A 941,180-nucleotide genomic window follows, 5' to 3' on the forward strand; every position below is an offset into this window, starting at 1 on the left:
TGATGCCTATTCTATTGTGTAAAGTGGTCTATAAAGTGTTCTGTTTGTTGTTATTGTTGTTGTTTTTGTTGTTTGAGTCAGGGCCTCACTCTGTCACCCAGGTTGGAGTGCTGTGGCGTGATCATAGCTCACTACAACTCCACCTCCCGGGGTCAGGCGTCCCACTTCAGCCTCCCAGGTAGCTGAGACTATAGGTGCTCCCACACCTGGCTAATTTTTCATATTTTTAGTAGAGACGGGGTTTTGCTATGTTGCTGAATTGCCGAAGCTGGTCTAGAACTTCTGGGCTCAAGCGATTCACCCACCTCAGCTGTAAATGCTGGGATGACTGGGGTGAGCCACCATGCCTGGCCTACTTCTGTTGTGTTTTTATGTTTCTCTAATAAGTACCCTTTAAAAATGTAAATAAATATCTTTAAAATTTTTTAAATTATGTTTCCAGAATTATATTTTCATAATTTTGCTCTTTTGAGATTTCAACATTCAGGATTATAGTGTTCAGGATTGTGTCTTTCAGGGTTATGATCGGCTCCTACCACAGTGATCTCTTTGGGTGCTGTTCTATTTTGGTCTTTGCCAGAGGCATTTGCAAATGTTTCCCTAACACTATGCTGGCTATACCTATAGTCATGTAGCCATCCTTCCCTGGATCATGTCCGACTTCTCCCTGTAAAAACCTGAAGACACAATTTATCATTTTGTCACATTTCCCCTACCTCCCACCCACAACTCTGCTCCACAAAACACTGAGAAGAAGAGCCAGTTTTTACTAAAGATTTTATGGAAAGAAAAAGGCAAAGAATTTACATGGCACACCACATACAAAAGACTTCAAGTTCCCAGTTGAACATTTTTTGTCCTCTCCCCAAAATGCTACCAGCCAGTTTCCTGCTCTCGCCTAATCCTTCATACACCCTCTCTTAGAGTAATTTAGCACTTTTTGATTTCTCTATCATTGTCAACTTTCCCATGATTTTGAAGCCTAGTCTCTCTAAATGGGTTTAATCAAGGCAGGTCTGTCCCTAGGGAAGGATTCTCCTGCTTCTTCTCCCCTCATCGTCTTATTCATTTTGTTACATTCCTGATTCTCTTTTTCCAGGCCAAATCCCTTATGAACTTTTCATATCTAGTTGCCACCTGTCTTCTCTGCCTGAATGTCGCATAGCTACTTTATTTGATGATGTCTCAAATCCAACTTGCATTCTTTCCTGTCTTTCCAATTCTGTTTCTCTTATTTCAGAAAAGGGTACCACCACCCACCCAAGTATTCCAGGGCAGAAGCCCGGGAACCATCTTTGACTCTTCCCTCCTTCCTCACACCCATGTTATCACTCCTTCCATCCATCTAGCAATCAATCACCAGGTACTATTGAGTCTGATTTTTCAAAAACTATTTTTAATCTACTCCTTTCCATCCTCACTTGCCATAATGAATGACTCTCTTCTGCTCAGAAATTTATAACAGGCTGGGTGCAGTGGCTTATGCCTGCAACACTAGCATTATCGGAGGCTGAAGTAAGAGGATCGCTTGAGCCCCAGAGCTTGAGACCAGCCTGGGCAACATAGTGAGACTCCATCTCTATAAAAAATTAGCCAGGCTTGATGGCATGCCCCTGTAGTCCCAGCTACTATGGAGGCTGAGGTGGGAAGATGGCTTGAGCCCAGGAGGTCCAGGCTGAAGTAAGCTATGATTGTGCTAGTCTTGGTAACAGAGCAAGCAACCCTGTCTCATTAAAAAATAATAAAAATAATAAATTACAACAATGCTCCATTGTTTGACACATAAACTAAACTTTGGCTTTTAAAATGGATACTAACATGAAAACACTTCATTATGATCAGAGGGTTGTCTGTTTTCCTCCCAAGAAAGCTATTTGCATCTGATTAAATTATAGAGTCCCTTTCACTATCTCCCTCTTTATTTATTTATTTATTTATTTATTTATTTATTTTTAAATGGAGTCTCCCTCTGTTGCCCAGGCTGGAGTGCAGTGGTACAATTTGGATCACTGCAATCTCCGCCTCCCAGGTTCAAGCAATTATCCAGCCTCAGCTTCCCGAGTGACTGGGATTACAGGCACCCAACATCATGCCTGGCTAATTTTTGTATTTTTAGTAGAGACAGGGTTTCACCATGTTGCCCAGGTTGGTCTCGAGCTCCTGAGCTCAGGTGATCCGCCAGCCCTGGCCTCCCAAAGTGCTGGGATTACAGGTGTGAGCCACTGCGCCCAGCCTCCTCAAACTTCTGTACAACATATTCCTCTTTCTTGTTTTGTGTTTCCGCCTAATTTGGGCGAAGCACACACCAGTAGCTTCCTAAGAAAGAGTACATGAGAGGTAAATTTTTTGAGACCCTGTATATCTGAAAATTTCCTTAATTTACTCTCATGGCTAATTGGTAGTTTGATCAGATATATAATTCTAGGTTAGAAATAACTTTTCTAAAAGAAAACATTGGGAAAACACTCTAGGACATTGGACTGGGCAAAGATTTCTTGAGTAATACCCCCAAAGCACAGGCAACCAAAGCAAATTTGGACAAATGGGATCACATTAAGTTAAAAAGCTTCTGCGCAGCAAAGGAAACAATCAACAAAGTAAAGAGACAACCCACGGAATGGGAGAAAACTACCCATCTGACAAGGCATTAATAACAAGAATATATAAGGAACTCTAACAACTCAATAGGGAAAAATCTAATAATCTCATAAAAATGAGCAAAAGATTTGAATCGACATTTCTCAAAAGAAGACATACAAATAGGCTAGGTGTAGTGCCTCACGCCTGTAATCTCAGCACTTTGGAAGGCTAAGGTGGGCAGATCACCTGAGGTCAGAAGTTTCAGACCACCCTGGCCAACAAGGTGAAACCCTGTCTCTACTAAAAATACAAAAATTAGAGGGCATGGTGGCACCCACCTGTAATCCTAGCCACTCAGGAAGCTGAGGCATGAGAATTGCTTGAACCTGGGAGGTGGAGGCTGCAGTGAGCCGTCATCGCGCCACCACATTCCAGGCTGGGTGACAGAGTGAGATTCTGTCTCAAAACAAAACAAAAAAACGAGTGAGAAAACCAGACATTACATGCTGTCAGATGTTAGGCAGTATTAGGTATACAACACCATTATTTAAAAAAGAAGAAGAAGACATACAAATGGCAAAGAGGTATTAGAAAAGGTATTCAACATCATTGATCATCAGAGAAACGTAAATCAAAATTCCGATGAGATATCATCTCAGCACAGTTAAAATGACTTATATTTAAAAGATGGGAAATAATAAATGCTGGCAAGGATGTGGAAAAAAGGGAATCCTGGTACACTGTTGCTGGGAATGTAGATTAGTACAGTTGCTATGGAGAATAGTTTGGAGGTTCCTCAAAAAACTAAAAATTGAGCTACCATATGATTCAACGATCCTACCACTAGGTATGTACTCCAAAGAAAGGAAATCAGTATGTCAAAGAGATATCTGCACTCCTATGTTTGTTGCAGCACTATTCACAGTAGCCAAGATTTGGAAGCCACCTAAGTGTCCATCAACAGGTGAATGGATAAAGAAAGTGTTACATGTACACAATAGAGTGCTATGCAGCCATAAAAAATAATGAGATCCTATCATTTGCAACAACATGAATGGAACTGGGAGTCATTACGTTAAGTGAAATAAGCCAGGCACAGAAAGACAAACTGCACGTTCTTATTTGTGGGAGATAAAAGTTAAAACAATTAAACTCACGGAGATAGAATGATGGTTACCAGAGGAAGGGTAGTTGGGGCCAGGGGGGCGGGCGGATGGTTAATGGGACAAAAATAGAATAAATAAGATCTAGTATTTGATAGCACAACAAGGTGACTATAGTTAACAATAACTGACTGTACATTTTAAGGTAATTAAAAGAGTGGAATTGGATCATTTATAACACAAAGAAAGGATAAATGCTTCAGGTGATGGATACTCCATTTACCCTGATTTGATTATTATGCATCGTATGCCTTTATCAAAATATCTCATGTACCCCATAAATACTACTATATACCCACAAAAATTAAAAGTAAAAATTTTTATTTAAGAATGCATAACTTTTCTTCAGAATTTTGAGTGTCATGGTTGTCATCCGGCTTCTGCTGTTGCTGTTGAGAAGCTGTATTAGTTTTCTACTGCTGTTAATAAATCACCACAAATTTAGCAGCTTAAAAAAATACCCATGTATTAGTTTACAGTTCCATAGGTCAGAAATCTGAGCAGAGCATGACTGGATTCTCTGTTCAGGGTATCCTAAGACTGAAATTAAGGTGTTAGCTGGATTGAATGCTTGTCTGGAGACTCTGGGGAAAAATGTGCATCCAGGTTCACTCAGGGTGTTGGCAGAATTCTGTGCTTTGTGGTTGTAAGACCATGATAAGCGTTTTCTCGAGGGCTATCAGCCAGGGAGCACTCTCAGCTCCTGCAGGCCTCTGCATTCTTTGCACTGTGGCCTGCTCATCTTCAGAGCCAGCTATGGAGAATTTCCTTTGCCAGGAAGAGTCCTCTCAGCCCCTCATAAGGCTAATTAGGTCATGCCTTTCTCAAAGCCAACTGTTCCATAATAACAACCTAATTATGGTCATGAAATCCATGACATTTCTGGTACCAGAGACATGTCCACAGCGGGTGGGGACTCTTGCAGGCCATCTTAGAATTCTGCCTACCACAGAAGTCTAAAATTATTCTAATTTGTGATTTATATTATAGGTCCTATTTTTACCTCTGGATGCTTACAAAATTTCCCATTGTCCTCAGGTTTCTGAAATTTCATGACATGCCTTTGTATGAACTTATTTTTATCTATTGTGCTATACACTATATAAACCACTTCAGCATGGAGACTTACATTCTTCAATTTAATTTGATTATTTTCATTAACTATTTTCTCCCTTTCATTTTTCTGTTCTTGTTTCTGGAACTGTAATTATTTGCATGTTGGTCTGTCTGGATTAATCCTCTCATCTCCACTGGCTTTTTTGTCCTTCATTTCTAACTTTACTTATTTTTTCTCAGCATTATCTTCCAGATATTGATTTTTTCATGTAGGTTCTCAACATTTTAATTTACGAGAGCTGATTTTTTTGGTTTTATTTTGTTTATTTGTATCATAAATGTTCCTATTGTATGGCATCATGGTCTGTTTAATGGATGCAACATTTTCTCTTATTTCTCTGAGGACATTTATTTATTTATTTACTTTCTTTTGAGACAGAGTTTTGCTCTGTCACCCAGACTGGAGTGCAGTGGCGTGATCTCAACTCACTGCAACTTCTGTCTCAGGTTCAAGCAATTCTCCTTCCTCAGCCTCCTGAGTAGCTGGGATTACAGGTGAGTATCACCACACCCGGCTAATTTTTGTATTTTCAGTAGAGAGAGGGTTTCACCATGTTGTCCAGGCTGGTCTCAAATTTCCAACCTCCGGTGATCCACCCGCCTTGGCCTCCCAAAGTGTTGGGATTACAGGCATGAGCCACCATACCCATCATCTCTGAGGATATTTAATGAGGGTTTTCTTTAGGGAGTATTCTTCTCTCCACATGGTCTTCATTTCCTCCAAGTTACTTTTATATATTTGTTAGAGGCTTTCCTTAGATAACTGCGATCTTTGCTCATCTGTTTCAAACCACTAAAAGGCTGGTAGGAAGCTCTGTGCCCATGAGTACGGTTTGTCAACTGTGAAATTTACTGTAGAGTAAGCTGCTTTGGCCACTATGCTAAGGAACTCCCAATGCTGTTATCTTCAAGTCTTTCCTCTTGAACAACTCAGATAGTCCTGAAAAGACATCCTAAAGCCTTTCACATCTCCTGCCTAGAGGTTGTTGGCCTATTTCTCAGCTTCTTAGAGCTAAGTAGAAGATAAAAACTTAGGGCGTATATTCCTGGCAGTGTGCCTGGAATTCAAAATCCTCTGTGTGGCATGGATGTTAATACATCCTGTGTTTTCTGCCTCCACACCTGCTAGAGTACTTAGAATGCACTCTCTGCTTCTCTTTTTTGCCTGTTGAATTTCTATCATTCTTCATAGTTAAGTTCTATTGACCTGCCTAGAAGTCATCCTTCCCACCTTTGTAATTGTTTAAAATATGTTTTATATTACCATAACACTTTATTATGCCTGCCTTGAATTGTATATAATTGTTTACTTATTCTGCAATTCCTGAGCATACTAATGCTTTTCTTCAACAAAGAGACTCTCAAAAACCTGGAAAAGCCATTTTCTCAATATTAACAATGTAGGCAAGTGGCTGGATTATCAGAATAATTTTTTTCTCTTTCTAGCTCCATATCAATTCTGGTGGACATGTTACTTTTTTTCTCATGGTATCAGTTTCATTTTGTAAAAATGGCAAATAAAATGCCCTAAATGTCAGTCATCAAATATTTTTTGAAAAAACATCTTGGAAGATGCAACTTCTAGAAGCTAAATTTTCTCCTGCTTTCTGATTCACTATAGAGATTATGGTAGCTAATTTTAAACCTCCTCCTATTTACTTTTCTCATAATTCTCACTTAATTTCTCTTCATCCTTTAAGCCCCAGCACAAATTATACCCTCTTTACTAAATAATCCATGTTAAGTACAAAAGTTTTGGAAGTATAAAACAGAACAAGAAGAAGACTGAAATTTGTAATCCTACTATTCAGGGAAATTGATTTGCTAATATTTTGGAATCGCTTCCTTTTTTCTGGGTAAAAGTATATAAATAATTTATTTTAAAATTGTATATGAAATTATATTAATATATTGCATTTTTTGACTTAAAATTATATTATGGATATTTTTCCATATTGGAATGTTTCTCAGGGAATGGCGGAGTTAAAAGCATGGTTTCTAAAGTTAAACTCTTCTCTGGATTAAAATCTCGCTTCTACTTATCAGCTATACGATTATGGGTGAATTACTTAGACTCTCCAAGCAATAGATTCCTTTTCTATACAATGGAGATGATAATGAAATACATACTTCAGGATTTTTGTGTTTATTAAATGAGTAATTATATGAGTTACTGGATATAAAACACAACAATACCTTGCACATAGTAAGCACTTAATGGACATTAGCCATTAATATTTTAAAATATTTTAAGTTATAACATAGCACACCATTATTTGGCTATACTATAATTTATGTAATTGATTCCTTATTATTGGACACTTAGATTGTTTCCAATTTTTTTGTTGTTGTTGTTTTGAGATGGAGTGTCGCCCAGGCTGGAGTGCAATGGCTTAACCTCAGCTCATTGCAGCCTCTGCCTCCCAGGTTTCAAGGGATTCTCCTGCCTCATCCTCCCAAGTAGCTGGGATTACAGGCTCCCACCACGATGCCTGGCTAATTTTTGTATTTTTGTAGAGACAGGGTTTCGCCATGTTGTCCGGGCTGGTTTTGAACTCCTGACCTCAGGTGATCCGCCCACCTCGGCCTCCCAAAGTGCTGGGATTACAGGCATGGGCCAAAGCGTCTGGCCGGTTGTTTCCCTCTTTTTTTTTTTTTTTTTTGAGACTGAGTTTCATTCGCTCTTGCTGCCCAGGCTGGAGTGCAATGGTGCGATCTCGGCTCACTGCAACCTCTGTCTCCAAGGTTCAAGCGATTCTCCTGCCTCAGCCTGCCAGGTAGCTGGGAATATAGGCACCCACCACCACGCCTGGCTAGTTTTTGTTTTGTTTTGTTTTGTTTTGTTTGTATGTTTGTTTTTGAGACGGAGTCTCGCTCTCTTGCCCAGGCTAGAGTGCAGTGGCACAATCTCGACTCACTGCAAGCCCGCCTCCTGGGTTCACACCATTCTCCTGCCTCAGCCTCCCTAGTAGCTGGGACTACAGGCGCCCGCCACCAATCCCTTTTTTTTTTTTTTTGTATTTTTAGTAGAGACGGAGTTTCACCGTGTTAGCCAGGATGGTCTTCATCTCCTGACGTCGTGATCCACCCGCCTCGGCCTCCCAAAGTGCTGGGATTATGGGCGTAAGCCACCGCGCCCAGCCTAGTTTTTGTATTTTTAGTAGAGATGGGGTTTCACCATGTTGGCCAGGCTGGTCTTGAACTCCTGACCTCAGGTGATCCACCCACCTCAGCCTCCTAAAGTGCTGGGATTATAGGCGTAAGCCACCGTGCGCCGTCTCCAATTTTTAAAAATAATAAGTAACATTGTAATGTGTCAACATGTTTGTGCCTACATCTGTGTATATTTATCTGATTGTTTACCTTGTCAAATTCCTAGATATTGTGGGCAATCTTGTAATCAATTTATTATTTCTTCTTCCTCTCCCTGTAAGTTCCACAGGGCAGAGAATTTACCTTTCTTGTTTAGTACTGTAGTTCCACTACCTAGACATCCACGTGATATACCCTAAGGACCTGAGAAATCCTTGTTTGTTGAAAGAAGTACTATATCAATTTAAGTAATCTTAATAGATATTGCCAAATTAATCTTCAAAATTAACACTTTCACCTGAAAGTATGAGTCCCTAATTCGTGACTACTTTTCCTATCTAATAATGTCATTTACATTCTTTGCCTGAAGAATCTTTGATATCAGTATCCATGAGGTGTTATTGTAATTCTGGTATGCTGTTTATCATACTCCACTAAATGTATGTTTGTTAAAGATGGTGCCTAGCCTTATATTTTTCCTCAATATTTTGTGTATAGAATGATATTCTGTTACAGTTAGTCCTGTCTGTTCATCATGCTTATTCTTATTTTTATGACTACTGGGCTTAGATAAGGTACATTGGTTCTGAATAACAGCAACTAGCACAAAGTGATTTAAGCAAAAAGGGAAATTATTTTAAGGATATGCTGTTTTCTCACAGAACTCAAGGATAAGAATGTAGTAAGAGACTCTGGAAGCATCTAGTAGGTTCTAGAACCAAGAAATCAGGATTTTTTTTCCCTTTCTCTCTTACTTTTTATCTCTGCGGATTGGCTTTCCCCACTTCTCTGCCCATCTGTGGCTCCTGATTTTATGTGGTGCAGTTCCAGCCATGCTGAGGGAATTACCTCCCTATTTTGAACCTCAGTTCAGAATTTCTGAGATAGAATTTGATTGACTTGACTTGGTTTGGGTCAAGCATCCAGTGCAATGACTTCTCTTGTGGCAAGATTGATTGGACTGCTCTGGATGTCTACCAGGTGCCCATTCCTGTGGAGGGAGGACCAGTTCTGAGAGAAAAAGGAGAAATTACTCTGAGATGAGCAGAAACCCTAGAAGTATCTACCACAATGATCTTGCTCAAATCCTTTCCCTGCCTGAACTTGTTGGTTTATCTAAACTTTATCCCTCCTTAAAAAGCCCAGGAAGAATCTCCAATTTGGGGACCATAAAAATTCCTTGACGGTCCAAATTATGTTTTAATCTCTATCCTTTCTGAGTGCCTTATTTTCTGCCCTGTACAATTTAGTTTTAGGTTAAACAATAGGTCATTTTCCAATTGGTTTATTCAGGAAGCTTTTGATTTCCAAACTGATAAGCATTTTAAGGAAGAAGGATATCTCTTAAATTTCATTTCTTTTTTTTTTTCTCTCTCTGTCACCCAGGCTGCAGTGCAGTGGCATAATCTCCGCTCACTGCAACCTCCGTCTCCGAGGTTCAAGCGATTCTCTTTCCTCAGCTTCCCGAGTAGCTGGGATTACAGGTTCCTGACACCACAACTGGCTAATTTTTGCATTTTTTGTGGAGACAGGTTTTTGGCATACTGGCAAGGGTGGTCTCGAATTCCTGACCTCAGGTGATCCACCCACCTTGGCCTCCCAAAGTGCTGGGATTATAGGCATGAGCCACCATGCCTGGCCTCAAATTTCATTTCTATACACTCCAAAGATATTCATTTAATATAATGAAGTGATTAAAGTGCTTGATAACAGCTTTGAGTTCATTAAAAGTTAATAGAATTCGGCCGTCCATGGTGGCTCACGCCTGTAATCCTAGAGCTTTGGGAGGCAGAGGTGGGCGGATTACGAAGTCAGGAGATCAAGAGCATCCTGGCTAACAAGGTGAAACCACATATCTACTAAAAATAGAAAAATTAGCCAGGCGTGGTGGCGGGTCCCAGTAGTCCCAGCTACTGGGGAGGCTGAGGCAGGAGAATGGCGTGAACCTGGGAGGTGGAGCTTGCAGTGAGCCGAGATCGCATCACTGCACTCCAGCCTGGGCAACAGAGCGAGGCTCCATCTCAAAAAAAAAAAAAAAAAAAGAAAAGAAAAAAAGAAAAAGTTAACAGAACTCATTCTGTCAAATGAAATTATTGTATTTTGAGTTATTTTCCAATATATATTTTGCATAGAAACACTTTACTAATAACCAGTAGAACTATCAGTATCTCTTAAAATACCTTTCAAATTTATGAACAACTTTACATCTCTATCAACGCATTTATTGAGTTCATTGTCATCTATCTCAGGGAAAATTGCATTAGACTTTTATTTTATCTCCCTGTTGCTATTTGTTTCTTTTCAACCCATTCTTCTCAAAGTAGCAAGAACCTTCTTAAAATACAAATTCAATGATGTTATTTCTCTGTTTAAAATCCTTCAGTGACTTTATATCTTCCTTAGAACGAAATCCAGACTCCTACCACAGCCCACAAAACCTGGTATCTGACCCCAACTTAACTCTTCAGCCTCGTTTTTTAAAAGCACTCTTCCCCTTGCTTGCTATGCTCTGAGTGTCTGGTTTTTGTTCAGTTCAGTTCTGTTTTGTTTTCAGCTCGTCAGGCACATCAGGCTCTTTCTCTTCTCAGGGCTTTTGCGCATGCTATTTATTGCCTCTGTTGGGAGAGCTGCAACCCCTGAAAGGCTGCCCTCCTCAGGTTTCAGCTGAAGTGTCAGCATCTTTGCTTGACCTGACTTCTTGAACAGCCTGTCTTCGATCGTTTTCCTCTGTTCTTTATTATTTCACCCTCATGATTACTTTCTCTACAAAATATTCACAACTCACAACTATTTTCCTTCTCTCCTCATTTTTTTGTCTGCCCCTCCCCCTCCCATAAGCTCCACAAATAGGCAGGGACTGAGCTGGTTTTGTATTTTTGTTTTTTCCCTAATGTATCTCTAGCATCTCCCACAGGGCCTCGCATGTAGTAACTATTCAAAACATATTTGATTATGTAAACAAAAGAGTAATAAGATAGAATGCTAATTTTATTTTTCCTTTCTTTGAGACAGTCTCGCTCTGTCACCCAGGCTGGAGTGCAGCGGCATGATCTCAGCTCACTGTAACCTCCGCCTCCCAGGTTCAAGCAATCCTCCTGCCTCAGCCTCCCTAGTAGTTGGGACTACAGGTGTGTGCCACCACGCCTGGCTAATTTTTGTATTTTTAGTAGGGACGGGGTTTCACGGTGTTGGCCAGCCTGGTCTCAAACTCCTGAGCTCAAGTGATCCACCTGCCTTGACTTCCCAAAGTGTTGGGATTACAGGCATGAGTCACCTCGCTGGCAGAATGCTAATTTTCTAGTAGCTCTAAGTGGTTCCAGTGGTTTCTGGTGGTTCTGTGATTGTCAGAAGGCATAATCTCCCTCCTCCCTCTTTCACTCTCCAGTGGGTCCCCGTATCTTTTGTTCCCTTCTTTGTGTCCATATGTACTAAATGTTTAGCTCCCACTTACACATTTGATCCTTTTGTTCCTTAGTTTCCCACACATAAGTAACATATAATCATACCCTATTAATTGGTTTATGGAAACATTACTCATAAAGGCAATTTGGAAGTGATGATGAGTGGCCGTACTTCTAGTCAGGCATGCAAACAGTGTGTGGTTTGAGTACATTTAAGAAAATGAAAAGCATACAGCCGGGTGCACCTTCTCCCTGAAAACTGAGAAATCTCTCTATGCAAACCAGTGGCAGTTTGTCTGAGGACAGTGCATGATCACATGATGAAAAGATCTTTTAGCAAATCTTTATGAATTAATTTGCTTTCTTCTTTGATGTGGAAAAGGGACTAGTAGTCGGGGCGGGGTGGTTGAAGCCTGTAATCCAGCACTTTGGAAGGCCTAGGCAGGCAGATCACTTGTGCTCAACACGGTGAAAGCCCGTCTCTACTGAAAATACAAAAATTAGCTGGGCATGGTGGCAACAGCTGTAGTCCCAGCTACTTGGAGGGCTGAGGCAGGAGGATTGCTTGAACCTGGGGGATCAAAACTGTAATGAGGTGAGATTGCTCCACTGCACCACAGCCTAGGTGACAAAGTGAGACCTTGTATCAAAAAAGGAAAAAATGAACGTGTAAAATCTTAAGGGGCTGGAGAAAATAATCTTAAAATCGTGACTATAGGTTGCTGGTTTTTATCTCTGTTTGGACTAATAAGATATATACTACTACCGGAAGATTCCAAAGCCAATTGTTACAGGCCTAGAATCAAAAGGATATTATGTAGGATTGCATTTTGTTTCTAGAATTCTTTTTCTAACAGCTTGACATTTTATATGTTAATAATACTTTATGCATTTACAACATTTTGCAACACATTTTCACATTCATAAGCAAGGGAGACATTATCACTATTTTAGAGGGGTGGAAACAACACCTCTCAAATGTTAAGTATTTTGCTCCAGGTCACAGAATTAGTGAAAGGCAATGTGAGTGGAGAAAGGTGCTCTCAAACTCTAGATTTTTTGCTTCTGGCCCAGGGTTTATTCCACTACCCTGAGCCATCTCTCTCATAAGTGTGAAGTGATAAACTGACATGTCCTGGTAGCACTAATAGAGGCTTGCAGATAAATAATAGAAATCATTTTATAAACAGAAACACTAAAAAAATCTATAATTGTGTAAGCATCTCGAATATTGGCCTGAGTGATCTTACCCATATTCACATTTCAAGCCTCCTTTCTTTGGTTCATGGTTTATTCCAGTTTTGAAACATTTGATATGCTTTTAAAAATCATGACTCTGTTTATAGATACAGTTCAGAAAGATACTTTTATTAACTAATTTGGCCACAGGAAGTTCAAAACTATCTTGGTTACCTAGTGCCCTCTGCTGAAACAGTCATAGTATAACAAATTAATGATAGAGGAATGCATTTCTTCTAAGAAACTGAATATTGATATTATGTCTCAAGATAGTAAAAACCCCCTAATTTTATAGTAATTCTTCAAGAAACTCCTCATATCTAAGTGTATTAGATTATATAAATGAATAATTTATATTACTAGTCCCTAACTCGGTGGCCAAGTCATAAGACATTTAATAAATGTTTGGTGAATTCATGTACATATACTTCAGTTTATTCTAGTGGTGCTCATGTGACAATCTACTGTGGCATGCCTTTGTGAAGTAGGATCATTCCTTTACAGCTTCAATTAGTCTTGAGTAATTTTCTCTTGTATTCCTATAGCCCCGTGTTGAGACTTGACAGTCATAGTGATTCCTGGTATCTCCCCACTCCCACCCCCCAGATTGTTATTTTGGTTTTGCTCAGAACACACTGGAAGTTTCCAAGAGCTCAGACTTTTGAGTAAGACAGATCTGAGTTTAAATCCAGGCTCTGCCACTTTCTTTGACAAATTACTCATCCTTTAAAAGCGTTTCTAACTGTAGAATGGGGAAAATAGTCTAGCCTAACTCATAGGATTATTGTGAGGATTTAAATGATGGAATGCAAAGAAAGGGCCCAGCACAACACATGCCACTTAGCAACTGGTCAGTAATTGCTAGCTTTTATCTATAATTCTGTTTCATATCTCACATTCTAACAAGTTTCAGCCAAAAAGACTTGCCCTAGACTCCTTTTCCTTTCAGGCCTCTTTACACTTATCAACCATTTTTTATTAGTTCTTCCTCCTTCGTTGTGAAGATGATAAAATGGTCTTCATTTAATACAACGTGAGGAACCTGGAACACAGAGAAAAAACTTGGGAATCGCTGAAATGGAACAAGACAGGAACAAACAAGTGTTTATTGTTTATTTCAGTATACTAGTTTAAAGGAGTCGGTCACAGTTAATTTAATTTAAATTTAAATTTAAATTAAATTTTAACAAAGGAAACATCTTGGGTTTGTTGTGTTTTCTAAATTTACTTTAAATTTTTATCACACCTTAATGCATGTACATAGTTTTAAAAGCCAAAAAGGATGATAAGACTTGCAGTAAAAAATGCAGTTCCTGGTCCCATCCCTCCCCGAAAATGGCCCCCTCCCTCCATTCCCCAGCAATAACTGTTTCAAGCCTTTTAGCTGGTATATTAGAGTTATCCTGAGAAACAGAATATATATATATAATATATATATTTATCTTATATAATATATATAAGATATGATATGCACGTATTATCTATCATAGATAGATAATCGATATTATCTATATACTCTTGGCCATAATGGTCTTTTGAAAAATAGTTACATCGACCGGGTGCAGTGGCACACACCTGTAATCCCAGCACCTTGGGAGGCTGAGGCGGGTGGATCACTTGAGCTCAGGAGTTTGAGACCAGCCTGGCCAACGTGGTGAAACTTTGTCTATACTAAAAATACAGAAATTAGTTGGGCGTGGCTGTGCGTGCCTGTAGTCCCAGCTACTTGGGAGGCAGGGGCAGGAGAATCGCGGGAACCCGGGAGGTTGAGGCTACAGTGAGCCAAAATCGTGCCACTGCATTCCAGCCTGAGCGAAAGAGGGAGGCCCTATCTCAAAAAAAAAAAAAAAAAATCGGCTGGGTGCGGTGGCTCACGCTTGTAATCCCAGCACGCTGGGAGGTTGAGACGGGTGGATCTCCTGAGGTCAGGAGTTTGAGACCAAACTGGCCATGATGGCAAAGCCCCATCTCTACTAAAAATACAAAACTTAACCGGGCGTGGTGGTGCATGCCTGTAGTCCCAGCTACTTGGGAGGCTGAGGTAGGAGAATTGCTGGAATCTGGGAGGTGGAGGTTGCAGCTAGCAGAGATTGTGCCACTGCACTCCAGCCTAGACAACACAGCAAGACTCCGTCTCCAAATAAATAAATAAATAAATAAATATTAACATAAAAAACATAAAAATAAAAATAGCTTTATCATCTAGTATAGGGATGCTAGCTCTTTTATCTATTTGAAGATGTTAAAGTATGGGGTTTTTTTTTAACTGTAATTTTTTTTTTCTGCTGTAAGGATATCAGACACAGTTCAGATTGCTAGTTAATTTCCTCAGAGAGAAGTTCTCTAATTAAAAAAAGTAAGCCAAACCACACAGTGCACTTAGTGACATAGTAGATTTCCATTGTTGCACAAAATTCCATATCTTGTTGTAGACCAATAATGAATACCAGTTTGTGAACCAAACATTGGGTAGCAATGTGTTAATCGCTCTCTAAGGAATGAAACCCTGGATGCCAACATCCTGGGGCTCAATTGGGGGTTAAATATATTACTTGGAATAAGTAGATTTTCACCTGCCGCACATTTACTAATTTCAGTAAATTACTCATACCTTCAGCTATTCCTGGTGTCTCTGAGTCTACCTTTTCTCTGCTTCAAACTTTCCAGATAATAAACCTCCAATCTAATGGTGTGATTCTCAAATTCTAACATGTACCAGAGTCCCATGGAGGGCTTGGTAAAACACAGGTTGCTGGGTCCCATTGAGGCAGGAGAATAGGGTCTGGAGGCAGGGAACCTAGGGCTGTTTCACTCTGACTTCCTAGAACTAAATTGAAAGGAAAACCCTAACATTCCATGCCTCAGTAACAAAAGAAGCAGAGGCTACTCCCTTGGACCTTTTCTGCGTGGCAGATGGGAAATTTGCTGTCCACAACAAATCATGCTGAGTGCGGGTGGAGTCTTTGTTTGCAACTTCGTGACTTCACTCCAACCTCTGAATGGTTGCTTTCTGTAACCAATCAGACTGAGTGGGGGATACCACTTCATTTACATGAGGTGAGCATGAAGTACCCAAGGGGAATCTTCTAGGGGGTATTTGGACCCAAGAAGATTCTGTATCTGGGCTCTTGAGCCACTGCTTGGGTCTGCTCCCACACTGTGGAGTGTACTTTCTTTTTCAATAAATCCCCGCTTTCGTTCTTTTGTTGCTTCATTCTTTCTTTGCTTTGCTGGGTGTTTCTTCCAAATCTTTGTTCAAAACGCCAAGAACCTGGACAACTTGCAGTTTTGACTCTCTACCGGTGACACCAACTCTAGAGTTTCTCATTCAGGAGGTCAGGGGTGAAACCTGGTAATTTGTATTTGTAATTTTCTATTGCTGCTGGTCAACGACCTCACTTTGAGACTACTGGTTGACAGCCTATGTGGGTTGAAAGAAGGAATCTACAAATGACCTTCCCTCCTTATAATTCAACCAGTTCTTCTATTTTCAATACCATACTTACCCCTCCTCTGGAGATACCTGTGCCTTCAATTTAAGAACCATTCCAGGATGCTGCAGTAAAATTACGCTTACTTCTCTCTGGATTCACACCCCCACCTCCAACGTACACACACACACAACTTTAGGCTTATATTTTGGCTTTTTCAGTTCTCTGAAGTCAGTTCTCTCTAGTCCATCCACTTTTCAGCTTCCAAAATTTTCCTGACACATCTTAACCACTATAGTCTCCTCTCCTGGGCTTTTAGTACTTTTGAGCTTATGCCTTTTTCTGACATTTTGGTGTAAGCAACGAAATGAACACTTGCTTCAAACTGTCGTGTTTTATAGAAAGTCAATGCAGGAAGCTATAAAGGAGAAACTAATAGTTACCTTCAAATTTCACCATTCAGAAATAATCATCATTGACATTAGGTAAACATCTTTCCTTGAATATATACATATAAAAAATAGAAGGCCGAGCGCAGTGGCTCACACTGGCAATCCCAGCACTTTGGGAGGCCAAGGCAGGCTGATCAAGAGGTTAAGAGATCAAGACCATCCTGGCCAACAGGGTGAAATACTGTCTCTACTAAAAATACAAAAATTAGCTGAGCGTGGTAGCACATCTGTAGTCTCAGCTACTCAGAAGGCTGAGGCAGAAGAATCACTTGAACCTGTGAGGTGGAGGTTGCAGTGAGCCAAGATTGCGCCACTACATTATTCCAGCCTGGTGACAGAGTGAGACTACATTTCAAAAAAAAAAAAAGAAAGAAAGAAAGAAAGACTATTTATTTTTATACATGATTATATTATATGTGTTTGTTAAAATTTATTTAAAAGGAAAATTTTAAAACTGAAAAAATTATTGAATTAAAAATAAATATTTTTTATCCAAAGTGATATTAGTCCTCACTGGGGGCATCACATTATCTGACTTTATTTATTTATATATTTTTTGAGATGGAGTCTTATTCTGTCTCCCAGGCTGGAGTGCAGTGGCGCGATCTTGGCTCACTGCAAGCTCCGCCTCCCGAGGTCACGCCATTCTCCTGCCTCAGCCTCCCGAGTAGCTGGGACTATAGGCACCTGCCACCAGGCCTGGCTAATTTTTTGTATTTTTAGTAGAGACAGGGTTTCACCATGTTAGCCAGGATGGTCTCGGTCTCCTGACCTCGTGATCTGCCCGCATCGGCCTCCCAAAGTGCTGGAATTACATGCGTGAGCCACCACGCCCGACATTATCTGACTTTAAAATCTACTACAAAGCTATAGTAAGCAAAACAGCATGGTAGTGGCATAAAAACAGACACATAGTGTCATGGGTGTCCATGTGAAGAGACCACCAAATAGGCTTTGTGTGAGCAACAAAGCTTTTTAATCACCTGGGTGCAGGCAGGCTGGGTCCGAAAAGAGAGTCAGTGAAGGGAGATAAGGGTGGGGCCATTTTATAGGATTTGGGTAGATAAAGGAAAATTACAGTCAAAGGGGGGTTGTTCTCTGGCAGGCAGGAGTGGGGGTTACAGGGTGCTCACTGGGGGAGCTTTTTGAGCCAGGATGAGCCAGGAAAAGGACTTTCACAAGGTAATGTCATCACTTAAGACAAGGACGGGCCATTTTAACTTCTTTTGTGGTGGAATGTCATCGGTTAAGGCGGGGCAGGGCCTTTTCACTTCTTTTGTGATTCTTCAGTTACTTCAGACCAGCTGGGCTAATATGGGCAAGCCGCAGGGGATGCGATGGCTTGGCCTGGGCTCAGAGGCCTGACACATAGACCAATGGAACAGAACAGAGAACTCAGAAATAAATCCATACATTTACAGCCAATTCATTTTCAACAAAGGCACCAAAAACATACACTGGGGAAAAGACAGCCTCTTCAATAAATAGGGAAAACTAGATAACCATATGCAGAATAGTGAAACTAGACCCCTATCTCTTTTGACCATATACAAAAATCTAATCAAAATGAATCAAAGACTTCAATGTAAGACCTGAAACTATGAAACTACTAGAAGAGAACATTGGGGAAATACTCCAGGTCATTTGTCTGGGCAAAGATTTTTTGAGTAAGAGTTAAAAAACACAAGCAACCGAGCAAAAATACACAAACAGGATTACATCAAGCTAAAAAACAAACAAAGAAAAAACCCTTCTAAACAGCAAAGGAAATAACAGAGTGAAGAGACAACCTACAGAATGGGAGAAAATTTGCAAACTATCCGATGACAGATTAATAACCAGAATATATAAGGAACTCAAACAACTTGATAGCAAAAACAACAACAACAACAACGACGAAACCAAATATCTGATTTAAAAATGGGCAAATAAGCTGAATGGACATTTCACAAAAGAAGACATACAAATGGCCAACAGGTAAATGGAAAAGCGCTCAACATCACTAGTCATCAGAGAAATGCAAATCAAAACCACAATGAGATATCATCTCACTCCAGTTAAAATAGGTATTGTCAGAAAGACCATTTGCTAGCAAGAATGTGGAGAAAGGGGAATGCTCACATACTGTTGGTGGAAATGTAAATTAATACCGCTACTATTACAGTAGCTGTACACTATTACACTACATAAAGGAAAACAGTATGGAGATTCCTCAAAAACTAAAAATAGATCTTCCATATGATCTAGCAATTCCACTGCTGGGTATACATCCAAAAGAAAAGAAATCAATGTATCAAAGAGATATCTGCACTCTCATGTCTACTGCAGCAGTATTCACAATAGCCAAGATTGTAAACAACCTAAGTGTCCACCAACAGATGTAAGGGTACTTCTCTGTAGAGTTAAAAGAAAAAAAAAACAAAAACAAACAAAAAACAAAAACAAACCCAAAAAATTCACAGACCCTTAGAAAGAAGCAACTTGCTGCTGTAAACTCCATCAGACAGTAAAAAAACTGTGAGTGGCCAATGTGTGAGAGGGGAAAGTCTGCCTCTGAACACACATCCTCACTGGGGAACCTGAAAATCCAGATTACAGGAGAAAGATTTAACCTAACCTATAGCTGAAACAACTTTAGAGAGCTGAGCGAAATATAAAGGTAGAAGCAGCAATGGGGAAAGCCCTATAGGCACTCCTGGTCCCCAGGGAAGGCCAGGAAGGTCGTTTCTGACTTTTTCTCACAGGGATCTTTGTTGGGGGGCTGCCAGTGGAACTGGGGAAGGACCACAGGGGGAAAGAAACTTCAAGTTGAACTTTGTAATAATTTTGACCAAGCGTGAATTTTCCTGGGCAAAATGGAGAGGGGGGTGAACAGGAAGTGCAGATAAGAGCATGGAAACCACAGCAGGCAGGGAGAGGCGGGGCCTGAAAGCCCTGCTTGCTTTCTCAGCAGGGAAGCTTGTAGCCTGGGGCAAGATCTCAGTCTTACTCACCTGGATATAAACTCCATGCTGTTGGTGGGGCATGGTGGTGAGACTGGCTTTGCTGACTGCATGGGAGCTGGATGAGACGTGTCACTGCCATCAGGTGTTCCTGAGGAAGAAGAGAAATCTGAAAGTCTGGAAAACTTATTTGAGGGAATAATCGAGGAAAACTTCTCTGGCCTTCCTAGAGATCTAGACATCCAAATACAAGAAGCTCAAAGAACACCCAGGAAATTTATCACAAAAAGATCATCACCTAGACACATGGTCATCAGGTTATCTAAAGTCAAGGCAAAAGAAAACATCTTTTTTTTCTTTTTTTTTTTGAGACGGAGTCTGGCTCTGTCGCCCAGGCTGGAGTGCAGTGGCCGGATCTCGACTCACCGCAGGCTCCGCCTCCCGAGTAGCTGGGACTACAGGCGCCCGCCACCTCGCCTGGCTAGTTTTTTGTATTTTTTAGTAGAGACGGGGTTTCACCATGCTAGCCAGGATGGTCTCGATCTCCTGACCTCGTGATCCACCCGTCTCGGCCTCCCAAAGTGCTGGGATTACAGGCTTGAGCCACGGCGCCCGGCAAAAGAAAACATCTTAAGGACAGTGAGGCAAAAGCATCTGGTAACCTATAAAGGAAAGCCTATCAGAATAACAGTAGATTTCTCAGTAGAAACCCTATAAGCTAGAAGGGATTGGGATCCTATCTTTAGCCTCCTTAGACAAAACAATTATCAGCCAAGAATCTTGTATCCAGCAAACCTAAACTTCATAAGTGGAGGAAAGATAAAGTCTTTTTCAGACAAACAAATGCTGAGAGAATTCGCCACTACTAAGCCAGCACTACAAGAAATGCTAAAAGGAATTCTAACTCTTGAAACAAAACCTCAAAATACACCAAAGTAGAACCATTTTAAAGAATACATCCCACAGGGCATCTAAGACAATAACAACAACAATAGCAACAACAAAAATAAGGTATTCAGGCAACAACTAGCAGGATGAACAGAATAGTATCTCATATCTCAATATTAACGTTGAATGTAAATGGCCTAAATGATCCACTTAAAAGACACAGAATGTCAGAATGGATAAGAATTCACCCAATCAAGTGTCTGCTGTCTTCAAGAAACTCAGCTAACACATAAGGACCCACATAAACTTAAGGTAAAGGGGTGGAAAAAGATATTTCATGCAAATGAACATCAAAAGCATGCAGGAATATTTATTTTTATATCAGACAAAAAAAAAAAAAAAAAAGACCTTAAAGTAACAACAGGTAAAAAAGACAAAGAGGGACATTAAGTAATGACAAAAGGAGTAGTCCAACAGGAAAATATCACAATCCTAAACGTATATGCATCTAATTCTAGAGCTCCCAAATTCACAAAACCATTACTACTAGACCTAAGAAAAGAGATAGATAGCAACACAATAATAGTGGGGGACCTCAATACTCCACTGACAGCACCAGACAGGTCATCAAGACAGAAAACCGAAAAAGGAACAACGGACTTAAACTATACCCTTGAACAAATGGACTTAACAGATACTTACAGAACATTCTACCCAACTGCAGAACATACATTATATTCATCTATAAATTCAATGCAATTCCCATCAAAATACCACTATCATTCTTCACAGAACTAGAAAAAGCAATCCTAAAATTCATATGGAACAAAAAAAAAGAGCCCACATAGCCAAAACAATACTAAGAAAAACAAAAAACAACAACCAAAAAAACACAAATCTGGCTGGGCACGGTGGCTCACACCTGTAATCCCAGCACTTCAGGAGGCCGAGGTGGGTGGATCGCCTGAGGGCAGGAGTTCGAGACCATTCTGGCCAACATGGTGAAACTTCATCTCTATTAAAATACAAAAAATTAGCCAGGTGTGGTTGTGCATGGCTGTGATCCCAGCTACTCGGGAGGCTGAGGCAGGAGAATTGCTGGAACCCAGGAGGTAGAGGTTGCAGTAATTGCACCACTGCACCTCCAGCCTGGGCAACAAGAGCAAAACTCCATCTCAAAAAAAAAAAAAAAAAAAAAAGAACAAATCTGGAGGCATCACATTACCTGACTTTAAACTATACTGCAAGGCCATAGTCACCAAAACGTCATAGTACTGACACAAAAATAGGCACACAGACCAATGGAACAAAATAGAGAATCCAGAAATAAAGCCAAATACTTATAGCCAACTGATCTTCAACAAAGCAAACAAAAACATACAGTGGGGAAAGGACACCCTATTCAACAAATGATGCCGGGATAATTGGCAAGCCACATACGGAAGAATGAAACTGGAGCAAAACTCTGTCTCAAAAAATAAATAAATAAAAATAAATAAAAAATCTGCCAGGTGTGGTGGCCCATGCCTATAATCCCAGCATTTGGGAGGTCAAGGAAGGAAGATCACTTGAGCCCAGGAGTTTGAGACCATCCTAGGCTGTAACATGGCAAAACTCCATCTCTACAAAAACTTCCAAAATTAGCAGGGCGTGGTGGCATGTGTCTGTAGTCCCACCTACTGGAGTGCAGTGGTATGATGTGGGCTCATCGCAACCTCTGCCTCCTGGGCTCAAGCAATTCTGTCTCAGCCTCCCGAGTAGCTGGGACTACAGGCGCATGCCACCACACCTGGCTAATTTTTGTATTTTTAGTAGAGATGGGATTTCACCATGTTGGTCAGGCTGATCTCGAACTCTTGACCTCAGGTGATCCATCTACCTCAGCCTCCCAAAATGCTGGGATTACAGGCATGAACCACCGCACCCAACCAGCCTTTCATGTCTTTTAATGCTATTGTGAATGTTGGGCCTTAAAATTTTCAATTCTGATTTTTTGTTCCTAGTATTTAGAAATACAATTAATTTTTGAAATTGATCTTGTACCATTCAACTGTGCTGAACTCATTTATTAGTTCCAGCAGCTTTTTTGTACATTCTGTAGAATTTTCTACTTCAAAGTATGTCATCTGCAAGTAAAGGCAGTTTAATGTCTCCCTTTCCAATCTGGATATATTCTATTTATTTTTCTTGCCTTAATATACTGGCTTTCTTTAGTACAATGTTGAATACAAGTGGTGAGAACTTACATGCCTGCCTTACTCCTAATGTTAGGGAGAAACATTCAGTCTTTCATCATTAAGAATCATATTAGCTTTAGATTTTGAGGGGTAACTTTATAAAGCTGAGGAAATTTTATTCGTTTTATTCCTTCTACTCTTAGTTAGGTAACATTTTATTTATTTATTTGTGTTTGTTTGTTTACTTATTTGAGGCAGTCTTGCTCTGTTACCCAGGCTGGAGTACAGTGATGCAATCATGGCTCACTTCAGCCTCATCTTCCCGGGCTCACATAATCCTCTCACCTCAGCCTTCTGAGTAGCTGGGACTACAGACACATGCCACCATGCCCTGCTAATTTGGGAATTTTTTGTAGAGATGGGGTTTTGCCATGTTGCCTAGGATGGTCTTAAACTCCTGGCTCAAGTGATCATCCCGCCTTGACCTCCCAAATGCTGGGATTATAGGCATGAGCCACCACACCTGGTAGATTTTTTATTTATTTTTATTTATTTATTTATTTTTTGAGATGGAGTTTTGTTCTTGTTGCCCAGGCTGGAGTGCAATGGCATGATCTTGTCTCCCTGCAACCTCCCCGTCCCAGGTTCAGGTGATTCTCCCGCCTCAGCTTCTCAAGTAGCTGGGATTACAGGCATACACCATCACTTGTGGCTAATTTTGAATTTTCAGTAGAGATGGGGCTTCACCATGTTGACCAGACTGGTTTCAAACTCCTGACCTCAGGTGATCCACCCGCCTGTGCCTCCCAAAGTGCTGGGATTACAGATGTAAGCCACCACATCTGGCCCTGGCAGATTTTTTAAAAAATCGGGAACAGATACTGGATTTTTGTGAAATCTTTTTCTGAATCTACTGAGATGAACATATAGTAGGTTTGTTTTTTGTTTGGTTTGGTTTTGGTTTTTTTATATGGTAAATTCCATTGATTTTCAAATGTTAAACTAAACTTGCATTTCTGAGGGGAAATTCCAATTGGGCATAAGGTATTACCATTTTTGGACATTGTTTGATTCAACTCGGTAAAATTTTGTTAAGGCACTTTTTGCATTTATGTTCATGAGGTATATTGGTCCTTAGCTTTTGTTTGTTTGAGTCTTGTAATTGTTATATTTTGGTGTCAGAGTAATGCTAGCCTCTAGTCTCATAGGATGAGTTAGTATTTTATTCTTCTCAAATTTTTGGAAGAATTTGCATAGCATTGGTGTTATTTATTTCCTAAATGTTTGGTAGAATTTGCCAAATAATTTAATTTTTAAAATTTGTTTAATGTTTATGTTTTAACTTTTATTTTAAGTTGAGGGTTATATGTGCAGGTTTATTATATAGGTAAACTTATGTCATGTGGGTTTGTTGTACAGATTACTATCCAGGTATTAGGCCTAGTACCCATTAGTTATTATTCCTGATCCTCTCCCTCCTTCCAACCTTCACCCTCTGATAGACCCCAGTGTGTGGTTCCCCTGTATGTATCCATGTGTTATCATTTAGCTCCCACTTATAAGTGAGAATGTGCAGTATTTGGTTTTCTGTTCCTTTGCTAGTTTGCTAAGGATAATGACCTCCAGCTCCATTCATGTTCCTCCATAGCATAGGACATGATCTCATTCTTTTTCATGGCTGCATAGTATTCCATGGTGTATATGTACCACATTTTCTTTATCCAGTCTCTCATTGATGGGCATTTAGGTTGATTCTATGTCTTTGCTATTGTGAATAGTGCTGCAATAAACATATGCATGCGTGTATCTTTATAACAGAACAATTTATATTCCTCTGGGCATATACCCAGTAATGGAATTGCTAAATCAAATGGTATTTCCGTTTTTAGGTCTCACCAAATAATTTATATGATCCCGGAGTAGTTTTATTTTAATAGGAAGATTTTAACTATAGGTGCAAGTTCTTTAATAGAAAAGGTGCTATTTGGGATTCTGTTTCTTTCATGTGTGCTTAGGTAGCTTGTATCTCTCAATGAATTTGTCCATTTCATCTAAATTGTTGAATTTATTGGCATGACATTGTTCCTAATTTCCTTTGTTTTGCTTTTAATACCTGTGGATTCTGCATTGATATCACGTCTTACTCCTGACATGGGCAATTTGTATCCTCTCTATTTTTCTTCTAATTCCTTCCTTCCTTCCTTTTTTCCTTTCCTTTTTCCTTCTCTTCTTCCTCCTCTTCCTCCTCGTTTTACATCCAGAATACACACTGCAGTTCCTTTCTTCCTTTTACTGATCAGCCTGGCTAGGAGATTATCAATTTAATTGATCACAAAGTAACAGCTTTTGGTCTCATTGATTTCCTCTGTTAATTTTCTGCTTTCTGTTTAATTATGCTCTTTATTCTTCTTATTTATTTATTTATTTATTTTTGCTTACTTTGGGTTTCATTTACTCTTTTCATTTCTAGTTTATTAAGGAGGAAGCTGATGTCACTGATTTGGTTCTTTTTTTCTAATGTAGGCACTTAGTGCAATAAATTCCCCTCTGAGTGCTGCTTTAGCTACATTTTACAAATTTCAATATGTTGTCATTTTGTTTTAACTCAACTCAAATTGTTTTCTGATTTCCTTTTCTGATTTCTTCTTTGACCCTATGGGTTGTTTAAAAGTGTGTTATTTCATTTACAACTATTTTGAGGGTTTTTTTTCAGATATTTCTATTTTTGATTTTTAATTTTATTCCACATTGGTCAGAAAACATACTTTATATGATTTGAATCCTTTAAATTTATTGAGATTTTTGGGGGGCTCACAATATCATCTGTCTTAATAAACGTTCCATGTGCACTTAAAAAAAATGTATATTCTGTTGTCATGGAGTGGAGTGTTTTATAAATTTCAATTTTGTTAAATTATTTGATAGTGTTTTTCAATACTGTATCTTTGCTAATTTTCTGTTCACTTGTTCTATCACATATTGAGAGATGGATATAAAAATCTCTGACTATAATGAAGGATTGCATCTATTTATTCTCAGAGTTCTATCAGTTTTGCTCCTTGTGAAAATGTGTTATTAGGTCCATAATTTAGGATTATTATTTCCTCTTCATGAAATGACTACTGTATCATTATAAATCTTCTTTATCTCTGGTAGTACTTTTTAAGTACTGAAATATTTGTCTATAACTACTCCAGTTTTCTTTTGATTAGTATAAGCATAGTATATATTATTCTCTTCTTTTACTTTTAATGTATTTGTATTTTTATATTTAATGTGGGTTTCCTGCAGGTAGGATATAATTAAAATCTTACTCTTTGCCTTTTAATGGGGTATGTTTAGACCATTTATATTTAATATAATTATCATTGTCATTATTATTATTATTATTATTATTAGAGATAGAGTCTTTCACTTTCACCCAGACTAGAGTGTAGTGGTGCTATCATTGCTCATTGCAGTCTTAAACTCTTGGACTCAAGCAGTCCTCCTGCCTTGGTCTCCCACAGTGTTGGGATTACAGGAGTGAGCCACCATGCCTCGCCTACATTTAATGTGATTTTTTTTTCTTTTACGTTTTGCATTTCTCTGTTTTTTTACGTCTTTTTTTTTTTTTTTTTTTTTTTTTTAAGTTCAAGGGTACATGTGCAAAACGTACAGGTTTGTTACATAGGTAAAAATGTGCCATGATGATTTGCTGCACAGATCATCCCATCACCTAGGTATTAAGCCCAGCATCCATCAGCTATTCTGATGCTCTCCTTCCTCCCTTCTCCTCCCACCCTCAACAGACCTCAGTGTGTGTTGTTCCCCACTATGTGTCCATGTTTTCTCATTATTCAGCTCCCACTCATAAGTGAGAAAATGCAGTATTTGATTTTCTGTTCCTGCATTAGTTTGTTGAGGATAATGGCCTCCAGCTCCATCCATGTCCCTGCAAAGGACATGATCTCATTCTTTTTTTTTTTTTTTTTTTTTTTTTTTTTTTGAGACGGAGTCTCGCTCTGTCGCCGGGGCTGGAGCGCAGTGGCCGGATCTCAGCTCACTGCAAGCTCCGCCTCCCGGGTTCACGCCATTCTCCTGCCTCAGCCTCCTGTGTAGCTGGGACTACAGGCGCCCGCCACCTCGCCCGGCTAGTTTTTTGTATTTTTTTTTTAGTAGAGACGGGGTTTCACCGTGTTCGCCAGGATGGTCTCGATCTCCTGACCTCGTGATCCGCCCGCCTCGGCCTCCAAAAGTGCTGGGATTACAGGCTTGAGCCACCGCGCCCGGCCAATCTCATTCTTTTTAATGGCTGCATAGTATTCCGTGGTGTATGTGTGCCACATTTTCTTTATCTAGTCTATCATTGCTGGGCATTTAGGTTGATTCTATGTCTTTGCTATTGTAAATAGTGGTGCAATGAACATAGGCACGCATGTATCTATAATAGGATGAGGGCTGGGCACAGTGGCTCATACCTGTAATCTCAGTACTTTGGGAGGCCGAGGCAGGTGGATCATCTGAGGTCAGGAGTTTGAGACCAGCCTGGCTGGCATAGTGAAACCCCGTCTCTACTAAAAACATAAAAATTAGCCAGGCCTGGTGGCATGCACCTGTATTCCTAGCTACTTGGGAGGCTGAGGTGTAAGAATTGCTTGAACCTGGGAGGTAGAGGTTGCAGTAAGCCCAGTTCACATCACTGCACTCCAGCCTGGGTGACAGAGCGAGACTCCATCTCAAAAAAAAAAAAAAAAAAAAAAAAAAAGAATGATTTATATTCACCCAGTAATTGGATTGCTGGGTCAAATGGCATATCTGCCTCTAGGTCTTTGAGGAATTGCCACACTGTCTGCCACAATGGTTGAACTAATTTACACTTCCGCCAACAGTGTAAAAGTGTTCCTTTTTCTCCATAACCTTGCCAGTATCAGTTATTTTTTTACTTTAACAATAGCCATTCTGACTGATGTGAGATGGTATCTCATTGTGATTTTGTTTTGCATTTCTCTAATGATCAGTAATGTTGAACCTTTTTTTATATGTTTGTTGGCCACATGTATGTATTCTTTTGAGAAGTGTCTGTTCATGTCCTTTTCCCACTTTTTAATGGGATTGTTTTCTTTTCTTGTAAGTTTAAGTTTTTGTTCTTCCTTGTAAATGCTGGATATTAGACCTTTGTCAGATGAATAGATTATAAAAATTTTCTCCCATTCTGTAGGTTGTCTGTTCATTCTGATGATCTTTTCTTTTACTGTGCAGAAGTGCTTGAGTTTAATTAGATCTTTCAACTTTTTATTTTGTTGCAATTGCTTTTGGCATCTTCATCATAAAATCTTTGCCTGCGCCTATGCCCTGAATGGTATTGCCTAGATTTTCTTCTTGGGTTTTTATGGTTTTGGGTTTTATATTTAAGACTTTTTTTTTTTTTTTTTTTTGAGACGGAGTCTCGCTCTGTCGCCCAGGCTGGAGTACAGTGGCTGGATCTCAGCTCACTGCAAGCACCGCCTCCCAGGTTCATGCCATTCTCCTGCCTCAGCCTCCCGAGTAGCTGGGATTACAGGCGCCCACCACCTCGCCCAGCTAATTATTTTTGTATTTTTAGTAGAGACAGGGTTTCACCATGCTAGCCAGGATGGTCTCGATCTCCTGATCTCGTGATCCACCCGTCTCAGCCTCCCAAAGTGCTGGGATTACAGGCTTGAGCCACTGTGCCCTGCCTACATTTAAGTCTTTAATCCACCTTGAGTTAATTTTTTTAGTATAAGGAAGGGGTTCAATTTAAATTTTCTGCATATGACTAGCCAGTTCTCCCAGCACCATTAGTTAAATAGGGAATCCTTTCCCCATTGCTTGTTTTTGTCAGGCTTGTTGAAGATCAGATGGTTGTAGGTGTGTGGTCTTATTTCTGGGTTGTCTATTCTGCTCCATTTGTCTATGTGTCTGTTCTTGTACCAGTACCATGCTCTTTTGGTTGCTGTAGCCTTGAAGTATAGTTTGAAGTCAGATAGCATGATGTCTCCAGCTTTGTTCTTTTTGCTTAGGATTGTCTTGGCTATTTGGGCTCTTTTTTGGTTCCATATGAATTTTAAAATAGTTCTTTTTAAATTCTGTGACAAATGTCAATGATAGTTTATTGGGAATAGCATTAAAGCTATAAATTGCTTTGGACAGTGTGGCCATTTTCATGATATCGATTCGTACTATCCATGAGCATGGAATGTTTTTCCATTTGTTTTTGTGTCATCTTCCTTTCTTTTTGAGTTTTTATTGTTTTTGCATTGATTCTTTCTTTTCTTTGTGGGCTTATCTACCTTCAGTATTCAAGGTTGCTGACCTTTGGGTGGGATTTTTGTGTTGTTTTCTTTGTTGTTGTTGTTTCCTGTTTGTTTGTTTTTCTTTTAACTGTCTGGCCACTTTTCCATAGGTCTGCTGTGGTTTTCTGGGGGTCTACCTCAGACCCTAGTCACCTTTGTTTTTCCTGTACCTGAAGGTATCACCGGTGAAGGCTGTGAAAGAGCAAAAATGGCAGCCTGCCTCTTCCTCTGGAAGCTCCATCCCGGGGGGATACTGATCTATTGTCAACCTGAATGCACCTGTAGGAGGTGGCTGGAGACCCTGGTTGGGAGGTCTTACCCAGACAGGAGGAACAGGATCACAGACCCACTTAAAGAAGCAGTTTGGTTGCTTTTTGGTAGAGCAGCTGTACTGTGTTGGGGAAACTTTCGGCCCCAGATTGGTTTGGACTCTCCAAGGCCCACAGGATGAACTGGCTGAGAAACCTGAATGGCCAAGGTGGTGGCCTGTCTGTTCTGGCATGCTTCTAATGATATCAGAATCGCCTGGATCAATGATGGACAGCGTGCATATGCTGCGGTATTTCCCACATGCTATGCCCAATTCAAAAGTATTGTCACTGTAGTGATGCACGCCAGTTTGGGTCAACACGGTATAGCACTCTATTTTGGATTTCCTCAAAGCTGGGCAGTTTTCAGTGAGGATAGCCAATTTTGCTTTGCCTTGCCTGATCATCTTTAGAGTCTGCTTGTACCCCAGTATGTACTTCCCACTTTTTATAACAAGTAGGAGCCTAGAGTTGATCCATTCCACTGACTTCTTTGCAACCACCATCTTCCTGCATTAGGTGTGGAATGGCCCCCAAACAAAAGCAGCTGCCAAGATAACTGGGAGGCAAGAAGGAAAGACCTAGAATTTTTCTAAAGCAAAACTTTGATGGGCTGCCCACCTATTTCATCCCCAGGCACCTTGTAATTGTTAATTATTGCCACAAATCTCTTGGGTTAAAGCTCTTGATTAACATTTCCTCTCTGCAGCTTAATGTGGTAATTGCATCTATCCTGTCTCTGATGATTAAATGCTGCCACGTGGCCTTCTACACACCAGGATTCTATTATTCCATTGAAATCAGGGATTCCTAATTTCATGGCAACATTTCCGACCATCATCACTGACCTACAGAATCAGCCAACACTGAGCTTTAAAAGAATACCGAGGCTTCCAACCCAAGTATTTATTAAATGATTGATTTTTTATATTTATTAATTTGTTAATGGTTTGGTGAAGGGAATACCCTCTAGGCCTCCAGGAGGCATGGTTGATATGTGGGTGATCATATCTGCTCTAACATACTGATTTCCCTAAGCCTGTGGCTTAATTTCTAGAGCATACCAAAGAAGTAATGGCATCTCAATTTCTTTTGTTTTTGAGACCGAGTCTCACTCTGTCACCCAGGCTGGAGTGCAGTGGCACGATCTCAGCTCACTGCAAGCTCCACCTCCCGGGTTCAAGCCATTCTTCTGCTTCAGCCTCCTGAGTAGCTGGGATTATAGGTGTGCACCACCACACCCAGCTAATTTTTGTATTTTTGGTAGAGACGGTTTCACCATCTTGGCCAGGTTGGTCTTGAATTCCTTACCTCGTGATCCACTCGCCTCGGCCTCACAAAGTGCTAGGATGGCATCTCAATTTCATTCACTATAGGCCACTATTAAAGTCAGTCCTGCTAACCAACCAAACAAATTGTTAGTTACACCTAGGCAGTTAAACATATTAAATCTCCATATTTATATTAATAAATTTAGCCAGACCCAACCTTACATTTTTTTTCTCTGTGGACTAATACCTTTAGAATATACTGTCAATATGCTCCCCAAATTTATGACAATACGAGTTATCCTTCAACTGCTGCATTTTCTGTGTTTATAGTATTTTCTCTCACTCAGCAGACCTTGCAATTTTCCCTCTGAGCTATGCTGGGAATTAACTATTGTGAGTTTGGAGCCGATGCAGGTCTTGAGGAGAGAGTTTTTTTTTTTTAATTGGATACTGTCAGAATATAGATTGTATTTAAGCCACAAGATGGGATGTGACCATCAAGACAACATAGACAAGAAAGAAAAGAGTTGCAAGGGCCAAACTTAATATTTAGGGATCAGGCTGAGGCAAATGGATCAGCAAAGGAAGAATGGCCAATGAGGTAAGAGGAAAACAAATCCTGAAGCAAGTGTAGAATGTGTTTAGCGGAGAAAAAAATATCAATGGTCTGAGAATTGACCATTTGATTTGGCCACATAAAGGTTATTGGTGACCTTGGCAGGCAGTTTGAGTTGTGTTGAAGGCAAAACCCTAACTGGAGCAAGTTTAAGAGATGACATGGAAGGAACTTGTAGACAGAAAATACAGGCAACACTTATGAAGAACTTTGCTGTAACAAAAGCAGAGAAATGGAATGTAAACTGGAGGAGGATGTCAGGTCAAAGGGGGACATCTCTCTCTTTTTAGAATGGGGGATTTTTCAGCATGTTTCTGTGCTCATGTGAATGATCCAGTAGAGACAGAAAAACTGATGCAGGAGGGCGAGAGGAGAATTACCAGAGTAATGTCCTCAGTGAGGTGAGATGAGAAGGAATGGGATCTAGTGCTGCAATGGAAGAGTGGCTTTAGGAGAAAAGACAGTTCATTTTTATAAACAGGAGGAAAGGTAGTACCTGGGCACAGATGTAGGGTGGGTAGATATGATGATGGTAGGAACCTGTGGAAATTCTCTCCTGGGTGCTTTTTATTTATTTTTCACTAATTAATTTTACTGATATATAATTTGCATACAGTAACATGCACAGATCTTTTGTATATAATCTGATGAGTTAAGACAAATGTACCCTTCTGTGTAAAAAACACCCCAGTCGAGACAGACCCAGAACATTTCCGTCAACACAGCAAGTTCCCTCCAGCCTCTTTCCAGTTAATCCCCTCATCCCCCTCCTTGCCATCAACACCCCCTCCTACTGCCCAGCAACCCCAGGCAACAACTAATTTGATTTTTATTACTATAGACTAGTTTTACCAGTCTTAATTTTCACACAAATAGAATAATAAAATCTGTAGTGTTTTCTGGCTTTTCTTCCTTAATATGATGTTTTGAAGTCACCTATAGTATTATTATATCAATAGTTTATTATTTTATTACAGAGTATTCCATAATACAAATGTACCACAGTATGTATATTCATTCTCCCATTGAACATTTGGATTGTTTCCAGTTTTTGGTTTTTGTGAATAAAGCTACTGTGAACATTCTTAGGCTAATCTTTTTGACAATTGTTTTTAACTCCAAGACCTGTACATTGAGAAAGATATTGTCCCTTAGCTTCAGATTCATATACCTAGTTGTCTACTTGAATGATTCCCAGGTTCCTCAAACTCAAAATATTCCAAACTGAGTCCATCCCTTAAACCTGGTCTGCCTCCAAGATCTCCCTTCTCAGTAACAGCACCATTATCCACCTCACGGCCCCTGCTAGAAACTTAGAAGTTGCTCTTAACTTTTCCTCTCCCTCGCCTGCTGTTTCCAGTCACTCACCATATCCTGTTGATTTGATTTCCTATCTTTTTTTGCAAACATCTTATGAATCCACCCATTATCTACTACAGTCTGAACCATTTCCTACATAGAAAAAATATGGTTGGGCATGGCGGTTCATGCTTATAATCCCAGCACTTTGGGAGGCCCAGGCAGTCGCCTAGACAACATGGTGAAACTCTGTCTCTACAGAACAAAACAAAACAAAACAAAACAAAACAAGAAAAACTAGCCAGGCATGATGGTGCAAGTCTGTGGTCCCAGATACTCAGGGGGCTGAGGTGGGAGGATTGCTTGAGCTTAGGGGGTTCGAGGCTGCAGTGAGCCATGATGGTGCCACTCTACTCCAGCCTGGGCGACCAAAAGGAGACCCTGTCTTTTTTTTTGAGACAGAGTCTCGCTGTGTCGCCCAGGCTGGAGTGCAGTGGCCGGATCTCAGCTCACTGCAAGCTCCACCTCCCGGGTTTACGCCATTCTCCTGCCTCAGCCTCCCAAGTAGCTGGGACTACAGGCGCCCGCCACCTCGCCTGGCTAGTTTTTTGTATTTTTTTAGTAGAGACGGGGTTTCACCGTGCTAGCCACGATGGTCTCGATCTCCTGACCTCGTGATCCGCCCGTCTTGGCCTCCCAAAGTGCTGGGATTACCGGCTTGAGCCACCGCGCCTGGCTAAAAAAGAATATTTTCTGAAGCTCAGATCTGATCATCTTGTTCCTGATCAGCTCTTTCATAATAACTATCCCTTGCCTTACCTTTATGATAAAAACCAAAGCCCTTAGCATGGCTTACAGTCCTGATCCAGCCCCTGATTACCTTGGTAGCCTGATCTCAAAGCTCCAGGCCCAGTGAACACATTTCCATTTTTCAAATGTTCTCTCTTGCTTGAGGCTCTTCACTTTGTCTATAATCTTCTCTTTCCTGCTCTTGTTTGCCTGGCTAATTTCCAGCATCGTTTTAACATTGCACTTCCTCTGGGTGGCCCTCGACCTCCACTATGTGCTTCATAGCACACACTTGATCATAATTACTTTTTTTTTCTTTTTTTGAGTCAGAGTCTTATTCTGTCACCCAGGCTGGAGTGCAGTGGCACCATCTTGGCTCACTGCAACATTCACCTCCCAGGTTCAAGTGACTTTCCTGCCTCAGCTTCCCAAGTAGCTGGGATTACAGGCACTCGCCACCACGCCTGGCTAATTTTTGTATTTTTAGTAGAGATGGCGTTTCACCATGTTGGCCAGGTTGATCTCGAACTCCTGATCTCAGGTGATCCGCTCGCCTCAGCCTCCCGAAGTACTGGAATTATAGGTGTGAGCCACCGCGCCTGATCCATACTTACTTATTGAATTGTCTTTATCTCCCTCAAGTGGAATAAACAGTCTTGTTCACTGTTGCATTTCCCTTGCTTAGTACATAGTAAAAATACTTAATAAATATCTGTTAATTGAATAAACAATACTTAATAGGCTTTAATGTTCATTGTTCATATTTTATAGCACAACTTCCTCATTTGGAATTCCTTTTTATTTTATTTTTTTGAAACAGAGTCTTGTTCTGTCTCCCAGGTTGGAGTGCAATGGTGTGATCTCAGCTTACTGCATCCTCTGCCTCCTGGGTTCAAGCAATTCTCCTGCTTCAGTCTCCTGAGTAGCTGGGACTACAGGCGCCTGCCACCATGCCTGGCTAATTTTTGGATTTTTAGTACAGATGGAGTTTTACCAAATTGGCCAGGCTGGTCTCGAACTCGTGACCTCAGGTGATCTGCCTGCCTCGGCCTCCCAAAGTGCTGGGTTTACAGGCATCAGCACTGCACCTGGCCTTCATTTGGAATTCTCATTCTGATTTCTTAGTTAGTTGAAGATACTCAATATTTATTTATTTTTTTATTTAGAGATGGGGTCTCACTCCAGTTGCCTGGGCTGGAGTGTAGTGGCATAATCTTGGCTCACTGCATCCTTGACCTTCCTGCCCCAAGCGATCCTTCTGCCTCAGCGCCCTGAGTAGCTGGGATTACAGGTGTGGGCCACTATGCATGGTTAGGTTTTTTTTTTTTTTTTGTACTTTTAGTAGAGACGAGGTTTCACCATGTTGCCTAGGCTGGTCTTGAACTCGGAGCTCAAGTGATCCTCCCACCTTGGCCTTCCAAAGTGCTGGGATTACAGGTATGAGCCACTGCTCCTAGCCAAGATTTATTTCTTAAAACTTACTTTTCTTAAAAAAATTTTTTTTCATTGTGGGGGGCTTTCTGGTAAAGACCAGAAAACCTGCTAGACAAATTTTAAAAGAGCTGTAATGTGATTTATTTTTTATTAAAAAAAAGTTTTTAGACATGGGTTTCACAATGTTGCCAAGACTGACCTCGAACTCCTGGGCTCAAGCAATCCTCCCACCTCAGCCTCCAGAGTCCTGAGTAGCTGGGACTACAGGTAAAAGCCACCATGCCTGGCTATGCTCAAGACTTTTTTAAAGAAGAAAATATGAGTATTATTTTTATTCTGAAACTTCTCATGTTTTCTCTTGCCATCATACATAAACACATTAGTTTACACTTAAACAGTAGCTTAAATTTTAAATTTTATCCATCCAAATTTTGTTACGAACTTTATTATAATGGAAGCTCTAAATGAGGGTTATCTGATTTTTAGTTGTTTTTAAGTAATCTGTTTTAGTCTACCGGAATGCTTGTAAACTCCTTGTTATCTTCCCTGCTCCCTAGGATATGTCTAGATACGGATCTTTGAGTATGAATCTCATGTCACCTTTTTCTTTACTTTTAGGTCTTCTTTTAAGTCTAGATATTTTTATTCAATTTGCCTTTGAGTTACTATTACTTCTGTTTAAATTAGTCTAGATTACTCCTCAAACATACTTGTAATTTTCAAATTGGGTTTTATCTCATCTCTTTTGTCTTTCTGCTTCTGTTTCATACAGGCCTCATCTTCTTGCTTTCTTCTTGAGAATGTAAAATTTCTAAAAGAGGTATCTATTTCCTTAGACAATCACTTTCAGAGATAAGCGAATCTTCTGAATCTTCTGTATTATGATCCTTTCCCCTTTTATAGATTTTTTTTATGTTTCTCTTGGGACAAGAAGAGGGCTTGGGAGTCTGATATGGACCAAGGTTCCAAGGACTTGGGACAGGTCATATGCAAGTAAGCAGAGCTGACCACCAGCTGTGAATAGGGAACAAAGGGGAGTCAAAGTCTAAGAGCCTTGCCAAGCAGCCTTGAGAAGCAAACAATAGTCTGAAACTTGAAATCTGTGAGGGAAGATGAACTCAAGAACTGGATCTTTTTCAAGGGTTGTCAGGCAAGATTGACCTTAGCTAGTAGAATCTGGAGGCAGCCAGGAATGTTAACTTGAGGAAATAAAATACACAAGGATGTGATAGCTTTTCATACTGCTGGATATGGAGAGAATTAAGATCTTAGGTCAGTTTGGACAGGTTTTCCCCTTCTTTATTTTCTCATCTATATCCAGTATATCAATCATCTATTCAGACAGGAAATGTGAATTTCCTTTGGCTCCACTCTCCGATCTCTGAGTCCAGATTGATATGCCCATGTAAGAGTAATTTCCAGGGTCTTTTCTTATTCCATTGTTTTAAACCAGTGGAATCCATGATCAACTATCATTTCAGCAAGCACTGTGACCAGCACTCTCCCCGTACACTGTGTTCACAGGGACAAATGTGACAGGGTAAATGGACAACTACCTGTCTCTCCATCCACCCCATCTTTCCCCACTGAATTCTGGAAGTTGCAGTCCCCAGTTACACGCATAAAGATGATAGTCTCTAACAGTACTATAACCACCTCTCAAAGCAGGATTTTAGATTTGAGAGGCTGATATTGTTTGGATCTGTGTCTCTGCCCAAATCTCATGTCGAATTATAATCCCCAATGTTGGAGGTGGGGCCTGGTGGGAGGTGACTGAATCACAGGGGTGGATTTCTCAGGAATGGTTACCACCACCCGCTTCACACTATGCCTCATGATAGTGAGTTCTCGTGAGAGCTGGTTGTTTAAAAGTGTGTATCACCTCCTCCCTTGCTTTCTCTCTTGCTCCTGCTCCTGCCATGTAAGATGCCTGCTCCCCCTTTGCTTTTTGCCATGATTGGAAGCTTCTTGAGGCCTCCCCCAAAGCAGAAGCCACTATGCTTCCTGTATAGCCTTCAGAACCATGAGCCAATTAAACCTCTTTTCTTTATAAATTACCCAGTGTCAGGTAATTTTTTTTTTTTTTTTTTCAGCAATTCAAGAACAGACTAATACAGAGGCCAAAGAGGGCCAGCTGCTTAGTTTGCAGCTCTGATGGACACCGGCTCTCTAATTCAGTGAGCAGACAGTGGGAAAGGGATGCTCAGATGCCAAACTTTCTTTCAGATGGGTGGATCTGTTCTGTACCATGAAGTAGAGTATGGATAAGCCAGCAATTGTTTTTCTGCATCCAACTCCATTAGCCTCATAAATTAGGGCAATTCCTCCTGGTAGTGAGCGAGCAGCTTGTCATTCTTTATGCTCTGTGTTAGGATTAATTTTGTCATTTTTCTTTACCTTTTTATGTGTTTTAGGCAGCAGTTGAGAGATGCTGAGGCAGGGCTGCTAGCCAAACACTGTTTAAAGCTAGAAATGCCTCACTGATTTTTATTGTAGATTGCTTCAGCCTGTGTTCATTTCTTCAGCCTCTGACTGTAGGATTTCCCAGGGTACAGTCTTTGGCTGGCTGCTCAGTCTGCACTCTCCTTCAGAGGACTAATTTACTCTTACACCTTCACATTGGACACCTGAAGACTCTCAAACTGTTATCTCTAGTCTTGTCTCCTCATTTAAATTGTGACCCTGTATTTTCTGACTAAAAGACATTTCTACTTGTCTATCCCACAAAATTACTGTATCCCTGGTGTGTGTACTCTTACCTTAATTATTAAAACTGCTAAATTATCAAAGACCAAAGTCATGAGGACCAGAAACAAACATTTTGTGCAAGAGCTACTGTTAAAACTTTTGGAGGCACAACCCCATTTATACTCCTTTGGTTCCTGGAGAAGAGAAACTGCACTATGTATTATTCAAAGGTTCTGAGCATTTACCTCATCCTGCAGGACCGCATCCCAGCTTCACATCCCAATATAGCATGGCCTGAGAGCTGGCAATGTAACTGGGTTTTCAGTAGCCATGTCACTATTCTATAAGATCAACCTCAAATGCTTCTGGCTAACGGGGTGCTAGATAAGACCTGTAAATCTAATGGGTATCAGAATATTGACTCACAGAGTTCATTTGTTGAAGCAATGTTGCATGGAAAATTCACATCACATAGGATGTTTTCATTTGCAAGGAGCAGACTGCCCAATGAGTTACAGTTCTTGAAGTTTCTCCCACAGCGAGAATATCCCTTTCCCACCATCCTTCAGGGTCTACCTAGATGGAACTGAATGTTACAGAAATCCATTTAGGGCAAGAGCTATCATACCATACAGAGATTTCTATAAACTTGGTTAGGTTTTTTTTTTTTCCCCTCCCCAGGCAAGTGATCATAAGGAAGTATCCGTGATTCCACAGGAGTGGGATATGGAAAGTGTGGCAGTGAAATCAGAAAAGGCATGCTGCAGTGTGAGCCATCTGCACATGCAACTTTCTTGTGACTTTGGACCTGTTGGGTCTAGTCCTATTTACATAGTTTCCACTTGATGATGGTGGAAACCATCCTCAGATATAACGTGGTTTTGGTTCTAGACCTCTACAATAAAGTGGATATGGCAATAAACCAAGTCACACAATTTTTTTTGTTTCCCAATCCATATAAAAGTTATTATTTACACTATGCTGTAGTCCATTGCTACAGTACAATAGCATTATGTTAAAAAAACACGTATATACCTAAATTAAAAATGCTTTATGACTAAAAATTGCTAACAATCATCTGAGCCTTCAGCAAGTCATAATCTTTTTGCTGGAAGAGAGTCTTGTTTCCATGTTGATGGCTGCTGACTGATCAGGGTGGTGGTTGCTGAAAGATGGAATGGATGCAGCAATTTCTTAAAATAAGACAACAATGAAGTTTGGCACATTGACTGACTCTTTCGTGAAAGATTTCTCTGTAGCATGTAATGCTGTTTGATAACATTTTACCCACAGTAGAGCTTCTTTCAAAATTGGAGATAATCATCTCAAAACCTCCCACCATTGCTTTATTAACTAAGCTTATGTAATATTTTTGATCCTTTGTTGCCGTTTCAACAGTGTTCACAGCATCTTCACCAGAAGTAGATTCCATCTCAAGAAACTACTTTCTTTGTTCATCCATAAAAAGCAACTTTTCATCTGTTCAAGTTTTATTATGAGATTGCAGCATTACAGTTAATCTTCAGGCTACATCAATCACAAATGTATTTAATGGCATTAGAATGGTGAATCCTTTCCATAAGGTTTTCCATTGACTTTGCCCAGATCCATCAGAAGAATCACTATCTATGGCAGCTACAGCCTTATGAAATGTGCTTCTTAAGTAATAAGACTTGAAAGTTGAAATTACTCCTTAATCCATGGGCTACAGAATACATGGATGTTGTGTTAGCAGGCATGAAAAAACATTAATCTCCTTGTACATCTCCATCAGAGTTCTTGATTGACTAGGTCCATTGTCAATGAGCAGTAACATTTTGAAGGAATTTTTTTTTTTTTTTTTTCCCCCTGAGCAGGAGGTCTCAATAGTGGGCTTAAAATATCCAGTAAACCATGCTGTAAACAGATGTGCTGTCATTCAGGCTTTGTTGTTCCATTTGTAGAGCACAGGTAGAGTAAATTTAGCATAATTCTTCAGGGCCCTAGGAATTTGGGGATGGGAAATGAACATTAGTTTCAACTTAAAGTCAACAGCTGCCTCAGCCCCTAACAAGAGAGTCTGCCTGTCCTTGGAAGCTTTGAAGCCAGGCACTGATTTATTCTTTCTAGCTATGTAAGTCCCAGATGGTTCTTCTTCCAAGAGACAGCTATTTCATCTACACTGAAAATATGTTGTTTAGTGTAGCCACGTTCATTAATTATCTTAGCTAAATCTTCTGGCTAACTTGCTGCAGCTTTTATATCAACACTTGCGGTTTCTCTTTGTACTTTTATGTTATGGAAATGGCTTCTTTTCTTTAACCTGATGAACGAATCTCTGCTAGATTCAAACTTTTCTTCTGCAGCTTCCTTACCCCTCTTAGCCTTCATAGAATTGAAGAGAGTTAGGGCCTCGCTCTGGCTTAGCCTTTGGTTTAAGATGTTTGGCTGATTTGGTCTTCTATCCAGTCCACTAAAACTTTCTCCATATCGGCAATAAGGCTATTTTACTTTTTTATCATTTGTGTGTTCCCTGGAGTAGCACTTTTAATTCCCTTCAAGAACATTTCTTTTTTTTTTTTTTTTTTTTTTTGAGACGGAGTCTTGCTCTGTCACCCAGGCTGGAGTGCGGTGGCTGGACCTCTGCTCACTGCAAGCTCCGCCTCCTGGGTTTATGCCATTCTCCTGCCTCAGCCTCCCGAGTAGCTGGGACTACAGGCGCTCGCCACCTCGCCCGGCTAGTTTTTTGTATTTTTTTTTTAGTAGAGACGGGGTTTCACCGTGTTAGCCAGGATGGTCTCGATCTCCTGACCTCGTGATCCGCCCGTCTCGGCCTCCCAAAGTGCTGGGATTACAGGCTTGAGCCACCGCGCCCGGCCAAGAACATTTCTTTTGCATTCACAACTTGGCTATTTGGTTCAAGAGGCCTAGCTATTGGCTTATCTCAGCTTTTGTCATGCATTTCTTGGTGAGTCTAATCATTTCTAGCTTTTGATTTAAATTGAGAGATGTGTGACTCTTCCTTTCTCTTGAACACTTAGCAGGCCATTGTAGGGCTATTAATTGGTCTAATGTCAATATTGTTGTGTCTTAGGGAATAGGGACATGTGAGGAGAGGGAGAAAGATGAGAGAATGAGTAGTCTATGGAGTAGTCAGAACACACACAACATTTATCCATGAAGTTCACCATCTTACATGGTCGTGGTTTGTGGTGCCCCAAAACAATTACAATAGTAACATTAAAGATCACTAATTACAGATCACAATAACAGATATAATAATAATGAAAATGTTTGAAATATGACGAGAATTACCTAAATGTGACACAGAAACATGAAGTGAGCACATGCTGTTGGAAAAATGGTGCCAACAGACTAGCTCAATGCAGGGTTGTCACCAATCTTCAATTTGTAAAAAAAAAAAAAAACAAACAAACAAACAAAAAAAAAAAAACCAAACACAATATCTGTGAACACAATAAAGTGAATCACAATAAAATGAGGTATACCTGTACTGATGCTTGATTTTATGTCTGGTTAGATAATATCAGGTTAATGATTGGTACCAGGTATTTCACGGGCATTCATTCAGTGTCTATCAGGGATTATAGCAAGCAAGCCACAAGCTGTTTCTTGTTGTTTGTTTGTTCGTTTGTTTTGAGACGGAGTCTTGCTCTGTTGCCAGGCTGGAGGTGCAGTGGCATGATCTCGGCTCACTATGACCTCTGGCTCCTAGTTCAAGCAATTCTCCTGCCTCAGCCTCCTGAGTAGCTGGAACTAGAGGTGTGCGCCACCATGCCCAGCTAATTTTTGTATTTTTAGTAGAGACAGGGCTTCACCATGTTGGCCAGGATGGTCTCAATCTCTTGACCTCATGATCTGCCCAGCTCAGCCTCCCAAAGTGCTGGGATTACAGGCATGAGCCACCATGCCCAGCTCTTGTTTGTTTGTTTTTTTGTTTTGTTCTTGTTGTTGTTGAGATAGGATCTCACCTCTCTTGCGTAGGCTGGAGTGCAGTGTCACGATCATGACTGACTGCATTTTCACCGTTCCCAGGCTCAGGCAATCCTCCCACCTCAGCCTCCCATGTAGCTGGGACTACAGGCACATGTCATCACACCTGGCTAATTTTTGTATTTTTTGTAGAGACAGGGTTTCCCCATGTTGCCACAACATGGTCTCAAACTCCTGGGCTCAAGCAACCCACTCGCCTCAGCCTCCCAAAGTGCTGGGATTATAGATGTGAGCCACCACACCCGACCCTACAGGGTGTTTTAAAAAAATTATATATAATTCTTCATTATATATTGTATTTTGTTGTACATTATGTTATATAATTTTTTTCTTTCATTTTTATATGTTTAATTTTTTGTTTTTTTTTGAGATGAGGCCTCACTCTGTCATCCAAGTTGAAGTGCAGTGGCATGATCTTGGCTCATTGCAATGGGGGCCTCCCATGCTCAAGCGATCCTCCCACCTCAGCCTCCCTAGTAAATGGGACCCCAGGGGCATCACCATGCTTGGCTAATTTTTTTGTATATTTTTTTTATTTGCCGAGGCTGGTCTCAAACTCCTGAGCTCAGGTGATCCATTCGCCTCAGCCTCCCAAAGTGCTGGGATTACAGGCATGAGCCATTGTGCCCAACCTACAATTACTTTTTTTTTGAGACAGTGTCTTACTCCGTTGCCCAGGCTGGAGTATAGTGATGCAATCATAACTCACTGTACCCTTGCCTTAGCCTTTCAAGTAGCTGGGACTACAGGCATGTGCCACCAGAACTAGTTAAATTTTTTTGTTTTTTATTTTTGTACAGACGAGGTCTTGCTTTGTTGCCCAGGCTGATCTTCAACTCGTGGCTTCAAGAGATCTTCCCTGGCCAGGCACAGTGGCTCACGCATATAATCCCAGCACTTTGGGAGGCTGAGGCAGGAGGATAGCTTGAGTTTAGGAGTTTGAGACCAGCCTGGGAAACATAGTGAGACCTTGTCTCTACAAATAATAAAAAATAAACGAAATTAGCCAGCCATGGTGGTGCATGACAGTAGTCCTAGGTACTTGAGAAGTTGAGGTGGGAGGATCGCTTGAGCCTAGGAGGTCAAGGCTGCAATGAGCCAAGATCATGCCAATGTACTTCAGCCTGAGAAACAGAGTGAGAGCCTGTCTCAAAAAGGAAAAAAACAAAAGAGGAATCTTCCCCTCTCAGCCTCCTAAAGTGCTAGGATTACAGACATGGGCCACCACACTCAGCCTAAATTATATAAATTTTTATAAGTGAGTATAGAACCCTGCTGTGATTCTCCTAACAAATGCAAGTGATCTGCATTCGTGATGGTCATCTGTGATCAGTGATCTTTGGTGTTACTATTGTAATTGTTTGGGGGCACCACCAACCACGCTCATATAAGATGGTGAACTTTGGCCGGGCGCGGTTGTTCACGCCTGTAATCCCAGCACTTTGGGAGACGGAGGCGGGCAGATCACCTGAGGTCGGGAGGTCAAGACCAGCCTGACCAACATGGAGAAACCTCGTCTTTACTAAAAATACAGAAATTACACTGGTATGGTGAAGAGGGCCTGTAATCCCAGCTACTCCGGAAGCTGAGGAAGGAGAATGGCTTGAACCTCGGAGGCGGAGGTTGCAATGAGCTGAGATTGCGCCACCGCACTCCAGCCTGGGCAACAAGAGTGAAACTCCATCTCAAAAAAAAAAAAAAAAAAAAAAAGATGGTGAACTTCATGTAAAAAATGTGTGTTCTGAGTACTTCATAGACAACTTGTTCTCTCATCTTTCTTCCTTTCCTCATATTCTTCTGTTCCCTAAGATACAACAATATTGAAATTAGGTCAATTAATAACCCTACAATGGCCTCTAAGTGTTCAAGTGCCTCTAAGTGCTTCAAAGCCCTGCTGTTATTCTCCTAACAAAACTTGGCACATTTTCTATAAGGCATAATGGATCAGTCTTGAGCACCACTTGTACTTCAGCCTGGATTAGTTAGGATATTCCCTCTAAAATGATGATCATGTTTTTCTACTCTCCCTACCACTCAGGAAGAGACACAATGGTTTGTGAGCTTCCTTGGATTTTGGAGGCAGCATACATCATATTGAATATGTTGCTGTAATCCATTTTCAGGTTAACACAAAAGATCTCAGCTTTGAGAGGGCCCCAGAGCAAAAAAGTTTCTCTAGCTGATAGAGGTGGATCAGGGAGCTGCATGGAGATGATGGCAAGTTCTAGTAAAGGAGTCAAAATGGAGGTACCTGATAGTTTGGGAGAAAACTATGCCCTTTTTGGCAAGTGACTATTCTGTTTTTGATAAGCAACTCTTGTTCTGATACTGGTTTCTGATAGAAACTGAGCACCTGACTGTAAGGTACCAAGGAGCCATGGATTTTGAGGAACCTTCCATGAAACAAGTGTTGTATGACCTACCTAGCCATACAGTCTGATGTTGCCAGCAGCATTCCATCAAGTGAAAGCAGTGTATACATACGGCCAGAAACAAGCAAGGTACAAGTGTCATGTGAAGGTGTCTCATATTCACAGCATTTTTTCTGTTGCTTCTTCCTTAGCTCATACCTAAGGGCTTTGTGTAGAATTCTCTATGATGATGGGGAGGAAAAAAAATCCAGCTTGGTTACAGAGATTTAGGTTTTATTGGTGCCAACTGAAAAGCTTACAGTTTCATTCAGCTGGAAAAGCAGATCAGGGGCTTAATTTTTGAATGAAGTTTAAGATATGTATCATTAATCCAAGTGGAGTTTTTTTTTGTTTTTTTTTTTTTTGAGACAGAGTCTGGCTTTGTCACCCAGGCTGGAGTGCAGTGGCGCGATCTCGGCTCACTGGAAGCTCCGCCTCCCGGGTTCAGGCCATTCTCCTGCGTCAGCCTCCCGTATAGCTGGGACTACAGGCGCCCGCCACCACACCCGGCTAATTTTTTGTATTTTTAGTAGAGACGGGGTTTCACTGTGTTAGCCAGGATGGTCTCGATCTCCTGACCTCGTGATCCGCCCACCTGGGTGCTGGGATTACAGGCCTGAGCCACCGCGCCCGGCCCAAGCGGAGATTCTTTAGCTGGATATATGAATGCGAATTTCAAGGAAGAGGACTTGATGACAGCTTAATTCAGATGCGATCCTGAAAAGCAATGGAAAAAAGAAATCCCCCAGTTAATGACACTTTAATGAAGACTTCTCATTGTCCATTTAGCTAAAAGAAGAGTTGACATTAGATAAATTAGTACAATGATTCCTGGAAAATAACAAAAGTGTCACTGAATGGTCAGGGACTTGGGAGTAAATGGACTGAAGAGCTGCTGACAAGGAGTTTTAGAAATGTGGTATGAGGCTAGATCTCTCAGAATGGGTCCAGAATGTTAGAATATTTGAGTCCTATGAGAATAACCACAAAAGATGTCTACTTTAGAGGATAATCTCAATAATGAAGTGGATAAAATGACATACTATAGATGTCACTCAACCTCTTTCTGCATCTAAGTGCTTGCTCAGTGAGCTCATAAAGTGGCCATTGCAACAGATGATGGTTATGAGTTGGGTCGACAACATGGATGTCCTCTCACTAAGGCCACTATGACAGCTCCCTCTGCTGAGTGCCCCATTTTCTAGCAGCAGCAACAAGCTCTAAGCCCCTGATGTGTTACTGCATGAAAAAAAATCTCAATGTACATCTTATTTGACTTATCAAGAGCATTTGACACAGTTCATCTCTCTTTCCTCCTTGAAACACATTCTTCAATGGCTTCTAAGGTACCCCTCTTTTTTTTCAGTTGAAAAAGTGGAGGAAACTCCAGACATTGCATGGTTTGGGCTTTGGCCCTACACTCTTGCGAGTCTCCTGTCCAGGAGAACCATTAGTGCCTCAGATCTACTCAGTGCAGACCCTAAGGTCCTTTCCACCCCCATGAGCCACCTGTTAGGGTGAGTTGAGAAATCAGCTGTGGGGAGCAGAGTCACTTATGGCCAAGAAGAATTGTTCTGGCAGTTCGTTAGTAAGCAGGAGAGAGAAAGGGGAGAAGAAAATCGTGCACAGGGGTCAAATGCCTCCAGCCGAAGAGGGTGAGGCATAGAGATCTCTTATCACTAGGGAATGTGTCTGAGTCACATGGTACCAAAATATGTTTGCAGTGGTGAATATGAGTTGCTAGTGGCGAATCTGTATGGGTCTGCAGCAACCTCAATTCTTGCCTCCTCAGAAGAAAGAATTCAGCTGAGGGGCATAAGACAGAAAAAGAGACTGAGGCAAGTTTCAGAGCAGGAGTTGAGGTTGATTAAAAAAGCTTTAGAGGCCAGGTGCAGTGGCTCACACCTGTGATCCCAGCACTTTGGGAGGCTGAGGCAGGCGGATTACCTGAGGTCAGGAGTTCAAGATCAGCCTGGCCAACATGGTGAAACCCCGTCTCTACTAAAAATACAAAAATTATCCAGGCATAGTGGCACATGCCTGTAAACCCAGCTACTCAGGAGGATGAGGCAGGAGAATTGCTTAAGCCCAGGAGACGGAGGTTGCAGTGAGCCGAGATTGTGCCATTGCACTTCAGCCTGGGCGACAGAGTGAAACTCTGTCTCAAAAGAAAAAACAAACAAACAAACTTTAAAGCAGGAAAGAAAGTAAAGTACACTTGGAAGAGAGCCAAGCAGATACCTTGGAGGCCAAGTGCCACTCCTTCTTAATTTTCCGTTTTTAATCATTTCTTCTCAGAATATCTTTGCTAGTTCCTTCTCAATTCCCTGACCTCTTATATTGGGTGTCCCAGAGCTCTGTTTTGTTTTGTTTTGTTTTGTTTTTGAGATGGAGTCTCACTCTGTTGCCCAGGCTGGAGTGCAATGGCGTGATCTTGGCTCACTACAACCTCCACCTCCCGGGTTCAAGCGATTCTTCTGCTTCAACCTCCCAAGTAGTTGGGATTACAGGTGCCCACCACCACACCTGGCTAATTTTTGTATTTTTAGTAGAGACGGAGTTTCGTCATGTTGGTCAGGCTGGTCTCAAACTCCTGACCTCAAGTGATCCATCCTCCTCGGCCTCCCAAAGTGCTGGGATTACAGGCATGAGCCACTGCGGCTAGCCAAAGCTCAATCTTTAGACTTCTTTTCTTCTCTACGTGCTTTCCTTTCCTAGGTGATCCCTTCAAGTCTTGTGTCTTTAAGTAAGATAAATTTGCTAACAAGTCACATTTAAATCTTCAGCCTGGTTCTAAAATCTAGGCCCAAGTATCCAACGGAATATATTTCCACCTGCATGTGCATTTTACATTTAATTGGTCAAAAACTGAGCCTCAGATCTGTCCCCTAAGGCTGTTCTTCCTGCAGTCTTCCCTTTCTGAATTGATTGCAACTTCAACTTTCCAATTGTTTAGACCAAAAATCTTGGAGCCAGTATTGACTCTTTGTTTTTTTTGTTTTTTTTGTTTTTTGTTTTTTTTTTGTTTTGAGACAGAGCCTCACTCTGACGCCCAGGCTGGAGTGCAGTGGCGTGATCTCGACTCACTGCAACCTCCACCTCCTGGGGTCAAGTGATTCTCCTGCCTCACCCTCTTGAGTAGCTGGGATTACAGGCACTTGCCTCCATGCCTGAGGTTTCACCATGTTGGCCGGGCTGGTCTCAAGCTCCTGGCCTCAAGTGATCCACCTGCCTTAGCGTCCCAAAGTGCTGGGATTACAGGTGTGAGCCACGTGCCTGGCCTGACTCTCTTCTTTCAAACCACACATCTAATCCACCAGCAAATCCTTTTGACGCAAACTTCAAAATTAACCCCAAATTTGATCACTTACCACTGCCACTACCGCCCCCTTGGATCAAAACACCATAGTCTCCTGGATTACTGCAATAGCCTCTTGGTGGATTTTCCTGCTTTGGCTCTTGCTCCCCAATAGTCTATTCTCTATACTCAGGTCAAGTCACTCTGTACTTAAAACTTTCCAATGAGTTTCATCTCATTCAAAGTAAAAGCCAAGGTCTTCACTCTGTTTCAGCCCCATTGGTCTCCTTAGGGTTCCTAGCATGTGCCAAGCTTGCCCCCACAGAAGAGTATTTGCACATCCTATTCCCTGAACTTGGAACATTTCTCCTCATCCCAACCGTACCTCCAAATATCAATATATTTTGTTATTTTATTTGCTTAAAATCTTTGTACAGATGTCACTTTCTAAGTGAGGGCTTACCCCAAAACCCTATTTAAAACTGCAACCATCATTCCCTCTGCATTTCTTATTTACTTTCTCTGTTTTTCTTCATGAAACTTATAATCGTACTATATGTTTTATTTTGTTTATTGTCTGTTCCCTCTACCTACCAAGAAAGCAGCCATTTATTGTCTATTTAATGTGGTGCCTAAAACACATTAAATACTCAAGAGATATTTTTCTTTCTCCCTATCTTCCAATTTCTTTCTTTTTTTTTAGACAGAGTCTCGCTCTGTCACCCAGGCTGGAGTGCAGTGGGCCATGTCGGCTCACTGCAATCTCCGCCTCCCAGGTTCAAGTGATTCACATGCCTCAGCCTTCCACGTAGCTGGGATTAGAGGTGTGCATCACTATGCTGGGCTAATTTTTGTATTTTTAGTAGAGACAGGATTTTGCCATGTTGGCCAGGCTGGTCTTGAACTCTTGATCTCAAGTGATCCATCCATCTTGGCCACCCAAAGTGCGGGGATTATAGGCAGGAGCCACTGTGCCCAACCTCTTCCAACTTTTTTGTTTTGAAAATTTTCAAACCTAAAGAGGCCAGGCTTGGTGGCTCATTCCTACAATTGCAGCACTTTGGGAAGCCAAGGTGGGAGGACTGCTTGAGCCCAGGAGTTTGAGACCAGCCTGGGCAACATAGGGAGGCTCCATCTCTACAAAAAAAATTCAAAAATTAGCCAGGTGTGGTGGCACACACCTGTAATTTCAGCTACTTGGGAGGATCACATAAACCCAGGAGTTGGAGGTTGCAGGGAGCTGTGATCTCACCATTGCACTCCACCCTGGGTGACAGAGTGAGACCCTGTCTCAAAAAACAAACAAAAAACCTACAGAAAATTTAACAGCAAACACAATGGATATCCATATCCCCTTCACCTAGATTCACTCATTGTTAACATTTTGTCACATTTGTTTTATTTCTCTTTCAGTTGCACTACACACACACACACACACACACACATACATACACTTTTTTTGCTGACTTCATTTGAAAGTAAGTTTTAGACATCATGATCCTTCACTCCCAAATAATTTAGCCTGCATTAGCTATGATATAAAACATACATAACCACAATGCAATTATCATTCAGGATAATTGACAATTATATATATACACACGCACATACATATATATACACACACACAGACTCTATTCAAATTTCCTCACTTGTTCCAGTAATGTATTTTATAGCTGTTTTTAAAAAATTAATAAAGGACTCAATCAGGAATTATACATTTCACTTAAATGCCATGTCTCTTAAGGTTCTGAAATTTACAACAGTGCCCCAGCACCTTTGTTTTTATTTTATAACACTGATAGTGTTAAGGGTACATGCTATTTGTCAATAAATATTTTATAAATTAATACATAATGATTTCCTCAAATGGTTTGACTTCCTGTCCCTGAAGCTCTGAGCTCTCATTATTTGGTGGTCTGAGAATGCAAGAGAAGAGTACTTCTACCAGGGAATACAACAGCAATTCCACTGAAGCTGAAATTCAATGGTCATTTCAGGTTCTTCTTATCACCAATACAACTGGTAAGAAAGAGGATTATGGGATTGTTTGTAGTAATAGATTTCAGATATCAGGGGAAATAGGACTGCTGCTATAAGATAGGGGAAGGAGTAGTATAGACGAACTCCAGGTGACTATTGGGAGCTCCTTCTGTTATTGGCATATTCAGAGGTAAAAGGTAATGGAAGACTGCAACAACCTATACGGGCAGGATCACCAAAGGTACAAATTTTTCAGGAATGAAAGACAGTAACACACTAGATAAGACATAGATGGCTAAAGGCAGAGAGAACACAGAGTCAGTAGCAAAGAGAGCTCCAAGACACTGGCAGCCAAGCCTCGACCTGTTAGGCAGGAAGTTTGAAGAAACTTTTCTGGGGATCAGATCCATCCAAAAGGAAAGTTATACATATCACTTCAGGGATTCCTTAGCAAATGATCTAGGCATATCATCTGATATGGTTTTGCTGTGTCCCCCCAGAAATCTCATCTTGAATTCCCACATGTTGTGGTAGGGACCTGGTGGGAGGTAATTGGATCAGGGGTACAAGTCTTTCCCCTGCTGTTCTTGTGATAGTGAATGAGTCTCATGAGATCTGATGGTTTTAAAAAGAGGAGTTCCCCTGAACAAGCTCTCTCTCTTTGCCTGCTGGCATTCCACATAAAATGTGACTTGCTCCTCCTTGCCTTCCACCATTATTCTGAGGCATCCCCAACCATGTGGAACTGTAAGTCCAATTAAACTTCTTTCTTTGGTAAATTGCCAGGTCTCAGACATGTCTTTATCAGCAGCATGAAAACAGACTAATACATCATCTCACAGTGAAACTGAGAGATAACATATTGCTGTGGTCTCAATGTTTGTGTCCTCCCAAAAATTCACATGTTGAAACCTAATCACCAACGTGATAGTACTAAGATGTGGGGCCTTTAGGTGGTGATTAAGTCATGAGGGCAGAGCCTTCATGATTGAGATTAGTGCCCTTGTAAAAGAGACACTAGAGAGCTGTGTTGTCCCTTTTACTAGGTGAGGACACAGCAAAAAGGCACCACCTACAAAACAGAAAGCAGACCTCACCAGACTCGGAATCTGCTGGCATCTTGATCTTGGACTTTCCAGCCTCCAGAACTGTAAGAAATTAACTTCTGTTGTTTGTAAGTTATCCAGTCTGTGGTATAGCTTATATACCAGACTAAGGCAAGGAGAAATGGCCTCAAAATTCTGAAGCAGAATTATTTCCAACTTTGAATTCTACACCCAGTACATATGTTTTTTAAAAGGAGGGAGGAGACATTTTCAGACATGCAAGTATGCAAAAAATTTATTTCCCATGCATTGTCTCTGAGGAAGTTATCAAAGGTGTGCATCGTCAAAACAGATCTATCCTAGGAGAGAAGTGAAAGGATTTTCCAAGATGTTTATGAAGGGAGACCCTAGGATGACACCTATGTGTCAGGTCAAAGTTAAGATATGTCAGAGGCCCTGAGACAGAAATATTTAGGAAGATGAAATTGATAGAATATGTGAATTTATAAACAACTGTAAGAGAGTTTGATTGAATTAGAAATTAGAAAGTTAAACACATGCACACAAATTATTAACTCTAGGGAAAGCAAAATATTTTGTAGGAAAGGAAAATGATCATAGTTGACTATATTGCTCCATTCTGAAAGCATATATAGTCATAATAATATAAACACTATATATTTATCTAACCAAAATTATATCACTATATTGTGATAAAAATGATAATTGCTTTGTATGTCTGTGTTTAATTGTGGTGTGGAGAGGAAAGACCATAGGGAATGCCTACAACTAAAAGAATATGACATAGCAACACAAACATGTTCTCTAGAGTATGGAGGTACATACGAAGAGAATCATTTAGAGGTAAATGTAGTGTCTTTGGACATGGAAATGATGGGTGGAAGAACACTTGAGAGCTGTTCTTTATTTTAACATATCTCATAAAATTTGTTGACTTTAAAAAATAAAGACAAAAAGTTAATTTATAATCACAATATTTCAGAGGCATTACTTAAGACACCGAAATAGTTATTTTGTTTACCCTGCCTTGTACATGGTAAAGACACCTAATTGTTTTTTGAATGGAATCCTTTTAAATGTGTCAGAAGTTATATAAGCCATTACTAGTCTGTAAAATTGAGATCAGAGATTATTTCTTATACTTCTTTCTTATACTTCAGGACACGGTGTGGCATTATTTGCATTGTATTTTTATTAATGTGCAGGATATTGTGTGTATAAGACTCAAGAAGAACCAAATCAAATTCTTTTTTAGTCTCAGTTAATGTATGAACAATCCTGAGTGGAATATTTCACTTTACAAATGAGATCTGCTTTTTCCCCTGCTATGAATCGAAACATTACCTCCCAATCAAGAAATCAACAATGCGGTGGTTTGAATATATGCCTTCCAAAATTTAGGTATTGTCAACGTGGTGGTGTTGGGAGCTGAGGGCCTTTAAGAAGTGAATGGGCCATGAGGGCTTCTGTCTTGTGAGTGGGATTGGATGCTCTTGTAAAAAGGTTTGATGGAGGCAATTGGTCCCTTTGCCCTTCTGCTTTCCACCATGTGAGGACACGGTGTTCCTCCCCTCCAGAGGATGCAGCAACAAGGCACCATCTTGGAAGTAGAGACTGGACCCTCGCCAGACAACGAATCTGCCATTGCCTTGATCTTAGATTTCCCAACCTCCAGAACTGTAAGAAATAATTTTCTATTGTTTATAAATTACCTAGTCTAGCCGGGCATGGTGGCTCGTGCCTGTAATCCCAGCACTTTGGGAGGCTGGGAAAGGTGGATCACCGGAGGTCAGGAGTTTGAGACCAGCCTGGCCAACATGGTGAAACCCCGTCTCTACTAAAAATACAAAAAGTAACTGGGCATAGTGGCTTGCACTTGTAATTCCAGCTACTTGGGAGGCTAAGGCAGGAGAATCACTTGTACCCCGGAGGCGGAGGTTGCAGTGAGCCAATATGGCGCCACTGCACTCCAGCCTGGGCAACAGAGCAAGACTCTATCTTAGAAATAAATAAATATAAATAAATAAATAACCTAGTCTGTGCTATCTGTAACAGTAGCATAAATGGATGAAGATAAATCAACAGTTTTTTTGAAGTACTTATCTTGGACAAGACAGATAACATAGTTTTAAAAATCAATTATAGTACCTAATAGTTGTTTTTGTTTTTTTCGAGACAGGGTCTCACTCTGTCATCTAGGCTGGAGTGGTGACACAATCTCAGCTCATTGCAACCTCTGCTTCCCAGGTTCAAGCAATCCTCCAGCCTCAGCCCACCGAGTAGCTGGGATTACAGGAGCATGCCACAATGCCTGGCTAATTTTTGTATTTTTTCATAGAGACAGGGTTTCACCAGGTTGCCCAGGCTGATCTCGAACTCCTGAGCTCAAGTGATCCACCCACCTTGGCCTCCTAAAATACTGGGATTGCAGGAATGAACCACTGCACCCAGTAGTACATATAGTTCTTTAATAACTGGATTACTGTATTTATTAACTATATTACATTCTCTAGGAAAAGAATCTGAGAGATTGCCAAGGTCACCCAGAGAATCAGGCATACTACCTCTTCAGATTATTTACCCTAAACTAAACTTTTGTGAAAAAAACACACTGAGTAGGTGTGAGGAAAAAGTCAGAAGGGTTTATCCCACTTGAGATTAACGAGCAGTGTAGTTTGTCTTCGACTAAAGTGTTGATGGATAAAAGACAAAAACTGGTGTGTAAATTCAGCTTTCAGTTTGTTGAAAGGGGATTAAAAATAGAAAGGAATTCTATTTAGGTTTAGACAGTGAAAGTTGAGAAACAGAGCTTTTTTAAAGGAGTAGGCTTGAGATATTTTTTTCCTAGTGAAGAGTCCAAGTTGTGGAGCTGCCAGAATAAGCATCTTGTCTGCCTGCTTGTATTTTTGGTGTCTCGATTAATTGCATAGCTGTCCTGCATCAGCAGTTTTAAATCTATAAATTCACGGCTCTCGAGAGTTAAGATTATCCAGACACTATTTAAAGGGCCAGAGATCAAAGAAACAAAGGAGCCTCTGTATAGGGGCTATTTGAGTACTTTACTAGTCCTTAGGCACTTGGTAATTTCACAAAGTAGATACGATGTATTTGTCAAGAAAATCTCTTTCAACACATTCTCTTTGTTCCCTCTCATTATAAACAGAGTCATATTCTATGCCTCTAAAAGGGTGTAATTATTTTACATAGAACAATTCTACTTTCTATTTGCTGTATTAATTGTTGTCTCCTGTATGGAAGCTTACTTTTGATACCTTAGGTTGAAAAAACCTCAGTAGAGAGTAGAATAGTGATTACCAGAGACTGGGGAGGGAAGGAAGAGAGGTTGGTTAATGGGTACAAAAACACAACTAGATGGAAAAAATAAGTCTTAGTATCTGATAGTTCTGTAGGGAAATTATAGTTAACAATAATTCACTGCATATGTCAAAATAACTAGAAGAGAAGAATTTTAATGTTCCCAACACAAAGATAAATGTTTGAAGTGATGGATATCACAATTACTCTGATTTGATCATTACTCACTATATACATGTATCAAAATATCACAAGTACCCCCAAAATATGTACAACTATGATATGTATGTAAAATATGTACAAAAATGATATACAACAATTAAACAAATCCCAAAAGCTCAGAAGAGCATCCCTAAGACTTAAAGGATGGTAAGTATAATTCAGAGAACTTTGGAAAGAATGGAGTCTTGGAAACAATAAGTACAAGAAAACTGCATTAATAATTACCATTTAAAAATCTGCCATGCAGAAGATAACCACACACTTAAAATGACTTATCTGTTAGCTTTTATCATTTTAAATGGATTTTCCAAGACATATTTCCTATATATTTAACCAAAGGACTCTTGACATTTTTAGCATTAAATATTGGAAGGTATAATAATTTAATAATAATGTTTTGCATTTATTGTTTTATACCTTTAAAATGCTTTCACGTATGTAATTTGAGATAGATAGTGCAGGTATTATGATCATTTATAGATTGAGGAAACAGATATGAGAATTTAAGTGACATGGCCAAGGCCTCAAAACCACATTGTGAAAGGCAGGACCGGAATTCTTGTTCCAGTGTTTTGTTCTTTACTATCTATTGGTAAAAATTATATCTTTGATTAATTATAGGCATCCTCATTTTGTATTTCAGTATATGAAGATAAAACAAAAATCTTAAGAGGCTTGTTCAAGGTTACTCTGTAAGAGAATGAACAGCTATGAAAAATATACACAAACTCTGACTTGTTATTCTTTGCTGAAAATACTTGACCACAATGAATGTGAGAGTGAAGGCTGAAGAGTTGCACAGAACACATTGTCCATTACTGCTCTTCTTAAAGTTTGTCCTAGATAAAAGGTTCCCATTAAAATCCATTTCTTCTTGGCAAACACTCTAGCCTATGTGTAACTACACTTCTCCTCATGACATACTAAAAACAAAAAGAGAGAAACTTTTTTCCTGGATAAATAATAGAAATGGAGCAATTCTTTATGATGAACAAAGGTCAGGACAATTAAACTTTTACAAACAAAGTACAGTATTATTTCCATCATACAATTGCATAGTATATAACAGGTGTAAACTATTATGTGGCAAAATAATTACAATAATATTATAAGTAACATTCTATTAATCTGACTTTAAGAATTAATTTTGATGGTCTTCAGACATCTATTACATAAAAAAAATATTTTGAAATCAAAGAAACCACTATATATCCAATGAATGTTTGCCTCACTGTGTTTAAGTAATATTAGAGAATTAAAAGTAATTTGGATATTAGTACAAATTAGTAGAAATCGGTCATTATTTGTGCCACTTCAACAGCTTCCCTATGTTTAGGATATGTCTCACCATGTAAATCTTCGTCACAAGCAAAGGCTGTCCCCCATAATGAAAGCAGAAGATGTCACATACTTTCTCTGCGGTGCAGGCATGTGACCTAGGCTTTTCAGCCAGACATCTGGGTTAGACCATTGACTTAGAGCTGAGGAGACAAGCAACAGTTTTTTTCCTCTCTCTCTCCTCCCTTCCTCCTTCTCTCTCTCTTTCTCTCTCTCTCTCCTAGTGGCAGTAGAGGTTACTGCAAGCGTGAGTTCCCATTGTACAAGTGGCCAAAGGGCAAATTGTGTTGTCTAGTGCTTGATGTCTCTGATGCTAGCTGTAAGATTACCACATTATCAGTCATATTTTGCCCAGCACTTTTCAGATTTTGGCATGGAAGGATCGGAATCCTTGGAAACTACAGAGTCACCAAAAAAAACCCAGGACAGTTAGTAACACTAGCCAACTTCTTCATTGTGTCAGTTTTGTGGGTGGTTGATCGTTGCTGTTTAAGTTCAAGGCTAGTTTTAAAGCCCTCTCAACAATTCTGTGAGCTACCCGATATCTTTTTAAATTTTTGTTTTTCGAGATAAGGTCTTGCTCTGTCACCCAGGCTGGAGTGCAGTGCCATGATCACAGCTCACTGCAGCCTTGACCTCCAGGGTCAAGCGATCCTGTACCTCAGCCTCTTGAGTAGCTGGAACTACAGGCGTGCACGACCATGCCTGGCTAATTTTTAATTTTTTGTAGAGAAGGAGTCTTGCTATGTTGTGCAGGCTGGTCTTGGACTCCTGGCCTCAATGGATCCTTCCGCCTTAACCTCCCAAAGTACTGGGATTATAGGCATGAGTCACTGCATCTGGAAAAAAAAAGTTAATGGAAGTATAACTCAGTATCTGCTATGGTCTGAATGTCTGTATTCTCCCACATTCTTACATTGAAACCTAATCACCAATGTGATGGTGTTAGGAGGTGGGGCCTTTAGGAGGTGATCAGGTCATAAGAAAAGAGCCACTATGAATGAAATTAGTGCCCTTATAAAACAGGCCCCAGAAAGCTGCCTTGTCTCTTACACCATGTGAGGACACAACAAGAAGGTACCATCCTCGACTGAAGTAAGGGCCTTCATCAGACACCAAATATGCTAGTCCCTTGATTTTGGACTTCTCAGCCTCCAGAACTGTAAAAAATAAATTTTTGTTGTTTGTAAGGTACTCAGTCAATGGTATTTTGTAATAGAAACCCAAATAACAAAGACAACTGTTAATCAATTACTGTTCTGCTTAAATCAAAGAGAATCAGTCCCAATTATTCTTACCAAGAACCTTGACTGAAATAGACACCTTTGTGTATAAGCAGTTTGGTAACCTTCTACATTTCACAATGACCCTGTGAGTCATATTGGCTTAATTCAGCTTGTATAGTTATTACAGACCCTCTTTGATGTTAGTGGAACTTTTTAGCATGTTGAAACGTTCTGAAAAAGCATCAGTAATGAGTTCTTACTGTATTTTTGAAATCCTGAGGTATTTCTGATGGTTGAGACTACCATGAACCATTTTTTTCTCTGGCGATGAGACAAACAAACATTGATCGAAAGTAAAATCACTTAAAAATAAAGTTGCTGACAGAAAATCTTAGATTTTCTCCATCCCATTCCATAATCTCCAAATTTATGAATGCTTAATTATCAAGATTAAAGTCAAGGGAATAGAAGAAAGTGGTAACCTAAAAAACCCATTTAACTATTCATCTTTGGACCATATACAAAAGTTCTTTGTTGTTTTTCCTGACAAGCATCTCTCCTGAACACACCCATCTCTCACCAGCTTCACCTTCCTAACATCCTCATATTCCTGCACTTTGATTTTCCATCCTTTGGAGAGGAAACCTTCCATAAAGATATTCCTGCTCATTAAAGTGGTTGTTACAATGTTATTGCATCATCAATACATCTTTATTAAATAAAATAAAAATACTGGAAGACAAATAGAAATGAGCATCCATAATTCTGCCACTACTAACATTTTGATATTCTTTTCTGTAAACACTCATGTCTTTAATTGTATAATTTTTAAAAATTTGGGGGGGTCAAATGATGCATACTATTTCAGAACCTGCTTTATTGGTAGAATTGTGGATTTCTTTCTAGATAGATATAATTTCAAATGAGTGCACACTTTTACAACATATAGAAGTATCATAACATGTCATCATTGAGTTTTCTTTTTTCTTTTTTTTGAGATGGATTCTGGCTGTGTCACCTAGGCTGGAATGCAATGGCAGGATCTCTGCTCACCACAGCCTAAGCCTCCTGGGTTCAAGCAATTCTCCTTCCTCAGCCTCTTGAGTGGCTGGGAGTACAGGCGTGTGCCACCATGCCCAGCTAATTTTTTTGTATTTTTAGTAGAGATGAGGTGTCACCATATTGGTCAGGCTGGTCTCGAACTCCTGACCTCATGATCTGCCCGCCTCGGCCTCCCAAAGTGCTGGGATTACAGGTGTGAGCCACCACGCCTGGACCATCATTGAGTTTTTTAGGCTGAAGTGTAGTGGTGTAGTCATAGCTCACTGCAGCCACAATCTCCTGGACTCAAGTGATCCTCCAGTCTCAGCCTCCTGAGTAGCTGGGACTACAGGCACACACCACCAGGTCTGGCTAATGTTTGTGATTTTTAGTAAAAAGGAAGTCTTGTTGTGTTGCCCAGGATGGTCTTGAACTCCTGAACTCAAACAATCTTCCTGCCTTGGCTTCCCAAAGTGCTGGGGTTACATGAGTGAGCCACCACTCCCAGGCTATCAATGAATTTTGTTAAACATCGTTAGTTTTTATGAATAATACTGCCAAAATTGTGTATTTATCCTTCAATATTTTTCTGATTATTTCTCAAAAATAAATATTAGAAATCGAATTTTTATACTAGAGATATGCCCAGTTTTGAGGGTTTTCTTATATCTTGACAAATTGCCTCCCAGAAAAGTTGTGCCTTTTTTATGCTCTTACTAATGAGCTATGAGGCTGTCTACTTCTACCCTCAACAACACTATTATTCTTTTTAATTGTCATTAATTGGATAAACAAAGAGATATCTCATTGTTTTATTGATTACAATTGAGGCTAACATTTTAATGTATCTTTTGGTCTTGTATTTCTTCTTTTGTGAATTATCTGCTCCTATCAAGTGTTCGTTTTTCTTCATTGTAGATATATGAGATTAACCACTTAATTCCATCTTGATATGCAGAGAAGCAAACCCAAATTCTGAAAGTAATTATCATCCCCTTCATGAATTGACATTATTTGGTTTGTCATCATCATCTAGCCATTTGGTTTTTACAAATTATTTCCTCCCTGAAATAGCTTTCTAGTTGATTTTCACTCTTTTACTTCATTCTCAAGAAGTGTTTAGATTTTCAAAATTTATTTTCTTTTACTCCTAAAAGTACCATACTCAGAGTGAATTATTTATTTTAAATATGGATGCTTGGAAATGCATACCTTGAATAGGAAGGAATTAAGTAGGTGGTACCAAAATGCAATTTATCTAATTAATCTGTTTTTTCTTTAGGTTAAATATATTTTCTCCTTTTCAAAAAGAAAAAAATTACATCTTTTGTCTTTTTATTTATTTGTTTATTTATTTATTTTATTTACTTAGAGATGGGGGTCTCACTTTGTTGCCCAGACTGGTCTCAAACTCCTGGGCTCAAATGATCCTCCTGCCTCAGCCTGACAAAGTGCTGGGACTACAGGCATGAGCCACTGTGCCCAGCTTTTCTTCTATTTAAAGAATATGTAAACTATTAAATAAAAATACTTATGATGCTGGCATTTGTCACAAGGTGGGAGTTTAGAGGAAGTGCAATCAGTATCTCTGCAGCAGTATTTGCTGCCTGTTTCCTAACTGCTTCGCTGTTTTTTGCTGACCTTCATGTCCAATATTACCTCAAAATCCATCATCACCCTCTTCTAAAGCCTACCCACTGGGCATTGCTGGAGGCTGTTAATATCAATCACACCAGAGTAAGGAGAGAAACTCTTCAGGGGTTCTTGTTGGCTTCCATATCTTAGCTCTATTTTTAACTCCCTGCAATCAACGTTAATGACATTAGACATTTGCTTAATCTCAGTGTACCCTTTCCTTGGCTCATTCCTCTCACACCTTAGAACCTTTTCCCAAGCTACACCCTATGCTGTGAGTGACCATATGCTCTTTATTTTCTGGAGAGTCTCAATTTCAGATATTCTGTCTTGTTGCCAAATCAGCTGCCAAGCCATATGCTTCATATTTTCTTTGGGGAAATATATTCACCTACTTATGCTTCAGTTCCTTGAACTCTGCTCATGAAGATTTTTATTAGTTTTACATAATAGTTTATGAAAACTTTTTATTAGCTCAAAATGTAGCTCAGATGTCTTTTCCCTTGGGAAACCTTCCTTCGCAGTCCTCCTCCCCGAGATGATACTCTCACCGATTAGGATTTCCTTCCTTGGTAGGGTTGGGAAAAGTGAAGGTGAAAGGGGTTGCTCCACATCTGTTATGGGTTTACCCACCTGTACTCTGCTGCTCAGGATGGCTTCTCTGCCCAGTTAAAGGATACGCTTCATTTTTCTGCTGCAAATGGTTTGAGCCATAGACTGTAGTCTACATCTTCCTCCCCTCTCCTGGTAGTCGATGGATCTGAGTATCTTCAGCAGCACATTGCCTCACCTTGCACACTTTAGTCTAGAATAATACCACAGGGAAGGGATAAGGCTCCTGGTGGGCTTTACACTGTGAGTCCAGTTGCATAGTTTAGAGCCTGGGGAAGGGTTTTGGCAGGCTAAGGATCTGGGAGACAATTATTGGATGAGGCACATATATACACATTGATCTCCCAAGGACAGACATCAATTTTCAGAGCAGAATTAATAAGGAGGAAAATAATCATTTTCCTAACTATTCTATATAACACAGCCCTGGTATGCAATGAAGTTAGAGCTTTACATTATAATGTGAACAGCATTAGGCCTTTAATTCATTTTCCCCCCTCCTCTTTTGCTTTTATATTATATTTTTATTTATTTAATTTAGTTTTTTGAGACGGAGTCTCCGTCTGTCACCCAGGCTGGAGTGTGGTGGTGTGATCTCAGCTCACTGCAACCTCCGCCCCCCGGGTTCAAGAAATTCTCCTGCCTCAGCCTCCCTAGTAGCTGGGATTACAGGTGTTGCACTACCATGCCCAGCTACTTTTTGTATTTTTAGTAGATGTGGGGTTTTGCCATGTTGGCCAGGTTTGTCTCAAACTCCTGACCTCAAGTGATCTGCCCACTTCACCCTCCCAAAGTGCTGGGCTTAGAGGCATGAGCCATCATGCCCGGCCTTCTTTTGCTTTTAAATAGGAAAGTCCAGGCCAACTGAAAATTTTAAAATGGGCCAATTACTGACCCTAATTTCCCCCTAATAAATGAAAATATGATATAAACTGTGGCCCTTCTCTTCAAGAAAAGATATACCCAGTCAATGTACAAATAATTTTACTTAGTTTCAGGTCATACACACACCTTTCTAGAAGATTTCTGCATTTTACAATAATTCCTATCATATTTATATTTGTGCTAGGCACTGGGAAAATAGACATTAATCAAAGAATCATATAGACCAATGTAAAATTACCATTGTAATGTTAGATCCATAATAGGTTGAGTTACTTTAGGCAGAGAGGTCCCAGAAAGTTTCTCTAGTGAAAGGATGATTGAGGTAGAGTCAGCCAGAAGGACAGAGAGAGTCCAGAGAGAAGAAACTGCATGTTCAAAAGCCCTGTGACTGGGAGAAGTAAGCACATTTAGGGAATGGAAAGGCCATTGTGGCTGAAACACAGAGAATAAGGGGGAGAACTAGTGAAACATATTGGAGAGAGAGGCAGGGGTCAACTTATAAAGGTCCTTGTAGATCATATTAGGAAATTTGGTCTTAATTCTAATAGTTTTGGGCACTTTCTTGGTAGAAGGTTGATATCTGGCTGTGGGTTTTTGTTTGTTTGTTTTTGTTTTTTTGAGACAGAGTTTCACTCTCGTCGCCCAGGCTGGAGCGCAATGGTGCAATCTCAGCTCACTACAACCTCTGCCTCCCAGGTTCAGACTATTCTCCTGTCTCAGACTCATGAGTAGCTGGGACTACAGGCATGCACCACCATGCCAAGGTAATTTTGTATCTTTAGTAGAGATGGAGTTTTGCAACGTTGGCCAGGCTGGTCTAGAACTCCTGACCTCAGGTGATGCGCCTGCCTTGGCCTTCCAAAGTCCTGGGATTACAGGTGTGAGCCACCTTGCCTGACCCTGGCTTTGGTTTTTACTATAACACTTTGGCTATCACATGAAGAATGAGTTATAGCGAAGCAAGAATGACTAAAAAGAGATCAATTAGACACTATGGCTAGCCCAGGTAAGAGAGAATGGTAACTTGAAGTAGAGAGATGGCAGTGGAGGAAAAGAGAAATGTCTGGGTTTAAGGAATAATCAAGAAGTGAATTGATAGAACTGAGAGATAAACTGAAAAATGAGAGAACAGGTGAGAGAGAGAGGAAAATGTAAAGAGTACTGTCTAGGTTTTGGGCTACCATAACAGTTTAAATAGTGGTGTCATTCAGAGAGATGAAGCATGCTAACAGAGGACCTAGTTTTGGTGGGGAAGATTTTGGGTTCATTTTGCACCTGTTGAATTTGAGATGTCACTAATTCTTTCAATTGAAGTGTGCATTAGTGTGCTAGGGTTGCCATAACAAAATACCATAGACTAGGTGATTTTAACTACAGACATTTATTTTCTCATAGTTCTGGAGGCTGGAAGTCTAAGATCAAGGTACCACCAACAGGCTTCTGGTGAGGTCTCTCTTCCTGGTTTGCACATAGTTGTCCTCTTGTGGTGTCTTCATAAGGCCTTTTTTTCTGTGTGCAGGTGAGACACACACAGAGAGAGAGAGAGAGAGAGAGAGAGAGAGAGGTGCATGAGCATGCACTGTGGGGTTTCTTCCTCTTGTAATGACACCAGTCCTATTGGATTAGGAACCCACCCTTAGGACCTCATTTAACCTTAATTACCTCCCTGAAGACCATATCTCAAAATACAGTCACATTGGGGGTTAAGGCTTCAACATATGAATTTGGGGTGGGGGAGACACCACTGAATAGTCAATGTGCAGTCCATACAAACTGTATTCCATAGTTGATAAAGTCATAGACATTCAAGTCAAACAAAACTGGATTTAAAAACTTGGCTACCTGGGAGGCTGAGGTGGGAGGATTGCTTGAGCCCAGGAGTTTGAGGCTGCAGTGAGCTATCATTGTACCACTGCACTCCAAGTATGGGTGATAGAGCAAGAGGCTGTTTCTAAAAAACAAAACAAATTCTGGTGAGAATGCGAAGGAAAAGGAACTCTTGTCAGCAGGAATGTAAATTAGTGTAACCACTATGGAGAGCAGTTTGGAGGATCCTCAAAAAACTAAAAATAGAGCTACTGTATGATCCAGCAATCCCACTGCTAGGCATATACATACTCAAAAGAAAGAAAATCAGTACATCAAAGAGATATCTGCACTCCTATGTTCATTGCAGCACTATTCATAATAGCTAAGATTTGAAAGCAATGTAAGTGCCCATCAACAGATGAATAGATAAAGAAAATGTGGTCCTCATACACAATGAAGTACTATTCACTCATGAAAAAGAATGAAATCCTGTCATTTGCAACAACATGGATGAAACTGGAGGTCATTAAGTGAAATAAGCCAGGCATAGAAAGACAGACTTCACATATTCTCACTTATCTGTGGGAGCTAAAAATTAAAACAACTGAACTCATGGAGATAGAGAGTAGAATGATAGTTACCAGAAGCTGGGGAGCATTGTGGGGGAATGTAGGGGAAGTAGAGATGATTAATGGGTACAAAAAATAGTTAGAAACCATATTAGTCAATTATCACACTACTATAAATACCTGAGACTGGGTAATTTATAAAGAAAAGAGGTTTTTTTTTTTGAGACGGAGTCTCGCTCTGTCACCCAGGCTGGAGTGCGGTGGCCGGATCTCAGCTCACTGCAAGCTCTGCCTCCCGGGTTCACGCCATTCTCCTGCCTCAGCCTCCCGAGTAGCTGGGACTATAGGCGCCCGTCACCTCGCCCGGCTAGTTTTTTGTATTTTTTAGTAGAGACGGGGTTTCACCGTGTTAGCCAGGATGGTCTCGATCTCCTGACCTCGTGATCCGCCCGTCTCGGCCTCCCAAAGTGCTGGGATTACAGGCGTGAGCCACCGCGCCCGGCCCAGAAAAGAGGTTTAATTGGCTCATACTTCTGTAGGCTGTATAGGAGGCATAGTGGCTTCTCTTTGGCTTCTGGGGAGGCCTCTGGAAACTTGCAATCATGGCAGAGGGTGAAAATGAAGCAGGCATGTCTTACATGGACAGAGCGGGAGGAAGAGAGAGAGGGGCAGAGGTTCTACACACCTTTAAACAACCAGATCTCACGAGAACTCTATCATGGGAACAGCACTAGGGTGATGGTGCTAAACCATTTATAAGAAACTGCCCCCATGATCCAGTCACCTCCCACCAGGCCCCACCTCCAACAATGGGGATTACAATCTGACATGAGATTTGGGCCAAACCATATTGGAAACAATGAATAAGATCTAGTATTTGATAGCACAATGGGGTGACCTGAGTTGATAATTTAATTCTACATTTTAAAATAACTAAAATAGTATAATTGGATTGTTTGTAATACAAAGGATAAACACTTGAGGTGATGGATATTCCCTGATATGGTTTGGATCTGTGTCCCCACTCAAATCTCATGTTGAATTATAGTCCCCAGTGTTGGGGGTGGGGCCTGGTGGGAGGTGATTGGATCATGGGAGCAGTTTCTAATGGTTTAGCACCATCTGCCTTTGGTACTGTATAGTGAGTTCTCACAAGATCTAGTTGTTTAAAAATGTGTAGCACCTTCCCCCACCTTCTTCCTGCTCTGGTCATGTGAGGTGCTCACTCCCCCTTTACCTTCTGCCATGATTGTAAGTTTTCTAAGGCCTCCCCAGAAGACAAGCAGATGCCAGCCACTATGCTTCCCATACAGCCTGCAGAACTGTGAGCAAATTAAACCTCTTTTCTTTATAAATTACCCTGTCTCGGGTATTTATTTAGAGCAGTGACAACAGACTAATATGGAAAGGTGGTACCAGGAGTCACGTATTGCTATAAAGATACCTGAAAATGTGAAGCAGCTTTGGAACTGGGTAACAGGCAGAGATTGGAACAGTTTGCTAGGCTTAGAAGAAGACAGGAAGATGAGGAAAAGTTTAAAAACTTCCTGAAGACTGGTTGAATGGTTGTGGTCAAAATACTGGTAGTGATCAATGGTTGTGGTCAAAATGCTGGACAGTGAAGGCCAGGCTGAGGGTTTCCAGATAGAAATGAGGAACTTATTGGGAACTGGAGCAAAGGTCACTTTTGTTATACTTTAGCAAAGAACTTGGAGGCATTGTGGCCCTGCCCTAGAGATCTATGAAACTTTGAACTTAAGAGTGATGATATTCAGGGTATCTGGAGGAAGAAATTTCTAAGCAGTAAAGCATTCTAGATTTGGCCTGGCTGCGTCTAACAGCCTATGCTCATATGTATGAGCAAAGAAATGACATTAAACTGGAACTTATGTTTAAAAGGGAAGTAGAAAGTAAAAGTTGGGAAAATTTGCAGACTGGCCATGTGGTAGAAAAGAAGAGCCTATTTTCTGGGGAGGAATTCAAGCAGGCTGCAGAAATTTGCAAAAGTGAAAGGAAAGCAAATGCTGATAGCCAAGACAATGGGAAAAGGCCTGGAAGGCTTTCATACATCTTTGTGGCAGCCCTTCCTACCACAGGCCCAGAGACCTAGGAGGGAAGAATAGTTTTTGAGCCAGGTTCAGGGCCCAACCATTCTGCAAAGCCTTGGGACACTGCTCCTTGTATCCCAGCTGCTCCAGGTCCCGCCTCGGCGCAAAGGGACCTAGGTACAGCTCAGGCATCTGCTTCAAAATGTGTAATCCATAGCTTTGGTGGCTTTCATGTGGTGTTAAGCCTGTGGGTGCACAGAATGCAAGAGTTGAGGCTTGGGAGCCTCTGCCTAGATTTCAGAGGATGTATGGGAAAGCTTGGATATTCAGACAGAAGCCTGCTGCAGTGGTAGAGCCCTAACAGAGAACCTCTACTGGGACAGTGGAGAGGGGAAATGTGGGGTTAGAGCTCCCACATTAAGTCTCCACTGGGGCACTGCCTAGTGGAGCTGTGAGAAGAGGGCCATTTTCCTTCAGATCCCAGAATGGTAGATCCACTGGCAGCTTGCACCCTGTGTCTGGAAAAGTCAGAGGCACTCAACATCAGACCCTGAGAACAGCTGTGTGGGCTAAACCCTGCAAAGCCACAGGGGTGAAGCTGCCCATGACTTTGGGAGTCCACCCCTCACACCAGTGTGCTCTGGATGTGGGACACAGAGTAAAAAGATATTATTTTGGAACTTTAATATTTAATGACTTCCCTGCTGGGTTTTGGACTCGTACGAGGCCTGTAGCCCCTTTCTTTTGGCTGATCTCTCCCTTTTGGAATAGGAGTATTTACCCAATGCATGTACTTCCATTGTATCTTGGGAGTAACTAACTTGTTTTTGATTTTACAGGCTCATAGGTGGAAGGGACTTGCCTTGTCTTAGATGAGACTTTGGACTTTTGAGTTAATGCTGAAATGAGTTAAGACTTTGGGGGATGGTTGAGAAGGGATGACTGTATTTTGCAATGTGAGATGGACATGAGATTTGAAAGGGCCAAAGGAAGAATGATATGATTTGGATCTATGTCCCCACCCAAATCTCATGTCAAATTGTAATCCCCAATGGTGAAGGTGGAGCCTGGCGGGAGGTGACTGGCTCATGGGGGCAGTTTCTTTTCCTTTTTTAAAAAACTTTTTCTTTTACATTAAGTTCCAGGATACAAGTGCAGAATATATGCAGGTTTGTTACATAGGTATACATGTGCCATGGTGGTTTGCTGTACCTATTGACCCATCCTCTAAGTTCTCTCCCCTTGCCCCATACCCCCAACAGACCCTGGTGTGTGTTGTTCCTTTCCCTGTGTCCATGTGTCCATGTTTTCTCATTGACCAACTCCCACTTATGAGTAAGAACATGCAGTGTTTGGTTTTCTATTCCTGTGTTAGTTTGCTGAGGAAGATGGCTTCCAGCTTCATCTATGTCCCCTCAAAGGGCATGATCTTATTCCTTTTAATGGCTGCTTAGTATTCGATAGTATATATGTACCACATTTTCTTTATCCAGTCTATCATTGATGGGCATTTGGGTTGGTTCCATGACTTTGCTATGGTAAATAGTGCTGCAATAAACATATGTGTGCATATGTTTTTATAGCAGAATGATTTATATTCCTTTGGGTATTGACCCAGTAATGGAATTGCTGGGTCAAATGGTATTTCTGGTTCTAGATCCTTGAGGAATCGCCATACTGTCTTCATGATGGTTGAACTAATTTACATTCCTGTCAACAGTATAAAAGCATTCCTATTTCTCCACAACTTTGCCAACCACTATTGTTTCTTGCCTTTTTAATAATCACCATTCTGACTGGCATGAGATGGTATCTCATTGTGGTTTTGTTTTGCATTTCTCTAATGATCATTGATGTTGAGCTTTTTTTCATATGTTTGTTGGATTAATAAAAATCTTCTTTTGAGAAGTGTCTGTTTATAACCCTTGCCCACTTTTTGATAGGGTTGTTTGTTTTTTTTCTTGTAAATTTGTTTTAATTCCTTGTAAATTCTGGATATTAGACTTTTGTCAGATGGGTAAATTGCAGAATTTTTCTCCCATTCTGTAGGTTGACTGTTCACTCTGATGATAGTTTATTTTGCTGTGCAGAAGCTCTTTAGTTTAATTAGATCCCATTTGTCAATTGTGGCTTTTGTTGCAATTGCTTTTGGCATTTTTGTCATGAAGTTTTGCCCATGCCTATGTCATAAGTGGTATTACCTACGTTTCCTTCACGGGTTTTTATGGTTTTGGGTTTTACATTTAAGTCTTTAGTCCATCTTGAGTTAATTTTTGTATAAGGTGAAAGGAAGGGGTCCAGTTTGAATTTTCTGCATATGGGTAGCCAGTTTTCCCAGCACCATTTATTGAATAGGAGATCCTTTCCCCATTGCTTGTTTTTGTCAGGTTTGTTGAAGATCAGATGGCTGTAGATGTATGATGTTATTTCTGAGGTCTCTGTTCTGTTCCATTGGTCTATATGTCTGTTTTGGTGCCAGTACCATGCTGTTTTGGTTACTGTAGCCTTGTAGTATAGTTTGAAGTCAGGTAGCATGATGCCTCCAGCTTTGTTCTTTTGGCCTAGGATTGTCTTGTCTATACAGGGACTTCATTGATTCCATATGAAATTTACAGTAGTTTTTATCTAATTCTGTGAAGAATGTCAATGGTAATTTGATGGGGATAGCATTGAATCTATACATTACTTTGGGCAGTATGGCCATTTTCAAGATATGGACTCTTCCTATCCATGAGGTTGGAATGTTTTTCCAATTGTTTGTGTCCTCTCTTATTTCCTTGAGCAGTCGTTTGTAGTTCTCCTTGAAAAGGTCCTTCACATCTCTTGTTAGCTGTATTCCTAGGTATTTTATCCTCTTTGTAGCAATTGTGAATAGGAATTCATTCACGATTTGGCTCTCTGCTTGTCTATTATTGGTGTAAAGGAATGCTTGTGATTTTTGCACATTGATTTTGTATCTTGAGGCTTTGCTGAATTTGCTTATCAGTTTAAGGAAGTTTTGGGCTGAGATGATGGGGTTTTCTAAAGATACAATCATGTCATCTGCAAACAGAAACAATTTGACTTCCTCTCCTCCTATTTGAATACACTTTATTTCTTTCTCTTTTCTGATTGCCCTAGCCAGAACTTTCAATACTACGTTGAATAAGAGTTGTGAGAGCAGACATTCTTGTCTTGTACTGGTTTTTAAAGGGAATGCTTCCAGCTTTTGTCCATTCAATATGATATTGGCTGTGGGTTTGCCAAAAATAGCTCTTATTATTTTGACATATGTTCCATCAATACCTAGTTTATTGAGAGCTTTTAACATGAAGGGATGTTGACTTTTATCGAAGGCCTTTTCTGCATCTACTGAGATAATCACATGGTTTTTGTCATTGGTTCTGTTTATATGATGGATTATGTTTATTGATTTGCACATGTTGAACCAGCCTTGCATCCCAGGGATGAAGCCAACTCGATCATGGTGGATAAGCTTTTTGATGTGCTGCTGGATTTGGTTTGCCAGTATTTTATTGAGGATTTTCACATCGATGTTCATTGGGGATATTGGCTCAAAGTTTTCTTTCTTGTGTCTCTTCCTGGTTTTGGTATCAGAATGATGCTGGCTTCATAAAATGAGTTAGGGAGGAGTCCCTACTTTTCAATTATTTGGAATAATTTCAGAAGGAATGGTACCAGCTCATCTTTGTACCTCTGGTAGAATTTGGCTGTGAATCCGTCTGGTCCTCGGTTTTTTTTTTTTTGGTTGGTAGGCTGTTAATTACTGCCTCAATTTCAGAACTTGTTATTGGTCTACTCAGGGATTGAACTTCTCCTAGTTTAGTCTTGGGAGGGTGTATGTGTCCAGGAATTTATCCATTTCTTCTAGATTTTCTAGTTTATTTGTATAGAGGTGTCTATGGCATTCTCTGATAGTAGTTTGTATTTCCATGGGGTCAGTGGTGATATCCCTTTTATCATTTTTTATTGTACCTATTTGATGCTTCTCTCTTTTCTTCTTTATTAATTGAGCTAGCAGTCTATTTTGTTAATTTTTTCAAAAAATCAGCTCCTGGATTCATTGATTTTTTGGAGGGTTTTTCATGTCTCTATCCCTTTAATTCTGCTTTGATTTTAGTTATTTCTTGTCTTCTGCTAGCTTTTGGATTAGTTTGCTCTTGCCTCTCTAGCTTTTTTTTTTTCCTTTTTTTTGAGACAGAGTCTCGCTCTGTCGCCCAGGCTGGAGTGCAGTGGCATGATCTCGGCACACTGCAAGCTCTGCCTCCCAGGTTCACGCCATTCTCCTGCCTCAGCCCCCCGAGTAGCTGGGACTACAGGCACCTGCCACCACACCCAGCTAAGTTTTTGTATTTTTAGTAGAGATGGGGTTTCACCGTGTTAGCCAGGATGGTCTTGATCTCCTGACCTCGTGATCCGCCCACCTCGGCCTCCCAAAGTGCTGGGATTACATGTGTGAGCCACCATGCCTGGCCCTCTCTAGCTCTTTTAATTGTGATGTTAGGGTGTCAATTTGAGATCTTTCAAGTTTTCTCACGTGGGTATTTAGTGCTATAAATTTCCCTCTTAACACCGCTTTAGCTGTAGCCCAGAGATTCTGGTACATTATCTCTTTGTTTTCATTGCTTTCAAATAACTTTTCGATTTTTGCCTTAATTTCATTATTTACCCAGCAGTCATTCAGGAGCAGGTTGTCCAATTTCCATATAATTGTGTGGTTTTGAGTGAGTTTCTTTATCCTGAGTTCAAATTTGATTGCACTGTGGTCTGAGAAACTGCTTGTTATGATTTCAGTTCTTTTGCATTTGCTGAGGAGTGTTTTAATTCCAATTATGTGGTTGATTTTAGAATAAGTGCCATGTAGCACTGAGAAGAGTGTATATTCTGTTGATTTGGGGTGAGGAGTTCTGTAGATGTCTATTAGTTCCACTTGATCCAGAGCTGAGTTCAAGTCCTGAATATCTTTGTTAATTTTCTGTCTTATTGATCTGTCTAATATTGACAGTGGGGTGTTATAGTCTCCCACTATCATTGTGTGGGAGTCTAAGTCTCCTTGTAGGTCTCTGAGAACTTGCTCTATGAATCTGGGTGCTCCTGTATTGGGTGCATATATATTTAGAACAGTTAGCTCTTTTGTTGAATCATTCCCTTTACCATTATGTAATGCTCTTGTCTTTTTTTTTTTTTTTTAATCTTTGTTGATTTAAAGTCTGTTTTTTCAGAGACTAGGATTGTAACCCTTGCTTTTTTTTCTTTTTTTTTCTTTTTTTTTTGCCTCACATTTGCTTGTTGAATTTTCTTCCATCCCTTTATTTTGAGCCTATGTATGTCTTGCACATGAGATGGGTCTCCTGAATACAGCACACTGATGGATCTTGACTCTTTATCCAATTTGCCAGCCTGTGTCTTTTAATTGGGGCATTTAGCCCATTTACATTTAAAGTTAGTATTATTATGTGTAAATCTGATTCTGTCATCATGATGCTATCTGGTTATTTTGCACACTAGTTGATGCAGTTTCTTCATAGTGTCATTGGTCTTTATATTTTGATGTGTTTTTTGCAATGGATGGTAGCAGTTTTTCCTTAGCTTCTTCATATTGAATTAGAACATGCTCCTTTAGCTCAGCATAGTTTTTTATTACCCATCTTCTGAAGCCTACTTCTGTCAATTCATCCATCTCATCCTCTGTCCAGTTCTGCTCCCTTTCTGGAGAGACAATGCAATCATTTGGAGGTGAAGAGGCACTCTGGCCTTTTGGGTTTTCCGTGTTTTTTTTTTGTTGTTGTTGTTGATTCTTTCTCATCTTCATGAGTTTGTCTAGTTTCGATCTTTGAGGCTGCTGATCCTTGGATGGGGTTTTTGTGGGAGCTTTTTGCTGTTGTTACTGTTTGTTTTTCTTTCAATGGTCAGGTTCCTCTTCTGTAGGGATACTGCAATTTGCCGGGTGGCGGGGGGCTCCACTTCAGGCCCTATTCTTCTGGTTTGTTCTTGTGCCTGGAGATGTCACTCAAGGAGGAGAACAGCAAAGATGGGTGCCTGCTCCTTCTTCTGGGACCTCTGACCTCAAGGGGCACCAACTTGATGCCAGTAGGAGCACTCCTGTATAGGGTGTCTGACAACCCCTGCTGGAGGGTCTCACCCAGTTGGGTGGCATGGGGAACAGGATCTGTTTAATGAAGCACTTTGTCCCTTGGTGGAGGGGTGTGCTTTGCTGGGGGGAAACCCACTCCTCTGGGCTGCCTGGACTCCTCAGAACTACCAGTAGGAAAGGCTAAGTCTGCTGGTCCAGAGACTGTGGCCTCCTCCCCCTAGGGGCTCAGGCCCAGGGAGATGCGGGTAATGTCCTTGAGCCTCTGGCTGGAGTTATTGGAGTCCCTGCAGGGAAGCCCTGCCCAGTGAGGAAGGATGAATCAGGGTCAGGCCTGAAGAGGCACTCTGGACACAGTCTGCCACAGTCAGTGTGTTGAGCTGTGGGGGACATATCTTGGGACCAAGCTGTCCAGACTTCCTGGCCCCAGCAGGGGAAAAGTGTGGCCTGGAGCCATAGAGATGGCTGCCATCCTTCCCCTGCCCAGGGAGCTCAGTGTGTCAGGCAGTTGTGAGTCCCAGTGCTGGCTGCTGCCCCTCCCACAAGGAGCTCAAATGGCTTAGACAGCAGGCAGCTGCAGCCCTGGTGCTGGTCGCCCCTCCCGCCAGGAGCTTGGTAGGCTTAAGCAGGTTCCAGCTAAGAGGCTATTGAGAATATGTGCGGCTCTGGGGTTGGGATGCTAGGCCCCAGTGGTATGGGTTTGTGAGTGAAATCTACTGATCTGTGGGCCGCACAGGTCTGTGGAAAAAGCACGGTTTCCCTGGCTGGGTACCATGCTCACTCACCACCTCCCTTGGCTCTGGGGTGGGGGCTCCTCCGCCCTGTGTGGCTCTCAGGTGGGCCACTGCACCACACTGCTCTTGTTTCCTCTCCGTGGGTCATGCCAGTCCCCTAGTCCATTTTGATGAGAGCTTGGATACCTTGGTTGCTCGTGAAGGATTCACATGCTTATTATGGTCCTTTTTGATGGGAGCCTCCAATCACCGCTGCTTCTAGTCGGCCATCTTGGCCCCGATGGGGGCAGTTTCTAATGGCTTAGCACCATCGCCTCTTTGTACTGTATAGTGATTTGGTTCTCACAAGATCTGGTTGTTTGAAAGTGTGTAGCACCTCCCCGACTTCCTCCCGCTCTAGCCATGTGAGGCGCTTACTCCTCCTTTGCCTTCTGCCATGATTGTAAGTTTTCTGAGGCCTCTCCAGAAATTCAGCAGATGCCAGCTGCTATGCTTCCTGTACAACCTACAGGACTGTGAGCCAAATAAACCTCTTTTCTTTATAAATTATTCAGTCTCAGGTATTTATTCATAGCAGAGTGAGAATGAACTGATACACTCCTTCAAAAAAATAAGTTAATAAGTTAATTGAACAACAACAAAAAATTGGCTACCACAGCCCAAAAAGTACACCAGCAAGTACACAGATAAAAACATTTGACTCTTGAATAACATGGGTTTGAACTATGCAGGTGAACTTATATATGAATTCTTTTCAACCAAATGCAGATTGAAAATACAGTATTCAAGAGATGCAAAACCCACGTATAAAACAGGGCAACTTTTCTTATACAAGGGTTCTGCAGGGCTGACTGTGGGACATGAACCTGTGCAGATTTTGGTAAACGTGGGAATCCTGAAATCTGTCCCCAAAGTATACTGAGGGATGACTATAATTGAAGAGTACCTATATAGAGAGATATTCCTCAGCAATAAAAAGGAAGAAGTATTGGTACACACAACAACATGGGTGAATCTCAAAATAATTATGCTGAATGAAAGACGCTAGACAAAAAAGTGTGTGTGATTTTACTTAAATAAAATTCTAGAAAATGCAAACTAACGTATAGTGACAGAAAGCAAATTAGTGGTTTCCTGGGGAAGGAATAGACAGAGAGAGGCAGGAGGGAAAGGGGCATGAGAAAATTTGGGGTGATAGATATCATTATCTTGGTTGTGGTGATAGTTTCACAGGTGTTTATATATGTGAAGAGGTATCAAATTACACACTTTAGGCCAGGCACGGTGGCTCATGCCTGTAATTCTAGCATTTTGGCAGGCCAAGGCAGGCAGATCATTTGAGCTCGGGAGTTTGAGGCCAGCTTGGGCAACATAGTGAGACCTCGTCTCTACAAAAACTTTTTAAAAAATTAGCTGGGCATGGTGGCTTGCACCTGTAGTTCCAGCTACTTGGGAGGCTGAGGCAGAAGAGGGCTTGAGCTTGGGAAATCGAGGCTGCAATGAGCCATGATCATGCCACTGCACTACAGCCTGGATGACAGAATGAGACCCTGCCTCAAAAAATTTTTTGCACATTTTAAATATGTGCAATTTTTTCTACATCATTTATGTCTTAATAAAGTTGTTAAATCTGGGGGGCAGGAGAGTCAAAGGAGACTGTCTCCATGCCCTGACAAAAGTCTAGAAGTTTTTCTCTACCCATAACAAAGGGCATGTAGCTTCTAATTCAGGTGGCCAGGCTCGGGCCAGATATTAGGTTTCTGAGGATGCCCTGGATCTCTTTAGAGGAGCTTTGTTTTGGGGTCAGCTAAGCTTGTTCACTGTGATCCTCATTGGGGCCGCCTCTTGCCCCCATTTCTTGTGCTTATCATTTGCTATCCTGAAACGAAAAATAGGAGTGGGCTGGGTGTGGTGGCTCATGTCTGAAATCACAGCACTTTGAGAGGCTGAGGCAGGCAGATCACCTGAGATCAGGAGTTCGAGATCACCCTGGACAACATGGTGAAACCCCATCTCTACTAAAAATATGAAACATCATCAGGGTGTGGTGGCGCACCTGTAATCCCAGCTACTCAGGAGGCTGAGGCATGAGAATTGCTTGAACCCAGGAGGCGGAGGTTGCAGTGAGCCGAGATCGTGCCACTGCACTCCAGCCTGGGCAACAGAGCAAGACTCCATGTCAAAAAGAAAAAAAAAAAAGACTGAAGTCATTATTTGTTCAATAAGTACTTACTGAGCATCTACTAAGCACAAGATGTTGTGGGCATATTTATTGGGCAGTTTCCCCACACCTTGTATGGGATCCTTGTAACTTGCTTTGACCCATACAATGTGGAAGAAGTAATACTGTGTGCCAGTTCTGAGTCTAGGCCTTATGAGACATCTGCTTGGAAATCTGCTAGTCCACGTGAATAAGCTGGTGCTAGTGTGATGCAGGATGACAGATATATAGTGCAGTCATCCCCATCTCCTAGCTGCTTTTTGCTAAACTCTAAAAGCAGAACCTCCTAGGTTCCTGGAAATTGACTGCAGATGCATAAACCAGTTCAACTGAGACCAGAAAAGCTGCCCATCCAAGTCCAGCCCAAATTACTGAACCATAAAATTGCTGAGTTAAATAAACGGTCTCTTTCTTTCACGGACACATACACACATGGTTCCTCCTCTTATGACTAGTACCCAAATGACTTGGTCTCGTTATTTAACCTGTCAGTACTTCAGTTTTCTCATCTTTAAAATGATTATAAAAATACCTATATTTGCTTATATATTTGAGGTAATTATATGTTATATAATTATATATATAGTTATATATAATTGAGGTAATTATATATTTGTTATATATAATTATATATTGAGGTAATTATATATTTGTTTATATATTTGAGGTAATATTTGTAAAGTGCCTAGCACAATGCCAAGTATAATAGGTAACAGAATATGGTAGCAATAATTATTTTTTGAGATAGGGCCCATATTTTACTTGTCTTTTTTTCTCCTGCAACTAGCACAGAGTCTTCTTCATGAAAGAAACTCAATAAGTAAATGTAACTATTTTAGAAGTGTAGTAATCTCAATGAATAATCTGATTATAATCTTTATAACGATAGTTCATATCTTCATAAAGATATGTCTATCTTAAAGGCAGTAAGAATCATTACCTCTCTAGCCGGGATTTTATTTTATTTTATTTATTTTATTTTTTTGAGATGGAGTGTTGCTCTGTCGCCCAGGCTGGAGTGCAGTGGTGCAATCTAGGCTCACTGCAAGTTCTGCCTCCCAGGTTCATGCCATTCTCCTGCCTCAGCCTCCTGAGCAGCTGGGACTACAGGCACCTGCCACCATGCCTGGCTAATTTTTTGTATTTTTAGTAGAGACGGGGTTTCACCGTGTTAGTCAGGATGGTCTCGATCTCCTGACCTCGTGATCCGCCCGCCTGGGCCTCCCAAACTGCTGGGACTACAGGTGTGAGCCACCGCGCCCGGCCTAGCTATGATTTTTAAAAGCAAGCTAGCAAATAAACAAAAAATCTTTGTTATCTTCATTTCCTTGAACTCCAGGACTGATATTGGAATTCTCACTTCTTTTCTTCTTAACCATTCAATACCAGCTGATCATTCCTTTCTCCTTGAAACACTATCCTTATTTGGCTCCTATATAGCATACTTCGCTGATTCCTGTCTGCATCATCAGCCACAGACTCTTTTGAGAGTTCATCCTCCTCTCCTCAGCCTGTAAATGTTGAAGTGATCTAGGGCTCAGCCCTTTGCCCTTTTCTCTTCATTTCCATTCTTTCCCTTGGTGATGTCATTCAGTTTCATGGCTTTAAATAACTTTCCTATTACTGGCAATCTCAAATTTTTGTCTCTAGCTCTGACCTCTCTCCTGAACTCCAGTCTTATAAATCCAACTTCATAAATCTAACTGCTGATTTGACATCTCTATTTGGGATACTTAATAGGCATCTAAACCTTTATGCATCTAAACTTTAACTCCAGAGTCTGCCCTTCTTCCACCTTGAAGTTGTTCCTTCTAAAATTTTCCCTATCTCAGTATATGACAATTCCTCTTTCTAGTTCCACGCACTGCTAGGACAACCTAATATTTAGGGAGCAATTCTCCTAAGGTATTGCCCATTATTCTGCCTCATATTACACATAACAACCAGGAGTGAAGGGTGGGAGATTGTCACAGTATATCAATGCTAGATGTTGTCAATGCCAGTTTGAGACCATTCATGGTCCCCTGCCTCTTCAGCAAAGTTCTCCTGTCTTATATTGCTTTTTCTTCTCATCATTCTAGGTAAAAATACATGATAAATTAATTACTTTTAAGATGATACTTTTTCAACAAGCTTTGTGCCCTTAAAAGCTCCCTCTCTACTAGTGGGTTCCTGTGCTGGCATTTTATAGCAAGCTCCATTCATTTCTCTGATGAATTATTCCAAAATTATATGTGTGTGTATATATATATATTTAAAACTTTCTGTTATATATATAACTTTCTGTTTTATATGTATATATGAAGGTTTCTGTTTTATATGTATATATAACTTTCTGTTTTATACTTGTTATATATATATAAAACAGAAACCTTTATATATATATAAAACAGAAACCTTCAGTATTTCAAAATTCAAAACAGTAAACACTGGCCATCGTAGCATGACTACTGGGGAATACAGTGTTAGACAAGTTAATCTTTTTATGCCAGTCAATATCATACTTGACCATCTACTGTGCTTCTCACAAATGAATTTGTCTTCTCACAAGAGGTTAATTCTGTTTCAAAAGTATATTTTAACATTTTTATGTCTTCTTTCCTTCAGAAGACTTTCATATGCAAGGAGCCCAATTATTTTTCTGCTCCTGGGTTCCAGAAGGCTATTCTTGAATACCCTTGAACCCCTCCTGGGTTCCAGAAGGATATTCTTGAATGAAGTGTCATTTTCTCCCTTTTTCATAGATTTATTCAGCATCTGAAGAATTACCCAAAAAAGAAATGAATCTGCATGGGATGGTTCATATTGCATAAAGTTTCAAAATTACTTTCATATCCACTTCCTCATCTAATTCTATTAATATCCTACTTCTAATACTGATATCTCCTGATTTTATTATTACTGATACTATTGCGTATCTTGTCTCTTACCCCTGCTACAAGCTGGTACCACACCCTCACTGACTATTTGTATGGCTTCCTAATATATCTCTATATTTTAAAAAAATATAGTAGAATGCATGATGGATTAGAGCAAAGAACAGTGACTCCATGTTCTTTGCTCTAATCCATCATGCAGTCTACTATATTTTTTAAAAATCTGAATTATCAAATTTGGACTACTTTCTTTTCCCTTAATTCTGGGGCTTTATATAAGGCTTTATAATTTTCAAGAATTTTTCAAAATAAGTATGAAATATAAGTATTCATAATAAATATTGCTTTATTCTTTTTTTTTTTTTTGAGACAGAGTCTCACTCTGTCACACAGGCTGGAGTGCAGTGGTGCAATCTCAGCTCACTGCAAACTCTGCCTCCCAGGTTCAAGCAATTCTAATGCCTCAGTCTCTTGAGTGGCAGGGATTACAGGTACCTGCTACGACGCTCGGCTAATTTTTGTATTTTTAGTAGAGACAGGGCTTCACCATCTTGGCTAGGCTGGTCCCAAACTCCTGACCTCAAGTGATCTGCCCAACTCATCTCCAAAAGTGCTGGGCTTAGAGGCATGAGCCACCGTGCCCAGCCAATATTGCTTAATTCTTATTACAGTCCTATATTACTAACAGTATCACTAACAGTGCTGTAAAGATGATGCAACAACGTATACAGAGTAAGCACTACCAAAGAAAATCACACAGGTAATGCATGTCAGATTTGAGAGTCAAACTCAGGTCTTCTTTATTCTAGCTCAAGTAATTTTTTTTTTTTTTTTTGAGACAGAGTCTCACTCTGTCACCTAGGCTGGAGTGCAGTGGCACGATCTCACCTCACTGCAACCTCCGCCTTCCAGGCACAAGCAATTCTCATGCCTCAGCCTCCCAAGTAGCTGAGACTACAGGCTTGCACCACTGCAGCTGGCTAATTTTTGTATTTTTAGTAGAGATAGGATTTTGCCTTGTTGGCCAGGCTGGTCTCAAACTCCTGGCCTCAAGTGATCCACCTGCCTTGGCCTCCCATAGTGCTAGGATTACAGGTGTTAGTTACTGCACCTGGCAACAACTCAAGTAATTTTTTTACAATACAGATGCTCTTTTTAACCCTTCTGATTACCTTGCTTTTTTTCTATTTATTTTTTATTTTTTAATATTTTGTAGAGATAGGATCTCACTATGTTTCACAAGCTGATCGTGAACTCCTGGCCTTAAGCAATCTTCCCACCTTGGCCTCTCAAAGTGCTAGGATTACAGGTGTGAGCCAGTGCATCCAGCTCCTAGAATGCTTTCTTATTCTATTCTCTATCTTTCAAAACTCTGCCGTCTTTCAAGTTCCAGTTCAAATACCATGTCTTCCTTAATACCTTCTTTGTCGTTACACCTGGAATTAACAATCAATCTATATAACTATAGCATTTAGTTTGTATAACAATATAGCTAACACTCATCACATATTGCTTTATAGAATTATTTGTGTGCATCGTCTCATCTGGCCTACTGTTGAGAAAACCTCTTGAGGGCAGAAAATTTAGCACATTAGTTTTTATGTTCCCCCACTGAGCAAATATATGGCAGTTGTTTGAGTAATTGTGAGAAAATGAATGAACACATGAAGGTCTTGGCCCACGCAGTTCTAAAAGGGATTAAGGCCTAAGGAACATCTGGATATCAACTAATGCATTCACCTATTGGCTTAGTTATACTATCTTAGAAAGAGATAATGAAATTACTGAACTAATAGTTAGTTAAGCTGTTGGTGCCTCAGGACAAAACAGAGCGGTGAGAAGGATTGATATATTTAAGTTAATAGCCCCCTAGATGCAAAGGTAAAAGTTTAGCTCAGTATTTCCTAAACTGTATTCACTTCACAGATAAGGAACAATAGTCATTTATTATAGAGTCCATAGTCATATAGTGAAAATATTGATGATGATGATGATAATGATAAAATTGCCTTCTGAATTTATTATTTGTCATTCCTGGACACATAAACAATATTATCTCCAAATTTTATTGGCAAATATCGTTAATTTTTTTTTACACATTTATATATTTTTCAATATAAATATATATACATGTATCACTATGATGAAACTACTTTATAATTATTTTATTTTTTTATTAAAATGCATTTTAAGCATTATATAATGTTTCATAAAATACTTCATGAGGTAACCACCTATGGTTTGTACAGAGAATTCACACCCTCAACACCCTTGCTCTTCTCTCCTTTGGTACTTGCCTGGCAAAACAAGCCTGGTGAAATGCAACTTCTCACCTACTCTATGCCTACATCTAATCAACTGGAAAAGAACAAATTATCATGCTAATTGGACTCAATTTAAAATTATGACCTCAAGCCTCAAGTGGCTTCTCAGTGTTGCCCAGCAATTCTTTACAATTCCGTAGTCATTTGACTCTTCTACTCTTCAGATGAAACTGTTCCCCTCAAGCCTCTTTCTTCCTCCTCCCTCTCAGCTGATGATCTTGCTTTCTATTAATACTTCACTGAAAAAAAGAAGCAACTAGAAGAGAACCTTCACAACTTCTCACCACTAATTTTACTCACTTACCTGCATCTTATCTTCCCTTCTACTATGAAGGTTGAAATATTCGTGTTTCTGTCTGAGTCTAACCCCTCCCTCCTGTGCCCTTGGTCCTATCCTCCTTTGCTCCCAAAATTATCCCATCTCTTTCCTGTATCAACTTTTCTCTTTCTGTAGAATCATTAACATCAACATATAATATATATTTGAATATCTCCCACTTAAAAGAAACTCTATCCTGATCTCACATTCTTCTTTAGCCACGGCTCCACTTCTTTTGCAGAAAATCTCAAAGGAATTATCTAAATTTATTGTCCCTTGGTCGTCTCTCATTCTATCTTGAATTATCTTGAATCCACTCTAATAAGCCTTTTTGCCTTCACTATTCTACTAGCAATACTTTCATCAAGTATACCATTGCCCTCCATATCACTAAACCCAATGCCGAATTATCAGTCTTCATGATATCATGGATGACCTCTTAGCAGTATTCAGCACAGTTGATCTTCTTGGAACACATTCTACATTGGCTTCCAAAAAAACCTCTCTCTCCTGGTTTCTCCCTTATCTCTTTGGCTTCTTTGGAGTCTACTTTGCTGGTTCCTCTTCATTACTTGTCAAAGTAACGAAGTGCTGGAGTGCCCCAAAGCTAGCTCAGTTCTCCTCTAGCTACCCTCATTTCATTCCCTAGGAGCTTTCAATCAGTCTTGTGTTTTCAAAAACTATATATAATAGTTTGTATATAGTTTTAGATATAGGATATCTAGGTATATAGATATAGATATAGATACAGGATATATATATCTTTCTCTTCCCCTTTCCTTTCTCTCCTTTCTCTTCTTTTTTTTTTTTTTTTTTTTTTTTTTTTGTGAGACGGAGTCTCGCTCTGCCACCCAGGCTGGAGTGCAGTGGCCGGATCTCAGCTCACTGCAAGCTCCGCCTCCCGGGTTCACGCCATTCTCCTGCCTTAGCCTCCCGAGTAGCTGGGACTACAGGCGCCCGCCACCTCGCCCGGCTAGTTTTTTGTAGTTTTTAGTAGAGACGGGGTTTCACAGTGTCAGTCGGGATGGTCTCGATCTCCTGACCTCGTGATCCGCCCGTCTCGGCCTCCCAAAGTGCTGGGATTACAGGCTTGAGCCACCGCGCCCGGCCTCCTTTCTCTTCTTAAATGATTTGATCCCAAAGCCATTAGGTGGAAAAAGCAAGGTTGGAATTGGGCCTGAGTTGGGGAGAATCACAGAGGCCAATTGGGATTTTGGAGTCCAATATGGGAAAGGAGGATGCTTGCATAAGAGGACTGTGTAGCAAGGATAGTTATAGCCTGAGAAGAGTGAGAAGGACATCCATGCAGAGGGGCAGCATAGTATGGGCTACTGGGTATCCGCACAGAAAACTGGTCATGCACGAGGAGTCAAAGCCTAAGCAGAATGAGAAAGACATTTACATGGCAGGGGTAGACAGGTATTAGAGACTGAGTGGGGTGAGGAGGACATTTGTGCATAGAAGAGAGTGGTGGTGACAATCAACAATCTGTTATTACAGGGGGCTTAATTACATAAATAAATATATTAAAAAGTTAGAGCCAGGTTCCCCATTGACAGATGGAAAAGAATACTAGAATAAACCTTGTGATGTTTGATTAGAATAGGAGATATTTGTGTGAACTTATGGTTATATATCTAAATAGATTGATTTATATGGATATCTACATATAGAAATGAATACAGATGTAAAAGTGTATGTGTTTTCATGTATCTCTATTTTTGTCTCTATATTCCTCATTTCTGACAAAGCCTGGGAGTAGCTATACCCCAGTAGCAACTGAGCACATCTACTAACAGATTTTGACTTCTAAGTATCGTTCTCCACAAAAATAACCAGGGTTCTTTGAGAAATGGCTCATTCCAGTACTGGGGCAGCAAAAGTACAAATTAACCCTGGAACATCTGCTGAACCAGAAAAAAAAGTACTCTAGGAATGATGGGGGTACGTCAAAAAGACAGAGAAGCCAGCTTGAGGGGCTTTCTACTGACAAATCTGGGACAATTGGATATTTATTTATTTATTTAGACTTCCTCAAATCATGGGATGAGATGATTTGAGAATTAATGGTGGAAACAGATTATACTCATTTAAAAAACAAACAATGAGTCAACACAAACATAAATTAATAAATTTAACACATGAAAAGTTTGAAGGCTGGGCATAGTGGCTCATGCCTATAATCCCAGCACTATGGGAGGCTGAGGTGGGTGTTTCACCTGAGGTCAGGAGTTTGAGACCAGCCTGGCCAACATGGTGAAACCTCATCTCTACTAAAAATATAAAAATTAGCTGGGCATGGTGGTGTATGCCTATAATCCCAGCTACTCAAGAAGCTGAGGCAGGAGAATTGTTCGAACCCAGGAGGCAGAGGTGGCAGTGAGCTGAGATCATGCCATTTGCACTCCAGCCTGGGCGACAGAGCAAGACTCCATCTCAAAAAATAAATAAGTAAATAAATAAAGTTTGATGAAGAATAGGATATTTGCCAGGCATGGTGGCTCACACCTGTAATCCCAGCACTTTGAGAGGCCAAGGCAGGTGGATTGCTTGAGCCCAGAAGTTCAAGACCAGCCTGGGCAACATGGCAAAACCCTGTTTATACCAAAAACAAACAAACAAACAAACAAAAAACTGGTGTGCTTCTCTAGTCCCAGCTACCCAGGAGGCTCAGGTGGGAACATCGCCTGAGCCTGGGAGGTTGAGGCTACAGTGAGCTATGATCCTGGCACTGCACTCCAGCCTGGGAGACAGAGCAATACCGTGTCTCAAAACAAAAACAAAAACAAAAAAGAACAGGATATTTACATAGCTTCAAAGTACTTTTCTACAAAATACTTATTAAGAACAAAAGGAAAAAAAAAAGTTTTAAAATGGAGAAGCTTATATTACTTTAATCAAGTGATTCAAATGAACATCATCAATAATGAGACAAATTGAAATTGTGTCCCTAACACCTGATAGGATGCAATAAGAATATAGGATTGCTTATTTATATTCTTAATAAAGAGATGCATAATCTGAATCTAATCACGATGAAATATAAAATAAATTCAAACTTGAGGGATATACTGGCCTGTAAAATAACTGGCCTGTTAATCTTCAAAAGTAGCAAGGTCATGAAAATCAACGAAAGACCAAGGAAATGTTCCTGAGAGACATAAAGGAGACTAAAGAGACATAATAGTAAATTCTGAACTGAATCCTTTTATTATAAAGGACATTATGATTTGGATAAGGTCTGAGGGTTAGGTAAGTATAGCAGTCTTAATTTCTAGATTTTGATGGGTTATTGTGTTTATACAGGAAAACATCCTTATTTATAGGAAGAACACACTGAAGTATCGGGGGTAATGGGGAATAGAGTCAGCATTCTCATTGTGTTATTACTGGGTCAGTTTTTGTTGTTATTCTCAAATGACTGAGGAAAAATGTTGTTTGTGCTATCCTTGCATCTTTCTTGTAATTTTTGATACTGTTTTTTAAAAAGAAAGAAGACTGCATGTTAATGAGTTTCAAATTTCTCTCTCTGGCATGAATCTGAACCCAAGATCAGATATTTAATATTCTAGTCAAAATTGCCACTTGCACCAAACTGGGCAACATAGCAAGACCCCATCTCTACAGAAGAAAATTAACCAGGCATGGTGGCATACACCTGTAATCTCAGCTACTTGGGAAGTTGAGGCAGGAGCATCACTTGAGCCCAGGAGTTTGAGGTTGCAGTGAGCTATCATGCACCACTGCATTCCAGCCTGGGCAACAGAGGGAGGCCCTGTCTCAAAAAATAAAATAGGCCGGGCATGGTGGCTCATGTCTGTAATCCCAGCACTTTGGGAGGCTGAGGTGTAAGGATCACCTAAGGTCAGGAGTTTGAGACCAGCCTGGCCAACATGGTGAAAATCCATCGCTACTAAAAATACAAAAAAATAGCCAGGTGTGGTGGCAGGTGCCTCTAATCCCAGCTACTTCAGAGGCTGAGGCAGGAGAATCATTTGAACCTGGGAGGCCCTCCGGAGGTTGCAGTGAACTGAGATCACGCTGCTGCACTACAGCCTGGGTGACAGAGCAAGACTGTGTCTCAAAAAATAAAATAAAATAAAAAGCCTTCACTTGGATGTCTAATCACTGTCAACCTTAAAATGTAAAACTGAGGGTGGCTGGCAAGATGGATGAACAGAAACAGCTCCGGTCTGCAGCTCCCAGCAAGATCAATGCAGAAGATGGGTGATTTCTGCATTTCCAACTGAGCTACCTGGCTCATCTCACTGGGACTGGTTAGACAGTAGGTGTAGCCCATGGAGGGCAAGCCAAAGCAGGGTGGAGTGTCACCTCAGCCGGGAAGCACAAGGGGTTGGGGAACTCCCTTCCCTAGCCAAGGGAAGCTGTCAGGAATGGTGCATTCTGGCCCAGATACCAGGCTTTTCCCATGGTCTTTGCAACCCACAAACCAGGAGATTCCCTTGGGTGCCTATACCACCAGGGCCCTGAGTTTGAAGCAGAAACTAGGCGGCCATTTGGGCAGACACTGAGCTAGCTGCAGGAGTTTTTTTTTTTTTTTTCCTTACCTCAGTGGCACCTGGACTGCCAGTGAGACAGAACCGTTCACTCCCCTGGAAAGGGGGCTGAAGCCAGGGAGCCAAGTGGTCTAGCTCAGCGGATCCCACCGCCACAAAGCCCAGCAAGCTAAGATCCACTGGCTTGAAATTCTCGCTGCCAGCACAGCAGTCTGAAGTTGACCTGGGACTTCGAGTTTGGTGCGGGAGAGGCATCTGTCATTACTGAAGCGTAAGTAGGCGGTTTCCCCTCACAGTGTAAACAAAGCCACTGGGAAGTTCAAACTGGGTGGAGCCCACCGCAGGGCAGCAAAGCCGCTGGAGCCAGACTGCCTATCTAGATTCCTCCTCTCCGGGCAGGGTATCTCTGAAAGAAAGGCAGCAGCCCCAGTCAGGGGCTTATAGATAAAACTCCCATTTCCCTGGGACAGAGCATCTGGAAGAAGGGGCCGCTTTGGGTGCAGCTTCAGTAGACTTAAACATTCCTGCTGGCCAGCTCTGAAGAGAGCAGTAGGTCTCCCAGCACAGCACTCGAGCTCTGCTAAGGGACAGACTGCCTCCTCAAGTGGGTCCCTGACCCCCGTGCCTCCTGACCAGGAGATACCTCCCAGCAGGGGTCGACACCTTGTATAGGAGAGTTCTGGCTGGCATCTGGCGGGTGTCCCTCTGGGACAAAGCTTCCAGAGGAAGGAACAGGCAGCAATCTTTGCTGTTCTGCAGCCTCCGCTGGTGATACCCAGGCAAACAGGGTTTGTTTTAGACCTCCAGCAAACTCCAGCAGACCTGCAGCAGAGGGGCCTGACCATTAGAAGGAAAACTAACAAACAGAGAGGAATAGTATCAACATCAACAAAAAGGACATCCACACAGAAACCCCATCTGAAGGTCACCAACATCAAAGACCAAAGGTAGATAAATCCACAAAGATGAGATAAAACCAGTGCACAAAGGCTGAACATTCCAAAACCCAGAATGCCTCTTCTCCTCCAAAGGATCACAACTCCTCACCAGAAAGGGAACAAAACTGGATGGAGAATGAATTTGATAAACTGACAGAAGTAGGCTTAAGAAAGTGGGTAATAACAAATTCCTCTAAGCTAAAGGAGCATGTTCTAACCCGATGCAAGGAAGCTAAGAACCTTGATAAAAGGTTAGAAGAATTGCTGACTAGAATAACCAGTTTAGAGAAGAACATAAATTACCTGATGGAGCTGAAAAACACAGCATGAGAACTTCGTGATGCATACACAAGTATCAATAGTCAAATCCATCAAGTGGAAGAAAGGATATCAGAGATTGAAGACCAACTTAATGAAACAAAGCAAGAAGACAAGATTAGAGAAAAAAGAATGAAAAGAAACGAACAAATCCTCCAAGAAATATGGGACTGTGTGAGAAGACCAAACCTACGTTTGATTGGTGTACCTGAAAGTGACGGGGAGAATGGAACCAACTTGGAAAACACTCTTCAGGATATTATCCAGGAGAACTTCCCCAACCTAGCAAGGCAGGCCAACATTCAAATTCAGGAAATACAGAGAACACCACCAACATACTCCTCGAGAAGAGTAACCCCAAGACATATAATTGTCAGATTCACCAAGGTTGAAATAAAGGAAAAAATGTTAAGGGTAGCCAGAGAGAAAGGTTGGGTTACCCACAAAGGGAAGTCCATCAGACTAACAGCAGATCTCTCTACAGAAACCCTACAAGCCAGAAGAGAGTAGGGGCCAATATTCAACATTCTTAAAGAAAATAATTTTCAATCCAGAATTTCATATCCAACCAAACTAAGCTTCATAAGCGAAGGAGAAATAAAATCCTTTACAGACAAGCAAATGCTGAGGGATTTTGTCACCACCAGGCCTGCCTTAGAAGAGCTCCTGAAGGAAGCACTAAATATGGAAAGGAAAAACTAGTGCCAGCCACTGCAAAAACATGCCAAATTGTAAAGACCATCAATGCTATAAAGGAACGGCATCAACTAACAGGCAAAATAACCAGCTAGCATCATAATGACAGGATCAAATTCACACATAACAATATTAACCTTAAATGTAAATGGGCTAAATGCCCCAATTAAAAGACACAGACTGGTAAATTGGATAAAAAGTGAAGACCTATTGGTGTGCTGTATTCAGGAAACCCATCTCACATGCAAAGACACACATAGGCTCAAAATACTATGTATTTGATGGAGGAAAATTACCAAAATTAAGGCAGAAATAAATAAGTTATTTGAAACCAATGAGAACAAAGACACAATGTACCAGAATCTCTGGGCTACAGCTAAAGCAGTGTTTAGAGGGAAATTTATAGCACTAAAATCCCACAGGAGAAAGTGGGAAAGGTCTAAAATTAACACCCTAATATCACATTTAAAAGAACTAGAGAAGCAAGAGCAAACAAATTCAAAAGCTAGCAGAAGACAAGAAATAACTAAGATCAGAGCAGAACTGAAGAAGATAGAGACACAAAAAAATCCTTCAAAAAAATCAATGAATTCAGGAGGTGGTTTTTTGAAAAGATTAACAAAATAGATAGACCACTAGCCAGACTAATAAAGCAGAAAGAGAGAAGAATCAAATAGACACAACAAAAAAATGATAAAGGGGATATCACCACTGACCACACAAAAATACAAACCGCCATCAGAGAATACTATAAATACCTCTAGGCAAATAAACTGGAAAATCTAGAAGAAATGGATAAATTCCTGGACACATATACCCTCCCAAGACTACACCAGGAAGAAGTGGAATCCCTGAATAGACTAATAACAGGTTCTGAAATTCAGCTGTAATTAATAGCCTACCAAACAAAAAAGTCCAGGACCAGATGGATTCACAGCCGAATTCTACCAGAGGTACAAAGAGGAGATGGTACCATTCCTTCTGAAACGATTCCAAAAAATAGAAAAAGAGGGACTCCTCCTTAACTCATATTATGAGGCCAGGATTATTCTGATACCAAAACCTGGCAGAGACACAACAAAAAAAGAAAATTTCAGGCCAATATCCCTGATGAACATGGATGCGAAAATCCTCAATAAAATACTGGCAAGCCGAATCCAGCAGCACATCAAAAAGCTCATCCACCACAGTCAAGTCGGCTTCATTCCTGGGATGCAAGTCTGGTTCAACATATGCAAATCAATAAACATAATCCCCCCCCAAAAAAAAAGAAAAAATAAACGTAATCCATCACATAAACAGAACCAATGACAAAAACCACATGATTATCTCAATAGATGCAGAAAAGGCCTTCAATAAGATTCAACACCCCATTCATGCTAAAAACTCTCAATAAACTAGGTATTGATGGAACGTATGTCAAAATAATAAGAGCTATTTATGACAAACCCACAGCCAATATCATACTAACTGAATGGGCAAAAGCTGGAAGCATTCCCTTTGACAACTGGCACAAGACAAGGATGCCCTCTTTCACCACTCCTATTTAACATAGTACTGGAAGTTTTGGCCAGGGCAATCAGGCAAGAGAAAGAAATAAAGGGTATTCAAATAGGAAGAGAGGAAGTCAAATTGCCTCTGTCTGCAGATGACATCATTTTATATTTAGAACACCCCATCATCTCAGCCCAAAATTTCCTTAAGCTGATAAGCAACTTCAGCAAAGTTTCAGGATACAAAATCAATGTGCAAAAATCACAAGCATTCCTATACATCAACAATAGACAAACAGAGAGCCAAATCATGAGTGCACTCCCATTCACAATTGCTACAAAGAGAATAAAATACCTAGGAATACAACTTGTGGGATGTGAAGGACATCTTCAAGGAGAACTACAAACCACTGCTCAAGGAAATAAAAGAGGACACAAACAAATGGAAAAACATTCCATGCTCATGGATAGGATGAATCAATATTGTGAAAATGGCCATACCGCCCAAAGTAATTTATAGATTCAATGCAATTCCCATCAAGCTACCACTGACTTTCTTCACAGCATAAAAAAAAACTTTAAATTTCATATGGAACCAAAAAAGAGCCTGTATAGCCAAGACAATCCTAAGCAAAAAGAACAAAGCTGGAAGCATCACACTACCTGACTTCAAACTATACTACAAGGCTACAGTAACCAAAACAGCATGGTACTGGTATCAAAACAGAGATATAGACCAATGGAACAGAACAGAGGCCTCAGAATTAACGCCACAAATCTACAACCATCTGATTTTTGACAAACCTGACAAAAACAAGCAATGGGGAAAGGATTCCCTATTTAATAGATGGCATTGGGAAAACTGGCTAGCCATATGCAAAAAAACTGAAACTGGACCCCTTCCTCACACCTTATACAAAAATTAACTCAAGATGGATTGAAGGCTTAAACTTAAGACCTAAAACCATAAAAACCCTAAAAGAAAACCTAGGCAATACCATTCAGGATATAGGCATGCGCAAAGACTTCATGACTAAAACACCAAAAGCAAGGGCAACAAAAGCCAAAATTGACAAATGGGGTCTAATTAAAGTAAAGAGCTTCTGCGCAGCAAAAGAAACTATCATCAGAGTGAACAGGCAACCTATAGAATGGGAGAAATTTTTGCAATCTATCCATCTGATAAAGTGCTAATATCCAGAATCTACAAGGAACTTAAACAAATTTACAAGAAAAAAACAAACAACCTCATCAAAAAGTGGGCAAAGGATATGAACAGACACTTCTCAAAAGAAGACATTTATGCAGCCAACAAACACATGAAAAAAAAAGCTCATCATCACTGGTCATTAGAGAAATGCAAATCAAAACCATAATGAGATATCATCTCACGGCAGTTAGAATGGTGATCATTAAAAAGTCAGGAAACAACAGATGCTGGAGAGGATGTGGAGAAATAGGAACGTGTTTACACTGTTGGTGGGAGTGTACATTAGTTCAACCATTGTGGAAGACAGTGTGGCAATTCCTCAAGGATCTAGAAACAGAAATACCATTTGACCCAACAATCCTATTACTGGGTATATACCCAAAGAGTTTGTAAATCATTCTACTATAAAGACATATGCACACGTATGTTTATTGCAGCACTATTCACAATAGCAAAGACTTGGAACCAACCCAAATGCCCATCAATGATAGACTGGATAAAGAAAATGTGGCACATATACACCATGGAATACTATGCACCCATAAAAAAGGATGAATTCATGTCCTTTGCAGGGACATGGATGAAGCTGGGAACCATCATTCTCAGCAGACTAACACAAGAACAGAAAACCAAACACCGCATGTTTTCACTCATAAGTGGGAGTTCAACAATGAGAACACATGGACACAGGGAGGGGAACATCATACACCGGGACCTGTTAGGGGGTGGGGCATAGGGGAGGAATAGCATTAGGAGAAATACCTAATGTAGATGACAGGTTGATGGGTGCAGCAAACCACCATGGCACCTGTATACCCATGTAACAAACCTGCAGTTCTGCACATGTATCCCAGAGCTTAAAGTATAATTTAAAAAATGTAAAACTGAACTTTAGATTATCTGTTCCCTAACTCCGCTTACTCCTTCCCAATGTTTCCACCATTCAGCTAGTTGATTAGGCCAAAACTCTTAAAATCTTCGACTCTTCTTTAATTCTTGGGTCCTTAGCAAATCCTGTTGGATCTGTCTTCAAAATACATCCAGAATTCAATTACTTTTTTCCATTTATCCCACTACCACTCTATTTCAAGTTGCCATCATCTTTTATCTGGTCTTTGAAGCTAGATTTCTAACTGGTCTGCTTGTTTCTACTCTTGCTTCCCTGTTGTTCATTCTCAACAATGGAGACAGATTGATCTTTTTAAAGCATGGAACTGATCTCTAAACTGATCCCTCCATCAGTTTAGAACAAAATCTGTAGTCTATGAGGCTCTCTATCATCTTAGCCACCAGCTATTACCCCAAACTCATCTCCTAACACTTTTTAATCACTGGCCCCAATCAGACTGGTTTCCCTGCTGTTCTTAGAATGCAAGGAGTCTGCCATCTTAGCCCATTTGTACTAATTAACCATTCCCTTATTAGAATTTCTATCCAGACATACTTCCCCAGAGAGGCCTTCCCTGACTACTCTATCTAAAATGGCACTTTGTTTCTCTATAGTGTTTTATTTTTCTTCATTGCATTTATTACCACCTGACATTATATTATAATATCTATTTATTTATCTATCTGTTTATTGCTGCTGTTTTACATGAGTATCCATGAGGGCTTGGACTTTTTCTATTGTGTTTACTGTTGTATCCTCAATACCTAAAACAGTACCTTTTACCTAAGAAGTACTCAATAAATATTTGTTCAATGAATGAATGAATGAATGAATGAATGGAAATGGTTAATATTAAACTACTATGAACAAATGAAAATTATGTGGTAAGCTCTGATCAAAAGAGAAGGGGGGGACTTTGAAGCAATATCCTTTAAAAGAATGATTTGCTTTTATTGTTTTGTTTTGTTTTTGTTGTTCTTGACCAGGCTGGAGTACAGTGGTACGATCTTGGCTCACAGCAACCTCCTCCTCCTGGGTTCAAATGATTCTCCTGCCTCAGCCTCCCAAGTAGCTGGGATTACAGGCACGTGCCACCATGCCCAGCTAATTTTTGTATTTTTCAACATTGTTTCACCATATTGGCCAGGCTGGTCTTGAACTCCTGACCTCAAGTGATCCGCCCATCTCGGCCTCCCAAAGTGCTGGGATTTATAGGTGTGAGCCCCTGCACCCAGCAAGAAAGAATTTTGGGGGGTAAGTAAAGATTGTTTTTCTTATTCTGGTGGTGGGGGGTGGGAGGGAGTAAGAAGGGAATCACGCCAGGGACAAAAGTCTTATATGTCTACATTTCCCTTTTCTTCTTTCTGCTTACCCAGTTAGAAGCCAAGGAAAATCTTTGGAGAAGAGAAAGCTAAAATGTAGAAGTATAACTCAGTAGCAAAATACTGAGTAAAATAGTCAGTGTAAAGTAGTCAGTCATTGGAATTATTCCACAAACTGGTGCAGCTCTACATACATCTAGAAGGGCATTTGATTTTAAAGTGGTATTTGATTTTTAAAGAGAGCAGTTTAATATCTATTCTGAAAGATTTTTGTACTCTGAGGAGAATTGAGGGTTTGTTAGGAGTTTCTTAGGTCTGAAGGAATTCATGGTGGAGTGGGGAAGAGGATATAGGAATTAAAAGAAACTAGGGATGATATTTACCAATGAGAGAGAAAAATAACAATTTTGCTTTTCATGTTATTGACTAGTTTGTGATTATTATTATCAGTTTATATTCCTGTTGTTTTAATAAAGGAGTCTAATTTTAAAAGCATAATATATTGGGAAATTGTGCTAATGTCTCGGCAAAACATATCTGAGAAGTCTGGCTATTCGAATCCTGAAGATGTAACAAATATAACAGAAGATTGCATAGAAAATTTTGGCCTCAGCATTCCAATGCAATAGATGTGACATTTCTCAGTAAAGTACCAGACTAATAAGCAGCAATTTCAAAACAAGTTTCCACTAGTTAGAAGGTTTTGAAAAACCACAAATGTCAGACAGTAGAATTGAGACTGCTTTTTGTCAGAGGTGTTCTTTAGAGAAAGCCATGCTTTACATCCTATGTCCCTCTCACTAGGGTGAAGGAGAGGAGGGTGCCTGCTTCTCCACCTCAAGCCTAGTGAGCAGGGCTTCTTACAGAACTGTTCAAAGAACTGTAATGGGAAGATTGGGATGATGTCTGACTCCTTCCTCCTGGAAAAATCTAGAGGGCCAGAAAGAGAATGCCTGGCAGGTTCTTCATTATTGGAGAGGATATATCCAGTTGCATTATGACCAACCAGCTCACTCAGAGTTTCTCAACACAAATGATGCATAATGCTTCCCATGGACCAGATGTGGGCCACACAAGGGATAAAGAGCCAGGCTGGAGCTCTTTGTGACTACTGCACAAGGCAACTGCCTGAGATGTCAGTTGGGGTCTAACAGAAAACAACAACATGGTGTAGAGTTCTAAAAAATATCTGAGACTAGGGAGAAGTGGCAGCAAGAGGAATAGAATACACGGCCTGTATCACAGAAGGTGGAGGAGTTGTAGCTTGACTGACCAAGCATGTGAGTCTCTGAGGAACTCACAAAAGTGCCTGTAAGCCAAAGATTAGCTTTAAATATCTGCTCGTTTAAAGCTAACATATGAGAGAGTACAAAGCCACCTTACTACAGCTTCAGTCAATGAACACCTTTCTGCTCCCTTTTCCCTTATTCTCTCCCTGCACTTAAACCCAGAGAGTCACTGACCACAGCCATTGAGTAGGTGAGAATACGAACAGGAAAGACAGAAGAGCTGAACACGTTTCTTTTCTCAGAAGCCTCCCTTTCAAATGAGGCTGAATTTTGTGATTTAAAAAATTTAAGACCTTATGATTTCTAAAAGTGGGCAGGAAAGTCATGAGACTTGCTGGAATTTTCATCTTTGTGGCAGGGGAAAAAACTAACCCCACTGAGTTAGTTTTAAGAGAATAGTTATGTTTTGATTATATTTTCATAGCTCAATGCAATGAATATACAGATTTTCTGCTACACAGTTGGTGGAAACCTTTCAGAACCTGCAGGTACACGTCTTAAGAGGAAAAGAGCACTGCAAGCTCAAATTTGTAAAATAAAAAATTTGACAATTCCTATATTAGGTTCATTCACCAATCACTACACTAAGTCCCGAAGTGAATAAAATGTATGTATTCAAAATTTGTGAAAGAAATAAATTAAAAATTTGAATGGGCCCGGTGCGGTGGCTCAGGCCTGTAATCCCAACACTTTGGGAAGCCGAGGCGGGTGGATTACGAGGTCAGGAGATCGACACCATCCTGGCTAACATGGTGAAACCTGGTCTCTACTAAAGAATACAAAAAATTAGCTGGGCGTGGTGGCGAGCGCCTATAGTCACAGCTACTCGGGAGGCTGAGGCAGGAGAATGGCGTGAACCCGGGAGGCGGAGGTTGCCGAGATCGCGCCACTGTACTCCAGCCTGGGCGGCAGAGCGAGACTCTGTCTCAAAAAAAAAAAAAAAAAAAAAAAGTTGAATGACAAAAAATTCAGTCTTCTGGCCAGGTGCGGTAACTCAGGCCTATAATCCCAGAACTTTCGGAGGCCAAGGCAGGCGGATCACTTGAGGTCAGGAATTTGAGACCAGCCTGGCCAACATTGTGAAACCCCATCTCTACTAAAAACACAAAAATTAGCTGGGCATGGTGACGCACGCCTGTAATCTCAGCTACTCTGGAGGCTGAGGCTGGAGACTTGCTTGAAGCCGGGAGGCAGAGGTTGCAGTGAGCCAAGATCACGCCACTCTGCATTCCAGCCTGGGTGACAGAGTGAGACTCCCATCTCAAAAAAAAAAAATTCAGTCTTTTTTTTTTTTTTTTTTTTTTTTGAGACGGAGTCTCGCTCTGTCGCCCAGGATGGAGTGCAGTGGCCGGATCTCGGCTCACTGCAAGCGCCGCCTCCCGGGTTCACGCCATTCTCCTGCCTCAGCCTCCCGAGTAGCTGGGACTACAGGCGCCCGCCACCTCGCCCGGCTAGTTTTTTGTATTTTTTAGTAGAGATGGGGTTTCACCCTGTTAGCCAGGATGGTCTCGATCTCCTGACCTGGTGATCCACCCATCTCGGCCTCCCAAAGTGCTGGGATTACAGGCTTGAGCCACAGCGCCCGGCCTCAGTCTTTCTAAGACAGGGAAATATGCAGTGTACTTTCAGTAGAATGATTTTCAAACCACAAAGGACTTAAAAAACAACAACAACAACCCTTTAGTCATGGTTATTAAGATGAAATAATTACTGAAATTCTTATCTAAATTTCCTATATCAGCTATTCTTCTAGATATGAGGTATCTAAGTGAATAATTTCAATTTTAAAGGAATTATTATTATTGTTATTATTATTTTTAGAGACATGGTCTTCCCTTATCACCCAGGCTGGACCACAGTGGTGCTATCATAGCTTACTATAACCTCAAACTCTTGGGCTCAAGTGATCCTCCTGCTCTAGCCTTCATAGTAGCTGGGACTACAGGCGTGTGCCACCATGTCTGGTAAAAACTTTTTTTTTTGTAGAGATGGGGTCTTGCTATGTTGCCCAGGCTTGTCTCAAACTCCTGGCTTGAAGTGATCCTCTTGCTTTGGCCTCCCAAAGTGCTGGGATTCAAGGCGCGAGTCACCATGCCTGACTAGGAATTTTTATTTGTTTTTGAGATAGGGTCTCACTCTGTTGCCCAGGCTGGAGTACAGTGGCAGGATCTCTGCTCACTGCAGCCTCCACCTCTCTGACTCAACCAGTCCTTCCACTTCAGCCCTCCAAGCAGCTGGGACTACTAGCAGGCGCCACCACACCCAGATAATTTTTGTATTTTTTGTAGAGATGGGATTTCGCCATGTTGCCCAGGCTGGTCTTGAACTCCTGAACTCTAGTGATCCACCCGCCTCAACCTCCCAAAGTGCCAGAATTATATTTTTCTGAAATTATTTTAATAATTCCGTAAATTATAAATTATAATCTATTCAGAAGTCATGTGAATCAATTAAAAAGGAATATGATCCTAAGATAAGGTTTAAGAGTAAAAACAGTAGTTAGAATTAAGTTCAGTTGCAAGTGAGTAAAGCTACAAATAATAAATAATGGATTAAACACACAAGGTTTCATTCTCTGTAAGTTTGGACATTGACATTTCAGGTGGGATTTCAGGTGGGATAGAGGTTCCACAAAGTCCTCACGGACATAATCTCCTTCTGGTTCGTCACTCCACCATACCTAGGGTGGTCCTCATCCTCCGGCTGAAGATGGTTGCTAGATTCAACCATCACATCTATGTTCCAGGTAGTAGGAGGGAAGAAAGGGAAAAGAAGAGCCCAGTCTCTCTCTTGGGAGAAAATTTCACAGTTATTTTTCTCATTTGCCAGAATATGTGGCTGCAAAGGAAGCCAAGAATTATAGTCTTTTATCTGTGAATAGTTTAATATTGAATAAATTTGGGGTTCTTTTACTAAGATGGAAGGAGAAAAATGGATGTTGAGGCAAACAGCTAGGAGTCTGTGGCATACAGACTTAAATATATTTCTTTTAATAAGATGGTTAGGTCTGACGTTAATTACTAACAAGTTAGAATTATTGGTAAAGATCTTTAATTGTACTGTAGATTCGGTGTTCTTTAAATGCTTGCTTTCTCTATGTAGAGAACATTTCTGTCACTTGCAACCAAAGAAAGATTAATTCATGGTCAGTAATCAGGGATTTGTTCTATTATTTAAGCTCTCTGTTTCACTAAGAGAAGCATCTCAGCAAATTCTAACACAAATTTGTAAATACATTCATTCAATTATTCATACAATAAACATACTGAATGCCTAGGTACTAGGAAAAAAACATAATTTTTTACTTCAAAGTGTTCACAGTCTAGTAGAAAAAGACAGTGATAAAAAATTTTAAATGTATAAAAGTGTTACAGGTGCAATAAAAATGTATGTATCTGGTGTTGTGGGGTATAGTACAGCGAGATATCAATTCTACAAAAATGAGATTAAAGGGTATGCATCCAAAGTAAGGCATACATTGATGGTGGAATTCAATTAAAAATGATTACATAATTTAAAATACATCAAAAGGTACAGAGAATAAGACAATGGCTATCAATTTATGCACATCTACCTATGAAACAAGATATTTTGAATATAATTACAAGATACAATTCTGATTTTCACATGCAGTTTGAAATTATTAGTAATGATGTATGTAGGTATGTCAAAAACTAAAAATCTTCCACGAAGAGGTTATTGTCACCGTCACCAAATCAGAGAATTAAATAGTAAGAATTTTCCTGAAATTGAGTGTCAGACAAAGTGTTAGGAATATTTTAATATATTCTAAAGCAATGGCATTTTCATTTTATAATTCCCATTTACTCTTGTATTAGAGAGTCTCTTAGAATTAGACATAATCTTTTTACAAATTTGCAGCTTATTTTTTATGTGGCAAAGGGAAAAGGACTAAAAAAATGTCCTGGAGAGAGGGTTAGGGTGTGGTGGAGAGGGCGTGAACTTCCCTTGACTCAGAAGAGGAAAGTGGTAATTTTCCTCCCTTTACCATTAAAGTATTTGTAATTTTTGAAGTAACTTTTCCTACAAAACATATGTATTTAAGGAATATTTCTTATATGTTCAAAACCTGCAATTTATTTGGTCTATGGTAAGTACTTCAAGGGAACTTGGAGTTTCCTGCCAAAGCTCTGTTTGGAAAAGCTTGTGCAGGGAAAGCATCAGGAGGGAAGACACCACATCTATAGAAAGGCAGGCTCCCTCTTTGTATAGTTTCTTTACATTGTTAAAAAATTAATATAATTCAGACTAATATGGCTAGCTAGACTGACAAGGGAAGACTCCATACCTTTACAAAAATATACGAATGCTGGAAAATAACTTTAAAAATTGAAAAAATATATTTTGCCAAGCTTGAAAGCAAGAAAGGGAAATCAGCTAGGTATGGTGGCTATAATACCAGCACTTTGGGAGGCTGAGGCAGGAGGATTACTTGAGCCCAAGAGTTTAAGATAAGCCTGGGCAACATAGAGATGTCCCATTTTTACCAAAAATTAAAAAATAATGCAGGCATGGTGGCGTGAACCTGAGGTCCCAGCTACTCGGGAGGCTGAGGTGAAAGGATCACTTGAGCCCAGGGGATTGAGGCTGCAGTGAGCTGTGATCATGCCACTTCCACTCTGGCCTGGGTGACATAGTAAAACTCTGTCTCAAAGAAATTTTTTTTGAGCCATCGAAATAACAGCAACAACAACAACAACAACAACAACAACAAAGGAAATCACTAGCTTTTAGAAAAAGGAAAACAAAAAACGAGAGCATTACAGGATGCTAAAGGCAAGCATATACTGAAGCCCAATGGCTCACATGAGTACTGGAACTTGATACATGCTGTGAGACTCAAAGACTTAGAAGGAATAGACTACTGACAAGTGCAAAAACATGAATGAATCCTGAAATGATTATACTGAGTGAAAAAAGTAACACAAAGGAAGAATACACACTATATGATTTCATTTATAGAAAATTCCAGAAAATGCAAACAAATCTCTAGCGACATCAGATCAGTGACAGCCTCAGGACATGGAGGGGGATGAGTCAGAATAAGAGGGAGAGATTACAAAGGGGCATGATGGATATGTTTACTCTCTTGATTGTGGTGATGGTTTCACAGTTGTGTACATATGTCAAAAACTTGTCAAATTGTACACTTTAAATATGAATAGCTTATTGTATGTCAGTTATATCTCATGAAGATGTTAAAAAGGACAAACAAAATCAACATCCAAGCAAGTTCAACAGGTCCTTCTTCTCACTTATATGTGTGCAATTTACTTGCTGAAGAAACTTGGTGGTATGTCCTATAGAGTTTCTCACATTCTGGATTTTATTGATTGCAAAAAGGAATCCTTATCTTTTTTTTTTTTTTTTTTTTTGAGACAGGGTATTGTTTTGTCACCCAGGCTGAAGTGCAACTGGCACCGCTGTCACCCAGGCTGAGGTGCAACTGGCACCATCATGGCTTACTGCAGCCTTGACCTCCCAGCCTCAAGCGGTCTTCCTACCTCAACCTCCCAAGTAGCTGGGACCACAGGTGCATGCCATCACCCCTGGCTGGTCTCAAACTCCTGGGCTCAAGCAATCCTCCTGCCTTGGCCTCCCAAAGTGCTGGGATTACAGGCCTGAGCCATCATGCCTGGTCAAGAATTCTTGTCTTTTAGAGCTTTATACGATGAAGTATTTATGGGTGATATCCATGTGAGGGGTGGGGAAGGAGACTGGCCATATGTTGATAATTGTTCAAGTTGAATGACTGACTCATGAAGGGTCATTATACTCTCCTCTCTACTTTTTATGTGCTTAAACATTTTTTATAAGAAAAAGTTGAAACAAGTCCTGGGGCCTATCTTAGAGGTACTGAATTTCTTGGGGGTTGAGCATAGAGGTATGCATTTTTATAAACTCCCAAGTATAACAAGATTTAGCTATACACTATAGAGGATCACTGCCCCACATAAAAGAAAAGGACTCCTATGATGAGGTGAATTTCAGACACCTACCACAAGGCATGGGAAAAACCATTTTTGGTAGGTGTCCTTTACATTCAGTATCAAATTCTAAAAGTAGTAGGGGCTGGGCATGGTGGCTGTGGCAAAAGAGAGAATGCACGTCCTGCAGCTGATTGTTGTCATGTAAGAATGTAAGCTCACTCTTACCAAATCTTCCACTTTTTAAAGAGAATCCCAAAATGCATGTATAATCTTCTGGTTTATAACTTTGGATATAGATTTTTTAAAGTACCATGTATGCAAAAAAAAAAAAACATGTTTGTGGATTTGATTTGTACCTGGACCACCAGTTGTCATGTTATGAACCATGCTGGAGTATTTTATAACACCGTCTCTCAAAGTGAGAGTTTCAGTCCTTTCATGGACCAGGGCTGCTAGGACATGCTTAATGCAAATGAAGCCACAGTGGAAAGAGAAGTGAGCAGTACATACCACATGAAGAATGCTTTCTTTTAGTTTCTCGAGTAAAAGATTGAAGACCTGTTAATAATTTTTTTGGCATGTGCTTACAATTGTTTTTCTGGTGATAGGGATGAGTTTGCACCAGATCACCTTAATTGTCTTTTATCTAGGTTCTCTCGTGACTTGTCTCTTATCTATGTTGTACTGTGAGGAAAAGTTCAGTTCTACAGAATGACCCCTGTTGATGAGAGGTGTTACATGTGGCCATGGGACAGGATTTTTCTTTTCCTTGTAGTAAGCTGGCACATGAAGATATCATGCTCCACTTAAATAGAAGAATTACCTCGCCAGTGGTGGCCACTATAGCTTTCAAAGACATATGGAATTGAGTTTGGGGAACACTGAACTTGTTTTGGACTTGCCATTTTTTTTTTTTAATTCTTTTTTTGGCTAAGTTACCTATTGAATGCTCATAATTACCATATCTATTGTCCTTTTTTGTCAAAAAGCTTCACTCCAATTAGAAGATACCTGAAGGCAGAAACTATGGCTTTGTCAGCTGTTGACTTCCTCATGGTACCAGTGTAAATATACTACTACTTTATTTAGTAGATTCTTAGTACTTACTTGTTGGCAGATTTACTAATAGTTCCTGTACATCTCAGCAAATCAACAGATGATTTAGGTTATTCTAACCCTAACTTTATTTAATATAATAAAAACTTTCAGCATTTATTGTTAGGCCCAGGGCTAGGTAGGCTCCTGGGATAGAGAAGTTCATAAGGGAAGGAGCCCAGAAGGTAGGGGAAACAAAAAAATAGTTACAACACTCTTGATATGTCTCAGCATATATAGACATTAACATCAGGAAAAGCTGAGGGGTGGGGGGAAGGAATTTGTGAGGGAGGGCCCTTTGGACAAATGTCACGTTTCTCAGAGTAGCTTTTAGATATGGGTGGGAAAATGAGGGCAGGGCAATTGAAGTGGGATAGAAGGGAGATACTTAAACTAAAGTAATTCTAGGGCTCCAATCACTGACACAGGTAACTCTTCCTACACTATATTCATTTATCCATGCAATCACATTCATTGAGTGCTTCCTATGAGTTAGGCAGGGTGCACTGTGTAAGATACAAATGAATGAAGCAGGTCCACAGCGGTTGCTAGGGGGATAAAATGCTGCACAGGGCAACCTGGATAAGCCTGACACGTTAGGTGCCACAAAGCTACAGAAACAAAGTGCTAAGGAGATTCGGAAAATTTACAGGTCATTTCTGGATGCAGGATCTGGGAAGAAGGATGTGCACAGTTCAAAGATCAGTACAATCTTCGTAGCGAAAAAGCGTTGGTTTATTCTACCTCTACCTAGTTTGTGCCTCAACATCTTTGACCCCAAAGGATAAAAAGGTGCAAATAAGGGCACATTTTCTTCATAGAATACGTAATGGTATTTATTTAATGCTTTCCTCTTCATTCCCCGCAGTGATTTCCCTCTTCACTCTCCCCCGAGTCTCACAGAAGGAACTAACAAGGGAGCGCTTCACAAGCACAGACACCTTTAAAGAGGCGCAGAAAAGAGTACTTGGTGAAAAAGTTAGTATTCTTTCAGGTGACTTTCCTTAAGATTACTGGTCATTAAGAATGAAAATATGTAAACCAGGTTTACGAGCAAGAAAACAAACTCTCCACATTCAGTTAATCTTCGAACTCAGCAACCGTCAGCAGAACTCACCCCCATCGAGGCGGGCTCGCGGGCGCGGTCCCACCCACAGGCCCCTCCCCCGCGGAGGTTCTCCAGCGCCGCCCGTACTCCCGCCCTTCGCGCGTCCCTGCTTTAACAGCTCTGGTTCTGTCAGGACCTCACTCCTCCGCCCCCGGCGCAACCGCGGCCAGGCAGCGACGTGCACCCGCGTGTGCGCCGCCGCCGCCCGGCAGAGTGGGCGCCTCCGACATCAGGAGCGCGCACGCCGTGCCGAGGGGCCTGGACGAGCGCGCTCCCGACCCACCGCCTCCTCCTCCTCCCCCTCCTACTCGGCCCGCCCCCTCCCTCGTCTCTTCCTGCCAGGCCGTCCTTCTCCCCTCCCCTCTCCGTTCCCTCCCCCCTCCCCGGGCTCCAGTGGCGGCGGAGTGAACGGGACCGGCCCGGCCTCAGAGCGCGAGGTGGCGGGTGGGACGCGGGCGCCTGAAGGAGTTGTTGTTTCGGCAGCGCCCGCGGAGACGTGAAGAGGTGAGGCGAGGGCGGCCTCCTCGGGACACGAGGGCGGCCCGGATCCACGGGCCGAGGCTGCTTGGGTGTGTTGGCGTCGGGCTGAGCCTGGGGAGGGTCGAGATGGGGCCCCGGCCCGGGACGCGGATGCGGGAGGACCGTGGGAAGGCAGGCACCGGGCGGGTTCAGGACTGTCGGCCGCTTCCCGGACGCCGCGGTTCTCCCAGGTGGCCGCCCCTGGCAGCTAGGGCGGGCGGGGTCTGCGCCCTTACCTGGGGGCGGGGTAGTGGCTTCTGCGGCCGCCGCCTCCAGCTGTGCCCTCCTGACATTGCTGCCTGGGCGGCTGCCGCCCGCTGCTACGCTGTGGCTGCTGCTGGATTCGCAGTCCCAGCAGCCCTGCGTCCGGTGGGCGAGTGGTTAGAGTATTTTCTTACCCACACGCAGGCTTCTGTGCTCGACCGTTTCTCTCCCTCGCCCTTCCTCTTCCTCCCCCGAGCACTTTGCTCGGCTCCTGCTGTTGATGCTTGTGGTTTTGTAGTTTGGGATGGGCTGCGTTCCGGGCAGATCCCTACCTGCAGGGAATGCCCCGCTTCAGAGTTGACCTCCTGAGCCATGACAAACACCTCCCCCCAGCCCCCACCCAGCTTCTGGGTGCTCAGTGTCCTGATAACTGAGTCAAAGTTTCTGAGACTGGGCTGGTACTTTGCACTGGTCGCCAACGGTACAGGGCTGGGCAGTGCGTCAGCATGTGGAAAGGGGCCACCGGCTAGCGGGATATGGCCCGGTGCATGGGAGCTGAACTGACGGGTTTCACATACTAGGCAGTGTGTCCAGGTCCTTGGATCTCTCAGATACGGTTATGTTAGAATATGTGCCAAAACTTAGGTGGTCACTTGCAAAATTGGTTTCATGCAAGTAAACTGAAATGCCAGCCTTATTACACTAATGGTAAGGAGAACTTTTGCTTGCCGGACAGATTTCAGCGCAGTTTGGAAAATGATTTTAAGGCCTTTATTTTTGACACTGGAGGGGTTTAGGGATTTTTAATACATTTAAATTTCCTTGTGCATAGTGGGAGGTAAGTAGTTGCTTGTTAAAATTCTGAAAACACAGTTTCATGAAAACCTTCTGACTTTTCTTACAGTAGTGTTTATGTTTGACATCTTCTGTAGAATATCCATTAGTTATGATGTCAGAAGATACGGATGTGAAGTTTGCTTGTGGTCACATTGGAAGTTGATTTTGTTCATGGAAAATACTGGTTCACAAGCTCCTAGTACTAGAAAACTGGCCTGTGATTCATTTTCTCAGTATAGCGTCCATTATGAAATTGACAATGAGATTTCCAAGGAGAAAGACTAGTTGAACTTTATGTATACATTATCATCAAATTGTATTAAATGTACACCTGCTTCAGGGGTTAGCTCTAGACTTTGAGTTACACTGGTGTCTATACTAAATCAGTTCAATAAATGAGCTGATATTATGTTTTGTTCATTTGGAGAGAAGTAGATAAAGCAGGGCAGAATTTATATATTAGCATATTATATAGCCTACATTTGCTCTGATGTGTATTATTATTATTATTATTATTATTATTTGGGACGGAGTTTCGCTCTTGATGTCCAGGCTGGAGTGCAATAGCGCCATCTCGGCTCACCGCAACCTCCGCCTCCCGGGTTCAAGCGATTTTCCTGCCTCAGCCTTATGTGTAGCTGGGACTACAGGCATGCTCCGCCACGCCTGGCTAATTTTGTATTTTTAGTGGAGACGGGGTTTCTCCACGTTGGTCAGGCTGGTCAAACTCCTGACCTCAGGTGATCTGCCCGCCTCAGCCTCCCAAAGTGCTGGGATTACAGGCGTGAGCCCCGTGCCCGGCCTCTGATGTGTATTATTAAGTCATCTGGGGAGAAGTAGATGAAGTAGGGCAGAGCGTATATGTGAACATATTATATAATCTACATTGTCCTCTAGAAAGCTGGAAACAAGTTAGTAAGTCTCAGTACTATTGGGGCATATGGTGAATATACAAACCAACTTTAAAAAGTGTGACTGTAAATGTACGAAGTTTGTTTGTTTGTTTGTTTTAAAGAGACAAGGTCTCGCTCTGGCGCCCAGGCTGGAGTACAATGGCTCAATCCTAGCTCACTGCAGCCACAAAGTTCTCCTCACAAGAGATCCTCCCACCTCAGCCTCCTGAGTAGCTGGGAGTACAGGCACATGCCACCGCACCTGGCTAATTTTTTGTTTTAGTTTTGTAGAGTCAGGGGTCTCACCATGTTGCCCAGGCTAGTCTCCAACTCCTGGCCTCAGGCAGTTCTTCTGCCTTGGCCTCCCAAAGTGCTGGGATTACAGGCCTGAGCCAACCATGCTTGGTCCCCTTTTTTTTTCCACCTGAGTTATTTGATGGGAATTTCTATATGTTACAGTTGTGATATTCTGAGAATTTTTGTTTCTTTGATAATTGTTTCATGATTTAGATATTTTCTTTTTATCCTAGTAGTTATGATTTTTTTCCTTTGAATGAAATAATTTTATTAGGCATGTGAAACAGTAGTTTTCATGTAATCAGCTCACCAGTTCTAAATTTGTGACTTTTAAAAAACTTGAATTTTTTTCTTTGCCTTAACCCAAACTTGAATTTGCTCAGCCGCTGTGTATTTATTTGAACTCTCAGATGATACAGCATTGAAGCGGAAAGTCCTTTTATCCATTCTTTTGGAGTAATCAAAAGAAGGAATTCTGTTGTGCCAAGTAAAAATATGTGTAGGAGATAGCTAGGCTTCAAGACATTGACTTTGAAGAGAGTAGCAGCGAAGTAGCAAAAATTTTCTTTTCTTTTTTTTTTTTTTGAGACGGAGTCTTGCTCTGTCCCCCAGGCTGGAGTGCAGTGGCGCGATCTCGGCTCACTGCAAGCTCCGCCTCCTGGGTTTACGCCATTCTCCTGCCTCAGCCTCTCGAGTAGCTGGGACTACAGGCGCCCGCCACCTCGCCCGGCTAGTTTTTTTTGTGTTTTTAGTAGAGACAGGGTTTCACCGTGTTAGCCAGGATGGTCTCGATCTCCTGACCTTGTGATCCGCCCGCCTCGGCCTCCCAAAGTGCTGGGATTACAGGCTTGAGCCACCGCACCCGGCCGCAAAAATTTTCTGTATTGAGGGTGTAGAACTGGGGCTGCATTCCAACCTACCATTGTCTTCAAGTGGGGTATGGATCGTTATGACTGGTTAGAGGAGGTTTGGAGAATGAAGTTGATGCTGTAATGCTATGGGATTCCCAGGCGCAGAGCTTGCCTATGTCTTAATTTTAATGAGTTCTATATTTTTGTAACTCTTGACTTATAGAAATGGGTCAGCCATTGAGTCTGAGGATGACCAGCAGCCCAAGGCTATTTCAGGTGCTGGTATTTCAAAGATGGCTCAGGGATTTCTTGTGGAGATGATCTGATGAGCATTTTGCTGTTACAAACAGTGGAGGCTGAGAAAGTATGGACTTGAGCCTGAGGTATGGTAAAAGATACTCGTTTTTAAAGGAGAGTTTTAATGTTGATATTATAGAGAAATACGTTGTTTGACTCCTAGACTTTCAGAATGGGAAATAATTTTGACTTTATAGTCAGTATTTGAATTGAGTATAAGTTTGTGAATTTCAGTGGACCCTAATAAGGAAGAGTTAATGAATTAAGCAGAGCTTTCATCTCTGAACATCTCCTTTTTCTACTTCATTTGCTTCCCATATTGCTCTTATTCAACAAATGGGATGGCATAATTGAGTATAGCAAGTTTATGCGCATGCTAAGTCTTTTTTGTTATCTTTTGGTGTTTTTTGGTGTACTTTTGGGGATTTTCCTGGGAAAGTTCTAGGCATATATTCAGTTGATTTAGAGTTAGATTTGGGCTAAGATTATTAGTATACTTGAAATTCTGAGCATTCTTATTTTCTAAATAGCTTTTAAAATAGAAAACATTTTGCCATTGCTGTTGGGCTTCAAAAAAACAAAACCCAACAACAACACAATTCTTTATAAATACTCATGAAAAATCAGGTTACAGGCTGTGTTGTGATAGACATTGTACAGCCAAAAATATATTTAAGAAAATTCTCACCCAGTTTAGTAAGCTTAAATAAGAAGAAAATAAGACTTTTTTTAAAAAATAAAAGCCTGATTTTCCCAGAATATGAAGCCTAACTACTGTTTGCTGTGTTATTTTCCCTCTTGCCTATTCTAAATTCAGCAAGAACTATGCATCCCTAGTCCATGGTAAAAGCTTAGTTCTCGTAGGGGATTCTTAGTAACGGAGGTCTCATTGAGGGATGCAAGGGATTTTGATTGGGAAACATCAGGCATGGAACATTTCCTTTTTACTGCTCTAATTTTCTCTGTACCTGGCTATGCAGTGGGATGGGAACAGGAGCACAAATACTAGAATTATCTGGATTTTTTTTTTATACTATGGATTTCCTCTTCTTACCCCCTACCTGCCCTCCAACCCATTGCTAAGTGAGCCATTGATAGTAGGAGTGTGTTATATCCTTTAGGTATGTAGGGCTGAACAAATGCTAGGAACCTTGGCACTTGGCTGATATTCCATAAACCAAATTCCTGCTCTGTGTAATTTGCCTTCTGGTGATATCAGGAGATATTTGTTAATCCCATTTTTGAAGAAAAATATGAATTGTGGTGAAGAGACATCTGTAACCAAGAGTAAGATTTATCAAATTAGGTAGTATACATGAAAGACATCAGGAGGTTGTTTATCTGAACATTTATTAAACTCTTTTGACTGTGACCTACAAAAAAAAATACATTTTACTTCTTGATTCAGCAAGTGCACACACACACAAAGTTGACAGTTTGGTGAAATAATATTTATCTTTTCAGGGCCTTGTTGAGTTGGCTATAATGGCTTGCAAGACCAGTTGTGCATATCTCTTCCTATCTAGCTCTATGTCCAGTGACATCATGTTGGTAGCTCAAAATTGGTCATGGTGGGAATATTTACACCAGGAAATTCAGCAAATGGTATTCTCAGGGCTTCCCTCTTCTTAGGTAGTTGTTAAACATTTATAGCACCCCATTGTTTATAACACACATAGATACATTCTGTTATTTCATTTCATTTTTAAAATGCTGGGTTTTGACTTCCAAATTAATTTTACACCCAGATAATGGATTATGGCCTACAGTTAACAACAAATACAACTAGTTTAGCCTACCCTCTTAACTTTGTAAGTGAAGGAACATACTAAAAGCCTCAAGTCCAAGGTTAGATAGTGAGTGAGTTATTAGCAAAGCCAGGGCTCTGGACTCAATCTGGAGTTGTTTCTGGTGGGCTTCTTTCCTAACCTCACTTAGTATGTATAAGGGATTGTGTTAATCAGTTTGAATAAAGATGGACCTTGACCCTGAGGACTTTATGCTTAGGTGGGGGATTAAATATGGAAACAGCAATGATAATGAAAGGCAGAAAGTAATGGGTGGTAAAAAGATAAAGATAAGGAACTGTAAGAGTTGGAAGAGGGAGAGATTACTTTTAGTTAAAGTAATGGGTGGTAAAAAGATAAGGAACTATAAGAGTTTGGAGAGGAGGGAGAGATTACTTTTAGTTGCTGTTGTTTTTTGACCCAGGCTGGAGTGCAGTGGTACAATTTCGGCTCACTGCAACCTCCGCCTCCCAGTTTTAAGCAATTCTCCTGCCTCAGCCTCCCTGAGTAGCTGGGATTATAGGCACTCGCTGCCACGCCCGGCTAATTTTTGTATTTTTAGTACAGATGGGGTTTTGCCATGTTGGCCCGGCTGGTTTTGAATTTCTGACCTCAGGTGATCCACCCGCCTCAGCCTCCCAAAGTGCTGGGATTACAGGCGTGAGCCATCATGCCTGGCCTGCTTCTAGTTTTAAGGATAAGAGAAGAGGTGACATTTGAACTTTTTTTTTTTTTTTTTTTTTTTTTTGCGATAGCATCTCACTCTGTGACTCAAAACTGAGTGCTGTGGTGCCATCACAGCTCACTGCAGCCTTGATTTCCTGGCCTCTAGCAGTTCTTCTGCCTCATCCCCCAAGTGGCTGGGACTATAGGCACACACCAACATGCTTGGCTAATTTTTGATTATTTGTAGAGATGGGGTCTCATGATGTTGCCCAGGCTGTTCTTGAACTCCTGGACTGAAGCTGTCCTCCTGCCTTGGCCTCCCAAAGTGCTGGGATTACAGTTTTGAGGCACCATGCCTGGCCCCTGAACTATGTTTTGAAGAATGGGTAGGATTTGGACGTGTGGAAATAGGACAACTCGTATCACCCTGGGCCAAGGGCCAGGGTGATCAAAGGCATACAAGCATGGACAGGGAAAAATGAATAGTGAAAGAGCTAGGCAAGAAGGAGTCAGTTAGCACCAGATGGTTAAGAGCCTAGAATGCCAGTTTTCCTTTCTGCTTTTTGGTTTATCTTTCATTTTTGACTCTGGAGCAATCTAGCACTTCTTAACATTTCAAGATTTATTTATTGTGATTAAAATATGATCCAGAGAGCACCTAAGTATCCTTAGAGTAGAAGCTGAAGGGAAAAATTATTAGTTTTAGAGAAGCAACCTTGAGTTTACCAATTCTAAAAGTGTTGGAAAGTAAAAAATATTTTATTTGTAAGGAGATACAGTGTTTTTTTTTTTTTTTTTTTAGTTCACCAAATAGCATCACATTGGCTGGAGTAGAACAGGAAGCAGTTTTGAAAGTCTTTACAAGGGCCTTCTAAAATGTGATTTCTAAATGACTGGATCTTAATTTTTGGAGGCAGGTTTAGTTCAGGCAGAAGGGTAGTTTATACAGATCCGCAGCTGAGCTGAGTAGCTTTTAGAATTTAGGGCAGCAAAGCAGGGTATTTTACGCAAAATTCATTTGTAAGGGATTGATGGCTTCTTTACTCCAAGAATTTTCTTAGATTTCAGTATTTATGTCTTTAACAGCCGGTGTGACTGAAGATGTTTTGAAGTCTTGGATGGAACTTGCCTTATTTCACAGGTGAATTGGGTGGCTAGAAATGAAGGTAAATGCCAGTAAGTTGTGTCTGTTAATCAAATTGAAGTACTGGTGGCAGTTCTCAAGATTTTCTGTCTGCTGATGATTTCACACTTACTGCTTCTAATTACATGGTGTATAGTCGATTTGAAGAAGCCTTGGTTCTCTTTGACCCACCAGTTCTGTAAAGGTAAAAGCCTTCTTAGAGTGTTGCCCAGGTAACAGCACATACAGAGACTGTTTAGTAGCTTGTCACAGAAGTGTGTGGAAAATTTTGGAAATGTTGGTAAAGAAGTTGCTATAGTAAATAACTGGTTGGTAAAAAGCTGGGCTACTTCTGCATAGTTGATAAAGAGTTTTTGAGATGAGCCTTGGTTCTAAAATAAATATGAATTGTGTCATTGCCATACTATTTTCTTCAGTTAAATAAGCTCCTAATATGTAAATGTTGTTGTCCTATCATTTTAGAAGGTTTCAGCAGTTTCATATGAACTGTTCCACAACATAGCACACCCCAAACACCACGATAAGAGTTCAAATACGGCATGGCCCAGATGCCTCACACCAGTTAAATGATAAAGTTAATCATGTCAGCGCAGTGTTTTTTAAAAGTTTTTTCCCCCTCTTTTTTGAGGCATGTTAGTTTTCACAAATTGAGGTTATTAGAATCTTTCCAGATTTTCTACCACCATTTTTTTTGTGTGTGTGTGTGGTAAAAAGTACAATGATGGTGTCCTTAAACTATGTAAACATTTGTAAAGATATACACACATACACATAGTGTGTGTATATGTATGTGTAGACATACATACATATATATTTACATATCATTAGTTGTTGGAATTTGTGGTGAAAATACACCCACCCACGGCAAATGACTGAAAACAAGTGTTCTGGCTCTTTGAAGACTACCATGTGAAGTATTCACAAATATGAAAGTAATGCAAACCCAAAGGGAGTTTTTGTATGCCTGATTTCAAGAAAGGAGCATTTTAAGAGGCAAGTATGGAATTCATTCATATACCAGTGAGGAATTTCTCAACTTCTCCTTTACCCAGCACATACACCCATTTACCGTCCTCATTATTAGCAGTAAGCAAAATTATGGAACTTTGAATCAGACTTCTACTACAAGCGATGCAAATAAATATTATTTTTAGAAAAAATACAAACTTGTGGTTTTGAGTTACAAAGGTTTAAGAGACACATATCACTAGTTTTTTAATAAACTACATGGAGTGTTTTCTGTGCTTCAAGATGTTTTAATTGTCATTGTGAGGCCTTTTGCTGAGAGCATTGTATAAAGGCATAGTTGTTAAAATGGTTATTAGGTGTTCTTTGAATAGTTTATTTTTCTGTAGTCAATTTGTCTTGCATACACTGATGGCCGGGCGTGGTGGCCCACACCTGTAATCCCAGCACTTTAGGAGGCCAAGGCAGGCAGATTGCTTGAGGCTAGGAGTTTAAGCCTAGTCTGGCCAAGATGGTGAAACCCTGTCTCTGATAAAAATAAAAAATTAGTGTGGTGCGTACCCATAGTCCAAGCTACTTGGGAGGCTGAGGCACAAGAATCTCTTGAACCTGGAAGATGGAAGTTGCAGTGAGCCGAGATCGTGCCATTGCACTCCAGCCTGAGCTGCAGAGTAAGAGTTGGTCTCAAAAAAAAAAAAAAAATGAATAGAGTATACTACTTCACTGAAAAATCAACCATTGAAGGGAGGTTATATATATATATTGGCAGACAGTAGGGTTTCTGCTGTTGTTTTAGAGTAATTTTGTTATTCAGCAGCTGTTTATCCCCAGACCTCATTCATTTATTACTGCTTTTTCCATTTCTTTTTAATCTCATGAACTGTATTCTTTCATTTTAAATCTCTCATATTTGCCCTGCGGTCAGTGGTCATATTTGTACTAATGTTTTGATTTGCCATTGCCTGTGCAAAGATCTATTACCAAGTTGCATTATGAAGTTGGTATTGAATGGTAATTCAGTTAATGTCCTCTTCTCTCCATTCTTTTTTTCCTTCCGTATTCTAGAAGTTACCCTAACACTAGTGTTAGATTCCTGGCAAAGTTAATGGGAAAATGAAATTAAATATTACTGTTATTCAGATCCTAGGATGACCTTTTTGCCAATACTAATGAACATACAAAATTCTTTAGCATGAATTACACAGCTTAAATTTTCACTGAGGCTAGGCCTCTTAAGTTTAAAAAATTAAAAATTAAAAAAATATTTACGGGGTACAAGTGCAGATTTCTTACATGTATAGATTCTTACATGTATAGATGTGGTGAAGTCTAGACTTTTAGTGCACCTATTACCTGAATATCCACCATTCTGTATGTCCATGTGTACCCATTGTTTAGCTCTCACATACAAGTGAAAACATGCGGCATTTGACTTTCTGTTTCTGAGTTATTTTACATATGATAATGTAGGCCTGTTAAGGTAAAAACCATTCTGACATGCATTTTATAGTTCTTTTTTTTTTTTTTTTTTGAGACGGAGTCTTGCTCTGTGCCCCAGGCTGGAGTGCAGTGGCCGGATCTCAGCTCACTGCAAGCTCCGCCTCCCCGGGTTCACGCCATTCTCCTGCCTCAGCCTCCCGAGTAGCTGGGACTACAGGCGCCCGCCACCTCGCCCGGCTAATTTTCTTGTATTTTTAGTAGAGACGGGGTTTCACCGTGTTAGCCAGGATGGTCTCGATCTCCTGACCTCGTGATCCGCCCGTCTCGGCCTCCCAAAGTGCTGGGATTACAGGCTTGAGCCACCGCGCCCGGCCCGCATTTTATAGTTCTTTTCAACGTTATCAATAGCTTTGCTAGATGAAACAGGTTTCTTCTGTTGCACTTGGTATCACAAACAATAAATTAGCTATCCCTACCATTTGAAAATATAAGATAAAGGTTTTTTTTTTTTTTTTTTTAAAAACAGAGTCTTGCTCTGTCTCCCAGGCTGCAGTACAGTGGCGTGATCTCAGCTCACTGCAACCTCTGACCTATGCCTCCCGGGTTCAAGCAATTCTCCTGCCTCAGCCTCCTGAGTAGCTGGGACCACAGGCATGTGCCATCATGCCTGGCTAATTGTATTTTTAGAAGTACTTTCACTGTGTTGGCCAGGCTGGTCTCGAACTCTTGAACTCATGATCCGCCAGCCTTGGCCTCCCAAAGTGCTGGGATTACAGGCGTGAGTGACCGTGCCTGGCCCAGATAAAGTTTTTTTTTAAAAGATAATCTAGTAATAGTAGGAAAGAGAAACCACTTTATCAGTTAATCTACTACTTCTCATTTTGAATATAAATTTCATTGTGTTGCATGCTAACTTCATTATGTTCTACTGAGTATTTACTTTTCTAAAGACAGAGCTTTAACAATTTTTCTTTTTTTATTGTGTTTTGGAGACAGGTATCTCTCTGTTGCCCCAGCTGAAGTGCAGTAGCACGGTCATAGCTCATTGCAGCCTGGAACTCCTGGGTTCAAAGTGATTCTCCAACCTTCATCTCTGGAGTAGTTGATGGGACTATAGAACTGCACCACCACACTCTGCTAATTTTTTAAATGGGAGTCTCCCTGTGTTGCCCAGGCTGGTCTCAGACTCCTGGGTTCAAGCAATCCTCCTGCCTCAGCCCCTTCCAAAGCATTGGGATTACAGATGTGAGCCACTAAACCCTGCGCAATTTTTCACCTTTTGAGAATTTCACTTAGAGGAGGATCATAGTAGCTTTTAGACATTTTTATCAGTTGTCCAAGGGTGGAAAAAAGTAGTTAGGATGCAAGTAACTATAAACATTTTTGCTTTTGTGGGAGACAGTGTAGGTAGAACATAGGACCTTAATTCTTGATCTGCTGCTGTGAGATTCAGAGAGAATAAGTGATTTAGACACAACTTTTTTCTCCTTTTTGCACACTAACCGTGAGCTAACATTGAGTGTTTACATGGGGTATTTATTACATAAGAAAATGTACATTATCTAGCTAACCTTCACAGTAACCATATGAGGTAGGAATGATTATAATATCATTTCCAGTTTGCAGGTGAAGGAAACAGGATTAGAGAACTTCAGTAACTTACTTAAGATCACATAGCTTGGCTGGGCACGGTGGCTCACACCTGTAATCCCAGCACTTTGGGAGGCCGAGGCGGGCAGATCACGAGGTCAGGAGATAGAGACCATCCTGGCCAACATGGTGAAACCCCAGCTCTACTAAAAATACAAAAATTAACTAGGCATGGTGGCATGTGCCTGTAATCCCAGCTACTCAGGAGGCTGAGGCAGGAGAATCACTTGAACCAGGGAGGCTGAGGTTGCGGCACTGTACTCCAGCCTGGTGACAGAGCGAGACGCCATTTCAAAAAAAAGAAAAAGAAAAAATCACGTAGCTTGTGAGAGACAGTTATTTCTTGCTTCTAAATCTGTCTCACAGTGCCTCTCTACTACTACTCTGTATTGACAATCTTTAAATGGGATGATACTTGCTTTGCACATTTCATAGGGTGGTTATGAGAATCAAAAAAGATAAGATGTACAAAAGAACACACAGATGTCTCTGGTATATTAATTTTATTGGATAATATTTGAGACACCAAAGAAATCTTTGAAATCTTGTATACATATATTAGTTTGTAATCAGTAATGCTATAAAATAAGTTTAACAGATGAATATTTGAAAAGTTATCTATAAAGACATATTTTGTGTGCATTCAAGGGATCTGTGAGTGAAAGGTAGAGGAAGGCAGAAATGTAGGGATGTATTGAATAAAAAGTGGATCATATGATCTCTAGCAGCCTGAATTCTTTCTGCAGTGAGGAGTATATGTAAGTAACAGGTGACCTATAAGATCCCTCCAACATCAATAATCTATGAGTCTTTGTTATGGGTTACTTTTTTTCTGTTAGAATATCCTCAAATTAGCTAGATGTGCCCAAAAGAGCTTTTTAATTTTATTTTAGCTTAGATCATCAATAATCACCATTCTTTGTCCTTTTCTAAAATTGTATATATTTAAGGTATACCACATGATGTTTTGCTATACATATACAAAACATATATAGATACAAAATCATGAAATGATTTGTATGTTTTGATATACAGATACAAAATCATGAGATGATTACTACAGTTAAACAAATTAACCTATCCGTCTCCTTCCACAATTTTTAAAATTGTCTGGTATGAGCATCTAAAATCTGTCTTAGCACATTTTATATATACTATACAATATTAATAATTATAGACATGCTGTGCATTAGCTCTCCAGACTTATTCATCCTACATAACTGTGAGTTTGTACCCTTTGACCTACTTATTCCCATTTACTCTTGTTTCTATGTATTCCACTTTAAAAAAAAAAAAAAAGGATTTCTCCGGGTGTGGTGGCCCACGCCTGTAATCCCAGCACTTTGGGTGGCCGAGGCAGGCAGATCACGAGGTCAGGAGTTCGAGACCAGCCTGACCAACATGATGAAAACCCGTCTCTACTAAAAGTACAAAAATTAGCCAGGCATGGTGGCGTGTGCCTGTAATCCCAGCTACTTAGGAGGCTGAGGCAGGAGAATCGCTTGAACCCAGGAGGCAGAGGTTGCAGTGAGCTGAGATCATGCCACTGCACTCCAGCCTAGGCGACAGAGTGAAACTCCATCTCAAAAATAAATAAATAACACTTTGGGAGGCCGAGGCCGGCGGATCACGAGGTCAGGAGATTGAGACCATCCTGGCTAACCCGGTGAAACCCCGTCTCTACTAAAAAATACAAAAAACTAGCCGGGCGAGGTGGCGGGCGACTGTAGCCCCAGCTACTCCGGAGGTTGAGGCAGGAGAATGATGTAAACCCAGGAGGCGGAGCTTGCAGTGAGCTGAGATCTGGCCACTGTACTTCAGCCTGGGTGACAGAGCGAGACTCCGTCTCAAAAATAAATAAATAACACTTTGGGAGGCCGAGGCCGGCGATCACGAGGTCAGGAGATCGAGACCATCCTGGCTAACCCGGTGAAACCCCGTCTCTACTAAAAAATACAAAAAACTAGCTGGGCGAGGTGGCGGGCGACTGTAGTCCCAGCTACTCGGGATGCTGAGGCACGAGAATGATGTAAACCCGGGAGGCGGAGCTTGCAGTGAGCCGAGATGGCGCCACTGCACTCCAGCCTGGGCGACAGAGCGAGACTCTGTCTCAAAAAAAAAAATAAAAATAATAAAAATAAATAAAATAAATAAATAAAAGAATAAGAAAATAAAAAAAGGATTTCATATATAAGTGAGATCATGTTGTATTTTTCTTTTTGTGTCTGGCTTATTTCATTTAACATAATGTCCTCCAGGTTCATCTGTTGTTTCAAATGACAGTATCTCCTTTTTTTTTTTAAGGCTGAATAATATTCGCGTGTGTGTGTGTGTGTATATATGTATATATATATATGCCACAAATTCTTTATCTGTTCACCTTAGGAGAGACACTTAGATTGTTTTCATAATCTAGTCTATTGTGAATAATGCTGCAATGAATATGTGCAGGCATGTATCTCTGTGAGATGCTGATTTCAGTTTCTTTGGGTGTATACCCAGCAGAGGGATTTCTGGATCATAGGCAGTTCTATTTTTAATGTTTTGAGGAACTTCTGTACCATATTCCATAATGTTTGTGTAGCAATTTACATTTTCTTTTTTTTTTTTTTTTGAGACGGAGTCTCGCTCTGTCGCCCAGGCTGGAGTGCAGTGGCCTGATCTCAGCTCACTGCAAGCTCCGCCTCCCGGGTTCACGCCATTCTCCTGCCTCAGCCTCCCGAGTAGCTGGGACCACAGGCGCCCGCCAGCTCGCCCGGCTAGTTTTTTGTATTTTTTAGTAGAGACGGGGTTTCACTGTGTTAGCCAGGATGGTCTCGATCTCCTGACCTTGTGATCCACCCGTCTCGGCCTCCCAAAGTGCTGGGATTACAGGCTTGAGCTACCGCGCCCGGCCGCAATTTACATTTTCAACAACAGTGTACAAGAGTTTCCTTTTCCCAACACTTTGGCCAACACTTTTCGTCTCTTGTCTTTTTGATAATAGCAATCCAAACAGGTGTGAGGTGATAGCTCATTGTGGTTTTGATTTGCTTTTCCCTGATAATTAGTGACGTTTTCAGTGCTTTTTCATATACCTGTTGGCCCTTTGTATGTCTTCTTTGGAAAAGTGTCTCTTCAGGTTCTTTGCCCATTTTTTAATTGGGTTTTTTTTTTTTTTTTTTTTTTTTGCTGTTGAGTTGTGAGAGTTCCTTATGTATTTTGGATATTAACCTTTTACCAGATATATAGTTTGCAAATATTTTCTCCCAGTCCATAGACTGCCTTTTCATTTTGTTGTTTGTTTTGGAGAAGCTTTTTAGTTTGATGTAGTCCTACTTATTTATTTTTGCTTTCGTTGTTTGAGCTTTTGGTGTAGTATCCACCAATATCATTGCCAACTTCAAACAATATCAGGGAGCTTTCTCCCTGTGTTTTCTTCTAGGGGTTTAAAGGTTTTATTATAGATATTAATGTTTACTTCTTGAAACTATTTTAGCAAACATTCTTTAAATGTCAGTTGCACTTAGATTGAATACAAATATATAATTGTCTGAGTAAGATGCAGCTATGGTGGTTTGCTTTTCCCCCCCCAAGTTAAAAAGATCTTTTTTTTTTTTTTTTTTTTTTTTCTTGTTGCCCAGGCTGGAGTGCAATGGCATGGTCTCAATTCACCACAGCCTCTGCCTCCTGGATTCTAGTGATTCTCCTGCCTCAGTCTCCCTAGTAGACTGGGATTACAGGCGTGCGTCACCACACCCGGCTAATTTTGTATTTTTAGTGGATTGGGGTTTCTCCATGTTGGTCAGACTGGTCTCAAACTACCGACCTCAGATGCTCTGCCCGCCTCAGTGTCCCAAAGTGCTGAGATTACAGGCGTGAGCCACTGCGCCCGGCCATTAAAAAGATTTTTCTGAGGATGGGGTGGGTGAAATGGCTTCCTATTACATTATTACATACTTGGTTCTTAATGCATTTCTTATGACTTCCTCTTAAATTTGGATTTCCTGAGTGTGCATTTTGAGAAGAAACTTAATATCATTATGTATATGAAAGGTCATTTTAATTTTATGTAGTGTTATAAGTTTATGGCTTTTTATACAGTTGGTTTCATTCTCCGTCATTGTTTTTTTCAACAAGCATTTATTTGTCAAGTAGAATGTGGGTTTTTTGCTGGAGAAGCAGAGATGAGAGATTGTTGAAGAGCTGACAGTCTTATTGGGGAAACAGATAAATAGAGTAGAGAGTAGCAAAGAGGGGGCACCACAAGATGTGTCTTCCGAAGGATATGTAAGCTGATCTGGGTGTCAAGTAAGGCTGTCTGAATATCTGAGTTGATAGAAAGCAAGAGGGATATTTTAGATATAGTATGAAACTTTGACATAGTAAGTCTTTACCTATCTAGACCCAGTGTCAGTACCTCATCTCTCTGAAATATTACAAAAGACCCCAATAGTTGTCAATTTAATAAGAAATTCTTTATAAATAAAGCTCTTTAGGCTGTCACTGAGAGTTCATTTTTACTTTATATGTGATACTTAGGGTTTCTAAGGTTGTAGTAGATTAAGGAGGAATAATTTACAAGCAGCAAGGTGCTGCCATGAACATATTGATAACGAGACAGATTTCTGACAACATGGTAGCAGTGAAGAAATTGCTCACACACAGACACACACACACACACACACAACCGGATAAGTCATAGATAATACAAGGAAAACATCCTTGGACAACTAAATTCGCTTTAAGGGTATCAAATGTATTTATAATACTGTAGAATAATAATGAAAGTTTGCTGTGCTCTCTGTTACCAAGAAAATATGAAATATATGTTCTGTATAGTATATATATTAGTCAGGATTCTTCAGGGAAACAGAACCAATAGGATAGCTAGGTGTAGATACAGATGTGTTGGAATTGGCTTACACAATTATGGAGGCTGAGAAATCCTGTGATAGGCTGTCTGCAAACTAGGGAACCAGGGAAACCAGTAGCTCAATTCAAGTCCAAAGGCCTAAGAACCAGCAGAACCAACATTGTATTAGGTTGGTGCAAAAGTGATTGAGGTTTTTGCAAAATAACTCTCAATTTGAGACTGAAGGCTGAAAAACGAGGGGGCTGCTGATGCAAGTCCTGGAGTCCAAAGGCTGGAGAACTTGGAGTTCTGAGGTCGGAGGGCAAGAGAGACAAATGTCTGAGCTCCAGAACAGGGAGCAAGAGAGTGAATTTGCCCTTCTTCTGCCTTTTTGTTTTATCTTATCCCCCAGCAGATTGGATGGTGCCTGCCCACGCTGGGTAAGGGTGGATCTTTCTTACTCAGTCTATTGATTCAAATGGCAGTCTCTTTAGGAAACACCCTCATAGGCATATGCGGAAATGATGCTTTTACTAGCTATCTGGGTATCCTCTCGTTTAGTCAAGTTGACAACTAAAACTAGCTATCACAGTAAATTTATGATGGTATTAAAGTATTTATATTACTAAGATTTTTAAAATATGAACTAGGATGAAAACCAGGGAGTAAACTTAGTACAGTTATCAAATTGTTTTTTTCAGTATGATTGATTTCTAAAAGGCTTTGAATAACCATAGATTTAATTTTCTTATATGTATATGATGTAGACCTGCAGTGATGTAGACCTGCAGATTATGGAATACTAGACATTGTTCAGTACAATATTATATAACTGTAGCTAAGAAATTACTTATATAAGATACCGGAGTTATGGTTCTTAACCACTTGGGTACCAAGAATTTTTAGAGAGCATGAACCATGTCATCTTTTTGCTCCAGATGTCATGAAGTTGGGGTCTAAGCATAGATATCATCTTAAAAAGCCTTTCTTGAGACTGTGGTCTCTGTTAGAAACCTCTTATTTGTGCTTTTAAAGCATTCCTATTTTCCTCTTTGTTGTCATGCTAATCACATTGTATTGCAACTTGCCTGTTTCTGCATTAGACTACAGGCTTTTTGGCTTTTTTTTTTTTTTTTTTGGGGGACAGAGTCTCATGATCTTGGCTCACTGTAACCTCCGCCTGCCGGGCTCAAGCGATTCTCCTACCTCAACCTCCTGAATAGGGACTACAGGCACATGCCACCACGCTCTGCTAATTTTTTTTCTTTTTCTTTTCTTTTTTTTTTTGAGACAGAGTGTTGCTCAGTTGCCCAGGCTGGAGTGCAGTGGTGCGATCTCAGCTCACTGCAACCTCTGCCTCCCAGGATCAAGCGATTCTCCCACCTCAGCCTCGCGAGTAGCTGGCATTACAGGCACCCGCCATTGTGCCTGGCTACATTTTGTATTTTTGTAGAAATGGAGTTTCACTATGTTGGCCAGGCTGGTCTTGAACTCCTGACCTCAAATGATCTGCCTGCCTTGGCCTCGCAGAGTGCTGGGATTAGAGACATGAGCCACTATGCCCAGCCAGGATTGCTTAATTCTTATAATAGTCCTGTATTACTAACAGTTTAGCAAGAAGACAGCATTGTTTTAGATTTTGCAAACCTCTGTAATGTCTGGCTTCACAGAAGACATACAAATTCTCATATTTGTTACAGCATTCACCCTATTGCAGTATGCTGTTTGGGTTGAAGTATCCAAAGAAAAGCTGACCTCATATGTAGCTTGTAAAGGGAGGAGTATTTTAATAGTCTTTTAAGATAATGTCAATATTTTTCTTTTATATCATACCACAATTCTACAGTTGGTAGTTTTATATTAATGGTTAGTTGCCATGTGAAATATTATATCACGTTAATGAACCTTTTGTAACCTGTTACATTTAAAATACACTGATCTGTCTTGCAGTTTGAATGGATCTTTTATCTGTGCATAATTTTGTAACCGGTCATTTGTAAGGCATTGGTTCACTGATTAATGCAGATCTTTACAATATTGGCACATCTTATACCATATAAAGAAGTCAAGTTGGGCATGGTGGCTCACACCTGTAATCCTAGCACTTTGGGAGGCTGAGGCGAATTGCTGGAGCTCAGGAGTTTGAGATGAGCCTGGGCAACATGGTGAAATGCTTTCTCTACCAAAAATACAAAAAACTTAGCCAGGCGTGGTTGCACATGCCTGTAGTCCCAACTACTTGGGAGGCTAAGATGGGAGTATCATTTGAGCCTAGGAGACGGAGGTTGCAGTGAGCTGACATGGCACCACTGTACTCCAGCATGGGCAACAGAGGGAGACCCTTTTTCAGGGGAAAGAAAAAAAAAGTTGGTATTTGTTAATACCGCCATCAATGTCATCAGAAAAGTCTTCTAAGGGCTGGGCATTGTGTAATCCCAACACTTTGAGACGCTGAGGCAGGCAGATCATTTGAGTCAGAAGTTTGGGACCAGTCTGACTAACATGGTGAAAACCTTTACTAAAAATACAAAAAAATTAGCTGGTCACGGCGATGGGCACCTGTAATTCAAGCTACTCGGAAGACTGAAGAAGGAGAATTGCTTGAACCCAGGAGGTGGAGGTTGCAGTGAGCTGAGATAACACCACTGCACTCCAGCCTGGTCGACAGAGTGAGACCTTCTCTCAGAACAAAACAAAACCAACAGAACCAACAGTGTAAAAGCATTCCTATTTCTCCACAGCCTTGCCAGCATCTGTTGGTTCCTGACTTTTTAATAATCACCATTCTAACTGGCATGAGATGGTATCTCATTGTGGTTGTGATTTGCATTTCTGTAATGACCAGTGATGATGAGCTTTTTTTCTTATGTGTGTTGGCTGCATAAATGTCTTCTTTTGAGAAATGTCTGTTCATATCCTTTGCCTACTTTTGATGGGGTTGTTTGTTTTTTTCTTGTAAATTTGTTTAAGTTCTTTGTAGATTCTGGATATTAGACCATAGTCAGATGGGTAGATTGCAAAAATTATCTCCCATTCTGTAGGTTGCCTGCTCACTCTGATGATAGTTTCTTTTGCTGTGCAGAAGCTCTTTAATTAGATTCCATTTGTCAGTTTTGGGTTTTGTTACAGTTGCTTTTGATGTTTTAGTCATGAAGCCTTTGCCCATGCCTGTGTCCTGAATGGCATTGCCTAGGTTTTCTCCTAGGGTTTTTATGATTTTGGGTTTTACATTTAATTTTTGTATAAGGTGTAAGGAAGGGGTCCAGTTTCAGTTTTCTGCATATGGCTAGCCAGTTTTCCCAACGCCATTTATTAAGTAGGGAATTCTTTCCCCGTTGCTTGTTTTTGTCAGGTTTGTCGAAGATCAGATGGTTGTGGATGTATGGTGTTATTTTTCTGAGGTCTGTGTTCTGTTCCATTGATGTGTATATCTGTTTTGGTACCAATACCACGCTGTTTTGATTACTGTAGCCTTGTAGTATAGTTTGAAGTCAGGTAGCATGATGCCTTCAGCTTTGTTCTTTTTGCTTAGGGTTGTCTTGGCTATATGGATTCTTTTTTGGTTCCATATGAAATTTAAAGTAGTTTTTTCTAATTCTGCAAAGAAAGTCAATGGTATCTTGATGGGAATAGTATTGAATCTATAAATTACTTTGGGCATATGGCCATTTTCACAATATTGATTCTTCCTATCCATAAGTATGGACTATTTTTCCATTTGTTTGTGTTCTCCCTTATTTCCTTGAGCAGTGGTTTGTAGTTCTCCTTGAAGAAGTTCTTTATGTCTCTTATAAGTTGTATTTCTAGTTATTTTATTCTCTTTGTAGCAATTGTGAATGGCCTAATTTGGCTCTCTGCTTGTCTATTGTTGGTGTCTAGGAATGCCTGTGGTTTTTGCACATTGATTTTGTATCCTGAGACCTTGCTGAAGTTGCTTATCAGCTTAAGGAGTTTTTGGGCTGAGATGGTTGGTGGCAGTATAAATTAGTTCAGCCATTGTGGAAGACAGTGTAGCAATTCCTGAGGGATCTGGAACCAGAAATGCCATTTGACCCAGCAATCCCATTACTGGGTATATACCCAAAGGATTATAAATCATTATGACATAAAGACAAATGCACACGTATGTTTATTGCAGCACTATTCACAATAGCAAAGACTTGGAACAAACCGAAATGCCCATCAGTGATAGACTGGATAAAGAAAATATGGTACATATACACCATGGAATACTATGCAGCCATAAAAAAGAATGAGTTCATGCCCTTTGCAGGGACGTGGATGAAGCTGGAAGCCATCATTCTCAGCAAACTAACACAGGAACGGAAAACCAAACACCACATATTCTCACTCATAAGTGGGAGTTGAACAATGAGAACACATGGACCCAGAGAGGGGAATATCACATACTGGGGCCTGTTGGGGGCTGGGGGGCAAGGGAAGGGAGAGCATTAGGACAAATAAGTAATGCATGCAGGGCTTAAAACCTAGGTGATGGGTTGATAGGTGCTGCAAACCACCATGGCACATTTATACCTATGTAACAAACCTGCACATTCTGCACATGTATCCCAAAAGTAAAACAAACAAACAACAAAACAAAACAAAAAAATCCCAGAAAAGTATTTTAAGTAGTGTGAGGCTGTTAAGCTAATTTTTTTTTTTAAAGAGACAGGGTCTTGCTGTGTTGCCCGGCCTGTACTCAAACTCCTGGGCTCAAGTGATTCTCTTGTCTCAGCCTAAGCTGATTTTTGCTTGAAGCTAAAATTTTATCATTGGCAACAAATACTGTCAGTTGTTTTCTTCGAAGTGACTGTCTTACCTTGTTCTATTTGGAGAAAATGTCTTCCAGATATCTGAGTCCTTACAACTATAGTTTGTCAGTTCGTTCTTCTTTAAAGTAAAAATGGTATTCTATGAAGAAAGTGGTTACTTTAACTTGCTACTGAAACAATTACACAAGTGCATTTTCTTCTGAAAACTATTATACTTCGGTGTGCAGCAGAAATACTTTGTGTATTTCCTACTTTGTCACATAGAATGTTAGAAAGATGTGTGCTCAAAAGGTTGGAGACAATAATTTTTGCTGTTTCATTGAAGACAGTTTTAAGCAGCACACACACACACACTTTTTAACTGAGCACATATGGTTGTACGGTGACTACCAGTTTACTTTGGTGCTGCTGTTTCATTTGTGTTAAGACACCAGTAGTCTCACTCACCATTGCTTTTGCGCAGTGAAAAAAGCAAATAATGTCTTAGTATTATTAGGAAAATTGCTTTGACCTTATGAACTCTCTGAAAGGGTCTTAGGGGACTTCTGGGGTCCATGGACCACACTTTGGAAATAGCTGGAATAGAGCAAGCCCTGTATAAGCCCAGCAATTTGTTGTTCAGTGTTACTTTTTCATCTTATGTATGCATTTAATGTAGAAAATAATACGTTAGTATTATTCAATAATTTGGATATTTGTTAAAGTCTCAGAATACATTCCTTGGAGATAGCAAGAGTATGCTGGAGCAAACTTTTTTTTTTTTTTTTTTTTTTTGAGACGGAGTCTCGCTGTGTCTCCCAGGCTGTAGTGCAGTGGCGTGATCTCGGCTCACTGCAAGCTCCGCCTCCCGGGTTCACGCCATTCTCCCGCCTCAGCCTCCCAAGTAGCTGAGACTACAGGCGCCCGCCACCACGCCCGGCTAGTTTTTTGTATTTTTAGTAGAGACGGGGTTTCACCATGTTAGCCAGGATAGTCTCGATCTCCTGACCTCGTGATCCACCCGTCTCGGCCTCCCAAAGTGCTGGGATTACAGGCTTGAGCCACCGCGCCCGGCCTGGAGCAAACATTTTTAAAATAACTTTATTGAAACATGTTTTATAATGCATATTCTTAAGACTCTTCTTCCTAAAAGGAATAAAGAATTAGTTGAGATTTCCATAAGGGATACCTTTATATCAGTTGCTAAGTTCAGGGTACTGATCCTGTATAAGAATAGATTCCAATTCAGATCTATAAACAACAAAATAGTTTAGTGAAAACACACACACAGGATTTGGAGGTAGTAGAGAACAGTTGTTCTAGAGCCAGACAGACCTGGTTTGAACCCTGACTCCATTGTTTTAACCTTGGGCAAGTTGATGTGACTACACTGTCATTTCTTAGCACCCTTTACTGCTGCTTTATATGTTCTCGAGGTCTTTCATTAGTACTAGAATAATGATACAATGATAGTGATGCCTGTAATTATGACAAGTGGAAACTTGCTATTTCCTCCATTAACTAAAATTTGAAAACCATAATTGATAAACTTTGCTTAAGTTGTACGTTTTTTTGAGAGGAGGCCTCATTCTGTCATCTACCTTGGAGTGCAACAATGTGATCATAGCTCACTGCATCCTTGAACTCCTAGGCTCAAGGGATCTTCCTCCCTTAGCCTCCCAAGTAGCTGGGACTGAAGGCACATGCCACCATGCCTGGCTAATTTTTTATATTTTTTGTAGAGACAGAATCTCGCTTTGTTGTCCAAGCTGGTATCAAACTCCTGGGCTTCAGTTATCCTCCTGCCTTGGCCTCCCAAAGTGCTAGGATTATAGGCATGAACCACCGCGCCTGGCCAAGTTTTACTTTCATTTTGTGAAAATAGTACCCGGTAGCCTCTGAATAATATATATTTCTTGTTGTGTTTTAAAATTTGGCTTGTGTTCGTGTATTCAGTCTTGATAATTTAATAATTCTTAAAATACTTACTCTGTGCCTGGTACTTGTTTCATGCTTTACCTGCATTATTTCATTTAAGATCAATATGTGAAGTGGGTACTTTTCTTACATTTAATTCACATGAGAAAAGAGGGATACAGGGAGATTGAGTAACTTGTCCTATATAATATGGTTTATAAGTGGCAGAACTGAGATGTAAACTTTTCTATTAGGTTCTTTTTTGCTTCAGTTAACACCAGAAAAGTAGCTTAAACTTAGGATGTACATAGGTTATATGCCAGTACTAAGCCATATTATTTTATTTTGATTTTTTTTTAAGAGATGAAGTCTTGCTGTATTGTCCAAGTTGGTCTTGAATTCCTATGCTCAAGTGATTGTCTCACTTTGGCCTCCCGAGTAGCTGGAATTATGTGCATGTGCCACTGTGCCCAGTTACTAATCATTTTGTATAAGGGTTTTTTTTTTTTTTTTTTTTTGAGACGGAGTCTCGCTCTGTCACCCAGGCTGGAGTGCAGTGGCACAATCTCGGCCCACTGCAAGCTCCACCTCCCAGGTTCACGCCATTCTCCTGCCTCAGCCTCCTGAGTAGCTAGGACTACAGGCGCCTGCCACCACGCCCGGCTAATTTTTTGTATTTTTAGTAGAGACAGGGTTTCACCGTGTTAGCCAGGATGGTCTCAATCTCCTGACCTCATGATCCGCCCGCCTCGGCCTCCCAAAGTGCTGGGATTACAGGTGTGAGCCACCGTGCCCAGCCTATACAAGGGTCTTGAGCATCATCTGTGGATTTTGGTATTCATGGGGATCCTGGAATCAAGCCCCGACAGATACCAAGGGACTGTAACCACCATTACTAGTAGGGCTGTGAAGAGAGAGTATGTGTGTGTAAGGTTACTGAGCATATGCCAGTAAGGGAGACAAACAAATTAAGGGCTTTGCCAATAGAAAGAAGGGAGATGGGTAGGAATGATTATTTACATAGGTAGCAAAGGGTGTCTGCTACTTTGTGTCTTTTAACCACTACTATACTGTACTCCCTCCCTAATTTAAGAAGATATTTTAAAATAAAAAGCATAAATGAGGGAGAAATATAAATGGTAATAAATTTCAGGATAGAAGAAATCCTATGGAGATTTGACAGTTACGGTGGTTAGGTAGTCTAAGTTCTGATGCAGATGGGTAAGTAATACAGATCATGTTAAAAAGCAACTTTGGGGTGAATTAATATAACTGTGTCCTCGGTGGACTGATTAGTAACCACTTGCTTTACTTAACCCTAATTCGCTTCGTGTTAAATAATTTGGTTTAGCTGTGTATTTTCAGGGCTATGGGAAGAAACTGAGGAGATTCAGGGAAAGAAAATGAAATATGCATTAAGGAGATGAAGCATAGGCTGTCTGAGCTAATTACCAGAATTAGTGGAATTTGTCTGTATGTTAGTAGAGAGAAAATAAGTGACTTCAATAGTTTTCAAGCTTATAAAATTTCGAAGTTGAAATGGCTCCTGTCTCTCCCACCCCTTCAATTCCTAGAAGAGGAAATTGAGATTATAATAAAATACTTTGGTTAGAGGTAAAGAACAGCTTTCCGACTGTAGAGGTTATTAAACACTGGATCTTAGGGGAAGAGGGCCAGCTGTAGGTTTCAGTCAAAAGATGAAGTGAAAAGGCAAGACCCATAAATCGTAAGTTATAGTTTAAGCAGTGAAATTACAGTTTAAGCCATTTTTGAAGCTGTCGGGACATAATTCTGAGTCTGAATATTTCCACAGTCAAGCTCCTGAAGGTCCTGCCTCCCATCCTATCCTCTCTCCCCACTTGAATGAATCTTTGTTAGCGTTTAAGACTTTTAGTTCCCCCGTGTAAATAGTTCTACAACAGTGTAGAATTTAAAAAATTAGAACTGCAAATATGTGTTGCCCTAAGAAATACATCAACTATTTTGATTTTTTTCATGTTGCCTTTCTCAGTATGGCTATTTAAAGTTTCTTAAGACATTTTTTTCCCACTAAGTTATTTATGTTTATTATAGAAAACCAGAAATAACTTCTGTGAGCATGTTATAATTTTCTAAAGCTTTTTCTTTATATGCATGTGTTTCAGAGTTGTGTGACTCTATAGTTTCATAACAGCATGCATAATAACACTGAGTTATAATAGTTCCCTTATTATCTCTTTCCTATTAGACCGTGAGCCCCTTTAAGGCATATATTATTGTGTTCATCTTTATATACCTTGCAAAATCGATGTACTTCACATAAAGATGAGGTGAGAGTTGTAGATAACAATTTGTATATTTTCTTGATCTATCATTAGCATTTTCTTCCATATTTTATTAAAATGGATGCCAATAAAAACAGATAAATTATTCAACTCACTCTGTTGTCCAGGCCCTGCAGTGGTGAAGATCACGGCTCAGGGGGTGTTGCTTTGTTGCCTAGGCTGATCTCGAACTTCTGGGCTTAAGTGGTACTCCTGCCTTGGCCTCCCAAAGTCTTGGGATTACAGGTGTGAGCCACCGTGTGAGCCACCAAAACCGGCCTAAAGATATACTTTATTTTTTAAAGCAGAAAGTACAGAGAGTTCCTGCATATCCCCTGCCCCTACACGACATGCACAACCTTCCCCACTATTGGCATTCATACATCAGGGTAGTAAATTTATTACAACTGATGAACCTACTTGACACATCATTTCTTCACCTTAAGTCTGCAGTTTACATTAGGTTTCACTATTGATGTTATACATTCTGTGGGTTTTGACAAATGTATAATGACATGTGTCCACCATTATTAGTATCATATGGAATAGTTTCACTGCTCTAAAAATCCTGTATTCAGCCTATTCCTCCCTCCCTGGACCCTAATTTGTCTTGCCTCAATACTTTTGCCTTTTCCAGAGTGTCATGTAGTTGGAGTCATAGAGTATACAGCCATTTCAGATTGGCTTCTTTCACCTAGTAAAATGTAGTTACTGTTCCTTTGTGTGTTTTCATGGCTTCGTAGCTCATTTCTTCTTAGCATGGAATAGTATTGCATTTTGTCTGGATGTACCATGGTCTATCTATTCATCTACTGAAGGACATCTTGGCTGCTTCCAAGGTTTGACAGTTATGAATAAAGCTGCTGTAAATATCCATGTGCAGGTTTTTGTATGAATATGTTTTCAACTCATTTGAGTAAATACCAAGTAGTGCAATTGTGGGGTCATATGGTAAGACTGTGTTTAGTTTTGTAAGAAACTGTCAGACTGTCTTCCAAAGTAGCTGTATTATTTTCTATCTCCACTAACAGTGAATGAAATGACATCATAAATTTAAATTCACTTAAAATGTCCAAAATGAAATCTGTCAGCATTTTTTTTTTTTTAATAAATTAAAACAAAAACAAAACACTTTTAAGCTCAGGAAATTAACCTCCAGAGTACTTTCAGAATATCCCAGACAAACTGGGGCTTCTCAGATTAATCTTTGCAGGTTGATCTTTGCCTGGGATCTTCCATATAAAATTTAAAAATGAAGTCTTATGGTAGCTGTTCTTGCCTAGAGTCTCTGCTAATAGAGAAGTTTCATGAAACTCTACAATGTTAATCCCTTATAAACTATGGATTTAGAAACTCATATTCCCAGACTAAGACCTAGTCTCTTTATTTCTTCAATTCATAGTAGCCAAAGGTAATTAGATTTTACTTTTGGCAGGTGTATGCTAGCAATGTCTACTTTAGTTAAGAAGATGCTCAACCTCTAAGTGGTGTGGGAGGTGTTCCTAAAGGTCACTCAAGGTTGGGGTACAGTTGTGGTGGCAACCCTTCCCTGCTTAACTTGGTATTTGCTCTGTAGGGCAATGATTCTTAACCTCTTTGGGTTATAGATTTCAATGAAGTGTTTCTAGGGATAGGAGGAGCCTGGGAGGGATCTGTCAGTGCTCTCTGCTATCCTTTTGTTTCTAGTGACAGTATCTGCGAAATATGGGGAGACCTTAAGAAGTCTTATAATCTTTTAGATCTGTTAGGTTGGTGCAAAAGTGATTGCGGTTAATAACTTCAAAATCTACTGGCTAGGGATCATTCAGTAAGCAAGTAAATATACCAGCTGAGATGGAGAAAAGCGTAGGCAGCTTGCTTTGAGAATTTTAGAGCTAAAGTACAGTGAAGGGTAATTTTAAATTTTATTTCTTTTTTTTTTTTTTTTTTTTGAGACGGAGTCTCACGCTGTTGCCCAGGCTGGAGTGCAGTGGCGCGATCTCGGCTCACTGCAAGCTCTGCCTCCTGGGTTCACGCCATTCTCCTGCCTCAGCCTCCTGAGTAGCTAGGACTACAGGCGCCCGCCACCGCGCCCGGCTAATTTTTTGTATTTTTAGTAGAGACGGGGTTTCACTGTGGTCTCGATCTCCTGACCTTGTGATCCGCCCGCCTCGGCCTCCCAAAGTGCTGGGATTATAGGCTTGAGCCACCGCGCCCGGCAAATTTTATTTCTTTTAGAAGGTTTTATTTATAGTTAAAATGACTTTTTGGTTTTATTTAAATAAATATAAAATTATACATTCAAATATTTCAAGAAATTTATTTCTTGAAATTTTCTCCTTTATTTTAAAATGCTGGTTAGTATGTGATAGTTGTAGCACATTTAAAGAAGAATGCAAGTAAAAAGTACAATTATACTTCTCCCTATACATTGTTTAATAAGCATATGCCTTTTAAAAAATGAGTTTATAATGGACTGAGTATATTTTGGATATTTTTCTGTGGCAACATAATACCACATAATTAACTGTCTCCTTATCGTTAAATGTTTAGAATCCCTCCTCCCCGCACCCCCTTTGAAAGAAATCCTGACATGTGTGTCCTTGTAATTGTACTTTCATATATTGGCAAGTAGTTTCCTGGGACAGAATTTTGCAGATGGATCCTGGATCATTGTGTACATTTACTTTAAAATTTGCTTAAAGGCCGGGTGCGGTGGCTCACGCCTGTAATCCCGGCATTTTGGGAGCCCAAGGTGGGCAGATCACCTGAGGTCAGGAGTTCGAGACCAACATGGAGAAACCCTGTCTCTACTAAAAATACAAAATTAGCCAGGTGTGGTGGCACATGCTTATGTTCTCAGCTACTTGGGAAGGGTGAGGCAGGAGAATCGCTTTAACCCAGGAGGCGGAGGTTGCGGTGAGCCAAGATCCCGCCATTGCACTCCAGCCCAGGCAACAAGAGCGAAACTCTGTCTCAAAAAAAAGAGAAAATTTGCTTAAAAATTTTCTTTTAATTCTAACAGAGTTTTATGTTGACTTTTAGTGCTTTTTGGGCTCTGATGCTCAAACTTATTTTGATAAAGATGAAAGATGTTTACCAAATAGAATATTGGACGTAGAAACTCCCAAGGAAATTCTCTACGTAGCTGAATTACAGGTAGATGGTAAAGATGCAAGGATAATCTCACAAAGTTATAGCTAATAATCACTAATTCTGAGTGATTTGGCAATGTGTGGGCAAGTAGTTATGTTATGTTATGTTATGTTATGTTATTTTATTTTATTTTATTTTTTTTGAGACAGAGTCTCGCTGTGTTGCCAGGCTAGAGTGTAGTGGCGCAATCTCGGCTCACTGCAACCTCTGCCTCCTGGGTTCAAGCGATTCTCCTGCCTCAGCCTTCCAAGTAGCTGGGACTACAGGCGCTTGCCACCACACCCAGATAATTTTTGTATTTTTAGTAGAGGCGAGGTTTCACCATGTTAGCCAGGATGTTCTCGATCTCTTGTCCTCGTGATCCGCCCGCCTTGGCCTCCCAAGATGCTGGGATTACAGAGTTACGTTATTTTAAACTGCTTTCTAGTAAGAAATATAAAGTCAATGCTTTGATTTAAAAAGAATGCATGTGGTTAAAATTTAAACAGTTCAGAATGTTATCTGTCTACTGTGTAGATCCCTGCTCCCCTTCCACACCAACCTGTAGAAAAACTAGTCAGCTCAGTTATTCAGAGGCTGATTTACCAGTTTGTTATTATCTGTGTACTTTTATTCTCTATATTTGACCTTTTACTACTCAGTTCTACATCAACTAGTATGGACATGTGAAAGGAAAGGGAGAGAATGTGATCATATCTAGTAAATGATGGGTTAATTGAAAAAGTTGTTTAAAGTCAGGAATCATAAAAACATAACATACATACACTTTAAACATTTTACTTTAACTTGAAATCGATGTATACATTTATTTACCAAGATTTTGATGTTGGGCCAAGGCCTTCTGGCATTCTATATCTTGGTCTTTCTTTCATGCACTTCCCCTATGCTTCATTGTAGATTTTTCAGTGTATTTAAAACTTTAAATCCTTAAATGTGGTACAAGACTGTACATTATGTGGCTCTTTGCCAGTTCTTTTGAAATCTACTTATCCTCAGGTTTTCTGTGATAAGTTTTACTGGCTTTTCAGTTTCTTAAACTTGCCTCAGGGCCTTTCCACATAATGTTCCCATAACCTGGAATGATAATTTCTTTAAATCATTGGCTGGCCCAGATCTTTTGAGGTCTCATCTCAAATGCCCTCAGAAAGTCTTGTAAATATTAGATAATATTCTAGTATAAAGTAGGATAACCCCAACTTCCCCACAAGCCCACTAATATCACCCTTTTCTCTTCCTTCACTCTACCTGCCACACTTGGCAGGAAGTGAACAGAGTGATTTTCTTTTTCCAAGACTGAAGACTCTGTGAAGGCAAGGGCCATATATGTTGGGTTTACCATAGTGTAATAGCCTTTGCTTAGAGTAGTGTCTGTTATATAATAAGAAGCTTAAATATTTGTAGACTTAATCAAATGTTTATTATTTGTATATAATGTGTCAGGTACTGTGGGGGGCATTACTTAGTAAAATGCCACTTAGTCACCTCATTGATAGCCTATAGTGCATTTTAAAATGGAAATGTGTACATCCAAGTGTGCATTTAATGAAATATGGGACATTTAAAAAGTTCTCAGATGCTAATACTGGAGAGAATAATACAAATTTACTAAAATAATTAGGACCCTTTTTAAAACATGGGGGCAATGTTGCTTATCTTTTTAAAAATAGTCATTTATTTTTCATTCACTACCTTGAGAATTCTGATCATCTTGTAGGAAACTTAGAAAAACTGGGAAGGTCATAGGAACTATTATTAATAATTATAGAATTGTTTTCCTCTAAATTAGAGTTTTCTTTGTGACCCTGCATAATGTAATGATACTTGCTCTCTGGAGAGCCAAATGGGCTTGAAGTATAGAAACAGAACTGGAGCCTAGGTAATTAAAACTAAACTAATATACTATAATTCTGATTGTTATATCTTAAGATCTGTTGGCCTTAATAAGGTGTGCTGGGATAAACAAAAAGGAAGGCATCATTTGTAAAGATTTCCTCCTGTAATCCCACTTTTGTTTTTGCATAACCAGAAATTCTCTGATATGGCAGGGTACACTTTATATAAAGACTATGGGCGGTAAGTGTTTAGTGTTTGTCTTTATATTAGGTCTGTGGAGTGTGGTTTCTTGATTATGGGTGAGGAAATTAGCCTTTCAAATTCCATTTGCTGTAAAGTGAATTTGGATTTGGTATTTGTATTAGTTGGCTAATTTAATTCAAATCTTTTGAAATTTTCTGTGCTGAAATGATCTTAGAAAGATCAAAATGTCTCTAATAGAAATTATTTTGGTCTTTGAAGTGTATAAATTTAACCTATTCATAAAACAAGTGTTATCAGCTGGTATGTTTCTTATACTTTTCTGGGAATATAAAAATGAATAAGGCATGGTTGTTGTCTTAGAGGAAATAATTGTAATTGATGAGATACATATAAATAATATGATACGATAAATGCTAGAGTAGGAATATAAATTATGTAAAGTGTTGTATAAGCACTGTAGAGGGAGTGATTGACTCTTTGAGAGAGTTGGAGAAAGTTTACAGATTTGTTAATCCAGACATGTCTAATTATTAGGATTTTTAACACTTTTGTGTCTTCTCTTTTTCCTGTTTAGCTTTGTACCTTGCCATTAGAACTGTTGAGTGACCACGTGCATTGTAAATGAGCAATAATATTTTGAAATAAATCTTTTTTCCTGAGCAGCGGGTCTTAAAATACTCAGTAAACAGTGCTCTACAGAGATGTGCTGTCATCTAGGCTTTGTTGTTCCATTTTTACAGCACAGGCAGAGTAGATATTGCATAATTTTTAAGGGTCCTGTGATTTTTGCAATGGGATGTGAGCATTGGATTCAACTGAAAGTCACCAGCTGCATTAGCCTCTAACAAGAGAGTCAGCATGTCCTTCGAAGATTTGAAGCCAGGCATTGACTTCTCTCTAGCAATGAAAGTCTTAGATAGCATTTATCTATCTATCTATCTATCTGTCTGTCTGTCTGTCTGTCTATTTATTGAGACGGAGCCTCTCTCTGTCTCCCAGGCTGGAGTGTAGTGGCCTGATCTTGGCTCACTGCAAGCTCTGCCTCCCGGGTTCACACCATTCTCCCACCTCAGCCTCCCGAGTAGCTGGGACTACAGGCAACCGCCAGCACGCCTGACTAATTTTTTATGTTTTTGGTAGAGACGGGGTTTCACTGTGTTAGCCAGGATGGTCTCGATCTCCTGACTTAGTGATCTGCCTGCCTCTGCCTCCCAAAGCGCTAGGATTACAGGCATGAGCCACCACACCCGGCAGATAGCATTTCTTTCAGTAGAAGATTGTTTGTTTACATTGAAAATCTGTTGTTTAATGAAGCCACATTCATCAGTTATCTTAGCCAGATCTTCTGGATAACTTACTGCAGCTTCTGTTACTGTATTAGTACTTACTGCTTCACTTTATAGTGTGTTATGGAGATGGCTTTTTTTTTAAACCTTGCTTATTGTTTGAATATTTGTCCCCTCTAAAACTTCTGTTGATATTTAATTTCCATTGTGGCAATATTGAGAAGTGTGATTTTCAGAGGTGATTGCGTCGTGAGGGCTCTGCTTTCATGAATTCATTCATGGATTAATGTATTAATGGATTATCATGGGAGTGAGACTGACTCTTTAAGAAGAGAAGGGGGCTGGATGCAGTAGCTCACACCTGTAATCCTTGTACTTTGGGAAGCCAAGGCAGGAGGATTGCTTGATCCCAGGAGTTTGAGACCAGCCTGGGCAACATAGTGAGACTCTGCCTCTACAAAAAATAAAAAAATAACTAGCTGGATGTGGTTGTGTGTGCCTGTAGTGCCAGCTGTAGTCCCGGGCTGGGTGACAGAATGAGACTCTGTCTCCAAAAAAAAAAAGGAAGGGAGACCTGAGTTAGCATATTCAGCCTCTTTGCCATGTGGTTCCCTGTTCTGCTGTTCTGCTCCGACTCTGCAGAGAGTCCCCACCTGAAAGAAGGCCCTCGGCCGGGCGCAGTGGCTAACACCTGTAATCCCAGCACTTTGGAAGGCCAAGGTGGGTGGATCATGAGGTCAGGAGATTAAGACCATCCTGGCCAACATGGTGAAACCCCGTCTCTACTAAAAATACAAAAATTAGCTGGGCATGGTGGCATGCGCCTGTAGTCCCAGCTACTTGCGAGGCTGAGGCAGGAGAATCGCTTGAACCCAGGAGGTGGAGGTTGCAGTGAGCCGAGAGTACACTACTGCACTCCACCCTGGTGACAGAGTGAGACTCTGTCTCAGAAAAAAAATAAAAATAAAAAAGAAAGAAGGCCCTCACCAGATGCTGCCCATTTACCTTGGGCTTCTCAGCATCCATAACTGTAAGAAATCATTTTCTTTATAAATTACTAAGTCTCAGGTATTTTTTATAAGCAGTAGAAAACAGACTAAGATAAATGATGTGAACCAGCATCTGCTACTTTCAGACTTTTCTTCTGCGGTTTCCTTACGCTTTTCATCCTTGCTTAAAATTGAAGAGTTAGAGCCTAGCTCTGGATTGGGATTTGGCTTAAGACAATGGTTGGTTTGATGTTCTCTCCAAAGTACTAACACTTTCCACTCAGCAGCAATAAGGCTGTTTCACTTTCTTACCATTTGTGTGTTCAGTGGACTAGCACTTTAAATTTTTTAAAAGCACTTTACCTTTGCATTCAAACTTCACTGACTGGTACAAGAGGCCCAGCTTTTGGTCTGTCTCCGCATTCAACATGTTGCCTTCCTCAGTAAGCTTAATAATTTCTAGCTTTTGATTTAAAGTGAGAGACTTGCAACTCTTCCTTTCATTTGAACACTTAGAAGCTATTGTAGCATTGTTAATTGGCCTATTTTAAATATTGTTGTGTTTCAGGAATAGGGAAGCCCAAGGAGAGGGAAGGAGATGGAAGAATGGCTGTTGGTGGAGCAGGCAGAACACACACAGCCTTTAAACTGTGAAGTTCGCTGTCTTAGATAGGTGCAGTTGTGGCGCCTGTCAACTATTGCAGTAGTAAAGATCACTGATCACGGATCACCAGAACAGATAGAAAAATAATGAAAAAGCATGATAAAGTAAAGCACAATAAAATGAGGTATGCCTGTACCTTATAATGGCTTGAAAATTTCTTAAATTCTGTGTTTTATCTCAGGAATGTGTGTGAATTTTGCATTTCATTGCATACTGTTAATATAAATATACAAATATTTGAATTACTGCCAGGAAAATAAAAACAAAAATCATTTCCTTTTTGTCTATTAATTTGTGAAAACTGGCGTGAATGAAGAGAGCTGACACTACATACCAGGTTTAGCACTTACTTTCTTTTTCTTAGTATATCCCTGGTATGTTTCAGTTTATACCTGAAGATGTATGTCACCAGTTTGAGAAAAAAAGATTGGTCAGTCAGATCATGAAACATTGCATTCTTTTTCTCTCTCTTATATATAGTATAGTCTTGGGGAAAATTACTTAATTTGAGTCTTCTACCCTCTTAAATTGGGCCAATAATGTGTACCCATACTTTTTTTTGGAGGGGATCATATAGTAACTGCTAATTAAACATTTTATTAGCTGCTTCTTCCTTTTCTTCCCACATTCCTGTTGCTTTCTTCTTGGCTTTAACCCAGGTCTTATAACTGCTTGGTATGCTTTAATCAGCTTGCTTACTGCCTTGCTGGTTTTTATTAGCCAGTGTGTAGAGAATAATGTGAGAAGATGCTTGGGGCATAAGCTGAAACATTCCTGGAATGATAGAGAGACACTGACTCAGGAGCAGTCAGTGCACAGGGAAATGTTGAAATTTAGCTCATCAGAATAAGCAAAGGTCTAGAAAGACATCTACATTAATCAATGGAAACAGGGGCCAGACTAAAAATTGGAATTAGAATGTAGGACTGAATGCATTTATACGTAGAGTCTGCTTTCTGTGCCGCAGTAAAAGCAGGTGGTATTGACTTAGGTTTTTTCAAAGTGGTTAAAGTATTAGACTGAATGGTCTAAAAATTTCCTAGATTGAAGTAAAGGTATGTTCAAGAATAGACTATCTCTGAAATGTTACAATTGAACATAGAACATTTATGTTAGTGGTTTTATTCTGTAAATGATAATACTAATCCCTGTAGTTCTCTTTATGTTGTCAGTGTGTTTCATTAACTGTATCTGCTTGATCTCAAACCTTGATTATTTCTCTAACTGCATAAAAGTCACTTATCCACCTCTCAGGTTTTTTTTTTTTTGTTGTTGTTGTTGTTGTTGTTGTTGTTTCTTTTCTTTGAGACGGAGTCTCACTCTGCTGCCTAGGCTGGAATGCAGTGGTGCGATCTTGGCTCACTGCAACCTTCACCTACCAAGTTCAAGTGATTCTCGTGCCTCAGCGTCCTGAGTAGTTGGGATTATAGGCACATACCACCATGCCGAGATAAATTTTGTGTTTTTAGTGGAGACAGGGTTTCACCATGTTGGCCAGACTCGTCTCGAACTTCCAACCTCAGGTGATCCACCTGCCTCGGCCTCCTAAAGTGCTGGGATTACACGCGTGAGCCACTGCACCCAGCCTCAGAGTTGTTTTTTTTTTTTTTTTTTTTTTTGAGACAGAGTTTTGTTCTGTCCCCCAGGCTGGAGTGCAGTGGCACGATCTCGGCTCACTGCAAGCTCCGTCTCCTGGGTTCAGGCCATTCTCCTGCCTCAGCCTCCCGAGTAGCTGGGACTACAGGCGCCTGCCACCGCACCCGGCTAATTTTTTGTATTTTTAGTAGAGACGGGGTTTCACTGTGGTCTCGATCTCCTGACCTTGTGATCCGCCCGCCTCAGCCTCCCAAAGTGCTGGGATTACAGGCGTGAGCCACTGCGCCCGGCAGCCTCGGAGTTCTTTACAGAGAAGAGAAACAATAAGTCTAATGTGGATCAAAATGAAGTATTGAGCTTCATTACTGGTAAAGGTGAGTTGGAAAATGTGGTGAATATTACAGTATTGCACTCCTAGTGAAAAGTGAAAGCTCCCACATGAAAATAGGAGAACAGAGGAATAGGTTTTTCTTTTCAGTGTAATGAGATCTGGCATTGCCAGAGTCCCTTCAGATAAACACTTTGGGCAGGAAACTAGGCAGGCATATCACCATTGGGCTTCAGATGGGCACCTAACAATGCTGTCGTTACTTTAGGAGACAGATCACCACAAAGTGAGATCGATTTGGTTGCTTCAGATCTGGACTGAATATTGTATTTTAATTAGCTATATTAAATAAAACAAATTAACTCTTTTGAATGTATTGCTTCATTTGTAAGGTGGGATTACAGTTATTTGAGTGATGATTACAAACATAAACATGACTAAAATGCCCAGTACTTTCTGGTTTATAGTAGTGGTTTCTGGTTTAGTAAATAGTAATAAAAGGATAACTGTTAACAGTTAACAAGTCAAACCTTGAAAATGTTTGCATCTTTAAAAATTGTAACTGCCACATTTGTTACATTTTAAATTGTGCTGTTAAAAGTAGAAAACTTGGCTGGGCGCAGTGGCTCACATCTGTAATCCCAGCACTTTGGGAGGCCCAGGCGGGCAGGTCATCTGAGGTCAGGAGTTCCAGACCAATCTTGCTAACATGACAAAACCCTGTCTCTACTAAAAATACAAAAATTAGCTGGATGTGGTGGCAAACGCCTGTAATCCCAGCTACTCGGGAGACTGAGGCATGAGAATTGCTTGAACTTGGGAGGTGGAGGTTGCAGTGAGCCGAGATCGTGCCACTGCACTCCAGCCTGGGTGACAGAGCCAGACTCTGTTTCAAAAAAAACCCCCAAAATTGAAAACCTGTCTCCTTAAACTAATATTGTTTCTCTGACCTACTCATTTCAGGAAACAAAAGGCTACAATTGCCTTTATGCTGATATGCCCTTATATTGAAGACTTGACCATATATAGGAACATTACCCAGAATGCCGGGTATAGGTTTTGATTTTCTTGTCAAAATAAAATGTCAGACATATTCTCCATGTGTTTTGGAGAAGGTAGTATTATATGGGTCAGCTGTACATTAGTGAAGACCTGTCATTTGAAATAGGAGCTTTTAAAATTGTATATATTTAAGGTGTAAAACATGATGTTTTGATATACATATACATAGTTAAATGATTACTACAGTAATAGGAGCAATAATTTCAATTTGAGCCAATGTGTTGAGATTGTGGAAAAAGTGTTATTTTAGGGCACAGGAAAACATACAGAATATACTGACCTGACTTAAACTTTCTATAGGATAACTTGCACATAATTATTGTTTAGTAAATATTTGTTGACTGGCCTCTTGCTGTATATTCATTTAGTCAGATACATTAATGAAGATCCTAAGGTACTTCATTAAAATTTGAATATGTGTAACAGGATACTCCTTTATCGATGGAATAAAGTGAGGCTAAAACATACATTTAGTTGTGTTCAGTCTGTTTGATGCTAGAAGTTGTAACAAGGGGCTGGGATTTCTGGTACTAAATAATATTGTTCTTTGGGGAGAGAATTCTGGAGCTTTTCTTGGACCAGTTACTGTTTACTGATTTAGTTTTAAAAATGTATATGAAGAAAGTCATTTAAGTATGTGCTGTGTCCTACGTTGTCTGCATCAAGCCTCCAGCTGTTTAACCATTCTCTTGATAGAGCAAATTGAAATGTTTTTGGCCTATAGAAGTTTGATATATTTTGACAAGATTATGGCAAGTTTGAAAGATCTTATCCTTTTATTTTTTAAAATTTTATCTTATACTGATTTGCCATAGCATCAAGTGTTACTGAAGTTGTGTGCTAGGGCTTTTATGAAAGGCTGATAATATTTAGCATATTATGTACAAATTGCTTAAATAACCCTGTAAATAAATAAATAATAATAATTTTAAGGTGCTGAGGGAGGTTTTGACTATTGGGAGGAAAGTTACTTGGTGATGTTTTTTTTTAAATGTGAAGTTCAGATGTAGAGTTAACTACTCTGGTTTCTGTGTTGATTATCTTGCTAACAATTTCCCATTTGTTCACTTGCTAAGGCCATTAAAAAAAATTTCCCTGCCGGGTGCGGGAAAATCCTATAATCTCTGCACTTTGGGAGGCTGAGAAGGGAAGATTGCATGAGGCCAGGAGTTTGGGACCAGCCTGGGCAACACAATGAGACCCTGTCTTTAACTCCCCCCGCCAAAAAAAATAGCCGGGTACTGGGGGATGGTGGCATGCACCTGTGTTGGCTGAGATGGGAGGATCACTTGAGCCCAGGAGTTACAGGCTGCCATGAGCTATGATGGCACCACTGTACTCCAGCCTGGGCAACAGGGCAAGACCCTGTCTCTTAAAAAAGGAAAAAAAATCTCATATGCAAAACATAGTTCAAAAGTGGTAATTTTCTTATAAAATTTTCTTATAAAATATTGTTTTTAATCTGAATTTCTTTGTTCAGAAGCAGTAGAGGATCCATGTCTTATTTTTTGCGTTTAGGAGAAACAAATAACATTTAGTTGTGTGTTAAAAAGATAACTGGGGAATTTAGTTGAGGGGGAGGAACCTTTGACTTTTTACATTGTTCTTGGGTATTGGTTTACTATTGTAAAATTCCCAAGTGTAAGCTTTGTGAATCAAGAAGGGATTGTTTATATAAGGGAGCATTACTATGTTTATACCTGTATACTTACTGTCTGGCCCTATTCATAGCTATTAGGAATGGTCAATTTTTATTTTGTATTTATAACCTTTTTGAGATAGGGTCTCATTCTGTCTCCCAGGCTGGAGTGCATTGGCACATTCATGGCTCACTGCAGCCTCAATTTCCTGATTATCCCACCTCAGCCTCCTAAATAGCTGGGACAACAGGTGTGCACCACCATACCTGGCTAATTTATTTTTATTTATTTTTATTTTTTTGTAGAGAAGAGGCCTTGCTATGTTACCCAGGCTGGTCTCAAACTCCTGAGCTCATGCGATCCTCCTGCCTCAGCCTCCCAAAGTGCTGGGATGAGGTGTGAGCCACTGTGTCTCGCCTATTCTATGTTTTTTTATGGTAGAAATAATTGTTTATTTCACAATTATCTCAGTATAATTTAACTAGATTAAAAGAAAATGCCTCTGGTTAAATAAACTAAACTTCAAATCTTCCAGCAATACAGTAATATAAAAACGGCTTCGGAAAACCAGAATTCATCTTCCCAGCTTACCTAGATAAATGAGGCTATGATGTAAGAGGCTCTTTACCAGTCTTAAACTTACTGATAGAGTTAGACAGACCATTTTATGTATTTGTACTGCTTGGAGCTTTTAGACTGTTGGGATTTTTTTCTTTTTTCAATTTCAAGTTTTGACTGTGTCTTTAAAATGTAATAATAGTTAGATTTGGGATCCAAGTAGATCACTTTACTCAAAAAATTTGTAATTCTTAGTGGGATTTGGTTTCAGGATAAAAATATAGCTCAGTATAACTATCTGAGCTTTTTTTTTTATATGTCTGTCTTTCATCCTGTGTTTATAAAAATCAATAAAGTACAGAGTTGAAAAGTGTTATTTTGCTGACTGAAGTTATAAAAGCCTTGAGTATTTGAGTTCAGTTAAGACTGATTTCAGTGATAGATATTTTCTTTTTTTCTTCTTAATGGTATCAGACTATGAGGGCTCTTCCCTGAGACTTTGACTGTCATTATTATTGACTAAATTGGTAGGTGAAAATTAAAAATAAACTTCTCAAATAAAATAATGAGTTCTCATTTGTTGACTTTATTTTCTTTTTTGTTTGTTTTGTTTGTATAGAAGCTGCATGCTTTGTGACTTGCAGTGCAACTTAAGGAACCCAAAATAAGGATTATGTCCAACCTCCTTCATATGGGTACCTTTTTTTTTTTTGAGACAGGATCTCACTGTCATCCAGTTAGGAGTGGAGTGGTGCGATCATAACTCGCTGCAGACTTGACCTCGTGGGCTCAGGTGATCCTCCCACCTCATCTTCTCAAGTAGCTGGGACTATAGGTGCATGCCACTATGTATGGCTAATATTTTCTATTTTTTGTAGAGAGAGAGTTTTGCCATGTTGCTGGTCTTGAACTCCTGGGCTTAAGTTAACTGCCTGCCTTGGCCTTCCAAAGTTCTGGGATTATAGGTGTGAGCCACCATGCCCGGTCAGATTGATACTTGCATTTGTGGACTTAACACATGCAACTAGTGCTGTTCCTTTAATTCTTATGTTTTGGGATATTCTCATTTTTATTTTGTATTCAGGATCAGGAACCTATAAGACAACTGGTTTGCTTTAAGAGACTAAACTTTATTTTGGGGGAGTTGGGTAGAATTGTTTGGAAGTGCTGAAATTTTTGTTTTCCTTTATGTTTAAAGAGGTCAAATAATCCACAAGGTGTATGTGGTGATTTGAGAAGCTGCAGGGACACTCCATTGTTGTAGGTATTAGGGGCCTGAGGAAGCCACAACTTTAATTCATCTCTAAATTCTCAGCTTGTTGTGTTAAGTACATTGTAGACTTCCAGTTAGTGTTTGAATGAATGAATTCATGGTAGGCACATTAAATATTTGGCATATTTTGGGTAAGTATTTAATTATTTTTCTTCTATTTTTGGGTCATCTTTAGAAATTATGATACATCATAGTTGCTCCATTTTCTTAAAGTTAGGCTGATGTGACTAGCCATTTATATGGTTTGTTTTCTGAGTTCTGCTCTCCTGGAAAATTATATGTCTCTGTTTGTCAGACTTTTTATGCGCTTCAGTAAAATTTACTAGTATTCTTTGTATGTTCTGTATATATCATAATTTTATTGTTACATACCTGTTTTATTGATATTTTATCATAAATAGGTTTCTGTCACCCCTGTTTGGATGAGGGTAATGAGATACAGCTGGTCTGAAAGAAAATTGCTGAATTAGTATGTTTTCTATCTGGCAGGTTTGCTTAATAAAATTTATATTATTAATTGATTTATTATAAATTGATTAATTTATTAATAAAATAGGAGATAATACTGATTATCTCCTATCTTCATAAGAAATGTATTTAAAAAAATTTTTAGATATGTCTAAAAGTAAGATTTACATTGCAGGGTGGGGGGGTTCTGTATTCTATTCATAGATAGCTAAGTAAAGTATGAAATTCCTGGAAAACAGATATTGTTTTTAGGCGAAGGTTAATTATGAGCTGGTTGAGATTATTTATACAGTTTCAGGGGCCCTGGGGAGGAATTCCAGTCACTTTCTTATTGTCTTGCTAGCCTGAAAGTCTTTGGATGGGACCACATATCTGTCCTGGTAGTGGTGAAGATAGGGATTTTACTTAATGGTCATGACTGCAGAGGAGACCTTGCCTTTTTCCTCTGGGCAGATAATGTCACTATAAAAAAAGAGGAAATAATATTTGTCCCATGGGTATAAATAATTGCATGTGGTATAAGAAAGGCAAGTTAAGAGAGTTACGTATTTATAAAACATGAAACTATGAAATGTTTTTTATTATAATTAAAAATATTTATAAATATATTTTTATAAAAACAATAAAATGACTAGCACTATTTTGTATACTTAATATGTCCTAAGAGTTCTGTTATTTTTCTGAAATCGCTTATTAGTTTTGTTTTTCAGTTGATACTTTCAGATTCTGGTGGCAATTTGCACAGTAATAGTACTATAATGGTACAAAACCAGCAATGTTTTGATATATATAGTATTTTCATTTTTATAATTTAAGCAGCTTGTGATTATACTTTTGATGTCTTTATTGCCACCAAGTGTATAGTGCTTTTTAATTTCATTCAGCACATATTTATTTTAATATGTGTCAGGCACTTGTTTAGGTGCTGAGGATGCAGCAGTGCATGAAACAGATCTTATGTTCTACTCAAAGCTGGGGAATGTTGAACAATAAGTGAGCAATTACAATCCCCTCTAATTGATATAAACTGTAATCGATACTTAGTTTTATTATATTTTAGTGAGGAAATATATCCTAAGCAATCTCTATGAAAATTATTAAAAGTTTTTTTTTGTTGTTGTTGCTATTATTTTTTGTGGCTGAGGGTATGATCTCTTTTGAAAATGAACCTTTGTGTTTGTTTAAAGTAATAGCTCAATATTTAGGTATATACCAGTTAACCATAAAAATTAAATGGCACTTTATATATCCTAATTTCTTATGCATTTGATTTGTCAGTGACTAATTTTTCTTCTGCTTGAATTGTGTTATCTGTCAATTTTTTATTGTTTTTGAACAGTTTTTGCTGTATGTATTTGATGTTATGCTATTTGGTATATAAAGGCTTTTGACTAAGAGAGTTTCAGTTTGGCTTGTATTACTTATCAATATAAAAAGACCTGTTTGTTCTATTTAATGCTTTTGGCCAGAATCACCCTCTGATACTGAATCTGCCAATTTCAGTATCTTTTTTGTTTAATTTGCCCGATAGTGATTTATACTTTAAAAAAACTTGGCATGTACGTTTGTTTTAGGTATGACTCTTAGGAGCAGTGTATATTAGGTTGAACCACGTGAAATTGCCATTTAAAAATTTTATTCTTTAATTGACTTATAATTGTACATATTTATGGGGTATGTAGTGAGATATGATACATATAATGTATAATGATCAGATCAGGTAATTAGCATATCCATCATCTCAAATGTTTATCCATTTCTGTAGGTCAGAAAATTTCATATACTGGCAATTTCATATGGTTCAACCTATGGATAGTCATCATTTTTTTCTAGTCATCATTTTGACTACATGTGAGAATCTTTTAATAGGCAGTATAGATATCAGTAATAATTAGCATTTATTGAGTACTTATGTGTGCTGTTCTAAGCACTTGTGGTAACTCATTTTATGTTAACAACAATCCTGTGAGATAGGAATATTTGTCTTCCATCTGAAAAAAATTAAGGCATAGAGAGATCAAGTTACGTGTTCAGGGTAATTAAACTGATCCATGTAGAAGCCATGATTCAAAACCAGGCATTCTTAGTGCCCAGCTTGGGGTCAACACTGACCTGCTTGGCTTTGGTACCTCTTTACTTGGATTTGTACTAAGCACTCAGTCAGTAGTAACCATTCTCTTCTCCCTTGTGGTAATTAATGGTGGTGGTGGTAGAGAGTCTACAGGATTAGGCTTCAGTTAATTCTTTTCTTTTCTTTTCTTTTCTTTTTTGGAGATGGAGTCTCACCCTGTCACCCAGGCTAGAGTGCAATGGCATGATCTCAGGTCACTGAAACCTCCGCCTCCTGGGTTCAAGCGATTCTCCTGCCCCAGCCTCCCAAGTAGCTGGGATTACAGGTGTGAGCCACCACACCTGGCTAATTTTTTGTATCTTTAGTAGAGACGGGGTTTCACCATGTTGGCCATGCTGGTCTCAAACTCCTGACCTCATGATCTGCCCACCTTGGCCTCCCCAAGTGCTGGGATTACAGGCATGAGCCACTGCGCCCAGCCGGCTTAAGTTAATTCTAAAGCCTGGGACTGTCAGTAGGATTTTAAATCTTAGAGACAAGTTCTGAGAAAGTGACCTGTTGGCTCTGTATTGCCCCCAGGAAAAGTGTTAAGATTGTTATCAGTTACCTGACACCTGGTGGGCTGGCATGCCTTAGCCACAATCTCTTGAATAGTCAGGAATGTCTAAAAAGTTGTAAGAAGAAAAAGCAACAGGAAGAGACAGACAACAGACAGGTGGTTGCCAGAAGCCGGGGTAAGGGGGGAATGGGTAGTGACTGATGGTGGGCACAGGGTTTGCTTTGAAATTAGATTGACACAAATTATTATTTTCCAGTGTATAAAATCAGGTTTTTCAGGAAGTCTTTACATTGAATCACGAGTGATTTCACCCTAGTGTGGTGTAATTGATTTTATTGTTCACTTTTAGTTCTTTATAGACTAATTTCCCCCTCCTTGAGTGTTTGTTTTAAAATTTTGGCTCTTTCTTGGTAACCTGGAATATATATTTGGATAATTATTTTCAGGAAGAGTATATAATATGAGTGATCTCTTTTCTGAGTTCTTGTCCAGTTGAGAAGGACTTGATTATGTACCTGTGCAGGTATGGGATTCTCAGATTTTGATCTTTATGTTTCTGCCTGGGAAAGTTTAAGGGTTGTTATAATCTGGCTTTTAGTTTTCCAGAGGAAAGGGCTAAGTCTGAGATTAACTTGATTCCCCTTGGCCCTTCCTCTCCATTTCTCCTTTTTTCCTCTTTGTAGGTAATCTTTTTTGATTTCTTGTTTTTTGGTAGGATTAAAACATGTTTTTACTAGGCTATATTTAGATATTGGCATGTTTTAATTAATTTTTCCCTATATACTCAAACTCTGTACATGTCTGATTCAGATTTTTCTTCAGTTTAGAAAAAATTCCTTCTAGTATTGTTTTTGAGAGTGTAATATGTTTAAGACCACAGACTGAGGAGCCAGACTGCTTGATTTCCAATTCCTGTTATACTAGTGACTTTGGGTAGGGTTCTTAAGTTTTCTTTCTTTTTTTTTTCTTTTGAGACAGTCCCGCTCTATCGTACAGGCTGGAGTGCAGTGGCGTCATCTCGGCTCACTGCAACCTCCGCCTCCTGGGATCGAGTGATTCTCCTGCCTCAGTCTCCTGAGTAGCTGGGATTACAGGTGCACACCACCATGCCTGGCTAATTTTTTTGTATTTTTAGTAGAGATGAGGTTTCACCGTGTTAGCCAGGATGATCTTGATCTCCTGACCTCGTGATCCGCCCGCCTTGGCCTCCTGAAGTGCTGGGATTACAGGCGTGAGCCACTGAGCCTGGCCTGTAGTTCTTTTTATTTTCTGATTGTGGAATTATTTTATTTAGATTGCCTCTTTTGGATATGATCTCCGTGTTTTTCTTTCCTCAGCATTTCTATTTCTTAATCCTTTTATTCTTTCTGGGAAAATTTTTTGAGTTTTTAATCTTTTTTCTTTTTTTTTTTTTTCTGTTTACTGAAATACCTAATCTGCTGGCCAGTTCTGCTGTTGTTGTCATATTATTTTTTATCTGCAGTTTCTCCAAATCTTAGGTTGTTCCCCATCATAACTTCCTGCTCTAGTTTCTTGTTTGTAATCTTCTCTTGGATTGTCCTGAGAACATCAGTTGGAAATTTTATAAACATGTTTTCCTGTATCTCATAGTAAATCTGTTTCTGAAGAAATTTGCATTCATTGTTTAGGCTAGTATCCATAATTTGAATTAATGGTATTTTTTTTGGACATCAATTTTGTCTTCTGCTCATTTTTATAGTGGAAGGTCTCTGCTAGCTTGGTATTAGTCTTAGCATATGGTAGAATTTGAGATGTTTTATAAGAAAGATAGATGTAGATCATATTAAATTTTTGATTTAAGAAAAATGAAAGGTGGCAATATTTCTTGAAGCCCCAGGAATGACTGATCTGGGATTCATAATATCATAAAAGAGAACGATAAGTGATAAACATTAATATTTATTTAGCTTTTTAAAATGTGCCAGGCACTGTGCCCAGTGCTTTACATATGAATTATATCCTTTACTCTTTCTCAACAACTCTGTGGTAGATACTATTTTTCCTGTAAACTTAACGAAGTTGAAGTTTAGAGATTTACTCACTTAAGGTCAGGATTAAACCCAGGTGTGTCTGACTCAGGCCGTTGACTGTCAAATAGTTAGGTTTTAATGGCCTCTCGTCAGTATCCCAAAGGGCTTGAACCCTTGTAAGTAGGTTCAGTTCCAAAATGATACACTGCCCAATCTTAATCATGATGGTCAGTAGAAGATGTGTTTAGATCCCTCTTGGTGAAAGGAGCCCCCGAGTTTCCATGTAATACACTTGGAAAACCACAGAATTTGTTTCCTTAATTTTGCTCATTCACAACCCCTCTGTCACACTGCTTGATTCTTCTCTGTTTCTTAAGCGTTGCACAATACATCTGATCTCTTGTTTTTAAAAAGTCTCTTCTGCCTGGCCAACATGATGAAACCCTGTGTCTACTAAAAATACAAAAGTTAGCCGGGCGTGGTTGCGGGCGCCTGTAATCTCAGCCACTCAGGAGGCTGAGGCAGGAGAATTGCTTGAACCCGAGAGGTGGAGGTTGCAGTGAGCTGAGATTGCGCCATTGCACTCCAGCCTGGGTAATGAGAGCGAAACTTCATCTCAATTAAAAAAAAAAAATCTGTTATGGTCTGTGTTATGTAGATATTCTTGGAGTTCTGGGCATGTAGCTGACACCTTTTCATGAAGTGCAGAAAAACCCATTTTATATGAATGTGTTTTCAGAGTCAACCATAGTTCCTATTACAGAAGATAGACCCATTAATTATTGGTTGTGTGAATGTTGTATAAATTAAATTAGATAAGGAGATTACATATCATACTCCTCTAAAATGGGCATATTTAAAGTAGTTGGGTATATGTATCATGATCAACTGGAAATCTTTTTCAAAATACAGATGTTTATTATGACTTAGAAACACTCTTCTAAGTTGAGTATATTTAGAGACTGTAAAAGTAATTGAATAGTTTTTGGTCAATAATTGCTACTTTTCTTGATTTTTAAATATTCATGCTGTAATGATCAAAATGTCCAAATTCATAGCGTATATGGTTTAGATCTAGTTTATATTATACAGAGAAAGGCTGTCAGGAGTTTCTTGAGGTAATAAATACATTATTGTCTAGTTCATTTTGGAGTTATTTACTGTACTAAACCAGCCTTACAATGAATTTGCAGATTTTTGATATTACTCTCGGCTTGCAGAGAGAGAAGGATGCACAGTAAATAATCCCTAAATTCAGGGAGTTGACCTAATGAGAGTAAGTTGAGAATAGTTGAATTTTTAAGCTCTTTGGATTCTGGGCTAGTATTTTGATTTATTTGATTTAAGATGATTGTTGAGGTTACATGAAAATAAGTCTTTCCAAAATGAAAATATTTTTAGTAATCAAATGAGGATTTTCTGATCAGCGATAGGGTGCATTGGAAATGAGATTTTCTGATCCACAGCAGCATGGATTGCACCGTACTGGGGAATTGATGTAAAGTAATACTTAAAAGTTTATATTACTGGCCAGGCACCTTGGTCATCAAGAGTGAGTGAGTCCAATAACTAGTAGGTGTCTTGGCTTGTGAGGTGCCCCCTCCAGCATTAATGGGAAAAGAGATGAGGGCCAGGGCCGGGCACAGTGGCTCACTCCTGTAGTCCCAGCACTTTGGGAGACCAAGGCAGGTGGATCACCTGAGGTGGAGAGTTCGAGACCAGCCTGACCAACATGGAGAAACCTTGTCTCTACTAAAAATACAAAATTAGCTGGGCGTGTGGTGCATACCTGTAATCCCAGCTACTTGGGAGGCTGAGGCAGGAGAGTTGCTTGAACCTGGGAGGTGGAGGTTGCAGTGAGCCAATATTGCGCCATTGCATTCCAGCCTGTGCAACAAAAGCAAAACTCCGTCTCAAAAAAAGAAAAAGTTCTTATTACTGAGGAAAATTAAAAAATTCAGTGCCTTCAATATAAACACTTAAAATTATGGAATATGAAAATTATGGACATATCAGACCTGAATTTTATGTTATTTTACCCACTTGACCGGTAGGGTCTTGAGTCATATATTTTAGTGGAGGCAGTTTTATTCGTGTATTTTTTTTTTTATTTTTTAAGACAGGCTCATGCTGTGTTGCCCAGGCTAAAGTGCAGTGGTGCGGTCTCGACTCACTGCAAACTCTGCCTGCTGGATTCAAGCAATTCTCCTGCCTGAGCCTCCCGAGCAGCTAGGATTACAGGCGTACACTACCACACTCGGCTAATTTCTGTATTTTTAGTACGGACGGGATTTCACTGTGTTGGCCAGGCTGGTCTCAAACTCCTGACCGCAAGTTATCCGCCCACTTTGGCCTTCCAAAGTGCTGGGATTACAGGTGTGAGCTACCACACCCAGCCCATACATTGTTTTTCAATTCTAAAACATTCTGTTTTAAAAGATCAGTTATTTTGTTCATTATTTCCTTAATAGTGTATTCTTTCATGATTATGAGAGCCAATTCAATATCTCTAATGGTCTTTTGAAAATCTTAAATACGACAAATTTTATTCTGGGTTTCCATGACTCAAAAATCAGTGTTGATGGTTCTTGTCTCCCCTCCCTCATAATGTGGTTTGGCACAATGCTTCAGGGAAATAACAGTGAGGGTGATTGAGGGAAAATTGAAAAATCCATGAAGGAAGTAATAGCTATTCTTAGAATTATTGGCTCTGAAAAAATACTTTCTTAGGTTCTCTTTAGTCATGATTACTCATAGGAAACAAATATGAGGTTTATAGTTTTAAATCCAGGTATTTCTTTAAAGAGAAAGTAAATGTTAAAGAAGTCATATTCATTGTTTTCATTAAGATTTGAGATTTTTGTAACAAGTTAGAGTAAAAGGGAAGTAAAAATCAAATAAGCTAAAATAAGTACCTGAGATGTCTTTTTTTCCCATGTTAGACAGATAATGTACCAACGCTGTAGCAAGGTTTGAGGGAGGCACATCTCATATGTGTGTGGAAACCCAGTTATCACGCTTATGAACTACAAAAGGATCTATATAAGTTCTTGTGTAGGTGTTAGCTAACAATCTGGTGTTCCTAAAATGTGAAACGCATATATCTTACTCTTTGGCAAATTAGCAAAGTAAGCTGGCGTAACAGCTTCTATTCCTGACAGGAAAATTTTATACCTTTTTGTACTTGATTATTCCATTAGATTATTATCTACAGTTACCTGAATGTGAATTAAAAATTAAAAAGAAATCTATATATGAGGTAGATGGATGGCTCCCAGAAAACATGTACGTACAGATGTTTTTGCCATAAACCTATAGAATAATCATATTTAACTAGAGTAGATTTAATCACTTGGGGACATTGTTGAAACTGCTTCCAGAGGTGGCACAAGTTATATTTTGAAGGTTACAAATTTTGTTATATTTAGTTTATGCCACTTTAATACTTCTAAGGTTTAAATTTTCTGTGCTTTTTTGTTTACTTGACATTTCTGGGATTGAGATCGTGTTTGTTTCCTGCTATATTTGTTTTCTAGTCACGTTGAACCTTGTTTTTCTAATAATTATGCTGCAATATTATTTGATACATAAAATTTTAGCTATGTTCTCTTGTCCCTGTTGATATTTTGCATTTATATAAATAACCTTTATAGGATAAAGTACAGTGTCTTTTATCTTGAAAAAAGATGAAAAACTTTTCCAGTGTGTCCCCATTTGGTTCCAGTTATCCACATTTGAAGTCACTGTGGCTTCGCCTGTTTAAACAAGTTTCTTTTCTTGTCCCTGCAGTAGCAACCACCAGGGCCATCGTTTTACATGTCAATTTCTTTCATTCAGAAAGAGGTGCTCACTTTGGTCATTAATTTTTGTTTTCGTCTGCTCCTCTCATTATGGTAGTTTATAGAAATTATTTTTTAATTTTAGTTTTATTTTTTCTTTTTTTGTAGAGACAGTCTCACTCTGTTGCTCAGGCTGGTCTTGAACTCTTAGCCTCAAGCAGTATTCCTGCCGCAGACTCCCAAAGTGTTGAAATTACAGGTGTGAGACACCACACCCAGCATAGAGATGGCTTTTTTTTTTTTTTTTTTTTTGACGGTCTCCTGCCTCAGCTTCCCGAGTAGCTGGGATTACAGGCACCCACCACCACACCCGGCTAATTTTTGTTTTAGTCGAGGTGGAGTTTCACCATGTTGGCTAGGCTAGTCTTGAACTCCTGAGCCCAGGTAATCCGCTGACCTTGACCTCCCAAGGGGCTGGGATTATAGGCGTGAGCCACTGCACCCGGCCTAGAAACTATTCTTTAGCTGTGATATGTACTTTATTCTATCATCATTTATTTTATTTAGATACCACACACTGTGCTAGATTCTAAAGGGAATGTATGCTTGTATTTTTCTTTTTTTTGTTAAGCTAACTTTTTCTCATGCTTTTATTACTTGGAATTTTTTTTTTTTTTTTTTTTTTTTGAGACAGAGTTTCACTCTTGTCACCCAGGCTGGAGTGTGATAGCGCAATCTCTGCTTACTGCAACCTCTGCCTCTTGGGTTCAAGCAGTTCTCCCACCTCAGCCTCCTGAGTAGCTGAGATTACAGGCGCCTGCCACCACGCCTGGCTAATTTTTGTATTTTTAGGAGAGACGGGATTTCACCATGTTGGCCAGGCTAGTCTCGAACTCTTGACCTCAAGTGATCCTCCCGCCTCAGTGTCCCAAAGTGATGGGATTACAGATGGGAACCACCGTGTCCGGCCTTACTTGGCTTTTTTATTCTTTTTATTTTGGCAAATTTGAAGCATATACAAAACCAGGGAGACTAATATAAATATTCCTGTCACCTTTTGCCAACTTTAGCAATTACCAAATAAGGAGCAATCTTATTTCCTCTATGCCTCTATGCCTCCCAGTTCTACCTTAGATTATATGAAGCAAATCCCAGACAGTCACATCATTTAATATGTAAATATTTCAGTATGTACTGCTGCAAGGACACCTTCATAACCATATCACCATCCTCACACTCTTAAAAATGTCAGCAGTAATTTCTTAAAATCATTATCTAGTCTGTGTTCTTTGTTTTTCTTGCATAGATGGGAAATTTGGAGAGGAAATCTCAACATTTTAATTTACTCTTCCTTCTTTTAAAAATTATCTTTTAGTGTCTCGTATCATAAACCTTCAGAAGTTCAAGTGTGTACTGGTGAGTTAGTCAGTTGAAAGAAACCCATCAGTGTACTTATAGTGTTCCCTCAATGGCACAGTCCTGATCGGACTGTGGAGTACTGGGTGGCTCCTGGAGTTTCAGAAACTTTTAATTTACTCATCTTGGAATTTATTTGTGCAGCAAATATTCAACTGTCTGCTCTATGCCAGGTGTACTTCTAGGTGCTTGGGTTACATCAATGAATAAAACAAAAATCTTTGCCTTTGACAATGTTGTATTCTAGTGACAGACAGTAAACAGTTAATATACTACAAAAATAAATTATATGTTAGTAAGTAAGTGCTTTGGCAAGCAGGAGTAAGTAGAACAGAATAAAGGGGAAAATTGGAATTTGATGGTGGTGGGAAGCAGTATTAAATAAGGTGAGCATGATAGGTCTCTCAAGAGGATGAGATTTGAGCAAAGGTGTGAATAGGAAACTAAGGATGGTAGTCAGGCAGTTATCTGGGAGAAGTGTGGGTTGTGATGGAACAGCCAGAGCAAGTAAGCCAGGGTTGTTTGAGGGAAAGCAAGGAGATCCTTTAAATGGAGTTGAGTAAACAAGGGGGATAATTGTAGAAGATAGGTTACAGAGGTGAGGTAAAGTGGAGTCAGGAGAGTAGTGAGGTGGGGTAGTTTGTAGTACCAGGTGTGTAATGCTTTTGAAGGTCATTTGGCTTTTATTCTGAGTGAAATGGGAGAGTCATTGGATGGTTTTGATCAGAGCAATGACAGGAACTAAATTAAAAAGATCACTCTGACTACTTTTTGGAAAATAGGCCATAGGAGAGCAAGTAAAGAAACAAGAAGGCTGGTTAAGGATGCTTTTAGAATAATCCAAGTAAGAGACAGTGACTGGGACTGGGTAGTGGCAGTGGAGATGGTGAGAAATAGATGATTTCTGGATATAATTTGAAGGTAGAGCCAAAGGAATTTGCTGACTATAGATATAAAGGGTGTATGTGTGTGTTTAAGGAAGGACAGAAAGAGAGGAGTAGCATGACTCTTAAGTTTTTTGGCCAGAGTAGCTGCAGGGAGGGAATTGCCATAAATTGAGATGAGAAAGCCTGCAGGAGGTTGGTGTCAGGTTAGGGGTAGGTTGGAGGTAGAAAGAAAGGTTAGATTTTTGAGTGTGTTGAGTTTGAAATGTCTTTTAGATGTCTAATTTGAGAAGACTGCCTTATAACTATGTCTGTTAAATAATAAATTTTTGACACCACCACCATCACCAACAAACTCTTGTTAAAAAAAAATGAATTAACTGGATTCTGTGTGAACAGCAGTAGAGACCCCATGGCTGTAATATTTCAGTTTCTGCACTCAGTAAGGCAGCAGGTCTCTTGTGGCTTGACCCAGGATTTAAAGGCATGACAGATGTCAAGATGGACATCAGGATGCAGATTTAGCAGCATGAGTGTTGAAGATTGGATAGGTGATGGTATTTTATAATGCCTTTCCTGTTTAAAACATCTGAAAGCAATGAAAAATATCCGTTAGGTGGACTATTCAATAGAAATGGTTATGAGGCTAGTTGATTCTGTTGAAAGCATGAATAATTTTCATTTCCAATTATGTAAAATACCTTTGGATTTTGTTTGCCTTGTGAGAATGAAAAATTGTAAAACCAAGTAGAACAATTCAGTACTAGAACAATTTTTCACTTTATTTTCCAAAGTAACAGTGACTCAGTTTTTGTATTAATAGTTTCAACTCAACAGGAACTGCTCTCTCTTGCTTTTCTAAACACATGGCATTATATTATTTCATAGAAAATACTTAAGAAATTTTAGGCATGTCATAGTATTTCCTAAATATTAGCTTCTTCAGACCATTCTTCTGTGTGTTTATATTTTTTGTTTGTCCTAATTGGTCATTGATTATCTTGTCCAAGCCAATTGTGATTTCTGCATCAGAGGTTGAAAATCCTTTTTTAAGGGTTTGAAAACTTTCCCCCTGACATTTCATAAGTTTCCTCATAAGTATCCTGCTGAATCATTTTACTGACAATATTAGGAAGTAGTCTCAAATGTAAACTCTTCTTTGTTATAAATTGTTATCAAATCAAAGGAAAATGCCTTTTCTTGAAATCTAGTTAATTTGAGAGGTTTTTATGAATTCTAATTCTTACATGGATCTCTTTTTTCAAATTTTTACTAATTCTGTAAAACTAGGCAGATATAAGTGCATACACATAAAAACATGCACACAGATATACACTATATGCCAAGAAGCCTTTGAGTACTGTGCATTTCAAATTCTTCTTCTAATAGCTTAGAAGGTATTAAGTCAGGCATATCTCAGAAATCTCAGTGTTCTAGTAAACCCAGAAGGCTCTGTGCTTCAAACACAGAAATTGGATCCTTGCTTTTAGGCTTTAATGGGAAAGGAAAAATAGATAATTAAAAAAATAATTTGAGTTCTCTTCCTTAGTTGTGTTGGTACTATATCTTTGTGGGCAGTGACTGAGGCTCCCCTGACTGCTGATCTTATTTGGATCCGTTAGTTGAAGAGAATAACAGGGAAATTTCTTAGTGTTTTTCTTAGCTTCAGAAATCATGTTCGCTTGCCAAGTTAATGAATTCTTACTTTCTACCTTGAATCTTTCTGTGCCAGACCCAACAAATTGGGTAATGGCTTTTCTGTTAACTTAATGCCAGTTATGTAGGATATGCACAGTAAACATTAATTCACTTTCTTTCCTTCTTATTTCTGCTTGCTGTTGTACTTTGGTATACTTTTACAGAGTGCATTATGTGATGGCAGAACAGATAGTCAACTGGAATGTTGACTATCCAGTTGAATGTTCAAGGCTAGTCTTGAACTCCTAGGCTTAAGTCATCCTCTCACCTCGGCCTCCCAAAGTATTGGGATTACAGGTGTGAGTCACGATACCTAACCTCAGCGTCTTTATCCATATTAAATTTCTTCATATATAGATATATTCTGAAAATAAATAATTGATGTGTAGAATTTTTAGAGCTCAAAGATCTTGGATATAAACTAGCCCAACTCCTTATTTTTCTGTTAAAGAAAGTGTGTTCGTAGAGATGAGATGCGTTTTCCATGGACACATTGGGCTGGAAAGAAATGAAGTTTTTTTAAAAAAAACTTTCAGGTTCAGGGGTACATGTGCAGGATTATTATATAGGTAGACTCATGTCACAGGGGTTTGTTGTACAGATTATTTCTTCACACAGATACTAAGCCTAGTACCCAATGGTTATTCTTCCTGCTCCTCTTCCTCTTCCCACCCTCCACCCTCAAGTAGGCCCTAGTGCCTGTTGTTCCCCTCTTTGTGTCCGTGAGTTCTCATCATTTAGCTTTCTCTTATAAGTGAGAACATGTGGTATTTGGTTTTCTGTTTCTGTGTTAGTTTTTTAAGGATAATGACCTCCAGCTCCATTCATGTTCTGGAAAGACATGACCTCATTCTTTTTTGTGGCTGCATAGTATGCCATGGTGTATATGTATCACATTTTCTTTATTTAGTCTGTCATTGATGGCCATTTAGGTTGATTCCATGTCTTTGCTGATACGAATAGTGTTGCAGTCAACATTCACATGCATTTGTCTTTATGGTAGAATGATTTATATTCCTCTGAGTATATATCCAGTAATAAGATTGCTGGATTGAGTGGTAGTTCTGTTTTTAGCTCTTGAGGAATCTCTCCACACTGCTTTTTGCAATGGTTGAACTAATTTACACTTCCACCAGCAGTATATAAGTGTTTTCTCTGCAACCGTGCCAGTATCTGTTACTCTTTGGCTTTTTAATAATAGCTTTCTGACTGGTATGAGATGGTATCTCGTGGTTTTGATTTGTATTTCTCTCATTATCAGTAATATTGAGCTTTTTTTCATGTGGTTGTTGGCCATGGGTATGTCTTCTTTTGAAAACTGTTCATGTCCTTTGCCCACTTTTTAATGGGGTTTTTTTTTTTTTTTTTTTTTTCTCTTGTAAGTTTGTTAAAGTTCCTTATAGATGCTGGACAGTAGCCTTTGTCAGATGCATACTTTGAAAATATTTTCTCCCACTCTGTAGTTTATTGACAGTTTCTTTTGTTGTGCAGAAGCTCATGAATTTAGTTAGATCCCACTTGTCCTTTTTTTGCTTTATTGTGATTGCTTTGATGTCTTTGTCATGAAATCTTTGCTTGTTCCAGGATAGTATTTTTTAGGTTGTCTTACAGGATTTTTATAATTTTGGGTTTTACATTTAAGTCTTTAATCCATCTTGAGTTAATTTTTGTATATGATGTAAGGAAATGGCCCACCTTCTGTGTGCTGCATATGGCTAGCCAGTTATCCTATCACCATTTATTGAATAGGGAGTCTTTTCCCCATTGCTTGTTTTTGTCAGCTTTGTCAAAGATCAGATGGTTATAGGTGTGTGGCCTTATTTCTGGGCTCTCTATTTTGTTCCATTGTTCTGTGTGCCTGTTTTTGTACCAGTACCATGCTGTTTTGGTTACTGTAGCCCTGTAGTATAGTTTGAAGTTGGGTAACGTGGTGCCTCCAGCTTTGTTATTTTTGCTTAGCATTTCTCTGGCTGTTCAGGTTCTTTTTTTGGTTCCATGTGAATTTTAAAATAGGTTTTTCCTAGTTCTGGGAAGAATGTTGTTTGTTGTTTGATAGGAATAGCATTGAATTTGTAAATTGCTTTAGGCAGTATGGCCATTTTAATGACATTCTATCCATGAGCATGGATGTTTTTCCATTTATTTGTGTTGTTTCTGATTTCCTTGAGCAGTGTTTTGTAATTCTCAGTGTAGAGATGTTCTACCTCCTGGTTAGCTGTATTCTTAGGTATTTTGTTTTTTTGTGGCAATTTGGAATGGGATTGCCTTTCTGATTTGGCTCTTGTCTTAGCTGTTGTTGGTGTATAGGAATGCTAGTGATTTTTGTACATTGATTTTTTTTTTTTTTAAGACAGAATATTTATCTGTTGCCCAGACAGGAGTGCAGTGGCATGATCTCGGCTCACTGCAACCTCCACTTCCCAGGTTCAAGTGGTTCTTGTGTGTCAGCTTCCTGAATAGCTGGGATTTCAGGCGTGTGCCACCATGCCCAGCTAATTTTTGTACTTTTAGTAGAGACAGGATTTCACTATGTTGGCCAGGCTAGTCTCAAACTCCTGACCTCAAGTGATATGCCCACCTCGGCCTCCCAAAGTGCTGGGATTATAGGCGGGAGCCACTGCGCCTGGCCTGTACATTGATTTTGTATCCTGAAACTTTGATGAAGTTGTTTGTCAGTGAAGGAGCTTTTGGGTTGAGACTGGGGCTTTCTAGATACAGAATCATGTTGTCTGCAAACAGAGATAGTTTGACTTCTACTCTTTCTGTTTGAATGCTCTTTATTTCTTTCTCTTGCCTAATTGCTCTGGCTAGGACTTCTAATACTATTTTTAATAGGAGTGGTGAGAGGGGCATCCTTGTTTTGTGCTGGTTTTTACAGGGAATGCTTCTAGCTTTTGACCATTCAGTATAATGTTGGCTGTGGATTTGTCATAGATGGCTTATTATTTTGAGGTATATTCCTTCAGTACATAGTTTATTGAGAGTTTTTTTTAACATGAAGGGGTGTTGAATTTTACCAGTGGCCTTGATATGGTTTAGCTCTGTGTCCCCAACCACATCTCATATTGAATTGTAATCCCCAGTGTTGGCGGAGGGACCTGGTGGAAGGTGATTGGATCATGGGGGCGGATGTCTCCCTTGCTGTTCTCATGATACTGAGTAAGTTCTCACAAGATGTGGTTGTTCTCACGAGATCTGGAGTGTAGCACTTCCCCCTTCACACTCTCTCTCTTTCCTGCTCCTCCATAGTAAGATGTGCTTGCTTCCCCTTCACCTTCTGCCATGATTGTAAGTTTTCTGAGGCCTCCCAGCCAGGCTTTCTGTACAGCCTGTGGAGCTGTGAGTCAGTGAAACCTCCTTTCTTCATAAATTACCCAGTCTTAGGTAGCTCTTTCTAGCAATGTGAGAATAGACTAATAAAGGCCTTTTCTGCATCTGTTGAGATAATCACGTGGTTTTTGTCTTTAGTTCTGTTTATGTGATGAGTCACATTTATTGATTTGTGTATGTTCAATCAACTTTGCATCCTGGGGATGAAGCCTGCTTGATTGTGGTGGATTAGCTTTTTGATGTGTTGCTGGATTTGGTTTGCAAGTATTTTGTTGAGAATTTTTGCATTAATGTTCATCTAGGATATGGGCCTGCAGTTTTCTTTTATTGTTGTGTCTGTCAGGATGATGCTGGCCTCATAGAATGAGTTGGGGAGGAATCCCTCTTCCTCAGTTTTTTGGAATAGTTTTTGTAGGAATGGTACCAGCTCTTCTCTGTAGATCTGGTAGAATTCAGCTGTGAATCCATCAGGTCCTGGGATTCTTTTGGTTGGTAGGCATTTTATTACTGATTCAATTTTGGAGCTTGTTATTGGTCTCTCTGGGGAATCAGTCTCTTCCTGGTTCAGTCTTGGGAGGACATATGTGTCTAGGAATTTATCTGTCTCTTGTAGGTTTTCTAGTTTGTGTGCATAGAGGTGTTTGTAGTAGTTTCTGATGGTTATTTTTTATTTCTGTGGGGTCAGTGGTAACATTTCCTTTGTTATTTCTAATTAGGTTCTCTTCTTCTTTATTAGTCTAGCTAGTGGTCTATCTATCTACTAATTTTTTTCAAAAAACCAACTCCTGGATTCATTGGTCTTTTAATTGTTTTTTCTTGTCTCCATTTACTTCAGTTCAGCTCTGATTTTGAATACTTCTTGTCTTCTGGTAGCTTTGGGGTTGATTTCTTCTTGCTTCTCTAATTCTGGAAACCCAATTCAAATTAATTTATGCAAAAATAATTTGTTGAAAGGAATATTTTATGGAAATAAAAGAATGGCAGATTTATTAAGACTGAGGATGGGGACAGTTGGAGCTAGGCCTCAGGAATGACTCAGAGGGATATGACTTGGTTAAGACTCTTTTTCTTGTCTCCGTCTAGGGTTTACTTTTCTCTCTCACTGCATATTGTCATTCTTCATTGAGGAAAAACATGGCTGGTCACTAGTCCAAAAATCTTAGAAATTGGATTAATTGATCCAGCTTTGATTCATTTATTTGGCTGTGGGTTGATATTTTTATAAAAGCTATGTAGTTTAAGTAGAGAGAGGGCTTATTCGCAGAATAAGATGTTTGAGAATTATTGTTGGGTGGATAAAAATAGGTATCCATTAAAGTAATGTGAATTAATAAAGTTTTTTTGTGCTGTTTTCAGGGCTAGAGACATACTTGTGTACATGCATACATATTGGTTTGGTTCTTGCTTGGGAACTAGAGTAGTGGATAGACTGTTTAGTAAACAAAAGTCATGGTAGTTTTTTCCTGGATTGGCTCAGTTTTTCAAAGCACAGAAGAATTTTGGTTGGCAAATGTTGTGCTATAAAGTATTTGTCCATTTTCTTAGTGTAAGTTAAGAATAGTTCCCTTTCTATTTTTGTAATGGATCTCCTACAGTCATTCTAATTCTTATGCCTAATAGTCTTTGCAGCCTATCGAATTTTGACTCACCCTTGTATTTTTAGGTTTCTATTTTAGCTCAGGAGCCACTTGAAAATGAGTAGGCACAAACACGTGATCTGAAAGCAAGAAGGAGGATAACCACATTTGGCACTGAAGGAAATTAGATCATGTGCACTGTGATTGCATAGTGTCGAATATGTTCAGTTATTTTGGGAAGAAAATAGCTTTCAGTTAGACATTGCTGAATATTGTTGTACTATTTCTTGTATATGTGAAAATTGTAGTTTTAGGCGTCCAAGTGAGGTGTTAATTTAGATGTCATTATTTCTCGTTTAGCAAAAATTATGTGGCATCAAAGTAAGAATTATAAGCTATTTCACTTGGTAGAATTTTTGTAGTTGTGGGGGAGAAGTGTGTCTTTAAGTGATTTAATTTAATCTAAATATTTATTGAGCTCCTTTGACTTTAGAAGGGGATGGACAAAAGAAACCAAACACACATACGTACCAGATTTTCTATAATGCTGATAAGCTTCTGTTCCTTATTTCCATATATCTTTAAAATGCCCTGAAAATGAAAATATTTATGCTTATATTTCCATTATTTTTTGCGTCTGAAGAAACGTAAAAATCTTTTGTCAGATTTTATATTCTGATTTTTAGATTGCAACAGGACAATCTTTTAACTAAGTGCATTTTAAAGCAGTTTTGTGTTTGTACAGTGTTCTGTAGTACATGCTGCATTGAAATGGATGTATTAATCTGAAATTCACTAAAACAGTGAGCTTCATATTATTTAAAAGACCTCTGAGAATATTCCAGCTGTTGAAATAATAGCAGTTTGCCATACATAAAGACAAAGTTAACATTTTGTTATGGCACACTTCTGCGTAATAGTAGACTTAGTAAATTATATTTTGAAAGGACGTTTTGGAATGTAGGTCAGGAACTGACTGGATTCTTCTAGAAATCACATAGCGTGAGAATCTTGAGTCAAGTCAGTACTTGACTTTAGAACTCATGCAATCCAACTTCCTACCTGATGCTGGAGTCCATCTTGCTATCCCAAATAATTCATTTGGTTATTAAAGAAGTATTTATTGAGCCCATAGTGTGTGTAGACACTGTCCTGGGGATGTGTTGGCTAAAATAAAAATAGACTTGATTCCTGCCCATGTGCAGATGGGTCTTTTTTAGAAGGCTATTAATTATTGTTGATTCAGTTTCTTTCAAAATATAGGGGTATTCAAGTTATCTGTGTTTCCTGGTGTGAATTTTGGTACTTTGTGTCTTTTAAGGAACGTGTCTCCTTCATCTCAGTGGCCAAATTTGTGGACAAAGAGTCTAACTTGTAGTTGAGTGTTCAGTGCTCAATCAGTCTCAGCAAGTTATTTTTTGAATCAAAGTACTTAAGTTGGGAAGAATTGACAATTTAACAACTTTGAATTTTCTAATCCATGAACACTGAATATCTCTACATTTATTAGATCTGCTTTAATTTCCTTCCTCAGTGTTTTTTAGATTTCTCCTTACAGACCCTATACATATTTTGTTAGATTTATACCTAAGTATTTCATTTTTCCGCTTGCTCTTGTAAATGATACTGCTTTTCTAACTTTCAAATTCCTGTTGTCCATTGTATGTAGGGAGAATAGTGACTTTTGTATATTTACCTTGTATCCTCCAACCTTACTATACTTGCTTATTAGTTCTGATGGTTTCTTTTTTCTCTTTTTGAATCTTTAGAGGTTTTCCACATTGACAATCATGTAATCTGTAAATAAAGACAGTTTGATTTCTTTCTCTCCAATCTGTATACGTTTTATTTCTTCCAATCCTAGGGTGAAAGTGTCTGGTTCATGATTATTAAGTGTGATGTTTTGTAAATTTCTTTATCAGAGGAAATTCCCCTCAATTGCTAGTTTACCGAGAGGTTTTTTTTCTTTTTTTTTTAAAATTATGAATGGATGTTGGATTTTGTCAAATGCATTTCATTTGACAAGATTATGATTTTTCTTTAGCCTATTGATATGTATGATGACATTGATTGGTTTTTGAATGTTGAGCCAGTCTTTTGTGCCTGGTATATAATTCTTTTAATACATTGTTGGATATGGTTTTCTAATATTTTGTTAAGAATTTTTGTGTTAATGTCATTATAGATATTGATGGATAGTTTTTTTTTTCTTGTAATCTGGTTTTGGTATTAGAGCAATGCTGGTCTCACAAAATGAGTTAGAAAGTGTAACCTCTGCTTCTATATTCTGGAGGATATTGTGGAAAATTGATGTTATTTTTTCTTTAAATGTTTGGTGGAGTTTACCAGTGAAGTCATCTTTGGTGTTTCCTTTAAAAATATAGGGCTATTCAGTTTATCAACTTGGCGATAGTAGGATAGAACAGCAGTCCCCAACCTTTTTGGCACAAGGGACCAGTTTTGTGGAAGATGGTTGTCCACGGAATGGGGGTGGGAGATGAGATGGTTTCAGGATGAAAGTGTTGTACCTCAAATTATCAGGCATTAGTTAGATTCTTATAAGGAGCACTCAACTTGGATCCCTCACATGCGCGGTTCACAGTAGGGTTCACACTCCTGTGAGAATCTAATGCCACTGCTGATTGGACGTGAGGTAGAGCTTAGCCAATAATAATACTCACTCACACACTGCTTACCTCCTGCTGTGTGGCCCGGTTCCTAACAGGCTTAGGACCAGTATCAGTCTGTGGCCTGGGGCTTGAGGATGAGGTAGAGCACAAAGTGGAGTCTTTGGGTCCCCATTTACAGGCCTTGGCTCTTAGATGATATTTCTGGACCTGCCCTGGACCAGAGGTGAGCCCTCTGCCCTGAGGAATGCGTTCCAGGCCAGCCAGCATTCACCAGAAACTGACTGAAGAGCCCTTGGGCCTTAAGGGAACATTGGCAGTAGCCTGGAAATATACCCAATGGGCCTGTGTTGTGGGTGGCCACGGGATAAGGCTCCTCTGCCTGTGGAAACGGTAGAGATGAGTGGGAAGAACTGTGTCTTGTGGTTTGAGTGCCAGCCCAGCTGTAGCATAGTAGAATACTAGGTAGACCTCTAGGTTTTGCAACTCCAGTCCCTGGCTCCCAGATGATACCTCTGGACCCACCTGGGGCCTAGGGGAACTTGCTGCCCTGCGGGGAAGGACACAAACCTGGCTGGCTTTGCTACCTGTTGATGATAGAGCATCAGGGCTTTGAGCTGCTATAGGGGGTAGCCAGGTTGTGCTTACAGCAGGCCTTTGGTGAGACACAGTGCTGTACTGACTTTAGGTTTGACTCAGTGCAGTCTCAGTGGTGGTGAAATAGGGGTCTTGTATCACTCTGTCCTCAGCCCCAGGTGGCACAGAACAGAGAGAGAGATTCCATTGGTTTGGGAGAAAGTAAGTAAAGAGAACAAGAGTCTCTGCCTGGTAATCAAGAGAATTCTCCCAGATCTCTTATCCAAGACCATCAAGGCTATACCTTTGTGAGTCTGCAAGAGCTACAGTGTTACTGGGTTTGGATGGAGTGCCCCCAATGCAGATACGGCTTAGATCACAACACCCAAGTCCTTTTGATTGCTAGGAAAGCCTTCCCAAGAAGGATGGGTACAAACAAGCCCAGACTGAGAAGACTATAATAGATACCTAACTCTTCAATGCCCAGACACAGATGAACATCCATAAGCATCAATACAATCCAGGAAAACATGACCTGACCAAAGCAACTAAATAAGGCACCCGGGACTAATTCTGGAGAAACTGAGATACGTAATGTTTCAGACAGATAATTCAAAATAGCTGTTTTGAGGAAGTTCAAAGAAATTCAAGAAAACACAGAGAAGGAATTCAGAATTCTATCAGATATATTGAACACAGATTTAAATAATTAAAAAGAATCAAGCAGAAATTTTGGAATTGAAAAATACTGTTGACACACTGAAGAATGTGTTGGAGGCTTTTAATAGCAGAATTGATCAAGCCAAAGGAAGAATTTGTGAACTTGAAGACAGGCCATTTGAAAATACACAGAGGAGGCCGGGCGTGTTGGCTCACGCCTGTAATCCCAGCACTTTGGGAGGCTGAGGCGCGTAGATCACCTGAGGTATGGTGTTCGAGACCAGCCTGGCCATCCTGGGGAAACTCCATCTCTACTAAAAATACAAATATGAGCCGGGCTTGGTCGCGGGTACCTGTAATCCCAGCTACATGGGAGGCTGAGTAACACGAATCACTTGAACCCGTGAGGCAGACATTGTAGTGAGCCGAGATCGTGCTACTGCACTCCTGCCTGGGTGACAAGAGTGAGACTCCATCTCAAAAAAAAAAAAAAAAATACACAGAGGAGACAAAAGAAAAACAAAACAAAAACAATGAAGCATGCCTACTGGATCTAGAACATAGCCTCAGAAGGGCAAATTTAAGAGTTCTTGGCCTTAAAGAGGAGATAGAGAAAGATACGGGTAGAAAGTTGATTCAAAGGGGTAATAACAGAGAACTTACCAAATCTACAGAAAGGTATCAATATCCAAGTACAAGAAGGTTATAGAACACCAAGCAGATTTAAAGGAAGATGACGTCTGCCTCAAGACATTTAATAATCAAACTTCCAAAGGTCAAGGATAAAGAAAGGATCCTAAAAGCAGCAAGAGAGTTCCATTGTGTCTGGCAGCAGACTTTTCAGTGGAAACCTTATATACCAGAAGAGAGAAGCAGGACATGTTTAAAGTGCTGAAGGAAGAACTTTTCCTCTAGAATAGTATGTTTAGTGAAAATATCCTTTAAACATGAAGGAGAAATAAAGACTTTCTCAGACAAAGAAAAGCTGAGGGATTTCATGAACACCAGACCTGTCCTATAAGAAATGCTAAAGGGAATACTTCAACCAGAAAGAAAAGAATATTAATGAGCAATAAGAAATTACCTGAAGGTACAAAACTCACTGGTAATAGTAAATTTACAGAAAAAGACAAGAGTATGATAACAGTAACTGTGATGTGTAAACTACTCTTGTCCTAAGTCGAAAGAACAACTTTTCAAGACATAGATAATCCAAAAAGATATAAATAGAGACAAGAAAAGATTAAGCAGGGGGTGAAGTTAGGGTGTAGTGTCTTTCTTAGTTTTCTTCTTGCTTGTTTGCTTGCTTATGCAAAGTGTTGTTATCAGCTTAAAATAATGGGTTACAAGATAGTATTTGCAAGCCTCATTGTAACTTTAAATCTAAAAACATACAATAAGCACAAAAAAAATGAAAAGCAAGAAATTAAATCATACCATCATAGAAAATCACCTTGACTAAAAGGATGACAGAAAGGAAAGAAGGAAGCAAATACCATAAAACAACCAGAAAACAAGTAACAAAGTTGCAGGACTAAGTCCTTATTAGCACTAACAATGAATGTAAATGGACTAAACTCTCCAGTGAAAAGATACAGAGTAGTGACTGAATGTACAAAAAAAACCCAAGACCCACTGATGTGTTGCCTACATGAAACATATTTTACCTGTAAAGACACACATAGACTGAAAATAAAAGGATGGAAAAAGATATTCCATGCCAATGGAAACCAAAAAGGAGCAGGAATAGCTATACTTCTGTCAGACAAAATAGATTTTAAGACAAAAACTATTAGAAGAGACAAAGAAGATCACTATATAATGATTGAAAGGTCAGTTCAGCAAGAGGGTATAATGATTGTACATATATATGCACCTAACCCTGGAGCACCCAGATATATAAAGCAGATATTATTAGAGCTAAAGAGAGGGATAGACCCAAATACAATAACAGCTGGAAACTTTAACACGTCACTTTCAACATTGAACAGATCTTCCAGTCAAAAAATCAATAAAGAGTAATCCGACTTAATGTGTCTTATAGATCAAATGAACCTCATAGATGTTTATAGAACATTTAATCCAATGGCTGACGAATACATATTTTTTTCCTTAGTACATGGATTATTCTCAAGGATAGACCATATCTTAGGTCACAAAACAAGTTTTAAAACATTAAAAAAATGAGATGATATCAAGCATTGTCTCTGACGACAACAGAATGAAACTATTAGGTTGGTGCAAAAGGAATTGCAGTCTTTGTCGTTAAAAAGGCAATTACATTTGCATCAACCTAATAGAAATCAGTAACGAGGAATTTTAGAAACTATACAAACACATGGAAATTAAATAACATGCTCCTGAATGACCAGTGCTTCAATGAAGAAATTAAGGAGGAAATTGAAAAATTAATTGAAACAAATGATAATGGAAACAGAAGATAGCAAAATATATACGATACAGCTAAAGCAGTACTAAGAGGGAAATTTATTACTATAAGTGCCTACATCAAAAAAGAAGAAAAACTTCAAGTAAGCAACCTAACAATACATCTTAAAGAACTAGAAAAGCAAGAGCAAACCAAACCCAAAATTAGTAGAAGAAAAGAAATAATAAAGATCAGGGCAGAAATAAATGAATTTGACACAAAGAAAGCAATATAATAGATCAACAAAACTAAAAGCTGGTGGTTTGAAAAGTTAATCAAAATTGACAAACCCTTAGCCAGACTAGGAGAAAAAGAGAGATCCAAATAAATAAAATCAGAGATGAAAAAGGAGGCATTACAGTTGATATTGCAGAAATTCAAAGGATCATTAGTGGTTACTATGAGCAACTATATGCCAATAAATGGGAGAACCTAGAAGAAATGGCTAAATGCCTAGACACATACAATCTGTTAAGATTGAACCATGAAGAAATCCAAAACCTCAACAGACCAATAAGTAATGAGATTGAAGCTGTAATGAAAAGTGTCCTAGCAAAAAAAGCCTGGAACCTGATGACTTCACTGGTGAACTTTCCCAAATGTTTAGAGAACTAATCAAATATATTTAAACTATTCCAGCCGGGCATGGTGGCTCACACCTGTAATCCCAGCACTTTGGGAGGCTGAGGTGGGTGGATGACCTGAGGTCAGGAGTTCAAGACCAGCTTGGCCAACATGGTGAAACCCTGTCTCTACTAAAAATACAAAAATTAACCAGACATGGTGGTGCATGCCTGTAGTCCCAGCTACTCTGTAGGCTGAGGCAGTATAATCACTTGAACCTGGGAGGTGGAGGTTGCAGTGAGCTGAGATTGTGCCACTACACTCTAGCCTGAGCGACAGAGTAAGACTTATTCAAACTATTCTAAAAAATAGAGAAGAGAATATTTTCAAAGTCATTCTAAGAGGCTAGTATTACGCTCATACCCAACCAAAGACACATCAAAAACAAACAAACAAACAACTGTAGGCTAATATCTTTGATGAATATTGATGCAAAAATCCTCAAAAAAAGGTTTCCAAACAAAACACAGTAACACATTAGAAAGATCAAATTGATCACAATCAGCGGGATTTATCCCAGGGATGCAAGTATGCTTCAACAGACATGTATCAGTTGGTGTGATACATCATATCAACAGAATGAAGGATGAAAACCATATGATGATTTCAGTTGATGATACAAAAGCATTTGAAAACCTTCAGCATCCCTTCATGATAAAAACCCTTAAAAACTGGGTAAGGAAGAAATATACTTCAACATAATAAAAGCCATATATGACAGACCCATCACTAATATCATACTGAAGGAGGAAAAGCTGAAAACCTTTTCTCTGATATTGATAACACAATAAGGATGCATACTTTCACTGCTTTTGTTTTCAGCATGTATTGGAAGTCCTAGCTAGAGCAATCAGACAAGAGAAAGCAATAAAGGACATACAAATTGGAATGGAAAATGTCAGATTATCCTTGTTTGCAGATGATATGGTCTTATATTTGTAAAAACCTAAAGACTCCACCAAAAAACTGTTAGAACTGATAAACAGATTTATTAAAGTTGCAGGATAAAAAATCAACATACAAAAGTCAGTAGCATTTCTATATGCCAACAGTGAAAAATATGAAATCGAAACCAAGAAAGTAATCCCATTTACAGTAGCTACAAGTAAGATAAAATACCTGGGAATAAACCAAAGAAGTGAAAGACCTCCACAATGAAAACCATAAAACATGGATGTAAGAAATCAGAGAAGACACAAAATTGGAAAGATATTTCATGTTCATGGGTTGGAAGAACCAATATTGTTAAAATGCCCATACTTACCCAAAGCAATCTACAGATTAAATGTAATCCATATCAAAATACCAATGACGTTCTTCACAGAAATAGAAAAAACAGTCCTGAAACTTATATGAAACTACAAAAGACCCAGAATAGCCAAAGCTAGCCCAAGCAAAAGAACAAAACTGCATCTATCACATTATTTGCTTTTAAATTATGCTACATAGCTATAATAACCAAAACAGCAAAAAACAGTACTAGCAAGAAACACATAGACCAGTGGAACAGAGTAGGGAACCCAGAGATATATCTGTACATCTATGGTGAACTCAGTTTTGACTAAGCTGCTAAGAACATACACTGGGGAAAGCACAGTCTGTTCAGTAAATGGTGCTGGGAAAAATGAATATCCATATACAGAAGGATGAAACCGGACCCCTGTATTTCATCATATACAAAAACGAAATTAAAATACATTGAAGACTCCAATATAAGACCTCAAACTATGAAGCTACTAAGAGAAATTATTGGGAAACTCTCCAGGACGTTAGACTGGGCAAAGATTTATTGAGTGATACCCTAAAAGCGTAGGCAAAAAAAGCAAAAATGGACAAATGATATCACATCAAGTTAAAAAGATGTCTGCACAACAAAGAAAATAACAAAGTGAAGAGACAACCTACAGAATGGGAGAAAATATTTTCAAACTACCCATCTGACAAGGGATTAATAACCAGAATATACAAGGAGCTCAAACAACTCTATAAGGAAAAAGTCTAATCTAATTAAAAATCTAATTTAGATTGGGCACAGTGGCTCATGCGTGTACTCCTAGCACTTTGGGAGGCCAAGGCGGGTAGATCACCTGGGGTCAGGAGTTCGAGACCAGCCTGGCCAACATAGTGAAACCTTGTCTCTACTCATAATACAAAAATTAGCTGGGTGTGGTGGTGCACACCTGTAATCCCAGCTACTCGGGAGGCTGAGGCAGGAGAATTGCGTGAACTGGGGAGGTGGAGGTTACAGTGAGCTGACATTGTGCCATTGTACTCCAGCCTGGGTGACAAGAGCGAAACTCCATCTCCAAAAAAAAAAAAAAAAAATAATAATAATAATAAAATATAATTTAAAAATGGACAATAGCTTTGAATAGACATTTCTCAAAAGAAGATATACAGATGGCAGAAAGTCATATGAAAAGGTGCTTAGCAACATTGATCATCAGAGAAATGTAAATCAAAACTACAATGAGATATCATCTCATCCCAGGTAAATTGGTTTTTATTCAAAAGTCAGGCATTAACAAATGCTAGTGAGGATGTGGAGAAAAGGAAACCCTGGTACACTGTCGGTGGGAATATGAATTAGTACAGGCACTATGGAGAACAGTTTGGATGTTCCTTAGAAATCTAAAAATTGAGCTGTCACATGATTCAGCAATCCCACTGCTAGGTATATACTCCGAAGAAGAGATATCTGCACTCCCTTGTTTATTGCAGCACTACTCACAGCAGCCAAGATTTGGAAGCAACATAAGTGTCCATGAACAGATAAAGAAAGAAAATGTTGTGTACTATTCAGCCATAAGGAAGGAGATCCTGTCATTTTGCAGCAACATAGATGAAAGCAGATGTCATTATGTTAAGTGAAATAAGCCAGGCACAGAAAGACAAAGTTCATACGTTCTCACTTACTTCTGATTGCCAAAAAGTGGAATAATTGAACTCACATAGATAGAGAATAAAACAGTGATTACCAGAAGATGAGAAGGGTAGTGGGAAGGTGGGATGGGTAAGGGACATGGGGATGGTTAATAGGTATGAAAAAATAATTAGAAAGAATGAATAAAACTAGTATCTGCTAGCACAACAGGGTGAATGTGGTCAAAATTAATTTAATTGGACATTTAAAAATAAGAGAATAATTGAATTGTTTCTAACACAAAGGATAAATGCTTGAGGTGATGGATACGCCATTTACCCTGATGTGATTATTACGCATTTCATGCCTGTATAAAAATATGTCATATAACATATTAGTATATACACATGTACCCACAAAAATTAAAAATAAAGGAGTAAAAGAAATCGATTTTTAAATAATTTTATACTGCATATAACCCACGTACAAGTAGCGCCATTACCTTATAACAGGATATTTCCAATTCCTCTCTCTCCCTCCCTTTTTTTTTTTTTTTTTTTTTGCCATTTCTGTCATGTTTTTTTATCCATGTGGTATAATCATCCAATATATTGTTAACCCTTCCTTTTATCACTAGATCCACGTTTTTGACCTATATAATTTTCTTTGTGTCTGAAGAACCACTTTTAATCTTTCTTTCAAGTCAGGTGTGCTGGCACTGATTTTTCTTGGTTTTTGCTTGTGTTAGAACTTGCTGTGATTAAGGAATTATAATGAGAAAGTGATGGGGCAAGGGTGTATTGGGCCTTGTAAGTCTTGGGAAGAAGTCTGAATTTTATTTAAATTTTAGTGAAAAGGTTTTGGTCTGGAGTTTTCATATATTCTAATTTATTTTTCAATAAATAAATAAATAAATAAATAAATAAATAAATAGGTGGCTTTGTGAACAATGACATAGATTGAGGGAAGAAGACTGGAAGTAGAAGATGGGTTAGGAGGCTTTTATAGTAGATAAGAGCATTGTTTGGACTAGAGTGGTAGTAGTGGTAGACAGAAAAATGGATAGATGTGAGGCTTATTTTGGAAGTGGGTCTGACATGACTTGCTGATGTGAGGAGTAAAGAAGTGGAGGTGAAGATGATATCCAGGTTTCTTGTTCAAGTAACTTTGTAGAAGATGGTGCTGTTATTTACTGAAATGGTAAATCAGGACTGGAAACAATTTTGGAGGAGACATTAGGAATTCCATTTTGGTCATGTTTCATTTAAGATACTGATAAGACTTCCACGTGGAAATATCAAGTAGAGAGGTGGATTTCAGGGCAGGAATTTAGAGAAGACATTTGAGTTGGGGTAGAAGTTTGGAAGACTGTTAGCCTATAGATGGTATTTTCATCCATGACAATGAGAGACATTACTTAGAGTGTGTGAGAAGGGAAAAGGTCAGGATCTGAACTCAGGGAATTGCCAACATTTAGAAATCAGGTAGAGGAGCAGCAACCTGAGAAGGACTTGAAGGATTAACCAAAGAAAGACATCTGGAATATGTGGTGTTTTGGCAGTTAAGGATTCATTGTGCAGTCTGAAAGAGTAAAGACATGGCTTGTAACACATTCTGCATTTTTAGAAACATAATATACAAAGTGAGAAAAAACCTTTAGAGGACAGATGAATGTTGCTGGAAGGATTTTAAAAAGAAAGGGTGTTAACATGCATAACAGAAATAAATGATGGCTAGCTAATTACACTGGTCCAGGAGTATGGTTATTATTTTGATATTCTTAAATTTTTGATTTTTTGTAACGTTGGAACGTAATTACTTCTTAAAAGATACACATGTAACTTGAAGCTGGAATCAGTCTTTTTATTGCCAAGAGTAATGGTGTTAGTGTCACCTAATGGCCAAATGGAATATTGCAACTATATTTATAGGCTATAATGAAAAAGGTAACCTAATTATAACTAGAAAAATAACATTTCTGGGAGGATTTTAGGCATGGATCAGTAGACTTACTATGGTTTACAAGGTCCTGTGTTCTTTAGCCCTAGCCTGCTTGTTCTGTCCCTCTATCACATTACTTATTTGGTCACTGAGCAGATTGTGTAATAGGGTTCTTTTTTGTCTTTCAGTTTTAGGCTCAGATATTTTCCTCTCAGAGAGCTTTTTCCTACCACCTTAGTTTGTCCCTATACTTCCCACAGCTACTGTTTGTCACATTAACATGTGTATTTTTTGCATAGCCTTTAGAGTGACTTGGAATCACCATTTGCTCAGTTTCTTGTTTTCTCACTAGTATGTAAGCACCAGAAGTGCAGGCTACTTGTCTTCCTTATTCACTTTGTAACCTCAGGGCTGAGTTGTGTCTGTTATATAGTATATATCTTCAGTTGAACTTAGTTGTGTGAGTACATGAACTTCTGGGTATGATAGTGAGTGTTCTTTCTATGCTGTAGAGATCTGTCGAGAAAACAGAATTACACTGTCTTTGATTACTGAAACATTGTTTGCTATGTGAATGCAATATAGAAGCTTTTTTCTTTTTCTTTTTGTTGTTAATAAGTGATAATGTGTCAGGAAAGAGAAGCTATATGTCTTAGGATGTTGAATTCTGTATTAGTCAACTTTAGTTACTCAGAAAAAATATTTGCAGGTACAATATTCGGTCTTGAGGAGATAAGTTTTTTTTTTTAAGTATTTAGATTTAATTAGTATAGCAGTGTCAGTGAATATGGTTTTGTGTCTGTGCATGCATTTGTAGGTATTTCTAGTATCGTTTAATTATTTCCTCTATTAAAAAGAAAAGAAAACAGTATTTCTGAGAGAAATGAGAGAGTGTGTGTCAAGTAAACAGTGATAAATCTGGTTGAGATATGAACTGGTTGTGTAAATTTTTAGGTAACAATGTGACTCTATTAGTCTGGAAACTTAGGATGAAGAGCAAGTACATTTCCAAGTGGCTCAGTCCAAGAAGGTAGCTTTCCTAACTTTGAGATAATTATCTAGCCGGTAGGATTCTTCACATGAACCGTTTTTAAAGCTTTATTAGTTCATGTTTTTAATTAGTTCATGTTTTTAATCAGAAGGGTTTTTTTTTTTTAAATCCCTTTCGTTTTTCCAGGTGGATGTGGGAAGAGAAGTTTGTAGAACTGAGATGGAGGTCAGAGCTTCATTACAGAAGGTTAGTGGATCATCTGATTCTGTGGCTACAATGAACAGTGAAGAATTTGTTTTGGTTCCTCAGTATGCAGATGATAATTCTACAAAACATGAAGAAAAACCTCAACTGAAGGTATTTTTTTCTTTTCTACATATGGTATAATTTTTAACTAAAATATATATATATATACACATATATATATATATATATATATATATATATATATATATTTGAAACTTACCTCAGGAGATGTGTGAAATCCAAAAGTTTTTCTCAAGTGCTGACTTTCAGAATAAAATCAACGTTTGATTTATCCAGACCCTAATTATTTGGTTTGTATATTTTAAAAAGTTATTGCTTTTGGTTATTTACCTTTTAATTTGGAATTTTAGGGGGAAGAATAAAAGAGGAAAAAGAAGAGAAAGGATTTTTTGCTGAATTAGACATAATGGTTAAAATTTACATTACTTTATCTGGATGTTTTTGTTTCTCTTACTGCTGGGTTTCAGAAGTTAATGAAATGTTTTGCTTTCATTTGAGAGACTTTTTTTTCTTCATGATTTTAATGTTTTAAATCAGCTGGTAATGTTCCATTGTGTGATTTAACAGTCGACTTGTCTGAATGTTTTTAAAGCATATCTTATATTTTTAGCTTTTGAGTTTTTATTTAGATATAGTCCCTTTTCTTTTTCACTTTTGTGTTACACTTTCTTTTTTTTTTTTTTTTTTGAGACGGAGTCTCGCTCTGTGGCCCAGGCTGGAGTGCAGTGGCCGGATCTCAGCTCACTGCAAGCTCCGCCTCCCGGGTTCACGCCATTCTCCTGCCTCAGCCTCCCAAGTAGCTGGGCCTACAGGTGCCCGCCACCTCGCCCGGCTAGTTTTTTATATTTTTTAGTAGAGACGGGGTTTCACCGTGTTAGCCAGGATGGTCTCGATCTCCTGACCTCGTGATCCACCCGTTTCGGCCTCCCAAAGTGCTGGGATTACAGGCTTGAGCCGCCCTGCCCGGCCTTATGTTACACTTTCTAAGTCAAAGAAAAGGAAGCAAACAAACTCAGTTATATAGGCTTGAAGATGGTATAACTATCCTCTAGAAACAGGAATAGGAAAAGTAGTTAAAAGTGCTATGTATTATTTATGACTTTTATTTACTGTTAACTATGGCATCAAAGGTGTATTAGTATATCAGTCTAATAAAATATATTCTGAAAATGAGATTACTAAATGTTTATGTTAAGAATATATTGTTTTATAATTTTATTTAACTAATCAATGACTTTATTTTTAGATACCTGTATTTTAGCATTGTTTAAGACATCATTTATTTGCTTAGGCTTTGTGTCTCACCTGCCTTTGAGAAAACTGTCAGTCAACTTAAGTGTAAGGAAATTAGCAGGATTCATCTTGGGGGCTAGCAAACAATTGGTAAAGAAATAGAAATATGGTTATGCTATGCTAACAAGAAATATAACCTTTTAAATAATATTCACAATAGATCCTATTTAAATTTACCTATTTTTTCCTTTAGACATGTAAATTTAAGGTTATCTGATTTTTAGGATGTGTTCCTAAAAAAGAAAAAGAAAAAGAAGGGCCAGGCATAGTGGCTCATAGCCTGTACTCCCAGCATTTTGGGAGGCCAAGGTGGGCGGATTGCTTGAGGTAAGGAGTTCAAGACCAGCCTGGCCAATGTGGTGAAATCCTGTCTCTACAAAAAATACAAAAATTAGCTGGGTGTGGTTGTGCACACCTGTAGTCCCATCTACTTGAGAGGCTGATACATCAGAATCGCTTGAACCCAGGAGACGTAGTTTGCAGTGAGCCGAGATTGCACCACTGCATTCCAGCCTGGGTGACAGAGTGAGACTCTGTCTTTAAAAAGAAAGGGAAAAAAAGATAAATACATCTCTGTAAATAGGATCTTATATATCCAAAATGTAGTTGGAAACTGCCTTAAGTGTTTTATAAAGAATCCTTTTGTGAAACTAATAATCTTCCTCTAATTTAGTTTTATAATCTGGATTTTAATGTATTATATATGTGAAACAACTTCTTAGTGTTTTAGTAACCATATTTAAATATTTAGATTGTTTTAATTTCTTCTAGATATGAAATATTTTCATAAAATTTAGCTTCAAAACTATAATAGAATTGAAATAGAATTATCTTGCTCTGTCTGTAGATAGTTTCTAATGGTGATGAACAATTGGAAAAAGCCATGGAAGAGATTTTGAGAGATTCCGAGAAAAGGCAAAGCGGTCTTCTTGTTGATTGTCAAAGTTCCAGTGAGATTTCAGACCATTCATTTGGAGATATTCCAGCCAACCAAACAAATAAGCCATCTCTTCAGTTAATTTTGGATCCGTCTAACACAGGTACTGTATTGAATTCTTAGAAACTATTGAAGAAATGGTATAAAGTAATGGTGAAAATTTTAAGATGAAAATCAGAAAAAATTATTAGCTTTTTTCAAGCTTTCAGTTCTCGTTGAGAGTTTCCACTTCAGTGGTCTTATGTTTCTGCCTGTATCTCTGCCTATAAAAACCAGGTCTTAATGTTCTTTGGGAATAAAGACTATGTCTGGGTCCTCATTTTACACTCAGTACTTCATGCATGGTAGGTCATTAACAAGATACTTATTGAACAAGTGAGTAAATACTTGGGCATCACAGAATAGTATAATGGAGATAGTCTTTCATATGATGTGCCTTCTTACTCAGTTTCACTAGACTTATTTAAAGTTATATTTAGTAAAACTCTAAGTAAAATATATCAATTCCAACAGTGTATTAAATAATACATATATCTATGAAAAATTAGGATTTGTACTTTGAATACTAGCTAATAAGTCAAGATGCTTTTGGGTGCCAAAATAAATAAAACCAAAACCAGCTCCAACTTCAGCTGGCTTGAACACCACAGGTATAGTTTGATCTAGGCTCTGATGGTGTTTTTTGGTATACTACTCAGCTGTGATCTCTAGGTTACCTTTCTCCTTAGCTGGTTACAAAGTAGCTACCAGCAGAAACTGGTAGGTAAGGGAAACTGGTAGGTAAGGTGGCCTGTTTATGCCTGGTGGCAAACAGAAAGTCTTCATTCTTTTACTGATTTTTAAAATTTCTCTGGTGTCAGGGTCTCATTCTGTCATCCAGGCTGAAGTGCTGTGATGCCGTTCAGCCTCCTAAGTAGCTGCGATGGCAGGCATGTACCACCATGCCTAGCTAATTTTTTTTTTTTTTTGTAGTGGTGGGGTTTTGCCATGTTGACCAGGCTGTTCTTGAACTCCTGGCTTCAGGCAATCTGCCCACCTCAGCCTCCCAAAGTGTTGGGATTATCGATGCAAGCCACTGCACCCATCCCTGGCCTATTTTACTGATTAAATAAAAGTTCTGAGTTTCACTCTGATTGGACCAGTGAAACCATTTTCTAGTGGTGAGGGAAATGACATGAACTGGTAGCCATAGGCCTGGGTTACATTCAAACCTCTAAATAAGTCACTGTGACAGAGGGGATGGGATTATCCTAATTGGCTTAGGGAACTCATGATTCATTTCTGAACCAAATGAACCTTGGTACAGGGTAAGTATAGGTGTAGCCAAACTGTTACACAATAGGGCTATGATGCATTTGTGTAGGGAATGTAATCACAGTGCTTTCCATGGCAAGGATGATAAAGCATTAGAAAAATCTTTCACTGTGGTTTACCACATAAAGTAGTGAAGAGCGAAAAAGTATCAATAGATAAAGAACAAGCACTGGATACAATTTAAAATCCATTTTATGTATATGCACATGTAAAGTTCTTGGAACACTTAGAAGGAAACTTGCTTAACCAAGTATCTATCAAAGTCTTACGTTTTATGCTGAAATTTAAAATCCATTACCATCAAGATATATTGAAACAGGAACAGTTAGGGCATGATAGTTATCACCATAGCTCTTTGACATTGTATTAAAGAATCCAGACAATGCAAGATGACAGGAAAAAGAAATGAAGTGTCATTAGAAAAAAAGTGAAAAAATTCTCATGATTGGTAAAGTATTTAAGAAAGGGAATGGATAAGCTATTAGATTTAAAGACTTTTTGCCAGGCATGGTGGCTCATGCCTGTAATCCCAGCACTTTGGGAGGGTAAGGTGGGCAGATCACTTGAGGTCAGGAGTTTGAGACCAGTCTGGTCAACATGGCAAAACCCCGTCTCTATTCAAAATACAAAAATGGCTGGGCGGGGTGGCTCAAGCCTGTAATCCCAGCACTTTGGGAGGCCAAGGTGGGCAGATCATGAGATCAGGAGTTAAAGACCAATCTGGCCAAGACAGTGAAACCCCGTCTCTACTAAAAATACAAAAATTAGCTGGGTGTTGTGGCATGTGCCTGTAGTCCCAGTTACTCGGGAGGCTGAGGCGGAAGAATCGCTTGAACCTGGGAGGCGGAGGTGGCAGTGAGCTGAGACTGCACCATTGCACTCCAGCCTGGGTAACAGTGATACTCTGTCTAAAAAAAAAAGAAAAAATTAGCAGGGCGTGGTGGTGAACGCTTGAAATCCCAGCTGCTCAGGAGGCTGAGACAGGAAAATCACTTGAACCCAACAGGTGGAGGTTGCAGTGAACTGAGATCATGCCACTGCACTCCAACCTGGGCAACAGAGTGAGACTCCGTCTCAAAAAAAAAAAGATTTAACGACTTTTAGGAAGGTTAGCAGCAACAGTAGAAAATAAAAATGCCATTCATAATACCAACAAAAATAACAGGTATCAAGGAAGAAACTAAAATTAATGTAAAATTTTAATAAAGAAAATTATAAAATATTATTGAAGGAAATGAACACCTGAATGAATGGGGAGAGATGCCATATTGATTGCTAGGAGTCAACCTTGAAAAGATGTAACTTATCTCTAAATTAGCCTGTAACTTGGGTGGGAATTTCAAATTTTCAGTTATTTTTATAAACTAATTCTGAAATATATCTGGACAAGTAGAGGTACACAGGAAGAAAATTTTTAAAAAGAACGTTATGTATTAAGATAGACTACAGAGTTACAGTGATTAAACCAATGTGGTATTGCTTTGTTATAGAAGTAAATCACTAGAACAGGGTACCAGAAACAAACCTATGTATATAAAGGATTTCAGTACATGACAGAATCCGCTTCACATATCACTGGAGGAAATGGTAACTATGGAGGAAATGGTAACTATGCAGTAAATGGTGTTAGGACAGTTGCATCTTTGAGTGGAATAAAATAAAATTAATTTCCTTAGTTGTACATAAAAATTATTTTTAGTGAATAAAATATTTAAATGTGAAAAATAAGCCTGTAAGAAGGAAAAATGGAGTGTATTTTTGTGATTGTCAGGGTAGGAAAAGCCAAATCAGAAAAGGAAAAGATAGATGCATATCATTATAGAAAAATTTAAGTTTGGACTGGGCATGGTGGCTCACACCTGTAATACCAGCACTTTGGGAGGCCAGGGTGGGTGGATTACTTGAGGTCAGGAGTTCAAGACCAGCCTGGTCAACGTGGTGAGACCCCTGTATCTACTAAAATACAAAAATTAGCCAGGCATGGTGGTGCCTGCATGCCTGTAATCCCAGTTACTTGGGAGGCTGAGGCAGGAGAATCGTTTGAACCCAGGAGGCAGAGGTTGCAGTGAGCTGAGATCACACCACTGCACTCCAGCCTGGTCAACAGAGTGAGACTCCATCTCAAAAAAAAAAATTTAAATCTGAGTGCAAAAGACCATTCAGGTTATCTGTTTCTTCTTGAGTGTACTTTGGTGTTTTCATCTTTCAAGGAATTGGTCAATTTCACCTAAGTATGGGGAAAGAGTTGTTTCTCTGTTACAGAGTAATATTTTCTTATTATCCTTTTAATGTCTGCAGGATATGTATTAATATCCTCTCATTCCTGATACTGACATATGTATTACATTTACATACATTGAAAAACCTACCAGTCTAATATATTTTGCTTTCAACAGCCATACATATATTTCCTTGAGCACTTTAAAAATGCTTTTCCAATGTCTTCTCATCTCCATTGTTTCTGACAAGGAATCTGAAGTGATTTTAATCAGTGTTTTCCTATTTGTAATGTGTTATTTTTCTTTGCTTTTAGTACTTTTATTTCATCGTTTTCTTTTCAGCAGTTTGATTATCTGTGAGTGGTTTTCTTTGAGTTTATCTTTTTTTTTGGATCACTGAGATTCTTGAATCTGTAACTTTATATCTTTAACCAAATTTGGGAAGTTTTCACCCATTATTTGTTGGTAATTGTTTTGTTTCTACACGAATCTCTTTCTCTTCTGGAACTCAATAGACAAAAATGGTAGACATTTCTATACTGTTTTTACAATTCCTTGGCTCTTTTCATTGTTTTCCCTATGTTCAAGCTCACTGACTCTTTACTTTGTTAATCTCCATTCTGCTATTGAGATCTCTTCTGATGAATTTTTAATTTTAGATATTGTATTTTTCTGTTTTAAAATTTAAATTGGTTTTTTAAAGTTTTTTTGTTTCTCTGTTGATAGTTTTAATATTTTTATTCATTACAAGTGTTTTCACGTTTATTTTATGGAGTATTATTATATCAATTTTAAAGTGTTTGATGATTTCAGCATTGGGACATCTTGGGATTGATCTGTGAATTATTTTTTCACTTGAGAATAGGTCACCCTTTTGTGTTTTTTTGTTTGTTGAGTAATTGGCTTGTTCCCCAGATTTTTTGAATATTATATTTTGAGACTATTTCTTGTTAAAATCCTCTGAAGAATGTTGACTTTTTTTTTTTTTTTTTAAAGCAGACATTCCACCTGGTTGTGTCCAGACTGCAAGATCTGTCTTGCTTTCTGGTTCCGAAGTATTTTCAATTCTCAAAACCTTTGCTGTGCTTCTTCAGTCTGTTCCACATGCATACACAGTTAGTTTACACACAGAATTAGGTGTAAACTTCTTCAGCTCTCTCCTCTCTGAGATTTCCCCACACTCCTTGGGCCCATTTTCCTTCTACCCCTCTGTAGAAAGACAGGTTTCTTTCTTAGAGTTTTTGCTGCTTTGTGCTGTTGTGCAGAATCTCATGTCTGGAGCTAACTTTAGGACAAAGTGGTGAGAGAAACGAGAGGAAAAAATAATAAGAGATTTTCTTTTCCATTTTTGGGTTATAGGGGCCTCTTTGCTTCAGTATTTCAGCCTTTGAGACACTTCTTTTCCTCCAGGTTGTAGATGCTTACAGTACTACCGCCACTACCAGCATTTCAGGTAGTTCTGTGGTTGGGGCTAGCGGTAGAACTGGGAGAGAAAACAAAACAGAAACAAGTCATGATTTCTCAGATACTCTCTAGTTTGCAGGGACTTCTTTTTCTGTTATTTGGCCAGAAAGATTGGATTTCTTTGTTTTGTTGCTCACTGCTGTTCTGCAACTCAGGCCACCCTTAGATCAAAGCTGGGAGGTGATGATGAGAAAAATGGAAAACTCACCACCGTAACAGAGGTTCAGGTTTTTACTTTCCTCTCCAATCTGGCTGTTCCTGTTTACTTTTTAAAAAGAGGCTGGATGTGGTGGCTCACGCCTATAATCCCAGCGCTTTGGGAAGCCAAAGTGGGCAGATCACTTGAGCTCAGGAGCTCAAGACCAGCCTGCGCAACATAGCAAAACCCCATCTCAATGAAAAAAGAAGGAAAGAGTCCTCAGGTAGTTGCTTTTTATATTCTGTCAAGAGTTTTCAGTTACAATCTGTGGGAGAGATAAATTATAACAGTGGGAGAGAGAGATTATAACAGATTATAACAGACTTATCACTTCAATTTGACTGGTCCAATTCAATCATCTTGAGTCTGATTTTGCTTCAGCTATTTTGAAGTTCTGCTATTAAGGGCACAGTCACTTAGAATTTTTGTGTTTTCTTAATGAATTGACCGTTTTAGCATTGTGAAATATCCCTTTTCTTTTTGTTAAAATTCCTTGTCCTGAAGTCTAGTTTTTCTTATGTTAATATAGCCACTTTTGGTTTCTTATAATTAGTGTTTACATGGTATATATTTTTGTTTTTCCTTTTTTTAAAAAAAATTTTCACCTATTTTTATCTTTAAAGAGTGTTTATCATAGATACCTTTTGAAAATCCAGTTTGATAATCTCTGTCTTTTAGTTGGGTTTAGACTAGGGTAAGTAAACTACTATCTGTGGGCCAAATTCCACTTCTTACTTGTTTATGGTGTGGTTTGCAAAGTAAAAATGGTTTTTACATGTTTAAATGGCTGAAATATATCCAAAGGAGAATAATACTGTGACATATGACACTTATATGAAATTCAAATTTTAGTATTCATAATTAAGTTGTAAATTTTGTTAAAAAATCTGTGGAGGGTTGTTTTCTCACTTGTATAAATACTTGCATAATATTGTAGATTTTGTCTCTTGGCCCACAAAACCTAAAATATTTATCATATGACCCTTTACAGAAAAAGCTGACCATTAACTTTTTTTTTTTTTTGAAATGGAGTTTCATTCTTGCTGCCTAGGCTGGAGTGCAATAGCACGATCTCAGCTCACTGCAACCTCCACCTCCTGGGTTCAAGCAATTCTCCTGCCTCAGCCTCCCGAGTAGCTGGAACTACAGGTGCACGCCACCACACCCAGCTAATATATATATATATTTTTTTAGTAGAGATGGGGTTTCGCTATGTTGGCGAGGATGGTCTCGATCTCTTGACCTCATGATCTGCCCGCCTTGGCCTCCCAAAGTGCTGGGATTACAGGCATGCGCCACTGCGCCCAGCTGACCATTTACTTTTGTTGTAATTTTTAATATATTTGGATCTAAGTGTACTTACTGTCTTGCTGTTTGTTTTCTCTTTGTCTCTTCTGTTTTTGTTTTTCCCCCTCCTTTCCTGCCTTCTAGATTATTTTTAATGTTCTATTTTATCTCCATCATTGGCACATTAGCTATATAATTTTGTTTTATTATTTTAGTAGTTGCTCTGGAGTTTATAACCCAACTCTAACTCATGTACATTCTAATACTATCATAACACTTCATGTACATTGTAAGAATCTTTTGTTACCTTCTAGATTTTATGCTTCTGCTCTCATTCCTTTCACTAATACATAGGTTACAAATTCTACAAAAATACTTGCATAGGTTGGAGTGCAATGGCAGGATCTCTGCTCACTGCAACCTCCACCTCCTGGGTGTTTTTCTTTTTGGCTTTAAATAGTCTGTTATATTTTGAAGAAATTAAAGAGCAAGGAATATGTCTTTTTCTCATATTTAACTTCTTGTGCTCTTCAGTTTTCTCTGTATCATTTTCCTGTAGCCCAAGGAACTTCCTTTAACATTCTTCTTCTGCAATTTAGAAACTGCTGTTATATCCACCTGGGGAATATTTTACTTCAGATCTTATATTTTTTCAGCTCTAGAATTTCTTTTGGTTCTTTTTTATGTCTTTCATTTTTCTTCTTATTTTGTTAGATGTTTATCTTTAAATCCTTGATCATATTTATAATAGTCGTTTTATAGGCCTTATCTGCCAATTCTATCATTTGTTATTTTTGGTTCAGTTTCTGTACCGTTTTATATTTGGGATTTATAGAGTCATGAATCTTGGTTTACACAGATTTGTAAAATACCTCTTCAAACAACTTCTTTTTGGCCTCCTCTTTTCTCTTTTTTTAAATATTATTTTTATTGTTTCTCCCTAGTTCCCATTCATCTTATATTTTTTATTTTTTTAAGACTCTAGTTACACACTATGTTAGATCACTTGAATTACTTAATCACCCAGGCTCATCAGTCTTATTGTTGCTGCATAAGTGCTTGTTACATTAAGAAAAGTATGTAATAACCTACATGTATATAATAATCTAATACAAAATAATTTAAACATATTAAAATGTATTTGTAGGTTTTTATTTATGCCTTTTGAAATACATTGTAATGAACTGACTGAAACAGGGAGAGAAACATGTTTCAGTGGTTGAAGAATATGGTAGATGAAGTAGTTCATTTTGAATGGCTTTAGTTCCTTAACAAAAAAGTCAGTGGTGAAGTTGCGTATTTTAGTATAATATTTAGGAGCTGCAGTGGGGGAATTTGAAATGACTTCTGTGAATTATTTATTAAAATCCTATCCTACAAGAGGAATCCTGGTAATGGCAGTCTGAAAATTCTGCAAGGACCTAGTTCAAGTGATACATTTATGCTTAATTTTGTGCAGCATGAATGTAGGTAACAAAGGGGAAGCCAAGCAGAATGTGGATTTTGGGTAGGGGCATGAAGGGAGAATGTTATACTACCTGGTATACGCAGATGGATGCTCTCTAACCACAATTGGACCTTGGCTGCCTGCTGTTGTTAGAATAAAATGAACAGTTTTTTTTTTTTTTTTTTTTTTAAAGAATTTCATTATGATGGGGATGGAATTGGTTGAAGCAATCATAGATTCATTCTTCAAAAATAATTATTTTGAGAAAAAAAAAATTCCACTGGAACACTTAACATAGTTCATAGAAGCCAGCAAACCAGGAGTGAGGGAAGTAAGGAGCTTGACATTTGTTGTTGGTATGAGATGTAACATTTTAACATAGCTTTTTTTTTGCTTAGGAAGTTAGGCTGCTTAATAAATGTGGTGCAGTGAAGGATCTTTACAGTCAAGAGAAACTTTTAACTGATTTACTTTTGTTTAGTCCTCATTATTTTGGGGCTGATTCGCACTATCTTTAGTGTAGTTTTTTTCTCCTTATTGTTCTATATCACTTGTTAACCAAAAAGTGGCAGGTCTCAATCTGTAGAGGTTTACTTAGTCAAGGGTTTAGTATGTACCTGGGAAAAACATAGGTCACAGGAGTAACTGTGACCTGTGCTTTTCTAGAGGGGTTTTGGGAACTTCAGCGTTTAGAGGGGAAAGTGCAAGAACAAGTTAAAAAAGAGGGAAAGGTAGGCGGTAAGGCAAATGGTTGCTTTCTTATGAGGCTTTGACTAGCCTCAATAAATCTACATTTTACATGTGAAAAGAAGTAGAGGAAAAAGCCAGTTACACATTCATCTTAGTGTAAGTGAAGGGATGATTTCTGGTCTTGTCCTGTGTCTGTGAAGATAAGCTGATAATTGAAATTGTCAGGATGAGATTTGACAGAACTCAGCTTTAGAGCTAGTTTATAGGGAGGATACATATTTTAAAAGATTTAGGGGCTCACAAGGAATTTCCTTGTGAGTAATCTGTGAGGGAAGCCATCTGGGGAGATATGTGCCCTTCTATCGTTGTGGGAACCTGGCATATGGATGAGGCTATGACACAGGGTTGTGAATTTACAGCTATCTGGGAACAAAAAGAAGGCAGTATTGTGTGACTCGGTTCCCAAGCTTATCTTTTGCTTTGGCATAGTGAGTTTGGAGACCAGAGGTTCTGTTTTCTTTTACATACTTGTAGTCTATATTTTTGATTTTTTTTAAATATAAAGCTTAAATTTTTTCTCTCATCTGAAGAACTTATAGTTAAGTAAGATAATATTTTGAGAGACTTGAAAGTATGAAATGGCTGACTCTGGAACTCTGACATAAGATTTAGGATTATAAAATCCTAGAATCCTAGATTTTAAATCCTAAAATGTTAAAATATAAAAGAAATGAAAATACAGAGAGACCTATATTTTATTTGAAATATTTCATTTCTTTTTGGGCATTGGCAAGATTATAATGATGGTGGAGTTTTGCATTGACTTTTGAGTGTTTCTTTTTTTGTTTCTTCAGAAATTTGTACACCCAGACCATCTTCTCCAGGTGGACTACCTGAAGAAGATAGTGTTTTATTTAATAAACTGACCTACTTAGGATGTATGAAGGTTTCTTCCCCACGTAATGAAGTAGAGGCTTTACGGGCAATGGCAACCATGAAATCTTCCAGTCAGTACCCCTTTCCTGTTACCCTGTATGTACCAAATGTTCCAGAAGGTTCTGTGAGGTAAGCTCTAATTTTTTTTTTTTTTTTTCCCTAGACACGTATTAAGTCTTTTGGGTAGTGGCAAAGATGTTACAGCATCATCAGGTGTAGGACTTGCTGTGAACTCACTGTAGACATGCAAAGTAAACATGTTTAGGCTTAAGACTGTGTTCACTGTTTGAAAGGGGGCATTTGAACAATTGTATTAGTCTATTCTTGCACTGCAATAAAGAAATATCTGAGATTGGATAATTGATCAAGAGAAAAGGTTTAACTGGCTCTTGGTTCTGCAGGCTGTAAAGGAAACATGATGCTGGCCATCTGCTCAGCTTCTGGGAGGGAGGCCTCAGGAAACTTACAATCATGGCAGAAGTCAAGGGGAAGCAGAATCGTCTTATATGGCAGGAGCAGGAGCAAGAGAGAGGGGGGAGGTGCCACACACTTTTAAACAACCAGGTTTCATGAGAACTCAACTATCATGAGAACAGCACTGAGGGGATGGCTAAACCATTCATAAGAAACTGCCCCCATGATCCAGTCACCTTTCACCAGGCACCACCTCCAACACTGGCGATTACAATTTGACATGAGATTTGGATGGGGCTGCAGATCCAAGCCCATATCAACAATTACGCTTAGAATATTATAAATAGAAATAAAACTGTAAAAATACTTGTAATGTGCATTTCTCTATCCTGAATGAGCATAAAAATCTGCCTTCAGCTTGTCAAGTAATAGTGGTTGAAAGAAACTGGAGTGAGCCATAGATTTTAAGTTACTTACATTAGACTGGAAAGAAGCAAAATGACTTTTTCCTCTTATGCTTAATTAGGAATAATACATTATGTCAGCTGAACCTTTAGTTTCTTTAAATGTAACTCAGGGCCGGGTGTGGTGGCTCATACCTGTAATCCCAGCACTTTGGGAGGCTGAGGCGGATGAATCACTTGAGGTCAGGAGTTCGAGACCAGCCTGGGCAAAATAATACAAAAATTCGCCAGGTGTGGTGGCGCATGCCTGTAATCCCAGCTAATTAGGAGGCTGAGGCAGGAGAATTCGCTCAAACTCGGGAGATGGAGGTTGCAGTGAGCGGAGATCACGCTACAGCACTCCAGCCTGGGTGACAGAGATCCCATCTCAATTAAAAAAAAAAAAGTCAGACAATGTTATTCTTCTACATTCAGTCTTTGCCTCAGTCACACTTGTGGTTATATTTGAAATCCTTATCATGGTTAGCCACTGTTGACCTATTGCTCCAACTTGTTCTTCCCTTCCTCCTCCTCCTTCCTTCCTTTCTTCTTAGCCTGTTTGTGCTGCTATAACAAACTGCCATAGACTGGTGGTTTACATACAACAGATAATTATTTTTCACAGTTCTTGTGGTTGGGAGTTCCTAGATCAAAGCTCCAGCATATTTGGTGTCTGGTGAGGGCCTGCTTCCTGGTTCATGTGTTCTCTCATGGTAGAAGAGAGTGTAAGAGCTCTCTGGGGTTTCTTTTATAAGGATACTAATCTTATTCAAGAGGACTCCCTTCTCTCTCACTCTCTGTCCTTCTGTCTCCCTCCTCCCTTCTCTCTCTTCATTCATCAAAAGAAGATGCAGATTTGTGTGTGTGTGTGTGTAAGGTATGCAAGAATATGAAGATTTGTTTACTTGCAATGTTAGTACCACTTTCCTCTCCCTTTCTCTCTCTTCATTCACTACATTCCAGTTATCCTAGCCTCTGTGTTCATTCTCATAGGACTTATCAGTCACACTTCCCGCCCCAGGACCTTGGCATATTATCTTTATTCTCCCTAAGTAAATCTTTCCCTGATTTTCCAATGTTTTTTGTTTCATCTTAGTAAACATTTTATCATAAGAAGACTTCCTTGGTTATATCATGTAACCCTCTTTCTTCATACTGGGCTTTTTTTTTAAATAGCACTTTTCTTTGAATAGATATTATATTTATTTGCTTATTAGTTTATTGGATATCTTCTTCACTAGATTATAAGCTTGTGAGAATAGCTTCTTTGTATTTTTCCCTGCTGTAGCGTCAGTGGCTAGGGAAGTAAGTGATTCATTGCAAGATTTTAGCAAATATTTGTTGAATGAACAAATAAGCAGACCAGGTCAAAGAGAGGAGGTTGAATTTGTCTTGAGCCTGGAATATTCTCTGAAAGTTGCTTTAATCTTTTTAAAACCCTGTCTAATTTGCCTCATTCTCTAAAGTTTAGAATGTGGGAAAACTTAGGTAAGTTCCGAGTACTAAAATAATAGCGATATAAATTTAGAAAATTTTGGTAAAAATGCTTGGAATTTTTCAGGAAGGGGTTTTGCATGTATATTGTTTATATGTTGGCGTCTAAAAATGTCAAGATGTCTTTTTAAAGAAAAATTGTTTTCAAAATGTCTTCTATGTTATCTGTTTAGCTTCAATTTGCCAAACACACCTTGACAGAGATTTAGTGTTTTGACTTGCCTCTTTATTCCTGGGGTTGTCCCCTTACCCCTCAGTTTCTTAATTTCAGATCTTGAAGGGGTCTTGAATGTGTAGATCAGTCCAGGACTTAGGATTGTTTTTTGTTTTGTTTTCATTTTTGTTTTTGAGACACAGTTTCACTCTGTCGCCCAGAGTGGAGTGCAGTGGCATGATCTCGGTGCACTGAAACCTATGCCTCGTGAGTTCAAGTGATTCTCATGCCTCAGCCTCCTGAATAGCTGGGAATACAGGTGCCCATCACCATGCCCGGCTGATTTTTGTGTTTATTAGTAGAGATGAGATTTTACCATGTTGGTCAGACTGGTCTCGAACTCCAGACCTCAAGTGATCCACCCATCTCGACTTCCTAAAGTGCTGGGATTACAGGCGTGAGCCACTGTGCCCAGCCAGGACTTAGGATTTGTGTAGGGAAAGTCAGAGAATTATTTGCTTCCAAATCCCACAGACTCCTTTCAGCTGTTGTATTCTGTTGTTGAATTCATCTTTGGAACCACCTGACCTTGTCTGTGGTAGAAAGGACCTCAGTTGAATAATGAACTGGGGCTTAGATAAACTAATAGGTGCTGCTGAGAATAGAAGTGGGCTCTTTAGGGATAGTCTATACTGTTCTAGACTGGCATTCCTTTTGTCATAACTGAAAAAGACTAGATTTTAGGGATGGGTGATATAGTTGTTACCAGGCATGTATACTTAGCTTTGGAGTAAATGAGTTGGATCATAGGAAACATAAGAGTGAAGAAATTGTCAGAAGATAATAAAGAATTTGTGTGTATGTGTGTGTGTGTTTGCATGTGTGTGTGTGTGTGTAATGAAAATGAAGATAATTTGTTCTCTCTTGCATTGTTAGTTCCAGTTTATTTTTGTGATTTTTAAGATACTTTTGATTGGCCGGGTGCAGTAGCTCATGCCTATAATCCTAGCACTCTGGGAGGCCAAGGCAGGGTGGATCACTTGTGGTCAGGAGTTCAAGACCAGCCTGGCCAACATGGCAAAACCCCGTCTCTACAAAAAATACAAAAATTAGCCCAGTGTGATGGCGGGCACCTGTAATCCCGGTACTTGGGAGGCTGAAGCGGGAGAATCACTCAAACTCGGGAGGTGGAAGTTGCAATGAGCCAAGATTGGGCCACTTCACTCCAGCCTGGGGGAAAGAGCGAAACCGTGTTTCAAAAGAAAGAAACAAAGAAAGGGGAAAAAAGATAGTTATGTTTATATATCATATATTGTCATAGTAAAACTATTTGTTCTTTTTTTTTTTTAAACCTAACTGGAAATATATCTTTGTTCTTCGATAGTTAATATTTTATCTAACTTTTCATTACTGTTCTACAGAATCATAGACCAATCCAGCAATGTGGAGATAGCATCTTTTCCAATCTATAAGGTTTTATTCTGTGCACGTGGACATGACGGAACAACAGAGAGCAATTGCTTTGCATTTACAGAGAGTTCCCATGGTTCAGAAGAATTTCAGATACATGTTTTCTCCTGTGAAATTAAAGAGGCAGTAAGTATACTATAGTGTAGCAATTTGCTATAGAGATGAATTAGGGTAACCTTTTTGAGCTCTAATTTCACTGTTGTATAAATATATTACATAAATTTGGAGCATATTTCTAAAGACAAAATTAGTATTTGTAATGACATAGAACTGAATGTGGAAAGTCAAGTGCGGTATATCTGCGTAGGTAGGGCACTCTCACAGCTTAGCAATTGTCATAGAAAAATACAACTGGATGAGTTGCCTTTCTACCAAACCATGGTAGTGAATTACCTATGCTCAGAAGGGAGACTATTTTTGCAGTTCTCTTATTACTTTGCCCTAGTAGATTTTTCCATGTGATATAAAAAAGTGCCTATAATGATACCTGTTTCTCTGATGGGCTGGATAGTTGCATATTGCTTTCATTTAGATATTGCATTAATATTATTTTATTGATCTGTGTGGTTTTCACTGGTGATTATTTGTTTTGTGCTTTCTTGCTCAGAGGCTATATTTTGCTTCAGAGAACTGGCTTAATTAAAAATACAAATGCTCACATAGAGCGGGTATAACAACTTGTTGTCCTTTGAAAATGCCAGTAAGTTTTTTTTATAGCAATTATTAATTGGTAGATTATTGTTAGGAGAAATGGTTTAGATTAAATGCTGTTAAATGCATAGGGAAATCTTATTTTCTACATCTGTTGAATTATCCCCAATTTTAAAATGTTGCACTATTAAACTCTTAGTACTTGCAGCCATTTCAAAGGCATTCATAAATGTGTGTGGATGGCAATGTCTCAGGTATGTTTGCTTGTAAAAAAATAAATTATCAGCAGAAAGTGCTGAAAGCAATAGTTATTCTAGCTTGTATCATGAAACATGAATAAATCATTCTGTTAACAGGAGTTTTGGGTTTATTTCTGGCCACAAAATGGGAATTCATGGAAATGTAGATTTCTGTGAGTTTGATACAAAGCATGATGTGGTGTCAGTTCTTGTGCCCTGGTAATCAGTTTGCTTTACACTAAACTGAACATGCACAGATGCATAAAATTTAGAGTGTAACTGTAGAAATTATCTGTCAGAACCCATGCCTTATGGAAGAAGTTGAAGTTTTGTGTTTTGTTTTTTAGATGGGGTTTTATCTATTTTTTTCCCCAGCACTTACATATCTATGTGTATACTGACTTCTTATTCAAAATGGTCTGATAGATAAGAGAGTGAATGCGTGTAAGTTTGCTGCTAGTGTGCCTGGCATATAGTAGTGAATATAAATATGCTGAAGGAATATGTATGTTTTTGTGAATGAGGGGGGCTATTTCTGATCCTTACGAACTCCACTACAGAGGTGGGGAAGCAGATGGTAGAATCCTGGCATTTCATGTTGGCAGCCATCATTTAACACACCTGTGTGATTTCTGAATCACTGGAACTCAACAGCAAGGAAATGAGCTTTGAAGACCTGGAGAACCTGCTGCTTGGAGAGAGAAATGCTGCTGCAGAAGGAAACTGAATTGCTGCAAGAGGTTTCCATAACTAATGGTATGAAACTGTCTTCTTTTGGATTATAGCATTCACTTGGGTTTAGAGTAGGGGAAATGTTTGTTATTTTTGAGAGCTTATTATGGTAGGTAAACAGTGGAAAAAAACTATAGGAAATTCTTGGCCAGACCATTTTGGATATAGTATTAAATAAATGCTCTCGATTTCTAGAGAGCATATTTGTTCCATTGCACGTTGTAAGCAAGTTATCTCCATCTATTATAAATTTTTTAGAGTGCATTTTAGAAAGTGTTACATTATGCAGGCATTAGTGGTAAAATATATTGTTTGAAGGAGAAATACATGACAGTGGTCATTAAACCTTCTTATGAAACATTATTTCTTTTTAAAAAAATTTAAAAATCCTCCTCCAGGTAATGAATGAGACATCAGTTCTAAATGAGGAATAACCCAGTATAAATAGAGAGCTTATGCCAGGCACTGTGCTAAGCATTCATTTGATACTCATAACAGCCCATGACCAGGTTGGTCTTATTAGACAAGTGACTTTATGTTTCTCTTTGCCTGGAGCAGTTCTACTTTATGCTTATTTTCCAGGTTATTACTAATACCCTCATTTTTATTCTCAAAAGTGTTGTGGTTTGGATGATAAATTGTGTGATTACCCTTTGTTTATCCTGTGGCTAAGAGACTGGGTGAGAGAGCTGGGTTTTAAATTGAAGTCTTTGACTTTGAAGAGCCATACAGTTTTCAGTAACAACTTTCCTGTTGCTTACATATTCTAAAACACAAATGTGGATTTTTGTATTTTAGTTATGTTTTATAAAGGGATTTATTGGCAACATAGCTTGCATTCCAGTTACTTTTTGTATTTTATCTGACCCTTTTACAGAAGCTGTCCAACATCTTCCTCTCTGCCCTAAAAAATAATTATGCTTTTAATTAATCTGAAGTCTTTTAGTTACATTTACTGGCCATCTGGTTGTCTAGTTCCCAGAAGTTTTCTGTTCTGTGATGAACACCTTTAGTCGTTAGTATTTCAGTCCCTCTTGATGGGCACAAACTGTTTGCAGATAGTTCAGGAACCAGGTGACAAACATTCTTACTGCTTAAGTATGTACTGTCCAGTAATGCCACACATTTATTTATTTATTTATTTATTTTATTTTTTTACAGAGCTCATGGATGAGAGCTGAAGAGGTTTGTCGTTAAAGGAAGATTTCTGAAGCAGGAGTAGCAACATGGCTGCCACTACTGTCACTGTGATGCTTATTTCACTATAAAACCCCTCAAACTGCAGGCACCAACAGTGGTAGAAGGGAATCCCAGTGAGGGTGATGACTGTCTTGGACACCTGTGACACAAGGATTAGGAGGTCCCACAGAAGGGTTAGGACACATTTGACTTGCAACAAACACTTTGCTGTGCTTCTACAGGACCCTGCTGGAGTAGATTTCAGTAATCTATGGCAAAATGGTTGGACAATCCAACCAGAAGTATCTTGAGGTCAATGATCTCTGTATAAGGAGAATGATATGCTAGGCTTCTGCTGAAGAATTGCAGACCAAGCAAGGTATCAGAAAGTGTAGTAAAAAAAATACAAGGAGGCACCTGTTCTTGTTGCATCTTTGTGGATGTATTATATAAAACTTTTAATAAGATACTTTTAAAGTGTTGAGTCTTTTTAAGATTATGTTTCTACTAGCTAGTGTAACCATTCTATTCAAAGCAGATTTTGATGATATTTGTATGTTTTAGGATACTATTCAGTATTAGAAACTCTTGAGTGTTACATTATAGGAGCATGTTTTTTATCATCTGGTGTTAAAGGCATTCAGAGATATTTCTTGATAAATATCAAGGGCATCATTGGGAAGATATTTATTCTTATTGCATTGGGGTTGCAGATATGACACTGTATAAAATAAAACCTGTTCCTTGCATGGGAAAATTTCTGTTTCTTTTTCTTCGAGATGAAATTTCACTCTTATTGCCCGGGCTAGAGTGCAATGGTGCAAACTTGTTGCAACCTCCACCTCTCGGGATCAAGTGATTCTCCAGCCTCAGCCTCCCAAGTAGCTGGGATTACAAGCACGCACCATGATACCTGGATAATTTTGTATTTTTAGTAGAGACAGGGTTTCACCATGTTGGTCAGGCTGCTGTCAAACTCCTGACCTTAGGTGATCCACTTGCCTGGGCTTCCCAAAGTGTTGGCATTACAGGCGTGAGCCACCACACCCAATGGAAAATATCATTTCTAAACAAATATTTAATTGGTATGTTAGCTAAATGCCTCATTTTGGAACATACTTCAGAAGTTGTCTTGTCCATGTTTTCCTTAAATCAATTGATATTTATGATTTTTAAAAAGTTCCCTGGTAATGTGCCTCTTATTTTAGCTCCTTCTCATGAATAATGTATTTGAGCTAGTTGTTTTAAAAATTTTAATACATACCTTTCAAGGTATGTATTTTTCACATTTATTTCTTGGGTGAACTTTTTTTTTTTTTTTTTTAAGTGGAGTCTCCTAGGCTGGAGTGCAGTGGCAAGATCTCAGCCCACTATGATCTCAACCTCCTGGGTTCAAACGATTCTTCTGCCTCAGCCTCCTGAGTAGCTGGGATTACAGGCACATGCTACCATGCCTGGCTAATTTTTACGTTTTTAGTAGAGATGGGGTTTCACCTTGTTGGCCAGGCTGGTCTTGAACTCCTGACCTCAAATGATCCACCTGCCTCAGCCTCCCAAAGTACTGGGATTACAGGCATGAGCCACCATGCCTGGCCTTGGGTGAACATTTTCATGATATATGGTGTTTCTAAACGAGTGGGTTATCTTTCACCAATATTAATGAAAATACTTCATCTTGGAGAAACTAGCTATGTTATTTATTTTAAATAAATACCTTTGTTACTTAATAACAGTGTTTTGGACTTTTAAGATGTAATACATATTTGAGAATTTGGAAAATACTGAAATAAAAAAGAAAATAAAAGGTGCTTAAAATTCCGCCACAGTTAAGATTTTGGTGTATCTCCATTCCAGATATCTACATGTGCTGTCCTCCCTGCCTCTTCAAAAATAACAACAACAAACTCAAACAGATATACTGTTTTGTGTTTAGTATTTTCTATAGATACTGTTTTCTGGAGTAAGATTGTATTATTTATCAATAAACCTTTTCCTTCTGCAAAGAAAATTCAAGACTATTGGTGTATGTGTTTTAATAGTGTGACAAATATTGAAGTATTTGCCATGGAATGTGTTTTTAATTTTCTTTTCTTGATGTACAGTCAGCCCTCTATATTTGTGGGTTCTACATGAATGGAGTCAACTAACCATGGCTTTAAAATATTTGATAAAAGTGTATGGTTTCATCTGTACTGAATATGTATAGCCTTTTTTCCTTGTCATTAGTCCCTAAATGATACAGTATAAAAACCATTCACATAGCATTTATATTCTATTAGGTATTATAAGTAATCTAGAGATTAAAGTATATGGAAAGATGTGTGTAGGCTATATGGAATATTACCCAATTTTATATAAGGGACTTAAACATCTATGGATTTTGGTATCTGGGAGTTTTGGGGGGTCTTGGAAACAATTCCCCATGGATACCAAGGGACAACTGTAATTGGTTATCCAGTTTGTCCTAAGATACTGATAGTCGTTGTTTCTGAAGTTTATCTTGTTAATTCTTGGATTAGTGTTTCAGCTTATTCACAGACTCTAGAATTCACAATTTATTTTAACTCTTGGTAGAAGTGACAACTTGTAAGACGTAGTATTAAATGCAATTTGATTGCCGTTAATGCGGTTAATGTACCTGTCATATTCTTTCTCCAAAAGAAAGAAAGATGGAGTCTGATTTTTTTTTTTCCTCCATCATTCTCTATCACTCTGGCTCAGCTCCATATACTTAACCTTTCTATAAAGAATTTCTTGAAGCCTTGCCATCTGTTTTAGAATTTGTCAAGTTCTTTGACTTTTTTTGATATGACCTTCTGATGTGACAAGCTGGCTGATCTGACATAAAGAATGTGAAAAAGAAGAGATGGGAAAAAAGAATAAATATGGCTGGGGTTTAACTCTACCAATGTATACAAAATTACATACAGGTGTTCCCCTGTTTTCACATACAGTGCTTTCTTAAAAATATACTTGTCTGGAAGTAGCCAGAAAGAGTCTTGGCCCAAAACCCCCTAACAGCAGTTATTGTGGTATCTCTACAGTGGGGAATGTTGTCGGAGTTATTAAGATATTATTTTAGGCATATAGAGAGGAAAAGGGGTCCTTGGGAAAGTTTCATTTTTTAAAGCATCTCTGGAAAAGTTTCTTGTAAAGCCCCGGCTCTTAGAGCCAGGCCAGCAACCTATAATATGTAAATGCCAGCCGGTAGAAACTGGGTCCACCTGACATGGCAATTCCCATGGCCTTCTTGCCCTTGTCCCACATGTTCCTGGCAACATGGCTGCCCACACATATCCTTGCATGTGGAGAGCATCATGGCGCCCTGTATTTGCATATTAAAAGCTAGGGTGGGAGGGCTAGCTTTTTCCGCCTGCTACTTGAATGACATGCCTAGTCAAACCCATTCCCTGAGCCCTATGCAAATCAGGCATTGCCTCCTCCAGCCTCTGCATATATACCTGGTTAGTATCTGTGGCAGGTGGTGTTCTGTCTCTTGGCTTTGGAGCCCCTCTCCCTCTGTCTCTGTATAGGGGAGCTGCTGCTTTTTTTCTTTGCCCTTCTTTCTTGCCGGTTAAACTCCCCACTCCTTAAAACAAAACAAAACAAAAAATATGCTGAAGTTAAATGTATAAAAAGCAGACAGTAGATTTTATATTTCATTTAGGAATAGCAAGTGGAGAATACCCAGAGAACTAAAAGTAGTTTAAAGTCTCTGTTTATAGTTGACCTTGTAGGCATAGTCTTCAGTGACATGTTTCTAGCATATTCTTTGGTTCTGTTTTCCTCTATAAACATTTGAATTATTGGGCTAAATCCAGTAAGTATCCAGCTGAGGCTGAACCTTTCTGCTTTTAGCTTACCTAATGATTCCCTCTCATCCATCCCCAAGCACATTCAACTTACATTTGCTGAAGTATAGGCTGTATGTTCTCTCTTGTATTTTTGGTACCTAGACTAATACTTGGTATACAGAAGGTGCTCAAATAATATTTGTTGAATGAATGAGTTTATCATTGTCTTAATTGTATAAGATTTGAGGCCTACAGTTCTTATTAGCGTCAATCCTTTGCTGCTTTTGTTATTTTTACTCATACAAGATTAAAATGGGGATAGCATGGTAAAATACTGAAGAAATTTTAGGAACATTGTGATATAAATATGGTGCTACTGCAGAAGTTGAACTTTAGACTGGCAGGTAGGATTTCTGTAGAGTCGTTAAAAGTTAAACTATTAATTTGGCATTGGGAAGGCACTTTAGGGTAATCATTGATTAATGGGCATAAATGTGGCAATTGGAAGTTTTTGAATGTGTTAGACTGTGTGTGCTTGTACAAGAAAAAGTGGCAGAATATGTGAATAAAACAAAGGAAAACGAAAGACCTCGTACATTAACAGACTCTTCTGTTATAGGGAGTATTCCTGTTTCAAGCAAGTTACAAATATTGTATTCCTAGACTAATACAGTTCAACAAGTACTTTGAATTCACTTTATCTAAAGTGAGGGATTTATTAATGTTCACAGCATTCTTCTTACCTATAATTTCCAGTGTGACATATTGAAAATATTTTTTTAACCCATCATATTTCACCTTGTTTTCATTGTCAACCTATGGGTGGGCTGAGAGATTTGGAGAATCTTTGGTGCTTCAGGCTCACAAGTTTGTGATGATCTGATGCATCTTTTGGAACCAAGAAGGAGAATAACTTCTAGAGAAGTGTTGGATTTAGAGTACTTCTTCACTTTGAGGAAAGAAGATGAGCTATACACACAAATATACACACATATGTATATCCATATATATGTATGTATGTATAAAAGTAGTCAGTAGAGTGGCCTAATACCAATAAAATAGATAAGAATAAGACCATTTCAGCATTCATTCTGGGAACCCAACACTTTTATAGCACAACAACATTGAGTAAAAATGCTGGTAGCTCTTTATATTACTGGCTTTAGCAATAAAGCCAGTATCTACTTTATGGTTCTGTATCTAGCCCCCAGAGGCTGAGGGAAGTGAAAAGAGAACTTGGGAGACTTGGGCTAAAACCTTGTTTGTGAGAGAGTGTTGGGAAGATTCAGATACTAATACCATTTTAGTAAATCATCTTAAGATACATTCAATTTCGTAGTATATTTTGAAGCCTAGAAATATCTATAAATATAGTTTATTTTGCGAACTTAAATTAGTTCAGTATGTTTATCACCGTATTTAAATGTCAGAGTTGAGAGAAGCAAGCAAATATTTGAAAGATAATTTTTTTTAAAGTAAAAGGTCCGTCCCTTCCTTCCTTCCTTCCTTCCTTCCTTCCTTCCTTCCTTCCTTCCTTCCTTCCTTCCTTCCTTCCTCCCTCCCTCCCTCCCTCCCTCCCTTCCCTTCCCTTCCCTTCCCTTCCCTTCCTTCCCTCCCTTCCCTCCCTTCCCTCCCTTCCCTCCCTTCCTTCCCTTCCTTCCTTCCTTCCTTCCCTCCCTCCCTCCCTCCCTTCCTCCCTTTCTTTTCTTTTGTTTTCTTTTTTCTTGTCTTGTCTTTTCTTTTGTCTTTCTTCTCTTTCTTTCTCTCTGTTTTTTTGAGACAGAGTCGTACATTACCCAGGCTAGAGCAGTTACGCAATGGCTCACTGCAACCTCCGCCTGCCAGGTTCAAGCAATTCTCCTGCTTCAGCCTCCCGAGTAGCTAAGATTACAGGCATGCACCACCATGCACTGCTAATTTTTTGTATTTTTAGTAGAGATGGGGTTTCACCTTGCTGGCCAGGCTGGTCTTGAACTCCTGACCTCGTGATCTGCCCACCTTGGCCTCCCAAAGTGCTGGGATTACAGGCGTGGAGCCACCGTGCCCGGCCCTCTTGCCCGTCTTCATTCTCAAGATGCTCAGATTCTAGTTGCAGCTCCTAAATCATAGTTCTCTGCTGGTCTCCAGTATGTAAGCTGGTGGTGCTTACTGTTGAACTTTGTGTACATTTGAAAGCCCTCCTCAGATTTGAACTTAAGTTTCCATGAAGTGAAATGATACCCCATTATTAATTTCAAAGTAAAACATTGTTAATTTACTTTTTAAGCGATATTTCTGCAATATTTCCCTTCTTGGACTTCACATTGATGATATTTTTTAGGTTGTAATAATTTGGAGTTTGGATGGTCTACATTTACCACCAAAAGTTGTTCACCCCCTCTTTTTTTAAATACACAAGTGATGAAAATGTCATGTAATTCTAAACATCTGATAAATACTTGGACTATATATATAAATATATATATTCTGCTAAAGAAAATTCTGGTCATGGAAAATTATAGATTGAATAGTTCGGAGAGAAGGCTATCAGAATGCAATTAAAACCTTTGCCTAATGGTATTTCCTTTTTTATTCTTTTAGGTAAGCAGAATTTTGTATAGTTTCTGTACAGCATTCAAACGTTCTTCCAGACAAGTGTCTGATGTTAAAGACTCAGTTATTCCTACCCCTGACAGTGATGTGTTTACCTTCAGTGTCTCTTTGGAGGTAAAAGAAGACGATGGAAAAGGAAACTTTAGGTGAGGCATTTGGAAAGATTAAAAATTAGCATTGTGTCTGGAGTATAATATAGGCTCATACAAAGTTTTAAGAAACTATAAAATGTTGGCATAAAGCCTCAAACTGATAAATATTTGATTGGTGAATGAATATTTTTATTCTCGTGCTTGTCAGATATTTCTTTCCTTTTTTTTCTTTTTTTTTTTTTTGAGATGGAGTTTCATTCTTGTCACCCAGGCAGGAATATGCAATGGCACAATCTCGACTCATTGCTACCTCCGCCTCCTGGGTTCCAGTGATTCTCCTGCCTCGGCCTCCCAAGTAGCTGGGATTACAGGCGCCTGCCACCATGCCTGGCTAATTTTTGTATTTTTAGGAGAGACGGGGTTTCACCATGTTGGCCAGGCTTGTCTTGAACTCCTGACCTCAGGTGATCTGCCTGCCTTGGCCTCCCAAAGTGCTGGGATTATAGGTGTGATCCACCGCGCTGGGTCAGATACTTATTTTCTTAAAGATTTAAAAGATATTGATACTTGAGAAAATTTAGTAAAATAATAAAAGTAGAATAAAAACTATGATCTTGTCAGCCACAGTCACTTTTAACTTTGGTCTGTTCCCTTTGTTTATTTCTAGGGGAATTTTTACACAATTATATATGTAAAAAAAATTGTAACCTTTTTTTCTTTATGTTAAGTGTGCTAATCAAAATTGTTTTTAACAGTAACTGATAATATATGGTTTGATCACCACTTAATTAACCATTTCTTTCTTTTGTATGTTTAGAATGTTTTCCTCCAGTTCAGATATAGACAGTTAATAGGAAACAGTTACATTATTTAATGCTCAACTTTGTTCCTTAGCTGTGCCTTTAATTCTAAGAGTAGTTGCTAGCTAGGCATTTTATCTGTAGCTTTACAGACATAGAAATTGAGGTCATGTCAAAGTTGCTCAAGATATTTTTTCTTTTCAGATAAGACAACCCATATTTTATACATTGTTTTAATTAATTAATTTGTAAGAATGGTCTAGCCTAGGCTAGAATTTGATTAACTTGTCCCTGTTATGTATCTTTGTCCATTTTTTATTTATATATTCATGGATACATCACAGTCATCTCAAATTCTATGAGTCTAAAAGTATGCTTTTCTCACTTCCTTTGCTTTGGATTTTACTGTTTTACAGGCACTTATGATCACCCAACCAGCTAAACCAGACATGTGACAGTCTTAACAATTTTAAGTAAACATTATTCCTAAATTTGTTTTAAAACTGAAATTTATCATGTTCTCTCTCTGTTTTTTTTTTTTTTTTTTTTTTTTTTTTGAGATAGAGTCTTGCTCTGTAGTCCAGGCAGGAGTGCAGTGGTGCGATCTTGGCTCACTGCAACCTCTGCCTCTTGGGTTCAACCAATTCTCCTGCCTCAGTCTCCCGAGTAGCTGGGACTGCAAGCGTGCACCACCACTCAGCTAGTTTTTGTATTTTTAGTAGAAATGGGGTTTCACCATGTTGGCTAGGCTGGCCTCAAACTCTTGATCTCAAGTGATCTGCCTGCCTTGGCCTCCCAAAGTGCTGGGATTACAGGTGTAAGCCACTGCGCTTGGCCATGTTGTCATTTTTAAGATCTTGCTTTTAACCTTAGTTAGCAGACAAAATATAAGGCTCTTATAAACTCAATTTAAAAACTAATAATGGCTGTGTTGCTGACTATAAAATTTATAGTTTGCTGCCTGTGGCAAGATGAGAGTTTAGTATATCTTAAGAATAAGATTGTTGTTGCTTAAATACTTCGTTGTTTTGTTCTAACCTTGGAATAGGTATTTTATCATTTTATTAGATTATTGGTAATTCCTTTTCCTTTTTAATATTTCAGCCCTGTGCCTAAGGATAGAGATAAATTTTATTTCAAATTAAAGCAAGGAATAGAGAAGAAGGTTGTGATTACAGTGCAGCAACTTTCTAACAAAGAATTAGCTATTGAAAGGTAAGCAGCTTGCTCCTGAATGCTACCAAAAACTTGTATTGACATTGTTACTGTCTCAGATGCATTGCTCAGTGTGGCTTTTCACTGTGCTTCATTTTCTCCAATTAAAAATGAGAATAATTAATAATACTTTCTCTACTTTAAGTTAGATGTAACTGGTTCATTGAAAATCTCAATTGTTGGGGTAAGTAAACATGAAATGGCTTTAGTTTTTCAGTCATAACTGTTACAACTGGGTTTGTTCACATCCCTTTTTCTTGTTCCTTATTTACCTACAGCATAAATACTTTAACTTTTCAGTTACTTTCGATTACTCTGCCACTTAGCTGCTGGAATTTCAGAAACTTTAAAAGACACATTTTTAAAATATATAAATACATACACATATACTTGTGTGTCAATTCACAGGAAAGCCATTCAGAAAACAAAGGAATGGTAGGATAAAAGATATAAATAAGGTCAATAAGAAATGATAGTTCTGGGAAAAAATTTGAAATATAGATGATAGAGGAAAAGTTAATGTCTACAATATACATAAATTTCTTAACAATTGTCAGAAAGCAGAGGAGAAAAACAGGTCAGAGTATAAATAGATGACAGGAAAGCTATTGGATGGCTAATAAACATATGTAAAGAGGTCCTGATTCACAAAAATATAGGGAAATATGAATTATAGTAACCTTAAGATATCAGATTGCAAAAATACGTAGTGATGGTGGGGGTTTGGGGAAAAGGAATTCTCATACTGTTAATGGAAATGTAAAATGTATGTATGTCCTTTTTGAAAATCAGTTAGGCAACATATATAAAGATTTCAAAAATACCTATAATTGGACACATAAGTCTTATTTTAGGAAATCTGTGCTATTTGAAATAAAAGTATCACTATTTAAGGACATATCTGTAAGGATGTTTGTTAATAAACCTAATTCAAAGTTAATTCAATACCTAGTACTTCTTTGTCTTTGTTGCTACATATTTGTTAAATTGAAAGTTGCTTTATTATGCCAAAAAGGAAGTGCTAAAAAAAATGATGGGGGCATATCATAAAAATAGGGTTTGAAGGGGCTCCAACTGGTTACTTCTCTGGCAATCTGAACAGTAAAATAATTAGGTACTTCAGTCAATTATCGGTAAGTACTGAAGTCAATCTGTACTTCAGTCAAACAACAAAGGATGTTTATTTAACTTTGAAGTATTATTTGTAGTGGCAAAAACTGGAAATACAGATACCTATTTAGCTTCAAGGAGCGAAGGAAGTTGGTGATGCTGAAGAGAAATAAAAGCCTCTTCATCAAGACTGCTGTATACTATGACACTTCCCTCTGTCTTCCCTCCATAGTCTCTAGACTGGGATGAGAGTGGGAGGCAATTCAGGCGCTGGCTGATGACATCATGGCCACTTCTGTTGCTCTTAAATCTAGGAGAAGGTATCTGGCCCCCAAATTATCTGCGGTTTTTTTTTTAGAAGGTAGGCTGTCTAGCTCCACTTTGTTCCCGTCTTTGAATCCTGCCAGGCAACAGGAAAAGTTTTATTCAGCATCTTGGTACAGTGATGCATGCATGTGTTTTTAATTGCTTGCAAAGTTTGGCCATATGTAAAAACCATCTTTTATCAATTTTAAGATGCATGTGTTTTCATATTGAATATCTCTGAAATTGTAGTTTGTCTTATAATTGATGGCATTTTAAAAAAATACTTTTTAAGTTCTGGGATACATGTGCAGAACATGCAGGTTTGTTACATAGGTATATTGTGCCATGGTGGTTTACTACATCCATCAACCTGTCATCTAGATTTTAAGCCCCACATACATTGCTTATTTGTCCTAATGCTCTCCCTTCCCTTGCCCCCAAACCCTGTCAGGCACTGGTGTGTGATGTTCCCCTCCCTGTGTCCATGTGTTCTCATTGTTCAACTCCTACTTATGAGTGAGAACATGTGGTATTTGGTTTTCTGTTCCTGTGTTAGTTTGCTGAGAATGATGGTTTCCAGCTTCATCTGTGTCCCTGCAAAGAACATGAACTCAGGCTTTTTTATGGCTGCATAGTATTCCATGGTGTATATGTGCCACATTTTCTTTATTTAGTCTGTCATTGATGGGCATTTGGGTTGATTCCAAGTCTTTGCTATTGTGAATAGTGCTGCAATAAACATACATGTACATGTGTCTTTATAGTAGAATGATTTATAATCCTTTGGGTATATACCCAGTAATGGGATTGCTGGGTCACATGGTATTTCTGGTTCCAGCTCTTTGAGGAATCGCCACCCTGTCTTCCACAATGGTTGAACTGATTTACACTCCTGCCAGCAGTGTAAAAGCATTTCTATTTCTCCACATCCTCTCCAGCATCTGTTGTTTCTTGACTTTTTAATGATTGCCATTCTAACTGGCGTGAGATGGTATCTTATTGTGGTTTTGATTTGCATTTCTCTAATGGCCAGTGGTTATGAGCTTTTTTTCATATGTTTGTTGGCCACATAAATGTCTTCTTTTGAGAGGCATCTTATAATTATAGTTGTCACTTTTTTTTCCATGAGATATAAAAAATAATGATGAGTCTTAAAATTGATGACTTTCTTAAAATTGATGAAAAAGAGTTGAAGATAAAGTATTTTTGATGTTGAATATTATGGTTCCAAAATAATACGGTTACATTTTACATATAGGAACCTTTTAGTTTTTAGGGGTAAGCATTATATATAGCAATGTTTTAAACTTTTTATTTGGAAGTAATTTCAAACTTACAGAAGAGTTAAAAACAATCAAACTAGTAGAGAGAAGACCTGTATACTCTTTACCAAGATTGTTACCAATATCTCAGTGTTACCAATGTTACTAAAATCTCATCTATTGGAGACATTTTACCTAATTTGCTTTGCATTCTCTTTCTTTTTTTTTGAGACAAAGTCTCGCCCTGTCAGCCCGCCTGGAGTGCCATGGCCTGATCTTGGCTCACTGCAACCTCCACCACCCAGGTTCCAGCTATTCTCCTGCCTCAGCCTCCTGTGTAGCTGAGATTACAGGTGTGCTCTACTACATCTGGCTAATTTTGTATATTTTTAGTAGTGACGGGGTTTCACCATGTTGGTCAGGCTGGTCTCGAACTCCTGACCTCAAATGATCTGCCTGCCTCAGCCTCTGAAAGTGCTGGGATTACAGGCATGAGCCACTGCGCCCAGCTTGCATTCTCTTTCTCTTCTCCCTGCTACTCCCCATACACATACAATTGTTTTCCTGAACACTTTTAAGAGTGAGTTAAATACATCATGGCCCTTTTCTCCTAAGTGCTTTGGTGTATATTTTACAAGAATAGGGATATCGCTTACATCACCACAGTATACTTATCAACCTACGTGAATTTAGCATTCATACACTATTAATCTAACCTGCCATTTACCTTCCTATTTTGCCAGTTAACCTAATAATATCCTTTTCCCTCCTCCAGTTCAGGATTCATTCTAGGATTAGATATTGCATTTAGTTGCCATATGTCTTTAGCTTTCTTTAACCTGGAACATTTCCACAGCCTTCCACTGTCTCTTAAGACGTGGAAGTTTTTGGAGAATATATCCATTTTTCTTCTTTTTAATGTAACATTGCCCTTTTTTTGGCTTTGTTTAATATTTCCTTGTGATTAAATTCAGATTATATATTGCTGCATAAGTTATGTGTCCTTCACAGAGTATCACATCTGGAGGCGCTTGATAGCCATCTGTCCCTTGATGATGATGTTAATTTTGATTACATAGTTAAGATGTCTGATTTCTTCCCTCTATGATTACTTTTTTTCTCCCTTGCAACCGGTTAGCAGTTGTGAAGAAACACATTAAGACCATGAAAATATGCTGGGCGCGGTGGCTCACGCTTGTAATTCCAGCAGTTTGGGAAGCTGAGGCGGGCAGATCAGGAGGTCAGCAGATCGAGACCATCCTGGCCAACATGGTGAAACCCTGTCTCTACTAAAAATACAAAAATTAGCTGGGCGTGGTGGTGGGCGCCAGTAGTCCCAGCTACTCAGGAGGCTGAGACAGGAGAATCGCTTGAACACAGGAAGTGGTGGTCGCAGTGAGCCAATTGCACTCCTGCCTGGTGACAGAGTGAGACTTCATCTCAACAAAACAAAACAAAAAAACCAACCACAAAAATATATCCTGCTCCTCATCAAAATTTCCTCCTTAATTTAACATTCTTTTATGATTCTTGTTGGATCTAGTCTGTACTATGATGATTGCAAAATGATTAATTTCTCAACTCTTGCCTTCTCTCTACATTTTGCGTTCAGTCCTTGGCATTCGGATGTAAACCAGAGCTTTCCCTTTTCTTCCATTTAACTACTTGTTATTGTTACAGATTCCAAAATTAACCCCCCTCCCCCCAGTAATACATAATTGATTGAAGTACCTAATTATTTTGGTGTTCAGATTGCCCCAGAATCAACCAGTTGGAGCCCCTTCAAACCATGTCTTTATGATATGCCTCCATCGTTTTTTAAAGCATCATCATCCTTTTTAGCCTAACAAAGCATCTTTCAATTTAACAAGTCTGTAGCAACACAGACAAAGAAGTACTAGGTATTGAGTTAATTTAACTTTGAATAAGTGTTATTTTAAAATCTTGGACTTTTATGATTAAGTGGTATATTATGCCTAAACTGTGCCTAAATGTGAAGATAGGCAATCTTTTCTTTTCTCAGTAAGTTCCAAGTTTGATCAACTTGAATATAGAAACCTAGACAAATATAGGTGAAATAGTTGAATGCCTAATTATATATATGTTCTTTGCTAACTGGGTAAAACATTTGCACACACATTTAAATATATTACACAAAACAATAACTTAGAAATGTTACTTTTTGCCCACTCTTATATTCATAAAACAATTTTATCAGACTCTCATAATCTTTAATATCAGTGTCTTCATCATCATTAAAGCTACTTTTTGAATAATTTTAAGGCATTTTTTCCAGAGCACATTATGTCAACTTCTGCCTGAGTTGAGAGAAAATGCCTTTTGAATCAGTATATGCTACTGTCATTAGATAGTTTACCAAAAACATGAGTACACATTTGTACACATTAGGACAATTCTTTTTAAAATTACTTTGAATACATAAATACTATATTGGTTTTATTTCTTTTTTAATTGACACAGAAGAGTTGTATTGTATACATGTTTTGAGAGATGTATACTTGTGGAATGGCTAAATTACATTGCTTTTATTTTAACATAACTATTTTGCTGGTGCTAATATCTGACGCTTGCAACCATGGACTCATATATCCAACAGTAATTACTGAATCCATGTTAAATTGCGTTGCTTCCTTTTCCACTGATTTTGTCAGATAATCTCTGTAAACATCCAAATGTTAATTGACTAAAATTTCTTCAGGTGAATGACTCTTCCCTAAACAATACTTTGTTCAGCATAACAGACCAAATTACCTGTGATGTAGAAGATTTTGTAAATTCTTGGATTTTTCTATGTTGGTAAAAGAAACGTTTGCATTTCATTGGGTTAAATGTGGTATTTAATATGTTTAAATCAGACTGTAAACAGTGGAATTTAAGGTTGTCCAGCAGGTGGCAGCCTTACCAAGAAAATTTTTAACACCTCCAAATCTTTTCTGTTAGGCAGGGTCTCACTCTGTCACCCAGACTGGAGTGCAGTGGTGTGATCCTGGCTCACTACATCTTCCATTGCCTAGTTTCAAGCGATCCTCCCATGTCAAAGGAGCTGAGACTACAGGCACATGCCATCATTTATGGCTAATTAAAAAATTTTTTTGGAGAGATGGGGGTCTTCCTATGCTGCCCAGGCTGGTCTTGAATTCCTGAGTTCAAGTGATCTTGACTTGGCTTCCTAAAGTGCTGGGATTATAGGCGTGAGCCACTGTGCCTGACTGAAATCTTTAATAACTGCTGCTGACAAGTTAATTTGTACTATAAAAACACTGGTGTGAAAGAAAATCCTTCAAATTACATAATTTTTGCTTATCTTCTGAAGGAGAAAATAAACTTTATCATTAAAAAAAATTTTTAAATCATTTTTTACATTATGTAAAATTTTCAACATTCAGTTTTTTGTTGTTGTTGTTGTTGTTTGTTTTTGGTGACAGGACCTTGCTTTGTTGCCCGACTGGAGTGCAGTGCTGTAATCATAGCTCACTGCAGCCTTCAGCTCCTGGGGTCAAGCTATCTTCCTGCCTCAACCTCCCGAGTAGCTGGGACTACAGGTGCCCACCACTACTCTGGGCTAATTTTATCTTGTCTTATTTATTTTTCATGGAGACGGAGTCTCGCTTAGTTGTCTGGGCTGGTCCCAAACTCCTGGCTTCAAGTGATCCTCCTGCCTCAGCCTCCCAAAGTGCTGGGATTACAAGTGTGAGCCACCATGCCTGGCCAATATATATTTTTTTTTTTTTTAAATATATTATGAAAGAAGCCATTTCTATGTGCATCCAAGGGCTTAAGGGTTGTTTATATCTAGATATTTTGCAAATTATACTGCAGTTGTCTGTCTTGACCCATTTGATAACAAGTACTATGTTGTTTATCCCAGAATCCCCAGCATATAGTATAGTGCTTGGAACATGGAGCTTTATGCTTAGCTACTTACTCCTGCTTAGCACTTTCTCAGTGCCAGACACTGTTCTAGGTGGTATTTATGAGGTATAGGTACTATTATCTTCATTTTGCAGTTGAGGAAACTGAGGTACAAAAGTTACATAACTTGACGGAGGCTATAAAATTAATTTTTAACTAAGTACATCTGGTACTGGAATACATGTTCTTACTCTTTACCGCTTCTTTTTAAATACTTGGATAAATGAATAAAAAGTATATAAAATTTTATAAAGATAGAGCATTGGCTAAATTTGTTATAATATGGAATTAATAACTGAATATTGCACCAATAAAATCCTGTATTTTTTAGAGAATGTATGAAAACTGTTCTCAAGTCATGAAAACGTCCAGTATTCTTTTCCTATTCTTGATTACCTATGTTGGATATCACATACTAAGTTTTATTTAATAACTGGATATAAAAGAGCAATAATAATGGCCAACATTTAATGAACACTTACTGTTTGATGGCCATTGAACAACTTATCTAAACATGCGAGGAAGGTGCTATTATAATTACTCCATTTTTTTTTTTTTTTGAGACAGAGTCTTGCTCTGTTGCCCAGGCTGGAGTGCAGTGGTGCGATCTTGGCTCACTGCAACCTCTGCCTCTTGGGTTTAAGCAATTCTTCTGTCTTAGCCTCCCAAGTAGCTGGGACTACAGGCATGCACCAACACAACCAGCTAATTTTTGTATTTTTAGTAGAGACAGGGTTTCACCACATTGGTCAGGCTGGTCTTGAACTCCTGACCTCGTGATCTGCCCACCTCAGCCTCCCAAAGTGCTGGGATTACAGGCGTGAGCCACCATGCCTGGCCTATTACTCTGTTTTTACAGATGACGAAACAGAGGTTTAATCAGGTTAAGTAACTTTGGTTACTTGGCCAAAAACTGGTAGAGCCAGGATTTAAACCAGGAGCATCTGATTTCTGAGTGTGTACTCTTAAAGGCTAACCCCAATTAAATCTTGATTATATACTAGGTTTAAAATTAAGCCAGTTTGAAGATAAATGAATTGGTATTCTTTGGTATTTTTTCAGCAGAATTTAAAAGTGCGAACTTAGATGTTAGGGCATTCAAGTGATTGCTTAGGAATTTCAAACCCTCAGTGCCTTGGGAGAAAAGCTGATTTGTAGAAGAGAAAGCCAACATTAACAACTAAGAGGAGAAAGCAAGATCATTGTATATGAAATGTATGAGGAGTGGTAGGCCGAAGCTTACTTATGGAGGGCCTCCAACTGAGATGTTCAAGTTTGTGCACATGAGGTCAGGGTCTTCTGGTGTTCCCAAAACAGAAATGGTGATCATTTCTCTCCCTGACTAGCTGCCATTATTATGGGTTTTGGTATCACAACATACATAAATATTGCAAAAGATTTCTTGCATACAAATACATTGATATGTATTTTTAAAGCCTTGATAGTGTTTAAAATAGATTATTACTAGCACTGTTACCTGAATGCATTATTACTAGCACTATTATTTAGCACCCACTTGGATGCTTTGAATAGTTTGCTATGCTCAATAAATATTCTAAAGGTCAGAAAAGAGAAGGGGAAAATTTTTCAGTCTTTGCTGTATTAGTGCTCTGTCTAGTTGATTTTTTTGCCAAGTATTACTTCTTATTTCATGATAAAACGATTCAAGTCAAATAATACCATATACATTTAGAAAATGAGCCTCTTTATTATTCTTTAACATGAAGAGGTTCCAATAATGGTAATTTCAGGCCTTGGGGAAGAGTAATGGGGAGGCAATTTTTGGCACCAGGGTTTTATGTCTGTCCTATCACTCTGTTCTCAGGGGTCTGCCCTCATATTAATACTTGTGCTAACCAGAATGAAGTAGTGATACAGCAAGCAGAATATAATGATTAGAGTTGTTATAAGCACACAACTCAATTTGCAGCGAGTAACATGGGCCAATACTGTTGGAAAAGAAGGATTTTCATGAGCCACTTCTATCTCACATTGATTTGGGGAGATATAATTATTATATATACATTAGAAAAAAAACACATCATTTCTAAAAGGCAGTGATCATATCAGATCATGTAGTTTGATCATTTGGAGAGTTCAGTGATGTGCCTCTTTCTGTAGCAATTTTGCTTCAGTTTTCAGTTTGTGCTTGCTGGCTTGCAGCACAAACTTTATAATGAGAAACTGAAGTGATAAGAACCATACCCTGTAGCATGGGTGATTGATAGTACCTTTCCGTGTGTTATTTTCTTGAGGAAAAGATTTCCTAGACAAGGATTACTGAAAAAATCACCCCGGGACTCTTTTCTTCTTGTGAAACAGTTTTTTAGTGTGATTTGCCATCACGAAATTTGATGGACAGTAGAATTTGAATTGTTTATTATTTTTGACTGCTCTAACTTCATGTTAGACCATTCTGAGGGTCTTTTGCTGAATTTACTTGGTACTTATTTTTACTTTCGCCTTAGCAAGTTGTTACCGTTTTATTTAAGAAAAAAGTCAAGTTACTGTCTTGAAATTGCCTAGAGGTTAGTCTGATTTGGATGTTTTATTCTCTTATGTAAATTAGTACGTTTTTAAACTTTTACAGCAAAATAAAGAATTTTGGATGTTCTAATAATTTCTCTTAGAGGATATCATTCTTCCCCTTCCTGAAAATGGGAATAGATGAGTGGGATGACCCATCTTCTGCATAATGTTTGAAAAGCTGCCCTGTGAGCTTATTCACTTGTCCTGTTTGTGTTTTCTTTTAAGGCAGTAGAAAGATGACTCTCTTTTTCCTTAGGAAAACAGGCATTACTTACTTATACAAAAGTACTTTCATTGTTCTCTGTTAATGATTTCATGTGACAATTGATAGAAAGCTATTGGCATTTTCAGGTGAAAAATTTGGGGAGTGGATAATTGGAAGCTTCTACCTGACTCTCAGCCTTTGAAGTGAAACTTGTAATCAGCACAGAATTTTCAGCATCTTTTTATTGCTGGCTTCTGTTGGTATCCAGTCGGGAGAGGTGGCATCATGGTTTAAGTATTAAATGTGGATGTAGTACTATTACCTTTTCAGCACTGTATTTTAAGAAATACTTTTAAAATATGAGCAATGAAAACATATATTGTTGTCTGTAATGTGTTCTCATAAGTTGATTGATTCTAGATGTTTTGGAGCTCATTAAAAAAAAATTCTAGTTTGAAGTAATTGTAGATGCACAGGAAATTGCAATAATAGTATAGAGATGCTCCATGTATGCTTCCCCATTTCCCCCTGTGGTAACATCTTACATAACCATAGTACAGTATCACCGCTAGGAAATTGGCATTGGTACAATTTGCAGACTTCTATTGCAGCTCTTTTTGAATCCTTTTGTAAATCACAGTATACTCTATAATATAAAAATTTAATTTGTTGGTTTAAGAAATATGGATATGTAGCCTGGCTGCTAAGTAATTGGAAGAGATTGGGTGTTTTAACCCTATCCTGTCCAGTTATCATGTTATTGCCCCTTGGCTCCAAATCTGTCCTCTTACCTGATCTGCATTAATGGAGCTTTAAACATTTCTTCTTTGCAGCAAGCACAATATTAAATTATGCCAGTAGAGGGTGTTGCAGGGACACTGATGGGGTTTCTTTTGTTTCTGATGTGTTACATTTAGTGTTTTCTTGCTCTTGCTACAAGATCCAGGGACATCCAGTGATGCTGTGCTTTTGCTGATGTTTGGTTCAACCTAGCTGTGCAACCAGTGCATGCAGTCCCTCCGTGAGCTCATAGCTTTGGTTCTGTCTCAGTGAGGCCCTTCTACAGCCCTCCTGACACAGACATTGTGTGCCCCAGGCCTCATACCACACTGCCAGTGAGCTGGCTCTGGAAGCCCTGATTTCCTTTGCCCACCTGCCTGCCAGCCTTTGCTGGCTGCAGCCCAGAGGGTTATTTCCTGCTTGCCTGTCGTCCAACTTTGCCTAGGCAGTCCAGCAAACTTCTTTGCTATTCATTGGGCTGTAATCCTACCTTCTCCAGCGAGGTCTGAATACCAGCTTTGGCGAAAGGACCCAACTGCCAAGTTAGTTCTTCCTTATGGTACTCTCCCTTAGCTTTAGGGTTATAATTCTCTTTATAGTTACTCTACTATGACAATTAACAATTCTTTATAGTAATTTCCCCCTGTTTAGATTACTGTGTTTTCTGTCCTAATAGAATCCTGACTTACAGTATCTAATTGAATTAATATCTAATGATATTAAGCCATCCATAAAGTTTCTGATATTTTTCCAGGAAAAACAAAACAAAAAGTGGTTTAGATAATCTTTTTACTGTCACAGTAACGGCAAGGAAAAAACAACTATTTTTTCTACGATATGTTTATTTCCATTCCACGTAGAGCCTTTTTCATACTAAAGCAAGGAACCCTGCAAAGTAGATTATCTTTTATTTACTTTTTTTTTTTTTTTTTTTTTTTACAGTGAGTAGGGAGCTAAAGCATATTTTTTTTTTTTGCTTTGCTGTGAAATCTAGCTTATAATTGGCAACACAAGTATTTGAATCAAGACCATCTTGCTATTCTTCCTAAAGCCTTTTCATTTGACTCTTCTGTATGATTTTTTCTTTCTTTTTGGGGGGCTGGGGGATGTTTACAGGGGTCAGTGTTAAGTTCCTATAAATAGGATATGATTATTTTATTTTATTTCTTTAGTAAATATTGTTTAGTTACTAATATTTTATCCGTATTTGTAATAGTAACATAGTTGTTTTATTCCCTTTTAAAGATCTTTGGATCATTTGAAAGGAAGAGGGACTTAAAAATGTTATTTTTTTTAGTAGGACTTTAGGCAATTAATTAAAAGTTAAATATGTCTTATAGGTGAAATTTTGTGTTTGTACTTTAAATGTTTGATTTTTAAAATCTTCGTATATTTTAATAAATTTACTCATTCTTTTTATTTCCCTGTTATTTTTAAAATTTTTATTTCCTTTTTAAAATTTTATATATTTAGGTGAATTACTTCATTATTCCACTGTACTATAGAAAACTTAATTCTTTTATAATATGAAATGTCTGTGCTTTTAAGGGTAATTTTCTACTTGTATACTATATTTTATTCCATTTTGCCATCTCAAAGACATCGTTTGAGCAGTCTTTCTTCTACCACACTTGCTTGTTAGATTAGCCCATCCAGTCTCATGACTTTAAATATATCTATAAGTGGATGATTCCAAATGTTTATCTCTGACCTGTTGTCTCCAAACTTACATATTCAACAACTTCAGATCTTCATCTGGCATCTCAAAGTTAATATGTTCAAAAATCAAACTAAAAAATCAAGTTTGACACCATCCCAAACTTGTTCCTCCTGTAATTTCTCACAGTCTTATTAATTTTTAACTTGATCTTTCCAATTACTGTGGATGAAAAATTTGGCATTTTCAACTCATTTTTCTCTCACTCTACATCTAATTCTTCATTAAATCATATTAGTTCTACTTCCAACTGTGTGAAGAAAGATAAAACTCTAGAGGAAAGGAATTAAATAAAAAATACAAATAGAATTGGGAAAAAATGTAGACTGTAGATAAAAGAAAAAAAATTAGAAGAAAAACAAAAGAAATGACAATCGAGAGAAAAAGAAACAGGAACTCCAAGTCAAATTGCTAGGATTCTTATTTTATCAAAAGTTAATGTAGGTGCTTTTGCTGTAAATTTTCTCATTAAATTGAATTCATCATTTTTTGCCCATGTTTGGTTCAACCCTATCTACATGTGTTTTATGAGTGATAATCAGGAATCAGTAGCCTGTAAAATCAGCCTTTGTGAAGGAGAAAAATGGACTTTCGTTAATTAGCTGTAGCTATACAGGGGAAGATACTCCTTTTCTTTATGCTTTTAGATGTTTTTGAATTGTGTTTACAAGTATATTCAATTGAAAAAATACTTGTAAATTAGCACCCGTTTATTTTGATGCATATATCTAGTATCTACAAAAGTCCAAATAATGTATCACTACCTGAATGTCCTGCATTAGTCTTACGGAATGGAAAAGCAAAATAATTGATTTTAAATGTTTTAAGCAGGGATTAAACCATGTCAGACTTTGAAATTTACTGGTTTTCTTGTTATAATCATTTTAAATATGTTTTAAAATCTGACTGTAGCTAAGTTCTCATTTTGTGTTTGAAGGGAGTTAGTAAAAGTACTCATATTTGGTGGGAGGATGGCTTGAATCAGGAGGTGGAGGTTGCAGTGAGCTGAGCTTGTGCCACTGCACTCCAGCCTGGGTGACAGAGCCGGAGCCTTTCTTTAAAAAAAAAATGAAGAAAGAAAACACTCATATTTGAGTTATTCTGCATTTTAAATTTTGACCCTTTATTAATGTGAGAATTAATGGGAACATTATTGCTAAGGAGGGTTTTTTTTGTTTTTGAAATGTATTCAATGAAAAGTTTTAAAAACATTGACCTAAAAATATTCTTTTTTTCTGTATGTTATTTTCTCTGTACTGGTTTTTTTTTTTTTTTTTTTTTTTTGAAATTTATGGGTTGAAAATTTTAAAAAATTGACCTAAAATATTTTTCTTTTATAGCCTGTCTGTATGTTAAATTCTGTATACTGGTAGCAGCTCTATGGCAGTCCTAAGATCTATTTTAGGTTATTTTTTTTTTCCTGGTGGTTTTTCCTAGTGTTCTAGGAAATCTAAGATAGTTGGTTAGTTAGATACATAGATACATAGATAGATAAAACTATTTCCTACCTGATGAATGAAAAGAGTAACCAATTTTTAAATCTCTCTTGCTGGTAAGTGTAAATCCTACTGGAGAGACTTCTTCCTATTACTGATATCACTGAAGTTACTAGAGTGAAATTTTTAGGATAAATAGCTATGGAGTACCCTCATCTGGGTTTGAATCTTGGCTTTACAGTGATCTTGGTCAAGTTATTTAACTTCTCTGTGCTTCAGTTTCTAATTTGTAAATTGCGAATAAAACTTACCTCTTAAGATTGTGGGGAGAAGATCAGCTAGTAAGTGTTCAAAATAATGCTTAATAAATGCATGCTATTATTACTATTAGTGGTACTATTACAATAACCACAGTTAAAAATTTAAGACTATTGGTCTTTTGTGAATGATAATCAGGAGTAAGTAACTTGCAAAATCAGAGTAGACTGCCACCATCAGAAGGCAAAATCTTGGCTAGAGTTCTTTAGAACCTATGTGTATGTACAGGCAGTCCTTGCTTTGTAGTTATGGTATACATTATTTTCTCTTACCGTGGTTCAGTTATAACACTAGTCTCCCAACCACGTGGTTCAAATTTCTGTTACCATAGTATATTAACAGAGTAATTGCATATCAAACTCGGCTGTTCAGTCCACAAGTCACGATATACATACATGATTAGTGACCAATCATGTCACTTCTTCCAAAGTCTGTTGGTGATTGGTCACTGTGTATCTGTTATTCACTTTACTTTCAGATAGCAAAGTATGTGGTTGTGTTGCCTCTTTGTCTCTGGTAGTAAATCCGTTTGACATTTTACAAAAATAGATAATCCAAAGAGGAAATTGGCCAACAAAGATAATAGTGCTACAAAGAAATGAAAAGTCATAATGCTGAAAGTGAAATTGCATGTAATTTTAGAAGATGCACAGTCTTAGAAGATTTCAAAATGACAACAGCAAAATGAAGACAGGTTGACACCTAGGCCTGTTTAAAGCTGTGATATGAATCATATTGAAAAAGTATGATGAATTTAAAAAAATGATAAAATCACTCCAACATCGTTTAGTTTAAGTTTCACTAGGAACAGAAAGCTGCTTATGGTTTAACTGGAGCATATACTTCTGCTTTGGATTGAAGACTAATACACAAAAATTCCAATCAGTTTTGCTAGCATGTCAGCCAAAATATTGAAGTTAGATGCCACATCAAAAGGAAATAGTAATTATAAAGAGACTGGAAATTATGCAATTTCTTTATCTCAATTTTGGGAGAAATATGACATAAAGCATGCAGTTGAAGGCATCATTTCAGGGAGCAACAATGAATATTATGTCTGTAGTATAGCAAAACTTTTACTTCGCTATAGAAGTACGTTTGCGGGATCTGAATAGGACATGTATGGAGATGTAGGAGAAATAGCTGTCTGCGGGAGTGCTGCCACTGTTGCTATTCAGTGGACTCTACATATGCAGCCAGAGGAGCTTTGTGAAGATGAACTTATCAGCGTACATAAGGAAAGTGGTTGTGATGAAAAGGATGAATGTTCCAGGGGAAATGACTCTGGCGAATTTTTCACATTAAAGGAACTCTCGGAGCTATTTCACAACACTGAATATGCAAAGGATAAAGTTTGGAAGCTAATCCAAACTTAGAAAGGAATATGACAACTTGCCAAGATAGAAAAGATACTTTGTATTGTAAATTGTATGAGAAGGCAGCAAGCACTCTTCAATATATTCTTGATAAGTTTTTTTTCAAATAATTAAAATACTTTAATTTTTGTGCTTCAAACAACGAAGTGCTAAATAAATAATAGTTTTACTTTTTAACAATTGTCCTGTACATTTATAACTGAAAATAAGAGAGTTTTTGAAGTTTGGACAAAAATTTTTAAGGGTTACTGAAGAATCATAATTTTTCCCTTTGAAAATATGATCATTTTATATACAGTTTTAGCTTATATGTTTATTTTTATGGTTCTACACCACCGTACATAGTGACAAATGCCTGTGTATCTTTTTCTACTTCAGTCTTTTTAGTAAGGGAAATAACAGTCTCATTGACACAATAGAAGATTTGCCCAATTATCTTTCTGCTTTAGCCCCTTTGGGGAGACTGACTGAGATTCCAACTTTTATGAAATTATTTAGTTTTAGTGTTTTGCATAAAGTTTTGAAAAACTATGATTACATTATAGATTTTCTTATTTGCAGTTCTGTTTTCCCCTTAATTTTCTTTTTTTTTTTTTGACAGTAACTGTTTATTGCTTGCTTACTCTGCAACAATGCTTCCTAGAATAGTGTTTCTCAGTTCTTGTGAGATACAATTTTTGCTCCTTGATTTATACAAGTACATTTATACTAGTTGGGTAATGATCTAAGTTTTAATATTTGTTTTTTAAATTATACTTTAAGTTCTAGGGTACATGTGCACAACATACAGGCACTGTCACTTTTTCATTTTTAATAATAAAAGTACAGCAAGAGACAGTGTTCTTGTCCTCTCTCTCTCTCTCCTTCCCTACCTTCCATTTTTATCTTCATGGAGATATATATAATTCCTAATGATTTGATAAGCTAAAGGTAAAAGTTTTTAAAAAATTAGTTTCATATTGCAGGACATTAATACATCTGTTTTTCTCACTTTTTCCTGCAATTAAGTCTAAAGTGTATTAGTGATATGGAGTTTTTGGTATTTGTTCTGGTGGTTAACTTGGTGTTAAAAGCTGCTTAAAGTTCTGTTTTGAGTAAACACTAAGTACTACTATGAAAGGCAGAGCTTTCTCTTCTTAATGATAATGGTAATTATAATAATGACTTATAATTATCAACCGCTTTATAGCTTACAGTGCACTTTTACCATGAGTTTTTTCATGTCAAGTTTACATTGACGTAATCAACATGAAAGCAAGTATTTGTACTTCAGAAATGTGGAAAGTGAGACTTTGAGGTTTGTGATTTGCCCAGGGTCACTCAAGGAGTTTACAGTCTTTTACTGATAGCCCTTGGCAGGCTGAAATGTAAAAGACCATATAGTTTTGTAGTGATAGACATGGGCATGAATCACAGTCCTGTAACTTAGTAGCTATGTGGCTTTGGGCAAAACCATTCTTTTTGAAAATCAGTTTTATCATTTGTTATATGAAGGTTGCTTTGAAATTTAAATGCAGCAGTATAGTAGAGCCTGGCTTAAAGTTAAGACATTCAATAAATAATATCCACTACTATGATAATAATTGATATAATAGCATCATCATCAGCTCATTCTCAGGAGGTTGATTTCAGTTTTTGAGTGAAATCAGCTAGCTATTCACTCTATTATAAATTATGTTGGATGTCTCTTCTATACTTTGTTAATATTGTGTACTTACAGGTATTTTAGAACTAACAATATCAGATTCTAATTGCCTATTTACTTACTTTCCCCCCACTATACTGTAAACTCCTTTAGAAAATAGGTGGGATAGCAGTTTGCTTTTTACCTTATGAGTTAATAAGAGACCGTTGAATGCTTTGAACTCCCCAGTGAAACACTTAATACTCCCATTAGGTGTTAGTGTTACTAATAATATCTATCTAATTTCTGACACATTATTCTTAATAGATCTTGCTGGCCTCCGTAGGAATCCTGATGTGCTTTAATGAAGTGTAATTTTGAAAATGACTAATACAGCTTGACAGAAAATAATTATGTAATTTAAGTGCTTAAAGTTCATGTATTACACTTTTCCTGTTTGCTAGAAGAGGGAGCTGAGTCCCAGGGGATTAGGTGCTTTCTCTAAGGTCATGCTGGTTGGTGGCAGGCCTTTTTTTTTTTTTTAATACAAGCCAGGAAAAGATTAGTGCATTAAAGATTATCAAAATAAGATGATGAGTATTGCTGCTTAAGAAAAATCCAAACCTCTAAGGCTCCTTTTGCAGTACAATGTAATATAGAAATATTATGCTAAGAAAATGTGAGATTTCATCTGTTTTATCATTCACCTGGAAGTGCTTGAGAAAAAAATGGCATTATACTTTAACTTTTATTATAGCCATTAGAGATTACAAAAGGTAGGAGGGTGGGAGAGGGGGGTGAAGGTTAAAAGATTACCTGTTGGTTACAATGTTCAGTCTTTGGGTGATGGGTACTCTAAAAGCCCAGACAGACTTTAACACTACATAATGTATACATGTAAGAAATCGACACTTGTAATCTGTATGCCTATAAAAATAAAAATTAAAAAAAATATTTTTCTGCCTTAAAAAACAAAAAATCCTTTAAATTTTAAAAAAGAACAGAAAGAAAGAGAGTATACATTCCAAACTGTTAGCATTGTTTCCTAAGGAGGCTGAGAGAAGGGAGAACTTATTTTTTCTTTACATACTTTGGTAATTGTTAACTTATTATGGTGACTATATAATGGGTTTGTAATTTAAAGCCTATAATATAGAACATTGTTCTTAAAACAAAAAAAATTAGAGATGCAAGCTGAAGCAAAGTATGTAAGGATGTGTGAGATAAATCTGTTCTCACTGACCTGACTTTTTAGAGGGACCAAATTTTATTTCTAAAAAAGAATTAAATTTTTATTCTTCCTTAGCAAGAATTTAGGACAGTAGTATAAGAAATAGTACAGTGAATTGCATGATTAATTATCATTTAATTTGTGTAGACAGTGTTTATTACAAGAATTCATAGGAGAGAGATCATAGCAGTATATAGTTGAAATTATGAATACTAGAGTATAATTATTTCTCTTGTAGATTATATTTTTTGTTCACTGTATTTGAAAAGTTATCTTCAGAGCTTACCAACTTTAGCTTTGCTATGTACCTGATCATTTTTGGGGGCCAGAAGGAAGCCTTGAGCAAGTCATCCTCAAGCACTTATAGGAAGTATATATTTACTCCTTACTAAGCTTACATTTGGACAGGACCAGTGATCTTGCTCATGTAAGCATTAGCCATGATACTAGGAGAGTAAACCTTTAAAAAACAACAAGGATCAGAATCACAGCTGAGTGGTTAGCTGCCACTACTTTGAAATTGAAAAAATCTTATGTTTAATGTAGTTATATTTTTTACCCTTTCTATAAATTATTACACAGCATATCTTAAAATTTTGGGAAGCTACAATAAAAACATTCTTGTGTGTGGGTATGCGTTGTTGGCAGAGGGACCCTGTGGACAGATTACATTGCTTCTCAAGTTATGGGACCTATAATATAGCAATATGAATTTGAGTAAATTGCTTAACTTCTCTGGACTTCACTTTGCTTACATGTAAAGTGGAGTTAATAGTAGCTAACAAACATAAAAATCTTCAATTTAGCTGAATTTTAGAGCTTATGCAAATCCTTTACAAATAAAGTGGCAGTGTTGATGGGATTCCTAGAGCTTCTCTGACATCAAGAAGCACAGAACAATATTAAATAGTTAACAGTGTATTAATAATATGTTGGATATGATATCTTCACTAATAGCACATTTAGTAATAAAATTTGTATAACTTTTTTTTAAAACAGAGGATATAGTATTAACATGCTACTTAGTGAACATGACTGTGGAGGGCCAGGGTAATAGTTTGCTTTCTTTTAAATCTGGTTTGATGCAAAGAGAGCATAGTGTCATCTTCTTATTTTTAAAAACCTCCTTTTTGGTTTAACTGGGTTAATGGACCTATATGTTTGGAATAAGTCTAAGGCAAATAAAATCTCTTATCTTCCTAGAAACTAATTTGTTTCTCTGTACCATATTTTCTTTCAACGAACGATTTATGGCCACTTTTATGGCAGTTTCTTATCATTGGTAATCTTTTACGTGCAAATAAAGATCTGGAAATTTATATGACTTATTTCTGTGTGATTTTATTGTGTATCTTCATAAATACTTATTTCTAGTGTTCTTAGAAAAAAACTAAACCTTATTATAAATACAGAGCTCAGATTGTATAGTTATTGTAAAAAAGCTTTTTGCTCACTGGGCTTCTATATATTCTTGATACCTTATTTCTCCTTTTTTCCCCCAATATTTTCAGATGTTTTGGAATGTTATTAAGCCCAGGTCGAAACGTGAAGAACAGTGACATGCATTTACTGGATATGGTAATGATAATCTTAAGCACCTTAACCAAGTATAGATGATAGTTATTTTATATTTTACAAGTATTTTCTGTTTACAAATTTTGTCATATTGTCAAAATTATTTCTTGCAGCTGTGTGATAGTAATAATTAAATTTGGAAACACATACTTAAAATTGTGAAAGAGGAATTCAGGACAGTTTCCACCAAAACAGTCATATGCAAGTTGAAAGCAAATAAAAGGATTGTGTTATGACAATGTCCATTTATTTTTTTGGCTTCTTAGAAAGATGTTTTTTCTTTGAACCTGTAGTAACAAGTACATAATTATAACAAGCATCTCCAGAGTGAATATGGTGCCTTTCATTTATTTTAATGCCCTGCTATTAATTTGAGTTCGTGACGGATACTTTTGTTTTCTTTAAAGTGTTTCCCTTTCTAAATTTCTTCTTGATTACCTGTCTTTAGCAAAGTACGTTTATTCTAGGAGTAATATTTATTTAAGGAATGTCCTTAAAGGTTAATATATATTCAACAGTTGATATTTAGTGTAAAAGTAGCAAGCTATTTTAACTTTCAAATAGAAATACCTTCTAATATTGCAATTCGTGAAAACATTTAATTTGTGATTTAGAAATGTTATAGGAAACTAATCATCTTAGAGTAAGTGTAAAGTTTCTTAGTGAACTGAGATTCTTATATTTAGTGATAGTAAGCACTATACGTTTTCATCTTTTCAGCGTGTTTTGCAAATATCAGTTAAACATTACTAATTAGGTCAACTTTTTTGAGTAATTTCATGGTAATATCAATATTGATTTTATATCAGTACAGGAATGGTTTATTCAGGCTTTTGGGTACCTGTTTGTCTGCTAAGTGTTGTGTGAAGTGCTGAGGTTATGCATGTGAGTAAAATATAGCTCTTACCATCTGTGGGTTCATGGTCTTGTGGGAAACAAACCTTTTCAGTATCTGGTGGTACAACGAGCTGTAGAAATATAGAGGAATCACTGCCTGAATAGGTCAGGTAAGGACAACCAGTTAAATTGAGTATGAAAACATAAATTAGATACTGATCTATGTCTCTTACATCTTTTTTTTTTTTAAACCACATATCAGTAATGAAAGTGGTTTTACCTAAGGCAAGTCATTAGCATTTTGGAGCCCTGAAAATTCCACGAGGAAGTAGATTAGGAGGATTGAGGTATTAAAAACTTTTAAGATCCTAGGTCTTAATTAATCATAGTCTTTCAGAGTTTAAAGGACTAAGATGAATTACTGCAGAGATTTGTCCATAAAACCTAAATTCAGATTACAGAATTACAGAACTGGTATAAACTTCTGAGGCCTCTTCACTGTGTCTCTCTAACTTTCAGAACAGTCCTCCCCACCTTCGAGTCCATATCTAAATCAAAAGAATTGTGAGCATTCATGCTCTCAGACAGAGAAGGGGCTTATTTGCAATAAATAGTTGGGCAAATGAGAGGCTTGTATGTGCAATGATTAGCAGTTGTGATTTGTTATTACCCAGTATTGTTAATCTTCATAGTGGACATTAAACCTCAGCTAGACTACTTCTAATGAAAAGAAACTCATTGCCTTCTGTTAAAGTCTAAGGGACAGTTCTGGTTATTACAAAGTTATTTTTTTATAATCACCTGAAATCATAGTTCTTGTAACTTTGCCTAATTAGTCTTAATTCTGCCCTCTAAAACAAGATATTAATACTTTTACTCCTTCTATGACACTCCCAAATATCATGTGATCCTCATGAAAGGAAAGTCCTACCTATAAATGAAGATATATTTTTCAGTGAAATAGCCAGATTACTTATATATAACAGTCACACGCAGAGTAAGAACATTTCCGTGAATGATGTGCCATACTTTGAAGGTCGTTCTGTAAGATTATAATGTATTTTTACTGTACCTTTTCTGTGTTTAGGTACACAAATAGTATTGTTATAATTGCTGTAGTATTCGGTACAGTAACGTGCTGTACAAGTTTGTAGCCTCGGAGCCACAGGCTAGGTGTGTAGCCCCTATACCATCTAGGTTTTTATAAGTACAGTATATTCTATTTGCACAAAGAAATCACTTAATGACACATACCTCAGAATGTATCCCTATCATTAAGCAACAGATGACTGTGTGTGTGTGTGTGTGTGTGTGTGTGTGTGTGTGTACATACACAGTTTTTTTGGGAGAGTACAAGTAGTAGAGACTCCATTTTCTTCCAATAATGAGAATATTGATACTTGTAGGAATAAGGAAATATTGATACTTGTAGGAATAAGGAAATTAGAATTTTATTTTTTATTTTTAATTTTTTTGAGATAGACTTGCTCTGTCACCCAGGTTGGAGTGCAGTGGCACAATCTCGGCTCACTGCAACCTCTGCCTCCTGGGTTCAAGTGATTCTCCTGCCTGATCCTCCCTAGTAGCTGGGATTACAGGTGTGTGCCACCACATCCAGCTAATTTTTATATTTTTAGTATAGACAGGGTTTTGCCATGTTGGCCAGGCTGATCTCGAACTCCTGACCTCAGGTGATCCGCCTGCCTTGGCCTCCCAAAATGCTGGAATTACATGTGTGAGCCACTGCACCTAGCCAAAAATGAGAATTTTTGATTCACAGTCCTGGATTCCTGGGAAAAGCCTAACAGTAAGGTACCAAGAAAAGCAGAAAACTCAGTAGAACCAGGTTTCTTGGAACTGGAGCATAATTTAAAATTTTAGATTAAAGTCCTAGAGATTCCTCAGAAAGTTTGTGGATCTTTACAATTAACCATATATTAACACTAGACCAGTAGCTATACCCACAGTTACAAATACATTTTATGTTGTAATCTAGCATACTCATAATGTGTATGGTGTATGTGCAAAAAAGCAAAAGTAAAAGTTTCATGAAACAGTTTTACATGTACGATGATTTCTGCTATTTTCTCTTCCACTTGCTCCCTCCCCCACTTACTGCCTCCCAGTATCTGCTTTTGTTTTTTTGTCTGTATAATTTATAATTTTTAAGGGTTTTTTTTTAATGTTTGTTTTCTCCATTTCTCTTACCACTTAACAGTTTTCTAATACGTTGTACTTTATATATTTTTTCCCTACTTCATAATTGTTATAACTTTGTCTTATATGTGGCCTATCATAGCCTGACTCCTAATGAAAACCTTTTAGCTTCCACTGGTGACTGCCCACTTTCTTTGGTTTTTGTTGATTGAAAGAGATTTTGAGCACTCAAGCACAGCACAAGTTCTGATCTTGAAATGGATTGAATTCTTTTTGGGTCAGAAACCTGTTCCTGTACCAAACGGAGCCTTAATTAGGGAGTAGAGATGGAGGATGGGGGCCTGTGTACATGCCTGTGTGTGTGTGTGTGTGTGTGTGTGTGTGTCCTGTTCCAAACGGAACCTTAGTTAGGGAGTAGAGATGGAGGATAGGGGCCTGTGTACATGCCTCTGTGTGTGTGTGTGTGTGTGTGTGTGTGTATGTGTGTGTGTGTCCTGTTCCAAATGGAGCCTTAATTAGGGAGTAAAGATGGAGGATAGGGGCCTGTGTACATGCCTGTGTGTGTGTGTGTGTGTGTGTGTGTGTGTGTCTGTAGAGGTGGTGGAGAAAGAGACTGTAAACATATGAGTGTGTTGGTGAGTGGGTTTCCTTTACAAATGACCTTGAGTGTATTTCATCTCTGGAATGCATAGTCCCTGCACTCAAGCTACACAATCTGATTAGTGAAGTATTACTAATAAACTAGAAAAATATACATAGTAATTACCACATGACTGACACAATTTTATAGGGGGTTCAGAGAAACATCTGTGAATGGGTAATAATGAAAAAAGGAAAGTTTTTCTCTTTGTTTTAGTCTTACCCTTTTAACAGTCTCTATTCATAATGTGAGGAAATTGCTACAAAAATTGAAGTATTGCAGATACTGTTCATTTGCATGTGGAAATACTTGTATGCTGTATGTTGTTCTTTCATGGAACAACATCTACCCCTCTCTCCACATACATATCCACAAGCTATAAGTAGCCTTGCTTATAGGAGTTGCTGGCTTTTTTAGTGAGAGTCAAGAGCTGGCTTAGTAAAGTCTTAAAGAATGGAGGAGAAGAGGAAGGAGAGAAGGGAAGAAAGAGGGAGTAAGTGTAACAGTAGAGGGAGAGAGTTAATACACTTGGATGTTGCTTACAAACCAAAATTAGTCTCCTAATACTAATTTATGATTGTAAGAAAGTATACAAATACCTGACATACAGAAAATAGAAAAGTGTTAATTTTAAAGGTATTAATGGCCATAAACAAAATTAATATTTTAAGAATTCATTAAAAATTAGAATATTAGAAGAAAAATAACTTTCCCTACTGTGATTAGCTACTAGTTCAGTTTAACTGTCTTCAGCTAATTCTATATTATTGTTTTAATAGAAACCATATACATCCTATATGTATATGAGATTTGGACAGTTGGCATCAAGATCAAGTTAAATATAACTTTGTAACAATATTATGTTTTTGTGATTCAGCATGTAAGTGTATGCCTCCTTTTACCCAAGGGTACATGTCTTTAAGTAGAAACCATGCTTGAAGAAAGCTGTAGAAGAATTTAATATTTAAATAAATGCCTTTGTAGGATGAAAAGAATTTACAGTGGATATAAAGCTCCTGCTTGACTGTAAATCCAAATGTTAATACATTGTATTGCTTAAAGTAAGATATAATTTAAAGTAGTGATTTTTTTGATATCTTTTATCAGTAATTACTGTTTGAATTTTTATAGGAATCCATGGGAAAGAGCTATGATGGGAGAGCTTATGTCATCACTGGCATGTGGAACCCCAATGCACCAATATTTCTGGCGCTTAATGAGGAAACACCAAAAGGTGACTTTTCTTAAAATATCCCTTTTGTTTGCTTTACATTTTATATTATGATCAATGTTGTTTTGTCATGTTTTTTTAAAAATGTGGAACTCACTTAAAGTGAACATATTCTTTCTATTGAGAATTTGAGGTTCATTTTTGTTCTTTATGCTTCTATGGGGGAAATCTCCACTATTTAAAAAAATCCTCCCCAAAAGATATGTGAATGATTATTATTGTTATTATTTTAAGAGACAAGATCTCACTCTGTTGCCCAGGGTAGAGTATAGGGGCATTATAGCTCACTGTAACCTCAAACTCTCATGCTCAAGCAATCCTCCCACCTCAGCCTCCTTAGTAGCTATTAAATAGAACTACAGATGTGTGCTGCCATGCATGGCTAATTTTAAAATTTTATTTTTGTCATGCTTTGTTGCCCAGGCTTGTCTTGAACCTTTGGCCTCAACTGATCTTCTTGCCTCCCAAAGCACTGGGATTATAGATGTGAGCCACTGCACCTGGCCTAAATTAATTTTATTAGATTATAGAGAAAGCATTTGGGCTTTGGTTTTCATATACCACTATAGAGTTGTTTCATTTGTGGAGACTAGTGATAGAGAAATATTAAAGAAAATGATGAAAAGGAAATATTTTGGAATTTTGAATATTTAAAAATTATTATTTTAACTATTTTTGCATTATAGTTTACTTATAGTTTTCCATTTATTAATTATTGGCTCCAGTCTTTTGGCCTTTGGGATGCTAGAATATATATGAAATATTTCAGTTGTAGCAAATAGTTTCTTCTTTGTTTTTTACATTTTCATATTATTTATCATGTCTAGTACTGAACAGAATGTATAAATGTTAGTCACATTTTTTCATTTTTCCATTGTGTTTTTTCGTTCCTACTTCATCCAGATAGCTGTTAATTTCCTATGTTTTTTGCCCCTTCATCATCTACTTTTAAACTAAATTTAAAGTTTTACCTGGTAAGTTACATTCCTACCCTGCTTTACTGTCGTTAAACCATTAATTCATATTTGCAATATAATGGATCAGTTTGTTTTATCATTAATTTTGTATTATTTAGTTTATACCCACAGTAGACTTTTGCTTAATGACAGGAAGCATTTGTGAATACTGATACGAAAATATAATATGTTTATGAAGGGCATTAAAATGATAATTATTCTTTCATTTCCTTAAAGAGAGTATTCACCATTTATATAAATCACATGCATTTAATCATATATTAAGCTGTCTAAAAATGAGGGCTAAAAAGAAAAAAAAGATTATTTAAAATTTAACTTTTCATTTATTAGCAGTAAATAATTTTTAGATCCACAATTTGTTATTTCTGGAGATAGGCTTGCAAATACCTGTAACCTTCTTTCTTATACCTGTTCAGAAGGAAGCCACGAAAATGATAAAAATAAGCCAGTTGACAGTTTTGAAGAACAAAATAGAAGAATTTTGTATATCAAGTTATAAAAATAGTTTTTGTGTTTTTAATGTAACACCTAGTTTAGTTTCATTTTGCAATAAAATATATATTTGGTCCACAAATAAAAGAAAATTTATTTATAATTTATTAAAATAAACTATATGATAGTATATTATAATAATATTCTGGTCCAAAGTATACGTTTTAAATTTAAAATTATCTCATATGCCACACAAAAATGTTGCCCTGATTTTTAAAATTTCTAAATGATGTCCTTGAAATTACACATTACTCAGAAAATTTGTGATCAAATAAAGTTTGATATTTATGGAAGACGTTTAGGCCCTGAGAGATGAAAAGTCTTGGATCTTTCCACTGCACTAAGATTCAGTTGAGTGTTATATTCTGTCTTGTGTTATTCTTACTCTTTTCCCTAAGTTCCTTCAGGTCAAGTACAATGTCTAACAAATTTTAGTTTCTCTTGAATTGGCAGGTGTATTTAGTAAGACTGTAATTAGTAAGAATGTGATAAAATTGTTATTGAATTTAATATAAATAGAGAAGTAGCTGATGAATCTGAATGTTATATAATATTTAAAAAACACTATTGAGGGTTTCCTCTAATGGTGGCCTTGGTTATTTGGACTTTCCTTTAACAGAGAACTAAAAATTGTAGCGAAAATAAATTTTAAAAAATATTTAAAAAGGAATGAGGAAATTACAAAATAGTATGGAATGACCAGGCCATAGATTCAAAAACCTCAATGAGGCCAGGCGTGGCGGCTCATGCTTGTAATCTCAGCACTTTGGGAGGCTGATGGGGGTGGATCATCTGAGGTCAGGAGTTTGAGACCAGCCTGGCCAACATGGTGAAACCCTGTCTGTACCAAAAATATTTTGAAAATTAGCTGGGCCTTGTGGCAGGCGCCTGTAATCCCAGCTACTTGAGAGGCTGAGGCAGGAGAATTGCGTGAGTCCTGGAGGCAGAGGTTGCAGTGAGCCAAGATCGCTCCATTGTACTCCAGCCTGGGTGACAGAGTGAGACTCCTCTCAAAACAAACAACAAAAACCTCAATGAATATCAAGCAGAGTAAATAAAATAAAATAAAATGAAATTCATGTTTCAACTCCTCATAGTGAAACTGAAGAAAACCTACAGACACTGGCCTAGATGATTCGAGATTCAAATTAAAGGAAGACTGTGGCCTAGTAAACATTTCAAATCATAACTAGAATTTTGGCTGATAACACATATCGTCGTTGTCTAAAAGCACTTGTCAGGACTCTGATATATGTGTATATATATTTATACACACACACATATATATTCATGTGTGTGTGTGTGTGTGTATATATATATATGAAAACTACACAGGACTATTTCTTTGGAACTTTGATTAATGATTTTCCTGAGGGTTAATATGTATTACAACAATGAGGGTACTGAAAAATCTCTGGAGACTTTTCTTGAAGCATACAGCATGCAAGTATTTATATCAGTGACGTGCTTTTTGAGACAGAGTCTCACTCTGGTTGCCCAGACTGGAGTGCAGTGGTGCAATCACGGCTCACTACAGCCTCAACCTCCTGAGCTTAGGTGATTCTCCCACGTCAGCTTCCTGAGTAGCTGGGACTACAGGCGCGCACAAACATGCCCAGCTAATTTTTTGTATTTTTAGTAGAGATGGGGTTTCACCATGTTGCCCAGGCTGGTCTCAAACTCCTGGACTCAAGTAATCTGCCTGCTTTGGCTTCCCAAAGTTTTTTACAGTTGTAAACCATTGCGCCCAGCTTTCAATCACATTTTATGTATACAAGTTTAACATAGAGAAGGCTGAGTGTGTCTCTTGATTTGACAGTCCTTCCAGTGCAACTCATTAAACAAACCTAGTAATTTCTATTATCTTTTTTTATAAGATGAAGGGATAAATCTCTGATTTTCTAGAGGTTATCTGGGAAATCAGATAGTTTTAGAGTAAAAGATATGCTTTATTATTGTATTCTGTTTATTTTTATATTAAAGACCTAATTTGGGGAATGAAAAAAGAAAAAGTGTCAGGTAATTTATTAATAGACACTTAGGATTATTAGTTCCTAAGAAACATGCTTGGAATACTTGCATACTTATTTAATCAAAATGTTAATAGAACATTTAAAAATAAACATAGAAGGTATTACAATTGTAAAGAACATTAATTCTTTCATAAGTGAGGAAACTTTATTTAAAATAGTCAAGGAATACTAGAGCTAGCATAAAACCCAGAAACTTTCTACTACAGATAAGCGAGTATACATGACTGTGGCAGTGGATATGGTAGTCACAGAGGTGGTGGAGCCTGTTCGCTTTCTCCTGGAGACAGTAGTCCGTGTGTACCCTGCAAATGAGCGATTTTGGTATTTCAGCAGAAAGACTTTCACAGAGACTTTCTTCATGAGATTGAAACAGGTAGGACCTTTTTTTTCTCTTCATATAGTAACATACGTTTTTCTTTCCACACTTTTTTAATGCCAAGATAATTCCTGAAGTTGCAAAACAATACAATTCCTCAAATAAATCAAATGATATTTGAAGTCAACCAACAGAGTGTTTGAAAAATTCACATCTAGGTAATACTAGCTAAAAAACCCCAGCTAGTTTAATAATTATATACTTTCCCCTAGAAACCTGTAATGTATGAACCTTCTTAACAGAAATATTGACTCTGTATATAAAACAACTTATCTACCCTTTATAAACAATTAATGCCAAAAAGGCAGTGCACAGAAATATCATATGCTTATAAAATTTTAATGAAAATGTTTCCAAGAAATACCTAATTTCTATAGTTATTTCTACCTGTAATATTAGATAGACAATATTATCTGAACATCTTGTTTGACTCAGTAGTGAGGTTATAAAATTATTTTAATATTAAATGAACAAAATTATCGTTTCTATGATCTCAAATTAGGCAGTGTTAGTAGATAAAATATGTAATTTTTGTATTATAGCGAAGGAAGCAGATAATAATGAAAACTAGCTTGAATGCTAATTGTGAGTTTTTAAAAAATCAGGATAAAAATGCTCTGTTACAATAATGAACATCTTTTATATGCTGTTTTTGTTAGTAACTTCCGTTCTCCCAAGTTTTAAAATGCTTGCTGCTTCATATACTATAATATGTGAACTGCTGTGTGATAAAAGCAGGCACCAGCACAGGGAACAAATATAGAAGCCTCTTACCCATTTTCATATTTTAAAAACTTGCCATGGATCATTTTGGCTTCGTATACTATGTACTTGGAAATTCTTGTGGTTTTAAAAAAATCTTTCATAAAATTATTATGGCTGTTATTTGACTCAGTTTTTATTACTGTGTGAACTGCTTTTATAGCATATTGTAATGAAGGTTATATGAGCAATATTCAAACTTCAGTCTCCTAAGCATCTTTTAATATTTTGTTATAAGATTTTTTTTCTCTGTCTTCCTTCCTCCCCATCCTTCTGTCCTTCCTTTTGCAAAAAAATAGCTTAGTTGTTATGACTATCCAATAATTCTTCATTTTGAGCCAAAGAATTATTCATAGTTGCATAATCGTGAATAAAGGAGCTGGAACTGTATAGAAAGTTGTCATTCTTCTAATGATGATAAATTATACATTATAATGTAAATTACACTTCCTAGAGATCTGAGAAAAAGTTAGGTTTTTCCCAGTTCTAGTACTTTTGACTGTCTGTCTGTCTCCAGAGAGAGAGAGAGAGAGAGAGAGAGAGAAGTTAAAGTAATTGTTAAAATTCATGTAATTATTGCAAGACCTGAGACTACAACTCCTTACCTTAAACCAGAGTATGCTGCTGTAAGGCCATACTAGCATCTTTCTACAACTCCAAAGAGTGGGTTGGTTTGGGGTGGTTGATGGTAATCTGGAGATGTTGGTCTACACTATACAACATCAGTAGAAAGAATGAATTAGGTGATTACCTAATGCAATTCAAAGTAACCTTTGAAAATCTGGGTCTAGGCCATTACTACTTTAAAGAAATAGAGAGAATGCATTGATTTCAGTTCTAAGTGATTTAGACACCTAGAACTTTTTCTTTCATTCTGAGAGTGTTGGACTTACTGAATGAAACCAGAACTTGTCCTGTACCCAGACAGGATTAGACCAGACTCCTCGGGGCAACACCAAAGTAGATGAGATGCCCTGTTCCCAAACTGTTTTTTCTTGGCAGCTTTCTTCTCTTAAATATAGCAGGACTTTATGTGTGGGCAGTGGGGATGTATGAAAGTCTGCTTTGTTCCTGTTTAGTGTCCTCTCAGGGCCAAATGGCATTTCATTTCATTCATTGTCCATTTACTGGGAGCAAGGAGAGCACTTAACAAGAGGACAGAAACTAGAAGCTGGGAAAGTAAACTAGAGAAAATCCTTTTGTGCCCGGAATTTGTTCCTTCTGGTGAGTTCTTGGTCTCGCTGACTTCAAGAATGAAGCTGCGGACCCTTGCGGTGAGTGTTACAGTTCTTAAAAATGGTGTGTCCGGAGTTTGTTCCTTCAGATATTCAGATGTGTCTGGAGTTTGTTCCTTCCGGTGGGTTCGTGGTATCGCTTACTTCAGGAGTGAAGCCGCAGAGCTCTGCAGTGAGTGTTACAGCTCTTAAAGGTGGCGCATCTGGAGTTGTTTGTACCGCCTTGTGGGTTTGTGGTCTGGCTGGCTTCAGGAGTGAAGCTGCAGACCTTCACAGTGAATGTTACAGCTCATAAAGGTAGTGTGAACCCAAAGAGTGAGCAGCAGCAAGACTTATTGCAAAGAGCAAAAGAACAAAGCGCCTACTGCATGGAAGGGTACCTGAGCGGGTTGCCGCTGCTGGCTGGAGTGGCCATCTTTTATTCTCTTATTTGTCCCTGCCCACATCCTGCTGATTGGTCCATTTTACGGAGTGCTGATTGGTCCGTTTTTACAGAGTGCTGATTGGTGCATTTACAAGCCTTTAGCTAGACACAGAGCACTGATTGGTATGTTTTTACAGAGTGCTGATTGGTGTGTTTACAAACCTTTAGCTAGACAGAGCGCTGATTGTTGCGTTTTTACGGAGTGCTGATTGGTGCGTTCACAAACCTTCAGCCAGACACAGATTGCTGATTGGTGCATTTACACTCCTTTAGCTAGACAGAAAAGTTCTCCAACTTCCCACTGGACCCAGAAGCCCAGCCGGCCTCACCTCTCACCTTGACCCGAGGTCTAACGGGAGTAGACATTAATTAGGTGTAAGTGGGAAACACCAAGCATAAACGCCCAGACAACCGGAAAGACTGGGAAGCACAATAGTTGATGATGAAAGGCAAGTAGGTCCCCGAGCATGTGAAACTTTGGAGTCTACGTTCAGAGTTCTTTTCGAAATCAACTTTATTGAGGTAGTTAGCATACAGTAAAATGCACCTATTTAATAGTACATTTTGATGAGCTTTGACAAATTTATACACATGAATAACCACCACCAAAATTAAGATCCCTCACTCTTAAAAGTTCCATCGTGTCCTTGCAGCTAATCTTTCCCACCCTCAGCCTCAGGCAACCACTGATGTGCTTTCTGTCATTGTAGATTAGATATACAGTAACTGGAATCATACGCTTCTTTTATGTAAAAGCTTTCTTCGTGTAACAATGCTTTTGAGATCCATCCATGTTGTATGTCATTTGTTAATCTTTTTATTGCTGAATGTTATTCCTTTGTATGGATGTACCATAATTTATTAGATCTGTTGGAAATTTGAGTTGTTTCTGGTTTTGGTTAGTGTGGTTAAAGCTCCTGTGTCTTTCTGTGTACATAGATTTTCATTTCTTTTGGGCTGATAACAGGAAATGGAATTGCTGTGTGGTATGGTAAGTAGAAACTGCCAAACTGTTTTCCACAGTGCTTGACCACTTTATTTTCCCTCCAGCAGTATATGTGTGTCCCAATTTCTCCTCATCTTTGCCAGCCTTTTAAATTGTATTTAGTATTGTCAGTCTTTTAAATTGTAGCTATTCTTAGGGGTGTGTAGATGTATCTCATTGCAATGTCAATTTGTATTTCACATTGAGTAATGATTTTGAGCATTTTTTTCTTGTGCTTATTAATCATTCATGTATCTTCTTTATAAAATGTCTATCTAAAATTTTTGTCCGCTTTTTGTTTGTCTTACTGAGTTGCAGGAGTTCTTTATGTTTTCTGAATATATTTTCTTTTGTCAGATACACATATTTCAAATAGTTTCTTCCTGACAGTGGCTTGCCTTTTTAAACTGAATGTCTTTTGAAGAACTGAAATTTTACATTTTGATGAAGTCATATTAATATTTTATTATTTTTGCTTTTTTTGTGTCCTATGTAAGGAACTTTTACCTACCGCAAGGTTGTGAAGATGTTCTTTATGTTTTCCTGTAGAGACTTTATAGTTTCAGGCCTTTTATCCATTTTCTGTTAATTTTTATGTATGGCATGAAGGCTTGAGGTCATCCACATCGCTCTCATATGGGTATACAGTTGTTCCAGCATCATTTGTTGGAAAGACTCTTTTATCTATAGAATTAGTTTGTCTAAAATTAATTGACTGTAGATGTATAAGTCTGTTTCTGGGACATTATTTCTCTTCCATTGATTTCTATGTGAGTACCACACAGTCTTGATCATTACAACTTTATATTATGTAATAAAGTCTGTGTTGTAAGCTTCCCAACCTTTCTCATTCTTAAAGTTGTTTTATTTGTTGCAGGTTCTTTGCATTTCCATCTGAATTTCAGGATGAGTTTGTCAGTTTGTAGAAAAATGCATGCCCAGGCTGGATGCAGTGGCTCACACTGGTAACCCTAGCACTTTGGGAAGTTGAGGCAGGAGGATCACTTGAGGCCAGGAGTTTGAGACCAGCGTCGGCAACATAGCAAGACTCACTTTGTAAAAAAAAGTAAAATAAAATTATCCAAGTGTGGTGGTGCACACCTGTATCCCAGCTACTCAGGAGGCTGAGGTGGGAGGATTGCTTGAGCCCAAGAGTCTGAGGCTTCAGTCAGCCGTGATCATGCCGCTTGCACTCCAGCCTGGGCCACAGAGTGACACCCCATCTCTAAAAAATAATAATAAAAAAAAGAAAAATGCATTCCCAGATTTTGACTGAGAATGCTTGGAATATGTATATGATTTTGGGAAGAGTTGCTTTTTTTTTTTGACATGAAGTCTCAACCTGTCGCCCAGGCTGAAGTGCAGGGCACCATCCCAGCTAACTGCAACCTCTGCCTCCCAGGTTCCAGTGATTCTTCTGCCCCAGCCTCCCAAGTAGCTGGGCTTACAGATACTCACCACCATGCCTGGCTAATTTTTGTGTTTCTAGTAGAGATGGGGTTTTGCCATGTTGGCCAAGCTGGTCTCGAATTTCTGACTTCAAGTGTTCCTCTCTCCTCGGTCTCCCAAAGTGTTGGGATTACAGGAGTGAGCAACTGCACCTGTCCTCTAAGAGTTGCTGTCTTAAAAAGAGTGAATCCTCAATAAACATGGCCTATCTCATGGAATATCACTTCTTTTATTTAGCTCTTCTTTATCTCAGCAGTTATGTCACTTTTAGTATAAAGGTTTTACACATACTTTAATTTATCTCTACCTAGTTCATGAATTTTTCATCTCAGGGTATAATTGACAAAATGGAATAGACTTAAGGTGTACAATGCAATGATTTGATACATATATATAGTGAAATGATTACCAAAATCAAGTTAGTTAACACATCTGTCACCTCACGTAAGTTACCTTTTTGTGTGTGTGTGGAGAACACTTAAGATCTACTACTGTTAGCAGATTTCAAGTACACAATACAATATTGTTAACTATAGTCACTATGGACTGTATTCATCTTATAACTGAAAGTTTTTACCCTTTGATCAGCATCTCACTTTTTCCCCCAAACCCCGTCTCCTGGCAACCACCATTCTACTCTCTTTCTATGAGTTTAACTTTTTTAGACAGTTAAAAATGAGATCATACAGTATTTGTCTTCCTAGTCTAGCTGTTTTTTTACTTAGCATAATGCTTTCCACCTTTACGCATGTTACTGCAAATGATAGAATTTTCTTCTTCTTTATGGCTGAGTCATATTCCATTATGTTCATGTATGTGTATATATATTCATTCATTCATTGACAGACACATTTCCATGTCTAGTGAATAATGTTGCAATGAACATGGAGTGCAGATATCTCAAGATACTGACTTTGTTTCTTTCAGATATATACCCAGCAGTGTGATAGCTAGATTATGTGGTAGCTCTATTTTATATTTTTTGAAGAATCTTTGTACTGTTTTTCATACTGGCTGTACCAGTTTACATTCCTACCATCAGTGTGCAAGGGTTCTGTTCTCACCAACATTTGTTATTTCTTGTCTTTTTTTTTTTTTTTTTTCCTGTGATAGGGTCTCATTATGTTGCCCAGGCTGGTTTCAAACTTCTGGGCTCAGCTGATCCTCCTACCTTGGCCTCCCAAAGTGTTGAGATTATAGGCATGAGCCACTGTGCCTGGCCATATTTCTTGTCTTTTTAATAATAACCATTCTAATGGGTGTGAGGTAATATCTCATTGTGGTTTTGACTTGCATTTATTTCTTTGAAGATTAGTGATATTGAGCACCATATCATGTATCTGTTGGCCATTTGTATGTCTTCCTTGGAAAACTCTCTATTCCAGTTTTTTGTCCATTTTCTAATTAGAGTATTTGGTTTGTTTCTTTTTTTTTTTGCCATTGAACTGTATGATACACACACAGACACACACACACACACACACACACGCCCCTCATCAGATATATGTTTGCACATATTTTCCCCCTTCCATAGGTTGCCTTTTCATCTTGTTGAATATTTCCTTTGCTATGCAGAAGCCTTTTAGTTTCCTGTAGTTGTGCTTGTTTATGCTTTTTTTGGCCTATGCTTTTGGGGTCATATTCAAAAAATAATTACCAAGACCAGTGTAAAGGAATTTTTCCCCTGTATTTTCTCCTAGGAGTTTTAATGGTATCAGGTCTTAAATTTAAGTCTTTTTGTCTATTTTGAGTTAATATTTGTGAAAGATAAAAGATTGGAGTCCAATTTTAATTCCTTTGCAGATGAATATCTAGTTTTCCCAGAATCATTTGTTACAGAACTACGTATGTGTGGGCTTACTTCTGGGCTCTCAGTTTTGTCTCATTGGTCTGTGTGTTTTTATGCCAATACACTATTGTTTTGATTATTATAGCTTTGTAATATATAGAAATAAAGAAGTGTGATGCCTCCAGCTGTGTTTTGTTTTATTTTCCAAGATTGCTATGGATATTTGGGTTCTATATGAATTTTAGGATTGTGAAAAATGCCATTGGGATTTTGATAGGGATCACATTGAATCTATAGATTTCTTTGGATAGGATGGACATTTCAACAATATTTTTTCAATCCATGAACATGAGATATCTTTCCATCAATTTGTGTCATTTTCAGTTTCTTTCATCAGTGTCTTACAGTTTTGTTTTTTGTTGTTTTGTTTTGTTTTGTTTTGTGACGGAGTCTTGCTCTTTTCGCCCAGGCTGGAGTAGAGTGCTGTGATCTCGGCTCACTGCAACCTTCACCTCCCAGGTTCAAGCTGTTCTCCTGCTTTAGCCTCCTGAGTAGCTGGGATCACAGGTGCCTGCCACCACGCCTGGCTAATTTTGTACTTTCAGTAGAGACAGGTTTTTTATGTTGGCCAGACTTCTCTTGAACTCCTGACCTCAGGTGATCTGCCTGCCTTGGCCTTCCAAAGTGCTAGGATTATAGGCATGAGATACCATGCCCGGCCGACGTCTTACAGTTTTCAGTGTATGGATCTTTCACTGCCTTGGTTAAATTTATGTCTAAGGGATTTTTTGTTGGTATGCCACTGTAAATGGGATTTTTTTTACATTTATTTTTCAGATAATTTGTTGATTTCATATAGAAATACAAGCAAATTTTGAATGTTTAGTTTGTACCCTGTAACTTTACTAAATTTGTTTGTTCTAACAGTTTTTTTTTGGTGGGGTCATCAGAATTTTCTATGTAATAGGATCATGTCATCAACAAACAATTTAACTTTTTCATTTCCAATTTGGATGCCTTATCTTTCCCAGTTGCTCCTGCTAGGACTTTCAGTACTATGTTGAATAGAAGTGGTGAGAGTGGGCACTCTGTGGGTTTGTCATATATGGCCTTCCTTATTTTTGGGGGTACATTCCTTCTATACCCAATTTATTGGGCATTTTTATCATGAAAGGATGTTGAATTTTGTCTTTTTTCGGAATCTATTGAGAAGGTCATATGATTTTTATGGTTTATTAATGTGGCTTATCACATTTATTGATTTGTGTATGCTGTCATCTTGCATCCCAGGGATGAATACCATTTGATCATGTTGTATGATCTTTTTACTGTGCTGTTGATTTCAGCTTGCTGGTGTTTTGCTGAGAACTTTTGCACCTGTGTTCATTTGGATTATTGGCTTGTAGTTTTCTTGTGATGTCTTTGTCTAGCTTTGGTATCAGGGTAATGCTGGCCCCATGAAATGAGTTTGCAAGTATTTCCTCCTCCTCAGTTTTTTTTGAAGGAGTTTGTGAAGGATTAGCATTAAATGTTTGGTGAAATTCAGTAGTAAAACCATCAGGTCCTGGACTTTGCTTTGCTGGGAGACTTTTTATTGCTGATTCAGTCTTCTTCTTCTTTATTGGTCTGTTCAGATTTTCTGTTTCTTCATTATTTCATCTTGGTAGGTCGTATGTTTCCAGGAATTTATTTATTATTCTAGGTTATCCATTTTGTTGGCATATAGTTGTTCATAATAGTCTCTTATGATCTGTTGTATTTCTGTGGTATCAGTTATAATGCTTCTTCTTTTGTTTGTAATTTTATTTATTTGAGTCCTCTCTCTTTTTTTCTGGGTTGTTCTAGCTAAAGTTTTGTCAAGTTTTGTTTATCTTTCCAAAAAACCAGCTTTTAGTTTTGTCCATTTTTCTGTTGTTTTACTATTCTCTATTTCATTTATTTCTACTCTAGTCTTTACTATTTTTTCCGTATGCTAATTTGGGTCCAGTTTTTTTCCCTAGTTTGCTGAGATGTAAAGTTAAGTTGTTTGAGGTCTTTTTTTTTTTTTTCCCTGTAATGTAGACATTTATCAATATAAACTTTCCCACTTAGAACTTCTTTTGCTTTATCCCATAAGTTTTGATATGTTGTATTTCCATTTTGTCTTTTCTTAGATATATTTTAATTTTTCTTTTGACCCATTGATTGCTTAGGAGTGTGTTCTTTAGTTTCTGTATATCTGAATTTTCCATTTTTCCCTCTGTTTTCATTTCTAGTTTTATACGTTTGTGATCAGAAAAGATACATGATATGATTTTAATTTTCTTGAATTTAAGACTTTTTTTGTGTGTCTTGACATTTATTCTAAATACGTGTGTGTGTGACAAGAATGTGTATTTTGCTGCTGTTGGATAGGATGTTCTTTATATGTCTGTTAGGTCCGCCTTTTCTATAGTGTTGTTCAAATCTGTTGATTCCTTATGATTTTCTGCCTGCATGATCTATCTATTGTCAAGAGTGGCATAATAAAGTCCCCTCTATTATTATATTGTCATTTATTTCTCTTTACAGTTCTCTTAATACTTGCTTTATAATGAGGTGCCTTGATGTTAGATGTATTACTGTTTATAATAGTTAAATCTTCTTGATGAATTGACCCCTCTTTCATTATATAATGATCTTCTTTGTCTTTTCTGACAATTTTTGACTTAAAGTCTAGTTTGTCTGATATAAATACAGCCACCCTGTTCTCTACTGGTTACCATTTGCATGGAATATGTTTTTCCATCTCTTCATTTTCAGCCTGTGTGTTCTCAAAGCTAAAGTGAGTCTCTTGTGGGTAGCATATTCGTGGATCTTAATTTTGTATCCATTCAGTCACTCTATATCTTTCTGTTTTTGTTTTGAGAAGGAGTCTTACTCTGTTGCCCAGGTTGGAGTGCACTGGTGACGTGACCTTGGCTCATTGCAGTCTCCATCTCCTTGGTTCAAGTGATTCTCCTACCTTAGCTCCATGAGTAGCTGGGATTACAGGTGCACACCACCACACCTAGCTAATTTTTGCATTTTCATTATAGTCAGGGTTTCACTGTATTGGCCAGACTGGTCTTGAACTCCTGACCTCAAGTAATCTGCCTGCCTCAGCCTCTCAAAGTGCTGGGATTACGGGTGTGAGCCATAGCACCCAGCCTACTCTATATCTTTTGATCAAATAATCCTTTTACCTGTAATTTTTGGTAGGTAAGGACTTATTGTCATTTTGTTGATTTTTTAAATGGTTTGTAGTTCCTTTGTTCCTTTCTTTCTCTTTTGCTGTCTTTCTTTATAATTTGGTGACTTTTTGTGATGGTAGGCTTTTATTTCTTTCTATTAATCTTTTGTGTATCTACTACAGGATTTTGCTTTGTAATTACCATGAGGCTTACATAAAATATAATTATTACATCCTATTTTAAGCCAGTAACAACTCAACTGTGGTTGCATACAAAAATTCTACACTTTTGTTCCCCCATCTCTCATGTTTTAGGTCATTGATGTTACAGCTTTTGATATTGTGTGCCCATTAAAATTATTTTAGCTATAATCATTTTTAATATGTTTGTTTTTAACTTTTATACTAAAGTTGATAGTGATATACATACCACCACAAGAATATTAGAGAATTCTGATTTTGACTATCTATTTGTTTTTACCAGTGAGTTTTATACATTCATATGTTTTTACATTGTTAATTAGTATCCTTTCATTTCAGCTTGAAGATCTTTGGCATTTCTTATAAGGCAGATCTTAGTGATGATGAACTCCTTTAGTTTTTGTTTGTTGGGGAAAGTCTCTCTCTTTCATTTCTGCTGTACAGCTTTGCCAGGTGTAGTATTCTTGGTTGAGGGTTTTTTTTTTTTTTTCTTCAATATATTGACTGTATTATTCCAGTCTTTCCTGCCCTGCAAGGTATCTGCTGAGGAATCCACTTATAGTCTTACAAGGGCTCTTTTGTATGTGACAAGGTGCTTTTCTCCTGCCATTTTCATAATTCTCTGTCTTTGACTTTTGACAATTTAATTATACTATGTCCTGGTGTAGACTTTTCAACCTGTTTGGAAATCTTTGGGTCTCATAAATTTGGCTGTCCTCTTCTATTCCTAAATTTGGGATCTTGTCAGCCATTATTTCTTTATATAGATTTTTCAGTCTCTTTATCTGTCTCTTTTCCTTTGGATATTTCTGGAATGCTTATGTTGTTTTGCTTGATGGTGTTCCAGATATCCTGTAGACTTCCTTCACTCTTTTTTTGTTTGTTTGTTTTTGCTTCTTTAACTGGCTACTTTTAAATGACTCATCTTTGAGTTCACTGATTTTTTTATTCTTCTGCTTGGCCAAGTCTGCTGTTGAAGCATGCTGTTAAAAATTTTTTTAATTCAGTGATTGTGTTCTTCAGCTTTATGATTTTTTTTAAGAGGGTGCAGGGTCTCACTCTGTCACCCAGCCTGGAATGCAGTGGCACAATAATAATTCTCTGTAACTTCAAACTCCAGGGCCCAAGTGATGATCCCACCTTAGCCTCCCAAATAGCTAGGACAACAGGCATGAGCTACCACAGCCACCTACTTTTTTAAAAATTATTTTTGTAGGGACATGGTCTTGGTATTTTGCTTAGGCTTGTCTTGAATTCCTAGTCTCAAGAGATCTTCTCACCTTGGCCTCCCAAAGTGGTAGGATTATAGGCATAAGCCACTGTGCCTAGCTGGATTTTAAAAATGGTTTTTATTACTTTGTTGAACTAGAATATTGATCCAGACCTTTTTTTTTTTTTTGAGACAGAGTCTGGCTCTGTGGCCCAGGCTGGAGTGCAGTGGCCCAATCTTGGCTCACTGCAAGCTCTGCCTCCTGGGTTCCCGCCCTCAGCCTCCTGAGTAGCTGGGACTACAGGCGCCCGCCACCACGCCTGGCTAATTTTTTGTATTTTTAGTAGAGACGCGGTTTCACCGTGTTAGCCAGGGTGGTCTTGATTTCCTGACCTCGTGATCCTCCCGCCTCAGCCTCCCAAAGTGCTGGGATTACAGGCGGGAGCCACCGCGCCCGACCTGATCCAGGCTTTTACATTACCCATACCTTTTGTTGTTTCTGAGCTGCAGCCGGAAACTGCTGGTTGGTTCATGGGAACAAGCAGGGTTAGTCTAAAATGTAGGCAAAAACTTAAAAACAACTAGTGAGTTTAGAATTTAATGGCAAATAAGTTTTGAAACATGATTTCTCTCTGTCTAGTCCTCATGTTGTTAAAAAACCAATCATCATAGGACTGAGTGGTTTGCAAAATAGACATTACTTTTATACTTGGCCTGATTATTTGCATAAAGTACATCAAGAATAATTATTTCTATATAGGCCTTTTGGATTGACTTTGATGGAAGTTTGTTCCATAAGGAATTTCAGATAAGACCTTTTAAAGCTGAGCCCAATCATGGGTTTGTATCCTCAAACACCTGTGAGTTGGGTGATTCTCTCCTCTTAGGGTCCCAAGATAAACTTGGAGCTTCTGGACCTATTAGAAAGTGACATTCTTTACTGACCACAGGTCATGAACTCTGTACAGGGACTGTGTAGACAAGGGTAGGAGGCCAGTTTCCCACTGGGCTTTTATGGGCTCTGCAAGTTGAGATTGACTCAGCCTCAGTAAAGTAACCACTTTCTCCAATTGTGTTCTGTTGCAAAAGAAAAATGAATTCTTACCGCACTGATGGAAACAACTACATTGCCATAAGAAGACTCACAGATGGTTTCCAAATTCTGGTCAGAGAGAAACAAACATGCTCCAAATCTTGATCATAGGAATATACCTCACTCAGTTACTGAAGGCCATAAATAGTTCAAAATAAGTTTCCTTGACTCTGAAAAACAAAGCATGGATCAGCAGTATTCCAAGCAAAAGTCAAAAAGGTTTCTTCAGCTTTATGAGTTCAGTGCATTTAGTTAACTCTTGTTTTGCTTGATATTCATGAATATTTCAGCTCTTCGTGAGTCCTGTACATTTTCCTTTATTAAAATGTTACAGTCTCCAAAGTTATCAGAAGTCTGTGTTTGAGAGCAACTGTTAAAGTTCTATGGCTTATTATAAACCATCTTTTGAAAAGGATTAAAATAAGACAACAATTGTCTGTGAATAGCAAAATATCAAGGGTAGTTACAGTTACAAACACAATTAACAAAGAAGTGTGGTTATTTCTGTGGTTTATGATAACTTAACATTAATTATGGTTGACAGCATATACTTAGACATTAGAATTTTAGAAATCCCATGTGATTTTTGGACTTATATTAGCATTACTCACAAAAATATAACCGAAAGAAGATTGAACATCATTTTGGCAATCTCATGTACCTAAACATGTCAAATAATCCTGTTTACCTCTCGTTTGCTGGACACTTCAGGGCCCCCTGAAGTATTTGAAAAGCCAAGTGGTGGCTGGGAATAGTGGCTCATGCCTGTAATCCCAGCACTTTGGGAGGCCAAGGCCAGTGGATTGCCTGAGGTCAGGAGTTCGAGACCAGCCTGGCCAACCTGGAGAAACCCCATCTCTACTAAAAATACAAAATTAACAGGTTGTGGTGGTGCATGCCTGTAATCCCAGCTACTTGGGAGGCTGAGGCAGGAGAATCCCTTGAACTTGGTGGGCAGAGGTTGTGGTGAGCCGAGATTACACCATTGCACTCCAGCCTGGGCAACAAGAGCGAAACTCTGCCTCAAAAAAAAAAAAAAAAAAAAAAAAAGCAAAGTGCCAAGGAACACGGTTTTGCAACTGAAGTTTGATTTTGGGAAGGCTGTGAAATGTTCAAGCTTTAAAAACACTTGAAGCCAGGCCTGGTGGCTTATGCCTGTATTCCTAGCACTTTGGGAGGCCAAGGTGGGTGAAACCCTATCTCTACTAAAAATACAAAAATTAGCTGGGCATGGTGCTGGGCGCCTGTAATCCCAGCTACTCGGGAGGTTGAGGCAGAGAATTGCTTGAACCTGGCAGGAAGAGGTTGCAGTGAGCCAAGATGGCACCACTGCACTCCAGCCTGGGCGATAGAGCGAGACTCCATCTCCAATGAATGAATGAATGAATGAATGAATGAATGTCTGAGAACTGAATGACAAGAAGGAACTCACCATAGTGATGCAGGATTTTTCTTGGTCACTTTGCCAGTCGGAGACCTCTGGCTGATAACGCCCCTGTCTGGGCCTTACTGGGCCTGGTTTCACCACAGGAGATGCCCCATCCACTTGGCCTGCCAGTTCATGCCTGGCCTGCAGTTTGTCACGGATCCCGTGGCCATTGCGACTGTGTGTTCAGCCCCTGGTGAACACACAGTCAAGTATGTGGTCAAGTATGTGGTTCAGCAAGTATGTGGTCTGACCAGTTGTTCCAAGTGCCGGCACAGAAGCAGGCTTTGTGCGGTGCTTGTTGCTGGACTAGGCGTGTCTCAAACCCCTCCTGTGATGGTCTCTGATGTCCAGATGGGGGAATGTGGTGGCACCCAGGCAGGGGTGCCATGACTCCGAAGCCCCTGAGGGGGTGTTACAGCATGTTAATTAGCTCAAGGGGCTGAAAGAGCTGTTAACATGCCATCATCTGGAACGGATGGTGATGTGTTAACAGCTCTTTCAGACCCTTGCCCCACTTTGGCCTGTGGCTGCAGGCCTGGCTCAGCCCCACTGCTGCTTTCCGTTGTGTGGGGCAGCTGCCCTCTGCCAGCAGAGGGCAGAGGGTCACAATGTTACAGCCTTCTGTGTACCCACTTTCAGTGGGTCCTGAGTTCTTGTCCCACGTCCAAGAAGAATAGGATCACGCTGAGAATAGAAGAGTGAGGAAGGTGGAGAATTTAATTGAGCAACGAAACAGATCTCAGCAGAGAGGGGACGCAAGGGTGGTCCCCTACCCAAAGTCATGTGGTTTCTGTCCCACTGTGGCTGGGTCTGGGGCTTTTATGGGCTCAGATTGGGGCGTGTATGCTGATTGATTTGTGAGTATGCAAAAAGATTAAAACAAAAGCACTACTCAAAGTTGGGCACAACAGTGTAAAAAGTCAATTAGGGAAGGATAGGTATATATAAAATAGGTGAAGGCTGAGGATCAATCAGAGGAAAGTGTGCCAAATGGGAAGCCATTCTCAGTCCGGTTTGCGGATTTGACTTGTAGCTTGGCTTTCAGGCTTTAAACTGTCTTTTGGCTTGAAGGTGGGGTTTCACTGGGGACCTGCCCCTCTCTGCTTAGGATTTGTCTGCCTTCTGCCACTGTCAATATAAAGATCCAGGGAAAGACCTTTCAAAGGAACAACTAATGAAAAAGTTCTAAGATATGGACAAGCTGGGATTGTTGTTAGGATTGAATTCTTGCTATCCTTATTGTTATTACCACAGTAATTATTTTTGCAGGATTTCCAGAGTAGTGCTAGACTAGGACACGAAGCCACTTTTGCTGGTTCATTATTCCTGAATATTACTTGTGTATTGTACTATAGGTTAGACTCTCTCATGCCTCATAGTGTTACGTCAACAGCACAAAATGATAACAAGAATTAACACTTGTGTAGCACTTTCTGTGTGCTGAGCATTTTTCTAAATACTTTACTTGCTTTTTGTGTCTGGTTTGGGACACAATTTGGATTCAGAAAAGAGAGAGGTCTCAAGAAATGAGAGGAAGGAAAGTTAGAATGAATTGAGAGGAGCTATAATGGTAAAAAGACATGAAATGGTACTTCAGGTGAAGAGTTAAGGGGGAACAGAAACTTTTCTCTTGACAAATCTGTTTTCCACATGCCAACTTACTGTTTCTTGTTTTCAGACAAGAGATAGTTTGGAGGGAAGACGCTTGCCTATAAGAAAAGGATAGGCTCCAGGTCAGGACAGGAGTTTAGCTGTACTCAGAAGTTTCTATGACTTGACTTTCAATAAAGGAAGTAAGCTACTTTTTTGATCTGTGCTAGGTGTGGGTTTGATATTAAAATATCAAATGTTTTCTTGCCCTCTCCTCCAAATCTCTTCTTTACTTTTGAGTGCCTTGACATTCCTTTTAGTTGGAGACAAAACTTTTAATCAACTATTAGAGTTAAAAAGCATAAAAGGAAAATTCCCATTTGAAGATGCATGTTGGTTTCAACTTATTTAAATCAAAGTATGATCAGTCAGTAAATAACCAAAAGTAACTGATTAATAACTATTCTAATTGCAGAAAGGTGAAAATTAACAAGGTTGTGGAGTACTTCTAAAGTTGTGAGAAAATAATCTGTTGGGGACTTTTTTTTTTTTTTTAACTTAGTGCTTCTGATTACCTTTGGCGTCTTTACTGTCACCTCAGCAGAGGTAAACAGAAGCTGCTTGGAAATGTATTTTTTTCATGTGATTTTATGTATCTGTAGCTTACTGAGAATATTTGATTCTGTTATGTGTTTTATATAGACATTCTTTCTGAAAATAACAGGTCTTGTAGGCAATAGTTCTCAATTCAGCTTTGCATCAGAATAACTTGTGACCCTTAAAAAAAAAATCCAGATTCCTAAATCCTGCCCTAAGGAGTAAGCATTAGTGTTTGAAATATAAAAAGCCTCAGATTTGGTTTCCTCATTTATAGCCACTGTTGAGACTTGTAACTTTAGAGAATTTTTAGAGATATCAGCATATTGTACTTTGTATTTAATAGTTGATGATGGCATGCCATATTGAAAAAGGTTTTAGAGTTTATTTGCATAAATGTGATGAATCTTTGTAATGTAACTTAGCCAACCCACATTTATTGAGCTCCTGTTTACATGTTGCTAAGCTGTAATGAATGCTAATATGAATCAGACAATTTTCTTTACAAATACAGATTGATTTTTTAGTTATCTAAAATATGTGAATATTGGGAACAAATAGTGTTTTTAAATAAAAATATACTTTATTTGAAACTCAGTTTTTAGGTGCAATATTTAGATTCTATATGAGATCAAAGTAGTTCAGATTCTGCTTGTATAGGAAACTTAAGTGCAGATGAAATATTTTACCACTATTGTAGAATTTTGTACTACAACAGCAGAGTTGAATTGTTTATACAAAACGTTTGTCAACTTCTGAGAAAGACAGTTACATTGTTTGTAAATAAGAACAGTTTTATTTCCAATCTGTATGCTTTTTCTTGCTGTAATGCACTGGACAGGACTTCCATGGGCTGTTGAATGAGAGTGGTAACAGTGGACATTCTTCCTTTTTCCTCCATCTCAGGGGGAAATTATTCAGCCTTTCACCTTTAAACGTAGTGTTACTTGTAGATTTTTCTTAGATACTCTTTATCAGGTTGAGGAAGCATCCTTGTATTACTTGTTTACTGAACAGTTTTGACATGAATGAATGCTGAATTTTCTCAAATGCCCTTTATTTTGATATGACATTAATTGATATGAACATACGGTCTTTCTTCTTTCGTCTATTAATATAGTAGATTATGCTGATTGATTTTTCCAGTGTTGAACCAGCTTGGCATTCCCCAACTAAATCCTATTGATTGTGATGTATTTTGCATGTATGTATGTATGTATAAAATTTGTAATTTGGTTTGTATGTATTTGATTTGAAATATATTTGAATAAATATTTATTTGAAATTGTTTTATGTATATGTATAAAACTGGATTTGATTTGCTAATATATATAATTTATAATTTGATTAGCAAATTAAATCCATACTTTTATATGTAACCCACATATATATTTTTATACATATAACAAATATATCTTTAACAAAAAATATAACAGCTATATCTGTGGCTACCTATCAGGGATGGGTATAATACAGGAAGGCATATTGGTATGGGTGTGGTTGCCCAACTGTATACAGTTGTAAAAATTCTTTGAACTATATACTTTAGTTTTGTGTAACGTACCCAGTTAAGAGTCTAGCATCACTTGCTTATCTGTCTGTCCTAGAACCTGTGGTGTCTCAGGTTTTTCTGATGAAAAGAAATTGAGCTCTCCAAAAATAATGAGTAGGTTTCATTGTATTAGTTAAAAATAATACTAGAGGAACATAAATTTAGAATATCCTGTGAAGGACAATGCACCTTAAAAGTTTTCAGAATCTCAGACATGCTGGAGATCAAACACAACATGCCATTCTTCATTGCAGCTCTTTTGAATGAACTATTTAAAATAATATCTTTCAATACTATCTGCCAATGTTTCCTTCAAATTTCTAATACTTACTGTTATATTTTTCTCAGTCTGAGGGAAAAGGCCATACCAATGCTGGAGATGCAATATATGAGGTGGTGAGTCTACAGCGAGAGTCTGACAAGGAGGAACCAGTCACTCCTACTAGTGGAGGGGGTCCAATGTCACCCCAGGATGATGAAGCAGAAGAGGGTAAGAAGTTGGACTTACTCAGTTTCTTCTGTCTGTATAGCTGCTTTACTTACAATCTTCAAAGGAGGTGTGTGTGTTGCGGGGAGAAGTGGAGGTTATTCCTAACCTCTGTTACCCTTAGGCTAGATTCTACAAGATGCAGAAAAGAATTTGGTTCATTTGGTTCCTAAGTTGCATAGTCCCCAGTGCCACTTATGCAACTATTTAAATTTGACAGCATCACTTGGCTGTTGTTGTTTTCTATTTTATTTCAATTATTTTTATTTTGTATTTTTTTGAGATGAAGTCTCCCCTGTCACCCAGGTTGGAGTGCAGTGGAAAACCTTGGCTCACTGCAACCTCTGCCTCCCGGGTTCAAACAATTCCCCTGCCTCAGCCTCCTGAGTAACTGGATACAGGTGTGCGCCACCACGCTTGGCTAATTTTTTTGTATTTTTAGTAGAGACAGGGTTTCGCCGTGTTGGCCAGGCTTGTCCTGAACTCCTGACCTCAAGTAATCTGCCCACCTCAGCCTCCCAAAGTTCTGGAATTACAGGCATGAGCCACTGCACCTGGTCTCAATTATTTTTGAAGTGTCTAATGAGAAGTTTCAAATGATCTCATGTGATTTTAGAATTTTTATGTTTGTTACGTCATGTCCTATTTCTCATCTGACATTATTCAGTTCTTGTTTTTTGTTGTTGCTGCACCCCTTACCCCTACTTTTTTTGGAAATAGTGGGGTATCTGCTCTATTTGCTACTTGGTTGCTGCTGAGAGATAACTGACCTCACAAAAGGCACACATCATTTGGCTCTGTGCTCAATACTCTTTTTATAGAAACTAGAACTAAATGACAGATGTTTACTTTGAGACCTTGTATCATGTGCTTCTAGGGTATGGTTTATTAATAGTAAATTTCTTGATTTTTATTACCGTTGAAAAAAGCATCTTAGAATTCTCAGTCTGTCTTCTGTATGAAACTATTTTTTTCTTTGATTGCCATAAACATAATTATTTTTAGCTATTATTTATTTAGTGCTTACTATATTCTAAGAACATTCCAGGTATTACAAATATGTTACCTTATTTGAGTCTTACAATCCTGTGAATACTCTTATTAACTTGGTTTTAAGGATGAGAAACTGAGACAGAGAGAGCATAATCACTTGCTAAGCTCACTCAGTTCAAAGTGGCAAAGCTGAGATCTCAGTCCAGGCTATCTGACTTTAAGATTTGTACTTGTAACTATGGCATTATTCTGTCAAGTTAGCCAGTTGATTAAAACATAAAAACAATTCACTTTTAAAACTAAGGTAAAATTCACATAACATGAAATTAACTATTTAAACATGGACAATTCAGTGGCATTTTAGTACATTCACAATTTTGGGCAATCATCACCTCTATCTAGTTCTTAAACATTTTCGTCATCCAAGAGGAAATATTATACCCATTAAGCAGTCACTCCCTGTTCTCCCCTTTCCCTTCCCCCAGCAGCCACTAATCTGCTTTCTATCTCTGTGGCTTTACCTATTTTGCATAATTCATATAAATGGAATCATACAAAATGTGACTTTTTGTGTCTGGCTTCTTTCACTTAGCATAATGTTTTTTGAGCATTTTGTTTCATCTACATTGATACGTGATGTAGCAGGTGCCAGTATTTCATTCCTTTTTATGACTGAATAATAATTAATTATTTAGATAAAGCACATTTTGTTTATCCATTTATCTTTCAATGGACACTGGTTGATTCCATATTTGGGCTATTGTGAATAATGCTGCAGTGCACATGGGAGGGCATCTGTCTCCTTGACATACTGGTTTCATTTCCTTTGGATATATATGCAGTAGTAGGATTGCTAGATTATATGGTAGTTCTATTTTTAATTTTTTGAGGAACCACCATACTGTTTTTCATAATGGCTGTACCAATTTGTATTTCTACCAATAGTGTTCAAGGGTTCCCTTTTCTCCACATCCTTGGGAACACTTATTTTTGTTTTTTGATAATAGCCATTTTAACAGGTGTGAGATGATATCTCATTGTGGTTGTGATTTCCATTTCCCTTATGATTAGTGATGTTGAGTACCTTTACATACACCTGTTAGTCATTTGCATGTCTTCCTTTGAGAAATGTCTTTTAGGTCCCCTGTCCCTTTAGAGAAATTTTTTTTTTTTTTGCTATTGAGTTGTGTGAATTTCACATATATATGTGTATATATGTATGTATGTATGTATATATGTATACAGACAATATACATATCTATACATATATACACATATACATATATTGCATATCTGTTATATGTGATTTGTAAATATTTTCTCCCATTCTGTAGGTTGCCCTTTCATACTGTTGATTGTTTCTTTTGTTTTGCACATGTTTTTTAGTTTGACGTAATCCCATTTATCTATTTTTGCTTTTGTTGCTTATGCTTTTGGGGTTGTATCCAAAAAACCATTGCCCAAACCAGTGTCATGGAGCTGGTCCCCTTTGTTTTTTTCTAGTAGTTTAAGTCTTTAATCCATTTTTAGTTTATTTTTATGTATGGTGGTGTGAGATAAAAGTCTAATCTCTAATTTCATTCTTCTGCATGTTGTGGATATCCAGTTTTTCCAAAACCATTAATTTGAAGAGACTGTTCTTTCCCCATTGTATGGTCTTGGCACCTTTGTTGAATGTCAGTTGGCTCTAAACACATGGAATTATTTCTGTTCTCTTTATCCCATTGGTCTATATGCCTATTTTTCATGCTGATCTCATGTTGTTTTGGTTACTTTAGCATTGCAGTAGATTTTGAAATCAGATAGTGTAATGCTTCCAGCTTTGTTCTTTTTGCTCAAGATTGCTTCACCTATTTGGGATCCTTTTGGCTCTGTATGAAAATTTAGGATTTTTTTTTTCTATTACTATGAAGAATGTCTTTGGAATTTTGTTAGGGATTGCGTTGTGATCTGTAGATTGCTTTGAGTAGTATAGACATTTTAAACATATTAATTCTTCCAATTCATGTACACAGTATATCACTCCATTTACTTGTATCTTAAATTTCTGTCATCGATGTTTTATAGTTTTCAGTGGAGAGATCTTTCACCTCATGAGTTAAATTTATTTCTAAGTATTTATCTTTTGTAGCTATTGTAAATGGGATTTAAAAAATTAGTTTTCAGATAGTTTGCTGTTACTCTGTAGGAATGCTACTGATTTTTGTATCCTGCAACTTTACTGAATTTATGTATTAATGCTAACAGTTTTTTTATGGAGTCTTTAGGGTTTGCTATAAATAAGACCATGTCATCTGCAAACCAGGACAATTTGATTTCTTCTCCAGTTTGTATGCCTTTTATTTCTTTCTCTTCCTAATTGCTTTGGTCAGGGCTCAGTACTATTTTGAATAGTAGCGGCAAGAGTAGGCATCCTTGTCTTGTTCTGAATCTTAGAGGAAAAGTTTTAACCTTTCCCCATTGAGTATAATGTTAACTGTGGGTTTGTCATATATGGCCTTATTTTATTGAGGTATATCCCTTCTATACTTAATGTGTTGAGAGTTTTTCCCGTGAAAGGATGTTGAATAATGTCAAACGTTTCTTCCGTATCAGTTGAAATTATCATATGATTTTTGTCCTTCATACTGTTCATGTGATGCATTACATTTACACATTTGCATATGTTAACTCATTCTTGCATCTCCTGGATGAATCCCACTTGATCACGATGAATAATCTTTTTAATGTGCTGTTGAGTTTGGTTTTCTAGTGTTCTGCTGAGGGTTTTTGCATCTGTGTTCTTCAGAAATACTGGCCTGTAGTTTTCCGTTTTTGTAGTGTCCTTGTCTGTGTCTGGCTTTGGTATTAGTGTAATGCTGGCCTCACAAAATGAGATTGGAATTACTCTGTTCTCTTGAATTTTTTGGAAAAGTTTGAGAACAGTTGGTATTAATTCATCTTTCAGTCTTTGGTAGAATTCAGCAATGGAGCCATCAGGTCCTGGGCTTTCTTTTTTTGATGGGATACTGTTTATTATTTATTCAGTGTTATTACTCATTATTGGTTGGGTCAGATTTTCTATTTCTTGATAATTTAATCTTGGTATGTTGTATGTGTCAAGGAATTATTCATGTGTTTTAGGTTGTTTAACTGAATATAATTAACTATAACAGTATTTTATGATTCTTTGTATTTCTGTTGTATCAGTTGAAATGTCTCCTTGGTGTTCAGGAGCATGTTGTTTAATTTCCATTATTTGTGAATTTTCCAAAGTTTTTTCTGTTATTAATTTATAGTTTTATACTGTTGTGGTTGAAAAAGATACTTGATTCTATTGCAGTCTTCTTAAATTTGTTAAGACTTGTTTTGTGGCCTAACATATGATCTGTTCTAGAGAATGTTTCATATACAGTTGAGGAGAATGTATATTGTGCAGTTGTTAGATGGAATGTCTCATATATTATTTAGCCTAGAGTATACTTTAAGTCTGATGTTCCTTTATTGATAATTCTGTCTGGATGATCTGTCCACTGCTGAAAGTGGGTTGTTGAAATCTCTTACTATTTTTGTATTGCAGAATGTGTCTCTTCAGATCTATTAATATCTGCTTTATATATAGGTACTTTGATGTTGAGTGCATATATTTACAATTATCATAGTTTCTTGCTGAATTGACCTTTTATTATATAATCACCTTCTTTGTTTCTTTAAATTTTTTTTAATTTTAATTTTTGTGGACACATAGTAGGTGTATATATTTGTGGGGTACATGAGGTGTTTTGGTAAAGGCATGCAGTGTGAAATAAGCACATCATGGAGAATGGAGTATTTATTCTCTCAAGCATTTATCCTTTGAGTTATAAACAATCCAGTTACACTTTTTAAGTTATTTTGAATTGTACAATTAAGTTATTATTGACTATAATCATCCTGTTGTGCTGTCAAATACTAGATCTTACTCATTCTTTCAATTTTTTTTGTACCTATTAACCATCCCCACCTTCCCCTCCCAATCCATCGCTACTATTCCTAGCCTCTGGTAGCCATCTGTATTAGTCTGTTCTCACACTGCTGTAAGGGTACTACCCAAAATTGGGTAATTTATAAACAAAGGAAGTTTAATTGATTCACAGTTTTGCATGGCTGGGGAGGCCTCAGGAAATTTACAATCATGGCAGAAGGGGAAGCAGGTACTTTCTTCACAAGGTGGCGAGAGAGAGAGAGAGAGAGAGAAAAGGGAAGAGCCCTCTTATAAAACCATCAGATCTCATGAGAATTTACTCACTATCATGAGAATAGTATGGGGGAAACTGATTCAGTTTCCCATTATTCAGTCACCTCCCACCAGGTCTGTCCCTCAACAACTGGGGATTACAATTCAAGATGAGATTTGGGTGGGGGATGCAGAGCCTAACCGTATCATCATCCGTCTACTCTCTGTGTCCATGACTTCAATTGTTTTGATTTTTAGATCTAACCAATAAGTGATAGCATACAATGTTTGTCTTTCTGTGCCTGGCTTATTTCACTTAACATAATGATCTCCAGTCCAATCCATGTTGTTGCAAATAACTGGATCTTTTTTTTATTTTTATGTTTTTGAGATGGAGTTTTACTCTTGTTGCCCAGGCTGGAGTGCAGTGGTGCAATCTCAGTTCACTACAACCTCCACCTCCCGGATCTAGTGATTCTCCTGCCTCAGCCTTCTGAGTAGCTGGGATTACACGTGCCCACCACCATGCCTGGCTAATTTTTTGTATTTTAGTAGAGACAGGGTTTCGCCGTGTTGGCCAGGCTTGTCTTGAGCTCCTGACATCAGGTGATCCACCCACCTCGGCCTCCCAAAGTGCTGGGATTACAGGCATGAGCCACCGTGCCCCGCTGACAGATGACTGGATCTTATTCTTTTTTATGGTTGAATAGTCCTTTGTTGCATATAAGTACCACATTTTCTTTATGCATTCATCTGTTGATGGACACTTAGGTTGCTTCCAAATCTTAGCTGTTGTAAACAGTGTTGCAACAAACACAGGAGTACACATATCCCTTTGCTACACTGATTTCCTTTCTTGTTGGTATATACCCAGCAGTGGGATTGCTGGATCATATGGTAGCTTAATTTTTAGTTTTTTTTAAGGAACCTCCAAACTGTTTTCCTTAGTGGTTGTACTAATTTACATTTCCACCAGCAGTGTACAAGGGCTATTTTTTCTCTACATCACTAGCATTTGCGATTGCCTGCCTTTTGGATGTAAGCTATTTTAACTGGGGTGAGATGATATCTCATTACAGTTTTGATTTGCATTTCCCTGGTGATCAAAGATGTTAAGCATCTTTTTCATATGCCTGTTTGCCCTTTCTGTGTGTTGTTTTCTTGAGAAATGTCTATTCAGATCTTTTGCCCATGTTTTAATCAGATTATTTGATTTTTTTCCTATAGAGTTGTTTGAGATGTTCCTTTTATATTCTGGTTATTAATCCCTTGTCAGATAGGTAGTTTACAAATATTTTCTCCCATTCTGTGAGTTATCTCTTCACTTTGTTAATTGTATCCTTTGCTGTGCAGAAGTTTTCTAACTTGATATGATCTCATTTGTTCATGTTTGCTTTGGGTGCCTGTGTTTGTGGGGTATTACTCATGAAATTTTTGCCTAGACCAATGTCCTGGAGATTTTCCCCGGTGTTTTTTTGTAGTAGTTTCATAGTTTGAAGTCTTATACTTGAGTCTTTAATCCATTTTGTTTTGATTTTTGTATATGGTAAGAGGGGACTAGTTTCATCCCTCTGCATATAGATATTCAGTTTTCCCAGCACCATTTATTGAAAAGACTGTTCTTTCTCCAATGTATGTTTTTGGCACCTTTGTCAAAAATGAGTTCACTGTAGATGTATGGATTTATTTCTGGGTTCTCTCTTCAGTTCCATTGGTCTATGTGTCTGTTTTTATGCCCGTTCCATGCTGTTTTGGTTACTATAGCTCTGTCGTATAATTTGAAGTCAGTTGTGATTCTTCAATTTTTTTTTCTCTTTGCTTAAGATAGCTTTGGTTATTCTAGGCCTTTTGTGGTTCCATATAAATTTTAGGATTTTTTTTTCTGTTTCTGCAAAGCACGCCATTGGTTTTTTGATAGGGATTGCATTGGATGTGTAGATTGCTTTGGGTAATATGGAGATTTCAGCAATATTGATTCTTCCAATCCATGGGATATTTTTCCATATTTTTGGTGTCCACTTCAATATCTTTCATCAGTGTTTTATAGGTTTCATTATAGAGATCTTTTACTTCTTCGGGTAAGCTCATTCCTAGGTATTTAGTTTCATTTATGGCCATTATAAATGGGATTATTATTATTATTTTTTGAGTTGGAGTCTCACACTGTCACCCAGGCTGGAGTGCAGTGGTGTGATCTCGGCTCACTGCAAGCTCCGTCTCCTGGGTTCACGCCATTCTCCTGCTTCAGCCTCCTGAGTAGCTGGGACTACAAGGCGCCTGCCATCATGTCTGGCTAATTTTTTGTATTTTTAGGAGAGACCGGGTTTCACTGTGTTAGCCAGGATGGTCTTGATCTCCCGACCTCATGATCTGCCCACCTCGGCCTCCCAAAGTGCTGGGATTACAGGCGTGAGCCACCGCGCCTGGCCATAAATGGGATTATTTTTAAAAATTCTTTTCCACATTGTTGACAATTGGCATATGTAAATACTACCAATTTTTGTATTGTAATTTGGTATCCTGCAACTTTACTGAATTTGTTCATGAGTTTTAATAGTTTTGTGGTGGAGCCTTTAGGTTTTTCCAAATACAAGATTATATCATCTGCAAACAAGGATAATTTGACTTCTTTCTTTCCAATTTGGATACCCTTTATATCTTTGTCTTGTCTGATTGCTCTAGCTAGGACTTGCAGTACTGTGTTGATTAACAGTGGTAACAGTGCTGATTGCTCTAGCTAGGACTTGCAGTACTGTGTTGATTAACAGTGGTGACAGTGCTGATTGCTCTACCTAGGACTTCTGGTACTATGTTGAATAACAGCGGTGATAGTGGGCATCCTGGTTGTGTTCCAGATCTTAGGGGAAAGGCTTTCAGTTTTTCTCCATTCAGTATGGTACTAGCTGTTGGTCTGTCATATATGGCTTTTATTATGTTGAGGTATGTTCCTTCTATCTCAAGCTTTTTTTGAGGGTTTTTATCATGAAAGGATGTTGAATTTTATCAAATGCTTTTTCAGTATCAATTCAAATGACCATAGTTTTTTTCCTTTATTCTGTTGATAAGATGTATCACATTGATTGATTTGCATCGCAGGGATAAATCTCAATTGGTCATGATGAATGATCTTTCTAATGTATTGTTGAATTCGGTTTGCTGATGATTTTTGCATGAGTATTTATCAGAGATATTGGCCTATAGTTTTCTTCTTCTTTGTTTTTTTTTTTTTTTTTTTTTTTGATGTGTGTTTGTCTGGTTTTGGTATCAAGGTAATACTGGCCTTGTAGAACGAGTCTGGACATTTGGAAGAGTTCCCTCTGCCTCTGTTTTGCAGTAGTTCGATTTGGATTGGTATTAGTTCTTTAAATGTTTGATCGAATTCAACAGTGAAGTCATCGGTTCCTGGGCTTTTCTTTAGTGGGAGACTTCTTATTATTGCTTCAATCTCAGTACTTGTTATTAGTCTATTCAGGTCTTGGATTTCTTCCTGGTTCAATCTTGGTAGGTTTTATGTGTCTAGGAATTTGTTATATTCTTCTAGATTTTCCAATTCATTGGCATATAGTTGCTCATAGTAATTATTAATGACCCTTTGAATTTCTGCCATCTCAGTGATAATGTCTCTGTTTTCATTTCTGATCTTATTTATCTGTATCTTTTTGATTTTTTTTCTTAGTCTGGCTAAAGTTTTGTCAATTTTGCTGAAATTTTCAAGAAACCAGTGGTTTGTTTCATTGATTGTTCATTTTTTTAAGTTTCAATTTATTTCTTCTCTGATCTTTATTAGCTCTTTCCTTCAACTAATTTTGGGTTTGGCTTGCTCCTGCTTTTCTAATTTTTTTAAGATGCATCATTAGAATGTTTATTTGAAGTTTTTCCTCTTTTTTGATGTAGACATTTATAGCTATAAAGGTCTCTCTTTGTACTGCTTTTGCTGGGTTTTGGTATGTTGTGTTTCCTTAATCATTTATTTCAAGAAATTTTTCAATTTTCTTCTCAATTTCTTCATTGACCCACTGGTCATTCAAGAGCATATTGTTTAATTTCTCTGTGTTTATATAGTTTCCAAAATTCCTCTTTTTAACAATTTCTAGTTTTACTCCACTGTGGTCAGAGAAGACGCTTGATATTATTTCAGTTTTTTTGAATGTTTTAAAACTTGTTTTGTGACCTAAAACATGGTCTGTCCTTGAGAATCATCTGTGTTCTGAGGAAAATAATATGTATTCTGCAGCCATGGGATGAAATATTCTGTAAATACCTATGAGGTCCATTAGGTCTATGGTGCAGATTAAGTCTGATGTTTCTTTGTTGATTTTTTGTCTAGAAGGTCTGTCCAGTGCTCACAGTGGGGGGTTGAAGTCTTCAAGTATTATCGTGTTGGGGTTTATCTTTCTCTTTAGCTCTAATGATATTTGCTTTATTTATCTTGGTGTTCCAGTGTTGAGGGCAGATATATTTAAAATTGTTGTATTTCCTTGCTGAATTGATCCCTTTATCATTATATGCCAGCTTTCTTTGTCTCTCATAGTTTTCTATCTTGAAATCTATTTTTTCACTATAAGTATAGCTATTCCTGCTCTTTTTTGTTTGTTTGTTTGTTTCAGTTGGCATGGAATGTCTTTTTCCTTCTCTTTATTTCTGGTCTATATGTGTCCTTGTAGGTGAAGTTTATTTCTTGTAGGCAACAGATGAATGGGTTTTGATTTTTCATTCATTCAGCCAGTCTGTGTCTTTTGATTGGAGAGTTTAGTCCATTTACATTCATTGTCATTATTTCTAAGTGAAGCTGTACTTCTGCCATTTTGCAATTTGTTTTCTGGTCTTCTTTTCTTTCCTTCCTGTCTTTCTTTAGTGAAGATGATTTTCGCTGTTGCTATGATTTCATTTCTTGCCTTTTTTTTTTGAGACATGGTTTTGCCATGTTGCCCAGGCTGTAAGATCTTTTCTTTATCTTTAGCCGTTGGGAGTTTGATTATCAAATGCCCTGACATAGTCTTCTTTGGGTTAAATGTGCTTAGTGTTCTATAACCTTCTTGTACTTGAATATTAGTTATCTTTCTCTAGGTTTAGGAATCCATTTCAATAAACTTTCTACCCTATCTCTTTCTCTACCTCCTCTTTAAGGCCAATAACACTTAGATTTGCACCTTTGAGACTTTTTTTTAGATCCTGTAGCCATGCTTCATTCTTATTCTTTTTCTTTTTGGCTTCTCTGACTGTATTTTCATATAACCTGCCTTTAGACTCACTAATTCTTTCTTCTGCCTCATCAGTTTTGCTGTTAAACGACTCTGATCTGTTCCTTGGCTCCAATTGCATTTTTCAGCTCCAGCATTTCTGCTTAATTAAAAAAAATATTTCAATCTCTGTTATATTTCTGTGATAGATTTGTGAATTCCTTCTTTGTGTTATCTTGAATTTCTTTGATTTTTCTCAACACAGCTATTTTGAATTCTCTTTCTGAAGTTTCACATATCTCTGTTTCTTCAGGAGTGGTCCCTGGTGTCTTACTGAGTTCATTTGGTGAGGTCATGTTTTCCTGGATGGTGTTGATGCTAGTAGATGTTTTTCAGTGTCTGAGCATCAAAGAGTTAGGTATTTATTGTAGTTTTCACTGTCTGGGCTTATTAGTACCTGTCCTTCTTGGGAATGCTTTTCAGATATTTGAAAGGACTTGGGTGTTATGATCTAAGCTGTATCTACTTTAGGGGCTAGCTCCTCAAGCTCAGTAATGCTGTGGTTCTTGCAGACTCATAGAGATACTGCCTTGATGGTCTTGGATAAGATCTGGGAGAATTCTCTGGATTACCATGTAGAGACTCTTGTTCTCTTTTCTTAGTTTCTCCCAAACAAACAGTCTCTCTGTCTTTGTCCTGAGCCACCTTAATCTGGGGATTGAATGACACAGTTACCCCTGTGGCTGTCACAACTATGACTACACTGAGTCAGACCTGGAGCCAGCACAGCACTGGGTCTTGCCCAAGGCCTGCTGTCACCAGTCCCTGGCTGCTGCCTATGTTTACTGAGGCTCTGGAGCTCTACCATCAGCAGGTGGCAAAGCCAGCCATGCCTGTGTCCTTCCCTTTAGGGTGGTGAAGTCCCTCAGACCCCGGGGTTGGAGGTTCAGCGGTGCCATCCAGGAGTCAGGGACCTAAGAATTCTACCTGTTGTTCTGTCATACTGTCCCTGACCTAGCAGTCGAACCACAAGACACAGTCCTTCCCACTGTTCTCTCTACTTTCCAAAGGCAGAGGAACCTCACCCCATAGCCACCACCCACCCAGGCTACGAGGAGTACTGCCAGAGTGCCATAATGTTCCTTTAAGGTCCAAGGGCTCTGAAGTCAGCTTGTGGTGAATGCTTCCTGGCCTACGACTCAGCCTTCAGGGCAGTGGGCTCCCCATTTGGCCAGGGCAGGTTCAGAAGTGCTGTCCAAGAGTCAAGTTCTGGAATCAGGGACTACAAGAGCCCACTTAGTGCTTTGCTTCCCTGTGGCCATGCTAGAACCTAAGGTGCAAGACAAAGTCCCCTTTACTTTTTCCTCTGTTTTTCTCCAGTAGAAGGAGTTTTGCCCTGTAGCCACTACAGCTAGTAATGTGCTGAGTTTTACCTGAAGCCAGCAAGTGTCAGAGGCTCAGCCAAGGCCCTTGATGTAGTACCTGGGTATCACTGCTGGTTATTTCACGTCCAAGGCTCTTCGGATAGCAGGTGATGAACGCTGCTGGGATTGGGTTTTTTCCTTCAAGGCAGTGGGTTCCCTTTTGGCTTAGGGTGTGTCTAGAAATGTTGTCTGGGAGCTACGGCCTGGAATGGGGACCTCATGATTCTTATGGTGCCCTATCTTGCTTTGGCAGAGCTGGTATCCAAGATGTAAGACAAAGTCTTTCCTACTCTTCCTCTCCTCTCCTCCAGTGGAAGGAAGGGTGTCTTTTGGAGCCATGAGCTATGCAGATTGGAGTTAGGGGAGGGGTGATACAAGCACTCCCTTGGCTGCCCCAGATGATATCTCAGTATGTCATGTTTCCCCCCAGTCCACTGTCTCTGAGCCTAGTTCATCACTAGGACTAGCCTAAGAGTTGCAGTCCTTATGGTCTAGACTGCCTTTCACATTTACTTGTACATAGCACTGTAGCCCTTGGTGGCAAGGTTTGCAGGAACTCAAATTTGTACTGCTGGGATCAGGGATTTCCCTTTGGCCAGGGCTGGTTTAAAGGCTCCCTCCATGGGCGGTTATCAGCAAGAGTTTGGTCAGGTTTTGCTATCTCCTCTAACAGGACAGCACTAAGTTCAGTGCCCCACAATTGCTGTGTTCTCCCTCCCCCTGTGCCCAAAGATGTTCACCCCACCGTGTCACTGATGCCAGGGGTTGTAGAGGGGTGGTATTGGCAATTCAGGACTGTTTTTTTTTTCTATCTCTTCAGTGCCTCTTTCAGCAATAAGAAGTTAAAATCAGGACTATGAGTGCTCACTTGAGTTTTGGTTCTTACGAAGGTTTTTTTTTTTTTTTTTTTTTTTTCTGTGTAGATAGTTGTTAAATTGATGTTCTTGCATAGGGGACAATTGGTGGAGCTTTCTATTTCCTATCTTTCTCTGCCTGCCTCTCCCCTTGTCTCTTTTTACACTTTTGAACTTAAAGTCTGTGTTGTCTGATATAAATATAGCTACTCCTGCTCTGCTTTGGTTTTTATTTGCATGGAGTAACTTTTTTCTTCACTTCATTTTTAGGTAAAGTGAGTCTTAGGTGAGTTTCAGGTAAACTTTTCTCCTTACAGGTAAAGTGAGTCTATTGTAGGGAGCTATAATTGGGGTGTTGAGTTTCTGTTTTGCTTTGTTTTTCTTCCATTCAGCCACTCTATGTCTTTTGATTGAAAAACTCAATCCATTTATATTCAAGATATTTATCTTTAGATAACGACTTTCTGCTGCCATTTGGTGATTGCCTGCCTGCCTGTCTGTCTCCCTTCCTCCCTCCGTCCCTCCCTCCCTCCCTCCCTCCCTCCCTCCCTTCCTTCCTTCCTTCCTTCCTTCCTGCCTTCCTTCCTTCCTTTTTGTTCCTGTCTTACTCTCTTTCAATCTTCCTTTGTGATTAATAATATTTGTAATGACACACTTTGTTTCCTTACTTTTTATCTTTTATGTATTTGCTATACTTTTGCATTGTGATTACCATGAGGCTTATGAAAAATATCTTATAAAGGCTATTTTAACCTGACAACAGCTTAACTAACTGCATTAAAAAAACTTTATACTTCATCTCTCCTTCCCATATTTACAATTCTTGATACTACAATCTATATGTTTTTAGCCTGTGTATTCTTTAAAAAATTATTATAGCTATTATTGTTTTTAATAGTTTTGTCTTTTAACCTTCATACTGAAGATGTAAGTGATTTACATACTGCCATTACAGTATTTGCATATTTTATATATTTTACATATTTGCATATTTGTACTTTTATCAGAAACTTTTATACTTTTAGATCAGTATGTTTTACACTTTCAAATGTTTTTCTTACTAATTAGCATTCTTTACTTTCAGGTTGAAGAACTCTCTAGCATTTCTTGTAAGACAGATCTGGTGACATGATATTCTTTGATTTTTTTCCATCAGTTTTATAGTTTTCCTCATAGATCATGTACATATTTTATTGGATTAATTTTAAGTACTTCTTGTTAGTAATATGAATGATACTGAGTTTTAAATTTAAAATTTCAATGGCTTATTTGTGGTATGTAGAAAGGCAGTTGACTTCTTGTATATTGACTTTGTATACAGGTAACCTTACTATTCTTGGTTATTAATTCTAGGAAGCTTTTGTTTGTTTTATCAAATCTTTGGAAATTTCTGCATACATCATTATGTCACCTGAAAATAAAGACAGTTTTATTTCCTCCTTCTCAATCTGCATAGCTTTCATTTTATTTTCTAAGTGTCTTATTGCATTTACTAGGACTTCCTGTACAGTGCTTAATAGGAATGGTGAGAGGGGAACATTCTTGTTCTTTTCCTGATCTTAGCAGAAAAGCATCTAGTTTCTTACTATTAACATTAAGATGTTAGTTGTAGGTCTTTGTAGGTGTTCTTTATCAAAGTGAGGAAGTTCTTTTCTATTCTTAGTCTGCTGGGAGTTTTTTATCATGAATAAGTATTGGATTTTGTTAATTGCTTTTATTGATATGATCTTAGGATTTTTCTTCTTTAGCTGTTGATGTGATAGAGTAATTAATTGATTTTCGAGGGTTCCTCTGTGGTTATTTATTTTGCACTCTCTACTTTCTCATGCCTTGCCATTTTGCTTCATCTGTTCCCTAAATAAAAATCTTGGATCACTATGTTTTTGCATCTTTAATATATGAACCACCAGTTGAAGTTCCTGCCTTCAGCTTGCTCACTCTTCAAAAACAGGACATTTGACTGATTTTAGTCTAAAAATTTTGATGTGGGTTTTGATACAGAACCATTGAAAATAAACAGTATGAAGGCATAAATTATATACACTAGAATGAACGTATTTTGAGTGTGTAGTTCACCGAGTTTGAGAAGTGTTATACATCCATATAATCACCACCAGAATTATGATATGAAACATTTTCATCACCCCAGCAACTTTCTCTTATGCCCTTTATTACTCATCCTTTCTCCTCACTTGTGGTTCCTGGCAACCAGTGATCTATTTTCTGTCATTATAGTTTTACCTTTTCTTCAATTTTATATAAATGGAATCACTTAGTACATAGTCTTTTGTATCTGGCTCTACATTAGCATAATGCCTTTTAGATTTATCTACATTGTGTTAGCAGTTGGTTCCCTTTTATTGCTGAGTAGCAATCTATTGTATAGATATGCTACAGTTTGTTTAGTCATGAGTTAATGGATATTTCGGTTGTTTCTGGCTACTGGCTACCATGAATAATGAATTTGATTACTTTTTTTTTGGCAAATATATGCTTCCATTTCACTTGGAAAAATACCTACGAATAGGTTCACTGGGTCGAAATTACCAAGCTACTTTTCCATCCTTACCAGCAATAGATGAATCAGTTGCTCTATACCCTTGTTAGCATTTGGCCTTACTAGTTTAAAAAAATTTAGCTATTCTAGTATGTGTGTGTTGTGGTATATTGTGGTATTAATTTGCATTTCCCTAATGACTCATGTTTTTGTGTATCTTTTCATGTGATTATTTACCATTTGTATATCTTCTTGGTCAAGTGTCTGCTAGAATATGTAGCTCATTCGTAGATTCTGTTACTTGTCTTACTGATTTATGAGAGTTGTTTATATATATTAGACAAAATTTTTTTATAATGTGTTTTGCACATATTTCTTTCATTCTGTTATTTGTTTTCATTTTCTGAAAAATGTCTTTTGAAGAGGAAGTTTAATTTTATGAAGTCTAATTTGTCAATTTCTTTCCTTTATGATTTATATCTTTTGTGTTCTGTCTAATAAACCCTTGCCTAATTCAATGTCACAAAGATTTTTTTCCTTTGCTCCTTTAGATGTTTTATAGTTTAGGTTTTACATATAGGTCTGTTATCTATTTGTTTTTATGTGTAATTGCAGGTAGTTTTTTGGCTTAAAAAACAGAAAACATTTATTTTATGGTTTCTGCAGGTTAGGAATTAAGGAGTGGCTTGTCTGGGCAATTCTGGCTAAGAGTTTCTCATGAAGAATCAGATACTGTCTGGGCATGAGGTCACCTGAACTCTTCACTGGGTGGGGCAAGAATTCCCAAAAGGACTCACACATATAGCAGTCAAAATGATGCTGGTTGTTGGAAAGTAACATCAGTTTCTCTTTACGTAAGTTTCTTCAGAGAGGCTACTTGGTTGTCCCTATGATATAATGTCTAGCTTCTGCCAGAGAGAGCAACCCAGGAGACCAAGGCTGAAGTTTCAGTGCCTTATATTTCCTAGCCTTGGAATCATACAGTATTACTTACACAGTATTCTGTAGGTCACAGAGTTAAGCCCTTATTTACATTGTGCAATTCTACTGTATTCTGTGGAAGACTTCCAGGAACACTGATGGGTCATTTCTATCTCAGCTGACATGAATGGGTAAAGAGAAGAGATCACATGCAGGAGATTTTTGGGGCAGATCTAGAAGCTGTGCACATTATTTTCTGCTAAGCAAGAACCACAGGGGCAATTCGAGAATGTAATTGAGCTGTGTGCTCAAGGAGAAGAATAAATAGGTGTGATAAGCATCTACCAGAAAGTTATTTGAAAACAAGATTTCAGGTAATGTCATACAAAAATGCCATTTTCTTTAGAAATGAAAAATACATGGAACTAGAATTGAGAGAGAATAAAATTAATAAAATGACAGGTGCTACTGAATAAGAATATATTATACACTTCAGTATCATATAATTCGGCCTTTTGCTCTAATTTAGTGAAAAACAGTTATCACTTCTGTCCTACTATGTTTGAAGAAGATAACTGACATGGTTTAAGTACCTGTTTTGTGGCATATATATTAGATACTTAATATACCTAGATTTATATTTTACTCATTTTAGCCCTGAGAAATAACTATTATCATCTGCATATTACATATAAGGAATAAGATTCAAAAAATGTAAGTAAATAGTTTGAGATCATAGGGATAATATACAGAATTCAAATCTATGTGAATCTCACCTGGAAAGCCCATGATTTTTCATGATAAACAAAATAAAGATACTCTTCTTTAAATCACTGAATCTATATAAGTTCACTCTTAACTGCTTAAAAGATAGTATTTTTAGTGTTCCCTTTCCAGATGAGACATTCTAGATCTTATATATTCTTAATATTCTGGATCTGTCTGAAATTGCAGACTTGTGATAGAAAGATATAATTGAATATAATGTGAAAATAGAACATGAAACCGTGTCTTCTAAACACTATTGTTTAGGGAGCTTTCATCATATTTGGAAGCATTTTTGCAAAGTGGTTTCAAGCATGCAAATAAACTAGTATGTTATCAAGGAACTCTAGGTATAGAATATTTTAAATTATGTCACCCAGAAGCCACATATACTTCTTTAAAGGACCAGTTGTAGAAAAATCTACAACTGGAAACCAAAATATTCTCTTCAAAATGTCTTTTAGACAACAAATACACCTTTAGTGTTTATACCATGCATTTTGTATGATAAATTACTTAATGTTATTAGAAGTTTGAAAAGGTATTTTATGATCCAGTGTTAATTACTTTAGTGGTGAAGAAATTTGAAAGTTGTGCGGATATGCTCTATAATGGAAGAGTTGTTTACTTATGAAAAACAACATTACTAGAAAACTGATAAACTTAGAAGTAAATGGCAAGCCAAATGACCCCACAATTTTGGCATGTTATTAACCTGCAAATTATCCAGAAACATCAACTAGGATCTTAAAATCATGTAGGTGAATCATTGGAAAGTCATTTTTTTTTTTTTAGTCTTAGCAAAAAGCTAAATTAGATCAATATTCATTTTTTCTCATGGCCATTTTGACAGTTTTCTTGAAACAGTTGCACTGAAATGACTACTTCAAAATATAAGAAATGAGGGGCAGAAGAGACAGATTCGAGATATTCTGGAGATAAAACTAGTGAGGCTCATAAATGAATTGGATGCTATAGGTGGCAGAAGAAAAGGGAGGAGACAGAATCAAAGGTTATATTCCAATTTTTGGTTTAGGTAACTGGATGATCTTGGTGCCAGCAAATGAGATAGGAAACACAGAAGGAGGAAGAGTGGGTTTGGAGGTGGGAGGAAAATATATTCAGTTTAAATGTTGATGAGTTTGAGTTCACTGTGGAACACTGAAGTGGAACTATTTTTCAGTTATTAGAAATAGTCTTAAACTGTGAGAGAAACTTTACAACTAGCGATATAAAGTCTTGAGAGTCATCAGTATGAAGCAATGAGAATAGCTGAAATTACCTTTGAGGAAAATGTGGGAGAGGTGGGTTAAAAGTAGATGTTAAGACATCACTAACATTTAAGGGGTAGGTTCAGGAATAGAAAGCCCTAGCTAAAGGATCTGCAGAAAAATGATGACAATATGAGAGCCAAGACCGGGATAGACTAAGGGATGGAGATTGTCAAAGAAGAAGTGATCTTCAGTATTGTCAAAGAAACAGGGAGGTTTAGTAAGATAAAGACCAAAATCTGTTCTTTGGAATTGGTTAGTTGGGGGCGGGGTTATGGAACCTCTATAAGGCCAATTTTAATAAAAATGGGAAAAAAGCCTCCTTGTAGGGCATTGAGGATTGACTAAAGATGAGGAAGGCGAGAACAGTGTTTTAATAACTTAAGAAATACAAGAAGAGGAAAGAGATTAGATTGAAAATACTGAATTATTTCTGTCCAAGAAAGGACAATTTTAGGGTGCAAAAGACTTGAGCTTCTTTGTGGTTAGAAAGGGAGAACTAAAAATAGAGAGAAGTTCACCCACCCTGCACTTAACCATACAGTTTCCTGACATGCTTCTGTGTCTTAGCAACTGCTATTTACTCTGCTTAGAGTTTTTTTCAACAAAGGCATGTTAATAGTGGGGGAAAGAAAGTAATTTTAGCATAGTGGCAGTTTCTCAGACATCTTTCAAAATATTTTCTATGACCTTTTTACTAGGTTACTCTGGCAAATTTTATTTAAAATGCATTGTGGGTGGAGCAAGATGGCAGAATTTATCTCTCCATTGATAGTACCCCTACAGAAACATCAATTTGCACAACTATCCACATATGAAAGTACCTTCATAAAAGCTAAGGGAACCTGAACATGCAATCAAGGCTGTAAAGCCCCGATGAACTGCAAAGATGAATAAACTGTAGTTGGAAGATAAGAGTATTGGTTCTCTGTGACCAAGATGCCTCTTCCTACAAGCCATTACAGTGCCACATGTGGAAGTTTCTCCTGGACTCATGGTTTCTACACTGGAAAAAATGAGGTGGAGCTGCACATTTGGCTTCCCCACAATCCCGTGTCCTTTCGCAGGAGACTCTCTTCTGCACTGGCCCATGGGGAGCAACACAAGTCCTGATGGAGCTCAACTATCTGAGGCCAGCTGGGAACAAACAGAAGATGTGGGACTAGCAGCAGCTGGTGTGTGGAACTTGGAGGTGGCTCATCATACCTGCCATAGGAGCTGCACTAAAGAGGCTGTTTATGGGCATCATGCTGCAAGAAGCACATTCCACAGGCCCTCTGGACTTGAGAGCCTGACTGGCTCTCCCACATGGCGTAGGGGTCCTTCATGGACCTTCCGTGGGTCCATCCTTTGCATCAGTGGTAGAGCCATTGTGAGACTCGTGTCTAACCTGGGCTTAGGATGCCTTCTAGCGCTGAAATAGAATACAGTAGTCAGTTCAGATTCCTAATCAAGCCCACCAAAATAGACTGATCACAAACAAACCTAGACTACAAAGACTAGAATAAATATCTAATTTGTCAATGAGTAAACAGAGATGCATGTCTACAAATAGTAGGAATATCCTAGGAAAAATGGCCTCACCAAAAGGACAAAACAAGGTCCTAACAACTGATCCTAAAACATGTAGATGAATGATCTGGTGGACAAATAATTCAAAATAGCTCTTTGAGTAAAACTCAGTGAACTTTTAGAAAACAGAGAAATAATTCAGAAATTTATCAGAGAAATTGAGAATCATATAAAAAAATCAAATGGAAATCCTGGAGTTGAATGATATAATAAACAAAATCAGAAATGCAATAGAGGGCATCGCCCGCAGAATTGATCAAGAAGAAGAAAAATCAGCTCGAAGACAGGCTCTTCAAAACTATATAGTGGGAGGAGGAAAATGAAAAATGGAATTAGAAGGTATGAAAAATCTGATAGGATTTATGGGGCACCATCAGAAGAGCAAATGGTGTATATCATTGATGTTCGAGAGGGACTAGAGTAGGGAAAGGGGATAGAAAGCTTTTTCAAAGAAACAATAAAAGAAAATTTTTGAAAACTGGAAAAATATACAAATATCCAGGTATAAGAAGATTTGCCAATCTTCTTATAGATTAACCCAAATAAAACAACTGTAAGACATATTAAAAACAAACTGCCAAAGATCAAAGACAAAGAGTGGATATTGAAAGCAGAAAGAGAAAAGCAAATAACAAATAAGGGAATTCCAATACTCCTGGAAGCAGGCTTCTCAGCAGAAACCTGACAGGTGAGAATGAGTGGAATGATATATTCAGAGTGCTGAAAGGAAACAATCAAACAAACAAAAAAACTTGTAAACCAAGAATACTGTACACAGCAAAGCTATTTTTTTTTAAATGAAGGAGATCTGAAGGCATTCTCAAACAAAATCTGAGGGAATTCCCTGTAACCAGATCTGCCTTGCAAGAAAGGTAAAGAGAGTTTGTCAAACTGAAAGAAAAAGATGCTACTGTGTAACATGAAAAAAGTCTGAAGATATAAAACCCATAGGAAAAAGTTAAGTGTCCAGGCAAATTCAGCATACTCTAATGCAGTGATTGTGGGACATAAACTACTTAGGGTTTAACCTTCCTTGTTAAGGGTTAAAAGACAAGACAAAAATAATAGCAGCTATTATAATTTGCTAAGGTATAAGCAGTATAAAAAGATGTAAATAATGATATCAAAAGATAAAATGTGGGAGAGCAATGGAGTTCGTGTTTTCTTTTTTTGAATAAAATTATCAGCTTAAAATAATATGTTATAAGATTTTTTTGTGTCATGGTAACTACAAAACCTGTGATACAATAAAAATAAAAAGTAAGAAATCAAAACATACTGATAGAGAAAGCCTCCTACCTGGAAAGGAAGATAGTAAGAAGAAAGGAACAAAGGTTCTGCGAAACAAGCGGAAAACAAGTTGATAATATGGCAGCATCAAGTCTTTACCTGTTAATAATTAACTTGAGTGTAAATTGGTTAAATTCTTCTTTGAAAAGATACAGAATGGCTAATGGATAGAAAAACAAGACCTAACTATATGCTGCCCAAAGAGACTCACTTCACTCTTAAGAACATGTATAGACTGAAAATGATGAGTGGGGAAAGGTATTCCAAGCAAATATAAACCAAAAGAAAGCAGAAATTCCTATATTTCTATCTGATAAATGGAATGCAAGTAAAAAATTAGAAAAAGAGACCAACAGGGCCATTTTGTAATGTTAAAGGGGACAGTAGAGCAAAAGGATAAGAGTTGTAAATATATATATATATACACCCAACATCAGAGCACTTAAATATATAAAGCAAACATTAATAGATCTAATGGAATATATTGGAATACAGTAATAGTAGGGAACTTCATCTCACTTTTAACAGTGGACAGGTCATCCAGAGAGAAAATTAACATAGAACTGGATTTAAACTGTGCTCTATACCCAATGGCCCTAACAGACATTTACAGAACATTCTGCCCAACAGCTTCAGAATTCACATTCTTATCAACTGCATATGAAACATTCTCCAGAATAGATCATATCTTAGGCTAAAAAACAAGACTTAACAAATTCAAAAAAAGTGAAATTATATCAAGTGTTTTTTCTGACTATAATAGAATAAAAGTTGAAATCAACAACAGGAGGAAGTTTAGAAACTGTACAAATGCATGGAAATTAAACAATATATTCCTGAACAACCAATGAGCCAATGAATAAAGGGAATTTTAAAAATTTCTTGGCTGGGTACAGTGGCTCATGCCCGTAATCCTAGCACTTTGGGAGGCTGAGGCGGGTGAATCATTTGAGGTCAGGAGTTCAAGACCAGCCTGGCCAACATAGTGAAATCCAATCTCTACTAAAAGTATAAAAATTAGCTGGGTGTCATGGCAAGCACCTGTAGTCCCAGCTACTTGAGGCAGGAGAATCACTTGAACTGAGGAGGCGGAAGCTGCAGTGAGCTGAGATTGTGCCACTGCATTCCAGCCTGGGTGACAGAGCAAGACTCCATCTCTAAATAAATAAATAAATAAATAAATAAATAAATAAATAAATGTTTCTTAAGGCAAATGATAATGGAAATGCAATATACCGAAAGAGCAAAAGCAGTCCTTAGAGGGAAGTCTACAGTAATAAATGCCATCATTAAAAAAGAAGAAAGATCTCAAATAAACAACCTAACTATCCATCTCAAGGAACTGGGAAAACAAGAATGCATCTCAAGGAACTAGGAATACAAATTGAGAGAAGGAAAGAAATAGTAAGGATCAAAGCAAATATAAGTGAAATAAAGACTTAAAAATACAAAAAACCCCCTAGGAAACAAAAATTTATTTTTGAAAAGATAAAATTGACAAACCTTTATGTAGACTAAGAAAATAAAAGAGACTAAGTAAACTTAAAAATGAAAAAGGAATCATTACAACTGATAACCTAGAAATACAGTGGATCATAAGAAACTGCTATGAACAATTATATGCCAACAAGTTGGGTAACCTAGAAGAAATGGATAAGTTTTTGAATGCATACAACCTGCCAAGCTTGACTCAAGAAGAAATAGAAAGTCTGAACAGACTGATATTGAGTAGCAAGATTGAAGCAGTAATAATGTCTCCCATCAAAGAAAATTCAAGGACCTGATGGTTTCACTGCTGAATTCTACAAAACATTTGAAGAAGAACTAATACAAATTATTCACAAAATATTCTAAGAAACTGAAAATGAAGGAACTCTTTCAAACCCATTTTATGAGACTAGCATTTTCTTGATTTGAAAACTAAGCAAAGACACAATAAAAGAGAAAACTACAGGCCAGTTTTCCTGATGAATATAGATGTAAAAACAAAAACAAAAACAAAAAAAACTAGCAATAAGGATTCAAAAGCACATTAGAAAGGTAATTCACCATTATCTTGAAGGATTCAACCGAGGAATGTAAAGATGGTTTAACATAGGCAAATCAGTAAATGTGATACATCACATTAACAGATTGAAGGATAAAACTATGTGGTCATTTCAATTGACACAGAGCGAGCATGTGACAGACTTCATCTTTTTGTGATAAAGCTTCCAGCAAATTATGTTTACAAGGAGTATACCTCAACATAAACAAGGCTAGATATGATAAAACCACAGCTTGCATCATATTAAACAAGGAAAATTTCATAATAATATTTTTTTTTAAAAAAAATACTGATTTGAATAATAATAAAACTTTGGTCTCCTGCAAAAAAAAAAAAAAAGTTGAAAACTTTTTCTTTAATTTCCGGAACAACATGTGGATGCTCACTTTTACCACTACTATTTGATATAGCACTGGAAATTCTAGTCAGAGCAGTTAAGCAAGAGAAGGAAATAAAAGACACCCAAATTAACAAGGAAGAAATCAAGTTGTCCCTGTTTGCAGACAATATGATTATCTATATAGAAAACCCTAAATAATCCACCAAAAACTCTTAGAACTAATAAACAAATTCAGTAAAGTTGCAGAATACAAAAAGCAACATACAAAAATCAGTAGCATTTCTATACACCAATGGGAAACTATTGGAAAAATCAAGAACAAAATCCTATTTACAAGTCAGATGCAGTGGCTCATGCCTGTAATTCGAACACTTTGGGAGGCTGAGGCAGGAGGATCTCTTGAAGGCAAGAGTTTGAGACCAGACTGGGCAATGTAAGGAGACCTTTTCTCTACCAAAATAAAAATAAAAAAATTAATGGGGCACAGTGGCACCCACCTGTAGTCCTAGCTACTCAGGAGATTGAGGGAAGAGGATTGCTTGGGCCCAGAAGTTTGGCACTGGAGTGAGTTGTTATTGTGCCCCTGCACTCCACCCTGAGTGACAGAGTGAGACTCTGTCTTAAAAAAACAAAAAACAAAAACAAACAAACAAACAAAAACACCTACCTAGGAATAAATTTAAGGAAGTGAAAGATCTTTTCATTGAAAATTATAAAACACTGATGAAAGAAATTGAAGATAACATAAATGAATTGAAAGTTATATCATGTTCGTGGATGGTAAGAATTAATGTTCTTAAAATGTCTGTACTACCCAAAGCAATCTACAGATTCAGTGCAATTTCTATCAAAGTTCCAATGACATTCTTTACAGAAATAGAAAAAAAATTTTTTAATTCATGTGAACCCACAAAAGACCCTGAATAGGGCAAGTTGAGCAAAAAGAACAAAGCTAGAGACATCATGCTACCTGATTCAAAATCTACTACAAAGGTATAGTAGCTGAAACAGTATGACATTGGCATAAAAAACAGACATAGACCTATGGAACAAAATAGAGAGTCCAGAAATAAATTCATGCAGCCAGCTGATATTTATGGAAGGTGCCAAGAACACACAATGGGGAAAGATTTTTTGCTATAAATGGAACTGGGAAAACTGGATAGCTACATATAAAAGAATGAAACTAGGCCCCCCTCTCTGTCTATATATAAGTCAATTCAAAATGGATTAAATACTTAAATGTGAGACTTGAAACTATGAAATTGCTAGAAGAACACATAGGAGAAACACTATATGTGATTGTTTTGGGCAAAGATTTTTTTTAGACAAGACCTCAAAGATAAGAGCAACAAAAGCAAACATGAATGGATCTACATCAAACTAAAAAGCTCCTGCATAGTAAGGAAAAAATCAACAATGAAGAGACAGCCTACGATATTGAGAAAATATTTGCACATTATGCATTCAATAGCAAAAAAATCCCAAATAATCTGATTTAAAAATGGGCAAAAGATCTGAATAGATATTTCTCTAAAGATGACGACAAATAGTCAATAGGTTTATGATAAAGTGCTCAACATCATTATCAGGGAAATGCAAATCAAAACCATAATGAGGTATTGCCTTACCGTGGTTAAAATGGCTATTATCAAAAACACACAAAAAAATGTTGGTGAGGATGTGGAGACAGAGAAATTCTTTTTTTTTTTTTTCGAGATGGAGTCTCACTCTGTCGCCCAGGCTGGAGTGCAGTGGTACCCAGAACTCAAATTTCATAGACTGACTTTGTTCTTAGTAGAAAATCTATTTGAAAGGAAATTTGTGAAGTAGCAAGAGAAAAAGAAAAGCATGGTAAAGTTAGTATTTCGTTATATAGGTGTGACAGCTGGCACCCAGTTTTCTCGTTTGGTTATTTAAGTGAGCCTAAACAAGTTGTCAGTATTCAAGGCTATATCTGTACAGTTGGATATTTTGACAAGTCCCAAATATGTAATTCAGGCTATCATGAGTGAACAGTCTAATAAAGTTCATCTTAAGATCATAAGAATATTTTTATATTGCTTATTAGTTAGTTGAGGAAGAATTGGTCTTCAGTGTTGTTTATACTCTTTGAAGGGAATTTTATCTATTTTTTTTTTTGAGACGCAGTCTCACTCTATTGCCCAGGCTGGAGTGCAGCCGCATGATCTTGGCTGACTGCAACCTCTGTTTCTGGGTTCAAGCGATTCCCCTGCCTCAGCCTCCTGAGTAGCTGGGATTACAGACGTGCACCACCACGCTTGGCTAATTTTTGTATTTTTAGTAGAGATGGGGTTTTCCCATTTTGGCCAGGCTGGTCTCATACTCCTGACCTCACGTGATTCACCCTCTTTGACCTCCCAAAATGTTGGGATTACAGGCATGAGCCACTGCGCCCAGCTGAGAAACAGGAACTCTTATATGTTATTGGTGAGAAGGTAAGTTAGTACAGCTATTGTGGAAAACAGTGTGGAGGTTCCTCAGAAAATTGTAAAAGCTAAAACAAACAAACAAAAAAAACTGATCCAGCAGTCTCACTACTGTAGTATTTATCCAAAGGAAATGAAATCAGTGTGTCAGAGAGACAGCTGGACTTCCATGTTTATTTATAATAGCCAAGATATGGAATCCACCTAAATGCCCATCAGTGGATGAATGGATAAAGAAAATGTGGTATACATACACAATAAAATGCTATTCAGTCATAAAAAGGATGAAATCCTGTTATATGAGACAATATGGATGAGCCTGGAGGGCATTATGCGAAGTTTAATAAGCCAGGCAGAGAGACACAAATACTGCATGATCTCACTCATATGTGGAATCCAAAAAATTGACCTCTTAGAAGTTGCGAGTGCAATAGCGGTTACCAGAGGTTGGGGAGAATGGGGAGAGGAAAAATGGGGAGAGGCTGGTCAGTGGGTACAATGTTACAGTTAGGTAAGAGGAATAAATTCTGCTTCTCCAGTTTTACAGTGGTGTGACTGTAGCTACCTATAATGCATCGGATATTTCAGATAGCTAGAACAGAGGATTTTGAATGCCTTCCCAACAAAGAAATGATAAATGTTTAAGGTGATCATATGCTATTTACCATAATATGATCATTACACAATGTATACATACATCAGAGCATCACATTATACTCCATAAATATGTATAATTATTACATGTCAACAAAAATAAGTAAAATAAAAAATGCATTTAATGCAGAGTGGCTGAGTGAAGAGCTCAGCAAGTCCACTTACTCCCAAGTGATGATTAAAGTGGATTAAACTGTCAAAAACAGCCATTTCAGGACTTTGGAAAGCAACTAAAATTATACACCAGATTGAGAAGCAATTATTCAAGAAAAACTACTGAACCTTATGTCTATGGTGTTTTAGCCCCTGAGACTGCTCCCATTCTGCTCATTTTCACCACTGACTTACTATCATGTTAGTTTTTATTAGGGTAGGGCAACCTGTAGAAACCAGTAGCTTTGCTGTTGATGCTAGGGAAGGCTCACTTGATTTGGAGCAGAGCATGGAACAACTCTATGTTTCCACAGTATTGTTAGAAACACTAGTGATTTTTGTAGCAAAAGAATGGGAAGCTCGGTGTTGCAAGTAGCACGAGATTATAATCCTGGTTGGGGAAAGCTACAGATTGGCCAGGATTTTAACATGGAGATCTGAGGAATTAGTGGAGCTCCTACAATTATCACTGGTCATCTGGAAGGCTCTTTATATGTGCAAGGCTCTGGACACACTCAGGAGAAACAAGAGAGGGCCCGCCCAGCTGGTCATATGTCCATGTTGAGACCTTGCACGTGTATGATGGAGACATGTTTCCAGAATTCTGTCTCCTAAATAGTTTTGCTTCTTTCTTTTCTGTTGTGTGAAGAGAATCTGTGCTCCCGGAAATGACTGGCACCTGATTCTCACACAAAATCTACAGTCTTGTCAGTAAGTGGTGGCTCTTCGGCTCCAAGTATAGGAATTTATAATCCAACCTCTGTCTGACCCTATCTTTTCTGTACTGGATTATTGTAATACCTCAAACTGGTCTTCCTGACTTCCAGCCTTGTCCCCTCCCCTGCAGTCTGTGTTCCACACACCAGCCATAGTCATCCTTTTGAAATGTGTCAGATGACATTATTCCTTTTCTGAAAATCCTTTGTTGGCTTCTCATTTTACTTAGCTAAAGTTCTTTTTATCATGATTCACAAAACCATACATAATCTTGCTGTCCGAGTTTTACTTTTCTGATCTAATTTTCTACCACTCTTAGCCTCATAAATTATACACTTGTCCTTTTGCTGTTCTTCCAACAAACAAACCAGATGAATTGCTGCCTCTGGGCTACTGCACTTGCTCCTTCCTCTCTACCTGGAGCTCTTTTTTTCCACCAGATAGGCACATGGTTCTTTCCCTCCTCTTTTTCCAGTCTTTCTTTGAATGTTGTCTTCTCAGTGAAATCTTGCCAGCTCAGTAAATAGTATGAATAATAATAAATGAATGAATGAATAGCAATAAATGGATAGTAATGTGAATGAATGTTTTTCTTTTAAAATACCTTAAAATTATTCAGTAATGAGAAAGACTAGAAAAGCAGAGATAACATTTCTGGAATTGTACTTGAAAACATGAAAAACATAAAATAAAAATTTCAATTACTTATTCTTATATATGGTCCAAACAGGAGCAAGTCATTGAATTTCTGTTTTTCTCTTAAAATTTTTTTCACTTTTGTTCTTAACAGTTTTTCACTATTTGAGATGTCACCTTGTCTTTTGAAATATGTATTAGCCATCACCTATGAAAAAAAAAGCTACAAAAATTACAGAGTAGGAAGTAATAGTTTCTTTTCTTTTATAGATCAGATGTTTCATACATTTTCAATATACTTTATTATTAGTTCTGTAATTGACATTTTGTCAACGCAAACATCAAAAGTTAGAGCTGGAGGTGGCATAAAAATGTTTCCTGCTGTGGGGAATTAAGAGTATTCTTTTATTTAATTATTTTCAACAATTTGCCTGTCAAAGCAAAAGTGGAAGTTCAAGTCATTCTAAATTGTCTTGCCTTAGCCTGTAATTTAACTAAAAAGGGATACAGATTTAAAATGACTAAAATTGCTTTTAATTTTCTGAGAGAGATCTAAAGTAAAATGAATTAAGGTATCTTTACCTATCTTTCACATCCTGTTCAAAAAATGAAATGTGTTAAAGGGTATGAATGCCAGTAATCTTAGCAGAAAGTTAAGTCCACCAACACTGCTTTATAAGGATTATTTTTAAATTACTTTGTCACCTGTATTTACTTCCACATGTTCTGGATTGCCTCTGTTGAAGTTTGAGGGACACTTAGTTTTGCTTCATGCAAATTTTAAACTGGCTTTCTGTTTGTTGGCCTCATACTTGCATTTAGTTACTTGTAACATGGATAGTAAGCTACAGGAAGAAGCTATTTGAAGAGAACAAATGGCTTATACAGTGTGCTATCCTAAAGGCTCAGTTCTGGGTTAGTGCCCCTTGGAAGAGGGCATATTTGTGTAGTAATTTGATTCATGTAACAAATATTTGTGTACCTGCTGTATTTTTAGCACTATGCTTGATTCTGAGAGATGACAGGATAATTCTATTTCTATTGCTTAAAAGACATATGCCCAAGTAATTTTAAGTGTCCAGGTTCATGGTAACATTAGGTAAGCTTAACACTTTGTTGTACCTTTTAGGTGTAGTAAAATCTGCATTTTTTGTTGTTGTTTTTGTGTTTGGATTGGCTAAAATGCTATCTTAAAAAAATTTTCCTCCTGAGTTGTCATAGCTTTTACTATAGAAACAAGTTTGCAAATGAAAATTCTTTTTTTGAGACAGGGTCTTTCTTACTCTGTTGCCTAGGCTAGAATACAGTGGTGTGATCATGGCTCACTGTAGCCTTGAACTCCTGGGCTCAAGTGAACCTCTCATTGAACCTCCTGCGTCAGCCTCCTGAGTAGCTAGGACCACAGGCATGTGCCACTATACTGGGCTAATTTTTAAGTTTTTTTGTGTAGTCGAGATCTTCCTATGTTGCCCAAGGTGGTCTGGAACTCCTGGGCTCAAGTGGTCCTCCCGCCTTGGCTTTCCAATGTGCTGGGATTACAGGCATGAGCCACCATCCCTGACTGAAAATTGTTTATAGTTGGATGAAAAGGAACTAGAGGATATGGAAAAGAAATGAACTTTTAAAGAAAAGATAATCCTATAGTGCTTATGTGTGGCAGGCACTGGTTAAATAAATGCTTTTTAAACTTTAAATGTGTACGTGCATTACCTGGAGATCTTGGTAAGATGAAGCCTTATTTTATAGGTTGGGGTAGGGCCTGGTTTGCTTTTCTAAAAAAATCTCTGGATGCCACTGCTCTTGGTTACACCATGCTTTGAGAAACAGGAGTTTAAATTGCTTACCTTTATTAGCTCATTTAATCCTCTTATCAACCCTATATGGTAGGTACAATTATTATATCCATTTTACAGATGAGGAAATATGTTTCCATAAAATAATCTTGGCATGATAGATGCTGTTTCTTTACCAGTCAGATAATTTCGGTGTTTATAAATGTGTGTGTGTGTATGTGTGAATGTGTGTGTGTGTGACACAGAGAGAGAGAGAGAGAGAGAGAGAGAATGGAGGAGGAAGGACTTTAAAGTATTGTTTTATTCTTGCATTTTTACATTATGTATTCTGACAAATTAAAATGATTAAAAATATATCTGATAAGGAAGAGTATTTGAGAAAAAGTGGAGGGAGAGAGTGTATTTGTATTTGTTTTCTATTGCTGCATAACAAATTACCCAAAACAAATTTAGCATCTTAAATCATCACACATTTACTAAATCACAGTTTCCATGGGTTAGGAGTCTGGACATGTCTTAGTTGAGTCCTCTGTTCAGAGTTCAGATGGCTGTAATCAGTTTTGTTTAGGGCTGCAGTCTCTTTGAGGGTTGGGATGCTCTTCAAAGCTCACATGATTTTGGTAGAATTCATTGCCTTGCAGCTTTAGAACCCATGGTAACTTGCATGTTCAAGGTCAGCAGAAAATCTCAGGGAAAAGTAGAAAGTAGAAAGGATAACATTTTCACATTTGTAAAACAAGAATTACAGGTGCAAGCAGAATATGAAGTATGGTTATGAGGCAATGTATGAGGTTGGAGAGGCAGACTGAAAGCAGGCCATGAAGAGCCTCCACAGAAGCATTAAACATTATGGACTTGAATTGTGTAAAGTAATGGAAAATCATTGGAGGGATTTGAGGTAGGACATAGCACGAGCAAAGATTTTCGTGAGGAAGGTTAAGCTGGAAGTCAGCTTTATAAAATGTAGTTAACAGAGAAGAACCTATGACATGTAAGTCTCATTTCAGGGGATAAAAGCCTGAACCTAGGGTACTGGCCCTAGAAATAGAAAATGACTGATTTTAAGAAAATTGTTGACAGGAAGGGGTGACTGAGTCAGACCTCTATTTAATTGCCATATTCAAGGACTCAGTTCTGGGTTAGCTTGCCCTGGAAGAGGCCATATTTGTGTATTAATCAATTTTATTCATTTAAAAAATATTTGTGTACCTGCTATATTTTTAGCCCTACGTTTGATTCTGAGATGGCAAAAAGTTCCTTTAAGGTTGCTTACATTTTAAATAGGAATAAACAATTTAAATCATTACAGAAGTTAAGGAATACTGTGAAACACTGCAGTTTGAGTTGCATTTGACTCAAATGTAGTAAGTGCCAAATGCGTGGCTTAGATCCTTAGTGCTATGGGACTAATTAAAAGTATTACTTGACTCTTGACCTTTTTCTCTACAGTTAACCAGTGGTATTTCAAAAAACAATTTAACCATTGTATGCTTGAGTGTGATAGGGTCTCGTATCAACTGGATTCAAGCATTTAATGTGAATTTTCTCCCCTGTGATTTGTATTTGATTTAAAGCTCTGAAATACAAAATAGCAATGTTAAATTTATTATTATAGTCTGTTAAGGTTTAATCTTATTCTAGCCTCAATCACATATAATCATTATGTATTTTAAAAATACAACAGCTTCTCAACTGTGACAATCGACAGCATTCAATGAAAGTATCTTAAATTTTCAGGTTTCTGGGTTGTATGTCTTTTACCGGTAAAAATCCTCATGCAGTTTTAAGGAGTAATTGGCCTTTCAGTTTGACAAAGAATATATTTTAATCAACTCCTGTAGCAATGTTTTTGTCACTGCAGAGTTTATTATCCTGTTTTAACTAGTGGAAAATTTACTGAAACGTAGTGTTTTATTTTTTTAAGTGGTACTATTCTTGAATTTGATGGATTGAAATCTGATTTTAACCTTATTTATTTAGTGTATGTGGGAAGTGATTTTTATTTTATGTAAATTATAAGGTATATAGTCTGGTATTTTATTATAATAATAATGTTTATTGCTATAAATATATTCTCACTTTTAATGAAATTGTTGCTTTGGAAAAGTGTAGTATTGGACACTTAAAACATTCTTTCATCTTTAACATTTTTGAAGCAAATAAAATATGAATTGGTACTCTGAAAGGAGCCTTGGGTTGTCAAATTAGGACTCCTGAGCTATGAATGGTTGCAATAAAAAAAGAAGAAAAGTGTGCTACAGAGCTGAAAATATTTACTACTTGGTTCTTTACAGGAAAGCTGGCTGACCCCAGTAGTCACAGCATATTTGTGAATAGATTTAAGTATGTTTTATGTAATTCCTGAAAGTCTGTGGAATGTACTGTATTACTATTCTTTTCTTGTGTACATATCATGTTACTTTGGTACATTTTATTATATAATACATTTTCTTTGGATTAGTGCTTCAAAATAAATGGTTCTTATAAAACTTTTTACATGGATAGTATAATAACGTTTTAGTGTATTTCTAGTAGAAAATATCTTCAAAAAATTAAAGTTTTTTTTTTTTTGCATTTTGAAACAGTCTTAGTGCAAAACTCAAATTTCATAGATTGACTTTGTTCTTAACAGAAAATCTGTATGAAAGGAAATTTGTGAAGTAGCAAGAGAAAAAGAAAAGCGTGGTGAAGCTAGTATTTCCTTATATAGATGTGACAGCAGGCACCGAGTTTTCTCATTTGGTCATTTAAGTGAGCCTAAACAAGTTGTCAGTATTCAAGGCTATAACTGTACAGTTGGGTATTTTGGCAAGCCCTAAATGTGTAATTCAGGCTATCGTAAGTGGACAATCTAATAAAGTACATCTTAAGATCATAAGAATTTTTTTTATATTGCTTATAAGTTAGTTGAGGAAGAATTAGTCTTCGGTGTTGTTAATACCTTTGAAGGCAATTTTAGCTAATTTTTTTTTTTTTTGGAGATGGAGTCTCACTCTGTTGCCCAGGCTGGAGTACAGTGGTATGATCTCAGCTCACTGCAACTTCTGCCTCCCAGGTTCAATTGATTCTCCTGCCTCGGCCTCCCAAGTAGTTGGGATTACAGACGTGCACCACCATGCCTGGCTAATTTTTGTATTTTTAGTAGAGATGGGGTTTTGCCATGTTGGCTATGCTGATCTCGTACTCCTGACCTCAAGTGATCCACCCACCTTGGCCTCCCAAAGTGCTGGGATTATAGGTGTGAGCCACCACGCCCTTGAATGTAAAAATATCATATGAAGTTTAAGTTTTAACTTTATAGTAAATATGAGTTGTGACTATGACTTTTTGTATTGTATGCTTTTAGAAAAGAGTTAATAAAGTTTATTTTTAAATGCTTCTATTTGGTTATTAAATTTTTATAGGTTTAGTTTTTCTTCGTGATCTTTTATTCCCTTTTCTTTTGGTGTTTGCACACTAATGTCAAATTTAGTTCATTTAGTACTTTGTAGATATACCATGTACATGATACGAAACAATATTAATGTGAAGAGACATTGCCACGAATTAAGTGAATATGTTTCTCTTTATTTCTAATTTGTTTAAAACTCTTTGTTTCAGAAGTTAAGGAATTAGTTCTGAATTAGCCAGTGCCCCACAGAATGTTATACTTAGTTTTTCCTTTTCTTTTTTTCTTCAAATTTTAAGTTCTGGGGTACCTGTGCACATGGTTTGCTGAAAAGATCAGTCTATCACCTAGATATTAAGCCCAGTATCCATTAACTATTCTTCCTGATGCTCCCCCTTCTCCACTCCCCAGACAGGCCCCAGTGTGTGTTGTTCCATGTGTCCATGTATTCTCATTGTTCAGCTTCCGCTTATGAGAATATGCAGTGTTCGCTTTTCTGTTCCTGCATTACTTTGCTGAGGATAATGACTTCCAGCGCCATCCATGTTCCTACAAAGGACATGATCTCATTCCTTTTTATGGCTGCATAGTATTCCATGGTGTATATATACCACATTTTTTTAATTTAGTCTATCTTGATGGGCATTTGGGTTGATTTCATGTCTTTGCTATTGTGAATAGTGGTACAATGAACATACAGTGCATGTCTCTTTATAATAGAATGATTTATATTCCTTTGGGTATATACCCAGTAATGGGATTCCTGGGTCAATGGTATTTCTGCTTCTAGATCTTTCAGGAATTGCTACATTGTCTTCCACAATGGTTGAAACAATTTCTCAACAGTGTAAAAGCGTTCCTTTTTCTTCGTGACCTTGCCAGCATCTGTTGTTTCTTGACTTTTAAATAATCACCATTCGGAGTGGTGTGAGATGGTATCTCATTGTGGTTTTGATTTGCATTCCTCTAATGATCAGTGATGTTGATTTTTTTTCATGTTAGTTGGCTGCATGAATGTCTTCTTTTGAGAAGTGTCTGTTCATGTCCTTTGCCACTTTTTAATGGGGTTTTGTTCTTGTAAATTTCTTTTAAGTTCCTGGTGGACTCTGGATATTAGATTGTTGTCAGATGGATAGATAGTTCTTTCTTAATTCATGTTATTTTCATGTGATGATAAGGTGTATACAGCTGTCCATCATTTTTTCTAACTTCAGTGTGATAAGTGCCTCACTTCTCAACTCCCCAAATTCTGAATGCCAACTAATATGATGCTTGTTTGCCATGCTTCATGTTACAAAATGTTGCTTGAAAGATGAAGATTAAAATTAATTTATAACTTACCTTAGAGATATTGGCACCATGCTGGTTGTATGATTTCTTTTCAACACTTCTGTAAATGTTGTAGAATAGGATGAAATTGGATAGGAGAGAATATTAGAAGTAGGAGGGAAGTTCAATTTAACAACTTGGATGAAAACTTGACCACTTATGTATTTTATTGACATTGTTCAGAGTACATGTTGTACACAGATGTTTTATTTAAAATCCCTGAAGTTTGAACTGAAATGGAATTTTTCATGTCCATTAAAATCCCTTTTTTCTACTTAATGTAATTCATAGAATAATTGGGAATTGGGTGAAAATCTTTGATTTCTAAAGTTTTAAGCTAATACAAATTTTCCTTCTTTGTTTTTCAAGGCAGATAATTATCTTATGACCTGAAGATTTGTTTTGCTTAATGAAATATGTTTCAAAAGGAGAGAAATCTTACATATCTACATGCAAAATAGTCGTATTCTAAAAAAAGTTATACACTGATACTTATCTGAGGGTTGGAAGGCTTAATTTAAGTATCTTTGTTGATAAGTACAGCCAGCCTTTAAATGATGAATAACTGAACTCTGTACTTAAAGGGTCAGTGGAGCTGGCTAAATGTTATGTAGTTTTTCATACAAATTTGACTTAATTTTTAAAATCTTTCAATTTATGTGTAAGTATATTTTCTTAGGTTGTTCAGTAAAGTGTGTGTTTTAAAAGACTGTCTAGATGCAGCATTCTAAAAGAGGGAGGTAAGAATGTTTATTCATTATGGCTACAGTCTAATATGTTTAATATGTTATTAATAACATTTTAAATGGTAGCTTAATAAAGAGAGGGGATTGGTCAGAAACAGGATAGAGTTCTTATTGCTGTTGAGTAATGATAAACTAAATGTAACAGAAAATCCCCAAGTGGATTTTCTCTGAGATAAACTGATAATATAATAGCATTTTCTATTTTTCCCTAGTAAGTATTGTTGATGTTTATCATTTCATTTTTCCCAAGCCCATGAATTAGCTAACGTGATTCTCTGAACTAATCTTAGTTTTTGACTGAGAATATCATGTACTTAACCAAATCTTTGAGATATTTAAATAAATTAACAAAGCTATAAAAATCATCTCTGTAAAACTAGTCACAGATTTATGATTTGGGAAAGTAAGCAGCTTTGTGTTACTTAGAAAACAAGTAAAAATATGTAGAATTTCTGTTCTTTTTCTTTTTTATTGTTTTAAAATTTAAATCAACATCAGTGTGTAGATGGGTAGATAAAAATTTAAATCAACAGATGTAAAATGAACCATTCCTCTTCCCTACCCACCAATTCTAATTCTCAAAAGATTTTTTTTTTCCTTTGAGGTGGAGTCTTGCTCTGTCGCCCAGGCTGGAGTGCAGTGGTGCTCTCTTGGCTCACTGCAACCTCCGCCTCCCGGGTTCAAGTGATTCTCCTGCCTCAGCCTTCGAGTAGCTGGGACTACAGGCATGCGCCATCACGCCCAGCTAATTTTTGTAGTTTTAATAGAGAGGGGGTTTCACCATGTTGGCCAGGATGGTCTTGATCTCTTGACCTCAGGTGATCCGCCTGCCTCGGCCTCCCAAAGTGCTGGGATTATAGGCATGAGCAACCGCGCCCAGCCAGAAATTTTTTTTAACAGTTTATATATTGTTTTCCAAGAGTAATATTCTTTATATCCTGCTTAGCAACTTGTTTTTCATCTCAAACAATGTTATGAACACTACATTAAATGATTTCTCACTCTTTTTAATTGCATGGTATTCTGTGGTGTGGATGTAGCATAATTTTGTTTTTCCATTTCTCTTTTGAGGATTCTATAATCAGTTTCCCTTTTTATTTCCTGCTATTACACATATACAAATAGTATGTACTCTGAAACACAAACAAATATCTGGAATTGAAATTGTTGTAGTATGGAGATCTGTTTTTTTATAGGTACTACCAAATTTCTGTCCAGAAAGATTGCAAATATATGCCCTTTCCTATTGTGTATCCGAGTACCCTTTGTCTCATAAATTTACCAACAGTAGATATTATGTCTTTTCAATTTTTACCACTCTGATTCACAATAAATATCTCATTTTGTTTACATTTCCCTGATTACAAGTGAGGCTTAGCAAGTTTTATATGTTTATTGGGCTAATACGTTTGATTTTTTAGGTAGACTATATGCTGTAAAACCCCACTAAGAACTGCTCTTTCTGTCAGAGATTTAATTTGACAATACCTGTAGTCAAATTTTCAAAATCTGATTGGGTTTATTAGTCTGCCTCCATATTATTCTAAAGGAAAGTCAGAAAAGTAGGGGAAGAACCATGAAAAATTATTCCTTCTTTCCCTTCAAAAGGAGTGGGTGCTCCTTTTGGATTTTTATCTGTTAAGCAGTCTATATTGTTTCGGCTCTCAGTACATTATAGATTTACAGATCAAAACTACTAGGAAAACCAGAAATAATCCATCCTGTGTGAGGGGAGGGGATTTGTGCCTTCCCCTAGAAAGGCATCTTTCTCTTAGATGTTTATTGAGTGTCTTCTCTGCCAGCACTGTGGCTGCTGGCCATTTAGTCCTGTTTCATCCCTGACTGACACCAGCTTTACTTGGTGTGGTGGCAGTAAATCAAATCAAAATGTCGTGCCATTAGAGTAAGACATCTTAATCATGTTTCAACTGACCTAACAAATTTAAATGTTCTGGAGGATGATCTCTGGTGAGAGCTGGAGATCTTACAGTTTGTCAGGAATGTTAAGGTATAAAGGGTGTCTAAAAGCGTATAGTACTTGAAACTTATTTTTGTGGTGATCTCTGGAGAATGCTTTCTGTAATGATAGTAACAACAATAAGCGTTAGCTTTTATTGAGCATTTACACATGCCTGGGATTACTGTCAGCATTTTACATCTGTTCTCCATAGTGTGAGGAAATACTTTCTGGCCTTTGGACTTTTACTCTCATAAGTAGTTGTAGAAGGTCTGCAGCTACACAAAGCCTATTTCTTTAGGAACCTTGTGTCTAGCGGTGCTTGCATAGCCATTTTACCCTCTTTTGCTGCCTATTTAGTGATTAGGATTCAGACTAAAAAATGATTCAGTGATTACCTTGGTGTGATCATTCACACATCATGGTGATAGTGATACACCTGCATATTTTCAGTGAATCTTTGAATTTGAAGAGTTAGAGTCATCTACTGCTTCCCCTTTTCTGAAGCAGAATCCCCATACTACCTTGTGAGTGCACTGGCCACTGTGGAAACAGACTGAGTGACTGATTCACAATGGAATTAATTACACTTTCTAGTTAATAATAAGGAAAATATGTGTGAAACACTTGGTAATTATCCACTTACCAGAAGCTTTTTAACTTGATGTGATCCGTTTTGTCCATTTTTGCTTTGGTTGCCTGTGCTTGTGGGGGAATTGCTCAATACATTGTTGCCCAGACCAGTGTCCTCGAGAGTTTCCCCAGTGTTTTCTTGTAGTAGCTTCATAGGTTTTGGTCTTAGATTTAAGTCTTTAATCCATTTTGATTTGATTTTTGTATATGGTGAGAGGGGCCTAGTTTCATCCCTCTGCATATGGATATTCAATTTTCCTAGCAATAACATTTATTGAAGAGACTGTCCTTTCTTCAATGTAGGTTCTTAGCACCTTTGTCAAAAAAGAGTTCAGTGTAGATGTATGGATTTATTTCTGTGTCCTCTCTTCTGTTCCATTGGTCTGTGTGTCTTTTATTTAATGCCAACCCCATGCTGCTTTGGTTACTATAGCTCTTTAGTATAATTTGAAGTCAGGTAATGTGATTCTTCCAGTTTTGTTCTTTTTGCTCAGGATGGCCATGGCTAGTCTGAGTCTTTTGTGATTCCATATAAATTTTAGGATTGTTTTTTCTATTTCTGTGAAGTATGTCATTGGTATTTTGAAAGGGATTATATTGAATCTGTAGAGTGCTTTGGGTAGTATGGACATTTTAACAATATTGATTTTTCCAGTGCATGAACATGGAATATCTTTTTATTTTTCGGGGTCCTCTTTGATTTCTTTCATCAGTATTTTATAGTTTTCATTATAGAGGTCTTTTGCTTATTTGGTTAAGTTAATTCATAGGTATTTAGTTATTTTTTAGATTGTTTGCTCTTGACTTATAGAAATGCTACTGATTTTTTATGTTGATTTTGGATTCTGCATTTTACTGGATTTATCAATTCAAATAGTTTTTTGGTAGAGTCTTTAGTTTTTCCAAATATAAGATCATATCATCTCCAAAGAAGTGTAATTGGCTTCTTCCTTTTCAATTTGAGTGCCCTTTATACCTTTCTGTTGTCTGATTGCTCTGGCTAGGACTTTCAGTACTATGTTGAATAACTGTGGTGAAGTTGGGCATCCTTGTTGTGTTGCATTATCTTAGAGGAAAGACTTTCAGTTTTCACCCATTCACAATGATACTAGCTGTGGGTCTTTTGTATATGGATTTTATTGTGTTGAGATATGTTGCTTCTGTATCCAATTTTTTTTTTGAGGGGTTTTATCATGAAGGGATTTTGAAGTTTATCAAAAATTTTTAAACATCAATTGAAATGCTCATATGGTCTTTGTCCTTCATTCTGTTGATAATGATGTATCACATTGATTGATTTGTGTATGTTGAATTATCCTTTTATCTCAGGGATAAATCCCAGTTGGTCATGATGAATGATCTTTTTAATGTGTTATCGAGTTTGGTTTGCCTAGCATTTTGTTGAGGATTTTTGTGTAATTGTTCAACAGGGATATTGGGCTGTAATTTTCTTTTTTAAATGTGTTTTTGGTTTTGGCATCAGGGCAATACTGGCCTTGTAGAATGAGTTTGGAAGTATTCCCTTCTCCTCCTTTTTTTGGAATAGTTTCAATAGGATTGATATTAGTTCTTCTTTAAATGTTGGGTAAAGTTCAGTGATGAAGCCATCAGATCCTGGACTTTTCTTTGCTGAGAGATTTTTTATTACGACTTTGATCTCATTACTTCTTATTGGTCTATTCAGGTTTTGGATTTCTTCATAGTTCTATCTTGGTAGGTTGTCTGTGTCTGGGAATTTATCCATTTATTTTAAGTTTTACAATGTATTGGCACGTAGCTGCTCATAGAAGTCTTTAATAATCCTTCAAATATCTGCAGTATTGGTGTAATGTCTTTTTATCTCTGATTTCATTTATTTGGATCTCTTTTTTTTCCTTAATCTGGATAAAGTTTTGTCAATTTTGTTTATCTTTTAAAAAAAACTTGTCATTTTGTTGATTGGTGTGATATTTATTATTTCTTTTTTTCTGCTAATTTTAGGTTTGGTTTGTTCTTGCTTTTCTAGTTCTTTAAGTTGTATTGTTACGTTGTTTGATGTTTTTCTACTTTTTTGATGTAGGTGCTTATAGCTATAAACTTTCCTTTTAGTACTGCATTTGCTGTATCCCATAGGTTTTAGTATGTTGTGTTTTCATTTTTATTTGTTCCAAGAAATTTTAAAATTTCCTTCTTAATTTCTTCATTGACTCACTGGTCATTCAGGAGCATGTTGTCTAATTTCCATGTGTTTGTATAGTTCCCCAAGTTCCTCTTGTTATTGATTTCTAGTTTTATTCAGTTGTGGTCAGAGAAGACACTTGATATAATTTCAGTTTTTAAAAAAAATTTAATACTTTTTTTTGGCCTAACTGATGACCTATCCTTGTGAATGATCCATGAGCTGAGGAGAAGAATTTGTATATCCTGTAGCCATTGGATGAAATGTTCTACAAATGTCTGTTAGGTCTATTTGGACTATGGTGCAGATTAAGTTCCATGTTTGTTTGTTTACTTTCTGTGTGGATGATCTGTTCATTGCTGAAAGTAGAGTGTTGAAGTCTCTAGCTATTATATTGGGGCTGATCTTTTTCTTTAGTTCTAATATTTGCTTTATATATCTGGTGCTCTGATATTGGGTGCATATATATTTACAATCATTATATTCCATTGCTGAATTGACTGCTTTATCATTACATAGTGACCCCTCTTTGTGTGTGTGTGTGTGTGTTTTTTGTTTTTTTCTTTGAGACGGAGTCTTGCTCTGTTGCCCAGGCTGGAGTTCAGTGGTGTGATCTTGGCTCACTGCAAGCTCCACCTCCCGGGTTCATGCAATTCTCCTGTCTCTGCCTCCTGAGTAGCTGGGACTACAGACACCTGCCTCCATGCCCAGCTAATTTTTTTGTATTTTTTAGTAGGGACAGGGTTTCACTGTGTTAGCCAGGATGGTCTTGATCTCCTGACCTTGTGATCCGCCCACCTTGGCCTCCCAAAGTGCTGGGATTACAGGTTGTGAGCCATACAATTTTTCTCTTGAAACCTGTTTTGTCTAATTATAGCTTCTCCTGTTCTTTGCAGCTTCCATTTGCATGGAATATCTTTTCCATCCCTTTATTTTCAGTCTGTTGTGTGTCTTTACAGGTGACGTTTGTTTCTCGTAGGCAACAGATCGTTGGGTCTTATTTTTTAAATCCATTTAGCCACTCTGTGTTTTTATTGGAGAGTTTAGTCCATTTACATTCTGAATTATTATTGATAAATAAGGACTTACTCTTGCCATTTTGTTATTTGTTTTCTTGTTGCTTTGTTGTATTCTCTTCCTATCTTCCTTTCTGTGAAGGTTTTTTTTTTTTTTTTTGGTGATGTGCTTTGATTTTTTGCTTTTTATTTTTTGTGATCTTTTGTATGTTTTTTGACTTGAGGTTACCCTGAAACTTGTAAATAACATCTTATAACCCACTATTTTAAACTGATGACAGCTTAACACTGATTGCAACAACAAACATACTATTAGATTGGTGCAAAAGTAATCACAGTTTTTGCCATTACTTTCAATAGCAAAAACTGATTACTTTTGCACTAACCTAGTAACAAACAAGCAAAAAGAAAACTAATAAAAAATCCACACTTTACCTTCATTTGCCCCTCTTTTAAACTTTTTGTTGTTTCTATTTATACCTTATTATCTTAGGTCTAAGTCTTGAAAAGTTGTAGTTATTTTTTAACAGGTTCTTTTCATCTTTCTACCCAAAATATGAGTAGTTCACTAGTTTAAAAAGCACAATTATAGTGTTGTCATTTTCTGTGTTTGTGTACTTACTATTACCAGTGAGTTTTGTATCCTCAGATAATTTCTTATTGTTCATTAATGTCCTTTTCCTTCAGGTTGAAGAACTCCCTTTAGCATTTCTTGTAGGGCAGGTCTGGTGTTGACAAAATCTCTCAGTTTTTGTTGATTTGTGCAAGACTTTATTTCTGCTTCATGTTGGAAGGCTATTTCACTGAATATACTATTCTAAGATTTTTTTTTTTTTTTTTTTACCTTCAGCACCTTAAAATGTCATGGCACTCTCCTGGCCTGTAAGGTTTCCACAGAGAAGTCTACTGCCATACATATTGCAGCTCCATTGTATTTGTTTCTTTGCTCCTGCTGCATTTAGGATCTTTTCTTTATTCTTGACCTTTGGGTATTAGATTGACCTCTGGGTATTATACAGTCTCGACCTTTGCGTGTTACAAAACAACCTTAATGTTGTCTTCTTTGGGTTAAATCTGCTTGGTGTTCTGTAACCTTTTTGTACTTGAATATTGATATCTTTCTCTAGGTTTGGGAAGTTCTTGGTGGTTTTTTTTTTTTTTTTTTTTTTTTTTTGAGATGGAGTCTTGCTCTGTCGCCCAGGCTGAAGTACAGTGGCATGATCTCGGCTCACTGCAGGCTCCACCTCCTGGGTTCATGCCATTCTCCTGCCTCAGCTTCCCGAGTAGCTGGGACTACAGGTGCCTGCCACCATGCCCGGCTAATTTTTTTGTTTTTGTTTTTTCAGTAGTTACGGGGTTTCACCATGTTACCCAGGATGGTCTCGATCTCCTGACCTCGTGATCCGCCCGCCTCGGCCTCCCAAAGTGCTGGAATTACAGGCGTGAGCCACCACGCCTGGCTGGGAAGTTCTGTGTTATTATCCCTTTGAATACACATTCTGCAACTGATCTCTCTCTCTCTCTGCCTCCTCTTTAAGGATAATTATTCTTAAATTTGCCCTCTTGAAGCTATTTTCTAGACTTTGTAGTTACGGTGCATTCTTTTTTATTCTTTCTTTCTTTTATCTCTTCTAATTGTGTGTTTTCAAATAGCCTGTCTTCAAGGTGACTAATTCTTTCTCCTGCTTGATCAGTTCTGGTGTTGAAAGACTATGCTTCATTCTTCAGTATGTCAGTTGAATTTTTCAGCTCCAGATTTTTTTCTTGATTTTAAAAAAATCATTTCAGTCTCTGTTAAATTTATATGATAACGATTCTGAATTCTTTCTCTGTGTTATCTTGAATTTCTTTGAACTTTCTCAGAGCAGCTATTTTGAATTCTCTGTTTGAAAGGTCACATATCTCTGTTACTTTTGGATTGATCACTAGTGCTTCATTTAGTTCATTTGGGAGTTGATGATTTCCTGGATGATCTTAATGCTTATGGATGTTTGTTGGGTGTCTGAGCATTGAAAAATTAGGTATTTATTGTAGTCTTCAAGTTTGGATTTATTTGTACCAGTTCTTCCTGGGAAGGCTTTCCACGTATTCAATGAATTGAGTGTTGTGAGTTAAGTCTTTGGTCACTGCAGGTATATCTGCATAAGAGGGCACCTCAAGCCATCTAATGATCCTTGCAGCATTTTAGAGGTACCTCTTTGGTGGTCTTGGGTAAGATCCAGGAAAATTCTCTGCTTTAGTAGGCAGAGAGACTCTTGTTCTCTTCCCTTACTCTTCTCCAAAGAGAGTCTCTGTCTGTGTACTGAGCTACCTGGTGTTTGGGGAGGGGTGACACAACCATTTCTGTGGCCACCACCTTTGGGACTGTCCTTTATCAGACCTGAAGCCAGCATTGTACAAGGTCTTGTCCATGGCCTGTGGCTCTATTGCCTGGCTACTGCTGATGTTTATTTTAGACCCAAGTGCTCTTCATTTAGCAGGTGATGAATCCTACCAAGAGTGGATTCCCTTTTCCCTTTTGACCTAGAGTGTGTTGCGAAATGTTATCTGAGAGTGACGGCCTGGAATGGGGGCTTCAGGACTCTGCTTGGTGCTTTATTTTACTATTGCTCAGCTGGCATTTAAGTTCCAGGACAAAGTCCTCTTTACTCTCTCCTCTTATTTCCTCAAATTGGAAGGAGTATCCACCAAAGCTGCAAGCTGCGCTGCCTAGAATTACAGGAATGGTGACATAAGCACTCCCTTGGCTGCCCTACCTAGTGTCTGTCTACGTCACATGCACCTCATGTTCCCTTGCTCCAAGCCCAGCACGGCACCAGGACTTTCCAGGAATTACAGTCCTTGTGGCCTAGAGTGCTTTTCAAGTTTATTTAGGAGCCCAGAGTGCTTTAGCCTGTGGTGGTGGGGCTACCTGGAACTCACTGACTGCTGGGATTCCCTCTTGCTAGGGCTGGTCTAAATGCTCCCTCTTTCGGCATGGGCTGAATTTTGTCCTGTGTTACTCTCCGCCGTGATAGGGCAGCAGTGAGTTCCAATGCAAAGTTTTACAGTCACTGTGCTCTGTCTCCCCCAAGTACACGGATCCTGTCTATGAAACACACAGGCACCGTCCAGGGATGAGGGAGTGATGGTGTAGGAATTCAAGACTGTCTTTTTTCCTCACTCCAGTGCCTCTTTCCTTGATAGCTACTCTGTCTTTACCATGTCTGGTATTCGAATTTGCTCAGTGACTCAGTTTGGTTCTTTTCAGTGGTACAAATAGACTTTAGGAGGGGATTATACAAAAATCTGAATGCAGATATGAACCTGGTCTCATTGTTACTTCCTTGACTATCTGATTTCATGTTGTTGTTTTGGCTAGTATTGTGGACTTTTCTCTTTTATTATTGCTTTGTATTTTCCCTTTTAGAATTCCACGCTTGATTGAAGACAGTGATCTGCCCAGTTAGAGATGGGCTCTAACATCTAACATCTAACATCTAACATCTAACATCTAACAGATGTTAGCAAGCTTCCTTTTCATCCATTAGTTAAGTTTGAGCTATCTTGATGGGTTCTTTCTTTTCTTCCACCACTTTGCTTCTTTCTTTTAATTCAATTTAATTTTTATTAATTAATTTTTACCTTGCAGCTCCAGCTCAAAGGAAGCTTTGCTTCTATTACCTCCAACACTTGCTTAATTTTTTTATTGTAATTGATTGGCTGCCTTATAAAAAGCCTTTCTTTGAATGTATGTTTAAAACTAATCCTTTCTGTAGCTATTTATGTATCCTTTCCTATCACCTGCAGAGTGCTTCTCTCCTTTGCTACCTCTCAATTTACTTTGAAAAAAGAGTCATAGATAATAAATTCAAGTAGACATTCCTCAGTTATTGAATGATAACCACATGCTACCCTGTGATTAAGAAAGCATTTTCCTTAATATTGTTAACTGTTCTTCAGATAAGATGTGTTGACTGCCCTAGGTCTCGAGTATTTTTGACGGGCTTCAATGATTAATGATATGTTTTTATTAATCACTTATGCTTAGCAGCTGCAGGGATTTTTAATTAAACACTTGTTACTAGATTCAGAATGACAGTGATGATGCTCAAGTTGGGAAAGAAATCATTTGAGTTGTAGTCTTTTCTACCTTGAATCTTCTCTCTATAATAAAGCACCCTGCTTTTGACAGTGGGAAATGTTATAATATTTAAGAAATTAAAGATGATTTGTGTTAGCTTTAATGGCTTACATTTGTATGTCAGCTTTTCTATAGAACAAGTATAGTATTCTGATTCTGTCATTTGAGAAACGAGAGATTATATTGCATTTAAGATCATACACGTGGTTTTAGTCTTTCACAGTCCAAAATGACCTAATTTACATGGAGGTAATGAAAATAGATCACTTTTATATTATTCTAGTTATACAAGTATGATTATTACCTTTTCTGATCTGTGCTGCTTCCTACAGGCTTGCATGATTAATAAGATTTTGGGTTTTTTTCCCTTGTTGTGGTTAGAGGAAAGTTTATAGAACCTATTGTTGCCTATATTATTTTAAGCAAGGATTTATTTACTAAAAACAGTAAAATTAAGAGAAAAATCTCTGAAGACCCTCAATTACATTTTATTTGTGTTCTACTTGGTAGCTTTTAAAGTAATTCTCTGGTTAAAAAAAGAAAAGAAAAAAATGAGATTTTGTGTATTTTTGCCCCAATTTTGTGATTTATTTTTAACTTTATTTGAAAACAAAAAAGAATTGTGTGTATAGATATTTCTTTTATAATGTCAATTAATACTGATTCTGAAAATTTCCTTTTATTATTAGGATGAAAAGCATTGCTAATAGAAACACAATTTTTTTTTTCAAAGCCGGGAGTGACCAAAATTAAGAGAAACAGCCCTGAAATTATTTTGATTGAAGTATCATACATATTTATTTTGTTTGATCTAAAAATTTACATCTATTGTATCTTATTTTGGTGTTGCACAGTTAGCTACTGATCTCTACATGTTAAAAATCAGTGGATAATAAGAGATAAAACAAACTGGGAATGTGTTTTTAGTTACCTTTGAAGTGACAGACATAAAGCAGAAGACTCAATAACAATAATATTAATTCAAAGAATGATAGCTAACACTTGGGTACTACTGTGTGTCAGGTATTATGTTTAGCACTTCATATATATTTTCATTTAATTTTTACAACACTATGTGATTGAGACTATTATTTCCATTCAACACATGTTTAGATTGAAGTGGTAGTCCTACTGTATGGGTCTGATGACATCTTGTATACTCTGTGTAGTACTGCTTTTTGAAGGAAAACAGTAAACCGCAATAGATGAGGAAAACGTTCATGAAAAGGAGTTGAAGTTAGGCATATTAAAGGAGACTTCACCAAATTCTACTCCCTAAGTTAAGCATAGTCTCTCAGAGATCTCTTCTAATGTTAAAATTTATAGAGGAAGTTGGGACTGCTAGGTATGAATTTTCTTAACTTCCTTTCTTAACATCTTCATAGTTTCCCAAAGTCCCAGTCAAAAGATAAAGTGCCCTCCTGATCAGTCACGTCCCCAAATCTGGGCACTTTCATATTTTTAAGGAATGTACTCAGTTCCTCGTCTTTGTCTCTCTATTGTTTTTCCTTACCCTAAGCATGTGAATATATTCTAAAAATAAAGCACTAACAAAAAAATTCTTTATTTCACATTCCAGTGTCATGTGCTAAAAGCTACTATATAACAACAAATAAGATACAGTCCCAGCACTCAAAGAGCCTGGATTCTAGGAAAGAGAAAATACATGTAAACATGAATATTGTAGATATTAAACACACGAGTAAATAAAACCAAACATGTTTTCATGAAAGTTTTATATGTATTATAGTAGAAGTCTACATAGCAAAAAGGAAGGACTGGCCAGTTTTCCAGGAAATGGGAGTTGATAAAGGGAGCATAAGGCTTGCATTGACTGTGCAGTTCTCTTTAGCTATATTAAACCTGTCTCTCATCTTTCTTTATTTCCTGAGTTGGGTAAAGAAGAATATACATTTAATATCTCCACTTTCCTCTCATATATTCCTCAAACCTGTGCCAGTAGGCATTCATGTTTGTTAAATGGTAATGGCTTGTGATAGCTTACACTTATAGAGCTCTTGCCCTTTGCCAGGCACCCTAACAACATGTTTCACATATAGTAACTTGCTTATCTCTTACAACTACTTTCTAAGATGAGTACTGTTATTAGATACAGACAGCTGAAGCACAGAGAGGTTAAATACCTTGACCCATATCACAACTAATAAATGTTGGAACTGGGCTTCAAATCTAGGCCATTTGACTTCGGGACCTATGCGTTATGAATGACTTGTGAACAAAATTCTCTAAAAAGGAATTTGGGGAAAAGAGACTTTTTTCCCAGTCAACAGTTTGCAAACCAGGGAAACATAGCCGTCAGTGTAAAATGAAGAATGCATTTCAGAGAACAAAGAGAAGGTTTAGATTTTATAGAAAAATACGCTTCCTAAATTCCCAATCAGGTCCATTTATGCAAATGAAAGATTTAAATTCATGTAGTTCCCAATAGTTGGCACAGTGGAGTTCTGATTCGTTGATACGGCTGAGCCCTGATTGGCTGGGGCAGGTGAGTCCTGATTGGTTGCTTTCCAAGCCCTAAACCAGAGATCTCTGTCAGATGTTTCTTTCAAATGCCTGGCGGGTGGTGTAGGGTTTTTGGTTATTTATCTTGGCACAGACATCAGGAACTGGTTTGGCTTGATTGTAGAAAGGGAGGGCCTGTGACACTTTTACATCTTTCTGAGAACACAGAGTACATGACTGCTCCCTCACCCAGGATGGCCGCCTGGTTCTGTCTTAAGTTTGAGCATCTCAATTAGCCACAGAGAGTCCGTTTTGTCTGTTGGATAGGGTATACTTTTAACAGACTGAATGAACCTAGTTGCCTTTTACCCATGTCTGCACACAAATGCCTATATGCTAAAGTTCATTTATTTCCAAGGCATACATTTTTCCTAGTTTTAATGGATTTTCCATTGTCCTCTCCCTTCACTCATTGAGGAAATTTTGAATACTCTTATGGCCAAGTACTAATCTAGCACTGCAAATATAGAAATAAAAGTGGCCACTACTATCACAAAACTCATAGTATGGGAGAAAATGTGGAGGAAAATGGATAATTATAATATGACGTGCTAAGTGTTATGATGGTATAGGCCTAAAGGGGGCAATATTTAACCCAGCCAGAAGAGGGTAACCCCTAACCTGAATTATGATGGAAAAGTAGGATTTGGCTAAGCTTCTTTCTATTATTTGTCCTCCCTATTTTTTTGTATGTGTAATGGGATACAGTTGCTTTTTCAAAACCTTCAATTACCCCTTTACATATCTGCACTGTTGCATTGTTCCTTCTGTTTTCTTCTTCGTCATGTTCTACTTGTAAGCCTTCTCAGTGTGTCTTTTACTGTACTTTGGTCTCCAGTGTCTTTTTCATTCTTATTTCCTTTTTAGCTTATTCATCCTATCTAGAAACTTGTCTTATCTACTACAGTAGGAAATTTAATTTACTTTTCTTCAGCTCCTTTATTCCTCTCTGGCAGGCTGCCAAAGTGTTTAAAACACTCATGATTATTGGTTTCTTCAGAGAGGAAGATAGATCTGGGTCATATGCTTGATGTGACTGGGATATTCATTTCATTTTTGTTCTTTCTGGGCATCAAGGGAATTTTACCCCTTGAAGTCTCTCAATTAAATCTTCCCCCAATTTACTGTTTCTTGGGCATGTTCCTTTAATGTGCCTAGCTTTTCTGTTTTTGGCACGAGTGCCCAACATTTACTGCATATTGGCACTTGGCACACAGACTGATATCTGCTGAATGCCAGATACAGCCTCCTCTACAAAACATGGTGGGAAAAATTATAAGGGAAGGTAGTATTTGACTCTGGATTCAAACACAGGTTGAATTCTAACCTTTTATCATTTATTAGCAGGATAACCTTAGGCAAGTTACTTAACCTCTCTCTGCCTCAATTTTCTCGTTTTTAAAATGGGCAAACTAATAGTGACTACCTCATTAGGTTTTTAGAGGATTAAATGGGTTAATGCCTTTAAAATTTAGAGCAGTGAATGGAATATAGATAAAAAAGGAAGACATTTAATAAGAGCCTGGGGTTCCTAGCCTCCCTGGCCAAGAACTGTTTTTCCATCCAACTGTTTGGCCCCTGATTTGCTGTTGCCTCTCCCTTACTTGTTCATCAGGGATCTGGTTTTACTTCAAATTGTGCTCATTATCTTTTATTTTCCTGTGATTCTCCTCTGATAATCTAGGTTTTTATAGTTCTAATATCCTTTTGTAGTGGAAAATAATTTGGGAGCTTGTCAGGAAGACAGTAATTGTTGTTAACAGTGAGATTTTATAGCTCATTGTTGGAGTTTATAATAATAGGTTTTTGTTTCATATAGCAATAGGAATTGTTCAAAAGTTAAATTTTTTTTGCCATCCTTATCATTATGCATACTTATAAGAGATTAGAATATTTCAGAAATATAAAACTCAGAAATAAACAAAATATTCCCTAAATATTTCGTGCTTGCTATGTGGTAAGATACTGTTGGAGGTACTGAAACATAATTGCTAGTAATAGTTTGGCATAATTTCTTACAGTTTTTCAAAAAGATCTGTATAGTCATAAAAGTTACATTATTTATGAAAATAAGAATGATAATGTTTTTTTTTGTTTTGCAGGAAAAGTCAACACTAATAATATGCTCTAGAGAAACTATCGCTTGCTTAGATGTTTTTAACATTATAGTAAACTAATATGCCAAGCTTCAAAATGACCAAACATACAACTTGTAGCTGTGGTATTTTGGTGTATTTGGCATTATACTGTAATTTACAGTATATAACATCTGATGACTTTTAGCAGTATCTTGGTACAACAGACTAACTCCTTCCATCCTATCAGAGGTGGAGAGAGGAACTCTTTTCTCCCCATAAACTCTTGATTTTTAATTAATTAATTAATTAGTTTTTCTAGTTTTCATCTCCTGTCTTAATATTGGACTTTGATATTTACCCTTTTTATTCATTTTGTTTATTTTTTTAAAAAAATTTTGTGGATGGCCGGGCATGGTGGCTCACACCTGTAATCCCAGCACTTTGGGAGGCCAAGGCAGGCAGATCACAAAGTCAGGAGATCGAGACCATCCCGGCTAACACAGAAATATGCTGTCTCTACTAAAAAAATATGAAAAATAAGCTGGGCGTGGTGGTGGGTGCCTGTAGTACCAGCTACTCTGGAGGCTGAGGCAGGAAAATGGCATGAACCCGGGAGGTGGAGCTTGCATTGAACTGAGATCGCACCAGTGCACTCCAGCCTGGGCAACAGAGGGAGACTCTGTCTCAAAAAAAAGATTGTGGATATATAGTAGCTGTATATAGTTATGTGATACATGAGCTGTTTTGGTACAGCCTTGTGTAGAATAATAATGACATCATGGAAAATTGTGTATCTATCCTCTGAAACATCCTTTGTGTTAAAACAATCCTAGTATACTCTTTTAGTTATTTTAAAATGTACAATTATTATTGATTATAGTCTCCCTATTGTATTATTAACTACTAATTTTATTCATTATTTCTTTCTTTCTTTCTTTTTTTTTTTTTTTGACACAGAGTTTCGTTCTTGTTGCCCAGGCTGGAGTGCAGTGGTGCGATCTCGGCTCACTGCAACCTCTGCCTCCAAGGTTCAAGTGATTCTCCTGCCTCAGCCTCTTGAGTAGCTGGGATTACAGGCGTGCGCCACCACGCCTGACTAATTTTGTATTTTTAGTAGAGACAGGGTTTCTCCATGTTGGTCAGGCTGTTCTCGAACTCCTGACCTCAGGTGATCCGCCCACCTCAGCCTCCCAAAGTGCTAGGATTACAGGCGTGAGCCACCATGCCTGGCCTCTATTCATTATTTCTAACCTTATTTTTTTAACCCATTAATTATCCCTACCTCCACCCTATCCCCCTACTATCTTTCCCATCTTTTGGTAACCATCCTTCTATTCTCTATCTCCCTGAGTTCAGTTGTTTAAATTTTTAACTCCTCTAGATAAGTGAGTACATTTGATGTTTGTCTTTCTGTTCCTGGCTTATTCACTTAACAAAATGACCTCCAGATCCAATCATGTTGTTGCAAATGATAGACTCTCATTCTTTTCTGTGACTGAATAGTATTCTGTTGTGTACATATACCACCTTAGGTTGCTTCCAAATCTTGGCGGTTGTGAGTGGTGCTGCAATAAACATGGGAGTGCAGATATATCTTTAATATACTCATTTCCTTTCTTGTGGGTGTATACCTAGCAGTGGGATTGCTGGATCATATGGTAGCTCTATTTTTGGTTTTTTGAGGAAACTCCAAACGGTTCTCTGTAGTGGCTGTACTAATTTACATTCCCACCAACAGTGTACAAAAATTCCCCTTTCTGCACATCCTCACCAATATTTGCTATTGCATGACTTTTGGATATAAGCTATTTTAACTGGGGTGAGATGATAGCTCATTGTAGTTTTGATTTGCATTTTCCTGACGATCAATGATGTTGAGCACGTTTTCATATGCCTCTTTGCCATCTGTATGTCTTTTGAGAACTGTCTATTCAAATCTTTTGTCCATTTTTAAATTGGATTTTTAAATTCTTTTCTATAGAGTTGTTTTAGCTCCTTATATATTCTGGTTATTAATCCATTGTCAGATGGGTAGTTTGCAAATATTTTCTCCCATTCTGTGGGTTGTCTCTTCACTATGTTGATTGTATCCTTTGCTGTGCAGAAACTTTTTAACTTGATATGATCTCATTTGTTCATGTTTGCTTTGGTTTCCTGTGCTTGTGGGATATTACTTAAGAAATTTTTGCCCAGATTGATGTTCTCGAGAGTTTCCCCAATGTTTTCTTGTAGTAGCTTTCTAGGTTTAGGTCTTAGATTTAAGTCTTTAATCTATTTTGATTTGGTTTTTGTATATGACAAGAGTTAGGGACCTAGTTTCATCCCTCTGCCTATGGATATTCAGTTTTCCTGGCACCATTTATTGAAGAGACTATCCTTTCTCGGATGTATATTCTTGGCATCTTTGTCAAAAGAGAGTTCACTGTAGATGCATGGACTTAGTTTCTGTGTTTTCTCTTCTATTCCATTGGTCTCTATGTCTTTTTTCATGCCAGTCCCATGCTGTTTTGGTTACTGTAGCTCTGTGGTATAATTTGAAGTCAGTAATGTGATTGCTCCAGTTTTGTTCTTTTTGCTCAGAATAACTTCGACTATTCTGAGTCTATTGTGATTTCATATAAATTTTAGGATTTTTTTCTATTTCTGTGAAGAATGTCATTGGTATTTTGATACGGATTACATTAAATCTGTAGATTGCTTTGGGTAGTCTGGACATTTAAATAATATTGATTCTTCCAATCCATGAACATGGAATATCTTTGCATTTTTTTGGTGTCCTCTTCAGTTTTTTCATCAGCATTTTATAGTTTTTATTATGGAGATCTTTTACTTCTTTGGTTAAGTTAATTTATAGGTATTTAATTTTATTTGTAGCTATTGTAAATGGGATTACTTTTTTGATTTCCTTTTTGAATTGTTCACTGTTGGCATATAGAAATGCTAGTGATTTTTGTATGTATATTTTGTATCCTGAAACTTCATTGAATTTATCAGTTCTAGTGGTTTTGTTAGTGGAGAATTAAGTTTTTTCCAAATATAAGATGGTATCATCTGCAAGCAAGTTTCATGTGACTTCTTCCTTTTCAGTATGATGCCCTTTATTTCTACCTTTTAAAAAATACTTTTAAGTTCTGTGGTACATATGCAGATTGTTACATAGATAAATGTGTGTCATGGGGGTTTGTTGTACAGATTATTTAATCATCCAGGTATTAAGCCTAGTACCCATTAATTACTTTTCCTGATCTTCTGCCTTCTCTCACCCTCAACCATCCGATAGGCCCCAGTGTGTATTGTTCCCCTCTATGTGCCCATGTGTTCTCATCATTCAGCTCCCACTTATAAGTGAGAACATGCACTATTCAGTTTTCTGTTCCTGTGTTAGTTTGCTAAGGATGATGGTTTCCAGCTCCATCCATGTCCCTGCAAAGGACATGATCTCATTTTTTTTATGGCTACGTAGCATTCCATTGTGTATATGTGCCACATTTTCTTTACCCAGTCTATCATTGATGGACATTTAGGTTGATTTCATGTCTTTACTATTGTGAATAGTTTTGCAGTGAACATACGTGTGCATGTGCCTTTATAATAGAACAATTTATATTTCTTTGGGTATACCCAGTAATGGGATTGCTGGACTAAATTGCATTTCTGTCTTTAGGTCTTTGAGGAATCGCCACACTGTCTTCCACAAAGGCAGAACTAACTTATACTCCACCAACAGTGTATAAGCATTTCTTTTTCTCTACAGCCTCTCCAGCATGTGTTATTTTTGACTTTTTAGTAATAGCCATTCTGACTGGTATGAAATGGTATCTCATTGTGGTTTTGATTTGCTTTTCTCTAATGATCAGTGTTGTTGAGGTCTTTTCATTGATTGTTGGCCCCATGTATGTCTTTTTTTGGGAGATGTTTGTTAATGTCCTTTGCCCACTTTTTAATGGGGTTGTTTTTCTCTTGTAAATTTGTTTAAGTTCCTTATAGATGCTAGATATTAGGCTTTTGTCAGATGCATAAATTGCAAAAATGGTCTCTCATTCTGTAGGTTGTCTGTTTACTCTGTTGATAGTGTTTTGTTGTTATTGTTCTCTTTTCTGTGCCAGAAGCTCTTTAGTTAAATTAGATACCATATGTCAAGTTTTGCTTTTGTTGCAGTTGCTTTTGGCATCTTCATCATAAAATCTTTGTGCCGATGTCTCAAGTGGTATTGCTGAGGTTGTCTTTAAGGATTTTTATAGTTTTGGGTTTTACATTTAAGTCTTTAATCTATCTTGAGTTGATTTTTGTGCATGGTGTAAGGAAGGGGTCCAGTTTTCATCTCCTGCATATGGCTAGCCAGTTATCCCAGTGCCATTTATTGAATAGGGAATCATTTCCTCATTGCTTGTTTTTGTCAGGTTTGTTGCAGATAGTTGTAGATGTGCGGTCTTATTTCTGGGTTCCCTATTCTCTTCCATTGTTCTATATGTCTGTTCTTATATCAGTGTCATGCTGTTTTGGTTACCATAGCCCTGTAGTATAGTTTGAAGTCATATAGCATGATGTCTCCAGCTTTGTTTCTTTTTGCTTAGGATTGCCTTGGCTATTCAATCTTCTTTGGGGTTCCGTATGAATTTTAAAATTTTTTTTCTAGTTCTCTGAAGAATGTCAATGGTAGTTTGATGGAAATAGCCTTGAATGTGTAAATTGCACTGGGCAGTTTGACCATTTTCACAATACTTCTTCCTGTATATGAGCATGGAATGTTTTTCATTTGTTTTTGCTCATCTCTGATTTCTTTTTTTTTTTTTTTTTTTTTTGAGTCTCGCTGTGTCACCCAGGCTGGAGTGCAGTGGCGCGATCTCGGCTCACTGCAAGCTCCGCCTCCCGTGTTTACGCCATTCTCCTGCCTCAGCCTCCGAGTAGCTGGGACTACAGGCGCCCGCCACCATGCCCAGCTAGTTTTTTGTATTTTTAGTAGAGACGGGGTTTCACCATGTTAGCCAGGATGGTCTCGATCTCCTGACCTCGTGATCCACCCGCCTCGGCCTCCCAAAGTGCTGGGATTACAGGCTTGAGCGACCGCGCCCGGCCATCTCTGATTTCTTTTAGCAGTGGTTTGTAGTTCTGCTTGAAGAGATCTTTCACATCCCTAATTAGCTGTATTCCTAGGTTGAATGTCCTTTATTTCTTTCTCTTGTGTGACTGCTTTAGCTAGAACTTTCAGTACTTTGTTGGATAACAGTGGTGACAGTGGGCATCCTTGTCTTGTTCTAGATCTTAGAGGAAAGACTTTCAGTTTTTCCCCATTCAGTATGATACTAACTGTGGGTCTGTCATATTTGACCTTTATTATATGGAAGTATGTTTCTTCTATCCTCATTTTTGAGGGTTTTTGTAATGAAGGAATGATGACATTTACAGAGTGGTTTTTCAGCGTTAATTGAAATGATCATATGGTTTTTGTACTTCATTCTGTTGATATGATGGATCACATTGATTTATTTGCATATGTTGAAACATTCTTACATCCCAGGGATAAATCCCACTTGGTCATGATGAATGATCCTTTTAATGTATTGTCGAACTCATGTTTGCTTGTATTTTGTTGCCAATTTTTGGATCAGTGTACATCACTGATATTGGCCTATAGTTTTCCATTTTTGGTATGTCTTTGGTTTTGGTATCAGGGTAATACTGGCCTCCTAGAGTAAGTTTGGAAGTATTCCCTCTTCCTCTATCTTTCAGAACAGTTTGAGTAGGATTGGAATTAGTTCTTTAAATATTTGGTAGAGTTCAGCAGTGAAGCCATCAAGTCTCAAGTTATTCTTTACTTAGAGGCTTTATTAGGACTTCGATCTTGTTACATATTATTGTTCTGTTCAGCTTTTGGATTTCTTCATGGTTCAATCTTGGTAGGTTGTATGTGTCTAGGAATTTATTCATTTCTTCTAGATTTTACCATTTATTGGCATATGGTTGCTCATAGTAGCCACAAATGATCCTTTGAATTTCTGCAGTATCCATTGTAATGTCTTTTTTATCTCCAATTTTATTTTGGATTGTGCTGGGTCACCCCTGAAACCAGCATGTCTCAGAGCCCAAGGTCAATGGTATACTTGTGGGTATGAGTGCTGGTTGTTCAGGGCCCAAGGGTTCTTTAGTTAGCAGATGATAAATCCTTCCAGGACTGGGTTCTTCCCTCAAGGCAGTGGGATCCTTTATGGCCCAGGGTGTGTCTAGAAATGTCTAGGAGCTGGGTACTGGAATTGAGGCCTCATGACTCTGCCGTTACCTTATTCTACTGTGAGTAACTTGGTGTCCAAGATGCAAGACAGAGTTCTCTTTACTCTTTGCTATCCTCTCCTTAAGCAGAAAGTAGGAGACACTTTCTTGCTGGGAGCTTCACTGCCTGGGGTTGGGGAAGTGATGACATAAGCACTCCCTTTGCCATGCCAGTTGGTGTCTCTCTGGGTCACATGCCACCCTATTTCACTAGCTCTAAGCCACGCCTAGTGCTAGGAGTTGCCTAGGAATTGCAGTCTTTGTGTCCTAGACGCCTTTCAAGTTTACCTAGGATCCCAGAGCATTTCAGTTTGCAGTGTTGAGGCTTGCTGAGCAAGTTCCATCTGTTTCGATGGGTGTTTCCCTGCTGGCTAGGGCTGGGCCAAATGCTCCCTCTGTGTGTGGGTGCTAGCTGAACCTAGGATGGCTCTATCCTCCACTGTGACAGGGCAGCACTGAATTCAATGTGAAGTCCCCCAGTTGCTGTGTTCTTTATCCCCAAAGTACACAAATTGCCTTTCTGCACCACAGGCGGCTGCTGAGGGATATGGGTGGGTTGGTATCAGCAACTCAGGACTGTCTCTCCATTCTTCCTCATTGCCTCTTTTGGTAATACAAAGTTAAAACCATGCACTGTGATTGCTCACCTGATGTTTGCTTCTTACGACAGTGTTTTTCTGTGTGCAGATGGTTGTTTAAATTTGGTATTCCAGGGGGTGTGGGAGTGTGATTCGTGTAGGCTTCTATTCTGCAATCTTACTCTGCCCTCTGAACTTTAATTTATACCATACAATAAATCAGAGTGAAAGGTAAACAACAAGGTTACAATGTAACTCTATTATAAATTTTGAATTTTTTTTGGTGACAAATACCAGTATATTTTTGTCTTTGGAGCTATAAATTACTTAATTTAGCAAGCTCTAAAGCTTATACATTTTAACTTCTCAAGTAAGAAGTCTGGCACTTTATGGCTATAAATTTTACTATCAAAATATCCAGGGTAGTGAATTCATTTTAATAATTATAATTCTTCTAAACATCATTTGAAGAATTATTTGTGGACACTAGACTCAAGACTATATATACTAAATCCAAACAGTATGCCTAGGACCTCAGTTTTGAGTTTTTCATCTCAGTTATCTGTCCTTCAACTTACTACTTCCTCTTACACTTTCATTTACTAAACACATTTTCAGATTTTTAAATTGGACCTTCTCCTCCAAGGCCCTATCGGACAACTTTGTAAATATGCATTTACAGCCTTTAAACACCAACATTTTAAACTGAGACTAATTCCTGCAACCACATTCCTTGTTAAAAGTTCAGCACTAGGCCGGGCGCGGTGGCTCACGCCTGTAATCCCAGCACTTTGGGAGGCCGAGGTGGGCAGATCATTTGAGGTCAGGAGTTTGGGGCCCACCTGGCCAAAATGGTGAAACCTTATCTCTACTAAAAATATAAAAAAAATTAGCCAGGTGTGGTGGCGGGCCCCTGTGGTCCCAGCTACTTTGGAGGCCGAGACAGGAGAATCGCTTGAACCCAGAAGGTTGCAGTGAGCCAAGATGGTGCCGCTGCACTCTAGCCTGGGTGATAGAGCCAGACTTCATCTCCAAATAAATAAATAAATAAATAAAGCTCAGCACTAACAATATCCCTCTGTCATTTTCTTCTGCTCAAGGAACAAAAGAAGTCAAACAGATAATGGGTTCTGCCTGAGCCATTTGTGAAGTCTAAGAACAGATATGTATACTCCCTGTTATTCTTCCAGGGCATTATTTTATCCTTTTTTTTAAACCTTGAAAAATAAGTGTTACTTACCCTTATAAATATTTTGAAGTAAAGTTTCTGAATTTCCGTGAAGAACTCTTCTAGTAATTCAGCTTTTCAAACACAGTCATTACTCAATAGTCCCTGTAACATGGGATTTATTCCACAGTTAAAAAGTGACTTCCCCCTTTGTTACATGTGAGAGTGGCTCTTTGTTTTCTCAGGATCCCAAACTGCTCATTCAAAACTATCTCTGTCTGTTTTCCAACACTATTTATGTCAGATTGTAGGGAAACACCCACGGGAACTTTTCTTTATATTCTTTTGCTGCTGTTTTTTAAAGAATGAAGGTACAGCAGTGTGAATTAATCATGGTTTCTCAGTTGCTGGGCATTGTACTGCTCCAGGGTTGTCAGTAGATACAGTCAGATTCCTGCGTTTCTGATAGAAGTCTGGCGTTGACTAGTTCTCTTTGCTACTACATCATCTAGCAGTTGCTCCGTGTTCAACTGGGCCTGAACCTTCTTCAGGCCTCTTCCGAAAAGAAAAGTTACCTGTGAAGTGTCTTTCTGATGGCTTAATTTATTTCTTCTCCTGGTAAAATTGGCTGTAATGTTATTTTTTCTGTTTAGCTGGTTAGGTCTCTTGAGACCTGCAACTGGTTTCCTACATACTTCATTTTGTTTCAGAAGGCTTGCCTTTCTTTTTAACACTGGAAAGTAGTGTTTTGTATTCTTGTCAGTTAGACATGGACAATTCATAGGACTAATTCCTTTTCCAATTCCAGATGATTTCCTAACTGCAAGGCCAATGATTATCCATGAGGATGTCTCTTTCTAGGCATTACTCTTCCTCTACAGCTTAGACTGGTTTTACCAACACCAGAATTCTGTTGGAGTACCCATTGTATTCTCATCCTAAATTGCTGGAGTCTTCTGTTTAGTTTTGGAAAAGTCTGCTTTTTCCTTGCTTTCAATTCGGTTTGATGACACCATCCAAAGACATGTCAATTTTGTCAAGGTTTTTGTTGCTGCGGGCTTTCAGCAGCTGTGACAAGGTCACCATGGCTTCTGCCAATTGGGTACCAAACTGGTTTATAGCTTGAAACGTGGTGCTAAAACAGTCAGTGGGGAAGGCCAGAGTTGGAGACCTGCCACCTCTCATGCATGCACGCAAGCAGACTACTGGGCAGCATCCTTGTCCTCCCACCTGTGGTTGCCAGCATAGACCAATTTATCCCATTCATTTAAATTACTTGATAGTGTTCTCTGGAATACTCTTGAATATACCATAATTTAGCTAGTAAAACATATTGATGGATTGCTGATAGTTCAGTTTCTTACTATTACAAGCAGTGACACACTAAAAATCCTGTTACACATATGTCTTTGGAGTATGTGTTTCTGGAGGATACATTTGATGAAATGATATATTAACTTAGCATCTTAATAAATTCAAAAAGATTGTTCTTATTTAAACATCAGCCTTCTTGCCTGTTTCCTTATGCTTTTAGAAAAACTTAAGTATTATCAATTTTTATACTGTCTGTCAATGTAATTGGTAGATATGTTTCATTGTTTTAATTTGCATTTAAAAGATTAATGAAATGGGTTTTCTATAACATTTTTATTTTAGTCATGTTTTACATATTGTGACCTGTACTGTCTTGATATCCTTAGCTCAGTTTTCTGTTGGATTTTTCTTTATTCTATTGATTAGTAAGATTGTGGTATATTAGTGAAAATAGCCATTTGTCAAATGTTAGAAATTTTTTTGCTTTTAAAAAATATACATACTCTATACTGTCATAGATGTTTTTAATTTATAGGTAATCAGATTTTTAAATCTTTTTAATGGTATCTTTGATTTTGTTCTTATGCTTAGGAATTCCTTTCCCAGCAAGAGTATTACAAATTTGAAAGATTTTCTGTCATCAGTATTTCTCATTTTTATTATAATCAAGATTTATGATATCCAGGAATGTTTATTTCCTTTTCCTTTTTTTGTTTTCGTTGTGTTCCTAGATTCTGGTCTCTAATTTGGCATGTACAACATCATCAAATAACAAGCCTGAAACCTTGGCATATTATTATTTACTGTGGATCAGAATAAAGTATTAGATGGGATGATCTTGGATTCTGCTTAATTGAATACCAATTTATAAGTACCTATACTTGGTAATAGTTTATAAGTGGGCCAATTATCAGTCCTTGTTTGCATGACATAGTCTAAGTTTAACCTGTCTTCCAGAATAATTTTTTTTTGAGATGGGGTCTCACTCTGTCACCCAGGCTGGAGTGCAGTGGCACAATCTCAGCTCACTGCAACCGTGGCCTCCTGGGCTCAAGTGATCCTCCCATCTCAGCCTTCTGAATAGCTGGGACTACAGGAGTATGCCACCATGCCCAGCTAATTTTTTGTAATTTTGATAGAGACAGGGTTTTACCATGTTGCCCAGGCTGGTCTCAAACACCTGAGCTCAAGCCCTCCTTGTCCTCCCAAAGTGCAGGGATTACAGGCCTGAGCCACCACACTTGACCAAGAATAATTTTTAATAGTCTCCTTTCACTGTAAAAAGTGCCTCAGTTTAAATAAAAAATTATAAATGTTATAAAAGATAGTTGTTTACATGGGATAGTTCCTCAGGGTATTATAACAGTAAAGCTTTAGTTGTTTCTATTTATGTCATTCAGTTGTTTCTGTTTACATTACTTCTATAGTAGTAATATTTCATTTGCTTTAACTTTTAAAATATCTGTTATTTTCATGATGAACTTATTACAAGCTTCATACAGTTGCTTATGTGAGAACAGTCATGCTAGTGTGTACTTTCTTTGCCTTCATTTTAATTACCAGAATGATGTTCACTTTTTGCATTAAATGTCCCTTACAATTCTTATTTACCTAGTATTGCTTTAAAGATGATGAAACATTTGTCTCTGTATGTGGACATATTTTGGTTATATTTTATTAAATATGTCATCAAATCTTTTTTGTACGGCTATGACCTAACGTTTTAACCTGGCCAAATAAACCATTACTTATTACATTAATGTTTTCTGATGTTGCATATACTCAGATCATTGGATTTTGTGGTGTGCTAATTAATACTGGATCATTGGATTTTGTGGTTTGCTAAGTAATACTGTTCTTAACACAGATCCCTGTGGGAGCCACTAAATGCCAATCCCTATTGTACTGTCACAGTGTTGATAAAAGTTTGGTACTTGTTACCTGCCAGATAGATTTTCAGCTATCTTATTTTATTCTGATAGTATTTCTCCAGCCTTTTCTTATGTAGTACTGTGTCAAAGAATATTTTATAATAGGTAAATTGTGTCTGTTGTTCTTTCTTTCTTTTCTCTACTACCTCTGCTACTGCTTAAAAGGTTTATAGAGTTTAGTATTGGTCATTTTCACCACTGATTATAAACTGTAAATCAACCCATATTCTTTTGCATTTTGAGGTGTTTTGTAAAATTGCCATATAAAAAGGCCAATTTCAATTTTCCTCTAATTAAAAATATCTTTTTTTTTTTTTTCCGAATACATCTTAAGAAACCTAACTTTTTTTTTTTTTTTTTTTTTTTTAAATAACATTTCTGGTTGTTTGTGTGTTCATGTCATATATGTTTCTCAGTGTCATATTTAGGTATATATGTTTGACCCTTAATTTTTATGTTTGTTGGTCCCATTAATAAAATTTGAGAATATCTGTGGAGTAGAACACCGTATAGGAATTACCAATTTGTGCCACCACTACCTTTTAAACATTACTCTTTGGATATAGCTATTTATTTATAGGTATTTTCAATTTCATGTTATGTAAACTGTATATGACATTTTCATAAAAGTTTGTTCTTTTAAAATATCTAGGCACTGAAGATTAATGAAGTTCTTACCATTATTTTTGCAATGCATGTAATAATGTAAAAAGAAGACTGTTTTATTAGACACAGAGTCATTTTTCTTGTTTTATGATATTTAAAGTATCTACTGTAATATATAAAGTAATGTTTGTTGGTGTTTGCGTTTCTTCTGCAGACAGTGATAATGAACTCTCAAGTGGAACAGGTGATGTGTCTAAGGATTGTCCTGAGAAGATCCTGTATTCTTGGGGAGAATTGCTAGGAAAATGGTAAAATTTTATTTTTCATACTGAAAATTTTATATTTACATAGTTGATGTTAATTTGTTGTATTAAAATCTCTGTGTTAAAATAGGTTTTAAAGGATTAATATTAAAATCTATCTTAATATCTTAATGTTTAAAAACTTAAAATTAAAATATATTTTATAGATACTCTTTATATTTGGCTAGGTCTTCCCCCCAAGTATGGTTTTATTTAACTTGCTTTTAGAAGATGTCTTTGTCTTATTATTTCACTCAGACCTTATTATTTGTCTTATTATTTCACATCATTTAGCAGAGTCAATTTTATGCTATATTGCCAGTGCATTTAAATGTCTACTGTTAAAGGGTTACATTTTTTTAAAACCAAGTCTATTACCACTCAAATAGGCTGTATAGTTTAGAATTTCTCATTTTACCACTGACACAGCTTGTTTCATTCTTTCTGACTAAAACTATTACTTTAAATTTTGATGTATTTTATGTGGAATTACGAAAGAGTACTCTGTTTATATTTATTATATTAAGTACTCTTTATATTTATTTTAAATACATTTTTTAAAAGGACTATCATATGTTGGTGTAATGAAAAAATTCTGCCAACAAAATACTTCCCCATACTAGTATAGACATAGAAATTCAATTTATTGTTGAATAAGCATATCAGATTACATGCATGCAGGTAGTCCAGGGGAGACTACAAAGTCTGGGCAGTCACATCTCTCTCAAGACTTAGTGTTTTGTTTTGTTTTGTTTTTCCCATTCCAATAGCTTTTAGGTTTTATTTTCACATGGAGCACCAGTAAGGTATTAGAGCCAATCAAAATAAGGAGTTGATTTAGAGATTTATTTTCTTTACCTTGCAATTCATTTGCACTACCATGAATGGGAATCCTTTGCATAGATATGGACAGTAAACTTTGCATTGCCATTATGTTATATATGTTGAGAGTTGTAAACTAGCCTAGTGAAAGACAAAGGCACACACTTCTGTGTTGTCACACAATTCTCAGATGTTCCAGCCATTCCACTGAAATGATGTTCAGTAATCTTTTTGTCCATTTCCGAAATCTTATACAATTTTACCCCACACTATATCCAGGATCTAATTTACTCATTTGCAAGCATTGTCCACCTAAATCTAAATTTATCTCATATGTTTTTATCTGTTTTATTTAGGGTTACTCTCTTACTTTACTTTAAGATGAACAGTTCTCTTTTTAGATGGTCCTGAGTTAGGACAATTTCAATGGGGGATGGAGAGCGGCAGGAAGTAAGATGGGAGAGTGTGTTCTAGTTAGAGGCAGGTGACTTTTTCAGTCTCAGTCCAGGCTGGGAAATAGGAAGCATGCTAAACTTTTAAAACAGAAGCATTTTAATGCAGATAATTGACTTACAATGTGTTAGAAGTTTGAGAGAGCAGAAAGGAGACATTATGACTGGAGTAACCCAAGTAGTAGGAAACAGCTATGGCCTATAGGACTGGAGAAATAAAATGAAAGAAATATTGTTACCAGAATCTAGGAACTCAGAGGACGTCTGAGGAGCTGACGCAGGAATCTCTGAAGAGGGCTGCATCCTGGTTGCTTAGAATTATGAGGATGCTCATAGGAGCTAGTGTTTAGAAGGAACTATCAGGGCAGGGGACAACTGTTTAGTTCCACACTTCTGAAGAGATATCCAGATCTCGGGTATCGGAGCAGGTGGGGAGAACCACATCATTGGTGCTGGTACTTCTTGGCCTGGCTAGAATTAGTATTTTTCAGGAGTTATGGTATAGCTGGTGCTGGCAATGGAATTCGTTCTTCCATTCTTCTACCTTCCACCTGTATATGTCTATTACTCATGGGCAGAATCTAACCTGGAAGCCAGTGGGTAAGGGAGTTTGGGATATGTAGTCTGCAGATTCTCGGCCTTTATATCTTTGAGCAGAATACAGAAAGGTGGACTTGTGGTTGATAGGCAGTGGGTAAATGACTACAAAAGGGTAAAAGCTGGGCCTAATTCTCATTTACCCATTTATCTGGGTCAGTTGAATTAGGCATTCTTAATACCCAATGTTTTTAGATAGAGATTTATTTATTAGGAACACTGGTAAGGAAAAAAGTAAATAAAAAACAGCACCAACAACTTGTCCTAATCTTCTTCATCTTTGGTCTGAAAGTGTACATTTATGGTCCAACCATATGGATGTGATTGATAGCAGTGGATAGAATGGTAGCATATGCATTGATACCACAGCTTGGCTTCTACTGTTACATGGTGTCTTTCTTTCTCACTTCAAGTTATTTGCTGGGGGAAGGCTTAGGAATTTACATGGACCTCCATGCACCATAGAAATAAGCAACGTGTCTCCTGTGGCAGCTCTACTCTCTGGCCAGAATTTATTTTTCCCTGATTCTCTGGTCAAGAACAGGGGCATAGTCTTCTATTGTGGTCACTTCATAAAACAAGGGCTCCCTTCTTACTGGATCTCTCATTACTGAGAATTGGGTGCTTACTTTTTACCGGCCCAACACATTCATTCTTTCTAGTATAGCAAAATACATGACACCTAAAACTAATACCTTATACTCCAGTTGAAATTAATCAACAAAAGAGCTCTTAGAGATCTATATATAGGTATTGTAGAAACTAATTTTCTTTGGATAAGATGTTTCTTCTTGTCCATAATTTACTCCCAAAGGCAAACTAATTTCAACTTGATAAGATCTATGGAAGGGGAATATAATTTAATGGGAAAAATACATTATGCTAAAACTCAGAACTGAATTAGAGTTCTAGTTGTAGTGCTAACTTGATAGGTAGCTTGCACAAGTTATTTAACATTTTTGGGTTCCATTTTTCCAGTGAAGCTTTTATAAACTTGCTCATGTATGCATGCTTTGTCTTTCAGAAATGGAATAATGTTTGCAAAGTTTTTTTGTGTGTTTTGTTTTTCTTTTCCTAGCCCTTAGATTGAGAAAATACCTTAATTTTTATTGTCTTTTTATGGTTTGGGATTATGTCACCATTCTTGAGGAATTTACAATAACAGTCTGGGCTCTTTCATTTAAGAGAATATGTGCAAACATCTCACTTTCTTGATTCTTAGATGAAATTTAGTTAAAAGTCCACATGCTTATTGGGAGAAATGGCAAGGTGAGAATGGTTGGGAAGGGAAGTAGAGACAGATACTGGCTTTTTATCAATCAAGTTTCGTTTGATTTTAAATTATTTATTCATAATATTTTCTACATGGCAGTTAATATTCTAAAATGATAAACAAAATTTAATATAGAAAAAAAATTATGCTTTTCTTTTTTGCCTTTGCATGCTCTTATTTCAAAATAGGTTTAAAATTCATGGCATATTATACTAGAAAACAAGTCTGTCAATGATCTAAGCTTCTATCTTTAGATACTAGGAAAAAAGAGAAAAACCCAAAGCAAGCAGAAGCGAGGAAATAAGAATATAAATAAATGGGGTTGAGAAGAACACTACAGAAAATCAGTCAAACTGAAGCTAATTTTTATAAAGATAAATATATTTGATAATGATAAACATCTAACTAGACTGATCAAGAAAAACGAGAGAGAAAACACAGATACAAGAATCAAAGAGGCTACATCATTACAGATCACCACAGACATTACAAGGATATAAAAGAATATTATAAGCAACTCACTGCCTATAAATTTAGAAGCTTAGGTGAAATCAACAAACACTTGAAAGTCATAAATTGCCAAAGCTTACTTGAAATAAGTAACCTGAATAGTCCTATATTAGTTGACAAAATTGAATTTATAGTTAAAAAGTTTTCAGTAGAGAAAATTTGAGGCCAAACTGACAAATTCTACCAAATATTTAAGAAAAAAATAATAAGACTGGGCGCAGTGGCTCATGCCTGTAATCCCAGCACTTTGGGAGGCCGACGCAAGCTGATTACTTGAGGTCATGAATTTGAGACCAGCCTAGCCAACATAGTAAAACCCCGTCTCTACCAAAAATACCAAAAAAATTAGTCAGGTGTGGTGGTGTGCACCTGTAATCTCAGCTACTTGGGAGGCTGAGGCACAAGAATTGCCTGAGCCTAGGAGGTGGAGGTTGCAGTGAGCTAGGATTGCACCACTGCACTCCAGCCACTGACAGAGCAAGACTCTGTCAGAAAGTAAAGTAGAGTAGAGTAGAGTAGAGTAGAGTAGAGTAGAGTAGAGTAAGAGTAGAGGAAAGGAAAGGAGGAAGGAAAGAGAGAGAGAGAGACAGACTGGCAGAAAGAAAGAAAGAAAAAGAAAGAAAGGAGGAAGGAAGGAAGGGAAAGAGAAGGAAGGAAAGAGAGAAAGAAAGAGAAAGGGAAGGAAAGAAAGGAAAAAAGAAAGAAAAGAAAGAAAGAAAAAAGGAAGGAAGGAAAGAAGGAAGGAAGAAAAAAGTATATAAATTTTAGATAAACTTTCCAGAAAATAAAAGAGAAGGCAATACTTTCCAGCTAATTTATGTCATTTGCTTACCATGCTATTAAAACCAGATGAAAATATTACAAAAAAGAAAATTGCAGACCAGTGCCCCTCATGAATATAGACTAAAAAGACCTCAACAAGTCCTAGCATATCAAATCCAACAATATGTAAACTTAAAAAAGGATAATGTTGCATGACTATGTGTGATGTATTTTGGGAATCAAGACTGCTTTGACATTTGAAAATAAATCAGTGTTATTCACTTATATCAATAGGCTAAAGAAGAAAAGCCATATAATCATTTCAATAGATGCAGAAAAAGCATTTGACACAATTCAGCATTCATTCATGATTTTAAAAAACCAAAAAACAAAAAAATCTCTCAGCAAGCTAGGAATACAAGAGAGCTTTCTTAACCTGATAAAAGGTACCTATGAAAAACCTGCAGCTAACATCTAACTTAAGAATGTCAGATCCCAAGACTGGGAATAAGGTAGGGATATCTATTCTCCTGAGTCTTACTCAACGTAGTACTAGAGGTCTTAGCAAGTGTAATAAGCAAGGAAAAGAAATAAAAGGCAAACAAGATTGGAAAGGAAAATATAACACTGTCTCTATTTGCAGAGATGTGATTGTCTGTGTGGAAAACCCCAAGGAATCTACAAAACAAACAAAAAACTCCTAGATCTAATAAATGAGTTTTACAGTGTTAAAAGATACAAGATCAATATGTGCACATCAGTTTCATTTCTATATACTGGCAATGAAAAATTGAAAATAGAAATGTTGAAACAAAAAAGCACCATAAAAGAAAACCATGAAATAGACAGAAATCTAACAAATTGTGAGCTAGATATATACTTTGACATACTAGAAAACAGTAATCAAAGACATCAAGGAAGACAGAAATAAATGAAGATATATACTATGTTCATGGAATGAAAGTCTCGATATTGTTAAGATTTCAATTATTCCAAAACTAATCTTAAAAGTAGTGCAATTTCAATACAATTCTCAGCAGATTTTTTGGTAGCAACTAACAAGCTGATTTTAAAATTTATATAGAAAGGCAGAGTAAGTAGAATAGCCAAAACAATGTTGAAAGTGAAGAACACAATGAAAAGACATATTACCTGATTTCTAGGTTTACTATAGAACTACAGTAATCAAAAGAGTATTGATACAAGGATAGACATTGAGATTAGTAGCATAGAAAACAGAGTTCAGAAATAGAGCCACACAATCTAAAGAGACATTTTCTAAAGAAGACATACAAATGGCCGAGTAGCACATAAAAAGATGCTCAATATCATTAACCATCAGGGAAATGCCAATCAAAGCTACAGTGAGATACCACTTCATACCCACTACGATGTCAATAATCACAAAGACAGATAATAACAAGTGTTGGCAAGGATGTGGAGACATTGAAAACGTCACATAGCAACTGCAACTTTCATATGTTGCTGGTGGAGATGCAAAATGGTGCAACCATTTTGGAAAATAGCATGATATTTTCTTATAAAGTTGAAGACTGTTATACCACCCAGCAATTCGAATCCCACTGCTGTGTATTTACCAAGGTGAAATTAAAACCTGTATGTGAATGTTTATGATAGCCTTGTTCATAATTACCCCAAACTGCAAACAACCCAAATGTCCTTCAGAAGTAAATGTATCAACCAACTGTGGTATATTCATTCTATGGAATACTACTGAACAATTAAAAGAATGAACTGATATACATCACAACTGATGGATCTCAAGTGTATCATGTTAAGTGACATATGCCAAAGTCAAGTGACTTAATACTATGTTATTCCATTTGTATGATATTCTGGAAACCCTGTCATCATAGGAAGCATGTCAGTAGTTGTTAAGGACTGGTGGTATTGACTACAAGAGGGTCCAGGGAATTTGGGTATGGGGGAAATGAGGGAACTATGCTATATCTTGGTTATGGTGGTGGTCACACACCTATTTGCATTTGTCAAAACTCACAGAATTGTATACTAAAAACGTGAATTTTACTCTGTATAAATTGTGCCTTAAATAAACGGCAAAAAAGAAAGAAAGCCCAGAGTCTTAACTGCTAGTAGGTGCTGAAGCAAGAATAGTATCACTAAATCTAAAAAAGAAAAAAGAGGAAAAAAAGGAAATTTATGTCTTATACATAGATGGCTATTTGAAGTGTGTTCTTTTCTCCTGTCACAACAGTTCCTTCATTATACCTTGCATACTCATTGGTAACTCTGTCTTAACTAACTTTTCTCTTCTTATCCTGCAAAGTTATGTCAAATGCACATGACCTCCTTAAAGTCACTGTTGTTTTAGAGACATCTCCTGCAGTTCCTAGAGTATAGTAGGTGCTCAATTCATATTTATTGGCTGAATTTTTTAATGAAATATCTCTCACCATTACAGATTTCTGTCCAATTTTATGAATATTTTATATATCTATATTTGGATCTATATTTGGTAATTATTTTTATCTTATATAGTGTTTTAAGAAATCTAAGTTGTAATATTCTCCATTAGATTATACACAGATTCATTTATCTTATATCTGGCTTCATCTTGAACCCTGGGAATGTTACTTGAATAATTTGTGTCTTGATCATGTCATGGTGAGATATTCTGATTTAAACATTTTAAAAATATTATTCTGACTGCCCAGTGAAAAATGGATTAAAAGGGAACAAAGATGGAAGCAGGCAGAATAGGTAGAATGCTATTGTAAATAATCCAGGGGAGAGATAATTATGTTTTGCACCATGCTGGTAGCAGAGGGTGACATGTGATCAGATTCTGGATATATTTTAAGAGACTAATGATAGTATTTGCTTCTGTTTTCTGTGTGGCCTGAGAAAAATAAATAACTGGCCACTGATGTCAGAGTTTTTGGCTTGAGCTACTAGAAGACTTGTTGTTTACTCAAATATAGAAGAAGAGAGATTTGGAGGATAAAATCAAGATTTTGGAGACGTTGAGATGCATTTAAGACATCCAAGTGACTATGTCCATTAGTCATTTTCATATAACACTGAGTTCAAGGAAAAGATAGGGAAGGAAATATGAGTTTGGGAGTCATCAGTATATAGATGGTTTTTAAAGCTATTAGAATGAAATGGGTGAGATTACTTAGGGAGTGAGTTTAGATGACGACATCATCCAAAGACTGCACCCCCGACCACTCCAGTGTTTGGGAGTTGGAAATATGAGGAGGATCATGCAGAGGAGCCCAAGAAAGCACAACCAGTGAGGTGGGAGGAGAATAAAGATAAAAATCGAGTAAACTAAGTCTATCAGGAAGGAGACAGTAATCAAATGCTGATAGGTGAAGTCCAATGAAGCCTAGAATTCCACTGGGTTCAACAATTTAGGTGTCACTGGTGATCTTAAGAACAGTTTCAATGGAGAGGCAGGAATGAAAGCCCAGCTGGATTGGAAATCAGCAGATATAGATAACTCTTAAAAATAGTTTTGCTATAAAGGGATGATAGGAAATGAGGACACATTAGTAAGTGGATGTGGGTTGAGAGTTTTTTATTAAATGGGCAATATAGCATGTTTGTATGTTGTTAGAAAGGATGTAACAGAGAAAACTTGATAGTGTCAGAGAAAGAGGACATAATTATAGGATAAGTTGATGAATAGGCAAGAAAAGATGTATATGTTGACTAGTGGAGGGGTTGAATTTGGAAGCAGAGGTAGCTCATTGTAACAGAAGGAAAGGTGAGGCGTGGCTACAAAGGTAATAACTGACAGTTCGGTGCACTTACTATGTGCCAGGTTCTATTCTAAGCACTCTCCATGTTAATTGTTGCAGCAGCTCTCTGAGGTAGGTATTATCATATCTTCATTTTAGAGATAAGAAAACTGAGGCATAGCTATGTTAGGTAGCTAGTGTAAAAATACAGAAAATATAATGGCAGCAAGTAAGTAACTTGCTCAAGATCTCACAGCCAGTAAGTAATTTGCCCATGATCATGTCAAGTAAATGACAGAGCCAGTTTTTGAATCTAAACCACTCTGGTTTTAGAATTAGAAGTGCGTGTGGGTGTGTGTGTGTGTTTTCTGTTTTTCTTTTCTTTTTTTTTTTTTTTTGAGATGGAGTTTCACTCATGTTACCCAGGCTGGAGTGCAATGGTGACCTCGACTCACTGCAACCTCCACCTCCTAGGTTTAAGTGATTCTTCTGCCTCAGCCTCCCGAGTAGCTGGGATTTATAGGCATGTGCTACCACGCCCTGCTAATTTTTGTATTTTTAGTAGAGACGAGGTTTTGCCATGTTGGCCAGGATGGTCTCGAACTCCTGACCTCAGGTGATCCACCTACTTTGGACTCCCAAAGTGCTGGGATTACAGGTGTGAGCCACCGTGCCTGGCCATTAGAGCCAGAACATTTTTAACCAGGTGGGCAGGCTGCCATTTCTATAAATATAGGTACCTTGCTAGAATAGTTTTTTTTTTTTTGAGACAGAGTCTCACCCTGTCACCCAGGCTGGAGTGCAATGGCGCGATCTAGGCTCACTGCAACCTCTGCCTCCCAGGTTCAAGCGATTCTCCTGCCTCAGCCTCTTGAGTAGCTGAGATTACAGGTGTGGGCTACCACACCTGGCTAATTTTTTGTGTCTTTAGTAGAGGTGGGGTATCACCATGTTGGCCGGGCTGGTCTTGAACTCCTGACCTCGTGATCTGCCTGCCTGGGCCTCCCGAAGTCCTAGGATTACAGGTGTGAGCCACTGCACCTGGCCTAGATTAGTTTTTATAAGAGCGTGTAGAAGTTCTAGTGAGTGAATGAATAAACTAGGAAAATTGATACTATTGCCCAGGTAGTACTTGAAGCTTCTGGTCATGATTTTAAAGAGAGATTATGAGAATGGCAGTATGGTGGATAAGAAAACAAAATCTTTTGATGACTAAATAAATAGCCAAATAGAGATCTCCACTTAGTTTCTAAAATGCAAGATTTATTACTTGATTCAATGAAAATTTATGAGGCATCATCTTAGGCTCTTAGAGATACATAGAAAACAACAGTTTCTACCTTTGAGGTTTATAATCAATGTGGGTGGGAACGCATACTCATAACAGTTATTTAACAAAGTTACTGAAACACTGAGACTGTTTTCACATTTCTTGACCACTTTTTTCCAAGTCACTTCATTCATTCATTTATTCATTCAACTTTTAAATCTTAATCATCTATTCTTTCTTAGGGACTTTAACAGACACTGCTGATTTAAAGATGAGTAAACATAGTTTCTACCCTCAAGGTTTACCATGTTATAGAGGCGTGTAGACCTTTAAATAGAAAATTGTGATATAATCAATAAATCCTTCTGAAAGCATTGTAGACCCAATGGACATTTTTGAATGTATACAGAAATAAAATAGTACAATGAAGCTTCTTGCGCCTACTGCCCAACTTCAATAAAGACAATATCTAACAAATTTCTTTAAGCTGCGATCCCATTGTTTGTTTGTTTGTTTGTTTGTTTTTCTTTGGCGGGGAGGGAAGGTAATATTGGAGTAGAAAGAACATTGATTAACAGGAAACAAATTGGGAGGTAATTGCATGGGTTGATGATATTTATACCAAACTCACAGACCCTGTGTACGGAGAGGAGGCTCCAAATGGGAAAAGACTTTTGAGGTAGAATTGACAGAGTTTCTCAGCCGAAATTCAGTGTACATTTTTTTCAGAAATAAAATATTTCTAATAATATTTTTATTAATGGACTTGAGGAAATTATTTAAAGGTCTGAGGGAAATGTTTTTAAAAACTAAGACAATTGATTCTTAGACCTTTAGAAAACTTGTTGCATCTTTTACAATTCAAATATTTTTTTTTATTTGGGCCATTATAATTATGTCATGATATGAAAAGGGTAACATTTGCTTAAACTATAGAAGTTTAAACTACTATGTCTTTTATACAAGGATTGTCAAATATTTTTAATTGTGCTCAGAATTTCTTTCTGAAACATTCGATTTAGAGATTTCCTAAGTCTCAGGAAAAATAGGTAGGCATTTACATACAGACTTTTTTTGTGATTTATGTAGGTAAAGCACCTGTCGTGTGGAGTCCTACACTTTGTGCTTTGTGGAAATATTTTTTAAAGTGAGGAGACAGTATATATACTCAGTGAAATTTTATTTTTATTTTTTTATTTTTTTATTTTTATTTTTTTATTTTTTGAGACGGAGTCTCGCTCTGTCACCCAGGCTGGAGTGCGGTGGCCGGATCTCAGCTCACTGCAAGCTCCGCCTCCCGGGTTCACGCCATTCTCCTGCCTCAGCCTCCCGAGTAGCTGGGACTATAGGCGCCCGCCACCTCGCCCAGCTAGTTTTTTTTTTGTATTTTTTAGTAGAGACGGGGTTTCACCGTGTTAGCCAGGATGGTCTCGATCTCCTGACCTCGTGATCCGCCCGTCTCGGCCTCCCAAAGTGCTGGGATTACAGGCGTGAGCCACCGCGCCCGGCCCCAGTGAAATTTTAAATGTGTTTGAAAATATTTTGAACTTACTCTTAAATAGCTAGATCATTCTATTAAACAAGCAAAACATGAATAAAGTCAGAATTCTTATAATCAAATATACTATCAGAAAGATGTAAAGGAAAAATATTTCAATACTAATTTGAAATCATTAGAAAAAATAAAAATAATATAGAAAAGAAAACTAAGAACAGACTATATAAAAAGTTCAGTACTGGAGGTCTTTAAAGCAGATTGGAGTTAAAGGTGTATTGAAGAAATAGCTGCATGAAAAAAGCATGTGAACTAAAGAAAGAAAGATTGAGAGAGAGAGAGAGAAAAAAAAATCATTTGTGATGGGAGAACTTGTAAAACCAAAACTAAAAGTGGTAGCAATATTTCTTCATATGTTGAATATATTCAGAATGGTAATGATGATGATTTAACTATTATTTAAATTACTTAAGGGATTAGGCAGAATAATATCTGGATAACTGCTTCAGGTTTTGAAATGCATGGAAAACTTGAAAAAGTTTAAAGACAAAAATAAGGTAGTGCTCACTGTGAATACTTAGCCATAAGTCAACTTTTTTCAGGAAGAATATACAAGAAGATTTTCTAACCAGAAAGACTAAGTGAACATTGGAGGAAAAAAATTGGGTATTGGATTATTACATCGAGTAAAATCACCTTCAAATCTGTCATTCTCTTTTATTGAATAAGATAAAATTGATACTTATTTAATAGGCATTTTAATTGTATTTTTCATGGCTCTTAATTACTTATCATCAGAGTGGGAAAATGTATTCAGAATCTGTATGCTTTTCATCTTCATAATGACCTTTAATCTATCCTTTTTCTTGAAACATTTCTTAATGTAGGTCGTATAACTTCTCCGTATGTAGTTCTTCTCATTATTGTGGGATGGAGAAATCTCCGACCTTTCTTGATGCCACCTCATCTTTTAATTTCAGTTGTAGTTCTTTCCTTTTCTGGAGAGAACTTTTTCAAATGGGTCATGCTGCTGGTGTCATATTCTCGTATCTAATAGCCACCTACTTCCACCTCCTATCAAAATTTCTCTAATTCCATTGGTGACTTTTCAGTGGTCATATTCAGTGACTTTTATCCCCCTCATCTCTTGCTTTTTCTGCTGTTTTTGTTAGAAATAACTCTTTCCCTTTGAAATTTTATCCCCCAGTAGACACCTTTAAAAGTAGAGTTCTTACATGCCTAAGTAGTTTCAAGAAAATCCTCTTTGAAAGCAAAGGAAATCCACTAGATGAGTCTGTGGCATTTTTTTGATCCTATTAAATTCAGTGAGAATGTTTGCTTCTAAAAAAGCATTCTTTTTTGTTTAGCTTTTGTAATTGAGATACTAATTTCATTTCATAATTATATTTATTCACTTACCAAAAATGTATTAAATGCCTTTTATATGCAGAGCACTGCTTCTAGGTGCTTAAGATATATAAGTAAAGAAGACAAAGATTCTTGCCCTTGTGGAGTTTCTATTCATGCATTAAAACCTAGCCAATTACTGTATGATTAATAGATATTTGATTTATGTGTGACTTTAAAAATAATTGTATTAGGTATCCATCTTGTTTCTAGGGTAGAGTTCAGCTGGTATCATAACCAGTTGCATATTTTCAAGTTCCTGATAGCTACAGTTAATGTATTAAAGCAATGGCAATGTGTAGTTACATTTTAATCAGAAATATTGAAAGCAATGATTATTTTTATAAATTTCTGTTTTATTTATTTGGATCTTCTCTGGTCATAGATATATACTAGCAGCATCTGGCTTAATATTTATTAGTGCCTCTCAAGTGATAGGGTGCTATATGCGGTATAATTGCTGTACTGTTACTTGGGATAACCAGTAAAATAAGGCTGTTAAGCAGTGTTATGAGTGACTCAGTTCTTTTTAAATGTTAGTCTCTAAAGATAAATGGTGCTTCAATTGTTAAGAGAGGAGAAAAGACATTTTCGTTTGCCTGGCCAAACAAGTGGCTAAGGGTCAGCTAGAAACTGAACCAATGGAGTTGGATTATATTATGATAAAGTATTCATTGGGGACTGTTGACTATTAATCTTAAGGAGTATGTGTATGTATGTGTGTATGCATGTGTAGGAAGAGATACTGAAACTTTAAAATATTATAGTTAAATCATTATTATATATCATTATATAAAATATTACAGTTAAATCATTATACAAAACAATCTGGGCCAACCGAATATTTAACCAAGCTGTTTGTTATTTTCATTTTGCCTACAATATTGGAAATATGTTGTAGTAGGTCCAGTGAATGTTAGGATGCTATTGCAGAGGTTTAGGGAGGATAAAGTTGGTTGCAGTTGAGATAGAAGTGCATGAACTTTGTAGAAGTTGAGAAAATAAGATATATTAGACTTGGTGATGGATTAGTAATAGATGATGGGGCAAAAATAACTCCTGGGTTTCCAGTTAGGATGGATTGTGGTAACAGTTTCTGAGGTGGAATACCCTGGAAAATGACCAGGTTTAGGGAGAAGAAACTGAGTTCAGACTTGGGCATACTGATTTTGAGGTACCTTTGAGCTTCTGGAACTTGGGATACATGTTTATAGGTGATAATGCCTACAGACAAGAGAATGAAAGAAAAGCGCAAGAGTAAAGAGAGAGAACTTTAAGCACTTAAGAGGTTAACAGGAGAAGCAATCAACAGTGGAGTTTGTGAAGGTGGATAAAGAGGTAGTGCTTTGTCACTGAAGCCAAGGGAAACAGATTGGTCAACAGTGAAAGGACTGAAAGTATGTCTTGAATCCAGTGGAACATGGAGAGAAGTCATAGATCATTTAAGTGAAAACTTTTCAAGGAGAGATGCAGAAGCCATGTTGAACTGAATTGAGGAAGGAATTGGAGGGTAAGAAATAGAGATAGTGCTTCTATACCAATTCTTGAAATTTGTTGCACAGGGTAAGAGTATGATGGAGAATTATACGTGCCATTGAAGAAATGATTTTTTTCAATGTTCTTAGTTTTTAAATTTTGGGACAGGGTCTCACTCCGATGCCCTAGCTGGTGCGATCTTAGCTCATTTGGTCTCAACCTCTGAGGCTCAGGTGATTCTCCCACCTCAGCCTCCCAAGTAGCTGGAACTATAGGCACATGCCACCATGTCCAGCTAAGTTTTTTGTGGTTTTTTTTTTTTTTTTGGTAGAGATGGGGTTTCGCCATGTTGCCCAGTCTGGAACTGGTCTGGAACTGGTCTGAACTCCTGGGCTCAAACGATCCTGCCTACTTCAGCCTCCCAAAGTGCTGGGATTATGGATGTGAGCCACTGTGCCCAGCCAAGAAAGGATTCTTTGACATGGAGTTTTAATTAATTAAATTTATTGGAGTTTTAATAGCTGTAGAGACACAGTGATGTCTTGCTGATCTCTATATAACATGTAACATATACTATATTTAACTACTTTGGATTTCCCTTACATGATATTATAAATTATTGGACTCATAATTCAAAGTATTTTGCATTTAATTTTAGAGGGAATGAACTTTGCTTTTTGTACATCATTGCTTTTAATTAACCTAATTTTCTATACTAATACCCTTAACCCATATGTTTTTCCTATTCAAAAGTATAATCAGAGCCAAACATTAAATTACAAAAAGATCCTTTTATAACTAATCCTGGCTCTCTTGTGGCATAATATTCTTTGTCAAATAGTTTATTCAGGTGGAAGTCTTCTGAAGAATAATTAATACTCTTCCTCTACTTGATATATTTTGTGAAACATAATTATCTATAGTGTTTTTCCAAATTAACTGAAATTATGTTTTAATTTAAAGCCATGAGAGAAGTTTAAAGAATTGAAATGACTTTTTGTGTTTAATGATTATGAAAGAATTTAAAATTATTATAAATATTTCAGACAGCATAGGAAAATAAAAGGGCTACTTTCCCTCTTAATTCTATTACATAGATATTTTGGAGTATGTTCTTCCCTATTATTTTTCTAGGCGTGTGTAAAAGCAGGTTTCAAAATAGTGGGTATGTAGGTGTATTTAAACTAACACCTATTTACTAATTTGAAACTTGCTTTTGTCACTTGGCACCATAACTGTTATTTTAAGGTGTTAAATCATATCAGCTCTACCTGTCTCTAGTTTATTTTTGCTTCAAGCCTATCAGTATTATCAGCTTAGTTTCTCTAACCCAACAATACAAAAGCTTAGCTAGAAAAGGCTAAAATAAACCATTAAATCTGATGGTTTACTAACATTATTACTGGGATGAGTTTACTTGAACTTGTTTCAGTTGTGGAAGTTTTAGTTTTTTTCTGAGATAGCCCAATTATGACAGTATGGGAAAAGCAAGGAATATATTTTCAGTGGAAGGTATGCCAATACTGGGGTTTGAGCTAGAGGTGGAACAGTGTGTATAATCTAGTGAAGTAGCTGGGAGGTCACTTTTAGAAAATAGACATGTGGCTTTTATGACTTTTGAGGCTCAAAACTTGAAACCAGAGCCTGGGGTGTTAGATCAAACCAGAGTACATTGTCAAGGTTTGGAGTCCCAGTGGTTGCACCAGAGTCAGCTCTAAGAGATAAAAAGTGAGCAGCAAATAAAAGTAAAGTCTGAGCAAAAAGGCATAGAATATAGTTCCAGATTCAAGCTAGGCACCCAGAAAAAGATGACAGATGAAATTACATTCACAATATTGAGATATGCAATTCAGTTTCTTGGTCAGATGTGCATAGTAGCATATTTACTATGTTGTGATCATTGATTTTAGGAGGAGAGATCTTTGCCTTTGTTCTGACGCCGCACACCTTCGGGATGTGGTAAAGCCTGATAAATATATGTTGCTTCCCCAGCAAGTTGGAGTTGTTGCGTAAGTTCTGGTGATTGTAGGAAAGGGCTAGGTCCTTCCTTTAGTGAGCACTTGCTGTTGTAACAAGTCAGGGAGACAAATTCAGACATGTAAACAATAATGAACTCTTCTTACTAGAAAACCTATCTTAGGTCGTTTTAACTTGGAAGTTCATTGATATCTAAGTTTATCCTGGAACAAAGAATTCCGAGTTAGGTCATCAAGAGACAGGGCTTCCTGGAGGACCTTGGAGTCAGGATGTGGCCACCACATAAAACTTGACTGTAATATGTATGCCTTATGTCTCCTATACTGTGGAGCCTGTCTTTGGCACTTGGCCCAGCTCAGCTTGGCCTCAGAGAAGTGGGTATAGTCAAGGTGTGATAGGCCTGTGGTCCATTTTCAACATCATTTCCTGAACCCTATTCCCTGCCACACATCATTGTCCAGCTTGCTGTACATTCATTTCAGGGGATTCAGATGGTTCATTTTATGCCTTGGAATGTTGCCTAGCAATATATAACTAAAACATTCATTATTATGAATAAGTCCATAGGATGATTTTTAAAAGTAAATGAGAGGAAGAAAAAGCTTTTCCTGGAGGTAGAATTATCTGGTTCACCAATAAAGAAGATGAGATCAAGAAAAAAAGTTGAAGACATAACTGAGCTTAAGCAGTACTATTGTTTAATGCCCCGCCGCAAACAATTTTCTCTTGAGCCAAGCTTACACTTTTATATAAACTAGTATATTTTTCATAGCAACAGCAGTTCAGGAGTTATAAAGGGAGTGTGAATGGATTATTTTCTTGTCTTCTCAGGCACAATAACCTTGGTGCACGACCAAAAGGGCTATCTACTCTGGTGAAGAGTGGTGTCCCCGAAGCATTGAGGGCAGAGGTATGGCAGTTACTGGCAGGCTGCCATGACAACCAGGCAATGCTGGATAGATACCGAATTCTTATCACAAAGGTAGGAAGTTATTTCATATTATTTTCATTGGATGACCTATTAAATAAATCCTAGTTTTCATAGCTCCCGTAAGCCATAAATGCTTTGAACTTCTTCATGAATATATTGAGGTCATGAAGTCAGTACTTCTACCTTTTGTTCTGAATACTTGTGGTGGTAAACAATGCACTTAGTCATCTATGAATACTGTATGCCTTGGTTTTCATCTTTTCATTCAAGTGATTTTATAATAGCTATTTACCAAATTGGAATATATTTATATTTCAAGTGTTTTCTAACTTCTCAACCTTTTTAAATTCTATGAGATTTATATAGTTATAATCATACATAGTTACTCTATTATAGTTTTATAATAACATTAAAATGAAATAAAAAATTCTTCTGTGTTTATGTCACCTAACATTTAAATGATGTAGATACTTGCCCTTTTTCTGTCAGGGGCCTTTGGTTTCACTGTAAATTCCTTTGCTTATGTCTAAATACCTGGTTTTAGAGCATAAGTAAAGGTAAGTGTTGGCCTTGATCCTAGACTCACCACCCTAGGTCTCACCACCTAATTACTTAGTCTACTCTAAATACTGGATTTTTAAATAATAGTAAAATTTTATTTTTTAATTTAAAAGAACCTCTCTTCATAAATGAGATTTTTACAATCAAGACTTTGTTCCTTAGACTATATGAACTTTTAGAACTTTTTATCTGCTGTAATTTCTTTTTACTTTTCTTTCCTCTTTGCCTCCTTTCCTTCCATAAATATTTTCTGAGTGCCTAGTATAATTATCACTGCTGAATTCAGTTTTTTTTTTAAACGTTAACCTCTTTTTTTTGTTTTTTTAAGATTGATGGCCTCTACATTGGAATATGCAGGATGATCCATTGGTGTGTGGGAAAAAATGTCCAAAGTTCCATTTGTATATTTTTAAAAATAATTACACCAAAGGATACTAAGCTGTACTAATATTTGGTGTGCCATAGTACTGAGGGTTTATGAGGTCCTTGGATCCAGTGGCCACTGGTCCCACATGGTTCAGGAGTGACCTGAGGGAAGAATGGAACTTGCACACTTTGGAGGAATCATTGTGGGGCTCACACTCGTATATTAACTTCCAAAATATTACAGTTTTCTTGCATTTTGCATGTGTTAGATTAAATGGATTTACAGGTTATCTAGGTGTAACTTAATCCTCATAAAATGTGTGATCGGCTTAAAAAGATTGCTATCACAGGATGCTGCATTTCAAGTTTTTTTTTAATTTAATATGTTCCTTCAGTGAAGAATTCATATTATGATAATGAATGACAAAGCAACTACTTTTGGAAACAAACTCAGGTTACAGAGATGGACATTTTGAAACATATGGCGATTTAAACACCTCTGTGATTTTTTTCATTGAAAAAACATGCATCACTATAAAAACTTTCACATCTTCACACTTAACCTGGAATCAGAAATTTTAAATATGTTTAAAACTTATACAAGCAGTTGCAGAGGATTTGGAACTGATTGTTAAAAGCATATAAACACAACACCTTCTGATTTATTCATATGAGTATCTAGAAGCTGGCGTGGTGGTATATGCCTGGCGTCTCAGCTGTTGAGAGGCTGAAGTGGGAGGACTGCCTGAGGCCAGGAACTTGCACCTGTGACTAGCCACTACACTCTGGCTTGGGCAACATAGCAAGACCCTGTCTCTAAAAAAAAAAAAAGAAAGAAAGAAAACCTAGAGAAAGCAGATATTTCCTAGCCAAATTTCAACAAAATGATTGATGAGTGGGACTGAAAAAATGATGTATGTCTACTTGGGTCTGTGGATCTTTGCAAGTCTTTTTTGGACATGATAACAGAACCATGAATCAAAAAACTGATGCAGAAACAAGTTTTCATTGTTGTTTTGTAAACTGCTATAACAAACATATTAAAAATACTGACTCATATTTTATGATTATTTTTATATAAAATGTTTAGAATAGGCAAACCTATAGAGACAGAAAGTGGACTAATAGTTGCCAGGGGTTGGAGGAAAAGGGAATTGGCAGTCACTGCTAACAGATATATGGGGTTTGTTTTTAGATGATGGAAATATTCTGGAATTAGACAGTGGTGACAGTTGCTCAAGATTATGAATATACTAAAAACCACTGAATTGTACACTTCTAAATGGTGAATTTTTTGTTATGTTTAACACAATAGAAAAATTTCACACACAAAAATAATGATCCATATTCAATATTGAATAGTATTTTATAGCATTTTTAATTATCTTTTTTACATCCTATCTAAATTTCTGTGCTTCATAATATCTATATTAGTATAGTAGCACTTGTACATGATAAATATATGTATATTAGATATTTATGCCTAGAAGTTTTTATTGATGGAGTATCTGATTGAAATTTTCAGAGGTCATAACTCTGGGCATCAGAGTACTTTTTCATGTAAATAATAAACTAAATTATATACATTTATTGGCTGCCATGGGGTAAGAGGTAACTGCCATTCCCCTTTTTTTCACTAAGAGGCTCTCATAATTCATACCTTTAAAAATTTCAAGGGAAAAATGTAAAGAATACCATCCCATGATATTATTTATGAATTCTTGATAAACAGTGTATGTTCATATAGTGAGAAAATTTTTATCATTTATACCAAACACCATGGTAGTTTTAATTATACAACTTGCAAAAAAAACCCTTTAAGATCAGGAGATAGGGCTTGGCTCAGTGGCTCATGCCTGTAATTCCAACAGTTTGGAAGGTCGAGGTGGGAGGATGGCTTGAGCCCACGATTTCAAGACCAGCCTAGGCTACATAGTGAGACCCTGTCTCTACAAAATAAATAAATAAATAAATAAAATGCTGGACATTGTTGCACAAACCTGTAGTCCCAGCTGTTTGAGTGGCTGAGATGGGAGGATTGCTTGAGCCCAGGAGATCTAGGCTGCAGTGAGCTGTGATTGTGCCATCAGACTTCAGTTCAGCTGGGGTGACAGAGTGAGACCCAGTCTCAAACCACAAAAAACAGAATGGCAAAAATCATGAATAAAATATATGGAAGGTACTTGGAGGCTGATAAAATATATTTTTTAGATTTTTTCCCTCTGGAGTTCTAGCTGTGATTTATTTTCTGCCAGTGAAGATTGCAGGGAGGCAAAAGCCATATTTTCTCTGGCAGTGTGGTTGGCAGATACCCGGGCTTCACCAGTTGTGAAGTTTTTGCATCTGTCTCTGGGCATTTCATTCTCAATCACTTGCCTTCGCTCTGGGGTTCCTGTTTCCTGTGGTTTCCTTTCCTGAGTGGCCACAGCAACCTCCTGATTCTCTGGACGATAGCTGTGGTGACACACCTAAAGAGCTGGAAGGGCAAAAGACTGCTACGGCAGGATCTTCAGTCTTTTGCCCTTCAGCTCTTTCAGGAATGAAGGACCTTCATTCCTGCATTACATCATTTTTGAAATAGTTTACCTGATTAAACCCTGTCTGATAGACTTGGCGTATATTTGTCTCCTTGTTGTCACAAGATGGCTTTTCTACATCCAGCATTACATTTAGAAAAGAAGAAAAGAAAAACAAAGTCAACTCAAGGTAGCCAGATTTGAGGCTAAGAGCCCAGTCCTCCAGACTGCCAACTTTGTTCAAGACTTCTGACATCAACCACAATTTGGGGGTTCTTAGTGCCACCCTGACTTCAGACCAACTAGCTTCAAACTTGTAGATCCTCACAGACTTCCTCAGGTTTGATAATTTGCAAGAATAACCTACAGAACTCAGTAAAGTGCTATACTTAACAATTGTAGTTTTGTGGAGTTTTTTTTTTTTCTTTTTTTCTTTTTTTTGCAAAAATATACAAATCTGAACCAGCCAAAGGAAGAGATGTATAGGGCTGAATGTGGGACTAGGAGAATTCCCAATGTGAAGCTTCCATTATTCTTAAGGATATGTTGCCCTCCTGGCATCATCCTCAAGGGCTCAGTACCTGCCTAGCATCAATATGTAGCAATATACACTTGGAGTATTGCCAGTCAGGAAGCTCACCTAGTTTTGGTGTCCAGAGTTTTTATTGGAGTTTTATTACATAGGCATGATTGATTGGATCATCACCTACCTGCTAGAACTCAATCTCTAGGCTCCCCTTCTTTCCTCCCCAGAGGAAAAGAAGATAGGGACACAGCCAAACCATAACATACTGGGGCTGTTGCGTGGCTCAAAGCCCCAATGCTCTAATCACATGGTTGGTCTTTGTGGCTTGGGTAGCCTACATCATGAGTCTTCTTCTTAGTCTAAACTATCTGGGGGCTTACCATGAATCATCTGATTAACATAAACTATCAGATGTGGTTAGAGGGGCCTACCACAAATAACAATCCTGTTATTTAGGAAATTTCAAGGGTTTAGAGGTTACCGTCCACGAGCTGGAAAAAAGACTAGACCTCTCTTTGGCATTTCAGAACCAAGTCTATCACCCTTTTAAAGAATTTTTCTTAAGCACCAAACAACAATCCCATCTGTATATTCTTGACCAGAATTCTGTTACATGGCTACTATCTTCATGGAAAACTAGAAATGTTTTTTTAAAGATAGACACATTGATTCACCCCTCTACCCCCTCCAAATCTAGGCTTTTTGTAAAGAGGAAAGAGAAAATAGGTATTGAGTAGAGAACTATGTTTCTGTTCACCAACTGCCTCTTAATAGTGGTACTAGTTGATATCTATTATGGAATAAATTATTCTAAAAATATATGTAAATTTGGTTTATTTTAGATATTTACACTATATATAGTGTAAATATTTACTAATTACCACTTGAGATTGACTATCAATGTGTAATTCAGGTCGTATAATAAATATTTTCACATTCAGCTTATAAATCTATGACAGCTTAAAGTTTTTAATGTTATTTCTATTGTTAATACAATTCTCAAAAACATTTTCATACAAACATTATAGAAATATGTGACTCTAATCATGTGTGTTTATTCAAATCATAAACAGGGTCAAATCATAAGACTTCTTTGACATAAAGGACAGTGGTATATTTAATTTTATTGTCTTCCTTGCATTTATAGTAAGATGAATAATGTCATTTTTTCTAAAAATGATTTTTTCCTTTTACTGTCCTTGGGGTAGCAATGAGATAACTAGTGCCTGTAGCCAAGAGTATATGTAAGTACTTTGGTAGTGAATACATCTGAGCTTACTAGTCACTAAGTGGAAAGGGCACGAACACCCGGAGGATTTTCTATAAGAAGTGCCTGCATATTTGGCACTTGTTGGTCATGGTTCAGCAGCTGTTTGTCCTTCTTTTGGTCCAGTTAATTTTTCCTGTCTTATTAAGGGAATGGCAAGATTTCAAGGTTAGTTAATGAAATGGTTCAGCTTGAACAAACAGTTGCTTTATAAAAACCCTACCAGAGGCCTCAGATTACACAGGGAAGAAGGAATATAAAGTATTTTGTATTTGTCTCTTCTCACACTGCTATAAGGACCTACCTGAGACTGGGCAGTTTATAAAGGAAAGAGGTTTAATTGACTCACAGTTTCACAGGGCTGGGAAGCCTCAGCAAACTTACAGTCATGGCAGAAAGGGAAGCTAACACATCCTTCTCATGGTGGCAGGAAAGAAAAGAATGAGCAGGGGAAATGCCAGATGCTTATAAAACCATCAAATCTTGTGAGAACTCACTCACTATCAGGAGAACACCATGGGGTAAACCACCCCCGTGATTCAATTATCTCTACCTGGTCCCTCCTACGACACATGAGGATTATGGGAAGTACAATTCAAATGAGATTTGGGTAGGGACACGGCCAAACCATATATTTACAGAAAACTTAAGGTTTGGCTTCCATGAAAAAGTAGTCTACCATTTAATTCTATAGTAGGAATGCACATTCTGAAGCATTCTTTCAGGGGTGGCAAACATACAACCAGCAGGCTAGGTAGAACCTACAAATATGCTTTGTATAGCTATCAATACATCAAAGAATGGTATACACTTATGGGTGAAATTTGTACTTTCTTTTTGCTATGGGTGTATTACTCTATTACTTCCTATCTATCTTTTATACATTTTAATGCCTGTTTGGACCTCAAATATATTCAATTTTGTGAATCTGTTATTATACTATGTCAGCAGCCATTGCTTGCTTCAGAGGAGGGGGCTATCACAGTGTACTCGCAATTGATTAATGTCCACTTCCCCAGCAGACTTTAAAATCCAGAGGAGCAAAGACCACAACTGCGTTGCTCTTTATGAGATATCCTATGCCTGGTATAGGGCCTGCCTGACACATTCTAGATGATAAATAAAATTTTTGTCCCTCCTGAGGGGAGCATAAGGTCATAGTTGACTTATTTGTATAGTTATTTATTCTTTTGTTCTTTTCCATGAACTATAGCCTTATATTGTGTTAGGTCCTGGATAAAGCTTTTAAGTATGAAGCAATGTCTTTTTTGCAGGAAACCTATTCATCTCGTTGGGGAGAGCTATAAGCAGTGGGTCAATTTGAGCAGCGGTTCCTGGTGAACTAACCTCTTCTGTTTTTGCCAGGAAGGAGGTGGCAGCCCTTAAGAATTAGTCCCCTAGAGAATTTTGCAGTGGTAGTGGGTCATGTAGATTGAGTCACCTTGAATCACGGTAGGTCAATGATTGGCCTACCATGGTAGGATAGACAATAATACTGAACATAGAATACGGCCGGGATTACAGTGTGGAATAATTATACTTTATATCGTCTTGTTGGTTTTATAATCTATAGAAAATAAAGTTCTTCATATCATTTTGACTGGTAGAAAATGACTGTAGGGACCAAAGTTTAAAAAAGGGTGAAAATCTCTGGATGAGATTCAAGTGAAAATGAAGTAGGTTAGGAGCTGTAGACCAACTGATAACCTCAATCTGGAACCAAGGACCAAGCAGGACCAGTCAGAAGAGCTGTTATATGTAAATCCATGGAGAATTATGTTGAGTCACTCTCCACTTCAGAAGGAACTTTCAGGCACACCTTGCCTTGGTAACAGTGGTAGCTTCGCTTTAGGAGGAGATTTTGGTGCTCACTATGCAGGAAGACCCTGGGTTTGAATCTCAAATTCTGCTACTTACTGGTTTGTGACCTTGGGCAAGCTCCTTAACTATCTTCAGTCTCAATTCCTTCTTTTGTAAAATAGGCATAATCATATGTATCTTACAGGATTGTTGTGAGAATTTAATAAGATAATTTATATAAAGCACTCAGTTGCATGCCTAATACATAAGCACTCACCAGTGATAGGGAATGAGGAAAATTATAAAGCAATATATGCCTAAAGGAAGTTTGAAGTAAGCTTTCAGAAATAACATCATCAGAAAGTACTATAGGAAATATGGAGATTACTGTGGGCTCTTGAGATCTGTGCAGGTTTCAAGACATTCATCTGAGAAACGGGGAGAAAGAAAACAGGAAGTGTGTAGCCCCCTGTTATCTACTTGTACCACTAATTCATTCATTATTTATCAAACAGTATCTCTTCTGTATCAGAGGCTATGCTAAGTACTAGACGTGTAAAGAAGAATAACACCTATACCCTATCCTTGAGGAGTTTACAGCCCAGTGGGGGAAGATAGTCAAAAAGGCAAAGCAGCAGCGATAACATGTTTAAGCACTGTGACACAGGTATGAGCAAAGTGACAAGTGAGGACAGAGACTGGATACAGCCATTTCTGCCTAGGAGCAGAGAATGGGAGCATGTGTTTAGGCTGAGGCAGTGCCATGCATTAAGACACAGAGTTGTGCAAGGTTCTGCCATGGTCAGGGGGTGAGAAGTTCCGTATGACCCATGGGGGTACTCTAGACTCTACTGTCTGAGCAAACTACCAGTGAGCAAAGACGGTATCTGGGTTTTGCTCACTGCTCTAACTTTACTACTCAACGCTAGGACTGCCCTTCAGTAGATGCTAGATAAACGCTTCCTGAAAGATTTAATGGGGTATGTGGGAGACATTATGTCTAGTGCTTTCATATATCCTTTCCATGTAAGCCTAACAGCTTCTGTGATGTGATTCCCATTTTTACCATGAAGAAAGCTGTCACATAGTTACTAAATAGTAGAATCCGTAAAGTCGAAAACCCAAAACTAGAATGAAAGGGACAGCTCATCCCTACTTTTGGTCTTGTAAAGATCCTTTAGAGGGAAAAACTCTTTATATTTTTCTGACCATCAATTATTAAGCGTAATAAAGAAGGCTGGGCGCAGTGGCTCACGCCTGTAATCCCAGCACTTTGGGAGGCCGAGATGGGCGGATCATGAGGTCAGGAGATGAAGACCATTCTGGCTAACACGGTGAAACCCCGTCTCTACTAAATTACAAAAAATTAGCCGGGTAGTGGCGGGCGCCTGTAGTCCTAGCTCCTCGGGAGGCTGAGGCAGAAGAATGGCATAAACCCGGGAGGCGGAGCTTACAGTGAGCTGAGATCGCGCCAATGCACTCCAGGCTGGGCGACAGAGTGAGACTCCGTCTCAAAAAAAAAAAAAAAAAAAGAGTCATAAAGAAAAGGTTGAAGAAATAAAAACGCTATCGCATTTCTATATACTGTTCATTGTATGGAAATGAAAATTGATAATTTAGAAACTATTCTGTTTCTATTAGGAAACAAGTATAAACCTTACAAGTCAGTGAGTAAGAAAGAGTTCTAAAGCGCCTAACTTCAAGTCATCTCTTTTAAGATGAGTCTTGAGCCTTCAACCATTGTCTCTTGTTATATGAGTCCTGCCACTGAGGCATAAGGTACTACTGATGCAGATGAATCACTGGAAGACTTTTACCACATATTTCTGAAATCCTATGTCCTTTATTGTTTATCATTGAGATGTTTTTATTATTCCTATTAAGCTGCATTTTTCATAACGTTTGAGGTGATCTGAAAGGACAATAGAAGGATCATGACCTTGTTCCTGTGTAGAAACAAGCAAACAGAATTTAGAGCTTCTGAAATGAATATTTCTTAATTGTTGGCTTGAGGACCCACTAAGCAATGATCATAGTTTCACATATTCTTAGTCATTTGAAATGGGGATTGTGTATGTTTTAGGGCAACTCAAATTTTATGTAGCATAACAGCTGTGTGTGTACTTTCAGTAATTATATGACATATATGGTATAGTTTACCTATCACATCTGCTGGTTTATATAACATAGCAAATATTAGATTGTAGTTGTATGCTCTCTTTTAAAAATTATCTTTATGTAACATTTGTACCACATACTTTGTTAAAATCAAAATAAGCTTTTAATTCATAAGCTTTTAGAAATAATAACGCCATGAGCTCTTTCTCTCTACCACTTGAATTCCTGTTTTTCTCCCAAATGAATCTTCTCTTTCAAAAGTGTGTTTATATATGAGAGTGTGTGTGTGTGTGTGTGTGTGTGTGTGTGTGTGTGTGTGTGTGCGCGCCATTTCTTTTCTTTCTTTCTTTTTTTTTTAAGAGACAGGATTTCACCATGTTGCTGAAGCTGGAGTGGTGGCTCTTCACAGGTGTGATCATAGCGCATTGCAACTTACTCTTTTAAAAATATTTAAGTGCTACAGGTTGATAGACCTGGATTTAAGATTCACCTCTCCCATGTATTAATTTGTGATCTTGGAACATTATCCCAACTTTTTAAGCCTCAGTTTCATCATTTTTAAAGCAGGCTTAATAGTAGTATCTACCAGGATTTTTGTGTAAATTACATAAAATGATGAAGTGCTTGGCGTATAGTAAGTACTCATGATTAGCTTCTGCTGTCTTTATCAATATGATATTACATCATGAACAACAGTAATAGTAATGTTAATACTAATAATGGATATTGGTGTCAGGGTATGTTTCTAATTTAATACTTGTGTTAGATAATTTCCAGTTACACAGTTTTTATAAGAGCACATGATGTGTATAACAGCTGGTTAAACTGAAATACGAAGTGTCAGGTTTGTATTTTTCTGGTTTGGGGTTTTTTTCTGGTTGGTGAATATCATGGAGTATTTGCATTCTAAAATTTGACTTTGTATTGGTTATATGAATTATTTTAGTGATTATGCAAATTCAACTATATAGTAAAGTCAAATGATATTCTCTAAAAATCACTCCTAAATACTGTGTGATGTAATCAAGACTGGAAGGGAGGTATTAATCTCATTCACTTATTCATTCACTTATTCACTAACTCTTGATTGATCAACTTTTATGGGCTAGGCTCTCTATTGTTTCTAGGGCTATGTAGATAAAAAGACTTCACACCCTTGAGGAGTCCAGCTAGGAAAACCAGGCTTATGCACTGATAGATAATTTTATTATGATACAAGTTATAATAACTGTCTTAATCAAATATGTAGAATGCAGAAGAGATAGTGACAGCTCTGCTTGAGTGAACCAGGGAAGACTTCACAGAGGAGAGAATATCTGAGGTGGGACTTGAAGAATATTTCTGAGCGGGATAGAAGAGGGCATGTAGTATAGGGAGTGGCTTATGTAGTTTTTCAGCTTCCATTTAATGAGTTAGCTTGGATAGGTTATCCAGGAAGCCTTTGAGAGTTAAATCAGTGTGTTCCTTCGCCTACTCTCATGCTAGTTGGCTGCCGTCATCTATTTATGCATCAATGCGTGTCTCCTTGTTAAATAGAAACTTAATGTAAGTTTATTCTTGTTAGAACAAATACATATCATGATAAGCCTTGGGAAATATGTCATGTCAAAATGATATCACAAAAGAATATTTAATTGGTGATCTAAGGTTGATGTAATAAGATTTTAACTTATTAAAGCATCTATTCAGTTAATGTTTAAGTACCTATTGTGTGCCAGGTACTGTGCTAGGATGATAATACATATTAATTTTTAAAATTAATTAACTGAAAAAATATTGATTGACTAAAGTAAAACAATATAAACTTGCAAAGAAGCAGCACTGTTTTATAAACTCCAGAGAGCAAAAAGGGCAATAGTTGCAAATATTAATTTGGTAGTTGCTGTCAAAAATTCTTTTTGAAATAATAAAAAAAAACTGCAAGAGTGGCTCATTTTAAGATTCTGAAAATTCTCTGCTTTGTTGATCATTATATGGACAGATAAATTTTCCCTGCCTTTATTCACATCTGATTACTGGTACTGCTCAGAGTAAAGCCTGTCTTCTTTCTGTTCTCCAGTGTATTATTGTAGCAGATGGCTTTTAATAAAACATTTAGCTAAAGAAGAATTTTTACTCTGGGTTGGTGGAATGTATTATAATGATAATATTGGAAATTCTCAAGAGGGGGTGTTTAATTTGATATTTTTCTTTTGATTGAATAACCTTTAGTGAATATTTAATTGAAAAGTCAAATTATGGTATCTGTTACATCGTTTTTTATTTGATAAGTTTCAAAACTAAATTAAACCCTGTAGGTCATGTGTAGCCAAGTAAATATTTGCTTTTTCTTTACATGGTTTACTTTTTAAAAATTAAGGCAGTTTATTAGTCAGATAACACTGAATACTAGATTTCATTGAGAGTCAGAGCATTGCTTAATTATATGGCTGCTCTGTTCTCTGTCGTCACCTTGTCTAGGTGTAGGCATTGAGCTTTTTGATAGAATGAGGTTATTCCAGCTGTGTCTGTACCATTGGTATTTATAAAAACCACAGGCTGTTGTATAAAAACCACATTACTGATATAAATATAAAATTTACAAAGATCTCATCAGAAATTTATAGTTACTAAAAATTTACTAACCAAAACAATGAGACAGGCAAGGAGAATAAAGAGTACTCATTATGTTGTAATGTAAATGCCTTGAATATGTAGGTACTGGAAGGCCTTTATTAAAATAAACTAAGAATTGGCTGGGTGCAGTGGCACACACCTATAATTCCAGCACTTTGGGAGGCTGAGGCGGGCTGATTGCTTGAGCCTAGGAGTTCGAGACCAGCCTGGGCCACATGGTAAAACCCTGTCTCTACAAAAAATACAAAAATTAGCTGGGTGTGGCGGCACATGCTCGTAGTCCCAGCTCCTTGGGAGCCTGGGGCGGGAGGATCACTTGAGCCCGGGAGACAGAGATTGCAGTGAGCCAAGATCACACCACTGCACTCCAGCCTGGGTAACAGAGTGAGACCCTATGTCAAAAAAAAAAAAAAAAGAAGAAAAGAAAAAAAACCTAAGAATTAATGAAAGAGATTCTTTAAGAAAATATACAATTTATTTTCTCTTTTCTTGCATAATTATACATTTGCTTGTGATTTTTTTTTACAGAATGATTTAAATCAAATTTTCTTGATCCCCATCCTTTGAGATCTTTCATTTACTGTCTGTCTATAGTGATATCTACATGTATAAAAACTATAATTATATGTGAATTTGAGAACTAACAGTTTTCTTCTCAACTCTCCAACACTGTATAAAAATTTTAAAACATACTCTAAGTATTTTCATGTACTTAAGTGATATATTCTATTATTAGTAACAAATATAGTTTTTGTTATCCTTCAAATGTGTTTCATAGTTTTCAGGTAAATTAAGGAAGATATAACTTTTTAATATTACCTTCATTTTCGTATTATGGAATTAGAGTAGGATTATACTGTTTTGAAGAAAGAAGTTAGAGGTTATTGTTGAGCGTAGATCATTTCATGGCTTACATGGTTTACTTTTTAAAAATGTAAGACAATGTTAGTCAAATAACACTCAATACTAGATTTCACTGAGAGTCAGAGAATTGCTTAGTTATACGACTGCTCTGTTCTTTGTCATCACCTTGTGTAGTTTGGTAGGCATTAATCAGTAATAAAATCAGTACTTGCTTGGGCATGGTGGCTCATGCTTGTAATCTCAACACTTCTGAAAGCCAAGGCAGGAAGATCTCTTGAGTCCAGGAGTTAAAGACCCTGTCTGTACAAAAAATACAAAAATTATCTGGGTGTGGTGCCACATGCCTATAGTTACAGATACTCGGGAGGCTGAGGTGGGAAGATCACTTGAGCCCAGGAGGCTGTAATGAGCTGTGATTGTGCCATTTCCCATTTTAAATGACAAAACCCACAATTACTTTTGCACCAACCTAATCTCATATTTTCAAGAGCCTGGGATTACACTCCTGTATTCCAATTTCATAATAATTTTATTGATGTTAGCACATATTTCTGGAACATATTTAATTTATGTTTCATTGGGTAATATGGTGTGGTGAGTTTTCTCTAGGGATTTTGCTTTGTCTTTTATTTACTTTTCCATTTAAATTTATGAAATTTATGTTTAGATGTGTTTACTATTGATTAGGGCTGAGGTGAAAAAAGGGATAGGCAGCTGATTCCCATGAGGCAGGTATCAAAAGTCTGTCTTCCTGCCTCTTGCCCCAACATGTTACACATTTCTGCACATGTTTTGGTAACAGTTCCATTTTGTAGCCTCTTATTTGATTGCTTCATGAATCTGTTTCTCATTATCTTCTTTCATCTTTGTGTCTTTGTTTTTTTTTTTTTTTTTGTCTCTCCATTATGTCTTCAATTTTCTTTTTTACTTGCCTCCGTTTCTTAATTGTCCAAAATGTAGAGTTGACTCTTGAAGAATGCAGGGGTTAGCGGCCGGCTTCCACGTCAAGGCAGTTGAAAAATTGTGTATAACCTTTTGCTCCCCCCAACCTAACTACTAATAGCCTATTGTTGAGTGGAAGCCTTACCAATAACATAGACAGTTAACATGTATCTTATATTATGCAAAATCTGCAGAATCTTTGGACTTTTTGCATAATATAAGTGCTGATGTAGCTGCATTGACAGCTTCATGAATTTCCTCTTTAATTATTATTATTATCATTATTTTTTACTATGGTCCTTTTGCTGGATTCATTTATCTCAAAGTGGTGGACCTCCACAGCTGCAGACTTTAATCTGTGGTACTTATTCAGAATTCAGCTTTTTCTTGTAATGTGACTTTTCTGTGCTTCTTGAAAGCACTTTCAGCTTCACTAGTGGCACTTCATATGGGTCCCATGGTATTATTCAAGTTTTATGGTATTGCACTAAACAATGAGAAATACGTGATCACTTTTTACAACAATAAAATGTATTGGAGAGATGAACTGCTCACATGGAGATGATTAGCATTACCCAGCATTTCAAGCAGATATACTCACCACAATAGCAACCTGAGATGGGGTTGAAAATTTTGCAGTTGCGTAGTATGTACTACATTTAACTTTATGTAGTTTTGATGTAATACTGCATCTTTATGTTTGTTTTTTGTTTTTCAAATTTTATTTTAGATTCAGGGGGTACATATACAGTTTTGTTACCTGAATGTATTGTATGATGCTGAAATTTTGGGTGTGAATGATCCTGTCATTCGAGTACCGAGCATAGTACCCAGTACTTAGTTTTTCAACCCTTGTCTCTTTCCTGCTTCTGTTAGTCTCCATTGTCTGTTGTTGCCATCTTTATGTCCGTGAGTACCCAATGTTTATCTCCCACTCATAAGTGAGAACATATGGTACTTGGTTTTCTGTTTTTATGTTAATTTGGTTAGGATAATGGCCTCCAGCTGCATCCACGTTGCTGCATAGGACATGATTTCATTCTTTTCTGTGACTGCATAGTATTCTATGGTGTATATGTACCACATTTTCTTTTTCCAATCCACTGTTGATGGGCACTTGGGTTGACTCCATGTCTTTGCTATTGTGAATAGTGCTGCAGTGAACATGCGAACATGTGTCTTTTTGATAGAAATATTTGTTTTCTTTTGGGTATATACCCAGTAATAGGATTGCTGGGTTGAACTGGGTAGAATGGTAGTTATTTGAGAAATCTCTAAAGTGCATTCCACAGTGGCTGTAATAATTTACATTCCCACCAGCAGTGTCTATGTGTTAATTCCCCTTTCTCTGTAGCCTTGCCAGCATCTGTTGTTTTTTTGACTTTTTAGTAATAACCATTTTGACTAGTATGAGATAGTTTCTCATTGTGGTTTTGATTTGCCTTTCTCAAATTAGTGATGTTGAGCATTTTTCATGTTTGTTGGCTGCTTGTTTGTCTTCTTTTGAGAAGTGTCTCTTCATATCTTTTGCCTGCTCTTTAATGGTGTTATTTGTTTTGTGCTTGTTGAATTTTTTAAGTTCCTTATAGATTCTGAATTTTAGACCTTTGTCAGATACATAGTTTCTGAATATGTTCTCCTATTTTGTAGGTTTTCTATTTACTCTGTTGATGGTTTCTTTTCCTGTGCAGAAGCTCTTCAGTTTAATTAGGTTTCACTTGTTAATTTCTGTTTTCTTGCAATTGTTTTTGAGGGCTTAGTTATAAATTATTGTTGCGGGAAGTCAGGGATCCCGAATGGAGGGACCGGCTGGAGCTGCAGCAGAGGAACATAAATTGTGAAGATTTCATTTTAATATGGACATATATCAGTTCCCCAAATTAATACTTTAATAATTTCTTATGCCTGTCTTTACTGCAGTCTTTGAACATAAATTGTGAAGATTTCATGGAGATTTATCAGTTCCCAAATGATACTCTTATAATTTCTTACTCCTGTCTTAATCTCTTAATCCTGTTATCTTTGTAAGCTGAGGATGTGCGTCACCTCAGGACCACTATAATTGTATCTAACTGTACAAATTGATTGTAAAACGTGTGTTTGAACAGTATGAAATCAGTGCACCTTGAAAAAGAACAGAATAACAGCAATTTTCAGGGAACAAGGGAAGACAACCATAAGGTCTGACTGCCTGCAGGATCAGGCAGAATAGAGCCGTATTTTTCTTCTTGCAGAGAGCCTATAAATGGATGTGCAAGTAGGGAAGATATCACTGAATTCTTTTCCTAGCAAGGAGTATTAATAATTAAGACCCTGGGAAAGGAATGCGTTCCTGGGGGGGAGGTCTATAAATGGCTGCTCTGGGAGTGTCTGTCTTGTGCTGTTGAAATAAGGACTGAAATACGCCCTGGTCTCCTGCAGTACCCTCAGGCTTACTAGGTTTGGGAAACCCCACCCTCGTAAATTTGAGGTCAGACCGGTTCTCTGCTCTCAAATCCTGTTTTCTGTTGTTTAAGATGTTTATCAAGACAATACATGCACAACTGAGCATAGACCCTTATCAGGAGTTTTTGATTTTGCCCTTTGCCTTGTGATCTTTGCTTTGCCCTTTGCCTTGTGATCTGTATTGGCTGCAGAAGCATGTGATCTTTGTTCTCCTTTTTGCCTTTTGAAGCATGCGATCTTTGTGACCTACTCCCTGTTTGTATACCCCCTCCCCTTTTGAAGTCTTTAATAAAAACCTGCTGGTTTTGCGGCTCAGGTGGGCATCATGATCCTACCGATACGTGATGTTACCCCTGGAGGCCCAGCTGTAAAATTCCTCTCTTGGTACTCTTTCTCTTTATTTCTCAGACCAGCCAACACTTAGGGAAAATAGAAAGTACCTACGGTGAAATATTGGGAGCAGGTTCCCCTGATAAATTATTTCCCAAGGCTGATATCCGGAATGGTGTTCCCTAGGTTTTCTTCCAGATTTTTATTGTTTGAGGTCTTACATTTAATTTATTTATTATTTTTTGGAGACGGAGTCTCACTCGTCGCCCATGCTGGAGTGCAGTGGCACAATCTCGGCTCACTGCAAGCTCTGCCTCCTGGGTTCACATCATTCTCCTGCCTCAGCCTCCCGAGTAGCTGGGACTACAGGCACCTGCCACTATGCCCAGCTAATTTTTTTGTATTTTTAGTAGAGACGGGGTTTCACCATGTTAGCCAGGATGGTCTCGATCTCCTGACCTCGTGCTCTACCCGCCTCAGCCTCCCAAAGTGCTGGGATTACAGGCACGAGCCACCGTGCCTGGCTGAGGTCTTACATTTAAAATTTTAATTCATCTTGAGTTAATTTTTGTATATGGTGACAGATAAGGGTCCAGTTTCTTTCTTTAGCGTATGGCTAGCCAGCTATCCCGTAATAGCAGGGATAATGTGTGGCTAAGTCTTTTCACCATTTATTGAATAGGGAGTCCTTTCCCTATTGCTTATTTTTGTTGACTTTGTTGAGGATCAGATGGCTATAGGTGTGTGGCTTTATTTCTGGGTTCTTTATTTTGTTGGTTTATGTATCCGTGTTTGTACCAATTATCATGTTGTTTTGGTTCCTGTAGCCTTATATATAATAGGAAGTCAGGTAATGTGATGCCTTCAGCTTTATTCTTTTTGCTTAGAATGCTTTGGCTATTTGGGCCCTTTTTTGGTTCCATATGAATTTTAGAATAGTTTTTTTCTAGTTCTTTGAAAACTAATGTTGGCAGTTAAATAGAAATAGCATTCAATCTCTTGCTTTCTTTGGGCAGTGTGGCCAGTTTAATGAAATCGATTCTTCCAATCCATGATCATGGAATTTTTTTTATTTGTTTCTCTCATTTCAGATTTATTTGAGCAATGTTTTGTAGTTCTCCTTGTAGAAATCTTTTACCTCCTTGTTTAGATGTATTCCTAGGTATATTTTTTTGTGTGTGTGTGGCTAATTGTGGGATTGTTTTCTTGATTTGGCTCTCAGCTTCAACGGTATTGCTATATAGAAATGCTACTGATTTTTGTATGCTGATTTTGTATCTTAAAACTTTTCTGAAGTCATTTATCAGTTCCAGGAGCCTTCTGACAGAGTCTTCAGGGTTTTCTAGTATAGGATCACATCATCAGTGAAGATAGATCATTTGACTTCTTCTTTTCCAATTTGGATGCCTTTCTTTCTCTTGCCTGATTACTCTGGCTAGGACTTCCATTACTATGTTGAATAGGAGTGATGAGAGTGGGCATCCTTGTCTCGTTCATTCTCAAGGGGAATGCTTTCAGTTTTTACCTGTTTAGTATGATGTTTGCTGTGGGTTTGTCATAAATGGTTCCTGTTATTTTGAGGTATGTTCCTTTGATTCCTAGTTTCTTTCATTTTTATCATGAAGGGGTGATGGATTTTTATCAAAAGCTTTTTTCACATCTATTGAGATGACCACATGGCTTTTGTTTTTGTTTTTGATTCTGTTTATGTGTTCATTCAAATTTATTAAATTTTTGATATGCTGTTGAATTTGGTTTGTTAGTATTTTGTTGGGGATTTTTCCATCTATATTCACTAGGGATATTGGGCTATAGTTTTCTGTTTCTTTTGTGTCTTTGCCAGGTTTTGGTATCAGGTTGATGCTGACTCTGATTTTATTTACTTCAAAGTATTTTTTAATTTCTGCCTTAATTTCATTGTTTACCCAAAAGTCATTCAGGAGCTGGTCATTTAATTTCTATGTAACTGTGTGATTTTGAGAGAGCTTTTTGATACTGATTTCTATTTGTATTCCACTCTGATCCAAGAGTATGGTTTGTAGACTTTTAAAAATATATATTGAGACTCATATTGTTGCTGAGCATGTGATTGATCTTGTTGTATGTTCTCTGTGTAGATGAGAAAGATACATATTCTGTGGTTGATGGGTAGAGTATCCTGTAGATGTTTATTAGGTCCAATTGGACAGATGTCAAGTTTAAGTTCAGGATTTCTTTGTTAGTTTTCTGCTTTGATGATGTGTCTAATGCTGTCAGTGGGGTGTTGAAGTTCCCCACTATGACTGTGTGGCTAAGTCTTTTCGTAGGAATAGGCATACTTGTTTATACCCCAAACTTGGGCGTGTATATATTTAAGATAGTTAAGTCTTCTTGTTGAATTGAACTCTTTATCATTATGTAATACCTTTATATTTGTTCACTTTTACTTTTGTTGGCCTAAAGTCTGTTTTATCTAATATAAGAATAGCCACCCTTGCCCATTTATGTTTTCCATTTGCATGGTAGATCTTCCTCCATCCCTTTATGTTGAGGCTTTGGGTGTTATTATGCGTGAGATGGGTCTCTTGAAGACAGCAGATGTATGGATCTTTTTATCCAACTTGTGACTCTGTGCCTTTTAAGTGGGGTATTTCGACTATTTACACTCAACAATAATATTGATAATGTGAGATTTCGATGCTATCATAAAGTTGTTAGCTGGTTGCTTTGTAGTTTCTATTGTGTTGTTTCCTGATAGAGTCTGTGGGCTATGTATTTAAGTGTGTTTTTGAGTAGGAGGTATCTTTCCTTTGATTCCATGTATAGAAATATCTTAAGGATCCCTTGTAGGACTGGTTTAGTGGTAATGAATTCCCTTAGCACTTGCTTGTCTGGAAAAGGTTTTATTTCTCTTTTGCTTATGAAGCTTAGTTTGGCAGAATATGAAATTCTTAGTTGGATGTTTTTTTCTTTAAGAATGCTGAAAATAGGCCCCAATCTTTCCTGGCTTGTAATGTTTCTGATGAGAAGTCTACTGTTAGCCTGATGGGATTCCCTTTGTACGTGATCTGACCTTTCTCTCTAGCTGTCTTTGAAATTTGTTTCTTTAGCATTAAGCTTGGATAGTCTTGTGACTATATAACCTGGTGATGTTCATTTTGTGCAGTATCTCACATATGTTCTCTAGATTTTTTGTATCTGGATGTCTACCTCTCTAGCAAGATTAGGGAAGTTTTCTTGAATTATTCACTCAAATATATTTTTCAGGTTGTTTACTTTTTCTCCTTTCTCAGGAATGCCAGTAATTCATAGATGTGGTCATTTTACATAATCCTATTTTTATCAAAGACTTTGTTCATTTTTAAAAATTCTTTTTTCTTTATTTTTGTTGACTGTATTAGTTCAAAACACTGGTCTTCAAGCTTTGAGATTCTTTCCTCGGCTTGGTCTCTTCTGTTGCTAATACTTTCAATTGTATTTTGAAATTCCTTAAGTGAATTTTTTAATGACCGAAGCTCTCACTGATTTATTTTTAAAGATATTCTCTCTTCTCTTATTTCCTGGCTTGCTTTAGACGTTTCTTTGTGTCAATTTTCAACCTTGTCTTGGATCTCATTGAGCTTCCTTGCAATCCATGCTTTGAATTCTTTCTGTCATTTCTGGGTTTCCATTTTAGTTGGAGACCATTGCTTGACAGCTCTAAGACAATCCTTTGGTAGTGCCACTACATTGAGATTTTTCATGGTGTCAGAATTCTTGTAGTGGTTCCTTCTCATCTGAAGACAGTGGCACTTCTAATTTTTGTCATTATTTTTTTGCAGATAGGATTTTTTTCTTTCTTCATTTTCCTATAATGTTATTTTATTTTTTCTGCACCCCCCCCACCCCCTACCCTTTCTCTATGGGTGAGACTGCAGAGAATTCTGGTTAGGGTCTTTTGGCTTTGCTTCTATAGCCCTATGCTCTTCTTTGGGCAGGTTTTATATGGGGCTGTGCAGTTTAATGTACAAGCCAGTAGATGGTGCTAGGCGGCCAATGCAGTTGGGTATATATTTGATTCTTACTTATTTTCAGAAGCTCTCTGTTGTGTCAGGCAGTGTACTGATTCTTTGAATGCACAGTGGTCTGAGCTCCCTGCTTAGCTACCATAGGACAGATGCCATGAAGGGCAGAGCTAGACCAGCACATCTGCCCACACGTCCCCTGATGGCAGGCACTTAAATTTCTCTCAACTGTGAATGGCACCATGTATGGTCTGTGTTTGTATATGTACGTTTTTATAAATTATAATTTTTAACGATAGATTTGTATATTTTTATGGCAGTGAATTATAACAGACTAGTAGTTACATATATTTCATGCATCCATGAGATAACTTTTTCTTAATTTTTTTGATATTTCTAGGCCACACGGTTTGCATGTTTTTCATGTTATCACAGATCTTCAAAAAATTTTCCAATAATAGTTTTTGAAAAAAATCCACATGTACTTGGATGCATTTATTTCAAACCCATGTTGTTCAGGGGTCAACTGTAGTTCTGAAAAGTGATATTCATTATGTGTTGTTTTTTATTTGCTGGATTTTACTTTCCCTTTCAGTTTCTCAGATTAGTCTGCTTTTCAGTTGTATGACTTTTAGTTGGTTTTTAAATTGACAGGATAGTGGGCTATGTCATCACAGAGAAACTGTGTTCTTTCTTTGTACTTTATATGCCCAGAGCCTGGTACTAGCCCTTAATAAATAAGCATTGAATGACTATATGAATTAAACTTAGTGCTCCATGATATTTTTTAAAAGGAGAAGTTAATTTTCTATGGCACTGTAATTGAAGAATTTGATTTTGATTTGAAGTTATATAAATTTTGGTAGAAAACTTTTAAGTTATATACAATAGCTAATTAATTGAAGTCTTACTTTTTTTCACCACATTTAATGAGTAGTTCCTAGGGACCAGATGCAAACTAGTTTTTTTTTTTCACTATAATTACTTCATTTTACTTATTACTTATGAAATAGAAACGTAGTTGCTAATATGCACACCTCAAAATATGACCTATCATACATCTATTGAAAACTGGTTTCCTAGTTTTTACTGCCTTTTTCTGTCAAATAGAAAAAAAAATGGAAAAACCATTTAATGGAAAGCCACTGAGTAAATTTAAGATTATTGTTGGCCTTGGAAAAATTCAGTTCTTCTGTGAAATTTCTTGAGCTTCATTAAAAATATTCTGTGTAAATACCATGTTGGGGATATTATTGATACCGTAAAATCTTTTTAGACTTTAAAGCTTTATTCCATAAACTGGCTTGTGATTTAATTAATATATTGTTCTTTTAACATTATTCATTAGATTGTTTCAAACTATTTCAATTAATTCAATACGTTGCAATGTTAAAATAATAATTATATCCTTTTTTTTAGGATTCTTTATTCAGTTCCTTTTTCCCTGTATTAAATCTTTACGTTTTCTAGATTAACAGTTTATCAGTAATACTTCCATTAAACGCACATAATAGACTTCAATTTTCTACATACAAACATTTTTATTCCTAATAAGTGATGAATAGGCTCAGTAAAAGTTGCTAAGAATTTTTTTGTTGCTGGATTGAAATATCATGGATATGCATACTTTTTTTCATAGGAGAGAGCTTTAATTGTTACTGAAGTCAGGATAATTCAGTCACTTTTGCACTTTGAGAAGCTGATCTCTGACATGTTTATGAAAACTGCTTAATCTTTTAATAGGTGACAGATTTTTTGAAGACAGCATCATGACGCTTCTACCTTGATACCTGCAAAAATGATGTGAAAAGGAACAGTTTTCATTTTTCTTTTTATATCTTCAGTTCTGGTGTGAAGTAGCATGGCAATTTTGGATTGAAAGCTTATCTTAATTTTTCTACCCATCTGTCTAGTTGGTATTTAGATATTCTAAGTAAGGCTCCATTTCTTCATAGGGATTCTTTAATCGATGTTACTGTAGCTTGCTTTCTTTACTTTCCAGGGACCTCAGATCTTATTTTCAAAGCTCAAGTATTTGCAGGGGTGATTTGGGTATGTTCACACAATTTTTGACTCATTCAGTCCTATGAATTTGACCTTGGATTCAAAATGCTTATTGATCTTTATTTTATATTATTTAAAATCAAGATTTTCTGCATAAACTATACCAGAACCTTAAATTAAGTACTTAAGGAATATCCCTAGATAATTTACATATACATATATCTACATACTTTTTTTTTTCCTGTTTGGCCTGATTATATGTCTCTTGCTGTGAGCTGCAGTTTTTCCAACTCACTTCTGCTGTGACAGACCATATCCCATTTGGACAAAAAATAGATTGAGCTTAATACTAGGAAAAAGATTATGCTTAACTATTACTATGAAGAGAATAATTGTTCATCCCAGTGGCACACTGTAGTCTTGTATTAAGTGTTCTGGGACTAATTAATCAGGAAACAACTCTTACTGAAAAGGAAACTGCTCATCAGCTGCCTGCTTGGGCTATTCCATAGAAACAAACTGTAGACCTGGCTACTTGGACTCCATCTTGTAGCATCATTGTTTAACTGCTTATGTCCCAATTAAAAGAAGTAATTTAAGGATTTTTAGCAGAGCTTATTTTGTAGTGATAAACTGTAATGTTAAATTAATATTAAAGGACTTGTTGAGTGTAAATTAACATAAAAACAATAATATTGGGCTAGAATATTTTGGTCAATCTGGAAGGTTTCTTCTAATCTTACAACATTTTAAATCCTGGAACAAGTCATGCTGCTTAAATATAATCCTAGTAGATAGCATTTGAGTGTGTATGTAAATATATATAAACAAACGTGTTTGTCATGCAAGATGAAAATTTAAAAATGTAACTATTAGTGAGTTATTTGAAGTACATCATATTGACATTTATGTTAACTTACTAGTTTATTTGACTTAACTAAAGTCTTAGAGAATTACTGTATAAGAGAGTATTTTAACTTAACAAGAGTATGTGCATTACATATGTGTTATATGTGTTATTTCCCAAGCTGGTTTGTGTTTGTAAGATGATTATTGTATCTAGGGTTTGAGGTGTTTCTTAATTTACCAAATGGGAATTGATTATAAATTATTAATGAGAATTTTATAATTGTTCTTGATGTTGCTTTTGTTAATTTTACCTTTTCCTTTTTGATATTTATCCTAATACATATACACTATCACAAGTTAATTAGTTTCTAAAATAAGCAAGTAGTTGGATGAATTAGGAAGGTTTTTGGCATTACTTTCAATGGCAAAAACCGCAATTACTTTTGCACCAACCTAGTAAGAACTGGAAAGCTATTCTCAGTGAAGACTGGGATTGTAACTTACTCTTCTTGTATCCTTCCCACCATTCTGTCCCCAACCACCGACACATAATGCACATACTCTGAGCATATTTTTATAAAGCCAATCTGAATTGTGGCCTTTTGGGGATTTATTCTGTGCTATTGTAATATTTCAAATCAGTTATAGTTTAAGGTGCTAAATCTTGTACAAATGATGCTGCAATATAGTCTAATGTTTACAGACTTCATGGCACTGTTAGGTAGGGCAAACAATCTTGTGAATGTTGGGGGTAGTTGCTTTTTAATAGGTATTTGCAGTTCTATTGGCTTGTTTGTTTAAACAAAGGAAGAAAGTTATTAAATGCCCAACTTATTTTATATGTGATGCATCTGACGGAAACAAGACAGTATCTTGAACCAGAACAGTGTTAAAGCCATGGGTTTTATTCAGGTTTTATATCTCTGGGCTTATTTTTTTAAATAGTTTGTTTTAAACTTTGGGTATATAGATTTGTATTAATTGCTATAACTTAATTACTCAAGTGCTCACCTTACTGGAAGTGTTGTTGTGTGTGTATTTAACACAGTCATTTTAAGAATCACATATTAATTTACTTTTGTGACTCATTAGTGGACTATATTGATTTCAAATAATAATATTACAGTTAACACAGAAGTCTAAAAGCTTAATTACCCAGCCCAAGTCAAATAGAAAATGTGTTTTAGAACTGGAAATACAAATGGGAGTTACTAATAGTTTATCTGTGATTTCTAACTCTTTTTTTAATGTTTTCCACTGAACATTACTTGGAGCATAATATTATAGAGAATTTTTTTATATTGTGATAAAATTGCAAGCTTATCAAAGTTTCCATTAATAGTATTTCCACAGACTAAACACTAAGAGGCAACTTATTGGCTCTCCAGAGGTGAAATTTTGAATGCTGAGGCATGGCCGCACATATGCAGAACTTGTTTTGCTTTTTGGTTGTGTTGCTTACCGATGCTTAGTACCTGTCTTCCTTGGTGTACATGAGGCAATGGATGAAAGCTGTACATCACTCCAAAATGATGCTGCACTGATTCCAGTTTGATACTTGAATTACCTCCTTTCCTAAGGTAACATGTCATGTTCAGTTTCAGTGTGGTAGTAGATATTATTTCCACAGATATTGTTTATGGAACTCAATGTAGAATGATTTTTTACCATATAAGAGGAAAAATTATCTTGTTGCTAAATTCTATCCAGTTTGGACCAGTTCAGTGGTGTCTTAAGTCACTGGATAATTCTTGAATGTAAGGTTCCTGTGATGGCACATTAATGCTTTGATAGAATGGTTACAATTAAATGATGATGATGTCTTTTTATCCTGGATAGAGATACTCTGTAAGAATGCCTGCAGCAGTGGGGTGTCATTGAAATTTGAGGGAAACACATGTCTTACCTTGGTGATCTTAAAGGTTCTTTAAGGATTCTATGATGCTTCAGGGCCACTCCAAGCAATTTTTAATGAGTCCTTAGTCTCATGAAAATATGGCAGGAAAATGATATGCCAACATTTTGTCATTTTAATCCTGTGTAGCGTCTAAATTTTGGAATACAGGCCGGGTGCAGTGGTTCATGCCTATAATCCCACCACTTTGGGAGGCTGAGGCAGGTGGATTATTTGAGGTCAGGAGTTCAAGACCAGCCTGGCCAACATGCTGAAACCCTGTCTCTACTAAAATGCAAAAATTAGCCAGGTGTGGTGGCGTGCACCTGTAATCCCAGCTGCTTAGGAGGCTGAGGCAGGAGAATCGCTTGAACCTAGGAGGCAGAGGTTGCAGTGAGCCGAGATTGTGCCACTGCACTCCAGCCTGGGCAACAGAGTGAGACGCCTTTGCTAAATAAATAATTAAGAATGCAATCTAAGGTACCAGTTCCATATCTCCCTTCATTCAAGTCTTGATTTAATGATTAGAGCACTTAGTTTTTGATAATCTATTCTTGGTTTATTTATATTCAGTTTTAATTTTACTGCTACCTTTTATTTGTCAGAAACATTACCTAGGACAGATCTCAAAATTTAATGTGCATTAAAACCACCTACGGATCTTGTTAAAATGCAAATTCAGTAGGTCTGGGATAGAACTTGGGATTCTCATTTTGAACAAGTTATCAGGCGATGTCAACACTACTACTAGTTATGGATCTCACTTTGAACCAAGGGTCTAGATCATCGACTGTAAACTCTAGAATGTTTCTAAAATATTTTTTGGATTATTATTAGCTCAGTGAATTCATGAGATTATTTCTCGCTCAGTTTAGTTTTAAGAAAATAAATAGTCTAAAAATTTACACTATATCTTACTATTTTCTATAAAACAGTTTTTGAAATTTTCTGTAACTATGGTTTGCTTTCATCGTAATAGAGAGTTCATGGCATAATTTGTTACTCTAAAAAGATGGACAGATAATATAATTTAAAACTTAAAATAGTTACAGTTCACTATCAAAAGAATATTATGTAAATAAATATAAAATGAACTATGAAAGTGGGCTAAAGACACTTGCCTTATAAGGTTTAAGTTATTTTTTCTTAATTTATGCTTTATGTAACAACTAAATCATCTGACATTTGTCTTTTATGTGATGTGAAAGTAGGAAGAAAAGTCAGAGAATCAAAGAAGTAGAAGATGATTCTTCTGAATTTTTTTTCTCTCGGGTTTTGGCTGTCCACTTTCATTTTTGATTCAGGCTTCTTTAATTTTTCACATGTATAGAGGCATTTAGATTTTCCATTTGAGCCCAAGAAACAAGAATTAGATTTTAGTTCCATGAATCTTCATTCTTATACTATTAATATTCAACACAGTTAAAACCATAATACATTTTACTTCCTAGGAAGATAAGTTTTGTTTCCCATTCCTTCTCTCGGGTTATACTAAGAGAAGAGGGCTTTAATGAAAAAGCCAACCACATTAATTTAAAATGTTCTATCATGGAGCTAGTAGTTTAACACAGAGTTTAAGGTTCTTAGAGGCCCAACCTCCTTGTTTTTTTTTTTTTTTTTTTTTTTAATGGATAGAGATGTAGCCAGAAAGCTAGAAAGGTATTGTGACAAACAGCCCTCTGGGAAAACTGGCCAGTGTTTTTGCTATGGAAATGTAGTGGCACATACTAAAAGCTTTGACTCAGCCTCTTTATTTGCACTATCTTTTAGAAATCATTCCCAAGAAGAAAGAGAGTTAAGATGTTATTCATGATATAGTTGATTACTGACATTGAGATAATGATATGAATCTTGAACATACAATTTGCTAATCTAGATTATTGACTTAGAGAACATTAGGTTGAATGTTAACTAATTTAATTTGTTGGGGTGCTTTTTAAATGACATTCATCATTTAAGACATCTCTAGTATTATTCTAAATTATCAAGAGAGTTTATAAACTAGCCTTTAACATCATTCCTAATATGCATTCCTAATATGCTGCTTAGTTTTGTTTGAGTATGCAGTGTGGATTCAGGTTTTATAGGACGTGAAGCTTATATAATTTGGAGGCAACAGCTCTTTAAGGACAAGAACCTTTTGTGGGTGTGGGTGCAAATTTTACAAAAGTATTTAATGATGTGAATGTGTTTCTAGGGACCCTTCTAGGACAGAATGAAGATAAGCTAAGCTTCATCTTCTGCTACTGTCACAAACTGAGATGATACTTCATATTTTTTTTATGTTGAAGGATAGTCCACTGTGTTTGGAAAGAGCATAGGCTTATGTTACAACTGGGATTCAAACATGGGCTTTCTCCATCTTCTTTGCTACTGTTAGAGTCTTAGGTACATCTTTTTCCTAGGCAACAACAGCTTTCAAAATGGTATTCACATTTCCATCTTTGTTTTTTTACACACTCCTTCCCTATAGCCTGTTCTCTACAGTGCAGCCAAAGAACCCTTTTTAAAAACGTTTCAGTGACATATTCAGGATGTAGAATAAAATCCAGATTTTTTACTATTTTCAGTGTTCTTCATTCATTCCTAAAGATCTGAGTTTCTCTCTGCTGTCATTTCTCTTGAGCCTGAAATAATTTTTTTTAGCACTTCTTATGGTTCAGGTCTGTTGGTGAAAACTTCTCTTAGTTTTCCTTTATTTGAACATGTCTTTATTTTGCCTTTATTCTTTATTCTTGCAGGGTGTTTTCACTGGACTGCTGGGTTGACAGTTTTTGCTTTCAGCATTTTGAAAACGTTCTGCTGCCCTCTGGTCTTCATACTTTCTGATGAAAGTTTGTGATTTTTGTTTGTTTGTTTTGTTTGTTTTTGTTTTTGAGACGGAGTCTCACTCTGTTGCCCAGGCTGGAGTATGGTGGCACGATCTCGGCTCCCTGCAAACTCTGCATCCCGGGTTCAAGCAATTCTCCTGCCTCAACCTCCTGAGTAGCTGGGATTACAGGCATGTGCCACCACGCCCAGTTAATTTTGTATTTTTAGTAGAGACAGGGTTTCGCCATGTTGGCCAGGGTGGTCTCAAACTCCTGACCTCAGGTGATCTGCCTGCCTTAGCTTCTTAGAGTGCTGGGATTACAAGTGTGAGCTAACATGCCCAGCCTCTAGTGAAAGTTTATTATCATTCCAGGATTGGTTTCATAGGCATGTGACCTATGTGATTGCATAGGGACCTGTACTTAGAAAGATCTTGTGTTTCATTAAATGTTCTGCTATTGCTGTCTTGATATGCTTAATGACTTTTGAACAAGGGCCCTGTATTTTCATTTTGCACTGATTCTGTGGTTTCTTCTATTTTATATATATTATACATGAAGCAATCCAGAAATTCTTCTCTGCCTATTGGGTAAGAATTGTCTTGTATCTAGGCTACCTGTGCTTGATTAATAGGGATCATCAAGATTTAAGTAGATTTTTTTTAAACATTCCACCAACTTCCAAAAACAGTTTTTAGGAATAGAAAATACAATTTATAATAATAAGAATACTCATATTTCATAGACATTTATAGTTTATCAGGTTATTTCCAAATACTTTCTGATTTTATCCTTATAAAAGCCTTATTAGTTAGACCATTAATAAATTCTATCCCCTTTTATTGATATGCAGATACAGGCCCAAGAGAAGTTATATGAATTAATCTTAAATCAGTCGGGTAACCATTCTTCTCTGATTAAAACCTAGTTTAAGATTTTTTTTTCTCTGGCTGGGTGTGGTGGCTAATGCCTATAATCCCAGCACTTTGGGAGACCGAGGAGGGCAGATCACCTGAGGTCAGGAGTTTGAGAGCAGCTTGGCCAACATGGTGAAACCCTGTCTCTACTAAACATACAAAAATTAGCTGATGTGATGGCACACATCTGTAATCCCAGCTACTTGGGAGACTCAGGCATGAGAATCGCTTGAACCTGGGAGGTGGAGGTTGCAGTGAGCCGAGATCAAGCCACCACACTCTAGCTTGGGTGATAGAGTGAGATTCTATCTAAAAAAAAAAAAAAAGATTTTTTTTTTCTTGAACCATTATAGCTAAAAATAGTGAATAGTGACATTTTTTAGCACACTTTATAATTTTTTTCCCAAAATGTTTCATAAATATAATCTCATTTAACCTTTCAGTTAGCCATCTGATATAAGCAGTATCGTCGTTGTATTTCCCTTTTTTGAAATGAAAAAAACCTCAAGGTACAAAATATTATTTGTATGGGTTACTTAAGTAATAATGTAAGATCTAAAGCTGTAGCCCAAATCTCTAACTGTAAATTCTGTGTCCATTTTTTTAATACTGCACTATTTTTTGTTGTTTAGAGATGAATTCAACAATATACAATATACGTTTATTGTCAGCTCACCAATATTTTTACCTTGTGTCTTTAGACTGCATCTAATGTAGGAAGCACTCAACACTTTATTGAATCAACAAATAATGAATGTAAAAAATATCTTTTGGCAACGTCTGATGTCCTTTGGACTTTTACTTCTTTTTTCTCTTCTGGAAAATGTACTATGAGTAAAACTGCCTTATCTCTAATCTCAAAATGAACTGCATAATATTTCCAAAATGCCATATACCTGTATTTTGAATTATGAATCAACTAATAAAAAAAATTAAAAGACTTCTGGGCCAAAAGGGCATTTAAATGCTAAGTAATATGCCTTGGGATGAAAACACATTATAAATATTTACATTTAACCAATTTTTTATAAACCCTTTTGGAGGTCTTTTGAAGGTTTCTTTGTTTGCTTCTTCCTAGCTCCCTTTCTCCCTCCCTTCTTTCCTCCCTTTCTTATAGGGAATGCTATTCTGTAAAAGCTATATTCTATCTTCTGCCAAACCCTCAAATCTAATTTTGGAACAACAACTTCTGTAGGTAATTTAAGTACAGAAGATAGATTTAATGTTCATTTTACTTTTGATTTATATATGACATCTGTTTGGAACCAAATTTTCTCTGTTTTTAGAAACAGAGAAAAAAATTATTTTGGGATATGTAGGCCAGAGGCAAATGATCTGACAAGTTAGCCCCCTTGTTTCTAAAGGAAAAATTACCACAGTTTTTATAAGAGTGGTATAAAGGCCAAGAAGTTGACCAAGACCAAAGGAGATCACAAAGAAAGCATAGCATACAGTAGACTTTCAAGAAAGAAGTTTACTGAATGATGAAGGAAAGTATGTGTCTATGGTTTTTATGGCCTACCTAGAATATAGGATGTATCTTCTTTTTTTCTGACCCACTACCAAAGAAAAGTTATAAAATTCCTGTCTTCAGTCGTGTTGACCTAAAATAAGACATACTGTGGTATGACAATATCAACCTTTATGTGCCTTATTCTCAGTCTTTGTGCCTTTAGGTTAAGTAGAGATATTGGCTAATAGCTTTAAGTCTTGCTACTTTTCTGTTCTCAGTGTGATGTTCAAAATTAGTGAAATACAGACTTTTATTTCTTCCCTCGAATGTAAGTCATTTCTGTATTTCTGTAGTTATTAAATGCTTTTTGATAATATGATGAAAATATACATTGCATTGGCTTTTAGGAACATTTTCGTCATATATATTTCAAACTTTAATTAGGACCTCTAACAATAACCATATTTTAAAACAAAGTTGGGCAGCAGTTGGCTTTTTGTTTTCTTTAAAGAAATTGAAAAGGTGCTATAAGAAGGTGCTGAGTAATTTTAACCACATGCAATGTAGTAATCACCTGGAAATCACACACTTCCTGAATTGTCTTATTGCTACTATGAAAAACAGGAATAAATTTTAGTTGTTAACACCTTTATTCTTTTTTTTCCGGAGAAAGATTGAAGCTGAATTTAACACATTTAATTGACTTGTATATCACATCATTCGTGACACAAATTCATATTTTATTTGTGCACATGATTAACACTTTATTGGCATTATTACTATTACAAGATTGTAATATACAATTGGATCCAAATTTTTGTGGAATTAAAAATAAGCTGACAATAAGATTATCATTAAGCATTTAGAGCCGAATGGGTTAAACTGTCGTTATTGGTCAGAACAACCAAATAATAGGATTTTCTACATTTTATTTTTTTGCTGGTTTTGGTTGGTATAGAACATCATTATATAACAAATACTATTTGAGATGTGTAGATCATAAACTACAGCACTGGGAATCTTTTGGTCATGCCAAGGTTTTTCATTGGAATTTGTTGTAGCATTTGCTGTAAGTGGGTTTGACCTGTATAACCAACAGATAGTGTAGGATGTTACTCTTTACCAGTAGTTTTCTGTAACTATTATGTGTACAGTCTTTGTGTCTCAGCCTACATTTATGATATCTGTACATCTTAACAGGCACTCTTTTGAATGTAAATATTTAAGAGCTCTTAAGGAACTTTAAGACATCTAATCCTGCTATTGCATGCTTCAGGTGGTAAGCGTGTCATTTTAAAAAATGAGACATATAGGTGTTTAGGACTGGGAGAAGTCATGAGTTTCTCCCTGTCATCCAGTGAGTAAGTGGATTAGAACTTTCTTCTGTTATTTCCAGTAGTGTTTGGCTAAGACATGAAGAATATTTGCAACAGGTGAATTCAGAATTTGTCACAAACTTAGATTCTCATGAAATCCCCCAAAATGTAAGGAACAAATTAGACATAACTTAATGGTATTTATACTAACAGAGTTTTCTAAAACCGGATAAGTAAAACAAGACAGAAACAAACACCTTAGTTTCACTGTCTTGTCTGTTATCTTTTATTAATGATGAAGTTTAGACGTGTTTTCCATGAATACAGTGTATGCCTGTGTTACTTAATAATTGAAGTTTCCTTCAACTCTGTTTAGTTGGTTAAAACCATTTTTTATGTAAAGTTAAAATTTACAGATATAAAGACATTCCAGGGATATTGGGTAAATGGTTATTCCAAAAATATCCAAAACTTTTTAAACACCCATTTCATACACATATAAACAAATGTTAGTTGTAACTGCCATACATCTAATTTATTGGAAATTCAAAGCATTTGAACTATATTTATAATTAAGTTTCTTATATTTAGAGGGAAGAAAAGTTATTTGTTGAATATCGTTGTTGTAATTGAGTGATATAATTTTGCTGTGTTACAATCAATCATCATTGTTCTCATAAAATTCTGTAGGAAATACTGCCTATTTAATACCTTTACACTTGAACACCACCAATAATTTTGTTTCCCTTCAGGGCATACAGCTGTTTCCAGCCTACTCAGTACCATGTCAGGACATAAAATTATCTTGACAGAAAGATTTAAATTATAAATAGTCCCATAATGACATTCAGCTTGGGCGGTACATTTATAAAAGGAGTTATTAAGGAAAATGTCATTTCAACTCATTACTATAACTAGATTCTCTCATATTTCTGAAGCTGTCTTTTGGTAGCCCGATAATATTTGCATATGTAAGCATTTAAACTATTAAGGTTATCAAGTCTACAAGTATAAAAACATAATATAGATATTAGATAAATGGTTTCCTGAAATTTTCCAAAACTTTTCTGTTACAAATACGTCTTAATATATGTCTTTGCCCTATGAAAACTGATAAAATACTGGGGAGTTGAGACCCCAAGATCTTGATATTATTCAAAAAGCATAGCACTGGAAATACTTTATATATAATGAAAGAAGAAAAGGACTAAAAGTCAATCTATCTTATAAGCAACATCAGAATATTGGATAGTGAATAAAATTTTATGAGCACTTTTTTCCTGGAGTAAATGTTGACTATAAGTTACTTGGTGTTAGTGTTCTGATTTTTAAATACCCAGTTTACCATTTTATTAGTACATTTTGATCCTATTAGAATCTACTTTTAACCCAAGTCATATTTTTCTCTGAAAAAAATTATATTTATTCAAAAAGCTTTACTATTTGAATAAGTATTGCTATGAGTCATTTTTCTATTTTATGCTGTGTGTGTACTTAGTTATGTCAGCATCTGAAAGTACAGATACGTAACAGAAAGTGAATGGGAAGATCAGTGAATCATAACAATATGTAATATGGGTCTATGTTGCAGAGCCACACTTATCAAAGCTTTAGCCTGTGTTATGGTCATCACTAAAAAAATCTAGAGCATTGCTGGTTTGAAGCTGGCATGGTGGAGATGTTAGTGTTAGATTAACAGTAACATTTAACCTCTGTAATATAAACCTCTATGAAACCTCTGTTTAACATAAACCTCTGTGTGTTTGTGTGTGTGTGTGTATGTATGTGTGAACATTGATTTTACTTCTAAAGTCTGTAGTTTATAAACATTATTGCATTGTGCTGCTTAGTGGGCCAGAAATTACCCAAGATGATTGCTGATCCCAACTTCAATCTTTAATTCAGTTTTGAATCAAATTTTCTTGTTTTGATTTTGACTCCTTCTCAATAGAGATATGTCTTACTGGGTTTCTGCCAGTTTAGCAACATTCATTTCTCTCTTAAGCATGCCTTAGAAACAGCCTAATATATTTATTCTTTACTTTCCCAATTTCTGTCTCTTAAAAAGGGATTTCTGTCAAAGGTTCAGTGTTCTGAGTTGTTCCCTATGCTACCTAATCACTTTAGCCACTTAGCTTTGAAACTACCTGATGAAAAAGGAAGTTGTACTGGCATATGTAGGTCAATTCCTTTGATTTCTCATTTTTCTTATTCCCGCACATAGAATGATGAGAAAGTTTAATATTTTTAGCTTTCTTGTAAACAGCTTTATATTCTGGGTGGTTTTAAGTCACCCCAATTTCTGATAATTTAAAAGAATCCTGATGTTTATTCTAGATAAGACACCTGCTATGTAAAATAATATTTTATGTTGATGTTCAACAGGAAAGGGATGCTAATCAGTCCACCTGATTTATTTAGCAAATATTGTTACCTTCTACTGTGTGCCAGGCACTGTGCTTGCCACCAAGGATAACAGTAATGAAATATTTTGTCAGAGGAGCTCCATTGCCTAGTGAAGAAGATGATCAAGCACACTGAGACCTTTGTTGATTAGTCAATTGAATTGCTTAGTAAATTATTTCAGGTCCCTGCAGTAGGATCGTATTGATCTTCTAGTGAATACATCCCTGGTCTGAGAGTTAGAAGGTTTTCATACCATTTCTTTCTGCTGGCATTTCATCTTTTATCATACATCATTTTTATAAAGTTAGTAAAGTCTGTTACAACATATTGTGAGATCTTTGGGACAGAAATGCAGAGTCAACAGAAACATTATCCTTTCGACAAACATGCACTGAGTACCTATGATTGAAGCACTATGTGTTAGGCTCCCTGAGTGATACAGAGATAAGTGAGTTCTCTAGGTCTAGGAGCTGACAGTGCAGTGTGTTGGATGGAAATGAGGTATGGGGGAAGTATAGAGGAGGCCATAACAGTTAAGACATTTCTTTAGTGCTTTCTTGTAAAGAGCAAATGTATGTTTAAATGAGAATCTTATTATTAACTGTATTCTCTGTAACTCTTTATCTGTTAATAATGATTTGTAGTTGGAGATTTTCCAAAGCTTAATGGGCACTGTAAACTAAAAAATTAAGTTAGTTTATTATCAACTTATTTAAATAGTGTTCTTTAGCTGCCTTCACTTTCGCTTGTATTGCCAGAGTAATTAATCATTATTAAGAGATATTTTTTAACATTTCTACTATTTGTGTCAGGGTTTTCAACTTTGAATAACATGCCAAACCATTTCATGGGGGAAAAAAGTCCTCACAGACCCTCTTTTCACCAGTGTTGGGTGTGTGTGTTTGTGTGTCTGTATTTTATTCAGTGTTATCTAAATATACGGAGATATACAATTAAATACAAACTATACCCTTAACTCTCATGACCATAATCTATTAGAAGCAAACTATAAAATCAATGAAAATGTGTATTTGCCATATTAATCTAATGTTATAAATTAGGTTGTCTTCCAGAAAATAAATTACTGCTGACAGTGTGAATATGATACTGAGAGCTACAATACAGATTTTTTTTTTGAGCTTTCTTTTAAAAAGCACTATTCCAGCTATGTAAAATTATATTAGGTTCCTTTTCTGGTGCTTTTTCAGTGCTCGTAATTCCTTTTTTAAAAACTAGGACAATTAAGGTTTTGTTTAAGATGCAGGTAAGCATGGAGTAGAATCAAGCAAGGTATTGTAAATCATTAATCTAAAGGATAGTAATATTTATTTTAATGAAAGGCAATATAATTATATTAGGCTAGCTTTAAAATAATAGTGGTCATCACTAGTCATCTTCTTTACTGGATAAGATAGTTAAAGGAAGGGCATCTGTGTTTTTTGAAGGCATTATGTTGCTACAGAGTTATGAGGATCTATAATATATATAACAGGCTTTCCCTAACCAGCAAGTCCCTTTCTAGGTCTAAGGAAAATCCATGGCACTCTTTCCCACCAAGCCCAGCTTCTCAAGTCTTCTTTACTAGCTCATAAGATAAACCAATGGAGGGCCAGCCATGGTGGCTGATGCCTGTAATCCCAGCACTTTTGGAGGCCGAGGCGGGCGGATCACGAGGTCAGGAGCTCGAGACCCACCTGGCCAACATGGTGAAACCCTGTCTCTACTAAGAGTACAAAAATTAGCCAGACATGGTGGTGGGCGCCTGTAATCACAGCTACTCGGGAGGCTGAGGCAGGAGAATTGCCTCAACCTGGGAGGCGGAGGTTGCAGTGAGCCGAGATTGTGCCATCGCACTCCAACCTGGGTTATAAGAGAAAGACTCCATCTCAAAAAAAAAAAAAAAAAAAAAAAAAAAAAAAAATACACCAGTGGATTTAGGGGGAAACAAAGGAGACAGATAGAGGGTATAAATAAAGCAGAAAGGTATGGAGAGACATACATAGGGGTCTGTTTCCAGCCAGGTTTGTCTATAAATGCTGGGGAAATGTGCTATGTTAGCAACATATATTACATTTGTTACTGCATTTTGGTCACTAGTTATTAGCAAGGAACATAGGAAACTAAAGACGCTTCTTGATTTTTTGATACAAAGCATGTAAATTTAAAATTGTATTTCCCAATAAGGCATCTTTGGGGAAAATAAATTAATTTGTGTTACTTCTCAGCTTAAATCCTTCAAAGGGCTGCATGCAGTGGCTCACCCTTGTAATTTCAGCACCTTGGGAGGCCGAGGCAGGCAGATCGCTTGAGCTCAGGGTGAGACCAGCCTGGGCAACATGTTAAAACTCCATCTCTACAAAAAATACAACAATTAGCTGGGTGTGGTGGTACATGCCTGTAGTCCCAGAGTCTCAGGTGGGAGGATTGCTTGAGCCCGGAGGAGGCAAGATCGCACCACTGCACTCCTGCCTGGATGACAGAGCCAGACCCTGTCTGAAAGAAAAAATAATTTTCAAAGGCCTTACCACTTCTTATAGCACCTTCTTGATTTTATTTTTTCTGTGAGAGTAGGGTTCCAGACCTCAAACAATACCTAGCATGCAATAGACCTTCATTAACATTTTAATTTAATTGAACTCTAATTGCACGAATCTGGGCACCACATGTTGGCAGTAAGTAAATCTTTTCCATTTTTAGTGTATTCTAGGGCAGAGCATTCAAGATTGGAGGTATGGAAGCAAGTTAGAAGAGCAGAAAATCCAAATTTCACACAAACCAAATACAGTTCAGTTTAACAGACATTTATTGAGTGCTCAATATTTCCCACTATTCTTGGAAGTCAGTAATATGTAGGGTTGTCAAAGTCACATTGTTGAATATGTGTAGAATGATGAAAGATATAAGTGATATAAAAAACAACTCTTATGATTAAGGTTTTGTTTTTTGTTTTTTAACTTGGACTGCAGAGACAACTTATAAAGACAAGAGCATGAGTATTTCAAGTTTTCTTTTGAAAACTGAGTCATAGATGTTGCATTTCAAGCCAAGGTTTGATCATTCTATACTTCATGGCTTTTTAAAATTCTAGTTGCTATAACAACTTTGATATTTCTTTATTATTTTTAGCACTTCAGTTGCCATAACAATAAGATATCCTAAAAAATAGCAATTTTCTTTTATAAGAGAAAATTTTCTTTTAATTAAAAATGAATGTGAACCAACATTTCTTTCCTATAATGTGAACCCATTATTTAAAAAAGGTTTGTACTCTTCTGTTTTCATATAATTTTAACAAACTTTTGTAGGAAATGTCTTAAGGTTCAACTTTTCTCTCTCTGTTTTTACTGTACAAAAGTTGAAGGGATACAGCTGTTTTGAACCAAATTCTATGAGATAATTCTAATTTTTATCAGGTTTCATTGATACAAAAATGAAATGATATAAAAAATTTAATTTCCAAGCAGGAAAAGATCATGATTGATGGATACTTGTAAGCCATGGGAGATGTAAGAAACGCTGAAATTTCCTTTTCTCCTGTGTTATTTTTAAGTGTATTTTCATACCTGCTGCATACTAAAACAGTTACCTCCTCACTTATCTAGAAATAACTGACAGCTTAGGCCTGAGCTATGGCACTTTACTCATAGAGCAGTTACCTTTATTTACTCTCTTTGAGAAAAAGTTCTTATAAGCTTAGTTTCTGATACTGAAGCCTCTAGAAAATAAGCACAGAAAATAAGAACAGGAAGGAGGGGCTACTGCTATGTTTGCTATGCAAATAGATTCATAAAATATAGAGAGCTGAGTATTATTTTTAAGGTACCTAATTCTTATGGAAATCAAACAAATCCAGCAGCTACAAAGGTATGATTGTATCAGAAGACAATATTCAAATTGATGTTAATAGTGATGATCTTAGGCTACCAAATATTAAATTATGTCAGAATTCTTGGTTTAAGAAGACAGAGGAATAGATAATACATCTTACAAGAATTGAGATGCCTAATGTATAGGTAAAACAAATTTTTTTTAAAACTTGAGATCATTTTTCTTTTTCTTTTTTAAAGAAATAATTTCAACTTTTATTTTCGATTCAGGGATACACATGCAGGTTTGCCATATCAGAATATTGCATGATGCTGAGGTTTGGGGTATGGTTGATCCCTTCACCCAGGTAGTGAGCATTGTACCCATAGTTTTTTAAGCCTTACCTTCCTCCCTCCCTTCCAACTCTAGTAGTTCCCAGCATCTATTGTTGCTGTCTTTATGTCCATGAGTACCCAATGTTTAGTTCCTAGTTACAAGCGAGAACATGGGTTTTTGGTTTTCTACTCTTGCATTAATTTGCTTAGGATAATAGCCTCTGGTTGCATCCATTCTGCTGCAAAAGATGTGATTTCATTTTTTTATGGCTGTGTAGTATCCCATGCTGTCTGTGTACCACGTTTTCTTTATCCAGTCCACTAGCATAAAACATAATATTAAAAAACAATTTTAAAAAGCCCCTCATTTATCTGGGAAATGTAAGATCCACATACCTTAGGTTTTCATAGACTAAGCCTTGGTAATTTTTGTGTTATTTTATTCCTAATCACAAGATTTTCCTAAAAAGCATGGTCAAGTTCAGACAATGATTTTTCTTTTCTTTTCTTTTTTTTTTTTTTTTTGAGAAGGAGTCTCTCACTGTCACCAGGCTGAGTGCAGTAGTGTGATCTTGGCTCACTGCAACCTCTGTCTCCCAGGTTCAAGCAATTCTTCTGCCTCAGCCTCCCAAGTAGCTGGGACTACAGGCATTCACCTCCATGCCCAGCTAATTTTTGTATTTTTAGTAGAGCCAGGGTTTTTCACCGTGTTGGCCAGGATGGTCTCGATCTCTTGACCTCATGATCTGCCCGCCTCGGCCTCCCAGAGTGCTGGGATTACAGGCATGAGCCACTGTGCCTGGCCGATATTTCTTTTCTTTAATGTACTTTAAAAAAGGAATGATGAGGGAGTTGGCAGTCAATAGAAAAGAGAAAGTGTTATTATTAATTTCCAAAACTCAGCATGTTACCTGTGGATGTAGTTTCTGAAGGAAAAACGATTGAACAAAAAGCTTACTGATGGTAAAATAATATGCTTATCTTACTATCAGTGAGCTTTGAATGAATAGCCACTGTATGCTTTGTTTTTAAGTTTTTAGTTTTCATAACCAACTTTTAAAGGTAAGTATTTACTATCTCCATTTTAAAGATGGAAGCTGAGATACATGGAAAGATATACTCAAGGCCTCATAGTTAATGAGTGGTGCAGCCATCATGCCAACCCAAGTCTGTCTGATTGTAAAGCCTACATTCTTTCCTCGAAGTCATAGTATCTCCTTGTCTTCAAACTTAATAAATGTTTATTAAAGGTAATAACATACCTAGGAGAAAATATGAGAAGAAATATACTGAGTATGGTTTTATTTTATTGCTCTGCATACTGTTTTGACCTATTAATTGAGTTTTAAATACATATTTTGTGTTTGAGACTTTCTCCCACTAAGAAGGTGGTAAATATATATGTAAATTGGTATTTTTTTCTCCATTTTTCTTTATGATTGATGAAACATAATGGAACCTCTCAAAGGTTTTGCTTACTTAGCCCATTGTCTTAGATCTCAGCTAGCTAGGGCAGTCTCAAAGTGTTGTATAACTGGCATTTAATATGTCTTTTCTCAGTGTCTCACTTGCAGCTGGGCTGTTGTGTCTTGAGTACAAACACTGAGCCATGAGTCAGATATGCTGATTGAGTGTGAAAGTACGCACAGGCTGGATATACTTACTCCATCCACCAGTATCTGTTCTTTTAGACATTTTAGTAGCTCTCCTTCTTTATGGCACATTGCTACAAAGGATTCTGGTATGTTTCTTTTTAAATATCATTATACTATATAATTTCCTGGCAATGCCTCAAAATTCACTCAAATTATTTAGGGCTCTCATTTCGTGGCTTTACACAGAAGTTGAACACTTGATTACATGCAAATGCCATCACAGCCTTTTCAGGCTTTTCAGCTATCACTTTACACAGGTCTTAAATATTACATTTTAATGAGCTTTGACATGCATGCATGTGTGTAACCACATGTATCAAGATACAGAATGCTTCCCTCATTCCTGAAAGTTCCCTCATACCTCTTGCCGGTCTTGACTGGTACATGTGTGCACATGAGTGCATGCATACACACACACACACACACACACACACACACACACACACACACCCTGCTGAGGCAACTAGGGTTCTGATTTCTTTCAGCAAAAATTAGTGTTTCTCATTTCAGAACCTCATATAAAATCATGCAATGTGTATTCTTCAATGTATGGCTTCTTTCCTTTAGTTTTAAGATTCATCCACGTTATGTGTGTCTTTAGTTTTGTTCCTTTTCATTGCTATATTTCATTGTATGGAAATATCACGGTTTGTTTATTCATTCCCCTGTTGATGGATGTGTGTGGGCTGTTTCTGGTTTTGGCTATTTCATTTTTATACATACTGCTATGAACATTTTTATGCAAGTCTTTGGTGGACAATGTGTTTTCCTTTCTATTGGATGGAATTGATGGGAGAGAGAGGGTAGTTTTTTTAAATGTCATAAGAAAATTCCAAACTGTTTGTCAAAGTTTTCAAAGTTGAGCCATTTTACACTACGACCAACAGTGTATGGTTTCAGTTGTTCTATATCCCTACCAACATTGTTCTGTCAGTCTTTTAGTTTTAGCCATTCTAGTGGGTATATATTGGTATCTCATTGTGGGTGTATATTGGTATCTCATCTACTTTGCCTTTTCCTGATGACTGTGGATGCTGAGCACTTTTTCATTTTCTTAATGGTTATTTGTATATCTTCTTTTGTGAAGTGTCTTCCAGTTTTTTCACCATTTTTCATCGGATTATTTGTATTCATATTAACAAATTGTAGGTGTCAGTTATGTATTTTGGATGCAAGTACTTTGTTAGTTATATGTTTTGCTAATACTGTCTTTGGCTTGCTGATTTGCTTAATGATGTCTTTTGCTAAGCAGAACATTTATTTTAAGTATAATGTATTAAACTTTTTTTATAGTTATTGCTTCCAGTATCCTAATAAGTCTTTGTCTATTTTTTAAGAGACACAGTCTTGCTGTGTCACCTAGGCTGGAGTGTGTTGGCATGATCATAGCTCATTGTAGCTTAGAACTCTGGACTGAAGCAGTCCTCCTGCCTCAGCTTGCAGGTAGCTGAGACTACAGTTGTGCACCACCACACCCAGCTAAATTTTGTTTTTGGTATGAACAAGGTTTTGCTATGTTGCCCAGGCTTGTCTTGAACTCCTGGGCTCAAGTGATCCTCCTGGTTAGGCCTCCCAAAGTGTTAGGATTGTAAGTGTGAACCACTACACCTGTTCATCTTTGTCTATTCTTAAGTTATGAAGATATTCTTCTTCTAGAATGTTTTCCTTTAGAAGCTATATGTTTGCAGTTTCAATTTTTTTTTGTTTAGATCTATGATCCATCTCACTTAAATTTTTCTATATATTGTGAGGACTTGGTCTAAGTTAATTTTTCCCCAGGAGATTATTCAAATTTTTCTAGTACCATTTACTGAGAAAATTTTCCTTTTTCCTTGATTTGTCTTAGAATTTTTAATTGAAATTCAGTTGACCATATAAGTGTGGGTTTATTTTTAGACTTTCTTCTTCTCACTGATCATTTTGTATATCCTTTATGCAAGATCTTAACTCTTAAGGCTTTATAATATGTCTTGAAATCAGATTGTGCCCGTCTTTCAACTTTGTTTTTTGTTTTCTGTTTTTTTTTTTCTCTTTCCCGAGATTGTTTTAGCTATCCTAGATCCTTTATGTTTACATATAGGTTTTAGAATTAGTAGCTTGTCAGTTCTACAAAAAACTGCCTGGATTTTAATTGCAATAGCCATGAATCTAAAGATCAATTTGAGAAAAATTGACGTTCTTAACAGTATTGATTCTTCCATTCCATAAAGATAGTAGGCCGGGTGCAGTGGCTCACGCCTGTAATCCCAGCATTTTGGGAGGCCGAGGCAGGTGGATCACTTTTGAGTTCAGGAGTTCGAGACCAGCCTGGTCAACATGGTGAAACCCCATCTCTACTAAAAATACAAAAATTAGCCGGGCATGGTGGTGGCCACCTGTAGTCCCAGCTACTCGGGAGTCTGAGGCAGGAGAATCGCTTGAACCCAGGAGGCGGAGTTTGCAGTGAGCCAAGATCACGCCACTGCTCTCCAGCCTGGGAGACACAACAAGACTGTCAAAAAAAAAAAAAAAAAAAAAAAAAAAAGATAGTGCATATATATATCTCCATTTATATAGGACCTTTTAATTTTTCTCAAATGACATTTTATAGTTTTCAGAGTAGAGGTTTTTTACATTTTCACCTCCTTTCTGTTTTTCAAGGCTATTTTAAATGATTTATTGTTTTTAAATTTTGTTTCCTACTGTTTCTTGCAAGTATATTGAAATGCAGTGATTTTTATATATTGACCTGTGTTCCGACAAAATTTACTCATTAATTCTAGTGGGCTCTTGGAAAGACATTTTAGTATTTCTTATGTGCACAATTATATCTTCCTTTTCTTGTATGGCTTTTTTTTTTTTTTTTTCCTCGATTGTTATACTGGCTGGGACCTCTAGTACAATGTGTATAGATGTGTAAGAGCAGATATCCTTCCCTTTTTCCCAGTCTTGGGAAAAAAGCATTTAATATTTCACCATTAAATATTTCACCATTAAATATTATGCTAGATGTAGGTTTTCCCATAAAGTGTCTTTGTCAGGTTGAGGAGGTTTTCTTTCTTTTGCCACTAAATTAACTTATTCTTAAATATTCTTAGTTGCTAATAATTTGTCTCATAATGAAATGAAATTGACAACATGAAATTGTTTTCTGCCCTTGAGAGGTAACTAAATCAGTAGATTGTGATATGTATCACTTCAGAGGTTTATTTGATTCTTGGCACTTAGACCAAGTTGCTTTAATACTACATTTGATAGTACATTTAAAGTGCATTGATCCTGTATTTTGCAGCATTTGGCATTGTTAAGATGATAAGTAATTAATCATTTTCTTGCTAGATAGGACTTTTCAAAGCGCTAGTGAAATACTCATATTTAGTTTAGTGTAGGGAGATTTATAGATGACTAATACTGCCCTTCATTTGAATATATTAGGAGGTTAATTCCCCCCTCCCACAATTGGGAAATACATTTTCTAGCTTTTTCTTGTGAAGTTTGTGGATTCTGAGCTTCACATAGACTGGATGTTAGTGTTTTTCAGTCCTTTGATAGACTCTTTTAGCTATTTTATGTGCCTTATATTAAAATTATGTTAAATACTTATTTGTTCAACACCTATTCTGTGTCTAGCACCACAGTGTAGGCACTTGAGATGCAACATCAAACAAAGCAGATGTTGCTCCCCTCATGAGACTTGCAGTCTAGTCAAGAAGACAAAGCTGAATGAAGTAAATAATTATAAACCATAATAAGTGTAGAATCTGGTCTGGTTCCCTGTGGGAACTCAAGAAGATTTCCCAGAGGAAGTGTTATTAAAACTGAGACCTAAAGATTGCATCTGAATTAAATAAAAAGAAGTGTGATGGCCTAGTAAGCAGCAGTTATAAATATCCTGAGACCGTAGGGAACATAGCAAGTATATTTGTGACTATTGGGTGAGGGATATGAGTTGGTGGGGAGGTAGAGGTAGTTTAGTTAATCCTAAACAACATAAAAGAGAAATGAGACTGGGTGAATGCATGGAGACCAGTTTTTATAGCACCTGTTAGGATCTTAGCATAAGGGCAATATAAAACCAGTGAAGTGTTTTAAAACAGAAGTAATGTAATCTGGTTTGCATTGTGGAAAAAAATACTTTGTCTCTTTTGTGAGTAATGAATTGAAGAGAGACTACAAACAACTCAAAAAGGCCACACTGGAAGACCCTACAGGTGTCTAAGCACAAGATGATGCTGGTTTGCTAGGGTAATGATAGGGAAGATCGAGAAAAGTTACCAGGTAGGAGAAGTAGTAGAGGAAATAGGTAAATTTTGAACGCATATGCCTTTTGGTACGTTTTTAAATTTATTAAAGGACGACAGGTTTACTTTAGTCTCTATTTGTTTACTTTTTTTTCTTTCTTTTTTTTTTTGAGACAGTCTCAAAACTACCCTGTTGCTCAGGCTGGAGTGCACAATGGTGCTATCTCTGCTCACTGTAAGCAATTCTTATGCCTCAGCCTCCTGAGTAGCTGGGATTACAGGCATGCACCACCATGCCTGGCTAATTTTTTGTATTTTTAGTAGAGACAGGGCTTCACCATATTGGCCAGACTGGTCTTGAACTCCTGACCTCAAGTTGATCAGCCCACCTTGGCCTTCCAGAGTTCTGGGATTACAGGTGTGAGCTACCTTGACCGGCCTCTATTTGTTTACTTTCTTTGATACTATATTGCTTGTATAGTTCTCTTTGATAGACATTGCCTATTATTTATCCTATTTGCCATTGACGACTAATGGTCCTTTCATGCTTTGCTACTTAAGTTCTTTTGAGGAGTAGTTTGAATTGACTGGATGTTTTAATAATGAAATATTGATAAATATAAAAGAATAAAACATATCTAATGTATAAATAAAAAATCAAATGCCTGTGAAGTATCATGTAATAAAGCTACACAGTTTGGGCTGTTACAAGTAATTCTGTATAATGATTCCTCCTAGATATTTTCTGATTAGCATTCATCAGTTGAAAGCAGAAGGAGGCAGTTGATGATTGTGGAAAAAAATGGCAATAATAAGATACCTAATGACCCTGAAAATGAAGAGAATTATGCCTAATTTAAAAACAAAGAATGCTTTATATAGGAAACTGTGTAAATATATATTAGTACTCTTTTGTCAGTAAAACTTCATGTTATAAATGTGTTCATACTATAATCTGATTGGAAAAAAGTATGGGAAGGAAGAAAAGTAAGGAAGCTAGTACAGTCAGCTGGGCGCAGTGTCTCACGTCTGTAATCCCAGCACTTTGGGAGGCCAAGGCGGGTGGATTACTTGAGGTCAGGAGTTCGAGACCAGCCTGACCAGCATGGTGAAACCCCGTCTCTACTAAAATACAAAATTAGCCAGTCGTGGTGGTGCATTCCTATAATCCCAGCTACTTGGGAGGCTGAAGCAGGAGAATTGCTTAACCTGGGAGGCAGAGGTTGCAGTGAGCCGAGATCATGCCATTGAACTCCTACCTGGGCAACAAGATTGAAACTGTGTCTCAAAAAAACAAAAACAAAAACAAAAACAAACAAAAAAACAAGGAGCTAGTACAGTCAGTTGCTAAAAAGAAAAAACTACTTTATTTGAGCTGCTGAAGCTTTTTTCTTTTTTTTTTTTTTAAGCTGGTGGAAAGAAAGAGGGAGACTAGTGGGTCAAAGACACTGCTTCTGAAACTTTATCTCATGTTTTCATCTCCCTTTAGAAGCATGTGCAGTTATGGATTATTTACAGTATTTCTAGATTCAAATAGTTACCAGTGATTATTTTTTGGAAACAAACTAAAGGGATTTAGTATGTGAAATTTTCTGAATGGTATTTTTTGCCATTTTCCTAATTTTAGAAATATTATGATTCAAAACTGTTTCAAATATGTGTAATGGCTATACTTTTTCAATGGTTTGGTAGTGAATCTTAGCATTTAACTTTTCTTTACAAGGAATGTGAGACCTATCTATATTCATGAATATTTATCAAATATAATTTTATTTTAAATATTTATTTTTCTTGTACTAGAGAATATTAGATCTGAATTTGATTTTAATACTTTCATCTCTAAAAGTCAAAATATTTCCCTATAAAATAGGACTTTCTAGCCTTTTGTATAAAATTTAAATATTGCCTTTTCATCCTTAAACATAGTATTCATGTGAAAATTGTTATTCTAATGTGTCTTACATCTCATTTCTGGTAATGAGAAATACACTTACCATTCTATATTCACCTAAACCTCCAAAGATTTTGACGGTAACATAGTTTTCTCTGAAAGGCAATTCAACATGGAGGAAAGAATAGGGCCTTCTACTCTTTAGAAATAATTTTTTTCCAACTTTTATTTTAGAATCAGGGAGTAGAAATAATTTTTACAATTAATTATACATAATAGTTATATATGGGGTACATGTGATATTTTGATACATGCATACAATGTGTAATGATCAAATCAGGGAAATTGGGACATCTATCATCTCAAACATTTATGACTTACGGTGTTGGTAACATTCTAACTTCTCTTCAGCTATTTTGAAATATACAGTAAATTGTTAACTATAATCTCCTCACTAGAAGCACTAGAACTTATTCCTTCTATTTGACTGCATTTTTGTAACCATTAGCCAACCTCTTTTCATTCCTTCTTCCCTACCCTTCTCAGCCTCTGGCAACTATCATATTACTCACTACTTTGATAAAATCAACTTTTTAAACTCACACATATGAGTGAGAGTATTCAATGTTTGTCTTTCTGTGCCTGGTTTATTTCACTGAACATAATGTCCTCCAGTTCCAATAATGTTGCTGCAAATGTAAGGATTTCATTATTTTTTATAGTTGAATAATATTTTATTATGTATACATATTGCTTTTTTCCCCCACCTATTTATATCTTGATGGACACTTAGGTTGATTCCGTATCTTGGCTATTGTGAATAGTGTTGTAATAACATGGTAGCGCATATATCTATTTGATATTGCTGATTTCCTTTCTTTTGGATATATACCCAGCAGTGGGATTGCTGGATCATGTGATAGTTCTATTTTTAAATTTTTGAGGAAATTCCATATTGTTTTCCATAATGGCAATTTTAGTTTTACATTCCCCCAATGGTGTATGAGTGTTCTGTTTTCTCTGCATCCTCACCAGTGCTTGTTACTTTTTGTCTTTTTGATAATAGCCATATTAACTAGGTGAGACTATATCTCATTGTAGTTTTGATTTGCATTTGCCAGATGCAAATTGAGTAATTTTTCATATACCTCTTGGCAATTTGTTTGTCCTCCTGTGAGAAATGTCTATTCCTATCTTTTGCGTACTTTTTAATTCTTTTTTTCTCATTATTAATCCCTTGTCAGGTGGATAGTTTGCTAATATTTTCCCATTTTATAGGTTGCCTGTTCACTGTGTTGATTATTTTCTTTCTATGCAGAAGCTTTTTAGCTTAATATCATCCTGTTTGTCTATTTTTGTTTTGTTGCCTGTGCTTTTGAGGTCTTACTCAAATAATCATTTGCCAAAAACAGTGTCCTGAAGCATTTCCCCAGTGTTTTCTTGTATTAGCTGCATAGTTTCAGGTCTTACCTTTAAGTTTTTAATCAACTTTGACTTGATTTTTGTATATGGTGAGAGACAGGAGTCTAGTTTTATTTTTTTCTACATATGAATATCTAGTTTTTGCAGCAGCATTGATGGAAGACACTATCTTTTCAACAGTGTATTTTCTTGGTGCCTTTACTGAATTTAGGTTGACTATAAATGTGTATATTTATTTCTGGGTTCTCTGTTCTGTTCCATTGGTCTATGTGTTTTTATGCTAATATCATGCTGTTTTGGTTACTATATCTTTGTAGTATATTTGGAGTCAGGTAGAGTGATGCCTCTAGCTTTGTTCTTTTTTCTCAGGATTGCTTTAGCTATTCAGGGTCTTTTGTAGTTCCATACAAATTTTAGTTTTTTTTTTTTTTTTCTCTATTTATTTGAATGTCTTTGGTATTTTGAAAGGGATTGCATTAAATCTGTATGTTGCTTTGGGTGATATTGTCCTTTTAACAATATTAATTCTTCCAATCCATGAACATGGCATATCTTTTTAATGCGTTGTTTGGTTTGCTAGTGTTTTGTTAAGGATTTTTGCATCTATGTTCCTCAGGGATATTGGTCTCCTATAATTTTCTTTGTTGTATGTGTCCATGTATGCTTTTGGTATCAAGATAATGCTGGCCTCATAGAATGAGTTTGGAAGTATTCTCTCCTCTTAACTTTTTAAGAATAGTTTGAGTAGAGTTGATATTAGTTCTTCTTTAAGTGTTTGGTAGAATTCAGCAGTGAAGCCATCAAGTTCTGGGCATGTCTTTGATGGGAGACTTTTTATTATTGCTTCAGTCTCTTTACTCATTATTGGTCTGTTCAGATTTTCTATTTCTTCATGGTTCAATCTTGGTAGATTGTATGGGTCCAGGAATTTTGCCATTTTTTCTAGGTTTTCCAGTTTGTTGGCGTATATATTTTTCACAATAGTCTCCAATGATCCTTTGTATTTCCATGGAGTCAATTGTAATGTCTTTTTTTTCATCTTTGATTTTATTTATTTGGGTCTTCTTTTTTTGCTTAGTCTAGCTAAGGGTTTGTTGATTTTGTTTATCTTTCCAAAATCAAGTTTTTGTTTTGTTGATCTTTTGTATGTTTTTTAGGTCTCAATTTCATTTACTTCTGCTCTGCTCTTTATTCATTCTACTAATATTGGGTTGGTTTGTTCTTGCTTTTATAGTTTTTTGAGGTGTGTCATTAGGTTATTTATTTGAAGTCTTTCTATTTCTTTGATTAGGCATTTATTTCTATAAGTTTCTGTGTTATTGCTTTTGCTGTATCTCATAGGTATTGGTATGCTGCGTTTCCATTTTTATTTGTTTAAGAACTTTTAAAATTCTCCTCTTAATTTTTTCATTGACCCATTGGTCATTCAAGAGCATATTGTTTAATTTCCATATATTTGCACAGTTTCCAAAGCTCCTCTTGTGATTTTTAGTTTTATTCCATTGCAGTAAGAAAAGATACTTGATATGATATAAATCATTTTTATAAAATTTGAAATTATTCTAAGACATTTTCTGACCAGCAACCATCAGAAGAAAGAAGAGAGTGGGGGTTTTATTTGTTTTATTCTTGTATTTTTGCTTATTTATGGTTCAGGGAGTACACGTACAGGTTTGTTACATGGGTAAATTGTGTGTCACTGGTTTGGTATACAAATGATTTCATCACCTAGGTAGTGAGCATAGTGAGCATAGTACCTAATAGGTAGTTTTTCAGTCCTCTCACCCTCCACTTTTCCTGTGGAGTCAGGCCCAGCATCTACTATTCCCCTCTTTGTGTCCATATGTACTCAGTGTTTAACTCCCACTTATAAGTGAGAAAATGCAGTATTTGGTTTTCTGTTTTTGCATTGATTTGCTTAGGATAATGGCCTCTAGCTGCATCTGTCTTTCTGCAAAGGACATGATTTTGTTCTTTTTATGGCTGCGTAGTACTTCATGGTGTATATGTACCATGTTTTCTTTATTCAGTCCATTGTTGATAGGCATCTAGATTGATCCATGTTTGCTATTGTGAATAGTGCTGCATTGAACACATGACTGCATGTATCTTTTTGGTAGAATGATTTCTATTCCTCTGGGTTGAATGCTAGTTCTGTTTTAAATTTTTGAGAAATCGTCAAACTGCATTTCACAGTGGCTGAACTAATTTACATTCCCACCAGCATTATATAAGTGTTCCTTTTTTTCCACCACCTTGCAAACATCTGTAATTTTTTCACTTTTTAATAACCATTCTGACTGATGTGAGATGGTATCTCATTGTGGTTTTGATTTGCAATTTTTAGTCTTAAGAATAATAATAACCTATTTCAGTCCCAGTTTCACAAGTCTGTAATTATAGGCAAGTTATACTTACTATCTCTAGTATCTGCTTTCTTCGTTTGGAAAAGGATAATGATGATACCTGCTTCATAGAGTTTTAAGATTTTTATAAAGGAGAAGTATATAATGCACACAGCACAATGCTTGACATATAGAAAATACTCAACAAATGTTAGTTATCTTCCATTTTTATCTTGATTTTCCTGGTGTATTTTAATTCTGAAATAATTTGTAAATTAGTTCTAAGTCACTTTTAAGAAAAGTGCTGATCCCATAAGAAGTATGTTTAAAATAGTGAATGTTTGTCTGTAGTAAGTCAAAATAATCAGAAATGTTTTTAATGTCCATCAAATATTTGAGTTTAATTTGCATTGTTCTAGTTTAGGTATGTGTAGCTCAAGCGCTTAGAACAAATTTCTTTGACCATTTGACCTTTTTTTCATATTAGGATAAAAAGTGGATAAGCAGTGTTTCTATTTATTCTAATTTCTGTGCTCTGTTGAGATCATATTTGACCTTCATTATTTCTCTGAATAGATTTTGGTACAGTAGTGCTAGTTCTGTTGATTTGTTTGTACAGTTAAATACATCAAACTCAGCAATTTTTTGTGGGTGTGGTAGGGATTGGAGAGATTAGTAAATGATTTATAATTTCTGTTAATTAAAATATAGCTATATATTTTAGAGATAAATTAGTAGTCAAATCACTTTAGTTCATGAAGACTTGGCAGATTTTTAATAATTAATAAGTTTTTTCTGCCAATGAGCATTAGATTACTGCTGACTTTTTAGTGTCATAGTACCTTGTGGTAGTTTCTTTACAGGGTTTACAGGAGTATGCCAGTTTATTTTTTCTGTCCTGTCCATGCAAAATAATCTTTACAAATGCTATAAGGAGAATACCTTGAGAAGATCATAAATACCTTAATATATTATAAAGATCGGTCAGTTCCATTGTCTTCTTTTGTCAGTCTTGATCGGAGCTTGCCGAGTAAGTCTATAAGCCTGCATGTGCCTGGCAACTGTTACCTAGTGACAGTTTCAGCTGCAGTAGCCATTGGCTGTGCTGTTGATTGGGGCAGGAGGGCCGAGTCACCTTTCTGATGGTGAGTTTTTCTGCATCAGCCCAGGATGAGGAGGAGGAGGAGGAGGGCTTGGGCTCAGGTGGAGGCATTGATGCTGAGAGATTGTGAAGAATATACTGAGAGCATCCTTGTAACTGCATCACAGTAAATCGGACTTCTGAATCAAGCAGCCCAGCCTAGCAGCTGATAAGAGTGAATGTAGGTGAGAAGCATTACCTTATTCCTGTAACAAGAGAACTATTTTGTGATAAGTGAAACTAGGAATGTACAAGAAGAAATATCCTGTGGCTATTATAAAAGAAGAAGGACTTGCCTGAATGACTTGGTGGTGCACCAGAAAATAACTTTCAGAAGAATGCTTTCTATTAAGCTGCTGCATTGTTCCTGGAGGAAACGTTATTTCTAATGCATGTTATTTCTTCAAAAGATAGGATAACAAAGAATGACAAGAGACTCTCTGAAATGACTTTACTTTTAAAAAATACTTTGGCAAATGTTAACCTGATATCAAAATGACCTTGGAAGCATTTTGGATGGATTCTATCCTGCCAGCCTTGCAATATTTCAAACTCTAGGATTTAAACTCATCTTGATACTTTAGAGGTATTTTAAAATAAGACTAACTTGCAACCTACCTAATGGCCCCTGTGTTAATTGAGCAGTTGCTCAAAATAGAATACAGAAATAGAAGAGGCATTTTTTAACATATGGCTGCTACATAACTGCAAATGTAATAAACAAGGTAATTTTCCACTTTCAGAAGATATAGTTGAAGTAATGATTTAATGTGTTAATCATCTACCAAAAATAGAAAAGGTATAGCAAAATAGAATATGAAGCCTATTAGAAATACCTAAGTAATAAATAATGGCAACATTTCTGGTCAAATAAGCTCAGAGTGTATTGAAAAGTTTTATTATTGTCTAACTTTACATTTATATAGATATGTGAGATATGGGTGTACAGTTGCAAAGGTGAAAAGTAACTGTGAGTTACATATTTTATTTTCATGCTCCATTATAAGGAATGTGGTATATCAAATAACAAATGTTATTTTAAGTTATAGATGCCAAATTAATATCAAAAATGATTTCATTTTGAAAAGGAAGAGGTATAAGTTACATTGCTGTTAGTACCACCAGTAACTGTAATGAACTAAAACTGCTTTCATCTAAATGCTTTAAAAATGCATGCAGAATTAAAACTTCAGAAGTTTATTATATTTTGCCAGGTGTTAATTCATTAATTCATTGTATATTATCTTTTCTATTGGAAAATACTTTTTTCTCATGAGAGTTATACGGCAATCTGTAGTCTGTTACCTCTGTTCTGCCCATGTAGAGATGAATCTTCAAATTAACTTTGATAGAGTTGTTTTTCTTAGATTTTAGAAAAATGAGAAATAGATGATAAATTTGACCCCCCAACATCAATCCCTGAACTAAGCCCAAAGACACTCTTTTCCACAATGAACTTTTTCTCAGCTTTTCAACCAAATTTGAGGTCTTAATTATTTAAAATCTAAAATACAAATGCATTTTTCATCATAGATAAAGCAGGAAGCCTGAGACGGTTTAAGAGTTTTCCTTTCTCATTCTTTCTAGTTGCTCCCTAAGAAACTGCCTCTCTTGGAGAACAGCCCACAGAAGCTTTTCTTCCTTTGGCAATTCATTTTTTTTTCTTTTTACAGATTTAATTTTTCATAGTGCAAGATAATAAGTCTATTTTCTCTAGAAGTACCTTATGCCTGCAAAAAGTTCTTTGAGGGCAAAGGAAACTAATTAGTGACCTCTTTTCACCTCCTTTCTAGCTTACCCCCTTCTCTCCCTTCTCTCCACCCCCCACCCCCCCACCCCCCGCCCGAAAGCTGAGGTGTGTCACTGCTGAACTGAGGCTGATGAAGAGACTTGAGCACTCTCTGGGACTCTCAGCTGTGACAGAAGCACTGACATTGTCTACTGAAGCAGGTTCTGAAACACTCGTGTGCGGTGTTTAACAGATGCTGGACAGGGCACCTGCTTGCAGTGGCCAAGTCTGCATTCCAAGCCATGAATGAATCCAGGTGGACTGAATGGAGGATCCTGAACATGAGCAGTGGCATTGTGAATGTGTCCGAGCATCACTCCTGCCCACTTGGATTTGGCCACTACAGTGTGGTGGATGTCTGCATCTTCGAGACAGTGGTTATTGTGTTGCTGACATTTCTGATCATTGCTGGGAATCTAACAGTTATCTTTGTCTTTCATTGTGCTCCACTGTTACATCATTATACTACCAGCTATTTCATTCAGACGATGGCATATGCTGATCTTTTCGTTGGAGTTAGCTGCTTGGTTCCTACTCTCTCACTTCTCCACTACTCCACAGGTGTCCACGAGTCATTGACTTGCCAGGTTTTTGGATATATCATCTCAGTTCTAAAAAGTGTTTCTATGGCATGTCTTGCTTGCATCAGTGTGGATCGTTATCTTGCAATAACCAAGCCTCTTTCCTACAATCAACTGGTCACCCCTTGTCGCCTGAGAATTTGCATTATTTTGATCTGGATCTACTCCTGCCTAATTTTCTTGCCTTCCTTTTTTGGCTGGGGGAAACCTGGTTACCACGGTGACATTTTTGAATGGTGTGCCACCTCTTGGCTCACTAGTGCCTATTTTACTGGCTTTATTGTTTGTTTACTTTATGCTCCTGCTGCCTTTGTTGTCTGCTTCACTTACTTCCACATTTTCAAAATTTGCCGTCAGCACACCAAAGAGATAAATGACCGAAGAGCCCGATTCCCTAGCCATGAGGTAGATTCTTCCAGAGAGACTGGACACAGCCCTGACCGTCGCTACGCCATGGTTTTGTTTAGGATAACCAGTGTATTTTATATGCTGTGGCTCCCCTATATAATTTACTTTCTTCTAGAAAGCTCCCGGGTCTTGGATAATCCAACTCTGTCCTTCTTAACAACCTGGCTTGCAATAAGTAATAGTTTTTGTAACTGTGTAATATACAGCCTCTCCAACAGCGTTTTCCGGCTAGGCCTCCGAAGACTGTCTGAGACAATGTGCACATCCTGTATGTGTGTCAAGGATCAGGAAGCACAAGACCCCAAACCTAGGAAACGGGCTAATTCTTGCTCCATTTGAAGAGAGCTACATAGTAAATCAAATGTAATCTGACAGTGGTTTTGGATCATATTCTAGATTCATCTGGAAATTTGCCATCAGAGAAATATTTACTTGAATAGTTGACTATAAAATGAAGTATGAGACTAAAGGTTTCTCTTTTTTTTTCTTTTTCATGGAAGAAACTAAAGGGAAGGATGTATAGAGGGTTATCTCATGAAATAATTACAGCATGTGAGTATTTGTGTGCAGTAATAGGAAAAATTAAGCACTGAGATGAAAAATAATATCTCAAATCTTCTGCAGGACATGAGCAAGCTCCTTGGCTTGGCGTTTCTGTCTTTCTGTCTGACTGTACCATGCCTCTGTCTTTCTCACTTTGTCTGTTTCTCTCACTCTTTGTGGAAGTTATTACTTACATAAATTACCCTTTATAGAAAAATGCTACATATTATATATGTGGCAAATTATAATTTTTGCATCAAAGTGTACCTTTAATCACACTAATCTACAATCCATAAGTGATCTCTTCATGGAGGATGCACAGTAAGCATTGCATTTTATTACTTGCCAAACAACCCCTTTGCTTGTGTTTCTAGAATCTTCTCTGCAGCACAATTTTTCTGCTACAAACAAATAGAAACACTATTTTTGTTTCTTCTGGGTGAAATGACATTTGCTATTCCCCCTTTTCCTAACAGTCTCCTGTTTTTTTTTTTTTTTTTTTTTTGTCTCTTTTTCTTGATCTGCATCCATTGCTACCTTACTTTAGAAGTGTCTTAGCTATTGAAAGAATCTACTGTATAAAGCATCCATAATGTTAAATAATGTATTTCTTCCAGCAAAGCAATCTGGTAGCTTATTAAATATTTTTAATGGCTTTTTGAAACATTTTTATCTGGTTCCTTTTAAATTAGTTCATCTGCTTAAAAGTGATGTCTTTTTTTGCTATAGTAAAGCTTTGTTTTTCTTTAAGAAACCCACTAGTAATTCTAATGCAAATGCAGGATACTCACCTAGCAGTGAGGCATTACTCTTAAGGGTACTTAGAATGCCCTTTTAAAAAATAAGTAAATAAAATAAAACATGAATCTTTTTTGTGTTAGGTCTACGATAGCTTACTGTTGTGTCCACTAGTCAGTCATTTGTGTGATATGCGTTTGCACATATTATATTTTTTACAGCAAAGAAAATGTAAATTATGTTATCTGTGCCTAATGTTTTCTTAGCAAAATATATAGATCAATGTTGTTTAAGTTGTCAACATTGGAAAAAGTATATATAAAAACTTATTTTAAGAGAAAAATACTTTTGTGTAACTGTTATTTAGATATTTATATTAGACAAAGCTGCATTTTTAGTGCTGCTGATAATATAATATACTTAATTATCAAATACAGGTAAGAGCTGACAGTATTTTCTTTTGTAATGATCTGTTTTCAAATGCAGAGATTAACTTATTTTTTTGCGTGCTACATGGGATTGTGTAATAAATTATCAGGGGTTTAGATATAGCAAAGTAGCATTTTGGGGAATTAGTGAAGCAGGTATGAGCAGTAAAACATCTAAATATAACTTTTTTACCATAAGTTTCTTGCCTGAAAGATATTTTAAAATTTATATCAAACTACTGAGTATTTTTCTTCTCAGCATTTTTGATTTCTTTGTTTTATGAAATGCATTTAATAAAATGTGCCTATGACTCTTCAAATTAGAAGCCAACCATGTTTGCACCCTGGTGGTTTGGCTTCAAAGGTCTTTTAGTAGAAATGTTGTCATTTTATTGAGGTTGTTCTGAACCCCTGTATATTTTTAAACGTGTAAGAAAAATTTAAAATAAAGAATAAAACAATATTCTATATATCAAAATCAGACTTTGCCTCAGTTTAATAAAACACTTAGGACAAGAATTTACTTTTTTGGGAATCAAAAAATAATTGTTTTATTCTTCTGTAGCTTGGGTTTATATTTATTCTTGTCCCCTGTTTGCCAGTGGCATCTTGGTTTAAATGTGCCTTTTAAATTCAGACCAGTTCAAGGAAAACATAAAGTTCAAGGAAATATAGTACTGCTAACATTCCAGATATCACCTATAAAATCTTCAAAATTATACATATTATTTGGTAATCGTATCTTAATTTCTTTAAGGAATAAATATAGTTAAAAAAGACCCAGTGGATTCTGTGTACAGAAAGCCTGAGGCCATGCTTACTGCATTTTATCCTTATTATGTGCCAGGCTCACTGTTCAGTTTTACATGTGTTATACATTTAATCCTCACTACAGCCTTTTGAGATAATAGTTATTATTCCCACTCCAAAGATAAGGAAAGAAAGAAAAATGATTATTCGTCAGTTAACTAGTCAATGGCAGAGGTTCCCGCCCATCCAGTAGGCCTGGGCCAAAGCCTGCCTACTTCACCAGTAGGCTACACTGCTTTCATTTCAAAAGCCTTTAAATTTTTGTACCTCTGTCTATACCTTTTCCCTACAATATTTCTCTGAGTTTTATTTCTTTTTTTCTCATCATAAGTCTTTTGCTTGAGTTATTTTCTTGTCTTGTGATCTTTTTCTTTGATCTTAAAAGTTTCTTTTATTAAAACAGCAATCTGATAAGCTCAAACTTACCAGTTTAGTCTGTAATCAAACTGAAATTCTTAATATTACTTTGGTTTACTTTTGTTATTTCCCTTGAATAACTCTTTGAAATCTCTATCAATTTCTTTTTGAAAAAAAATTGTTTTGAAGAGGAAGAGTAGAAAAGAAAGCCTTTATCATAGGCTGAAAGAGGCTGAATGAGGCAAGTTCTAAGTTTAGTTTTTAAATTTACTATAGTTTTTATATACAACTGTAGGGCAAACCACTTAACTTTCTTTTGTCATATTTAATGTGTTTTTATAATAAGATAATACTTATTTTGAAACCTCTCTTTTTAGGTAATGTGTTTTAAGAATAGGAAGCATAACCATTTTTCTCATCATTGTATTGTATTTTGTGGTAATTATCCGGCTTGGTTGTAAAAGACAGCCCAAAAATAATGCATTCTGTGTTCTCTTTCCTAAGGGTTCTATTATTTGCATAGCTGTTTCTAGAGTTATAGAGTGTTGGAAAGCTTCATAATTTACACTATTAGTATATGAAACTTGGGCTGAGATCCAGGCCCTCATAAACTGCTTGGCCTTAGGTAAGATACCAAATGCTCTAAAACCTTAGTTTTGGCATTGATTAAAAAATATTAAGTCAGAGACTTGTAGCTCCCTGTTCAGCTGAATTTGAGAACTAAATGAAAATTTGTAGTATGTGTGCCCAGCACAGCACCTGGCACAAAAAAAATGTTCAGAATATGGTAGCTGCTGTTTTTGTTTGTTTGTTTGTTTTTTGTTTGTTTGTTTGAGGCGGAGTCTTACTCTGTTGCCCAGGCTGGAGGGCAGTGATGCGATCTCAGCTCACTGCAAGCTCTGCCTCCTGGGTTCACGCCATTCTCCTGCCTCAGCCTCCTGAGTAGCTGGGACTACAGGCGCCTGCCACCACACCTGGCTAATTTTTTGTATTTTTAATAGAGACGGAGTTTCACCGTGTTAGCCAGGATGGTCTCGATTTCCTGACCTCGTGATCCGCCCACCTCGGCCTCCCAAAGTGCTGGGATTACAGGCGTAAGCCACTGTACCTGGCCTGTAGCTGCTGTTTTATTATCTTTGTGGGTGCCATATTTATTAACATCACAACTTAAAGGTCACTAATCCCAATTCAAACAGAAATAATCCATTGAGCATTAGGGTTTTCTAAGATAACATTTCTTTTTGTAAATTGATTTAAACTCAAATTTTGGGTTAAACTCAGATATTTCAAGTGTATTTCTGAAAGCTCATTTCCCAGGAATGGTTATTCATGAACACATCGTTTGAGATTAAAGATATCCAGCAAGCGGATGTTGAGATGAGACAGTCAGGCATGATTCAGAGGTTAACCTACCTCTTACTTTATTACACTAAATATGCTTAAACATTTTATTCTCATTAGGGAAGTAATAATAGGAAGGATTATCCAGGGATGTCTTGTCATTTGTCTTTGCACTTTAATTTTCCTTATTTATTAAAATGGGATTTGAAGTATTTTGTCATGTATCTATTTCTTGGGAGAAACAATGATTAATAAGCTGATTTGCTCCATAGATACCATAAATTATGTGAATTTAAAGATAAACGAAGTTGCCTTAAAGGACCTTTCCTCTTTTCCTCCCTACCCTAGAAGGTAATCATTAGATGTGAAAAAGATACAATTATATAATAAGTAGATAAAAAAGATTTAGATGTGAGAAATCTGCTGGTGTAACATTCTGAGCATAGATAGTATCATGTATGTGCAGGTAGGGCCATTTTGGTGCATAGGAGCATGTATGTGTTACTGAGTCAGTGCTATACTCGATGTGTAGGTTCCAAAAGATGCTCTTTTCCTTGAGCAGAACTTTATCTTAGATTAAGAGAGATATGTAGAAAGTGGTACATCCTGTAACCAAATATATAGATATTGAGGAAAACAAAATGGCTAGAATAGAAAAACCAGTTCCCATTTTATGATTTCTCATAAATGGAAGTTTGATTCAGTGTTAGTCTTGCTCTGTATTTTAAAATATTAATAACTTTTCTTAGTAGTAAAAGTGTTTTTTAAAATATTAACATGATGTAATTAAGTTTTTCCTTCATGACTATTTTGTTTTAATATTTTACAATGAGCATTGGTAAAATTTCTTTTATAATCAGGAGAATTAATATTTGGTTTAAAAGAATGCTGAAAGCTGGGTGTGGTGGCTCACGCCTGTAATCCCAGCACTTTGGGAGGCCAAGGTGGGTGGATCACAAGGTCAGGAGATTGAAGCCATCCCTGCCAAAATGGTGAAATCCCGTCTCTACTAATACAAAAATTAGTTGGGTGTGGTGACATGCACCTGTAGTCCCAGATACTTGGGAGGTTGAGTCAGGAGAATCACTTGAACGCAGGAGGTGGAGGTTGCAGTGAACTAAGATCGCACCACTGCACTCCAGCCTGGCGACAAAGCGAGATTCCTTCTCGGTCGGGGGTGGGGGAAGAAGAAGAATGCTGAATATTTAAAAAATATTTTAACATTTCATGAAACAGCTTATGTTGATGCTACAAATAACACTATCCAATAATGTCTCAATATTGTCTTATAAAGATAGGCTATATAGTTTTTCTGAGTTCTGTAATATTTGTTATTTCAGGTAGATTTTTCCGATAAACTTGACAACCTTCTCCTTGCAATAGTAGATGTTCTTGACTTATTTTTGTTTTAATGTAAACAGTTTGAGGTATTACTTGATGACTCTGAAATGGTTCTCAATCACTGTAGGATTTTCTTTCTTTTTTTTTTTTTTTTTGAGACAGATTCTCGCTCTGTTTCCCAGGCTGGAGTGCAGTGGTGCTATCTCTGCTCCCTGAGAGCTCTGCCTCCCGGGTTCACGCCATTCTCCTGCCTCAGTCTCCCGAGTAGCTGGGACTACAGGCGCCCACTACCACTCCCAGCTAATTTTTTGTATTTTTAGTAGAAACGGGGTTCTACCTTGTTAGCCAGGATGGTCTCGATCTCCTGACCTCGTGATCTGCCCGCCTTGGCCTCCCAAAGTGCTGGGATTGCAGGCATGAGCGACTGCACTAGGCCCACAGTAGGATTTTTAAATGCATCATTGATGGCACCTTTCTGCATTTTTCACATCTTTAAACAACAAAAAGATGGCCCTGCATTAGGAAATAGGCTCTAGCTGGTACGTTACCTGCATTTCCTACATAGGCAGAATTCTCCAAAGAACATATTTATAATTTTTAAGGGTAACTTTTATTCTGCTTTTATGTATGACTTTCTACAAAGGTGAAGAAAATAACAGTAATAAATTTAGCTGGAGTCTGTTATATCTGATAAATATTTAACACGAAAGGCACATATCACCACCTTCATTATGGTAAATGGAGCCAAATTAGTTTTTGAGATTCTAAAATTCTAAGGTTTAAAGTGATAAATATCAGGAAACATAGTACATAATAATAGAATTCATGAAATGAAAATAATTTGCAAAAATTTGAAAACTTCCAAAAATGATACTTTATACAAAAGAAATACCTATCATTGACTTAAACATTTGACCCCAGTTTTATTTTATTTTCTACTTAAGCAATTGTAAATAAGGTTGATGCCAGTTAAAAAATGGCAAAATATATATTATAAATGCAATTATTTTAATTGCAAGGCACAAACAAGGTACAGAGTTGTACGACCTGTTCTTTAAAATTTTAAAATTTATTTTTGAATAAAATGTGGATTGTAGCAAGATATGTGCAGTAATTTTGTCTGAGATTATACATGACACAAAGAATGTTTTTGTACATACTCTGTGAAGTATAGCTTTAAGACGTTTACTTATGTTATTAATCGAGTTTGAAGTTTAATATAATTATTAGTGGATGGCACATTTTTATACAAATAACCTCTTCACAATTATTCATTTACTTTTTCAGGAACTGTATAATTAAAAATGCTAAATTGGTAAGAAATTATTGGAAAATGCTGCAAGTTGAAATTTGGAAATGCTTATAATGCTTTTGAAAATATATAATGCTCTTGACATTATAAGCGAGGTGTATTATAAAAGCTTCTGTGAGTAAACACTATCTCATTTCACATATAGAAATCTGACATAAGATTTTAAGTGACCCTAACAAGATCATGTCGTTTGACAAAGATACTACTGACCACATGTTTTGTGTGACAATAATGTTGCCTGTGATAAAGTTCTTGAATAATGTATTTATAGATGACTGGTAATAGAGTGACCTGATCTTTCTTTCTTGAGAAGAAAATGAAGACTTACTTATTTGATATAGAAGAAATTCTATGTGAAATTTTTTCTTTTAATTCGTGACGCAGGAAAAATTATTTTAAAATTAACTTTATGTTGGAGATGTGATTTTTGATATCATAGAAATTTTTGATATGATGTATTATCAGCCTTGATTGGTGTTTTAATATTTCTTAAAACAGTTTTTTATTTATAGAGGGTAACAAAAAATTTACTTCTCCTTTTGAAAACACAGCAGTCATCTACTGAATACATTGAGATATGTAGAATAAATTGAACAGTGTTCGCTGTGTATTCTAAAAACTATAACCTTAAAGATGAAGACATCATGTACCCTAGAACTTAAAGTATAATAATAAAAGATGAAGACATCAGAATCACATTATATTAATGTACCTACTTTTGGAAAGTACTGATTTCATAGTCATGTATTTTATGTTTTGAATTTTTTTTGGTAATAGATTTGCAATGTTGTTGAGTCATTATAGGTTGGATTTTTCTCAAGCATTATGATGGAAAAGATTTTGATTTTTCAGGCTATAGTGCTTTTGTATGTTTGTAATCTAAAATATCAGTCATGGAATCAGTGATTAGTTTGAATTAGTGATATATTAAATAAAGCCTTTTAAATAAATAATTCAGTTTTATTTCAATGAAATAAATGTAGTTACAGAAAAATTAAAGGGACTCAAATTAGGCAAACACAAGATTGCCTTGTAAATGTCCTTAGAGGAAATCTTTAAGTAGTTTCTAGTGTCTGTATCAGTTGAATAAAAATGAGTTCCATTGAGTTATTTGAAAAGTTTATTTTCTTAAATATGTAAAATTTCCATAACAATTTTATAGCTACTTAATTTATGTTACTTATTTAAAGAGTTTGCAGGATGAATCATTGCAAAGTCCAAATTTGGATTTTAATCTGAATTAACCAGATATTTTTGCATTTCAAATCAACAAGTTAGTTCAGTAAATATTTATCGATTATGCTATGTTAAGGGCATACATTGTGGTTCTATAATAGTCTTGGATTCTTAAGAGTAACTCATTGAATTGTGTGAATCCAATAAGCAGGAAGATTAATTTCTAGAATTTGAGGGAGAGATTGCAGAAAAGTCATAGGAACTATGTAATACGTTGTAGCATTAGAGGGATTAATGCACTTTACAATATGAATTGGCTTCAATATTTAGCCATGTGTTTGGATGTTATAGTTCTAAAGGATACCACAGGATATTTGAGACGTTATTAAAGTGAAAGGAGAGGAAATGTTCAGTGTTCAGTTTAGTACAAAAGTGTTGTGGGGAGAAATACACCATAACTTTGGAATGCAGTGTAAGAAAAAGAAAATATCCTTTATGTGGATTATATCTGATTAGAGTAAAATCATCACTTTAGGTATAAATTATAAGCTGTGAGATTAGGACGGGAATATTAACATGGGCAGAAGTAGCTTGAGGAATTGCACATAGGACATGTTATACCAACTCAGGCATCGTCTTTTTTTTGAGATGGAGTCTTGCTTTGTCACCCAGACTAGAGAGTGATCACCAGTGTCACCCAGGCAGTGGAGTAATCTTGGCTCACTGCAGTATCCACCTCCCGGGTTCAAGTGATTCTCCTGCCTCAGCCTCCCAAGTAGCTGGGACTACAGGTGTGCACCACCACACCCAGCTGATTTTTGTATTTGTAGTAGAGACTGGGTTTCACCATGTTGGCCAGGCTGGTCTCAAACTCCTGAACTCAAGTGATCCACCTGCCCTGGTCTTCAAGTGATGGGACTACAGGTGTGAGCCACCATGCCTGGCTTCAGGCATCTTCTTAGACCACTTTTTCTAGAGTTGTTTTCCTAATATTTGTCTTGTGATTACAAGTGAATGTCACTATATACAGGCTATTATGACAGGCAGGTTTTAACTTCTCTGTCAGTCAAGTTAATCATATTATGTAGGCCTAATATTTTTTGAATAATAGAATCACTCATTCTTTCATTTAAGTATTTATCAGGTTGTTACTGTGTGCAGGGGACTATTCTTAATGCTACGTAAGATAAGGAAATTTCTTAAGTAAAACAGATTTTCAGTTCTCCAAGAGCACTTAGGCTGCAAGGGGCTATATGGACTTTATATGGATAACTATAGGGCAAGATAGGAGTTGACAAATTATAGTCCACTGACTGTTGTAGATACAATTTTACTGGACCATAGCAGCGCTCATTCATTTATATATTACCTGTGGGTGCTTTTGTGCTACAATGGTAGAGAGTAGTTGTGATGGAGATGTTATGTCCTACAAAGCCTAAATATTTACTGTCTGGCCCTTTACAGAAAAAAATTTGCTGACCCCCTGGTATGAGACATTATAATGCCTTTTGTATGCTACTCGCAATAGAATGTTGTGCTTTTATGTTTGCTAAAGGATCTCATACAAAGGAGTGATTTCAACCTGATTCAGTCAGGCATCAGGAAAATTTCTAGCATATGAGTAAAAACCTAGATATTGATTCCTCCTCTATGATTCCAGTGGTTTGTCAATTGTATATCTGTCTGTAAATGAAACACAGATCTACTTTTTCTAATTAGTTCTTACTATTATATAATTGGTCTCAGGTAAAGTTCTTTGCATATCAAACTTAGTGTCTAGTTTCTTAACTACTAATATAGCATAATCATATTTTACTTTTAAGCATGGAGTCAGTAATAATTAACATTGGATGTAGTCTTCAAACTTCAGAAGCATTTGTTAAACTTCTCATCAATAAATGATAATCTCATAGTCTAAAAGAGTTAATTTACTTATAAGTAAGCATGCCTTTTTTGTAGTACTCTGATAGGCAGTAAAACAAAAAACTACAAAACAGAAGATCTAGCTGTATAAGAGCCAAATTTACATGCAACTCTAAAACATATACGACTTAAGAGAATTTATAATTCAGCACCAATGTGTGACATTTTTAATAGGCTCTTAATAATATATAAGTTAGAAGATAAATGGATATAGTCCTACACTTGGCTAAGATGTATTGCAGTGCTAGGAGTTTTATGTTTTTTGTCATTGTCAACTAATGAATGAAAATACAAAGCAATTTTAAATGAGCCACGATTTATATTTACACAAAATTAAGCCGTTTTAAAAATCTTGATGTTTCAGTTAAATCACAGGTATTTGATACATTATTTAATAATATTTGCCTTGGCAGTACTATTGTTTTAAACTATTAATAATCCATTGGGAAGTTTTGGTTTTCTTCAAGTTTAGTAAATCAGTAAGAAAATGAATAAACAATCTTGATGTTTTTCTTGAAAATACAGTTCACTGAGTCTGTTAGAATAAAGGAAACGCTTACACAGTTGTCTGTCGTTGTCTGTGTGGGATTGGTTCCAGGACATCCCAGGGATACCAAAATCCACAGATGCTCAAGTCCCTTTTGTAAAATCGTATACTATAACCTACACACACCCTCCCATATACTTTAAATTATCTCTGAATTACTTATAATATCTAATACAATGTAAATGCAATATAATTAGTTGTATTATTTAGGGAATAGTGACAAGAAATGTACAAATACATTTCAAGTACATATACAAGTCTGTATATGTTGAACACAGATGCAGCCATGCATTTTTTTCCCCTGAATATTTTCAAGCAGTGGTTGGTTGAACCTATGAATATATAGGACTGACTGTATATGCTTTTATGCTTTCAGTACTGTTTAAAGTCATTGAGATAGTAGAGCCATCATTATAACCCACTCAATAATGTTTATTGTATGTTTTCCCAAACAAATGAATAGAATAATTTTATGTAAAATTGTGTATTTAAAGATTGTAAATGGTCAGGTTTCCATTAGTTTGATGTTGAGAGAAATAATTCAGAGAATCATTAGGTCCTTCTGCCTTTTTCAGAACAATCAATGGACTGAAGGGTCTTAAGAGAAGACCTCAGGGATTTCTTATAGAGATAATTTGAGTGACAAAGTATTGTTTCCACTTTTTTATATACCCACCAGCTTGCCCTTCCATAATTGGTACCTTTTAATTTCTGACAATGTTGTAAAAGGATGAGTTATAGCAAATCACTATTAAGTTATCTCAAATGTTTCTAATTCTCATCCCTTCCACATAATTAACTTCCTTTTATTCCTCCTCATTCATTTTAGTTATTTTTATTTTTAATTGTCAAAGAAATATTTGCTCATAAAGGAAATTTAGGGAATGTTTAAAATGATAAAAAGAGACTAAATTACACATAGTTCTCTTACCCAGGTATAATTAGGTATGATGATAATGACAGTTGATTTTGGTTTTCTTTTCTTCCATTTCCCCCCTATGGATTAGGGCTTTTTCTAAAGGATTTTTAAATGTGGGTATTTATAACTTAAATGTTTTTCCATATTATTGCATATTGTTTATGAACATTTTTATAAATTAGGCCTTTCCACATTTAGTATTATTTTCTTAACTTTTAAGGGAGAAATACTGAAGCAAACAGTATGAAGGTATTTTACGATTATTTATATATATTGCCAAATTGGTTTCCCAAAGGAGTGATCCAGTTTATCTTCACACTAATAATGTATCAAACTATGATGATTCATTGCAAACTTGCAGCAATTCTACATTAATAAATAAATTAAAGGAATTTGATTTTTTACTTATTTCTTCCCAGCCCCTATAGGGAATTTGTTTACTTCTTTGCAATTTTTTTTTCTTCCCTACACAAAACATATAGGTAGGTAGGTAGGTGGGTAGGTAGGTAGATGGATGGATGGATGGACGGATGGATGAACTAGGATGGATCTGCTGAGCCTCTTTTAAACCAAATTGTCTCAAATTATGTATTCCAGAAGTCTTTAAGCTCAGATAATCTTCTCACTATTGTTATCTCACCATTTACTTTGTGCTGCTGCTGCTTTGTTGTTTAAGGCTGTGCATTATTTTAAGAACACTGAATTCTGTCAATGCTGTTCTCCCATTATTACTGCTATCTTCAGCATTGTCTGTTTCATTGTATCTTGTGTGTGCCACACAGTCATGTAGATAATGGGTTTGAGAAAGTTTTCAAAATTTTTTTCTATTCTTCTGCCTTTGTTGCAGTGATATCTCTACCGGCCTTTCAAGGTAGGGGAGGATATTTTCCTAAGCAGAAAATTTTGAGGCCTGTGTCCTTGGAGAGTTTGTGAACATGAAGATTTCAGTAGTTAAGCGCTGACCCCAGGCCTGGTATTGATACTTAGGATTTCCCTAACCTGCAGAACCATGGGAATAGTATCTACCGTGGTAGAGCCATGGTAAGCAAATCAGCTTTCACATTAGAAAAGTCACGCTTGGTGTGGTTGTCTAACAAGCAAGCATGCTTGCAGGTCCGTACTGTTTCTCTTCATTATGTCTTTTACATCTCTCTGGTTCCTCAGAGTGCTTTGTATATAGTGGCTACTGAATTATTTGTTGAGCCGAGTACAGAGTGCTCTGTATATAGTAAGTCATCTATTTCTTGAGCCGAATTGAATTTGTTAGGGTTAACAGTATTTCTTGGGTCTCTTCCAGTAGTTCTTTCATCTCCAACTCACTTGGGGATGTGGTTGGACTGAAGATTACATCAAGATTCTTTTCCCCAGTGCTTTGCTGTTACCGACTGGGGAAGCTATGGAAAAGAATATTTTAGGAGAGTGGAATGATGATTTAATATACCTATCTTTTAATATAGCTTCCCACTTTAATTGAATTTTTCCTTCCAAAATGGACATTCAGTGGACTTGTAGGCTCTTCTTGAATATGTGTCTTAAAGGGGGGTGAATGCACTTTGGGGTAGCTCAGGCTTTTTCTATAATGTTTATTTATATTCAGCTGAAATGAATATATTTTTGGCTTTTTCCCATTGTGATTATATAGGAAGAATGAGAATTTTTGTTTTACCCAAGAACCTTCTATATACCTTAGTAGAACCATTGTTTCTGTCCAGGCTTCTCCTGGTCTTGAACCATTCTCATAAAATATGGTTTTGAAACTCATCACCAACTTTTCCCTGAATATGCTCTGATAATACTTCTTTTAATGGTGCTCAGAGCTGAATAAAATGTTACATGCGTGATAGGACTAGTAACAGATGAGAGCGAGACTATCGTTTTCCCTTGATTTATATAACTATTCTGCGATTTACTCAGGCCAGAAATAAGTTATATATTTTTAGTAGTTACATTTTGTCCTTTAATTTATTGAGTTTATTTTCAATAAATCCATATGTCTGCTTTACACGTGCTTAATTTATATTCCTTCTCCGTATACGTACAATGGTTTTCGTTTTTTAAAACTAATTTTACATTGTTATTTCCCTTCAACTTCATCTTGTTAGAGTTGGCTCAGTTTTTCCAGCATTGCTGAAACCTTTGTTCCGTTTCTAATACGGTCATTAAACTTTTGACTTCTGCAAATATGATATACTTTTTTTTTTCAACTTTTATTGTAGGTTAAGGGGCTACATGTGCAAGTTTATTACTTGGGGAAATGTCAAGACACTGTGCTTTGAGGTAGGAATGATTCCATCACCCAGGTAGTGAGCATAGTACCCAATAGGTAGTTTTTCAACCCTCATCCCCTTCCCTCCTCCCTCTAGTGGTCCCCAGTGTCTGTTGTTCCAATCTTTATATTCACGTGTACCTATGTTTAGTTCTCTCTTGTAAGTGAAAGCATCTGATGTTTGGTTTTCTGCTCCTGAGTTAATTTGCTTAGGATAATGGGCCTCTACCTACATCTGAGAACGTGAACAGATGCTTCTCAAAAGAAGACATATGTGTGGCCAGCAAAGATATGAAAAAATGCTCAACATCAGTTATCATTAGAGAAATGCAAATCAAAACCGCAATGAGATACCATCTCACACCAATCAGAGTGTCTGTTACTAAAAAATAAAAAAAATAGTAATAATAACAGATGTTGGTGAGGTTGCAGAGAAAAGGGAACACTTATATATTGTTAGTGCTTATTTTATAACATCTAATTTTATATAATCCAGATATTTGGATTTGTCAGATGAGAATTATTTATTTTCTAAGCTTATACTACATATTGGATTATAAATTTTTTAAAGTCCTTCCGTTTACCCGTTAAGCAACCAAAGTATAATTTGATGTATGATTATTTGATAGCATTTACTATGAGAAATGTTACCGTTTGTATTCCATAACTACACTTAAAATACGGAAAGATTTTAATACAGATACCTTTAGTGTTTGGGACATATTTTGCAGAAAGGTTTTCAAGAATGCCTTTTAGTGGAGATTTGTAAAATGAAAGATAATAACCTTTGGGGTTTAATGTAGTTCTGCCCAAGGACAAATAAATGAATGGATGACTTTTCAAAATAATCCTTACAGAGTTATAATTTTGTGATGCTCTCCCCATCCTTAATTAATTGTTCTCTTTAATTACTTTCACAGAAAGCCCATCTACTCTCTGGGATTAAACTGTCGTCCTTTTGCCAAGTATTCCAAAATAGAACTCTCAAATCTGGCCTTGTACCTTTTTTTTCAGGAACATGTACTATGCTGCCTTCAATGAGCCTTTGTATTCTGGATTTTTCATAAAAATTGAAACCTGAACAATTTCAAAGGAAAATCATTATTACCGTTTCTTGTTCCTTGTACTGCTCATCTCTTTTTGTTGTTGCTGTTATTGTTAATGTCATTGGTACCACTGCCTTCTTATATTTCCACTTCATAGCCCTGTCTGTTTAATAAATGTTCATTGAAAAAAAAGACTATCCAGATTTTTTCTTCTACCTTAATCACTATTTCATTTAGAATCCAGTTTATATACTTCGTTCTTCACTGTCTTTTAAGATACCTTCTCTGGTTAACCAGATCACTTTTTTTCCCTTCTTCCATAGAAAGATTACCTTATTTTTTTTTTAATCTTCATGTGTAGTTTTATTATATTCTCTATGTACTTTGAATCATAGGAACTTTAGGTTAACTGATAACTTATGGATACAGCCTTCTACCATGGCTAAAATTCCTTTCATAACTATCAAGGTAGCCTCTTCAATTATTATAAAGTTCTGTGACTTAGAAGATACTTCTTAATTATGAGCCCAAAATCTTCCTTTTGATCCTATTGACATAGGATCAAATGTCCACCATATCTCTGTGGAAACACAGAAATAAGTCTCCCTTTATGATGTAGCTCTTATGGCATATGAAAGCTACTGTTATATCTGCCTTCTCTTCTCAGTTTAAACATCTTTATTTCTTTAACACATTGCTAATTCATTCATTCAGCAAATATTTATTGAGCATTTTTTTTTTTGAGGCGGAGTCTGGCTCTGTCACCCAGGCTGGACTGCAATGGCGCGATCTCAGCTCACTGTGACCTCTGCCTCCCAGGTTTGAGCAATTCTTCTGCCTCAGCCTCCAGAGTAGCTGGGACTACAAGTGTGGGCCACCACGCCTGGCTAATTTTTGTACTTTTAGTAGGTTCTGGGTTTCAACATGTTGGCCAGACTGGTCTCGAACTCCTCACCTCAGGAGATTCACCTGCCTCGGCCTCCCAAAGTGCTGGAATTACAGGCATGAGCCACCATGCCCAGCCTGTTGAGCGTGTTTTATGTGCAAGTCACTGTTTAGGTATTTGGAATATGGTGGACAGGAATGATAAACTCTTTTCTCATAGAGCTTACATCCAAATAGAGATAAAAAGTATTCTAGATTAAGATGTCAGCAAGTAGAAAAAAATAAGATAATTTCAGATTATGATGAATGCCATGAAAAGAATAGAACAAGATATTAGGATAGAGAGGTAATAGAGATGGGAGGCAGCTTGTCCATGAACCTTGATTTACAAATATCTCATCATTTTGGTTGCCTTCCACCACAACATGAATGAACTTAGCACTTTTAACATTCTTATGATGAAAGACTTCTGATCTGCTAATGTCCTCTATGTACATAGGAAAGTATGGAGCTTCTTAGTTACATGGAAGATGAATGAAGCTGTCTGAACTACATCAGTGAGGGAACTATTAAAGAAGGAGACACAAAAATGTAGACCTTTTGCAGTTATTGTTAGACGCAGTATTCTCTTGCTCAGTGTGCTCTTCTTACAGTGGGATGAGTAGTTGCCATATTTGGACAATGTGCTTCCTTTAGTGCAGCTCCCCACTTCCCTTAGTGCAGCTGTTTCAACAACAGGTCACCCTAGCTTTGTAGTGAACTTTTTTAGGTCTAGATCTCACCTGTTTGGAACTTGGAAAATCAGTTTATTGAACATAGTTGCAGGGCTTTGCAGTCATTCCTTACTTACTCAGCACTTTCTTTTACTTTAATGTGATCTTTTCTAAGGTTTTTAGTAGATTTGGGAAGCTTACGTTCTCTGTTGTCTTTAAAGTTAGCAAAAATGATATAAACAGAAGAGTACCTAGGCAGAACTTAGTAAAAAGCTTTCTTCTAAATTGATTTTTCTTTATTTAATTAGCACATTTTGAGTAAGGCCATATGTCTACCTCAAACTCTACCTAAACATGTTAATATCTAGTTCCCATTTTTTCCCTTTTGTTTAAAATATTTTATGAAATGTTTGCTAAAGAGACTGAAGCATAGGCTGGGCATGGTGGCTCACGCCTGTAATCCCAGCACTTTGGGAGGCCGAGACGGGTGGCTCACTTGAGGTCAGGAGTTTGAGACCAGCCTGGGCAACATGGTGAAACCCCGTCTCTACTAAAAATACAAAAACTAGCCAAGTGTGGTGGCACACCCTTGTAATCCCAGCTACTCAGGAGGCTGAGGTTTGCTTTAACCTGGAAGGCAGAGGCTGCAATGTGCCAAGATCGCACCACTGCACTTTAGCCTGGGCGAGAGAGTGAGACTTTGTCTCAAAAAAAAAAAAAAATAAAAAAGAGAGAGAGAAGCATAATGGTTTAGCCTGCTCTCTAGAGTCAAATTGAAATTTTTTATTCTGTCACTTGTTACCTGTGTAATACTGGGCATGTTACCTAACATCTCTGACCATTGGTTTCCTAGTAATTGTATTGGCTTTATAGGGGTTTCTGAAATAATGATATATAAATTGCCCATCAGTGTCTGGCATATAGAAAAGTCCAATAAATGTCAGCAATAGCAGCTGTAGTCATTGTTGTTCCTGGTCCACAGAAATTAAATATAGTCTATTTTGGGCTTTCTAGATCTAAAAACCCTTTAAATGCATGTGCACACACACAAATATATACACAGCTAGGTTTTTTTGCCATTTATTCTTAGGGATGGACACAGTAAAAACATCTTTATTTTTTAAGTCTTATATGCCATCTGTCTAGAGTTTTACTAGATGAAGCATCAATGTTACCGTCTCTGAAATCCATATGTTCTTATTGAAAGCTTAAAATTTGTCTTCTCTCTAGTCATTTATCATCTTTTCAGGGGTCTACAATTTCTCAAAGATTAATACTACCACCAGATCTTCTAGTAGCTTCTTTGATATTTCTTTGTTTGAGCCTAGTTAAAAATAAGACATGGGCATGAGAGGCTGAAAATAAAGTCGAGAATTGCCTGGGTATTTCAGTTAGCCATGATTCTCAGGTCTTTGTTAGACAAAGAGTAAAATTATCTATACCAGGGAAGAGAAATAACATTTCTACTAAATAAATGTAAAAGTAATCACTAATAAATAGTAAATAACAAAGCTACTGTATGACAAGTACTGTAAATATATATTATATATTCATATTATATAATATGTTTAATCCTTTTAGCAACTCCTTTTCATAGGTGAGAAAATTGAGCATCAGTATTTAAATATCTTGGTTATCACACTTTTACTAAGTGGCAGAATCTATAGAATTTGCATCCAGTTTTGTCTGACACCAAACCATGTCCTTTCTACCTAATATATGCTACCTCCCCTACTATTTGGCAGTTAACATTATACTGACATGTATTAAACTGAAACTAATAAAGAGAAGCTAATAAAGGATTTTTTTCTTTTGACTCTAGAAGATACTTCTAGAGTCAGAGAATTGATGAGGATCCATGAGTGAACTCAACAAATTTCCCTCAGTAAGAAAACGTTAGCATTTTTGAAATATTATAAAATCATGAAATCTTAGGGTTGGAAGAAACCTTCTTGATTATGAGTTTTGTTTCCTGGCCACATAGCAATTATATATGTGGGATTATATTATAAAGAATTAATTTTATTATTGCTGTATCTGTAATATTTTGATTGAGATTTAAGATAAATTGTTGCTTTTGTTTACTTATTTATTTACCTTATTTACTTCTTTATAACACTTTGTATTTTTTTTTTTTTTTTTTTTTGAGGCGGAGTCTCGCTCTGTCGCCCAGGCTGGAGTGCAGTGGCGCGATCTCGGCTCACTGCAAGCTCCGCCTCCCGGGTTCCCGCCATTCTCCTGCCTCAGCCTCCCGAGTAGCTGGGACTACAGGCGCCGCCACCACGCCTGGCTAATTTTTTTGTATTTTTAGTGGAGACGGGGTTTCATTGTGTTAGCCAGGATGGTCTCGATTTCCTGACCTCGTGATCCGCCCGTCTCGTCCTCCCAAAGTGCTGGGATTACAGGCTTGAGCCACCGCACCCGGCCAACACTTTGTATTTTAAAAGTTTCTTTTATATTGTATAGTCTAATGGTTACACAAATATGATACATGTGAATTAGGATAAACAAATAGAGATTTCAGAATTATTCCACATGTAAGAGGTGCCCTAGTGCTCTAGTTTATAACAGAGGGATTGTTATGGCTTATACTGAAATACTAGAAGAGAGTTTTGCTTGCAAAACATGTATACAAATAGGCTGATTTCATATTAAACAATTCTTCTTTATTGTAAGAATTCATCCTGATCATTGTTCAATAATGGATTCACATTCTACCTTATTTTTGTGATTGTGCTGGTGTTGTAGTATAAATTATAGTTATTTTCCACTTCAAATTTAAATGTTATTGATGAGGTAAAATTAAGCATTTCACATGACAGTGTGGGCAGATATTTTTGTGTAATATGAAACAGTGAATTTCAAATAGTAGTTAATTTCTTAAACTAATGTTGAGCATAATATCCCTAAAGACAAAAAATTTTAAACCCAGAGAAGAAATCATAGACACTATATCTGTATCTACCTCTACCTCTCTCTCTCTCTCTCTCTCTCTCTCTCTCTCTCTCTCTGTCTCTCTGTCTGTCTGTCTCTCTGTAAAATCATTCCAGTTTCTTCTGCTTAGAACAGTAAGTTCCACGGGGCAGGGACTTTGTCACATTGCCCACTGTTTCTACCACCGAGTGCAGGATGCCATACATGGTAGATGTTCAGTAAATATTTGGGGGCAGACTCTGTTGGCTTTGCAGATTTAAGTGTTATACTAAAAATGAGGGAAATGCTTTTGCTTTTGAGTAGATTACACTGATAATCATTTCAGAGTTTTGCTTGAATATTTCTCAGGGTTTACGTTTTTTCCCCCTCTGAATTTCTAGATGCCATTAGCAGAATGTTTTATACAAAAGTTAAGAACAGAATGTTTATATTTGTGGTAAGTATATGCTTATGTGTATTTATGTTCATGTCTTTTTATCTAGTAATAGAAAAATGCAGCTGTTACTGTGTTTTGTCTCTCATCAATTGCTAAGGGTTAGGTAAGTGTTGCTTTCATTTGTAGTCCCAGATAATAGGTTTAAATCTTTGTGCTTATATATCATTGTATATGAATATATTGCTGATAAGGGAAATTATTTTGGTTATCAAATATCAGAAAGTTTCATATTATTGCCTGTATCTTTCTGGTAACAAGGCCACTACTTTCTATTAAATCAGGTATTTTCTCTGATGTGAATTAATTCTGTAAGCCACTAATCCAACATTTCTCAGAAGTATAAACTGTGGACAGTTTACATCAGATTCACTGGTAGTGCTTATTAAAATTACAGATTTTCAGCAACTATCTTAGTTCCCCTAAATCAGAATATCTAGAATGTGGGTCTCTGAATTTGTGACAAGCTCTGCAGGTGATTTCTGTGTACTCAGAAGTTTGAGAATCATAGTATGAAACTTTCCTGGAAGTGTCTTTGCCCTTGGGAGGGGTTCCATCCTGGAAGCTCTACAGAAAGAATCCCTTGCTATAAGCTCTCTGCCCATTTAAGTTCCAAAATAGTCAGTCTTAAGACACTGATTGTGTCAGTTTGAATTACAACCAAACGTACATTATTTCCAAAAGCTGTTGGACTGGAACAAAACAGGAACATCAAAATTGCTCACTAGACCAATACTGAAAGCAGACAAAATTGCGCTCAGTTCCAATTCCTGGCAACATCCCAGGAAATGTCTCAGCTGCCTTCACTGGGGATTGTCACTGCCAAAAACACTTTACCCCTTTAAAGCCTAGTGGGGAACTAGGCACTCCAGAACTCAGCTAACTGGAGGGGAAAAAAAAAAAAAAGTTCTACTTTTTTCAGGTCTATAAGAACAGAGCTTTCTCTGGTACTATGAGAATTTCAGCCTAAAAGTTCTTTGTATGTGAGATCTTGACTATATGATCAAATCCTCTCTACAGCCATGACCCATCTTGAATATTTTACCGCTTGCACAGGGTTGCTACTGCATTTGGCAGGGTACCGAATGCATCTCCCCATCTCACAGAATAGATATCATTCCGTGTATTGATCCATTTTTTTCTCACTTCTCTATCATCATCTATAAACTGATTTTGAATTTCAGCGTTTAAATCAGGAACCCTTACTTTCTAGCCACTCAAAAGCCAGTTTAGAAAAAATGTAATTTTACATATGTACATTCTATGTAAATTTGTTTGTATCAGAGAGGTGGTAATACTACCTTTTATATACAAAGATGATGATACTGAATTAAATTTCCAGAAGTAATGATGAGTTTTTATTCATGCATGCATGTTGTAATCTCTGGCCTTCCTTGAATTCAGAGACATTCTAAAATGCAGTGTTTTGGCCTGGCACAGTGGCTCAGGCCTGTAATCCCAGCACTTTGGGAAGCCGAGATGGGTGGATCACCTGAGGTCAGGAGTTTGAGACCATCCTGTCCAATATGGTGAAACCCCGTCTCTACTAAAAGTACAAAAATTAGCTGGATGTGGTGGTAGATGCCTATAGTCCCAGCTACTTGGGAGGCTGAGGCAGGAGAATAGCTTGAACCTGGGAGACGGAGGTTGCAGTGAGCCAAGATGGCGGCATTGCACTCCAGCCTGAGTGGACAGAGCAAGACTTTGCTGTCTGGGGAAAAAAAAAAAAATCAAAAATAAAACAAAATACAGTGTTTAGTTAGAGAAGAGACCATACCAATTAATTTTTACATAAATTAAATCCATTGCTTGACTGGCATTTTGCCCTAGCCAAATTAGCCTAAGAAGTTGGATTTTGCCTCTGTGTTTGTTTCATTTAATTAGTCAAGAATTAAGAGTACTGACATTATGTATTAAGCTTTTTTGTACCCCCTGGGGTAACAAACTAGCATGGTGGCTTATACATAGCAGGTATTTAGGAAAAAAAACACTTTGATTTATTGATATTGATTATGTTTCAATACGAGGGCAGTTCAGCTACTTTGCATGGATTTCTTTGGGAAGGATTTACTATGATTTCTATTTATATATTCTTGTATGTTTTTGTGTTTGAGTTCAGTCATACTTATCACTTACCCATCTTCTTGCTGAAGCTCCCTTTTGATTGAATGTGGTTATTGCATTGATGGTGTATTAGTTGTTTTGAAGAATTAGTATTTCTTTCTAATTCAAGCCTATGATGTGACTCAGGCTGGTGATACAGTGATAGTATTAAGATAATGTTCATCCCCTTCAACAGGGAAAGTAAAACTATTCAACTTGCTTTTGAATACCCAGTATACCTGTTAGTAATTTATTTAGGAAGGTAATGGTCTCTGCATATATTAGAAATTTTGCCACATTAAACAAAATCTTAGAAAAGTCAATATTTATCAGAATTTAATATTAGGAAATTGTTTTTCAAAGGATTGAACATATCCAAATCAGAGCTAAATACTGTCACAAATAGCTCTAATTTTTTCATTGTCAAGCAAACCACATTCAGGTGTTATTGGCTCTGAAGTAGTTGTTCTGTATACTGTAGGTGTTGGAGGCCCCTCCTTGGTGGACTTTGAAATAGTAGAAACTCATAATGATTGCATTCTCTTAGGAATCTTACTTAATCTGGCTGCAGAGTACAGAATTTATTACAGGAGTCAGACCAGATAGGAGACTGTTACGGTGAATGTTTGTGTGTCCCCCTCTCCTGGTGTTCATATATTGAACCCGTAATCCCCAATGTGACTATATTTGAAAACAGGGCCTGTGAAGAGGTGATAAAGGTTAGATGGGGTCATAAGTGTGGGGCCCTAATTGGATAGGGCTGATTCCATTATACGAAGAGGAAGAGACATCAGAGCTCTCTTTCTCTGCAATGTGAAGACACAATGGAGAAGTGCGTAATGCATGCTATGTATAAGCCACCATGCTAGAGAAAGTAGCCGTCTGCAAGCCAGGAAGAGTCCTCACCAGGAACGGAATCAGCCAACACCTTGATCTTGGACTTCCTAGCTTCCAAAACTGTGAGAAATAAATTTCTGTTGTTTAAGACACCCAGCTGTATGTTTTTGTTGCAGCTAGGGCAGACTGAGACTGAGACAGAGAACACTGTCATAATCTAAGCTTGAGGTGGTAAGGGGAGTGGTATCAGGAAAGACGGCAATGAGACGGGTATGGTGGGAAAGGAAAGAAAGTGGTATAAGAGAAGAGTCCATGGGACCTAGTGGCTGACAGCATGTGGGGACAAAGGATGACGTATGTTATCTGTATTTCCCAAAGTGGGGAAAAGTTTTTTTAAGTCTAATTTTGTTGAGAGTTTTGCCTTCCAGGTCCCCAGGTTTGGTGATTTGCTGAGACTAACAGGACTCAGCATATAGTCCTCACTGCTATATTTATTACAGTGAAAAGATACGAAGCAAAATCAGTAAAGGGAAAAGGTACATGGAGCAAAATCTGGAGGAAACCAGGCACACACTTCCGAATCTTCTCCCAGTTAAGTTGCACAGGATTAGCTTAATTACTCCAGTATCAAGTTGTGAAAGTATGGTAAAGTGTTATGTGCCAGAGAAGCTTGCCTGAGCCTAGGAGTTCAGGGTTTTTATCAAGAGCCCATCACATAGGCACCCTTTGCCTAGAATGTACCAAAATTTCAGACTTTCAGAAGGAGTTTAGCATGAATCACATTGTTTGTACAACAGTTTAGGTACAGTAAACCACACTTAACAGGGAATGATGGCAACTCTCCTGAAATTCAAGTTTCCAGATGCCAGCAAAGGGCCAACCTTTCCATTTCATTCTAAGAACAGCAGTCTCAGACCTGCAATGTTAACTGTTTTTTGCACAGTAATATTTTAAACTAGAAAAGGAACATTAAATATATGTCACTCTGTTTTTCTTAATGAAGTTTATGCATAATAGAAACAAATTTTAACCCTAATTATTGTCTTCAGTTGGCCACACAAAAGGATATTTTTGAGAAGTGTTAGGAAGAGAAAAACAACTCTGAATACAATGAAATGTTGCCATGCCTTTAAAGTCAACCGTGGAACAGAATTTTAGGTTATATTCTCCTATAGAGTAAGAGTTATATACACAGTATCTTTAGTAATAAATACCTAGAGAGCTCAAAGAGGTAAGATGTCTTTGTGAAAGCACCATCTCTTGATGACATAGGATCTCTGTAAACCTTGCTGGTGTGCAGAAGTCCTCATATGTCAGGTGCACAGTCCCAAAGCTTTCCTGCTTTGTACTTCAGGTGCAAAGAGATTTTCAAAGCAGCATCTTATTTTCTTGATTTTGGTATAGCATCTACTGCCCAGAGCACTGGATGAGTCTCAGTTAGAAGTGGGAAGTAAAAATAGCATAGGTTCAGGAGCTTCCAGAAAACAGGATGCCCTGACAGTGTTTTCCTCTCCTATACCACGTATAGTCCTTTCTTTCCTTAGGATGTTACCTTAGAGGTTTCTCTTGCTAGTTAATAGAAAGATAGTTTTGGGGCAGACCACAAGTTCCTAGGTATGGTTTGAGGTAAGCATCATCTGGGACATATAATTACATTATGTTAAACTTTAAAAGTTTTCAAACTTTCTTTTAATGCCAACCAAATCTTGTTTAGAATCCACATATGTAAAACATGTAAAAGCTGAGCTGCTGAGCAGGTTGAGCTGAAGCAGGCTGAGGAGTCCTGCAATCATTCACCCCTAAAGCTCCTGCAGAGAATGTTACAAGCTCTTGGAGATTGCTTCTCCTCTCTAACTCCCTTGTAGTAGAGAGGAGAAAATGAGTGATCAGGAAATTAATCTCTATCAATTAGTTCTTTCAAGTCCTTACAAACCCTTTTCTAGACCTTCTTTGACTAATCCCATTTTCTCCTGTAGCTGTTCCTGTAACATTTTATATAAACATAGTGCTTATCATTTTGTTTTATACATAAATGTTTGTGTTGTCTCCCACAGAGTCCCTAACCTCAGTCTATTTTTAAAAATTAATTTTAGATCCTCAGTGCTTAATGTAATCCTAGTATATAGTAGGTAGTTAAGAAACACTGCATTAAAATGATTAAATTTATTCAATACTTTCCTTGGAAATTATTCAATTTGTAGCATCATTTTGCATTCTTGAAGTCTTAATTTCGAATGGTTCTCTTGTTAATTTCTGAGATCGTTTATTTCTTCAACTATATTGTCAGCTCTTTTAAAATCTTTATTGCCTACTCCCCAGCATGAAACCCAAATAATAGGAGGATTTTGGTTAACCAAAGAGAATTCCATAGAAAATGGCATGATAACTGTAGCTTTACTTCCTTCTCAGTACCTCTCAAAATATTCCTGACGTTGACTAGTAACAGTGCTCTGCTCTTTCTTTTATGAGGCCAGTATGTAAAGAAGCAGTGTCTAAGTGAAATAACACGAATTTGTCTCCAGGATCTACCACTTATTACCTGTTGACCATGGTCATAATATTGAACCTCTCTGATTATTATTATTATTATTATTATTATTATTATTTGAGAGATGGAGTCTTGCTCTGTCGCCAGGCTGGAGTGCAGTGGCGCGATCTTAGCTCACTGCAACCTCCGCCTCCTGGGTTCAAGCAATTCTCCTGCCTCAGCGTCCCAAGTAGCTGGGACTACAGGCGTGCGTCACCACACCCAGCTAATTTTTTTATTTTTAGTAGAGACGGGGTTTCACCATGTTGGCCAGGATGGTCTCAGTCTCTTAACCCTGTGATCCACCCACCTCTGCGTCCCAAAGTGCTGGGATTACAGGCGTGAGCCACTGCGCCTGGCCTTCTGATTCTTATTTCTGTCATCTGTAAAGCAGGGAAAGTAGTATCTGCCTTACGATAAGTAAATGAAATAACATATTATGTGTTTTAATGTATGATTATATTAAATGTAATGTATGTTACAATAAATATTTAAATGTCAATAAATATCATTTATTAATAAATATTTAAATAATAGCTGATGTCATATACAAGCAGGTGTGATGAACCTGCTAGCGGTGTTTAAATTTTAACATGAGTAAAGATCACCTTCGGAGCCTGTTCAATTGCAGTTTCAGATTTAGTAGGTCTGAGTTAGGACCTGTAATTCTTCATTTCTGATAAACTCCTGGGTGCTGCTGATGCTGTAGTTTACAGACCACACTTGGTGTAGCAAGCACTGGAGTATTCAAGATTACCATGTTACGTTTTTTTTCTTTTGACATATGTTGAATGATTGGTTGGACTGTCTTTGGCAGTTATTTTGTATCTTCTCAGATATTGTGACTGTTTTTAAGGTAGTTAATAATATTTTGGACTCATCCAGTGCTTTGTTTTGAAAACTTCTTTTTTGTTACAATGCCAGGTACACAATATTTTTGAAAATATTTTGTAGCGCTGTATATAATAATATTAGGGGCAAACAATTAAGGCAAACATGATGATCTTATCTACTTTTGTAGGTAAATAGATTTATTGAGTTTGAAAGGATGCCAAGCAAGGATTTATGGCATATTAAGGCAGGTCAAGCCAGGAATGGTGGCTGACACATTTAATCCCAGCTCTTTGGGAGGCTGAGGTGGGAAGATGCTTGAGCCCAGGAGTTCAAGGCTGCAGTGAGTTATGATTGTGCTACTGCATTCCAGCCTGAGTGACAGACTGAGACCCTGTGTCTTAAAAAAAAAAAAAGATCAGATCTTTGGCCATTTGCTTCTGCTGTATAATTATCTACAGGCCAATAATTAAAAGTACAAACCTAAATCCTCAATGTTAGATGAACATTATAACTTATTAGAACATTATATATGTATAATTAACATTATACCAGTATATAACATTATAACTTACTATTTAGAAAGATTGTAAATCTAAGTTGAAGTTGAAAGAACACTAGGGTGGGAGTCAGGAGATGTGAATTCTGGGTTTGGCTCCAACAAAGCTTAGCAGAGTGACCTTGGAAAGGTGAGAGTTAATTCTCACTTTTTCATGCATTCATGATACTTTATAAAAATTACTTTTCAACAAAGTTCTCAGTCTTCTATTAAAGAAAATATCTTACCTATAATAATTTTCTAACCTTTAGCATTCAAAGTTTAAATGTAAAACTATCAAGTGCTCTGAAAAATTAATGTTGCCTATGCTATTTTTATTTTAATTGTATTAATTTTGTTAATAAGATTTTAAAGTAAATTTTGGAGCAATTTACTGGCTAGTTGAATATCTAAGATATTTCATTAAAATGTGAATGTATTTTTATAAAAATATAAGTAAAGCATTTGTAAAAAATTTTAAACTATAATTTCAGGTTTTCTTCTAATATATGCAAAATTATCTATTAAAGTAAAAGACAAAACACAAGAGATTTATGAAGTCTTTAATATTATATTCTTCAGCCACTATGTGTAACTCTTTCAAATACCATGTTAATTTGTGAGTACCTCCACAACCACAAATTAAAACATAAAGTAAGGAAATGGACATTTGGCACTATTGGGAAATGGTACTTGGTTAAGCAGTGCTTTATTGCGTACATGATATTTGAGAGGAAGGATTTGACAAGTTAATTAGTCTTTTCTGTTACCTAAGTGATTTCATCACTCAAATCCTCCAGAAGTTCCAAAGCAGTATCTATCTGTCTTCAGCAGCAGCACAAACCAAACCTTGAGAGCATTCTGACACATGATCCCCTTTTATTTTGAGGACATAGGGCAAGAGATGTGCAGAAGCATTTCCTTGGGGCTTGAAGCTGTTATTTGTGAGAGTAGATGTTCAAGGGTACAGATCACACAGTGTCAGTCTGAGGGCCAGCTCCCAGTGGCAGAAGACGTTCATGTGTTCTTCAGCAAATTTAATTTGGGTTATTTGTGATAGCTAGAGCCCTCTGAAACATAGGGTTTGTGGCAGGGTCCCCTCTTTCTTAGACCTAAGGGTGGTACTGCTTGTGTGCCATAGTCCCAGGAGCAGAACTGAGTGTGCTGAGATATCAAAGTTATACATGTAATCTCAGCCAGATTGTTATAATTAAATATTATTTGGGTATCAGATAAAATGCTAGAAGTTAATACTGGGTAGGCTGCTGTCACAAATCTCCTTAGCTAATCTATATGTTTAAATGGCAGCCAGACAATTAAGTGTGTGAACAAATAGCATTGCAAGCTAACATTATGCTTTTCATAAGCAAATAACCTCCACTGTGCTTCTTAGCATCTTGGAGTTGTTCTCTTCTTGGTTGTGGCTACTGTTAGGATGTTCGTATATGTAATCATCAATGTTTAACATTTAGGACTTCTGAGCAATCAAGTAAGCATTGATTTTTTTTTTTTCTTATTTCTAGTGTAGAAAGTAGGAAAGGAAGTAGAGAAAATTTTCAGTTTAGTGTTGATTCAAAGTCAACAAATAGGTGATGGCTATTTCACATAATTTTCTGGTATTTGCTTTCTGTAACATTGTTTTCAAAGTCAGGGTCCTCAGATGGGAGAAGTACTGGACATCTGGACATCTTCTTTTCTGACAGCATTGTCATAAGCTGTGATAACTATTTTATGTTTAAAACTAATGTAATCAGGCAACATTGTAGGGTGCAATAGAAACACTTATATAATGTGTGAAATAGTACAATTATATTTAAGAGGATATTGACATTTATTTTGTATTTGACTCTATACAAAATAAGTTTTTACTGTATCTACATTAATAAGATCTCCAGTAAGTGCTTTGAGATCAATTAGTGCTTAAATGAGTGTTTAGAGATCAGTCCTTTAGAGATTTTTTCAAGTATATATAAAAACCTGCATAGTATATTTTATAAATAGGCTGCTAATATAGATAGGATTCTCATAGCTGAGTGGTACTAATGTCATAAACTAGTAATAAGTTTTATAATTACTTTAATATGATTCTGTGGTTAAAAAATAAGTTTGTAATATGTACATAAAGTATTATTTATGAGGCAGCACATTTTGTCAAAGAATAATATTTATCTTGGATATGCATATTACCTTCTATTTTCCCTGTCTAGTTTTCAAGTATATCTTTTTGAGCTTTAGTCCCCTCTGTGATTGATTTGTACCCCACCTTGTTTCAAAGAAATTCAAGGGAACTGTCTCTTAACTTTTTTCCCCGTTTTTGTTGTTGTTGTTATTTGTTTTGATCGGAGGGGTGTGGTTGAGACAGGATATCACTCTGTTGCCCAGGTTAGAGTACAGTGGTGCAGTCATAGCTCACTGTAACCTTGACCTCCTGGGCTCAAGCAATCTACCTGCCTTAGTCTCCTTAGTAGCTAGTAGTATAGGTGCACACTGCTATGCCTGGCTAATTATTTATTTATTTATTTATTTATTTATTTATTTATTTATTTTTTAGAGATGATGTCTCACTGTGTTGCCCAGGCTAATCTTGAACTCCTGGCCTCAACTAATCCTCTGGCTTGGCCTCCCAGAGTGCTGGGATTATTTAAAAACCAGGCACCACATTCAGCCTTGGTTTTTAAATTCTTTTCAGGAAGTCTTTTTATTAAGCACAAAACTATATCCCAACCTCAAATGCATTCATACATGGGGAAAATGTAACTTTTTGAATGTGTTGAATTTATAAATGAATAAGTTCTTGGTTATTATTTATATCTTAAGTGGGTCTTAGAGACCATTACAACTCACAAACCATTGCTACTATGAAACCTTTTTGAACTTTTGTTTCTTCTCAGTTGTATTCTGAATAACTTCCATCTTCCATCATTATCATTAATATAATACTGGAAAGAGTAGAATGGAAATGATATTAGCCTGAGTGTTTTTAAATTTCCAAAAGATATTTGGAATCTTCTGTCTGCATTTCAACAGGGCCTTAGCTTCGATTGCTTATTTTACTATAAAGTGTGTTTCACATGTTTGCCACAATATACTTTAATATGCTTTGCTGTTTGACAGATGTAAAATCATACCCCAGAAACACCTGCATCCAAGAATAACTGCTGTCGATCAGTGTGTTTAAGGCTTTAATGCAAATAGCAATCACTTGGGGATCTTGCTAAAATGTAAGTTCTGATTAAGCAGGGTTGGCATGGGCCTGAGATCCTGCATTTCTGACAAGCTCCCTTGTGATGCCACTGTTCCTGGTCTAGGTACCATATCTTAGGGAGAAAGTATGGGTTACATCTATATGTCTAGTGCTTCCTAATGCATTTGCCAAGTGTTACAGGTCTAACTTGTTCTTAGGCAGTGGTTCTCAAACTTTAGCATGCATGAGAATCACTTGGGAGAGTGAGTGTTGGCTCTAAATTTACATGCTTGGGCTCCACTCCTCAGAGTCTATTTTGGTGGGACTTTGGGACCCAGGAATTTGCACTTTTGAAAACTCCTCAGATTTTGATGCATATGGACTAACACCACAATTTGAGAAACTGATACTTTAAAGTTTGGAATTGCTATAGAAATTCATGGTCCCTTCTGGAATGACAGCTTGTTAAAGCCAAGCAAGGATACAGTGAAAAGCCCATCTGAAAGGAGATTGCTTTGAATGCCAGTGCAGTATTTGGTTAATGGGGAAGCAGTTGTATAATTTTGCATGCTTTTCTTTTCTATTCCCTTGCCTCAGGCAATATAATTTACTAGGTGTATAATTTATTGTAATATATCAGTGGTGAAGACCATAGCTCATTCACTCCCTAATTAACCCTAGAGGAGTCTTAATTGGATAATTGGTTAGAAATAGTAGATTAGTAGGTATATTAAATGTTGAACGGATGGTCAGTATTGATTCTTCTCTTGGATTCTGACCAGGATATTTACTCTATCTCTCGGAAACATCTGTATCTTTAAGATTACTTGCTATTATATTTACTAACTCTCACAAGAATACCCTGTTCCACATATAAAATACAGAGTTAGTTCTCATGTTTTTTGTTAAAGGGAATTCAGATAACTCGTGAGTTGTTTGTCATTTTCATTTAAGACAGAAGTTAAATTCTAAAAGTATGTCACTCAAAGTGAATTTTAAAAAATTATATCTTTTAATAACTTTAAGATTGATTCTTCATCTATTCATGTCTCTGTTTTAAGGATGTGGGTGGTATTTATATAATTCCTAATTGATTCTATACAAAGTATTTTAAACAAAAGGGTTATATAGAGGTTATAGTTATTAGATAATCTTGTCAGAAACAGTGCCATTTAGAATACTTGGTTCAGCAAACTGTTTAATGTCAGCCAAAGTGATTTAAAAGCTTTATTTAGGATTAATCCATCATCTGCTTAAATTTATTATCTCATTTATTCACTAATTTGCATATGACTTTGCAATTCAGAAATTTTAAGCAAACAGTGGTATACCCAAAAATGGATTACAGGATAAATTGAATTAAAGCAAACTGCAGTGCAATCAAGGCCAGCTCTGGACAGAAACCTGGGATTAGTGAGCTGTGATTACATCACTCCTTTTCTGCTCCTCCATCTTTAAGAGCACTCTTCTTTATGCTATCCCTGGATGGTTTGGTTCCACCCCCTTCGCTGTGAGGTCTCTCTTGCCCATGGGGATTTAAAGTTTTGTATCAAAAATAGGTTTGAAGATCATCATGACCAAATGTAGTTAGTGCTATGTGAGAAGGATATATGTCACACAAAATGCTTTATGGTCACAGAGAGATTAGTTCTGTCTGAAGGAAAAGGGAGATGATGAGAAACATTCCATAGGGGCAGTTAACATATAACCCTTCTATGGGTGAGGATACTGGACCAAATGACCTTTTTGGGGTGCCTTTCTGTTGTGAATTTTCTAGTTTATTAATAAGAACTGTGCCTTATAGTTCATAATATTCATACCTCTCAAAACCAAGGTACTTAGGGAGGGAAAAGACTCTACTAATTTTTAAAGTAGACCTAAACAATTTGCACTGCAGGTGTCTTTGACCTGATTTTTTACTCTTACCCTTCTTTATCTGTCCAGTTACCTTTGTGCTCTACCAAAGCTTTAATCGTATGTCCTCTCAAACTTTTTATTTTACTTTATTTAACTACAAATTTATCAAAACAGTCATTTACACTTGATGCCAGCCCACTCCGAAACAGCTGCAATCTAGCTTCTGCCACCAGCACTTGACTGTGAGTGCTTATTTGAAGATCATCAGCGATACACTAATTAAAACTCCAGTGACTTCTCTGGCTTTGCATTCCTTCATCTCTGCCACAGTTGAATCATTGACCACTTTTTGCTTGAAATTCTCAGCTCATACTGCTTTCTATTGAGTGCTTCTCATGCTACCTCAATGGTACTTGTTAAATGTCTTCCTTTTCTACTTTCCTTCCATTTAGTTGCACAAAGCCCCGACCCTCTATACTCGTCTCTGCCTATTAACAGATCCTACCTATGCTCTAAGGCCTGTTTCATAGGCCATCTTCCCTTTAAGTATTTGAGCTAAAATGTTTCCTCAGTTCTGTGGTTTTTAATCTAATTTTTACTTGGAGCATTTTTAGGATGAGTGTTTCCTTGATAATATGATTTTGTACACATTTCTTATCTACTCGAGCAGATGTTAAAAAAATAAAAAAGGATGAGAGAGATGATAACTGTAGCTTCACCAGTGCATTATCAGAAATATTTAAATATTTCCTTAATATACTGTGGTAGGCAGAATAATGGCACTCCAAAGATGCCCATGTCTTATTATTTGAAACCACTGAATATGTTAGGTTACATGGCAAAGTCAAATTAAGTTGGAATTAAAGCTGTTAATCAGTTGATCTTAAAATGTGGAGATTAATCTGGATTATGCTAGTGGGCCCATTGTAATCACAAACATCTTTAAAAATAAAAGAGGGAGGCAGAAGAGAGAGTCAGAGTGATACCATGTGAGATCTCAGCCCTTGCTTTAAAGATGGAAGAAAAGAACCATGAGCAAGGAATTTGGGAAGCCCTTAAAAACTAGGAAAGGCAAATAAAAGGCAAGAAAATAGATATCCCCCCAGAGCCTCCAAAAGGAATGCAGCTGACACGTTGATTTTAGTCTAGTGAGACCTATGTCAGACTTATGACTTACCAAATTGTAAAATATATACTAAAAATTCAGAGACAATGGTATAAGTAAAATAGGAAAATAAAACTCAATATTCCAAGACTTGCTTAATTCCCTTTAGAGGTAATTTGTTCATTATTACACTGTTTTTTGGTTGTTTTACAAAGGAATTCTATATAATGTAGTTATCTCAATGAAGAAGGAGCCCTGATAAGATATATTGATTTTTTATGTCATAAAACAGAGTCTTGCTCTGTTGCCCAGATGGGAGTGCAGTGGCACAATCTGGGCTCACTGCAGCCTCACTGCGGCTCAAGAGATACTCCCACCTTAGCCGCTAGTAGCTGGGAATTACAAGTGTGCGACCTAATTTTTGTATTTTTGTATCGATGGGGTTTCATCATGTTGCCCAGGTCTCAAACTGCTGGGCTCAAGCTATCCTCCTTCCTTGACCTCCCAAAGTGCCAGGATTGCAGGCGTGAGTCACCATGCTCTCAAACAAGAAGAAATTGGTTGGTACATATACACAGCTTTCTGACTTCTTTTTATTTGAGCTTCATAATTTGAAAAAGAAAAAGATACCTCTATTGTTCAGTGGGGCTGCTGCATAGTAGGAGCTCAATAAGTATTGAATGAATGAAAAAATAAAATTGATGAATAAAGAGAAAATGTTTTTATTCATTCTAAGAAGCAAATTACCCTTTTAGCATTTTTTAATTTTTATTTTTTTGTGGATACATGGTAGTTCTATATTTATGGGTTACATGAGATATTTTGATATAAGCACGCAATGCACAATAATCACATCAGGGAAAGTGAAGGTATCCATCACCTCAAGCATTTATCCTTTATATTTCAAACAATATAATTATACCCTTTTTAGTTGTTTTAAAATGTAGAATTTATTTTTGTTTTACTATAATTACCCTGTTATGATAGCAAATACTAGGTCTTACTCATTCTTTCTATTTTTGTACCCATTAACCATCCCCACTTCTCTTCCACGCCCTGCCACAACTTCCCCTCTCAACCTCTGGTAACCATCCTTCTACTCTCTCTCTCCCTGAGTCAATTGTTTTAATTTTTAGCTCCCACAGTTAAGTGAGAACATGTGATGTTTGTCTTTCTGTGCCTGGCTTATTTCACTTAACATAGTGACTTCACATTCCAGTCATGTTGTTGCAAATGACAGTATCTCATTCTTTTTTATGGCTGTGATTCATTGTGGATATGTATCACATTTTATTTATTCATTCACTTGTTGATGGACATTTAAGTTGCTTTCAAATGGTGGCTATTGTACTCCTGTAATCCCAGCACTTTGGGAGGCCGAGGTGGTCAGAAGTTCGAGAACAGCATGGCCAACATGGTGAAACCTCGTCTTTACTGAAAATACAAAAATTAGCCAGGCATTGTGTCAGGTACCTGTAATCCCAGCTAGTCAGGAGACTGAGGCAGGAGAATCACTTGTATTCATAAGGTGGAAGTTCTAGTGAGCCACGGTTGCACCACTGCACACCAGCCTGAGCAACAACTCCATCTCAAAAAAGAAAAAAAAAAATCTTGGTTATAGTAAATAGTGCTGCAATAAACATTGGAGTGCAGATATCTCTTTGATATTCTGATATCCTTTCTTTTGGGTATATACTCAATAGTGGAATTGCTGGATCATATGGTAGCTCAATGTTCAGTTTTTTGAGGAGCCTCGAAACTATTCTCCATAGTGGTTGTACTAATTTATATTCCCACCAACAGTGTAGGAAGGTTCCCTTTTCTCCATATCCTCACCGTCATCTGTTATTGCCTGTCTCGGATAAAAGCTATTTTAACTGGGGTGAAAAGATACCTCGTAATTTTGATTTGCACTTCTCTGATGATCAGTGATATTGATTACCTTTATATATACCTGTTTGTCATCTGTATGTCATCTTTTGAGAAATGTCTATTCAGATGTTTTCTCATTTTTTAATAAGATTGTTAGATTTTTCTCCTTTAGAGTTGTTTGAGAACCTTATAGATTCTTGTTATTAATCCCTTGTCAGATGGGTAGTTTGCAAATATTTTCTCCCATTCTGTGGGTTTTCTCTTGACTTTCTACATTGTTTCCTTTGCTATGCAGAAGATATTTACCTTGATGTGATCCCATTTGTCCATGTTTGCTTTGGATGCCTGTGCTTGAGTGATATTACTCAAGAAATGTTTGCCCAGGCTAATGTCCTTAAAAGTTTCCCCATTATTTTCTTGTAGTGGTTTTATAATTTGAGATCTTAGATTTAAGTCTTTAATCCATTTTGATTTGGTATTTGTGTATGGTGAGAGATAGGGTTCTTCTGCATATGGATAATCAGTTTTCCTAACATTTATTGAAGAGACTGTCCTTTCCCCAGTGTATTTTCTGAGCAACTTTGTCAAAAAGGAATTCATTGTAGATGTGTGGGTTTATTTCTAGGTTCTCTATTCTGTTCCACTGGTCTGTGTGTCTGTTGTTATGCCAGTAACTAGCCGTTTTGGTTACTATAGCTCTGTCATATAATTCAAAGTCAATAATGTGATTCCTCCAGTTTTGTTCTTTTTGCTTAGTATAACTTTGGTATTCTGCGTTTCTGTGCTGTCATGTAGATTTCAGGATTGTTTTTCCTATTTCTGTGAAGAATGTCTTTGGTATTTTGACAGGGATTGCACTGAATCTGTTGATTGCTTTGTGTAGTATGGACATTTTAAAAGATTGATTCTTCCAATGCATGGACATGAAATATCTATCCATTTGTGTGTGTGTGTACTCTTTAATTTCTTTCAAAAGTGTTTCATAGTTTTCATTGTAGAGATCATTTACTTCTTTGATTAATTTGCAGGTATTATTTGCAGCTATTGTAAATAGGATTACTTTTTAAATTTCTTTTTCAGATTGTTTGCTGTTATAAAAATGGTGTGTTTTTTTTGAGACGGAGTCTCGCTCTGTCGCCCAGGCTGGAGTGCAGTGGCCAGATCTCAGCTCACTGCAAGCTCCGCCTCCTGAATTTATGCCATTCTCCTGTCTCAGCCTCCCAAGTAGCTGGGACTACAGGCGCCCACCATCTCGCCCGGCTAGTTTTTTGTATTTTTTAGTAGAGACGGGGTTTCACCATGTTAGCCAGGATAGTCTCAATCTCCTGATCTCGTGATCCGCCCGTCTCGGCCTCCCAAAGTGCTGGGATTACAGGCTTGAGCCACTGCGCCCGGCCATAAAAATGGTTTTTGTATGTTGATTTTGTGTGCTACAACTTTATTGAATTTGTTTATCAGTTTTAATAGTTTTTTTGGTGGAGCCTTTAGTTTTTTCAAATGTAAGATTATATCATTTGCAAACAAGGATAATTTGACTGCTTCCTTTCCAATTTGATGCTCTTTATATCTTCCTCTTGTCTGACTGCTCTAGCTAGAACTTCTAGTACTATGTTGAATAACTGTGGTGACAGTGGACATTCTTGTCATGTTCTAGATCTTAGAGGAAAGGCTTTTATTTTTTCCCAATTCAGTATAATACTAGTTGTTGGTCTGTTGTATGTGGTTTTTATTATGTTGAGGTATGTTCCCTCTATCCCCAGGTTTTGGAAAGTTTTTACCATGAAGGGATGCGGAATTTTGTGAAATGCTTTTTCAGCATTAATGGAAATGATTATATGGTTTGTGTCCTTTACTCTGTCGATATGATGTATCACACTGATTGATTTGCATGTGTTGAATCATCCTTGCATTCTAGGGATAAATCCTACTTGGCCATGATGAATGATCTTTCTAATGTGTTGTTGAATTTGGTTTACCAGTACTTTGCTGAGGATTTTTGCATCAATATTCATTAATGATATTGGCCTGTAGCCCGCCTTGGCCTCCCAAAGTGCTGGGATTACAGGCATGAACCCCTGTGCCTAGCCTCTGCTCTGATCTTTATTACATCTTTTCTGCTAATTTTGAGTTTGGTTTACTCTTGGTTTTCTAGTTCTTTAAGATACATTGTTAGGTTGTTTATATGAAGTTTTTCTTCTTTTTTGATGTAAGCACTTACGTCTATAAACTTTCCTCTTAGTACTATGTCCCATAGGTTTTGGTATGTTATAGTTTTATTATCTTTTTTCATAAGATATTTTTCAGTTTCCTTCTTAATTTCCTCATTGACCACTCATCATTCAGAAACATATTGTTTAATTTCATGTACTTGTATAGTATTGAAAATTCCTTGTTACTAATTTCTAGTTTTATTCCATTGTGGTTAGACACTTTATATTTTTTCAGTTCTTTTTAATGTTTTAAGACTTATTTTGTGACCTAATATATGGTCTGTCCTTGAAAATGATCCATGTGCTGAGGAAAAGAATGTGTATTCTTCAACTGTTGGATGAGATGTTCTGTTAATATTTAGTAGGTCCATTTGTTCTATAGTGCAGATTAAACTGATGTTTCTTTGTTGATTTTCTGTCCGGAAGATCTGTGTAATGCTGAAAGTGGGGTGTTGAAGTCTCCAGCTATTATTCTATTGGGTTTTATCTTTCTCTTTAATAATATTTGCTTTATATATCTGGGTTTTCCAGTGTTGGGTCCATAGATACTTACAATTGTCATATTCTTTTGCAGAACTGACCCTTATATAGTGACCTCCTTTGTCTCTTCTTATAGTTTTGTCTTGAAATCTATTTTGTCTATTAGAGCTATAACTACTCCTACTCTTTTGTGGTTTCCATTGGGATGAAATATCTTTTTCCATTCCTTTGGTTTTAGTCTATGTATGTCTTTTTAGGTAAAGTGTTTTTCTTGTAGGCAACAGATCATTGGGTCTTGTTTCTTTATCCATTCAGCCACTTTGTGTCTTTTTATTGGAGAGTTTAGTTCATTTACATTCAATGTGATTATTGATAATTAAGGACTTACTACTGCCTATTTGGTTTTGGTTGTTTTGTGGTCTTCTTATCCCACTTTCCTTCCTTCCTGTCTTCCTTTTGGTTAAGGTGGTTTTCTCTGTTGGTATGATTTAATGTCTTGCTTTTTATTTTTTGTGTATCCATTGTATGTTTTCTGATTTGAGGTTACCATGAGACTTGCAAACAATATCTTATAACCCATTATTGTAAGCTTAACAACTTCACACTGTTTGTATAAACAAACAAGCAAAAAGAAAACTGATTAAAAACTCTACATGTCAACTTGATCCCCCAGCTAGTTAATGTTTTGTTGCTTCTATTTGTATCTTATTATACTGCCTGTCCTCAAAAATTTTAGTAGTTACTATTTTCTGTTGGCTCGTATTTTAATCTTTCAATTTAATATAAGAGTAGTTTATACACCACAGTTACAGTTTTGTAATATTCTATGGGTTTTTTTTTCTGTGTATTTACTGTTACTAGTGAGTTTTTACCTGCAGTTTATTTCTTATTGCTTATTAATGTCCTTTTCTTTCTGATTGAAGTACTCCCTTTAGCACTTCTTGTAACAGGTCTAGTGTTGATGAAGGCCTTCGGCTTTTGTTTGTCTGAGAATGTCTGTATTTCTCCCTCATGTTTGAAGGGTATTTTCACTGGATTTGCTATTCCAGGATAAAAGTGTTTTTTTTTTTTTTTTCTTTAGCAGTTTACATATGTCATGCCACTCTCTCCTGGTCCATAAGGTTTCCACTGAGCTTACTGTCTGACATATTAGAGCTCCATTGTATGTTATTTTTTTCTCTTCTCTTGCTGCTTTTAGTATACTTTCTTTATCCTTAACCTTTGAGAGTTTAACTATTAAATGTTTTGAGGTAGTCTTCTTTTGGTTAAATCTGCTTGGTGTTCTTTATAAGCTTCTTGTACTTGGATTTTGATATCTTTCTCTAGGTTTGTGAAATTCTCTGTTATTATCTCTTTGGATAAACTTTCTAACCTTATCTCTTTCTCTACTTTTTTTTTAAGGCCAATAACTCATAGCTTTGCTTTTTTGAGGCTATTCTGTAGATATTCTAGGTGTGCTTCATTGTTTTTTTTTTTTTTTCTATTGTGTCCTCTGAGTGTATATTTTCAAATAGTTTATCTTTTTTTGGTCTATTTTTTATTATTATACTTTAAGTTCTAGGGTACATGTGCACAATGTGTAGGTTTGTTATGTATGTATACATGTGTCATGTTAGTGTGCTGCACCCATTAACTCATCATTTACACTAGGTATTTCTCCTAATGTTATCCCTCACCCCTTCCCCTACCCTACAACAGGTCCCAGTGTGTGATGTTCCCCACCCTGTGTCCAAGTGTTCTCATTGTTCAGTTCCCACCTATGAGTGAGAATGTGCAGTGTTTTATTTTCTGTCCTTGGGACAGTTTGCTCAGAATGATGGTTTCCAGCTTCATCCACGTGCCTACAAAGGACATGATTCCATTCAGGACATAGGCATGGGCAAGGACTTCATGACTTACATACAAAAAGCAATGGCAACAAAAGCCAAAATAGACAAATGGATCTGATTAAACTAAAGAGCTTCTGCACAACAAAAGAAACTACCATCAGAGTGAACAGGCAGCCTACAAAATGGGAGAAAACTTTTGCAATCTACCCATCTGACAAAGGACCAATATCCAGAATCTACAAAGAATTTAAACAAATTTACAAGAAAAAATCAAACAACCCCATCAAAAAGTGGATGAAGGATATGAACAGACACTTCTCAAAAGAAGACATTTATGCAGCCAACATACACATGAAAAAATGCTCATCATCACTGGTCATCAGAGAAATGCAAATCAAACCCACAATGAGATACCATCTCACGCCATTTAGAATGGCAATCATTAAAAAGTCAGGAAACAACAGGTGCTGGAGAGGATGTGGAGAAATAGGAACACTTTTACACTTTTGGTGGGACTGTAAACAGGTTCAACCATTGTGGAAGACAGTGTGTTGATTCCTTAAGGATCTAGAACTAGAAATACCATTTGACCCAGCCATCCTATTACTGGGTATACACCCAAAGGATTATAAATCATGCTGCTATAAAGACACTATGTTTATTGCAGCACTATTCACAATAGCAAAGACTTGGAACCAACCCAAATGTCCATCAATGATAGACTGGATTAAGAAAATGTGGCACATATGCACCATGGAATACTATGCAAATAGTTTATCTTTTTTTTTTTTTTTTTTTTTGAGATGGAGTCTCGCTCTGTCACCCAGGCTGGAGTGCAGTGCAGTGGCCAGATCTCAGCTTACTGCAAGCTCCTCCTCCCAAGTTTATGCCATTTTCCTGCCTCAGTCTCCCGAGTAGCTGGGACTACAGGCGCCCACCACCTCTCCTGGCTAATTTTTTGTATTTTTTTAGTAGAGACGGGGTTTCACCGGCAAATAGTTTATCTTAAAGGTCACTAATTCTTTCTTCTGCTTTATCAATTCTACTATTAAAAGAGATTAATATGTTCTTCAGTATGTCAATTGTATTTTTCAGATCCAGAATTTCTGCTTGATTCTTTTTAATTATTTCAATCTCTTTGTTCAGTTCATGTGATAGAATTCTGAATTCCTTCTCCGAGTTATCTTGAATTTCTTTGTGTTTTCTCAAAACAGGTATTTTGAATTCTCTCTGTAAAAGATACCATGTATCTCTTTCTCCAAGAGTGGTCCCAGGTGCCCTATTTAGTTTGTTTGGTGAGGTCATGCTCTACTGGATTGTGTTGATGGTTGTAGATATTCTTTGGTGTCTGGACATTGAAGGGTTAGGTATTTATTGTAGTCTTCTCATTCTGGGCTTATTTGTAACAGTCTTTCTTGGGAAGGCTTTCCAGGAATTCTCAAGGACTTGGGTGTTGTGATCTAAGCACGGCCTGCATGAAGGGGCACCCCAAGCCCGGTAACACTGTGGTTCTTACAAACTCATAGAGATGCTGCCTTGGTGATCTTAGATAAGATCTGGAAGAATTCTGTGGATTACCAGGCAGAGACACTTGTTCTCTTCCCTTACTTTCTTCCAAACCATCAGAATTCTCTCTATGTTGAGCTGCCTGGAGCTTTGGGATGACACAGGTGCCCCTGTGGTTATCACCATTGGGATTGCACTGGGTCAGACCTGAAGCCAGCATAGCATTGTGTCTCACCCAAGGCCCACTATAACCACTACCAGGTTATCGCCTATGTTTTCTGAAGGCCCTAGGGCTCTACAGTCAGCAAGTGACAATGCCAGAAAGTCTTGTGTTTTTCCCTTCAGGGTAGTGAGGTCCCTCAGGCCCAAATGGGTCTAGAAAAGCTGTCCAGGTGCTAGGGACTAGAGTGAAAAACCTTTGAAATCTACCTGATGTTCTGTTGTACTGTGGCTGAGCTCAAGCCATGAGTCACAGTTTTTCCCCTTCTTCCCTCCCCTTTCCACAGGCACAGGAGCCTCAGCCCACAGCCACCACCAACACAGGCCCATGGGGAGTACTGCCAGGCTTCCACCAATGTTCAGTTAAAGCCCGAGGGCTCTTTAATCAGCTTATGGTGAATGTTGCCAGACCTGAGACTCACTCTTCAGGGTGGTGGGCTCCCCTCTGGCCCATGGCAGACTCAGAAATGCCATCTAAAAACCAAGGCCTGGAATCAGGGACCCCAAGAACCTGCCTCATGGTCTGTCACCCTGTGGCCTAGCTGGTACCTAAGGTGCAAGACCTTAAAGTCCTCTTTACTTTTCCTCTGCTTTCCTCAAGTAGCTGGAGTCTCTCATCATAGCTACCACAGCTGGGAAAGTGCTGTGTCTCACCTGAAGCCAATATGTCTCAGAGTCTCTCACCCAAAACCCGTGACATATTCCATGGTATCTCATTGGTTATTCAGGGCCAAAGCGTTCTTTAGTCCACAGGTGATGGGATCTGCCATGACTGGGTACTTCCTTTCAAGTCAATGGGTCCCTTCTGACTGAGGGAGTTTCTCAAAATATTTTCTGGGAGCTAAGGCCTGAAATGGGGGCCTCATGACATTGCCTGATACCCTTTCTTACTGTGGCTGAGCTGGTATCCAAGATGCAAGTTAAAATCCTCTTTACTCTTCCCTTTCCTCTCTTCAAGCAGAAGCAAGGGGTCCCTATTGGAGCCACAAGGGGTCTCTTTTGAAGCCTGGGGCTGGAGGAGGGTGGTGAAAGCACTGTATTAACCATTGTATCTGGTGTCTCAGTAAGTTACATGTCCCCCCAGTCCACTGGCTCTGACACTGGCCCAGCACAAGGACTCACCTAGGACTTAGAGTCCTTATGGCCTAGATTGCCTTTCAAGTTTATTTAGGTGCCCAGAGCACTCCAGCCTGCAGTGGCAAGGCTTGCTGGAACTCAGATTTTGACTGCTCAGATGGGTGATTCCCATCTGGCTAGAGCCAGTCCATATGCTCCTTCCATGAGTGGGTGTCAGCTAAGTACACCTGGTTCTGCTTTTGCTATGACAGGACAGCACTGAATTAAGTGCAGAGTGTCACAATCACTGCATTCTTTCTCCCCAGATGCACAGATTCTTCTTGCCATGCAGCCACTGCTGGGGGATGAGGGAATGATTGTGTTGTCAGTTCAAGACTTTTTCCTGCCCTATCCAATGTCTCTTTCTGTGATATTCAGTTAAAACCAGGTAGTATGAATGCTTACCTTATTTTTGGTTCTTAGAAGGTGCTTTTTTGGTGTAGTTAATAAATTTGGTATTCCTCTTGGGAAGATGATCAGTGGAGCCTTCTCTTCCGCCATCTTGCTCCACCCTCTATGTCGAATTACTTTTACTTATTTTTTTGAGACAGAATTTCACTCTTACTGCTCAGGCTGGAGTACCGTAGCATAACCTTGGGCTCCCTGCAACTTCCACCTCCCAGGTTCAAGCGATTCTCCTGCCTCAGCCTCCCGAGTAGCTGGGATTACAGGCACACCCCACCACGCCTAATTTTTTTTTTTTTTTTTTGAGATGGAGTCTTGCTGTTGTCACCCAGGCTGGAGTGCAGTGGCACGATCTCAGCTCACTGCAACCTCCACCTCGCAAGTTCAAGCGATTCTCCATTTCAGCCTCCCAAGTAGCTAGGATTACAGGCACATGCCACCACACCTGGCTAATTATTTTGTATTTTTAGTAGAGACGGGGTTTCACTGCGTTAGCCAGGCTGGTCTTGAACTCCTGACCTCAGGCAGTCCACCTGCCTCAGCCTCCCAAAGTGCTGGGATTACAGGCATGAGCTGCTGTGCCTGGTCTACTTTTAATTCTTTAAATGCACTGTATTCTTATCTCCACCCACCCTGCCTCAACTGTGCTCTCCCTATTCCTCCTCTCTTGTACAAATTATACTTCCATTACCATGAGGCTTTGTTCTCCTTCCCTTTGAATAAGTCCTAGCAATTTTTAAAATTTTGGTTTAAATCTTAAGCCTTCTGTGAAGGGTTTCTTCCTTCATCACTCACTGCCTTTCCTTCCCCTCTTCCATATTTATAAACAGGTATACCAGCTTTTTGTTTCCATAGCACCTTGTACTTCCACCATAGCCTTAATACATTGCAGTGTTATTGTCCATTTAATTGTCTTTTTCATTAGACTGTAAGCTCCATGAGGTTAGGGACTATGTCTCTTTTTCATCATTATTGCATTCCCAGGCTTGGCATAATGTATATTTAATAAATATTTAGATCAGGCGCAGTGACTCACACCTGTAATCCCTTACTTTGGGAGGCTGAGGCAGGAGGCTTGCCTTAGCCCAGGAGTTTGAGACCAGGCTAGGTAACATGCTAGATCCTGTCACTGCAAAAAGTTTAAAAATAAATTTTAGCCAGGTGTGTTGGTACATGCCTGTAGTCCTAGCTACTTGGGAGCCTGAGGTGGGGAGGTGCTTGAGCTTAGGAGTTTGAGGCTGCAGTGAGCTAGAATCACACTACTGTACTCCAGCCTAGGCAACAGAGCAGAGAAAAATAAATAAATAAGAAAATTTATATCTAGACTAACATTCATGAAATTTACTAGTAATCTCAGATGTGTCCAAAATACAGTCTAGGTAGATATAAATATTGTTTTCAAGTTCTTTATTAGCTCATTTGTTGAAGTTCATAACCCTTCCCAATATTAAAGTTGATGATAATTTTATAGACTCAGCCCAGTGTGGTGGCTCATGCCTGTAATCCTGGCACTTTGGGAGACTGAGGTGGGCGGATTGCTTGAGTCCAGGAGTTCAAGACCAGCCTGGGCAACGTGGCAAAACTTTGTCTCTACTGAAAATACAAAAAATCAGCCAGGCATGGTGATGTGCACCTGTAGTTCCAGCTACCTGGGAGGCTGAGGTGGGAGAATCACCTGGCTCCATGAGGTTGAGGCTGCAGTGCGTCGGGATCATGTCAGTGCACTCCAGCCTGGAAAATGGGAGTGAGACCCTGTCAAAAAAAAAAAAAAAAAAAAAAGTATAGGCAGAATGTAATGTCCTCTAACAGCAAATCTACTTTTAAGTAAACTATTTGAGGTTTATCCAAAGTTCAAAGTTGACATCTTGACATTGTTTCACATTTTTATTTGAACTTAAATACTTTTTGGCAGTTGTCATTTTTAAGTTAGATGGTGTTTTTCAAGCAAATAATTTTATTTTTTCTGACTTTTCTTCTTTGGAGCCTAGTAATTTTGGGAGCATATATTTAGAACATTGTGTATAGTTTTTTAAGAAAGAAAATGGTGATCTGTTTCTTGCCTTTTGAAAATAATACTTTGTTGGTGGTTTGGAAAGGTTTATGTAGAGGTAAATGGGTTTATGTCTGTTGATGGTCTCCTGCAGATAAAGCCACAGCCATCTTCAGCCATGCTGCTTTTGTGTTGATGTTCTGTTTTTCCCTTGGGACAATAGGTGCTGTTTGTTGTAAGGTAAAAATATGGTAGGAAAGGAAATTTGTTCTGTTTTGCTGCTATTTAAAACACCACAGACCTGCTTAGTAGACTCTGACACTGTATTCATCTCATCCTCAGTTGAAGTATTGTTGTTTTTTATTAGGGAAAATTTTCCTTGGAAAACTTTTTCCTTGGAGATAATGCCTACCAAGTAGTTATAATTTACAAAGTTTTCTTGGTTTTCCATGTGAAATGAAATTATTTCTGGAGATTTGGGCCTATGACTATCTGGTTTCAGAATCTTAATCATTAATTGTTTTGCCTCCTATTTAGATGATTAAAGTTAAAGCTAATTTATTTTCTCTATTTTCATTACTAATGTAAAATTTTTAGGTGGCCAGTAGAAAGAATTCCTAACAGCCAAAGGCTCTGGTCTTTTAGAATGTCATTTTAAACCACTTTTCTCTCATCTTCATATACATATTTGCTCCGACTCTACCTTTCGCTGTGGGTTTCATTTACCCTGGAACCTAGGTTACTAGGGGCTGCAGGAAGTCCCTGGTGCAGGAAATGGGTGCAAGAAATACCAGCACCCATTCTTTCATAGCCAGGAAAAAGGAGAGAGGGTGTTGGTATATATACAAACAAGTCAAAGTTGGGGAGACTTGAGTGCATCAAGTTGATAAGTCTTTGTCAAGTCCTGCCTACTGAGGGATGCTCAGTTTCTACAGGGCAGGGAAAACACCTTTGGTAAGGAAATAACTTACCTTCTAGCATTGATCACCTTATCAATCCCTTATCCTCCTTTAGAAGAACTGAAATGCCTCTGAGTAGCTTCTAACTTCCACAAAGCATGTAGTACCCTGCAGCCTGGGTTGTAAGGCTTACAGTGTTTACCCTGGTCTGGGGATTCTTTTTACCATAAGTGGAGTGTCTGATGGAAACTGCCTCCCTCTGAAAGATGTATATCATGAACTCTCATTGTTTCAGTGTAACTTCTAGTCTCACAAATTCATGGAGTGAAAGTATGTCAGAGAGTGAAATTTAGCTTAGTTTCTATGGGGATGCGAATAATCTTTAGGGCTTATTAAAACAATATCCTTTTTTTTTCCCCCAAATTTTCCCTTGCTCCTCTTGTTCCAGCTCTTCCCCCCCGATTCACCTATGGAATCATCTGCATTCATTATTTCAGGAGAAAGGTAGATAGAACCTAAAATATAGGAGTAATTGCTCAGCTCTGAGACATTTTATAAAAATAAATTCTTATCTTAATGTAAAATACTTGTACAGGAAAAAAATTCAAAAGATACAAAAGGATCTAATTGTACACAAATCTCCTCCTTCTTTCCCCCCAACTCACCAGCACTCTTTCTCTTTGTCATTCAGTTCTATATACACAAACAGTACATAGTTTAAACTCTTGTACACCTTGCTTTTTTCAAATAATACCTTTGCTATAGTTCTAGATTGGTACATATTCAACTACCTCATTATTTTTAATTAGTTATAGTAATCATATCTTACTGGTAGATATTATTTCAGTTCCTCATCTTATGCTTTAACAAATGATGCTGCAGTGAAAACCCCTAGCCACACATCATTTTGCACACATATGAGTTTATCGATAGGATAAATTCCCAGGAGTAGAATTGCTAGGTCAAAGACTTATTTTATTTTTTAGAGATGAGGTCTTGCTATGTTACCCAGATTGCTCTCAAACTTTGGACACAAGCATTTCTCCTGCCTCAGCCTCGCAATGTGCTTGGATTACAGATATAAGTCACCACATCCAGCCAAGACTAGTATTTTTAACTTTTGAGTTTTAAATTTTTTTTCTATGTCAAACTGTAGACATGAAAATTTAGGCTTTTTTCCCGAAACAAATTAAGATTTTTCTAAATTCTAGAAATTTCTCAATATGTATTAACAAAATTTGAAAATCTGTACATAATTCCATTATAAACCATGGTGTAGAAAGGACTGAAGATGATACATGGACAATTTCTGCCACATTAGAAGGAAAATCCTATCCAATATTGAGAAGAAGAGCCATAGGTCAGTGTCTTTATTACCCTGTATTCCTTTTCAGGAGCTGAACTTCAAAAGTAGGAAACAGGGAGGTGTTGACAGTGATAGTGATAGTAATAGTGAAAACAGTCAGTTAGGTTCAGGAGAGAATCTGAGAACAGCAAGATTGTCTGAGAAAGAAGACCCTCTAAGGGATAGGGAACTTCTAAGAGCACTGGTAGACTGGCCAAAGCCTAGAAACAGAGCATGGAGGCTGCAGAATACCTGGACTTTCAACCAGAGGATACAGCAAAACTTGAGGGCATCAGTAGTGGTTGCCAAGAAGATCAGCCAAATCTCAGTGAACACAACAAGCACAGGATACTTACTGACCAGGTTGAGTGGTAAATATCTCAATTGAAGGCAACCAATTGCCTGACCCACAGCAAGTGAACTAGCACGTGTGTCCTCTCCATCATGACCATGAAACAACTCAGCCTCCTTCTTGTACCTAGTTGCCATCCCAGGAATGAAGAGAGAGTAGAGAGATTCCTTAAAGAAGTTGGACTTTTTATGGAAAGATTGTTTGCCTGAAAGAGACTGCTTTAAACTAGGAGACCGAGTTATGTTTAGTCGGTAAATTTGTGACAACTCCCGACCCTTCCCACACCCATCACTGTTAGAGGAAATTGATGCTGCAGAGCAAAATGATATAAAATGTAGAAATGAAATTACATATTTTTTGAATGTCTCAGTCATTGTGTATAAATTTTATCACCCTTCTCCAGCATACACACACATGTGCACGCACTACTGGGGAGTATCTCTCTAGGTTCTTCTACCACATGTAAGGCATAACCAAGGGTAAATCATATTGTAACATACACAAGTTTCTACATTTTTTCTATTAGCTTTAATATTAATAGAATTCTGTGTGAGTATATAGTAACTTCTGATTGCCTGTAGCTATCTTTACTGAAATATTCCATCGTATCTTTACCATATCACAATAACTTAAATATGGACTCTTTTCCTTTTATCAAGTATAGTAATAGCTAACATTAGTGAGTGTTTATTATGTGTCCAGCACTGTGCCCATATGTAATACTTTGTGAGGATCAGTGGGCTGTATATGAGGGAACTGCAAGTTAAGGAACTTCCATGTATACTTTGAAGTTCATTCTCTTAAATAAGGAAGCTATATCGCCTTCCACTGCCTTGCATTTTTGTTTTCAGCCCTGCCCTTCAAAACCTTACTGTGTTTGTGTAAATTCTGTCTTCCCATGTTCCTTCTCCCCCACTCCCTTGTCCCATTTGGTTTTCTGGTCCTTCTCTGTTGCATGAATTCTATTTCCCTCCTTTTATTACCTGAGGTCTTTCTGGCACACTGATTCTCTGAGCCTGTTCTTATGCTCCTCTTCCCCTCCCACTCTTTGCCCTTTTGTCATTGGCAGCTTCTTACAGATTCCCTTGCTCTTTTTGTCTTCTCTCTCTCAGTCCAACAAAGACTGCTTATAAAGAGCAGTGACCCTATGATTTGAACAAAAGATTCCAAGAACCCTGTGTAGGTTGGTTCTTGATTTGCTTAACTGAAGAAACTGATTAGCTACTTCATCAGTTGTTGAGTATCTCTATTAATGTCAGGGTGTTACATGTTACAGTATTAGTAGCTCTGACAGTGACTGTCTTCAAATTAATTTTACTGACTGATTTTATCTCAGAGGTCTTATCTGTAGAGTGATCACTCTTAATATCTCCCGAAAGGAAAGATAAAATCCCTGAAAGTTCATTACCTTAGAGGCTTATTTTAAAACAACTTCTATTTTTTTATTTCACATTTTAAAGTTCTAAATTATGCTTGGAAAAGATAATATCATTTAGGCCTTTAAGTTTCTTTTAGCTTTGAATTCACTGATAATGTATTTTTCATTTAGATTTGAAATATGATAATTGAGAAGAGTATAATCATTCAGCAAAGGAAGAGTGAGGTAATATATGAATGTATATGTGAACCTAACTACATATATTTATAGAAATATGCATATGCTTCCATAAATATTAACCATACATGATTTTGTATGTAATAGTCACATATTGCTTAGGAATGCTAATTAATAAAAAGGTCTTGTTGAATTCAAATTGGTTTTATAATCTTCATTTTAACGATTTGTCATTATTACTGTGCGACTTTGAAAAACCAGGTCTATTGAACTTATGGATATGGGAAATACATATATTTAAACTGAAACAAAACTATTTTATTTTATTTTATTTATTTTATTTTATTTTTTGAGAGAGAGTTTTGCTTTGTTGCCTAGGCTGGAGTGCAGTGCTATGCGATATCGGCTCACTGAAACCTCTGCCTCCTGGGTTCAGATAATTCTCCTGCCTCAGTTTCCTGAGTAGCTGGAATTACAGGCGTGTGCCACCACACCTGGCTAAATTTTTTTTTTTTTTTGTATTTTTACTAAAGATGGGGTTTCAACATATTGATCAGGCTGGTCTTGAACTCTTTACCTCAAGTAATCTACCCGCCTTGGCCTCCCAAATGCTAGGATTACAGGTGTGAGCCGCCGCGCCCGACCTGAAACAAAATTTTAATTGGGACTTTTTAGCATTACTTTCTCCTCAAAAAGCCAAGAATTGACTCTTTGATATGTTATCTAGTGAAATAAATTTGATATTTTTTCTTTGATTTCTGTATGTCTTACCAATTCAAGAAGTTTTTCCTTCCAGAAGAACAGTCTTCTAGCTGATATTAGTTGGTGATGTGCTGTGGACTATACTGCAGTAGAAAATTTTTGTTTATAGTCTAAATTCCTTTTGGATATCCTTAAGAATTAATTATTTTAATAAGTGGAATAGGTTTTCTAATTATTAGTAAGTTGTAATTATTTACCCCCTCATTTTTTTTCAATCTTACAAAAAAGGCCAAAGTATCACAATGAACATATCCAGTAGAACTGGGGGGAAAATTAAAAATGAGTTTCTTTATGCAAAATTGCTACCACATATAATGCATTATGATATGGGGAGTGGCTTACAGTTCATATATTCTTATAGTTTATATATTCTTGATGAAATCTTTTACAGAACTTAGAAATTTAAGTTAAAAACACTTATTTTATGTGGATTAATTTTATATTTTGTATACCGTTCATATGACTTAGAACATTTAGGAAAACTACAGGTATATTTTGGCATAGAAAATAGCAAAATGTATTGTTTTTACTTTTTGGTTGGATTTCAATCTGATGTTTACAAGTGTTGAGGTTATCTTATATAGTACTAGAAAGCTTAGATATCTAGAAACATGGATTTTTTAGTGGTGGGGTTTGGCATCAAACACACATTGGCCTGAGTCAGCGCTTCATCCATTTCAAGCAGTGTTACCTTGGGCTACCACTCCGAGCCTCAGTCTCCTTGGTTATAAAATGGGAGTGATAGCAATTATCAGAACGAATTATTGTGAAGATGAAATGATAAAATGTTTAGCACAGTGCCTGGCACTTGTTGAGGGTTAGTAAATGGTAGTTGTTGGTAATTTTAGCGATGATAACAGTTCTAGTGTTGTTTAGTGTGAGAAAATAAAATCAAATCTGAAACATATATCACATCACTTTCCTAGCTTTCTCTGTCTGTTTTCAGTCTCTGTTCCTGGGACTCTCTTTTAAGTTCATATATTATAATATTATTAATTTTAAACGCTATTAACTTCTAAACTGTTTAGAGTCACAGTTATGTAATCATAAACTTTTAGAGCTAAAGGGAATTTGGGGATCATTTAGTCCAAACCTCTTATTTTACGAGTAAAAAAATTGTCTTCGGAGTTGTGAAGTGATTTACTCAGTATAAATTACTTGTGGCAGGTTTCCTTTTTTTTCTTTTTTTCTTTTTTGAGATGGAGTTTTGCTCTTGTATCCTAGGCTAGAGTGCAATGGCGCGATCTCAACTCACTGCAACCTCCGCCTCCCGGGTTCAAGCGATTCTTCTACCTCGGCTTCCAGAGTAGCTGAGAATACAGGTCATGCCACTACACCCGGCTAATTTTTGTATTTTTAGTAGAGACGGGGTTTTACCACATTGGCCAGGGTGGTCTCGAACTTCTGACCTCAGGTAATCCACCCTTCTCGGCCTCCCAAAGTGCTGGGATTACAGGCGTGAGCCACCGAGCTCAGCTGGCAGGTTTCTTATAGGTAGAACGCTGTGCGTTGTACCACATGCTGCCCCCCTCAATGTATCATTCATTTAAAGTGTGAGGCTCTGTTAATTTGATTGGTTCACTTGAGACCCTGTTATGCACTGGGTACTATGCGTGAAATGAGAAATAGAGAGTTCTCACCCTGCAAATATTCACAGTGAAAGGAACTGATTGACAATCACAGAAGTGTGAGAAGTATTATAGAAGTAGGGTATAGTAAATACAGTTAAAAGAAAACAAAGGGCTAGGAACCGTGGTTTATTAAGTGTCTATATGACAAGTAACTCCCATACACTGTCATTTAATGCAATAACCTTCTGATATAGATGTTATTATCCATAGTTTCTTATTTCATGGCAAAGCTCAGCCCCTGATTGAGAAGGAAGGAAGGAGGTACAGTATCCCTGAGTTCCAGTTAAAAATTCAGTGCTCGTGAGGACATGGGCCTTCTATAAAAGATTTGGTAGATATTGGTTGATAATTAAATGGGAGTGATGAATCATTGACTCTGTCTTTTTACCTGCAGCTGACAATTAACACCAAGTTGCTTTTTTGTCATTTGTAGTTTACAAATTCGTTGCCTTAATTGAGTAGGAGAAACTAAACATTTTCTAATTTTTTTAGAAGCTCTGTGGACTTCAGTGGGGTTTGTTCAAGGGTGCACCTCATTGTCAGTGGAGTAGTGACTTGGCCAGCTCTCCGGGATTCTTTTCTTTTGGAATAGTCAGTTTCTCCAGAGAGGAATCTTTCAAATTATTGTCTATGTAATATAAATTTGGTTGCTAATATTCTGCCTGGAGTTCTAGCTGCTTATAATAATTAATGAACTTTTTGCATACTTGTTGCTTTTAAAAACATTTTTAGTTCTTTTAGTTCTTTAGTATTTAATATATAAAATAGTCTAGAACTACTAGATTTTCAAGGAATGCCTTCATTGTGAATGAAAACCAAATAACACAAAACAGAGAAAAAGAAAACCCAGGAAACAACTCAAGAGAAACAGAGATCATGCAGAAGAAAATACACGGAAAATATATATATATATATATATATATATATATATATAGTGTTTAAAGGAAATGATAAAGAGAACAAACAACTCTTAGAAATTAAAGATGTAAGAGCAGAAATTTTTAAAAAATTATTTAAAGGAGATAAGATGAGGAATTTCCCAGAAAGTAGGATAAAAATACAATGGAAGGAAAATAATTAAAATTAGAAAAAAATAATTAAAATATCAGTCTAAAAAATTGACATTTTATAAAAGGAGTACAAAGGAAGAAATTATTGAAGAATTCAAATTTTTCTAAAAACAAAAGTTATCACTTTCATATTGAAAGATCCTACCAAGTACCACCAAAATTTAAAAAGCTCATATCAAGATACCTCATCATGAAATTTAAAAATAGTAAGAATTAAGAAAAGATCTAGAAGCTTCTGGAGAGAAAAACAGTCAAATAAAAAGGCTCAGGGATTAGAGTGGTACCAGGCTTCTGAACAATAACTTTAGACAGAAGAAAATGGAGTATTAACTTCAAATTTTAAGGGAAAATTATTTCTGCCTTGTAATTCTACACTCAAATAATCAAATATGAGGATAGAAGAATAAATATATTTTCAAACCTGCAGGGTCTCAAAATCCATCATTTCTCATATACCCTTTCTTAGGAAACTGCTGAAGCATGTTCTTCATGAGGTTTTAAAAATGAGGGCCCAGCACAGAAGACTTGTAAAGAGACATCCCAGGATGACAGTTGTATACCAGATCCAGAAATGACCACTATAGATCGTCATAGGAGAACAGAGGGCCGCAGGACATATGTCCCCAAGAAGAAAATAGAACTAATGAATATGTAAAGGGTACTGCATTCAGAGGAGGCTTTTCAGTTCTTTCAGAGAGTATGAGATGAATTAGTGAAACTTTTCAAATGCAAAAATGACACAGTTACTAACTCTAGGAATGACCAAGCTTGAACAAGAATACATAATTACAGAACATTAGATGGCCTGTGAATAATAGGTATGTGGTCATAAGACAATAAATAGTGATTAACCTAAATTGGAGATATAATGATATTAGGATAATAGGTGTAGTAGAAGAGAGAGAGAGTGTATGTGTGTTCATTCATGTGCTTGTGCATACATACATACATGAGTGCAGACATGACCATCGGCATATGTGTTGGTGGATGGGTAAGTGCTATATTCTCATCTTCCACATTGGGAAGTCAGTAGATAAGGGGTTTGCAAACTACAACCTGGGGTCCAAATCCAACTGCCCACTGTTACTTCAAAATAAAGTTTCATTGGAACACCGCTACTCCTATTTATTTACATACTGTCTACAGTTGCTCTGGTGCCACCATGGCAGAGATGAATTGTCAAGAAAGAATCTATATGGCCTACAAAGCCTAAGATATTTACTATCTGGCTACACAATTATTAAATTTTAAAAATCAGGAAATAGCAGTACATCATTTAGAAATATATATGTAAGCCTGTGCGCAGTGGCTCATGCCTGTAATCCCAGCACTTTGGGAGGCCGAGGCAGGCAGATCACGAGGTCAGGAGATCGAGACCATCCTGGCTAACACAGTGAAACCCCATCTCTACTAAAAATATAAAAAATTAGCTGGGCGTGCTGGCGGTCACCTGTAGTTCTGGCTACTTGGGAGGCTGAGGCAGGAGAATCGCTTGAACCCAGGAGGCGGAGGTTACTGTGAGCGGAGATTGCGCCACTGCACTCCAGCCTGGGCGTCAGAGCGAGACTCTGTCAAAAAAAGAAAAAAAAAAAAAAAGAAAAAAAAATCAGTTGTGTTCTATATCGTAATAAGGAACTATTTAAACAAGAAATGAAGAGAACAATTCCATTTACAATAGCTACAAAAAAATTAAGAATAAATTTAACCAAGGAGGTGAAAGACCTCTACACTGAAAACTATAAAGTATTGATGAAATAAATAGAAGAGGACACAACAAACGGGGAATATATCCTGTGTTCATAGATTCGAAGAATTAATATTGTTAAAATGTCCATAATACCCAAAAACAATCTACAGATTCAGTATACTCTTTTGTGTGTGTGTGTCAAGGTCTAACTCTGTTACTTAGGCTGGAGTGCAGTGGTGTAAATCTCGGCTCACCACAAACTCTGCCTCCAGAGCTCAAGCCATCCTCTGAACTTAGCCTCCTGAGTAGCTGGGACTACAGGTATCAACCACCATGCCTGGCTAATTTTTGTGTTTTTTTTTGTAGAGATAGGGTTTCACCATGTTGCCCAGGCTGGTCTCCAACTTGTGAGCTCAAGTGATGTGCCCGCCTTGGCCTCCCAAAGTTCTAGAATTATAGAGGTGAGCCACCACGCCTGGGCAGAATCAACACCCTTTATCAAAATTCCAATAAAATTTTTCACAGAAATAGAAAAAATAACCTTAAAACTTGTTTTAGGATTGTTTAAATCTTATTTGTTTAAATCCTGTTTAGACCCTGAATAGCCAAAGCAAACTTGAGAAAAAACAAATAAACAAAAAAACCCAAACAAATAAAAACAAACCTGGAAGCATCACACAACCTCACTTCAGAATACAAAAGAGAACCATAGACCAATGAAACAGAAGAGAGGGCCCAGAAGTAAATATGTTTGTAGTCAATTGATTTTTGACAACTATGCCAAGAACACACAAGATGGAAAAGACAGTCTCTTCAATAAATGGTCCTAGGAAAACTGGATATCCTTGTGTAGAATAATGAAATTAGAGCCTCATTTCACACCATATACAAAAATTCAAGTCAAAATGAATTGAAGACTTAAATGTAAAATCTGAAGCTGTAAAACTACTAGAAGACAATGTAGTGGAAAAGCTCTGTGACATTGGTCTGGGTGATTTTTTGGATATAACTCCATAAGCACAGGCAACAGGAGCAAAGGTAGACAGGTAGAATTGAATCAGATGAAAAAGCTTCTGCGCAGCAAAAGAAATGACAGAGTGAGGAGACTTCCTACAGAATGGGTGAAAATATTTGCCAACCATACATCTGATATATCCAAAATATATTAGGAATCAATTCAATTGTAAGAAAACAACCTGATTTAAAAATGGGCAAAAGACCTGAATAGACACTTCTCAAAAGAAGACATAAAAATGACCACCACGTATATTAAAAAAAAGTTCCATGCTGTAAGAGGAATTTGCATACCTTTAAGTACAGATTTGGCAGTGATCAAAGCAGACGGCTGGAAAAGCTCAACAAGCAGAATTCTCCTTTGACTCCTTGAGGAACCTTACCTTTCAGATTGAGAAAAGCTATATAATATGATTTAAAATCCATCTGGCATTTGCTGTGATTTTTGGTAAACAGCAGACAGTGTCAGGTTTTATTTTATTTTCCTAGAATCAGGGTAGTCAAGAATATTTCATTTACTCTAGCCAGTTCTTTTTCAAATTTTGTCCCAAATTTTATTCCCAAACTTTATTCGGTACATATTTTAAAATCTAGCAAACACATGGGCATTTGTGAAGACCTTTTGTTTTGTACAAAATACGTTCTGAATTTTTGCTTGTACTGAAAATTATTTGCAATAAACACAGGAAGTGGTACACTAAAAAATGCTCAACATCGCTAATCATCAGGGAAATGCAAATCAAAGCTAAAATATCACTTCACACCTGTTAGAATGGCTGTTAGCAAAAGGCAAAAGATAAGTGTTAGTGAGGATATAGGGAAAAGGGAACCCTTGCACACTGTTGGTGGGAATATAAATTGGTAGAGCCATGATGGAAAACAGCATGTATGTTCCTAAAAAAATTAAAAATAGAACCACCTTAGGATCCAGTAATCCCAGTACTGGGTATATATCCAAAGGAAATGAAGTCAGTATGTCAAAGAGATATTTTCGCTCCTATGTTCATTGCAGCATTAATCACAATAGCCAGGATATGGAATCAACCTGAGTCCCTCAGTGGATGAATGGAAAAAGAAAATGTGAATACATAATGGAATACTGCCCAGCCTTTAAAAAGTTAGAAATTCTGTCATACACAAAAACATGAATGAACCCGGAAGATGTTATATTCTGTGAAATAAACTAGGCACAGAAAAACAAATACCACATGATCTCTTAACGTGCAATCTAAAAAAGTTGAACTCGTAGAACAAAGTAAAATGGTGATTACCAGAGGCTGGAGGCTGGAGGATTGGGAAGATGTTGGTCAGGGGACCCAAAATTTCACTTATATAGGAGGAACAAGTTCAAGAGATCTATTGTATATCATGGTGATTACACTTAATGAAAATATATTGTATACTTGAACATTGCTAAAAGTATATTTGATATTTACATATTGTGTACAGCCGCTCTGGTGCTACCATGGCAGAGAAGAATAGTCAAGAAGGAGACCATATGGCCCACAAAGCCTAAGATATTTACTTTCTGGACCTTTACAGAAAACATCCTTGTGATACACAATAATTAAAACAAAAAAAATCAGGAAATAGCAGTATGTCATTTAGAAATATATATATGTAAATACAGAAAAAAAAAGTTGTGTTTCTGTACAGTAACAAGGAACTGTTTGAACAAGAAATTAAGAAAATGATTCCATTTACAATAGCTACAAAAAATAGGAATAAATTTAACCAAGGAGGTGAAAGATCTCTATACAACAAAAAAATGATAACTATATTAGGTAATACATGTGTTAAATGGCTTGATTTATCCACCTCACAGTGTATGCGTATATCAAAACATCATGTTGTCTACACATTGGGTACAGTGTACACTGCTTGGGTTATAGGTGCACCAAAAACTCCGAAATCATCGCTAAAGAACTTATTCATATAACCAAAAACCACCTATTCCCCAAACACTACTGAAATTTTAAAAAAGAAAAAAACAAAAAAACTCACACCTGTAATCCTAGCACTTTGAAAGGCCAGTGTGGTTGAATTGCTTGAGCTCAGCAGTTCGAGTCCACCCTGGGCAACATGGCGAAACCTCATGTCTACAAAAAATACAAAAATTAACCGGATGTGGAGGCACGTGCCTGTGGTCCCAGCTACTTGTGGGGCTGAGGTGAGAGGATCCCTTGAGCCTGGGAGGTGGAAACTTACCTTATATACCATAATTTTAATTTTTACTTGTCAATTTAAAAAGAATTTAAGAAACTATGTTTGAAAATATGAAAAGAAATAGCTTAAAAAATTGACAGTGTTCACCTAAGGTGTGTAAGAGTCTGAAGTGCAGAGGAGTGGGACAGAATACGGCAGCTTTTCATTTAAGCCTAATAGTACAGTACTGTTTCAAAACCGTATACATGTATTGCTTTAATAAAAATTTTAAAAATTAAATTTAGAAAATTAAGAAAAGATAGCCATTAGAATCAGGCTTGTTGATGTAGGATTTGCCATGTTATACTGATGCATAATTCACCAAATACTGTATTTAAAAAGAAAGTATCAGAGATACCATGGAAAAAAATATATGTTAAAAAATACCAGTACCTTCAAACACCCTATTCCCTATAGTATCAATTTTTTATTATTTGCTTTCTGATATAAGTATAGTAGGTAATTGATGCAAATAACCTCCATCTCTTATTTTAGTATTATTAGTGGCTTCAAAACTTCCATGTAGCAACTTCTTTTTATCATAGCTGCTAATGAGAAGCAAAAAGAAAAAAATCAAACCAAAGAAAATTGATTTACTATCTTGTCACACTCTTTTGGTGATGGTGGTAAACCAGAGGAGAAAAAATTAAAAGAGTAGTGAATTGGCTCAAAGTATATCAGATGAGTACTTCTGGGGGTCAATGAACCCTAAAACCTGATGGTAGATAATAAAATGTTGCTGAATTTTGATTTACTATTAAGTATCTCTAATGTACTGTATTTTATGTTCACCAAATAGAGTTATCTTTTCATGTAAAGCAAGATTTTTAAATGTAAAAACCATGGTTTATTTAGTTTTGTATCCTCTACAGGGTGGTGTTTGGACTTAGTAGGTGCCCAGTAAAGGCATGCTTTAATATGAATGGGTTTTCACTACTGAGTAGCTTGTTCTAGTTGATTTTCAAAAGAGTCTTAAATTTGTAAGTGAATAAAAAATTATATGAGTATTATGAATGTTCGAACAAATGGAAGCATTTCTTTTCCCTGATTTCGCATATGTGTATGATTCGTGCTAAGTGATGATAAAGACCCTTCTGTTTTTCACTCTTGGAAGAGAAATGCTTATCTTCTTTACAAACAATTTCAGGTTGTTATTGCTGTAAAACAAGCCCTGAGACCTCTTATCTATTCCTTGTTATTTTTTCTATTTTCCACCATCCTGTGGAGAACATCTTTTTAATGTGGTTTTATACAATCAGCCTTCAATGTGTCTCAGATACGGGTTTAGTAAATCTGTTACGTACTTTTGTTTCAGTCTTCTGCTTTTTCTCTGAACAATATAGTTTGCAATTTCCCTTGTTATTAAAAGTCAGGAATATTTTCTTATTTATCAATATACTTTTCAATCATTTCTGCCATGTTCTTTTTGGAAGACTCTTGCTTTTTAGCTAAATGGTACCAGAGCCCAAGAAAAAGTGGCTAAGATCTGATGACATTTGATGAATTGGTATGTCATTTGCAATTGTGTATTTTACCCAGTTCCCTGGGTAAAATTGAGAGAGATTTTCCCATGTTTTCTCATGGAAGTGCTAGAGAAATTGTTATAGCATAATTCCTTAGAAAAATTATTCATAGTAATGTATCTGTGAGACACATCTAGACCAGGGATATCTCATGGAAATGACTGTCCTTTCTGAACAAGTGCCACATATTTTCATTTGTAAACTTATTTTCTTCTCATCCTGGAAATCATGATATTAATATTAAAACATTGTGTGACTAGTGAGCTATGACTCTAATATACAAACAATACCTATTTTATTATTTCTGTAAAATAAGCAAGTCCTGTTGTGTTCATTTAGCTAGAAATGAAAAAAACCCAGCACCCCTGCATTTTGCATTTAATTAATTTGTGGTAGTATAGTATTATACCATCTTTTAAAAACTACTGGCAAATTTTAAATGTTCAGTGCACTATATAAATAGGAATGAGAAGAGTCTGTTCAGGGCAAGGTAATTAGAGCATCTTTGGCTAGAATATCTCTGAGTAAAAATAGCTGGTCTCAGTGTTGGAGTAAGGTAATTAAGTCCTGAAGAATAATGATGAAAACTTTTTGCTCAGATATCCTTTCTTCATTTAACTTCAATGCCGTACATTCAAATAAAATCTCTATGTAATCAAACTAGCCCGTTAAGTACTATTGAGTGAGATAAATTGTAACACCTATTCTATATCCTTGCAAAAGGGAAATGCATGTTATCTAAAAACATAACAGCTTATAAATTAAAAACGTTCGTTTTTCTTCTCTTTTGTCTTATATCAACTTTATGTATACTTATATACATAATCTCCTAGCTCCTACCTCCTCTTCTTTCTTCCTTCTTCCTCAGGTAATGTACAATAATACATTATAGTAACATAAATTGAGATTGATGGATTTTTTTGTGTTCTTCTTAACCCTCTGACAAATCATTTCTTGCCCCTTTTTCCCCCCAAATCTTAAATGTAAGCATCTTTCAATGAGTTGTCTCAGTCCCATTTTTCCCCCTATAGTCCATGCCTTGGTAAACCTTTATTCCTACCACAACACTTTATGCAGTGATTCCCGAACATGTCTTCCTGGTCAAGTCTCCTGGACTCCAAAATTGTATTTCCAGCTGTTGCCTGGATTTCTATATTTGAAATGTAATGACATCTTAAACTAAATGACTTCAAAGTCAAGAGTCATTATCTATTCCATCTAATCATCCCACCTCCTCTTCACACAGCCTTCACTATCTCAGTTCATGACACCATCAGTCACTTTTGATAACTTGCAGCATTTTACACATCCAACTAAAGTCATGTACATTCTACTTATGTAACATCATCAAATTTACCTCCTTCATTCTGTTCTCATTGCCCTTGCTTAGGTTGAGGCCCACATGTCCTCTCGCCAGGAATATAACAGTTGCTCTTCATCTTCATGTGCTGCTTCACCAGTCCGTTCTACCCACAGTTCATAGATGTGCTTTTTTAAGAACTGGACTGGTAATGCCATTACTCTGTTTAAAGACTTCCACTGGACCTTCACTGCCTCTTAATCTAAGACCAGAATTTTTAGCCTTATTTGCAAGGCCTGTCCCAGTTTAGCTCTTTAGCCTCCTTTTACACATATGCCCTATTCTAAAAAATGGAATGGATTTTTTCCCCTTCAGATATGTTACGTTATTTTCCATCCATATGTCTTTTCATAAAATGTAACCTTCATGAGGGCAATGATTTTCTTTTAATCTGTATTGTTTACTGTTTTATCCCTAACAAGTAAAACCCATATGTCACACGTAGCAGGTACTCAGTAAGTATTTGCTGAATGAATAGGTAAGTAAATGGATAGAAGAAGGAATTGGAAGATACATTTCATGAGACTCACCTATTCCTTTCCGACTTTGAGTTCTGAACAAGAGTCCTGTATCTTCTCAGTAAGTTTTCTTTGTTTGTGCTAACTTAAGTGAATTATATTACTTCTAATCTAATTATACTTTACTGAGACAGCACAAAAAAGTTAGAAAGGCAACTTGGATAGAGGGACTTGGTTTAGAGACCTGTTTCATTTTGAAAAGGTTTCTCTCAGCTTTGCTTTGTCATTCACACAGTATAAATCAACAAAACCCCACTCAAAGGTCAGATATCCCACAACCCAAATATGTGCTGAAGGAAGAAACATTCTGCTTTCAATGGAACAACAATACTGTGTTTTTGGTTGCATGTAACAAAGAAATTTAATAAGACAGTCATGTATTAATTACAAACATATTTATCCTAAGATACTAATTTATATACTAATTAGTTGATTTTCAAGGCAAACTAATTTGGATGGTTGTCAGGCCACAATAAAACTATCCCCAATATTTTGTATCCACATTCATTTTCTTAATAAATGACCAAAACTGTAGGCAAGAAGCAAGATCAGAACCATGATGAAAATGTGATGTCAAAACTTTGGAGTTTTAACTACTAGTTATGTTTCTTAAGGAATCAAGACCTGAGATGGGGGACTCTAGATTCATAACCTGATAAAGCATTTTCAGGTTTGAATAGATGTTTGAAACACCTTTAAAAGCCAACTACATAGCTTCGATTAAGTGGAAGAATGTGATAAATAGAGGACAGCTTAGATTTTAAAAACAAAGTCAAGAAATAAATGTGTTTCTAAGGTACATAAGGTAACTGAGGCGCTGAAACATAGGTGCTGATAAATATGCAATTTTCTTTGGTTATAAAAGATTCTAAGAGGCTTACAGAAGATGCTGAATGTTTATAATTAAGTAAGCTTACTCTAAGAAGCACAAATTTAGAACACAAGAAACTAAAATAAATTAAGCCATAATTTCTGCCTAAGAGACATGAAAAGTTCATGCTTTTTTTCATGACTACTGGAGTAATTGTAGGTATACCGAGCATGCTTCTTTCATTTGATGTAATTTTGACTCTCCATCAATCTATCCCATGGTTAAAACTAATTCTCTCCTGGTGGGCTTTTTAGTAGCATGCGATTTTCTTAGATATTGTGAAGTGTTTTAGATGATTTTTTTCCAATATTTTATTTATTTAAGATTTTGCTTGACAAAGTATAATTGTACATATTCATGGGGGTACGTAGTGATATTTTGATCCACATAATGTATACTGATCAGGGTAATTAACATATCCATTCTCTCAAACTGGATGATTTTTAATGAATAATAAACCGATCTTATTTCTAACTAGTTAGGAAAAACAAAGAATTCTTCGTTACATTTATGCACAACACAAGGGTACTTATGAGAAGATAAGACTTACCATCTGCGACAAAACATTTCTACCCTAGTATTCTATTCATGGTGATGGCTAATAACTGACATTATTCTCAGGGACAGCAGTAGTGGTAGTATTGCCACTGTTATAGCTTCTACTCTAGTCACTGGCTTCCAGCAAACATATTCTTGTTATATATTTTCCAATTAACACCTTACATAATGTCTGAAATGTATGGTGGTAGGTGTTTTAACCTGTTTTACTTTAAAATGGGAACATAAGGAAGATAAACATATACATAAGAAGTCAGTGCTTAAGCCCATACTAAAATTTACATATTATACTCTAGCACAACACCTTCTTCGAAGTAAAAGGGACAGCTGAAATGTGTCATCTTGCCATGTATAAAAAGACATGTTTCAAAGCATAATGACCATACTGTAAGCCTTCACTGTTTCTCTAATCTTCTTTAAATTTGCACATGGGTAACAGGTCAGACATTCAGAATAGAGTTGCCAGGTAAATCAGAATTTTCATTATCTGGATTTGTATGGCTGACTTGGTGCATTGGGGGAGGCCTCTATGACAAGCATGTTAAATGTATACTTTCTGGAGCCCAAAATGCTGAAGACATTGCTTTAACCTAAGTTATTCTTCTCAGAGAAGAAAAATTATTTACACATGTACATATATAAAATTATATATGCTATTTAATACATGTTTTAAATAGATATACATACAAATTTTCTTGCCCTTGCTTACATTCTTCATCTATAGTGCTGTAATGCAATGAAATTAAGCCTCTCTGGTAACTGCAGTTCTCCCTGAGAATAAGTTTCTCTTATCGTACCATTATGCTAGAGGGTCCTACATATGCCTTAAGGGAATACTTTATGACAGTTGCTAATATTATAGCCACATGATGCTTTTATTCCAGTTTAATCATTCATAAAAGGCACATATAGCATCTGGTAAGTACTTTCATTTATTTTTTCCATTAAGTGCTTTTAGAATGTTGATTCTATAGCATCACTCAATAATATTTATCAATATAATTTTAAGTATTATTTACTTTTATTTGATTTGAATATAATGTCTGCCATTCATGGATTATTTGCTACCTGAAAAAATAAACTTTGGGGTCAGATGCAGTGGCTCATGCCTGTAATTTTTGCACTTTGGGAGACTGAGGCAGGAGGAACGCTTGAGGCTAGGAGTTTGAGGCGAGCTGGGACAACATAGTGAGACCTTGTCTCTACAAAAATTAAAATAAAATAAAATAAAATAAAATAACCAGACTTGGTGATGCATGCCTCTAGTCCAGTTACTCCAGAGGCTGAGGGAGGAAGATCACTTGAGCCCAAGAAGTTGAGGCTGCAGTGAGCCATGATCACACCAGTGCACTACAGCCTAGGCAACAGAGCAAGATCCTATCTCCCCAAAAATAAATAAATAAAATTTGAGCCTAGTAGCTGTTGTCATTTGCCACTTTCCTAGACTAAATCATTATTATAGGCTATACCATATTACTGACATGTTTTGATTAATGTAACAAATGCTTTTCCAACTTAACATTTTTCACAGCTTATTTTGATATGGAGTTTCTCTTAATGTTATAGTAACATTACTAAAATAGTTTTATTTAGATAAAATTCTTTAAAATGTATAGTACAAATAACATCTTTGTTAGATCTGTAACTAAGAGGCAATAAATTTGAAGCACACTCCATATGAGAAATTGTAAAGCCAAACGAACAAAATCATGATTATTTTGGGATGACACAATGTCACGAAAGTCGAGAGTATCATGGAGACTGAAAAATGATAGCACTGAATGCTGCTGTTCTTTTAAAGATGAAGGTTCAGCTATCAAAGCAGGAACCTAAGGGCAAAATCTGAAATTAATAAATCAAGAAATAGCAATATAAGCATATGGCTATTTAGGAATAATTATTACTATTAGATAAAAAGTTGCTTCTGGAAAGAGGATTCATGACAACAGTGGAATCATGGACTGTTTTGTGATATTGGATTTTTAAATCATGAAGCATGTGTTATATTTTAAGACAAAAAAAAAAAACTGGGGAGGGATCTTCGTGTTGGTAGGATTCATTTTCCACCTTTAAAAAATTAGGTAAGGAGAGTGTGATAGAAGCCAGACTTTAAGTAGACAAGAAATGGAGAGGAAGTGGAACAGCAGTCATAGACCAGTTCCTCCAGAAGCTTGACCTGAAAGAGTTAGTATCAGTTAAACACCATGAGATAGAGGAGGGTAATTTGCTATAAGTTATAACTTACACAGTTTGCTGATTTTTATCATGAATTAAATATATGTACTTGTTTAAACATTGCACTGTCATTTACCATTTGCTAAGTAGATGCATAAGAACACTGAGGCCAAACTTACAGTCTCAGGAGCCTCAGTTTCACTATGGAGTTTTCCTTCAGCAAATGTTTGCTTCTCCTGGTCCTTTTATTTTAGCTAACCTTGGTTTCTAGATCAAGATGATTTTCCTTCTTTGTTTTCACATAGCATATTCAATCACACCACACTCTTTTTAATCACAGTTCTTTCTGATGGGTTTTTGATTGGATCCAAATTTGCAGGCTGGGCCCTGAGAATCTAATTCATATGTCTGTTGTAGTACTTCTCAAATATTTTAGTTTCAGAACTGCTTTATATGCTTAAAAATTATTGAGGACCCTGATAATTTTTGTTTTTGTAGCTTTTGTCTTTTGATATTTTCCATATTAGAAATCAAACCTAAGAAATTTTAAAAATGTTTTTACTACATTTAAAATAACATTATTATTCCCATTATATATTAATATAACATTTTTCTGAAAAAGTAACTATTTTCCAGTATCAAATAATTGAGGGAGAAGAGTGTATGTTTTTTCTGATTAAAAAAATTCTCTTAGCAATTTTCAATGCGTTATTTACTATAGTCACCATTTTGTACAACAGATCTCTTGAATTTACCCCAACTGAAATTTTGTATCCTATGAAGTAGTTACTGTAATTACAGCTAATCTAGGAAAATGGGCAAATATTAAGAACAACTCTAATTCATTCAAAATATCCACCACTTTTGGGAAGTAAAATTATCCGCTCCTGTAATAAGATTAGATAAAATCTTAAAATCAATTAGATGGCACTTGAGTTATAACAGTTTTGAAAATGTATGTCTCTGTGTTCATACATGCACACACACTCAAGTATAATTTATTCAGAAACAGGGTTTGTTCCCACTTGGCAGGAGTGTTGGTTTTCTAGCTTATCTGCAGTTTGAGGTAATAAGTCTAATAAGTTTTGGGAGATCTTAAGTATTATACTGTAGTTTGAAGACTGATTTGTTACATTTGCAAATTGGTTGGTTTCCACATACAGACTGTAATACACCTACCTGTGTTAGTTACTTTTTAAATGTTTGTTATTGCTGCAACCATACTTACGTGTTTCATTGAATTACAAGTTCCTTAATAACAGTGATGGTATTTTAAAAATCTGGAATAGCCCACCATGACTAGGTATATTGTATTGAAGTGCTGTGTGCGTATTGACTGACCCATACTTGGTAGATAAGGGTTACTATAAATAGAAATAGTCCTTCTTATTGCTGACAATGGTGGTAAAGGCATAACTCTGGAAATTGTTTTTATTTTTAAAATAAAAATTGTAGAATGAGCACCCTATCTTAAGTTGGGTCCTACTATAATATTTGTAATTAGATCACTTGGAGACATTTCTTTTTTTTTTTTTTTTTTTTGAGACGGAGTCTCGCTCTGTAGCCCGGGCTGGAGTGCAGTGGCCGGATCTCAGCTCACTGCAAGCTCCGCCTCCCAGGTTTACGCCATTCTCCTGCCTCAGCCTCCCGAGTAGCTGGGACTACAGGCGCCCGCCACCTCGCCCGGCTAGTTTTTTGTATTTTTTAGTAGAGACGGGGTTTCACGGTGTTCTTCAGGATGGTCGCGATCTCCTGACCTCGTGATCCACCCGTCTCGGCCTCCCAAAGTGCTGGGATTACAGGCTTGAGCCACCGCGCCCGGCCAACTTGGAGACATTTCTTAGGTACCTGCTAATTATTTGTTAATCAAAATAGGAGCCAAGCTTCTAATAGAAGTGTCTAAAAAACAGTAATAATGATAGTTTCTGGAAAATCGCTTGCAAATATTCAAATGCAAAATAAACTTAAGAACTTTTATTAACAATGTAGATTATTATGAAAGTCAAGGGATGAAAACTGAAGCCCTACACACACACACACACACACACACACACACACACACACACACGCACGCACGCACGCATGCTTTGAGATAGGGTCTCGGTCTGTCACCCAGACTAGAGTGCAGAGTGGCACAATCACGGCTCACTGCGGCCTCGACCTCCTGGGCTCAAGTGATCCTCCTTCCTCAGCTTCCTGAGTAGCTGCTACTACAGACATATGCCAAATATGCCTATACATGTAATTCCCAGAGTTATTCCTATAGGGAATTGTAGTAAACTACAATTCTCACCAAAAACTACAAAAATATGACTAATTTTTAATTGTTTTATAGAGATGGGGGTCTTCCTCTGTTGTCTAGGCTGGTCTTGAACTCATGGCTTCAAGTGATCCTCTCTCCTTGGCCTCCCAGTGTGCTGGTATTACATTTGTGAGCCACCATGCCTGGCCCTGTATTTTTCAGTATTAATTTGAAGAACATCCTTGAATCAATGACTATTACTCAAATATAAAGGCCAAATTTAGAGTTTATCAAGACTCAATAGATAATTACAGTAGATAATATTTACTGAGTACACACTGTGTGCCAAGCACTGTGATACATACTGTTATGCATTTTCTCATTTAATCCTCAAAACAAGTGTGTTATAATTACTCGCACTTTATAGATGAAAAACTGTGGCTTACCAAGGTTTGATAACTAGTTCTAGTTAAGTGGCAGAGCTGAGACTTGAACCCAGGAATTTGAACAGTGATTTTTAAGCAATTATTGATGTTGGGAAGCTGAGGCAGGAGAATCGCTTGAACCCAGGAGGCACAGGTTGCAGTGAGTCGAGATCGTGCCACTGTACTCCAGCCTGGGCGACAGAGTGAGACTCCATCTCAACAATAAATAAATAAATAAATAAATAAATAAATAAATAAATAAATAATTGTGCTTTGAAATGTATGTTGTTAATATAGTTCTGTATTCAAGTGTTAGCACACAATTCTTTTAAAATGTGGAGCTAACCAATTATTCCAAAGAGAAACTTGTTATAAAGTCCCTAAAATTTCACTAAGGGGAAAAGTGCAGATACAGACATGAATAATATTTCACCAAGGTATAAGATTATTATAATTGGCTGGGCGCGGTGGCTCAAGCCTGTAATCCCAGCACTTTGGGAGGCTGAGACGGGCGGATCACGAGGTCAGGAGATCGAGACCATCCTGGCTAACACGGTGAAACCCCGTCTCTACTTAAAATACAAAAAAAATTAGCCGGGCGAGGTGGGGGCGCCTGTAGTCCCAGCTACTCGGGAGGCTGAGGCAGGAGAATGGCACGAACCCGGGAGGCGGAGCTTGCAGTGAGCGGAGATCGCGCCACTGTACTCCAGCCTGGGTGACAGAGCGAGACTCCGTCTCAAAAAAAAAAAAAAAAAAAAGATTATTATCATTATGGGGATGCAATGTAACTTAACCATATGTTATTAAAAGTGTTTTTATTACATTGATGAGTTATACATTCATGTGAAGTATTTATTTCATATGTTTTGTAGTGAGAAATTTCAAAGAATTTGGTTAAATCATTTTGAGGACATAATTTGAGAGAAATACATCTTTTGCAATATTTTTATATCCCTGGAAATTTTTTGTTAAAAGCCTCCATCTTTAAGAGGGCTAGAGGTTCTCTCCTGGAAAGTGATTAGACCAGTGATAAAACGTTGTAGATCTGGAGTGAACAAATTATATCACTGCAGTTCCCGGGGTGCTATTGATATAATTTCTAGAAAAGGCAGTTTAAAAAATGCCTGTATCCATAGAAGTAGGTTCTGTAGAAATATATGTAGAAGTCAGAGCTGTACCTGTTAAACTTCTCCCTTCCTTATTATGGGGTAAAAAATCAACTCTAGCCATTGAATGTAAATGCTATTTGATTATGGTAGACTCTTCCAGATATACCCCATTCAACCCAGTGCATCTGTTTCTTTCATGAAGCAATGTGTTCCACTCCTGAAGAATGTTTGTCTTTAATGTATCACATTGAAATTCCTTCTTCTTATTTTATACCTTTACACAGTTGATATTGTTTTGGATGTTATTTTGTGTTGACATAGTTCTTTATATTTGCATTGACATCGTTCTTTATATATGCATGTTAACATTTGGCAATTAAGCGTATTACTAAGTTTTTTTTTAATGTTAAAGCTAGGTAAGCGTTTTAGGTAAAATATTTTGTGATGTCAATGGATACAGAAGATTAAATCATTTGTCTTTGTCTTGAAAGACTTGAATCAGAATTGATATCATTATATCAGTGGTTTTCAACCATGGTCGTACATTAAAATCGCCTAAGGGAAGTTAAAAGCAAACAGAAATGTATGTTAAAAAACGAAAACCAGAAAACAATACCAGGACCTGAGATTCTGGTCATCTGAGATTCTCATTTAACTTGTCTGGGACAAGGTCTAGGCAAGAGTATGTTTAAATTACTGCCCAGGTGTTTCTGATATGTGACCAGGGTTGACAGTCACAGGATTGAACTATCCATATACAGCCTCCCTCAGTATCTGGGGGGAATTGGTTTCAGGATGCCCCACAGACACCAACCTCCAGGATGCTCAAGTCTCTTATATTAAATGGTGTAGTATTAGCATGTAACCTACACACATCCTCCTGTATGCTTTAAATAATCTCTAGATTATGTATAACACCTAATACATTGTAAATGCTATTTAAATAGCTGTTAACTGTATTTTTGTTTGTATTTTGATTGCTGTATTGTTTTTTTTTCCTGATTATTTTCAATCATTTGGTTGATTGAATTTGCAGATGCAGAACCTATGGATTGGAGGGTAGATTGTATTCTGTATTCATCTCCTCTTGGGCGTCAAATATACATTTAGTACAGCCATGTTGTACAGTTCAAGGAGATGCCATTCACATTGTGTTCCTTCAGGAATGAATGGTGCCCTTTGGAGTTGGCTGCTAGTTGTAAAAATAAGCTAATGGCTTCAGTAATTGCTGTTGGAGGAATATGCATTATGGCAATAGCCTTCTTCAGTTCCAGTGTACAAATGATTGCCTTGACAGTCACTCTTTATTTAAAATTAGTTAGATGTATATAACAGCAAGACCAGAAAAAGTCTGTATTTTACAGTAGCTGAGGATTTCAAAGTTCCCAAGAGGAATGATGGGAGCTGTGTATGAAATTAAAATTTGCTTGAGGTTTCAGAACTAAGAGCACGGGAAATGGTCCAGTACAGCTTTTTCATCATTGCTGATTATGGAAGTGTTATAGAAAGCTGATTGCATTAGGCAGGGTTCCCTAGAGAGAGAGAACTAATTTATATATATATACACGCATATACACAAACACACACACATACACACACGTTATATATAATATATATGTATGTACTTTTTGTTTGTATTTTTGTATAAACTCCCATGTGTAAATATATATGTACACACACACACATATGTGTATATATGAGTTTATTAAGTATTAACTTACATGATCACAAGTTCCCACAATAGGCTGTCTGCAAACTTGAGGAGCAAGGAGAGCCAGTCCAAGTCTAAAAACGGAAGAACCTGGAGTCCGATGTTTGAGGGCAGGAAGCATCCAGTGTGGGAGAAAGATGTAGGCTGGGAGGCTAGGCCAGTCTCACCTTTTTATGTTTTTCTGCCTGCTTTATATTCGCTGGCAGCTGCTTAGATTGTGCCCACCAGATTAAGGGTGGGTCTGTCTTCCCCAGCCCACTGACTCTAATGTTAATCTCCTTTGGCAACACCCTCCCAGACACACCCAGGATCAATACTTTGCATCCTTCAATCCAGTCACGTTCACACTCAGTATTAACCATAACATTTATCTTTCTAAAATAGAACAGAAAAATATCAATGATTGTAAAAAGAGACGCCTGATTAAATGCTATTAGAATAAAGAATACATGGTACATCTGTTGAGTCTCTTGGTAACATGACAAACATACATTGCTAACTGTGCGTAGGTTCTTTACATTTTAATTAATTATCCGTGATGTAAAAATCACTGGCCTTTAACAACAGTTTGATTTCAAACCCATTAATGAGGCTAAGGCAAAATGTGGCTTTAGTCTCTCAGCCCCATTGTGTATTCTTTATTGTGGTGAATATCAAAACAGCAGTTAATTATAGTAGTACCATTTCTGTTCTTCATTTCATTATCTCTGTCTTGCACTATTATTTTCTGTTGCTGCTGGCTATACAGCATCAGGCCTGGCACCAGCAAAGTATGAACACAATGCCAGCACTGCATTCAGCACAAGAATAGAAAGGCAGATGGCAGATTTTACTATTTATAGTTGTAGCCAATCTGCCTGAGGTGAGTCCTGCTGAAATGGTTCTTATCAAGAATGTTTTCATTTATTAAAGGGATAGGAAATGAAAGCCAAATAAAAAGCCTCAGTCCTCAGGACTCTGAGAGCAAAACTTTTGCTATAGATTACAAAGCAATTCTAAGTACTGAGTAGACATTTATGAACTGGAAAATTATATATTTAACTCTCTAGTCTCAAAGTAAAGACTTCAGGCCAGCAGTGACTTCACAGCAGAACTTGAGGAATTCATTGTTCAGTGAAGTTGTGCTGCCATAGCAACTGATGCAGAGTGAATTTTAATTGTTAAGATCAAAATAGGCTTATGATAAAAACTAATTATTTAACAACATCAAATATATGAACTGAATTGTTTTTACTTTCTCACTAATCATTTCTTGACTGCTATAGAAACAGCATAAAATAACTCTACTTCACATTTAATTCTTTATATTGTTTGAGAAAATTCATTGTTTGAAACTCCAGTAAATATTTTAGAATATCAATTAGTATGTTGAGCTAAACATTGTGTTCAAAATTAAAATGGCATGTGAATAATCTAGCCTTTCTTATCCTCTAGGCATCTGATTTAAAAAGTGTTTTAGTCTCTGCTGGGCGCGGTGGCTCACACCTGTAATCCCAGCACTTTGGGAGGCTGAGGCAGGGAGATCATGAGGTCAAGAGATTGAGACCATCCTGGCCAACATGGTGAAATCCCATCTCTACTAAAAAAATTAGCTGGGCGTGGTAGTGTGAACCTGTAGTCCCAGCTACTTGAGAGGCTGAGACAGGAGAATCACTTGAACCCAGGAGGCGGAGTTTGCGATGAGCCGAGATTGCACCACTGCACTCCAGCATGGCGACACGGCGAGACTCTGTCTCAAAAAAACAGTGTTTTAGTCTCAAGAACATTGTGGTGATAACTAATACACCCTATTGAAGAACTCAGGTGGTTCATGTAATCTGAAATACAGCAGTGAGTTATGATAGTGGCTAATTAAATTTATATTCCACAGAAAATAAAAACCTTAATTGTAGGCTAAAGAAATTAATTTGATTCAATCATAGTGATTAAAGAAAAATATTTTGATTGGATCTATTGGAATCTAGCAGATTATTTAGTAATATTCTAAATTATTGCAAAGCATCTGTTTGTTTTAAATCATGGTAAAATCTGTCATGTGAGTTTATTGATTTTATTAGATGAAATGATTAGTTGATTGGAAATTTTCCTTTTTTCAATGGCTTATACTTTGATAGAAGAAGCTTATAGAAAACTAGGTTTAGAAAGGTACAGCTACAATCTAAATTTAGAATTAGATTTCTTGCTTTATGAATTTTATGTTCCTTTTCAAAATATAGCAAAAAAGCAAAAAGGACTTCTGGTTAGACACAAAGATATGCAGATAGCTCAGGTCTTTCCCAATGACTCTCCAAAAGTAAAGAGGTTTTTAAATAAACTTGCAAGGGCAAAGAAAATTAGTGAGGAGATAAGTAATAAAATTTGGAAGTTGGAAGGCAGGTGGATGAGAGCTAACTAATTTAGACCTGAGGAATCTCAATTATAAGTTTATAGTGGGGGAAAACTGACAAAAATCTGATTTATATACTAGCATCTTGTACAACTCAGAAATTGGAAACACTAGGGACTTTTGGAAGTAGGAGTTAAAGTGGGGGCTGGGTGTGGTGGCTCACGCATGTAATCCCAGCTCTTTGGGAGGCTGAGGCGGGCGGATCACGAGGTCAGGAGTTCGAGACCAGCCTGACCAACATAGTGAAACCCCATCTCTACTAAAAATACAAAAATTAGCCAGATGTGGTGACACGCACCTGTAATCTCAGCTACTCAGGATGCTGAGGCAGGAGAATTGCTTGAACCCGGGAGGTGGAGGTTGCAGTGAGCCGAGATGGCGCCATTGCACTCCAGCCTGGACAACAGAGCGAGACTCTGTCTCAAAAAAAAAAAAAAAAAAAAAAGTAGTAGTTGGTTTTCAAGATCCCATCCTCCTCATATAGCTGGGCCATCATACGGTAATGCCCCTCCTGCTTGGCAGAAGACTAAAGGCATATATTCTGTAGAGGGTAAACTATGGTTGCCAGTACCGTGGATATTGCAGAACAGCAGAAGGCAGAGGGTGGGTGTATTAGGCCATTCTTGCATTGCTCTAGAGAAATACTTGAGTCCAGACACAGTGATTCAAACCTGTAATCCCAACACTTTGGGAAGCCTAGGCAGGTGATCATGTGGCCCCAGGAGTTGGAGACTAGCCTAGGCTATATGTTAAAACCCCATCTCTAAAATAAATTAGCTGGGCATGGTGGCATGCACCTGTAGTCCCAGCTACTCAGGAGGCTTAGCTGGGAGAACACGGAAGGTTGAGACCTTGTCTTGAAAAGAAAAGAAAAAAGCAAAAAGAAAAGAAAAGACAAGAGGGGAAAGGAGGTGAGGGGAGGGATGGGAGGGAAAGGAAAAGAAAGGAAAAGAAAAGAAAAGAAAGAAAAGAAAAATACCTGAGGCTGTGTAATTTATAAAGGAAAGAGCTTTAATTGGCTTACAGTTCGGCAGGCTGTTCAACAGGAAGCATGATATTAGCTGGTGAATACTAGATTGAATCAGAGATAGTATATGGAATTTTTGCCTGTTGAGTGTTGAGAATTCAGTCTTCTGTTAGCCCTCAGCATATTGGTAATCAAGTATATATAATCAAGGCAAGAGACTAGAAGAGTTTTCTATGCCAAATTTAAGACGTCTAAGAAAGAAAGACTTACAGATTCCCTGGGAGTTCCCCAAGGATATAGCTCAGTCACATCATCCTTCAGTGAACACAATTGTCAACAAGCCCCATCCGTTCTACTGGCCTTCCACTTAGCTTTTTGGTGTCGTATTCTTAAATATGAGCATAAAGCCAAATAGCATTAGGCATTGGAAGACAGCTAATATCATCTGGATGTGTGTCCCGGCTCAAATCTCATGTTGAAAAGTAATCCTCAGTGTTGGAGATGGGGCCTGGTGGGAGGTGATGGAATTATAGGAGCAGATTTCTCATGAATGATTTAGCACCATCCTCTTCATGCTATCCTCACAACAGTGAGTTCTCATGAGATCTGATCCTTTAAAAATGTATGACATTTCCCACCTCTCTCTCTCTCGTTCCTGCTCTGGCCATGTGACATGCTTGTTCCCCTTTCACCTCAGCCATGATTGTAGGTTTCCTGAGACTTCCCCAGAACCTAAGCACTTAGCTTTTTGGTGCCCTATTCTTAAATATGAGCATACAGCCAAATAACATTAGGCATTGTAAGACAGCATTTGACTTTCTTTTAGAGACCACAACAAAAAAATAAAAACAACTTGAATAACACAGACTATTCAAGGAAGGGGGAAAAAACATAAAAAGAAGCTAAACTAAAATTAATATCTGGGGAGATGATAGAATATGAAACAAAATGAATATTTTCAACATTTCTTTTATTGATTCATAGTATGTTATGTGTTTATGGGGTACATGTAAGTATTTTTACATGCGTAAAATGTGTAATGATCAAGTCAGGATATTTATGGTATCATCACCTTGATGATTTATCATTTCTATGTGTTGGTAACTTTTTAAGTCCCCTCTTCTAGCAGTTTTGAAATATATGATAATACTGTTGTTAACTGTAGTCACTCTAGTCTAATATCTAGTGTTAGAACTTATTTCTTCTATCTAGCTGTAGGTTTGTACCCATTCACTGACCTCTCTTCATTTCCACCTCCCACCATCACACTCTTCCCTGTCCCTGGTACCTCATTCTATTCTCAATTTCTGTGAGATCAAGTTTTGTAGCTCTCACATATGAGTGAGAACATATGGTATTTATCTTTCTCTACCTGGGTTATTTCACATGCCATAATGACCTCCTGTTACAATCACATTGCTGCAAATGACAAGATTGACTTCTTTTTATGGCTGCGTAGTATTCCATTGCATATATGTACCACATTTTCTTCATTCATCTGTCAGTGGACAGTTAGTTTGATTCCATATCTTTGCTACTGTGAACAGTTCTGTGATAACTTGCAAGTACAGGTATCCCTTTGATATACTGACATCTTTTCCTTTGGACAGATAACCAGTAGTTGAATTGCTGGATCATATGCTAGTTCTATCATTTTTTTTTTTTAAAGAAATCTCTATACTGTTTTCCGTAGTGGTTGTACTGATTTACATTCCCACCAACAGTGTATAAGAGTTTCCTTTTCTCCAGATCTTTGGCAGCATCTGTTATCTTTTGTTTTTTTAATCATAGCCATTCTACCTGGCGTAAGATGATAACTCTTTCTGATTTTGATTTCCATTTCCCTAATGATTAGTGATGTTGGACTTTTTTTTATATACCTGTTCGTCATTTGTATGTCTTCTGTTGAGAATTGTCTATTTGTGTCATTTGCCCATTTTTAATGGGATGTTTGTTTATTTATTCTTGAGTTCCTTGGGTATTCTAAATATCAATCTCTTGTTGGATGAATAGTTTGCATATATTTTTTCCTGTTCAACAAGTTGTCTCTTTACTGTGTTGATTATTTCCTTTGCTGTGCAGAAGCTTATTAGTTTAATATAGTCCCCTTTGTTTATTTTTTTTTTTAGTTTTTTGTGCTTTCAAGGTCTTAGCTATAAAATCTTTGCCTAGACCAGTGTTCTGAAGTAATTTCCCTATGTTGTCTTCTATTAGTTTCATAGTTTTGGGTCTTACTTTTAAGTCTTTAATCCATCTTGAATTGATTTTTGTATGTGATGAAAGATAATGGTCCAGTTTCATTCTTTGGCATATGGATATCCAATTTTTCCCAGCATCATTTATTGAAGAGTGTGTCCTTTTCCCAGCGTATGTTCTTGGTGTCTTTGTCAAAAATCAGTTGGTTGTAAACAGGTGGATTTATTTCTGTCTTTTCTGTTTTGTTCCATTCGTCTTTTTGTCTGTTATGGTATTCCCATGCTGTTGTGGTTACTATGGTCTTGTAATATAATGTGATGTCAGCTAGTGTGCTGCCTCTAGCTTTGTTCTTTTTGCTCAGGATTGCTTTGGTCATTCTGGCTCTTTTTTGGTTCCATACACATTTTAGGATTGTTTTTACTAACTCTGTGAAAAATTACATTGTATTTTTATAGGGATCGAATTAAATTTTAGATTGCTTTGGGCAGTGTGGTCATTTTAACAATACTAATTCTTCTGATCCATGAGCATGGGTTGTCTTTCCATTTGTTTATACCCTTTTCAATATTTTCCATCAGTGTTTTATAGCTTTTTTTGGTAGAGATTTTTCACTTCGTTGGTCAAATGTATTCTGAAGTATTTTATTTTACTTTTTAGCTGTTGTAAATTGGATTTCCTTGATTCTTTTTTGGCTATTTCATTATTGGTGTCTAGAAATGCTTCCGATTTCTGTTTGTTGATTTCGTATTCTACAACTTTACTGAATTTGCTTATCAACTCTAAGAGATTTTTTGTTGGACTCTTTTAGTTTTTCTAAATATAAGATCATGTCATCTGCAGAGAGGGACAATTTGACTTCCTCGCTTCCAATTTGTATGTCTTTTATTTATCTCTTGGCTGATTGCTGTGGCTGGAACTTCCAGTACTATGCTGAATAGGAGTGGTAATAGTGGACATTCTTATCTTGTTTCATTTTGTAGAGGAAAGGCTCTCAACTTTTTTCTGTTCAGTATGATGTTAGCTGTGGGTTTGTCATATATGGTCTTTATTATTTGGCGGTATATTCCTTCTATGCCTAGTTTGTTGACAGTTTTTATCATGAATGGACATTGAATTTTGTCACATTTTTTCCTGCATCAATTGAAGTAATCATATGGTTTTTGTCTATCATTCTGTCGATATGATGTATCACACTGATTGATTTGCATATATTAAATCATTTTTGGATCTCTGGTATAAACTCCACTTGATCATGGTGTATTATCTGATTTTCATTTTCCTGATGATTAGTGATGTCGAACATTTTTTCCTATACCCATTGGTCATTTGTATGTCCTTTTGAGAATTGTCTATTCATTTCCTTTGCCCATGTTTTAATGGGCTTATTTGTTTTTCTATTGTCGATTGAGTTTCTTGCATATTCTGGATATTAGTCCCTTGTTGGATGAATAGTTTGCAAATATTGTCTGTTGTGCTGTTGAATTATGGTTGCTAATATTTTGTTGAGGATTTTACGTCTGTGTTTTTCAAAGATATTGGCCTATAGTTTTGTTGTTGTTGTTGTTATGTCCTTGTCTGGTTTTGATATCATGGTAATGCTGGCTTCATGAGATGAGTTAGGGAAAATTTGCTCCTCTTCAATTTCTTGGAATAGTTTGAGGAGGATTGGTATTAGTTCTTTGTGTGTTTGGTAGAACTCAGCAGTGAATCTCTTCGGTCTGGCTTTTCTTTGTTGGGAGACATTTTAATTACTGCTTCAAGTTCTCATTACTGGTCTTTTCAGGTTTTCTGTTTCTTCCTGATTTAATCTTGGTAGGTTGTATGTTTCTAGGAATTTATCCATTTTCTCTTAAGTTTTCCAGTTTGTTAGCATATCGTTATTTATAATAGTCTATTATGATCTTTTGTAGTTTTGTGGTATCAATTATAATGTCTCCTTTTTTGTTTTTTAAAAATTTGGGTCATATCTCTTCTTTTCCTGGTTAGTCTAGCTAGTAGTTTATCAATTTTTTCTTTTCAAAGAACCAATTTTTCATTTCATTGATGCTTTGCATTGCTTTTTTAGTCTCTATTTTGTTTAGCTCTGCTCTTACCTTTATTATTTCTTCCTTTCTGCCAATTTATGGTTTGGTTTGTTCTTGCTCTTCTAATTCCTTGAGGTATATTGTCAGATTGTTTATTTAAAATCTTTTTACTTTTTAAATGTAGGTATTTATTGTTTTATATATCCCTCTTAGTACTGCTTTTGCTGTATCACACATGTCTTGGTATGTTGTTTTTCCATTTTCATTTCTTTCAAGAAATATATTTTTTTCCATCTGAATGTTTTTATTGACCTAGTGTTTGTTCAGGAGTATTTTATTCAACATCCCTGAATCTATGGTTTTCAACATTCCTCTTGGTTAAAACTTCTAGTTGTATTTCACTGTGGTCTGAGAAAACATATGATTTCTATTTTGTTTTCTTTTTCTTTTGAGACAGTCTCACTCTGTCGCCTGGGCTGAAGTGCAGTAGTGTGATCTCGGCTCACTGCAACCTTTGCCTCCTGAATTCAAGCGATTCTCTACTCAGCCTCCCGAGTAGCTGGGATTACAGGCACCTGCCACCATGTCTGGCTACTTTTTGTGTTTTGAGTAGGAACTGGGTTTCACTATCTTGGCCAGGCAGGCTGGTCTCGAACTCCTGACCTCAGATGATCCGCTGCCTTGGCCTCCCAAAGTGCTGGGATTACAGGCATGAGCACAGCGCCTGGCCTATGATTTCTATTTTTACAAATTAGTCGAGACTTGTTTTGTGCCCTAACCTATGGCCCATGATGGATAATGTTCCATGTGCTGATGAAAATAATGTCTATTCTGCAGTTATTGGATAACAATCTCTGTAAATGTCTGTTAGGTCCATTAGTCTAAAGTCCAGTTTAAATCCAATGTTTCTTTACTGATTTTCTGTCTAGATTATTTATCTAATGCTGAGAGTGGGGTGTTGAAGTCTCCCACTGTTGTATTAGAGTCTCTGTCTCCTTATATCTAGTAATATTTTATTAATGAATGTGGGTGCTCTAGTGTTAGGTGCATAAATTAATATATTTAGAACCATTATATCCTCTTATCCTCTTCCTGGAATAATTACTTTATCATTATATACTTGTCTTTTTTTTTTTCCTACTTTTTTTGATTCAAAGTCTGTCTTATTTGATGTAAGCACAGCTACTCTTGCTTGCTTTTAGTTTCCACTTGAGTAGACTTTTTCCATTCCCTTTACTTTCATTCTATATGTGTCTTTACAGGTAAAGTACATTTCTTGTAGACAGCATATAGTTAGGTCATTTTTAAAAATTCATTCAGTGAGTCTATGTGTAGTAAGCAAAGAGTTTACTTCATTTGTATTCTAGGTGGTTATTAATATATAACATTTTGTTCCGTCATATAGTCAGTTGTTTTTGGTTCTTTTGTATATTTTTTGCTCCTTTCTCTTTTCTTGTTTGTCATTGTGTTTTGGTGGTTTTGTGTAGTTGTACCTTTCTCCTCCTTATTTGTGCTTAAGTTTTATACATTTGCATATTTTCATGATGGTAGATGGTTATCAGTTTGCTTCCAGGTTTAGGACTCCCTTGAGCATTTCTTGTAGGGCTGGTCTGTTGGTGATGAATTCCCTCAGCTTTTGTTTGTCTGGGAAAGACTATGTTTTCTTCATTTTTTTAAGGATAATTTTATTTGATATGGTATCCTTGACTGGCCATTTTTTTTTTTTCTTTCAGCACTTGGAATACATCATCCCATTTTCTCCTGGTCAGTAAGGTTTCTGCAGAGAAATTCATGTTAGTCTGATGGTTTTATTTATTTTTTTTAATTATAGGTGACTAAACACTTTTTTTGTTTTTAGAAGTATTTCTTTGTCCTTGACTTTAGACAATTTGACTATAGTATGCCATGAAGACCTTTTTGTGTTGTGTTTGTCTGGGAATCTGAGAGTGTCCTGTGTCTGGATGTCTAAATATCTTGCCATACTTGTCTGTTATTTCATTAAATTGGTTTTCTAACCCTTTCTTTCTCCCTTTGCCATCTGGGATCCTGGTAATTCAGATATTTGGTCATTTTATGATGTCTCAGATATCACAAATACTTCACTCATTCTTTTTTGTTCTTTTCTCTTCATTTTGGTCTGTGTGATTTCAAAAGACCTTTCTTCTGCTGTTCTACTCTACTGTTGAAGCTATAGTTCCAGAACTTCTGTTTGGTTCTTTTTTTTTTAATGATATCTATCTCTTTGGTATATTTCTCATAATGTCCTGAATTATCTTTTGTTTTTTGTTTTCAGAATTCTCTTATATTGCACTGAGCTTCTTTAGAATTGATAATTTTCATTTTCTGGGATTTCATGAATTTCTTTTTGATTGGGATGTTTCTGGGGGAATTATTGTGTTTCTTTGGAGGTATTATATTTCCTTGCTTTTCCATGTTTCCTGTGTTAGTACATTAATATCTATACATCTCATATAAAAGTTGCTTCTTTCAGTTTTTTGAATTTCTGACTTTTATAGAGGAGGACTTTTTCTGAAAGTGTATCTATGATGTTGGTTGGTTAGGACACTTTGGCTTTGATTCTGGGTGCAGGCTAGTAGTATAATCTTTGTATGATTTCTTCAACTGTAAACAACATCAGTGGTATCTGTGATTTCCAGTGACTTAGGGTGTAGTTATTAGTGGAGGTTGTGCTGGAGTTTTTATGGGGATTTGGATACCAAATAGTTCAGTATCTGGGCCCTAGTGGTGTCAGTGGTAGGTTTGGTGTGCCTGTTCCTGGGCCTCAGAGTTGCATACGCCAGCACTGATGTTGGCACGTCTAAGCGGGCCAATACTTGGGCCTCCAGGTGACTTACCCAGGTGTTGAAGCCTTGGTTCCAGCAAGTGGGCAGGTTCTCAGGCCTCTGGGCAGCTAGTGTGGCATGGGCAATGACAGTGACAATGGCGGGACAACCCTCTGGTTCCTGAGAAGTATGCTTTCATATTGGGTTGCTGCAATGGGATGAACAGGCCAGTCTCCAAGCCTGCAGGCAGCATATGCTTGTAGGTGTTAGACATAGTGGTATTAGTTGGATGGAAAGTCCCACCTTCAGGCTTCTTGGGGTAGTGTTCAGATGCCAACAACGGTGGACTGGGCTGGGTATTCCCCTGACCCCCAGACTCTGCTCTGGCACGGAGAAGGCAGAGCTTGGCCAGGTAGGCTTGTCCTTAGGCCCTCTGATAGTGAGTGCAGGTACCAGCCATGTTACACAGGAGTGGGTCAGTTCCCATGCTACTGGCAGAATGCTTAGCTGGTGGGAGGAAGCAGTTGTGCTGCTGCCTTGTGACTGGGGAGGGTGGGACTGCCTTCAGTGGCAGGCAGCCTAGGCCTCTCCAGTGGCAAGGCAGCAGCACAATGGCCTTGTCACTGGGTGTACTACTTGCACCTCAGCCCCAGTGGTGCTTGTGCCTCAGCCTCCTGTGCAGTTGCCCATGTTTGCTCATTTCTAAGCCACATAGCCAGTTGCCATGTTTCTCTTGAGCTTTAGCCCTGGCTCTGTTGGATTCCAGAACAGTATATAATCTGTTGTAGACAGCATTCAAAGTAGTACCTTGCTGTAGCTGTTTAGGTTTCAGGGAGTGTCTGGGACCCAGCATGAGCTCCTTCCCCTCCTTGGAGCAGTGCTGTTGCACAATCTCATGGCATCACCCTCTGTTAGTTTCAGAGCCTGTAAGGACTGAGGGGTTCTCCCAAAGCTAGGATTGCAGGAGTCCACAGTGGGAATGTGGACTACTGAGGATCTTTCAATTACTTTTTCCCCACACTGGGGAGTAGCTCTTCACTCCCAGCTAATCCCAGCCAAGGAGTCTGCCTCCCTTCCTTTTTCCTTGCTTTAGGTATTTCCTGTCACTTTCTGTTAAATTCCAGTGTTCTCTCTTGGATGATCTATTTGAAGTATGATTATTCACTCACTATTTTGGTTCTTCTTAGTGGAGGAAGCAAGTATGACAATCAAAACCAAGATTTTTATACATACATACATACATACATACATACATTCCTATAAGGAACATTCAGGGTATTAAAACCAGCTTGTGGAATTTTTTTAATCAGAAAAAAATTTTAATTGAATCTAATAAAGGGTTACAAAATGAAGTTGAGGGTATCTCTAGAAAATAGTACAGAGAGATAGGAAATAGGATAGACAATAAAATTAGAGAACTCATAGCAGTAAAAAGAAGAGACTTGCTACACATTACCCCATGGGTGAATCTGAATACACAATTATTGAGTGAAAGAAACAAGGAGTATATAGTAGATGCTTTCATTTATGTGAAGTTTAAGAATAGATAACACTATGGTCATGGCCATAATAGTGGCTACTTATTAAAGATGGCTATAATACAGGTTGGTTATAACACAGGAAGATAGGTTGATTCATACGTCTATCAGAAGTGGTATAATACAAGAAGATAAATTGTGGTTCACCAAGTGTATACACATGGAAAAATTATTTGTGTTACATGCTTAAGTTTTGTTTACTGTGTATTATAAACACAATTGAAATAATAGAGAAGGAAAAAAAATCAGAGAATCAATCTAAGATGTGCAACACTTCAACAATAAGAATTTCGGAATTAGATAAAAATAAGAAAAATATAGAGCAGAAAAAACAGAAATATATCAAGGATGTTTTCTGGTATTGAGGACAAGTATTCAAAATGAAAGGGCACACTAGTTATCCAGCATATTGGATAAAATTCGATAAAAATGACTGTGTGGCTTAGATACCAGCCAGGGGCAGCTGGTCACATCTGTAGTTCAAGCTACTTGGGGAGCCAAGGTGGAAGGATTGCTTTAGGCCAGGAATTTGAGGCTGTAGTGTGCTTTAATCACACCTCTGATTAGCCACTGCACTCCAGTGCAGGAAATATGGTGAGACACTGTCTCAGGGGGGGAGAAAAAAAAAAGATATACTAAAACATATTATTGAGTAATTGTGAAACCCTAGGAACAAATAAAAGATCTTGCAAGCTTCCAGATGAGAAAAAAATAGGTTTTGCTATTCAATAGAAATACTGGAAGAAAGGAGACAATGGAACATCACCTTCAATATCTGAGAAAAAATTATTTCCAACCTACAGTTTTATACCTAGCAAAATTACCAGTTATGAACATCTTCATTCACCTTTTCTCAAGAAGCTACTATAGTATTTTCACTGCCAAAAACAAGAAAACAAGTAGAAAGGAAGACATAAGATATAGGAATTAGAAAATCTAGTATGAGTGAGAGAGGTGAAAGGAACCCTTGGGAAGAGGGAAAGGAAAATTCCAACTCGATAGCTGAATAGAGGGCCTATTGAGAAAGCAGTTTAGATCGGAAGTCAGAAGGATCACAAGAGATTTTTTTTTTTTTTTTTGAGACAGAGTCTTGCTCTGTCACCCAGGCTGGAGTGCAGTGGTGCGATCTCAGCTCACTGCAACCTTTGCCTCCCGGGTTCAAGCAATTCCCCTGCCTCAGCCTCTTGAGTAGCTGGGACTAAAGGCGTGCACCACCACACCTGGCTAAGTTTTGTATTTTGAGTAGAGATGGGGTCTCGCCACATTGGCCAGGCTGGTCTTGAACTCCTGACCTCATGATCCACCCGCCTCGACCTCCCAAAGTGCTGGGATTACAGGCATGAGCCACCGCACCCAGCCAGATGTTTTTCAAGAAGACGAAATTGATAAATATTGAGAGTATTTAAACATATTCAGAGAAGATTTGTAAAACTGGGGGAGAGTTTTAGTACATAGAAAACGGAAAACAAAAAAACAAGATAGGTATGAACTGTGGAGGAAACTGTGAGAAATGGAATGGAAAGACAATAGTATATTATATTATCCAGCTATGAATGGGTTATGTAACTACATGACTATTAATATAAATATCTCATCCAGATAGTGTGAATACTATAAAGCAGCAAAGAGGAGTTAATCACAGATATATAAAAAACATAATGGGGAGTAAGCAAAACAAGTTGCCACTAATACTACTTATAACAAGTTTTGTTATATTTCTAAAAACGCATAAAAAACTATAGAATATAACATGATAAATATCCATATATCCACAACTAAGCTTAAGAAATAAACATTATGGCCAGGTGTGGTGGCTCACGCCTATAATCCCAGCACTTTGGGAGGCCGAGGTGGGCGGATTACAAGGTCAGGAGATCAACCATCCTGGCTAACATAGTGAAACCCCGTCTCTACTAAAAATACAAAAAAAAAAAAAAAAAAAGAAAAAATTAGCCAGGCGTGGTGGCGCAGTCTTGTAATCCCACCTACTCGAGAGGCTGAGGCAGGAGAATCGTTTGAACCCAGGAGATAGAGTTTGCAGTGAGTCAAGATCCCGCCACTGCACTTCAGCCTAGGCGACAGAGTGAGACTCCATCTCAAAAACAAACAAACAAACATAATGGAATCCTCCCATGTGCTCCCCTCTGGTACAATTGCTTTTCATCTTTGTCTGAAGGTAACCACTGTTTTAAAGTTCATACTTGACATTCCTGCATACGTCTTTATACTACATACAGTTGACTCTTTAACAACGTGGGCTTGTACTTCGCAGGTCTGCTTACATGCAGATTTCCTTTTACCTCTGCCACCCCTGAAACAGCAAGACCAATCCCTCCTCTTCCTCCTCCTCCTCAGCCTACTCAGTGTGAAGATGATGATGATGATGATGATCCACTTCTATTTAATAAATAGTAAATATATTTTCTCTTCCTTATGATTTTCTTAGAGTTTCTTTTCTCTAGCTTACTTTATGTGACAATGTAGTATATAATACATATAACATACAAAATATGTGTTTTTGTTTTGTTTTTGTTTTTGAGATGGAGTTTTGCTCTTGTCACCTAGGCTGGAGTGCAATGGTATGTTCTCAGCTCACTGCAACCTCCGCCTCCTGGGTTCAAGTGATTCTCCTGCCTCAGCCTCCCAAGTAGCTGGGATTACAGGTGCATGACACCATGCCCAGCTAATTTTTTGTATTTTTATTAGAGATGAGGTTTCATTATGGTGGCCAGGCTGGTCTCGAACCCCTGACCTCTGGTGATCCACTCGCCTCGGCCTCCCAAAGTGCTGGGATTACAGGCGTGAGCTACCGTGCCTGGCCCACAAAATATATGTTAATCAGCTGTTTATGTTATCCCCAAGGCTTCTGGCCAGTAGTTGAGTTTTTGGGGAGTCAAAAGTTATACATGAATTTTTGACTGTGCATAGGGCCAGTGCCCCAACCCCTGCATTGTTCAGGGGTCAATTGTGTGTGTATATGTATTTCTGTCCCTAATCAATGTTTAGCAAGTTGACTGTTTTTAAACTCCCCCTGCAGTTATTCATGGGGATTACATTCCACGACCCCCAATGGATGTCTAAAACTATATTAGTACCAAATCCTGTATATATTATGTTTTTTCCTATACATATGTACCTATGATGGTTTAATTTATAATGTTTGCATAGGAGATTAACAACAATAACTAATAATAAAGTAGAATAACTAGAGCAGGCCGGGAGAGGTGGTTCATGCCTGTGATCCTGGCACTTTGGGAGGCCGAGGCGGACGGATCACCAGAGGTCAGGAGTTCGAGACCAGCCTGGCCAACATGGTGAAGCCCCGTCTCTACTAAATACAAAAATTAGCTGGTCATGGTGTTGTGCACCTGTAATCCCAACCACTTGGGGGCTGAGGCAGGATAATTGCTTGAACCTGGGAAGTGAAAGTTGTAGTGAGCCGAATTTGTGCCACTGTACTCCAGCCTGGATGACAGAGCAAGACTCTGTCTCCAGAAAAAAAAAAAAAAAAAAAAAAGAATAATTAGAATAGTATGCCAGGATCACCAAACTTTTTTTTTGTACTTTGGAGCAATTATTAGGGAAAATAAGGGTTACTTGAACATAGCACTGTGATACTGTAATAGTTAATCTGATGACAGTCGATCTGATGACAGTTGAAGAATAACCCAGAGGGTGCCTAAGGGTTAGTATATACATCGTGGTTTGATTCATTGAAGTTATGCTCACATCATGGTCAAAAGATGAAAGTGGAATGGTTTCTATTTCCTTGTTCTCAGGAAAAAATACAAGTTTTTGAATGCCACTGTTCAACTTGACACTTGATCTGTTGCAATTAAGACAATTTGCGTGCATCTTTTAGGTATAGCTGTAAAATTTTCTCTTTTGAAATATCATGAGTCAAAATTGAGCTGTGTGAAATAAAAAAATAAAGAATTTGTGTGTGTGTGTGTGTGTGTGTGTGTGTGTTTTAATGAAAATCTCTTCGTATATTGGAATTTCATGATGGTCTAGGAGGCCTGAAACTCTGCAGGTCTAGATTGTGAGGATCTCTGAGAACTGCATACTCTGCATATTATAGGTACTCAATCAGCAATGATTGCTGGTGGCATAAACTGCACGAGCTACATAATAGCCAGCAAGCAAAGATGCCCAATTAGTTGGTGAATGATTTACCAGGGGAAGTCTATTTTCAGCCTGGGTAGTTACTATTAAGAGAGGATCCTAGAAGCTGCACTTTTTGCCTGCTAGGTGTTCAGAATACTTTTGAAAGAACTGAAGTGTTCAGTTCAGTGGAGACATCTTGGATCGTCTATATTTACAGCCCTTCATTTCCCAATTTCTTCAACCTTTTTCCTTCCTGAAAGTCACACTTTCATAGTTTAGGGGAAATAATTAGTTTTATAAAACATTCAGTTCCTAAAAGATTAATAATTCCAAAGGAAAATATATTAGTTGTAGTTATGAAAAATGTAATGACAACAGGCTGTCAGCTTTCAGAATTGCTTCTTAGTTTTTCATTAAAATAGAAAAATCAAAATGTCCCATGAGTTTTATAGAAAAATTGAGCATATTTTAATATTAAGTTAAACGTGTATAATTTTATAAGAACAAAAAAGGTTTGACCTTGAAAATTTTTTTCTTCAGTTTTAATCTGTTACAGGACAGTGCCTGCACATTAGTAGGCACTTGGTGAAGATTTGTGAAATGAATGTGATAGCATCATGTTATCGGAATTCATCATTGCTGAATTAATGTAGATTTGTGTTTTCTGTAGGAAATCTTGTCCTTATCTCACCCCAGGTTTCTACCATAACATTTTTTTCCTCTTTGCAAATATCTTTTGATTGGTATTTTAATTATTGATAAGGTGTGCACTTGGAACATTTATTCAAAATGAATAATTCCAGTGTCAGGGGGAAAAAAAAACCCTGGAAATTTAATGTATGGCTTTTTTTAAGTATATATATCACTTTTTTTCCCAAAGAACAGTTTGAAAGTGAAATATTCCAAAGTAAAAACAATTTTAATTTTCTGCAACTGTGTATATGTTTGTGTGTGTGAAAAAAAGATGGAAAAAGGGAAAGATAGAAGAAGGAAGGGTTGGGAGATTGAGGGAGGGAGAGAGAGTAGAGAAATGTGCTTTCTATGAAATTTTGACACGTTTCCAGGATAACTGAGAATGATAAATTAAGTAAAAAGAAAAATAAGCATTCTTATTTTATGTGGGAAGAATTATGCTTTTTTCCTTTTAAAAAATTGGTTTCTATGAAAACAAGCAATAATAGCTTTAACAAATACATAATAATTTTTAGATCAAGCTGATAACTGCTTTTAGATAATAGCCTAAGTCACTGATTAGAAGGGAAAAACCATCTTTGGAAAAGATCTTTTGGAAATCATCTTTTGTGTATAATATTAAAATCAAAATTTTTCATAGTCGCTTCAAGGAAATTTTCTAACATTAGGAAGGGAAATATTATTAATTATTTTCAGCAGAAAGTAGAGTATCTGCATTAATGACAAATATGTTTTTACCTTAGACCTTTTAAATAATTAATTTTTTCCTTTTAATAGAGAAAAGGACACATTTAGATATTGGATGTTTATTTTACACTTCAAAACAGTCTTCTTTGGGAAAAAAATAGGCTGAAAATTGTAAAACCAACGAAATTTTAAAGTTGTAGAGCATAAGTAGATACTGACAATTTTTCTTGCCACATCTGAAGTTGGTTGTTTGACTTAAAAGGCCAACAATCTCATTTATTGGTTTCTTTGGAGTAGTTGGTTGCCTTTTCTCTCTCCTACACCAAACTATAAAGATAATTTCATGAACCTCTTTTTAGTTGAGCTTTTGTATTTTGCTAATTTTTCTGACTTAGATGAAGTTTCAATTAAAAATAGACTATAAACTTATATGTGGGTGGCAGTTGAATGAGTTGCTATGACAGTTCATATTATGAGGTTGAACCAAATGCAAAGTAGCTTAACAGAATTTGAGAAACATAGAGCTATATCAGTACTAATGATTACCCTTCTTTAACCTATGCTGGGTAAAAAGGAACATGCCTTTCTCTCAGGGTACAAAAGTTTTACTGGAGAAATCAGTGGAGCCTGTAACCCTTATCCTATGGCTACTAAGAGCCTATTTTCCTAAGGAACACCCCTCTTTCCCACTTGTGGATATTGGTAAGAGGTCTTGGGAATATCAAGTCTGGTCTGTATTTTCCCATCCTCTACAGGTAATCTCAGAAGAGGTGCTTAATAAATGCTATACACCATCATCCAATTCTTGCTCCTCCTATTCCTGAAAGTTTAGATTTTTTTCTTCCTTTATGGAATTTTCTTAAACTGATTCTGCCATTTTCTGGACACCATATTTCTCTTTTTTAATTTTAATTTTTATTTTTTTTTGAGACAGAGTTTCACTCTTGTTTCCCAGGCTGGAGTGCAGTGGCGCTATCTCGGCCCACTGCAACCTCTGCCTCTCATGTTCAAGTGATTCTCCTGCCTCAGCCTGCCGAGTAGCTGGGAATACAGGTACATGCCACCCATGCCTGGCTAATTTTGTATTTTTAGTAGAGATGAGGTTACTCCATGTTGGTCAGTCTAGTCTCGAAATCCTGACCTCAGGTGATTCACCCACCTTGGCCTCCCAGAGTGCTGGGATTACAGGTGTGAGCCACCATGCCCACCCCTGGACTGTATTTCTCAATGGAGGCTTGGAGTGTTGCAGTGTATCTGTGCGTAGACCAAGCAGTTTTAATAGTCTATTATTAATGTGCCATTGGACATTAAGCTTTGGTATTGAGCAGGAAGGCAAACAGCATTTTACTGGCCTCTATTTTAAGAAAAGGTTTCCATTTACAGAACACTGGCAACTAAAAATAGAAAAAGGAGAATTAAAAGGAGGAAAGTTGGCAACTCTATTTTTATTAGGAAATGGCTAATAAAATTTATTTGGATAATGACAATTCAGATATTGGAGAAAGTATACAAGCATTGGGTTTATTTTCTCATTTCTAGGAGGAGCTGTGGGTAGAAGAAATTGACAGGTTTCATTCTCCTGTCTGTAATAAACGCTTTCAAAATAAAATGTTGATTGTTCAGAATGAAAATATGCACAACCAGAGTTGAACAACTACAGGTTTCACAGAGGAAACAGAAACCTCTGTTTATTTTCCCTAAGTCACAGTAAAGGCTTTTGATTCTTCTTGAGGAAGTAGGGTTACCATTCCTCTAATCAATCATGTGTATTTTATATATGCTATATTCTGCTTGTAACCTATATTTTAATTTCATTTAACACATCCTTGTGAACATTTTCCCATGCCTCCAAATATTTTCTATAACATAATGATTGCATAATTTTTTATCATAAGGCTGTTACGTATTTCACATTTTTTCTATTACTGAGTACTACTTCTGAATATAATTTTTAATGTTCTACCATGAAGTTTACAATCATTTTTTACTTTTTAAAATACTATATGCTGAGTTTTTACAATGACATACAAAGAAAACATTTTTGCTTTTGTTTTTCTCTCTTTTAATTACTGCATGCTGGGAAAGAAATAGTTCCAGAAGCCCACTTTAAGTATCTGAGGTGGTAAACTTCTAAAAACTGTGTTCTTGATAAAGGCTAGTAGAACTTAATGGACCACTCATACATAGCCTTTGTATATTTTTACAGATTACTCTTAACTTTGATTATGTGCTCTACCATCATTATTAACAACATTACTTAGTGTCTTAGTCTATTTTGTGTTGCTATAAAGGAATGCCTGGGGCTTGTTAGTTTATAAAGAAAAGAGAAAGCTCAGAGTTCTACAGGCTGTACAAGCAGCCTGGCACCAGCATTGGATTGGCCTCTAGTGAGGGCTTTTGTACTGCATCAAAACATGGTAGAGAATGTCAAAGGGAAAGCGAGCATGTATGAAGAAGGACCAAATCCAAGAGGCATCTTGCTTTTATAGCAACCCACTCTCAGGGGGAACTAATCCATTCCTGTGAGAACAAAATCAGTCTCTCCAGAGTGGAAGCTCACTGCCACAAGGAGGGCACAAAGCCGTTCAGTAGGGATCCACTTCCCACTAGGCCCCATCTCTCACTACCACCACACTGGAGATTAAATTTCAACCTGAGATTTGGTGGGGACAAACAAACCATATCCAAACTATAGCACCTAGATTCTAGGAAGATTCGATCCGGTCTCCTTGTTATGCCTCACAGGCAGAAAGTAGCTGCTTGATAAGTTTTTTGTTTTTAGTTTGTTTTTAATGATTCAAGAAAGGAAATAAGTAGGGAAGGAAGAGAAGAAGCAAGATTATTTCTTAACAGGTGCCTCATTTTCAAACTCCATCGTGATTAAATTTAACTTGAAAAGTCACATTTTCTCTAAATCTTATTTATAACTTTAAATTATACATTATGTAATTAGGTTGTAAAAATTCCTGTTTAACTTGAAAATTCTCTTTTAAATATTTATGACCCTTATTATTAAGATACAGTTTTTGAACTGTATTTTTATGTTTTGATAAAGATTTTATTGAAAATAAAACTTTTATATAACTAATGTGACCCTAAGGAGGACTTTTGAATATTATAATCTTATCTGGAGATACTGATATATTAGGTTTGTAAGTGGTTTACCATTCATTAAGAAATGTTACTTTGAAACCAGTACCTTTAGACTAAATAGATATAAACATATAAATGTGAAATTTATATTCACATTCAGATAAAACAACATTAACTCTTTGGCCCACTGAATCCAGAGCCAGTCTTGTCAGCACAGCAGGGGTTGCCTTTGGTGTCCCTCCATTACTTTACACAAGGTAACTCTACCAATCTCCATGCACATGCTACTGCTTTGTACGCAACATCAGTGCATGCATGCTGCCCAACTCATTAGTGTTCACCGAAGTAGTTAGAGATACCAGAAGGACAACCCAGAGGCTACTGCTAAGCATTCTTTTGAAATTTTGAAGGTTGGGGTATCTCCTACTCTGCCCATTGTTACCATGGCTCTGAGCACAGTCTCACTTTTCACCTAATTAAATCCTTGATCAAAGAATGGGATCCTTAAGTAGAATGGACAGATTAGTTCTTTCTCTTAATGAGAAATAGAAAAATTGTGATGTCATTTCATGTATTTACTGCTAGAATCATTTAGTCAATAGATATGTACTGAATATTGTCTACACGCCAGAAACTGTGTTAAGTACTTGGGATACAGTTATAACCAAGACAGTCCTTGAGATGCTGTGAGTTGAGGGGAGTTATACATAAACAGGAAACCAAGAAGTTATGATATAATATGGTAAGTGCTGAGCTAACAGTGTATAATATTCTATGGGAGCTGATAGGATAGGCATCTTATCAAGTCTTGGCAGAAGGATGAGGAAAGACTGACTACCCTTGCCTTACCCCTAACATTTATCCCATTCATCCCCCCCTTTCCCTTTTTTTTCTGTAATTGCCATGTTTTAGACATTCCTACTTAGATTATTACAACCATATACAGTACTTCTCAGACATATCCACCTTAGAACTCTCCACAGCCAGCAAAGAAGAGGAAGCTAGTTATATGGAGAGAGGTGTAGAGTGGTGCTACCTTAGAGCATAATGCTAATGATCTGCCATCGTGTGAATTTTCCATATTATTCTGCATTGTTTGTGGTCATTGTGGAAAAGTATGATTCTGATGCATGTATAAGATCTTTTAAAGAACACAAAAAAAGTTATGATTTTTTCAACTCTAAAATCTTCCAGTGAAACTAACTTTTAAGGAAGATCTTCCAAGAGTATCTAGTGGCTTCACATACCCTCTATGCAGCAGTATTGTTCAATAACGACTCATCCAGTTAGTTACTCTCTTCCTTAGTCAGCCTTTTAAAAATGCTGCCAGATGACTCTCCTTGAAGCTCACATTGTTATGCAATTTTCCCTATTTTCCTTAGAAACAAATTCTGAAGTCCTTAGCTTGCCTGGAAATGCTCTCTACAATCTGCCCTGAACCTCCCTTTCCAATCTTAGACCTCATTTCTCTCGTCATGCGTGCTGTAGTACAACAATGTCTGAACCCTACTTTGGGAAAACCATTTCTTCGCTTATGTTGGTACATCCGTTTGGAATGCACACTTCTCTTTGCTGTGAACATTTGAACTATTTCTAAAGTCCGGATCAAATGCCTAGTCCCTCTTAGGCTTTCTCTTGCTTTTCAACCTGGGAGTAATTTTTCTCTTTTTTGGTTTCTTTGTAAATCTGTTCTACATTTTATTAGTATTTAACCCTTCCCTGACAGTTCTTCACACATCTTTTTGTTCTCTGCCAGAATATAAACTACATAAGAATAATCTTTTACATATTCCCAAACCCAACATTGTCTGCTCTGTATCCTGTATAGTTTGTGCCCCGTAAATGTCTACTGAATTGAACTTAAACTTTGAAGTATAACCCTATAGATGTACCACTAATCTAGGGACATTTATATTCTCTTTCAGTGCTACCGTGTACTCTTTGAAGTGCATCCGGACATTTAATTTTTCTATTTCTTATTTTTTTTAACCCACAAGGTGGTTATAATATTTCACTCTGCACTATAAAATTGTTATGTTATTTATCAAAGAACTACTTTGAATTCCCTGGGAGAAAAATGGTCAAATATATGAAAATCATTATAGAATTTCACTTCTGACATATGGTACAACCTAGAGATAATTTTTTTTAAATGCCAAGTAATCTGGAGCTATAAGTTCCGTAATACCACATAGGTATATATGTGTATGGATGAGTAATCTTTCATGTTTATAACCTCATTTTGTAATGTGATAGTAGGCTATGGTAAATTTGTCTTCTAATTTTTTAGGAGGACAGAATTGTTACAGAAAAACATTTTAGTTTAGTGTGTTGAGAGTCTAGGCACTAGAGATAGACTGCCTACGTTCAAATCACTCTTTAGTCCTTTGTGTGACCCCGGGCGTAATGCTTTGGTTTTCTCATTTATCAATCAGAATAATAAGAGCTCCTATTTACAGTATAGTTTTCAAGAATAAATTATCTAATACTGGCCCATAGTAAATACATATTAATTATTATTTTTATTATATTTTCATGGATAAATCATACAGAGGCTTAGTTGGAGGCTAAACTTAGTGGTAAAGAACTTAGAATCAGATAAACCTGGGTTTTAATACTCACTCTTCCTGTTGCTACCTAGGTAGTTTTGTAGAAGTTACCTAATTGCTTCCAAGCTTCTGTTAGATTTTTTGAGAATTGAATGACATAGTACATTTTGAATGCTTAACATATTGCTTTGTGCATGGTATTATTTAATAAATATTAGCTTTGGTTATACTTGCAATGTTCTGTTATTTCTCTTTTTCACACATGTTGCTTCCAATCTATTTGGCATTTATTTTAGCATTAAAGTAGAAAGTTTTCAGTAGAAAGGAGTTCTGTATAAAGAAAAAAAAAATCTTAAGAAGATAAATCTAAGTGGAAATTTAAAGAAAATAAGGCTTTTTTAGACCTAGCCTGTAAACTCTTTTAGACTCTTGAATTTGATATTCCACTAGCTCTTCTGAGTATTAGGAAAAAAAGTTCTTTAAGCTGCTCTAAAGTTGGGTCTGGAGGCAATCCTTAAAAAGTGGAAGCTGGAAAAATTTCACATCTTTAGATCAATGGCATCCAAACTGAAGAGTATACTATAACCAAGTGGGTGAGAGAACATATTAGACCACCTACTTACATATATTTTCTCTAAAATTATTTAAAATACAGGTTGATAGTAGTGCATGTAGGTAACCTATTAGGTATAAATATATTGAGATAGTGACTCAGTTTTATTTTTTAAAAATATACTATCAAACCACTGCTCTAGAGAATGGCTATATTAAGCCAACGTTTTAGTATAAACAAAGTTTAGATATTTGTCATTCATATAATTTAGATAACAGTGCTGTAAATTATCAGCTCTTTGCTTTCCTGTAATGTGCCATTTGTGATAAGGGGGAATAGGAACTTTGCTCTGAATCCTTTTCCATAGGAGGTGCTTTTAAAGATGCCTCTTTCAGTCCTGGTTAGGTAAGGGAATTAGAACCGTTAGAATTGCTTTATAAAAATTGAGGAAAAGGATGATAGAAATGATTTGTTTAGCTGTCTGTTTTCAGTGAATTGCATCCTTTTCATTAAGATGAAACAGTTAAATTAAGACAAGACCAATAGAGATTTTATTAAGTTCACTTTTAAAAAATGAGTTTTGACATAGAGATTTAAAATTAAACAGACCTATATTCAAATCTTCATTCTTGATCTTGCTAGCAGTGACGTTTCTTTGTGAGTAAAAAGTTAGGGGTATAATAACAGTAGCCTTCTCCTGCTACCACCTGGCATTTAGCAGATCAGTTCTCAGTGAATATAAGCATTGATTATTTTTAAGGTGGTAGAGCTGATGAAAAGAGCAAGTAAACCTGGGTGCGGTGGCTCACACCTGTAATCCTGGTACTTTGGAAGGCTGAGGCAGGAGGATCACTTGAGCCTACGAGTTTGAGACAAGCCTGGGCAATGTAGTGAGACCTCATCTCTACAAAAAAAAATAAAAAATTAGCTGGTTGTGATAGTGTGTGCCTGTACTCCCAGGTACTCAGGTGGCTGAGGTGGGAAATCACTTGAGCACAGGAGGTTCAGGATGCAGTGAGCTGTGACTGTGCCACTGTACTTCATCCTGGGCAACAGAGTGAGACACTGTGTTGTCTAAAAAGAAAAGAAGAAAGAAAAGAAATGTATCTTATACCATAGAGCTTAACTTTCTTTAAATATGTGTAAACTGAAAGTAATTCTGTGCTCTTTTAGACATGGGGAATTTCTCTGCAAAGTTTGGATATGGAGTCATTGTATTTGTATTTAAACTGACCTTAGATGTATCAATTTATTACCTATTACATAGTATTTGAAAATAATTATATTTATTTTGTCTTTTAGCAACAGATGAAATTTAGTCTTACACCCAGACAGACTATTCACCTAATTAAATATGAAGGGTCTGTGAAGGTCTCCATGACACCCTGTAACCAGCTGCAATTTGACATTAGACTGGATGTTCTGATTACTTACACTTTTTGTTTTAGTTCTTTTCCTGAGCTTTAATTGTACAAATATGTCCTAAAACACCAACTTATTAAGAGGCTTAATGCCTGTTAAATGCATCAGTGCTCTTGGCAGCTTAGCATGAGTGCTATCTTTGCATGGGAGGTTGCAGTTTAGAAGCAACTTTATGGATCAGTTCCCAGGTTGATGTTGCATATGTTCATTTTACAACCTGTGTGCATAATCTCTCAGGGTGAAGGTAATTAAGAGAAAGCATGAGCTACAGAATTGAAGCCAAGTAATCTAAGATTCTGTTTTTAAACTCTTTGCTATATAACATTAATTAAGTTGTTTACCTTCTTAATTTATCCATTTGTAAAATGATAGCTTTTGTTGTTAAAGTGCTTTATAACCCTTACATTACAAGTTCTGTCTACCATATATTTAAAACTATGGATAGAAATAATGAAGAAACTCTGAACTTGCTTTTGCTTATATATGGATATATCATATTATATGCTTAAGATTGGAGATAAATTTTATAACCTGATTTTCTCATGGCAGTGTACAAATGAAATTATTCTGTAAGTTTTTCAAAACAGTAAAATCACTATTTTTCATCTTTTTGTGAGATGTACTTTTTTCATACCCACAGAAATTTGCAGAGGGCTTCTGCATACCACCCAGCTTCCAGTATTTCAGTATTTGGCTAGGTTCCCCTCATTTTGCTTAATTATTCATTTTGGTTGGAAAGTTTACTACTGAAACTTCAGATTCTATATACTTACCACTTTTCTGATTTTTAAATTTAACATTCAGTAATTATTTGATGTTATTTTAGCTGCATAGGTTTAAGTAACACTAAAAGTATACCTGAATTTCTAGGTAACGTATTTATAAGCTTAGTTAGAAGTATCAAAAAGCACTTAAAAAATAATTTAAAACTACAGTAGTGATCTAAAGTTTTTAATGATTTTTCAACTATGAAAATGTTTTACTATTGTGCTTATCCCATGAAGATTTAAAAATTTAGTGGCTGATACCTGAAATAGTATAGGTAGATAGGATACAGCATATGTTATTTTCAGTGTATCTAAAGCCATGTCCTTGGGTCCTGTGTAAATGCAAAGTGGATACTGAAAACTGGATTAATGCCATCAGATTCATCTGATAGGTTATATCCTACTCAAAAATGACAGGAAAACCAAAGGCTACTATGTTAGCAATTTCTGCTGACACTTATTGGTATCCTGTACCCTCTACTTCTTAAACAGATTACATTTTTTTCACTATACTAGTAGATCTCAAAAGGAGATAGAAGAAGCAGGGTTTTTTCCCCCAGGGTAGAGCATTGTTTTGACTATTTCTATTTTTTCATAATGTAAATTATAGAAAGTAAAACTCAACAAAATTTTCTTTCAGAGGATGGGAAAGTGGTGGCTGTAGGTACTTGAAAGATAACATAAGAAAGCATTAAAAGAGGAGACTGGATTTTAAACATTGGAGTGCAGTCCTATTTAGATATTCTAACATAGTATTCTGGTAAAGAGAAAAGCCACTGCAAGTCTATGCAAAGTTGGCCACCATTCCAGGCTAAATTTTAGAAGGATGTAGAGATGAATTAAAAATCTGAGACTTTTAGTAATAGCTCTTGAGATCTCAAGAAATGGAACAAGCTGAAGAAGTAAAACTATTAAAAAGCCAAGCCAACTTGTTGCTGAATTCCCTAAACCAAGAATAATTTCAGAAGCTTAATTTTTTTCCTACAATTAGTACAGAAGAATGAACATTGCCATTAAATAGGGGTTGTGCACTATACCAGTCTGAAACCCTTGAGATTAAAATTAGCTAGAAGACAAGCTATAGAAGACAAGACAGTTTATAATCCCTTCCTTCAACCTCTCCCAACTTAGGTTTTGGAAATAATCTTATGATAACTGAGGGTAAGCCAGGTGCAGTGGCATTCCCTGTAGACCCTGCTACTTGGGAGTCTGAGGTGAGGATTGCTTGAGCCCACAAGTTCAAGGCTGCAGTGCACTGTGATCATGCCTGTAAATAGCTACTACACTCCAGCCTGGGCAGCATAGTGAAACCCCATCTCTAACAATAATAATAACATTTTAAAATAAATTATTAAAATTTCACATTTAGAATTATTTTTGTGCTACAGTAATTGGTACCTCGCTCACTTAAAATGGTAACACTAGTTGAGAATTATACCTCCAGAAATATATATCTAGATAATCCATTATGTTGTCTCTAGCAGGTTTTTCTGAGGAAAAACCAAAAGGAGGACTGGTAATTAAAAGTAGTTAATTTTTACATTCAAGAAAGGAAAAGACTTCTTTGAACAAAGTCCCAAGTCATGAATAAGTAATCACCAGTAATTAGAAATCACTTTTGATCAGTACACATGATGTGAAAATCAGCCAATCAGTGACAGCCTCACTCCTGTGGCCATGCTTCTGAAAATCATCCAGTCATCAACAGCCTCACTCCAGTAACTATCTTCCGCATATCTGCAAATCAATGATAGTCCTAGGCTTCTGAGAGTCAGCCAGCGACTACTCCTATATGTTCTGCATACTGACTCATTATTTGTCATTAAAAATTCAATGGACAAAAGAACAAAGTATGTCTGATGTGGCTGCTTTAGAGGCCAGGATCTAAATGGACCCAGGATCTCTAGTTAGCACCTGATAGAACTTTTAGACAGAAAGTCAGCAAGGATATAAAAAAGATCTGAATAACACAACCAACCTACAAAATCTAATTGGCATTTATAAAACCCCCTACCCAGCCGGGCACGGTGGCTCACACCTGTAATCCCAGCACTTTGGGAGGCCAAGGCAGGTGGATCATGAGGTCTGGAGATCGAGATCATCTTGGCTAACACGGTGAAACCCCGTCTCTGCAAAAAAAAAATACATACAAAAAATTAGTCTCGCATGGTGGCACATGGCTGTAGTCCCAGCTACTTGGGATGCTGAGGGTGGAGAATTGCTTGAACCTGGGAGGCGGAGGTTGCAGTGAGCCGAGATCACACCACTGCACTCCAGCCTGGGTGACAGAGCGAGACTCCATCTCAAAAAATTACAAAAACAAAAAGCTACTCTACCCAACACAAGTAGAATATGAGTGGAACATTCACCCAGGTAGATCCCATCCTGGGCCATTAAACAAGCCTCAACATATTTAAAAGAACTGAAATCATGTAGAGTATGTTCTCTGACCATAGTAGATTCAAAGTAGAAATCGATAACAGACAACAGGGGAAAAATAATCAATGGGTCAAAGAGGAAGTCTCAAAGGAAATTTAAAAATACATACAACTGAATGAAAATAATATATATCAAAATATGTGGGAGGCAGTTAAACCAGTGCTGACAGGGAAGTTTATAGCAGTAAGTGTTCACTTTTGAAATGAGGAAGGTTCTCAGATCAATACTGTAAGTTTCTTTCTCAAGGAACTAGTAAGTTTCTACCGTAAGAGACTAGAAAAAGAAGAGAAAATAAACCCGAAGTAAGCATAAATAAATAAATAATGAAGACAAAAACAGAAATCAAAGAAATTGAAAACACAAAACAGCAGAGAAAAACCATGAAACAAAAGCTATTTTTGGAAAAAACATTAATAAAATTGGTAAACCTTTGGCAAGACTGAAAAATCTAAAAAGGGAAGGCCTGAGTCACCAATATCAGAAATGGAATAGGAGACATCAGTTCAGATCTTGCAGCCGTTAAAAAATTTCAAGAAAACACTATAAACAACTTTATACCCATAATTTAGAAGAAATGAATCAATTCTTTGAAAACCACAGACTACCAAAATTCAACCAAGGTGAAATAGACAATCTGAATAGCTATTTAACCATTAAAGAAAGTGAATAGGTAATTTAAAGCTCCTGAAAAAGAAATCACCGTGTCAAGATATTTCTTCCTTTTTTAAAAATATATTAATACATCTTTAATAACATTCATTTTATCCTTTCCATTTTGGCGTGGCACATGATCTTCATCTGGATTTATATTTTATGTGATAAATGATTTTTTAATTTAAGTTCAAGGGTACAAGTGCAAGTTTGTTACATAGGTAAACTTGTGTGCTGGGGGTTTTTGTATAGATTATTTCATCACCTAGATATTAAGCCTAGTATTCATTAGTTGTCTTTCTTGATTATCTCCCTCCTTCCACCCTCCCCCTCCACTCTCCAAAAGACCCCAGTATGTTGTTTCCGTCTATGTGTCCTTGTATTCTCATCATTTAGCTCCCACTTGTAAGTGAGAACATGTGGTATTTGGTTTTCTGTTCTTGTGTTGGTTTGCTAAGGATAATGGCCTCCAGCTCCATCCATGTCCCTGCAAAGGACATGATCTCATTCTTTTTTATGACTGTCTAGTATTCCATGGTGTACATATACACCATGGAAAGAATGAGATAAAAAAAACAATGAGATCCTATACACCATGAAATACCAATACTCTTTATCCAGTCTATCATTGATGGGCATTTAGGTTCATTCTATGTGTTTGCTATTGTGAATAGTGCTGCAGTGAACATATGCGTGCACGTGTCTTTATAACAGAATGATTTATATTCCTTTGGGTATATACTCAGTAATGGGATTGCTGAGTCGAATGGTATTTCTGTCTTTAGGTGTTTGAGGATTCGTCACACTGTATTCCACAATAGTTGAACTAATTTACACTCCCACCAACAGGGTATAAGCGTTCCTTTGTCTCCACAACCTCAACAGCATCTGTTATTTTTTGGCTTTTTAATAACAGCCATTCTGACTGGTGTGAATTGGTATCTCATTGTGGTTTCAATTTGCGTACCTCTAATGATCAGTGATGTTTAGCTTTTTTCCATATTCTTTTTGGCCACATATATGTCTTCTTCTGGGAAGCATCTGTTCATGTTCTTTGCCCACTTTTTAAGCAGGTTGTTTTTTTCTTATAAATTTGTTTAAGCTCCTTATAGATGCTGGATATTAGACCTTTGTCAGATGCAAAGTTTGCACAAATTTTCTCCCATGCTATAGGTTGTCTATTTAATCTGCTGATAGTTTGTTTTGCCAGGCAGAAGCGCTTTAGTTTAATTAGATCCCATTTGTTGATTTTTGCTTTTGTTGCAATTGTTTTTGGCATCTTTGTCATGAAATCTTTACCTGTGCCTACGCCCCAAATGGTATTGCATAGGTTATCTTCCAGGGTTTTTGTTTTTTTATGTTTTGCATTTAAGTCTTTAATCCATCTTGAGTTGATTTTTGTATATGGTGTAAGGAAGACATTCAGTGTCAATCTTCTGCATATGGCTAGCCAATTATCCCAGCCAAGATATTTCACTGGTGAATTTTACCACACATTTTAGGAGAAATTAACTTCAAGTTTATAAAATCTCTTCCAGAAAAGAGAAGAAGAGGGAACACTTCCTGACTGATTTTATGAAGCTAATATTATTCCTCTAAAACAGACAGATAGTACAGAAAAATAAAACTATAGACCATTATTTCTCACAAATGTAGATGTAAACATTTTCAGTAAGAATCATAATGCAGAAATCCTCAACAAGAATCATAGAATTAGGGTCAGGCGCAATGGCTAATGCCTGTAATCCCAACACTTTGCAAGGCAGAGGCAGGTGGCTTTCTTGAGCCCAGGAGTTTGAAACCAGCCTGGGCAATATGGCGAAATCCCATCTCTACAAAAATTAGCGCGATGTGGTGACACACACTTGTAGTCCCAGCTACTTGGCAGGGCTGAGGTGATAGAATTTGGGCCAGGGAGGTCGAAGCTGCAATGAGCTGAGATCATGCCACTGCACTGCAGCCAGGGTGACAGAGTGAGACCCTGTCTCAAAAAAATAAAGAAGCATAGAATTAGAAGGAATTACAATCAATATTCCTCCTCTTCAAGATTAATAAAGACTGCCACTTTAATGGCAACCTCAATTCAGTGCTGCTTTAGTTACTTCTCCTTTAGTCTGAAAATGAATTGATTTAAGGCAAATTCAGTAGGTTTTTACAGTTTCATTTGTCATCAGTGTTTTTCAAATATAAGTACTTTTGCAAATTGGACCAAATTCTTGGTGCAATTTAAAAAGTTGGGCCGTCTCTCATTTGCCTATTTTGAGAAAGGCTATTTCCCTTTTCTTTGATTTTCTGTTTTTTTAGAATGTTGAACCTACTTATTCTGAAGTTTACCTCCCTTTTAAAGGAAATATCTAGAAGTGTTTCTGGCAATGTGTTCATAATTAGGTTAAATTTTCCTCTTGATAACCTGGTGGCTGTAAAACTGAAATCACTGTGAATGAAAATAATCTTACTATGTCTGCGTCCCCTTGGCATTTGTAAATGAGTTCCTTGAAATTTTGTATTGGTAGATTTTAAAATATCAGTACTTTTATTTCAAAGTAAAATATGCCATAATATGTTTTATAGGATGAAGTGTTTGTTTTTTATTTGTACAGTATAATTACATATTGTATCACCTTCTTTGAAAATACATATTTTTAAAATAATATCTCAGTTTTAGGCAAAGCGCATTCCTAGAAGTTTAAAATTAACATTTTCTAAATGTCTAAATTAAGGAGATAATTTTCTGTGAAAATAAAATGTTTGTGGGGGGTGAGGCTTATCACATATCACAGATCATACCTGTTTTAAAGGAAGAAAGTGAAAATAATCTTTAAATTTAGTTGGTGACATAAGCAGAAAGCATGTTTACTTTTTGATACTTAATAACTCTTGAGGTAGTAATAAACGATGATAGTTTCATAATCTTTTTTGCACTGTTGTAATTAAGTTTACACTTGGAGTTTCCAAGGCCAACATGTAAGGAATTGCTCTTTAATTAGGTTCCAACAGTTAGAATAAGCAAAAGGATGCCTGACCTATGACATTGAAGTGTGTCCTGATAGAGTTCCCTTAGTTGTGGTTAAAGCAAATAAAGAAAACAGTGAGCATTCTTTCACAATTTTATATTTTCTGTGTAAATGAGAATTCTTATTTTTAGAGAAGTACATTGAAAAGTAATAACACAAATTAAATAAATGGAATAGACTATAAATTTAGAGCCACTTAAAAAGGATTACATGTATGCCAAGGTACAAATTATCTTTCATGCTCAATTTCAGCTGTTACTCATCACTGCTTAACCTACTCTTGAGTAATAACAATATTCTTGAAGCTTTAAAACATTCTCTAATGTATTTTTAATATAGATGGAATACCCATCATTAGCTTTATGGAAAAAACCCTTGCAAACATTTGTTTCCCTTAATCATGTAAGCACCAAATATTTATTGATCACCTGGTGTAATTATATGTAGTGTTGTAAGTATGTCTCAGGATTCATTCAGCAAACATTTGTTGAGCATTTATTATGTAAAAGAAAAATGTATGATCCCTTTCTTTAATGTTTTCTGTGAATAGTGAAGATATAGGTATGCATAGAAAGACAACTAATAATTCATGGCAGTAAATTATCAGTGTTGACTCTCAATTTGGGGAAGAGTTTTGAGGAGAAAAAAAGATCACTTTTGGTTTGCAGTGGATATTGATAGTCTCAAAGGCGATGGAATCTCTGTGTAAAGATGATTTTGATAAAGGAAGGATTTAGGGACTACATTATGGTAGAGAACCAAGAGAGAAATTATAGGAACGGGAAAGAATATGTCTCGTATTCTTTTTCAGGGAATGTGACTGTATCAGTTTGTTTGGAGTGCAAAGTTCATTATAGAAGATGAATGAATGGTTAGAAAGGAAAGGCATTAGGGACTGAATATTGTAGGACTATGTTTGGATCACATAGTGGTAATGAAATATAAAAGCTGAGTTCTTTTGCCTTTTTTTTTTTTTTTTTTTTTTTAAGATGGAGTCTTGCTCTTTCGCCCAGGCTAGAGTGTAGTGGTGGGATCTTGGCTCACTGCAACCTCTGCCTCCCGCGTTCAAGCTATTCTCTTGCCTCAGCCTCCTGAGTAGCTTGGATTAAAGGTGCCTGCCACTGTGCCTGGCTAATTTTTGTATCTTTAGTAGAAACAGGGTTTCACCATCTTGGCCAGGCTGGTCTCTAACTCCTGACCTTGTGATCTGCCCGCCTCGGCCCCACAAAGTGCTGGGATTACAGGCGTGAGCCACCGCGCTCGGCCTTTTTTGACTTTGAAAAAATATTTCATTACGTATGTTCATTTTAGAAAGATTAGAATATATTGATGAAGAAAAAGTAGAAAATAATAACACAAAAATGAAAGTTTTTAGAAATACTTATTTGGTGTTATCCAGGATGGATGAAATAAAAGGATGAATGAAGGTGGGAGGCCAGTTAGGAGACTGTTTTGGTGGTCTTCTTTTCCTCTTCCCCATCCTGTACTCTTCTTTTTTATCAAATGGGTGTACTCGTGGCAGAAGCTTGAAATTTGAGGAGTCAGAGCCAAAAGAAGGATGCAGTCTGAATAGTAACTCTGGGATCAGGTTACACAGTTGAAATAATAGACATTACACATTACGTTTCTTTCCTGGGTCTTGAGGAAGTTCTTTAGTGAGGGCTCAAGACATTTGGAAATGTTTGTAGATGGATGAAGTAAGTTCAACTTGGGTGATGGCTTTGTGCAGTTTGATAACTGTACATTTCTCCAAGTACAAACTTATGGGAACATTATTGGTGGTGAGAAGGATGAATCTGGAGATTTGTACTAAAAAGTTAGTGGCATTTTTGTAGAGGGAGATTCACATCTCTGAATTCTTCAACCATCCCAAAATTGAGCATGTCACGGAATCTTTCTGGCTAACAGCAAGCTGTAGGTTGTTACATCCTTTAATGCCATATGTCTGCAAAGGATCTTATCTATATATACTCTTGAATGACATGAACTGGCACATTTATGACTAGTGCAAAGGGACTAACTTGGATTTGCATGCAAATTTTTGTGGCTGGAAAGGTCGACCCGACTGGCTTGTGCAGCAACCTTTGCCATTGCCCTTGCTTGATAATGCTGTGAATTGCCCATGATTTTCCTAAGTGTAGCATGGAGGTTCCACTCAAGATCAAGCCTGAGATTCTCCATGAACTCTTCAGGACTATGGCACCTCTAATATCTTCAATTTGGAAATTACCAACTGCCTTGCTGATGCCTTGATTGAGGCTGAGTGATACCATTGTATATCTGCTGGATACAAATATCACTACTGTCACTCTGATGGCCATGTGTATCCCTTGCTTAGGTAGTATTTCTGGCCTGAACCGGTGATGGGCTGTGTACCACCAGAGTATCCTCCAGAAATTCTTCTTACTTCTGTGACCCTACCCCATCCCCGTCATTCTACTTCTACTACTTTGGGGAACTGTGGCTCTACTATAACCTTGATGTAAGAGCAGGTGCTAGCACCCCACTGAATATTCCCATTTAGATCAGATCAGAGACTGTACCTGAATTATATCATCCTGTTGTTCTCATGGCCAGATAATGGGGGCAGCCAGTCCAAGCTAGGATCCCAGTGGTTTCTTTAGCTTTATACCAAGATTGAATGAGCTAGAGATGTTGCCTAAGAATTCTAAGCCTCTGGAGACTAAACTGCGTGTCTAAATCCCTATAGGAGTACAGACTCATTCTTAGGACTTAGAGTTTTACATCGTTCAGGATATACATTGGAAAAGAACAATTGCTTTGCCAGGAGGGCTGCGCTTTTTGATTGAGAAAGATGATGTGGCTGTGGAAAGCACGTGGATCACATCAACTTGGGGTCGGGGTTATCAGAGGGCAGTCAGTTTGAGTGCTACCACCTGAGCACTCTTCTTCAGAAGAAAAAGAAAGCACTCCAGCTTAATCCTTGCATTTTAACTATTCCCAGTTTAAAGAGTTACATTGCAGCCTTTTGCAGCCACTTCCTTATCCCCTGAAGGGGAATGGGATAAGGAAAACATTCTTCTTTCCCTGAAGAGTTTAAAATTGAAGGGAGAAAATTTTAAGTCATCAGATAAAGGCAAAGACAGTTCATCCCTATTACTTTTTGAGGCACAGATATATCTCAATTAAAATCTGTATTAATTTTCCCACAGTTCAGTTGTATTGATCTCCTTTTTCATTCAAAAGGTCCACCTTGGGGCTGCATGCCAGCCAACTTGGTGCTTTTTGTAAGGGCCGTGATGTTTTCTCTCAACCTAAGGAAATTCTTTGTGCTGTTTTATACCTTTACTGCCAGAGTAAGTTAAAATTGCCATTGAATCAATATATATAGGTTAATAAGTTTGCTCCTTTACCCAGTTTAACCTTGTCTCATTTTCAAGGTTTGCCAAGAGTTACCCTAGAGAGACAAATATTCTTTCTGTGTCATCTATCATTCTATTGACCTTCATAGTTGATTTGTCTGATATTTCTGAACAAAGGAAGACCAGTTAATGGTTAAAGGTAGAAGTATCTGGACCTCTACTCCAAATAAAAGCTTTCAAGTTACATTTGGAGATGATACTCTTGAATATTTTTTAACCATACTGTGTCTCTTAAACAAAAATGCTGCTGCTTACCCATAGCATGCTAATTAATACCTTATATGTCTCATTCCTGATAATGAAGTTACTAGTACCATGTGGGAGGTTCATTCCTGTGGGCATTATATGAGGCTAGAAGAAAACAAAGACATGACAAATCTATAGACTTATGGTTCAGGCAGATACTTTCTTTAGTTTTTTCTTAGTCATTATGAGTCTTTCATTCAAGACAAATTTAGATGTATTTGTCTCAGAGTGAATGATGGAAGAAACCTGAAGGTAGCAAGAGTTAGCTCTCTGACGACAGAGAAAGAAGGAATTACCTACCTGGAAATAATCTGTGCAGTATAGTTTTATTGTCAGAGTAAGTTAAAATGAATGATTCTGCCAGAATGTCAAGAATGGGTAACCTAGGCATCCTTTCCAGAAATGGGTCATCTAGTCAGTCATCCTTTCCAAGCTATGCTTTTGTTACTTAAGTATTCACTGAAATGTAAATACCATGTGTTTTATCATGTTTCATACTCTGAAAGTATCATTTTATTAATATGTTTTTGAAATAGGTACTGTGTTTTCTATTGCTCACATTATCATGATCATGAGTCTTAGAACTTTATGTATTCAAGGTAATAAAAAAATTTCAACTTTGGTCTGCCCAGACTGTAGAAAACCAAGCTTTGACACACACATAAAAATATGTACACACACACACATACACACACACACACACAGAGAACATTTACTTTATTAAAAAAAAAAAGAGAGTGCATAGGGGCTTCAGGTCACTGTATTTTCAAGGGACTTATCCACATCTTTGATAATTCAGGATAGAGTATCTTAATATAACCTTTTTCTGTGCTCGACACCAAACAGTGCTGCACTGGTAACATATTAAGAATATGCTTAAAACATTTTCTCATGGAGATATTACCTTTTTAAAATATTTTAAATTTAAAGATGGTAGAAATCCATTTTCTTCTGCTATTGAGTGAGACTGAAGATAAGACTAGAGAATTGAGTGGAAGAAATAATTCCATTTGAGCCATTCTATTTCACGTCTTTCCTAAATGGTCAATTCTTTTGGTTCTGGTTCTTTTGAAGTCATCATGATGAGAAACAGGGTTGGTAAAGCCAAAAGCATGACCTGGGAACAATAATGGGTTATTGATTCCACCAGAAGTCCACCTACCAGTGGCCCTGGCACTGTGAGAATAGAGCAGGCACATGTATCCAGAAAAGTTCCCTTTTGGCCGAGTGTAGTGGCTCACGCCTGTAATCTCAGCACTTTGGGAGGCCGAGGCAGGCAGATCATGAGATCAGGAGTTCGAGACCAGCCTGGCCAACATGGTGAAACCCCGTCTCTACTAAAAATAGAAAAAATTAGCCAGGCGTGGTGGCACATGCCTGTAATCCCAGCTATTTGGGGGGCTGAGGCAGGCAATCGCTTCAACCTGGGAGACAGAGGTTGCAGTGAGCTGAGACCATGCCACTGCATTACAGCCTGGGCAACAGGGCGAGACTCTGTCTCAAAAAAGAAAAAAAAAAAGGTTTCCTTTTTTGAAAGCTGTATTTCAGGATTGACAGTTGTAGTTCCCATTTGGGTTTCTGTGTCAAGAAGACTTTCTACCACGTTTCCTCATCCTGTAGACTGTGCTAAACTGTATCTCCACCTTCACCCCCCCAAAATATACTTAAGTGTAGTATTCATAGTAGTCTCATATATCAGTTCTTTTTTCAGCCATATCAAAGTTATGCAACTGGTGGGTGCCCCATCCTATGAGTTAAGAATTTAAGAACTGTGAATAGAAAAGAATATTTGAACTGGTAGGTGACACAGTAAATGAGTAAGCTGAGAATAGGGGCAGGGGAATCTACTTTGTAAGTCATATGTTAATTGTGATGATTGTGGGGCAAAACTGCAGCTGATTGAGAACCACTGCTTTATTCATTTACTTTTTTCAGCTTTTATTTCAGCTTCAAGGGATACATATGCAGATTGTTACATCAGAAAATTGTGTGATGCTGAGGTGTGATGTACAAATGGTCTCATCACCCAGGTAGTGAACATAGAGTACCCAATAAGTAGATTTTAGACCGTCCTCCCCTTCCCATAGTAGTCCTCAGTGTCTATTGTTCCCATCTTTATGGCCATGTGTACTCAGTGTTTAGCTCCCGATTATAAGTGAGAACATGTGGTATTTAGTTTTCTGTTCCCATGTTAATTTGCTGAGGATGATGTCTCCAGCTGCATCCATGTTGCTTCAAAAGTACATGGTTTCAGAGAACCTATGCTTTAAATCACATAAATTATTTAAGGAAGCATACTTCTTGTAATGCAGTTAATCTAATTTTGACATAGTAGAGTTATTTATGTGTGTAAATAAAATTTAGAGCCGGGGTGAACAAACAAGGCCCTGAGGTCAAATCTGGCCTGCTTTGTGTTTTGTATTAAAGTTTGTCTCTGTTTGCAGATGACATGATTGTATATTTAGAAAAACTCATTGTCTCAGCCCAAAATCTCCTTAATCTCATAAGCAACTTCAGCAAAGTCTCAGGATACAAAACCAATGTGCAAAAGTCATAAGCATTCCTGTACACCAAAAACAGAACACCAAATCATGAGTGAACTCCCATTCACAATTGCTATAAAGAGAATAAAATACCTGGGAATACAACTTGAAGGGATGTGAAGGACCTCTTCAAGGAGAACTACAAACCATTGCTCAATGAAATAAGAGAGGACACAAACAAATGGAAAGACATTCCATGTTCATGGATAGGAAGAATCAGTATCGTGAAAATGGCCATACTGCCCAAAGTTATTTATAGATTCAGTGTTATCCCCATCAAGCTACCATTGACTTTCTTCACAGAATTGGAAAAAACTACTTTAAACTTCATATAGAACAAAAAAAGAGCCCACCTAGCCAAGACAATCCTAAGCAAAAAGAACAAAGCTGGAGGCATCATGCTACCTGACTTCAAACTATACTACAAGGCTACAGTAACCAAAACAGCATGGTACTGGTACCAAAACAGATACATAGACCAATGGAACAGAACAGAGGCCTCAGAAATAACACCACACATCTACAAATATCTGGTCTTTGACAAACCTGACAAAAGCAATGGGGAAAAGATTCCCTATTTAATAAATGGTGTTGGGAAAACTGGCTAGCCATAAGCAGAAAACTGAAACTGAACCTCTTCCTTACACTTTATACAAAAATTAACTCAAGGTGGATTAAAGACTTAAGTGTAAGACCTAAAACCGTAAAAATCCTAGAAGAAAACCTAGGAAATACCATTCAGGACATAGGGATGGGCAAAGACTTCATGTTCAAAACACCAAAAGCAATGGCAACAAAAGCCAAACTTGACACATTGGATCTAATTAAACTAAAGAACTACTGCAAAGAAAAACTATCATCAGAAGGAACAGGCAGCCTACAGAATGGGAGAAAATTTTTGCAATGTACCCATCTGACAAAGGGCTAATATTCAGAATCTACAAAGAAGTTAAACAGATTTACAAGAAACAAAGAAAGAACCCCATCAAAAAGTGGGCAAAGGATATGAACAGACACTTCTCAAAAGAAGACATTTATGGCAGCCAACAAACATATGAAAAAATGTTCATCATCACTGGTCATTAGAGAAATGCAAATCAAAACCACAATGAGATAACAATCTCACACCATTTAGAATGGCAATCATTAAAAAGTCAAGAAACAACAGATGCTAGAGAGGATGTGGAGGAATCAGGAACGCTTTTCCACTGTTGATGGGACTGTAAACTAGTTTAACCATTGTGGAAGACAATGTGGTGATTCCTCAAGGATCTAGAACTAGAAATATCATTTGACCGAGCCATCCCATTACTGGGTACATACCCAAAAGATTGTAAGTCATGCTACTATAAAGACACATGCTCACGTATGTTTATTGTGGCACTATTCACAATAGCAAAGACTTGGAACCAACCCATATGTCCATCGGTGATAGACTGGATAAAGAAATGTGGCACATATACACCATGGAATACTATGCAGCTATAAAAATGATGAGTTCATGTCATTTGCAGGGTCATGGATGAAGGTGGAAACCATCATTCTCCGCAAACTAACACAAGAACAGAAAACCAAACACCGTATATTCTCACTCATAAGTGGGAAATGAACAGTGAGAACACATGGACACAGGGAGGAGAACATCATACACTGGGGTCGGGGGATAGGGGACTAGGGGAGGGATAATATTAGGAGAAATACCTAATGTAGGTGATGGGTTGATGGGTGCAGCAAACCACCATGGCATGTGTATACCTATGTAACAAAACTGCACATTCTGCACATGTACCCCAGAACTTAAAGTATAATAAAAAAAAAAGAAAAGAAATAAAAATGAAGTTTGATATTATCATTTACATATCATCTATAGTTGCTTTTGTGCTACAGAGTCAGAGATGAGTGATTCCTATAGACATAAGTACTGGCTACCCAGCTTGAAATATTTACTATCTGACTCTTTACCACAAAAGTTTTTCAACATATTAGAGTGTTTTAGAGTTTGTCAGAGCCTCCTTTGCTATGCACTGAGCTGTGAGCTGTAGTGAGTCTTAAGCTTAATGTTTGGTTTTATGTGAAAGCTTTGATGAAAAAAAATTTCAATTTGCACAAGTATGTAAATTAGATATGAAATTAACAGTTATTGCATATATTTGTGCTGGCTGCCATATGGACATACAATATAGTACATTGATTAAAAGAGGAGAAACTATGGAGCCAGACTGCTTTGGTTCAAATCCTGGCTCTACTTTTCTGTCATCTAAGGCAAGTCACTTATCCTTTCTGTGCCCCAGTTCTCTTAACCATAAAATGAGGATAATATTAAAACTTGCAAGGGCTAAATAAATTAGCATATACAAAGCATGTAGAACAATGTTTTCCATGTAATAAACACTAAATATTACTGTGATAACTTAAGGGTTCCAAAATCAACTCAATGTTTGGCCTCTTTAATTCATTACATAGCAATGAAGTACAAAGGTGTAAATGTGTAATAGTTGTTTTCAGAGTAAAATGGGGGAAAATAATTTCACTTAATTTGTTTCTTTCCCTAGTGGTAGCATCTTCAATTGCACAGAATATACCTTTTCTGTTCTGGTCTGCAAAATTGTACAGAAATGAATGAATGGAGGGAAAGCTGTTGAATTGGCATCTAGCCAGGCTACACATTTAACTCCAGCCAGAGATTAGAGTCCCCCCAAAAAATGTTGTTACCTCAGGTCTTGCCACTAGTAGAAAACAAAAGACCTCTAAAAAAATTATGGCTTTTTCAAAATGTTTATTACTTTCAATGTCTTCCCTGGGATGGTTACTCCAGCTCATGCAAAGCTCTGCCTTGTAGTAATGAGGGGTATCCATCAGAGTTTGTGTGCCCCAGCAAGCCTCCTCTTGCTTCTTAGAAATGCACATTTTAGTATAATTTTCTATTTATGGTATATCATTTTTCCCAAAGCACAAAGATGATTACAAATCTTTTTAATCTCATATAATATCTAACAGTTATCATTTCCATATTTTTTCTTTTTGGAAAACCAAAAACAGAAGATTGGTAAATCTCAAGATAAAATTTTTATTCTCACTTTTTTTTCCCTGAGACATACTGGTTCTGTTAGATCTGTCACATATATTATGATTGATCAGCTTGCAATGAATTACTGAACTCCTTTGTATGCAGTTAATATTTATTAACCATTTAGGATATCAGCTACTCTACCAGGTGCTTTGCATGTGTTGCTTTGTTTAATCCACACAGCAACAACCCATGAGATACAACTATTATTATCACCATTTTACAATTGTATATGGTGAAACACAGAGAAGACAAGTAACTTTTTCAGATCACACATCTGGCAAAGTAGCCTGCCAGGGTTATACTTGACCGTGTCTGATTCTAATATTTTCAACAACTCTTATTCTGCTTCTTGTTCTCTTTTTCCTACTTGTTTGAAACACCTCAGATCCTCTGGGCAGAGTAGATAGATGTAATTCAGGGACTCTGGTTGGATTTCAGGCAGCTCAAGTGTCTTAGAAAGCATTTTGCTGGCTTAGAGATGTCAACTTCAGAGAAGTAAAATATGTGTAAAATTAGGGGAGAAAAGAACTTACTTAATATTTTTAGAATTCTCTAGATCCTGTGGATAGGAAAATTGTTTTAAAAGCAGTATACCTGAATAAGGTGGGCCACCCTGAACACATACCAAGGATTAACTGTCTTCTAGTTCCCAAATACAACTCCCCTTCACAAAAAAAAAGTTATTATATAGTATCATGCTATGTATCTTCATGAGTATTGTGATCATTTCCTCCTAGAATATCAAATATTTGCCATAAATTTAATAATTCTTTTTAAAAGGACAGAGCATTTGTTATAGAGTATGTAGGCAGTGTGCTTTGAAGATAGAGGTCACATTTAGTGGGGGATTTGTGGTTTAATAGATTAGAAGAGGGGATTATTAGATGGGATGGGTTTGGTGGGATATGTGAGTTTTCTAAAGTCATGAGGTGTTTTATGCATGAGAACATAAAAGAGCTAGGGCTGGAATCAATTTTATTCTAATCTAACAGATATCTTCTACTCTTAAGACACCTGCGTGATGAAACGTGGCTTTCCCCATGTCTCCCTACTTTCACTACACTTAATGAATATGCACAGCTGTACATTGATATACTGTATCATCTATTCCCAATAGAGGGGTTTTGCTTCCTTAGATTTTAATTATCAATAAGTTCATTGCAGTATTCTCTGCTTTCTTGGTTTCCAGCTAATTTCCCCACTTGTTTTTTGTTCAACTAGTTACTTTCTTCTTCTACCCCTGTCTATAGCGTTTCTTGGCTTCCACTTCCTCTTATGTTCTCCCCTGAATTCCTTTATGTATGTTAATATTAAGCTGATTGTCATAATACTTACAAGGTTTTCATTGTCTGGACTTGACACAGTTTGGAATTTTCCTAGCACATCTGAAGTTAAGTTTTAAGTACCAAACAAAGTTATGCTGCTTTGTGTAACTTAACACCAGTCACAATTGAAGAAATTATGCCAAGGTTCATTTTCCCATGTCTTGGTTGTTTTGTGTTGGGAACCTGGAAACAGATTCTTTTTGAGGCAGGTAAAGTGCTACAGTTGAAAAAAAAAAAAAAAAAAAAAAGATGTGGGGGAATGGTATCTTTCAGGAAGCTGATCAGATCCATTCACTACACGAAAAATGTGGTGAAGATTTGGCTGCTTTTGGCAGAATCCTTTTCCATGGGTATCTAAAAATTGAACTTTCTTTAGTTGTTGAATAAATGCAAAATGCAATAAGTGTTTTCAGACAGGTAAGTGTTGATTTCTGGTATAACATTATATTAACAATTTCTCATTTCTGATTAGGATAAATTTCTTTACAATTCATTCCAAAAAAATACAAAGATATCTCAGTGATACTTACAGTTGGTGAATCCTTTCCTTTTTTTAAATTTTTTATATTTTTTGAGACAGGGTCTGGCTCTGTTGCCCAGTCTGGAGTGCAGTGGCAATGTCTTGTTCACTGCAGCCTTGACCTCCCGGGCTCAAGTGATATTCCCACCTCAGCTCCCCAAGTAGCTGGGACCACAGGCACATGCCACCACACCCAGCTAATTTTTGTAGAAAGTAGGTTTTACCATGTTGCCCAGGCTAATACTTTACTTTTTATTGTATCTTTTTTCTCTGGTATCAAGCTTTTGGTAATTTCATTGTTGTTAGCTGTTTGTATCACCAATAGAAGTTAAGCAGACAGCAAGTGAAGAAATTCCAATTTGCCATTTGTCAGTAACTGGAGAGGAAGTGAGGGGTGGGAGATGGAGAAGGATCTGGCTGGAGAGCTGTAGTTTCACCTACAAAGAGTTTTGTTTTTGTTTGTTTGTTTGTTTTAATTTTGTTTTTTCTTTTAATTTTGAGAGCTTGTTGGGTGCTATAGGGAGGAAAGGTGGAGGAGAACTGCTGTTGGTAATTGTTATTCACCCTGCTCTGCTTTAGTCTCTTTGATAGTATCAGTGTCATGGTTGATATTTTGTGGCATTTTTTAGGACTGCATAATCCAGCAACTTATAATTCCCTGCTAGGCAAGGAACCACAGCTTTCAGTGTATACTTACAGAGTGACTCAGACAGTATCACTTCTTCTCTTTATGCCATATATTCTTCATTTATAAAATGGAGATTATAGACTTGTCCTTGAATATCTATTGAAGTAATTGCAAAAGTTCCATATGTATTTGAGTCTTTGCGAGGCCTTGAACATAGACTTGAATTAAACAAGACCTTACTGAGAGTCTTTTGTATGTATGTGCAAGATTTTTTTCCTGAAGGCACTATTGATCGTGTTAGGAAAGCAAGGCATGGTTAGTGGATTTATTGTTTAGGTGTTTTACAGCTATGATAGTTTTCATTTGTTATTGGCCACAGGTTTGAGAAGAGTATGAAACAACCATGTAGAAAATTTTCTAGCATCTCCCAGTCCCAGAAGATCTTCATCAGCCTTCAAGAGTCTATGAAGTATGACTATAACATAATGTGCCTGATATTTTTTTATTGTGGTAAAACATAATATTTATCATTTTAATAACTGATAAGTATAAATTCAGTGACATTAAATATGTTAAGTGTTGCATAACTATTACCACTATCTATATACAAAACGTTATCATTATCCCCAATAAAAACTATGCCCATTAAACAATAACTCCCACCCTCCCCCCTCTCCCCACAGCCCCTGGTAACCTACCCTACTTTCTGTCTTTATGAATTTGCCTATTCTAAGTACTTCATATAGGTATAATTATACATTATTTTCCTTCTATATCTGCCTTATTTCACTAAGCATAATGTTTTCCAGGTCCATCCATGTTGTAGCATATATCAAAATTTAATTTCTTTTTATGACTGAATATTATTCTGTTTTATGTATAGATCACATTTGGGTTAGCCTTTTATCTTGTGCCTTATATTTTAATTTATAAAATGGTTTCATAATAAAAGGCTGTGATTTTATATCTAAATAAGGGATATAGGAAGAGTTTATTTTGTTAGAGGGGAAATGATTTATGGAAGATGAATGAGTAGTAATATGGCTTAGCAATTTTAAAATGAGGATAATTATGGTCTAACTTATAGGGGTTGTTTTGAGGATTAAAGAGTTAGTATATGTGTCTTAACAGCAATGTAGTATTATAACAGTATAAGTGCTGTTTTGCTGTTTGCTATCATTATTATTATTAGTTGATGAGAGCTTCATAGTAGAGATCACAAATGAGGCAGGCCTTAATGCAACTCTGCAGGATTTGATTAGAAAAAGAATTTTAAGGTAAATGTAGAGAGAATGCAGATGGCATGTTTTTACAATAAGAAAGATGTCACACTGGTTAAACATATAGCTTTTGAGATCAACAGACCTGTGCTCCAATCTCAGGACTGCCATATATTTACTGTGTGACTTGGAATATAATCTTTCTAAGCTTTAATTGTAATCTTAAACATGGGGATATGTGTTAATTCATTCTTGCGTTGTTATAAAGGAATACCCGAAACTGGGTAATTTATAAAGAAAATACGTTTATTTTGTCACATGATCCTGGAGGCTGTACATGAAGCATAGCACCGACATCTACTTCTGGTGAGGACCCCAGGAAGCTTTCAATCATGGCAGAAGGTGAAGGGGGGCCAGCACATCACATGATGAAAGAGAGCAAGCGGGGTGGAGAGGCACTACACTCAAACAGCCAGATCTGTGAACTCAGATGAGTGAGAAATCACTCATCACCAAAGGGATGGTGCTAAGCCATTTATAAGGGTCTGCCCCCCTGATCCAATACCTCCCACTAGGCCCCACTCCAACATTGGAGATTATATTTTAACATGAGATTTGGAGGGAACAAACATATAAACCGTATCAGGATAATAATGATGGTAACATCAAAGGATTACTATGAGGATTAAAAGGAGTAAGACACTTTGCATGTTACCTGGCAATGAAAAAAACTTTCAAACAGGGATAGGCTCTATTAATTTAATACTTTTTGTGGTTACCATTTTTTGTCGTTGTTACCATTAGCATTATCCACATTGGCTCATAGTGGGTGATACCTTTGGAAAGGTATTAGGGAAATAAAGAAAGAGGAGTTGTAAGTGATTATGGCATACCCTTAAAATAGGAATGTGCACTTGAATTTAGGCAATGGGATGCCACTAACATTTTATTTGAGAGAAAGAAAGAATGAGTGTGTGTGTGTGTGTGTGTATTTCTGTGTTTGTGTAAGTGTGTGTACATGTTCATGTATTTTGGCAGGAACATTAATAAGAAGAGGGGCCTTGCTGAAAGCAGTGATTTGAAAAGATCTGTTTACACTATGCAGATAATTTGGGTTTTGGAAAAGAATAGTTAAACAAAAGGGAACAAAATTGCTTTTACAATTTTTAACAATTAGAAGGAAATTAGTAAGAGAAAAAAAATCTGAAGAAAAATGTTTACATGTGTTGGGTATTTAATTGTATGCCAGGCACTTTGCTAACCTCTCTATGTTGATTACTACCATTTCATGTTCACAGTAACCTTATAATGGAAGATTCTATTATTGTCTCCATTTTATAGATGAGAAATCAGGGACATAAAGTGGTTAAGGTCACACAGATAGTGTGGTAGAGACAGCTAGTACCCCAAAATCCTTTATGACCTTTTCCCCATAGTAATAACATTTTCGGCTGGGCACGTGATGACTCCAAGTGAAAAACCACATTTCTTAATCTCCTTTGCAGTCAAGTATGACTGTGTTGTGCACCCCACCCACCCCTCAGAAAAAGAGTTGTGAATAATTTTGGAGAACTTTGAGAATTGGCTTGTACCCTCTGACCCTTCTTCCCTTCCTTATTCTGCCTTCCTCCTGTTACAGACATGTGACAGTCATAGCTCATCTGACTTCATGAAGGCCAGGGCTGCACCCTAGAATGGTAGACCATAAAGCAGGGAGGAAGCTGGATCCCTATGGAACTTGGAAAACAGAACATCCACACCAATTCTGTACTGCCAACCTTTGGGCATTTACATCAGAAAGAAAAATAAGCTGCTCTCTGGGGTTTCCTCTTACTTTTTCACCTAACACAAATCCTTACTAATGAAGATCAGAGGGCACTCTCATCCACAATGTATACTCTTTGCCTTGGCTACTCTCAGATACCCACCAGTTTTTATAAGGAATTGTAAAGATCTAACTCTTGTGTTGTAGCTCAGACAGCCAAATTTACTGAAGTTAGGCACATGTCCAGAGATGGATTCAAGAACCCAGTGGTATATTTTCTCAGCTTTCTTGAGTAAAAATCAACCAAGTAGAGAAGTTTGAAAGCTCTGCTTCTTCTACCTTTTGCTAGACGAGATTGCTTGCATTTCTTTTTGCTTTGCCTAAGTATCTCTAATTTTGAGAAAAGTAACCTTGGCACATAAGGAAAGAAGTTGAAGGGTAGTTTATTTAATTATCAAGAGCAATGATGTATAAATGGCTTTTGGGAAAAAATGATATCTAACTTTAAGCTAAGAATTTGTGTAGTTATTATTGGAAAGAAGTGAATTCTGTAAAACATTTATATAAGGTAAATGCGCTTTTAGATGCTGCATGTTATTCTATGATTTCTATTTTGAGCAATAACAAAAAGATGTTGAAATTATACCAGTTGACCAGTTGCTGACAGGCAATCCTGAAGTATTGGCTGGAACTGATAAGAGGTTACCAGCATTATATATTCGTAGATATTCTCAACTTGAAGTACTTTCTAAAGCAAACAGTTCTGTCATCATCACTATGCATAGAGGTATAATGGTAATGCAGGGCGATTTTCAGATAGACTAGGTTTTTATTTTGCCTCTATGCTAGACAGGTTTTTATTTTGCCTCTATGCCTCAAGCTGAGTGACCACAGAGCTCCATATCTTAGTTACTAGTGTTTAAAGAGATTGTTTTTGCATTATCCTAAGTGAATTAACACAGGAACAGAAAACCTGCTACTGTGTATTTTCACTTATAAGTGGGAGCTAAACATTGGGTACACATGGACATAAATATGGCAACAATAGACACCGGGAACTGCTGGAGAGGGGAAGTGGGGAGGTAAGTAAAGATTGAAGATGAACTGTTAGGTACTATGCTTACTACCTAGGTGATGGGATTCATCATACCCAAAATTTCAGGGTCGTGCAATATACCCATGTAGCAAACCTACCCATGTACCCTCTGAATCTACAGTAAATGTTGAAATTATAAAAAATAAATGAAAAGACAAAAAAAAACTACAGTGGGGTATCATCTCATCTCAGTTAAAATGGCTTTTATCAAAAAGGCAATAACCAGTGCTAGCAAGGATGTGGAGAATAGATAACCCTTGTACACTGTTGGTGTACAAAATTAGTACAACTACCATGCAGAACAGTTAGAGATTCCTTGAAAAACTAAAAATTTAACTACCATATGATCCACCAATTCCATTGCTGGGTATATACCCAAAAGAAAGGAAATTAATATATGGAAGAGATACCTGCACTTCTATGTTTGTTGCAGTACTATTTACAATAGCTAAGATTTAGAAACAACCTAAGTGTGTATGAACAGATGAATGAAGAAAGAAAATGTTGTACATTTTCACAATGGAGTACTAGTCAGACATAAAAAGAATGAGATCCAGTCATTTGAAACAACATGGATGGAGCTGGAGATCATTATGTTAAGTGAAATAAGCCAGACACAGAAAGACAAACATCATGGGTTCTCACTTATTTTTGAGATCTAAAAATCAAAACACTTGAACTCATAGAGATAGGGAATAGAAGGATAGTGACCAGAAGCTGGGAAGGGTAGTTTTGGGAGGCAAGGTTGGGGGGAAGGGGGAATGGGCAAAAAAAAATATTTAGAAAGAATGAATAAGACCTAGTATTTGAGAGCACAACAGAGACTGTAGTCGATAATAATTTAATTGTACACTTTAAAATAACTAAAATAGTATAAATGGATTGTTTGTAACAGAAAGGATAAATGCTTGAGGGGATGGGGACCCAGTTTTCCATGTTGTAATTATTATGCATTGAATGCCTGTACCAAAATATCTCAATTACCCCATAAATATATACACCTACTGTGTACCCACAAAATTAAAAATAAAAAAATGTTAAAAAGAAATTATATTTTGTAATCAGTGGTGTATGCATGCAATATGAATGCTTGTTCCTAGAGGATTTCAAGATCATATGGTCTTTCTAAGTCACATACTATGCCAAAGCTCTTCAGACAAGAGCTTCTTATACAGTCTAAATTTGTGCAGAATCTCAAAAGGGCAATAAAATTTTGAAATAATGTGATTAACTCCAAATTCATTACAAATTATGTAGTTTCAGTGCTGGGAACCAAGTGAATTATAAAGTATGTTTACACTGTTTCAGCATGGTGGCTCCATTTTAGCTGCAAACAGAAATTCTTATCATTTTTTTCAGGATTAGTCCCAAATGCTTAAGTTTAAGTTATCCTAAATCTTTCTTTAGGAACGCCTCACAAATAAAATATAAGAAATTTTGATATTGTACTCTTGGCAAAGTTTTGCTCTGCTTCCCTCATCTGATGGGACAGTGACAGCTTACAATGAAACATTTTCAAAAACATTCCCTGCTAAATCTAATTGAAATCCAGGGGATTTACGTGGACATTTGAGATAGTATGTTGTAATAGAGCATAGACTGTCCAGTAAGAAGTCTCGCATGGACTATGGAGTAAGACCAGTCCTTCTGCCATCTTGAAACTTGACCTTTTTTTGTAAAATTGGAACCATAACAGCTCACCATTTTGTTGAGAAGACTAAATGAAATAATATGAAAGTTCCTTAAGGAAGAAATGTTAAATGTTATTACACTTGACCTGTGTTCTTGTTAACATCTTATATTTTGAAATTTTCTTTAAAGCCTCTAAACGTTGTTGTTTTTGTTTGTTTGTTTGTTTTGATGGAGTCTTGCCAGTCACCCCAGGCTGGAGTGCAGTGGCACAATCTTGGCTCACTGCAACCTCTGCCTTCTGGGTTCAAGCAATTCTATCTCAGCCTCCCGAGTAGCTGGGACTACAGGCACGCACCACCACGCCCAGCTAATTTTTGTATTTTTAGTAGAGACAGGGTTTCGCCATATTGGCCAGGTTGGTCTCGAACTCCTGACCTTGTGATCCACCCTCCTCTGCCTCCCAAAGTGCTGGGACTGCAGGCGTGAGCCACCGCCCCCAGCCAAGGTTGTGTTTTTAAATACGTTAAAGTTAGAGCATATCATTTTAAAAGCCTTTATTTCTCAACTCAAATATTAGAAACTCAAGAAAATGGATGCACTAAGTTGAAATTTCTCTACTACTTTGGCAGCCACATTTAAGGCAGAAAAGTAAGTTAAAGATCTTATACCTTTGAGTTTAAAAACAAACAGTGATTTTTTCTCATTTAGCAGCCGATCCAGAATCATAGCAGAATCATCTCATCTCTCTTGGGAGAGATGTTGGCAATTAATTAAGCCAATTCCTTTATTTTGTGGTTAAGTGAACTCAGATCCAGGCATTGATTTTGCCAAAGTCATTTATCTAGTTAACTGTAGAAAAGGCAGAACCTCTTGAATTCTTGAATTCCAAGCTAGTGGCTATTTCACTTTGCCAGTATTTTTAAAATCATTGACTTTAGTATATACACCCACACATATATAGTATATATACACACACACAATATATGTTTATATGTATATGTGTGTGTGTGTATATATATATAAAACTAGTGTGTGTGTATATATATATAACTTTTAATGTTATTTTCCAGTGTCAGGAGACCATTTGAAATTAAATCTGGCTTCAAACAATGTTACCGTCAAAAGTTTTTAGGTGTTTTCTGGTTTTGATACTTGTATTGCGATTATATAAGAGGTGGTCCTTGCCCTTGGTTTACACAGAAGTATTTTATGATTAAAAAATATTAATAATTACTGCCTACCAATTTTTATGTTAGGTATTTTTCAAGGCACTGGGATTTTTCTTTTGAAAATCCTATCCTTGAGAGATTTTATCTATTACTATGTTATGGTGTATTTTTGCCTTACAGTGATTATGATTTTTTTTTTCTTTCTGCTTCTGAAATGTGGTAGATAATGTGTAGAAATCATAAGAAATGGCCATTCTTGGTATCAAACTTGTTTTATCTTCAATTATCATAATAAACTATTGAATGCAAAAAAAAAAAAAAAGTTGCTGAGAGTAAGTGCTTAATAGAGAAATATTTAGAAAAGAGTGAAACCAAACCCAGTAAAGACCTCAGTAAAGACCCCAGTAAAGACCCTAGTAAAAACTCTATTAAAGAAGGATTGTGAACAGTACTTGAACTGAAATTTAGTTTCAGATCCAGAATTCTATTCAATGGCCTGTGCAAAATAATAATGTGAACAAGATTAGAAAGGGAATGTTTTCAATGGTTAAAAGAACAAAATGTCTCTGAGCGGCCAGCCTTCAGTAGTTGAGAATGCTGATTAACATACACATAAGAGGCATGCTAATTACAGGCAGCCTTATCGGGTCATTACAGCCGGTCTCCCAGGACCTTTCTGTTACTGGGTAGAACTTGAAAGTAATAAATTTGCTTTTCTTTACAATTATTCTATAATTAGAAATTTCACAAATTTAAGTCATTTTCTCATGGAATTGCCCTTATTAAACAATTGATTTTTAGCAAATATTCACACATTTCCTGATATATAATACAAAATAGATACTGATATGTGAAAAAGAAAGATGGTGACTCTATTAGAAAGCATCATCCTTTTTAGTTTTTCCACACTCATTTTGATGAGAAACTTTAAAATCCCTTTTACTTTTTTTTAAATTGATTTACATCTGAAGGCTGATATCGATCTTGTTCTTAATGAAAGTCAACATAGTATTCTTAGGTCTTAGGTCTAGTCTTTTTATTCTTCGATGGAACAGATAGAAATTTGTCTCTCCTATTGATGAAAAGATTGAAACTTTTAACAGAAAGGAGACATCAGTACCATTTTTTCAAAGAATATGCCCATATTTAAATGGTACAAATTTTGTTTTTCCATGAGTACAACAATCAGATATTAAAATGGCATTTTTTTAACTTAAAAAGAGTACTATGTAGTTATTATTATGCACATTCATATGGCACCTTTTCTCAACTGTTAGAATATTCTTCTTAGATATCATCACCAAACAACTGATTGTTTGGCCATTTAATTTTTGGTCATGTGTTATCTTTCCTAATACCTAAATGGCACAAACAGCGATGAAAATAGCCTAAGGCTCAGACTTCATTGTACCTAAGAAATTAGTGAAGCTTTTCATCAGGTGGGAGGAAGAGTAGACTGGATTTTCTCTTAGATGTGTCTGCCTCTTTCTTTTAAAAGTTTGTTTGTTAGTTTGTTTTTGAGACAGAGTCTCACTCTTGTTGCGCAGCCTGGAGTGCAGTGGCGCAATCTCGGCTCACCACAACCTCTGCCTCCTGGGTTCAAGCGATTCTCCTGCCTCAGCCTTCTGAGTAGCTGGGATTACAGACATGCGCCACCACACCTGGCTAATTTTGTATTTTTAGTAGACACGGAGTTTCTCCATATTGATCAGGCTGGTCTCGAACTCCCGACCTCAGGTAATCCGCCCACCTCAGCCTCCCAAAATGCTGGGATTACAGGCATGAGCTATCGTGCCTGGCCTCTTTTACAAGTTTTTATAGTTTTTTCCAGATGGGATAACTTTTTACCTGGATAATATATTTGGTAAAAACATACAGTTTTCCAAAGTGTTTATATCATTTCAGTTGTTGTTTTGACCCTTCTCATTATTTAACAACTCTATTCATGGAGACTACTAGGGGGAAGTCTTGAGTTTTGCCTATTCATGGAAGGCAGGAAGTAAGCCAGAAGGAACCTCATTCCATCCCCAGATTTGTTTATCTGAAAAACCCATCATCATTTGTGAAATGTGGAAATTTTAAGCAGGGTCCTGCATATAAATTTTGTAGATGGGAAAACTGTTGAAAAAAGAAAATGCAGTTGAGAGATATTACTGGTATTTTTGTTGTTGACAACCAAGGATAACGATTGCATTGCTCCCTTGTTTGTGATGCATAGAGACATCCATATTTAAAGGACATTTTATTTGAGCACCAAAGTAATTATAAATGGTTTACTATATTTATAACTTTTTCTCTATTTATTTATGCTGTTTATGTTTAAGTATGGTTCCCTGAGAGCTCACCTGATAGATCACACTGCTAAAACTGAGCTAGATCTCTAAAGCTTTCTCCAAATTTAACATCCTATGATTCATTGACTATGTCAATTAATTATAACCATTGATGTTGAAAATGTCTTCTCATGGATCTGTAAAGGTTATGTAGAAAAATCTAGTTGCTAAATAACAGAGCTATCTCCAGGAATGAAAACTGGTAAAGAATATTGTTGGCTGGGTGCAGTGGCTCATGCCTGTAATCCCAGTTTTAGGAGGCCGAGCTGGGGGGACTGCCTGAGACGAGGAGTTCAAGACTAGCTTGGGCAACATAAAAAGACCGTATCTTATAAAAAATTTTAAAAACTAGCTGGGCATTGTGGCATGCACCTATAGTCCTAGCTACTTTAGAAGTCTGAAGTAAGGAGGACCCCTTAAGCCCCGGAGTTAGAGGTTACAGTGAGCTATGATAGTACCATTACATTCAGAGTGAGACCCTGTCTGTTAGGGGAGAAAAAAATATACACACACACACACACACACACATATACACACATATATACATATATACACACACAAACACAGTGGAAGAATTTAGTCAATATAAATGTATTTATATATATAGTCAATATAAATATGTATATATAGTCAATGGAAGAATTTCCATACATTTTTGATCCCTAAGTATACAGCTTCACTGGGTTATTAAAAATATTAAAAAACACATATAAAGTGCTTAGAACAGTACCTGGCAACCTGGTAAGTGCTATGTTAAGTGTTTACTGTTACTGCCACCAGCACCACTAAGGATCCAGCAGAGGATTCTATGATAAGTTGTCTTTGTCCTAAAAATAGTATATCCTCTTGCAGTTATTGGAAATAATGTGGCCAATAATCTAAAATATATAGTTTCCTAGTAGCTATAGGCTATTTTGAAGTCATTCTAAAAACCAACCATTAAACCTGAGCTTAATCTGTTTAACACATAAAGAAAGCTGTTTCATAAGACTCTGAAAGAGATTTATAAAATGAAAATGCTGTGGCATCAAATATTAATATTTTGCTAGCAGCAGGCAGCCCAAATGTTAATGGCTGGTATGCATTTGAAGGCCTACTTAACTGTGAATTTTATTAGGACCATTCGTCAGAGCTAGAGTTATAAATGGGCTTATAAATGAGAAATTAACCACCCCTCTAGGGAACAGCAGTTTCTTTGAAATCTTAATTAACCAATCACACTGATCTTCTCTTTTTTCAATTGCCAACACTTGGTTAAATGTTGAATAAAACATTGTCTAATTGGAAATAGCTTAAGTACTGGGAACACCATTCTTTTATATGTTGAAATAAGTATAATGGTAAAATGAAATACATTTTGAAAAGTAGTGCATATGTGCCTGTTTGAATATTTTCTTTTGTTCACTATACTTTTAAAAAATTACACTGTAAAAAAATTTCATTGTAAAACTAGGATTTTTTCTTTTTTCTTTATTGAGACAGTCTCACTCTGACACCTAGGCTGGAGTGCAGTGGTACGATCAGGACTCATTGCAGCCTTGACCTCCCAGGCTCAAGCAGTCCTCTTGCCTCAGCTTCCTGAGTAGCTGGGACAACAGGTGCGCAGTACTACACCCTGCTAATTTTTTGATATTTTTGTAGAGACGAGGTCTCACTATGTTGCCCAGGCTGGTTTCAAAATCATGGGCTCAAGCGATTTTCCCACCTCGGCCTCTCAAAGTGCTGGGATTACAGGTGTGAGTTACCAAGCCTAGGCAGAAGTTTTTTTTTTTTAACTGGAAAATAAGCATAAGAAACAGGATGTTTCATGTCTAGAATGGCCATTACTTACCATATGACTTTGTAGTATCACTTTGTTTACTTCCACACAGAACATTACAAATAGAGGCAACATATTTGTAAAGAGGTTAATAAATAAATATAAATAAATATTTATAAATAAACTGATCCATTGTAAAGTGTTATCTAGAAAAGATAGTTTATGTTGTGGAATGAAAAAATATATACAGGTGAAAATTTAGTGACCTTTCTATTGAATTTTTTGAAGAAATAGAACATTATATTTTCTAACATAAATTCTTCTATGTAATTTTATTACTTTCTTAAAATGGATACTACAGTCAATGTGATTTTCTTAAATTTATAAGAACATAGAAAAGTAAGATAGTTTTGTGAACAGTTAGCTCTGCCTTAGGCTTATTATTACTTTGAAATTGTTTTATTTGTACTGTATGGTTTTCATACGTATGAGGCTTTTCAATAATAGCTATTGAATGGAAAAAAAAAACATATAGAAGACATTTAAGTTACTCAAATTTCTAGAAATAAAATATGGAGACCTGCTTTCCCAAATATATTTGCTAAGTCCTTTTTCAGATTTAGCAAACATTATGCCTTCTATATGCCATACACATTTGCAGTTATCATATTTAATGTTGAATACAGTGTTGTTAATGAGAGATATGTTTCAAGCAGAAGGAATAGCATGTAGGTACAACGGTATTTGATTATAATGAGCCTGGCACGTTGGATAGGGTCAGAGAATTTTTAATGCTAATCTTTGGGAAGGGAGTTGGAGACCAGATGACTAGTAGGCTAAAATGATGTGTTAGGGCAGTTCCTGTTGGACATTGAATGGCAAAGGGGAATCCACAAGAGTTTATATTTTATTCTTTTGTCTGAGGGTCTTCGAATGGGCTTTAGTCCATTGTGAATCTCTTTAAATTATGTATGTGTATATGTGTTAGTATGCATATGCACTTGTACATCTGCCTCCACTGAATACATGTTCTGTGGAAAGGGTTCATCGTTTTCATTAGATTCTGTAATTCCACAAAGTTAAGAATCACTGCAGTAGATATGACATATCCAATTAGAGGTTCTAATTATGTGATGATGGTGTAAGAATTGTTGGTTGTTTGCTTTTTAAGAAAGATCATTTTGGCTACAAGACCACAGGTCACTATCTCACATCATATACAAGAATGAACTTTAAGAGCTAAGACTGTGATGCTCTTCGAAGAACACACAGGGGTAAATCTTCATTACTTTGGATTTGTTTTGTTTTGTTTTGTTTTTTTGAGATGGAATCTCACTCTGTTGTCCAGGCTGGAGTGCAATGGCATGATCTCAGCTCACTGCAACCTCTGCCTCCCAGGTTCAAGCAATTCTCCTGCCTCAGTCTCCTGAGTAGCTGGGATTATGGTGTGTGCCACCATGCTGAACTAATTTTTCTGTTTTTAGTAGAGATGGGGTTTCACCATGTTGGCCAGGCTGGTCTCGAACTCCTGACCTCAGGTGATCTGCCTTGCCTCGGCCTCCAAAAGTGCTGGGATTACAGGCATGAGCCACTGTGGCCAGCCATGACTTTGGATTTAATAGTGGTTTATTATATATGAAACTAAAAGTATGAGCAGCAAAATAAAAAACATAAACTGAATTTCCTTAAAACTTAGGACTTTTTGTATTAAAGGACATCATCAGGAAAATGAAAAGGCAATCTAGAGAAGAGGAAATTTACAAATCATATCTCTGATAAAGATTGAGTATTCAGAATATATCAGTAATTTTTATAACTCAATAAAAGTATAACCCAACTGAAAAATTAGAATCAATATTTCTCCAAAGAGAATATTTCTCCAAAGAAGAAATACAGATGCCCAGCTAGCACATGAAAAGATGCTTACCACCATTAGTCATCAGGGAAATTCAAATGAAAACCATGATGAGATACCACTTCACACCCACTAATATGGCTATAATCAAAAAGTCAAGTGTTGGCAAGGATGTAGAGAAATTGGAACCCTTACACACTGCTGGGTGGGATGTCAAAATGCTGCAGCTGCCTTAGAAAACAGCTGACACTTCCTCAAAAGTTTAGACATATAGTTACCATATGACCCAACAATTCTATTTGTAGGTATATAGCCAAGAGAATTGAAAGCGAAGCCACACAAAAACTTGTACACAAATCTATATAGCAACATTGTTCATAATAGCCAAAAAAGTGGAAAAAACCAAAATGTTCATAAAGTGTTGAAGAGATAACTCATCCATTCATAGCACATCCAAAACATGTTATAGTCATATAAGGAATATTACTGAGCAATAAAAGAAATGAAGTATTGATGTATGCTACAACATGGATGTACCTTGGAAACATACTAAGTGAATGAAATGAGTCACAAATGCTACATATTATACGATTCTGTATATACGAGATGTTGAGAATAGGCAAATTTATTAGAGAGAATGGAAGTAGAGGCTACCAAAGGCCTCTGCTTTCAGTAGGAGAATCGGAATTATTGGAGGGTGATGACAAAAAGATACGATGTTTATTTTGGAGGTATGAAAATGTTTTAAACCTCAACTCGTGACAAATGTACAACTCTGAATATGCAAAAAGTCATGGAATTGTACGTTTTAAATGGGTAAATTTTTTGGTATGTGAATTTTACCTCAATAAGTTTATTTTTTAAACAAAAAGATTATTTATAATATTTCTGGGAGACGAAGCTCAGGTCCTGAAATAAGGTAGGAGCAATAGAAGTGGAGCAATGATGATGGATTTGAGGGTCAATAATAAAGAACATGTAAAATGTTTAAAATTGCTTTGACACCAACAGTCAGGAAGGAGAATGCATATATGGTAATTCCTAGATTTCTGGCTAGCAGGGCTGGATAGAGAATGGTGCCATTACCACAGTGGGGTAGGAATATGGAAAGGAAAGAATAATTTGGGGAAAAGATGATGAGTTGTTGTTTTAAGTAGGCTGACTTTGAGTTAACTGTGGGACAACCAGGTGGAGATGCTCAGTAGGCAATTTAAAATGTAGGTCTGAGACTAAGTGAGGTAGCTCACGCCTGTAATCCTAGCCCTTTGGGAAGCTGAGGCAGGTGGACTGTTTGAGCCCAGGAGTTTGAGACCAGTCTGGGCAACATGGCAAAAAAACCCATCTCTACAAAAAAATACAAAACATTAGCTGAGCGTGGTGGCACGCTGCACTCCAGCCTGGGCAACAGAGTAAGACCCTGTCTTAGAAAAATAAAAATTAAAAAATGTAGGTCTGAAGCCTAGAGATGAGGTTTGAAAAAAATCATTAGTGAACAGCTTGAAGTTGAGGCTTTGTATATGAGAAGCTGCAAAGAGATGAGATGAAAATCAGGCAAGAGGTATTCAGGAGCCCATGAAGAAAGAGGTTCAAGAAGAATGGAGTGGAACCTGGCAATGGTACGTGCCTGTAGTCCCAGCTACTGGGGAGGCTGAGGTGAGAGAAATTACTCGAGCCCTGGAGTTTGAGGCTAGTCTGGGCAACACAGCAAGACCCCATCTCTTTAAAAAGAGAGAGAGATGGAATGGTTGGCTTTGTCAGTCACTGTCCACTTCATACAATATGAGTACTGAAAAACATCCTTTGTGCATGACAATTCAGAGGTCACTGTAACCTTAATGAGCAGTTTCAGTGGAGTGTTGAGGGTATAATCTAGAAGGGTTCAAAGGAGGATTTCTTTTAAGATAGGATATTGTCAGGTTTATAAAAGACAAACTTGTTTTCCCTAATCCTTTTATGCCTTAATACTAGGACTTTTTCCTTTAATACAAGCATTTTCAAACCATGGTGCTTCATTGCTTAGAAATCACATGTGCTTTAATTCAGGTTGGTTTTTCTTTTCTTAACCAAAAATAGCAATGCAAACTATGGCATATGTATTGTACACTTTATTAGGGATCTCAAATTATGTAAATCTCTCAATTAACACACAAAAAGGATTATATTAGATTCTATTTGTGAAGTCAGAAAAATTCCTTTTTCCAGAGCCTTAACTCTTATATTTCCCAAGTGCTTTTATAAAGAAATAATCATTAAGGAAAAAATGACTGTGTTTTATTCAGTGAAGATTTCATGTCATCTAGTTAGCAAACTATACTTTGTCTTAGAGTCCTTTTAAGGTAGTTGGACTTAACACAGACATACTGACCAAAATTAGGATCATTGTATCCTTATTCTATGTCCATATTTCAGAGCCCATCTTTTACAGATCTCTCATGATTGCCCTAAAAATTCCATTTCAAGGGAGTCAAAGGCTGTCTTCTTTCCTGCTCATCTGCATCTCTTAGGAAGTGAGAAGTTTTGGGCTTCCTTGAAATTCTAGTGTGTTCTGAGGTAGTGGTGATCAAACTTTTTTTTACCCTCCCTGTACATTTATGTATGTTTGCCTGTGAGTCAGAAGCAAAAGTTTTCAGTAATCATTCTATGAGATGCTATAGTATTCACTATCTCTTTTTTCCTTTTCATTCCACGATGAGCTAGCATGCTGAGTGGTAGGTCATAATCATGATTCACCAATGGAGACTTAAAGTTCCCATAGCTCATACAGGAGTCCCAGGAATGGCCATATATTTGCTAACCCTTAATTTCTTCACTGTGACATCATCTTAGAAGTTTTAGGTGTGATCTGACTTTCTTGTAACATCAGAATGCTCTAGGAGTTGCCCAGTTTCCAGGTACTAGATTTATTGCCCTTGCGCTGTAGAGAAAGAGCAAAAGAATTTTAGGCTTAATAATACCCTTACATGTTTACTATGTGTCAGGTGCTATGATTGGTATAGATAATATCTAATCTTAAAACAATTTTGAAAATTAGAATTAGCATCACAATTTTGGTGGGTTAGTAGGGGAAATGAAGAAAACAAAGCTTGGAGACATGAAGTAACTTGTCTAAGAATATACAGTGTGTAGGTGGCTTTAAAACCCAAATTTTTTTTCACTTCCATAAGCTTTCTGAAAAAGGCATTCCATTATGAAGGGTCAGCCTCAGTGTTTGTCCCTGTTGCACCTAAAGGAGATAGAGAAACATGGGGTGGGGCGGGGAAGTCCCCAAATCATCTTGGATAGCCTAACCTTTACGCATTCTCACTGCTTAAATGGAGAACTCTGGCAATGTTAACATAATCAGGTCACTGCCATCTCAATACAGGATTCAATAAAATTGCTTTCATAATTTTTGGCAATCTGTGGATAAAAATTATCTCTGAGATCTGTACAATCATATGTGGAGTTCATTTAAGCCAAAGTCTATAAATGTTTAGGACCATGCCCCTGTTTGTGCTTTTTACTGGTGTTTCTCTATTAGCCTGGAGTGATAGGATCAATCCTTGTTAATTATAACTGATAGGGAAACATGGCTAAGAAATATCATTCTTAGGTTAGGCACAGTGGCTCATGCCTGCAATCCTAGTGCTTTGGGAGGCCAAGGCAGGAGGATTGCTTGAGTCCAGGAGTTTAAGACTAGCCTGGGCAACATAGCAAGACTTCATCTCAATAATGACATTTAAAAATTAGCTAGGTGACAGAGTGAGCTCCTGTGTCAAAAAAAAAAAAATATATATATATATATATCAATCATTCTTGGTGATGGGTTTGGCTACTTTGTAAGAAACCTTGGTATTTCAGATGATAGGAAGAGGAAGCAAAACCATGAGCATTTTTCTCTGTAATGTTTAGTTGTGAGGTCAATAAACTTAACACTCTCGGAAGCAGGTTTTAAGAACTTCTTTTCTATCATTTTCTTCTCTGTTTTTACTCCCCTACTCAAAAGATGTGTGTGTGTGTGTGTGTGTGTGTGTGTGTGTGTGTGTGTGTTTAAATCCCTCTTACATAGAGAAAACCTTGTGGCAAAGGGAGCTCAGGTATAGGATGTAGCTTCTCCGTTAAAATCCAGTCCTGCCCTGTCTGATATAATAACCACTAGCCACATGTATTATCAAGCACTTAAAATGTGAAAAGTCAGAATTAACAAGTGTTGTAAGTGTAAAATATTTCATACTGTATTTGAAAGACTTACTATGAAAAAGAGGAATGTAAAATATCAATAGTTTTTAATATAGATTACATGTTAAGATAATATTTCACATTCATTGAATTAAATGTCATTAAAATTTCTTCTGTTTCTTTTTACTTTTTAAAATGTGGCTACAGTAAAATTTTAAATCACATATTTGGCTTGCATTTGTGGTTGTATTATATTTCTTTTTGACTGTATGGATTCTAGGGCAATACTGCAGCTACCCTACCCAGCCATGCTTTGAAATACAGCTCATTATCTAATTTTAGGACCCCCCCACCCAAAGAGGGCTAAATTTTGCCCAGCCTTTTCTTCCTGTCCACTCCCTACCTCAGCTTGAAAGAGTATATAGTGCTTTACTGGACAGGTAAGGCACATAAAAATAAATCGAGTTTTCCCCAGTTGGAAGTGAAAACAGATGGTTTTGGATGGCGTGGGACACCAGACTGGTAGGACCCAGATCCAATAGATTTGCTGAGGATATTCTGTGAAGCAACTTGAAGAAAGTAAAGGAAAGTTCACATTTTTCCCATTACAAGTACTTCAGTGGTTTTGTTTTTGTTTGAAATATCAAATTCTTCCAAGACAGTTTTGCTCCTTTTCAGGCACTGTTTTCCTGATGTGCTAAGCATGTGCTTAGTCTGTGTGATATACTTCCAAAGACCACCAAGCCCTTGATAAGTCCACCCTGGAGTGGTGACATGGCAGGTTGTCAATACCTGAGCCTTGAGAGCTATATTCCTTCAGTGGCTGGTTGACTGATTGCAGGCAAAAAGATAAAAATTGCCAATGAAAATTATTTCGAAGGAAGTAGTGTATCATGTGTGCGTGTCTATGTGTGTGTATTTATTAAAGAAGATTCTGCTTAAATTATTTCTACTTTAAAATTCTCTCTTTTAACCATTGTGGAAGACAGTGTAGTGACTTCTCAAAGATTTAGAAATGGAAATTCCATTTAACCCAGCAATCCCATTACTGGGTGTATACCCAAAGGAGTATACGTCATTCTATTAAAAAGATACATGGATGCGTATGTTCATTGCGGCACTATTCACAATAACAAAGACGTGGAATCAATCCAAATGCCCATCAATGATAGACTGGGTAAAGAAAATGTGCATATACACCATGGAATACTATGCAGCCATAAAAAGGAATGAGATCATGTCTTTTGCAGGGACATGGATGAAACTGGAAGCCATTATCGTCAGCAAACCAACACAGGAACAGAAAACTAAACACCTTGTGTTCTCACTTATAAGTGGGACCTGAACAATGAGAACACGTGGACACAGGGAGGACAACAATACACACTGGGAACTGTCAGGGGAGGGTGGGTAGGGGAGAGCATTAGGGAAAAGAGCTAATACATGCTGCGTTTAATACCTAGGTGATGGGTTGTTAAGTGCAGTAAACGACCATGACACATGTTTACTTATGTAACAAACCTGCACATCTTGCACATGTACCCCAGAACTTAAGAAAAAAATGAAATTATTTTTAAAAATTCTCTGTGTGTACATATGTATGTATTTATTATTTATCGAGATAGAGTTTTGCTCTCATTGCCCAGGCTGGAGTGCAACGGCGCGATCTCTGCTCACTGCAACCTCCACCTCCCGAGTTCAAGCGATTCTCCTGCTTCAGCCTCCCAAGTAGCTGGTATTACAGGCATGCGCACCACACCCAGCTAATTTTGTATTTTTAGTACAGACAGAGTTTCACCATGTTGGTCAGTCTGGTCTCGAACTCTTGACCTCAGGGGATCCATCTGCCTTGGCCTCCCAAAGTGCTGGGATTATAGGTGTGAGCCACCGTGCCTGGCCAAATTATCTGTTTTAAAAAGTGCAATATGAGAAGAAGAAAAATCACATCTTTCAATTAAATAATATACAAGTATTCAAAGACAGACCAAGAATTTGTTCAACTGTGTACCGTTATTATCAGACACTATAAAGGAATTCAAAAAGTTTGTGGGGGAAATGCAATTAAAAGAATAAAATAAATATGAACTTTTCTTCCCAACATAAGCTCCATCAAGGTCAAGACACTTCCTAAATAAAAAGTTATGAGTACAGAGTAGGTATATATGTTTATGGGGTACTTGAGATATTTTATACAGGCATACAGTGCGTGACAGTAACGGGAAATGAGGTATTCACCATCTTAAGCATTTATTTCTTTGTGTTATAAACATTCCAATTATACTCTTTAATTTATTTATTTATTATTTTTTGAAACAGAGTCTCACTCTGTCACCTAGACTGGAGTACAGTGGCGCAATCTTGACTCACTGAAACCTCCACCTCCTGGGTTCAAGCAATTCTCCTGCCTCAGCCTCCTGAGTAGTTGGGACTACAGGCGTGCACCCCCAGGCTTGGCTAAGTTTTTTGTATTTTTAGTAGAGACAGGTTTTTGCAATGTTGGCCCGGCTGGTCTCGAACTTCTGACCTCAAGTGATCCACCTGCCTCGGCTTCCCAAAGTGCTGGGATTACAGGCATGAGCCACCACGCCTGGCCTATTTATTTATTTATTTATTTAGAGACAGTCTTGCTCTGTCACCCAGGCTGGAATGCAGTGGCATGATCTCGGCTCACTGCAACCTCTGCCTCCGAGGTTCAAGCGATTCTCCTGCCTCAGCCTCCCGAGTAGCCAAGATTACAGGCATGCGCCATCTTGACTGGCTAATTTTTATATTTTTAGTAGAGATGGAGGTTTCATCATGTTGGCCAGGCTGGTCTCGAACTCCTGACCTCAGGTGATCCGCTTGGTTCAGCCTCTCAAAATGTTAGGATTACAGGCGTGAGCCACCATGCCCTGCCTGGCCTAATTATTTTCAAATGTACAGTAAATTATTGTTGACTGTAGTCACTTTGTTTTCCTATCAAATACTAGATCTTATTCATTCTATCTAACAATATTTTTGTACCCATTAAACATCTCCACTTTGCCCCCACTACTCCTGCTACCCTTCTCAGCCTGTGGTAACCATCATTATACTATCCGTCTCCATGAATTCAACCATTTTGGTTTTTTTAGCTCCCACAAGTGAGTGAGAAGGTTGTCTTTTTCTGCCTGTTTTGTTTCATTTAACACAATGTCTTCTAGTTCTATCTATGTTGTTGCAAATGATAAAATCTCATTCTTTTTTGTGGCTGAATAGTACTCCATTGTGTACATATACCACATTTTCTTTATCCATTCATCTGTTGATGAACACTTAGGTTGCCTCCAAATCTTGGCTATTGCAGATAGTACCACAGTAAACATGGGAGTGCAGATATCTCTTCAACATAGTGACCTCCATTCTTTTGTGAATATACCCAGCAGTGGGATTGCTGGATCATATGGTGGTTCTGTTTTTAGTTTTTTTTTTTTTTTTTTTTTTTTTTGCAGAACCTCTATACTGTTCTTCATAGTGGCTGCACTAATTTACATTCCCACCAACAGTGTGCAAGAGTTCCCTTTTCTCCACATCCTTGTCAGCATTTCTTATTGCCTATTTTTTGGATAAAAGCCATTAAAACTTGGGTGAGATGATATCTCATTGTGGTTTTAATTTCCATTTCTCTGATGATTGATGATGTTGAGCACTTTTTTATATACCTGTTTGATACTTGTATTTCTTCTTTTAAGAAATGTCTATTTAGATTTTTTGTCCATTTTTAAATTGGATCATTAGATTTTTTTCTATTGAGTTGTTTGAGCTTCTTATGTATTCCAGTTGTTCATCATTTGTCAGATGAAGTTTGTAAATATTGTCTTCCATTCTGTAGATTATCCCTTCACTTGGTTGATCATTTCCTTTGGTGTACAGAAGCTTTTTAACTTGATATGATCTCATTTGTCCATTTTTTCTTTGGTTGCCTGTGCTTGTGGGGTATTACTGAAGAAATCTTTGCCCAGATTGATGTCCTTGAGAGTTTCCTTAATGTTTTCTTGTGTTAGTTTCATAGTTTGAGGACTTAGATTTAAGTCTTTAATCCACTTTTACTTGATTTTTATATATGTCAAGAGAAAGGGGTCTAGTTTCATTCTTCTGCATATGGATTATTCAGTTTTCCCAGCACCATTTATTGAAGAGACTCTCCTTTCAGCAATGTATGTTCTTGGCACCTTGTCAAAAATGAGTTCAATGTAGATGTATGGATTTACTTCTAGATTCTTTACTCTGTTCCATTGGTCTGTGTGTTTCTTTTTATGCCAGTCCCGTACTGTTTTGGTTGCAGTAGCTCTGTAGTATAATTTGAAGTCAGGTAATGTGATTTCTCCAGTTTTGTTCTTTTTGTTCAGGATGGCTTGGGCTATTCCAGGTCTTTCATGGGTTCCATCAAAATTTATGATTATTTATTTATATTTCTGTGAAGAATGAGTTTGATACTTTGATACAGATTACATTGAATCTGCACATTACTTTGGACATTTTAACAATATTGATTCTTCTAATCCATGAACATGGAATATCTTTCCATTTTTTTGTGACTTCTTCAATTTGTTTCATCAGTGCTTTGTAGTTCTTATTGTACAGATTCACTTCTTTGGTTAAGTTATTCCTAGATAATTTATTTGTAGCTGTTGCAGGTTGGATTTTTTAAATTCCTTTTTCAGATTGGTCATCGTTGGCATATTTAAATGCTATTGATTTCTGTATATTGATTTTATATCCTGTAATTTTATATAATTTACTTCTCAGTTCTAATAGTTTCTTGATTAAGTCTTTAGGTTTTCCTAAATATAAGATTATATCTTCTGCAAATAAAGATAATTTGACTTCTTCCTTTTCAATTTGGATGAGCTTTATTTCTTTATCTTATCTGATTACTCTAGCTAGGACTTCCAGGACTATGTTGAATAATGGTGATGAAAGTGGGCATCTTTGTCTTGTTCCAGATCTTGGAGGAAAGATTTTCAGGTTTTACCTATATGTAGATGTGGTTCTTTTCTTTATGGCTTTTATTGTGTTGAAGTATGTTTCTTCTGTATCCAGTTTTTTGAGGTTTTTAAAATTTAATCATGAAGAGATGGTGAATTTTATTGAATGGTTTTTTTGTATCAATTGAAATGATCATATGGTCTGTGTCCTTCATTCTTTTGATATTATGTTTATATTGATTGATTTGCATATGTTGAACCATCCTTACATCCCTGGGATAAATCCCACTTGATCATGATGAATGATGTTTTTAATGTGTTGCTGAATTTGGTTTGCTAGTATTTTGTTGAGGATTTTTTGTATCAATATTCATCAGAAATATTGGCCTGAAATTTTCTTTTTTTGATGTGTCTTTGTCTGGTTTTGGTATCAGAGTAATTCTGCCGTCATAGAATGAGTTTGGAAGTATTCCCTCCTCCATTATTTTTTTGGAATAGTTTGAATAGGATTGATATTAGTTCTTTAAATGTTTTGTAAAATTCCATGGTGAAGCCATCGTTTTCTGTGACTTCTTTTGATAGGAGACTTTATTACATCTCAGTCTCATTACTTGTTATGGGTCTATTCGAGTTTTTGATTTCTTCCTGGTTCAATCTTGGTAGGTTATATGTGTTTAGAAATTTGTCCATTTCTTCTAGGTTTTCTGATTTATTGGCATATGGTTGTTCATAGTAACTTCTAATAATCCTTTGAATTTCTGTGGAATCAGCTGTATTTTTTTTTTTGAATCTCTGTATTTATTTAAGTCTTCTCTTTCTTTCTTAATCTTCCTACAGGTTTATTGATTTTGTTTTCAAAAAACTTTTCAAACTTTTCAAAAAAGTTTTCAAAAAACCTTTTGTTTTGTGAATCTTGTGTATTGTTCTTTTTCTCTTTCCAATTTCATTTATTTCTGCTTTCATCTTAGCTATTTCTTTGTTCTACTTTTTAATGTAGGCACTTATTGGTATAAACTTTGCTCTCAGTATTGCTTTCACTGTATTCCGGAGATACTGGTGTGTTGGGTTTCCATTTTAATTTGTTTTAAGGAATTTTAAAATTTCCTTCTTCTTCATTGACTCACTGGTCATTCAGGAGCATAGTGTTTAATTTCTATGTGTTTGTACAGTTTCCAACATTCCTCTTGTTGTTGATTTCTAGTTATACTCCATTGTGGTCTGAGAAGATACCTGTGATGATTTCAGGTTTTAAAAACATTTTAGGCCAGGTGTGGTGGCTCACGGCTGTAATCCCAGAACTTTGGTAGGCCAATGGGGGCGGATCACGAGGTCAGGAGATCAAGACCATCCTGGCCAACATGAGAAAACCCCATCTCTACTAAAATACAAAAAAATTAGCTGGGCGTGGTGGCGCTCATCTGTAGTCCCAGCTACTCGGGAGGCTGAGGCAGGGGAATCCCTTGAACCCGGGAGGCGGAGGTTGCAGTGAGCTGAGATCGTGCCACTGCACTCCAGCCTGGCAACAGAGCAAGACTCTGTCTCAAAAAAAAAAAGCCAAAAAAAACCAGGTGTGTCTTTGAGAATGATCTATGCACTGAGGAGAAGCATATGTATTCTGCAGCTGCTGGATGAAATATCTATTTGGTCCATTTGGTTTATAGTGCTTAGTCCAGTGTTTTTTTGTTGATTTTTCAGTCTGGATGATCTGTCCAATGCTGAAAGTGGGATGTTGACGTCTCCAACTATTATTGTATTGGGGTCTATCTCTTTCTTAGCTATAATAATATTTGCTTTATATATCTGGGTGCTTCAGTGCTGATGCACATAAATTTATAACTGTTATATCTTTTTGTTGAATTGACCCCTTTATCATTATGTAATGACCTTTTGGTCTCTTTTCATAGTTTTTAATATTTAATTCTATTTTATCTGATATAAGTATAGCTACTCCTGCTTTTTTGTTTTTCATTTGCATGGAATATCTTTTCCCATTCCTTTATTTTTAGTCTATGTGTGTCTTTATAGGTGAAATATGTTTCTGGTAGCCAACAGATCATTGGGTCTTGTTTTTTTAAATCCATTCAGCCACTTCATTTCTTTTGATTGGAGATGTTAGTTCACTTACATTCAATATTGTTATTGATAAACTAAGGACCTACTCCTGCTATTTTGTTGTTTGTTTTCTGGTTGCCTTATGATCTTTCTTTCTCCCTCCCTCCCTCCCTCCCTCTCTCCCTCCCTCTCTGCCTCCCTCCCTCCCTTCCTTTTACTGTTGTTTTTGTGAAGGTGCTCCTCTCTGATGGTATGTTTTAATTTCTTGCCTTTTTTTGTGTGTTTGTATCTGTTGTAGGTATTTCAGGGTTACCACAAGGCTTGCAAATAACATTTTGTAAACAATCATTTAAAACTAACGTCAACTTAACACTGCTTGTAAAACCAAACAAACAAAAAAGCAGAAGGAAAACTAATAAAAAGTCACACTTTTATTCATCTCTCTCACTTTTTAACTTCTCTTGTCTGAAAAGCCACGATCTCTGTTTCTCCAGGATTGGTCCTTGGTGCCTTATTTAGTTCATTTTTTGAGATCATGTTTTCCTGGATGGTGTTGATGCTTACAGATGTTTGTTAGTGTCTGGACATTGAAGAGTTAGGTATTTGTTGTATTTTTTGCAACCTGGGCTTGTTTGTTCCTGTCTTTTTGGGGAAGACTTTCCAAGTATTCTAAAGGAATTGAGTATTGTGGCCTAACTCTTTGATCACTGCAGCTATATCTGCATTAGGGGGCACCTCAAACCAGTAACACTGTGACTTTTGCAGACTTGTCAAGATCACCTTGATGTTCTTTGATAAGATTCAAGAGAATTTTCTGGAACAACAGGCAAAGACTCTTGTTCTCTTTCTTTACTTTCTCCAAAGCAGACAGAGTCTTCCTCTCCATCCTGAGCTGCCTGGTATTGGCAAAGGGGAGACACAAGCACCCTGGTGGCCGCCATCACTTGTACTGTGGTTAGTCAGACCCGAAGCCAGCACAGTACTGGGTCTTGTCCAAATTTGGAGGCAACTGCTGCCTGGTAATTGCCAATCTTCATTAAAGGCCAGAATTGCCATTTGGAAGCCAGGGCCAGGAATCAGGAACCTTAGGATTCTACCTCCCGCTCTATTCTACTCCACCCAAGCTGGCACCCCCACCGCCAGACAAAGTCTTTCCCACTCTTCTCTTCTTTCCTCAAGTAAAAAGAGCCTGTCTTAATGGCCACCACAGCTGGTATTGTGCTGGGTCACATCTGAAGCCAGCACAGCACTAGGTCTCACCCAAGGCCCACAGCAACTACTGCCTGGTTGCAACTGATGTTTATTCAAGGCCCATGCAGATGATGAATGCTGCCAGAAGTGGGTTCACCCCTACAAGGCAGCAGGTTCACTTCTGGCCCAGGATTTGTCTAGAAATATCATCCCGGAGCTAGATCCTGGGATGGGGGCCTCAGGACTCTGCTTGGTGCCCTGTTCTTCTGTGGCTAAACTGGTGTGCTAATTGCAAGACAAAGTCCTTTTTACTTTCCCCTCTCCTCTCCTCAAGCAGAAGAAAGGATTTTCTTCTGGAGCTGTGAGCTGTGCTCCTTGTGTTGGGGAAGGACTGACACAAGTACTCCTGGGCTGGCCTAGCTGGTGTCTTATAGGTTGTGTATACCCCATGTCCTCTGACTCAGAGTCCAGCACAGCACCAAGACTTGTCCACGAATTGCAGTCCTTGTGGCCTAGATTGCATTTCATGTTTATTTACGACCCCAACGCACTTTAGTCCACAGTCGGCCTAGCTGGAACTCAGATACCAACCACTGGGAAGGATGACCCCCTCTGGCTGTGGCTGGTCTAAATGCTCCCTCCGTTGGCACTGGCTGAATTCTGCCATGTGTTTCTTTGCTGTGACAGATAGCATGGAGTTCCAATGCAAAATCCCACAATCACTGTCCTCTCCTTCTGCCTGTCACACATATTCTCTCTCTGTGCCATGCAGCTAATGCTAGGGGGTAGAGGTGATGGTGTTGGCAATTCAAGACTGTCTTTTCTGCCCTCTTCAGTGCCTCTTTCCTTGATATGATGTTAAACCCAGACACTGTGATTGTGTACCTGATTTTTGATTCTCATGAAGGTGCTTCATTGTGTGGATAGTTGTTCAATTTGGTGTTCCTGTGAAGGGGATCATTATTAGAGGATGCTATTCAGCCATCTTGCTCCACCGCCTTCTCTCCAGACACTTTTGTAAGTGATGATAACAGTCATTTAGTCCATCCCTGAAAAACTGAGGAATCTGGGAATTTACCATGTCAGTACCATCTTTGTAAGATTATTACCTAAGAAAAATGGGTGTTCTTTACTTTAAGAGTAGAAAACAGAAAGAAGTCACAAGTAGCCACACGAGGACTGTAAAGTGGATGCTTAATAATGTTTCATCAAAACTCTTATAAAATTAGGGTGAGTTCAGTGGCTCACACCTGTAATCCTAGCACCTTGGGAGGCTGAGGCAGGCAGATCACTTGAGGTCAAGGTTTCACCAGCCTGGCCAACATGGTGAAACCCTGTCTCTACTAAAAATAGAAAAATTCGCTGGGCGTGGTAACACATGCCTGTAATCCCAGCTATTCAGGATGCTGAGGCAGGAGAATCGCTTGAACCTGGGAAGCAGAGGTTGCAGAGAGCTGAGATCACACCACTGCACTCCAGCATGGGCAACAGAGTGAGACCCTGTCTCAAAACAAAACAAACAAACAAAACTCCTCTTATAAAACTGACCTTGTTTGATGGGAGGAATGAGCAGGAACATTGTTACGGTGAGGAGGGACCCTCTGATGAAGCTTTCCTAGGCATTTTTCTGCTAGATCTTTGACTAGTGTCTCAAAACACTCTCATAAGCAGATGTTATTCTTTGTCTCTCCCAGAAAGTCAACAAGCAAAATGGCTTGAGCATCTCAAACAACTGTTGCTATGACCTTTGCTCTTGACTGGTTTATTTTTGCTTTTACTGGACCACTTCCTCCTCTTGGTAGCTATTGCTTTGATTATGCTTTGTCTTCAGGATTATACTGTAAAGGCCTTTTTAAATTTATTTTATTTTATTTTTTTAAATTTCCTATTACAGTTCTTTGAAGAAATGCTTCAGATCTTGATCCCACTTGTTCAAAATTTAGTTGAAAACTCTGTTCTTGTCTGAAGCTGATCTGGTCACAAAAGTTTTGTGACCAGATTGGTGCAAAAGTTTTGCACCCATCGCATGGAATATTTACTCAACTTTAATTTTTAGTCAGATTTATATAAGCTGAACCAATTGAGATGTCTGTAATGTTGGCTTTTGTTTCTGCAACTAATTGTTGGGCCCTTTCAATAAGAGCACAAACAAGATAATTTTGTTCTTGCAGATTTATATGGATGGCCTGCCACTGCAGGCTTCATCTTTAACATCATCTCATTCCTTCTTAAAGTGAATTTTCTATTTGTAAATTGATTATTTCTTTGGGGGCATTGTCCTCATAAACTTTTCATAAAGCATCATTGATTTCACCATTCTTCCACTCAATCTTCACCCTGAATTTGATGTTTGTCTTTCAATTTTGGTGGAATTAATGTTGCACTGAAAGGGACTCTTTTCAAATTTATGTCTTACTCTTTTTAGCGCCTCAAACTAGATCCTATTAAGACATGTTATAACAAGTTAGGGAGAATTTGTTTTGGTGCCAATGTTTTTGAAATTCATGCATTGTATTTAATAATGTATACTTTCCATCAACATTTTGAAGACCCCTCATATAGTACCTACTAGTTTATGAAATTTCAATAAAAATGTAAAACCCTTCAGAAAAATAATTACGAATGGCTAAGTGTAGATGTTAATATTTATTATCTTAGACATTTTTTATTCAAAAATAATTCATTTAAAATATGCAACTCATAAATTTTGATTTTTCCTGAATTCATAGTCATATATAATGGTGCTTGTCCCCAGCCTGCCACACCCACTGTCTTTCAGATTGTGCCCTGATACCACTTCACATCAATACTTGCAATGACAATACTAGAGAAATAAATTGTCCATTGATAAAGCATACCATGGGTTTATTTCATTATGCCAATTTTAAAGCTACTTTCTTCTGTGACCAGAATATTTTTTCAGATGTTAATTGGTTGGTCTTTATTTGGCATTTGATCAGAGGAGAGACAATATTGACAAAGCAGACATTTTTAGCATCTTTGTCGTTTATTCACTAGCGAGAATCTTCATCTGTTCTCTGCCTTCGTGTCTTTGGAGACCTCAGACCAGTCTGGTATATCTTAATTTGATCTTGTTTTCCAGGCCAAAATTCAGTTTTTCTGTGCCTCACAGGCTTGGTATTCTCATTAATGATGATGTCTGTCTGTTGTTATCTCAAAGTCCTCATTTTCCTCTCAGTCTTTTATAGCTGAGATCAGATTTTTCTGATTCTATTCATAGCAGTATCTGTAGCTTTTAACTAGTATTTTTGCATCTTAATTAAATAAATGTAACATAGCTAGCTTGTGAAGTAAAATGTGACTAGTTTATGTCAAATATGGTAACTTTCATACATAAATATTAAAACTTGTTTAATCAAGAATAAAACCATTTTTGCAGATACTGGGGAGTTGCTTTTCCCAACACTATGATATTAGTAGTCTGGGTAGGACTGCCATATGTAGCAAATAAAAATACAGAACACCCACTTACATTTTGGTTTCAGATAATTAACGACTAATTTTTAATATCAGTATGTTCAATGCAGTATTAAATTCCATGTGTTTTAACTGGGCATTTTATATTTTAACTGCCACCCCTAAATTTTCTTCATAGGGGCATTAATTCTTGTAGTTGCCCTACTGAAATCCTTTAGTAAAATACAAACAAAGAGCTAACAAGTTAAGAATTCTTTTTATGAAATACTGTGCCCCCAACTTATGTCATCTTTTCCCCCCATCACTTTGCCAAAGTTTCCTTCATTCTCTATGGGCAGTGGTCCTGTGGTGTTGCAATACCTGCTCTCAGAGGGTAGGGCCAGACCACTCTTTTGCCCCACTTAGCCCAATCTCATCTCCATCTCTCCCTAACTGTTGGGTTACAGACATTCCTTTGGTGGCAAAAGCAGAGGTGTCCTCTGGGCTGATACTCAGGATCACAATGCTGCATCTTTGTTGTCTAAAGACTCAAAATCAGCCACCACTCCTTTGTGCTCTCTGTGGCTCTCATATTTGCTGCATTTGTGAAAAATTATCTGGTTTACACTACTCCAGTTTTATTTCAGGGCTGTATCACTTACATTATGATCTTGAATACAATATCACAGCCATGATTAGCAGGAAATACTAACTTGGAAGAGAGCTATTTCTAGTGGCTACTTGGATAATTGGAGCATAACATCCTCTTCATAAAGCATTTTAGCTGAGGCTGAGTTGAATAAAGATTTAAGCAAAATGTGTGTTTTATAAACCTATGCAAAAACTTCTTTGGTTCTTCTTTCCTACACATCAGGAAGATAGTATTGAGAACTACAATGTGATGACTTGCTCCAGAGTTACCTTCAAGCAACCCTTAGGAAGGTGTGATTTTAAACAATGAGATCATTTGTTTCACGTGGGTAAAAATGTCGTGAATCATGGCATTGATTATGGCAGTAGTTCCATTGGATAACATTCTGCCTTATAATGGATTTTATAAACTCTCTTCCTAGGTAGACAGCTCAAAGCATTTCACAGGGCAGATGTGAGTGCCCAACAAAGAAAAATTTGCCCCATCCTAGCTTTCATATGTGCCGCAGTGTGAGGCATGACTCACCTTCCACTTAAGCAGTGATATAACCTTTTTCTTCATCCTCTGCCTTTCTGCCTTGGTTCACCATTTTCTTCTTTCTATCATATGGATCATTTATAATAATAATTATTCAACAAATATTTGTTCAGCCCCTATTACATTTAGGGTACTAGATGTGTTACTATAAGGTGCTGCCTATAGTGGCCAGGAGCTTATCTTTCAGTTAGTGGAAGTAAGATATGTCTTAGCCCAAGGCAATATGTGAGGACATGTTATGTAAGTGTATACAACTTGGTATTATAGTAACATAAGGGAAAAAGGTGTTTTTACCTGGAATCATTATGAAAGCACTATGGAAGGAATCTGACGAGCCTATATAGATCATAGGAGGATTTCAGTAGGGGAACATGTGGGATGTAGGATCATTCAGGCAGAGGAAATTACACAAAAGCCTTGAAGCTTAAAGAAAAGCACAACTTTGCAGAATGGAATGTGATTCAGATAGAATGGAATAATTCTTTTTTTTCTATTTGAGGGTAACGGGTCAATATTATAGATGGATTTGAATGGTATATGGGAACAAAATAGTGCTTCAGGTAGATTAATTTAAAGGTACTGTGTAGACTGATCGAAGGGCAGAAAGTTTAGGGAATTGATTATTTGAAATAGTTTAGGCATAAAGTGATAATATCCTGACCTATTAATAGATGGTAGTGCCAAAAAGCACACAAGGTCTAGCTGGCCCAAACAATGGTTGGTTTGTCTGATTAGACAATATATTGAATAATATCTATTTTTCATAATATTTTCATATTGTGAACTACTTAACATTAACACTCATACTGAATTACCTTAACACTAATAATATTTTCTTATTGTGAACTACTTAACATTTATGCCTAATTACCTTAACACTTATAACTAATCACTATGCAAAGTAAGAACAGTCTTGTATATGTAATTTGTTAGCAACCACTTAAAACTTTGGGAAAATGAAAGAGTTTTTATTTGTAGAACTGGGTCTAAATAAAAAGGCAAGGCCAGACAAATTCCTGGAAAGAAACCTTCTTTTAGCCCTATAGCCACTGAATCAAGTCAAAATACCTTCCACAAATGGCAACTTAATACTTAAGGAATAAGTGAAGTTACTTTTACAGTTTCTTAATTTTAACAGCAGTTGGATTTTCTTTCTTTTTATTACAAATTCAGACTTTAAAAATGTTCTCTTAGCTGCATGAGAGTCACTTAGGAAAAAGTTACATAAAAATCGTTATTCCTCATGGCATACAGATCAAAAGCAAATATGTATATTGATTAAAGTGGTAGAAGGGAATTTTAAAAGCGAGAAGGACCTTAACCATAAACTGTTTCTGTCACATATGGTATTAAGAACAGCAAAGAACCTGAGCCTATTACACACTATAATCCAGAGGTACACTGAATGGGAATTTTCTGATCCTTACCTAACCTTGATATCAATCTACTGCTTCAAGCTATTTATCTGTGAAAAAGTTAACATGTAAACTAAGACAGATACCTGAGATTTAAGAAAAAAACTATTATAATTTGCTTCTAACAGTGTTTCATACACATTATGTAATTCATCTGTCATTTTAATAAGACCGATTTTAAAATAATGCAGGGATTGAATGTATCTTTATCTTTTTTACTTCTTTTCATATAAAATGAAGTAAAACTCAATGAGCAAACCTCAAACAGTTTTTTAAAAATTATTTTGGATGAATCAAATAATAGTAGGATTTTACATTTCTATTTTAAGATAGAGATCCATTTTGTTTTGTCCATAGTTTATATAATATGTAAAATTATTTTTGTATATTATCTTTGATATTAGAAATGACATTCTGGTATGCATTTTGCTGTGAAATTTTGGTTTGGAAGTCTATGAATCCTTGTCATTTTCTTTGGTTATGGCACAAATTATTACCTTTTGCTACTCCTGTTGACAAAATGATGTTGGGAGAGAACTTAAATTTCAAAGCAAAAATTTAAAAACTTGAGCCTGTTTCCATCTTGAGGAATAGACGGTTACCCCACCTGCTTCCCTAATTCTGATTTATTCAGTACCTATTTGCCTAGTGCCTACTAAAGTCTCAGGCACCAGGGAAACAAATAAGAATTGATCATGGTCGACCTAGAGGTGGCAATCAAGTGGGGGTATTCATACATGGACACTAGTTAATTAAAATAGCAGAGTGAAAGCCCAGAGGACCAATTGATTAAGTGAGGAAAAAGGAGAGAAGACTTCCACAATAATTCTTTGTATGTCAGCTCAGAGATGGGAGTGGAAGTTCACTCTATTGCGGTTGAGAATAAAAAGGATACTTGACTATGTGGATAATTCTGAATTGAGTTTTATACTTCAGTTTTAAATGTGGAATGAAGTTCTGTTAGACCAGTAGTTCTCAAGTAACAGTTTGTGGCCTTTTGCTGGTGGCTACATAGATGCTTGTTAAAAATACAAACTGCCTGGAGGTACTATGTTCTGAAAAAGCATCTCAGGTGACTCTAATAATCCATAAGATATGACCCCTACTTTAATAAAGATCCAGGAGAGAGAAAATAAATGATAGTTGAAGTCACAGAAATGGGTAAGACTTCCCTTGAAAGTGTGGAGAGTAAGCAAAGCAGAAGACAGAAAGTAAGCAGAGAAGGAGCCAGCAAAGAAACTAAAAAGGAATATACTGTGTCCAGGAGCTAGGACGTATATTTACCTGAGTCTTTTAATTCTTAGATTGGTAATCCTCGTTTCGGAATCGATATATAGAGAAAAAATGTAGAAGAAAAATCTCTAGACTGCTACTTATGATTTGGCTTTATTCTAAAAGGGATTAATCAAGTTTCAACTTTGCCCTATCTCCAGAATATTTTGCCTACTTCTGAAGGAAGTATAATCACCAAATCTGTAGCAGAAACAGCAACTGACCCTCTCAAATAGAGAAAAATGAAGAAAGTAGAGTATCAGAAAAGAAAGTTGTAATATTAACCAGGCTTTGTAAGACAAAAAATGCCCCATCATACAGTTACTAGATGGAATGAGGATATTTAATTTACTGAAGTGACCTTTATAATTGAGAACTAGAACTATTATAGTCTCTCGGGAACAAATCCTTCTGTTCTTAGGCATTCCTGTTCTTTTGTATTGATGTTGTTGTGATCCATGCATCTTCTACTTTTAGGTGACTAAAGCCTTATGTTAATAGAAACGTGCTGTTATAAAAAGGAACAAAATGGCAATTATATAACCTGAACTGGTATAAAAATTAATTGTCTTTTTCAAAATCTGTATCACAAAATAGAATAACTGTTGATCCTGAAGGATTTTAAAAATATATACATTGCCGAAATTTTGGTAAGTATGTAGTTATTATTCAATTTTTTTGAAATGGATAAGAGACTGGAATGCACTCACTCTTCTTTGAAGTTTCAGGTGATACTTTATGAAAAGGAATTCCAAGATCATTTTAATAGTTATGTGATCAACTTTTCACTTAGTATTCTTCCTTTCACTGATTAGATACAGATTTTTTTTTTAATTTATTTATTGTTATTATACTTTAAGTTGTAGGGTACATGTGCATAACGTGCAGGTTTGTTACATATGTATACTTGTGCCATGTTGCTGTGCTGCACCCATCAACTCGTCATTTACATCAGGTATAACTCCCAATGCAATCCCTCCCCCCTCCCCCCTCCCCATGATAGGCCCCTGTGTGTGATGTTCCCCTTCCTGAGTCCAAGTGATCTCATTGTTCAGTTCCCACCTATGAGTGAGAACATGCAGTGTTTGGTTTTCTGTTCTTGTGATAGTTTGCTAAGAATGATGGTTTCCAGCTGCATCCATGTCCCTACAAAGGACACAAACTCATCCTTTTTGATGGCTGCATAGTATTCCATGGTGTATATGTGCCACATTTTCTGAATCCAATCTGTCACTGATGGACATTTGGGTTGATTCCAAGTCTTTGCTATTGTGAATAGTGCTGCAATAAACATACGTGTGCATATGTCTTTATAGCAGCATAATTTATAATCCTTTGGGTATATACCCAATAATGGGATGGCTGGGTCATATGGTACATCTAGTTCTAGATCCTTGAGGAATCGCCATACTGTTTTCCATAATGGTTGAACTAGTTTACAATCCCACCAACAGTGTAAAAGTGTTCCTATTTCTCCACATCCTCTCCAGCACCTGTTGTTTCCTGACTTTTTAATGATCGCCATTCTAACTGGTGTGAGATGGTATCTCATTGTGCTTTTGATTTGCATTTCTCTGATGGCCAGTGATGATGAGCATTTTTTCATGTGTCTGTTGGCTGTATGAATGTCTTCTTTTGAGAAATGTCTGTTCATATCCTTTGCCCACTTTTTGATGGGGTTGTTTGTTTTTTTCTTGTAAATTTGTTTGAGTTCTTTGTAGGTTCTGGATATTAGCCCTTTGTCAGATGAGTAGATTGCAAAAATGTTCTCCCATTCTGTAGGTTGCCTGTTCACTCTGATGGTAGTTTCTTTTGCTGTGCAGAAGCTCTTTAGTTTAATGAGATCCCATTTGTCAATTTTGGCTTTTGCTGCCGTTGCTTTTGGTGTTTTAGACGTGAAGTCTTTGCCCATGCCTATGTCCTGAATGGTACTACCTAGGTTTTCCTCTAGGATTTTTATGGTATTAGGTCTAACATTTAAGTCTCTAATCCATCTTGAATTAATTTTCGTATCAAGAGTAAGGAAAGGATCCAGTTTCAGCTTTCTACTTATGGCTAGCCAATTTTCCCAGCACCATTTATTAAATAGGGAATCCTTTCCCCATTTCTTGTTTCTCTCAGGTTTGTCAAAGATCAGATGGCTGTAGATGTGTGGTATTATTTCTGAGGACTCTGTTCTGTTCCATTGGTCTATATCTCTGTTTTGGTACCAGTACCATGCTGTTTTGGTTACTGTAGCCTTGTAGTATAGTTTGAAGTCAGGTAGCGTGATGCCTCCAACTTTGTTCTTTTGACTTAGGATTGTCTTGGAGATGCGGGCTCTTTTTTGGTTCCATATGAACTTTAAAGCAGTTTTTTCCAATTCTGTGAAGAAACTCATTGGTAGCTTGATGGGGATGGCATTGAATCTATAAATTACCTTGGGCAGTATGGCCATTTTCACGATATTGATTCTTCCTATCCATGAGCATGGTATGTTCTTCCATTTGTTTGTGTCCTCTTTTATTTCACTGAGCAGTGGTTTGTAGTTGTCCTTGAAGAGGTCCTTTACATCCCTTGTAAGTTGGATTCCTAGGTATTTTATTCTCTTTGAAGCAATTGTGAATGGAAGTTCATTCCTGATTTGGCTCTCTGTTTGTCTGTTACTGGTGTATAAGAATGCTTGTGATTTTTGCACATTAATTTTGTATCCTGAGACTTTGCTGAAGTTGCTTATCAGCTTAAGGAGATTCTGGGCTGAGACAATGGGGTTTTCTAAATATACAATCATGTCATCTGCAAACAGGGACAGTTTGACTTCTTCTTTTCCTAACTGAATACCCTTGATTTCTTTCTCTTGCCTAATTGCCCTAGCCAGAACTTCCAGCACTATGTTGAATAGGAGTGGTGAGAGAGGGCATCCCTGTCTTGTGCCAGTTTTCAAAGGGAATTTTTCCAGTTTTTGCCCATTCAGTATGATATTGGCTGTGGGTTTGTCATAAATAGCTCTTATTATTTTGAGGTACGTTCCATCAATACCGAATTTATTGAGCGTTTTTAGCATGAAGGGCTGTTGAATTTTGTCAAAAGCCTTTTCTGCATCTATTGAGATAATCGTGTGGTTCTTGTCTTTGGTTCTGTTTATATGCTGGATTATGTTTATTGATTTGCGAATGTTGAACCAGCCTTGCATCCCAGGGATGAAGCCCACTTGATCATGGTGGATAAGCTTTTTGATGTGTTGCTGAATCCGGCTTGCCAGTATTTTATTGAGGATTTTTGCATCGATGTTCATCAGGGATATTGGTCTAAACTTCTCTTTTTTTGTTGTGTCTCTGCCAGGCTTTGGTATCAGGATGATGTTGGCCTCATAAAATGAGTTAGGGAGGATTCCCTCTTTTTCTATTGATTGGAATAGTTTTAGAAGGAATGGTACCAACTCCTCCTTGTACCTCTGGTAGAATTCAGCTGTGAATCCATCTGGTCCTGGACTTTTTTTGGTTGGTAGGCTATTAATTATTGCCTCAATTTCAGAGCCTACTATTGGTCTATTCAGGGATTCAACTTCTTCCTGGTTTAGTCTTGGAAGAGTGTAAGTGTCCAGGAAATTATCCATTTCTTCTAGATTTTCCAGTTTATTTGCGTAGAGGTGTTTATAGTATTCTCTGATGGTAGTTTGTATTTCTGTGGGATTGGTGGTGATATCCCCTTTATCATTTTTAATTGTGTCGATTTGATTCTTCTCTCTTTTCTTCTTTATTAGTCTTGCTAGTGGTCTGTCAATTTTGTTGATCTTTTCAAAAAACCAACTCCTGGATTCATTGATTTTTTGGAGAGTTTTTTGTGTCTCTATCTCCTTCAGTTCTGCTCTGATCTTAGTTATTGCTTGCCTTCTGCTAGCTTTCGAATGTGTTTGCTCTTGCTTCTCTAGTTCTTTTAATTGCGATGTTAGAGTGTCAATTTTAGATCTTTCCTGCTTTCTCTTGTGGGCATTTAGTGCTATAAATTTCCCTCTACACACTGCTTTAAATGTGTCCCAGAGATTCTGGTATGTTGTATCTTTGTTCTCATTGGTTTCAAAGAACATCTTTATTTCTGCCTTCATTTCGTTATGTACCCAGTAGTCATTCAGGAGCAGGGTGTTCAGTTTCCATATAGTTGAGCGGTTTTGATTGAGTTTCTTAGTCCTGAGTTCTAGTTTGATTGCACTGTGGTCTGAGAGACAGTTTGTTATAATTTCTGTTCTTGTACATTTGCTGAGGAGTGCTTTACTTCCAATTACGTGGTCGATTTTGGAGTAAGTACGATGTGGTGCTGAGAAGAATGTATATTCCGTTGATTTGGGGTGGAGAGTTCTATAGATGTCTATTAGGTCTGCTTGCTGCAGAGATGAGTTCAATTCCTGGATATCCTTGTTAACTTTCTGTCTCGTTGATCTGTCTAATGTTGACAGTGGAGTGTTGAAGTCTCCCATTATTATTGTATGGGAGTCTAAGTCTCTTTGTAAGTCTCTAAGGACTTGCTTGATGAATCTGGGTGCTCCTGTAATGGGTGCATATATATTTAGGATAGTTAGCTCTTCCTGTTGAATTGATCCCTTTACCATTATGTAATGGCCTTCTTTGTCTCTTTTGATCTTTGATGGTTTAAAGTCTGTTTTATCAGAGACTAGTATTGCAACCCCCGCTTTTTTTTGTTCTCCATTTGCTTGGTAAATCTTCCTCCATCCCTTTATTTTGAGCCTATGTGTGTCTCTGCGTGTGTGATGGGTCTCCTGAATACAGCAGACTGATGGGTCTTGACTCTTTATCCAGTTTGCCAGTCTGTGTCTTTTAATTGGAGCATTTAGTCCATTTACATTTAAGGTTAAGATTGTTATGTGTGAACTTGATCCTGCCATTATGATATTAACTGGTTATTTTGCTCGTTAGTTGATGCAGTTTCTTCCTAGCCTCGATGGTCTTTACATTTTGGCATGTTTTTGCAATGGCTGGTACCGGTTGTTCCTTTCCATGTTTAGTGCTTCCTTCAGGGTCTCTTGTAAGGCAGGCCTAGTGGTGACAAAATCTCTAAGCATTTGCTTATCTGTAAAGGATTTTATTTCTCCTTCACTTATGAAACTTAGTTTGGCTGGATATGAAATTCTGGGTTGAAAATTCTTTTCTTTAAGAATGTTGAATATTGGCCCCCACTCTCTTCTGGCTTGTAGAGTTTCTGCTGAGAGATCTGCTGTTAGTCTGATGGGCTTCCCTTTGTGGGTAACCCGACCTTTCTCTCTGGCTGCCCTTAAGATTTTTTCCTTGATTTCAACTTAGGTGAATCTGGCAATTATGTGTCTTGGAGTTGTTCTTCTCGAGGAGTATCTTTGTGGCATTCTCTGTATTTCCTGGATTTGAATGTTGGCCTGCCCTACTAGGTTGGGGAAGTTCTCCTGGATGATATCCTGAAGAGTGTTTTCCAACTTGGTTCCATTTTCCCCCTCACTTTCAGGCACCCCAATCAGACGTAGATTTGGTCTTTTTACATAATCCCATACTTCTTGCAGGCTTTGTTCACTTCTTTTTCTTCTTTTTTCTTTTGGTTTCTCTTCTCGCTTCATTTCATTCATTTGATCCTCAATCGCAGATACTTTCTTCCAGTTGATCGAGTCGGTTACTGAAGCTTGCGCATTTGTCACGTATTTCTCGTGTCATGGTTTTCATCTCTTTCATTTCGTTTATGACCTTCTCTGCATTAATTACTCTAGCCATCAATTCTTCCACTTTTTTTTCAAGATTTTTAGTTTCTTTGCGCTGGGTACATAATTCCTCCTTTAGCTCTGAGAAATTTGATGGACTGAAGCCTTCTTCTCTCATCTCGTCAAAGTCATTCTCTGTCCAGCTTTGATCCGTTGCTGGCGATGAGCTGCGCTCCTTTGCCGGGGGAGATGCGCTCTTATTTTTTGAATTTCCAGCTTTTCTGCCCTGCTTTTTCCCCATCTTTGTGGTTTTATCTGCCTCTGGTCTTGATGATGGTGATGTACTGATGGGGTTTTGGTGTAGGTGTCCTTCCTGTTTGATAGTTTTCCTTCTAACAGTGAGGACCCTCAGCTGTAGGTCTGTTGGAGATTGCTTGAGGTCCACTCCAGACCCTGTTTGCCTGGGTATCAGCAGCAGAGGCTGCAGAAGATAGAATATTTCTGAACAGCGAGTGTACCTGTCTGATTCTTGCTTTGGAAGCTTCCTCTCAGGGGTGTACTCCACCCTGTGAGGTGTGGGGTGTCAGACTGCCCCTAGTGGGGGATGTCTCCCAGTTAGGCTACTCAGGGGTCAGGGACCCACTTGAGCAGGGAGTCTGTCCCTTCTCAGATCTCAACCTCCGTGTTGGGAGATCCACTGCTCTCTTCAAAGCTGTCAGACAGAGTCGTTTGCGTCTGCAGAGGTTTCGGCTGTGTTTGTTATTGCCCTGTCCCCAGAGGTGGAGTCTACAGAGACAGGCAGGTTTCCTTGAGCTGCTGTGAGCTCCACCCAGTTCGAGCTTCCCAGCAGCTTTGTTTACCTACTTAAGCCTCAGCAATGGCGGGCGCCCCTCCCCCAGCCTCGCTGCTGCCTTGCCGGTAGATCACAGACTGCTGTGCTAGCAATGAGGGAGGCTCCGTGGGTGTGGGACCCTCCCGGCCAGGTGTGGGATATGATCTCCTGGTGTGCCTGTTTGCTTAAAGCGCAGTATTGGGGTGGGAGTTACCCGATTTTCCAGGTGTTGTGTGTCTCAGTTCCCCTGGCTAGGAAAAGGGATTCCCTTCCCCCTTGCACTTCCCAGGTGAGGCAATGCCTCGCCCTGCTTCAGCTCTCGCTGGTCGGGCTGCAGCAGCTGACCAGCACCGATCGTCCGGCACTCCCCAGTGAGATGAACTCAGTACCTCAGTTGAAAATGCAGAAATCACCGGTCTTCTGTGTCGCTCGCGCTGGGAGTTGGAGACTGGAGCTGTTCCTATTCGGCCATCTTGCTCCGCCCCCCCAGATACAGATTTTTTCACAGCCTCAGTGAACAAGTGGTAAAATGGTCAACAGTGGTTCTAATATATTTAGCTTTGGAAGTTCTAAATTAAAGGTTATTTTTTAAAAGTTTTCAAAATTAACACGGTCTTGAGGAACTATTTTATTATGAATAATATTTTGTTAATGACAGAGGAAAAGGCAAACAATGATACATATATATCTAAATAGAGAAAATTTACTGGTGAGAATACCATAGTGAGATTCAAATTTGTTGATGGCCAATTTGTGAGAGTCTAACTAACTGAAAGTTAGGGAGATCACAATTCACACTGCTCTCACTTCTGACACCAGTTGTAAATTCAGGGAGTTATCAAAACCACCCTTAAGTTCATAATTCATTAGATGTGCTCATGGAAGCTGACAGAAAGCTGTTATACTCATAGTTACAGTGCGTTACAACTACAGAATAGAGATTAAAGCCAGCCAAGGGAAGAAACACAAAGGGCTGAGTCCAGGAGAAGTACCAAATACAGAGCTTCCTTTGTCCTCTCTCCATGAGTAATGGATGTTACTTTTCTGGCATCAGTGTTTGATAATACACCTGGAGTATTGCCAGCTAGGGAAGCTCACCCAAGCCTTGTTGCCCAGAGTTTTTATTGAGGCTCACTCACATATTACCTATGTGGCTGACCTTTATTCTCCAGCCTCTCTGTAGGTAAAACTTGAATGGCATGGTCCGAATCCTTAGTCATAAATAACATTGTTAGACTATTCAGTGGCCAAGGCCCTCATGCAAGCAAAGACCGCCCCGATCAGGCATGATAGTCCATGGACTAGACGTCACCTATTACTAACCAATGGCAAAGGCCAAACTTCTCTTTGAGTAAGGTTAATTTTTCACTACACACCATGTCATTCAGATAGTAAAAGCAGATGAAACCAAACTGGAACCAATGGCTTACAAAACTGAGACTACACAGACTATGACAGATAAAATGGCTCCATATTGTCCACAGGATTAAGTTAAAGTGTTTTCATTGAAGATCACCTTTCTATATTCTGGATCTCTCTCAACTTGTCCTTTTATGAATTCCCTTCTGCAGTCAGTTAGAGTCACATCTATTGGGCATGCCAAGTGCTTTCCTGCTTTGGAGGGTTTGTTCACACATTTACTGTTAATATATTCATTCATGATCTGTAGGCTTTGTTGAGCCCAGCCCAGGCCCCATCTCCTGTGGAAGGCGACTTTCACCACTTGACCACTTTTGCAGACATTCTTTACAGATTTCCCATAGCTAACATTGACCGTATAATTTTTTTGGCTGTTAGCATATATTTCTTTCCATCAATATTTATACCTATATGTTGTCTTTACAAGTTGATCATAAACCTTTTGCAGTTTAAGGAAATAATGGACTATGCCCTGTGTTTTTTTGAGCCCCTAAATCCTATCACAATGTCTTGCACATAACAAATGTTAAATAAATATTCATTGGTAAGTTTTCATATAGACGTGCAAATAGGAGTATGTTATTCAAATATATGAATTAAATCATCTTGTAAAAATGATGTGAATTATACTTACAAATTTCTGAGGTAAGTTAATCCAGAAAAATATTGGAATCATTTTTGACAATTCATTGAAGACACTGGAAACATACAGGTCAGAAAAATGCTGGAAAATGTCAAGAGAAGTATTTTGCCATTCCACTCCCACTTCAAGGCCTTGCACATTGCTTTCCCTTCTGACTGTAATATTCTTTCTCTAAATAATCTCACTCAGAGAGGCAAAACCACCCTACAGCCCTTTCTTCACTATCTCTTTATCTTGCCTTTTTTTTTTTTTTTTTTTTTTTTGAGACGGAGTCTTACTCTGTCACCCAGGCTTAAGTGCACTGGTACAGTCTTGGCTCACTACTACCTCCGCCCCGCTGAGTGTAAGCAATTCTCCTGCCTCAGCCTCCTGAGTAGTTGGGATTACAGGAGCCTCCCACCACACCTGGCTAATTTTTGTGGTTTTTTTTTAGTAGAGACAGGATTTCACCATCTTGGCCAGGCTGGTCTTCAGCTCCTGATCTTATTATCTACCCACCTCGGCCTCCCAAAGTGCTCAGATTACAGGCATGAGCCACCATGCCCAGCCTATCTTGCTTTATTTTTATATTACTTTTTACTAACCAATCAACATTATATGCTTAATGTCTTTCTTCCCTACTACCAGATTATAGGCTCCATAGGGTCAGAGACTTCTTCTTGCTAACGATTACATCTTCTACATCTAGAATAGTGTCTGATTCTTAGTAAGTGCTAAGGAAAGTATTTGTTGAATACATGAATGAGTTTGTACTATTCAGGAAACAGAAAGCTGAATTTTTATATACGTTCACTTTTTGTGGGGTGAGGGGTGTGTGTGTGTGTGTGTGTGTGTGTGTGTTTGTTTGTTTTGAGACTGGGCCTTGCTCTGTTGCCCAGGCTGGAGTGCAGTGGCATGATCTCAGATCACTGGAACCTCAGCCTCCTGGGCTCAAGTTATCCACCCATCTCAGCCTACCAAAGTGCTGGGATTACAGCCCTGAGCCAATGCACGTGGCCTTACAGTCGCTTTTTGTATTATTCAATTTAAGAAAATGTAATTCAGCTTGAGGAATTTCAAAGAGAAGCATCTAAAGTGATTGAGGAAGTGGTAGAATTGTTTTTTTTTTTTTTTTTGATACAGAGTCTTGCTCTCTTGCCCAGGCTGGAGTACAGTGGTGTGATCTCGGCTCACTGCAAGCTCTGCCTCCCAGGTTCACGCCATTCTCCTGCCTCAGCCTCCTGAGTAGCTGGGACTACAGTAGCCTGCCACCACGCCCGGCTAATTATTATTATTATTATTTTGTATTTTTAGTAGAGACGGGGATTCACCATGTTAGCCAGGATGGTCTCGATTTCCTGACCTCGTGATCCGCCCACGTTGGCCTCCCAAAGTGCTGGGATTGCATGCGTGAGCCACCGCACCCAGCTGGAAGTGGTAGAATGTTTTCTAAAATTACTAAAAATTATTCAGCTTATAAAAACAATTATTAACTTTGACCATATATGGGTGCACACATGGTCAAAGTTATAAAATTATAAACTGTAATAATTAGGTTAAAATAGGTATGTTCATCAAACCCTAGTTTTATCGAGGCATTCCTTAAAAGTTTTTCAGAGAAGTAAAAGAATATGATTTTTATATAGTGGATAATGAATATGGAGCTCTTTCTTAAAATTTGCATGTATTTCAAAAGAGTTCAAAGAGCTGTTTTGATAAAAATCACAATTTTAAAGATAATGCAAAATGAGAAATATTTATAACTTTGGAAAATAACAGCCTGGAGTTCAGCTATTGTGCTTTATCCTAAAAGGAGTTGCAGGTTTCATTATTGCCTGTTGATATGAATTCCAAGAATGTCAAGTTCCCCAGTTGGAACAATGAGCAGTCAGCAACCCTGAGAACGAAGGCATATCCAAATATGACCACAGGAGTATTGGGTAGGTGTATCTGGAGTCTAAAAGTAACCCCACATTTTTGTCAGAAAGTAATCTGGAACTCTGACCTAGATTACTTAAGATCTATGGGAAATTCAGGCTATGCCCATAGGCCTCAGTTCTTCCTAGTCTTAGAGTCTTGAAAGAATGCTTTGTTGTAGTCAAATATTTTCCCCTGGAATCCCAGCACTTCCTTCAAGAACAAAGTACACATCATGAATATTGACTGCTCTTGAAATATGCTTCCTCCTCTCCTCTCTACCCGCCTCCCTTTAGTTCTCATTGTAGCTTCTTTTCCTGGAGAGGTTTATTTCAACCTGAAGCTAGAATATGGCTTATATTTTTGGCCTTTGTGTCAGGCTTTGATTCTGAAGTGTTTGGCAGCGTTTCTGTGCAGTGACTGGGAAGCAGTGCGTTCACAATATGATTTTATTGAGGTTTTTTTCCTTTTCTTCTGTATTACCACACTTAAGACTCCCCCCACCCCATATTCAAGGAACAAAGGCTGGCAATGACCCAGCCCTTTTGTGTTGTTGTTTCAGTTCATGATTTTAGTAGCATGTTTGAAACTAGAATACACTTTTATATTTTCTCTTTTCATCTCTGCCTCTTTGGATTTTTGGCAAACATCAAGATGAATAAATCAGACCGACCACTGCAAACCCATCTGCTTTCAGGAACATGTTAGCAGACCAGTTTGTGATGTTTTACCATCCAACATAGAACTAAAGGAGGCTCCCTGTGGAGTAAGAATAGAAGGCAAAGTCTGAGGTCAAAGAGTTTTTCCGCTTTGAATTATTTATCTGCCTACTGATTGTGCTAGGGACAGTCTATATTGTCATGTTTAATGGCACTCACAGATTGGTATGGTATAATACTTATAAAGTTGAAATGATTTTATGGTAGATGTAAAGTGAAAATACAGTTTACACTTTGGATTTGACAATAGGGATTAATAAAAAAGATGCCGTCACAATTTTTTAAATAATGGCAAATCAAGGTACAAAGTGTTCATTTGACAGAATATTACTTTTACAATCTGCCGCTGCTAAGGTTACGTTTGAAAACAGTCTTCCTCACTAAAATGCCTTTCTAGTTGTTGACAGCCCAGAAATGGGTTCATAAAAAATAATAGGCTGTGGTCATACAGAGCTGTCCTCCTAATGCTTGTTGACACTTCAATGCTGCATTCATTTCTTTCTCACAATGAGCAAGTAAGTGATGATTCTCTTTGAATAAGAGTTAAGAGAATTGCAAACATGTCAGTGTATATAAGTTATACTGGGAGAAGAGTTCATGTAATACTCTTGATAACAGGCACTAAATTGAACCTACTTTAAATTGATCAAAAGTTAAGCAAGCTGCTTACATCTCATAGAGTTGGTTTTAGGCTGATCTTCAGCAAGCTGAATTGTATTCTCTGCTGGACTATGATTTTATCCAGTAGAGATCAATGTCTTTTTTTGAGAATAAGTTTATTCTTACTACCTAATGGTTTGGAAATTAAAGAGAATCCTTGAAAGGCAGATTTAGTTTCTCTGTGATGATAATGTCAAGGGCGTGGGGTATGGGAGATAAAACTCAATTTTTCAGACTTTATTACAAATATCTTTCTACTTTGTGATCTGAGTCAGCTTTTGTTTATGGACCATCCTGACTAAGGCAGGAGAAAGGATGCTCTCAAGGACTTTGCATATGAGTTACATTCTTGGTGGTGATGGTCCAGAAGGGAGGTATATAGTTGTGATAGTGGTTTTTGTCCTTTCCATACATGACTTCAACTTTTTTTTATCTTTAGAAGCTAAATTCTAAAGTAATGGTGGAAATGGTGATTGCTCTGGCAAATTTAGGTTCTACTGTACCCTGTCCTTCCTATCCTTCTGGACATATTTGTGTACATCTTTATTGTGTGGGTTATATGCAAAGCTGGGGCCAGAGTGTGTATTAGTTGATAAAAGCAGTACTTTATCTGAATAGTTGTTCACTGTTGCTTTTATGAATAGATTCATAGAAAAAAGGGTAATTTAGGACACATAAAATACATGATTGGAAATTAAACTGAGTGTGTGTGCATGAATCCATTGTGTTGTAAATCTCTAAAGGAATTGGTTTCATAATCATAATGTAACAGAAAAGAGTTGTTTATTTAGGTATACAAATACAGAAGGATGTCTAAAATGTATATTCACCAAAAATTTTAAACAGTTGAATAATGATTCTTATGGAAATGGGAAAAATATTTCTTGTTAATTAATAATTTTATTTATTTAACAAGTACTCAGTTTATACTAGGCAATATGCTAAGTACTTCACATACATTCTAAATAATGTTGTTTTAAATAACATTATGCATTTGATATTATCATCCCATTTTACAGATGAGGAAACTGAAGTTTAGCAAGATTAAGTAACTTGTCTGAGATCCTATAGGAATTAAATGAGGAAAGTGGAAATAGAATCAATGAGTTTATCTGGCTTCATAGCCATTAAAATATTGTATTTGAGGTGCAAAATGGGAGATACACCTGCTGAGAAGTAAGTTCTGGAGCAATTTATGCATCCAGATATTGGTGAAGTGGCTGCCCCTAAAGGAATGACTTGTTCCCTCTTCTCATTCTGGAGAAAACTGGCGGGACTTAGGGAGCCCCTGCATATATGGGAATCTTCTCAGAAAATGAATTTATATCAGTTTTGGTTGTGCTATAAAATGTTTTTAGCCGTATAAAAATAAAATGTCACAAGAAAGCCCTTAGCTCCAGATATTTAGATGATGAATTATTGAGCCTCTTTTTGTCCTTCCTCTTTCTTCATTATATTTCTTGTAAAAATTGACCATTACAACCAGAATAAGTCTAAAAAGAAAGGAATTAATATTGAAGAGAAAAATTGTTTTGTTTTCCTTTTGAAGAATGTTAGGTTTTGTAACTTTCTTGACTCAAATATTTGTTGAATGAGTGAGTGAGTGAATTTGGATGATTAAATGTGCATTCCTGAAATATAAACTGTTCCTACTCTCAACTGTTATGGGTAATTGGAAGGTGGGTTGACATTAGCTTTTGCTTCAAAAACATAATTATTTTCTTTTGATTTTTCACAAGTTCAGTGCACAATTTCATTCCTATTGGGCTGTTTATGAGACTCTGTTATAATCTACTGACCTTCACTTATATGAGATGGATCAGTGAATAATGTAGCAACACACCTTATTTAGTCTATAAAGTGAAGTTCTAGAAATTATTCCCTTAGCCAAATGAGAGCACTATATAGAAAGAAAACTCTAGGAACACATATGTATTAAACATTTAAAAGTAATCCTAGGAAGGGAAATTTTATTTTAATTATTATTATTATTTTTTGAGATAGAGTCTCACTCTGTCACCCAGTGGCGTGTGATCCGATCTCGGCTCACTGCAACCTCCACCTCCCAGGTTCAAGTGATTCTCCTGCCTCAGCCTCCTGAGTAGCTGGGATTACAGGCATGTGCTGCCATGCTGGGATAATTTTTTGTATTTTTTAGTAGAGACTGGGTTTCACCATGTTGCCAAGCTGGTCTCGAAGTCCTGAGCTCAGGCAATCCGCCTGCCTCAGCCTACCAAAGTGCTGGGATTATAGGCGTGAGCCACCGTACCTGGCCGGGAAATTTTATTAAGGACAAGGTGATTTTATTTTCATTTGATTTTGTCCTTTATTTCTTAAATATGGAAGGTCAAGTGTGCATAGAAAAAAAATTCTCAGTATTATGCAAATTTACCCTCTAGATTTTTTTTTCCTACCAATTTTTCTTTCCCTGAATCAGACTGTTGGAGCCATTTAAACACAGCATAATGCTAAATGCATAATCAGTTTCTAGGGAATACAGTCCAATGATTTATCTCTCTTAATGTCCTGAAAAGTACAAAAGAGTTATCCTGCGGGCCAGTGGGCACATATGGTTCCCAGTACACTGAAATAGTTCAGCAATGGCAGTAGTAACATTTTCATTCCCCATCTTTCAGGTAGTTTATAAGTGGAAACTATTAACTTATGGAAAGAGGGCTCTTCTGTTGGATAAAACCTGGCAGTGAAAACTTTGGTCTGCCTGGTAACCAGATTTTTGTACTCAAGACTCTAGACAAGATAAAACAAATGTTTTATAATATATCCCTTTATACAATACCTTTATATTTACCTTTTTCTATACCCTCACCCCTCCCTGCAGTTTTCTTTATCATTAGAAACTACATTTACCTTGGCAAATGTAAATTTTCTCTGTATCCTTTTGCTTAAGTTATGGTGATTTTTTAAGGCTCTATTTTAATTCACGTTTAGCATTTCATTCTTGTAAGCCATTAGAATTTCCTCTGGATCGATCTGTAAGCAAATTTGTTTGCTAGCAAATTTGGAAGTTTTCGGTTTGCTTCCTCTCTTTCTGTATATGAGATCTAATTACCACCCAGCATGAAATAGCAACTGAAATGAAGGCAGCAAGAAAAGGTAATGGCTTACCTTAGAGCTAATCAACCACCCCCTTCTTGTATATTTCACAGCTATAAAGAGAAAAAGAAATGGCATTCATTAAAATAACATATATTAAACTTTTTTTCTTTCTTGAGACTGAAGAGAAGATTTCTTCAAATCTTTATGGAAATAAGACATTAAGCAATTCTTTTAATTTGCAATAAGTAGTCTGATGTGAATTGTACAAAATACTTTCACCATCAGCGTGGCTAAAAGTAGTCCCATACTATTTTCTTGACATTAAAAAGATAAACATTTCCAGGAATTAAGTAAAATCAAGAGAATGTTTAATCATTTTTATAAGGCTTAGAATTTGACTCAATTTGGGATTTTGGTTTCTAAGTTTGTCTTCAACAAATATCTAGGCTTATCTTTAAAGAAGATATCATCCTTCACGCCTGTAATCCCAGCACTTTGGGAGGCCGAGGTGGGCAAATCATGAGGTCAGGAGCTCGAGACCAGCCTGTTCTAACATGGTGAAACCCCATCTCTACTAAAAATGCAAAAAAAAAAAAAAAATAGCTGGGCATGGTGGTGGGCGCCTGTAATCCCAGCTACTTGGGAAGCTGAGGCAGGAGAATCACTTGAACCCAGGAGGCAGAGGTTGCAGTGAGCCAAAATCGCACCATTGCTTTCCAACCAGGGCAACAGTGTGAGACTCTACTTCAAAAAAGAAAAAAAAAAGAGATCATCTTAATATAGTAGCCTGTAGCTTCCTGTTTTGTGGAATCAGTTTGTTGGGTAATTAACCTAGGAAAGATTGATAGTATTTTTACTTTTTAAATGACCATGGTCTGAATTTTTACTTATCAGATTATCAGATTTAAAAATTAGATAATCTGTGGTATTAGGCACACTCTACTATTGTTTGGAGTATGTATTGGAATGAAATTTAAATGAAAATTATAAATTACATTCATCAAAATTGGAAATGCATGTAACTTTTGACTTTGCAATTAAACCTCAATGAATTTTTCCTTGAACATGTGCATAAGACATATGTATAAAATATTCCTTATGATATTGTTTGTTATATAAATAAAGCAAAGAATATGGTCACTAATAGGAAAATGTTAAGTAAATTATGATATATCTATATCTAGATATACCTTATTTTTAAAAAGTAACTGCTCCTACAGAGAATAAACTATATGTACATGTCTTGATAAAGAACACTCTATGTTATCCCATTAAGTGAAAGAAACAGTCTAGTTTGCTTCTATGGAGATGTATGTATACAACTTCCTGCCATCCCTGCCCCTTCTCCCCATATAAACATACATACACACACAAATATATGTAGACGGATGGGTGAAAAGATACAAAGGAGCTATTGGTAGCACTTATCTTGGGTATAGGACTATGGGTCTGGGATAGAAGGAAAGTTTTTATGTTTTTCTGTTGTTTACTTGTTTGCTGTTTTAGTTTTTTACCATAACTGGAAAAAAAATTTAATAACCAGGTCTGGTTTTTTTTCTTTTTTAGGACTCAGCCCAGGAGAGTGTTATTACTCGAGATATTCATCGTACATTTCCCGCACATGATTACTTTAAAGATACTGGAGGAGATGGTCAGGAATCGCTCTATAAGATCTGCAAGGTAGGACCCTCTACCTCACTTTTTCTAAATTATTTTACAGAGCTGTATTTTAGAAACCCATTTAAGGATTTTTTTACTCTGTCTTCATTTCTTATTTGCACTATGCCATGTTTTCTGCTTTGCACACACGCTATGAGATCCTCAGTACTGATCCCAGAAGGTGACTTTTTGGTTGCATGTTTCATGCCTCATTATGAGGGAGGAGGTACAGCATAGCCTCCGTTTGGCTCTCCTGCTAACAGGAAAGGAACAAAAGGTCCTCTCAGGCTATGTTGTAAAAGCTCAAAAGAGTCCCAGATGAGGCCGGGCGCGGTGGCTCAAGCCTGTAATCCCAGCACTTTGGGAGGCCGAGACGGGCGGATCACGAGGTCAGGAGATCCAGACCATCCTGGCTAACACGGTGAAACCTCCTCTCTACTAAAAATACAAAAAACTAGCCTGGCGAGGTGGCGGGCGCCTGTAGTCCCAGCTACTCGGGACGCTGAGGCAGGAGAATGGCGTAAACCCGGGAGGCGGAGCTTGCAGTGAGCTGAGATCTGGCCACTGTACTTCAGCCTGGGCGGCAGAGGGAGACTCCGTCTCAAAAAAAAAAAAAAAAAAAAAAAAAAGATGACTCTGTCTTTCTGACAAGATCATGCAGCAGTTGTCTCCATTTTTCTGACAACAGGCAAGCGTAAGAATCAGTGTGCTTATTGTTGAATACTGGCAAGTTATTGGATGTTGTTGATGTATTCTGAGTTCTATCACATCATATATTTTTGTATGGTTTTTATATCCCATTTTGAAATCTTTTTTCTCCCTCATTATTAGTAGGCCTAGAAAAAACTGTTTCCTGATTTTCAGTAAATGTCCTCTGCTTGGATATAGAAGATTCTGTCTCTGTCAGTATAGAATAGCCATCAAGTTACTAATTTTATCAGAAATGCAGAATGAAGTGTGGTGGGTATACTCACATTGTTCATATCTACCATTCTAAAGAGATGATTAATGAATAATGAACTGCACAAAAATTTGGTAATAGTATGGAGAGAAAGGCAAACATCATGGCTAGTTTGTAAGTTAGGTTATCAGTTCCTGAATAATCCAATTTAGCCTTTGTAATGAGTAGAAAATATTAGCCAGTAGGTAGTCAAAAGTATATTCACAAATCTATTTCATTTTATATTTATTGTTTTTTAAAAAGAACACTTATAAAAGCACTCGCCTACATATTCTAACCAAGTAGGATTAATGTTTAATTCTGCAAATGGCACAGCTTTCATTAAAGTCCTTGCATGTTGGTGGTTTTGGCCTCGTCCCACTCCTATCTCTTTTTTCCTTGCTTTTTCTCTCTCTCATACTTTTTGATCTAACCATTTTGGAGGCTTGTAAATATATGCTGATCAAAAATCTATTTTTATATGAATGTGTCATTCAGAGCTAGAAATATGTAACTTATAATCTGAGAGTATACTGATCTTTGGAAAACGATGTAGCATCTACTTTGAAAAGTACCAAAGACCATTGGATGCCACAAAAAAAGTTGTATGTTCATTATATGCCTGTGAAGGACAAAAGTAATTATTTAAAAATTTTTTCTACTAATTTGAAATTCTGCAAACTGATTACTGGCTTGTGTAAAGAGGTTAGGAAAATTTATATCATTTCCAGGTTTATTTAGGAGGGTCTATTTTATGGCATATGGAACATTTTTTTCCCCAGCATATAGTATATTTTCAGCCAGTCAATAACTTTTCCCTCAGCTTTCCTGTGATTGATACTAGATACTTTCTTCATAAAGCTAAAACAGATGGTTCTAATGTGCTTGCAACTTCTGACTTAAAATTTTGCTCCATTGTAGTAAAAATAGTGTTTGCTTTGTTATGTAATATTTAGAGGGGAAATAATCTGAAACATTTCTAAACACAAAAATAAAAGTTGAATGATGGGCACTTTTAAATAGTTGATACACTTTGCTTTGGTGTTGCAAACAATAATGCAACCTTGAATTCATTCGAAAATATTCATCAGTACATTTGCAGAGCTCATGTGGCCATTTTAGATTATCAGTATGTGTTTTACAACATGACTAAACCATTTTAAAACTCTTTCTGAATGAAGAATATTGTAAAATGTAGATCTGAGATACTTTATTATCTACAAGTAGCTTAAATCACACTAAATTTTGTGAAGTTGTAGAAAACAAAATTACATTAGACATAGTATTAAATAAAAGTAATAAAAGTTTTTAAGGATTTTAATACTGTACTGAGCTGTATATACATAAAAATAATTTCACAACAGTCTTTGATAATGGATGTGAGCAGAGATGTATACATCCTACCCTGTAGACCACTTGGTTTGTGACTGACCTGGTTCCTTCCCCTCTTGATTTACTATTATTTAGTAATCCAGTGCTCATGCCAGGAAACCTTAAGTTCGATGACAGCTCAGAAATACGATAGCATACCTATGAGTAATTTAGCATAGCATACTTATGAGTAATTTAGAATGGAGCATTATTCTCAAGATTCTGCATCCACTCTTCTTTGTTTTTTTGTATCCAATTTGAACCACAGTCTTTTATTTTATGACCCCCATCCCATATTCCCAAAAGCTGCCTATGTATAACCTTTAAGGCTTAAAGGTAGTCTCACCATTTAAAGGTAGTCTAAGGCTTAAAGGTAGCCTAACTGTGTAGTCTAACTGTTCCAACATTGTTTCCAGAACCACTGGTTCTAGAATAATAACTAGCATTAAACCTCACACTCAGCAATCCACCTTTGAGTTTCAATTCTGGACACCCCGTGCAGAATTCAATAAACATTAATAACACCTTGATCTTATCTCAGCTGCTTTGCTATATGTAAATAAGGACAGTTTTACTTTTCCTTTACCAATCCTTATTCTTTTTCTATTTGTCTCTTGTCTTATTGCACTGACCACACCTTTAGTATAGTGTTCAAATAAAGCTATCATAGCAGATACCTTATCTTTCTCCTGATTTTAAAGGAAATGCATCTAATGATTAACCACTAAGAAAGCTGCGTCTTCTTCACATCAGCAACACAATCATAGGCCTTTAAAAAAAAATACAGTGTTTTCTATATGTTAAAATAATTTTACATTTGCAGAGTACTTTCACATATATTACCTCGTTTATTTTTGACAATTCTTCATCAGTAGAGCGTACACTAGGGATATAATATACTATGCTCTTAAATTGAGCAGAAATTAAGAGAATTTCAGTGACAGTAAGTTTAGAAATCAACTCTGTTTTCAAGGATACAACAATCTGACTTTGTAGTTGAGAAGTTTTCTGTGGCTTTGGTGAAAGGAGAAATGATTTGAACTGCCATGTTAGAGGGAAGACTGTTAAAAATTCACTGTCATGTTTTAATGGCCCTGTCAATTCCAGTTTTGCCTCTTAATATCTTTTTCAGAGTAGGAGGAAATCAAAATGGTTCAAAGCTTCTTCTGTTGTCATAAATTTATGTGAGGGAAGTTGAGCTGAAAGTATTAGTAGAATTCATAGGTTTCTGCAGATGAAAAGGTTTGCAAATTAATAGATTTCTACAAATGAAAGTTTCTGCAAATTTGGTTCTTCCTTGTTTCTCTCCCTGTTTTTCCTATTGGTTAGGTCAATAATATATTTTAAAAGAATGTCCATAAGACAGGGAAGAATATATTACCACCCCAAATATATTTCGCATTTTTATTATTTAACATGTGATATAAAAATCTGCTGTAAGCTGGGAGACAGGTTGGTACAGTTTAAAGCACTGGGCATCAGGAAATCTGGTTCTGGTTTTGATTCTTTCACTCAGTAGATCTAAGAATAAGGGAAACTTGTAAGGGTGTGGTATCTGATAAGATTGTTCCGGTTCCAATTTTCTATGATTCTCAGTGTTGTTTAAATTTTTTTTTCCTGACATATAACACATAAATGCAGAATTTAGCAGTTAAATCCTGTGTCAGTTATTAGCTCTCTCAATACTAAAGATATAAAAGGGTCTTCTCCTTAAACCTGAAGATTTTACCTGGCCTTCTGTTACAGTGTGGTTTGTCCCGTCAAATGGAGTGCATTTCGTGGTTTCCTTTTAGAGATATATCTCTTTGTAAGACCTAAGACCAGTTAGTCATAGTAATCAGCTAAAATATTATTCACAACAATATAATTGGAAGTGATATTTGGTGTACAATTTAATTTGTGCATATTACTTTTTCTAATTTTTTGTTTGGTGTAAATGCTCTCTGAAAAAAGAGGATACTGCTATTAATGGGAGAGATTGAATATATTATAGAGAGATCAATACTTTTGTTTATCTGGATTAATAATTTGATAGCATAATGGTTTATAGGAGGACAAAATAAACTTAACCCTTATTTTACCAAATATTTTTATCAAAAAAGATTGTATTTATTATAAAAACTAGAGCATTTAAAGTATTGTTTTGATACTAATGATGAGTTATCTGCTGCATAATTTCGAAGAATGCAAACAATCACTGACTCTTAAAATGACATGTAATCATACATTATTTATATTGTTTTCTAGACATAGGGGATATTTGTGATTATGAGGATGAATTATTTTTCACTTAGTTGATATTATTTTCAATACAATTTTCTAGCCATTTGACTACTTTTAATTCAACTCTTTCTTGGTGTGTCTGAATGAGCCCTAGTTTGAATGTCAGCATTTACTGAACAAATTATAGTCCACTATGCCTGCCTGCCTGCCTGCCTGCCTTCCTTCCTTCCTTCCTTCCTTCCTTCCTTCCTTCCTTCCTTCCTTTTTTTTTTTTGACAGAGTCTTGCTCTGTTGCCCAGGCTGGAGTGCAGTGGTGCCATCTTGGCTAATTGCAACTTCAGCCTCCCAGGCTCAAGCAATCCTCCCACCTCAGCCTTCCAAGTAGCTGGGATTACAGGCACGCACCACCACTCCGGGCTAATTTTGGTCTTTTTAGTAGAAACAGGTTTCACTATGTCAACCAGGCTGCTCTTGAATCCCTGAACTCGAGCAATTCGCCCGCCACGGTCTCCCAATATGCTGGGATTACAGGCGTGAGCCACTGTACCCAGCCGCCCAGCCCCTATTCTTTACATAGCCCTGACTGGGTGCTCCTCCTACTTCTGTGGAGCTCCTTCCACTCATGTCTTTGGAATCGGATGGGCTCCAGAGTAAAAGCTCTTTATTGTGGGATGATAAGTGCTCTTGGATCAGATGGATCCAAAAGGATTTAGTTTGGAGCAGTGCTTTTGAGGAATCAGGAAGTCCTTGGAGAATCAAGCATATTTTTCTATTCTCTGTGTGTCTCCTATCTCTTCCTTGATTTCCTAGTAAGCCGCTTTGAATTATGGCAACCTTCTAATGCAGATCCAAATATGGGCTTCCAAAGAATCCTTTGAACCCCTGGGACCACCTGCTTTGCCAGCACATTCTAATGAGCAGTGAATTAAGTGGTTTTAACAGACACTTAGGAACAGCAGCATATTCTCAAAGCAAATTAACTTCCTTAGGGAACAATGAATTCTTTCAGGTCTTATAAGAAAGACTTGGAGAACCATCCTACTGTTGATCAACATAATCATAACAGTAATAGTAAAAATTTGTAAAGCCCTGTGGTTTTGAAAGCATTTTTTTTTTCATATTGTTATTTGATCCCCACAGTTACTCCATTAGAATAAAGAAGGTACCAAATTTGCATACTGATAAATATTAATCTCTTAGAGTCAGAGTTTGATTTAGGTTTTTTTCCTCTTTAAATCTTTTCATATTGTTTATTTTAGATGAATTGTCCAATTCTGCTTTATTGCCAAGGACAATTATGTTTATATCTATTTAGAACTCTAAATATATGCACACACATATAAATAAATCTTAGCAACCCAAAATTGAAAAGTTTCACTTATATGGCAGGGGTGTGTGTGTGCGCGTGTGTGTGTATGTACGTATGTTTGGGGCTAACTTCATACTTATCCTTTACTCACAAGACTTCAAAATCATTTATTGTCATTATAGTTATACAGAAGGGTTATTTTGGGGTTTTGTTTGTTTTTTTTTTGGTCCTTTTAATTTATGTATTAGTAGGATAGACTTTATGAATCACAGCTCAACTGAGACGATACAGTGTGATTTTAAAATTTTTCTTCAGAGACTGTAACAATGAAAAGGTCAGGGTTTGTGAAGCTAGAGTCCTGGGAAGAGAATGAGTGATTTATAATGCTCTTCAGAGTGCCTGAAGAGAGGTTTAAATTTCTTCATGGTCTTAGTCCCATAAGAGCTTTCCTTGAAATAGCTTTGTAGTTTCTGTGAAGCCTGTAGTCTTTCAATTAAAAGGCTAATTGAAGCCATCACACTATTACTAGGATACAGAAGAGAAAGAGTGGGATTATGAGGATGATAAAAATGTATAAACTTAGAATAAAGGGATTGGTGTGAAGCCTAAGGGTTTGATTATAGTCACTCTTTTTAAAAAACATTACTCTTTGAGGAGGAAAAGGAAAGTAAGATTACTATCTAAAATAGGAAAGAAAAAAAACTAACCTGCGAAGACAAAACACAGGGAACCTTCAAATAAAATGCTGTTTATGGTACCTCCTGAATTATGATTTTTTTTTTCATATTTGAAATCTATTTCTATACTAGATTCAACTGGCTTAAATGTCCTAGACAAAAACTTGTAGTTATTCTTAAATGGATTATTTCATGTTACAGAAGTATGGGGATGTATCTGCTGGTTACTAATTGTTGTGTAGTTGACAATATTTTTATAACTGAAGACTCCTCTTCCTGCACCTTTAAAGCCTCTTCTTTAACCAGAACCCTTCATCCTTTCTTCCTAGAAATAATGTGAATCTAAATTGCCCTACTCCTCCTTCCCATCTGTCCAAATCTAAGTTGCCCATCTCCCTTATAAAGGTAGTCCTACCCACTCTACCAACAGTGATTTATAGAATAAAACAAATCTGGAGATCAAATGTATAACATGAGCACTATAGTTAATAAAATTATATTGTATTAGGGATTTTTGTTAAATAAGAAGATTTTAGATGCTTTTGTTACACAAACAAAAAGAAAAGTACGTGAGATGATAGGTATGTTACTCTGCTTCACTGTAGTAACCATTTTACGATAAATATGTATCCCATAACATGTTGTAAACCACAAGTATACACAGCAAAATTTATTTTAAAAATATTTTTTAAAATTTGGACTATGTATTATATATATTTTTAATTATACTTTATGTTCTGGGATACGTGTGCAGAGCATGCAGGTTTATTATGTAAGTATACATGTGCCATGGTGGTTTGCTGCACCCAATCAACCTGTCATCTATGTTAGGTATTTCTCCTAATGCTCTCCCTCCCCTAGCCCCCCGCCCCCCGACAGGCCTCAGCGTGTGATGTTCCCCTCCCTATGTCCATATGTTCTTATTGTTCAACTCCCACTTATGAGTGAGAACATGCAGTGTTTGGTTTGCTGAGAATGATGGTTTCCACCTTCATCCATGTCCCTGCAAAGAACACAAACTTACTCTTTTTTATGGCTGCATAGTATTCCATGGTGTATATGGTACCACATTTTCTTTATCCAGTCTATTATTGATGGGCATTTGGGTTGGTTCCAAGTATTTACTATTATGAATAGTGCTGCAATAAACATACATGTGCATGTGTCTTTATAGTAGAATGATTTATAATCCTTTGGGTATATACCCAGTAATGGGATGGCTGGGTCAAATGATATTTCTAGTTCTAGATCCCTGAGGAATTGCCACACTGTCTTCCACAATGGTCAAACTAATTTACACTCTCACCAACAGTGTAAAAGCGTTCCTATTTCTCCACATCCTCTCCAGCCTCTGTTGTTTCCTGACTTTTTAATGATTGCCATTCTAACTGGTGTGAGATGATGTCTCATTGTGATTTTGATTTGCATTTCTCTAATGACCAGTGATAATGAGCTTTTTTTCATATGTTTGTTGGCCACATAAATGTCTTCATTTAAGAAGTGTCTGTTCATATCCTTTGCCCACTTTTTGATGGGGTTGTTTTTTTCTTGTAAATTTATTTAAGTTCATTGTAGATTCTGGATATTAGCCCTTGATCATATGGATAGATTGCAAACATTTTCTACTATTCTGTAGGTTACCTGTTCACTGATGATAGTTTCTTCTGCTGTGCCGAAGCTTTTTCATTTAATTAGATCCCATTCATCAATTTTAGCTTTTGTTGCCATTGCTTTTGGTGTTTTAGTCATGAAGTCTTTGCCCGGGCATGCCTATGTCCTGAATGGTATTGCCTAAGTTTTCTTCTAGGGTTTTTATGGTTTTAGGTCTTACATTTAAGTCTTTAATCCATCTTGAGTTAATTTTTGTATAAGGTTTAAGAAAGGGGTCTAGTTTCAGTTTTCTGCATATGGCTAGCCAGTTTTCCCAACACCGTTTATTAAATAGAGAATTCTTTCCCCATTGCTAGTTTTTGTCAGGTTTGTCAAAGATCAGATGTTTGTAGATGTGTGGTGTTATTTCTGAGGCCTCTGTTCTGTTCCATTGGTCTATATATATATTTTGATACCAGTACCATGCTGTATGTGTTACTGTAGCCTTGTAGTATAGTTTGAAGTCAAGTAGCATGATGCCTCCAGATTTGTTCTTTTTGCTTAGAATTGTCTTGGCTGTACAGGCTGTGTCTTGGTTCCATATGAAATTTAAAGTAGTTTTTCCTAATTCTGAGAAGAATGTCAATGGTACTTGATGGGGATAGCATTGAATCTATAAATTACTTTGGGCAGTATGGCCATTTTTTTTAATATTGATTCTTTCTATCCATGAGCATGGAATGTTTTTCCATTTGTTTGTGTCCTCTCTTATTTCCTTGAGCAATGGTTTGTAGTTGTCCTTGAAGAGGTCCTTCACATCCCTTGTAAGTTGTATTCCTAGGTATTTTATTCTCTTTGTAGCAATTGTGAATGGGAGTTCACTCGTGATTTGGCTTTCTGTTTGTCTGTTATTGGCCTATAGGAATGCTTGCAATTTTTGCACATTGATTATGTATCCTGAGACTTTGCTGAAGTTGCTTATCAGCTTAAGGAGATTTTGGGCTGAGACGATGGGGTTTTCTAAATATACAATCACAACATCTGCAAACAGAGACAATTTGACTTCCACTCTTCCTATTTGAATACTCTTTATTTCTTTCTCTTGCCTGATTGCCTTGACCAGAATTTCCAATATTATGTTGAATAGGAGTGGTGAGAGAGGGCATCCTTGTCGTGTGCTGGTTTTCAAAGGGAATGCTTCCAGCTTTTGCCCATTCAGTATGATATTGGCTGTGGGTTTGTCATAAATAGCTCTTATTAATATGTTCCACCAATACCTAGTTTATTGAGAGTTTTTAGCATGAAGGGGTGTTGAATTTTATCAAAGCCCTTTTTGCATCTTTTGAGATAATCATGTGGTTTTTGTCATTGGTTCTGTTTATGTGATGGATTACGTTGATTGATTTGCATATGTTGAACCAACCTTGCATCCCAGGGATGTAGCCAACTTGATCATGGTGAATAAGCTTTTTGACGTGCTACTGAATTCAATTTTCCAGTATTTTAGTGAGGATTTTTACACTGATGTTCATCAGGGATGTTGGCCTGAAATTTTCTTTTTTTGTTGTGTCTCTGCCAGGTTTTGATATCATGATTGTGCTGACCTCCAATGAATTAGGGAGGAGTCCCTCTTTTTCTATTGTTGGAATAGTTTCAGAAGGAATGGTACCAGCTCCTCTTTGTACCTCTTGTAGAATTCAACTGTGACTCCATCTGGTCCTGGGTTTTATTGGTTGGTAGGCTATTAATTACTGCCTTACTTTCAGAACTTAATGTTATTGGAATTTTCAAGGATTCGACTTCTTAGTTTAGTCTTGGGAGGGTGTATGTATTCAGGAACTTACCATTTCTTCTAGATTTTCTAGTTTATTTGTGTAAAGGTGTTTATAGTATTCTCTGATAGAGTTTGTATTTCTGTGGGATCAGTGGTGATATCCCCTTTATCATTTTTTATTGTATCTATTTGATTCTCCTCTCTTTTCTTTTTTATTAGTTTGGCTAATGCTAACGGTGTATCTGCTTTGTAAACCTTTTCAAAAAACCACCTCCTGGATTCATTGATTTTTTTTTTTTTTGAAGGGTTTTTCATGTCTCTCTCTCCTTCAGTTCTGCTCTGATATTAGTTATTTCTTATCTTCTGCTAGTTTTTGAATGTGTTTGTTCTTGCTTCCCTAGTTCTTTTCATTGTGATGTTAGGGTGTCAATTATTGATGTTTCTCGTTTTCTGATGTGGGGATTTAGTGTTATAAATTTTTCTCTAAACACTTCTTTAGCTGTGCCCCAGAGATTCTGGTACATTGTGTCTTTGTTCTCATTGGTTCCAAAGAACTTATTTACTTCTGCTATAATTTTGGTATTTACCCAGTAAACATTCCGGATGAGGTTATTCAGTTTCCATGTAGTTGTGCAGTTTTGAGTGAGTTTCTTAATCCTGAGTTCTAATTTGATGGCACTGTCGTCTGAGAGACTGTTATGATTTCCGTTATTTTGCATTTGCTGCAGAGTGTTTACTTCCAATTTTGTGGTCAACTTTAGAATAAGTGCGACGTGGTGCTGAGAAAAATGTATATTCTGTTGATTTGGGGTGGAGAGTTCTGTAAATGTCTATTAGGTCCACTTGGTCTAGAGCTGAGTTCAAGTCCTGAATATCCTTGTTAATTTTCTGTTTTGTTGATCTGTCTAATATTGACAATGGGGTGTTAAAGTGTCCCACTATGATTGTGTGGGAGTCTAAGTCTCTTTGTAGGTTTCTAAGAACTTGTGTTATGAATCTGGGTGCTCCTATATTGGGTGCATATATATTTAGGATAGTTAGCTCTTCTTGTTGAATTGATCCCTTTACCATTATGTAATGCCCTTCTTTGACTTTTTTGGTCTTTGTTGGTTTAAAGTCTGTTTTATCAGAGACTAGGATTGCCACCCTTGCTTCTTTTTGCTTTCCATTTGCTTGGTAAATATTCCTCCATCCCTTTATTTTGAGCCTATATATGTCTTTGCACATGAGATGGGTCTTCTGAATACAGCACACCAATGGGTCCTGACTCTTTATCCAATTTGCCAGTCTGTGTCTTTTAATTCAGGCAGTTAGCCTGTTTACATTTAAGGTTAATATTGTTATGTGTGAATCTGATCCTGTCATTATGATGCTAACTGGTTCTTTTGCCCATTAGTTAATGCAGTATCTTCATAGTGTTGATGGTCTTTACAATTTGGTATGTTTTTGCAGTGGCTGGTACCAGTTTTTCCTTTCCATATTTAGTGCTTCCTTCAGGAGCTCTTGTAAGGCAGGCCTGGTGGTGACAAAATTAGCATTTGCTTGTCTGTAAAGGATTTTATTTCTCCTTTGCTTATAAATCTTAGTTTGCCTGGATACGAAATTCTGGTTGAAGATTCTTTTCTCTAAGAATGTTGAATATTGGCCCCCACTCTCTTCTGGATTGTAGGGTTTCCTCAGAGAGGTCCACTGTTAGTCTGTTAGGCTTCCCTTTGTGGGTAACCTGGCCTTTCTCTCTGGCTGCCCTTAACACTTTTTTTTCCCTTTCAACCTTGGTGAATCTGACAATTATGTGTCTTGGGGTTGCTCTTCTTGAGGAGTATCTTTGTGGTATTCTCCATTTTTCCTGAATTTGAATGTTGGCCTGTCTTGCTAGGTTGGAGACATTCTCCTGGATAATATCCTTAAGTGTGTTTTCCAACTTTGTTCCATTCTCCCCGTCACTTTCAGGTACAGCAATCAAGTGTAGATTTGCTCTTTTCACATAGTCCCATATTTCTTCGAGGGTTTGTTGTTCCTTTTCACTCTTTTTTCCCTAATCTTGTCTTCATGATTTATTTCATTAAGTTTGTCTTCAATCTCTGATATTCTTTCTTCTGCTTGATCGATTCGGCTATTGATACTTTGTATGCTTCACGAAGTTCTCGTGCTGTGTTTTTCAGCTCCATCAGGTCATTTATGTTCTCTAAAGTAGTTATTCTAGTTAGCAGTTCCTGTAACTTTTTTTTAAAGGTTCTTAGCTTCTTTGCATTGGGTTAGAACATGCTCCCTTAGCTCGGAGGAGTTTGTTATTACCAACCTTCTGAAGCCTACTTCTGTCAATTTGTCAAACTCATTCTCCGTCCAGTTTTGTTCCCTTGCTTGCAAGAAGTTGTGATGCTTTGGAGAAGAGGTGTTCTGGTTTTGGAATTTTCAGGCTTTTTGCGCTGGTTTTGCCTCATCTTCATGGATTTATCTACCTGTGGTCTTTGATGTTGGTGACCTTCGGATGGTGTTTTTGTGTGGATGTCCTTTTTGTTAATGTTGATGCTATTCCTTTCTGTTTGTTAGTTTTCCTTCTAACAGTCAGACCCCTCTGCTACAGGTCTCTTGGAGTTTGCTGGAGGTCCACTCTAGACCTTTTTTGCCTGGGTATCACCAGTGGAAGCTTCAGAACAGCAAGATTGCTGCCTGTTCCTTCCTCTGGAGGCTTTTTCCTAAAGAGGCACCTGCCAGATGCCAGCTGGAACTCTCCTATATGAGATGTCTGTCGACCCCTGCTGGGAGGTGTCTCCCAGTTAGGAGGCACAGGGGTCAGGGACCCACTTGAGGAGGCAGTCTCTTCCTTAGCAGAATTCAGGGGCTGTGCTGAGAGATCCACTGCTCTCTTCAGAGCCGGCAGGAAGGAATGTTTGCCTGCTGAAGCTGAGCCCACAGCTGCCCCTTCCCCCAGGTGCTCTGTCCCAGGGAGATGAGAGTTTTATCTATAAGCTCCTGACTACTGCTGCTGCCTTTCTTTCAGAGATGCCCTGCCCAGAGAGGAGGAATCTAGAGAGGCAGTCTGCTTACAGTGTCCTTGCTGAGCTGCAGTGGGCTCCGCCCAGTCTGAACTTCCCAAAGGCTTTGTTTACACTGTGAGGGGAAAGCCACCTACTCAAGCCCCTCCCCCAACCAAGCTGGTGCATCCCAGGCCAACATCAGACTGCTGTGCTGGCAGTGAAATTTCAAGACAGTGGATCTTAGCTTGCTGGGCTCCGTGGGGCTGGGATCTGCTGAGCTAGACCACTTGGTTCCCTGGCTTCAGCCTCCTTTCCAGGGGAGTGAATGGTTCTGTCTTGCTGGCATTCCAGGTGCCACTGGGGTATTAAATAAAACTCCTGCAGCTAGTTCGGTATCTGCTCAAATGGCCACCCAGTTTTGTGCTTGAAACCCAGAGCCCTGGTGGTGTAGGCATCCGAGGGAATCCCCTGGTCTGTGAGTTACAAAGACCATGAGAAACGTGTCGTATCTGGACCGGAATGCACTGTTCCTCACGGCTTCCTTTGGCTAGGGGAGGGAGTTCCCTGACCCCTTCACTTCCTTTGTGAGGCGACACCCCACCCTACTTCGGCTTGGACTCTGTACCCACTGTCTAACCAGTCCCAGTGAGATGAGCTGGTACCTGTATTGGAAATAAAAAATCACCCACCTTCTGTGTTGATCTCGCTGGGAGCTGCAGACCGGAGCTTTTCCTGTTTGGCCATCTTCCCAGCCCTGTGTATTATAGTTTGAACAATATCTGATTAGTTTCATTTAAGTCTTCTCTGCATTGTGTTCAGTATTTGAGGGAAGAAGGTATCTGACATTTTCTTTGTCCTAGAGAGCCAAGTGTTACATTGTGTCCTAGAGAGCCAGTTACATTGTGTCAATATAATTAGCCCTGTGAACTTGACTTGATGAAAATGAGTATGTTAGTTCAGATCCTCTGAGAAGCCTGTCACTAAGACAGGATTAAGTGTGTAAGAAATGTATTATGGGGAATGCCTGTAAGAGAAAAATAGGGAAGGAGCTGGGAGAGGCCCAGAGAGCCATTGGACCAGAACACAAGTCCTACCCCAAGGGAAGAAGTAAGGAAAGTTAGATGCAAATATTGTAGATTGTAGTTTATTTTTAAGGAACATTTGAAAAGACCAATAGTGAGTCGTCAGCCAAAGTTACTAATGAGGTTTCATTTCTTCAGAAGCTGGCCCACCTTAATATTCCTGCTGTGCTCAGTCACAGCTTCTGGGAACCTCGTAGGAACTATGGCCTTGGTGCAAAGGCAGGAAAGATTTTACGGCGTAGCCATCAGTTGGGCCCTCGTTCAGTTACAGTCTCTTCTGTTGGAGATTATGGCCAGAATACAGATATTTTAGATGAAAATTTAATGCATATAAACCCTAAAAGAGCATTCTATTTGTATCACTTACTTCTTCGGTGAAGAACTTTTATTCACAAAAACTTTTCAGGTTACATTCCTTAGGGCAGGGCTATAGCTTTTCTTCATTTTGTGTAGTTCATGAGTGGTGTCCTGTATTAGACCCTATTTAAAAATCAAAAGTCCAAGAATGTAAACTAAATGCTCTGAGTAATTTACCATGTTCAGATAGTAGTTTACTTGTAATGGGGACGTTACAATTTTTTAAAAAAGAATATGGTGTTCTAGTTGTTTTACATTTCTGTTTCTAAATAAAAAAGTATGTGAATTCACTTTTAAATTGTGGCCAAAGGCCTTTTTTTCTTTACAATGTTACATAAAAGGAAGCTTACATATAGGAATTTTGCCAACTATGTTAGATAAGAAAATTGCTTTGTGAGTGAATATTTGTGAGTACATCTAGTTTTCTACATTTATTGTCTCCAGTGTTTATTTCATATCAGTGAATCTATTTTTAGAGCTTATGTTGATACTCTCCTTTTTCCCCAGCATATAGGACAAATGTAATAACCTTTTTTAGACTCATTTTTTTATTACTAGATTCAACAGACAAAATGATACTGTCAAATTTATATATACATATATTTCCAAATTTTTATATATTTTTAACAACCTCAAACTCACAAAAGCTGCAAGTACAGAATTTTGTTTTCCTAAACTGTTTGAGAGTGATTTGCCAACATAATGCCTCATCACCCCCAAATACTTTAGGATATTTTTCTTATAAACAAGGATATTCTTCTACATAATCATAATGCAATATCCAAATCAGTACTACCTAATCTATAGACATCATTCAGTTTTTTTTTTTTTTTTTTTTTTTTTTTTGAGACGGAGTCTTGCTCTGTCGCCCAGGCTGGAGTGCAGTGGCTGGATTCAGCTCACTGCAAGCTCCGCCTCCCGGGTTTACGCCATTCTCCTGCCTCAGCCTCCCGAGTAGCTGGGACTACAGGCGCCCGCCACCTCGCCCGGCTAGTTTTTGTATTTTTTTAGTAGAGACGGGGTTTCACCGTGTTAGCCAGGATGGTCTTGATCTCCTGACCTCGTGATCCGCCCGTCTTGGCCTCCCAAAGTGCTGGGATTACAGGCTTGAGCCACCGCGCCCGGCCTCCATCATTCAGTTTTTACTAATCATCCAAATGTTCTTGATAGGATAGAAAAAGTATCCAGTTCAGAATCACTCATTTCATTAAGTGTTCATGTCTTTAATTCCCTTCACTCTGGAACCATTTCTTACTCTTTCCTTCACTTTCTTGACCTTGATGCTTTTGAAGATTACAGGTCATTTTTTTGAATATCCTTCAATTCGTGCATGTCTAATGTTTTGTCATGGTTAGATTCGGGTCATACATCTTTGGCAGGAACAACACAGAAAGAATAATCTGTTCTTATTTCTACCTATAGGTAATATGTATGCAGTTTTGTTTTTTCCCATTATTGGTGATGATTAATTTGATTACATAAATAAGGTGTGTCTACCAGGCTACTACACTATGAAATTACTCTTTTACCCATTGTAATTAATAGGTATTTTGTGTAGGTATACTTTGTAACTATTTAATTGCCCCATTTCTCATCAGACTTTCAATTTATTCATTTATTTTTATGTTATATCAATATGGACTCATGAATTCTCATTTTATTCAATGGATTGTATTTCCTTGCTATCATTATTTGTTTTCATGTTGAAATTTTCCCCATATTGTCCAGTGGGAAGACTTCAAGCTGGTTTCTGTGTCCTTTTAATGTATTCCATCATCCTTCGAGCCTTGCCTTTCTTTATGGTTCAAAAAGATGTTCCAGGCTTATTTCTGTGTCCCAGCTCTAGAATTAGATCTTTCTCCAAAGAGCCTTGTTTCCTTTAGTCAAAATATTAAGAAACCAAGATCTGGATGGTAAATGTGTTTATTGTTATAAGGGTGTCATTACTTACAAGTCATCTCATTGTACATAACTAAGGAATCTATATGTATATACATACATATATGCATGTGTGTGTGCATACAAACGTATTTGTGCCCATATTTTTTCTTTTTTATTAATATATAATTCACATAACATTCACCCCTTTAAAATGTACAATTCAGGCCAGGCACAGTGGCTTACACCTGTAATCCCAGCACTTTGGGAGGCCATGGCGGGTGGATAACCTGAGATCAGGAGTTTGAGACCAGCCTATTCCAACATGGTTAAACCACTTCTCTACTAAAAATATAAAAATTAGCCAGGCGTGGTGGTAGGCGCCTGTAATCCCAGCTACTCAGAAGACTGAGGCAGGAGAATCACTTGAACCTGGGAGGCAGAGGTTGTAGTGAGCCGAGGTCATGCTACTGCACTCCAGCCTGGGCAACAGAGTGAGACTCCATCTCTAAAAATAGAATAGAATAGAATAAATGTACAATTCAGTGAGTTTTAGAATTTACAAGGTTGTGCAACCATTACCACTGTTTAATTTCAGAACATTTCCATCAGTCCAAAAAGAAACCCTATACCCATTAAAAGTCACTCACCCTTTATCACCCCTGCCCTCAGCCCTTGGCAGTCATTAACGTGCGTTCTGCTTTTATGGATTTGTCTGGTGATATTATTGTTTGTTGTGGCAGTTGTTTGATTGGTTACTGACTTTTGTGAACTAATTCTGTAGAGTTTGTGTTCTTTGTCATGCCTGTCCTCTGAAATCTCTGCTTGGTGGTCAGTTAATGATTGAACAGACATTTCCTTAAATTTCTGGAACCAGTAAGTCTACCGGTCTTTGCCAAGGAGTTCTGTATTCTGTGTGTGTTCAAACGTGTGTTTCTGTTACTCAACCATTCAATTGAAAACTCTGTTTTGCATTCACCTCCTGCTTGTATAGAACTTCAAAGTCAGCCAAAGGCAAGAGTGTAGAGCGTTCTCAGGACTTTCCTAATGCACAAAGCCTTGAGCATGTACGTAGCCCTGCACATGAACATTGCTCTCTAAGTTCTCAGAAATATATCTGAGTCTTTCAAAGCCTTTATGGATGTCTCATCCCCAGCATTTCCTTTTAAGCTTTTTGATTAGTGTATTTGCCACAGTTTTTTATTGTGTATAGTTAGGGTCACATAGTGGTATTTTGATACGTACAATGTAAAGTACTCAGATCAAGGTAATTAGCATTTCCATCTGAAATATTTATCATTTCTTTGCATTGAGAACATTCAGTATCCTCCTTCCAGCTATTTGAAACTATTTATTATTGTTAGCTATAGTCATTCTACAGTTCTATAGAACACTAGAACTTATTTCTCCTATTTAGCTGTAATTTTGTATCCTTTAACAAATCTCTCTCTCCACCCCCTTCTCCCTACCCTTCCAAGCTTCTAGTATCCTCTGTTCTACTTCTTTCTTCTATGAGATCAACTTTTTTAGCTTCTGCATATGAATGAGAACATGCAGTGTTTAACTTTCTGTTCCTGGCTTATTTTTTTAACATAATGTCCTCCTTTTTCATGTTGCCACAAATGACAGGATTTCATTCTTTTTTGTGGCTTAAAGTATTCCATTTGATATATGTACCACATTTTCTTTATCCATTCATCTGTTGTTGGACACTTGGGTTGATTTCATATCTTGGCTATTGTAAATGCTGCAGTGAACAAAGGAGTGCAGATATCCCTCCAACATCTTGATTTCCTTTCCTTTGGATAAATTCCCAGTAGTGGGATTGCTGGATCATATGGTAGTTCTATTTGTAGTTTTTTAAGGAAACTCAATACTGCTTCCATAGTCTTTTGCCCCAATTTGTATCTATCTCCTCAGACAGCCACAAAATTAAACAGTTGCCTGTAATTGCTTTTGACAAATGCCCCCAGGAAAAAGGCTTTTCATATTGGGTGAGTCTTGCAAGTGGAGTGTTCCAGGGAACCATCATTCAGATCAAATAATGATAATTCTCTGCAAATAAGGCTTTGCATTTCACTGTCTCTGGTGCCTGCCAGACTGCTTGTCATTGCAAATGCAAGCTGTTAGTTTTCAAGGCATGGAGCTGGAGGGTGGGAGATGGCACCAAAGCAAGTTAAAAATGCCACAAAGTTCCCTGTTCCTACTAAGATTCAGTTATTTTTCTGGAATAATTACCCTTCAGGCAGCTGCAGGTCTTTGATCAGTTTCTAGAGTTCTGAAAAAGGTGATTCTGATTATTTTTGTGATATTTCCTGCTATTGTGGAGGAACTAATTTTTGGCGATTCTTGCTCTGCCTTTTTGCTGATGTCACTGCCTATATTTGTTTCCATACATAACCATTTGTGTTGAAAACTAGGGATTCATAGCAGTATTTCCAATTCCAATCCAACACCAGAAGATTAATCTAGTGTTCTCCCTTCCTATATTTGTAACTAACTTCTCTGACAGGGAGAAATGTAGCTCCCGTTATCCTTAATATATTTATCTTTTTGAGTAATATCTCTCTATATAGCCAATCTCCCATTACTGCTGTCAGTCCTCTGGTATGCAAATGCCCTCCTTACTATAGTAAGCTCTAACACCCTGTACCAGGATGAACTCCTCCTCATCTTGTCATACATTGATTCTCCATTCTTGGCCACCCACGTCCCCACCTGGGTGGGTTTGTCATTCTTTTTAGGGTCTGACACTCCACACTAGGCCACCCCTGTGTGAATGTTCTATCTTGCTCTGCCATAGGTTTCAGGAAGGGAACAGGAAGCTTAATTACTTTTTAAAGATGAATTGTATTACCCTTTCTGTTCTTCATGAGTTTTACTTATGAGAGTTTGCAAAGATGCGTTAGACCTAAATTGGTATGTCTGGCTTCAAGAATGAAGGGAAGGTACAAGAAACTGGTAAACAAATTGATTTTTGTTTTAGGCACCTGTAAAAAAAAAAAAAGTGATTATTTTCAAGAAGGCAGTGAATCTAAGAATCCATAAGAATTTTAACAATGAGTAAGACCCTATCCAGGCAGCTCCATATTTATTCCTGATGATAAATCAAATGGGTTATTTGAAAGAAAGACATAGTAATTTTCCTTGACATCAGCCAGTCATTACTGCCATTTAGTCAGCACATCCCTATGTGCTAGGCATTGTGTTTAATCCTTAAGTTTGTATGGTGGTTTCGATTTTTACCTGTGTGTTACAGATGAAGATACCTGCTTTACTTTACCAAAAAAAAAAAAAAAAAAAAAAAAAAAAAAATCCTCAAAAGATTGATCTATAGTTGCTGTTACTGATTCCTCTCTTCTTTTTATTAAACCCTTTTCAGTTAGGATTTCACCTATACCACTTTTCTGAAAATGGTGTGGTCAGTACACAAATGTATTCCACATCATAACTCTGATTATTAAACATTAGTCTTCTTCCTCCAGACCTGTCAGCACCATCCTGAACTGTTGATCACTCCCTTGTTTTTCAAGCGCTTTCTTCACTTGGCTTCTACTACTCTGTTTTTGTCTTGCAGTCACTTTGGCTCTTGCTTTCTCTTTTTCTCAGCTTCTTCATTTCAGTCTTTAGACATCTTTTTTCTATCTACACTTATTGCATTGGAAGCCTCATTGAGTCCCATGGCTTTAAATACCATGGATTCATTGATAACTTCCAAATTTATATATCTGACCCCAACCAATTCCTTGTACTTCAAACTTATGTATTCAATTGCCTATTTGATTTCTTCTCCAGAGCTCTAACAGATATCTCAAATACAGCCTATGTAAAACTGAATGTTTGATCTTTCTCACAAAAGCTGCTCACCTGTAGTTTTGTTTTTTTTTTTAATCTCAGCTAACAGTAACTCCATTCTTTGAATTGCTCAGTCCAGAAACATTGAATCATCCTTGATGCTAATTTCTTCCTCTTACACTACATATTGAGTAGGTAATACCTGTTGCCTACCACCAGAAGAGCAATCGCAGGATATTAGCCCACAACACGGTTTGCAGGTGTTAGGGTTGCCAAGAAAAACATGACTCACAGAGGCACTGGATGGAACAACACTGTACTCACAAAGAGAATAAACAGAACAACAGCATCAGTAGTTAGTGTCAGTGAATCTTGTCTCACAGCCGTGGCAGAGAGTGATCTGTATACACCTCTCTTGTGCTGCAAGTGAAGGACCTTGTTCGCTGTCCACCAGGGACAGAAATAGCAATGGGGTAAGCCAAATGCCATATGACACACACTTAAGGAGAGCAAAGAAGTATAAATCAAACTCAGAAGAGGGGAAGAAATTCCTAAAAAAGGTATGCTGTGAGGGCTCCTGATCTTCATGTAAGAAACTATTCCAGGCCCAAGGCATATTCTTTTGCAACCATGGAATGGTCAACAGGTTGCACACAATTCCCTTGCCCAGTACCACACAACCAATTTTTAGGAAATCTTACTGACTCCACCTTCAAAATACAGCCAGAATCTGATTATTTCTCGCCACTTCACTGTAACTACCCTGGTCTAAACTAACATCTCCTACCTGGTCACCTGGCTTCCAGTGGGTTTCTTTTTCATTTAGTATAAAAGCCAGCATTCTTATAGTGATTTACCAGGTTGTAAACTCCATGTATGACTATTCTCTCTATCATGCATTCTGTCCCAGGCACACTGCCAGCCTTGCTCACACTTCAGAGCCCTTGCCCTGACTGTTCCCTCTGCCTGGAACACTTATCCAAGAGATCTACATGGCTTGCTTTTTAACCTCTCTAAATCCCTTGCTCAAGTGTTACTTTCTCAATATGGCCTGCTTTAACCACTCTTTTAAGTTGGAACCTCTTCTTAGCCCAGCATTCCTCAGCCCTTTTCTCTGCTTTTTCACCATTGCACTTACTGCCTTCAAGATACTATATACATTATTTTTTTTTTTTTTTTATACTTTAAGTTCTAGGGTACATGTGCATAACGTGCAGGTTTGTTACATATGTATACTTGTGCCATGTTGCTGTGCTGCACCCATCAACTCGTCAGCACCCATCAACTCGTCCTTTACATCAGGTATAACTCCCAATGCAATCCCTCCCCCCTACCCCCTCCCCATGATAGGCCCCGGTGTGTGATGTTCCCCTTCCCGAGTCCAAGTGATCTCATTGTTCAGTTCCCACCTATGAGTGAGAACATGCGGTGTTTGGTTTTCTGTTCTTGTGATAGTGTGCTAAGAATGATGGTTTCCAGCTGCTTCCATGTCCCTACAAAGGACACAGACTCATCCTTTTTTATGGCTGCATAGTATTCCATGGTGTATATGTGCCACATTTTCTTAATCCAGTCTGTCACTGATGGACATTTGGGTTGATTCCAAGTCTTTGCTATTGTGAATAGTGCCGCAATAAACATACGTGTGCATGTGTCTTTATAGCAGCATGATTTATAATCCTTTGGGTATATACCCAGTAATGGGATGGCTGGGTCATATGGTACTTCTAGTTCTAGATCCTTGAGGAATTGCCATACTGTTTTCCATAATGGTTGAACTAGTTTACAATCCCACCAACAGTGTAAAAGTGTTCCTATTTCTCCACATCCTCTCCAGCACCTGTTGTTTCATACATAGTGTTGGAAGTTCTGGCTAGGGCAATCAGGCAAGAGAAAGAAATCAAGGGTATTCAGTTAGGAAAAGAAGAAGTCAAATTGTCCCTCTTTGCAGATGACATGATTGTATATTTAGAAAACCCCATTGTCTCAGCCCAAAATCTCCTTAAGCTGATAAGCAACTTCAGCAAAGTCTCAGGATACAAAATTAATGTGCAAAAATCACAAGCATTCTTATACACCAGTAACAGACAAACAGAGAGCCAAATCAGGAATGAACTTCCATTCACAATTGCTTCAAAGAGAATAAAATACCTAGGAATCCAACTTACAAGGGATGTAAAGGACCTCTTCAAGGACAACTACAAACCACTGCTCAGTGAAATAAAAGAGGACACAAACAAATGGAAGAACATACCATGCTCATGGATAGGAAGAACCAATATCGTGAAAATGGCCATACTGCCCAAGGTAATTTATAGATTCAATGCCATCCCCATCAAGCTACCAATGAGTTTCTTCACAGAATTGGAAAAAACTGCTTTAAAGTTCATATGGAACCAAAAAAGAGCCCGCATCTCCAAGACAATCCTAAGTCAAAAGAACAAAGCTGGAGGCATCACGCTACCTGACTTCAAACTATACTACAAAGCTACAGTAACCAAAACAGCATGGTACTGGTACCAAAACAGAGATATAGACCAATGGAACAGAACAGAGTCCTCAGAAATAATACCACACATCTACAGCCATCTGATCTTTGACAAACCTGAGAGAAACAAGAAATGGGGAAAGGATTCCCTATTTAATAAATGGTGCTGGGAAAATTGGCTAGCCATAAGTAGAAAGCTGAAACTGGATCCTTTCCTTACTCCTGATACGAAAATTAATTCAAGATGGATTAGAGACTTAAATGTTAGACCTAATACCATAAAAACCCTAGAGGAAAACCTAGGTAGTACCATTCAGGACATAGGCATGGGCAAAGACTTCATGTCTAAACACCAAAAGCAACGGCAGCAAAAGCCAAAATTGACAAATGGGATCTCATTAAACTAAAGAGCTTCTGCACAGCAAAAGAAACTACCATCAGAGTGAACAGGCAACCTACAGAATGGGAGAACATTTTTGCAATGTACTCATCTGACAAAGGGCTAATATCCAGAACCTACAAAGAACTCAAACAAATTTACAAGAAAAAAACAAACAACCCCATCAAAAAGTGGGCAAAGGATATGAACAGACATTTCTCAAAAGAAGACATTCATACAGCCAACAGACACATGAAAAAATGCTCATCATCACTGGCCATCAGAGAAATGCAAATCAAAACCACAATGAGATACCATCTCACACCAGTTAGAATGGCAATCATTAAAAAGTCAGGAAACATTATTTGTTTATTATGGCCATTGTTTATCATCTTCCACTAGAAAATAAGCTATATAAGAGCAATTTTTTGTCCATTTTGTTCATTGTTTACCCTAGCCTTCCACATGATAGATAATAAATATGTGTTGCCTCAGCAAAAGAAGTAAAAGTTTAGGGAAGTTAAGTAATTCTAGTAAGTGGCAGAGCTGGAATTTGAGATGTTTAGCATTCAGAGCTACTGTTAGAAAACTTGTAAGTAAATTTATTAACAAACAGTGATTTTAAAGTACTGCCAGCTAGTTACTGTTCTGGGCTGTATATTTAGGGGCTAATTTTATGATCTAGACTAATCTAAGAACCTCATAACCATATTGATTTTATGGGAAAATACATGCTGAGTTTCAAAGAAAAACTGGTAAAGAACTTTTAGAAAATGATCTGTTCATCACTGTGGACTACCTGTACTGAACACTAAAGGAGTAAGAAAACGTGTAGTTGATAATGATTCTAAAGGCTTGGGGAAAAAAGAACATGAGGAATATTGAAAAAAGAACATGAGGGTACTGAAAAATTTTAATAAAAATATTTATTTAAAACCAATTTTTTAAATGTAAAATTGTAGTCTGGGAATATACCTATGTTAATATTTTACTGACTTAATTTTTCCAGTGCTTGTGGGCCTTCCTAAAACTAATAATTCATTATTATAATCAGTAGCAATTTTGGTTTTATTAATTAAAAATATTTTGTTATGATTTTTGTAGGCTAATGCAGCAATAAACTCTTTCGATTTAGTTCTAGATATGGCTGTGTGTGTGTATCTAATAAGATATACCATCATGCATCCCTTAAAGACATTTCAGTCAACAATGGACTGCATTTACAATGGTGGTCCCATAAGATTATAATGGAGCCGAAAAACTCCTATCACCCAGTGACATCATAGCATCATAACATTATAGCGTAACACATTACTCACCTATTTATGTTGATGCTGGTATAAAACCTACTGTGCTGCCAGGTATATAAAAGTATAGCATATACAATTATGTACAGTAAATAATACTTGATATGGACAGTAAACAACTATATTACTAGTTTATGTGTTTACTATACTGTGCTTTTTAATTGTTATTTTAGGATGTATTTCTTCTACTTACAAAATAACCATAAAACAGCCTGAGGTAGGTCCTTCAGGAGGCATCCAGAAGAAGGCATTTTTTTTTTTTGAGTTGGAGTCTGGCTCTGTTGCACAGGCTGGTGTGCAATGGCACAACCTTGGCTTACTGCAACCTCCGCCTCCTGGGTTCATGCAATTCTCCTGCCTCAGCCTCCCAAGTAGCTGGGAGTATAGATGTGTACCATCACGCCCAACTAATTTTTGTATTTGTAGTAGAGACAGGTTTTCACCATGTTAGTCAGGCTGGTCTTGAACTTCTAACCTCAGGCGATCCATCCGCCTTGGCCTCCCAAAATGCTCGGATTACAGGTGTGAGCCACCACGCCTGGCCTGGTTTTTTTTTTGAGACAGAGTCTTGCTCCGTCGCCCAGGCTGGAGTGCAGTGGCACAATCTCGGCTCACTGCAAAACTCCACCTCCCGGGCTCAAGTGATTCTCTTGCCTCAGCCTCCTGCCATCACACCTGGCTAATTTTGTATTTTTAGTAGAGATGGGATTTCACCATGTTGGTCAGGCTGGTCTCGAACTCCTGACGTCAAATGGTCTGCCTGCCTCGGCTCCCAAAGTGCTAGTATTACAGGCATTAGCCACTGTGCCCAGCCAAGAAGGCATTTTTATCACCGGAGATAACATCTCCTTGCATATTTTTGTCCCTGAAGATCTTCAGTGGGACAAGATGTGAAGGCGGAAGATGATGGTATTGATGATTCTGACCCTGTATAGGCCTAGGCTAATGTGGGTGTTTGTGTCTTCATTTTAAATAAAACAGCTTAAAAAGTAAAAACAAATAAATGAAAAAATTTTAAGTAGAAAAATATTATAGAACAAGGAAATAAAGAAAATATTAAAGAATTTCTGTATAGCTGTACAATGTAGTTTTAAGCAAAGTACAAAAGTTGACACGTTTTAAAAATTAAAGGTTATAAAATAAAGTCACAGTAAGCTAAGATTAATTTGTCATTGAAGAAAAATATTTTTGAAATAAATTTATTGTAACCTAAGTGTATAGTGTTTATAAAGGCTACATTAGTGTACAGTAGTGTTCCAGACCTTCACATTCACCCATCTCTCACTCACTGACTCACCCAGAGCAACTTCCAGTCCTGCCAGCTGCATTCTCAGTAAGTGCCCTTTACAGGCGTGCCATTTTAAATCTTTTATACCACATTTTTGCTGTACCTTTTCTATGTTTAGACACTCAAATAATTATCATACTGTTGTATAAAACCATGGCACATCCATGGTTTCTTGTAGCAACCCAGTAAAGAATTGCCTACCATTCAGTCCATAAGACTAAATAGCGTATACCATAACATGCTGTACAAGTTTATAGCTCAGAAGCAATAGGCTATACTATATAGCCTACGTGTGTAATAAGCTGTATCACCTAAGTTTATGTAAGTACTCTCTATGATGTTCTCACAACAACAAAATTGCCTAATGGCACGTTTCTCAGAATGTATTCCTGTCATTAAGGAAAGGGAATGCCTGTGCATATATGTATATGTACTCACATACACACACATGTAGTTGATCCTCATTATTTACAGATTCCGCATTTGCAAATTCACCTACTTGCCTAAATTTATTTGTAACCACAAAGTCAATGCTCTCAATACTTTTATGGTAATTCACTGATATGTGAATATGCAGTGTCAAAAAATTTGAGTCACCTGATGCACACATTTCAAGTTCAGGTGGAATAAGTTCTGCCTTCTTACTTCATTTCTCATGCTGTAAACAAGTATTCTCCTGCAATATACTTATCGCCATGTTTTTTGCATTTCTATGCTTCTTGGTGATTTTTCTGTTTGAAACGATCCCTAGGTGCAGTGCTGAAATGCTGTCTCCTGTTTCTAGGGACTCAGAGGCTGTGATGTGCCTTGCAAAGAAAATACACATTACATAAGCTTCACTGAGGCATGAATTACAGTAATGTTGGCCATGAGTTCAATATTAATCAACTATATATATTAAATAAGGTATCTTTAAACAGAAATACACTTAAAACAACTTTGTGTATTGATTGGTTGCTGAAAATGTTGTGACCAGAAGTTCTCAGGAGCCCAACCCTCTATTATCCCCTAGGGGTAGTAATTCAGTATTTGTTTATAATCAGTGTTGGGGTACCTTTATAGAACATAGCTATTAAGAACAATGAGAATTGACTATATATATTTGTATACAGTTTGTACAATTTGTATAATTTGTACAATTATCCCCAAGAAGAATAGTTGTCATTTGTTATCTACTTCACTATTTGAATCTTACATTAACCTCCAGTGAAGCCTTGAGATGTGTCTTCAATATATTTATATTCTGGAGAAATCACCCAAATTGAAATCTTAACACAAACCATTGAATGGATGATTACTAATGAGTAATTTTAAAAATATTTTAACTAATTTTTAAAATGGTGTAATATTCATTCAAATGAATAAAAATAATGTATTATTTGAAAAAGTAGCAGAAGTAACATCCTTGAACTTACAACTTAGGAAATATTACCAATATTTTTTAATACCTTCAAGGTGCTCCTCTTATATCCAATCTTTCCCTACCAGAGTAAACCACCCTAGTGAATTTTGTGATTATGGTTATTTCTTTTCTTTTCTTTTCTGTTTTTTTGAGATGGAATTTCACTCTTGTTGCCCAGGTTGGAGTGCAATGGTGCAATCTCGGCTCACTGCAACCTCTGTGTCCCAGGTTCAAGCGTTTCTTCTGCGTCAGCCTCCCGAGTAGCTGGGATTACAGGCATGCGCCACCATGCCCGGCTAATTTTGTATTTTTAGTAGAGATGGAGTTTCTCTATGTTGGTCAGGCTGGTCTTGAACTCCCGACCTCAGGTGATCCGCCCGCCTCGGCCTCCCAAAGTGCTGGGATTACAGGCGTGAGCCACTGCCCTATTTCTCTACATTCTTCAACTAAAGTCGTTTTTCTGGTTGGTTTATGAATAGTTATGAAATGCAGATTAAAAAGAAAAATTGGCATTTTATAGTTAGGTTTTATGGTTGTTCGCCTGAATATCATGAGATCCAGAGACCAAATAGTGACAGTGGCTAAGTACCTGGGCTCTGGAGCTGGACTGCCAGAGTTTGAATTCTAGCTCTGCTGCATTCTAACTGGAACAAATTATTTAACCTACCTTGAATAAATTATTTAATTTTTTAGTGCCTTAGTTCCGTTCCCTTCCCCTTCCCCTTTCCTCCTTTTCTTTTGCTTTCCTTTCTTTCTTTCTTTTCTTTTCCTTTCTTTTCTTTTCCTTTCTTGTCCGCCTTGCCTCACCTCACCTCACCTCGCCCAGCCCCGCCCCGCCCCGCCTCGCCTCGCCTCTTTCCTTTCCTCTTTCCTCTTGCTCTGTTGCCCATGCTGGAGTGAGGTGGCCTGATCTCAGCTCACCGTAACCTCTGCCTCCTGGGTTCAAGCAATTCTCCTGTCTCAGCCTCCCGAGTAGCTGGGATTACAGGCATGCACCACCGTGCCTAGCTAACTTTTGTGGTTTTAGTGGAGACGGAGTTTTACCATGTTGGCCATAGTTTGGCCAGGCTGGTCTTGAACTCCTGACCTCAGGTGATCCGCCTACCTTGGCCTCCCAAAGTGCTGGGATTACTGGCGTGAGCCACTGCGCCTGGCCTTAGCTTCTTTATCTATAAAATTGAGGATAATAAGAGTACTTTCTCCCAGAGGGATGCTACAATGATGAAATAAATTAATATATGTAAATAAATGGAACAGTAGAGTAGTAGTAACTAATAAATAAATGTTAGTTATTTAACAGGTAGAGAAATTAATGCAAAGAATTCTTTGAAAGCTGCTTGAATTCTTACATACTATATTAAGTAATCTTTCTTTAAATGTTTCTGTAATTTCTTTTAAACAACTAGTGTCTTATGATTTTTGTCACTCTGTGACCTCTTCTTATTCAACTGATGGTGGGATTACTTAAAATTAGGCTTTCCTTGGTATCTCTTTGTGTCTCCCAGCTTATGTGAGAACAGATTTCTTTTCAGTTTGTAAATAAATTTATTCCACATATTTTTTACTTGGTTGTTCCCCTGACATACTCATTTAAGGGCTACTGCTGCCAAAAATGATAATCCAAAGGCTCATTTATGTGTTTTAGCCTCATGTTGGCAGAAGTTCTTTGTAGGTTATAGATGAAACAGTTTATCTAATAAATGGCAAATTGCTTTATCAAGCTCCTGTTAAAGTAAAAAAGGAGGTCTGTGTTAGTATTGTCTGTTCTCAACATTGCTATTCAATCTGTACTGAAAAAATCATGACAGTTCAGTATTTACATTAGACGTTGGAGAAATACGTGTCAGAGTTAAAACTGATGAACTTTGCCACTGTTTATCAATAGCAAGTAAATTGGCAAATATGTCATTTATGTTAGCAGTACCAAGAAGCTGAATGGGAATGTTTTAGAAGTTTGACCCATTCTTGCACTCTCACATGGCAGCCTCTTTATCTTGTTAGAGAACATCTTTTGATTTCCCTTTTCATTCTTCCTGTGAGTCTGAGCTTTCCTTTTTACCTATAAATGTGCTTGTCTTATCAAATAGTACTGCATGTTGCCCATTCCTGGGACAAAAGAGAAATACCATTCTGTATTTCTTGTAGCAACCCAGTTAAGGTTTGTGTGTGAGGGAGCATTTTGGAGAAAAGAGACTTGTAGATAAATGTTTAGGTATAATCTAGTTGGAAAACTAAAAACTTTCTATAATAACGTTAAGGTAAGTCAAGAGCAGTAGTAGTCATTGTGTGTTTCCGGTTAACCAAGAAAGCCCTACTGCCCTGTGAAAATTTATTTTCTTTTTTTTTTTGAGATGGAATCTTGCTTTGTCGCCCAGGCTGGAGTGCAGTGGCCGGATCTCAGCTCACTGCAAGCTCCACCTCCCGGGTTTACACCATTCTCCTGCCTCAGCCTCCGGAGTAGCTGGGACTACAGGTGCCTGCCACCGCGCCGGCTAGTTTTTTGTATTTTTTAGTAGAGACGAGGTTTCACCATGTTAGCCAGGATGGTCTCGATCTCCTGACCTCGTGATCCGCCCGTCTCGGCCTCCCAAAGTGCTGGGATTACAGGCTTGAGCCACCACGCCCAGCCGAAAGTTTATTTTCAAAGTTAGCATTCCTATCAATGGATAACAATTACAAGGCAAAAAAAAAAAAAAAAAAAAAAAAGTCAAATATTTTCCATATTTATTTTATTAAGGAGCACTTATATTATGTATAAATGTTAGCACCAGAAATATTAAGCCTTATCAACTCTCTATGTTTCCTAAGTTTTATCCTGTGGTCAGCATGATAATTAATATGTTACATAACGAAATTAAAAGTCCTCCTTTCTAAGCCCAGAAGACAGGATTAAGCCTCCCTTGATCAGTTTGTTACTTTTTCCTTTTGAGGATAGGTAATTCTATCCTCCATCTCTATTGAAACCCAAGGCAAGTCAGAACATAGGTACCCCCCATCTTCCATGGACACAAACACAAATATCTAAGAAGCATAATTCAGCACAGAGACAATGTAAGTGATATAATGAAGGTAATAAGGGTATGGGCTTTGTGTTGGAACAGACTTGGGTTCAAATGCTGATTCTACCATTTACTAGCTATATGACCTTGCCCAAGTTAGGCACCTTCTGTAAACCTATTTGCATCTCACAGGACTTGTGAGATTAAGTGAAAACATTGAAAATAACTTAGCATTCCATCTGGCACATAATAAATATGTCAAGTTCTTTCATGCCTTTGTACATGCCCTTTTTTCTGCAGCGTGCCTGAATAATTTCTATAGTCTTCCTTCAAAAACATGGGGTCAAGTTTGTAACACTTCTGGTCATGCCATCTTCTTTGAAATTAAGACATCACCTTGTCTGTGATACCTTCCTTGCCTTTAACTCTATTCCCTGTGCTATGACCTGGTTATTTACTCTTTCTCTCTGAGCTTCCATGTATCTGTCAGCACTTCTCTCACTGTGCACTATTTCATTGTACATGTTGACCTCCTCCACAGAGCTAAATGCTGAGGAGCATGGACTGTGTCTTTTCAACTTTGTATATGCCTTACTAAGCACAGTTTTTGATATACAGTAGGTGCTCAGTAAATACTCACTTGCTGAATGAAGGTATAAATCACTTTTGGGAGCACAGCCAGAAAAGTAGTCTGCAGTCCAGAGCAGGAAGAGGGACTGGGTACAACCAAATAATTTTTTTCCCCAAAAGTGTTATGAAAAGTTTCGAATATACAGAAAAATTGAAAGAATTACAAGGTAAACATCCAAAAACCTGCCACCTAGATTCTAGAATTAGCATTTTGTAAGAATATACTATATTGCCATTAATTGTAAGCATCATGCTGTACAGTAGACCTGTTAAACTTACTCCACCTATCTAACTGTAATTATGTATCCTTTGACCAACATCTCATCAACACCCCCTTCCTCCTGACCACCACAGCCTCTGGTGACTGCCAATTCTACTTTCTAATTCAATGAGGTCAGCTTTTTTTTAGAGTCTGCATATGAGTAAGATCATGTGGTATTTGTTTTTCTGTGCCTGGCATACTTCACTTAATGTAGTATCTTTTAGTTTCATCCATATTGTTGAAAATGACAGGATTGTCTTTTTTATGGCTTAGTATTCCATTGTGTGTGTGTGTGTGTATGTGTGTGTATATATATATAGATATATATATAGATATCACATTTTCTTTATCCATTGATCTGCTGATAAGACTCTTAGGTTGATTCTGTATCTTGGCTATTGTGAATAGTGCTGTAATAAACATGGGAGTGCAGATCTCTCTTTAATATATTGATTTAATTTCTTTTGTATATATACCCAGTAGTGAGATTGTTGGATCATATGGTAGATCATATGGTAGTTTGAATTTTAATTTTTTGAGGAACATTCATACTGTTTTGAATAATGGTTTTACTAATTTACGTTCCCACCAACAATGTGCAAGGGTTTCTTTTTCTCCACATCCTTGCCAACAGTTATCTTTTGTTTTTTGATAGCCATTCTAAAAGGAGTTAGGTGATATCTCATTGTGGTTTTGATTTGCATTTCCAGGACAATTAGTGATACTGAGCATGTTTTCATATTCCTGTTGTATGTCTTCTTTTAAGGCATGTCTATTCACGTCTTTTGCTTATTTTAAATTGGGTTGTTCGTTTTCTTGCTATTGAGTTGTTTGAGTTCCTCATATAATTTTCATTATTAACCCCTCATCAGATGTTTTATTAGTTTGTTTTCACACTGCTAAAAAGAACTGCCTGAGACTGGGTAATTTATAAAGGAAAGAGGTTTAATTGACTCATAGTGCAGCATGGGAGGGAGGTCTCAGGAAGTTTACAGTCATGGTAGAAGGCAAAGGGCAAGCAAGGCTCCTTCTTCACAGGGTGGCAAGAAGGAGAATGCAGGAGGAACTACAAAACACTTATAAAACTATCAGATCTCATGAGAACTCACTGACTATCATGAGAACAGCAAGGAGGAAACCACTCCCCTGATTCAGTTACCTTCACCTGGTTTCTCCCTTGGCACTTGGGGATTTTGGGGAGTGCAATTCAAGATGAGATTTTAGGTGGGGACACAGCCAAATCATATCAGATGTATAGTTTGCAAATAATTTCTCCCATTCTGTAGGTTGTCTCTTCACTCTGTTGGTTGTTTTCTTTGCTATGCAGAAGCTTTTTAGTTTGATGCAATCCCTTTTTTCTATTTTTACTTTTATTGTCCGTGCCTTTGAAGTCATATCCAAAAAATCATTGCCCAGACCAATGTCCTTGAGCGTTTTCTCTTTATTTTCTTCTAGTAGTTTCATAGTTTTGAGTCTTAACATCTTTAATCCATTTAGAGTTTATTTTTGCAAATGGTGAGAGATAAGGGTCTAACTCTATTATTCTGCATTTGCATATGCAGTCTTCTCAGAACCATATATGGAAGAGACTATTCTTTCCATATTGTATGTTCTTAGTACCTCTGTTGAAAATCAGTTGGCTGTAAATGTGTGAATTTATTTCTAGGCTCTCTATTCTGTTTCATGGGTCTAGCTTTCTGTTTTTATCTCAGTCCCATGCTGTTTAGGTTACTATAGCTTTGTTGTATATTTTGAAGCCAAGTCATGTGATGCCTTCAGCTTTGTTCTTTTTGCTCAAGATTGTTTTGACTAGTCAAGGTCTTTTGTGATTCAATATAAATCTTAAAGTTTTATTTTTCTATCTTTGTAAAGAATGTCATTGGCATTTTTATGAGGATTCCATTGAATACATAGGTCACTTTGGACTGTATGGGCATTTTAACAATATTAATTTTTCCAGTTCATGAACGTGGGATATCTTTCCATTTATTTGTATCTTCAATTTATCTCATCAATATATTACAGTTTTTAGTATACAGATTTTTCACTTCCTTGGTTAAATTTATTCCTAAATATTTTTATAGCTATTTAATTTTTAATTTTTAATTTTTAAATTCTGTGGGTACATAGTGGGTATATATATTCATGGGATATGTGAGATGTTTTGATATGGGCACGCAATGTGAAATAATCACATCATGGAGAATGGGGTATTCATGCTCAGAAGCATTTATACTTTGTGTTGTAAACAATCCAATTACACCCTTTTAGTTATTTTTAAATGTACAATAACGTTATTATTAAGTATAGTCACCCTGTTATGCTATCAAATAGTAGGTCTTACTCATTGTTTCTTCTTTTTTTCTGATTAATCATCCCCACCTTTTCCCTGAATTCTCCCAATAACTACCCTTCTCAGCCTCTGGTAACCATCCTTCTATTCTGTATGTCCATGAATTCAGTTGTTTTGATTTTTAGATATCACAAATAATTGAGAAAATGTGATGTTTGTTTTTCTGTCCCTGGCTTATTTCACGTAACATAAAGATCTCCAGTTCCATCCATGTTGTTGCAATTGGTAAGATATTATTTTTTAAGGCTGAATAGCACTCTGTTGTTTATATGTACCACATATTCTTTATCCATTCATCTGATGATGGACTCTACATTGCTTCCAAGTCTTGGCTAATATGAACAGTGCTATAATAAACATGGGAATGCAGATATCTCTTCAGTATACTCATTTCCTTTCTTTTGATTATACCTAGCAATGGGATTGCTGGATCATATGGTAGTTCCATTTTTAGTGTTTTGAGGAGCCTCCAAACTGTTCTCCATAGTGGTTGTACTAATTTACATTCCCATCAACAGTGTATAAAGGTACCCTTTTCTCCACATTTTTGCCAGCATTTGTTATTGCCTGTCTTTCAGATATAAACCTGTAGATATTTTAAATGGAATTGTTTTCTTGATTCTTTTTTCAAACAGTTCACTGTTAGTGCACAGAAATGCTACTAATACACTTTTTATAAGTCGATTTTGTATTCTGCAGCTTTACTAAATTCATTTATTAGTTCTAAGTTTTTTGGTACAGTCTTCAGGGTTTTCTACATATAAAATCATGTCATCTGCAGACAGGGACAATTCAGTTTCTTCCTTTCCAATTTGGATACCTTTTATTTCTTTCTTTTGCCAAATTTCTTTGGCTAAGACTTCCAGTACTGTGTTGAATGGAAGTGAGAATGGACATCCATATCTTGTTCCAGTTCAGCTTTTCTTCATTCAGCATGATGTTAGCTGTGGGTTGTCATATATGGCCATTACCTTTTTGAGGTACATTTCTTTTATATCTAATTTTGAGAGTTTTAAATCATGGAGTGATGCTGAATTTTGTCAAATGATTTTTCTGCATTTATTGAAATGACTTTTATCATTTCTTCTTCTAATGTGATGTATCACATTTATTTTACATATAGCGAATCATCCTTGCATCCCTGTGGTTAATTACTTGATCATGGTGGATGATCTTTTTGATGTGGTATTCTACTTGGCTAATTAGTATTTTGTTGAGAATATTTGCTTGTATGTTTATCATAGATATTGGCCTGTAGTTTTCTTTTTTTGTTGTACCTTTGTCTGGTTTTGGTATCAGAGTAATGCTGGTCTAGCAGAATGAGTTTGGAAATAATCCCTCCTCTTCAATTATTTGGAAGAGTTTGAGAAAAATTGGTGTTAGCAGTTTAAATATTTGGTAGAATTCAGCTATATTTTTAAATATTTGGTAGTTTTTTAACTATCTGGCTTTTTGTTGATAGGAGACTTTTTTTTTTTTTTGAGACGGAGTCTCGCTCTGTGGCCCAGGCTGGAGTGCAGTGGCCGGATCTCAGCTCACTGCAAGCTCTGCCTCCTGGGTTTACACCATTCTCCTGCCTCAGCCTCCCGAGTAGCTGGGACTACAGGCGCCCGCCACCTCGCCAGGCTAGTTTTTTGTATTTTTTAGTAGAGACGGGGTTTCGCCGTGTTCGCCAGGATGATCTCGATCTCCTGACCTTGTGATCCACCCGTCTCGGCCTCCCAAAGTGCTGGGATTACAGGCTTGAGCCACCGCGCCCGGCCCGATAGGAGACTTTTTATTACTGATTCAGTCTCCTTACTCATCTATTTCTTTATAATTCATCCTTGATCAGTTTTATATGTACACAGATTTATCCATTCTAAGTTATCTAATTTGTTGTCATATAATTGTTCACAATAATTTCTTATGATCCTTTAATTTCTGTAGTATCAGTTATAATGTCTCCTTTTTTATCTCTGATTTTGAGTCTTTTCTCACTTTTTCTTAGTCTAGCTGTTTATTTTGTTTATGTTTTCAAATGAACAACTCATTTCATTGATTTTCTTTTTCTTTTTTGAGACGGAGTCTCCCTTTGTTGCCCAGGCTGGCGTGCATGGCTCAATCTTTGCTCACTGCAACCTCCGCCTCCCCAGTTCAAGTGATTCTCCTGCCTCAGCCTCCTGAGTAGCTGGGATTACAGTTTTGTTTTTGTTTTTGTTTTTTTTTTTTTGTTTGTTTTATTTTTATTTTCCATTCCATTTATTTTTAGTCTGATCTTTGTTATTTTCTTCTACTAATTTTGGGCTTAGTTTGTCTTTTTCTAGTTCTTTGAGATCCAAGATTAGGTTTTTTATTTGCAAACTTTCTTCTTTATAGGCATTTATTGCTGCAAATTTCCCTTTCAAACTGCTTTTGCTGCATCCCATAGGTTTTGGTATGTTGTGTTTTCATTTTTCTCAAAAAAAAATTAAATTTTCTTTATAATTTCTTCATTGACTTGTTGATTGTTCAAGAGCATACTGTTTAATTTCCATGTGCTTGTGAATTTTTAAACATTCCTCCTGTTACTGATTTCTAGTATTATACTATGGTCGGAGATCTACAGTTTTTAGGAATCTTGCACTTAGACATCTTTCATGGGAAAGGGGAAGCGTTGAGAATATACTTATCATTCATGTAACATGCTTTGTCATCAACAAATCTCAGAGTTCCTAGTTCATGGAAAAGGAACAGACAGACTACTGTATAATCAGGAATATTCCAAATAGGGATAGGATTCAAACTTTTCCATCATTTCTTTCCTTTTTTCTTTCTGTATTCTCTCTTTATCCTACTTCCAACCCCTAATACACACACACACACACACACACACACACACACACAGAAGAGTGTATGAGGGTTCCCTTTCCTCCACATCCATAAGCTCACATACATCCATGAGCTCTAGATAAAAGTACAAATTAAGCAATCAAATATAAATATATAAATCAAAGAAAAATAAGTAAAAGAATACCAATTGATCTTTCAAGATTAGGCAGCGCTCTGGAAACTGATGATAATGAAGAAAAGCTCATTTCACATTCATTATGTAATGATTCCCATGATCTAATTTTTCTCTCATTAGAACAGAGAGTGATAATATCATTAGCAGAAAAAGTTAAAGGAGAACAATGGACCATAGTTTGATTTTTTTTTTTAGACTGAGTGATTGCCTTTCTATTTACTGAAAGATCTGAAAGGGTTTACAAAATTAAAACTCATGTAAAAATAGATAAACACAGTGACCAAGAGGAGTGGATGCTATCAGGTACCTGAGATGAGCTATTTTCTATACTTGAGTAATGAATCTGATTATTAATTTCTGTTAATGAAAGCAAAAAGAAAATACTAAATTATATATTTCTGTTCTTAATGCATTCTTTTTAAAAAATAAGGGCACAAATTTTTTTTTATTTTTCATGCACAGAATTGGAAGAATATAACCAGAGATACATGGTTATACTAGGTATGGGCATTTGGAGTAATATGGTAGAAAGTGACTTCAGTGTGGTTTTATAAAGGATGCATAGGTGGTACCTAAATGAAAATTCTTATATGGACTGGGGTTCTAGAGTTGAGCATTCTGAAGTCTGAAAGGCTGAATATGTAATGTCAAATACTAATTCAGTAAAGAGAGTTCCGCGGAATATGGTACTTTGCCAGCTCATTATTTAGCTTTACACAGAGATAATATTTAAAGCATGTGGAAATTTTTGTCATCAATAAATCACATAGTATGTCTTCCTCAAGGAAAATGAGCAAAGGATGACTTTTACTGCATATAAATTATACCTCCATAAACATGATTTGTAATAAAATAAATTGTTTTTGAGTGTTCAGAGTTTTTAATAGCTGAAAGACTGCATTGCTATCACCTAGTTCTTAGATGTCATAGAATCTATGTGATTCTGGCCACATGCTGAATTATAACCAAAACATAGTGGTACTTAAAAGCCCCTGTAGCTCTCATACTTCTCCTAATATAAGCTTTTGGTTAAAACAAGAAACGTTTTTGAAAGAAGCATATTGTCATTATCCTTTTGTGAAATTTTAAGAGCCAGATTTGTATTCGTTACAAATCTCGTTAGCACAGTGGTGGATAACAGAAGAACTTGCAAGTAAAACCGAGGTTTTTTTGTTTTGTTTTGTTTTGTTTTGTTTTTTTGAAGTAAAAGAAAGAAAAAGCAGCTTTGAAGCAGGTACTTACACAAATACTACTTTGATTTACCACATGTCTGTAATGGATGGCCTGGGAGTAGTGACTGCAGCCTAAAAAGTAATTTAGGGCATGGGGTATTAACGGATGACCTTATCCGTAAAATAATTTTAGTTATCCTGTGGAAGTTCTGATTTTAGCTGACAAGACAGAAGCTTTTATAGACCTGTATATTGTTGCGACTACAATATGTTATTCTAAGAAGGCTTTTTAATAGATTTGCTGAGTGTAGTTGATGAAAATGGCCGTTTTAAATATTAGGGAATTCATACTAGATTTACTGTTTCAGTTTTTTCATTACAGATTTTGAGAGGCTTCTCCTGGTAGTAAAAGGTCAGACGAAACTGTTACTGTAGAATTCACTAGGTTACTTATTCAGTTTGTGAGTTTTAGAAAATGTTCTTCTATAGAGATTTTAAATAGTTTTTGTGACAAAGCAAAAACAAAGCAAACCGAAGTTCTCCCTGGGTTGAAGCAGCTCATCAAATATTTTAACATTTGGAGTTTCAACTTCTAAGTGAAAAGATTCCTGATTTTAAAATATAAAAGGATTATTTGAGAAGCACATACTTTGTGCATGAATGAAGAAATGTATCTATTTTCCAGTGAAAGTTTACATTTTGGTGACTGCTTCTTCTGAAGTGATAGCATGGTCAGTAGTATTCCAACATCTTTGGATACTGTTAGCTTCAGCCATGATATGGTTTGATTAATTGAACTGTTTCCATATGGTGGTATCTATACTAATCTGATTTTCTTTTTTATGTTACATAAAATTCCTCTCATAATTTGAGTATGTACTGGATTCAAAAAATTTATGATAGCTTAAACTCAGAGGAAATCATTTTCTAAAGGAGTCATCTGTAGATGGTTTATGTTAAAGTTGGACAAATGGATAGAACATCAAGATTTTAATATTTGTTTCCACATTTGTCCCACATATAGCATAACAATCAGGGAAGTAGCCAGATGGGGTGGCTCATGCCTGTAATCCAAGCACCCTGGATGGCTGAGGCAGAAGGAACACTTGAATTCAGGAGTTTGAGACCAGTCTAGGCAACATAGTGAGACCCCATCTCTACCAAAAAAAAAAAAAAAATTATCCGGGCATGGTGGCACGTGCCTCCCAGAGCTATTTGGGAGGCTAAGGTGGGAGAATCCTTTTAGCCTGGAAGGTGGAGGCTGCAGTGAGCCGACAGAGGGAGACCTGTCTCAAAACAAAAAAGAATCAGAGAAGATACACATTCATTTGCTTTTAGAACTTATAATAAACTGTTAATAACAACTCAAGGATTAATTAGGCCTAACATTTGAGCCAAGTATAGCATAACACTTCTGTTACAAATTACTGGAGGCATTTGTGAATTATCTAGTTAATTTCATCTGAAGAAAGAGACCTAAAAAGGAAGCTGCGGTAGACCTGCTTTTGCCACGTACCCCACTTCATTTCTTATGGCTAAGGTTGCCACAGTAGCCCTAGTTTCGAACCTTTGCCTTGGTAGCATAACACCAAATTTTTCTGAGGCTATAGCTTTGGAGTTGGAATTGCCTAGATCTTCACAGAAATGATTATGCTGAAATCTATTGGGTTGACAGAGAGCTGGGTACATACCACCCCACTGACCTATCGTATTTGGGGAGGATGACAGTTGGCAAGGATTGGCACCATTATCGGTATTTTAAAAAGGTATCAAGAAATTATACAGGCAAGTTTATAGCTTTAAATGCCTATATTAGAAAAGAAGATAGATCTAAGTTTCTATCTTAACAAGTAGAAAATTAAGAACAAATTAAAGCCTAAGTAAATAGATGGAAAGAAATAATAAAGAACAGAAATAAATGAAATAGAAAATGTATTAGAAAAGGAAAAAGATAAAACCAAAAGCCACATCTTTGAAAAGATTAATAAAATTAATAAATCCTTACCAAGACTAATCAAGGAAAAGAGAAAATATAAGTTTAAGCTTTTATCAGTGAAAGAGGATAAATCACATACAGATATTAAAAAGTCAACTAGGGACTTTTATGAACAAATTTATGTCAGTAACCTTAACAATTTAGATACATTTTTTGAAAAACACAAATTATTTAAATTGAAACAAAAAAATATGAAAATTTGGATAGCTCTATTTCCATTAAAGAAATTTAATTCATAATAAAAACCTTTCCAAGGAGAAAACTCTAGGCCCAGATGGTTAAAGAAGAATTAATACCAGTCTTACACAAAACTCTTTCAGAAGCAGAGTGAGAGAGAACACTGACACACTTGTTTTATAAGGCCAGCATAACCCTATACCAAAATGTGTCAGGCATTACCGAAAAAGTTACAGACCAATATTCCTCATAAAATATTCTCCAAAAATCCCCACAAAACAAAACAAAACAAAACAAAAAGAATAACAAACTTAATCCAGTAATATAAAGGATAATAACTCTTGACCCAGTTATACAAGGTTGGTCCAGCATTTGAAAATCGATGTATTTTACCACATTAACAGAATAAAGGAGAAAGTAATATGATCATTGTGTTACTGGGGGTCTTTGTTCTTAGAGTTCCCAAGATGGTGGCAGGCTGCTTCCAAGATGGCGGCAAGCCTCTGGTTCTCTGACCTGGGGTTCTTGGCCTCACAGATTCCAAGAAATGGAATCTTGGGCCATGTGGTGTGTGTTATAGCTCTATTAAATACAGCTTGATTAGGACGAACCTTGGGCACTTAGACTGCACAGGAACAATGGTGAGCCTCTAGCCCAATTGGGAGTGGCAATGGGCACAGCCTCACTGGATCAGGAGCATAGTGGACACCCTGCCAGATCCGGGGGGGATGGAAGTCAGCAGCCGGTGTGCAGCTGTGGCAAACTGCAGTGGTGGACAGGGAGCGAAAGTTCAGCTTGAGCCATTACAAACACGAACCAGAAGAGTGTGCAGTTGCAAGATTTAATAGAGTGAAAACAGAGCTCTCATAAAATGGGAGGGGACCCCAAGGGGGTTTCCACTGCCTGCCCGAATGCTTGGGTTTATATCCTGATCATTGTCCCTCCCGCTGTGCTCTCAGGCGATTGATGATTGGCTATTTCTTTACCTCCTGTTTTTGCCTAATTAGCATTTTAGTGAGCTCTCTTTACTACCTGATTGGTCGGGCGTGCAGATATGAGCTCAGTTGCAAGCCCCGTGTTTAAAGGTGGATGCAGTCACCTTCCCAGCTAGACTTTGGGATTCTTAGTCTGCCTAGGAAATCCAGCTAGTCCTCTCTCTCAGTTGCAATAGATGCATGAAAGGCATTTTATAAATTCAGTACCCACAGAAGATAAAACATGCTCAGCAAAGTAAGAATAGAGAGAAACTTCTAAACCTAATGAAGGATATCTATGGAAAATCTATAGCTGATATTATACTTCATGGTGAAAGACAATGTTTGACTCCTAGCATCTGGAAGAAGACAAAGATGTCCTTCCTCTTTCAGCACTTATATTCATCATTGTATTGGAATGCACTGTAATATAGTACTGGAGTCCGTGCAGTAGGGCAAGAAAAGAAGGCATATGGACAGAGGAAGTAAAACTAACATTCACAAACAACATGGTTATGCATGTAGAAAATCCTAAGAAATAATAAATGGAGATAGATTTATCAGGTTCATGACTGTTAGACTCTATATTGTGAAGATATCATTCTCCAAATTTACTTATAGATTCAACACAATCCCAGTCAAAATCATGGTAGGCATTCCTAGGAAGACAATAAATTATTTCTTAAATGTATATGGAAATGCAAGGAATCTAGAATAAACTGTTTTGCAAAAGATCTAAGTTGTAGAACATAGACTTACCCGGTTTTTAAAACTTCTTATTTCAAAGTGGATTACAGACCTAAATGTAAACGCCAAAACAAAAAAAAACTTCTAAAGAAAACATAGGAAAAAATATTCGTGACATAAAAACAGGGCATGTACAAACACAAATATGAACCATAAAAGACAAAAACTATTAAATTGAACTTTGTCAAAATTGAAACCTGCTCTTTGAAAGACAGCATTAAGAAAATGAAAATGCAAGCCATAGACTGGGAAAACATATTCATAATATGTATATCTGACAGTGGACTTGGCAATGGTCCCATTGTTTGTGTCACCTCAAAATTCGTATGTTGAAATCCTAACCGCCAAAGTGATACTATTAAGAGATGGAGCTGCCGGGCATGGTGGCTCACGCCTGTAATCCCAGCACTTTGGGAGGCCGAGGTGGGCGCATCACGCCATCAAGAGATCGAGACCATCCTGGCCAACACGGTGAAACCCTGTCTCTACTAAAAATACAAAAAATTAGCTGGGCGTGGTGGCACTCGCCTATAGTCCCAGCTACCTGGGAGGCTGAGGCAGGATAATCACTTGAACCTGGGAGGTGGAGGTTGCAGTGAGCCGAGATCGTGCCACTGCACTCCAGCCTGGCGACACAGTGAGACTCCTTCTCAAAAAAAAAAAAAAAAAAAAAAAAAAAGATGGAGCCTTTGGTAGGTGATTGCATCATGAGGGCGGAACCCTCAGGAATGGGATTAATGCCTTAATAAAAGAGGCCGGAAGGAGCTTGTTTGCTCCTTCCACCACGTAAGGAGACAATGAAAAGGCAACATTTCTGTGAACCAGGAAACTGACCCTCATCAGACTGAATTGGTTGGTGCCTTGATCTTGGATTTTGTAGCCTCCAAAACTATGAGAAATAAACTTCTTTTGTTTATAAGCTACCTAGTCTGTGGTATTCTGGTTATAGCATCCAGAATGGACTCAGACAGAGTTGTATACAGAACATATACAGAATGAAGAACTCCTATGAATCAAAAATAATGAGATGAACAACTCAAACAATTGGGCAGGCTGTAATCCCAGCCCTTTGGAAGGCTGAGGTGGTTGGATCACTTGAGCCCAGGAGCTCCAGACCTGGGCAACATGGCAAAACCCCGTCTCTACTAAATATAGAAAAAAACTTAGCTGAGTGTGGTGGGGCAGCCTATAGTCCTAGCTACTCAGGAGGCTGAGGTGGGTCGATCGCTTGAGCCTGGCAGGCGGAGGTTGTGGTGATCATGCCACTGCACTCCAGCCTGGGTGTCAGAGTCAGACCCTGCCTCCAAAAAAACCAAAAAACAAAAACCAACAACGCATAATTGTGCAGGAAATTGAACAATCAGAAAAGAATATGTATCAATTGTCTAAAGGTACGTGGAAACATTTTCTGTATCATTAACTACCAGGGAAATGAAAGTCAAAACTACAGGAATTAATTAAAAGGAAGAAGACTGACAGTATCAAGTATTGACAAGGAAGTGAAGCAAAGGGTACTCTCATATGTTGCTGCTAGGGGTGTAATAATTGTATAACCACTTTGGGAAACAATTTGTCAATTTCTTATAAAGATAAACTTACCCTTAACATTTGAAGTTGGAACCTCCATTCCTAGGTATTTATTCAAGGAAAATGAAAATCTGTATCCACAAATGCCATGTATATATTTACAGCCCCATTCATACTAGCCGAAAGCTGGAAACAGAGGAATGAATAAACAGATCGTGGTATATTCATACAGTATATATTCATGCTACTCACCAATGAAAAGGAGTGAACTGCCGACGCACACAACATGAAAGAATCTCAGGAACGTTATGCTGAGTAAAAGTAGCTAGACACAAAAGCATACATATTATATGAGTACATTATTGTAGGATTCCATTTATATGAAATTTTTAAAAATGCATTTTAAAAATGCAAAACTAATATGATAAAATTCAGATCTGTGGTTGCCTGGAGTGGAGGTGTTTGACTAAAGAGAGGCATGGGGGAACATTCTGGAGTGATGGAAATATTTATAATGGCAGGGCGACATAAATGCCCCAGCTCAAGGAACTGTACAATTAAAATGTGTGCCTTTCACTGAATATCAGCTGTACATCAATACAGTTTATATTTTTGAGTAAAAGGGAGTTCCAGACTGTGCTCTGACAACTTTGGCATATGGGGAATACTACACTTACCCTCCATAAGTGAAGCCTTCCTAGTTATCTTTGATAAGCCTTGTCCTAGACAGAGACAATTTTTATACTGACAAAATAAAAATACATTCTATAAGGCAAATTAAATGGAAATCTCCTCACTAAAATGAAGTACAACACATAGATGGAATACATGGGATGAGATACACATCCTGGACTCTTTGAGAGTCTTTTAAAAATATATTTGGCAGGCTGGGCATGGTGGATTATGCCTGTAATCCCAGCACCTTGGGAGGCTGAGGTGAGAGGAACACCTGAGGTCAGGAGTTCAAGACCAGCCTGGCCAAGATGGTGAAACCCTGTCTCTACTAAAAATATGAAAATTAGCTGGGTGTGGTGGTGGGCCCTTGTAATTGCAGCTACTCAGGAGGCTGAGGCAGGAAAATCGCTTGAACCTGGGAGGCAGAGGTTGCAGTGAGCCGAGATCATGCTGTTGCACTACAACCTGGGAGACAAAACTCAGTCTCAAAAAAAATATATATATATAAATATATATGTGTGTGTGTGTGTATAAAATATATATACATATTTATATATATATAAAAAATATATACACACACATACATATCGCAACATCTAAATTTTAAAATTCTAATTCAGGGTTCAGTGACTGGACCATGCAGCCTATTTTTGTACTGCCCCAATGTAGGAATGGTTTTACATTTTAAAAAGTTGTTTAAAAAAAAAAGTCCTATCCCTTAAGAAAAAAAAAAGCAACCAGTACTATAAGTGTTCCTCAAAATCTACAATATTTACTTTCCGAACTTTTGCAGAAAAAGCTTTCTAACTCCTATTCTTTACCCTTTGATCTGCACACTCTACCTACTGTAACTGATTCAGCCTCTCAAAAACTAACATGTCTTTTTTTTTTTTTTTTTTTGCATTAGAGAATCCTAGATGTTTGTAGTACTAATTAGTATACACTAAGCATACAGCCTTATTTCCTTTCCTCTGAAAACTAAGAGGGAATGTTAAGTTGAATGATATGATAGCTACTTCCCAAGGAATGCTGTATTTCTTATAAATTGGCCTCTTTGACTGTATTCCAGATGACGTTAAAGCTGTGGAATAGCCAAAGCACCTGAAATAGCAGGTATATATGTAGCATGAAGCCCTTAGCCATTTTGCAAAAAGCACGGGGCAATGCTAAATATTTCTGGTTTGCCCCAGTGGTATAGATTGGAGGAAACATTTTTACTCTTCAGCCTTCATGAAAAATGGCAGGATAGTTTAAAAGGTCTTTGAGAAATTTTGGAGGTTCTAAAGGGTTTTTGTTTTGTTTTGTTTTGGCATGGGGTTGTCAGAATAGCAAATCTGCACTACAGTCTCAGCAATATCAAGATTTCCCCCTTTAGTGCATTTGAACTCACACTTCAACCTTAGAATCTTCTTACTCTCTCTCACCTTTTGCCTCTGCCTCCTGTGGTCTCATACAGCTGACCTAAAACCATAATGGATCTTTTAAAATTAACTTAGGTCCTCTGAGCATCTCTTTATTTCAAAATTTTAAAGATGAACCTGGGATAAAGGGACATAGAGCTGCTTTAGGAAATACATAGCCTCTTTCGGGATCTCACTGTGCTAGTGATACACACATTCAAGTTTGAAAGACCAGTGGAATTGTGGTGGATAGCCCAGGGACAGGAACAAGCAGGAGCCTGGTATGAGCTAACATTTAAGTTAAAATCTGTGACTATTTATGATATTTCTTTCTTTTCATCTTTTCTCTAGGCCTACTCTGTGTATGATGAAGACATTGGATACTGTCAAGGGCAGTCTTTTCTTGCTGCTGTATTACTGCTGCATGTAAGTAACAGTCCATGTGATAAATAGCACAGTGCTGCCAAGTTTATTGTACTTTCTACTGCCTTTATTCTTCCTTCTTATTTCCCATTTACCTGATGGAGATTACATATGGCATATCTTTTTAAAAATGTACATTAGGTGATAAAATAAGAAATATTATGTCAAAAATAGGACAGTTTCTCAATGGAATTAGTTTTGTTGTCTAGAAAAGGATAAATTGCTTATTTGGAGTTGTTTTTAACTAGAATTCTCTGGAATTAAAGAAGTCGGTGTAACTGCCCAAATATCAGGACCTGGACCATTAAGACCCACTGTACTGTGACAAGGAAGTCCTTTATCATTTCTGTGATGTATTTTTATATATCCTCTTTCCTGTCAGTTACCTTCATTTGACAGATCATTTATTGAGCATCAATTGTCAGGTACTGGGCTATGAAGTGGGGTTATAAAGATGAATCATTTATAATTTGTGTTCTCAAAGGCTTCATAGTCCAAGATGGGGCACAGATAATGTAGGCATGCACTTATAATTTTCATTCTCTTTTATGTGTCTTTATTTTTCTGATGACAAAAATAATACATACTCATTAAATAACTTACAGTATGCTAAGGGAAAGTGATACACAGGTTAAGAGAATAGAGAAGAGAATTACCCAACCAAGCTCTGCCAGAACTTTCAGAAAAGACTTTCTGGAGGAGGTGGCGGCTTTGTCAAGACATAAATGAGATTGGAGAAGGTGAGAGGGGAAAGGGAAGGGGAAAGAATTATTGACAAAAATCACAGTATGAGAAAATGTATGGAAATATGATAGGGCACAGTGTACAAAGGGAATAATATGAAATTACAGTTTACTGTAGCAGTTGTACATTGGGAGTGGTATGACGTAAAAATGGTAAGATGGGAAATTGTGAAGACTTTGTAATATGTCAAAAATGCCGACTTTATTCTAGAGCTAATGAGGAACCATTGATCACTTGGGAGCAAGGGAATAATACAGTCATATGATCATTTTAGATAAATTCTTTTAATACCTGTGTAAAGGGCAGAATTAAGGGAAAAAGACAGCAGCAGAGAGACCAGGTAGAAAATATCAATATGGCCAGGCATAGTGGCTCACACCTGTAATCCCACAATTTTGGGAGGTTGAGGCAGGAGGATCACTTGAACCCAGGAATTTGAAACCAGCCTAGGCAATATAATGAGACACCATCTCTACCACACACACACAAAAGGTATCTGGGCATGGTGGTGAGCACCCATAGTCGTGGTAAGCACCCGTTGTGGTGTTGAGCTACCTGGGAGGCTGAAGTGGGAGGATCACTTGAGCCTGGGAGGTCAAGGCTGCAATGAGTCTTGATTGCACCACTGCAGTCCAGCTTGGGCAACAGAAGGAGACTGTGTCTCAAAAAATAATAGTAATAAAAAGGAAAAGAAAATGTCAATTTAAATGAGAGATGTTGAGAGCCCAGAGAAAAGCAGAATTAAGAAACATTCAGGGAGCAAAATTGTTAGGTTTGTGGATGGACTGGCAAAGGAACAGTCAAAGGTGACATATCTAGTTTCCTGGCTTTGGTGACTGGATGAATGTTGTATTTTGAGTTGAGATAGAAAATATATTTATGGAGATTGAATGAAGGAAAAAGTTTAGGAGTTGATGAGTTCTTTTTTTTTTTTTTTGAGATGGAGTCTCGCTCTGTGGCCCAGGCTGGAGTGCAGTGGCGCCATCTCAGCTCACTGCAAGCTCCGCCTCCCGGGTTCACGCCATTCTCCTGCCTCAGCCTCCCGAGTAGCTGGGACTACAGGCGTGTGCATCACCATGCCCAACTAATTTAAGTTTTTTTTTTTTTTTTTTCCCCAGTAGAGACGGGTTTTACCATGTTAGCCAGGCTGGTCTTGATCTTCTGACCTCATGATCCTCCCACCTCAGCCTCCCAAAGTGCTGGGATTACAGGCGTAAGCCACCACGCCCGGCCACAAAGTAATCTTTGAACATACCGTAGTTTAGCATTTTTTACCTGTAGCCCTGTTTAACATATTATAATATATTCATTAACGTTCAGTGAGAAGAATATCTCTCTGAGAAATCTGTTTTGGATTTTACAGGAATTTGGGTTAATTGTAAGTTCATAATTATTTGGCAACAACCTCCCCACCCCCGCCCCCAAAGAGAGAAAGAGAGAGATTCAAATAACTAGAGAGCTCAAATACCTAGAATTTTTTTCTACATTATGTACTCTCCTATTATAAGGGCCACGTGGTGAGTCAGCCTTAGTGAAATGCAACAAGATAGTTTCCAGTGTATGTTACAAGAGGGACAGAAATTCAGTCTAGTATCTCACACTTTCTACATTAATAGAATTATTCAGTGTTTTCATGGCTTTTATAAAAGTAACTTGAAATAAAGAAATCCTTTTAGAATCCTTAAGGGAAAGATGAACTAATATTCAGCATTCTGTTAATGAAAAACATGTCATTTTCTAATTTTTAATTGGCAGTATGTTTGATGATTCTGTTAATTAGTATATTCCATTAACTAACCAACCCATCCATTCAACCAATTTGAATAACAGAAGTTAACTGTAATTTATTTTTTACTATATTTTTGTCTCCCTGGTTTAAACAAATGGAAGAATACGGACTGGTTTAAACAATTCATCAAACACACTATCTCAGGTTCCAGAGAGATACATTATTAGGGTCTTACTGACTAATTTGTTATCAGTTACATAAGCTATTGCTTCTTTTTGCTGCCAGACATCTTTGGAAGCTCCATATTAATCACTGTCAGAGCCTGCTTCTTTTTGGGTTGCTGTCCTTTCCTCACCCATAGTCATTTATATTTCACATTCATTGCTTGAGAAGAAAGTAAGACCAAAAATGAAAGTATGTTCAAAAACAGTTTTGAATTTTTAGGATTTTTTTCATGTCTAAGTAGTTTAAAGAATTAATTAGCCTCTTCTTGTACTTGGAAATTTCTAGATGCTTTGACAATAGCTTTGTAACATGTAGTAGTTTAGGCAATGAGAATTAAATGTTTATCACAGTAGACTCTTATACATCCATTTATGAAATTACAAGAGATTTGTCATTTACAGTTGGAGAATGTTATAGTACAGATTGCCTGCAACCATTACAATGTTCAACTGCATTTGTAATCAAATATACAATAATAATTTGTAATTTCATAATAATAATATTAATCTTTATCTCTTAGTCATAATAAATTATGATCTGATTATATTTCACTTACTCTAAAAATTATAGAAAATATCTTAGATAATTTGTAACCCAATATATTTTCTACCATATTTATTGTTAGTAGTTTTAAATTTTTTGATTGAACATGTACCTTTTTAGACATTCAGAAGATTATGTTCTTTTTTAAGGTTAAATTACTGTATGTATACTAATATTGGCATTTATAGAAGCTTTCCAACTCAGGAAGGATTATGTTTGAATAATCTAGCATGTTTAAAACTATTGAATTTTTTTAAAAAAAATTATGACTAGGCACAATTCCTTTGGAAACTGGTTTGGCTTTATCTAATAAAGATATGCACACCCAGAAGTTTTACTCCTAGACATACCTTAGTCAAATTTATGCACTTGTACATTAAAATACTTGTATTACTTTTATCCTAATAGTGTTTATAACAGTCAAAACACTGAAGCAATTCAAATGTCCACTACTAAAATGTTCAATATTAGAATTGTAATTAGTAAGATGGCTAAATTATGGTATTCTTAGAGTATGAATGCCATACAGCAATGGAAATGAATATTTTACACTACATTGGTTCATACAAATGAATCATATAAACATAAGATTTAGTTTAAAAAAAGCAAAGTACAACATTACATTTGGTATGATTCCATTTTGCATAAAGTTCAGTAACAGGCAAAACTAAATTCTATTGTTAGGATGCTACATAGATGGAAAAAACTATAAAGAACACCAATGAAGTGATAACTGTTAAAGTTAGGAAAGTGATTTCTTTAGGGAGAAACTGGGAACCATAACTGAAAAGAGACACAGGGATTTTCAGAGCTATTGACAGTGTTCTCTTTCTTAACCTAGATAGTGGTTACATGCATCCTTAAAGTATACATTTAACTTTTATGCATTTTTCTGTTTGTTGTATTTCAGAGTAAAATAAATTTAAAAATTATAAATTTAAAAATATTTCTCACCAAAAAGACAGGTTTGGGATAAGATTTAACCAATGGATGTAAATAAAAAGCAGAATTACCTATTACAGATTCCAGAGTCCAAGGTGACAAGATAAAGGCTTCATTTTGAAGTCTCTATCATATGTATGTGTGTATATATATATAAGTTAAGCATTTGTGGCATTATATTATTCAAGACTCTTTCTGCTGCATGTGACAGAATTGACTCATATAACTGGGAAATCTAGGGTCAGAGATGATTTTTCACATGATTGACTCCAGAGTTCACATTTTGTCATCAATAATCTGTTTGTATCTCTGCTTTTCTTGAATTTTTTTGTCTTAATTATGTTAGTAGACAAAAAAGTGGGCAAAATGACTGTTGGCTGGCCTGGATTCATATGATCTGGACAACTTCATTTGAAAGGGACATTTTTTGCTACCTTGTTTAAAAGGGACTGTCTTACTATAGCTCCTGCATTTATTTAAAATGACACACAACAACAACAACACCTCCCTCTGTTTTTCTTCCTGTTGGACTTTGGCCTGGTTGGGTAGGGCATTCTAATTGTCACAGCCCAGGTCTTTAGTCCAGATCGGTGAACCCCATCAGCCCCTCCTAAACAACAGAATGGTCTTCCTATAGGAAGAGGGGTTTTGATATTAGATGATGGGACAATAGGGTGCTGAACAGATACATCACATCATCTTGAGTGATATACTTACTACAAGGTTTTAGAGTATTTAAAAAATGAGTCCTATACTTCCAAATCACTTTTCTTTCTAGTTCAAGAGAAGGAAGCATTCATTTTTCTATTCCGAGTTAATTCTTATCAAGTGCTTTTGAGCCATTTTCCAACATCTCCCCGTGTCCTAATATACACAAACATTTTACCTATTTAAAAAATATTTAACTACTATCTTATGTCTCTCTGCCTTTTGAAGCTGAACTCTTTCAAGGGATACTGGAAAGTACAACTGTGAATCTGGATTGTGGTTGGTTACATGACTTTGGGCAAGTGTCTTCAACTGAGCTTTAGTTTCTTGTTATCATTCTTCTAGGCTTATTATGAGTATTGAGTACCTTAGGATGAGCATAAAGAGTCTTACATATTTTGTACCTAGCACAAAAATAGTGCAGTTATGAGATTAAAACCAGGCTTTACTTTATAGACCTATAGTTAGTTACTGGCAAGTCATTTAACTTCTTTGAACTTCACTAGTATTACACTTACAATGTAAAAATAATGCCTACCTTGCAGGATTTTTGCGAGGGTCAAATGGGGTTATGGGTGAATATGTCTAATAATGGTAACTGTTGCTGTTATTTTTTATTTATTTTTATTTTTTAAATTTTTTTTAAATTTTTTTATTTTTTTGCTGTTATTTTTTAAATTAATAATTATTTGCTTTTAAATTAATAATTATTTGCCCAGCCAATTTTCTTTTGGTCCCCGGTCCAACTAATTTGAATGAATTACACATAGGAATCTAATATATCATACAATGATAGAATTTTATGGCTTATAAATTTACATTCAGTTTAAATGTATTAAGCTATTTGATTTAAAGGGAAAATAGACAAATGGCTAGAAGTTTTCATTCTATTTGCTTTTTAATATGTAAACAAAAAATGAAGACATGATAAATAACCTTGAGTTTCAAAATAGTCACTAGCATTCATCTTTTTTTCTTTTTTCTTTCTTTCTTTTTTTTTTTTTTTGAGACATAGTCTTGCTCTATGACCCAGGCAGGAGTACAATGGTGAGATGTTGGCTCACTGTAGCCTCTTCTCCTGAGTTCAAGGAATTCTCCTGCTTCAGCCTCCCAAGTAGCTGGGATTACAGGCACATGCCATCATGCTCGGCTAATTTTTGTATTTTTAGTAGAGATGATGTTTCACCATGTGGGCCAGTCTGGTCTCAAACTCCTGACCTCAAGTGATCACACACAGCCACCCAAAGTGCTGGGACTACAGGCATGAGCCACCATGCTGGACCCATTCATTATTGTTGAAGAAAATTTGGAATATCAGTAGAGTGTTCATCTTCTTTATAGAGAAAGATAGATCATTCCAAAAAGATGTGAAACACATCATGTGAAGTAGAAAATTTAGTTTTACACTAACTATGGGAATCCCTTTAAATTATCAAAATATAATTTTACTTCAAAAAATACCTTGATGTAAATGATTTCAGGTGCATCTTAAAGACTTGAAATACTTAGCACTGCTTTGTTTTATAGTTTATTGTGGAGAGTAGTAGTGAGGGCTTGGAGATAGTCTCCATTCAGTGGTCATCACAATTAGTACAAGTGTCAGATGATTATCAACATTTATTACCAAACAGTGATTACATCACTCAATTCTCAATTATGCATGTGAGGCAGGTATTTTGTTTTGTATTCATAAAGCCATGGATGATACTTTGATATCTTAAATTATAATATTTTAATGTTTATCCCCTCTTTTCCTTAATGAAATAACACTGTTAATAAAGTTTCTGTACACAGCAAAAATGGACATTCAGTCTTAGAGACCCACCATATTCCAACATCTTAATATTTTATATAAAGATGTGTTGTTCAATTATTTATTTTTATTGTAACTTTAGATGAATTGCATAAATTGGATAAATTGGATTAACTTATTCTATGAAGCATTAATCATTGTAATAAGTTAAATAGTCATTTTAGTGCTTTTTTTTTAAGTAGGTAGGTACCACCATACTACCTAGTGGAGGAACTGCATGTACTAAGGTGAAGTTTGATAGTACAACCTAGCATTGCATCTCACATCTCGGTTGATTTTCTTTATGCCGATTGAGGGATAAGCTGAATAGTCAATACAAAATATAGATAAAGGCTTTTCATATTTAGCATTTGGAATAGAATTATAAGAAATCAAGTTCGAATATAGTACCATTTGGCTGCCCCTTGCTTCTAGCCTTCACACCAATACTTTCCTTCTACATTTTTGTTGGCAGTTACCAACAGATTGCCTTACTTGTATGGCATGACTTCATTAAAAAGGCAGATGTATTCAGAATTTAGCTAGTTTATCTTAAAGAAATATTTAACACTTGATATTTATTGAAGGTTTTATGCTAAGAGTTGTGGAGTGGGGAGTACAACATTACAGTAGTGTTTAGAGGTTAGAAGCGCACAAATAACTATAATGGTATACAACAAAGTTTTGGGATTCAGAGAAAGCAAGAGTCTCCTGAGGTTAAAGAGAAATAACAAAGTGCCACTTATGATCAGTTTTAAAAGATCAGCAATATTTTAAAGGCAGAGCTGTGCTATAGAGTATACCCCAACCCAGTTATCCCCTCTGAGCTTGTATACAAAACTATGTGGAGAACCTTGAAAGTGCAGCTTGTCACTATTTGAGTCATAAAAAGCATAGGGAGGAGGAGGGGGACGTTCTTCCTACTGATACACAAGAAATGCTGTCATTTATATGAAAAGCAGCACATTTTTGCTACTTCATGTTAAGAACTTAAATTCCAGCAAATCGTTTTAACAGAAAGATCTTAGAGTAAAAATTTTACCTATGCATCTGTTTATTCTTTTGAATATCCTTGTATAAAGCACTTTGGTAATTGTCGATGTATAAGACAGAGTCTCTGTCTTTAAGGAAGGAAAGAGAAGAGAAATTTACATTTAGTGATTGCCAACAATATGCATATGTCTCTTAAATATATTTCATTTAATACTTGTAGTATCCCTATGACATAGGTATTATTATTTCTAATTTTTTAGAAGTAAAAAATCTTAGGCATTAAAAGAGGTTACCTGCTCAAGATCACCCAGCAAGTAATTAAAACCTTACCTGAAATTAACATCTATTGGTATAATTCCAAAATCATGTTTTTCCCCTGCAATGCCTTTTGTATATTCATGATCTGTTTCTGGGCAAAACTTTGAGGGGAATGATTGAATATAGATTCTTGTAGATTATACCTTTATGCAAAAGAAAAGTGATAGATTCTCACTAAACCAAAATGTAGTTGTCCCTCAGTATTGAGAACTAATGAGGAATTGGTAGCAGCTGCGTGACCTTACTAAAAATAAAAATTAGATCCGCTGCTGTAAACTCTTCACTGATTTCCCACTGCACTTAGAATACACTCCTAACTCTTTATCATGGTCATATCAGTGCTATGTACAGCCAGATCATACCAACTTTTGAGGGCCAATCGTTAAATTCTCAGGAATTCTGTGAACCAGTTGTTAAGCACAGCCATTGTTAAAAATTAAATGATAAAAATTTACAGTTAAATAACTCATGTTAAAAACAAAAGTAATAAGTACTCAAAATTTATCACTTCTTAGTATGTTAGCACTTTTTATTGTTGTCTGTGCTCTTGAAATTATTTACATTGTCTGTTTTATCTGTATGATAAAAATGGTATATAATGGTGTGCTGCAGCTCTACTGTTATGCATCACTTTTCAACTCCAGTCCATTTATTTTCTAGTATTCTACTCTGATCTCTTCCCCTACCTCCTCTTTATGGTCAGTAATTCATAGATTTGCCCTTTTGAAGCTATTTTCTAGATCTTTCAGGCATGCCTAATGTCTTTTTATTCTTTTTGTTGTTGTTTTTTCTCTATATATTTTCAGATAGCCTGTCTTCAAGCTCACTAATTCTTCTGCTTGATCATCTGCTGTTCAGAGACTCTGATATATTTTTAAGTTTGTCAGTTGAATTTTTTAGCTTCAGAATTTCTGCTTAATTATTTTTTATTATTTTGGTCTCTTTGTTAACTTTATCTGATAGGATTCTGCATTTTTTTCTCTGTGTTGTCTTGAAGTCATTGAGCTTCCTCAAAGTTGCTATTCTGAATTCTCTTAAATGTCACATATCTCTCACTGCAGTATTGGTCCCTGGTAACTTGTTTAGTTCGTTTGATGAGGTCATGTTTTCCTGGGTATTCTTGATGCTTGTGGATGTTCATCGATATTTGGGCATTGAAAAGTTAGGTATTTAATCTTCATAGTCTGGACTTATTTATACCCATCCTTCTTGAGAAGGCTTTCTAAAGGGAATTAAGTGTTGTGATCTAAGTCTTTAGTCACTGAAGTCATATCTGCATTAGGGGATGAGCCAAGCCAAATAATGCTGCAATTTTTGCAGACTCGCAAAGATTGAGCCTTGGTGGGTTTGGGTAAGATCTGAGAGAATTCCATCATTCCTAGAATCTCTTTTTCTCTTCTCTCACTTTCCCCCAAATAAATGGAGTTTTTTTCTCCTCCTGCTGGGCTTCCTGGCGTTGAGGAGCAGGGTGACACAAGCACTAGCCACCACAGCTGGGACTGGCTACTATGGCTGCGACTGCACTTGGTCACACCTGAAGCCAGCATGGTACCTAGTGACGACTGCCTGGTTACTGCTGGTGTTTATTCAAGGCCCCAGGGTCTTTACATTCAGGGTAGCAGGCTTCCTTCTGGCCCAGGATGGATCTAGAAATCCTGTTCAGGAGCTAGGGTCTGGACTCAGGGGATTCAGGACTCTGCTTCATGTTACTGTGGCTGAACTGGTACTCAAGTTGCAAGACAAAGTCCTCTTTACTCTTTCCTTTCTTTTCCATAAGCAGAAAAGGGGTATCTCTCAAGCTGCCCTGCCTGGAGTTGGGGAAGGGGTGTATGTATAGCCACGCTTGCTTTTTTGTTGTTGTTTCTATTTGATCCCTTGGCTACCCCAGTTGGTGTTTCACTGGATCGTATGTACCCCAAGTTCACTGGCTTCAAGCCAAGCACAGCAGCAAGACTTGCCAAAAGATTGTAATACTTGTGGCCTAGACTGCTTTTCAATTTGTTCAGGACACCAGGGCACTTTAGTCTGCCAGGGGGCTTCCCCTCTGACCGGGGCCAGTCTAAATTCTTCCTTCTTGGGTGCCTGCTAAATTCTGCCCTGTGTTGTGTTCTGCTGTGACAGGGCAGCACTGAGTACCAATGCAAAGTCCCTGCACTCTCCTTTTCCCAAGTGCATGAATTCTTTCTCTACACTCTATGCTGGGGGTATAGGATAGGTGTGGTGTAGACAATGTAAGACTGTTTTTTCTACCCTCTTCAGTGCCTTTTTCCTTGATATCATGTTAAAGCCAGGTACTGTGATCAGTCACCTGAATTTTTGTTTTTTATGAAGGTGTTTCTTGCATGGATAGTTGTTCAATTTGGTGTTCTTGAGGGAGGATGATTGCTGAAGGATGATTGCTATTTGGCCATCTAGCTCTGCCTCCTCCAAAATTGTCTCTGATGTTTACGTTTACTTCCAACACCCAACATTCCCTAGTCCAGGACTTCTGCATCCTTGTGAAACTCAAGCTGAGTTGCCTGTTTACTCTTCCCCTAGGGAGGCACTATACCTTTATCTCTGTATCCCTAAAGCCTAGAACAGTGCCTGCACCTCGTCTGTTCCGTGACTATATGTATGAATGCCAAAAGGCACATAAACCTTTTATTTGCCCTAATGATTTTACCACATTCAAATAAATAAAAACATATTCCCTTTATAAGATACCAGATGGTAAGACATTCAACTAATTGTCATTTACTTAGAAAGAGAAAGACCTAAGTGAATTAGTGTCTCTAGGACTGGCTATAGTTATCTTTTTTTCTTTTTTCCTCTTTTGAGCAGAGTCTCAAAACTCCAGGCTGGAGTGCAGTGGTGCGATCTCAGCTCACTACAACCTCCACCTCCCGGATTCAAGCAATTCTTCTGCCTCAGCTTCCCCAGTACCCGGGATTACACGTACGCACCACCATGCCCAGCTATTTTGCATTTTTAGTAGAGAGGGGTTTCCTTATGTTGGCCAGGCTGGTCTGGAACTCCTGACCTCAGGTGATCCACCTGCCTTGGCCTCCCAAAGTGCTGGGATTACAGGCGTGAGCCTGGATACAGTTATTTTACATGCAGCTGTTTATTTTTTTTTATTTTTTTGAGACGGAGTCTCGCTCTGTCGCCCAGGCTGGAGTGCAGTGGCCGGATCTCAGCTCACTGCAAGCTCCACCTCCCGGGTTCACGCCATTCTCCCGCCTCAGTCTCCCGCGTAGCTGGGACTACAGGCACCCGCCACCTCGCCCGGCTAATTTTTTGTATTTTTTAGTAGAGACGGGGTTTCACTGGCTTAGCCAGGATGGTCTCGATCTCCTGACCTCATGATCCGCCCGTCTCGGCCTCCCAAAATGCTGGGATTACAGGCTTGAGCCACCGCGCCCGGCACATGCAGCTGTTTTGTATAGACATTTGAGTAGAGATCTGAGAGGAAGATGAGGAGGCTTACAACTTGTTAAGAGAAGTATTCTTGGCCATATATGTTCAAGTTAGTGTCACTTGAGGTTTTGATGACAAAGGAGTAAAGAATACAATGTAATTGTATCCTAAATAACCAAATGGAAGCTGAAAAATAGTTGCTAACTTGAATAGCTGAGGTCAGTGGCCAGAAATTTTGAAAAGGTCTCAAACAACTCATAGATAAAAAGAAAATAAGCAAATGTTTAAAGAATCAAAATGAGAACACTGTAGTGTATTTATTTAACTTTTGGAGATGTTATTTAACAAATTTGGGTGTTTTATGGTTTATAATTGGAAAATAGAAGTGGCTGATTTGTATAAACTTTTAAATAAACAACTGCATTTCTAAGTGGATAAATGGAACTCTACCTGATTCAGTTACTGAAGTATGAAGTTAGTCTGACAAATGTGTGAAATACCATAATCAACCAAATGTAAATTTTCAAGGAAGTTATATTTAAAGTAGATGTTTATATAATAGTTACATCCTGGGACGTTGAGTAAGTACAACTTTTTCTGTATGTTTGGTGTAATTTCTAGAATATTAGATATGTCCTTTTCCATATTCTTTCACCTGTCGATACCACTGTTTAGAGGTTTGTTCCTTTGACTTCAGACTTTATTCCCTATTCAGATAAAAATACCTCTTAGAAAACTAATATGTTAGAGTTTACTGACCATTTCCCTGAAACTGTATTTTACAGAAAGTAGCAGCATCAAGAAAACTCAGGGAAGAGAGCCTCACACTCTACCAAAATTTAAAATGCATTTATTTTTTCACCCAGCATTCCCCTTTTTGGAAATGTGCTCTACCCCATCCCATTTTTGCATATGTACAAAATGATGCATATACAAAGTTTATTGAAGCTTTTTATGATTAAAAAATTAGGAACATCTCAAGTATCAATAGGAAACTCATTAAATGAACTATAGTACTATATATTCTATATAATGGAATACTGTGTAATTGCTTTTAAGAAAAGAGACAACGCGTTGTATACTGAGATAGAAAGATTTCCAACTTATATTGTTAAAAATATCAAGATGTATAACAATGTATATAGAATATTATCTTTTATGTAGGATGGGACAAAATAAAATTAGAAAAGTAATGATTTTATTTGCATAGATAATCAGTGGCAGAATACAGGAGAAATTATTAAGAGTAGATATGAGGTTATGCAAAAGAGGTTGAGGGATGTAGGTACCAGGGATTAGTGTATGTATAATGATAGGGAGGAGTGAGACTTTTACCTTTAGATCCTTTTACATTGTTTTGATTTCTTTTTTTTTTTTTGAGACAGGGTCTCACTCTGTCGCCCATGCTGTAATGCAGTGACGTGATTTCACTCACTGCAACCTCCGCCTCCCAGGCTCAAGCGATCATCCCACCTCATTCTCCCAAGTAGCTAGAACTACACGCTCATGTTGCCACACCTGGCTGATTTTTTTATTTTTTGTAAAGACAGGGTTTTGCCATGTTAGTCAGGCTGGTTTGGAGCTCCTGGGTTTAAGTGATCCACCTGCCTTGGCCTCCCAAAGTGTGCTTTGGTTTTTTTAATCATGAGTGTATTGCCTATTTTTAAAGATGGCCTAATGAATGAATGACAACGTGATTAAAATTAACAAAAGAGGATAATTCATCTCAAGTAAGGAGGTCATGTCATTCTGCCAAAGACTGGCTCTGAAGGACTTCATTCGCTCCAGGACTTCAGCTACTTATGCAGAGGACTAACAACATGAGGGAACTTCTCTGACATTCTGGCAAAATGCCACTTATTTATGTTGTATATGTATATGTTTTTCTGTAGATGCCAGAGGAACAAGCATTCTGTGTTTTGGTGAAAATCATGTACGACTATGGTTTGAGAGACCTCTACAAAAACAACTTTGAAGATCTTCATTGCAAATTCTACCAGTTGGAGAGACTAATGCAGGTAAATAAAAATTAGGAATTTTTATCACTCAGGGATTTGTTGAGTCATAGAAAAAGCCTAATAGAGTTGGTAAGCAATAATGAATTATAGAAGTTTAATGGAATATTATAGAAAATGTAAATGGATTTAGTTTCAGACCAGCATCTACATTGGTCTATCATAATGTTTATTTAGCCATTTTACTATTTTAAAAATATCTCGCATTTTAAATGTTCAAATTAAACATACTTTGAAGTGAGAATCTAATGAGTTTAATCGTTGAGAGATTGCCAAGTATTGTTTGTAGAGGAATGAAGATATTTACAGAGTAAAAATTGAAATACCTAAGAGCGTTCTCCATACTAATTAGCACCACTTCCTTATTTGGGTCTACATAGAACACTTGGAAAAGCTGGAAAGATATTCATAAGACAATAAAACATATCTGAAATACTGTAGGGATATATTTAAAATTTTTTAAATATAATTCCTAATTTCAATGTTGTTGTTGTGCTTTATAATACGTATTTACAAATGTGTGTGAGAAACATACATCCTTTTATATATACCAAATATTACATAGTAAAAAAGATTGTGACCACAGGCAAAGTGATTGACCAGAGCTGACAAAAGGAATTTTTAACTAACTTTGGAGTTCCACCCGAAGTTGATAATCTTAAATTTATAATGGGTCTATGTGGCATGTTTATGTGACTTTGTCTAAAAGGGGTGTTGGGAATCCAAGAGAAATGTGAAGGAAGTACATGGATGGATTGATTCCATCTTGGGGAAGGGTAAAATGGTTGAGGAAGGAGGTTAGTAGAATGTGAGAGCAGAAGATGCTGGTAGGAACTCATTGATATGAACTGCCAGGGGATCTGTAGGTGTCTAAAGAGGGAAATGAAGCAAATAGGAGACTGAAAGAGTAGAAGAACAGGGCAGTAGAAGATGAATTTGCAGTGAGGTTAAAAGAAAAATTTATTCGGAGAAGGGAATGTAGGAGGGTAGAAGACTTTAAAATTGAAAAGAAATAAAAGGAGGGAGGGATGTAAAACGAGCCATAAGTACAATGACAAATGGGCATTAAGGAGGAAAAAGACTGTGTAGAAGAATCTGGTAAGTATGGATATTAAAAGCAATAAGCTCCTTTTTAACGATTTAATTTTACCAAGTAAATATTTGGGATTATTCACTTTTTGCCTTTTATTTACAAAAAAGTTCATATATTTTCAAAGGTCGGTATTCCTAAGGGCTTTGAGAATCAAGTAAATATACCTAATAAAGAACAAATTTGTGGTACTATGAAGAATTTCAACCACATTTTTCTGTTAGCACTTTTTTTTTCATTTAACTGAATGAGCATTTGGACATTCCATTTGAAGTACTTAATGGGCACATTTGGCTGTTTTTCAAAGAGAGCATGTAGTTCAATAAATGGTTTATTTTGTTTTTTTATTCTTCTTTTTGTGGTCTATTTATGAAAACAAAATGGAGGTGGGCTATTACATGACTTTGCCTTTGTCTTTCAGTTATGGTAATAACTATGCTAATACTTTGTACCTTGCTGTTCATGCTTTTGAAAACCATTTGCTTGTTTAAATTGGGGAAAAATAAATTTACCATAAAGGCATTTTTAGGAGATATCCAATTTTATATATTATACCCTTGCACACTTTCTTTGCTTTGCCATTTTTAATATGTTGAAGACAGATTTCTAAATAGTGTGTCATACTTTGGAAATTTCTAAGTGTTCAAGAAATATACTGAAACATCATTGACCCCAGATAATGTTGGCATTAGATGATTTCCAAAGAGAAGATACATTTCTTTTCTAGCTAGTTAAGAATTGAACCCTGGCCCAGGCACAGGGGCTCACACCTGTAATCCCAGCACTTTGGGAGGCCAAAGCGGGCAGATCACTTGAGGTCAGGAGTTCGAGACCAGCTAGGCTAATATGGTGAAACCCTATATCTAGTAAAAAATACAAAAAATAACGAGGCTTGGTGGAGGATGCCTGTAATCTCAGCTACTCAGAAGTCTGAGGCAGGACAATGACTTGAACCTGGGAGGCAGAGGTTGCAGTGAACCAGGATCATGCCACTGTACTCCAACCTGGATGACAGAGCAAGACTCTATCTAAAAAAAAAAAAAAAAATTAACCCTGAATGGGGATGCTATGACTTGACCCTGGAGTCAAGATACTCATTAGACTACAGATGCTCTTGTAGAATGAGCGTTTTGCAAGAAACAAGAACAGTCAAGTGAGCAAGAGATAGTCTTTCTTAAGTCTCTTTTTATTTTCCTCAATTATCTGTCATATCCCTAATTCTCATCTGCTGTCTTCACTTCTGCGCAGTTATATAAAAGACAACCAATACTAGAATACAGTTACAGCGATCACAGAAAGCTGTAGTTGTGGCAGGAACTTCATTGTTCTGCTGCAAGCTTCTCATTGCTCCTCTTCCTAAATTTTCCACTTTGACTTTTAGGAACAGCTACCGGACCTGCATAGCCATTTTTGTGATCTGAACCTGGAAGCTCATATGTATGCATCCCAGTGGTTTCTCACTCTTTTTACTGCCAAGTTCCCACTCTGCATGGTGTTCCACATCATTGACTTACTGCTTTGTGAGGTAGAGTGACTCCCATCTTTCACTAAGCCAAAATAGAAAGTAGCTTCTACTAAAAATGGTTACAGTTTTCTTCCTTTTGTTTTTGCCTGTGACATTAAGCCATAAATACTCACTGACCAAAAAGTTGTATTTGAATTTTCAGTAAAAACTATTTTAATTGTAATTTTATTATTTCTGAGGAATGAAAATATTAAGTCATATATAATTCCTGCAAAGTAAAATGGGCGATTAAATTTGCATAATGAAATTCATAATAATTCTATATCTGTGTAATAATGTTTTACCAGTATACAGTGCCTTTAAGGTTAAATAAATGAATTTGGAATTGGGTGTTTTTTAATATTAATGAATTATACTCCAAGAGTGAATATAAATAAGATTTTTATAATAACTAATTTCTCAATTCATCAGATATCTTTCTGTTTATCCTGTTTGGGACTGCTGCCAAATGATGAGACAAATGATATATGTCACATAATTATATTTTTATACAGTAGAATATTTCAAAAATTAGTTTGTAAAATTTCTTAGGTGTTTATATTTGTGTATTTTATTGCATTTAGTTCCTTAGGTGGCTATCTTTATTTACTTTACTCTTTTAAAGAAATAAACAGTATTATGCATGTATACAGCTTATATTGCTCGTCAAAATGTTTGACAATCTTAGCAGTAATGGGGAATTTGCCAGATAAGAAGTGTATATTTTCAATGACAGTATAAATGTATATAAAATACAGCTATCTTAAAAAGCAGGACTAATAAAAAATATAAGCTTATCTACGTGATTATAAGCTTAATATATACTCTAGACAGTTTTGTACCTACTATGCTTCTTAAGGTAAGCATCTTTCCTTTAAAAAAATTTTCTTTTGTATAAATTTAAGGGGTACAAGTGATGTTTTGCTACATGGATATGTTGTGTAGTGGTTAAGTCTGGGCTTTTAGTGTAACCATCACCTGAATAATGCACATTGTACCTGTTGACTAATTTGTTATCCCCTATCCCCTTCTCACTGTCCCTTGTGAGCTCCAATGTCTATTACAAATTCTGTGTCCATGTATACACATTATTTGGCAGTATTTGACTTTCTGAGTTGTTTTACTTAAGATAATGGCCTCCAGTTCCATCCACATTGCTGCTAATGACATGATTTTACTCTTTTTTTTTTTTTGAAATGGAGTCTTGCTCTGTTGCCCCGGCTGGAGTGCAATGGTGCGATCTCAGCTCACTGCAAGCTCTGCCTCCCAGGTTCATGCCATTCTCCTGCCTCAGCTTCCCAAGTAGCTGGGACTACAGGCACCCACCACCATACCCAGCTAATTTTTTTGTATTTTTTTAGTAGAGTCGGGGTTTCATGATGTTAGCCAGGATGGTCTCGATCTCGATCTCCTGACCTCGTGATCCGCCCGCCTCGGCCTCCCAAAGTGCTGGGATTACAGGCTTGAGCCACCACGTCTGACCGATTTTACTCTTTTTTATGGCTGAATAATACTACATTGTATGTATATACTATGTTTTCTTTATCTAATCATCCACTGATGGACACTTACGCTGATTTCGTATCTTTGCTATTATAAATAGTGCTGTGATAAGCATACAAGTGCACGTATCTTTTTTTATACAATGATTTCTTTTCCTTCAGATAGATACCCAATAGTGGGATTACTGGATCAAATGGTAGTTGTATTTTTAATTCTTTGAGAAATCTCCATACTGTTTTTCATAGAGGTTGTACTAATTTACATTCCCACCAGCAGTGTGGACCCTTTTCTCTACATCCTCACTAACATCTGTTATTTTTTGACTTTTTAATAATAGCCATTCTGACTGTCATAAGATAATATCATGTTATGGTTTTAATTTGCATTTATTTGATAATTAGTGATGTTGAACATTTTTTCATATGCTTATTGGCCATTTGTATATCTTCTTTTAAAAAACGTCTGTTTATGTCTTTTGCCCGCTTTTTAATGGGGCTAGTTGATTTTTCTGTTGTTACTGAGTTGTTTAAAGATTCCTCTTTCTTTTTCTTTTTTCTTTTCTCTTCTGGTCTGGTCTGGTCTTTTCTTTTCTCTTTTCTTTTTTTGAGATGGAGTCTCACTCTGTCACCTAGGCTGGAGTGCAGTGGCACAATCTCGACTCACTGCAACCTCCACCTGCCGGTTCAAGCAATTCTCCTGCCTCAGCCTCCCGGGTAGCTGGGACTACAGGCACACACTACCATGCCCAGCTAATTTTTTATATTTTTAGTAGAAATGGGGTTTCACCACGCTGGCCAGGCTGGTCTCAAACTCAACCTCCCAAAGTGCTGAGGTTACAGGCATGAGCCACTGAGTCCTGCCAGATTCCTCTTTCTTAAAGGGAAAGTCTAATGATTTTATTCACACTAGGAATTAGAAGTTTAAATTTAAACATAAGATTTTAAAAGATGCAATGTATAAGCTATATAAAGCATAACAATGTTACTTCTCAGCCTACTAAAACAGTAACAGTTATATATGCAGGCAAGGCTGGTCTTTTGCTCTTCAATGGCTTTAGTTAGTACTTGCATAATACCTGAAGGTCACAGGGCGTTTGTAAGCATGTAAGAGTTTTAATCATTTGTACTGTACTTTGATAAAGAAGGGTTCAGTGACTTGCCGCGCTCGCAGAATAGGTTTCCAAATCCTGAATACATAACAGCTAGAGCATCTGATCTATAATATGTTAATTCTCCGACTTGTTTTACTTACAAATTTGTAAAATGCATTTCTAAATGTATCTTAAAGGAAGAATTCGGAACTTGGAGCTGAAACTTTATTCAAAGTCAACATGGTGTGATCACAATATTCACAAAGCATATTTGGTCATTTGTACCAAAAACTCTACCTGATTATCAAAATTAGTATAGTGAACAGTTCCAACTCCGCTATTTTATAGGGCAATGCTCTTTGAAAGTATAAACCAAATTCACATCTTTGAGTTCTAGAATATTAAAATAAGCTAATGCTAAAAGTTTTGATAAATATTCATAGACTTTTTAGGTACTGAGCTGAGTTTAGTATTTCATGGTATTTCATAAAAATAGGAAAGTGGGGATATGACATTTTAACAGTTTTTGAATTATATATAGTATGAGCTTGCAAATATTTATTATTGCTTCACAATTTTTGCAGAAAGAGATTAATTTCATACTAGATTGGTTCTATAGTGTTCATTATAGAAAAGGGAATAAAATTAATGTGCTTAATCATAACCAACTAAATGTGATTTCTCAACCACTTTTCATAGAGTGGTATCTCTGCCCTTCAGTTCACTGGGATGGTGACTTTCTAAAGTTGTCTGCCTGAATGGTGGCACCCATGGCATTGGAACATTGTCCATGGGTTTTCTGGAACCTAGATTCAAATTTTATCTTGAAGATACATGAATTTCTAATGTCAGTTAAGAAAACTAGCAGTTTATGCTACAAAAAAGATAAGTAAATTTATTAGCCTTCCCATCACTTGTCAACTGTGACTTAAAATCAGTGTTTGAAAGGTCATAATGTTCATTAATATTAATAAGAACAGGCCGGGCGCGGTGGCTCAAGCCTGTAATCCCAGCACTTTGGGAGGCCGAGACGGGCGGATCACGAGGTCAGGAGATCGAGACCATCCTGGTTAACACGGTGAAACCCCGTCTCTACTAAAAAATACAAAAAACTAGCCGGCCGAGGTGGCGGACGCCTGTAGTCCCAGCTACTCGGGAGGCGGAGGCAGGAGAATGGCGTGAACCCGGGAGGCGGAGCTTGCAGTGAGCTGAGATCCGGCCACTGCACTCCAGCCTGGGTGACAGCGCGAGACTCCGTCTCAAAAAAAAAAAAAAAAAAAAATATATATATATTAATAAGAACATCATAGTTACTACTTTTTCTCCCCTTAAACCTGTACTCTACAGCTGTTTAAGGAAGTTGGAAAACTTTTCAAAACATAGGTTGTAATCATAGCATCATGATATTCAGGGAAGTAAATGGTAACATCCTTTAACAGTAAAATTGCTTTTCAGAATAACCTATTGGAAACAATATTGTAGTGTGCCTCAGGATATTTATTCTTTCCACTAACTCATCTTTGTCAAGAATTATTTTACAAAGGAAATTTTTAAATAAACTTTTATTTCCTGCATGTCTGTGTTTTCTTTTTGCCCCTTTCCTTCTTGTAGTTAATAAAATATTTATATCAAAAGCTATTATTTCATATGTGATGACATACTCTAAGAATTGGTAACACAGTCTTAAATAGATAATCCATAGGTATTTGTTTTTGTCATATTCTCTGTTTTTAAGAAAACAATTTAAATTTTGAGGTTACGACTCAATGTTTAGTTATAAATGGAAGGATGGGAAACTCTCAGGTAGAAAAGTGTTGACTTTTCAGAGTTTTACATTCTGATTTTTAACACATTCAACATGTTTACTCAAAGATCCTATTGCAAAGCGAAAAAGAAAGACGTTGAGTTTGAAACTTTATGCTTAGAAGACGTATCATGACATGCTTTCCTAAGCTATATTATTTTAAAGTTTTCTTCATCCATTCTGAGGTTAAGCAATAAAGCTAATTTAGCAGAAAAGAGAAGAATTTTATAGACCTTGACAATGCAGCCTGAGTGAACAACTGCTAATTATTAATAGTTTTATTTAAAATATTTGCTTAAACCTGAATTACAATAACATGGGTTAGTTAATTCCAGAATGATGGATGGGAATGGGATTTGAAACTAGAGTTTAAAAACATTTTCTTATATTAAGATGAGTGAAATCTCTTTTGATTGTCTTTTAGTCAGTAACTGAAATAAAAATCATTTTTAAAAAAACAAACCTATATCTTATTATCTGCCTTTATCTGGTTAGCAAGATAAAAGTCTAATAGTATTACATTTATAGTGTAAATATTATGCTATTACCCTACCAAGAATAAAACATTGCAGTCTTTAAAATAACTTTTTATTGAAGTATAACAACAGATAAAAGAAAATGTGCAAAAATTAATGTAGAACTTAATGATTTTTCAAAAAATGGACATAATAAAGTAACCAGCACCCAGATTTAAAAAAGAACAAAAAGGAACATTATCTGCATTTCAGAAACCCTCTTTCCCTTCACTGCACTTTTCCAGTAACTACACTCTGAAGAGTAATCACTTTCCTGACTTTTAATGCCATAGTTTAGCTTTGCTTGTTCTGGAACTTTATGTATATGAAATCGTACAATACGAACTATTTTCTGTCTAACTTTTTTCACTCATCATTATGTTTGTAAGATTCAACCATATCATTGCATTTAGGCATAGTTTGGTTTTCCATTCTCCCATTCTATTGTTGATGGTTATTTGAGTTGTTTCTAGTTTCCAGAAGGCCATTATGAATAGTGCTCCATGTGAATCCTGTGAACTTTCTTGAACTTGTCTTTTGGTTAACGTACCTATGCACTTCTGTGAGTACACACTAAGGAGCAGAATTGTTGGGTTAGGATGTACATACATTCAGCTTTAATGGATACTGTCAAACAGTCTTCTAAGGTAGCATGAGCATTAACTTTGAGTTGTTTTTATTCAATAAAGATCTTTCTTGTGATCAAGGGCAAGGTTTTGTTCTGTTTTGTTTTGTTTTTAGATCGCAGATAATGGGTTAGATTAGAGTCCGTGAGTATGCAACAAAATGAAACTCATTTGGTGATTGGAATGAGTCACTTGATCTTTGAAGTTGCATACAGACAGATTGAAAACTAAGAATTGGATCTAAAAGCAGACTCCCTTTAGTGCTTTTATGAGGGAAGTTACTATGATGGGGAAAATCCAGCAAAGTATTTTCAGTCTTACAGAGAGCAATGTAGAGACAGTATGACATTTGGGTTAGGATATTGGACTTTTTAGTCAATCTCTCCTAGACAGCCTTGTTCAAGTTACTTGACCTATGTATATCTCATTTTCTTTATTTGTATAATGAGACTAACAATACCTGTCTCTCAGCTTTAGTGTAAGAATTAGATGAGATTATGGCATCAAGTACTTAAGTACTATGCCTACTATACAGTAAATATTCAATTAATAATAATATTGCCCTGCAGTCTGCTCCATTCATCTGTATAGCCTGTTTAGTTGCTTCTTAATTTCTTCAATTATCTAGGTTTCTAATCACCTTCCCCTCCACCACCCAGTGGTTGAGATGCTTCTTTGGTAAAAGCAAAATTTTAAGTGAGTGACCTTAATGGGAGCTTCATTCTATTTCCTTTTTCAGTAGTGATTCGCTTCATTCTATTTCCTTTTTCCGTAGTGATTCAAGTACTTCTCTAGAAGTGTTTTTTGCTTCTCCTCCACATTCTTTCAAAAGACATAAGGAAAATACCGGTATTTCTTTTAGTCTTCACGGAATAACTGACAGCCGGTGTTTGAAGTTGACTCTTCCCAGATAGTTCAATTTTTAGAGTACCAAATATGTTCAGTTTTATATAGTAACTTGGTATTTTCATGAAATTTAAGGAAATCATTGACCCTTCAAATTAGAATGTATCTTCTGCTTCTCTTTTCTTCTCAGGATGATGAAAAAATGACAGTACTACGATATTTGATTAAATATCACCAGGGATAATAATTCTTTCAAAGCAGTCTTCAGAAGTTGTTATCTGAAATAGATTCATTATTTATTACACAATATTCTCCCTCTTTATGCCCATTCTCCCCCATAAAAAACTCATCAGAATGAGCTTAATACAAGCAAGATTAAGACTCTGATGTAGGGGAGCTGGCAAGATGGCCAAATAGGAAAAGCTCTGATCTGCAGCTCCCAATGAGACCAGTGCAGCAGGCGGGTGATTTCTGCATTTTCAACTGAGGTACCCAGTTCATCTCACTGGGACTGGTTAGATAGTGGGTGCAGCCCACGAAGGGTGAGCAGAAGCAGGGTGGGGCGTCACCTCACTCGGGAAGCACAAGGGGTCTAGGAATTCCCCTCACTCAGCCGAGGGAAGCTGTGAAGGACTCTGCCATGAGGGACAGTGCTATCCAGCCCAGATGCTACAATTTTCCCTTGATCTTCGCAACCTACAGACTGGGAGATTCCCTCGGGTGCCTACACCACCAGGGCCCTGAGTTTCAAGCACAAAACTGGGCAGTCGCTTGGGCAGACACCAAGCTAGCTGCAGGAGGTTTCTTTTGTTTGTTTGTTTTGTTTTGTTTTGTTTTACCCCAGTGGTGTGTGGAATGCCAGTGAGACAGAACTGTTCACTCCCCTGGAAAGGGGGCTGAAGCCAGGGAACTGAGTGATCTGTCTCAGCAGAACCCACCCGCATGGGGCCCAACAAGCTAAGATTCACTGGCTTGAAATTCTCACTGCCAGCACAGCAGTCTGAAGTCGAGCTGGGATGCTTGAGCTTGGTGCAGGGAGGGGTATCCACCATTACTGAGGCTTGAGTAGGTGGTTTTCCCCTCACAGTGTAAACAAAGCCTCCAGGAAATTCAAACTAGTTGTGGAACCCACCACAGTGCAGCAAAGCTGCTGTAGCCATACCACCTCTCTAGATTCATGCTCTCTGGGCAGGGCATCTCTGAAAGAAAGGCAGCAGCCCTAGTCAGAGGCTTATAGATAAAACTCCCATCTCCCTGGGACAGAGCACCTGGAGGAAGGGGCAGCTGTGGGCGCAGCTTCAGCAGACTTAAACATTCCAGCCTGCCAGCTCTGAAGGGAACAGTGGATCTCCCAGCACAGTGCATGAACTCTACTAAGGGACAGACTGCCTCCTCAAGTGGGTCCCTGATACCTATGCCACCTGACTGGCAGACACCTCTGTGGAGGGGTGACAGATACCTCATACAGGAGAGCTCTGGCTGGCATCTGGCAGGTGTGCCTCTGGGATGAAGCTTCCAGAGGAAGGAGCAGACAGCAATCTTTGCTGTTCTGAAGGCTCTGCTGGTGATAGCCAGGCAAACAAGTTCTGGAATAGACCTCCAGCAAACTCCAGCAGACCTGCAGAAGAGGGGCCTGACTGTTAGAAGGAAAACTAACAAACAGAAAGCAATAGCATCAACATCAGCAAAAAGGACACCCACGCAAAAATCCCATCCAAAGGTCACCAGCGTCAAAGACCAAAGATAGATAAATCCACGAAGATGAGGAAAAACCAGCGCAAAAAGGCTGAAAATTCCAAAAACCAGAACGCCTCTTCTCCAAAGGATCACAACTCCTTGCCAGCAACAGAACAAAACTGGATGGAGGATGAGTTTGTCGAATTGAAAGAAGGAGGCTTCAGAAGGTGGGTAATAACAAACTCCTCTGAGCTAAAGAAGCATGTTCTAACACAGTGCCAGGAAGCCAAGAACCTTGACAAAAGGTTACAGAAACTGCCAAGTAGAATAACTAGTTTAGAAAAGAATAAAAGTGACCTGATGGAGCTGAAAAACACAGCACAAGAACTTTGTGAAGCATACACAAGTATCAATAGCCAAATTGATCAGGTGGAAGAAAGAATATCAGACATTGAAGATCAACTTAATGAAATAAAACAAGAAGACAAGATTAGAGAACAAAGAATGAAAAGGAACAAACAAAGCCTCGAAGAAATATGGGACTGTGAAAAGACCAAACTTGTGTTTGACTGATGTACCTGAAAGTGACGGGGAGAGTGGAACCAAGTTGGAAAACACACTTCAGGATATTATCCAAGAGAACTTCCCCAGCCTAGCAAGACAGGCAAATATTCAAATTCAGGAAATACAGAGAACTCCACAGAGATACTATTCCTCTGTGGAACCCCGCAAAGAGCAACCACAAGACACATAATTGTCAGATTCACCAATGTTGAAATGAAGGAAAAAATGTTAAGGGCAGCTAGAGATAAAGGTCAGGTTACCCACAAAGGGAAGCCCATCAGACTAGGATCTCTCTGCAGAAACCCTACAAGCTAGAAGAGAGTGGGGGCCAATTTTTAACGTCCTTAAAGAAATAATTTTAACCAGAATTTCATATCCAGCCAAACTAAGCTTCATAAGCAAAGGAGAAATAAAATCCTTTACAGACAAGCAAATGCTGAGAGATTTTGTCACCACCAGGCCTGCCTTACAAGAGCTCTTGAAGGAAGCACTAAATATGGAAAGGAAAAACCAGTACCAGCCACTGCAAAAACATACCAAATTGTAAAGACCATCAACACTATGAAGATAATGCATCAACTAATGGACAAAATAACCAGCTAGCATCATATGGCAGGATCAAATTCACATATAACAAAATTAACCTTAAATGTAAATGGGCTAAATGCCCCAATTAAAAGACACAGACTGACAAATTGGATAAAGAGTGAAGACCCATTGGTGTGCTCTGTTCAGGAGAACAATCTCACATGCAAAGACACACATAGGCTCAAAATAAAGGGATGGAGGAATATCTACCAAGCAAATGGAAAGCAAAAAAAAAAAAAAAGAAGAAGAAAAGAAAACTGGGGTTGCGGCTGGGCGCGGTGGCTCAAGCCTGTAATCCCAGCACTTTGGGAGGCCGAGACGGGCGGATCACGAGGTCAGGAGATCGAGACCATCCTGGCTAACAAGGTGAAACCCCGTCTCTACTAAAAAATACAAAAAAAAACTAGCCGGGCGAGGTAGCGGGCGCCTGTAGTCCCAGCTACTCGGGAGGCTGAGGCAGGAGAATGGCGTAAACCCGGGAGGCAGATCTTGCAGTGAGCTGAGATCCAGCCACCACACTCCAGCCCGGGTGACAGAGCGAGACTCCGTCTCAAAAAAGAAAAAAGAAAATTGGGGTTGCAATCCTAGTCTCTGATAAAACAGGCTAAACCAACAAAGATCACAAAAGATAAGGGCATTACATAATGGTAAAGGGATCAGTGCAACAAGAAGAGCTAACTATCCTAAATACATATGCACCCAAAACAGGAGCACCCAGATTTACAAAGCAAGTTTTTAGAGACCTACAAAGAGACTTAGACTCCCACACAATAATGGAAATTTTAACACCCCCACTGTCAATATTAGATCAATGAGACAGAAAATTAACAATGATATGCAGGACTTGAACTCCCCTCTGGACCAAGCTGACCCAGTAGACATCTACAGAACTCTCCACCCCAAATCAACAGAATATACATTCTTCTCAGCACCACATCACACTTATTCTAAAATTGACCACAAAATTGGAAGTAAAACACTCCTCAGCAAATACAAAGGAACGGAAATCATAAGTAACAGTCTCTCAGACCACAGTGCAATGAATCAAATTAGAACTCAGGATTAAGAAAATCACACAAAACCACACAACTACGTAGAAACTGAACAACCTGTTCCTGAATGACTGCTGGGTAAATAATGACATTAAGGCAGAAATAAATAAGTTCTTTCAAACAATAAGAACAAAGACACAACGTACCAGAATTTCTGGGACACAGCTAAAGCAGTGTTTAGAGGGAAATTTATAGCACTAAATGCCCACAATAGAAATCAGGAAAGATCTAAAATCAACACCCTAAATCACAATTAAAAGAACTAGAGAAGCAAGAACAAATAAATTCAAAAGCTAGAAGACATGAAATAACTAACATCAGAGCAGAACTGTAGGAGTTAGAGACATGAAAAACCCTTCAAAAAAATCAGTGAATCTGGCCAGGTGCAGTGGTTCACCCCTGTAATCCCAGCACCTTGGAATGCCAAGGTGGGCAGATCACCTGAGGTCAGGAGTTTGAGAGCAGCCTGGCCAACATGGCAAAACCTCATCTCTACTAAAAATACAAAAAAAATTAGCTGGCGTGGTGGTGGGCACCTGTAGTTCCAGCTACTTGGGAGCCGGAGGCAGGAGAATCGCTTGAACCCAGGAGGCAGAGGTTGCAGTGAGCCAAGGTCACACCACTACACTCCAGCATGGGTGATAGAATGAGACTCCATCTCCAAAAAAAAAAAAAAAAAAAAAAAAATCATTGAATCCAGGAGCTGGTTTTTTGAAAAGATTAACAAAATAGATAGACTGCTAGCTGGACTAATAAAGAAGAAAAGACAGAAGAATCAAATAGACACAAAAATGATAAAGGGGATATCACCACTGATCCCACAGAAATACAAACTACCATCAGAGAATACTATAAACACCTCTGCACAAATAAACTAGAAAATCTAGAAGAAATGGATAAATTCCTGGACACATACACCCTCCCAAGACTAAACCAGGAAGAAATCGAATCCCTGAATAGACCAATAACAAGTTCTGAAATTGAGGCAGTAATTAATAGCCTACCAACCAAAAAACCCCAGGACCAGACAGATTCACAGCTGAATTCTACCAAATGTACAAAGAAGAGCTGGTCCCATTCCTTCTGAAACTATTCCAAACAAAAGAAAAAGAGGGACTCCTCCCTAATTCATTTTATGAGGCCAGCATTATCCTGATACCAAAACCTGGCAGAGTCAAAACAAAAAAAGAAAACTTCAGGCCAATATCCCTGATTAACATCAATGCAAAAATCCTCAATAAAATACTGGCAAACTGAATCCAGCAGCACATCAAAAAGCTTATCAACCACTATCAAGTTGGCTTCATCCCTGGGATGCAAGGTTGGTTCAACATATGCAAATCAATAAACGCAATCCATCGCATAAATAGAACCAATGGCAAAAACCACATGATTATCTCAATAGATTCAGAAAAGGCCTTTGATAAAATTCAACACCCCTCCATGCTAAAAACTCTCAATAAACTAGGTATTGGTGGAACATGTTAATAAGAGCTATTTATGACAAACCCACAACCAATATCATACTGAATGGGCAAAAAGCTGGAAGCATTCCCTTTGAAAACCAGCACAAGACAAGGATGCCCTCTCTCACCACTCCTATTCAACATATTATTGGAAGTTCTGGCCGAGGCAATCAGACAAGAGAAAGAAATAAAGGGTATTCAAATAAGAAGAGTGGAAGTTAAATTGTCTCTGTTTGCAGACGGTGTGATTGTATATTTAGAAAACCCCGTCGTCTAGGCCCAAAATCTCCTTAAGCTGATAAGTAACTTCAGTAAAGTCTCAGAATACATAATCAAAGTGCAAAAATCGCAAGCATTCCTATAGGCCAATAACAGACAAACAGAGAGCCAAATCATGAGTGAACTCTCATTCACAATTGCTACAAAGAGAATGAAATACCTAGGAATACAACTTACAAGGGATGTGAAGGACCTCTTCAAGGAGAACTACAGACCACTGCTTAAGGAAATAAGAAAGGACACAAACAAATGGAAAAACATTCCATGCTCATGGATAGGAAGAATCAATATCATGAAAATGGCCATACTGCCCAAAGTAATATATAGATTCAATGCTATTCCCATCAAGCTACCATTGACTTTCTTCACAGAATTAGAAAAAAATGAGTTTAAATTTCATATGGAACCAAAAAAGAGTCTGTATATCCAAGACAGTCCTAAGCAAGAAGAACAAATCTGAAGGCATCATGGCACCTGACTTCAAACTATACGACAAGGCTACAGTAACCAAAACAGCATGGTACTAGTACCAAAACAGAGATATAGACCAATGGAACAGAACAGAGTCTCCTCAGAAATAACAGCACACATCTACAACCATTTGATCTTTGACAAACCTGACAAAGCAAGCAATGGGGAAAGGATTCCCTGTATAATAAATGCTATTGGGAAAACTGGCTAGCCATATGCAGAAAACTGGAATTGGACCCCTTCCTTACACCTTATAGAAAAATTATCTCAAGATGGATTAAAGACTTAAAACGTAAGACCTAAAACCATAAAAACCCTAGAAGACAACTCAGGCAATACCATTCAGGACATAGGCATGGGCAAAGACTTCATGACTAAAGTATCAAAAGCAATGTCAACAAAAGCCAAAATTGACAAATGGGATCTAATGAAACTAAAGAGCTTCTGCACAGCAAAAGAAAACTGTCATCAGAGTGAACAGGCAACCTACAGAATGGGAGAAAATTTACAATCTATTCATCTGACAAAGGGTTAATATCAGGAATCTACAAGGAACTTAAACAATTTTACAAGAAAAAAACAACCCCATCAAAAAGTGGACGAAGGATATGAACAGACACTTCTGAAAAGAAGACATTTATGCATCCAACAAACATAAGAAAAAAAGCTCATCATCACTGGTCATTAGAGAAATACAAATCAAAACCACAATGAGATAACATTTCACGCCAGTTAGAATGACAGTCATTAAAAAGTCAGGAAACAATAGATTCTGGAGAGGATGTGGAGATATAGGAATGCTTTTACATTGTTGGTGGGAGTGTAAATTAGTTCAACCATTGTGGAAGACATTCCTCCAGGAAATAGAACCAGAAATACCATTTGACCCACCAATCCCATTACTGGGTATATACCCAAAGGATTAAATATCATTCTACTATAAAGACACATGCACACGTATGTTTAGTGCAGCACTATTCACAATGGCAAAGACTTGGAACCAACCCAAATACCCATCAATGATAGACTGGATAAAGAAAATGTAGCACATATACACCATGGAATACTATGCAGCCATGAAAAAGAATGAGTTCATGTCCTTTGCAGTGACGTGGATGAAGCTGGAAACCATCATTCTCAACAAACTAACACATGAACAGAAAACCAAACACCGCATGTTCTCACTCATAAGTGGGAGTTGAACAGTGAGAATACATGGACACAGGGAAGGGATCATCACACACCGGGGCCTGTCAGGTGGTGTGGGGCAAGAGGAGGGATAACATTAGGAGTAATACCTAATGTAGATGATGAGTTGATGGGTGCAGCAAACCACCATAGCACATGTATACCTATGTAACAAACCTGTACATTCTGCACATGTATCCCAGAACTTAAAGTAAAAGTATAATAAAATTTAATTAAATTTAAAATTTTTTTAAAGTCTCTGACATAAATATAAATGTTTCTGAAAACTCTAGCAGTTGTAGTTGGCCACAAATGTAGAGAAAATTATGCATTGACTAAACCATTAAAAACCGTACAGACTATTATAAAGTTATACTTATCAACAGAAATTTTCAGTGCCAGAGAAAGTCTCTCTAAAATCTCATTTCTGGACCCCAACTCTTTCCCACCTACAAGAATCCTTATGGTTCTTATATCAGTTGACTTATAATTCTGTTTTGTGCTTTTATTAATTTTGATATTACAGAGAAAGGGAGAAATCTCAAAATGGCAGAACCATTGTCTGTGCTTCTTATGACTTTTAGAGGAACATCCATTCATTCATTCAACATTTGTGAAATAAATAAATTTACATAAACTTAAATCTAACCAAGTCCCTAGCACCATTGCAGTTGAGGGATAAACAAAAAGTAAAAAGCAGGTAAAATTCTTGCCCTCATAATATTTTTGACCTTGTGGACGAGACAGATAATAAGCAAATGACTTAGTAGAATATATAACCAGAAATAAAAAGTGCTATGGAGGAAAATAAAGGAAGGAAAAGATACAGTAAATATTAGTAGGTCCTTTTTAAATTTTTATTATTATTATTTTTGAGATGGGGGTTTCACTTTGTTGCCCAGGCTGGAGTGCGGTGGCACGATCATGGTTCACTGCAGGCTCATGTGATTCTTACACTTCAACCTCCCAAGCAGCTGGGACCACAGGGGTGTGCCACCATGCCCAGCTAATTTATTTTTATTTTTAAAAATGACAAGGGCTCCCTATATTACCCAGGTTGGCCTTAAACTCCTGAGCTTAAGCAATTCTCCTGCCTCAGCTTTCAAAGTCCTGTAATTACAGGCATGAGCTACCACACCCAACCATAACAGGAACTTTTTTGACCATTGTAAAGACTAGATTTTACTGATCTGAGATAGGAAACCATTGGCGGGATTTGAGCATAGGAGTGTCACACACTGATACAATTTTATTCTGATCACTGCAGTTTCATTGTTGAACAAAGATTGTGGGGAGTTAAAGGAGAGAAGTTGGAGACAAGGTAGGAGGCAATTGCAGTAATTTGGGTGGGAGATGATTGCTTGGACCAAGGTAGTGACAGTGGTTGGATTCTGGACAAGTTTCAAAGGTAGCCGCAACAGGATTGATGGATCAGCTGGGGTACGTTTTATTAATTACGTGTTCTCATTTAATGTGGTAGTGAGAGAGCAGGGTGGCTGGTTTTGTGGTTTCTACCCTTCCAGGAGCATCTTGTAAACAGATGATTTTGTGAAGTGACTGGAGAATGTTATTTTTATCTGCTTTATTCTGGCAATGCTCAGATTGCAATAGCTCTGCAGTGTTTATTCTAGAAGCAGGTTTGGATATGTGGGAATATTTAAGGTCAATATTTGCATCTCTAAATAAAAAATAGAGTGGAATAATTATGGAAGATGAACAACAGGAGAGTAAGCATGTCAAAACCAATGCTTTTAAATAAGGGTATATATTTATTTCTAAAAATAGAAGTGATATTTTGCTCTAATAAAACCAGATCCATATTACTTTGAAGATTCACAAAGACTTAGACCTTTAAACAACCTTCACTATATTCAGTTGTGTGTTTCGTTCTCATGATCAGAGCAAGGATCACTGACTTCAAGTTATAAGATTTTTTTTTTCCTAATAAAAATTGTCCGTTTCCTCATGAGTTGGAATAACTCAATAAACCACAATGAGAACATTTCACGCCAGTTAGAATGGCGATCATTAAAAGTCAGGAAACAACAGATGCTGGAGAGGATGTGGAGAAATAGGAACGCTTTTACCCTGTTGGTGGGAGTGTAAATTAGTTCAACCATTGTGGAAGAGAGTGTGGCGATTCCTGAAGAATCTAGAACTAGAAATACGATTTGACCCAGCAATCTCATTAAAGTTACTTCATAGTATTTTTTGGTGCAGAAAAACCCATAGCAGTTAAACTGTGTACATTGATTGAATAAAATGACTAGACAATTTTTTAAAAATGTATGATTAAATATTTAAATCATACAAGAAAGCAATGTTAAAATGGGAAAAGTTCCCTTATCCCCCTCACAGAGCATGTGATGGGAGTGTGGCTCACTTTTTCGGTGCCCCGCTGCTCCAACCTCTAGGGGGTACATGCAGACAGGCAGGTCATGGGGATCTGACCCTACAGCAGCATATAGGGATGAATTCTTACAGCTCCTGAAACCCCGGTGGGTGTGTTACAGTGTGCTCTTTCAGTTTAGCTCTCCGCAGGCGGCTTGTATTAATCAGCTCAATTAGACCCTCTGCCTTATTGCAAGGACAGAGGGCTTTCTGTATCCTGGGGTTCTTGCCTTGGTGTACTGGAAAAATCGGATCACACATGGACTTGGGAGGATGGGTACAAGGCTCTCAATGAAGTGGATGGGGAGACCAGAAGGGGAAGGTGGTGGTTTTCCCCTGAAGTCAGGCTGCCCAGCAGATGGGCTCTCCTCCAACCTCCCCAGCCAAACTTTGTGTCATTCCATCAGTCGATGGCCTGCTGGTGTCTGCCGGTGCCTGTTGGTGTGCTCTTCTGCAGGTGTGTTCCTCCCAACGTCCAGCCGCTTGTGTCTGTGCCCCCAGGGTCTTGGGGATTTTATAGGCACAGGATGGGGGCATGGCGGGCCAGGGTGGTCTTGGGAAATGCAGTATTTGGGGACAAAAACAGAAATGCCTGTCCTCATTTAGGTCCGATGGCACAGGCCCAGGGATGGAGCCCTTGCCAGGAAACCCCCACCCTTGTCTTCCCAGCACTTCCTTGCCCCCATCCTGCATCATTAAAACATATATTGAAGTGCTCTGTATCTCACCTCTAGAAGTAAAACAATGTCAATGAGATTAGAAGCTTTATATATACCTCTTCCTGACTACACCTTCTTTGGCCTTCCTTGGAACCATAAAGATTTCAGTGTTAAATCATTCCCATGCATGTCTATATTTTTACTACACATGTATGTATCTCTGGACAATTTATAATTGAAAATATTTGAAAAATATTATTTCAGTCTGATGTGGTTTTGATATTTGTCCCCTCCAAATCTCATGTTGCAGTGTAATCTCCATTGCTGGAGGTGAGGCCTTGTGGGAGGTATTGGATGATGAGGGCAGATATTTCATGAATGGTTTAGCACCATCCCCTTGGGAATGAGTGAGTTCTTATTCTGAGTTCATGGGAGATATGGTTGTTTAGAAGACTGTGGCACCTTTCCCCCAAACCCTGCTCTTGCTCCCTCTCTCACTATATGACGTGCTGGCTCCCCCTTCTCCTTCCACTGTGATAGTAAGCTTCCTGAGGCCCTCACCAGAAGCAAATGCTAGCACTATGCTTCATGTACAGCCTGAAGAACTGTAAGCCAAAATAAAACCTCTTTTCTTTATAAACTACCCAGCTTCAGGTGTTCCTTTATAGCAATGCATGAACAGGCTAACACATACTCACATACTCACCAGTTTATCAAGTCTACCTCCAAAATAGGTCTTGAACCTTTGTTCTTTCTCCGAGTCAGCATTGTCTCTTATTCAGTAACTTCCTAACCGTTCTTCCCACTTGTGCTCCTGTCATTTGTTTTCCCATTATTCTCCATAGCATCCAGAGAGGATTTTATAAAACATAACAGATTATAATCCTCTACTGAAAACCCTTCTGTGGTTTCCCACTAATAAAACTCACATTGTTTCAACTGGCCTGCAGTTATTCCCTTCCTTCCTCCCCAGTGGTATCCAAAGGTCAGCCTTTCTCCTGCTTTTTGTACTGGAACACTGGTCTTTTAGTTTCTGGAACACTTAAGATCTTTTCAGATTGAAAACATTTGTATATTTTTTAGAACAGCAGGAATGTTAATTAAAAAAAAAAAAATTTTTCCTCCTTTTGCTTGGAATGAACTATTCACTCTACCTTGCTAGCTCCTTCGTCTAAGAAATTTTCCCTGATCACCGGTTCTTAAATGGGTACATCCTTTTCCTTTCTCTGTTAGCACCCTGTGGTTGGTGTTTATTTATTGACTTACTTTGTATTACTTTTAAAATGCCTATTTCCCCCATTAGATTATAAATTTCTGAAAGGAAGAGCTCTGTCATTTTTGTGTGCAACTGAATACCTAGTATCTAACTTCACATATGGTAGACATACTCGAAGTATCTGTTGAAGGAAAATAGGAATGAAGAAGTAATGGACATAATTATTTTTATCATCTTCATTTAAATTCTACAGGCTGAAAAATAACTTTGCTCTTGAGTTTTAAGAGGAAAAAATAAGTTGTTTTAGTTTAGATATTTTAGGAAACAGAAACCTAGACATAGTAGCTCCAGTACAGTGGGGGTTTATTGTAAAGATAGAGGAAATCTGGGAAAAGTTGAGCAAGCAGACTTCAGGGAGGACAGGCACCAAAGTTAACCTAGACATTCGTCTGTAATTCTCTGTCAATCTCTATGAATCAGATTCCCCTCTTTCCTGACCTACTTCTTTGTAGCTTTGTTTTTGTTTTTGTTTTTGTTTTGAGATGGAGTCTTGCTCTGTCACCCAGACTAGAGCTCAGTCTCGGCTCACTGCAAGCTCCACCTCCCGGGTTCATGCTCTTCTCCTGCCTCAGCCTCCCGAGTAGCTGGTATTACAGGCACCCACCACCATGCCCGGCTAATTTTTTGTATTTTTAGTAGAGATGGGGTTTCACCATGTTTACCAGAATGGTCTCGATCTCTTGACCTCGTGATCTGCCCACCTTGGCCTCCCCAAGTGCTGGGATTACAGGCATGAGCCACCGCGCCTGGCCTATAGCTTTGTTTTTTTATAGGGCCTAAAAGATCTCAGAAAAGTCTACATGACCTTTTAACTCTAATACCAATAGCTCTTGATAATCTCCCTATGTGTCTTTTAGATAAAATTACTGAGGGAGAGCCTGATTGGTTTTGCACATGCTTTAAAATAAGTCTGCATAGTCATAGGTCACCTTAGGCCAGTTGTCAGTCTTTCATCCATTGTGCTGTGTCAAGGAATAGGATTGGGTGAGTCACATGACCTATAATCCATTCAACAGGAATTGTACATGGAGGCAGATTTCTGAGAAGGTCCACTGATGGATCTTATACAATAATATATTTCTAGTGTGCATGTAATTTAAGACTAAAATTCTTAATGTTGACTGTATTGAAAGTAGACATTTGATAAATGTAATATTAAGTAAAATTCTAATGCATCTCAAGATAAGCTATATATTAGCTTGGCATAGGAATTTATTTTTTAATTAGAGTGGCATAGGAATTAGCTTGGCATAGGAATTTATTTTTTAATTAGAGTGCAGCATAGCATAGTTTTAATATAGGGCATAATCTTTAAAATTATAATTTGGTCCTCAGGGTTGAAGTGGTAGCTGGATCCAAATCATTTTCATAGTATACATTTGCAGGTGAGGTTATAAGTAAAAGCAGTGTGCAATTTTGACCCATATAAATTATTTTAATGATTACTGGCAAAAGTATATGAAAGATTTGAATGCTTCCCATTGTCTAGAAACTGTATTGGGAAATCATATTCTAAGTAATAAGTGTTGAGAGACTTCTATTGCAATTATTAGTAACGTTCTTTCAATTTATAAATTATCTATATTGTCCAAAGAGAAGGAACTCAAACAGTATCAGCTGAAAGTGGATTAAAAATGAGACCTTACATTGAAGAGTATTTATTTCCCTTTATCATCTTGTTTTATAAATACCCAATTTTAGCTGATAAACTTTCAGACTTACTGTTTAAGTCTCAAATATTTGAGGACAGAATACTGGCAGGCTTTACTGGAGAGTATTTCTGGGCCACACACTGTACTCAAAGATTTACATACCTTGTCACACTATTCTTACCTTCTCCAAACAGACTGCAGCCCTTCACACCCCTCATACAGTTGCTCAATTTAGAAATAGGTTTTTCAACTTTTTTCAATTCACATGGGCAGACACTGTGATTATCCTTGTCCTTCATGTCCCTTAGCAAATAACAGATGGTCTTTGTCTCTTTTAAGACATCCTCATTACCTACTGTCATTTAAAGACAGAAGTCGTAATCAATTCCCAGTATCATTTTGGGTCTTTCAGTCCAAAACTCTACTCTGTTGATCTCGTATCCCAGGTACTTCTATGGTCTGGCAAGACTTCTCCATGTTAAATTCCTTCCCCTGATGCTCCTGGTATTCTTTTCCAGCTGCACTTTTCAGGCACAGTTTTCCATTGGTATCCACAGGGTTTAAAGACACCCTCATCCCCCACAGATACCAAAATCTGAGGATGCTAAAGTTCCCTGTGGCATAATATTTGCATATAACCTACACACATCCTCCCATATACTTTATATCATCTCTAGATAACTTATAATACCTAATACAATGTAAATGGTATGTGAATAGTTGTTATATTATTTTTAAGTTTATGTTATTTTTATTGTTATTATTTTCATTTTAAAGATATTTTCCATCTGCAGTTTTCCATCTGTTGTTTGAATCCATATATGCATAATCCATGGATAGGGAGGGCAACTGAACTTAATTATCTGCATCCATTGTTTGGCATTTAGTATTATTATTATTATTAGAGACAGTCTTGTAGTGTTGCCAAGAGTGGAGTGCAGTGGCTATTCCCAGACCCTATCATCACAGCGCACTACAGCCTTGAACTCCTGGGCTCAGGTGAGCCTCCTACCTCAGTCTCCCAAGTAGCTGGGACTGCAGGTACGTGCCACCATGCCCAGCTGTTTGGCATTTTTAACCAAACAGTAGTTTTACCTTTTTCTTATTTATCTGGGGCTTCTTAACCATATCTAGACATAAAATATTTAGCTTTCAGTACTAGGACTGCTGACTGCATTTGTTTAAAAAGAGGCATAATAGGACTTTCCGGTCTCCTACTTTTTGGGTTGTCTCACCAGGGCTTTCAGAGGCTCTTATTTTTTATTTTTATTTTTTTCTTTCAATGCCTTTGGTATGAAAGCTGTTATCTTTTAGAAGTCCACTTGACATTTTGCTTCTTGTCCTCATCCTAGTAGTATAGCCCATTTTGCTCTTCTTAGGAATATGCCAGAAAGTTTTTCATAATTGAAGACAACAATTTCCTGCTGGTCCACTGGCTCATTGACCTATTGGATTTCAGCTTGGACCACATCATGTCTGGAAATTATTTCTTAAGGCATTTAAAGCACCTGGTAGTTTGTTTACTTACTTACTTCGTCTAGTTGTTCTCCTAATATCCCAATGAAGTAGGTACATCCTACTTTGTAGACTCTAAAGATTCTTAGTTATACTCATTGACAGGCAAGAATCCATTTTGTCCATAAGAATCCTTAATACAGAGAAGAATTAGTGCATTCTTAGTGTTTACCATCTCTGTTACCTTGCAAATATACGTAAAAGATCCGTCATTAATATTAACATGTGAATTTTAGGCCAGGTGCAGTGGCTCAGGCCTGTAATCCCAGCATTTTGGGAGGCTGAGGTGGGATGATCATTTGAAGTCAGAAAGCTGAGACCAGCCTGATCAACATGGTGAGACCCTGTTTCTACCAAAAGTTAAAAAATTTAGCTAGGCATGGTGGGTACAACTGTTCTCCCAGCTACTCAGGAGGCTGAGGCGGAGGATCGCTTGAGCCCAGGAGTTTGAGGCTGCAGTGAACTATGATAGTGCCACTGTACTCCAGCCTGGGCAACAGAATGAGATCCTGTCTCAAAAACAAACAAACGTATGACTGTAAAAGAATGAAAGATAAATATTCAATAGTATTGATTAAACCTCTCATTTAAGTGCCCTCTTTTGTTCCCATTAAATAGAATCAAAGCACATTTTATCTAATAATATATAAGCTTTCAACTTGAAAAACAGCTTAAAATAAGTGACTAAGGTTGAAGCTAATATGAGTCAACCTTAAAACATTCCACATTTTTACAAAAAACAGGTCGCCTTTAGGTGCCAGGTATTACTTTGCCTATTCACCAATTTAGATGTATGATCTAATTCTTGTCTTAGACCTCACATTTTTTTCCCCCAAAATCAGTATAGTTGCTTTCTGTTTATGTCTGGTGGTGAACCGCATGATAACTTTACAAGTACTGCTGGTTCTATGAGAGTCTTTTTCTTGCTATCAGAAGAGCATGAGGAAACAGTCCAACACTGAAAGAAAAAGGAAGTACATTAGTTGATTATACCAGTGAATCTTGAAGAGCATATCAAGTAATTCTTTTCTCCAAACTTCAAATTGTTATAGTTCACACAGAACTAATCTTGGGTAGGGAGGCAGATGGCGTGGGCTTCCTCTGTCTGCTGCTTCCTGTCCCAGTTGCTCCTCAACAGTAACACCTGAGTCTTCTTAGCCACAGTTCTCAGTACCTCAGGAAACCTCTGTGAAGCTTTCTTTCTCTTTACTTATCCCTCCAGACTCTCCATCTGTTGTCTTCTTCTTTTATTCCTTTGCCCTGTGGTCTTCCTTCCTTTTAGGTTTTGGTTTGGGTTTTGGTTATTCAATCCCACCTAATTTCACCTGGGAAAATGTTTGAGATCCAATCAGGTTGAAGAAGAAAGGGAAAGAAAACCACTTGCACTAGTCCCTCAGGATCTACCGTATATAAGCCAAACAGACATTCTCCTCTGCTAGAATACTTACCTGTTTGCAGAACTTTGTTCCTAAGAATCTCTATCTCACTTCCCTGCTTAGAGTTGTATTATAAAAGACCCCTTTCTATTATCCTGGGTTGATATCAAATAGTATTTGTATCCTGGGTCAATAAGTACTCAAGCTCAAAAGGGAAAGAAGGGATGTGCTGTGCCCCAAGAAAGGATGATAGAGGAAGAAAAATCCTGTCTTGGCTCATCTGATGTCTTGGTTGGATATTACCCAGTTCTTAATGTTTAATAAGCCCATTTATTTTTGAGACCCTTGGCATCATTTGTCATCGTGTACTATTTTAATGACAATAAAACATTTCTCCAGCTGTATCATGCTGAGTGTGGGGATGGTGGAGACCCAAAGCAGTTTATATGAAACCCTCCATGGGAAGGAGAGGAGAGAAAGTCAGGATGAAACTACAGCCACAGGCAGAATGGTGGACTGAAGTACCAGTGTTCCCTCAGATGGGAGAATGCCTTCATAGTGTGGTAGGTTTTCTTTTCTTTTCTTTTTTCTTTTTTTTTTTTTTTTTGAGACAGAGTCTCACTCTTGTTGCCCAGGCTGGAGTCCAATGGTGCCATCTTGGCTCACCGCAACCTCCGCCTCCCGGGTTCAAGCTATTCTCCTTCGTCAGCCTCCCGAGTAGCTGGGATTACAGGCATGTGCCACCATGCCTGGCTATTTTTGTATTTTTAGTAGAGACAGGGTTTCTCCATGTTGGTCAGGCTGGTCTTGATTTTCTGACCTCAGGTTATTCTCCCGCCTTGGCCTCCCAAAATGCTGGGATTACAGGCGTGAGCCACTGCACCTGGCCTATAGTGTGATAGGTTTTCTGAGGCCTTCTTTATACCAGTTTTAAAAATAAATTTTTAAAATTGTGCCAGAATTCAGATTTTTTAAATCTATTTTTCTCCAAGAATTATTAGCTGCTTTTAAAAATATCTTTAATAATTAAAGATAAATTTGGATTTTATTTGAAATGTATTGTTAAACCTGAATTACATGTTACCTAACATATTAACTGTCTTTCTATCTTCAACCTTCAAATCTATAATAGACTTGATATCAAATAGTATTTTGAACCCAGTGGAGTTTCACAACCTTTTCCTGATCTTTCAAGTGTAGAACTACTTACTCTCAGTCAACAAGCATCTATTAAATCTTTCTAAGTTCAAGAAAAGATCCTTTAATTTAATCTAGCATTTGGATAAAACCCTTGAAAAAACTGGGTGTTGGTTACACTTTTTCTACTTTTCCTTAATGAGGCTACTTAAGGATTTATTTTGGTCAGATATGGCCAACTCAAATGCACAAAAATGAGTGAAATGTGCTAGGTGTAACACAATGCGAAGTATTGAGGACTGGGATGAACTGCAGAGTACATATTCATGTAAAGGAACTCAAATTCAACTTTTACAAAAATACTATGAGGCCAAATAGAATGTATCATCAGTTCAAATTCAGCCAAAGGCTGCTGTTTGTGACCTCTGATTTAGATAGCAAGATGACATATTATTCTTTGGTTGGGATTTTTGGAGGTGGTAGGAGTGACTCCAAATCATAATTAATATATTTGTACTTCAGAAGCCCATATTGCAAGAGTTGTATTTATGATGGCTATAAAATATATTGATAAAAGAGTATAATTATGCCTAGAAGCATAAGACAGTATTTCTCCAAGTGTAGTTCATAGCAACTTTCACCAGAATAATTTGGGAGGGGTGGGAGAGGGACTATTTCAAAACTTACTACAAAGCTATAGTAATCAAAACTGCGTGGTAATGGCATAGGTGTAAATCTATAGATTAACAGAATGGAAATACACTCACATATTTGTGGGCAATTGATTTTCAACAAGGATGCCAAGGCAATTCAGTAAGGAAAGAATAGCCTTTTCAACAAATGTTGCTGAGATAACTGGGGGGGGAGAGAGAGAGAGAGATAGACAGATAGATAGTTTTTTCTTTTTCTTTTTTTTTTTGAAACAGGGTCTAGCTTTGTTGCCAAGGCTGGAGTGCAATGGCATGATCTCAGCTCACTGCAACCTCTGCCTACCTGTGCCTCCAGAGCTCAAACGCTCCTCCCACCTCAGCTTCCTGAGTAGCTGGGACTACAGGTGCATGCCAGCATGGGCCCGGCTAATTTTTTAATTTTTTGTAGAGACGGAGTTTTCCCATGTTGCCCAGGCTGGTCTCAAACTCCTGAGCTCATGTGATCTGCCTGCCTCAGCCTCCCAGAGTACTAGGATTATAGGCTTGAGCCACCGGTCCCAGCTGGTAACTGGATATTGACTTATAAAAGAATGAAGTTGTACCCCTACCTCTATGGCAAATCCATAGAGATAGAAAGTAGATTAGTTTCCAAGAGTTGAAGAGAGGAGAGATTGAAGAGTGAGTGCTTATAGGAAAAAGTTTTCTTTTGGAGATGATGCAATGTTCTGGAAGTAGATAGTGATGATGGTTGTACAGCCTTGCAAATATACTAAAAACAACTGAACTGTACATTTTTGAAGAACAGATTTTATGGTGTTTGAATTACATCTCAATTTAACAAAATAACTTGAAGCAGGAGAGATTGCTCATTAAACATAAAAATTCTAGCGATCATCTTAGACTCAAGCTTCTTTGAGGATATGGCTCTAGAAATCTACAGGTTTAACAAATATACTCAGGTTTATTTCCTAATGACTAAACTAAGAAATACTGATTTAACAGTTGTGTATACTTGTACATTGAAATGTGTTTAGGCTAAAGGACATGTGCTTTTTGATCATTTTAATCATCAGCAGCAAAGAGTTGTGTGGTATTACTTTCTGTTCCATATGAGAGTTATCAAATGATATAGGTGTGATGCTTTCTCTGGAGGAACAAGAAGACAGCCATACAGAAGCATGAAATGTGTACTTTTTCATTTCTTTGAATTTGTTACTTTGGCAAATTCTAGGAAGAAAGATAATAGTTCAAGGTAATGAATTCAGAGAAGCACAAAACTTAAGGGAAATATCCAGCAATGTTCTGTGGTTGCTGTGTTTTTAGTGTTTATTTTGGGGATGAAAACCTTGGTGTGTTGATTTTTCTCAAGGCTTTCTTGGTCAGATGTTACTGTGGGCCTTTCAACAAAGCCAAGTTGACAGAGAACAGATGCATATTTTAATAACTAAACTTCCTCAGCAATAGTGTGTGGATCAGATTTGTTTCACAGCGGTGTTGTAGCAGGATAAATTATAATTAAAAATAGGCAGGTATTTTATTTCGTGAAGATTTAGGGGAAGAACAAGATGGAACTTTTTAGAGTTAGCAGTTACCAAATAGGGGGATGTAGATAGATCTGCAGTTTCCCAATACAAAGTATTTGGGGGCTTATTCAGATTTTTACTTGCACTGAATTGATAAATGGTATATGATCATCAATAGTATTCTATAAATATTAAACTCTAAGTCTCTTTTGAAAATCTAAAATTACTCCTTTTTCTAAATTATCAAACGTTTTAAAACATCAAATTCATAAATACCTTTTTTATTTAAAGAGAAAGTAGGATTTGATACTCAATTTTTTTGTTGTTGTTGAGATGGAGTCTTGCTCTGTCGCCAGGCTGGAGTGCAGTGGCGCCATCTCGGTTCACTGCACCCTCTGACTCCCTGGTTCATGCGATTCTCCTGCCACAGCCTCCCTAGTAGCTGGAATTACAGGCAAGCGCCACCACGCCCAGCTAATTTTTGTATTTTTAGTAGAGACAGGGTTTCACCATGTTGGCCAGAATGGTCTCCATCTCATGACCTTGTGATCCACTCTCCCCACCCACAAAGTGCTGTGATTATAGGCATGAGCCACTGCGCCTGGCCGATACTCAATTTTTTTATGGTTGATGCCAGTTACACTTACTTTGGCTAATCCTATTTCTTTCACAATAGAAACAGATGATCAAGCTTAAAAGATTCTACACTTATATGAATGGTATATTGTTTTGTTATATGTAAGATGTAGGACAAGTACTTTGCTTAATTAGGGTCTAGGAATATGAATATCATGATTAGCCTTTCCCATTTTTGCTTTTTTATCGCAAGCTGCTGCTGCCTTTTTTTTTTTTTTTTTTTTTTTTGAGATGGAGTTTTGCTCTTGTTGCCTAGGCTGGAGTGTAATGGCGCGATCTCGGCTCACTGCAACCTCCGCCTCCTGGGTTCAAGCGATTCTCCCGCCTCAGCCTCCCAAGTGGCTGGGATTACAGGCGCCCACCACCACGTCTGGCTAATTTTTTGTATTTTTACTAGAGATGAGGTTTCACCATGTTGTCCAGGCTGGTCATAAGCTCCTGACCTCAGGTGATCCACCTGCCTCAGCCTCCTGAAGTATTGGGATTACAGGCGTGAGCCACTGCACTCGGCCTTTATCTCAAGCTTCTACCAGTAGTGATAAATGGCTAGCAGGAATCTTCTATGCCTTAACCTGAAGGAGATGGGTTCCATTACCAATCTTCTTTCTTCCAAAATATGGAACTTCAGATATTTGCCCAAGGCTGCACCCTCAGCCAATATTTTGGCTCTATTTTGGCCTCAGCCAATATATTGTGCTTTATATTAGGCAGGTCACAGTACTTGATGGAGACACAGAACTGATAAACACTTTCAAAAGGAGGCATGTTGGGGTGATTCAATACAAGTAAGATAGACTCTTGCATTATGTTGACCCGTAGGAATTTGCTCTTTTTTTGTTTTGTTTTGTTTTGTTTTTGAGATGGAGTTTTAACTCTTGTTGCCCAGGCTGGAGTACAATAGTACAATCTCAGCCCACTGCAACCTCCAACTCCTGGGTTCCAGCAATTCTCCTGTCTCAGCCTCCCGAGTAGCTGGGATTACAGGTGTCTGCCACCATGCTCGGCTCGTTTTTGTATTTTTAGTAGAAATGAGTTTCACTGGCCGGGCGCGGTGGCTCACGCCTGTAATCCCAGCACTTTGGGAGGCTGAGGTGGGCAGATCACAAGGTCAGGAGATCGAGACCATCCTGGCTAACACAGTGAAACCCCGTCTCTACTAAAAATATAAAAAATTAGCCAGGCGTGGTGGCGGACGCCTGTAGTCCCAGCTACTTGGGAGGCTGAGGCAGGAGAATGGTGTGAACCCGGGAGGTGGAGCTTGCAGTGACCCGAGACCATGCCACTGCACTCCAGCCTGGGCGACAGAGCAAGACTCCGTCTCGAAAGAAAAAGAAACCAGTTTCACCATGTTGGCCAGGCTGGTCTCGAACTCCTGACCTCAGGTGATCCACCCACCTGAGCCTCCCAAAGTGCTGGGATTACAGGCATGAGCCACCATGCCTGTCCAGAATTTGCTGTTTTTGTAAGTCAAAAATTTTTGAATATTGGCAGTTTCCTATGGTGCATCCTAATATTATACTGAGAGTAGTGATATGTTGGACATAAGGTCATAAGAACAGGTAATAACTAATCTAAAGTGGGAGAATAACTACTGTTCAATCCCACTATTGGGCCATAGTAGTCACTGTTTATATAATAAATGAGTGAAGTCTTCTGTGATGTCTTTTTGACACATATATTCAGTGTGTATTATGTGTCTAGTAGTCTCCCAATCTCAAAGCTTCTTTGAAGTTGCATATCATATATTTAAAATACATGTAAATTTTGCATTTTGCTGCACAATAGAGCCATAGTTGTCTTAGTACAAATATTTTTTTCACATGTTTAAGTAAAACTTGTCCAAAGAGATATAGCATATTTGCCTTGTTTTTCCCTTTTCTTACACACAGCTCTTTGTACCTCAGGGGTTTGTCACACCACAGTTTGGGATGCATAGTTATATAAATGGGAGGCCACTGAAAGTTTTTCAAGGTAATGCCATGGTTAAATTGATGTTTGAGAAAAGTAATTCTGAGAGAGTCAAAATAATTTGTGTTGTGACAGCAGCTGGCATATTTGCATTAAAAACTGAACATTAAGGATAAATGCTGACATTGTGGATTATTTGTTGTTTTATGTCTGTCCTCTAGCACTTGTGCTTTTTATCTTTTGTATTAAGTATGCATTTTAAGAGTACATGGTATACCACCCAATTGTCTAACAGTGCTACATTTTTGTGGAATTTTGAGGGAGGGATCATATATATTTAAAATTTTGTATTAGATTTTCTTTTATAGCCATTTACATGATGTGACTTTTTATATTTGGAGGAAAAAAGAATTCATAGAATACATTAATGTGTTACATGATGTCAGCAGATAACTAGATTTCTAAAGGTTAAGTTATTAAAGGCTTACATGGAAATCTAAAAAGACTCATGAGTAATTACTTTTAAAGGCATTGAAAGGAGTGAAAAAGTGGGTGACTATCTAATTCCAGATATGAGAATATGAATATGAGACAGACTAGTACTTATAGCAGTTAGGAGGATGCCAGGGAAGCCAAAAAGGGAGCAGCATATGCTTCCAAATTGTTTTGAAGTGAGGTTTTGTCTTATCTCTAGAAAAATGGCTAATATCTCATCAATTTAACATCTAGAGGATCAGAGATATTCACTGAAAGGAATGTTTTGTATTCATTCAATTATTCTTTCATTTATTAAGTATTGAACACACTTTAATGTGTTGACACTGAGGTAATCCTAACATACCATGGTTAACAAACAGACATTGTCTTTGCATCTATAGTGCTAATACACTAATGGGCAGACAGATAAATACAAAAAATGTATATGACTATATATTATAATAAATGTTATAAAGGGAAACTACAAGTTACCTCAAGATTTGGTAACAAGGAAATCTATTTTAGATTAGGGTTTCAAGAATGGTCTCTCTGAGTAAGTGACATTTAAAGCTGAGATCTAAGAGATGAGTAGGAGAAATTGTGGTGATGAGTAGGGGAAGTGCATGCTCAAGGCTCTTGGGTGGGAGGATCTAAAAGAAAGCCAGACTTTCTAGAACATAAGAGCAGTTGGCCAAGAGGTAGATAGGACCCAAATTATACCAGAGCTTGGTGGCCATATTGAGGAGGACATGAGATTTCATTCTAACTGCAGGAAAAAGCCATTGAAGATCTTTAAGCATGGAATTGGATGGACTGACTTAAGTGTTTCAGAAATGACTATGGCTGTTGTGAATGCATTGAAGGGGATAAGGAGACCAGGGAAACCAGTTAGGAGCTACTGCTCGGGTAAGAGTTGATGGTGGTTAGTTGAATGTTTCAGCAATGAGCTTGCAATTGAAGTCAAAGCTAACTATAAATTAAACTCTTAAGAATATTATTGGTGGTATGTCTCCCAAGAAAAAGACCTGTCTAGGAAAATAGGAAACATCATCCCCAAAAGACTAACTACATAGTGTGAAGGTTGAGAAGAGGAATATATTGCAGGGAAATTTTTGGTGAGGTTTATTTGTTGTTGTTGTCTACTTCCAAAATATGGTTTCCATTTTTCTCCCCCACAAGTTTTCTATTTGGGAAAAGAGATTTAGTGGAATTATAAACTGAAAGAATTAATATATAACTTTTGCCTCACTTTACTTTTTATTTTCATTTTTAGTCTTTCAATTATTTCCTCCTATAACTTTCCTGTCTTTGAAAAAAAGAGTGCAGGTGCCTTATGTGTCCAAGAATGAAATGAAATAGTCTCTGAAGTACTATCTATTTGCTTGATAGCTTGCTGGCTTGCTGGGTCAAATAAAAGGAAAGGCTTATTTATACTGTAACAGTGTTTTGATTTAACGTGCCTCTGAGGTTTTTACTGTGTTCTGGGACAGTACTTATGAACGTTGGGAGTTAAAGAAAAGAATTGCGATGAGTTTGAGTGACACAAAAATAAAATTCTCACGATAATTCAATACCATAAATTATCTTTATTGAGTGAAATAAATTCTGAGGGTATAATAATTATTTTATGGTTCTTTTGCATTAGATTTGTGTTTGCTTAATAATTTAACACTTGAATTTTCTCTTTGAATTTTTATTTTTCCAGAAATCTTTGCAGGGTTGGAGTTTTCATATTGTGACTTTTGGGCTAACATCTCTGTAGCTCTTCTTATTGGTTAATTTTCAGCAGATTCTTTTTTTTTCCTATATTGCCCAGGCCAGTCTCAAAATCCTGGGTTTATGCGATCCTCTCTCCACAGCCTACCAAGTAATTCATTGGGATTACAGGTGTATGCCACCATGCCCAGCCTTGGCCGACTTTTTATATATTAGCATACCTCTTTCTTCTTTTATTTTTTCACATAATTTTGTTTTTGTTATCAGCAAGTCTGAATCAAAAGTAAATTCCTTTCCTGGTGGTCTAATTGCTAGGATAAAGAGAGGGAAAAAATAACTTCATCATTAGTGAATTATCAAAATGAGGTCTTTTAAATTATCTATTACTATTATAAGGCTAGTTAGAAAATTTGAGTCATTTTCTAAAAGATAGAAATTTGACAGCTTGATTTTTCTGACTTTTTGTCATTCCTTCACTGATGCATGGTGCCATCTGCTGTTTGTAGGAAGTATTTTATATTTTGAAACACTACACATAATAGAAATACAGTGTCTAAAAGAAAAATGCCAAAATAGATGAAATGAAAAAAGCAGAAGTGTGGCCCATTTGAAACTTTGTGACCTGTGGCTTGTTTCTTTTTTACGTAAAATTATTTTTATATCTGATTATTTTTAGTACTTACATGAATCACAAGATTTTGTACTCATCATATTCTGTCTTAATTTTGTTTTTGCTGAAAATAGAAGTAATCGGTAAACATTTGTTGGTTGACTCATTTGGTTTGTGTTTTGTGACTACTCAGGCACCTTTCCTGTAAGCTGCTGCTTAGTCTATGCAACCTTAGGCAAATAATTTCAGCTCTGTAGCACTTCTGTTTTCTTCTCTGTAAGAAGAAGATAATAATGTCAATTGCTTAAGGTTGTTGTGAGGATTAAATAACACTTGTCATATGCATAGCACAATCCTTTCCTTTCACTAAAATGTTATTTCCAGGTCCAGTGAGTTTCCCTTTTACCTTATTTCAAAGACACCTTTGTTAAGAATCAGATTTCATTGCTATAGGATCATAAACTCTTTGAGCCAGAGGAACTATAGTAAGTGGGCCTCAAAATGTTAGTACGCATTTGAATCACATGGTGATCCTATTTAAATGCTGATTCGGATTTTGTTGGTGGTTATAGGATATGGAACCTGATAGTCTGCACGTGTAACTTACACTTAAGCAATGCTGATACTGCCCCCACAGAATGCCTTTTCTGTAGCAAAGCTTTGGAAAACAACAAACAGAAAAACAACTAGTAAAGAAAGAGATGGATGGGAAGAGGATGACTGAAAGGCATAAAATTGCAATTAGAAAGAAAGAACAAGTTCTGGTATTCTATTGCATGGTAGGGTGACTATAGTCAACAACAAGTTATTGTATATCTTAAAATGACAAGAATAAAAGGTTCTGTGTCTTCACACCCCAAAAACAGTGATAAATGTTTCAGGTGATGGATATGCTGCTTAGCCTGATTTTAACATTACACAATGTATGTTTTGAAACATCACATTGTAACCAATAATATGTACAATTATTATGTGTCACTTAAAATAATTTTTTAAAAAAAGAAAGAAAAATAATCCACAAAAATCTGATTTTCTTTTTTGGGTAATCTCATGTGCCAATCATTATAACTGTATTTCTTTGTAGAAGAGGAAAGGAATCCAGAGTCTGTCTGCAGAAGATATTCCAGACTAATTTCTTATTCTTTACTCTCAGCACTAAATTTTATTAGTCAGCAGTTACATTTTGTTATTTGTACCAATGTTAAACAGCAGTAACATTGCTGAGAGAAATTATTAAAGAGAATTATATTCAAAACCCAGTTATTTATTGTCCAAGCATTATGACCTATAAATATTTAATTGGGATCCATTTAAAATTCAACTACAACTTTTATTTCTATTTGTAACTTGTTACCTAGTTCTTTCCTCTTCAAATTGTCTTTAAATTTTTATAGCATTAAAAAATGAAAAGCTAAAATTAGCAACTTCAGTAACATTTGAGGTTACAAAATCAATGTACAAAAATCAGTAGCATTTGTATACACTAATAATGTTCAAGCTCAGAGCCAAATAAAGAATGCAATCCCTTTTACAAGAGCCACACACACAAAATGCCTAAGAATACATCTAACCAAGGAAGTAAAAGATCTCTACAAGGAGAACCACAAAATGCTGCTAAAAGAAATCATAGATGACACAAACAAATGAAAAAACATTTCTTGTTCATGGATTGGAAGAATCAGTATCATTAATGTGGTCATACTGTTCAAAGTAACCTACAGATGCAATGCTACTCCTATCAAACTGCCAATGTCTTTTTTTTTTTTTTTTTTTTTTTTTTTGAGACTGAGTCTCATCACTCTGTCGCCCAGGCTGGAGTGCGGTGGCACGATCTCAGTTCACTGCAACCTCCCAGGCTGGAGTGCAGTGGCTCAATCTTGGCTCACTGCAACCTCTGCCTCACAGGTTCAAGAGATTCTCCTGCCTCAGCTTCCCAAGTAGCTGGGACTACAGGCGCATGCCACCATGCCCAGCTAATTTTTTATTTTTAGTAGAGATGGGGTTTCACCATGTTGGCCAGGTTGGTCTTGAACTCCTGACCTCAGGTAATCCACCCGGCTCAGCCTCCCAAAATGCTGGGATTACAGGAGTGAACCACCACACCCGGCCACCACCACACCCGGCCACCAATGTCATTTTTGACAGAACTAAATAAAACTATTCTAAAATTCGTATGGAACCAAAAGAGCCCAAATAGCCAAAGCAATCCAAAGCAAAAAGAACAAAGCTGGAGGCATCACATTACCTGACTTCAAACTATACTATAAGGCTATAGTAACCAAAACAGCATGGTACTGGTACAAAAATAGACACCTAGACCAAAGGCACAGAATAGAGAACCCAGGAATAAAGATGCACACCTACAAATATCTGATCTTTGACAAAGTCAACGAAAATCAGCAATGGAGAATTAACTCCCTATTCAATAAATGGTGCTGGGATAGTTGGCGAGCCATATGCAGAAGAATGAAACCGGACCCCTACCTGTCACCATATACAAAAATTAACTCAAGAAGGATTAAAGATTTAAATGTGACATCACAAACTATAAGAATCCTAGAAGAAAACCTAGGAAACACCATTCTGGACATCAGCCTTGGGAAAGAAACTAAATCCTCAAAAACAATTGCAACAAAAACAAAAAATTGACAAGTGGAACCTAATTAAATTAAAGAGCCTCTGCATAGCAAAAGAAATTATCAACAGAACAAACAGACAACCTACAGAATAGGAGAAGATATTTGCAAACCATGCATCTGACAAAAGTCTAATGCATAGAATCTATAAGGAACGTAAACAGTTTAACAAGCAAAAAACAACCTCATTTAAAAAATGGACAAAAGACATGAAGAGACACTTCTCGAAAGAAGACATACAAGCAGCCAAAATAAAAAAACATGAAAAAATGCTCCATATCACTAATCATCAGAGAAATTCAAATAAAAACCACAATGAGACCATCTCACACCGGTCAACATGGCTATTATTAAAAAGTAAAAATAAATAACAGATGCTGATGATGCTGTGGAGAAAAGGAAACACTTATACATTGTTGGTGGGAATGTAAATTCAGTTCAGCCACTATGGAAAGAGCTTGGTGATTTCTCAAATAACTTAAAACAGAACTACCATTTGACCCAGCAATCCCATTACTGGATATATATTCAAAAGAAAACAAATCTTTCTATCCAAAAAGACACATACACTCACATGTTAATTGCAGCACTATTCACAGTACCAAAAAATGGCATCAATCTAGGTACCAATCAGTGGTGAACTGGATAAAGAAAATGTGGTACACATATACCACGGGATACTTTGCAGCCACAAAAAGAACAAAATCATGTCGCTTAAAGCAACATGGATTCAGCTGGAGGCCATTATCCTAAGTGAATTGATACGAGAACAGAAAACCAAATGCCTCATATTTGCACTTGTAAATAGGAGCTAAACATTGACTACTCAGGGACATAAAGATAGCAACAATAGACATTGGAACAACTCTAGACTAATAGAGGAGGGGAGTAAAAGGGTGGGGGCAAGGTTTGATAAGCTACCTGCTGGATACTATGCTCAGTACCTGGTTGATGGGATCATTCACACCCCAAACCTCAGCATTATGCAATATAGCCAGGTAACAGACCTGAACATGTACCCCCTGAATCTAAAATAAAAGTCAGAAAAAAAACCCAAACAAATTAGCCCCAATGACTCTCTGTAAATTCTAGAGTAATTACTTGACTCCAATAAGACCTTTTTTTTTGGGTGAGAATACTGTTCTCTTGATGTTTGGATTTTCCTCAACACTGGTTGATTATATTTAAAACTGAATACTCTTGTGTCCAGTGCACTAGTGTGGGTTCAACAGGATAAAGTGTCTATCCACAGTTTTCTCTGAGAAGGAATCCTTTAGTTTTAGCCAGAGAGTCATAGAGTTAGTTGTTCACACCTGAGGGGTCATCCAGCCTAGTTACACAAGTTCAGGGTCCTAAAGGAAATTAAAAGAGGCATAAAATGACTTCTCAGAAATGTATAGATTGACTAAAAAGTAAAAATTGTGGCCTAGAAAAAAACTTAATGAGTAGAAAGTTTTTTCCAAATGAAATCTTATATATAAGGATAATATTGCCCTTTCTTCCTACCTCCCCTGAAGTGATGCTAAGGAGTATCTTGCTATTTTATTTTTATTTTCGCTCTGTTGTCCAGGCTGGAGTGCAGTGGTGCAATCTCTGCTCACTGCAACCTCCACCTCCTGGGTTCAAGCAATTCTTCTGCCTCAGCTTCCCCAATAGCTGGGATTACAGGTACGCACCACCATGCCCAGCTGTTTTGTATTTTGAGTAAGGAAGGGGTTTCACCATGTTGGCCAGGCTGGTCTTGAACTCCTGACCTCAAGAGATCCACTCGCCTCGACCTCCCAAAGTGCTAGGAATGCAGGCATGAGCCACCACGCCCAGCCAGTGTCTTGATTTTATGTAGTATAGCCCAGTGCATTCACAAGCATTGCTGTGAGACTAGACAAATGTCATGAGAGCTACTAGGATTTGTATGGACAGCTTGCACTGTCATCCTATCTGGATACTTGTCATGTTTAAGATATCTAGAAAAGGAACTTACCCAGTGTACTTTGATAACTTTTTCATGATTTTTAGTTCTCTTGCTTTTACATCTGTGAAAAATAGATTATTATAATACTTTTGAGGTATATTTTTTTCTAATGGATAATGTGAATGCAAAATCAACCAACAAAACAAACAAAAAACCCTGTTATACCCTGGAACTCCCAAGTTGAGAATTTTCTTTTCTTTGCCATTCCTGGCTTCCATCTTCACTGTCATTCATAGACTCACCCTCTCTTTAACTTTGCAAGATCTCTGGAAATTATTCCAGTCTTAAAAGGCTAGATTCTATAGGCATGTTCTGTAAATGCGTCTTGGTTTTCAGACTGCTTCATGGTAATGTTGTTGCCTTCCTTGCTACATCTTCTGAGAACTAGAACTTAAAGACTTCCATGTCTCTGTACGCCTATTCAATCTGTTCTTCTTTTAGAATCAGAAAAAACAAGGGACTATCTTTCTACTATATTCAAATCATAAAGAATCATGGGCTGGGTATGGTGGTTCACACCTGTAATCTCAGCACTTTGGGAGGCCGAGGCGTGAGGATCACAAGGTCAAGAGATTGAGACCATCCTGGCCAACATGGTAAAACCCCATCTCTACTAAAAGTACAAAAAATTAGCTGGGTGTGGTGGCGCATACTTGTAGTCCCAACTTGGGAGGCTGAGGCAGGAAAATCACTTGAACTCAGAAGGTGAAGTTTGCAGTGAGCCGAGATTGCACCACTGCACTCCAGCCTGGAGACAGAGCGAGACTCCATCTCAAAAAAATAAATAAATAAATAAAAATAAAAATAAAATCATGGATTGTTACACTTGAAAGGAACCCTACAGGTAGTTTAATTCAATACCCTGGTTTAAAAGAAGAGGACTTAAGTATGACAGTAAAGGTTGAAAGAACCATGACTGATCTCAAGCTCAAAGCTGGAGTAGATAGTAGCTTAGCATTAGGGCTTAAAGTTAATACTCTAAGTAGATTAGGTAATTCTTTAATAGTAGACTGTGGTATTTGGACCTATGCTACAGAATTCTGTCTAGTTTTATTTTTTAGACGATTTATAAGAGTCTTGAAGATAATTTATAGGTGAACAAATGAATTTAAAATTAGTTCGCATGATAACAGATCAAAGGAATTATGAATATTTCCCTGAAAAGGGTACCTTCAAAGGCATCTTCAGTAACATGAAAAATTCAACCAAGTGTTATCTACTCTATTTTTTTTTTTAGGATAATACAAAAGGAAGTAAAGGCATACTATAGTAAAAAGAACAGTAGCAGTTAGGTGTGAGGCAAATCCACACAATGAAGCTGGTAAACACTAGAACAGGAGGGATATTTGCCTTCCTGGTTATTTTCCTCAAATTCTCTGCTTATTATCAATATCTGTTTACAGTGGTTGGGATTTGGCATCCAAAGGCATGAATGGATGCACTTCCCCAGACTCTGTCCTGTTTAGTGATATTTCATGGTCTATCTAATAAACTGTTTGGGGGACTTTAACATGATAATGTGTCCAGACATATAGTGCTTAACTATGTGTCAGACACTTTTCTAAGTATTTTTCATATAGTAAGTCATTTAATTCTTTTAAAAACACTCTCTGAGGTGTGTATAAGGAAACTGAGGTAGAGAGAGTTAAAATAACTGTAAGTCATATAGTTAGGAGGAGATGCAAAGTTGATTCAGACCTAAGAAGGCTGGCTGTGAGTCTGTCTCATAACCACCATGCTTTATTGCCTCTCCAAAAAAGAATAAAAGGAGGAACGGGTCAGACTTCAAGGGAAATAAAATTTCTTTTATGTTGCCCAGCTATCCCTAGATCTGATAACAGCTGGGACCAAGATACAGCAGGCTGCAGGGGTCAAGGAGAGCCAGCAAGCAGTGAAACACCTGCCTGCCTCTCCAGCTTCATCCCTCACATGCACTTTCTTGGTCTCATCCCTCCCAGATCACCAGCAGTTCTGGCTGCTTTGTTTCTCTCTGCCTTTACAGATGCTGTGCTGTTGGTTTGCACTGCTTTCCTCCCAATACTTTAACGTGACCAAGTTGTATTTATTTCTCTACCTCATTCAGGCAAAACTGCTTTGTAAGCATCTACTGCATTGTGAAACATTTCCAAGTCTACCCAAGAAGTACTGATCTTTCTACCTTTGGGCTCCCCCTGTGCCCTTTATGTCTCTCCTTTTTTTGTACTTTGATCACTCATTTGACAACTATTTATTTAGCACTACTATGTGCCAAGCACTATTCTGGACACTGAGGAAATCAGTCAGTCCAAATTTCTGACCTGGTAAAACATAATATCTAAGTGGGGAAGAAAAGCAAGATTTGGAAGAGAAATGATAGGATCTGATGTCTCTCTCTCTCTCTCTTTTTTTTTTTTTTTTAAATATGATGCTTCTTAAGGCCTTGGTTCAGAATTCTTTTTTTTTTTTTTTTGGATTTTGTTTTATTTATTTATTTTTTTATTATACTTTAAGTTCTAGGATACATGTGGATAACGTGCAGGTTTGTTACATATGTATACCTGTGCCATGTTGGCGTGCTGCACCCATCAACTCGTCAGCACCCATCAACTCGTCCTTTACATCAGGTATAACTCCCAATGCAATCCGTCCCCTCCTCCCCCCTCCCCGTGATAGGCCCCGGTGTGTGATGTTCCCCTTCCTGAGTCCAAGTGATCTCATTGTTCAGTTCCCACCTATGAGTGAGAACATGCGGTGTTTGGTTTTCTGTTCTTGCGATAGTTTGCTGAGAATGATGGTTTCCAGCTGCATCCATGTCCCTACAAAGGACACAAACTCATCCTTTTTGATGGCTGCATAGTATTCCATGGTGTATATGTGCCACATTTTCTTAATCCAGTCTGTCACTGATGGACATTTGGGTTGATTCCAAGTCTTTGGTATTGTGAATAGTGCCACAATAAACATACATGTGCATGTGTCTTTATAGCAGCATGATTTATAATCCTTTGGGTATATACCCAGTAATGGGATGGCTGGGTCATATGGTACTTCTAGTTCTAGATCCTTGAGGAATCGCCATACTGTTTTCCATAATGGTTGAACCAGTTTACAATCCCACCAACAGTGTAAAAGTGTTCCTATTTCTCCACATCCTCTCCAGCACCTGTTGTTTCCTGACTTTTTAATGACTGCCATTCTAACTTGTGTGAGATGGTATCTCTTTGTGGTTTTGATTTGCATTTCTCTGATGGCCAGTGATGATGAGCATTTTTTCATGTGTCTGTTGGCTGTATGCATGTCTTCTTTTGAGAAGTGTCTATTCATATCCCTTGCCCACTTTTTGATGGGGTTGTTTGTTTTTTTCTTGTAAATTTGTTGGAGTTCTTTGTAGGTTCTGGATATTAGCCCTTTGTCAGATGAGTAGATTGCAAAAATGTTCTCCCATTCTGTAGGTTGCCTGTTCACTCTGATGGTAGTTTCTTTTGCTGTGCAGAAGCTCTTTAGTTTAATGAGATCCCATTTGTCAATTTTGGCTTTTGTTGCTGTTGCTTTTGGTGTTTTAGACATGAAGTCCTTGCCCATGCCTATGTCCTGAATGGTATTACCTAGGTAAAACAGCGTGTCTTAATTTGTATACAAGGTTACTATGTTGGTCTGTGAAATCCTTTAAAAAAAAAAAAAAAAAAAAAAAAAGCTATTGATTTTCAGTGCTGTAATCCTGACCTCTAGTGGACATTCAGAACAAAAACCCAAACATCACATCGTTTTATTTCGTTACCCCATCAAGCACCATTAGCCATCCTAAGATAAAGAGCTTAAAACATGAGAAGCAGAATAAAGTAAAAGAATTTTTGGCTAATATTCTAAATATTCTTGCTGTAGAACCTATATTTAAGAGCAGCTAGTATTAACTTATTTCTTTTTGACTGTTAATTATCTGTCACTTTCACTACTTTCTTTGAAACAATGCATTGCTTTATAGATCATAGCAGCAAGAAATTTATCAAAGAGAAGTCAAAGGGGTTTTCTTCTGATTACCTGTAATATATAAGAAGCTACATGAAAACCGAGTGACTTTAAAGGGATAATGATTTTTATAGTGAGACATATAGTGATGTTATGTAACCTCCTGATAGAATGCACTGAGAAGCAGCAAACTATCGCAAGACAGAAAACCAAACACCGCATGTTCTCACTCATAGGTGGGAATTGAACAATGAGAACACTTAGACACAGGAACAGGAACATCACACACCAGGGCCTGTTGTGGGGTCGGGGGAGGGGGGAGGGATAGTGTTAGGAGATATACCTAATGTAAATGATAAGTTAATGGGTGCAGCACATCAACATGGCACATGTATACATACGTAACAAACCTGCATGTTGTGCACATGTTCCCTAGAACATAAAGTATAATAATAATAAAAAAAAATGATGCACTGAGAAGGGCACATCATCACTTCTGTGGTATTTGTGCTGAAAATACATATTCTGAATTTAATCATAAGGAACCAGCAGACATATCGAATTGACAGACATTTTATAAAATAACTGGCCAATACTCTTCCAAAGCATCAAGGTCATGAAAAATAAAGGCTGAAAACGGTCCCATATGAAAGGAGACTAAGGAGACATGACAACCAAATTCAGTATATAATCCAGAATTGCATCCTGGACCAGAAAAAGGGCATTAGTGGGGCATTTGATAAAAATAATAGTTTCTTGGTTTTGATCATTATACGGTGGTTATGTAAGATGTTAATGTTTGGGTGAAACTGAGTGAAGGATATGTAGGACTTCTTGGTACTGGTTTTGCAAATTTTTTCTAAATCTGAAATTATTTCCCAGTGAAAAAAATAAAAGCAATCATTTATTTTCTTACAATCTCATGAGTCAGAAATTTTGGAATTCAGCTATGTGGTTCATCTCTGATCCACTTGGCATCGGCTGGACCACCTGATTCACTTCCAGATGACTTCTTTACTCACATGTCTACCACCTTGGTGATTCTTGGTCTTTCTTCTTTACTGATGATATCTGGTCCTCCAGGCCTTCTTGTGATTGCTTGGTTACTTAGAGAGCATGGGGGTGTAAGTAAAATTGCACTTCTTATATGGTAGCTGGCTTCTAAGAGTGAGTGTTCCAACAGACTGGACATGAAAGCTGTCAATATCTCAAGGACTGGGCACATAAACTAGCATGGCACCACTTCCACCATATTCTACTGGTAAAAGCAGTACCATAGTCTGCCCAGGTTGAAATGAGAGAACAGAGACCTTAACTCTCAATGGGAGAAGCATCAAAGAATTGGGACTCTTTAATCCATCACAGATATCTAACCAAAGCCCCACTGAGTTAGCACTCAATGTGGAATTAGTGGAAAAAAGCATGGATTTGCTTTAGTCTGATAGACCTGAGTTATAGCCTGGCTTTACCATTTACTAACAGTGTTCTGTCTCTGAGCTTCAGTTTAGTCATCTCTAAAATGGTGGCAATAACACATATGCCATAGAGTTACTGAGAGGATTAAGTGAAAAATATAAAATACTGGATATATTAGGCAATGAATACATGAACCTAATAATAATTGCTAACGTTTATTGAATATTTACCAAATACTCAGTTTATTTGATGTATGCTATCTCATTTAGTCATTATCTCTTCCTAGGGTGGTATGTTTTCTTCTGGGTGGGTCAGAAAGGACAAAACCCCATTTCTTCTAGCTTTGTCTGTGAACCTGCTTCATTTACTTTGGCCATTTTTGGTTTGATAATTTGGTAATTTGGGTTACTGACTTGTTGTTAGGATTTCCATTATTTCCCTTTTATTTTGATCCCTAAGAACCCAGGTGCTGATGCACACTTGGTACTTTTTGACACTACCTTTTCAGCATTTGTTCTCAGTGCTGTCAGCTTAAGTTTTTGACAGCTTCTCACGCAATCTGTCAGCTCCCTCTGAACCCACGATTGCCTGCTTATCAGAGCCAAAATGTTCGATGTCTTTGTTTCAGTGGGTGCTCTACTGTCAGCCGTTATTTTATGCAAGACTGTGGGTGCTTAATCCTTGGCCTACCTGAGAACGCCATGATCTGCACTTTGGAGCAATTATTCAATTTGGGGCAATTACTTGTAGGTGTTCTTTAAAGCAAAGATGTTGCCAGAATGTCATTGAATTTTGAAATAGCAGTATCCAAATCAGTTAAAAATCTACTTCTTCATGCATACAAGGCTGATCTCAATCAGTTGTCATTAGAGGAAGGTGGTGACCCTTTCTTCCCACAGCAAGCTGGGTTTTTGTTGCCTCATATACTGCAAGCAGTCAGCTACTTTTTGTAAGTGTTTTCAGTGTGGAAACAAATAATAGAATTTAGTTCTGGTAGAAGAACTAAATTTGTTTGTTATCTTTTTACTCTCTGCTCTCAAAATTTACCTGCCTTTAAATGGAAAGAATTGCTTTAATCCTTTAGGAAGTAGAGGACACATTAAATAATATCCAAATAAGAGATGTATTCATTCATTCATATATTCATTGAATTATCTTCTCTAACTTAATTGTTTAGAGTATCACTTTTGGAATTAGGCTGCTTAGGTTAAAATCCTAGATCTGCACTTATTAGGTGTTGGACTTAGGAAAATTACTTTGATTTCTTTAAATCTTGATTTCCTTGTGTATAAAATGGAATTTTAGGTAGTTGTGGGATGAAATAAGGACATGCCTTTAATGTAATTCATTCATATCTTGGCACATACAAAATACTCAGTAGATGTTGGTTATTATTTTGCATTTGGAGTTAGACCTTGTACTATAAATGATGTGGCCATAACATGTTTACTTATTTTTTACTCTTAATAATTTTCCAAACTTTTAGCCCTTTGATTTCTACTAGGTACATGTTTTCCCCTTAAGAACAAACAAATTGCTGGGGATTACATATTCCTAAAAACTGGAGGCATCTTGAAAATGTATGACATCTTTTGCTTTTAAAAATACATTTCAAGGCTGAGTGTGGTGTCTCATGCCTATAATCCCAGCATTTTGTGAGGCCAAGGCAAAAGGATCACTTGAGCCCAGGAATTGGAGACTAGCTTGGGCAACATAGGGATACCTCATCTCTACAAAAAAAGTTAAAAATTAGCCAGGTATGGTGGCACACACATGTAGTCCCAGCTACTTGGAAGCTGAGTTGAGAGAATTGCTTGAGCCTGGGAGGTTGAGGCTGCGGTGGCACACACATGTAGTCCCAGCTACTTGGAAGCTGAGTTGAGAGAATTGCTTGAGCCTGGGAGGTTGAGGCTGCAGCGAGTGGTGTTCACACCCCTGCACTCCAGCCTGTGTGACAGAGTAAAACTCTCTCTCTTAAAAACAAAACAAAACAAAACAAAACAAAAACCTGATAGAATAACAAGTTCTTTTCTGAATTCCATCAACTCAAATGTCTTAAAGTGTATTTGTTTGCATTGTCGAGCCACTCTGTTTTACTTTACTTCAAGGCTTATAAAGTCTTTACTTTTCTTTATTTTTATGGGTTAATGTCTAGAGCTTCATATAAGCAGATATATAATACCTTATTTTTCTGAACTTGTTTAAAGAATTTACATATATAAATTTTTCTGGTAACTGAAAGTTTCCTCTTTAGCTTCCCAAACTTCAAAACATCATTATCTACTTTTTATTTAAAACACACACTCACCTCCCTTAAGCACAGTATTATAACATGATATAAGCATTCATTAATCCTGCTAGATTGTCATTATTAATAGTGATAATTAACAGTAGTTAATAATTAACTATTGAAGATTATTGGCTCCCCCAAGTGGACCCAGAGAGCTATGCATTTTATCTTTTTTTTTTTTTTTTTTTTTTTTTTTTTTATGTCTTCTATTTCTGTGAGATCTGATATTTTAATTCTGACAACTGTCACTATAGGCTATCTATCCCTGATCCCATCTGGCACATACTTTATCTTGTGGTTTGCTACTTCTGATATCTACAAGCTTCAAAATCATATCACCAAACTAACTGGAAGTATGTATAGAATAAAAAGTTGAGCAAAGATTTCTCTTGGTGTTTGTGAGAGCCATTTTGGCTATTTAGAGATCTTTATTTAATTTTTACTTGTAAGTTCTTTGTGTTTTGCACAGCTTGGTTGTCTAATTGTTTGATTTTGAGATAATTGAAGAAAGGGGTTCTTACTGTAATTTGATGATAATTCTGTAAATTGGTCTAGTTGGGTCCACAGGGAAATAAATCAACCCCAGAAAATTTGGGAAAGCTAGTGTAGTTTAATCATTAAGTCTTCAAATAAGCATTTACTATGCACATTATACCAGCACTGTGTGAGAAAATCTCACTAGACTAGACATCAGGAGGCTTGAGGGGGGGATTCTAGCCTGTTACTAAACACATATGTAAACTAAAAAGCATCTGAGATGGGTTTCATTCAATTTAGAGGTTTATTTTGCCAAGTTATAGACTATGATCCATGACACAGCCTCAGGAGGTCCTGAGAACATGTGCACAAGGTGATTGGGTTTCACATTGGTTTTATATCTTTTAGGGAAACATAAGACATTAATCCATTGCCGAGCACAGTGGCTCATGCCCTTAATCCTAGCACTTCGGGAGGCTGAGGCAGAGGGTTGCTTGAGGCCAGGAGTTCAAGAATAGCTTGGCAATATAGTGAAACCCTCTCTACCAAAAAAAAAAATTATCTGGGTGTGGTGGCACATGCCTGTAGTTCCAGCTACTTGGGAAGCTGATGTGGAAAGATTGCTTGAGTTCAAAACGTCAAGGCTGCAGTGAGCTCTGATTGTGCCACTGCACTCCAGCCTGGGTGACAGAACAAGACTCTGTTTAAAAAATAAAAATAAAAAAAGACATCAGGCCGGGTGCTGTGGCTGACACATGTAATCCCGGCACTTTGGGAGGCCAAGACCGGTGGATCACTTGAGGTCAGGAGTTTGAGACTAGCCTGGCCAAAATGGTGAAACTCCGGCTCTACTAAAAATACAAAAGTTAGCCAGGTGTGGTGGCAGAGCCTGTAGCCCCAGCTACACTGGAGGCTGAGGCTCAAGAATCGCCTGAACCTGGGAAGTGGAGGTTGCGGTGAGCCAAGATTGCACCACTGCACTCCAGCCTGGGTGACAGAGCAAGACTCTGTCTCAAAAAACAAAAACGACATCAGTCAATACATGTGATGTGAAGCATACATTCATTCAGTGCAGTAAGGCAGGACAACTCAAAGCTGGGGCTTCCAGATCATAGGTGGATTCAAAAATGTTATCTTTTTCTTTTCTTTTCTTTTCTTTTCTTTTTCTTTGTTTGTTTGTTTTTTGAGACAGGATCTTGCTCTGTCATCTAGGCTGGTGTGCAATGGTGTGATCTTGACTCACTGCAGCTCACCCTCTCAGTTCAAGCATTCCTCCTGCCTCAGCCTCCCATGAAGCTGAGACCACAGGTGTGCACCACCACACCTGGCTAATTTTTTTTTTACTTTCTTGTAGAGAGGGGGTCTCACTTTGTTGCCCAGGTTGGCAAAGATTTCCTGATTGGCAATTGGTTGAAAGAGTTGTTATTATCTAAAAACCTGGAATCAATAGAAAGGAGTGTCTGGGTTAAGATAAGGGGTTGTAAAGACTGGGGTTCTTCTTATGTATATGAAGTCTCCTAGGTAACCACTCCCAGAGGCAATAAATGGCAAATGTTTCCTTTAGAGATCCTTAAAAGGTTCTAGACTCTCAGCCAATCTGTCTTCAGGATCATAAAATGACCTGGAAAGAAAAGGGAATCCTCTATAGAATGCAAATTTTCCCCACAAAAGACAGGTTTTTAGAACCATTTCAAAATATGTTAAAGAATCTATTTTGGGATAAAACAGTTTGGTTTCTTTCAGGGCCCTGCTATCTGCCACGTGATGCTATACTTAGAGTCAGGTTGGAATTTGGTATCTTATTGCTACAGGGTCTTTTCTGTCTGTCTTAGGATCTCTCTTTTAATGTTAATGCTGGTCAGTTGTGTGCCTGAACTCCAAAGGGAGGAGGGTATAATGAGGCATGCCTGATTCCGCCTTCCTATCATGTTCTGAACTATTTTTTCAGGTTTAGTTGGGTCCCTTTGGTCCTCCATTTAGTCAGTTGGAGGGCTTAGAATTTTCTTTTTGGTTTTCACATGATAATATTGGGCTAGTCACATTCATACTCTAAAAAATGAGAATCATTTTATAAGTTGTTATAAGAATCAATGAAATTTCACTATTCCTGTGAATATAAGGAATTTGGGGGGAATGTTTGACAGGGAGGTTAAGAATACAGCCAAGGTAGCTGAACATGGAGTGGAGTTTCCAAAGGCTACCACGAAAGGATTTGGGAAGGAGAGGAGGAGTAGGAAACTGGCTTAAGATAAAGGACCAGAGCATTATGAAGATGAGAAAACAGAGATGAGAGGGGTTTACATTTTGAGCAGTGCCTGGAAAAACAAGAACCAGAGAAATAGTGGATCAGGTTCTGATGGCAGGCTGATAAGCACTCAGGTTGTGAGAATTCACTGTTGCCTAGCAGTTGTGATGTGGTGGTGGTGGACAGAGTTGGAGAACAGGGCAGTAGGTCTCTTTTATATTGGCCTTTAAGTTTTGGCAGGTGGGCAGCAGCTAGTGGGTAAGAAGTGAAATTTTGATTCAGAAAGCAAATTTTGCTTAATTGTAACCCACATTTTAAAATCTGTAATAGTCTTTCTTTTCTCTAGTTGGTAAATTGTGATCAAAACCAGTCTAGGATAATTGCTTAGTATGGTTATGAACTGCGTTCATTTGTTTTTATCTCCTGGCCTGATTATACTTATTTCCTACTTCTTTTGGTTTCTTAAAGAATTAACTGAGTAAACCCCAAACTAAAAATACTTGGTTTATATTTTAACCAACTGAATATTTGTGTTTATCATTCATTCCTTCCATCATTAGTCATATTTCTGGTAGCTGAATGTGAAAGGTTATGTTAGCAAATCATAACAGGAATACACTCTAAATATCTGGGCCTAATCCTTGCTTCTGGAGTTATTTCAGAAACAGAAAAAACATGGTTTATTGTAAGCTTTTTGGGTAGTACATTTGGTACAGCTCCATATCCAAAAGCTAGCCAGAGTGTATCAGTGACCACGATGAAGAGGGCACATGAAATAGACCCTGGACTTACGGGACTTAGGCCAACTCATACTTGAAATATCTTTTTTCTTATGTATGATGACTTGCATGGCAAGGAAACAGCACATTTTGTAGCAAACTTATTTCTGATTGTTATCTTTATCATATAAGATTCTCTATCTTTTGAATTTAATAACTCAACATCTCTTCAGAGCAATTGGGCAGAACCCAGAGTTCAAAATTCAGTTCTAGAATGGCTTCTTCAAGAACAATTTAATTTTTTTATTTCTAAAGAAATATTGCTATGGTTTTCAGAAAAGAAAAGGAAGTCTGGCAGATAGCCCCTAATGACCACCTCTAGTTATACGAATAATACTTGAAAGCAATCACTAAAACAAATAAGAAAACAGTAAGAACAGTAGTGGAAATGCAGTGTGATACTTAAAGCCTCCAGTACACAATCTGTCCCACTTATCGGCAACATTGCCTTGTTTTGTTTTATTTTATTCTGTCTGCTACTTGTAGTTTAACTGTAACACCGAGATGTCTAGATTAGGGTTAGGAATTTCAATTAATAATTTTAGACTTCTGCATCATTATGCCAGCTTGAGCAAGGAATTTGACTTTCACAAGACTTAGGCACATGCAAATAATCCAGAAATTGACTGAAGGGAAATAACTTATTGTAAAAACAATTTTATGTGAACATTGATTAAATAGCACCTAAAATTTGCAACAAGCCACTCAGGGAAAGAAAATGCCTTAAAAAAAAACTCATGGTTTAGTTATTGTTTGTGAAGATGAAAGCAATTAGGAATTTTATTAAAGATATATGGAAGTCTTGGGGAAATAATAAAATCGTGGTATATGTGGCACTACTAATTTTCACTTTCTTTTTCTATTTCAGGGTTTGAACATAATCTTTCATGTAGCTTTGGCTCTCCTAAAGGTAAGTCTTTTTTTTTAATCTTAAGTTACCAAATTCTCTTACCTCTTTGCACTTGGGACTGGAATAATTCAATTTACAGTCTTTGAATCATTTTAGTTTCTCAGACACACAAGAAAAGATGACTTCTCTGAGAAACTCTGATCCTCTTCCCTCCTCTCATTCTTTTCTGTTGTTGTTTATTTGGAGTCTTTTTTTTTTTCTTATAATCTATGTATTTAATGGTACTATTTTAGTGTTTTTTCCAGTAACATAAAATATCTTTTTATCATGAGTTGGATGATATAAGAGAAAAAGTTAAAAATTGTTTTCTGTCAGAATGATGCCTTCTTTTTTCTTAAAACACTTTTTACTGTAACATCTCTGGAGGTACCTAAACATGTAATTGAATTATTAAAGTTTCCATAATATGCTGACTAAAACAGGAACTACTACATTTCAATTTGCAGTTCTTTCTATGATAGTTAGAAATTTATAAAACACTTTAGAATTCTATTGTAATTACCTTGTTGGATTTTATGTCAACATATCATACAGCTTTAATAATGTGGTAACTGCAAGACATTTGCTGCAGAGTTGGTGAAAATAACCCAGCTGGTTTTTGTCCTTCAGTCAAAGAAGACATTCGGATAGTAAAGGTGATAATTGCCTCAAAGGCACAGGCTTACCCTTTCCTCAGTATAACATGGTGGTTAAAATGGCAGACCTGGACTCCGACAGATTTGCTTCTAATTTCAGCCCTACCGCATGACCTTAGGCAAATTATTCTAAGTGCGCAGAGTCTGAGTTTTGAGATAATAATAGAAATTAATATATGAGATTGTTAAAAGAATTGAGATGATCAAAGAAGTCCTTAATGTAGTATCTAGAACATTTTACTGCCTAGTAAATGTTAGCTGTCATTATTATTGTTCTTTACAAGGTGACTCAGAATATGTTCCTAGGTCCCTTATCATTCTTCTGAATCCCTCAAAAGATAGTGACGTGGTATCATAGGAGGACCTCTTGATATGTTAGGAGAGCCTTAACCATACCTAATCATTAACATAGCCTTGATTTTAAACAAAGGCATGAAATAGTACAGGCCCTCTGCAACTCAGTAAGTGGGTTTCTGTTCCTCATCTCTTATTCCATTACACATTTGCTCTTTGTGAAGTTCGTAAAATGCACTTTTTAAAATTAAATCATTTGTGTTTATATATTTTTTATGCCAAAGCTATTTAGAAAATAGAAAAATATTTTAAATAAAATAACACAAACATATTTGCTGTGTCCTTTAATGAAGTCATGGGTTTTGACCTCTAATTTTTTTTCTTTTATTAAAACAAATCCAAGCCGAAACTTTGCAACATGTCCTCTCCACAGGGCTGGAATAAGACTTTTAGAATGCCTAAGCATTGAAAGTATATGTAATTCAGACTAAAAACAATATTAAAACATAAAGTAAGTATAAGGAGGTCCAAGAAAGTTCTGATTTCTCATATTATATCTAATTTTTTAAACTCTCAGATATTATGTCTTTCCCAAAATGCCTTTCCTCATTTTTTTGGTGACTCATCTTTACCAGTGCTTTCACTGCATGTTTAATCTGTCTTTTGAGTAACCCAGGACTACCTCTCTGGATATCAGACCTATACCCTGTGTCAACTTAATACTATATACATTAGTAAGTTATCTTCTTGATTGACATGTTGACTTGTTCATATTATTTTCATTTATTTTGTCCGTGTTAACCCAGACAAGACCTCAAGACCTCTACAGAGGACATTCTCTGGTCACTGGGCAGGAAGGCTTTTTCTGTCTTCTTTAGCAATACATGGGCACTCTTCTAGCATCATCTTAGAGAATTTTACTAGTTAGAGAAGATAAAAAGAGCCCTCTCATCACTAGTGCCCTATATTTATGTAACTTCCTTATATGAATCCTGAAGCTGACCCCCCCATAGACAAAGTATATATGGGACTAAACTGAAGTGTACTTTAATCATCTATTGCCACCACTTGGAAAAAAGCATACCCAAACTAGTATAGTATACCAGAAAAATTATATGTATTTGTTTATATCAAAATTTAAAACTTTGGAGAACTTCAAATTGCTGGGGTTTTTTGTTGTTGTTGTTTTGTTTTGTTTTGTTTTGTTTTTTGCTTTTTGAGACAGGGTCTCATTCTGCTCACTCTGTTGCCTAGGCTAGAGTACAGTGGCATGCTGATAGCTTACTGCAGCCTCAAATTCCTGGGCTCAAGTGATCCTCCCACCTCAGCTCTTGAGGAGCTAGAGTTACAGGTAGATGCCACCATGCCCAGCTAATTTTAAAAATTTTGTAGAGACGGGGTCTCACTATGTTGCCCAGGCTGGTCTCAAATTCCTGGACTCAAGCAGTCCTCCTGCCTTGGCCTCCCAAAGCACTGGGATTATAGGTGTGAGCCAATGAGCCTGGCCTTCAAAGTGCTTATGAATTGAGCCTAACGAATTTTCAGTATAGCTACAGAGAGACTTCAGATATCTCTGTATTATAAGCATTTCTTGTGATGAGGGGACAGACCTAACATTTCTTGAACATTTATACTCTGTGTTAAGTACTAACAGATTATCTCATTAACATACATTAAATGTCTAGGTGTTATTTGTGGAAGAGTAATGGTATTAGCCAGAGAAAAACATCTAATTCTTCCCCCAGCCCCTAGTTGATGATTGAGAGATCAAAGCCCAAGACCACCTAAAGACTTTTGTCTCAGTAGTGGGAAAATTGGATTTATAATGTTTTTGAATGGGATAGATATAGGATGAATTCTCTGTTGCTCAGTTTGGTTTTAAAGACACCTGCTTTCTGAACAGGATCAGCTTCTTTTTGGTTAGTAATAGCCTATCAGGTAGCTAGAAAGGTACTGAGCTAAAAGAATGATTCACAATACTAGGCAGCATCATGAAATCATTTTGTGTACAGTAGGTAGTTCAGAAATATTCCTCCAAATCTAATTTATTTACTTATATGAAACATTAGGTAGTCATAGAATACATTCAATAGATTTAATAGACTGGAGATGATAAGTCAGAATTGATCTTAGTCACTTCATATTGGGCACAGAAATTTTTCAGTCAGAATAGGTTTTTTGTTTGCTGACCGTGGTTAAAAGCAAATGGCAGAGTGTTTTTCTCTGGCCTTCCCAAAGTATTATATGCTCGTTTCGTGTCCTACGTGTATATGCAAACACTACAGAGATAAATAAGGCCCAATCATAATCCCATTCCCAGGGATAACCATAATAAAAACTTGGTATAAAGCCTTTATCCCATGCTTTGGTCTATGGTTATATAAGTATGCATTACCTACCTATACACATATGTATGTATGTATGTATATTTTTAATCTGGGTTTGAGATAAGATGGGAAAGTGGGGGAAAATCCAGAAGAACAGTGTGAAAGGATGCACATAAATTTATTTTCTTTCAAAAAATGCTGTTGAACAATACTCTTTTTCATTTAGTATATCATGAATATCTTTCCATGTCACTAAACATATGTAATGGTTAAAAGCATGTGGACATTGGAGCCAGACTACTTAAGTTCAGATTCATTAAAAACAATTTGTCCAATGGTCTTAGGTAAATTACAGTTTCTCCATTTTTTAAATGGGGGAATATTAGTAATACCAGTCTCATAAGATTGTTGTCAGAGTTTAATGAGTTAATATATGATTGATGCCTAGCAGTCAGTACTACAGTGTACTGAGGTGCTATTTAGCACCTCTGTCTCTAAATTCTGTTAGAGACAGAATTTTCTTTTGACTGTTTTTATCCTATTGTATATGCCATAATTTATTTTGAGGCGGAGTCTGGTTCTGTTGCCCAGGCTGCAGAGCAGTGGCACGATCTTGATTCACTGCACCCTCCGCCTCCTGGGTTGCAAGTGATTCTCCTGTCTCAGCCTCCCTTGTAGCTGGGATTACAAGTCCAAGCCTCCAAGCCCTGCTAAATTTTGTATTTTTACTAGAGATGGAGTGTCACCATGTTGGCCAGGCTGGTCTCGAACTCCTGATCTCAGGTGATCCACCCACTTTGGCCTCCCCAAGTGTTGGGATTACAGGCGTGAGCCACCACGCCCTGCCCTGTACCATAATTTTTTTTTTTTTTTTGAAAGCCACTGACTTAATTGATCTAAAAAACTTTACAAGGACAGTGACTTTTTTGTCAAAAAAGGAGCCAAATGGTATCAAATGGACTGAAAGTGAGGGTGGGGGTGAGGGACAGGGCCAGGAACCCATTCAGGAAAGCTGGTAACTGTCCCCAGGGAACTGGCAGGGGAAAAAGGAAGACAGGAGGCATGCAAGAGCGAGAATCCAAAAAAGTTAAAATGGTTAGGAGAAAAAACTCCCAAAAGACCCTGGAGTACATTGTAGGTGAGTAGGACAATAGCAGTCTTTTCCTTTGTTGAGGACAGGGGAGGAGTCTCTATTCGCTTGCAAGCTCCAGTTGAGGGCTGGGGATTGAGGGCTTCCCAGAAAGCACCACAAGAAGACGTCACACCACTCTCAAAGGCATCCGAAGCAATCCTGGTACTGCTTGGCATTGGCACCACCAGTGTCCCTCAGCCATTCTCGGAGGAGGTCTTCATCTTTAGCACCAGAAACTGGCCAAGGACAACATAGGCCTTGTCAAAGCCCCTTTCCTGCAGCTTCTTGTCCATAACTTCACCAATCCCAGCCAGGCTTCCTCCTGGCTTTTCCCCCATGGACTCTGCCACAAAGTCTCGGTGCTTTTGGGAGGTTGTAATCTTGCTGCTGTTCAGGTTTAATCGTCAGCTTCAGTTCTCATAATGGTTCCTCCTGCCACCCATCCGTTCAAGCCACTAGAACTTTCCCCTATACCATAATTTATTTAACCAATTTTATATTTAGTTTTTATGGACATTTGTTTCCAGAATTTCCTGTTAAACAAAACCGTAACAAATATCCTTAAACTTGCATTTTTGTGTACTTATCTGATATCTCGGGTAAATTTCTAGAAATGGAATTGCTATGTCAAACTGTAACCAACTTTTAATTTTGGATACATATTACAAAATTCTTCTCTGCCAGCAACATGAGAATGCATTTTCCTATACTCTTCAAAAAAACCAAAATTGCTAAACAAGCACGTTTATGGAAATTGAAAGCAAGTTATCAATATCAGTATAAATATAATATATAAACAAATGTATACATTTATATATTTATACATAAATATGTAAATGTAATAAATATAAAGCAAAGCAGTTTAAAAGTAATGATTTAGTAATCTTTTTATTAATAAATCATATAAACAAAGCTCTTCAGTCAGCTTCGAAGAGTCCAGTATTATTTTCTTTTTTTGGGAGAATATCCGGTTTCTTTAGGGAAGCAGTGAATCATGGCTAAATTCTAGAAGCCTGGACCTTCTCTTAGTTTGGAAGGGCTTATATAAAAGTTCTGACACTTGGGGGGCCAAGGTGGGTGAATTACCTGAGGTCAAGGGTTCGAGACCAGCTTGGCCAACATAATGAAACCCCATCTCTACTAAAAATACAAAAAACAGCCAGGCGTGATGGGGGGCACCTGTAATCCCAGCTACTTGGGAGGCTGAGGCACAAGAATCACTTGAACCTGGGAGGCAGAGGTTGCAGTGAGCCAAGATCACACCATTGTATTCCAGCCTGCACAACAGAGTGAGACGCCATCTCAAAAAAAAAAAAAAAAAAAGTTCAGAAGGGAGCAAGATGGCCGAATAGGAACAGCTCCAGTCTCCAACTCCCAGCGCGAGCGACACAGAAGACCGGTGATTTCTGCATTTTCAACTGAGGTACTGGGTTCATCTCACTGGGGAGTGCCGGACGATCGGTGCTGGGCAGCTGCTGCAGCCCGACCAGCGAGAGCTGAAGCAGGGCGAGGCATTGCCTCACCTGGGAAGCGCAAGGGGGAAGGGAATCCCTTTTCCTAGCCAGGGGAACTGAGACACACAACACCTGGAAAATCGGGTAACTCCCACCCCAATACTGCGCTTTAAGCAAACAGGCACACCAGGAGATCATATCCCACACCTGGCCGGGAGGGTCCCACACCCACGGAGCCTCCCTCATTGCTAGCACAGCAGTCTGTGATCTACCGGCAAGGCAGCAGCGAGGCTGGGGGAGGGGCGCCCGCCATTGCTGAGGCTTAAGTAGGTAAACAAAGCTGCTGGGAAGCTCGAACTGGGTGGAGCTCACAGCAGCTCAAGGAAACCTGCCTGTCTCTGTAGACTCCACCTCTGGGGACAGGGCAATAACAAACACAGCCGAAACCTCTGCAGACGCAAACGACTCTGTCTGACAGCTTTGAAGAGAGCAGTGGATCTCCCAACACGGAGGTTGAGATCTGAGAAGGGACAGACTTCCTGCTCAAGTGGGTCCCTGACCCCTGAGTAGCCTAACTGGGAGACATCCCCCACTAGGGGCAGTCTGACACCCCACACCTCACAGGGTGGAGTACACCCCTGAGAGGAAGCTTCCAAAGCAAGAATCAGACAGGTACACTTGCTGTTCAGAAATATTCTATCTTCTGCAGCCTCTGCTGCTGATACCCAGGCAAACAGGGTCTGGAGTGGACCTCAAGCAATCTCCAACAGACCTACAGCTGAGGGTCCTCACTGTTAGAAGGAAAACTATCAAACAGGAAGGACACCTACACCAAAACCCCATCAGTACATCACCATCATCAAGACCAGAGGCAGATAAAACCACAAAGATGGGGAAAAAGCAGGGCAGAAAAGCTGGAAATTCAAAAAATAAGAGCGCATCTCCCCCGGCAAAGGAGCGCAGCTCATCGCCAGCAACGGATCAAAGCTGGACGGAGAATGACTTTGACGAGATGAGAGAAGAAGGCTTCAGTCCATCAAATTTCTCAGAGCTAAAGGAGGAATTACGTACCCAGCGCAAAGAAACTAAAAATCTTGAAAAAAAAGTGGAAGAATTGATGGCTAGAGTAATTAATGCAGAGAAGGTCCTAAACGAAATGAAAGAGATGAAAACCATGACACGAGAAATACGTGACAAATGCACAAGCTTCAGTAACCGACTCGATCAACTGGAAGAAAGAGTATCTGCGATTGAGGATCAAATGAATGAAATGAAGCAAGAAGAGAAACCAAAAGAAAAAAGAAGAAAAAGAAGTGAACAAAGCCTGCAAGAAGTATGGGATTATGTAAAAAGACCAAATCTACGTCTGATTGGGGTGCCTGAAAGTGAGGGGGAAAATGGAACCAAGTTGGAAAACACTCTTCAGGATATCATCCAAGAGAACTTCCCCAACCTAGTAGGGCAGGCCAACATTCAAATCCAGGAAATACAGAGAACGCCACAAAGATACTCCTCGAGAAGAACAACTCCAAGACACATAATTGCCAGATTCACCAAAGTTGAAATGAAGGAAAAAATCTTAAGGGCAGCCAGAGAGAAAGGTCGGGTTACCCACAAAGGGAAGCCCATCAGACTAACAGCAGATCTCTCGGCAGAAACTCTCCAAGCCAGAAGAGAGTGGGGGCCAATATTCAACATTCTTAAAGAAAAGAATTTTCAACCCAGAATTTCATATCCAGCCAAACTAAGTTTCATAAGTGAAGGAGAAATAAAATCCTTTACAGATAAGCAAATGCTTAGAGATTTTGTCACCACTAGGCCTGCCTTACAAGAGACCCTGAAGGAAGCACTAAACATGGAAAGGAACAACCGGTACCAGCCATTGCAAAAACATGCCAAAATGTAAAGACCATCGAGGCTAGGAAGAAACTGCATCAACTAATGAGCAAAATAACCAGTTAATATCATAATGGCAGGATCAAGTTCACACATAACAATCTTAACCTTAAATGTAAATGGACTAAATGCTCCAATTAAAAGACACAGACTGGCAAACTGGATAAAGAGTCAAGACCCATCAGTCTGCTGTATTCAGGAGACCCATCTCACACACAGAGACATACATAGGCTCAAAATAAAGGGATGGAGGAAGATTTACCAAGCAAATGGAGAACAAAAAAAAGCGGGGGTTGCAATACTAGTCTCTGATAAAACAGACTTTAAACCATCAAAGATCAAAAGAGACAAAGAAGGCCATTACATAATGGTAAAGGGATCAATTCAACAGGAAGAGCTAACTATCCTAAATATATATGCACCCAATACAGGAGCACCCAGATTCATCAAGCAAGTCCTTAGAGACTTACAAAGAGACTTAGACTCCCATACAATAATAATGGGAGACTTCAACACTCCACTGTCAACATTAGACAGATCAACGAGACAGAAAGTTAACAAGGATATCCAGGAATTGAACTCATCTCTGCAGCAAGCAGACCTAATAGACATCTATAGAACTCTCCACCCCAAATCAACAGAATATACATTCTTCTCAGCACCACATCGTACTTACTCCAAAATCGACCACGTAATTGGAAGTAAAGCACTCCTCAGCAAATGTACAAGAACAGAAATTATAACAAACTGTCTCTCAGACCACAGTGCAATCAAACTAGAACTCAGGACTAAGAAACTCAATCAAAACCGCTCAACTACATGGAAACTGAACAACCTGCTCCTGAATGACTACTGGGTACATAACGAAATGAAGGCAGAAATAAAGATGTTCTTTGAAACCAATGAGAACAAAGATACAACATACCAGAATCTCTGGGACACATTTAAAGCAGTGTGTAGAGGGAAATTTATAGCACTAAATGCCCACAAGAGAAAGCAGGAAAGATCTAAAATTGACACTCTAACATCACAATTAAAAGAACTAGAGAAGCAAGAGCAAACACATTCGAAAGCTAGCAGAAGGCAAGAAATAACTAAGATCAGAGCAGAACTGAAGGAGATAGAGACACAAAAAACTCTCCAAAAAATCAATGAATCCAGGAGTTGGTTTTTTGAAAAGATCAACAAAATTGACAGACCACTAGCAAGACTAATAAAGAAGAAAAGAGAGAAGAATCAAATCGACGCAATTAAAAATGATAAAGGGGATATCACCACCGACCCCACAGAAATACAAACTACCATCAGAGAATACTATAAACACCTCTACGCAAATAAACTGGAAAATCTAGAAGAAATGGATAATTTCCTGGACACTTACACTCTTCCAAGACTAAACCAGGAAGAAGTTGAATCCCTGAATAGACCAATAGCAGGCTCTGAAATTGAGGCAATAATTAATAGCCTACCAACCAAAAAAAGTCCAGGACCAGATGGATTCACAGCTGAATTCTACCAGAGGTACAAGGAGGAGTTGGTACCATTCCTTCTGAAACTATTCCAATCAATAGAAAAAGAGGGAATCCTCCCTAACTCATTTTATGAGGCCAACATCATCCTGATACCAAAGCCTGGCAGAGACACAACAAAAAAAGAGAATTTTAGACCAATATCCCTGATGAACATCGATGCAAAAATCCTCAATAAAATACTGGCAAACCGGATTCAGCAACACATCAAAAAGCTTATCCACCATGATCAAGTGGGCTTCATCCCTGGGATGCAAGGCTGGTTCAACATTCGCAAATCAATAAACATAATCCAGCATATAAACAGAACCAAAGACAAGAACCACATGATTATCTCAATAGATGCAGAAATGGCTTTTGACAAAATTCAACAGCCCTTCATGCTAAAAACGCTCAATAAATTCGGTATTGATGGAACGTACCTCAAAATAATAAGAGCTATTTATGACAAACCCACAGCCAATATCATACTGAATGGGCAAAAACTGGAAAAATTCCCTTTGAAAACTGGCACAAGACAGGGATGCCCTCTCTCACCACTCCTATTCAACATAGTGCTGGAAGTTCTGGCTAGGGCAATTAGGCAAGAGAAAGAAATCAAGGGTATTCAGTTAGGAAAAGAAGAAGTCAAACTGTCCCTGTTTGCAGATGACATGATTGTATATTTAGAAACCCCATCGTCTCAGCCCAAAATCTCCTTAAGCTGATAAGCAACTTCAGCAAAGTCTCAGGATACAAAATTAATGTGCAAAAATCACAAGCATTCTTATACACCAGTAACAGACAAACAGAGAGCCAAATCAGGAATGAACTTCCATTCACAATTGCTTCAAAGAGAATCAAATACCTAGGAATCCAACTTACAAGGGATGTAAAGGACCTCTTCAAGGAGAACTACAAACCACTGCTCAGCGAAATAAAAGGGGACACAAACAAATGGAAGAACATACCATGCTCATGGATAGGAAGAATCAATATCGTGAAAATGGCCATACTGCCCAAGGTAATTTATAGATTCAATGCCATCCCCATCAAGCTACCAATGAGTTTCTTCACAGAATTGGAAAAAACTGCTTTAAAGTTCATATGGAACCAAAAAAGAGCCCGCATCTCCAAGACAATCCTAAGTCAAAAGAACAAAGCTGGAGGCATCACGCTACCTGACTTCAAACTATACTACAAGGCTACAGTAACCAAAACAGCATGGTACTGGTACCAAAACAGAGATATAGACCAATGGAACAGAACAGAGTCCTCAGAAATAATACCACACATCTACAGCCATCTGATCTTTGACAAACCTGAGAGAAACAAGAAATGGGGAAAGGATTCCCTATTTAATAAATGGTGCTGGGAAAATTGCCTAGCCATAAGTAGAAAGCTGAAACTGGATCCTTTCCTTACTCCTTATACGAAAATTAATTCAAGATGGATTAGAGACTTAAATGTTAGACCTAATACCATAAAAATCCTAGAGGAAAACCTAGGTAGTACCATTCAGGACATAGGCATGGGCAAAGACTTCACGTCTAAAACACCAAAAGCAACGGCAGCAAAAGCCAAAATTGACAAATGGGATCTCATTAAATTAAAGAGCTTCTGCACAGCAAAAGAAACTACCATCAGAGTGAACAGGCAACCTACAGAATGGGAGAACATTTTTGCAATGTACTCATCTGACAAAGGGCTAATATCCAGAACCTACAAAGAACTCAAACAAATTTACAAGAAAAAAACAAACAACCCCATCAAAAAGTGGGCAAAGGATATGAACAGACATTTCTCAAAAGAAGACATTCATACAGCCAACAGACACATGAAAAAATGCTCATCATCACTGGCCATCAGAGAAATGCAAATCAAAAGCACAATGAGATACCATCTCACACCAGTTAGAATGGCGATCATTAAAAAGTCAGGAAACAACAGGTGCTGGAGAGGATGTGGAGAAATAGGAACACTTTTACACTGTTGGTGGGATTGTAAACTAGTTCAACCATTATGGAAAACAGTATGGCGATTCCTCAAGGATCTAGAACTAGATGTACCATATGACCCAGCCATCCCATTACTGGGTATATACCCAAAGGATTATAAATTATGCTGCTATAAAGACACATGCACACGTATGTTTATTGCAGCACTATTCACAATAGCAAAGACTTGGAATCAACCCAAATGTCCATCAGTGACAGATTGGATTAAGAAAATGTGGCACATATACACCATGGAATACTATGCAGCCATAAAAAAGGATGAGTTTGTGTCCTTTGTAGGGACATGGATGCAGCTGGAAACCATCATTCTCAGCAAACTATCACAAGAACAGAAAACCAAACACCGCATGTTCTCACTCATAGGTGGGAACTGAACAATGAGATCACTTGGACTCAGGAAGGGGAACATCACACACAGGGGCCTATCATGGGGAGGGGGGAGGGGGACGGATTGCATTGGGAGTTATACCTGATGTAAATGATGAGTTGATGGGTGCAGCACACCAACATGTCACAAGTATACATATGTAACAAACCTGCACGTTATGCACATGTATCCTACAACTTAAAGTATAATAATAATAATAAATAAATTAAAAAAAAATAATCAATAAATTTCCCAAATAACAATCAAAAAAAAAAAAAAAAGTTCAGAAGTATATCTTTGATGTTTTTGGCTTTTCAGCCCTTTCCAGTATGGTTTTTCCTTACCATTCCATTGAAGCTTTTTTGATATCTTACTTGATCCTTCAACAGTTGTCAAAACAGCATAATGACAGACACAACGCTTCCTTTTTCTTCCCCTTCTTTTTTTATGTTTCGGAAACATCTTCCCTCGGCTTCTGTCCTTTCTTTTATCTCCACCTCTGCTGCTTCTCTCTTTTTTTCCCCTTGTTTCCTTTTTTTTCCCTAGCCATTAACTTGGAGTTCTACATATCTCCAGCCTCTAGGAAGTCACTTCTTGCTTCTCCCTTGTTGATCCTGTTCATTCCCCTGGTTTCATCTATAAATGTTTACTCTCATTTATTTTTATTTTTTTAATCCCTCACTCCGCTCCCACTCTTTCCCCTTCTGAGTCTCCAGTGTCCACTTTCTACTTTGTATGCTTTTGCATACCCATAATTTAGCTCTCACTTATAAGTGAGAACATGCGGTGTTTGATTTTCCATTCCTGAGTTAATTCACTTAGCATAATGGCCTCCTCTTTCAAGTTGCTACAAAAGACATTATTTTGTTCTTTTTTAAGGCTGAGTAGTATTCCATGGTGTATATATTAATGTATCACATGTTCTCATCTACTCCTCAGTTGATGGGCACTTAGGTTGAGTTTACTCTCATTTTTATTTAATCCAAACCCACATATTTGGCTGTGAACTGAACATGTCGACTTGGGTGTTTCACAGGCACATCAAAAGTCAAAACTGAAATAATGTGCCCTCCCAAATGTAATTTTCCTCTAGTAACCTCCACTTCAGTAAGGACTCTACCCAGCTGCTCAAACCAGAAACCTAGAAGTTATCCTTAACTCTCTTCTTAATATCCCATATCCGTTCAATCACCAAGTCCTGTGGATTCTACTTCTTGAAAATTTTTAGAATCTTCCCACTTTCCTTCTATTCTTACTTTGGTAGCTTTTAGGCCACCAAATTTTCCAGGAAAATGATGGTCTCCTGGATTATTGCAGGACCTCCTGTAGTAACAAAAATTGGATACCTATGAAGTGCCAGGTACTGTTCTAGGCATTGGAGATAAAGTAGTAACCAGGAAAGAAAGACCCTGCTTTCATGGAACTTGCACTCCAATGAAAGAAAGATAGTAATTAAACAAATAAATGAATATATATGTTAGTTCTTGCATTGCTATAAAGAAACATTTGAGGATGGGTAATTTATTAAAAAAAAAAAGAAGAAGAAGAAGAAGAAGTTTGAGCCAGGCACATTGGCTCACGCCTGTAATCCCAGCACTTTGGGAAGCCAAGGTGGGCGGATCGCTGGAGGTCAGGAGTTCGAGACCAGCCTGGCCAACATGGTGAAACCCATCTCTACTAAAAAAACTAGCCAGGCATGGTGGTGTGCACCTGTAGTCCCAGCTACTCGGGAGGCTGAGGCGGGAGAATCGCTTGAACCTGGGAGGCGGAGGTTGCGGTGAGCTGAAATTGCACCACTGTGCTCCAGCCTGGGCAACAGAGTAAGACTCTGTCTCCAAAAAAAAAAAAAGAAAGATAAGAAAAGTGGTTTTATTTTGGGCTACAGTTTAACAGGCTATACATAAAACATAGTACTGGTATCTGCTTCTGGTGAGGGCCTCAGGAAGCTTACAATCATGGCAGAAAGCAAGGGGAGCTATATATCACATGACAAGAGGAGAAGCAAGAGACAGAAGGGGGAGGTCCCAGACTCTTTTACAACAGCCAGATCTCATGTGAACCCACTGAGTGAGAACTAGCTCATTAGAAAGGGGATGGCAATAAGCCATTCATGAGGGATCTACCCCTGTGACCCAAACGCCTCCCACTAGGCCCTACCTCCAATATTGGGGATTACACTTCAACATGAGATTTGGAGGGGACAAACATCCAAACCATATCAATATGATTAGTTTAGATCATGCCGAGATTTATGAAAGAGTTAGGTTTGAGAAGATGGTGGCTTGAATTTGAGTATTAGCAGTGGAACTGACAGCAGTGGGTGACTGCACTTCCCCCATATACTCTTGACTGTTGTTCAGTCCATTGCCACACTGCCAGTAGAGTAGTCTTTTTAAAGCAGATTTTTTTTTTTTTTTACTTTGAATTTCAGGGGTACCTGTGTAGGTTTGTTATATAGATAAATTGTGTGTCATGGGGGTTTGGTATACAGATTATTTCTTCACTCAGGTGATAAGCATAGTACCCAATAGGTAGTTTTTGGATCCTCACCCTCCTCCACCCTCAAGTAGGCCCCATGTCTATTGTTCCCTTCTTTGTGTCCATGTGTACTCAATGTTTAGCTCCCACTTATAAGTGAGAACATGTGGTATTTGGTTTTCTGTTCTGTGTTAGTTTGCTTAGGATGATGGCTCCAGCTGCATCCATGCTGCTGCAAAGGACATGATCTCATTCTCCTTATGGATGCATAGTATTCTATGGTGTTTATGTACCACATTTTATTTAACCCAGTATACTGTTGATGGGCATCTAGGTTGATTCCATGTCTTTGCTGTTGTGAACAGCGCTGCGATGAAGATACATGTGCATGTGTCTTTATGGTAGAACAATTTATATTCCTTTGGACATACACACAGTAATGGGATTGCTGGGTCAAATGGTAGTTCTGTTTTAAGTTCTTTAGAAATTGCCAAATTGCTTTCCATGGTGACTGAACTAATTTATATTCCCACCAACAGTGTATAAGCATTCTCTTTACTCTGCAGCCTCACCCAGGGTCTGTTGTTTTTCGACTTTTTAATACTATTAAAGCAGATTTTAGTTATTATTCAACAATATTTACTAAACACCTATTTAGAGACAGATGCTGTTCTATGTACTTGAATAGATCAGTGAACTAAAGTAACAAAGCTACTTGTCTCTGTGGAAATTATGTTCTAGCAAGAGACAGTTGATAATTGTATTAGTTCGTTTTCACACTGCTGATAAAGACATACACAAGACTGGGCAATTTACAAAAGAAAGAGGTTTAATGGACGTACAGTTCCACGTGGCTGGGCCAGGCCTCACAATTATGAAGGAAGGCAAGGAGGAGCAAGTCACATCCAACATGGATGGCAGCAGACAGAGAGGGCTTGTGTAGGGAAACTCCCGTTTGTATTTATTTATTTATTTTAACTTAAAAGTAAACTTTAATGTCAAAAATGCAAACCTGAGGAGGGCAGAAAGATCACACACAAGGTTGCCACTTCATACTTGTATGGCTGCAGAGCAGCCGGCAGAGGTGCTCCTCACTTCCCAGACGGTGCGGTGCGGGGGCCAGGGAGAGGCGCTCCTCACTTCCCAGACGGTGCGGTGCGGGGGCCAGGGAGAGGCGCTCCTCACTTCCCAGACGGTGCGGTGCGGGGGCCAGGGAGAGGCGCTCCTCACTTCCCAGACGGTGCGGTGCGGGGGCCAGGGAGAGGCGCTCCTCACTTCCCAGAGGGTGGGGCGGCCAGGCAGAGGTGCTCCTCACTTCCCAGACTGTTGGGTGGCCAGACAGAGACAATCCTCACTTCCCAGACGGTGCGGGGGCTGGGCAGAGGCGCTCCTCCCTTCCCAGATGGTGGAAACTCCAGTTTTAAAAACCATCAGATCTCATGAGACTTACTACCAGGAGAACAGCATGGGAAAGACCCGCCCCCAGGATTTAATTACCTTCCACCGAGTTCCTCCCACGATACATGGGAATTGTGGGAGTTAGAATTCAAGATGAGGTTTGGGTGGGGACACAGCCAAACCATATCAACAGTAAACATAATAAATATATGAATGCAGTATATTAGAAGTTATAGTGTTATGGAGAAAAGGAAAAGTACTGCAGGGTAGTGGAAGTTATGGGTAGGCTGCAATGTTAAATAGGGTAGTCAGGATAGGCCCCAACTAGAGGGTGAGATTTGGACAAAGACTGAAGGTAGTGAGGAGATGCTCTGTGCTGGGAGTGTGACTGAGTGTTGAGGGACAGAAAGAAGCCAACGAGACTACAACAAGAGAGTGAGGGAAGGGCGGTAAGAGATGAGGTCAGAGAAGTAACTTGTTTCTTGCTTAAAGTCCTTCAAAGGCCTCCATTGCTCTTAGGATAAAGTTCACAATTTTGACACAGTCCACATAGTTTTTATGATCTGGCACAACTTACCTGTCCATCCTCAACTGCCCCTTCCTTTCCTCTCATTTGCACTCTCTCAATCAAGACATAATGTACTTCTTTCAGGTTTTCCGAGTAGACCAATCTGTCTTTCACTTAAGAGCCATCACATGTACTGGTTTCCTCTGCCAGGAATGCTTTTTCTCCCTCTCTTCAATAAGCTAATTTCCATTTAGCTTTCCTACATTAGGGACTTTCTGTGCCTTCTGCAAACTTAGGTTAGACAGTGAAAACACAGGCTCCCTTTGTCTTCTAGGACATCTATTTGGCAGCCCTTCGCACATCTGGGACTGTTACCTGATTAAATGGTTGGTTGGTTGTCTTCCTCCTTGTAGTTAATCTCTATATGGGGTCTGCCCACTAGTTTACCTTTGTATTGGAGTTGCTGGCACATAGTAGGCACTTAATTAATATTTATTGACTAACTGACTTAGAGTCAAATTGAGAAAGCATAGGTTTTCTTTTCCCTCAATTCCTCCTATGTGTATGTGAATAAGAAATCTGCCAGGATAGCAGCTTTTTTCAACCCAGGTCTCCTTTGCTTTTTTTTTTTTTTTTTAAGATAGATTCCAGCTCTGTTGCTCAGGCTGGAGTGCAGTGGCTCTATCTCGGCTCACTGGAACCTCCATCTCCCAGGTTTAAGAGACTCTTGTGCCTCAGCCTCCAGAATAGCTGGGACTACAGGCATACGCTGCCATACCTGGCTAATTTTTGTATTTTTAGTAGAGGCAAGCTTTCACCATGTTGGCCAAGCCGGTCTCAAACTCCTGGCCTAAAGTGATCTACCCACCTTGGCCTGCCAAAGTACTAGGATTACAGGCATGAGCCACCGTGCCTGGCCTCCTTTGCTTTTCAAAGCTTTGAAATTAATTGCTCTTGTCCCCAGTATTTAGCTTCTCTCATTTTCATTATTGAGATATAATTTGTGTGTCATAAAATGCCCTTTAAAAATGTACAATTAGTGGTTTCTCGGATTGTCACAAACTTGTGCACCCATCACCTTTATCTAATTCTAGAACATTCTTATCACTCCATGAGCATAGTAGCCACTTCCCATTTCCCCATCCTGTCACCACCTGACAACTTCTAATCTGTTTTCTATCTCTGTGGATTTACCTCTTCTGAACATTTCATATAAATGGGATCATATAAGTGGTCTTTTGTGACTGGCTTTTTTTCCTTAGCATAATGTTTTCAAGGTTTATCCATGTTGTAGCATGTATCAGTTCTTAAATCCTTTCTATTGCTAGATAATATTCCATTATTCAGATGTACCACATTTTATTTATCCATTAATCAGTTAATAAACATTTCAGTTGTTTCCATTTTGACTGTTATGAATAATACCACTGTGAACATTTGTGTACAAGGTTTTGTGAATATATGCTTTCAGTTCTCTTGGGTATATGCCTAGGAACAGAATTCCCGGATCATATGGTAATTCTGTGTTTAACTTTTTGAGGAGCTGCCAGACTGTTTTCCAAAGTAGCTGCACCATTACATTCCCCGAGGCAACATATAAGTATGTTGTAAGGCCTAAAATTAAAGCCCAATATTATGTGCCGCCTCAACATCTGGCAGAAACCAGGAAGGTCTCCAATCACCTAAGTGCAAGGTCTCCTCCTTATTGTGCTCCTGTGGGTAAGGTTTCCTAGCCAAACAACCCTCCTTAACCAAAGGATGAGACACTGTTCTTTTCTTTGATTTTTTTTAGGGCTGGGGTCTCACTCTGTTGCCCAGGTTGGAGTGCAGTGGCATAATCATAGCTCATTGTAACCTCTAATTCCTGGACTCAATCATCCTGCCTCAGCCTCTAAAGCAGCTGAGACTATAGGCATTAGCCGCTATACCCAGTGGCACTGTTCTTTCTTATCCCTGAGTAGCAAGCTTCAGTTCCTTGCCAGCCTGTGTCATTACTCAAACAAGCCAATCACATCCTCCCAGGGGAGCTGGGGGGCACTGCACTCTCTTGATACCATAAAGGCTGCCTCCCACACCCCTGATTGTTCACTGTTTTTTAATCCAGGCCTTACATGATGTTTTCCTCCCTTGGGGATATGAATACATGTTACTAATAAACTCCTGTCAGTCTTATCTGTCTATATCAGGTGTGTTTGACCATGTTTGCAACCGTAGGGCAGGAATTCCTCCCGTATTAGCAGGGGGAATAGGAGACAATCGAAACAATGAGGGTTCTGATTCTTCCACATCCTTGCTAACACTTATTATTGTCTACCTTATTTTTTTTATTATAACCACCTTAGTGGGCATGAAGTGACATCTTGTTGTGTTTTGATTTGCATTCTCCTGATGTTGAACAACTTTTCAAGTCTACAGCCATACCACCCCAAATGCGCCCAACCTCATCTGAACATATTTTCATGTGCTTATTGGCCATTTGTATATCTTTTTTGGAGAAATGGCTGTTCAGATACTTTGCCCACTTTCTAATTGGGTTTCCTGCACTTTTATTGTTGAGTTTTAACAGATATATATGTATTTTGAGTCAGGGTCTCTTTCTGTTGCGCAGGCTGTAATGCAGTGGCATAATCATGGCTCACTGCAGTTTCAGACTCCTGAGCTCAAAGGATCCTCCCACGTCAGGCTCCCAAGTAGCTGTGACTACATATGTGCCACCACATCCAGCAAAATTTTTTTTTTTTTTTTTTTAAGAGACAGGATCTTACTAAGTTGCCCAGGCTGAGTTGTAACAGTTCTTTATATGTGCTGGGTATTGCCTCCCATTCTGTGGACTGTCTTTTCATTTTCTAGATAATGTCCTTTGAAATACAAACATTTTTAATTTTAATGAAGTCCAATTTATTTTTTCTTTTGTTGTTTGTGCATTTGGTGTCATATCTAAGGTCATGAAAATTTCTTCTTTAAGGGTTTTATAATTGTAGCTTTTACATTTAGGTCTTTGATGCATTTTGAGTTAATTTTTGTATATGATATAAGGCAGGGCATTATGGCCGAATTGTGTTTCCCCCACCCCCAAAATTCATATGTTGAAGTCATAACCCCTAGTTACTCAGACTGTGACAGTATTTGGAAATAGGGTCTTTAAAGAGGTAATTAAGTTAAAATGAGCTCATTAGGGTGGGCCCTAGTCCAATATAACTGATATCCTTAAGAGGAGATTGGGACGCAGGCATGTATGGAGAGAAGACCATGCGAAGTCACAGGGAGAAGACGGCCATCTGCGAGCCAAGGCGTGAGTAGCCTCAGAAGAAACAAACCCTGCTGACACCTTGATCTTGGACTTCTAGCCTCCAGAACTGTGAGAAAATAAATCACTGTTGTTAAGCAATCCAGTCTGTGATTCCTTTTTATGGCAGCCGTAGCATACCAATACACTAGGGGTACACCTTCATCCTTTAGCACATGGCTGTCTACTTGTCCCCATACCATTTGTTGAAAAGACTCTTATTTCTCCTTTGGATGGTCTTGGCATCCTTGTCAAAAATCAGTTGACCATAGACACAGTTTTATTTCTGGACTCTCTATTCCCTTATCTGTGTGTCTGTTCTTACACCAGTGCCACAGTCTTGATTACTGTAGCTTTGTAATAAGTTTTGAGATAAGGAAGTGTGTGTTCTTCGGCTTTGTTCTTCCCTTTCAAGATTGTTTTGGCTCTTCCAGGTCCCTTGCATTTTCATATGAATTTTAGGATCAGTTTGTCAGTTTCTACAGAAAAGGCAATAGGATTTTAATAGGGATTGCTTTGAATCTGTATCCATTGAGGAATAATGCCATCTGAATGTAAACCAAAAATAAAATCCTAAGCCCCCTGACCATCTCTTACCTCAGCCCCTTGAGAAGGGCATCTCAGAGGTAACCTGAAAAATCAAATTCAGCCCATGATGGGGGAAGGTGGGAGTCAGACATGCCCCATTATGCCATCTTCCCTTTTGGAATTACCAATAGAAAAGACTTGTTAAGTCTGTTAAACATTTACAATCCATTCTCTCCAACCCTGCTATCTGGAGGCTTCACCTGCATGATAAAACCATGGTATCCACAACCCGTTATCTTAACCCAGACATTCCTTAGTCTTTAGAAAACAACTTAACTCTTTCACCCAATTGCCAATAAGTAAATCTTTGAATCTACGTGTGACTTGGAAGCCCTCACTTTCGGTGGTTTCACCTTTCTGGACTGAACCAATGTACATCTTCCATGTATTTGATTGATGTCTCATGTCTTCCTAACATGTATAAAACTAAGCTGTTCTCCGACCACCTTGGGCACATGTTTTCATGATCTGAAGGCTGTGTCGTGGGCCATTGGTCATTTATATTTGGCTCAGAATAAACCTCTTCAAATATTTTACAGAGCTTGACTCTTCATCAGCATTAAAAATATTGAGAGACTTTTGATCCATGAACATGAGGTGTTTTCACATTTATTTAGATCTTATTTAATTTCTTTTGATGATACTTTATGGTTTTTAGCATACAAAAGTCTTAAAGCACTTTTTAAAATTTAATTCTGACTTCTATTCTGCTTGATGCTATTGTGAATTGAATTGTTTGTTAATTTCATTTTCACTGCATCATTACTGGTATCCAAAAATACAACTGACTTTTTTTTTTTTGAGACAGAGTCTCACTCTGTCACCCAGACTGGAGTGCAGTGGCACGATCTCAGCTCACTGCAAGCTCCGCCTCCTGGGTTAAATACAACTGACTTTTCTATATTGATCTTATAACCTGCAACCTTGCTGAACTCATTTTCAACTTTAATATTCATGTATGTGTATTGTGTGTTTCCCAAGATTTTTGAAATACAAGATGTCATTGTATTAGTGCGTTTTCATGCAGCTAATAAAGACATACCCGAGACTGGGCAATTTACGGAAGAAAGGGATTTATTGGACTTACAGTTCCACGTGGCTGGGGAGGCCTCACAATCGTGACTGAAGGTGAAAGGCACGTCTCACGCGACTGTGGCGAGAGAGAATGAGCAAAGTGAAACAAGTTTCCCCTTATCCATCAGATTTCACGAGACTTATTCACTACCATGAGAACAGTTTGGGGGAAACCACCCCCATGATTGGATTATCTCCCACCGGCTCCCTCCCACAACACGTGGGAATTATGCGAGTACAATTCAAGATGAGATTTGGGTGGGGACACAAAGCCAAATTGTATCAGTCATCTTGTAGAGATATTTTTACTTCTTCCTTTCTGATTTGGATGCCTTTTCTTTCTTTTTCTTGCCTAATTCCTCTGACTAAAACCTGCAGTACTGTTAGAATAGGTAACTAGGCAGACATGAACAGGACAGGAGAGGGCCCTCCTCCCCTGGAATGTCAGGTCACCATCAGGTAATAGTCAGGCAGTTGTTAAACTACCTAAGATAATGGTTGTAGCTTCTGCCAGGGAAAGGCTGTCTCCCAATAGATAGAAAACACCTGAAGCTGGTGATCAGCAGCTTCTTAATAAGATCTCAGGATTTGGGCAAGTAGGCTCAAGCATGCCCACTAGGGGGCAAAATGGTGGAGTTTCACTGGTATATGACCCTCCTCTGGGAACACTTGACTGGTAAGGGAAAAAATATCTCAAATGAGCATGCGCACAACTTCAGTAAACACACTGTACATGTGGCCCTGCCCAAGGACTGGCAGGCCACTGTGCATGTGGACAACCCACCCCAAGGGAAGAATCTGGGGAGAAGAAACATAAACCCTGGAATTATGCCAATGTATAAAACCCTAAGTCGGGGTCAGACAGTACACTTGGATCTCTCAAGTTGCCCGCTTGGCTCTCTTCCAAGAATACTTTACTTCCTTTCATTCCTGCTCTGAAAGTTTTAAATCAATTCTCACTCCTACTCAGAAACTTGCCTTGATCTCTCACTCTGCCTTATGCCCTCTTGGACAAATTCTTCTTATCGAGGAGGCAAGAATCAAGTTGCTGCAGACCTGTAAAGATTCACTGCTAACAGTACGTTGAATGGAAGTGGCAAGAACAAGTGTCTTGTTCCTGATCTCTTTTACTCTCTTTCAGAAAAAATTTGTTTTCCTTAGAACTTCATTTCTGGATTACTACTATCACCATTATCACTGTAACCACCTGACAGGTGCTTCCTGCCCACTGCACAAACAAAATCAATTCATGGAGCATTGCAGTAAAGAAAGAGATTAATTGATATGAAGACAGCCACACTATGCAGGTGATGGAGTTATTACTCAAATCAATCTCATTGAGGGTTAGGGATTTTCCAAAGGTAGTTTGGAAGAAGGGGTAGAGGTGGCTAGACAGTGGATACTTGCTGCTGATTGGTTGGAGGTGCAATCATAGGCGTGTGGAAAACAGTCATCTTGTGTGCTGAGTTGCTTCTGGGTGGAGCCACAGGAGCAGTTGGTGGGTCTAGGTGGAGCCATTGGTGTCAGGCAAAAAACCTGAAAAGATATCCAAAAGGCCAATCTTAGTTTCTGTAATAGTGATGTTATCTACAGGAGTAATTGGGGAAGTTGCCTGTCTTGTGACCTCCAGAATAATGGCTGATAGTCATGTCCCCACCATAGCAGCATTCAAGCTCCTCTATCTCTCTAGCCTGGTGGTCTCTCATTAGCTTTACAACGTTGGTTGAGTTTTGGGGAGAGGCTTTTATCATTTAAACTATAAACAAAATGTTTCCCAAAGTTAGCTTGGCTTAATGAATGGCAGCTTGAAGGCTAAAGGTGAGAGGCGAGTTTGCTATATCATATATTCTGCACTGCCATAATTTTCTCACTGTTACAATTTTTGCAAAGGCGATTTCATCACCACCACCTCCTTATCTACTTGCTTAATTTTGAAATTTTTCTATCAGATATTATTCATTTGTCTCTGCCTATTTCACTTGCTTTAGTATTCAGCTGTTAGAAAGGATCTCTACGTAAAAAACAAGAAATATATTTATATTACAATACTAATTTGTTTATCTTTTTTCCATGTTGCTTGTCTGGTACTACAGTTGATCTTAGCCGAGGGGCTTAGAAGTGATGTTTGTGTGGCTCTGATTTGTATTTCAAGTAGAATCTAAATGCTTAACTGTAACCAAACTTACAGTTAAACTTTCTTGATCTAAACTTTCCTCATGTCAGTAGCTTGCTACTACAGGCCTGGTTTCCATGTCTCAGAATCTATCTGGAATTTCCTAGGATAAATAGCCTTTCATATGCATCATTTTGGCCCCTGTCAAAAGCCTTCCAGCTTACTGTCACTGGGCTGGAAGCTCTCTCCTAAGCCACACTCTGTGTGTCCCATCCTGCTCTGCTTATTAGTTAAGTGTCCCTTCCGCAGCTAAAATAACCTCCCGCTATTTCCTTTTAGGACCTTTAATAACCTTCTAATTTCATAATCTTTCACTTGCTCTCCAGCAACTCATCTGCCATTTCCTACTCAAAACTCTCCTAGGACCCATGAAATGCATTATATATTAACATTCATTTATTTTATTCATTTAGCAATGACTTTTGAGGACCAGTTATGAGCCAGGCAGTATGTTTCATGATAGGGAGATACAGGAAGAAATATAGTCCCTTTCCTTGAGTTGTTTAAGTAGTATCTGGCTGGGCACAGTGGCTCACTCCTATAATCCCAGCGCTTTGGGAGGCTGAGGTGGGCCGATCGCTTGAGGCCAGGAGTTCGAGACCAGCCTGGCCAACACAACAAAACCCCACACGACAACACCCCATCTCTACTAAAAATTCAAAAATTAGCTGGGTGTGGTGGCCTGCACCTGTGATCCCAGCTACTGCAGAGGCTGAGGCAGGAGAATTGCTTGAACCTGGGAGGTGGAGGCTATAGTAAACTGAGATGGCACCACTGTACTCCAGCTTGGGCAACAGAGTGAGACTGTCTCAAAAAAAAAAAAAAAAAGAAAGAAAAAGAAAAAAAAGTACTATCTGGCAGTCCTTGTAATACATAATAGCAAATAAGACATCTTCCTTTTACTTCTTAATCCAAAAAAAATCTGCCCACCAGTCTCCAAAAAGAGAGTGTCCCAACTTATTTTAGTTACGTCATAGTAAGTCCCTAGAGCAGTAGAACTGAAAGTGATTCTTAACCATTGGTATACTTAATAATCATCTAAATCCCAAGGAGTTTGTTTAAAATTAGAATTCCTAAATGCCTCATTCTCCCCAACTCCAACCACCACCCCCATATTCTAAAGCCAGCAGTTGCAGAACAAAAAGAGTAGGAATATTCATGTACTGGTTAGAGCAGGGATTGTCAGCCTTAACTGTATATTAGAATTATTTGTATATTATAATCAGTTTTTAAATTTTTCTGATTCCTGAGTTGTACTCCAGACTAATTTCTTTTGAATGTGTAGGTGAGACTCAAGTATTATTTGTATTGTTATTATTCATTTTTTATTTTTATTTTTGAGATGGAGTCTTGCTCTGTCACCCAGGCTGGAGTGCAGTGGTGTGATCTCAGCTCAACTGCAACCTCCACCTCCCAGGTTCAAGCAATTCTCCTGCCTCAGCCTCCCAAGTAGCTGAAATTACAGGCGCACACCACCACACTCGGCTAATTATTTTGTAATTTTAGTAGAGACAGGGTTTTACCATGTTGGCCAGTTTGGTCTCAAACTCCTGACCTCAACTGATCCAGCTGCCTTGGCCTCCCAAAGTGCTGGGATTACAGGTGTCAGCCACCGCACCTGGCCATTATTTTTAAACTCCCCAAGTAATCCCAGCGTACAACTAAACATCTAGTATATTATGATCAAACATTCATAATTAAATTAAAATAAAATTTTATTTCCCCCTTCCCTTTCTGCTGGCATTGGAAAAAAGGACCAATTCATTCTCAAGAGGCTCTACCTGCTACTCTCCCTACAGGGCCTTATTGGAATGCCATGTAGGGTTAAAGGAAGAGAACTGAAAAGCAAAAGACCTTGAAACTGGAAAATGGATTTCAGTTCTGCCTAGTCTTTGATGTACAAACTTGGGTTAAAAGTTCTTGTTTCTGTGTTTGAAGATAGTGACTTAAGGAAGAACTGAAGTTGGGAATGTAGTTTCTGTAGTTAATATTTGTGTTACAAAAATAGAAATCTAAACACCTGAAAAAAAAAAAATGAAACAACTCATAAACTTTTTTTTTGCATTTGCATTTGCAATGATTTTGTATATTCCATTAGTTTTGTAATGTTCGTGAAGGAATGCCTATTGTCCTGTTGGTGGCAGTAAAACACCACTCCTGGATATGGAAATGGCCTATAATGATGCAGCACTTTGAATTCTGTGACATTGACATTCCTTTATTTCAGTTTCCTCTACCGACATTATTTGTTACTTGAATATTTCATTTGTTTGTTTTTAACTTTCTCTGGTACATCTTCAGTTTGATGATAGGTTAGATTCAAGATGCTATCTAGTAAATGCTAAAACAAACCAACAAACACAAATACTGGGCTTCTAATTAAGATACTCAAGGAATTTTAAAGTTTTAAAGTTTCAGAAATAATACATTTTATGAAATAGGGATCTGTATCAGGAAAATATCACAGTACTATTCATGTATTATATAATACCTTAAATTTGTTGAAGCAATTTCTCATTACTTATTTCTCATGAAACAATCCAAAATATCAAGAAGGGAAGACAGTTGAATAAATCACACCATTTCCAAGTAGTCAGTGATTAAATTGGACTTAATGTACCCTAAGAAATATGAGCTCACTTGACAGAGAACAAACAGAACGATAAAATCCAGTTTCCTCCTTGTTCTATTTTTGTAAGCAAAATAAATACTCATTCAAGCTTCCATCCCTTTTACTTAAAAATCTCTCTCCGTCTTCATCCTCCTCTGCTTTGCTCTTGTCTTTAATGAAGGTCTATTCTGCCCCCATTCCAAGGCTAATTTCCTCACTATGTCCTTGATGCCATCCTTCCTGCCTCTCTTTGGAGAAGCCTGTGATGGTTAGTTAGTTCACTTATTCAACAGATATTCACTATTGACAGTCCCTGGGTTAGGTGTCAGGGGATACAGAGATGACATTCTGTGTCCTGAAGTTGTCACGTCTAATAGAGGAGGCACACAGACAGAGTTCAGTGTGATTGATCCTGGGGTTTAAAGGGGAACTTTGGGAGCCTAAAGGCAGGATGCCAGATTCATTCTGGGAAAACTAGGAAATATTTTCCAAAGGTGGCATCTAATCTGAGAATAGGGCATGAGAGTGAACAGCATGTAGAAGAGGAATGAGGAAGAATGGCTGAGGCAAGTCCTTTGCCATGGCACATTTGAGGGGGATGCGCAGGATACGATTCTGAGGGGCTTTAATTACATTTCTGCCATCAATTTACTGTGGGATTTTAATCAAATCATCTAACCTTTTAACACTTAATTTCCTAACTTATAAAATAAAGAGACAGGGAAACATGCTCTAAATTTGTCATGCCAACTGTGTCAATCTATGCTATAGGTGTGTGTATATGTGTGTATGTCTTTCAGTTCAGTCCTTTAATGAATAGATAAGAATCTTTGTATAATTTGCATGTTTCTTGTTTAAGTGCTTGGCTAAATTTATCTTTGTCTCTTTCACACACACAAAAAAGTGTTTACAGAACGATATAATAAAATTAGGAGCAAAGGAATATTTTATTTGTTATACTTCAAGATGAATACCACCAAACTGTTTTCATTTCAACTAAAAATCTCCTTATAACCATGCTTAAATATAAACAACTCATTTGTTCTACATTAGTGAAATGTTAGTTTGTGTATTTGTGTGTGTGTAGGGGTATGTGTCTAGCACTCACACCTCTGCACTGTGATCATTCTATCAGGTATTTCCAGATATCTAAGCAATGTGTTGGATCTATGTAAAAAACTTTGACAGCTACCATCAATAACAATATAATTGTGTAGCATTTAAACAGTTTGTAATGAGCTCTCAAATCATTTTAAAAATGTTTAATAAATAGAATTAATAGTAATACACCTATCATTTATTGAGCACTTAAAATGTATCTGATGCTGTGCTAAGCACTTTAAAACTAATCTTCACGGCAGGGCATGTTGGCTCACGCGTGTAATCCCAGCACTTTGGAAGGCCGAGGCAGGTGGATCACGAGGTCAGGAGTTCAAGACCAGCCTGGCCAAGATGGTGAAACCCCATCTCTACTAAAAATACAAAAAATTAGCCGGGCCTGGTGGTGGGCGCCTGTAATCCCAGCTATTCGGGAGGCTGAGGCAGATAATTGCTTGAAGCCGGGAGGCGGAGGTTGCAGTGAGCTGAGATCACGCCACTGCATTACAGCCTGGGCGACAGAGTGAGACTCTGATTCAAAACACAACAACAACAACAAAAAAACAACTAATCTTCACTAGATTTACTTTTGTTTATTGTAGTATAATATACATAACATAAGATGTACAATTTTGGCCAGGCACAGTGGCTCACGCCTGTAATCCCAGCACTTTGGGAGGTCGAGGTGGGCAGGTCACCTGAGATCAGGAGTTTGAGATCACCCTGGCCAACATGGAGAAACCCCGTTTCTACTAAAAATACAAAATTAGCCGGGTGTCGTAGCATGCACCTGTAATCCCAGCTGCTCAGGAGGCTGAGATAGAAGAATCGCTTGAACCCAGGAGGTGGAGGTTGCGGTGAGCCCAGATCACACCACTGCACTCCAGCCTGGGCAACAGAGCAAGACTCCATCTCAAAAAAAAAAAAAAAAAAGTACAATTTTAACCATTCCTAAGTACACAGTTCAGTGACATTAGGTAAATTGGCATTGTTGTGCAACTATCACCACCATCCATCTCCAGATCTTTTATTCATCTTGCAAAACTGAAACTCTGCACCTGTTAAACAGTAACTCCCCATTCCTTTCTCCCCTTAGCCCCTGGCGGTCACCATTCTGCTTTCTGTCTCTATGAATTTGACTACTCTAGGTACCTCATGTAAGTGGAATTATATCGTATTTGTCTTATCTCTGGCATATTTCACTTAGCATAACGTATGACCCTTAATTTTTTTACAGACATTAATCAAAAGAAATCCTAATTTTAAGAATAATTCTATTACTGTTAATACTGTATTACTGTTTTATCAGTGATTCAATTACTATTAATACTGTATTGACTTGTTGGTATGAATCAATATGCTCATTTTACAGATTAGGAAACTAAGACTTATAAAAAATTAAAAAACTTGGTTAAAGTCATTCAGTCAGGCAAATGACATACCACAATCACAACTGGGCCTGTCTTACTACAGAGGCAGTGTTCTTAACTTCTGAGCTATGGGGTGTGTGTGTGTGTGTGTGTGTGTGTGTTTATTTTAAACCTTACAGTTGCTCTGTGAAGAAGAGATTATATCCCACTTGATACTCAAAGCCCAGGTATGGCGACACATGCCTGTAATCCTACCTACTTGGAAGGCTAAGGTGGGAAGATCACTTGAGCCCATGAGTGCAAGACTAGCCTGAACAACGTAGTGAGACCTGTTATCTAAAAAGTAATAAACAAATAAATAAATAAAAGCCAGGTGGCTCTCACTAAAAATTCCATGCCTTTTTACATTATACAGCAGGAGACGCTTAAATTATAGTGAAATCAGTCTCCATTCCATGTTGACATCATACTGTGAGTGAAAAGAGGTTTTTTAATTCAATTTGTTTGAATTAAACATATTCTGTTGTATGTTCAAAGATAGTTGTCCCAATTTAAAAATGTCCTTGGTTGAATAGGACAGAAGCAGAGCCAGAGCAACCAAGAGCCATTGCTGTATCAACAAATAATTGAATTTAGGCTAATGAAAATGAACTCACTGTCAAAAATGATCATGAAATTAAAATATTCTCTGCTCTTGACTGGCTGGAATAATATTTGATTCCTGAATTCTGCCTTTCCACTTATTCTGTCATAATCTTTGAGATATATGAAGTCATCCCTGAATACTGTTTAATGCTCTGGTTAAACTCCATTTCGCTCTGACCAATCAGAGTATGTGAGCTGATCATAAGGAGATATTATTGAGAGACTTGTCAGAGGATGTCATTGCCCAATATGTTTTTGTGACCCTTTTTATCTGTAAGAGTTGCTGGTATTGCTTTTGAGAATGAAATAGACTAATTTTGTCCATTACAGTGTTGATGGTTTGATAACTCACTGTGGGAATCAGTTGATCTTATCAGAATAATATAACCAGTAGAGGAAATGTAACTGAAGCATATACAGATTTATTTGATATATTGTTTATGCAGGTTGAGAAAAGGCTGAAATATGCTCCTTGTGCTGGAAATATAATAACTAAAACCCCCATAGCCTTGATCTTTTTTATCTTTTATTGCTTTTCCTTGACTAAGAGAATTTGGTTTTGGCAAAGCTAAATGAATTTAGAATAAAGTCATTTATTTGTGTCATACATAAGCTTGATTAAGAAGGTTTTTATGGTCAAGAGCTATGGCTCATGCCTGTAATCCCAGCACTTTGAGAAGCCGAGACAGGAGGATCACATGAGTCTTGGAGTTCAAAACCAGCCTGGGCAACATAGTGAGATCTTGTCTCTACAAAAAATAAAAATAAATAGCAAGGCATAGTGGCATACCATTGCATTCCAGTGATCGCGCCATTGCACTCCAGCCCTGGGTGACAGAGTGAGATCCTGTCTCAAAAAAACAAAGGAAGATTTTTATTTCTTTTTAGAAGGAGAGTGCATAAAAGAGAAAGCATAGGCCACGGACAGTACCTCATGCCTATAATATCAGCACTTTGGGAGGGCAAGGCAGGAGGATCGCTTGAGCCTAGGAGTTTGAGAGAAGCCTGGGCAAAATAGAGAAACCTCATCTATCCAAAAAATACAAAAATTAGCCAGGCACAATGGCACATACCTGTAGTCTCAGTTATTTGGGGGGTTGAGATGGGAGGATCACTTGGGCCTGGGGGGTTGAGGCTGCAGTGAGCCATGATTGTGCACTGCACTCCAGTCTGGGCAACAGAGCAAGACCCTGTCTCAAAAAAAGAAAGAAACCATAAAAAATATAATGACTTTAAAAAGATGGTGTATTTCTTCCACACATATTAGTCTAGAGAGAAAAGGACTGGCCCCAAAAGGCAGATAGCTCAGTTAAATAAGATCACTCAAGGACTCAGGTTCTATAATGAATTCGTTCAATTATCTCTTAGGATGTTGTCCTCATGTACATAGTTAAAGTCAGACACATCTTTCAATTCAGAAGAAGAGGAAAATTTCAAGCAAAAGTGAAGGGAAGGCAATTTCCTTTTAAGCAAATAGTGAGGAAGTTGCATATATCACTTTTATTCACATTCCATTGACAAAAATGTTGTCCACGGCCACACTTAGCTGCAAGGGAACTAGGAAATAATTGTCTGCAACTCAGCAGCCATGTGCCCTGTTAAAATTATTATATCTATGGAACCAGGAGAAAACTTTTTTTTTTTTTTTTTTTTTGAGACTGAGTTTCGCTCTTGTTGCCTAGGCTGGAGTGCAATGGCATGATCTCGGCTCACTGCAACGTCCACCTCCCAGGTTCAAGAGATTCTCCTGCCTCAGCCTCCTGAGTAGCTGGGATTACAGGCATGCACCACCACACCTGGCTAATTTTGTATTTTTAGTAGAGATGGGGTTTCACCTTGTTGGTCAGGCTGGGCTTGAACTCCCAACCTTAGGAGATCTGCCCGCCTTGACCTCCCAAAGTGCTGGGATTACAGACGTGAGCCACTGTGTCTGGCCAGGAGAAAACTTTTTAAGAAAACAATCAGCAGTCTATCATAGTCTACCCTACTGACTTTTCAGTGTCTGTGATTACCTTTATTCTCACACATGGATACTCCCTCTCTCCCAAGGGAGACATTCCAAGGCTCCCTTGGATTACTTCATCTGCTCAAAGTCAAGGATACCTGAATGATGCACATTCCTGACTTTCAGGTCTGTGATGGTCCCTCGCAGTTCACTAACATGTTTTCTGTTCATCTCGCATCCAGTATACTGCAGTAAAAGCTGTCATTCAGAAGATGGAAGAATGGGGAGCATGTCACAGTCAGTCCATAGGAATTTCCAAGATTCTTGCTATTTCAGTAGAGGAGATTTCTTGGTTAGCCTGTGTAGCTGTGCCCTGGTTCTAATTTCTAGGAACTACACCATTTTCCATTGTCCTCCATGGCCATATCTAAAATTGGTGTTAGAGGCCAGGCACAGTGGCTCACACCTGTAATCCCAGCACTTTGGGAGGCCAAGGCGGGCAGATAACTTGAGATCAGGAGTTCAAGATCAGCCTGGCCAACACAGTGAAACCCCATCTCTACTAAAAGTATTTTAAAAATTAGCTGGTTGTGGTGGCAGGCACCTATAATCCCAGCTACTCGGGAGACTGAGGCAGGAGAATCGCTTGAACCCCGGAGGGTGGAGGTTGCAGTGGGCTGAGATTACACCACTGCACTCCAGCCTAGGCAAAACAGTGAGACTTCATCTTAAAAAATAAAAAAATAATAATAAAGTTGTTGTTAGGGAATAGTACATCCTCCTAGGGAGCTGCACACTTTCAAAAACTTGCTGCTTGTGGAGATTTGGAAGCCCAAGAGCTGTTTTAGTGATCAAACAAATGACTCTTTTTTAGACCAATTTTGATTTCTTTTGGGAAATAATTCTCTGAATACTTTTGTCGACTTGTGGTCTTTTTGCTTCCATTCAGTTCCTTCTGAATAAACAGATCTAAAGATTTTTTCTAAACATAGTTCCTAAGTCTTCTTGTTTCATTTGTGTACCTGTTTGCATTTAATGGCCCATCCTTTTTCCCTCCATTTTAATGGTGGTTACCCTGAGGCTAGCTAAAACCACAAACTTGAGTGAGAAGGCAATACCATTAATTTGATCTTTGCCTCTTAGCTGGCTGTATGTTTTGGCTGAGAAGTCTTAGTGAGAGATACTTATGAAAAATGTAGATCCTTTTAAACCCTCTGTTTGGGTACAAGTAGTTCGATTTTCTAATCCTATATCCTTAAATTACTGTACTTAATCAGTTTAGATTATAGACCACTTTTTCTGAAGTGACAGGTATCATGGGCACACAGTCTACCTTCCAAGTTATCAAAAGCAATAGTTTTACTAAATATTGTGACATGACATAAAAAGGATCATTAGTTTTCCAGCCTGCAATATTTATTTTTTCACCTTGACCTTTACTCAGCCACAAAGCCAAGAAACATATTTGACATTTTAAGTTTTTATTTTGGCAGTGTATCATTTCTGGTTACTTATCCCAAAACACAGTACCTTAAATAAGAAATTTTTTTCTTTTTATGTGATAGTATGTGGAGATAGCACATGGTCCAGAACTTTATGCATCTCAGCTCTATGAGATCATTCACAGACTTGTGTTCTTTTCATCCTAGTGTTCTGCAGCAGTATTGCTCAAACTCAGTACTATTGGCATTTTGGGGCAGTTAACTCTTTGTTATAGGTGGCTGTCATGTGCATTACAGGATGTTCAACAGTATTCCTCATCTCTACAGGATGACCATAGGACATGCTCATTTGAGACAAACAACATCTGCAGACATTGTCCAATGTTCCCCTGGGAGCAAAATCACCCCTGGTTGAGAATCATTGCTGTATAGTTGCCTAGGATCTCATCTTCATCTGCATGATCAAAGCAGATTTTGATCCATAATGAAGAGTAAAATAAATCATTCTAAATCACCCCAAATTTTATAATTGGCAGATAAAGACATTAATATTGTAACTTTATTCCATGTATTCAAAAAAATAAGTACAGAAATGCAAGATATTTAAAAGGAACCAAATTAAACTTTAAGAGATAAAAATTACAATGTCTAATATAACTAAGAAATATATGGAATAGGATGAAGGGCAGATGGGACATTGCAGAAGAAAAGATTAATGAACTTGAAAACATACCAGTTGAAACTATTCAAAATTAAATACAAAGAAAAAGCAAATTTAAAAAAAGAGAGAAAGGAGCATCAGTGAGCTGTGAAATCCTTCAAAAGGCCTAATGAATGTGTAATTGGAAGACCTGAAGGAAAGGATGGGAGTGAACGGTGGGCAAAAAGCATTTGAAGAAATAATGGCTTATGTTTTTCCAAATTTGGTGAAAATTACGGACCCAAGAAGTTTTGTGAATTCCAAGCAAAAGAAACATGAAGAAAACTACATCGAGGCATGTTATGATGAAATTGCTCAAAACCATTGATAAAGATAAAATCTTAAAAAGTATCCAAAGGAAAGAAGATAATATGTGTAAAGAAACAAAGAAAAGTATGATAGCAGATTTCTCCTTAGAAACAGTGCCAGCAATAAGACAGTGGGACCACACGTTAAAAATACTAAACAAAACAAAAAGCAAAAATGTCTCTCAAAAACTAAGATGAAATGCTTTTATAGACATACAAAAGCTAAAATAATTCATCACTAGGAGATATGGATTACTGATAATGTTAAAGGAAATCCTAAGGAAGAAGAAAAATAATACTTCACAGAAATATCAATCTACTCTATGCAAAAGAATTGGGAAGCATGGCAAATGGTACCTATGTGGGTAAAAATATAATAAGAATATAATTCTGTATTCTTCAGGTCCTTTCTTTGCTTATCACTTTGGTGGGTTTCTCTTCTTCTGTAGTTTTCAACAATAAGTCCTTGAACCTTCTGCTTTTTTCTTTTTTTCTTTTTTTAGTCAGAGTCTTACACTGTTGCCTGGACTGGAGTGCAATGGCGCGATCTCAGCTCACTGCAACCTCCGCCTCCTGGGTTCAAGCGATTGTCCTGCCTTAGCCTCCCGAGTAGCTGGGATTACAGGCGCCTGCCACCTTGCCCGGCTAATTTTTTGTATTTTTAGTAGAGACGGAGTTTCGCTATGTTGGCCAGGCTGGTCTCAAACTCCTGACCTTGTGATCCACCCACCTCAGCCTCCCAAAGTGCTGGGATCACAGGCATGAGCCACTGCACTCTGCCACCTTCTGCATTTTTATATTGCATTCTTGCCTTTGGAGAAGTCGTAAATACACTTTTCAAAAAAAAGTAATTTCTAATTTTTGTCCTAACCCAAGTTCCAATTTAATAACTTTAGTAACTCTATATAAAATCTTCAGTGGACCAGGCAACTTGTGTACAGCACAACTTCAGGGATACCATTCCCATAGACTATGATTGTGCATCTGTACATCATGTTTCTGATTATAACACTGCATTCACCTTTTCACTCTCTCATCAAAAGTATTTGAGTTGAACTCGAGCACTGTTTCTTAAAAACATCTTTATCTCTTATATCATCTCCCCTTTTCTTTGTATAATACTGAGCCTTCCTAGCCCTTATGTTGTGGCTTAAGCCCCGCCTTCTTTAAAGGATGGTTCTAAATTCTTTCTGCCCAAAATGAACATCTAGTATGATTATACCATGTGTCATTCATTACGACACCAAAATACTGTCTTCTTGTTATTTCGATGTTTCGTATGTGTATGTCTTGTCTTGAATTCTTCAATTAAACTGTTTATTTTTTAAAGACATTGTGAGGCTGTTTATCCCCTAGGAGAGCAGTTGAAGTTCTGCATGTTCAGCAAGCATCCCTAATTCCAGAATTGATGCATAAAGTAGCAAAAGGCCAAAGGATTATTAACTTTATGCTTTTTTTCAGTTGTTCTATTTAAGCAAACTACACTCCATCTAAAGCAAGGTTTGAAGTAGTTTGAACTTTTCTCTAAAGATTTGATTTCTGCTTGGTTTTGAAGTTTTGTATTAGAAAGAAACCACATTAACCCTTACTTCATTTGATTAATATTTGTTAATTGTTTCTATGATAAATACAGATCTCTTCACATAGATTATGTATACTGAACTCCTTTCTTTTGAATACAAAAGTCCCATATTTCCAAAATTTACTTTTTATTTAAATAATCATGTCCTGGATCACCTGAGGTCAGGAGTTTGAGACCAGCCTGGCCAACATGGTGAAAACCCCATCTCTACTAAAAATACAAAAATTAGCTGGGTGTGGTGGGAGGCACCTGTAAAACCAGCTACTCGGGAAGCTGAGGCAGGAGAATTGCTTGATCCCAGGAGGGGGAGGTTGCAGTGAGCCGAGATAGTGCCACTGCACCCCAGCCTGGGAAACAAGAGTGAAACTCCATCTCAAAATAAATACATACATACATACATACATAATTATGCCCTAATTAAAATTTCCCTCAATATTACCAGTGTTGGGTATGACCTCACATTGTTTCCATCCTGCTTTTCCATACTTAATAGGCCCTCACTGACTCCTAAATATTGAAAATGGAGTTCAAATACTTAGTTATTCCTCAAAATCCTCCCTCCATACTCTGCTCAGATGGATGATTCCAACCTCATCATGGATCTCTGCTCTACCTAAAGTGGAAGTGGACTCAAGATTAGCCACACATACCTTAGGCTTGCCTCCTTTCTGTCTGGGAATAGCCTTCCTCCAGCCCTCCTAAATCTCATGTTTTTCAAGTCTAGCTAGTATCTAATCCCTGGTCATCAGTTACCTTCCTCTATTTTTACATTATCATCCTAAATAGAGATAACTCACAGGGAATACTCTTGTATTATAGTTTACTTGCTAAAGTACATGAATTTTAATACATGCTTTACTTAAATGTTATTTAAAGAATTTGGTGAAAGCTCTGAAATTTTTCTTCATTTGTTACTCTTCTCTGGAGCACCTCTGCATTTCCACATGGGGTGGCACTTTGCATCATAGGAGAGAATGGACATTTCATAGGTACAGTGGATTGAGGTAGCGATATTGAGAGACAGGACTAGCTGGATTTCCGAGGCGGACTAAGAATTCTTAAGCCTAGCTGTAGATGGTGACCATACCCACCTTTAAACACAGGGCTTGTAACTCAGCTCACACCCAACCAATCAGGTAGTAAAGAGGGCTCACTAAAATACAAATTAGGGTAAAAACAGGAGGTAAAGAAATAGTCAAATCATCTATCATCTGAGAGCACAGGGGGAGCAACAATGATTGGTATACAAATCCCAGGCATTCGAACTGGGATCGGGCAACCCCCTTTGGGTCCCCTCCCGTTGTATGGGAGCTCTGCTTTCACTGTATTAAATCTTGCAACTGCACACTCTTTTGGTCTGTGTTTGTTGCTGGAGCTGAGCTTTGGCTCGTGGTCCATCACTGCCCAATGCTGCCATCGCAGACCCGCCATTGGCTTCCACCCCTCTGGATCCGGCAGGGTGTCCGCTGCACTCCTGATCCAGTGAGGTGCCCATTGCTGCTCCCAATGGAGATAAAGGCTCGCCATTGTTCCTGCATGGCTAAGGGTTCATCCTGATCAAGCCAAACAGTAGTTGCTGGGTTCAACGGTTCTCTTCCGTGACCCACGGCTTCTAATAGCGCTGTAACACCGCATGGCCCACGGTTCCATTTCTTGGAAATCGTGAGGCCAAGAACCCCAGGTCAGAGAACAAGAGGCTTGCTGCCATCTTGGGAGCGGCCCGCCACTATCTTCGGAGCTCTAAGAACAAAGACCCACCCCCCTTAACAGTATGAGAGAGTACCAGATAAGAAATCTAAATACATTCCTAGCTCTTCCTGAGCCAGTTCTATTTGAAATGACTTCATTATTCAAGATAATGCCTAATACATAAGAGATATTCAAATAGAATTGCTACAACTTATTCAAATCTGTATTAATCCTCAATTTGAAATTAGTACTGCCATTCTCTGTTGATAATTGAGAGGTTACTGAACATCTTTGCATCGTTGGTATTATTTTCTTCTTCTTCTTCTTTTTTTTTTCACTCTGTCACCAAGCTGAAGTGCAGTGGTGCGATCTCGGGTCACTGCAACCTCCGCCTCCTGAGTTCAAGCGATTCTCCTGCCTCAGCCTCCCTAGTAGCTGGGACTACAGGTGCCCGCCACCATGCCCAGCTAATTTTGTAATCTTTACTAGAGACGGGGTTTCACCATATTGGCCAGGATGGTCTCGTTCTCATGACCTCATGATCCACCTGCCTCGGTCTCCTAAAATGCTGAGATTACAGGCGTTGAGTTTTTCTTCTTATTCTTCTTCTTTTTTTTTGACGGAGTCTCGCTCTGTCGCCCAGGCTGGAGTTCAGTGGCGCGATCTCAGCTCACTACAAGCTCCATCTCCTGGGTTCACGCCATTCTCCTGCCCCAGCCTCCCGAGTAGCTGGGACTACAGGCGCCTGCCACAGCGCCCGGCTACTTTTTTGTATTTTTAATAGAGACGGGGTTTCACCATGTTAGCCAGGATGCTCTGGATCTCCTGACCGCGTGATCCGCCCACCTCAGCCACCCAAAGTCCTGGGATTACAGGCTTGAGCCACCACGCCTGGCCAAGTTTTCTTCTTTTATTTGGATAACTATAGATTTTATTTGGATAACTATAGATTTACCTACTTATTCTCTATTCTTCCTTCTCTTTAGTGCTCTGTTGTCAATTTATTATATTTATCTTATCTCATATTTCTTTTCTTTCTTTTATATGACCCGTCTGCAGTCCCTCCTATATTGTGGTGGGAGGTGGGAGAGGCTTACCCCAGCAGGCCTGGGACTGGTAGTGGGAATATCTTCTACCCAGACATGGTAATATTTTATTTTGTAAGGGTTGAGTTGAGTAGATGAACTGAAGGAGGTAACTGAGACAAGCATGGGCCATCCAGCAAGGCTTGCCTGAGGGGCATGTCAGGAATCAGAGTACAAAGCCAAAAATAGACCGAACTGCAGGAAAGCAAAATCAAAATGAGTGTAAAGGAAGGCAGCCTAGAAATGGGGGTGTGTGGAGAGCAACGTGGGTGTTTACCTGGTACTAGGCTTTTACATGTTCTACAAGCCCTTGCATGGTTGAAGAAGCTCCATTTTGAAGAATCAGTATTGGAGCAGAAGCCACCAGTCAGTTTCTTCTTGATTATTAAATCATAAGCAATTCCTCCTTAATTAAAAAATAATGAAAGATGGCAATTTTAAATAAGACCCATTGTATTTTCAGTAGCATTTAAATGAAAAGGTATGTTTTGGGGGAGAGAATATACTACAGTATTTCACAATGAAATATTTCCATATAAGTGATTTTATTTTATTTTTATTTTTGTTTTTGTTTTTGTTTTTGAGACAGAGTTTCACTCTTGTTGCTCAGGCTGGAGTGCAATGACACAGTCTCGGCTCACTGCAACCTCTGCCTCCTGGGTTCAAGCAATTCTCCTGCCTCAGCCTCCCCAGTACCTGGGATTACAGGCATGCATCACCAATCCCAACTAATTTTCCATTTTTAGTAGAGATGAGGTTTCACTGTGTTAGTCAGGCTGGTCTCAAACTCCTGACCTCAGGTGATCCACCTACTTTGGCCTCCCAAAGGGCTGGGATTACAGGGGTGAGCCACCGCACCTGTCCTGAGTGATTTTAAAATTAGAGAATTGTCTTGTTCTGAGATTAGGGTTAGCTTATTGTTCAGCTACTATTACTGGAAAATAAATAATTCCAGTAAAGGAACGATAATTGTAGTTATCTTGGCTTAGTATATTATACTATGTTTAGGCAATTTTAGCGTAAAGAGAAGAAATCAAAAGCTCTTGCTTAGCACACGTGCTGGTTAGGCATTCTTGTTGGAAAATAATGCGTTCTCATTTCAGAGCAAAGACAGCAAAGCTGACTCTGGTATTTGGAGAGCTAAAGGAGTGATATTTAAGAACAGGACCATTCGAGCCCTGTAGGAGCTTTTAAGCATGTGTATTCAACTGTTCACTCTCATGTCTATAACCCGCGCTGCTTCTCCACCATTATGTGCAGACCATAAGCCCTATAGTGGTGACAGCTGCTTTTAGGCCCCTTTGCCTTAAATACAGCAGAATGCCTATATATTAGACTTTTATTTCTTGAATCTTGGCTAGATATTTCAACTTTCATTTAGGTAGCATCACATGATCAGAGCATTATAACCTGGAGTATCACTGATAGGAAAGAAATAGTAAAAAACCATATGTAAATATGTTAATGTAAAAATAAATGGAAATTTGAACTCAATTATTTGACTAATGTGTGTATACTGTCTGGCTAACTCCATTTCAAACATCTTATGCATTTACTTGTAGTTTTTAATCTTCTCTAAATATAATAACTTGTAGTAGAGACATGTGGAAGAGTCTTCCATTTACCAAAGTGATTTCTATGTCATTTTTTTGAGTTTGATTTCAGTCTTTTGACTGATAAATTCTAAGTATCTGCCCTTTTGAGCAAATAAACTTGTCAATCAGATATTTTCTAAAAGGAATATTTTTTGTTAATATTAGTTTAGGTTCACGTGGACATTGTTTAAAAATCTTTGAGAACTTTAACGATTAGATTTTATAATACTTTATTAGTTATAGCCAAGTATGCTGCTGCTTCCATCAAAACTTATACTCTGTTTCTACGTGAAATGAAAAATACTGTTTTATTTGACACTCCCCTCTTCATTGTATTGTACACACTAAAATCCAAACGGAAGCCAATAACTTCTGAACTCTAATTGTGTCCATCCTGCAAAGCATATGGGTTTGTTCACTGATTCACTTCCAGAGAACTAGACCATCATCATGAGAACCCCCACATTCCTCAAATCAAATTTACATGTTTCTGAAGGAACACCAGATGGTAGTGAGCCCTTTGCTAAATAACATTGAGTTTTATTTATTTTCTTATGGATTTTATCCTGTTTTACTATGTGTCAGTATCCCTCGCTTATTTTAGAAATCCATAAACATTGCACTTACTTTCATTTTGAACTTTCTTCTTACGAATTTAGACATTAAATAAAAGAGATATATATACTTATTATCCCCAAGTTTAATATATATATTTTTAAAAGTTAAGCTCATACTTTAATTTTATTTCTTCATGCGAGCATCATTTATTCATTTGTTTATTTACCCAATATTTATTTAAATGATCTGTGACCACAGTGACTAAAAACTGTTGCATACTAGAGGTGCAAAAATGAATATGTTGTGTGGTTAATCTTAGAGGTTCACTGGGAAGTAGGGGAGACAAACATGCATACAAATAATTGCCATAGAAGAGTTGCTATTGTAGGGTCATAAATGGGACAGGATGCAAAGGCAGAGGAGGGAGGTAATGACAGGGCTGACTTGAAAGAGAAAGTGAGGCTGGGCGTGGTGGGTCACACCTGTAATCCCAGCACTTTGGGAGGCTGAGGTGGGTGGATCACCCGAGGACAGGAGTTCCAGACCAACCTGGCCAACATGGTGAAACCCTGTTTCTACTAAAAATACAAAAATGAACCAGGCATGGTGATGCACATCTGTAATCCCAGCTACTTGGGAGGCTGATGCAGGAGAATCGCTTGAACCTGGGAGGCGGAGGTTGCAGTGAGGTGACATCGCACCATTGCACTCTGGCCTGGGTGACGGAGTGAGACTCTGTCTCAAAAAATACAGTAAAGTAAAATAAAATAAAATAAAGAGAAAGTGACATTTGACTCTTGAAAGATTAGCAAGAGAAAACAAGGAATGATGTTTTAGGCAACAAGAGCAATATATGTAGATAAGAGAAGCATCATTTTAAAAAAGCGTATTTGGGAAATAATGAGAAATTTCATGAGGACATTGGGCATGAAGGATCAAGGTGACAGATGTAATTGGAAAGACAGGATAGATCTAGCTTGTCTGAAGGATGTCTTGTGCTTTGAACCTGTGGACTAAAGGATATGGATACTTTCAAACAATTGCATGATGAAATGTTTTGTTTTAGGAAGATAATTTGGAGGCAAAAAGACTGAAATGTGAAGGTAGTGGTAATACATATGGAGAATAGTTAGGATACTACTAGAATAGTCTGGGGGAGAAATAATGAAGACTTCTTTAACCAAGACTGCAACAATAGGGATGTAAAGGGGCAAACTGAGCAGCATTTCCCAGGTACTGTAGGGAACTTGGGTACAGTGGATATGTGAGACAACGAATAGTGAGTCATTATTATTCTCCACTTTTCTTTTATCTTCCTTTAAAAAACTTCCCTGTCCTGGTCTCTCTTTAATTTTAAGGAAAAGAGCTGCTAAAATGTGTGCTTTATAGAGAAAGAAGCTTACTAGACCTTATATGTTCTCACTTACGGCTCATTTAGTGAAAACCAGGGTGTCCCTAAGCAATTGAGTAGTGATACCAGACCAGCTTCTGCATGGTACAGCTTTAATGTGTTATTGTTTGAACTTCATTAATAATTAGACTTGCAGGCCGGGCGCAGTGGCTCAAGCCTGTAATCCCAGCACTTTGGGAGGCCGAGACGGGTGGATCACAAGATCAGGAGATCGAGACCATCCTGGCTAACATGGTGAAACCCCGTCTCTACTAAAAAATACAAAAAACTAGCTGGGCGAGGTGGCGGGCGCGTGTAGTCCCAGCTACTCGGGAGGCTGAGGCAGGAGAATGGCGTAAATCCAGGAGGCGGAGCTTGCAGTGAGCTGAGATCCGGCCACTGCAGTCCAGCCTGGGAGACAGAGCGAGACTCTGTCTCGGGGGAAAAAAAAAAAAAAAAAAAATTAGACTTGCAATGAAAATAACCAGTTCAAGTGATCTTATAATCAACTTTGTGCCTCAGCATCCGGAACTTTGAGAGAGCGACTGTGTTCATTTATCAGGAGGCATTCTGCTTCCTTGTGGTGTGCCATTCCCTGACTGGGTAAAGAGTATTGTCTCTCTGGCGGTTTTGTATCAGTGAGTTATACGAAGGAGGTCATAGCAAACCACCTGTACTTTAGAAAGTTAACACAGAAACGCGGAAGAGGTATTTCTTCTTTGTGGTACTTCTCAGATGCAAGCTTGGCTCTATTTCCATAGCACACCCGTCCGGGCTCTCATTTTCTCACATTCAGTTGACTACAAGAGCTTTCTGACTTGTCTACCTTCAGTCTCTTCCTCTCTTAAGCTGTCCTGCCCTCTGCTACTAGATTAATCTTTTTTTTTTTTTTTTTTTTTTTTTTTGACGGAGTCTTGCTCTGTCACCCAGGCTGGAGTGCAGTGGCCGGATCTCAGCTCACTGCAAGCTCCTTCTCTCGGGTTCACGCCATTCTCCTGCCTCAGCCTCCCGAGTAGCTGGGACTACAGGCACCCGCCACTTCGCCCGGCTAGTTTTTTGTATTTTTTAGTAGAGACGGGGTTTCACCGTATTAGCCAGGATGGTCTCGATCTCCTGACCTCATGATCCGCCCGTCTCGGCCTCCCAAAGTGCTGGGATTACAGGCTTGAGCCACCGCGCCCGGCCTGCTACTAGATTAATCTTTCTAAAAGATTATCTTCATAGCATTCCTCACCTGCTTGTTGTCCAGTGCCCATCCTTTTAGCATTCCATTTTCATCATAATTTGGCCTCAGATGTACCTACTGGCCTCAAGTGTACCTGTTGGACACATTGAGATGAAGTCTTGCTCTGTTGCCTAGGCTAGAGTGCAGTGGCGTGATCTCGACTTACTGCACCCTCCACCTCCCAGGTTCCAGTGATCCTAGTGCCTCAGCCTCCTGTGTAGCTGGAACCACCACAACTGGCTATTTTTTTTTGTATTTTTAGTAGAGATGGGGTTTCACCATGTTGCCCAGGCTGGTCTCAAACTCCTGAGCTCAGGCCATCCTCCCTCTTCAGCCACCCAAAATGCTGGGGGTTCAGGTGTGAGCAACTGCAGTCAGCCTGTTTTGTGCTTTTAATTTCCTTCTCATTCCTAAAGTAGTTGACTGTTATATAACATGTATTATCCAAAGTTCACAGGACACTCTAAATACCAATATTATGATATCTTTATTTTTAAATATAGAAACCTTTCTCTTCTTTACCAAAAACCACAGTGACTCAGCTACTTGCATGTCTAAAATGGACTCTGCATTTTTCTGTGGCTAGTCTTTATGATGGTTATAGATCAGTAACAGCCTTTTTGGAAGCATAATATTAGGTATTAATCATGGCAATCTTAAGGAATCACTGCAGTTAACCAAGTAGACCAATTTAGTTGGACTGTTAACCAGGTAGACCAATTTAGTTAGACTGTGGTCTTTTTTTTTTAGTACATAAAAACATGGGTTCAGGGGATAAAAACAACTCAACATTCATGAAGAATGTATTTTCAGATGCTCTTACATTCCCTGATTTTTCAATACTGCTATGGTTTTTTAACAGTTTCTTTACTTATGAAATTGATATAAAATAACTGCCTTGTCATAAGAATGTATAATAACTGAGAAGGGCAAAGACTATAAGCTAATTTTACTCACCATCTGCTACATGGGAGTGACTCAGTTCATTGCTCAGCAAACCCACAAGTTACTGTGTTGTATCTCTGTGGGGTCTCATGGGGAGAACAGAAACAATAAATATTAAATCTGTAAATGTCAAGGGGTCACTTTAGTTGACTCTTGGTTGCTAAAGGAAACAGAGGTTCAAAGGTCCTGTAAAATTATAATCTTTCAAAGTGAAAATGAATGAATAGAAGAAGCTGAGACAAGGATCTTATTTTATGTTTGTTTTCCTCTCATACCCTTGTCAATTAAGATTTTTTGAATCTCTTGCTTTTCTCCACTGGAAGCCTGCCCTGATATTTTCTAATTGGGTACAGAGATAATACATAACTAGCCAGGAGTGGTGACTCATGCCAGTAATCTCAGCACTTTGAGAGGCTGATGTGGGCAGATCACTGGAGGCCAGGAGTTCGAGACTAGCCTGACCAACATAGTGAAACCCCATCTCTACTAAAAATACAAAAAGATTAGCTGGGTGTGGTGGCTCGTGCCTGTGGTTCCAGCTACATGGGAGGCTGAGACACGAGGATCACTGAAACCTGGGAGGCGGAGGTTGCAGTGAGCCGAGATCATACCACTGTACTCCAGTCAGGGAGACAGAGTAAGACTTTGTCTCAAAACAAACAAACAAACAAAAAAAAAGAGACAGGGAGAGCGAATACATAACAAAGAAGTAAGAAAACAATTTCAAGTAGTGATAAATGTCATAAAAGAAATAATACAAACTTTTTGCTGCCCTTCATTAGATAAAGATGGTAAGAGAGAAGGCCTCTGGGCTGGGCCTGGTGGCTAATGCCTGTAATCACAGCACTTTGAGAGGCCAAGGTGGGTGGATCACCTGAGGTCAGGAGTTTGAGACCATCCTGGCCAACATGGCGAAACCCCGTCTCTACTAAAAATACAAAATTAGCCTAGTGTGGTGGCTTACACCAGTAATCCCAGCTACTCAGTAGGCTGAGGCAGGAGAATCGCTTGAACCTAGGAGGCGGAGGTTGCAGTGAGCTGAGATTGTGCCATTGTACTCTAGCCTGGGTGACAAGAGTGAAAAGAAAAAAAAAGAGAGAGAGAGAGAAAGAGAAGGCCTCTGTGAGCAAAATGACATTGGAATCCAATGTTGCAGTAGAGCTAGCTGTATGAAGATCTGCAGCAAAAACAGTGCAGGGCCCTTCCGAAATTCTGCTGAATCCATCTGAAGCCATGAGTGTGTGTGTGTGTGGGGGGGGGGGGCGTATGTGTTTATGTATGTGGGGAGAGCTAGAATGGGAGGAGGCTGTGCAATCTATTACCACCTTTGTTTCACAACATGGACTTGTCCGTTTCAAGAAAAAAAATGAGGCCAGGCACAGTGGCTCACACCTGTAGTACCAACACTTTGGGAGGCTGAGGCGGGTGGATCACTTGAAGTCAGGAGTTTGAGACCAGCCTGGCCAACATGGTGAAACCCCATCTCTACTAAAAGTATAAAAATTAGCCCGATATGCTGGCACGTGCCTGTAATCCCAGCTACTTGGGAGGCTAAGGCAGGAGAATTGCTTGAACACAGGAGGCAGAGGTTGCAGTGAGCCAAGATCGTGCCATTGCACTCCAGCCTGAGTGAAGGTGAGAGACTACGTCTCAAAAAATAAAAGAAAAAAAGAAAAAAATGAATGTCCCTATCTTGACATATTAATTTTGTAGAAATAAATTTACTTGCTAATACATGGGTTGGCCCATATAACTCCTCCGTTGAAAATATTATTTTTTACAATGACAGCTATTAAACTATACTTAGCATTCTATGTAACATGAAGATGAAGATGTTAGAGATTGCAAATTTAATATGAAATTGGAGATGGACCATAGGAAAAAGGTAGAGACAATTCACAACTTACTAGGATGAATACAACACCTCATTATTTTTTAACAACAAGGACAGTACACACACATAAAGATAAAAAAATGCTGGTCTAGCTTGAGAGGATCAGGGAATAGTCTAGATTCTATACACGATAATTTTAATCTGATCAATTCACAATTTAAAAACAGGCTTCTGCTAACATATGTTTATACATTCTGCTTAAGCTTGAAAATAAATATGAGCTTTATCCACACTGCCTAGGAAGGGGGATGAACGAACTGAGATAGCATTCCATTTTCAAGTCTGTGCCACTAACATGGCTTCAACAAAGCAGCTCTTACAGAGACGCTGTGGCTGAGCTGCCAAGGATGTAGCTCCTTGAACTGTTCATTTGGAAAAGAGAGTGCTTATCAGTTCAAAATTGAGAAGGCAGATGTGCTTTATTATAACAAGTGTGTGTTTAGAAGTGACAGTTCTCAAGGCAGACTTGTGGATACCCCTTCTCAACTCAACCTAAGAATCTTAGATTCTTTCATACCAGATGGCAGGCGCAGGCTCCGGATCAATTCCATGTGGAATAAAGTGGTGAAGCATAATCTTTCTAATACAATAGGTTCTTTATGGGCCACATTAATTGAAAGACCAAATTACAGTGCAGGAAATGCTAGGTTCCCTGCCGTGCATCTGTGCTCTGAAGATCTTGGCTTCCTGGCTTTCCCTCTGACAAGTTTTATGATCATGAGCAGTCACTTATCTACTGCCTCAGTCTTTTCAATAGGATAAACATGTTAGACCTTGGTGTTTTCTAGGGTCTAACAAGGTTTCATTACTTTATTATTTTGTTATATCTAGAGTATCTGTTTCAGTGTGGGCAGCCCTATGAGAGATACTGTCCAAAGCGTGTTCTTGAAGCAGCAAGCATGATTGTTAATAGTCTAGAATGGTCCAGAAACCAGCTCATAGGAGACCCAGTTAGCAGCAGGGATGATTAGCTTAGAGAAAAGAAAGTTAAGATTCTCTTTGAATATTTTAATTAATGTCACATGGAAAACAAATAGACTTAGTCTATGTTGCTATAAAATATTTAATTGAGGTGACTCTTATAGTAAGTGCTCTAACCACAAAAGGAAAAAAACAAGACAAAACAAAGGGAATAGGAGGAAATTTTTAGAGATGATGAATAAGTTTATGGCACTGATAGTGATAATGGTTTCACAAGTGTATACTTATGGCAAAGTACATCAAATTGTACACATAAAATATCTACAGCTTTCTGTATGTCAGCCATATTCAATAAAGCAATTAAAACTATTTATATATAACTGAGCCTAGTTACTAGAAGTTTCAGATGTCTGGCTTAGTATGTACAGTATAGTCCTTTCCTAAATGTCCAGTAATAAAATAAGCAGCCTATTGAGCTACATGTCAATAATGACATAGAAGTAGAAACAGGCCAGTGCAGTGGCTCACGCCTGTAATCCTTGCACTTTGGGAGGCCAAGGCGGGTGGATCATCTGAGGTCAGGAGTTCGAGACCAGCCTGACTAACATGGGGAAACCCCATTTCTACTAAAAATACAAAATCAGCCGGGTGTGGTGGCGAGCACCTGTAATCCCAGCTACATGGGAGGCTGAGGCAGGAGAATCACTTGAACCCAGGAGGCAGAGGTTGCCACCACACTCCTGCCTGGTTAACAAGAGTTTAAAAAAAAAAAAAAAAAAAAGAAGAAAGAAAAACCAATTAGAAACAAAATGACTCTCTATGGACCGTAAGACATTCTTACATTAATAAAGGCATTACAGTAGAATCTGATCACAAGGATTGGCAGTAGGTATTAGTGATGCTACCAAGACTATTCAGAATGTTATTAAATTGCTTTTGGTAGGGGAAAGTTCTCCCTTCTATTTAAAAACCAAAAACCTTCTTTAACAGTTATGCCTTAAATTTTACAAGGTTAGAGCATTCCTTACAAACTAGGTAAGTCTACAATATTTTACAGAGATGCTATAAACATGTGACCTCAACCACCCACCAAAATGTCAGGTAACTGCACAGTATCTTTTATATTGTACTCTAATTCTTCGATGTTTGAGTTCCAACTATAAAATAATGAGACTCATTTCCCTGTGATATGACTTGTAAACTCAGTCTCATTACATTTCATTTTAGCTTTTCTTTAAGTAGCTTGAATAATCCATAAAGTTAGAAGGCAGCATCTGATCTGTCTTTCTATATCCAGAAGCATATAGTACAGTGTTGAGTAAAATCAAGACTTTTTTTTTTGAGATGGATTTGCACTCCATCACCCAGGCTGGAGTGCAGTGTCATGATCTTGGCTCGCTGCAACCTCTGCCTCCCAGGTTCAAGCGATTATCCTGCTTCAGCCTCTCCAATAGCTGGGATTACAGGTATACACCACCACACCCAGCTAATTTTTGTATTTTTAGCAGAGACAGGTTTATGCTATGTTAGCCAGGTTGGTCTCGAACTCCTGACCTCAAGCGATCCACCCACCTCAGCCTCCCAAAGTGCTGTGATTACAGGCATGAGCCACCGCGCCCAGCCCAGAATCAAGACTGGAATGAAAGAAAGAGTGTGATTTGTGCAGGATTGTACAGTACCACAATGGCACTACTACTCACTGTGTCACCTGTATTTTGACCTGTTTGCTGGATCTTAGGAACTTGCAAAATTATTGAAGGTTCATGTTTTTAAAAATAGTCAATCAGGCAAAGAATAGCTAGAGAATTAGGTTTCACTCTCCTAGTCAAGAAGGGCATGGATCCTTTGCTACTTATTGATGTGTCTGTGACTTAGTGAACCAAAGAGGCAAGTGATCTGACAGGAATGTCTTTTCAGTGTTTGACTAACTCTCTTTCTATTGTGAATATATCCAAAGTTCTTTTTGTCTTTCTAAACCCTAATCCAGATAAACACAATGTATTTTTACACATTTTCTTTTCTTCTACATGACTTCCTGAAAAGAATGAAAAAAACTACTAGTTATTGAGCACCTACCATGTGCTAGGCACTATGAGAGATTCCTTTGTATGCATTAATTTATTAAATTTTCAGAGCAGCTTTGCCAGCTAGGTGACGTTGCCATACAGAATCTCAGAGGGCTAAGTAATTTATTCATGTCCTACAGCTAGTAAATGTGACTAAAAGATAATGTAATAAGCAATGCCCTGTTTTGGTCTTAGAGATATATTTAATTCTCGTTACTCTAGGATTTGCGTCTAGGTCCATCCCAGTAGTATAAACCCAATTCTGTCTGCATCTACTGTGGACAACAGAGACATGCCTACCTCATAGCACACAGTGTGTCACTCCTTTTACAGTGTCCATCACACCCTGCTTTATCTTTGTATTTGGATACCTCCCTGATTTTAAGCTCCTGCAGGTCAGAAAGTGTTTCCTTTTTCATTTTTGTAACTACTGAAATAACTACCTAGCATGTTTTGTTACATTCAGTTTTCTTAATTATAGGTCCATGAATTAAGTCAAATGTGCTTTTCATTTTACAATGGAAATCTATGTGTGTCCTCAACATGTCTGATAACCATGACACAGTGGAGTGGTTCAGGAAGAGCATTCTGAAGTGCAAGGCTCTAACTGGGATAGCAGCACTGACCACCTGCTTCCAGCACTCCAGAGAATGACACTTCCAGTCATTAGACCATGGCTTTGGGACCATCACCTGGTTTTTTTCCCTTACTTTCTCTCATTGGGTATGAAAGGATTCAGAGTATGTCATCCCCCAATATATCACTTTGCCATAAGGATTATTTTGAGGTAAAGGCAATTGAGAAAAAGCAGACACAGGATGAGCTCTCTGCCATCCCCCATGTGCCTGAAAGTCAAACATAAATTCCTCTTGTGAAGGTACCTCCCCATTCACTTTCCATACCAGGAAAGAGATAGCAACCTTATAACTGGAGATGAGATGGCACCAAGAAAGAGTCTATACAAACAAACCTTATTAACTAGTCTTTATCTGTCATTAGTTTCCCCATATATTTGCCTTCCTATAATTTGTCACCCTAGAAGCTCAAAGTCCTTTTCCTTTGTTTTATCACTTCTCTACAAAAGTATTGTTCCTTCTTAATATGCTGATAAACCCCAAGTCCCAAGTTTTTGTTTTTCTGAGACAGGGTCTCACTCTGTCACCTAGGCTGGAGTGTAGTGGCACAATAGTGACTCATTGCAGCCTCAGCTTTCCAGACTCAAGTGATCCTCCTACTTCAGCCTCCTGATTAGCTCAGACTACAGGTGTGTGCCACCATGATTTATTATTATTATTATTATTTGTAGAGACAAGGTTTTTGCCACATTGCTCAGGCTGGTCTTGAACTCCTGGGCTCAAGCCATCTGCCTGCCTTGGCCTCCCAAAGTCCTGGGATTATAGGTGTGAGCTATTGTGCATGGCCTCAGCTCACACCTATGAGCTGAGTTGTAACCACTGGCCAAGTTGTAACCACTCCTTTGAGTTAGTCATTACTGAGTTTCTCCATGTATGTGCATACTGCATTTGTTAATAAAGTTCTGTTTATGTTTATCTTGCTAACCTGTATTTTCTCAGACTTATTTGCAGGGCCCCAGGCAGAGAACCTAGGAGAATAGAGGGAATAAGTTTTTCTCCTCTATAGGTGATTCATCCAAAAGAAATGTGAGAAATCATGCATTATTAATTAGTTAAATCAGAAGAGTTTCTTTTCTATTATTCCATTTTATGGACTACTTTATAACTCAAAAATTTCTTCTGTAAAGTGTTCTATTGGGTGCATGCCTGTAATCCCAGATACTAGGTAGGCTGAGGTAGGAGATCCCTTGAGCCCAGGAGTTCAAGATCAGCCTGGGCAACATAGCAAGATCCCATCGGAAAAGAAGAGTGTTCTGTGATTTATTACTGAATCTCAACAGCAATAAAAAAAGTATTTGGGATTTGGGGAGGAAGAGGAGTTTTGAAAAGCTCACTGAAATTAATGATGCTTTTAGAGCTTCAAAAACCCCTAGAATCTCTTTTTTCATTTCACCAAGTACTGTTCTAGAAGAATCATTTTACTTGATATTGATGGACATCCTATTCTGAAAGAATATCCTGAAAAAAGGACCAGAGCAGAAATGATGGAAATTTTGAATGCAAGGATTTTTGAGGGGAAGCATAAAGGAAGCATGAGGGATTTTTGATGGGGAAACTGAAATACATGACCACTTGTGGTTGTGCCTTGTACACAGCATTTTGTTAAATGTACCTAAATGTTTTAAGTGAAACTTGGTTTGCTCATTAAGATATCATATTTTGCTGGGCACAGTGGCTCACGCCTGTAATCCCAGCACTTTAGGAGGCCAAGGCGGGTAGATTATGAGGTCGGGAGTTGAAGACCAGCCTGGCAAACATGGTGAAACCCTGTCTCTACTCAAAATACAAAAATTAGCCGGGAATGGTGGCACGTGCCTGTAATCCCAGCTACTTGGGAGGCTGAGGCAGGAGAATGGCTTGAACCTGGGAGGTGGAGGTTGCAGTGAGCTGAGATTGCGCCACTGCACTCCAGCCTGGGCGACAGAGTGAGACTCTGTCTCAAAAAAAATAATAAAAAAGTCATATTTTAATTATTACATTTAATACATAGTATGTATGATTTTAACTTCTTTTTGTGCGCATCAGAGCCAAACCATACAGTTCCAAAATCACTTGATTAATTTTCACTTATTTTTACTGGACTCTTTTGGGGCAAGTCCTGTTTCTGATTTATATAAGAAAAAATGCTTCTGCTAGTACTTTTCAAGACCCAGTTAGTTGAGTGGAAACATCTTCCCTACCCTTTAAAAAGTCAACTAGAAAAAAATCCTATAACCTAAGAAGTGACTGAATTCTTCATTCACATTTAAGAGCAATTCAGGATATTCCCTTGTTCTTAAATGTGAAATGTCCATGGCAGTGCTGTTCATAGTAGTAGCACTGCTATGTAGCATAGTCCTATCAACCAAATTTAATTCAGAACACCAGTATGTATACAAGGTAAAAATGGAGCTGAGGGGTGTGTGTGTGTCTAGTGTGCATATGTGTGTATGTGTATGTGGTGTTGGGTGTGTGTGTGTGTGGTGTGTGAGATGTGTGTGTAGGGGCTGTATGTATGTTGTGTCTGCGGGTATGTGTAGGAGGGTGTGGGGGGTGTGATGTGTAGGGTGTATGTGGTGTGTGTGTGGGGGTGTGTATAGTGTGGAGTGGGAGTGTGGGTGTGTGGGGTGTATGTGGGGTGTGGGGAGTGTGTGTGTGGTGTGTGTGGGATGTGGGGAGGTGTGGGGGGATGTGTGTGTGTGGGGGGTTGTGTGTTGTGTGTGTATGGGTGTGCGTGTGTGTTTAGGGATAGAGTGTGAAAGGCCCAGAACCTCTTCCCTCTTATGGTCTCCCTCTTCCAGCTGAACCTATCCTCATCCTAGGCAGTACATCAAACATTTACTCCAAAACTTTAGGGACCTGAAATTTACTTGTATATATGTAATATTCTATGCTTATGATCATTTTACATTAAGATATTTACTTTGCATAGTTTTTTGTTTTTGTTTTTAGAGATGGGGTTCCACTATGTTGCCCAGGCTGGAGTGTAATGGCTGTTCACAGGCAGGACCATAGCACATTACAGCCTGGAACTCCTGAGCTCAAAGGATCCTCCCACCTCAGCCTCTGGAGTAGCTGGGAATACAGGCACACACTACTGTGCCTAGCTCTACTTTATATAGTTTGTTAAGAAATCATTTTTGGCACTTTGGGAGGCCGAGACGGGCGGATCACGAGGTCAGGAGATCGAGACCATCCTAGCTCACATGGTGAAACTCCATCTCTACTAAAAATGCAAAAAAAAAAAAAAAAAAATTTAGCCAGGTGTGGCCTGTAGTCCCAGCTACTTAGGAGGCTGAGGCAGGAGAATGGCGTGAACCCGGGAGGCGGAGCTTGCAGTAAGCTGAGATGCTGCCACTGCACTCCAGCGTGGGCAACAGAGCGACACCCCGTTTCAAACAAATAAATTAAAAAAAAAAAAAAGAAATCATTTTTGGAAGAAATAAAAGGCTTGACAGCAACATATAAATATTTCATTTAAAATGACTTGCTAAGTAATACTTTAAATTTTTTTTTGTTTTGTTTTGTTTTGTTTTTTTTGAGACGGAGTCTTGCTCTGTCGCCCAGGCTGGAGTGCAGTGGCCGGATCTCAGCTCACTGCAAGCTCCGCCTCCCAGGTTCACGCCATTCTCCTGCCTCAGCCTCCTGAGTAGCTGGGACTACAGGCGCCCGCCACCGCGCCCGGCTAATTTTTTGTATTTTTAGAGACGGGGCTTCACCGTGGTCTCGATCTCCTGACCTTGTGATCCGCCCGCCTCGGCCTCCCAAAGTGCTGGGATTACAGGTGTGAGCCACCGCGCCCGGCCTTAAATGTTAAATTTCTTAAAATTTTTGTTTTTCTGAGATTTTGGAAAAACGAAACCAAATAATATATTGTTAAGGGAGGCAGAATCTCTCTTCCTATTTCTTTAAGCTCATTTTCATAATTAATCTATTTCTTTAGGCCTACAGACATAAATCAACAAATATGTTTCTATTTGGTTATTTGTAGATACATAACATATTTGTCAGAGTAGAAAACTAAGACTCACAAAATACATGCTCTGGCTCTCTTAGCCTTGTTTCTCTTTGTACCATGCTATAATTTTTATGGAGAAACCAACCTGGTACTTAAGAGAGCAACTACAGAACCACAGAATCAAGATGCTGAATATGGATTAGTTAATTGTTAGGATAAAGTTAAGAGACTGTCCCTACGGTGATTTTGTCATTTTGCCTTCATTTGGCTACAACTGATTATTTATTCACAAGTAAATTAATATAACACATTAGCACTAAGACTGTAAAATTTTGAACTATGGATAATTTTTATATTATTACTGGGGAAGGATTAATTTGATCAGAGATTATCAGAACATGTTTTCAACTATTAGCTGAGTGTTTGTCAAGGTCTGTGGCATACAGAAGTTATTTATGCTTTAAGAATTTCAATTTTAATAGTTCTTTAAATGTATACTCTTAATATGTGGTAGGTTTTTATTATTTATCATATTGCTTGTTTACAAAAAATCTTCCTTTTAATTATGGTCAGCCTTCCCAGAATCCTGAGATGCTTCTTGTATTTGCATTACAAAAAGTCATTATTATTGCATAAACACTTCAACTTGAGGGTGTGTCATTTCTTGGATGCTTGGTCTTTCGCTCTTCTGTCCATACTCTATCAGTTCACCCCAATACCTCTCTTCTGTAGCAGTTTCAGTCATCTAATAAGGATTGGAACATCCCACTTTAAATACAAGATCTGTTCTTGTTGTTAGAAAGCAAGAGTGAATAAAGGTCAGCCGTTCAGATGACTGGCTGTCTGATTTTTTTCTGTGGGCATCACATGTTAGAAAAAGCTAGTTCATCTCTCTGTGGCTTAGGATTCAACAGCATAAGCTGTCAGACTAACACTGATTGAAGGTAGACTGAGAGGGGGAAGCGCATCTGTCCAATGGCTCGCCATTGGCTTCTTATTACAGCATTCTCCCCTGAGACACACTCTGCATGCTCATTCACCTACCTCCTCCTCTTCCCTCCCCTTCCTTTCCTACCCCTTCATTACTGATTCACAGCGAGAGGCAGCAGCAGCAGCAGCAGTAGCAGCAGCAGCAGCAACAACAGCGCTGCTTGTCACGAATCGGGATTGCAATGAGCTCATCCTTTTCTCCTTGCAGCTTCACAACTGCCCTGGCTTCCTGGCTACTGCTGCTGCTTCTTCTCACACATAGACACACACACACCCTTTCTCGCACACACATACACACACTCACACATTCTCACATGCTAGACCCTTCTAAGCAGCTTGTCCGTTTTTACACATGTATCTGAACTCTCCTGCATCACTCTTGGCCATTTTCTTGCATTCGATTGCTTTTGCCGTTTTTAATTTAGATCAGTACTTGATTTCATTTTCATTTTCCAGTCTACTTTGGGGATCTCGCAGTGGATAATTTAGCCAAAATGTTTTTCTTGTGGAGACAGTAGCTGACAATTCCCACCACAGACTGGCTTGTATATCCTCCCAGGGAGACCTAAACCTGGCTCCCCTCCCACCGCAGTTCTTAAAATTGTGGATAAGAGATCCATCTTTCTCATTCTGGATACCTACTTAGTGCTCATGGAAGAAGGGGTGCCCTGCCCAGCCCCAGCTGCTAAGCTCACACCTCCTGTCAAAAAGTCCCAGGACATGCACGACGAGAGGAGCAAGCTGGTGAATGAGTATGCGTGTCGAGTGCTGGAACTTCTGGGGATGGGGCATCGTCTGTTTGTGCCTCGGCTTCTGGCGGTGAGATTGTTTTTCATTGAACTTCATTTGTAGGGAATCTGCTTTCCTCTGTGAAAATTCCTTGTATCTCTGAAAGAGGCTTGTGGTCTCTGGTTTTCTTCTCCTTCTCCCCATTCTGCCGAGAAGGAAGTGCTGAGTGACCACTGCTGTGCAGCTCATTTGGAGCCTGGTCCACACCACCCCTTAATTGGTTAGAGGAAATCATGGCTCTTTTCTCAGAGCCCAGGGTCACATTAGTGGCATTATTTCTGTGGCAGCAAAAAAATGGTTTTCTGCCTGGCTAGGCTCAGCAATAAAGCAGAATACCCAAGTGCTTGATGTAGGCATTCTGTTATTTGTATCTACAAAGGGTTAAATTTTACAACAGACATAGCAACTTATCTAGACTGCTTGTGGTTTGCTTTCTAACCTCCCCATTTGATTGCCAATTTGATTGTTGTTTTGTTTTGTTTTCTGATAGAGAATTTTACCACCTAAAAATACTTTGGTAGGAAATTGTAGGTTTGTCTCCTAGAATGATTGAACTGTTTATCTGTGAAACAGCTTAAAGCTGCTGGCTTCTGTGCTGTGAATCTGGGAAGTCTGACTTGCTTGTTATTTGGTTTCCTGAATAAGAGAAAAATCACCTTTCCTCCTTTCCTACCAAGGGTTAAAATTAAATACCCACAATCACTGTTGCAGGCTTGAGAACTATACCTAGCAACTATTCCATAAGGTAATTGGTTTACAGTAGTCCTATACCATTATGTGGTAATGGAATAAGAATAATTTAGCCTTGTCTGTTTTATAGAATGGAGTTTAATACCATTTTAGACTATTTCTTCATTATGGTTCTCTCATATTAAAGTCTTTTCAGTACAGTATTTACATGACTGAATTTAACTCTTTTCTCTCACATATCTCCCTTCACTATAGTTCATCTCTATTTATACTTATCTTTACAATTACTAGTTCAGTCTTTATGTATGTATTTACATGCAAGTATAATTTCTTCTGTACAATCATAACAGACGTGTTAGGTAGTCATGTAAATAAAAAATTTCCCATCCTAAGGAAAGTCTATTTGTCATTGCAAAACAAAGTTTGATGCAATGACTGGCATACAATTATAGGGGGGGTATTTTTGAGAAATACAATTGGTTTGTCATTTAAATAAGAAATAAAAAGAGCTGAAGACATGTGTTTTAATGTCCAGGTGAGGTCATTATTTCCATGAACCCCATCTTTTTCTTAATAAAGGAGAAAACTAAGGATTCATGATTCTGTTAGAAAGGGTTTTTATTATTATTATTATTATTTTTGCAAGTGAAATAAGCATTTTATTTCAGGAGTTTTGATATTGTGAAATGCTAAACTATATTTCAACAAATTCTCTACATCTCTGAGGAATCAGGATTGGTCTAATATATTTCTGCATCCTAAAGACCACTCAACTTTGTGACTCAAAGGCTTTCAATGGTAACCTTCCAGTAATTTGGTACCACCTCTCTTTGGCATTTACATTTTCAGTGTTTTGAAGGAAAACATAAATTGGTAATTAAGAATATTTTGCGTATTCAACTCTGCATTAGGGATGAATTTAAACTGCCTCTAGTTTGAAAAAATTAATTAGCAATAAAATCCACAGGGAGTTGGGCTCTCAAGCTTGAGATCTTTGGAGGTGATGTATATCTGTGTGTTGCAATTGTACCAACTCTGTTTGGTTGCCAAATTAGGCATCTGAAGTAGCACATCTCTCAGGTGGTCTTGAGACATTACTTAGGCTCTATCAGTTAGAGCCTAAGTAATAATGCCACTTGCATTATGTGTGAAAAGCGTATGCTAGGCCAGACGCAGTGGCTCATGCCTGTATTCCCAGCACTTTGGGAGGCCAAGGCAGGCAGATCACCTGAGTTTGGGAGTTTGAGACCAGCCTGACCAACATGGAGAAACCCCATCTCTACTAAAAATACAAAATTAACTGGGCGTGGTGGTGCACGCCTATAGTCCCAGCTACTCGGGAGGCTGAGACAGGAGAATTGCTTGAATCTGGGAGGCAGAGGTTGTGGTGAGCCAAGATCGCACCATTGCACTCCAGCCTGGGCAACAATAGCTAAACTCCATCGCAAACAGAAAAAGAAAAAGAAAAGCATATGCTGATTTATCTTTGGGGCTACTTGAAAATCTCTGGCTTTGTTTTACACCGTTGCACTTGAAAAATTATTGTTAATACCAGGATACTCTACATTTTTGGAAATTACAAGTTCTTTAATTAGCAATATGGCTGTGAGTTAGGATCTGCTGTTCAGTAAGTTACTGCTCAAAGTTTAGCATGTGTACCAGGGGGAAGTTGTTCAGCCTTGTGTTATTGAACTGGCTAATAATGTGGGATCAATGGCTAATCTGCACAGGGCAGTCCTAAGAGGAATCCTGCTACATGCGGTTTTGCAATCTTTTCATTTCTAGTCAAGAGAAAGTACTAAAGTTAAAATATCTCTTTACCTTTTTAGTCATGTTTTAAACATGAATGCTTGTGGATTAAGCACATACAAGTATTTTATTTTACTTTTAAGACCCCAGTATTTTTTTTTTCATTATAAAACAAGTCATTTTTTAAAAAATCAAATAAATGAAGATTTACCAAGACAGTGTTGTGGATCTGGGCTCTGAGCCTTATTACTTATTGTTCTCTGATTCAGAGAGGGATCATCAAACTACTAGAACTCTAGGCTTCTATAACCTTCAGTTAAGAAGGTTACTGATATAATAGAGGATGCACATTTGGAATTTTTGCTTGTTACCCTTCAAAGGTACACCCAGTAAAGGACAATTTTCCTTTAATTAATCAGGTATAAGCATCTCATTTTAGATATTACCACAAGGCCTAAATTCTGTACGTAGATTCACCAAACATGTTTTTTTTTTTTTTTTTTTTTTTTTTTTTTTGTGAAATTAAAATACTGAAACAGGAGATGCAAATATCCTAGACATCAGCTAAGTGGTATTTCCCTTTTCTAAAGCCTGTACTTTCAAATGATTCTCAGAGCTCCAGAAATTTTTACCTGAATAAAAATTCTGTTAGATACCGTAACTAAAGGAAAAACAAGCCATTTAGGGTAAAGATAGTGAAGATAAGAAATAGAATCACAGTTAGAATTTTTTTTTTTCAAATAGTCCCCTAAAAGAATCAAACCTAGAATCTGCTGCTTATTAGAGGCCCTTAAAGAAAGATTTATTCAAGAATAGAGAGAAGTTTGGAATAGAAGCATCTGGAGCTAATACTCAAACAGTGGAACTATTTCCACCCACCTTACCTCTTTCAAAAAAAAAAAATCAGGCCAGGCGCAATGCCTCACTCCTGTAATCCCAGCACTTTTTGGGAGGCTGAGGTGGGCAGATCACCTGAGGTCAGGAGTTCAAGACCAGCCTGGCCAACATGACAAAACCCCATCTCCTAAAAATACAAAAATTAGTCAGGTGTGGGGATGGGCGCCTGTAATCACAGCTACTCTGGGAGGCTGAGGCAAGAGAATCACTTGAACCTAGAAGGCTGAAGTTGCAGTAAGCCGAGATTTCACCACTGCACTCCAATCTGGGTGACAGAATGAGATTCCGTCTCAAAATAAATAAATAAATAAATAAATATCACCTTAAAATGTGATACTCTTGCACTGAATTTTTCAGTGGGAAAAACACATTGAAAATGGTATCAGCAGTGGCATGTGGCCAGAGTCCATACTCTGTAAGTGTGTGATATTTGGAGAAGGAGGAGAAACTTTGACTTTACTCGTGTTCAGAATCTCCCCTTTTCCCTCTGGATTTTTTCTTTTCTTTTTTTTTTTTTTTTTGAGATAGGGTCTCAGTCACCCAGGCTGGAGTGCAGTGGTGTGATTTTTGGCTCACTGCAAGCCCCACCTCCCAGTCTCAGGCAATCCTCCCACCTCAGCCTCCTGAGTAGCTGGGACTACAGGCGCCCCCCACCATGCCTGGCTAATTTTTATATTTTTTGTAGAGATGAGGTTTCATCTCATCTCTACAAAACTTGAAAGGCTGTTCTTCACCTGGGAAATTCTTGCCAAGGCTGCTCTAAAACTCCTGAGCTCAAGCGGTCTCTCCAGCTTGGCCTTCCAAAGTGTTGGGATTATAGGTGTGAGCCACCATGCCCGGCCTCCCTCTGGATTTTTAATTTTTGCTACTTATATGCCATAAGAAGTTATCAAACCATTATATGTTAAAATTAGTGTTAGCTAGAGTTTGAATACAGCTACTTATTTTCCACAGTGAATCGAAGGAGGGTTGATTATACATACGCAAATGATCTAGCTGTCCCTTTTAGTAGCCATTTTAAGGTTTTGTTTTGATCAGATTTCTTATGCTGATAAATTGCATCGCAATCTTGTTTGTTTTTAACTTTGTGGACTTTCTTAAAACATTAATTTTAAGGAAGGATGAAAGAGCAGAGGAGAATTATGTCTTCCCCTTTTACCTCTGTTGTTAACAACTGCAAGGATTGCTCTTTAAAGAGAGATTACAACTTATAACAGAAGTTAAAAACCCAAATGCAGAAGTTGCCATGTATACTTCTGATACCCCCAAAAAATCTAAAAATCAATTTTTATATAAAAATAAGTCCTAAATATATTCCGTAATTTCCATTTTATACATCTTGACTTTTGAATACTGGATATGCTTTAAGTGGAGCCTTAATAAATTCATGGAACAAATTTATGTCGATATCTATTGTGTGCCAGGCAATTTGCTTAATTCATATCACTGGGGTAAGTGCAAAGGATACTTACATTAACATTCTACTTACCTTTCCCTCTGGGTATTTCTTCCTACCTACTTGAAAGGAAAAAGAAGTAGGACTTGTTTAAATGACTTTACTTTTATCTTTTTATATAGTTCTATTCAAATGAAGAAAGAAGTAATGTCACCTTTGAAATGTAATTGGTAAACATGGTTCATATTATTTAAAAGGATTTGTCAGAAAGCTCAGGGAGCAAAAAGACGGTTGTTTAGTAGAGCCACTAATTTCAAAAAGTTATCCTTTATTAGTTCTCACTTTATTTTATTTTATTTTTGGAGCCAAAGTCTCACTCTGTTGCCCAGGCTGAAGTGCAGTGGTGTGATATCGGCTCACTGCAGCCTCCACCTCCTGGGTTCGTGCAGTTCTCCTGCCTCAGCCTCCCAAGTAGCTGGGACTACAAGCATGTGCCACCACGCCCAGCTAATTTTTTTTTTTTGAGACGGAGTCTCGCTCTGTCACCCAGGCTGGAGTGCAGTGGCCGGATCTCAGCTCACTGCAAGCTCCGCCTCCCGGGTTCACGCCATTCTCCTGCCTCAGCCTCCCGAGTAGCTGGGACTACAGGCGCCCGCCACCTCGCCCGGCTAGTTTTTTGTATTTTTTAGTAGAGACGGGGTTTCACCGTGTTAACCAGGATGGTCTCGATCTCCCGACCTCGTGATCCGCCCGTCTCGGCCTCCCAAAGTGCTGGGATTACAGGCTTGAGCCACCGCGCCCGGCCCACGCCCAGCTAATTTTTATATTATCAGTAGAGATGGGGTTTTTGCCATGTTGATCAGGCTGGTTTCAAACACCTGACCTCAAGTGATTCACTCTCCTCGGATTCCCAAAGTGCTGGGATTATAGGTGTGAGCCACCGCACCCGGCCTGTTAGTTCTTATGTAAAAGCTGGTAGAGTTATTTTCTTTATTTCCAAGGGAAGAAAACATGCCTTTGCTTATTCAAATTGTCTAAATCCTATTCATATTATCTTCTGGCTAACATTACTTAACTAATGTTGGGAAAGGAGTTGCGTTTTCATTATTTTACTCTTCCCTCGCCATTGTTCTGAAAGCAAAATAGAAAAGCTCTAAGAATTTCCCAGTTGAAGAACAGCCTTTCCAGTTTAAGTCAGTTTTTCTAGCCTGAAAGGATTTTGTACAGTGAGCACAGATGTATAATTGTAAACCAGAAGCCAGCACAACCTATTTTGAGTACTTGGTTTGGCTTTCGAAGTATTAGTTTGCCTTTTAGGGGTACATTTTTAAAGCATAGATCTTATGATCACAAGATCATGCGTTAAGCCTCTTCATTGTCAGGGTAAGGGCTTAGTATTCCTACAATTATAAACTCAATTATAAGCACTAATTATCTGCATAGCCAGCTCATTAATAATTAGTATGTGTGCAGGCGTGGTAACTCACTCCTGTAATCATAGCTACTAGGAAGGCTGAGGCAGGAGAATGGCTTGAGACCAGGAGTTAAAAACCAGTCTGAGCAACATAGCAAGACCCCATCTGTAAAACAGACAAACAAACAAAAAAAACCAAATTTGCCAGGTGTGGTGGCGCATGCCTGCAGTCCAAGCTGCTAGGAAGGCTGATGCAGGAGGATTGCTTAAGCCCAGGAGTTTGAGGCTCTAGTGAGCTCTGATTGTGTTACTGCACTCCAGACTGGATGACAGAGCAAGACCCTGTCTCTAAAAGAGTAACAACAATAATAACAATAATTAGTACTAGGATGGTGAGATAGTAGTACTAGGATGGTGAGAACTGGTTCTGGAACCCTGGTTGAAGCCATGTTTTATTTTCATGAACAGCACTGCTACTTATATTTTAGAATAACAACATTACATTAATGCTTGACATTCATAAAGCTTATTTATTTATTTATTTTGAGACAGAGTCTCACTCTGTCACCTAGGCCGGAGTGCAGTGGTGCAATATCAGCTCACTGCAGCCTCCATGTCCTGGGTTCAAGCAATCCTCCTGCCTCAGCCTCCAGAGTAGCTGGGATTACAGGCACGTGCCATCACGCCCAGCTAATTTTTGTATTTTTAGTAGATATAGGGCTTCACCATGTTGACCAGGCTGGTCTCGAACTCCTGACCTCAAAGTGATCCACCCGCCTTGGCCTCCCAAAATGCTGGGATTACAGGTGTGAGCCACTGTACCCGGTCTGTAAAGCACATATATTTAACAAAATAATATGTACAGGATGATTCAAATTTTGTTAAATATGTGTAAGATATGTATGTAATGATGGGGGAAAGGACTATAAATAATGTAATAAAATATTAATTATGTTTATCTCTGTAGTCAGACCTTATGTTAGGCTTTTAAAAAAATTTTTATTTTGGGCCATGAATATGTAATCAAGAAAAATTGCGTGACCCCACCATGTGGACAATACACATACATATGTACGATTTATGATTGAAAAAGTATTCTTTAAAAAAAAAAAAGCCAAACGACTTTTGATAAGTTCTTAGTGAAACATCCAAATCTTTGCAGAACAAGAAGTGTCTGTCCCTGGATTGTAGAGGGAAAAACCTTTTAGATACAGTTGTCAGCAAATGGAGAGTTATCTCTGTAAGCTTATAATCTGCTTATGGCATTACAAAGGCATTTGAGGTGATACTTAATGATTATGGAAGTCTCTCAAAGATAGAAAATTGGAGGAAAAAACCCATTAGAATCAAAGTAGGACTAACTACAGGTTGTCTTCTAGAATACTGGCAAGCAAGGTTTTTGTTTTATGTGTTTTTTGCTTACTGGCGTTTTTGTTTTCATTCACAATGAAATTAGGTGTATTGTAGCGCATAAGAAGAATATAAGTTCTTGCAATTTAGACTGCCCACTTTATGGAATTAAAAATATCAATGAGGCCAGGCACAGCGGTTCACATCTGTATTCCCAACACTTTGGGAGGCCTAGGTGGGAGGACTGCTTAAGGCCAGGAGTTTGAGATCAGCCTGTGCAACATAGCGAGACCCCCATCTCTACCAAAAACAAAACAAAACAACAACCAAAAAAAAATTATTTTTTTTTCTTTTTGAGATGGAGTCTCGCTCTATCGTCCAGGCTGGAGTGCCATGGTGTGATCTCGGCTCGCTGCACGCTCCACCTCCTGGGATCATGCCATTCTGTCTCAGCCTCCCGAGTAGCTGGGACTACAGGTGCCTGCCACCATACTTGGCTAATTTTTTTTTTGTATTTTTAGTAGAGATGGGGTTTCACTGTGTTAGCCAGGATGGTCTTGATCTCCTGACATCGTGATCCGCCCATCTCAGCCTCCCAAAGTCCTGGGATTACAGGCATGAGCCACTGCGCCCAGCCAAAAAAATATATATTAATACATAGCTGGCATGGTGGCACACGCACGTAGTCCTAGCTACTCAGGAGCCTAAGGCAGGAAGGTCTCTTGAGCTCAGGAGTTTGAGGCTGCAGTGAGCTATATTGCACCACTGTACTCCAGCCTGGGCAACAAATCGAGGCCCTGTCTCAAAAAACAAAAAACAAACAAACAAACAAAAAATCAGTGAGAGCAAGGTACTGCTTTTAGCCACTAAGATATCTATTTTTGAGCATGTTTGAGCAACACAGATACTATCACCCCTTATATTTCTTTTGGAGCTCAAAAGATGCGTTCTTATGCCTTAAATTATTTCATTCTCAAGTACTTTTGTGTGTGTGTGTGTGTGTGTGTGTGTGTGTGTGTGTGTTTGAGACAGAGTTTCACTCTTGTTGCCCAGGCTGGAATGCAATGGCGCAATCTCGGCTCTCTGCAACCTCCACCTCTTGGGTTCAAGTGATTCTCCTGCCTCAGCCTCCCGGATAGCTGGGATTACAGGCATGAGCCACCACGCCTGGCTAATTTTGTTTTATATTTTTAGTAGAGATGGAGTTTCACTGTATTGGTCAGGCTGGTCTCGAACCCCTGACCTCAAGTGATCCACCTGCCTCAGCCTCCCAAAGTGCTGGGAATATGAGTGTGAGCCACCAAGCATGGCCTCATTCTCAAATACTTGTGATTAAAGATATTCCCATTTTTAAAATGGGAAAACTTACATAGCACTGCAAGTTTGCCAAAATTGAAATTAAAATGAATTTATTACATTCTTTGCAACCTTGAGTACCTTTAATGTGTCAAGTACTCCAGAGGCCGAGGTTAGCAAATTGAATAAGATGCAGTTTTCACACCTTTGTGTACTTGAGCCTCCCTGCCCCATGGTTGCCAGATCTCTCTTCTTGAGCTTAACTGAGCTGGGCGATCCATGTGATATGCAGGAATATCAACACCAGCAATGTCTAGGAAAGGACAGCCACAGGGAACTCTGGCTTCTTGTGTCCAGAGACTCAAGCTGAGTTGGGCTTCAGCCCCACCCTGGTGGGAACCTCATTGCTGTACCCTCCCTGAGACTATTAGCCTCTCCCAAGCAGCATCTCTGCCTACATGGCCATCCCTGCTTGACCAGAGGTCCAGTGTGTGAGAACATAGGATTCCTCATTCTTGATCCCTATCTATCTGCCTTTGTGTGTGCTAAAAGGCTGGATTTGAAATTAGGCCTTGGCAATTTTAGAAAATTAGATAACTGTGCTACTGTCTGCAGAGAAGAGATTGCCCATCACCATTTTGGGGCATCTGTTTCCAGGTAACTAGAGGTTAATTGCACTAAAAATAGAAGAGGTGCCTTCAGAGGACTTTCAGTAGTGAAGAAAGGGTTAATCCTGTTTCTCTACAAACCCTGGAAGCAGTTTGTCTGGAATTGTCCAAACCATTACCAGAGAGCTAATCATCAGCACTGGTATTATATATGAAAAAGGAAGGCTAGGGATGTGTGGTATGTCTGGTAGAATTGGTAGCTGGATGCTTTCCCCCATAATTCAGCAATTGGTATTTTAGTTAGAAAGGCTCTCTTCAGACTGAAGTTGTTTCCAGTAACTGCCTTTTCCAACTAAGTTAAGGTGAGTTGAGAGCATGCTAAGCATTCTCCACTACTTGTTGCTATCGCATCTGTATATTTATGAGGAAAGAGAAATCTGAGATATACTGGAGTTTTTTGTTTTTTCATTACTACTGTTAGCCTAGCTCCATTGTTTGATTACTAATTTGTGGACTTTTGTGAAACTGTCTGGTGTGAATATGTTCTTTTCTTTCACATTTCTGTTTAAAGGGCAGGGGAAAAGGGAAGCAAACTGTAGCAAAAGAGAGATGAAAGTAGATTTCATTCATTTTTTCTGTTACAAATTTTAATTGAGTGCCTCCTATATTCTGGTCATTGTTCTTGTTGCTGTGGATATAGCAGTGAAAAAGACAGACAGAGAGGGGAAGAAGGGGAACAGATGTAAAACTGGAAAGTGAATTAGTGGGGAATGGGCTGGGAGGAAGAATTTAAGTGCTCAGAGAAGGTTTCACTCAGATCTTATATTGGAGCCAAAATGTAGATTACAAGATGTTGCTAAGATTGGACTACATGTCTTGCTAGTCATGATAATGACTTGGACCAGGGTGGTGATGACGAAAACTGAGACCCTGTTACAAGCAGGAATTTCTCTGGCCTGCTGCCTACTTTTTCAGTGCAGTCTTTAATCAGCTTTACATTTAAATTTAAATAAAGTAATATTTTGACATAGCATATAGTTATGTGATTTCTGGGTGCTTTTTTTAATTGTTGAAGTTTTTGACTATTAATTACTAACTGTAAAACATCTAATTTGTTTTTGGCTTCTATATACTGATCTTCCTAAATCTATATGTATCACAGTGTTTGTGAAAGTTGTTTATAGCTGTTTATTAAAATATTTATTGTCTTTCTTATTATAAAAGCGTTATACAGAAAGTATAACAAAATATAATGAAAAAAATAACCTGCAGGGTGCAGTGACCCACGCCTGTAATCCCAGCACTTTGGGAGGCTGAGGTGGGAAGATACCCTGAGGCCAGGAGTTATCAGCTTGGGAAACAGAGTGAGACCCCCATCTCTATAAAAAAAAAAAATTACAAGTAGCTAGGTGTGGTGGTGTGTGCCTGTAGTTCCATCTACTCAGGAGGCTGAGGCGGGAGGATCACTTGAGCCTGGGAGGTTGAGGTTGCAGGGAGCCATGATTGCACTATACACTCCCACCTGGGCAACAGAAGGAGACCCTGTCTCAAGAAAAGTAAAAATAAATGGTAACCCATGATTCCACTTTACAGATAAACATTTTGTTTTCTTTTTGGTCTTTTTTCTGCACACAGATATATTTATTTCCAAGTGTTTTTTTATTTTTTGAAGTAGTAAATTTGGTAAACAATAGTTTTCATAAGAGTTCAGTAGTTAGGTGTTTTGTTTCATTTACTTTTTCGTAGCCTTCTTCAAGGTATGGGATCAATTTCCTATTCTTTTCACTTGAACTGCTGCTGTCATTAGTTGAAAAGCCATCTTCCCATTAGGTGTTTATTGTGTAATTCTGATGTATTTTGATTATATTTTCTATGTCTTCAGCCAGCTTTTTAATAATATCCTTAAAATGTTCATTGAGCTGAAGTCACAGATTAGTCCTTGAGTTCAGTTTCTTTTCCTTTTTTAGATTTATTCTTTTCTCAGAACTATAACATGGTAAGCTTTGCCAGAAACCATCATTCTAATTTTCAGCTAATATAAATTCAGTATGTTAGTTTGTTAATTAACTCTTAGATTGCTTCTATGATTTATGGTGATTTATTTCAGCTGATAGCAGTATCATCTAAATATTGAAATGTTAGAAATATCTTCTTAAAATGTTTGAATTAACTTAGATCTTAACTATAAAAGTATATTCAAGAAAATATAAATTATTTTTGAAATATATTTGTCCTCAAAGCAGGATGAAATGTAATGATGATTCTTGATTATTATTTTGCAGACTTCAAAGGAAGACCTTCTGCAGGCTGATTTTGAAGGTGCTTTAAAGTTCTTTAGAGTTCAGCTTCCAAAGAGATACAGGGCAGAGGAAAATGCAAGAAGACTGATGGAGCAGGCTTGCAATATTAAAGTAAGACACATGAGTTTTTATATAATAAAGGTAAAATATGAGTTCGGAATAATACAGCAAATTATGTAAAAAAATTTTTATATGTTGCAAGGTTTGATTATGTTTAAGGTTAGATTGTGTATGAACTGGTTTCTCCCAGATGTGTTTGCCAGGCTAATATGTGTATAGTAGCTGTACTTTCTAGTAGGACTTAGAGTGAAAGTTGGCAGGCTTAGATTATAACAATAGGAAGACAAACATTTATCTCATAGGTGGGGCTCTAGAGTGGGCTGCTGTGATAGTGGTTTCCATGGAAGCAGACTTAGTATTTAGCTTTTGCCATCTGTTTTAAGATTATTTAGGACAAAGCAAGAAAAGATTTCTTAGGCAATGCTTTCATTTCTCTAAGGGACTTGGAAAATTTGAGTCTTGATCTGCCCATTCCCATCCCACACCTGCCAAATATCTCTGGATACATTGTCACATGTCAGATAAAACTAAACACATTTTATAAATCAATTTGAAATTGAAAACTCTTTCCAGAAAGTTGTAGTATTAAGGTGAGAGAGCATTCTTAAAATATTTGGAACCAATTTACTGATGCTAATTCTTATACCTCTACAATATGCCAAGGTATCTTTTTACCCACCCATAACATAAATATAAATTGTTTTCCTAAACAAACAGAGATCCTGGTCTTAGGGACTTTACATTCTTGCAGAAGGAAACAGAAAATAAGCAACATAATAAATGTATTATTTATTTAACATGTTAGAAGGTGATAAACAGCTGTGAAAAAAAAAGAGTAGGAGAAGATAAAGGGAAATTGGATTGGTGGGGGAGCAAAGGTTATGATTGTTTTTAGATAGTCAGCATGGACCTCACTGAGTCAACAAAGGAGATGAAAGATTAGTCATGGAGATGTCCCGGGGAAAAGCTTTCTAGGCAGAGGCAACAGCCAGTTGAAAGGCCCAGAGACTGTCTCATGCCTGGGTGGGCTTGAGGAACAGCAAGGTCAGTGCAGCTGGAGTGAAGTCAGTGAAATGGGAGTAGTAGGAATGCTCACAAAGAGCCAGAAAATGTAGACCATTGTAAGCATTTAGGCTTTACTTTGAGCGAAGCAGGGAGCTCTTGCAGGGTTTTTAGTGGAGCAGTGATATGATCTGTCTGAGATTTTTAAAGGATCACAATGGCTATTTTGTTAAAAACAACCGTAGGAAGGTAAGAAAGGTAGGGACATCAGACAGGAGATTTTGGAGTAATCCTCTTGAGAGATGATAGACTGAACCAGGGTGTTAACAGTGGAGACAGAGATGGAGATGGAGTGGAGATGGAGATGGTTGGAACCTGGGTATTTTTGAAAGAGAACCAAAAAGATTTCATGATATATTAAATGTGAGTGTGAGAAGAAAAGAAGAGTTAAAATGATTGCACAAATTTTGAACTATGCAACTAGGAGATAAGAGTCACCATCAGTGTATTAAGCATATTACTTCAAAGGTACTTTGACCAGACTTCTTTTAGGCACCAGAGCCACTGTAACATTTTTTTGTGTAACACAATTATTTTGAATTTAAAGCAAATTATAAATGTTAAAAAGTACAGTTCAACACTGAAAGTAAGTAACTGGGCAGAAAAAAATTATTTTGTCTTTCAAGTGAGCTTTATATTCAAAGAGATCATTTTCCAAAGCTATCGTAAGAAAGATGGATTTCTGAAGTTTTCATTCTGAAATGAAAACTCTTGAAAGCCTTCACGACTGGTTGTTTTATTTGGCCAAAGTCTAAACCACATTTATTTGTAACTTTGAAAGTATATTCTAGGCTGGGTGCGGTGGCTCAAGCCTGTAATCCCAGCACTTTGGGAGGCCGAGACGGGCGGATCATGAGGTCAGGAGATTGAGACTATCCTGGCTAACACGGTGAAACCCCGTCTCTACTAAAAATACAAAAAATTAGCCGGGCGAGGTGGCGGGCACCTGTAGTCCCCGCTACTCAGGAGGCTGAGGCAGGAGAATGGCATGAACCCGGGAGGCGGAGCTTGCAGTGAGCTGAGATCCGGCCACTGTGCTCCAGTCTGGGTGACAGAGCGAGACTCCATCTCAAAAAAAAATAAAAAAAAGAAAGTATGTTCTAGTGGGCATGATGCCTTTGACTGAATTTTGTGGGTGGTGAATTTGAAAGGTAGGCTTCAGCCAACTGATTGTTTTGGAGATGCCAGAGAGAAGTATTGTAAATTGGGTCAATGCTGTAGGCATCCTTTAAAATAAAATATTTATTTCTAAGAATATAAGAGTGGAGAAATAAGAGGTATAGGTAAGGTGAAAAGTTAAAGGTTTTTAAGGGAAATCTCAGAGCATTGGCAAGTCACTGAGGACAAAAAAAAAAAAACCAGGAAAACAATTGAAAAACATGAAATGTATAGGGAAAAATTTTTTCTCCAACATAATTTATGAAGTTCCTGGAGGTGGCTAGTTATTATCAGTCCAGAAACATGGGATCTGAGAGATGGAGAAGCATAAAATGTTAGAAAACAAGTTCAAAATATAATCCAAATGGACTGTTCCTGGAAGGGAAGTGCTGGGTACAACCAGAATAAATGTTTTTGGACATGAGTAGGGAAATATGAATATTTTTAAAGCTTTTAATATGGTTTCAATAATTTAAAATGTTTAATAATTTACTATGTTTTAATAGTTTTTTTGTAGGGTTTTCTTTGCATTATCTAAGGAGAATGCCTTTTTCTTGGGTATTTAAGACGGTATCCACAGGACACCATTTCATTTATAACATACAATTGTAGAGTGAATGATTGTGAGGCAGATATGAGGTGAAACTGAAAGAAGGAAGACACGAGTAGTCCAGTATTGGGCTGGAATTGTGCTGGGACTAGAATGTGGGTCTCCAATCCAAAGGTCTAAAATTGTCTTTAAACCAAGACCTAGATTTTGGTTGCTTTTATGTCAAGACTGTGACTCTATGTACGTACTTATATACAAACATAACTGAAGAGATACTTACCCTTACACTGAGGCACTCTGATGGTTTTTGTTCTATTATATTGTATTTCCTTTTTTTTTTTTTTTCGAGATGGAGTCTCATTCTGTTGCCCAGGCTGGAGTGCAGTGGCGCAATCTCTGCTCACTGCAACCTCCCAGGTTCAAGCAATTCTTCTGCCTCAGCCTCCCGAGTAGCTGGGACTGCAGGCATATGCCACCACACCCGGCTATATTTGTATTTTTAGTAGAGACAGGGTTTCACCATGTCGGCCAGGCTGGTCTCGAACTCCTGACCCCAAGTAATCCATCACCTCAGCCTCCCAATGTGCTGGGATTACAGGTGTGAGCCACCATTGCCCAGCCTATTGTATTGTATTCTATTCTATTTTAAACTTCTCCCCAGATCCCAAGAAAATCCCCAAACCAAAAGGCTGACCACAACCCACTCAATCGATTTTACAATAGCTTGTAGCTTTGAAAAAACACCAAGACCTGTCCCACCATTCCTACCACCTCCCCGTTCCCCATTCTGATCTACCACAACCCATGAGAGGCTGTAGACGATGAGGTGTTACAATAAATAATGGAAGTGCATGTGTGGATAAGGATGTGAGTCATCATGCCATCATTACAGCAGCTTGTGCTGGCAGTTGGAACTTTTAGGAGATGATGGACTTACAGACTGAGACTTATGTGTTAGACAAAGCATTCATGGACAAAGGTGACTGCAGGCATGGAATAGGCAAGAAACTCCTTATCCATAGCCTGTTTAAGATTAAAGATAGAATTTCTGCCAAAAGTAATCACGTTTTTAAAATTTTAAAATTGTTTGCAAAGTTGGTGTTATATATAGTTGTATCTTTTTTGAATGGACATGTTCCCATTGAATTACTCCCCAAAATAATCACTTTCCTTTAATTTTAAGGAACTGTAACCAGTGATTTCAGTGAAACTGAAACTGACTTTAAAATAGTGCAGCAGTTGCAAGCAAAAAATAACTTGTTAGCTCTGTATGTGGTTTATTTCTGTGAATGTACCAACAAGATTTGTTAATAAAGCACATTAGATTGGATAAATAATTTTATTTTTCTAAAACTTGCATGACATTAAGTATCAGGAACATTTTCAATAGCTTCTAAACTGGTAATTTAACTAATGTGATTCCAGGTTATTCTAATACCCTTCTGTTCCTATGGTTTCAACTAGGCTAAAATCAGAAAACATATTGACCCATCAGGCTTTACTTTGAATAGTCATTTGGTTACTTTCAATATTGAAATCAAGACCTAAATAAAAGATGCTTAAAGTGCCTAATATGAATATCCTGTACTTTCCCAGGGAGTCAGTTTGTATTAAATATCATAATTTGATTTTTGCCTTATAGTTAAAAATTCTATCATTGCAGAGCTTCTTAAATTTGGGTTTTGGCTTCAGAGACTCTGAATTACCAGAAATTTGAATTTCTTTGTATGAACGTATGAGCATTTTGTTTTTCTTGGTAACATAATATATAGCCTTTTTTTTTTTTTTTTTTTTTTTTGAGACGGAGTTTCGCTCTTGTTGCCCAGGCTGTAATGCAATGGCGCCATCTCGGCTCGCTGCAACCTCCGCCTCATGGGTTCAAGTGATTCTCCTGCTTCAGCTTCCCGAGTAGCTGGGATTACAGGCATGTGCCACCACGCCTGGATAATGTTGTATTTTTAGTAGAGATGGGGTTTTTCCATGTTGGTCAGGCTGGTCTCATACTCCCGACCTCTGGTGATCCGCCCTCCTTGGCCTCCCAAAGTGTTGGGATTACAGGCGTGAACCACCGCACCAGGCCTCATAATACATAGCTTTATTAAGTGCATATACACATAATCTTCATAATTCTTGATCTGATTACCTGTTTTCTACATATTTTTATTCAATACCATTTATATTGTATGAGGTTGAATTGATGAAATTACCATTCCTGTTGGTCAGAAACTGTCAGGTATTTGATGGTTGTTTGTGATTCAGTATTTTATGCCTCCTTACAGCTCAGATAGATGCATATGTAGCTTAGCTCTATGGCCATGCAAACTTTTCCTGAAAATTATTCTCCGAAGGTTAAGAAACAAGTCTTTTTTTTTTGAGACGGAGTCTTGCTGTGTCACCAGGCTAAAGTGCAATGGCACGATCTCTGCTCACTACAACCTTCACCTCCCCAGTTCAAGCGATTCCCCTGCCCAGCCTCCCGAGTAGCTGGGACTACAGGTGCATGCCATCATGCCTGGCTAACTTTTTGTGTTTTAGTAGAGACGGGGTTTCACCGTGTTGGCCAGGATAGTCTCAATCTCCTGACCTCGTGATCCACCCACCTTGGCCTCCCAAAGTGCTCGGATTACAGGCATGAGCCACTGCACTCAGTCCAGTCTTTTTTATTTTTAAAGTTGATTTTTATTTGGAATAATGTTCCAAGTACCATATTTACAATGGACTTCACTAGTAGCAAAGTTCTTAAGCACAATCATCCCAAATTTTCTGTTGGTAGAGCTTTATAATAGAGCATTTTAAAATATGTTAGCTTATTTCACTTGTATTTTATTAGTAAAAATAATTTGAGCAAAATTAAAATGCAAAATCTGACATTAACCTAAAAGAAGAAAATTAGGAAAGAAAAGTTATTTATTGAGTGCCTGTTGTGTCCCAGGAACTATGCCAAGAGGACTTTTCAGAGGAAGTAACAGTTAAAATGAAACCTGAAAGATTATTAGGAGTTAAGGAGTGTACCAAGGCAGGGAGAAGGATGTTTCATGCAGAGAATATGCAGAAGCCCATAGGTAAAAAAATATGGAGTTGCCCAAGACCTGAATGTAGGTCATGACTGGAGAGTAGGATGCAAGGAGGGAGAGGGAGTTAGGGGAATAGATAGAGAAAAGACTAAAGAGGTAAGCAGGAGCCAGCCAGCTTGTGCAGAGCCTTCTAAACCATGGTAAACAATTTGGATTTTATCCTGAGGGGAGTGACAAGCACTGAAGGATTTAAAATAAGAGACATAAATTATCAGGTTATTGTTAGGAAGGTCATTCTGGTTGCTGTGTGGGAATGGATTGAAAGGGTTAAGATTCAATATAGGTGACAGACCATTTCAGGAGCTGTTGCAGTCATTTAGGTGAGAAGAGACCAGAGTTTTTGCAATGGGCTGAAGAAATAATGGATGAATTCCAGAGACATTCAAGACATAAAATTAACAGATTTTAGTGATTAGATGTGAGCATCAGGGCAGATAAAGAGAGCCAGTGATAGCACTTAGGATTCTTACTTAAGCAACTTGGTGAAAATCACACTGAGAAAGGAAACAAACAAGAGAACAAATTATAAGCACTAAAGATAATGAGTTAAATTTTGAATATGTTAAGTTTGTGGTACATATCCACAACTCATATCCAAGTAGATATAAATATCTAATAGGCAGGTGGATACTGAAGTGAGATCTGAGCTAAAAGTAGACATTTCAGAGTCATCAGCATTGAAACCATGGGAGTGGGTGAATTCTCATAGAGGAGTATATACAATGAGCAGAGAGAAGGTTGGAGGATAGATGCATTCACATGTAAAATACAGACAAGGGAATAGAAGCTGGTGAGACTAAGAAGGCAGGAAGAAACCCAGAAGAGTATGAATGTGAACACTAAGGGAAAAGGTGTTTGTTTTCAAGAAGGAAGGAGTTGAACAAGTGCCGGTGGTACCTAGAGATCATGTATAAGGTACTGAGAAGTAGAAAGTGGCTATTGTGCAATATTTAATGAAAAGATATCCTCAATGGTCTTAATGGAAGTAGTTTCAGTGAAGTTATGACAAATAAAAGCCAATGATTCAAGGAATAAATAGCAGGTTAGTAAATGGAGAAATGAAGATGAGACTGTTTTTCTAAGGTTAGTATGGGGAGAGGATGGAAAATGGAAGAGATAACCAGTAATTGGACTGGGCATAGTGGCTCACACCTGTAATCCCAACACTTTGGTAGGCCGAGGAAGGAGGATCACTTGAAGTCAGGAGTTTGAGAGCAGCCTGGTCAACAAAGTGAGACCCCATCTCTACAAAATATTTTAAAAGGCCAGGCGCAGTGGCTCACACCTGTAATCCCAGCACTTTGGGAGGCTGAGACAGGTGGACCACTTGAGCCCAGGAGTTTAAGACCAGCCTGGGCAACATGGCGAAACCCCATCTCTACCAGAAAAAAAAAAAGAAAAATTAGCCAGGCATGGTGACATGTGTCTGTAGTTTCGGCTACTTAGGAGGCTGAGATGGGAGGATTTTTTGAGCTTGGGAGATGTGGGTTGTAGTGAGCTAAGATCATGCCACTGCACTCCAGTCTGGGTGACAGAGTGAGACCTGTCTCAAAAATACCCCCCAAAATTATCTGGGCATGGTGGCACATGCCTGGAGTCCTAGCAACTCGAGTGGCTGAGGTGGGAGGATGGCTTGAGCCCAGGAGTTGGAGGCTGCGGTGAGCTATGACTGTGTCATTGCACTCCAGCCCAGGTGACAAAGCAAGACCCTGCCTGTCTCTAAAAAAAAAAAAGAGAGAGAGATAGCAAGCCTGAGAGTAAGTATGAGAGAGAGAGAGAGAGAGAGAGAGAGAGAGAGATGAGTAAGTACAGGAGAGAGATATAAGAGGATATTGAGACCAAGATGGATTTTTAGAGGATGGGAAAGATGAGTCTTTAATGCTAAAAAATGTCCAATGAATCTTAATTTCTTCTTTGAGCACCTACTATATGCCAGGCATTGTACCAGATAGACCCCAGAAATATGAGATTGAGCAAAAGCACATATGCTCTCAGAGCTCATGGAATTCACAGTGTTAATTTAATCACCTTAATAAATGTATACTTACAGAATGAGATAAATGTTCAGAAGAGATATATAAGGATATACGAGAGCAAAGAGCAAAGGAACCTGACTTTGACTCAATGATCTAGGGAATGCATTCTTGAACTGAGATTACAAAGTATTCCAGACTGAAAAGCAGCATATGCAAATCCTGTGAAGAGGGAGAGAATATAGTAAGTTGTAGAAACTAGGAAAAGGCCAATGTGACTATAGTTCAGAGAATGATGACGGTTGATATCCAAGGACCAAACCACTTCATCTACCAATAAGAAGGAAAAGCCCACAGAAAGAGCAAAGTTAAAAATTAAATAAAGAAAGGGAAATATGTTAACAGAAAAAGGACTCTGAAGAGGTAAGGGATTAATCTCAAAAGAATGGACCTTTCTTTCATTGCAAGCTGGAGGGAATAGGCAAGGGAAGGATGGGGAAAATGGTGAATTTGTAGTTTGGTGAGGAAGAAATTGAGGATATTTCATTTGAAGTTTTCGATTATTTCTGTTAAACAGTATCTAGAATGAAGGGAATGCAGTAAAGTGACAGCTTTGAGAAATATGGAAGAGCTTTTAGACTGGAAAAACTCAAAAGAACAGCTAGTCTGTATTGTTGTAGACTATGAGTTCATAGTGGCAAAAATCTGCAGTGTTTTGTAATTTTCTCTAGAAACATTCAGTAGTCCAAATGTATATATGAAGAAGACAGACAATTATTTTAACCGCAGTTGAGGTTTGCCAACATGAGACAAAGGAAGGACATGGGGCCAGGGCAGTGCTGTGCTAGTAAACTGTATCTTGGGTTGGGGAGTAAGAGGGAGTAGAGAAAGAGGTATCCCTGATTTGTAGCATTTGCCCATTTCCATGGTATGAATACCCACCATGGCCAAATTTCAAGCTACCAATGACTTAACTGCCCCACTCAATTTCTGAATCTTAAGAGTCACTTTTGAGCTGGTAGTTGCTGACACTGGTACACCACAGGGTTGAGGAGATAAGGCTAGTAGCAGGAGAGTGGTTGACATGATGGGAAATGGAGTCTAATTAATAGAAAAGAGAGTGAAGATAGATGGGACTGAAAGACTGCAAGAAAAGGGCCTGGGAGAAGGGAGCAAAGAATTATTGGACTCAGGAAAAATGGTGGAAGAGGAGATTAATTCACTTATTGGTGGTTACCCAAGATAAAAAGCATCTTTTTCTCAAAAATTCTTATAAGAGAGCTTTCTGATATTAGAAAGTAATACTGCCCTGGGCCTTGAATGGTGACTCGCACCTGTAATCTTAGCACTTTGGGAGGCCGAGGCGGGCAGATCACCTGAGCTCAGGAGTTCAAGAGCAGCCTGGCCAACGTGGTGAAACCCCATATCTACTAAAATACAAAAAATTTGCCAGGCATGGTGGCACGTGCCTATAATCCTAGCTACTCAGGAGGCTGAGGCATGGGAATTGCTGGAGCCTGGGAGGCAGAGGTTTTAGTGAACTGACATTGCACCACTGCACTCCAGCCTGGGCTACAGAGTGAGACTCCATCTCAAAAAAAAACTGCCCTGTGCTCATAATTTCCAGTGATCAGCTCAGATTAATTAGTGGCAGCAAAAACAGGCCAATTACTATTTTGGCATTCATAGCCACCTCCTATGATTTGCTTCTCTTTGTCCTAATAATTCTGCCACCATCACTACCATTTTACTCTGATCACATGATTTAAGGGTTGGAAATGCATTGTTGGAGGAATAGACAAAGATGGCAGAGGCAATGCAGGTAGGCGGAATGAGGGAATGAGGGAATGAGGAAGGGCACTCATGGTTAAAAACAGAATCCTGACCTGGCATCTTCTCACACACCAAAATTGTCTTCCTACCCCATGCTAGAGAGGTGGCTGCCAATGATAAGATGTTACTTATCACCTACTTGCCTCAGAAAATTCTAAGTTCTGCTCCAGCCCAATTACCTATATATTGTGCTGGACTATTTTCTACTTTCCCAAAGTTGCAAATACAATTTGATCGTACCCCTCACAAATCATGTTTTTAATGAGACAGTGGTAGATTCCTTTATCTAGAATTTAATATTTTTTCTTCTAAGACCTCCATATTCGTAACTGGATTTGAATGTTTTTGAAAATAACTTTCATAGTAGAGCAAAACTGTAAAGAACAATTGCATTAAAAGCAATTTACCTCTAATTTCTTCATGCCGTTTGCTATTTATTGCTGGCTGTTGTTGCTGTATGTGAACAAGAATGTACTCTCTGAAATAGAAGCTTTCTTTGAATTAGCATTGAGGTCCTACAGAAGTTTTTGTCAACTTCCTGAATCTAAAATGTGTGCTTTTATGTACACCATTGAAAGGGTTCATTTTTGATTAAAACACATCTTGTGTTCCTTTTCTATAAAAACTTCTATATATTGACAACCACATTTGAGTTGTTAGGTTTAAAGTGTCATAATCTTCTGCTGGAGAAATGTTATCATGTTATAGGATACAGAGATGTGATAATTAACAAATTGATAATGAAGCCAGGTGCAGTGGCTCACGCCTGTAATCCCAGCACTTTGGGAGGCCAAGGCGGGTGGATCACGAGGTCAGGAGTTGGAGACCAGCCTGGCCAACATAGTGAAACCCTGTCTCTACTAAAAATACAAAAATTAGCTGGGCATGATGGTGCATGCCTGTAGTCCCAGCTACTCAAGAGGCTGACGAGGAGAATCGCTTGAACCCGGGAGGCAGAAGTTGTGGTGAGCGGAGATTACACTGCTGCACTCCAGCCTGGGCAACAGAACGAGACTGTGTCTCAAAAAACACAAACTGGTATTTAAGTAGTTTCTATATCAAAGCATTTGCCACTGTTTGCCTTTGAGACTTCTATTAACACTCATAGTCCTCAGTGCACCTTAGATTGGGGTATTGTTTTATTCCCAGTGAGCAGGGAACATATTAATGTTGGACATGTTCTGAAACAGTTGATAACAGGCAGAGGAAACAGGTCAGAGTTCCAGATGCTTAGGCATCAGGCACCTTTCACATTTAAAAAACTCAGCTTTTGTGGCCCTTCCTAATCAGCTAGAACAGTGGTCTCCAACCTTTTTGGCACCAGGGATCATTTTCGTGGAAGACAATTTTTCCATAGTGGAGGGGGAAAGCATTAGATTATCCTAAAGAGAGCAGCCTAGATCCCTTGTATCTGCAGTTCGCAATAGGGTTCGTGCTCCTATTCTCATAGGAGCTGATCAGACAGGAGGCAGAGCTCAGGTGGTAATGCTTGCTCTCCCACCAGGCACCTCTTTCTGTGTGGCCCGGTTCCTAATGACCAGTACTGGTCTGCTGCCTGGTAGTAGGGACCCCTGAGCTAGAACACATTTGTCTCCTTTATTTGCTTCTGCCATTTTATTTCTACCCTATACCTACTTCTGCCAATCATTTTCTGGCAGTTCATTAAAAAGAAAGCCATGCATACATTTTAAAATTAACTTGATGGATAAACTAATGGATATAAACATTGATTTATATTTGGTCAACTCTTTTCTTAGAAAAAGAAATAGTAAACCATATTAATAGAGCATTATGCCTTTATAGATGTTCCAAAATTGGAACTATGTGCATTCCATGCATGATTAACAACAAAAAGAACATCAGAATTGCTATCTCACCTAATAGTTTCTTTTTCTTCAAAAAGTTTAAGTATTCTTTTTTTCCCTATACCTGATTCACTCCCAGCAGTCTTCTAATGGATCAAAACCTAATGATTATGCTCTTAAATAGGAGTTTCCATATTTTGTTTACCTTTCTGAAGTGTTTTGCCAAATACCTTTTATCCAGTAGTTGTGATTTATATTTATCAGAGTTGGGATTGGGAACAGCAGTAATCAATAATTTTCCCACAACCATTTACCATGATTCCACATTTCTTTGAATTATTTATTTAATATCACTTGAATTCATATTAAGATTATATTTAAAGTGTGCTTCATAGTTTGTGTTTGGGGATCTGATTTACAGAAGAAAATAAAACATTCCTCTGTACCCTTGTTGCTTCTCACTGGAAATAATTTAATTTCATTCTTTTAGGCAGCAATAAAAATAAATGAAGAGAGGTTGGTTAATGGGCACACAAACATACACTTTGATAGAAGGAATAACTTGTAGTATTCAATAGCACATCAAGGTGACTACAGTTAACAATAATTTATTGTGTACTTCAAAATAGAAGATTCAAAAGGTTCCCAACAAAAAGAATTGATACATGTTTGAGGTGATCAATATCCTAAGTACTCTGATGTAATCATTATACATTGCATTCATAGAGCAAAATATCACATATACCCCATAAATATGTACAATTATTATGTATCCATAACAATAAATTATGAATTGGCTGGGCACAGTGTCTCATGCCTGTAATACTTGCCTTGGCCTCCCAACACTTTGGGATACTTTGCCGATCACTTGAGGTCGGGAATTTGAAACCAACATGGTGAAACCCTGTCTCTAGTAAAAATACAAAATTTAGGCCAGGCGCAGTGGCTCACGCCTGTAATCGTAGCACTTTGAGAAGCAGAGGTGGGTGGATCACCTGAGGTCAGGAGTTCGAGCCCAGCCTGGCCAACATGGTGAAACCCTGTCTGTACTAAAAATACAAAAATTAGCTGGGTGTGGTGTCACGTGCCTGTAATCCCAGCTACTAGGGAGGCTGAGGCAGGAGAATCTCTTGAACCCGGAAGGCAGGGGTTGCAGTGTGCCGAGGTCGTTCCACTTTGCTCTAGCCTGGGCAAAATAGTGAAACTCCGTCTCAAAAAAAAAATATATATATATATATATTTTTTGTACATATATATATGTATGTGTGTATATATATATTTTGTACATATATATATATGTACAAAAATTAGCTGGGCATGGTGGCACATGCCTATAATCCCAGCTACTTGGGAGGCTGAGGCAGAAGAGTCACTTGAACCCAGGAAGAGGAGTTTACAGTAAGCTGAGATCATGCCACTGCACTCCAGCCTGAGCAACAGAGCAAGACTCCGCCTCTAAATAAATAAATAAATAAGAAATAAATGTCTTAGGTGTTTCAAATAGGTTACATTAGGAAGGCTGGGCCATTGGATCCTGAGGGTTTAGTATTCTAAACACTTAAAACACAACTGTTTCAGATACCAATGCCTCTACTCTGGGGAATATAAAATATAATTATATTAGATTTATTGAGTAATTATTCATATTTTCATTTCTTCAACTCAGATCCATTTACCTTGCAAATATCTAAATCAAATTAATATTCCGGCGAAATTGCTTATTTTACTCTTGGGCCTTTTTCTCTCCTCTCTCCCCTACTGTTCCTAAAAAAAAATTTTTTTTTTGAAATGGTGGAAGCAACATGTAAATGACCATAGCAACCAAAAAAAGCGAAATATTTTAAATGTTGTTCACATATCTCCAACTGTTGTTTGTCAAGCCTTCTGAAGTTCCACTTAAAGACAAACAAACTAGTAAGGAGGAAATTATATTCCTTGCTGTAGTTAATAGTTTTGATTAAATGGGCAGTCTTTTCTCATTGCCAAACCCTCTGGCTTGGGGATTTTGTTTGTTCAGCCTGTGAGAGGAAGAGAGCTATTTCTTTCATCTAGAACATCTGCCTTTTGCCTTTTTTCTCAGCCTGAGGCACTTCCTACCCAAATCATTACTGTATATGTGGTTAATATAGTCTCTTTTAAATACTCATTATTGGTTTTGCTTTTTTTGATTTTTATAATGTGAGGGAATCTTGGAGTACAAACGATATGAAGAGGTGGTAAAACATAGTGTTCGGATAGTAGTTTAGGCTAGGAGAAGCATCATGTATTCATTGTGGCACAGGTTCAACAGATTTATCAGTGTGTTAGCCTTTCCAGGCACTGCCTTATTCCCTGTTATCCCTAACCCATAGGGTCACTGTACTTCCTACTAAGTCTTGCTAGTTTTATCCTGAAAAGTTTTAGCTGAAGTTTCTTACAAAGTTGATTCCTGAAGAGGTCATACTTTCGTTTGTTTCTCATGTCTGCTGTTTCACATCTGCATTCATTTTCTAGGGATGCCCTAACAAAATAAATACACACTGGAAGGATTTTTTACTCAACTTTTATTTTAGAATTGAGGGTATGGCCGGGCACAGTGGCTCACACCTGTAATCCCAGTGCTTTGGGGGACCAAGGTGGTGGATCACTTGAGACCAGGAGTTTGAGACCAGCCTGGCCAAAATAGCAAAACCCCTTCTCTTCTAAAGATAAAAAATTAGCCAGGTGTGGTGGCGCATGCCTGTAATCCCAGCTGTAATCTCAACTCGGGAGGCTGAGGCAGGACAATCATGAGGTCGCAGTGACTAGAGATGGTGCCACTGCTCTCCAGCCTGGGCAACAGAGCAAAACTCTATCTCAAAAAAATAAAAGAAGAAAAAGAATCAAGGGTACAGGTGCAGGTTTGTCACGTGAGTATATTGCAGGATGCTGAGGTTCAGAGTACAAACGAATCTCTCACCCAGATAGTGAGTGTGGTGCCCAATAAGTAGTTTTTCAACTCTTGCCTACTTCCCGCCTCCCTCAAGTAGTCCCGAGTATCTGTTGTTCCCATCTCTATGTCCGTGTGTACTCAATGTTTAGCTCCCACTTATAAGTAAAACATGTAGTATTTGGTTTTTTGTTTGTGCATTAGTTTGCTTAGGATAATGGCCTCCAGCTGCATCCACGTTGCTGCAGAAAACGTGATTTCCGTTTTCATTTTTCGTTTTTTGGAGACAGAGTTTCACTCTCATTGCCCAGGCTGGAGTGCAATGGTGCGATCTTGGCTCATGCCTCTCGGGTTCAAGTGATTCTTCTGCCTCAGCCTCCTGAGTAGCTGGGATTACAGGTGTGTGCCACCATGCTCAGCTAATTTTTGTATTATTAGTAGAGACGGGGTTTCACCATTTGGCCAGGCTGGTCTCGAACTCCCGACCTCAGGCAATCCACCTGCCTCGGTCTCTCAAAGTGCTAGGATTACAGGCGTGAGCCACCACCCCCGGCCACCACATTTTCTTTATCTAGTCCACTGTTGATAGTCACCTGCTTGATTCTAAGTCTTTGCTGTTATGAATAGCTCTGTAGTGAACATACAGGTACATGTGTCTTTTCGGTAGAACAATTTATTTTCCTTTGGGTGTATACCCAGTAATAGGATTGCTGGTTCAAATGGTAATTCAACATTTACTTCTTTGAGAAATCTCTAAACTGTTCACTACAGTGGCTAGAGTAATTTACATTCCCACCAACAATGTATAAGCATTCCCTTTCCTCTGCGGCTCCCCAACATGTTATTTTTGACATTTTAACAAAAGCCATTCTGACTGGTGTGACATGGTATCTCATTGTGGTTTTGATTTGCATTTCTCTGATGATTAGTGATGATGAGCATTTCTTCATATGTGTTTAGGCTGGTTGGATGCACAGACTGAGAGGCTTAAACAACAGGGATTTGCTTTTTCACAGTTCTGAAGGTTAGAAGTCCAAGATCAAGATGTTGGCAGGGTTGATTTCTTTTGAGGCCTCTCTTCTTGGCTTCCACATGGGATGGTCACCATCTCATTGTATCCTCACATGATTATTCCTCTGTCTATATTATCTGTGTCCTAATATCTCTCTTTTTTTTTTTTTTTTTTTTTTAAGAGATGTGGTCTCACCATGTTGCCAAGGAGTGCAGTGGCTAGTCACAGGTGTGATCATAGCTCACTGCAATCTTGAACTGCTGGGCTCAAACGATCCTCATGGCTTAGCCCTACTGCATAGCTAGGACTATAGGCATGTGCCACTCTGCCCAGCTCTAATCTCTCTTTTTTTTTTTTGAGACGGAGTCTCGCTCTGTCGCCCAGGCTGGAGTGCAGTGGCCAGATCTCAGCTCACTGCAAGCTCCGCCTCCCAGGTTTACGCCATTCTCCTGCCTCAGCCTCCCGAGTAGCTGGGACTACAGGTGCCCGCCACCTCGCCCGGCTAGTTTTTTGTATTTTTTAGTAGAGACTGGGTTTCACCGGGTTAGCCAGGATGGTCTCGATCTCCTGGCCTTGTGATCCACCCGTCTCGGCCTCCCAAAGTGCTGGGATTACAGGCTTGAGCCACCGCGCCCGGCCTCTAATCTCTTTTTATAAGGACACCAGTCATATTGGATTAGAGCCCACCCTAAGGACCCATTTTAACTTAATTGTCTCTTTAAAGGACTTATCTCCAAATACAGATACTAGAGGTACTGGGAGTTAGGATTTCAACATATTAATTTGGGGGACACACAATTCGGCCCACAACAGTGTTGTTCTCATAGTAACTAAGTGCACATTTCTTCTCAATTTCTCTGAAAACATTCTCTTCTGAACGTGAATCTTGCTTGGCAGCTCTGAGCTATACCTCCAATATCTTATAACACATGACAGTTTCCTATTTTTGTCAGCATACCCAACATCGCCCATTTTCTCCTAAACTCTCAGATCATCTAAAACCTATTTTTTTTTTTTTTTTTTACAGCTCCACCCTCCACTTCTATCAGCCCACTTGGTTGGCAAGGAATTTTCTCTGGCATGCATGATAGCTTGTTAGAAGTTCTAATTTACCTTATATACCCTGTTCTCGTATGGTCTTGTTGCATTAACTTTATTAAAATCCTGCCTTTATATTGTATCCTATCTTATGCAGACCACAACCTCCCTCATTCCTCTCTTTTCTTAAAAGAGAGGCAGTGAATTGTGCAAGTAAGTTATATCTTTGTACAATGTCCAGTGGCAGAAGAAAGTCTATACTGTATTATAATAGAATATTTTAAGCAACAATATATGTTGAATACTATATAGGACACAGGGACTTAGTTTACTTTCTAGAATTATTTACATAAAAACTTTTATCCCTAAATTTTGACCAAATTTTAGGATGGCCATTGTTTAAGAAGTCAGATGGCAGACATCGCTTCTGTGAAGGAAACATTTTGAAGATTGTCTGACATAGTAGGATCTTCTTAGAGCCATCAGAATTTGTAGTTTCAGGTTCCTGACATTGCTTGTCTGGATTGCTATAACTGTCTCATAACTGGTCTCTCCAGCTTTGGTTTCTGTCCCCTCTAGTTTCCTCTGCATACTACCATTTGAGTTGTCTGTCTGGAAAACCAACCTCATTTTATCACTTCTCAGAGGACACTGCAGCTCCCTGTTACCTGCAAGACAATCCCACACACCTCAGGTTGGCACACTTCCCTTTCACTCATACCAGTATGCCATGGCCTTGTCACATCCTGTTTCTTCTGCCTAGGTTGCTTTCCGTCTGTGGAGTGTCTGGAGAAGGCAGAGGCTTTGCCGGTAGACAAGTCTAGGTTTGAATTCTGGCTCCAGTCCTGACTGACTGAGTGATCCTGAGAAAGTTGCTTGATCTCTTTGAGTATGGGTTTCCTCATCGTGAAACAAGGCTAATACCTACTGCACAGAGATGGTCGTAAGAATTAATTAAATTAAACACACGTGTGAAGCATTGGCTAAATTAATTCCTTGTTGTAGCCATGCAGTCAAGCAAACTCCTATTTACCCTTTAGGATGCAAGTCAAACATCACCCGCTCTGGAAACCTAGGCTGTTATTTATTCTGACTCTGGCAATTCCTACATTAGAGCACCACTGTTGGTGTTAAGAACATGGTTTTCTTTCTTTCTTTTTTTTTTTTTTTTTTTGAGATGGAGTCTCGCTCAGTTGCCCAGGCTGGAGTGCAGTGGCGCGATCTCCACTCACTGCAAGCTCCGCCTCCTGGGTTCATGCCATTCTCCTGCCTCAGCCTCCCGTGTAGCTGGGACTACAGGCGCCTGCCACCGCGCCCAGCTAATTTTTGTAATTTTAGTAGATATGGGGTTTCACCGTGTTAGCCAGGATGGTCTCGATCTCCTGACCTCGTGATCCGCCTGTCTCGGCCTCCCAAAGTGCTGGGATTACAGGCGTGTGCCACCGCGCCCGGCCAAGAACCTAGTTTTCTGAAGCCACGTTGTTGGAGTTTAAATTTAGGCTTTTCTACTTAATTAATAGCTGTTTGATCTCTGGCAAGTTATTTATTGTACCTCAGTTATCTCTTCTGTAAAATGGTGATAATATTATCTATGAAATAGGATTGCTATCAAGATTATACATAGGATAATATAAATAAGAAACTTAGCACAATGCAGCCCATAATTAGTGTATAACCAAGTTAGTCATTATGACTCTAGTTTCTCTTATTGTGAGGTCCGCAAAGCTGTGACTCTTCCCTGCGCCCGCTAGATGCCTGAACCAACACCTAGCATAGTAGATGAATCAAAGAAGTCCATCTACTATTTATTTATATTTATTGAGATAATAAACCCTGTTTTTAAAAGATAAAGAATATTGGGCTTTGCGTTTTCCCTGAAAATACTTCTGGTAATAAACAGGAAAATCCTCAAGTGTTACACTGAGTGGTATTCCAGGTTTATTCCTATAGAAAAATGAAATAAAAAGTGAAATCTGTCTGAATTTTGCTTTTAAGAGTGGTGTTTATCATACTGTATAGCTTAGAGGGATCATGCAGTATAAAGTTGTGAATTGTCCACCTTTCCAGACCATTAAGACTTAGATAGAAGGTCATCATTCTTCCTTGATGTTGTGGATAGCCAGATGCCCTCCCTCTTTCCTATTAGATTTTTTTGGATTATTATGCAGTGATTTTAGGATACTAAAAGTTTTTTCAGGTTTCATTTGCATAAGTTTCTTAGTCGTGTGTGATCAAAATAACTGTGTTGAAAGAATTGAGGCTAAGATGTATATGCCACAGACTTTAAAACAGAGTAGAATGTCAGATTAAAAAGAGTTTATAATCGAAAGATTACTAATATAATTACTAATATAATTACTAATAGATCACAAATGACAGACTAGTTAGTTCCATCTTTATGTATGAAGTTATAATCACATTTTATATTTTGATGTACAATTTCTTTTATGCATTTCATAATTATCCATTTATTTTATTCTTCACAAATTCAAAGACTGTCATGAGTATATCTGTGTATTTATGCTTGCATATTGTGTCAATTATCTATTACTGTATAACAAACCATCCCAAAAGTTACAGGTTTAAAACAACAGTTAATATTTTTCATGATTCTGTGAGTTGGCTAGGTGTTCTTCTGTTGGTATCTCCTGGATTCACTCATGTGGTAGCATTCAACTGTTGGAACAGCTTAGAACGGGGCCTCTCTTTCCACATGCTTATTCATGCTCAGCATTTGCACAATACCGTGATGTATATTCTCAAGAAGGCAAGACCCAGTGCACAAACACTTATCAAGCTGTTTCAAACACACCACAAGGGATAAGGGATACCAGGAGTCATGACTGATTAGAAGCCATTCCTTTAACAATCTGCCACATTCATGCATGGAAAATTTGTGTTTGAATACAAAAAAAAAAAATTAACTTAGTTTCTGAGGAGAGAGCTGAAAATCTGGTGTGGAAGGGAGACTTCCTTGCCATTCAGTAAAATTTACTTTTATTCATTAATAATTTTTATTTAATCTATTTATTTTTATTTATGTGATTTAATAATTTCCTTTTATATATATATATATATATATTTTTTTTTTTTTTTTTTTTTGCCGTGAGCTGTTATTTTTCTTCTTTTTCTTTTGAGACAGAGTCTCACTCTGTCTCCCAGGCTGGAGTGCAGTGGCATGATCTTGGCTTACTGCAGCCTCCACTTCCCAGGTTCAAGTGATTCTCCTTCCTCAGCCTCCCAACTAGCTGGGACTACAGGCATGTGCCACCATGCCTGGTCAATTTTTGTATTTTCAGTAGAGACAGGGTTTCATCATGTTGGCCAGGCTGGTCTCGAACTCCTGACCTCAGGTGATCTGCCCACCTCAGCATCCCAAATTGCTGGGATTACAGGCATGAGCTACCGCACCTGGCAAGCTGTTATTTTTCAAACAAAACAAAAATACGTCACAAAACCAATGAATGAGTGAACCTGGCATCAGTTTAGGGTCTCTGATAGCAGAAACAGTAGATGCTTACGAATTGGTAATAACATTTGAGTAGAAATACTCTGATTACAAGGAACATCTAACCTATGATACTGATTCTATCATACATCAGAAAGGTAGGTTTCCAGAGTTCAGAGGAGGCTCAAAATTGTTTAAGTTGTCTACCTCATGGTTATTAATAATTTATAGGAGATTTGAGGGAAATTTTCAATTTTGTTTATTTAATTTTATTTTAATTTGACAAGACTTTGGTATCTTTTGGTTGTGCTGGTTCATTGTTCTATCGAACAATGTTGACTCTAAAAAGAATGTTTTAGACAGCATAAATCAATGGAGGAAGATAATACATTTGCCAAAATGAACATGAACACTTTCTTAAGAAAATAGCACATGAGAATATTGCAATCAAAGACTGAGAGAGTACTCTGAATCTCCCAAAGTACCTACATTCTTAGCCAAGATAGAGCAGCAGCTGACCTTTAAATTCACATATTCCAATTTAAATAGGAAGTTAAAGTTGAATATTACAATTGGTTTTTCAGGATAAATGTTGTCCTTTTTTTCCTGAGGATAAGTCCACCTTGTCTTAAAGAAAGGACAACCGGAAATTCTTTCTCTGACACTGACCAATTGAAAATATGAGAGAACCAAATAAAAGCTTTCCATATAATATCAACCTAACTATTCAGTGTTTTACTATAGACAGACTCTTTGATTGGACCTAGTTAATCTGTTCTTGTTTTAATTCATCTCAAGGTTCAGCATTAGTCATTTTATCACAACAGATATAACCTTAGATTATTTCTATGGATAATATAGTTGGACTCATCTTAATGTAAATTTTTTATGGAGGTTCATGGGTAGATGGTCTCAAGGTGACTAAAAAAGAACTAGCTTTATATCTAGATAAAAGGGTACAACTTTGTTCCTTATAAAATAATCAGACCTATATAGTCAGTGAAATATCACAAGATCCAGATTCTAGTGACTTAATTTTAGATTGATCTAAGACCTAAGGTAGGAGAGTAGAGTTGGGGGTAAGCACAGGAGAGGGTATTATGTAATACATTCTCAGTATTTGGAGAAAAATGCAGTGGAAACAAGAAAGAATACAAAAGAAAATTCAAAAGATTTAGTATTTTGTCTTTTGAAAAATAAGATCCAGGCCAGGTGCAGTGACTCATGCCTATAATCCTAGCACTTTGGGAGGCCAAGGCGGATGGATCTTCTGAGGCCAGGAGTTCGAGACCAGCCTGGCCATTATGGTGAAACCCTGTCTCTACAAAAAATGCAAAAATTAGCCAGATGTGGTGGCAGGCACCTGTAATCCCAGCTACTCAGGAGGCTGAGGCAGGAGAATTGCTTGAACCCGGAAGGTGGAGGTTGCAGTGAGCCGAGATCGTGCCACTGCACTCCAGCCTGGGTGATAGAGCGAGACTCCATCTCAAAACAGAAAAAAAAAAAAAAAAAAAAAAAAAAAGAAAGAAAAAAGAGATCCATGAATAGAGTACTGCATTTGTTAGGGAAAATACTACATTAGACAAAACTTGCCTTTAATGCCCAGAGATACTTGCTGTTGTCAAAAGGTGCACAACTTAATTTTGCCTCTTTGGCTGATGTTCCCCACTATTCTAGATGAACTGAGCCCAAAAACAGATCCAAAGATATCCTTCCCCACAGAGAGTTGGTGATGGATCTTAGGAACTAAGTGCTATGAGCATGTTGCAAAAGGAGATCACAGACCCAGTTCAGGGTCCCTCCAGCAGCCCCTTCTCCCCTGACCTCTATGTCGGTTACGTCCATGTGCTGATAGTGGGCACCCACACAGCCACTACCAGCTGCCTTCCTCCTGGCTGTCTCTGTGTGTTCATGACTCGTGCTGGCACATCTGTAGCCCTAGGTCCCTTTCTCCAGCTTGCCACTCCAACATATTTTTCCCTTATGATTCTATGCTGTTTGCCATTTTTGTTTGAAATCTGTGCATTGGTTAACAATAACTTTGTAATGATAGCAACCACCATAGCAATTATATCCTGCTTCCTTGTATGCCTGGCATGTTTATCATTTAATCGTCACAACACCATGAAGCAAATATTCTTATTGACCCAATTTTATAGATCAGAAAGCAGGCCTAGAATGTGTAAGTCCCTAATGAAGGCTATTTGGCTAATAAAAGACAAAGCCAAATTTTGAATCCAGGCAATGTGGTTTCAGAGTCTTTGCTTTACTACCTCTCTTTTACTCACTATTTTTGTACTAGTCTTACACTTTACTACATAGTTTTTGAAGGCAATCAAAATTTAAAAGTGGATTATTATTGCCAGTATTTATCAGTCGCAGAATGTATTTATATTTATTTTTTGAGACAGGATGACACTCCATCACCTAGGCTAGAGTGTAGTGGTGTGATCACAGCTTACTGCAGCCTCAATCTCCTAGGTTCAAGAGATCCTCTCACCACAGCTACTGGAGTAGCTGGGACTACAGGCGTGTGCCACCACAACCAGCTAATTTGTGTGTGTGTGGTGTGTGTGGTGTGTGTGTGTGTGTGTGTATACATACATATATATATAATATATATATTTTATATATAATATATTTTTTTAATAGATATATATATATATATAATATATATATATATTAGAGACAGGGATCTGTCATGTTGCCCAGGCTGTTCTCGAACTCCTGGTCTCAAGTGATCCACCTGCCTCAGCCTCCCAAAGTGCTAGGATTACAGTCATGAGCCATCATGCCCAGCCCAGTAACAGAATTTAAAACTAATGCAGTATGATCATTTACAGGGCATCCACTCATTCTTTCACTTAATCTTTACCACTTATTGTGTACCCACTAGGTCCTAGTACTGCAGTAGGCATTCCATTCAGTAATTATCACAACAGAAAATATTCCTATCCTCCTGAAGCTTTCGGGATAATGGAAGGAAGAGATAACACAAAAATAATATATAATTGCAAGTTGTGATAAATGTTACAAAAGAAAACAAAAAGTTGTCATAAGATAGAAAATAGTAGGAAGCTAACTTAGATTGAGGAATGATGATCAAGGAGAACTTTTCTGAGGAAGTGACATTTTAAGTTGACGCCCTAACAGACCAATAGGAGCTAACCAGCTGAAGAGGAATAGTTAAGTATGCTTTTAGAGGAGCTTTTATTTCTGGAAAAATAGTAGACTAGATGTCAATATAAGTTCTGCCTAAAATAATTAAAACTTTTTAATGTGTGGCTTAGTAAGAAAATAAGGAGAGTTTTTAGAAGCCAGAAATTATGAAAAAGTCTGAATCCTGATACAGAAGTAAATTCTAAGCCAGGTGCGGTGGCTCACGCCTCTAATCCCAGCACTTTGGGAGGACAAAGCGGGCGGATCACCTGAGGTTGGCAGTTTGAGACCAGCCTGACCAACATGGAGAAACCCTGTCTCTACTGAAAACACAAAAAAAAAAATTAGTGGGATGTGGTGGTTGCTGCCTGTAATCCCAGATACTCGGGAGGCTGAGGCAGGAGAATCGCTTGAACCTGGGAGGCGGAGGTTGCAGTGAGCCAAGATGGCACCATTGCACTCCAGCCTGGGCAACAAGAGCGAAACTCCGTCTCAAAAAAAAAGAAGTAAATTCTAAACCCGTGTTTTTTTTCTCTGGGCATTTGCCAATCCTTGGTGGCCAAAACCATGGGCTTTAATAGACCTTGTGCAGGAGACAAAAGGCAAAGCCAGGACTCTAAAAGACTTCTCTGTCAATAGGTAAACTAGGAGAAAGAAGCCCATTCCCCTCCATAAACCTGTTCTTCCCACAGACATGCTGTTGGGATAATTGCATGTCTTGGCCTTAGTGCTTGAATGGGTGGGAATCATATATATATATATATATATATATATATATATATATAAAAATTATATTTTGTGTATGCAAATACATTTCGTCATAAAAAGAAAAACATCAAACTCTCTAGACGAGCAATACTATATTGCAAGGCCCTCAGTAAGAAAGGTATTTAGCCTTTGTCAAAAAAATAAAAGGCTGGTACACATAGAACAAAATAAGGGCTGGAAAATGAGGTTGGCGATGAAGCCAGGGACCAGATTCATGCAGGTTCTCGAAGGCCTTGGTTAAGAGTTTGAATTGTATGCTAAGTACAGTGCAAATCTTTTGAAGGGTTCCTCTCTAAAGATGGAAGGAGAGAGGAAACTGTAGCAGTAATCCAGGTGAGAGGGAGATCTGACTTAGATTAGAGGAAACTGGAAGAAATGAATAGATTAAAGATACATTTTGAAGGTAAAATATATCTAACTGCTGATAAATTAGATGAAAGACTTGAGAGTGAGTAAAATATAAAGGGTTATTCCTAAGCACCTGACTTGAAAAACTGCTTATCCAGAAGTCTTTTCTTCTGAGCTGAGGAAGTCAGGAGGAAATATGGAGAGGGGAATGATCAAGAGTTCAGTTTTAGAAATATTAAGTTTGATAAGTAAAGAATGCTAATGGAGATAGTACCACTGTTTGATATAATAGAACTAAAGATGTTTTTAAAATATTCTTATTTAGTTGAACTCATAATCGAACAAGTCATGATGTAATGATAATGCAAATTTACCTTTTGCAGGCAATTCAATTTATAGTAAATTTCACTGAGATGCAAATTTTTTAAGTAGTAGAATTTCATTGCAATAAATACACCATTTATTTAAATTCACATTCCTAGGACACAAGAGCTGGATAAATTTGCAGATAAAGTAAAATATTCAGAGAGAGACACTGTGGCAGAGATTGGCTAACTGTTCACCAAATCTATTTTCTTTTCTTTCTGCTGACACAGCTGGACTATATTTCCCAGCTTCCTCTGGCTTCTAAAATTATTTTCTTTTCTATTTTATAAGATGATAATAAAGCCTCTTCTCATAGTGATTGTGATGAGCAAACCTAAAATCAGTTCTGAATTGTCAAAAGTGAAATAAAAATTCGTTTTTATTAGTATTGGCATGTGACTGAGACTGGGCCAAGGAATGAGAATAAAAGTGATCAACATTTCTTCCTTTGGTCTGGTTATGTAAAAAAAAAAAAATTCCTTATGCAGCTTTCATGCTACTGGATATTGGCACCCAAAGTAACCTTGGAAGCCACACATTGAGGGTGACAGAACTACCTTCAGTTGAAATTCCTAAAATGACTGCATGGTTCAGAATCCCCATGCCTACTTTTCTGCCATCTAAACTTTGCATGAACAAAAAAAACCCTATTATTTTAAATCATTCAGATTCTGTAATTCAACTGCTTCAGCAGCTAACATACATTAAAAGATGTTAATTTTATTTCAAGGTGGTATCAAGAACATAATTTTATTCCCATTCATTTCTTTTCTCTCTCTTTTTTTTCAACATGTATTTTCTGTCATACATGACCAGGCAATTTGAGTAGACTAGGATGTTAGGAGGTTTGTTCAGGGAGTGAGGGAAGCTAAGATGCTTGAGGTATGAAGGAGAAGTTGAAGGATATAATTTCTTTCTGTGCTCCATATAAGATAACCCTGCTTTTCTCTCTCCCTGTGTCTGACACAGTAATTCATTTCAAAGATGTATTCTTCTATAGCTATTTATTTCCACCTGCTAATAGCACCCTCATTATCATCAAGACTTGATGACAATCTTGATCTCTCTCTTCTTGCCCAGTTTAATAATCAAGTTTTTACACTGGAATACAAAATAATCATAAATCAAAGTTGAGAAATATGTTTTCTTCCTTTGTACATCTGATAGTAGATTTCATATATCTCTTGAGGTAAACACTTTTGAGAGCATGCAAAGTGTGACATATCTCTGATAGGACATGCTGAAGCCAGAACGTGCCCTCTGTATCTTTGGCCAATGGATTAGCCAGTTAGACATACTCTGACATTGTTCTCTGTTATATTTACTTATCAGTCTTTTTGCATTGTTGGCTTCATGGCTCCATCTCTTGAGGGAAAGCATGAGGTAAATTCAGTTCCATATGCTGAATACCCAGCATGATTCCTGGCAAAATGATATTACAAGTGCTCTGTAACTCCTTGAATGAAAACCAAATGAATGCTGAAAATAGTGTGGTATATATCTGACTAATAAAAATGATGTTCCAGGCTAGACGCAGTGGCTCATGCCTATAATCCCTGCACTTTGGGTGGCCAAGGTGGGCAGATCACCTGAGGTCAGGAGTTCGAGACCAGCCTGGCCAACATGGTGAAACCCCGTCTCTACTGAAAATACAAAAATTAGCTGGGTGTGGTGGCACATGCCTATAATTCCAGCTACTTGGGGGGCTGAGGTAGGAAAATCACTTGAACCTGGGAGGCAGAGGTTGCAGTGAGCCGAGATCATGCCATTGCACTCCAGCCCGGGCAACAAGAGCGAAACTCGATCTCAAAAAAAAAAAAAAAAAAAAAAAAAAAGAAAGAAAAGCTCCGTATAGAATGAATTTTCTGTATTATTCACTATAAAGAATTTCTTTTCAGCCACATCAGTAATATGTACATAAGATATAGATCATTACCAGGAAATTGAAAATATTTTTATGAGAAACTTCTCATTATGATGTTTATTGTGTAAGGATCTTAAGTTTATATAACCTTTATTTGATGAATATATCTTCAACTTGTGTACTCTAAAAAATTATCAGATTATTTTTATGATTGGTAGAGTTTATAGGTTTGCAAGAATTGTGCATATCTCACACACAGGGACAGGTGGAAGAACATGCCCCCACAGGAGCCTTAAAGGAATACATTCTGGCCCTGTGGAGAATTGCCTCCTTTTCAATTCCAGTGGCATATGGTTAGATTTGGGCAAACAAATGCTATGCCAAATATGGCATTTATTGCCTCAGTTCAGATACCAGGCCAGGCTGAAGTTTACAGCTGTGTCCTGGTTGAAATTCTAAAACAATAGGAATTTATTCTCTTTATCTAGTGTACCCCCTAATCTAGAATGATGGCATTGTTAGCATCTAGAATTATTTTCTTTCCCATTTTATAGGATGATAATAAAACCTATTCTCATAAGGATTGTTATGAGCAGACCTAAATTCAGTTCTGATTTGTCAAAAGTGAAATAAAAAAACTTCTGTGTGTGTGGTCTTAGGTGGCAGAAATGTAATTATAAGTAAGCCCTAATTTCTTCTAGGTATACTAGTGCTTGACCCTGGTGAACGGATAGTCTCTTTATAGAAGTAGATATATTAATCCTTTTAACCCCTTGAAAACCAGCAGTAGTAGCTATTTGATATAACTCTTTCCAAAAAGTTTCTAGCTGGCCAGGCTAAGTTTTCATGCTTTTGGTGGTATAGCATATGGACATTTATCTTGGCAGTGATTATGTGTAAGTATAAAAGAAATACTTAAAATGCAATAAAATGAGCCTATCTATCTGTTTCACAAGACTAATGTTTCTTGCTAATCATAGAGAACCTAGGATAAAATGCATAATGTTGGTCATCGGAACTGAGGAAAGCTTAACAATTATACTATATTGGAATATTGGATAGGCCAAATCTAGGAGTATCTGTATATCCGGAGTCCTTTCCTAAGGGGTCTTACCTATAGCCTCTTGCTAAGGATACCAACTCTAGCCAAATATATATAGGTGGCCATGTTCTATATTGCATGACTTTACCATCTTAACCACATCTCAGAACATTTGACCTAAAGTATTCAGGTAGCTTGAAGGCTGACAGATTTAACAACCTAGTACAAGTGTTTTATCTAACTAATGATAGTGACATGGTGGACTGATTAGATGTTCTTTCTTAGGAAATTTTTAATTTGAAATAGAGAGTATTATTTGATAAGAGCAAACACCAATTGCTCTAACCAGAAAAAGAGGCAGACAAAAATGACATGAGTCAGTAGAAGCCATGAGTAAGCAAGAGTGACAAGTAAGTAGGAGCAAGGTCATGAAATTTTTTACAAGTGTGTGTGTGTGTGTGTGTGTGTGTGTGTGTGTGTGTGTGTGTGTATGTATGTGTGTTGGTGGGGGTGAGAGTAGATACACATACTTAAATTATATCTAGGAGGGAAGACGATGGTCAACAAATTATTGCTGCCAAGGGGATAAAGAACTAATTACATCATTACTTATCTATTGGATTCTGAACAACTTGAAATTACAACTTAAAATTCTCCATCTCTGTTCCTATACTTTTCATGAGACCTGGTTAAAATACTTTCCATGAGTTCGCATAAGGCCTAGCCACAAAACATACCTTTGTTCCTTGTTTTCATGTGAAACCTTACAATAACTGTTCCCAGTTACCCCTCTCACATACACATCCACACAGATACTTGAGACAACTTTAGTGAGTCTCTATTCTTTGTGGTCAAAGGATCCTAATTTATACAACTGCTCTATGAGTTCAATGTTTATTATTTTGGCTCTGTAACCAAGGCAGGGACTGATGAACAGTAGCAGTTTTGTGGCCACCCAAGAATGTATTGACCTTGAATAGGAAAAAGCAATGTATATAATCCTAATTGTTTAAGAGAGGTGATGCATTACAGGGAGGGCTCAGAGAAAGATGGCTAACACTAATAGCACACATTGGCATTGAGGAGACTACATGGAAATGTGCATTTAGCAAAATAGCTTCAGAACAATATGTTTTCTTTCTCGCCTATTAGATTATGAATTCCTGAAGCACTCATCTACCTATGCCTCACCAATTCCCAGGAGAGGGCTCTGTATATAATAAGTGAAACACAACTGAGCACATCATGTGGCCCAGCTATGGTTCTGTCTTAAGGTTTAGCAGCAGCTTTGAACTGCCTGGTAAAAATATTTTTTCAGGCAGACTAAACTGAACTGAAGAGAGAGACACAAGTTAGAGACAAGAGTCGGAGATCCAGAAATTTCTGGGAGAGATAGATATAGACAGTGTAGAACAGCCAAGAAACCGTGGGAGGAATTTCAAGGAACCAGATAATATATGCATAATGTTGGTCATCAGAACTGATGAAAGCTTAACTATTATACTATACTGGATAGGCCATTCACATTTAGGGGACTAAGGACCAGAACATACTGTTATCTAGAACATCTGCAGAGCACAGAACAGCATAGCTTTTGTCCAGAAAGCATGACATAGAGTGTGGGATAGAGGAGGAGAATTGGCAAAAAATAAATTCTAGATTCTGAGTTTTAAAATGACAGAACAAAGATTACAGCACTATTTTCCTTCTCCCTTACAAATTATCCAACTGCACTAGGAGAGCGAAATGGTAAAAACATGAACCCCATCTTCAAAAAAAGATACATGTACAACTCCAGACTACAAAATGTGATGAAGAATGATAAATGCAGTTAAAAGTGCCCATGGCTGCAGATCTCACACAAAGCTGGCAGAACTTTCTAGGGGGCAAAACCAGTAATGCCCAGTTTAGACTATGGGATAGGATTTGTGAACTGGCAGCAGGAGCTTTCTTGGCCTTCCTAGGGTATAAAGAAGAAGCAGGGGGCCAGGCACGGTGACTCACACCTGTAATCCCAGCACTTTGGGAGGCCACGGCAGGCAGATCACCTGAGGTCAGGAGCTCGAAACCCTGTCTCTACTAAAAATACAAAAAAAAAAAAAAAAAAAACTAGCTGGGCGTGGTGGCAGGCACCTGTAATCTCAGCTACTTGGGAAGCTGAGGCAGGAGAATTGCTTGAACCCGGGAGGTGGAGGTTGCAATGAGCTGAGATTGAGACATTGCAGTCCAGCCTGGGTGATGGACTGAGAACCTGTATCAAAAAAAAAAAAAAAAAAAAAAAAAAAAAGAAGAAAGGAGGAGGAGGAGAAGAAGAAGAAAAACAGACTCAATGAGGAATTACACAGATAAGATGGAAAACATGGGAAAACACAAACAAAAAAGTAGAGATTATATCTTTACTATTAGACAAGATTGAATTTAGTGGAAAAGCTTTAAGAAAGGCAATGAGGAATAATTCAAGGCAGCAGTATAGCATTAAGCATCCATAAAGCAAAAACTACAGAAAATATAAAGAATAATAGTTACATAGTAGTTATAAGAATGTTTATTCACTTCCCTTTGTTCATAAGAGATCAAGTGGACAACAACTAAGAGAAAGAAAACCCAAACAAAATAATGAATGAAGAAAATATTTGATATTCGTCAAGCTTTGTATCCTGAAAACTAAGAATGTCAAATAAAATGTTCACAAAAATAGACCATAAAGAAAATTTCAAAGAATTTCAAAAGGCAAAGTAAATATATACAGCATTCTCTGATCTCATTGCAATAAAACTAGAACTTAGGAAAAAGAATATCATCACCTGGACACTTTAAAATTTCTACTAAAACACGTCTTAGATCAGAGGAAACCAAACAAGTTATAGAAAATCTAAGACAAAAGCATAATGAAAACACTACATATCAGAACTTGTGGGATGGAGCTAAAATAGATTTCAGAAGCACTTATCTTAATGAAGAAAGAAAATAACTCCATTAAATGTCTAACTCAAAGTTAGAAAAATTATCAATAAACATAAAAAAGCAAAATAAGGGAATAAGAGTTAATAAATTAGACAAAAATTGATCAGCTAAATAAAAGAGCTGATTATGTTTTTAAATAGGATATTAAGTTTTTAAAATCAAAAAGTAGACAGGAAAGAGCATAAACCAAGAAATAATGGGGAAATGATAAAAATAGAAAAGAAGAGAATCCTAAGAAAATATTTTGCTCAATCCTGTGCAAATTAATTCGAGAACCTAGAAGAAATGGATGATTTTCTAGGAAAATTGAAAAGATCAATACTAACCTTAGATAACTAGAAAATCTAAACTATTATCACAGAATAACTTTCTTTATATATATATATACATACACACATCTATATATATACACACATCTATATATATACACATCTATATATATACATATCTATACACACACACACACACACACACACACATATGGTAAGTCCTTTATTTTGTCATGTGAAACCATATAACAGCTGCCTAATCACAATGTAGATAGCAACAGAAGATGGCTCAGAAATAGCACTAGTGACTCAAATAGTGACCATTATGATAAAATGAATAAAGTTTTGACTGATTTACAGGAGTTTTAAAATGTATTTTATATTGAGTAGTTACTTCATGATTTCTCAAAAGAATTATTATGTTAAACCAAAAATAAACTAGGTATAGTTTGTTCACATAACAAATCTACATTCAAAGACATGCTTACAAATTTTCCACTTAGTCCATTTTTCTGTTCTTAGCATTACTACAAATGCCTCTTTCCGTCATCATGTTGAATTCTTCAGCATCTTCTATATCATTTCCAGAGGCATCTCTGGGAAGTAGTGATGCCTGTCTTCCCTGAGAAGCACTGATAACCCCAATATACCCACAGTTCACATCTTTTCCCTTTCCTAAGGCGTGCTAGTTTTTGGCACGACAGAAAAAACACACTACTGGGATTTGAAAACCTAAATTCTGGGCCTGGTTGGGTCATAAACTATAGAACCATAGATTATATATTCTTCCCAGGTGCCTGTTTCTCCACTGCAAAAAAATTCATATTTGTGTGGTCCTTTACTGTTTCATTTATCTTCATGATAACCCTTAAATTTAAGTAAGGTAGCAGTATGCTCATTTTATAGAATAAATTTATTCTCAAAGAGGATACACAGTCTCCCAAAGATCCCACAATAATAATATCTTAGGCAGAGCTAAACTCACACAATCTCACTCAAGATCCTAGTACTGGTACATGGCATACTCATAGTTTGCTAAAATGGATGAAGCAGCAATTTCTAAGGTCCCTTCCAATGATCCTGTTCTCTGCTTCTACTTGCTGTTTTTTTTTTTTTTTTTTTTTGAGGCTGAGTCTGGCTCTGTCGCCCAGGCTGGAGTGCAGTGGCCGGATCTCAGCTCACTGCAAGCTCCGCCTCCCGGGTTTACGCCATTCTCCTGCCTCAGCCTCCGGAGTAGCTGGGACCACAGGCGCCCGCCACCTCGCCCGGCTAGTTTTTTGTATTTTTTAGTAGAGACGGGGTTTCACCGTGTTAGCCAGGATGGTCTCGATCTCCTGACCTTGTGATCCGCCCGTCTCAGCCTCCCAAAGTGCTGGGATTACAGGCTTGAGCCAACGTGCCCGGCTACTTGCTGTTTTTTTCTCTCTTCTCTCAACTAGCGTTAACATCCAAAACTATATATAATCACCAAATTTCATTTACCATGGTTTTCTTATTTAATTATTCTTTAAAGTTTTCTATTTCCATGTTAAATCCAGGGAAATGTTACTTTTTCGAAAGTTTCTACTGCTGCCTGCCTATCTGAAGGCCATGAGACTTACCTATTTGTTTGTCAAAGCAAAAATTCTCAACATTTTGTAAACACCACTAATTACTTTTTATAACTGTAAAAACAATTATTTCATACTTAAAACCAATTCAAAATAAAATAAATCCTCGATACTTCTTATTCCCTGGAGTAGTAATTTTAATTAGATTCTATTGATTTGTAATTTTTTCCTGTGTGCCTTTATTTGGGAAATACTGTTAGTCTGCCTCACTATCAAGTCTCTTTCCCTAACAAGAAAATGTCACAGTCTTAAGAGTCAGGAAAGCTTTTACTTTCACTATCACATATGAAGAATGAACTAAACACCTAAACTGGAAAATAAAACTTAAATGAGGGATTCAGGATATTTCCCAAGGGGTCGTATGACTAATTTAAAAGTTGATATGATGTGCCTAAAATAACATGCTCACTCTTTTACTTATAATAAAGGTACAGATGTACTGATTAGTCATGCTGACATGTACATATAAAATATGCCTATGCCAAATTAAAAGGAAACAAAATACATTTTATGGCAATCCTGAAAAGTCAGGGAGCTCAATAAATATTAAGAGTATGCTCTCACAATTAGCATTAAACACTTGGTAATTAACATAATTTAATATGTGAAAAATGAGAAAATATACAGGATGAGAAGTACATATAGGAAATTGTGATTTTTCTTCATTTTGATCGTATTGCTTTCTTGTCTTCAGGAGGGAAGATTTTGACTTCAGAATTCACATCTTTCTGTTCTAAATGGTATTCTTGGGCTATTTTCTCAGCAGTTCATGTTTCTGGATAAAGTTTATGATTATTGAGAAGTGTCAATGCTTCTACAATGGAAATTTTGCCTCTAGGAATGGTCTTAATATTTATCATGTTAAAGTGATGGCCGAAAGGCAATGTGAATTCTTTCGGCTCTTGACATGTTTCAGCAGCTTTTACCTGCACGGAAGACACAGGATCTTTGGAATCAACATACACATCTTTTAGAAATGGCAGCAGCTTGTCATCTTTACGAGCAATCTCTCCCTTAATTTCTAGATACAGACTAATCTGCTCTCGCAGGAGGCTGTTGGTAGTGGGGTGCCTGGGAGCAGGAGAGGGCTTCATCTTGTTGATTTCCCGTTCTGCTCTAGGTTGAAATTCTCTAGGTTGTTCTCTAGGTTGAAATTATCTAGGTTGTTCTCTAGGTTGAAATTCTCTAGGTTGTTCTCTAGGTTGAAATTATCTAGGTTGTATTCTAGGTTGAAATTCTCGGCCGGGCGCAGTGGCTCAAGCCTGTAATCCCAGCACTTTGGGAGGCCGAGACGGGCGGATCACGAGGTCAGGAGATCGAGACCATCCTGGCTAACACGGTGAAACCCCGTCTCTACTAAAAATACAAAAAATTAGCCGGGCGCGGTGGCGGGCGCCTGTAGTCCCAGCTACTCGGGAGGCTGAGGCAGGAGAATGGCGTAAACCAGGGAGGCGGAGCTTGCAGTGAGCTGAGATCCGGCCACTGCACTCCAGCCTGGGCCACAGAGCGAGACTCCGTCTCAAAAAAAAAAAAAGAAAAGAAAAGAAATTCTCTAGGTTGTTCTCTAGGTTGAAATTCTCTAGGTTGTTCTCTAGGTTGAAATTCTCTAGGTTGTTCTCTAGGTTGAAAGTTCTCTAGGTTCTCTAGGTTGAAATTCCTGATCCCACGAGTCACCGCAGCCCCCATCTCCTCATAACATGATGCCCTCAGGTTCGCGCCACAGGTGGGAACAGCGGTGCAGGAAACCTCCGGGGTACCCTAGAATAGCTTTCTTCTACTGAGGCCTTGGTGATTTAACAGGGGAATTCTACCAAACCTTTCAGGAATAAATCAATCCAGTCCTCCCAAATACGTATGCTTTAATAAATGTGGATATCTCTGGAAGGACATGAGAAACTAGTAAATGGTTATTATTAACAGGGAACAGAACTGGGGCTGAGGGACACTGTTAGAAATAAGTCTTGTTTTTTCCTGTATATCTTTTATAACTTTTGTATTTTGTACCATTTGCATATAGTACTTACCCAAGTATGAGGAATTTAGAACATCTTTGTTTTACATTTGAACAAGTTGACAACACTATTTGGCTGTTGTTACTATGTTTACCTTAAGTTTTCAATAAATATAGTAGGCATAATTTCTTAAATATCTCCCTTCCCCAAAGACGTCCCACCGTAATTCCTGGAATCATGATGAATATGATGCTGTATTACTGATTCTGTGATTATGTTTTGCCATATGGCACAGTTGACCTTAAAATAGGGGGATTCAAGCCTAGATTATCTGAGTGGGCCTAATTGAATCATATAAGCCTTGAAAGCAGAGAGCTTTCTTTGGCTAATAGCAGGAGGGAAAGTCAAAGAGATTGGAAGTATGAGGAGGACTCAGTGTGCAATAGCTGCTTTGAAAGTGGAGGAGATCACTTGAGAAAGAAGGCAAGTAGCTTTGAGGAGCTGAGGGCAGCTCCCGGCTGACAGCTAGCAAGGGAACTGGCCAAATCCCTGCAACTTCAAGGAACTAACTCTGTCAAAAACCTGAAAGAGTTTGAGAGTGGATTTTCCCCGGTCTCCAGATAAGAGTCCAGCCCAACAGGCATCTTGATTTCAGCTTTATGATACCCTGAGCAGAGCCCACTTGGGACTCCTGACCTGCAGAGATGTGAGATAATAAATGGATATTGTTTTCAGCTGCTAAATTTGTTATATAGGAATAGAAACTAATAGAGCAAAACTATGTTCTAAAACTTTCATACATGTGGGCTTTCAGAGACTTTAGAGATGGGAGCCATATTCCCTCCAGTCTGGATGTGATGGATAGTGCCAAAGCAGCTGCAGAGCCCATGGAACAGTGTCATTGACAGCCAGAGGCTACGTCGTTTCCATTGGTGCCATAAGTAGAATATGCTCTGCTGTCTTTTCATTACTTTCTCCGATTGTGTAGAGAATGAATTTTGTATACCTGTCTCAGTCTTTCCCTTTTTCAGATTATAGTCTTAGAAGCAATTTTTTGGCATTTCTGTTTTAAATAATCTTGCATTTTCAATGAAGAAGTTGCCATTTCTTTTTTTTTTTTTTTTGTGAGACAGCGCCTTGCTCTGTCACCCATGCTGGAGTGCAATCACCGCTTACTGCAACCTTGACCTTCCAGGCTCAAGCAGTCTTCCCATCTCAGTCTCCTGAGTAGCTTGGACTACAGATGTGCACCACCATGCACGGCTTTTTTTTTTTTTTTTTTTGATAGAGACAGTGTCTTCTGTGGTTGCCCAGGATGGTTTCAAACTCCTGGGCTGTAGCAATCCTCCCCACTCAGCCTCCCAAAGTGTTGGGATTACAGATGTGTGCTACCACACCTGGCCTTTTCTTTGAATGTCTTAGGAAATTAACTCCTACCTTTCTAAAAATTCCTGGGTGTATGTGACCTGAATTTAAATGGTCATGAGAGAAATTTCTGATATAATAGTGCAATCAAGTAACACTGGAATTCTTTGACTACTTTAGTTTTTCTAGAGTTTTACTTAACCCAATTTTGTTTCATTGGCAGTTTTATCTAAGACTGAATAAAGGTAGTTTACCTTTTAAGTTGCTATACACGAGAACTTACCTTTCAATTAATTCTTTTAATTTAGCAGTGTGGGAAGCTGTTATTTACTTTTTATTTCATTGATTGTACTTTTGTAAACTTTTACCTGGAGAAAGTAACTTTGAGAACCACAGAGTAGAAACATATTGGTTAAGGTCTCTGAAGAGTGTCAGAGGCTCCTATCTCTAAAGCCTCTGAAAGCCCACATGTATGAAGAAACATATTGGTTAAGGTCTCTGAAGAGTGTCAGAGGATTCAAGAATGCTTCTGTGATTCCCATCACTTCACATTCTGAGTGGAAAAGCACACAACAGAAATGCTGCAAGTCAGCATCAGGAGACCATAGCATCCATCATTAAGTGCAATAAGACTATGACTTTCTGTTACTGAGTTGTGCTGCTTTTTCTTTTTGCCAGTAAGTTATATGGTCCAGTTTTTTTCTTTCTTAGATGACTTCAGGGACTTGTTGTAAGCCTGCTAAGGTCAGGGAATGCTTCTGCCTTATGTACAGTGTATTATACAAAGATGTATCTATAATAAAAGTGGAACCCAGCTGGGCGTGGTGGCTCACACCTGTAATCGCAGCACTTTGGGAGGCTGAGGCAGGCAGATCACTTGAGGCCAGGAGTTCGAGATCAGACTGGCCAACATGGTAAAACCCCATCATTACTACAAATACAAAAAAATTAGCCGGGTGTGTTGGCGTGGGCCTGTAATCCCAGCTACTCGGGAGGCTGAGGCAAGAGAATCACTTGAACGCAGGAGACAGAAGCTGCAGTGAGCTGAGATCATGCCATTGCACTCCAGCCTGGGTGACAGAGCAAGATTTGGTCTCAAAAAATAAAAACAAAAAAAGTAGAACCCATGAAGAAAAATTTAAACAACTGATTTTAATGACTGTAAAGGAGTGTCACTAGTAGAAAAATATTTCTATATTGTTAGTGTAATCAAGTTTCTTTAAAGATAATATTGATCTTTTTTTTTTTTTTTTTTTTTTTTTTTTGAGACGGCGTCTCGCTCTGCCGCCCAGGCTGGGGTGCAGTGGCCAGATCTCAGCTCACTGCAAGCTCCGCCTCCCGGGTTTACGCCATTCTCCTGCCTCAGCCTCCCGAGTAGCTGGGACTATAGGCGCCCGCCACCTCGCCCGGCTAGTTTTTTGTATTTTTTAGTAGAGACGGGGTTTCACCGTGTTAGCCAGGATGGTCTCGATCTCCTGACCTCCTGATCCGCCCGTCTCGGCCTCCCAAAGTGCTGGGATTATAGGCCTGAGCCACCGCGCCCGGCCAATATTGATCATTTTTAGCAGAAGTTTGTTATTTTTCTTTAGGAAATGAAATTAAATGTTTTACTTTGTTTTGTTTTTAATGTTTCTAAAAGGAATGAAACGATATTATTGCTTATTCTGTTGTGGATTGAGGCATTGAGAGTAGCAAAAATTATATTAATACTCTGTGCCAAAACACATAAAACGGCTTTATCACTGGTGTCCCAATTATAAAAAGATAATAATTTGCATAATATGATAAGAATGCCACCTGAAAGAAAGGAGGCTGGGTTGTTTTTTTTTTTTTGGTTTTTTTTTTTACATCCAGTAAATCATGATTGACATCATCTAGTCAAATTATATATTATACTGAGCTTTGTTTTCTGTATAAACCATATTTTCCAGATATTATTTTAAAAGAAATTTAAATCTTCTGGGCTTAGGTTTCAGAGTTATACATAACTCACAAGTGAGCCATGTGAGGTGAGTTCCTTGAAAGCCATATACCTAGGTCTCATTTCAAAGGCTAAATTTGGGCCGGTTGCGTTGGCTCATGCCTGGAATCCCAGCATTTTGGGAGGCCGTGGCAGGTGGATCGTGAGGTCCAGAGATGGAGACTATTGTGGCTAACACGGTGAAACCCTGTCTCTATCAAAAATACAAAAAATTAGCCGGGCATGGTGGTGCACACCTGTAGTCCCAGCTACTTGGGAGGCTGAGACAGGAGAATTGCTTGAACCTGGGAGGCAGAGGTTGCAGTGAGTCGAGATGGCACCACTGCACTCCAGCTTGGGTGACAGAGCGAGACTCCACTTTGTCTCAAAAAAAAAAAAAAAAAAAAAAAGGCCAGCTTTGTTTCAATGCCCAAACCTGGCTCTGGTAGACTATTTTCTAAGATGACTCTTGATGAGCTTTGCTAAAGGAAACGGAGGTATGGTACAGATCATCTCAAAGTCATGTTTGGCTGTCTCTGCATTTGGGGTTTTCCTCTGGCGTGTTTATCTTCTGAATAATGCTCCTCCTAGGCTAAATAGAGTTTGAACCCTCCATCTTATAACAGATGTGACAGAGGAATGCTTATGATCAGTGACGATGTACAGTCCACAGAGATAAAGAAATTGGTGGGGATGAGACTTTGAGAAGTATAATGAATGTCAGATTGCAGGCTGCCCATAGTACATCCAGCATCAGCACACTGTAGTTTGCCTTAACTAATTTGGGCCTCTGCAGCTTTGGGACAGTATTGCAAATAGGTGGTATAATAAGCTTAAATAACAGATTTCCATCACTTAAATATAAAAATCTCAGATTTGTCACAGTAATAATATTTACCTCATGTTTTTGTTTATATTTTTTGTTCGTTGACTTCATGAATGAATTGTATGGCAGGAAAGCAGGTAATACACTTCCAGACCTTATATTACATAGGTGTTGAGGCTAGAGAATGTCACAGAGGCATGCCCTTATTCATAAAACACTAGGGGAAATGCCTTACTATGTTTTATTAAGCGAAGACCTTTTATTGTAAAAGTGAGATTATTCCTTTAGAAACCATATAAATTACTGAAGGGAATTATGACCAAGAATATATTTTGGGTTCATAGATGCCAAATGCCCATCTCTCTGGATGATTATTATTCTAAATATTTTTCTATTACCTAGTTTCAGCTCAGGAAGTCAGTTAGACCCTTAAGGGCCTAAGCAAGCAGGAAATGAGTGATAGATTTATAGATTCCACCAGTGAATTTGAAAAAAAAACCTTTTGCCTTTTAAATTATAACTGCAGTAGACTCAATATAAGTGCTTTTTAAAAAATTATTTTATTTATTTATTTATTTATTTATTTATTTATTTATTTATTTATTTTTGAAGCAAAGTCTCACTCTGTCGCCCAGGCTGGAGTGCAGTGGTATGATCTTGGCACACTGTAACTTCTGCCTCCAGGATTCAAGTGATTCTCTTTCTTCAGTCTCCTAAGTAGCTGGGATTACAGGCACATACCACCACACCTGGCTAATTTTTGTATTTTTAGTAGAGATGGGGTTTTGCCATGTTGGCCAGGCTGGTCTCGAACTCCTGACCTCAAGTGATCTACCGCCTCAGCTCCCAAAGTGCTGGGATTACAGGAGTGAGCCACCACACCCAGCCCATAAATGCCTTTTTTAATGCTCCATCTTCCTTTCCTATGTAAACCCTTTTCAAGTTATATTTTCCCTATGATATTCTCAATAAGGAACAAATTACATAAAATCAGGAATCCTGATTTTATATTAAGTGTGGGAAGTCAAATTACCATTGAGCCTAGGTCATATATTCTAGTAGTAGAGACCAATCTATTTGCTGCCTTGTTCTGGAGGGTCATAGCAAGTCTGAACCAGGCAGCCAGGTAGACCACTCTGATGGCTGCATTCAAGCTTAGAGCTTCTCCAGTCTGAAAGACACTGGAGGAGGCTTCTAACCACCTTATTTAGCTCCAAGAGTTCAGTTGTGCTCTATGGAACACTATGAATGACTGTATCCTAGACATAAACCAAGGGCAAGACATGGTTTTAGTTTCCATGAGGGCCTTTGCTTAAGAGTCAGAAGGGCTGCTACACATCTTAATTTTGCCACTGAATAGCTATGTGATACCAGGCCTTTGACATAAGCAGTTAAGTTAGAGGACTCCAGAGGGCCTGTCTAGCTCTTACATCACGTAAGTCTAAATTCCACCTGTGATTTCATAGGATCCTTAAGTAAGCATTCCACTTCTATGGGTCTCGTTTTCTGCCCCTATTAAACAAAGACATGGCTCTTGAGAGCCTGTTAAAAGCAGGTTTTTGAAAAAAAAAAGGCTCAAGTCAAAGAAATTCTGAAACAGATTGAGATTAAAAGGTATTTTTGTGTGTGTGGAGAATGTAGGATTAACTAATTTATTTTCATTACATATAGAAATTTCAGTTTGTTACTATAGACTATTTATAGATGAGTTCTTGAGTTTTTCATTCTGCTACCCCAGATGTGTAGCACTCTGCTTTGTACATAGGAAGCACTTAGCAATTTGTGTGTTCTCTTGAATTTCACTGAAGTACCACTTAAAAAGGTAAAGTTATATAAACTACTTTTTAGTATTTGAAGTTTCTTTAAGCCTATTTTTAATGAGGGCTTGGTGTTCATGCAATGACTTATTTTTGTTTATACTGGGAGAGCATAGCTTTTTCAGTTGGCCAGTTAAAATGAAATGACAAGCTGGGCACAGTGACTCATGCCTGTAATCCCAGCACTTTGGGAGGCCAAGGCGGATGGATCACAAGGTCAGGAGTTCAAGCCCAGCCTGGCCAAGATGGTGAAACCCCATCTCTACTAAAAATACAAAAAATTAGCCGGGTGTCATGGCGGGCACCTGTAATTCCAGCTACTCGGGAGGCTGAGGCAGAGAATTGCTTGAACCCAGGAGGCAGAAGTTGCAGTGAGCCAATATCATGCCACTGCACTCCAGCCTGGGTGACAGAGCAAGACTCCATCTCAAAAAAAACAAAACAAAACAAAACAAAAAAAAGACAACTTGTTCTATTATTTTTAAAATATTATATACTTCTAGCCCCATACAAATGCTTTCAGATTAGACTAACCAATTACACATTGGATTACCTGGACAGTTTTAAAATACAACTTAAACTTGAACAGAAGCATCCAAAGGTCAACCACTGTTTTATTGGACATACCTTTTACTTTTCTATTTTATGTATTTTACATTAAAAGCTAGACCTTTGAGGCCAGGTGCAGTGGCTCACGCCTGTAATCCAAGCACTTTGGGAGGCTGAGGTGGGCAGATCACCTGAGGTCAGGAGTTTGAAATCAGCCTGGCCAACATGGAGAAACCCCATCTGTACTAAAAATAAAAAAATTAGCCGGGCCTGCTGGCACGAGCCTGCAATCCCAGCTACTCAGAAGGCTGAGGTAGGAGAATCACTTGAACCCAGGAGGCGGAGGTTGCAGTGAGCTGAGATCACCTCACTGCATTCCAGCCTGGAAGACAGAGCAAGACTCCGTCTCAAAAAAAAAAAAAAGTTAGACCTTTGGGTTTAAAAGCCCCAGGATAAACACATGAAAAAAATCTTTCAAAATTTAAAAGTTTAAAATGTGCTCAGTACACCCTTCTTCCCACCCAACCAAACAACAACATCTTAAGTTAAATCAAATGGTATAAAATAACAACCTAGAATTCTACCACTGCCCCAGGGAAGTTGTATCTGCCCACTGTCACCTGCTTTTACAGGTCTACACCAGAAACAACTTCCCTTGATAGGAAGTACTGACTTTGTTCAGAGCTGTAAAATTATACCCAGCACCTCCGTTGTCTTCTTCTGTATGAGTCCCAGGGCCTGAGAGCTGCCATTTATGATGCTTTGGTTTGTCACACCCTGCATACACCATTAGAGACATTATTTTCCTCTCTCAGCTTTGTATCTACTTCCTTCGGTTGCTACCCTCTCCATTTCCTATTTTCCTCATTTTTAAAACTGAAATTTATTTTTGCTTTTTCATTTGTCTAAGACTTAGGCTTTCATTTCCCCATCTGTAAATCAGGCACTAGATAATAATCTCTGAAGCCAATTCCAATACCCTGTGAAGTCATGGTATCTTATATTTATGAGTAAATATAGTTATCTTTTTTATGATAAATTCATCAATAAACCATGGATTGGAAACATAAGAATTTGAAAACCCTTTATAACCCTCCTATCTCTGAAATTCACAGATACTGCTATATAGAACTGATTAATGAATTTCAATAGTTATCTATACCAACATATAATTAATAATGATATGTATTGATAATATTGATAACAATGAGACACCCACAGATGACTTGTCAGTAACTGATTCGTGATTTCCTAATTTTAAGAGTGTGTGTATTCTTGTAATCTACGAGAGCAAGAACCTTCTCAAAATAAAAGAGTTTTTCACGGATACTAATTCAGTGACTCATTTACTGACAATTTTTAGTAAGGTCAGAAACAATATCAGATCGGTCTGAAATCATAATTTTTTTTTTTGGTCAGGGGGAGAAGTCTCGCTCTTGTCCCCCCAGGCTGGAGTGCAGTGACACGATCTCGGCTTACTGCAACCTCTGCCTCCTGGGTTCAAACGATTCTCCTGCCTCAGCCTCCCAAGTAGTTGGGATTACAGGTGACTGCCACCAAGCCCAGCTAATTTTTCTGTATTTTTAGTAGAGACGAGGTTTCACCATGTTGCCCAGGCTGGTCTCAAACTCCTGATCTCAAGTGATCCCCGGCCTTGGCCTCCCAAAGTGCTGGGATTACAGGCGTGAGCCACTGCGCCCAGCCCATAAAAAATATTTCTAATGGCCGGGCATGGTGGCTCACCCCTGTAATCCCAGCACTTTGGGAGGCCAAGACAGGTGGATCACCTGAGGTCAGGAGATCGAGACCATCCTGGCTAACACGGTGAAACCCCGTCTCTACTAAAAAAAATACAAAAAACTAGCCAGGCATGGTGGCGGGCACCTATAGTCCCAGCTACTCGGGAGGCTGAGGCAGGAGAATGGTGTAAACCCGGGAGGCGGAGCTTGCAGTGAGCTGAGATCCGGCCACTGCACTCCAGCCTGGGCGACAGAGCGAGACTCCGTCTCAAAAAACAAACAAAAAAATATTTTTAAGGGTCTAATAGTTAAAAGTTAATTTGTGGTGAAAAATAACTCCTGTCTATAATTGTATTTTATTTTACTGTTTTAATTTTATTGTTTTATTGTTAAATTGTTTAATTATTTTACTGTTTATTTTGAGACAGGGTCTCACTTTGTCACCCAGGCTGGGATGTAGTGGTACTCATTGCAGCCTCGACCTCCCAGGCTCAAATGATCCTCCTACCTCAGCCTCCTGAGTAGTTGGGATTACAGGCATATGCCACCACGCCTGGCTAATTTTTAAAATTTTTTTTGTAGAGATGGGGTCTCACTATGTTACTTATGCTGGTCTTGAACTCCTGGGCTCAAGTGATCCCCCTGCCCTTGGCCTCTCAAAGTATTAGAATTATAGGCGTAAGCCACACACTGTATATCCATGGTCCTCAACAGGGAGTTGCTTTGCCCTGAGGGGACATTTAGCAATGTGTGGAAAATATTTTGGTTGCCACAGCCTTGGGGTGTGAGATGCTACTGGTATCTGGTGTGCAGAGGGCAATGATTGTGCAAAGCATCTTTAAATGCACAGGATAGTCTCCCCACAACAAAGAATCACCCATTCCAAAACACTAATAGTGCCAAGATTGAAAAACACTTCCGTATGTGACTCTGTGACTCAACATAAGAGTTCTATGATTTAGAGAGTCTTCTCATATTTGATTCTAGAGGTTGTGAAAATAAAATGGGCCGGGCGTGGTGGCTCAAGCCTGTAATCCCAGCACTTTGGGAGGCCGAGACGGGCGGATCACGAGGTCAGGAGATCGAGACCATCCTGGCTGACACGGTGAAACCCCGTCTCTACTAAAAAATACAAAAAACTAGCCGGGCGAGGTGGCGGGCGCCTGTAGTCCCAGCTACTTGGGAGGCTGAGGCAGGAGAATGGCGTGAACCCGGGAGGCGGAGCTTGCAGTGAGCTGAGATCCGGCCACTGCACTCCAGCCTGGGTGGCAGAGCGAGACTCCGTCTAAAAAAAAAAAAATAATAAAATAAAATAAAATAAAATAAAATGAAGGTCATTATAATGTTATAGTTCAGCCATGTGTACCATTACCAACTGCTTGCTGACTCTTGGCCTTTTATCCTTACCTAGACTATTAGACCTTCACAATGGATTCTTAAGTCTGGCCTGAGACACTTCTTATTCCTACAGGAAAACAAAAAAGAAAGCAAAAGATCCTACTATCTGGTAATAAATATCTCATCTGAGCAGGTTTAAAGATCAAATAGTCTTTGAAAAATAACATTTCTGGCTATTATTAAAAAGTCAAAAAATAACAGATGCTGGTGAGGTTGTTGAGCAAAAAGAATACTTTTAGCCTGTTGATGGGAGTGTAAATTAGTTCCACCATTGTGGAAGACAGTGTGGCGATTCCTTAAAGACCTAATGACAGAAATACCATTTGACCCAGCAATCCCTTTACTGGGTATATACAAAAAGGAATATAAATCATTCTGTTATAAAGACACATGTGTGCGTATATTCATTGCAACACTATTCACAAAAGCAAAGACATGGAATCAACTTAAATGCCCATCAGTGATAGACTGTTTAAAGAAAATGTGAGGCCGGGTACAGTGGCTCATGCCTGTGATCCCAGCACTTTGGAAGGCTGAGGCAGGCGGATCATGAGGTCAGGAGATCGAGACCATCCTGCCTAACACGGTGAAACCCTGTCTCTACTAAAAGTACAAAAAAAAGTTAGCCGGGCTTGGTGGCGGGTGCCTGTAGTCCCAGCTACTTGGGAGACTGAGGCAGGAGAATGGCGTGAACCCAGGAGGCGGAGGTTTCAGTGAGCCGAGATTGTGCCACAGTCTGGGTGATAGAGTGAGACTCCATCTAAAAAAAAAAAAAAAAGAAAGATAATGTAGTACATATATACCATGGAATACTATACAACCATAAAAAAGAATGAGATCGTGTCCTTTGCAAGGACATAGATGGAGCTGGAGGCTATTATCCTTAGCAAACTAATGCCGAATACTGCGTGTTCTCACTTACAAGTGGGTGCTAAATGATGGTCACAAAGAGAAGAACAGCACACACTGGGGACTACCAGAGGGCAGAGGGTAGGAGGGAGAGGATCAGGAAAAATAACTAATGGATACTAAGCTTAATACCTGGGTGATAAAATAATCTGTACAAAAAAAACCCATGACACATGTTTGCCTATGTAACAAACCTGCACATCCTGCACATGTACCCCTGAACTCAAAAAAAAGAAAAAAGAAAATTAAAAATAACGATTTTTATAAGGCAGTATGCTTTAAAATGATGTCATGGACTGTTAAGCTTTAGTAGACTTGACCAATCATTTAGTCCAATGCTTTTTTTTTTTTTCAAATAAAGTAAGAGCCTCACTATCTAAGCTCCCATGGTATATTCGTTGCAGGATTAATATAAGGAGGCATGATTACATGATCACAATCCAGACACAAGGCACCTCCTTCATGACAAAATTCATCACAAATGTAGGTTCTTTATGTGGTTCTTTTATGGCCCTCACTAGCTTTTGCATCAAGGTTTGCTCAATGTGAACTTTACGAAAATCAGGCAGGAAATGATTTAGTGAATAAGGGGATTAGAAATTGCATCCTGGCACCATTTACACAACTTGCAACACAATATTAAAAAATGACTAGGGAGGCGGAGGTGGAAGGATATTTTATGTATGTATATCTTAGCCACACCCAGTGGTACACACCTACTGTCCCAGCTACTTGGGAGGCTGAGGCAGGATTGCTTGAGCCCAGGAAGTTGAGGTTGCAGTGAGCTGTGATCGCGCCACTGCACTCCAATCTGGGTAACACAGCAAGACCCTGTCTCGAAAAAAATAAAAAATCAGATTTTTTTTAAAAATGAAGAAGAGGACAAGTAGAGAGGTAGGGTGGGGAATTTTCCCTTGAATCCTCAAAATAATAAAAGTCTATATTCCACTTTCTCCTTCCTTCACAACATTTGAAATTCCACAGTAATTCTCCCTTCAGTTATTTGCCTATTTCCTTTTTAATGAGTTTCCATTGTTATACCAAGTAGATTAAACAACATTCTTCTTTACTTATTGAATTGATATAGTAAAATCTGGGGGAAAAAAAAAAGTTATTCCAAAATGCTAACAGTAAAGAACAAAGTTTTTGGGGATCTAATAGTTTCTTTCCTTCCCAGCTTTATTGAGATTTAATTGACAAAAATTATTTATATTTAAGGTATATAACATGATGATTTGATATGTGCATACACTGTAAAATAATTACCACAGTCAAGCTAATTAACACATCCAATACTCCATATAGTTAACGTGTGTGTATGTGTGTGATGAGAACACTTATGATCTAGCAAATCTAAATCTCCCTTACCAAACTTCAATATACCGTAGAGTATCATTAACTTGTAGTCACCATACCGTACATTAGATACCCAGAACTTTATCATCTTATAACGGAAATTTGGGCCCTTTGAGCAACATCTCTCCATCTATCTTATCCCCCAACAAGGAGCAATCACCATTCTACTCTCTGCTTCTGTGAGTTTGACATTTTTAGATTCCTTCTGTAACTGAAGTCATATAATATTTGTCTTTCTGTGTCTGGCTTATTTCACTTAGCGTAATGTCTTCCAGGTTCATCCATGTTGTCATGAATGGCAGGATTTCCTTCTTTTTTATGACATAATATTCTATTATGCATATGTATAAATATAAATATATATACCACCTTTTTTGTATCCATTCATCCATCAACACATGCTTAGGTTATTTCTATATCTTGGTCATTATGAATAATTCTGCAGTGAATGTAGGAGTGCAAATATCTCTTCAAGATACTATGCTGATTTCATTTACTTTGGTTACATATCCAGAAGTGGGATTGCTACAGTAGTTCCATTTTTTATATTTGAAGACCCTCTGTACTGTTCTTCATAGTAGCTGGGCCAATTTGCATTTCCACCAAAAGTGTATAAAGGTTCTCTTTTCTCCATATCCTCACTAACACTTCTCTCTCTCGCTCTCTTTTTTTTTTTTTTTTTTTTTTAATAATGGCCATCCTAACAGGTATGAGGTAATATTTCATGGTTTTGATTTGTATTTCCCTAATGATTAGTGATGTTGAGCACCCTTTCATGTACTTGCTGGCTATATTTGTGACTTCTTTGGGAAAATATCTATTCAGGTCCTTTGGCCATTTTTTAATTGGGTTATTTGGTGTTTTGCTGTTGAGTTATATAAATTCCTTAAATATTTTGGATATTAACCCCTCATGAGATATATAGTTTGGAAATATTTTCTTCCATTTTCTATGTTGCATTTTCATTTTGTTGACTGCTTCCTTGGCTGTGCAAAGCTTTTTAGTTTGATGTAGTCCCACATGTTTATTTTTCCTTTTATTGCCTGTGCTTGTGTCAAAAAATCATTGCCAAAACCAGTATAAAGGAGTTTTTCCCTTAAGTTTTCTTCTAGGAGTTTTGTGATTTCAGGTCTTAAATTTAAGTCTTTAAATATTTCACGTTAATGTTTGTTATGGTATAAAATGAGGGTCCAGTTTCATTCTCTTGCATGTGGAGATCCAGTTTTTCCAGCACCATTTATTGGAGAGACTGTCCTTTCCCCATTGTGTATTCTCCTCGGCGCCCTTGTCAAAGCGAGATCTAGTAGTTTCTAAGCAGCATGATGAAGCTGTAGCTTTACTGATTTCATGTTACAACAAAAAATTTTTAAGCACAAAACCAGGGGTGTGACATACCCTGAAACTGGTGATTTGAAAAACAGTAGTGTTAGAGAAAGGGATCTATGGAGATCATTGTTGGTAGTAGTAATTGGGGCATTGGATCAGGATACTGGGGTATCCTGATCTGATACCTTAATTATATAATTAAGTTTTTAAGTGTAGAAGTGGGTATAATGATCACTGTTTCAATAAAATTAAAATATTAATGTGTTAAAGTACCATCTCATTTGGTGCTAGTAGAAAATGAAATGCATAAAAACTATTGCTAAAAGTCACTAAACCTCTCTTACAGCCTAATTAGCAAGTTAATGCTTTTTCCTTTTGGCTGTTCCCTAATTTTTCATTCAATTTATGTTTTCCCAAAAACCTGCTAATTTCATGTACTTTAACCCTATGGAAGAGGATGTTGCTTAGCAACTGCCTAAATAACTAATAGACCTAGGTATCTAGTAAAGACTTGAAGGATTTACTTATTTTAAAGTTATATATTTGTATATTAACCATCAAATCCAAGAGGAAGTTGTTTTACTTTGATATTTCTTCTGATTTCTGCATTTTTATGATTAATTCTTTTTTTTTTTTTTTTTTTTTGAGATGGATTCTTGCTCTGTCGCCCAGATTGGAGAGCAGCAACTCGGTCTCTGCTCACTGCAACCTCTGCCACCCGGGTTCAAGTGACTCTCCTGCCTCAGCCTCCCAAGTAGCTGGGACTACAGGCACACCTACCATGCCTGGCAAATTTTTGTATTTTTAGTAGAGACAGGGTTTCACCATCCTGGCCAGGTCAGGATCTCGAACTCCTGACCTCAAATGATCCACCCACCTAGGCGTCCCAAAGTGCTGGGATTACAGGGGTGAGCCACTGTGCCTGGTCTGCATTTTTATAATTAATTTGTACATGAGTTGTTTGTAGAAAAAAAAAAAAAGTATGTTTTATGGGAACTTCTTTTTTCTCCCTTCAGTCTCATAGTAGCATTGCTGTATTTGTCATTTAATTTAGTTAATCTTTTCTAACAGAATACCCTATCAATGATATTTGCTGAGTAGGAGTGTTTTCTGGCCAGGCACGGTGGCTCACACCTGTAATCCCAGCACTTTAGGAGGCTGAGGCAGGCAGATCACGAGGTCAAGAGTTTGAGACCAGCCTGGCCAACATGGCGAAACCCTGTCTCTACTAAGAATACAAAAATTAGCCGGGAGTGGTAATGCATGCCTATAATTCCAGCTACTCAGGAGGCTGAAGCAGGAGAACTGCATGAACCCAGGAGGCAGAGGTTGCAGTGAGCCAAGATCGCGCCACTGCACTCCAACCTTGGCAACAGAGCAAGACTCCGTCTCAGAAAAAAAAAAAAAGGAAAAGAAAAGAAAATATTTTCTAATTCACTGGATACAGAATTCTGTAATATTTCTTTTTAATGCTAAGCTGATTCTTTTAGAGGAAATATATTAAGGTTTTAGGAGAAGGAATTTAGAAATTAAATTGAAGTAGTTGCTATTACTTACATATGATGGTTTTACTTTTGGTTGTTTGACCCAGAAGTACCTCAGAAGCGTCATCTGAGCTAAGGGTGTTCTAGGTTTGAGGGTGTGAGTAGTGCTGTCATTTTGCAATGTCCTGTCATACTTAATTTAGCCTTGGTGTGTTTACTTGTCTGAGGTTAAGTCTCCCCACTATGACATATAAAGTTGTATTATTATCCAAATCTCAGACCTATTTTCTTCACTCTTGTATTAGTTCATTCTCATGCTGCTAATAAAGACATACCAGAGACTGGTTAATTTATAAAGGAAAGATGTTTAATTGACTCACAGTTCAGCATGGCTGGGGAGGCCTCAGGAAACTTACAATTATGGCAGAAGGGGAAGCAAACATGTTCTTCACATGGTGGCAGGAAGAAGAATGCGAGCACAATGGGGAAAAACCCCGTCTAAAACCATCAGATCTCATGAGAATTCACTCACTATCACAAGAACAGCATAGGAAAACCACCCCCATGATCTGATCACCTCCCATGAGGTCCCTCCCCCAACACATGGGAATTACAATTTGGATTACAATTCAATATGAGACTTTGGGTGGGGGCACAGCCAAACCATATCAACTGTGATTCTGTTCAGCTGCCCTGAAGTAAAAACAAAATACTAGCAAATTTGCTTACTGCACCCTTTGCATTCTGTGGTTCTGAGACATTAAAGACCATTTGCACCAGGCTAGTGTGGTGACTCACTCCTCTAATCTCAGCACTTTGGGAAGCCTGGGAAGAGGATCACCACAGCTCAAGGGTTTGAAACCAGCCCGGACAACACTGCCAAACCATGTCTCTACAAAATATAGAAAAATTAGCTGGATGTGGTGGCACACACCTGTGGTCCCAGCTGCTTGGGAGGCTGAGGTGGGAGGATCACCTGAGCCTGGAAAGTTTGAGGCTGCAGTAAGCCGAGAGATCGTGCCACTGCACTCCAGCCTGGGCAACAGAGTGAGACCCTGTCTCAAAAAAAAAAAAAAAAAAAAAAAAAGAAGACCACTTGCCTTTGCACAAAAATATTAGCAGTAAAAAGAACACATAGTTGGGCATGATGGCACACGCCTGTAATCCCAGCTACTTGGGAGGCTGAGGCGGGGGATTATTTGAACCCAGGAGTTGGAGGTTGCAGTGAGCCCAGATGGTGCCACTGCATTCCAGCGTGGGTGACAGAACAAGACTGTCTCAAAAAAGAACACAGGCAACTTATATTAATAGTGTTAAGCAAGTCTACATTAAAGAGAAACTGTGCTTTCAAAGAGTTACTTTTGTCTCAGAATGAAACGGCTTTACAAAATGGCTACTTTAGAATTCTATCTTGCAGAGAGGCTTTGGGCAAATTTATAGCTTGTTTTCTTTCACAGGCAAGAACTCCTAAGATAACATTTTGTATAATGATTAATTACCCTCTATACATATCAGACATTTTTTGTTTTAATGGAGTATCTTCAGTAAGACATTACCCTATCATAAAATGAAGTGTTTTTAAAGCAATATTGCCAGGCATGGTAACTTGTGCCTGTGGTCCTACCCACTCGGGAGGCTGCGGTGAGAAGATTGCTTAGCCCAGGAATTCAAGTCTGGCCTGGGCAACGTAGCAAGAACCTGTAACTTTTTTGAAAAGGCAATATTAGATTATTAGTAGCTATAGTAACTATAAATAATAGAACATTTCATCTACAATTGACTAATGTAGAGCTTATTTATAAACTGCAATCTATAAGACTGTATGTATCATGTTCACATCTCAACTGTGTTCATATCTTATTTGCATTGTCAACCACTGTACAAAGAGAACAATGTAGGATAACTAGAGTGAAGTTTAAAGGTTCATACTTAGTAAGTTATCGGATACAAAGACAATATCTGCCAAATAGTTTAGGACAAAAATAATTTTTAAGAGATATGTAAGTTTGAGAGAGAGTGAAGGAGAGGTGGGGAGAGGGAGGGAGGGAGGGGGAGAGAAAGAGAAAGAGAGAGAGAGAGATGCCAGCCTGCCAATATTCAAAGAGTTTAAACTTCAACCATAACATTTATTTTTTCTCCTTCTCTCATCTTTCCCTATCTATAGAAATATAAAGACATATTTTAGATTTAACATAAAAAATAAACTGTCATTCAAATGAATGAAATTAGAATGTTCTGAGCATTGCCACTGCCACCACTATGGCAACTATTTTAAAATTATGAAAATCTTTTTATTATTCTATTTTAGACCATTAAGCAATTTATTGTTGCTCTAAAAGCATGCATAAAGCCAATTTTTAACATAATGGAAGCCATCACTGACAAGAATGCTGCCTCAATTCACATGATATTTTCCATTATAGCAGTCTGTTGATATGTGTATTGCATTCATCAGTAACTTGAGAAGAAATTGATAAATTGCCTTCAGTCTTCTTTCTCTTCATATTTGCAAATCCTTATATAATAAGTACTACTACAGGCCAGGCATGGTGGCTCACACCTGTAATCCCAGCACTTTGGGAAGCTGAGATGGGTGGATGGCTTGAGTTCATGAGTTCGAGACCAGCCTGGGCAACATGGTGAAACCCCTTCTCTACTAAAAATATAAAAAAATTAGCCAGGCTTGGTAGTACATGCCTGTAGTTCCAGCTACTTGGGAGACTGAGGGAGGAGGATTACCTGAGCCTGGAAGGTCAAGGCCGCAGTGAGCTGTGATCGTGCCACTGCATTCCACCCTGGAAAATAATGAGACCCTGTCTCAAAAAGAAAGAAAAAAAACAGTTTTAATTTAAAAATTAGCTGGGAATGGTGGTACTTGTAGTCCCTGTTCCTCTGGAGGCTGAGGTGGGAGGATCACTTGAGCCCAGGAGGTTGAGGCTGCTGTGAGCTGTGAATGCATCACTGCACTCCAGTCTGGACGACAAGGGAGAAATCCTGTCTCAAAAATGATAGATAGCTGGCCACGGTGGCTCATGCCTGTAATCCCAGCATGTTGGGAGGCCAACACAGCCAGATCATGAGGTCAGGGGTTCAAGACCAGCCTGGCCAACATGGTGAAACCTTGTCTCTATTAAAAGTACAAAAATTAGCTGGGTGTGGTGGCGTGCACCCGTAATCCCTGCTGCTTGGGAGGCTGAGGCAGGAGAAATGCTTGAACCCAGGAGGTGAAGGTTGCAGTGGGCTGAGATCACACCAAAAAAAAAAATAGATAGATAGAGAGAGAGAGAGAGAGAGAGAGATACTATTGGATGCAATAGAAGTTTTCAGCCCATATTTTCATTATATAAGGATACAATATTAAGAGCAAAATACTGAGAGAAGAGAAATATAGTCTACCATTAGAAATTTTAAAACTTCTATTTCAGGGTTTCCAAATGGGCTGTTCAAAAGTGAATTGAATCTCCTGTCTTTTCTCTTGCTTTCATTTGTGATAAACCTAATGTAGGTGGGAAAAAACCTGAGCCTTTGTAATCACATGTTTGGGTTTAATCATAACTCTCCTTTAGTAGTAGTGTGACTTATTTATTTATTTATTTATTTATTTATTTATTTATTTATGAATGACAGAGTCTTGCTCTGTTGCCCAGGCTGGAGTGCAGTGACGTGATCTCAGCTCACTGCAACCTCCACCTCCTGGGTTCAAGTGATTCTCCTCCCTTAGCCTCCTAAGTAGCTGGGATTACAGGTGCATGCCACCAGGCTCACTAATTTTTGTATTTTTGGTAGAGACGAGGTTTCACCATGTTGTCCAGGCTGGTCTCGAACTCCTGATCTCAGGTGATCCTCTCGTCTCAGCCTCCCAAAGTACCGGGATTACAGGCATGAGTCATTGAGCCTAGCCAAAGTAGTGTGACTTTAAATTGCTTCAACTCTTTTGTTGCTGTTGTTGTTTTTGATGGAGTCTCACTTGCTCTGTCGCCCAGGCTGGAGTTCAGTGGCACAATCTCAGCTCACCTCAGCCTCCGCCACCTGGGTTCAAGTCTCAGCCTCCTGAGTAGCTGGGATTGTAGGCACCCACTACCACGACCAGCTAATTTTTTTTGTCTTTTTAGTAGAGATGAGGTTTCACCATGCTGGCCAGGCTGCTCTCGAACTCCTGGCCTCAGGCGATTCACCCACCTTGGCCTCCTAAAAGTGCTGGGATTACAGGCATGATTTCCACGCCGCCCAGCCTAAATTGGTTAAACTCTTAGGGCAAGTATCTCTTCTGTAAAATTGGCATAATAAAACCTGCTATGAAGTATTGTATAAGAACTAAAAGAGATAATGAAATTATGGCTCCTCCCTAGCACACTAGGTTTTAAATAAGTGTTATTTCTCTCCCCTTCCACGTTTACCTCTGATGGAAACTTGTTTGACATCTTTGAAGTGAAGTGGTTAGTCAGTTCTTAGTTTCTGAGTTAACTGCTACTCTAAACCACTGCACAGGGTATTTCTTTTGACTCAAGATAAAAATGAACTGTGGAAAACCTTATTATAATACAGTTATGAAGAGGGATTATTTATTTTCACATGATAGCCCATAGTAATGGTGTTTTGTTGATCAGATTACAATAGATTAATATCATCATAAAACAAATGTTCTTTTTTCCCTGTTCTCATAGTTGCTCAATTTAATAAGAGGTAATTGATTAAATTCTGTTTGCATTGTAGTCAGGAAACTGGAGAGGGCAGCAAACTATAGGAGATTGTGCCCCACCGCCCTACCCAGGCCTCCCTATCAAGACTTCACCTCCGGCCGGGCGCGGTGGCTCAAGCCTGTAATCCCAGCACTTTGGGAGGCCGAGACGGTGGATCACGAGGTCAGGAGATCGAGACCATCCTGGCTGACACGGTGAAACCCTGTCTCTACTAAAAAATATAAAAAATCTAGCCGGGCGAGGTTGCGGGCGCCTGTAGTCCCAGCTACTCGGGAGGCTGAGGCAGGAAAATGGCGTAAATCCGGGAGGCGGAGCTTGCAGTGAGCTGAGATCCCGCCACTGCACTCCAGCCTGGGCGACATAGGGAGACTCAGTCTCAAAAAAAGAAAAAAAAAAAAAAAGGCTTTACCTCCACTAACCTGTCTCAATCATTTCTGACAGAGGACTCATGTAAATTATCAAATTACTCTCAAATCAATCAGCATCCAGAAAGATTTAGTTGTTTATGGAAAATTGGTAGAGGAGTGAAATTGTGTGACACTGTTATTCGTCCCTCCTGGACAAGGAAATACGGGGGAAAAAAAAATGGAGGCATTGGTTATGTTCTTGTATACTGAGAACCTCACTCCCTGCCCCATTTCTAAAGGTTACAATTCCATCTTCTCTTTAGTTTTTTTCAAATAATTTTGCCCCTCTGTACATCATTTTTATTAATATTGATAATAACAACCGACATCAATCAAATGCTTTCCAGAGTCAGGTACCTCACTGTACTGTTACTATTTTCTCATTTTCTGGATAATGATATGGTTTGGCTCTGTGTCCCTGCCCAAATATCATCTCAAATTGTAATCCTCACATGTCCAGGGAAGGAGGTGAGTGGATCGTGGAGGAGTGGATTATGGGAGGTGAATGGAACAGCATCTGCCATGCTGTTCTTGTGATCGTAAGTGAGTTCTCACAAGATCTGATGGTTTCATAAGTGTCTGGCATTTCCCCTGCTTTCCCTTCTCTCTCCTGCTGCCATGTGAAGAAGGTCCTTGCTTCCCCTTCACCTTCCACCATGATTGTAAGTTTCCAAAGGCCACTCCAGCCATGTAGAACCGTGAGTCAATTAAAACTCTTTCCTTTATAAATTACCCAGTCTCGGGGTTTTTCTTCATAGCAGTGTGAAAACGGACTAACACAGATGAGAAAACCAAGAAGTGAGACAAATTATGTAATTTGCTCATGGTCACTGCTGTAGACTGAATATTTGTGTCCCCCCAGAATTCACCTGTGGAAATACCCAAATGTGATGATATTAAGAGATGGGACCGCCGGGCGCGGTGGCTCAAGCCTGTAATCCCAGCACTTTGGGAGGCCGAGACGGGCGGATCACGAGGTCAGGAGATCAAGACCATCCTGGCTAACACGGTGAAACCCCGTCTCTACTAAAAATACAAAAAATTAGCCAGGCGTGGTGGCGGGTGCCTGTAGTCCTAGCTACTCGGAGGCTGAGGCGGGAGAATGGCGTGAACCCGGGAGGCGGAGCTTGCAGTGAGCCGAGATCGCGCCACTGCACTCCAGCCTGGGCGACAGAGCGAGACTCCTTCTCAAAAAAAAAAAAAAAAAAAAAAAAAAAAAAAAAAGAGATGGGACCTTTGACTGGTGATTAGATTATGAGGGTTAAGTTCTCTTGAATGAGATTAGTGCCCTTATAAAAAAGACTCTAAGGAGACCCCTTCCTCATTCTACCATGTGAGGACACAGAGAGAAGCCCTCTGCCTGTAACTAGAAAACACGCTCCCACCAGACACTGAATCTGCCAGCACCTTGATCTTCCACCCTTCAGAAATGTGATAAATACATTTCTGTTGTTTGTAAGTTATCCAGTCTATGGTGTTTTATTCCAGTAGCAGCCCAAACAGACTAAGATAGTCACATAGCCAGTGAGTGGTAGAGCCAAGTATCAAACTAGGTTATTCTAAACTCTAGAGCCCACACTTCCTTTCTCTAATGGTGTAAATGGAAGCTAGAAAGGCAGAAATTTAATAATCTTCAATGACTGGCTTTGGCCTATTTGTTGACCTGATATTTGCAAACTACCATAGGCTAATTTAAATCTGCCTTTGAAACTTCTACTGTGTCCAGTATCAGTTTACCACTCTGGTCATTCTAAATTCATTTTTCCCTGTAAAAAATTATTTCACTTTGCCTATTCATTGCCTAAATTCAATCCATCTTTTCCATGAAGTCTTCCCCATCTGCAGAGGGACTTCATTCTATCACAGTCCTATATCACTAATTATTGTATTACATGACAGACATAGCTTTTTTAATAGTCTGTAACCTACGTATGTGTGTCAAGGAGACATCAGTGTTTGAGAAGCAGCAGTGTTTGACACATGACTGATTCTGGTATATGTTTGCCTACTTTCCTTATCCTTTAGCGTGTACACTAGAAACAGACACACCTGTTTTTTTAATCCTAGCAGCTCTATTTCTAGCTGTAGGTATTGAGTCAAATCACAAAACTTCTCCATATTTTAATTATCTACAAAAAAGGAAAATTATGGTATCTAGTTTATTGATTCACAGTGAAGATTAAATGAGATTCTGTGTCTAGGATGTAGTGAATACTTATTAGCGGCCACAATTATAACATTTTCAGTAAATATTCATTGTTATAGATTATTTGTATTACTATATTACAAAATCTGTAATCCCCCTTTTACACATTATAAGCATTTAGTAAATGTTGAGTTTTTTTGTTTGTTTCTTTGTTTTTTGTTTTGAAACAGAGTCTTGCTCTGTTGCCTAGGCTGGAGTGCAGTGGCGCGATCTCAACTCCTGGGTTCCGGTGATTCTCCTGCCTCAGGCTCCTGAGTAGCTGGGATTACAAGCATGTGCCACCACACCCAGCTAATTTTTGTACTTTTAGTAGGGACAGGATTTTACCACGTTGGCCAAGCTGGTCTTGAACTCCTGACCATGTGATCTGCCTGCCTTGGCCTCCCAAAGTGCTGAGATTGCAAGCGTGAGCCACTGTGCCTGGCCTGAGTTGCTTTTTAAAAATAAATTGGCCGGGCGCGGTGGCTCAAGCCTGTAATCCCAGCACTTTGGGAGGCCGAGATGGGCGGATCACGAGGTCAGGAGATCGAGACCATCCTGGCTAACACGGTGAAACCCCGTCTCTACTAAGAAATACAAAAAATAGCCGGGCGAGGTGGCAGCGCCTGTAGTCCCAGCTACTCGGGAGGCTGAGGCCGGAGAATGGCGTGAACCCGGGAGGCGGAACTTGCAGTGAGCTGAGATCCGGCCACTGCACTCCAGCCTGGGCTACAGAGCGAGACTCCGTCTCAAAAAAAAAAAAATAAAATAAAATAAAAAAAATAAAAATAAATTAAGATTTAATTCACATACCATCAAACTTGTCAAGTTTTAACTGCAGGATTTTAGCCAAGTGCCCTGCTGCAAGCTGCTGGTATATAACATAATGCAGGCATGTGAGGTCCCATTGGAAAGCGAGTTATCCAGGCTGGGAGAAAAACTTGAGAGAAATGGGCACTTGCATGAAATCCTGTTGCTGTTCCCTAAACCTACCCTCTGATCTTATGAAAAAATGAATATCATGTGAAATGGTTTCATTTGGTTGTTAGTGAAATTTTTTAAATAATTATTTGAATGTTTTAGAAATTAATGTATTGTTATTTGTAATTAGAATTCAGTTGTGCACTCTGCTTAAAATGAGGCAAAGTGAAGCATTACTTATGTTTTCAGGTATGTATGAAACTATCTTCATTTTGGGTGATAACAAATATCAGTGAATGCTTACAAGCACTTGAAACATTTACTTTTGGTTAGGTAAAATTTAATGTGAATGTGTTGGTGGTGGATTTTAGTTTCAAATGAGGTAAAAAGCTGAATTGTTAAAGAGTTGCATCTATTCTTTCATAGTCTGGAATCTACCTCACCCTCATTCTTTGTGGTGAGTTGCAAATGAGGCAGCAAGATACCCAGCATACCTGTTAAGCAAGTATTTATGTCCCACAGGTTTTTCTTTTTTTAGTTTAATGCTAGGTTTTTTTTTTTTTTTGAACAATCTGTTTTCTGAGGTTTTGAATTTTCCTAGCAACTGCTAGGAGAGATAGGAAAGATAATGAGCTGAATGGCTGGTATTCAACACAAGAATAATGGTGTTCTTTATTTACCTTTGCATAATTTTAAAGAGAACAAGTTTACTTAACTTTTACTTGTTCTTTTCCCATTGTAAAAACTCAGTAGGTGTTACTAGACTATTCTGAAATACAAATTCTGAAAAGCTTTCTTCTACTGATATTTCTATGGTTTCTCATTCATATTTTCTCTTTTGTTACCTCACTTAGAGCACATGGGTTTTGTAATGCACACTGCTAAGAGTAGATAGAAACCTGCTTGGAATATTGATTTTCTGTAATTAAGCATGTATTTATAGAATTTTGTCTTTCTTATAGTTCTTTTTTTTTTTTTTTTTTTTAAGAGCATCTTATTCTGTCACCCAGGCTGGAGTGTAGTGGCACAATTGCAGTTCACTGTAGCCTGAACCTCCTGGGTTCCCTGCAAATAGCTGAGGCTACAGGAACTTGCTACCATGCCTGGCTGATTTTTAAATTTTTTGTAGAGATCTGGGCTCAAGCAGTCCTCCTGCCTCGGCCTCGCAAAATTCTGGGATTATGGGTGTGAGCCACCACAACCAGCCTTTCTCATAGTTCTTTGTCTCTCTGTGAACACTGTGAACATTTTGTCATTTTGAAGATGCTTAACATTGAGTCATGTATACTTTGTGAATGTTTGCATAGCATGATTTAGGAACATCTGGAAGAATGTTCATGAAAGATTAGAGGAGGGCCAGTCATGCAGGAGGAGCAGAGTTTCTTCAGGGCGCCACCCATCTACGTGGGGGTTGCAAAAGACCTTCTGCCCTCTAAACCATATTTCTTTTTTTTTTTTTTTTGAGATGTTGTTTCGCTCTGTCTCCCAGGCTGGAGTGCAGTGGTGCGATCTCGGCTCACTGCAACCTCCGCCTCCTGGATTCAAGCGATTCTTCTGCCTCAGCCTCCAAAGTAGCTGGGACTACAGGCACACACCACCACGCCCAGCTAATTTTTTTTGTATTTTTAGTAGAGACGGGGTTTCACCATATTGGACAGGCTGGTCTCCAACTCTTGACCTCGTGATCCACCCACCTCGGCCTCCAAAAGTACTGGGATTGCAGGCGTGAGCCACCGTGCCTGGCCTAAACCATATTTCTCTTATAGTTGTTTTGTCCTTCTTTCCATCTGATCCTGATTTTGTGGCTGACGTGATGAGAATATTCAACAAGTAGAATATGAAATATAGGAAAAGGGTCTTGACTGCTACTCTCCTGAGTTGAGATAATTTTTTTTTTTTTCCCCGAGATGGAATCTCGCTCTGTCGCCCAGGCTGGAGTGCAGTGGCGTAATCTTGGCTCATTGCAACCCCTGCCTCCCGAGTAGCTGTGTCTACAGGCGCACGCCACCACACGTGGCTAATTTTTGTATTTTTAGTAGAGACCGGGTTTCACCGTATTGGCCAGTCTGGTCTCAAACTCCTGACCTGGTGATCTACCCACCTCAGCCTCCTAAAGTGCTGGGATTACAGGTGTGAGCCACTGTGCCCAGTGAGGTGAGATAATTTTTATACTTGCTGCTTTGACTGATGAATAAAAAAAATGCTACTCCCATAATGAAACTGCTTTGCTGCATTGCAGAGAACACAACAATAGAAAAACCGCCACATCTTATTCAAGCTTTTCTTGATTTTTATTTCGGCTGTTTCTAAATTTGGCACTTGAGAATAGATGGTTTATACTCATAGTATGACCCAGGTATGCTTTTGTTAAAAAGAACAGTTCTAGAAGGATGACTGTTGAGGCAAAATTGGCTACTAGTATGGAATACTCTCTCAGTATAAAATCTCAGAACAACATTTAAAAATCATTGTAGATATTTTGTTCGTAAACATTTTCTTAATAAGATCCAGAAAGGGTTTATAAACCTAATAAACCTATTTGATAGCTTCTATCAAATAAACCTATTTCTATCTTCTATCAAATAAACCTATTTGATGGAAGGAAATAGGAATAGGACACATTGCTTTTGACTTTCTGCACCCATGTGGAAACCAGGGATCTATTCTCTCCCTCTCAATTTACATGACCATGAGGAAACTGAAACCTAGTGAAGTTAAATCACTTGCCCGGGGACAGACAGCTAGCTAGTTCCTGCTTGAACTGGGGACCATCTATTTGATTACCGGGAGTGCGGTTGGTTTCTGTTGCCTGTTTGATACTCTTCTGGAAAGTTTTAGCGGCAAATGGTATTGTCCACACCACGGCCCTTGATCTCAGGTAATTCTCCACACCACTGCCTTCTTTTTTTTTTTCCAATGCAGTTGCGTGGTGTGAAGGTGATAACCTCAGAAACTCAGGTGTAAATAACCCCGGGAATCAATGGGCTGGGGGGATGGTAAAACAAGAGTTTGTAAACATGACTGTGTACAATAGCTTCTGAAGTTTCGGAGGGTATTGGTTTAGCTGTTATTTCTGAGACTGGAGAAAATGACAGTATAGCGACAGTTTCTCTATCATCAGTTTTCAAAGAGCATGCTTTTCGTTGGAACCACAAATATAGTACACCTAATAAGGGGAAACGAAACCTTGAATTTTTCCTTCCCAGACTCTGAAAAGTAAACTTTAAGGAACATTTTAAGGGTGACAAAAGGTGAAGATTGCAAATCAAACTTAGAGTGTCCTTGCTCAAGAAAATCTGTGCACTGCAGCTCCAATAGAGGACCACTTGGGTTTAGAAATGACATGTTATTAATAATTCTAGTCACTGTGGCTGATTAAAACAGTCTGTTGAAAGTTATAAATTATAGAAGCTTTTAAAAACATTTATATAAGAACCTGTGTAGAATTCTAAAAGGACTGAATTATTTGAAGTTATTACTCTCTGTGTACGTAAACTTAAACTATTTTTACGCCTTTGATTATTTTTCTAAAAATGTTTTTGCACACTTATAGCCTGATGCCGTAAATGTTTTAAGAGTTTAATGTACAGCACCTCTAGGTGCTATTTAAAACTTTTTTCTGGTCCTTTTCTTTTGGGTTATAAGGGTTCTTCGTAACCAAGAAGATTACCTATAGTTAGGCTGAATGCACTCTCCCAGGGTGCAGAGGCAGCTGCTCAACTGCGGTTATAACTCTTGTTTGCCCCTGGGTGGTTGCCAGCAGGGAGTAAGGCATTGTGGGAAGTACTTTCTTTACCTTCCACAACAGGTGTCTTTGTCAGTGCACCTTATTCAGATATCCGTGTGTGGAAGCACTGAGTCACTGTGTAGCAAAGAAAAATATGAAAGCAAGAGGAATTGCTTTCACATCTAGAAAATGTTGCAAGATAATCTGAAATCTTCTGGTGCTAGTGAATGCATGAAGAGGTTCACAGTATCTTTTAAAGTACTTCTGAAAAGATAAGGAGTTTAAAAGGTATGAACTGCCTGGACACCTTATAATGCCTTGTCTCCTGATTATCGTTTACTTTTTACCTGGTTAGTCAGCGTCAGGATAAATGTGCAGGAAAAAGATGTTAACGAAAATAATGCTTAACAGACAAAGCAGCACTGTCGAACAAAAATGAAGTAAAAATGCTTTACTGACTCCAGCAAGGGTCAAACACAGTTTGCAGCTGTTTTAATCTTGTGGATTTATTTAAAATATTTCATTTTTTTGTTTAAATAAGCTTATTAGATTTGCTTGTTTCCTAGCAATAAGGTGCTTTTCCCTCCTTCCTTGTGCTGGCTCTTAGCTAGAATGCTATAGCAGTTGTAAAACTCTACTAATTACATTTAAATGGGACAAGTGTTATATAAGTAATCATGTTACTGTAGATGAAAAAATACTTTAGGAAAACATGGGAAAATAGACACTATAGATCTCATTCTGAGTTTTGTTTTCTGAAAAGCAAACAATTTAGACAATATAATCCTGTTATTGGTAATGAAGACTAAACATTTCAACCAGTAGCTTATTTCTTTTGATTTTTAGACAAACATTGCTAAATTGATTTCTAGTTCTAACAAATAATATTTCTCATGGTACTGCAGTGTCATGATCTAGAAAAAGCAGGGAAGAGATTAGCTTAATTAGGAATATTGAAAAACAACTTCAGAGAAGCCTTATCTGTCTTCCCCTCATTTTTATTTGCTTAATTCTTTTTCCATGAAATTAGTATACATTATATTTCCTGATCAAGCAACTTTGTAATGGTGATTATGGGCAGCTTTCAAACTTTTCATCTGGAAATATGGCAGTTCATTTATGGTCTCCAGCTGTAATTTTAAAAATTACTACCGGTGGTTAAGGTACCAACAGTTCATGCTATCTACTGATTTGAATAATTAAAAGAAACCTCTAACCTTAAAGACAACTTTTATCTATGGGAGCAAAACAACCAGTTTATAAATGAGACCCTTGTATTACTTTCTGAATAACAACACAAAACTAAATTATGCTTAAAATACCTATTTTTTTTTTGTAGGAAAAGGAAGTAATGATTATTAATTGATATTGCTGTCCCTGTTTCATTTTTATGTTTTGGCATTTTTTTTCTTTAACAGAAATACTCCGAGTGGAAAAAAAATTTTTTTTTCATACTTCAGGAGATCATTTGTAACTGTACTATGAATTCTTTAAATTCTGAGAAATTAAAATGGTTTTCATCTGTTTATTTTCTAAGATTACGAAAAAATAAGCAGTAAGAACACTAAGAAAATTTACTTCTCCTCCAAGAACAATCTTCATGTAATAATACTGCAGTAAGAAGATGAGCTATTGTGAAAATTTTTAATTACCAAGAACATAACACAAATCAGTTTTTTTGTTGTTGTTATTGCTATAGGATATTTCTAGTTAGGAAACATTTTTTCTTTTTTGAAGTTTAAAGGTTTCCAAAAATTAAATTTTCCAGCTTCTCTGTTATGAATGCAGAAGGTGTTTATAGTGTATACTTCCTGCATAGATAAGAAACCTCCTTTAGTTTCCTACTGGGGGTGAATTGCTAGCCAAGCCTGTGATAGCAGCTGCTTTTTTTTTTTCTTTCTCTCTCTTTCTTTCTGGATTTTTGACACTCCACCCCCTCGAACTCAGGTGGGTGTGTACACTGGCACTGAGCTGCAGTAGGATTTTTCCTTGGATAGTCTGGTCTGGAGCTGGGACAGCAGCTGCTGCTGTGGAAAGGCCAGCTGGCAAGATGATGGAAGAAATCTCCATTATGGTAGCCTATGACGCCCATGTTTTCAGCCAGCTGCACGATGAAGACTTCCTCACTAGTCTGGTGGCCATCAGCAAGCCCAGGTCTATGGTAGGTAGTGCCTTGCACACTACTCTGGGACTCTTTTCTTTTCTAACATGGTATCTATACTCCTGTAGCAACTGAGGCAAACTTGCTGTTGGCTTTGTGTTGTGTCTGCAGGTTTTCAAAGATTTATTTACATAATTAAACACTCATATAACAGTAACATACTTAAAATGTTAGGTTGTAACATTTTAATGAGGTTGAGAGGAATATATAATGAGGTTGAGAGGAATTTTATAGTGCCAAATATCATTTTGTCTTAAGTTTCTGCCTTGTAAATATGTATATAATTATCAGGTAGGGGCTACTTATATTTACATAGCTTACAATTGGGGCTCATAGAAGTGGAAGATTTCTACCAGTGAGTCGTAACATCAACTGATAATTGAGCTACCCAAAAATCAGGTAACTTTCAAGGTCTTAAATTATTACTAAGAAGAACTATTAGGAAAATAACAGTACAATTTTAGTTTGGCTTTAATATTTGTAAAAAAAAAAATTTACCATTCTCTAAGGATCTTAGCGTGTGTGCATGTCCTGGCATAATCAAAAAATGAAGTTCTTGCAAGTGTTTATTTTTTCTTCTCTTAGATGTCATCATTATAATGGCTATTGAGTTTAAGATATCAACAATTTATACCTCTGAAACCAACTTTTTTTTTTTTTTTTTTTTTGAGATGGAGTTTCACTCCTATTGCCCAGGCTGGAGTGCAATGGCACGATCTTGGCTCACTGCAACCACTGCCTCCTGGATTCAAGCGAGTCACCTGCCTCAGCCTCCCTAGTAGCTGGGATTGCAGGCATGCACCACCATGCCCGGCTAATTTTGTATTTTTAATAGAGATGGGGTTTCTCCATGTTGGTCAGGCTGGTCTCAAACTCCTGACCTCAGGTGATCCACCTGCCTTGGCCTCCCAAAGTGCTGGGATTACAGGCGTGAGCCACCACGCCCGGTCCCCAGAATCAACTTTTTAACTACAATTGTAGTAACTTCTTGTTTATTATATTTAATAGGACTCATCAAAAACAACAGAACGAAGAGTGTATCATAACACTTAAACCTAACTAGTATGAAGCCCTACTTCTCTATTTTAAGGCACAGGGACCTTAAAAACATGGCTATTTCTTGAAACAACAAATTACAAAAAATAAAATTAAAAAAATAAAGGAGAAAGCTGTAGATTGATTTTAAGAGACTTAACAGTTATATCAACCAGATGCAATAAATCAACCTTGTTTAAATGCTAATTTGAACAAAATATAAAAATATCTCTAAGATAATTTGGAAAAATTTGACCTCTCATTAGGCATTTAATAATGATATTAAGAGAATTATGTAATTTTTTTGTGCATTGATATTACTTTTTTTTTTTTTTTTTTGAGAGGAGTCTCACTCTTGTTGCCCAAGCTGGAGTGCAGTGATGTGATCTCAGCTCACTGTAACCGCTGCCCACCTGGGTTCAAGCGATTCTCCTGCCTCAGCCTCCCGAGTAGCTGGGATTACAGGCACCCGCCAACATGCTTGGCTAATTTTTTTTGTTTTTTGTTTTTTTGTTTTTTTTGTTTTTTTAAGATACAGTCTCGCTCTGTCACCCAGGCTGGAGTGCAATGGCGTGATCTCAGCTCACTGCAACCTCTGCCTCCTGTGTTCAAGTGATTCTCCTGTTTCAGCCTCCCGAGTAGCTGGGACTACGGGTGCACGCCACCATGCCTAGCTAATTTTTGTATTTTTAGTAGAGACAGGGTTTTACCATGTTGGCCAGGATGGTCTCAATCTCTTGACCTTGTGATCCGCTGCCTCGGCCTCCCAAAGTGCTAAGATTACAGGCATGAGCCACGGCGCCCAGCCATTTTTCTGTATTTTTAGTAGAGACAGGGTTTCACCATATTGGCCAGGATGGTCTCAAACTTCTGACCTCATGATCCGCCGACCTTGGCCTCCCAAAGTGCTGGGATTACAGGTGTGAGCCACTGCACCCAGCTGATTCTATTATTTTTTAAATGATCATTTAGAGATATATATTAAATAGTTATGGATGAAATGTCTGCAGAGATTCAAAATTAACCAGTAGATTATGCGTTGATAATTATTGAAACTGTGTGATAAGTATTAATTCATACGGATTCATTATATTCTCTCCACTTTTATAGAGATGCAGTTTAAAAGAATCAGCTGGGCTGGGCACGGTGACTCACGCCTGTAATCCCAGCACTTTGGAAGGTGAAGGCGGGCGGATCACCTGAGGTCGGGAGTTAGAGACCAACCTGACCAACATGGAGAAACCCCATCTCTACTAAAAATACAAAATTGACCGGGCGTGGTGGCACATGCCTATAATCCCAGCTACTAGGGAGGCTGAGGCAGGAGAATCGCTTGAACCTGGGAGGTGGAGGTTGCGGTGAGCCGTGATTGTGCCATTGCACTCCAGCCTGGGCAAACAAGAGTGAAACTCCGTCTAAAAAAAAAAAAGAATCAGCTGGAAGACAAAAAAAAAGCAGAAAGATTTGCAAAAAGCAAAACAGATATAAAACTGTAATATACTCAGCCAGGTGTGGTGGACCACACCTGTAATCCCAGTACTTTGGGAGGCTGAAGCAGGCAGATCACTTGAGGCCAGGAGTTCGAGACCAACCTGGCCAACATGGTGAAACCCTGTCTCTACTAAAAATAACAAAAATCAGCCAGGCATAGTGGCGCATGCCTATAATCTCAGCTACTCAGGAGCTGAGGCATGAGAAATGCTTGAACCCAGGAGGTGGATGTCACAGTGAGCCAAGACAGAGCAAGACTCTGTCTCAAAAAAAAAAAACCAAAAAAACCCATAATATATTTCTGGAAGTGGAAGTGTTAATAGAGAAACATCTGGCCCGTTGCATGCTTTCTTTACATAATATATATACTTTATGTTTTTATAATTATATATATTATATGAAGATGATTGCCAACCTCCTAGTTAACTATAACATACATTATAACTGAATCAGGATAGGATAATCACGGTTGTGGATAATCTTTAAATTTTATTTTAGTCCACCATGAAAGCTTATCCAGAGAATTCAGAATTATGGCTGGGTGCTGTGGCTCATGCCTGTAATCTCAACACTTTGGGAGACCAATGCAAGAGGATTCCTTGAACCCAGGAATTCACGACCACCATAGGCAACATAGAGAGACCTCATCTCTACAGAAAAAAATAAAATAAAAGAGGATCTTGACAGGACCATCATAAAGAAATGAAACAATTCTGAATTTTTTTTTTCTTTTCTTTCCTTCCTCCTTTCTCCCTCCCTCCCTCCCTCTCTTCCTTTTTTGGGACAAGGTCTCACCGTGACACCCAAGCCTGAGTGCAGTGGTGTGATCATAGCTCACTGCAGCCTCAAAGTCCTGGGCTCAAGCAATCTTCCCACCTTAGCCTCTCCTGAGTAGCTGGGACTACAGGTGCACATCACTGCCCCTGGCTAATTTTTTTTTTTTTTAAGAGATGGGGTCTTGCTATATTGCCCAAGCTGGTTTTGAACTCTTGGGCTCCAGCAATCCTCCCACCTCAGCCTCCCAGAGTGGTGGGATTACAGGTATGAACCATCACACCCAGCCAAGAGCCTCTTAAGAGGTCTGAGTTGAGTCTTCAAAAACTAACAGGAGTTTTCTAGGCTAAAGGAGAGAAGAAACAAATACAGAGATGTGAAGTAGCAGAGTGTAGAGGACAGCGGTGGCTGAAGAGGTGGACAGTGAACAAGTCATAGGGAACATCCTATGCTCAGTAAGTGTAGGACGTTGTGTGTGTGTATCTATATGGACGCACGCACAAAAGAGACTGGGAGGGAGAAAAAAATGAATGAATTAATATAAATGTGTTTACCAGGAAATAATCTTTCATTTGTAGATTATATGTATATTATGCCTTGTTGCAACCCTAGCGCACCAAAGGGAAATCCCACTCCTAACCCTGTAGCTCATTTTAAAATAGAATTTGTTGACTAATATGCAAAAGCCTTGGAGTTCTGATAGAAACACATAATACTGTTTTATATACCAAACTTTTAAATAATGCAGATCTTGGGGTGTTAAATTATAAAAGTTTCTGAAGATATTTAGTTTTCTTTATCAGATTTGAAATTTAAAATAGTCTTTTGGAGGTAATATTTGGTTTTGGTTCATTTGGAAAAGTTATACTAAAATTGTGCAAGATAAAAATATATATCATTTGCTTTTTTTTTTTCTTAATGTGGAGTCTCGCTCTGTCACCTAGGCTGGAGTACAGTGCACAATTTGGGATCATTACAACCTCCGCCTCCTGGGTTTAAGCAATTCTCCTGCTTAAGCCTCCCCAGTAGCTGGGATTACAGGTGCTAGCCACCATGCCCAGCTAATTTTTGTGTTTTTAGTAGAGACAGGATTCCACCATGTTGGCCAGATGGGTCTTGAACTCCTGACCTCAAGTGATCCACCCACCTCAGCCTTCCAGAGTGCTGGGATTACAGGTGTGAGCCACCATATCCGACCTCATTTGCTTTTAATTCCATATTGAATTTTTTGCTCTGAGATGAACATTTTTTCATCAAACAAACATTTTGTTTTTTTGTTTTGAGATGGAGTTTCGCACTTGTTGCCCAGGCTGGAGTGCAATGCGGCATGATCTCAGCTCATGGCTATCTCTGCCTCCCAGGTTCAAGAGATTCTCCTGCCTCAGCCTCCTTAGTATCTGGGATTATAGGCATGTGCCACCATGCCCAGCTAATTTTGTATTTTTAGTAGAGATGAGTTTCTCCATGTTCGTCAGGCTGGTCTTGAACTCCTGACCTCAGGTGATCTGCCCACCTCGGCCTCCCAGACTGCTGGGATTATAGGTGTGAGCCACCACACCTGGCCAAGATGAACATTTTAAATCAAATAAAAGAAATTCTCAGATTTTCTCTAGTATGAAATTGCTTCTCAATCTGATAACTGCACTGTGAAGCAAATTACACTCTTGCTAACTTATAAAATCCTCCTTAGGTTTGGGTTCACTATTATTAAGGGTATTTAGAAACTTTCTTAGTACAGGCTTAATTAAATATCTTTCTGTAATTTGACTTTGTTTCATAATGGGAGGTGTTTTGATTCCTTGAATGGTAAAAATCCCATTAAATGCAGTGGTTCTCAGGTGTGGATACTGCATTTTTTTCTTATTCATAAGTAACTTTTTTGTTTTTGATAGGAATCTGTAGTAAAATATACATTGCAAGCTGTTACACACACAAAACCGAAAGAAAATTTGACTGAACAATACCTACTCTTGCCATATGTTACCTATGAAAGGGATTTTTCTGTTCTATTAAATGTTTAAAGGCTTTCATTGTTTATGACCCACTAAATTGAACTCAGAAATCTCTCTATCCACACTTTGGAAAATATGATTATATCCTGTTGAGTCCTTAAAATGAATGATGATGGAAGAAAATCACAGATCCCTTTACATAAATTACAGGTAAGAAAAAACAATAAGGAAGCCAAGCATAACTTCTTAGGTCTTCCATATCATACACACACAAGCAAAATAAGAAATTACCTAGACCAATATTGTTTACTATGATAAACTAAACAAAAGCCTAGTCACTACCAGCAGAACATAGAACTTTTTATTTTTTTCTTTTTTTGGAGACAGAGTATGGCTTTGCCACCCAGGCTGGAGTGCAGTGGCTCAGTCTCTCCTCACTGCAACCTCCACCTCTCAGGTTCAAACAGTTCTCCTGCCTTGGCCTTCTGAGTAACTGGGACTACAGGCACACACCACCATGCCCAGCTAATTTTTGTGTCTTTAGTAGAGGCGGAGTTTCACCATGTTGGCGAAGCTGGTCTCGAACTCCTAACCTCAAGTGATCCACCTGCCTTGGCCTCCCAAAGTGTTGGGATTACAGGCGTGGGCCACCACACCTGCTTTTAAAGTTACACAGTTCTCAGTTCAAGTTTTCAATTCACTACTTACCAGTGAGCTACTTAATTTCTCCCAGCCTTAGTTTTCTCATCTGAAAACTGAGAGACATAATAGTACTACCTCATTGGATTACCATGAGGTTATTTGAGAGCACTTGTAAAATATTTAGCACAGTGAAAGCTATCATTAATTGTCTCCTTTTCTAATAAGGGAGGAGCTACTCAGACTATTTGGAGAAGGTCTAAAGGAAGAAGTGGGATGAATAGATAAGGCACCCTGGAGATGCAGGAGAAGGAATGGGGAGGACAAAAGGAGAAAATGGACTAGTTAGGTTACCCTGGAGAATTACTTTGCTTGATTAGGGAATCACTATCAGGATATCAGTCCTACAGGAAACTTGAAGCCTTCTGCTCTGAAGATGGTGCTGAAGATCTTAGGTTTGAGCTCAGGACAGTGGGAAGGCAATGTGGAACCAATAGAAGGGAGTATGTATAGGCCAAACCTTCTGATGAGTAGATGAGATCAATTACTGCAGCAGGAATCTTGCAGTAATGGACTGGCAGGGCCCACATTGACAAAGGAAAAAAAATTGTAAAGGACATTGGAGCAATGCAAGTGAAAAGAGATGACAAGTGTCTGGACTTAGACACTTGACACTGGCAGTGTAAAGAAAGAAATTAGTCTACACATGTTGGTTAGTTCTCACAAAGGATATATACATTAATATTATTTAGGAAGAAGCAGCAACTGATGTTATGAGAAGAGTAAATGATTGAGATAAGTTGAAAATTAAGCTTCCAGCCATACAAAAGTGGAGATTGTTGTAGTGTCAACAGTCTTTGGGAATGAGAAAGTTAGGTTATCAAGAATAGAATGGAGGAAAAATGACCTATTCTGGCTTTACCATGTTCCATATCTAGAAATTCAAGGTCACAGTATGACGGTAAGATAATTGATTGTCCAATGGTTAGAACGCTGTCCTTTAACAAAAGCCATTTAACCAGACTAACACATGGGTATACTATATTGGCACTGGATAGATATTCTTAACTGACAGAAACAAAAATAGCAGCACTGTGCCAGCAAAGGAAGGGAGCTCTTTCTTGGAGCTACAGTTTCTCTGTTCTATAAATGGGAGATGAGGGTAAGCATTCTGTAATTACTTCCTCCTTATCGGATTGGCACAGATTTCAACAAGCATGCCAAATTAAAAAACAAAATTCAGAGCAATTCCATATGTCAGAGATGGGGAAAACAATAAAATTAATACTGTTCTTTCTAAATCTTTACTAGATATACATTTCAAATATTGATTAGAATAAACATAACAATTAAGATTCATCCATATTTTTAAAAAATGTTATCTGAATATTTTTTATTCTCATTGTTACATAGCAAGTACATATTTTGGCACTACTTTATCAATTTCAGTTCAGTTCAAGCATCCAACCAATCATTTGGTTGATCAATTCTGATGAGTTAAGGTTCTTATAGTTAGAAGTAATAAAATCTTGTGCTATCTTAAACAAGAAAGGAATTTTATCACTTGGACAACAAGGTGTGTTCCTTTAAATACAAGGGCAGTTCGTCTAGGCAACAGAGCTGGTACTGGGCTGACGCTGGCAACCATTCTCCCTATCTCTTGCCATCTAATGAAAACTTCTCTCTTGACATCTACTTTATTTCTCTGTCTCCAAGTTCTCGGCTTCTTTATTTCTATGGCAGAATATTGCTGCTACACAGCATCCACATTTATAGTTCTACCATCTGAATCACAACTCCAAATTTATTTGGTGAGCATCTGACCGAATAGTGTTAGGTGAGTTTTGTGATAGTATAGAGCAGAGCCCCTGAGCACACACTCACACTAAACTACCTGGGTCCAATCCTGCCTCACCCGCAATTAGCTCTACGACTTTGGGCTGATTACTTAATCGCAAACTTCATTTTTCTCATCTGTAAAATTGGAGTCTGTAAGAGAAAGTGCTCCTGACCGAAATCGGCCAGAAGCCCCTCTCATGTTTTATCTAAAGTAAACCTATCTTTAACTGCCAAGCCATGTTTCGTGTTTCTTTCCTCTTTCTGTAACTCTTACAGGAATCATGTTAGTAGTACCTGTAATATTATATCAAAATTAAGTTTAAATTTAAATTAAATCAGTAATTTATGTAAAGCACTTAAGAAAATTAATTCAGTCAATATATGTAAAGCACTGGATACCTAGCACATAGAAAGTAGCATGTGTATGTTAGTTATTATTCCAAATTGATTCTTTTATTATTTATGAATGGATGAGACAAGTCTCCTGCTCACTGCTGCCTCAACCTCCTGGGATCAGGTGATCCTCTCTCCTTAGCCTTCCAAGTAGCTAGGTGTACAGGTGCATGTCACCATGCCTGGCTAATTTTTAATTTTTGTAGAGATGGGGTTTCACTATGTTGCCCAGGCTGATCTGGAACTCCTGAGCTCAAGTAATCCTCCAACCTCAGCCTCCCAAAGTGCTGGGATTACAAGGGTGAGCTACCACACCTGGCCTGGTTAACAGAAATTTAAAATGATGATTAAGGCCAGGTGCAGTGGCTCACACCTGTAATCCCAGCACTTTGGGAGGCTGAGGCAGGTGGATCACGAAGTCAAGAGATCGAGACCATCTTGGCTAACACGGTGAAACCCCATCTCCACTAAAAATACGAAAAATTAGCCGGGCATGGTGGCGGGTGCCTGTAGTCCCAGCTACTCAGGAGGCTGAGGCAGGAGAATGGCATGAACCTGGGAGGCAGAGCTTGCAGTGAGCCAAGATTGTACCACTGCACTCCAGCCTGGGTGACAGAGTGAGATTCCATCTTAGAAACAATAAAAATAAAATGATGATTAAATTATTAGAGAAACTTATTTATTTATTTATTTGTTGAGACAGAGTTTTTGCTCTTGTTGCCCACGCTGGAGTGCAATGGCATGACCTCTGCTCACTGCAACCTCTGCCTCCCACGTTCAAGCAATTCTCCTGCCTCAGCCTCCCGAGTAGCTGGGATTGCAGGCATGCGCCACCACACCTGACTAATTTTGAAATTTTCGTAGAGACAGAGTTTCTCCATGTTGTTCAGGCTGGTTGGTCTCAACCTCCCGATATCAAGTAGTCTTCCCGCCTCGGCCTCCTAAAGTGCTGGGATTACAGGAGTGAGCCACCGTGCCTAGCAAGAAACCAATATTACATCAAAACTTACCACAGTGCACAAGCTCAACAAGAAATCAAATTGTAGTACTCAAACTCATTGCAAGGACTTCAAGCTTATTTACAAACAGGATTTACAGCAAACAAAATAAAACAGTATAGCCCTATAATTGTAATGCCCACAATAGGATTTCTAGTAGGCTGAAATATAGAAGCCCTCTTATCCGACACAGTCAGGACTGTAGTTGGTTAATAGAAAAAGTTGGTTCAGGAGAAGAAGGATAAAAAATGCAAAATACTAACCTAAACTGTTGTTTTTACTTAAAACTTCCATTATCAATTTTAAGGCCTTTAATGCTCTTGGTCTGCATTGGAATTCTGAAATCCATATGCCTTCTAGTTTCAGTTTCCTTAAGAGGGGCAGTAAGTTAATAAATGTATGAAGCAGTCTAAGGGCAAATTTGATAGATATTTTCATAACTTTTACATTTTTTCTGGCAGCATTGCCACCATTTAATTCTTTTTTTTTTTTTTTTGGAAACAGGATCTCACTCTGTCTGGAGTGCAAATGGTGCAATCTTGGCTTACTGTAACCTTTGCCTCCCAGGTTCAAGCAATCCTCTTGCCTCAGCCTCCTGATTAGCTGGGATTTCAGGCATGTGCCACCATATCCAGCTAATTTTTGCATTTTTGGTAGAGACGGGATTTCACCGTATTGGCCAAGCTGGTTTGAAACTCCTGACCTCAAGTGATCTGCCCACCTTGGCCTCCCAAAGTGCTGGGATTACAGGCATGAGCCACCATGTCTGGCCTCACGCTTTGGTTTTTGTCCATGTTCCATTGACCAAACAAATCAAAAGGCCACTTCCAACATACTGGAAAAGGAAAGTGTACTCCACAATAGGGGTTGTGAGAGGGGAAAGTGAATATTTGCTGAACAATAATCTACCACATATATAATTGACCTAACTGACCCTTCATATGATCACCATGGTTAGGTTAGCTGTGTAAAATATATAAGCACTGTGTTTCTCAATAGCACATTTACATAATATTCACAAAAATTGTACATCCACAGATGCATCATCAAAATATGACATATACTCATTGAAAAATGCAGTAAAATTGAAAATTCAGACTTACCAAACGGTCTTTTACCATTATTAATTTTACTTGGAACTTTACAGTGAATTGGCACTCTTTTTTTCCCCATCCCTTCCAAAGGTAAATAGAAACAGAAATCTCTTGCCAATGTTTCTAGGGTATGCCAACATTGTTATCTCAACCTGATCTATATTTATAGCCCAGGGATTTGCAGAAATTTGGGGGGAGTCATGGATTCCTTTGGCAGTCTGGTTAAGTCCATGGACCTCTTATCAGAAAAAAATATTTTTAAATGCATAAAATAAGATAGGTAAGATTACAAAGGAAATCAGTTGTATTGAAATACACTAAAATAGGCCAGGTGTGGAGGCTCACGCTGTAATCCCAGCACTTTGAGAGGCTGAGGTGGGCAGATCACTTGAGGTCTGGAGTTCGAGACTAGCCTGCCAGCATAGCGAAACCCCGTCTCTACCAAAAAAATACAAAAATTAGCTGGGCGTGATGGCATGCACCTGTAATTCCAGCTACTTGGGAGGCTGAGGCAAGGGAATTGCTTGAACCTGGGAGGCAGAGGTTGCAGCGAGCTGAGATCACGCCACTGCACTTCAGCTCTGGGGGACAGAGCGAGACTTCATCTCAGAAGAAAAAAAAATACAATTACAAAAACAGATAGAAATCAGATTTATGATACAGTAATAAGAACTTCTTTATTAAACACATTAAATAGCAAGAAATGGTAGTGAGGCTAATATAATTGCAAAATAATTTTGAGATATATGTAATACATATAATGTGAATGAAAAATCTGTGATATCGGTGGTAGAATCACAAATAACACAGTGGATTATTGGCTACATTTATAATACAAGGAACTGATAAATTTCAGTTAGAGGTTCAGGAAAATAAAGGTTTTTTTTCCATCTAAGTTCAATTCAATGAATTCCCTCCACATACCCCTAATATAACCTTTATCTGATACTGACTGAGACACAAAGATTTTTACAAGTCTTTTCTTTCCTTACTGCAGACTAGGAGAAATCTTGATTGTGCCTTCCACTTTCTCTCTTCCTCTTAATGGTATAGAAAATTACTTTTGTGATTATTTAATGAATCTCTCAGTAACCTATAACTTCCCTATGTCTGTTGTTTTTTATTTTGGAAACAGAATCTCACTCTGTCACCCAGGCTGGAGTTCAAGTGATTCTCATGCCTCAGCCTCCCAAGTAACTGGGATTACAAGTGCGCACCACCACGCCCAGCTAATTTTTGTATTTTTTTAATAGAGATGAGGTTTCCCTATGTTGGCCAGACTAGTCTCAAACTCCTGACCTCAAGTGATCCACCCACCTGGCCTCCCAAAGTGCTGGAATTACAGTCGTGAGCCAGCATGCCTGGCCAGCTATTTCTGTTTTTACTGTTGTATTTCAAGCCCAGCATTGTGCCTATGGGAATTATACACACTCTGTACATATTTAATATATTGGGGGAAGATGAAATCCCACATAGTTATAAGCATAACCTTCAGTATGTTTGTGACAATTAAATACATTCATGTGTGTATATGTATACGATACGGAATTTATTTTTAAATCTTTTTATCCTTAGATCCATATACTAAGTTCTTATGATGATGGAATCAGGTTAGAGTCTAGCTGAGTACTTAGTTAGCTCTTTTGTTTTCTTTTTTGAAATTTTTGTTTTATTTTTTAATTTTAATTTTAATTTTTTTTGAGACAGAGTCTTGCTCTGTCACTCAGGCTGGAGTGCAGTGGCATGATCTTGGCTCACTACAAGCTCCACCTCCTGGGTTCAAGCCATTCTCCTGCCTCAGACTCCTGGGTAGTTGGGATTACAGATGCCCACCACCACACCCGGCTAATTTTTGTATTTTTAGTAGAGACACGGTTTCACCATATTGGCCAGACTAGTCTCGAACTCTTGACCTTGTGATCCGCCCGCCTCAGCCTCCAAAAGTTCTGGGATTACAGGCGTGAGCCACCACGTCCAACCCTGTTTTATTTTTATTTGAGACAGGGTCTCTCTGTTACCCAGTCTGGACTACAGTGGCATGATAATGGCTCACTGCAGCCTCAAACTCCTGGGCTCAAATGATCCTCCTGCCTTAGCCTCCCAAGTAGTTGGGATTACAGGTGCATGCCACCACACCTGGCTAATTTTTTTGTGTGTTTTGTAGAGATGGGGCGGGGCGGGGGGGCGTCACATTGTTGCTCAGATTGGTCTTGAACTTCTGGCTTCAAGCAATCCTCCCACCTCAGCCTCCCATAATGCTGGGGTTACAGGCATGAACCACAGTGACCAGCCTTTCTGTTCTTTTTTGAGATAGTCTCTCTTACTCTGTCACCCAGGCTGGAGTACAGTGGTGCAATCACGGCTCACTGCGGCCTCAAATGCTTGAGCCCAAGTGATTCTCCCTCTTCAGCCTCCCAAGTAGCTACAACTGCAGGCGTACACCACCATGCCCAGCTATTTTTTTCCTTTTCTTTTTCTTTTTCTTTTTGTAAAGAGGGAGCCTCACTAAGTTGTTTTGGCTGATTTTAAACTGCTGGGCTCAAGTGATCCTCCTGCCTTGATTTTCCAAAGTGCTGGGATTACAGGTGTGAGCCACCACTCCCAGCCTTAATTAGCTCTTAACTGTTTCAAAAAACAAAAAACAATGCAGTGATTATTTCTGTTATACCTTTATTTAGTGGTTCACTTAACCATGTATACCTCCTATGTGCATAGCACTGTGTTAAGCTTTGAGACAACGTCAAAGAGATAACAGTCCAGTTTGAGAGACAGCCATGTAAACAGCCATACATGAGTCAGTGATGTGAGCACTGTTAGAAATGTGTAGGTGCTGTTTCTCCTATATGCTCCTGTCATACCTTGCACCCTGTGCACTCACTGAAAAGGGATATTCTATCTGCTTTTCTGAGTTGTACACTGAAGTTCATTTTCCTTGTGGGTTGTTTTATTTCTTCTCTCTCTCTCCCTACCGTAGTACCTGGCACATAGTGTTAGCAGCCAGTAAGGTTCTAATTATTGAATAAAGGAATGGTGGAGATAATTAGAGATATTTTCATAAAGATGTTTTAAAGTACAGGTTTTGATTTTTAAACTCTTACAATTTTACTTTATCAATAATACATGCACACAGTATCAAAATTTCAACAAATATGAAATGATATCCAGTGAAGCTACCTAACTATTCCTGTTTTCCTAGCAGTTTTAGTAGTTTTTTTTAGAAGTATCCTTCTATAAATATTTTTATACATGCAAGCAAATTTATATGTGTTCTCTTTTTTTTTTTTTTTTTTTGAGACGGAGTCTCGCTCTGCCACCCAGGCTGGAGTGCAGTGGCCAGATCTCGGCTCACTGCAAGCTCTGCCTCCCGGGTTCACGCCATTCTCCTGCCTCAGCCTCCTGAGTAGCTGGGACTACAGGCGCCCGCCACCTCGCCCGGCTAGTTTTTTTTTGTATTTTTTTAGTAGAGACGGGGTTTCACCGTGTCAGCCAGGATGGTCTTGATCTCCTGACCTCGTGATCCGCCCGTCTCGGCCTCCCAAAGTGCTGGGATTACAGGCTTGAGCCACCGCGCCCGGCCATGTGTTCTCTTTTTACAGAGCTTTTGGTGTCCCTTTTATGTTCTGTACTTTGCTTTTCTCACTTAACAGTATGTGTTGATTTTTCTATGTCAGTTCACAAAGGGTGTCCTTGTTCATTTGAAAGCTGCATAGTATTTCACTGTATAGATTTCTTTTTTTTTTTTTTTTTTTTTGAGACGGAGTCTCGCTCTGTCTCCCAGGCTGGAGTGCAGTGGCCGGATCTCAGCTCACTGCAAGCTCCACCTCCCGGGTCCACGCCATTCTCCTGCCTCAGCCTCCCGAGTAGCTGGGACTACAGGCGCCCGCCACCTCACCCGGCTAGTTTTTTTTGTATTTTTTAGTAGAGACGGGGTTTCACTGTGTTAGCCAGGATGGTCTCGATCTCCTGACCTCATGATCCACCCGTCTCGGCCTCCCAAAGTGCTGGGATTACAGGCTTGAGCCACCGCGCCCGGCCCACTGTATAGATTTCTATAATATATGTAACCAACTCCCTCCCACTCTGTGAGTGTGTAGGTTGTTTTAAATATTTTGCTCCTACAATACTGCGGTGAATAATCTGATACAACATTTCACAAAAGTGTGTGAGTATATCTGTAGATTAAATTCCTAGGAGTGGAACTGCTGGGTTGAAGGATACATTCATTTGTAATTTTGATAGATAAAGCCAAATTGTTTTCCTTAAAGGTTATATTAGTTAATATACCCATCAGCAGTGTATACCTGTGCCTGTTTAAAGGTGGAAACTTTTGAACAGGATTCTAAGAAAAAATAGGAATTTATCGGGTTGTCAGGGGACGGAAAAGATGTTCCAGGCAGAAGGAATAGCACTTTAAGAGGCACAGGATAGAAAGGTGGCACAAGAGGAACTTTAACTTGTTTCATCTGGCTAAAATGTGGGGGGTAGGCCAGGAAATAGAGAGTGGAAGTTGATCATGATAGTTGATCATGTAATGCTGAGTAACTGATATTTTAAATTCTATAAATGAAGGTTTTGAGTGGGAAAATCATATAATAAGGTTGATTAATGAATTTTATTAAAAGAATAGCTATTTGTGTGTATTTATTTAAATTGACGTTTGCCAAAAAGGTGTAGTCCCTAAAGATTTGTCTTGCTTTTTTTGTTTGTTTATTTGGAGACAGGGTCTCTGTTGTTCAGGCTCGTGTGCAGTGATGATCATAGCTTACGGCAGCCTCGAAATTCCAGGTTCAAGCGATTCTCCCACCTCAGCCTCCCAAGTAGCTGATACTACAGGCACATGCCACCATGCCTGGCTAATTTTTAAAACATTTTTTGTAGAGACAGGGTCTTGCTATGTTGTTCAGGCTGGTCTTGAACTCCTGGCTTCAAGCAGTCCTCCAGCTTCAGACTCCCAAAGTACTGGGATTATAGATGTGAGCCACCATGCTCAGACTTTTCTTGGATTTAAATGAGCTTTTCTTTTTACTAAGGATTCAAATAATATGTTGACTGTAGAAAATTTTGAAAACATATATAAATAAAAACTGAAACACAGAAAGAAAATACAGAAGTTACTCATAAATTTACTACTCTGAGGTAATCTCCCTATCCAAATAATTCCTATTGTCTATAAAACAATAAAAGAAAACCAATATATGTGTTAGGTGGGTTAGAAAATACAAAGTCGCCCACAGTCCGGGTGGGCACGGTGGCCGCGGCGGTAGCCTCTGCGACTACATCTCTAACCGGCCCGGAGCCCGCGGCTTCCCTGGATCCCGCAAGCATCTCGCATGGTGGCTCTGGCTGGCTCCAGTACTCGGTCGGGCCGGATGACCAGACGCCTTTAGCTACCCACTGCCCTCTTCCGCCTGGGCTCAGCCCACCCGCGGGCGACTCACCCCGGGACACAGCACACTTCTCAAGTGGGTCCCATTTTTAGCCACGAGTGCTGAAAAGTCTAGAGGGAAGGAACCAGGTAGAGAGTCAGAGGGAGAAATTAGTTTCTATTTCCAGCTCCACCACTGTAACCCCTGGTTGAAGAAATATGAATATCAACACGAAATTGTTCATCAGTGTTATTTGTGCCAGCCTTTTCACCTTCCAGCTTCTTTTCTACTTTGTAAGTTACTGGTTTTCACGAAAGTTTCTCCAAGTTTCAATAGTCTCAGCTTTGAAAAGAAGATTGGATGGAACTCAAGGGTAGTATTTACATGCCGTTCTTTGGTGGTTGGTGTTCTTGGCCTGTACATTTTATTATTTGATGAGGCTACTAAAGCTGATCCACTTTGGGATGGTCCGTCACTTGCAAAAGTGAATATTGCTATTGCTTCAGGCTACCTCATTTCTTTTTTTCTTTTTTTTTTTTTTTTTTTTGTGATGGAGTTTTGCTCTTGTCACCCAGGCTGGAGTGCAAGGGCGCCATCATGACTCACTGCAACCTCCGCCTCCCAGGTTCAAGCAATTCTTCTGTCTCAGCCTCTCCAGTAGCTGGGATTACGGGCGCCCGCCACCTCACCCAGCTATTTTTTTTTTTTTTTTTTGTATTTTTAGTAGAGACGGGGTTTCACCATGTTGGCCTGGCTGGTCTGAACTCCTGATCTCAGGTGATCTGCCCGCCTTGGCCTCCCAAAGTGCTGGGATTACAGGCATGAGCCAACACACCCAGCCAGGCTACCTCATTTCTGATTTGTCCATTATCATTTTGTATTGGAAAGTGATTGGTGACAAATTTTTTATAATACATCATTATGTGGCCCTGTATGTGTACTACTTTATACTGATATTAGTGAATTCTAATTTGGCATAATTTCTTCAAGAATCAGATATATCGAAACATCTCTCCAGATCACCCATTTGGAATCACAATATAAATAATTATAAATGTTTTAAAAACTTCTTCCGTTCTCTCGGCCCCTGAAATCACAGGCTTAGCAAATGGCTGGCTCTGTGTGGATTGGCAAGCTGAATGTTTAATTATGTGGGGTGAATATTATTTTCTCTTTGAACTTTTATGCCTTTAAAATAAAAAAATATATATATAAAATAGGAAATACAAAGTGGTTTCCAAAGACAATCACTTGTTAAGAAATTCTTGTGATTCCTTCTAGGAAGAGAGAAAAAAACAAAAGTGATGCATATACCTGCATAAATTACAGCATAATTGTTAACGTAGAGCTATACAACAAAGATCTCTTAAATAGATGAATGTCTTTTAAAGACAGAAAGAACTGTTTTATTTTCTTTAAGGGCCTCACTACAAGCCTTTTAGATAGATTCAAATCACATGTGCTACTTTCCCTCTTTGTAACACTTCACTAGCAGGTACTTCCTAATCAGGATCTCAACAACTATCAGCCACATAGAATACTTGGAAGGAGGGTAACTTTTCATACTCGAAAGCCCTCTTCTGGAAGAATCCTAATATTATTAATAGCAAGTCTTCCACTTGTAGGAACAGTTTGTGACAAATCCTTCCCAGACTATTCTTTGAGTATACGAGTTAATATCTCCAAGTCACTGCTACTCTGAGCACATGCATCCTGCTGCTAGGGAAATGCATTAAGGTACCTTCAAAACTTTTTTTCCTCGGTAATTACATCCTAAGATTACACTGGAGGGAGGGCCAGGGTGGAGGGAAGGTGCATTTACTGAGCTATCTATCAAAGTCCACCAAGCTAATAGATTGTGACCACAATTTTGATGATTTGGGATTCCATATCTGCAAGGCAGTGTTAAAACTACACAATATGTGATAAATGATAGAATCAGGATAATTCCTCTAAATAGTTAACATTTAACCGGAAGCTCTACAGTGCTCTCCAACCTAACACATTAATTTATTCCTTCATGTAAAAGGATCATTTTTATTGCTGCTGCCTGAAAGGTACAAATTGCTTGGGTGTAGGCTGCTCAACTTCCTTCTTACTAAAGAGGCAGGAAATATATCTTCCATTTAAAGTGTTAATGGCATCTGTAAATGTGTAGTCCAATTTGTTATTGACTTGAACTCCAAAGATTTGAGAAACAAGGTTTAACTTTAGCACTCAAGATTGTTACACAAGAATTAAATGTTTTCAATGACTTCCTTTTGTGGTGTTGGGAAGGGTGCAAAAAGGAAAGAGAAGGCTGGAAAATAAATATATTTTATCTAAGAGGGCATGACTGAGTTGGCTAAGCTCTCAATTTCATTTTTCTGTTAGGAATGACTTTCACCTATTATGTTAGAATGTGTGCTCACATTTCCTGTTGTGGATCAAAATGGAGCTTGAAGTGCTACTTTTGGTGCAGGAAAGGACTGTTGAGACCAGAACCAAGTTGGGTTTTTTGTTGTTTTTGTTTGTTTTGTTTTGTTTTGTGTGTGTGTTTTTGAGACAGAGTCTTGCTCTGTTGCCCAGGCTGTAGTGCAGTGACATGATCTAGACTCACTGCCACCTCCGCCTCCCAGGTTCAAGTCATTCTCTTGCCTCAGCCTCCCGAGTAGCTGAGATTACAGGTGCTAACCACCATGCCCAGATAATTTTTGTATTTTTAGTAGAGACAAGATTTCACCATGTTGGCCACACTGTTCTCAAACTCCTGACCTCAAGTCATCTGCCCACCTCGGCCTCTTAGAGTGCTGGGATTACAGGCGTGAACCACTGCGCCTGGCCCCAAGTTGTTTAACAGACACCTGCCAAAAGACAAGGACTTCCGCTGAACCCTTATCAGGTCAAAACATGGTAGATATTCTACTAAAATTGGTCAAATAAGTAAATGGAATAAGTGAATAAAAATTGGTCAAATAAGTAAATGGAATAAGTGAATGAAAATTATTCATTCTTTCAAGTTTGTTTAGAGAAAATAATGGAAACCGTTCAACTTGAGAATAAAGTGTTTAAAATATGTATAGGCTATACAAATTTGAAGTGCTATTAGTATCCCACTATTAAGTGCCACTTGTTACATTCCCCTAAATAATCTAGAAGGGGCAAGCAAAGAAAAACAATGTAAGACAAAAGTAATAATTCCACCCAGGGTGAAATGGCATTCAGCCTACTCTAATTCTTTAATCTATGTTGTAGTTGCTTATGTATTAAACATGTACGAAAACTATATGAAATCGTTATTAATTCATACTGAAATGTTCACTTGCTTCTGATCTATTTAAGCCAAGCCAGTAGATGTCAACCTGTTTCTGACCTCAGGAGCCTAGGCCCACCTATGCTAACATAAAAGCCATGATGACTGTGGCAACAGTGTTGCTGACATTATACTGACCATATTGCTGTAAATGTCTCCATGGCACATCTGCTTCTGCAGATTCAGTCTTACTCTGCTTTTAGAGACTTTCCCATAAATGCTAAAATGTACTTGCCTGTTAGTGTGTTTGATACTCTTCAAAGGGAGAGAATTGGCCTGGCATGGTGGCTCACACCTGTAATACCAGCACTTTGGGAGGCTGAGGCAGGCAGATCACCTGAGGTAAGAAATTTAAGACCAGTCTGGCCAACATAGTGAAACCCCATCTCTAGTAAAAATTAGCCAGTTTGGTTGCAGGCACCTGTAATCCCAGCTACTCGGGAGGCTAAGGCAGGAGAATCTCTTGAACCCAGGAAGCAGAGGTTGCAGTGAGCTGAGATCGCATCACTGGACTCCAGCCTGGATGACAGAGTAAGACCCCATCTCAAAAAAAAAAAAAAAAAAAAAAAAAGGAAATAATTAATTTCATTTCTTGGTTCTCACTGACTTCAATGAGGAGACTTGGAATAGGAAAAGAAAATTAGTGTATGAACAAGTTGAGATGAAACAGAACTGACATAAGAGGAACATAAAAGGCAGAGTCCATAAATCTTGCAGTGTGATAGCCTAGGTTTCATCTTAATAGCACTAATACAGACACAAAATAAAAAGACAGTTTGATGATGTAAGTACAGTTTTTCAGGCCTGTCTTACAGGTGTTAAATCTGAAGCACAGATTAAGTTACTTGTTCAAGGTCACAGTACTGGAAAATGGTAAAGTCAGGATTTGAGCACAGGCTTTTGGCTCTAGGGCTGTGCTCTTAATCATTATTCCAAATGCATGGCATTTGTTCTTTGTACTCCCTCATTAGATGTTACAGACAATATTCCTTTGATTATATATCCCTTTGATGATCAGAATCTGAACTTTTCTAAACGTTTGCAGTTTCTTAGGAAGGTGATAATTTAGACGTCAAATCTATAATTAGAGTTTCTTTTATTATTGGAGCATGGATTTTGAAGGTGAATGATTAACAGTGATTGACATTGTTATCAGATTTTTATTTACTTTCTTTTAGATGTTTGGATAATAAAGTAATCATGCTTGTCTGAATAACAGCAGTTCTCTGTTGGGCTTTGTGCTTTATACATGGAAAGGGAGCCTTGGTCTATTGCAAGGATACTAAACAGTGACTGTATAGTATAGCATGTTAACAATGTTTTAATATATATTTTTAGCAATTATGAGCTAATTTAAGCCTTTTTAAAATGGAATATTTATTATTTACTTTGTGCCTAGTAATGTGTTACTGCTAAGACTAAATAAAAGAGCAAAGCAAATGCCATTCCTGCCTTCACAGCACTTACAGTCTAGCAGGCAACATCGATATTAAACACGTACTCAAAAAAAGGGTTTGAGTTTTGTAAAGAGAGGGAGTGCTGAATCCTCTGGGAACATCCTCTGATCTCATCTAAATTTGAAGCCCTGGGTTCTTGGGGAACATATAGCAAGAACTAATCCAAGTTAGGGGTCAGAGAAGAAGTGAAGAATGAGTAGGATTTAATCAGCTGAAGAGAATGAGGCTATGGGGAAGAGTGTTCTAGGAAGAAGAGAAATACATTCAGCCTTAGAAATGTGCATCAAAGAACTTAAACTGCAGAGACTTTGGGGAGAAAACAAACAAAAAAACCAAACACACACAAAAAAAACTCTTAAAGAAATTAAATAAATGGATCATAGAGTACAAGAGCTCAGGAGGGGCTTGAAATTAGGCTGGAGAAGACGTTAGGAACTAAATTACGAAGAACCCTGCTATTTATGATAAGGAATTGGGCTTTATGCAAAGGGCAGTGGAAAACTGTTCAAAAGATTTTTAGCAGGGCCTTCATTAATTTCGTGGCTCTATCAAAAACATTAGGCCAATTATTTAAACTTGGGCAATTCATTTGATCTTCCTAGTTCTAAATTTTCTCATTTTTAGAGTAGGGGACTTGGATTAGCCCTTTCAGATCAAAGATCCCTAATGTGAGTTTATGCACCCTGAGAGTATCATGTCTAGAAAGAAGTAACAGTGTCCTCATCCATCCTGCTCTCTATTCTTTTCCTTTTCCTTTCAGATTTCAATATCAATTTTGTCATGAGGCATATTTTAGTCAGTATTTTGGAGAAGGTATTCTGATGACTCCTATGTATGTTTTTTTTAAATAAAATTCATTTTATCATTATAAAGGTAATATAGAAAAAATGTTTAAGCATAGAAAATGAACAAGAAAGCAGTCATAATCATGGATGTCATGATACTGAAACCCTTGGGATATAGCTAGACTGGAAGTCAGGCTGGTAAAGCAAATCCCATGAGAGGAGAGAGCACTTACTGGGAGAGGGGAATGTTTGGGGGGTAGAATAATCTTCAGATTCCTGAAGGACTATAGTGCAGAAGTTGGAATACAAGACAGAATTGTGGTTAATGAGTAGAAGCTACTAGAGATACAGATTTTAACTCAATTTGGGAAAAACAAAACTAGCAGTTAGAACTGTCCACCAGAAAATTAGTGAATTCCTCTGAATGCCCATAGGTATTCCAGTAAATTACTACATGTACTCGAAGGTTGCCATTGAAGGTGTTCAGGTTCTTGGCATCTCATACAAAGAATTAGACAAAGTGCATGCACAACGTGAGGAAAGCGAAAGCATGGATTTACTGAGAACAAAAATACACTCCACAGTGTGGGAGCGGGCCTGAGCATAAGAGCCCTGCTTACAGAATTTTCTGGAGTTTCAATACTCCAGAGGTTTCTCATTGGTTACTTGGCGTATATTCTATATAAATGAAGAGAATAGAGTCACAGAGTCATTTACTCAGACTGCGCCCTATTTTAAATGGAGACGATGTTACTTGGTGTGTGTGATCTAGGTAAATGGAAAGGATGGATGTGAAGCTACGAAGTGTAAATGGAGAGGATGTTACTTGGTGTGTGTGGTCTATGTAAATGGAGAGGATGGATGTGAAGTTACAAAGTGTAAATGTTTGGAGAGGATGAAGTGAAGTTACAAAGCCATTCACATTCCTGTCATTGCTCAAGTGCTTTCACTTGATTTAGTTGTAGGAAATCAGTGTGGATTGGCCTATGTTCCCTGCCTCCAGGCCCTATTTTCCTGCCTCAGCCTCCTGAGTAGCTGGGATTACAAGTGTGAGCCACTACACCTGGCTAAAGGTTTCACCAAGTTGGCCAGGCTAGTCTTGTACTCCTGGCCTCAAGTGATCCACCTGCCTTGGCCTCCCAAAGTGCTGGTGTTACAGGTGTGAGCCACTGTGGCCAGCCTGAATTTGAATGTTGACCTGTCTTGCTAGGTTGGCAAAGTTCTCCTGGGTGATATCCTGAAGTATGTTTTCCAATTTGGTTATTTTCTCCCCATCTCTTTCAGGTACCCCAGTCAGTCATAGATTTGTTCTCTTTACATAATCCCATATTTCTTGGAGGTTTTGTTCATTCCTTTTTTATTCTTTTTTCTCTGTTCTTATTTGTCTGTCTTATTTCTGAAAGATAGTCTTCAAGCTCTTCAATTCTTTCCTCCCCTTGGTCTCTTCTGCTGTTGATACTTGTGATTGCATTGTGAAGTTCTCATGTTGTGTTTTACAGCTCCATTAGTTAGTTATGTTCCTCTCTAACCTGGCTATTCTGGCTATCAGCTCCTGTATTGTTTTATCATGATTCTTAGCTTCGTTGCATTGGCTTATGTATTAATTCGTTCTCACACTGCTAATAAAGACATACTCGAGACTGGATAATTGATAAAGAAGTTTAATGGACTCACAGTTCAGAATGGCTGGGGAGGCCTCAGGAAACTTACAATCATGGCAGAAGGGGAAGCAGACACGTTCTTCTTCACATGATAGTAGGGGAGAGAATGAGTGCCCAGTAAAGGGGGAAGCCCCCCTTATAAAACTATCAGATATCATGAGAACTGTCCATCATGACAACAGGATGAGGGAAACTGCCCCCATGATTCAGTTATCTCCACCTGATCCCTCCCATGACACCTGGGGATTATGGGAACTATAATTCAAGATGAGATTTGGGTGGGGACACAGCCAAACCATATCAGGTTACAACATGCTCCTTTAGCTTAGTGAAGTTCATTACTACCCACCTTTTGAAGCCTACTTCTGTCACTTCAGCCATCTCAGCCTCAGACTAGTTCTGTGTTCTTGCTGGAGAAGTGTTAACGGTCATTTGGAAGAGAACAGACACTCTGACTTTTTGAGGTTTTAGCATTTTTGCATTGATTCTTTCTCATCTTTGTGGGTTTATCTACCTTTGATCTTTGAGGTTGCTGACCTTTGAGTGAGGTTTTTGTGGGGTTTTGTTGATCTTGTTGTAGTTTTCGGTTTGTTTTTCTTTTAACAATCAGGCCACTCTATCGTTGGACTGCTGTGGTTTGCTGGGGTCCAATCCAGACCCTAGTTGCCTCAGTTTTTCCTGTACCTGGAGGTATCACCAGTGTAGGCTGCAAAAAAGCAAAGGTGGCAGCCAGCTCCTTCCTCTGGAAGCTCCATCTTAGGGGAAACTGACCTTTTGCCAGCCCACCCCCACCTGTAGGAGGTGTCTGAAGACCCACATTGGGAATTGTCACCCAGTCAGGAGGAACAGGATCAGGGACCCACCCAAAGAAGCAGTCTGGCTGCTTTTTGGTAGAGCAGGTATGCTGTGTTGGAGGAGGTCCCTTCCTTGTTTGGACCACCTATATTCTCCGCAGCTAACGCACTAGAGCAACTGACTTGACTGAACTGTAGAGATGGTGGCTGCCCCTCCCCCCAGGAATTCAGAGCTCTCTCTGATGGACTCTAACCCACTGCCATTGGCTGACTGGGATTCCAGGCCAGTCGGTCTTAACTTGTGAGGTGCTGTGGAAGTGGGGCCCACAAAACACCGCTGCTTGACTCCCTGGATTCAGCTCCCTTCCTAGGGATATATACAGATGGATTTTCCACCTGTCTGGGAATCCTGGGGCTGGAGTGTTTAAAACTCTTGGGACTCTGCATGTACCTGAGTGGCTACTGTGCCGTGACTCCACACAGCTCTGTGTATCAAACCCAAGGCCCTGGTGGCATGGTCTCATGAGGAGACTCCTGATCAGTGAGTTACAAAGATCTGTGGGAGAAGTGTGGTTTCCTAGGTGGGGTTGCACAATCACTGTTTCCCTTGGCTGGGGGTGGAGGTTCTTTTGGCTCCATGCCACTTCTGGGTGGGCTGTCGCTGCCCTGCCTGCCCCACCCTGCTTTTCTTTGTTCTCTCTGGGTCAGGTTGTTTGCCTAGTTAGTCCCAGTGTAAACACCTGGATATTTCAGTGCTGAATTCACGCATCCCTTTTCATTCCTCTCCATGAGTGTAATGGATCAGAGCTGTGTCTAATCGGCCATCTTGGATTGATCTCTGAGACTAATTTGTGGGTTTTTTTTTTTTTTTTTTTTTTTTTTTTGAGACAGAGTCTCGCTCTGTCGCCCAGGCTGGAGTGCAGTGGCGCAATCTCAGCTCACTGCAAGCTCCTCCTCCCAGGTTCACGCCATTCTTCTGCGTCAGCCTCCCGAGTAGCTGGGCCTATAGGCGCCCGCCACCACGCCTGCCTTATATTTTGTATTTTTAGTAGAGACAAGGTTTCACCGTATTAGCCAGGATGGTCTCGATTTTCTGACCTCATGATCCACCCGCCTCGGCCTCCCAAAGTGCTGGGATTACAGGCGTGAGCCACTGCGCCCGGCCTTCTGAAACTAAAGGTGAGGAAACTGTTATGGGAAGTTAAGGAAACTGGCTAAGACATCAGGACTCAGTGACAAAACTGGGATTTATATTATAAATTCCAGTCTCTAATTCCAGCAGCTGTAAATTTTTTTCCATTGTATGCATCTTCTAAAATTCTCTTGTATATTAGAGTTATAGAGGCAACAGAACAATTCTTGTTTACTGGAGAGTTTGGGAAACTACCTAGAATTCCAAGACACACAAGTACTATAAGTGTAAATATCCTTCCAAAGGCATTTGCCTTCACCTGGGTGCCTAAAGCTTCAAGGCTCAGTTATGCCATAGAAATACAGATCATTCTGTAGTTGGAGTTGTCCCATTAAAACTCTGGGTTTATGAAATGTGCATCTGGTGAAATACATGAGCTTTTGTCTTCAGATTGTGAGTAGAATGTGTGTCTGAGTATAATATAAAGAGAAACTTCTTTTAATATAGATAATGCATTTTTCTTTATCACAGACCTTCCACAGATTCTGCTGTTCTATCTGGGTATTTGACAATGGACTTTGTAATGTATGACAGTGCATATGGGAAAATACAATGTTCATATGGGGGATGGGGAAAGAGAATTCTGAGCAAATGAGTTGGAATTAGAATATAAAGCAGTATAGCATTAGGGTTTGAATATAAAACCATATAAAGCCATATAGCACTGGATATAGGTGGATAAGAAGTGGATAAAAAAATTTCCTGGCCAGGTGTGGTAGCTAATGCCTGTAATCCCAGCACTTTGGGAGGCTGAGGTGGGTGGATCACCTGAGGTCGGGAGTTCGAGACCAGTCTGACCAACATGGAGAAATACTATCTCTACTAAAAATACAAAATTAGCTGGACATGGTGGTGCATGCCTGTAATCCCAGCTACTTGGGAGGCTGAGGCAGGAGAATCACGTGAACCCGGGAGGTGGAGGTTTTGGTGAGCTGAGATCGCGCCATTGCACTCCAGCCTGGGCAACAAGAGCGAAAATATGTCTCAAAAAAAAAAAAAAAAAAAATTCCTAGGGAGATTTCTGATTTTAAAATGGTGCCATGGAAGCAAGCTGCCTTCACTCTCCCCTCCCCCGACAGAAAACCAAAAACAAATACATAGCGCCAAGATTTTTGCTAGCAACAACTCTGAGCAGTCAGTAGGAGAACTGAACTTCCATATCCACGATGCTGCTCTCTCCCCCATTCTGCCTGGCAATAAGCTTGAGGAAAACCTTTCCCCAACTTATGGCTTCTACACTAGAAAAAGTGAGATTGAGGCCAGATGTAGTGGCCCATGCCTGTAATCCCTGTGCTTTGGTGGCTAAGGTGAGAAGATCACTTGAGCCTGGGAGTTCAAGGTTCCAGTGAGCTATGGTTGTACCACTGCACTCCAGCCTAGGTGACTGAACAAGACCATGTCTCTAAAACAAAAAGAGAGATTGAGGTGATCAACCATCTTTTCCCACCATACTGGGTTACCTGGCAGGAGACCTCTTCTTGCCTTAACCCACAGGAAGCATCATGACTGCCTAAAGGAGGAATATTGCCCCAAGGACGGGCAGACAAAGGGGAGAAATGGGACTCTCATCCCTAGCTCTGAAAACTCTGCTTTGTAACTAGGCCAAAGGAGATGCCACATAAAAGTGGCTGTTCAGTAGCACTATTCTATAGGAGGTACATTTCTTTCTTTTCTTTTCCTTTTTTTTGGGGGGGAGGGGGGTCTTTCTCTGTCACCCAGGCTGGAATGCAGTGGCATGAACACAGCTCACTGCAGCCTCAACCCCCTGGGTTCAAGCAATCCTCCTACCTCAGCCTCCTGAGTATTGGGACTACAGGTGGGTGCCACCATGCCCAGCTAATTTTTAAATTTTTTTTGTAGAGACAGGGTCTCACCATGTTGCCAAGGCTGGTCTCAAACTCCTGGGCACATGGGATCCTCCCACCTCAGCCTCTCAACGTGCTGGGATGAGAGGCATGAGAAGAGAGGTATATTTCACAGGTTCCTTGAACAGGAACCTCTAGCCAGCCTTCTCACACCACTGGGATAATCTCTTTGGGAACTCCCTAGTTTGGGACAGGGAGCACTCCAATCATGCACTAGAGCCAAGGTGAACCTGGGCTTTAAGATGCCACAAGAGCCAAAAAGGAGGAAGTGACCTAGTAGTAAAGATTTGCTAAGGAACTATGTCTAATGAAAACCAAAACAAGCCAGACAGAAAATACTAAAATAAATAACTAATCCTTCAATGCAAATACTAGAATAAATAACTAATCCTTCAGTGCAAAAACCATGACCTTTCCAAAGAGACAGAGCAAAAATTCTGTCACTGGCCTTAAGTGATGATTTGTAAGATCTGCAGCCTAGCATTAAAAATGGCAGTTTTAAGGCAACTCAGTGATCACCATCATAACAAAGAAAAGCAATTCAGAAATTTATCAGAGAAGTTTAGCAAAGATTGAAATAATAAAAAATGAAATGGAAATCATGGAACTAAAGAATACATTTCCTGAACAGGAGACTTCATTAAAGACTCTCAACAGTAGAAAGGACTAAACAGAGGAAAAAAAAATCAGTGAGTTTGAAGACTGTCTGAAAATACACAGAGGAGTCTGGGTGTGGTGGCTCATGCCTGTAATCCCAGCATTTTAGGAAGCCGAAGCAGATGGATCACTTGAGGTCGGGAGTTCGAGACTGGCGTGGCCAACATGGTGAAACCTCATCTCTACTAAAAATACCAAAATTAGCTGGACATGGTGCCAGGTGCCTGAAATCCTAGCTACGCAGGAGGCTGAGACAGGAGAATCACTTGACCCCACAAGGCAGAGGTTGCAGTGAGCTGAGATCGCGCCACTGTAATCCAGCCTGGGTAACAGAGTGAGACTCTGTCTAAAAAAAAAAAGAAAAGAAAATACATGGAGGAGAATAAAGAAAAAGAATGAAAAGGAATAAAGATGGCCTATAATATATAGAAAATTGCCTCAAAAGACCAAATCTTAGAATTACTAGTATTCAAGAGAGAGCTGAGCAAGAATAAGGAAGAGGTAGAAAGCTTATTCATTTCCTTTGAGACAGGATCTCACTTTATCATCTCATATAATAAAGATGGCCTATAATATATAGAAAATTGCCTCAAAAGACCAAATCTTAGAATTACTAGTATTCAAGAGAGAGCTGAGCAAGAATAAGGAAGAGGTAGAAAGCTTATTCATTTCCTTTGAGACAGGATCTCACTTTATCATCTCATATAATAAAGATGGCCTATAATATATAGAAAATTGCCTCAAAAGACCAAATCTTAGAATTACTAGTATTCAAGAGAGAGCTGAGCAAGAATAAGGAAGAGGTAGAAAGCTTATTCATTTCCTTTGAGACAGGATCTCACTTTATCACCCAGGCCGGAGTGCAGTGGCACCATCTCCACTCACTGCAACCTCTGCCTCCCAGATTTGAGCCATTCTCCCACCTCACCCTCCTGAGTAGCTAGGACCAAAGGCGTGTGCCAACTCTCCTGGCTAATTTTTTTATTTTTTGGTAGAGATGGGGTTTCACCATGTTAGCCAGACTGTCTCGAACTGACCTCAAGTGATCTGCCCAATTCAGCCTCCCAAAGTGCTGGGATTGTAGGTGTGTGCCACCACGCCTAGCCTAGAAAGCTTATTCAAAATATAATAATAGACTGGGTGCATTGGCTCATGCCTGTAATCCCAGCACTTTGGGAGACCAAGGCAGGTGGATCACATGAAGTCAGGAGTTCGAGACTAGCCTGACCAACAAGGTGAAACCCCGTCTCTCCTAAAAATACAAAAATTAGCTGGGTATGGTGGCAGATGCCTATAATCCCAACTATTGGGGGAGGGTGAGGCAAGAGAATTGCTAGAATCTGGGAGGCAGAGGTTGCAGTGAGCTGAGATGGTGCCACTGCACTCTAGCCTAGGTGACAGAGTGCGATTCCATCTCAAAAAATAAAAATATAATAATAATAATAGAAAACTTTCCAAGTACAAGAAAGCCTGAGATCACTAAACAGATTCAACCCAAATAAGATATCCCAAGGGATATAGTAAACTCTCAAAGATCAAAGATCAGGAGAGGATTCAAAAAGCAGCAAGAGAAAAGAAGTAAATAACGTATAAAGGATCTCCAGTTTGGCTGGAATAGACTTCTCAATGGAAAACACACAGGCCATGAGGGGATGAAATGACATTTTCAAAGTGCTCAAAGAAAAAAAACCTTACATTCAAGAATACTGTGCACAGCAAAGTTATCCTTCACATATGAAGGAGATATAAAATCTTTCCCAGACAAGTAAAAACTGAGTCATTCACCACCACCAGGCTTGTCTTACAAGAAATAAAGGGAGCTCTCCCATTTGAAAGAAGAAAGCACTAATGGGTTAAAAAAAAAAAAAAAAGGTTTCAAGATATAAAACCCACTTGTAAAATTAACTATAAAGATAAACCCAAAATACTCTGTTACTGTAATGTAACAATAGCTACAGCAGTCTGTTAAGAGATAGATAATGAAAAATATATAAAATGAGGCAACTGAAAGTCAAAAGGGAGAGGCAGAGTAGAATTTTGTCATGTTGTTTTACTTTGCCTGGTCCTGTTCTTTTATTTGTGATCCAAGATAAGTTGTCTATTTTATTTTTTAAGATTGGGTCTCATCTGTCACCCAGACTGGACTGCAGTGGCATGATTATGGTTCACTGCAGCCTTGACCTTCTGGGCTTAGGTTATCCTCCCACCTCAGCCTCCCAAGTAGCGGTGTATGCCACCACGCCTGGCTCATTTTTTTGTATTTTTTGTAGAGACGTGGTTTTGCCATGTTGCCCAGGCTGGTCACAAACTCCTGGACTCAAGTGATCCACCCACCTCAGCCTCCCAAAGTGCTGGGATTACAGACATGAGCCATAACACCTGGCCCCTACATTGTCATCTTTTTAAAATAATTTGTTATATCTATAAGATGTTTTTTTTCTCATGATAAGCACAATGCAAAAAACCTATGATAGATTCACTAAAAATAAAAGCAACAAATTTACTACCTATTAGGTAGGAAGAAAGAAAGGACTCCCAAAACAACCACAAGACAGGCAACAAGTGGCATTAGTAAATCCTTACTTATCAATAACAACACTGAGTATAAATGGTCTCAGTTCTCCAATTAAAAGCCATACAGTGGCTGAATGGATAAAGAAACAAGACCCAGCTATATGCTGCCTTCAAGAAACCCATTTCACCTGTCAAGGCACACATAGACTGAATGTGAAGGGGTTGGAAAAATATATTCTATGCAACTGGAAACCAAAATGAGCAGGAATAGCTACAGTTAGATAAAATAGTACACTAATCAAAGGATGTAAAAAGAGACAAACAATGTCACGACATAATGATAAAGGGATCAGTTCAGCAAGAGGATATAACAATTATTTATTTTTGCACTCAGCACCAGAGTTCCCAAGTATATCAAGCAGATGTTAAATCTAAAAGGAGAGGTAAACTGCAATACAGTAATAGTAGGGGATTTTAAGCCCCACTCTCAGTAACAGATGATCCAGAGAGAAAATTAGCAAAGAAACAGTAGAGTTAAACTACACACTAAATCTAACAGACCTATCTGACATTTACAGAACATTTCACCCAACTGCTGCAGAATACACATTCTTTTCATCAGCACAAAATGACCACAAAATGAGTCTGAACATATTTTTTTAATAAAGAAATAATATCAAGTATCTTTTTGAACCACAATGGAAAAAACTTAGAAATCTATAACAAGAGGAACATCAAAAAGACACCAATAAATTAAATAAATACATTAAACAACGTATTCTTTTTTTTTTTTGAGACAGAGTCTCACTTTATTGCCCAGGCTGGAGTACAATAGTGCGATCTCGGCTCACTGCAGCCTCTGCCTCCCAGGTTCAAGCAATTCTCCTGCCTCAGCCTCCTAAGTAGCTGGGATTACAGGTGCCCACCACTACACCCGGCTAATTTTTGTATTTTTTGTAGAGGTGGGGTTTCACCATGTTGGTCATGCTGGTCTCGAACTCCCGAACCTCAGGTGATCCGCCCACCTCTGCCTCCCCAAGTGCTGGGATTACAGACGTGAGCCACTAGGCTCGGCCACAACGTATTCTTGAACAACCAATGGGTCAATGAAAGTACTAAAAAGGGGCCGGGCACGGTGGCTCACACCTGAAATCCCAGCACTTTGGGAGGCCAAGGTGGGCAGATCATGAGGTCAGGAGATCGAGACCATCCTGGCTAATATGATGAAAGCCCATCTCTACTAAAAATACAAACAAACAAACAATATCAGGTGTGGTGGCACGTGCCTGTAGTCCCAGCTAATTGGGAGGCTAAGCAGGAGAATCGCTTGAACCCAGGAGGCAGAGGTTGCAGTGACCCAAGATCACACCACTGCACTCCAGCCTGGGTGACAGAGTGAGACTCCATCTCAAAATAATAATAATAATAAAAGGACTAAAAAGGAAATTAAAAAAAAAAGTTTTTGTTTTGTTTTTTGAGAGAAGGTCTTATTCTGTCACCCAGACTTGAGTGCAGTGTCATGATCTCAGCTCACTGCAAGCTCTACCTCCTGGGCTCAAGTGATCCTTCCACTTCAGCCTCCCAAGTCGCTGGGACTATAGGTGTGTGCCACCATACACCTGACTGATTTTTTAAAATATTTGTGGAAATGAAGTATCACTGTGTTGCTCAGGCTGGTCTTGAACTCCTGAGCTCAAGCTGTCCTCTCACCTTGGCTTCCCAAAATGCTAGGATTATGGGCATGAGCCACTGTGCCCATCCTAAAAATGTTTTGAAACAAATGAAACTAGGATAAAATAAATTAAAACTAAAAGAACAATAGAAAAGATCAACAAAATGAAAGTGGTTTTTTTGGAAAGATAAAATCAAAACTTTAGACTGAGAAAAAGAGAAGACCCAAGTAAATAAAATCAGAAACAAGAAAGGAAATATAACAACTGAAACCTGAGAAATACAAAGCATCATTAGAGACTGTTATGAACAACCTCGAAAACCTAGAAATGGAGGAATTCCTGGATACATACAACCTACCCAGACTGAACCATGAGAAATAGAAAACTTCAACAAACCAATAACAAGTAGTGAGATCAAAGCTGTAGTTTAAAGTCTCCCATCAAGGAGATGGAGATGCAAGGAAGGTTCAATATATGCAAATAAATAAGCATGGTACATCACATGGACAGAACCGATAACAAGAACCATTTGATTTTTCAATAGATGCCAAGAAAGCATTTAGTAAAATTCAGCATCTCTTTATGATAAAACCCCTCATCAAAATGGAAGTAGAAGGAATGGTTATATACCTCAATAATAATGGAATTATTATACCTCAATAATAAAGACTGTAAATGACAAACCCACAGCTAACATTGTACTGACTGGGGAAAAGTTGAAGCCTTTCCTCCTAGGGCCAGAACAAGACAAGGATGCCCACTTATACCACTTTTTTCCAACATCACAGTGGAAGTGCTGGCCACAGCAATTAGGCAAAAGAAAGAAAGAAAGGACATCCAAATTGGAAAGGAAGAAGTCAAATTAGCCTTATTTGCAGATGACATGATCTTAACACATAGAAAAACCTAAAGACACCACCACAAAACTGATAGAACTGATAAACAAATTCAGTAAAGTTGCAGGATACAAAATCAACATACAAAAATCGTAATTGTAAGTCAGAGATGATCTGTACAAGTATCTGTTTGAGCCCCTGTTTTCAGTTATTTGGGGTATATACCTAGGAGTGGAATTGCTTGCTTAAATCATAATTCTATATTTAACTATTAAGGAACCACCAAACTGTTTTCACAGCAGCTCAACCATTTTACATTTTCACCAGAAATATAGAAGGTTCTAATTTCTCCACTCTTCCCTAACATATGTTATTTTCCATTTTTTGATTCTAGCCATTCTGGTTTGTGTGAAGTGGTATCTCACTGTGATTCTGATTGCATTTCCTTAATGACTAATTATGTTGAGTACCTTTTCTTCTGCTTATTAGCCATTTGTATATCTTTGAAGAAATGTCTATTCAGATTTTTTACCTATTTTTTATTTTTTTTTAAATTTTTGTCAAGTAAGCTGTTTTATATATTGTGGACAGCAAATCCTTATCGGCTATATGACACAGATATTTTCTTCCATTTTGCAGGTTGTCTTTTCAATTTCAAGAAAGTGTTTTTGTTAAAAAGTTTTAAACTTTCTTGAAGTTTATTTTTGCTTTTTTTTAAAGAAAGCAAACTTCTATGTAATACTGAGTGCAAACGGCTTTGTTGACACTTATGGAAATAATAGCTCAATTTAATGCAAATTTGTGTGAGTTGAATAACTTTGTTACATTTTCAAAGCTTTATCTTTCTATGAAATAGAGTCGTATTCACCTATAAAGGATATTTTGGGATTTTTCACTAAAACTTATAAAATCTGAGAATGTGCTTAGAAGACGAGATAAATTTTGTGAGCCTATTGTCTAGTTAGTAATGACACCATCTTATTAAATTTCAAGGTGTTAAATATACCCCATTCAAATACTCGTATATGAAATTTAATTATTATTGTTATAGAAGTTAAAGCTCACTTGCTGATCCTATGATTCTTCTAAGCTGCTGAACATAGAGACACATGGCTGAGCAGTAGGAAGTGCTTACTGCTTCCAGAGTTGCACTATGTTGCCTTGATGGCGTAGATTAAAGATGACTGTGGAAACAGTGATTTTTAAACTCCTCTCAGAGTTTTGGATATGCTCCATATCCAAATGAAACAGATGATTGTGTTCTGTTCTGTAGATTTTACTACTTTTTTCTGCCAGTAGCCTCTCAAATTTGTCACACAATAGGAACCAAGTAAGAGAATCTGGACAGATCAGCTCACATCTATTGCCCCGTTAAAGTAACTCAAAGATATACCTAAAGAGTTGGATACTTGTTTCATCACTGGATAAGCTGGAACTGTCTATAAGTGGCTAAGATGTATCATGCCTTATCACAAGAAATATCAGAAAAAAACAAATATATAGTCTTTGATTTCATTATGTTTCTTTTCCTTCTTTTATTTATTTATTTTTTTGGACACAGGGTCTCTCTCTGTCACCCAGGCTGGAGTGCAGTGGTGGTGCTAACATACCACCCTGCAGCCTTGAACTCTTGGCTGAAGCAATCCTCCTGCCTCAGCCCCCTGAGTAGCTAGGACTACCGGTGCATGCCACCGTGCCCGGCTAACTTTTTCATTTTTTTGTAGAAATGGGGCCTCACTTTGTTGCTCAGGCTGTTCTTGAACTCCTGGCCTCATGTGATCCTCTCATCTCGGCCTCCCAAACTGCTGGGATTGCAGGCCTGATGAGCCACTGCACCCAGCCAACTTGAGGAAGTTTGAATATTCTCAGAAAAGAACGTAATCATATCTAGAAATGTCTGATGACTTAAAAAGCAAAGTATAACCAAGTGCATATTAATAGGGCACAAACCGAATCTGGTAGAGTATCAGCTGTGTCTAATCTGATAAGTTTATTTCATATGGAAAATGTGTGTCAATCTTAGATGAGGCTAATTTGTTGAAAATAACTGAATTCTGGTCTCTTCTAGATTGTCAGAAAGGGATTCATTTAACAGTAAAATTTAATCCAGATATATGTAGTCATATGTTTTTAGACTTTTAAACCTTGAAAATTATTGAAATGTGTGCCATTTTAATAGTATCAGCTTCTGATTGCTTTTATTCCATCATCATGTGATATTCTCCTCATTAAGCAGCACCAGTAATCAGAGTTTAATTATTGTGTAGCACTGTGTGAAAGCTTTTGTGTCTTTATTATAGATGGCACAGACAGTACCCTTGGGTGTAAGTAGGGGTATCCAGCATAGTTTACTATGTGCTTATTTCTTTCGTTCTTTTTTTTTTTTCCTTTTTTTGAGACAAAGCCTCACTCTGTCGCCCAGGTTAGAGTGCAATGGCACAATCTCAGATCACTGCAGCCTCCGCCTCCCAGGTTCAAGCAATTCTCCCCCCTCAGCCTCCCAAGTAGCTGAGATTACAAGTGCATGCCACCACACCTGGCTAATTTTTGTATTTTTAGTAGAGACAGGGTTTTACCACATTGGCCAGGCTGATCATGAACTCCGGACCTCAAGTGATCTGCCCACTTTGGCCTCCCAAAGTGCTAGGATTACAGGTGTGAGCCACTGCACCTGACCTCTACATGCTTATTTCTAAGAGCTATATAATAAAACAATATAACTGTACAGATTTTGATTGTTTCCTCCACAGCCTTTGCCTTGCATATCATTGCTGTGTGAGAAGGGTAGCAGCACTAAACCTTGTGTTTCTAGAGATAGAAGTCTGAGGCCGGGCGCGGTGGCTTAAGCCTGTAATCCCAGCACTTTGGGAGGCCGAGACGGGTGGATCACGACGTCAGGAGATCGAGACCATCCTGGCTAACACGGTGAAACCCCGTCTCTACTAAAAAATACAAAAAACTAGCCGGGCGAGGTGGCGGGCGCCTGTAGTCCCAGCTACTCGGGAGGCTGAGGCAGGAGAATGGCGTGAACCCGGGAGGCGGAGCTTGCAGTGAGCTGAGATCCGGCCACTGCACTGCAGCCTGGGTGACAGAGCGAGACTCCGTCTCAAAAAAATAAATAAATAAATAAATAAATAAATAAATAAAAAATAAAAATAAAAAGAGATAGAAGTCTGTCCCTGTGTACTGTTGATTAGGACAGGCAGTTTTTCTTGTCTTGCCTGAAGAACAACATACCTTTTTTGAGATACAATCTTTCTGATAAGGTAAATGTGTTTAGCAAAGCCTTATTTTGTGGAAATTTTCCAAGGTTCAACCTCGTAACTTCTATAGTAGAGAAAAGGGCAGTGCTTTCAGACTTTTAGCTCTTCTCCTGGTTGGTTGCCTGCCATGTTTGTATTTTAAATTGAGTAGCAAGTAAGTAAATACTTAGCTTCTCTCTATAAATGAGCTGTCTGCAAAGGGTTTCTTTGTACTATATGACTGTCTTAAAGTTTCAACGGAGTAACTATAGGATAAGAAAAAGAACAGATTTTTACTTAGTGCTGTGTTAATGCCAGTGTTTGTATGCAATGAAAATGACTGGCCACTCATTGTTTCAGAAAATAGATCTTAACACTCAAACAAATTCTAAAACTTTAATAACTTTGAGGAACACTCCTTAAATAAATAGACTTTAGATACATACTATTGTCCAGGATAGATTTCCCAGCATATTTATCTACAACAGATCTTAAATATTGAAAACTAACAGAAGTTGTTGCATAAATTTTTCTGCAATTAGATAAGAACATTCTTATGGCTGGTCTGCAAACAGTCCATAAAGATAGTTGCTGCCTATCATACTTACAGTTGACAAATGTTGAAGGATGAACTCCATTCTTTATTTTCTAAACTGTGATTGAATTATCCTAAAATCCAGTGGTTTTTCTCACATACAGTCTAGGATTGAGAGGTCCAAGGCCAGTAGGGTGCCTCTGCTTCCATTGATGGGTTCAGGGATTTGTTAGAGCTTTTACCATCTCCCTGCCAACAGGGGAAAGGAAGAGATAACACATCCCTTCCCTTTTAGGGGCACAAGTATCAAATGACATCTATCACTTTGATTTACCAACCAGACCTAATCATATGGCCATACCAAGCTGCAGGGATGGCTGGGAAAGATCATCTTTAGATGGATAACCACAAGCCCAATTGACAGGAAGGATTATTACTAAAGGAAGAAGCAGAGTGGATGCTGAGGTACAACTTCAGTAGTCTCTGCCACAATGCACTCTGAATGCATACATATAAATCTGCAGGCACAGTCCTACAAAGGACTGGTGAAGCTTTACGTTAATATACAGTGGTTTCCCTTTCTTTACTGTCTGCAGAAAGATTCTGGCTAGATTTTTTTTTTTTTTAACTTTTTCAGCAGCCTTATAAAGGTATAAGTTATATAGTATAAAATTCACCTGTTTGTTCAATTTAGTAGAGAGTTCATAGAATGATGCATCAATCATCACATCCAGTTTTAGAGTATTTCTAACACTTCCCTAAAATTCCTTCGTGCTCATTTGCAGTCAGCCCTCATCCTACCCCCAAGACCCAGTCACCCCAATCTGCTTTTATATAAATGGAATGTATGTACAAATGGAACCATACAATACTTAGTCTTTTATACTTGGCTTCTTTTACTTGGTATAATGATTTTGAGGTTAATCTCTGCTATAGTAAATGACAGTTATTTCTTCCTTTTTGTTGCATAATAGTGGCTTGTTCCTTTTTGTTGCATAGTGCATTGTATGAATAGCCCACATTTTGTTTATCCATTTACCAGTTGATGGACTTTTTGCTTGTTTCTAGTTTTTGGCTACTATGAATAATGCTCCTATGAACGTTCACCCACAAGTTTTTCTGTGAACATATGTTTTCATTTCTCTTGGATTGATGCCTAGGAGTGAAATTGCTGAGTATAGTAAGTTTATGTTTAACTTTTAAGAAATTGCCATACTATTTTCCAAAGCGGCTATAACATTTTACATTCCCACCAGCTATGTATAAGGGTTCCAGTTTCTCCATATCCTCAACAACACTTGATGTCAATCCTTTTCTATAACCATTCTAGTGGGTGTGTAGTAGTATCTCATTTGAGGTTTTTATTTATATTTTTCTAATGGTGTTGAGCCTCTTTTCATGCCCTTTATATATTTTCTTTGGTAAAATGTCTGTTCAGAGTTTTTGCCCTTGTTTTTTGTTTTGTTTTGTTTTGTTTGTTTGTTTTCTTGAGACAGAGTCTTGCTGTGTCGCCAGGCTGGGGGGCAGTGGTGCGATCTCGGCTCACTGCAACCTCTGCCTCCCAGGTTCAATTGATTCTCCTGCCTCAGCCTCCCAAGTTGCTAGAACTACAGGCACATGCCACCACACTCAGCTAACTTTTGTATTTTTAGTAGAGACGGGGTTTCACCATGTTGGCCAGGAGCATCTCAATCTCTTGACCTTATGATCCGACCACCTCAGCCTCCCAATGTGCTGGGATTACAGGTGTGAGCCACCATGCCCAGCCTTTGCCCATTTTTAAATTGTGTTATTTATCTTCCTATTGAGTCATGAGAGTTCTTTATATATTATAGAAATAAGTCCTTTATCACGTATATGATTTATAAATATTTTCTCCCACTCTGTGGTTTTTTAAAAATTAATGGTGTGTTTTGAAGAGCAAAGGTTTTAATAACTTAACAATTTTTTTCTTTTATGGATTATGCTTTTGGTGTCATCTAATAAATCTTTGCCTAATCCAAGATTGCAAAGACTTACTCTTATGTTTTCTTCTAAACGTTTTATAGTTTTAGCTGTTATATTTAAGACTATTAATAAATTTTGCTTTAGTTAAGTTCTTTTTTTTTTTTTTGTATGGTGTGTGATAAGGGTCTATGTACATTTTTTATTGTTGTTGTATAGGGCTATCCAATTATCCCAGCACTATTTGTTGAAAATACTATTCTTTCCCCTATTGAATTTCGCTGGCAACTTTGTTGAAAGTCAGTTGACCATAAATGTAAGGGTTTATGTCTGAACTCTCAATTCTGTTCTCTTAATCTATACGTCTCTCTTTACCTGGCTAGATTTTTAAGACTTTCACAGTAATGTTTCTGAATTTACCTTCTTGCTTTTACATGCAATCTTGTCAATGATGGGACCGGAAATGACCTCATAACACTTAAACGTCACTGAAAAGAGTGATCCAGAAGCTGAACAGAGTTTTATATTCATAAGCCAGATAAATAAATAGAAGATAAGAAGCATGTTAACCCAGAGGAGAAAAGGGCCAAAACTGGTGGGAAAATATGATAGTCACAAATATGAAGTTTTTATTGTATTAAAAAACAAGTTAACAAAGAGATCTAACCAAACAGTTGCTTAACAAGAAAGATCTTCATTTTTGTCTTTGAGTATCAGTTTGAGTATACACAATCCAAATTTGATACAGTGGCTGCGTTGAAATCAGGAAATCAAATGCTCTCTACCATCTCAAAGGAGAGCATATCTCTTCCTTTGAAATAAGTTTCACATACTAATTTCGTTCATTCCATTGGTGAAAACTTGTCACTGGCCATACCTAGATGGAAACAGCACTTGGAAGCATAATCTTTAGCTGAAGGACGTGTGCCCGACTAAGACTTACGTTACTAAATAACAAGCAGGTGTCTTAGTCAACTCAGACTGCCATAATCAAACACCATATACAATATTGCTTAAACAATGAATATTTATGTCTACAATTTTGGAGGCTGGGAAATACAAGATCAGTGTTCCAGCAGATTTGGTTCCTGGTGAGAACTCTTTTCCTGGCTTGCAGATAGCCACCTTTTTGTTATATTTTCACATGGCAGAGAGGGAGAGTTTTGGTTTCTCTTCCTCTTGTTGTAAGGACACTAATAATCATGGGGGCTCCACCCTCATGACTTTATCAAAACCTGGTTACCTCCCAAAGGCCGCACCTCCAAATACCATCACGTTGGCTATTAGGGCTTCAGTATCTCAGTGTGGGAGTGGGTTGGGGAAGACATAAACATTCAGTTCATATCAGGGAAAATGCATACTTAGAGGAAATTGGCAGGTTATGCTTCCAGTTACATCAGTATTATAGATTTATAAATATGTGTTTATGTATACATCAGACTATATAATGTATTGTATGTATGTGTTGATATTATGTATACATCAGAAGACAAACATTGAGGACTTACATTGGAGACCCTGTTGTGGCAATTGCAAAGACTGCCTTTAGTGAATTTAACAACTGGTGGAAGGGGAGGCAGTTATAGTGTTTTGACTTTATAAATGTTATTTCTAAACTGAAAATGCCATTTTAATTTTCCAAACACAACCACTGCAGATCTAAGCTGCACTATTTACAGTTTTGTAGCTACCTTGATATAGTAATTCTTTACTTCAAAAAATATTTATTGAGGCTGGGCATGGTGGCTCATGCCTGTAATCCCAGCACTTTGGGAGGCTGAGGTGGGTGCATCACCTGAGGTCAGGAGTTTGAGAGCAGCCTGGCCAACATGACAAAACCCCATCTCTACTAAAAATACAAAAATTAGCCAGGCATGGTGGCAAGCACCTGTGATCCCAGCTACGCAGGAAACTGAGGTGGGAGAATTGCTGGAACCTGGGAGGCGGAGGTTGCAGTGTGCTGAGATCATGCCACTGCACTCCAGCTTGGGTGACAGAGTGAGACTCCGTCTCAAAAAGAAAAGCCCAAAAAGCATGTATGCATATATTGAGTATCTGTCGTGGGTCAGGGATACAGGGGTAAGTTATCTGTAACCAGAAATACAATTATGTTTGGTCTTGAACAGAAAGCAGAGTCTTCTCATCCTGAAATATTGCAGTTTGAATAATAATATAAGAGACTTTTATAATTTAGAACTTATTATGAAGTAATTATGTTTTGGAAAAATCCCAGGACTGGATGTGAAGAGACTTAAGTGTATGTCCCAGTTCTGTCACTCATCAGGCAACTGTAGGTTGACCTTAGTTTCCTCACGTTTAAAATGAAGGAGTTTATTATATATTTGTTTCTATAGTCTCCTTTGTTTCTATGATTCTGTAGCCCTAGTTATCTATAATGTGTATATTTATGTGAAATATATTTTATCTATAATCTATACATTTCTATGATTCCATAGCTCCAGTTATTTTTATTCTGTAGTCCTCGAGTATTTATTGCAAACCACCTCAAAACAGTGTCATAAAACAATGGCCGTTATGCTCACAGAATCTGCGGAGCACGAATTCACACAGGGCCAGGCATGGTGGCTCACGACTGCAATCCCAGCACTTTGGGTGGCCAAGGTAGGAGGATTGCTTGAGCTCAGGAGTTAGAGATCAGCCTGGGCAACATAGTGAAACCTCGTCTCTAGAAAAAAATTTAAAAACTAGCCAGGCATACTGCTGTGCACCTGTAGTCCCAGCTACTTGAGAGGCTGAGGTTGCTTGAGCCCAGGAGGTCAAGGCTATAGTGAGCCAAAGTTGTGCCACTGCACTCCATCCTGGGAGACAGAGCAAGATCTTGTTTCAAAAAAGAAGAAAAGAATTCAGAGCCTGGGCAACAAAGTGAGACCCCTGCCTCCATCTCTATACAAAATTAAAATTTAAAAATTTGTCTGGCACAGTAGCATGTGCCTGTAGTCCCAGCTATTCAGGAGGCTTTAGGTGGGAGGATTGCTTGAGCCTAGGAGTTAGAGGCTGTGGTGAGCTCTGATCGTGCCACTGCATCGGCCTAAGTGACAGAGCAAGACCTTGTCTTTTTTCTTTTCTTTTCTTTTCTTTTCTTTTCTTTTCTTTTTGAGACAGAGTCTCGCTCTGTCACCCAGGCTGGGGTGCAATGGCACGATCTCGGCTCACCGCAACCTCCGCCTCCTGGGTCCAAGTGATTCTCCTGCCTCAGCCTTCTGAGTAGCTGAGATTACAGACATGCGCCACCATGCCCAGCTAATTTTGTACTTTTAGTAGAGACAGGATTTTTACATGTTGGTCAGGCTGGTCTCGAACTCCCCACCTCAGGTGATCCGCCTGCCTTGGCCTCCCAAAGTGCTGGGATTACAGGCATGAACCACCGCACTCAGCCGATCTAAGGTTTTTTACTCTTGTGTCAGGCACCAGAAGTGGGATGATTCAAAGATGAGGCTCAGCTAGAACCATTAACTGAACCACCTACTTCAGCTTCTCCGTATGTCTTGAGCTTCTTCACAGTACGGTGCCCTGAGTGTCTTACATGGCAGCTCAGGGTTCTCAGAACTAGTGTGCTCCAAGAGAATGTTTTTATCTTATAAAATAATTAAAAATATTTTAGTGTAATTAAAAAATTAAGAATTATTTTTAAACCAGGCATGGTGGCTCACTCCTGTAATCTCAGTACTTTGGGAGGCCAAAGTGGGAGGATTGCTTGAGTCCAGGAATTCAAGAGCAGCCTGAGAAACAAAGCAACACAGTGTTTCTACAAAAAAAAATTTTAAATTATCTGGGCACAGTGGTATATGCCTGTAGTCCCAGTTAGCTGGGAGGCTGAGGCAGGAGGATCACTTGAGCCTAGGAGTTTCAGGCTACAGTGAGCTATGATCATGCTACTGCACTCCAGCCTGGACAACATAGACCTTGTCTCAAAAAAAAAAAAAAAAAGAAATTAAAACCAAAGTGATGAAAAGTATTAAGTATCAGGTAGGTAGAGTTATAAAAGTTTATTTGGGGTCACCAGGAACTTAAAACTGGCATTTATTGGGTGTATACTGTATGCTTGGCGTAAGTATACATAAGCACTTTTTTGGATTATAATGTGATTTATTCTTCACAACAGCCTTATACAGAAACCAAGGCTTAGAGAAGTTAAGCAACTTGTTCAGGTCATAATACTAAGTGGCTGAACTGTGACTCAAAACAGATCTAACTCCAATGTTAGTGGCTTAAGTACTGTATTAGTCCATTTTCACGTGCTGATACAGACATACCTGAGACTGGGCAGTTTGCAAAGGAAAGAGGTTTAATGGAGAACTCACAGTTCTACCTTGCAGGGGTAGCCTCACAATCACAGCAGAAGGCAAGAAGGAGCAAGTCACGTCTTACATGGATGGCAGCAGGCAGAGAGAGCTGGTGTAGGGAAACTCCCATTTTTAAAACCATCAGAACTTGTAAGACTCGTTCACTATCAGGAGAACAGCACAGGAGACTCACCTCCATAATTCAGTCACCTCTGACCAGGTTCCTCCCACAACACGTGGGAATTACAGTTCAAGTGGGAGTTACAATTCAAGATGAGACTTGGATGGGGATGCAGCCAAACCATATCAACTACTGTTATGAGTTGAATTGTCTTTATCCCATCCCTAATTCATATGTTGAATATGACTATATTTGGAATATAGTCAGCATCTCAGAATATGACTATATTTAGAGGTAGGGTCTTTAAAGTGGTAATTAAGGTAAAAGGAAGTCATTGGGGAAGGTCCTAATCCAATATGATTAGTGTCCTTGTAAGAAGAGGAAATTTGGACACAGACACACAAAAAGGAAAGATCATGTGAGGGCACAGGGAGAAGATGGCCATCTATAAGCCACGAATTAGGCCTCAGAAGACACAGCCATTGCCAACAACCTTTGTCTTTGATTTCTAGCCTCCAAAACTGTTAGGAAACAAATTTTTGTTGGTTAAACCCTCCAGTCTGTGATACTTTGTTTTTTTTTGTTGTTGTTGTTTGTTTGTTTGAGACGGTGTCTTTCTCTGTTGCCCAGGCTGGAGTGCAGTGGAGCAATGTTGGCTCACTGCAACCTCCGCCTTCCGGGTTCAAGTGATTCTTCTGCCCGAGCCTCCTGAGTGGCTGGGATTACAGGCGCATGCCACCATGCCCAGCTAATTTTTGCATTTTTTTAGTAGAAACGGGGTTTCACCATGTTGGCCAGGCTGGTCTCCAACTCCTGACCTTGTGATCTGCCTGCCTCGGCCTCCCAGTGTGCTGGGATTACAGGCGTGAGCCACTGTGCCTGGCCTAGTCTGTGGTAACTTTGTTATGGCAGCCCTAGCAAACTAATAATGTCACATTACTAATGTGCATACCTGGGTTTTGTTTTGTTTTGTTTTTTTAACCTGTTTTAATCAGCCTACTTTAGTGCTGTCCTTCCGATTGCCCTCTCTCTTACAAAGATATTGTGGACAGATACATTTTTTTAAATAGATCTACAAACTTTCTTACCATTATCACATGCTGAGACATATAATAAAGGTGTACAATTCTTCAAGGTAAAAATACCTCCACATAGGCATACTCTTTCCTATAGGATAAAATTAGAGTTCTTCCCTCTTTTGAGATGTGAGCATCAATTAATAGCTCCTAAGGAGATTATTTTCTGCAAAGATCAAGATGAATTACGATTGTTTCAAAGTAATCTGGAAATCAATGTGGAAATCTCTGGTTTTATAAAGCTAGTTATTGGCTGCTAATGAACTGCCTAAATATGCTGAAAATTGAACTTTATCACATAGCACTTACCTTCTGAACCGTGTATTTATTTATTATGGTCTGTCATGTTTGAATTTTTTGTCTTGTGTTATATATATAAATCTTGCCTCCCTAATGAGCTTCCTAAAGATGCATATTTTTGAATCCTCTTTAGTCAGTAAAATGTAATGAATGCATTTGTAGGTGAGCACTAAATGCTATTAAACTGAATTGTGATTTTCAGATTTAGGTATTTTGTGTACAGTTTCCCTCTAAACTCCACTTTTGAAACACTATTGAAATCATTATGGGGAATGCCGTTTTCATACATTGACTCTGCCCTTCAATTTTTTACAGTATAATTTCCATTTTATTTTTCTTCAGAAGATGCTTTTCTTCAGTCCTTAAAACTCAACTTCTTACACAGGCTTGGTAGAGATTGTAGGGCAGCACCCGGAGGCCTAAAAATGGGTGTTTAGTCATGCCCAGCTTCACAATAACAATTCCTGTCTACTTTGCTATAGGTGGCACCACTCACACAGTAACGAAGTTTCACATACATCTTGGGAAGCACATAGACATCGAAGACACTCCAGAAATAATTCCTGACAGCTGTAGCCTCTACATGTTTCAATGTTTCAAATGATGAGCTCTTAAAATGGCCTTGTCCTTGGGCATGCATCAGGCACTGTTTATGCAGCAAATAGACAGCACATGGCTGCAGCTCTTTTTGGCATGACCATTGTTCCTTCTTTATTTGTCATCTTGGAAGCAAGGACCCAAGAGCTGACTTTCAATTTTTAAAACCACAGTCTTCTTTCCTGACATGTTCTTTAGACAGTGGCTCTCTCTCCCAGCACTGTTTTCTCACCCTGGGGTTTAAGAACATAACCTATTAATCTATTGGAAGATAAATGTTTCTGAATAAGGACCAGGCATTTGATCATTTTGTGAGATATTCATGGTCTCCTCTATCTGAAAGAGCAATGATAACATTTCTAAAACTGAAACTCATGCATATTCACATCTCAAGTATACTAAAACTTTTCATTTTCTGGTGAAGAAATTCAGTGTAGTGGTTAAAAATGTGGGCTCTGTCTTGGTTCAAATCCCTTCTGTGCCAACTACCAGCTGTGTGATTTTAGGCAAATCAGCTTAATCTTGTTGTACCTTAATTTCCTGTTCTATAAAACGTGGCCAATTATAGAGGATAGATTGGGCACAGTGGCTTATGCCTAGAATCCCAGCACTTTGGGAGGCCGAGGTAGAAGGATCACTTGAGCCCAGGAGTTTGAGAACAGCCTGGGCAACATAGGGAGACCTTGTCTCTATGAAAATATCAAACAGCCAAGTATGGTGGCACATGCCTGTGGTCCTAGTTACTTGAGGGGTCAAGGAGATTGAGGCTGCAGAACTATGATTACATCACTGTACTCCAGCTTGGGTAACAGAACAAGGCCCTATCTCAGAAAAAAAAAAGTAAAGCATATCTAGAGTTTGTAGCTTTTGTCGCCTCTAAGATTTAATCAGGAAAGTAGTCAAAACTTATACTGCTGAGTAGTTTCATTAGGAGATGCAAATATGACTAAGCTATTACACTTGGTTCAGGGCTTGTACGCTTTCACTTTCAAACTACTGGACAGTCTGGTATACGCTTCATAAGAAAGATACAAAGTACTGGCTGGGTACGGTGGCTCACGCCTGTAATCCCAGCACTTTGGGAGGCTGAGGTGGATGGATCACGAGGTCAAGAAATTGAGACTATCCTGGCCAACATGATGAAAACCCATCTTTACTAAAAATACAAAAATCAGTCAGGCATGGTGGTGTGTGCCTGTAGTCCCAGCTACTGGGGTGGCTGAGGTAGGAGAATCTCTTGAACCCAGGAGGCAGAGGTTGAAGTGAGCCAAGATTGCGCCACTGCACTCCAATGTGGTGACAGAGCGAGACTCTGTCTAAAAAAAAAAAAGATACAAAGTACTATGGAAATCTAGAAAAGGGGAATGAGCATCTCTCACTGCAGAATCAGAAGGGAGGACTTCATGAAATAAATGGCATTTATGGAGAACTCTAAAGGATGACTTTGCTTCCTACTTCCCAGAGCATTTAGGGTAATTGGATTCTGCTCAGATCCGTTCCTTTTCTCCAGGCTCAGAAAAGATTTGTCCCCCTGCTATTCTACACTGATCTATTCAACCTTGCTTTAGATCTGGTCCTTCCCATCTTCCCCAGGGCCTTGCATCAAAGGATAATCTCAACTGGCACGATGATATCAACTTACGATGACTTTCCTTAAGCCTGGAACATGTTAACTCTCTCATTAAGAAAAATCAGTCACTATTACAGACCCCGAGAATTCCCTACCTAGTAGAGCTTAAGTAGAGACAGGCAATAAACACAATACCTAAGTAAAAATATATAGTACTGTATATTAGAAAATAACTAATAGGGAAAAAATAGGACAACGTCAGGAAGATCAGTAGTGCTGGAAGAGTACAATGTTAAATAGGGTGGTAAGGGTAGATTTCACTGAAAAGGTACTTTTGTGCAAGGACTTGACTGAAACAAGGGAGTGATCTATCCACATGGCTAGATGGAGGGAAGAATGTTCAAAGGAGAAAAGACAGCGGGTGGGCTGGGTGCGGTGGCTCACGCCTATAATCCCAGCACTTTGGGAGGCTGAGGCAGGCGGATCACAAGGTCAGGAGATTGAGACCATCCTGGCTCTCTACTAAAAATCCCATCTGTACTAAAAATACAAAAAATTAGCCGGGCATGGTGGGGGTCGCCTGTAGTCCCAGCTACTCAGGAGGCTGAAGCAGGAGAATGGCGTGAACCTGGGAGGTGGAGCTTGCAGTGAGCCAAGATCGTGCCACTGCACTCCAGCCTGGGCCACAGAGTGAGACTCCACCTCACAAAAAAGTAAAAAAAGACAGCTGGTGAAAAAACCTCAGCAGGAGCATGTCTGGTGTACCAGAGGAACCGCAAGGAGGCTAGAGCATGGTGAGACAAGAGGAGAGTGGAGGAGACCAGGTGGAGAATAGCAGGGGAAGAAAGCGAGTCAGGTAGGGGAGGGCCCTTGTAGGCCATGGGAAGGCATTTGGTCTGTAATTCTTTTATGATTTGTACTTTTGGTCTCTTATTTTAAATTTGTTCCTTACTCATAAATCATATATGATGAGGACTTACAGGAGGAGAAGGAGAATTGTTAATTATCCTCTTTCTAAAAACTGAATTTATAGATTTTCATAAAGATGAAAATGTTCTATATGTAAGTTTTTTGAATATGTTTTTCTTTTTTCAGTTTTTAGTTTTTTGTGCAATTAAAAAAATATAATGTGAGATGCAGAACCTAATTTTTCTTTTTTTTTTTTTTTGAGACGGAGTCTCGCTCTGTCGCCCAGGCTGGAGTGCAGTGGCGCGATCTCGGCTCACTGCAAGCTCCGCCTCCCGGGTTCACGCCATTCTCCGGCCTCAGCCTCCCGAGTAGCTGGGACTACAGGCGCCCACAACCGCGCCCGGCTAATTTTTTGTATTTTTAGTAGAGACGGGGTTTCACCATGGTCTCGATCTCCTGACCTTGTGATCCGCCCGCCTCGGCCTCCCAGAGTGCTGGGATTACAGGCGTGAGCCACCGCGCCCGGCAGAACCTAATTTTTCTCATTTTGTTATTTGGGCTTTTTGTTTGTTTGTTTGTTTTTGTTTTTTTTTTTTTTTTTTTTTTTTTTGAGACAGACTCTTGTTCTGTGAAGGCTGCGGTGATGTGATCTTGGCTGACTGCAACCTCTGCTCCCAGGTTCAAGTGATTCTCATGCCTCAGCCTCCCAAGTAGCTGGGACTACAGGTGTGCGCCACCACACACTGCCTATTATTCACATTTTGATCACCAGTTGTCTGACCAACATTTATTAAATAACTTATCTTTTCCCCACCAATTTGTAATAATACCACCTTAGTTTTGTGTCTGGGCTCTTTAATTCCAATTTGTTGATCTGTTCCTGAGCTAGTATTTCACAGTTTCAATTAGTAACACTATAAATCTTTGATGTCTAGTAGAGCAGATACCCTTTCCTTTATTATTGTTTCACTATTCTTGGTCCTTTGCTCTTCAGTAAGAAATTTTTTGATCACTTTGTCAAGGCTCATATTTTAAAAATCCTTTGAGATATTGAATAGAAGTGTGTTAAATTTATGGATTAATTTTGGAATAATTGATATGTTAATATTGTTCAGTCTTCCCATCCATTTTATTTAAGCCCTCTTTTATGTTAACAAAAGTTTTTAGAAAATTCCACATAGAGGTTTTATCATTAGATTTATTTCCAAAGACCTTAAGTTTTTATAGCAAGAATGAATGGGCTCTGTTTTTATTACATTTTAAATTGGTTGTTGCTAGTGTATAGACGTACTATTAACTTTGTAAATTAATCTTGTATCTAACAAACTTGTTAGTGTCTTTCTAAATGGTTTTCTTGTTTTATCAATATATTGTTTTAGATTTTTTTTAATTAAATGACTGCAATCATCTGTAAAAAATGAAGATTTTTGCCGTTTCTAATTTTTAACTTTATATTTATTACATCATCTTATGCATCAACAAGAACTTCTCTGTTAAAAGGGCCATGATGGCCGGGCACGGTGCCTCACACCTGTAATCCCAGCACTTTGGGAGGCCTAGGCGGGTGGATCACAAGGTCAGGAGTTTGAGACCAGTCTGGCCAATATGGTGAAACCCCATCTCTACTAAAGATACAAAAATTAGGTGTGGTGGCACGCGCCTGTAGTTCCAGTTACTCCAGAGGCTGAGGCAGAAGAATCACTTGAACCCAGGAGGCAGAGGTTGCAGTGAGCCAAGATCGCACCACTGCACTCCAGTCTGGGTGACAGAGTAAGACTCCATCTCAAAAAAAAAAAGGCCATGACAATAAGCATCCTTATGTTGTTCCTGATTTTAAAGGGAACATTTTTAAGATTTCACTGTTGAAGATTATGTGTGCTCAAGGTTCATATTGATAATTTATGTTGGGTTAATAGTTAATAGTCTATTCTATTCTATTCAAATTCTACTAATTTGACAAGTTTTTAATTATTAAAACTGCAATTACTTTTACACCAACCTAATATTAATAGGTATTTAATTTTATCAAGTGTTTTTTGTGTATCTGTTGATGAATTTGTGATTTTTCTCCTTTAATATGTGAATTATAGTAATATTTCTTCCTCTTTTTTTAAATTAGAGATAGGGTCTCGCTGTGTTGCCCAGGCTGGTCTCGAACTCCTGAGCTCATGCAGTTCTCCTGCTTGGTCTCCCAAAGTGCTGTGATTACAGGAATGAGACATCACACCAGGCCATATTTCCTCTTTTTTAAAGACGTTTTAGAGACATGGTTTTGCTATGTTGATCAGGCTGGAGTGCAATGGCTAGTCACAGGCGTGATCATAGTACACTATAGCACCGAATCCTAGGTTCAAGCGATTCTCCTGCCTCAGCATCCCGAGTCGCTAGGACTATAGGTGCATACCACCACAGCCGGATAATGTTTCTTCTTTTAAAATAATATTTTAAATCGTAAAATGAAGCTGTTAAAAAATCTGAAATGTGATTGGGCGCGGTGGCTCACACCTATAATCCTGGCACTTTGGGAGGCTGAGGCGGGTGGATCGCGAGGTCAGGAGATCGAGACCATCCTTGCTAACGTGGTGAAACCCCATCTGTACTAAAAATACAAAAAATTAGCCGGGCATGGTGGCGGGCACCTGTAGTCCCAGCTACTCGGGAGGCTGAGGCAGGAGAATGGCATGAACCAGGGAGGCGGAGCTTGCAGTGTTCCAAGATCAGGCCACTGCACTCCAGCCTGGGTGACAGAGCGAGACTATGACTCAAAAAACAAAACAAAACAAAAATCTGAAATGTAAAATTGAACCTCTAAAGCTACTCTTTCATCTCATTTCCCTGTTTCAAAGAACAGTACCATTCAGCCTAAAATCTCAGGAGCTAGTCTAGGCATTGCTCACAGCTGCTCAGTGACCAGATCCTGTCATTTTCAGTATTGTCCTTGCCTCTCTATTCTTTCTTTGTTGCCTAATTATTCTCCATATACCTGCCAGAGCAGGAAATTCCTTTGATTAAAATCCTTCAGTGATTCCCTAATCTGTAGCCTTCACAAATTTGAACTTCTTACTGTGCCCTATAAGGCCCTTCAAGATCTGGCCCTTCCTTCTCCAGCCTTGCAGGCCCTTCTTGTTGCACTCTACTTCCCACTGATTCGCCAGCAAATCAGTCATTCCTTGGAGCCTTTATTTAGCATGCCTCTCTTTGTCTAGCTGTCCAGCAGTTACTCATTTTTCCAGGCCCAGCCAAGCCTTATCTACCTCTGTAATATATGTCCTAACTTCCAGTTAGAGTGGACCGTTGAATCTTTGTACACCCTCCTATGCCATACAAACCTAGTTAATCTTTTGAAATTGTATGGTCTTTATTCATTTATGTATTTATTTCATCTACTAGACTTGTATCTAGTATCTTGAAGGTTGTGACTAGTTATTTTATTCACCATTGTATTCCTGACACAGTGAAGGTATTCAGTTTACATATAAGGGATAGATGAATAAACAAAAGAACAAGCAGACGGGCAGTGATTGAGATAAAAGAGAAAGGGATTATTCCAAAAGGAAAATAGTGAAAGCAAAAGCCTTGTTAACTGTTAATTTCATTATCTACATTGAGTCCTGGGTGGAGCCTTAGGGAACTCCAGAAATGATTCCAATGATTGTCTACTGATTGAGGGAAACAGATTCCCTGACCTGCAATATTTTAAAATTTGTTGCCTTTTTCCCTCTCTTTATGAAGAAGCTTTTTCTATTTTCCTCTCTTTGCGGGTTTTCTTTCTTTTGAATTCATTCAGTCAGTTAATATTTATTGATTACCTGCTATATGCCAGGCTCAGTGCTAGTGCTGGGAACTAGTTAGAGCCTGTCTCTACCCTGGAGGATCTCTCTAGCTGGCTGGGGTACAAACATGTAAACAAACAAATACAGCAGTGATTTTTAAATATCTATCCTAATTCTCTTGTCATGTTTTTCCACTGTGAACCCCACCTTGTGAAGAAGATTGGCCATTTATTGGGGTTTTAACAGTTGTGTTTGGTAAACAAAAGAATAACTGGAAGTAATTGAGGATAGGATGCTGGAAGGAAATTGTCTGAGATGCCTCTCTCCTGGTTTATTTACTACTCTCTTCCTCACTTTCAACTGTCAATGTCGAAGGATTGTATTCCTCAGGTAAAAAATATGACTGGTTTATGTGCTTTAATTAGTTAAAAAGTAGAAATTTAGGGGCCAGACACAGTGGCTCATGCCTGTAATCCCAGCACTTTGGGAGGCCAAACTGGGAGGATCACTTGAGGCCAGAGTTTGAGACCAGCCTGGGCAACATAACGAGATCCTATCTCCACAAAGAAATTTAAAAAATCAGCCAGGTATATTGGCATGTGCCTGTAGTCCCAGCTACTAGGCAGCTGAAGCAGGAGTATTGCTTGAGCCCAAGAGGCTACCGTGAGCTATGATCACACCACTGCACTATACTCCAGCCTGGGTGACAGAGGGAGACACTGTCTCTACAAAAAAAAAAAAAAAAAAAAAAAACACCCAAAAATTAGAAATTTAGGAAGTATGTCGTCTCTACTGATTTTAAAGCAAAATTTAATAAATTTCTTTTTTTTTCTTTTTTTTTTTTTTTTTGAGATAGGGTGTTGCTCTGTCTCCCAGGCTGGAGTGCAGTGATGCAGTCTCAGCTCACTGCAGCCTCAACCCCCTGGGCTCAAGTGATCCTCCCACCTCAGCCTCCTGAGTACCTGGGACTACAGACATGTGCCACCATGCCAGATTTTTTTTTTTTTTTTTGTAAAGACAGAATTTTGCCATGTTGCTCTCTGGCTGGTCTCAAACTCCTGGGCTCATGCAAAGTGCTGACTCACCTTGTGCTCCCAAAGTGCTGGGTTTACAGGTGTGAGCTACCATGGCTGGCTGCTAAAAATAATTTCTTTAAATCCTTTAAAAATTTTTATTTTATGTATTTACTTATGAGATAGGGACTCACTTGGTTGACTAGACTGGCCTTGAGCTCTTAGCTTCTAGCAATCCTCCTGCCTCAGCCTCTCAAGTAGCTGGGATTACAAGTGTACACCACCACACCCAGATCAGACTTTTTTTTTTTTTTTTTTTTTTTTTTGAGACAGGATCTTGCTCTGTCACCCAGGCTGGAGTACAGTGGCATTTGGCAGGATCTTGGCTTCCTGGGCTCAAGTAGTCCTCCCACCTCAGCCTCTCTAGTAGCTGTGCCTGTAGTCACATGCCACCATGCCTGGCTAATTTGTTTTTATTGTTTGTATAGATGGGGTTTCACTGTGTTCTCCAGGCTGGTGTTAAACTCCTGGGCTCCAGCAATCCTCCCACCTTGGCCTTCCAAAATGCTGGGATTATAGGCATGAGCCACTGCGCCCAGCCTACAAACCCATTTTTAAGTTGTCAAACATACACAAAACTAGAGAGAAAAGCACCGTGAACATCCATGTATTCATCACCCAACTTCAGTAACCTTCAGCCTCTGCCTTTCTTGTTTTATCTCTCCCCCAACTGTTTTTGCAGAAGTATTAAGTAAAAATTTCAGACATATCATTTTACTCATAAATACTTAAGTATATATCTTAACACATAAGGACTTTAAAATCATAACCATAATATTGATATCATACCCACTGAAATTAATAATGTAATAGTGGGTACATTTTTAAAATTCAGATGAATATGAAACAACCAGAGTCCAAGTAAAGGAACTTAGCATGTTCTAATTTACCAAGTAGGGGATAGTTTGGCTTTTAACCCCAAATTTAGTGGGATTTTTTTTATTTTAGCCAGAAACATTTAAAAATCATCCCATCATTGTGCCTTCTTTTAAAACAGAGTAACAAAGTAAGCAGAGTGAATGCTCTTAATTTATAATTTTATTCTCAGGGTATTTTACAATGTACTGTGGGTGATGGGAATGAATATGTGTCCAGCAAAACTTGGTATTTTCTTATAGGATGAATATTTGCCATTTTATTTAAAAGCCAAAGCTGATGGGATATCCTTTGCATTATATTCTGAAAATAAAAATCAGAATCCCTGCTGCTAATGGTGAGACTGATATTCTAATACCCTAGTTCTAAGCCTAGCTTTGAATGCTTTGAATAAGGGAAATCATTCCTTATGACTTCCAACAGATAATGCTTTGTTTCACTGATCCTCTTTCAGGGATTTTCTTTGTGCAGCTTTTCAAGCTAAATAGAAGCCAGTACTTCTGAGCCAAATTAAACCTTGCTTCAGCCCTGGAAAGACTTGCATGTTTTTTTAAAAAGAGACTAGGGAAGAAACAGTTATGGTCATGTTTTACTAGGCTATATACTAAACCAGAATTAGTCATCTCAGCCACATAGTTCTATTCTGCTCTTTGCCTAAAGGTATTAAAAATTTTAATTAATTTGTAAGCTGTAGCCATCTCAAGTTCAGTTATAAAATCAACTGATGGTACTTTAGATGTGCATTTACCACTTGCCATCGGTCTCCTGTGCACTAAAGGAAGCAAAAGATGACTTCTATTTTATACCAGAAGTCTTTGTTAATATTTCACCTAAAATAATTAAATATATTGCCTTTTATTACTTCCTGTTTGAACCTACAATCAAGTGGAGAAATACCATGTGAAAGATTGTACATGTTGGCTTCTCTGGGAGAAGACATTGTTTGCCTTCCATTTTGTACCTAGGGGTAGATTTTTGAGCCTTGCCTGCTTACCATTAAAATAATATTTAGAGTATAACATTTCCTTAGACTGCTTTTTTGGTATGTGGTTTTTTTTTTTTTTTTTTTTTTTTTTTGCCTGTCCAGGGGAAGTTTTGAGCTATACTTGCTCAAAACTCTGACTATACCTTGAGCTCTGAATAATAGATAAGCAGTTAGATAGTAAACAGGGTAGCATTGGTAAATTAGAAAGGACCAGAGGAATCATCTGGTACTTTTCCTTCATGTAGGATGAAGGAAACCACTCCAGGAAGTGATCCTTTTCTCTAAAGTTTTCAAAGAGGAATGTTTATTCATGTATTTAATACTTTTTTTTTTTTTTTAAGAAGAATTCTGAGCCTGATGCTGTGTTTAACTCTCTCTTTAGTCACGCTCAGCCTGGAATAGTTTCTCAGTCTTTGACTTTTATAATGTTGATACTTTTGAAGATGACAAGCTAGTTATTTAGTAGAATGTTTCTCCATTTGAGTTTGTCTGGTGGTTCCTTTAGATTTAGGGTATGCATCATGCACAAGAATATTATAGAAGTGATGCTGTTTTTCTCATTCCATTCCTTCTATCAGATGGAGTATGTTTTTAATTTGTCTCGTTGACTGGTGATGCTCACTCTGATCATTTGACCAAGGTGATTTCTGCAAGGTTCTTTATGTAAAGTTGCTCTGTTCCCCTTCATGACTAATAAGAATTTTGTGGAGAAGTACTTTGAAATTATGTAAATAACCAATTGCTAATTAAACTTTCAGTTTATTTCATTTATATATAGAATCATGATTTCCTATTTATTCAGTATTATATCTTATGCTACCATTTATTTTAATGCTGAAATTATCCCCTACTTGGCCACTGGGACCTCCTTCAGGATGGCTTTTGTGTCCTTTTGACATGTTCCCATTATTCTTCAAGCATAACTTGCTTTTGGAAAAGCAAGATATTCCAGGCTCTTTTTGTATGTTCCTGGCACTAGCACTAGAATCAGGTTTTTCTCCAAGTAGCTCTGGTTCTTTTTAGTAGACACTGATATATAGCAACCAAAATCTGTGCAGTAGATTTGCTCATTGCTTTTGGTTATGTATTGTTGCTTCTGGATTTTCTCAGCAGACAGAACTAGGGATTAAACATATACATACATACATACATACATTCATACATACATACACACACACACACACACACACTTATATGCATTTGCACCTGTGTTTCTACAACCCCACAGAGCTCATTCTAGTTTTTTATCTTTCTGGATCCTGAACTTATTGATAAATCCCCCAGTGTTTGCCAAGTAGCCACCTCTTTAATTGTGTGATTGCCACCTTCACCCTGTTCAAATGCTGCATGCCAGATTGCACCCTTCCATGGGTGCCTTTCTGACATTCTGCTTGGGCTCCAACACATCCGTGTCAGGCTGCCACTTTTCATAAATGCCCTCGTTACCTTGCTTGGGCCAAGTCTCCCCAAGCACATGAAAAACTGCACTGTTTTCATGGGTTTGGATACCAAAGAAAATTGAATGACTGAAAAGTACTCAAGAGTTTACCTTAAAGGGAGGAAACTAGAGCAGAAGTTCTCCAGATGTGATCTCTAAACTCAGAACATCAGCATCCCCTGGGAACTTCTTGGAAATACAGATTCTTAGGCTCCATCTCAGATCTGAATCAGAAACTCTGGGTATGGGACCCAGCAATTTGTGCTTTAACAAGCTTTCTAGGCCGGGCGCGGTGGCTCAAGCCTGTAATCCCAGCACTTTGGGAGGCTGAGATGGGCGGATCACGAGGTCAGGAGATTGAGACCATCCTGGCTAACCCGGTGAAACCCCGTCTCTACTAAAAACTACAAAAAAAACTAGCCGGGCGAGGTGGCGGGCACCTGTAGTCCCAACGCGGGAGGCTGAGGCAGGAGAATGGCATAAACCCGGGAGGCAGAGCTTGCAGTGAGCTGAGATCCAGCCACTGCACTCCAGCCTGGGCGACAGAGCGAGACTCTGTCTCAAAAAAAAAAAAAAAAATCTTTCTAGGGAATTCTGGCACATGCTAGTGTTTCAGACCCAATCCAAAGTAGAAATAAATTCTCAACTTAGTATTCTATCCTGCATCTAGGTTATCTCTGGCATAATGAAGACTCCCTGGGGTTGTCAAGGTCTTGGTACCATTTTTTAGGGCTTTGGAGCCATCCTAGAAATGAAGTTCTCCCATATGGATCAAGACTGGAATAACTATCCAGTTCAACCCACCATCTTTGGAAAACCCAATCATCTAGGGAAAATCAAGGAATTATACGAGAATTAAACTGTGCTTTGTCTTTTTGGTATAGAAACGTTTTAATTAAAGCCTTACAGTTAATAAATAGTTAAAGGAGGCCGGGCGCGGTGGCTCAAGCCTGTAATCCCAGCACTTTGGGAGGCTGAGACGGGCGGATCACAAGGTCAGGAGATCGAGACCATCCTGGCTAACATGGTGAAACCCCGTCTCTACTAAAAATACAAAAAAACTAGCCGGGCGAGGTGGCGGGCGCCTGTAGTCCCAGCTACTCGGGAGGCTGAGGCAGGAGAATGGCGTAAACCAGGGAGGCGGAGCTTGCAGTGAGCTGAGATCCGGCCACTGCACTCCAGCCTGGGCGACAGAGCGAGACTCCGTCTCAAAAAAAAAATAAATAAATAAATAAATAAATAAATAGTTAAAGGAAGGACCAGAAATTAATATCAAAGAAATAAAAGTTTTGCAGTTTTCATTTTTGTTTGTTGTTGTTGTTGTTTCGAGATGGAGTCTCGCTCCGTTGCCCAGGCTGAAATACAACGGCATGATCTCAGCTCACTGCAACCTCCACATCCTGGGTTCAAGCAATTCCCCTGCCTCAGCCTCCCACGTAGTTGGGGTTACAGGCATGCACCACCATGTCCAGCTAATTTTGTATTTTTAGTAGAGACAGGGTTTCACCATATGGGTCAGGCTGGTCTCGAACTTCCGACCTCAGGTGATCCACCTGCCTCGGCCTCACAAAGTGCTGGGATTACAGGCGTAAGCCACCACGCCTGGCCGAAAGTTGTACAGTTTTTACTTATTTTAAGCTCACATCTGATGTAAGAATGTACAATTAATGAGCTATTACTCTCCCGTACTGGCCGTTTTTTCTACAGTATCAAAAATATGCTTCAAGGCCAGGCACGGTGGCTCGCGCCTGTAATCCCAGCACTTTGGGGGGCCGAGGCAGGTGGATCAACTGCTTGAGCCCAGGAGTTTTAAGACCAGCAGGGCAGCATGGCAAAACCTCGTCTCAACAAAAAAATACAAAAATTAGCTGCTAGTGATGGCATGCACTGTGGTCCCAGCTACTCAAGAGGGTAAGACGGTAGATTGGCTTGATCCCAGGAGGTCATACCTTCCATGAACTGACACTGCACTCCAGCCTAGGCAGCAGAGTGATACCCTATCTCATTCATATATATATATATATATATATGCTTCACAAATTTTACTTATATATAGACATGGAGGTTTACATTTCGGGTAAATAAGACAGGCTCTGTATAAAGCAATTTGAGAATAAGAAAGTTTTATCTCTTTTTCTTGAGTGGCATGAAAAGATAAAAAACTTTATTTACAGTAGAGAACACAGCATATTCAAATTCAGTATTGTGACCTTCACCTCAACTGGATTAGCCAGGTAGTATGTTATTTGCTTAGATTCCTGGGTCAGATATGTCCTGTATCTGTTAGCTTTTCTGTCAGCAAAAAGGTATAATTAGGACACAGAACCTGAATTTTAAAATAGTTTCAGTTTAAATTAAAGTTTCCCTTGAATTACAGCTGATTCCCTTCTTAAAGGTGATTGATATTTATGATTTTTCATTTTCTTTGTTCTCAAGGAGACTTTTATTGTCTTACTGCAAAATTTTTGTATATATCTTTGGGTTCTGTTTTTCTGAGTTTATGTGATTAAAGTTTTGAGAATTATCTAGATATAGTACTTTTGACTTTTTCCAGACAAGAAACAAGATACGTAAACATATACCCATTCACATTTACAAAGCCTAGGAGATGAAGTTTCACGTAATACGGACTTCGGCTTAATTTTGTCTGGTTCTTATAAATAATCCTTTGAAAATGTGTCTCAGAAAATCATTAACACTGAAAAAGGAAATATGAAAGACTTAGAATTCTGAAAATTATAACAGTAGACTTTTTAATTCATTATCATTTGTGATTTCAACATTTTTTTTTTTTTTTTTTTTGAGATGGAGTCTTGCTCTGTCGCCCAGGTTGGAGTGCAGTGGCCGGATCTCAGCTCACTGCAAACTCTGCCTCCCGGGTTTAAGCCATTCTCCTGCCTCAGCCTCCCGAGTAGCTGGGACTACAGGCGCCCACCACCTCGCCCGGCTAGTTTTTTGTATTTTTAGTAGAGACAGGGTTTCACCATGTTAGCCAGGATGGTCTCAATCTCCTGACCTCATGATCCACCTGTCTCGGCCTCCCAAAGTGCTGGGATTACAGGCTTGAGCCACCGCGCCCGGCCAATTTCAACATTTTTGTGAGATTACCTTAAGAGCCATGACACTGTAATACTTTGTAATTTTGTAAAAGTCCTGATTGTCAATATATGCCCAATGAGGGTTCGAAAAGAGTAAGTCTTGGCTGAGCGCAGTAGCTCACGCCTGTAATCCCAGCACTTTGGGAGGCATAGGCAGGTGGATCACCTGAATTCAGGAGTTCAAGATCAGCCTGGGCAAACGGTGAAACCCCATCTCTACTAAAAATATAAAATTAGCTGGGCATGGTGGCACATGCCTGTAATCTCAGCTACTCGGAAGGCTGAGGCAGGAGAATCGCTTGAACCTGGGAGGCAGAGGATGCTGTGCCGTGAGCCGAGATCGCGCCATTGCGCTCCTGCCCAGGCAACAAGAGTAATCCTCCGTCTCACCAAAAAAAAAAAAAGAGTAAGTCTTGATTAGCGCAGCTTTTTTTTTCAGTATGTAGTTTTAAATTTAACTTTTTTTCTGGGTAGAAAATGTATCCAGAAAAAAAGACAACCACTAGTGCTGATATTAGAATTGATGAGAACACAAAGTCCAAGGACGTGATGATATTTAGCAAGGAAAGAGCAGCTTCTGCTGGGTGTAGTAGCTCACGCTGGTAATTTCACAACTTTGGGAGGTTGAGGTAAGAGAATCACTTGAGGCCAGGAGGTTGAGACCAGCCTGGGCAATGTGGCAAGACCCGGTCTCTACTAAAAATAAGAAAATTAGCTGGGAGTGCTGGCATACACCTGTGGTGCCAGCTGTACAGAAGGCTGAGGCAGGCAGATTGCTTGAGCCCAGGAATTCAAGACCAGTGTGGGCAACATGGCAAAACCCTGACTCCACAAAAAATATAAAAATTATCTTGGTATGGTGGCACATGCCTGTAGTCCCAGCTCCTGAGGTGGGAGGATCACTTGACCCTGGCAGGTCAAGGCTGCAGTGAGCCATGAGCATGTCACTGTAGCACTCCAGCCTGGGCAACAGAGCAAGCTGCTGTCTCAAAAAATAAATAAACTGAAGCATTCTTTAAATTGGCAGATTTATATTATGAACCTAAATTACTGTACACCTTATAGAGACAACAAAGTGCTCCCTAACACTAACCTAATCATGATGTTAGCTAGTAAATATTTGCTTATGAAAAGATGAAACTTCACTAAGAATTAGAAAGTACCAGAGCTTGGCCGGGTGTGGTGGCTCACGCCTGTAATCCCAGCACTTTGGAAGCCTGAGGCGGAGGGATCACGAGGTCAGGAGATCGAGACCATCCTGGCTGACATGGTGAAACCCTGTCTCCACTAAAAAATACAACAAAAATTAATCAGGCGCGGTGGCGGGCGCCTGTAGTCCCAGCTACTGGGGAGGCTGAGGCAGGAGAATGGCGTGATCCCAGGAGGCGGAGCTTGTAGTGAGCCGCGATCTCACCACTGTACTCCAGCCTGGGCCACAGAGGGAGACTCTGCCTCAAAAACAAAGAAACAAAAGAGTACCAGAGCTTATTACTTTGATCCCATATTTATATAAGTCACTTTCATTTTTTTCAATTAGTAATTTATAGCTTCAATTATATAATTATATGTTACACTATAAGTGACATTTGAAAAGATTGTCTTAGGACAACCTTCATATACATCAAAGTCTAGTGATAATGAGGAAGGACCATAATTTTTATAAGATTAATTTTTTTTTTTTTTTTTTTTTTTTTTGAGATGGAGCCTTGCTCTGGTTGCCCTGGCTGGAGTGCAGTGGTACAATCTCGGCTCACTGCAACCTCCACCTCCTGGGTTCAAGTGATTCTTTTGCCTCAGCCTCCTGAGTAGCTGTGACTACGGGCTCCTGCCACCACGCCGGGGTAATTTTTGTACTTTTAGTAGAGATACGGTTTCACCATGTTGGCCAGGCTGGCCTCAAACTCCTGACCTCAGGTGATCTACCTGCTTCGGCTTCCCAAAGTGCTGGGATTACAGGCATGAGCCACCAAGCCCGGCCAAGATTAATTTTTTTTCTTTTTGAGACAGAGTTTTGCTCTTGTTGCCCAGGCTGGAGTGCAATGATGTGATCTCAACTCACTGCAACCTCTGCCTCCCTGGTTCAGGCAATTCTCCTGCCTCAGTCTCATGAGCAGCTGGAATAACAGGTGCCCACCACCACGCCCCGCTAATTTTTTTCACTTTTAGTAGAGATGGGGTTTCACTATGTTGGCCAGGCTGGTCTCAAACTCCTAATCTCAGGTGATCCACCTGCCTCGGTTTCCCAAAGTGCTGGAATTACAGGCATGAGCCACCGCATCCAGCCCAAGATTAATTTTTAATAGCAATCCTTCATTAAAAAATATATATCTTGCAGTTAGAAACTGTCATAAATGTATTACAGTGCCTGGTGCTGGTTTGTTTTGTTTTGTTTGTTTGTTTGTTTGTTTGAGATGGAGTCTTGCTTTGTCACCCAGGCTGGAGTGCAATGGTACAATCTCAGCTCACTGCAAACTCCACTTCCCAGGTTCAAGCAATTCTCCTGCCTCAGCCTCCTGAGTAGCTGGGATTACAGGCATGTGCCACCAGGCCCAGCTAATTTTTTTTGTATTTTTAATAGAGATGGGGTTTCACCATGTTGGTCAGTCTGGTCTCAAACTCCTGACCTCAAATGATCCACCTGCCTCAGCCTCTCAAAGTGCTGAGATTACAGGCGTGAGCCACAGTGCCCAGCCTGGTGCTGGTTGATAAGTAGGTTTTCAACATGTGCTTCTTGAAATAAACAGAATCAGACTAAATTCAACAGTGAAAAACCAGAGGTCCTAATTTGGAGCTCCTCCATTTGTTCTCCAGTTTGTTCTTATCTTGGAAATATCACCTTAGAGATTTTGGTAAGAATAAGAAGAATGGCCCCAAAAGTCTGTTAGAATACTCTCGCCTTATCCTGTTAGTTAATACTCTTGGCACCATTTTGTTGAATCACATTAGAAAATGTTCAGGTTGGCCGGGCGCAGTGGCTCACGCCTGTAATCCCTGCACTTTGGGAGGCCGAGGCGGGCGGATCACGAGGTCAGTAGATCGAGACCATCCTGGCTAACACGGTGAAACCCCGTCTCTACTAAAATACAAAAAATTAGCCGGGCGTGGTGGCGGGCGCCTGTAGTCCCAGCTACTCGGGAGGCTGAGGCAGGAGAATGGCGCGAACCCGGGAGGCGGAGCTTGCAGTGAGCCGAGATGGTGCCACTGCACTCCAGCCTGGGCGACAGAGTGAAGACTCCGCCTCAAAAAAAAAAAAAAAAAAGAAAATATTCAGGTTTTGGTCAGGCGCAGTGGCTCACACCTGTAATCCCAACACTTTGGGAAGCCAAGGAGGGCAGATCATGAGGTCAGGAGTTTGAGACCCGCCTGGCCAATATGGTGAAACTCTAGCTCTAATAAAAATACAAAAATTAGCCGGGCATGGTGGCACGCACCTGTAGGCCCAGCTACTCTGGAGGCTGAGGCAGGAGAATTGCTTGAATCGGGAAGGCAGAGATTGCAGTGAGCCGAGATCGGCCACTGCACTCCAGCCTGGGTGACAGAACGAGACTCTGTCTCAAAAAAACAATAAGAAAAAAAAGAAAATGTTCAGGTTTTGTATTTGCCTGAGGCATGTGTGAGTAGAAGCCAACTTAGAGTGAAGAATTTGGGATAGCAACCTCTCCAAAAACAATCAAAAGGTAGCTCAGAGACACAGTTGACCTACGTACATGTAAAACAAAAAGAATTACATATTTTTTCTTTTTCAAACTTTGCATGTGTTTTATATGAGGGCATTCATTTCAGGTTATTATTATTATTATTTTTGAGATGGAGTCTCACATTGTTGCCCAGGCTGGAGTGCAGTGGCGCAATCTCAGCTACCTGCAGCCTCCACCTCCTGGGTTCAAGTGATTCTCCTGCCTCAGCCTCCCAAGTAGCTGGGATTACAGGCACCCGCCACCAAGCCCAGCTAATTTTTTTTTGTATTTTAGTAGAGATGGGGTTTCACCATGTTGGCCAGACTGGTCTCAAACTCCTGACCTCGTGATCTGCCCACCTCAGCCTCCCAAAGTGCTAGGATTACAGTAGTGAGCCACCATGCCCTGTCACATTTCAGGTTATTAATGAGGATATTTCCCTTGAGCTAAAAGCATATAACACAGATTTCCATATATAAATAATTTTACATATGTATTCCAAAGCCCTTGAATGTAGAGGGGAATTGGGTAATTTTTAGCAAGTTCTGGCCTGTCCTTTTCAATTACTAAAGAAATATAGGTATACCTCACTACTTGAACTCAGGTGATTTGGATAGCAATACTGTATGTCTATAGATTTCTCTGCTAAGGCTTATGTCTAGATTTTACTACATTCACCGGGCTCTGTGTTCCCCCCCTGGGGGTAGCTGACAATCTTCACATAGTTTCTTGTAATAAAATATAATTAAATAGTGTTTAAATGTTAAATTAGATTCTTCCTCCCTCTCTTTCCCTTTCTCCATCCATCCTCAGTTTAATTAGTTACCCAGTACTTTTTCCACCCGCACCATTTGGAGGAAGTTTGTGATACAATGAGTTGATGAGAGTACTTTTGATTTCACTGTGTTTCCTATTGCAGTTATTCTCTGAAAAATGATCAATGACATTGGAATTATGAAAGACAGCAACGGACTCAGCTTCAAAAGATCCCATTGAGTGTTTTTCCTTGCACTAGCTATATAGTCAGTTTCCCCCTTGTAAATTATTACAGCGGGGGATTTATTAGGGAAAACATCATTTAAAAATTTTGACGGCTGTGATGAGCTGTCATTTGCAGTTCTCAGCTGACAGTCCAACAGCTGCAATCCGTTAGTGAGCTTTTACCTTCAGCTGCCAGAGGTCTTTCAACTCCTGTTCCCCTGGAAATGAGGAGGGCTGGGCTGGATGGGTAGAAGGGAAGTAAGGGTTGAAATACACATTTTCCCATACCATATTTTTCATGCCTCCCCACAGTTTCCATAGAAATGGGAACATAAATAACACCCCAGCCCAAACTTTGAAGAGCAATCATTTATGTGTAAACTGCAGTAGATAGACCTTAAAGAAGCACACAAAATAAGCTAATCTTAGGGTCTTTCCTTTACTTGTGTTTGACCAAGCCTAATTTCAGATAGATTCTCATTTGATTTACTCTGTACATAAAAAATGATTAGATATTTTGTAACCAGTTTTTAGAAAGTTTGATATTACCTTTTTTTCTGAAATGAGAATTCTCTTGAACATACTTTGATTGGTAGGTATAGATCTGTTGTTTATGTGTTAAAAATCTAGCAAGCATGGTGTTCTAACTTTCCTCTCATGTTCTATCCAAGATTAAAGAAATGAATTTTGGGTCAGGCGTGGTAGCTCATGCCTGTAATCCCAGCACTTTGGGAGACTGAGGCGGGCAAATCACTTCAGGTGAGGAGTTTGAGACCAGCCTGGCCAACATGGCGAAACCCTATTGCTACTAAAAAAGTACAAAAATTAGCTGGGTGTGGTGGCGTGTGCCTGTTATCCCATCTACTTGAGAGGCTGAGACAGAAGAATTGCTTGAACCCAAGAGGCGGAGGTTTCAGTGAGCTGAGATTGTGCCACTGCACTCCAGCCTGGGCGATAGAGTGAGACTCTGTCTCACAAAAAAAAAAAAAAAAAAAAAAAAAAAAGAGTTTTGATTTAGGGAATGCTGCAATTGCATAGTATAAAAAGTCTTCTCAAATAGTCTTATTCTTATGCATTATTTTAGAAATTGTCCCACAGAACAGAGGTAATTATTGGCTCTGTTAAACATATCAGAGAAAACTGCCAAATTTAATTGGTTATCACAGTTTTCTCATTTAGTTAACAAGAATATCCTATGTTAAGTGCATTTCTATGTTTTTCCACTTATCAGCTGTGTGTCATTACCTATCTCCTATAACACCCGTACTTGAGGAAAATGTATGGGCATAGTCTTCATCTGTTTGTTTTATTCTAACAGTTAACTAATTAACAAATTCCATTTGAATCATGAGTCAGTAAGAATATGCTTAACTGAATAAATCTGCTTTAGGCATCTACTAAGTATTCGGCTTTGTGTTAGGTTGTAGTAGATACCAACTGTAAGTAAGGCAGGATTTTTTGCCTTAAGGCATCCCAATGGAGTTTGGAAAATTCATACCCCAGGAATAGCTCATAACAGCCATATGTGATTATTACATGAGTGACATAGACTGATTCCCAGGACTAGGAAAACTTCTTTCCTTTCCCTTTCTACTGTCACCTTCTTCACAAAGTCCCTTTTTCCTGATTTATTTTCCTAACTTCCTAAATGTCCTTTCAATTGCTACCTTTCTCCTTTTCTTTCTTTCTTTTTTTTTTTTTTAAAGACAGGATCTCACTCTGTTACCAGGCTGGAATGCGGTTGCACGATCATAGCTCACTGCAACCTCAAACTTCTGGGCTTAAGGGATTCTTCTGCCTCAGCCTCTGGAGTAGCTGGGACTACAGGCACACACCACTGACCATGCCCAGCTAATTTTTTAAAAAAATTTTTTGTAGAGATGCAGTCTCACTTTGTTACCCAGGCTGGTCTTGAACTCTTAAGCTTAAGTGATCCTTTCACCTCACCCTCCAAAATACTAGAATGACAAGCATGAGCCACTGCACCTAACGCTTTCTTCTTTGCTTTATCTTCCCTCTACTTTAGCATATACATGATTTCCAGATTCATGTTTGTAAAAACACAGTCTTGATCCTTTTACTATTTTAAAACCTCAGTGATCTCTTCACATCATTGTGACAAGACTTTTCTTTTAAAAGACAGTTCTAACGTCAAATATTCTGCCTCATAAGCCTGGCTACCAAAACAATCCAAAAACTTTTAGTATTTTAGGTTCTTTCATATTCCAAATTGCTTCTCATATCCAGAATGGATGCAAACATCTGTTAAGACCATCTGCCTGGTTTTTATTTCAGAAAATATGGTCACTGAGCTAGCAACTACCAAAATAGGTTCATGCTTTCAGCGATTGGCAGCAACCTAGACAGTCTTCAATCTGGCTTCAGTGTATTCTTTCCGGCCTACTCTGCAGGTACCTTATGCCAGGTCATGTAGCTCCTCACCCAAACAAACAGAACTGCTTAGCACATTTAGTAGGCGCACATTTTGTAGCTCCATGCCTTTGCTTACAGAAGTTTCCTTTAGGAATGAGGAAAGATAGAAGCAATAACGAGTTGTTCCTTCCATCTGGAACATCTTGTCCCTCCCTATACCCCTCTCATAGCCCTATCCTACTGTAACACTGTCTGTAATTTACATTAAAGCACCCCAGTCTACACAACGTGTTAGTTAGTCTACACCTTGGACATGATTGATTAACAATGAAACACACCGATACGGGAATACATAGTGTATGGGTAGTTGTTTGGCATTGGAACGACCCTAATCAGGAGATAACTACTGTAAATTTAACCTGCTTATCTTTAAATCTACACCAGAGGGTTTTCTAGTTAGCATAAAGGATGCCAGAAATAATTTCACATTGGATTGGTTAGAAATACCATACAGTTTCCTCTGGCCCTGCATGAATTGCACATAAGATTCCAGCAAGCCAGATAGCCTAATGCCTGCACCCGAGGCAGAGCACTGTTTGGGCCTGTTGACTATCACCTAACAGAAGATGCTTTCTACCTGGTAGAAAGGTAGTGAGGAGACCTATGGCCACGCCTATCTTCAGTCTTTGGAGGCACTGATATATACCCTCCTTCTCCCCCACCAAAACAAAACAAAACAAAAAATCGCCTGACCCTTCGGAATGGTCAATAACAAAACCTCCCTCCGGGACAATGCTTACATGCTATCTCTTCCTTAAAGTCTATCCTAAATTTCCTGATGGATTTGTGAACTCATTCTCCTCTGCACCATCATAGAATGAGGCTTATATTTCTATTATGGCATTAACAAAATTTTAAAATTTATTGTAAGTTTCTTGATGAAAGGACTGTGTCATAACTTTCTTTGTATTCCACATAGCGTATGGCACAGTGCCTTGTACACAGTAGATATTTGTTATAATGAGCACATGCATGTACTTACCAATTCTGTAAGGAACAGATCCAGCTTTGGGTCATAGGGACACTGGGAGCCAATGTGTGAATTCTTAGGGTTCCATTTAATTCACTGTTCATAGTTCTAAGGGAGTCAGTAGTAATTGTCCGTAACTACATGGCTCTAGTTAGCCATCGATGCAAAGACACACTGGGACTGACGCCAGCAGCAGAGGAAAGTAGTGCTGTCTATGTTGTCTTCTTTCAGAAACTCACACCTAAATGTATTTCATACTGCTGTTCGGCCAACTCCGGCTCTAGATAATAAAGAAGTACAAATATTTAGGACAATTATTTCTCTTATTCTATATTTCCCAGCCAATTTTAAGCAGTATATATAACTAACCAAGTACACCAGGAGAAAAGTAAAGGAGGTGCAATTATAGCACACAGATTTAAAAAACAAAGCAAAATAAAACACTTAATGTTAGTAAAATGATAGTATAGTATAATAGTTCAAAGCAAGGATGTTAAACTCAGACTGCCTGGATTCAAATTAATCCCCACTTTACTAGCTATGTGGCCTTGGGCAAGCTATTTAACGTTTCTGTGCCTTTGTTGTTCTTCTGTAAAATGAAAATGATAGAATAGCACCTACTGCAGAGATGTGAGGCTAAAATGAATTAATACACATAAAGCATCTAGCACTCAGTGCCTGGCACATAGGAAGTGCTGGATGTGCTTGCTATTTCTGCAGTGATATGGTTAAATCATAGCTCCAACGGCAGAAGTATGCTAATTTCAGTCAGTGTGCAGTCCTTCTGTCTGTGTGCTTTGCAGTTCTCCACTTCCAACTGAGTCATCTTCATCCCTTGAAGCCCCCACATATTGGTACTTATACCTTTCTTGTGGAACCTGTCACATTCTACCCTAAATTATATAATTATTTGTAAGCGCCTTAAAAGCAGAAACTATATTCTTTGTCTTCCTCTCAGCACCCAGCAGAATGATTACATAACAGCCTTGCTTACACAATAGCTCTTTGCTAACTATTTCAGGAAACTATGAACCTCTGTGAGGTTGGTCCCTGGAGGCCCTGCACCTTGGACTGGTTCCTGTGTACCTCTCATACTCTTCAGCTAGCAATCCCTCCCCTCACTGTGCTCCAGCAACTGGCCTTATGACCCTTAAACATGCATCCTTTTCCAAAACTGGCTTAATGTGTGTGTGACCTTTGCAGTCACATAGGTCCCCATACTTGCTTGAATGCTGTATCACTAGCTTGAAATTCTTAGTTTTTGTGTTCAATTTTTATCTTGCACTGAGCCTGCAAATTGTGTAGCTGGTCTTGCTCTTCGTTATCTGGTGCTTATTGTTCCCTGTGTCTGGAACACCCTTTCTCCCAAATCCTCACTGGCTACCCTGCTCTTCAAGGCTCAGCTTCATTGTCATTCCTCAGAGAAGCAATAAAAATTAGAGCCATGTATTAGTATCCCTCCAGCTTTTCTTCTCCCTCAGAGTACTTAACTTACTTTGTAAATACAGTATTTATTTATATTGTGATTATTTCTTTTAAGACTTTCTCCCAGGTTAGGTGTGGTGGCTCATGCCTGTAATCCCAGCACTTTGGGAGGCTGAGGCGGGTGGATCATGAGGTCAGGAGTTCAAGACCAGCCTGGCCAACATGGTGAAACCTGTTCTCTACTAAAAATACAAAAATTAGCCATATGTGGTGGCAGGCACCTGTAATCCCAGCTGTTTAGGAGGCTGAGGCAGGCGAATCCCTTGAACCCAGGATGTGGAGGTAGCAGTGAGCCGAGATCATGCCACTGCACTCCAGCCCGGGCGACAGTGCGAGACTCCATCTCAAAAAAAAAAAAAGACTTTCTCCCCACCGGACTGTAAACTCCTCCAGGGGATAGACTGTGCCTTTGTTCCAGGATGGCTTTGCCTGCTACATAGTAAATAGTAAATAAATATTTGTTGAATGAGTGAGTGAATAAATCATTTTTAGAAATGCCAAGTTGTGGCCAGATGCAGTGGCTCACGCCTGTAATTCCAGCACTATGGAAAGCTTTAAGTGGGCGGATCACTTGGGGTCAAGAGTTCAAGACCAGCCTGGCCAACATGGCGAAACCCTGTCTCCACTAAAAGTATAAAAAAATTAGCCAGGGATGGTGGTGTGGGCCTATAATCCCAGCTACTCAGGAGGCTGAGGCAGGAGAATCGCTTGAACCCAGGAGGTGGAGCTTGCAGTGAACCAAGATCATGCCACTGCACTCCAGCCTGGGCAACAGAACAAGATTCTGTCTCAAGAAAAAAAAAAAAAGAGAGCAAAGTTGTATGGATAAACTTTTCTTCCCAAGCTAAAAAGTTGATGTATAAAAATGGCAATGCAAGGCTAGGTGTAGTGGCTTACACCTGTAGTCCTAGCACTTTGGAAGGCCAAAGTGTACAGATCACTTGAGCCCAGGAGTTCAAGACCAGCTGGTGCAACACAGTGAAACCCCACCTCTACAAAAAAATTAGCTAGGCGTGGTGACTTACACCTGTGATCCCAGCTACTCAGGAGGCTGAAGTGAGAGGATCGCTTGAGCCTGGTAAGTCAAGGCTGAAGTGAGCTGTGATTGGACCACTGCACTCCAGCCTGAGCAACAGAGCGAGACCCTGCCTCAAAAAATTAAAAAAAAAAAAAAAGTCAGTACAATCTTCATGCAATTTAATATTACTGGTGATGACTTTTAACCAGTTTTACTTACTATCTTTATAGGTAGATGAATACAGTAAAATTTCCCATTTTTCTTTTCCACTGTCCTTCTCATATAGTCTGGTATAGTAAAGTTGAATCTCTCTAAAGTCAGATTTACTCAGGTTGTCTTATACATTAGTTTCAAATTAAATTTCTTAGAGCATAAATGTCTATAGCCTTCTGCCTCTTGTATTTTTAGCAAGCGATACGTATTTACTTTTGACCTAATTGCCAGCGACAACTGACATAAAAGTAATGTTTCAGGTTTCTTAGCATTTTATGGTGGAAAGACCAGTACTATTATAATGAAGTTAGCACTTGATAGTAATAGAGAACAGTGACCTACTTAGTTTTCCCATCATTCTTTCTCTCCTCTCTTATTGTCTGTGTTTAAATAAGCTTAATTAACTCATTCTGAATGTATAGCTGTATCAGCTTTTCTGTGGTCCAATTTTGGAACTATATCTGGTTATTCTACTCCCTGAAATCAGACCAATACAATTCAACATGTAACCAGATTTAATGCATGCCACCTTACTGTCTTAATTTTTAGTGCTTGGTAGTCATTCCATTACTCTCCAAATACTGTACTAAAATTTTTAAGTGATAAATTTCTAACCAAAAACTCATTTAGAAATGGATTTCTACTTGAGATTTACAATGGATTTTGAGCACCTCCCCCAAAAGAAATAAAAAACATCCAGCATGGTATACTAACTTGATATTATTGCTTCTTAATTTTTTCAAAGAGGAAAAGAATCAGAATTTCTATAATTTAGCCCCACATTGAGAATCATCAATACAGTGAGAGAAGAATTTTTATTGCTTAAAAGAAAAAGAGGCTAAATATCCTTTTTTCTTTCCTTCAAGTGTAAAGAATCTGAGAAAAACAGATTTTAAACCAATAGAAAGAATGGTTATGATCCAGCAGCAACTGTTACATGTGGGTGAAGAAAAGAAGCCAGCATCATTTGTACAAATCTGTATGGGATGCAGTGAGAACAGAAAGAAACAAGGAAGAATAGGAAATAGAAAAGAAGGGCACTCTCAGTGAAGATGTAGGCCTCAAAAAATGTTCCATCTAAGCACTGACTGATTCCAGTACCTTAAGGTGATCTGCTTTAAGCTGTAAATCTTCTGAGTGGTTTATGCTCTCAATGCTTTTTTTTTTTCAGAAGGCAGTGAGAGGAGGAAAAATATATTATTTTCAGTTTGCCCCCAGTTAAGACTTTATGGAATTTTAAGCAGGCTTCTCCCAGAGTTAAATTCCTGATTCAAACACCCTATTTGGCCATCTCTCTCTCTCTCTCTCTTTTTTTTTTTTTTTTTTAATTTAAATCTCCTAACTTATGCCTGGTAATGTGGCAAGTATCTTGGGTTCATTATCTCTCATTTATGCGGTAACGGCATAATCTCCATCATTGAGTTGATTAGCTCAGTTAACTGCTGCAGGCTACTGATGAGGCTTATCAAAGGTCCTATGCATGTTGGCTAGATGACAGGCAATGTAGATGATAGTCACGTAACACTGTATGATTAAGGCTTTAACTTTGGTGTCAAAAAGACCTTTTGGGTCACTGAGTGCAGAGGCATGTACCTGTAGTCCCAGCTACTTGGGAGGTTGAGGCAGAAGGACTCCTTGAGCCCAGGAGTTCATAGCCAGCCTGACAACATAGTGAGACCCAGTCTGTTAAAACAAAAGCCTGTAGAGTCTGTCATTATTATGGGGTCTATGAGTGTTACTTAGTCTTTCTTGGTTTACTCAATTTATAAAATGGATATAGTAACACCCAGTTTCTTTGTGAGGCTTAAGAAATATAAAAAATGCTAAATGGTGGCTGGGCGCTGTGGGTCATACCTGTAATCCTGGCACTTTGGGAGACCGAGGCAGGTGGATCACCTGAGGTCAGGAGTTTGAGACCAGCCCAGCCAACATGATAAAACCCCGTCTCTACTAAAAATACAAAAATTAGCTAGGTGTGGTGGCGGATGCCTGTAATCCCAGCTACTCGGGAGGCTGAGGCAGGAGAATCACTTGAACCCAGGGGGCAGAGGTTGTAGTGAGCCAAGATCACGCCGCTTCACTCCAGCCTGGGTGAAAGAGCGAGACTGCATCTCTCTCTCTCTCTCTCTCTCTCTCTCTCTCTCTCTCTCTATATATATATATATATATACACACACACACACACACATATATATATATATACACATATATATATATATATATTTGTATATGTATGTACTAAGTGCTTAGGCCAGTGCTGCAGCATGCATTGTGTGCTCAATTAAAGGAAATGGTCATGGTAGTGGTTTGTGTTACCCTATTACAAAACATAAACAATTGAAATTCTGAGTAAGAGGTTTAAGTAAATTGCTCATAAAATTATATAGCTAGTATTTGGCAGAGAAAATTTTCAAATGCAAGCCGTTTAATTTCTTTCTTTCTTTTCTTTCTCTCTCTCTCTCTCTCTCTCTTTTTTCCCTCAGCTAATGTTTGTATTTTTAGTAGAGACGGGGGGGCGGTTCACCATGTTGGTCAGGCTGGTCTCAAACTCTCAAACTCGTGACCACAGGTGATCCACCTGCCTCAGCCTCCGAAAGTGCTGGGATTATAGGATTACCAGCATGAGCTACCATGCTCAGCCAACCCTGTTTAATTTCTTTCTTTTGTTTTTTTTTTTTTGTTGTTGTTGTTGTTGTTGTTGAGACGGAGTTTTGCTCTTGTCACCCAGGCTGGAGTGCAATGGCGCGACCTCGGCTCACTGCAGCCTCTGCCTCCTGGGTTCAAGCGATTCTCCTGCCTCAGCTTCCTGAGTAGCTGGGATTATAGGCATGAGCTACTACACCTGGCTAATTTTTTTGTATTTTTAGTAGAGATGGGGTTCCACCATGTTGGCCAGGCTGGTCTCAAACTCCCGAGCTCAGATGATCTGCTCACCTCGGCCTCCCAAAGTGCTGGGATTACAGGCATAAGCCACCATGCCCAGGCAGCCTGTTTAATTTCTAAACCACCCCAAATAGAGTATCAAAGAGAAACTGCTGCTCAAATAATTGTGCGTGAATATGCTTTTTGTCTTCTTTAAAACTTGATTTTATTCTTATATCCAAGCTGCTTATATAAATAGATTCTTGAAATATTTGGGGACACTAAAATAGTCCTTCCTGATCTTACAAATTTCTTCTCTCCTAAAATTTGTTTATAAATTGGTTGTTTGAAACTCAGAATGGATATTCCCTTAGGAAGTGGTGGTTGTGTTGTCAGGCCAATTCAGAAAAGCTTCTCTCGCCTGTCTCTTCTTCCTTTCTAGTACTTAATGTTTTAGTTCGGTGGTTTTTCAGATGGGCAGTACATCAAAATTGCCTGAGTAGCTTTGTAAATATAAAAGTACTTGAACAAAATAAAATTAGAATGAATAAGACCTCGAGTTTGATAGCACAGCAGGATGACTATAGTCAATAATAATTAATTGTACATTTAAAAATAACTAAAAGAATATAATTGGGCTGGGTGCAGTGGCTCACATCTGTAATCCCAGCACTTTGGGAGGCTGAGGAAGTCAGACCATTTGAGCCCAGGGTTTCAAGACCAGCCTGGGCAACATAGCGAGACCCTGTCTTTACAAAAAATACAAAAAATTAGCCAGGTATGGTGGCGGGTGCCTGTAGTCCCAGCTACAGGCTAAAAGGTGGGAAGATCACTGAAGCCCAGGAGGTTGAGGCTACAGTGAGCGGTGACTGCGCCACTGCACTTCAGTTGAGGCCACAGAGCAAGACCCTGCCTCCAAAATAAGAGTATAACTGAATTCTTTGTAACACAAAGGATAAATGCTTGAGGGAATGGCTACCCCATTTTACCTGATGTGATTATTACACATTACATGCCAGTTTCAAACTCTCTCTTGTACCCCATATATGTATATATATACACCCCACATATATATATACACCCCATATATATGTACCCCATATATATATAAAATTACTATGTATCCACAAATATTAACGTTAAGATTTTTTAAAAAGATAGAGGTGCCTGATCACACCTCAGACCTTCTGAATCAGAATTTTAGGGTGAATGTGCTAGATCCATCTCAGCAGAAGCCTGAGGCAGGGGAGGGCATGATGCAGTAAAGGTACTAAAAGAACTCCTGTGTAGCTGGAGCAGAGACTGATTGTCTTTAAACTCTTGATTGTGATCCTTGTGAATGAAAGTCATGTGAGCCCATACCACCAATACATGTACATTCATTTTTAAATAAATTAGCTACCTGTACTACAATAAAATACGCATGAATATTTTTTAAAAGGTGAAATAAAAATAGTCCTTCCTATTTTCATGTTCTAAAAACAACATGAAATTCTCATAATCACCTTTTGCTTTCTGTACCTATTTGAATAGTTTTATGTACTTTCTGAGATGGACAAACCACACTTTTGCAAAATATAGGCATAGAGAATGAAGGGGAGGTAGATAGAGACTAGATTCTATAGGACTAGCAGAGCCAAGTATTTCTCTATCCTAAGTGCAATAGGAAGCAATTGGAAAATGTTAGGAAGGAAAATGATGTTAGATTTGCATCCTGGAAAAAAATTACTTTGGCTGCCCAATGGCAAAAAGATTTAGTACAGCAACTATGAACATGGGGAGTCCCACTTTGGAATTTATGGCACTAGTTCTGATGAAAGGTGATTATGGCTTGAATTGGGCATTGCCAGTGAAGTTCAAAAGAAAAACAAGATAGATATTTTGGAGGCATACAGTATAGAATCTAGTGATGGATTGCCTGAGCATTGGCTGGGGGAGAAGACAATGGTGACTTGTGGGTTTCTGGCTTGAGCTTCTGGATGGAAGATGAACAGTGGGAGAAGAACAAAGGTGGGGTATTAGTCCAGGTTTAAATGTCTTGAATGTGAATCATCCAAATGATGATAGGAAGTTCACAATTGGATATGTAGGCTAAGCTTAGAAGTTCTGGGCTGAAAACTATAAATTTAGGAGTTGTCAGCACATAGTACAGAAATTCCTCTACCTCCAGATACTATTTATTGATAGGAAATCTCTAAAGCAGAAGTGCCAAGGAGTTCCACAAAAATATTATACAAGATTAGATTTACAGGCCTGAAAATGAGGAATTAAAAATGAACAGGTAAGCAGATTCTGTAAAATGCAAGTCTCCCAAAATTGCTACAGCATTGGGACCACAGCTTATACGAGAATGTGGCAAATACAAATCAGTATTTCAGAAGCTCTCAAAGATACTTTAATGAGCATGTTACATTCTGGAGTAAGCCACAAACATTAGAAAGTGGCTCATGTCACACAATTATTCATGAATAAAGGTCCAGGAACCTGTCACAAGTCTGCACACATCTAGGCTTGGGTAATTGGGAAAGCTAGACATGTCAGATGAGATTAAAGCAAGTACAGCACCATAGATTGTGTGTTAGTACGAATTCAGGAGGAGAATGCCTAGGAATTTGATGTCTATAATAAGCCTTGGACATTATGTTAGAGTTGCAAGAGATAAGTATGTCCTTTGTCCCCACCCCCTTAAACTATTATGCTCCTTAAGTATTGGAATACAGCTAATAATCATTTACAGGCTCTTAGATTCTCTGAAGATTCCCCCTGACACCCAAGACAAATGGGGCAAAATATAGTTATTTAATATGTTCCCTCTCCTCCTAGTGCTAAAAGCTTAAAAGAAGTCAAAGTGACTTCTTTTGCTGACCACTATGAAGAGGATTAAGTGAAGCCTATAGGACGTGTCCCTCCTCTTGTTGGATGCCGTCTCCTGATTCTTTTTCATCTGTTTCTTCCTGAGTCCTTTATACTACTACAAACTGACTGTTAGAATTTTGGTTGCCACTGATCCACTTTATGTCCAGATCTTTTTTTTTTTTTTTTTTTAATTTATTTATTATTATTATACTTTAAGTTGTAGGGTACATGTGCATAACGTGCAGGTTTGTTACATATGTATACTTGTGCCATGTTGGTGTGCTGCACCCATCAACTCATCATTTACATCAGGTATAACTCCCAATGCAATCCCTCCCCCCTCCCCCCTCCCCATGATAGGCCCCTGTGTGTGATGTTCCCCTTCCTGAGTCCAAGTGATCTTATTGTTCAGTTCCCACCTATGAGTGAGAACATGTGGTGTTTGGTTTTCTGTTCTTGTGATAGTTTGCTAAGAATGATGGTTTCCAGCTGCATCCATGTCCCTACAAAGGACGCAAACTCATCCTTTTTGATGGCTGCATAGTATTCCATGGTGTATATGTGCCACATTTTCTTAATCCAATCTGTCACTGATGGACATTTGGGTTGATTCCAAGTCTTTGCTATTGTGAATAGTGCTGCAATAAACATACGTGTGCATGTGTCTTTATAGCAGCATAATTTATAATCCTTTGGGTATATACCCAGTAATGGGATGGCTGGGTCATATGGTACATCTAGTTCTAGATCCTTGAGGAATCGCCATACTGTTTTCCATAATGGTTGAACTAGTTTACAATCCCACCAACAGTGTAAAAGTGTTCCTATTTCTCCACATCCTCTCCAGCACCTGTTGTTTCCTGACTTTTTAATGATCGCCATTCTAACTGGTGTGAGATGGTATCTCATTGTGGTTTTGATTTGCATTTCTCTGATGGCCAGTGATGATGAGCATTTTTTCATGTGTCTGTTGGCTGTATGAATGTCTTCTTTTGAGAAATGTCTGTTCATATCCTTTGCCCACTTTTTGATGGGGTTGTTTGTTTTTTTCTTGTAAATTTGTTTGAGTTCTTTGTAGGTTCTGGATATTAGCCCTGATAAGTTCTTTCAGAAATAACTGTGACTCTGACTTGGAAACTCTCAGCAACCCCCAAATTTCCAAGAAAGTGATACTATATTACATATCTATTTTTTCTCTGTCCATTGATTAATATATTAAATGAGATCATTTATATTCATCCTAAGAAATTGTCTGAAGTGAGCAAGAGCAGCACATAAATGGCTAGTACCTTTGGCCTATTAATTTTCTAGGCACCTGAACTGAACACCGGAATCTTCACTTCAGAAAATGTTAACTTGGGTCATATCAGCATTTAAAAAAGAACAACACAGTGATGTACTTTACCAGCATTTGCATCCATAAATTAATATTTTTGTATCTTTCATTTCTGAATTACAGAAGGAGATTCATCAAACGCTGAATGATAGCTCTTACAAGTGACTGACCCAATGTTAAAACTGAGTACAGGGGAAATGCTCTGTGTTTTAACTGGGCAAGGAAGCTTGCATAAACCATTCATCATGAAAATCCTCCTCACTGAGGTGCTTCTCCCTCTCTAACCCTCTGTCCCACAAATTTCTCCTTGATCATCTTTGTACCTTTTATAAATATCTGTTATTGCACTTATGAAACTAGATGATAACTAGACACATATTTGGCACTATGTCTAGACTGTCAGCTTCTTGAGCAGGGTTACTTTAATCATCTGGTGCCAGGCAGTAGAGCAAAGTAGTTAAAGAGGGCAGGTTCTGGAGGCCAACTGGATTTCATTTCTGACTATTTACCAGCTGTATGATCTTAGGCAAGTTACCTATCCTCAACTTATTCATAAAATCCAAATAATACTTCCCTCATGGAGTTGCTGGCAGGATTAAATACAGATTTTTCTAAATTATAGGCTGAAAACTGTTAGGAAATTTTTTGACATGAAGGAATTCCGTACTTAGTGCCAATTACTGCTAACCAGGAACAAAGCAGAGGGAAGTGGACATCTGAATATATCAATGCAGTGCTAAAAACCTTGCACACTGTTCCAGGCCTCTCCTCTTGTCTTTATTGATAGTTTAGCTCAGTGGTTTTTAGTATGAATCCCACATCTTCTCAAACATGTACCCCTCAAATCTACTAGCCCCCAATATCCACACCTGGTTTAGAAGTGTGTGTAGGCATCCTGTTTGTCACAGTGACAGGCAGCTGCTACTGACATTTAATAGGTGAAATCATAAATGGGCCCAGGGATGCCATGGGCTCAGAAATGGAGAGCATAGTCTACACCAAAAATTATTCCACCCAAAATGCCAATAATATCTTACCTTGAGAAACACTAGTAGTGCCCAGGTTCTTTTCTCTACTTAAATGCAAAAACAACTTTTCACAAAAATAATATACTATTTCATAAAGTCAGGATATGCCAAAGATCATGCCATATATATTACAGAGCATAGACCAACTTGGAAAATCTTTACATGTGTATTCTGTTATTTCTGTCTTTTCTGTGTATAAGTTCTTTTCAAGTTACTATAGTAAGTTTCAAATTTGTTACTTAAGAGTTCCATTATTCCGTTAATTATGATCTGAAGTTTAAGATCTGTGGTGTTGAAAAGCACTGCAGCTCCTAAATATACAAAACGCTTGAACTCCTAAATGTACAAAGATCTTGTTTGGGCCAGGCATGGTGGCTCACACCTGTAATCTCAGCACTTTGGGAGGCTAAGGTGGGAAGATTGCTTGAGCCTTGGATTTTGAGACCAGCCTGGGCAACATAGTGAGACCCTGGCTCTACCACAAAAAAAAAAAAAAAAAAAAAAAAAAAAGAAGAAGAAAAAGAACGCTAGGCATGGTGATGTGCCCCTATAGTCCCAGCTACTCAGGAAGCTAAGGTGGGAGGATCACCTGAGTCCAGGAATTCGAGGCTGCAGTGTGCTGTGATTGCGCCACTGCACTCCAGCCTGAGCAGCAGAACAAGACCCTGTCTCTTAAAAAAAAAAAAAAGATGATTGAGTTTGATAATCAGGAAACTTAACCAAATCTTATATGTAAGCAAATAAATATGTTTTTATTTGTTTTGTTTTGAGACTGGGTCTCACTCTGTCACCTAGGCTGGAGTGCAGTGGCATGATTTTACCTCACTGCAACCCAGCCTCCCAGGCTCAGGTGATCCTCCCACCTCAGCCTCCCAAGTAGCTGAGACTACAGGCATGTACCACAATGCTCAGCTAATTTTTGCATTTTTAATAAACACAGGGTTTCACCATGTTGTCCAGGCTGGTCTCAAACTCCTGAACTCAAGTGATCCACCCATCTTGACTTCCCACAGGGCTGGGATTATAAGCGTGAGCCACTGCACCTGGCCAAAATAAGTTTTATTAGAAATAACTCACTTTGGGAGGCTGAGGAGGGCAGATCACTTGAGGTTAGGAATTCAAGAGCAGCCTGGACAACATGGAGAAACTCCATCTCAAATAAAAATACAAAAATTAGCTAGGCGTGGTGGCGTGCAAAAAAAAAAAAAAAAAAAAAGAACTAATGCATGTGAAATTCAAATATTAGTAAGTATTCAAAATCAGATATGAAAGTAAAAATGCAAAATAGGGTGATATCACTAGTTGATATGATTAGTGAGATGAAGATTATTAAGGCAAATTCATCTAATAATTATTGATATACAACACAATTAATATATATTCCATCTACAAGAATCATATATACAAATATGAAATAAACACCTTAAATGAGAAGAAGAGAGAAGACATGGAGAATGAAATCTTCCCCTCCCATATCCCCAACTGAGGCCAGCATGACTAATATTGAGAAAGAGTAAGGCAAATGAGTAATTATTGTGCTCTTTTACTGTTATTGAAGGTCACTGTTTAGCACTCCCTCGCCATTCCTCTACCACTCCCCTTTGCCTCAAACTCATTAAGCTCTTTTCTTTGTATTTCCTGATAACAGCTGACAAGGACCCACTCTCATCTGTAATAACAGTTGAGGGTATTGGTGATAAGTAGAGTTAATAAAGCTTCTCCAGTGATTTAGAACTATAACCCTCTGAGTATTATCATGAGGGGAATAGATGAAAAAGCCCATTTCATTTTGTGCAGTGTCCTTCAAACTGCTGATTATGAAATCATTTTAGAGGGTCTGAGAACTAATTGTGGAATTACAATGAAACATAATAGAAAATATCAGTGGACACTGTGAGAGATCAGTCAGAGTGGTGGGGAAAAACTACAGGGAAAGGACGCAAACCTTCTGAAAGGTCAGAAGGTTCTGCAGAGCCCCAGGGGAGAATAGCTGAAGACAGCTCTTCTATAACCCTGAGGCATTGGGCAAGGAGTAGGTACAAGAGAGTGTAGGGGAATTTATCTTAAGCTTGTTTACTTATGTTGACCAGGAACTGACCTTTGATCATCCATGGGGACATTCTCCCTGAAAGGGGAACAATAAATGTTAATTACAATAATAACAATAAATGTTAATTGTTTTTGCTCCAGGCTTTTGGCATTGTGCCTGCTCTGAATAAAAGCAAGTAGCTCCAGCTTCTTGGGGCTGCTCTCTGGTGACTAGAGCCAGGCAGTCACCTAGCTGCTCTTACACTGCATACCTGTGTCCGAGTACTCATTTCATCCATCGGCCAGGGTCTGTGGGACAGACCCAGCAGACACACAGATCCTTGGCAGGAACTGGGTACAACTGGTGCAACCAGTTGCCATTAGTGATCTGAGGGAGAAAGCAGAAAGGCACTGAGTGAATCTATGCATGGGCTGGGGTGGACTTGTTTTTATTTTTTTGCTTGCTGTCTAGTTTGGTATTCTGGTATGTATGTATGTATGTATGTATGTATGTATGTATTTTTTTTTGAGATGGAGTCTCACTCTGTTGCCCAGGCTGGAGTGCAGTGGAGTGATCTTGGCTCACTGCAAGCTCTACCTCCTGGGTTCATGCCATTCTCCTGCCTCAGCCTCCCAAGCAGCTGGGACTACAGGTGCCCACCACCACTCCCAGCTAATTTTTTATATTTTTAGCAGAGATGGGGTTTCACCGTGCTAGCCAGCATGGTCTCGATCTCCTGACCTTGTGATCTGCCCACCTCAGCCTCCCAAAGTGCTGGGATTACAGGCGTGAGTCACCACGCCCAGCCCCAGTATTCTGATATTTATAACATAAGGTTAATTGTTTATGGTTGACTTTATATTGACATAATTTGCAGTTGGTTGTAAAATAAAGAGCAGAGGAGTTCTTATATTGTCTTAAGCAAAAGTGTTAAGACTTTCAACTGAGTTTTGTTTGTAAACATTTAGTAGCTCAATTAATTGTAGTTATTTATAATATGTTGTTTTAGTTTCCTATTGTTTCCATAACAAATAACTACGAAGATAAATCTTTTAGTATATAATTTTGTACAAGTCTGAGTCTCACTGGGCTAGGAATGAGGGTGTTGGCCAGGCTGCCTTCCCTTCTGGAGGTTCTTTGGGAGAATCCATTTCCTTGCCTTTTCCAAGCTTCTAGAGGCTGCCTACATTGCCTTACTCATGGATCTCTCCCCGTGTCTTCAAAGCCACACAGCATTTCTTTGATCCTTCTGCAGTAGTGATATCTGAATGAAGTCCCGAAAGGTTCTCTTCTTTTAATGACTCACATGATTTCACTAGGCCCACTCAGATAATCTAAAATAACCTTCCCATCTTAAGGTCCTTAACCTTAATCACATCTGCAAAATTCATTTGACCATGTAAGGTAACACATTCACAAGTTCTAGGGATTAGAATTCAACCATCTCTGGGAGACCATTTTCTGCCTACCACAGTTGTCTATGTTGATTCCAAATGGAATGTTTTGTTGGAAAATAAATGTATATAAAAAAATTAGTTGATTTTGGTTGGGTGTGGTGGCTCATACCTGTAATCCCAGCACTTTGGGAGGCTGAGGCAGGCAGATCACTTGAGGGCAGAAGGTTGAGACCAGCCTGGGCAACATAGTGAGACCCCTGAGTCTTTTTTTTTTTTTTTTTTTTTTTGAGACGGAGTCTCGCTCTGTCACCCAGGCTGGAGTGCAGTGGCCGGATCTCAGCTCACTGCAAGCTCCGCCTCCCGGGTTCACGCCATTCTCCGGCCTCAGCCTCCCGAGTAGCTGGGACTACAGGCGCCCGCCGCCTCGCCCGGCTAGTTTTTTGTATTTCTTAATAGAGACGGGGTTTCACCGTGTTAGCCAGGATGGTCTCGATCTCCTGACCTCGTGATCCGCCCGTCTCGGCCTCCCAAAGTGCTGGGATTACAGGCTTGAGCCACCGCGCCCGGCCGACCCCTGAGTCTTAAAGAAAAAATAGGCTACAACTGGGCGTGGTGGTTTACGCCTGTAATCCCAGCGCTTTGGGAGACCGAGACAGGTGGATCACCCGAGGTCAGGAGTTCAAGACCAGCCTGACCAACATGGCGAAACTCTGTCTCCACTAAAAATACAAAAATTAGCCAGGTGTGGTGGTGCATGCCTGTAGTCCCAGCTCCTTGGGAGGCTGAGGCAGGAAAATCACTTGAACCTGGGAGTCAGAGGTTGCAGTGAGCCAAGATTGCACCACTGCACTCCAACCTGCGTGAGAGAGTGAGACTCCATGTCAAAAAAAAAAAAAAGAAAGAAAGAAAAAACATAGTACAACGTGTATGGGCATGGCAAAAATAATGAAAGTGGTATCCAAATGACTAAAGTTTGGGAAACCCTGCACCTGAGAGGTGGCCCAGTACCCGGAAGGAGGAGAGTGCAGGCCAGAGAGGCAGTGGATCCACCCAGACTCCCATTTGCTCTGCTGCAATCAGGTGGCTCTGTCCAAGACTCTAGCCACATTTATTCAGTTTCTTCATCCCAAAGAAGGGATTGTACCAGACAAGTAGTCTCCAAAGGTTCCTCCAGCTCCAATTTACTCTTTCTGTGTAAATGGATATTTATGTTAGGAATTTCAATGTCAGGGCCAAGCACAGTGTGAAATATAAACATTACAAACTATTTAAAAGGTGAAAACACTGGTTCTGTCTGTAAATGCTGCCAAATGTAGTGTCAAGCCTGCAATGTCAAGCCTTGGTTGATTATTTAAATGACTGCTATCATACTTGTTAGGGGTTGTCTTGCCATGGATGGATATCCTTTTTTTTTTTCTTTTTCTATTTGTTTGTTTGCCTGTTACTAATACCATTTCAAAGTAGTGAATGCTCATCATTAGTTGCACACATAAAACAATTATAGATTCTTTGAGAACATTTCTTGAACTTAGGAAATACTGGAAGGACAGAGCATGGACAGTTGGTGGAACAGGACCTCAACATTAGGTAGACATTTAAAAGGACTGGTGGTTTTTTGTTTTTGTTTTTTTTTTTTTTTGAGACAGAGTCTTGCTCTGTCGCCCAAGCTGGAGTGCAGTGGCGCAATCTCGGCTCACTGCAAGCTCTGCCTCCCGGGTTCACACCATTCTCCTGCCTCAGCCTCCTGAGTAGCTGGGCCTACAGGCACCCGCCACCACACCTAGCTAATTTTTTTTGTTGTTGTATTTTCAGTAGAGACGGGGTTTCGCCACGTTAGCCAGGATGGTCTTAATCTCCTGTCCTTGTGATCCGCCCGCCTCGGCCTCCCAAAATGCTGGGATTGCAGGCGTGAGCCACCGTGCCCGACCTGGACTGGTGGTTCTTAGCACATTCTTCAAGTACACCGTTATTTACAGGATGTTTCAATTCTGATATCTCTTAGTGACTTTTTGTTCTTTTAATTAAAAGTACATACTGAAGAGATTTTTTTTTTCTTTTGAAACGGAGTTTCACTCTTATTGCCCAGACTGGAGTGCAATGGTGCAATCTTGGCTCACTGCAACCTCCACCTCCCAGGTTCAAGCGATTCTCCTGCCTCAGCCTCTTGAGTAGCTGGGATTACAGGCATGTGCCACCTCACCCAGCTAATTTTGTATTTTTAGTAGAGATGGGGTTTCACCATGTTGATCAGGCTGGTCTCGAACTTCTGACCTCAGGTGATCCGCCTACCTCGGCCTCCCAAAGTGCTGGGATTACAGGCGTGAGCCACTGTGCGCAGCCCTGAAGACGTTTTTAAATTTCTTTCTCCAGTAAGAAAAATTTCAAACTTCTGTATCCCATTCAGTATTCCCTAAAATAAAATCAAGTTTGTCCTGAAATATGGTTTTAAAAACTGAAAATCTATTTTCTTTGATTACCTCATAAATAACAAGAGTTTCATATCAGCTCTCCTGTCTCTTCCTCCTCCACCCTTTTCCTCCCTTTCATGTTGTGCCAGTCACACAGGTGGATGCTCAGTGTCACCCCACAGCACAAGATAAATAAGCTTGGAAGGTTTCCTAGCAACATATTGTTCTGGGAACCTGCTCTGTTTCCCTGAACAAGATGAAGCCAAATATCCTAGAATCTCAGCCAGATGGGAAAGGATTAGCTTATTGAGAGTGTTATTGCCTTTTTTTTTTTTTTTAATATTTCACTTTGAAATGAACCTCTTAATATAAGTAGTAAAAGTGACTTTTAAAAGGGCACATAAAAATATCTTTTTAAAAGAACATTTTTTTCTCTTACATATAAAAAAAATATTGATAATAGTTTGAAGTTTAAAAATATGGTTTCAGAATTCTCTAAGCACAAGCTTCCAGTATGTAATTCAGTCACTGGTGAGTGGATCCATTTTAGAACCATGTAGAAAATACTTCCACATGGGACTAATACTCAGCCTGGTGTCCAGTGGTATGGTATTCCTGCTGTAAAAATACTGAAATACTTCTGATCTGGTGGGAAAATGGCTCCAGGGGTAGGCTGTCTCCTCACAATACCTTTAGCTGCTCCCCTTGGCCCTGGCATCTGGACCTAGAGAAACATTGGAGACACCTTGTCACTCCTTAAAACCCTGAAGCTTCCCCTTTTTCTATAACTCCAGGACTATTTTAGTACTAGTGATTTACAACTTCATCTTCAGAGTCTATTTTTGGTTTTCTCAGTGTATGATTGAAGTATATAGAGAAAATAAAACTGAAAGAAATTGAGACTGCTATCAAAGCCAAGAAAAATAATGTCATTGTTGTTTTGTTAACACATGATCGTGTATATTTCCCTTGTTTATCTAATGATCTGTGAGGCTACACAGTTGGCAGCTGGTGCTTTCCTTTCTGTTGCACTCTAGTTGGTCACAGTATACTTGTTAGAGGTCTCTGGAGATGGAGTAATAAAGGATTCTTGTTTCTTATAACAGTATTCAGCAGTGGCTTTGCAATTCAGTTTCACCCTGGGAAATGTCCTCACTCATTGTTTGGCTGGGGAGACATTCCCCCATCAGCCAGATGACTATTCTCATAATGTGGTTGTTGACTGGTTTGTGTCATCTATCAGGTTTGGACTGAGTTTGTGAAACTTCCCAATTGTGGTCGGAAGCTGATAATTCTAGTACTTTATAGTGTTCCTGGATAGGAAAAACAAAGTAATTAGAATAAGATGGGAATGACACCTGGTGTCTTTGTTTTTATGTAACAAATGATTTGGCCAGATGCCAGAGAATTAATGCTGTCCTCATTTTGATGAAAATAAGGAAATTGTGAGATAATTTTATATTCATGCTAGGTGCTTTCCATTCTCTTTTGCTCTCTCACTCATATGTATATGTTTTCTAAATACCATATTTTAAGCTCAACAAGGAACAATCTGTTGAGGGCCTAGTATGAGCCAAATACCACTGGGTATTATGGCAGATACTGAGGGCAACACATCATCCTTTCCTTCTCAGAATCCGCAAGAAGTTTGCAACATAGCACGTTTGTAATCGTAAACCAAACAAAAACATTAAGGAAAGGTTTTGATGTTTAAAGGAATCATGGGCTAGGCACAGTGGCTCATGCCTGTAATCCCAGTGCTTTGGGAGGCTGAGGAAGGAGGATCACTTCAGCCCAGGTGTTTGAGACCAGCCTCGGCAACATAGCCAGACCCTATCTCTACAAAAGTTAAAATAAAATAAATAAGTAAAGGAATTCTATAACTTTGTCCAAAGAAAGACTAAAAGTATATTTAATATGTATTATGGAACAGAATAAGTTCTAATACCTTAATTTTGATTGAATACTTGTTTTTAAAAAAATTTAAAAATGTCCATGAACCAGGCATTGTTTTAGATACCTCTCTGTTAACTCATTTAATTCTCCTGACACCATTATGAGGTAGAAATTTTATTTACCTGCTATTTTTTAGATGAAGAAACTGAGGCTAGGAGAGTTTTTTTGTTTGTTTGTTTGTTTTAAAAGACTGAGTCTCATTCTGTTGCCCAGGTTAGAGTAAGTGGCCGTCATAGTGCAGTGCAGCCTGGAACTTGTCCACTCAAGCATTCTTCCATCTCAACCTCCCAAGTAGCTGGGACTATAGATGTGCACCACTGTCCCCTAAGAGAGGTTAAATATCTGTTTATTGAGGGCTTTTATACTATGCCGTGCTTATTTGTTTATTTTTAAAATTTGAAGAGTCCATAGGATTCTAGTCTTTTTTCAGAAAAGAGTAAACTACTGTCTTTTGTGGATGACATAATTTTCGCAAGAAATAAATGAGTTGTTTAGATGACTTTCTATTATCTCATACAGCACAATGATTCTGTATTTGAGTTTTCATTGTCAAACAGTAAAACCTTTCAGACCTTTCAGTATACTAACTCCATTTTAGAATATTTTTCTTTTTCTTTTTTTTTTTTTTTTTTTTTTTGAGACCGAGTCTCACTCTATCACCTAGGCTGGAGTGCAGTGGTGCAATCTTGGTTCACTACAACCTCAGCCTCCCAGGTTCAAGCAATTCTCATGCCTCAGCCTCCAGAATAGCTGGGATTACAGATGCCCACTACCGCGCCCAACTAATTTTTGTAATTTTAGTAGAGATGGGGTTTTACCATGTTGGCCAGAGGCTGGTCTCAAACTGCTGACCTCGAGTGATCCACCTGCCTCAGCCTCCCAAAGTGCTGGAATTACAGACATTAGCCACCATGCCCAGGCCATTTTAGAATATTTCTCGTAGCTAAATTTTTTACTTGTATAAAATAATAATTTTCATTTTAAACATAATAGAAGGATATGAGTGAATTATACTTAAGAAAGTTAAAATTAATAGCACTATTAAATACATTAACAAGAGAAGGTTGTGACATCAGCAATATTATATATAACAGAGGTGGACAAACTGTAGCCTGTTTCTGTAAATTAAGTTTTCTTGGAACACAGCCAGACTCATTTGTTTAGGTATCACTCATGGCAGGTTTTGTGTAATAATGACAGAGTTGAATCTTTGCAACCTAGACTATGTGACCCACAAGGCCTAAAATACATACTGCCTGGACCTTTACAGGAAAAGTTTGCCAACCCCTACTCTGGAGTCTGTATTTTTCTCCTAACTTTGAGTTGGGCATGTTCCCTTAGAATGCCAGAAATTTAGCAAACACATCTGAATTTTTTTTCATAAATGGCGCCCTTGTCTAACATGGTTTTCCTCAAATCCCTGCAGGTACCAACCAAGAAGCTGAAGAAATATGAGAAAGAATATCAGACAATGCGAGAGAGTCAGCTGCAACAGGAAGACCCAATGGATAGATACAAGGTATGAGAAATATGTTGCACCTATCAACGTACCTTCTTTTTTATTTTAAATGAGACTGAGTCTTGCTGTGTTGCCCAGGCTGATCTTGAACACCTGGCCTCAAGCAATCCTCCCACTTCAGTCTCCTAAGTAACTGGGATTACAAGCACGAGCCACCATTCCCAGTAAAGTACCTTTTTTTTTCTTTTTTTTTTTACTTAAAGCAGCAGTTGTGGCAAGTTCAATTCCCTCTGTTCCTCCTCGAGTGATTTAGACACTCTCTGATCATGCTAACTGTCCAGGTATGTTTTCATTTCAGGAGACTCCCAAATAGCCAACCATAATATTTCTTTTCTTTCAGTTTGTATATTTGTAGGTAACTCCAGCTGTTGCATTTATACTGGGAATCTTCATAAGAAGCTGAGAGAAAGAGAGGGGAAAAAGAAAGTGGCTTTCTACTTTCAAAAATGAAACAAAAAGGAAAAATGGCAAAGTACTGTTTTATCTGTGCATGGTCATATCCACAAAGACTTTTAGCAGGTGAACTGTTCCAAGACTGACACAAGGATGTTTCAAACTTGCTCTATCTGTAGCAAATGTTAAAAATACCAACTCACTTGGAAGGAAAAATAAAAATCACAAAGGTATATTGAGCACAGTAATGGTGTTTGTTGCAACATTTATTTCCACAAATGAATTTTTGAACAACAGTGATATTTGACTTATAGTATGAAGTTTCAGAATCAAAATAATTTCATTTTAATATGTTCGTTAATTGTGAATCTCTTCAATGGTAATTAGCAACACTTCCCAGGATGCAATGTTGGGAAACACTTATTTCCAACTTATTTTTTTCCAAGTAAAATATTGTCTCTCTTCAACATGCTTTAATTTTTCAGACTCATACAGATACATAATAGCTCCTTCTCCCTCCACATCAATACACTAAGATAAAAGAATACTGTATTTTCAGCACCGAGCAGCAGTGCCGAAATGTCCTGCCAATAAATGGACTGTGTGGCATTATTAATTAAATCACCCACATTGGGATGACCTCCACTTTTGTAACTAGAGTTATCTTTATGTGGTCAGAGCTGAACATAGGCAGCATAGTCACACAGAATATCTTATCTCTGTTGCTGAATTGAATAACACGGGATGTGTACAGAGGAACATGGTAGGAGTATGTAGATTTTGTAGTCAGACAGACCTGAACTCAAATCTTGCTCATTTTTTTAGAGCACAGGATTTGGACTCCATATTGAGGGTTTTAATCCCTATGCCACCATTCAGCATCTTGGACTAGTTATTGAACCTCTTCCTTATCTGTAAAAGATATAGTGTATCTGCTTCCTTGGTGGATTATTACAAGGATGAGGGATGCTGTATGTTAAGGACTCAGCTCATAGTTGCATTCAATAAATGGCTGTTATTTTATGAAGCCTACTACTACAAATTATGCAATTATTACTAGAATAATGCCAACTTATGTGGGTCTTCCCGTCTAGTCCCTTATTGATTGTTCTCCTTTCTCTCAAGTGTTGCCAACTAATAATCTCCCCTTGCTTATAGAAGTGGTTCAAGATCTGATGATAAAATCCCACATACTTCTCTATAGCAGGTAACTATTAACAGATAAGGTGTTTACAGATAATGTTTGAAGCTAATTTTCACCACTAACATCCCCTCAATAAAACCAACTTTTAATGTAAATCACATGGCATGCTGCTTTAGAAAGGCTGGAAGGTAGTAATTATAAACTATTATTAAGCATCCAAAATGAAGCTCTCCTTTTGCTAACATCATTCTGATTTTCTTATTACTACCATTGTTGTGAATAAATTCTGTGAAGAATGCTTTAAAATAAGAGAGAAATGGAAGACCAAATTTGTACATTTAAAATCAGGCTGGAATTGAACTTGTTATTGTGTCTTAAATCATTTTTTGTGCCAAAGCAGGTATGTATACATTAATAGTAAGATGTACATTATTTTTAAATTACTTATAACATGTAAGATTATCAGTTAGTATAGTTTTTATTGAGAGATCAAAGTAGGATTAAACTTTTTGTTTTGAAAGCAGGCATTACTTTTTAAGTTCAAGTATTGTTGCTTCTTATTTGCACTTATCTGATACCCTCTATCACTATTTCTTTTAGATTATTGTGGTAACTTGTCAGTACATTCATCTAATGTCTCTATACTCTTTTAATAATGTCTAGGCATTTGTCCTGGTAATACACTTGGCAAATTTATAGTTCTTAGATTATAATTACACCTTCAAGGTGGCAGTCAACAATATAAGTTTCTAACCATCAACATATTTGGTTTTTAAGATGATCAATATGTAGTTTAAGAAGCCATATTATAATTATCTTAATTAAAGTAGCAAAGTTAGAAAATACCTTTTACATCTTCTAAGTTTAATCCTGTGAAGAATAAGATCTCTGTCCTGGGAATGAGCACTTTATAATTCATAGATCTTGGACTGGGAACCCAGTTAGTGTAAACTCTTAAAGACTGACTTGGGAACATGTTGAGGGCATTGAGTGAGAACTTGCACCAGTTCAGTGACAACCCCTCCTCAACATTAGAATCTATATTGCTTGAAAAGTCATTTCCACACCCTAGCTTGCCATATGACAAGAGAGTTAGGAAGGTTGTGGGAATTTATTTTTTAAAGCCCACATATGTTATATAATAAGATATTTTAAGAGGTATTTCAGTTCAATGCTATTTCTCTTAGACATGGTGGCATATGTAAAAGGGCTATCACAGGGAACCTGGAGGTGGGATTAAAGATCCAACAATGTAGATGTAGCTCTCAACAGTCATATTTCTTGCTATATCTATGTAAACATGTGTTTGATGTCTATTTTTATGACATATGTAAATATCTTCATGCTCAGGTTATATTGCTGTAGTCACCTTTATTCAACACTTAAATCTCAACCACAAAGAAAGAGATGAAATAATGTTAGTATAAATTTAAATTTTAAAACTCCACATATCATGAAAATCTTCTGGAATTAGGAAGTAGTGATGATTGCACAACTTTGTGAATATACTAAAATCATTACATTGCACATTTTAAAAACATGACTTTTATGGCATGTGAATTACATCTCCAAAAAAAAAGCAGAATATTCCAGGAGGATTGTCATTTAGGCTACCCTTTTCCTTTCATGAACCCTAAGTCACACCAGAGGTACTTGTTTAGAAGCTTTGCAGGAGGGAGAGCTTCCTGTTGAAATTAGAGCTAATTAGTGACTATTGATCTTATATGTGTTCATATTTGCAGAATAAAAGCCAACACAGTGGGTGGTACATTAGTTTTTAGTGAAGCCCATTAATTTCCAGATAGAACATATGTTGTACATTGTATGTATACACACAGATATAAACATATATACGTAGGTCATACACACATATACATGCACTGCCTGTGCTACCTGGGCTTGGCATCGGTTTATATTTTAAACTCAGTGAACACCATAATGACTGCTCTATAGCCTTTATTCTTTCTGTTTCTCTTCATGACTAGATTCCAGGAGACAGAAAGGAAACTTTTTTGGAAGAACAATGTAGAATATTTATTTCAAATCTCTTTTATCTTCCTTCTTAACTTGGACCTGACCAGATTTGTGTAAAATTCTTTATCTACTCTAATATTTTGGTTTGTAAATTTAGTGATTGATTTCTAATAAGCTGAAATTAGGATAACGATTTGGCTGTAGAAATAAGCATGTTTTCATTTTTATACAGGTTCCCCAGAAAGCACACATTCATCAATATGTGTAGCTGTTTTTAGTGTATTTTAGAAACTAGTAACTAAGCCCTTAATAAGCAAAGTTACCAATTTCAGAAATTAAAATTTTTTTTTTTTTTTTTTTTTTGAGACGGAGTCTTGCTCTGTCGCCCAGGTTGGAGTGCAGTGGCACAATCTTGGCTCACTGCAAGCTCCACCTCCTGGGTTCATGCCATTCTCCTGCCTGAGCCTCCCCTGTGCTGGGACTACAGGCGCCCACCACCGCACCCGGCTAATTTTTTGTATTTTTAGTAGAGACGGGGTTTCACCGTGTTAGCCAGGATAGTCTCGATCTCCTGACCTCGTGATCCGCCCATCTCGGCCTCCCAAAGTGCTGGGATTACAGACGTGAGCCACCGCGCCCGGCCTTAAAATATTTTCTATCTTAAAGAGATGAATCGTTTCTATTGTGAGGAAAGTTTTCTAGTGATGGTATCAGTTGATGGTACTTTTTGGAGATCTGTAGCCTTCATCTACCTTTGGAGAATGATATGCTTTTCTGGTTTAATTAAAGAACTATTTGCACAAATGTGAGCTAAGCCTTAAAAAACACAGCTAATTGACCGGGCATGGTGGCTCTCGCCTGTAATGCCAGCACTTTGGGAGGCTGAGGTGGGTGGATCACTTGAGGTCAGGAGTTCCAGACCAGCCTGGCCAATACAGTGAAACCCCACTTCTACTAAAAAATACAAAAATTAGCTGAGTGTGCTGGCAAGCAACCGTAGTCCCAGCTACTCGAGAGGCTGAGGCATGAGAATCGCTTGAGCCTGGGAAGGGGAGGTTGCAGTGTGCCAAGATCATGCCACTGCACTCCAGCGTGGGCAACAGAGCCAGACTCTGTCTCAAAAAAAAAAAAAAAAAAAAAAAAAAAATGGCTGGGCGCGGTGGCTCACGCCTGTAATCCCAGCACTTTGGGAGGCGGAGGCAGGCAGATCACGAGGTCAGGAGATCGAGACCATCCTGGCTAACACGGTGAAACCCCGTTTCTACTTAAAAAAAAAAAAAAAAAAAAAATTAGCCGGGCGTGGTGGCTGGCGCCTGTAGTCCCAGCTACTTGGGAGGCTGAGGCAGGAGAATGGCGTGAACCTGAGAGGCGGAGCTTACATTGAGCCGAGATCATGCCACTGCACTCCAGCCTGGGCGACAGAGTGAGACTCCATCTCAAAAATAAATAAATACACACACACACACACACACACACTCACAGAGCTAATTAATTAAATTCAGTGAATCTCCCAAAGCATAATAAAGGTTACCTGTTCTAGATGGGAAAATACTAAAAGAATCTGGAATGCTTACACTGTCTTGGGTTTGGGACACAGATAGTATTATGAATACATAATTTCTAATTGAAGTGTCTTATCCATGTTCAGTACATTAAATTTAGAATGTTTAACCTCGTTCTTGAGATTAAACATAGTAATTTTTAAAATCAAAATGTAATTTAAACAAAGGAAATGATTCCTCTATGTTTCCACAGTTTTTTCTTGCACATACTAGTTTTTGTAGAGCAGTTGCTCCTACATGTAATTTAAAATTAAGCTATTATGCATAGTGAAAATAATACAAATGAAATATTTGAAATAAAGCTTAATTGTACTTTTTTGCCATCCTTACATATCTAATGCAATAATTTAGAGCAATTATCACATTTCTTTTAAACTTGACAAATGAAGAAAAGTTTAAATTAGGATACATTTCTAACCTATAAAAACGAGGGAGTAGACTTTTTAAAAAAACTGTTGGGCCCTTTTTGGTGTTGGACCCTTTCTTACTCAGGGGAGTCAAGATAAGTGAATCCATCTTTGAAAATTATTTTTCTGGCTGGACACGTTGGCTTACACCTGTAATCCCAGCAGTTTGGGAGGCCGAGGCGGGTGGATCACTTGAGGTCAGGAGTTCGAGACCAACCTGGCCAACATGGTAAAAACCCTTTCTCTACTAAAAATACAAAAATTAGCCGGGTGTGGTGGCACACACCTGTAGTCTTAGCTACTCAGTAGGCTGAGGCGGGATAATCTCTTGAACCTGGGAGGCGGAGGTTGCAGTGAGCTGAGATCGCACCACTGCACTCCAGCATGGGTGACAGAGCAAGACTCCATCTAAAAAAAAAAAACATGTTTTTCTGCCAGAGCAAATAAACTTACATTTTATTATTTTTTCACATCACAGAGACTGTGTTGGCTTTTGGAAATATTATGTTATGAAATAATGTGCTTTTAAGGAATAGTAATAGACATGAGGTTGGTTTCTATATGCCTATGATAACTTAATGATACACTTCAGAAGGCTTCCACTTTCTCTTTGAGCTTGGATAACGCAGAGAGTTCATTGTTGTAGGATGGTGAAGATGCAAAACTAAATCCTTTTGGCTTCTCAAGCAATATAGCTAATCAGGAGTGGGCGATTTCTAACAATGCTGGTCTTTTGAGTCCCTTATACTTAACCCTTGGGGGAAGAATATGCATTCAGCACACTAAGAATTTCTAGTATGTTTATTGATGATCGTCAGAGTTTTCAAGAAACTTTCATTAATTTTTAGAAAGTTTTCTTTTCCGTTTAAGTATTACTGAGAAAATTACCTGACACTAATATGTTTCTATATCATCTAGAATGCATTTGCTTTTTGAAAATTTGATTTGTGTACTAGAGTGGAGCAGGGATCTGCAAACTGTGGTTTATAGGCCAAATCTGGCTCACTGCCAGTTTTTGTAAACCAAGTTTTATTGGAATACAGCCACACCTATTTATTTATTTATTATGTGTGGCTGGTTTCGTATGACACCGGTAGAGTTGAAATTTCAACATAGACCATGCGACTTGCAAAGTCTAATATATTTACTGTCTGGCAATTTACACCAGAAGTTTGCTGACCCCTGTGCAAGAGTATAATCTAAGATAGTTTTTTAAGTGCTAAAAGAAATGCAGTCTGTTTGGCCAGCTGTCATTTATTACTGACAAGATTTCGTTTTTAGTTTGACATTTAAAAATTTGAAATTTTCCACTACAAAGATAAAATTGGATGTGATGAGTAAAGTAAAAAGCTTCAAATATCCATATTTTCTTTCTCAGATCTTCATTTAAGGACAACATAGATATTTAAACGTTTTATCTGTAGGCATTTGAAAACTTGAATATGATAGCTGTCAACTCTTTTAAAAGAGGTATCCAAAAGAAAATATGTGAGCGTTGAGTGTGTTGTTGCTAATAAATTTGCACTGAGTCTTTTAGGAAAACATTTTCTCCTGACCCTTAAAAGGCTTTAAAACCATGTGCCAAGAATTCATCATAGCAGCAGACAACACCCAAAATATTGAGCTAGGGTTTATAAAGCCACCTCCCTCCTCGTCATTTCTTCCTTTAAAGCTTAGTTTCTTTACTTTTAATTACCAGTTCACATTTCTCTGGTTTCTCATCTTGGAATAAATGACATTCACAATCCCTTGAACTGCTTCACCGGGACTTCAGCCCCCAGGAACACATGAGATCCAGGATCCATTTTTCTTTTGCATTACCCTGCCCAGCAATTTCATTCTTTTGTCTGAAGATGAACTATTTTGCAAGATTTCTGACCTTGTCATATAAGGAAGTTCCTTCCACCCAGCTTTAACAACACAGTATCAACACCTCACACCGTAGTTCCTTAATAGTTCCACATACAGCATTTTAGTCGTTCATGCAAACTGTAAACAGCAGTGTGGAGAGGGAGGAGTTTGAGGATATGAGTCTTCCTGAGTTGAGACTTGCCCACTGGCTGCCTCAAGTATACTTTGTTCCATTGAATGTTTGCAGTCACAGAGAGAACTTTATATGACACTCGAAGGAAAAGCAAAAGAGCATTAAGAAGTGTCTGTTTTTGTTATTGCCATTTCATAAATATTTTAGTAGGTGTTCAATTTCATTGGATATTCTTTTTTTTTTTAATTGTCTTTGTACCTATGATTGAAAACGGTAGTTGGTCTATGACTTTTGAGGAGGTAAGTTTCTTTTTTTAATCTATGTATGTCTGTAACATCGGTGTCTGTCTCTTTGAAAAATGCAGTATCCTCCTCCCAAAAGTTACTAACCAAACTTTCCCAGCTGTACATCTCCTATCCATAAGGGGTGAAACTATGAGGACAGTTGTTATCTGCTTTTTGTTCAAATGGTGTCAGTTGTGTGAGATGGGGAGGATATGTTTCAGACAGTGTGATGTGAATGTTAAGAGTTATGTAAGCAGTGTCTCCTGTAATCTTTTCTGAAAGGCAAGAGGGAACCAGTTTGCCTGTTTTGTTTACAGGCTTTGAGCAGTCAGCACATCTGCTTGTGCAAACTTAGAGCATGTGAATTTCTCTGGGCTGACTGAGGTTATTGGGGCTGACTTTAAGTCTGTCTCCCATGGGCAACCCTTGTTAACATTTCAAAATGAACCAAGCAGGGTTACTACCTTTCCCAAGACCATCAAAACCAAACTCTCTTCTCCATTCTAGAATACAGGCAAACTTTTTCTGGAATGGGTCAGTATTGAAAACAGTTTTGGCTCCTTGAGAAGAACTGTAAAAGACAGCCAAGTAATATAAGCTCTGTTTAGCCCTCAGTAGGTAAGTGTGGGCAAGTTCTTTGTAGAAAATCTCCATCTCAGTAGCAGGGTCTCACTGTAGTGCTCAGTAGCACTCACCCTGGGTTCATACTTTGGAGGATGATACTGCATTTTTGGCCCCGTAGCTTGCTTTCCCACTTGTCTGTGAGTGCAGAGCAGGAGTCTGACACTTCCCACTGTGCTGCTTGCTTTGCAGACACTAAATTGAAGCTTCTTGCTAAAGCAAAAGCAAGTAGGCGTGCCCTCTAGGCTATTTTGCTTTGCAGGGACCAAGACTCTCAGTTTCTCCCAAATCTTTTCCCACCCTTGCCCTTGCCCCTTTAAGTGTGTGTCTGTAAGAAAGGGTTTCAGTTGCAACAGTCATTGTAATGAGAAGTTACTAGTCAGAATTTCAGCTGAACTCATACCTCTTTCTTATATAACAGATAATCCATCAGACATTTATCTCTAATCAACAGTGAAGTAGCTACCTGGTATGATTTCTAAATACTTGAACAAAGTACTTTTCCACGAACATCCTATGACTTTACCTGGAGGTTACTTTAACTCAATTCTAAGCATATAATTGTAACCTGAAAAACTGGTAGTGGCAACATTTTCACTTGTGCCAAATGGATGTAATGTACATAATAGTCGAGGGAGGTTTTTGTACTTTGGGGTTATACAAGTACAATTTCAATAGCAATAGGACACTTAACTCGGGTATAGCTATTAAAGTAGTCTTATCTTAGTTTCTTGAAGAGATTTATCAAGAAATGAGAAAAATCTCTTCCCTGGCTAAGCAGCTGCATTGTGAAATATGTCATGTTGAAATTGTGCTGGTATTGTTACTCTTTCCTGGCTAGAAGGAAATTTATTGAAAAAGCTTCTCAAATCTTTTTTTTAATCTAAGTTTCCTGTAAGTATATAAGTTTTTTTTTTTTTTTTTTCCATGAAAAGGAGTAATAGATATATCAGAAATAAAGGCTAACTCTCCAGCCCCTGCTAGAAATTGTGTTACTTGGGCAAAGATTGAAAGATTTCATTGTAGAAGCTCTGGCTTTTTAGAAATCTGTTTTTTAGTCTCTACATTTATTATGCTTCTGTGGGAGGGTGGAACTTCTGTAGATTGAGGGAACTGACAGAATCTGATGAGTACAAGTTGCCTCTACAAGAGCATACACAGTCTTCTCAGGAACATCTGGGGAAAGAGTTCCTAGCAAGGCACCACTTCTTAGGAGTTACATTATATCTTGGTCAAAAAGGAGGATCTAATATGGTTTTGTGTAGAATATGACCTTCTAACAGAAGTGGACTTAAAATTTTTTTTTTCTCATTTTGGCATCTTATCCCTTCCAATGGAATTAAAAATCTGAATTTTTTTTCCTTAATAAAACTATTTTTTAAATCCTATTACAAATATATATTCATTGTAGAAAACTTGAAAACATTTTTAAAAGGAAAAGGACAACAGTAAAGAAAATTCACTACCTACAGTTAATATTTATTGTTTATATTTTTATAATGAGATTCTCCAGTTATTTATTGGGGTTTTTTTCCCCCCCTACAAGGCAGTGTAAGCATTTCCTGTTATTATATATTTCTTTCTTTCTTTCTTTCTTTTTTTAGACAGGTTCTCACTCTGTCACTCAGGCTAGAGTGCAGTGGCATGATCACAGTTCACTGCAGCCTTGACTCCCTGGGTTCAAGTGATCCTCCAACCTCAGCCTCCCCAGTAGCTGGGATCATGTGTGCACACCACACCACCCAGCTAATTTTTTTTTTTTTAGATGGAGTCTCACTCACTCTGTCATCCAGGCTGAAGTGCAGTGGTGCAATTTTGGCTCACTGCGAGCTCTGTCTTTCAGGTTCAAGCAGTTCTCCTGCCTCAGCCTCCTGAGTAGCTGGGATTACAGGTGTGTATCACCATACCTGCCTAATTTTTGTATTTTGTTTTAGTAGAGATGAGATTTCACCATGTTGGCAAGGCTGGTCTTGAACTGACCTCAAGTGGTCCGCCCACCTCAGCCACCCAAAGTGCTGGGATTACAGGCATGAGCCACTGCACCCAGCTGTACCCAGCTAATTAAAAAAATTTGTTTTGTAGAGATGGGGTATTGCCATGTTGCCGAGGCTGGTCTTGAACTCCTGGGCTCAAGCAATCCTCCAGTCTCAAGCTCCCAAAGTGTTGGGATTACAGGCACGAGCCACTGCATCCAGCCTTCTCCAGTATTTTAACACTGAGTCGAATTCTATTGTGAATTTATTTGAAGTATGAAAGTGATTTGGGATTGTTTTTATCTTTTTTAGTAGATATGTTTTTCAATAATGTTTTAATATTCTCCAACTTTTCTAATTTTTTTCCAAAAAAAAAAAAAAAAAAGACAGAAATGGGCCCTGGTGGCTGGTTAATCAAGGTGCAATATTTCTTAGCCCTTCTTTTAAAAAACAGGAAAAAGAAAGAAATTGTCTTCTCTTTCAATATAGCAAACACCAGGTTGTTATATAGAAGATAAAATTAACTTCACATTGCCTGGTATGCTATGATAAACTATCTTCCGAAACATATATTTGTCTTCTAGTTTTGTGTCACTGCTTTGTCAAAGGTTTTTGACAAAAAAAAAAAAAAAAAAAAAAGGTTTTTGCCACCTTTGCAGAAAACACTGTTAGGAGAGTAAATCTGAAAAACAGGAAGGTCTCGTGACATTAGTCTTTCCTGTCAGCTGTCTTTTGAATCTCCTATAACTGTTAACAGTAGCAAAGAAAGTAATTTTGATACTTTGGAATGGAAGACATGAAATAACTATTCTGAAAATAGTTGTGAACATACCAAGTTCACAGTGTTTAGTTAAGGAAAGACCTTGCTTCATAAGAATTAGTGACTGGGTTTTTTTTTTTTTTTCATTTGTTTGTTTTTGTTTTTTTATCATGTAACTTTGTTTCAGATTTTTCAAGGTTGGGGGGCAGAAACCCTCAGTAATTTATTTTACCTGGAATGTTTTACTCTGAAGTTTTTTTAAAAACAACAAAACTAGATATGACTATTGCTGTCACCCAAAAATAGGTGTTCAGAAAAGTAAATATATTCTTACTCAAAACATAAAAATGTCGACTGTTAGCAAAGTCATGAACCCATGTGTCATGATTCTTGATTTAATGCTCTTAAATATACTCAATATGAACCTGTCTTAGAAAAACAATTTGAAGAAATGTCTAGTGGTTTTCCCCTGTTTCATTCCTACTGTGTCTTGTGGTTTCTCTTGAGGTCAAGGGTGAGACTACCGTGCATGTTTGAAATAAAGAATTGCTTGTGTCTGTGTTCTAGATCTATGTAAAAACCTCACAGGATTGGGGGGGTATGTTCAGAAAGTTTGCTCTTTGTGGCACATGTTTTATAATGAAGTTCCATCTTGAGAGTTTAAGGGACAAGTTTCACCGGGTAGAGAACCGCATCTGCATTGCTAGCTAAACTCACTGTTGTTTCCCATACAGCAATCCTGCCTTCCTGTGCCACTTGCGCCTTCTCCTTTTTACACCTTTGAAAGTTCACTTTGTTGCTTGTTTTTCCTCACTAGTTCTATTCATTTCTGTATGTCCAGACACTAATGCCCACCTCCGGATGTTGTTCTTTTTCTGCAGAGGGAGAACCGAAGATTACAGGAGGCCAGCATGAGGTTGGAACAAGAGAATGATGACCTCGCCCATGAACTAGTAACAAGCAAAATTGCTCTACGGAATGACTTGGATCAGGTAAACTTTAGAAATGAGACTGTGATGACTTCCTCAGGGCAAAGACCAATTTGCCCTCACCGCTGCCCCCACAAGCTTGCTTTGTTCTTGACTTTGTTCTTGATGAATGGAGGAGTGGCAGGGACAGTTTGTGTTAATTGGAGAGAGTGGAAAACACAAGCCTTTGAGAAAGGTTTGGGTCATTTCTAAATAGCATGTGTGACATAACTTTCTTTATACCTCTAAACTCTGTTATGTCTCTGTTGATACCTTTCCTGAACCAATGGCTGTCAGCATAATTATCTGAGAACATCAGTCACCAAGAATATACCTGTACTAATGCCACTCTAACAGTAGGCACCTTACTCTTTGTTCCAGTAAGAATTCTTCTCCAGAATAAATGTGAACTTTTACATGAAGTACCTACATTAAGAGTTGGATTGTTAGATTGATAGGCATCTGAGTGGCTGAGAGCCAGACTGCCCTATTGTGAATGCTGGCACCACCACTTGTGACCCATATGACCCCGGGCAGTTCTTAAGCTGTCTATAGATATAAAAAGGTGTCTATCTCATAGAGATGATACAACAAATAAGTAAAGCACTTCAATAGTATGTGTTCATTAAATGTTAGCTGTTGCTAGGAAGGCCTTAAACTATTTAGCATTCCCTTGTTCTTTCCAACTAAGCTGACAGTCTTAGGACCTCCTGTTTTTTCTTGCTAGCATTTTCAGAAATAGTTGGCAATATGGAAGCAGTCTTGTGCAGATTTAAAATTACCACTCTATTTTCTGACTTCTACAAAGTAAATATTCCCAACAGACAGTGGAGGGTCAGAAAAACTGACTCGCAGACTGTTGAGTCTGTAAAAGAGTCATTACCTGTGGTGTAAGTTTGCATTGACAATATTAAAAAATACAAATTCATTCATAACATAAATCTGCTTAAATGTTTAAAATTAAAGGACAGCTGAAAATGGCCCCTGCCACAATTCCTGTTTTCCCATATAGATAGCCAATTTTGTGGCTCAAAAGTTCTAACCATAGTAAAGTTGGAGATAAGACCCATGTTCAGGAAAACAGTGCGGTATCTGGGAGAGGAGGACACTGAGAGAACTGGCACTAAAAGGAGTTCGAAAACAAAAACAAAAACAAGAACTGTGTTGCTTGGGACACGATATGGAAGGTAGAAAAAGCAGCCCAGAGAATGCTTTTTTAAAAAGTTGTGGCCCTGTTAACTACAAACCTCCTTTAGCCCGCCCATTTGGAAGCTGTGAGAAGTGATATAAGAAATATGTGACTAGGAGAGTCAGAACCAAAGAAGGAAGCAGGATCTCCATTCAGTCAGGGTAAATTCAGCCTTAACTCAGTGGTCGTATTTTTGTATTCGAGACTGTTGAGATAAATCAGTGCTATAATGAAAGTCTTGGTTCTATGTTAACTTTCCAAATGGGCTTGATTCTACCATTTTGAATCTTTTATCCATTAATAATTTTCTTACGATGGCTGACTAAATGAAACAATTTTTAAACAGTTGGATTCAGTGAGGATGCAGTGAAATGAGCTAAGGAGAATTTCAAAGTTGTTTGGGAAATGTAGTTGGTAATATGTGTTAAGACTTTAAAAGGTTTAAGCAATAATAAAATTAAATTTTACTATATACCCACTATGTGCCAAGCACTAAATAAAGCAATGTATAAACATCATCTCATTTAATCTCCCTAATGACTCCAGGAAGCAGTTATTATTTTAATCTTCCATTTCATAAATGAGAAAACTATATAGATGAGGAAACTAGAGATCCTCTGACTTGTAAAGCTAAAAAAAAAAAAGATTTGGTAAAAAAATGTATATACAAGTTGTTTACTGCAGTGTTACTTATAAGAATGGAAAATAGAAATATTATAATATCTATGTTCACTAGTAGGGGAGAGTGACAGTTTGACTGTCTTTCTGGAATAATTTTTTTTTAATGGGAAAATAATGATAAAGTAGTTTTTTAAAAATACTTTTTTTCTGTAAACAATAAACACTTATAATGTTTGCATCTAAATTTCAAGGGCTACTGGCTGGCACTGGGTCATCCTATTGGGAAGGGGACCATAGTATACCTAGATAGGGAAGAAGCCCATAAGGAAGTACATCAGAATGTTACTGCCAGGTATCTCTGGGTGATAAGATTAAATCTGATTTTTATATTCATCTTTATAGTTTTTTTCCCATTTAGAATTTATACAAAGACCTTAAATTACCTAACCACCATAGGTTAAGTAAAAATGAGGATTAGAACTTTTAAAAATCAGAAAAATAATGAACATTATAATATGCATATTATATATGAATATAATACTAAATAATATATATAACTTTAATCCAAAAAAAATTATCTTAAAAATCATTTATTCACCAAGAGAATCCTTTATGTGAGTCAGTCTGGAGTGACTGCCATTATAGGTATTCCTGAAGTAATTGGTTATTGAGTACCGGGGTAACTCATGATGTGAGTGCTAGAACAGCCCCTGAAGAAAAGGTTCCATCAGACCTTCATTCTTCCTCTCCCCTCTTCCCTCCTTGACTCTCCCTCCCTTTTAAGAAAAGTAAATATGACCTGGGCCCTCCCTTTTGGAGCTTTTTATCTAGATGAAAGAATCTAGATGAAAGAATAAAAACGCTATTTCATGCATATTTCCTCCTAACTTCTGATTTTGCAGTTTCCTCCTCATTGGGGTTTATTTGCCTACCAAAAAGCTGTCCCTACAGTTGAAGTGACCTGTCCCACCAGTCTTCTAGGAAAGGCCCTAGCCTGAGAGTGGCTTTGCAGGCCTTCACCCAGTTTGCCCAGTACTTTCCCATTCCCAGTTCATGAAAATCAGATCTTTTAACTAAAATAGCAAAACACTGGCAAACTTTAAACAAATATGAAAGCAGATTGTATTTAAGACGACATGTAAGCAAACAAACATGAATTAGGAAATTAGGTACTTTGCAAAAATAAATCATTCCTTACTGTGACCATTTTAGTGCTAATTTTGGGCTTCCTGGACACCAAAGGCTCTTCAGCTTTTGCCTCTGACAGAGCCTTCCTCTCTGAGAACTTGCCCTCTTTCAGATTCCTTAAATAAAGATTTCTCAGTGATTAGAAGTGAAAAAACGTACATCATCTCCATTTCAGTGTCTGCTTACTATCTGCTTTCAAGCCTTTCCTGTCCTTCCCTATTTGCAAGGAACAAAAGAGAAGAGACATGATTAGTACTGTCCTGCTGAGGACCAGGGGTCTAGGTTCCCTCTCACCATAGCAAGTTCTCTTAGACCAGAAGCTACATGGACTAAATGGAAAATTATTTTGTTTTGTTTCAAGTTGAATGACTGGCCTGGTTATTTCTTTCAGAAATCATTTCTCAAAGATCCTCATTTCTGGTATTAGGGCTGAGTCTTTGCTGAGGTTATTGGTTGATTCATGATTAAATCACACATTGCAGTGCTTGTTTCTCTCATATATGTGTAGCAGAAGCCCTGATTGCAATTAGAACTTTCAATATCAGTGAGACATTATAAGATGTTGGTAAGTGTTTAGACTTGATAATGACAATGTTTCTCTCAATCTTGTCAAATTATGGTGAAGGCTGTCGGGCGCGGTGGCTCATGCCTGTAATCCTAGCGCTTTGGGAAGCTGAGGTAGGTGAATTGCCTGAGCTTAGGAGTTCGAGACCAGCCTGGGGAACCCGGTGAAACCAAGTCTCTATTGCAGTTTCCTCCTTATTGGGGTTTATTTGCCTTTTGCTCTAGATATCTAGATTTTGCTCTAGAAATAAGTGAAGTTGCCTTAATCTTGACCTAATGAAGACTGGCAGAAAATGTGCAAATAAAAATAATACGTCTTCTTAGCATAAACATTTAGGTGTTTTTGAAAAAAATTCCTCAGGGAAGTGCTTTTCCCCGTTTTCTTTTTCTTTCTTTCTTTTTTTTTTTTTTTTTTTTTTTTTGAAACAGAGTCTACCTCTGTAGCCCAGGCTGGAGTGCAATAGCACGATCTTGGCTCACTGCAACCTCCATCTCCTGGTTTCAAGCAATTCTCCTGCCTCTGTCTCCCGAGTAGCTGGAATTACAGGTGCCCACAACCATGCCTGGCTGATTTTTGTATTTTTAATAGAGATGGGGTTTCACCATGTTGGCCAGGCTGATCCCAAACTCCTGGCTTCAGGTGACCCACCCGTCTCGGCCTCCCACAGTGCTGGATTACAGGCGTGAGCCACCACGCCTGGCCAGCATTTACTTTATAACATTTTTGCAAAATGTTAAAATTTTAGATGGCTCTAAACTGAAAAAACCAAACTGAAGTTTCAGAGACCAAACTGAAAAAAAACATTTATTTTAGTATCATGATGAACATTATGAAAGGATCAGTCTCTTCACAAAGTGGAAATTGCTGTGTGTCCTGTTAAGAGGAAGGCTTAGTTGTAGTCTTCTTTTTTAGCAGGGCTCAAACATTCTGGGGTAGAACCTGAACCAGTGGGCTGCAGTTACAGGGAGAGAGTTGGTTCAGTTTTTAAGAACACTGAAATGAGCAGTACAGCTGCTCTTAAAGTGCCACTCTGTGCCCATCTATCAGAGACTTTGGGAAGGTCTCCCTGCTTTGTGAGTAACCTCAGTCAGTCATCTGGCTTGGGGCTCTAGAATGGAAGTTTTGTGCTTCCATGGTTTATTTATTTATTTTTCTCTTTTTGTTTTCTTTTAAAATGCCATACTTTATGCCAGATGCTTCCATGATGTACATCAGGTGTCTTACAACTTAACTGAAAACTTAACTTGTAGTGTTCTCATTGCATTCTCGAGGTCTACCTCTCATTTTAGTATGTTAATTTGCTGTTAGATTTTCCCCCCTAAAATCTAATGCATCAGAGCAATTTTTAGTGTCTTAAAGACTTTTAAGGGACTTTTTCGCCTTAACTACCCAACGGTTTCAAATGATCTGCAAACAGAGCTCTAACCACTGGGCTATGAGCCATCAGGAGCCAGAAGACAGGGCAAGCAGAGCAGCTGGAATGCAGTTTCTCTACAGTCACCAGCAGACTGTGCTGGTCTGGCCATCTGGATGTGCAGGAGATATGGCAGAAAACAGACAGAAGGCCGCTTGGCCGGTCCTCAGCAGACTGGGCTGGCCTGGCCCATCTGGACATATGGGAGATATGGCAGAAGACAGACAGAAGGCCACCCAGCCAGTTTTCACCATTACTTGGATAACATTTTGCTGCTGTCAGCCAGGGATAGCTTCTTCACATAATTGCCTCTCCTCTGTGTCTGGGTTCTCTCTGCTGAGCTCATCCTGTGGTCTTCTGCCATCTCCACCACATGCAGTCTACATCTGCAATGATTTAGCCACACCTCTTCATTCAACAAGTACTTAGGGAGCACCTATGCTGTACTTGGCATTGGGCTTGGTGCTTGGGATAGGGTGATGAGCAAAAGAGATACGGTTCTTGCCTCCTGGAGCTTAACGCCTAGTAAGCAAGACAAATAAATCCCATGCGTAAGTTGTCATGACAGTCCTATCAAGGGAAATATGAGAGATTTAGATAGGGGAGCTAACTTAGATGGGAGTGAGTGGGCCAGGGCTGAGGGCATGCTTCATTGCCATGTGAACTTGAAGTCGTGGCCTAAAAGGTGAGAGCCCGGCATGTTAAATAGACATCATCATTCTAGAAATGCGATCTTTTCTTCCTGGATTCCTGGTCCATATTTCCGTTTTCTTCATGGCTCTCTCTATCATGGATTTTTGGTCTTAATTTCTCCTTACTAGACTCACTGCCCTGTGTGAGTGGCCATGTGGGCAGGTTTACCTCAACTAGTCCTTGAATTTATCACCTAATTGTTGTCCTCAGACCAGCCTGTCTGCTCCTCCTCTCTGAGTCAATCCTCATTCTCCACCAGTTGGAAGTTTCTGTGTGAGGCTCTACCCCTTCATCAGATCCATCTGCACAGAGTGAGTGCTGTTGTAACATCTAAAACTCTGTAAGAAGCATTTAGAAAGAGGATGGACTTTGATGTTATTCAAATCTGAATTCAGATCATGACTCTATTAAATGTGTGACCCCAGACAGTTTGTTGGATCTTTCCAAACCTCACTGTCATTATCTGTAAAATTATTGTTGGTGTGTGGATTAGAAATAATGTGCGCCAACTAGCTGGCACATAGTTGGCATTCAGTGAAAGCAGTCATCCCTTGGTTGAGCTAGGAGGGAAAAGAATGACTTGCAATAATTTTGGAACAGCAACTGAAGATTGGGTTTGGAGAAAATTTCCACACACTTTCTTTGCCCTATGTATGACTGTGATGTACCATGATTTGCAGGCAGAAGACAAGGCAGATGTGTTGAATAAGGAACTCCTCTTAACCAAACAGAGGCTGGTGGAGACTGAAGAGGAGAAGAGGAAGCAAGAGGAAGAGACTGCCCAGGTAAAAGGAATATGTAGGCTTTTCTTTGCAAAGGTATGTAGGTAGGGAATTGATTAATACTATAAAAAATCAGGAAAATTAAATTTCTTCTAAATCAAAGGTGATGTTAAAGCGGTAAGTAATTGAGTGTACTTACTCAACATTTTTGTTCAACATTTCTGACATCTTTTTTTTTTTGGAAGTGTGTTAAAAGAGGAGGCAGTATTTCTACCCTTGAACAGCTTTTAGGAATTTGCCTTTACTGAGATATTTAGCAAGAGTGTTGAGTTTTCTCTAAGTTTAGTAACTTGGAATTATGATCCAAGAGCTTTGACGAATCTGCAAATTTTGTGTTGTATCTCCAAGACAAAGACTTCTCTGAAGTAGTTTATGAGCATTGTTAAACCGAAAGCCCACAGAGACTTCTGCTGGGAGTTGCCACACAGCCCCTGCCTCAATCAGTCACACTTCATTTTCCTGATTCACACCTTAAGGAGCATCAGTATTCCTGGCAAAGCTTTCAAACCTATTTCCTGGGGGAATATAAAGAAACCTTTTGAGAAGCAGCCTTGAAGTTAGCACCCTACACTCTTCATGGGAGCTGTAAGGCCAATTAGCCAGAAAATGCCACCAGTGCAGAGCAGTGTAGGACAGGGGCAGAGAGGCCTATCGGCCCAAGGAATTGGAGCTTTCCACTTCCCCAAGGAAGAACATGCTGCTTCATCAAGGTTTTCTACCCCTGTCAGTCCCAGCTAGGGACCTGACACAGATTAGATTATGAGTCAGTTTCATCACAAACAATTGAAGTCTTCTGCCAAGAGTGTGTTTGAATTTTACTAATGTAGCTAACTTATAAAGTGAGGAAGCATCTCAAATCGTGATTAGCTTATTTTAATGAGTTTCATTCTGAGACATCAGTAATACTAAATTTAAAGCACAGCATAAAGCATTTCAAAGATCTACATCCAAGCAACCAGAAAAAAGTTCCACTAAAGTTACATGTGGAGGAATGTGTCATTTAGCACCTTCCAGACTTTATAAAAAGTGTTCCATGGTTTCTTTTTCCTTGGAATCTGATTTAGTGAGTCTTTGGCATTTACAGCGGTCCACGATATATATTTTTTACCTACTCAAAAATTTTCAGGGGCTGATTACCCAGTTTTAGATTATTTAGGTTCCTTAATGGGTTTTGTTTTTTCTTTACTTCCTGCCATCTTTGGACCACTTAAGCTACTCTAGATGAGGAATAAAGCTCTTGGCAAATGAACTTAACCCAGGTTCTACCTGCTCCATGGTTCCATAGACATATACTAGCCTGTAGGCAATTGATACCTAAAATGGGAAGGAATGTGACATTTGAATACTCACCTAGTATGTGGCAAGAACAATGCAAGATGCTTTGCACTCTCCCTCCCCTCCATGTGTGTGTCTGTGTGTGTGTCTGTCTGTGTGTGTGTAACTATTTTAATCATTATGGTACCCTTGTAAAATAGGGATTATTCCCATTTTCAGAGGAGGAAACTATGGCTTAGATAAATTTAGTGACCCTTGCTCAGAGACTCTCAGCCAGCCAAGTCTGTCCTAACATCAATGGGGCCTTATCATGGGAGGCAAGAAGGTTACTGTTTATGTCCTTAAATTGGGTCAGATAGAGAATAAAGATCAATATAAACCACGGAGTTTAGATCAGTGTAACTTACCAATTGCTTTTAGAATTTTAGAATCTAACAGATATGAAGAAATTCAGAAATCTAATGAGGAGTGCAGTTATAAATTGCAATAATTTATGAACTAGCAATTACAGAGTATACACCATTAATAATTTGAGATGCTGTACTGCAGAATGCATCTCTTTATTCTGATTATGTACTTAAGTTTAAGCAGAGTTGTTTTTTGTTTGTTTCATTACTTGTTTGTTCAACAACTTGCAGAATTTAATTCTTTCCTTTGTATCTGGTAGCACGTGAGCTTTTCCATCACCTTCATTTTCCTATATGCCTAGAATTCTAGAGGTTCTGGGCCACAAAAATAACTGTGGTTATAACTATAGCATTCATAATTTAACATTTCAGTGACTGTAACAAGTACCTTCCATTATGTGTCACTTTAGCTCCTTCTAAAGTCAGTTTCTTTAGTCCCTGAATCTCCTGTCCTTCTCAAAAGCTCTTATTTTCTTCTGTCTTTTCTAACTCTAGTCTCCAAAGCCTCTTGTTTCTGTCTCTAGAGAGGTAACAGCAGTAAAGGTAGACTATAAATAAGGAGGCCTACAATGATTTTTTTCAGTAATTTATAACATCAAGAGTAACAAATTTAGCATGCAGTATTGCCTTGATGTTTTGTTTTAGACTCTTACAAGGATAAAGATAGCTTCAGAATGGACACTTATTTAGCAATATGTTTAGAAGTAGCATAAGCAATTTTATAATGGTGTTGCTCATATGTCTCATATTTTATAGAAAAGAAAGTAAGGTTTGTGCATCTCTGGAGATGATTGACTTTTTCAGATTATCAAGATGCACCCTCTATGAAGATAATTTATATAGTTAACATTGTTACCATTGTTACTGACTATGAATCAGACAGACTTGAATATAGATGTTTATGAAAATTTATTAAGATTTTGGCTGAATCCTGATATTTCTCATTCTGTTCTTTCTAGCTAAAAGAAGTCTTCAGGAAACAGCTAGAGAAGGCAGAATATGAAATAAAGAAGACTACAGCTATCATTGCTGAGTATAAACAGGTAATGTGCCTCTGTGGCACATAGAGCTAGTTATAGTTTGCTGCTATAAAAGTAATTTTTTAATTTTTTTTTTTGCTTGAGGCCAGGAGTTTGAGACTAGCCTGAGTGGCATAGCAGGATCCCATCTCTACAAAGAAAAAAATTTTTTAATTAGCCAGGCATAGTGGCGTGTGCCTATAGTCCCAGCTACCTGGGAGGCTGAGGCAGGAGGATCACTTGTACCTAGGAGTTTGAGGCTGCAGTAAACTATGACTGCACCACTGCACTACAGCCTGGGCAACAGAGCAAGACCCTATCTCTAAAATAAATAAATAAATAAATAAATAATTATTGTTGTTTTTCTTTGGGAAAGAAATATTTTTGTTTTTAAAGTTTCCAGAATAGTTTTCCAGATTTATTAAATTTAGTGACTCACTCTCTCCTTTGAAGCAGACAGTGGTTGGACATACCTATTACTTATAGCTTATTACTTATAACTGATAACTTGGGAGGTCTAACTGACCAAAGCAATCTATTGGTTGTTTACAATGTTGGGTAGATTTAGAGGAACAGAAAACCTTTTGATGACTGCTGAGATCCTGTTTCTGCCTTACTCAGATGCTAATTTCCAGTAGATCACACTCGGAACACCTGCCTCTTTGCAAAGTTTAGTTATTGTATTAAACGGCAGTAGCTGGGGGATCAGTGTATCCTTTGCTCCCACAGTACAGAATGTGGTGGGCACTCTTTTTCCCACATGGCTATGTGGCCTTCCCCTCTGCAGGCCAGTGCTAGCAGGAAGCTTTCTATTGTGAACCTTAAAATGCTTTTAACAAAGGGCTCATCTTCTTGAGGATGTTTCTGACCCCATCACCAGAATGGTGTCAGAAAGCCCCCCTTTCCTGGTATCTACTGGTACCTTCCTGACCTTCCTGTTGGCTGGACATGGCAAGGACTCCTCTCATTGCTGAGACCCTGCGTGATCTGTTCAAATTCCAGGTTTCTAGAATTAATTAAAGTACCATATGCCATCTTCTCATCTAAGGAGTTCCCTGGGGTCTTCTACTTCACATAGGACTCTGAAGTCTGATACTTACTTTTTTTTAAAAATGTGGTTTTTTTTGCTTATAAATTAAATTTGTGTTCTTGTGGAAAATTAGAATAGTGCAGAGAAGCACAAGGAAAACAAATCTCCCTCAATCTTTCTAGCTAGAGATAATCATTGTAATATATTGAATATGCATTGTTGCTATACAAATGCTTTATAAATAAATTTATAATATATATAAACAGGATGAATTGTATTGTTTATCCTATTTTTTTGTAACTAGCTTTAGTTCACTTAATACATTATGAACATCTTTCCATAAGGAATCTGCATACTCGCGGAGGACTGAGAAATAAAACTTTAGAGCTATTTTACTTTTCTATGATAATCAACATATGTTTATTTAATGCCTTCTCTCTGTGAGGCTTAATACTTTGACAGACAGAAAGATGAATGAATTCAAGTTTTCTTCTCTAGAAGCTTATCATATAATGTGGAGATAATACCTATGTAGAAATAAGAGGAAAGGAAACTTATTATGTGTGGGAAATGAATCCTTTTGAGCTGCGCTTCAAAGGCTAGGTGAGACTTGGATCTGTAGAGATAAAGAAGACAAAGAAGAGGATGGAAATGGTAGAAAAGAGGGAACAGGATGTGCAAAGGCATGGAAGTAGATTAGTGAAGAGAAAAATAATTCATTTGGTAAGAGATTCCAGTACAAAAGAGAAGCAAAGGGACGTTAGGGTCCAGATCAAGGAAAGATCCGGGGCTAGGCTTGGGACCTTGGATTTTATTTTGTTTGTGGTAGGACCTTTTTGAGCAGTAAAGTGGCATAATCAAAGACGTATTATTGGCACTAATCTGTCCCAGTAAGAAATGTGGAACCAAGGAGACAGACCACAAATACCAGAGTCCAAGTAAGAAGAACCAGGTCCCTGAATTCACAAAAGATAGCCTTTTTTTTTTTTTTTTTTTTTTTTTTTGCTAGACAAGAGAAAACCTTGAAGGTGATCTGAGATGTTGAATGTGGGCATCTAAGAGAAGAGGTGGTAGACATTAACCAATATAAGGAACATTAAAGACCATGTGTTGTGGAATTTCCCATCGCTACAAATGCATATTTTTCATTGCCAGATTATGCCATGGATGGCCACCAAATGCAGCACTCTTCAGATAGTAATCCTGGGGACTATTCTTGAATATTATCTGGCAAGCCCTTGAAATAACGCAAAAGGCAACAGACCCATCTGTTTGAAGATAATTAGGATATAAGACACAATCTAAATGTATTCTATAGTTGGAACATAGCTATTACTGGCTCTGTGCATAATGTTTTGGTTTATTTAAAAGGGTTTAAGGTTTGCAGAATCTACCATGGTAATCTCTTCTTTTTAACATCAGTCAGTACAGTCCTACTAATGGTTCCTCAGGCTTGGATCTGGAGAATTGGAATGAAACTCAACAAACTAGACTCAGCAAGCAAGCCCTCATCTCCAGAGCTATTTTTGAGTAAATTGGGATTGTTTTTTAACGTATGTTTTGATAATAGAGGTAGACCATATATGTTTTTAGCCAAAATTGTACTTTAAAATTTCACATCCCCTGTTTTTCCATCTTTGTTTTGTTTTGTTTTGTTTTTTGTGAGACAAGGTCTTGCTCCGTCACCCAGGCTGGAATGCAGTGATACAGTGGCCTGAACACAGCTCACTGCAGCCTTGACCTCCTGGGCTCAAGCTATCCTCCCACCTTTCATCCACTTTTCTAAAATAAAAGATTCTTATTTCAGGCAATGGATTTGAATATCCAGTTTCTATTTCTACCATCTATCTATTTCTACCATTTCTTTTATTTTTCTACCATTTCTAATACTTATTAGCACCTTATTTCAGAATCGAAAATAATAATAATAGATTTTATTTAATGTACGCTTACTATTGGCCAGGTGCTATGCTAACCCCTTTGCATACTTTTTTTCCACTTGATTGCTATAGCACAGCACTTTTTAGTCATGAGAAAACTGAGTCTTGGAAAGATTAATGACTTTGCCCAAGCTCACAAAGCTATAAAGAAATGGAGTTTGCTTTAAACTCACATTTAACTCCAGCAGCTAAGCTTTTAATTTCTATGCTGTGTTGCCAAGCCTACTTAATAAGAGTTTTAGTCTGTATTAAGGTATTTTTCCTAATGTTATGCCTCCCGTAGTCCCCCACCCTTCCACCAGGCCCGGGTGTGTGATGTTCCCCTCCCTATGTCTATGTGTTCTCATTGTTCAACTCCCACTTATGAGTGAGAACATCACTCTGCCACTTCTTAAGGAAACTTTTGTGATTGAAAACAGGTTCTTTCTGTGACAGTAGACAGGAGATATTTCTGTCTAGAATTCTTTTCATCAAGATTTTCTCAGCATACTAACTTGCAGAAAGTGAATACTCAGCAAAGATTCTATAGGTTAATTCCAAAAGTGAAGCCAGGAATTCACTTGAACCAGTCACAGAAGGCTAGTGGCAGAAAGAAACCAAATCTACCCCCTGTATGTTTCTACTAATTAAGGTAGAGTATGCTTTACATATGGAACGTTCTGGCTTTCTGCTGCTCATTTCCCAAATGACTGGCATTTGCAGTGCTATTCATTTGCAAAATTCCTTCTAGGATCAGATGTGCTAGAGTAACATATGAATTGATAAGTAGTTATGTGTACATGCTGCAAGAGTTCTGTTTTCTAGTAAAAGACTCTTTTCTCATCCTTAGATCTGTTCACAGTTGAGTACCAGGCTGGAGAAACAGCAAGCAGCCAGCAAGGAGGAGCTGGAAGTGGTAAAGGTAAGGAGGGAAATTGTTCTGTGATAAAATTTATTTCAAAGTCCCACAGGCTTGTAAGTACCCAAAAGAATCCCCAACACCACCATTTTTATTAAAGGATTTATTAATAGGAATTATGGAGACTAGGATACCTGTCTTCTGACTGGGTGTGATTGTCTTCCCTGCCAGCTGAAAGGTTATGATGCTCCCATAAATCATGTGGACTGTCAGAGGCAGCTAACATGAAAGGAGGTGGAATTTGACATTGTCGCAAGAAGCCCCAGAGCTTGAGATGAGCCATGTAGCTTTCTTTGGTGGTGTGAACCTGAGAACCCTCAGCAGCCCACATCTGACTGAGCCTGCATTGATGTGGCTTCAGTATGGGACTCCGTAGGATCATCCCGTCACTCTCTTTATAAGTAAACACCATGGGCAATGTAGAACTTAGCTGGAAAAACATGTGTTGGGTAACTGATTCTTGCACTAAGTTTTAGAGGTTTATTTTTGAAGAAAACCTATGGCATTTGTTTACTTGCTGCCCCCTGGTGGTAAAATGCATTATGTTGCTGCTCTATTTGAAAAAAACAGATTGCTTATTCCATAGAAACAACAGTAAACCAATGAATTGGTATTCTTAAGAGGCAGTGTTGTCACAGTCAACTTTTGGGACCAGTGTTACAGAAACCTGACATCATCTTGTTTGAATATGTTCAGGTTTCATACTAGTAAATAAATGTGTATTAAGTAATTTAGCATATAATTTAACAATCTTGAAAAGTGATTTAACCTTTCTAAGCTTCATTTTGTGTTCTATAAAATGGAGATAACATTACCTGCCTCATAAAATCATTCTGAATGTTAAATAAGATAATGACTATAAAGTATATGGTGCATATAAAGTGCTTAGATTAGTATCTGACATACAAGACCTTGTATTCCAAAAGTATTTTCTTCTTACTCATATTACAAAATATGAATCAGAGATTTAGTGAGTATAGGGTTTGGTGGTCTCCCTCTCTGATGAGATAAAATTTGATGTTTGTATCTTCCCTTTCTGGTCTACCTTTACACTTCTTTCTAGTTAGCACTTATCACTCTTTGTACATTATAGGCATACTGACCAAGATTCAGTTGATGAAGTGTCGTGGTGTAAAGGGGTTATCTATCCTGAAGTGAATTTTTTTTTTTATTTCTTCTTAAAAAAAAAAAAAAAAAAAAAGGGGGATACATGTGCAGAAGGTGCAGGTTTGTTACATAGGTATACATGTGCCATGGTGGTTTGCTATGCCTGTTAACCCGTCCTCTAAGTTCCCTCCCTTCAGTCCCCATCCCCAACAACAGGCCCTGGTGAGTGTTGTTCCCCTCGTCTGTGCCCATGTGTTCTCAGTGTTGAACTGAAATCTTTATGGAAATAACAAAATGAGAATTTATATTGATTACTCACTGAAGGTTTTACTGAGCATACACTATGCGTATAGCTATTAGACTGCCATTTTGTTGTAGAAATTACCCATGAAAAGGAGCTTAAAATTTTCCTGTAGGACAAGTTACACATGCAAATTAAGAACTTAGGAAGCAGTTCAAGGGAGCTCAGCTGGGCCAGGTGCAGTGGCTAACGCCGGTAATCCCAGCACTTTGGGAGGCTGAAGTGGGCAGATCACTTGACGTCAGGAGTTCAAGACCAGCCTGGCCATCATGGTGAAACCCTGTCTTTACTAAAAATAACAAAAATTAGCCAGGCATAGTGGCTCACACCTGTAATCTCAGCTACTCGGGAGGCTGAGGCAAGAGAATCACTTGAACCCAGGAGACGGAGGTTGCAGTGAGCCAAGATTGTGCCACTGTACTCCAGCCTGAGCAGCAGAGTGAGATTCCATCTCAAAAAAACAAAAAACAAAAAAAAGTGCTAAGCTGGATCACACTGACAATCAGCGTCGCAGAGAAAACAAAATCATGAGAGCTATAGACCAAAAAAGCAGGGTGGATAGAAATTAGTTAGAGAGAAGTGTTTAAAAAGAACATTATAGAAGAAATGATGTGAGTGAAGACCCAAACATAGGAATGAGTGTGGCTTTATCATCAATAAAAAAGAAGATATACTGTCTTTTAAAAAAAATTATATTAATGATAAATGATTATCATTAATCGTTTAATTATAAATGAGTATTAATACTCATTTTAGGAATGAGTGTTTCAGTGTCTCATTACAGAGAGTGATGTGGTTAGAATATGTATTAAGGAACAGAGGAAAATATTGGCTAAGTAGGTGAGACTGCCTAATGAAAGTCCATGACATTCAAGAAGAGGAATATAAACTTGTCTTAGCCAGAATAAAGAACAACTAGGCTCACGCCTGTCATTCCAACACTTTGGGGAGGCCTAGGTGGGCGGATCACTTGAGTCCAGGAGTCCAAGACCAGCCTGGGCAACTTGGTGAAACCCCGTCTCTACAAAAAATACAAAAATTAGCTGGATATGATGGCATGCACCTGTAGTCCTAGCTCCTCAGGAGGCTGAGGTGGGAGGATTGCTTGAGCCCAGGAGGCTGAAGCTGCAGTGAACTGTGAGCATGCCATGGCACTCCAGCCTGGGTGACAGACCCTGGTACAAAATTAAAAAAAATAAAAAAGACAGTATATCTTTTTTTTTATTGATGATAAAGCCACAAACAGGCAATTCCTTTGATCAAGGTTACACAGCTAGTAGAACCAGGATTTAAGCCTGGAAGTCAGACTCTAAAGTCAGTAACATTAGCCGTTAGACTATACCACCTCCCGTTTCTCTAGTGCTTCTTCCTATCTCATTTGGTATGATAAATAGCTTTTGTTTTTTTCAGTTTCCTATAATAACCTTCTTTTGTCATGATCACACCCCAGTTCATCCTTTACACTATAATCAGAATGAGTGTTCCCAAATAAAAAGTGATATTTGACTATCATTCTGTGTATCAATGCAGAATTAGATTGGCCACATATAGGGAACCCAGAATAGCATTGGCTTAACCATAAAAGGTGTTGATTATTTTACATAAAAGCAGCTTAGGACTAGAAAGGTATACCCTTGGTGTCATTAGTAACCCAAGCTAATCAGTCATTATTGACCCACATCTTCATGTGGACTTCTATCCTCAAGGTCACCTAGAAACCAATCCTTTCTTTTTTTTTTTTTTTTTGCTTCTTTTTTTTTTTTTTTTTTTGAGACGGAGGCTTGCCCTGTTGCCCAGTCTGGAGTACAATGGCACAATCTCAGCTCACTGCAACCTCTGCCTCCCGGGTTCAAGAGATTCTCCTGCCTCAGCCTCCCGAGTAGCTGGGATTACAGGCACGCACTTCCACGCCCAGCTAATTTTTGTATTTTTAGTAGAAAAATACAAAATACATGGTTTACCATGTTGGCCAAGCTGATCTCGAATTCCTGACCTTGTGTCCCACCCACCTCAGCCTCCCAAAGTGCTGGGATTACAGGCGTGAGCTGCCGCGCCCAGCCCAAAACCAATCCTTTCTACTAGAGCTCCCACCATCACACCCATACTCTAGGGCAGAATTTTAGTCCGAAAGGAGATGCAGTATATAAAGGCCTCATTCATCTGGGTGAGCTCTTTCTAAGCAGCCTTCTTAGAAGCTCCCCTCTAAACTTCTGCTTACATAGCAGCTTTGAGGGAATTTAGGGAGTGTCACCTTTTATCTAGACACACTGCCAGCTCAAATAAACTCAGGGTCTGTTAGGAAGAAGGAGAAATGGATATTGGGTGAGAATCAGCAGTATCCATCACGTTTTAGCAGGTCTGCCAAACTGCAGCTCTGTCAAACTTATTGCTCTATCTTTGACATGTAGCACCGGGCTCGGTAGAGTAAATGAATGCATTTTCTGTAGGATAAAATCAGAATTCAGCAACATGGTATTTAAGGACCTTTATGACCCGGGCACAGAGATCTCTCATCTTGCTCATTGTTGAATCACTTTCTGCTTAAGCCATTTTGAATTCTTTGAAGTTATCTGAAGGTGCTATGTCTTTGCACATGGAGGTGTCTCTTTGCTGAAATGTCATCCTCCCTCTTATGTGATCAATCTATTTCTTCATGTGGTTCAACCTAATAAAATTACTTAGCCAACTCAGTAAATTTTTAATCATTTAAGACTCAGATCAAAAGCTATTTAACATTTTTAGTCAACAGTAAACACACAACAAATATTTACAATATGCCTATACTGGGCTAATTATTCTCAGAGGTTCTTTTTTTTTTTTTTTTTTAATTTATTTATTATTATTATACTTTGTTGTAGGGTACATGTGCATAACGTGCAGGTTTGTTACATATGTATACTTGTGCCATGTTGCTGTGCTGCACCCATCAACTCGTCATTTACATGAGGTATAAATCCCAATGCAATCCCTCCCCCCTCCCCCATCCCCATGATAGGCCCCGGTGTGTGATGTTCCCCTTCCTGGGTCCGAGTGATCTCATTGTTCAGTTCCCACCTATGAGTGAGAACATGCGGTGTTTGGTTTTCTGTTCTTGTGATAGTTTGCTAAGAATGATGGATTCCAGCTGCATCCATGTCCCTACAAAGGACTCAAACTCATCCTTTTTTGTGGCTGCATAGTATTCCATGGTGTATATGTGCCACATTTTCTTAATCCAATCTGTCACTGATGGACATTTGGGTTGATTCCAAGTCTTTGCTATTGTGAATAGTGCTGCAATAAACATACGTGTGCATGTGTCTTTATAGCAGCATAATTTATAATCCTTTGGGTATATACCCAGTAATGGGATGGCTGGGTCATATGGTACATCTAGTTCTAGATCCTTGAGGAATCGCCATACTGTTTTCCATAATGGTTGAACTAGTTTACAATCCCACCAACAGTGTAAAAGTGTTCCTATTTCTCCACATCCTCTCCAGCACCTGTTGTTTCCTGACTTTTTAATGATTGCCATTCTAACTGGTGTCTCAGAGGTTCTTAAGTAACAGAATGACAAGTTTTGTTTTTTCATGTCTAATGAATATTAATGAACAGGAATACAAAGAGTAGATTATGGATGGGATGAGAAGGAAGCCAGTGAGTACTGAGAAGGCGACCCTTAGGGATTCAGCCTGGAATGGCAAGAGCTCAGACATGTCAAAGGAGAAAAAATTTTTTTTTTTTTTCTTTTTGAGACGGAGTCTTGCTCTGTCGCCAGGCTGTAGTGCAGTGGTGCGATCTCGGCTCACTGCAATTCTCGCCTCCTGGGTTCACACGATTCTGCTGCCTCAGCCTCCCAAGTAGTTGGGACTATAGGTGCGCACCATCATGCCCAGCTAATTTTTGTAGTTTTAGTAGAGACGGGGTTTCACCATGTTGTCCAGGTTGGTCTGGATCTCGACCTCGTGATCCACTCACCTTGGCCTCCCAAAGTTCTGGTATTACAGGCGTGAGCCACTGCACCCGGCCCAAGAGGAAGAAATTAATGGTCAACTGGACATAGGATGAAAGAGAAGCTAATGAAAAGATGATCCAAAGTCTTCAGGCCCAAATGGTGGAGACATGCCCAGTGGCACAGAAGTGTGGTGGAGACTTGCTTTTTGTGTGTGAAGAGAGGAGGATGGGCATGGTGATGGACACATGGAGCTTGTTGTAGCAGTAGGGCATCAAAGTAGAAATAGCGTGTAATATCTTTTACCTCTACTGAATTATTTTTTAAAATACTTTAAGAAAACAACAGCACTATTGTCTGGAAAACAGCTGCTGTTGTTCAGTGCTATGTGCTCAACTGGCAATCTGGGCATGTGGTAGTTACTTTTTTTTTTTTTTTCCTGAGATGGTGTCTTACTCTGTCGCCCAGGCTGGAGTGCAGTAGTGCAATCTCAGCTCACTGCAACCTCCACCTCCCGGGTTCAAGCGATTCTCCTGCCTCAGCTTCCCGAGTAGCTGGGACTATAGGCACATGCCACTACACCTGGCTAATTTTTTGTATTTTTAGTAGAGATGGGGTTTCACCATGTTAGCCAGGCTGGTCTCAATCTCCTGACTTTGTGATCCGCCCACCTCAGCCTCTCAAAGTGCTGGGATTACAGGCATGAGCCACTGCACCAGGCCGGAGTTACTTTTATTACTTTAAACAATAGGGGTCCTCTTTGCTTAAAACTCAACAACAGAACATGTGCTTTGTTGCAAGGGTAGATTTAGGCTAGTCATGATGACCGTCCTCAGTCTACTGTAGGCAAGTTCTTTAAACTCTGAGTTTCTTTCTTTATGAAATGAGGATGATGATAGTGCTTACTTACAGAGTTGCTTTAGGATTAGTAAAATACTACAAGTAAAGCATTTGGTGTGGTGCTTGGCATCTAGTAAGAATAATGATAGCATAAAATTTCTAGAACAGATTTCAAAGAGATGCTACAATACTTTCTATTTCTAGGGTATTTCTAGAGATACTTCAGGAAAAGGGAGCACCCATCTTGGATAGTTGGGTTCGGGCTGACTAATGATTTTGATTGCAGCACAAGAAAAATAACCTTCAGAAATGGGCCTGCATTCGTGACAATAAACAGCATCTAAAAAAGTCATATATTGTTTCAGAAAGTGATTTAGCCTATGGAATACAGCTTGATGTTGGTTGTCTCTTTTGGATACTTTAGGGTAAGATGATGGCATGCAAACACTGCAGTGACATTTTCAGCAAGGAGGGTGCTTTGAAACTAGCAGCCACAAGCAGAGAGGACCAGGGAATTGAAACGGATGATGAGAAGGACTCACTTAAGAAGCAGCTGAGAGAGATGGAACTGGAACTGGCACAAACCAAACTGCAGTTGGTGGAGGCCAAGTGTAAAATTCAGGTTGGTGATTTGATAAAAGGACAAGAAGAAAGAATAAACAATTAATGGTCCAAGATACTCTGGTACTTCAGAATATACCTATCTAGGTCAGAATTGTATGATGAATATGTTTTCTATCTGCTAATGTGTCCTGCATAATCACATTTTATATCATGTATTCTTAACACTGATATAAACAAATACATAATTTTAAATGAAATTTTAATAATTAAAAGTATATCTTAGGAGAACTTAATTAAGCATAAGCTTTTTGTTTTTTTTACCCTGAGATTTTTTGCTTACATCCTTTCTCACAGAATGTGGTCACTTCAGTGGCTGATCCTGAAAATGAAAAACCAAAGCCCCTCTGCTGTGTGTACCCTGAGAGCCACACATTAGCTGACACCCGTTCTTTTCTTTGGAGCTGCTTTTTATCTTTAGCTCATTTTGTCAACCCCCTTTCCCCATTATCTTTCTCCATATTGGAGCATAATATAATTAGAAATAGTCCTGGCTTCTGATGGACTCTTCTTCATTTCATTTTCTCAGTGATCCCTACCAACGCCATAGCTGCCATGTCGCCAGCCTGCACCACACCAGCCAGCTTCCACCATGTGTCTGCTCTGACCCTGGACATTCTTAGGGCAAAGCCTATTTCTTTGGAACTGGAATTCATTCATGCTTATACTACCAGTAAAAATTCATCCATATATTTACATTTATTTGTGGTTTTTAAACCTGTTATCTTGGGTTGCAACCTAAACCTAAATTTGGATCTAACTTGCAGGGGAAAAAAGAATAAAATCAGGTTTTCTTTCACTGTTGACAGAAAGTACAGATTCCAGTTTTTTGATAAATCTTTTAGCTCTTAACTTTATCCTTGTAGTAACCAATTCAATCTCTCCTGGGTTTTGTGGGAGGAAAATTGGCAGCACATACCTTGAGACTCCAAAAAGCTGCACATTTTTAAAAATTAATTAATGTATTTATTTATTGGCAAAAAGAAAACATTTATTTAACTCAGATTATTTTCTTGCTTTAACTAGGAACTTGAACATCAGAGAGGAGCCCTTATGAATGAAATCCAAGCTGCAAAAAACTCTTGGTTTAGCAAAACCCTGAACTCTATCAAAACGGCCACGGGCACCCAGCCATTGCAGCCAGCACCGGTCACCCAGCCACCCAAGGAGAGCACATAGTTCCAGCCTTACCCAAGCACAAGAGCACAATGTTCAAAGCAGTGGAAATCTGGGAGGATTCTTCCTGGTGTCCCTTTGAAGGAAAGTCAAGGAGGCCAGAAAACAAGCCAGAATCTTTCAGTAGCTCTCTTTCTTGTATGACACTTTTCAAAGGGAGGTTATTTAAACTGACCTGTTTTATGTTGAATATCTATTTTCCAGCTTCTTCATGGAAGGCCATGTTCAGATCCATCATAGTATTAACACATTATTTTGTTTGCCTGATGTTTAGTTGGAAATAAGTAATTCAGAACTAAATGCTCTTTTATTTAGAACTAATTATTCATAATTATTTTTATCTTACGTAAAAATGGAGATATCTGTTATTCCAAGGTTGAAGTGAAGTGATAGGAAGATCTTTGTCACAGGAAAAAAAAACATTGAAACCTAAACCTCTTAGCTTTTCAGGATTTATTCAGATAAAGCACACTGTGGGGCCAGGCATGACTGCTCTCAGGTTTCCTCCTGAGCCTGATTCCCAGGGGAGTGATAATCCTGTCCAAAGGAAAGAACCAATCAGTGATCATTGGTTTACTTTCATTATCTGGAAATGAAGTGCCAGGAATAGATGGGCTATTCAGATTATACATTAGGTAAAAGGAACTGAGATTTTAATAAGTGTAGGTTAGGATCATTTGGGCTGTGGTATTCTAACAGATCCTTTTAAGAACTCCACATGGGACTTGTGAGTTCCTAAGTATGCCTAAGTATGGACACAGATGTGACTTCTGGCACTTATAAAGTTAAAGGTGGATGTTGCGCCTTACAGACTTAGGGAGCCTTTACCAGAGACGCCTAAAAAGTCCCAGGTTCAGCCATTGTGCTGAATAGAGTGGAATACAGAACCAGGGACAGAGTATTTCATTTAACATTGATAGATATTTGCTAAGGAAACACTAACAATACTGTAACTTTGTTAAAGGACATAGTATTGAAATGAGAAATAGAGGTCAGGCTCACATCATCTTAGCTTAATGTTGGGCAACTTTTTCCAATTTCGGTAGTTCACTGAAAACGTGTCCTTCATACCCATAAAGAGATACAAATGCATTTGTAACATTTTTGATTGAATATAAAATCTTTACAGAAATACGTATCTCATGGAAAGGTAAAGCTATTGTTTAAAAATTAGTGGAAATATTTTTTCAATTATATTTAACATGCCTATAAAAATAGTCCTTGCAGGAAATTATTTGATAAGAGCAAAACTATTTTTATTTTATAAACTATTTTGGAGGCCTCTGTTCCTTTCACACCAACCAAACTACTATTAGATATGTACAACAACATTTGTTGATATACATCATTGGCCTCATTGTTGAACATATTATTTGCAAAGAATCTTAAACTCTGCAGTGCCAGAATGATTTTCATCTGTGCCATATGTTGCAATTAAAAGTAACACACCCTTAGAAAAATCAAATAAGAGCCATCTCCACCCCAGGAGGATACAGCAAGTTGCTCACGGTGGATCTTTTCCTCTAAAATGATCTTTTATGTTCTAAAAAGTGAAATCCCCTTTTTCTGTGTTTATATTATCTACAGCCCATAAAACTGATGTGATTATTATGTTATACTCATCAGATAATACTTTTCTTACATAAATCTTTTGTTGTTCTGACATCTTTCATTACAAAATTTATTTTCTTACCAAAAAGGAACATAACTCAGCATTCCAGGTGTCTATATTGACTTTAATATTCTCTACATGGTGGTCTAGAGAAGCTAATTTTTTTTTTTTTTTTTTTGTAAAATATAGTAGCTAGAAAATGTTATCTTGGCACTTGTTTTTGTAAATCATTTCGTATAGGCTGTTAGCTTTACTGGTACTTTACGCTTTGATTCCAAGAAGCCCTGTGCAGTTGCCTTATCAAATGGCCAGCTAAATTAAAGATGCTCTTTTGTGTTGTGAATTTCATAATTCTGTACAGAGCTTGTTTCAACTTACAAAAATAAGTACATTCCACAGAATGCCTAAAGTGCATAATTTTCTTTAAATAATAGGTGAGGGAGAAACATAATGGCTCTAGGTTAATCCCTTATCTGGAGACCTTGTTCAACTTCATAGTCCCTTTCCTTTTGAAGAGAAAAATCCTCCCCCAGCCAAGCATGGTGGCTCACGTCTGTAATCCCAGCACTTTGGGAGGCCAAGGTGAGTGGACCACCTAAGGTCAGGAGTTTGAGGCCAGCCTGGCCAACATGGTGAAACCCTGTCTCTATTAAAAATACAAAAATTAGCCAGGTGTGGTGGCGGGCGCCTGTAATCCCAGCCTATTCAGGAGGTGGAGGCAGGAGAATTGCTTGAATCCAGGAGGCAGAGGTTGTAGTGGGCCAAGATTATGCCATTGCACTCCAGGCTGGGCGACAAGAGCAAAATTCTGTCTCAAAAAAGAAAAATCACCAGGTACATACCTCTCAAGTTTGATAAGTCCATCTTTTGAGTTTTCTTTTAGCTCTTTCAAAAGATTGTAAGGGCAATACATAGTTGTTTTTTTTTTTATTCTCCAGCCCCATATCATACTTGGATATGCCTGTTGGTACCATAAGCCTAAACTCTCCCTCACTGCAATGCCTTTGAGTCAGCAGCAATAGTAAAGACAAGAAACAAAGAAAATTCAGAATTTGGTATGTGGTATGATTGTTCATACAATATGTTATAATAGCAATATTCCAAACAATATGTCCTTCACTGTCTGTTGTTTGAAAACTCATGCATCCCAGCATGAAGTAACTACTAGTTTTAATTTCACTTATTTTGAGATATATTTGAGAATTGCATCTCTTCTATTGAATTTCATTTAGAAGAGATGAACCAGCCAAATATCCAGGAAAGTTTCAAAATATTCTAGTGTTTTTCATCCTTTCCTAGGATGTGCTCTGTATAAAACATTCCTCTGAAAATCTAATATTTGTAATATCTAAGAATTGATCATTTCTATTTTCATTAAATTCTGTAGAAAAAAATAAATGAATGAAATTCAACTTCATAATTCAGCTCATCAGCTTTTATATCTTGAGAATCTTAACACATTCTTTAAATCTGAAAGAAACCAAGCTGGATTTTGCAGTGCATATGTTTGCTAGCTTCCCACATCCTGAACCATGTCAAAATTTGGTTATATTTAGTTATATATAATTTAATGCAAAGAAATTCTCAGTTACTTAATGTTCTGTTTATTTATGAGTGCCTATCAGGAACACTAATAGGAATGCCATTCAACTGGTGTCTTCTCCTGCCCTTCTCCCAGCTGTTAAATTAGTACTTTCTTCTTCATTGGCTTTCTGAAATGCCCTGAGTAAAGTAGAAAAGCGACCTTTGTATGGATGTGGGGATATTTAATACTATGTATCTTGTTTCATTTTTTTCTAGGGTGTATTAATATTTATTTTTCTCCAACGCCTGCTCCATTTTCTTAAAATATTTTCCAGTTAATAGTTAGTTGCTTTATTTCCTAGCTGAAGTGAGAAAACCAAGAGAAAACAACACAGATTTGGGCAGAGGAGATACAGTTAGATCCTTAAAGGAGTCAGCCACCCACCCAGAAGGAGAATCACATGTGTAACTGATGTAGGGGTTTAAGCCTTCTTTTACTTTCGCTAAAATCAGTCTACTAACTCTTCCACCAACCTTTGCATCAAACACTTAGGTAGCTGCCTGATTAGGGGGCCCCTTGAAGGGGGAAAAAAAAACTTTTAAAAAATTAAATGCCTTGGTTTTATCTTCTGGGAAAGAACACTTTTACTTAATTAGCAAGATGATTACATTATATAACTTGCCCTTAAAAACACTCCAAAATACTGACTCCTTTGCTCCAATTACAAGTGAGAGAGTGAAGAAATTCTGTTGTATGATTTGAACACTATTAGGTTTGTATGTGTGTTTAATTGGAAGAATTTTATATAGAGTATCTCTGCTTCTTTTGTTTCCCTGGGTACCACACAACCAAATACACATTGAGATTTCAAGAAATAAGGATGAAAGCCAGAAGGCCAGACCACAGCTCTGCAGCCTGTTTCCTACTATCAGATATGAAACTCTTTCTCATTACCATGCTGATAGTCACACTGAACTAGAACTGTCCCAACACATACTTTCTCTCTCATAGTGGCTTCCATTTAACACAGGCAAAGCCCTTTACCTTAGCAAATTCTTTATCTTTCAAAAGTGACCAAAATGAGGACTTCAACCTTGGTTGCTCCTCAATAGAGATGCTGATCTTGAGTTGTAATGAGAAAAGTGGACATATAGATTTTAGTGACTGCAGTCAGCTCTCTGGCATTCCTTTCTCAGTTTGCATCTAAAAGACTACAATATGTCAAGCTTATCTCCACCTGAATTTGCTGCCTACTATAAAAACATTTCATTAATATATCTCATTCTTCCTACCTCCATCTCTGGTTTGTCATTAGTGGTATTCTGAAAAGCTTAAGAAAAAAGAATCATTGAGTAGAAAGTGAACATTTTAAGTTATTTTCCTTTTTCACTGGCAATTAGTTAACATGTAAAATCTTTTCCATTAAACTCTATAACTTTTAATAACTATATATTATATATGGGATAAAATATATGGACTGAATTGTGAGAATATAAATGCATCGAGAGACTCTGGTGTCATGAAAGCACAAGAATAAGGCTGGAGATGGTCCCAGATCCAAGATGTCCCAAAAGCCTTTTGTATCAGTTTCTCTATTTTTGGTATTTTGCATAATGCATGGATCCTTAGTTCAAATGAGGGACACAGTTTCTCAGCCCCACTTCTTTCTTTCCAACTCCTACCTTTCCCTTGCAGAGGAGGTAGTAGAGATTCTGAATTATCTATTATGAATTCTATTATTTTGTCCATGGCATCTCTAATGAAAACAGGTTCTAGAATAAAGGAGTTGATTAGTCTGAACAGTACTAATTAACTACAAAAATGTTAGTGATCAGCCTCTTCCTCTATAAACGATGACCAATTAGATGTTTCCATAATTCCATGTATTATGTATAGTACACTCTATAAATGTAAATGTAATGCTTGTCTAAAAAGTGCAATTTATTGTACATTGTCCCAACAAATGTTTACTTTTATAATTGTTACGAACTTGAATTGGATTAGTATTTTGTTTTTATGTGTGAATGAAGCCTTGTGAAATAAACAAATGCAACTGAGAAGGTAACAAGGTGACTGTTTTTGTGAGCCAGTGATGTTTTCAATGCTTTGTGTTGCCCCTTTGGCCCCATTAAGCAGTAATAAACATTTGTTCTGAAGTTCATGTATGTCTTTTTAATTTTTTTTAGTTGACTTTATTCTGACTCATTTGAACCCAATGTTTATGTAACACTTCTTACACCTGACACTAGACTCCAGTCAACTTAGAAAACAGTATATACCCTGCAAAAATGATATCCTGTGCAGCACCACCACAAAGTGCCTTATTTTCCTCTCTACTGAGGTTCCTTGATTCCAAGTAACAGAAACCTTTGCAAGCTAGCTTAATAATAGTAATTTTAAGAGGCAATTAACCAAAAGGAAATAGGATATCTGTATCATAGGTCCCAAAGGCCAAACACTTGGGCCTGAACTGGCACTAGGACAAGGGGCTGGAATGCCATCAGGACCCTGAAAGCAATTGTTCCCATAATTGTGCTTCTGCTTGTCCTTCCAGATGACACTTACCTGCTTCATTCTTCTCTCTGAAAACAGGCTTTCTCTGCTTCTAAGTACACAGCTACCAAGTTTACATATCCTCTCTTCAAACTACCAGCAGAAGACTGCCATCTCAATTGTTCCAATCACAAGTTCTGGAAAAAAAATATGATTGGCTAATCCCGGGTCAGGTAGCTGCTGTTAAGTCCTTTAAGGTACAGCAAGGTAGGAGATATATAATTCAAACTAAACTTCAGAGGCACTTATGAAAGTGGAAATCGTGTGCAGAGAATCCCAATCATATCTCATTTGCATTTGCATTTTGTTCTGGGAATCCACGGAACCCAAGTGAAATACCAAGAGATTGGTCAGCTCCTCTTGGAATTCGGCATGTATTAAAAAATAATAAAAGACTGTAAGATTACAGATTTTGGTCCAAATTCAGACCACAGACATCCTTCATTTGGCCATGTGGTGTTTTCTGTTTGTTTTCTGAGACGGTCTTGCTCTGTCACCCAGGCTGGAATGCAGTGGCGTGATCTCAGCTCACTGCAATCTCCACCTCCCAGGCTCAAGTGCCTCCCACTTCAGCCTCCCAAGTAGCTGGGACTACAGGCAAGCACCACCACGCCTGGCTAATATTTCTATTTTTTACAGACAAGGTTTTGCCATGTGGCCAGGCTGGTCTCAAACTCCTGAGCTCAAGCAATCCACTTGCCTCAGCCTCCCAAAGTGCTGGGATTACAGGCATCAGCCACTATGTCTGGCCCCCTCTGGTATTTTAAACAATGTGAAATTTTACATAAAAAGTAAAACAAAATTACTCAGAAGTGCTCACTTCAACAGCATATACACTAAAACTGTAATCTACAGAGAAGATTGGCATGTCGCCTGCACAAGAATGACACACAAGTTAATTAAGCATTCCATATTTTGCACAGTCCCCAGAAGGTCATTTCTTTATCTACTGACAAGCCCCAAGAGAACAGTATGAGTCATAGCAAAAAAAATTAAAAATTCAAAATATCCATTGAATTTGGCAGTTAGGAAATCATAAGTAAGCTTGACAGGTACAATAACTGGGGGAAGCAGAAAGGCTGCCTGCAATCGGACAACTGAATGAGAAATAATTTCATTTTGAAAAGAAAATTATTCCAAACTTTGGAAACAAGGCAAAAAGGTGAGTGGCATGTCCTTTCAGTGTCAAACCAAGGACTAGGGGATTGCACTTTGTTTATTTCATTGTTTACTATTGATTTAAAAGTCCTATACTGAATCTATACAGTAACTTCTAGATTTTTGTCCAATAAGAATGCAAATCCCTACTTCCTTTCCAGTGGAACAGATAACACCAAAAGTTACAGTTTATTACCCTGTGACACATTAACAGGTTTGTATCTAACCTTCCCACCTTACACTAACATTACATTGTTAAATTGCCTACAAATACCTGGCTACTCAAATACACTCTCATTAACCAATGAGTTGAATTAAGTATTTGTCACATGTCCATTTATATTTGCATAATATTGTCTGGAAAAGCCTCCCTTAGTGTTACTTCTGAAAGACCTAAACAGAGTGAAGAAACGATCTGTGTGATGAACTGGAGGAAGAGGATTACAAGTGGAGAGAAAGCTGGGTACAGACTTGGAGGCAAGAGCAAACCCAGTGGGTTCAATGACTAAGAAAAATGCCAGACTGTTTAAATCAGGGAGTGGGGAAGGAAGAGTGGTGAGAGATGGGTTCTGATGTGAAGCTCATAAAGGTGAGATAAGATACGTAAAACACTCAAGTTCACAGTAAGGAGTTTGTACTTTATTTTAAGCCTAATAGAAAGCTGTCAGAGGTTTTTAAGCAAAGGGATATAATGATCTGAAAAGATATCGCAGGCTGCTCTGTGGAAAACTAACCCTAAAGGCACAATGGGGAAGCAGAGAAACCAGTTAGGAAGCTAAAATTTCAGACAAAATAATGATGGCTTGCACCTGGGTGTGTAGGGTAAGAATTATCTTTTCCTTCTACCCATTTTAGGCTCATTGGCTTGGGATGCTGTAACAAAAGACAAATTAACAAGAGAAAAGCATAAATATTGTTAGTTTTACATAACATGCGAACTTCATAAAGAAATAAAGACCCAAATAAATAGTTAACCTTAGTGTTCTTTAGAGTAGGTTTGAAGAAGAATGAAGAATTGTGGGAAAATGTGATGGGGCTAAAAGACTGTGATCTAAGGGTAATAAACTGGGGGAAACTTAGCAAGGCCTGATGTTCATATTCATCTCTACGTTCCTGTGTTTTCAGAGATAAAGATGTTACTTTTATTCCAGGTATAGACAGGGCAACTCTCACATTAGGGTATTACGTCCTGCTTCAGGGCAGAAAGGTGCAAGAAAGTTAGAGACATTCCTGCATATGTTCTTTCTCAAATTCCTTCAGTTTAAAGTATTCAGTATGTCTAGGTGCCATATTCTTGGGTAGCATGCCCCAAACCCTGTCAGGTGGTAGAAGCAGAGGTTGTGAGAAGTCGTTTAATTCGCTACATATTTTGAGATTAAGCCAGTAAGGCTTGCTATATGATAAGATGTAAGGCCTGAGATAGAAGACTCACCTGTGACTCCTTAGCCTGAGCAATTAAGAGAATGAGGTGACTGTTCACTGCATTAGGTCAAGCTTTCACTCGGTGCAGTGCGATATCTGTTTTTATTTAATTATGTACTTAACAATTCCAGGCTATTGGTTGGCCACTTCAAAAAAATACGATAAAATACACAGCTCTTAGGAGTTCATCCCACGAACTTTGACAATTGTATGTATGGGTGTAATATTTCTATTACCTTGGCAAATTCCCCCCCACCCCCGCAGGGCCTTAAATATAATCTATAGAAGAAACTACGTACATAAAAATACGTTTACAACTTAATTTCTAAAGTGAACCCACCTATTTATAAATCAGTGTCTAAATCAAGTAACATTACCGGAACCTCAAAAGCCCCCTGGTGGCTCTTCCACGTCATTGTCCTTCCCACTACGCTCATTAACACCATGGGCTAGTTTTTAGACTTCATTTAAATTGAACCACACAATATGAACTCTTCTGTGTCTGGCTTCTTTCCCTTAATGTTATTTTTTGTGTGAAATTCACGCATGTTGCGCTTCGGTAATTTATTTTTGTACTGTACTTCCGATTCTTTATTACAGATAATGGTCAGCCTCCATTTCGCTAAGAGCTTTTTTTCCTCTCCGAGTTGCTGATTCTAATCGCTGCCTTGGGCGATCTATAAAGCTGAGTGCTCGCTATGTAACCTCTCAGGGGTCGCCGCCTTGGACGATCAAAAAAGCTGAGCGCGGGCTATGTGATCTCTGAGGGGTTGTTTCCAACCGTGTTGTTGACATCTTGAGCCTGCCAAGGACTAGAATAACCTGAAAACTAGGCTTCTCTGGGGTCTCGCTGAGAGGCAGCGTTAGAACCAGAAGAGAACATCGTCTCCAGAAGACATTCCACCATTTTCTTTGATGGTAAACAGGCTCACTTATACCGAATCCAAACCCAGGCGAGAACTACGGACTCTTGAAATGGTCGGTGAAAGAGGCGAAAGCACCAGGAAATTATGCTTCAACAGTCCACGACAAAAGGAGGGTCTGAAACTGTGGCCAAACGCCGACCCTTTCGTTAGGGCCTTGACCTGGGCTTCCGCCACGGGGCCGGGTCATGTGGCCAACGCAGCTCCACCTCCTACCGCGGCCAATGATGACGACACGAGGTCGGAGCGGACAGAGAGCGGTGACGTCTCCACTGCGGCAAACTCACTGAAAATCAAACCGCTACCATTAGGAGTCCTCCACGCTTAACATATCCATTCATTCTCGTTTGAACATAACCAGGCAGCTCCTTCTCCCCATTTTTTGCCTTCTCGCGGAGGCTGAGAGACTAGCCTTACACAACATGGCTGCCTGGTGTGTCTGGTGTCCTAGAACGGACGGAAGACTCTACTCATCTTCCGACTTGGACTCCGAAAATCGGTACGTTATTTCCGGGGCTGGGTTAAGGCAGCGGTTCCGAGCTGCGACTGCGCAGCCTGGCCTAGTGCGGTCAAATTACAATACATAAAGTTGTCGGGGTGGAGAGTAAGGCATTACTCTGCTCGGACTGCTGGTTCGCTCGCGAGACTTGAGCGTTGCTAGGAGATTCGGCAGGCGGGCGGAGCCAGACTCGGCGGGGCGGGGAGGGGCGGGGCCACACTCTGCGAGGCGGGGAGGGGTGGGGCCAGGCTTGGCGGGTGGAGCGTGCTCGCGGTGGGCGGTGGCGGCGGCGGCCTCGCGAAGGTTCCAGATCCGTCGCGTGCGGGAGGCGGGCTGCGATCTCGCGCAGGGTCGGTGTGCTCGCGGGCTGCGGCGCCGCGACTCGTGCGAGTGGGCGTCTGCGCTCGGTTTGAGGGCTCCGCGCGGCGTTTCCTGTTCTCTCCTCTGCGCGGCTGCAGCTCGGGCCTTCGGCCTGATCCAGCCCCCATGGCTTCAGAAGAGGTAAGTGGTTCGGCCCCATCTTCTTCATGCTCCCCGGCTGGAGCTGCAGTGCCAGCCTCCCGCCCCACCGCCGTTTCCGTGGGCTGAGCCGCCCTGCGGCGACCCGGTGCCGCGGCAGTCGGCGCGCCGCCTTCCCTGGGGGACGCCTCATTCGCCCTTTCCTGCGCCGTCGGCTCCCCGCGCTTCCCCTCGGCCTCGCACCCCACCCGCCTGCCGGGCCGGAGCAGGGGTGTGCGGCGATTCTCCGTGCAGGCGGTGCGGGGAGTGGGTCTGAGAGAGCTGCCCCCTGCGCGTGTTCCTCAGGCCCTTTCTGCGCTGGTTTCCCAGCCAGAGGACAGGAAGCTTCATTCAAGCAAAGCTGGGTGCAAACATGAGTGTCGTTTATGGTAGAGGGCGGTTGGAGGGTGAGAAGTTTTCGGTGCTAGCACTTGAATTCTCTTAGTCATGTTTTCTCTACACACGAGGAGCTGTGTTACTCTGGGCAAGTTGTTTAGCTTTTCAGTGTCGCAGTAGCATCCGTTTCATAGAGTTGTTAAAAAGTATGATTTCTAGGGGTTTAAACCAGTGATTGGCAAACAGCAATCTGCTGTATGTGATTTTTAAAATAAATAACTTGGAAAATTAGTTGTAATTAATAGTAAGAAACCCAATGGCCTGTGTTAAAGCTCCGTAAACTCTGAACGTTGGAGAATTAAATTTTATGGAGACTTGGTTTGCTCAGTTAGAAAATGGGAATGATAGTACTTGTATTGCTCATTTCCTGGCCTAAGGGGGAGGTGAAGACGGAACAGTTATTCACAGTTAAGTGTTGTGTGTGTAGTAACTAGATTTGCTTTATGAAAACAAGTACTGGGAAATCCCAAGCCTTTTTTTTTTAACTCAAAATCTTTTCTTTAAATGAAGAAAAACTCTGAGATTTGTGTGTTCTAGTATTAATCTAGGTATCTTGTGACAAGTCTTTTAAGGTAGGTCTTGGGTACTATGTGCCCCTAGGAGAGAACATCAGTCATGCAGGTGGATAGCTCAGTATTAGTCCTCTTGAGAGTAGAGAACGTTCTCAGTTTAGGTACGTAGAAGTAGACATTTAAGGGCACTTCATTTTTGTTTTGTTTGAGATAAAATTCAAGTTTTTAACCATTTTAAAGTGTATAATTCAGGTATTTTGTTTTTTTTTTTTTAAATATATTCAGTGTAGTGTAGCCATCACCACTGTCTAGTTTCAGAACATTTTCATCACTCCAAAAAGAAACCGTTTAGTGTCTTTTAAACAATTGCTTCCTATTCCCCCTCAGCCCCTGACAACTACTCATCTTATACTTTCTGTGAATTTGCGGATTCTAGGCATTTCATATAAATGGAGTCACGCTGTATGTGGCCTTTTGTTTTTTGGCTTCTTCAACTTAGCACTAACATTTTCAGGTTCATCCATGGTGTAGAGTGTATTAGTACACATGCTCTTTATGGCTAAATAATATTCTATTATATGCGTATGGCACATTGTGTTTATCCTTTCATCCGTTTATGGACATTTATTTCCACTTCTTTTTTTGAGATGGAGTCTCGCTCTGTCGCCTAGGCTGAAGTGCAGTGGCGCAGTCTCGGCTCACTGCAATCTTCGTCTCCCGGGTTCAAAGGATTCTCCTGCCTCAGCCTCCTGAGTAGCTGGGATTACAGGCGCGCGCCACCATGCCCTGCTAATTTTTGTATTTTTAGTAGCGACCGGGTTTCACCACGTTGGCCAGGCTCGTCTCGAACTCCTGATCTCAAGTGATCTGCCCGCCCGCCTCGGCCTCTGAAAGTGCTGGAATTACAGGTGTGAGCCATGGCGCCCTGGCTTATTTCCACTTCCTGACTAGCATAAAAATAATGCTGCTGCGAGTGCTGTGTACAAGTTTTTTGTGTGGATGTGTTTTCAGTTCTCTGGGGTATATACCTAGGAGTGGAATTACTGGTTCAAATGGTAACTTTTTGAGAAACTGTTAGACCTATTTCCAGAGTGGTTGCATCATATTTCCACAAGAAGTGTTTGAAGCTTCTAGTTTCTCCACATCCTTATCAACATTTGTTATTTTCTGGGGTGTTCTATTTTTGTTTCTTGGTTTATAACACCATCTTGCTGGGTGTGAAGTGGTATCTTGGGAATTTGATATGCGTTTACCCAATGATGAAGATGTTGAGCATCTTTAATGTTCTTGGTGTCCATTTCTGTATCTTTGGAGAAATGTGTGTTGAATTCCTTTGCCCATTTTTGAGGCACATTGGTGTTAATGCCTCCTAGTGAAAAATTAGGAAATAGGAAGATAGAGCTTGAATGCGTTACGGGTAGGGATAAAAGGGAAATAAAATTTTTATATACGTAAAACAAATACATGCCAAGAAGGCAAGGAAAATTACATGATAAATTAGATAAGAAACTATCTAGGACATCTTAAAGTATTTGTGCAGAAAAAGCAGATCTTTTTTTGGTTTCAAGTCTGCCAACAACAGAACTGAGGAACTGTCTCAGTTTTAAGTTTTTTCAGTGGATACTTTATAATAAAAAGAGTAATTTAGAGCCAAAACTGGCAATAAAGAGGGCTTGGGAATTCAGCCATTGGGGGAATCCCTTGCCTAATTTGAATTACTTTTCTGATTCTGCTAAAGCATTCCTATTTCAGTCAAAAAGCAAAACCTCGTACTTAGACTTACTATATTTCATTTTACATTTCAATATTTTATGAATTAGGAGTTGTAGAATCAGCGTTTTTTTTTTTGAAACCATTAAAATGTATTATTTTGAACGGAAACATCTTGGTTCTATGCTCAAAAGACGAGTTTGCAAGAGTTTTTGTCATAGTATTATGAGCTGTTCTTGGAAGGGGAGAGTGTGGACAAGAGGGTTGGGCAGAGTTGAACTTTTTTTTTTTTGATACTGAGTTTTGCTCTTGTTGCCCAGGCTGGAGTGCAATGGCGCGATCTCGGGTCACCGCAACCTCTGCCTCCCGGGTTCAAGCAATTCTCCTGCCTCAGCTTCCTGAGTATCTGGGATTACAGGCACATGCCACCATGGCCGCCTAATTTTTGAATTTTAAGTAGAGACGGGCTTTCGCCATGTTGGTCAGGTTGGTCTCGAACCCCTAACTTCAAGTGATCCACCCGTTTGGCCTCCCAAAGTGCAGGGACTACAGGTGTGAGCCACTGCACCCGGCGAGAGTTGAACTTTTTATACCATGTCATCTGTTGTAGATAGGCAAAACTAGGGCATCTGAGTTAAATGAGATAATAAAAGACTAGTAGTAAAAGAAAAGAATTAGTTCTGTTATTGCATTTTATAAGACTATTAAGAAACAAAGGCTTTCAAACGCTGTTGTGCGTCTGATATTCTGAGTTATAAAGCACTAAAAGACTTTTAAATTGAGCTTTTGATATAATCAAGCTGTGACACAAGATTTTTTTGGTCAAGTTGCTAGTATCAAGCTAGAGTGTAAAGTTACTGTAAGAAGTGAAACAGCTGTTTGGAAAGATCTTGTGTATTTGCAGTATGTCAGAGGGTAATTGGGGGAAAAAGACTTAGGCTCAATAATTTTCTAACATTGTCTTTAACTCTTGAATTTCATAAAATGTTGCCTCTATCTCTCGAAAGTAAAAAGAAGTAGACTTTAATAGATGATGGATTGGCATGAGAAGAAAATGAGAACGTGGTGGCTTTTTCAAAAGATAATTTCCAAGAGTATGTTGCATTTTGGGTCTTTTGTCACCTTCTATGCAACCAACTCCTACACTTCTAACTGTAAGACTGACCCAGCTTCAGAGCAAGACTTTTTCTCAAAAGCAGAATTTTTTTTTTTTTTTTTTTAATATTTTGTCTTAAAAATTCGGACTCTCTTTATTTGAGGTATTTGAGGTGGGAAGATCAGTGAAGACCAATCAGTGACAGAAAATGGAGCATTCATTACCTCAGTAAAGTTTGCTGTGTAGCATTTTACCATGGTCACTGTGTGTTCTCTCATCTCTTAAATTTTTAAAAGTGTCTAACATCTGATGACACTCGGATTAGATGTTAAAGGAAATCTCTGAATCCCTTGTCAAAAAAAAGTCTTTGTTTTACTGTTTAAATCGCAGATGTTTCTTGTAAATATTTTAAAGCAAATATAAACTGGAAAATTTGGGTTTGATTACCTTATTTATTGTTTGTTCAAGATTGTTCAAAGTTTTCCTTTTGGGAAAAAAAGGAAGCTTGAGTTAATTACAGTTAATAAGCTGGAGGGAAGAACTGAAGTTGCAACTCAATCCTAGAAAATTTAGATGAACCTCTTAATTTTTAGTGCTTATTTCAGTAAGTTGAAATGAGTGATAAGCACAATATCAAGCTATTTCCTTATTGATCATAGCTAACTTATTTTTTGTCTTAACACAGCTACAGAAAGATCTAGAAGAGGTAAAGGTGTTGCTGGAAAAGGCTACTAGGAAAAGAGTACGTGATGCCCTTACAGCTGAAAAGTCCAAGATTGAGACAGAAATCAAGAACAAGATGCAACAGAAATCACAGAAGAAAGCAGAACTTCTTGATAATGAAAAACCAGCTGCTGTGGTTGCTCCCATTACAACGGGCTATACAGTGAAAATCAGTAATTATGGTATGACTTGCTTCCCTGTGGCCAGTTTTGCCTCCGAGCAACCTATTCCTCATAGTGATCTAACAAATTCATCTTTAAATGAGTTTTGAGGCTGTGTTTTCGGTGGCTTGGAGGAAGACCCATCAGTTTTTATTTAATAAAACTTTCTTTAGATAGAAATAGGAAAGGATACATTCTAGAAGCTGTTAACAAGAATAAGGTGATTTACTACAAAGATGAGGAGTAGCAACAAGGAAGGAACTTATTCTGAAATTATTCAGTATATATGAGGCACCGCTTTGGTGGTGGTGGTGGTTTTTAATCATGTTTTATGTTTCACTCTGCCAACCACTACAATTAACTGAGGAGAGGAATCCAGTTAAATTCAGGAAATATTTTTGAGCACCTAATGTATATCACTATTGTGCTTGGACTTACGGATACACAACAGTGACTAAGACCCAATCCTTTCTCATGGTGTGGTTGGGACATAGACGTATAACTCATAGCATAACAATGTATTAGCAAAACAGTATTAGCAAAAACTAATACTGTTTTCCTTCAGTGGTGTATATAGTGTTTTTGTTTTGGCGGCAGTGCAACTTCAGTGAGAGTGATGAGCTCTCATTGGAGCAAGGACAGTCTGGTTTTTCTTTGTGCTAATAATGTCTAGCACATAATAGGTAACATAGCTGAGGAAATAATTCTGGAGGTGAGGAACAGGGAGAATTAGATGAGTGTGAAGGGTGAGCTGTACGTTCAGCAAAAGGAAGGGAACAGCATGAGCAGAGGACATGAATAGAGACTTGGAAGGCATGATCTATTTTGAGTATTGTTATAGTGAAAAGCATGTGTATGTCGTGCTTAAGTGATGTACTATATAGTACTACATGAAATTGCACCGTGTACTCAGTTGAGTATGGGAAACTGGTCTGAAGGTGTTTAGGATTATGGCATTTTAACCAGGAACATAGATTTGTGTTGAGGGAGAAACTTGTCAAACCGGAGGATGGACTGACTGGGAAGAAACTATTAATAAATGAAGTTCTCTGGAACCCTCTAGGGCATTTTTTTGATCAACACTATGTTTCTTTTTAATTTTCGTGGGTACATAGTAGGTGTATGTATTTATGGGGTACATGAGATGTTTTGATACAGGCATGCAGTGTGAAAACATGTCATGGAGGATGGGGCATGTTTCTATTCCGTAGGACTAAGTGAGGAAGAGTCAGGGATATGTATGTATATATTCTTGATAAACAGAAGATGCTTTTTGTGAAGTTTTTTATTTTCTACAAATACGATGGTATTTTGTGAAGCGTATATGTCTTGTATGTTGACAGAGTTCTTCTAGGTTAGAGACTTGCTGGTAGGTTGATAATACATACTGAAATGGCATTTAATAGATACCAGTAGGTTTGTCAGATTTGGATGAAGAATTGGAGTCGTTTACATTCTGTTTTGCCCTGGAAAGGAATTAAGAGCGCTAGGATTCCATTTGTTATACTACTTAGAGAAGTAGAAATGGTTATGGAATTAGACAGTATTGATACTTAGCCATCCAGCTTAGTGGAGAACTACCGATATTTAGATGTAGGACAAAATTGTTTCCATAAAAGCAGTAAATGAACTAATCTTTTTTTTTTTTTTTGAGACAGAGTCTCGCTCTGTAGCCCAGGCTGGAGTGCAGTGGCCGGATCTCAGCTCACTGCAAGCTCCGCCTCCCGGGTTCACGCCATTCTCCGGCCTCAGCCTCCCGAGTAGCTGGGACTACAGGCGCTGCCACCTCGCCCGGCTATTTTTTGTATTTCTTAGTAGAGACGGGGTTTCACCGTGTTAGCCAGGATGGTCTCGATCTCCTGACCTCGTGATCCGCCCATCTCGGCCTCCCAAAGTGCTGGGATTACAGGCTTGAGCCACCGCGCCCGGCCGAACTAATCTTAAAGAATGTATTTAGTGATCGTATTTTTATTCTGAAGGATAAAAAGAGCATAGGCTTTGTATTCAGAAACCTGGATTTGAATCTGAATTCTATCACTTGTTAGATGCCTAACTTTGGGTAGAGTACTTAACTGCTTTGAGGCTCCATTTCTCAACCTAGAAAATTTCTTGGGTTTCAAATTTTTGTATGACTGGATTTTCATAATTTTACTTTCCTGAGTTATGAGCCATGTGCATTTGCTGTTCTAGAGATAGTTTCAGAGACTTACTTATGTCCCATCTTTTGTTGTCGTTGCCAGGATGGGATCAGTCAGATAAGTTTGTGAAAATCTACATTACCTTGAGTGGAGTGCATCAAGTTCCCACTGAGAATGTGCAGGTGCATTTCACAGAGAGGTGAGTTCTCATTATATTGGGAAAGACGATGATCATTAACAGTCAACATTGCCTTATCTTGAGACTCTTTTCTTTGCAGTTTTTAAAATTCTTCTTAAATTTAGAATTAATTATCCTTTACAACTACTTTCAAGAGGTGAGCATTAACTGGCCAAATGCACACCCTGAAATAAAGCTAGCAGCTTTTTTTCCACTCTGATGGAGTAAGAGTACCTTTCATAGAACTAGAAAGATGATGTATTCACCATTGTGTTGCAGGTCATTCGATCTTTTGGTAAAGAATCTAAATGGGAAGAGTTACTCCATGATTGTGAACAATCTCTTGAAACCCATCTCTGTGGAAGGCAGTTCAAAAAAAGTGAGTGCTTTTTTTGGTCGTAATATTCTGAAACCTTACCAGATTGAACCTAGCTGATTTAGAATTGAGATGAACTGGAATGAATTTGTCCTGTAACAGGGACCACTGCCTGTTTAGTGAATGTTTCATTGGGACATAGCCAGGCTTATTTGTTTGTGTGTTGTTTGTGGCTGCTTTTGTGCTACAATGGCAGAGTTAAATGGCTGCAGCAGACCACATGGCCCTAAGTGAAACCTAAATATTTACTGTGTGGTCCTTGACAGAGAACATTTGCCAACTCCTTTTGTAGAAGAATAGGCTGTTGTAAGAATATTCCATTAAAATCAGGAAGGAAGTAAACGTTTGAAGGTAGTTAAGAGTGAGACTTGAGTTTTATGCCAGGTTTACCGCTTATTGTTTGTGACCTTTGGCAGCTTAATCACTCTGTGCCTCAGTTTCTGCATTTATGCAATAGTAATAATGTATTTCACAAAGTTGAAATGATACACTGAAGTGCAATACCATATGTAAAGTGCTTAAATTAATGGTAGTGTTGGCATTGTGCATAATACTCATATACATAAAAGGAGGTCTTAAGCACTTAGCCTCCTTGGAGTTAGAAACAGCTATAAAAATAAGGAAACTGTCTTTTAAAAACTACTCTTTATAATTTTTACTAAATCAGATAGTCCCTCTTTTCTGCCTAATTTGAATAAATGAAGTTTAATGCATTAGGTATATACATATGCCATTCTGCCATCTGTTTTTATAATACATAATTACTTAACAGCTTACAGGTGATACTCAAATATAGTTGGATTTGCTGTATTCCTGCACCCTTCCGCATCCACTAGTCCCGTACGTAGAGTACCAAAAGATCCCTAGAAGTCGTGTTGATCATTGTTTAAAGACCTGTACATTCATTGCCCTTCTTTCACACTTTCCAAATGCCTCACCTTGCTCCATACTGCCTTATGTGACTTGGTTTCTTGCCTATCCTCGACCCCTCTTATTATATTACTATCTCTCTCAGTCACTAAAATCCAGCCACTCCTCCTGCTCCTCAAACACACGAAGATCATCCCATCTTGGAGCCATTCTACATGGCTCTGCCAGCTGCCTTCTCCTGACCTTAAGCTTCAGCTCAGATTTTGCCTCAGGGAGGCCTTCCTAATGAAGTTCCTGCTCCCACCCCCATTAACACCTGCTTTGTCTTGCCAGCACTTTCTAGGATATGACGGTATTCAAGTTTTACTTATTTACGGTCTTTTCACGCCATGAATGTTCAGATTTTGGCCTATTCATACAAGTATTACTAGCACCCCAAATAAGTCTATACATACTAGGGACTTGATTAATTAAATAATTGTTTTGTCTTCTAAGCTGTATTTGTTTTCCCGCTTTTCTTCCAGGTCAAGACTGATACAGTTCTTATATTGTGTAGAAAGAAAGTGGAAAACACAAGGTGGGATTACCTGACCCAGGTTGAAAAAGAGTGCAAAGAAAAAGAGTGAGTCTACTTTCATTTTTTAAAGAATTTTAGTGTATTGTTTCAGATCATAGATTTTTAAGTTTGTCTTTATGGATAATATATTTCTGCTTTCAACTGTCAGAAACTACCTGAAGAGGGCGCGTCCAGCAAGTTGCTTTTTAAGGTCTTTGTAGTTAACAGTTGGCTCTTTAGTGTGGTTGTTAACCCTAGGCACTTCTATACAAATACTGTGCCTATTCCCAGATACTCTGTTTCAGTAGTTCGAGAGAGGCTCAGATACCCCTGTATGTTTTAAATTTCTCAGATGTTTGTGATACGTAGTTGTTTTCATTGTCACTGGTTTAGAGTGAAAAAGATAAAATATTTTTATCCTCCTTAATAATGACCTTTTAAAAATGTTTATTCAATGATACTTGCATTCTAGGTCAGTTCATCTTCTAGAGGTACTGACTAATTCAAGACTCAGGTCCAGATCTGTGTATCTCAGGCTTAAGAGGAGAGCTTTTCTAATTATAAAATACATGAGCTTCAGGGTACATCCATGTGTAATGTTTGTGATTTTCCCTCAATTTTTTTTTTCCAAATTATGAGGAAACATGCTTTTAAAAAATGAAAACAAGTTAGAAAATCAAATCTTTACTTTTTTTTTTTTTTTTTTGAGACAGAGTCTGGCTCTGTTGCCCAGGCTGGAGTGCAGTGGCCGGATCTCAGCTCACTGCAAGCTCCGCCTCCCGGGTTCATACCATTCTCCTGCCTCAGCCTCCCGAGTAGCTGGGACTACAGGCGCCTGCCACCTTGCCCAGCTAGTTTTTTGTATTTTTTAGTAGAGACGGGGTTTCACTGTGTTAGCCAGAATGGTCTCGATCTCCTGACGTAGTGATCCGCCCGTCTCGACCTCCCAAATCCTTACTTATTTTACCTGTTAAAAATGAGGCCAGGCGGGGTGGCTCATGCCTGTAATCCTAGCATTTTGGGAGGCCGAGGCGGTGGATCACCTGAGGTCAGGAGTTTGAGACCAGCCTGGCTGACATGGTGAAACTCCATCTCTACTAAAAATACAAAAATTAGCCGGACATGGTGGCACGTGCCTGTAATCCCAGCTACTTGGGATGCTGAGGCAGACAGAATTGCTTGAACCTGGGAGGCGGAGGTTGCAGTGAGCCAAGATCGCACCACTGCACTCCAGCCTGGGTGACAGAGCGAGACTCCGTCTCAAAAAAAAAAAAAAAAAAAAAAAAACATGGGAAATCCCTGTGCCTAAAAACAGCCCCTTACTATTTTGATGACCTCTTTCATGCACCAAGTGTGTGCATGCTTGGTAGGTGTGTGGTGTTTTCATTAAGATGAACTTAGGCGTGCCATTTTGATTGTGAATATCTTTGGATACACTGTCTTCCCTCTTATCCCTCTACTTCCTGCCAATGTTAACAACCTGAATTATAGTATCTTCCCCCGTGCCTTCATTTCTCCATTGTTGTATATATTTTCTTTTTAAAGGAAGCCCTCCTATGACACTGAAACAGATCCTAGTGAGGGATTGATGAATGTTCTAAAGAAAATTTATGAAGATGGAGATGATGATATGAAGAGAACCATTAATAAAGCCTGGGTGGAATCAAGAGAGAAGCAAGCCAAAGGAGACACGGAATTTTGAGACTTTGAGGTCCTTTTGGGAACTGTGATGTGATGTGGAAATACTGATGTTTCCAGTAAGGGAATATTGGTGAGCTGCATATATAAATTTGACAGATAGCTATTTACATAGCCTTCTAAGTAAAGGCAGTGAATTCTCCATTTCCTACTGGAGGATTTATTTAAATAAAATATGCTTATTAAACACTCCTGCAAAGATGGTTTTATTAGTACCTTGGTCATTTTGTTCAAGGAAGGGTTATAATTGCATTCTCATGTGAAATATAAAAAGCAAGTCTTGCCCAATAAAAACGCTACATTGTGTGTATTTTTTGTTCAGCTAAGAATTGGAAAAGTATTTGCTTGCCTTTAAGTTACTGACATCAGCTTCCACCAGTGTAAAAATTGAGTAAAACCTGAAGTTTTGCATAAAATGCAGATCGGTACCTGTGCTTGAAGGTTGCTGTAGAGCATCTGACCCCTTATTACCACCTTAAGCAATGTGTATGCCATGCATTACCATGCACTAATTCAATCACAGGTGTTTCTATCTAGATTGAAATATGTTTGTCAATGAATATAGAATAGAAACTAAATCTAAACATGACAATAATAGACACACATCTTTGTATGGTACCAGTTAGTTTTGCCGTGGATCAGATGGTTTATGAAAGTAATAACCATAAAGCAAAAAATAATCTGAAAGCCCGTCTATTCCTATGCTCAATAAAGTTAAGTTTTTCTTCATTAGAACAGTTTTATGATTTATTTGCCTAGGAGTATGTCAGAAAAATGAGGCTTCTAGTAGGAATTATTCCTATTGCCCCTGAAGTCAGGACCAGTGCCTGTGATCTCCATTACTATATTTTATTGGAGGTATTAACCAACACAGTTAGATCAGAGAAAGCAATTGAAGCCAGGCATGGAGGCTGGTGCCCATAATCCCAGCTACTCAGGAAGCTAAAGCTGGAGGATCACTTGAACCCAGGAGTTTAAAGCTGCAGTGAGCTATGATCATGCCACTGTACTCCAGCTTGGGTAACAGATTGAGAGCCTGTCTCATTTAAAAAAAAAAAAAAGCCATTAGACACACAGGAAAAATCCAAAAGGGTAAACTAAAGCCACAATTAATATGGGAATTTGGAAAAAGTGGTAGGATTTACAATACAGCAACAGCTTATGTATAGGATAGCTGTAAGTAAATACTGAAACACATTATGCCTCTGTAATTGGTGTTGATACATGAACAGAATAGCAGACACAATGCATATGAAAGTTACAGAATATGGTAAAAGTGGGATAAAGATTGGTTTTTAATGATGGTAAGATAACTGAAAATAGGCATATAGATACATTCCAGGCAGACTGAAGATCTAATTGTAAAAATGAAAACATATGGGCCGGGCACGGTGGCTCAAGCCTGTAATCCCAGCACTTTGGGAGGCCGAGATGGGCGGATCACGAGGTCAGGAGATGGAGACCATCCTGGCTAACACGGTGAAATCCTGTCTCTACTAAAAAATACAAAAAACTAGCCGAGAGAGGTTGTGGGCATCTGTAATCCCAGCTACTCGGGAGGCTGAGGCAGGAGAATGGCGTAAGCCCGGGAGGTGGAGCTTGCAGTGAGCTGAGATCAGGCCACTGCACTCCAGCCTGGGCGATAGAGCGAGACTCCGTCTCAAAAAAAAAAAAAAAAAAAAAAAATGAAAGCATACAAATACTAGAAGAAAATGGGGGAAAACTACATTATATGTGACTTAAAACCTAGAAGAAACAAAATTTGATCAGTTTTAACTACATAAAAATGTTTATAGGACAAGAAAAACCCCACCACAACCCAAAGCAAACAATGTATTGAGAGGATTCCAATAATTAAGAATACTTCATACAAAAAGAAATGTAAATGATCTTTAACCTGTAAAGATGCTTACCTTGTTCAGAAGAGAATAAACCACAGTTTCTTTTTACCTGTCACTGGAAAAAGTTTAAAAACAAATGTATTCAGTGTTGAGGCTGTGGAGAAATAAGGACACATATATGGGAATGGAATGAAAAAGTTAAACTCTGGTTAACACTCAAGAGTATTTAGGTGCGTGCAGTGGCTCACGCCTGTGATCCCAACATTTGGGAGGCCAAGGCGGGCGGATCACTTGAGGTCAGGAGTTTGAGACCATCCTGGCCAACATGGCGAAATCCTGTCTACTGAAAATAAAAAAAACTAGCTGGGCATGGTGGCAGATGCCTGCTACTCGGGAAGCTGAGGAACAAGAATCACTTGAACCTGGGAGGCCAAGGGACGAGAATCACTTGAACCTGGGAGGCTGAGGGACACGAATCACTTGGACCCGGGAGGCACAGTTTGCAGTGAGCTAAGATTGTGCCACTGCACTCCAGCCTGGGTGACAGAGTAAGACTCTTGTCTCAAAAAGAGTATTTGGTAATAACCATCAGAATTACATATGCATTTATCCTCTGACTCAGAATTTTAACTTCTTTCTGGGCTCTGAAAGGTGCATTTACAAAAATTTGGAATGCTATATGCAAAAGATCAGAAATACCCAAGTGTATTAAACAGGAAAGTATTACGGTTCATCCACATGAGGGAGTCACAAAACAATGAAGATTTCTGTATAATGTAAAATGGTCACCAGGATAGAGTAAGGGGAAAAGCAAAGTGCAGAACATTTATGGTATACCCACTGGGTTTGTGTAAGAAAGGGTGAGAAATGCGAATGTATGCACATAGGTGTATTTGCTTATGTTTCAAAAAGAAACTCGGGTAAACCCAAAGCTAATAAAAATTGTTAGCAGGGGAAGGAAGGAGATGAGGATGGAAGCTAGTCTGTGAATAACTTTTTCTAGAGTTTTGATGTTAGAACCATCTAAAATTTAACATGATTGATGAAGTAAAAAATGACCCTAAACCCACCAACACATTGTCTTAGTCTATTCCTGCTGCTGTAACAAAATGCCACAGACTAAGAATTCATAAATAATATTTATTTCTTGTACTTCTGGAAGCTGGGGAAGTCTAAGATTTGGCACCAGTAGATTGGTGTCTGGTAAGGGCTTGCTTTCTGCTTCCAGTATGGTGCCTTCTTGCAGTATCGGAAGGGTAAAAGGGACAAACTCTCCCTCAAGCCCTCTTAGAAAGGCACTGATCCCATCCATGAGTGTGGAGCCATCCTGGCCTAATCACCCCCTAAGGGCCCCACCTCTTAATAATGTCAATGCATTGTGAATTAGATAGCAATGTGAATTTTAGAAGTACACAAATGTTCAAACTACAGCATGTATATACATCAAGTTGGTAGTACAAACTACTATCAAATAACTAGAACACAAGTGTTCACCCATTGGTAGTGAGATGGATTCTAAAGACAAAAAAACCACAAGTGAATCTAAAACTCTAATTACTAGTGTTAGCAGTAAAATTATATTGAAACTTTCAATATAATTTATGATAAAGGTAAACAGGCTGATGTCATTAGGAGCTAAAATTTTTGTATTTGTATTAAATACATTCTAAAATCAATAAAAACTCACCATTTTTTTTTTTTTTGAGACGGAGTCTTGCTCTGTTGCCCAGGCTGGGGTGCAGTGGTGCAATATCAGCTCACTGCAACCTCTGCCTCCCAGGTTCAAGGGGATTCTCCAGCCTCAGCCTCCCGAGGAGCTGGGACTATAGGTGTGTGCCACCACGCCCAGCTAATTTTTGTATTTTTTCGTAGAGACAGGGTTTCACCATGTTGGCCAGGCTGGGTCTCAAACTCCTGACCTCAAATGATCCACCCGCCTCAACCTCCCAAGGTGCTGGGATTATAGGCGTGAGCCACCGCACCCGGTCTATTTTTACCTTTTAAAAAAAGACTTGCCTAGGTAGGCCCGCTGAAAGGACCTAAATGCAATGATGATAATAGCCATCAGCACTGCCTAGTGCTCAGTGTGGTCTCTAAACACTATTCCTACAAAAAGGTCCACGAACCCTTGGAAAAAGTGTCTGAGGCAGGAAATGGACAAAGTAGACCTGGGTTAGCTTATGTCAGAAAGCAAGGAAATACTGAATAATTCTGTACCAATTCAGTAGGATACAGTAAACAACTTAAGGGGCTCCCACTGGTAATGGGACAATTTGAGCATCAAGAAATAATGAATGGAATAGATTGAAACAATATACACAAAATTTGCAAGTTCACTACAGTGAAAAATAAATGATTGTTACCATTTTCATTGGCTAGAGCACCAACTCATTTACTCTAAAAATTGTTAAAGAATGATGCATTTATCTTGAAGAAATATATTTCAGGAAAATAAATTGCTGATAAGGAAAAGTTCTTGACAGAAAAATTCTAGCCAATACAGAAAAATTATGGAATTAGAAAACTACAATTGCAAACCTTAATAAAACAACAGATCAGAGTAACAATCATCAATGAAAAGCAAAAACTGCTTGCTTCAGCAGCACATATATTAAAATTGAATGATACAGAGATTAGCATGGCCCCTGTGCAAGGATGACATGCAAATTTGTGAAGTATATTAAAATGCTGTAAAACAAAAAAAAGCAAAAACCATTGAGTGGCAGGTTAATGAATGGTTAACTTCAAATGCAGGGACCAGGCTGATCCCACCTGAACCTACTGGTCAAGCAGCATTCAAAGTTGGACAGACAGATAACGTGCCTTCTGGTGTAACAGTACACAGCACTGCTGATGAAAATTCATCTCCAAAACACGGAGCCTGAATCTAGGCCAGTCTCAATGTAACTACCAGTTTATAGGGAATTTGGGTGACAGGAATACATTTAAAAACACACGAAAGAAGCAAACAGCTAAATGTTGGACATTCTACAGGAAAAATGGCCCGGTTCCTCCCACAAATGAATGACATAAAGTTGTGGAGAAGAGGTTTATAGAACAAAAGGGATGTAAGAGATGTAGCAACCAAATGAAATACATGGATCATACTTGGACTTATTCAAACAAACCAAAAAGATGTGGGGTGTCCTTTCAATGATATGCCAGAAATCAGTAAATCTGATTGTTCTAGTTATGATTTGATTAACACTAGTTACTAGTTATTAGCTAGAACATTCCAGTTGGTAAGTTGTCATACATATTTAAGAAATATGAATCCAAATTAGATTGTGATAATTCCCTCATAACTTCACCTCCACCTGAGTTTCAGACTCTGCTATCCAGCTGCATACTAGTCTTCATCAGATGACACAGGCATCTCCAACACTGCATGACTGGAACCTGAACTCACTTATCTTCTGTTTCCCCTAAATCTGTTCTTTTTCCAAATTTTCTATCTTGGAGTTGCCCTCTACCATCTATCTAGACACTTTTATCAGGAACTGAGAGAGCCATCTTTACCTCTTAGATATAATCAGTCTTGTAAGTCTTGCCCAATTTTCTTTCCTAAAACTTTAAAAATCTGTCCTCTCTTCTCTAGTAAATACCACAACGTTAGTTCAGGCCTTCATCTTCCTCAACAATTAAGACATCCTCCTAACTGGTTGTCTTGCCTGTAGCCTTTTCCTCTCATGGCCATCTGCCACACAGCCATCACTTACCTGTGTTACCAACTGATGATGTCATTCCTGTGCTTAAAACTATCTAATACCTGGTATGTCAGTCTTAATTCCTTCACATGATTTGTGAGATCCTCCACTATATGAGCCTTGTCTTGTGCTTCATATATCTGATCCACTGAAGTGACTGTGGTTCTCCGATGCTAGAGTGCCTTTGCTTCTTTGTGCTTTTGTTCCCTCTGTGTGCAGAAAAAAATCTCACCCCTCACCTCCTGATTTATTAATAAGTTCTCCAGGAATATTTTCCTGATGTTAAGTAGGTACTTCAATATGTGTATTTTTATCACTGGGCTGATCACACTGTTGAGTTACTGAATGAGAACTTTGTGCTACCCTTACTCATTTCTGTTATGAATTAAATAAACATAAAAATGTGGAATATATACTGTTCCAACAAAACTCTTCCTCTTTGGATGGAAACCTTCAAGGACTTAAAGAGGCATAATTTGTTTTAAAGTCCCTTAAGGATGGACAAGAAAACACTTAGTGGTTCTTTTGTTCAGCCATCACACAAAGAAGTGGAACATTAGATAATCCAGAATAGCAGCCTTGCTATCCAATCTACTGTGTTATCCAACAATAATAGGAAGGGGAGCTCTGCAGGTCAGGAAAGCTAGCCCAGGATTACAAACTGCCATAAATGAGCTACATGTCAATTAGTTGGATTATGTATAACATTTTATGAAATAATGCTCTTAAAAACCCTTATATGTTACTAAAAGATTAAACTTAAAAGGAGGGTATAAAAAACATATTCACAGAAAATATTTATTATACTACTCATTGCACTATGTATGGAACAGTATGTTTATTAAGTCCAAGAGAAAAGATAATTCACTGACATGAAACACCCAAATTTCTTCATTTTAAAAGTAGTTTAGAGATAGCATCAGGTAGGCCAAACAACTGTACTGGGCCGCTGTAGAGCTTAGGGTTTGGTCTATTAAAAAAATCTTTTCTTGCTGGAACTGGCTTCCCTGCAAGCTCAATAGGTTCTGGAGCTCATTTACCACATTGCTCGCTGGATCCCAGAAAGTTGCCCGTGGTCAGCTAAGTGACGGAAGACTATACGACTAAGCCTCCAGCGCCGCTTCACACCACGCGGACGGGACGTCATAACACACCGATTCCTGATTCTAACGGGACAGCTATCCCGGGGGAGGGCAGCGATTTCTTCATCGGCCACGTCCTAAGGGAAATCACATTATTACACAGATCACATTACATTGTTGCACATGTATCTTGCTTCTTCTCACTGGCAGTTAACTTTCTTTTTTCCTATTTTTTTTTTTTGAGACAGAGTCTCGCTCTGTCACCCAGGCTATGGGCGACAGATTGTGCAATGTCACAATCTCGGCTCACTGCAACCTCTGCCTCCTGGGTTCAAGTGATTCTCCTGCCTCAGCCTCCCAAGTAGCTGAGATTACAGGTGTGCACTACCACACTCAGCTAAATTTTGTATTTTTAGTAGAGACGGGGTTTCGCCACGTTGCCCAGGCTGGTCTCAAACTCAGCTCTGGCAATCTGCCTGTCTCGGCCTCCCAAAGTGCTAGGATTACAGGTGTGAGCCACCGCACCCGGCTACTGGCAGGTAATTTTCATTGCATGAGTACCATAATTCATTTATCCATCCTACCTTTGATGATCATCTGTCTCATCTTCCGATTTCAGCGAATATGAATAGTACAGCTACATACTTTTGTTTAAGTCATTGGTAAAGTATGTGAATGTATTTCTGTTGCCTCCTCACGTTTTTTGAATCACAGAAGTTTGAAACCTCTGGGCTGATGATCAAATAGGAGGGAATATGGCTTGAGATAAGACTAGACAAGGAGGAAGGAGAGTATCACATGGAGCCCTGATGTCTATGGTAAAGATTCTGACAACTGGAGAAGTAAAGGGGAGAGATCAGATGAGGTTTATATTTTTAAAAAATCATTTGCAAGGTAGAGGATGAATCAGGTAAGGGCAAAATGGTTGAGGAGAGAAAAGCGGGATTACAGCAGTAGCTAGGGCTCAGGTTTTGTCAGTAGAGATTTCTTCCTATGTATGTGTTCAAGAGTGTGAGTGTTCATAATATTCACTTTAATCTGGTAAGTGTGCTGACAAGTATGATGGACCCTGTGCTAGACTGTGGTGCAAGCAAAATAATTAACACATTAAAAGAACACAAATTAAATGAAAGTATATACAAACCAAAAATTAACACAAAAGCTTATGCATGTGTTACCATTATGAACTAACAGAATTACATAAAACAACATGATTGCCAGGCGCGGTGGCTCACGCCTGTAATCCCAGCACTTTGGGAGGCTGAGGCGGGCGGATCACCTGAGGTCGGTAGTTTGTGACCGGCCTGACCAACATAGAGAAACCCCGTTTTTACTAAAAAGACAAAATTAGCTGGGTGTGGTGGTGCATGCCTGTAATCCCAGCTGGCCAGGAGGCTAAGGCAGGAGAATCGCTTGAACCCAGGAGGCAGATGTGGTGAGCCGAGATCGTGCCACTGCACTCCAGCCTGGGCAACAAGAGCAAAACCCCATCTCAAAAACAAAATGAAACAAAACAAAACAAAAAAACCGAAAAAACAACATGACTGAGCCATTGAGTAGTAAACAATAAATGCTATACAAGGAACTGGAGAGAAGAAATGACTGGGCAGGAAGATTGAAGCCAAGTTTCATGGAGGTGGACTTTAAAGAATAGCTAGAAATTACTGATTGATTGATTGATCGATTGGTTGGTTGATACATACTCCTCCTTGTTTCCCGAAAGATTTAAGGCAGTTTACAAATGAGGAAACTGGGGCAAAGAGAAATGAGAGCAGAAAAGATAAAAGCCTCAGGAACACAAAAGTGCATGCTGTGAAAGCCTGTAAGTTTGTTAGAACTGGGACATAAATTTGACTTGTAACAAACTTAGCAGGCAGCAGAGAACCATGATCAGTTTACATGATTCAGACTCTGCACAGTTATTGCTGCTAGTCATACCAGAGACACTTCTTCTGGGTGTCTTCATAAAGGTACTCAAACAACACACCCCCAGCTGTATTAAGGTATAATTGACAAATAAAAATTGCATATATTTAAGGCATACGATGTCATGATTTGCTGAACATACACATTGTGAAATGATTACCACAATGAAGCTAATGAACGCATCCTTCACCTCACAAGATTACCTTTTGTGTGTGTGTGTTAAGAACACTTCAGATCTACTCTCTTAGCAATTTCAAGTACACAATACAGTACTACTGACTATAGTCACGGTGCTGTGCATTAGCTCCACAGAATTGATTCATCTTACAACAGAAAGTACACGCTTTGACCAGTATCTCCTGATTTCCCCCTGTCCCCCATACCTCCCATACACCCTAGTCCTCCTAGCTCCAAGCAGCCACCATCCTGCTTCCCTGCCTCTATGATCAACGTCTTGAGCTCAGATTCTTGGGGGCCCCATTTTTTTTTTTTTTTTTTTGAGACACAGTCTTGCTCTGTCACCCAGGCTGGAGTATAGTGGCATGATCTCGGTTCACTGCAACCTCTGCCTCCCAAGTTCAAGCAATTCTCCTGCCTCAGCCTCCCAAGTAGCTGGGATTACAGGTATGTGCCACTTGCACCCATCTAAGTTTTGTATTTTCAGTAGAGACAGGGTTTTGCCAGGCTGGTCTTGAACTCCTGACCTCAGGTGATCTGTCCGCCTCGGCTTCCCAAAGTGCTGGGATAACAGGTGTGAGCCACTGTGCCTGGCCTGCCACTTCTTATTACTCCCTAAATGTAGGAAAGTAGCTTAATGCCACTTTAGTGTAAGCCATAACCCAGTGGTCCAAGGCCCTCAGTTTTCTGCTCATCTGGCTTAATCCAGACAACACTAAAAAGAAACCATAGTAATAAATAGGATGTATATCATTCTGTCAACTTCTCTAAATGTAGTTTTTTTAAAATCTGAGTTCTCAGTAACTTGAGTGGCCTTGAGTTTAATTTACATCTCCCTAATAAGCCTGCTTAATGCAGATATGCTACATCACCACTTAGGTGCAGGGCTTTATGCTTCAGAAAGCCAAGCAGGGTAGACATCCTCTTATTCAACCCAAGCAGTATGACAAGAAAGTAAGCCTTAATGGAAAGGCACTTCAGCACACAGAGGTGGGCAAGGGAGTTCAGGGAGACAGGCTTAGAATGGTACTGGGTAAGGAACAGTTTAGGCTGTGTGCTAGGCACATAGCCTTCAACATCAGCAATGCCTCCCAATGCCTTGCCAGTTAAAAGATTGCGATGAGGCTGGGCGCACTGGCTCACGCCTGTAATCCCAGCACTTTGGGAGGCCCAGATGGGTGGATCACGAGGTCAGGAGTTCAAGACCAGCCTGGCCAACATGGTGAAGCCCCGTCTCTACTAAAAATACAAAAATTAGCTGGGCATGGTGGCATGCGCCTGTAATCCCAGTTACTTAGGAGACTGAGGCAGGAGAATTGCTTTAACCTGGGAAGCAGAGGTTGCGGTGAGCTGAGATTGCACCATTGCACTCCAGCCCGGGGGACAGAGAGAGACTCCATCTCAAAAAAAAAAAAAAAAAACAAGATTGGGATGAAGTCAGGGAGAGACCTTAGGTGAAAATAACACCCAGTTTACCAGTACTTTCTAAGGCTGGCATAATGAAACAGTTGAAAGGCTAGTTAGGAATGAATAGTCTTTAATTTGAAACTCACTAAAATCAGTTTCAAGGCTATTTGTTTATATTGATGTGGATCTTATTCTCCAGAAATTATATTGATACCAAGTCAAAACAAACAGTATCAAAAGCGATCTGATGTGAGTTAAGGATCTTGTGGAACAAAGGGACTCATCTTAATTAGCTAACCTGAAGAATTTTTGGCAAAATGGTATTCTTCCTGAGTGAATTAATACGTAGCCTCTCATCTGCGTATTCATAGGCCATTTTTCGTCTCTTCACATCGCGCCACATTCTCCAGTCTACATAGTGACTTCGAACTTGGCCTGAAGCTGATGAAGGAACCATCTGAAAGACAGAGACAAGGGACCAGTGAAGGATAGCCAGGCCCACATTCTGAGTGTTCCTCAATCCTGCAATTCTCTTTCTGCCACTATTTATGACCTAGTATTCTTTTAAGAGTTGTTTTAGATCAGTTTAATAATTTAAGATAATAGACTTCCTAATTCAGAATAAATAAGTTTTATGGATGTATATTAAGTCAAAATCATAATAATATAATGCAATAACATATGTATTGGAAGGTGAAAGACAGATTTTCAGAAATTTTTATTATTCTGTTCGACCTGTACTTAGGCCAATAAGTACAAATGGTTCAAAAATCGAAAAGGTATAAAAAGACACACAGTGAAAAGTCTCCCCGCACCTCATTCCTCACCTGCCCAGTGACTCCCATGCCCCACAGGTATCCACTGTTTCTAGTTTCTTGTATATCCCTCAAGAGATTTTGTCTGTATACACTCCCCTCCCATTTTTCATTCCCTCTTTTCAGTTAACAATATACGTTAGAGATCTTTCAATATCTGAATGTAAAAAGCTTCCCCATTTTCTTCATATTGCATAATCCACTATATAGAAGCATCATAATTTAACCTGCCACGTATTGCTGGACAGACCTCACTATTTATCATTATAAACAATGCTACAGTGAATAATGTCTTAGAAATCATTTCATATGTATTCCTATATATCTTGAAGATACATTATTATTTATTTATTTATTTTACTTTTTTGAGATGGAATCTAGCTCTGTCACCCAGGCTGGAGTGCAGTGGCGCAATCTCGGCTCACTGCAACATACGCCTCCCGGGTTCAAGCAATTCTCACGCCTCAGCCTCCTGAGTAGCTCAGACTACAGGTGCCCGCCACAACATCTGGCTATTTTTTGTTTTTTGTATTTTTAGTACAGACGGGGTTTCACCATGTTGGCCAGGCTGGTCTTGAACTCCTGACCTCAAGTGATCCATCCATCTTGGCCTCCCAAAGTGCTGAGATTACAGGAATGAGCCACTGTGGCCAACGAGGATAAATTATTAGGAGCAAAACTGCTAGGTCAAAGGGTACTTTAAAACTATCACTGACCTGATACTTCTCAGCACTAGTTGTCCAGCAATAAGACAGTATATTCCTTGTTATCTCACATTTTCATGGTGATAATTTATAGTTTTGACTGACAGTATGGGCAAAGGGAGTATAAATCGCAAGAAACGTAAGTCTCTCTCAAACCAGAGGAAATATTACACGTTAATTAAATTGCCCCTATAGAAAAATGATGGCTTCTGATAAGTGATGTTTGTAAAATAATTATATGTATAGCAGAATATAAAACTGAAAATAAGAATACTTTAAATAGAAAGCCAACATTTTTTCCGTCTATTAACAAAAGATAAACTGAACATCTTCAGTGCTCACATTACTAAACAAAAGTTCCATGGGGAAATATAACAATTCTGCAATCACCTTTTGGAAAAAAGATAAGCAGGAATAGAATGTAAACATTGATGTGGCATATGACTGAGTCCAGTGAATGCCTTGGTAACCATGGCTGGAAATGCTTGTCCCAGAAACACGGGCTTTGAAATGTTGACAGAATCTTGACTAAAGTGGGGACAAGGGAGGGGAGAAAAGCTAGTTTGTCCAAACAAAACATAGAAAAGAACAAGATATATTCATAAGATCAAGGAGAAATCATTCTGGCTGAAAGAAACCATTCACATTGAGGGGCAATGTGAGGTTTGCTTTTACCTATGAAATTGAGGGTACAGGGGATTTAGAAAACAAGATTAAGCATTTCTTCTTTGAATTCTTTTTCAAAGTATTCCTAATCAAATTCTCCTAGAAAACAAATTTTCAAGAATGAAATAGTCTTTCTTTCTATTTTGCATACCTTGTTTTCTTACTAGAAAAGTAATACACTTTTTTTTTTTTTTTTTTTGAGACAGAGTTTTGTTCTTGTTGCCCAGGCTGGAGTACAATGGCATGACCTCAGCTCACTGCAACCTCTGCCTCCCAGGTTCAACCGATTCTCCTGCCTCAGCCTCCCGAGTAGCTGGGATTACAGGCGCCCGCCACCATGTTCGGCTAATTTTGTATTTTTAGTAGAGATGTGGTTTCTCCATGTTGGTCAGGCTGGTCTTGAAATCCGGAAGTAATACACTTTTAAAATAAAATATTTATTGGCCTATTACAGTATTTCTTCTGTGAATGCTTTTATGTCCTTTACATTTCTACTGTGGTGTATTTCCTTACCAGCTTATAATGGTGCTTTATAGATTAAGGCTGCATCTATTCTGCTCTGTACACATCTTATCCTGCCCCCATCTCTTACCCCTCTTCAGCTCCTAAAACCTTTCCACTGGGCCCTCTCAATCCATGGTCTACCATCAAAATCTTTTAAATTCTCAACTTCTCTTAACATCTCCTTCACCTTTCGCTCTGGCCAAATTTTAAATCCCTCCTCACAGCTTTTCCTGTAGCTCCTTTTTCTTCCATTACTGGGCCTAGAGTTGGGATAGGTAAGTGTCTTCCTTGCTCTTCATTGCAACTTGCAGTTCTCCTTCCTTCCTGAAAGCTCCTGGCTTTGACTCATGCCATTGGGCTTACTACCTTCCACTACCTCTCATCATTACAGTCATCTACCAAAGCCCCTGCCACTCCCTTTCATTTTTCCACGATTTTGGATCCTGGCTTACTGTCACTCTCTCCAATATTCTTGCTATCTTAATTCCTGGTGATTTCAACATACATGAAATTATACCCTAATCACTCTGATCTCTTAACACCTCTCCTTCAACGATTTTTGTTACTCTTGTTTAACTATTCAATTCCATGCCCATGTCGTGGGTATTTTATTATTAATTAGTGCAAGTTCTCCATTATCTCACTTTGTATATCTCATTCTCTATCACTTCTTTCTAGCTTGCTCCTTCTAACACCCCAGTAACAATGCTTCTGGGACTTTCAATCCATTGATCCTACCATTTTTCACTTTTTTCACTCAGCTTTTGATTTCCTTTCGTCCTCTCTCACCCAGCCTGAATTCCTTTGTTCTATAAATACAATGTTCTCTTGTATACACCATCAACTCTCTGGCCTCTCTCTCACTTCTCTGTACTTACTCCAATTCTCCTGACCATTCCTTCTGTCCATTTCCAACTCTTTTACATGGTCTCTTTCCCCTTAAATCTCTGACACTTGCTCCCACATCCTCACACTCAGCTGATGACTTCACCTTCTCCTTAATTATAAAATTAGAAGAAATCAAAAGAGCATTTCTATAAATGCTCACCATCACAGTGACTCACTTACTAGCATCTGTATCATATGTTCTACATTCCCTCCTGTTATCAGAGATCCACTCTGTCCAACAGAGTAGCCGCTAACCACATAGGGGTATTAAACACTTGTAATATAACTAGTACAACTGGGGAATGTAATTATTTTAATTAATTTAAAATTAAAAACCAAAGCATTGTAAACATTAAACAACTTTATTATTTTGGTAGAACTATATTTTCCATTTTAATTATGGGAAATTTATCATCCAAACTGAGATATGCTTTAAGTGTTTGAAAATCTAGTATGAAGAAAAGAATGTAACTATTTCATATGTCATTGTTATATTGATTCCATGTTTGGAACCACAATATTTCAGATATACCTGGTTAAATATTATATTAAACTTAATTTCATCTACTTCTTACTTTTTAAATGTGGCTACTAGAAAAATTTTAAATTACACATGTGGTTCACATATTTCTATGGACAACACTGCTACAGATGAACTGTCCAAGTTCCTAAGATCATACTTCATGACTTCATGCACAAGACCCCATCGCTTTTTTTTTTTTTTTTTTTTTTTTTTAAATGTTTTTGGTATTTTTACGGCTAGTCAAGTGAAGCAGTGGGAGTGGAGAAGGAACAAATAAATCTGTATCTGGTTGTGTCAATTAGTTTTAAACATCACTGCACTCGAACCAGCCTCCATTGCCTCTTACCTACATAAAGGTACAGCTCTAGCAATTCTTCCCTCTTCTACATAATCAATTTTTAATACTACTGGATCTTTCCCTTTCATACACAAACATGCTGTTTTCCCTGCCATGTTAAAACAACCCCCCGCCGCCCCCGTTATTGACCCAAGTTTTTTTGTTCTCCTTTACAGCAAACCTCCTTTAAAGGCTTATCTATACTCCAATTTCTTTCCTCCTATTCTCTAGAACGTTTTCGTCTCCATAACATCATCAGAACACCTGTGATTAAGGTTCCAACAACCTTCACATTGCTAAACTCGTCAGCCAATTCTCAGCACTTCTTTTTAATTGATTTATCAACTTTGAGCAGAGTTGCTCACTCCTTACACTTTGAAATTCTGTCATCCTTTGCTTCCCGGCCATCCCACTCCCCTAGTTTTCCACCTCCCTAGCTGACAGCCCCTTTCAGTCTCCTTTGCACGGGTCTCATCTCTTAACGTTAGAAGTCTCTGAAGGCTCAATCCTCGTAACTCGTCTCCCATCTACTCACTCTCTTATAAATCGGAGTCAATCTCACATCTTTCAATACCAGTTAGTTATATGCTTACGAAAACCAAATTGACATCTGCAGCTCGGACCTCCCCTGAACCAAGCCCAAGCGGGGAAGAGGGCGGAGGGAGAACCCCTGGACTAGTCCTCACTGAGCACTACAGATGGCAGAGTCGTGGGGGACCCGTGAGTTACGAGATTCAGGGGTGAGGGGTAGCGGTGTGGATAAAGGTAGGAGCCTGACCTGCTTGAACGTCCGAAGCAGCGAGCCCAGCATGAAGGCCGCCATGTTGTCCGCCGCAAACTACAAAGCGCTGCAACTTTATTGACACTGCCGAATAGCCTAGGACACGAGGGGCGGGGCCTGGGTCGCCTGGGGCGGGGTGGGGCGGGGCGGGGCGAGGAGAGGAGGCGGGTGGGAATGGCCTACAGGAAAGTGGAGTTAGTTTTGGGATCTGAGCTCTCGCGATAGTTCATGGTACTTGGGCAAATGACAAATCCGAAGGCGTCGCGTTGATTGTGATGGCGCAGCCGACGTTCCTCGTGTGTTGCAGCTCTTCCTTCCGTTTTACACACCCTCTTAAACTACCTATGTCTCTGCCCTCCTCCTTTCCTTCCGCCTTTACCTAGTCGGCCGTCACCAATTTCTCTTCCACTGCATTCTCGGTTCCGCCCAACATGCACCTCCTATATACTCCACTCGGTTTAGGGTAGAAACCTAGAAATTATTGCCACCTCCTCCTCCTCTGCCATCTCTCCTATAGATCCTGCAAATCTCTCCCTTTTCTCCACTATAATGGTGGTGTGGTGATGACGTTGATGATGGCAATGATAAAGATAGTTCATTTGTATGTCTGGGTATATATATTATCTGTATTGGGATTTTAGGTTAAAAGGACGTAAACATTATGTTTGTCCTTGGTAGAGGCATTGCCATTTAAAAACTGCTGTTTTCACTTTGTTATGCAGGAAACTAACCTTCAGGTCGTCTTTAGAGCCGCTGTCCTTCCTCTGGGATGAACCCTTAGAGGGGCCACTTTCCTTTGTATGGATGTAAGGCAAGTACCACGCACCTACCGTTCTGATAGAAGAGTATGGAGGAGCATGTATTACCTTGGCAAGTACCCGTGTCTTTGATGTGTTGGTGGATGAAGTGGAGCGATGCCCATGTGCTAATTACATCTGCATTGCTACACAGGAGCCTTCTGGGAGGAAGGAGAGCTGAATGTAGACTCTTTTCTTTAGAGGTTCAAATGTATTAGACCATATCTAATGGATGGGGAGGGTCTGACAGGCCAGCTGGCTGGTAAACATAACATGAGTCCCTGTTGTGATAGAATCAGAAAACTAGACTGGCCTCAGGCAGGCATCTGTTCCTAATTCAAACCCGTGTAATACCCTTCTCTCCCTCCCCACAGCTGGGCTCATCTTCTATCATCAGGTCATGAAATAGGTGAGCTAGCTCTGTGCACTCTGGTCTTTTCTTACTTTCTGGAATACTAGTTCTGAAAGCATCTTTTTTGTTGCTGTTGTAGGTTATGATTTAATTCTACCTTTTTGGTGTGACCAGGAACAGGGGCAAGAGTCCACCTCTACAATCTCATAGGAAGAACAGTCAGGAGAATTATATACATCTACAGTGGGCACAGGACTTAGGCCAGATCTTCCTGGAAAGTGGTCAGAAAGACTTAGACTAAGCCACGGGAGTTAGGCCAATCTGATGGTTTGCCCTTTCAAAGATGGCAAAATACTGTTCGATGAAGAGGTAGCCCAGGATCCAGAACTCTTCTGGGTGGTGGAGATGTTCATGCCCTGGAAGCTGCTGGTGCCCCCCTGCTGGCTTTTTACTGGTTTTATGAAGGATATTAAAAAATGGGCTGAGCATGGTGGCTCACACCTGTAATTCCAGCACTTTGGGAGGCTGAGACAGGTGGATCACTTGAGGTCAGGAGTTCAAGCCCAGCCTGGCCAACATGGGTGAAACCCAGTCTCTGCTAAAAATACAAAAATTAGCCGGGTGCAGCGGCAGGTCCCTGTAATCCCACCTACTTGGGAGGCTGAGGCAGGAGAATCTCTTGAATCCAGGAGGCAGAGGTTGTAGTGAGCCGAGATTGCATCACTACACTCCAGCCTTGGCAATACAGCAAGACCAAAAAAAAAAAAAAAAAAAAACTAAAAAGGATATAGATGAACAGTCAGTTGGAAGAGAGGTGTGGGAGAAGGTACAGGGGATGGGACTTGGAGCTTCAATGCCCTTTCCTGGTGGGGCCACCCTCCAGAAACCTCCACATATTCAGCTATCTACAACTTCTGAAAGCATCTTTAAACAGCATTACTAACTTTTTTCTAAAAATTGTGATACAATATACATAACATAAATTTTCCCATCTTCACCATTTTAAGTGTACAATTCAGTGGCATTAAGTACCGTCACACTGCTGCGCAACCGTCATCACCGCCCATCTCCAAAACTTTGTATCTTCCAAAACTAAAACACTGTACCATTAAACAATAACTCCCCATTCCCCCTTCCCTTCAGCTCCTGGCAACCACCGTTCTTCTTTTTGTCCCTATAAATTCAACTACTCTACATAGCTCATATAAGTGGAATCGTGCAGTGTTTTGTCTTTTTGTGACTGGCTTCTTTCACTTATAACATCTTCAGGGTTTATCCATGCTGCAGCATGTCTCAGCACTTCATTCCTTTTTATGGCTCAGTAATATTCCATTGTTTGGCTACACTACATTTTGTTTCTCTGTCATTAACACTTGCTTTACCTACACCTTTTAGCTGTTGTGAATAATGCTATGAACAAATATCTTAAGCAGCATTCGGATCTTGTTAGGCCATTTTTCACTTTAAGAAGAGATTAAAACAACCTAATGGTGTGAGTGAGGCAGGAAACTCTGAGATACTGAGACAAGACTCCAGGGTCTTCTTTAATTGAATTGGTTTTTTAAAACAGCCTAAGATTTCCCCCCAGATCCTGCAATGTGCCCTCCTCCCTTAGTGTATGGGCCACTTGGCAGGACCTAAAGAAGTCTCGGTTTACCTTGAATTTTCCCAAGGAGTCTGATTCTCTCTGGCCACTTAACAGAATGTAGGAAAGGCTCTTGTCTTTACTGTCCTGGAATATTAGAATCAGGAGAACCATCATAATTCACTTAATCATTCAGAAAATATTTACTAAATGCCTATTATGTCCGAGTGTGTAAGTATGTGTCAGGTCGGAGACTGAAAAAACATCCCAGCCCTTCTGATACTTGTAATTCCACTGGGGATTGTAGATTTGGACACGAGTGGAGCTATCTACCAAGGACGGTTATATTACCTTTGGTTTTTCCTTATATTCTTTCCTTTGGAGGCTTAAAAGTAGTTTTTGGGTGGATAAAATAAAATTTAAGAGTTAATTATTTTTAAGTTCGATTGTAAGAGATGTTTATAGTTGCTATTTTCTAGGCCTAATTAAATTATAAAAATGATTGCATAGATAATGAAATTGAGGCATAGAGAGGTTAGGTAACTTGCCAAGCCAGCTGAGCTAAGAACGTTAAGGCAGATGCTCTTTTTTTGTTTTTTTTTTTGTTTTTTTTTTTTGTGGTGGAGTCTTGCTTTGTCACCCAGGCTGGAGCGCAGTGGCGCGATCTCGGCTCACTGCAAGCTCTGCCTCCCGGGTTCTCGCCATTCTCCTGCCTCAGCCTCCTGAGTAGCTGGGACTACAGGCGCCCGCCACCTTGCCAGGCTAATTTTTTTGAATTTTTTGGTAGAGACAGGGTTTCACCGTGTTAGCCAGGATGTTCTTGATCTCCTGACCTCGTGATCCGCCCGCCTCGGCTTAAGGCAGATGCTCTTAATCCTCTCTCCATGTTGTCTTCTGGAGGAGTGATGGATGGCTCAGGATAAAGGCCTGACTGTTGTCACAGAATTCTGACTTATAAAATGTATCAATTGATTAATGTATGGATTTCATGCCATTCTAATGAATACTTCAATATATATAATACTCCTATATATTATATAAATATATATTTGTAATAAATATATAAATATATATTTAGGTTATATATAGGTTAAATATAAATATATATTTATAAATATATTTATTAATACATAATATATACTGTAATATAGAAATACATATTTAATATATATGAATAAACATTTTATAAATATATAGCATATAGTATATTACTCAAAATAAATATATATTAAATATATGTATTATATAATCTAGTAATATATGGTCTATATAAATATATTTATATATTATATTCATAAATATATATTAAATATATATCCTTATCTATATTTAATAAGGATATATATTTACCCAATTGTGCCACTTTGAGGAATTTTTCCAAGGAAATACTGAAATAGATATATATTTAAATCTGTATATATTCTTATATATTTAATAAATATATATTTATATTAAATATTCGTATATTTATTAATATATATAAGGATGAGTGGATGGAAGAGAGGTAGAAGCTCCCTTATAGAAAACCATGAATTTTATTTTATTTTTTGAGACAGAGTCTGGCTGTATCACCCAGGCTGGATTTAATGACTGGATCACAGCTCACAGAACCTCAACCTCTCAGGTGCAAGCAATCCTCCTATCTCAGCCTCCGGAGTAGCTGGGACCGTAGGCCGGCGCCACCACACCTGGCTAATTTTTTGTATTTTTTGTAGAGATGGAGTCTCATCTTGCCATATTGCTCAGGCTGGTCTTAAACTCCTCGAGCTCAAGAGATCCTCCTGCCTCAGCCTTCCAAATTGCTGGGATTACAGGTGTGAGCTACCACACCCCATGAAATTTTTGAAAACAAAAAAATACTGAATGGTCTTACCCTACCGGATCTTAATATTTCATACATTATAGAGCCATAGGGATTGAGCTCATGTGGTACTGGCACCAAAATCAACAGACAGGTACATGAAATAGAATAGATCAGCCAGATAGAGACTCCAGTGCAGTTAGAATTTGGTTGTGTATTAAAGGAAGCATAAAAATTGTTGAACAAGTGGTAATGGAACAACTGGGTAAAGATTTTGGAAAACTTTAAAAATTATATCTTCATCTCTTACCACATATCAAATTTTAGATGAAGAGTTAAATACTAACAAAGGCTTAAAAAACAGAAGAAAATAAAAATGAATATATTTTTAATTTTTATTGTTTTATTTTATTTTTATTTTTTGAGATGGGGTCTCACTCTGTCACCTATGGTGGAATGCAGTGGTGCAATCTCGGCTCACCGCAGTCTCTGCCTCCTGGGCTCCAGGTGATTCTACCTCAGCCTCCTAAGGTGATTCTACCTCAGCCTTCTAAGTAGCTGGTTCTACAGGTGTGGGCTACCACACCCTGGTAATTTTTGTATTTTTTGTAGAGATGGGATTTCACCATGTTGCCCAGGCTGGTCTTGAACTCCTGAGCTCAAGCATTTTGCCTGCCTTGGCCTCCCAAAGTGCTGGAATTACAGATGTGAGTCACCATGCCTAGCTGAATCTATTTTTTACACTTTTAAATCTTAGTAGACAATTTTCAGACTGTCCAACAACATTAGATGTGTTCAACCTCACTAGTTTCCAAGAAAATGCAAATTAAAATAATGAGATCTATTTAAGCTAGAAAATTAGCAAAGGTTAAAAAAAACTCAGCATTGTCAGAGGTGTGAGGAAATAGGTAATTTCATAGTCGAGTGATAAGAATATAAATTGGCATAACTTGTCTGCAAAGCAATTTGGCAAGTCTTTTCAAAGTTTGTAACTATTGACCCAATTATGCCACTTTGAGGAATCTATTCCAAGGAAATACTGAGAAACTCTAAAATTTAAATAAAAGGTCATTTATCATTGGCTTATCTATAATGACAAATAAATAACAGTGAGGGGAGAGTTCAATGAATTAAGAAATCAAGTTATAATCCTAAATTTAAAAATCTGATGGGTTTCTCATTTTAAAATGTATATATATTTACAGATACAGGTGTAGATATAGATCAGATAGATAGGGTAGATAGATAGATAGATAGATAGATAGATAGATAGATAGATAGATAGATAGATAGATAAAAAAGGACTAGAAGGGAATACCCTCAAATATTAAGAGTGGAGGTGAGCGAGCAGATTACTGGTTTTTCTTATGGTCATTAAAATTTTCCAATTTCTCTATAATTTATATTATTAGATTCACATATGTGTTGAAGTTGATTTAAAAATAGTAACCTGTTCTCGTCTTTTTATATTTGTATTATTTCACCCAAAGTATTTGAAAAATCTGTTTTTCAAGGGGCATATAGGAAGGGTTCATTCCTGGTCCCCATCAGTATCTTTTGCTTATCCTTGGGGACAGGCAGAGGCCAAACCCCGACCAAAGCAGCAAGAAATTAAGAATTCAGGGATGCTTGCTTCATTCATATTTAGTACCAAGCCATTCACTCTTCCCTTTGTCTTCATTTTTCTGGTTTCTGTGTATGCCATCACGTAAACTGTCCTTTTGGTGTTTAATCTGTATCTAATACAGGAATGACTATTTCCTTAACTTCTGTGTTTTCTGAGAGGACTAATTAATTATTCCTTTTCATTATTTTATAACTGGTAAGTTACAGAACTAACTTGACTGCAGCCCCTGGTGCCACACAGTAAGAATGTTTACTTGGTGTGTGCTTGTTCTGAGCTGGCCTAGGCTGAGTCACCGGCATCCTTGGGCCTGAACACCCACCCCAATGCACTCCCCTGGTGCCTCATCATGGGCCTTCCACGTGAGAGCTGGATATGGCTCAAAAGAACCAGACTTCTTGGGCTATGAGAGGGAACTACAAAGAGGAAGAAAGTGAGAATAAAGGAAAAGAACCTGTGGAAGGAGAGCGAAAGGCACGGGGACACATTGGCCACACGCGCGCGCGCACACACACACACACGGGGACACACGCACCACATGCACACACACACACACAACACACACACACACAAATATGCATTTCAACCCTGGCTCTGAAATTGTGTGATGGATAGTAGGTGAAACCTCTGTTCTCATTACACATCTGCCTTCATTAAAGGCCACCAGCGGAATGGCAATCCTTTTGGTTTACCAGTTTGGTCATAGAGTGTGGATGGCCTTAGCGCTTCTGGAAGCAGCCACAGGTTCCATGCCTGTGAGCCTCCCATGGAGCTATGTGCTGTGCACCATGCCAAACACAAGATGGCAGTATTACTACATCTGCGTTCCTACACCCACCCATCCTCGGTTCCCACACACAGGGCCTGATGCAAACTGGACACACACACACACAGAGCTGTCCCTCAAATAAAATAATGACACTTTGCCTATCATCAAGTGGGACCTGTGTTTGAGACTGAGTTTGCCTCCTTCGTGGGGGTCAAAGGCAGGACACGCTATGTGATTTGTAGGGCCCAGTGCAAAAGGAAAATGTAGGGCCTCTTGTTCAAAAAGCAGGGAAAAAAGTGCTGTTAAAGGCAGTAAAATATGAAGCCTTTTCCTTTCTTTCCTGGACTCTTGACTTGTTATATGATTTTTTTATTTGCTATTAATGTTCTAAGTCAAGAAAAACAGAATCATTAAATGTACTTTTAAATCATTAGCATCAATTTTACCACTCACGGTCATATTGAGGAATGCCAGTTCACAGTGCAAATGTAAGAGCATTTAACTCATAGGCAGAATCAGTGAAGTTATACAATTTTTATTTTGTTGCTTGTATATGCTTATGTGTTTTGTTCTTACCCTAACAGTGAAAATATTGCATAAAACTAACTCAGTTGCTTTTATTTTACTTCTTGATCCATGCACATTCTACCAGCACCTTCTGCCTTTGGCTTACTCATGAGTAAGAGAGGACTGAAAGGAAAAGGAACTGTTTTCCCTTTAGAATGTCAATGCTTTCATGTATAGGAAGCAAGTGCTAGTGGCCTCTTGGGGCTGCCAGTGCCCCAGCTGACTCAGTCATCGACATAGTACTCTTACCTTGGACTCACTTTGAGTCCCATTCATCTCCCATATATCATGGGCCCACCAGAATTCCATGTGGATGGGGCATCATACAAAGGGAGCAGCAAGGAACGATGGGTGCATGTGTCCCCTCTGCTCATGCGGATGTTCCATTGTCCCATTGGACCTCACTTACAGACACAAATTCAAAAACATAGTGATTCAGAATTTCAAGATAGTGACAGTAGAGCATTAAAGCAAGCACAGGGCTCTCCTGAATGCACGGGGGATACATGCACAGACACACACAAACACATAAGTAAGAACGGCAGTGGCTGTGTGACACACGAGTGACATGCCTGCAAAGCCAGCCCAGGTCACAGGCTCTCATGATCTCAGTCACTTGCATTTTCCCAGTCCACACTTATATCTCCAATGAGTGTTTTCGCCAGGGGCCAGAGCTCCTTCAACCCCACATGTACCAGTCTGAGCTAGTGAGCATCCATTCCTTCAGCAAACATTTATTGAGCATTCCTGTTACATGTCAGATACTGTTCTAGGAGCTGGGGATGCAGCAGGGTACACAGTCCCTGCCCTCATGGAGCTTACACTGTAGTGGAGAAGGGGGAAGAGCAATTCACAAATCAATAAATATGTGTCAAATGGAGACATGCTATGAAGAGAAAAGCAGAGTAAAAAGAGCATTATGGTAGCAGATATTGTTACCTAATGTAGTCAGAGAAGGGCTCTCTGATGAGCCGGCATTTGAACAGAGACCTTAAGGGTGTGAGGGAGTGAGCTAGGAGGTTCTGGGGGAAGGACCTCCAGGCAAAAGGAATGGCAGCTATGAAGGCTGTGAGTGGGTGTGCATGGTGTGTCTGAGGGGGAACAGGGAGGCAGCAGCTGGAGCCAAGTGAGTGAGAGGAAGAAGGTAGGTGAGGTCAAAACAGTGGGGGCACAGGGGGAGCCCATGTAAGGCCTTGCATTCCCACATAAACTTCAGTAAAAACTGTCTCCGCTACATTGCCTCCTCTCTTCTAAAGGCCTTATGTCTTGATGAATGGCCTCGTTGGGAATGGGAGCCACCTTTGGCTCCTTTTCTCTCATGTCTTTAGCCTGACTTCTTGCTCCAGCTACTGCCTGGCTGACCACTTCCAGGCAGGGTGCTACCAGCTTAGTCCAGCTGCAGTGACACGTACCTTGGGTTCACACCAGGAACCTCTCCTGTCTTGCCCTGGGGCTTCTCTGGTGTTGGTGTGGACACCTGAGGAGCCAGGAGCCTGTTCAGCTCTCATGTGTGCATAGCTTCAAGTGCAGGGGGAGTGATGCCCGTGGGGACACCCTGAACCCATGGAGATGGAAGCCTACGGATAACACATTTCATAAGTCTCCTTGGAAGGCCTTAGCGAGACATCAAGCTCCAGTCAACCGCAGCAGTGGCTAACTTAGTAGTCACTTAGTGGCGTCCTTGCTTCTCTTTTTCATTCGTTCTCGTTCCACTGCCCTGATCCCTCACTCTTGCTCCCAGATAAACAAATTGCACACACGCCTCTGTCCTGGA

At 38.1% G+C, this 941,180-nt stretch overlaps 4 protein-coding genes, 3 long non-coding RNA genes, 3 other non-coding genes and 2 pseudogenes across 27 annotated transcripts; 5 read left to right on the forward strand and 7 right to left on the reverse strand.

The window, feature by feature from the left end:
• Window positions 1–34,791: 34,791 nt before the first annotated feature.
• Window positions 34,792–34,852, reverse strand: LOC114675000 (U7 small nuclear RNA). The gene has a single exon (XR_003726088.1). It is a non-coding gene; the product is annotated as a U7 small nuclear RNA (small nuclear RNA).
• Window positions 34,853–53,604: 18,752 nt separating this feature from the next.
• Window positions 53,605–101,286, reverse strand: LOC144340465 (uncharacterized). The gene is made up of 3 exons (XR_013416578.1): window positions 101,163–101,286; window positions 59,565–59,736; window positions 53,605–55,868 (listed from the first exon to the last, which is right to left on the reverse strand). It is a non-coding gene; the product is annotated as an uncharacterized LOC144340465 (long non-coding RNA).
• Window positions 61,794–101,139, reverse strand: LOC144340464 (uncharacterized). Its single transcript, XR_013416577.1, has 2 exons — window positions 101,001–101,139; window positions 61,794–61,937 (listed from the first exon to the last, which is right to left on the reverse strand). It is a non-coding gene; the product is annotated as an uncharacterized LOC144340464 (long non-coding RNA).
• On the forward strand, window positions 100,552–901,247 carry RABGAP1L (RAB GTPase activating protein 1 like). 15 transcript variants are annotated; one of them, XM_078000298.1, is made up of 27 exons: window positions 100,552–100,749; window positions 107,683–107,737; window positions 170,842–171,012; window positions 173,063–173,255; window positions 182,627–182,837; window positions 186,635–186,809; window positions 195,859–196,016; window positions 197,867–197,977; window positions 217,316–217,382; window positions 222,145–222,247; window positions 225,953–226,119; window positions 243,977–244,118; window positions 305,897–305,990; window positions 322,585–322,735; window positions 538,096–538,209; window positions 583,276–583,350; window positions 596,633–596,758; window positions 599,227–599,370; window positions 647,173–647,214; window positions 713,453–713,581; window positions 862,787–862,879; window positions 874,863–874,973; window positions 881,300–881,404; window positions 884,043–884,126; window positions 887,902–887,973; window positions 894,577–894,774; window positions 895,800–901,247. In XM_078000298.1, exons 3-27 carry the CDS (start codon window positions 170,875–170,877, stop codon window positions 895,950–895,952), a joined length of 3,156 nt encoding a protein of 1,051 aa, XP_077856424.1. In that variant the 5' UTR covers window positions 100,552–100,749; window positions 107,683–107,737; window positions 170,842–170,874; the 3' UTR covers window positions 895,953–901,247. The 15 variants fall into 15 exon arrangements, with proteins under 15 accessions (XP_077856424.1, XP_014979134.1, XP_077856429.1 ...); XM_015123648.3 differs by lacking the exon at window positions 107,683–107,737; XM_078000303.1 differs by lacking the exons at window positions 874,863–874,973; window positions 881,300–881,404; window positions 884,043–884,126; ... (1 more) ...; window positions 894,577–894,774; window positions 895,800–901,247 and adding an exon at window positions 863,220–863,520.
• LOC114675368 (small nucleolar RNA U13) lies at window positions 148,198–148,299 on the reverse strand. The gene has a single exon (XR_003726416.1). It is a non-coding gene; the product is annotated as a small nucleolar RNA U13 (small nucleolar RNA).
• On the reverse strand, window positions 302,011–303,146 carry LOC106994743 (UAP56-interacting factor pseudogene; annotated as a pseudogene).
• On the forward strand, window positions 375,380–378,448 carry GPR52 (G protein-coupled receptor 52). The gene has a single exon (XM_028850605.2). The coding sequence runs from the start codon at window positions 375,515–375,517 to the stop codon at window positions 376,598–376,600; it is 1,086 nt and encodes a 361-aa protein (XP_028706438.1). The 5' UTR covers window positions 375,380–375,514; the 3' UTR covers window positions 376,601–378,448.
• A 1,204-nt stretch (window positions 901,248–902,451) lies between the features above and the next one.
• Window positions 902,452–902,557, forward strand: LOC114674946 (U6 spliceosomal RNA). The gene has a single exon (XR_003726042.1). It is a non-coding gene; the product is annotated as a U6 spliceosomal RNA (small nuclear RNA).
• A 2,799-nt stretch (window positions 902,558–905,356) lies between these two features.
• Window positions 905,357–917,285, forward strand: CACYBP (calcyclin binding protein). 4 transcript variants are annotated; one of them, XM_077989838.1, is made up of 7 exons: window positions 905,942–906,142; window positions 907,695–907,955; window positions 910,539–910,758; window positions 912,978–913,074; window positions 913,333–913,432; window positions 914,824–914,921; window positions 916,401–917,285. In XM_077989838.1, the coding sequence occupies exons 3-7, from the start codon at window positions 910,653–910,655 to the stop codon at window positions 916,555–916,557; spliced, it is 558 nt and encodes a 185-aa protein (XP_077845964.1). In that variant the 5' UTR covers window positions 905,942–906,142; window positions 907,695–907,955; window positions 910,539–910,652; the 3' UTR covers window positions 916,558–917,285.
• Window positions 917,286–917,484: 199 nt separating this feature from the next.
• Window positions 917,485–918,549, reverse strand: LOC144340466 (uncharacterized). The gene is made up of 2 exons (XR_013416580.1): window positions 918,467–918,549; window positions 917,485–917,589 (listed from the first exon to the last, which is right to left on the reverse strand). It is a non-coding gene; the product is annotated as an uncharacterized LOC144340466 (long non-coding RNA).
• A 2,436-nt stretch (window positions 918,550–920,985) lies between these two features.
• Window positions 920,986–921,084, forward strand: LOC114674936 (U6 spliceosomal RNA; annotated as a pseudogene).
• Window positions 921,085–922,914: 1,830 nt separating this feature from the next.
• Window positions 922,915–931,980, reverse strand: MRPS14 (mitochondrial ribosomal protein S14). The gene is made up of 3 exons (XM_001104412.5): window positions 931,909–931,980; window positions 926,992–927,150; window positions 922,915–923,320 (listed from the first exon to the last, which is right to left on the reverse strand). Exons 1-3 carry the CDS (start codon window positions 931,951–931,953, stop codon window positions 923,138–923,140), a joined length of 387 nt encoding a protein of 128 aa, XP_001104412.1. The 5' UTR covers window positions 931,954–931,980; the 3' UTR covers window positions 922,915–923,137.
• Between the last annotated feature and the right edge of the window lie 9,200 nt (window positions 931,981–941,180).

The sequence above is a fragment of the Macaca mulatta genome, chromosome 1 (assembly GCF_049350105.2).
Source record: "Macaca mulatta isolate MMU2019108-1 chromosome 1, T2T-MMU8v2.0, whole genome shotgun sequence".
Classification (NCBI taxonomy): Eukaryota; Metazoa; Chordata; class Mammalia; order Primates; family Cercopithecidae; genus Macaca; species Macaca mulatta.

Coding starts and splice junctions, on each gene's coding strand:
- RABGAP1L (XM_078000298.1), top strand. CDS start 170,875: ATGGAGGTCAGAGCTTCATTACAGAAGGTTAGTGGATCATCTGATTCT. Junction 874,974..881,299: donor TACGGAATGACTTGGATCAG/GTAAACTTTAGA, acceptor CATGATTTGCAG/GCAGAAGACAAGGCAGATGT. Junction 881,405..884,042: donor AAGAGGAAGAGACTGCCCAG/GTAAAAGGAATA, acceptor TGTTCTTTCTAG/CTAAAAGAAGTCTTCAGGAA.
- GPR52 (XM_028850605.2), top strand. CDS start 375,515: ATGAATGAATCCAGGTGGACTGAATGGAGGATCCTGAACATGAGCAGT.
- CACYBP (XM_015123421.3), top strand. CDS start 910,653: ATGCAACAGAAATCACAGAAGAAAGCAGAACTTCTTGATAATGAAAAA. Junction 913,075..913,332: donor CAGGTGCATTTCACAGAGAG/GTGAGTTCTCAT, acceptor ATTGTGTTGCAG/GTCATTCGATCTTTTGGTAA. Junction 913,433..914,823: donor TGGAAGGCAGTTCAAAAAAA/GTGAGTGCTTTT, acceptor CTTTTCTTCCAG/GTCAAGACTGATACAGTTCT.
- MRPS14 (XM_001104412.5), bottom strand. CDS start 931,953: ATGGCGGCCTTCATGCTGGGCTCGCTGCTTCGGACGTTCAAGCAG. Junction 927,151..931,908: donor TGCTTCGGACGTTCAAGCAG/GTCAGGCTCCTA, acceptor TCTGTCTTTCAG/ATGGTTCCTTCATCAGCTTC. Junction 923,321..926,991: donor TTTTGCCAAAAATTCTTCAG/GTTAGCTAATTA, acceptor GATTTCCCTTAG/GACGTGGCCGATGAAGAAAT.